Source organism: Ranitomeya variabilis, chromosome 6 (assembly GCF_051348905.1).
Source record: "Ranitomeya variabilis isolate aRanVar5 chromosome 6, aRanVar5.hap1, whole genome shotgun sequence".
Taxonomy (NCBI): domain Eukaryota; kingdom Metazoa; phylum Chordata; class Amphibia; order Anura; family Dendrobatidae; genus Ranitomeya; species Ranitomeya variabilis.
Genome location: NC_135237.1, coordinates 170,140,691 through 171,294,123, shown reverse-complemented (window position 1 = coordinate 171,294,123; position 1,153,433 = coordinate 170,140,691). Strand labels below are relative to the sequence as shown.

General features: G+C 44.1%; 3 protein-coding genes across 6 annotated transcripts; all 3 read left to right on the top strand.

Moving 5' to 3' along the window:
- Positions 1-262,058: 262,058 nt before the first annotated feature.
- Positions 262,059-370,055, top strand: LOC143783241 (uncharacterized). The gene is made up of 4 exons (XM_077271658.1): positions 262,059-264,031; positions 269,763-271,167; positions 369,500-369,613; positions 369,976-370,055. Exons 1-4 carry the CDS (start codon positions 262,364-262,366, stop codon positions 370,053-370,055), a joined length of 3,267 nt encoding a protein of 1,088 aa, XP_077127773.1. The 5' UTR covers positions 262,059-262,363.
- ELMO1 (engulfment and cell motility 1) lies at positions 325,399-848,132 on the top strand. Of its 4 annotated transcripts, XM_077269246.1 has the most exons (23): positions 325,399-325,518; positions 444,167-444,304; positions 453,376-453,416; positions 467,934-468,009; positions 484,917-484,967; positions 488,300-488,469; positions 519,321-519,356; positions 539,323-539,422; positions 540,959-541,110; positions 542,111-542,189; positions 553,945-553,989; positions 556,244-556,294; positions 560,211-560,333; positions 569,143-569,274; positions 595,528-595,632; positions 600,297-600,405; positions 652,588-652,724; positions 773,919-774,082; positions 782,958-783,070; positions 808,495-808,602; positions 841,000-841,082; positions 842,982-843,059; positions 844,957-848,132. In XM_077269246.1, the coding sequence occupies exons 2-23, from the start codon at positions 444,227-444,229 to the stop codon at positions 845,155-845,157; spliced, it is 2,232 nt and encodes a 743-aa protein (XP_077125361.1). In that variant the 5' UTR covers positions 325,399-325,518; positions 444,167-444,226; the 3' UTR covers positions 845,158-848,132. The 4 variants fall into 4 exon arrangements, with proteins under 4 accessions (XP_077125361.1, XP_077125362.1, XP_077125363.1 ...); XM_077269247.1 differs by lacking the exon at positions 553,945-553,989; XM_077269248.1 differs by lacking the exons at positions 325,399-325,518; positions 444,167-444,304; positions 453,376-453,416; ... (4 more) ...; positions 539,323-539,422; positions 553,945-553,989 and having other exon boundaries at positions 541,059-541,110; positions 542,116-542,189.
- Positions 848,133-888,124: 39,992 nt separating this feature from the next.
- Positions 888,125-890,062, top strand: LOC143783240 (protein FAM200C-like). The gene has a single exon (XM_077271657.1). The coding sequence runs from the start codon at positions 888,125-888,127 to the stop codon at positions 890,060-890,062; it is 1,938 nt and encodes a 645-aa protein (XP_077127772.1).
- The last annotated feature ends 263,371 nt before the right edge of the window (positions 890,063-1,153,433 follow it).

Sequence of the window (1,153,433 nt, the reverse complement as noted above, 5' to 3'; positions counted from 1 at the left end):
TTTATTTCAGATCTTCCGGTTTCCCAGAGGATGTCGGTTATCTGGGTGGTTTGTGACCGATTTTCTAAGATGGTTCATTTGGTACCTTTGCCTAAATTGCCTTCCTCTTCTGAGTTGCTTCCGTTGTTTTTTCAGCATGTGGTTCGTTTGCATGGCATTCCGGAGAATATTGTGTCCGATAGAGGTTCCCAGTTTGTCTCCAGGTTTTGGCGAGCCTTTTGTGCTAGGCTGGGCATTGATTTGTCTTTTTCTTCCGCATTTCATCCTCAGACAAATGGCCAGACCGAGCGAACTAACCAGACTTTGGAAACTTATTTGAGATGCTTTGTGTCTGCTGATCAGGATGATTGGGTGGCTTTCTTGCCATTGGCCGAGTTTGCCCTTAATAATCGGGCTAGTTCTGCTACCTTGGTTTCACCTTTTTTTTGTAATTCTGGGATTCATCCTCGTTTTTCTTCGGGGCAGGTTGAGCCTTCTGATTGTCCTGGGGTGGACTCTGTGGTTGACAGGTTGCAGCAAATTTGGGCTCACCGTCGGCGGCGTGTGGGTTCCCGGCTTCGGGTTGGGGATTTGGTCTGGTTGTCTTCCCGTCATGTTCCTATGAAGGTTTCTTCCCCTAAGTTCAAGCCTTGGTTTATTGGTCCTTATAGGATTTCTGAGATTATCAATCCAGTGTCTTTTCGTTTGGCCCTTCCAGCCTCTTTTTCAATCCACAATGTTTTTCATAGATCTTTGTTGCAGAAATATGTGGTACCCGTCGTTCCCGGTGTTGATTGATGGGGAGTTGGAGTATGTTGTTGAGAAGATCTTGGATTCTCGTTTTTCAAGGCGGAGGCTTCAGTATCTTGTTAAGTGGAAGGGTTATGGCCAGGAGGATAATTCTTGGGTTGTTGCCTCTGATGTTCATGCTGACAATTTGGTTCGTGCCTTCCATTTGGCTCGTCCTGATCGGCCTGGGGGCTCTGGTGAGGGTTCGGTGACCCCTCCTCAAGGGGGGGGGTACTGTTATGAATTCTGTTCTTGGGCTCCCTCCGGTGGTTATAAGTGGTAGTGCTGCTGTCTGTCCTTCACAGCAGTTATCAGGTGTGTCCACTCTGGACTGGGCTATTTAGTCTGGCCTCACCCTTTGGTCAGTGCCAGTTGTCCATTGTATTCTGGAGGATTCACATCCCTTCATGGTTTCTCCTGCTTCCTGGTCTTTTCACCAAGATAAGTTCTGCTGGTTTGCAGCCCACATGTTGTGGGCCTCATTGTTCAGTGCATTTCATGTTTTTTCTTGTCCAGCTTAATCTGTGTAAGGATTTATGCAGTCAAGCTGGAATCTCTGGAGAGGCAGATATGCCCTCCATATCTTTAGTTAGATGTGGAGATTTTTGTATTTTCTGTGGTGGATATTTCCTAGTATTTTAATACTGACCGCATAGTTCTCTGTCCTATCTTTCCTATTTAGCTAGATTGGCCTCCTTTGCTAAATCCTGCTTTCAGCCTGTGTATGTTTTTTCCTCTCCTCTCACAGTCAATATTTGTGGGGGGCTGCCTATCCTTTGGGAATTTTCTCTGAGGCGAGATAGTTTTCCCTTTTCTATCTATAGGGTTAATTAGTCCTCCGGCTGTGTCGAGGTGTCTAGGATCAGTAGGTACATCCCACGGCTATTTCTAGTTGCGGTGTTAAGTTCAGGGTCCGCGGTCAGTATAGATACCACCTTCTCCAGAGTACGTCCAATGCTGCTCCTGGGCCACCAGATCATAACAGTGGAGGAGACCAATCTGAGCTTATGCATATCCTCCATGGTGGTTTCTCAATGCATGCTCCCTGCCAAAGTTATTGTCGCTGGCAGAGAGCTGCCAATCACTGTTTTTGTGGATAGTGGTTCTGCCACAAATCTCATTGATGAGGAGTTTGCGCGCACAGCCGGTTTTTGAATTGAAAAACTGCCTCATCCTATCCACGTGGTCACCATCAATGCTGCTCCTCTCTCACAGGGGGAGATTACTGAGTTTGTGGCTGAGGTGAAACTCCACATTGGGGTTCTACATTTCGAGCAGGTTACATGTAAGGTGCTCAGGAATCTTCCTGCACAGGTGGTTTTGGGTTTTCCATGGTTGTCTATGCACAACCCGGTTATTGACTGGAAAACTCAGGACATAATTCAGTGGAGCGAATTCTGCCAGGAGAATTGCCTGGCCACATGTGAGTCTGCTGTGACTTCAAGCATTCCTGAGTCACTTCTGGATTTTGCGGATGTGTTCTCTGAGAATGGTTGTTCAGAGTTGCCACCACATCGCCCCTATGACTGTACTATCAGGTTTAAAACAGGGGCCAAATTGCCTAAAGCAAGGATGTTTAATATCTCCGGTCCGGAGAGACAAGCGTTAAAGGATTACATTGCTGAAAGTTTGAGCAAAGGGCACATCAGGCCTTCATCCTCGCCTGTGGCAGCGGGGTTCTTCTTCGTAAAGAAGAAACATGGCGGACTACGCCCGTGTCTGGATTTCAGGGAGTTAAACCAGATTACGGTTCATGATCCATACCCTATGCCACTGATACCAGATTTGTTCAACCAGGTGGCAGGTGCTAAGTGGTTTACCATGCTTGACCTCAGGGGGGCGTACAACCTCATAAGAGTCCGTCAAGGTGATGACTGGAAGACGGCTTTTAATACCCCTGAGGGTCATTTTGAAAATTTGGCGATGCCATTTGGGTTGACAAACGCACCTGCAGTGTTCCAACATTTCATAAATGATGTGTTCTCGCATGTTTTGGGGAAATTCGTTATTGTATACCTAGATGACATTCTCATATATTCTTGCGACAGTGATACTCATTTAGATCATGTCAGGCAGGTGTTACAGCTTCTCAGAGAGAATAAGCTCTATGCTAAACTTGAGAAATGTGTATTTTTGGTTCAGGAGTTGCCTTTCTTGGGTTATATTGTGTCTGCTTCTGGGTTTAAAATGGACGCCGCTAAGGTGCAAGCGGTGTTGCGTTGGGAACGGCCTGATAACCTAAAAGCACTTCAGCGGTTCCTTGGGTTTTCTAATTACTATAGGAAGTTTATCAAAGATTTTTCTATCATTGCTAAACTGCTAACTGACATGACTAAAAAGGGTACCAATTTCTCCGTTTGGCCTGAGGCTGCTGTGCGCGCATTTGAATTTCTTAAGAACTGTTTTGTTTCGGCCCCCATTCTTGTGCAGCCAGGCGTATCGAAACCTTTTGTCGTGGAAGTCGATGCATCCGAGGTTGGTGTGGGGGCGGTGTTGTCACAAGGCTCATCCTTGAGCGATTTGCGTCCTTGCACCTATTTCTCCAAGAAACTGTCGTCTACCGAACGTAACTACGATATCGGCAACAGGGAATTGTTGGCAATCAAGTTGGCCTTTGAGGAATGGCGACACTTCTTGGAGGGGTCGGTTCATCAGGTTACTGTTATGACCGACCATAAGAATTTGCTTTATTTGGAGTCTGCCAAGCGTCTATCTCCCAGGCAGGCTCGCTGGGCATTGTTTTTCACGCGGTTCAACTTTGTTGTTACTTACAGACCTGGGTCTAAAAACACTAAGGCGGACGCTCTGTCCAGGTGTTTTCCGGGGGGAGAACCTCGGGAAGATCCGGTACCCATCCTCCAAAAGGGTGTTGTGGTTTCGGCTCTCACAACCGAGGTTGAGGCTGAGATTGCCGAGGCCCAGGAGGAGGTGCCATCTGAGCTTCCCATCAACAAATCGTTTGTACCGCTTCACCTCCGCTTAAAGGTTTTGGCGGAGCATCATGATGCTGTCCTGGCTGGCCACCCAGGGGTCAGGGGTACTTTGGAGTTGGTTTCACGTCAGTTTTGGTGGCCCAAAATCCGACAAGACTTGGTCTCATACGTGTCAGCTTGCACCACGTGCGGTAGGGCTAAGATGCCCCGTTCCCGTCCTGTTGGCACACTACTTCCTCTCGAGGTACCTAGTAAGCCATGGACGGAGATCTCCATGGATTTTATCACTGACTTGCCCTCCTCAGCCGGGAACACGGTCATTTTGGTGATTGTTGATCGGTTCTCAAAAATGTCGCACTTTGTGTCTTTGCCTTCGTTGCCTAACGCTAAGACTCTGGCTCAGGTATTTGTGCAGGAGGTGGCCAGACTTCATGGGGTTCCGTCTGACATCGTTTCTGATAGAGGTACTCAGTTTGTGGTAAAATTTTGGAAAGCGTTTTGCTCACGGCTGGGGATCAAGTTGTCTTATTCTTCGGCGTTTCATCCTCAGTCAAATGGTCAGACCGAGCGTATGAACCAAAATTTGGAGCAGTACTTACGCTGCTTTGTTTCTGATAAAGGCAAAGCAATATCTGTGTTTAGAATGTGAATTGCACAGATAGTACCACTAACAATTACACTGTGTTCCAAATTATTATGCACAAAGAGTTTAGGAGTGATACTGATAAGGTTAGAATTTTTTGTTTGTCATGTAAACTCATCGATGGTGATGTGTGTCAGGGCTCTTTATATCACTGAAAGCAATTGCAGATACCTGTGCAAATTAGTTTGGCAGGTGTGTCCAAATAAAGGCAAGATTACTTAAGAAGGCTGTTCCACATTATTAAGCAGCCTACATTTTTTGCCAGAATGGGAAAGAAAAAGGATGTGTCGGCTGCTGAGAAGCAACAAATTGTGGAGTATTTAGGTCAAGGCATGACTACAATCAACATTGTCAAGACACTTCATCGTGATCATCGCACAATCAAGAAGTATGTAGCTGATTCCCAGCACACACGTGTGAGTGCTGATAAGGAAAAATTGAGGACTCTTTCCAACAGGCAATTGCGTAAGGTTAAAAGAGCAGCTGCAAAAATGCCTTGTCATAGCAGCAGACAAGTTTTTGAAGCTGCTGGTGCCTCCAACGTCCCCAGAACAACAAGATGCAGGGTCCTTCAGAGGTTTGCAGCTGTGCGTAAGCCATCCTGTCGACCACCTCTATCCACTGCACACAAGCAGAAATGGCTCCAGTGGGCCAAACAATACATGAAGACTGACTTACAAACTGTTTTGTTCACCGATGAGTGCCATGCAACGCTCGATGGTCCAGATGGATGGAGTGGAGGATGGCTGGTTGATGGACACCCCATGAAAACACGGCTAAGGCGCCAACAAGGAGGAGGTGGAGTAATGTTTTGGGCTGGAATCATGGGGAGAGAGATTGTAGACCCCTTTATGATCCCTGAAAGGGGTAAAGATGAACTCCATAATCTATGTGGAGTTTCTAAAACCACACTTCCTACCATGGTTCAAGAGGAAGAACCATGCTTTCCGCAGCAAGATCATTCTCATGCTGCAAAAAACACATCTGAATCTCTGGCTGCTATGGGCATAAAAGAGGACAAACTTATGGTGTGGCCACCATCTTCCCCTGACCTCAACCCCATTGAGAACCTCTGGAGCATCATCAAAAGGAGTGTCTATGATGGCGGGAAGCAGTTCACATCTAAGCAACAGCTCTGGGAGGGTATTCTGTCCACATGGAAAACAATTGAAGCAGAAACCATCCAAAAACTGACAAATTCAATGGACAAGAGAGTTCAGAAGCTTCCTTCGAACAAGGGGTCCTATGTGCAAATGTAACATCACCTAGAATAAAGTTTCACTTGAAAACTGTTTGATTTCATTTTGTAATAAGCTGATAATGCTTATAACTTCACAGTTGACCATTTTTTTGTTCAAAATAAAAAAAAAAGGTTGAAAACTCTGCTGTGCATAATAATTTGGAACATGCATTTTGAGTGTTTATTTTTTTTAAAAAGATACTGATTTCATAGGCAGTTTGTTCCAAAACATTGCAATTATACTAGAATAGTAGATGACTGGAAAATAACAATGACTGCAATTCAGATAGGTAATTTAGAGAAAATATGAGGAAATATTATTTGCATAATAATTTGGAACACAGTGTAGTCATTATAAAGCAAAAAGTGGATATAATAAAACGTAACTTTTAATAAATCAAAGAAACATAAAAAAACATAAAAAAACAGTCACCCAAGTGAAAACACAAATTGAGGCAGCGTCTCAGCCATATAGTAAATGGTCACAGAGACTAGTAAACCTCTATAGGATTAAAAGATTCCGACTGCGTCAGTATTTTACGGAATCAAAGAAACTATGGTATAGTGTTCCTAAGACACTGTAAACAAACTTCACCTGTAAAGCAGCATCAATTTATATACACATAGTCGCATATGAGGACAATGATTGTCTACTTTCAATCATAGCAAAAAATGTGAACCTGTTCATAAAAGAAGAGATGACAATCCCTATGTCAATCCCTATAGGGCTACCATTAGGCTATCCTCAAAACTCCTGCCCTTACAAGGGCAGTCCACAACTACCCCTGCACACACATGCCCTGCACTCTCCCTATGGTGTCAGCCCGACGCGTTTCTTTCAAGCTATATCATCAGGGGACTTGCTTGTATTAGGAGAAAGGTGCTAATGTGCTAAGTAAAGGAGGGACTTAGAGTCCTGCCACCCTCTGTTATGATCCTAATGGTAGGATCTCAAACTGACCTGACACATATACCCTGAATATATAGGACAAGTTCTTGGGATGTGGAAGCTATACTGATCCTGATCCTATCCAAACACACTAAAGGCAGCTGTGGAGCGTTACCTGAAAACCTAGACGCCTCGTCACAGCCTGAGAAACTGACTACCCCTAGAGAGAAAGCAAAGACCTCACTTGCCTCAGAGAAATATCCCCAAAGTTTTAGATAGCCCCCCACAAATAATAACGGTGAGTTAAGGGGAAAACACAAACGTAGAGATGAAACAGGTTTAGCAAATGAGGCCCGCTAATACTAGATAGGCAGATAATAGATAGGTATCTGTGCGGTCAGTACAAAAGCTATCAAAAGTAAACCACGCAGAGAATACAAGAACCCCCACACCGACTCACGATGTGAGGGGCGCACTCTGCACCCCAGAACTAACCAGCAAGCAAAAAATCACATAAAAGCAAGCTGGGCTGAACTCATAATATAATGAGAAACGTTTTCAAGGAAATAATGAGAAACTGAACAAGCAAACTTAGCTTCTCATAGCAGGAGACTGGTCACAAGGAATATTCAGGAGAGCACAGGATCAGGACTGAACACACCGACAGCAGGCGACAAGTAAAGGTCCAGGTGAGTTAAATAGGCCCAGCCTAGCAGGAGATGAAACAGCTGAGCCCAGCCAAGACCAGCCATATCGCTAAAGGCCACCAGAGGGAGCCCAATAACAAACTCACACAGTACCACTCATGACCACAGGAGGGAGCCCGAGAACGGAATTCACAACAGTACCCCCCCCCTTGAGGAGGGGTCACCGAACCCTCACCAGAGCTCCCAGGCCGATCAGGATGAGCCAAATGAAAGGCACAAACCAAATCGGCCGCATGGACATCGGAGGCGACAACCCAGGAATTATCCTCCTGACCATAACCCTTCCATTTCACTAAGTACTGAAACCTCCGTCTCGAAATACGAGAATCCAAGATCTTCTCCACCACGTATTCCAACTCCCCCTCGACCAAGACCGGAGCAGGAGGATCAACAGAAGGGACCACAGGCACCACATATCTCCGCAACAATGACCTATGGAACACATTATGAATGGCAAACGATGTTGGGAGGTCCAAACGAAAAGACACAGGGTTGAGGATTTCCAAAATCTTATAAGGACCGATGAAACGAGGCTTGAACTTAGGAGAGGAAACCTTCATCGGGACATAACGAGAAGACAACCATACCAAATCCCCCACACGAAGTCGGGGACCCACACAGCGACGGCGGTTAGCAAAGCGCTGAGCCTTCTCTTGGGACAAAGTCAAATTGTCCACCACATGGTTCCAAATCTGCTGCAACCTATCCACCACAGAATCCACCCCAGGACAGTCAGGAGACTCAACCTGACCCGAGGAGAAACGAGGATGAAAACCAGAATTGCAAAAGAAAGGTGAAACCAAAGTAGCAGAACTAGCCCGATTATTGAGGGCGAACTCAGCCAATGGCAAAAAGGTCACCCAATCATCCTGGTCAGCAGAAACAAAACATCTCAAATAAGTTTCCAAGGTCTGATTAGTTCGTTTGGTTTGACCATTTGTCTGAGGATGGAAGGCTGACGAAAAAGACAATTCAATGCCCATCTTAGCACAAAAGGATCGCCAAAATCTGGACACAAACTGGGATCCTCTGTCGGACACAATGTTCTCCGGAATACCATGTAAACGAACCACATTCTGAAAAAACAGTGGCACCAAATCGGAGGAGGAAGGCAACTTAGGCAAGGGTACCAAATGGACCATTTTGGAAAAACGATCACAAACCACCCAGATGACAGACATCTTCTGAGAGACAGGAAGATCCGAAATAAAATCCATGGAAATATGCGTCCAAGGCCTCTTCGGGACAGGCAAAGGCAAAAGCAATCCACTGGCACGAGAACACGAAGGCTTGGCCCGAGCACAAATCCCACAGGGCTGCACAAAGGAACGCACATCCCGTGACCAGGAAGGCCACCAAAAGGATCTCGCCACCAAATCCCTGGTACCAAAAATCCCAGGATGACCCGCCAACACCGAAGAATGAACCTCGGAAATAACTCTACTGGTCCATCTGTCTGGGACAAACAGTCTCTCCGGTGGACAACGGTCAGGTCTATTGGCCTGAAACTCCTGCAACACCCGTCGCAGATCAGGAGAGATGGCAGACAAAATCACCCCCTCTTTGAGAACACCAGTCGGTTCAGAAACTTCCGGGGAGTCAGGTACAAAACTCCTAGAAAGGGCATCAGTCTTCACGTTTTTCGAACCCGGAAGATATGAAACCACGAAATTGAAACGAGAGAAAAACAGCGACCATCGAGCCTGTCTCGGATTCAACCGTTTGGCAGACTCGAGATAAGTCAAATTCTTGTGATCCGTCAAGACCACCACACGATGCTTGGCTCCCTCAAGCCAATGTCGCCACTCCTCAAATGCCCACTTCATTGCCAACAACTCTCGATTACCAACATCATAATTCCGCTCGGCAGGCGAAAACTTTCTTGAAAAGAAAGCACATGGTCTCATCACAGAGCCATCAGAGCTTCTCTGTGACAAAACAGCCCCTGCTCCAATCTCAGAAGCATCAACCTCGACCTGAAAGGGAAGAGAGACATCGGGCTGGCGCAAGACAGGAGCCGAAGAAAACCGACGTTTCAACTCCTGAAAGGCCTCCACGGCCGCAGGAGACCAATTCGTCACATCAGAACCCTTCTTGGTCAAATCCGTCAAAGGCTTCACCACACTAGAAAAATTAGTGATGAAGCGACGGTAAAAATTAGCAAAACCCAAGAACTTCTGAAGACTCTTCACAGATGTAGGTTGAGTCCAGTCATGAATAGCCTGGACCTTGACTGGATCCATCTCGATAGTAGAAGGAGAAAAAATAAAGCCCAAAAAGGAAACCTTCTGGACTCTGAAGAGACATTTAGAGCCCTTCACAAACAAGGCATTGGCATGCAGGACCTGAAATACCATCCTGACCTGCTTCACATGAGACTCCCAATCATCAGAAAAGACCAAAATATCATCCAGGTACACAATCATAAATCTATCCAGGTACTCTCGGAAGATGTCGTGCATGAAGGACTGAAACACAGAGGGGGCATTAGAAAGCCCAAAAGGCATCACCAAGTACTCAAAATGGCCTTCGGGCGTATTAAATGCTGTTTTCCATTCATCGCCCTGCTTTATGCGTACAAGATTATACGCTCCACGAAGATCTATCTTGGTGAACCAACTGGCCCCCCTAATCCGGGCAAACAGATCGGACAACAGTGGCAAGGGATACTGAAATTTGACCGTGATGTTATTTAGAAGGCGATAATCTATACAGGGTCTCAGAGAACCATCCTTCTTAGCCACAAAAAAGAACCCCGCACCCAAAGGGGACGAGGACGGGCGAATATGTCCCTTCTCCAAGGACTCCTTTATATAACTCCGCATAGCGGTATGTTCTGGTACAGACAAATTAAAAAGTCATCCCTTAGGGAACTTACTACCAGGAATCAGATTTATGGCACAATCACAATCCCTATGAGGAGGTAGGGCACTGGATTTGGGCTCATCAAATACATCCTGGTAGTCCGACAAAAATTCAGGGACTTCAGAAGGAGTAGAAGAAGCAATTGACACCAAAGGAGCATCACCATGAATCCCCTGGCAACCCTAACTTGACACAGACATTGCTTTCCAATCCAGGACTGGATTATGAGCCTGCAGCCATGGCAGACCCAACACGACAACATCATGCAAATTATGTAGCACCAGAAAGCGAATTACCTCCTGATGTACAGGAGCCATGCACATGGTCAATTGAGTCCAGTACTGACTTTATTCTTGGCCAATGGTGTAGCATCAATTCCCTTTAGCGGGATAGGGAATTGTAAAGGCTCCAAGATAAAACCACAGTGCCTGGCAAATGACAAATCCATCAAATTCAGGGCAGCACCTGAATCCACAAAAGCCATAACTGGGTAGGATGACAGAGAGCAAATCAAAGTAACAGACAAAATGAATTTAGGTTGTACAGTACCAATGGTGACAAACTTGGCAACCCTTTTTGTGTGCTTAGAGCATGCTGAGATAACATGAGCAGAATCACCACAGTAAAAGCACAGCCCATTCTGACGTCTGTGGTTTTGCAGTTCAACTCTGGTCAGAATCCTGTCACATTGCATAGGCTCAGGTTTCTGCTCAGAAAATACAGCCAGAGGGTGCACAGGTTTGCGCTCCCGCAAACGCCGATCAATCTGAATGGCCAAAGACATTGACTCATTCAGACCCGCCGGCATGGGGAACCCCACCATAACATCTTTAAGGGCTTCAGAAAGACCCTTTCTGAAAATCGCCGCCAGGGCGCACTCATTCCACTGAGTGAGCACTGACCACTTCCTAAACTTCTGACAATAAACCTCTGCTTCATCCCGACCCTGAGAGAGAGCCAGCAAAACCTTCTCTGCTTGGTCTACCAGATTTGGTTCCTCATAAAGCACTCCAAGCGCCAGAAAAAACGCATCAACATTTAGCAGTGCCGGATCTCCTGGCGCCAGAGAGAATGCCCAATCTTGAGGGTCACCCCGCAACAAAGAAATAACAATTTTAACTTGCTGAACAGAGTCGCCAGATGAGCGAGGTCTCAGAGAAAGGAATAACTTACAATTATTCTTAAAGTTCAAAAACCTAGATCTATCTCCGGAGAACAGCTCAGGAATAGGTATTTTAGGCTCTGACATAGGACTGCGGACTACATAATCCTGAATGCCCTGTACCCTTGCAGTGAGATGATCCACACTAGAAGACAGACTCTGAATGTCCATATTAGTAGCTGCATACAGAACCACCCAGAGATTAAGGGGAGGAGAGAGGCCAAACATAGTGCAGAGGAAAAAAAAAAATGACCTTAAGATTTATCTTCTCCCTCTTCTGCTGCATTAACACTTTCGGGCATGCTGTACTGTTATGATCCTGGTGGTAGGATCTCAAACTGACCTGACACATATACCCTGAATATATAGGACAAGTTCTTGGGATGTGGAAGCTATACTGACCGCAAACCTGATCCTATCCAAAAACACTAAAGGCAGCTGTGGAGCGTTACCTGAAAACCTAGACACCTCGTCACAGCCTGAGAAACTGACTACCCCTAGAGAGAAAGCAAAGACCTCACTTGCCTCAGAGAAATATCCCCAAAGTTTTAGATAGCCCCCCACAAATAATAACGGTGAGTTAAGGGGAAAACACAAACGTAGAGATGAAACAGGTTTAGCAAATGAGGCCCGCTAATACTAGATAGGCAGATAATAGATAGGTATCTGTGCGGTCAGTACAAAAGCTATCAAAAGTAAACCACGCAGAGAATACAAGAACCCCCACACCGACTCACGATGTGAGGGGCGCACTCTGCACCCCAGAACTAACCAGCAAGCAAAAAATCACATAAAAGCAAGCTGGGCTGGACTCATAATATAATGAGAAACGTTTTCAAGGAAATAATGAGAAACTGAACAAGCAAACTTAGCTTCTCATAGCAGGAGACTGGTCACAAGGAATATTCAGGAGAGCACAGGATCAGGACTGAACACACCGACAGCAGGCGACAAGTAAAGGTCCAGGTGAGTTAAATAGGCCCAGCCTAGCATGAGATGAAACAGCTGATGTAAGGAACACTCACATGTCAAGAAGCGCAGACCGGAAGTAAGCGTAACTAGGTAACCTAGACGCTAATAGAGGTGCACATATCATGCGCGCTCAGACCGGAAGTGCCCGCTACCTAGCAACATAATCTAGAGTGTAAGTCCATAACATAGCATATAAACGCAGATGTAAAACAAAAATTGATACTGACGGACGGTATGATGAGTATCAGAAAAAAATAAATGAAAAATTCTTACAACAGCAAAAATGCTTACATGTAAAGGAACGGAAGTCAGCGTCACCAGGCAACCTAGACGCTAATAGAAGCAACCACAGACAGTAGAGACAATTACCATACTGAAAACTGATGCTAACAACGTTAGACTACGAACAAAACAAAGGCATGCTCAGGTTAAAGCAACATAAGATAACGGGCACCGTATAGTGCTGAGACCAATTAAAGGAGAGAAAAGATGCCAGCCAGAAGTAACTTTTACCAAAAAATCTAAAAATGACTAATAAGGGCAATGAAGGTGAAAATCTCTCACAAGGGGCCGCAAATATCTACAGTATATGTAAAATATACGTGAATTGTGAACACATTAGTAGAGCGGCACATGTATTTACTAGCACACAATGATATACCTATAAGGCCATGTAAAGACAACAGAATTTGCTGAACTAGCATATATCATATGCTGATTATTATTGTGAATCCCATAAATAATGGGTGACAAAAAAAGGGGGGATTTAGGCATGAACGAATAATAACTGTATACTATCAAAGGGCGGCTACAAGAAAGGGGCTTCAGGGGAATCATTCAGATGAAGCAGCTATAGTTAATTTGATCATTAAGTCCATGTGGACTCACAATGTTTAAATAAAAGGTCCACTTGGCCTCCCGCTGGAGAAGCAATTGATCCCAATTGCCCCCCGTATGGGTTTTTTCACCTTCTCAATGGCCATAAATTTAAGATGTTTAGATTGGCCATTGTGTATATTATTAACATGCCGAGAGATGGGAGTATCTCTGCCATGTTCCGCATCGCCGATATGTTCTCCAACCCTACGCTTGAATTCTCGGATAGTCTTTCCGACATATTCAATGCCGCAGGAACAGGATGCTTTATAAATGACTCCTTTAGTACTACAATTCATAAATTGTTTGATGTTATAGTTTTTTCCTGTAACATTGCTCACAAAATTACTCCCTGTCTTGATGTATTGGCAGGCAGTGCAATGTCCACATTTAAAGCAGCCCGTAATATTACTCTTAAGCCAAGTTTCCTTGGCAGGGCTCGTGAAATGACTGTGTACCAGTCTGTCATTCAGTGAGCGAGCCTTTCTGTAGGTAATTGCAGGGGTATCACCAAGATAGCTTGAGACGTCTGTGTCCATCTGTAAGACTGACCAGTGTTTCTCAATGATCTGTCTTACGTAAGTGGCACCATTATCAAAGGTGGTTATGAAATGTACCACATCATTATCCTGTGTCTTAGTGGAAGAATTCAGCAATGTTGTTCTGTCTCTACTTTTAGCCTCTTTATAGGCTTTTGTCAGAATCCTAGGTGGGTACCCTCTGGCTTGAAAATTGCTTCTCAATTCCTTCGCATGGGATTCAAAGGTCATGTCGTCAGAACAATTCCTCCGAATTCTAAGGTACTGGCCCTTAGGGATCCCCCTTTTTAAATGTTCTGGGTGATGACTACTCCAATGAAGGAGGGCATTGGTGGCTGTAGGCTTTTTGTAATTAGACGTGACCAAATTACCAGCCTCCAAACCCTTTTCATGGGGAATCAGATGCGTATCTCACAAGTATCGAAGTGGAGGCCCTCTATTCCTCCATCCCCCATGACAAGGGTTTCGAGGCTGTCAGTTTTTTTCTCCAAATGAGAGGTTGCCAATTTCAGGAGCACATTCCTTTATCCTGAAGCTTCTCCCATTTTGTCTCACGCACAATGTTTTTACCTTCAACTGCAGGCTCTACCACCAGCTGAGGGGGATGGCTATGGGGAGTCCGTGTGCCCCAGCCTACGCCAACCTCTTCCTTGGCTGGTGGGAGGAGACTGTGGTTTGGAGGGATGAATCTGAAGGTGGTGATTTTTCTATGTATCGTGTCTCAGAATTCTGGACACGTTACATAGATGATGTTTTTTTGATTTGGAACGGTGCCATCAGTGAGTTTGCGAACTTTGTGGACAGGCTCAATCGCAATAACATTGGATTTTTCTTTACGTTTGTGATTGAGTTTTCCTCACTACCCTTTCTGGATATATTAATTACTAAGGGAACCAATGTGTTATGGCCCCGTGACCCTGGAGCCGCATGAGACTATCTCTGGAGTAGGTGGTACCTGTACTGACCGCAATCCTAATACTGACACCGCAACTAGATGTAGCCGTGGGATGTACATAACCAGGCCTAGACACCTCGACACAGTCGGAGGACTAAATACCCCTAAAGATGGAAATGGGAAATCCTATCTTGCCTCAGAGCAGAGCCCCAAAGGATAGGCAGCCCCCCACAAATATTGACTGTGAGTTAAAGAGGAAATACGTACACAGGCAGAAAAAACAGAGTTTAGCAAAAGAGGCCCTTCTAGCTAGATAGAAAGGATAGGACAGAGTTCTAAGCGGTCAGTATTAAAACACTAGAAAATTCCACAGCAGAAAATACTATATACTACATCTAACTAAAGACATAGGATGTATATCTGCATCTCCAGAGAAACCAGCATGACAGAAAAATCCAAACAAGTCAAGCTGGACAAAAACACAATAGATTGCACTGCACATAAAAGCACACTGCATGCGTGCTACAGAGAACCAAAACAAGGCACTTATCTTAGCTGAAATGACAGCAGGGCAGTGGAGCCAGACAGAGATGCAATCCCTCCAAGATACAATGGACAACTGGCAGGGATTGATGGATCCTACAAACCTAAATACCTAATAGAGCTGCAATAAGCAGAAACACCTGCCCTGGCCTATAATCCAGAGACCACTGCACTACCACTAACAACCATCGGAGGGAACCTAAGAGCAGAATTCACAACACCAATGGTAATTTGGTCACGTCTAATTACAAAAAGCCTACAGCCACCAATGCCCTCCTTCATTGGAGTAGTCATCACCCAGAACATTTAAAAAGGGGGATCCCTAAGGGCCAGTACCTTAGAATTCGGAGGAATTGTTCTGACGACGTGACCTTTGAATCCCATGCGAAGGAATTGAGAAGCAATTTTCAAGCCAGAGGGTACCCACCTAGGATTCTGACAAAAGCCTATAAAGAGGCTAAAAGTAGAGACAGAACAACATTGCTGAATTCTTCCACTAAGACACAGGATAATGATGTGGTACGTTTCATAACCACCTTTGATAATGGTGCCACTTACGTAAGACAGATCATTGAGAAACACTGGTCAGTCTTACAGATGGACACAGACGTCTCAAGCTATCTTGGTGATACCCCTGCAATTACCTACAGAAAGGCTCGCTCACTGAATGACAGACTGGTACACAGTCATTTCACGAGCCCTGCCAAGGAAACTTGGCTTAAGAGTAATATTACGGGCTGCTTTAAATGTGGACATTGCACTGCCTGCCAATACATCGAGACAGGGAGTAATTTTGTGAGCAATGTTACAGGAAAAAACTATAACATCAAACAATTTATGAATTGTAGTACTAAAGGAGTCATTTATAAAGCATCCTGTTCCTGCGGCATTGAATATGTCGGAAAGACTATCCGAGAATTCAAGCGTAGGTTTGGAGAACATATCGGCGATGTGGAACATGGCAGAGATACTCCCATCTCTCGGCATGTTAATAATATACACAATGGCCAATCTAAACATCTTAAATTTATGGCCATTGAGAAGGTGAAAAAACCCATACGGGGGGGCAATTGGGATCAATTGCTTCTCCAGCGGGAGGCCAAGTGGACCTTTTATTTAAACACTGTGAGTCCACATGGACTTAATGATCAAATTAACTATAGCTGCTTCATCTGAATGATTCCCCTGAAGCCCCTTTCTTGTAGCCGCCCTTTGATAGTATACAGTTATTATTCGTTCATGCCTAAATCCCCCCTTTTTTTGACACCCATTATTTATGGGATTCACAATAATAATCAGCATATGATATATGCTAGTTCAGCAAATTCTGTTGTCTTTACATGGCCTTATAGGTATATCATTGTGTGCTAGTAAATACATGTGCCGCTCTACTAATGTGTTCACAATTCACGTATATTTTACATATACTGTAGATATTTGCGGCCCCTTGTGAGAGATTTTCACCTTCATTGCCCTTATTAGTCATTTTTTGATTTTTTGGTAAAAGTTACTTCTGGCTGGCATCTTTTCTTTCCTTTAATTGGTCTCAGCACTATACGGTGCCCGTTATCTTATGTTGCTTTAACCTGAGCATGCCTTTGTTTTGTTCGTAGTCTAACGTTGTTAGCATCCGTTTTCAGTATGGTAATTGTCTCTACTGTCTGTGGTTGCTTCTATTAGCGTCTAGGTTGTCTGGTGACGCTGACTTCCGTTCCTTTACATGTAAGCATTTTTGCTGTTGTAAGAATTTTTCATTTATTTTTTTCTGATACTTATCATACCGTCCGTCAGTATCAATTTGTGTTTTACATCTGCGTTTATATGCTATGTTATGGACTTACACTCTAGATTATGTTGCTAGGTAGCGGGCACTTCCGGTCTGAGCGCACATGATATGTGAGCCTCTATTAGCGTCTAGGTTACCTAGTTACGCTTACTTCCGGTCTGCGCTTCTTGACATGTGAGTGTTCCTTACATGTCAAGCCCATTTTCGCTCGGGGAAGAACTCTCTATTCTCCCCTGATACTTACCGCACCTCCCGTTGGTACCGATCTGCGTTGTACTGCTACATCACCGGCCTACAGCCTGAGTTGCTAGGCAGCGGTCACTTCCGGTTTTAGTGAGCACGTTCAGAAGCGCCTCCATTGCCTGCATGGCACTTGGCGTTCAAATCGGAGACACGTGAGTTCCACCCTTGTTTCTGCATTTTATCATGCTCATATGGTTACATATTCCCCTATTATGCAATATACAGAGCGCACACAGAGCGCTGTTATGAGCCTTTAATTAATCTCTTTACTACCCACATTGGTCATGTGATTTCTAATTGACAACGACAGGTGTGTGTGTGTGTGTTTTTTCCACACTCCGGCTCTTATTTAACACAGGCCCTATGCCTCCATCACTCTCTGCAGGACAGCATAGAGGGTGGCAGGACTCTATGTCCCTCCTTTACTTAGCACATTAGCACCTTTCTCCTAATACAGGCAAGTCCCCTGATGATATAGCTTAAAAGAAACGCGTCGGGACGACACCATAGGGAGAGTGCAGGGCATGTGTGTGCAGGGGTAGTTGTGGACTGCCCTTGTAAGGGCAGGAGTTTTGGGGATAGCCTAATGGTAGCCCTATAGGGATTGACATAGGGATTGTCATCTCTTCTTTTTCCGGATTATCGCCTGACCAGCAAATATCCGGTGCTCCGATGCCCATGGAATTGGTGAGACTGTTCCGTTTTTTTATCTTTTTTCAATTATGAACAGGTTCACATTTTTTGCTATGATTGAAAGTAGACAATCATTGTCCTCATATGCGACTATGTGTATATAAATTGATGCTGCTTTACAGGTGAAGTTTGTTTACAGTGTCTTAGTAACACTATACCATAGTTTCTTTGAGTCCGTAAAATACTGACGCAGTCGGAATCTTTTAATCCTATAGAGGTTTACTAGTCTCTGTGACCATTTACTATATGGCTGAGACGCTGCCTCAATTTGTGTTTTCACTTGGGTGTTATGTTTCTTTGATTTATTAAAAGTTACGTTTTATTATATCCACTTTTTGTTTCTGATAACCAGGAGGAGTGGTCGACGTTCCTTCCTTTGGCTGAGTTTGCCATCAATGATCACTGCCAGGAGTCTTCTGGGGAGTCTCCGATTTTTTGTGTTTACGGGCTACATCCTCAATTTTGTACTTTGAGTCAGGGGGGCTCTTCCAGCATCCCGGAGGAAGACCAGTTAGGAGCGCAAATGTCATCAGTCTGGAGGAGAGTTAAACAGCGCTTGCTGAGTGTGGGTGCTAAGTACAAACGTGTGGCTGACAGTAGGCGTGTGCTAGGTCCGGACCTGAGTGTGGATGACTGGGTGTGGTTATCCACAAAAAACATAAGACTCAAAATACCATCCCTTAAATTGGGTCCTAGGTTTATTGGTCCATTTAGGGTCACCGCCGTCATTAACCCAGTAGCGTACCGATTGGAGCTTCCTACGGTGTATAAGATACACAACGTGTTCCACAGATCTCTTTTGAAGAAGGTGGTGGGTTCCGTGGACGCGGCGCCGATGCCACCCCCAGTCTTGGTGGATGGTAATTTGGAATTTGAAGTCTCCAAGGTGGTTGACTCTCGTGTAGTGCGCGATTCTTGAATTTTTCCTTTTTTGGTGTTTTTCATGTTAGAGTAGGACTGGCAAAACGTAAGGACCCTTGATGCCGGTTGCCGGCTTGCATATTATGGCCAGAATATCAACCAATACCTTACATATATTTATATGTTTTGTTTTGCACGTTGTATTTTTTGCAGGGTGCAGTTGGGCCCAAATGGTTCTGTACACTGTGGCCTCTGTGCACACAGGATGCATTATAGTAGCACTGGGCAGCCCGCCATAGGGCGTCATTAATAGTCTGAGAACCAGATGCTCTGCATTCCTTGTGTGAATACGCCACATACAGAGTATGTATCTTAGTGCATTGGTGTACCACACGGCCAATCCCTGATTGAAAGCTGGCTGTTTCATTAGGTATTGCACCTGTGCATTTGCTATTTTATTTTATTAACAAAGACCTATGGAACACGTTGTGAATGGCAAACGACACCGGAAGATCCAAGCGAAAGGACACAGGATTAAGGATTTCCAATATCTTGTAAGGACCGATGAAGCGAGGCTTAAATTTAGGAGAGGAGACCTTCATAGGAACAAATCGAGAAGACAGCCATACCAAATCCCCAACACGAAGTCGGGGACCCACACCGCGGCGGCGGTTGGCAAAACGCTGAGCCTTCTCCTGTGACAACTTCAAGTTGTCCACCACATGATTCCAGATCCGCTGCAACCTATCCACCACGGAATCTACCCCAGGACAGTCAGAAGGCTCCACATGTCCCGAGGAAAAACGAGGATGGAAACCAGAGTTGCAAAAAAATGGCGAAACCAAAGTAGCGGAACTAGCCCGATTATTAAGGGCAAACTCAGCCAACGGCAAGAAGGTCACCCAATCATCCTGATCTGCAGAAACAAAACACCTCAAATAAGCCTCCAGAGTCTGATTAGTTCGCTCCATTTGTCCATTAGTCTGAGGATGAAAGGCAGACGAAAATGACAAATCAATGCCCATCTTAGCACAAAAGGATCGCCAGAACCTGGAAACAAACTGGGATCCTCTGTCAGACACAATATTCTCAGGAATGCCGTGTAAACGAACCACATTCTGAAAGAACAAAGGAACCAGATCGGAAGAGGAAGGCAGCTTAGGCAAAGATACCAAATGGACCATCTTGGAAAAGCGATCACATACCACCCAGATGACAGACATGCCCTGAGACACCGGAAGATCTGAAATGAAATCCATGGAAATGTGTGTCCAAGGTCTCTTCGGGACAGGCAAGGGCAAGAGCAACCCGCTGGAACGAGAACAGCAAGGCTTAGCTCAAGCACAAGTCCCACAGGACTGCACAAATGACCGCACATCCCGTGACAAGGAAGGCCACCAAAAGGACCTAGCCACCAGATCTCTGGTGCCAAAAATTCCCGGATGCCCTGCCAACACCGAGGAATGAACCTCGGAAATTACTCTGCTGGTCCACTTATCAGGAACAAACAGTCTGTCAGGTGGACAAGAGTCAGGTCTACCAGCCTGAAATCTCTGCAACACACGTCGCAAATCCGGAGAAATGGCTGACAGGATAACTCCCTCTTTGAGAATACCAACTGGTTCTGCGACTCCAGGAGAGTCAGGCACAAAGCTCCTTGAAAGAGCATCAGCCTTCACATTCTTTGAACCTGGTAAATACGAGACCACAAAGTCAAAACGGGAGAAAAACAATGACCAGCGGGCCTGTCTAGGATTCAGGCGTTTAGCAGACTCGAGATACATCAGATTTTTGTGATCAGTCAAGACCACCACACGATGCTTAGCACCCTCGAGCCAATGACGCCACTCCTCAAATGCCCACTTCATGGCTAACAACTCCCGATTGCCAACATCATAATTCCGCTCAGCAGGCGAAAACTTCCTAGAGAAAAAAGCACATGGTCTCATTACAGAGCAACCAGGGCCTCTCTGCGACAAAACGGCCCCTGCCCCAATCTCAGAAGCATCCACTTCAACCTGAAAGGGAAGTGAGACATCAGGCTGGCACAAAACAGGCGCCGAAGTAAACCGGCGCTTCAACTCTTGAAAGGCTTCCACGGCTGCAGGAGCCCAGTTAGCAACATCAGAACCTTTCTTGGTCATATCCGTCAAAGGTTTAACAACGCTAGAAAAATTAGCGATAAAACGACGGTAGAAGTTAGCAAAACCCAAGAACTTCTGAAGACTCTTAACTGACGTGGGTTGAGTCCAATCATGAATAGCTCGGACCTTGACTGGGTCCATCTCCACCGCAGAAGGGGAAAAAATAAAACCCAAAAAGGGAACCTTCTGTACTCCAAAGAGACACTTTGAGCCCTTAACAAACAAAGCATTCTCACGCAAAACCTGAAACACCATCCTGACCTGCTCTACATGCGAGTCCCAATCATCAGAAAAAAACAGAATATCATCCAGATAAACAATCATAAATTTATCCAGATACTTCCGGAAAATATCATGCATAAAGGACTGAAACACTGAAGGAGCATTAGAGAGCCCGAAAGGCATCACCAAGTACTCAAAATGACCTTCGGGCGTATTAAATGCAGTTTTCCATTCATCTCCTTGCTTAATGCGCACAAGGTTGTACGCACCACGAAGATCTATCTTGGTGAACCACTTGGCACCTTTAATCCGGGCAAACAAGTCCGACAACAGAGGCAAAGGATACTGAAATTTAACAGTGATTTTATTCAGAAGCCGATAGTCAATACAAGGTCTCAAAGATCCGTCCTTCTTGGCCACAAAAAAGAATCCCGCACCAAGAGGGGAAGAGGATGGACGGATATGCCCCTTCTCCAGAGATTCCTTAATATACGAACGCATTGCGGTATGCTCAGGTACAGACAGATTAAATAATCTTCCCTTAGGAAATTTACTACCTGGAATCAAATCTATAGCGCAGTCACAGTCCCTATGAGGAGGAAGAGCACTGGACCTGGACTCGCTGAATACATCCTGGTAATCAGACAAATACTCAGGAACTTCCGAAGGAGTAGAGGAAGCAATAGACACCGGCGGGGAATCACCATGAATTCCCTGACAGCCCCAACTTGACACAGACATTGCCTTCCAATCCAAGACTGGATTATGGGTCTGTAACCATGGCAGACCCAAAACGACCAAATCATGCATTTTATGCAGAACAAGAAAACGAATCACCTCCCGATGTTCAGGAGTCATGCACATGGTTACCTGTGTCCAAAACTGCGGTTTATTTTCCGCCAATGGCGTAGCATCAATACCTCTAAGAGGGATAGGATTTACCAACGGCTCAAGAACAAAACCACAGCGCTTGGCAAACGACAGATCCATAAGACTCAGGGCAGCACCTGAATCCACAAACGCCATAACAGGGTAGGAGGACAATGAGCAAATTAAAGTCACAGACAAAATAAATTTAGGTTGCAAATTACCAATGGCGACAGGACTAACAACCCTAGTTAGGCGTTTAGAGCATGCTGATATAACATGTGTAGAATCACCACAGTAAAAACACAACCCATTCTGACGTCTATGATTTTTCCGCTCATTTCTAGTCTGAATTTTACCACATTGCATTAAATCAGGTGTTTGTTCAGACAACACCACTAGAGGATTCGCGGCTTTGCGCTCCCGCAAACGCCGGTCAATTTGAATAGCCAGCGCCATGGAATCATTCAGACCTGTAGGAATGGAGAAACCCACCATCACATTCTTAATGGCTTCAGAAAGGCCATTTCTGAAATTTGCGGCCAGAGCACACTCATTCCACTGAGTAAGCACGGACCATTTCCGAAATTTTTGGCAATACACTTCAGCTTCATCCTGACCCTGAGAAATAGCCAGCAAGGCTTTTTCTGCCTGAATTTCAAGATTGGGTTCCTCGTAAAGCAATCCGAGCGCCAGAAAAAACGCATCAATATTTGCCAATGCCGGATCTCCTGGCGCTAGCGAGAAGGCCCAATCCTGAGGGTCGCCCCGTAAGAAAGAGATAACAATTTTTACTTGCTGAGCTGAGTCTCCAGATGAACGGGGTCTCAGAGATAGAAACAATTTACAATTATTCCTGAAATTCCTAAACTTAAATCGGTCTCCAGAGAACAGTTCAGGAATAGGTATTTTAGGTTCAGACATTGGACTACTGGTAACAAAATCTTGTATGCCCTGCACACGAGCAGCAAGCTGATCCACACTTGTAATCAAAGTCTGGACATTCATGTCTGCAGCAAGCACAAGCCACTCAGAGGTAAAGGGGAGGAAAAAAGAGAGGAAAAAAAAACCTCAGACTTTCCTTTCTTGTAATCCCACTTCTGCAATGCATTAAACATTCAACCTTGGCCTGGCATACTGTTATGACCCCAATGGCAGAGGGTCTCAAAAGTACATACCAAGTCTGCAAACACAAAAAACCAGCTCATAGGGCAGTGGTAACTGGGCTGACCATATATCTAATCCTAGCACCACAAATAGCAGCAGCCGGGGAACGTGCCTACGTTGGTTCTAGACGTCTCGCGCCAGCCGGAGAACTAACTAACCCTAGAAGGGAAAAGATAGACCTTTCTTGCCTCCAGAGAAAAGACCCCAAAAGTTGGATACAAGCCCCCAACAAATAATAACGGTGAGGTAAGGAGAAAAGACAAACGTAAGAATGAACTAGATATTTAGCAAAGAGAGGCCCACTGACTAATAGCAGAATATAGTAAGATGACTTATATGGTCAGCAAAAACCCTATCAAAATTTCCACGCTGGATATTCAAGAACCCCCGAACCGTCTAACGGCCCGGGGGGAGAACACCAGCCCCCTAGAGCTTCCAGCAAAATCAGGAATCACATTTAGTACAAGCTGGACAAAAAAATAAGAGCAAAGCAAATAACCAAAAAACAAGGAAGCAGGACTTAGCTTAATTTTGCAAGATCCAAGACCAGCAGACAGGAGCAAACAGAAAGGAACTGATTACAACGATGCCAGGCACTGGACTGAGAAACCAGGAAGTTTATATAGCAACACCCCTGGACTAACGACCCAGGTGGATGCCAAACGGAGGAAAGACAATCCCAGAGCCATATCACTAGTGACCACAAGAGGGAGCCAAAAAAGTCTAATTCACAACATTTATCTACCCCCCATTTCCTCAAGATGGTTGTATCATCATTGTAAATAAGCACCTGTAATTGGTATCACCCCCACCTCATTGTAGATTGTAAGCTCTGAAGAGCAGGGTCGCCATTATTTTTGCTTTAATTGTTTGATTATCTTAAACTTGGTAACTTTTGACTGTTTTATATAAACTGCTGACTCGTAAAGCTATGCGTAATGTGTTTGTGATATATAAATAAAGTTTATTATTAGTAGTAGATTGAAGATGGTGAAATTCAAACTGTTAACTGTGCCATGTGTAGGAGTGAAGAATCTTTTATGTGAGCACAACTGCACAAATGAGGGTTTGCTGCTGTGCTAACACAGGGTGGAGTAGGGTGAGCACAACACGCTGCTGGACTGTGAGAGAGGTGCAGGCGGGGATGTTATGGTGGATTGAGCAAGATCGGGTATGCTTTGAATGCAAGAGCAGTCAAAAACAGCAGGCATGTCCAATTCCATATCAGCTGACAGGCTCTCAACCACCCCAACTGTAAAGGGTAAACAAGTAGAGGTTCTTCGGCCGGAGACCTGTGCGACAACACAGTGAGGGAGGAGGAAGAATCAGAAGATGAAGTTGATGGGGTGATGGCTAGACTTGCTAGTCTGCATTTTAGCACAATGACATTCCCAGATTAACGCATGTTGATTGCGCATGTCCCAGGTCATGCATGTAGTACTGAAATGATTTCATTTTTTTACTCTACTAGGCTGTTTTTTAAAAAGTTGACAGCATGATTTTTTTTAGATTTTTGCCATTCTGAAAAAAGACCCAAGCTAGGCAACTGCAGAAACACGAACACTACTGTCCACTGTCAGAGTTGGGCCTCAGAATGCATTGGTTGTCGTGGTTGCATAACTCTGTGTCTATGTAACCTCCTCATCTTCCTCCTCCTCCTCTGTTGAGCTACTCAGATGCATGCCTCTGGGTTTACACGAAGTGTGATCTACTACCTCATCATTATCCTCTCTGTTCTCCCACTCCTCACGTTGAGAGTCACCCTCCTCCTCTTCCTGCCTTGACAGCACAGTACAGTCTGCGTGGGCCTCAAATATCTGAGTCTCGTCACAAATGGATCACCTTCACCCAATGGGGTTAATGTCTGTTGATGAGGGTTTGGTTTATGTTCGGACAAAACTTCATCCGGCCATAGATCTAAGTCAGAAAAAATTTGGCCATCGGTGCAGATGATTTCCTACTCTTTTACACCTCTTATGCCCATGGCACACAATGTGTGAAGAGATCTCAAGACTCAGTCATCTGTAGTTCCCTACGGTCAGTAGGGCGCTTGGAGAGTTGTGATGTGGGAGGAAAAAGGGCTTGCCATCTACTGGAGCACATGTTCTTTCTGGCCTTCATGTACAAAGCGTACGGCTGTCAAAGAAAGGGAGCAGAGTTTCCAGTTCAGTAATAGAAGTTGTAAAGATGCTGCGCAAATTATGACTGCAGCAAAACAAACCGACTTCTCATCCCTCATATCATACCTGTCTCACAACCCTAAATAGCTATTCAGTACTTTCAATTCTTTCATGCATCCACCAGGTCCCCTCCCTCTTATCTCAGCTGAATACTTTGCCTTACCACCTGTGAACTTGACACAATAACTTCCCACCTCATTCCAAACTTTACCACAGTCTTCAACACAAGCATAACCCACCTCTTCAACCTGCTACTAACAACTGGTGTCTTCCATCCTGATTGAAACATACCTCAATCACACCCATCCTCAGAAAGCCCACCCTCGACAAATCCTCTGTGTCTACCTATCGCCCCATACCATTTCTCCCCTATGCCTCCAAACTATTGGAACAACATATCCATTTTGAACTGTCCTCCCACCTCTCCTCTTACTCCCTCTTTGACCTCTTACAATGTGACTTCAGACCGCACCATTCCACTGAAACTGCCCTGGCTAAAGTCACCAACGACCTACTAACCGCCCAATGAAAGCGACATGAGTTTGTCCTCCTCCTTCTCCTGGGCCTGGCATTTGTCTTTGACATAGTGGACCATTCCCTTTTACTACAGTCTTCCTGATCTGTTGACATGGCAGACTTGGCCCTTTGTTGGACCTCCTCGTACCTAACAGACAGGACATTCAGTGTCTCCCACTCACACACCACCTCCTCATCTTGACCCCTCTGTGTTGTTGTCCACCAAGGTTCAGTTGTAGGACTGGGAACTATACTTAGAGGATGCACGTGCACTCTCCCTCTCTCTTAAAGGGACCACCCACATCAACCTAAGGCATTGCCAACCTATAGCTAGGCGACTCCTTCTATTTAAGGCTTCTCCTCCAATATGGAGGTGCCTGAGCAACGTTGTTAGTTTGCCTTGCATGCTTGCTAGTTGTCAGGTTCCCCAGGTCCACCTGTCTGTTTGTCTACCCTGTACCTATCTGCTCTTACCTGTCTGTGCCCATCTGCTCGTATCTGTCTGCTTTCTTCTGTCAATCAGCCAGTCAAGATTGCACCTGCCAGTGCCCATCTGTCTAACACCCGGTCAGCTCGCACCTACCAGTACTTTTCTGTTCCTCAGCTGGTCCCATCTGCACCCGTGGTTCCAGAGTCCATACAGTGCCTGCCTACATTTTTCATCCCTACTGGGATGTAGCAGCTTACCCACTGTATGGGGTCAGCTGCCACATTCTGTAGGTCAGCCATGGAGTAGCACCTAGTGCCACCTCTTTGTACCTCCAGTTTTCACCTGTTGCCACTTGTCTGAGTAGGGCTTTGCTAGGCTATCTAGTTACACCACTTCCTGGCTTTCAGAGGAATACGGAACAGTGATTCCATCACCTTGCCCTTTACAGTCTCCATCCGCTGGGTTGGCTGTAGTGGAAGAGGTGTAAGTCTACGCTATACTAATTCTACTTTATTGCAATTGATGCCACTTTGTTGGTGTCTGCCACTAATTTTTGTAAATATGTAGACCTCCTGGTTGGGTGTCCATCTGCTGGATTGGGTGTAGTGAAAGACCTGGCTGTCCCTATTATTCTATTTCTACTGTAGTGAAATTGATGCCACTTTGCTGGTGTCTGCCAATAATTTTTGGATATGTGAACATTCCTGGTTGGGTGTCCATCTGCTGGATTGGGTATAGTGAAAGACCCGTCGTTTCCTATTACACTATTTCTACTGTGGTGAAATTGATGCCACTTTGGTGGTGTCTGCCAATAATTTTTGGAAATGTGAACACTCCTGGTTGGGTTTCCTTAATGCGTGTTGCCTGTAGCAGTAGACCTCCGACACCATCAAGCATCCACTTCCTTGGACTCAACTACCCGTGTTACTATCCTTAAAGTTTTCTGACAATGGTAGTCAACAAAACTGATATTTGTGCCACCTGAGTGTGGCTCAGCATGAAAGCAGGTAGAGGTGTTGCATGTAGCATCAGGGCTCCCAGCAAAGGGGCCCTATACCGATCCCTCACCCACCTCTTCTTACTGTGACGTTCAATTGAAAGCTGTAAATACTGTCCCAGACCCCAATACCTCATTCCTGACTGATTGCTGCAGTGCCATGCTAAAATCTGTACTGTGGGTGAATTGAGCCCACTTTCCTGGTGTCTGTCCCTCATTTGATGCGTTTTGGGAGCATTTGGGGCCATTATAAGGTTTTGTGCATGCGTTTGTTTTTGCCTCCCATTAACGTGAATGGCGTTGAGTTATGTTTGGCGAATATTCAACAAATTAATCAGTGAATATTACAAATTTGGCTAACATAATCCGAACCAAACATTGAAATATTCAGTCATCTCTACTCATGAATAAGATATGATGTACCGGTGCTTTTCGCAAAATTAGAATATCATCAAAAAGTTAATTTATTTCAGTTCTTCAATACAAAATGTGAAACTCATATATTATATAGAGTCATTATAAACAGAGATATCTATTTCAAGTGTTTATTTCTGTTAATGTTGATGAATATAGCTTACAGCCAATGAAAATTCAAAAGTCATTATCTCAGGAAATTAGAGTACTTTATAACACCACCTTGAAAAAATTATTTTAAAATCCAAAATGTTGGCATACTGAAATGTATGTTCAGTAAAAGCACTTAATACTTGGTCGGGGCTCCTTTTGCATCAATTACTGCATCAATACAGCATGGCATGGAGGTGATCAGCCTGTGGCACTGCTGAGGTATTATGGAAGCCCAGGTTGCTTTGATAACAATGCAGACGAGCTGAAGGCTGCTGAGTCTGGTGTTTCTCACCTTCTTCTTGACAATACTCAATAGATTCTCTATGGAGTTAAGGTCAGGCGAGCTTGATGACCAATCAAGCACCGTGATACTGTTGTTTTTAAACCAGGTACTGGTACTTTTGACAGTGTAGGCAGGTGCAAAGTCCTGCTGAAGAATGAAATTTCCATCTCCAAAAAGCTTGTCGGTAGAAGGAAGCATGAAGTGCTCTAAAAGTTCCTGGTTGATAAAACACAGTGGACCTACACCAGCAGATGACATGGCTCCCCTAACCATCACTGATTGTGGACACTTCACACTAGACCTCAAGCAGCTTGGAGTGTGTGCCTCTCCACTCTTCCTCCAGCCTGTGGGACCTTGATTTTAAAATGAAATGCAAAATTTACTTTCATCTGAAAACAACACCTTGGACCAGTGTGCTACAATCCAGCTCTTTTTCTCCTTGGCCCAGGTAAGACGCTTCTGGCGTTGTCTATTGGTCATGAGTGACTTGACACAAGGAATGCGACACTTGTAGCCCATGTCCTGGACACGTCAGTGTATGGTGGCTCTTGAAGCAATGACTCCAGCAGCAGTCCACTCCTTGTGAATCTCCCTCAAATTTTTGAATGGCCTTTTCTTAATAATCCTTTCAAGGCTGTGGTTATTCCAGTTGCTTGTGCACCCTTTCCTACCACACTTTTTCCTTCCACTCAACTTTCCATTAATATGCTTGGATATAGCACTCTGTGAACAGTGAGCTTCTTTAGCAATGACCTTTTGTGACGTACCCTCCTTATGGAGTGTGTCAATGTCTGCCTTCTGGACATCTGTCAAGTCAGCAGTCTTCCCCGTGATTGTGGAGCCTACTGAAACAGACTAAGGGCCATTTTTAAATGCTTAGGAAACCTTTGCAGGTGTTTTTTGCTAATTATTCTAATTTACTGAGATAATGACTTTTGTAATGACTCTATATAATATGAGTTTCACTTTTTGAATTGAAGAACTGAAATAAGTTAACGTTTACATGATATTCTAATTGTGTGAGAAGCACCTGTATTTCCAATTTAGCTCTCTTCTTTATCACACAGCATTATCACCACAGGTATTCACATAGCCAGTATCAAGAGACTGGTGCCTTAGAGGTTGACCATCAAGTAGGCTACATCCCAAGAGAAATACAGTGCATCTATAGAACATTTGTCTGAACTCACAAAGTAGCAGAGCTCTGGAGACAGTGGTAAGCAGCAGGAACCAAAATTAGCAGTCAATAACAACAAACCTCAAGTGACTTACAGCAATCCAGGTCAGTAATTTTAGAAAATTTTAGGGTCTAAAATAAACAGGAAACAAAGGATCTAATTCAGCCAGTGTCCATGTACTCGGGTATCTTGTCAGAGCATCACACACAGAAGACTGGAGAAATACTGGACATTCGCAAAAAATTATCAGAACCAAGATAGTAATAAAGGTCCACAATAGTACACATAAACTACTATTAAATTCAACCTAGAGATGACTGAGTTAACATTTAAATATCAATTTTATAGCAGAAATAGGCTAGAAATTGTATAATTGCATGTACTGCCAACAGCCTACACTTATTCAGAAAAATGTAATGAAAGATAACGGACGGTATTTTCTGAGTTACATTACGATCATTGCCTAGAATTATTTAGGATTGTGGATTAATTGGAATTCTGAAAGCATAATCAACATGTTCCTTCCAAAGCAAAGCAATAACTCCCACTCTACATATGTTTTACTGTGCCAACCGATAGGCAAATCTTTCTCCTTCATATGCTTAGATGCAGCAAATTACATTTTATTCCAGTTATCTAAAAGACTTCTTTCAGTGACAATCCTTGGGAAGGGATTGAAATTTGAAGGGTAGTGCAACCTTTTAGATATCTGTCAATACAGTCCTTTAATTGAAAGAAACCCACAAAGTCCTTTATTTGAAAGAAAAGCTCCCCGACCCTCTTTTACCCATTTATTAATATCCAAAGAAAAATAAAAACAAAAAAGTAATCCTCACATGTTCGCATATAATCCCTATTTTGTTGCTGTCCCATGAAGAACTCCAGCTTTGCTACATCCGGATGGTATGTTGAGTGTTGGAATGATGCGAACTCTCTACAAGCCAGCCGGAACACACTAAGACAGCAGCATGAGAATGCTCCTGCAGTGTCTAGCGCTGACGTGAGTAAGGTCACTAGAGTTCATAGCCCACGTACTCTGGTCACCATACTGATGTCACTGCTTGCATTGTGAGAAAATTCTGTACTTGAGATTGGTGTGGAAAAATCGGATGGCACACACATGGTCCATGTGCTGTGCGATTTTTGTTTTTGTCTCACACCCATTAACTTGCATTGGTGAGTATCGTTCAATATATGTGGCCACTCACAGCATGCTGCAATTTTTTTCTGAGTCCAATCCTAGCTGGAAAAAAAATCGCAGATGAACACATAAACATTGACTAACAATAGTCACAGTGAAATCCAATTTTTAACGGACTGAGCCCATCGGTTTAAAACTCAGATGAGTATCAGCCTTTATTCTGAGTCTAAAACCTTGGTGAAAGATAGTTCTTTTAATATAAGGCTCTGGATAAATAAGTGGGAACCTAAGCAAAGTTAACAGTCACTAGAACAAGTATTTTACTGTAGAAACAGGAAAATCTTGTTGTGTAGTGTGGTCACCTAAGCAGTTAGTGCAAAATCTAAACAGAAGACATAAGCACAACCAGACGAATTTAGTGTACTAATATAAGGTACTAGATGGCAGCCCGATTCTAAAGAATCGGGAGTCTAGAATCCATATATACTTTATTTATTCAAATGTAAGAATAATACAATTAATAAATAATAGTAAGAAAGAACAAAAAATGGCTGCACTCACCAGCTCTTGACAATTCTTGTTATTTAAGGTACAGTTACACAGGATCCATGAACATGCTTATGAGGGGAGTGATGAAAGACATCAGACAACAACTTTGCGTGTTGTGGCAAATGCCACAACAACGGTTCTTTGCTTAAGAACAATAATGTAAATAATAAATAATATGTATCAATAACTATGTATATTGGTATGTTCTATGACATTTTAAAATATTTCATTATTATGTGGAAAAGCTCTTAGTACCCATACTGGCGCATACTTGTGTGCCCATCAGGTATTTTCACAGTAATTTTACATCTGATGGGTTGGTATGAAACGTTTTTAATCATCTCTTGGGCTTAGCTAAGCCTTCATTTTAAATAATTCTAATAAGTACAACAGAAATAAAAGCCTTTTTGTGTATCCAAATTTTTTGTGTTTATTTTTACAGAAGTGTAAAATTTAAGAAATCAACGTTCATAGTACACCGATGGGCTAATATAAGCATGCCCATCAACCACGTCACGGTAGCCTTTGAACTGATGGGTCCTAACTAACTGATTCCTATTTCTTAATACTCAAACCTCTTTCACATCTGCATGTTTCTGATATTTGCAGAAGTAATGTTAAAAACAATACAACTTCCACACTTGGCACCAAAGAACTGATCTACAACACACTTTCAGCAAGTGCCATGCAATGTAGATGAAGCTTGGAGTTAACTTGCAGTAAATGCGGCAAACGCGGCTTCGACAATTGCATTAAATGCAGCCACAACAAAAACACTGGTAAGTGGAGATTTTGTGGCGAAAACTGCAGAAACCACATGTGCCGCACCTGCCGCAAGTGAAGTACAAATTCCGTATACATTGCATGCAACTTACAGCAAGAGTGGCGTGGGTCAGCCCTTAGGCAGGAAGTGCAGAAATAGCCTTTTTTCCACCATAAATTCTCCAAATAGCAGAAAAATGTTGATGTGAAAGCAAAATCTCTATTCTTTCCCTATCTATCTAAATATGTACCTATCTATATATCTATTTCTATGTACAGAACACACCTGGAGATAGAGATGTGTGTGAACAGCCATCCCACCCATCTCTTACCTGTTCAGAAAAACCTCACCCTTTTTAAAAACAAAATGAAATCTCTCAGCAGCTATACTGCTGGAGCTTCAAATACAGGTTCCTATCACCAAATACAGGCATTTGGATGATACACATCTTACATCTTGTACTTAATGTGTGTTCTACTTACCTATAAAAATATGTATTGATATATCATATTTCTAAATTTATGTAGATATGATATAGAGTTATTAACCCTATATGCTAATGAGTACGTATGTTATATACGTATTTCCTACATAAGTACTTAAAATCTATATGTCTATGGCTACACTAATTTTTTTTTGTTTTTGTTTTTTTTCCTTATCTCTATACATAGAATTTGCCTATTGCTGTCTATGTTATTAGAAAAACTGAATAATGAAAAAAAAGAAAAGTAACTTTAAACTAAAATATTTTTGTAGATAATATTACGTGTGAAGACTTTAGTACTATCAGCCAATAATTGTCCTTGAAGTGGTGTATTAACCACTTTAACCCTCACATTGCAACATTGCTTCACCCTGGAAAAAGCAACATACAATTGACCATGGGCAAAAGCAGGTTCTGGTAGATAAATGCCAACTCGATGGAGGGTCTGGCCTTGAGATTTATTTATGGTCATTGCAAATGCGGGCTTGATGGGAAATTGTCTCCGTCTTAATTTAAAAGGTAATCCAGTCTCTGATGGACACAAATCAATTCGTGGAATGAATACCACATTTCCTGCTGCTGACCCACTAATTACTTTAGCCAGTATGATATTGGCATGTAAGGCAGTGACAATGAGCCGCGTACCATTGCAGAGACCTTTGTTCGTGTTCAGATTACATAATAACATGACAATGGTGCCAATTTTAAGTTTCAGCCGATGTGAAGGCATTCCAGTTGGTGTTAGTGAATTCAAAAACTCAAGTGGGTATTGATCGAGGTCATCAGCTTCATCAGGATCGATGGAATCATCACTGATATATTCAGTATAGTCACCTATCAATAAATCCATGACTTGGGAATTGACTTTCTCAACGTCCTTATTTTTTGGACATAAAATTGCATGAGATGCAGCTATATTTATGCTTTCGGTGTCATTCACATCAATACAAAGATTATCTCCAAAAATTTCAATTATTAAAGAGCCAGTGCATACCATGTCTGGAGGAATTTCAATTACATCATCTCCAAGGTTATGTTCATTAGATAGTTCACCATTTCCCAGTTGAAGCAACCAACTGCTGTAGTGAGGATCAATGGAGCGCATGTTGTTAATAAGTGGCAGGCGAGTAAAATGTTGCCAGTGTTGTGAATATTTTATACAGCTCTCTACAACATCAGTTCTTGTCCAATGAGGGATGACAGGAAGACATTGTCTAAAGTCGCCTCCAAAAACAATCACTTTACCTCCAAACGGTGTTTTTTCTTTGTGAGCTACATTTGTTGTCATGACATCACGTAAAACTCTATCAATGACATGCAATGCATATTTGGATAGCATTGTGCACTAATAAAAAGTTTAGTGCTGTGCAAATCTTTTGCTGCATCGGTATCATTCTTAATCCTGGAAACAGATGTTTCATTCACAGGAATTGGAATCCCATAAAGAGAATGAATGGTTCGTCCACCTTGTAGCAAGTTGGCGGCAATTCCAGTAGTGGCAGCAGGTGACACAATGTCTCCTTGTCCTCTTAGCTGATGTAGGAGTAGATGATATAGGTACGTTTTTCCGCTGCCACCAGGACCATCAAGGAAAAAACACTTTGCTGTAGAATTAGTGTCTTCTAAAGCTTGAGTGATAGCATCAAAAGCAAAAAGTTGGTCCTCATTTAGAGTAGCTTTCATTTCAGCAGCTGCTGATAACTCATAATCTTTATCATACTGTGGGAGGAGGTGTTGTTTCTTGACTGGACGTGGCAAATTAAAATCAGTATAAGTTTTGCCATGAGCTTTAAGAACATGTTGGACATCTGTCATAGCATAGCCTTCACAATTGACACACTCCAGTGTCGGAGTGGTATGCATAGCAGTAGTCTTCTACAAAGTGTTCCTTAAATTCATCCCATAAGTCCCGAGGTTTAGCTGGAGGACCAAAAATACAAATGTAGGCAAACATGTCACGTAGCTGTGCTGGCATGTTGAGAATACTGGCATCAAGTAATGTATTTCTCCACAGACTATCATCAAATAGTAAGCCAAGAGCTAATGCCGCATCTTTGAAGGTTTCATGTGTGACTCCGTGTACAGTTTTTATGCTGTCAAAACTGGTTGCACCTTTGACATGTAACAATAACAATCTTAAATAGTAGCGTTCTTGGTCTTTCACACTGACAGTATACATTCGTCCAATCACAGAACCACCTGCTCGCTTTCTAACTTCCCAAGAACCTTCTTTCCAAACATAGTTTTCGGGAATTTCACGGTATAAATAAATATGAGCATGATGGTCGTTCTGATTAAGCTTGAAGTAGGCCATAAGTGTAGAATTTTGATGGAGCTTTTGTTTGATGTTTCCAATAGAGTCATCCTCATGAAAATAGAGTGGCTGAGAATGCGGTAGATGTACAGCAAGGCGAATGATGCTATGAGATTGTTTATGCATTGGATATGAGAATATTCGCCAAGCTGCCTCTGGTGCACTGACATATCTTGAATCCATGAATTGGTGTGTTTCATCATGTTGGATGTTAGTCTGGCAGATTTCAAGATTGGCTTTATCATGTCCTTTGTAGACGTATTTAAATAAATATTTCACAGCCTGAATGGAACCACAAACTTCGACATTTATATAGCACTTGTATTTTAATAGCAGGAACGGATTATATGGAACCACCCACAAATTGTCAATCATGTTAGAATGGTGTTGAAAAGATGGGCCAAAGTGTCTGCGATAAGTAGGATAGGCGTCCTTAGCTATGATGGTTCTTGGTTGCAAATCTTTAGGGAAACCTTTTGTACACTTCCCCAGATCCATACAGGGAGAATTTGGGTTGTGTTCTCCACACGGACCATGAATCATATGTTGGAGAACAATTTTATGGAGCTGAGGGTAGTGGGTAGGATTGGGAATTTCAGCCCACACTGTATTGTCTATGTCCTCCTCAGTCCTTAATTTGGAGTTGCTGTCCAGAATAATCAAAATGTGAGCGTGTGGAAGGCCACGTTTTTGAAATTCAATTACATAAACCATAGCGCAAACTTTCCCAAATAATCCGTTGTTAATGTCTTTTAAAAGTGCTTCCAGTTTTATTTTGAAAACACGTGCCACCAAATCAGGTCTATGTTCCACACGCTGCCAAGGTTCCAAATTCTCAGTAATCTCATTCCATTTCGGATTACAGGTCATGGTGATGAATAGATCAGGACGACCATATTTAGTCACAATAGCCATGGCATCCTGGTACCGCTGCTGCATATTCCTGGGACTGCCTTCAAACGAAGATGGTAAAATGACCGTTTTTCCAATGGGGATGCCCTTCTCAATGGATTTTTTCTGGAGATGTTCCTGGAGTACACAATAATCCTCTACTTTCAAATCCTTTTGGTGTTGATGGATATAATTTAGGCGATTTGCCTCGATTTTCACATAAGCATCCACTAAGTACTGCTGAGTGAGTTTGCCACCATTCAGGAGTGGATTAAACTGATTACGGACAGACAGCACATAGCAGTAATATTGCAGTTGTGTAACTCTGCGTGGACTTTGCCCTTGTTGCTTGAGGCCATCATGCCAGCCCTGGTCTCCGTAAGGGAAAAATAAAGGATAGAGTAAAGCATCTAAATTACTGTGTAGAATGCTGACCTGTTGTGTTCTTGGCGCCAAAGGATTTTTGGGGTCCGGTTGTAAATGTATTAAAATATCACGATTAAATGGTGGCTCTCCATTGTCATTTTCAAATACGACAGCAACTTCATTGACAGTTGGATTATTATATCGGCGAGGGTCTTGATTCCGATCTTGTTTAAGGGCCATGATGATATTTGGCATGAGAGTGCCATTAGCTTCAGCTTTAAGATGTTCTTCATGTTCCACATCTCGTAACATTTTGTAGGCAGCAACAAAGGGATTCACATTGTCTAACTGAAGAGCAATTATACTCATCAAAGTGGGATGACATTTTTGATTTTGTTCACAGTTTAAACGTTGTTCATTCGCGGTAGCGGTATCCAAAATATACAGTTGGGCATAAGCTGCAACTTGATCATCACTGGGATGTAGGGTTGCAGTACGATGATATATTTGTCCATGTATACGGAAACAGTAAGGGCCATGTCCAGGTGGAGGGGATATATTGGCACCCATGGAGGCGAAAGCAAATGAGCTGTTAATACTACGAATATTTTCCATGAGATTCTTACTGAACTCACTCTCCCCTGTCAGCAATCGTTTAAAGACCTCGGGATATTGGGGTATAGGTATATGCACTTTACTCTTGTGACAACACAGAGTAAAATTTTTATCTGCTGGTATCTCAGCATTAAAATGTAATGCTTGACAATGTTCACATAAATAGTTCATAGGACCACAGGAGTGTTCTACTATGGTACTGTCATCATTAGTAAAACCTGTAGGATGTTGAGGTACAGGTTGTGGTAACGGAGCATTGGAATGTTTCTTTAAGCCAACATATATAAAGCGTGGACCTGGTAGAGGATCTTCACTGTCCACAGATTCAATCACTGAGGAGTTGGAAGGTGTATCGTGGTCAGGGTTTATTAATATGGAGGTGCAAGCGGTTTTTTTGCGCCGTTCACGGCGTGCACCAGCTGCATTTGGTAATGGTTTGTTTGTTGCCTTAGAAGAGTCAGGTGTGAAGCATGTCTTATAAGCAGACTTAATGGTGTACAGGCGACGGCGTTTATCATTTGGAGTGTAAGTAGGACAGTGTTTGCGCTTACGTGCAGATTTACCAACGGTTAAAAGAGCTTCAGGCTGCACACATTCTATGAATGGAGACAAAGAAGCTGTATTGTGGGCAGAATCTATGACTGAGGACGTGGAAATATTATGTTTGCAACGTTGAGAGCGTGCAGCAGCAGCTTTATTACTTAATCGATTAGTTTTGTCCTCAAAAGACTCATTAGTAATGCGTTTATTGCAAGCAGCATTAACAGTGTCCAGGCGCTTCTGTCTGTCCTCTGTAGTCTCGTTAGCACGCTGTTTGCGCTTACGTGCGGCATTGGCGGCTTTTCGCTCTGCGTCATTGGTATACTTATTATCAGACCTGATGTTACGTGCGCCATCAGCAGCTTTGGGCTCTGTGTCATTAGTATACTTAACAGTGTCCAGGCGCTTGCATCTATCCTCTGTACTCTTGTTAGCACGCTGTTTGCGCTTACGTGCAGCATCGGTGTCTTTTCGCTGTGCGTCATTGGTATACTTATTATCAGACCTGATGTTACGTGCGCCATCAGCAGCTTTGGGCTCTGTGTCATTAGTATACTTAACAGTGTCCAGGCGCTTGCATCTATCCTCTGTACTCTTGTTAGCACGCTGTTTACACTTACGTGCAGCATCGGCGGCTTTTCGCTCTGCGTCATTGGTATACTTATTATCAGACCTGATGTTACGTGCGCCATCAGCAGCTTTGGGCTCTGTGTCATTAGTATACTTAACAGTGTCCAGGCGCTTGCATCTCTCCTCTGTACTCTTGTTAGCACGCTGTTTGCGCTTACACGCAGCATCGGCGGCTTTTCGCTCTGCATCATTACCATACTTTATATCAGACCTGATCTTACGTGCGCCATCAGCAGCTTTGGACTCTGTGTCATTAGTATACTTAACAGTATCCAGGCGCTTGCATCTATCCTCTGTACTCTTGTTAACACGCTGTTTGCGCTTACGTGTGGCATCGGCGGCTTTTCGCTCTGCATCATTACCATACTTTATGTCAGACCTGATCTTACGTGCGCCATCAGCAGCTTTACACTCTGTGTCATTAGTATACTTAACAGTATCCAGGCGCTTGCATCTATCCTCTTGTTAACACGCTGTTTGCGCTTACGTGCGGCATCGGCGGCTTTTCGCTCTGCATCATTACCATACTTTATATCAGACCTGATCTTACGTGCGCCATCAGCAGCTTTGAACTCTGTGTCATTAGTATACTTAACAGTATCCAGGCACTTGCATCTATCCTCTGTACTCTTGTTAGCACGCTGTTTACGCTTACGTGCGGCATCGGCGTCTTTTTGCTCTGCATCATTACCATACTTTATATCAGACCTGATCTTACGTGCTCCATCAGCAGCTTTGGGCTCTGTGTCATTAGTATCCTTACTATTAGAGCTCATGTTGGCTAAGCTAAACAGCTTTAAGCGTGGTGGTGGCAAACAACAGGTTAATAAGAGGCAGTGTCAGGTAGTAGGAAAATAGCCAGTTAATAATAGGCAATAGTTCTTTGCAGGAATACAGATATTAATAAATAGGCAGTTTATATTGCAGAGAAATTGCTGGGCAATAATGGACAATGTCCTTATGTGGCAAATAATAGAGCAATATACCCAGTGTGGCAAAGAAGAGGTTAATAAACGGCAGTATCTCAGTATAACAGTCAGTGAATAATAGGCAGTATATGGAGAAAACACCAAACAAAAGTTCAAAATTGGTGTGAAAATGTCACTGAACCACTTCACAACTAAATATATATAGTTTTGGTAAATGGTATTATCATTTTTTTGACGAAATTCGGCAGGAGCTTGAAGAGCGACGTCACTGGGACCGCCTCCACGCAGTAGAAACTTGCTGTGAGGTAAAAATTCAAAAATCACACCAAAATGGCGGGCGGAGTGTGTCACAGTACGGCACATTTCTGATTGGTCGCTCGCGGCAGGCGGCAACCAATCAGAAAAGTGCCGCGCACCACGAAGGCATATATCTTTGTCCACCCTGAGCGGGTGTAGGACGCTGGTGACGTCACTTATCTCCGGACATTATCTCCGGACAAAGCCACGGAAGTTGGCACAAATTGCCGGAAGTAGTATTCTAGGCAATTATATATTAGATTGTCCTGTCACCAGCCATGTGTACGATTATCAGCCAAAAGCCTCTCTGGAACCAATAATCACCCCATGTAAAGGTATCTTTATAAGTTAAAGATTCAGAATACTATGACTTTTATCATATCCTGAACAGTCAAGTTTTTTATGAACCGTTAAGGTTTTCTGGTTGAAGTAAAAAAAAACTCTGAGTGTTTACAGTTTGAAACCATAAAATGTTGAAAAATTATGTCATTCTTGAGTATATCACTCAATGGTGCTCATAAACGTGTCAAATTTGATCTATAATATACTTTAATATACGTTACTTTAATCTTTAATATACTTAAGAACAGGGCCCCAAACATCACACAGGGGGTCTGAAACACCGCACAGTGGTCCAAAATATCGCTGTGCTCTGCCTGGGGCCCCATATGCTGCCTGGGGCCCCTGTGCTCTGCCTGGGGCCCCATATGCTGCCTGGGGCCCCTGTGCTCTGCCTGGGGCCCCATGTTCTGCCTGGGGCCCCTGTGCTCTGCCTGGGGCCACTGTGCTCTGCCTTGGGGCCCCATATGCTGCCTGGGGCCCCTGTGCTCTGCCTGGGGCCCCATATGCTGCCTGGGGCCCCTGTGCTCTGCCTGGGGCCCCTGTGCTCTGCCTGGGGCCCCATGTTCTGCCTGGGGCCCCTGTGCTCTGCCTGGGGCCACTGTGCTCTGCCTGGGGCCCCATATGCTGCCTGGGGCCCCTGTGCTCTGCCTGGGGCCCCATATGCTGCCTGGGGCCCCTGTGCTCTGCCTGGGGCCCCTGTACTCTGCCTGGGGCCCCATGTTCTGCCTGGGGCCACTGTGCTCTGCCTGGGGCCCCATAAGCTGCCTGGGGCCCCTGTGCTCTGCCTGGGACCACTGTGCACTGCCTGGGGCCCCATATGCTGCCTGGGGCCCCTGTGCTCTGCCTGGGGCCACTGTGCTCTGCCTGGGGCCCCATATGCTGCCTGGGGCCCCTGTGCTCTGCCTGGGGCCCCATATGCTGCCTGGGGCCCCTGTGCTCTGCCTGGGGACCCTGTGCTCTGCCTGGATACCCTGTGCTCTGCCTGGGGCCCCATGTTCTGCCTGGGGCCCCTGTGCTCTGCCTGGGGCCACTGTGCTCTGCCTGGGGCCCCATATGCTGCCTGGGGCCCCTGTGCTCTGCCTGGCGCCCCATATGCTGCCTGGGGCCCCTGTGCTCTGCCTGGGGCCCCTGTGCTCTGCCTGGAGCCCCATGTTCTGCCTGGGGCCACTGTGCTCTGCCTGGGGCCCCATAGGCTGCCTGGGGCCCCTGTGGTCTGCCTGGGACCACTGTGCTCTGCCTGGGGCCCCATATGCTGCCTGGGGCCCCATATGCTGCCTGGGGCCCCTGTGCTCTGCCTGGGGCCACTGTACTCTGCCTGGGGCCCCATATGCTGCCTGGGGCCCCTGTGCTCTGCCTGGGGCCCCATATGCTGCCTGGGGCCCCTGTGCTCTACCTGGGACCACTGTGCTCTGCCTGGGGCCCCATATGCTGCCTGGGGCCCCATATGCTGCCTGGGGCCCCTGTGCTCTGCCTGGGGCCCCATATGCTGCCTGGGGCCCCTGTGCTCTGCCTGGGTGTAGGACACTGGTGACGTCACTTATCTCTGGACATTAGCTCCGGACATTAGCTCCGGACATTAGCTCCGGACAAAGCCACGGAAGTTGGCACAAATTGCAGGAAGTAGTATTCTAGGCAATTAATCTCCGGACATTAGCTCCGGACATTAGCTCCGGACATTAGCTCCAAACATTATCTCCGGACATTAGCTCCGGACAAAGCCACGGAAGTTGGCACAAATTGCAGGAAGTAGTATTCTAGGCAATTATATATTAGAAGTCAGTGCAACATTAAAAGACTGGATCAAAACAAGTTGCTGGACAATGGATCAGGAACAAATGGGAAAATATAGTAACAGAAATCAAAGGTCAAGACTCAAAATTAGTAAGTAACCTTTATGGACAATAGTATTGGACTACCACAGCACTACACCTACAGGAGCTTTTATGATATCCCATTCTAAATCCATAGAGATAATATGGTGGGCACTCAACGGTAAAAACCTAGTTCTGTGCTCAGTGTTAGAAGACCTCTTACATGCTTGTCTCTGGGAAAAGGTCTCTGACCGAAACATTGGTCCCAATCACATAAAGACACTTCCTGTTTCATAAATAAATCACATTTGATCCACTTAAAATTCCCATGTGCCGTGGTATTTACATATCATATGCTAAATCCATAGGTATTAATATGTAGTTAGTCTTCCCTTTACAGTTAAAACAGCTTCCACTCTTCCGGCAAAGTTTTCTACAAATTGTTGGGATTTGTTGGGAGAATTTTGTTTGATTCCTTCAGAAGAGCATTTGTGATGTCAGATAATGATGATGGAAGAAAAGACCTGGCTTGTAAACTTCTACTAGTTCATCCTAAAGTTGTTTGATGGGGATGAAGTGAATTCTCAGTGTGGTCTAATTAAGTTCTTCCACATCATACTCGTCCAACCATGCATTTACGAGGGTCTTTCATTAAAGATTTCCCCTGACCCACTTCCTTTGGACTGAGAGCCATGAAACTTGGTACAGTTGTAAGTCATTCTCTACATAGGTGCCACCTGGGGACACACACTTCTTCCATCACTTTAAACAACTGTAAACACCTCGCTTGTAGAAGTCAACATGATGCTCCAAAAGCCACGTTGTGACTTTGGAAATCAGAGTCTCATCATCTGGAAGATGGTTGCCCTTCAAAAATAACTTCACTGTTGGAAAGAGGTGGAAGTCCAATGGTGCAACATTGGGTAAATAAGGGGGATGAGGTAGAATTTTAAAGCCACGGGAGCATGCTTCCATGTGAGCAACATGTGAGTTGTGAACTGGTGCAATGTCTTGCAGAAGGCAGACATCTTTGGTGAGCATGCCACGTCTCTTGGTTTTGATTGCCTCCCACAATTTTCGCAGCAGTGAAGCATAGTATGCCCTAGTAATCATGGTACCCTTTGATAGGAAGTCCATCATTTCTACTGTGTGCTGGTCCTAAAATACTGTGAGCATGACCTTGCATTCTGAGGGTTGGGCATGTGCCTTCTTTGGAGACGGTGAGTCATGATGCTTCCATTGTATCGACTGGACTTTAGCCTGAGGTTCATAGTGATGGACCAGCTTTCATCCTGTGTGATTAGTCTGGTGAAAAAGTCCTCCTGGTTTCCATGGCACATCATCAATAGGGCCTGAGAGCATTTGACTCATTCCTGCTTCTGGAAAGGTGTGAGCAGCCAGGGCAACCAGCGAGCAGATACCTTATGCATGTGAAGATGGTCTTGGATGATTTTTTCCATGGACACAAACACTAATCTTGACATTTTGGGCTAGGTGGGGAACAGTTACAAAGCGATTTTCCAAAATGACGACCTCCACTTGGAGAATGGTATGTTCATCAATTGCAGAGTAGAGTCGCCCTGGAATTGGAGCTTTTTGCACCAAACTCTGACCACATTTGAACTGACGATGCCAGTTCTTGACTACATCCTATGATAGGGAATCATCACAACAAACCTCTTTCATCTCATCGACCGTCTTCTTTGGTGTGCAGCCTTTCAAGTGAAGGAACTTGATGACTTCTCTGTAATTCCACTGGGTCCATTATCAATCCTCACACCACTTCAGCACCTGTAAAATCAAGACCGTTATCAGCTCTGAGTTGCAAATTGCCATGTAAAGTTTAGAGACTTATATCATTACACATGTACAGTTTCAGTATCTTGTGAGAAATAGAAGTGAGTCAGGGGAAATCTTTAACAAACGCCCCTCGTATGGGCCTTGCTTTGTGCACAGTCATGCTAAATAGAGAACGTCTTTCACCAAGTACTCTCCAAAGAATTGGAAGCATGCAAATATTCAAAAACTCTTAGTATACTGGCACATTAAGATTTACCTTCAGTGGAATTCAGGGGCCATACCTTGAAAAACAGTACCAAACCATTATTCCTCCTCCAACAAAGGTTACAATTTGCATAATGCAGTTAGATAGGTATATTTCCCTGGCATTTGCGAAATCCAGTTCATCAGACTGCCAGGTAGAGGAATCCAGAAAACATATTTCCTCTGCTCCAATAGGGTCGGCATCAGCACCAGGCACACCCGGGCAAATGCCGTGGCCGGGTGCCTCAACACGCCTTTGGGGACATCGGCATGCTATGGGGCCCGGGGTCTGTGCCACTGCTTTGTGGCTTGTCAACATGTAGTTTGGCAGATTCCATTCTGGCTTTTTTAGCATTTTTTTTAATAATGGTCCTCCTTGATCGTCTCCCATGAAGTCCACTTTGGCTCATACAACGACGGATGGTGCGATTTGACACTGATGTTCTTTGAGCTTGAAGTTCACCTTTAATCTGTTTAGAAGTTTTTCTGGGCTCTTTTGTTACCATTCGTATTTTCCATCTCTTTGATATATCATCAATTTTCCACATTCTGCCAAGTCCAGGGAGGTTGGCTACAGTCCCATGGCTCTTAAATTTCTGAATAATATGTGCAACTGTAGTCACAGGAACATCAAGCTGCTTGGGGATGGTCTTATAACTTTTACATTTAACATGTTTGCCTATAACTTTCTTTCTAGTCTCCTGAGACAACTCTTTCCTTCGCTTCCTCTGGTCCATGTTGAGTGTCATACACACCATGTCACCAAACAGGACAGTGAGTATTTGTAGCCCTATATACAGGCCCACTCATTGATTCCAAGATTGTAGACACCTGTGATGCTAGTTAGTGGGCACACCTTGATTTACCATGTCCCTTTTGTCACATTATTTTCAGGGGCACCATCATTTCTGTCCATGCCTATTTCATGAGTTTTATTTTTTTTACAAATTCTGTGGTAGCATGGTTGAAAAGCAATGTCTGACTTTCCTGTGTTCATTTACATAGATCTTTTGTTTATTATTACTTTTGTCAGATTCAAGTTATTTCTGTGACCATTTGTGGGTTTTTCTGTCATTAAACGAGGGGTACCAACAATTTTGACCACGTGTGTATGTGTGGCTCATTATACTGTATGGAGCATTATATGGGGTCCTGTTGTGAATTCCGTTCTCAGGCTCCCTCCTGTGGTCATGAGTGGTACTGTGTGAGTTCTGTTCTTGGGCTCCCTCTTGTGGCCTTTAGCGATACGGCTGGTCTGTAGGTGGCTCAGCTGTCTCGTTTCCTGCTATTTTGGTTCCTATTTAATTCACCTGGACCTTTACTGGTTGCCTGCTGTCGTTGTATTCAGTACTGGTTCTGATCTCTCCTGGACTTCACTTGTGACCTGTCTCCTCCTTGAGAAGCTAAGTCTTGCTAGTTCATTTGCTCATTGTTTCATTGGAAATGTTTCTCACTATCTGATGAGTTCAGTCCAGCTTGCTTATATGTGATTTTCTCGCTTGCTGGTAGCTCTGGGGTGCGGAGTGCGCCCCTCACATCGTGAGTCGGTGTGGGGGTTCTTGTATTCTCTGTGTGGATAGTTTTTGATAGTGTTTTTTACTGACCGCACAGATCCCTTGCTATCTTCTGTCTATTTAGTATTAGCGGGCCTCATTTTGCTAAAACCTGTTTTAATTTCTATGTTTGTGCTTTCCCCTTAACTCACCGTTATTATTTGTGGGGGGCTGTCTAAACTTTTGGGGTTATTTCTCTGAGGCAAGTGAGGCTTGCTTTCTCTCTAGGGGTAGCTAGTTTCTCAGGCTGTGAAGAGGCATCTAGGATTTTAGGTAACGCTCCACGGCTGCCTTTAGTGTGTTTGGATAGGATCAGTGTTGCGGTCAGTATAGTTCCCACATCCCCAGAGCTTGTCCTATATTCCGTTTACCTATCAGGTCAGTTTTGTGATCCTTGCCACCAGGATCCATAACAGGGTCCATTGTTCTGTACGTAGCAATATATGGGACTCATTATTCTGTATGGAGCACTATGTGATGCCCATAATACTGTATGGAGCAATATATGGGGCTTATTATTCTGTATGGAGCACTATATGGTGCCCATAATTCTGTATGGAGCAATATATGAGGCTCATTATTCTGTATGGAGCACTATGTGGTGCCCATAATACTGTATGAAGGACTATACTGTCCGTTTTTTTACCATGTTCACCAAATGCTTACATTTTTATTGATACAATTGTCGTGTAGATATGATGTTTTGATCACCCGTTTTATTACAATGTTGTGGCAAACAAAAAAATGTAATTCTGCTGTTTTTACTTTTTTTCTCGTTACGCCGTTTACTGATCGGATTAATTCTTTTTATACATTGATAGATCAGACGATTGTGAATGTGGCGACACCAAATATGTGTATTTTTTTATTGTTTTATTTTGAATGGGACAAGGGGGTGATTTAAACTTTCATATATATATATATATTTTTTAACTTTTTTTAGTTTACACTTGCTTCAATAGTCTCCATTCTGTGTAGCAGAAATGATCACTTTCTATGAGCGCCGACTGCTATAACAACCACAAGGGTCTGCTGCAGACCCCTGGTTGTCATGCCAACACATTGCCGACCCGCGGTCATGTGACACGGGTGCTGATGGGTGGGATTAGTGATGCACTTCCTGCACAATCGTGTTAAATGCCGCTGTCAGAAATTGACAGCGGCATTTAACAGGTTAACAGCAACGGGTGGATCGCAATTCCACCTGTGGCTGTTATGGGCACATGTCAGCTGAAGAAACCAGCTAACACACAGCAAAAAAAGGTGAATGGAAGCCTGAAAAGCACACTTTGTAGACCAAAGATACATGAGGCGTGTCACAGAGAAACCACACTGTAAAATATGTGGCCTGTGCTTTTATTTTGGCCCCAAAAATAGTGTATAGAAATCAAATCAAAGACAGCAAATACAGTGGAATGTAGCCCTGAAATGCCACAATTTGCAGGCTACAGATACATCTGGCATTTAACTGAGATACCAGACTCTTCAATATGTGGCCTGTATATTTATTTTGCACTGCTAAACAGTGTTTAGAGCTGGGGTAACAAACCGCAAAAAAAGGAGAATTTATAGCCCACAGATAGATGAGGCGTGTCACGGAACTACCACACTGTAATATATGTTTTATGGTTTTTTTTTTACCAAAATAGTGTATAGACCTAGGGTATTAGACAGACCAAAAATTGGAATGTATACATGAGAAACAACTATTTTTAGACCACACATAGAACGGGCGTCGGACAGGGATAACAGATTTTTAAAACCACAAAATACTGTATACACCAAGTGTAGCAGACCAAAAACTGGAATGTATGCCTGAAAAGCAAGGAGTTGGAGACCACAGATAGACCAGGCATCTGACTGAGATAACACACTTTCAATATGTGGCCTGTATTTTCTAACATTTTAAAAACAACCAAATGCTCTATACACCAAGGGTAGCAGACCAAAAACTGGAATGTATGCCTGAAAAGCCAAGCTTTGGAGACAACAGAAAGACCAGATGTGTGACTGAGATAACAGACTGTTTCAATTTGGGGCCTGTATTTTTTACAATTTTAAAAACAACAAAATACTGTATATACCTAGGGTAGCAGACCAAAAACTGGAATGTATGCCTGAAAAGCAAGGAGTTGGAGACCACAGATAGACCAGGCATCTGACTGAGATAACAGACTTTCAATATGTGGCCTGTATTTTCTAAAATGTTAAAAACAACAAAATACTGTATACACCAAGGGTAGCAGACCAAAAACTGGAATGTATGCCTGAAAAGCAAAGATTTGGAGACCACAGATAGGCGAGACGTGTGACTGAGATAACAGACTGTTTCAATATGTGGCCTGTATTATTTAATATTTTTAAAACCACAAAATACTGTATGCACCAAGGGAAGCAGGCCAAAAACTGGAATGTATGCCTGAAAGCAAGGATTTGGAGACCAAATATAGACCAGGCGTCTGACTGAGATAACAGTGTTTCAATATGTGGCCTGTATTTTGTAAAAAAAATTTGAACCATAAAATACTGTATACACCAAGGGTAGCAGACCAAAAACTGGACTGTATGCCTGAAAAACAAAGATTTGGAGTCTACAGATAGACCAGATGTGTGACTGAGATTCCAGACTGTTTCAATATGTGGCCTGTATTATTCAAAATTTTTTGAACCACAAAATACTGTATACATCAAGGGTAGTAGAGTAAAGACTTAACTGTATGCCTGAAAAGCCAAGATTTGCAGACCACAGATAGACCAGACAGATTGTTTCAATATGTGGCCTGTATTATTTTAAATTTTTAAAACCACAAAATACTATATACACCAAGATTAGCAGACTAAAACTGGAATGTATGCCTGAAAAGTCAAGATTTGCAGACCACAGATAGACCAGATGTGTTGCCAAGATAACAGACTGTTTCAATATGTGGCCTGTATTTTTTTAAATTTTAAAAACAACAAAATACTGTATACACAAAGGGTAGCAGACCAAAAACTGGAATGTATGCCTGAAAAGTAAGGATTTGGAGACCACAGATAGACCAGGCATCTGACTGAGATAACTGACTTTCAAAATGTGGCCTGCATTTTCTACAGTTTTAAAAACCATAAAATACTGTAAACACCAAGGGTAGCAGACCAAAAACTGGAATGTATGCCTGAAAAGCAAGGATTTGAAGTGTCATAGTTAGGACAAGGTTATGTCCTGTACTCTAAGGGTTAATGTTCTCAGCCTCTTTTTCAAGATGGGAGGGCTATGTATACTCACTCCTAACCTGGTATCCTTGTCAGCTATAGGTTTTTCTGCAGTCTGTATGCTTGACCTCTGAAGTGTGTGCTGGCTTGCTTTGTGTCTTGCTGTCACCTGCTTTAGTCATTTTCCTGGATTACTGACTTCTGGCTTGGCTTCTGACTATTCCCTGACTCTCCCTGTTGGTATCTTGTGATCCCCTGGCTAAGACCTCTGTTTGTTTCACTATTCTTTTATGCTTGTCCCTTCTCTGTTTCCCCGGTGTCTGGCTCCGCCCCGACCGTCTCCCACTCTGTCACACATCTATCACCAAAAACTGGAATGTATGCCTGAAAAGCCAAGCTTTGGAGACAACAGAAAGACCAGATGTGTGACTGAGATAACAGACTGTTTCAATTTGGGGCCTGTATTTTTTACAATTTTAAAAACAACAAAATACTGTATATACCTAGGGTAGCAGACCAAAAACTGGAATGTATGCCTGAAAAGCAAGGAGTTGGAGACCACAGATAGACCAGGCATCTGACTGAGATAACAGACTTTCAATATGTGGCCTGTATTTTCTAGCATTTTAAAAACAACCAAATACTCTATACACCAAGGGTAGCAGACCAAAAACTGGAATGTATGCCTGAAAAACCAAGCTTTGCAGACCACAGATAGACCAGATGTGTGACTGAGATAACAGACTGTTTCAATTTGTGGCCTGTATTTTTTTCAGTTTTAAAAACAACAAAATACTATATACACCAAGGGTAGCAGACCAAAAACTGGAATGTATGCCTGAAAAGCAAGGAGTTGGAGACCACAGAGAGACCAGGCATCTGGCTGAGATAACAAACTTTCAATATGTGGCATGTATTTTCTAAAATGTTAAAAACAACAAAATACTGTATACACCAAGGGTAGGAGACCAAAAACTGGAATGTATGACTGAAAAGCAAAGATTTGGAGACCACAGATAGACGAGACATGTGACTGAGATAACAGACTGTTTCAATATGTGGCCTGTATTACTTAATATTTTTAAAACTGCAAAATACTGTATACACCAAGGGAAGCAGACTAAAACTGGAATGCATGCCTGAAAAGCCAAGATTTGCAGACCACAGATAGACCAGAAGTGTTGCTGAGATAACAGACTGTTTCAATATGTGGCCTGTATTTTTTTAAAATTTTAAAAACAACAAAATACTGTATACACCAAGGGTAGCAGACTAAAACTGGAATGTATGCCTGAAAACCAAGGATTTGGAGACCACAGATAGACCAGGCATCTGACTGAAATAACAGACTTTCAAAATGTGGCCTGCATTTTCTAAAATGTTAAAAACAACAAAATACTGTATACACCAAGAGATATAGGGCAGTTCTATGATATTGGTATACACCAAGGGTAGCAGACCAAAAACTGGAATGTATGCCTGAAAAGCAAGGATTTGAAGACCACAGATACACCAGGCGTCTGACGGAGATAACAGACTTTCAATATGTGGCCTGTATTTTCTAAAATTTTAAAAACAACAAAATACTGTATACATCAAGGGTAGCAGACCAAAAACTGGAATGTATGCTTGAAAAGCAAAGATTTGGAGACCACAGATTGAGCAGGCGTCTAACTGATATAACAGACTGTTTCAATATGTGGCCTGTATTTTGTAAAAAATTTTAAACCACAAAATTCTGTATACAGCAAGGGTAGCAGACCAAAAAATGCAATGTATGCCTGCAAAGCGAGGATTTGGACACCACAGATACACCGTATGTCTGACGGAGATAACAGACTGATCAAAATGTGGCCTTGATTTTTTTGGGACCACCGAAATTTTGTCAATAAGTAGGCTATATGACACTAAAATAAAAAATTTGGAGAACTAAAATTGTACAATATGTAGCGCAATGATATGTGATACGTGTGGCGTACAAATCACAGTGCTAAATATAAGAACTGTGGCTAAATATTTTTTTTGCCAGCAAAAGATTTTTTGGTCACCAAAATGTTGTCCAAAAATGATGTAAGACACTCCAAAGAAAAACTATAGTACCAAAACAAAAGGCCAGAATTTTATGTGCACTCACATCTAATGCCTGGGACAAAAACAACCGTTTTAAATTGTTAGATTTTAACGCTCTTGTATTAAAATTACCTGGCTGTAGTCTGAAGTGTGACCGAGCAAATAAATGTTGAAAAAAATTGGGCTCTGGATTGCTTTGTACAAAAATTAGCAGGTATAAGGTGCCCCCCAAAAAAGTCCTGGCCACGGATACCTGCAGCTAGATATATATAAAATATGCAGCAGCAGACAGTAATGGAGCCTTTTGATGTATGCAGGGAGATCTATAGACTCACATACAGTGCCTGCATGCCTTGCGGATATGTGCACATAGACTCCCCTGCCTACCTAGCACAATGATCTATATACCCCCGAAATAGCCCTAAAAAGTACTGTTGGTTTATCAGGATTTGTGGATTGAACACTAGTAGACCCACACTAACTAATAAAAGAACAAATCTGACCCTATCTCAGCAGAAGCTCTCCCTACACTAGCTGAGTCCAGAGCAAAATGTGCCGAGCAGGGCAGCGTCAGGTCTCCTATAGACCTGATGCCGCTGTACGGTCAGCCAATCACTGTAATACCACAACAAAGATGGCTGCGGTATTACAGTGCATGGCAAACAATCCCTGCATGTTCATTGACGCTGTAAAGAGCGCCAAAATTGCAGGGTGCAGACACAAGCTCCTGCCTAATAATTCTGTAAATGCTCGGTGCTCGCCGAGTACACCGAGCACAGAGATACTCGGGCAAGTAACGAGTAGTGGCGGGCATGTTCGCTCATCAGTGATCACTAGCGGTTAATGATGAGACGTGGAGAAAGGCCTTATTAAAAACTAGGCCCAATGTAAAGGATAGTGTCTCCTAGACTTGTAATGCCCATACACTAAGTGCATGGGCTGACAAACATTTCCCCATGGGGGGTATATTTTTAAAAAATTATTTATGGGGATCATAGACACTATCTAACCAACAACCGTTACACACTGCTCTGGATTCAATAGTGGTGTGTTGCGGTCCCCTAGAAACTGGGACAGGAAGGAGGTGGACCAAGAAGATGTGGGTCTTTGCTGTGGCCCACTTTCAGCTTGGCCACAGCCTCATACTCTGCATGCACCATCAGCATCATGTCCACTTCCCCGTCCCTTGCCCCTTGCCCATTTTAAATGGACTACTGAAATGTTTTATAAGTTCAATAGAAATGGATTAATTTAGAGAAAACTTATATGTGAAAAAATTTAAGCTCTAAATAAGGAGTAGACCAAGGCTAGCAGACGAAACAATGATACGTATGCCTGCTAAGCGAGGATTTTTACACCACAGATACACCAGCCATCTGACAGAGATAACAGACCATTTAAATGTGTGGGTTTATTTTTTTTATTTTAACCACTAAATAAGGAGTAGACCAAGTCTAGCAGACCAAAAAATCCAACATATGCCTGCAAAGCGAGGATTTTGACATCACAGATACACCAGGCGTCTGACGGAGATAACAGACTGATCAAAATGTGGCAAAACAGCCATGACCAATCAGCAACGGGCACAATCCGGTGGCAAAATGGCCGCTCCTTACTCCCTGCAGTCAGTGCCCGCTCCAAACTCCCCTCCAGTCAGTGCTCACACAGGGTTAATGGCAGCGTTAACGGACCGCGTTATGCCACAGTGTAACGCACTCCGTTAACGCTGCTATTAACCCTGTGGACCAACTTTTTACTATTGATGCTGTCTATGCAGCATCAATAGTAAAAAGATCTAATGTTAAAAATAATAAAAAAAATAAAAAATAGTTATATACTCACCGTCCGTCGGCCCCTCGGATCCAGAACAGACCTTTCCCGCTCCTCGTAACGCTCCGGTGACCGCTCCATGCATTGCGATCTTGCGAGATGATAACGTAGCGGTCTCGCGAGACCGCTACGTCATCATCTCACGAGACCGCAATGCACTTTTGGGACCATAGCGCACGAGGAGCATCGGTAAATGCTTCGCCTGGTTCCGGGGGCCAACGGAAGGTGAGTATATAACTATTTTTTATTTTAATTCTTTTTTTTAACAGGGATATGATGCACACATTGCTATATACTACGTGGGCTGTGCAATATACTACGTGGGCTGTGCAATATACTACGTGGCTGTGCAATATACTAGGTGGCTGTGCTATATACTACGTGGGCTGTGCTATATACTACGTGGCTGTGTTATACACTATGTGGGCTGTTATATACTACGTGGCTCTGCTATATACTATGTGGGCTGTGCTATATACTACGTGGCTGTGTTATACACTACGTGGGTTGTTATATACTATCTGGCTGTGCTATATACAACATGGGCTGTGCTATATACTATGTGGGCTGTGTTATACACTACGTGGGCTGTTATATACTACGTGGGCTGTGCAATATACTACGTGGGCTGTGCAATATACTACGTGGCTGTGCAATATACTATGTCGCTGTGCTATATACTACGTGGGCTGTGCTATATACTACGTGGCTGTGTTATACACTATGTGGGCTGTTATATACTATGTGGGCTGTGTTATACACTACATGGACTGTGTTATATATTGTCATGGGCTGTGTGCGTGGGCTGTTATATACTACGAGAGCTGTGTTATATGCTACGTGGGCTGTTATAAACTACGTGGCTGTGTTATATGCTATGTGGGCTGTGCTATATACTATGGGGCTGTGCTATATACTCCATGGGCTGTGTTATAGACTACGTGGCTGTGATATATACTCCATGGGCTGTGCTATATACTCCATTGGCTGTGCTATATACTACGTGGCTGTGCTATATACTACATGGCTGTGCAGTATACTACGTGTCTGTGCTATGTACTACGTGGCTGTGGTATTTACTATGTGGGCTGTTATATACTACGCGGCTGTGCTATGTACTATGTGGCCGGCCGTGAACAATCAGCAACAGGCGCAGTCCGGCAGCGAATTGGCGCACGATTTGAACCACGCTTCGCTAAATGGTCACAGCCGGCCGAATCCTGTGTATTCAGTGTATTATTCTAAAATCTTCATAAATAAACTACATACATATTCTAGAATACCCGGTGCGTTTGAATCGGGCTACCATCTAGTACCAGATAACCACATTATCTAAATGTCATGCACAAAATTGTGCGAAACTAAGCCTCAAGAAGAGAGGACAACAAGGAAAAAAAACAACTCCATGTGATAATGAAAAAACTTTGAGGAAAAGGAGTAATTACCGTATATACTCGAGTATAAGCCGACCCGAGTATAAGCCGACCCCCCTAATTTTGCCACAAAAAACTGGGAAAACTTATTGACTCGAGTATAAGCCTAGGGTGGAAAATGCAGCAGCTACCGGTGAATTTCAAAAATAAAAATAGATGCTCCATACCGTTCATTAGTGCCCCATAGCTGTGCCATATAGTGCTCTGCACCATTATTGCCCCATAGCTGTGCCATATAGTGCTCTGCACCGTTCATAATTGCCCCATAGCTGTGCCATATAGTGCTCTGCACCATTATTGTCCCATAGCTGTGCCATATAGTGCTCTGCACCATTATTGCCCCATAGCTGTGCCATATAGTGCTCTGCACCATTATTGCCCCATAGCTGTGCCATATAGTGCTCTGCACCATTATTGCCCCATAGCTGTGCCATATAGTGCTCTGCACCGTTCATAATTGCCCCATAGCTGTGCCATATAGTGCTCTGCACCATTATTGTCCCATAGCTGTGCCATATAGTGCTCTGCACCATTATTGCCCCATAGCTGTGCCATATAGTGCTCTGCACCATTATTGCCCCATAGCTGTGCCATATAGTGCTCTGCACCGTCCATTATTGCCCCATAGCTGTGCCATATAGTGCTCTGCACCATTATTGCCCCATAGCTGTGCCATATAGTGCTCTGCACCATTATTGTCCCATAGCTGTGCCATATAGTGCTCTGCACCATTATTGCCCCATAGCTGTGCCATATAGTGCTCTGCACCATTATTGCCCCATAGCTGTGCCATATAGTGCTCTGCACCATTATTGCCCCATAGCTGTGCCATATAGTGCTCTGCACCATTGCCCCATAGCTGTGCCATATAGTGCTCTGCACCGTCCATTATTGCCCCATAGCTGTGCCATATAGTGCTCTGCACCATTATTGCCCCATAGCTGTGCCATATAGTGCTCTGCACCATTATTGCCCCATAGCTGTGCCATATAGTGCTCTGCACCGTCCATTATTGCCCCATAGCTGTGCCATACAGTGCTCTGCACCATTATTGCCCCATAGCTGTGCCATATAGTGCTCTGCACCATTATTGCCCCATAGCTGTGCCATATAGTGCTCTGCACCATTATTGCCCCATAGCTGTGCCATATAGTGCTCTGCACCGTCCATTATTGCCCCATAGCTGTGCCATATAGTGCTCTGCACCGTTGCCCCATAGCTGTGCCATATAGTGCTCTGCACCGTACATTATTGCCCCATAGCTGTTGCTGCTGCTGCAATAAAAATAATAAAACACATACTCACCTGTCTTGCCTGCAGCTCCTCGGCGCCATCTTCCCGGCGTCTCTCCGCACTGACTGATCAGGCAGAGGGCAGCGCGCACACTATATGCGTCATCGCGCCCTCTGCCTGCACAGTCAGTGCAGAGAGACGCCGGGAAGATGGAGACAGCGCCCGGCGTGTGAATACGTCATACTTACCTGCTCCCGGCGTCCCGCTCCTTCCCCTGCCTGTCTTCGGTGCCGCAGCCTCTTTCTCTATCAGCGGTCACCGGCATCGCTTCATTAGAGAAATGAATAGGCGGCTCCGCCCCTATGGGAGGTGGAGCAGCCTATTCATTTCTCTAATGAGCGGTCCCACGTGACCGCTCAGGGGAAGAGCTGCGGCACCCGGAGACCGTGGGACGGGCAGGGGGAGCGACAGGATCGCCGGGACTAGGTAAGTATGCCTCAGCGCCCTCTCCCCCTCACCCGCCGACCCTGCCACAGACCGTGACTCGAGTATAAGCCGAGGGGGCACTTTCAGCCCAAAAATTTGGGCTGAAAATCTCGGCTTATACTCGAGTATATACGGTAGGTTTAAAAAAGTATTTTATTGTAAACAATAAATACACCATTGAACTCGGATTCAAACCCATGACATGAAATGGAAGATTCCAGTAGTTGTAACTACCTTTGTATTGTATATTGTTATTATAGAATGTTTTGGGAATCAAATAGTGTTTTGGTATTATAGTATGACAATCTGATGGTTTGTTATATGTGTACATATGGTTGGCTGATTGCGGTACCGTTTAAATGAGTCACATGGTAGTGCGCGTGCGCCCTGTTGATCCAGCGGCTCCTCTCCCATTGCGCCGTCTTCACAGCCTCTCATGCATGCCTTCACACATGCGTGATTGCGCCTGATGCCGGCTGTTGAAGGACCTGCGGATCGCAGGACGTATGCTCCAAGATACCAATGCTATTGGCCGATTCACATCATGTGACCAGCAATGATATGAACTACCAATGGGATGTAAAGGTCCTTGCAAGCAGTAAGAGTTATCACCTTGAGAAAGCAATTTAACAAAGAAGCGAAACGTACGTTGGAGGCTCTGCTGGATCATTTCTGTGCCACCTACCCTACTTGGTGTCAGCTGCTGGTAAGCGCTATCTTATAGGTATTTATTTGAAAGACCACATGGTCGCACTATGTCAGCACTTTAGTTATGGAACGCTTTCCAGTTTCATGCACTCCTGGCATTAATGGGGTGTGTGGCACTTATGATCTCTCACGTCATCCTTTTGCAACTTTATTATTATGTGTTTTGTACTTCACTTTATTATATGTTTACAATACAATACCTTTTTAAACATAATTATTCCTTTTCCTCCAAGTTTTTGTTTATATAAAATACGCAGCAGCAGACAGGAATGGAGCTTTTTGAGGTATGCAGTGAGATCTACAGTATATACTCACATACAGTGCCTGCAGGCCTTGCACTGATGTAGATATATGCACATACACTCCCCTGCCTGCTTAGCGCTGCAATCTATGTACCCCCGAATTAGCCCTAAAAAGGACTGTTAGTTTATCAGGATTTGTGGATTCTGTGATGGTAGACTCACACTAAATAATAAATGTCAGAATCTGACCCCTATCTCAGCAGCAGCTCTCCCTACACTAGCTGAGTCCAAAGCAGAATGCGGCGAGCAGGGCAGCGTCAGGTCTCTTATAGACCTGATGACGCTGTGCGGCCAGCCAATCACTGTAATACCACAACAAAGACGGCTGCGGTATTACAGTGCATGGCTGAAAATCCCTGCATGCTGATTGGCACTCTAAAAAGCGCCAAAACTAAAAAGAGGAGACCCGAGCTCCCACCGAATAATCCCGGAAATACTCGGTGCTCGCAGAGTACACCAAGCACAGTGATACTCGGGCAAGTACCGAGTGGTGGCGAGCACATTCGCTCATCACTAATGGTAGCCCAATGTAGTCAGGACAACATCCGGGTCACCAGGCTTCAGCAAGCCCCTCAGACCATGCGCAGAGCACCGTATAAGGGGCTTGTGTCAATTCAAGCACTGTCTGTTATAATCCAGTGCTCATGCATTGCAATGGATTGTAACAATGGTCAGGCTGCTGAAAGTGAAAGTCCCATAGTGGGACATTGCAAGAAAGTAAAAAAATATATACACATTTTTATATATATATATATATATATATATATATATATATATATATATATATACACTCACCGGCCACTTTATTAGGTACACCATGCTAGTAACGGGTTGGACCCCCTTTTGCCTTCAGAACTGCCTCAATTCTTCGTGGCATAGATTCAACAAGGTGCTGGAAGCATTCCTCAGAGATTTTGGTCCATATTGACATGATGGCATCACACAGTTGCCGCAGATTTGTCGGCTGCACATCCCAAAGATGCTCCATACAAGGCAGGATGGATCCATGCTTTCATGTTGTTTACGCCAAATTCTGACCCTACCATCCGAATGTCGCAGCAGAAATCGAGACTCATCAGACCAAGCAACGTTTTTCCAATCTTCTACTGTCCAATTTCGATGAGCTTGTACAAATTGTAGCCTCAGTTTCCTGTTCTTAGCTGAAAGGAGTGGTACCCGGTGTGGTCTTCTGCTGCTGTAGCCCATCTGCCTCAAAGTTCGACGCACTGTGCGTTCAGAGATGCTCTTAGGCCTACCTTGGTTGTAACGGGTGGCGATTTGAGTCACTGTTGCCTTTCTATCAGCTCGAACCAGTCTGCCCATTCTCCTCTGACCTCTGGCATCAACAAGGCATTTCCGCCCACAGAACTGCCGCTCACTGGATTTTTTTTCTTTTTCGGACCATTCTCAGTAAAGCCTAGAGATGGTTGTGCGTGAAAATCCCAGTAGATCAGCAGTTTCTGAAATACTCAGACCAGCCCTTCTGGCACCAACAACCTTGCCACGTTCAAAGGCACTCAAATCACCTTTCTTCCCCATACTGATGCTCGGTTTGAACTGCAGGAGATTGTCTTGACCATGTCTACATGCCTAAATGCACTGAGTTGCCGCCATGTGATTGGCTGATTAGAAATTAAGTGTTAACAAGAAGTTGGACAGGTGTACCTAATAAAGTGGCCAGTGAGTGTATATATTGTACTGATAAATTTCTATTTTTATATAATAAAAAAAGGAAACGTTTGGTATCGCCGAGTACGGTACGACCTTCCCCACAAAACTATCTCACTGTGTTAACCCCTTCAGTGAACACCGTGAAAAAAAAATCGGGGCAAAGAATGAGTCTTTTCATCATATCGCCAAACAAAAAGTGGAATATAACGTGATAAAAGGACGAATGTAACTAAAAATTGTATCACTGAAAACCTCATCTTGTCCTGCAAAAAACAATACAGCTCCATCAGCAAAAAAATAGAAAAGTTATAGCTCTCAGAATGAAATAATTATTTTTTTCTATAAAATAGTTTTTATTGTGTAAAAGCGCCAAAACATAAAAAAAACTATAAATGTGGTATTGCAGTGATCACACTAACCTGAATAATAAAGCCACTTTATCAAGTTTACAATACGCAGAGCGGCATAAAATAAAAAACAATTCCTGAATTGATACTTTTTGTTCATTCTGCCTCCCAAAAATCAGTATAGAAATTGATCAAAAAACGTTATGTGACCGAAAATGGTACCAATAAAAACGTCAACTCGTCCTGCAAAAACAAGCCATCAAATGAATATATCGGCAGCAATATGTAAGAATTATAGCTCTCAAAATATGGTGATGCAAAAACTAGTTTTTGCAATATAAAGCGTTTTTAGTGTGTCACCCATAAAGGCTCACTGGTGGGACGTTATCCTCAAATTGTACAGGTTTATAGATATATATTGATTTACACATTATGATGACACTCAATTTGAGGATAACGTCCCACCAGTGAGCCTTTATGGGTGATACGGTGATACGCAACTATATATGTGTAGTTTTTATACACTTATTTTATTGTTATGTCCCTGAGATATGGGACTTCACAGAAGCTATTGATTTTTATCTGTGCACCATTTAGCATTGCAATACCATCATATTATATCTCACACTTATCAATGAGCACTTTTATCAAGCACATTATATTATTACATTTCTATATTCGTATTCAAAGTATCAAGTTATTACGTCTAAATCTGCATTCCTTCCGTTATGATGTGTGCTCGGCTGCTACGCCCATCGGCACAGTGGAGAGCGGGCATCGGAGGCAGGACGCCTGCGCCATCTCTATGACGGCCCGGGTTGAGCTTGCATTCCACGGCCGCAAACCACGAAGTCACATTGATGGATGATATCAGCGGCGCATGCGCGGTAAATACCGGAAGTGAACTCCATGATAATCAGTATGTCTATGTAAAATGAAACCAAGCTATTCATTGGCCGCCCTTCCTATTTAAGACACTCACCCCTCCCCTCCAGCGTTCGCCTCCTGATGAAGGAACGAAACGCGCGTTGGGGCGCTTGGGGATAACCACACATAACGGACCACCCTAATGTAAGTGTTATTGGCTAACAGATGTTTTTTTGGTCTCATGAGCATGTAGTACACAGCTGATATAGTATAGCCTATGGGACCATGTGATACAAATATACCGAGCACTACATGTATAGGGTTTCCTGGTCATGTTGGTGTTGGAGTATTTCCCCATTATTAGTTTACGTAGTGACCTGAATTCTCATATTGACTTTTTGATTCGATTTGTATCATATTTGTCTAAACTCTGTTTAGTTCACTTTAATAATGATTGTATCTTTTACTTGGCACAGTATACTGGATTCCTTCTTGAGGTTATCTAACGTTTATCAGTTATTTTGTGCCCTAGTTACAGGGAGGGACTTTGTTGCTATGATAGACTTATATGTTGTAGCAATGCCAGGCTGGCTGGGGTTAAATCCTAGTTCTTCAGCTTAAATGTTCACATAAGGCAGTAAGCTCAGGAAGCTGACCAGACTGGATATGTCTTGAAGTTGAAGAGAAAATCATGCCAGAATCTCTTTAAAAAGAGTGTTTACATGCCGTGTGCACAAAACTGCAAGTATCAGTGGATGCTATTGACATTACCAGTTTTGTTTGACCTAACTGGGGCTAGCTCAGTGTCTGAAATAGTCAGGGTCTATATTGTTTAGTTAGCACCTGGATAAGGCTAGGCATTTATGATTATTATGATTTTGTTTTTGTGTTGTGCATCCTTTGGAAAATAATAAAAACTCTACGTGGTTGTACCAAAGCGGCATTTCCTTTGTAAATGCAATCTAAGGCCTAATACCAGAGAGAGTGAAGCCCTACAATGGGTGGAGCATGAAGTCCCAGACAGCATAGTCGACTACAGTGTGAAGATTGAATGTTCTGTGTAATGGCAGCTACAGCATTGCGAGCACAGCATGGAGGAGCTTGTTACACAATTAGTCCAGGTGCAGCAACAGCAACACCAGCAGCACCACACCCAACATAATACCAGCAAACTCCTAAACCAGCAGTATCAACAGCAGCAGCAGTTACAGCAGGTTCAGCACCAAGAACATCAGTTACAGCAGGTTCAGCAGCAGATGGCTCTCCTGCAAGAAACTGTCTGAGCAAGGGAGATGGCATAAACCACCAGCCAAAGTAAAGGTAGCCGTGTGAGGCAAATAGTATGGGAGGCCTTGCAGAAAATGATTCTGGAGGATTTCCTGAGTATATTTAAGAGGGTTGCAGATAGAGAAAACTGGTGTAACATATGATTGAGGCCTCAGGTTCAAAAGGCTGCCTTGGACAAATTTGGCACAAGCCACTCCATCTGGCAGAATCCAGAGAAATCCCAATACCCTTTAACCCATGTGTAATGCAGGTATCTGGATGCAATTCACAGAGGCATGAGGCGGAAACAGTCAGAGATGATTATAGTTCTGTTTATATACAGTGATTTAAAGTAACTCTAAGCAATTAGTGTTAGTAACTAGGCAGATTAACATTCAAACAAAGATAACAATAAACTTTGAAAAGCAAAATAAGTTTTTCTCTGTTTAACGTCATTGTTCTGTTCACAATAGTGGTGTGCCTAGTCGTGAGAGCCACTAGGTAGAGTTCCTCTCTGCAACTCTAGCCCTAGCAGTTGTCACTGGGTTTTCCCTTTAGACCGGAAGACTCTCTCTGACGTAGTCTATCAAAGTCTCTTGAGCCTTCCACGCACCAACTGTACCCCTCCCAACCTGAGACCCTAACCAAAGCCTCCTCCTGTGAGGAATCCGGGCCTTGTCAGGCGATGGATGGCACCTTGATGGTGTAGACTTTCTGCTGATGTCTGTTACGCTGGCTTCAGAAACATCCCTGAAGCGTGTCTGCTCCACTCTCTTCTCTAGCACCAAATCTGCCTGCTGTTTGGTTTGCAGGGCTTTTATATCAAGGAAATCTTTCCTGTGGGTCACCCGATCATGTCCAGAACATATAGTCGCTCCCCCTGCAAATCTTCTAACAAAATTTTGTTCCACTTGATTTTGCCTGGCCAGCAGATGGCAGTGTAAGGAGGCGAAGCACAAGAAGAGTCCGGGGGCGGTTACCTTCTCGGCTCTGTGCCTGGAACCATTGAGCTGCAGGTTCCCCAGGGGGCAGACTTAGAGACCGGGACAGAAAGGAAGCAGGCTGAGAACGGGAAAAGCGCACCCGCAAGGGTCAGGGCAGCGTGAGCAGCGGTCAGAGCAGGACGCAGCTGCACTCCGGGAGAGAGAGAGAGAGAGCTCCCGGTCAGAGGACAAATACAGGGAGATCGCCCAAAAAGACTGCATCTTGTGAGTACATGAAAGCAGACTCTGCTGTGACTGGAGAGGGGCGCCCTGACATCCGTGCGGAGACAGTGGCCCGTGAAGAGACTGTGACCCCTGGTACTCACGGTACCAGTGCAGAGCCCTTAATTCCTGTTGAGAGACTTATTAATAGACTGACCATCGTTTTCCCGGGATAGGCTGTGCTGTAAAAGTTAAAGATTCAGAGTCGGTGTATATCATATTAACTCTCAAAACCCCAGGCAGCGGGTTCCTACAGACTACTCAGCCCACGGACAACAGAGGGACGACAAGTGACACTGTATCTCGGCACCTACGTTGGAGAAGACGACCCTTCAAGCAAGTCCTCATCAGACTGATAAGTGTTCTTTTTCCCAAGAAATTCCATTTTCTACTGTTACACTGTTTGACTCCCATATTTTTGCACTGTTATATTGTTAGTTATATTCCACTTCTTCCTCCCTGCGAGGAGAACCTGATTCCTGTTAATAAACCCCTCAACTGTTGGTCTGTCTGTTCCGTGGTGACACACTCAGTACCTGCATCCTATTACAGCAGTCTTCCCTCATTAATTGCACTGTCAGGACTCTGAACATTTTTTATTACCTTTTGTGCATTACTGCCCTTTTCCAAGATGGCGTCTTTGGTCTCATGTGCACTGTGTCTTCCTGCTATAAAACTCCACCCCAGCCTTCAGTCTGTGCTAGAGTATTCTGCCTTGCATCCAGCTCCTGACCTCTGGTTACTCCCTGGCTATATACCTGCTCCTGTGAACCTGTGGGGTTATCCTGCTACTCTGCTCTGAGTTCCTGCTGCATACACCAGTTCCAGTAATCCTCCTTCATCTGCTGCTCGTGTTTACTTCCATCTGCATTTGCTGGACATGTAAGCTGTTGCTGCTCTGCTAGAATCTGAGACTATTATCCAGGCCTCCCTGGTTGAGCTAAGATATTATTTAAACTGCCTTATATGCATATCTATCTGTGTTTTGGACTAAGCAAGGACTTATTCGTGTCAAGTATCCTCAAGAATAATTGTGTTTCATAGACTTTCTGCGTGATTGCATTTTCCTCTGAAGTTTCCTATAGACTGCTAAGCTGCATTTAATATTTACTCCAAGTGTTGTGGACTTGAGTTTCTCTCTGCACCTGTTTGAATCACCGTGAGATAATATAGACTTTACCACTTATAAAACTGTGTCCTGTAGTTGTCTTGTTCCACGCAAAGAGTCTCCTGAGTTATCCCCTATAATTATTACAGGATACTCTAGCCAAAAAAAAAGAAGACTGCTGGAACAATGACTGCAGAAAGCAGACTAGAGCAGGTGTTTTCCATAATTAGATCACTGCAGAAAGATGTGGAAGGTCTGCAAAAGAAGTTTGGAAGCTTTGAACGCAATCAACAAGTGTTTGGACAGACTTTGCAGGACTTAAGCACCCGCATGGCAGCCCAGGAAAACAAACTTGCTGGCATAGAGTCCCAGTATGGATGGGCTTTTCAGGACATAAGCACGCAAATAGCTGCACAAGTGACTTTTCCCTCTGGACAACCGCCACCAGCTAGCCCACCTAAGTTGCCCCCATTCAGATTTAATGGTGATCGCGATAAATTTTGTGGCTTTGTGAATCAATGTATGCTATATTTTGATGTGCATGCTGACTGTTTTCCTAATGATAGATCCAAAGTATTCTGTGTAATAATGCTGCTGACCGCACGAGCGCTCGCCTGGGCGAATCCGATGATTGAGTCTCGTGACCCACGGTTAAATAACTTGGAAGATTTCTTGGCCGCTATGGCATTAATGTTTGATGTTCCTAATCGCCGTGCAACCACTGAATCTGCTTTATTGTCTTTACTCCAGGCAAAACGTTCTGTTATTGAGTATGCTACTGAATTCAGGAGATTAGCGGTAGATACCAATTGGGACAGTTATGCACAATTGCCTGTTTTAAAAGGGGTCTGTCTAGTATTGTAAAAGATGAACTAGCTCACTCTGAGTCACCACAAGAGCTAGAGACATTTATACAGCATTGTGTGCGCATTGACATTCTCCTTACTGAGTGTAGGCAGGAGAAGTTTGCTGCATGTAACCATATTTCAAACTTTTCCCTTCCTTCCAAAGAGCCTGCAGGTAAAACATCTCGGGAGGTGGAGGAGGTGCCCATGCAAATTGATTCAGTTCAGAGGCGCGAGATCAATGAGCGCCGGGAGCATCGCCTTTGTGAAAGTCTATGTTTCTACTGCAGCCAGTCTGACCACTTCTTGATCAATTGTCCTAAGTGTCCTAGATGGCCTAACAAGGTGCTAGCAGCAGTAGGGGAGTATGACAACTGTGATGATGAATCTGACATCTCTGAATGTAGCCTGCCTTTAAACGCTGTATTCCATTCACTTTCTATGACTTCACCCCCCCAAGGAGCTTAAGGAAAAGAACGCTCACTGTTCTCTCCCTATTAAGATCCTGTGTTCAGGACAGTGGATTTCCAGTGCAGCTATGATTGACTCTGGTGCAGGTGGCAATTTCATGGATATCGCATTTGCCAACGAACATGGTATTGAAATTCAGCAAAGAGCCTCTCCAATTACCATGGAAACAGTGGATGGGTCACCTTTAATCTCTGGGCCTGTGGATCAGGAGACCGTACCCCTTGAAATTTTGTTGGAGCCTAATCATCAGGAGCAACCTTCTTACTTGCTAATTTCTTCTCCTCATTTTCCTGTGATTTTAGGCATTCCTTGGTTGCGTTCTCAGAACCCAATTATCAACTGGGAGACCAAGGAGATTATCTTTCCAACAAGGAGCAACTCAGCGTTAACAGAAGCTGTCCCTGAGTCCACGGCTACGGAACCACATTTACAGGTATTTTCTTTACCTCCAGCATATAAAGAGTTCTCTGACATCTGTGACAAGAAGAATGCAGATCAGCTTCCTCCACACAGGCATTATGACTGTCCCATTGAGTTGCTTCCTGGGGCAGCTATTCCTTTTGGTAATGTATACCCTTTGGCGGCACCTGAGCTTCAAGCCTTAAAGGAGTATATTGATGAAAATCTGGCCAAAGGCTTCATACATCCTTCTTACTCACCAGCAGGGGCACCTATCTTTTTTGTAAAGAAGAAGGATGGGACCCTGAGACCCTGTGTTGACTATCGGGAACTCAATAAGGTAACCGTACGAAACCATTACCCTTTGCCTCTGATTCCCGAATTACTGGAAAGAGTCCGCCATGCTAAGGTGTTCTCTAAACTGGATCTTCGTGGGGCTTATAATTTGGTGCCTATTCGTCCAGGGGATGAGTGGAAGACAGCATTCAGATGCCAGTATGGACACTTTGAATCTCTTGTGATGCCCTTTGGGCTTTGTAACGCCCCTGCAACGTTTCAACACCTTGCTAATGACATTTTCAGAGATTTGTTGGACCAGTTTGTAGTGATCTATTTGGACGATATACTAATCTTTTCTGACTCTCTACAGGAACATGAAGAACATGTCAAAACTGTTTTAAGATGTCTGAAAGAGAACCATCTGTATATTAAGCCGGAGAAATGCGAGTTCCATCGTTCTGAGATACAGTTCTTAGGTTATATCATCTCTCCCCAGGGGCTGAACATGGAATCTGGTAAGATTCAGGCTATCCTTGACTGGCCGGTACCCAAGAACGTTAAGGAGGTCCAACGTTTTATTGGTTTTGCAAATTTCTAGAGACGCTTCATTCGAAATGTTTCTGATATTGTCCGTCCCATTACTTCCTTGACAAAGAAGGAAAAGCCCTTTAAGTTGTCATCACAGGCTCAAGAAGCTTTTGATCGGCTTAAGATCTGTTTCACATCAGCACCGATGTTGATACACCCAGATCCAACACTTTCTTTCATTGTGGAGGTGGACGCTTCTGATAATGCTTTGGGGGCTATTCTCTGGCAAAGAACTGGAGAGAAGGGTCTGCTACATCCTTGTGCTTTCTTTTCCCATAGACTAACCTCAGCAGAGAAGAATTACGATGTGGGAGACAAGAAATTGCTGGCTATTATTGCGGCTTTCAAAGAATGGAGGCATCATCTGCAAGGAGCTGCACAACAGATCATAGTGCTAACTGACCATCGCAATTTAGAGTTCCTTAGATCTGCTAGATGTCTTTCACCTCGTCAGGCTCGTTGGAACTTATTTTTAAATCATTTTAACTTTATCTCGTACCGTCCAGGTTCTCGTAATGGGAAGGCTGATGCTTTGTCCCGAATCCATGCTGTGGATTCCATTCCTGGAGCCCCATCCAAGACCATTTTATCTGATGCCAATTTCATTGGAGTTATCCACGATCAGGACTTGTGGAAGGAGTGCAGGGAGGCCTATGACGGTGATGTATTTCTGGCCAACCCACCTGTGGATATTAATCTTGTCTTTAAGGGTGGCATGTGGTTCAGAGATCGTCATATCTACATCCCTGAGGTCGTCCGTCTGCAGATCCTCAAGTTGGTACATGACTCCAAGTTGGCTGGTCACAGGGGGGTACAGAAGACACAAGAGTTCCTGAGCCGATTCTTCTGGTGGCCAACTTGCCTGAAGGATACCAAGGACTATGTTCTCTCTTGCGAGGTATGTGCTCATTAGAAGACTCCTCATGTGGCACCTACGGGTCTTCTACAACCATTACCGGTTCCGTACCGCCCTTGGGGGTCTATATCAATGGACTTTATTGTGGAGCTGCCTACATCGGGGGGCATGAATACAATCATGGTGGTAGTTGATCGCCTGACTAAAGCTGCTCATTTTGTTCCGTGCACCAGCCTCCCCTCAGCTAAAGATACAGTGAACTTGGTTATACAGAATGTCTTTCGGTTGCATGGGGTTCCGGATGAGATCATCTCTGACCATGGAGTGCAGTTCACTTCAAGATTCTGGAAGGGGTTTTGCTCTCCACTTACCATCCCCAGACAAATGGTCAGACTGAGCGTACCAACCAGACGCTGAAACAATATCTAAGATGCTATGTCAGCCATCTCCAGGATGATTGGTTGGAGTTGCTGCCATTAGCCGAATTTTCATATAACAATTCTCAGAGCGCCTCCACTAAATTTACACCTTTCTTTGCCAATTTGGGTTATCATCCGTGTATCTTACCTAGGTCTCCAATTAATTCTCCGGTTCCGGCAGTGGAGGAAAGGCTGACTGCGATGAGGCAAAATCTGGAGGTTCTGAAGGAATCCCTGACCACAGCGCAAGAACGTTATAAGAGATCGGCTGATAGATTCCGAAAACCTGTACCCGTGTTCAAGGTAAGAGACTCCGTGTGGTTAGCAACTAAGAATCTGAAGTTAAACGTTTCTTCACAAAAACTTGGACAGAAATTCATTGACCCTTTCAAGATCAACGGTATTGTGAGCTCTGTGGCCTGCCGGCTGAAGCTGCCTAGGACTATGAAGGTACACCCAGTTTTTCATGTATCTTTACTAAAGCCTGTATCTCCTAATACCTTCCAGGGACGTGTTGTGCCACCTTCGCAGCCTGTGGTGATTCATGGGCAAGAACAATTTGTGGTGGAGGAAATTGATGATTCCAGGATTCGCAGGAATCGGCTCCAATATCTGATAAGATGGCAGGGATATCCCCCTGAGGAAGACTCTTGGGAACCTGTGGAAAACATCAATGCCCAACAGAAGATTTCTCGTTTTTTTTCAGAGATTCCCTGAAAAACCAGGTCCAGGATCATCCTGAGGCCGATTCTAAGGAGGGAGTAATATCAGGACTCTGAACATTTTGTATTACCTTTTGTGCATTACTGCCCTTTTTCAAGATGGCGTCTTTGGTCTCATGTGCACTGTGTCTTCCTGCTATAAAACTCCACCCCAGCCTTCAGTCTGTGCTAGAGTATTCTGCCTTGCATCCAGCTCCTGACCTCTGGTTACTCCCTGGCTATATACCTGCTCCTGTGAACCTGTGGGGTTATCCTGCTACTCTGCTCTGAGTTCCTGCTGCATACATCAGTTCCTCCTTCATTTGCTGCTTGTGTTTACTTCCATCTGCAGTTGCTGGACATGTAAGTTGTTGCTGCTGTGCAAGAACCTGGGACTATTACCCAGGCCTCACTGGTGGAGCTAAGATATTATTTGAACTGCCTTATATGCATATCTATTCTGTGTTTTGGACTAAGCAAGGACTTATTCGTGTCAAGTATCCTCAAGAATAATTGTGTTTCATAGACTTTCTGCGTGATTGCATTTTCCTCTGAAGTTTCCTATAGACTGCTAAGCTGCATTTAATATTTATTCCAAGTGTTGTGGACTTGAGTTTCTCTCTGCACCTGTTTGAATCACCGTGTGATAATATAGACTTTACACTTATAAAACTATGTCCTGTAGTTGTCTTGTTCCATGCAAAGAGTCTCCTGAGTTACCCCCTATAATTATTACAGGCACATCCTGCAAGGACTCTTCAGGGATTTCATCCCTACCGTCCAGGGGTAGTAATGGTCACCAGGCAGGGTCAGAGCCAAGAGGTCATATCAAGGACAAAATCAGGATCCATAAGAATAATCAGAAACAAGCCGTGGTCAAAACATGAATACACTAAACAAAACAGGAGCTAAAGATGCACACCTAGCCAGGGGAACACTACACTATATCTGACAGCAACCTCGAAGCTTTAGTAGGGTGTGGTGCTCTCCAATTGGCTGGAGCAGGGGGTTGATAATGCACCTGTTAAGTACACACATCCATACTGAAAGGCACTTCAGGTCCCAGCCACTCTATCCATGCCTTCCATAGCTTTTGGTTTTGACAACTCTATCACCAGCCCCACAGAGTGAATAGGGTGGCACCTGGTAACAGAAGCAATGGGCAGGGGTCTTAGCTCCTTACCTTACGGGGGAATCGCATAAAGTGTACTATGATGTACTATGACCTTGCCCTGCAGGATGTCAAGGAGGACAACAAGCTGAAGTCAGAGATTATGGCACATTTGAAAGTCACCCAGTTCGAGCACAATGGATGCACTTCTGGAGCTACCAAGGGGACAAGCCTCCCCAGTTACAGATGTTCGATTGGTTACACCTGGTGCAAAAATGGCTGCAGCCAAAGACCTGTTCCCCAGCACAGATTGTGGAGAGGGTGGTGATGGACCAGTTTCTCCATTCATTCCCGAAGTCGGTGAAAAGTTAGGTTGCCCAGGGAGATCCCCAGAATGCAGATGACCAGGTTGGTCTAGTAGAAAAATGCTTGGCTTTGGCGAACACCCTGAGTCATCAATGGAGTCTGAGTGCACCCTAGTTCTCAGGAGAAAACAAATCTGGGTTCAGGTGATACATCTCATAAGATTATCTATTGCAGCTGTCATGCTTCGGGACATTTATTAGGCTGCTGCTGCTCCTACTTTGCCTACCCTGCCTGTGGGGGGTATTCCTCATCCTGGTGAAGGCCCCAAGTGTGCCAGGTAATGGTGAAAGGGGTGCAAGTGACTGGTCTCCTGGTTCTGGAAGTATGGTGACCCTGGTAAGGGCCACACTGCCACATGTAACAGAAAGTGGTTAACGTTATGTGTATCCATGGAGACATCCAAAACTATTCTTTCCTGTGGCGCAGGTTGATATACGCATAGACTGTGGTTCCGTGTAGGAAGTAAGAGTGGTAAAGGACTTGTTGCATGCTATTGTTATTGATCAAGATTTTCCTTTGTTCTTGGACTTATGGGTTCAAGCTGTAGCACCCAGTAGTCCTGTATGTGGCCTGGAATCGTCTATAGTAACAAAGGCCCATGATGTAAACAGCTAAAAAGTAGGATGAGGAAGCATCCCCTGAAGCCAATATCTCTGACGTGCAGAAGTCCCAGAACAACATTGGGACTGCCCAGCTCAGAGACAGTAAAAGGTACCAAGGAAAATGTAAATGGGCTTGCCCAGGAGATGGGAGCCAATAGTCGGTATTCCACAAGGGGCCAGGCATAATAATTTATTGTGTCATAGGACAAATTGAAGGGACAAGTAAAAGAGCACCTTCTCAAGGCCCAATAAGAAAAATCCAGGGGGTATAATTGGTCAGCTTGTGTTAGACAATTTAAGCCTGGGGATCAGGTAATTGTGTTAGTATCCACAGGAGAGAGCAAGTTCCTTAACCAGTGTAAGAGGCCATATAGGGTGGTGGAAAAAGTGGGAGAGGTCAACTATAAAGTGCACCAACCAGGGAAAAGGAAGGCCTTTCCCATATATTATGGCAAGCTGCTAAAACCCTGGAAAGGTAGTGACCTGCTCAAAACCTCTTGCTGGTTAGCCTGGTCAAAATCCAGTCTTGCGGAACTTTGTCGCTGTCCAAAAATCAGTACAGCCAAAAATTGGTGCCCAAAAATAGGGACAGGTTCTTGGAGTTTCAAGGTCACTCTCATGTCATCAAGCATGCGCATCACATTAGGGTCAATTTAAAGCTGTGTATGCTTTGTGTGTTGGCAGATGGTGCCCAGCCTTCACCTTTGGGCAGAGGGGTGGGGTATGTAGGAATGCCAGGTAAGCTAGGGTTAAATCCTAGCTCTGCAGGCTTTGATTAGTGCACATGGCTAGTTCTGTATATAAATAGGCTAGATGTTCATCTTAGGCAGTCAGCGAAGCAAAACTGACCAGACCGAATGTGTCTTGAAGTTGAAGAGAGAAACAAACCACAATCTCTTTGAGAAGAGTCTGCACAGGCTGTGTGTACCAAACTGCAAGTATCAATGGTTGCTATGGATGATAGCAGTTTTATTTGACATAACTGGGGCTAGCTCAGTGGTGTCTGCAGTTGTAAGGGTCTATGCTGTTTAGTTAGTGCCTGAACAATGCTAGAAATTTATATTTATGCTTTTGTTTTGATGCTGTGCAACATGTGAAAAGTAACAAAAACTTCATGTGGTTGGATGAAAACGGCATTGCCTGTGTGAATGTTACCTAAGGCCTAATGTCTACCAGAGAGAATGAATCCCTACACTGTGCAAGCAAATGTTACTACAATGTGAAATATCTCAAGTTCTATGAGATAGTAGTAGTTTGCAGGCTACAATATTTGTCTTCTGGCATCTCTGTTCGCTCAAGACCAGAGTGGTGGGGGAAGTTAAAGATGTGCTAAGTATTAATATTGTGAAAACTATTGTTTATAGATTGAGAGAAAAAAAACAGATTTGAATGGCATAAAAGGCTGTCTTCAGTTTTTCATCCTTTTAAAGCTTCAGCAAACTCTGGAATGTACAAATTCCAATAGGCAATTGCCTTAATGCTGTTATTATGGAATATTGGCAATAATAACAAAGCATGCTATTCATTTGCTCTACGATATAATGTGTACAACTTAATGGTGTGGTCTTTTTGCCTTTCTATGTTGTACATTGTGACTTAAGCGAAAAAGATATTTTTAAAGCTGGTCATCTTGTGACAATCTTCTTGTGATACCTCAAGGTGTGTTTCATATGTTCCTTCAAACGTCCGTATCTCCAATAATATTAAATTTTGTAACATTTACAATACCATATGCCTATACATGTCGGGAATCGAGTCTTTTATTTTTGCTGATGCAACATGTATGAATTATTCCTGATTTGAAATTATAACAAAACCAAGATTTAACTTGGCCCATAAGGCCTATAAGGGAACCATAAGGGTTGCTGTTCAAGCCTGCTACTGAAATACTGAAGTTTTTTTCTTTTTAATTTTTAGGCTTTTTAGTTGTTAAGAATTACCACATATACTCAAGTATAAGCCGAGATTTTTAGCCCTTTTTTAGGCTGAAAGTGCCCCTCTCGGCTTATACTCGAGTCATTGTCCCATGGGGGTCGGTGGGGAAGGGGGAGCAGCGGCTGTGACATATTCACCTGCTCTTGGCGTGGTCCCTGCATCTCCGATGGTCTCCGGGCGCTGACAGCTTCTTCCAGCATTGAGCGGTCACATGGTAGAGCTCATTACAGTAATGCAGACAATAGAGAAACTTGGCACTCAAAAATACTTTAGCGTGGATAGTTATTTATTCAATGTGCATCCATAGAGACAAAAGTTGAATGTTTTTGGTCTACATACGGACCTTCATCAGAACAATTATACTGGTATACTGGGAAATACGTATATCCTGTCAAAACTGGTTCCAACAGAGTTTTCAAAGGAGCCTGGATGCAAAGAGGAATCCTGAGTGTGTCTGCGCACATGAAGGGCGACAGAAGTCGCGGGGTGAGTTGACACCCATAGGGGTGGAGCTGCATATTCATTACTATCCAAAAAGAAAAAAATCAGATTGCCGCACCAACTGCTAGTGAATACTTCCATACACATGTGTGTCAGATAGCCAGCGTATATGCCATTTGCAGAGATCAGGTGCCACCACATGAAATTGCAAAATCGTAGAAAAAGAGAGTGGGCACTCACCATCTGCTAATATTCAGTCTTGACCACATGTCAATTGCAGGAACAGCAGGGAGAAACGTGATATCACAAGACGACGGCCGTTTCGCGCTGCCGCGCTTCCACGGGTCTTGATGCAGATAGTGAGTGGGTGGACTCCATATAGCGGAAATCCCTGCTAGGTTACCACCCCTTCACCTGCATCATCACAATACCTACTGATCCAATTAAAACATAAAATTGTTAAAAACAAATTGAGAATGAGTACCTCATATCAAAACAGGATTTTTAAACATGAAATCGTGGAACTAACAATACCTTATGTTGCGAAAATCCCCTTTTTTTTATAAATATACAGACATATCTAGTTTCTTGTTTAACCCCATGGCTCCCGTGGCATTAACCTTCATAATCCACCTCCCCTCTCTCCTTAAAAGTAGCTTGTTATGGTCCCCTCCTCGTTCAGGTAAAGCCACCCGTTCTAGTCCGGCAAATCTCAATACTGACGCATCCCCTCCGTGGTGTGAACATATGTGCGATATTAATCGGGGAACCCCCTTACCAGTGCTGATCGAATTGAAATGTTCTCTGAACCTAACGAACAGCGGTCTAATAGTTTTCCCGATGTAGTAAAACCCACACGGGCAGAACAAAGCATATACCGTATGCGTAGTCCTGCATGAAATGAATTGTCTCACTTTATGGGTGACTGGACCTATCTTTATTAATTTATCGATCATGTGATACCTACAAAAACACCCTCTGATACCGTCTCCCCTGCTGCGCTGTGTTACGGAGGCCTCCACTTCACCCACACTCCTCGACCCGGCAACAAACATGGTGGAGGAGTGGGTCTTCTCCTTTCTTCAAACTGCACCTTTAACCCAATCCCTCCCTTATCCTCCCCTCTTTTGAAGTCCATTCTGTCCGCATCTACTCTCCCTCCAACCTCCAAGTGGCCGTCATATACCGACCTCCAGGCCCAGCCACTGCCTTTATTGACCAATTCTCCACCTGGCTTCTTCACTTTCTCTCTGCTGACATTCCCACCATCATCATGGGTGACTTCAACATCCCCATTGATACCCTTCAGTCAACAGCCTCCAAACTTCTGTCCCTTACCTCATCCTTTGGACTTACTCAACGGTCCTCCGCAGCCACCCACACAGGCAGGCATACACTAGACCTGGTATTCACCCGTCTCTGCTCTCTATCTAACGTCACTACCTCCCCTCTCCCTCTATCTGACCACCATCTGCTCACCTTCTCATCCCTGTCCTCCTCACCGGTCATCCATGTCCAGCAACATGCACACCCCCACAGAAACCTTGCACACCTAGACACCCACACACTCTCTGACTCCATCCTACCACTGGCATCCATATCCTCACTTCACGACAGAGACACTGCCACTGCTTTCTATAATGCCACTCTCACATCAGCTATTGACATGGTTGCCCCTCTCGTCCATGGCAGAGTGCAACGTATCAATAGACAACCTTGGCACAATAACACCACTAAAAAGCTCCGGCAAGTGTCCAGGGTTGCGGAGCGGCATTGGAAGAAAACACACTCGCAAGATGACTTCACTGTATTCAAACAAGCAACACTCAGGCCTACTTCACAACCATCGTATCTTCCCTATCCTACAACCCCAAACAGTTATTCAAAACCTTTAACTCCCTCCTCCGCCCCCCACTGCCCCCTCCAACCTCCCTCATCTCTGCTGAGGACTTTGCCACACACTTTAAAAATAAGATCGACCAGACAAGGCAAGTCTTTATTGTTCAACCACCACAACCCCTTTGTATACCAGACCAATGCCCAAACCCCATAACCTCCCTATCCAACATCACTGAAGGGGGGCTTAATTGTCTCCTCTCCAAATCGCACCTCACCACCTGTGCGCTCGACCCCATCCCATTCCACCTCCTCCCCAACCTCACCACCACACTTATCCCATCCCTAACCCACCTGTTCAGCCTATCACTAACTTCTGGCACCTTCCCTTCTGCGTTCAAACATGCCACAATCACGCCTATCCTTAAAAAGCCAACCCTCGATCCAACTGCTATGTCCAGCTATTGCCCAATATCGCTGCTCCCATTCGCTTCCAAACTCCTGGAGCAGCACGTCCACTCTGAACTTTCCTCCCACCTCTTATCTAACTTGTTGTTCGACAATCTACAATCAGGTTTCCGCCCCCATCACTCAACTGAGACTGCCCTGACCAAAATCACTAATGATCTACTTACCGCCAAAGCTACTGGACAATACTCTGTACTCCTCCTTCTAGACCTGTCCTCTGCTTTCGACACAGTTGACCACTGCCTCCTACTACAGATCCTCTCCTCCTTTGGCATCAAAGACCTCGCCCTATCCTGGATCGCCTCGTACCTTTCCAACCGCACATTCAGCGTCTCCCACTCCCACACTACCTCCTCATCCCACCCTCTCTCTGTTGGAGTCCCCCAAGGCTCTGTTCTAGGACCCCTACTCTTCTCAATCTATACACTTGGCTTGGGACAACTCATAAAGTCCCATGGATTCCAGTACCACCTCTATGCTGATGACACTCAGATCTACCTCTCTGGCCCAGACGTCACCGCTCTGCTGTCCAGAATCCCAGAGTGCCTATCAGCCATATCCTCCTTCTTCTCCTCTCGCTTCCTCAAACTCAATGTGGACAAATCTGAACTCATCATCTTTCCTCCATCCCACAGATCTTCCTTACCTGACCTATCTATCGCAATCAATGACATAATGCATTCCCCCGTACCAGAAGTCCGCTGCCTCGGAGTAACCTTCGACTCTGCCCTGTCCTTCAAACCGCACATCCAAGCTCTTTCCACCTCCTGTCGCCTCCAGCTCAAAAATATCTCCAGAATCCGTCCTTTCCTCAACCTTCAATCTACTAAAATAATAATAATAATAATCTTTATTTTTATATAGCGCTAACATATTTTGCAGCGCTTTACAGGTTGAACACATTATCATCGCTGTCCCCGTTGGGGCTCACAATCTAAATTCCCTATCAGTATGTCTTTGGAATGTGGGAGGAAACCAGAGTACCCGGAGGAAACCCACGCAATCACGGAGAGAACATATAAACTCTTTGCAGATGTTGTCCTTGGTGGGGTTTGAACCCAGGACTGCAGCGCTGCAAGGCTGCTGTGCTAACCACTGCACCACCGTGCTGCCCGAAAATGCTTGTGCATGCCCTCATCATCTCCCGCCTTGACTACTGCAACATCCTTTTCTGTGGCCTCCCTGCTAACACCCTTGCACCTCTCCAGTCCATCCTTAACTCTCCTGCCCGACTAATCCATCTCTCTCCTCGCTACTCCTCCGCTTCCCCCCTCTGCAAATCTCTTCACTGGCTCCCATTCCCTCAGCGTATCCAGTTCAAATTACTAATACTGACCTACAAAGCCATCCATAACCTGTCTCCTCCATATATCTCTAAACTAATCTCCCGATATCTTCCCTCACGTAATCTCCGGTCCTCCCAAGACCTCCTTCTCTCCTCCACACTTATTCGCTCCTCATCCAATCGCCTCCAAGACTTCTCCCGAATATCCCCCATCCTCTGGAACTCTCTGCCCCAACACGTCCGACTATCAACCACATTCGGATCCTTCAGACGGAACCTGAAAACTCATCTCTTTAGGAAAGCCTACAGCCTGCACTGACCCCGCTGCCTCCTCATCACTACCGAAGCTACCGCCTCACCAACACCGGAGCTCCTGCAACCCCCAACCTACTGTCTCCTTCCACATAATCCTGCAGAATGTAAGCCCACAAGGGCAGGGTCCTCGCCCCTCTGTATCAGTCTGTCATTGTTAGTTTGTTTACTGTAAGTGATATCTGTAACTTGTATATAACCCCTTCTCATGTACAGCACCATGGAATCAATGGTGCTATATAAATAAATAATAATAATAATAATACTCGAGTCATTACGTTTTCCCAGTTTTTCGTGGCAAAGTTAGGGTATACACGGTATATGTTCCATTATATTGAGATTGGACACTCACTGATCTGATATTTATGATCTATACTTAGAAGATGGTGTGGGAATGTAAAGCTCACACTGTGCTGACTCAGACGGTGATGTTGTAGTGTAGTGTAGTGTTACACTACACCAGCAGTTTGCTATCCACATTTCTACCTGCAGACACAGCTAGCTGCACTTCTATTCCTGCAATGTGAGCTTCACCTTCTCATACCATTTTTGTCTGCTATGCCACTCCATGAAAGCACAGCCTTTATCTGATGAAGGTCCATGTTGGACCGAAACGTTATAGCTGTGCTCTGGACTGGTTTGAATTGCATTAAAACCACGCATTTTGCCTCGCATCCTTTTGAATGCTGGATTTTACTCATATCAGCTATCCTTAGAACAGACTATCTATCTATATTGTAGTCCTGAAAAAAACATTTAAGCATTTAAGAAGAGTATATGCATTTTTTGACAGTAGACTATTAGAATTTTTCCTCTAGTGGGCCCAAGGTTCCTCAGTTTATCATCAGTAAAAGCGTCCTAGGACAGAAAAAAATAATGCATTTGTTGAATTAAACAGATGTTATGTTTTTAGCTTTAACCCTAAATGAACTTTGACGTGTCCCACATCATGATCTTATGAAACATACTCAACTCTCCAAAGTGAAGAATTGTTTCTGGCTGGAGGACCTGTTGAGGTCATTAAAATGACAGATCTGAGATTACAATACATGTGTGTAAGTGCTTCACTGTGGTTGTTGTATGATTTATGTACTTTGCTTCATATATCATGTAAAAGTGTAATTCCTATGGGGATTTTTTTATTTATTTTAAGCACTATGTGAAAGAATCAGGATCATTTCTGGTTATGAGCGCTGAATTTTTCCAAATGTTATTAAGAATGTCAAAAGAAGTTATAATATATTATAATTGACTTTTTAAAATAGCCAGTTTTTAAGTCCATTAAATCTACATTTTCTTACAATAAATAGAATAAAATAGGAGCATTTCTATATGCAGTACACTTAAAGGGGCTTTGCAGTATTAGAATACCCTTGTCCCCCAACTGCAGCTTGTTAAAAAACAAACTGGCTTACTGGGTCCAGCGCTGAGTCTCTGCATCAGCTCTCAGTGTCTCTTATTGTCATCAGTGCTGACATCACATCAACAGCATTGTAGCCAATAACTAAGCTCAGCATCTCTGCCTATGTTGACGGCACAAGTCAACGAGAACTGAGGAGCTCACAAAAACAGACAAAAAGAGCAACAGAGACTCAGTACTGGACCTGGGGAGTCAAGGCGCTGCTGATGGTTCTGGGAGCACGGGGTACCTGACAGATTCCCTTTAAAATTGGAAATATTTATGAAATTCTCCATCAACCAAAGGAAAGTTTTAACCCATCATCCTGTTTATAATTAAAAAATTGCAAACACACAGTTGTTCAGACAAGTTTTATAAATAAATTCTGGTTCCAGTCACAATTATATGGGGCTTGTATAGCTTCAATATTTTGATATCACATTATATGCTTGACATAGTCTATGAATACATATTGTGATTTGTTCAGAAGGACCAGGGGCTCCTTAACTGTCCCTAAAGCTAGGGGCGCTCTAGCTAGCCCTGTTCCCCAGATTACTTCTGATGGTGAAGACACCGGGGCCATGTACCTTGCCTTAGCTCCTGAATTCACCCTTAGTCTGTACCCTTCTCCTACCCAGGGAAGAGTAGCAGTATACCGTAATAGACCAACCAAACTAACAAGGTAATACAAACAGGGGTAGCAAAAAATACCAAGCATACAAATATACTGATACATACAACAGAGGAGTGCAAAGGGGGGTGGACGATGGGGTTAAACCAAAAAAGGAGAAGAAAGGAAATTAACACACAATCAAAACCTAGCAACAGTCACAGATAAGTCCACCAAATACCTCCAATAATAACCAACAACAACCTCCAAATATACAAAAAAGGTTGCACTCTATCGTGCCAAAGCATGTCTAATATGGAATACTTGAAATTTGAATAGCAAAATGGCTTTTGAACATTAGAAAATTATTTAAGAGACGCTTAGCACAGAATTTGATATAATCAAATAGTGTGTGCCCATCAACCAACGTCAAGGTGGTCTCATAAACTGATGGGTCCCTGACCTCCCTGTCCAAATGTGAACACTTACCAAAGGCCATGTGGTTTTTAATTGCATCTCATTACACTTGGTCCTGGCCAACTCATATGTAGGCTGTGGTGAACAGAGGTTTTCACATTCACCCAGGCATACAGACATTGGCCTTTGGTAAGTGTTCACATTTGGACAGGGAGGTCAGGGACCCATCAGTTTATGAGACCACCTTGACGTTGGTTGATGGGCACACACTATTTGATTATATCAAATTCTGTGCTAAGCGTCTCTTAAATAATTTTCTAATGTTCAAAAGCCATTTTGCTATTCAAATTTCAAGTATTCCATATTAGACATGCTTTGGCACGATAGAGTGCAACCTTTTTTGTATATGCATGGAGGTAGCTGCTCCTGGTATGCACCTATTCACACTAGTTAGGATGTGCGAGTCTTTCTGTCACAACAACAACCTCCAGCCATGCAGCAAAAGCTAGCTTTGACAATAAGTGCTAGCCAGGTCCCAGGTTATATAGGAGATGGGAGAGGCTAACAGTACACAGCTGAGAGCCTTAATGCCCCATGAGCTCTCAACTGAACAGATTAATCCCTGCACTTTAAAAGAAACTTGCATCATTTAATATGAAGGTGAAGTGCTTCTAATCAGTGCAGGAGTAGGAGAAATCAGACGTTGCGGTCTTCTGGCTCCTCTCTGTAGCTGTAAATGCTGTGACAACCACAGTTTGATTTATTGTTATATTTGGCTCTGTTTAAAGGGGTTGTTCAACATGAAATTTTCTTTTGAAACCAGGGATTGGCCTATAATAATAAAGGAATCAGCATTTACTGCCTCTGGACTCCATCGCTGTGACACAGGCAACTCCGGTGTTGTCCACCAGGAAGGGAAGTGATGACATCCCTTTTTTCAATTGCCCAACTGTTGAGGTCTGTGATTGGCCCCTAGCGTTAGGGACAGGGAAGGAGCCCCTGGTCCCAGAACACACGTGGGCCATGCCACTTAAGCATCCTATTATTTCAGGAAACATCACATGTACATAGCCATAGTGATCAGACCCTGACACTATCTTTTGTATTGAGGCATCTAATGAATCTGCACAAAGCTCATTGTAAAGTGATCAGCTGTGACATCACCTATTATAATTGGTAGATCGATCATGTGATCTCCACTCCGTGTATAGAGATGTTATCAGCTATTGTAATCCTGCCTTTGCAGATAAGGCTACTTTCACATTTCTGTCGGTACGGGGCCATCACAAACCGTCAGCCCGACGTACCGACGGACGTTGTGCTCAATGTAGCACAACGTGGGCAGCGGATGCAGTTTTACAACGCATCCGCTGCCCATTGTGATGAGAGGGGAGGAGGGGGCGGAGTTCCGGCCGCGCATGCGCGGTCAGAAATGGCGGACACGTCGCACAAAAAAGTTACATTGAACATTTTTTTGTGACGACGGACCGCAAAAACACGACGCATCCGTCACACGACAGATGCGGCGTGTGTCCATCCGTCTCAATTCCGCCGTTAAAGTCAATGGCAAAAAAAACGGATCCTGCGGGCACATTTGCAGGATCCGTTTTGTTGCCATAACGATGGATTGCGACAGAGGGAAGAAGATGGAAGTGTGAAAGTAGCCTAGGGGAACTACTGTAAACTCTTGAAAAACAGGAAGCATGTGTCTAAAGATTCCTCAGTGGCAACTGTGAAAATTGCAAGATTACTGATCTTGTTTTTTTAATAAATGAAAAAAAAAAACATTGACAAAAATTTTGAAAAGTCCTATTCACAGCTATTAAATATATTAACCACCAATACTTTTTCTGGTAGAAAGTTTTATAACCTTTACAACTGGGTGCCTTCCGGTTGCTGATGATGCGTGTCTAGCTGGATTGGCTTTTATGACAAGTTACATGATTGTAATTGAAACAATATCTGACTTTAGTAGTACAAATTATTTCTTTTGTGCTTATTCTAAATTGTACTGAACACTGGGAAAGAATAATTCAAGTAGTAATTTGAATTTTGGCTTGAGAATCACCTTATTCTAGCGAGTGGGCACCAGTAGAAAAAGCTCCTCATCTAGCCATAAGTGAATGCTTCGTGTTATAGTTACAAACCTGGGTATGAAAAGACTAATAAATTCTAATGCGGACTACATCTGCATTATTTGAAATTATCTGCAATGCACTAATTTACCAATTTCAATGACATTTTTAGTAATTGACTCAAATGCTACTTCCTTTCCCAGATGGTTCAAGCGGTTTATTTGGAGATTCACTACTTGGAAACTGGGTCACTGAAAAATGATGCTGTTGGTCCTGTGATTTATCTACGTGTGCCTAAATATTATATCCTCAATGCAGTATAATTTTAGTTGTGAAATATAGCATTGGAGAGGAACTCCATTAATCCTCATTTACATGAATATGGATACATATATTTATATCAAGTGCTACATCTTATAACATGTTTACACCATATTTGAAAATGTAGAGGAACACCTGATTTCCTGAGATATTAAATTTCAAAACGAAAAATGCTATACCCCTAGTGCGAATTTTGAAAGGTGCTTTCCAAGCGTCATAACATAAGCTAATTTTCAGTTTTCGGTCTCTTATAGGTCAATGTACAACTTCAATGCCCATGTAAATAGATAAAAAAAACAGCTGCCACAAAGTGTATTAGTGTCTACAATGCCTTATTGCAGCTTACCCCCATATGGAAGAAGCCCGGTAGGCGAAACGGTGCTGTGGCAGCATGGGCGTATTACACAACGCTTTTGGCACTAATGTAAGTTACTTTCATTATTATGCACACATTCACTGGTGGTGCATTTTGCACCATATAGATCTTGTATTCAGATTTAGTCTGTTAGGTTCATTACATTAGGTCAGTACACATGTGCCGTAAAATACATTAGTAAAAACACAGCATTTTCAGTATAAATATATCCCTATTTAATCAAGCACACAATCTTTGCTTTTTGGTGACCACTGGTTCTTCATATGACTGTATGTCTTTAGCACTTTTGCACCTTATTGCAATTTTTGTACATTTTTATGTGGATTTTTAGTTCAAATTTGGGGAATATACAGTAGGTTCACATCTACTTATGTTCATAAAATCCATATGCTGTTTATATGCATCATGTCTTGCTTGCCCTGTTGCTGCTATGTTTTTAATTGACATTTTCTCTGTATTTCATGGATTTTTTGGCTAACAAAGTTTTTAACCCCTTCATGACCCAACCTATTTTGACCTTTATGACCTGGCCGTTTTTTGCAATTCTGACCAGTGTCCTTTTATGAGGTAATAACTCAGGAACGCTTCAACGGATCCTAGCGGTTCTGAGATTTTTTTTTGTGACATATTGGGCTTCATGTTAGCGGTAAATTTAGGTCGATAATTTTTGCATTTATTCGTAAAAAAAATGGAAATTTGTCAAAAATTTTGAAAATTTTGCAATTTTCAAATTTTGAATTTTTATTCTGATAAACGACAGAGTTATGAGACACAAAATAGTTAATAAATAACATTACCCACATGTCTACTTTACATCAGCACAATTTTGGAAACAACATTTTTTTTTGCTAGGAAGTTATAAGGGTTAAAATTTGACCAGCGATTTCTCATTTTTACAGCAAAATTTAGAAAACCATTTTTGTTAGGGACAACCTCACATTTGAAGTCAGTTTGAGGGATCTATGTGGCTGAAAATACCCAAAAGTGACACCATTCTAAAAACTGCACTCCTCAAGGTACTCAAAACCACATTCAAGAAGTTTATTAACCCTTCAGGTGCTTCACAGCAGCAGAAGCAACATGGAAGGAAAAAATGAACATTTAACTTTTTAGTCACAAAAATGATCTTTTAGCAACAATTTTTTTATTTTCCCAAAGGTAAAAAGAGAAACTGGACCCCAAAAGTTATTGTACAATTTGTCCTGAGTACGCCGATACCCCATATGTGGGGGGGGACCACTGTTTGGGCACACGTCAGGGCTCGGAAAGGAAGGAGCGCCATTTGACTTTTTCAATGAAAAATTGGTTCCAATCTTTAGCAGACAACATGTCGCGTTTGGAAAGCCACTTTGTGCCTAAACATTGGAGCTCCCCCACAAGTGACCCCATTTTGGAAACTAGACCCCCCAAGGAACTTATCTAGATGCATAGTGAGCACTTTGAGCCCCCAGGTGCTTCACAAATTGATCTGTAAAAATGAAAAAGTACTTTTTTTTCACAAAAAATTCTTTTAGCCTCAATTTTTTCATTTTCACATGGACAACAGGATAAAATGGATCCTAAAATGTGTTGGACAATTTCTTCTGAGTACAGCAATACCTCATATGTGGGGGTAAACCACTGTTTGGGCACACGGCAGGGCTCAGAAGGGAAGGAGCGCCATTTGACTTTTTGAATGAAAAATTAGCTCCAATTGTTAGCAGACACCATGTCGCATGTGTGCCTAAACATTGGAGTTCCCCCACATGTGACCCCATTTTGGAAACTAGACCTCCCATGAAACTAATCTAGATGTGCGGTGACCACTTTAAACCCCTAAGTGCTTCACAGAAGTTTATAACGCAGAGCCGTGAAAATAAAAAATCATTTTTCTTTCCTCAAAAATTATTTTTTAGCCCGCAATTTTTTATTTTCACAAGAGTAACAGGAGAAATTGGACCCCAAAAGTTGTTGTCCAGTTTGTCCTGAGTACGCTGATAGCCCATATGTGGGGGGAACCACTGTTTGGGCACACATCGGGGCTCGTAAGGAAAGTAGTAACGTTTTGGAATGCAGACTTTGATGGAATGGTCTGCAGGAGTCACGTTGCGTTTGCGGAGCCCCTGATGTGCCTAAACAGTAGAAACCCCCCATAAGTGACCCCATTTTGGAAAGTAGACCCCCCACGGAACTTATCTAGATATGTGGTGAGCACTTTGAACCCCCAAGTGCTTCACAGAAGTTTATAACACAGAGCCGTGAAAATAAAAAATAATTTTTCTTTCCTCAAAAATGATGTTTTAGCAAGCAATTTTTTATTTTCACAAGGGTAACAGGAGAAATTGGACCCCAATAGTTGTTGCCCAGTTTGTCCTCAGTACGCTGATATCCCATATGTGGGGGGGAACCACTGTTTGGGCACACGTCAGGGCTCGGAAGGGAAGTAGTAACGTTTTGGAATGCAGACTTTGATGGAATGGTCTGCAGGAGTCACGTTGCGTTTGCGGAGCCCCTGATGTGCCTAAACAGTAGAAACCCCCCATAAGTGACCCCATTTTGGAAACTAGACCCCCCACAGAACTTATCTAGATATGTGGTGAGCACTTTGAACCCCCAAGTGCTTCACAGAAGTTTACAACGCAGAGCCGTGAAAATAAAAAATCATTTTTCTTTCCTCAAAAATGATGTTTTAGCAAGCAATTTTTTATTTTCACAAGGGCAACAGGAGAAATTGGACCCCAATAGTTGTTGCCCAGTTTGTCCTGAGTACACTGATACCCTACATGTGGGGGTAAATCACTGTTTGGGCACACGTCAGAGCTCGGAAGGGAAGTAGTGACTTTTGAAATGCAGACTTTGATGGAATGGTCTGCCGGCGTCACATTGCGTTTGCGGAGCCCCTGATGTGCCTAAACAGTAGAAACCCCCCATAAGTGACCCTATTTTGGAAACTAGACCCCCCAAGGAACTTATCTAGATATGTGGTGAGCACTTTGAACCCCCAAGTGCTTCACAGAAGTTTACAACGCAGAGCTGTGAAAATAAAAAATAATTTTTCTTTCCTCAAAAATTATGTTTTAGCAAGCAATTTTTTATTTTCACAAGGGTAACAGGAGATATTGGACCCCAATAGTTGTTGCCCAGTTTGTCCTGAGTATGTTGATACCCCATATGTGGGGGGGAACCACTGTTTGGGTGCACGTCAAGGCTCGAAAGGGAGGGAGCACCATTTGACTTTTTGAACGCAAGATTGGCTGGAATCAATGGTGGCGCCATGTTGCGTTTGGAGACCCCTGATGTGCCTAAACAGTGGAAACCCCTCAATTCTAACCCCAACACACCCTTAACCCTAATCCCAACTCTAGCCATAACCCTAATCACAACCCTAACCCCAACACACCCCTAACCACAACACTAACCCCAACACACCCCTAACCCTAATCCCAACCCTATCCCTAATCCTAACCCTAATCCCAACCCTAACCACAACTTTAACCCCAACACACCCCTAACCCTAACCATAACCCTAACCACAAGCCTAATCTTAACCCTATTTCCAACCCTAGCCCTAATTCCAACCCTAACAAATTCCAACCCTAACCCTAAGGCTAGGTGCCCACGTTGCGGATTTGTGTGAGATTTTTCCACACCATTTTTGAAAAATCTGCAGGTAAAAGGCACTGCGTTTTACCTGTGGGTTTACCGCGGATTTCCAGTGTTTTTTTGTGCGGATTTCACCTGCAGATTCTTATTTTGGAACAGGTGTAAAACGCTGCGGAATCCGCACAAAGAATTGACATGCTGCGGAAAATACAACGCAGCGTTTCTGCGCGGTATTTTCTGCACCATGGGCACAGCGGATTTGGTTTTTCATAGGTGTACATGGTACTGTAAACCTGATGGAACACTGCTACGAATCCTCAGCGGTCAATCCGCTGCGGATCCGCAGCCAAATCCGCACCATGTGCACATAGCCTAATTCTAACCCTAGCTCTAACCCTAACCCTAACCCTAGCCCTAGCCCTAGCCCTAACCCTAACCCTAACCCTAGTTCTAACCCTAACCCTGGTGGAAAAATAAAAGAAAATATATTTTCTTTATTTTATTATTGTCCCTACCTATGGGGGTGATAAAGGGGGGGTTCATTTACTATTTTTTTTATTTTGATCACTGTGATAGGTTTTATCACAGTGATCAAAATGTACCTGGAAGGAATCTGCCGGCCGGCTGATTCGGCAGGCACACTGCGCATGCGCCCGCCATTTTGGAAGATGGCGGCGCCCATGGAGAAGACGGACGGACACCGGGAGGCTTGGTAAGTATGAGGGGGGGGGATCGGAGCACCGGTGGTGGGATCGGAGCACGGGGGGAGTGGACAGGAGGACAGGGGAGCGGACAGGAGGATGGGGGAGCGGACAGGATGACAGAGGGGAGCGCAGCACCGGAAGGAGGACTGGGGAGGAGATCGGTGGCGTGGGGGGGGGGCAGATCAGAGTTTCCAGCCATGGCCGATGATATTCCCCTTAGGGGACTCGAAGCTGCAATCGTCAGATAGCCTGTGCTATACATAGCAATGCTGTTATGTATAGTGAAAATCATAGAATGGTAGAGTGGGAAGGGACCTCCTGGGTCATCTGGTCTAACCCCCTGATCTCCTATGAATGTTAGTCATAGGCTGGCTTTCACAGGAGTATTGTAATGACATGCAAGCGGGTGGTCTTCATCAGACCCCCAGCCATCACAGCAACCCATTGGCGCTCCACGATCACTTCACGGATGCGCCAATGGGCGCGTGAGATGACACGCCCCACAACCAGCATGTGTTAAATGCTGCTGTCATAAATTGACAACATGATTTAACAGGTTAACAGCTGAGGGTGTAACTCATCTCCACCTGCGGCTATTAGAGGCACATGATGGTTGATCAAATCAGCCATCATGTATAGGAAAAGATGTGGGTTCACCGTGTGAGATAGCATCAAAGGCCAGGACATGACATATGACATACAAGTTTACGTTATGTGTTGTGAAGTGGTTAAAACCCAATCTGTGGAATTTTTCTGCCAAACAGCTGTTCTGTCAGATGAGTGCAGCTTTAAGTCCCCTAAAAGGACTAACAAATATAGTAAAAAGTAAAAAAAAGTTTGCAAAAACATAAAAGTTTTCCCTTTTTAAAAATAAATATAATATAAATTAATCAAATACAAATACATGGCATTGCTTTGTCCATAAGGCTACTTTCACACTTCCGTCTTTTCAGTTCCGTCACAATGCGTCGATTTTTGAGAATGCAGGATCCTGATTTGCATCTGCATTTTCCCATAGACTTGTATGCAATATGCCAGTGTGATGCCGGCCATAGACTTGTATTAGCGACGTATTGTGACGGATGGCCATCCGTTTTATCCATCGTGCACTGGATCCGTTGTAAAATAGTGGTCCGTCATGCAGAGAAAACGTTCATTGTAACTTTTTTGTGCACGTTGGAAAAATGGTCAGCGACGCATCCTGCGCTGCCCGTCGTCGGCTACAATGGATGCCTATGGACGTAGGATCCGTCGCAGACCGTCACACACAGGAATCCAGCGACGGATCCAGTTTTTCCCTTCTGAACATGCCCGAAAGGATTTTTCATTCTGGGAAAAATCTCTCTCTCTCTCTCTCTCTCTCTCTCTCTCGTGTTCCCGGAGTTTTTCACTAATTTCATGACGTCCGTCAATAAGTCATTTCACTGCACGTCGTCGGAAAACAAAAAAACGGAAGTGTGAAAGTAGCCTAAAAGCCCGATCTATCAAAATATAAAAATAATTAACCTGATCGGTAAACAGGAAAAAGAAAAACAAAATTAACCAAAAAATGCTATAAGAAGAGATTGAAATTTCATATCTAACACAAAATGGTAACAATAAAAATATTGTCTCCTCCTGCAAATTTCCAACAGGAAATTAAGAACCTTCCTCAGAAACTGAATGGGGCTATGGAGAACAACATTAGAAGTCAACTCAAGACAACTAGCACAAGTGACAATCAAATGCGGCGTTAATCAAGATGATGTACCATCCGCATTGCTGTTCTGCATAGATGGCGGTCCTCATAATGGGCATCACATTGGTCCCATATTTCCATCCTCTCCTGCACCAGAACTATTAGCATTTCCACATTAATGTGTCTGGCCATGTTGCTGGTATCCGTGGAGGCTTGTTCCGGGCTTTTTTCAGAGGAAATTTGCATGCTAAAGCTTCCTGATAATGGATGAGGCCATTTCCTGTCACCTGGCAAAGGGTTGCATATTTCTCGCAAGTCACACTGATGGACTGTGTGGTGTCAAATTTTTTCTCGCAGCCATAGACTTGCATTGGTGAGACTCAGTTGATGTACGCGTACAATCGTAGCATGCTGCGATTTCACTTGCACATCGAATACGCCAGAGAAAAAAAATGGTGATATGAGCTGCCCCATAGATTAACACTCGTCCAAGTGCTATGCAATGTTTTCTGTATTCTACACTAGTGTGACCCCGGCCTTACGTGCTTCCCTCATAGAGTGTGCTATTACATAGGCTACAAACAAGAATGTCATATAGAATTATATTACATGGTACATAAACATTAGTTCTATTAATTGGGTAAAAACACTTTTCTAAAAAGTTATTAAAGTAATCATTCAATATGCCATAAGTAGAAACCAGCTTGTATTGCATAAAACATGACAAAGATTCTTGCGCCTCTGTAATCCCACACAATCTACCCATCTACATCTATCGAATGATTCATAGATGCACTTGTTAATCAGATTTTCTAACTGTAAGCATGAATAAATGTAACTAGTAATACTAAGACGGTAGTAAATAATTCATTGTGATAAAATAGGATAGAATTACACTGCCTAAAGTCTTATTTAACCAACGAAAAATAATATTAATTTGATCACCGTAAATGAATTACTGATGATCTCCATAAAACATATGGAAACACATTGGCGGCTTAGCTGGAAGAGAAAGGTTTTAAACTAATTATGTTGGAATAGATTTAAGCTTGGATTACTCCTTATCCTCTTCAATGACCCAAGAACCACTAACTCTAGTTAAAAAGAGCAGTTTGCGAATGGGATTCCTATTATGGAGCTTTTATGCCAATAGTAATATTAATATATTATACCATTTTAATGTGTTTTATATTTTATCTCAAATACTCAGCAAAATAGAAGCAATGCATTTACTCCAAAAATATGATCCTTTCTTCTGCCGTCGTGTCCTTTGATCTCTGCAACAGATTTAAACATTTTATAATAAAATGAAACAAGGCATAGCTAGATTAGTCTACTCCCTGGAAGACAGGGTCAGGGGCTAGAACAAAAAGTCTCTTTATCTTTACAGTGAAATATCTTCAATGTAAATCTAATAACGGCACTTAAATGACCATTAATACCTCCAGCTAGTTAATAGAAAACCTTCAAAGAAGTGGTAAAAAAAGAGAATGTAATAAAATGCGTTATTCTTAAAAATATATCCATGGAAAACCACATGAGGTTAGGAGCTCTAAAGTGAAAAAATAAAAAGACCTAAAATTTGCAAAAATGCTTTAGAAGTATGTAATGCTAATTCTTCCTCTATAGAGCTTTTTTGAATAACAAAACAGAAGAAACCACATTCCATATGTATAAAATATAAGACCCAATAGCAATTTCACATATATTAAAGCCAAATGTAACATATTGAAGAAAGTCTGTAAATAATATGTAACAGGGTCCTGGTTGTTACAGTGGCATTGCTTTCCTCACGGGGAGAGTGATGTCACGCTTGGAAGAGAAGGAAGATCTCTTTCACCAGGTAAACACAAGCATACAACATGTTCACACTCCAGGCCAGAAGAGGGAGCTCTGGTCCAGCTTGTGGGTGGCTCCCCTAGATATATATATTCTGGTTTGGAGGGAAAGTCAGTTGGGGAGAGGACAGTGAAGCAGGCAGATGTGCTAAGTGGGAGCTCCCTTTCAGAGGGGGCTAGAGAGAGATTGCCAGAAGGGAGCTTGTCGAGGAACATCACCTATGCGGAGCTGGTAAGAGAGGACTATAGCTGAGCAGACATGGTAGTCTGCAGCTCCTGGCAGAAAGATAAAGGATTGTGGGGCCGTGCAGCCACGAGAAAGAGCTGCAGCTCCTGGACAGAGATAACACAGAAAGACGAACAGATTTGTAGTGAGCATGCAGGACAGCGAAGCACAGTCGAGTGACAACTGGGGAGGACAGCTGCAATTGGGCTACCTCCCTGCGAAGCGCAGATGCTGGTTGCCGGAAGACCGAGGTTGTGAGGGACTCCAAGACCTACAGCAGAAACTGTCAGGACAACTGAACTACACATAACCTGTATGCCCTAACATCCAGGAGACACAGTGGCGCATAGGGCCCTGGTCGTGATAGAGACCCTATACAAAGGCTCGAGCTACCTGTCATACGGGTTTGTATCCCACCTTTAAGGAGGACAGAGAGAACTGTGAGGACCTTGCCAGAAGCCATAGGCAGTAAGGGACTACAACACCACCATGCTAGTGGGAAGGCTTCTAACTCCACCTGGCAAAGGGGACCCTGAACTCACTTCCAAGCTGCCCGAACCCTGCCTGTACCTGTGATCTGTGCCCTTGACTGTTGCTGCCTGAAGTCTTCAGTAAACCAGGTAAAAAGACTGCAAACCTGTGTCCTCCATTCTTTACTGCACCACTCACCATCCTCATCCATACACCGGGAGCTCTGGGGACATACTTCACCTGTGGGAAGATATACCATCTAGCTGCCATAACATCACCCCAGCCGACCCCTTTAAGCAGTGTTGGTCCCCTCTGACCGATTACCACAGGTGGCATCACGAACACAAACTTTATTCAAAACCCCTTTAAGAACATTCCCTTTTACTTGGGCGCCCAGGGCCACGGACCGGGTTGCCGCCACTGTGACATCCTCCTTTAAGTACCGGACCCGGTACCGAGTAACCCACGGCCATGGCGGGCGACTCAAATACAACCAATGTGCCATGTACACCACAAATATAGGCTCAAAGATGCTCCATCTGTTTTATCGTTGTTTTACCGTTGTCTACTTTGCCCCAGTATCAGGCTCAACAACTACATTTTTGAATAAAAAGCTACAATAATAAAAGAGCAAGTAAAAAATTCAAAATGCAGTGTATTTTCAGTTTAATATGTCTCTGGTATTCTTAAAAAACATCAGAAAAAAAAACAATTAAAAATGTGGCTTTTCTTAAAGCTTAATCTGTATATGCACTTTCAAGGCTTATTGTGTTGTGTTTCTATTTGTGTTTTTTTTGTGCATCTTTCTGTGCAGAAAAAAATCTCTGCTCTTCACAGTAATCACAAATGAATAAGATTTCTAAAATCTCATTTATATGATGTATATTTCTCACTTGGCTATTTTGAGCTCTGGTGCATTTTTTTTTTATTCCTTTCGCGCCACAGCCTGATTTTGCCTTCGTAAACAGGCCAATATTTACAATTCACTATAACTATAAGTTATAACTCTGAAACGCTTCAACGTATCCCACCGATTCTGAGATTTTGTTTTTGCGACATATTGTACTTCATGATAGTGGAAAAATTTGTTCAATATGACTTGCATTTATTTCACAATTTTCAAATTTTTAATCTTTATGCCCTTAAATCACAGAGATATGTCACACAAAATAGTTAATAAATAACTTTTCCCACATGTCTACTTTACACCAGCACAATTTTTGAAACATAATGTTTTTTGTTACGAAGTTATAAGGGTTAAAAGTTGATTAGCAATTTCTTATTTTTCCATAAAATTTACAAAACCATTATTTTAGGGACCACATCACATTTGAAGTGACTTTGAGGGGCCCATATGACAGAAAATACCCAAAAGTGACACCATTCTAAAAATGGCACCACTCAACGTGCTCAAAACCACATTCAAGAAGTTTATTAACCCTTCAGGTGCTTCACAAGAATTAATGGTATGTGGAAGGAAAAAATGAACATTTAACTTTTTCCCACAAAAATGTTACTTTAGCGCCATATTTTCCATTTTCACAAGGGTAACAGAGGAAAATGCACGATAAAATTTGTTGTGCGATTTCTCTTGAGTACGCCGATACCACATATGTGGAGGAAAACTATTGTTTGAACTTGGAAGGGAAGGAGCGCCATTTGACTTTTGGAATACAAAATTGGCTTGAATCAATAGCCGATGCCATGTTGAGTTTGGAGAGCCACAGTAGAAACCCCCCACAAATGACCTCATTTTGGAAACTAGACCCCTCAAGGACTTTATCTAGATGTGTGGTGAGCACTTTGAATCCTCAGGGGCTCCACAGAGTTTTATAATGTTGAGACGTAAAAATTAAAAAACACATTTTCCCAACAAAAATTTTGTTTCAGCCCCATTTTTTTAATTTCCTGGTAAGAGGAAAAAAGGATGCCTAAATTTGTTGTGCAATTTTTCCATAGTACATCAATATATGCATTTACTGGTTTAATATTTATTCTTTTTTTTATTTTGCGCTTTTTTTAAAATAGTTTTAAAACAATTTTATACTTTTTTTTAAACTTTTTTACTTAGTGCCTGTATGGGACTTCAATTTTTATTTGTCTGATCACTGGTCTCATACAACGCAATACACATGTGTTGCGTTGTATGAGACTTGACAGTTTTATACTGTCAGATTGCTTGTAAGGCCGGGGTCACACTTGCGAGTGTAATGCAAGAAACTTGCGTGAGTCTCTCGCATGCTGCACATCTCAAATCGCCACATGCGGACACATCCGCATACAACGCATGTCCCTGCGTGCCCAATGTTAAAGATAGGTACGCAGGGAAATGCTGGACGCAGCCGGCAGTAGGCGGAGCCTAGGCGGAGCTTCACAGAGAAAGCAAGGAGGAAGTACGCTGCCATCCGCAGCGCACAGGAACGCAAGTCTGAAACCAGCCTAGCTGTCAATGAGACTTCTGCAAATTCTAGCCCACTCCTCAAGAGCAAACTGCTCCAGTTGTCTCGTGTTTGAAGGTTGCCTTTTCTAGACGGCATGTTTCAGCTCTTTCCAAAGATGCTCATTAGGATTTAGGTCAGGGCTCATAGAAGGAAAATTCTTAGCCATTCTTGGGTATTTTTAGCTGTGTGACCTGCGACTGAGACCAAGCTTTCTGACACTGAGCAGCACATTTCTCTCTAGAATCCCTTAAGTCTAGAGATTTCATTGTACCCTGCACAGATTCTAGACACCCTGTGCCAGATGCAGCAAAGCAGCCCCAGAAAATAACAGAGCCTCCTCCATGTTTCACAGTAGGGACAGTGTTCTTTTCTTGATATGCTTCATTTTTCCATCTGTGAACATAGAACTGATGTGCCTTGCCAAAAGTTTCATTTTTGTCTCATCTGTCCATGGGACATTCTCCCAGAAGCTTTGTGGCTTGTCAATATGTAGTTTGACAAATTCCAGTTGGGCTTTTTTATGATTTTTTTCAACAATGGTGTCCTCCTTGGTCATCTTCCATGAAGTCCACTTTGGCTCAAACAACGATGGATGGTGCAATCTGACACTGATTTTCCTTGAGCTTGAAGTTCACCTTTTAATCTGTTTAGAAGTTTTTCTGGGCTCTTTTGTTACCATTCGTATTATCCATCTCTTTGATTTGTTATCAATTTTCCTCCTGCGGCCACGTCCAGGGAGGTTGGCTACAGTCCCATGGACCTTAAATTTCTAAATAATATGTGCAACTGTAGTCACAGGAACATCAAGCTGCTTGGAGATGGTCTTATAACTTTTACCTTTATCATGTGTCTATAATTTTCTTTCTAATCGTCTGAGACAACTCTTTCCTTCGCTTCCTCTGGTCCATGTTGAGTGTCACACACACCAAGTCACCAAACAGCACAGTGAGTGTCTGTAGCCCTATATACAGGCCCACTCACTGATTCCAAGATTGTAGACACCTGTGATGCTAGTTAGTGGAAACACCTTAATTTAACATGTCCCTTTCGTCACATTATTTTAAGAGGTACCATCATTTCTGTCCAGGCCTATTTCATGAGTTTTATTTTTTTGTTAAACTTCTGCGGAAGCATGGTTGAAAAGCAATGTCTGACTTTCATTTGATCATCTTCATAGATCTTTTATTTATTATTACTTTTGTCAGATTCAAGTTATTTCTGTGACCATTGTGAGTTTTTCTGTTATTAAACGAGGGGTACCAACAATTTTGTCCACATATGTATATTGCTCCATGCAGTATAATTGCCTCATATAATGCTGCATACAGTATAATGGCTCCATATATTGCTCCATACAAAATAATGGCCTAATATAGTGCTTCATACACTATAATGGGCCCCATATAATGTTCCATACATAAAAAAGTAAATAATAAAATACCCACCTCTCCTCATTCCCCACAGGTCCGGTCTCCTCAGCATCTTCTGCCACTCTGCACTTCTCATCAGAGGGTGAGCTGTAGTGATGTCATCATGCCTTCTGCCCTGAGACGTCACAGAGAGTCAGAAGACACTGAAGATATCGGAGCTGTGGGGAATGGGGAGAGGTGAGTATTTAAGGTGGGCAAGTGCCATCACTGTCACCGGGCTCCTCTGAATAATGGGCACCATAGCATGCCGGTGTCCCCAACGGCAAATGGGCCATCCAGGGTCACGGCACTTGCCCGAGTGTGCCGGGGGGTGACGCGGCCCTAACTGCAGTACACGTGTACAGCAATGCCTAAGACCATCGAACACTGGAAGGCACAGTAGCAGATAGAGCCCTGAGTCATCCTGAGAGACCCTGTAAAAAGGCTCGCGTTACCTACCAAGCAGGTAGTTTCCTACCAGCAAGGGGGATAGAGAGAATGTGAGGACCTTGTATGAGGCCTAAGTCAGCAAGGGACTACAACACAGTGCAGAAGGGAAGGCTTCCAACAACACTTGGTTAGGGGGATTCCTGAGTCGCTTCCAAGCCAGACAGACACTACCAGTACCTGTGATCCGGTGCCCTGGACTGTGGCTGTCTTGCATCAGTAAAGAGGTAAAGAGACTGCAACCTTGTGTCCTCTGTTTCTTACTGCACCATCTTTATTTACTACATCTGGAACCCTGGGGATTCAGCTTCACCTGTGGGAAGCCATACCATCCCAGTTGACCCTTTAAGCAGCGTCGGTCCCCTCTGACAGAATACCACAGGTGACGTTATGAACATTCTTATTCCTAAAAACCCCTTTAAAGACCTTCCCTTTAATTTGGACACCCAGGGCCACAGACTGGGTCGCTGCCACCGTGACCACCCCTTTAATGACCACCGGACCCAGTACCGAGTGGCCCTAGCGGGGCGCTCCACAAGCAAATACCTTATTAAGTCACATTCTTAGTGAAGGGAAGTCCACCTGTTTGAAATCTAAGTGTCATATGGTGTGTGAGTGTATACACACCTTTTCTGAATGGCCACAGAGGCTGCAACACCATTAAGCACAAGGCACCACTAACCAATTAACATCATGAAGACCAAAGAGCTCTTCAAACAAGTCATGGACAAAGTTGTTGAGAAGTACAAGTAAGGGTTGGGTTATATAAAAATATGTCAATCTCTGATAATCCCCTGGAGCACCATCAAATCCATTATCATCAAATGAAAGGAACATAGTACCACACAACACCTGCTCACCAAAACTCTCAGCTCAGGCAAGGGGGGCAATAATCAGAGGTAACACAGAGACCACAGGTAACCCAAGCAGACACTGAAGTATCTGTTCATACGACCACAATGGCCTTTATGGAAGAGCGGGCAGAAAAAATCCTTTACATACAAAAATTTTAAGTCTTGTTTTCAGTTTGTCATAAGACATGTGGAAGACTTCTCAAACATATGTAGAAGGTGATATGATCAGATGAAACCAAAATTGCACTTTTTGGCCATTCAGGTAAACGCTATGTCTGGCACCAAATTAACACAGCTCATCATCCAAAGAACACCATCTCAACAGTAAAACATGGTGGTGATAGCATCATGCTGTGGTGATATTATTCAGCAGCAGGTACAGGGAAACTAGTCAGAGTTGAGGGGTATATGGATGGTGTGAAATACAGGAATATTTTTGAGCTAAACCAGTTGCAGTCTGTGATTTGAGAAGGGGACGGAGGTTCACCTTCCAACAAGACAATGACTCAAAACATACTGCTAAACCAACATTCGAGTGGTTTAAGGGGCCTAGTCCAACCCCAGACCTTAGTCCAATTGAGAATCTGTAGTCAGGCTTGAAGATTGCTGTTCACCAGAGGAAAGCCTCTAACTTGAAGGAGCTGGAGCAGCTTTGCCTTCAGGAATGGGCAAAAATAACACTGACAAGATGTGTAAATCTCATAGGGATTATCCAAAGCAACTTGCAGCTGTAATTGCTGCAAAAGGAGCCTTTGAAAAGTATTGACTTTAGGGGGGTGAATAGTTATGCACACTGAAGTTTTCAGTTATTTTGTCCTTTTTTGTTTGCTTCACAATAAAAAAGAAAGCCAAATGTTCACAATTTTACCAAATGTTATTTACAGGAACTGATGCAAACCCTCAAAAAAATACAGTGAAATTGGAAAAACACAAAAAATGCCAGGGCGTAGGGGTGAATACATTTGCAAGCCACTGTATGTTGAAATGTTCCAGAGTTGTTACCACATGAAGTGACACTGGTCAGTATTTAAAAATTTGTCCTGATCATTATGGTAAAAAATTAGCTCTGTCACTAAGGGGTTAAAAAGGGGTAAGAAATAGGCATAAAGCAAAGCATAATATGGGGTATATATCTGTGGAAAACATGGGGGAAAGAATTTGAGAGGAATAAAAAAACAATTCTGCAAGTGGGAACATGATGTTATGATGCAGTCTAAATAACATTTATTTTCCGTAATGTGGGAAAGAATAATAAGCCAGAAAAGTTAATGCTAAAAGCCAGTATTTACATTTTAATGATGCAAAAGGCACTAAAACAGCATTAAAACATCTACAGCAAATTCTGATTAAATATCCCCAACAGGGGTCCCCAGCCTCTCAGATCAGAGCTGTGTGTGGTTGGTCCATTGTAGGCGGCTATTCCAGGGCTGCGAGTGTCGCTGAGCAGGACTGCAGCTGCTATGTGCCATACTCAAGCCTCATTATTGCCTTTTACTATGTATAATAAGTATTCACTCACCCAAATAAGCTTTATTATGCCAAGTTGCGGGGGCAGGAGGACTGAATATCACACAAAGCCTCTGCAGGCCCCGTAATATTACTAACAACACTGATTTAGCCTTATCGACTGGACCAACCGGCTTCGTCAACTCTTAAACTATGTGAAACACTGATTTAATCTACATAATAAATGTTACTGAGCCATAATATCTTGGTAAAAGTGGACATTCATGTCAGTAAATAATGTGATTTTTTTTTATGCAACAGCATTAGAAATTCTGGTTGGTAGTCCTTTAATAAATAAATGGTTGTCCTCTTGATTGATAATGATGATCCTTTGCCTTTGTCATCAACAAAATGACTTGTCACAAGGTCAGATAGTATTCTTAGTTATTACTAGGAGCTTCCCAATAGCTCAGGTTGGTAATACTTCTGTGTCAGTTATGTACCTATAGGTAATAATCTGTGTGTGTACTTGTGAATGTTTTTGTGTTTATTTGTGCATTTTACATACTAAATTCAATTCTTAAGCTCTGGCCTGATTGACCTCTCCCATCTATTTTTTGCTCACTGTTAAGCTTCTTTACACCACTTTCACGCTGCATTACATCTTCTTTTCATTGCATGTGTGTCATTTAACCTTACTGACCTTTTTATTCTTCCAACTCTGCCACCTACATTGTATTTCTGATCTAGGATGCATGACATCCAATGATAACAAGATTAATGGATAAAAAATCCTACATCTGACATTTAGGGATGTAAAGAAATTATGCTGAAATTCTAGGCAGGACGATCTGTTGATAAAAGCATTGAGCTGTTAACAAACGTTAGAATTAATACTCAGCCTTGCCTTTATTATAAATCTCAGAGTGCCATTATGTGCATAACATTTATTCAATGAAATTAGTGTCTTTATTGTGTCGCCATCTGCCACATTTGCTGATTGAATTGGAGCCTGGTTGGTGAATAGTATTGGCAGTGGACATGACTACATAATGACCTGATGAACGAGTTCTCCCAAGGTTCCCCATGTCACCCTTCTTTCCCAGTCCTGTTCATCTGTAATGCTGTACTATGACTTTCTGAAAATAATAAAATAATAATTAAAAAAGAATGAGTACTATTGTGTTTATATTATGCCAAGCTCAAAGAGCGTAGAATTATTACCTAATCCTGTCCTAAATGAAGGTTTACCGTACCAATATTTGTACTTGTTTTTAAACATTTGTAAGGGTATGTGCACACGTCAGGATTTCTTGCAGAAATTTCCTGAAGAAAACCGGAAATTTTCTGCAAGAAATCCGCATTTTTTTTGTGTGTTTTTTTTCCCGTTTTTTTCGCGGTTTTTTTTAGCATTTTGCAAGCGAAATTAGCTTGCAGAATGCTAAAGTTTTCCAAGCGATCTGTAGCATCGCTTGGAAAACTGACTGACAGGTTGGTCACACTTGTCAAACATAGTGTTTGACAAGTGTGACCAACTTTTTACAATAGATGCTGCCTATGCAGCATCAATAGTAAAAGATAGAATGTTTAAATATAATAAAAAAAAATAAAAAAAATGGTTATACTCACCTGCAGACAGCCGATCTCCTCAGTGGCGTCCGTTCCTATAGATGGTGTGTGTGTGCAGGACCTTCGATGACATCGCTGTCACGTGAGCGGTCACGCGACCAATCACAAGACCGCGACGTCATCGCAGGTCCTTCACACACATCATCTATAGGAACGGAAGCGGCAGCGTGCACCGATGAGAGGCAGGAAGACTCCGGGGCCATCGAAGGTGAGTATATCACTATTTTTTATTTTAATTCTTTTTTTTTAACCAATTATATGGTGCTCAGTCCGTGGAGGAGAGTCTCCTCTCCTCCACCCTGGGTACCAACCGCACATGATCTGCTTACTTCATGCATGGTGGGCACAGCCACATGCGGAATGTAAGCAGATCAATGCATTCCTAGGTGTGTGGAATCCCCGCAATTCCGCAAATTTAATGAACATGTTGCTTTTTTTTCAGCAATGCGATTTTTTCGCGGAAAAAAATGCAACATTTGCACAAGAAATGTGGAATACACTGTAAATAATAGGAGGCATATGTAAGCGTTTTTTTCGCGTTTTTATCACGTTTTTATAGCGAAAAAACGCGAAAAAAACGCGAAAAATACTGAACGTGTGCACATGGCCTAAGGGTTTCCCATCTGATAATGTAATGGCATAATGCATATCATTGGGAAGTCAAACTTAAAAAATAAAAAAAGACAAATGTTTTTCAATTAAGTGTTTATTTTTTATGTTAAAAAAAATAATAAATTGCTACATCTATAACCCAACCTATATAAATCTCACTATTTAACTTGTCCGATGAAATAAAAAGTTATGAATTAACCCCAAAATGGTAACAAGAAAAACATTATTTTATAGGCAAAAAAAAGCCTCCTTGCACATCTATTTATGGAATCTTTGAAAATAGATTTAATTGCACTAAAGAAGCAAAACATATAAAAACTCTAAGGCCATGTGCACACGTTGAGTATTTGGTGAGTATTTCACATATGTCACATATATTAGCAGGAGCCCTGCTAATGCAGCTGTGCTCGTGCTTGTAAGCCCCAGCGAATGAAGGAAATGTAGGTCAATGACCTATAGTTACCTTCAGTCGTGGTGATGCGCCCTCTGCTGGATGTCCTCATGAACTGCAGCCTGGGAAATTTTTCCCACGCTCGAGCTCATATGAGAACAACCTGCAGGGGGCGCATCACCACGACTGAAGGTAACTATAGGTCATTGACCTACATTTCCTTCATTCGCCGGGGCTTACAAGCACGAGCACAGCTGCATTAGCAGGGCTCCTGCTTGTAAAATTTTTTAACCCCTTCAGATGGATTACCTCGTGGGACGTGACGGTTCATCAGAGGGTATGTATATTGTGGTTTTATTATTTTGCCAAGCGAGGGTCTTGAGATGGATTGAGAGAGCAATAAAATACTAAAACAACCTGTGTGTTTATTTCATTAAAATACTTTTTAATAATGTGTGTGTGTGTGTTTTAACCCTTTCAGACAATTGGATTAATAATGGATAGGTTACATAATTGAGGCCTCTCCATTATTAATCTGGCTTAATGTCACCTTACAGTAGCAAGGTGGCATTAACCCTTAATTACCCCATATCCCACCGCTACACGGGAGTGGGAAGAGAGTGGCCAAGTGCCAGAATAGGCGCATCTTCCAGATGTGCCTTTTCTGGGGTGGCTGGGGGCAGATGTTTGTAGCCAGGTGGGGCCAATAACCATGGACCCTCTCCTGGCTATTAATATCTGCCCTCAGTCACTGGCTTTACCACTCTGGCGGAGAAAATTGCACGGGAGCCCACGCCAATTTTTTCCGCGATTTAACCCTTTATTTTAGCAGCGCCCAAATTTTGCACATACACACTACTAACATTAGTAGTGTGGAATATGCAAAAAAAGGGGATATGAGATGGTTTACTGTATGTAATCATGTCTCATATCCTGTCGGGTTTGTGAAGGAGAAATGAAAAGCCGGCAATTGAATTACCGGCTTTTCACTAACACCGCTGTGTATTTCTCGCAAGTCACACTGCTGGTCCGTGTGGAATCCGTATTTTTCTCGCCCCCATAGACTTTCATTGGCGTTTTTTTGCGCAATACGCTGACAAACGCAGCATGCAGCGATTTTGTACGGCCGTAGAAAGCCGTATAATACTGAACCGTAATATACGGCTGATAGGAGCAGCCCCATTGAGAATAATTGTGCCGTTTGTTTGGCAAGTTTTACGGACGTATTTTCTGCGCTCTTACGTCCGTAAAACTCGCTAGTGTGACGCCGGCCTTATACTTTTCCTCAGATTGTTCCACTCCTGATTTTGGCTTACACATACTGATGTAAAAAAATCACCAAATAATCAACTTGTGCACGTGGCCTAAATGTGGTGTCACCATAATTGTACTGACCCTTGCTAGAAATTTAAAGAGAATCTGTCAGGTCATTTTTGGTGATTAAACTAATCTCAGCCTTTCTTAGTGATTGAAAATTTGTTTCTGTTCATGTATTTTATATTACTTTTCTCACTGATACATGCTATAAGCTTCACATGCTGCTTGTGTAAGCAGTCTGCTCGTTATTGGTCACATGCGGGGCTGGACTTGCCATCTGGCAATTCTTGCAAATGTCAGAAGGGCCTGTCTGGTCATGGGCCGCCTTATCTACTACGTTGTTAACAGAATTGGTGTTCTCAAGACACCCATACTGTTAAGAGTTGTGACGGAGCACAAAGTCACTGACTTCGTCACTTACCCCAGCAGGCAATGGGAATCATTAGAAATATTGGTCTTGTAGTAAATCTTTCTTTCCTCCATCCAGGAAAATATTAGAAATATATTCCATCTGGTGCTTGGGGACGGGGACAGCGTTGGCCTGTGTGATTTTAAAGGGAATCTGTCACCCCATTTTTGGCCTATAAAGTGCGGCCACCACCATCAGGGGCTTATCTACAACATTCTGTAATACTGTAGATAAGCCCCCGATGTATCCTGAAAGATAAGAAAAACAAGTTAGATTATACTCACCCAGGGGCGGTCCCGTTGCGGTCCGGTACGATGGGAGTCCGGGTCCAGCGCCTCCCATCTTCATGTGATGATGTCCTCTTCTTTGCTTCCTGTGGTGGCTCCTGCGCAGGCGTACTTTGTCTGCCCTGTTGAGGGCAGAGCAAAGTACTGCAGTGCGCAGGTGCCGGGCCTCTCTGACCTTTCCCGGCGCCTGCGCACTGCAGTACTTTTCTCTTTATTGAAGACCCTAATTCAAAGTTATGCTCTTCATATAACTCTCCAAAGACTTTACTCTTGAAAACTCTGAAAAATTTTATAATGTCACTGATGAAAATATTATTCTCAATCAGTGCTCTGAAAATTGCACTTCTAAAGCAACAGAATCCACTGAGGATGAAGGCAAAGTCTCTGACTACAGACCGTATAACCAAAGTTTTGGCAATTCTAGTTGCCTTAACTTGACTAATATAAGAAGGTAACGATCCACCGCCACCCATGGAAGAAAAATTAATAGAAATTAAGCAAATTTAAGACTAAAAAATTATTGTCTTTGAATCCTTCTTTGATGTTTTATTTAAAACCATTCAGTTTAATGGTTGCTATTACAGAGTTAAGAATATTTGCAAAAGATTTGATGGTTCATCCTGTATTGTGATGTTAATAGGGTCATCCAAAAGTTGGGTGATATTCTACCAGAAAAAGTATTCCTGGTTTCAATAATTTTGTTTAGTGGTTTGAACTTTCATAAAAGTTGATTAACCCCTTCATGACCTTGGGATTTTCCGTTTTTCCGTGTTCGTTTTTTGCTCCCCTTCTTCCCAGAGCCATAACTTTTTTAATTTTCTGTCAATATGGCCATGTGAGGGCTTATTTTTTGCGAAACAAGTTGTGCTTTTGAACGACATCATTAGTTTTAGCATGTCGTGTACTAGAAAACGGGAAACAAATCCAAGTGCGGTGAAATTGCAAAAAAAGTGCAATCCCTCACTTGCTTTTTGTTTGGCTTTTTTGCTAGGTTCACTAAATACTAAAACTAATCTGACATTATGATTCTCCAGGTCAGTACGAGTTCACAGACACCAAACATGTCTAGGTTCTCTTTTACCTAAGTGGTGAAAAAAAATTCCAAACTTTACTAAAAAAAAAAAAATTTGCGCCATTTTCCGATACCCGTAGCGTCTCCATTTTTCATGATCTGGGGTCGGGTGATAGCTTATTTTTTGCGTGCTGAGCTGGCATTTTTAATGATAGCATTTTAGTGCAGATATGTTCTTTTGATCGCCCGTTATTGCATTTTAACGCAATGCCGCGGCAACCCAAAAAATGTAATTCTGGCGTTTCAAATTTTTTCTCGCTATGCCGTTTAGCAATCAGGTTAATCCTTTTTTTTTATTGATAGATCGGGCGATTTTGAACGCGGCAATACCAAATATGTGTAGGTTTGATTTTTTTTTAAATTGATTTATTTTGAATGGGGCGAAAGGGGGGTGATTTAAACTTTTATATTTTTTTTTCACATTTTTTTTACTTTTTTTTACTTTTGCCATGCTTCAATAGCCTCCATAGGAGGCTAGAAGCTGGCACAACGCAATCGGCCCTGATACATAGCAGCGATCATTAGATCGCTGCTATGCAGCAGAAATGCAGGTGTGCTATGAGCACCAACCACAGGGGGGCACTCACAGCAGGCCGGCATCAGTAACCATAGAGGTCTGAAGGACCTCTATGGTTACAATGCAGAAGCATGGCTGACCCCCAATCATGTGATGGGGGTCAGCGATGCGCTCATTTCCGGCCGGCCGGAAGCGCCGGTTAAATGCCGCTGTCAGCGTTTGACAGCAGCATTTAGCTAGTTAATAGCGGCGGGTGAATCGCGATTTCACCCGCCACTATTGCGGGCACATGTCAGCTGTTCAAAACAGCCGACATGTCCCGGCTTTGATGCGGGCTCACCGCCGGAGCCCTGCATCAAAGCGGGGTATCTGACCTCGGACATACTATCCCGTCCGAGGTCAGACAGAGGTTAAATGATTGAAATATTAGGTTTGCTAAGTATTTCAGAATATAAATTTCACTTGTGTGTCCTAAAAGAAAGAGAAAGTCTCCACCTGTAAGCAAACACAGATTACAACATTGTTACTGACTGGCGACAACCAATGTGACACTTCAGGTCACAATGCTAAATATTGCCTGCACTCAGTAATAGACTGCCTTTCAAAAACAAATAATCAGTTTCAAAGTGCTCATCTTTTGTGGCGGTGGAAAAGAATGCCTTCATCATTTGAGTGAACCATTTAATGAAAGACTGTCTAAAAAAAAAATCACTTCAGACAGACATTCTGGGATACACAGTGAGATGAGAGAACATTATTCTCAGAATGCATATCAATTCTATATTTGGAAGTTTTAAAAGCCAATAAAAAAAATAGTTCAGGAACACATCTACAGTGGGGGGGGGGAGTATTTAGTTAGCCACCAATTGTGCAAGTTCTCCCACTTCAAAAGATGAGAGGCCTGTAATTGACTTCATAGATACCACAACTATGGGAGCCAAAATTGAAAAAAGAAATCCAGAAAATAACCTTGTCTGATTTGGCAAGATTTATTTTTCAAATTATGGTGGAAAATAAATATTTTGGCCACCAAAAACATGCAAGATTTCTGTCTCTCACAGACCTGTAACTTCTTCTTTAAGAGGTTCCCCTGTCCTTCCCCTCATTACCTGTAGTAATGGTACCTGTTTGAACCTGTTATCAGTATAAAGGACACCTGTCCACAACCTCAAACAGTCAAACTCCAAACTCTACTATTGATATAGAAGAAAAACTGGCGCACTACCTATATAAAATATTCCAGGGGAGCAAAACAGTGGTAATGAAATCTAGTAGAAATGAATAAGAGCAAGAAAACCACCAAGGGAAATGCACACCACTGCTCAATAATTTATATAAATGGTAAACTTTTATTGACAAAACCCATAAAAACCAATTAAAAACAATAATAACCAATTCCCCCCCATGATCCTGCAGTTGCACAGATATCTGGATATGTATTACATATAAACATGTAGACAATAAGATAAATAATACAAATAAGAAAAATAACCAAACACCTTAATGATAATAACCACCTAAACAACCCTAATTATAGAGAAGTCCTAAATGCAAGATAGTACAAATCGGACAAAAAGCGGCATGCAAAGATCAAGAGAAAGAATAGCACGCCAGGACCAAATGGTCTGCTGTGTTGGAATATTTAAGGACAATTGCCCATGTCAGGAGCTCTGATTGCCATAGAACAGCCACTGTAAATGCAAAAATAAATGATCTGTATGCAATCTAAAATGTAAATGCGCCCAGGATAAGCGCAGCAATATAACAATAAGCTGCACACCGTGAATGGACCAGATAATTAGCAGCTCACATGTCCAAGGCAAAACAAGGCGTCCAAATCCCGAAATAGAGGACCAGGGAGAAAGGGGAATAAGAAGAAGAGTGGGAGGGGAAGAGAGCTCTTCCCCTCCCAGTTTACCTTTTATATAAATTACTAGATGGTGGCCTGATTCTAATGCATCGGGTATTCTAGAATATGTATGCGTAGTGTATAGCACAGCCCACGTAGTATATTGCAAAGCCACTCAGTACATTGCGCAGCCCATGCAGTACATTCCACAGCCCACGCAGTACATTGCGCAGCCCACACAGTACATTGCGCAGCCCACATAGTACATTGCGCAGCCCACATAGTATATTGCGCAGCCCACGTTGTATATTGCGCAGCCCACGTATCCCTGTCAAAAATAATAAAAAAAATAAAAAATAGTTATATACTCACCGTCCGTCGGCCCCTCGGATCCAGAACAGGCCTTTCCCGCTTCTCGTGACGCTCCGGTGACCGCTCCACGCATTGCGATCTCGCGAGATGATGACGTAGTGGTCTCGCGAGACCGCTATGTCATCATCTCGCGAGACCGCAATGTACTCTTGGGATCGGAGCGTCGCGAGGAGCATCGGTAAGTGCCTCGGCTGGATCTGGGGGCCAACGGAAGGTGAGTATATAACTATTTTTTATTTTAATTCTTTTTTTAACAGGGATATGATGCCCACATTGATATATACTACGTGGGCTGTGCAATATACTACGTGGGCTGTGCAATATACTATGTGGGCTGTGCAATATACTACGTGGCTGTGCAATATACTACGTGGGCTGTGCTATATACTACGTGGCTGTGTTATACACTATGTGGGCTGTGTTATACACTACGTGGCTGTGCAATATATTACGTGGGCTGTGCAATATACTACGTGGGCTGTGCAATATACTACGTGGGCTGTGCAATATACTATGTGGCTGTACAATATAATATTTGGCTGTGCTATATACTACTAGGGCTGTGCTATATATTACATGACTGTGTTAAACACTATGTGGGCTGTTATATACTAAGTGGCTGTGCTATATACTACATGGGCTGTGCTATATACTACATGGGCTGTGTTATACACCACGTGGGCTGTTATACACTACGTGGGCTGTGTTATACACTACGTGGGCTGTTATATACTACATGGGCTGGGTATTCTAGAATATGTATGTAGTTTAATTATGAAGATTTTAGAATAATACATTGAATACACAGGATTTGGCTGGCCGCGACCAATTAGCGAAGTGTGGTTCAAATCCCGCGCCAATTCGTAGATTGCAAACACATCGGGTATTCTAGAATATGCATGTCCACGTAGTATATTGCACAGCCCACGTAGTATATTGCCCAGCCACATAGCATATTGCCTAGCCACGTAGTATATTGCCCAGCCACGTAGTATATTGCCCAGCCACGTAGTATATTTCCCAGTGACGTAGTATATTGCCCAGCCACGTAGTATATTGCCCAGCCACATAGTATATTGCCCAGTTACGTAGTTTATTGCCCAGAATGAGGGCCATGTGCGCATTACGTCACCAATCACACTCCAGTTCATATGGCAGCTTAGTGAAAGCAGCGATTTGATTGTATGTAGTGAATATATGGCGCTGTCAATCAACTTTATTTTCAAAAACAGGCATCGTTCACATATTGCGCTAAATACATCTGGGCATGCTGGGAGCTGTAGTTTTACTACTCCATAATTCAGCGCTCTCTCCGCCCGTGCATACAGTATGACAGACCTGACTGCCGGCTCTGGGGCTTCCTTGCCCAGCCACGTAGTATATTGCCCAGTGACGTAGTATATTGCCCAGCCACGTAGTATATTGCCCAGCCACGTAGTATATTGCCCAGCCACGTAGTATATTGCCCAGTTACGTAGTTTATTGCCCAGAATGAGGGCCATGTGCGCATTACGTCACCAATCACACTCCAGTTCATATGGCAGCTTAGTGAAAGCAACGATTTGATTGTATGTAGTGAATATATGGCGCTGTCAATCAACTTTATTTTCAAAAACAGGCATCGTTCACATATTGCGCTACATACATCTGGGCATGCTGGGAGCTGTAGTTTTACTACTCCGTAATTCAGCGTTCTCTCCGCCCGTGCATACAGTATGACAGACCTGACTGCTGGCTCCGGGGCTTCCTTGCCCAGCCACGTAGTATATTGCCCAGAGACGTAGTATATTGCCCAGCCACGTAGTATATTGCCCAGCCACGTAGTATATTGCCAGCCACGTAGTATATTGCCCAGTTACGTAGTTTATTGCCCAGAATGAGGGCCATGTGCGCATTACATCACCAATCACACTCCAGTTCATATGGCAGCTTAGTGAAAGCAGCGATTTGATTGTATGTAGTGAATATATGGCGCTGTCAATCAACTTTATTTTCAAAAACAGGCATCGTTCACATATTGCGCTACATACATCTGGGCATGCTGGGAGCTGTAGTTTTACTACTCCATAATTCAGCGCTCTCTCCGCCTGTGCATACAGTATGACAGTCCTGACTGCCGGCTCCGGGGCTTCCTTGCCCAGCCACGTAGTATATTGCCCAGTGACGTAGTATATTGCCCAGCCACGTAGTATATTGCCCAGTGACGTAGTATATTGCCCAGCCACTTGGTATATTGCCCAGCCAAGTAGCATATTGCCCAGTTACGTAGTTTATTGCCCAGAATGAGGGCCATGTGCGCATTACGTCATCAATCACACTCCAGTTCATATGGCAGCTTAGTGAAAGCAGCGATTTGATTGTATGTAGTGAATATATGGCGCTGTCAATCAACTTTATTTTCAAAAACAGGCATCGTTCACATATTGCGCTACATACATCTGGGCATGCTGGGAGCTGTAGTTTTACTACTCCGTAATTCAGCGCTCTCTCCGCCCGTGCATACAGTATGACAGACCTGACTGCCGGCTCCGGGGCTTCCTTGCCCAGCCACGTAGTATATTGCCCAGTGACATAGTATATTGCCCAGCCACGTAGTATGTTGCCCAGCCACGTAGTATATTGCCCAGCCACGTAGTATATTGCCCAGTTACGTAGTTTATTGCCCAGAATGAGGGCCATGTGCGCATTACGTCACCAATCACACTCCAGTTCATATGGCAGCTTAGTGAAAGCAGCGATTTGATTGTATGTAGTGAATATATGGCGCTGTCAATCAACTTTATTTTCAAAAACAGGCATCGTTCACATATTGCGCTACATACATCTGGGCATGCTGGGAGCTGTAGTTTTACTACTCCATAATTCAGCGCTCTCTCTGCCCGTGCATACAGTATGACAGACCTGACTGCCGGCTCCGGGGCTTCCTTGCCCAGCCACGTAGTATAATGCCCAGTGACGTAGTATATTGCCCAGCCACGTAGTATATTGCCCAGCCACGTAGTATATTGCCCAGTTACGTAGTTTATTGCCCAGAATGAGGGCCATGTGCGCATTACGTCACCAATCACACTCCAGTTCATATGGCAGCTTAGTGAAAGCAGTGATTTGATTGTATGTAGTGAATATATGGCGCTGTCAATCAACTTTATTTTCAAAAACAGGCATCGTTCACATATTGCGCTACATACATCTGGGCATGCTGGGAGCTGTAGTTTTACTACTCCGTAATTCAGCGCTCTCTCCACCCGTGCATACAGTATGACAGACCTGACTGCCGGCTCCGGGGCTCTCCGTGTCCGGGAACTGATGATGTGTAAGAAAGAAATCACATTCACTCTCCGCCCGGCCACTCACTGCCGTCCACATGTCCGTAGCCGCACTGCACTCTGGGAGATGTAGTTCCTGATCGTCACATAGTACGAATCACAGACCGGAAGTAAGAGAGCGAGAGAACTACATTACCCGACATGCAACGCTGCTCCGGGCACTGACTGCAGGGGAGTAGGGGAGGGACTAATCGGAGTGTGCCCGTCGCTGATTGGTCGCGGCAGCCATGACAGGCAGCTGCCGCGACCAATCAGCGACGCGGGATTTCCGGGACAGACAGCGTTTTCGTCACGTTGGTTCAGCAAAAACCATTCCATTAATGTTGATGTTGTGCTTAAAGTTTTTGAGACATCTTTGACTTCAGCATCTTCAAAGAAATAAAGCTGCTGTTGATTTGGTAAATGAATAGCTAAACGTATAATGGCATGGGACTGTGAATGCATTGGAAACGCAAATATCCTCCAAGCAGCTTCTGGAGCACTGACATATCTTGAGTTAACAAAAGTTGATGATTCATCGTGATTGACTGTTTTCTGTTGTATTTCGATGTTAGCTTTGTCATGCCCCTTGTAGATGTACTTGAAGAGATATTTTACACTTTTTATTGAAGCACAGATTTCTACGTTGATGTGACAGTTGTAGCATTTTGATAAGTACGGGTTGTATGGGACTATCCATGAGTTATTTATAATTTTTTTGTTGCAAGCAATGTTATAAATGTGTTGTCGCCGGTAGGATGGGTAGCCATCCAAGTCTTTAACAGTGTGCTGTTTCAACTCCTTTGGAAACCCTTTTGTACACTTTCCGTTTTCCATGCATGGACTTTTTGGATTTGCTACACCGCATGGGCCATGATTCTATGAACCATATGAGAGACTACAATATTATACAGTTCAGGATACTTTTCTTGGTTAGAAATTTCAGCCCACACTATATTGTCGATTTCTTCCTCCGTACGAATCTTGGAATCTGTGTCTAAGATAATTAGTATATGCGCATGTGGGAGACCTCGTTTCTGAAACTCTATGACGTGTACCATTGCTACGACTGTTCCAAAAAGCCCATTTTTGATGTCTTTCAAAAGGCTGATGAGTTTCAGTCGAAATACGTGTGCGACTAAGTCCGGACTGTGTTCAACTTTTTGCCAGGGTTCTAGATTTTCGGTAATTTCCGTCCATTTAGGATTACAGGTCATTGTCACAAAAATGTCAGGTCTTCCAAACTTTGTTACTATTGCCATTGCATCTTGATAACGCTGTTGCATGTTGCGGGGGCTACCTTCAAACGACGACGGGAGGATTACTGTTTTTTCAATTGGAATTCCCTTTTCAATTGATTTTTGCAAATGTTCTTGAAGAAAGCAGTAGTCTTCAACTTTAAGTTGTTTTTGGTTCATTCTTATGAAATTTAGACGATTAGTTTCAATTTTAACATATGCGTCAACTAAGTACTGTGGTGTCAGTTTCCCACCGTTTAAAATAGGATTGAAGTAATTTCGGACAGACAGACGAAAACTGTAGTATTGCAGCTGTGTAATTCTTCTTGAAGTTCCTTGTTGGTTTAGGTTTTCATGCCACCATTGTTCACCTCTTGGAAATAATAGCGGATACAGAAGAGCATCAAGGTTGCTGTGCAAAATGCTAATTCGTTGTGTCTTAGGAACCAAAGGGTTGTTCTGGTCTGGCTTAAGATGGACTAATATATCCCTTTGAAAAGGAGGTTCTCCATCATCGTTTTGAAAAACAACTGCGACCTCACTTACACGTGGTTTGTTGTAAAGTCGAGGATTCTGTTTACGTTCTTGTTTAATGGCCATGACAATAGAAGGCATTTCAGTACCATTTTGTATAGCCCTTTGTTCCTCCTGATTGAACGTCTTTTAGCATGCGATATGCGGCAGCAAATGGGCGTATTTTTTGTAAATGTACAGCAATTTGGTTCACCAGTTCAGCATCACACTTTTCGTTTTCTTTTAGGTTCATCCTTTGTTCTGTAGCCTCATTTGTATCAATGATGTATAATTGTGCAAATTTTGGTGGTTGTCCTATTTCTGGGTGAAGTGTTCCAGTGCGGTGGTAGATCTGGCCGTGAACTTTAAAACAATACGGTCCGAATCCAGGGGGCGGTGCAATGTTGGCACCGATTGAAGCAAACGCATGAGAACTGTTGATGCTTCTGATATTTTCCATGAAATTTCTACTCTGTTGATGCATTCCTTTCATTAACTGCTCAAACAGTTCTGAGTAGTGAGGTCTCGGTAGCATAACTTTTCCTTTTTGGCAGCATTGAGTAAACTGATTGTCAGATGGTTTTTTATCAATGAAATTCAGAGAGTCGCATTTAGAGCAAACTGCATTCATATTCCCACAGTAGTGTTCATGAATTGTACTTTCATTGTCCGTTACGTAATGTGAAAGTTGTTGAATATTGTCCTGGTCGTGCCTTAGTTGGTAGAGCATTCGTTTTTTATGAATTTGGCACTTGACAGCAGTGGAGGACAATGCCCGTTGCTGATTGGTCGAGGCCGGCTGGCCTCGACCAATCAGAGACTGTGCCCGTTGCTGATTGGTCGAGGCCTGGCGGCCTCGACCAATCAGCAACGCGGGATTTCCAGGAGAGACAGACAATTAAACCCTTAGACAATTATATATATAGATTGAGCAGTGGTGTGCATTTTCCTTGGTGGTTTTCTTGCTCTTATTCGTTTCTCCAAACTCTACTATGATGAAGACCAAAGAGCTGTCGAAGGACACCAGAAACAAAATTGCAGCCCTGCACCAGGCTGGGAAGACTGAATCTGCAATAGGCAAGCAGCTTGGTGTCGAGTTCCTGCCGCTGCACAGGGGAGTCTTGAACCACCTCTGCTGTGGTCTCTCATTCTCCTCCAGCCGCAGTGGAGCCTGCTTAGCAGAAACGTCAGTCCCAGTGCCTGGCTCAGACAGATACTGTGCATTTGGTTACTGCTGGCCTTCCAGGTTCAGCCATTATAACCAGTACCGTTCAGCGGCGAGCAGGCGCTCCTGGGACTAAGTCCTGCTTTTCTCCTTCTGAGCATGCCCAAGGGAAGACCTCTCATTGGAGGTCGGGGGTCACATGCTCAGGTCCTGTAGCAGCTCCTATTGGTCCACTAGGAAGGTCCTGGAGAGCTACAGCTATAAAAGGTTCGCATGGCCACACGGCCATGTGCTACTATAAACTTGATAATGTGTGTGTGTCGATGAATATCTGTCGATGGATGAAAGCTCCTTAATCATTCCCATTCCTAGTGATGATGACTGCTCGCGAATGGTGGAAGCTACCTAGCGCCTGACAGTGCTACCTGCACACCTAGCACACATTTCTGCGTCTATTCGTAGTGCCCGACTGTATGGCACCGTGTGCAATCAGTGCGCTTTCCTGACAGCCGGTCAGTGTAAGGTGGGATCTCCCGCTTGGACTCAGTATCTGACTCAGGCCGTCCTCTTGCGGTGCTCAAAAGCCACCGAGGGTCAGAGCGAGTCCAATCACCAGTTTAGTGGGGGTGATTCATAGGGATCCCACTAGTGTCTTTCAGCTGCACCCTGTGACTTCTAACAGGGCGCAGCATATTTACGGCGACTCTGTGAAGCAACAGAGTTCACTTCCATTCACACTGGGTGAGGTTTAACCCAAGTGTGTGTAAGCGTCCATCCGCCATTGCTCAGCTACTGGTGTCATCTCTGCACGGTAGACCCCGGACTGCGAACGCACCTCATATTCTCTAATATTATTATTTATTATTATTATTATTATTTATTTATATACAGGGTTATATACAGGGTTATAGATATCATTAACAGTAAACAAATTCACAATGACAAACTGATACAGAGGGGAGAGGACCCTGTCCTTGCGGACTTTCATTCTTCGGGATAATGGGGTTAGAGACAGGAGGTCAGTGTGCTGCAGCACTGGTGGTGAGGCGGCAGCTCTGGTGGTGGTGAGGCGGCAGCTCGAGTGGTTGGTGAGGCGGCAGCTCGGGTGGTTGGTGAGGCGGCAGCTCTGGCGGTGGCGACGCGGCTGCTCGGGTGGTTGGTGAGGTGGCAGCTCGGGTGGTTGGTGAAGCGGCAGAATGGTTATTGCAGGCTGTAGACTTTCCTGAAGAGATGGGTTTTCAGGTTCCGTCTAAAGGATCCGAGGGTTGCGGATAATCAGACGTGTTGAGGCGTGGAATTCCAGAGGATAGGGGATAAGCAGGAGAAATCTTGGAGGTGGTTGTGTGAGGAACGAATAAGTGTGGAGGAGAGTAGGAGGTCTTGGGAGGATCGAAGATTACGTGAGGGAAGATATTTGGTGTGTTCTGCCAGTCCTAAAATTATACTAGTGCCAGGGTCCGGCTAGTAATGGCGGACGAACAGCGACTGCAGCAGTACATCCAGCAGCTGGAGGGCAGGTTGGTGTAATAATTATAGGGGATAACTCAGGAGACTCTTTGCGTGGAACAAGACAACTACAGGACACAGTTTTGTAAGTGGTAAAGTCTATATTATCACACGGTGATTCAAACAGGTGCAGAGAGAAACTCAAGTCACAACACTTGGAGTAAATATTAAATGCAGCTTAGCAGTCTATAGGAAACTTCAGAGGAAAATGCAATCACGCAGAAAGTTTATGAAGCACAATTATTCTTGAGGATACTTGACACGAATAAGTCCTTGCTTAGTCCAAAACACAGATAGATATGCTTAGAAGGCAGTTCAAATAATATCTTAGCTCAACCAGGGAGGCCTGGGTAATATTCTCAGGTTCTTGCAGAGCAGCAACAGCTTACATGTCCAGCAAATGCAGATGGAAGTAAACACGAGCAGCAGATGAAGGAGGATTACTGGAACTGGTGTATGCAGCAGGAACTCAGAGCAGAGTAGCAGGATAACCCCTCAGGTTCACAGGAGCAGGTATATAGCCAGGGAGTCACCAGAGGTCAGGAGCAGGATGCAAGACAGAATACTCTAGCACAGACTGAAGACTGGGGTGGAGTTTTATAGCAGGAAGACACAGTGCACATGAGACCAAAGACGCCATCTTGGAAAAGGGCAGTAATGCACAAAAAGTAATAAAAAATGTTCAGAGTCCTGACAGTTGGCGGCTCTCGAGCGTACATCCTCAGCTGTGGATGTTACCGCAGTAGCTGTTCAGGCTGCTAGCATGGCTGCAGCAAGTTTGTCCACTGCCACCCCTGTTCTGACCTTATCCCACCTCCCGCTGCCAGATAAATACTCTGGTGATAGCAAGCTATGTAGGGGATTCGTGAGCCAGTGCGCTATACACCTTGAGCTTTTGGCTGCATGCTTTCCCACAGAGCGGGCAAAGGTGGGATTCATTATATCCCTTCTGTCAGACAGGGCGATGGAGTGGGCTACGCCGCTATGAGAGCGCAACGATCATGTGGTGCAGAGTGCTCCGCTGTTTCTGAGCACTATGAAAAAGGTCTTTTTAGGACCTCGGGACACCTATGACCCATGCTCCAACTGCTGGCATTGACCCAGGGCTCATTCTTGGTCAGCCATTTTGCCGTCCACTTCCGGACTTTAGCATCTGAGCTGGAGTGGCCGGATAAAGCCCTCATCCCTGTATTTTGGAGGGGGCTGGCTGACCATGTGAGGGACACTTTGGCCACCAGGGAGATTTGTTGTGAATTCTGTTATGGGTTCTGCTCTTGTGCTCCCTCTGGTGGTTATAAGTGGTAGTGCTGCTGTTTGTCCTTCACAGCAGTCATCAGGTGCTTCCACTTTGGACGGGGCTATTTAGTCTGGCTTCACCCTTTAGTGAGTGCCAGTTGTCAATTGTTTTCTGAGGATTCACATCTCTGCTTGGTTTCTCCTGCTGGATTGTCCAAATCATCAAAGATAAGTCCTGGCTTTGTTTTTGCAGTCCACATGCGGTGGACTTTATAGTTCAGTGAATTGCTATGTTTTTTCTTGTCCAGCTTTGTCTGTGTAAGGATTTATTCAGCCAAGCTGGAAGCTCTGGAGTCGCAGAGTTACCCTCCATGCCTTTAGTTAGGTGTGGAGATTTTTGTATTCTCTGTGGTGGATTTTTGTAGTATTTTAATACTGACCGCACAGTACTCTGTCCTGTCTTTTCTTTCTAGGTAGCGTGGCCTCCTTTGCTAAATTCCGTTTTCAGTCTGCGTTTGTAATTTCCCTCTCCTCTCACAGTCAATATTTGTGGGGGGCTGTCTTTCCTTTGGGGATTTTCTCTGAGGCAAGATAGTTTTCCTGTTTCTTTCTTTAGGGGTAATTAGTCCTCCGGCTGTGACGAGGTGTCGAGGGAGTGACAGGAACATCCCACGGCTACTTATAGTTGCGGTGTTAAGTTCAGGGTCTGCGGTCAGTATAGAGGCCACCTACTCCAGAGCTCGTCCATGCTTCTCCTAGGCCACCAGATCATAACAGTACAACTGGCCTACAATGAGTTAACCGCATCTCAAAAGAAGGGAAAGAAAGTGCTGAGCCATTTTTTTTTCTGTACTCTGTTGTGTTTTTTTTTCCCTCTTCACCTCTGGGTGGCTCAAGAGTTAGGCGCTGACATGGATGTTCAGGGACTTGCTTTTCGGGTGGATCAACTTGCTGCTAGAGTACAGGGTATTTCTGATTATATCGTGCAGACTCCTGTTTTAGAGCCTAGAATTCCTACCCCCGATCTGTTTTTTGGGGACAGGTCCAAATTTTTGAGCTTTAAAAATAACTGTAAACTGTTTTTTGCTCTGAAGCCCCGTTCCTCTGGTGATCCCATCCAGCAGGTAAAAATTGTAATTTCTCTGTTGCGTGGCGACCCGCAGGATTGGGCATTTTCCCTGAAATCTGGGAATCCGGCCTTGCTTAATGTAGACACCTTTTTTCAGGCGCTTGGGTTATTGTATGATGAACCTAATTCTGTGGATCATGCTGAGAAAACCTTGTTGGCCCTGTGTCAGGGTCAAGAAGCGGCAGAATCATATTGCCAGTAATTTAGAAAATGGTCTGTGCTTACTAAGTGGAATGAGGATGCTTTGGCGGCAATTTTCAGAAAGGGTCTTCCTGAATCTGTTAAAGATGTTATGGTGGGCTTCCCCACGCCTGCAGGTCTGAGTGATTCTATGTCTCTGGCCAATCAAATTGATCGGCGCTTGCGTGAGCGCAGAGTTGTGCACACTATGGCATTGTCTTCCGAGCGGAGTCCTGAGCCAATGCAGTGTGATAGGATTGTGTCTAGAGCTGAACGCCAAGGATTCAGACGTCAGAATAGGTTGTGCTTTTACTGCGGCGATTCTGCTCATGTTATTTCTGATTGCCCTAAGCGTGCCAAGAGAATCGCTAATTCCGTTACCATCAGTACTGTACAACCTAAATTTCTGTTATCTGTGACCCTGATCTGCTCATTATCGTCATTCTCTGTGATGGCATTTGTGGATTCAGGCGCCGTTTTAAATTTGATGGACTTAGAATTTGCCAGACGTTGTGGTTTTCCCTTACAGCCTTTGCGGAGTCCTATCCCTTTGAGGGGTATTGATGCTACACCATTGGCTAAAAATAAACCTCAGTTTTGGACACAGTTAACCATGTGCATGGCGCCAGCCCATCAAGAAGATTGTCGTTTCCTGGTGTTGCATAATTTGCATGATGCTATTGTGCTGGGGTTTCCATGGTTACAGGTACATAATCCGGTGTTGGATTGGAAATCTATGTCTGTGACTAGTTGGGGTTGTCAGGGGGTTCATGATGACGTTCCTCTGATGTCAATTTCCTCCTCCCCCTCTTCTGAAATTCCTGAGTTTCTGTCAGATTTCCAGGATGTTTTCGATGAGCCCAAGTCCAGTTCCCTTCCACCGCATAGGGACTGTGATTGTGCTATTGACTTGATTCCAGGCTGTAAGTTTCCTAAGGGCCGACTTTTCAACCTGTCTGTGCCTGAACATGCCGCCATGCGGAGCTATGTAAAGGAGTCTTTGGAGAAGGGGCATATTCGGCCATCTTCTCCATTTGGAGCAGGTTTTTTTTTTGTTGCCAAGAAGGATGGCTCCTTGAGACCCTGTATTGATTATCGCCTCTTGAATAAGATCACGGTCAAATTCCAATACCCTTTGCCTTTGCTTTCTGATTTGTTTGCCAGGATTAAGGGGGCTAGTTGGTTTACTAAGATTGACCTTCGAGGGGCATATAATCTTGTTCGTATTAAGCAGGGTGACGAATGGAAAACTGCGTTTAATACGCCCGAGGGCCATTTTGAATATCTTGTGATGCCATTCAGACTCTCTAATGCCCCATCTGTGTTTCAGTCCTTCATGCATGATATTTTTTGGAATTATCTTGATAAATTCATGAATGTATATTTGGATGATATTTTGATTTTTTCAGATGATTGGGAGTCTCATGTGAAACAAGTCAGGATGGTATTTCAGGTCCTTCGTGATAATGCCTTGTTTGTGAAGGGGTCTAAGTGCCTCTTTGGAGTACAGAAGGTTTCTTTTTTGGGCTTCATTTTTTCTCCATCATCTATAGAAATGGATCCGGTTAAGGTTCAGGCCATTCATGATTGGATCCAGCCCACATCCGTGAAGAGCCTTCAGAAATTTTTGGGCTTTGCTAATTTTTATCGCCGTTTCATTGCCAACTTCTCCAGTGTGGTTAAACCCCTGACCGATTTGACGAGGAAGGGCGCTGATGTAGCTAATTGGTCCTCTGAGGCTGTTTCTGCCTTTCAGGAGCTTAAGCGCCGATTTACTTCTGCCCCTGTGTTGCGTTAGCCGGATGTTTCTCTTCCTTTTCAGGTTGAGGTTGACGCTTCTGAGATTGGGGCAGGGGCCGTTTTGTCTCAGAGGAATTCTGATGGTTCCTTGATGAAACCGTGTGCCTTCTTTTCTCGAAAGTTTTCGCCTGCGGAACGCAATTATGATGTCGGCAATCGCGAGTTGTTGGCTATGAAGTGGGCATTTGAGGAGTGGCGACATTGGCTTGAGGGGGCCAAGCACCGTATTGTGGTCTTGACCGATCATAAGAATCTGATTTACCTCGAGTCTGCCAAACGGCTGAATCCTAGACAGGCCCGATGGTCCCTGTTTTTCTCCCATTTTGATTTTGTTGTCTCGTATCTTCCGGGTTCTAAGACTGTTAAGGCTGATGCCCTCTCTAGGAGTTTTTTGCCTGATTCCCCTGGGATTCTTGAGCCGGTTGGTATTCTGAAGGACGGGGTGATTCTTTCTGCCATCTCCCCTGATTTCCGACGGGTTCTTCAGGAGTTTCAGGCTGATAAACCTGATCGCTGTCCAGCGGGGAAACTGTTTGTTCCTGACAGATGGACTAGTAAAGTGATTTCTGAGGTTCACTGTTCTGTGTTGGCTGGCCATCCTGGGATTTTTGGTACCAGAGAATTGGTTAGTAGGTCCTTTTGGTGGCCTTCTTTGTCACGGGATGTGCGTTCTTTTGTGCAGTCCTGTGGGACTTTTGCACGGGCCAAACCTTGCTGCTCCCGCGCCAGTGGGTTGCTTTTGCCTTTGCCGGTCCCTGAGAGGCCTTGGACGCATATTTCTATGGATTTTATTTTGGATCTTCCTGTTTCCCAGAGGATGTCTGTTATCTGGGTGGTCTGTGACCGGTTTTCTAAGATGGTTCATTTGGTACCTTTGCCTAAATTGCCTTCCTCTTCTGAGTTGGTTCCGTTGTTTTTTCAGCATGTGTTTCGTTTGCATGGCATTCCGGAGAATATTGTGTCCGATAGAGGTTCCCAGTTTGTTTCTAGGTTTTGGCGGTCCTTTTGTGCTAAGCTGGGCATTGATTTGTCTTTTTCTTCCGCATTTCATCCTCAGACAAACGGCCAAACCGAGCGAACTAACCAGACTTTGGAAACTTATTTGAGATGCTTTGTGTCTGCCGATCAGCATGATTGGGTGGCTTTCTTGCCATTGGCCGAGTTTGCCCTTAATAATCGGGCTAGTTCTGCTACCTTGGTTTCACCATTCTTTTGTAATTCTGGGTTTCATCCTCGTTTTTCTTCAGGGCAGGTTGAGTCTTCTGATTGTCCTGGGGTGGACTCTGTGGTTGACAGGTTGCAGCAGATTTGGGCTCATGTTGTGGACAATTTGGTGTTGTCTCAGGAGGAGGCTCAGCGTTTTGCCAACCGTCGTCGGCGTGTGGGTTCCCGGCTTCGGGTTGGGGATTTGGTCTGGTTGTCTTCTCGTCATGTTCCTATGAAGGTTTCTTCCCCGAAGTTCAAGCCTCGGTTTATTGGTCCTTATAGGATTTCTGAAATTATCAATCCAGTGTCTTTTCGTTTGGCCCTTCCAGCCTCTTTTTCCATCCATAATGTTTTTCATAGATCTTTGTTGCGGAAATATGTGGTGCCCGTGGTTCCCTCTGTTGATCCTCCTGCCCCGGTGTTGATTGATGGGGAGTTGGAGTATGTTGTGGAGAAGAGCTTGGATTCTCGTTTTTCAAGACGGAGGCTTCAGTATCTTGTCAAGTGGAAGGGTTATGGCCAGGAGGATAATTCTTGGGTTGTTGCCTCCGATGTTCATGCTGACGATTTGGTTCGTGCCTTCCATTTGGCTCGTCCGGATCGGCCTGGGGGCTCTGGTGAGGGTTCGGTGACCCCTCCTCAAGGGGGGGTACTGTTGTGAATTCTGTTGTGGGTTCTGCTCTTGGGCTCCCTCCGGTGGTTATAAGTGGTAGTGCTGCTGTTTGTCCTTCACAGCAGTCATCAGGTGCTTCCACTTTGGACGGGGCTATTTAGTCTGGCTTCACCCTTTAGTGAGTGCCATTTGTCAATTGTTTTCTGAGGATTCACATCTCTGCTTGGTTTCTCCTGCTGGATTGTCCAAATCATCAAAGATAAGTCCTGGCTTTGTTTTTGCAGTCCACATGCAGTGGACTTTATAGTTCAGTGAATTGCTATGCTTTTTCTTGTCCAGCTTTGTCTGTGTAAGGATTTATTCAGCCAAGCTGGAAGCTCTGGAGTCGCAGAGTTACCCTCCATGCCTTTAGTTAGGTGTGGAGATTTTTGTTTTCTCTGTGGTGGATTTTTGTAGTATTTTAATACTGACCGCACAGTACTCTGTCCTGTCTTTTCTTTCTAGGTAGCGTGGCCTCCTTTGCTAAATTCTGTTTTCAGTCTGCGTTTGTAATTTCCCTCTCCTCTCACAGTCAATATTTGTGGGGGGCTCTTTCCTTTGGGGATTTTCTCTGAGGCAAGATAGTTTTCCTGTTTCTTTCTTTAGGGGTAATTAGTCCTCCGGCTGTGACGAGGTGTCGAGGGAGTGACAGGAACATCCCACGGCTACTTATAGTTGCGGTGTTAAGTTCAGGGTCTGCGGTCAGTATAGAGGCCACCTACTCCAGAGCTCGTCCATGCTGCTCCTAGGCCACCAGATCATAACAGAGATTCCCGCCACACTGGAGAAGCTAATAGCTGTATCAACTCGCATCGACCTTCATTTTAACGAGCAGAGATTGGAGCGAGCCCAGTGTAGGCAGAGGTTTCGACTGGCTCCCACCTTCGCCAAACCTCTGGAATCTCCGGTTCAGGCATTCGAGTCACATGAGGCCATGGAGGTGTCAAGAGCGGGATCTAAGTCCTGGACCGCTCGTGCACTCAAGGCCTGTCATGTTTGCCGGCAGTCAGGACATCTTGCCTTCAGATGTTCTCAGCGGTCAGGAAAACGTCAGCGTCTAGTGGATGTAGGAGGAGGTACACTAGACATGGCGACGTTTTCCTCCAAACTGTCTTTCAAGGGGACAATTAATATAGACCCATTCACTCTTATGGTAGAGCTTTGCGTGGATTCCAGAGTGGAGGGCAATTTTATGTCATCAGCCTTCGCCCAACGCCACGCAATACCCCTGGTGATGCACGCAAAGCCGGTGATTGTATGAGTGGTAAATGGGTCGACACTGTCCTCACAAATTACACACCAGACCATCCCATTTACGTTATCTATGTCTCCATCCCATCAGGAGATTATTTCCCTTCTTGTCATTCCCGAGGGAATAGACGAGATCCTGCTAGGGATACCCTGGTTACGTTACCACTCCTCTCATATAGCGTGGTCCTCAGGGAGAATTTTGGGATGGAGTGAATCTTGTGAGGGCAGATATCTGAGAGAGTGCATTCAGGTTGCCACTACAGAGGTACCCGCAGATCTTTCTTCTCACCCCAAGCGCTATTGGTCCTATGCGGACGTGTTCTCCAAAGGGCTGCGGAGACCCTTCCTCCTCACCGCCCCTATGACTGTCCTATTGACCTCTTGCCTGGGGCAGTGCCTCCCCTGGGTTGGGTTTACCCCCTGTCTCTCCCAGAGACGGAGGCAATGTGTTATGACCCCAATGGCAGAGGGTCTCAAAAGTACATACCAAGTCTGCAAACACAAAAAACCTGCTCATAGGGCAGTGGTAACTGGGCTGACCATATATCTAATCCTAGCACCACAAATAGCAGCAGCCGGGGAACGTGCCTACGTTGGTTCTAGACGTCTCGCGCCAGCCGGAGAACTAACTAACCCTAGAAGGGAAAAGATAGACCTTTCTTGCCTCCAGAGAAAAGACCCCAAAAGTTGGATACAAGCCCCCAACAAATAATAACGGTGAGGTAAGGAGAAAAGACAAACGTAAGAATGAACTAGATATTTAGCAAAGAGAGGCCCACTGACTAATAGCAGAATATAGTAAGATGTCTTATATGGTCAGCAAAAACCCTATCAAAATTTCCACGCTGGATATTCAAGAACCCCCGAACCGTCTAACGGCCCGGGGGGAGAACACCAGCCCCCTAGAGCTTCCAGCAAAATCAGGAATCACATTTAGTACAAGCTGGACAAAAATAAAGAGGAAAGCAAATAACCAAAAAACAAGGAAGCAGGACTTAGCTTAATTTTGCAAGATCCAAGACCAGCAGACAGGAGCAAACAGAAAGGAACTGATTACAACGATGCCAGGCACTGGACTGAGAAACCAGGAAGTTTATATAGCAACACCCCTGAACTAACTACCCAGGTGGGTGCCAAACTGAGGAAAGACAATCCCAGAGTCATATCACTAGTGACCACAAGAGGGAGCCAAAAAAGTCTAATTCACAACAGCAATGACTCAATACATCCAGGAGAATTCAGCAAGAGGGTTCATTAGGAAGTCAGTGTCACCTGCAGAGGCGGGGTTCTTCTTCGTGCAGAAGAAGAATGGAGAACTACGTCCATGCATAGACTACAGGGGTCTTAACGCCATCACCGTTAAGAATTAGTACCCTTTTTCCCTGATATCTGAGCTCTTCGATAGGCTACGGGGAGCAAGGGTATTTACTAAACTAGATCTGCAGGGTGCTTACAACCTGATTCGCATCCGTGAGGGGGACGAATGGAAGATGGCTTTTAACACAAGCGATGGGCACTATGAATACCTGGTGATGCCCTTCAGGCTCTGTAATGCCCCAGCTGTTTTTCAAGACTTTGTGAACAATATCTTCCGGGATATGCTCTCCTCCTCGGTGGTAGTTTATCTGGATGATATTCTCATCTACTCTCCAGATTTGGATTCCCACCTGAGAGATGTTTGCAAAGTCTTCGACCTCCTACGGGCAAATTCCCTCTACGCCAAGTTGGAGAAGTGTGTGTTTGAGCAGGAGTCCTTGCCTATCCTTGGCTATATCATTTCCGCCCAGGGATTGGGTATGGATCCTGCCAAGCTACAGGCTGTTATGGACTGTCAGGAAACCCATTCTGTCAAAGCGGTGCAGCACTTTATGTGGTTCATTAACCATTATTGCCAGTTCATTCCTCACTTCTCAACTCTGGTAGCTCCCTTGGTAGCCCTCACCAAGAAGGGAGCAAATCCCAAATTGTGGTCGGAGGAGGTCTCCAAGGCCTTCCTCTCTGATAAGTCTCATTTTGCTAGTGTTCCCATCCTACATCGCCGCGATGTAGATAAACCATTTATAATGGAGGTGGATGCCTCATCCATCGGTGCTGGAGCAGTCCTCTTCCAAAAGGATGCTCAAGGTCGGAATCATCCTTGCTTCTTTTTCTCCAAGACCTTCACACCAGCGGAGAGGAATTATTCCATTGGGGACAGGGAGTTGCTAGCTATGAAGTTGAGACTAAAAGCCAAAACAATTCAGTAAAGATTAAAAGGACCAGACAGAATACCAAGGTATAGACATATCAAAATATATTTATTAGTGAGCGTGACAAGGGTTACAAAATATTAAAATTACATAAATCCATACATAAAAATATGATAAGAACTTTAATTTTACAAGCTACAAAAAATAGCGCGGCACCAGGAAGATTAGGATGAAAAGGTAATAGTACCGCTCCTAAAACAGCCCCACTGCAATAACAGGATATCTTTAAGTACGCTGACAACCCATGATAAGGTGTTACTATGCCAAATCCAGCTCAGTAGAAAACCATATAAAAGTGCGCAAGTGCCAAGGGAGAGGCGCAGGCCCAGGACTCAGCCCCCACAGGTATATACTACTATATAATCGCTGTAGCCCCTCTTTGTTTATAGAAGGCTATTTCCAGCGTATACTGGCACTTTGTCTATGCACTTTTTTTAGGATAAACTCCTGTGCTGTTTATGGTTATAATTATCTTTTGCACTTTATCACTTTATAAATTGATTGAAATCAACTTATATTTATAATGGGGCATTTTGATTTGGATATGGCACTTGCGCACTTTTATATGGTTTTCTACTGAGCTGGATTTGGCATAGTAACACCTTATCATGGGTTGTCAGCGTACTTAAAGATATCCTGTTATTGCAGTGGGGCTGTTTTAGGAGCGGTACTATTACCTTTTCATCCTAATCTTCCTGGTGCCGCGCTATTTTTTGTAGCTTGTAAAATTAAAGTTCTTATCATATTTTTATGTATGGATTTATGTAATTTTAATATTTTGTAACCCTTGTCACGCTCACTAATAAATATATTTTGATATGTCTATACCTTGGTATTCTGTCTGGTCCTTTTAATCTTTACTGAATTGTTTTGGCTTTTAGTCTGGTCTTTGCTGTGGTTTCCACAGAGATTGCCACACAGTGCACCGGGGTGAATTATTTAAAAATCTCTGTATTTTTTCACAGATATTATATGTGAATGGGAATGTGATTTATTTGCAAATTACTTAAGGTGTATTGTGTGACATATACTTAGCTATGAAGTTGGCCTTCTCGGAGAGGAGACACCTCCTGGAGGGGGCTCGTTTTCTTTTCCAAGTGTATACCGACCACAAAAATTTGGTTTATTTGCAGACTGCCCAGCGGCTAAACTCTCGCCAGGCTAGATGGTCATTGTTCTTCTCCCGTTTCCACTTCATCTTCCATTATCTTTCCGGGGAGAAGAACATCCGTGTAGATGCTCTCTCTCCCGCTCCGTAGTGTCTTCAGTGGAGGAGGAGCCTCAGCTAATTGTCCCTTCAGAGAGCCTGAGGACCGTGGCCCCGGTTTCGCTAGAGTCTGTGCCCCCGGGGAAGACTGTTGTGCCATCTAATTTGCGACCGGAGGTTCTCTCTTGGGCTCACTCGTCCAGGGACAAGTTTTGGGACCAAGAGGACATCTGAGCTGCTGGCAAGGATGTACTGGTGGCCGCATATGGCCCATGACCTCAGAGACTATATTCGGGCATGTGTCTACTGCGCCAAGAATAAGTCTCCCTGACAATGGCCAGCTGGGTTACTTTACCCCCTGCTGGTGGCAGACAGGCCCTGGGAGTTGGTCAGGATGGACTTTGTGGTGGGCTTAACCAAGTCTCGTAACTGCACCATTATTTGGGTAATCACCGACCATTTATCCAAAATGGTGCACTTGGTGCCTCTTCCACGGCTACCTTCTGCACGGGCCTTGGCAGCGTTGTTTATTAAACACATATTCCGCCTACACGGTATGCCAGACAAAATTGTCAGTGACCGGTGTCCCCAGTTTGCATCTCGGTTCTTGAGAGAGCTTTGTCGTCTACTCAGCATCCAGCTGAATCTTTCTTCTGCATACTATCCCGAGACGAATGGGTTGGTGGAGAGGGCCAACCAGACCCTGGTCACATTTCTGCGACATTTTGTTTCAGCCAGGCAGGATGACTGGGCATCCTTGCTACCAAGGGCGGAGTATGCGCTGAACAACGCCGTAGCCGACTCCACCGGGCAGACCCCATTCCTCCTTAACTACGACCAGCATCCTCAGGTTCCTGTGCCCATGCCTGTGTCTTCTGCCAACTCCAGGGTGGCAAACTGGGCTGTGGAGGCACGTGATATTTGAGACCGCATTTAGGATGCCATCCGGGCCTCTAAGGAGAGAATGAGGGTGTCCGCCGAAGCACATCGGTGCCCCGCTCCAACTTTTGCTCCTGGCGACTTAATGTGGCTCTCTGCCTGTAATATCAGGCTGCGAGTTGAGTCCACTAAGTTTGCACCTTGCTACTTGGGTCCCTTCAAGGTCCTGGACCATGTTAGCCCTGTGGTCTACCATCTGGCTCTTCCTCCACGCCTAGGTATCACCGACACCTTTCATGTGTCCCTTCTAAAGCCCGTTCATATGTCCCGGTTTTCTGAGTCATCTGCTGGGACATCGGGTTCGTCTATGGATGATTATGAGGTGAACGCTATTTTGGGGTGCAAGGTGGTACGTGGCAAAAAATTCTATTTGGTGGATTGGAAGGGTTATGGCCCAGAGGATAGATCCTGGAAGCCTGCTGAGCACATTCAGGCTCCGCAGCTTATTGCTGCCTTCGAGCGTAGCGAGGTCCAAGAAGGGGGGCAATGTTAGGTGTCGAGTTCCCGCCGCTGCACAGGGGGAGTTTCGAACCACCTCCTCTCATTCTCCTCCAGCCGCAGTGGAGCCTGCTCAGCAGAGATGTCGGTCCCAGTGCCTGGCTCAGACAGATACTGTGTGTTTGGTTACTGCTGGCCTTCCAGGTTCAGCCATTATAACTAGTACTGTTCAGCAGCGAGCAGGCGCTCCTGGGACTAAGTCCTGCTTTTCTCCTTCTGAGCATGCCCAAGGGAAGACCTCTTATTGGAGGTCAGGGGTCACACGCTCAGGTCCTGTAGCAGCTACTATTGGCCCACTAGGAAGGTACTGGAGAGCTACAGCTATAAAAGGTCCGCATGGCCACACGGCCATGCGCTAGTATAAACTTGATAACGTGTGTGTGTAGATGAATGTCTGTCGATCGATGAAAGCTCCTTAATCATTCCCATTCCTAGTGATGATGACTGCTCGTGAATGGTGGAAGCTACCTAGCGCCCGACAGTGCTACCTGCACACCTAGCACACATTTCTGCGTCTATTCATAGTGCCCGACTGTACGGCACCGTGTGCACGGCACCGTGTGCAATCAGTGCGCTTTTCTGACAGCTGGTCAGTGTAGGGTGGGAACTCCCGCTTGGACTCAGCATCTGACTCAGGGTGTCCTCAGGCACGAGCTCAAAAGCCACCGAGGGTCAGAGCAAGTCCAATCACCAGTTTAGTGGGGGTGATTCATAGCGATCCCACTAGTGTCTTTCAGCTGCACCCTGTGACTGCTAACAGGGCGCAGCATATTTACGACGACTCCGTGAAGCAACAGAGTTCGCTTCCATTCACACTGGGTAAGGTTTAACCCACGTGTGTGTAAGCGTCCATCCGCCATTACCCAGCTGCAGGTGTCATCTCTGCACGGTGGACCCCGGACTGCGAACGCACCTCATATTCTCTATTATTATTATTTGGTGCGTTTCGCCAGTCCTAACACTTGGTGTGATGAAATCAACTGTGGGAGCAATAATAAAAAAATGGAAGACATACAAGGCCACTGGTAATCTCCCTCGATCTGGGGCTCCACGCAAGATCTCACCCTTTGCGGTCAAAATGATGACAAGGACGGTGAGCAAAAATCCCAGAACAACATGGGGGGATCTAGTGAATGACCTGCATAGAGCTGTGTCCACCATAACAAAAGTTACCATCAGTAGCACACTACGTCACCAGGGACTCAGATCCTGCAGTGCCAGACTGTGTCCCCCCTGCTTAAGCCGGTACATGTTCGGGCCCGTCTGAAGTTTGCTAGAGAGCATTTGGATTATCCAGGAGAATATTGGGAGAATGTCATATGGTCTGATGAAACAAAAGTAAAACTGTTTGGTAGAAACAAAACTCGTTGTGTTTGGAGGAGATAGAATGCTGATTTGCATCCAAAGAACACCATACTAACTGTGAAGCATGGGGGTGGCAACATCATGCTTTGGTGCTGTTTCTCTGCAAAGGGATTTATCTGTGTACATGAAAGAATGAATGGGGCCAAAATCATGGATTTTGAGTGCAAACCTCCTTCCATCAGCAAGGGCATTGAAGATGAAACATGGATGGGTCTTTCAGCATGATAGTGATCGCAAGCACACCACCAGGGCAACGAAGGAGTGGATTCGTAAGAAGCATATGAAGGTCCTGGAGTGGTCTAGCCAGTCTCCAGATTTCAACATCATAAAAAACCTTTGGAGGGAGTTGAAAGTCCGTGTTGTCCAGCGACAGGCCCAAAACATCACTGCTCTAGAGGAGATCTGCATGGAGGAATGAGCCAACATACCACAAACATTGTGTGCCAACCTTGTGAAGACTTACAGGAATCATTTGACCTTTGTCATTGCCAACAAGAGATATATAACATAATATTGAGATGAACTTTTTTTAATGACCAAATACTTATTTTCCACTATAATTTGCAAAAAATTAAGCACCTTCAATGCCCTTGCTGATGGAAAGAGGTTTGCACTCAAAATCTCACATTTTAAGACAGGTTTCAGTCAAGGCTGTGCTCATGACTGTATAAATAGGATGAGTGCTATCCTTGGTTTTGATGGTTAGCTCTCATACCCATGTTATTCTATGGGGCTGTGTACATGTCCGATTTGTTTCCTTGGAGGGAATGGTTTGAGGAAAATAAATAGCAGCAGGCACGATTTACCTCTGAGAATCGGATGGTAATCACCCATTTAAGTCTATAGGTCCTTGAAAAAAAATCAGACTCCACTCAAATGACATCCAAGTGTGATCTGATTTTCATCAGCTGACTGCATAGAAAAGGTGGAAATTGTCTCTTCAGAGAGGAAGAGGACTAGAACTCTAGTGCCAGCTATTGGAAGTAGCAATTCTAACAGTCAATGTCGATCCTTTAACAAGCCTTGTCACATGACTTAGGATAAAAACCAAACCAGAATCTCAATTTCGGGGTACTGCCCCTTGTCAGAGCAAAGTGGAGATCTGGTTTGCTGTGTGAAAAGGTGGAGAAACTTTTTGCTTCTTTCCACCTTTGAGGAAATTAGATCCCAATTCTATAGTAATTACCTACTGAATGAATATTCAGTGACCCGCTCCACTGCGCAGGCACCAGATTCCCAACCCCGCAGTGTGAATACATCATATAACACTGCGGGGCGGGATCTGGGGCCTCCGCTACAGGCAGGCAAAGGCACCTGATGTAAGTTCACGGGCAGCGTGCGCGGCGCATACCCGAGAATTGATTGCAGAGTGCAGGCGCCGGTGACATCAGGAGAAAGAGAAGAGGTGGCGCACACAGTGGCGTATCCAGGGGGGCAGCCGGGGTATGTGCCCTGGACGCAGCCGACAGGGGGCGCCAGCGGGCCGCCTGATGATGCGGTGGTCCAAGGAGGCTCCTAGTCCTGTACTGAGCGGTCACATGGTACCGCTCATTACAGTAATGAATATGCGGCTCCACGTCCCAGAGGGGTGGAGCCACATATTCATTACTGTAATGAGCGGTAACGGTGACCGCTCAGTACAGGAAGAAGCTGCCGGCGCCGGGGAAGCAGGGACTGCACCGCGCCAGGAGCAGGTGAGTATAACGGGGAGGGGAGCGCAGCGCGATATTCACCTGCTCCTCGTTCCGGCGCCGCTCCGTCTTCAGCAGTGACGCTGAGGTCAGAGGGCGCGGTGACATAGTTAGTGCACTCTCTCTGCCTGAACGTCAGTGCTGAAGATGGAGCGGCTGCTGGAACGAGGAGCAGGTGAATATTGAAAGTGCCAGGGGCCTGAGCGAATGAGAGTTGAGTATGTCATTTTTTTTTTTTTTATCGCAGCAACAGCAAATGGGGCAAGTGTCTGTATAGAGCATCTTATGGGGCCATAACGTTTGTGCAGCACTATAACGCAGCAAGTGTCTGTATGGAGCATCTTATGAGGCCATAATCAATGTTTCTGCAGCACTATATTGGGCAAATGTGTCTATGGAGAATCTTATGGGGCCATTATTAACCTTTATGCAGGATTATATGGGGCTCCTGATTCAATATGGATATTCAAAAACACTTAACCTACTGATGGATAAGGTGTTATCCAAGCATGCTCGTGTGCTAGCTGACTGTCTTCAGCAGGCTCAAAAAGTATGTTCAAGTCCCCACGGTTGCATGTCACTCTGCTGTTCGACAGCCGCAACACATGCAGGGATTGCCTGCAAAATCCCAGCATTTTTGGCTTTGTAAACTAGGGTGTCTGTTCTCATGGGATGCACTTATGTAGTGCTGGACAGCCAGCCTAATCTAATAGTATGGGCGTTACTAATAGGCTGTAAACCAGACACTGTGAATTACCTGTGTATGACCAGAGCCCTATACAAGCCATTTTGTGCAATTTAATACTAAGTAATCACACCCTCCATGAATTGGTAGGTTGTGAGTGGTTGTCTCATCAGTATTTTGGCTTGTGTTGCCGCCATCTTTACTAAACGGGTTTGCTGCAACATGAAAGTGCAGTCGTTCTGAGACCTGGGCAGATAAACACAGCTGCCCATATTTTGCTGTATTAATTCTTGAATTTTTGGAGGATTTTTAGTCCTCTTTTTATGGTTTTGTGACTGTCAAACTGAACATGAATATGAACTTTTGACAGCAAAGATTAGAGTCAAGTTGCACAAACAGAATAGACGAGAAGCCGCTTCCAACTTTGCTTTTGACCAACATATCTGAACTTGTTTGAAACGTTCCGCACAACTGATTTACATCACTGGACATGGATGAAAGAAAGCCTGAGGATCAATGATCACTCAAGATGCAGCGACGACAACGGAAGTCAATAGGAGAATAGCCATGGGCAAATCAACAATGAAGTCACTGGACAAGGTCTTCAAATCAAGGAGCATTTTTCTGGCAACGAAGACATGACTGGTACATAGTCTGTTTTTTCTGCACTAATATATGGATGCGAAACCTTGATGTTAATGAAACAAGACAGAAGAAGAATCGATGCCTTCGAAATGTGGTGCTGGAGAAAAATGTTATCAATACCATGGATAGTGAGAAGAATCAAATCAATGCCAAAGGATGCAAGGATATAACCAAGATACGACTTGTCTACTTTTGACACATCATATGAAGAAAGTAATCACCGGTGAAGGACATCATGGTCGGAAGATTAGATGGAACATGGTGAAGGGGAAGGCCAGCAACTCAATGACTTGATACAATCAGATAACTGCAGAGAAGACCATGGTGGACATATCTCGGCTTGCACAAGACCGATCTTCCTATTGATTGTTCATCCATCAAGTCACCATAGCTCGAGAGTGAGCTGAAGGCCATTAAATAACAATAATAACAAGATGAGACCAAATAGGCAGCACATCAAAAATGCAAAAAAAAGTAGATGGAGGGAGGAAGGGGTAATGACTTATAGCATATCTTGTGGGCTCCCAAAATACAATGTTCTGCCAATAGTTATTTTATGTGTGTGACTGGTGTTAGCCTATTTTAAGAGTTCAGTAACCAGTGTGGGACTGAAATATTTCATGAGTTCAGAAAAAAAAGATGGTGACGTGAAAAAAATACATTTCTCACATAAAACCTATAGTTTCTCTTTGACTACTTTCCCTGTAATTTACTGTAAGTAGTATGCAAAATCACATGTGTCCCAAAGATAGCAAACCAATTTACAGTTTTTCCTTGGAAAATGTGTAACCCTGGGGCTAGTCATGTGACCCTCACTTCATTATTTTCCCAAATACTGCTTGGTGAGATTTTGCTAGTATCTGAAAAAGTCACAAGATGTTTTTGCTCCACTGAGTAATATGAAAGACTCTTGAAAATCACATGGACATATGACCTTCAAGTACTATGTGTAAAAAAAAATATTGAATATTTAACGCTATGTTCACATTGGGTTTTACCCTCACGTCGGTGGCTCCATCGGGGCTTATGTTTGAAGCCCTATAAAACAGGATTCAGTCGTATGTGCTGACGGGACCATTGACTCTAGTGATGAAGAGACACTGAATGCTCTGTCGAACATCATTTCCAGCTGTATCCTTCTTTCTGAGGTGAGCTCCAACACATGGTTGACTATACTGCTTCATAATGATTGCTGCAAGGGAAATGTATATGCAGCGCCCCAGAGTCCTGGTCGTTGCAGTACTGTGGCTCCGCCACTATGGGGAGCTATGGTGCGTCTGATGGCACTGAAAGAGTTCATCTGATCAGGTATCACAGACACCAATACATTTCACAGTCGGGCCTCCGGGGGGAGCTAAGGGTTCTATTCATTAGGCCACTCCCCACCATAGTGGGTAAACTGGGGGTCAGGCAGGAAGTTAGATCAGAAAGCTGACTGGGTTGGAACCAGGCAACACCTTGTGGCAGAGGGTGTTGTGGGGGAAGATACAGTAGGGTCTCTGTCAGGGGTGGGATCCTGACAGAGGCTTGGCAACTTGAACGAACGTAACGGGACCGTGCCTGCTCCGGGTAGCGGCGGTGCCCAAGGAAGGATTAGAGGAGAGATAGATTGTGCTGAGTGAGAAACGAGATCACGCAAAAGGAGAAATACCAGTAGGAGTCGTGCTGTAAGACCGAAGCAACATCCTACTGAGGCGCACTACCGGTGGCCGGAACGCCGAGGGAGTATCATAACATTCAGCTTCAAGCAATACTCCAAACAGTGTCAGGACAGTCAGTCTAAGGCGGGCTGTCTAACTTTAATCACCTATGCAGTCTTGGGGGGCAACTTGTGGAGAGGGGCTACTCTAGGGTCCCGGAAGAGCTCCGAGCCTACCCGTCAAACGGGTGCCGTCCCAACCAGAACAACAGGGAGGGACGGAGGATTAGCAGAACATCATCTAATCGAGTTGTGAGGGAACTTAAGAAACAGACACAACAGTTGTGGAAAGTTGTGACTTTCCATAAGCACAGCAGGGAAGGACCGCAACACATAGCGCTAGAAGGAAGGCACAGATTTCCACCTGCTAGGAGAACTCTGGAGGTGCCATTGGACCGGCCGGACTTGCGCAGCCTGGTGAACCATGTTCTGGACTGAGGACCCAGAGATCTTCAGTAAAGAGGCAAAGAGACTGCAACCTGGTGTCCTCGTTATTTACTGCACTGCACCACTACAGCCTCATCACCACCATCTACATCATACCTATCACTGTACGCCCCTCGGCAGGGTCACGGACCGGGCCTAGCCACCGTGACAACCCCAGAGCAGAGACTCAGAGGCCCGGTACCGGGTAGTCCCTACGGCCCTGCGGCGGTGGGGGCGCTACATATACCATCAGTAAAGTAACATTAGATTAAGTCTGCCATTCACTGGACTGTCACTACACAAATGCCATAACCTCTAGGTATTTTGAATACAGGATCTCATAATGATGGAACTGCAGTGCGCGCCATGTTTTTTGACTTCTCAAGTGCTTTCAATACCTTACAGCCGCCCTTACTATGTAATAAGCTGACTGATATGGCGGTAGATGAGGGGATGGTGAACTGGATAAACGACTACCTGACGGACAGGCGGCAGTTTGTAAGGATGGGGGACGTGGTATCTGGCAGTATACGGAGCAGTGTTGGAGCCCCTCAGGGTACAGTGCTGTCGCCCTCCCTCTTCACATTGCATACAGCTGACTTTCAGTATAAATCAGATTTTTGTCACCTCCAAAAATTCTCAGATGACTCCGTGATTGTAGGGGGCATTGTGGGGGGCCGGTGGGGAGGAGGAATATAGAAGAGTAGTTTCTGACTTTGTAGATTGGTGCCAGACTAACTGTCTAGAACTAAATGTAAAGAAAACCAAGGAGTTGGTGGTGAGTTATAGAAGGAAAAAGGAGGATTACTTACCGATCACTATTGCTGGCCAGGAGGTGGAGAAGGTTGAGAGCTACAAATATTTGGGGGTTCACCTTGACAGTAAACTCGATTGGAGGTGTCAAACAGAAAAGGTTTACAAAAAGGAATGAGCAGACTGTACTTTCTTCGGAAACTCAGGTCGTTCAATGTGTGCAGTAAAATGCTGGAAATGTTCTACCAGTCCGTTGTGGCAAGCGCCATCTTTTTTGCTATCATATGCTGGGGCAGTAGTGTGCGAGTAGCTGACGCTAATAAGCTCAACAAATTTATCAAGAAGGCAAGCGCGGCTGTTGGCCTCCATCTGGACTCTTTTGAGGAGGTATTGGAGGATAGAATTCAGAAGAAGTGTAGGGCTATAATGAACAATAATACACACCCATTATACGAGCTGTTCTTGAAGCAGAAGAGCACATTCAGCAGCCATCTAATGCTACTAAGGTGCAAGAAGAAGAAATTCAGGAAATCGTTTGTACCTACTGCTATGGGGATGTATAATAATTTCCTAAGGGTGGTAGACAACAATGACTGATTGCAGGTGTACTAATGTCATTTAACAATGACTTATATACCTGAACTACCCACATTTATTTGTTATGTAATGGTGGTATACCTGTGCAAGATTTGTGTCCAAATATTTTTTGTACTGCTCTTTGTATTGCTGCTGTAATACTGTAATTTCCCCCCGGGATCAATAAAGTGTATCATATCGTGTAACTAAATGAGTACCGCGATATCAATCATGACACCTTGGCCTGGTGAGTCTGAGCTTCAAATCACTGATATATGTTCATTGTAGCCATACTAGATATTTACTATAGGGAGGGGAGTGGTTGGAAGAAACAAGCTATTTAACATGCAAGGTGCTCGACCCTAAATTAACCCACGGTCCAGTTGGAGACCAGCGATTTCAATATTGAGATCTAGGTCGCCCTGGAAACCTAAGCCCACCATGTAAAAGATGGTCAAACAATAGGAAAGTATTTCCATGTGTGGGTTGGCCTGAGTTAAATGTGATCCATAATTAATTTCTCCTTCCCTCAAGGAAACAGAAGAATAATTTTAGACAGAAACGTTTAGTATTTCTGCGGTTTCTCCATTTTTATTTTATAACTATTTAGCATATTTGTGGGTTGCTTTATTTTTATGTTTTTACACCTTTTTTGTAAGCACTATACTTTTTTACATTAAAGCTTAAAACTTTAATAAGTTTGGTCCTTGTATGCTCTAAATACTCCACAGACCTTCAGAGAGTGTGTGTGTCCTTTTTGATTGTCAAACAGTAGCATAAATTTTGAGGACTCATCACCTTCAGTATTTGATGAGTAGTGGCAGCATGTTGTGTATCCAGGGTATGTGGAATGTGTTGGGCTGTGATTTATGCTCACTTTGCAACCTATAATAGAGGTTAAGTACAAGCTTGAGAAATGGAATATACATTTGTAATGCCCCAAAGTTAGGGATTACATTAATGTTATATAATGTGAAGCACATTTATGTGGTATACAGCACACATACACACAAGGGGTTAATCTGATAGCTAGGAGAACAGTTTGGTGAATGGAGTTTGGGGTACCAAAATTGCTGGAATCATAGAATAGATGCAAAGGTTAATAATAAGAACTAAGTCCGAGAACAGCCAGAAACATGTAGGGGAATTATTCTCCCTGTTCCAGTAGGCCTTATGGTATAGGGCTAATCTGAGGAATACGTAGGACAGTGCAAAGACTAACACGCAGGGATTGAAGGAATTTCCTGGTCCTCTAGAGCACGCACAACTAAATACATGGTATGCCATGGATGCAGGAGGAGTACTTGTCCAGAAGGTAGTTACCCACAACGAGGATGGGAATAAATGCATCTTACGTGATAATTAAGGTTCCACTGGGGAATGCCACGCTAGTGAGAAGGAGGAACTTTATTCTTTCAATTTGGGCATTAGGATAAGCTCTGGGTCATGAGGATACAGCGACAGAGATGGGCCAGAAGATAGTGGCGTTTGGTTACCTGAACTCCTGCACTGGTTAGAACTGCAGGCTGCCCTCCTGCTCAGGCCCAGTCACAGTCGCACCTTCTGCAACCGTGATTGCTACCCCCCTGCTGGAGTGCATGCTGGGGTGATGGCGTGTGTGCCCACAGACATGGTTCTGAGTGCCTCCTCTGGCACCTACCTGTGAAATCACAATGCCACATATTGTATATCCTAAGCATAAATATACTCACTTGTGCTGCCATTCAACGCTACAGAGTTTGCCTTTCATGGCTAGGCTTGGCTTTTGCCAATGACAGAGAAGGAGTCAAATGATAGATGCCTGCAGCTTCTCTTTTTCAGTGTCCCCATGACAACACTTTCTGTCAATGTTATTATACAGAGATTATGTAACTATAAAACATATTAATTATACTATCAGTCTTCAGAAAATGCAGTGTTATACCACTGTATTTGTTAAAAATATTCAATGTACTGTACATATACAGTACTACAGACTCTGCTTATGGTCCTCTTGCCTTAATCATTATTGGTTATAATAAAATTAGGTTAACAACAGTACTTCTATAGTATTCTGTTGTACATAGGATGGTTTTTCATGTCTTCAAGGATTTTTTGGGCAATCTTTGTGGCTGTTTTTAGAAGTTATTCATTCTACAAAAGAAGCAAGGAAAGTGGCAAGATTTTAGAACAGCTAACTCTTTGTACTCTGCTGCTTCACTGAGTCATTACATCTTTTTATCCTCTACTACACTAACAAAATTGAATGGGCTTCCCACAACAACAAGAAAAAGCAAACTTGCATTGTGTATCCAAAATACACACCAAAACCAGTGATCATTGGGCTACTGATCACAAAAAAATCCTTAGTCCCATTTTAGGATGTAAGTAGAGCCGTAGCTATGTGTTCATAAACGGAAAAGGATGGCGGGGGTGTTGTGGGTGGTACGTAAAACATGTCTGAGTGCGCCCCTCACCTATGTAACCATATTTACAACCATGGAGGTGCTCCCTAGTCATATTGTGTACCTCAGGAGATGACCATACAAGGACAAGACCAATATATCCACTATAAAAGCCCCACATAGTGGTAGATATCAGTCCTGCAGACAATACAAGTGATTACAGTACAGTCATATATAGTGAGTAACAGGTGACGTCCTTTCTGATGGAGTTGTTCATTTTTTTATCATGCCTAGCCATGACTCGTCTGCAGCTGTGAGAGACTGTAATCCATCAGGTAAATTGGCATAAGGTATTCCCAGATCTTCAATCGGAAAACAAAGACGTGCACACAAGTTTGTCTTAGGCCATGGTCACACTATCAGTATTTGGTCAGTAATTTACATCAGTATTTGGCAGCTAAAATCAGGAGAGGAACAATCAGATGGAAAGTATAATAGAAACACGTCACCACTTCAGCATTCATCACCCACTCCTGCTTTTGGCTTACAAATACTGATGTGACCGTAGTCTTAGAGAGAGTCTCATTTGTTATAACTTTCACAAGAATCAGATTAACAGAAAATCTTCTTAATGGCAATTAGAAAAATCTCTGAATATGAATCACATATTCTATACAAGATAGTTCTTGCTTGAGCAGTGACTATTACTTGGTGCCTTAAAATGCAATTTATTTGCACAACAACCAAATTTGAGGGACCCACATATGTAGCTGTGATCCTAGTCACACGTTCATCAATCACAAGCAAAACCTTCAGCTATCTCCACGTTCCTTTCAGCTCATCCGAGTAAATGTGAGCGCTATTCCTACATCTGGCACAAAGCATTTGTATTGAATTACATTAATATGTACATTGTACATTAACAAGTTAGTTATACAGATATAGATCCTGAAATCATACCATCTGTAAGTTTTGTGGTGGTGTTATGTAATGTTAATTTGATGCTCGATGTTTGGGAATAAAGCATACCGTCTATAAACTACTTCCAAATAAACTGCTAGAAACTGGCTGCAAAAAGCTTTCTCTAAATTATTGAATAGCAATTATTTTTTACTACTTTAGCAAAATTATTTAAACATCTTGACAAGTAAGTTACCAATGCTGTTTCCAACATTGCCCTGCATTCCCTGCTCTTCTTATATACAGTAATAATCAATGTAAAAAAACAAATGGTGTTTCGTTCTTTCTGAACCAAAACAGTATTATACATCCATATGACAGTAATTGCAGCAGTTGGGAGTAGTTGCAAAACAAATTGGACTCAGGGGAAATTGCAGAACAATTTTTTGGGTCCATTTTCTTGTTACCCTTGTAAAAATAAAAAAATGGGGCTAAAAGAACATTTTTGTGGTAAAATAGATCTTATTTTCAATGCCTCAATGTTATAAATTTCTGTGAAGCACCTGGGGGTTCAAAATGCTCACCACACATCTAGAGAAGTTCCTTGAGGGGTATAGTTTCCAAAATAGGGTCACCAGTGGGTGGTTCCACTGATTAGGCTCATCAGGGCTCTCCAAATGCAACATAGCATCTGTTCTCGAATCCAGCCAAAAGCCAAACAGTGCTCCTTCCCTTCCGAGCCCTGCCATGCACCCACACAGTAGTTTACCTTTACATATGGGGTATCGGAGTGCTCGGGAGGAATTGCACAACAAATTGTGGGGTTTATTTTCTCCTGTTACTCTTGTAAAAATTAAAAACTTGTGGTCTAAAGCTTTTTGGTTTTTTTAAGTTAAATGTCACAATCTATTTTTGGATTTTTGGCAGATCTGGTTTCATGGAGTTAAACCATTTTTTTTCCTTTTGGACTATCAGAGGTTAATGTCAGTTTTTCCCCGCTGGCAAACTGGTGTAATTTCATTGCTGCTGGGTCAGCTGATGTGGGCAGTGACCACTCCCACCATCCTTTAAAAGGTCACCTGATGCATCAGCTGACTGTCGGTGTTAAGGCAATCTGAAGAGACCAAGCTGGAGTAAGGAGCTTTCTGGGTGCAGTGGTGCTTCTGCTGAGTTCACTGAACTGGTGCCTTTCTTCTACTGTGCCCTGCTTTGCAGCAGAGAAAGCTAAGTGTGAAATTTTTGTTACCTTGTCCCTTTGGTGTCTGTTACTTCCCCGTGTGTTTATTATCTGAGTAGTGCGGCTAGTGCCTGTCATCAGCCAGTGCATTAGCCAGGGCAGAGTTAGGTGACAGTTAGGGACGAGGTATCCTGATGGCGGCAGGGGAAGGGCCCACATAGGGCATTAGGGCAGTGCAAGGTCAGGCTCAGGTTTGAGCTCAGGTGGTGACCTTTCCCCATTCCCTACAGATAGGGCCTTCCTCTCACCTATACCATCCCCATTGTATGTGTATTGTGCCGTTAGCTGACCGACCATCCGTTGAGTTGAGTCACCCCATGATAGTCACCGTGTGACATTAAATGTTCATTTTTTTCCTTCCACATTGCATTAATTCCTGTGAAGCACCTGAAGGGTTAATAAACTTCTTGAATGTGGTTTTAAGGACTTTAAGGGGTGCAGTTTTTAGAATGGTGTCACTTTTGGATATTTTCTGTCATATAGGCCCCTCAAAGTCACTTCAAATGTGATGTGGTCCCTTAAAAAAATTGGTTTTGTAAATTTTGCTCTAAAAATTAGAAATTGCTGATTAACTTTTAACCTTTTATCTGGTTTCTAGGCATAAAAGTTTGAAAAATTGCAAAATATTATAATTATTTGTAAAATCTTCGATATTTTCATAAATAAATGCAAATCATATCGGTCAAAATTTGCAACTGTTATGAAGTACAACATGTCACGAAAAAAAGTCTCAGAATCACTGAAATATGCTGGAAGTGTTCCAGAGTTATTACCTGAAACTATGTAGATTTTGTAACATGTCAACAAGTTTATCAAAAATATCAATATTGTTAACATCCAAGTCCTGCAATCTCGATTTTTCTGAGAGCACAATGACCACCAATCCAAAAACAATGTATCAAAGCAGGGTGTGATTATCGCTTAAAAATTAGCGTTTAGTATCTTAATTTTTAAAATAGTGTTAATGTCCAAACAAAGAAAAAAAAAACACAAATACAAAAAAGGACTCACAAAAAAATCACATTCATAGGAATGTTTCAAAATAGCCACCATATCCCCGAGACCCTTAGAACCGAATTATATACAGGTCTCTAGGGGAATGATTCTCCCAACACGAGAATCATGAAACAAGTCACATTAACAATCACAGACCGCATATCCCATATCACAAATGTCGGTCATTGGGTGCATCGCAGTAACAGTGATTGATATAAATCGGAACAATCTCACCTCTGGACTTCCTTCCTCTAATGAGGTTGTGACCACTCAGTATTGGCGCTGTATCCGGGAAGGAGGCGCATTCCGGCCATACACCAACCCACGCTGCCAGTGATTTTAATTAACCCCAGAAACAAAAATACATTTCCCTACACGTTTTGTCTTACTCACTCATCAGGGGAAACTTGTATTGTCCCTCCTACTATGTGGAGCTCTGCTATACGCGGGGGTAATCAGATAATATCGATTTTTCTCCAAATGGCTTCAAGTGGTTGATAATGCTAAAGGTGGAAAATGCCAGGCACCAGTTACATTTTACTAGAGTGGTCTGGCCTTCTCTGACTGGTGTTTTATCTCCAGCAGTGTGTCCGTGTGCTCATCTTTCTCCATGAGGCATAGGCAAACTCCTGCTTGGTGGAGAGAATTTAGAACGAGGAGTCAGAGGCAAGGAAATAAGCATGACATACCAACTTGGCTTCGGTCAAGGTTGATGGGAAAGTAAAAGTCCAACAGTTTTTTTTCTTGGAGCAGGATTCTTAGGATATGTGCACATGTTGTGGAATTGCCACAGAAATTTCCGCTGCAATTCCGCAACTCCCTGCCGCGGGAAATACGTATGCGGAATTGGCATGCGTATTCCTGCTAAAAACTAGCGTTTTGCAAGCATAATTAGCTTGCAGAATGCTAGCGTTTTCCAAGTGATTTGTAGCATCGCTTGGAAAAATGATTGACAGGTTGGTCACACTTGTCAAACATAGTGTTTGACAAGTGTGACCAACTTTTTACTATTGATGCCTATGCAGCATCAATAGCAAAAAGATATAATGTTAAAAATAATAAAAAATCGTGATATTCTCACCTTCCGGCGGCCTCCGCAGACTTCCCGATCCTCGCGATGCTCCCTGCAACTCCTGTTCCCAGCGATGCCTCGCGACAATGACCCCCGGATGATGTAGTATCACGCGAGACCGCTGCGTCATCACAGGTCATTGTCGCAAGGTATCACTGGGAACGGGAGCTGGCGAGAGCATCGCTAAGGGCTCATTTCCACATGCGAGGCACACGTCCGTATCTCGCATGTGGAAACCAAGCTGTGGAGCCGGCACTCCAGAGCGGAGCGTGCGGCCGCATAGGAACACATGGAGCTGCACAGCTCTGCTCCAAAGTGCCGGCGCCAGAGCTTGGTTTCCACATGCGAGATACGGACATGTGCCTCGCATGTGGAAATGAGCCCTACGGCCTGGGCTGGATCCGGGGGCTGACAGAAGATGAGTATATAACTATTTTTTATTTTAATTATTTTTTTAGGGCCTGGAGGAGAGTCTCCTCTCCTCCACACTGGGTACCATCCGCACATGATCCGCTTACTTTGCACATGGTGGACATAGCCCCACGCGGGAAGTAAGCGGATCAATGCGTTCTTATGTGTGCGGAAGCGCCGCGATTCCACACAAAGAATTAGCATGCTGTGGATTTTTCCACGATGCTATTCCGCCGTGGAAAAATACGCAGCATTAGCACAGCATTGCGAAATCCCATGGAATTCAATGTGTTGTATTGTGTATGCTTTCTTGCAGCTTTTTCACAGCGAAAAAAAGCGGCAAAAACGCATACAATCCGCAACATGTGCACATAGCCTTATAAGGCAAACTGCTTTGTCATGTGGCTGAAGTGCTGTTCTGATGTAGGAGCAAAGAAGTCAAGCAGCCATTCAATCTGGCAGCTAAGCCACAGCCTAAGAAAAGTCATTATGCTGCTGCTTTTTTCTTTTATTTTCCCTTAGCGTACTCATACTCACTGACTAAGTTTTGGGATGCAAAAGCAAAAAAGGAGCAAATATGGTATACATAATGTTATCTTTAATATATAGAACCCCTGGCAAAAATTATGGAATCATCGGCCTTGGAGGATGTTCATTCAGTTGTTTAATTTTGTAAAAAAAAAAGCAGATCACAGACATGGCACACAACTAAAGTCTTTTCAAATGGCAACTTTCTGGCTTTAAGAAACACTAAAAAAAATCAAGAACAAAAAATGTGGTAGCCAGTAATGGTTACTTTTTTAACCAAGTATAGGGGAAAAATTATGGAATCACTCAATTCAGAGGAAAAAATTATAGAATCAAGAAAAACAAACAAACAAAAAGAAAACTCCAAAACATCACTATTATCATATTGCACTACCTCTGGCTGTTATAACAGCTTGCAGTCTCTGAGGCATGGACTTAATGAGTGCCAAACAGTACTCTTCGTCAATCTGGCTCCAACTTTCTCTGATTGCTGTTGCCAGATCAGCTATGCAGGTTGGAGCCTTGTCATGGGCCACTTTCTTCAACTTCCACCAAAGATTTTCAATTGGATTGAGATCCGGACTATTTGCAGGCCATGATATTGAGATTACCGTATATACTCGAGTATAAGCCGACCCGAGTATAAGCCGACTCCCCTAATTTTGCCACAAAAAACTGGGAAAACTTATTGACTTGAGTATAAGCCTAGGGTGGAAAATGCAGCAGCTACCGGTGAATTTAAAAAATAAAAATAGATGCTCCATACCGTTCATTATGGCCCCATAGATGCTCCATATAAAGCTGTGCCACATATAATGCTCTGCACCGTTCATTATGGTCCCATAGATGCTCCACATAAAGCTGTGCCATATTGTCATGTCGGACGCTGTTCAGACCAGGTCGTTTGACAGACAGCGGTAATTCCGCTTTTGACCACTATGTGCTCATTGGCATCGGCTAGATTTTATCTAGCTGTTCCGGGGTTAATTTACCTGATCCTCGGATTGGAAGCTGGGCCTTGCCCATTGCCTTTAAATAGTTCTCCTGATCATTGGGCGTCGCCGATTATAGCTTCTGCCTTGTGCGTTGTTATCTCGGTCTGGAGTGGAGAGATGGTTGTTTGAGATTCCTTGCTGGTTGTGTATTTTCCTTTGTCTTATTTACTCCTTCCTATATTTGTATTTATTTTGCCCTGCACATTTATAGCGTATTCCTGAGTGACTGAGGCGTGGTGTATATTTTTCCTTTATCCTTGTCTGTGCTAACTGTGGGTATTGGTGTATTACCTCTTCACTGGGTGGTGGGCGGAGGTTTCAGCCTAGGGTTGAAACAGGAGTGAAACAGGAGACAGGGTGAGGTTCGACGCCTGGACATGCACACCATCAGTGTAAACTCCAGGTAGAGGGTCAGTCAGGATTTCCCTAGTCTGAGGGAAATTGCAGGGGCCCGGGTTATTAGCTCTCGCTCACCTAGTCTCCCCGAGACATTATAATCGGCCCAACAACAAAAAAAAAAAAGGGGGGGGGTTTTGTGTGTGTGTTTTGTCATGGATCCCATGACTTCCATAACCCGCCAGTTGGAGGCGCTGTCCCTACAGGTCACTGAGTTGAGGGGGGCAGTACAGCAACAGGGACTAGCAGTATCTAATGTGCAAGCTGGAGCGACAGGAAGAGTTGCTGAGCCTAAATTTCCTTTGCCTGAAAAATTTGCTGGGGAACGCAGTAAATTTGTTTCTTTTCGTGAAGCTTGCAAACTATATTTCCGTATGCGCCCGATCTCCTCGGGTAATGAGGCTCAGCGTGTGGGCCTGGTGTTGTCATTGTTAAGCGGGGATCCCCAAGCATGGGCGTTTTCTTTGCCATCTGATTCAGCTGCATTTGACTCTGTGGAGAGTTTTTTTTCCTCTCTTGGAAAAATCTACGATGAACCTGACAGAATGGCTCTAGCAGAATCTAAGATACGCACTATTCGCCAGGGGGAGCGAGTTGCAGAGGATTACTGTTCTGAATTTCGTCGCTGGGCGATCGATACACAATGGAATGATCCAGCATTGCGGAGTAAGTTTATTCATGGGGTTTCTGGAAGGGTTAAAAAAGCCCTTCTGATGTACGAGACTCCTGCTTCTCTAGATTCCGCAATGAGTCTGGTTGTCCGCATTGATCGCCGTTTGCGTCAGGGGGAGCATGAGACACCGCCTATGGGAGAGGGTTTAGGTTCACGTGAGGTTGCTGCAGGTGAGCCCACGGAGCCTATGCAAATCGCAGGGGTGTCACATGTGAAGCGTCGAGCCCCTGAGCTCAGGAAGCATGGAGCCTGCTTTTACTGTGGTAAAACTGGTCATTTTATTAACATCTGTCCTCTGCTATCTAAGAAAAACGCAACGGCGGAAAACTTCTAAGCTCAGAGGGTGTGGAGGAGACCAATCTGAGCTTATGTATATCCTCCATGGTGGTTTCTCAATGCATGCTCCCTGCTAAGGTTTTTATCGCTGGCAGTGAGCTGCCAGTTACTGTTTTTGTGGATAGTGGTTCAGCCACAAATCTCATTGATGAGGAGTTTGCGCGCACAGCAGGTTTTAGGATTGAAAAACTGCCTCATCCTATCCGCGTGGTCACCATCAATGCTGCTCCTCTCTCTCAGGGGGAGATTACTGAATTTGTGGCTGAGGTAAAACTCCGCATTGGGGTTCTACATTCCGAGCGGGTTACATGTAAGGTGCTCAGGAATCTTCCTGCTCAGGTGGTTTTGGGTTTTCCTTGGTTGTCTATGCACAACCCGGTAATTGACTAAAAAACTCAGGACATAATTCAGTGGAGCGAGTTCTGCCAGGAGATTTGCCTGGCCACATGTGTGGCTGCGGTGACTTCAAGTGTTCCGAAGTCACTTCTGGATTTTGTGGATGTGTTCTCTGAGAAGGGTTGTTCAGAGTTGCCGCCACATCGTCCCTATGACTGTTCTACCAGGTTTAAACCAGGGGCCAAATTGCCTAAAGCAAGGATGTTTAACATCTCCGGTCCGGAGAGAAAAGCGTTAAAAGATTATATTGCTGAAAGCTTGAGCAAAGGGCACATCAGGCCGTCATCCTCGCCGGTGGCAGCAGGGTTCTTTTTCGTGAAGAAGAAAGATGGCGGATTACGCCCATGTTTGGATTTCAGGGAGTTGAACCAGATTACGGTTCGTGATCCATACCCTATGCCACTGATACCAGATTTGTTCAACCAGGTGGCGGGTGCTAAGTGGTTTACCAAACTTGACCTCAGGGGGGCGTACAACCTCATAAGAGTCCGTCAAGGTGATGAGTGGAAGACGGCTTTTAATACCCCTGAGGGTCATTTTGAAAATTTGGTGATGCCATTTGGGTTGACTAACGCACCTGCAGTGTTCCAACATTTCATCAATGATGTGTTCTCGCATGTTTTGGGGAAATTCGTTATCGTGTACCTAGATGACATTCTCATATATTCTTGCGACCGTGATGCTCAAATAGCCTTTAGCTCAGGAAAAGAAAATACAAGTGTCCAGTCCTTCAGGCTCAGTCCTGGAGCCTTAACACACTGTGGAGGCTTTTTCCTCCACACACACGCACACTGTGTTAAGTATTAGCCTGTCTTTTATGAATCTAACCACACCCAGGAACCCATCACATGATTAGACATGTGGTTATGACATCACGACAGGTCCTGAAACACACATAGATAGGCATGGTTATGCCCCTTACCCAGGGGTGAGTTATATGGGTAGCCAGACTCTCCCATCTCTCATAGCTACCCGTAACCTGGACCCAAGTATACTAAACAATTCCTTATTGCTTTATGTGCATTATAGAAAACACTCCGGGTTACATCACAGCGACAAGCCATCTCTGTGACACATACCTCCCGTCGACTATACAACCTTTGGTCACGCTACAACATACATACATACATATTGTAGAATACCCGATGTGTTAATACAGCCCAAACAGTATATAACACAGCCCACGCAGTATATAGAAGCCATGCAGTATATAACACAGGCAACATAGTATATAACATAGGCCACGCAGTATATAACACAGGGCACGTAGTATATAACACAGCCCACGCAGTATATAACACAGCCCAAACAGTATATAACACATCCCACGCAGTATATAACTCAGCCCAAACAGTACATAACACAGCCCACACAGTATATAACATTGCCCACATAGTATGTAGCACAGCCCACGCAGTATACAGCAGCCATGTAGTATCTAACATTGCCCACATAGTATATAGCACAGCCCACGCAGTATCTAGCAGCCACGCAGTATCTAACACAGCCCACGCAGTATTTAGCAGTGTGGGCACCATATCCCTGTTAAATAAAATAATTAAAATAAAAAATAGTTATATACTCACCCGCAGGGATCCAGCGAAGTCCTGGCAATGCGCGCGCGGCTGCCGCCATCTTCCATTCCCAGGATGCATTGCGAAATTACCCAGAAGACATAGTGGTCTCGTGAGCCGCTAAGTCTTCTGGTAATTTCGCAATGCATCTCTGGGAACGGAAGATGGCGGCGGGTGCGAGCGCATCGTCCGACGACGGAAGGTGAGAATAGCCTTTTTTTGTTTTTTTATTATTTTTAACATTATATCTCTTTACTATTGATGCCGCATAGGGAGCATCAATAGTAAAAAGTTGGGGACACACAGGGTTAATAGCAGCGGTAACGGAGTGCATTACCCGTGCCATAACGCGGTCCGTTACCACTGGTATTAACCCCATGTTTGCGGTGACCAGAGGGGAGTATGCAGGCGCCGGGCACTGACTGCAGGGGAGTAGGGAGGGACTAATCGGACTGTGCCCATCGCTGATTGGTCACGGCAGCCATGACAGGCAGCTGGCGAGACCAATCAGCGACGCGGGATTTCTGTGATGGAAGTTGCAGACAGAAAGATGGAAGTACCCCTTAGACAATTATATATATAGATAGTTGCCAACTCTCCTAACTTTTCAAGGTCTCAAGCCTAATTCTGCAAATCTTGCACAATCAGAACTGTAAGGGCACGTGCATACATGGCGTATTTGAGGTATTTTCCACACAGATTGCTGTGTACAACATCTGATGCATTGTATAGCACTAAGTATTATTGTTAGAGTTGTCCAAAGAGATTCATAGGACCCTGGTCCAGCGGCTATGTCTACACTACATGGCCCCACCAGAACCCTGCAAAATTGTCAGCATTCCAAGTGCTTCTTTAGATTATAAAGTCTGGAGCAACATACTCATTGAGTTGCACCAGATCTAGTAATCAAAAGATGCACTAGGGATACAGGAAGGCCGGAAGATGTTTATAGAGCTCTGGTCTGGAGTCTGGGTCCTCTGAATATTTTTGCTCAATTCTAAAAAATATTTAGAAATGAGAGTCCACAGTGGTTGATTTCTTTTAATGGCTAACTGAAAAGATGGTAACAAGTTGCAAGCTTTCGAGACTACTCAGGTCTCTTCATCAGGCATAGACTAATATAAATTCTGAAGAATCACATATTTATGCACAACACAGCACAGATAAGTGCCGTAGATAAGACAGATGACGTGAAGCAGAATTACCAATATGTGAGTGATAAACAGTCATGTCCACAAATATTGGGACAGTTCATAGATAAGGAGTGTGAACGTTTTATTGTCCTGTGATTGGGGTCTGGTTCTGTTATGATGACCCCACAGGGTCTGAGGAGCAAATTCCTTTGTTAATGTAAAAAGACATAAATCCATGCGATACATTCCTTCCTGCACTGAGAGTGTCAAAGGTCCTCATCAGCTTATACTCCCAAACTCTTCTGTCTCTCTGAGATTTCAAGTTACCTTTTAATACAAGTAATTTCATCTCCATAATGCTATGATCGGGGAGACAGAAATGTATTGCCACAGGTATATCCATTCTTTTTTCTCTTATTGTATGGCGATGAGAGTTCATCCTTGTTCTCAGTTTCTGCCCTGTCTCCCCCACATACAGACCCCCAGTTGGACATTTAGTACAAATAATTAAGTACACCACATTAGAAGTGATGCAGCTGAAAGTACCTGGTATCATGTAGTCCTGATGTGAATTGGGGATCTTTATCTTGTCTGTGGTCATTATAAATGGACAGGTTTTGCATTTTTTCTGGTTGCAAGGAAAGGTTCCTGCAGCTGTTGGAGAGGACAGCGAGCTCCAGACAATGATGCTTCTTACATTTGGGAGGTGCCTAAAGCACAGTAGTGGGGGCGTGTGGAAAAATGGATTGTAAGCGGGCATCTTTTTGTAATAAAGGTTGTAATTTCCGTGCAGCTCCCCTTAGCATCTCCAGATTTGGATTGTAGGTGACTACTAGAGGCACCTGATTATTTTCTTCTTTAGCTTTGTAATGTAGCAGGTGATTCCTTGATATTCTAGTTGCACTTGTAATTTGGTTTTGAATTGTTCTTTGATGGTAGCCCTGATTCAAAAAGGTCTTTCTGAGGCGACCAAGGTGTTCATCTCTATCCATGGGGTTGGAACATATACGATTGAATCTGATGGATTGGCTGTAGAAAATAGAGTTTTTTTATGTGTTTTCGATGGAAACTGTCCCATTTAAGGTATGCTGGATGGTCGATTGGCTTCTGATACAGGGATATTTCTATTTCATTGTTCTGCAGCTTAATGATGGTGTCCAAAAAGTTAATTTCAGAGCAGAAGTAGTTGAGTGTTAAGTTGATGGTAGGATGAAACTGATTAAACTGTTCATGGAACATCTTTAGCTGTGGCTCTGACTCCACCCAGATGATTAAAATATCATCAATGTAGCGGTAGTAAGCCAGAGGCCTGATGGGACATGAGGACAGAAAGTCTCTTTCAAGCTTGGTCATGAAAAGATTTGCATACTGTGGAGCAATTTTACTTGCCATTGCTGTGCCAGTCTTCTGTAGATATATCTTGTTGTCAAATTCAAAGTAATTGCAGGTGAGGATGAATTTTATTTGTTTCACCACAGAATCAGCATCAGTCCCTGTGTTTTCCAGGAAAAATTTGCGGGAATTTAATCCATCCTGGTGCGGGATATTAGAGTACAAAGATACCACATCCATGGTGACCAGGATGGTTCCTTCTGGTAGAGGACCTATTGCTGCTAGTTTATTCAATAGGTCAGTTGTGTCCTGAATGAAGCTGGATGTATCTTTTACCAGTGGTTTAAGAATACCCTCTACCCATCCAGATACCTGCTCAGTAAGGGTGCCCACACATGAAATAATTGGTCTTCCAGGATTTCCAGATTTGTGGATTTTGGGAAGCATGTAGAATGTCCCTGTTCTTGGACTTTCTGGTATCAGGTCATCGGCTCTTATGGATTCGTTGGGCAGATAAGATACCAACTTGTTTAGTTCCTTGTAATAGTCCTTTGTAGGATCCGACTCCAAGTTATTGTAGTAGCGTGTGTCCATAAGTTGTCTGTTTGCTTCCTTCATATAGTCTAATGTGTTCATCATGAATATTGCAACACCCTTGTCAGCAGGTTTAATGATGTTTTCTTTGTTGGTTTTCAAAGACTGTATGGTCTTTCTCTCCTGGGCACTGATGTTGAATGCTTGTCTCCTGTTAGTATCTATGATGGTGGATTTTATCAAATGTCTGAAGGAGTCTATATATTTATCCAAATGCAGGTTGCGTCCAGGTTGAGGTATCCAGTGTGACCTCTTCTTGGTTGTTAGGATCCCTTTTCCTTCAGTCCAAGTGTTTTCTGAATCCTAATGTATCATTGAAATATTCCTTCAGGCGCAGTCTCCTGAAAAAATGTTCCATATCACTGCTGAGTTCAGTTTTATCCAGGGCCTTAGTAGGACAAAATGAGAGTCCTCTGGAGAGCACAGCCAGCTCCACTTTGTTGGGTTTATAATCTGAGAGATTAGTGACACAGTTAGATGCTTTTGTGTCTGGAATGGAGTGGTTGTCCAAGTTGTCAGGTTTTGGCTTTGTTTTGTATCTGCATAGAGTCCTGAATTGAGGCACAATCTGTGTAGTTTCTTTTCCTTGTTATGAATCCGAAGGGTCCGTAGTTTGTTGTAGTATTGTTGTAATTTTTGCTCTGTGTCTTCTGTAAGTGTTTTCCTCAGAGTTTCACATTGACCTTGGACTTTACTCTTTATGCTGTAGCAGACATGCAAAAGGTGATTCCTTAACCCCTTTACCCCCAAGGATTGTTTGCATGTTAATGACCGGGCCAATTTTTACAATTGTGACCACTGTTCCTTTATGAGGTTATAACTCTGGAACGCTTCAACGGATCCCGGTGATTCTGACACTGTTTTCTCGTGACATATTGTACTTCATTATAGTGGTAACATTTCTTTGATATTACCTGCGTTTATTTGTGAAAAAAATGAAAATTTTGAAAATTTCGCAATTTTCCAACTTTGAATTTTTATACAATTAAATCACAGAGATATGTCACAGAAAATACTTAATAAGTACCATTTCACCCATATCTACTTTACATCAGCACAATTTTGGAACCAACATTTTTTCTTGTTAGGGAGTTATAAGGGTTAAAAGTTGACCAGCAATTTCTCATTTTTACAACACCATTTTTTGTTAGGGATCACATCTCATTTTAAGTCATTTTGAGGGGTCTATATGATGGAAAATACCCAAGTGTGACACCATTCTAAAAACTGCACCCCTCAAGGTGCTCAAAACCACATTCAAGAAGTTTATTAACCCTTCAGGTGTTTCACAGGAATTTTTGGAATGTTTAAATAAAAATGAACATTTAACTTTTTTACACAAAAAATTTACTTCAGCTCCAATTTGTTCTATTTTACAAAGGGTAACAGGAGAAAATGGACACCAAACGTTGTTGTACAATTTGTCCTGAGTACGCCGATACCCCATATGTGGGGGTAAACCACTTTTTGGGCGCATGGCAGAGCTCGGAAGGGAAGGAGCGCCATTTGACTTTTCAATGCAAAATTGACTGGAATTGAGATGGGACGCCATGTTGTGTTTGGAGAGCCCCTGATGTGCCTAAACATTGAAACCCCCCACAAGTGACACCATTTTGGAAAGTAGACCCCCTAAGAAACTCATCTAGATGTATGGTGAGCACTTTGACCCACCAAGTGCTTCATAGAAGTTTATAATGCAGAGCCGTAAAAATAAAAAATCATATTTTTTCACAAAAATGAATTTTCGCCCCCAATTTTTTATTTTCCCAAGGGTAAGAGAAGAAGTTGGACCCAAAAAGTTGTTTTCCAATTTGTCCTGAGTATGCTGATATCTCATATGTGGGGGTAAACCACTGTTTGGGCGCATGGCAGAGCTCGGAAGCGAAGGAGCACCATTTGACTTTTCAATGCAAAATTGACTGGAATTGAGATGGGACGCCATGTTGCGTTTGGAGAGCCACTGATGTGCCTAAACATTGAAACCCCCCACAAGTGACACCATTTGGGAAAGTAGACCCCCTAAGGAACGCATCTAGATGTGTTGTGAGAGCTTTGAACCCCAAGTATTTCACTACAGTTTATAATGCAGAGCCGTGAAAATAAAAATTCTTATTTTTCCCCACAAAAATTATTTTTTAGCCCCAAGTTTTGTATTTTCCCAAGGGTAACAGGAGAAATTGGACCCCAAAAGTTGTTGTCCAATTTGTCCTGAGTACGCTGATACCCAACATGTGGGGGGGAACCACCGTTTGGGCACATGGCAGAGCTCGGAAGGGAAGGAGCGTCATTTGGAATGCAGACTTAGATAAAATGGTCTGTAGGCGTCATGTTGCATTTGCAGAGCCCCTAATGTACCTAAACCATAGAAACCCCCCACAAGTGACCCTATATTGGAAACTAGACCCCCCAAGGAACTTATCTAGATGTGTTGTGAGATCTTTGAACCCCCAAGTGTTTCACTACAGTTTGTAACGCAGAGCCGTGAAAATAAAAAATCCTTTTTTTCCCACAAAAATTATTTTTAGCCTCCAGTTTTGTATTTTTCCAAGGGAAACAGTGGAAATTGAACCCCAAAAGTTGTATGTCCAATTTGTCCTGAGTACGCTGATACCCAATATGGCAGAGCTCGGAAGGGAAGGAGTGCCATTTGGAAGGCAGACTTAGATGGAATGGTCTGCAGGCGTCACGTTGCATTTGCCGAACCCCTAATGTACCTAAACCGTAGAAACCCCCCCACAAGTGACCCCATATTGGAAACTAGACCCCCCAAGGAACTTTTCTAGATGTTTTGTGAGAACTTTGAACCCCAAGTGTTTCACTACAGTTTATAACGCAGAGCCGTGAAAATAAAAAATCCTTTTTTTTCCCACAAAAATTATTTTTTAGCCCCCAGTTTTGTCTTTTTCCAAGGGAAACAGTGTAAATTGAACCCCAAAAGTTGTTTTCCAATTTGTCCTGAGTACGCTGATACCCAATATGTGGAGGGAACCACCGTTTAGGCGCATGGCAGAGCTCGGAAGGGAAGGAGCGTCATTTGGAATGCAGACTTAGATGGATTGGTCTGCAGGCGTCACGTTGCATTTGCAGAGCCCCTGATGTAACTAAACAGTAGAAACCCCCCACAAGTGACCCCATATTGGAAACTAGACCCCCCAAGGAACTTACTTAGATGTGTTGTGAGAACTTTGAACCCCCAAGTGTTTCACTACAGTTTATAACGCAGAGCCGTGAAAATAAAAAATATTTTTTTTTACACAAAAAATATTTTTTAGCCCCCAGTTTTGTATTTTCCCAAGAGTAACAGGAGAAACTGGACCCCAAAAGTTGTTGTCCAATGTGTCCTGAGTAAGCTGATACCCCATATGTTGGGGTAAACCCCTGTTTGTGCGCACGGGAGAGCTCGGAAGGGAAGGAGCGCTGTTTTACTTTTTCAACGCAGAATTGGCTGGAATTGAGATAGGACGCAATGTCGCATTTGGAGAGCCCCTGATGTGCCTAAATAGTGGAAACCCCCCAATTATAACTGAAACCCTAATCCAAACACACCCCTAACCTTAATCTCAACTGTATCCCTAACCACACCCCTAACTGTCATGAGCTCAATGGCAAGAGAACATAGCATAAGCATATATAGGAACTAGCTCTTGGAAGATGGGAACTGAGCTGACCATGAACTAAACCTAACGCACAACTAGCAGTGGCCGGGTAGCATGCCTACGTTGATTCTAGATGCCCAGCACCAGCCGGAGGACTAAATAAAACTAGCAGAGGAAAATATTAGTCCTAGCTCACCTCTAGAGAAATACCCCGAAAGGAGACAGAGGCCCCCCACATGTATTGGCGGTGAGTTGAGATGAAATAACAAACGTAGTATGAAAATAGGTTTAGCAAATTTGAGGTCCACTTACTACATAGCAGAAGACAGAAAGGACACTTTCATGGTCAGCTGAAAACCCTATCAAAAACACCATCCAGAAATTACTTTAAAACTCTGGCATTAACTCATAACACCAGAGTGGCAATTCCTGTTCACAAGAGCTTTCCAGACACAGTAACGAAACTACAGCTGTGAACTGGAACAAAAATGCAAAAACAAACATGGACAAGAGTCCAACTTATCTAGTAGTTGTCTAGGAGCAGGAACAAGCACAGAGAGGCTTCTGATAACATTGTTGACCGGCAAGCAACTAACAGAGCAGCAAGGTTATATAGCGACTCCCACATCTTGATGGGAACAGGTGAACAAAGAAGATGAAGACACCAGTTCAATTCCACCAGTAGCCACCGGGGGAGCCCAGAATCCAAATTCACAACACCTAACCCTGACACACCCTTAACCCTAATCCCAACCCTATTCCCAACTGTAAATGTAATCCAAACCCTAACCCTAACTTTAGCCCCAACCCTAACTTTAGCCCCAACCCTAACCCTAACTGTAGCCCTAACCCTAGCCCCAACCCTAACCCTAGCCCTAACCCTAGCCCTAACCCTAGCCCTAACCCTAGCCCTAACCCTAGCCCTAACCCTAGCCCTAACCCTAGCCCTAACCCTAACCCTAATGGGAAAATGGAAATAAATACATTTTTTTAATTTTTTAATTTTAAATAACTAAGGGGGTGATGAAAAAGGGGGTTTGATTTACTATTTATAGCAGGTTCTTTAGCGGATTTTTATGATTGGCAGCCGTCACACACTAAAAGACGCTTTTTATTGCAAAAAATGTTTTTTCTGTTACCACATTTTGAGTGCTATAATTTTTCCATATTTTGGTTTACAGAGTCATGTGAGGTCTTGTTTTTTGCGGGACGAGTTGCACGTGACATTTTTTGAACGCTTTTTATTCCGATTTTTGTGAGGCAGAATGACCAAAAACCAGCTATTCATGAATTTCTTTTGGGGGGGCGCTTATACCGTTCCGCATTTGGTAAAATGGATGAAGCAGTTTTATTCTTCGGGTCAGTATGATTACAGCGATACCTCATTTATATCATTTTTTTATGTTTTGGCGCTTTTATACGATAAAAACTATTTTATAGAAAAAATAATTATTTTTGCATCGCTTTATTCTGAGGACTATAACTTTTTAATTTCTTCGCTGATGATGCTGTATGGTGGCTCGATTTTTAACGGACAAGATGACGTTTTCAGCTGTACCATGTTTATTTATATCCGTCTTTTTGATCGGATGTTATTCCACTTTTTGTTCGGCGGTGTGATAATAAAGCATTGTTTTTTGCCTCTTTTTTTTAACGGTGTTCACTGAAGGGGTTAACTAGTGGGACAGTTTTATAGGTCGGGTCGTTACGGATGCGGCGATACTAAATATGTGTACTTTTATTGTTTTTTATTTTTATTTAGCTAAAGGAATGTATTGGAACAATAAATTTTTATTATTATTATTATTTATTTAGGAATTTTTTCTTTTCTTTTTTTTACACATGTAATTTTTTTTTTTTTAACATTTTTACTTTGCCCCAGGAGGGCACATCACTTTGCTGTGCACTGTGTCAGATGGGCGATTGTTATGACCCCAATGGCAGAGGGTCTCAGAAATAAATTCTAAGTCTGCAAACACAAAAAACCAGCTCATAGGGCAGTGGTAACTGGGCTGACCGTATATCTAATCCTAGCACCACAAATAGCAGCAGCCGGGGAATGTGCCTACGTTGGTTCTAGACGTCTCGCGCCAGCCGGAGAACTAACTAACCCTAGAAGGGAAAAGATAGACCTTTCTTGCCTCCAGAGAAAAGACCCCAAAAGTTGGATACAAGCCCCCAACAAATAATAACGGTGAGGTAAGAAGAAAAGACGAACGCAAGAATGAACTAGGTATTTAGCAAAGAGAGGCCCACTGACTAATAGCAGAATATAGTAAGATGACTTATACGGTCAGCAAAAACCCTATCAAAATTTCCACGCTGGATATTCAAGAACCCCCGAACCGTCTAACGGCCCGGGGGGAGAATACCAGCCCCTTAGAGCTTCCAGCAAAATCAGGAATCACATATAGTACAAGCTGGACAAAAAATAATAGCAATACAAATAACCAAAAAACAAGGAAGCAGGACTTAGCTTAATTATGCACGAACCAGGACCAGCAGACAGGAGCAAACAGAAAGAACTGATTACAACGATGCCAGGCACCAGACTGAGAATTCAGGAAGTTCATATAGCAACACCCCTGGACTAACGACCCAGGTGGGTGCCAAACTGAGGAAAGACAATCCCAGAGTCATATCACTAGTGACCACAAGAGGGAGCCAAAAAAGTCTAATTCACAACAGTACCCCCCCTTTAAGGAGGGGTCACCGAACCCTCACCACCAGGGCGATCAGGATGAGCAGCGTGAAAGGCACGAACTAAATCGGCCGCATGCACATCAGAGGCAACCACCCAGGAATTATCCTCCTGACCATAGCCCTTCCACTTGACCAGATACTGAAGCCTCCGCCTGGAGAGACGAGAATCCAAGATCTTCTCCACCACGTACTCCAACTCGCCCTCAACCAACACCGGAGCAGGAGGCTCAACAGAAGGGACCACAGGTACAACGTACCGCCGCAACAAAGACCTATGGAACACGTTGTGAATGGCAAACGACACCGGAAGATCCAAGCGAAAGGACACAGGATTAAGGATTTCCAATATCTTGTAAGGACCGATGAAGCGAGGCTTACATTTAGGAGAGGAGACCTTCATAGGAACAAATCGAGAAGACAGCCATACCAAATCCCCAACACGAAGTCGGGGACCCACACCGCGGCGGCGGTTGGCAAAACGCTGAGCCTTCTCCTGTGACAACTTTAAGTTGTCCACCACATGATTCTAAATCTGCTGCAACCTATCCACCACAGAATCTACCCCAGGACAGTCAGAAGGCTCCACGTGTCCTGAGGAAAAACGAGGATGGAAACCAGAGTTGCAGAAAAATGGCGAAACCAAAGTAGCGGAACTAGCCCGATTATTAAGGGCAAACTCAGCCAACGGCAAGAAGGTCACCCAATCATCCTGATCTGCAGAAACAAAACACCTCAAATAAGCCTCCAGAGTCTGATTAGTTCGCTCCGTTTGTCCATTAGTCTGAGGATGAAAGGCAGACGAAAACGACAAGTCAATGCCCATCTTAGCACAAAAGGATCGCCAGAACCTGGAAACAAACTGGGATCCTCTGTCAGACACGATATTCTCAGGAATGCCGTGTAAACGAACCACATTCTGAAAGAACAGAGGAACCAGATCGGAAGAAGAAGGCAGCTTAGGCAAAGATACCAAATGGACCATCTTGGAAAAGCGATCACATACCACCCAGATGACAGACATGCCCTGAGACACCGGAAGATCTGAAATGAAATCCATGGAAATGTGTGTCCAAGGCCTCTTCGGGACAGGCAAGGGCAAGAGCAACCTGCTGGCACGAGATCAGCAAGGCTTAGCTCGAGCACAAGTCCCACAGGACTGCACAAATGACCGCACATCCCGTGACAAGGAAGGCCACCAAAAGGACCTAGCCACCAAATCTCTGGTGCCAAAAATTCCCGGATGCCCTGCCAACACCGAGGAATGAACCTCGGAAATGACTCTGCTGGTCCACTTATCAGGAACAAACAGTCTGTCAGGTGGACAAGAGTCAGGTCTACCAGCCTGAAATCTCTGCAACACACGTCGCAAATCCGGAGAAATGGCTGACAAGATTACTCCCTCTTTAAGAATACCAACTGGTTCAGCGACTCCAGGAGAGTCAGGCACAAAGCTCCTTGAAAGAGCATCAGCCTTCACATTCTTTGAACCTGGTAAATACGAGACCACAAAGTCAAAACGGGAGAAAAACAATGACTAACGGGCCTGTCTAGGATTCAGGCGTTTAGCAGACTCGAGATACATCAGATTTTTGTGATCAGTCAAGACCACCACACGATGCTTAGCACCCTCGAGCCAATGACGCCACTCCTCAAATGCCCACTTCATGGCCAGCAACTCCCGATTGCCAACATCATAATTCCGCTCAGCAGGCGAAAACTTCCTAGAGAAAAAAGCACATGGTCTCATTACAGAGCAACCAGGGCCTCTCTGCGACAAAACGGCCCCTGCCCCAATCTCAGAAGCATACACTTCAACCTGAAAGGGAAGTGAGACATCAGGCTGGCACAAAACAGGCGCTGAAGTAAACCGGCGCTTCAACTCTTGGAAAGCTTCCACGGCTGCAGGAGCCCAGTTAGCAACATCAGAACCTTTCTTGGTCATATCCGTCAAAGGTTTAACAACGCTAGAAAAATTAGCGATAAAACGACGGTAGAAGTTAGCAAAACCCAAGAACTTCTGAAGACTCTTAACTGACGTGGGTTGAGTCCAATCATGAATAGCTCGGACCTTGACTGGGTCCATCTCCACTGCAGAGGGGGAAAAAATAAAACCCAAAAAGGGAACCTTCTGTACTCCAAAGAGACACTTTGAGCCCTTAACAAACAAAGCATTCTCACGCAAAACCTGAAACACCATCCTGACCTGCTCTACATGCGAGTCCCAATCATCAGAAAAAAACAGAATATCATCCAGATAAACAATCATAAATTTATCCAGATACTTCCGGAAAATATCATGCATAAAGGACTGAAACACTGAAGGAGCATTAGAGAGCCCAAAAGGCATCACCAAGTACTCAAACTGACCTTCGGGCGTATTAAATGCAGTTTTCCATTCATCTCCTTGCTTAATGCGCACAAGGTTGTACGCACCACGAAGATCTATTTTGGTGAACCACTTGGCACCTTTAATCCGGGCAAACAAGTCCGACAACAGAGGCAAAGGATACTGAAATTTAACAGTGATTTTACTCAGAAACCGATAGTCAATACAAGGTCTCAAAGATCCGTCTTTCTTGGCCACAAAAAAGAATCCAGCACCAAGAGGGGAAGAGGATGGACGGATATGCCCCTTCTCCAGAGATTCCTTGATATACGAACGCATTGCGGTATGCTCAGGTACAGACAGATTAAATAGTCTTCCCTTAGGAAATTTACTGCCTGGAATCAAATCTATAGCGCAGTCACAGTCCCTATGAGGAGGCAGAGCACTGGACCTGGACTCGATGAATACATCCTGAAAATCAGACAAATACTCAGGAACTTCCGAAGGAGTAGAGGAAGCAATAGACACCGGCGGGGAATCACCATGAATTCCCTGACAGCCCCAACTTGACACAGACATTGCCTTCCAATCCAAGACTGGATTATGGGTCTGTAACCATGGCAGCCCCAAAACGACCAAATCATGCATTTTATGCAGAACAAGAAAACGAATCACCTCCCGATGTTCAGGAGTCATGCACATGGTTACCTGTGTCCAAAACTGCAGTTTATTTTCCGCCAATGGCGTAGCATCAATACCTCTAAGAGGGATAGGATTTACCAACGGCTCAAGAACAAAACCACAGCGCTTTGCAAATGACAGATCCATAAGACTCAGGGCAGCACCTGAATCCACAAACGCCATAACAGGGTAGGAAGACAATGAGCAAATTAAAGTCACGGACAAAATAAATTTAGGTTGCAAATTACCAATGGCGACAGGACTAACAACCCTTGTTAGGCATTTAGAGCATGCTGATATAACATGTGTAGAATCACCACAGTAAAAACACAACCCATTCTGACGTCTATGATTTTTCCGTTCATTTCTAGTCTGAATTCTACCACATTGCATTAAATCAGGTGTTTGTTCAGACAACACCACAAGAGGATTAGCGGCTTTGCGCTCCCGCAAACGCCGGTCAATTTGAATAGCCAGCGCCATGGAATCATTCAGACTTGTAGGAATGGAGAAACCCACCATCACATTCTTAATGGCTTCAGAAAGGCCATTTCTGAAATTTGCGGCCAGAGCACACTCATTCCACTGAGTAAGCACGGACCATTTCCGAAATTTTTGGCAATACACTTCAGCTTCATCCTGGCCCAGAGAAATAGCCAGCAAGGCTTTTTCTGCCTGAATTTCAAGATTGGGTTCCTCGTAAAGCAATCCGAGCGCCAGAAAAAACGCATCAATATTTGCCAATGCCGGATCTCCTGGCGCTAGCGAGAAGGCCCAATCCTGAGGGTCGCCCCGTAAGAAAGAGATAACAATTTTTACTTGCTGAGCTGAGTCTCCAGATGAACGGGGTCTCAGAGATAGAAACAATTTGCAATTATTCCTGAAATTCCTAAACTTAAATCGGTCTCCAGAGAACAGTTCAGGAATAGGTATTTTAGGTTCAGACATAGGACTACTGGTAACAAAATCTTGTATGCCCTGCACACGAGCAGCAAGCTGGTCCACACTTGTAATCAATGTTTGGACATTCATGTCTGCAGCAAGCTCAAGCCACTCAAAGGTAAAGGGGAGGAAGAAAGGAAAAAAAAAAAAAAACCTCAGAATTTCCTTTCTTATAATCCCACTTCTGCAATGCATTAAACATTCAACTTAGGCCTGGCATACTGTTATGACCCCAATGGCAGAGGGTCTCAGAAATAAATTCTAAGTCTGCAAACACAAAAAACCAGCTCATAGGGCAGTGGTAACTGGGCTGACCGTATATCTAATCCTAGCACCACAAATAGCAGCAGCCGGGGAACGTGCCTACGTTGGTTCTAGACGTCTCGCGCCAGCCGGAGAACTAACTAACCCTAGAAGGGAAAAGATAGACCTTTCTTGCCTCCAGAGAAAAGACCCCAAAAGTTGGATACAAGCCCCCAACAAATAATAACGGTGAGGTAAGAAGAAAAGACAAACGTAAGAATGAACTAGGTATTTAGCAAAGAGAGGCCCACTGACTAATAGCAGAATATAGTAAGATGACTTATACGGTCAGCAAAAACCCTATCAAAATTTCCACGCTGGATATTCAAGAACCCCCGAACCGTCTAACGGCCCAGGGGGAGAATACCAGCCCCCTAGAGCTTCCAGCAAAATCAGGAATCACATATAGTACAAGCTGGACAAAAAATAATAGCAATACAAATAACCAAAAAACAAGGAAGCAGGACTTAGCTTAATTATGCACGAACCAGGACCAGCAGACAGGAGCAAACAGAAAGAACTGATTACAACGATGCCAGGCACCAGACTGAGAATTCAGGAAGTTCATATAGCAACACCCCTGGACTAACGACCCAGGTGGGTGCCAAACTGAGGAAAGACAATCCCAGAGTCATATCACTAGTGACCACAAGAGGGAGCCAAAAAAGTCTAATTCACAACAGGCGATCACACAGCACAGCAGGGAGGCTTCCCGGCGCCTGCTCTGAGCAGGCGCTGTGAAGCCACCTCCCTGCAGGACCCGGATACAGCCCCATGGCCATTTTGGATCCGGGGCTTGCAGGGAGGAGATGCTCGGTACAAGGTGAGTACATCGCCTTGTACCGATCGTCTCAGGGAAGCACGCAGGGAGCCCCCTCCCTGCACAATGCTTCCCTGTACTGCCGGAACACTGCGATCATGTTTGATCGCAGTGTGCCGGGGGTTAATGTGCCGGTCCGTGACTGCTCCTGGCACATAGTGCCGGATGTCAGCTGCGATAGTCAGCGCGGCCGATCGCGCTGGACCTACTATTCCGTCCTTGGGAAGTCCAATGACAGAAAGGGGTTTCTCAGAAGTCCTGTGACAAAGGTTTTGTGCATAATGGGTATTGTAGGTATGAAGAATTGGGTTTGAAATCCAGAGTCCTTTGGGAATTAGATTCTCCTTTTTGCATATAGATAGGAAAAAAATGTCGCTGTCCATTTGTGCACGTTTCTTCAGAAGTGGCTTTAGTTCCATAAAGATGCGGTACATTCTGGTATCCTCCATTTTGATACAGGAAAGATATATATCTTGGTACCGTGTTAGCCAGTGGATAGAAAAATATTTAGAATTGAAAGTCCTCAGGGTTGATACCTTTTAATGGCTAACTGAAAAGATGGTAACAAATTGCAAGCTTTCGAGACTGCTCAGGTATGGCATTATTTATTTATTTATGGACATAACTGTTTATCACTCACATAATGGTAATTCTCCTTCACGTCACCTGTCTTATCTATGGCATTTATCTGTGCTGTGTTGTGTATAAATATGTGATTCTTCAGAATTTTTATTAGTCTATGCCTGATGAAGAGACCTGAGTAGTCTTGAAAGCTTGCAATTTGTTACCAGCTTTTCAGTTAGCCATTAAAAGGTATCAACCACTGAGGACTCTCAATATTTTTCTGTCCACTGGCTAACACGGTACAAAGATATATATCTTTCCTGCTCAATTCAAGTCATTTATACAGTATGTTACTGATCATTTCCGTGTGGAAACTGAAATGCAGTGTAGTTCATCTGCATGGGGATTCAGGAAATAGAAATTACTTGCTATCAAAACAACCTTATAAAACATGGCTAGGAACAGCTCTGATGGGGCATTCATGCCACATTTGTGACCACTCCATTCACTCCCTAATAGAAACATCTGAGCTCTATATTCTTCTTTCTCTGAAATCCCCATAGTGAATGAATGGACTTCCGTGGCCATTGTTTCGTTCTGCCAAGGCATTTTAGAGTCCCATTATAAGATTGGGTGGGGGTAAGACCCCACCAGTCATCAATTTATCACCTTTTCAAATATAAATTTTAATAATGAGTATAACCCTTTAAATACCAAAATAGATCATTGTAGTGTCATAAACCAGCAAGATGAGGGAAAGGCTCATTTGACTATTGCTATGGGAGTCTTCCATGTTAACAACGTTAATGCGGATCCTAGCCTTCTCATATATTTAACATAAAGGCCACGTGTGCTAAAAAACTAACAGATTGGTTGAAACGATCATGAGTGAAAAACAGCAAAAGAATAGTAGAGGAAACCCGCAGGGGACCAGGCCAATGCACAGAGAAGTGGCAGGGGATTGATAGATGAGTATGTATGTATGTATGAGTATAGTATATTTGGACCATTCGTAAAATACAAGAAAGTTGTAGAACACCACTTTCATTCAACATCTCCTTTGCTTCCTTCAAGTGAACACAGATATTTAAAAAATGACGTTTTGTTTGGTATTTTGAACATTAATTTACTTAAGGAACAGTGTGTATCATGCATAAGTAAATGATGTATGCAAAAAAGCAAAAAAATATACTGTAGTGACATTATCAAACACCTCCTCATCACAAGAGCAGTAAGAAAACAAGTATTTGTACTGTAAAGGAGCACATTAAACACTTGTCAAGTGTGTCTCTAGCTCCGGGAAAATGATCTTGAACAAATACATACTCAATCCTAATTATATAGAAACAAAAAGATTATTTGACAGCATACAAGAGCTGTGGGTGTTCTTTCATGCACTGGCAAACTGACGACAACATAAAATTAAATATTTTATACAATAAGATCATTCATTGTCAGTATCCTACACATTTAAATCACACATTGTCGTAATAACACAGATTCTCATAAATTAAACTGGGTTTAAGTGAACTTTGGGACATAAATGTAGCACAAAAAAGCTAATTTTGAAATCCAAAAAAAAGACTTATGCAAGTCAGCAATGGCCTCTACCCCTAAATGACAAGCTTATTGGTAGTTATCTTGTACTTTTCTTGTGCAGCATCCATAAGCTTTGTGATGTTACTACTTTGCTTAAGTTGACCTGGAAATAAAACCAGATTTTTACACTATTATAATAAGACGCTGCTGCAAGAATGGTGTACTGTGTCACCCTCCACACAATTTGCAGTTTATGATCTGTCAATGCATCAAAGCTGGTTAGGAACTGGGTGACATGATACTGATATGCTGCATCTGGGCACTATCAGGTGGGTGCAGAGGAGCGCCTATAAAAGATGGAGGTTTGGAATTAGAGAGCAAACTTCTCAAATACAGTCATGGATGTTGAAGGCCTGTGCTTTTGAAAGGCAGGAAAGACAAAAGATTGTGACTGTGAGGGCCTGTGTACAGTGGAGAATAAGAGTCACCAGCCATAGAGTGAGTGAGCCTTTTAGCGTCTCATGAGGAGGATGGTGGCAATTAATGGTTGTTGACCTGATAGAGTCTAGCCGAGGAAGGGTTATCCTATAGGTGTACAGTGTGGTATACTGATAAAATGGGATAAACTAAATTAACTGTATACCGCCAGCCAGAGTGGATAGCTGTGAAGAGTGCTGAGATTGATAGAATGTGGGGAAGGCTAGCCAATTGAAGAAAGCAATAATGGTTGGAGTGGTGTACTGATGGAAGTTGAGGAAGATTGCCATGAACTGAAGGATAGCTACAGGTCTTGTCCACAGTCCTGAAATAAACATGGTTGGAAGACAGTGTGAGAGCTTGCACAGTAAGAGCCATTGAAATTCAATGTGAGCTAGGCTACCTTACAGTCTGTGTGAGTGAATGTGGATTGGGCTTGAACTTTTGCCCGATTGTCCTCAGCTGAAACTGCTTACTGGTCAGTAACTTGTGAGAGAGCATGTGGAAGACAACTCTTAAATTAAGGACGTAGATTAAAAAACTGGAGCTTTAGAAATATTTTTTTTTACAAAGTTGTGATATTGTGTCAGTAAATCAATGTTGGTATAGTGCTGTGAGAGAAATAGATACCTGGGTAAGAAGATTACATTACTGTTCTGTCATCTATTCGATTTATTCTGCAAAATTCAATAACTAGTTACATTACATTATTGTGAATGAGGGAATGCTTATTTCTTGATAATCTAAACAGGCTGGTGATAACCTTACAAATGAGTAGTGTTGAGCATTCCGATACTGCAAATATCGGGTATTCGCTGTATCAGGATTCCGATACCGAGTTCCGATATTTTTGTGATATTGGAAATCGGAATCGGAAGTTCCCAGTGTATGGTTCCCAGGGTCTGGAGGAGAGGATACTCTCCTTCAGGCCCTGGGATCCATATTCATGTAAAAAATAAAGAATAAAAATAAAAAATATGGATATACTCACCCCTCCGGCGGACCCTGGACATTAGCGGTGTAACCGGCAGCCTCCGTTCCTAAGAATGCAGTGAGTGTACAGGACATGCGATGACGTCGCGGTCTTGTGATTGGTCGCGTGACCACTCATGTGACCGCTCACGTGACCGCGACGTCATCGAAGGTCCTTCACTCACTGCATTCTTAGGAATGGAGGCTGCCGGTTACACTGCTAAGGTCCAGGGTCCGCCGGAGGGGTGAGTATATGCATATTTTTTATTTTTATTCTTTATTTTTTACATGAATATGGATCCCAGGGCCTGAAGGAGAGTATCCAGAACAGACCAGTTATGGTGCTGCACAGCATAGCTCTGTCTACTGTATAGTACTGTATAGTGTACATCTCCCCCCTTCAAATCAATAAGGAGCAGATGTGCAGTACTTGGCCGCAGCAGAGATGTGCTGTGCAGTACCCCCACTGATCAGACATTGATGATCTATGCTAATGATAGGCCATCAATGTTAAAGTAGTGGACAACCTATGTATGCATATTGTGCCTCTTATAGTGAAGAAAAAACAAACACTTTTGCCTCAATTCATTCATTTTTATGCCATTCTTGTTAAAGAGTTACCAGGACTAAAATGTGCCAAATTCATAAAAAGGCATAGTAGAAACTTTAGAAACAGAATTGAAAAATACTTTTTTTTACAGAATTGTGTCTCCCACCTGTGTATCTCAGCAATGCTAAATTTACACGAGCATATAAAAAATTGTCTTGGCTTAATCCAGAAAATACAGGCGATTTTCATCTCAATTGTCATCCATATGTAGATTGCACGACATCCGTTTAATATATCAGCAGTTATTAAAATTTACAAGAAAAAGTAAAGTTTTTTGTTAAATAATTGCAATCTATCTGTAAAAATCAGATGCTATACTTTTGATCTGTATGGGTTAAATTTTTTGTGTGTACCCATTGACTTGAATAGGTGAATCTCATTGAACATATGGAAGAAACTAGTGCATGCTGATTTTTTTTCATGTACAAAAACGCTCAATTGAAAAACTGAATTGAATAATATTGGTTATAATATTGTTCATATGACGTAATTTTTTTTACAGACAGCATTGGGTCTAAAAATATGGTCATGTGAATTTAGCCTTGAAGAGCAGCTAGATAATAGTGGTGACCATGTGAGGGATAGTGAAAACTGGGATATTCCTAGGAAATAAAGAGTGACTTGACAGTCCTACATCTACCGCTTGTGTGTGTTACAATTTCAAGTGCTTCCAGCTATGCATATATAATGGTGAGGGAAGAATGATGTGTTGTGACTGTGGTACCATTTTCCCTTACATAACTGCTGTGTATTCCAGCGTTAACAGTCATTTACTCTAGGTTTATTCTAGACTGTAACTGACAATTAGAACTAGGAAATATTTCTACATGAAAGAAACAGAAAAGCATCTTGCATGCAGATGGAGGTGTAATGTTATGGAAGGATAAACATTACAAGCTGAGATTGATCAAGAGGAGAGACTGGATTACTGTCATTTTCCTCCTACCGCTGACAAATCTATAAACAATGTGTCTATTAACTAACTATTCTACAATAATTAGATGTTAAAAATTAAAACTATTAGTACACAGAGTTTTTATAATTTTAATTAAGCAAAACATTTCTAAAGTATGAATACTATGTACACAACATTAACTTCGAAACCAGCAATATCTTTAGTGACTACCCCCTATTGACAATTATACTACAGTTTATTAACCCCTTCACAACCTTGGACGTATAGATACGTCGAAGGTCATGTCCCTGTCTTTGATGCAGGCTCCGGCTCTGAGCCCACATCTTTCCCTGCGCATGATGGCTGATCTGAATAGCTGTCTTGTGCCTCTAACAGTCGTGGGTGGATCCGAGAACTACGAGCGGATGTTAACCAGTGTGGTAGATTGACTCACTCGGCTGCTTAAAGGGAAGGTGCCACCAGTTTTCTTGTAGTTTGTTTTTTTGTGAAATTAAGCTTAAAATAGTAAATAAAATGTATTAATGCAATGTTTGCACTGTTTGCAAACATTTCTATATGAAAAATATTATATATTTTCTTACAAATATATATATTGACCACTAGGGGGAGCATTTTCCGTTTTAGACCTCAAGCAGCTATAGTAAGACTTACCAGCTTTACTGTTAGCTGGAAAATTGGGGCAGTAACTGCTGACATCAGCATTTCCCTCCCCTTTTGGGTGGTCTAATATCCCTGGGGCAGAATGAAGAGCAGCATCACAGGGCAGAGCCATTTTGTGTGTGACTGCCCTGTGATCTGCTATCACCAGCCGTTACTGCATCAGAAGCACAGTTACATAATTTATGTGGTGTGTATGGAGCAGCATTGTCTGTGCAGAGCTGTCTGTGACTCATCCCTCAGTAAGATAAGAAGGAGCTCCAGGTCTGCAGTGAATGGCCAGGCATTGTGGAGGGAGGGGAGAGATACATTGTATGGCAGAGAGAGGTGTCAGGTGTCTCCTCTCTCTGCAGGCTGGGAATGGAGCTCCTGTGATAGAGAGTGAGTGGAGCTGGGCAGAGAGCACTGGGCTATAATAAAATGGCTGCCAGTCACACCTACAGCAGTGAGTTGTGCAGCCCACAGAGGCGTGCCCAGCTCACTGCTAACGCCTCTCCAATGTTATAGATAGGGTCCTCGACGGTCTATTATCTCCTATGTCCATGGGGTGCTGTAAAATGACACTGTTAGTGCCCTGCTACTGCTGCAAAACCAAGATGTCAGCCCCCAGTTCCTTCTTTAAACACATATAACACACGAAATCTGTTTCACATGCATTTAAAACTTGGTTATAGCAGCATGTTATGCTACATTACAGTGATTTATTAATGATCTACAAACGCGGTACCTTACCTTTAAAGAGGTAACCACAAAAACACTTTCCGTTTAAATTTTCAACTGGTTTATTAAAAATATACTGCATAATCTAGTCCAAAACTAGCTAAACAAACACGGCCCTTCTGGCATAAAGGCAAAAAAACAATAGAGCATACAGTACAGTCAGTATGACTGAAGGGATCCGCCCACTCAAGGGAACAAAACAAGATTCAGTTCTCTTTAACTCTAGTACAGCTCTGGAGATCTCATCTCCAGACATACCAAACATTTAATGAGTCTAACGGCTTCATATATGTGGTGGAAATATAATGAACAGCCTCCCACCCGCTCTTCAGATTTTCACAAAAACCCAATCCTTAATATGGCCGATTAACCTCTCTCAGCACTTAGTATGCTGGAGAATATTTTCCAGGTTCATATCACTGAGGCTGAAATCTTGAGTGACACATATCTCCCATCCTGTATTTTACCAGTGACCTTCTCACATATTCCCCCTCTGCTTTAAGGCTGGTTTCACATTTGCGGTTGTGTCCGCAGCGTTTCTACCCCATATATCCGCATGCGTTTTGTATTCCTATCTTTAACATTAAAAACGCATGCGTTTTTGTTTGTTTGTGTTTTGCCGCGTTTGACGACGCATGCGTCGTTTCGTCGTTTGCGGCTTGGTGCGGAAATGCAACATGAAGTAATTTTTAGAGGCGTCAATTTGCCGCCTGGAAACGCATGTGGTCGATTGCGCAAGGTTTGCGGCAAAACGCATTGCTGTCTATATAATAATAATAATCTTTATTTTTATATAGCGCTAACATATTCCGCAGCGCTTTACAGTTTGCACACATTATCAGCACTGTCCCCGATGGGGCTCACAATCTAAATTCCCTATCAGTATGTCTTTGGAATGTGGGAGGAAACCGGAGTGCCTGGAGGAAACCCACGCAAACACGGAGAGAACATACAAACTCTTTGTAGATGTTGTCCTTTGTGGGGTTTGAACCCAGGATCCCAGTGCTGCAAGGCTGCTGTGATAACCACTGCGCCACCGTGCCGCCCGCACGCATGCGTTCATAAGCACATGCGTTCATGAACGCATGCGTTCCACAAGAAAAAAAATGTGTAGACACTGCGTCGTCAAACGCGGCAAAACGCGAACAAACAAAAACGCATGCGTCCCTAATGATAAATATAGGAATACAAAACGCATGCGGATATTAACCCCTCTGTGACCTTAGACGTACTATCCCATCGAGGTGACCTGAGCCTATCTGACCCTCGACGGGATAGTACGTCATAGCCGATCGGCCGCGCTCACGGGGGGAGCGCGGCCGATCGCGGCCAGGTGTCAGCTGACTATCGCAGCTGACATCCGGCACTATGTGCCAGGAGCAGTCACGGACCGCCCCCGGCACATTGACCCCCGGCACACCGCGATCAAACATGATCGCGGTGTACCGGCGGTATAGGGAAGCATCGCGCAGGGAGGGGGCTCCCTGCGGGCTTCCCTGAGACCCCCGGAGCAACGCGATGTGATCGCGTTGCTCCGAGGGTCTCCTACCTCCCTCTTCGCCGCAGGTCCCAGATCCAAGATGGCCGCGGCATCCGGGTCCTGCAGGGAGGGAGGTGGCTTACCGAGTGCCTGCTCAGGGCAGGCGCTGGTAAGCCTGCAGCCCTGCACAGCAGATCGCAGATCTGGCAGAGTGCTGTGCACACTGCCAGATCAATGATCTGTAATGTCCCCCCCTGGGACAAAGTAAAAAAGTAAAAAAAAAATTCCCCACGTGTGTAAAAAAAAAATAAAAAAAATATCCTAAATAAATAAAAAAAATATATATATTATTCCCATAAATACATTTCTTTAGCTAAATGAAATAAAAAAAACAATAAAAGTACACATATTTAGTATCGCCGCGTCCGTAACGTCCCACCCTATAAAACTGCCCCACTAGTTAACCCCTTCAGTAAACACCGTAAGAAAAAAAAAACGAGGCAAAAAACAACGCTTTATTATCATACTGCCGAACAAAAAGTGGAATAACACGCGATCAAAAAGACTGATATAAATAACCATGGTACCGCTGAAAACGTCATCTTGTCCCGCAAAAAACGAGCCGCCATACAGCATCATCAGCAAAAAAATAAAAAAGTTATAGTCCTGAGAATAAAGCGATACCAAAATAATTATTTTTTCTATAAAATAGTTTTTATCGTATAAAAGCGCCAAAACATAAAAAAAATGATATAAATGAGGTATCGCTGTAATCGTACTGACCCAACGAATAAAACTGCTTTATCAATTTTACCAAACGCGGAACGGTATAAACGCCTCCCCCAAAAGAAATTCATGAATAGCTGGTTTTTGATCACTCTACCTCACAAAAATCGGAATAAAAAGCGATCAAAAAATGTCACGTGTCCGAAAATGTAACCAATAAAAACGTCAACTCGTCCCGCAAAAAACAAGATCTCACATGACTCTGTGGACTCAAATATGGAAAAATTACAGCTCTCAAAATGTGGTAACGCAAAAAATATTTTTTGCAATGAAAAGCGTCTTTCAGTGTGTGACGGCTGCCAATCATAAAAATCCGCTAAAAAACCCGCTATAAAAGTAAATCAAACCCCCCTTCATCACCCCCTTAGTTAGGGAAAAATAAAAAAATAAAAAAATGTATTTATTTCCATTTTCCCATTAGGGTTAGGGTTAGGGCTAGAGTTAGGACTAGAGTTAGGGCTAGGGTTAGGGTTAGGGCAAGGGTTAGGGCTAGGGTTAGGGTTAGGGCTAGGGTTAGGGCTAGGGTTGGGGCTAGGGTTAGGGCTAGGGTTAGGGCTAGGGTTGGGGCTAGGGTTGGGGCTAGGGTTAGGGTTAGGGCTAGTGTTACGGCTAGTGTTAGGGCTAGTGATAGGGCTAGGGTTATTGCTAGGGTTAGGGCTAGGGTTGGGGCTAGGGTTGGGGCTACAGTTAGGGTTGGGGCTAAAGATAGGGTTAGGGTTTGGATTACATTTATGGTTGGGAATAGGGTTTGTGTGTCTGGGTTAGAGGAGTGGTTAGGGTTACTGTTGGGATTAGGGTAAGGGGTGTGTTTGGATTAGGGTTTCAGTTATAATTGGGGGGTTTCCACTGTTTAGGCACATCAGGGGCTCTCCAAACGGGACATGGCATCCGATCTGAATTCCAGCCAATTCTGCGTTGAAAAAGGAAAACAGTGCTTCTTCCCTTCAGAGCTCTCCCGTGTGCCCAAACAGGGGTTTACCCCAACATATGGGGTATCAGCGTACTCAGGGACAAATTGGACATCATCTTTTGGGGTCCAATTTCTCCTGCTACCCTTGGGAAAATACAAAACTGGGGGCCAAAAAATAAGTTTTGTGGAAAAAAAAACATTTTTTATTTTCACGGCTCTGCGTTGTAAACTGTAGTGAAACACTTGGGGGTTCAAAGTTCTCACAACACATCTAGATAAGTTCCTTGGGGGGGTCTAGTTTCCAATATGGGGTCACTTGTGGGTAGTTTGTACTGTTTGGGTACATCAGGGGCTCTGCAAATGCAACGTGACGCCTGCAGACCAATCCATTTAAGTCTGCATTCCAAATGGCGCTCCTTCCCTTCCGAGCTCTGTCATGCGCCCAAACAGTGGTTCCCCCCCACATATGGGGTATCAGCGTACTCAGGACAAATTGGACAACAACTTTTGGGGTCCAATTTATCCTGATACCCTTGTGAAAATACAAAACTGGGGGCTAAAAAATCATTTTTGTGAAAAAAAAAAGAATTTTTATTTTCACGGCTCTGCGTTATAAACTGTAGTGAAACACTTGGGGGTTCTAAACACTTGGGGGTTATAAACTGTAGTGAAACACTTGGGGGTTCAAAGTTCTCACAACACATCTAGATAAGTTCCTTGGGGGGTCTAGTTTCCAATATGGGGTCACTTGTGGGGGGTTTCTACTGTTTGGGTACATCAGGGGCTCTGCAAATGCAACGTGACGCCTGCAGACCAATCCATTTAAGTCTGCATTCCAAATGGCGCTCCTTCCCTTCCGAGCTCTGTCATGCGCCCAAACAGTGGTTCCCCCCCACATATGGGGTATCAGCGTACTCAGGACAAATTGGACAACAACTTTTGGGGTCCAATTTATCCTGATACGCTTGTGAAAATGCAAAAATGGGGGCTAAAAAATCATTTTTGTGAAAAAAAAAAGAATTTTTATTTTCACGCCTCTGCGTTATAAACTGTAGTGAAACACTTGGGGGTTCAAAGTTCTCACAACACATCTAGATAAGTTCCTTGGGGGGTCTAGTTTCCAATATGGGGTCACTTGTGGGGGGTTTGTACTGTTTGGGTACATCAGGGGCTCTGCAAATGCAACATGACGCCTGCAGACCTATCCATTTAAGTCTGCATTCCAAATGGCGCTCCTTCCCTTCCGAGCTCTGTCATGCGCCCAAACAGTGGTTCCCCCCCACATATGGGGTATCAGCGTACTCAGGACAAATTGGACAACAACTTTTGGGGTCCAATTTATCCTGATACCCTTGTGAAAATACAAAACTGGGGGCTAAAAAATCATTTTTGTGAACAAAAAAAGAATTTTTATTTTCACGGCTCTGCGTTATAAACTGTAGTGAAACACTTGGGGGTTCAAAGCTCTCAAAACACATCTAGATAAGTTCCTTAGGGGGTCTACTTTCCAAAATGGTGTCACTTGTGGGGGTTTTTAATGTTTAGGCACATCAGGGGCTCTCCAAACGCAACATGGCATCCCATCTTAATTCCAGTCAATTTTGCATTGAAAAGTAAAATAGCGCTCCTTCCCTTCCGAGCTCTGCTATGCGCCCAAACAGTGGTTTACCCCCACATATGGGGTATCGTCGTACTCAGGACAAATTGCACAACAACTTTTGTGGTCTAATTTCTTCTCTTACCCTTGGGGAAATAAAAAATGGGGGCGAAAAGATCATTTTTGTGAAAAAATATGATTTTTTATTTTTACGGCTCTGCATTATAAACTTCTGTGAAGCACTTGTTGGGTCAAAGTGCTCACCACACATCTAGATAAGTTCCTTAAGGGGTCTACTTTCCAAAATGGTGTCACTTGTGGGGAGTTTCAATGTTTAGGCACATCAGGGGCTCTCCAAATGCAACATGGCGTCCCATCTCAATTCCAGTCAATTTTGCATTGAAAAGTCAAATGGCGCTCCTTCCCTTCCGAGCTCTGCCCTGCGCCCAAACAATGGTTTACACCCACATATGGGGTATCAGCGTACTCAGGAAAAATTGCACAACAATTTTTGGGGTCCAATTTCTTCTCTTACCCTTGGGAAAATAAAAAATTGGGGGCGAAAAGATCATTTTTGTGAAAAAATATGATTTTTTATTTTTACGACTCTGCATTATAAACTTCTGTGAAGCACTTGTTGGGTCAAAGTGCTCACCACACATCTAGATAAGATCCTTCGGGGGTCTACTTTCCAATATGGTGTCACTTGTGGGGGGTTTCAATGTTTAGGCACATCAGGGGCTCTCCAAATGCAACATGGCGTCCCATCTCAATTCCAGTCAATTTTGCATTGAAAAGTCAAATGGCACTCCTTTCCTTCCGAGCTCTGCCATGCGCCCAAACAGTGGTTTACCCCGACATATGGGGTATCAGCGTACTCAGGACAAATTGTACAACAAATTTTGGGGTCTATTTTCTCCTGTTACCCTTGGTAAAATAAAACAAATTGGAGCTGAAATAATTTTTTTGTGAAAAAAAGTTAAATGTTCATTTTTATTTAAACATTCCAAAAATTTCTGTGAAACACCTGAAGGGTTAATAAACTTCTTGAAAGTGGTTTTTAGTACCTTGAGGGGTGCAGTTTTTAGAATGGTGTCACACTTGGGTATTTTCTATCATATAGACCCCTCAAAATGACTTCAAATGAGATGTGGTCCCTAAAAAAAAATGGTGTTGTAAAAATGAGAAATTGCTGGTCAACTTTTAACCCTTATAACTCCGTCACAAAAAAAAATTTTGGTTCCAAAATTGTGCTGATGTAAAGTAGACATGTGGGAAATGTTACTTATGAAGTATTTTGTGTGACATATGTCTGTGATTTAAGGGCATAAAAATTCAAAGTTGGAAAATTGCAAAATTTTCAAAATTTTCGCCAAATATTCATTTTTTTCACAAATAAACGCAAATTATATCGAATAAATTTTATCACTATCATGAAGTACAATATTTCACGAGAAAACAATGTCAGAATCGCCAAGATCCGTTGAAGCGTTCCAGAGTTATAACCTCATAAAGGGACAGTGGTCAGAATTGTAAAAATTGGCCTGGTCATTAACGTGCAAACCACCCTTGGGGGTGAAGGGGTTAAAACGCAAACGCAGGAAAAAAACGCATGTAAACGCGTACAAACGTGGCATTTTTTTAACCGCATGCGCTACCGCATGCGTCTAAAAAACGCCGCGTTTGTGCACTTTTACATGCGTTTTTTCAACCACTTGTGGATGCGTTTTAAACGCTGCGGATTTAAACGCAAATGTGAAAGTAGCCTTAGCCAGGGGTTTTGGCCTCTTCAGCCACTAAACATCTGCACTACCATTAAATCACAAGGAGAACAATAGGAGCAATTAGGTCTAGAAAAACTACCAAATTTTATTAGTACATCAAAAAATCCAGTAAAAATATATAACAAAAGTCGTACATATATACAAAAGACAATTACAGGAGACAGAGACCCAGAAAGGATGGAACCCACACAATTGCACCTAATTGCTCCTATTGTTCTCCTTGTGATTTAATGTCTGTTGTGGAGTGGGCTTTTTTTGCTTGCTGATGGGCTTTTTGTAAGTCCGTTTTGTGATGCACACAATATGAGGTTTCTGTTTTCGCTAATTATTTCTGTGTTTTTCACAGTTGGCCTAAACCCTATTATGAATTTTCGCGAACGAGACCATGCGTGGCGAACAATAAATTATGACTCTATGCAGGATGACTCAGATGGGTGTTGTGGGGTAGCTGACAAGAGTTTGCAGGATGTAATAAATAAATTTAAAGATTTACTCAGAAAAAGGACTCGGATCTGGTGGAATCATGCGTTCTTCGACAAATATTTACAGAGAGATTTAATACCACGAGGTTTACGTATACAAGTATTCCCATCATTTCCCATTCAGGATGAGAATTTTAAGACAAAATGGGGAAGTCTTACTAATACTTGCTCTAGAGGATTTCTGGAACTTCTGAGAGATATGAATTCTGCTTCCCTGACCTCTCTCGAACTAGAGATTGAGGATTTACAGGTTATTCTCCGTAAAGATATGACTAGTGATTATCTTAAAAAGCTCAATGAGGAGATGGATACTCTCTCCCAGAAATGGGCACAAGAGATCTAGTCTACTAAAAGCAAGAAGTTTCAAAGAGATGTGGAGGATAAAAAATTACAACGTGTGTATAGATGGCAGAATGCCTACAGCCATTCGAGACCACGGTCTAGAAATTCATCCTACTCAAGATCTCGATCAACCTCTAGGAGATCTAACATGTCTGGCGAGGATGAACCTGTTGTGGAGTGGGCTTTTTTTGCTTGCTGATGGGCTTTTTGTAAGTCTGCTTTGTGATGCACACAATATGAGGTTTCTGTTTTCATCTGCACTACCATGTAGTTTGAAGGGTCAAACTCCTTATTGAAGTCAGGTGCGACCAAGACCGACTGTTTACACAGGGCGAGGTTCAACACTTGGAGCTCCATCTCCACTTCAGAAGACCACTTGGCAATCAACGTCTTTGTGCCCTTAAGAAGGTCGGTCATGGTGAAATTTTTGGATAAACCCCCAATGGTATCCCACACTTCCCAAAAATGCCCTAACTTGTTTCTTCAAGATCGGTTGGGCCCAATTATGGATTGCCTCTACTTTGTTCATTTCCGACTATATTTTGCCCCTCCTGACAATATAGCCAAGTATTTGGCCTTCTCCTTTCTCATGGCGCACATCCAGTACCACCTGGACCTCCTGAAGATGACTTTCTTAAATTCGGGCTGAGGATCACAATATCCTCCAGGTAAGCTTTGGCGTACTTCTTGTGAGGGGCTAGGATCCGGTCTATGGTCCTGTGGATGGTGGCTGAGTCTCCCTGCAGCCCGAAAGGCATTCTGGAAGCAACTGTCAGGTGTAGAGAAGGCTATCTTCTCCTTGGCACTTTGGGACAGGAGAATTTGCCAGTACCCTTTCGTTAGCTCAAAAGTGGTAATGTATCTCGCTGACCCTAGCCTCTCAATGAGTTCATCGACCTGGGGCATCGGATAATATGCATTGAACACAGGCAACTCATTTAGCTTTTTATAAATTATTACAAAAGCGCCGTTCTCCATCGGGCTTCGGCACAAGGATAATGGAGCTGGACCAGCCGTTCTTTGACTCCTCAATGATGCCCAGGCTCAACATTCTCCTCACCTCCTTTGATATCACCTTGCGGTGGGCTTCGGGAATTCAATATGGCGTTAGGCTTACCCGCACATGTGGTTCCATCAGGATTTCATGCTCGATGACCTGTGTACATCCTGGCAACTCTGAAAACAGGTTTTGGTTCCACGGAAGCAGTTCTCGGCACTTGTCAGTATTCCAGGTTTTCCAAGTCACCTTGTGAATGATCTTGCCCTTTGTTAAAATGGAGTTTTCTGTTTTTGTCTGCTCTACTTCCTGTTCATTTGCTTAAAACCCAGCTCAGGTGTCAGCCTCCTTTACTGGAGTATTCTGCTTCCGTTCCCCTTCAGCTCAGCGGCTTGTTCTACTGTGCTTTTACCCATGGCTCTGGACATTCTCTGCTTATGTAAGCTACACTCTCAGTTATCTTTAGTCTGTTGACTTTGGAACTTAACCCTTGGTTCACTCCTCCTGGTAAGAACTCTGTTTCTGAACTGTGTTTTGGAACTATGTTGCTGGACTGTGTTTTTGCTACTTAATCCTTCATTTACTCCCCCTGGTGGGAGCTACTGGATTATACACCAGTATAATACTTTAATGTGAACTTGTTCTGGACTTACCCGTGTTTATGCCACACCTGGGATTAACCTGAGGACTTGTTCTGGACTTCCCTGTGTTTACTACATACCTGGATTTGACTCTTTCTGCACCGACAGTGTTTTGGATCTGCACCACGTCACCTGTCACACTCACCTTGCCAAGGACTCTGCTCTAAGAACTCTGCCGATTTGCTGTATATGGTTAAGGGACTTGTTTTATTGCAGGTTATCAGTATATTGTTTTGGGTGTTATTGCTATGGCACAAATACACTATGTGCACTAAAGAAACCCGTCTCTCTCTGTTCATTGCCCCATGCTACCAGAATCCTCGAGTTCCTAAAACAGTATTACAGCACTGTTGTTTCTGGGCCGGTGACAGTGTCTCTGCCACTGTGACATCCTCAACCTTGGCTTCGGGATTGGCCCCCAGACATGTAGCTTTCACCAGTTCCCTGTCTTGCCATGGCTTAAGCAGGTTGACGTGGTACACCTGGTAAGGATTTCTTCTGTTCTGATGCAATTTGTAGTTGTCGTCGCTCAGCTGTCATGTCGGACACTGTTCAGACCAGGTCGTCTGACAGACAGCGGTAATTCCGCGTTTGACCCCTGTTTGCTCATTGGCGTCGGCTAGTTTTCGTCTGGCTGCTCCGGGGTTAATTTATCTGATCCTCGGACTGGAAGCTGGGCCATGCCCATTTCCTTTAAATGGTTCTCCTGATCTTTGGGCGTCACCGATTATAGCTTCTGTCTTATCCGTAGTTATCTCGGTCTTGTGCAGCCAGACGTATCTAAACCCTTTGTCGTGGAAGTCGATGCGTCTGAGGTTTGTGTGGGGGCGGTACTATCTCAAGGCTCATCCTTGAGTGGTTTGCGTCCGTGCGCCTATTTCTTCAAAAAACTGTCGTCCGCTGAACGTAACTACGATATCGGCAACAGGGAGTTGTTGGCTATTAAGTTGGCCTTTGAGGAATGGCGACACTTCTTGGAGGGGTCGGTACATCAGGTCACTGTTATTACCGACCATAAGAATCTGCTGTATTTGGAGTCTGCCAAGCGTCTGTCTCCCAGGCAGGCTCGCTGGGCATTGTTTTTCACGCGGTTCAACTTTGTTGTCACTTACAGACCAGATTCTAAAAACACTAAGGCGGATGCTCTGTCCAGGTGTTTTCCGGGGGGAGAACCTCGGGAAGACCCAGTACCCATTCTCCAAAAGGGTGTTGTGGTTTCAGCCCTCACTACCGAGGTTGAGGCTGAGATTGCCGAGGCTCAGGAGGAGGTACCATCTTAGCTTCCCATCAACAAATCTTTTGTACCGCTTCATCTCCGCCTAAAGGTGTTGGCAGAGCATCATGATACTGTCCTGGCTGGCCACCCAGGGGTTAGAGGTACTTTGGAGTTGGTGTCATGTCGGTTTTGGTGGCCCAAAATCTGACAGGATGTGGTCTCATATGTGTCAGCTTGCACCACGTGCGCTAGGGCGAAGACGCCCCGCTCCCGTCCTGTTGGCACACTACTTCCTCTGGAGGTACCTAGTAAGCCATGGACGGAAATCTCCATGGATTTCATCACGGATTTGCCTCCCTCAGCTGGGAACACGGTCATTTTGGTGATTGTGGATCGGTTTTCAAAAATGTTGCACTTTGTGTCTTTGCCTTCTTTATCTAACTCTAAGACTCTTGCTCAGGTGTTTGTGCAGGAGGTGGTCAGGCTTCATGGAGTTCCGTCTGACATCGTGTCAGATAGGGGTACTCAGTTTGTAGCAAAATTTTGGAAAGCATTTTGCTCACGGCTGGGGATCAAGTTGTCTCATTCGTCTGCGTTTCATGCCCAGTCAAATGGTTAGACCGAGCGTATGAACCAAAATTTGGAGCAGTACTTGCGCTGCTTTGTCTCTGATAACCAGGAGGATTGATCTACCTTTCTTCCTTTGGCTGAGTTTGCCATCAATAATCACCGCCAGGAGTCGTCTGGGGAGTCTCCGTTTTTTTGTGTTTACGGGCTACATCCTCAGTTTTGTACGTTGAGTCAGAGAAGCTCGTCCGGCGTTCCGGAGGAAGACCAGTTAGGAACACAATTGTCATCAGTCTGGAGGAGAGTGAAACAGCGCCTGTTGAGTGTGGGTGCTAGGTACAAACATGTGGCTGACAGTAGGCGTGTGCCAGGTCCGGACCTGAGTGTGGATGACTGGGTGTGGTTATCCACAAAAAACATAAGACTCAAGATACCATCCCTTAAATTGGGTCCACGGTTTATTGGTCCATTTAGGGTCACCGCCGTCATTAACCCAGTAGCGTACCGACTGGAGCTCCCTACGGTGTATAAAATACACAACGTGTTCCACAGGTCTCTTCTTAAGAAGGTGGTGGGTTCTGTGGACGCGGCGCCTATGCCACCTCCAGTCTTGGTGGATGGTAACCTAGAATTTGAAGTCTCCAGGGTGGTTGACTCTCGTGTGGTGCACCGCACTTTACAATAATAATAATAATAATAATCTTTATTTATATAGCGCCAACATATTCCGCAGCGCTTTACAGTTTAACAGTTTCAAACACAACAGTCATAGGTAACAATGTTAACAGTACAGCAATAAAGCAAAATAAGACGACCCTGCTCGTGAGAGCTTACAATCTACAATGAGGTGGGGAGATACAAAGTACAGGTGTGTATTTACAATGATGTATTTACAATGATGGTCCAGCCATCTTCAGGGGGTGGGGGATAGATGGAGATAGTGAATGGGCTACACACACACACACAAACATAAAATGACTGATTAGGGAACGTGATAGGCCGCTCTGAACAAATGAGTTTTGAGTGAGCGCCTAAAGCTATGCAAGTTGTGGATGGTCCTAATATCTTGGGGTAGAGCATTCCAGAGGATTGGCGCAGCACGGGAGAAGTCTTGGAGTCGGGAGTGGGAGGTACGGATTAGTGCAGAGGTTAGTCGAAAGTCATTTGCAGAGCGCAGCGGTCGGCTAGGCCGATAGACAGAAATGAGGGAGGAGATGTAAGGGGGTGCCGCACTATGGAGAGCTTTGTGGGTGAGAACAAGTACTTTGAATTGTATCCTGTAATGAATGGGCAGCCAGTGTAATGAGTGGCGAAGAGCGGACACGTCCGAGTAACGATTAGCCAGATGGACGACCCTGGCTGCTGCATTAAGGATAGACTGGAGAGGGGAAAGTCACGTGAGGGGGAGGCCAATTAAAAGAGAGTTACAGTAGTCCAGGCGGGAGTGGATTAGGGCGACAGTAAGAGTTTTTGTTGTCTCCATGGTGAGACAATATTTGGTACACTGGCGTGGTTATGGGCCTGAGGAGAGGTCCTGGGTACCAGCCTCGGACATTCATGCGGATCGGCTGGTCAGGTGTTTTCATCGTCGCCATCCGGACAAGCCGGGTCAGATAAGCCGTGAGGGCCCGGGGTCCCTCGTAGAAGGCGGGGTACTGTCATGTCGGACACTGTTCAGACCAGGTCGTCTGACAGACAGCGGTAATTCCGCGTTTGACCACTGTTTGCTCATTGGCGTCGGCTAGTTTTCATCTGGCTGCTCCGGGGTTAATTTATCTGATCCTCGGATTGGAAGCTGGGCCATGCCCATTTCCTTTAAATGGTTCTCCTGATCTTTGGGCGTCGCCGATTATAGCTTCTGTTTTTTTCGTAGTTATCTCGGTCCGGAGTGGAGAGCTGGTTGTTGGAGAATCGTTGCTGGTGGTGTATTTTCCTTTGTCTTATTTACTCCTTCCTATATTTGTATTTATTTTGCCCTGCAGCTTTATAGAGTATTCATGATTGACTGCGGCGTGGTGTATATTTTCCTTTATCCTTGTTTGTTATTACTGTGGGTATTGGTCTATTGCATTCATGGGTGGTGGGCGGTGGTGTTCAGTCTAGGGTTGAATCAGGAGTCAGGGTGAGGGTGGAGGCCTGAACATGCACACCTTCAGTGTAAACTTCAGGTAGAGGGTCAGACAGGGTTTCCCTAGTCTGAGGGAAATTGCAGGGGCCCGGGTTATTAGCTCTCGTCCTCCTTGTATCCCCGTGACATCAGCTTTTTGACCACTTCATATGGCCCCTGCCACTTGGCCAGAAATTTACTTTAGACAGAGGGAATCAGCACTAATCACAGTGGGAATAAGGGCTAAGCTGTCTTAGACTCTTGTCTGAGCCTCTTGTGCCTGAAAGAGGCTCTCTCTCACAATCGGCTTAACTTTCACAACGCATTCCTGCATCTGGGCCACATGCTCGTTGATGCTTCGGTAGGGTGTAACCTCTTCTTCCTAGGTCTCCTTTGTAATATCCTCAAGTCCACAAGGCTGTCGGCCATACAACAACTCGAATGGAGAAAACCCCGTAGAGGCTTGTGAGATTTCTCTAATTGAAAACAGCAGATATGGAAGTAAGCAATCCCAGTCTCGGCCATCCTTCTCCACAACCTTCTTGAACATTGACTTGAAGGTTTTGTTGAACCTCTTCACCAAACCGTCTAACTGCGGATGGTACACCTATGTCCTGAGTTGCGTAATCTGGGGGGCCTTACACAACTCCCTCATCACTTTAGACATGAACAGCTTTCTTTGGTCTGTCAATATCTCCTTTGGCAGGCCATCAGGGAAAAAATATGGACTAGCTATACTATTTCTCAGTGGTACTGTCTCCAGGTACCGTGTTACGAAGTCCATGAGGATATATTGGTGACCTCTGACAGACTTAACTAGGGGTCTGACAAGATCCATAGAAGTGCGCACAAATGGGACCTCAAAACTGTATAATGGTAGTAAGGTACTATGAAAGTGAGAGACTGGAGCAGTTAGTTGACAGGTGAGAGAGGACCGGCAATAGTTAACAATCTCTTGGTATCATCCAGGCCAGTAGTACCTCTGAAGGACCTGCTCTTGGGTTTTGTCTACGACCAGATGCCTACCCAAGACATGAGAATTGGCCTGGTCCAACAACCTATGCCTATAGGGTCCCGATACTAACAGTTGCTCTGTTGCTCTATTACCCCCTCCCTCAGTTTAGTAACTTAGTAGAGCAAGCCCTTATTTACTGCAAAATATGGAAACCTAGTGTCAGCCACAGCTCTTGAGCGACCCTATTTAGAAAAATCATATGAAAAAACCTCAATACTAAAAACACTTTTATTGATTAAAAACAAGGCAACCAACACCACTTAAAGGGCACCTGTCACCCCGTTTTTTGAAGATGAGCTAAAAATACCGTTAAATAGGGGCAGAGCTGGGCGTTACATTAGTGTCTTTGTGTGCCTTTATAACCTACCTAAGCTGCCGAAATACCTTTGTAAAGTCGCCGTTTTCTGCTGTCACTCACGCTGGTCTGGTCCTATGGGCGTGGTGACAGCGCTGTTTCTCCCCCAGAAACCTGCTCATCATTACGTTGGTGGCGTAGTGGTGTGCGCATGTCCAAAGCGAAGATCCACTGCCCAGGAGATTCAAAACAGCGCGGTCTTCGCTATTCGCCGTTTACCGGTGGGCGTGGCCATCTTTCCTGTGGCCGCGCGTGCGCAGATGGAGCGCTCTGCTGCCCGGGGCTTCAGGAAAATGGCCGGGGGATTCCGCGCGTGCGCAGATGGAGATCGCGGCGGCCATTTTCCTGAAGCCTCGGGCAGCAGAGCGCTCCATCTGCGCACGCGCGGCTACAGGAAAGATGGCCGCGCCCACCGGTAAATGGCGAATAGCAAAGACCGCGCTGTTTTGAATCTCCTGGGCAGTGGATCTTCGCTTTGGACATGCGCACACCACTACGCCACCAACGTAATGATGAGCAGGTTTCTGGGGCAGAAACAGCGCTGTCACCATGCCCATAGGACCAGACCAGCATGAGTGACAGCAGAAAACGGCGACTTTACAAAGGTATTTCGGCAGCTTAGATAGGTTATAAAGGCACACAAAGACACTAATGTAACGCCCAGCTCTGCCCCTATTTAACGGTATTTTTAGCTCATCTTCAAAAAACGGGGTGACAGGTGCCCTTTAACGTGATCAAAAAGAAACAAAAAAACAAAAACAACATGTGCTCAACCAAAATCATATAAAGGAAACTAATGGGGAAATCTATAGGACCCTAGTAAAGGCACCTGTACTGCCCCTACCTGGCTGCGGAGGTAGACACCCTAGGGGGGAACGTGTTGTCGCCCCCGCTCCACGACGGCTAACCCTGTAGGTCCTGATAAGCCCTGCAGCCACTAGTGAGAACCTCTACCCACGTACTAAAGGATCCACTTCACTATACAATAAGTCACTACACTAGGCATGACCTAGTTCCCCAAAAGAAACATGCTGATATGCATATATATATATGAACACAAATGGCAGCAGGCGTAAGCTGGATAATGATCACTTTACAGTGGAAAGCATATTTCACTCCTTATACAATGTGGGTATAGTCCATCAATAGTGATGCTGGTCGGGTGGACTATATAAATAACATGGGCACACATCCAATCATGTGTCCCTTTCTATCACACTCCGGTTTCTATGAACACCCCCAGCTGTAAGGACAATTTACCACATAGAGCAGTGCGTTAAAGCCATAGATACTCATCTGTGCCACCACGCTTCACCAAACGCCATCTACAATGCACGCCTCAATGCGTTTCGCCTGTGTAGGCTCATCAGGAGGCCAGATATCATGATGTTCTGTGTCACATAAGATAATGGATAGCTGAATGCCCAATGTCATATATCTTACTTTTATACTTGCCGCCAGTGCGCTCCAACCCAGGTACAGTTTGGCATCTCATTAATAATTAATACAGCGACCCTATTTAGAACAGCAACATTATCAAACACCCTTTTTAATGTAAGGTCCTTCATTTGAGCTGTCTCCAAATTTTCAATGGTCACCCCAACTCAGGAATATTGGCCTCAGGGAACACTACCTCCTCATTGCACCCCCATGCACTCTCACATATGACCCTACATCTAATGTGCTCCCACATAAAGTCTGCACCCCCATATGTACCCTGCACCCCATATATACTCCCACATGTAACCTGTACCTCCACATATAGCCTGCACCCCCATATGTATCGCCACACATAACCTGGACCCCTATATGTACCCCTACATATACCCTGCACCCCAATATAGCTTGAACCCCCACATATAGCTTGCACCCTTCATGTAGCCTGCATGCCCATATGTACTCTGCACTCCCATATGTATCTCGACATGTAGACTGCACCCACCACATATAGCCTTCACCCCATTTCCCCCCCACATATAGCTTGTACCCCCATATACAGCTTGCACCCCTATATAGCTTGTACTCCCACATATAGCTTGCACTCCCCATGTACCCCCACAGGCAGGCTGCACCCTCATATGTACTCTGCACCCCCTACACACAGACAGCAATCCCATGTATCAGTTCCCTAATTACCTCTCACCTCTTCTGCTGCATCCTGCCTGGGAAAACACTAATAATCTGAAGCATGACTCTGCCCATAAGTCCCATGGGTATGACATCCTCACAGGTTATTCTCCTTTGTCAATTATCGTCTTTCGTTGAGGCAGGCGGCTGAAGTGTTGACATTTCTTTAGGGGTGACCAGTCTCTTATCCCAGTAAACAAGGTCTGTCTCCTTCCCCCACAAGTCCCAAAACAAACAAAAAGTCCCAGCCTATGATAATCGGGTGCCATAAGTCCGGGACCACGCCGACCTCATGGGACTCAGTAGCATGGGCCATTTCAATGTCCACTCTGGCCACTAGATTGTCTTTAGCATCCCTGTGGATTTGGCGGACACCAAACTTCTTTCCAGGAATCAGCTGGAGGAGGAGTGTGGACCTCATGATGATCACCAAACTCCATGAGTCTAGCAGTCCAGTCACTTTCAGATCATTCAACTTTATGAGACAAGCTTGTGATCTCTCGCTGAGTGAACTGTTCACATTGCAGACCGGATACGCATAGTATGAACAGAACGTGCCAGGCTACAGTCCATCTGATTGATCTGCTTGGAGGTCAGGGGACGAGTGGCCTGCATCGTGATATTTCCAGAATATTGCCAGCTAGGACCTTTGGCATTACATCCCCCACCCCTTTGGGCCACCTTGGTCATCCCACCTCCTTTTGGGCCTCCAACCTATGTTGGGACCCCAAAATGGAGCATTTTGCCCCACTAAAGAGCCCCCGAACTCCTGATACCTTTTGACCAATCCGTCAAGGTCAATGGTGTTTTGGGCATCACCTTGGGCAACACAAGTCTGTATTGACTTCGGAAGGGAGTGCACAAACCGGTTCAACACCACATGCTCTACAATCTGCGCAGTGGTAGAGGATTCTGGATGCAACTATTTTTGAACCAGGTGCAGCAGATTAAACATTTCCGAGCGGGTTTGTCACGGTGATACGCCCAGCAGTGGACCCGTTGTGCCCTGACAGACATTGTCACACCCAAGCAAAAACAAATTTCCTTTTTCAATTTTGCATATTCTTTGGCATCCTGTAAGCCTAAATTATAGTATGCCTATTGTGGCTCCCCCTTTACCTATTGCGCCAGGGCTTCCGTGGGAATTTTTCCCTACAGGCGACCCTTTGAAAAACGGTTAAAATGCCTCTATATCATCACCCAGGATCATTTTGCTGCAAGGCTCTCCTCACCGCCTTCTGGATAGAAAAACCATCAGCTGACCTTGGAGTCGAAGCTGCCACCAAGCCATGAACTACCTCTGTGAGTAATTCAATCTGCTGCTGTTGTCGTTTCTGTTACTGTTGCTTCTATGTCTCTTGTCGTGCCAGGAGCTGGTGTTGCTGCTGCTGCAGGTGAAGCTGTTGCTGCTGCTGGGCTTGAACCAAGTGTTTAATCAGGTCCTCCATTCTGTCTGACATTGCTCTCTTGCTTATAGCAGTCTTCTCCCAAGACATACAGTACTTATGTAGCAGTCACAGGTGTTCCCTGAGACCGCTGCCTGCACTTCTAACACCACATACAGTAGATTGACTCACTTGGCTGCTTAAAAAGTTAGTCACAGGAACAACTGCTTAAAGAGGTAGTTACAGGAACACTTTCCGTTTAAATTTTCAACTGGTTTATTAAAAATGTACTGCATAAACCAGTCCAAAATTAGCTAAACAAACATGGCCTTTCTGGTATAAAAGGAAAAACAAAATAGGATACAGTATAGTCTGTGTGGCTGTGGGGTACTCAGTAGTCTACAGCTACATATGGGATATTTTCCAGCAGAAATTGGTATAAATGGCATACATTTCTGTGACACAACCTGATATAACTAGTTTAACACATAAAGAAGTGCATCTACGTCTGAGCAATTTAAACATTGACAAATCCCAGATGGCATTCATCCACGGATACTGAGGGAATTGAACTCAATCATTTACAGACCACTGTATCTCATATTCTTAGACTCTCTTGTAACAGGGGTGGTGCCACAGGATTGGAGGATGAATCATGTGTAACCAATATTTAAGAAAGGTAAGAAGGTGGATCTAGTCAACTATCGTCTGGTAAGCCTGACATCAGTAGTGTGCAAAATTTTTGAGGGCATTATAAGAGATGACCTGCAGAAATATATTGTAGATAATAATATAATAACTGACAACCAGCATGGATTCATGAAGAATAAGTCGTGTCTAACTAACATGTAGGGTTTCTATGAGGAGGTACTGTAAGGCTACTTTCACATTAGCGTTTTAATCTGCAGCGTTTAATCCGCAAACGTAAGGACACGAAAAACGCATGAAAACGCGTGTAAACGCAGCGTTTTTAAAACGCTTATGGTTACCGCATGCGTCATTAAAACGCTGCGTTTACATGCTTTTGCTTGCGTTTTCCATGCGTTTGCGTTTTTTGTGCGCATGTCGCAAAAATTTACCAGAGAAAAAATCTAGATGCAAGAACCAGCCAATGGGACTACAGAGGGCGTGTATTATGTGAAATCTATATATAGACCCTAGGACAGCTGAAATCTTCAGATTTTGCTCCTGTGTCCTGCGACAAGATGGATCTTCACATGGATAGCTATTACTTCAAACTGGATCTGAGCATCAAGATTTTTCTGGCATGTGCGTTTGCTTGGGAGCAACACCGAAACCGGGAAAGACAGAGAAGGACACGGCGTAGGCGGTTTTGGCAACACCCCATTGTAGAACTGCGTGAGAGCCGTGGTGCATATCACACCCTGTATGGTGAGCTCAATGAGAACCCAGAAAAATTCCCGGAATATACCAGGATGTCACAAGACTCTTTCCGGGATTTGCTTGATCGTGTCCAAGGAGCCATCCGGAGACAGGACACACAGCTCCGTAGAGCCATTCCACCAGAGGAACGTCTCCTGGTTACCTTAAGGTACGTAATAATTCTAATCAAAAGCTACCCATAATTCTTTGCAGGTCTGATGTTTTTTTGCCTATTTTGTAAATTATTTATTCTTACTACAGATTTCTTGCAACTGGAGAGAGCTTGTCATCCCTTCATTTCCAGTACCGCCTTGGGATTTCCACGCTGTCCGGAATTGTTTTTGAAACCTGCCGGGCTTTATGGACCATTCTCCGTGAGGAATTTATACCCATACCCACGGAGGACATGTGGAAAGAAATTGCTGACAAATTTTGGACTGTTTGTGATTTTCCCAACTGTTTGGGTGCGGTGGATGGGAAGCACATCCGGATTACCAAACCAGCCAGAACGGGATCACAGTTCTTCAACTACAAAAAATATTTTTCAGTAGTTCTTATGGCAATAGCCGATGCGGACTGTCGCTTCATTGCTGTGGACATTGGTGCATTTGGCCGTGGCAACGATTCACAGACTTTTAAAACCTCTGATATGGGCCGACGTGTTTATGGCAAAAATTTTAATTTCCCACAGCCACGACCACTCCCCTACACTCAAGGCCCACCGCTGCCATTTGTAATGGTTGGGGATGAGGCCTTTCAGATGAGTGAAAATCTCCTGAAGCCCTATTCAAGTCGGGACTTGAACCGCACAAAACGGATCTATAACTACAGAGTAACCAGGGCACGCAGAACAGTAGAGTGTGCCTTTGGGATTATGGTGTCCAAATGGCGCATTCTAGCAACTGCAATAAATCTAAAAATGGAGACAGTGGATGAGGTGGTTAAAGCCTGTGTGGTTCTCCACAATTTCATTCTGGCTAAGGAGCGACCCACCATAGAACTTGATGAACCTGTTGCAAACCCTTTGCCTGATTACCGTCATCACCCGCTGCGGTCAACAGTTGAAGTAGGCCACATGCGGGACCAATTTGCAGCCTTTTTTGATTCTGACATTGGACGTGTGCCATGGCAGGACAATATGGTGTAAAATGTACTGCTGGTTTCGGGTCTGCAAATTTATGTTTGGAATGTTAATGTTTTTTCTAATAAAATAATTGTGATTTACTTTCTTCACCATGTCTCCTATCTATTTCCTTAACAAACCACTTTGGGTTTTTGGGCTTAGGTTCTTGACGTCATTGAGTGCTGTCTTGTTTCACCATTAGCTATTTGCCGCAGACTGTATAGACGATGTCTGTTATTGTCGCAGTAGTTGTCCAGTACTTAACAGCATTATTTGTAAGCCAAAACCAGGAGTGGTAGTTAAATGCTTTTAGTGGTGCATATGTGTTTATTGAACTTTTCCTCACATAGCTCCACTCCAGGTTTAGGCTTACAAATAGTGCTGTAAAATACAGAGCGAATACTGAGAGTGTGACGGCAGCCTATACCACAAATCTATAGTAATCAAGTCAGGTGTCTGAAATAATGAATTTATGATGCTAATTGCTCTTGAATTCATTTTTCATGACACTTGTCCGGGTGAGTATAGATATGTCATGTATGACGTACATTGACCCTTCACTTTGTGTGAAATATATGTATATGTACCCATAAGATAAAATGGAGGTAATATAATGCATTTCTAAAATCAGCAGGTCAGGGGTCATAAATAATGTTTCTGATAAGACACAACCTGTTGAGTACACTTGTGCTGTGTATTACCACCATTTTGTCTTCTGTGTGCTACCAAAAGTCACGGAGTAAACAGAAAGAACTGTTTTTGGAGAAAATACAAGTGTTTTTTGGGGGGGCAACCTCATATCTCTTAAGCAAACACACACCAAGCTTCAGTGTTCTGTTAATTAAGTACTGTAGGTTGGAGGTGGCCCCCAAAAAAGTGTTTGACGCATTATTTGTTATTGGCGCACGGTGTGTGGTGACGGCGGCGAAATACACAATTAACCAAACCTCATTGGGGCAAAACACAGGTTTATTAAACACAAAAACAAAAAAATTAACTGCGCCTGCTTGGGGTTGAGTGCCGATATTGTGGGGTGTTGAGTTGTGAGGTCTGGCTTATTGTAGCCGACATAGGGGTGGCAGGAGAAGGCGCAATGAAACTGCTGGGGTCAGGATATTCAGGGATAGGGCTAGACACATGAGAGGGCTGAGACACACTGGAAGGGTGAGACAAACCAGACATTACAGACACATTGGGAGGTGAGGGGGGAGGGATAGCTATGGTTTTTTGTTTTTTTTTGCCTTTCCCCTTCCTTGTTTTGCGCGGGCTCGTTGTCGTGGTGGCAGGGAACGCCAGGGCAGGGTCCGGCAACGGCAGTCTGGTGGTGGTGCCAGGAAACGCCAGGGCAGGGTCCGGCAACGGCAGTCTGGTGGTGGTGCCAGGAAACGCCAGGGCAGGGTCCGGCAACGGCAGTCTGGTGGTGGTGCCAGGAAACGCCAGGGCAGGGTCCGGCAACGGCAGTCTGGTGGTGGTGCCAGGAAATGCCAGGGCAGGGTCCGGCAACGGCAGTCTGGTGGTGGTGCCAGGAAACGCCAGGGCAGGGTCCGGCAACGGCAGTCTGGTGGTGGTGCCAGGAAAAGCCAGGGCAGGGTCCGGCAATGGCAGTCTTGTAGTGGTGGCGGGGAACGCCAGGCCAGGGTCCTGCGGCGAAACTCTAGTGGTAGCGGGGAACGCCAGGCCAGGGTCCTGCGGCGGCAGCATGCTGGTGGCAGTGGAGGAGGCCCAAGCAGGAGCAGTAGTTGTCATGGTGGTGGCGGTGGGCTGACCCACTGCACTGGGCATGGTGGTGGTGCTATAATACGGTCCGGCAGTGTTTGGAATGGAGGTGGCCGTGCAGTGGTATGCAGCAGATGTCGGCATTGATGTAAAGCGTGACAGTGTGGGCACTGTTGGAAATGCCCCCACTGTCTGCTGAAAATACCGACTCTGCTGCATAGCCTGCACGTAAGCAGCATTGCAGGCCTGCATAACAGTAATCTGGAGCTCAGGACTAAGGTGTTCCGACATGCCCTGTTCTACCTGATTAAAAAAATGATGTGCTGGCCTCTGGAGGTCGGCTTTCACTTGGGCAAGGGCTGTGGTAACCTCCTGGATACGTGTGCTCATATGACTAATGGCAGTATCCAGTTGGTCACCCATCGCCTTGAGTCCCTCATGGAAGACCGAGCTCAAGTGTAAAAACTCGGGCATGAGTGACCTCTGCCGCTGCCGGGAGGAGCCCCTAAAAAATTGGCTAGAGGCAGAGGACTGGGGAAGGGGAACACCTGATGGACCAGCTTCCTGGTCTCCAGGTTGTGTGGCAGGCCCACTTGCTGCAGCGCTGGAGGATGGCTGGGACGGGTCCGTGGCTGACTGATGAAGGACCGCTCCAGAACCTGGGCCAACAGTTGAGCTCCAAGTGCTGCGGAAAAAAAATAAATAAATTATTACAAAACATTTACAAAAAGATAACTCAACAGTTAGATAAACATTCAGATAGGGAAAGGTCACACTAACACTATTTGTAGTGAATTTTACATCAGAATTTGCAAGCCAGGAGTTCAACAGTAGGAATAAAAGTTTCATAAAACAACATGCTATACTTCTGCATGCATCGACCAGTCCTTGGGGATTAAAAAAACTGATGTCAAATATGAAGAGACGATGGAGGCAATACAAGCCATATCTCTATACAAGGTATTGGTAAGCCAAAACCTGGAGAGGAACTATGTGAGGGAAAGTATTCAAAGAACACGTACCCCACTTCTGCATCTATCAACCACTCATGGTTTTGGATTACAAATACTGATGGGAAATACGAATTGACGACAGAGGACATACAAGCCACCTGTATACTCACCAGGATAAGTGTCAGGAAAAATGAATTGAGGAGCCATTGGCATCCTGAATTCATTATTTCTGACACCTAACTTGCTGAGTATAGATCTGTTGTGCAGGCTGCCGTCACACTCTCAGTATTTGCTCAGTATTTCAAATCAGTATTGGTAAGCCAAAACCTGGAGAGGAACTATGTGAGGGAAAGTATTCAAAGACCACGTACCCCACTTCTGCATCTATCAATCACTCAAGGTTTTGGATTAAAAATACTGATTTGAAATAATGACCCCCAAAAAATTGCATTATACACCACTTTTTTTTTTCTTTTTTAACCAATATACTTACGTTCTTCGTGCAAGGACCGGTCTCAAAAATGCAAGGATGCGGTGATACTTGTATTTGCGTATCCTTGCTGCAGAACCACTTGGAAGCTGGCTCTCTTGGCGCAGGTCCTTGTTGAAGCGGTCCTTCATCGATCTCCAACGTGTTTTCACTTTTGACACTGTTGGCAAAACAAAACATAATAGATAGGACAATGGTCTTTTGACCATGGTCACACAACTGTATGTGCTGTGAAAAAGTAATGACTTTCTCACATCATACACAGTTGTGTGAGCATGGCCAAGGTATTGACTACATCACACTGCATTGCGATACTTACCAAATGCAGAATGGACCCGAGCCGGGGCATTGGCCCAGCCATCCCACAACGCTGCGGCCACCTCATTCCAAAGCCTCCGGATCGTCACATTGTTGGCGTGCAGTGGATCCCGGGTGTCCCACAATGCGACTCGCTCGTGAACCAGGGAGATGAGGTGTTCATTCTCAATTAGGTCCTCATCCTCCTCTGGAACCTAACAACAAAAAGTACATTAATATAGGAGGCGTTCACATACGGAAGACAGAAAACAGAATCAGAGGAATGGCATGAATATTGAAGTAAAAAAAAACACTGGTGCTGAAGCAAAAGGGAAAGAAAGGGAGAAGTAGAAAGAAATGAAGATTCAAGAATTATAAAGTGAGGATACAATACACATTCAGCCAGCTATACTTACACGATGCCGCCGTGTTGCCCGGCCGTGACTACGCTGCTCCTGCCCAGTCTCCTGCCCAGTCTCTTCCGCTGTAGAAGAAGTGGTCTGAAAAAGGGAAAATATACATTGTCATATGTGTAGATGTGACAGTGAATACTTACCAATCTGAGGAGGTGAATACTCACTTCGCTGACATGTTCCCCTTGCGCAGGCCCAGGCGTTTCCTCATCAGAAGAAGAAGACATTCTGATGTGTGCAGAAAGAAAGGAATGACAGAAATTAGGGCATATAGACACAGATTAAAAGAAATGCATTGGATAGGATACACTCACATAGTTCTGAGGCTTGTTTGCTGCTCCAAGGGGCTGTGGGGCGTCTCGTCTGCAAGGCAGTCTGATGAGTAGTGCGTGGGGGGTGGCTTATCAGTGTCTAGACATGTTTTTCTCAATTGAGACGCATGCGTCGGCAAACGCAAGCAAACGCATGTACTGAAAAACGCATGCGTTTACATAGACTACAATGCGTTTTTTTGGCGCAAACCTTGCGCAATCAGCCGCATACGTTTCCAGGCGGCAAAATGACGCCTCTAAAAATTACTACATGTTGCATTTCCGCGCCAAGACGCAGACGGCTAGACGACGCATGCGTCGTCAAACGCGGCAAAACGCGAACATAGAAAAACGCATGCGTCGATAATGTTAAAGATAGGAATACACAACGCATGCAGATATTTGCGGAAGAAACGCTGCGGACACAACCGCAAATGTGAAAGCGGCCTAAGTGCAAATCTGGATGTTGATAATGTGGCTGAAGTAATTTATCTGGACTTTGCAAAGGCATTTGATACAGTTCCACATAATATCCTTATACTGAAACTAAAGAAGCAAGGACTCGAGGAAGCTATATGCAGATGGGTAAGGAATTAGCTAAATGACAGGAAACAAAGAGTTGTCATTAATGGTACATTCTGTATATGGGATATAGTGAACAGTGGGGTACCGCAAGGATCTGTGCTAGAACCGATTCTCTTTAACTTTATTAATAACCTTGTGGATGGGATTGAGAGTAAAGTGTCAGTCTTTGCTGCCGACAACAAACTATGAAGGATATTAAAATCTGACCTTGACATTACAATATCGCAAAATGATCTGAATAAGATGACTGAATGGGCAAACACTTGGCAAATGAGACTTAATGTAGATAAATGTAAAGTAATGCACCTAGGACAGAGTAATCCTATAGCTGCATATACATTAAATGGGAGAATACTCGGGACTATAGAACAAAAGAAGGACTTGGGTATTCTGGTTAAAAGTAAGCTGAGCAGCAGTACACAATGTCAAGCAGCAGCTGCAAAGCAAAGAAAATTTTAAGATGTATAAAAACAGAGATAAAATCCTGTGATCCCAACATATTATTACCCCTTTATAAATCACTGGTGAATCTAGAATATGGGATCCAGTTTTGGGCTCCACATTTTAGAAAGGATATTTAGAAGTTAGAATCAGTTTAAAGACGGGCAACTAGATTATTACAAGGCATGGAAGACCTCTCATATGAGGAGAGGTTGGCAAAATTGGGCTTGTTTAGCTTAGAAAAAATACGTCTCAGAGGGGATCTCATCTACATGTATAAATATATGTGTGGCCAGTACAAAACACTGGCACATGACATATTCCATCCAAAGACTGTACTGAGGCACTCATTACGGGTGGAAAAAAGGCGATTCCATGAGCTAAAAAGGAAAGGGTTCTTTACAGTTAGAGCAGTCAGACTGTGGAATGCCCTAACACAAGAGGTAGAGATGGGCTGGATGATTTTCTTGATACACATAGCATTGTGGGTTATAGTTAAATTAGTGGCAAAATGTAAATTTGGTGGAGAAAGATTGAACTTGATGGACCTAGGTTTTTTCAACCTACATAACTATGTAACTATGTAACCTGTGATGTCAATAAGATCACTGCATCCTTACATGAATTCATTGAGAGATGTAGTTTGTAAAATTAAGTCACTTATGGGGAGCTTCTGCTGTTCTGACATGGCACCCTCAAACCATTTCAGCAAAATCTGCACTACAATATTGTGCTCCTTCCCTTCTGAGTTTTGCACTGTGAATCAAAAGTAGTTTTCACGCACAAATAGGGTATTGCCACACTCAGAGGAATTAGCTAAACTAATTTCTACTGCATCCGTAGAAGCATTGTTCTAACTTGAAACGGCCATCATCCTTCACTCACCCTGCACCCTGAGCACACGACATCTATATCCTGCATGATGGAATAAAAGACTATTTTAAGGAAACGGTGATTGACGCTCTTCTCTTACACAGCACAGATTACGAAATGCCCTAGTTGCTGAGCACCACAAAAATTCCTAGTCATACCGAGTATACTCACAGAAGCAGGTGATCTACACTTCTGTTCAAAAGTTTAGGGTCACTTAGAAATGTCCTTATTTTTGAAAGAAAAGCACAGTTTTTTTCCAATGAAGCTAACATTAAATGATTCAGAAATACACTCTATACATGTCAATGTGGTAAATGACTATTCTAGCTGCAAACGTCTGGTTTGCAATGCCATATCTTCATAGGTGTATAGAGGCCCATTTCCAACAACCTGTTATGACCCCAGTGGACAGGGTCTCAGAGGAACGTGTAAGTCTGCAAGATACAAAAATCCAGCTCATAGGGCTGTGGTAACTGGGTTGACCAAATAGCTACTCCTAACGCCAACACTAGAAGTAGCCGGGGATCATGCCTACGGTGATCGCTAGATGACTCGCGCCAGCCGGAGAATCTAACTACCCCTAGGAGAAGAAAACAAAGACCTCTCTTGCCTCCAGAGAAAGGGACCCCAAAGCAAGATACAAGCCCCCCACAAATAATAACGGTGAGGTAAGAGGAAATGACAAACACAGAAATGAACCAGGTTCAGCAAAGAGAGGCCAGCTTACTAATAGCAGAATAAAGCAAGATAACTTATCTGGTCAACAAAAACCCTATAAAAATCCACGCTGGAGATTCAAGAACCCCCGAACCGTCTAACGGTCCGGGGGGAGAACACCAGCCCCCTAGAGCTTCCAGCAAAGGTCAGGATACAGATAGGAACAAGCTGGACAAAAATACCAAACAAAACAAAAGCAAAAAGCAAAGAAGCAGACTTAGCTTGAAAAACAGGAACCAGGATCAGAGGACAAGAGCACAACAGATTAGCTCTGATTTCAACGATGCCAGGCATTGAACTGAAGGTCCAGGGAGCTTATATAGCAACGCCCCTGAACTAACGGCCCAGGTGAGGATATAGGAAAAGACAGACGCTCCAGAGTCAAATCACTAATGACCACTAGAGGGAGCAAAAAGCAAAATCACAACAGTACCCCCCCCCTTAGTGAGGGGTCACCGAACCCTCACCACGACCACCAGGGCGATCAGGATGAGCGGCGTGAAAGGCACGAACTAAATCGGCCGCATGAACATCAGAGGCGACCACCCAGGAATTATCTTCCTGACCATAGCCCTTCCACTTGACCAGGTACTGAAGCCTCCGCCTGGAGAGACGAGAATCCAAGATCTTCTCCACCACGTACTCCAACTCGCCCTCAACCAACACCGGAGGAGGAGGCTCAGCAGAAGGAACCACAGGCACAACGTACCGCCGCAACAAGGACCTATGAAACACGTTGTGGATAGCAAACGACACAGGAAGATCCAGGCGAAAGGACACAGGATTAAGAATTTCCAATATCTTGTAAGGACCAATAAAACGAGGTTTAAATTTGGGAGAGGAAACCTTCATAGGAACAAAGCGGGAAGAAAGCCACACCAAATCCCCAACACGTAGTCGGGGACCCACACCGCGGCGGCGGTTGGCAAAGCGCTGAGCCCTCTCCTGTGACAACTTCAGGTTGTCCACCACAAGATTCCAGATCCGCTGCAACCTATCCACCACAGAATCCACCCCAGGGCAGTCAGAAGGTTCCACATGACCCGAAGAAAAACGAGGGTGGAAACCAGAGTTGCAGAAAAACGGCGAAACCAAGGTGGCGGAACTAGCCCGATTATTAAGGGCAAACTCAGCTAACGGCAAGAAGGTCACCCAATCGTCCTGATCAGCAGAGACAAAACACCTCAAATAAGCCTCCAAAGTCTGATTAGTTCGCTCCGTCTGTCCATTAGTCTGAGGATGGAAAGCAGACGAAAACGACAAGTCAATGCCCATCCTACTACAAAAGGATCGCCAGAATCTGGAAACGAACTGGGATCCTCTGTCTGACACAATATTCTCAGGGATGCCGTGCAAACGAACCACGTTCTGGAAAAACACAGGAACCAGATCGGAAGAGGAAGGCAGTTTAGGCAAAGGAACCAAATGGACCATCTTGGAGAAGCGATCACATATCACCCAGATAACAGACATGCCCTGAGACACCGGAAGATCAGAAATGAAATCCATGGAGATATGTGTCCAAGGTCTCTTAGGGACAGGCAAGGGCAAGAGCAACCCGCTGGCACGAGAACAGCAAGGCTTAGCTCGAGCACAAGTCCCACAGGACTGTACAAATGACCGCACATCCCTAGACAAGGAAGGCCACCAAAAGGATCTGGCCACCAGATCTCTGGTGCCAAAAATTCCTGGGTGACCTGCCAACACCGAGGAATGAACCTCGGAAATGACTCTGCTGGTCCACTTATCAGGCACAAACAGTCTGTCAGGTGGACAAGAATCAGGCCTATCAGCCTGAAATCTCTGCAACACACGTCGCAGATCTGGAGAAATAGCTGACAAGATAATACCATCCTTAAGAATACCAACAGGTTCAGCGACTCCAGGAGCATCAGGCACAAAGCTCCTGGAAAGAGCATCGGCCTTCACATTCTTTGAACCTGGCAAATACGAGACAACAAAGTCAAAACGGGAGAAAAACAATGACCAGCGGGCCTGTCTAGGATTCAGGCGTTTAGCAGACTCGAGATACATCAGATTTTTGTGATCAGTCAAGACCACCACACGATGCTTAGCACCCTCGAGCCAATGACGCCACTCCTCAAATGCCCATTTCATGGCCAACAACTCCCGATTGCCCACATCATAATTTCGCTCCGCAGGCGAAAACTTCCTAGAGAAAAAGGCGCAAGGTCTCATAACAGAGCAACCAGGGCCTCTCTGCGACAAAACGGCCCCTGCTCCAATCTCTGAAGCATCCACCTCAACTTGAAAGGGAAGCGAGACATCAGGCTGGCACAAAACAGGCGCCGAAGTAAACCGACGTTTCAACTCCTGGAAAGCCTCCACGGCAGCAGGAGCCCAATTAACCACATCGGAGCCCTTCTTGGTCATATCCGTCAACGGTTTCACAATGCTAGAAAATTTAGCGATAAAACGACGGTAGAAGTTAGCGAAACCCAAGAACTTCTGAAGACTCTTAACTGACGAGGGCTGAGTCCAATCAAGAATAGCTCGGACCTTGACTGGGTCCATCTCCACAGCAGAAGGGGAAAAAATGAACCCCAAAAAGGGAACCTTCTGTACACCAAAAAGACACTTTGAGCCCTTGACAAACAAAGAATTTTCATGCAAAATTTTAAAGACCATCCTGACCTGCTCCACATGCGAGTCCCAATTATCAGAAAAAAACAGAATATCATCCAGATAAACGATCAGAAATTTATCCAGATAGTTCCAGAAAATGTCATGCATAAAGGACTGAAAAACTGAAGGGGCATTAGAGAGCCCAAAAGGCATCACCAAGTACTCAAAATGACCTTCGGGCGTATTGAATGCGGTTTTCCATTCATCCCCTTGCTTAATGCGCACAAGGTTGTACGCACCACGAAGGTCTATCTTGGTAAACCACTTGGCACCTTTAATCCGGGCAAACAAGTCAGACAACAGCGGCAAAGGATACTGAAATTTGACAGTGATCTTATTTAAAAGCCGATAGTCAATACAAGGCCTCAAAGATCTGTCCTTTTTAGCCACAAAAAAGAATCCCGCACCAAGAGGGGAAGAAGACGGACGGATGTGTCCTTTCTCCAGAGACTCCTTGATATATGAACGCATAGCGGTATGTTCAGGTATCGACAGATTAAACAGTCTTCCCTTAGGAAACTTACTGCCTGGAATCAAATCTATAGCACAGTCACATTCCCTATGAGGAGGCAATGCACTGGACCTGGACTCGCTAAAGACATCCTGATAATCAGACAAGTACTCCGGAACTTCCGAAGGCGTAGAAGAAGCAATAGACACAGGCAGGGAATCCTCATGAATACCACGACAGCCCCAACTAGACACTGACATAGCCTTCCAGTCAAGGACTGGATTATGGGTCTGTAACCATGGCAGCCCCAAAACAACCAAATCATGCATTTTATGTAGAACGAGAAAACGTATCACCTCGCGGTGTTCAGGAGTCATGCACATGGTAACCTGTGTCCAATACTGCGGCTTATTTTCTGCCAATGGCGTAGCATCAATACCCCTAAGAGGGATAGGATTTTCTAATGGTTCGAGAATAAAACCACAGCGCTTAGCAAATGAGAGATCCATAAGACTCAGGGCAGCACCTGAATCTACAAACGCCATGACAGGATAAGATGACAGTGAGCAAATCAAAGTTACAGACAGAATAAACCTAGGATGCAAATTACCAACGGTGACAGGACTAACAACCTTAGATATACGTTTAGAGCATGCTGAGATAACATGTGTAGAATCACCACAGTAGTAGCACAAGCCATTCCGGCGTCTATGAATTTTCCTCTCATTTCTAGTCAGGATTCTATCACATTGCATCAAATCAGGTGTCCGTTCAGACAACACCATGAGGGAATTTGCGGTTTTTCTATCACATTGCATCACATCAGGTGTCTGTTCAGACAACAACATGAGGGAATTTGCGGTTTTGCGCTCCCGCAACCGCCGGTCAATTTGAATAGCCAGGGACATGGTATCATTCAGACCTGTGGGAATGGGAAAACCCACCATAACATTCTTAATGGCCTCAGAAAGGCCATTTCTAAAATTAGCGGCCAGTGCACACTCGTTCCAATGTGTCAGCACGGACCATTTCCGAAATTTTTGGCAATACACCTCAGCCTCGTCCTGGCCCTGAGACATAGCCAGCAAGGCTTTCTCTGCCTGAATCTCAAGATTGGGTTCCTCATAAAGTAAACCAAGCGCCAGAAAAAACGCATCAATATCAGCCAATGCCGGATCTCCTGGCGCCAACGAAAAAGCCCAATCCTGAGGGTCACCCCGTAAGAATGAAATAACAATTTTTACTTGTTGAGCAGAGTCTCCAGACGAACAAGGTTTCAGGGACAAAAATAATTTACAATTATTCCTGAAATTCCTAAACTTAAATCGGTCTCCTGAAAACAGTTCAGGAATCGGAATCTTGGGTTCAGACCTAGGATTTCTGGTAACATAATCTTGTATACCCTGCACACGAGCAGCAAGCTGGTCCACACTTGTAATCAAGGTCTGGACATTCATGTCTGCAGCAAGCTTAAGCCACTCTGAGGTAAAGGGGAAAAGAAAAAAAAAAATGAGAGGGAAAAAAAAAACTCAAAATTTTCTTTCTTATAATCCCACTTCTGCAATGCATTAAACATTTAATACTGGCCTGGCATACTGTTATGACCCCAGTGGACAGGGTCTCAGAGGAACGTGTAAGTCTGCAAGATACAAAAATCCAGCTCATAGGGCTGTGGTAACTGGGTTGACCAAATAGCTACTCCTAACGCCAACACTAGAAGTAGCCGGGGATCATGCCTACGGTGATCGCTAGATGACTCGCGCCAGCCGGAGAATCTAACTACCCCTAGGAGAAGAAAACAAAGACCTCTCTTGCCTCCAGAGAAAGGGACCCCAAAGCAAGATACAAGCCCCCCACAAATAATAACGGTGAGGTAAGAGGAAATGACAAACACAGAAATGAACCAGGTTCAGCAAAGAGAGGCCAGCTTACTAATAGCAGAATAAAGCAAGATAACTTATCTGGTCAACAAAAACCCTATAAAAATCCACGCTGGAGATTCAAGAACCCCCGAACCGTCTAACGGTCCGGGGGGAGAACACCAGCCCCCTAGAGCTTCCAGCAAAGGTCAGGATACAGATAGGAACAAGCTGGACAAAAATACCAAACAAAACAAAAGCAAAAAGCAAAGAAGCAGACTTAGCTTGAAAAACAGGAACCAGGATCAGAGGACAAGAGCACAACAGATTAGCTCTGATTTCAACGATGCCAGGCATTGAACTGAAGGTCCAGGGAGCTTATATAGCAATGCCCCTGAACTAACGGCCCAGGTGAGGATATAGGAAAAGACAGACGCTCCAGAGTCAAATCACTAATGACCACTAGAGGGAGCAAAAAGCAAAATCACAACACAACCATCACTCCAAAGTTCTTATGGTACTTTGTGTTTTTTGCTGTGTAAGAAGGCCAATGGATGGTTAGAATACCCTTGAAAACCCTTGTGCAAGTATGTTAGCACAGCTGAAAACAGAACAGTTTGGCTAATTAGAGAACCTATAAACCTGACCTTCTTTTGAGCTAGTTGAGAATCTGGAGCATTACATTTATTGGTTCCATTAAACTCTCAAAATGGCCAGAAAAAAATAGCTTTTATGTGAAACTAGACAGTCTATTCTTGTTCTTAGAAATGAAGGCTATTCCATGTGAGAAATTGCCAAGAAACTGAAGATTTCCTACAATGGTGTGTACTACTCCCTTCAGAGGAGAGCACAAACAGGCTCTAACTAAAATAGAAAGTGAAGTGAGAGGCCCCGCTGTACAACTGAGCAACAAGTACATTAGAGTCTGTTGTTTGAGAAATCAACGCCTCACAGGTTCTCAACTGGCAGCGTCATTAAGTAGTACACGCAAAACGCCAGTGTCAACGTTTACAGTGAAGAGGCGACTCTGGGATGCTGGCCTCCAGGCAAGAGTGGCAAAGAATTTACCATATCTGAGACTGACTAAAATAAAAGGAAAAGATTAATATGGACACAAGAATACACAGACATTGGACAGAGGAAGATTGGAAAAAAGTGTTATGGACAGACGAATCCAAGTTTGAGGTGTTTGGATCACACAGAAGAACATTTGTGAGATGCAGAACAACTGAAGAGATGCTGGAAGAGTGTCTGACGCCATCTGTCAAGCATGGTGGAGGTAATGTGCTTTGGTGCTGGTAAAGTGGGAGATTTGTACAAGGTAAAAGGGATATTGAATAAGGAATGCTATCACTCCATTTTGCAACGCCATGCCTGTGTTGTATGTTATATATTTTAAATTATTTCAACACTCCATTTAATTAATACTAATTATAGAGTTATTAATATGATTCAATCAGATATATATATATATATACAGTATATATATATATATATATATATATATATATATATATATATATATATATATTTATATTTCCCCCACATGTGTTCAGGGGCCCATCCCCCAGTTGTTGCATTTCTGCCATGTGTCCTACATGAAGCCCCCTCCAGTTGCAAAAACTGGTAACTCAGGTTTCATTGGGGATTGAGGGGATGTACCTTTGCGAGTGGACAATAGACTGGTGACATCATTCCCCACATGTGGGGGCTGGACACCTCTGGTAGCTAGAGAGATATAATAGAAGGGCACATGTGGTTGGGCTCTCTCTTGCTTCCTGGATGATGAGTGATGGACTTCTACCTTGAGAGTGTAATGTATGACTATTGATTATGTGCTATTTTGAGTGACTGTTTATATTTATTATCTTTTCTTAAGTAAAAACATTTTTGTCTTATTCAATTTTCATGTAAGTATTTATTTATTCATCACAATTCTTTGAACCGAAACAAAACAATGCCATACCCTGTGGACAGCGCTTGATTGGAGCCAATTTCATCCTACAACAGGACAATGACCCAAAGCACACCTCCAAATTATGCAAGAACTATTTAGAGAAGAAGCAGGCAGCTGGTATTCTATCTGTAATGGAGTGGCCAGTGCAGTCACCAGATCTCAACCCCATTGAGCTGTTGTGGGAGCAGCTTGACCGTATGGTACGCAAAAAGTGCCCATCAAGCCAAACCAACTTGTGGGAGGGACTTCTGGAATCATTGGGTGAAATTTCTCCAGATTACCTCAGCAAATTAACTGCTAAAATGCCAAAAGTCTGCAATGCTGTAATTGCTGCAAAGGGAGCATTCTTTGACGAAAGCAAAGTTTCAAGGAGAAAATTATTAATTAAAATAAAAATCTTTTTTTCGAACCTTGTCGATGTCTAGATTTTAAATTAATTTGGCAACTCATTTGATTAATAAAAGTATGAGTTTTCATGGAAAACACAAAATTGTCTGGGTGACCCTAAACTTTTGAACGGTAGTGTACATAACACATGGTTATTTAGTGCTGAACTATTTTTTTGTATTTGTATTTGTACCATTCATTTTCTCTTATTACCCTTTTAGAAAATTGAATGCTTGGATCTAAAGTAACATTTTAGTGGAAAAAAATGGTAATATTCCATTGACTCAGCCTAATCTTATACAATTCTGTGAATCACCTGAGGGTTAAAAATGCTCACTACTACCACAGATAGATTCCTCAAGAGGTGTAGTTTCAAAAAAAGTGCCATTTGTGGGGGTTTCTGCTGTTTTAGCATGTCAAGGCCTTTTCAGATGTGAAATGGTATTCGCAATCTATTCCAGTCAAAATTATGCTCCAGAATTAACTTGGCGCTCATTCCTGTCTGAGCCTTGCCGTGTGCCCAAAGAGGAGTTTTCCACGACATATGTGGTATCGGTGTACTCAGTACAAATTGCACAACAAATTGTATGGTCCATTTTTTCCTGTTACCCTTGCGAAAATAAAAAGTTGGGGCTGAACAAACATTTTTGTGGGAAAAATGTATTTTTTCATGGCTCAACTTTAGAAAATTCTGTGAAGCATCTGTGGGTTCAAGGTGCTCACTACACCTGTAGATACGTTCCGTCAGGAGTGATACCAAAATGGCATCACTTGTGGGGGGTTTCCACTGTTTAGGCACATCAGGGGCTCTGCAAACACGACATGGCATCCGCTATCTATTGCAACCAATTTTGCGCTCCAAAAGCTCCAATTTTGAGCTCCTTCTCTTCCGGGCCCTTCCGTGCGCCTATACAGTAGTATTCCTCCATATATGGGATATCGACGTACTCAGGAGAAATTGCTCAACAAATTATATCATTTATTTTCTCCTGTTAACTTTGTAAAAAATGCAAAATCTGTGGTTAAATTAACATTTTTTGTGGGAAAAGTTAAATTACGGTATATACTTGAGTATAAGCCGACCCGAGTATAAGCCGAGGCACCTAATTTTGCCACAGAAAACTGGGTAAGCTTATTGACTCGAGTATAAGCCGGGTATGCATTGTCTCCTCATACCTGTCCTGCTATGCATGGCTCCCATCCATCACTGTCCTGCTATGCGTGGCTCCTCCGTCCTGTCCTGGTATTCATGGCTCACCCTCGTCCTGTCCTGGTATGCATGGCTCACCCCCGTCCTGCCCTGGTATGCAGGGCTCACCCCGTCCTGTCATGGTATGCATGCCTCACCCCCATCCTGTCCTTGTATGCGTGGCTCCCCCCATCCCATCGTTGTATACATGGCTCCCCCAGTTCCGTCGCATGCATGGCTCGGCTCCCCCCCATCCCATTGTTGTATGCATGCTTCCTATTCCAAAAAAACCCCATCATACTCACCCTCCCCTTCCGCGCCGTCGCAGCATCTCGTTGGTCCCGGCGCCTGCAGCTCTTCCTGTGCTGAGCGATCATGTGGCACCACTCATTAAGGTAATGAATATGCGCTCCATGCCTATGGGAGCGGAGACGCTTGCATATTCATTACCTTAATTTCAACAAATTCTTAATGCAAACATAACACCATCTGTAAAAAAAAGCTGAAGTTGAAAAAGGGATGGCTTCTGCAAATGGATAATGATCTTAAACACACATCAAAATTCACAATAGACTACCTCAAAAGGCACAAGCTGAAGGCTTTACAATGGCCTTCACAGTCCCCTGATCTGAACATCATTGAAAATCTGTGGCTAGACCTCAAAATTGCAGTGTATGCAAGACAACCCAGGAATCTCTCAAAATTGGAAACATTTTCTAAGGAAGAATGGATAAAAATCCCTCAAACAAAAATTGAAAGACTTTTGACTGGCTACGAAAAACGTTTACAAGCTCTGATACTTCCAAAAGGTACCAACCATTCAGGGTTCCAAAACTTTTGCATTGGCCCATTTTCCTTTTTGTAATTTTTAAAATGTAAAAAATGACAACACATTCCATATATACTTGTGTATAAGCCGAGTTTTTCAGCACTTTTTTTGTGCTGAAAACGCCCCCCTCGGCTTATACACGAGTCATTGTCTTACAAAGACGGTGGGGGAGGGGGAGCAGAGAAGCGCTGGCAGTGAATATTCATTTCTCTTAGGGTGGTTTCACACTTGCGTTTTTGTCTGCAGCGTTTTTTGCACAAAAAACGCATGCGTTTTTTTTTCCTATATTTAACATTGAAAACGCATGCGTTTTTTTGCACATGCGTTTGTTCGCGTTTTCAAACGCATGCGTTTTTTGTCTGCATGCGTTCATTTTCAAAAATGCTACCTGTAGTATTTTCTTGCGCGTTTTTTTGCCGCGAAAAAACGCATGCGTTTTTTCGCGGCAAAAAAATGCATTGCTGTCTATGTAAACGCATGCGTTTTTAAGCACATGCGTTTGTTTGCGCTAAAAACGCATGCGTTTTTATAGAAAAACACAGAAAACACACTAAAAAGCCACCCACCACCATCAAGGTGATAACGGGATCCAAACCCTAACCCTAACTCTACCCCTAACCTCACCCCTAGCCATTTAATAAACATTTTCTGACAGTCATATTGCCATGTATTTAAGTGCCACGTATCACGTATTTCAGTGCCACTTATGCCACGTGCCACGTATTTAAGTGCCACTTATGCCACGTGCCACGTATTTAAGTGCCACTTATGCCACGTGCCACGTATTTAAGTGCCACGTGCCACGTATTTAAGTGCCACGTGCCACGTATTTAAGTGCCACGTGCCACGTATTTAAGTGCCACGTGCCACGTATTTAAGTGCCACGTGCCACGTATTTCAGTTCCACGTGCCACGTATTTAAGTGCCACGTGCCACGTATTTCAGTGCCACTTATGCCACGTGCCACGTATTTAAGTGCCACGTGCCACGTATTTAAGTGCCACGTGCCACGTATTTAAGTGCCACGTGCCACGTATTTCAGTGCCACGTGCCACGTATTTCAGTGCCACTTATGCCACGTGCCACGTATTTAAGTGCCACGTGCCACGTATTTCAGTGTCACTTATGCCACGTGCCACGTATTTAAGTGCCACGTATTTCATTGCCACGTATTAAAATTACTATAACTACGTGGTTATACATGGCACTGAAATATCGTGGCACGTAAATACGTGGCACTTAAATGCGTGGCCACAGATTAGGGTTAGGGTTAGGGGTAGGGTTAGGGGTAGGGTTAGGGGTAGGGTTAGGGTTAGGGTTTTTTGTTTTTTTCTTGTTTTCTTATGTTTTTCTATAAAAATGCATGCGTCTAAAAAACGCATGCGTTTTACCGCGTTTACATGCGTTTTTTCACACATGCGTTTTTTTAAAAAACGCATGCAGATAAAAACGCAAGTGTGAAAGTAGCCTTATAGCATGCAGTTACAACCGCAGCCGCCGGCTTCCAGCACACATCCTACTTAAGGTACCTTCCCTGCGTGCCCTCGCTGCATCTCGTTCCGGCCGGCGCCAGCAGTTCTTCCGGCTGAGCGATCACATCTCCTCTGCTCATTAAGGTAATGAATATTCATGTATCTGCACTCCCATAGGCATAGAGTGAATATTCATTACCTTAATGAGCGAGGACACGCGAGCTGCTGGTGCCAGAACGAGAGGCAGCGAGGGTGCGCAGGGAAGGTAAGTAGGATGGTGTTTTTTTATTGGAATCATGCATACAGGGATAGAGGATAAGGATCAGGGTTCGACTGGCCCACCGGGACACCGGTGATATTCCCGGTGGGCCCCGCCCTAGAGAGGAGGAGGAAGAAGAAAAAAAAGGGACTCGGGCCCTTTAAATCTTCAGGCGGCACCAACCGCCGCCACGACCAGGGGCCCCCCGGTGGCAGCGCTGGCATCGGGCCCCCTTCTAATACTCACCTCTCCTCGTTCCGGGCGGCAGCTGCAATGTCTTTCGCACCCTCTGACTCTGCGACGTCTCAGGGCAGAGGGTGTGATTACATCATCACTGCGCGCTCAGCCTCTCTGTCCTGAGAGTTGCAGAGCCGGAGAAACACTGAGTGTATGGGACCTGTGGTGGGAATGGAAGAGGTGAGGATTTAACTTTTTTTTAATGTATGGAGCCCGTAATAATGTATGGAAGAGTGGGGGGGGCCATAATACTTTATGGAGGAGCTGGGGGGTATAATACTGTGTGGAGGAGCAGGGGGGGCATAATATTGTGTGGAGGAGTGGTGGGTCCCATAATACTGTATGGAGGAGCTGGGGGGCATAATACTGTGTGGAAGGGCGGGGGGCATAATACTGTGTGGAGGAGCGGGGGCATAATACTGGGTGGAGGAGAAGGGGGTCATAATACTGTGTGGAGGAGCAGGGGGGCATAATACTGTGTGGAGGAGCGGGGGGCCCATAATACTGTATGGAGGAGCTGGGGGGCATAATTCTGTGTGGAGGAGCTGGGGGGCATAATACTGCGTGGAGGAGCTGGGGGGCACAATACTGTGTGGAGGAGCTGGGGGGGGCATAATACTGTGTGGAGGAGCTGGGGGGCATAATACTGGGTGGAGGAGCACGGGGCCCACAATACTGTATGTAGGAGCAGGGGGCCCATGATGTGCTGTATGGAGGAGCATTATATGGGGCCCATAATACTTTATGGAGGACTATGTGGTTGGCAATAATACTCTATGGAGGACTATGAGGTGCCCATAATACTGTATGGAGGAGCATTATGTGGGGCCAATAATACTGTATGGAGGAGCATTATATAGGGCCAATAATACTGCATGGCAGACTATGTGGTTCCCTATAATGCTGTATGGAGGACTATGAGGAGCCCATAATACTGTATGGAGGAGCATTATATGGGGCCAATAATACTGTATGGAGGAGCATTATATGGGGCCAATAATACTGTATGGAGGACTATGTGGTTGCCCATAATACTGTATGGTGGACTATGTGGTTGCCCATAACACTGTATGGCAGACTATGTGGTTGCCCATAATACTGTATGGAGCACTATGTGGTTGCCCATAATACCGTATGGAGCACTAAGTGGTTGCCCATAATACTGTATGGAGCACTATGTGGTTGCCCATAATACTATATGGAGGACTATGAGGTGCCCATAATACTGTATGGAGGAGCATTATATGGGGCCAATAATACTGTATGGAGCACTATGCGGTTGCCCGTAATACTGTATGGAGCACTGTGTTGACCATAATACTGTATGGCGCACTGTGTGGTGCCTATATATTGTACTATATCTGTTTTTTTATCTGTGCATCAGGAATCGTGGCATGTGTTAAAGGGGCCCATTGATACTTTCGCCCGAGGCCCATGAAAACCTGGAGCCGACCCTGGTGACAACGCACATCAAGATGAATTCCGGCTGCAACAGGGCGCTCTGCTCTGTGACAGGCCATGTGTTGAAGTCACATAGCAGTTTTGTTAAATGACTCCTGCAGCCTTTGATAGGCCGGTGGCCATCCGTTTCATCCGTCATGCACTGGATCCGTCGGAAAATAGCGGTCCGTTGTGGAGAGAAAACGTTCAGAGGAACGTTTTTTCTGCACGTCGGAAAATCGCTCAGCGACGGGTCCTGCGCTGTCTGTCGTCGGCTATAATGGAAGCCTATGGACGCAGGATCCGTCGCTGACGGTCCAACACAGAAATCCAGCGACGTATTCCGTTTTTCCACTCTGAGCATGCCCGGACAGATTTTGAAGTCCGGGAATAAGTCTCTCTCTCTCTCTCTCTACACTATGAAGCGCTTCTCATCTTTCACAAAGCTCTTTTATTCCAGGGTAAGGTGCCACTGTCTTCTTTACAGAAAGACACCTATAGATGGGTACACTATTATAATAGCTGTCAATGTACAATTTGCCCCCTTATCTAAATGAGGATGCACCAGGTCATACACAATTTTACCTGCTACATTTAGCAAGGGAGGAGCATTTGGGAGGGTCAATTTAGGGATCTTTCCCACAGCCTCACTGAATTTGTGTGTTTAACTCCTTAACCTCTGGGCCATTTTCCGTTTTCGTTTTTTGCTCCCCTTCTTCCCAGAGCCATAACTTTTTTATTTTTTGGTCAAAATGGCCACTTGAGAGCTTGTTTTTTGCTGGAAAAGTTGTACTTTTGAACAAAACAATTTGTTTAAATATATTGTGTACTGGAAAGCGGGAAAAATTTTAAAAAATAGTGCAATTCCACAGTTGTTTTTTTTTACCATGCTCACTAAATGATAACACTGACCTGCCATTATGATTCTCCAGGTCATTACGAGTTCATAAACACCAAACACGTCTAGGTTCTGTTTTATTTAAGTGGTGAAAAAAAATCCAAACTTTGGTAACAAAAAAAAAAAATGGCGCCATTTTCTGAGACCTGTAGCGTCTCCATTTTTCGTGATTTGGTGCTTATTTTTTGTGTGCCAAGCTGACATTTTTATGGATACCATTTTGGTGTAGATATGATCTTTTGATTGCCCGTATTTTCATAAGGACCTTTGGTCATGCGCCTCAGCGCTTCCTGGGATGCGATTTTGTGCTGTTATATATCCGAGCAGTAACCATGGTGACCGCGCTTGCGCAATAGGGTTGGCATTACTGCGTCTCTATGGGGACTCTTTGACATGCGCACTACTCATTTCCGGGACGCTGAGGAGACAATATGCTTGTGCCTGTACCCCAGTGTTACTCGTGTCACAGCTGCAATGAATTCCTGAATTTGTAAGTGCTATTTATATGTCTGTCTGTAAATTACCACACTACTTTACCCCTGATGAAGTCACATAGGTGACGATACGCGTTGGGTGGGCTACATGGGAGCCAGTTTCTTTCTTCCATCCTAATCTCCTCGCCATATACAGAGTGTGAGCATGTCTATTAGGAATTTATTCCATGCATTTTTGCCTGTTTAATCTGTTTTGCTCAACAATGTTGACTCTTTATTAAGATGTTTATATGGGTGTGGTACTAAGCTGTCATCTGTGCTGCTAGGTTAGATATATTTATTGTAATTTTCCTGACCATCAGGTTATAATTGATATTCCACTGTGCACTTTTTTGCCTATATTGGGTACCAATCCAAAAAATAGGGCTGTTTATGGTCTGAATTAGAAACAACCAAGGTTTATTTTCTGTGAGGAGATTTGTTAAGGAATTGTTCCCCCATGTATATCGTATTTCTCTTCCCTTTTTGTTTTTGTTGGCATATTTTTCTGTACTGTTTGTGGTTTTAAATGTTTTTAAATCCAAGTTGTGTGGTCTGAAGACATTGAATAAAATTTGTTATAATTTTTGTTGATCCTTGCGCTTGTGCATGTTTCTTTTTTCCTTCTTTGTGAGACTTGATCAGACACATTGAAAGGCCATCAGAGCTTTCTATTGTTAGTAATGGGTATCCTAGACTGGTTATGCCCATGCCTAGACTGGTTATGCCCATGCACTAAGTACATGGGCTGAATAATATTTACCCCTGCGGGCATCATAAACACCCTTAAAAAATTTATAGCTAGGATAGCGTGATCACCCTGTTGATATTGTGGTGAAGGAGAAGGAGGAGGACGAGACAAAAAATATTTTTTAGATAGACTATAAAAGAAGCAAAAAACACTGGATTTGAGTTTATGTTCCGCTGCTGTCCTCCGGTGGTGTTGAGAAGTTTGGCCCAATCCAGCTCTTGTTCATTTTGATAAGAGTTAGCCTGTCAGCATTTTCTGGTACTGTAACATTTTATTAGACCTCTCACAAGGCAGGAAGGAGAGATGTAAAGTTCTCCTTGTAGTGTGGATCCAGAAGGGTGACCAACCAGTAATTAGTGTTGGCCAAAATGCGTACAACACGAGGATCATGAGAAAGGCAGCAGAACATAAACTCTGCCATGTGTGCTAGACTGCCAACAGACACACATTCCCTGTCCCCATCAAGAGAGCGACTGTCCATGATGTCCTCCTGTCTTCAGGCCATCTACGCTGAACAGACGGGATGAAAGTTTTGTGGGTACTACCATCTGCAGAGCAGGCAACCAGCTTCTGTTCCTCCTCCCCCTTATCACCCAATACGCGTTGAGAAGACGAGATGAGGCTGGACTATGTAGCATCACCCAGTATAGCTTCTAGCTCCATCTCAACTTGCTCCACCTGCAAAACCTCCTCTTTAATTGTGAGCAGTGAGCATTTCAGTAGACAGAGAAGCGGGATGGTGATGCTGATTATGGCGTCATCGCTGTTCACCATCTTGGTTGAATCCTCAAAGGTTTGGGAACTGCACAGATGTCAGACATCCATGCCCACTTATCAGCTCTAATGTGAGGAGGCTGACCGTAATACCGACAGGCATGGTGTAACTGATATTCAACTACTGCACTCTGCTGCTCACAAAGCCTTGCCAACATATGTAACGTTGAGTTCCAACGTGTTGTGACATTGCACACCAGTTGGTGAGCTGGAAGCTGCAAATGCTACTGCAGCACTGCCAGGGCGGCGGCAGCTGTAGCCGACTTGCGTAAATGGGCACATATGTGGTGTACTTTCACAAGTAGGCAGATCTGGGTATGTTGGTTTTGAGAAACCACTGAACCACTAAGTTGAGCTCTTAGGCCAGCCATGTTACGTGTGCGAGGTTACCAAGCATCAGAGCTGCCCCCAGGTTATGGTCATTGTCACACACGACCATGCCTGGTTGTAGGTTCAGGGTCGATAGCCACAGATCAGTCTGGTCTGTTACACCTTTCAACAACTCTGCGGCGGTGTGCGGTTTGTCACCTAAGCAGAATAGCTTCAGCACAGCTTGTTGCCACTTGGCCAAGACAGTGCTGCAGTGCTTCCAGTTTGTGACTGATGTTGACGTTTGTGAGATGGAGAGTGAGGAGGAGGAGGTGCAGGAACTGCAACCGCGACTGAACAGGGCCCGCAATCCTCGTTGTCGGTAGCATGTGTTCTGTTCAAGGGTCCGACTGGGTCCCGGCTTCCACAATGTTCACCCAGTGTGCCTCCAGGGAAATGTGGCTTCCCTGGCCACAAGCACTTGTCCAGGTGTCTGCGGTTAAGTGGTCCTTTCCAGTCACAGCTTTGGTCAGGGCATGGCTGATGTAATGTGATCACCAGTGACATTATACACAGGAGCTCTGTATATAGTATACAGTGAATAGTGTCAGTGTACAGGTAACCAACTGACTAACCAGTGACGTCGCTAGCTGAAGTCATTCATCTTTGCTTTTCTTTTTCATCCAGCAGACTGCTGTCACTTCTTCCAGCTAGGACTCGTCTCTACTGTGATGTAGCAATGTCCTTGCTGTGCAGTGAATAGGCAGTGACCCAAATAAAGTTCAAATAAAGTCTTGTTTATTTCACAGCATACTCACAAACCGGAAAAAAGTAAGCAAACAAGTCCTTCGGTATGCAGCGGGAAAAAGTAACAACAGCCCACAATCCGTTGCCGTGAACGTATTACACCCCCCGTGTAAGCTGGGGTGTCAGGCTTTTCAGGCTCTGCCTGGCCCGTGTTGCACCACACGGACAGAGCTCCTCATAAAGCTCCTGCTAGGTCTGACTCCCAGACCAACACTGACACACCCAAACTCTCTTGCAGGGTTTTTTTTTTCTTTCCTCCAGATTCTATGGCCATGGGCCACTATAAGATCTGGGCTGGAGGAAACGGACCGGCCCCACTACCTTCCTGCAGTCCGTTTCAAAAATAAAAGCCCATACTGGGTTTTCCTGAATAATTTCTGGGTCAAATAACTTGATCCAGTTCACACTCACTTTTATTCTTCCCTGTGTCTCACAGGCAAACCTGCTGCACTCCAGCGGACTAAATATGCTTCTAAGCACATCCTGGGGGATACATAGCGACTAGTGTTGAGCATTCCGATACTGCAAGTATCGGGTATCGGCCGATACTTGCTGTATCGGAATTTCCGATACCGAGATCCGATACTTTTGTGGTATCGGGTATCAGGTATCGCAACAACATTAATGTAATAATGTGTAAAAAAGAGAATTAAAATAAAAAATATCGCTATACTCACCTGTCCGACGCAGCCGGGACCTCAGCAAGGGAACCGGCAGCGTTGTTTGTTTAAATTTCGCGCTTTTACTTGGTTACGTGAAGTCCCGGCTTGTGATTGGTCAGCGCGGCCATGTTGCCGGGACGCGGACCAATCACAGCAAGCCGTGACGAAATTACGTCACGGCTTGCTGTGATTGGTCCACGTCCCGGCAACATGGCCGCCATTAACCAATCACAAGCCGGGACGTCACTGGAGGCTGGACACGCGCGCTTTTCAAAATACGCGCATGTCCAGCCTCCCGTGACGTCACGGCTTGTGATTGGTTAATGGCGGCCATGTTGCCGGGACGCGGACCAATCACAGCAAGCCGTGACGTAATTTCGTCACGGCTTGCTGTGATTGGTCCGCGTCCCGGCAACATGGCCGCCCTGACCAATCACAAGCCGGGACCTCACGTAACCAAGTAAAAGCGCGAATTTTATACAAACAACGCTGCCGGTTCCCTCGCTGAGGTTTAGGCTGCGTCGGACAGGTGAGTATAGCAATATTTTTTATTTTAATTCTTTCTTTTACACATTAATATGGTTCCCAGGGCCTGAAGGAGAGTTTCCTCTCCTTCAGACCCTGGGAACCATCAGGAATACCGTCCGATACCTGAGTCCCATTGACTTGTATTGGTATCGGGTATCGGTATCGGATTGGATCCGATACTTTGCCGGTATCGGCCGATACTTTCCGATACCGATACTTTCAAGTATCGGACGGTATCGCTCAACACTAATAGCGACCCTCGCATATGACACCGGTCACTGCCTTACACTACATAAAATAACACAGTTACCTAGAGCACTGCTTCCAGAGCACATTCCCCCTTTCTTCTACACTACACATCTGAATACAGATATGCACCCACCATTAATTTATAATTTGTTATTATGGAACCCACCATTCCAAATATAAATTATAATCCGCTCCCACCTTCAATTTATCATTTGCTGAGTAATGAGCATCCCGAGCACACTGATACGTTCAGTGAGTAGCGAGTAATGACGAGCATGCTCGTTCATCACTAGTAGGGATCCAAAACAAGAAGACAGCAATCTTGACTGTATTGTCGGATGCAATCGAAAGGAAATTCCAACTGCGACTACAGACTAAGGACAAAGACCCACAGATAGACATATATAGACAAGCAACACATGAGTAATAATAGTATTTCTGACAGAAAGCCACCTATATTTTGCAGTTTTTAATAGTTTCCCTCTCTTCAGGCTTCATAACTAATTCTAAGTTTTTCATGAGCTCAGGTCCAGAATGGCTTCAAATGAACCAGCAGAAGACCCTGATATGTTCTATGCTATTGTAAACTCTTTGATCAACTGACATTGTTTCTGCATACGGCTTCCCTCTGTTCTACATAGAAACAGTGTTAATTCCTGATTTTGCACTGAAATGACTGCTCTCAATCCGATGGTGTTAGATTTAGGAGTTGATTGTTAAGCATGCTAATTAGCTTGTGTGACCATTAGATTCACATACTTTTAAACTGGACCTACCATGAAGGAACATTTTGACAGACATGGCAAACAGCTGACTGTGATAGAAGTTAGGCCAGCCTCACACTGGGCGTAAGACAATACGCCACGTATTATACGTCTGTACTACGGCCGTAATACGGAGAAATGTTCCCAAAATATTGATCCGTAGTCAGGGTGTGTCAGCGTATTTTGCGCATGGCATCCTCCGTATGTAATCCGTATGGCATCCGTACTGCGAGATTTTCGCGCAGGCTTGCAAAACCGACATCTAATGGATTTATGTGCTCAAATGTTCGGGAAAACATATATACAGTATATATATATATATATATATATATATATATATATATATATATATATATATATGTCATTGAGACACATATATATATTCTGTATTTAGATTTCATTCAGCGCGATATGTGTTAAAAGCCGGTAATTCAATTGCCGGCTTCTCATTTCTCCTGCACAAACCCGACATGATATGAGACATGGTTTACATACAGTAAACCATCTCATATCCCCATTTTTTTTGCATATTCCACACTACTAATGTTAGTAGTGTGTATGTGCAAAATTTCAGCGCTGTAGCTGCTGAAATTAAGGGTTAAATTGCAGAAAAAATTGGCGTGGGCTCCCGAGCAATTTTCTCCGCCAGAGTGGTAAAGCCAGTGACTGAGGGCAGATATTAATAGCCAGGAGAGGGTCCATGGTTATTGGCCCCCCGTGGCTAAAAACATCTGCCCCCAGCCACCCCAGAAAAGGCACATCTGGAAGATGCGCCTATTCTGGCACTTGGCCACTCTCTGTAGCGGTGGGATATGGGGTAATGAAGGGTTAATGCCACCTTGCTATTGGAAGGTGACATTAAGCCAGATTAATAATGGAGAGGCGTCAATTATGACACCTATCCATTATTAATCCAATTGTTGGAAAGGGTTAAAAAACACACACACATGATTTAAAAGTAGTTTAATGAAATAAACACAGCGGTTGTTGTAATAATTTATTGTTCTCTCAATCCATCAGGAACACCCTCGCTTGGAAAAATAATAAACGCACAAGATACATACCTTCTGGTGAACCGTCTCGTCCCACGAGGTAATCCATCTGAAGGGGTTAACTAATATTACAGGCAGGAGCCCTGCTAAATGCAGCTGTGCTCCGTGCCTGTAATCCCCGGCGAATGAATGAAATGTAGGTCAATGACCTACATTTCCTTCAGTCGCGGTGATGCGCCCCCTGGTGGATGTCCTCATATGACCTGGAGCGTGGGAAAAAGTTCCCAGGCTGCAGTTCATGAGAATATCCACCAGAGGGCGCCTCACCGCGACTCAATGTAAGTACAGATCCTGCTTTCCTTTCAGCACCCGGGGATTACAGGCACGAGCGAGTGGTTTATCGCAGCTCGTGCCTGTAATATTAGTTAACCCCTTCAGATGGATTACCTCGTTGGACGTGATCTGACATCAGAAGGTATGTATCTTGTACGTTTATTATTTTGCCAAGCGAGGGTGTTCCTGATGGATTGCGAGAACAATAAATTATTACAACAACCGCTGTGTTTATTTCATTAAAATCCTTTTTAATCATGTGTGTGTGTGTTTTTTAACCCTTTCCTACAATTGGATTAATAATGGATAGGTGTCATAATTGACGCCTCTCCATTATTAATCTGGCTTAATGTCACCTTCCAATAGCAAGGTGGCATTAACCCTTCATTACCCCATATCCCACCGCTACAGGGAGTGGGAAGAGAGTGGCCAAGTGCCAGAATAGGCGCATCTTCCAGATGTGCCTTTTCTGGGGTGGCTGGGGGCAGATGTTTTTAGCCACGGGGGGGCCAATAACCATGGACCCTCTCTAGGCTATTAATATCTGCCCTCAGTCACTGGCTTTACCATTCTGGCGGAGAAAATTGCGCGGGAGCCCACGCCAATTTTTTCCGCCATTTAACCCTTTATTTTAGCAGCTACAGCGCACAAATTTTGCACATACACACTACTAACATTAGTAGTGTGGAATATATAAAAAAAATGGGGATATGAGATGGTTTACTGTATGTAAACCATGTCTCATATCATGTCGGGTTTGTGAAGGAGAAGGAAAAAGCCGGCAATTGAATTACCGACTTTTCACTAACACCGCTGCGTATTTCTTGCAGGTCACACTGCTGGTCCGTGTGGAATCCGTATTTTTCTCGCCCCCATAGACTTTCATTGGCGTATTATTTGCGCAATACGCTGACAAACGCAGCATGCTGCAATTTTGTACGGCCGTAGAAAGCCGTATAATACTGAACCGTAATATACGGCTGATAGGAGCAGCCCCATTGAGAATAATTGTGCCGTATGTAATGCGAGTTTTACGGACGTAGTTTCTGCGCTCTTACGTCCGTAAAACTCGCCAGTGTGACGCCGGCCTTACAGTGTGAAACTACTATAGGGTTGTATTTTGCTCAGATGAATGGCCATCTATGTAATACATTGTGGACTTAAGCCTGTCCGGCCACTTATGTATATGATCTAATGGTGAATATGCACATGCGCTGTCTTTGTGACCTCTTTATAAGGCTGGAGTCACACACAACGTATAAAAAAATCAGTCCTTTTTACACGGACGAGAATCGCAGAAATGTTCCCTGGACAGTGATCCGTATGTCATCCGTGTGCAGTGCGACGATTTTGCTCCTGGTTGTAAACTATTTAACCCCTTGAGATGGATTGCAGCGTGTGACTTGAATGTACGGCGGACAGGTATGGAATATTGTTTTCTTTCTTCTTTTTGATTTTTTACAGAAGAACAAGGGCTTCGCTTGGACTGAGAGTGCAATAAAGATGGAAAACCTGTGTTTTTAATTATTTCATTAAAAGACTTTATTCTGCATGTGTGTGTATTTTTTAACCCTTTCATACTAGTGGATTAATAATGGATAGGTGTCTTAATGACACCTCTCCATTATTAATTGGGCTTAATGTCACCTTGCAATAGCAAGGTGACATTAACCCCTTATTACCCCATATGCCACCGCTACAGGGCAGTGCGAAGAGAGAGGCTAAGTGCCTTTTCTGGGGTGCCTGGGGGGCAGATGTTTTTAGCCAGGGGGGGGCAATAATCATGGTCCCTCTCTAGGTTATTAATATCTGTCCTCAGTCACTGGCTTTCCCTCTCTGGAGGTGAAAATTGCACGGAAGCACACTCCAGTTTTTTCCGTGAATTAATCCTTTAATTTAACACCTACAGCTCCAAAATTTTACACACACACACACGCACACACACACTACTAACATTATTAGTGAGGGACATGTAAAAAACAAACGGATATCCAATGGTTTACTGTATTTAAACCATGTCTCATATCCTGTCGGGTTCTGTAATGATTTTACAGATGCCGACAATTATCGGCTTTTCTGCTACCTAACTCTCTATGAAATATAAATAAATATATATGTGTGTCAATGACATATATATATATATATATATATATATATATATATATATATATATATATATATATATATATATATATATATATATATATATATATATACCTATATATATATATACCTATACTATGTGTATTCATTTATTTTATCTATTCTATTCTAACCTGTCAGTGTGATTTTACTGTGCACAGCACTGAATTACCGGCTTTTAGAAAGGGCACCGGTGTGTATTTCTCGCAACTCACACTAATGGTCCGTTTGGTGTGCAAGTTTTATTCGCACTGTAAGGTTTCTCTTACTGAGTGTGTTGGGGGACACTCACTTGGCCGCGATATTCAAACACACGGGCACGGGTTTATAAAACAAAGCAGTCCATGCGGTTTATTAAGCCTCATAAACCGAGTTACGCACAGTTCATAGTATAACTCATGAAACACAACAGGCACCAACTGGTGATATTTACTTGCATCTTCAAACACTTCAGTGTACGGCTTTGCCTCACGGACACTAACGTGCTGGGCCTCTCACTTCGCCCAGTTACCAGGGTGTCCGTACACCGTACACTTCACCAATGTCCCAAGTCGCAAACAGCACATACGACTCTGGGTCACAGTCTCTTAATCACGCTGGTCCTCCCTTAACCAGTTCCCAAGGGAGACCACACAGTTCATAGAACTTCACAAGCACTACCGGCCTGTACGGTACCTGACGGGAGCTCCTGCTCCACCTGCTGGCTCCTTGTCAGTGCACTTCTCCGGGTAAACTGCCTAACAGGGATCACCGACTTGCCTGGCCGGCACACATTAGTCAGTCCAGACCCACCGAAGGACTGTAGCTTCCCCAGTTCCACTGTGCACTGCTCCGGGATCCGGTCCTCCTCCTAGGACCTCCCACACCAGCAGGTGCTGTCCAGGAAGCCTCATCCCAGGCTTCCAACACAGGAACACACCGAGCCCTCAGGAACTCCCTCAGGGATTTTGCACTTGGACCCTTCAGGTCCAAACACTGGAACCACACAGGAACATGTGACCCACACCCTGGTCACGTTATGTACCTGTAACCACACCCACAGTAATGGATCACATGGGCTGGTCACGTGATCCTGACATCACTGCAGGTCAATTCTCACGGCCTCAATACAACTCCGTGCACATCCCGGGGAGACCATGCAGCGCCCCCTACCTGTTACAGGGGTTACTGCATCACATATATCACAGCACACATAGACTTTCATTGGTGAGTTTTGGACGGTAAACGGTGCAAATCGCAGCATGCTGTGATTTCACTCGCACGTATAATACTGCTGAGAAAAATAATAATGATGGGAGCGGCCCCATAGATTAACATTGGGCCGAGTGCTATGCGATTTTTTTCTCGCATAGCACTCATCCGTATTCCTCTCTAGCGTGACTCCGGCCTAACTCTGCAGTCAGAATAGAGGCAACTAATTTTCCTCACTAACCTGCACTGCCCTTCATCTAACTATTTAACCCAGTCAGAATAATGGAAAGTCAATTTTACATTTTTCAAGTCAGAAAGGCACTAGAAGGTGTCAGTAGCACAATGTTGGACAAGAAGAATATGGAGAAAAAATTGTCAAAGCGCCTGCTCTAGTTCAGGTATATATATATACTTGTCCATTGTTTTTTTTCTTAAAGTGTTAGTTATTTGTTCCCCCAGTTTTTTGCTAATCCCCTGTACTATTAGATGCAAATTATAGACCTTTAGAAGCAATTGTAATTCTTTAGACTGACCTAACTGATTTTATACTCAATTAGGCTGCTTTCACACATCAGGTTTTTTGTTGCAGGCTAAATCCGGCTCTCGGGAGGAAAACCGGAACCGGAAAAAATGAAAACCAGATCCGGCTTTCCCTCCATTGAATTGTATTGGCGCCGGATTGCGCCGGATGGCCCAGCATTCCTTCCGGTTAGATGCCGGATCCGGCGTCGACTTGATTCCGGCGTCTGGAAAAAACGTCTACTGTAACATTTTTTGTCTGCAGCGAAAAAGCCTGAAGGGCCGGAACCGGCCTTTCCGGCTTTTCGCAACAATACATGTCTATGGACGCCGGATTGCGCCGGATCCGGAAAAAGGCGGATCCGGCGGCCTGATCCGGCTTTACACACTGAGCATGCTCAGAACCTACTGGGCTGCCCTAGGACTATATATAAAGCAATGCCATTGAGGCCCTCACTCACTTCTAGCCATACTGCCAGCCAGAGAGCCCACACCCTTCCAAGACTGAAGAGCCTGAGAGAGGAGCCTGCCACAGCTATCAAGCCTGAGAGCGGAGCCTGCCACAGCTATCAAGCCTGAGAGCGGAGCCTGCCACAGCTACCACGCCTGAGAGCAGAGCCTGCCACAGCTATCAAGCCTGAGAGCGGAGCCTGCCACAGCTACCACGCATGAGAGCGGAGCCTGCCACAGCTACCACGCCTGAGAGTGGAGCCTGCCACAGCTATCAAGCATGAGAGCGAAGCCTGCCACAGCTACTACGCCTGAGAGCGGAGCCTGCCACAGCTATCAAGCCTGAGAGCGGAGCCTGCCACAGCTATCAAGCCTGAGAGCGGAGCCTGCCACAGCTACCACACCTGAGAGCGGAGCCTGCCACAGCTATCAAGCCTGAGAGTGGAGCCTGCCACAGATATCAAGCCTGAGAGCGGAGCCTGCCACAGCCACCAAGCCTGAGAGCGGAGCCTGCCACAGCCACCAAACCTGAGAGCGGAGCCTGCCACAGCCAGCCAAGCCGTACCAGAGCAGCCATATCTTCTTCTGAGAGCCTTCCCTCCCGTCGGCAGCGCACTGAGGTAAATATATATGTATTTAACATAATTTTGCTCTCTCTCGCTCTCTCCCTCTCTCTTTTGTGTGTGTGTTTGTGTGTGTGTGTTTGTGTGTGTGTGTTTGTGTGTGTGTGTGTGTGTGTGTTTGTGTATGTATGTATGTGTATATATTAATGTATTTTGTCATTTTTATTTGTAGGAAGCTGCTGAAGCTGCTGCCGCAGTCCATGATGTGCTCACAGATGAAGAGGGAAGGGGTGGAGAAAGACCTGGAGCGGGATCACAATTGGTATGTTTCTTTCATGTATTGCGGAACCACAACAACACTACACACAACACATAACACAAGATACTTACAGATAGAACACAACACATACAAACTGATACATTCAGATATCACACTACACATAAAAAAGTTATCATTATAGATATCACATGGCACACAACACATAGAAAGGCTACATACAAGCACATAATTATGTTTTTTTCTCTTCTAGAGTTCGGATTCTGGTGCTCAATCCAGAAGTCCTCCCAGTGGCTCCCAGGGTTGTCGGCGTGGGAGTCATGGCGGCTGTCAGCGTGTAAGCATATATATCTTTTTTTTTTTTTAAGGTTTATTCTTTATGTTGTTTACAATTTAGTTTTAATTTGTTTTTTCCTTTCTTTTAACAGGCTTCACAGCGTGCTCCTGATTCGAATGGTGAGGAGGCTGGACTCAATATTGACCTCCTCATCGAGCTGATCTGAGAAAGGGAGCCGCTGTGGAACATGAGTGACCGCCGCCATGCTGATATCATGGTGACCCGGCGACTCTGGGAGCAAGTCTGCCAAGAGCTGATTGCGAAGTGGGAGGACCTTGATGTTCGAGCCCAGAATCAAGAACGTAAGTATACTCTGTTCAGTGTTCTTGATGCATTCTAAGTTTTTTTTCTAACCAAGTTGTGTTTCTCCTTTTTTTAACAGGTGAGAGGATTTTAAAACGGTGGCGGTCAATTAGGGATCGTTTCAAGAAGGAATTCAATAAAGAGATGCGGGCCCCGAGTTGATCTGGAGGACACAGGAGCACATACAAGTGTGCCGAAGCCCTGTCGTTCCTCAGGTCAACGATGGTGACACGAGAGTAAACATTACCCACGACATATGATGATAACCAATGTTTTACATGTCTAACCCTTATTTGCTCTTTCAGCCAGGGCCATGCAATTATAGTATATTGTTTGTTTTTTCTCTTTTGTTCCACAGTACCGTCGGCAGCACTCGGGAGCCTGCAGCACCGTTGAATTCTTCTGGGGCGATCCCTCAGGAGGCTGCCACCGAGGGACACTTTGATAGTGAGGGCCCCTCTGCACCTTCCCACTCTGCACCTTCCCACTCTGCACCTTCCCACACATCGGATCCCTCTGTCCCATCCACGAGCGCTGGAGCATCCTGGCCGGTTCCATTGCATGTATCTGCTGGTGAGGATATAGCGTTTCCTGTACCCCACCCCTCTGCTGCTGCCACCTCTAGTACACCTGTAGCATCGGGGCGACAGCGGCAGAGGGGTCAGGTACAGAGTTATGCTCCTGAGTTCTTACACCTGAACGCATCCTTCCAGAACTGTCTGAAAGTTTTGTCCGAGCAAATGGCTGCAGGTTTTAATTTAATAAATAAAAGTATACTCGAGATGCATACACTTCTGTTAACGATGCGTTCAGAGGCAAGACAGTCACCGAACAATACTTTTTTCCAGTCGGTTCTTGAGAAAATGGAGACGCTATCTGCTTCCCAGCAGATGCAAGTAATAGAATCCTGTCAGTCTACTCTAGCGCTCATGCCTCAAGAGCAGAGACTCTTGCCACCCATGCTGCAACTGCCCCCCCTTCCCCCACTGTCCATCACTACAGCCACTACCATTCTCCTGACCCATACCACCAACCTGACCGTGCCCCATCCCAACAACCTCACCATCACCCACATCGTGCCCGTGCCCCGTCCCAACAGCCACACTACCAGCCTTCCGCCCGTGCCCCTTCCCACCAGCCACACTACCAGCCTCCTGCCAGTGCTCCTTCCCACCAATATGATGATCCCGACCCATACCACTTCCCATCCACTTCATCCGCGCCTCCTCTCCCTGGCCACTACCACCAGCCTGTTTCACCTCCTTCCCAACCCTCTTCTCCACCCATCACTGCTTCTGCCTCCCAATCTTCCCAAAACATCACCTACACCCCTCCATCCTACCAAATTCCTAACCCCAATCCCACTTTCTTGTCCACCCGGTCAATTGCCTTCTCCACTCCTTCACCACTACCTATTGATCCTTCCCCACCACCAACACATTCCTCTCTCTACACTCCCACTGTCGAAGTGTCCCTATCTGACAGCCCCTCCAGCACTATCTCCACCCCGACTTATTCAAATCTATAGGTTTTTGTCACGCCAAATAAAGTTAATTTTTTGTGTTGCAAAATAACATTATTTTTTGGTTGTACATAAAAATTAGCAATAAAACTGTTGTTTACAGCAATTTTGTATTTTTTTTATAAGGTATAAGGTATTTGCTTAAACAAGGTTTATTGGTCAGAGGTAACATACTGTGGGTAAAACCAAACAGGTACACAACTTGGATAAAAGGTAAAACCAATCAGGTACACAACTTGGGTAAAAGGTAAAACCAAACAGGTACACAACTTGGGTAAAATGTAAAACCAAACAGGTACACAACTTGGGTAAAAAGGTAAAACCAAACAGGTACACAACTTGGGTAAAAGGTAAAACCAAACAGGTACACAACTTGGGTAAAAGTTAAAATGCTTGTTTTACCAGGAAAAAGACAAATAGTTCAAACTCGCTCATCCTGCCAGTCTATTCTTCCTTCGGGTGAAATAAAATATTCTGCAAATTGATCCCGAGTTCGGGAAACAGTCACAGAACTTCTATATGTTTGGTTACTATAATCAGCCAAGGTGGTTTGTTCAGACTGGTCCTCAATGGAAATCTGTTCCTTGGATATCACATAATTGTGGAGGACAACACACGCTTTCACTACCTCAACCACAGTGTCTGTCTTCTAGTTAATAGCTGTCAGTAGAACTCTCCATTTGGCGGTTAAGATCCCAAACGCACACTCCACCATTCTCCGTGTACGTGTGAGTCGGTAGTTGAAAATTCTTTTCGTATTGTTTAAACCACGGCTGGAGTAGGGTTTCAAAAGATGTTCTGAAAGCTGAAAAGCTTCATCCCCAACACAAACAAAAGGCATTGGTGGCTCAGAGGTTTGAGGCAGTGGTCTTGGGGGGGGGAATTGAAAGGTTTTTCCATACAAATGCCGCCCCATAGAAGACAGTTTGAAAACTTGCGAATCATTGGAGCGGTCATACGCCCCAATATCCACCACTATAAATTTGTAATCCGCATCGGCGTTGGCCATCAGCACGATGGAAAAGTACTTTTTATAGTTGAAATACTCAGATCCAGAACCAGACGGTTTCACGATACGTATGTGTTTCCCGTCCACCGCGCCCAAGCAATTGGGAAACTGACACACTTCCTGGAATCTGTCTACTACTTCCAACCAAGTCTGCATTGTGGGATGTGGAATAAAATCATCGTGTAGAGAGTCCCACAGTGCACGGCAAGTGTGCCTCACTATTCCTGATATGGTTGAAATTCCTAGTCTGAACTGGGAATGTAGTGAAGACAGGGATTCTCCAGTTGCTAGGAATCTGAACAAAAGAAAGGCAGAAATTACTACAAATTAAAAATATCAGTGAAAGTGCGCTACAAAAGTACAACAAAAAAGAATGCTTACCGAAGAGTGACCATCAGACGCTCAGCCGGTGTAATGGAGAATCTGCAATAGGTATCACTCCTTCTTATTAAATGTTCAACCCGCTACACCAATACATCAAAGTTCTCAGCTTTCATCCGCACATGGCTGAAGAACTTCTCTGGGTCTCCTCGTAGCTCCATGTATAAAGTGGAAAAGAGTCCCCGAGTCATTCTCTGTGCCGTGATGGGGTGGTGTTATGAACTGGTGGTTTAGGAGCAACATGGGACGTGCTCTGGAGGAGGTGATACCTGTACTGACCGCAATTCCTGAGCTTAACACAACACTAGAAGTAGCCGTGGGATGTTCCTGTCACTCCCTAGACATCTCGTTACAGCCGGAGGACTAACTGCCCCTAAAGATAGAAACAGGAAAGCTATCTTGCCTCAGAGAAAATCCCCAAAGGATAGGACAGCCCCCACAAATATTGACTGTGAGTGGAGAGGGAAATGACATACGCAGAATGAAAACAGGGTGTAGCAAAGGAGGCCAGTCAAGCTAGATAGATAGAACAGGACAGAATACTGTGCGGTCAGTATTAAAAACTAGAAAAATCCACCACAGAGTTTACAAAAATCTCCACACCTGACTAAAGGTGTGGAGGGTAAATCTGCTTCCCAGAGCTTCCAGCTTAACTGAATAAATCCATAGTGACAAGCTGGACTAGAAAAAACATAGAAAGTGCAGAAAGATTAAGTCCACAACAAGTGGACTGCAAAAGAACAAAGCAAGGACTTATCTTTACTGAACTGGTCAGAATATCAGGGAAATCCAAGCAGAGATGTGAATCCAACCAGGAACCATTGACAACTGGCACAGGCTGAAGGATAGAGCCAGGATAAATAGCCGAGCCAGAATAAACGATCAGTGGAAGCAGCTGCTGACTGCTAAATCCAAGGAGCAGCAGTTCCACTTAAATCCACCGGAGGGAGCCCAAGAGCAGAACTCACAAAAGTGCCACTTACAACCACCAGAGGGAGCCCAAGAGCGGAATTCACAACAGTACCCCCCCCTTGAGGAGGGGTCACCGAACCCTCACCAGAGCCCCCAGGCCGATCAGGACGAGCCAAGTGAAAGGCACGAACCAAATCGGCGGCATGGACATCGGAGGCAACAACCCAAGAATTATCCTCCTGGCCATAACCCTTCCACTTGACGAGATACTGAAGCCTCCGCCTCGAAAAACGAGAATCCAACATTTTCTCCACCACATATTCCAACTCCCCATCAACCAACACCGGGGCAGGAGGATCAACAGAGGGAACAACGGGCACCACATATCTCCGCAACAAAGATCTATGGAAAACATTATGGATGGCAAGAGGCTGGAAGGGCCAAACGAAAAGACACTGGATTGATAATCTCAGAAATCTTATAAGGACCAATAAACCGAGGTTTGAAATAAGGGGAAGAAACCTTCATAGGAACATGACGAGAAGATAACCAGACAAAATCCCCCACCCTAAGCCGGGGACCAACACACCGACGGCGGTTAGCAAAACGTTGAGCCTTTTCCTGAGACAACGTCAAATTGTCTACCACATGAGTCCAAATCTGCTGTAACCTGTCCACCACAGAATCCACACCAGGACAATCAGAAGGCTCAACCTGCCCCGAAGAAAAACGAGGATGAAAACCAAAATTACAAAAGAAAGGCGAAACCAAAGTAGCCGAACTAGCCCGATTATTAAGGGCAAACTCGGACAATGGCAAGAAAGCCACCCAATCATCCTGATCAGCAGACACAAAGCATCTCAAATAGGTTTCCAAGGTCTGATTAGTTCACTCAGTTTGGCCATTTGTCTGAGGATGGAACGCCGAAGAAAAAGACAAATCAATGCCCATCCTAGCACAAAAGGCCCGCCAAAACCTAGAAACAAACTGGGAACCTCTGTCAGACACAATATTCTCCGGAATGCCATGCAAACGAACCACATGCTGAAAAAACAATGGAACCAAATCAGAGGAGGAAGGCAATTTAGGCAAAGGTACCAAATGGACCATTTTAGAGAACCGGTCACAAACCACCCAGATAACAGACATCTTCTGGGAAACAGGAACATCCGAAATAAAATCCATGGAAATATGCGTACAGGGCCTCTCAGGGACCGGCAAAGGCAAAAGCAACCCACTAGCGCGGGAACAGCAAGGCTTGGCCCGGGCACAAGTCCCACAGGACTGCACAAAAGAATGCACATCCCGCGACAAGGAAGGCCACCAAAAGGACCTCGCAACCAAATTTCTGGTACCAAAAATCCCAGGATGACCAGCCAACACTGAACAATGAACCTCAGAAATTACCTTACTAGTCCATCTATCAGGAACAAACAGCTTCCCCACAGGACAGTGGTCAGGTTTATCAGCCTGAAATTCCTGAAGCACCCGCCGCAAATCAGGGGAGATGGCAGAAAAAATTACCCCTTCTTTAAGAATGCCAACCGGCTCAAGGACTCCAGGAGAATCAGGCAAAAAACTCCTAGAGAGGGCATCAGCCTTAACATTCTTAGATCCCGTAAGATACGAGACCACAAAATCAAAACGGGAGAAAAACAGGGACCATCGAGCCTGTCTAGGGTTCAGCCGCTTGGCCGACTGTTGTGAATTAGACTTTTTGGCTCCCTCTTGTGGTCACTAGTGGTATGACTCTGGGATTGTCTTTTTTCTGTTTGGCACTCACCTGGGTCGTTAGTCCAGGGGTGTCGCTATATTAACTTCCTGGATCCTTAGTCCAGTGCCTGGCATCGTTGTAATCAGATCCTTCTGTTGCTCCTGTCTGCTGGTCCTGGCTCTTGCAAAATTAAGCTAAGTCTTGCTTCTTTGTTTTTTGAGTTACTTGCTTTGCTACTATTTTTGTCCAGCTTGTACTAAATGTGATTTCTGACCTTGCTGGAAGCTCTAGGGGGCTGGTGTTCTCCCCCCGGCCGTTAGACGGTTCGGGGGTTCTTGAATATCCAGCGTGGATATTTTAATAGGGTTTTTGCTGACCATATAAGTCATCTTACTATATTCTGCTATTAGCTAGTGGGCCTCTCTTTGCTAAATACCTAGCTCATTCTTATGTTTGTCTTTTTCTCTTACCTCACCGTTATTATTTGTTGGGGGCTTGTATCCAACTTTTGGGGTCTTTTCTCTGGAGGCAAGAAAGGTCTTTCTTTTCCCTTCTAGGGTTAGTTAGTTCTCCGGCTGGCGCGAGACGTCTAGAACCAACGTAGGCACGCTCCCCGGCTACTTCTATTTGTGGTGCTAGGATTAGATATATGGTCAGCCCAGTTACCACTGCCCTATGAGCTGGATTTTTGTGTTTGCAGACTTGGTATTTATTCCTGAGACCCTCTGCCATTGGGGTCATAACAGTATGCCAGGCCAACATTGAATGTTTAATGCATTGCAGAAGTGGGATATAAGAAAGGAAATTCTGAATTTTTTTTTTTTCCTCTCTTCCTCCCCTTTACCTCTGAGTGGCTTGAGCTTGTTGCAGACATGAATGTCCAGACCTTGATTACAAGTGTGGACCAGCTTGCTGCTCGTGTGCAAAGCATACAAGATTTTGTTACCAGTAGTCCTATGTCTGAACCTAAAATACCTATTCCTGAACTGTTTTCTGGAGACCGATTTAAGTTTAGGAATTTCAGGGATAATTGCAAATTGTTTCTATCCCTGAGACCCCGTTCATCTGGAGACTCAGTTCAGCAAGTTAAAATTGTTATCTCTTTTTTACGGGGCGACCCTCAGGATTGGGCCTTCTCGCTAGCGCCAGGAGATCCGGCATTGGCAAATATTGATGCGTTTTTTCTGGCACTCGGATTGCTTTACGAGGAACCCAATCTTGAAATTCAGGCAGAAAAAGCCTTGCTGGCTATTTCTCAGGGCCAGGATGAAGCTGAAGTGTATTGCCAAAAATTTCGGAAATGGTCCGTGCTTACTCAGTGGAATGAGTGTGCTCTGGCCGCAAATTTCAGAAATGGCCTTTCTGAAGCCATTAAGAATGTGATGGTGGGTTTCTCCATTCCTACAAGTCTGAATGATTCCATGGCGCTGGCTATTCAAATTGACCGGCGTTTGCGGGAGCGCAAAACCGCTAATCCTCTGGTGGTGTTGTCTAAACAAACACCTGATTTGATGCAATGTGATAGAATTCAGACCAGAAATGAGCGGAAAAATCATAGACGTCAGAATGGGTTGTGTTTTTACTGTGGTGATTCTACACATGTTATATCAGCATGCTCTAAACGCCTAACAAAGGTTGTTAGTCCTGTCGCCATTGGTAATTTGCAACCTAAATTTATTTTGTCTGTGACTTTAATTTGCTCATTGTCCTCCTACCCTGTTATGGCGTTTGTGGATTCAGGTGCTGCCCTGAGTCTTATGGATCTGTCATTTGCCAAGCACTGTGGTTTTGTTCTTGAGCCGTTGGTTAATCCTATCCCTCTGAGGGGTATTGATGCTACGCCATTGGCAGAAAATAAACCGCAGTTTTGGACACAGGTAACCATGTGCATGACTCCTGAACATCGGGAGGTGATTCGTTTTCTTGTTCTGCATAAAATGCATGATTTGGTCGTTTTGGGGTTGCCATGGTTACAGACTCATAATCCAGTCTTGGATTGGAAGGCAATGTCTGTGTCAAGTTGGGGCTGTCAGGGTATTCATGGTGATTCCCCGCCGGTGTCTATTGCTTCCTCTACTCCTTCGGAAGTTCCTGAGTATTTGTCTGATTATCAGGATGTGTTCAGCGAGTCCAGGTCCAGTGTTCTGCCTCCTCATAGGGACTGTGACTGTGCCATAGATTTGATTCCAGGTAGCAAATTTCCTAAGGGAAGACTATTTAATCTGTCTGTACCTGAGCATACCGCAATGCGTTCGTATATCAAGGAATCTCTGGAGAAGGGGCATATCCGTCCTTCCTCTTCCCCTCTTGGTGCGGGATTCTTTTTTGTGGCCAAGAAGGACGGATCTTTGAGACCTTGTATTGACTACCGGCTTTTGAATAAAATCACTGTTAAATTTCAGTATCCTTTGCCTCTGTTGTCAGACTTGTTTACCCGAATTAAAGGTGCCAAGTGGTTCACCAAGATAGATCTTCGTGGTGCGTACAACCTTGTGCGCATTAAGCGAGGAGATGAATGGAAAACCGCGTTTAATATGCCCGAAGGTCATTTTGAGTACTTGGTGATGCCTTTTGGGCTCTCTAATGCTCCTTCAGTGTTTCAGTCCTTTATGCATGATATTTTCCGGAAGTATCTGGATAAATTTATGATCGTTTATCTGGATGATATTCTGTTTTTTTCTGATGACTGGGACTCGCATGTAGAGCAGGTCAGGATGGTGTTTCAGGTTTTGCGTGAGAATGCTTTATTTGTTAAGGGCTCAAAGTGTCTCTTTGGAGTACAGAAGGTTCCCTTTTTGGGGTTTATTTTTTCCCCTTCTGCGGTGGAGATGGACCCAGTCAAGGTCCGTGCTATTCATGATTGGACTCAACCCACGTCAGTTAAGAGTCTTCAGAAGTTCTTGGGTTTTGCTAACTTCTACCGTCGTTTTATTGCTAATTTTTCTAGCATTGCTAAACCTTTGACGGATATGACCAAGAAAGGTTCTGATGTTGCTAACTGGGCTCCTGCAGCCGTGGAGGCTTTCCAGGAGTTGAAGCGCCGGTTTATTTCGGCGCCTGTTTTGTGCCAGCCTGATGTCTCACTTCCCTTTCAGGTTGAAGTGGATGCTTCTGAGATTGGGGCAGGGGCCGTTTTGTCACAGAGAGGCCCTGGTTGCTCTGTGATGAGACCTTGTGCCTTTTTCTCTAGGAAGTTTTCACCTGCTGAGCGGAATTATGATGTTGGCAATCGGGAGTTGTTGGCCATGAAGTGGGCATTTGAGGAGTGGCGTCATTGGCTCGAGGGTGCTAAGCATCGTGTGGTGGTCTTGACTGATCACAAAAATTTGATGTATCTCGAGTCTGCTAAACGCCTGAATCCTAGACAGGCCCGCTGGTCATTGTTTTTCTCCCGTTTTGACTTTGTGGTCTCATATTTACCAGGTTCAAAGAATGTGAAGGCTGACGCTCTTTCAAGGAGCTTTGTGCCTGACTCTCCGGGAGTCGCAGAACCAGTTGGTATTCTTAAAGAGGGAGTTATCTTGTCAGCCATTTCTCCGGATTTGCGACGTGTGTTGCAGAGATTTTAGGCTGGTAGACCTGACTCTTGTCCACCTGACAGACTGTTTGTTCCTGATAAGTGGACCAGTAGAGTCATTTCCGAGGTTCATTCCTCGGTGTTGGCAGGGCATCCGGGAATTTTTGGCACCAGAGATCTGGTGGCTAGGTCCTTTTGGTGGCCTTCCTTGTCACGGGATGTGCGGTCGTTTGTGCAGTCCTGTGGGACTTGTGCTCGAGCTAAGCCTTGCTGTTCGCGTGCCAGCGGGTTGCTCTTGCCCTTGCCTGTCCCAAAGAGGCCTTGGACACACATTTCCATGGATTTCATTTCAGATCTCCCGGTGTCTCAGGGCATGTCTGTCATCTGGGTGGTATGTGATCGCTTTTCTAAGATGGTACATTTGGTACCTTTGCCTAAGCTGCCTTCCTCTTCCGATCTGGTTCCTGTGTTCTTTCAGAATGTGGTTCGTTTACACGGCATTCCTGAGAATATTGTGTCTGACAGAGGATCCCAGTTTGTTTCCAGGTTCTGGCGATCCTTTTGTGCTAGGATGGGCATTGAGTTGTCGTTTTCGTCTGCCTTTCATCCTCAGACTAATGGACAAACGGAGCGAACTAATCAGACTCTGGAGGCTTATTTGAGGTGTTTTGTTTCTGCGGATCAGGATGATTGGGTGACCTTCTTGCCGTTGGCTGAGTTTGCCCTTAATAATTGGGCTAGTTCCGCTACATTGGTTTCGCCATTTTTCTGCAACTCTGGTTTCCATCCTCGTTTTTCCTCGGGACATGTGGAGCCTTCTGACTGTCCTGGGGTAGATTCTGTGGTGGATAGGTTGCAGCAGATCTGGAATCATGTGGTGGACAACTTAAAGTTGTCACAAGAGAAGGCTCAGCGTTTTGCCAACCGCCGCCGCGGTGTGGGTCCCCGACTTCGTGTTGGGGATTTGGTATGGCTGTCTTCTCGATTTGTTCCTATGAAGGTCTCCTCTCCTAAATTTAAGCCTCGCTTCATCGGTCCTTACAAGATATTGGAAATCCTTAATCCTGTGTCCTTTCGCTTGGATCTTCCGGTGTCGTTTGCCATTCACAACGTGTTCCATAGGTCTTTGTTGCGGCGGTACGTTGTACCTGTGGTTCCTTCTGTTGAGCCTCCTGCTCCGGTGTTGGTTGAGGGCGAGTTGGAGTACGTGGTGGAGAAGATCTTGGATTCTCGTCTCTCCAGGCGGAGGCTTCAGTATCTGGTCAAGTGGAAGGGCTATGGTCAGGAGGATAATTCCTGGGTGGTTGCCTCTGATGTGCATGCGGCCGATTTAGTTCGTGCCTTTCACGCTGCTCATCCTGATCGCCCTGGTGGTCTTGGTGAGGGTTCGGTGACCCCTCCTTAAGGGGGGGGTACTGTTGTGAATTAGACTTTTTGGCTCCCTCTTGTGGTCACTAGTGGTATGACTCTGGGATTGTCTTTTTTCTGTTTGGCACTCACCTGGGTCGTTAGTCCAGGGGTGTCGCTATATTAACTTCCTGGATCCTTAGTCCAGTGCCTGGCATCGTTGTAATCAGATCCTTCTGTTGCTCCTGTCTGCTGGTCCTGGCTCTTGCAAAATTAAGCTAAGTCTTGCTTCTTTGTTTTTTGAGTTACTTGCTTTGCTACTATTTTTGTCCAGCTTGTACTAAATGTGATTTCTGACCTTGCTGGAAGCTCTAGGGGGCTGGTGTTCTCCCCCCGGCCGTTAGACGGTTCGGGGGTTCTTGAATATCCAGCGTGGATATTTTAATAAGGTTTTTGCTGACCATATAAGTCATCTTACTATATTCTGCTATTAGCTAGTGGGCCTCTCTTTGCTAAATACCTAGCTCATTCTTATGTTTGTCTTTTTCTCTTACCTCACCGTTATTATTTGTTGGGGACTTGTATCCAACTTTTGGGGTCTTTTCTCTGGAGGCAAGAAAGGTCTTTCTTTTCCCTTCTAGGGTTAGTTAGTTCTCCGGCTGGCGCGAGACGTCTAGAACCAACGTAGGCACGTTCCCCGGCTACTTCTATTTGTGGTGCTAGGATTAGATATATGGTCAGCCCAGTTACCACTGCCCTATGAGCTGGTTTTTTGTGTTTGCAGACTTGGTATTTATTCCTGAGACCCTCTGCCATTGGGGTCATAACAGCCGACTCGAGGTAAATCAGATTCTTATGATCGGTCAAGACCACAACGCGGTGCTTGGCTCCCTCAAGCCAATGTCGCCACTCCTCAAATGCCCACTTCATAGCCAACAACTCCCGATTACCAACATCATAATTGCGCTCCGCAGGCGAAAACTTTCTGGAAAAAAAAGCACACGGTTTCATCAAAGAACCATCAGAATTCCTCTGAGACAAAACGGCCCCTGCCCCAATCTCAGAAGCGTCAACCTCAACCTGAAAAGGAAGAGAAACATCCGGCTGACGCAACACAGGGGCAGAAGTAAATCGGCGTTTAAGCTCCTGAAAGGCCTCAACAGCCGCAGAGGACCAATTCGTCACATCAGCACCTTTCTTCGTCAAATCGGTCAGGGGCTTAACCACACTGGAAAAGTTGGCAATGAAACGGCGATAAAAATAAGCAAAGCCCAAAAATTTCTGAAGGCCCTTCACCGATGTGGGTTGAATTTAGTCATGAATGGCTTGGACCTTAACAGGATCCATTTCTATAGACGAGGGAGAAAAAATAAAACCCAAAAAAGAGTCTTTCTAAACTCCAAAGAGGCACTTAGACCCCTTCACAAATAAAGCATTATCACGAAGGATCTGGAATACCATCCTGACCTGCTTCACATGAGACTCCCAATCATCGGAAAAAAAATCAAAATATCATCCAAATACACAATCATGAATTTATCAAGATAATTGCGGAAAATATCATGCATGAAGGACTGAAATACAGAAGGAGCATTAAAAAGCCCGAAAGGCATCACAAGGTATTCAAAATGGCCTTCGGGCGTATTAAATGCAGTTTTCCATTCGTCACCCTGTTTAATACGAACAAGATTATATGCCCCTCGAAGGTCAATCTTAGTAAACCAACCAGCCCCCTTAATCCGATCAAACAAATCAGAAAGCAAAGGTAAAGGGTATTGGAATTTGACCGTGATCTTATTAAGAAGGCGATAATCAATACAGGGTCTCAAGGAGCCATCCTTCTTGGCAACAAAAAAGAATCCCGCTCCCAATGGTGACGAAGATGGCCGAATATGCCCCTTCTCCAAAGACTCCTTCACATAACTCCGCATGGCGGCATGCTCTGGCACAGACAGATTGAAAAGTCGGCCCTTAGGGAACTGTAAGAGTCATGTCGGTCTGGTAGTCGGGGGCAGGTATATCTCGCCCAGGTATTTGTCCTATGTGAATTAGGCCGCTCAGTATCTTCAGGATACCGAGGGGTTAATAAGTGCAGGAATAAAGGCTGACCAGCTGGAGGTTTCAGGTGTCAGCCTGGGGCACACAGAATGCCTGTCTGTGTGAGACAAACGTGAGTGAGAGCTGTGCTCATAATCTATGTAATGTTAGCTGGGAGGGAGAAGCCCCCCCAGTTGTTAGATAGCAACGTATTTGTTTAGTTAGCGCCGGACAGGCTAGGATTTATTTTTATGTTTTGTTTTCTGTATTTGCTTTCACTTTAATAAACCTGACCTGAGGTCAGTCAACTTGGAAACCTGCTGTCGCCTCAGAGTTCAATGCACAAACCACGTGACCTTTGACCCCAGCAAAGGCGATCCCGGAGTGTTTTGTCACAGAACTTACAGCCAGGAATCAAGTTAATAGCACAATCACAGTCCCTATGTGGAGGAAGGGAACTGGACTCGGGCTCATCAAATACATCCTGGAAATCCGACAAAAACTCAGGGACTTCAGAAGAGGGGGAAGAGGAAATTGACATCAAAGGAACGTCACAATGTACCCCTTGAGAACCCCAACTAGTCACAGACATAGATTTCCAATCCAGCACCGGATTATGTTCCTGTAACCATGGAAAACCCAGTACAACAACATCATGCAAGTTATGCAACACCAGAAAACGGCAATCTTCCTGATGTGCTGGAGCCATGCACATGGTCAGCTGAGTCCAATACTGAGGTTTATTCTTGGCCAACAGTGTAGCATCAATCCCCCTCAAAGGAATAGGGCTCTGCAAAGGCTGCAAGGAAAAACCACAGCGCCTGGCAAATTCCAAGTCCATTAAGTTCAGGGCAGCACCTGAATCCACAAATCCCATGACAGAAAAGGACGATAATGAGCAAATCAGGGTCACAGATAAGAGAAATTTAGGCTGTACGGTACTGATGGTAACAGACCTAGCGACCCTCTTAGTACGCTTAGGGCAATCAGAAATAACATGAGCAGAATCACCACAGTAAAAACACAGCCCATTCTGACGTCTGAATCCCTGCCGTTCTGCTCTAGTCAAAATCCTATCACATTGCATAGGCTCAGGACTCCGCTCAGAGGACACTGCCATATGGTGCACAACTTTGCGCTCGCGCAGGCGCCGATCAATCTGAATGGCTAGAGACATAGATTCGCTCAAACCAGCAGGCGTGGGGAACCCCACCATAACATCTTTCAGGGCTTCAGAAAGACCCTTTCTGAAAATTGCGGCCAGAGCATCCTCATTCCATTTAGTGAGCACAGACCATTTTCTAAATTTCTGGCAGTATAATTCTGCCGCTTCCTGACCCTGACATAGGGCCAACAAGGTTTTTTCTGCATGATCCACAGAATTAGGTTCGTCATAAAATAATCCGAGCGCTTGAAAAAATGCGTCTACATTAAGCAATGCCAGATCCCCTGATTCAAGGGAGAATGCCCAGTCCTGAGGGTCACCACGCAGCAGAGAGATGACGATTTTAACCTGCTGAATGGGATCACCAGAGGAACGGGGTTTCAAAGCAAAAAACAATTTTCAGTTATTTTTAAAGTTCAGAAACTTTGATCTGTCCCCAAAAAACAAATCAGGAGTATGAATTTTAGGCTCTAAAGCCGGAGTCTGGACAACATAATTTTGGATACTCTGTACTCTTGCAGCAAGTTGATCCACACGAGAAAACAAACCCTGAACATCCATGCCAGCGCCAAAATCCTGAAACCCCCAAAGATTAAGAGGAAAAAAAAGACAAAACAGACTGCAGAAAAAAAAATGACTCAAAATTTTCCTTTTTTCCTTCTTTTGAGATGCATTTAATTCATTTTTGGCCAGTTGTACTGTTATGAACTGGTGGTTTAGGAGCAACATGGGACGTGCTCTGGAGGAGGTGGTACCTGTACTGACCGCAGTTCCTGAGCTTAACACAACACTAGAAGTAGCCGTGGGATGTTCCTGTCACTCCCTAGACATCTCGTCACAGCCGGAGGACTAACTGCCCCTAAAGATAGAAACAGGAAAGCTATCTTGCCTCAGAGAAAATCCCCAAAGGATAGGACAGCCCCCCACAAATATTGACTGTGAGTGGAGAGGGAAATGACATACGCAGAATGAAAACAAGGTGTAGCAAAGGAGGCCAGTCAAGCTAGATAGATAGAACAGGACAGAATACTGTGCGGTCAGTATTAAAAACTAGAAAAATCCACCACAGAGTTTACAAAAATCTCCACACCTGACTAAAGGTGTGGAGGGTAAATCTGCTTCCCAGAGCTTCCAGCTTAACTGAATAAATCCATAGTGACAAGCTGGACTAGAAAAAACATAGAAAGTGCAGAAAGATTAAGTCCACAACAAGTGGACTGCAAAAGAACAAAGCAAGGACTTATCTTTGCTGAACTGGTCAGAATATCAGGGAAATCCAAGCAGAGATGTGAATCCAACCAGGAACCATTGACAACTGGCACAGGCTGAAGGATAGAGCCAGGATAAATAGCCAAGCCAGAATAAACGATCAGTGGAAGCAGCTGCTGACTGCTAAATCCAAGGAGCAGCAGTTCCACTTAAATCCACCGGAGGGAGCCCAAGAGCAGAACTCACAAAAGTGCCACTTACAACCACCGGAGGGAGCTCAAGAGCGGAATTCACAACAGGGTGGATCCACAAATGGCGTCGGCGCAGACGCATGATGCGCTGTCTCTCTCGCTCCTTCTCAAGAACAATTGTTTTCAATCGATTCGCCTCCACGATGAAATCCACGTTGTTCTGCAGAATCTTCGCAATAATGCCGTCCATCCCGTCCATCTTGCTCTGTATCTTGCTCCTCTCAAACCTGTCACAGATGGGCTGTAGGAACACTGTATACTGTATATAATTTTCAGGGGGCCAATCACCTGTCAGGGGGCATTTTTAAAAACCGGATCCATCAAAAAAATGGATGGAAAAACAGACGAAACGGATGCCAACCGGATGAGACGGATCCGGTTTTATGCCGGATCCGATATCTGGATCCATCATAAAACTGGATCCGTCTCATCCGGTTTTCACAAAATAAGCCGGATCCGGTGCCGCGGCGCGACGCTGGAACCGGCATGCGGCGAAAAACCTGATGTGTGAAAGGAGCCTTAACTGTTAAGCAGGCTAATTGATTTTACAATCACATGGAGAGCAATTCCTTTAATATTATATTGGGGAATTCTTGTCACAGCAATTGCTCTTTTCGATGTCGAGCACAAACTGGCCAAGCAGCTGGGTTTGAGCAGAGGTGGGGAACCTTTTTCCAGTCGGGGGCCATTTGGAAATTTCTACCATCATTCAGGGACCACAAAAAAATGACCACCTTGAAAATGACCCCGCTATATTTATTCAAACAATTAATTATGGTACCTCACCCTTAATGTGACGGCTGCAGCTGCTTCTCTTTGGTGCATCTGTGATGTTAAGTGATACTGATCATGTTGCTTTTCCAAGTTTGTGTCGGCCAGGAGAGCAGTCAACTTTTTGTCATAAGTTTTGTAAATCATATACATCACATAGGAGACACTGGGACTACTGTGTATACATCATATTGGAGACACTGAGACAGCTGTATATACACCACATAGGAGACACTGGGACTTCTGTCTATACATCACACAGAGAATGCTGAGACAGCTGTTTATGCATCAAATAGAAGACACAGGGACTGCTGTATATATATCACATAGGAGATGCTGGGACTGCTGTACATACATAACAAAGGAAACACTGAGACTGCTGTATATGCATCATAGGAGACTCTGGGGTCATATAAATTACAGAAGGGGCTTGTGGGGCATAGACATTACAGGAGGTGCTGGGACATGTTTATCACCGCGGGGAATAGACAACACTGAGGGGCTATATACATTACTAGGAGCACAGACAGCACTGGGGGGATATATGTCCCTGGGGGGAATAAACATCACTGGTGGGGTCACATGCATCACTGGGGGCTATATACATCACAGGTGGGGGGGATATACAGTACTTGGGGATATACAGCACTTTTGGGGTAAATGCAGCACTGGGGAATATACATATCACTTGGGGCACTTACAGCCCTGGGGGGATATACAACACTGGTGGAGCACTGGGGAGGGGGATATACAGCACTGGGGAGGGGGGATATACAGCACTGGGGGGGACAGGCATTGCCGGGCAGGCAAATATATCACCAGGTGGGACTCATAGATCACCAGAGGGACACAGAGATCACCAGGGGTGGCATGAAGATCACAGGGGGGCACAGAGATTACGGAGGGGCACATAGCTGGGGGGGCACATAGCTGGAGGGGAGAGAGATCACAGGGGGCACAGAGAACACATGGGAGCTCAAATATCACAGGGGGTACATAGCAGAGGCACAGGGATCACATGGGGCACATAGGTCACAAGGGGGCACAAAACTGGGAGCCACAGAGATCATGGGGGTGCACATAGCTGGGGGTTACAGAGATCACAGGGGGGCATATAGCTGGAACCAGGGCACAGAAATCACAGGGGGGGCATATAGCTGGGGGAGCAGAGAGATCACAGGGGGGACAGATCACCGGGGGGGGGGGTGGCACAAAGATCACAAGAAGGGGGGCACAGAGATCACAGGGGGAACAGAGATCACAGGAGGGCACATATTTGGGAGTCACAGAAATCACAGGGGGCACATAGCTGGGGGGCACAGGGATCACAGGGGGATTTATAGCTATGTGGCACAGAGATCACAGGGGGCACATGACTGTGGCCACCGAGATCACAGGGGGGCACAGAGATCACTTGGGGCACATAGTTGGGAGCCACAGATCACAGGGGGCCATATAGTTGGGGGGTACAGAGATCATATTGGGGCACATAACTGGGGGGGCACAGAGATCACAGGGGGCACATAGCTAAGGGGCAGAGATCACCAGCACAAAGGTACAGAGCTGCGGACACAGAAATCACCACTCACCAGCAGACAGGCACAGAGCTGCCGACACAGAGATTGCTCTGGACTCTCTGGCAGCAGCTCCTCTTCCGGGACAGAAGGACAGAAGTGCATTGGCCACTAACCCCACTCACCCTGATGCCATCATTATTCATGTGCAGGCAGGCAGTGTTCTGTGGTGAACGCTGTGTACTATGCACATGGGGGTTAAAGGGCCGGCAGCAGGCAGGATACGGCTGCCGACCGAGCATTGTGGACTCTGAAGACCTGCCCGTGGGCCGCATGAAAAGTCACTGCATGCAGCCCATGGCCACGGGCCAGAGGTTCCCCATCTCTGGGACTGAGGCTCATACCTGGAGATCGGAGTACCTAAAGATCTAAACATTTTTTTTTATCTGAACGCCTTTAATTCTGTAAAGTACCCTAAGGGTTTAAGGAAACCTTTAAAATATGGTGATGTGTAGTTTCTATTTTATGTGAAGGTTTATGAATTTGATATTAAAGATTCTAATAACTGCATTTACTGCACTGAAAGTAATTAAATAGATTCTCACTTAAAAGGAACCTGACAGCAGGCGTTAACCCTAATAGCCAATCAAAGTACTGCATTTGTTATTTAACAATTATTTCTACCCAACCTAATGTTTAGGAAAAGTTCCCAGTTAATCATAAAAGCAGCCTTTTAATAATGTTGAAAATATTGTAATTAGTTAGACTAGTCCAAAAGGTGTGTGCTTAGTATGGACCAGTCCAGCCCAAGAGCTGATATCTTGCTCACAGAGGCATGATTAATGTCTATGTAGTGATCATCCGCCTCTTCCCTTCTTACTAAATCACACAAATGAACAATGGTAGGCATGACGTTGGATATACACAGTGATCTTCTGTCTATTGGCTACTACATTGGTGTCATAATGTGAAATCTCGCATTGAGAGAGATAGCGGCACTCCTAGGTGAGGTGCACGAGTAGGGTCCCAAACCTTATAGTATTATACATTAACTTGGCACGCAGGAAGTTGATGAAAATAAGGTAGCTTATTACAGTGTAGCAGTACAAGTGTTGACGTTGTGGTCCACAAGGACCTTCATTAGAGTATACACTGTTGTAGGTATATGTTGAAAGAACACAGTGTCCAGTGATGCATGAACAAGGGGTGGATACCACGTTCACGCTCCCACGACTTCACTGTGTTTCTCTGGAACCACTGAGACCGCATCACTGGAGACTGTGTCCATTCCACATAAACCTACAACAGTGTGTACTCTGATGAAGGTCCATGTGGACCGAAACATCAACACTTGTACTGTTACACTGTAATTAAAGCTACCCTATTTTCATCATATTCCTGTGTGCCAAGTTCATCTATAATACTGTGAAATCTGACACACCAATCGCTTTCCTGTGCAAGCTCACAACAGATGCAAACAGTGGCACATAGGCAGAAGTTCACTGTACATGCCTGAAGTACGCATCACTATTTTACTGAGAGCACTACACAGCATATCTGCTGTGAGCTAGGACAGTGCAAGACACTGGCACATAGGCAGAAGGTCACTGTGCATTCCTCAAGTCATGGCTGTAACTGTCACGATCCATTTTTGGATTTGTGGCAGCTCTGGTTCCACTTTGTTTAATTGTAGTTTTTTTTCCTTTCAGTCCATCGGGGTTAATGTCAGTTCCCCCCTGGCAATCTAGTGTAACTGCAGTGTTGCTGGGTCAGCTGATGTGGTGGTGACCACTCCCACCATCCTTTAAATGGTCACCTGATGCATCAGCTGACTGTTGATGCTAGAGCTTATCTTTGGAGACAAGCCTAGCAGGAGCAGCTCTCTGGTGTCAGCCACTTCTGGTGTTTGGAGTCCTGTTGCTGTGCTATCTGCGGTGTGGAGCTTGGCAGCGGTGTCTGGAAGCTAAGTGCTGTATTTTTACCTTGGTCCCTTTGGTGTTTGTCACTATCCCCTGTGTGGTATTATTCTGCAGTGGTGAAGCTAGTGCCCCTTGCCAGCCAGTGTACTAGCCAGGGCAGTATTAGGTGACAGCGAGGGACTTATGTTCATGACGGCGGCAGGGGGAAGGATCTGCTTAGGGTGTTAGGGGAGTGCAGGGACAGGCTCAGGTTTGAGCTCAGGTGTGACCATCCGCCATTTCCCTATCTGTAGGGCTTTCCTCTTCCCAATACCATCCCGTTGGGTGTGTGTTGCGCCGTCCACTGACCCATCACCCGTTGGGTCGCAATTATATATTGTGACAGTAACTAAGCGATTGTATGATTTAGGAAGCAGAAAGGAGATGGAAGAGCATTACAGAGACATTAATTACAGCTTTGTGGGCATGATATTGGCTTGTGGAGCTGGACTGTTCAGCACTAATCACACAACTTTTGGACTAGACTAGCTAATTATAAAATGTGGAGCCACAATATTAAAAAGCTGATCTTTACGATTATGCTGGAAACTTTTCCTAAACATTGGGGTTGCCAGAATTCAGTGTTAAATAACAACAAAAAAAAACAGTGGAATTAGTTAATATGGGTATATGCTACTGTCAGGTTCCCTTTAAGTAGCAAAAAATATACTCAAAAGCCAAGAAAAAGAAACACAATGCAAAACATTTAGGTGTCAAACAAAAATATGCAGAATTTTCTTCTGATCTACCAGTCTCAAAGTCAGATCAATACAGTTGATTACCCCTGCCCATTTATGCTATTTACCTTTTTTTTTTTATCTAATTCTATGTTTCTTTATGTTGAAAACATAACTAAGTAATGTAGAGAGAGACTAAACATAAGTTTATCTAGTGTCACATCAAGATTCAGGCAGCTCTCTGCCTCCATAGGTATGACTTATGCCATTTTACAGTGGATTAAATACTATTTGGAGCAAGCATCCCTCTTACAAAATACAGACAGCGCTAGAATGTAGTATTTTAACAGATTCTCAGAAAAAGACCAGGGAGTCTACATTCCTTTTGCTTTATGATGTATCACATCTTCACCTGGGGTATTTAGTCTTACTTACTTAATGTTATCTAGGAGTAGGGGACAGATAAACTGCAAGATTAGACTACACTAGCTTTGCCTGTAGTCTAAGGCTGGTTTCACACTTGCGTTTTTGTAAGCTGCGTTTTAGCGCTTAACGCAAAAAACGCATGCGTTTTTTTCCTATACTTAACATTAAAAACGCATGCGTTTTTTGCATGCGTTTTGACGCGTTTTCGACAACGCATGCGTTTTTTGACGCGTGCGTTCATTTGCAGAAATGCAACCTGTAGTAATTTCTAGCAGCGTTTTTTTGCCGCGAAAAAACGCATGCGTTTTTTCGTGGCAAAAAAATGCATTGCTGTCTATGTAAACACATGCGTTTTTAAGCACATGCGTTTGTTTGCGTTAAAAACGCATGCGTTTTTATAGAAAAACACAAGAAAACACAAAAAAAACAAGAAAACCCTAACCCTAACCCTAACCATAGGGATCCAAACCCTAACCCTAAGGTTAGGATCCCTAATAACCCTAGGGATCCTAACCCTAACCCTAACCCTAGGGATCCTAACCCTAACCCTTAGGGTTAGGGTTAGGATCCTAACCCTTAGGGTTAGGGTTAGGATCCCTAGGGTAACGGTTAGGGTTAGGGTTAGGATCCCTAGTAACCCTAGGAATGCTAACCCTAACCCTAGCCCTAGGGATCCTAACCCTAACCCTTAGGGTTAGGATCCCTAGTAACCCTAGGAATGCTAACCCTAACCCTAGCCCTAGGGATCCTAACCCTAACCCTTAGGGTTAGGGTTAGGGTTAGGATCCCTAGGGTTATGGTTAGGGTTAGGGGTAGGGTTAGGGTTTGGATCCCTATGGTTAGGGTTAGGGTTAGGGGTAGGGTTAGGGTTAGGATCCCAAGGGTTATGGTTAGGGTTAGGGGTAGGGTTAGGGTTAGGGTTAGGGTTTGGATCCCTATGGTTAGGGTTAGGGGTAGGGTTAGGGTTTGGATCCCTTTATCACCTTGATGGTGGGGGGTGGCTTATCAGTGACCTGGTGACCAGGACATTCTAATAAAAAGCTACCCCTAGCCCTAACCCTAGGGATCCTAACCCTAACCCTAGCTAATTCTATTAATAGTGTGTTTTCTAGTTGATTTTGATGATTGGCAGCTGTCACACACTTCTCAGCATGCGTTTCAAAAACGCAAACGCGGGAAAAAATGCATGTAAACGCGGGAAAATGCCGCGTTTTGCGCGGTTTTTTTTTTTGCCGCAAAAACGCATGCATCTAAAAAACGCACCGTTTGCATGCGTTTTCATGCGTTTTTTCACCACATGCGGGTTTTTTTAAAAACGCTGCAGATCAAAACGCAAGTGTGAAACCAGCCTAACTGTGACCATGTAGACTTACAGCTATTTGTAGTTGCCATACATATAAAAAAGTTAAAGGGAACCTGTCACCCCCAAAATGGAAGATGAGCTAAGGCCTCTTTCACACTTCCATCTTTCAGCATCCATCACAATCCTTCGTTTTAAGAGAATGCAGGATCCTGCAAAAAAATTTGCAGGATCCTGCATTTTCCCATAGACTTGTATTAGCGACGGATTGTGACGGATGGCCATCCGTTTCATCCGTCTTTCACTGGATCCTGCATAAAAAAACGGTCCATCGGGCAGAGAAAACATTCAGTGTAACGTTTTTTCTGCATGCCGGAAAATCGGTCAGCGACGCATCCTGCGCTGCCCATCACTGGCTACAATAGTAGCCTATGGGCGCAGTGTATGTGAAAAGCAGGAATCCAGCGACGGGTCCCGTCTTTTCAAAGAGAGCATGTGTGGAAGAATTTCCCGTCAGGGAGAGCTCACTTTCTCTTTTTACTATTGATGCTGCCTATGCAGACGCAGGTAAAGGTCAGAGAGGCCTGGCACCTGTGCACTACAGTACTTTGCTCTGCCCTCAACAGGGCAGACAAAGTACACCTGTGCCAGAGCCGCAGCGTGAAGACAAGAAGAGGACGTCATCCTATGAAGATGGGAGGCCCCGGACCGGACCGCGACGCCCATCGGATCGGACCGCCCGCCCAGGTGAGTGTAATCTAACCTCTTTTTTCTCATCTTTCAGGATACATCGGGGGCTTATCTACAGCATTACAGAATGCTGTAGATAAGCCCCTGATGCCGGTGGGCTTAGCTCAACTTCCATTTTGGGAGTGACAGGTTCCCTTTAAGTCCTGGCTGCTCTAAGCTCTGCTCAAGTTCCTCGTTCCCTTTAAATATTTTTGATGCAGGCTATTTGCCTATTTTAAAAATCCAAGGATAAAAACAAAATGAGCAAATACCCTGTAGTAAGTAAATAAATACTATTAGTACATATAAAACACATAAGGTAATTACCGTACTGTATACACTCAATGCTAAAGAAGAGGAGAACCAGGAGCCAGAAGTAAATATGCATATATAAAAAATCTTTATTATTACAAAACGTATAAAATCAGGACATAAGTAATCATAACAGGTGTTCCACAACACTACATAAAAGGGGGAAGAAGAACAACCCTTGACCCCAATACCCCAATGCTATAGGAGGTAATGGTATAAACAATTGTGGGCAATATCAACCATATAGCGAATGCTACAGGGAACAGTCCTAAATACATATATAAACAATGACCACCATATAACAAAGAATAGTAATAGCATGGGAAGCCAAGAGATTAGTGGCTGCTGTGTCCATACACACCAAAAGGTCTGAAGCAAGTGCAGAAGACTAATTATAATAAACGGATCAGGACACAGCAGTAGGCCGGTTTCACACGTCAGTGGCTCTGGTACGTGAGGTGACAGTTTCCTCACGTACCGGAGACACTGACACACGTAGACCCATAAAAATCAATGCATCTGTGCAGATGTCATTGATTTTTTGCGGACCGTGTCTCCGTGTGCCAAACACGGAGACATGTCAGTGTTCGTGGGAGCGCACGGATTACACGGACCCAATAGAGTCAATGGGTCCGTGTAAAACACGGACCTCACACGGACATTCTCCGTCTGGCGTCTGTGTGGCGTGCCGGAGACAGCGCTACAGTAAGCGCTGTCCCCCCCACTGGTGCTGAAGCCGCCATTCATATGTTCCCTGTAGCAGCGTTTGCTGCAGAGAAAATATGAATAATAGTGTTTAAAATAAAGATCTATCTGTCCGCCGCCCCCCCACCCCCTGTGCGCCCCCCCGCTGTCCTGAAAATACTCACCCGCTCCCTCGTTGGCTGTTGCTCCTTCCTGGTCTGGCCGCGGCTTCCACTGTATGCGATCACGTGGGGCCGATCATTTACAATCATGAATAGTCGGCTCCGCCCCTATGGGAGGTGGAGCCACATATTCATGACTGTAAATGATCGGCCCCACGTGACCGCATACACTAGAAGCCGCGGCCAGACCAGGAAGGAGCGACAGCCAACGAGGGAGCGGGTGAGTATTTTCAGAACAGCGGGGGGGCGCACAGGGGGTGGGGGGGCGGCGGACAGATAGATCTTTATTTTAAACACTATTCTTCATATTTTCTCTGCAGCAAACGCTGCTGCAGGGAACATATGAATCGCGGCTTCAGCACCAGATGCAGGGGACCAGACGCGTGGGTACCACACGCTCCGTGTGGTACCCACTCGCCATACGGGCGGCACGCGTGTGCCGCACGTATGGCCTACGTGAGTTCCCAGGCACACGGACACGGATAACTCCGGTACCGATTTATTCCGGTACCGGAATTATCTGGACGTGTGGGACAGCCCGTACAAAGTACAAAAAATGCTTACCCATGCATAGGGGAGAGGAGGAAATGTCGTTTTCAGGCGGATTCCACCTGAAAAAGAGCTAAACAGATGTTAAACAAATGAACATATGCACAGCAAAGTAAAAGCAACATTGCATATGTTCTGTTGTTTGTCACTTTTTAACCGCATCAGGCTTTGAAAAAAATGACCTGACATTTCTTCTGATAGCTTGCAAGACACCAATATTTTATATATACCATATTAAAAAAAAATATGCTGAAGACATCCATAAAGATTCCTAAAGCGTCTTCTTATAGCAAAAACTATATGGATACACTGTAGTCTAAAGGATGCTGTGTGCACATACTCTTAAAGAGTATTCCAGTTTCAGGAAACTCCTGTCACCAGGTGCAGTTTGTTTTAGTCACCGCTCTTGGTTCCAGCGTTTAGTCGCTGCCACTGCTGTCGGTGTCTGTTAGAGTACATGGCACATACAGTTCTTTTGACCAATATAGAAAAATCAGACGCACTCTTATGGTATATCTTTGCAAAAATGTGATGTATTTATTCACATGTGTTGAGACAAAAATGTATATATATATACACACACACAGCAGGGAGTATAAACGGAGTAGTAACATTTCGACACTGTAATCAAACACAAATAACAATTAGTGTTATATACATATGAGGTGCTTTACATATGCTTTACATAAAAACAAAAAAACAAAACCAGATGAACATTTTGTTTTTATGTAAAGCACCTCATATAGGGTTGAGCAAAACGGATCGTTCATTTTCATAAGTCGCCGACTTTTGGCAAAGTCGGCGTCTCATGAAACCGACCCGATCCCTGTGTGGGGTCGGCCATGCGGTACGCGACTTTCGCGCCAAAGTCGCGTTTCAATGACGCTAAAAGCGCCATTTCTCAGCCAATGAAGGTGGACGCAGAGTGTGGGCAGCGTGATGACATAGATCTCAGTCCCCACCATCTTAGAGAAGGGCATTGCAGTGATTGGCTTGCTTTCTGCCGCGTCACAGGGGCTATAAAGGGGCGTTCCCGCCGACCGCCATCTTACTGCTGCTGATCTGAGCGTAGGGAGAGGTTGCTGCCGCTTCTTCAGAAGCAGGGATAGTGATAGGCAGGGTACATAAAGCTACAAACCGCTTGTGCTGTAGCGATTTCCACTGTCCAACACCACCTTTTGTTTGCAGGGACAGTGGAAGCTACATTTTTTTTTCCTCAGCGCTGTAGCTCATTGGGCTGCCCTAGAAGGCTCCCTGATAGCTGCGTTGCTGTGTGTGTATGCCGCTGTGCAAACCAACTGCTTTTTTCAAAGCACAAATCCTGTTGTTCCTTCCTTTCTGCACAGCTATCTTGTGTGTTTGTCCCCACTTTTGTGTGCATCAGTCCTTTTTATAGCTGCCTGCCATACTTTCCTGAGATTACTGCAGGGAGATAAAGATTGGCAAGTCTGCCTCTGTGCCAGTCCTGTGTGTGGCATCTGTCTCTCATTGTGTGCCACCGAAAACCACTGTGTAATACTTGGCCATTTATTTTTTTTGGGTAAATTCTCCCTGTAAAAAAAAAAATAATTAGTGGGAGATAAAGATTGGCAAGTCTGCCTCTGTGCCAGTCCTGTGTGTGGCATCTGTCTCTCATTGTGTGCCACTGAAAACCACTGTGTAATACTTGGCCATTTTTTGGGGGGGGGTAAATTCTCCCTGTAAAAAAAAAAATAATTAGTGGGAGATAAAGATTGGCAAGTCTGCCTCTGTGCCAGTCCTGTGTGTGGCATCTGTCTCTCATTGTGTGCCACTGAAAACCACTGTGTAATACTGGGCCTTTTTTTTTTTTCTAAATTCTCCCTTTTAAAAAAAAAAAATTAGTGGGAGATAAAGATTGGCAAGTCTGCCTCTGTGCCAGTCCTGTGTGTGGCATCTGTCTCTCATTGTGTGCCACTGAAAACCACTGTGTAATACTTGGCCATTTTTTTGGGGAGGGTAAATTCTCCCTGTAAAAAAAAAAATAAATAGTGGGAGATAAAGATTGGCAAGTCTGCCTCTGTGCCAGTCCTGTGTGTGGCATCTGTCTCTCATTGTGTGCCACCGAAAACCACTGTGTAATACTGGGCCTTTTTTTTTTTTTTTTTCTAAATTCTCCCTTTAAAAAAAAAATAAATTAGTGGGAGATAAAGATTGGCAAGTCTGCCTCTGTGCCAGTCCTGTGTGTGGCATCTGTCTCTCATTGTGTGCCACCGAAAACCACTGTGTAATACTGGGCCTTTTTTTTTTTTTCTAAATTCTCCCTTTTAAAAAAAAAAATAATTAGTGGGAGATAAAGATTGGCAAGTCTGCCTCTGTGCCAGTCCTGTGTGTGGCATCTGTCTCTCATTGTGTGCCACCGAAAACCACTGTGTAATACTTGGCCATTTAATTTTTGGGGGTAAATTCTCCCTGTAAAAAAAATAATAATTAGTGGGAGATAAAGATTGGCAAGTCTGCCTCTGTGCCAGTCCTGTGTGTGGCATCTGTCTCTCATTGTGTGCCACCGAAAACCACTGTGTAATACTTGGCCATTTATTTTTTTTGGGTAAATTCTCCCTGTAAAAAAAAAAAATAATTAGTGGGAGATAAAGATTGGCAAGTCTGCCTCTGTGCCAGTCCTGTGTGTGGCATCTGTCTCTCATTGTGTGCCACCGAAAACCACTGTGTAATACTGGACCTTTTTTTTTTTTTTCTAAATTCTCCCTTTAAAAAAAAAAAAAAAAATTAGTGGGAGATAAAGATTGGCAAGTCTGCCTCTGTGCCAGTCCTGTGTGTGGCATCTGTCTCTCATTGTGTGCCACCGAAAACCACTGTGTAATACTTGGCCATTTATTTTTTTGGGGTAAATTCTCCCTGTAAAAAAAAAAATAATTAGTGGGAGATAAAGATTGGCAAGTCTGCCTCTGTGCCAGTCCTGTGTGTGGCATCTGTCTCTCATTGTGTGCCACTGAAAACCACTGTGTAATACTTGGCCATTTTTTTGGGGGGGGTAAATTCTCCCTGTAAAAAAAAAAATAATTAGTGGGAGATAAAGATTGGCAAGTCTGCCTCTGTGCCAGTCCTGTGTGTGGCATCTGTCTCTCATTGTGTGCCACCGAAAACCACTGTGTAATACTGGGCCTTTTTTTTTTTTTTTTTTTCTAAATTCTCCCTTTTAAAAAAAAAATATTAGTGGGAGATAAAGATTGGCAAGTCTGCCTCTGTGCCAGTCCTGTGTGTGGCATCTGTCTCTCATTGTGTGCCACTGAAAACCACTGTGTAATACTTGGCCATTTTTTTGGGGGGGGTAAATTCTCCCTGTAAAAAAAAAATAATTAGTGGGAGATAAAGATTGGCAAGTCTGCCTCTGTGCCAGTCCTGTGTGTGGCATCTGTCTCTCATTGTGTGCCACCGAAAACCACTGTGTAATACTGGGCCTTTTTTTTTTTTTTTTTTCTAAATTCTCCCTTTTAAAAAAAAAAAAAATTAGTGGGAGATAAAGATTGCCAAGTCTGCCTCTGTGCCAGTCCTGTGTGTGGCATCTGTTGTGAAATTGGATTCTGGGCTCCCCCGGTGGCCACTTGTGGAATTGTACTTGTGTGCATCATCCCCTCTGTTCACCTGCTCCTATCAGGATGTGGGAGTCGCTATATAACCTTGCTCCTCTGTCAGTTTCATGCCGGTCAACAATGTAATCAGAAGCCTTCTGTGCATGTTCCTGCTACTAGACAACTCCTAGCTAAGTTGGACTTTTGTCCTTGTGTGTTTTTGCATTTTGTTCCTGTTCACAGCTGCTGTTTCGTTACTGTGTCTGGAAAGCTCTTGTGAGCGGAAATTGCCACTCTGGTGTTATGAGTTAATGCTAGAGTCTTAAAGTAATTTCTGGATGGTGTTTTGATAGGGTTTTCTGCTGACCATGAAAGTGCCCTTTCTGTCTTCATGCTATCTAGTAAGCGGACCTCGATTTTGCTAAACCTATTTTCATACTACGTTTGTCATTTCATCTAAAATCACCGCCAATATATGTGGGGGCCTCTGTCTGCCTTTTGGGAAAATTTCTCTAGAGGTGAGCCAGGACTGTCTTTTCCTCTGCTAGGATTAGGTAGTTCTCCGGCTGGCGCTGGGCATCTAGGGATAAAAAACGTAGGCATGCTACCGGCCACTTCTAGTTGTGCGGCAGGTTTAGTTCATGGTCAGTATAGTTTCCATCTTCCAAGAGCTAGTTCTCATATATGCTGGGCTATGTTCTCTCGCCATTGAGAATCATGACAGCTTGACCGGCCCAAAAAAGGGTTAAATTACTGGCTGAGAAAGGAGAGAAAAAAGAAGTCTGCTACAATTTTTTTTTTTTTTTTCCCTCTAGTTCTGAGTGTGCTCTTAATTGAATCACTTGCTAGTCTGCCTATACTGCAGCCTTCCTCTCTTTCTCTCCTTCTAATCCTTGAATGGCTCTGTGTTCACCTGTTTCAAATGGATCTTCAGAGTGTAGCTACAGGTTTGAATAATCTCGCCACAAAGGTACAAAATTTGCAAGATTTTGTTGTTCATGCACCTATGTCTGAGCCTAGAATTCCTTTGCCTGAATTCTTCTCGGGGAATAGATCTCACTTTCAAAATTTTAAAAATAATTGCAAATTGTTTTTGTCCCTGAAGTCTCGCTCTGCCGGAGACCCTGCACAGCAGGTCAGGATTGTAATTTCCTTGCTCCGGGGCGACCCTCAGGACTGGGCTTTTGCATTGGCACCAGGGGATCCTGCGTTGCTCAATGTGGATGCGTTTTTTCTGGCCTTGGGGTTGCTTTATGAGGAACCTCATTTAGAGCTTCAGGTGGAAAAGGCCTTGATGTCCTTGTCTCAGGGGCAAGATGAAGCTGAAATATAATGCCAAAAATTCCGCAAATGGTCTGTGCTTACTCAGTGGAATGAGTGCGCCCTGGCGGCGATTTTCAGAGAAGGTCTCTCTGATGCCATTAAGGATGTTATGGTGGGGTTCCCTGTGCCTGCGAGTCTGAATGAGTCCATGACGATGGCTATTCAGATCGATAGGCGTCTGCGGGAGCGCAAACCTGTGCACCATTTGGCGGTGTCTACTGAGAAAACGCCAGAAAATATGCAATGTGATAGAATTCTGTCCAGAAGCGAACGGCAGAATTTTAGACGAAAAAATGGGTTGTGCTTCTATTGTGGTGATTCAACTCATGTTATATCAGCATGCTTTAAGCGTACTAGGAAGCCTGACAAGTCTGTTTCAATTAGCACTTTACAGTCTAAGTTTATTCTATCTGTGACCCTGATTTGTTCTTTGTCATCTATTACCGCGGACGCCTATGTCGACTCTGGCGCTGCTTTGAGTCTTATGGATTGGTCCTTTGCCAAACGCTGTGGGTATGATTTGGAGCCATTGGAGGCTCCGATACCTCTGAAAGGGATTGACTCCACCCCATTGGCTAGTAATAAACCACAATACTGGACACAAGTGACTATGCGTGTTAATCCGGATCACCAGGAGGTTATTCGCTTTCTGGTGCTGTATAATCTACATGATGTTTTGGTGCTGGGATTGCCATGGCTGCAATCTCATAACCCAGTCCTCGACTGGAGAGCTATGTCTGTGTTAAGCTGGGGATGTAAAGGAACTCATGGGGACGTACCTTTGGTTTCCATTTCATCATCTATTCCCTCTGAGATTCCTGAATTCTTGTCTGACTTTCGTGACGTTTTTGAAGAACCCAAGGTTGGTTCACTACCTCCGCACCGGGAGTGCGATTGTGCCATAGACTTGATTCCGGGTAGTAAATACCCTAAGGGTCGTTTATTTAATCTGTCTGTGCCTGAACACGCGGCTATGCGAGAATATATAAAGGAGTCCTTGGAAAAGGGACATATTCGTCCTTCGTCATCTCCCTTAGGAGCCGGTTTTTTCTTTGTGTCTAAGAAAGACGGCTCTTTGAGGCCGTGTATTGATTATCGACTTTTGAATAAAATCACGGTTAAATATCAATATCCGTTACCACTGCTTACTGATTTGTTTGCTCGTATAAAGGGGGCCAAGTGGTTCTCTAAGATTGATCTCCGTGGGGCGTATAATTTGGTGCGAATCAAGCAGGGGGATGAGTGGAAAACCGCATTTAATACGCCCGAGGGCCATTTTGAGTATTTGGTGATGCCTTTTGGTCTTTCAAATGCCCCTTCAGTCTTCCAGTCCTTCATGCATGACATTTTCCGCGATTATTTGGATAAATTTATGATTGTGTATCTGGATGATATTCTGATTTTTTCGGATGACTGGGACTCTCATGTCCAGCAGGTCAGGAGGGTTTTTCAGGTTTTGCGGTCTAATTCCTTGTGTGTGAAGGGTTCTAAGTGTGTTTTTGGGGTTCAGAAGATTTCCTTCTTGGGATACATTTTTTCCCCCTCTTCCATCGAGATGGATCCTGTCAAGGTTCAGGCTATTGGTGATTGGACGCAACCCTCTTCTCTTAAGAGTCTTCAGAAATTTTTGGGCTTTGCTAACTTTTATCGTCGATTTATTGCTGGTTTTTCTGATGTTGTAAAACCATTGACTGATTTGACTAAGAAGGGTGCTGATGTTGCTGATTGGTCCCCTGATGCTGTGGAGGCCTTTCGGGAGCTCAAGCGCCGCTTTTCTTCCGCCCCAGTGTTGCGTCAGCCTGATGTTGCTCTTCCTTTTCAGGTTGAGGTCGACGCTTCTGAAATCGGAGCTGGGGCGGTGTTGTCGCAGAGAAGTTCCGACTGCTCCTTGATGAGACCTTGTGCCTTTTTTTCCCGTAAATTTTCGCCCGCCGAGCGGAATTATGATATTGGGAATCGGGAGCTTTTGGCCATGAAGTGGGCTTTTGAGGAGTGGCGTCACTGGCTTGAGGGGGCCAGACATCAGGTGGTGGTATTGACTGACCACAAAAATTTAATTTACCTTGAGTCTGCCAGGCGCCTGAATCCTAGACAGGCGCGCTGGTCGTTGTTTTTCTCTCGGTTTAATTTTGTGGTGTCTTACCTACCGGGTTCTAAGAATGTTAAGGCGGATGCCCTTTCTAGGAGTTTTGAGCCTGACTCCCCTGGTAATTCTGAGCCCACAGGTATCCTTAAAGATGGAGTGATATTGTCTGCCGTTTCTCCAGACCTGCGGCGGGCCTTGCAGGAGTTTCAGGCGGATAGACCTGATCGTTGCCCACCTGGTAGACTGTTTGTTCCTGATGATTGGACCAGTAGAGTCATCTCTGAGGTTCATTCTTCTGCGTTGGCAGGTCATCCTGGAATCTTTGGTACCAGGGATTTGGTGGCAAGGTCCTTCTGGTGGCCTTCCCTGTCACGAGATGTGCGAGGCTTTGTGCAGTCTTGTGACGTTTGTGCTCGGGCCAAGCCTTGTTGTTCTCGGGCTAGTGGATTGTTGTTACCCTTGCCTATCCCGAAGAGGCCTTGGACGCACATCTCGATGGATTTTATTTCGGATCTGCCTGTTTCTCAGAAGATGTCTGTCATCTGGGTGGTGTGTGACCGTTTCTCTAAGATGGTCCATCTGGTTCCCTTGCCTAAGTTGCCTTCTTCTTCCGAGTTGGTTCCTCTGTTTTTTCAAAATGTTGTTCGTTTGCATGGTATTCCGGAGAATATCGTTTCTGACAGAGGGACCCAATTCGTGTCTAGATTTTGGCGGGCATTCTGTGCTAGGATGGGCATAGATTTGTCTTTTTCGTCTGCTTTCCATCCTCAGACTAATGGCCAGACCGAGCGGACTAATCAGACCTTGGAGACATATTTGAGGTGTTTTGTGTCTGCGGATCAGGATGATTGGGTTGCTTTTTTGCCTTTGGCGGAGTTCGCCCTCAATAATCGGGCCAGCTCTGCCACCTTGGTGTCCCCGTTTTTCTGTAATTCGGGGTTTCATCCTCGATTTTCCTCCGGTCAAGTGGAATCTTCGGATTGTCCTGGAGTGGATGCTGTGGTGGAGAGGTTGCATCAGATTTGGGGGCAGGTGGTGGACAATTTGAAGTTGTCCCAGGATAAGACTCAGCTTTTTGCCAACCGCCGTCGTCGTGTTGGTCCTCGGCTTTGTGTTGGGGACTTGGTGTGGTTGTCTTCTCGTTTTGTCCCTATGAGGGTTTCTTCTCCTAAGTTTAAGCCTCGGTTCATCGGCCCGTACAAGATATTGGAGATTCTTAACCCTGTGTCCTTCCGTTTGGACCTCCCTGCATCCTTTTCGATTCATAATGTTTTTCATCGGTCATTGTTGCGCAGGTATGAGGTACCGGCTGTGCCTTCCGTTGAGCCTCCTGCTCCGGTGTTGGTTGAGGGTGAGTTGGAGTACGTTGTGGAAAAGATCTTAGACTCTCGTGTTTCCAGACGGAAACTCCAGTATCTGGTCAAATGGAAGGGATACGGTCAGGAGGATAATTCTTGGGTCACTGCCTCTGATGTTCATGCCTCCGATCTTGTCCGTGCCTTTCATAGGGCTCATCCTGATCGCCCTGGTGGTTCTGGTGAGGGTTCGGTGCCCCCTCCTTGAGGGGGGGGTACTGTTGTGAAATTGGATTCTGGGCTCCCCCGGTGGCCACTTGTGGAATTGTACTTGTGTGCATCATCCCCTCTGTTCACCTGCTCCTATCAGGATGTGGGAGTCGCTATATAACCTTGCTCCTCTGTCAGTTTCATGCCGGTCAACAATGTAATCAGAAGCCTTCTGTGCATGTTCCTGCTACTAGACAACTCCTAGCTAAGTTGGACTTTTGTCCTTGTGTGTTTTTGCATTTTGTTCCTGTTCACAGCTGCTGTTTCGTTACTGTGTCTGGAAAGCTCTTGTGAGCGGAAATTGCCACTCTGGTGTTATGAGTTAATGCTAGAGTCTTAAAGTAATTTCTGGATGGTGTTTTGATAGGGTTTTCTGCTGACCATGAAAGTGCCCTTTCTGTCTTCATGCTATCTAGTAAGCGGACCTCGATTTTGCTAAACCTATTTTCATACTACGTTTGTCATTTCATCTAAAATCACCGCCAATATATGTGGGGGCCTCTGTCTGCCTTTTGGGAAAATTTCTCTAGAGGTGAGCCAGGACTGTCTTTTCCTCTGCTAGGATTAGGTAGTTCTCCGGCTGGCGCTGGGCATCTAGGGATAAAAAATGTAGGCATGCTACCGGCCACTTCTAGTTGTGCGGCAGGTTTAGTTCATGGTCAGTATAGTTTCCATCTTCCAAGAGCTAGTTCTCATATATGCTGGGCTATGTTCTCTCGCCATTGAGAATCATGACAGGCATCTGTCTCTCATTGTGTGCCACCGAAAACCATTGTGTAATACTGGGCCTTTTTTTTTTTTTCTAAATTCTCCCTTTTAAAAAAAAAAATAATTAGTGGGAGATAAAGATTGGCAAGTCTGCCTCTGTGCCAGTCCTGTGTGTGGCATCTGTCTCTCATTGTGTGCCACCGAAAACCACTGTGTAATACTTGGCCATTTATTTTTTTTGGGTAAATTCTCCCTGTAAAAAAAAAAAAAAAATTAGTGGGAGATAAAGATTGGCAAGTCTGCCTCTGTGCCAGTCCTGTGTGTGGCATCTGTCTCTCATTGTGTGCCACCGAAAACCACTGTGTAATACTGGACCTTTTTTTTTTTTTTCTAAATTCTCCCTTTAAAAAAAAAAAAAAAAAAAATTAGTGGGAGATAAAGATTGGCAAGTCTGCCTCTGTGCCAGTCCTGTGTGTGGCATCTGTCTCTCATTGTGTGCCACCGAAAACCACTGTGTAATACTGGGCCTTTTTTTTTTTTTTTTTTCTAAATTCTCCCTTTAAAAAAAAAAAAAAAAAAAATTAGTGGGAGATAAAGATTGGCAAGTCTGCCTCTGTGCCAGTCCTGTGTGTGGCATCTGTCTCTCATTGTGTGCCACCGAAAACAACTGTGTAATACTTGGCCACTTATTTTTTTGGGGTAAATTCTCCTTGTAAAAAAAAAAAAAATAGTGGTAGATAAAGGTTGGCAAGTCTGCCTCTGTGCCATTGCTGTGTGTGGCATCTGTCTCTCATTGTGTGCCACCGAAAACCAGTGTGTAATACTTGGCCATTTATTTTTTTTGGGCAAATTCTCCCTGTAAAAAAAAAAAATAATTAGTGGGAGATAAAGATTGGCAAGTCTGCCTCTGTGCCAGTCCTGTGTGTGGCATCTGTCTCTCATTGTGTGCCACCGAAAACCACTGTGTAATACTGGGCCTTTTTTTTTTTTTTCTAAATTCTCCCTTTTAAAAAAAAAATAATTAGTGGGAGATAAAGATTGGCAAGTCTGCCTCTGTGCCAGTCCTGTGTGTGGCATCTGTCTCTCATTGTGTGCCACCGAAAACAACTGTGTAATACTTGGCCATTTATTTTTTTTGGGTAAATTCTCCTTGTAAAAAAAAAAAAAATAGTGGGAGATAAAGGTTGGCAAGTCTGCCTCTGTGCCATTGCTGTGTGTGGCATCTGTCTCTCATTGTGTGCCACCGAAAACCACTGTGTAATACTGGGCCTTTTTGTTTTTTTTTTCTAAATTCTCCCTTTTAAAAAAAAAAATAATTAGTGGGAGATAAAGATTGGCAAGTCTGCCTCTGTGCCAGTCCTGTGTGTGGCATCTGTCTCTCATTGTGTGCCACCGAAAACCACTGTGTAATACTTGGCCATTTATTTTTTTTGGGTAAATTCTCCTTGTAAAAAAAAAAATAATTAGTGGGAGATAAAGGTTGGCAAGTCTGCCTCTGTGCCATTGCTGTGTGTGGCATCTGTCTCTCATTGTGTGCCACCGAAAACCACTGTGTAATACTTGGCCATTTATTTTTTTTGGGTAAATTCTCCCTGTAAAAAAAAAAATAATTAGTGGGAGATAAAGATTGGCAAGTCTGGCTCTGTGCCAGTCCTGTGTGTGGCATCTGTCTCTCATTGTGTGCCACAGAAAACCTAGTGTGTAATATTGTTGTTTTTTTTTTTTTAAATTCTCCCAGAAAAAAAAAAAAATAGTGGGAGATTAAGATTGGCATTTCTGCTTGAGTGCTGGTCCTGTGTGTGCCATCTGTCTCAAATTATTAGGGCACAGAAAACCTAGTGTGTAACATTGGGCCTGATTTTCCTTTCAGTGTCAGGCACCTATAAAGGTATCTATAAATCTTACAGAAGTTTGAGTTCACCTTATAAGTTGTTTTACAGTAACAAATACCGTTACTTTGGTTACGTTTTGCAAACAATGAGGAAGTCTAGTGGAAGAGGTCGTGGCCGTGGGCGGTCATTGTCAGCTGGTAATGATGGTAGTGGTGGTGGAGCATCAGGTGGTCGTGGTAAAAGCAGTACAGCACCTAAGTCTCGAGCTGTTGAGCCAGGTTCGTTGTCTGGCTACACAAGGCCTCGAACGCTCTCTTTTCTGGGAGTAGGAAAACCACTTTTGAAGCCGGAGCAGGAGGAACAAGTATTGGCTTTCATTGCTGACTCTGCCTCTAGCTTTTTCACCTCCTCCTCGGAAAGTGCCAAATGTCAGAGCAGTGCATCGTCAGTGGATGCTCCCGGTCAGGAACAAGTCGCTTCCTTGTGTCCTTCACCCAGAACAACAGTGAAGGATGCGTCAGTCGACAGAACAGGTTACTCCATGGAGCTCTTTACACATACCGTTCCTGGGTTAGACAGTGAAACAGTTAACAGGCCATGCCCATTCGAAGTTGAATCGGACATGGAGTGCACAGATGCACAGCCACAGCCAGATTACTATGCTGTTCCTTTGACTCAGACCAGAACATTGCCCTCGCAGTGTGCTGAGGCAGAATCAAACCCAGCGGAGACTATGGTGCCCCGTCACGAACGCAATACCACCGGCTTACACGGTGACACAGACGAAGTTGCACACGACATAGAAGAGGAGGTCATAGATGACCCAGTTGTTGACCCCGATTGGCAGCCATTGGGGGAACAGGGTGCAGGCGGCAGTAGTTCTGAAGCGGAGGAGGAGGAGCCGCAGCAGGCATCAACATCACAACAGGTTCCATCTGCCGGGCCCGTATCTGGCCAAAAACGCGTGGCAAAACCAAAACCAGTTGGAGGACAGCGTGGCCATCCGGTTAAAGAAGCTCAGTCTGCAATGCCTGAAAAGGTATCCGATAGTAGAAAGAGTGCAGTCTGGCATTTTTTTAAACAACATCCAAATGATCAGCGCAAAGTCATCTGTCAAAAATGTTCAACTACCTTAAGCAGAGGTCAGAATCTTAAAAGTCTAAATACAAGTTGCATGCATAGACATTTATCCACCATGCATTTGCAAGCCTGGACTAACTACCAAACGTCCCTAAAGGTTGCAGCACCCTCGGCCAATGAAGCTAGTCAGCAACGCTACATCCCTTCCCTCCCTGTAAGCCCACCATTTCCCGCGCCACCTGCAGTATCTGTGCAGCTTTCGTCGCCAGGCCAAAGCAGTCAGGGAATCACCAGGTTAGTAGTAGGAAACACTGCATGTAGGGCACCGGCAAGAATACCATCTCCAACCCTCTCTCAGTCACCCATGTCCACCGGCACCACCGCTAGTTCCACGATCTCCAGCTCTCCAGTCCAGCTCACCCTACATGAGACTCTTGTCAGGAAAAGGAAGTACTCATCCTCGCATCCGCGTACACAGGGTTTGAACGCCCACATTGCTAGACTAATCTCATTAGAGATGATGCCCTACCGGTTAGTTGAAAGCGAAGCTTTTAAAGCGCTGATGGACTACGCTGTACCACGCTACGAGCTACCCAGTCGGCACTTCTTTTCTAGAAAAGCCATCCCAGCCCTCCAACAGCATGTTAAAGACCGCATCGTCCATGCACTCAGGCAGTCTGTGACTACAAAGGTGCACCTGACAACAGATGCATGGACCAGTAGGCATGGCCAGGTGTTGTGAAATTGGATTTTGGGCTCCCCCGGTGGCCACTGGTGGAATTGAACTTGTGTGCATCATCCCCTCTGTTCACCTGTTCCCATCAGGATGTGGGAGTCGCTATTTAACCTTGCTCCTCTGTCACTTCCATGCCGGTCAACATTGTAATCAGAAGCCTTTCTGTGCATGTTCCTGCTACCAGACAACTTCCAGCTAAGTCGGACTTTTGTCCTTGTTTGTTTTTTGCATTTTGTTCCAGTTCACAGCTGCAGTTTCGTTTCTGTGTCTGGAAAGCTCTTGTGATCTGAAATTGCCACTCTGATGTTATGAGTTAATACTAGAGTCTTAAAGTAATTTCAGGATGGTGTATTGATAGGGTTTTCAGCTGACCATGAAAGTACCCTTTCTGTCTTCCTGCTATCTAGTAAGTGGACCTCGATTTTGCTAAACCTATTTTCATACTACGTTTGTCATTTTCATCTTAAATCACCGCCAATATATGTGGGGGCCTCTGTCTGCCTTTCGGGGAAATTTCTCTAGAGGTGAGCCAGGACTATATTTTCCTCTGCCAGGATTAGTTAGTCCTCCGGCCGGCGCTGGGCGTCTAGGGATAAAACGCAGGCTACGCTACCCGGCTACTGTTAGTTGTGCGGCAGGTTTAGTTCATGGTCAGTTTAAGTTTCCATCCTTCCAAGAGCTAGTTCCTATGTATGCTGGGCTATGTTCTCTTGCCATTGAGAACCATAACAGTTTGACCGGCCTTAAAGGGTTAAATTAATTGGCAGAGAAAGGAGAGAAAAAAGAAGTCTGCTGAAAATTTTTTTTTTTTTTTTTCCTTCAGTTCTGAGTGTGCTTTCAATTGAATCACTTGCAAGTCTGCCTATATTGCAGCCTTCCTCTCTCTCTCTCCTTCTAATCCTGGAATGGCTCTGTGTTCACCTGTTTAAAATGGATATTCAGAGTTTAGCTGCAGGTTTGAATAATCTCACCACGAAAGTTCAAAATTTACAAGATTTTGTTGTTCATGTTCCTATATCTGAACCTAGAATTCCTTTGCCTGAATTTTTCTCGGGGAATAGATCTTGCTTTCAAAATTTCAAAAATAATTGCAAGTTGTTTTTGTCCCTGAAATCTCGCTCTGCTGGAGATCCTGCTCAGCAGGTCAGGATTGTGATTTCTCTGCTCCGGGGCGACCCTCAGGATTGGGCTTTTGCATTGGCTCCAGGGGATCCTGCGTTGCTCAATGTGGATGCGTTTTTTCTGGCCTTGGGGTTGCTTTATGAGGAACCTCATTTAGAGCTTCAGGCGGAAAAAGCCTTGATGTCCCTATCTCAGGGGCAAGATGAAGTTGAAATATACTGCCAAAAATTCCGTAAATGGTCTGTGCCTACTCAGTGGAATGAGTGCGCCCTGGCGGCGAATTTCAGAGAGGGTCTCTCTGATGCCGTTAAGGATGTTATGGTGGGGTTCCCTGTGCCTGCGGGTCTGAATGAGTCCATGACAATGGCTATCCAGATCGATAGACGTCTGCGGGAGCGCAAACCTGTGCACCATTTGGCGGTGTCTACTGAGAAGACGCCAGAGAATATGCAATGTGATAGAATTCTGTCCAGAAGCGAACGGCAGAATTTTAGACGAAAAAATGGGTTGTGCTTTTATTGTGGTGATTCAACTCATGTTATATCAGCATGCTCTAAGCGTACTAAGAAGCTTGATAAGTCAGTTTCAATTGGCACTTTTCAGTCTAAGTTTATTCTATCTGTGACCCTGATTTGCTCTTTATCGTCTATTACCGCGGACGCCTATGTCGACTCTGGCGCCGCTTTGAGTCTTATGGATTGGTCCTTTGCCAAACGCTGTGGGTATGATTTAGAGCCTCTTGAAACTCCTATACCTCTGAAGGGGATTGACTCCACCCCATTGGATAGTAATAAACCACAATACTGGACACAAGTAACTATGCGAATTAATCCGGATCATCAGGAGATTATTCGCTTTCTTGTGCTGTATAATCTACATGATGTGTTGGTGCTTGGATTGCCATGGCTGCAATCTCATAACCCAGTCCTCGACTGGAACGCTATGTCTGTGTTAAGCTGGGGATGTAAGGGGATGCATGGGGACGTACCTTTGGTTTCCATTTCGTCATCTATTCCCTCTGAGATTCCTGAATTCTTGTCTGACTATCGTGACGTTTTTGAAGAACCTAAGCTTGGTTCATTACCTCCGCACCGGGAGTGCGATTGTGCCATAGATTTGATTCCGGGTAGTAAATACCCTAAGGGTCGTTTATTTAATCTGTCTGTGCCTGAACATGCTGCTATGCGAGAATATATAAAGGAGTCCTTGGAAAAGGGACATATTCGTCCTTCGTCATCTCCCTTAGGAGCCGGTTTTTTCTTTGTGTCTAAGCAAGATGGCTCTTTGAGGCCGTGTATTGATTATCGGCTTTTGAATAAAATCACGGTTAAATATCAATATCCGTTGCCACTGCTGACTGATTTGTTTGCTCGCATAAAGGGGGCCAAGTGGTTCTCTAAGATAGATCTCCGTGGGGCGTATAATTTGGTGCGAATTAAGCAGGGGGATGAGTGGAAAACCGCATTTAATACGCCCGAGGGCCACTTTGAGTATTTGGTGATGCCTTTTGGCCTTTCAAATGCCCCTTCAGTCTTTCAGTCCTTTATGCATGACATTTTCCGTGATTATTTGGATAAATTTATGATCGTGTATCTGGATGATATTCTGATTTTTTCGGATGACTGGGACTCTCATGTCCAGCAGGTCAGGAGGGTTTTTCAGGTTTTGCGGTCTAATTCCTTGTGTGTGAAGGGTTCTAAGTGTGTTTTTGGGGTTCAGAAGATTTCCTTCTTGGGATACATTTTTTCCCCCTCTTCCATCGAGATGGATCCTGTCAAGGTTCAGGCTATTGGTGATTGGACGCAACCCTCTTCTCTTAAGAGTCTTCAGAAATTTTTGGGCTTTGCTAACTTTTATCGTCGATTTATTGCTGGTTTTTCTGATGTTGTAAAACCATTGACTGATTTGACTAAGAAGGGTGCTGATGTTGCTGATTGGTCCCCTGATGCTGTGGAGGCCTTTCGGGAGCTCAAGCGCCGCTTTTCTTCCGCCCCAGTGTTGCGTCAGCCTGATGTTGCTCTTCCTTTTCAGGTTGAGGTCGACGCTTCTGAAATCGGAGCTGGGGCGGTGTTGTCGCAGAGAAGTTCCGACTGCTCCTTGATGAGACCTTGTGCCTTTTTTTCCCGTAAATTTTCGCCCGCCGAGCGGAATTATGATATTGGGAATCGGGAGCTTTTGGCCATGAAGTGGGCTTTTGAGGAGTGGCGTCACTGGCTTGAGGGGGCCAGACATCAGGTGGTGGTATTGACTGACCACAAAAATTTAATTTACCTTGAGTCTGCCAGGCGCCTGAATCCTAGACAGGCGCGCTGGTCGTTGTTTTTCTCTCGGTTTAATTTTGTGGTGTCTTACCTACCGGGTTCTAAGAATGTTAAGGCGGATGCCCTTTCTAGGAGTTTTGAGCCTGACTCCCCTGGTAATTCTGAGCCCACAGGTATCCTTAAAGATGGAGTGATATTGTCTGCCGTTTCTCCAGACCTGCGGCGGGCCTTGCAGGAGTTTCAGGCGGATAGACCTGATCGTTGCCCACCTGGTAGACTGTTTGTTCCTGATGATTGGACCAGTAGAGTCATCTCTGAGGTTCATTCTTCTGCGTTGGCAGGTCATCCTGGAATCTTTGGTACCAGGGATTTGGTGGCAAGGTCCTTCTGGTGGCCTTCCCTGTCACGAGATGTGCGAGGCTTTGTGCAGTCTTGTGACGTTTGTGCTCGGGCCAAGCCTTGTTGTTCTCGGGCTAGTGGATTGTTGTTACCCTTGCCTATCCCGAAGAGGCCTTGGACGCACATCTCGATGGATTTTATTTCGGATCTGCCTGTTTCTCAGAAGATGTCTGTCATCTGGGTGGTGTGTGACCGTTTCTCTAAGATGGTCCATCTGGTTCCCTTGCCTAAGTTGCCTTCTTCTTCCGAGTTGGTTCCTCTGTTTTTTCAAAATGTTGTTCGTTTGCATGGTATTCCGGAGAATATCGTTTCTGACAGAGGGACCCAATTCGTGTCTAGATTTTGGCGGGCATTCTGTGCTAGGATGGGCATAGATTTGTCTTTTTCGTCTGCTTTCCATCCTCAGACTAATGGCCAGACCGAGCGGACTAATCAGACCTTGGAGACATATTTGAGGTGTTTTGTGTCTGCGGATCAGGATGATTGGGTTGCTTTTTTGCCTTTGGCGGAGTTCGCCCTCAATAATCGGGCCAGCTCTGCCACCTTGGTGTCCCCGTTTTTCTGTAATTCGGGGTTTCATCCTCGATTTTCCTCCGGTCAAGTGGAATCTTCGGATTGTCCTGGAGTGGATGCTGTGGTGGAGAGGTTGCATCAGATTTGGGGGCAGGTGGTGGACAATTTGAAGTTGTCCCAGGATAAGACTCAGCTTTTTGCCAACCGCCGTCGTCGTGTTGGTCCTCGGCTTTGTGTTGGGGACTTGGTGTGGTTGTCTTCTCGTTTTGTCCCTATGAGGGTTTCTTCTCCTAAGTTTAAGCCTCGGTTCATCGGCCCGTACAAGATATTGGAGATTCTTAACCCTGTGTCCTTCCGTTTGGACCTCCCTGCATCCTTTTCGATTCATAATGTTTTTCATCGGTCATTGTTGCGCAGGTATGAGGTACCGGCTGTGCCTTCCGTTGAGCCTCCTGCTCCGGTGTTGGTTGAGGGTGAGTTGGAGTACGTTGTGGAAAAGATCTTAGACTCTCATGTTTCCAGACGGAAACTCCAGTATCTGGTCAAATGGAAGGGATACGGTCAGGAGGATAATTCTTGGGTCACTGCCTCTGATGTTCATGCCTCCGATCTTGTCCGTGCCTTTCATAGGGCTCATCCTGATCGCCCTGGTGGTTCTGGTGAGGGTTCGGTGCCCCCTCCTTGAGGGGGGGGTACTGTTGTGAAATTGGATTCTGGGCTCCCCCGGTGGCCACTTGTGGAATTGTACTTGTGTGCATCATCCCCTCTGTTCACCTGCTCCTATCAGGATGTGGGAGTCGCTATATAACCTTGCTCCTCTGTCAGTTTCATGCCGGTCAACAATGTAATCAGAAGCCTTCTGTGCATGTTCCTGCTACTAGACAACTCCTAGCTAAGTTGGACTTTTGTCCTTGTGTGTTTTTGCATTTTGTTCCTGTTCACAGCTGCTGTTTCGTTACTGTGTCTGGAAAGCTCTTGTGAGCGGAAATTGCCACTCTGGTGTTATGAGTTAATGCTAGAGTCTTAAAGTAATTTCTGGATGGTGTTTTGATAGGGTTTTCTGCTGACCATGAAAGTGCCCTTTCTGTCTTCATGCTATCTAGTAAGCGGACCTCGATTTTGCTAAACCTATTTTCATACTACGTTTGTCATTTCATCTAAAATCACCGCCAATATATGTGGGGGCCTCTGTCTGCCTTTTGGGAAAATTTCTCTAGAGGTGAGCCAGGACTGTCTTTTCCTCTGCTAGGATTAGGTAGTTCTCCGGCTGGCGCTGGGCATCTAGGGATAAAAAACGTAGGCATGCTACCGGCCACTTCTAGTTGTGCGGCAGGTTTAGTTCATGGTCAGTATAGTTTCCATCTTCCAAGAGCTAGTTCTCATATATGCTGGGCTATGTTCTCTCGCCATTGAGAATCATGACAGGCATCTGTCTCTCATTGTGTGCCACCGAAAACCACTGTGTAATACTGGGCCTTTTTTTTTTTTTCTAAATTCTCCCTTTTAAAAAAAAAAATAATTAGTGGGAGATAAAGATTGGCAAGTCTGCCTCTGTGCCAGTCCTGTGTTTGGCATCTGTCTCTCATTGTGTGCCACCGAAAACCACTGTGTAATACTTGGCCATTTATTTTTTTTGGGTAAATTCTCCCTGTAAAAAAAAAAAAATAATTAGTGGGAGATAAAGATTGGCAAGTCTGCCTCTGTGCCAGTCCTGTGTGTGGCATCTGTCTCTCATTGTGTGCCACCGAAAACCACTGTGTAATACTGGACCTTTTTTTTTTTTTTCTGAATTCTCCCTTTAAAAAAAAAAAAAAAAAAATTAGTGGGAGATAAAGATTGGCAAGTCTGCCTCTGTGCCAGTCCTGTGTGTGGCATCTGTCTCTCATTGTGTGCCACCGAAAACCACTGTGTAATACTGGGCCTTTTTTTTTTTTTTTTCTAAATTCTCCCTTTAAAAAAAAAAAAAAAAAAATTTGTGGGAGATAAAGATTGGCAAGTCTGCCTCTGTGCCAGTCCTGTGTGTGGCATCTGTCTCTCATTGTGTGCCACCGAAAACAACTGTGTAATACTTGGCCACTTATTTTTTTGGGGTAAATTCTCCTTGTAAAAAAAAAAAAAAATAGTGGTAGATAAAGGTTGGCAAGTCTGCCTCTGTGCCATTGCTGTGTGTGGCATCTGTCTCTCATTGTGTGCCACCGAAAACCAGTGTGTAATACTTGGCCATTTATTTTTTTTGGGCAAATTCTCCCTGTAAAAAAAAAAAATAATTAGTGGGAGATAAAGATTGGCAAGTCTGCCTCTGTGCCAGTCCTGTGTGTGGCATCTGTCTCTCATTGTGTGCCACCGAAAACCACTGTGTAATACTGGGCCTTTTTTTTTCTTTTCTAAATTCTCCCTTTTAAAAAAAAAATAATTAGTGGGAGATAAAGATTGGCAAGTCTGCCTCTGTGCCAGTCCTGTGTGTGGCATCTGTCTCTCATTGTGTGCCACCGAAAACAACTGTGTAATACTTGGCCATTTATTTTTTTTGGGTAAATTCTCCTTGTAAAAAAAAAAAAAATAGTGGGAGATAAAGGTTGGCAAGTCTGCCTCTGTGCCATTGCTGTGTGTGGCATCTGTCTCTCATTGTGTGCCACCGAAAACCACTGTGTAATACTGGGCCTTTTTGTTTTTTTTTTCTAAATTCTCCCTTTTAAAAAAAAAATAATTAGTGGGAGATAAAGATTGGCAAGTCTGCCTCTGTGCCAGTCCTGTGTGTGGCATCTGTCTCTCATTGTGTGCCACCGAAAACCACTGTGTAATACTTGGCCATTTATTTTTTTTGGGTAAATTCTCCTTGTAAAAAAAAAAATAATTAGTGGGAGATAAAGGTTGGCAAGTCTGCCTCTGTGCCATTGCTGTGTGTGGCATCTGTCTCTCATTGTGTGCCACCGAAAACCACTGTGTAATACTTGGCCATTTATTTTTTTTGGGTAAATTCTCCCTGTAAAAAAAAAAATAATTAGTGGGAGATAAAGATTGGCAAGTCTGGCTCTGTGCCAGTCCTGTGTGTGGCATCTGTCTCTCATTGTGTGCCACAGAAAACCTAGTGTGTAATATTGTTGTTTTTTTTTTTTTAAATTCTCCCAGAAAAAAAAAAAAATAGTGGGAGATTAAGATTGGCATTTCTGCTTGAGTGCTGGTCCTGTGTGTGCCATCTGTCTCAAATTATTAGGGCACAGAAAACCTAGTGTGTAACATTGGGCCTGATTTTCCTTTCAGTGTCAGGCACCTATAAAGGTATCTATAAATCTTACAGAAGTTTGAGTTCACCTTATAAGTTGTTTTACAGTAACAAATACCGTTACTTTGGTTACGTTTTGCAAACAATGAGGAAGTCTAGTGGAAGAGGTCGTGGCCGTGGGCGGTCATTGTCAGCTGGTAATGATGGTAGTGGTGGTGGAGCATCAGGTGGTCGTGGTAAAAGCAGTACAGCACCTAAGTCTCGAGCTGTTGAGCCAGGTTCGTTGTCTGGCTACACAAGGCCTCGAACGCTCTCTTTTCTGGGAGTAGGAAAACCACTTTTGAAGCCGGAGCAGGAGGAACAAGTATTGGCTTTCATTGCTGACTCTGCCTCTAGCTTTTTCACCTCCTCCTCGGAAAGTGCCAAATGTCAGAGCAGTGCATCGTCAGTGGATGCTCCCGGTCAGGAACAAGTCGCTTCCTTGTGTCCTTCACCCAGAACAACAGTGAAGGATGCGTCAGTCGACAGAACAGGTTACTCCATGGAGCTCTTTACACATACCGTTCCTGGGTTAGACAGTGAAACAGTTAACAGGCCATGCCCATTCGAAGTTGAATCGGACATGGAGTGCACAGATGCACAGCCACAGCCAGATTACTATGCTGTTCCTTTGACTCAGACCAGAACATTGCCCTCGCAGTGTGCTGAGGCAGAATCAAACCCAGCGGAGACTATGGTGCCCCGTCACGAACGCAATACCACCGGCTTACACGGTGACACAGACGAAGTTGCACACGACATAGAAGAGGAGGTCATAGATGACCCAGTTGTTGACCCCGATTGGCAGCCATTGGGGGAACAGGGTGCAGGCGGCAGTAGTTCTGAAGCGGAGGAGGAGGAGCCGCAGCAGGCATCAACATCACAACAGGTTCCATCTGCCGGGCCCGTATCTGGCCAAAAACGCGTGGCAAAACCAAAACCAGTTGGAGGACAGCGTGGCCATCCGGTTAAAGAAGCTCAGTCTGCAATGCCTGAAAAGGTATCCGATAGTAGAAAGAGTGCAGTCTGGCATTTTTTTAAACAACATCCAAATGATCAGCGCAAAGTCATCTGTCAAAAATGTTCAACTACCTTAAGCAGAGGTCAGAATCTTAAAAGTCTAAATACAAGTTGCATGCATAGACATTTATCCACCATGCATTTGCAAGCCTGGACTAACTACCAAACGTCCCTAAAGGTTGCAGCACCCTCGGCCAATGAAGCTAGTCAGCAACGCTACATCCCTTCCCTCCCTGTAAGCCCACCATTTCCCGCGCCACCTGCAGTATCTGTGCAGCTTTCGTCGCCAGGCCAAAGCAGTCAGGGAATCACCAGGTTAGTAGTAGGAAACACTGCATGTAGGGCACCGGCAAGAATACCATCTCCAACCCTCTCTCAGTCACCCATGTCCACCGGCACCACCGCTAGTTCCACGATCTCCAGCTCTCCAGTCCAGCTCACCCTACATGAGACTCTTGTCAGGAAAAGGAAGTACTCATCCTCGCATCCGCGTACACAGGGTTTGAACGCCCACATTGCTAGACTAATCTCATTAGAGATGATGCCCTACCGGTTAGTTGAAAGCGAAGCTTTTAAAGCGCTGATGGACTACGCTGTACCACGCTACGAGCTACCCAGTCGGCACTTCTTTTCTAGAAAAGCCATCCCAGCCCTCCAACAGCATGTTAAAGACCGCATCGTCCATGCACTCAGGCAGTCTGTGACTACAAAGGTGCACCTGACAACAGATGCATGGACCAGTAGGCATGGCCAGGTGTTGTGAAATTGGATTTTGGGCTCCCCCGGTGGCCACTGGTGGAATTGAACTTGTGTGCATCATCCCCTCTGTTCACCTGTTCCCATCAGGATGTGGGAGTCGCTATTTAACCTTGCTCCTCTGTCACTTCCATGCCGGTCAACATTGTAATCAGAAGCCTTTCTGTGCATGTTCCTGCTACCAGACAACTTCCAGCTAAGTCGGACTTTTGTCCTTGTTTGTTTTTTGCATTTTGTTCCAGTTCACAGCTGCAGTTTCGTTTCTGTGTCTGGAAAGCTCTTGTGATCTGAAATTGCCACTCTGATGTTATGAGTTAATACTAGAGTCTTAAAGTAATTTCAGGATGGTGTATTGATAGGGTTTTCAGCTGACCATGAAAGTACCCTTTCTGTCTTCCTGCTATCTAGTAAGTGGACCTCGATTTTGCTAAACCTATTTTCATACTACGTTTGTCATTTTCATCTTAAATCACCGCCAATATATGTGGGGGCCTCTGTCTGCCTTTCGGGGAAATTTCTCTAGAGGTGAGCCAGGACTATATTTTCCTCTGCCAGGATTAGTTAGTCCTCCGGCCGGCGCTGGGCGTCTAGGGATAAAACGCAGGCTACGCTACCCGGCTACTGTTAGTTGTGCGGCAGGTTTAGTTCATGGTCAGTTTAAGTTTCCATCCTTCCAAGAGCTAGTTCCTATGTATGCTGGGCTATGTTCTCTTGCCATTGAGAACCATAACAGTTTGACCGGCCTTAAAGGGTTAAATTAATTGGCAGAGAAAGGAGAGAAAAAAGAAGTCTGCTGAAAAATTTTTTTTTTTTTTTCCTTCAGTTCTGAGTGTGCTTTCAATTGAATCACTTGCAAGTCTGCCTATATTGCAGCCTTCCTCTCTCTCTCTCCTTCTAATCCTGGAATGGCTCTGTGTTCACCTGTTTAAAATGGATATTCAGAGTTTAGCTGCAGGTTTGAATAATCTCACCACGAAAGTTCAAAATTTACAAGATTTTGTTGTTCATGTTCCTATATCTGAACCTAGAATTCCTTTGCCTGAATTTTTCTCGGGGAATAGATCTTGCTTTCAAAATTTCAAAAATAATTGCAAGTTGTTTTTGTCCCTGAAATCTCGCTCTGCTGGAGATCCTGCTCAGCAGGTCAGGATTGTGATTTCTCTGCTCCGGGGCGACCCTCAGGATTGGGCTTTTGCATTGGCTCCAGGGGATCCTGCGTTGCTCAATGTGGATGCGTTTTTTCTGGCCTTGGGGTTGCTTTATGAGGAACCTCATTTAGAGCTTCAGGCGGAAAAAGCCTTGATGTCCCTATCTCAGGGGCAAGATGAAGTTGAAATATACTGCCAAAAATTCCGTAAATGGTCTGTGCCTACTCAGTGGAATGAGTGCGCCCTGGCGGCGAATTTCAGAGAGGGTCTCTCTGATGCCGTTAAGGATGTTATGGTGGGGTTCCCTGTGCCTGCGGGTCTGAATGAGTCCATGACAATGGCTATCCAGATCGATAGACGTCTGCGGGAGCGCAAACCTGTGCACCATTTGGCGGTGTCTACTGAGAAGACGCCAGAGAATATGCAATGTGATAGAATTCTGTCCAGAAGCGAACGGCAGAATTTTAGACGAAAAAATGGGTTGTGCTTTTATTGTGGTGATTCAACTCATGTTATATCAGCATGCTCTAAGCGTACTAAGAAGCTTGATAAGTCAGTTTCAATTGGCACTTTTCAGTCTAAGTTTATTCTATCTGTGACCCTGATTTGCTCTTTATCGTCTATTACCGCGGACGCCTATGTCGACTCTGGCGCCGCTTTGAGTCTTATGGATTGGTCCTTTGCCAAACGCTGTGGGTATGATTTAGAGCCTCTTGAAACTCCTATACCTCTGAAGGGGATTGACTCCACCCCATTGGCTAGTAATAAACCACAATACTGGACACAAGTAACTATGCGAATTAATCCGGATCATCAGGAGATTATTCGCTTTCTTGTGCTGTATAATCTACATGATGTGTTGGTGCTTGGATTGCCATGGCTGCAATCTCATAACCCAGTCCTCGACTGGAACGCTATGTCTGTGTTAAGCTGGGGATGTAAGGGGATGCATGGGGACGTACCTTTGGTTTCCATTTCGTCATCTATTCCCTCTGAGATTCCTGAATTCTTGTCTGACTATCGTGACGTTTTTGAAGAACCTAAGCTTGGTTCATTACCTCCGCACCGGGAGTGCGATTGTGCCATAGATTTGATTCCGGGTAGTAAATACCCTAAGGGTCGTTTATTTAATCTGTCTGTGCCTGAACATGCTGCTATGCGAGAATATATAAAGGAGTCCTTGGAAAAGGGACATATTCGTCCTTCGTCATCTCCCTTAGGAGCCGGTATTTTCTTTGTGTCTAAGCAAGATGGCTCTTTGAGGCCGTGTATTGATTATCGGCTTTTGAATAAAATCACGGTTAAATATCAATATCCGTTGCCACTGCTGACTGATTTGTTTGCTCGCATAAAGGGGGCCAAGTGGTTCTCTAAGATAGATCTCCGTGGGGCGTATAATTTGGTGCGAATTAAGCAGGGGGATGAGTGGAAAACCGCATTTAATACGCCCGAGGGCCACTTTGAGTATTTGGTGATGCCTTTTGGCCTTTCAAATGCCCCTTCAGTCTTTCAGTCCTTTATGCATGACATTTTCCGTGATTATTTGGATAAATTTATGATCGTGTATCTGGATGATATTCTGATTTTTTCGGATGACTGGGACTCTCATGTCCAGCAGGTCAGGAGGGTTTTTCAGGTTTTGCGGTCTAATTCCTTGTGTGTGAAGGGTTCTAAGTGCGTTTTTGGGGTTCAAAAGATTTCCTTCTTGGGATACATTTTTTCCCCCTCTTCCATCGAGATAGATCCTGTCAAGGTTCGGGCTATTTGTGATTGGACGCAACCCTCTTCTCTTAAGAGTCTTCAGAAATTTTTGGGCTTTGCTAACTTTTATCGTCGCTTTATTGCTGGTTTTTCTGATGTTGTTAAACCATTGACTGATTTGACTAAGAAGGGTGCTGATGTTGCTGATTGGTCCCCTGCTGCTGTGGAGGCCTTTCGGGAGCTTAAGCGCCGCTTTTCTTCCGCCCCTGTGTTGCGTCAGCCTGATGTTGCTCTTCCTTTTCAGGTTGAGGTCGACGCTTCTGAAATCGGAGCTGGGGCGGTTTTGTCGCAAAGAAGTTCCGACTGCTCCGTGATGAAACCTTGTGCTTTTTTTTCTCGTAAATTTTCGCCCGCCGAGCGGAATTATGATATTGGGAATCGGGAGCTTTTGGCCATGAAGTGGGCTTTTGAGGAGTGGCGTCATTGGCTTGAGGGGGCTAGAAATCAGGTGGTGGTATTGACCGACCACAAAAATTTAATTTATCTTGAGTCCGCCAGACGCCTGAATCCTAGACAGGCGCGCTGGTCGTTGTTTTTCTCTCGGTTTAATTTTGTGGTGTCATACCTACCGGGTTCTAAGAATGTTAAGGCGGATGCCCTTTCTAGGAGTTTTGAGCCTGACTCCCCTGGTAATTCTGAACCTACAGGTATCCTTAAAAATGGAGTGATATTGTCTGCCGTTTCTCCTGACCTGCGGCGGGCCTTGCAGGATTTTCAGGCGGATAGACCTGATCGTTGCCCACCTGGTAGACTGTTTGTTCCTGATGATTGGACCAGTAAAGTCATTTCTGAGGTTCATTCTTCTGCGTTGGCAGGTCATCCTGGAATCTTTGGTACCAGGGATTTGGTGGCAAGGTCCTTCTGGTGGCCTTCCCTGTCACGAGATGTACGAGGCTTTGTGCAGTCTTGTGACGTTTGTGCTCGGGCCAAGCCTTGTTGTTCTCGGGCTAGTGGATTGTTGTTGCCCTTGCCTATCCCGAAGAGGCCTTGGACGCACATCTCGATGGATTTTATTTCGGATCTTCCTGTTTCTCAGAAGATGTCTGTCATCTGGGTGGTGTGTGACCGTTTCTCTAAGATGGTCCATTTGGTTCCCCTGCCTAAGTTGCCTTCTTCTTCCGAGTTGGTTCCTCTGTTTTTTCAAAATGTGGTTCGTTTGCATGGTATTCCGGAGAATATCGTTTCTGACAGAGGAACCCAATTCGTGTCTAGATTTTGGCGGGCATTCTGTGCTAGGATGGGCATAGATTTGTCTTTCTCGTCTGCTTTCCATCCTCAGACTAATGGCCAGACCGAGCGGACGAATCAGACTTTGGAGACATATTTGAGGTGTTTTGTGTCTGCAGATCAGGATGATTGGGTTGCTTTTTTGCCTTTAGCGGAGTTTGCCCTCAATAATCGGGCCAGCTCTGCCACCTTGGTGTCTCCTTTTTTCTGTAATTCGGGGTTTCATCCTCGATTTTCCTCCGGTCAGGTGGAATCTTCGGATTGTCCTGGAGTGGATGCTGTGGTGGAGAGGTTGCATCAGATTTGGGGGCAGGTGGTGGACAATTTGAAGTTGTCCCAGGAGAAGACTCAGCTTTTTGCCAACCGCCGGCGTCGGGTTGGTCCTCGGCTTTGTGTCGGGGACTTGGTGTGGTTGTCTTCTCGTTTTGTCCCTATGAGGGTTTCTTCTCCTAAGTTTAAGCCTCGGTTCATCGGCCCGTACAAGATATTGGAGATTCTTAACCCTGTGTCCTTCCGTTTGGACCTCCCTGCATCTTTTTCTATTCATAATGTTTTTCATTGGTCATTGTTGCGCAGGTATGAGGTACCGGTTGTGCCTTCCGTTGAGCCTCCTGCTCCGGTGTTGGTTGAGGGCGAGTTGGAGTACGTTGTGGAAAAAATCTTGGACTCCCGTGTTTCCAGACGGAAACTCCAGTATCTGGTCAAATGGAAGGGATACGGTCAGGAGGATAATTCTTGGGTGACTGCCTCTGATGTTCATGCCTCCGATCTGGTCCGTGCCTTTCATAGGGCTCATCCTGATCGCCCTGGTGGTTCTGGTGAGGGTTCGGTGCCCCCTCCTTGAGGGGGGGGTACTGTTGTGAAATTGGATTTTGGGCTCCCCCGGTGGCCACTGGTGGAATTGAACTTGTGTGCATCATCCCCTCTGTTCACCTGTTCCCATCAGGATGTGGGAGTCGCTATTTAACCTTGCTCCTCTGTCACTTCCATGCCGGTCAACATTGTAATCAGAAGCCTTTCTGTGCATGTTCCTGCTACCAGACAACTTCCAGCTAAGTCGGACTTTTGTCCTTGTTTGTTTTTTGCATTTTGTTCCAGTTCACAGCTGCAGTTTCGTTTCTGTGTCTGGAAAGCTCTTGTGATCTGAAATTGCCACTCTGATGTTATGAGTTAATACTAGAGTCTTAAAGTAATTTCAGGATGGTGTATTGATAGGGTTTTCAGCTGACCATGAAAGTACCCTTTCTGTCTTCCTGCTATCTAGTAAGTGGACCTCGATTTTGCTAAACCTATTTTCATACTACGTTTGTCATTTTCATCTTAAATCCCCGCCAATATATGTGGGGGCCTCTGTCTGCCTTTCGGGGAAATTTCTCTAGAGGTGAGCCAGGACTATATTTTCCTCTGCCAGGATTAGTTAGTCCTCCGGCCGGCGCTGGGCGTCTAGGGATAAAACGCAGGCTACGCTACCCGGCTACTGTTAGTTGTGCGGCAGGTTTAGTTCATGGTCAGTTTAAGTTTCCATCCTTCCAAGAGCTAGTTCCTATGTATGCTGGGCTATGTTCTCTTGCCATTGAGAACCATAACAGCCAGGGACGTTACGTGTCCATCACGGCACACTGGGTGAATGTGGTGGATGCAGGGTCCACAGGGGACAGCAATATTGGGACAGTTCTGCCTAGCCCACGGTCAAGGAAAGAGTTGGCTGTAGGCGTTCGCCCCCCCTCCTCCTCTTCCTCCTCCTCCTGCAGAAGCGAGAGCTCGTCCACAGACCGCAGTCGCACATCCACTCCATCCGCAGCTGCCACTGTTGCACACCAGGTGTGCCATTATGGGACAGCTAGTGGCAAGCGTCAGCAGGCTGTATTGGCAATGAAGTGTTTGGGTGACAACAGACACACCGCGGAAGTTCTGTCCGAGTTCTTGCAGAAAGAAACTCAGTCATGGCTGGGCACTGTACATCTTGAGGCAGGCAAGGTAGTGAGTGATAATGGAAGGAATTTCATGGCTGCCATAGCCCTTTCCCAACTGAAACACATTCCTTGCCTGGCTCACACCTTAAACCTGGTGGTGCAGTGCTTCCTGAAAAGTTATCCGGGGTTACCCGACCTGCTCCTCAAAGTGCGCAGACTTTGCTCGCATATCCGCCGTTCGCCCATACACTCCAGCCGTATGCAGAACTATCAGCGTTCTTTGAACCTTCCTCAGCATCGCCTAATCATCGACGTTGCAACAAGGTGGAACTCCACACTGCACATGCTTCAGAGAGTGTGCGAACAGAGGCGTGCTGTTATGTATTTGTGGGAGGATACACGGGCAGGCAGTTGGATGGCAGACATGGAGTTGTCAGGTGTGCAGTGGTCGAAGCTACAAGACCTGTGTCAAGTCCTTCAGTGTTTTGAGGAATGCACACGGCTGGTTAGTGCAGACAACGCCATAATAAGCATGAGCATCCCCCTAATGCGTCTGCTGATGCAAAGTTTGACGCACATAAAGGAGCAGGCGTCTGCAGCCGAGGAAGAGGAAAGCCTTGATGACAGTCAGCCATTGTCTGGTCAGGGCCGTGTAGAGGACGCGGTAGCGGGCGAAGAGGAGGAGGAGGACGAGGAGGATGATGGGGATGAGTACTTTTTTAATGAGGAAGCTTCTCCTGGGCCAACAGAAATTAGTGGCGTTACAAGGCCGGGTTCTGTTTTTTTAAGGGAGACAAGTGACGTAGATTTGCCTGTAACTGCCCCTCAAACCAGCACAACCGCAGATTTGACAACTGGAACTTTGGCCCACATGGCGGATTATGCCTTACGTATCCTCAAAAGGGACCCACGCATTATTAAAATGATGACCGATGACGATTACTGGTTGGCCTGCATCCTTGACCCTCGCTATAAAGGCAAATTGCAAAATATTATGCCACATGAGAACCTCGAACAAATATTAGCAACCAAACAAGCTACTCTTGTAGACCGTTTGATTCAGGCATTCCCAGCACACAGCGCCGGTGATGGTTCTCACACAAGCTGCAGGGGGCTACAGGGCAGAGGTGTTAGAGGTGCACAGATCAGAAGTGGCGTTGGACAGAGGGGTTTTCTGACCAGGTTGTGGAGTGATTTCGCAATGACCGCAGACAGGACAGGTACTGCAGCATCTATTCAAAGTGACAGGAGACAACATTTGTCCAGTATGGTTACTAACTATTTTTCATCCCTTATCGATGTTCTCCCTCAACCGTCATTCCCATTTGATTACTGGGCATCCAAATTAGACACCTGGCCTGAATTGGCAGAATATGCATTGCAGGAGCTTGCTTGCCCAGCAGCTAGTGTGCTATCAGAAAGAGTATTCAGTGCTGCTGGTTCAATATTAACCGAAAAAAGGACTCGTCTGGCTACCCAAAATGTGGATGATCTCACCTTCATTAAAATGAACCACTCCTGGATTTCAAATTATTTTGCCCCACCTTTCCCGGCTGACACCTAGCTTTCCTATAAAAAGGTCTTGCTTGTGGACTGGTCTTACTGAGTGTTCCAATCTCTTAATTTGCAGCAGCTGTTTGTCCAGCATACGACATGTTTACACCTCCCTCAATGGGAAAATGCCCCCCACGGGGCCGTGGTCTCGCCACTTGGCGCAAGCACCTGTTATAGTGCTGTTTGTCTGAAGAGGTGGGTGTGCCCGCTTTTGGTCGACGGCACTGCCACTGGGTCCCTCATAGTACAATGAAGTGTGATGCTAGTTAAAATAGTCTGGGTCAGTGTCCTATATTGACACCAGTAAATACTTACTGCCAAATTACTTTGTCAGAAACTCAGCAGATGAGCCCACCCCTGTACCTAAGTATGCCACACTTTTTTTTTTTGTTGTTTTGCGAGACATTAACATCTATTTATTTTTTGTGAGTACTAACTGTGTCAGACACTCCTTGCAATCCTCCTCTGCTGACCACAATGCTGCCTGTGTATCCATGTAACCGATTTTAAACTGCCTTGAGCCTATTTTTATTTATTTTAGGCCTTCATTAGCCTGTCTGCGGTCCCTCCTTGCAATACTCCTCCACTGACCACAATGCTGCCTGTGTATCCATGTAACCGATTTTAAACTGCCTTGAGCCTATTTTTATTTATTTTAGGCCTTCATTAGCCTGTCTGCGGTCCCTCCTTGCAATACTCCTCCACTGACCACAATGCTGCCTGTGTATCCATGTAACCGATTTAAAACTGCCTTGAGCCTATTTTTTTTTATTTTAGGCCTTCATTAGCCTGTCTGCGGGCCTTCATTAGCCTGTCTGCAGTCCCTCTTTGCAATACTCCTCCACTGACCACAATGCTGCCTGTGTATCCATGTAACCGATTTAAAACTGCCTTGAGCCTATTTTTTGTTATTTTAGGCCTTCGTTAGCCTGTCTGCGGTCCCTCCTTGCAATACTCCTCCACTGACCACAATGCTGCCTGTGAATCCATGTAACCGATTTAAAACTGCCTTGAGCCTATTTTTATTTATTTTAGGCCTTCATTAGCCTGTCTGCGGTCCCTCCTTGCAATACTCCTCCACTGACCACAATGCTGCCTGTGTATCCATGTAACCGATTTTAAACTGCCTTGAGCCTATTTTTATTTATTTTAGGCCTTCATTAGCCTGTCTGTGGTCCCTCCTTGCAATACTCCTCCACTGACCACAATGCTGCCTGTGTATCCATGTAACCGATTTTAAACTGCCTTGAGCCTATTTTTTGTTATTTTAGGCCTTCATTAGCCTGTCTGCGGGCCCTACTTGCAATCCTCCTCCGCTGACCACACCAATGCTGCCCATGTACCCCTGGAACCTATTTAAAAGTTCATAGAGCCTATTTATATATTTTATTTAATATTAATAAAGCCATGATGGACTACGCTGTACCACGCTACAAGCTAACCAGTCGACACTTCTTTTGCGAGAAAAGCCATCCCAACCCTCCACCAGCATGTAAAAGACCGCATTGTCCATGCACTCTGGCAATCTGTGAGTACAAAGGTGCACCTGACAACAGACGCATGGACCTGTAGGCATGGCCACGGAAGGTTACGTGTCCATTACGGCGCAATCGGTTAATGTGGTGGATGCATGGTCCACAGGGGACAGACTACTAAGTCTGTCTGCAGTCCCTAATTCAAATTGTCCTCCACTGTCTAAATCTGAGCTTCAACCTTCTGGCTCTCCTTAAGTGCTTTTTTAAAAAAAATTGGTGGTTGGGGCCTAATAACTCTGTCTGCCGCTCCCTGGTGTTGACCTCAACTGAATAAATCTGAGCTTCAACCTTCTGGCTCTAATTTTTTTTTTTTTTTTTTTAAATTGGTGGTTGGGGCCTAATACCTCTGTTTGCCGCTCCCTGGTGTTCTCCTCAACTGTATAAAGCTGAGCTTCAACCTTCTGGCTCTCATTAAGTGTTTTTTTTTTAAAAAATTGGTGTTTGGGGCCTAATACCTCTGTTTGCCGCTCACTGTTGTTTGTCCTCAACTGTATAAAGCTGAGCTTCAACCTTCTGGCTTTCAGCCTATAGTATCAGATATTAAACAGCATTTGGCCTTCAACTTTGGTTGCGGCCTACTAACGGTGTCTGCCGCTCCCTGGTGTTTGTCCTCAACTGTATAAAGCTGAGCTTCAACCTTCTGGCTCTCATTAAGTGTTTTTTTTTTAAAAAATTGGTGTTTGGGTCCTAATACCTCTGTTTGCCGCTCCCTGGTGTTCTCCTCAACTGAATAAATCTGAGCTTTAACCTTCTGGCTCTCATTAAGTGCTTTTTTTAAAAAAAATTGTTGTTTGGGGCCTAATACCTCTGTTTGCCGCTCACTGGTGTTCTCCTCAACTGAATAAATCTGAGCTTCAACCTTCTGGCTCTCATTTTTTTTTTTTAAATTGGTGTTTGGGGCCTAATACCTCTGTTTGCCGCTCCCTGTTGTTTGTCCTCAACTGTATAAAGCTGAGCTTCAACCTTCTGGCTTTCGGCCTATAGTATCAGATATTAAACAGCATTTGGCCTTCAACTTTGGTTGCGGCCTACTAACGGTGTCTGCCGCTCCCTGGTGTTTGTCCTCAACTGTATAAAGTTGAGCTTCAACCTTCTGGCTCTCCTTAAGTGCTTTTTTAAAAAAAAATTGGTGGTTGGGGCCTAATAACTCTGTCTGCCGCTCCCTGGTGTTTGTCCTCAACTGTATAAAGCTGAGCTTCAACCTTCTGGCTTTTGGCCTATAGTATCAGATATTAAACTGCATTTGGCCTTCAACTTTGGTTACGGCCTACTAACGGTGTCTGCCGCTCCCTGGTGTTTGTCCTCAACTGTATAAAGCTGAGCTTCAACCTTCTGGCTTTCGGCCTATAGTATCAGATATTAAACAGCATTTGGCCTTCAACTTTGGTTGCGGCCTACTAACGGTGTCTGCCGCTCCCTGGAGTTTGTCCTCAACTGTATAAAGCTGAGCTTCAACCTTCTGGCTTTCGGCCTATAGTATCAGATATTAAACAGCATTTGGCCTTCAACTTTGGTTGCGGCCTACTAATGGTGTCTGCCGCTCCCTGGTGTTTGTCCTCAACTGTATAAAGCTGAGCTTCAACCTTCTGGCTCTCCTTAAGTGCTTTTTTTTAAAAAATTGGTGGTTGGGGCCTAATAACTCTGTCTGCCGCTCCCTGGTGTTTGTCCTCAACTGTATAAAGCTGAGCTTCAACCTTCTGGTTTTCGGCCTATAGTATCAGATATTAAACTGCATTTGGCCTTCAACTTTGGTTACGGCCTACTAACGGTGTCTGCCGCTCCCTGGTGTTTGTCCTCAACTGTATAAAGCTAAGCTTCAACCTTCTGGCTCTCATTAAGTGCTGTTTTTTAAAAAATTGGTGGTTAGGGCCTACTAACGGTGTCTGCCGCTCCCTGGTGTTGTCCTCCTCCTGAGTGTTCTCCTCCTCCTTGGTGTTCTCCTCCAGGTTGCCTTGTCTGAGCTTCAACCTTCTGGCTCTCATTAAGTGCTTTTTTAACAAAAAATTGGTGGTTACTAGGGCCTACTAACGGTGTCTGCCGCTCCATGGTGTTGTCCTCCACTGTATAAAGCTGAGCTTCAGTCTTTAGGCTTTTGGCCTATAGTAGCAGATATTAAACTGCATTTGGCCTACTAGTGTGGTTGGGCCCTTAAAACAGTGTCTGCTGCTCCTGGGTTTGCTACCCCACTGAACAAAGCAATGCCGCCTGTTTAGTCCTGTTACCAATTTTGAACTGCATTTAGCCTACTTTATTCTTTGGCCCTATATCTGTGTTTCCTCCTCATCCTGCCCATTGCCCAGCCACTGCTAGATGAGTCTGCTGGTACATTGACCTAGACCACTACATTCCCCTTGCACTCTACACAGCCAGAATCTGACCCTGCTGAAAGTAAGGTTCCCCTTCCCGCATGTTATACCACCTTACACAGGGACAAAGAGGAAGGTGCAGATGAAAGTGCAGGTTCCTTCATCAGGTGGGGGGGCATACTCGTTGGTGACGTCACTGGCACAGGGCCCCTCAGAGTACGCAAAAGTGTCGCTGCTGGTGGGAGGCGCCCCCGCCATGCAAACACACCGCTGTACTTTGAGGGGCCCTGTGCCAGTGCCAATGCCAACAAGTGGGCCCCCCCTGCTTGCTTAGGATCACAGCACTTGCAAACTTGACATACTTACCTCTCACTGCTCCACCGCCGTGACGTAGTCTACGTTTCCTGGGCCCACTACAACCTTGAACCAGCCCTACCCCCCACAACTTTTGCCAAATGACCCCCAATTTCCAATGCCCAACTATTATTATAAAGTTAATTAAGATTGACAAGCGTCAGAAACAAGAATGGATGTTTTTGGCATTAAAATGGGCACTGTAGGTGTTTTCCTGGCCTCCACTCACTGTCGACTATGCTTCCCCATTGACTTGCATTGGGTTTCGTGTTTCGGTCGATCCCCGACTTTTAGCGATAATCGGCCGACTGCACTCGACTCGACTCTGGACAAAGTCGGGTTTCGCAAAACCCGACTCGATCTTAAAAAAATGAAAGTCGCTCAACCCTAACCTCATATGTATATAACACTAATTGTTATTTGTGTTTGATTACAGTTTGAGAAAGACCCGAGGCAGGGTCGAAACGTTACTACTCCGTTTATACTCCCTGCTGTGTGTGTGTATATATATATATATATATACATTTTTGTCTCAACACATGTGAATAAATACATCACATTTTTGCAAAGATATACCATAAGAGTGCGGCTGATTTTTCTATATTGGACTTATTGTTGGGTTTTTCCCGAGTACAGCCAGCACCAACTTAAGATAGCTGAGTGCGCTCCTTTTTTCTTAATACAGTTCTTTTGAGGCAGTCATTACCAATGAGATTTCTAGTAGAAACCTCTTTAGGAAACGCTTCTTCTTTGAGGAGTTTTATGTGCCCTGAAGCGTTTTTAGAGAGTTTATATTTCCCAAAATGTGTTTTGCAGCTTTATGATTGGCCTGTGTCTAGTTTGGAGCGATTTACACCAGGAGCTGCTTCAAAGTATCTTTTCTCCCACCAGGAGGTCTTAAAATTGTCAAGCATTTAAAAGACGTTCAAAAACCTGAACATATGAACAGCAAATTGTTCTAGAATAAAAATGGATCGGAAGACTCTACCATGTGTTTTTAAGCGTTATTTCAGGCATTCTTTGTGGCGGATCTGTTCCATAAGATTTTGCAGAAAATGTCCGTAGTACTAATTAGGGATGACCGAACGTGCTTGGTGATGCTCGGATATCACTTGAGTATCTGGGTGCTGTCATGTCGGACGCTGTTCAGACCAGGTCGTCCGACAGACAGCGGTAGTTCCGCTTTTGACCACTATGTGCTCATTGGCTTCGGCTAGATTATCTAGCTGGTCCGGGGTTAATTTACCTTATGCTCGGATTGGAAGCTGGGCCATGCCCATTGCCTTTAAATAGTTTTCCTGAACATTGGGCGTCGCCGATTATAGCTTCTGTTTTGTGCGTTTGTTATCTCGGTCAGGAGTGGTGAGCAAGTAGTTGGAGTATCGTTGCTGGTGGTGTATTTCCCTTTGTCTTATTTACTCCTTCCTATATTTGTATTTATTTTGCCCTGCGCATTTATAGTGTATTCCTGAGTGACTGCGGCGTGGTGTATATTTTCCGTTATCCTTGCCTGTTCTAACTGTGGGTATTGGTGTATGATCTTTTCACTGGGTGGTGGGCGGTGTTTTCAGCCTAGGGTTGAAACAGGAGACAGGGCGAGGGTCGAGGCCTGGACATGCACACCATCAGTGTAAACTCCAGGTAGAGGGTCAGTCAGTATTTCCCTAGTCTGAGGGAAATTGCAGGGGCCCGGGTTATTAGCTCTTGCCCACCTAGTCTCCACGTGACATTATAATCGGCCTTTAAAACAAAAACAAAAAAAGAAAGGGGTTACCTTTTTTTTTTGTCATGGATCCCATGACTTCCATAACCCGCCAGTTGGAGGCGCTGTCCCTACAGGTCACTGAGTTGAGGGGGGCAGTGCAACAACAGGGACTAGCAGTATCTAATGTGCAAGCTGGAGCGACAGGTAGAGTTGCTGAGCCTAAGTTTCCTTTGCCTGAAAAATTTGCTGGGGAACGCAGTAAATTTGTTTCTTTTCGTGAAGCGCCCGATCTCCTCGGGTAATGAGGCTCAGCGTGTGGGACTGGTGTTGTCATTGTTAAGCGGGGATCCCCAAGCATGGGCGTTTTCTTTGCCATCTGATTCTGCTGCATTTGACTCTGTGGAGAGTTTTTTTTCCTTTCTCGGAAATATTTACGACGAGCCAGACAGAATGGCTCTAGCAGAATCTAAGATACGCACTATTCGCCAGGGGGAGCGAGTTGCAGAGGATTACTGTTCTGAATTTCGTCACTGGGCGATTGATACACAGTGGAATGATCCAGCGCTGCGGAGTCAGCTTATTCATGGGGTATCTGGAAGGGTTAAAAAAGCCCTTCTGATGTACGAGACTCCTACTTCTCTAGATTCCGCTATGAGTCTGGTTGTCCGCACTGATCGCCGTTTGCATCAGGGGGAGGATGAGACACCGCCTATGGGAGAGGGTTTAGGTTCTCGTGTGGTTGCTGCAGGTGAGCCCACGGAGCCTATGCAAATCGCAGGGGTGTCACATGGGAAGCGCCGAGCCCCTGAGCTCAGGAAGCAGGGAGCCTGTTTTTACTGCGGTAAGACTGGTCATTTTATTAACATCTGTCCTCTACTGTCTAAGAAAAACACAACGGCGGAAAACTTCTAAGCTCAGAGGGTGTGGAGGAGACCAATCTGAGCTTATGTATATCCTCCATGATGGTTTCTCAATGCATGCTCCCCACTAAGGTTATAATCGCTGGCAGTGAGCTGCCAATTACTGTGTTTGTGGATAGTGGTTCAGCCACAAATCTCATTGATGAGGAGTTTGCGTGCACAGCAGGTTTTAGGATTGAAAAACTGCTTCATCCTATCCGCGTGGTCACCATCAATGCTGCTCCTCTCTCACAGGGGGAGATTACTGAGTTTGTGGCTGAGGTGAAACTCCACATTGGGGTTCTACATACCGAGCAGGTTACATGTAAGGTGCTCAGGAATCTTCCTGCTCAGGTGGTTTGGGGTTTTCCATGGTTGTCTATGCACAACCCGGTAATTGACTGGAAAACTCAGGACATAGTTCAGTGGAGCGAGTTCTGCCAGGAGAATTGCCTGGCCACATGTGTGTCTGCTGTGACATCAAGCATTCCGGAGTCACTTCTGGATTTTGTGGATGTGTTCTCTGAGAAGGGTTGTTCAGAGTTGCCGCCACATCGCCCCTATGACTGTACTATCAGATTTAAACCAGGGGCCAAATTGCCTAAAGCAAGGATGGTTAATATCTCTGGTCCGGAAAAACAAGCATTAAAGGATTACATTGCTGAAAGTTTGAGTAAAGGACACATCAGGCCTTCATCCTCGCCTGTGGCAGCAGGGTTCTTCTTCGTGAAGAAGAAAGATGGCGGATTACGCCCGTGTTTGGATTTCAGGGAATTGAACCAGATTACGGTTCGTGATCCATACCCTATGCCACTGATACCAGATTTGTTCAATCAGGTGGCAGGTGCTAAATGGTTTACCAAGCTTGACCTCAGGGGGGCGTACAGCCTCATAAGAGTCCGTCAAGGTGATGAGTGGAAGATGGCTTTTAATACCCCTGAGGGTCATTTTGAAAATTTGGTGATGCCATTTGGGTTGACTAACGCACCTGCAGTGTTCCAACATTTCATTAATGATGTGTTTTCGCATGTTTTGGGGAAATTCGTTATCGTGTACCTAGATGACATTCTCATATATTCTTGTGACCGTGATTCTCATTTAGATCATGTCAGGCAGGTGTTACAGCTTCTCAGAGAGAATAAGTTGTATGCTAAACTTGAGAAATGTGTATTTTCTGTTCAAGAGTTGCCTTTCTTGGGTTATATTGTGTCTGCTTCTGGTTTTAAAATGGACGCCGCTAAGGTGCAAGCGATGCTGCATTGGGAACGGCCTGATAACCTGAAAGCACTTCAGCGGTTCCTTGGGTTTTCTAACTACTATAGGAAATTTATCAAGGATTATTCCATCATTGCTAAACCGCTAACTGACATGACTAAAAAGGGTACCAATTTCTCCGTTTGGCCTGCTGCTGTGCGCGCATTTGAATTTCTTAAGAACAGTTTTGTTTCAGCCCCCATTCTTGTGCAGCCAGACGTATCAAAACCTTTTGTTGTGGAAGTCGATGCGTCTGAGGTTGGGGTGGGGGCGGTGCTGTCACAAGGCTCATCTTTGAGTGATTTGCGTCCATGCGCCTATTTCTCCAAGAAACTGTCGTCCGCCGAACGTAACTACGATATCGGCAACAGGGAGTTGTTGGCAATCAAGTTGGCCTTTGAGGAATGGCGACACTTCTTGGAGGGGTCGGTACATCAGGTTACTGTTATTACCGATCATAAGAATCTGCTGTATTTGGAGTCAGCCAAGCGTCTGTCCCCCAGGCAGGCTCGCTGGGCATTGTTTTTCACGCAGTTCAATTTTGTTGTCACTTACAGACCGGGGTCTAAAAACACTAAGGCGGATGCTCTGTCCAGGTGTTTTCCGCGGGGAGAACCTCGGGAGGATCCAGTACCCATCCTCCAAAAGGGTGTTGTGGTTTCGGCTCTCACTACTGAGGTTGAGGCTGAGATTGCTGAGGCTCAGGAGGAGGTACCATCTGAGCTTCCCATCAACAAGTCTTTTGTACCGCTTCATCTCCGCTTAAAGGTTTTGGCGGAGCATCATGATGCTGTCCTGGCTGGCCACCCAGGGGTTAGAGGTACCTTGGAGTTGGTGTCATGTCGGTTTTGGTGGCCCAAGATCCGACAGGACGTGGTATCATACGTGTCAGCTTGTACCACGTGCGCTGGGGCTAAGACGCCCTGCTCCCATCCTGTTGGCACACTACTTCCTCTTGAGGTACCTAGTAAGCCATGGACGGAAATCTCCATGGATTTCATCACTGATTTACCCTCCTCAGCTGGGAACACAGTCATTTTGGTGATTGTTGATCGGTTTTCAAAAATGTCGCACTTTGTGTCTTTGCCTTCGTTGCCTAACGCTAAGACTCTGGCTCAGGTATTTGTGCAGGAGGTGGTCAGACTTCATGAGGTTCCGTCTGACATCTTGTCAGATAGGGGGTCTCAGTTTGTGGCAAAATTTTGGAAAGCATTTTGCTTCCGGCTGGGGATCAAGTTGTCTCATTCTTCGGCGTTTCATCCTCAGTCAAATGGTCAGACTGAGCGTATGAACCAAAATTTGGAACAGTACTTACGCTGCTTTGTCTCTGATAACCAGGAGGAGTGGTCGACGTTTCTTCCTTTGGCTGAGTTTGCCATCAATAATCACTGCCAGGAGTCGTCTGGGGAGTCTCCATTTTTTTGTGTTTACGGGCTACATCCTCAACTTTGTACTTTGAGTCAGAGGGGCTCTTCCGGCGATCCGGAGGAGGACCAGTTAGGAGCACAATTGTCTTCAGTCTGGAGGAGAGTTAAACAGCACCTGTTGAGTGTGTGTGCTAGGTACAAATGTGTGGCTGACAGTAGGCGTGTGCCAGGTCCGGACCTGTGTGTGGATGACTGGGTGTGGTTATCCACAAAAAACATACGACTCAAAATACCATCCCTTAAATTGGGTCCACGGTTTATTGGTCCATTTAGGGTCACCACCGTCATTAACCTAGTAGCGTACCGATTGGAGCTTCCTACGGTGTATAAGATACACAACGTGTTCCACAGGTCGCTTTTAAAGAAGGTGGTGGGTTCTGTGGACGTGGCGCCTATGCCACCTCCATTCTTGGTGGATGGTAATTTGGAATTTGAAGTCTCCAAGTTGGTTGACTCTCGTGTAGTGCGCCGCACTTTACAGTACTTGGTACACTGGCGTGGTTATGGGCCTGAGGAGAGGTCCTGGGTACCAGCCTCGGACATTCATGCGGATCGTCTGGTCAGGTTTTTTCACCGTCGCCATCCGGACAAGCCGGGTCCTATAGGCCGTGAGGGCCCTGGGGTCCCTCGTATAAGGTGGGGTACTGTCATGTCGGACGCTGTTCAGACCAGGTCGTCCAACAGACAGCGGTAGTTCCACTTTTGACCACTATGTGCTCATTGGCGTCGGCTAGATTAGCTAGCTGGTCCGGGGTTAATTTACCTTATGCTCGGATTGGAAGCTGGGCCATGCCCATTGCCTTTAAATAGTTCTCCTGAACATTGGGCATCGCCGATTATAGCTTTTGTCTTGTGCATTTGTTATCTCGGTCTGGAGTGGTGAGCAAGTAGTTGGAGTATCGTTGCTGGTGGTATATTTCCCTTTGTCTTATTTACTCCTTCCTATATTTGTATTTATTTTGCCCTGCACATTTATAGTATATTCCTGAGTGACTGCGGCGTGGTGTATATTTTCCGTTATCCTTGTCTGTTCTAACTGTGTATGATCTTTTCACTGGGTGGTGGGCAGTGTTTTCAGCCTAGGGTTGAAACAGGAGACAGTGCGAGGGTCGAGGCCTGGACATGCACACCATCAGTGTAAACTCCAAGTAGAGGGTCAGTCAGTATTTCCCTAGTCTGAGGGAAATTGCAGGAGCCCGGGTTATTAGCTCTTGCCCACCTAGTCTCCCCGTGACAGGTGCTCGGCATTGGACGAGCATTGGTTGGTGCTCGGATTTGAAGTGCCAATCCCAGCCCCGCATGTTTGGTGCCTGTTACACAGCCAATAAGCATGAATGGTTTGCGTGCCAGTCACTTTAATGCTATGGCCATCTTGGTAGTGGCATTACTGTGATTGACTAGCCTCATTACCTCATCAGAGGTTTTTGAAAGGACTGGCGCTGAAGTAGCAGAATACAGCACCTAGGCAGGGCTCAGGGCTTTGCAGTTCATTGCTAAATATATATGCAGCGCCCCAGAGTCCTGGTCGTTGCAGTACTGTGGCTCCGCCACTATGGGGAGCTATGGTACGTCTGATGGCACTGAAGGAGTTCATCTGATCAGGTATCACAGACACCAATACATTTCACAGTCGGGCCTCCGGGGGGAGCTAAGGGTTCTATTCACTAGGCCACTCCCCACCATAGTGGGTAAACTGGGGGTCAGGCAGGAAGTTAGATCAGAAAGCTGACTGGGTTGGAACCAGGCAACACCTTGTGGCAGAGGGTGTTGTGGGGGAAGATACAGTAGGGTCTCTGTCAGGGGTGGGATCCTGACAGAGGCTTGGCAACTTGAGCGAACGTAACGGGACCGTGCCTGCTCAGGATAGCGGCGGTGCCCAAGGAAGGACGAGAAGCGAGATAGATTGTGCTGAGTGAGAAACGAAATCAAGGCAATAATGAGAATACCAGTAGGGGTCGTGCCGTAAGACCGAGGCAACACCCTACTGAGGCGCACTACCGGTGGCCGGAACGCCAAGGGAGTATTACAACATCCAGCTTCAAGCGATACTCTAAACAGCGGCAGGACAGTCAGTCTAAGGCGGGCTGTCTCACTTAAATCACCTATGCAGTCTTGGGGGGCAACTTGTGGAGAGGGGCGACTCTAGGGTCCCGGAAGAGCTCCGAGCCTACCCGTCAAACGGGTGCCGTCCCAACCGTAACATCAGGGAGGGACGGAGGATTAGCAGAACATCATCTAATTGAGTTGTGAGGGAACTTAAGAAACAGACACAACAGTTGTGGGGACTTTCCGTAAGCACAGCAGGGAAGGACCGCAACACATAGCGCTAGAAGGAAGGCACAGATTTCCACCTGCTAAGAGAACTCTGGAGGTGCCATTGGACCGGCCGGACTTGCGCAGCCTGGTTATCCAGATTCTGGACTGAGGACCCAGAGATCTTCAGTAAAGAGGTAAAGAGACTGCAACCTGGTGTCCTCGTTATTTACTGCACCGCACCACTACAGCCTCACCACCACCACCATTCGTCATACCTTTCACCGTACGCCCCTCGGCAGGGTCACGGACCGGGCCTAGCCACCGTGACAACCCCAGAGCAGAGACTCAGAGGCCCGGTACCGGGTACCCCTCGGCCCTGTGGCAGTGGGGGCGTTGCAATTTTGGCGTCACGAACAGGATCTACTTAAGCCTGAAGAATCAGGTCATGTGTGCCTTGGAACTGTGATTTATTGTGCTTGGACTGTACTTTATTGCAAAAGCTGTGTGTTGCCATTTACCGCCAAAAGTTCCCGCCAAAAGTCGCCGCCATTGCAGCGTCACAGGGAGCGCAGAGGAAGAAGAAGGGTGTGCCATGGGAGGAGACTACCAAAGCGGCGCTAGAAGTAGCGACCGCCCCCTCCAACTCCTGCTGCGAGAGGACGACCTACCCAGCAGCAGAGGAGAACCGCCCCCTGACTTGCAACGGCGGGAACGAGGTGAAGGAGGAGCTCGACCTCGGAGAAATGGCGGAGCCAGGTGCATGCATTGCCGCCGAATGCCCGGCAGCGACGATGAGCAGCAAGTGCCCGAGCCACAGCGAGGTGATCCTGGCCTGCCCCTGCCCATCAGAGACGGACTTGCGTCCACCGCCGGTGGAGGAGCCGAGCTTACCTATCCCAGCCACGGAGCCATGGAGGGCAGAGCCATATCCAGAGACCACTCCGGAAGAGCCGCGGTCCGGGCTGCAGCCGATTCCAGTGTCCTTGTCAACGGACCGGAGCGACATCGGTGGAATCACATCAGGCGCAGGTATGGACGGCATCCCTACTCCCCCGGCCGATCCGGCTCCCCTGACCGATCCCGCTCCTGTGACCGCTCCTCACCCCAGCAATAACCGTTCCTTTTTGGTGGAGCGGGTGATCCTCACCTCTAACGCGATGGGGAAGTTAGTGCCTCCGCTACCAACCAAGATGGGAGAACCCATAGATGTGGGCCCAGACGGGGTGATCCTCCGGTGGGACACCCCCTGGACCGGGCCGGATGGAACCCGGGAGGATGGCCTCACCCTTGCCGTGCTCACTTGGGAGCAATATAAGCAATGTCTAATCCACCACTGGAAGGATCGAGACGAGGCCGAACAACATGATACACAACGTAGAAAGTCTGCGCACGGCAGGAAAGACGTGGTAAAGCGGGGAACTGTGCTGGCCTACCACCCGAAGAGGGGATGGGGCTCCATACAGGAACCGGGACTACCAACTGATGTCTTTGTTACTAGTTATAACGTGAAAACCCCCTGCTGCAGTCGAGATGGTGACCCATTACAAAAGGGGGATCAGGTGACCTACACCCGTCATCGGAATGCGCAAGGATGGTGCGCCCGGAACGTTCGACGGTGTGAACCTGAGAGAGCGCCCCCTGTTGCCCCGATCATGACTGATCCCGATTTGCCAGATCTTGTTCCTATCACCACCGTACGCCTTGTAGCGGCTACTGAACTTGCAAGCAGGATTAGCCTTCAAATCCAGACACCGGCTGATCTGATGGCGCCTGGGAGACCAACTAACAGCATGGGTGCTGCCTCAGCCAGGGGTGGGGAACCACCTTCTGTACCGAAAGATGAGTAAGATAATACTACTCTTGAACATGTAAATAGTTCTTTAACTGTTTGTTTGTTTCCTGTTTTGCTGCTAAACCCGTTCAGGGTTAACTTTTAAGGGGATTCCTTGTTGACCCGGGATCCCTATTGCTTTTTGGTTGTTTTTCCACTTTTTGTTTCCTGTTGAAAAGAACTGCCGCAATCATGAACAGTGCATGATACAAACTTTTTGTAAATAGTTTGCACCTTATTAAAGGTGCTCCCTACTGGTTTTACTTCAAAAAGGACTCTTTGTGAAGATACCACACTGGAACCTTTGCTGAGTACGGACTGGTAGCTTGAGAAGACATGCTACCTCATAGAGACTACCTCATGTGTTGCACTTAGAGAATAGTATTGCTTTAAGACTGAGAGATAGCAATAATGTTTCGATAAAGAGAACGTGATGATAATGTTTATGTGAGAAAGTTATATGTATCCAACTAGTTAATTGTAAAGAAATGCTGATGATGTTTCCTGAAAGAAAGTGAAAGCTAGAAGAAGGTTTGATGTTCTATAGAAAATGTTTGATAATGTTGATAGATAACGAGGACAGAAGGTGAACCCTGAGTCCTCCTAGGAGTCATGTAGAGATGGCTCGGTGCTCTTAAACTGAAAGTAATGTTATGTTCTATACTGTGTATAGTAATTGAAAAGACAGAAGGCTCGGGCTGAAAGCAGCGGTCCTGTAAGAAAGGAGAGGCAGTAGGTCTGGTGCCGTTAGGACAGGCGGTCCTGCAGATTTAAAGAAGGAGAATGTAAAAGTTAAATTGCCTTATAATGTGATTATAAGAAGGTCTTTAGCGGATTCAGAGTGTACGTCCTTAAAGGCAATGTTAAATTATTGTTCAACAATTTTGCACTTAGTAGAATACCCGGTTGGGTAAAAGAAAGTTATTTATAGCATGTTGCTATGATATTTAACCATGTTTGTAACGTTCAAGTGTCCTCACCTCCCATAAAGGGAAGCTCTGTTTAAATATACTTATTGTTATTGCACTCAACAAAACTGTATGTCTTTTTGCTAACTTGTATTGTTGTTTTCTTCTCAGTCCCGGAGTACTGTGTTTAACCAGGGGGGAGTGCAGCGCCCCAGATTCCTGGTCGTTGCAGTACTGTGGCTCCGCCACTATGGGGAGCTATGGTACGTCTGATGGCACTGAAGGAGTTCATCTGATCAGGTATCACAGACACCAATACATTTCACAGTCGGGCCTCCGGGGGGAGCTAAGGGTTCTATTCACTAGGCCACTCCCCACCATAGTGGGTAAACTGGGGGTCAGGCAGGAAGTTAGATCAGAAAGCTGACTGGGTTGGAACCAGGCAACACCTTGTGGCAGAGGGTGTTGTGGGGGAAGATACAGTAGGGTCTCTGTCAGGGGTGGGATCCTGACAGAGGCTTGGCAACTTGAGCGAACGTAACGGGACCGTGCCTGCTCAGGATAGCGGCGGTGCCCAAGGAAGGACGAGAAGCGAGATAGATTGTGTTGAGTGAGAAACGAGATCAAGGCAATAAGGAGAATACCAGTAGGGGTCGTGCCGTAAGACCGAGGCAACACCCTACTGAAGCGCACTACCGGTGGCCGGAACGCCGAGGGAGTATTACAACATCCAGCTTCAAGCGATACTCTAAACAGCGGCAGGACAGTCAGTCTAAGGCGGGCTGTCTCACTTAAATCACCTATGCAGTCTTGGGGGGCAACTTGTGGAGAGGGGCGACTCTAGGGTCCCGGAAGAGCTCCGAGCCTACCCGTCAAACGGGTGCCGTCCCAACCGTAACATCAGGGAGGGACGGAGGATTAGCAGAACATCATCTAATCGAGTTGTGAGGGAACTTAAGAAACAGACACAACAGTTGTGGGGACTTTCCGTAAGCACAGCAGGGAAGGACCGCAACACATAGCGCTAGAAGGAAGGCACAGATTTCCACCTGCTAAGAGAACTCTGGAGGTGCCATTGGACCGGCCGGACTTGCGCAGCCTGGTTATCCAGATTCTGGACTGAGGACCCAGAGATCTTCAGTAAAGAGGTAAAGAGACTGCAACCTGGTGTCCTCGTTATTTACTGCACCGCACCATTACAGCCTCACCACCACCACCATTCGTCATACCTTTCACCGTACGCCCCTCGGCAGGGTCACGGACCGGGCCTAGCCACCGTGACAACCCCAGAGCAGAGACTCAGAGGCCCGGTACCGGGTACCCCTCGGCCCTGCGGCAGTGGGGGCGTTGCATATAGCTGCTGCACGTGACCACATTCTTTTTTGGGAGGGGTAAAAAAATTGACTACATTGTCATCCATAGACTATTACGTCGCTTTGTATCATATTATGGTGGTATATAACACTAAAAAAAAATTCAAAAATGTTTCTGGGTTGCATTTGTCATCCATAGAGTATTACATGATTTGGTTTACATTTTGGTGGTATATAACACTCAAAAAAGTGTTGAAATTTTTTTCTGGATTCAATTAGTCATCCATAGATTATTAAGTGAATTGCTTTACATTTCGTTGGTATATAACACTCCCAAAAAGAGTTAAAGTTTTTTATGGATTCAGTAAGTCATTCATGGAGTATTACATGCCTTGTTTTACATTTTGGTGGTATATAACACTCCAAAAAAAGCATTTGAAAATGTTTCTGGATTCAATTAGTCATCCATAGAGCATTACGTATTTTGTTTTACATTTCAGTGGTATATAACACTTCAAAAAAGTGTCTACATTTTTTTCTGGATTCAGTTAGTCTTCTATAGAATATTACGTGCTTTGTTTTACATTTTGGTGGTATATAACACTCTAAAAAAGCATTCAAAAATTTTTCTGGATTCAATTAGTCATCCATAAAGCATTATGTACTTTGTTTTACATTTCGGTGGTTTACAACACTCCAAAAAAGCATTCAAAAATGTTTCTGGATTCAATTAATCATCCACAGATTATTATGTGCTTTGTTTTACATTTTGGAGGTATACAGTACAACACTCCAAAGAAGGGTTAAAAAATGTTCAGGATTCAATAAGGCTATGTGCCCACGATCCGAATATAGCAGAGTTATAGCGCTTATTCTTTGTGCTGCATCTAAAAAGCTGGATTCTAATCCTGCAGGTAAATCCGCATGTCCTCATTGAACCATGCAAATATACCACATCTAAAGAATGTCTATGGGTGAGACTAGCTAGACTAGACTGCTCTGCTGCAGATAATTGACATCCTGCAGCTCGTAAACCCATCAAATAGAAGCACAGCGGGTATGGGATTTCTAAAAACCCTATCCACTGTGCTTATAACCTAGAAAGCAGCATTTTTGAAGCAGTAGAGGTGAGCTGCATCCAAAACGCTGCTATTCCAGATTGTGAGCACATACTCTTAGTCATCCATACAGTATTATGTGCTTTGCTTTACATTTCGGTGGTATATGATACTCCAAAAAGCGTTGAAAACTTTTTCTGGATTCAATTAGTCATCCATAGAGTATTACGTGCTTTGTTTTACATTTCGGTAGTATATAACACTCCAAAAAAAGAGATCAAATTTTTTTCTGGATTAAGGCTAGTTTCACATTAGCGTTTAAAACGCATCAGCAAGTGGTGAAAAAAACGCATATAAATGCGTACAAACGTGGCGTTTTTTAGACGCATGCGTTGTCGCATGCGGTTAAAAAAATGCCGCGTTTGTACGCGTTTATATGCGTTTTTTCCTGCGTTTGCGTTTTTGGTGCGCATGATGAAAAATTTCACAAGAGAAAAATCAAGATAACCAGACACCGCCAATTGGACTACAGAGGGCGTGTATTATGGGATCTCTATATATAGACCCTAGGGCTACTGAAATTTTTACAGTTTGCTACTGTATCCTGTGTCATGATGGATCTTCGCATGGAGAGCTTTTATTTCAACCTGGATTTCAGCTTCAAAATGTTTCTTGCCTGTGCTTTTGCTTGGGAGCAAGACAGAAATCGCGAAAGATGGAGAAGGAGACAATGTAGGCATTTTTGGAGGCACCCCATTATCGAGCTACGTGAGAGCTGTGGAGCCTATCACACGCTCTATGCCGAGCTTAATGGCAACCCGGAGAAATTCCAGGAATACACAAGGATGTCGCAAGACTCGTTCCGGGATTTGCTTTCTCGTGTCCAAGGAGCCATACGGAGACAGGACACCCAGCTCCGTAGAGCGATTCCACCGGAGGAACGTCTGCTGGTTACATTAAGGTACGTTCAAAATGTAAACCAATGACTGTCCAAATTTAGTGTTTTCTGACATGTATTTTTTGGGTATTTTCCTTTCTTTCTTTAGCGTAACCACACCATAAAAAGAAAAGATTGTAATGTTTTTTGTGTTTGTTTTTCTTCCAGATTTCTGGCAACAGGAGAGAGTTTATCATCCCTCCACTTCCAATACCGGCTTGGAATATCCACCCTGTCCGGAATAGTTGTGGACACCTGCCGGGCTTGTGGAATGTACTCCGGGATGAGTTTATACCCCTACCCACCTTGGACATGTGGCTTGAAATTGCGAACAATTCTGGAGTGTGTGTGATTTCCCCAACTGTTTAGGAGCGGTGGATGGAAAGCACATTCGCATTATCAAACCAGCCAGAACAGGATCGGAGTACTTCAATTACAAAAAATATTTTTCTGTTGTGCTCATGGCAATAGCCGATGCGAAGTGTCGCTTCATCGCCGTGGACATTGGAGCTTTTGGCCGCGGCAACGATTCCCAGACTTTCAAGAACTCGGATATGGGCTGCCGTGTGTATGGCAAAAATTTCAATTTTCCCCCGCCACAACCTCTCCCCAACACTCAAGGTCCACCGATGCCATTTGTTATGGTTGGGGATGAGGCCTTTCAGATGTGTGAAAACCTACTGAAGCTCTATTCCAGTCGGGACTTGAACCACACTAGAAGGATCTTTAACTACAGACTGACCAGGGCCCGAAGAACAGTGGAGTGTACCTTTGGCATTCTGGTCGCTAAATGGCGCATTCTTGCATCAGCCATTAATCTAAAAGTGGAAACAGTCGACGAGGTGGTCAAAGCCTGTGTGGTTTTGCACAATTACATAATGGTTAAGGAGCAACCCAACATTGAACTGGATGAACCAGTTGCACACCCACTGCCCGATTTCCAGCATCACCCGCTGCGGTCAACTGCAGCCGTTGGTCACATGCGGGACCAATTTGCTGCCTTTTTTGATTCAGATATTGGACGTGTGTCATGGCAGGACAACGTTGTGTAAATGTCCTGTTGTAATTACATCCGTACCAGTAATTTTCTACAATGATAATAATATTTCTCATTAATAAACTTTAGTTTTGGTTGTGTTGACCGTGTCTCCTATCTTTTTTCCTCTCCAAATTAAGGCTGTCCTAAAACTGGCAGTATTTGATCTGTATTTAATATCAGTTTTTGTAATCCAAAACCAGGAGTGGGTGATAAAAGCAGAGGTGCTAGTTATTATGTTAATATCATAATTTACCTCTAATTGTTCCACTCCTTGTTTTGGCTTACAAATACTGATATTAAAGACTGGCCACATACTGCTAGTAATGGCAGCCATGTTGCTTTATTGGTAAGCTTGTTGACGTCATTGTGTCATGATTCTCTTCTCCTGTATCCATTGGACACAAACTGAAGAGACAATCACTGTCACACTATCTATACTCATCAAGTCAGGTGTCAGAAATAATGAATTCATGATAAACATATACAGGCTCATGAATTCACTATTTCTGACACCTGTGCAGGTGAACATAGATATGTAGTGTGTGACCACCATTGTCCCTCAATTTGTGTGTAATAGATTATGTATAAAGAAGAGAAAATGGTGGTTATACAAGGCAGTTCTCTACTCAACAGGTCAGGTGTCATAACTAAAGAGTTTTTTGACACCTGACCTGTTCAGTAGAGGTCTGCACTGTATTTCCACCATTTTCTCTTCAGACTGCCACACTAGGCACAGACAAAAAGAGATTATGGAGATACATGTAATATTTTTTGGCCCACCTCATATCTGTATACTAAAGACACACAAAGCTGCAGTCTTTTTATTTTTAACTACTGGAGATATGATGTGGTCCAAAAAGTAAGTGTGTGGCAAAGTTTCTTGGCGCACGGTGTGTGTTGCCGGCGGCGGAAGACACAATAAACCAAACATAATTGTGGCAAATCAAACTTTTTTTATTTTGTAAACAACTAAAAAATTTATTTACTGCGTCGGCTTGGGGTAGAGTGATGTAAACGGGGGGTGTGAAGAACTGAGGCCTGGCTAACCGTGGAAGACGCAGAGGTAGCAGGAGAAAGGGCAATCAAACTAGAAGGGTCTGGAAGTTCGGGGATGGGGCTTGACACATGAGAGGCTTGAGACGCACTGGAAGGGTAAGACAAACCTGACATTACAGACACATTTGGAGGTGAAGGGGGAGGAATGCTAAGAGTCCTCTGTTTTTTTTTTCTGTGGTTTTTTTTTTGGTTTGCCTGGTTGTGGGAGGTCTTGGTGGGCTCATATGGCGTGGCGTGGTGGCGGGTGACCTGTCAGGGTCCGGCTGCACTGTGTCAGAGTCCATAGTGCTCGTAGATCGTGCAGCCATGCCAGAGTCCATAGCACTCGTATAGCGTGCAGCCATGCCAGAGTCCATAGCGCTCGTAGAGCGTGCAGCCATGCCAGAGTCCATAGTGCTCATAGAGCATGCAGCCATGCCAGAGTCCATAGCGCTTGTAGAGCGGAAGGCCATGCCAGGGTCCTGCTGCATCGTGGTGGTGGCGGTACGGAAGGTCATGCCAGGGTCCTGCTGCATCGTGGTGGTGGCGGTACGGAAGGCCATGCCAGGGTCCTGCTGCATCGTGGAGGTGGCGGTACGGAAGGCCATGCCAGGGTCCTGCTGAATCGTGGTGTCAGTGGAGGAGGTCCAAGCAGGAGCAGCAGATGTCATGGTGGTGGCGGTGGGATGTCCAACTGCACTCGGCATGGTGGTGGTGCTGTAGTGGTGTCCGGCTGTGGAAGGAATTGAGGTGGCTGTGCAGTGGGATGCAGCAGAGGTCGGCATTGAGGACAATCGTGACAGTGAAGGCACAGGTGGAAATGCCCCCACTGTCTGGTGGAAATACTGACTCTGCTGCATAGCCTGCACGTAAGCAGCATTGCAGGCCTGCATGACACTCAGCTGGAGATCAGGAGAAAGGTGTTCCGACATGCCCTGCTCAATTTGATTAAAAAAATGATGTGCTGGCCTCTGGAGGTCGGCTTTCACTTGATCAAGGCTTTTGCTAACCTCCTGGATACGTGCATTCAAGAGGTTATGTGATACATCCATTCGGTCACCCAAAGCCTTGATTGCGTCATGTAAAACCGAGCTCAAGTGCAAAAACTCGGGCATGAGTGACCTGTCCGAAGCTCTCTGCCGCTGCTGGGAGGAGCCCCCAAAAAAGAGGGCAGTGGAAGAGGACTGTTGTGAACTATATTTCTTGGCTCCCTCTTGTGGTCACTTGTTATGGTTCTCAATGGCAAGAGAACATAGCCCAGCATACATAGGAACTAGCTCTTGGAAGGATGGAAACTTAAACTGACCATGAACTAAACCTGCCGCACAACTAACAGTAGCCGGGTAGCGTAGCCTGCGTTTTATCCCTAGACGCCCAGCGCCGGCCGGAGGACTAACTAATCCTGGCAGAGGAAAATATAGTCCTGGCTCACCTCTAGAGAAATTTCCCCGAAAGGCAGACAGAGGCCCCCACATATATTGGCGGGGATTTAAGATGAAAATGACAAACGTAGTATGAAAATAGGTTTAGCAAAATCGAGGTCCGCTTACTAGATAGCAGGAAGACAGAAAGGGTACTTTCATGGTCAGCTGAAAACCCTATCAATACACCATCCTGAAATTACTTTAAGACTCTAGTATTAACTCATAACATCAGAGTGGCAATTTCAGATCACAAGAGCTTTCCAGACACAGAAACGAAACTGCAGCTGTGAACTGGAACAAAATGCAAAAAACAAACAAGGACAAAAGTCCGACTTAGCTGGAAGTTGTCTGGTAGCAGGAACATGCACAGAAAGGCTTCTGATTACAATGTTGACCGGCATGGAAGTGACAGAGGAGCAAGGTTAAATAGCGACTCCCACATCCTGATGGGAACAGGTGAACAGAGGGGATGATGCACACAAGTTCAATTCCACCAGTGGCCACCGGGGGAGCCCAAAATCCAATTTCACAACAGTACCCCCCCCTCAAGGAGGGGGCACCGAACCCTCACCAGAACCACCAGGGCGATCAGGATGAGCCCTATGAAAGGCACGGACCAGATCGGAGGCATGAACATCAGAGGCAGTCACCCAAGAATTATCCTCCTGACCGTATCCCTTCCATTTGACCAGATACTGGAGTTTCCGTCTGGAAACACGGGAGTCCAAGATTTTTTCCACAACGTACTCCAACTCGCCCTCAACCAACACCGGAGCAGGAGGCTCAACGGAAGGCACAACCGGTACCTCATACCTGCGCAACAATGACCGATGAAAAACATTATGAATAGAAAAAGATGCAGGGAGGTCCAAACGGAAGGACACAGGGTTAAGAATCTCCAATATCTTGTACGGGCCGATGAACCGAGGCTTAAACTTAGGAGAAGAAACCCTCATAGGGACAAAACGAGAAGACAACCACACCAAGTCCCCGACACAAAGCCGAGGACCAACCCGACGCCGGCGGTTGGCAAAAAGCTGAGTCTTCTCCTGGGACAACATCAAATTGTCCACCACCTGCCCCCAAATCTGATGCAACCTCTCCACCACAGCATCCACTCCAGGACAATCCGAAGATTCCACCTGACCGGAGGAAAATCGAGGATGAAACCCCGAATTACAGAAAAAAGGAGACACCAAGGTGGCAGAGCTGGCCCGATTATTGAGGGCAAACTCCGCTAAAGGCAAAAAAGCAACCCAATCATCCTGATCTGCAGACACAAAACACCTCAAATATGTCTCCAAAGTCTGATTCGTCCGCTCGGTCTGGCCATTAGTCTGAGGATGGAAAGCAGACGAGAAAGACAAATCTATGCCCATCCTAGCACAGAATGCCCGCCAAAATCTAGACACGAATTGGGTTCCTCTGTCAGAAACGATATTCTCCGGAATACCATGCAAACGAACCACATTTTGAAAAAACAGAGGAACCAACTCGGAAGAAGAAGGCAACTTAGGCAGGGGAACCAAATGGACCATCTTAGAGAAACGGTCACACACCACCCAGATGACAGACATCTTCTGAGAAACAGGAAGATCCGAAATAAAATCCATCGAGATGTGCGTCCAAGGCCTCTTCGGGATAGGCAAGGGCAACAACAATCCACTAGCCCGAGAACAACAAGGCTTGGCCCGAGCACAAACGTCACAAGACTGCACAAAGCCTCGTACATCTCGTGACAGGGAAGGCCACCAGAAGGACCTTGCCACCAAATCCCTAGTACCAAAGATTCCAGGATGACCTGCCAACGCAGAAGAATGAACCTCAGAAATGACTTTACTGGTCCAATCATCAGGAACAAACAGTCTACCAGGTGGGCAACGATCAGGTCTATCCGCCTGAAAATCCTGCAAGGCCCGCCGCAGGTCTGGAGAAACGGCAGACAATATCACTCCATCCTTAAGGATACCTGTAGGTTCAGAATTACCAGGGGAGTCAGGCTCAAAACTCCTAGAAAGGGCATCCGCCTTAACATTCTTAGAACCCGGTAGGTATGACACCACAAAATTAAACCGAGAGAAAAACAACGACCAGCGCGCCTGTCTAGGATTCAGGCGTCTGGCGGACTCAAGATAAATTAAATTTTTGTGGTCGGTCAATACCACCACCTGATGTCTAGCCCCCTCAAGCCAATGACGCCACTCCTCAAAAGCCCACTTCATGGCCAAAAGCTCTCGATTCCCAATATCATAATTCCGCTCGGCGGGCGAAAATTTACGAGAAAAAAAAGCACAAGGTTTCATCATGGAGCAGTCGGAACTTCTTTGCGACAAAACCGCCCCAGCTCCGATTTCAGAAGCGTCGACCTCAACCTGAAAAGGAAGAGCAACATCAGGCTGACGCAACACAGGGGCGGAAGAAAAGCGGCGCTTAAGCTCCCGAAAGGCCTCCACAGCAGCAGGGGACCAATCAGCAACATCAGCACCCTTCTTAGTCAAATCAGTCAATGGTTTAACAACATCAGAAAAACCAGCAATAAATCGACGATAAAAGTTAGCAAAGCCCAAAAATTTCTGAAGACTCTTAAGAGAAGAGGGTTGCGTCCAATCACAAATAGCCCGAACCTTGACAGGATCCATCTCGATGGAAGAGGGGGAAAAAATGTATCCCAAGAAGGAAATCTTTTGAACCCCAAAAACGCACTTAGAACCCTTCACACACAAGGAATTAGACCGCAAAACCTGAAAAACCCTCCTGACCTGCTGGACATGAGAGTCCCAGTCATCCGAAAAAATCAGAATATCATCCAGATACACGATCATAAATTTATCCAAATAATCACGGAAAATGTCATGCATAAAGGACTGAAAGACTGAAGGGGCATTTGAAAGGCCAAAAAGCATCACCAAATACTCAAAGTGGCCCTCGGGCGTATTAAATGCGGTTTTCCACTCATCCCCCTGCTTAATTCGCACCAAATTATACGCCCCACGGAGATCTATCTTAGAGAACCACTTGGCCCCCTTTATGCGAGCAAACAAATCAGTCAGCAGTGGCAACAGATATTGATATTTAACCGTGATTTTATTCAAAAGCCGATAATCAATACACGGCCTCAAAGAGCCATCTTGCTTAGACACAAAGAAAAAACCGGCTCCTAAGGGAGATGACGAAGGACGAATATGTCCCTTTTCCAAGGACTCCTTTATATATTCTCGCATAGCAGCATGTTCAGGCACAGACAGATTAAATAAACGACCCTTAGGGTATTTACTACCCGGAATCAAATCTATGGCACAATCGCACTCCCGGTGCGGAGGTAATGAACCAAGCTTAGGTTCTTCAAAAACGTCACGATAGTCAGACAAGAATTCAGGAATCTCAGAGGGAATAGATGATGAAATGGAAACCAAAGGTACGTCCCCATGCATCCCCTTACATCCCCAGCTTAACACAGACATAGCGTTCCAGTCGAGGACTGGGTTATGAGATTGCAGCCATGGCAATCCAAGCACCAACACATCATGTAGATTATACAGCGCAAGAAAGCGAATAATCTCCTGATGATCCGGATTAATTCGCATAGTTACTTGTGTCCAGTATTGTGGTTTATTACTAGCCAATGGGGTGGAGTCAATCCCCTTCAGAGGTATAGGAGTTTCAAGAGGCTCTAAATCATACCCACAGCGTTTGGCAAAGGACCAATCCATAAGACTCAAAGCGGCGCCAGAGTCGACATCCGCGGTAATAGATGATAAAGAACAAATCAGGGTCACAGATAGAATAAACTTAGACTGAAAAGTGCCAATTGAAACTGACTTATCAAGCTTCTTAGTACGCTTAGAGCATGCTGATATAACATGAGTTGAATCACCACAATAAAAGCACAACCCATTTTTTCGTCTAAAATTCTGCCGCTCGCTTCTGGACAGAATTCTATCACATTGCATATTCTCTGGCGTCTTCTCAGTAGACACCGCCAAATGGTGCACAGGTTTGCGCTCCCGCAGACGTCTATCGATCTGGATAGCCATTGTCATGGACTCATTCAGACCCGCAGGCACAGGGAACCCCACCATAACATCCTTAACGGCATCAGAGAGACCCTCTCTGAAATTCGCCGCCAGGGCGCACTCATTCCACTGAGTAAGCACAGACCATTTACGGAATTTTTGGCAGTATATTTCAACTTCATCTTGCCCCTGAGATAGGGACATCAAGGCTTTTTCCGCCTGAAGCTCTAAATGAGGTTCCTCATAAAGCAACCCCAAGGCCAGAAAAAACGCATCCACATTGAGCAACGCAGGATCCCCTGGAGCCAATGCAAAAGCCCAATCTTGAGGGTCGCCCCGGAGCAAGGAAATCACAATCCTGACCTGCTGAGCAGGATCTCCAGCAGAGCGAGATTTCAGGGACAAAAACAACTTGCAATTATTTTTGAAATTTTGAAAGCAAGATCTATTCCCCGAGAAAAATTCAGGCAAAGGAATTCTAGGTTCAGATATAGGAACATGAACAACAAAATCTTGTAAATTTTGAACTTTCGTGGTGAGATTATTCAAACCTGCAGCTAAACTCTGAATATCCATTTTAAACAGGTGAACACAGAGCCATTCCAGGATTAGAAGGAGAGAGAGAGAGGAAGGCTGCAATATAGGCAGACTTGCAAGTGATTCAATTGAAAGCACACTCAGAACTGAAGGAAAAAAAAAAAAAAAAAAAAAATTTTCAGCAGACTTCTTTTTTCTCTCCTTTCTCTGCCAATTAATTTAACCCTTTGTGTGCCGGTCAAACTGTTATGGTTCTCAATGGCAAGAGAACATAGCCCAGCATACATAGGAACTAGCTCTTGGAAGGATGGAAACTTAAACTGACCATGAACTAAACCTGCCGCACAACTAACAGTAGCCGGGTAGCGTAGCCTGCGTTTTATCCCTAGACGCCCAGCGCCGGCCGGAGGACTAACTAATCCTGGCAGAGGAAAATATAGTCCTGGCTCACCTCTAGAGAAATTTCCCCGAAAGGCAGACAGAGGCCCCCACATATATTGGCGGGGATTTAAGATGAAAATGACAAACGTAGTATGAAAATAGGTTTAGCAAAATCGAGGTCCGCTTACTAGATAGCAGGAAGACAGAAAGGGTACTTTCATGGTCAGCTGAAAACCCTATCAATACACCATCCTGAAATTACTTTAAGACTCTAGTATTAACTCATAACATCAGAGTGGCAATTTCAGATCACAAGAGCTTTCCAGACACAGAAACGAAACTGCAGCTGTGAACTGGAACAAAATGCAAAAAACAAACAAGGACAAAAGTCCGACTTAGCTGGAAGTTGTCTGGTAGCAGGAACATGCACAGAAAGGCTTCTGATTACAATGTTGACCGGCATGGAAGTGACAGAGGAGCAAGGTTAAATAGCGACTCCCACATCCTGATGGGAACAGGTGAACAGAGGGGATGATGCACACAAGTTCAATTCCACCAGTGGCCACCGGGGGAGCCCAAAATCCAATTTCACAACAGTCACTAGCGGTATGGCACTTGGATTGTCTTTCCCCAGGTTGGTACTCACTTGGTTCGTTAGGCCTTGGGTGTTCCTATTTAGACTTCCTGGATTCTCAGTCTAGTGCCTGGAATCGATGTAATCAGTCTATGTCTGTTTTCTCCTGACTCCTGGTCCCCTGTTTTTTGCAAGATAAGCTAAGTTCTGCTTTCTTATTTTTGTTCATTTGTATTTGCTCTTATTTTGTTCCAGCTTGTTCAAAATGTGATTTCTGTTTTTGCTGGAAGCTCAAGGGGGCTGATATTCTCCCCCCACACCGTTAGTCTGTGCGGGGGTTCTTGGATATTCAGCGTGGATATTTTTGTAGGGTTTTTGCTGACCGCATAAGTCCGCTTCCTATTTTCTGCTATTAATTAGTGGGCCTCTCTTTGCTAAATCTAGTTCATTCTTACGTTTGTCTTTTCTTCTTACCTCACCGTTATTATTTGTCGGGGGCTTGTATTATAACTTTGGGGTCTTTTCTCTTGAGGCAAGTGAGGTCTTATTTTCTCTGAAAGGGTTAGTTAGTTCTCCGGCTGGTGCGAGACGTCTAGAATCAACGTAGGTACGTTCCCCGGCTGCTTCTAGTTGTTGTGCTAGGATCAGGTATGCGGTCAGCCAAGTTACCACCTCCCTATGAGCTGGTTTTTGTGTTTGCGGACTTAGCTGGTATTCTTGAGATCCTCTACCACTAGGATCATAACAGTATTCCAGGCCAAAAGTGAATATTTAATGCATTGCAGAAGCGGGATTAAAAGAAAAGAAGTTCTGAGTTTTTTTTTTTTTTTTCTTTTTCCCCTTTTTCTCTGAGTGGCTTGAAGCTCTGCTGCAGACATGAATGTTCAGACTCTGATTACTAGTGTGGATCAGCTTGCTGCACGAGTGCAGGGCATTCAGGATTTTGTTACTTGTAGTCCTATGTCAGAGCCTAAGATACCTATTCCTGAGCTGTTCTCTGGAGATCGATTTAAATTTAGGAATTTTAGGAATAATTGTAAATTGTTTCTATCTTTGAGACCTCGTTCGTCTGGAGACTCAGCTCAGCAAGTTAAAATTGTTATCTCATTCTTGCGTGGCGACCCTCAGGATTGGGCTTTCTCTTTGGCGCCAGGAGATCCGGCATTGGCAAATATTGATGCGTTTTTTCTGGCGCTCGGATTGCTTTATGAGGAGCCCAATCTTGAAATTCAGGCAGAAAAAGCGTTGCTGGCTATCTCTCAGGGCCAGGATGAAGCTGAAGTGTATTGCCAAAAATTTCGGAAATGGTCCGTGCTTACTCAATGGAATGAGTGTGCTCTGACTGCAAATTTCAGAAATGGCCTTTCTGAAGCCATTAAGAATGTGATGGTGGGTTTTCCCATTCCTACAAGTCTGAATGATTCTATGGCTCTGGCCATTCAGATAGATCGGCGTTTGTGGGAGCGCAAATCTGCTAATCCTCTGGCGGTGTTGTCTGAACGGACACCTGACTCAATGCAATGTGATAGAATTCAGACTAGAACCGAACGACAAAATCATAGACGTCAGAATGGGTTGTGTTTTTACTGTGGTGATTCTACACATGTTATCTCAGCATGCTCTAAACGCCTAACAAAGGTTGTTAGTCCTGTCGCCATTGGTAATTTGCATCCTAAGTTTATTTTGTCTGTGACTTTAATTTGCTCATTGTCTTCCTACCCTGTTATAGCATTTGTGGACTCGGGTGCTGCCCTGAGTCTTATGGACTTGTCGTTTGCCAAGCGCTGTGGTTTTGTCCTGGAGCCTTTGGAAAATCCTATTCCTCTTAGAGGAATTGATGCTATGCCATTGGCAGAGAATAAGCCGCAGTATTGGACACAAATGACCATGTGCATGACTCCTGAACATCGGGAGGTGATTCGTTTTCTTGTTCTGCATAAAATGCATGATTTGGTCGTTTTAGGTCTGCCATGGTTACAGACCCATAATCCAGTTTTGGATTGGAAGGCAATGTCTGTGTCAAGTTGGGGTTGTCAGGGAATTCATTGCGATTCCCCGTCGGTGTCTATTGCTTCTTCTACTCCTTCTGAAGTTCCTGAGTATTTGTTGGACTATCAGGATGTATTCAGTGAGTCCAGGTCCAGTGCCCTTCCTCCTCATAGGGACTGTGACTGCGCTATAGATTTGATTCCTGGTAGTAAATTTCCTAAGGGACGATTATTTAATCTATCTGTACCTGAGCATGCCGCGATGCGTTGTTATATAAAGGAGTCTTTGGAGAAGGGACATATTCGTCCATCCTCTTCCCCTCTTGGTGCGGGATTCTTTTTTGTGGCCAAGAAAGACGGGTCTTTGAGACCTTGTATAGACTATCGGCTTCTGAATAAAATCACGGTCAAATTTCAGTATCATTTGCCACTATTGTCGGACTTCTTTGCTCGGATTAAGGGTGCCAAGTGGTTCACCAAGATAGATCTTCATGGTGCGTACAACCTTGTGTGCATTAAGCAGGGAGATGAATGGAAAACTGCGTTTAATACGCCCGAAGGTCATTTTGAGTACTTGGTGATGCCTTTTGGGCTTTCTAATGCTCCTTCAGTGTTTCAGTCCTTTATGCATGACATCTTCCGGAAGTACCTAGATAAATTTATGATTGTTTATCTGGATGATATTCTGTTTTTTTCTGATGATTGGGATTCTCATGTAAAGCAGGTCAGGATGGTGTTTCAGGTTTTGCGTGATAATGCTTTGTTTGTGAAGGGCTCAAAGTGTCTCTTTGGAGTGCAGAAGGTTTCCTTTTTGGGGTTTATTTTCTCCCCTTCTACTGTGGAGATGGACCCAGTCAAGGTCCGAGCTATTCATGATTGGACTCAACCCACGTCTGTTAAGAGTCTTCAGAAGTTCTTGGGTTTTGCTAGTTTCTACCGTCGTTTTATTGCTAATTTTTCTAGCGTTGTTAAACCTTTGACGGATATGACCAAGAAAGGTTCTGATGTTGCTAATTGGGGTCCGGCAGCCGTGGAGGCCTTCCGGGAGCTTAAGCGCCGGTTTACTTCGGCGCCTGTTTTGTGCCAGCCTGATGTCTCACTTCCCTTTCAGGTTGAAGTGGACGCTTCTGAGATCGGTGCCGGAGCTGTTTTGTCGCAGAAAGGCTCTGGTTGCTCTGTGATGAGACCATGTGCTTATTTTTCTAGGAAATTTTCGCCTGCTGAGCGGAACTATGATGTTGGTAATCGGGAGTTGTTGGCCATGAAGTGGGCATTTGAGGAGTGGCGTCATTGGCTCGAGGGAGCTAAGCATCGTGTGGTGGTCTTGACTGATCACAAAAATCTGATGTATCTCGAGTCTGCTAAGCGCCTGAATCCTAGACAGGCTCGTTGGTCGTTGTTTTTCTCCCGTTTTGACTTTGTGGTCTCGTACCTGCCTGGTTCAAAGAATGTGAAGGCTGATGCTCTTTCTAGGAGCTTTGTGCCTGACTCTCCTGGAGTCTCAGAGCCAGCTGGTATTCTTAAAGAGGGAGTAATCTTGTCGGCCATTTCTCCTGATTTGCGACGTGTGTTGCAGAGATTTCAGGCTGGTAGACCTGACCCTTGCCCACCTGATAGACTGTTTGTTCCTGATAAATGGACCAGCAGAGTTATTTCCGAGGTTCATTCCTCGGTGTTGGCAGGGCATCCTGGGATTTTTGGTACCAGAGATTTGGTGGCTAGGTCCTTTTGGTGGCCTTCCCTGTCGCGGGATGTGCGTTCTTTTGTGCAGTCCTGTGGGATTTGTGCTCGGGCTGTCAAGGTGAAAATATACTTTCTTATATACCTTTTGTACTTTTATATATCTTATACTGTGAAACAATAAGTTTTCCCTTGCTAATGCAAATGTAACTGTATTAAAGATGGCTGCCAGTGTTCATTCTTCACTTCAGTTTAGAATCTGAAGGGTTAAGTTTCATCTCTCCTGAAAAGATAACTCAGGAATGTGAAGAAAGAAGTAACCACCGGGAGACGTTCTGACGAATCGGAGAGAGAGACTGGACACTAGATGTATACTGCATAAACCCCGCCTATTGCATTCCTTTTTAGTACTGTGTATTGTAAAATAAACTCAGTTGCTGTGACGGTTACACACATGTGTGTGGATGCACGAGCATGCACTGAGATTGAACCAGCTACCTGTCTGACTCATTCTTACCCGGTACCACATGCTTATAGTTTATTTTGGAATGACTGGTGAATGAGGGTATATTGTCGTTACGACCCCGACAATTTGGAGCCCAACGGGGGGCGTGGACAGCGATCCGAGACCCTCTGGACCCATGCCTGGATGTCTGCGGATGATACCCGTAGTGGCTGACCTTGAGGACTGATCACCCTCCGAACACGGTAAGTGGCGATCATATACACTGTATGTGTCACACTTGCTAGTGTCTCAGCCGTTATTGGTTTGTCTGTGGTCTCCTTGGGTCTGGGGAGTGACCGGTCGAGTGGTGAGATCGAACGCGATCCTGTGCCACGCTCTGAACCAGCAACTGAGAGACATCGCATCCGGCGCGTCCTCATGTACACCACACCTCCTCCACCGGTCATTGTACTCCGTTCAACCACCCTACCCGTGACTATTGTCTAGTAGTGAAGTGGAGTGAAAGATTGAGCTAGTTGTAGAGTGTGGGGCGGCTTAGAGAAAGGGATAGGAGACGCAGCCTCTGTGATATTGTACTAACCGGTAATTAAGACGTCCCAAGTGGGGGACCACCAGAATTTTGAGTACAAATAGGTAATTAAGACGCCCTGTACGGAACCACCAGAAATAGGTAATTAAGACGTCCCGGAACGGGACCACCAGAAACAGGTAATTAAGACGCTCCGTACGGGACCACCAGAATTTTTGTGGAGGGGTCTCATTAGGAGGCTGCCTCCCAACGGTTTAGAATATCATGGCAGGATAGTCTGTAGTCACTGTTGTTCAGGTTAGGGACAGACAGGAAACATTGAGCGTGAGGCTCTTTTCCTAGTACGTCGAATGTGAGGCTCCGTACTATATATATATAGAACACCAGTGTTGACGATTGCTGCCAGTGGTTTACTGCAGAAAACCATAGTATTCTGTGAAAAGATGTTGCGTCTCTTAAAGCAGAAAAAGTCTGTGCCCCACAAGTTAGATGAGGATGCTGTGGAAGTCAAGGCAATAGTAGAGTCACAGGAGGGAAAGAAGGCAGTTAAGAATGTTGAGAGATTGTATAAGCATGTAGGATTGCCCTCGTCAGGGAGATTGCAGCCGGCTATGTGGCCCAATCTCATAGAAAATAAAAGGGGCATGTTGAAAGATAAAGGATTGTTAGAACAAGCGCAAGCTCATCTGCGAGTTGCGCAAAGCTTGAAGAACAAAGGATGAAAATAGGTTGATGGAGAGGGAGGATCAGACAATGTAGAACCCGTGTTTGGTTATAAAATGCCTTTGAACTGTGATTTTACAGATTGTAAAATGGCCGCCGTGCCACTGATGATGAAAATGCAGTCCCAGCCACCGCCCTGTAATGGCGGGACGAGCTTTCCAGAAGCGTAGGTGTGTCCTGTTTGTGTTGTGCAGAATCCAACCTGGGTGGAGACCTGCCGCGTGTGTGTGTACGGGCTGTCCTTGGGGCTCCGCCCAGACCACGGAGGATCATAGGAAAGTTTTGTAGAAATTAAGTCTGAAAACTGCTGCAATTTGTGACTGTGTAGAAGATACGGAGCCTTGTATCAGTGCTGTGTAGTGTAGGGGAGGAGGGAGCGGACCACTGTGAGATTTCTCCTCTTTCCTCATCTGTGCTACGAACTTAGAGAAAGGGGGGCAAAGAGCTGGGCTTTTGTATTCTCCCTTGTGCGCTGTGGAATGCAGTGATTTTTCTTATCTCCGTGTTACTAGATGGGAGGGGGTGGGTGAATCCCTGCGCGACCTGCTTGAAATTTCTCCCCTCGGTGCTGTGGGCTAGAGGGAAGGGGGGCCATGTATTGCATTCTAAGTTTTCTCTGTCCTTGGTTTAGTACACGCTGAGAGATTTATGTTTAAAGTAATAAGTACTGTATGAAATTGGAAGTGAAATAGACCTGTGCCTAGTCTTAGAGAAAAACTTGTAAGTAATTGAAAGATTGGTAAAAGATTTACCTGCATATATATATAGCAAATTGAAGATCAACAGGGGGCTCCCTGTTGGATAATATGGTCCCTCCCTAGCTTCGTTATGTCAATTTTCAGATTAAGAGTTTGTTTTAATCGGTGTAAATGGCAGACCCCCCAGCCCGGAAAGGCTCCTACATCTCCTCTTCCCGTGAAACCTTCACACTTACAAGGCCAGACTTTCCAGGAATCTGAAGTTTGGTTCCCCTGTCATTCACGCTATTATATCACACCTCAGGAATCCCAGGTTCTTTTCTCAGTGGGGTATGGGGACATAATTACCCACCAGATAGGAGCTATAGTGAACCCAGCTAATTCTACCCTGTCACATAGAGGTGGTTTGGCCCAACAGATAGCAAAAAAGGGGGGCCAGTCATAGCCCAAGAGTGTCAGGCCTACCTTGCCACTTATGGCCCCTTGCATCCAGGAGACGCTAGGTCCACCCAAAGAGGGAATTTGCCCTGTGATATAGTGTTACACATTGCAGGCCCCGTATATGATTACAAGACACCCGAGCACTGCCGTACAGTATTGCAGACTGCCTTGCAGACAGAGCTCACCTATGCAGGACATGCTACAGGTGTGCTGATTCAGTTTCATGGAGACAAACAGAGACCTGTTGCTTATTACAGTGGCCGCCTGGATACGGTGGCAAGAGGAAGTTCCTCCTGTGTTTGGACTGTGTTGTCTGTCCAGCTGTTGCTACACAAATCTTCAGAGATTGTTTTGGATTACCCACTGATGGTCCACATCCCACACGATGTATATAGTATCCCTGACCAGGTACAATCTAGCCACATGTCCATGGCTGGACAGCTGCGACTTCAGTGTGCTATTCTCATGCCTACTAATGTGACTTTGAAAAGGTGCACTGTCCTGAACCCCACTACTCTTCTCCTAGTTCCTATGGATCCAAAGGGGGGAGGAGTAGGTGATAGGTGATATGAGCAAGGACACTCTTTTTCTTTCTAGAATGGATCCAGAGGAACAGGATCAGGTTTCCAAACCACATGATTGTCTAGAATTGATGTCTCAGGAAACGGCTGGTCTCTAGTGTGCCTATTCTAATGCTGATTTTGAGCTTTTTGTAGATGGATCCCGTCACCAAGATGACCAAGGACGCTTCTGTACCAGATATGCTGTGGTCTCAGAACATGAGGTAATCAAGGCAGAGTCAATGCCAGCTCATATGTCTGCACAAGAAGCAGAGCTCAAGGCGCTCATAGAAGTGTGCAAACTAGCAGAAGGTAAGACTGTAAATATCTACACTGATTCTAGGTATGCTTTTGGCATTGCACACGGTTATGGGCCTATCTGGAGAGCCAGGGCTTTCCTGACAGCAAATGGCCACCCCATTAAACATGCTGAGGCAGTCCAGCAACTTATGAATGCACTACAGTTTCCCACCCAAGCAGGCATCATAAAGGTAAAGGCACATACCAAAGGCACTGATGGACGAACAAAGGGTAACGCATTGGCAGACCAGGCTGCCAAGAAAGCAGCAAGCACTCCTGTAGCCTCTCAAGTACATCACCTAGACACCCCACCATCTCCACTTGTGTTGAAAGACATCTTAGCCCGGTTACAAGAACAGGCAAGTAAGGAGGAGAAAAATAGGTGGCAAAAGATAGGGGCTTGCTCTGATACCGTCACTGGACTATGGGGGAGGGGTGAAAAGGTCTGCCTACCACAGGTACTGTACCCAATGATGGCACAGGTTCTGCACGGGAATGTGCACCACTCGAAGACGGCCATGTGTGACACCCTACAGAAACAATGGATTGCCCCCGGGGTTTTCCACCTGCGCAGAAGGGCAGGTACAGAGCTGCATGATATGTGCCACACATAATCAGAGTAGGACAGTGAAAACCCCATCCAAGCACACTCCCCGGCCCCTTTAACCCATTCCAGAGACTGCAGAATGATTATATTCAGTTACCCAGGGTAGGGACGTATGAGTATGTGTTGGTCTGCATTGATTTATTTTCAGGTTGGCCAGAAGCCTACCCAGTTGCCAAAGCTACGGCTAAGACAACGGCGAAGAAACTGATGGCTGAGATCATATGCATGTATGGAGTTCCTGAAGTCATTGAAAGCGATCGGAGTTCCCATTTTACTGGAGAGATCATGTCAGAGGTAATGGCAGCACTGGGGGTAAGTCAAGCATTGCATACTCCATCCGCAGAACAGTGGAAAAGTGGAGAGACTAAATGGAATTCTTAAGCTTAAAATCCAGAAGGCAATGGCAGAGACTGGTAAACCATGGACAAAATGCCTTCCTCTAGCTTTGTTTTCAGTAAGATATACCCCAAACAGGAAGACAGGACTGTCACCGTATGAGATTCTGTTTGGCAGGAGCCCCAGTCTTGAATGTTTCTTTCCACAACAGTTGCAACCCAAGTACCAGGACTTGACTAGCTATGTGCAGGCCTTACATGGACACCTTGCCAAAGTGCATTTAACTGTCTTCAGTTCTCTTCCAGACCCAGACAAGGATCCTGGACACTATCCCTTTGTGCCAGGAGACCTGGTGTATGTGAAAAAGTTTGTGCGCAGAGATTGTCTCCAGCCGAGATTTGAAGGACTTCACACGGTGATCCCAGTCACCCCCACTGCAGTAAAACTTGAAGGAAAGAGCACCTGGATCCACGCCTCATATTGTAAAAGAGACCGAACCAGTGTTTAGTCACAGTAGTGACTGAAGGGAAATGTTGCTGTTGTTTTTGACCTTGGGACTGGGGGCCATCCTCACCCCTACCTCTTCGGCCCCTAATGTAAATGAAAATACTAAGGTCCCACTATACTCTGGGTAAACCTGACAGCCCTGGTGAATATCTGGCGATTTGATTTCTGTGATGTAGTCAAGTGCCTCGAGACTGAACGGGTGGTAGAGGGAATCATCCAGTTTTATATGTGTGTTACCAGAAATGACAACAATAACTGTTATTATTGGTCAGATGCTGCCTGGAATACGGGAGATGATTGGGGATATAAACCTAGCGAAGCCATGTTCCCTAAGGATGGGACGGGTAGGAGTCTTCGTGGGAGAATGCATCTAACAGCCCTTCCGCAACCACCTAGAGGCTGTAAATGGGGAAGAAACTGTCACCCCCTCCTCCTGAATCTTGAAAACCCCCAATCTGCTGATCTGCAGACGTTTGTACTAAGAAGGCATTTTAATTATGTATTTAGTAGTGGATATTATGGGAATTTAGGCCATATACAGCTCCAGGATATTAGTTTCAGACCAACCATGGCCCCTGTTACCAGTACAGCTAAAACGGGCCCAGGTGAGCGTTTGCGAAATGTAGTTAATGAAGTGATACCCATTCCAGGTCTCAGTTGGCAAGAAGGTTTCTCCATAGAAACACAAACAGCCCCAAGGAAAAACCTATGGTTAGAATGGGTGAGATACAATGTAAGAGTTCAGAATATCTCTGTAGGATGTATTGCTTGTGCTGCTGCGAATACACACCTATACACACATGCATTGCTTTTTCCTGATGACAACACCACTGCCTGTGTCATGAATCTGTTGAAAGGTTTGAAGCCCACTGATTGCCCAGACTACGTCCCACTAATTCATGAGAAACCTAAACTAAAGGTCCCAGGAGAAGTAACAGTATTAGCTGACAATTGCACCAGTAGGGATCTTCGAGACAGGTTTCTGCAAGGAGAACAGTCCTCTAGATACTGATTTGCTAATCAAACATACACAATATATGTACGACATTTATTGGTTATGTGGAGATGGTAAGCTCCGTCCTAGGTTGCCTAATGCCTGGACAGGTCAATGCACCCTTGTTAAACTAGCCATGCAGTTCAAGATTTTACCTTGGGATCCAAAGATACCTGATGAATAGTGTTGAGCGATACCGTCCGATACTTGAAAGTATCGGTATCGGAAAGTATCGGCCGATACCGGCAAAGTATCAGATCTAATCCGATACCGATACCCGATACCAATACAAGTCAATGGGACTCATGTATCGGACGGTATTCCTGATGGTTCCCAGGGTCTGAAGGAGAGGAAACTCTCCTTCAGGCCCTGGGAACCATATTGTGTAAAATAAAGAATTAAAATAAAAAATATTGCTATACTCACCTCTCCGACGCAGCCTGCACCTTACCGAGGGAACCGGCAGCGTTGTTTGCTTAAAATTCGCGCTTTATCTTCCTTACGTGAAGTCCCGGCTTTTGATTGGTCGCGCGCCGCCCATGTGGCCGCGACGCGACCAATCACAGCAAGCCGTGACGTAATTTCAGGTCCTTCAGGATTTTAAAATTACGTTCCGGCTTTGTGATTGGTCGCATCGCGGTCACATGGGCGACGCGACCAATCACAAGCCGGGACTTCACGTAAGGAAGATAAAGCGCGAATTTTAAGCAAACAACGCTGCCGGTTCCCTCGGTAAGGTGCAGGCTGCGTCGGAGAGTTGAGTATAGCAATATTTTTTATTTTAATTCTTTATTTTACACATTAATGTTGTTTCGATACCGATACCCGATACCACAAAAGTATCGGATCTCGGTATCGGAATTCCGATACCCGCAAGTATCGGCCGATACCCGATACTTGCGGTATCGGAATGCTCAACACTACTGATGAACCTACCAGAAAGAGAAGTCTCGATCAGCTCCACATGAGTTATGAAGAAGATCCACTGATATATATTGATGCCATTGGAGTGCCAAGGGGGGTGCCTGACCAGTTTAAAGCCCCGAACCAGATTTATGCCGGCATTGTTTCTATAATCCCATAGGTGCAGATTAATAAAAATGTTGAATGGATCAATAATATATATATTACAGAGAACAAAGATTTGTTAATTATAGCTGTGATGCCTTTCAGGATATAGTTGAGGACTTGGGCCCTAACACTTGTATGACCAGTGCTGCAACCCGACCTAAGAGAATTACACTGAATCCTGTCCAGACAAGATCACATGTAGTGACATAAGAAGCTGACACAGGATTGTGGTTGGCGGATAGTGGGGACATTAACTTTTAGGAGTAGGCTGACAGTAATCCTTTTGGGAAGGAGCTGTAGACCAGCATGTCATGTCACGCCCCCACCACCAGAGAACCAACCACATCAGGTAGGGTAAGACAGATACAGGAGTATTATCCCTGGAGGCCCTCTGACTAGCTAGCTATGCAAAACAATTGGCTGACCCTGAGAACTAACCTTTCTCATTCTACAGACAAATAATGACCATATGATGGACGTATTAAGTGCACCTAGGCAGGCCTAGGTAGTTAGTGAGCACAAAAACAGGTGACGTGCTAGGACGCAAATTAAGATTTTCTACAGATGTGACAAAGGAGAGAGTGTAGAGCTATACTTTGGACGGTTACTGCTGAAATAGGAAAATATAGAGTACAGTCCCATAAACCCACTTGATGTTAGAGTATTGGTAAATACATTCATTGACGGTATGACCAAAGACTTACGAGACGAAATATAGACAGCCAGACCTGAATGGCGAAATGTAGATCCGAAAGGACCTGAAGGTTTCTAAAGAAGTTGAACAAATTAGGACAATAAGACGACGTGTCATGTATGCTGGAGCAGACACATCTTTCTTCTCCAGTTGGTTAGGTGGGATCAAGGGATTCCTTCAATAAGTTTGTTTGGTACTGATTGCCCTCCTTATAGTTGGATCGATAATTCTCTGTTGTGTTATTCCCTTGTATAAAAAGGTTATTGCCAAAGCAACTCCGACTGGCGCCTTCCTCAATCAAGAAGTAAACTTACCAGAGTACGATGGTACTGATCCAGGGGAGATCCCTAAGTATATTCCCCCTCAAGAGAGTAGACAAAACCTCCCATTCTCAGATGATGCTAAGAGATTTAGTTTAGGGACAGTGGGAGAACTCCATGTGAGGTTAGTGAAGGGTTCAGCTGCCTGGAGGCCTCTCGCTAGGGGAGAGTTTCTGAGGTGTCTGGATGAAGACATCCACCTCCCCGTTCCCCATCACATGGACAGTCTCGAAGGATCTTTCTTTAAGGGAAAAACTTAGTGTTTAGGGGGGATTGTCAAGGTGAAAATATACTTTCTTATATACCTTTTGTACTTTTATATATCTTATACTGTGAAACAATAAGTTTTCCCTTGCTAATGCAAATGTAACTGTATTAAAGATGGCTGCCAGTGTTCATTCTTCACTTCAGTTTAGAATCTGAAGGGTTAAGTTTCATCTCTCCTGAAAAGATAACTCAGGAATGTGAAGAAAGAAGTAACCACCGGGAGACGTTCTGACGAATCGGAGAGAGAGACTGGACACTAGATGTATACTGCATAAACCCCGCCTATTGCATTCCTTTTTAGTACTGTGTATTGTAAAATAAACTCAGTTGCTGTGACGGTTACACACATGTGTGTGGATGCACGAGCATGCACTGAGATTGAACCAGCTACCTGTCTGACTCATTCTTACCCGGTACCACATGCTTATAGTTTAATTTGGAATGACTGGTGAATGAGGGTATATTGTCGTTACGACCCCGACAGGGCTAAGCCTTGCTGTTCTCGTGCCAGCGGGTTGCTTTTGCCCTTGCCCGTCCCGAAGAGGCCTTGGACGCACATTTCCATGGATTTCATTTCAGATCTTCCGGTGTCTCAAGGAATGTCTGTCATCTGGGTGGTGTGTGATCATTTTTCCAAGATGGTCCATTTGGTGCCCTTGCCTAAGTTGCCTTCCTCTTCCGATCTGGTTCCTTTGTTCTTTCAGAATGTGGTTCGTTTGCACGGCATTCCTGAGAATATCGTGTCTGACAGAGGATCCCAGTTTGTGTCCAGATTCTGGCGATCTTTTTGTGCTAAGATGGGCATTGATTTGTCATTTTCGTCTGCCTTTCATCCTCAGACTAATGGCCAAACGGAGCGAACTAATCAGACGCTGGAGGCTTATTTGAGATGTTTTGTTTCTGCGGATCAGGATGATTGGGTGACCTTCTTGCCATTGGCTGAGTTTGCCCTCAATAATCGGGCTAGTTCCGCTACTTTGGTTTCGCCATTTTTCTGCAACTCTGGTTTTCATCCGCGTTTTTCCTCGGGTCATGTTGAACCTTCTGACTGTCCTGGCGTGGATTCCGTGGTGGATAGGTTGCAGCGGATTTGGAATCATGTGGTGGACAACTTGAAGTTGTCACAGGAGAAGGCTCAGCGTTTTGCCAACCGCCGCCGCGGTGTGGGTCCCCGACTTCGTGTTGGGGATTTGGTTTGGTTGTCTTCTCGCTATGTCCCTCTGAAGGTTTCCTCTCCTAAGTTTAAGCCTCGCTTTATTGGTCCTTATAAAATTTTGGAAGTCCTTAACCCGGTGTCTTTTCGTTTGGATCTTCCGGTGTCATTTGCCATTCACAATGTGTTCCATAGGTCTTTGTTGCGGCGGTACGTTGTGCCTATGGTTCCTGCTGTTGAGCCTCCTGCTCCGGTGCTGATTGAGGGCGAGTTGGAGTACGTGGTGGAGAAGATCTTGGATTCTCGTCTCTCTAGACGGAGGCTTCAGTATCTGGTCAAATGGAAGGGCTATGGTCAGGAGGATAATTCCTGGGTGGTCGCCTCTGATGTTCATGCGGCCGATTTGGTTCGTGCCTTTCACGCTGCTCATCCTGATCGCCCTGGTGGTCTTGGTGAGGGTTCGGTGACCCCTCCTTAAAGGGGGGGTACTGTTGTGAACTATATTTCTTGGCTCCCTCTTGTGGTCACTAGCGGTATGGCACTTGGATTGTCTTTCCCCAGGTTGGTACTCACCTGGTTCGTTAGGCCTTGGGTGTTCCTATTTAGACTTCCTGGATTCTCAGTCTAGTGCCTGGAATCGATGTAATCAGTCTATGTCTGTTTTCTCCTGACTCCTGGTCCCCTGTTTTTTGCAAGATAAGCTAAGTTCTGCTTTCTTATTTTTGTTCATTTGTATTTGCTCTTATTTTGTTCCAGTTTGTTCAAAATGTGATTTCTGTTTTTGCTGGAAGCTCAAGGGGGCTGATATTCTCCCCCCACACCGTTAGTCGGTGCGGGGGTTCTTGGATATTCAGCGTGGATATTTTTGTAGGGTTTTTGCTGACCGCATAAGTCCGCTTCCTATTTTCTGCTATTAATTAGTGGGCCTCTCTTTGCTAAATCTAGTTCATTCTTACGTTTGTCTTTTCTTCTTACCTCACCGTTATTATTTGTTGGGGGCTTGTATTATAACTTTGGGGTCTTTTCTCTTGAGGCAAGTGAGGTCTTATTTTCTCTGAAAGGGTTAGTTAGTTCTCCGGCTGGTGCGAGACGTCTAGAATCAACGTAGGTACGTTCCCCGGCTGCTTCTAGTTGTGCTAGGATCAGGTATGCGGTCAGCCAAGTTACCACCTCCCTATGAGCTGGTTTTTGTGTTTGCGGACTTAGCTGGTATTCTTGAGATCCTCTACCACTAGGATCATAACAGAGGACTGCGAAAGGGGAAGACCTGATGGACCAGCTCCCTGGTCTCCAGTTAGTGTGGAAGGCCCACTTGCTGCTGCGCTGCTGGATGGCTGGGACGGGTCCGTGGCTGTCGGATGAAGGACCGCTCCAGAACCTGGGCCAACAGTAGTGCTGTATGTGCTGTGAAAAAAGGAAAAAGAAAATTACTATCAAAAATTTACCAGACGCAAAATCCTGTGGAATGTAAAAATACAGATTATGGCAATAGAATACAACCTAATGCACGTGATAAATACTTACGTTCTCTGGGCAAGGACCGGTCTTAAAAATGACAGTACTCGATGGTATTTGTAGCGTCTGATCCTTGCTCCTGAACCGCTGGGAACACGGCTCTCTTGATGCAGGTCCTTGTTGAAGTGGTCCTTCATCGAACGCCAACGTGTTTTGACTTTGGATACTGTTAAAAAAAAAATTGTGGTCAGGAAAAGGACTTTTGGCCGTGCTCACACAACTGTGTGTGCTGAGAGAAACTCCTGAGAGTTTGTTTCATCACACACAGTCGAGTGAGCACTGTTGTGAACTCTATTTTTGGGCTCCCTCTAGTGGTCACAAGCGGTACTGTGTAGTGTTGTCTTTCTGCAGGTTGGCAGCATCAGCTGGTTCGTTATCCTTGGTTGGTTTCCTATTTAGCTCACCTGGATACTCAGTTCCTTGCCTGCTCTCAATGTATTCAGTGCTCTTCAGATTCCTTGTGACTACCTTGCTCCCAGTCTCTCCAAGACAAGCTAAGTTTTTGTTTGTTTATTTTTTGATTATCAGCATTTATCATGTTTCTTGTCCAGCTTGCTAAAATGTGATTTCCTCGCTTGCTGGTTGCTCTAGGGGACTGAGTTTCTCCCCCCACACCGTTAGTTGGTGCGGGGGTTCTTGAAATCTCAGTGTGGATATTTTGTAAGGGTTTTTTACTGACCGCACAGACCCCTTTTCTATTTTCTGCTATCTAGTATTAGTGGGCCTCATTTGCTGAATCTGCTTTCACCCCTGTGTATGTGCCTTCCTCTTACCTCACCGTTATTATTTGTTGGGGGCTTCTATATCTTTGGGGATTATTTCTCTGGAGGCAAGTGAGGTCTTTCTTTCTCTCTAGGGGTAGATAGTTCCTCAGGCTGGCTCGAGACGTCTAGGATTTTAGTCACGTTCACCGGCTACCTCTAGTGTGTTGGATAGGTTCAGATTTGCGGTCAGTCAAGTTTACCACCTCCCTAGAGCTTGTCCTATGTTTTGTTACTTAGCTGGAGTATTTTGTGATCCTCAACCACTAAGGATCATAACAGTAGAGCAGGCCAAAAAGTGTTTAATGCATCGCAGAAGTGGGATAAAAAGAAGACCTGAGTACATTTTTTTATTTTCCTCCCGCTTTTCCTTTGCTGCAGTCTGTTTAGCTTCTTTCATCCCCTTGAACTCTGGGTGGTTTTGAGCTCAGCTGCAGACATGAATGTTCAGACTCTGGCTTCTAGTGTGGATCATCTTGCTGCACGGGTGCAAAGTATTCAGGATTTTGTTATTCATAGCCCTACGTCAGAACCAAAGATACCCATTCCTGAGTTGTTTTCTGGAGATAGATCTAGGTTTCAAAATTTTAAGAATAATTGTAAGTTATTTCTATCTCTGAGACCTCGTTCCTCTGGTGATTCCGCTCAGCAAGTTAAAATTGTTATCTCCTTGTTGCGTTGCGACCCTCAAGATTGGGCTTTCTCTCTGGCGCCAGGAGATCCTGCATTGCTTAATGTAGATGCATTTTTTCTGGCTCTTGGACTGCTTTATGAGGAGCCTAATCTTGAGAATCAGGCAGAAAAAGCGTTGCTGGCTATCTCTCAAGGTCAGGATGAAGCAGAGGTGTATTGTCAAAAATTTCGGAAATGGTCGGTGCTTACTCAATGGAGTGAGTGTGCCCTGGCTGCAAATTTCAGAGAAGGTCTTTCTGAGGCCGTTAAGAATGTTATGGTGGGGTTTCCCACCCCTACAAGTCTGAGTGATTCTATGGTTTTAGCCATTCAGGTTGATCGGCGTTTGCGGGAGCGCAAATCTGCTCATCCTTTGGCGGTATTTTCTGAACAGAGACCTGAGTCTATGCAATGTGACCGAACTCTGACCAGAATTGAGTGACAAAGTCATAGACGTCAAAATGGGTTGTGCTTTTACTGTGGTGATTCTACTCATGTTATCTCAGCATGCTCTAAACGCTTAAAAAAAATCGCTAAACCTGTCACCATTGGTACTATGCAGCCTAAATTTATTTTGTCTGTTACTTTAATTTGTTCTATGTCGTCCTACCCGGTTATGGCTTTTGTGGATTCGGGTGCTGCACTGAATCTGATGGATTTGTCGTTTGCCAGGCGCTGTGGTTTTGTCCTGGAGCCTTTGGAATTTCCTATTCCTCTGAGGGGAATTGATGCTACGCCATTGGCTGAGAATAAGCCTCAGTACTGGACGCAAATGACCATGTGCATGACTCCCGTACATCAGGAGGTGATTCGCTTTCTTGTTCTGCATAATTTGCATGATGTTGTCGTTTTGGGTCTGCCATGGCTGCAGGCTCATAATCCAGTTTTAGATTGGAAAGCTATGTCTGTGTCAAGTTGGGGTTGTCAGGGAATTCATGGCGATGCTCCGTTGGTGTCTATTGCTTCTTCCACTCCTTCTGAGGTCCCTGAGTTTTTGTCTGACTACCAGGATGTATTTGACGAGCCCAGGTCCAGTGCCCTGCCCCCTCATAGGGATTGTGACTGTGCTATAAATTTAATTTCTGGTAGTAAATTCCCTAAGGGACGACTTTTTAATCTGTCTATACCAGAGCATGTCGCGATGCGGAGTTATATAAAGGAGTCTTTGGAGAAGGGACATATTCGCCCATCCTCTTCCCCTCTTGGTGCAGGATTTTTTTTTGTGGCCAAGAAGGACGGTTCTTTGAGACCTTGTATAGATTATCGTCTTCTGAATAAAATCACAGTCAAATTTCAGTATCCTGTGCCACTATTGTCTGATTTGTTTGCTCGGATTAAGGGTGCCAGTTGGTTCACCAAGATAGATCTCCGTGGTGCGTATAACCTTGTGCGCATTAAGCAGGGAGATGAATGGAAAACAGCATTTAATACGCCTGAAGGCCATTTTGAGTACTTGGTGATGCCTTTTGGACTCTCTAATGCTCCTTCTGTGTTTCAGTCCTTCATGCTTGACATCTTCCGAGAATATCTGGATAAATTTATGATTGTTTATCTGGATGACATTTTGGTCTTTTCTGATGATTGGGAGTCCCATGTGAAGCAGGTCAGGATGGTGTTTCAGGTCCTGCGTGCTAATGCTTTATTTGTGAAGGGCTCAAAATGCCTCTTCGGAGTACAGAAGGTCTCCTTTTTGGGTTTTATTTTTTCTCCTTCTACTGTGGAGATGGACCCAGTCAAGGTCCAGGCTATTCATGACTGGACTCAGCCCACGTCTGTTAAGAGTCTTCAGAAGTTCTTGGGTTTTGCTAATTTTTACCGTCGTTTCATCGCTAATTTTTCTAGCGTGGTTAAACCTTTGACGGATTTGACCAAGAAGGGTTCTGATGTGACTAATTGGTCTCCTGCGGCCGTGGAGGCCTTTCGGGAGCTGAAGCACCGGTTTTCTTCAGCTCCAGTCTTATGTCAGCCAGATGTCTCTCTCCCCTTCCAGGTCGAGGTTGATGCTTCTGAGATTGGAGCAGGGGCTGTTTTGTCGCAGAGAAGCTCTGATGGCTCTGTGATGAAGCCATGTGCTTTCTTTTCAAGAAAGTTTTCGCCTGCCGAGCGGAATTATGATGTTGGTAATCGGGAGTTGTTGGCTATGAAGTGGGCATTTGAGGAGTGGCGACATTGGCTCGAAGGAGCTAAACATCGTGTGGTGGTCTTGACTGATCACAAAAATCTGATTTACCTTGAATCTGCCAAGCGCCTGAATCCTAGACAGGCTCGTTGGTCGTTGTTTTTCTCCCGTTTCAACTTCGTGGTCTCATACCTGCCTGGTTCGAAGAACGTGAAAGCTGATGCACTTTCTAGGAGTTTTGTGCCTGACTCTCCGGGAGTTTCTGAGCCGGCTGGTATTCTCAGAGAGGGAGTGATTTTGTCTGCCATTTCCCCAGATTTGCGACGAGTGCTGCAGAAATTTCAGGCGGATAGACCTGACCATTGTCCACCAGAGAGACTGTTTGTCCCGGATAGATGGACCAGCAGAGTTATTTCCGAGGTTCATTCTTCAGTGTTGGCGGGTCATCCTGGGATTTTTGGTACCAGAGATTTGGTGGCTAGGCCTTCCTTGTCGCGGGATGTGCGTTCCTTTGTGCAGTCTTGTGGGATTTGTGCTCGGGCTAAGCCTTGCTGTTCTCGTGCCAGCGGTTTGTGCTCGGGCTAAGCCTTGCTGTTCTCGTGCCAGCGGTTTGCTTTTGCCTTTGCCTATTCCGAAAAGGCCTTGGACGCACATTTCCATGGATTTTATTTCGGATCTTCTAGTATCTCAGAAAATGTCTGTTATCTGGGTGGTGTGTGATCGTTTTTCCAAGATGGTCCATTTGGTGCCCTTGCCTAAGTTGCCTTTTTCCTCCGATTTGGTTCCTCTATTTTTTCAGAATGTGGTTCGCTTGCACGGCATTCCTGAAAATATTGTGTCTGATAGAGGATCCCAGTTTGTGTCCAGGTTTTGGCGGACTTTTTTTGCTAAGATGGGCATTGATTTGTCTTTTTCGTCGGCCTTCCATCCTTAGACTAATGGCCAAACCGAGCGAACTAATCAGACGTTGGAAACTTATTTGAGATGTTTTGTTTCTGCTGATCAGGATGATTGGGTGACTTTTTTGCCATTGGCCGAGTTTGCCCTTAATAATCGGGCTAGTTCTGCTACTTTGGTTTCGCCTTTTTTTTGCAATTCTGGTTTCCATCCTCGTTTTTCCTCGGGTCAGGTTGAGCCTTCTGACTGTCCTGGGGTGGATTCTGTGGTGGATAGGTTGCAGCAGATTTGGAACCATGTGGTGGACAATTTGAGGTTGTCACAGGAGAAGGCTCAGCGCTTTGCCAACCGCCGCCGCGGTGTGGGTCCCCGACTTCGTGTTGGGGATTTGGTGTGGCTGTCTTCTCGGTATGTTCCTATGAAGGTCTCCTCTCCTAAATTCAAGCCTCGCTTCATCGGTCCTCATAAGATCTTGGTAATCCTTAACCCGGTGTCTTTTCGTTTGGATCTCCCAGCATCGTTTGCCATTCATAATGTGTTCCATAGGTCTTTGTTGCGGAGGTATGTGGTACCTGTGGTTCCTTCTGTTGAGCCTCCTGCTCCGGTGCTGGTCGAGGGCGAATTGGAGTACGTGGTGAAGATTTTGGATTCTTGTATCTCTAGACGGAGGCTTCAGTATTTGGTTAAGTGGAAGGGCTATGGTCAGGAGGATAATTCCTGGGTTGTCGCCTCCGATGTTCATGCGGCCGATTTGGTTCGTGCCTTCCACGCGGCTCATCCTGATCGCCTTGGGGGTCTTGATGAGGGTTCGGTGACCCCTCCTCAAGGGGGGGGGTACTGTTGTGAACTCTATTTTTGGGCTCCCTCTAGTGGTCACAAGCGGTACTGTGTAGTGTTGTCTTTCTGCAGGTTGGCTGCATCAGCTGGTTCGTTATCCTTGGTTGGTTTCCTATTTAGCTCACCTGGATACTCAGTTCCTTGCCTGCTCTCAATGTATTCAGTGCTCTTCAGATTCCTTGTGACTACCTTGCTCCCAGTCTCTCCAAGACAAGCTAAGTTTTTGTTTGTTTATTTTTTGATTATCAGCATTTATCATGTTTCTTGTCCAGCTTGCTAAAATGTGATTTCCTCGCTTGCTGGTTGCTCTAGGGGACTGAGTTTCTCCCCCCACACCGTTAGTTGGTGCGGGGGTTCTTGAAATCTCAGTGTGGATATTTTGTAAGGGTTTTTTACTGACCGCACAGACCCCTTTTCTATTTTCTGCTATCTAGTATTAGTGGGCCTCATTTGCTGAATCTGCTTTCACCCCTGTGTATGTGCCTTCCTCTTACCTCACCGTTATTATTTGTTGGGGGCTTCTATATCTTTGGGGATTATTTCTCTGGAGGCAAGTGAGGTCTTTCTTTCTCTCTAGGGGTAGTTAGTTCATCAGGCTGGCTCGAGACGTCTAGGATTTTAGTCACGTTCACCGGCTACCTCTAGTGTGTTGGATAGGTTCAGATTTGCGGTCAGTCCAGTTTACCACCTCCCTAGAGCTTGTCCTATGTTTTGTTACTTAGCTGGAGTATTTTGTGATCCTCAACCACTAAGGATCATAACAGAGCACGGCCAAGGTCTCTGCTGCTTCACACTGCAGTGCAATACTTACCAAATGCAGTTCGGACCCGTGTCGGGGCGTTGTCCCAGCCTTCCCACATCGCTTGGGCCACCTCATTCCATAACCGCCGGATCGTGATGTTGTTCGAGTGCAGTGGATCCCGGGTGTCCCACAACGGGACTCGCTCCTGGACCAGGGTGATAAGGAGGTCATTCTCGATTAGGTCATCCTCCCATTGTGAAACCTAAAAATTAAAGAAAATCATTAAAGTTTGCTCAATTAAAAAGAAAGAAAAAAGATGCTGAGAAATGGCATGAATAGGAAAGTCAACATACGAAAGGATTCCAGAAGAAAAAAGTAAAGAAATACGAGTGGAAAGAAAGGAAGATTCAAGAATATTACACTGAGGACAGTCAGCCTTGTATACGTACCCGCTGCCGTCTTGCCACTGGACCTTGACTCCGCTGCTCCTGCCCTGTCTCTGCCGCAGTAGAAGAGCTCTAAAAAAAGGAAAAAATCAAATTGTCACGTGTCGATGTGACAGTGAATACTTACCAATCTGTCGAGGCAAGCACTCACCTCACTGACATGCTCTACTTCCGACGGCCCAGGACGAAACTCCTCACCAGAAGAATCCGAAGAAGACATTCTGATGCATGTAGAAAGAAAGAAATGCAAGAAATTAGGACATGTAGAGACAGAAAATAGAAAATGAAGGTATTGGATAGGATATACTCCCATTGTTCAGTGTCTTGTTTTCCTCCAAGGATGTAGCCTGTTATGATCCGATGACCTTGGAGCCGCATGAAACTTTCTCTGGAGTAGGTGGAAACTATACTGACCGCAGATCCTGAACTAACACCGCAACTAGAAGTAGCCGTGGGGTGTGCCTAACAAACCCTAGACACCTCGACACAGCCGGAGGACTAAATACCCCTATAGATGGAAATAGGAATACTACCTTGCCTCAGAGCAGAACCCCAAAGGATAGGCAGCCCCCACAAATATTGACTGTGAGTAAGAGAAGAAAAGACACACGCAGGCAGAAAACAGGATTCAGCAAAAGAGGCCACTCTAGCTAAATAGGAAAGGATAGGACAGAATACTAGGCGGTCAGTATTAAAACCCTTCAAAAAATATCCACAGCAGATAATACAAAAAATTCCACAATCTAACTAAAGACGTGGAATGAATACCTGCAACCCCAGAGAATCCAACAAGACTGAGAAAATACTGACACAATCTAAGCTGGACAAGAAAACACAAAAGAATAGCACTGAATCATGAAGCACACAGCATGTGTGCCACAGAAAAAAAAAACAGACACTTATCTTTGCTGATTTGGCAGAAAGGCAGGAGGAACCAGGCAGAGGTCCAAAACCTCCCAACAACAATTGACAACTGGCAAGGACTAATGGATCCTGCACACCTAAATACCCCAGTCAGAACTGCAATCAGCAGAAACACCTGACCAGGACTGCAACTCAGGGACAACTGCATTACCACCTACCACCATCGCAGGGAACCCAAAAGCAGAACTCACAACAGTAGCCTGCGTCTCGTCTGCTTCAGAGTCTGGTGAGAAGTGACCTGCAACTGTCCACACCCTCCCTTTATCACCTTGATGGTGGGGGGTGGCTTATCAGTGTCTAGACATGTTTTTCTCTATTGAAACGCATGCATTCAAGAACGCAACGAAACGCATGTGCTTGTAAACGCATGCGTTTACATAGACAGCAATGCGTTTTTTTGTCGCAATTCTTGCGCAATCGACCGCATGCGTTTCCAGGCGGCAAATAGACGCCTCTAAAAATTACTACATGTTGCATTTCCGCGCCAAGCCGCAAACGACGAGACGATGCATGCGTCGTCAAACGCGGCGAAACGCGAACAAAAAAACCGCATGCGTCGCTAATGTTAAATATAGGAATACACGACGCATGCGTTTATATGCGGTACAAACGCTGCAGCCACAAACGCAAATGTGAAACCAGCCTTAATTAGTCATCTGTAGAGTATTACGTGGTTTGGGTTAAATTTCAGTTGTATATAACATTGCAAAAAAGTTTTGAAATTTTTTTATGGATTGAATTTGGCATCCATAGAGTATTACGTGCTTTGCGTTACATTTTGGTGGTATATAACAATCCAAAAAAGGGTTCAAAATGTTTTCTTGATTAAATAAATAATCCATACACTTTAACATGCTTAGTGGTCTACGAGGTAACAAAGATGGCAGAATCCCGTGAGACTTGACCCCTGCTGGGAGCGACCAGAGGAATATCGTAGCCAGGCGCTATGGTGGCAGGAGCCTGTGGTCCGGAACCGTCCACTTTCCTGGAAACACCAATGTACGAACCCAGGCCGCAGCCTTCACCGCTGGGGTTCTTGTGGACTGCAGACGAGAGAGCCAGGATCCAGCACCTATTGAGCGGACTGCGGCACCTAGGCTGGTTGTAAGAGAGATGGGGGCGAGCCAGGACCAGGGCTGGACACATGCCAGCGGGCTCACTAGCTGCAATGTACCGAGAGTTGAAAAGGGGGTTGTTATATACGACCGGCAGCGGAGATGGGGGTCTATAGAAAAGTTTGGGACCTATCATCACATCTTGTTCAACCAGTGGGCAGTAATGATGGAACCCTTGTCTCGAAAGTTGCAAGATATGAAGGTTAGAACCAGGGTCCGTTCCTCAAAATGGAGGTATATCATTGCTTGTATGCTTTGGGTGTGATCCGAGAAGGAAGGGAGCAGGATCAACCCTTCTTGCGAAATGAATGCGCCTGGGAGCAGCTCCTCGAGGTGGGGCTACCATCCCTGAGAGATCGGACTGTCTTTGGGGTTCCCCACTCGGTCCTCAGCCGCCACTATTTCTCCAGGTGTGTCGTCCCCACCTTGTACCAGCACGTGACCAGCAACATCACCCGTGCCCTCACCAACGCAGTTGGTTGGTAAAAGACCGACATGTGTCCAGAGACGCTACATTTCCCTGATGACACACTGGGTGAACATTGTGGAGGCTGGGGCCGAGTCCCATCCTGGCATATAGGGCCAGCGTCAGCACCTGGCACACCTGGCAAGTACAGGGGGCCCTGAGCAGGCGGGGGGCCCCCTGCTTGCTCAGGGCCCTGACACTTGCGATACTTGCCTCTCACCGCTCCACCGCTGCGGCGTCTTCCGCAATGACATGACTAGTGTGTGTGTCCTCTGCCTGAACAGTCACAGTGCAGAGAGCTGGAAGATGCCGACGCTGAGGAGTTCAGAGCAGAGCAGCAGCCAGTAAGGAGAGGTATTTCATTTTTTTTATATTTGAGGCAATACATGGGGACCATCATATACTGGAGCATCATATATAGAGCATCATATACAGTACAGACCAAAAGTTTGCACACCTTCTCATTTAAAGATTTTTCTGAATTTTCATGACTATGAAAATTGTACATTCACACTGAAGGCATCAAAACTATGACTTAACACATGTGGAATTATATACTTAACAAACAACTGAAAATATGTCTTATATTCTAGGTTCTTCAAAGTAGCCACCTTTTGCTTTGATGACTGCTTTGCACACTCTTCGCATTCTCTTGATGAGCTTCAAGAGGTAGTCACCAGGAATGGTCTTCCAACAATCTTGAAGGAGTTCCCAGAGATGCTTAGCACTTGGCTCTTTTGCCTTCGCTCTGCGGTCCAGCTCACCCCAAACCATCTCGATTGGGTTCAGGTCTGGTGACTGTGGAGGCCAGGTCATCTGGCGTAGCACCCCATCACTCTCCTTCTTGGTCAAATAGCCCTTACACAGCCTGGAGGTGTGTTTGGGGTCATTGTCCTGTTGAAAAATAAATGATGGTCCAACTATAACGGAGCATTATATATGGAGCATTATATGGGCCCATCATACACTGGAGCATCATATATGGAGCATTATATGGGCCCATCATACACTGGAGCATCATATGGGGCCCATTATATATATGGAACATTATATGGGACACATTATGTATAGAGCAATATATGGGGCTCATTATACTGTATGGAGAATTATATGAGGCTCATTATACTGTTTGGAGCACTATATGGGGCTCATGCTACTGCATGAAGCAATATATGGTTACTGATAGCTGCTACTGCACAGGCGCAGCCGGCGCCATTTTCAAATGGATTTTTTTAAATGAATTTCAGAATAACCTCAAATTAATTATATACACATTACATATGCAATCAGACTGCAGCGCAGGTGTCACCGCCTGCCTGAAGAAGGGGATTTTTTTCCAAGCTATAAATATATAATATTCACTATGTAAACTAGGGGGCAAGTCAGAAGCCATGCACATAAATAGCTAATCAGAGCACCACATGCAGATGCCCTACAGGCTGCCCGGGTGCACGAGCATATAATTAACTCAAAACCGAAAATAAAGATTAAACAACCACAAGACGGATTTCATCAACCAAGGTATCATTTTAATCAGGTTCCCTTTAAATTATTATTTTTTTTAAATCCTATTTAAATTTTGTCTTATATACAAGTCATTATACAGGGAAAGAATGTTTAACATTTTATTTCCTGTAAATGCCAAGTTCTCATCGATTTTTAATATTTTATACCCAGTCCATAAAGTGGAGTAAAAGTGTGACACCATTGTTCTCAGCAGCGATCTGGGAGTCAGAGATGCTTCCAGGGGTCTTCCCCATGCTGTTCTCCTTCCATTCAGCACTTTACCATCCATTTGAACATTTTCATTGACCCCCAGACCTCCTTGTAGGGTCTGCAGGAAAAAAGCTCAGATTTGCTATTGACTCCCATTATACTTGTTACGCTAAACGATCTGAGCATTAGGAATTGCTTGGCTCGAGTAACGAGCATTTTAGTGATCACTCATCCATAGTACTGATGTTATGTCTACAGCACTGCAGCCAATCAGTGAGCTCAGCGGCTCGGAGTGACCTGTGCCGTCTACTTGGGCAGAGTACCTGAGCTCACTGATTGGCTGCAGCACTATCGACATGATGTGAGCGCTGGAGACAATAACAGTGTGAGCAGCGGTGAAGGCTCGGTACTGGACCTGGGGAGGGTGAGTACAGCTGTTTGTTTTTCGGTAGGAGGGCTTGTGTTTTTGTCCACTGGGTTGTAGTTTTGATGAACTCCTTTGATTTTAACACATAAATGTACAGAGAGCCAGAAAAAAAGCTCTAAGTGAGGTAAAATGGTAAAAAAAAAACACAATTCTGTCATCGTATTTTAGGTTTGATTTTTAATTGTGCAGCAAAAATTACTACAGTGATACCAAACGTACGGTACCTACTTTCAGAGGCTTAAAAAAATGAAAATGTAAAAAAAAAATTTGGTTTGTGGCGCCATTTTTTGAGACACGTAACTTTTTTAGTTTTTCTTACGATGGTGTTTTTTTTTTCGCACGAAGTGGTACTTTCATTGCAATTTTTCTGGGTGGTGCGGTGACAAAGGAAACGTCAATTCTGTTGTTTTTTTTTCTTACAGGATAAAGACTTCCTTTCATAGATCGGACTTTCATGGACGCGGCGATACCAAATATGCTTATTTTTTGTTTCTTTATTACCTGGACAAGAAGGGGTTATTGGAGGGACAACTTCCAAGTTTTTGAGGAGTTTTGCAGTTTTGGAGAGTTTCCAATTTAAAAACTCAAAACAACTAGGTGTGAACAGTGCACATACCCTACAGAGGGATTGCCCCAAAGCAATGTGCCTGCGACCACCGGACGTCACAGCTCAGTGATTGCCTCGGACCTCAATGTCGCATGTGGCGTTTTCCGCTCGTCGTGTTTGCAGCAGAAACTGATGGAGACTGGGCCATAGGGCACAGCAGTGCGGCCATGCTGCTCAGCACCCAGCTTTCTCACGAACAGACACAACTAGCTCTGGGGTGAGTGACTACTACAATGGAGGCGCTGGGGCTTTCATCACTGCACAGGAGCAGCCTGGTAGCAGCGGCTGCAGCACAGCTTGTGGCCCGGGGACGAGCGGCGGAGGGCATCACCACACAGCGTGTGACAGGGGCTCTCAGCGGAGCTCAGCCACCTCCTCAGCATTAGGCGGCATTCTGTGGCGGCTCCGCCCTCCGCTCTGGCTCCTCCTCCACCCCAGTACGAGTCTGCAGCTGGTGAACCGCGGCAGGAGGAGGCAGAGGCTATAACTGCCCGGGAAGGAGGCTGCCCTGCGCTCAGGTAGGACTGACACCCGCTGCTGTGTGCTGAGGGGACGGCGCCCGCAGTGTGCCGGGGGTCCCGGACTGCGCTGTGTATGCGGCTCCGCTGCGGGGTGATGTGCGGCACGGGGGCACACTGGGGGCAGCTGCAGACCGGCCGAAAAGCAACTTTCCTGCCGTGTGCGGCTCACGGCGGAGGCAGAAGTTCCTGCGCCCGCACAGCTGTGCTCTGCCCTCCTCTCCTGTGCCCGTGCCTCTGCTCAGAGGTCATGCTGGAAGTTATAGTGCACCACATATGTTATCAAGCATGCTGGGAGGTGTAGTGCCTCCACTGCCATAGCATGGACTGTTCGCTTTCCCGATCTCCATCTCTGCTCTCGGACATCAGGATCCACCCAGCTTTCCCAGTCTCCATCCATCCGTGATACCTGGCTGCTTCACCACAGTCCTCGCGTCTTCATTCTGATGTTGTTAGGGCATCCTGGGAGTTGTAGTGTCGCTTTTGGTTGGCTGTTCTCTTGGCAGGGCATTTGGAGTGCAACAGGTTGCAGATCACTCAGGTGGTCCTGGCATGCTGGGAGTTGTAGTTTTCCCCAGATCCAGGGCTGGCTGAGCATCCCGGGATGATCGTTTTCTCCTGTCCCTGCAGTTTGCAGATCACTATCATCTTGTCAGGCTACAGTTGTGGTGCAGCACAGCTGGAGAGCCCGGTGCTGCTGGGAGTTGTAGTTACTCTGCCGCATTCTTACCAATATTTGGCTTTCTGTTGCTTTGGTGCACGAATTGCTCTGCACTCCACTGATGGGAGCTGTGGTGGCATATAATGGTGCAAGTGTGAACATGGCCTTATATTGTCAGTGCATGCTGGTAGTTGTAGTTCCTGTCCTCGCTGGGCGGCCAGTGGTAAAGCTCTTCGGTGTCTATACAACCTCAGGGTATGGGATGTCAGAAAGCTGCTGAATATATCAGTCATTCCCTTCCCTACACATAAAGGCTTCTCTAGAAATCCTCCCCTTGGGGTTAGTGGTCCCTTGTGCTCCTGCCCACGCTGATGAGGGTAACGTACACTGCCGTTCTGTGCAGCCCAGGACTGCAGGTGAGACCCCAATATATTGCTTTAGAGGGTGGATCTTCAGACAAGAGTTGACTTTGGCTCTGTGTGGAAGGCGAAGAGCTGCTGAGCACTCGGTACGTTACCACATAGCAAACGTCCTGCGTTTTTTCGCACCACATTCAAGTACCATCAAAATCTAACCCACAGGCCGTGGAAAAAAATCTGATTGACCTCTGATGAGGCTTTAAAATCCAAAGCATGGTGATTTATCCTGTGGATGTTTTGGTGTAAATTCATGTGATCAACTAATTCATAACTGATCCCAGACTATCTGGCTCATGTGGTAACATATAGCCACAGGCAATAATGCCACAGCAGTACTCATGACGCAGGGGGGGCTGTCACCCGAAACGTGTTGTTGTCTTTCTTTTAGCTGTACTGCTGATCTTGTCCTCTGTTATGCCCGTTGTGTGAATAAGTCTATTAACGGTTCGTTGAGCTGGACTATCTTCATTTTATGACTGCTATATTCACCTTTCCATCGTAGCTGAGACAGACACATTTTTTGGGTGTATTTTACACCCTTTTCAGCAGAACCCCCTGATTTTGCTGAACTTGCATGATTTAAAAAAAAAAAAAAAAAATAGTTTATTTAACCTTGTGTTACTGGGACCGTAGGTGCAACCTGGTGGTGCGGCTCTTAGCATTGATCCTTGATGTGTCTCTGTAGGTGCCCAATTATGGTATATAAACATTAGAAATTCCCAGTATGGACTATAATATCTTGTATGTTTGATATATATGGGTCCCATGCGTATATTTCAGTTGTAGCACGTTGTACACAGTTGGCCTTCTCTCCATTTGTTCTTTGCCTGACTGTGGCTACCTGATGAGTTGACTCAGGGGGGATACCTGTGGCTACCTGGTGAGTTGGCTTGGGGGATGCCTGTGGCTACCTGGTGAGTTGACTCGGGGGTTGCCTGTGGCTTACCTGGTGAGTTGGCTCTGGGGGACGCCTGTGGCTAACCTGGCGAGTTGGCTCGGGGGGGACGCCTGTGGCTAACCTGGCTCGGTGGCTCGGGGGGACGCCTGTGGCTAACCTGGCTCGGTGGCTCGGGGGGACGCCTGTGGCTAACCTGGCTCGGTGGCTCGGTGGGACGCCTGTGGCTAACCTGGCTCGGTGGGACGCCTGTGGCTAACCTGGCGAGGTGGCTACCCTGGCTCGGGGGGACGCCTGTGGCTAACCTGGCTCAGGGGGACGCCTGTGGCTAACCTGGCGAGGTGGCTACCCTGGCGAGGTGGCTCGGGGGACCTCTCTAGACTAGAGGGACCTGTATATTTCAGATGTATTCTGGAAGACATGCCATGAATGTCTAAGTTGTGATTGCCCTTTTATATTTGGTGTAAGCAACCAGAAAAGTGTCTAGTTGATCTGTAAGCGCATGCATCGTCAGGAGTCACTAAGGGGTAACGTTTCTCCTTACCTTGACAAGCCAGCTGGTATGTCACTCTCCATAAGGAGAAACGTTACCCCTTAGACCCCAGTCCAGAGCCTCTCACCTAGCCAAATCAGTTCTCATGCTTCGCACTGACGAGGGCCAACAGCCCGAAACACCGTGTCTGCGAATTGAGATACTGATTTGGCTTTTATCCTAAGGCTACTTTCACACTAGCGTTGGGCTCGGCCCGTTGCAGTGCGTCGGGCCGAGGTTACCGATGCTAGCGTTCTCTGCGCCGCACAACAGAGGCAGCAGATGCATTTTTCCAGCGCATCCGCTGCCCCATTGTGAGGTGCGGAGAGGTGGGGGTGGAGTTGTGGCTGCGCATGCGCGGTCGGAAAAAGCGGACCGTCGGGAGCAAAAAAACATTACATGTAACGTTTTTTGCTCCCGACGGTCCGCCACAACACGGCGCAAACGTCGCACGACGGTTGCGACGTGTCTCAATGCGTCGCAAATGCGTCGCTAATGTTAGTCAATGCAGAAAAAACGCATCCTGCAAGCACTTTTGCAGGATGCGTTTTTTCGGCAAAACGACGCATTGCGACGTATTGCAGTTAACGCTGGTGTGAAAGTAGCCTTAGTCATATTGCACGACTCGTTAAAGGGTTGATTGTGACTTGTAGGATCGGTACTACCAACAGGTGGCGCTATAGAGTTAAGTCCTCTTTTTCTCAGAAGAGGCAATTTGCATATTTAAAGTTAGATACACACCTGGAATGTAACTTGTTCAGGAGACTACTGAAGATGAATAATCGCCAGCAGGGGATGTGAATGGTGTCCATCGGGTTGATATCATAGTGCCAGGCTGAGTATTTATGGCTAGATTTGTGTTTTAAAATATTGCAGACAATATTTTCTTTAGTGTGTTTATCATTACAGTATCGGTGAGTTACACAATATTAGATGAAAGCTATGGAGATGTAACTATTCCAGCAGCTGCTCCCTTTACACCAGTACTACTGGCCGTATACCAGTACGCTCTGTGGAGTTGGACATACAAACTTTACCAGGATTGCACATTGTCACAAGTGACTTTCCTTCTGCTGCTATTAGAGATTTCCGCTTGTGTGCTGTATGAGCAGGATGTGCAGCCAGCTACACATGTGGTTTCTGTATTTAGGTTGTCAGTGATAATCATTCTAAACATCCCACATAAGATGCTGCAAGAAATGTAAATCAACTCTATAGATGACAAGTTTTCATGAAGAGAATGTGGGGCGATGGAGCATTCTTTGCTAGTCATAGCCAGGAACAGGTGCTTTTCGTAGGGTGGAGCTGCGGTAAGGATAAAGAACTGTAATTCTAGACTCCTCTTTTATAAGATGGATGAATTAAACAATTAGGAGGCATCATCTTTCACTTTATACCTTGCATAAAAAAGAAGCCCTTTGATTCCGGTATGACTGAAAAAAAAAGAATAAAAATTGTATGAACAAGGCTTTACGATCTCATTTACTTTTATTACCCCATACACCGAGCTCTCAAATCAGGTTATTTGACATATCGTTGGTCATATTGAACAGGGAACGTAGTTCTCACAGGCTCATGTTCTCACCTCCTGTATACAGCAAAGCCATAAACAAAGGACCTGTATAAATGGCATGAAGTAGCCATATGCCAATGTTAAGGAGAGGTTTGTCACCGCATGGCGACACTAGGTAGCTCTGGATTTATTATAAAGCAACGTTTCTAAGGAGGAAACGTTTGTATTCTAGTGTGCCAAGGTGCATGCCAAAATTTTGTTCACAGATTAATTATAAAGGCAAAACCCCATCTATGTACAATATGTGCCCATAGCAGTCAATGGGTGCACCAAGCGCCTGTACTTGGTTTGAACAATCATGTTGTGCTGACAAAGTCCCTTTAAAATATGAAGCAAATTTTTCATGCTGTGTTTCTGCCTTTAGGTATTGTACTGATTTTGACAACCATTAGACATGCTGTGAATATTAATTAATGCCAAAATATGTGAACAGCTGCATTGACTAATGTTAGCTCTGGGTTTATAAGGGGCATTCAGCCTTTTAAAATGAAAGCACCACTCCAGCGTGTTTTTATTTATTTAATTTCACTGCTGGAGTAGTATTACTAATCCATGTCCCCTCCTGTCCCTGATATTATACTGTACTTGCTAGCCGCCATCTTCAGTTCTTCTTGGCGCCACTCCTGTCCCATTTTACTATTTTGTGACCGTAGCTAATGACTGGAAGTCAGCGTGAACGGTCACAAGCTCTCAGTGCAAGTGTGAGGGTCTTGTTTTGGTTGTGATAGACTTGCACGGAAAAGTGATCTCTGGCTCGCCCAGTAAACACTAGAGCGATCTGGCGGGTCACAATCTGATGGAGACCGCTGGAGTGGTGCTGAGAACAGAAGACTGTGCCTGACCAGTATAGTACTAGGGTCAGGGAGCTTATATTAGTGATACCACTCCAGGGGTTAAAAACTCTCCTGGAGTGGTGCTTTAATGGTCTATCTTTGGAAAAGGCCTTGCGTATTAGGGCTCATTCAGAAATCATTCATTTTTCTCGTATGCAAAAAAGATGAATTTTCATCAGTGTTTTTGATCAGATTTTTTTTTCAGAAGTTGGTCTTTTTTTTTTTTTTTGATTCATAGATTTCCATTGAAATAAGAACAATCACAAATATGAACCAGCTTGAAAGCCGGTATAAACATTGAAGTTTTCTACTGTACTGTCCAAAACAAATTGCTCAAAAATCTTGCCTTGCGCAGGCGTGTACTATGAAGGCAGAGAATGAACTTCAGTCCAATATTGCAGCCAGCATGCAGCCAGCGGGTAAGGAAAGGGTGAATCAAACACCCGAAAACCCTGCCTCTATGGCTGAAAATTGTTCCCTCCAAATTCAGATGACAGAGTCCCTTTAAGATGGACACAGGTTGTTTCCATTAGTCGGCAAGGCGTGTTTTCAGTATGTACTCTTCGGAATGGAGCACAAATTGAAAAGAAGGTGGAGGCATACGGTTGCATATGTCTGGCCACAGGTTTAGCAGTAGTGTAGACACCCGGGCTCTGAATTATCAAGGTGATCACACCAAAATTCTGGTGTAAGTCACAAAATTTATGCAACTCAATGTTTGTGACTTGTTTTCCCAATTCTGCTGCATTGTGTGGAACAAGGGCATGACTCCTCAGCTTGTGGAGGCGTAGGCTACAAACTCGCTGAGCGAGCCACTGAGTACTGAAATGCATGACTTATAAAAATTGTCTTTTGTCTGTTGAATCAGGCACCAGAGTCCCAAACTGCTTTAGTGAGTGACATCCGTAAAAGAAATGGACTTCAGTAATTGATCGACTGCACACAAGCCTAAGATCAGAATGGTTAATGACCAGCCTCTCTTGGATTGTAAGGTGCAGCGCTACTGGGTTCTGGAGCAATGGACCTTTTGGAATAGGCACACATTTGTTCAGGTGAACTTTTGGAAAGCCTTCCCCCAAGAATGTGGGCTTTGGTATCTGCAAAATGGTACTTAACGCCATAGTGACAAGCCAATAGATTAACAAGTCCACACTTTTCGAATGGGTTATCCGACAAGCTCAAATACAATAGTTGTCATTATCTGGTCACCACATAAGTCCATTGGTGTGCCGTTATTTGTGATATTATCTGTGATATAATGGATCAATCCATTTTGGATATAAAAAGTTACAAATCATTAATGCTTGTTAGAATGAATCAGATATTTGTGCTGGGAACATTTTTACAGATAATGTGTACTGTATAGTTTTCTGAATTCCTGAAACCAATCTTCTGTAATGTAGGAGCAACATTATGCTGTTAGTAATATAACTATGGCTTATTGGTGTCATTGAGCCAAACTGCAATATTGCAAAGCTGGCTATGATCCTTGCAGATTTGTCACTGGCTGGTAAATAGAAAGGGACACATGTAAGCAAGGCTAAAACATATGGAAAAAGTAGAAATATTCTGTGTACTACTCATATACTGTCTAAATGTAGTAATGTAGAAGTCCTGCAACCCAGTGCCACGTTAGCAATTTGGTTGTTATAAGAACCATGACAAATGCCAATTGTAGGGATTTCTTGTGCCGCAATTAACAAATCATGTTTTGTAGATTTTTGCTGTTAATGATTTCTTATACCACATTTCATATTCCATTATATAAATATCTTGATTTACTAATTTTAGTAAAAAGATTTGATCTTTCGGATTTTGTACTATCCCTTTATAGGGTCAGTCTCACACACTGCTATTTGATGTAGGTGTTATCACTTTGTAGTCCATTTAAGGCCCACTTCACATGTTTCAGGTACATATGGTGTCTTGATGCGTTAGCAATCGGAGTAAGGGGTTTGGGGTTGAGGCCGTCTGTGAATTGTCAGAAATCACAGCTGGCAGCAAGCCCTGGTGTTGGTAATGGAGTGGTGTCTATCAGATTGAGGCTGGAGTCACACTAGAGTTAAAAAATTTGGTCCGATGTTGCTCCAGAAAAGTAGGGCGACTGTCATGTGATTTTTATCAAGTAGTATCCGTTTAAAATCCGCATGCAATGCATTTTTCACATCTGCTTTTACATACTGTAATTCTATCATTACAATCTAGTTTTCTAACTAATAAAACAATGTTATATATAGATATAGAAAGATGTGGTTGATATATAAAATTGGTGCTTTGTGTGTTTGTTTTCTGTACTTATATTAATTTAAAATTAAATAAAAGAAAAGGTATGGGGTCCCCCTAATTTTTATTAACCAGCTGAGGGAAGACACCCCCCCCCCCCCATTACTAACCTAATAGTCAAATATAATAAAGAACACAATAGGGTTAGTAATGGGGGGTGTCAGCTGATATTACAAAGATGATAACCCCAAAACTAAAACCCCACGTGCCACCACACCAGAGCAAGTAGGAAGAGTGGAGGCTAAGCGTGAGAATTGGCGTATCGAATAGATGTGCCATTTCTGGGGTGGTTGAGGGCTGGTGTTCTTAGTCTTGGAATGCGCCAATATCCGTGGCTCCTTCTCGGGCTATTGTTATCAACCAACAGCTGTCTGCATAGCCTTTGGTTATTCATTATAGGGGGACCCCGCTTTATTATTATTATTATTATTATTACTGTTATTGTTGTTAATTTTTATTTATATAGCTGATTTTTTATTTTGGTGGGGGGTCCCTTATTTTAAGCCCTTCATGACCCAGCCTATTTTGACCTTAATGACCTGGCCGTTTTTTCCAATTCTGACCAGTGTCCCTTTATGAGGTAATAACTCCGGAACGCTTCAACGGATCCTAGCGTTTCTGAAATTGTTTTTTCGTGACATATTGGGCTTAATGTTAGTGGTAAATTTAGGTCGATAATTTTTGTGTTTGAAAAAAATTGAAATTTGGCGAAAATGTCGCAATTTTCAAATTTTGCATTTTTATTCTCTTAAACGAGAGAGTTATGTGACACAAAATAGTTAATAAATAACATTACCCACATGTCTACTTTACATCAGGACAATTTTGGAAACACAATTTTTTTTTGCTAGAAAGTTATAAGGGTTAAAATTTGACCAGCGATTTCTCATTTTTACAACGAAATTTACAAAACCATTTTTTTTAGGACCACCTCACATTTGAAGTCAGTTTGAGGGGTCTATATGGCTGAAAATACACAAAAGTGACACCATTCTAAAAACTGCACCCCTCAAAGTGTTCAAAACCACATTCAAGAAGTTTATTAACTCTTCAGGTGCTTCACAACAGCAGAAGCAACATGGAAGGAAAAAACGAACATTTACTTTTTAGTCACAAAAATGATTTTTAGCAACAACTTTTTTATTTTCCCAAGGGTAAAAAGAGAAACTGGACGCCAAAAGTTATTGTCCAATTTGTCCTGAGTACGCAGATACCCCATATGTGGGGGGGAACCACTGTTTGGGTGCATGACAGGGCTCGGAAGGGAAGGAGCGCCATTTGACTTTTTCAATGAAAAGTTGGCTCCAATCTTTAGCAGACACCATGTCGTGTTTGGAGAGCCCCTGTGTGCCTAAACATTGGAGCTCCCCCACAAGTGACCCCATTTTGGAAACTAGACCCCCAAGGAGCTTATCTAGATGCATAGTGAGCACTTTGGACCCCCAGGTCCTTCACAAATTGATCCGTAAAATTGAAAAAGTACTTTTTTTTCAGAAAAAAATTCTTTTAGCCTCAATTTGTTCATTTCCACATGGGCAACAGGATAAAATGGATCCTAAAATGTATTGGGCAATTTCTCCTGAGTACACTGATGCTTCACATGTGGGGGTAAAGCACTGTTTGGGCACACGGCAGGGCTCGGAAGGGAAGGAGCACCATTTGACTTTTTGAATGAAAAATTAGCTCCAATCGTTAGCGGACACCATGTCGCGTTTGGAGAGCCCCTGTGTGCCTAACATTGGAGCTCCCCACATGTGACCCCATTTTGGAAACTAGACCTCCCGTGGAACTAATCTAGATGTGCGGTGACCACTTTAAACCCCCAAGTGCTTCACAGAAGTTTATAACGCAGAGCCGTGAAAATAAAAAATCATTTTTCTTTCCTCAAAAATTATGTTTTAGTAAGCAATTTTTTATTTTCACAAAGGTAACAGGAGAAGTGGACCCTAATAGTTGTTGCCCATTTTGTCCTGAGTACGCGGATACCCCATATGTGGGGGGGAACCACTGTTTAGAGGCTTGGAAGGGAAGTAGTGACGTTTTGAAATGCAGACTTTGATGGAATGGTCTGCGGGCTTCACATTGCGTTTACAGAGCCCCTGATGTGCCTAAACAGTAGAAACCCCCCATAAGTGACCCCATTTTGGAAAACTAGACCCTCCAAGGAACTAATCTAGATGTGTGGTGACCACTTTGAACCCACAAGTGCTTCACAGAAGTTTATAACGCAGAGCCGTGAAAATAAAAAATCATTTTTCTTTCCTCAAAAATTATGTTTTAGCAAGCAATTTTTTTTTTCGCAAGGGTAACAGGAGAAATTGAACCCTAATAGTTGTTGCCCGGTTTGTCCTGAGTATGGTGGTATCTCATATGTAGGGGTAAACCACTGTTTGGGCGTACGTTGGGGCTCGGAAAGAAGGGAGCACCATTTGACTTTTTGAACGCAAGATTGGCTGCAATCAATGGTGGCGCCATGTTGCGTTTGGCGACCCCTGATGTGCCTAAACAGTGGAAACCCCTCAATTCTAACTCCAACACTAACCCCAACACACCCCTAACCCTAATCCCAACTCTAGCCATAACCCTAACCCTAATCTTAACCCTAATCCTAACCACAACCCTAACCCCAACACACCCCTAACCTTACCATAACCCTAACCACAAGCCTAATCTTAACCCTGCGGATTTACCGCGGATTTCCAGTGTTTTTAGTTTTGGTTTCACCTGCGGATTCCTATTGAGGAGCAGGTGTAAAACCCTGCGAAATCCGCACAAAGAATTGACATGCTGTGGAAAATACAACACAGCGTTTCCGCGTGGTATTTTCCGCATTATGGGCACAGCGGATTTGGTTTTCCATAGGTTTAAATGGTATTGTAAACCTGATGGAAAACTGGTACGAATCCGCCGGGGCCAATCCGCTGCCGATCCGCAGCCAAATCCGCACCGTGTGCGCATAGCCTGATTCTAACCCTAACCCTAGTTCTAACCCTAATTCTAACCCTAACCCTAGTGGAAAAATAAAAGTAAATATATTTTCTGTATATTATTATTGTCCCTACCTATGGGGGTGATAAAGGGGGAGGGGTTCATTTACTATTTTTTATTTTTTTTATTTTGATCACTGTGATAGGTTTTATCACAGTGATCAAAATGTACCTGGAACGAATCTGCCGGCCGGCAGATTCGGCGAGCGCACTGTGCATGCACCCGCCATTTTGGAAGATGGCGGCGCCCATGGAGAAGACGGATGGCCACCGGGAGGATCAGTAAGAATGGGGGGGGATCGGACAGGAGGACGGAGGGGAGCGTAGCACAGGATGGAGGACTGGGGAGGAGATCGGTGGCAGATCAGGGTTTCCAGCCATGGCCAATGATATTACAGATTCGGTCATGGCTGGATTGTAATATTTCACCACTTTTCATAGGTGAAATATTACAAATCACTCTGATTGGCTGTTTCACTTTCAACAACCAATCAGTGTGATCGTAGCCACGGGGGGGGGGGGGTGAAGCCACCTCCCCCCACCTCCCCCCCCCCCCCCCCCGGGCTGAAGTACCACTCACACTGTCCCTGCAGATCGGGTGAAATTGGACTTAACCCTTTCACCCGATCTGCAGGGACGCGATCCCTCCATGACGCATACGCTGCATCACAGGTCGGATTGGCACCGACTTTCATGACGCAGCGTAAGCGTCATAGGTCGGGAAGGGGTTAATAGCCAGTAAAGGCTGGTTATTAATAAAGGGGGGGAGGTGAAAATAAGGAAAATAAGTATTTGGTACACTACCTATTTTGCCAGTTTTCCAACCTACAAAGAATGGAGACATCTGTAATTTTTATCGTAGGTACACTTCAACTGTGAGACAGAATCTAAAAATAACCAGAAAATCCCATTGTATGATTTTTACATAATTACTGTATATACGCCGAGATGTTCAGCACATTTTTTTGTGTGCTGAAAACGCCCCCCTCGGCTTATACACGAGTCATTGTCCAGAAAGCTGGCGGGGCAGGAGGAGCGGCAGAGCAGCGGCAGGAGCCGGCTAACAGAAGACATCATACTCGCCCTCCTTGCGCCGTCATTGCATCTCCGACCCGGCACCGGTGGCTTTTCTGGGCTGAGCGGTCACGTGGTACCGCTCATTAAGATAATGAATATGCACGCATACTCATTGCCTTAATGAGCGGTACTACGTGACCGCTCATCACAGGAGAGCTGCCGCACTGGGACATCGGAGATACAGCGACGGCGCGAGGAGGGTGAGTAGGACGGGGGGAGGTGAGCCATGCATACAACAGGGGGAGCCACAGACTGGCTTTTTCCCACGGTCCAGAGGTAACCTCAATTCAGCCCGGCCGTGATGATGGCTTCAATCCCACAAATATTACCCCACTTGCCACCACTACAGGGCAAGTGGGAAGAGCAGTGCAAAGTGCCAGAAAAGGTGCATGTAATAGATGTCTTTTCTGGGCAGCTGCGGGCTGCTGTTTTTAGACTAGGGGGGGCCTATATCAATGGCCCCTTACCAGTCTGAGAATAGCAGTCCCCAGCTGTGAGTTTTAGCAAAGCTGGTTGTCAAAAATGGGGGGGACCTCCATGCTTTTTTTTTTTTTAGTTATTTAAATTAAAAAAAATAGCGTGGGGACCCCTCTAATCTTGATAACCAACCTAGTCGAAGCTGACAGCTGGGGGTTGCAGCCCCAAGCTGTGAGTTTTGTCTGGTTGGTTAATAAAATAGGGGGGATCCCACATAGGGTTTTTCATTTATTTCCGAACTATCGCAGGTGGAGGCTGTGGAATACCCCCATCCTTCGCACCTACTGTCACTGTTATTAGCGACAGCAGGTGCCGGATGATGGGGGTAACAGCTCCCAAAAACCCTCACCTGCTGTCATTCAGACTTTAATTTAATGCTCATCATTGTCCTCTGCATGCCGGGGAAGAGCGCTTACTGTAGAGCTTCTTCTCCGGTGGCTGTCCGTGTGGTACTGATGTGGCACACGGTTGCCACACGTAGTACACACATGGACACGGATATCTCTGGTACGGGTTTTTCCGGTACCGGAAACATCAGGATGTGTGAAACGGGCCTAATACAAGTAATGAGTGCAGAGTAAGAGGACTTGTTGAAGAAAAATTGACAGATCTGTGAGAGCCAGAATTCTTGCTGGGGAAAAATGGGGGCTGCGCCTTATAGTCCAAATGTAGCTTATTGGGGGGTTGCGGTGGTGGTGGACCGGGATCACAGGAGGCAGGGTTCCTTCCTCTGGAGCTGGCGGTGGCAGAAGTCGTGTGACGGCCCGGTGTCGGCTGTGAGACAAAGCGGAGTGAATTTTTTCCTGGCGGCCATTTTTCTGAAGCCATGGGCCACCAGAGGCAGCGCATGCATAGAATGGCATCTCGGCCTGGCCGAGATCTAAATCCTCGTAAGTACGGCCTCTGGCAGTCATTTCCCTGAAGTGCACAGCTTCAGGAAGATGGCTGCTGGAGGCAACGCTTGCTCAGATTAACATCTCGACAGTGCTGTTGTCCCAGTCTGTGCATGCGCTGCCTCTGGCAGTCATTTTCCTGAAGCCCATGACTTTCGGAAGATGGCCATCGGAGGTGGTGTTTACGCTGATTATCATCTCAGTTGGGCTGAAATCCCAGTCTGCGCGCGCTCCGCCTCTGGCGGCCCACAGCTTCAGGAAAATGGCAGTCGCAAAATCAATGCACTCTGCTCTCTGTGCTGACACCAGGCCTACAGAATCTCACACCTAGGTCACCCACTTCTCCCACCCAGGGCCCACGGCACTGCCCCATTTCTGCCTCTGCCAGCTTCCTGAAAAAGGGGACCATGCCGCTTGTGACCCCCGCTCCACTGCCACCACCAGGTAAGACACCTGAAATTGAGATAATAAGACAGACCCCAATGATATAAAAAAAAAATCTATTTTTCTATTTTCCTTCCCAAAATTTGGGGTTCGTCTTATTGTCCGGTGCGTGTTAAAGTCTGAAAAATACGGTAATTAATTCATGCAATAAAATTCAACTTAATTTTTAAAAAAATGTACAATTGATTTTCTGGTTATTATTTTTAGATTCAGTATCTCACACGATAAAAATTACAGACCACTCCATTCTTTGTTTAAAAAAAAAAAAAAGAAAAGAAAAAAAAACCTTGAAAAATCAGCAGTGTATCAAATACTTATTTTCCCCACTGTCGGTGTTATTTACTGGCGGGTCACATAGGGATTCAGAACGGATTGTCCAAGTTGTGGACAACACTTTTAACATTAATGAAACAGACTATATATATATATATATATATATATATATATATATATATATATATATATATATATATATATATATATATATATATATATATATATATACAGGTCCTTCTCAAAAAATTAGCATATAGTGTTAAATTTCATTATTTACCATAATGTAATGATTTCAATTAAACTTTCATATATTATAGATTCATTATCCACCAACTGAAATTTGTCAGGTCTTTTATTGTTTTAATACTGATGATTTTGGCCTACAACTCCTGATAACCCAAAAAACCTGTCTCAATAAATTAGCATATCAAGAAAAGGTTCTCTAAACGACCTATTACCCTAATCTTCTGAATCAACTAATTAACTCTAAACACATGCAAAAGATACCTGAGGCTTTTAAAAACTCCCTGCCTGGTTCATTACTCAAAACCCCCATCATGGGTAAGACTAGCGACCTGACAGATGTCAAGAAGGCCATCATTGACACCCTCAAGCAAGAGGGTAAGACCCAGAAAGAAATTTCTCAACAAATAGGCTGTTCCCAGAGTGCTGTATCAAGGCACCTCAATGGTAAGTCTGTTGGAAGGAAACAATGTGGCAGAAAACGCTGTACAACGAGAAGAGGTGACCGGACCCTGAGGAAGATTGTGGAGAAGGACCGATTCCAGACCTTGGGGAACCTGAGGAAGCAGTGGACTGAGTCTGGTGTGGAAACATCCAGAGCCACCGTGCACAGGCGTGTGCAGGAAATGGGCTACATGTGCCGCATTCCCCAGGTAAAGCCACTTTTGAACCATAAACAGCGGCAGAAGCGCCTGACCTGGGCTACAGAGAAGCAGCACTGGACTGTTGCTAAGTGGTCCCAAGTACTTTTTTCTGATGAAAGCAAATTTTGCATGTCATTCGGAAATCAAGGTGCCAGAGTCTGGAGGAAGACTGGGGAGAAGGAAATGCCAAAATGCCTGAAGTCCAGTGTCAAGTACCCACAGTCAGTGATGGTGTGGGGTGCCATGTCAGCTGCTGGTGTTGGTCCACTGTGTTTCATCAAGGGCAGGGTCAATGCAGCTAGCTATCAGGAGATTTTGGAGCACTTCATGCTTCCTGGCACCTGCTCACAGTGCCAAAACCACTGGTAAATGGTTTACTGACCATGGTATTACTGTGCTCAATTGGCCTGCCAACTCTCCTGACCTGAACCCCATAGAGAATCTGTGGGATATTGTGAAGAGAAAGTTGAGAGACGCAAGACCCAACACTCTGGATGAGCTTAAGGCCGCTATTGAAGCATCCTGGGCCTCCATAACATCTCAGCAGTGTCACAGGCTGATTGCCTCCATGCCACGCCGCATTGAAGCAGTCATTTCTGCCAAAGGATTCCCGACCAAGTATTGAGTGCATAACTGAACATAATTATTTGATGGTTTTTTTGTTTGTTATTAAAAAACACTTTTATTTGATTGGACGGTTGAAATATGCTAATTTATTGAGACAGGTTTTTTGGGTTATCAGGAGTTGTAGGCCAAAATCATCAGTATTAAAACAATAAAAGACCTGACAAATTTCAGTTGGTGGATAATGAATCTATAATATATGAAAGTTTAATTGTAATCATTACATTATGGTAAATAATGAAATTTAACACTATATGCTAATTTTTTGAGAAGGACCTGTGTATATATATATATATATATATATATATATATATATATATTATTATTATTATTTTTTTGCAAGCAAGAAAAACAACTTGCTTTTGACTAGCCTGTGACAGACACAGCATTAACATCATCTCATAGAAAGTGTTCATTGAATTCAGTCAACAAATGTCCTTTGTTACGATTGTGAGATGACACCTCCACCCCAATTATTACCTCATAACGTCTTCATATAACATATTACATGGGCTTTTCTGAACTCCTCTATTTTAACTACAGTTGTGTGAAAAGATGTTTGTCCCCTTCCAGATTTCCTATTTATTTGCGTGTTGCCCTGTGTGAAAAAGTGATTGCCCCCTAAACCTAATAACTGGTTGGGCCACCCTCTGCAGCAACAACTGCAATCAAATGTTTGTGATAACTGCCAATGATTTTTTTACAATGCTCTGGATGAATTTTGGCCCACTCATCATTGCATAATTATTGTAATTCAGCCACATTGGAGGGAACCATCCGCCGCCTCATCAGGAGCATGCCCAGGCGTTGTAGGGAGGTCATACAGGCACGTGGAGGCCACACACACTACTGAGCATCATTTCCTTGTCTTGAGGTACAGTATCTCCCTCTCCCTCTCCCCCGGACCTGAACCCAATCGAGATGGTTTGGGGTTAGTCAACAAGTGCTAAGCATCCTTCATATTTGTTGGAAGACCATTCCCGATGACTACATCTTGAAGCTCATCAAGAGAATGCCAATAGTGTGCAAAGCAGTCATCAAAGCAAAAGGTGGCTATTTTGAAGAACCTAGAATATAAGACATAATTTCAGTTGTTTCACACTTTTTTGTTAAGCATATAATTCCACATGTGTTAATTCATAGTTTTGATGCCTTCAGTTTGAATGTACAATTTTTCATAGTCATGAAAATACAGAAAAATCTTTAAATGAGAAGGTGTCCAAACTTTTTGGTCTGCACTGTGTGTGTGTGTGTGTGTGTGTGTGTGTGTGTGTGTGTGTGTGTGTGTGTGTGTGTGTGTGTGTGAGAGTGTGTGTGTATGTGTGTGTGTGTGTGTATATATATATATATATATATATATATATATATTCCGGGGAAGAAGGCTGATGCAGCCGATACGTGCGTAGGGGCTCTGGCACCATCAGACCTGAGGTAATAATAACATGATTGTTTATTTATATAGTGCATGGCCATTTGGGAGTGGTTATACTCTGGGAACAGTACTAATATGCCACTGGGCGCAATAGGTGTATACTTTATTGTAGATACATTTATATGGCAGTAGGTGATAATATAAGCATATGCCTTGGGTCTATGGTGCCATTTGTATTGGTACACATCATCATTGTTGTCTTCTGTTATTTTTAGTTGTCAATAAAGCTTGGTATTTTTTGTAAAATTGTGGTCTGATTCGTACATTTTGGTTTATAGGTTATAAAGTGTATGTATATATATATATATATATATATATATATATATATATATATATATATATATATATATATATATATATATATATATTCTACCTATCGTAATCTAAAATAGGGAGCAGGTCACTAAGATATCAGTGACCTGTCAGAAGACTCCGCCCGCCCTGAAGCACAATCATATGATAAACTCAAAACTGAAAATGAAGATTAAACAACTACCACAAGACAGATTTAATCAACCAAGGAATTATTTTAATCAGTATAACATAGTTACATAGTAACATAGTTATTAAGGTTGAAGGAAGACTGTAAGTCCATCTAGTTCAACCCATAGCCTAACCTAACATGCCCTAACATGTTGATCCAGAGGAAGGCAAAAAAAACCCATGTGGCAAAGAGTAACTCCACCATGGGGAAAAAAAATTCCTTCCCGACTCCACATACGGCAATCAGACTAGTTCCCTGGATCAACGCCTTATCAAGGAATCTAGTGTATATACCCTGTAACATTATACTTTTCCAGAAAGGCATCCAGTCCCCTCTTAAATTTAAGTAACGAATCACTCATTACAACATCATACGGCAGAGAGTTCCATAGTCTCACTGCTCTTACAGTAAAGAATCCGCGTCTGTTATTATGCTTAAACCTTTTTTCCTCCAGACGTAGAGGATGCCCCCTTGTCCCTGTCTCATGTCTATGATTAAAAAGATCATCAGAAAGGTCTTTGTACTGTCCCCTCATATATTTATACATTAAAATAAGATCACCCCTTAGTCTTCGTTTTTCCAAACTAAATAGCCCCAAGTGTAATAACCTATCTTGGTATTGCAGACCCCCCAGTCCTCTAATAACCTTGGTCGCTCTTCTCTGCACCCGCTCCAGTTCAGCTATGTCTTTCTTATACACCGGAGACCAGAACTGTGCACAGTATTCTAAGTGTGGTCGAACTAGTGACTTGTATAGAGGTAAAATTATGTTCTCTTCATGAGCATCTATGCCTCTTTTAATACATCCCATTATTTTATTTGCCTTTGTAGCAGCTGCCTGACACTGGCCACTGAATATGAGTTTGTCATCCACCCATACACCCAGGTCTTTTTCATTGACGGTTTTGCCCAGAGTTTTAGAATTAAGCACATAGTTATACATCTTATTACTTCTACCCAAGTGCATGACCTTACATTTATCCCCATTAAAGCTCATTTGCCATTTATCAGCCCAAGCTTCTAGTTTACATAAATCATCCTGTAATATAAAATTGTCCTCCCCTGTATTGATTACCCTGCAGAGTTTAGTGTCATCTGCAAATATTGAAATTCTACTCTGAATGCCCCCTACAAGGTCATTAATAAATATGTTAAAAAGAAGAGGGCCCAATACTGCCCCCTATGGTACCCCACTGCTAACCGCGACCCAGTCCGAGTGTGCTCCATTAATAACCACCCTTTGTTTCCTATCCCTGAGCCAGCTCTCAACCCACTTACACATATTTTCCCCTATCCCCATTACTCTCATTTTATGTAACAACCTTTTGTGTGGCACCGTATCAAAAGCTTTGGAAAAGTCCATATACACTACGTCCACTGGGTTCCCTTGGTCCAGTCCGGAACTTACCTCTTCATAGAAGCTGATCAAATTAGTCTGACATGAACGGTCCCTAGTAAACCCGTGCTGATACTGGGTCATAAGGTTATTCCTCTTCAGATACTCCAGTATAGTATCCCTTAGAATGCCCTCCAGGATTTTACCCACAGTAGAGGTTAAGCTTACTGGCCTATAATTACCGAGTTCAGTTTTTGCCCCTTTTTTGAATATTGGCACCACATTTGCTATACGCCAGTCCTGTGGTACAGACCCTGTTATTATGGAGTCTTTAAAGATTAAAAATAATGGTCTATCAATGACTGTACTTAGTTCCTGCAGTACTCGGGGGTGTATCCCATCCGGGCCCGGAGATTTGTCAATTTTAGTGATTTTTAGACGCCGCCGTACTTCCTGCTGGGTTAAGCAGGTGACACTTAATGGGGAATTTTTATCACTAGTCATTTTGTCTGCCATGGGATTTTCTTTTGTAAATACTGATGAAAAAAAGTCAATTAGCATATTGGCTTTTTCCTCATCCTCATCCACCATTTCACCCAGACTGTTTTTAAGGGGGCCAATACTGTCATTTTTTTAGTTTCTTACTATTTATATAGTTAAAGAATATTTTGGGATTATTTTTACTCTCTCTGGCAAGGAGTCTCTCTGTCTCAATCTTTGCTGCCTTGATTTGCTTTTTACAGAATTTATTTAATTTTCTGTATTTATTTAATGCCTCCTCACTACCTACTTCCTTTAATTCTCTAAATGCTTTCTTTTTGTCCCTTATTGCACCCCTTACAGCTCTATTTAGCCATATTGGTTTCCTCCTATTTCTAGTATGTTTATTCCCATACGGTATATACTGTGCACAGGTCCTATCCAGGATGCTAATAAACGTCTCCCATTTTCTTTGTGTATTTTTGTGTCTCAGGATATCGTCCCAGCTAATTGCACCAAGATCCTCTCTCATCCGTTGGAAATTTGCCCTCCTGAAGTTTAGTGTCCTTGTCACCCCCCTACTACCCATCTTATTAAAGGTTACATGAAAACTTATTATTTTGTGATCACTATTCCCCAAGTGACCCCCAACCCTTATATTTGATATGTGGTCTGGCCTGTTGGTTAATATTAGGTCTAGCAGTGCCCCCCTCCTTGTTGGGTCCTGAACCAGTTGTGAAAGGTAATTGTCTCTCATAGTTGTCAAAAACCGATTACCTTTGCTGGAACTGCAGGTTTCTGTCCCCCAATCTATTTCAGGGTAGTTGAAGTCCCCCATAATAATGGCTTCTCCTTGAGTCGCAGCTTCATCTATTTGCTTTACGAGGATATTCTCCATTGCTTCCATTATTTTTGGAGATTTATAACAAACCCCTATCAGTAATTTATTATTTTTTCCCCCTCCCCTTATCTCCACCCACAGGGACTCTACATTTTCATTAAATTCACCTATATTATCACGCAGGATGGGTTTTAAGGAAGATTTTACATATAGACACACCCCTCCCCCTCGCTTATCTGTACGGTCATTTCTGAACAGGCTATAGCCCTGCAAGTTAACAGCCCAGTCATGGCTCTCATCCAGCCACGTCTCAGATATCCCCACCATGTCATAATTATGCTCCAACAACATTAGTTCTAATTCATCCATTTTGTTGGCGAGGCTTCTGGCATTAGTATACATGCACTTAATGTTACTCTCTGTACCTCTATTCTTTCTTAAATTACTAACTGTTCTAACCCCACCCCCCATGCCACCGCCACCCCCAACTTCCTTATTTGTGCCCAGGTCTCTATCTGCACTATCTTCCCCTCCAATAAAATGAATACCCTCCCCCCCAATCCCTAGTTTAAACACTCCTCCAACCTTCTAACCATTTTCTCCCCCAGCACAGCTGCACCTTCCCCATTGAGGTGCAGCCCGTCCCTAGCGTAGAGCCTGTAGCCAACTGAGAAGTCGGCCCAGTTCTGCAGGAACCCAAACCCCTCCTTCCTACACCAATTCTTGAGCCACTTATTAACCTCCCTAATCTCCCGTTGCCTCTCTGGCGTGGCACGTGGTACAGGCAGTATTTCGGAAAATACCACGTTGGAGGTCCTTGCTTTCAGCTTGCAGCCTAATTCCCTGAAATCATCTTTAAGGACCTTCCACCTACCTCTAACTTTGTCATTTGTGCCAATGTGCACCATGACCGCTGGGTCCTCACCAGCCCCTCCCAGTAATCTGTCCACCCGATCAGCGATGTGTCGGACTCGAGCGCCAGGTAGGCAGCACACCGTCCGACGATCCCTGTCTTTGTGACAGATTGCCCTTTCTGTTCCCCTAATAATTGAGTCCCCCACTACCAGCACCTGTCTGGCCTGCCCTGCTCTCCTATTTCCCTCCTTACTGGAGCAGTCACTCCTCTGGCTTTCAGAGGACATGCCTGGCTGCAGCAGTGCTACCCCTGTACTGGCACCCCCCTCATCTGCCAACTTAGCAAACTTATTGGGGTGTGCCAGATCAGGACTAGCCTCCCTGGCACTCTTCCCTCTACCCTGCCTTCTGTCACCCAGCTAACTGCCTTACTGTCCTGCAGCTCCATCCTACCATCCCCCTCCTCATCTATCCCATTGAGCGTCTGCTCTGTGAGCAGAAGACTCCTCTCCATATTGTCTATGGATCTCAGTGTTGCCAGCTGCACATTTAGATCCAGTTAGATCCATAACTGTGCTATTCTAACAATGTCTGTAGGTTACTCAGCCCATTCCTGCTGACAGGTTCTCTTTTCAAGGTCCTGCCACAGTATCTCAATCTGATTGAGGTCAGGACTTTGATTAGGCCACTCCAAAGTCTTAATTTTGTTTTTCTTAAGCCATTCAGGTGGACTTGTTGGTGTGTTTTGGATCATTGTCCTGTTGTATAACCAAAGTGCGCTTCAGCTTGAACAGATGGCCGGACATTCTTTTTCAGGATTTTTTGTTAGACAGCAGAATTCATGGTTCCATTTACCACATGAAGTCTTCCAGGTCTTGAAGCCGCAAAACCGCAGAGACCATTACACTACCAATTTACTGTTGGTATGATATTCCTTTTCTGAAATGCTGTGTTGCAGGGGAGGGGAATACGTGTGTTTTAATTTTAACAGGGTCAAACATTTAGAGTGAGCAGTGGACAACACCTTTTTAAAGCCCCCGTCTCACTAAGCGAGATCGCTAGCGAGATCGCTGCTGAGTCACAAGTTTTGTGACGCAACAGCGACCTCAGTAGCGATCTCGCTATGTGTGACACGTAGCAGCGACCAGGCCCCTGCTGTGAGATCGCTGGTCGTGTCGGAATGGCCTGGACCTTTTTTTGATCGTTGAGGTCCCGCTGGGTAGCACACATCGCTGTGTTTGACACCTTACCAACGACCTCATTGACGACTCAGACACTGAATCGTCATAATAGCTCCCATGTGACATCGTTGTACAGGTCGCTACAGGTCGCTGGTGAGATGTCAAACAGTGAGATCGCAGCTGCGATCGTTGGAAGATCTCACTGTTTGACATCTCACCAGCGACCACATAGCGACGCAGCAACGATCCCTGACAGGTCGTATCGTTGTCGGGATCGCTTTAGCGTTGCTAAGTGAGATGGGGCCTTAAGGCTTTCAAAAGTTGAGATTTAGGACTGATGACCACAAGAATAAAGAATCAAAATTTAAATTGCATGTATCTAAAACAAAACTGCAGAAAACAATGGTTGTGTCTGTGGCAGTCCTGGAATTGGCTGGTTTAATACTTTTTGAGAAGAAAATGTTGCCTATTTTTTTTAATGTTTTTTTATATAAAACTGTGGCCTATGTATAATATAATCCACAACACATGTAAACTGTCAAAGGCCATAAAAAAACCTTGCTGTGGAGATGTACTTTAAACATTCTGCACTTTCGTGTATCACTGGACTTCAGACTGACTCATCTGCCCCAATCTTTTATGAATGTTTGTCATCTAAATGTTTAGCTCGCGGCCTTTTTCAAAGTCCTAAAAGTAAACAACCTTACTACATCTGCAAAAACAATTTCATGGATATAATTTGTTGTAAAATTGTGCTGCCACATTCCTTACTGTCGCTCTGTTTGGGGTTGGTGGAGACAATTTTAGTTCTTGTATATGTGATGCATGAATTAAACACAAGCATTGCATTTAAAAGATAAATTGTGTGCCTCTATGTATACAGTATATTTCAGATAGATATGTAGAGCAGAGCACAATATTGTGCATTCGTTTAAAGTAGAAAAGATGCTTTGAGTGAAAACAGGAAAATGCCCGGAGTGTGTTTATTACTGAAAGGACAAACACTGTGTTAAACAATTTATATAAAGTTTGGATAAGCCAACAGTGTCCTTGATGAAAAATGCAAAATGTTGTGCAGGTGCTGCTGTAGCAGTAGTATACTCATCTAAAACACAAAAAATATCATTCCCAGGAGAAAAAAAAGGAAAGGAATAGGTAATGGGATTTAGATACATCAGCATTTTAAGGCTCTTGAGGTCCCCAGCTGATGAGTGCAATTAAAGGTGTTCTCCAAGCATATTTATGTCCTATCATTAAGGCATCAGTCAGTTCAGTGGTGGTGGGGGAATGAATACCTTTCATCTCTCCTATTTACTGTTCTTACCTTTGGTGGCAGCTGATGTAAACATTCAATGAAGCTGCTCTGTGTAACTTCATCCAATGTATAGAGGTAGCCCCTTCGTATTGTTTTCAATAAGAGCTTATCTGCAGTGCTTAGTACTGTAGGGACTGCTACAGATTGAACAAAGCAGTGTAGTACAACTCGGTTCAAAGTTAGCACTCCACTGGAGCTACTAGTAGGTGATCAGAAGGTACTTGCTGTTTGGTTCCCACTAGTCATGAGCGAATATACTCGTTACTCGTGATTTTCCAATACCATTGGTTTTACCATATCGTATACTCAAACAGGAAAAAAAATACCAAGTGCAGTGAAATTGCAAAAAAAAGTGAAATTCCACAAAGTTTTTTTTTGGATTTTTTTTTACCATATTCACTAAATAATAGTGACCTGCCTGCTGTAATTCTACAGGTCATTACAAGTTAATGGACACCAAACATACCTAGGTTCTTTTTTACTTAAGTGGTGATATAAAATACAAAGTTTGTTTTAAAAAAAAAAAAGCAAAACGTAATTTTCCGAGATTCATAGCATCGCCGTTTTTTGTGATCTCGGGTTGGGTGAGGGCTTATTTTTTGCATGCCGAGCTGACCTTTTTAATTATACCATTTTAGCGTAGATGCAATCTTTTGCTCACTGGATGATTTCACAAACTCCCCTCTCCCGCTCTCTGACCACAACCTTCTTTCATTCTCTATCAAGAACTGCCATCCCGCTCAGGTCACCCCCACTTTCCACACTTATAGAAACATACAGGCCATTAACACCCAGAAACTTATGAAGAACTTGCAGTCTTCATTGGCCCCAATCTCCTCCATCTCTTGTCCTGATTCTGCTCTGAAGCATTACAATGAAACCCTGCAAAGTGCCCTGGAAGAAGCTGCACCTCCTATACATAGAACAACTCGGCACAGACGGCAACAACCGTGGCACACGCTGCAAACACGTTTCCTGCAGCGGTGTTCCAGGTGCGCCGAACGTCTGTGGAGAAAATCTAATCTGCCCGAAGATTTCATCCATTATAAGTTCATGTTAAAAACATACAACTCTGCCCTTCACCTCTCCAAACAAACCTATTTCAACACCCTCATCACCTCGCTGTCCAATAACCCTAAACGTCTCTTTGACACTTTCCGGTCCCTACTCAACCCAAGAGAGCAGGCCCCAACCACAGATCTCCGCGCTGACGATCTGGCCAATTACTTCAAAGAAAAAATTGACCACATTCGACAGGAAATCATTTCCCAATCTCTTCATACCAAGCACTGTCCTCCCTCCCCCACTGCATCTAGTTCACTCTCTGACTTTGAACCAGTTACAGAAGAAGAAGTAAGCAGGCTCCTTGCATCTTCTCGCCCGACCACTTGCACCAGCGACCCCATTCCGTCGCATCTCCTCCAGTCCCTTTCCCCGGCTGTCACCTCTCACCTAACAAAAATATTCAACCTTTCCCTCACTTCCGGTATTTTTCCCTCCTCATTTAAGCATGCCATCATACATCCACTACTTAAAAAGCCCTCCCTCGATCAAAATTGTGCCGCTAATTATAGACCTGTCTCTAATCTTCCCTTCATCTCTAAACTCCTGGAACGCCTGGTCCACTCCCGTCTTACCTGCTATCTCTCAGATAATTCTCTTCTCGACCCTCTTCAATCTGGTTTCCGCTCTTTACACTCTACTGAAACTGCCCTCACTAAAGTCTCTAATGACCTACTAACAGCTAAATCTAATGGTCACTATTCCATGCTCATTCTCTTGGATCTCTCCGCAGCATTCGACACTGTGGATCATCAGCTCCTTCTCACTATGCTCCGCTCCATCGGCCTCAAGGACACCGTTCTCTCTTGGTTCTCCTCCTATCTCTCTGGCCGATCCTTCACTGTTTGTTTTGCTGGTTCCTCCTCCTCTCACCTTCCCCTTACTGTTGGGGTTCCTCAAGGATCAGTCCTAGGCCCCCTCCTCTTCTCTTTGTATACTGCCCCTATTGGACAAACAATCAGTAGATTTGGTTTCCAGTACCATCTCTATGCTGACGACACCCAATTATATACCTCTTCTCCTGTTATCACGCCGACCTTTTTAGAAAACACCAGTGATTGTCTTACCGCTGTCTCTAACATCATGTCCTCCCTCTATCTGAAACTGAACCTGTCAAAAACTGAACTCCTCGTGTTCTCTCCCTCTACAAACCTACCTTTGCCCGACATTGCCATCTCTGTGTGCGGTTCCACCATTACTCCAAAGCAACATGCCCGCTGCCTTGGAGTCATCCTTGATTCCGAGCTTTCATTCACCCCCCACATCCGATCACTGGCTCGCTCTTCTTATCTGCATCTCAAAAACATTTCCAGAATTCGCCCTTTTCTTACTTTCGACTCTGCAAAAACTCTTACTGTCTCACTTATTCATTCTCGTCTGGACTATTGTAACTCTCTACTAATTGGCCTACCTTTTACCAGACTCTCCCCGCTCCAATCTGTCCTGAATGCTGCTGCCAGGATCATATTCCTCGCCAACCGTTACACCGATGCCTCTACCTTGTGCCAGTCATTACACTGGCTACCCATCCAATCCAGAATCCAGTACAAAACTACTACCCTCATCCACAAAGCACTCCATGGCTCAGCACCACCCTACATCTCCTCTCTGGTCTCAGTCTACCAACCTACCCGTGCCCTCCGCTCTGCTAATGACCTCAGGTTAGCATCCTCAATAATCAGAACCTCCCACTCCCGTCTCCAAGACTTTACACGTGCGGCGCCGATTCTTTGGAATGCACTACCTAGGTTAATACAATTAATCCCCAATCCCCACAGTTTTAAGCGTGCCCTAAAAACTCATTTGTTCAGATTGGCCTACCGCCTCAACGCATTAACCTAATTATCCCTGTGTGGCCTATTAATAAAAAAACAACAACATAATCACGTTCCTCCATCATGTTCTCATACACTTTATGCAGTTAATAGCCTCTGTGTCTGTACTGTTACATACTTAGGTAGTTAACTGGTTCATGCAGCTTTACATGAACACCCGAGCCTTACACTATGGCTGGTCCAAATAACTAAAGCAATTGTTACCATCCACCTCTCGTGTCTCCCCTTTTCCTCATAGATTGTAAGCTTGCGAGCAGGGCCCTCATTCCTACTGGTATCTGTTTTGAACTGTGATTTCTGTTATGCTGTAATGTCTATTGTCTGTATAAGTCCCCTCTATAAGTTGTAAAGCGCTGCGGAATATGTTGGCGCTATATAAATAAAATTATTATTATTATTATTATCTTTTGCTCGCCCATTATTGCATTTTAATGCAATGTTGCACTGACCAAGAACATGTAATTCTGGTGTTTTTACTTTTTTTCTTGTTACGCCGTTTAACGATCAGGTTAATACTTATTTAATATTGAAAGAGCGGGAGATTCTGAACACGACAATACCAAATATGTGTATGTTTGATTTTTTGATTTTTATTTTTTTATTTTATTTTGAATGGGGGGTGATTTAAACTTTTTTTATTTGTAAACTTTTTTTTTTTTTTTTAATTTTGGCATGCTTCAATAGTCTTGGGAGACTAGAAGCTGCCATAACCCGATCGGCTCTGCTACATACAGGCTATGATCAGATCGCCTGTATGTAGGAGAATTGCTGACCTGCTATGAGCGCTGACCACTGGGCGGCACTCATAGCACTCAGGCACTGACAACCATAGAGGTCTGCTGGAGACCTCTGGTTGTCATGCCAACTCATCGGTGACTCACGATGACTTCATGGGGAAATTTCCGGCGCATATGTTAAATGCCGCTGTCAGAGTTTGACAGTGGCATTTAACGGGTTAATAGCTGCGAGTGGATCACGATTCCACCCACAGCTGTTCTGTTCAAAACAGCTGACATGTTCCGGAAAAGATGTGGGCTCACCACCGGAGACACGACATGAGCAGTCCATGCATGGCACATGTTGTGAAGGGGTTAAATATGATTTTTTCTAACTGGTTACCTTGTTACTGTTCTGATCTTAGTAACATAGTTATTAAGGTTGAAAGAAGACTTTAAGTCCATCTAGTTCAACCCATAGCCTAACCTAACATGCCCTAACATGTTGATCCAGAGGAAGGCAAAAAGAACCATGTGGCAAAGAGTAAGCTCCACATTGGGGAAAAAAATTCCTTCCCGACTCCACATATGGCAATCAGACTAGTTCCCTGGATCAACGCCCTATCATGGAATCTAGTATGTATACCCTGTAACATTATACTTTTCAAGAAAGGCATCCAGTCCCCTCTTAAATTTAAGTAATGAATCACTCATTACAACATCATACGGCAGAGCAGGGGCGTAACTACCGCGGTCGCAGGGGTCGCAATTGCGACGGGGCCCGCAGTGCTTAGGGGCCCACCCAGTCCAGCAGACTGGGCGGGCTCCTAAGAACTCTAAGCTACAAAATGGGCCGCCGGCCCTTTAAATAATTCTTCCTTACAGGCCCTGCTGCGCGTGCACTCGCGATCACGGGTGGGACTGCACTTGACCCGCAGCAGAGCCCCTCCACCGCAGAGAGCCGCACACCACTACTATAGCTGCCACTGCTCTGTGCGCACAGGACCTGTGATGAGGTCACAGGAGGGGAGGAGTTGGAGTCACATGATCAAGGGCTTCCGTGTAGTGCAGGACAGTAGTGCAGTGCTGTTTGTCATCATGCTGGAGGAGGGTAAGCTTTTGTGTGAGGTCAGGAGGGGTTTGGGTGGATGTAGCAGAGCAGTGTGTGTATGAGGTGTACGGAGCGGAGCCGGGTGTGTATGAGGTGTACGGAGCAGAGCTGGGTGTGCATGAGGTGTACGGAGCAGAGCTGGGTGTGCATGAGGTGTACGGAGCAGAGCTGGGTGTGCATGAGGTGTACGGAGCAGAGCCGGGTGTGTATGAGGTGTACGGAGCGGAGCCGGGTGTGTATGAGGTGTACGGAGCAGAGCTGGGTGTGCATGAGGTGTACGGAGCAGAGCTGGGTGTGCATGAGGTGTACGGAGCAGAGCCGGGTGTGTATGAGGTGTACGGAGCGGAGCCGGGTGTGTATGAGGTGTACGGAGCGGAGCCGGGTGTGTATGAGGTGTACGGAGCAGAGCTGGGTGTGCATGAGGTGTACGGAGCAGAGCTGGGTGTGCATGAGGTGTACGGAGCGGAGCCGGGTGTGTATGAGGTGTACGGAGCGGAGCCGGGTGTGCATGAGGTGTACGGAGCAGAGCCGGGTGTGCATGAGGTGTACGGAGCAGAGCTGGGTGTGTATGAGGTGTACGGAGCAGAGCCGGGTGTGTACGGAGCGGAGCCGGGTGTGTGCGAGGTGTACGGAGCGGAGCCGGGTGTGTATGAGGTGTACGGAGCGGAGCCGGGTGTGTATGAGGTGTACGGAGCGGAGCCGGGTGTGCATGAGGTGTACGGAGCAGAGCCGGGTGTGCATGAGGTGTACGGAGCAGAGCCGGGTGTGCATGAGGTGTACGGAGCAGAGCTGGGTGTGTATGAGGTGTACGGAGCAGAGCCGGGTGTGTACGGAGCGGAGCCGGGTGTGTACGAGGTGTACGGAGCGGAGCCGGGTGTGTACGAGGTGTACGGAGCGGACCCGGGTGTGTACGAGGTGTACGGAGCGGAGCCGGGTGTGTACGAGGTGTACGGAGCGGAGCCGTGTGTGTACGAGGTGTATGGAGCGGAGCCGTGTGTGTACGAGGTGTACGGAGCGGAGCCGTGTGTGTACGAGGTGTACGGAGCGGAGTCGGGGGTGTACGGAGCGGAGTCGGGTGTGTACGAGGTGTCGCATCTCTGCTTCAGGAAAATGGCCGCCGCGATCTCCATCTGGGCACGCGCGGCATCCTGCGGCCATTTTCCTGAAGCCGCGGCCAGCAGAGCGCCGCTTCTGCGCACGCGCGGCCAAAGGAAGATGGCCGCCCCCACCGATCACCAATGAAATGTCGCACATCACGCTATTTTCACTCCCCTGTGCAGTGGATTCGGGACCTTGGGCATGCGCACACCACTACGCCACCAACGGAAAACTAAGCAAGATCTGGGGGAAGACACCACGCCCATCTGAACAGACCAGCCTGATTGACAGGCGAAAACGACTACTTTGGTAACGTATTTCTGCAGCATAGTTGGGGAATCGGGGTCCACAAAATACACTGTTGCAATGCACAGCTCAGGCCCTATTTAACAGTATTTTTATCTCATACGGAAAAAACGGGGTGACAGGTTCCCTTTAAGAGAAAGCCAAAATAACCCCGGGACAGAAGGCGAGAGCAGGGGGGAGGTGCGGGACAGAGCCGCTTTAGGCTAGTTTCACACTAGCGTTAACTGCAATACGTCGCAAATGCGTCGTTTTGCCGAAAATACGCATCCAGCAAAAGTTCTTGCTGGATACGTTTTTTCGTCATAGACTAACATTAGCGACGCATTTGCGACGCATTGCCAAACGTCGCGTCCGTTTTGCGACGCTTGGGCGTGTGGTAGCGGACCGTCGGGAGAAAAAAACCTTACATGTAACGTTTTTTGCTCCCGACGGTCCACTTTTTCCGACCGCGCATGCGCGGCCGGAACTCCGCCCCCACCTCCCCGCACTTCCCCGCACCTCACAATGGGGCAGCGGATGCGTGGGAAAAATGCATCCGCTGCCCCCGTTGTGCGGCGGAGACCACACTAGCGTCGGGAACGTCGGCCCGACGCACAGCGACGGGTTGTTCCCGACGCTAGTGTGAAACTAGCCTTAGTCAGGAGAAGCTGAGGAGCTGCAGCCGGTTTACATCAGCCACCCCTGTACCAGAGAGGAGATTGTGAGTTGTGTATATGAGCTGGTATCTCTGGTGTGTGTGTGTGTGTGTGTGTGTGTGGTATCTGTAGTGTGTGTGTGATAACTGTAGTATGTGTGTGATATCTGTAGTATGATGTGTGTGTGTGTGATATCTGTAGTGTGTGTGTGTGTGTGTGTGATATCTGTAGTGTGTGTATGTGTGTGTGTGTGTGTGTGTGTGTGATATCTGTAGTGTGTGTGTGTGTGTTATCTGTAGTGTGTGTGTGTGTGTGTGTGTGTGATATCTGTAGTATGTCTGTGTGTGTGTGTGATATCTGTAGTGTGTGTGTGTGATAACTGTAGTGTGTGTGTGATATCTGTAGTGTGTGTAATAACTGATGTGTGTGTGTGTGTGTGTGATATCTGTAGTATGATGTGTGTGTGTGATATCTGTAGTGTGTGTGTGTGATATCTGTAGTATGTGTGTGTGTGAGGCAGCGGCGTAACTACTACGGTCGCAGCTGCAAGCGGCTCTGGCAGGTCAGGGGGCCGTGAGTCCCCTTGAGCCTGTCTCCCTTATGCTTGTGTCCCCATGTGCCAGTCTCCCTTGCCCATTAGTCCCTGTGTGTCCCCATGTGCCTGTCTCCCTTGTCCCCTTATGCTTGTGTCCCTTGTCCCCGTGTGCCAGTCTCCCTTGCCCATTAGTCCCTGTGTGTCCCCTTGAGCCTGTCTCCCTTATGCTTGTGTCCCCGTGTGCCTGTCTCCCTTGCCCATTAGTCCCTGTGTGTCCCCATGTGCCTGTCTCCTATGTCCCCTTGTGCTTGTGTCAGTCTCCTTTGTCCCCTTGTGCTTGTGTCAGTCTCCTTTGCCCACTAGTCCCTGTGTGTCAGTCTCCCTTTCCCACTTGTCCCTGTGTGTCCCCTTGTGCTTGTATCCCTTGTCCCCTTGTGTCAGTCTCTTGCTCACTAGTCCCTATGTGTCCCCTTGTGCCTGTCTCCCTTGTCCCCTTGTGCTTGTCCCTTGTCCCCGTGTGTCAGTCTCCATTGCCCACTAGTCCCCTTGTATCAGTCTCCCTTGCCCACTATTCCCCGTGTGTCAGTCTCCATTGCCCACTAGTCCGTGTCCCCGTGTGCCAGTCTCTCTTGTCCACTAGTCCCCGTGTGCCCTTTGTGTCAGTCTCCCTTGCCCACTTGTGTCAGTCTCCCTTGCCCACTAGACCCCTTGTATCCTTCTCCCCTGCCTCCTAGCCCCCATGTGTCCCCTAGTGCCTGTCTTCCTTGCCCCCTTGTTCCCTCTCCTCTGCCCCCTCGTCACCATTTGCTCGTGTCTTTGTCACTGCCCCTGTATGGAGGGGCTGCATTATACTATGAGGGGGGCTGCATTGTATTCTATGGGGCTTACATTGAATTTTATGGCGGGGGGGGCCCCATTTGGAAGTTCGCACCGGGGCCCATAACTTTGTAGTTACGCCACTGCGGCAGAGAGTTACATAGTCTCTTGTGATATTCCACATTTGTACTCCAATTTGTTGTTACAAACAAATGTAAAAAATTATCACACTTTCTACATTATTAGATGCTGAATTGATAATAGAAAAGGCATTCAGAATTAGAACAATAATCTCATTTCTATAGCCAGCTTTCTTATTAGTTTGTAGTTGAAAATGTTTTCAGATGCCCTTCTCAGTTAGCAGGAAGCTGACCTAGTAAGCCAGCTAAGAAACAATAGGATAGACAGACAGTCTGTGTATGAGGAAGCACTCATATGGTGCTTCCTCATACACTTATGCTGGAACCTAGCGGAAAATGGGCTGCTTCCTACTGGAGAATTGGAAGTAAGGTGATTTTTTTTTTCTATTAACCCCCATGACCGCTTCACAGGAGGATGTCGCCTCATTCTAAAAGGAACAAGAAACACAAAGAGGTCAAATAGCCCCTCCCACATCCTCTCTCCAGTGTTTTTCCTGTCCCTATTCGGATGAAGAGGCCATCCTGGGTGCTCTGTGTCGGCGGCAGACACCGAGGGGGAAAAGATTAGCGTTATCGGGCAGCAGGAGATCGATTGGGCTTACCTCTCCTCTCCAGATGCTGCTCCTAGATGGACTCCGGACTCCCCTTCCAGTCCACGCCTTTGGGCAAGGTCTGGGGGGGGGGGGTTATGATCCGGTGGTAGGATCACAAAACTGACCTGACCTGTATACCAGAATATTAGGACAAGTTCTGGGGATGTGGAAGCTATACTGACCGCAATCCTGATCCTATCCACACACACTAAAGGCAGCCGTGGAGCGTTACCTAAAAACCTAGACGCCTCTTCACAGCCTGAGAAACTGGCTACCCCTAGAGAGAAAGCAAAGACCTCACTTGCCTCAGAGAAATAACTCCAAAGTTTTAGACAGCCCCCCACAAATAATAACGGTGAGATAAGGGGAAAATACAAACGTAGAAATGAAACAGGTTTAGCAAATGAGGCCCGCTAACACTAGACAGACAGAGGATAGCTAGGAATCTGTGCGGTCAGTACAAAAACTATCAAAAACAAACCATGCAGAGAATACAAGAACCCCCACACCGACTCACGATGTGAGGGGCGCACTCTGCACCCCAGAACTAACCAGCAAGCGAAAAAATCACATTAAAGCAAGCTGGACTGAACACATCATATACTGAGAAACGTTTTCAAGGAAATAATGAGCAAAATGAACAAGCAAGACTTAGCTTCTCCAGTAGGAGACAGGTCACAAGGAAGATCCAGGAGTGATCAGAATCAGCACTGAATACAACGATAGCAGGCAACAAGTGAAGGTCCAGGTGAGTTAAATAGGAACAGCAAAGCAGGAAATGAAGCAGCTGAGCCCAGCCACAGACCAGCCATATCGCTAAAGGCCACCAGAGGGAGCCCAAGAACAAACTCACACAGTACCACTCATGACCACAGGAGGGAGCCCGAGAACGGAATTCACAACAGTACCCCCCCCTTGAGGAGGGGTCACCGAACCCTCACCAGGGCTCCCAGGCCGATCAGGACGAGCCGAATGAAAGGCATGAACCAAATCGGCCGCATGGACATCGGAGGCGACAACCCAGGAATTATCCTTCTGACCATAGCCCTTCCATTTAACTAAGTACTGAAGCTTCCGTCTCGAAACACGAGAATCCAAGATCTTCTCCACCACAAACTCCAACTCCCCCTCGACCAAGACCGGAGCAGGAGGATCAACAGAAGGGACCACAGGCACCACATATCTCCACAACAATGACCTATGGAACACATGAATGGCAAACGATGTTGGGAGGTCCAAACGAAATGACACAGGGTTGAGGATTTACAAAATCTTATAAGGACCGATGAAACGAGGCTTGAACTTAGGAGAGGAAACCTTCATCGGGACATAACGAGAAGACAACCATACCAAATCCCCCACACGAAGTCGGGGACCCACACAGCGACGGCGGTTAGCAAAGCGCTGAGCCTTCTCTTGTGACAACGTCAGATTGTCCGCCACGTGGTTCCAAATCTGCTGCAACCTATCCACCACAGAATCCACCCCAGGACAGTCAGAGGGCTCAACCTGACCCGAGGAAAAACGAGGATGAAAACCAGAATTGCAAAAGAAAGGTGAAACCAAAGTAGCAGAACTAGCCCGATTATTGAGGGCGAACTCAGCCAATGGCAAAAAAGTCACCCAATCATCCTGATCAGCAGAAACAAAACATCTCAAATAAGTTTCCAAGGTCTGATTAGTTCGTTCGGTTTGGCCATTCGTCTGAGGATGGAAGGCCGACGAAAAAGACAATTCAATGCCCATCTTAGCACAAAAGGACCGCCAAAATCTGGACACAAACTGGGATCCTCTGTCAGACACAATGTTCTCCGGAATACCATGCAAACGAACCACATTCTGAAAAAACAGTGGCACCAAATCGGAGGAGGAAGGCAGCTTAGGCAAGGGCACCAAATGGACCATTTTAGAAAAACGATCACAAACCACCCAGATGACAGACATCGTCTGAGAGACAGGAAGATCCGAAATAAAATCCATGGAAATATGCGTCCAAGGCCTCTTCGGGACAGGCAAAGGCAAAAGCAATCCACTGGCACGAGAACAGCAAGGCTTGGCCCGAGCACAAATCCCACAGGACTGCACAAAGGAACGCACATCCCGCGACAAGGAAGGCCACCAAAAGGACCTTGCCACCAAATCCCTGGTACCAAAAATCCCAGGATGACCCGCCAACACCGAAGAATGAACCTCGGAAATAACTCTACTGGTCCATCTGTCCGGGACAAACAGTCTCTCCGGTGGACAACGGTCAGGTCTATTGGCCTGAAACTCCTGCAACACCCGTCGCAGATCAGGAGAGATGGCAGACAAAATCACCCCCTCTTTGAGGACACCAGCCGGTTCAGAAACTTCTGGGGAGTCAGGTACAAAACTCCTAGAAAGGGCATCAGCCTTCACGTTTTTCGAACCCGGAAGATATGAAACCACGAAATCGAAACGAGAGAAAAACAGCGACCATCGAGCCTGTCTAGGATTTAACCGTTTGGCAGACTCGAGATAAGTCAAATTCTTGTGATCCGTCAAGACCACCACACGATGCTTGGCTCCCTCAAGCCAATGTCGCCACTCCTCAAATGCCCACTTCATTGCCAACAACTCTCGATTACCAACATCATAATTCCGTTCGGCAGGCGAAAACTTTCTTGAAAAGAAAGCACATGGTCTCATCACAGAGCCATCAGAGCTTCTCTGCGACAAGACAGCCCCTGCTCCAATCTCAGAAGCATCAACCTCGACCTGAAAGGGAAGAGAGACATCGGGCTGGCGCAAGACAGGAGCCGAAGAAAACCGACGTTTCAGCTCCTGAAAGGCCTCCACGGCCGCAGGAGACCAATTCGTCACATCAGAACCCTTCTTGGTCAAATCCGTCAAAGGCTTAACCACACTGGAAAAATTAGTGATGAAGCGACGGTAAAAATTAGCAAAACCCAAGAACTTCTGAAGACTCTTCACAGATGTAGGTTGAGTCCAGTCATAAATAGCCTGGACCTTGACTGGATCCATCTCAATAGTAGAAGGAGAAAAAATAAAGCCCAAAAAGGAAACCTTCTGGACTCCGAAGAGACATTTAGAGCCCTTCACAAACAAGGCATTGGCACGCAGGACCTGAAATACCAGCCTGACCTGCTTCACATGAGATTCCCAATCATCAGAAAAGACCAAAATATCGTCCAGGTACACAATCATAAATCTATCCAGATACTCTCGGAAGGTGTCGTGCATGAAGGACTGAAACACAGAGGGGGCATTAGAAAGCCCAAAAGGCATCACCAAGTACTCAAAATGGCCTTCGGGCGTATTAAATGCTGTTTTCCATTCATCGCCCTGCTTTATGCGCACAAGATTATACGCTCCTCGAAGATCTATCTTGGTGAACCAACTGGCCCCCCTAATCCGGGCAAACAGATCGGACAACAGTGGCAAGGGGTACTGAAATTTGACCGTGATTTTATTTAGAAGGCGATAATCTATACAGGGTCTCAGAGAACCATCCTTCTTGGCCACAAAAAAGAACCCCGCACCCAAAGGGGACGAGGACGGGCGAATATGCCCCTTCTCCAAAGACTCCTTTATATAACTCCGCATAGCGGCATGTTCTGGTACAGATAAATTAAAAAGTCGTCCCTTAGGGAACTTACTACCAGGAATTAAATTTATAGCACAATCACAATCCCTATGAGGAGGTAGGGCACTGGACTTGGGCTCATCAAATACATCCTGGTAGTCCGACAAAAATTCAGGGACTTCAGAAGGAGTAGAAGAAGCAATTGACACCAAAGGAGCATCGCCATGAATCCCCTGGCAACCCCAACTTGACACAGACATTGCTTTCCAATCCAGGACTGGATTATGAGCCTGCAGCCATGGCAGACCCAACACGACAACATCATGAAAATCATGTAGCACAAGAAAGCGAATCACCTCCTGATGTGCAGGAGCCATGCACATGGTCACTTGGGTCCAGTACTGAGGTTTATTCTTGGCCAATGGCGTAGCATCAATTCCCTTTGGTGGGATAGGGAATTGTAAAGGCTCCAAGACAAAACCACAGCGCCTGGCAAATGACAAATCCATCAAATTCAGGGCAGCACCTGAATCCACAAAACCCATAGCTGAGTAGGATGACAGAGAGCAAATCAAAGTAACAGACAAAATGAATTTAGGTTGTACAGTACCAATGGTGACAAACTTGGCAACCCTTTTTGTGTGCTTAGAGCATGCTGAGATAACATGAGCAGAATCACCACAGTAAAAGCACAACCCATTCTGATGTCTGTGATTTTGCCGTTCAATTCTGGTCAGAATCCTGTCACATTGCATAGGCTCAGGCTTCTGCTCAGAAAATACGGCCAGATGGTGCACAGGTTTGCGCTCCCGCAAACACCGATCAATCTGAATGGCCAAAGACATTGACTCATTCAGACCCGCAGGCGTGGGGAACCCCACCATAACATCCTTAAGGGCTTCAGAAAGACCCTTTCTGAAAATCGCTGCCAGGGCGCACTCATTCCATTGAGTGAGCACAGACCACTTCCTAAACTTCTGACAGTAAACCTCTGCTTCATCTTGACCCTGAGAAAGAGCCAGCAAAATCTTTTCTGCCTGGTCTACTAAATTAGGTTCCTCATAAAGCAATCCAAGCGCCAGAAAAAACGCATCCACATTTAGCAATGCCGGATCTCCTGGCGCCAGAGAGAATGCCCAATCTTGAGGGTCACCACGTAACAAGAAATAACAATTTTAACTTGCTGAACAGAGTCACCAGAGGAGCGAGGTCTCAGAGAAAGAAATAACTTGCAATTATTCTTAAAGTTCAAAAACCTAGATCTATCTCCGGAGAACAGCTCAGGAATTGGTATTTTAGGCTCTGACATAGGACTGCGGACTACATAATCCTGAATGCCCTGTACCCTTGCAGTGAGGTGATCCACACTAGAAGACAGACTCTGAATGTCCATATCTGCAGCTGAATTCAGAACCACCCAGAGATTAAAGGGAGGAGAGAGGCTAAACACAGTGCAGAGGAAAAAAAATAAAAAATGACCTCAGGACTTCTCTTCTCCCACTTCTGCTGCATTAACACTTTGTGGGCCTGCTGTACTGTTATGATCCGGTGGTAGGATCACAAAACTGACCTGACCTGTAAACCAGAATATTAGGACAAGTTCTGGGGATGTGGAAGCTATACTGACCGCAATCCTGATCCTATCCACACACACTAAAGGCAGCCGTGGAGCGTTACCTAAAAACCTAGATGCCTCTTCACAGCCTGAGAAACTGGCTACCCCTAGAGAGAAAGCAAAGACCTCACTTGCCTCAGAGAAATAACTCCATAGTTTAAGACAGCCCCCCACAAATAATAACGGTGAGATAAGGGGAAAATACAAACGTAGAAATGAAAAACAGGTTTAGTGTTATGACCCCAATGGCGAGGGTCTCAGAGGAACAAGTAAGTCTGCGAAGTACAAAAATCCAGCTCATAGGGCAGTGGTAACTGGGTTGACCATATATCTACTCCTAACGCCAACACTAGAAGTAGCCGGGGAACATGCCTACGTTGGTCGCTAGATGTCTCGCGCCAGCCGGAGGACTAACTACCCCTAGAAGAGGAAAACAAAGACCTCTCTTGCCTCCAGAGAATAGACCCCAAAAGTTGGATACAAGCCCCCCACAAATAATAACGGTGAGGTAAGAGGAAATGACAAACACAGAGATGAACTAGGTTTAGCAAAGAGAGGCCCACTTACTAATAGCAGAATGTAGTAAGATAACTTATATGGTCAACAAAAACCCTATCAAAAATCCACACTGGAAATTCAAGAACCCCCGAACCGTCTAACGGCCCGGGGGGAGAACTCCAGCCTCCCTAGAGCTTCCAGCAAGGTTAGGATACAGATTATGTACAAGCTGGACAAAAATGCAAACAAAAACAAATAGCAAAAAGCAAGAAAGCAGACTTAGCTTAATCTAGCAGGAACCAGGATCAGTAGACAAGAGCACAACAGATTAGCTCTGATTACAACGTTGCTAGGCATTGAACTGAAGGTCCAGGGAGCTTATATAGCAACACCCCTGACCTAACGACCCAGGTGAGCATACAAGGGATGGCAGACATTCCCAGAGTCAAATCACTAGTAACCACTAGAGGGAGCCAAAAAGGTAAATTCACAACAGTACCCCCCCCTTAGTGAGGGGTCACCGAACCCTCACCAAGACCACCCAGGAATTATCCTCCTGACCATAGCCCTTCCACTTGACCAGGTACTGAAGCCTCCGCCTGGAGAGACGAGAATCTAAGATCTTCTCCACCACGTACTCCAACTCGCCCTCAACCAACACCGGAGCAGGAGGCTCCGCAGAAGGGACCACAGGCACAACGTACCACCGCAACAAGGACCTATGAAATACGTTGTGAATGGCAAACGACACCGGAAGATCCAGGCGAAAGGATACAGGATTAAGGATTTCCAATATCTTGTAAGGACCAATGAAGCGAGGCTTAAATTTGGGAGAGGAGACCTTCATAGGAACAAATCGAGAAGACAGCCATACCAAATCCCCAACGCGAAGTCGGGGACCCACACCGCGGCGGCGGTTGGCAAAACGCTGAGCCTTCTCCTGTGACAACTTCAAGTTGTCCACCACATGACTCCAGATCCGCTGCAACCTATCCACCACAGAATCCACCCCAGGACAGTCAGAAGGCTCCACATGTCCCGAGGAAAAACGAGGATGGAAACCAGAGTTGCAGAAAAATGGCGAAACCAAGGTGGCGGAACTAGCCCGATTATTAAGGGCAAATTCAGCCAACGGCAAGAAGGTCACCCAATCATCCTGATCAGAAGAGACAAAACACCTCAAATAAGCCTCCAGAGTCTGATTAGTTCGCTCCGTTTGTCCGTTAGTCTGGGGATGAAAAGCGGACGAAAACGACAAATCAATGCCCATCCTACCACAAAAGGATCGCCAGAACCTGGAAACAAACTGGGATCCTCTGTCCGACACAATATTCTCAGGAATGCCGTGCAAACGAACCACGTTCTGGAAGAACACAGGAACCAGATCAGAAGAGGAGGGCAGCTTAGGCAAAGGAACCAAATGGACCATCTTGGAGAAACGATCACATATCACCCAGATGACAGACATGCCCTGAGACACCGGAAGATCAGAAATGAAATCCATAGAGATGTGTGTCCAAGGTCTCTTCGGGACAGGCAAGGGCAAGAGCAACCCGCTGGCACGAGAACAGCAAGGCTTAGCTCGAGCACAAGTTCCACAGGACTGCACAAATGACCGCACATCCCTTGACAAGGAAGGCCACCAAAAGGACCTGGCCACCAGATCTCTGGTGCCAAAAATTCCCGGGTGCCCTGCCAACACTGAGGAATGAACCTCGGAAATGACTCTGCTGGTCCATTTAGCAGGCACAAACAATCTGTCAGATGGACAAGAGTCAGGCCTACCAGCCTGAAATCTCTGCAACACACGCCGCAGATCAGGAGAAATAGCTGACAAGATAACTCCTTCCTTAAGAATACCCACAGGTTCAGCGACTCCAGGAGCATCAGGCACAAAGCTCCTAGACAGAGCATCGGCCTTCACATTCTTAGAACCTGGTAAATACGAGACCACAAAGTCAAAACGGGAGAAAAACAATGACCAGCGGGCCTGTCTAGGATTCAGGCGTTTAGCAGACTCGAGATACATCAGATTTTTGTGATCAGTCAAGACCACCACACGATGCTTAGCACCCTCGAGCCAATGACACCACTCCTCAAATGCCCACTTCATGGCCAACAACTCCCGATTGCCCACATCATAATTTCGCTCTGCCGGCGAAAACTTCCTGGAGAAAAAGGCACAAGGTCTCATAGTAGAGCAACCAGGGCCTCTCTGCGACAAAACGGCCCCTGCCCCAATCTCCGAAGCATCCACCTCCACCTGAAAGGGAAGTGAGGTGTCAGGTTGGCACAAAACAGGCGCCGAAGTAAACCGGCGTTTCAACTCCTGGAAAGCCTCCACGGCAGCAGGAGCCCAGTTAGCTACATCAGAGCCTTTCTTGGTCATATCCGTCAATGGTTTAACAACGCTAGAAAAATTTGCGATAAAACGACGGTAGAAGTTAGCAAAACCCAAGAACTTCTGAAGACTCTTAACTGACGAGGGTTGAGTCCAATCATGAATAGCTCGGACCTTGACTGGGTCCATCTCCACAGCAGAAGGGGAAAAAATGAACCCCAAAAAGGGAACCCTCTGTACACCAAAGAGACACTTTGAGCCTTTAACAAACAAAGAATTTTCACGCAAAATCTTAAAAACCATCCTGACCTGCTCCACATGCGAGTCCCAATCATCAGAAAAAACCAGAATATCATCCAGATAAACAATCAAAAATTTATCCAGATACTTCCGGAAAATGTCATGCATGAAGGACTGAAAAACTGAAGGTGCATTAGAGAGCACAAATGGCATCACCAAGTACTCAAAATGACCTTCGGGCGTATTGAATGCGGTTTTCCATTCATCGCCTTGCTTAATGCGCACAAGGTTGTACGCACCACGAAGGTCTATCTTGGTGAACCACTTGGCACCTTTAATCCGGGCAAACAAGTCTGACAACAGCGGCAAAGGATACTGAAATTTGACAGTGATCTTGTTTAAAAGCCGATAGTCAATACAAGGCCTCAAAGATCCGTCCTTTTTGGCCACAAAAAAGAATCCCGCACCAAGAGGGGAAGAAGAAGGACGGATATGCCCCTTCTCAAGAGACTCCTTGATATATGAACGCATCGCGGTATGTTCAGGTACCGACAAATTAAACAGTCTCCCCTTAGGAAACTTACTGCCAGGAATCAAATCTATTGCACAGTCACATTCCCTATGAGGAGGCAGTGCACTGGACTTAGACTCGCTGAAGACATCCTGATAATCAGACAAATACGCCGGAACTTCCGAAGGCGTAGAAGAAGCAATAGACAAGGGCAGGGAATCTCCATGAATTCCATGGCAGCCCCAACTTGACACTGACATTGCCTTCCAGTCCAAGACTGGATTATGGGTCTGTAACCATGGCAAACCCAAAACAACCAAATCATGCATCTTATGCAGAACAAGAAAACGTATCACCTCCCGATGTTCGGGAGTCATGCACATGGTAACCTGTGTCCAAAACTGCGGTTTATTTTTTGCCAAAGGCGTAGCATCAATACCCCTAAGAGGGATAGGATTTTCTAATGGCTCCAGAACAAAACCGCAGCGCTTGGCAAATGACAGATCCATCAGACTCAGGGCAGCACCTGAGTCTACAAACGCCATGACAGGATACGATGACAGTGAGCAAATCAAAGTTACAGATAGAATAAATTTAGGTTGCAAATTACCAATGGCGACAGGACTAACAACCCTAGTAAGACGTTTAGAGCATGCTGAGATAACATGTGTAGAATCACCACAGTAGTTACACAAGCCATTCTGGCGTCTATGAATTTTCCGCTCATTTCTAGTCAGGATTCTATCACATTGCATTAAATCAGGTGCCTGTTCAGACAACACCATGAGGGAATTTGCGGTTTTGCGCTCCCGCAACCGCCGGTCGATTTGAATTGCCAGGGCCATGGAATCATTCAGACCTGTGGGAATGGGAAAACCCACCATCACATTCTTAATGGCTTCAGAAAGGCCATTTCTGAAATTTGCAGCCAATGCACACTCGTTCCACTGGGTCAGCACGGACCATTTCCGAAATTTTTGGCAATACACTTCAGCCTCGTCCTGGCCCTGAGACATAGCCAGCAAGGCTTTTTCTGCCTGAATCTCAAGATTGGGTTCCTCATAAAGCAAACCGAGCGCCAGAAAAAACGCATCAATATCAGCCAATGCCGGATCTCCTGGCGCCAGCGAGAAGGCCCAATCCTGAGGGTCGCCCCGTAAAAAAGAAATAACAATTTTCACTTGCTGAGCGGAGTCTCCAGATGAACAGGGTCTCAGGGACAAAAACAATTTACAATTATTCCTGAAATTTCTAAATTTAAATCGGTCTCTGGAAAACAGTTCAGGAATCGGTATCTTAGGTTCTGACATAGGATTTCTGATAAAATAATCTTGTATGCCCTGCACACGAGCAGTAAGCTGGTCCACACCTGTAATCAAGGTCTGGACATTCATGTCTGCAGCAAACACAAGCCACTCAGAGGTAAAGGGGAAAAGAAAAAAAAATGAGAAAAAGAAAAAAAAAAACTCAGAATTTTCTTTCTTATAATCCCGCTTCTGCAATGCATTTAACATTTAATACTGGCCTTGCAAACTGTTATGACCCCAATGGCGAGGGTCTCAGAGGAACAAGTAAGTCTGCGAAGTACAAAAATCCAGCTCATAGGGCAGTGGTAACTGGGTTGACCATATATCTACTCCTAACGCCAACACTAGAAGTAGCCGGGGAACATGCCTACGTTGGTCGCTAGATGTCTCGCGCCAGCCGGAGGACTAACTACCCCTAGAAGAGGAAAACAAAGACCTCTCTTGCCTCCAGAGAATAGACCCCAAAAGTTGGATACAAGCCCCCCACAAATAATAACGGTGAGGTAAGAGGAAATGACAAACACAGAGATGAACTAGGTTTAGCAAAGAGAGGCCCACTTACTAATAGCAGAATGTAGTAAGATAACTTATATGGTCAACAAAAACCCTATCAAAAATCCACACTGGAAATTCAAGAACCCCCGAACCGTCTAACGGCCCGGGGGGAGAACTCCAGCCTCCCTAGAGCTTCCAGCAAGGTTAGGATACAGATTATGTACAAGCTGGACAAAAATGCAAACAAAAACAAATAGCAAAAAGCAAGAAAGCAGACTTAGCTTAATCTAGCAGGAACCAGGATCAGTAGACAAGAGCACAACAGATTAGCTCTGATTACAACGTTGCCAGGCATTGAACTGAAGGTCCAGGGAGCTTATATAGCAACACCCCTGACCTAACGACCCAGGTGAGCATACAAGGGATGGCAGACATTCCCAGAGTCAAATCACTAGTAACCACTAGAGGGAGCCAAAAAGGTAAATTCACAACAGTTTAGCAAATGAGGCCCGCTAACACTAGACAGACAGAAGATAGCTAGGAATCTGTGCGGTCAGTACAAAAACTATCAAAAACAAACCACGCAGAGAATACAAGAACCCCCACACCGACTCATGATGTGAGGGGCGCACTCTGCACCCCAGAACTAACCAGCAAGCGAAAAAATCACATTAAAGCAAGCTGGACTGAACTCATCATATACTGAGAAACGTTTTCAAGGAAATAATGAGCAAAATGAACAGGCAAGACTTAGCTTCTCCAGTAGGAGACAGGTCACAAGGAAGATCCAGGAGTGATCAGAATCAGGACTGAATACAACGACAGCAGGCAACAAGTGAAGGTCCAGGTGAGTTAAATAGGAACAGCAAAGCAGGAAATGAAGCAGCTGAGCCCAGCCACAGACCAGCCATATCGCTAAAGGCCACCAGAGGGAGCCCAAGAACAAACTCGCACAGTACCACTCATGACCACAGGAGGGAGCCCGAGAACGGAATTCACAACAGGCAACAGGGGGGGGTCTTCAAGCTGGATGCCTCCCTGAGCTCTCCAGCCCATCTCCTCCCCCTCCTTGTGATCTTCGCCGGACCTGGGAAGCGTGGGATGGCGGGCTTCTCTGATTCTTCTGGCTTGTCCTGCGCTGAAGCGCATGTGACGTGGCCCAGGCCATGTAAGTGACGTTAGTCACCGGGTGTCTTTTTATGACATATACTTTCTGATTTTTGCGTTCCATGATGTAGCGCAACGGTTCGAACCCTGGAAGACGGAAATTACCGTCTGACTGCAGGATGACCTTGCTCTCACACCTGTATGTTGAGGGGAGGAGTGCCTCTAATGAAGAGGAAGGCGCTGGGTCTGGTCGCTCACATACAGTAATAGCCCAGGACAGCAGACAACCTAAGGTAGGACCAATTCAGTGTGATTAAAATGGAGGGCTTAGCTTCTTCCTTCTCTGCATCTGAAGAGCCCAGAGCTGTCCCAGTCCCAATAAGAATTCTGGCATTTGGAGTCCCTCTCCATAGTGCCGGTATGGTGTATGATAGCTTATTTCTTCTCCCCTCTCTTTCACGGAGACAAGGAGCCTGCACAAAGGATCAAATCTAAAACAGCTAGCCGCAATTGTACAATTTCTGCAAAAAAGCTGACGTCCCAGGGGAAACCCCTATGTCAAGAGTGCACTGGGAATATCACCAAAGATGAGCAGCCTTACTTGATGGAGGAGATTAATGCTATAGTCCTCCAGGAAATCCAATTTTTCCTGGCCTCTTTCTCTCAGCCAACACCCACTCCCAGTACCCTCCAGCGGCTAAGAAAAGGAAAGTTATCCAGCAAGAAGGAGACTCGGACTCTCAAGAAGACCTGTCAATACTGGAAGAACTTCTGGAGGAAAGTGAATTAAGTGGAGGTCTCAAAGTTCTCCAACACAGAAAATATATTTCTCTTCCGAGAATGTGGAGGAACTCCTTATGGCAGTGAGAAGAAACATAGAGGTAAAAGAGGAAAAAACAACCCATACTGTACAAGAAGAGCTGTTCGGCGGTCTCTGATCAAGGAGGAATCTGGTATTTCACATATCCAAGAATATACGGGACCTGGTCTTGTATCAATGGGAAGCTCCAGAAAATCCAGAATCGGTGAGTGTGACAGCGAGCTTGTCAGTCTTATCAAATTCTGTGAGATGCGGACTTTGGTTAAATTCATGGGGTGGTTATGTGACTTCAAAGATGAAGCTTTGTTCTATTCCTTTTAAAGGAAAATTCATGTTTGGACCAGCTTTTGATGACTTATTAGCAAAGGCTTCAGACAATAAAAAGTCCCTGCCTGAGCCTTGAAGCTCAAGCAAAAGATCATTTCGGCCTGCCCAGGAACAGCCTCCTCAGTCCAGAGGAAACGGAAGATCGGGCAGGTGGAGTTATCCAAAAAGTGAGCAGGGCAGAAATACCCCCCCCCCCCCCCAGGCCAGCATCGGTAAAAACTATAATGCCAGGAGGGTAGGAAGTCGCAACTCACAATTCCTTCCTCAATGGTGCAAGATGTGTACAAACTAGTGATGAGCGAATATACTCGTTACTCGAGATTTCTCAAGCACGCTCGGTGATCCTCCGAGTATTTTTTAGTACTCGGAGATTTAGTTTTTCTTGCCGCAGCTGAATGATTTACATTTGTTAGCCAGCATAAGTTCATGTGGGGTTTCCCTAGCAACCAGGCAACCCCCACATGTGCTTATTCTGGCTAACAGATGTAAATCATTCAGCTGCAGCGCTAAAAACTAAAACTCTGAGCACTAAAAAATACTCGGAGGATCCCGAACATGCTCGAGAAATCTCTAGTAACGAGTATATTCGCTCATCACTAATACAAACCCATGGACCCTAAAATCAGTCCAAGAAGGGGTAAATATAGAATTTTACTCTTATCCTCCACAGACCGTGAAGATAACCCAACTCTCCTCTTCAGGGATCCTTAATACATGTTGAGTATTTGCAGAAATTTCTGCACCATTTCTGTATGTCTTTACAGGAAAACGCAGCCTCAAAAAAACGTTGTGTTTTTAAGTGCATTCAATGGGTGAAAAACGTAAGCAAAAATGCATAATTGACATGCAGCAGATTATTTTCTGCACCAAAACTGCAAGTCAAAAATACTCAACATGTGCATGACACTTGCGGTTTATAATTCACTTTGCTGGCATCAGGTTTTGCTTCAGGTTTTGTCACAAATCCGCGCATAAAAAAAATGTGACAAAAACGCACCAAATCTGCAACTTATGCACACAGCCTCAAGGTCAAGTCATTAGAAACTGAATTTCTGGCAAGTCTAATTGAACTTTTTTTTTCTTATTCATTTTAACTTCTGGGTTTTACAGCAAAACTTTTCTGAAAACTTTTTTGGGTGATTTTTAGTGGAATTACATTACTAGACAAAGTTTGTTCCCTGCCTATGATCACGTAAGGTATTTTATTATCTATGCTTCATCCTCCACATCACTTTATTGACGACAATTTTGAATAGTGAATTTATCAATAGTCAAAAACGTGAATTACTTATGCATTCACAAGACCTCTGAACATGTCTGATTCCTAAAAGCCCTTCCACAAACATGTTTTCTAGTACATCTCCCAAATACTTGATCGGACTGAGGTTTGGAGAATATGTAGTCCAATAATGGGCAAATATTATTAGGAAATTTTATTGTATGAAGGGATGTAAGTGATCTTTTAGAATGGTTAGGTTGGTGGTGTTCATCAAAGTAAGATCCATATGAATGCTAGGATCTAAGGTTTCCCAGAAGAGCATTGCCTAGAAAATCACCTGGCTTACCTTTTTTCCATAGTGCATTTCCATCTTTGCCAGTGGTAAGCCACTTAAACTATCCACATGTGAAATCCACATCCTATCCACATGTGAAAGAAAGCAAACCAAGTAATCTGTGTTGCACTGAATGTTTTAACTCCTTTCTATCATTGCTAGTATGAACTTTGTTTTAGCACTTTGTGCTATAGTAGCTTTAAGGTACCGTCACACTAAACGATATCGCTAGCGATCCGTGACGTTGCAGCGTCCTCGCTAGCGATATCGTTTAATTTGACACGCAGCAGCGATCAGGATCCTGCTGTGATGTCGCTGGTCGCTGAATAAAGTCCAGAACTTTATTTGGTCGTCCGATCGCCGCGTATCGTTGTGTTTGACACCAAAAGCAACGATACCAGCGATGTTTTACACTGGTAACCAGGGTAAACATCGGGTTACCAAGCGCAGGGCCTACCTCCCTCCTCGCCGCAGGTCCCGGATCCAAGATGGCCGCGGCATCCGGGTCCTGCAGGGAGGGAGGTGGCTTACCGAGTGTCTGCTCAGATCAGACACTTGGTAAGCCTGCAGCCCTGCACAGCAGATCGCAGATCTGGCAGAGTGCTGTGCACACTGCCAGATCAATGATCTGTGATGTCCCCCCCTGGGACAAAGTAAAAAAGTTAAAAAAAAATTCCCCACATGTGTAAAAAAAATAAATAAAAAAAATATCCTAAATAAATTAAAAAAAAAAAAATATATTATTCCCATAAATACATTTCTTTTGCTAAATAAAATAAAAAAAACAATAAAAGTACACATATTTAGTATCGCCGCGTCTGTAACGACCCAACCTATAAAACTGCCCCACTAGTTAACCCCTTCAGTAAACACCGTAAGAAAAAAAAAAAAAGAGGCAAAAAACAACGCTTTATTATCATACCGCCGAACATAAAGTGGAATAACACGCGATCAAAAAGACTGATATAAATAACCATGGTACCGCTGAAAACGTCATCTTGTCCCGCAAAAAAGAGCCGCCATACAGCATCATCAGCAAAAAAATAAAAAAGTTATAGTCCTGAGAATAAAGCGATACAAAAATAATTATTTTTTCTATAAAATAGTTTTTATCGTATAAAAGCGCCAAAACATAAAAAAAATGATATAAATGAGATATCGCTGTAATCGTACTGACCCGACGAATAAAACTGCTTTATCAATTTTACCAAACGCGGAACGGTTTAAACGCCTCCCCCAAAAGAAATTCATGAATAGCTGGTTTTTGATCACTCTGCCTCACAAAAATTGGAATAAAAAGCGATCAAAAAATGTCACGTGTCCGAAAATGTTACCAATAAAAACGTCAACTTGTCCCACAAAAAACAAGATCTCATATGACTCTGTGGACTCAAATATGGAAAAATTACAGCTCTCAAAATGTGGTAACGCAAAAAATATTTTTTGCAATGAAAAGCGTCTTTCAGTGTGTGACGGCTGCCAATCATAAAAATCCGCTAAAAAACCCCTCTATAAAAGTAAATCAAACCCCCCTTCATCACCCCCTTAGTTAGGGAAAAATTAAAAAATTAAAAAATGTATTTATTTCCATTTTCCCGTTAGGGTTAGGGCTAGCGTTAGGACTAGAGTTAGGACTAGAGTTAGGGCTAGGGTTAGGGCTAGGGCTAGGGTTGGGGCTAGGATTGGGGCTAGGGTTGGGGCTAGGGTTGGGGCTAGGGTTGGGGCTAGGGTTGGGGCTAGGGTTGGGGCTAGGGTTGGGGCTAGGGTTGGGGCTGGGGTTGGGGCTGGGGTTAGGGTTGGGGCTAGGGTTGGGGCTAGGGTTGGGGCTAGGGTTGGGCTAGGGTTATTGCTCGGGTTAGGGCTAGGGTTGGGGCTACAGTTAGGGTTGGGGCTAAAGATAGGGTTAGGGTTTGGATTACATTTACGGTTGGGAATAGGGTTGGGTGTGTCTGGGTTAGAGGAGTGGTTAGGGTTACTGTTGGGATTAGGGTAAGGGGTGTGTTTGGATTAGGGTTTCAGTTATAATTGGGGGGTTTCCACTGTTTCGGCACATCAGGGGCTCTCAAAACGGGACATGGCATCCGATCTGAATTCCAGCCAATTCTGCGTTGAAAAAGGAAAACAGTGCTCCTTCCCTTCAGAGCTCTCCCGTGTGCCCAAACAGGGGTTTACCCCAACATATGGGGTATCAGCATACTCAGGACAAATTGGACATCATCTTTTGGGGTCCAAGTTCTCCTGCTACCCTTGGGAAAATACAAAACTGGGGGCCAAAAAATAAGTTTTGTGGGAAAAAGGATTTTTTATTTTCACGGCTCTGCGTTGAAAACTGTAGTGAAACACTTGGGGGTTCAAAGTTCTCACAACATATCTAGATAAGTTCCTTGGGGGGACTAGTTTCCGATATGGGGTCACTTGTGGGGGGTTTGTACTGTTTGGGTACATCAGGGGCTCTGCAAATGCAACGTGACGCCTGCAGACCAATCCATTTAAGTCTGCATTCCAAATGGCGCTCCTTCCCTTCCGAGCTCTGTCATGCGCCCAAACAGTGGTTCCCCCCCACATATGGGGTATCAGCGTACTCAGGACAAACTGGACAACAACTTTTGGGGTCCAATTTATCCTGATACCCTTGTGAAAATACAAAACTGGGAGCTAAAAATCATTTTTGTGAAAAAAAAAAAAAGAATTTTTATTTTCACGGCTCTGCGTTATAAACTGTAGTGAAACACTTGAGGGTTCAAAGCTCTCAAAACACATCTAGATAAGTTCCTTAGGGGGTCTACTTTCCAAAATGGTGTCACTTGTGGGGGTTTTTAATGTTTAGGCACATCAGGGGCTCTCCAAACGCAACATGGCATCCCATCTTAATTCCAGTCAATTTTGGATTGAAAAGTAAAATAGCGCTCCTTCCCTTCCGAGCTCTGCTATGCGCCCAAACAGTGGTTTACCCCCACATATGGGGTATCGTCGTACTCAGGACAAATTGCACAACAACTTTTGTGGTCTAATTTCTTCTCTTACCCTTGGGGAAATAAAAAAATGGGGGCGAAAAGATCATTTTTGTGAAAAAATATGATTTTTTATTTTTACGGCTCTGCATTATAAACTTCTGTGAAGCATTTGTTGGGTCAAAGTGCTCACCACACATCTAGATAAGATCCTTAGGGGGTCTACTTTCCAAAATGGTGTCACTTGTGGGGGTTTCAGTGTTTAGGCACATCAGGGGCTCTCCAAATGCAACATGGCGTCCCATCTCAATTCCAGTCAATTTTGCATTGAAAAGTCAAATGGCGCTCCTTTCCTTCCGAGCTCTGCCATGTGCCCAAACAGTGGTTTACCCCCACATATGGGGTATCAGCGTACTCAGAACAAATTGTACAACAAATTTTGGGGTCTATTTTCTCTTGTTACCATTGGTAAAATAAAACAAATTGGAGCTGAAATAAATTTTGTGTGAAAAAAAGTTAAATGTTTATTTTTATTTAAACATTCCAAAAATTCCTGTGAAACACCTGAAGGGTTAATAAACTTTTTGAAAGTGGTTTTGAGTACCTTGAGGGGTGCAGTTTTTAGAATGGTGTCACACTTGGGTATTTTCTATCATATAGACCCCTCAAAATTACTTCAAATGAGATGTGGTCCCTAAAAAAAAAATGGTGTTGTAAAAATGAGAAATTGCTGGTCAACTTTTAACCCTTATAACTCCGTCACAAAAAAAAATTTTGGTTCCAAAATTGTGCTGATGTAAAGTAGACATGTGGGAAATGTTACTTATTAAGTATTTTGCGTGACATATGTCTGTGATTTAAGGGCATAATAATTCAAAGTTGGAAAATTGCGAAATTTTCAAAATTTTCGCGAAATATTCGTTTTTTTCACAAATAAACGCAAGTTATATCGAAGAAATTTTACCACTATCATGAAGTACAATATGTCAGGAGAAAACAATGTCTGAGTCGCCAAGATCCGTTGAAGCGTTCCAGAGTTATAACCTCATAAAGGGACAGTGGTCAGAATTGTAAAAATTGGCCCGGTCATTAACGTGCAAACCACCCTTGGGGGTGAAGGGGTTAACTAATATTTCCTATCTCTTTACACATGCCATTATTTCCTTTTATTTTCAGTGGTTTAACCCCTTAATGACAGCCAATACGTCTTTTAACTGACCTGAGATAGAAGAGAATAGCCTCCTCATACAGGTGACAATCCAGCAGCTGTCGGCTGTACACTATAGCTGACAAATTGCTGTATCAGCCACGATCAGTGCTTGCATCGTACATATCTGTTTAACCCCTTACATGCTGCTGTCAATAGTGACTACAGCGTATAAATGGTTAACAGAGTGGGGGCGCTTCCTATTTAACCTAATTGGTGCTCTCTGATCATGACTGTGTGGTCCTGATGATTGCCATGGCAATTCATGACCAAATAGCGGCCTTAGAGTCTGACGGCTGTTGTAACCTGTTCAGAAGTTAGAGACATTTAGGTGGTAAAAATACACATTTTCATTTCCGTCATGCCACTTTGCATTAATTTCTGAAAATCACCTGAAGGGTTAATAAACTACCTGTCTGCAGTTTTCAATATGTCAGGGGGTGCTGTTTTTAAAATGGTTTCACGTTTGGGGGTTCACCAATATATAGGAGCCCAAAGTCACTTCAAACCTGGATAGGTCCCTAAAAAAATTAATTTTGCAAATTTCCTTGAAAAAATGAAAAATTACTGCTACATTTGTAAACCTCCTAAAATGCTAACAAAATAAAATAACATTTTACAAATGATGCTGATGTAAATCAGACATGTGGGAAATGTTATTTATTAATGCTTTTCTGTGGTATGACTATCTGGAGTAAAGGGATAATCATTCAAAGTTTAAAAATTGCACATTTTTTAACATTTTTCTCAAATTTCTGATATTTTTATAAATAAACACAAAGCATATCGACCTAAGTTTACCATTATCATAAAGTATAATGTGTCACGAAAAAACAGTCTCAAAATGACTGGGATTTGTTGAAGCGTTCAAGAGTTATTACCACATAAAGTGACACTGGTCATATTTCAAAAATTTGGCTCCGTCACTAAGGGGTATTTGTTTATATTGTTCAAGAAATGGATGTTGGAATTCTTCTTGTAGAATAATTTATTTACTCTTGCCAACTTTCATAAAGAGCAGGTGACATCTTGGCTTTTAGTTATTTAATAAGATCCTTCCAATGCCAATCTCCTTCCGGGTCTGATGTTGAGCATGTAGAAACACTAGTGGGGACAACAGCCATGGCCTTTTAATTTATTTTTCTATAATGGAAACACATTTTACTTTGATCTGTGTTGCGGATCACGCTCGCCAATGCAAGTCAATGGTCCGTGAATAAAAAAAGAATATCATCTTGTGTGATCTCTGTATTTTATTGTTTTAATGGATAGGAGAAGCCAAGTTCTTACAATCCTTATTGCGTGAAGAAAAAAATTCTAAACACAGACCAAAAATGCCATGAATAAGACGGATGTCGAAATGCGTAGGCTAAACGCTATTCTTTGTGCATGAGGCTGTAATAAGCTGTAGTAGTATACCTCCAATTTTTTGTATCTATATTTTAAAAGTTTTCCCGCTGGATCTACATTCTTCTTTGCTCTACAGACCAAAAAATGGATCAACTAAAACGTATTTCACATAAAAAAAAAACTGACTTACTCTGTACTGAAGGCAAGATATTATCTCCATTCTAGGCATCCATCAACCCATACTCTTTACTTCTAATACTGTGGTATTGATCAGATGATTGGCAGAGTCCCCAGCCAAATAGAATCCCCTTCCTTTTTTCTCCAAAGCTGTGGAGTCGGAGTCTTGTAGTCGACATAAAATGGTCCGATGCCAACTCCTAAAATATATAATAAATTGGGTACAGTCTAAAATACAGAGATCATACAGATGATATTCGTTTTTTATTCACAGACCAGTGACTTGCATTGGCAAGGGTGATCCACAACATAGATCAAAGTAAAATGTATTTCCATTTTAGGTAAATAAATAAATAAAAAGGCCATGAAAAATTGGTCCGTGATGTATCCATAAAAATACATATGTACCAAAAAATAACCTATGTAGAAATAGATAACGTATGCACTACCGAAGGGGGTGCCAAGGTAGGTTCCCACACCGTATTATAGTGAGAATAAATGAAACCTGGCACTCAACTTAAGGTGAATCTCGTTTATTATGGCAAAGGAGAATTTAAACGTTTCGGCCTTTTGGCCTTCCTCAGTAACCAATTTATCAAGATGTAGCAGAAATGCTAATGAGCCGTATTGTGGAGCTGTGTAACGCCTATAGTCAAGTTAAGTTAGGAATGGACTCCAATAGATCCGGCTGTTATAGGTGTTCGTTTTGCAGACTGCAGCCTGTGTGACTTCCTGTATCCGGCGTGTGCCCCAGCGACGCGGTGTCGTGGACCTGACGTGAAAGAGTATGGAAGAGGTAGAGAAGATGTGGAAATTCTGTTATTTTAATTAAATTGGCTCTGCCTAGGTATGACTAGATAAAATACTTCCATTTGGCTAAGGTGGATTCTAAGTTTTTGAGATATGAATTAATATTGGTTTTATATAATTTAGCTGGGTGTCTTGTAACCTGTATTCCCAAGTATTTTAATGAGCCAGTAGTTAACTGACATGGGAACCTCGATACCCATAACGGTCTGGAGGTGCCACTCAGTAGCATCACCTCTGTTTTATCCCAATTAATATTATAGCCTAATAAGCCTCCCACATCTTCCAACTCTTGTATAAAGGAATACAGGACCTGTTTGGGGTTAGTTACTACTAGCAGAATATCATCTGCAAATGTTGTGACCTTTAATTCACTAGAACCCATCGTAAGCCCCCTAAAAATAGAGGTCTGAAATAGGTGGAGAAGTAAGGGGTCTGTAGAGAGGTTGAATAGGAGGGGTGACAAAGGGCATCCCTGTTTGATGTCCGAAAGAGATCTATTGCTGGTGCACTATATCCGTTAACCATCACACAGGTATTTGCATTTGTATGAAGGTTTTGGATATACTGTAGGAACCTCGGGCTGAAATATCCCTTCCCAGGACTTCTTATAAGAAAGGCCATGCCACTTTATCAAAGGCCTTTTTCGGCTTCCAGACTCATCAGCATTGCAGTTGGTCTTGATGCGTCTTGGGCCAAGACTGTGGATGCGACCGCCATGCATATGTTTGCCACTCTGCTCAGTCCCTGGGTAAAACCTGTCTGAGCCTCACAGAAGGCCAGGCAGCAACGTTTGTAGACAGTTTGCCAGGCTCCTCCCCAGGAGTTTATAGTCATGGTTGAAGAGTGAGATTGGGCGGTAAGATTGTGGAAATAATGGGTCTCTATTAGATTTAGGGATAACTATTGTGCATGAGTCTTGTAAATTGGTTGATAGAAGCTCCTTGAAGAAAAGCTTTATTTATACAGGTTAGTCAAAGTGGGCATTAAGTCAGGGGAGAGAATCTTATAATATTCAGCAGAGAGTCCATCAGGGCCTGGGGTCTTACCGCTAGGTATGTCTGTTTATAGCTTGTTTCACTTCATCTTCTGTTATCTTTGATTCAAATATCAGTTGTTGTTCAGTGGTCAGGGATGGTAGTTTAATAAGGTTCAAAAAGGAGTTAATTGTGGGGAGATTGGCAGGGGAGGCTCTGTATAGGTCATCATAGTAGTCACTGAAAACTTGTGTGATCTCTACACGGTCAGTCGTCTGCAAGCCTGTTATGGGGTTCTGCAGTTTAATAAGTGGTTTGTAGGGTAGTTTGCTCTTAGTTAGGGTAGCTAGCAATTTGCCCGGCTTATTTCCCAGTGGTAAAATTTATTTCGGGTTAATTGGATTTGCCAGTGTGATTGGGAGTGTATAAAAGAGTCCAGATGTTTGGCCATAGAATAAGCTTGTTGTGCATCTGGAGATGGGGATAGGGAAAGTGTTGTCTGAGTCTGAAGGAGGGAGGCATATAACGTGTCAAATGTCTTTCCATGTGTTTTCTTTCTGTATGACAGATAACCGATGATATGGCCTCTCATGACAGCCTTAGAAGTGGCCCAGAGGGATATTGTCAGTGTGGATGATGTTGCCATCCAGGTAGTCATTCCAGTGTAATTTTAAGAAAGGTTTTGAAATTGTCTGAGTCTGGCAGGTATGATGGAAATCTCCAATGCCGTGCCTGGGGGCTTGGATCTGTTAAAGTCAGGGATAATTAAATGAGAGCATGATCTGAGATCAGTATTGGGTGGATGCGAGAATCATGATATTGGGTAAAGAGTTGTGTGGAGATGAGGAAGTAGTCAATACGGGAGAAGGACTGGTGAGTAAGGGAGTGACATGCATATTCTTTAGCTGCAGAGTCCGTCACTCTTCACAGGTCACAGAGTGAGAGCTGTTCCATAAAGTGTAGGAGAGAAGCCGTGGCTACTGAGGTCTGTGGGGAGGGTGAGGAACGGTCTAAGTCAGGACATTGTACTAAGTTAAAATCTCTTCCTAATATTAGATGGTTAGGCCCAAGTCCTAAAAGAATCTGGAGAATTGATGTGTAGAAGTGATGTTGGTCGTGGGTTGGGAGCATAGAGATTGACCAAAAAATATATTTTACCGGCTATTTCCACTTTCAGAATCCGATATCTACCCTGGCTGTTGCTGATAGTCTTGGATATAATATGGCAGACCCTTTTTTTAATAAGGATGGCTTCTCTGCGTGATGATGAAGTATGTGAGGCAGCATAACAATCGCTTATCCTAGGTGCTGATAATTTACCCGGCTTGTCAGCCCTCCAGTGTGTCTCTTGAAGAAAGATCATACCTGGCAAGAATCGTTTCATGTGTATTAAAACTTTTTTGTATTTGAGGAGGGTGTTAAGGCCTGCCACATTCCATGACAAAAACCGCAAGTGTGGTGAGGTGTAGGTGGTGTTGGAGTCTGGTGTCTCAGGCATACTCCTCCTGGGTCCCAGGGCAAGGTCTGTGCAGTGTACAGCAACAAGGTGTGTTCATCCCTTTCGGTCCCAGCGAGCCGCAGGTATGAACAAATATTAAAGGTGTCATCAAGGGTGGGTCCCGTGTTTATTAGTACCTGATCTGAGAAGGGGGGAAGCACAGGAGGGTAAAGACAATAGAGAAAATCAAAGAAAACAAAATAGTTAACTTTACGGATCGGTGATAGAAGCCCGCCAGGAGTGTACCAGAAGAACCATGCCATCACCAAAGAGAACATTCCATAACGGAAACAACAGTCCTCCTAGAATAAAAGATAACATGTATAACGAGTTTAGTAGACCATTCCACTGCTACATCTCCAGCACGACGGAATCTCCTGTTCGCCACCACTGGATCTTCGTAAATAGTTAGTCTCCATCTTGGACTTTCAGTTTAGCTGGGTAGAGCAGTTGAAACCTAATGTTTTCTTCGCTCAGTAGACGACAGATAGGTACAAATGTCTTGTGTTACTGAGATACAGCTGCAGAGAAGCCCTGGAAGATTAGAATCTTAGAATCGTGGATGGTCAGGTCAGTTCTCATTGTTAACAACATACTCTTAAGACCCTTTCTTTTACGGCCCAATTAAGGTATTTTGCAGTAACCGGGTGATATTTCCGCCGTTTTGGGTAGGCCTTGAGGGGCCTATTCTGTGTGCTCGTTCTATCATCATTGGGTCTTAGGCTACTTTCACACTAGCGTCGTTTGCAATACGTCACAATGCGTCGTTTAGGAGAAAAAAAACGCATCCTGCAAAGTTGTCTGCAGGATGTGTTTTTTCCCCCATAAACTTACATTAGCGACGCATTGCGACATATGGCCACACGTCGCAACCGTCGTTCGATGGTTGCGTCGTGTTTTGGCGGACCGTCGGCACAAAAAAAGTTACATGTAACTTTTTTTGCGCGTCGTGTCCACCATTTTTGACCGCACATGCGCGGCCGAAACTCCGCCCCCTCCTCCCCGGACCTTACAATGGGGCAGCGGAAGCATCGTAAGACTGCTTCCGCTGCCCACGTCGGGCATTATTTTCACAACACACGTCGGGCCGACGCATAGCGATGGCCCGTGCTGACGCTAGTGTGAAAGCAGCCTTACAAAGGTCCAACTGAAGGGCAGCAGGGAAATCTTTGGTAAGGTATTCCATAAGCCGTTCACCGCCCACTGATTCCAGGATGCCCACAAAACGCAGATTGCTACGGCGGTCTCCATTTTCCAAGTCCTCTAACTTATCACACAGTTCTTGCTCTGTGGCTTGGCTTTGTTGGAGAGAGGTCCGTAGCCCTGCAAGCTCTGTTTCATTGGATTGAACTCTATTTTCTAGTTACGTAATTTTTTGAGAGTTAGTGGTAATTTGAGCCATAGCTGTATTGATGGAGGCATGAAGACCGTCAAACCGTTTGTCAAATAGTGGCATCAGTAGCTTGTAGAATTCTTGGGCCACCAAAGTTGTCTGTGCAGAGTCTTGTATAGAGGATTCAAAGCAGCTCGACAGCGTAGAGAGCTGCAATGGAGGTAAACTGTCACCCATCTGCACAGAGAATATTTGTTCATTATTTCATTGTTGTTTTACTGTCTAACGGAAAAAGGATCCAAGGACAAATCCCCTGCGTGTCCTGCATAAATCAAGATGACTATTTTGTATGTGACAGGAGAACTAATACTTCAGGCTCCTGAGGCTGACTGTAAATCTGAAGACAGTTTATAAGGTGTATGTCTTGTAAGTATTTAACCTTTAGGCTACAGTACGACGGACATAGATTCTCTCATCGGGTTGATTATGCAAATGTCTCTCTGATCAGAATTTGATCCGAGTGTCAGCATAGTGTGATCCGATTCTCATTGATGAGAAAATCAGAGCACACTGTGAGGGGAAGATGGAGAACAAAACATCTCCATCTTCATCATTCTGTGAGTCTGCCGAAATTGGACTGTAAGAGACATTTCCAAGGACTTGATCTTTTCATACATGTTTCTCTACTTTAGATTCAGCATTACCTATCACTAATAATAATAATAATAATAATAATTTTATTTATATAGCGCCAACATATTCCACAGCACTTTACAAATTATAGAGGGGACTTGTACAGACAATAGACATTACAGCATAACAGAAATCACAGTTCAAAATAGATACCAAGAGGAATGAGGGCCCTGCTCGCAAGCTTACAATCTATGAGGAAAAGGGGAGACACGAGAGGTGGATGGTAACAATTGCTTTAGTTATTCGGACCAGCCATAGTGTAAAGGTACCTTCACACGAAGCGACGCTGCAGCGATAGCGACAACGATGCCGATCGCTGCAGCGTCGCTGTTTGATCGCGGGAGAGCTGTCACACAGACCGCTCTCCAGCGACCAACGATGCCGAGGTCCCCGGGTAACCAGGGTAAACATCGGGTTGCTAAGCGCAGGGCCGCGCTTAGTAACCCGATGTTTACCCTGGTTACCAGCGTAAAAAAAAACAAACAGTACATACTCACCTGCGCGTCCCCCAGCGTCCGCTTCCTGACACTGACTGAGCTCCGGCCCTAACAGCAGAGCGGTGACGTCACCGCTGTGCTTTCACTTTCACTTCAGGGCCGGCGCTCAGTAAGTGTCAGGAAGCAGACGCTGGAGGACGAGCAGGTGAGCATGTACTGTTTGTTTTTTTTACTTTTACGCTGGTAACCAGGGTAAACATCGGGTTACTAAGCGCGGCCCTGCGCTTGGTAACCCGATGTTTACCCTGGTTACCAGTGTAAAACATCGCTGGTATCGTTGCTTTTGCTTTCAAACACAACGATACACAGCGATTGGACGACCAAATAAAGTTCTGGACTTTATTCAGCGACCAGCGACATCACAGCAGGATCCTGATCGCTGCTGCGTGTCAAACGAAACGATATCGCTAGCGAGGACGCTGCAACGTCACGGATCGCTAGCGATGTCGTTTCGTGTGAAGGTACCTTAAGGCTCGGGTGTTCATGTAAAGCTGCATGAACCAGTTAACTGCCTAAGTATGTAATAGTACAGACACAGAGGGCTATTAACTGCATAAAGTGTATGAGAACATGATGCGAGGAACCTGATTATGGTTTTGTTTATTTTATTTATTTATTTATTTTTTTGAATGGGCCACACAGGGATAGTTAGGTTAGTGCGTTGAGGCGGTAGGCCAATCTGAACAAATGAGTTTTTAGGGCACGCTTAAAACTGTGGGGATTGGGGATTAATCATCTTAACCTAGGTAGTGCATTCCAAAGAATCGGTGCAGCTCATGTAAAGTCTTGAAGACGGGAGCGGGAGGTTCTGATTATTGAGGATGCTAACCTGAGGTCATTAGCGGAGCGGAGGGCACGGGTAGGGTGGTAGACTGAGACCAGAGAGGAGATGTAGGGTGGTGCTGAGCCATGGAGTGCTTTGTGGATGAGGGTAGTAGTTTTGTACTGGATTCTAGAGTGGATGGGTAGCCAGTGTAATGACTGGCACAGGGTAGAGGCACGATTGTAACGGTTGGTGAGGAATATGATCCTGGCTGCAGCATTCAGGACAGATTGGAGCGGGGAGAGTTTGGTAAGAGGGAGGCCGATTAGTAGAGAGTTACAATGGTCCAGACGAGAATGAATAAGTGAAACAGTAAGAGTTTTTGCAGAGTCGAAAGTAAGAAAAGGGCGAATTCTAGAAATGTTTTTGAGATGCAGATAAGAAGAGCGAGCAAGTGATCAGATGTGGGGGGTGAATGAAAGCTCAGAATCAAGTATGACCTCAAGGCAGCGGGCATGTTGCTTTGGAGTAATGGTGGAACCGCACACGGAGATGGCAATGTCAGGCAAAGGTAGGTTAATAGAGGGAGAAAACACGAGGAGTTCAGTTTTTGACAGGTTCAGTTTCACTAAACATTTTCTGCATGTGCAGCCACACTCTTAACATCTTCGTAATTTGTCTTCATTGCTTTTTGCTGTTGTTCAGTTTGTTTTACTCTGTTCTGTGTAGAATAAAATCTCCTGTTTGCTATTTGATGCTGATAGTTTGTTTTTACTGCAATTATATGTACAGAGGGCAGCCAAGGTCAGAAATGCTGGAATACTTCAGGCTCATATATTCCAAGTTCACTCATTGCGTGAATTTTAGTGGAATTGTGTATCTTTAGTGAAAATTCACAATACAATAATCTCACTGCAATCTGTTATAAAATTGTAGGCAATATGTGCACATTTGTGGCCACATCGACTACAAATCCTTCCTATGCGAGCACATATTAAGGGTACGTTCACACAGGACTTTTTTGCTGCTTTTTTTTGCTGCTTTTTTTTATGCTAATTTAGGTGCGTTTTTTTGGTGCGTTTTTGGTGCGTTTTTTGGGTATGTTCACACAGGACTTTTTTGCTGCAGATTTTTGCTGCAGATTTTTGCTGCTTTTTTTATGCCAATTTTCAGCTGCTAGGACACCTCATAATGGCTCTTTACACCTTACTACCAGGAACTCCCTCACAATAGATCACAATCAGGACACCTCACAATGGCTCTTCACACCTCACAATGGCTCACAATGGCTCTTCACACCTCACTACCAGGAACTCCCTCACAATAGATCACAATCAGGACACCTCACAATGGCTCTTCACACCTGACAATGGCTCACAATGGCCAACATTGACATCTACCACATAGGTGAGAAATGTCCGATCACTGGGTGCTCCATCGATGAACACAACAAGATGGATTTTGAGTGGAGCTGCATTCAAGCAAGCATACATGGCTCCCCATTCAATGTCTATGTGGCTGATAGCCAGCCAGATGCTATAAATGGCTGTTTGTTAATCCTAAAGACTTTTGAACAGAGCGCCACCACACATGCTTAATCGCAACTCTAGTCCAACTCCTCCTCATTAGTCATTTATAGAGGAGGACCAGGATACCTATAGGGACACTGTCGGCACAGAATGACTGTTCAAGTACAGGCACGCAATGCTCCCTTGGTGTGGCCAAATGTTAAAGTGCACCTTTCCATCTACGTTTCCCTCTATCTTCTGCCAATGCCCCCTTTCTTTGATTAACAGATGGAAAACCTAGCAGGTGGGAAGGTGCTCCTAAATGTTTATCCATGTCATGATGCACGTCATTTATCCACGTTTGTGCTGATGGACTCGCAGTGAGACGCCGTATAACATGGACGACAATCTCATCACAGTGCATAGAAATACATGAAGCTGTCCTGCTCGGGTCCGGAGAGTCGCTGGTCAGTCCGAGCATTGCGATTCGATCATCCGTATTATACAACTGTCTGACTGCGTCCTAAGACCAAGAAAACAGACTTTTTTTATCTAACCTATGGATAAATGAAAAATAGATCACCTTGGAAATTTTTTTTTATTACCAGTATTCATGTGTTTTGATGTTACAGAGCTGCCTGTCATATAAACATATAAAAGCTGACACATGGACCGTACACTGATGGCACACTGATGGGAAAAGCTGACACATGGACCTTACACTGATGGCACACTGATGGGAAAAGCCGATACATGGACTGTGCACTGATCACACACTGATGGGAAAAGCCGATACATGGACTGTGCACTGATCACACACTGATGGGAAAAGCCGATACATGGACGGACTGTACACTGATCACACACTGATGGGAAAAGCTGACACATGGACCGTACACTGATGGAAAAAGCCGATACATGGACTGTACACTGATGAAATGTTATCCAAAACACTGAGGCTGATACCATTTTTCTGCGTACGTTTTTAAACACTGTTGTGATGAGGCATAATACAAAGTACGGTATTTCTTTTCTCTATATTCATGAGCTTCTGTGATCTGATAATAGAAAAGGGAAGTCTTGTTCCTTCGTAGTTTCCTTGTATGTTGTCGGCAAACACCAGCTGTTTTCCAGTATCCTGTTTCACAATAAGGACACCACTGGCTACCATTTTCTAAAGAACTGTGAAGCCATCCATCAGATTTAGACCGTTATGGGCTTGCTTCTCCGATGTGTAGCGGATGAACGTTTGTACACATTAGATGGTCGACTGGTCCCATCAAAGTTTGTGATGTCGGCTGAAATAAGTCTAATTTGTGTAACTACCTTCAGGATGGGTTTTTCTGTGTATTTTTAGCGTAATTTTGTGTACGGTTTCATACATTAAAAGAACCTTGATATGAACAAATGATTTTATACTGTGAAAGGTTAAAAAGTACCGTACTCCTAAACATCAATACACAAGTACTAACAAATATGCAACATTGTATTTACAGAAGTGAATTTGTGTTGTATTTGCTTTACTTTGCTGGTTTGTTCGGATTAAAGACACTGGCGTTCTTCTTTACTTGCATTTATATGCTTGTCTGGGTTAGGTAGTTTCACATCTATACCGTTTTCTCAGGAGCTTTTTGTGTATGGAACATCCTATTGGTATCGGTTATTGATGGCCTTGATAATTTCCTGTAGTTGCACCATGCACTTCTGCATTTTTTAAAACTGTTGTTTTTTTTATATATACTAATACTTCTGCCATTTTGATGGGTTTTTCACCTGATATTGTTTGTAGATATTTTTGTTGTGTATATATTTTAATGACCACTGTGTTTGTGTAATTTAAAAAAAAAGGTTTGTTGTTTCAATTTAGCAAATAATTGTGGCTAATTTTGAGCTATAAAGGTTTTAGCTTTGTTGTAGTGCACTTAGCTTGCAAGTTAATGCAGTTTGGGATACAGTCATATGGTTTTCATTCTGTATTGCAAGTTAACTTACCTCTAAGAGCTCCTTTACATGTGACGAATTGACAGAATGAAAGTTCATAAAAACCCATGCCCCCAATCATTGCCTATGTAAACATGCACAGTGAGCAGTCTGCAATGCTTGTTTGTTGGCTGATTGCCTGTTTAATGAAAAATAGCTGTAAGTGGCACATGCCCTCGCGTACCGTTTGTGCAGTCACATTGACTTCTTAGGCTATGGTCACACGTTGTGTTTTAGCAGCTGTTTTTTTAGGTTTCAAGAGCCAAAATCTGCTCTTAGCAGTGAAACTTCTGTATTCAAAATTTTTTGTGCCTTTTTTACAGGGTTTTTTTGCCACGTTTTTGTTGCAGATTAGTTGTGTATGATTTGTCTATAGTACGTCTCTAAGTTGGGTTTATTCACCAAAAACATTGCAAAAACACTGAAAAATTGACGTGCTGCAGATTTAAGAAATAAGTGTGGCCATGTGATTTCTGAAATGGCTTTTGCTGGTGTAGAAGGCAGCTTTTAGTTTGAATAAAAAAGGTGGAAGAAAATGCAATGTGTGAACATAGCTTTATATTGTTTGCTGATCAATTAGGCAAATTTGTACATTCTAAAGGACTTGTATTACATTTCTTGATTTTTACTTTTACACGTATTTTTCCATTTTGCTTGTACAAGAGGCTGCAGATAATTAGAGCAAAATATAGCAGGTTTCTGTCTACGCCAAATTCAATTTGTAGGTCCTGGAAAGAAGCAAGTGTATTTAGTGAACAATCATATCTGTGTGGGGTTGCATTGCTGTGAGGATTGGGCTTAAACAATTTGATTTAAAACTAATACCTTGCATTTTGAAATAAGCAGTGTACACAACGTTCACGTGCATCATAATGCTTGCAGAGTGCTGCGGCACCCTTTGTGCTTGTTTTTTGCATTACAGTCACAGCAGCGAGAAGCTGCACTTTTATTTCACTTTTCTTGTGTTGCCTAGATGAAAGGATCATCTTTTTGTTGGCAGATGGGCCCCAATAATTTGATCAGCATATACATATAGTAAATATAGCAGTAATGGCAATTGAACATTTAGTTTCATTGCAATGTACATTGGAGCGTTAAGGCTGCCTCCGTTTTAGCCGTTTACTCCTAATCTTCCCAAGAATTGTTATTTTGGACAGAACATATTTGGATTTTACCCATTTTGCGCTCATGTTAGAGTCCAGGACTAATTATGAGCGAAAGTGCTCAGATAACATGTTATCCGAGTATGCTCGAGTCCTATCAGACTATCTTGAGCGTACTCGAATAATATGTTTGTGTCCCTGCGGCTGCATATTTTGTGGCTATTAGCCACAACATGTGGGGATTGTCTAACAAATAGGCAAACCTCACATGTGTTGCTGGTGTCTAACAGCTGTGGGGACTCGAACATATTATCCGAGCACGCCCAAGACACTCGGAGAGCTGCTCAGCTCCCAGCATGTTCTCTCATCAGTAGCCAGGACCCATGAGTGGCAAGTTTGCTTATAACAGGGTCCCACCTGAAGACTTAGTTTTTTGTTACAGACTCAAACAGATTTATCAAAAAGTGCACTAATAACTTCACATTCATAAGTATAGCACATTGGCCAACAGTGCAGTTTATATAACATATATATTTTACATTATACTGGTATAGCTCAGTGAGTGCAGCTGCACCTTTTCTGTATGTTGGCTAAATGCTTTAGTTATGTCTGTTAAATATTGCACATTTACAGTGTACTAGAGCACAATGAATGCGGAAGTTTTAATTGAAGTCATGTTTCTGTAGAGCCACTGAAAAATCTGCGTTACCATACAAGAAACAGGATGTGACTTCTCACAGGGAAGTGCTAACGAAGCTTAGTTAACATGCCACCATTTGGTTCTCTGGCTTTATTGACTTGGTGCTCACTACATAAGGCCTTTTCTTTATAATAATTGGTGCTCTCAAAGTTTTACTTAGGTTCCATTTTATTTTGTAGCTATTGTTTTCTAGGACTAATTAAGTTCTGTAGCTATAATCCTATATGGAAAATATTTGTTAATGTTCAAAGTGAATTCTCACCTTCATATACATGATATTGACAGAGTATTGGGCTACACTTCTTACTTGTTGATTTCAGGTCATTAAGTCCCATTACCCCAGAGGTGTAAAATCCAGCCCTGCACCATGCCGTCTGCTTTTATACATCTGAGAAAGAATAGGTCATTCTAAAGAGCCCCCTGAATGTGAGCCTGGTCCTATAACAGGATGTGGCTGGTGTAACATGTCAGTTCATTACGTTTATTCTCTCCTAAATGTCCCATGATCAGCTGTGAGTGATATTAGTGAAAAGTAGAAGCTCTTTTGAAGCACAGCAATTCATCCATGAAATGGCAGATCATGTAGAGCTACAGAGCAGGTGTTGAGGTAAATAGTGCATAGAAGTCACCAATTCTCTGCTGTCTCAAATATCAGAACTCCAAAGTTTCATGGCATGGGTTTCTAAACGTGAGTAGCTACATGCAACCTTACATTACCAAGCATGGTGCCAAGCGCTGGATGACATGTTGTGAAGCCGCCGCTGGACACTGGAGGAGTGGAAACATGTTCTGTGGATTACTGTAAAGCTAAAGGTGTAATGTTTAGGTGTCCTAATACTTTTGTAATAATATTTGCAGGTGTAAAAGCTGTGTTTTTCAGAGCACCAAACTCCTTGTATACACATGCATTTAAAAGGAGTCTGTAAACTTAGGGTACTGTCTCACAGTGGCACTTTTGTCGCTACGACGGTACGATCCGTGACGTTCCAGCGATATCCATACGATATCGCAGTGTCTGACACGCAGCAGCGATCAGGGACCCTGCTGAGAATCGTACGTCGTAGCAGATCGTTTGGAACTTTCTTTCGTCGCTGGATCTCACGCTGACATCGCTGGATCGTTGTGTGTGACAGCGATCCAGCGATGCGTTCGCTTGTAACCAGGGTAAACATCGGGTTACTAAGCGCAGGGCCGCGCTTAGTAACCCGATGTTTACCGTGGTTACCAGCGTAAAAGTAAAAAAAAAAAAAACGTACATACTCACATTCCGGTGTCCTTCAGGTCCCTTGCCGTCTGCTTCCCGCTCTGACTGACTCCCGGCCGGAAAGTAAGAGCAGATCACAGCGGTGACGTCACCGCTGTGATCTGCTTTCACTTTACGGCGGCACTCAGAGCGGGAAGCAGACGGCAAGGGACCACTCAACGATCGTTGGAAAGTTGCAGAGTGTGACAGTACCCTTAAACTGACAGAAGACCAACAAAACTACCTGTGCCAAGTAGTATGAATACAATGCTGGAGACGCAAGATATCACGCAAAGAAATAGGTGCTATAGAAAATCTCATATTACCTTATTAGTATAAAGATAGGAATAGCAACAATACTTTCAAAGGCAGAGTGACTCTGAAGGGCTTGCAACGACAAAACCAGGTAAATTGCTATAACTCTACAATCTAGTAATATGTACTGTCATGGCCAAAAGTTTTGAGAATGACACCAAAATTATATTTTCACATGATCTGCTGCCCTCTGGTTTTTATTTGTGTTTGTCTGATGTTTATATCACATACAGAAATATAATTGCAATCATATTATGATGAGTACCAATAGGTTATATTGACAGTTAGAATGAGTTAATGCAGCAAGTCAATATTTGCAGTGTTGACCCTTCTTCTTCAAGACCTCTGCATTTCTCCCTGGCATGCTCTCAATCAACTTCTGGACCAAATCCTGACTGATAGCAGTCCATTCTTGCATAATCAATGCTTGCATTTTGCCAGAATTTGTTGGTTTTTGTTTGTCCACCCATCTCTTGATGATTGACCACAAGTTCTCAATGGGATTAAGATCTGGGGAGTTTCCAGGCCATGGACCCAAAATCTCTATGTTTTGTTCCATGAGCCATTTAGTTATCACCTTTGCTTTATGGCAAGGTGCTCCATCATGCTGGAAAAGGCATTGTTGGGCGCCAAACTGCTCTTGGACGGTTGGGAGAAGTTGCTCTTGGAGGACATTCTGGTACCATTCTTTATTCATGGCTGTGTTTTTAGGCAAGACTGTGAGTGAGCCGATTCCCTTGGCTGAGAAGCAACCCCACACATGAATGGTTTCAGGATACAGTTGGCATGAGACAAGACTGGTGGTAGCGCTCACCTCTTCTTCTCCGAATAAGCTGTTTTCCAGATGTCCCAAACAATCGAAAAGGGGATTCTTCAGAGAAAATGACTTTGCCCCAGTCCTCAGCAGTCCACTCCCTGTACCTTTTGCAGAATATCAGTCGGTCCCTGATGTTTTTTCTGGAGAGAAGTGGCTTCTTTGCTGCCCTCCTTGAAACTAGGCCTTGCTCAAAGTGTCTCCGCCTCACAGTGCGTGCAGAAGCACTCACACCAGCCTGCTGCCATTCCTGAGCAAGCTCGGCACTGCTGGTAGTCCGATCCCGCAGCTGAAACAGTTTTAAGATACGGTCCTGGCGCTTGCTGGTCTTTATTGGGCGCCCTGGAGCCTTTTTGACAACAATGGAAGCTCTCTCCTTGAAGTTCTTGATGATGCGATAGATTGTTGACTGAGGTGCAATCTTTGTAGCTGCGATACTCTTCCCTGTTAGGCCATTTTTGTGCAGTGCAATGATGGCTGCACTTGTTTCTTTAGAGATAACCATGGTTAACTGAAGAGAAACAATGATACCAAGCACCAGCCTCCTTTTAAAGTGTCTAGTGATGTCATTCTTACTTAGTCATGACTGATTGATTGCCAGCCCTGTCCTCATCAACACCCACACCTGTGTTAATGGATCAGTCACTAAAACGATGTTAGCTGCTCCTTTTAAGGCAGGACTGCAATGATGTTGAAATGTGTTTTGGGGGTTAAAGTTCATGTTCTGGGCAAATATTGACTTTGCAAGTACAGTAATTGCTGTTAAGCTGATCACTCTGACATTCAGGAGTATATGCAAATTGCTATTAGAAAAAATGAAGCAGTAGACTTCGGAAAAATTAATATTTGTCTCATTCTCAAAATTTTTGTCCATGACTGTATAGTGGCCAGTTTCAATAGATGACATAGCGTAGGACCAAAATTCATAATCCATAGCAACCTTGTAAATAAAATAAATGCATGTACAGGTATCATCCTACAGCTGTAAAGTCCAAATGTGCTTCTATTATTAATCACAGTGGAGATACGATAACTTACATAATGTAATGACTGAGGAGCCTGGTTTGCGATGTCATCCTGGCACTCCAATGCGCGTCTCTCCCTCGCTTTATCAAGGGGTGAGATGTAGGAGACTGTCTGGTTGTCCGCCTCCAGTACGCCTATACACCAGAATATGATGTAGTTCAGAATGCTTTGCTCTGCCAGCACCATAATAGTGTAAGGCCCCGTCGGCTCATACGTCCGAATCCCAATTTGCTAGGGGAATTGGATTTAGATGTGAGCAACAAACGTGCAAAAAAGTGCAATGTGAAAGCCCCCTAAGAGGTGAGCACAACTTAATGAATTTGGTGCATTGTATCGGTGGCGTGCACCTCGCCAGAAATGCTTCTCCACTCAGTTACTGGCGTAACATTTCTGTTTCAAGAAACACCAGAACATTAGCTGAATTTAATGGCCTGATGTACACACTCCATCCCCTGGCTTCTCCCAAGTACCACACATTTTGGCCGAGCTGCTTCAAACTGATATGAAGACTCTAAAAATAACTAAAGCTTTGCAAATACGTTGCACAAAAATGTTGCGACTATTTTATTGATTGAGGCCTCCAGCATCTCCTCCCAGTCCTCCTCCTGAATGTCTGGAATCCATGTTTGCTGACAGTAGATAGATGTATAGAGTGGAGATAAGACCTTGTGGTCGTTGTGATTTAAAGTATGCCGATCAGTGGGAGAGAAGATATCTGCGTGCCTGTACCTATGTGGGATTGGATCGCTGACCTAAGGGTACCGTCACACATTGAAATTTCCATCGCTACGACGTTACGATTCGTGACGTTCTAGCGATATCGTTACGATATCGCTGTGTCTGACACGCTACTGCGATCAGACACCCTGCTGAGAATCGTACGTCGTAGCAGATCGTTTGGAACTTTCTTTCGTCGCTTGATCACCCGCTGACATCGCTGGATCGTTGTGTGTGACAGCGATCCAGCGATGTCTTCGCTTGTAACCAGGGTAAACATCGGGTAACTAAGCGCAGGGCCGCGCTTAGTAACCCGATGTTTACCCTGGTTACAAGCGTAAACGTAAAAAAACAAACCGTACATACTCACCCGTCGGTGTCCTTCAGGTCCCTTGCCGTCTGCTTCCTGCTCTGAGTGCCGGCCGGAAAGTGAGAGCAGATCACAGCGGTGCTGCGCTCTGCTCTCACTGTACGGCTGCACTCAGAGCAGGAAGCAGACGGCAAGGGACCTGAAGGACACCGACGGGTGAGTATGTACTGTTTGTTTTTTTACGTTTACGCTGGTAACCAGGGTAAACATCGGGTTACTAAGCGCGGCCCTGCGCTTAGTTACCCGATGTTTACCCTGGTTACCCGGGGACTTCGGCATCGCTCCAGCGCCGTGATTGCAACGTGTGACCGCAGTCTACGACGCTGGAGCGATGCTTATACGACGCTGCAACGTCACGAATCGTGCCGTCGCAGCGATGAAAATTTCAATGTGTGACGGTACCCTAAGTTGTAGGTACCTGAAGAATTTGAGCTCTTGGGACTGCGTACTGAGTCTGTATCTGTTCAAAAGACAATAGAATATTTTGGTTATATAAGTCTTTTACTTTCAATACATTTCTGGAGCTCCAGAAAGCAGAGGAGGGATGTTCTTGTAGAGAAGGGAAGTATGTGTCGTGCCAGAGTGGCATCTCTGCCACAACCTCCGTGAAATCAACTACTTTTTTAGCTTGTCTCCAGATTGTGTGGGCAAGCTTAAGGAGTGGTAACATCCTAGGAATGTTTGGTTTATCTGTCTCCAGAAATCCCAATAAGGGTATGTATCCACTTTCAGGATTGCATCAGGATTTGGTCAGGATTTTACGCAGGTAAAATCCTGACCAAATCTGCACCTGAGGTCACTGGCAGGTCACCTGCGTTGTTCTTGCGTGTTTTGCTCATTGTAAGGACATGCTGCGTTCCGAAAAGACGCGCCGCCTGTCCGTTTCCGCGGGTCTGCCACATGCGTCTTTTAATGCATAGTGGAGACGGGATTTCATGAAATCCCCTCCACTATGCTGTAACATCTGGACGCTGCGGTTCTACGCAGCGTCAAACACGCAGCGTTTCCCTTAACAGTTCGTCCCTGCTGCTTGTGCCAAGTGATTCTCTTAGGCAGAGGAGTGCCTTAGCTTTCTTTGCAAGCAGTTCTTCCTTCAGGCAAGCCAGCACTGTCAGTCACATGTAAGAGAGGGGGGTGGATGCAAAAGCCGTGGGTAGAGGTGGTGCTCTGACCCTCTCTGCCATGCCAAGGGTGCAATATGTACTGGCCCTTTCACTTCTATAGCTATAAGACTTGATCAGAATCACATTTCTTTCTGTGGTTCTTTTAGCAGCTATATTTTGTCAGACAATATCATGGAAAATGGGTCCAGCAGCCTTAATAAATTTGGACTGTCGTATTTTGGTTTGAGGCACTGTATGGTGGGTGCATTTCTACTGTCAGTGGCATTTTCATCAAAATGCAGCATCGGTTTGATATGGGCTTATATCTGGTGTTTTTCTAAATAGGTCTGTAAAAAAAATGAAAAAAGAAACATACAAATATTTGTTTGTTAGCGTTTTTTTAATGTATTTTAAAATGCAGAACATAAATCCTGTGCGACAATGGCCTATAAGCAACTCGCATGCCCGTGTCCTACATCCAGAATGACTACTGAATCCATTCTAGGAGGAAATGGGCAAATAAAATGTAACTTAGAAATCAGGCTTCCTGGATAGGTTTTGTGACATTTCCTATACATTGTTGTAGCTCTGCAAGGACCTACCCACTAGCAAAGCATTGCTTCTCTATCCAACATGCAACAGGATTTCCTGACCATTACTCGTCTTGTTTTTTCTACGGCTCATTTTTAAAGCTCTGTGCACAATGGAATCACATTTAGCTTAGCTCAAATAGAAAATATAGGGTGCGGCTTGTATTTTTAACATCAGATTGTCACATTGTGCGCCAAACGACAGAATAATTGCTACTGTGAGCAAAAGACTGGTGAAATATAAAGAATTATGGGTTTCATATTGAAGCATAGATGAAAGTGTACAGATAACAGGGCACAGCTGCATGTTATGTCTTTTCTAGTCTACTATAAAAAGGAATGTATCTGTGTGTTGTAATATTTAGACAGTGTAATGGAATGAAGAGCACTACACCTCTCTTTGGGGTCTTGTAGGGTAACAAAACTGAGGCCGGGGTATTTCTGCATAGAAATACATGTAGCCGCACACTCCGGTCCCGAGTGCCGGCGGCTGTGTTGGGTATTGGTGCGAGAGAGTCATAATTTTTATTGCACTAATTATTGTATTATCGCTAAATTTGTTATGACTGTTGTATATGAACTTTTGAATTGTAAAGCGCTGCGGTATATGTTGGCGCCATATAAATATTATTATTATTAGTATGTAAATATGTACAAAAGCAACAAAAAAAGTAGGGTACTGGGATGACTTTTGCACTTTTTTTTTATTAGAATGTGTCAAGTACCCTATGTTTTTTTACATGTATTACTACTATTTAATTACTTACTGCAAGCTATTCAATGTATAGGTTGTGTTCGTCTCGTGGCTGCAGTGTGGGCGAGCACTTGCCCATTCCACTTGTATCGGCAGCTTTGCTCCATAATAAATAAATTGCTATAGATTTACAAAAAAATCCACAGGATCTTGGTGCATATGTATTGGCAATTTCATTAGATGGGTTGCAAAGGATAAAATTTGTAATGAGAATATAATGATTTCGGCAAAAGAATAAACATGCCATTATCTCACCACTGATTATTTCTTACTATGTGTAGAAGGGTCTGTAATTTCATCATTATCTAGAAGACGCCTGCTTTCTGCTGGTAGATATACTAATGTATAACTAGTGTCGTGCTTCATTCGTGCCTAATACTTATGACATTTAACCTAATTTATGTAATCCTTAGTGCTGGTAGGTACATTATATTCAGATTGTGTTACAAGATGGCAAACCATTATGTGCTAGTAAGAAATTTGGCTTCATATGAGTAAATTTGCGCTTCTTAGGCTAGTTTCACATTTGCGTTTAAAAACGCAGCATTTAAAACGCAAACGCAGGTGGTGAAAAAAACGCATGTAAACGCGTGCAAACGCTGCGTTTTTTAGACGCATGCGTTTTCTCATGCGGTAAAAAAACGCGACGTTTTGACGCGTTTACATGCGTTTTTTCCTGCATTTGCGTTTTTGAAACGCATGCTGAGAAGTGTGTGACAGCTGCCAATAATCAAAATCATCTAGAAAACCCACTATAAATAGAAATAGCTAGGGTTGGGGTTGGGGTTAGGGTTAGGGGTAGGGTTAGGGTTTGGATCCCTTTATCTCCTTGATGGGTTAGGGGTAGGGTTAGGGGTAGGGTTAGGGTTAGGGTTTGGATCCCTTTATCACCTTGATGGGTTAGGGGTAGGGTTAGGGTTAGGGGTAGGGTTTGGATCCCTTTATCACCTTGATGGGTTAGGGGTAGGGTTAGGGTTTGGATCCCTTTATCACCTTGATGGGTTAGGGTTAGGGGTAGGGTTAGGGTTAGGGGTAGGGTTAGAGTTTGGATCCCTTTATCACCTTGATGGGTTAGGGGTAGGGTTAGGGTTAGGGGTAGGGTTAGGGTTTGGATCCCTTTATCACCTTGATGGGTTAGGGGTAGGGGTAGGGTTAGGGTTTGGATCCCTTTATCACCTTGATGGTGGGGGGTGGCTTATCAGTGTGTATTCTTGTTTTTTTATATTGAAATGCATGCGTTTAAAACGCAACCAAACGCATGTGCTTAAAAACGCATGCGTTTACATAGACAGCAATACGTTTTTTTGCCGCAAAAAAAGCATGCGTTTTTTTGCGGCAAAAAAACGCCTCTAGAAATTACTACATGTTGCATTTCTGCAACCAAACGCAAGCATAGAAACGACGCATGCGTCGTCAAACGCGGCAAAACGCATACAAAAAAACGTATGCGTTTTTGTTAAATATAGGAAAAAAAACGCATGCGTTTTTTTGCGCTAAAACGCAGCGGCAAAAAAGCAAATGTGAAACCAGCCTTAATTTATGACATTTGGTGCATCTCAATCCAGCAGGCTTTCTGATCAAGAATGGTGTATGCAATGCCAATCTTGATTCATTCCTCCCACTGTGGAGGCATCTTCAGCAGAAAAAATTCTTACAGATAACAGCATTCAATTTTATACGATGCAACATGTGAAAGTTTTTTTGGGTGGTTCAGAAACTGCAAGGTTGTAAATTAAGGCTTCTTTCACACTTCTGTCTTCCAAATCTGCACAGGATCCGTCAAGACGTTGAATTGAATGATCCTGTGCAGATTGTGGAAAATGTGTGCACTGGGCCCGTCTTTCTGACGGACCCGTCGAGCCTATGTGCAACTGTTGTGTATGCGTCTTCGCAGCGGTTTTCCAGGTTAAAAAAATAAATAAATTACAGTATTCTCACCTACCGGCGTTCCCGTGCAGCGATGCTCCCGGCAGCTAGCGCTCCTAGTAATACATTGCAAAATATCATTATACATTACATTATACAATACATTATATCTTGTTATTATTGATGCTGCAAAAGAGAAAGAAAGCAAGCGAGAGAGAATTTCCCTGACGGGAAATTCTTCCACGCATGCTCTCTTTGAAAAGATGGGATCCGTTGCTGGATTCCTGCTTTTCACAGGCAGCGACGCTGACCGATTTTCCGACGTGCAGAAAAACCGTTACACTGAACGTTTTCTCTGCCCGACGGACCGTTTTTTTAATGCAGGATCCAGTGAAAGACGGATGAAACGGATGGCCGTCCGTCACAATCTGTCGCTAATACAAGTCTATGGGAAAATGCAGGATCCTGCATTCTCAAAAAACGACGGATTGTGACGGGAGCAGAAAGACAGAAGTGTGAAAGAGGCCTAAGGCCTAAATATACTTATTTATATTTGAATATTTGTAGACAAAAGCAGTAAGAAATTTTTGTCTTCGGAACCTTTATAAATGTTTATATTTTGAGTTTTTTTCCGTATGCTTTTTAATGTTTGCAATCTAACAGATAACTATTTTAATGCTTTGTATACTTCCTGCTTCCCTTGTATCTTTACATCTAATATGTGCAGACGGGCTCCAGAGCGCACCATTGGTGACATTCTAGAGTGTCTCTTTTCTAAATTCACTGTATCTGGGTGTGCAAGTTTATAGTTATTACATCATTAACCCCTTGTCGACATGGCGATTTTATATTTTTGTGCTTTAATTTTTTCCTCTCGTGCTTCGAGAAGCCATAACATTTTTTCATCTTCCGAGCGGTATGAGGGCTTGTTAATTACGGGATGATTTGTACTTTTGAATGACCCCATCCATTTTATCATGTGATGTACTGGAAAGAAAGAAAAAAAAAATCTTCAGTGCACTGAATCTGCAAAAAAAAAAGCGCAGTTCCATAATTCTTTTTTTTAATTATTATTTTTCACAGCATTCCTTTTGTATGGTAAAAATCACCTGGCAACTATGATTCTCCAGGTTAGAACAGCTATGATGATACAAGCATATTGTTATATTGTAATGCCACATCAGCGATTGCTGCCTCCATGGGCCCTTGTGGACAGGGAGTGTCTGTGTAAACTGGGCCTAGATGACCCTCCGTGTCCCCAGGGGAGTAGGAAACGTCACATTGGTGCAAGTGCGGAGACCATACCGCTTGATCCCTCTGACGTAATAGTGACGTCAGGCAGGGTTTAGAGGTACGAGTTTGTCACATGTGGTGGCAGCAGTGGGATTCTGCCTGATCTCTCTGGTGCCATCCTTCACAGTAGCCTTAGATGAATTCATTGAGAGGTGTAGTTTGTAAAATGGGGTCACATATAGGGGGTTTCTGCTGTTCTGTGACCTCAGGGGCTCTGCCAATGGGACATTGCACCCTCAAACCATTTCAGCAAAATTTGCACTCCAATATGGCGCTTCATCACTTCTGTGCCTCAAATTAGTTTTTGACCACGTATGGAGTATTAGCGTACTCAGGAGAAATTTCACAACAAATTATACTATTCATTGTCTCCTGTTATGAATTTTGAAAATTGATTCTTGGGGCCAAAGCAACATTCTAGTGGAAAAAAAGCAGGTTTTGCTTATTTTTTCTTGCGTTTGTTGCATGCTAGATTTGTCTCTTGTGCATGCTGATAGTTTAGTGCAAAAAAAATCTATCCTACAGAATCAGGTTTTGGCACAAAAACCGCAGCAAAACCTGATAACTGCATTTTTGCTGCAGATTTTCATCGTTTGTTCACCACCTATTCATGTCAGTGGGTGAAGAACGCTGAACAAATGCTGAAAGTGACCTGCTCTATTGTGCAAAAAGCCTTGCAAAGCACAAAATACTGATGACCTAAAAACCAAGCTGTGTACAGATATAGCTGGTACTGTAAAACTTGAATAAAAGCTGAAAATCTGCATAAAAACGCTGAAAACACGCCTAATGGGAACTTCCCCTAAGTGTACTTTTCAAAATTGGGGTCACTTGTGGGGGTTTCTGCTGGTTTGGCATGTCAGGAGCCCTTCAAATGTGACATGGCATTCGCCATCTATTCCAGCTAAAATTGCGCTAGATTTAATTTGGCGCTCCTTCCCTTCTGAGCCCTGCTGTGTGATGAAGCAGTAATTTTCCACCGCATGTGGGGTATCTGTATACTCAGGAGAAATTGCACATCAAATTGTACAGTTTATTTTCCTTTGTAACCCTTATGAAAACTGTACATTTGGCGTTAAAACAACATTTTAGTGGGAAAAAAGTGATTTTTTTTAAAATAAATTTTCACAGCTCAGCGTTATAAAATTCCGTGAAGCACCTCTCCACACATCTAGATGAATTCCTTGAGATAAATTCCACCGCACTGACAGCCCATCTACCAGGAGGAAGTGAACTTAATCCCTCCCGACAGCCTGTGGCCTTCAGTCATAACGTTCCTTCGTGTCCTCCCAGTAGCTGGGCCTTCAGAGTGGCACCCGCACAGATTAAGAATGCTAATAACCTGCAGATTAGCCACATATCTGCAGGTTAAATGCATTTTGTTTACATTACAGGTTCCCGTTAACTGTAACCTAAACCTTGAATATCACAAAAATGGAGACCAAAATGAAGATCAACATTAGTGGCTCAAGCCCACTGGCAATGTGCCATCCCACTCCTCGTATACTCATGTTCCTGGTGGATGTTGACTAGTTTATTGAATAGTTTACGAAGTTCACATGCTTAGCTTTTCAATCATGGCTGTCTAATGGTTAGTGCCTCTTGTCTCTAAGACTTTTGCCTGTAATAATTTAATCCTCCATTCCCTCTACTTGGTATTAAACACAGACGTATGGAAACTAGCTGTCAAAAGCCATGTTCAGGGTTGTATTGGAACCACTGGGGACCAATAGTTTATCTCTGTTTTTTTGTGACTTCGAATCTAATGGTTTAACACAAGTGCCTTGTTATTATTGACTGGAGTGTCTATAATAGTAAAGCAACCCTTCAGGCATTAAACAGTTCAGCATCATATTTAAACTTTCCAATGGTTTCATGCCTGAGTTCCTGCGGTCTAATAGTTTTAGTGCTGTGTCTATGGCCATCTTTAGTCTAGCATTTAGACTGGGGTTACACAAAAACTCCATATTTACATCATAATTTGTGACCTTTTTGTTGTATTTTTTCCTTTCCTAGGAAGTGGGTTGAGCTTACGGAAGTGGGATGAGTGAGGGTCAGCATATGCTCCAACAAGTTTTACTAGGATTTGGGCCAGAACACAATGTAAATTTGATTTTTTTTTAACATGTCCAAGCCAAGAGATGTACTTAATTTTTTAATGGCCGTGCATCTCTTATTAAATTAGGCTCGTCGTACTCCAGCATGCTTTTTAATTTCTCCCATTGACTTCATCGGCTGTCTTAAATGGCACCCTGTGTTGCATGCAATGGCAGTATTGTAGAGCGCAAGTGTAGACCAGTAGTGAAAATGTTAACTTGTGCTACAAGAACAAGTCTCAAGTAGTAACAGTCTTAATAGTAGATTTTTGAATGTAAACTTCAGGAATGGTGCCTTGTTTATTAGGTGTAATTGTTTCCAGTCTATTTACTTGAACATTGACATTTTAAAAGTAATGAAAGCGAAGCACAATTAATTCAGCTAGTATGCTTGGTTGCAGGGTTAAGTTTTGCAAGAAGTTCTAAGAAAAGAAATTGCTCCAAGAGACAGTAATTATGCAATTAATGAGATCGGAAATGGGAATTGTACACAACAAAGCAGTAGAGTAGTAAGAAATTTTAGGCTGCCACAAAGTTTTTCAGCACTGTCTATACTCCTACAGTGAATATACACAGCTCAAAAAAATAAAGGGAACACTAAAATCCCACATCCTAGATATCACTGAATGAAATATTCCAGTTGTAAATCTTTATTCATTACATAGTGGAATGTGTTGAGAACCAATCATTTTAGCTATCATTCTGTCCCCTTAACTGCTTGGTTAATGAGTCGCTGAACAAATTATTACATAGTCAATTGTGCTCATTAAGGTGCATTGACTAACTAAACTAGGTACATCTCAATGCACCATTTAGCTGTCAGCCTTGTCTTGTTCTTTACTGCTGCCGTCTTATCAGTTTCCTGTGTAACTAGATGCTACTTAAAGATTAACAAACGTTCTTTGCATTTTTCATATTTGGCAGGATCTCCAGCGATCTGCTTGCAACTAAAGTTTAGTTACTCTATAAAGTGTTGGTCTTCAGCAGGGCACAGTTCTCCTGTTTCCCAGCCTCCTGCTTGCAGATGGATGGTGTGCTCCTCACTGACCCGTAAGGAGCATTGGTATTGTTGCCTCCCTGGCCCAAACTGTGCTCTCTGCTGTGCTGAGAAAAGGAGGTAGCTATTTAGGAGCCCAGTGACGCTGAATCTGTCCGGATCCAGAAATTCAGCCAGATCAAGACAGTTTCAGAACTGCACCTGCATTCTCTATTGCGAAGAGCTTGTAAGCACCCACTCCTTGCCTAAGAAACCAGCCACCAGTGATACACTGCAGAGGTGGCCAGTAACTTGGGGGACAAGCATTTTAAGAGGTACTGATTAAAGAGGTGAATGGCAAAGTTGATTTAATTTTATTTATTGAGGTTATATTTAATCTGCTTTGGCTTAGGCTACTTTCACACATCAGGTTTTTTGCATCAGGCGCAATCCGGCGAATGTTGGAAAAAACGGATCCGGCGCAGATTGTGAAAAACTGATGCAACAGATCCGTTTTTCAACGGATCCGACTAGCATATCCAGATAATTGGATAAAAAAATTTGGAGCATGCTCAGTTTAAAAAAACGGAATCCGGTGCCGGAATCCGTCATTTTCCAGATCCGGCACCTTCTAGCAAACAGCCGGAAGTGCCGGAGACAAAAAATGTTGCTATGGACATTTTATCCAGAAACCGGAAACGGCAGATTTGCTGGATCCAGCAAAAACCGAACGAAACGCAATGTCATCCGGCGCAATCTGGCACTAATACAAGTCTATGGGAAAAAAAAACGGATCCGGCGGCAACATTCGCCGGATTCTTTTTTTTTTTTTAATTTAGTCGCATTGAGCCTGACAGAGAAAACTTGATGTGTGAAAGTAGTCTCCATTTAAGCTTTTGTTAGGTTTAATCCCTTCACAACCTTGGACGTATAGGTACGTTTAAAGTCATGCCCTTCCCCCTCCCCTGTTTGCTGTTTCCAGCGGGCTCTGACGATGAGCCCGCAACTTTTTCGGCACGTGTCAGCTGATATCACTGATTTGACTCTTGATCCACCCGTGACTGTTAACATGCTAAACGTCGCTGTAAATCTCTGACAGCAGCATTTATCGGAAGTGCCGCCAGTAATGTGATTTAAAGCGGAGTGCCATATTCTTCTCCTCTTGGGGACTATACAGCTCACTTTGCACACTACCCTGATCAGGGAAATAGCTCCATACAATCAGCATCTATCTCCATGACTAAGGAATTACCAACGACATATTGAAACGTCACTCAAATATAGTCGCTTTAGAATTTTCTCCTGCTCTTTACCTGTTTCTATTTTTCTGTTCCCACAAACTGTGAATACATATTATTTTTTGGCATCACCACAAAAATACAGAGTGCAGTGAATTTTCATTTATTGGACTAAGGGTCATTTGGCCCGTTACACCATTACCTTGGCATACTACAGAGTGCAGGCCACTACCTTTACTACTGCTCATGGCAAATAAGCATTGTAGCACAAGCGATCACCTACAATCTACACTCACCGGCCACTTTATTAGGTACACCATGCTAGTAACGGGTTGGACCCCCTTTTGCCTTCAGAACTGCCTCAATTCTTCGTGGCATAGATTCAACAAGGTGCTGGAAGCATTCCTCAGAGATTTTGGTCCATATTGACATGATGGCATCACACAGTTGCCGCAGATTTGTCGGCTGCACATCCCAAAGATGCTCCATACAAGGCAGGATGGATCCATGCTTTCATGTTGTTTACGCCAAATTCTGACCCTACCATCCGAATGTCGCAGCAGAAATCGAGACTCATCAGACCAAGCAACGTTTTTCCAATCTTCTACTGTCCAATTTCGATGAGCTTGTACAAATTGTAGCCTCAGTTTCCTGTTCTTAGCTGAAAGGAGTGGTACCCGGTGTGGTCTTCTGCTGCTGTAGCCCATCTGCCTCAAAGTTCGACGCACTGTGCGTTCAGAGATGCTCTTAGGCCTACCTTGGTTGTAACGGGTGGCGATTTGAGTCACTGTTGCCTTTCTATCAGCTCGAACCAGTCTGCCCATTCTCCTCTGACCTCTGGCATCAACAAGGCATTTCCGCCCACAGAACTGCCGCTCACTGGATTTTTTTTCTTTTTCGGACCATTCTCTGTAAACCCTAGAGATGGTTGTGCGTGAAAATCCCAGTAGATCAGCAGTTTCTGAAATACTCAGACCAGCCCTTCTGGCACCAACAACCATGCCACGTTCAAAGGCACTCAAATCACCTTTCTTCCCCATACTGATGCTCGGTTTGAACTGCAGGAGATTGTCTTGACCATGTCTACATGCCTAAATGCACTGAGTTGCCGCCATGTGATTGGCTGATTAGAAATTAAGTGTTAACAAGAAGTTGGACAGGTGTACCTAATAAAGTGGCCAGTGAGTGTAGTCTCCCATGGAAAAAATAAAATAATATAAAAGTTTAAATCACCCCCCATTCACCCCATTCAAAATAAATCAATAAAAAAGTGCACATATTTGGTATCACCACTTTTAGAATTGCCTGCTCTATCAACATATAAAAAGAATTAATCTGATTGGTAAACGGCGTAACGAGAAAAAAAAATCAAAACACCCAAATTATCTTTTTTTCGTCCATGCAACATTGCATTAAAATGAAATAATGGGAGATTAAGAGGATGTATCTGTACCAAAATGGTTTCAATAAAAAAGTCACCTTGGCTTGCAAAAAAATAAGACCTCACCCAGCCCCAGATCACGAAAAATGGAGACGCTACAAGTCTCGGAAAATGGCAACTTTTCTTGTTTTTTTTAATGACAAACTTTGGATTTTTTTTCATCACTTACATAAAAGGCGAACCTATACATGTTTTGCATATACAAACTCGTAATGACCCAGAGAATCATAATGACAAGTCAGTTTTAGCTGTTAGTAAACATGGTAAAAAAAAATAAATTGTGGAATTGCACTTTTTTTTGCAATTGCACCGCACTTTGAATTTTTTCCTCTGTTTTCCAGTTCAGTATATGATAAAACCAATGGTGAAGTTCAAAATGAAAACTCATACTGCAAAAAACAAGCCCTCACATGGTCATGTTGATGGGAAAACTAAAAAAGTTACGGCTCTGGGAAGAAGGGGAGCAAAAAAAACAAAATGGAAGAACCCAAGGGATTAATGATCGAGAAGACACAATGTAACACATAAACGTTGGTAGGTAGGCAGAGCTATGTTCACAATTACCACCACTTGCCATTGGCCAATCATATAGCTGAGTTATATAAATAATTGAAAACCTAACAAAGTAATACAAATAAATATATATATAAAATAACAAAAAAATTGAATTTAAAATCAATAGCTCAGAGATATAGCTTAAATGAAATCATGTGGCAATTTTATCTACATAATTCAATAAAATACCTAAGGCTATGTGCGCACATTGCGGATTTGCTTGCAGAAATTTCTGCAAGGTTTCTGCATCTCTTGGCAGAAAAGCGTAGTGGAAAATTTTTTTTTATGCGTTTTTGAAGCTTTATGTTACGTTTTTCATGCGGTTTTGTATGCGTTTTTGTAAGCTAAATAAACATATATTATTACAAAAAAAACTGTATATACTCGAGTATAAGCCAACCTGAGTATGAGCCGAGGCACCTAATTTTGGCACGGAAAACTGGGTGAGCTTATTGACTCGAGTATAAGCCGGGCATGCATTGTTCCCTCATCCCTGTCCTGGTATGCGTGGCTCCCCCTGTAGCTGTCCTAGTTTTTGTGGCTCCCCCCGTAGCTCTCTTGGCATGCGTGGCTCCCCCCGTGCTGTCCTGGTATGCATGGCTCCCCCCATAGCTGTCCTGGTATGAGTGGCTCACCCCCTCCCGTCCTTGTATGCATGCTTCCTGTTACAAAATAAAACAAAAGCAAGCAAACATCCTACTCATCCTCCAGCTTGCCCCACAGAACCTCGTTTCGGCGCCAGCAGCTCTTCTTGTGCTGAGCAATCACGTGGCACCGCTCATTAAGGTAATGAATATTCCCTCCACGCCTATGGGAGTGGAGACACGTGCATATTCATTACATTAATGAGCGGTGCTACGTGATCCCTCAGCACAGGAAGAGCTGCTGTAAGCCGGAACCAACAAGATGCTGCGAGGGCACGCTGGAGGGTGAGTAGGATGTCTTCTGGAAGCCTGCGGCTGTCACTGTGCGCACTATAAGAGAAATTAATATATTTCTCTTTAGCTGTGGGCACAGGCTTTAGCCACAGCCACCGGCTCCTGCCTCTGTGACCCGCTGCTCTGCCGCTTCCCCGCCCCCGTCAGCTTTCTGGGACAATTGACTTGTGGGGGGGCTTTTCAGCACAAAAAAAGTGCTGAAAAACTCGGCTTATACACGAGTGTATATGGTAAAAAGAATTGTGATGTAATTTCCTTGTTCAACCTCTTCAGCCACATACCCTCATTAATATTAAATAAAGACATGCACACAGTTACCAGCCTATGTAAGAGCATTAACATAATTAACCTACATATGCTGTAACAAATAGCAACTGTGGCTGCGTCCCCACGATTAGTAACCTGCAGCGCTTTGGAGGCAGCACATGTCCACTCCATCCAAAGCGCTGCCGGCTTTTGAACGCAGGTGATTCCACATGTTTTCATTGAACCGTGCGGAATCACCGTGCCCTATACATTGGACAGGTGATACTGAGCCTCTCTGCAAGATAAATAGACATGCTGTGGTGTGGAAAGACGCACCGTATATCCGTTTCCGCAGGGAAGCAGCGGGTGCCGGTGCCGGTGTCAGGTGATATCAAGCCCACAGGTTAGTAATGGGGAGGCATCTATAAGACACCTATCCATTACTAATCCTATAGTTACATGGTAAATAAAAACACAGCCAGAATAAAGTCCTTTGAAATAATCACACAGAATCCTTTATTAAATTTAAATTAACCATACTTACTGAACACCTAATCCCAGACGCCCTCGTCTCCTGCAAACAATCAAAAAATAATAAACCAGCATATATTACTATCCTGTCCGACGTAGTCCGGTACGTGTGGTGACAGTTTTCTCACGTACCGGAGACACTGACACATGTACACCCATTCAAATGAATGGGTCAATGCACGTCAACGTGTTTTCACAGACCGTGTGTCTGTGTGTAAAACACACTGGCATGTCCGTTTTTGAGTGACAGCACGGATCACACAGACCCATACAAGTCAATGGGTCCGTGTAAACACGTACTGCACACGGATGGCGTCCGTGTGCCATCTGTGTGCATTTTTAAAGTCATAGGGTTAAAATTGAAACAAATCGTTTCAATACACGGACACGTACACACAGACAGCACACGGATGCCACACGGATGGTACACATGGATAGCACACAGATGTGACACACCTACACAGATATCTCCAGTACCGTTTTTTCCGGTACCGGAAATATCAGGACATGTGAAACCGGTGAAATAGTGTGTCCTACGGTGATCTCACGTGTAGAACGGTCACATCTCCCGCTCTACTCGGCCTCCGCAATACACTGACTGGAGGGAATCGCTCCCACAGTGCATCTGTTACACCCACAGGGCGTGGGGATGTATAGTGAACTCACTAGACCACTGATGGTGCAGCGGTAGCTGTATACCCGATACACAAGAGACAGGAGAATGAACTTCCAAAAACCAAAAATATTTATTTAAAGGAAGCTAAACAAAATGGAGAGATGCCTGAGGGAAGAACCCTCTGGACCACGACACTGAACCACGTAGTGGAGCACCGGGCAAAGTATACCCCTATTCAGGGATTTGCCCGTCACAACATCAGGTGGCCTAAATGCTGTGATACCCGGACCAAAGGGGACGATCCGTGCAGACCATATAAACAAGACAGTGGAATACCGGCTCTGTCAGTGGAGAGAATCCCGGAAGCTCTGTAATCCTGGAAAGGCTGATTCAGACAGCAGCGATATCTGGATGGTTCCATGAGGAGGGGCTTGTTCAGCCTAGATTGGAAACCGGAGTGTCCAGAAGGATCCAGGATAGGGAACTGCCTGCAGAGGATTCTGAGGAGACAGAGGTATTCGTATAATGCAAGTAACAGACTTCAGTTTGCAGAGCGCAGCAGAGTGTGGCCTGAGCAGGAGGCCACGATCCTAAAGAATGAACACGTTGCCCAGGCACCTCCCTTAAGGGGAGGATGCCTTTTATGCACAGAACATCACAGCACAGACAACCCTAAAAGAGAACAGGTGCCCTGCTGCTTTAAGTATGTGTAGGAAGCGGGGCACTCCTCCTAAGGGCTTGTTTCCATTTGCGAGAAACACGTCCGTATCTTGCATGTGGAAACCAAGCTGTGGTGCCGGCACTCCAGAGCGGAGCGTGTGGCCGCATAGGAACACACCGTTCCAAAGTGCTGGCGCCACAGCTTGGTTTCCACATGCGAGATACAGACGTGTTTCTCACAAATGGAAACAAGCCCTAAGAGCATTTCCAGGAGACCTACCAAGGTGATGCAAGTTCCTAGCAGAGAAAGGAGCCGCTGATCATTTGGAGCCATGGACAGGGTGAGCAGTATCAGTTGAGCTGCGTGATAGGCGCCGGTCTCACTGCACAGCGTAGACAGGACCTGCGGCTGATGGCATGACATAATCACTGCTCCACCGTAAGAGTTCATGAGCTCCGGTGCTCTCACGACATCGCTGTGTGAGAACTTTCCCACACAACGGTGCCGTAAGTGAGAGCACTGGAGCTGATCAGCTGATGAACTTTGGTGATCCCTCACTGCGGCTCAGTGATACACTGAAAGGAGGTAATTTCTCACGCAGTGTATCGGCGGCGGCCGGGTGAGATCGCCGTGGGACACTCAATATTAAATTGACTACAGCGGAAAGGTGAATATATGTTGTTTTGATTGTTTGCAGGAGACGCGGGCATTGGGGATTAGGAATTCGGTGAGTATGTATTGTGTATGTGATTATGTATGTAATTATGTAAATGTTTTGATTGAACACAGGCACTGAATGATGAGACTATTCTTCCATCATTGGCTCATGTTGTCTCTGTCATATGTGACAAAAGATGTAGCCGGATGGGAGTAGTAGTCCCATCAGACAACGCCCAGGTACACACTTCGCATGGAGACACAGACAGACACAGACAGAAACATACACATATTCTCCGCCCACTCACAGAGACACGCACACATATTGTGCGCCCATAGACAGACACATGCACATATTCTCCGTCCACACACAGACATATGCACTTATTCTCCGCCCACATACATCCGCAAAAAGAATTGACATGCTGCGGAAAATAAAACGCTGCAAGAAAGGACAGTAATTTCCGGATTATGTGCACATTTCAGGAATGTCATTGATTAAGATTGGTTAAGGAATCCATTGTGTTTTTGGAGCATTTCCCCGAGGAAAAATAGGCTGCGGAAACGCTATGAATCCAATCGTGTGCACATAGCCTAAAAAAGAAAACATTCCCAAAAATATATTTTACAGTACAAGTGCTTCTCTCTAAATTAGAATATCATCAAAAAGTTGATTTATTTCAGTTCTTCAATACAAAAAGTGATACTCATATATTATATAGAGTCATTACAAACAGTGATCTATTTCAAGTGCCTATTTCTGTTAATGTTGATGATTATGGCTTGCAGCCAATGAAAACTCAAAAGTTATTATCTAAGTAAATTAGAATAATTAACAAAAAACACCTGCAAAGGCTTCCTAAGCTTTTAAAAAGATCTTAGTCTGTTTCAGTCGGCTCCTCAATCATGGGGAAGACTGGTGACTTGACAGATGTTCAGAAGGCAGTCATTGACACACTCCACAAGGAGGGTAAGCCACAAAAGGTCATTGCTAAAGAAGCTGGCTGTTCACTGTGCTGTATCCAAGCATATTAATGGAAAGTTGAGTGGAAAAAGTGTGGTAGAAAATGGTGCACAAGTAACTGGGATAACCGCAACCTTGCAAGAATTAAGAAAAGACCATTCAAAAATTTGGGGGAGATTCACAAGTAGTGGACTGCTGCTGGAGTCATTGCTTCAAGAGCCACCACACACAGACGTATCCAGGACATGAGCTACAGGTGGTGCATTCCTTGTGTCAAACCACTCATGACCAATAGACAACGCCAGAAGCGACTTACCTGGGTCAAGGAGAAAAAGAACTGGATTGTTGCACAGTGGTCCAAGGTGTTGTTTTCAGTTGAAAGTAAATTTTTAATTTCATTTGGAAATCAAGGTCCCAGAGTCTGGAGGAATAGTGGAGAGGCACACAATCCAAGCTGCTTGAGGTCTAGTGTGAAGTTTGCACCATCAGTGATGGTTTGGGGAGCCATGTCATCTACTGGTGTAGGTCCACTGTGTTTTATCAAGACCAAAGTCAGCGTAGCTGTCTACCAGGAAATTGTAGAGCACTTCATGCTTCCCTCTGCCGACAAGCTTTTTGGAAATGGAAATTTCATTCTCCAGCAGGACTAGGCACCTGTCCACACTGCCAAAAGTACTAATACTGTGTTTAAAAACAATAGTATCATTGTGCTTGATTGGCCAGAAAACTCGCCTGACCTTAACCCCATAGAGAATCTATGAGATATTGTCAAGAGAAAGGTGAGAGACACCAGACCCAACAATGCAGACGATCTGAAGGCTACTATCAAAGCAACCTGGGCTTCCATAACATCTCAGCAGTGCCACAGGCTGATCGCCTCCATGCCACGCAGAATTCATGCAGTAATTGATGCAAAAGGAGCCCTGACCAAGTATGGAGTGCATTTACTGAACATATGTCAGTAGGCCAACATTTCTGATTTTAAAATAATTTTTCAAGCTGGTGTTATAAAGTATTCTAATTTACTGAGATAATGACTTTTGGGCTTTCATTGGCTGTAAGCCAGAATCATCAACATTAACAGAAATAAACACTTGAAATAGATCACTCTGTTTGTAATGACTCTTTATAATATGAGTTTCACTTTTTGTATTGAAGAACTGAAATTCATTTTTTAATGATATTTTAATTTAGTGAGAAGCACTTGTATTTAGGTAGGTAATTCACATTACGTTGTCATATCAATTATATTGTCATATCAAGAGCAGGGCTGTGGAGTCGGTAAGCCAAAGCTCCCACTCAGACTCTGACTCCTCAGTTTCCCTGACTGCGACTCCACAACTCTGACTCAGACCCCACAGCACTGGTCACTACTGAGCATGTAAATAAAGTGCAGCACAAATTCATCTAAACTACGGTGAAAGCCGAGATCCTTAGATCAGGAACAGAACAAACATTTATAGGACATTTCATAACTTTCCCAAATTATTATGAAAACATTTACAGCACATCCTGCACTAAACTACTGTACCCAATTTATTTTATATTTTAACAGTCGGCAAAGCACTGATTCATTAGCATGGAAGGACTTTTTGAGAGTAGATTCCCTGATGCTAAGCGGCTGTGACGCTACTGGAACTGCTAGGAGTTAGAATAAATCCATTCTGGAAAACATTTTTTTATATTGTAATCTGCAATGCTGACAATGCAAGTAATATTATGTGGAGGAAATAAACCTGCTTTTTTATGGTAAATATTTTTGTATTTTTCAATACTTTGGATAGATACCAAAATGATGATTTACTTAAAACATCCAAAATAATTAATTTGACCTTTATGCTTAATGTTTCATCATATGCAGATCTGCACTAACTATGGCTAGAAATGCACAAATAGTTTTCCTGATCTGCGCAAGCACAAGCTGTGGGCAGGATACTTGGTGATGGTTTTCAATCTATTGTAAAAAGTTCTGTGGTAGAATGAGGATTTGTTGGCCATTTCTACTTGGACATTCCCCACCGAGTAAGAAGCATCATTGTTACCCTTTGACAGTTCTTGTGAATGCTCTACATTACTCTGCAATGAGTTGCATTTCTGAAATGCATTGCTAAGCGTAGAAAATAATGCCATGTCACCATAGATAAATGACCATTATATTGTTTTGCTGACCTTCATGAATCATAATAATAACAGGCCACGCTCCTTTATCAACCAGATATCAAGATTTATTTATCAGTTCTATGTTGCCTGCTTTATGATCGTAAATATCAGTATATGTGGTTGAAATTTTTGCCAACTTTCAGGGGTTTTCTTGTGTAGTTTGCAAATTGTCTCTTAAGAGAGGAAGAGGACAAGAACTATAGTGCCACCTATTGGAAGTAGCAATCCTAACAATCAATGTCGACCCATTAACGAGCCTTGTCACATAACTTAGGATAAGAGCCAAACCAGATCTTGTGCAAATTGAGATCTGGTTTGGCTCTTATCCTAAGTCATGTGACAAGGCTCGTTAAAGGGTCGACATTGACTGTTAGGATTGCTACTTCCAATAGGTGGCATTAGAGTTCTAGTCCTCATCCTCTCTGAAGAGACAATTTGCATATTTCCCAGAGGAGCATTGCGGCTTTAAGTCTCCTGATCTCGACTTGCTTAACATGTCACTTTCTGCCAAGAGAAACAATACTTTTTGGATCTTGTGTAGTTTATAATATTTAACTTGTACGGCACTGTGTGAAGTGCGTTCCCTCAGAGTGCCGTACATGTATGGTGTGACAATTGGGTAGGCTCAGTTCGAGCCTCGGCACGATCAAAATTGTGTGTCAGCGCTATGTGAGAGCTGACACCCTACAGCAACACCCATGATCGGTGCTAGTACCGATTGCGGACATTTTGCAAAAATGTTGATATTTTCACAATTAAATGCAATAATTTTTTTCCCTAAATTTACCACTAATATAAACTACAATGTGTTACGAAAAAATAGTCTCAGAATCACTAGGATCCATTGAAGTGTTCCAGAGATATTACCCCATAAAGTGATTCTGGTCAGAATTGTAAAATTTGCCCTGGTCAGGAAGGTGAAAATGGGCTTCAGGGAGAAGGGGTTAAGATTAAGAACATACTGTAAGAAGATTTAAAAAGTTTTATGACCAGATTTGGGGGATTCTTAAGTGGTTAACAGAGCAGGAACATGTCAAAGAAATGTTCCTTGTGGGTACTTGTGGGTTTGAACAGTCAGCAGTATGGTTTATTATGTCACACTTGGATACAATATTACTCTTTGCTTTGTTGGCAGAAATCTATTTCCAATGATAGATATTTCATTTGCTTATTACAGCTTCATTAATAGTCAGGCAAATTAACATTACCCAAGCACTTACAGCTTCAAAGGAATGTTAATGCTTTATTGTTTAGAGCCTTTCAAGTTGTAAATAACTATAACACTGTGGAGGGTGATAAACCATAACACTGGGAAATTAACTCTGTCTTTGGACCAGCAAAGTAAAATAATTTTCTATAAATGGTTTGTAAATGTTGTTAATAAATCAGCTCACACAGTCACTACCTACAGGTGTACTAACATTTACTGCATGTATATGTATGCATACATACGTGTGTGTATGTGGAATGTGTAATACATATATTTTTATATATTATATACATACACTGCTCAAAAAACTAAAGGTAACACTTAACACAATGTAACTCCAAGTCGATCGCACTTCTGTGATATCAACCTGCCCAGTTATGAAGCAACAGCGATTTGTGAATCAATTTCTCCTGTTGTGCAAATGCAAGAGAATAGGTAGAAATGATATGCAATTACCAAGACAACCCCTATAAAGGAATAATTCTGCAGGGGGTGACCATAGACCATTTCTCTGTTCTCATCCTTTTTGGCTGTTGTTTTGGTCACTTTTGCATTTTGTCTCTGCTTTCACCCTTCGAGGTACTGTACAGTAGTATAAGGCAGTGTCTGCAACCCATAGAAGTTGGTCAGGTAGTGCAGCTCATCCAGGATGGCACATCAATGCGAGCTGTGGCAAGATGGGTAGCTGCGTCTGTTGCACGGTATCCAGAGCATGGAGCAGATACCAGGAGACATTCCAGTACACCAGAAGACGTGAAGTGACCCGTAGGAGGGCAGTAACCCAACAGCAGGATCGCTACCTCCTTTGCAAGGAGGAACAGGAGGAGCAGTGTCAGATCCCTGCAAAATGACCTACAGCAGACCACTAACATTCATGTGTCTGTTTCTGACAGTTTGAGCAGACTCCATGAGGGAGGTATGAAGGCCCGATGCCCACAATTTGGTGTTATGCTTACAGCCCAACATCATACAGGGAGATTGGCATTTGCCAGAGAACACCAAGATTATCAGATTAGACATTGGCGCCCTGTGCTCTTAACGGATGAGAGCAGGTTCACACAGCACATGTGACAGATGTGAGATTCTAGAGACAGTATTGAGACTGTTCTCCTGCCTGCAATATCCTCCAGCATGACCAGTTTGGCAGTGGGTCAGTAATACTGTGGTGAGGTATTTCTTTGGAGGGTCGCACAGCCTTCCATGTGCTACCCAGAGGTACCCTGACTACCATTCAGACCTGAATCCAATCGAGCACATCTGGGACATCGTCTCGTCCCACCCACCAATGCCTCATTGCACCACAGACAGCCCATGAGTTGACAGATGCTTTAATCTATGTCTGGGAGGAGATCCCTCAGGAGAACATTTGCCGCCTCATCGAGATCATGCCCAGGCATTGTAGGTAGGTTAAACTGGTACGTGGAGGCCACACACTGCTGAGCATCATTTCCGTGTCTTGAGGCATTTCCACTGAAGTTGGATCAGCCTGTAATTTGATTTTCCACTTTGATTTTGAGTAATTCCAGATCCAGACCTCAGTGGGATATTAGTTTTTGAATTACATTGATAAATTTTATGTTTAATTGTTCTCAACGCATTCCACATTCGAGGTTGTGGTATTATAGTGTTCCCTTTACTTTTTTGAGCTGTGTGTGTAATAAAATAAAAATATGTATTTGTGTATAATGGGTTACATGACATAACATGTCGATATATTTGATGACTATGTACTCGTATATATATGAGAGGCATAGCAATAGATTCATAATTGAATCAGCATTGGTATATACACTATGTTCCAAATTATGATGCAAATGATATTTTTCTCGGATTTTCCTAAATGGTCGGTCCAAATGACAGTCAGTCTAATAAAAGTCATAACCCTTTAGAGTATACATCAAATTTTATTGAAGAAACCTCCCACTGATAACAGTATAATCTCCAAAATGAATAAAACCTCAAAATGCACTGTTCCAAATTATTAGGCACAGTAGAATTTCTAGACATTTGATATGTTTTAAAGAACTGAAAATGCTCATTTGTGGAATTTGTAGCATTAGGAGGTCACAGTCACTGAACAAAAAAAGCTATTTAACTCCAAAACATCCTAACAGGCCAAGTTACATGTTAACATAGGAACCTTTCTATGGTATCACCTTCACAATTCTTGCATCCATTGAACTTGTGAGTTTTTGGAGAGTTTCTGCTTGTATTTCTTTGCATGAAGTCAGAATAGCCTCCCAGAGCTGCTGTTTTGATGTGAACTGCCTCCCACCCTCATAGATCTTTTGCTTGATGATACTCCAAAGGTTCTCTATAGGGTTGAGGTCAGGGGAAGATGGTGGCCACACCATGAGTTTATCTCCTTTTATGCCCATAGCAGCCAATGACTCAGAGGTATTCTTTGCAGCATGAGATGGTGCATTGTCATGCATGAAGATGATTTTCTCCTCAAGGCACGTTTCTGCTTTTTATACCATGGAAGAAAGTTGTTAGTCAGAAACTCTATATACTTTGCAGAGATCATTTTCACATCTTCAGGAACTTTAAAGGGCCCTACCAGCTGTTTCCCCATGATTCCGTCCCAAAACATGACTCCTCCACCTCCTTGCTGACGTTGCAGCCTTGTTGGGACATGGTGGCCATCCACCAATCATCCACTACTGTATCCATCTGGACCATCCAGGGTTGCTCGACATTCATCAGTAAACAAGACTGTTTGAAAATTATTCTTTATGTATGTCTGGGCCCACTACAACCGTTTCTGCTTGTGAACACTGGTTAGGGGTGGCCGAATAGTAGGTTTATGAACCAAAGCAAGCCTTTGAAGGATCCTGCACCTTGAGGTTCGAGGGACTCCAGAGGCATCGGCGGCTTCAAATATCTGTTTGCTGGTTTGTAATGGCTTTTTAGCAGCTGTTTTTTTTATCCGATGAACTTGCCTGGCAGAAACCTTCCTCATTATGCCTTTATCAGCACGAACACGACTGTGCTCAGATTCAGCCACAAATCTCTTAACTGTAAGATGATCACGCTTAAATTTTCAAGAAATATCTAATGTTTTCATCCCTTGACCAAGGCATTGCACTGTTAGATGCTTTTCAGCAGCAGAGAGATCCTTTTTCTTTCCCATGTTACTTGAAAACTGTGGCCTGCTTAATAATGTGGAACATCATTTTTAAGTAGTTTTCCTTTAATTAGAATCACCTGGAAAACTAATTATCACATGTGTTTAAGATTGATTTCAGTGATCCATTGAGCCCAGATACACAATGCCATCCATGAGTTTATTTGAAAAACAAAACAATTAAATTGTTTTGACACTTAAATCCAATTTGCATAATAACTTGGAACACAGTGTATATCATCATACCCTGTAACCTTTGCTCTTCAGCACTTTTGAATACATTTTTACTGGTCAGCACTGTTGCACTTTTATAAAGATCTGTATAAATGGCATTATATTCTGTACTGCTTGTTTCTATATATTGCTGCTTTCTATTTGTTTTGTATATGTGAATCATATACCATAAATATATTATGTGAGCGCCTTTTGTGTCACCACATGCCCAATACAGTTGTAATAAAGGCGTTTTATTAAAAATTAAAATTGTCTTTACATTTGTTGACCGCACCACGGCTTTCTCCTCCTTTGCTTTTGTCTTGGGTAAACTATGTCTGACCAGTTCATCTCCCCCAGACCACCCACCCACCCCCGCTGTTAAATTTGCAATAGTATATTTTTTTCATGAACTCATATGAACTTTTTGTTCAGAATAGTCACTATTTTTTCCAGACATAAAAAAACTTTATCCTTTAAATAATTTGATCAAATTCTCCTTTTTCTTCAAAAATGTTTTATGGTTTCACATTGCATTGGTGGTCTAACACCTTGTATTGTTCATGTTTGTATGGTGGAAGCAAAGCTGAACTTCAGAATCCTGAAAATCGCAGCAAAAAAAGCAAGCAAAACATGATTGTTGTCTGCATATTCTTTCTTTTTTTACTACCCAGAGATCAGGTTTTGGCTGCAGAAAAAAAAACAAAAAAGCAGCAAAAAATCAATATGTGAACATAACCTTAGAGTGAATTAAACGGTGATGAGATCTTAAAGCTCACATCTCAGCAATAGAGAGAGGAAGAGAAAGTTACATATCTGCAGCAGTGAGGAAGAAGAATGTGGTAGCAGGGGTATACATATAAATCATGGGGCTTCATAGCAGAATTCTTAATTGCCCCCTTAAAAAAAAAAAGGTAAATAAATTTCAGGATTAGAATTACAGAACTGCGCATATCACAGCTTTGAAGCCATTGAAAAGTTATGTTCCTTCTATTGAAGTACCGAGATTGAATTTCCATTGCCCCCATAAAGTATACCAACAAAAGTGTCCTACCAAACTCAGAATGATACCCCCACAGTATCCTCCCCATGCTCAGTATGAGGACCCTACTGTCATCCTCCTCCTGCAAAGTATGGTGACCACAATGTTGACCCCCCATACAGCTCTCCATGTACAGCTCTCCATCTACACTGTATGTAATTGCTCGCATACAGTATAATGGCCCCCACATAGCCCTCCAAATATTATAAAGGCCACCACATAACCCTCCATCTACTATATAATTGTCTAAGGGTCACTTCCGTCTTTCTGTCTGTCTGTCTGTCCTTCTGTCTGTCACGGATATTCATTGGTCGCGGCCTCTGTCTGTCATGGAATCCAAGTCGCTTATTGGTCGTGGCAAAACGCCCATGACCATTGCCACGACCAATCAGCGACGCGCACAGTCCGGAAGAAAATGGCCGCTCCTTACTCCCCGCACTCACTGCCCGGCGCCCGCATACACCCCTCCGGTCACCGCTCACACAGGGTTAATGCTGGCGGTAACGGGCCGCGGGTAACGCACTCCGTTACCGCTGCTATTAACCCTGTGTGACCAAGTTTTTTTTACTATTGACGCAGCCTATGCAGCATCAATAGTAAAAACATCTAATGTTAAAAATAATAAAAAAAATAAAAAATGATTATATACTCACCTACGCCGCCTTTCCTGCTCCTCGCGATGCAAGCGGCACGTTCCGGTGGCAAGGATGGTCTGGCAGAAGGACCTGCCATGACGTCACGGTCATGTGACCGCGACGTCATCACAAGTCCTGCGCGGAAAGGACCTGCCGTGACGTCCCGGTCATGTGACCGCGACGTCATCACAGGTCCTGCACGACAAGGACCTGCCGTGACGTCATGGTCATGTGACCATGACACGGTCACGTGACCGCTACGTCATCACACCCTGGCACCGGAAGCTGCCGCCTGCACCCCACACAGGCGACAGAGCTACAACGTGCCTGCGGAAGGTGAGTATATGTTTATTTTTTATTTTTTTTAACCTGTGTCATACGTGGCTGGGCAATATACTACGTAGCTGGGCAATATACTACATGGGCTGTGCAATATACTACGTGGGTCTGTGCTGTATACTTCGTAACTGGGCAATATACTTCGTAACTGGGCAATATACTACGTAACTGGGCAATATACTACGTGGCTGGGCAATATACTACATCACTGGGCAATATACTACGTGGCTGGGCAATATACTACGTAACTGGGCAATGTACTATGTGTCTCTGTGCTGTATACTACGTCACTGGGCAATATACTACGTGGCTGGGCAATATACTACGTGGACATACATATTCTAGAAAACCCGATACGTTAGAATTGGGCCACCATCTAGTATAGTATAATGGGCCCCACGTAGCCCTTCATATAGTATAAAGTCCCCCACATAACCCTCCAAAAATTGAGCCCCACATAGCCTTCCATATAGTATAATGCACCCCCACATAGCCCTCCACACAGTATAATGGCCCCCACAATGTACTCCTTTATTAAAAAAACAAAAAAAAATCTCTCCTCATTCCCCCACTGCTCCAGTCTCTTCATTGTGGGTTCTGAAGCTCTGCACAGCGGCTGCGATGCTGAGATGTCAGAGCTGAGATGCAGAGAGAGAATGATGGTGTACGGCTCTCTGTTCCGTCCATAATTTCAACTGTATCAACATCCAGGATGTTGTTAACATTGAAAGTGCGATGCTGGGCGCGAGGTACTATGCCGGCTTACCCTGACTCACGGGCTCCATGGCGGCAATGTTAGTCTGATGCAGTTGTCAGTACTGTATTGAGAGTAGTCTGCAAATAATACATATATTCAATTGATAAGAGGAGATAAAGATAAGAGAGGCTTTATGCACAGGGCAGAGAGGGGAATGTCTGCTTTGTTGACATGATGGTCACATGACCGTGACCGTCTTAACTTCAGAATAGAAATGCGGTGGACACGTAAAGGCTGAGTCACACATAACGATATTGTTAACGATATCGTTGCAACGTCACGCTTTTGGTGACGTAAGCAACGATCCCGCTAACGATCTCGTTATGTGTGACAGCGACCAACGATCAGGCCCCTGCTGGGAGATCGTTGGTCGATGGGAATGATCAGGACCTTTTTTTGGTCGCTGATCACCCGCTGTCATCGCTGATTCAGCGTGTGTGACGCCGATCCAGCGATGTGTTCTCTTGTAACCAGGGTAAATATCGGGTTACTAAGTGCAGGGCCGCGCTTAGTAACCCGATATTTACCCTGGTTACCATTTAAAAGTAAAAAAAAAAAAAAACAGTACATACTCACATTCTGATGTCTGTCACGTCCCCCGGTGTCCACAGGGTTGACTGTGTCAGCGCCGGCCGTAAAGCAGAGCGCAGCGGTGACGTCACCGCTGTGCTCTGCTTTACGGCCGGCGCCGACACATTCCGTGCAGGGAAGCTCTCGGCAGCAGCGCGTGCATTACCAGCGCTCCTGCCGAAAGCAGTTTTAACCCTGTGGACGCCGGGGGACGTGACAGACATCAGAATGTGAGTATGTACTGTTTTTTTTTTTACTTTTACAATGGTAACCAGGGTAAATATCGGGTTACTAAGCGCAGCCCTGCACTTAGTAACCCAATGTTTACCCTGGTTACCCGGGTGCTGCAGGGGGACTTTGGCATAGTTGAAGACAGTTTCAACAATGCCGAAGTCGTTCCCCTGATCGTTGGTTGCTGGAGAGAGCAGTCTGTGTGACAGCTCCCCAGCGACCACACAACGACTTACCAACGATCACGGCCAGGTCGTATCGCAGGTCGTGATCGTTGGTCAGTCGTTTAGTGTAACGGTACCTTAAAAGAGTGGGAAGCCTGGGCAACTGACCAGTTTTCACAATCCTCCCCCCAAACGCCGGCCCCGACTGTAACTATGGTTATATTTGGAGTAGGGCTTCTAATTCAAGAATCCTGTAAAATTATGCTAGGGCTAATCTTTGGGGTAGGGCTTATTTTCGGGGAAACATGGCATGTGTATTTTTGTTATTTTTTTTGTTTATCTTTAATGGGAAAGGGGGGGTGATTTTACCTTTTTTTCCATATTTAAGTTTTTTATTCTTGTCACTGTTCTTAATAGTCAAGGGTACTATCGTCTGATTGCTTGTGCTATATGCAGCGATGCCACATCGCTGTATGTAGCAGAAATCACAGTTTTATTTGAAGCCAAGCCACAGACTGGGTTTCAAAGGAGCTCCATAATGACAACCACGGAGGTCTTCAAGAGATCCCCTGCTATCATAGCAACCTATTCATAACCCGTGATCATGTCACAGGCTCATCGATGGGCGCAAGGAATTATTCATCCCCAAGCCAGCGAGTGTTAAATTCCACTGTGAGTGATTGACAGCAGCAGTCAACAAGTTAACAATCTCTCCACTTCACCTGCAATTGTTAGAGGCAGGTCCTGGCTGTAATTGACAGGTATGACGGGCCTGGTATGGGGCTGACTCACCCCGTAAGCCCACTCCATACATCCGCTTCCGACTTGCGCCGTACAAGTACAGTGCACGTCGTGAAGAAGGTAAAAAGAATCTGTCAGCAGGTTTTTGCTCTGGAATCGAACAGCAGCATAATTTAGAGACGGAGACTCTGATTCCAGTGATGCATCACCTAATGGGCTGCTAGGTGCATGTTTAATACAATTCCTGTTTTTTCTGATGTATATGTAGCAGAACTAAGTCTTCTACTCTGTGTAAAACCCAGCCCACATACCTGACAAGCAGCTTCCTGGGTACACTGTGATTTGTTAACAAGCTCCTAATTGGTGGGGGTGGGGTTATACAGATAAGCCTGACTTGCCTGCATGACACATGTAGTCAGGCAGTGATAATAAAAGAAAAAAGGAATATAGTCAGCTTACCGGTCTTGGACGAAATCCCCAGACCTGCCAACGCCCAGCACGGTTCAGGGTGAGCGCCCACAGCAAATGAAGATCCAGCTGGAGGTGGAGGCAGTTCAAACTTTGTGAGACTTTATTAGACAACTAAAGCGATAAATAGTTCTTCAAAATGAAAAATCTTTACATAGCAAACACCTGGCACACCAGTGAGGAGGATCAACGCGTTTCAACTATGAAGTCTTACTCATGATCAGCCAGGTGTTTGCTATGTAAAGATTTTTCATTTTGAAGAACTATTTATCGCTTTAGTTGTCTAATAAAGTCTCACAAAGTTTGAACTGCCTCCACCTCCAGCTGGATCATTTTTCTTTTTGTCTTCAGGCAGTGATAATCTCCTGCTGATAAAACACCTGTAATGAGGTTCTTGTGCACTATGTTATGCTGCTATCAGATTAAATAGCAAAAAGCTGCTGACAGATTCCTTTTCAAGCCAAACATGGGTTTAAGAGGAATATATCAGTAGGAACAGCCCTCTCAAGCCATCTATATGTGCATGTAGGTCATAGGAAGCTGAATAAAATGATACATGATATCTTTTTCCAGAAATATGCACGTCTTGCTTATATGTAAATGAGCTGTTCAGCACTGATACTGATCTGTATGAGAATCTGCTTCCAAAACATCCTATGACATATAGACAGCTTTGGAAGGCTGCTCCTACTGACAGATTCCTTTTAAGATAGCTTAAAGGGGTTTCCTGTTGTGAATTTACTTTTTGCTCCCTCTAGTGGTTACTAGTTTTTTGACTCTGGTTTTTCTGTCATTCCTTTTATCCGCACCTGGGTCGTTAGTTAAGGGTGTTGCTATTTAAGCTCCCTGGACCTTCAGTTCAATGCCTGGCAACGTAGTTATCAGAGCTAGTCTGCTGTGCTCTTGTCTACTGATCCTGGTTCCAGTTATATCAGCTAAGTCCGCTTTTTGCTTTTTGCTATTTTGTTTTGGTTTTGTATTTTTGTCCAGCTTGTTCCAAATATATATCCTGACCTTTGCTGGAAGCTCTAGGGGGCTGGTGTTCTCCCCCCGGACCGTTAGACGGTTCGGGGGTTCTTGAATTTCCAGTGTGGATTTTGATAGGGTTTTTGTTGACCATATAAGTTACCTTTCTTTATTCTGCTATCAGTAAGCGGGCCTCTCTGTGCTAAACCTGGTTCATTTCTGTGTTTGTCATTTCCTCTTACCTCACCGTTATTATTTGTGGGGGGCTTCTATCCAGCTTTGGGGTCCCCTTCTCTGGAGGCAAGAAAGGTCTTTTGTTTTCCTCTACTAGGGATAGCTAGATTCTCCGGCTGGAGCGTGTCATCTAGAATCAACGTAGGAATGATCCCCGGCTACTTCTAGTGTTGGCGTTAGGAGTAGATATATGGTCAACCCAGCTACCACTGCCCTATGAGCTGGATTTTTGTATTCTGCAGACTTCCACGTTCCTCTGAGACCCTCGCCATTGGGGTCATAACAGTTTGCCAGGCCAGTATTAAATGTTTAATGCATTGCAGAAGAGGGATTATAAGAAAGAAGATTCTGAGTTTTTTTTTTTTTTCCTTCTTCCCCTTTACCTCAGAGTGGCTATGCTTGCTGCAGACATGAATGTCCAGACCTTGATTACAAGTGTGGACCAGCTGGCTACTCGTGTGCAGGGCATACAAGACTATGTTATCAGTAATCCTAGGTCAGAACCTAAAATACCGATTCCTGAACTGTTTTCCGGAGACAGGTTTAAGTTTAGGAATTTTGTGAATAATTGTAAATTGTTTTTGTCCCTGAGACCCTGTTCATCTGGAGACTCTGCTCAGCAAGTAAAAATTGTTATTTCGTTCTTACGGGGCGACCCTCAGGATTGGGCTTTTTCGCTGGCGCCAGGAGATCCGGCATTGGCTGATATTAATGCGTTTTTTCTGGCGCTCGGTTTACTTTATGAGGAACCCAATCTTGAGATTCAGGCAGAAAAGGCCTTGCTGGCTATGTCTCAGGGGCAGGACGAGGCTGAAGTGTACTGCCAAAAATTTCGGAAATGGTCCGTGCTGACACATTGGAACGAGTGTGCACTGGCTGCTAATTTTAGAAATGGCCTTTCTGAAGCCATTAAGAATGTTATGGTGGGTTTTCCCATTCCCACAGGTCTGAATGATACTATGGCACTGGCTATTCAAATTGACCGGCGGTTGCGGGAGCGCAAAACCGCAAATTCCCTCATGGTGTTGTCTGAACAGACACCTAATTCGGTGCAATGTGATAGAAAAATCGCAAATTCCCTCATGGTGTTGTCTGAACAGACACCTGATTTAATGCAATGTGATAGAATCCTGACTAGAAATGAGCGGAAAATTCATAGACGCCGGAATGGCTTGTGCTACTACTGTGGTGATTCTACATATATTATCTCAGCATGCTCTAAACGTATAGCTAAGGTTGTTAGTCCTGTCACCGTTGGTAATTTGCAACCTAAATTTATTCTGTCTGTAACTTTGATTTGCTCACTGTCGTCTTTTCCTGTCATGGCGTTTGTAGATTCAGGTGCTGCCCTGAGTCTTATGGATCTGTCATTTGCTAAGCACTGTGGTTTTACTCTTGAACCATTAGAAAATCCTATTCCTCTTAGGGGTATTGATGCTACGCCATTGGCAGCAAATAAACCGCAGTATTGGACACAGGTTACCATGTGCATGACTCCTGAACACCGCGAGGTGATACGTTTCCTGGTTTTACATAAAATGCATGATTTGGTTGTTTTAGGGCTGCCATGGTTACAGACCCATAATCCAGTCCTGGACTGGAAGGCTATGTCAGTCTCAAGTTGGGGCTGTCGTGGTATTCATGGGGATTCCCTGCCTGTGTCTATTGCTTCTTCTACGCCTTCGGAAGTTCCGGAGTATTTGTCTGATTATCAGGATGTCTTCAGTGAGTCTGAGTCCAGTGCACTGCCTCCTCATAGGGACTGTGACTGTGCTATAGATTTGATCCCAGGCAGTAAATTTCCTAAGGGAAGACTGTTTAATCTGTCGGTACCTGAACATACCGCTATGCGTTCATATATCAAGGAGTCTCTAGAGAAAGGACATATTCGTCCGTCTTCTTCCCCTCTTGGTGCGGGATTCTTTTTTGTGGCAAAAAAGGACGGATCTTTGAGACCTTGTATTGATTATCGGCTTTTAAATAAGATCACTGTCAAATTTCAGTATCCTTTACCGCTGTTGTCTGACTTGTTTGCCCGGATTAAAGGTGCCAAGTGGTTCACCAAGATAGATCTTCGTGGTGCGTACAACCTTGTGCGCATTAAGCAAGGTGATGAATGGAAAACCGCATTCAATACGCCCGAAGGTCATTTTGAGTACTTGGTGATGCCTTTTGGGCTCTCCAATGCGCCTTCAGTTTTTCAGTCCTTTATGCATGACATTTTCCGGAAGTATCTGGATAAATTTTTGATTGTTTATCTGGATGATATTTTGGTTTTTTCTGATAATTGGGATTCGCATGTGGAGCAGGTCAGGTTGGTCTTTAAAATTTTGCGTGAAAATTCTTTGTTTGTCAAGGGCTCAAAGTGTCTCTTTGGTGTACAGAAGGTTCCCTTTTTGGGGTTCATTTTTTCCCCTTCTGCTGTGGAGATGGACCCAGTCAAGGTCCGAGCTATTCTTGATTGGACTCAGCCCTCGTCAGTTAAGAGTCTACAGAAGTTCTTGGGTTTCGCTAACTTCTACCGTCGTTTTATCGCTAATTTTTCTAGCATTGTGAAACCTTTGACGGATATGACCAAGAAGGGCTCCGATGTAGCTAACTGGGCTCCTGCTGCCGTGGAGGCTTTCCAGGAGTTGAAACGCCGGTTTACTTCGGCGCCTGTTTTGTGCCAGCCCGATGTCTCACTTCCCTTTCAGGTTGAGGTGGATGCTTCAGAGATTGGAGCAGGGGCCGTTTTGTCGCAGAGAGGCCCTGGTTGCTCTGTTATGAAACCTTGTGCCTTTTTCTCTAGGAAGTTTTCGCCTGCCGAGCGAAATTATGATGTGGGCAATCGGGAGTTGTTGGCCATGAAATGGGCATTTGAGGAGTGGCGTCATTGGCTCGAGGGTGCTAAGCATTGTGTGGTGGTCTTGACTGATCACAAAAATCTGATGTATCTCGAGTCTGCTAAACGCCTTAATCCGAGACAGGCCCGCTGGTCATTGTTTTTCTCCCGCTTTGATTTTGTTGTCTCGTATTTACCAGGTTCAAAGAATGTGAAGGCCGATGCTCTTTCTAGGAGCTTTGTGCCTGATGCTCCTGGAGTCGCTGATCCTGTTGGTATTCTTAAAGATGGAGTTATCTTGTCAGCTATTTCTCCGGATCTGCGACGTGTGTTGCAGAGATTTCAGGCTGATAGGCCTGAGTCTTGTCCACCTGACAGACTGTTTGTCCCGGATAAGTGGACCAGCAGAGTCATTTCCGAGGTTCATTCCTCGGTGTTGGCAGGTCACCCGGGAATTTTTGGCACCAGAGATCTGGTGGCCAGGTCCTTTTGGTGGCCTTCCTTGTCAAGGGATGTGCGGTCATTTGTGCAGTCCTGTGGGACTTGTGCTCGAGCTAAGCCTTGCTGTTCTCGTGCCAGCGGTTTGCTCTTGCCCTTGCCTGTCCCGAAGAGACCTTGGACACATATCTCCATGGATTTCATTTCTGATCTTCCGCTATCCCAGGGCATGTCCGTTATCTGGGTGATATGTGATCGCTTCTCAAAGATGGTCCATTTGGTTCCTTTGCCTAAGCTGCCTTCCTCTTCCGATCTGGTTCCTGTGTTTTTCCAGAACGTGGTTCGTTTGCACGGCATCCCTGAGAATATTGTGTCAGACAGAGCATCCCAGTTCGTTTCCAGATTCTGGCGATCCTTTTGTAGTAGGATGGGCATTGATTTGTCGTTTTCGTCTGCTTTCCATCCTCAGACTAATGGACAGACGGAGCGAACCAATCAGACTTTGGAGGCTTATTTGAGGTGTTTTGTCTCTGCTGATCAGGACGATTGGGTGACATTCTTGCCGTTGGCTGAGTTTGCCCTTAATAATCGGGCTAGTTCCGCCACCTTGGTTTCGCCTTTTTTCTGCAACTCTGGTTTCCATCCTCGCTTTTCTTCGGGTCATGTGGAGCCTTCTGACTGTCCTGGGGTGGATTCTGTGGTGGATAGGTTGCAGCGGATCTGGAATCATGTGGTGGACAACTTGAAGTTGTCACAGGAGAGGGCTCAGCGCTTTGCCAACCGCCGCCGCGGTGTGGGTCCCCGACTACGCGTTGGGGATTTGGTATGGCTTTCTTCCCGCTTTGTTCCTATGAAGGTCTCCTCTCCCAAATTTAAACCTCGTTTTATTGGGCCTTACAAGATATTGGAAATCCTTAATCCTGTATCTTTTCGTCTGGATCTTCCTGTGTCGTTTGCTATTCACAATGTATTTCATAGGTCCTTGTTGCGGCGGTACATTGTGCCTATAGTTCCTTCTGCTGAGCCTCCTGCTCCGGTGTTGGTTGAGGGCGAGTTGGAGTACGTGGTGGAGAAGATCTTGGATTCTCGCCTCTCCAGGCGGAGGCTTCAGTACCTGGTCAAGTGGAAGGGCTATGGTCAGGAGGATAATTCCTGGGTGGTCGCCTCTGATGTTCATGCGGCCGATTTAGTTCGTGCCTTTCATGCCGCTCATCCTGATCGCCCTGGTGGTCGTGGTGAGGGTTCGGTGACCCCTCACTAAGGGGGGGGTACTGTTGTGAATTTACTTTTTGCTCCCTCTAGTGGTTACTAGTTTTTTGACTCTGGTTTTTCTGTCATTCCTTTTATCCGCACCTGGGTCGTTAGTTAAGGGTGTTGCTATTTAAGCTCCCTGGACCTTCAGTTCAATGCCTGGCAACGTAGTTATCAGAGCTAGTCTGCTGTGCTCTTGTCTACTGATCCTGGTTCCAGTTATATCAGCTAAGTCCGCTTTTTGCTTTTTGCTATTTTGTTTTGGTTTTGTATTTTTGTCCAGCTTGTTCCAAATATATATCCTGACCTTTGCTGGAAGCTCTAGGGGGCTGGTGTTCTCCCCCCGGACCGTTAGACGGTTCGGGGGTTCTTGAATTTCCAGTGTGGATTTTGATAGGGTTTTTGTTGACCATATAAGTTACCTTTCTTTATTCTGCTATCAGTAAGCGGGCCTCTCTGTGCTAAACCTGGTTCATTTCTGTGTTTGTCATTTCCTCTTACCTCACCGTTATTATTTGTGGGGGGCTTCTATCCAGCTTTGGGGTCCCCTTCTCTGGAGGCAAGAAAGGTCTTTTGTTTTCCTCTACTAGGGGTAGCTAGATTCTCCGGCTGGAGCGTGTCATCTAGAATCAACGTAGGAATGATCCCCGGCTACTTCTAGTGTTGGCGTTAGGAGTAGATATATGGTCAACCCAGCTACCACTGCCCTATGAGCTGGATTTTTGTATTCTGCAGACTTCCACGTTCCTCTGAGACCCTCGCCATTGGGGTCATAACAGTTTCCATTACTAGGACAACCCTTTCTCATACCCCACACTTTGCCCCGATAAAATAAAAAAGCCTATACTCAACTCCTGCGCTGGCGCCGTTCCCGCAGTTTCGGCACTCGCTCTCCCCAGGGCTCCCGTGTGGGGTTGTGTGACCCCAATCAGCGCTGGCATCACTGTCTCCGCCTTCGGACAAATCGAACATGTAAAGGAAGTCTGGGTTACAGCTGATCTCTGACTTCCTCTTCATGTTCAGCTCTACAGGAGGTGGGACAGTGACACCAGCGCTGATTGGGGTCACGTGTCATAACCACCGCACGGGAGCTCCGGGGATAGTGAGTGCCGACACCAACGGCATCAGCATGGGAGGTGAGTACAGGCTTTTTTATTTTATCGAGGCCATGAGAAGAAGTTGTCCAAGTAATGGACAACTTGTTTAAGCTGACAGGGGGTTGGACCAGATGACCCAGGAGGTCCCTTCCAACTCTACCATTCTATGATTCTACACACATTAGATGTAACTTTTTTGTTAGATTTATTTATTTTTCTGGCTCCATATATATTTATCTCCTCCTTTTCCCAAGTTAACAATAAAGAAATGTAAAAAATCTATGCATGTTTGGTATCACTGCATCCAGAAAAGTCTGATCTATCAAAATATAGTATATCATAATTAGCCTGATCAGTTATTGCTGTAAAAAGGGAAAAATCAAAGCACCAGAATTGTGTTGTTTTTTTTTCCGGTTGTTGAAAGGACACATAAAAAGCATTCAAAACATTGTATCTTTCCCAAAATGACATAAATAACAATGTCAACTTGCCTTGCAAAAAAACAAGCCTCACACTGCTCCATTGATGGTAGTATGAAAAAGTTAAAGGACTTGGAAAACTAACACACAAACCAGTTTATTTTTTACTAAAGTTCAGATAATTTTTAAGCCAATAAAATAGTAAAAAGCTGCACAATGAATGCCGTAGAAATGAAGCATAATAAAAGTGGCAGAATTGCGTTTTCTTTTTTTAACTCCTTATTGACTGGGCCAAATTTTTGAAATCTGACCAGTGTCTCTTTATGTGGTAATAACTCTGGAACGCTTCAACAAATCCCAGTGATTTTGAGATTGTTTATTCTTTCGTGGCACATTATAATTTATGACAATGGTAGTTAGGTCGATATGTGTTGTGTTTTATTTACAAAAAATAACAGAATTTCGACAAAAATGTAAAAAAAAAATTAATCAATTTTCACATTTTGAATGATGATCCCTTTAATCCAGATAGACATACCGTAGAAAAACATTAATAACATTTCCCACATGTCTGCTTTACATCAGCACCATTTGTAAGATGTTATTTTATTTTGTTAGCCTTTTAGGAGGTTTAAAAATGTAGCAGGAATTTTTCATTATTTCAAGGAAATTTATAAAATGTATTTTTTTAGGGACCTATTCAGGTTTGAAGTGACTTTGGGGGTCCTATATATTGTAAACCCCCCAAAAGCTATACCATTTTAAAAACAGCACCCCCAACATATTGGAAACTACTGTCAGTTTATTAACCCTTCAGGTGGTTTTCAGGAATTAATACAAAGTGACATGACAGGAATGAAAAAGTGTATTTTTACCGCCTAAATGTTGCTAACTTCTGAACAGGCTGTTATAGCCGGCAGACTCTAAGGTCGTGAATTGCCATGGCAAACATCAGGACCTCACAATCATGATCTCAGGGTGCTGATGGGGATAAAGAGGAATCCCCACACTCTGTTATCCATTTATATGATATGGTCTTTATTGACAGTGGCATCTAAGGGGTTAAACGGATATGGACGGTGCCAACGCTGATTGTGGCTAATGCAGCAAGTTGTCAGCTATAGTGGCCAGCCGACAGCTGCTGGATTGTCATCTGTATGGGGATGCTATTTTCTTATATCTCAGGTAAGCAAAAAGACGTATTGGTGGTCATTAAGGGGTTAAACATTTTACCTCTCTTGGATTTTTTGTGGGGTGTTTTCCCTTACTCTATATGGTAAAATGAATGGTGTAATTCCAAGCTATAACCTGTCTTGCAGAAAACGAGTCGTGAAATGTTTGTCAGTATAAAACTGAAAAAAAAAAAAGTTAGGGCTATTTTAAAAAGGGGGGAAAAAAAGAAAAATGAAAACTGCGTTCTTAAGGGGTTAATACAGATTTGTGTGTGGTCACCAAGTGGTTCTGATGAGGATTGCAGCGTGTCAGAGATTATGTTATGTGGTTATATCCTGATGAAGTGTGTAAACTTGGAAACACACAGATAAATAGAACCACAATTACACATCTATGTATCCTGGAACTCAATATCTACTGGTCAGCAGCTCGGACCATCCACTATTTTTCCTTTAGTCATTATGCTGGTTGGATGACCTGTGGACCTGCATCAGCTATAATCTCTTACCTTTTATGTTCTTGTGTTAACACAACTTGATCAGGTTAGCAGAACCATTTTATAGTTCTAACATTTTATATTGGATAAGACCCAATTAGCGCTTTTTTGCTCTCCAGCTCCTGGCATTATGTATAGAATTTGGAGTCAAGAAAAGGTGAGGATGGACACCGGTGTGTTTTACAATTTTATCTGCCTGACAACATGCGATGCAGAGGAACAGTGGAAGGCCTTTATTTGAAAACAGCCAACGTTGGGCTCAAATTCATAGCCAGCTTTAGACTAAAAAAGGGGTTATCTAGGACTTTTATATTCATGACTCATCCTTAGGATAGGTCATCAATATCTGATCAGTGGAGGTGTGACACTCTACACCCCTGACAACCAACTGTGCCCAGTGCCTGTGGAGGCCGGATGTGCTCAGGTACACAAAGCTACAGCACCGTCAACTGTATAGTGGCCGTGGCTGGGTACTGCACATCTGTCCTCTTGATCAGATGGGCAGCACCCAGAGGTGGCCACTATGCAGTTAATGAAAATGTGATGTTCAGCTCTGCACCTTAACACATCCAGTTGGCTCCAGCACTGGGAACCACTGATCGTTGGGGGTACTGAGTGTCGCCCCCCCACCAATCAGGTATTGATGACCTATATGAAGGATAGGTCATCAAATTATATTGACAAGAATTGTCTCATCATGGTCCTGTACATATATATTGAATGTATTTGTTCCATTAGTTTGTGTTGTGTGCAAAGGAAAATCCTGCTCGTTAGTTAATCATATATAGAGAATACGGGTAACTGTCTTTTTGGAAAGTCCTGACAGTGAATTAAAGCAATGTTTGTTCTGTACTAAGAATAGGCAGCATTTTCTGGAAGTGAAAGTAGACACATGTACAATTTTTATTTCCATGATTATGTAACCGGCTAACCAGAGATATTCACCAGCAATTACAACCCAGACTGTCAGTTCTTAACCTGTGCCACACCATGTGCATCTTTACACAAAATAGCTTTCAATTTCCAATATATATAGTGGAGAAAAATGACTAGATTACGTTTCCTGTTTTATTGTTATGTTCTGTTTAGAGCGAGATCCATGAACTAAAACGTGTACAAAGAGTCTCTAGTCACACTTCTCTATACCCTTTAGTGCTTTCTGGGAATGCCAACTTTATTGATTCAAAGCAGCCCCAAAGGATTGTGGTTACTTCGCTCTCCCAATCTTAACATGTGAGCTTATGGGATAGGCAGGTGTTGATCGCGCCGTTTCGTGCAGGTTACGGCTATCCTTACAGCTTAATACTCCACGTAGAGCAGCCTTTTTGATTTGCTGTATGGATATCTGGTCCAATTTTTCTTTGCCCTTGTTTTGCTAAATCTCTACTAGAATTTGTGCTGGTATGTTGCATGATTAGGAACTGTACAGGCTACATATGAGAACTACATAGAATACAGAATAATAAAAAGATGTCAGTGCTCCTTGCTCTTAAAGGGAATAATCTAATTTTTGGGTATGTTTTATTTTCAAATGTTGATGCGATTTAAGAGAGAAAATGCTTTGGAAAGCCGACCAGGGACTATGGGTGTGAATCGTTAAGGCTGGTGTTTCATACAGTCTTTAGAAGTGCGGCGCCACCAAATAAATTCAGTGCATCTTTGCCTATAAGAAATGCCGCACATTTGCTGAATTTGACAGATAGGCACAGTCACGCCTAGTCCTACACCAGCTCCACCACATGTTGGCAAAGCTTCTTCAAACTGGCATAAAAATACTAAAAGTCGCTAAATTTTATAATTTTCCTTTAAGCATGTTATGCCAAGAATTTCAAAGTAAAACATACATGGCTGCACAGACGTAGATTCAAGCTGTGTGTAATTTGAGCAGCATGAATCCAGTTATGAGGTCCCTTTAAATGGTTTGTCCACTTGCAAAAAAAATTACTTATAGATAGGGTCATAATAGGATTATAAAGAATTTGGAAGGGGGGGGGGGTATTGGCTTAACTATTAAAATGAACAGTCTACTAGCGCCTTCACAGACTGCAGATGACATGCCAAATCTGGAAATTCTTTCTTGTATCCAGCTCTGTGTCAGAAGTAGATCTGCCGCTTTTTAGGTCCAAGACTGAAAGCTGAAGATTGGGGCTCTTGTTCTGCTTTCCTTTTCTAGGGTATCCAGCACCGTTCTGCTCCTCTTCTGAGTGACATCACTGCACTTCTGAATATTGGGCTCATTCTATGATATATGCGTGAGCTGGAAGTCTCTTTTTCCAATTTAAATGTATGAAGGCGCGACCTGGTGCTCTCTCAGCTTACATTGTAAAAGCCACTTCCGGGTCACGCAAAGCGCGTTATGACTCGGGGAGTCAGCAGAGTGGTGACGTCACTGAGAAGAGAGGAACAGCGCTGGATACTGAAGAAGGTGGCGGTAGGTGAGTATATTACCACACTACACTACTTACACATATACACATGTTTAGGCAAAACAAAAGTTCATGGGAATGTTTCTTTAAAGTATATTAGTAAGTTCTTTATAAACCTATTATGAACACATCTAAAAGTATTTCTTAAAAACGGATAGCCCTTTGTATTTCTATAATGTCAGTGAATATGTGAGCTGGCTGTAATAAGCAGAGTGCAAAAATGTCAACTTCATTTCTGTCCGCTGAGTGACATTTAGTTGGCCGTGTGTCCGCTGCAGTGCGCTCTGCCATAACTCTGTGATTACCGCTTTGCTTATCTCGCCTTTCCACCAACAAGCAGTTGGAGAGTAGAATACAAATGTGAAGATTTGCAGCCTTGTGTTTAAAGATATGTAACTTGTAATGTTGCTAAGAAACGCCGGTGAATAGACCGCCGTCCACATCTGTACTGAGCATTTAACCTTGGCATTTAGTTTTGTTATGAACAGCTCGTTTCTAGTTTGTGAGAATACATATTTTAATGAAATGTGTTGCAGCATTTATGGAGTAATTGCTAAAGAAAAATTCTACACGGAGCAGTTTTATTGTGGAGTAATCAAACATGTGACCACTATGTGGACTAAAAGTACCATAATTCCCTGTGCTGCTCTGTTCATTCATCATCACATCACCATCCATTGGAGACGAGCTCACATGTGAAATGGCAGGTTGGGCTGGCCATTACACCACATGCGCCGATACCAGCAGCAGGCTAACGCACAATTCCAGCATCAATAATAATTTAGGAAAGTTTTTTGTACCATTTTATTTTTCTGTTCATTTACTCCGGGCATTTGTAAACTACTGGAAAGTCTTGCATCCTGAAGTTTTGGATGCTGTTTTTCGTGCAGTTTTCAATAGAATACTTTTAAGTCAAGCTTAAAAAAATAATAAAATGGAATTTGCATTCACCTTTCTTTTGTATCCAATTCTGTGTTGAATTGAAAAAAAAAATGCTTAAACTTCACATGTAAATCCAACCCGATACCTAGAAGTTTTACACTTGTCTATGGTCTTTGATGCAATTCTTGTTACAGTTCAGACGTGTGGGTTCAAAGCAACCTCAAAATGAAGCAGAGTAGTGAAAAATACAATCCAAGTCCAACATGCATTCTATGATGCGAATATACAATATTCTCCTATGGACTACTCCATTCAAGTCTTCCGACCTTGCCGAAGATAATTAAGGCTTTTTTCACACTTTCGTCTTCGAAATCTGCACAGGATGTGTTAAGACGTTGAAATGACGGATCCTGTGCAGATTGTGGAAAACGTGTGCACTGGGCCCGTCTTTCTGACGGACCTGTCGAGCCTATGTGCAACTGTTGTGTATGCGTCAAAACGCATACACAACACAAACCAGGTTAAAAAAATAAATAAAATATCGCAATATTCTTACCTTCCGGCGTCCCGCGCAGTGATGCTCCCGGCAGCTAGAGTTCCTAGTAATACATTGCGAAATCTCGTGAGAAGTCGCAATGTATTACTAGGAACGCTAGCTGCTGGGAGCATCGGTGACGCTGCGCGGCACATCGGTAGGTGAAAATATTGTATTTTTTATTATTTTTAACATATCTTGTTACTATTGATGCTGCATAGGCAGCATCAATAGTAAAAAGAGAAAGAGAGCGAGAGAGAGAGAATTTCCCTGACGGGAAATTCTTCCACGCATGCTCAGTTTGAAAAGACGGGACTCGTCGCAGGATTCCTGCTTTTTACAGGCAGCGCAGGATGCGTCGCTGACCGATTTTCCGACGTGCAGAAAAAACGTTCCTCTGAACGTTTTCTCTGCCCGATGGACCGTTTTTTTACGCAAGATCCAGTGCACGACGGATGAAACGGATGGCCATCCGTCGCTAATACAAGTCTATGAGAAAATGCAGGATCCTGCATTCTCAAAAATTCGACGAATTGTGACGGGAGCTGAAAGACGGAAGTGTGAAAGAGGCCTAAGTGTTGCTGATAAAGCACAATCTGCCACACCGTTCTGCTCCTCCTGCCCCAGTTTTGTGGCTGGGAGAGAACGGGACATGAATCTGACAATCAGTGGGGTCCTTTCTGGAGAGAAAAAATCTATTTAGCAGCTATCTTTTTTTGGTTGCCACATTTGTTCACTGTTTAGTGAAGTCTCAGCTAGGCAATTAAATGTAACACAAACCCAAAACAACCATAACACCAAGCAATTGGCTTCTTCAGTGTTCTGCCACCATCACTCGTGATAAAACCTTATATAGAGGCAGCACCATATGGCTGTGTACTTACTAAATGATGCATTGTGCCACATGGTAATTATAGGGATGTCGTAGTGTGGCTCTGTTGCAGCCTTGGTGAGAAATGATATTCCCAGTCTGGAATGAATATCGCTATAACCAAGAAGTCTTCCATTGTGCAGGTGCATGCTCTCTTCTATTCTTGAGCAGTGGGTGCGCTCAGCTAATGTTGCTGGAAAAAGCAGCATATTTTCCCCCTTTCATCACTGGACAGACGATATTTCGGCATTTTGTAGTATGAGTCACATTGTGAGAATAGCTGTAGCTGAGTAACATCAGACATACAAAGGATGCTCTATCCTGTTTGGACCAAATGTATTTTGGGAGAGTCCGTATCATAGAACATTATATTACTTTATAGAGTAATAGTTCTCAAACCAGTTTTAAATAATGTTTTGTTAAACCTTTGGGCGCAATAATTGTGACCTGAACCAACTGAATGAAGAAGTGTAGAGCAAACCTGGTTACATATTATATACAGATGTGTAAGGAGTGACTGAGCCACACGTGCAGTCTGGAGGCACCATTCCAGTGTTTTGGTATTCCTTTTAGTTAAGTGAAAGGTTGTGCACTGAAAACACATTATCTCCTATCCACATGATAACTTGCTGATCGGTGGGGGGTGACTGCTGGGTCCCTCACCAATCAGCAGAGTTTTGTACTTTGTACCCTATTAGATTGGAGTGGCAGTGCGCACGTGCAACCTGTGCTCCATTCACTCTTTTCCGGCGGCAGCGCCATAAAGAATGAATGGAGCAGCAATTGGGCGTCTGATCTGCTTTGCCATTTTTTTTGTTGGGGATTTAAATTCCTTTATCAGTACAGGTTTAAGTGCTGGGAAACCTAATCAGCCAGTTACCATCTATCCTATAGTGAGGTAGTACATTACACTGGTCAACAGCATTTTTGGTGCCAAAGATATTTCATCGAATTTAGGGTATTTTTGGGGTGCTGATTCTGAATATGTCATCAGTTTTGCCAGATTGGCTCAAGTTTTTGAGATTTTTGGTATCTTATTTATAGCACTTGTTGGTAAATGCGACGCATCATCTCATTAATTTCTTTGGATTAGTACTTGAACTGAGCAGTTCTCAATATAGTTTTGTGTTAATTAGTGTTCTAAAAGTGTGTTCATAGCTTGATTTTTGCACTAACTTTATGTTGTTGTCTGTTTTCCAGTGAAAAGCATGAACTCATCAAGAAGAAGTTGTCTTAACGATCCAGACTCATTCTGTTACATTTGTGGTGAATACACACTGCCAAAACATAGAAGAAACATAACAGACTTCGTAAAAAAAAGTGTATTTTGCCTATTTTGGGGTTATGCTTGGGGGGGGACCAAGACAAGTTTTGGGCACCACACATAGTGTGCAAAGCATGTATCGAATTATTACGAAAATGGAGCAAAGGACAAAGAAAAAGCTTCAAATTTGGTGTTCCAATGGTGTGGAGAGAGCCAAAAAATCATCATGATGACTGTTATTTATGGTAAACACAGGTACAGGCACATCTTCACAATGAGGGACAGGCCTTCTTGCAGATTCCATGTTACTCCCATTTTCGTTTCTTATGCTTATTGAATCCTTGCACTTGCACTGCACAGAAATAACAGTCATCATGATGATTTTTTGGCTCTCTCCACACCATTGGAACACCAAATTTGAAGCTTTTTCTTTGTCCTTTGCTCCATTTTCGTAATAATTCGATACATGCTTTGCACACTATGTGTGGTGCCCAAAACTTGTCTTGGTCCCCAAGCATAACCCCAAAATAGGCAAAATACACTTTTTTTACGAAGTCTGTTATGTTTCTTCTATGTTTTGGCAGTGTGTATTCACCACAAATGTAACAGAATGAGTCTGGATCGTTAAGACAACTTCTTCTTGATGAGTTCATGCTTTTCACTGGAAAACAGACAACAACATAAAGTTAGTGCAAAAATCAAGCTATGAACAAACTTTTAGAACACTAATTAACACAAAACTATATTGAGAACTGCTCAGTTCAAGTACTAATCCAAAGAAATTAATGAGATGATGCGTCGCATTTACCAACAAGTGCTATAAATAAGATACCAAAAATGTCAAAAACTTGAGCCAATCTGGCAAAACTGATAGCATATTCAGAATCAGCACCCCAAAAATTCCCCAAATTCATTAAAATATTTTGGACACCAGAAAAAATTTTTTTTTTTGTTGACCTGTGTTATTTTTACTGAACAACCCCTTTAACATGTGAGGTGGCATAAGAACAGACAGTGGAGCAAATTTGTAAAACGGCAACAGGCTCTTTTGTATTATATGTATGTAGCTTCTTATTGCCTTTACAAGTATGTGTGCACCAAATTCCATTTATTTCATTGTATAAAATATCATCTGTAAGTTTCCTGGATTATTACAATAAATTAAGGCAACATAATACTTTTTTTGTATGTAATATTTAAATAATCAAATTTAGAAGTCGTCCCCTAATAGGCAGCAGAGCTGGATTATAGTGAAGGGGAAAATCTGCCAGAGGAGTCGCAGAGGCTTGTGCTGTCCCGATCCGCATGCAGGCCTCCCACAAAACAGAAGTTCAAGCTCCAGTTTTGTTAGAAAATTGAGCCCTTTCTGGGGACATTGATATTACTTATTAGCAAACATGAATACATATAGTAAGGCAGCACTCACTGTTTCCTGTGGTGAAAAGAAGTCCTTTCAATTCATACGGACAGCCATAGCGGCATGTGAGGGGAGATATGCGGGGAGATGGGAGGACGACGGCCGTTTTGTGTGGCGCTTCTATGGGTCCAATCCGTATGACGCTTTGGATGTCCGTATGAAATAGAGGATTTCTTTTCACCACAGGAAGCAGTGAGTGCTGTCTTTCTATATTTTTCCATGTTTGCATACTACTTGTTGGCTACTGCACCACATGCATCCACAGCTTCCTGAGCAGCTGTTATTGGTTTTTACACCAGTTCATGCACTGCTGCCTGCATACTCCTCACCTGCTCTTAATCATTGCTTATTGGCAATGTTGACTATCTTATTGGTAATATCACCAGTTTGGGGCTGCCAACTCTTTTATTAAATGAAGATTGGGGATGCCACTCCTTGTGTGATAAATGAAGCATTTTACTGATTCTTGTTATTGCCCAGAGATGTGCTCACAGCAGCATTATGCCCTGGAATACAGCAGCGCCATTATACACATTGTGTATCGGGAGGAGCGTCTGAATTGGGAAACAATGAATCACATGGAATTATTTGTTATTCAGCTTTACATAAAGCTCCATTCTTTTATAAGCATACCATGATTGTGAGAAGTCACAGAGCAAAGAGTTTCTATTTCTGTGTGCTTTTTATGTCACCAGTATTATAAATAACAATGTTTAGGTACTAATTTGTATGTGGTCCTGTCTAGCAAAAATATAATCACTATCACAAAATTAATCTATTATAATGTGTTGGTTAAAACACTGCTTTTTGTGTTACTACATGGAGATTTCTGTACATAATTTACCCATTGGAAAGAACAGGTGTCTGTAGCCTGGATACTGCTGTAATTGTAGTTTTATGTATTTCAGAATGTTAAAAGTACAGCTCTACTGGATAAAGAGGTGTGGGAAGTCTCTCCGTTTGCAATGGCTTTTAGGCAAAAAACTTACATATTGTGCTGCTTAGAACACCCTTGTATGGATTCTAGTAAATTAAATCACTCCAGTTTGCCCATTGCTAACTAATGTGCATTTACAAATACATTGAAGAAATGTCGTGTCTCGGCTTCAGCTGTCACTTAGAAGGGGCCTGGTCTAGTTAATTAACTGGGGATGGTATCCAGCCCCCTTTGCTAAGTGCTAACACAGAGAGGGGGGTTGTCTGACCGTCAGAAGAGGTGCGGATGAGGAGCTTCTATGATCAGTATTAAAGTATATTAGATAGGGTAAGCTTTGCAATGTGTACATGTTAAAGTGACGCTAAACCCCCCCCCCCACACCAAGAAATCTGATTCTCTCTCATTCTGAAGTGATCCTTCAGTCACAATTCATGGGTAAAATCTCTCATCAGAGAATATGTTACCAAATTTCTCAGATAGGAGATGGCAAATAAGATTCGATGACGAGGGGAGATGGGACCATGTATCTATGCATATGTGTAAGTATGTGTGTGTGTGTGTGTATATGTGTGTATATATATTATATAATATACATATTGGCAAAGCCACATGGAACTGGGTTACATCCTAGCATTGCACATCCTTTAGATGCAGCTGCCTGGCTCTTTTCACGAACCATGGCTTGTGTTCACAAGGTGTTTGTCAGTTTGCTGGATAGAGCAGAGTCAAGTGTGCTGCTGGCAAGTGACCAGCCAAAATGTGAGCTGTAGGTGAGAGCGAGACATGCCAGGTTCTCTCTGAATGGAGACTCCATGGGTCAGCTAGGAAAGGTGAGCAGTCTGTGTATGCAGAGAATCGTGTGGAAGCTGCAGCCTGTTCAGTGTAAACTGCGCCTTGAGTTGAACACTTCTATTTGGAACTGGAGCTCAGGCTGAAGGGAATACCTATACTGGTAGGATTGTGCCTTTTCTGTGTATAACGTTTGCTTTGGGAGAATGGACTGTGATCTGTCTGAGTGAGCCGCACTGACCTACTGTGTATGTGCCCTACTAAATGAGGCTATTTTTGGTTTTAAATCCCTTGGAGTTTTATGAAGGCAACAAAATTGCACCTGTTTGGATCAAATAACCTTGCACGCACGCACGCACGCACGCACGCACGCACACACACACACACACACACACACACACACGGACACACACACACGTACACACACACATGTACACACACACATGTACACACACACACACACACATACACACACACAAGCATCCAAGAGCAAGAAAACATGCATAAGAGCAGGGACTACCATGAAAAATTATCAATTTTTATTAATGTATACAAAAACGACACATAGAATAAGAACATTTAAAAACATAAAGTACAAAAGTAAAGAAAATTCATACCCATTTAGGGCAGGAGCCTCACACAACCATCAAGCTCCTGTAGAAAATAATGCCAGATGTACTATATAGCAGAACTAATAACAGAGTCACTAATACAAGGAGCCGATAATAGACAAGATCTCAATCTTCGTCAATCTCTTATGAGAGCCCAGAGCCTGCAGCATTGCCCCACCCCTGGCGACGGCCTCCTGAAGCAGCGACCCTGCCTCCTGTGACCTCGCTACAAGGCAAGCCTCCCGGTAAGCTACCTTCGGACTATAACACGCATCATCATTTTCATCACCAATTTTGGGGAGAAAAAGTGCATATTATAATTCGAAAAATACAGTACCGTATATACTCGAGTATAAGCTGACCCGGGTATAAGCCGACCCCCCTAATTTTGCAACAAAAAACTGGGAAAACTTATTGACTCGAGTATAAGCCTAGGGTGGAAAATGCAGCAGCTACCGGTAAATGTCAAAAGTAAAAATAGATACCAATAAAAGTAAATTTAATTGAGACATCAGTAGGTTAAGTGTTTTTGAATATCCATATTGAATCTGGAGCCCCATATAATGCTCCATACAGTTCATGATGGGCCCCATAAGATGCTCCATATTAAAATATGCCCCGTATAATGCTGCACAAATGCTGATTATGGCCCCATAAGATTCTCCATACGGATATTTGGCCCATATAATGCTGCACAAATGCTGATTATGGCCCCATAAGATTCTCCATATAAAAATGTGCCCCATATAATTCTCCATACAGTTCATTATGGCCCCATAGATGCTCCATATAACAATGTGCCCCATATAATGCTCCATACAGTTCATTATGGCCCCATATGATGCTCCATATAACAATGCGCCACATGTAATGCTCCATACAGTTCATTATGGCCCCATAGATGCTCCATATAACAATGTGCCACATATAATGCTCCATGCAGTTCATTATGGCCCCATAAGATGCTCCATATAACAATGTGCCACATGTAATGCTGCTGCTGCTGCAATAAAAAAAAATGACATACTCACCTCTCGTCGCTGCCCGCTGCTCCTCAGCACTGACTGTTCAGGCAGAGGGCGGCTCGCACACTAATATGTCATCGCGCCCTCTGACCTGAACAGTCACTGCAGAGGACGCAGAAGACGGGATGGCGGTGGAACGAGGGAAGGTAAATATGAAATACTCACCTGCTCCCGGCGCCGGCAGCTTCTTCCTCTGTTCAGCGGTCACTGGTACCGCTCATTACAGTAATGAATATGCGGCTCCACCCCTATGGGAGTCGGAGACCATGGCACATGCAGGGACCGCGTCAGGAGCGCCAGGAGCAAGTATGTGACCGTCATCGCTCCCCATCACCCGCTGACCCCCTCGCCGACCATGACTCGAGTATAAGCCGAGAGGGGCACTTTCAGCTCATTTTTTTGGGCTGAAAATCTTAGCTTATACTCGAGTATATACAGTAAATCAAATCATAGATATCCATAAGTTAAGTTATGTGTAATAATGAGAAATGACACAGGGAAAAAGTGTTGAATACATGAAGAAAGAAATGTGTAAAAAGCCATGGAAAAGTAATAACACCAGCTGAAATATATTAGAAAGCATCCCTGCCACTTAGTGAAAATAATATTAGCTGGTTCAAATGCTGGCTTCTTGTTTGGCCTATATAGTGCCAAACAAGAAGCATCTCATGATGAGTAAAACCAGTGAGCTGTCTCAAGACCTTTGCAACCTTATTGTTGCAAATCATACTGAAGGCATTGGTTTTACCGAAGAATCTCTAAACTCCTGAAGGTTCCAGTGAGCACTGTTGGGGCCATAATCCAGAAGTGGAAATAACATAATTTCACCATAAACCAGCCATGACCAGATGCTCCCTGCAAGATTTCAGACAGAGGAGTGGAAAGAATTATCAGAAGAGTTGTCCAAGAGCCAAGGACCACTTGTGGAGAGCTACAGAAAAAGACACAATTGTTTCCAAGATAACAATAAGTAATGCACTCAACCTTCATGACCTGTATGCACCTCACCTCATTGCTGAACTAAAACCATATTCAAGCCCATTTAAAGTTTGCTCAGCAACATTTAGACAAGCCAGTGAAATACTAATGTAACGCTGGTGGGGGTGGAACCACTGCGCCACTGGTCGGGCTTACCTTGGAGGAGTATGACTGTGTCTACCGCAGTGTTCCCCAACTCTACCGGGTCTTCACTAGATGCCCTGATGGTAAGGAAAGGCTTATACCTGAATCTAATAGAACATTTATGGAAGAACTAAAGCTCAGAGGCCATAGAAAGAGGCCACAGAACCTTCAGGATTTGAACAGTGTTTGTATATAAAAATGGGCCAAAGTCACTCCTTAGCAATGCACTCGACTAGTTTCTAAATACAGGAGGTGTCTTGAAGCTGTCATCACCAATAAATGCTTTTGTACGAAGTATTGATTACATTTTAGTAAGTGTGTTAATGAGAAATGACACCGGGAAAAAGTATTTATTACACATAACTAAATTTATGGACATCTATTGTTTGATTTCTTTGCCTGTGTGGACTGGATTGGTTGTTACCGACATCTGATGAGAATTTCATGTAAAGAGCACCTTTAGAAATATATTTACTTAGAAAATTGGAGATGTGTTCGATATTTATTTCACCCATTGTGTATGTGTGAAAATCTATAAGAACTTGTTAAGTCCTGGTACAGCTCCTTTACAATTGAATGTGTACCCTGGTTTCAGGAAAACGTGCAGCAGAATGCTTGTGTCTACATTTAGCACCCCTCTCCATAGAATCTTATTAGCTCCAATTGTCATCTCTTCTCTCTTAATGTGATAGCCTGTGTTCCCTGATGATAGATTCTTCCTATGAATTGAGACTGAATGATCAGTCCAGGAAGAAGAAGAAGAATCGGATTTTTTGCTTTTTTTGTAGTTTCACTTTTACCATTGATTTATTAAAAAAAACAACAAAAAACAAATACTGCAAAAAACGCTACTGTGAAACATACCTTTAAACTAAGCACCACGTGTGTTTGTCAGGACTTGAATACACTTGACAGAATGGGTTGGAACATGAGGGACCAACACTGTTCATTGGCCGTAGTCTGGCGGCACGGTGGCTGAGTGCTTATCACTGCAGCCTTGCAGTGCTGGAGTCCTGAGTTCAAATCCCACCAAGGACAACATATGCAAGGAGTTTGTATGTTCTCCCCGTGTTTGCGCGGGTTTCCTCCGGGTTCTCCGGTTTCCTCCCACATTCCAAAGACATACTGATAGGGAAGATAGATTGTGAGCCCCATCAGGGACAGCGATGATAATGTGTGCAACCTGTAAAGCGCTGCGGAATATGTTAGCGCTAAATAAATAAAAATAAAAATAAAGATTATTATATACGGTATTCCCGAACCATGTTCTGGCTGCACATATTTACACCCTACCAGGCTACTGGTGTACAGTGATGGGGTGGGAGTTCTGGGTGTATTTACCATATTTTGGTTAAAACTAGCTATTGGATCCCATCAGTAACCCTTGTAGACTGCTATAACAGTCACAGATGTTATTGTGGTGGATCACAGTTCTGTTCTTCTGACATATTATAAGAGGAAATCTGGTTATATAAGAGAGCTGTAAAGCAAGTTTATCACTCTGTCATACTTATTCTCTTTTGGGACAGTTGATGTAATAGATTTTATCTTAAGTGTGACACAGAAGCACATTTAACCTTTTGCATAATTTTTCATGTTCCACCTTATTTTTTTTTACATATTTTTCCTGGTGTCTCTATTTCTAGGTGTGGATGATCCTCAGTGCGTTCTTGGAGTAGCGTTCAGCTCTTACATACTCAGTCAGAATGCCACCTCCATCAGATACAGTGAAGGTAGCCATTCAATGGCCTGGAGCATTCCCAAAGTTAATGGAAATAGATCAGGTAGGTCTTAAATTACGATGTATGATGATTATGATGTACAGTAGCTGCTGTGGTCACAGTTTATAAATACTACAGCATTAAAACATTAAATGACATAATGTCCAAATCAAGTTCTTCTTTGTCAGGATAGAAATAATATTCCTATTAGATAATGATTACTTAGAATGTATTGAACTCCTGAATATGAAGACTCCAGCACCAGGCAACCAGGAATTTTCTAAAAATTGAGTGCTGGAGTCAGTCTTTGCCACTACCTTATGCTGCCTTCAGATAAGGTTACATATACAGTGGGAAAAATAAGCATTTGATACATTGCCGATTTTGCAAGTTTTCCCACTTACAAAGAATGGAGAGGTCTGCAACTCTTATCATAGGTACTGTGACAAAGTCACTGGCAAAGTAATGGAGCTATATGTATATTTTGTAATCATAAATTTGCTCTCAAAATAATTTTGTCTTTAAAAAAAGATATATTGTAATTCCTGCAAGAATAGGGAATCGTGTATAATTTTGGATAGAAATAAAACACACTTTGCACAACTCAATAATACAGATGATGACAAAAAATTGTAATATATGTTATTAGATAGCTTTGCTCTAAACTTTCAATGTCAGGCGCTTCTCAGGGTACAGCTCAGTAAATGTTTCACATCATGATGCTTCACAGTCTATAAAGAGGGAGGGAGCAAGTTTTGCCTGAATCATACCCCAGAAAGAAACTGAAACTGCTAGCAGAGATAGTAGCATGAAGCGCATAAGATCCACTAACCTCTCCAAACATGAGCTCAGAGGAAAACTAAAACATGAAGCATGCAGAGAAAACATACACTGGACTATTGATTTATGCACAGTTTATTGAAAGTTTAGGTTTGCTATAGAAGTACTTGCCTTAATCCTGTTTTCCTGTTCACGCTAGCAGTTCTTGAGATGAATGCAGGGCTGAAGGCATTCCTGATCAGTGCATTTTTGCTCTAATCTGTAGAGGAGAAGCTTTACTACTGAGCATGTACTGTACATAGAATGCAGCACAGATTCATCTCAACTAAAAGCCGAGATCCTTAGATCTGGAACAGAACAGGCATTTATAGGACATTTTATGGTGGCATTAAGGGTTTAAACTATACGGAATTGCGTGTAAGGAAATATATATTTTATGCTTGCAATGTAGATCTATCAAGTCTAATGCAGGCGACATCTTGTTTTTCAGTACTGCTGCTTTCAAAATACAGTAACTACAAATTTGATACCTACACAAAAGAGAACAGATGGCTAACTGTACTCAAATTTATGTTTCTTTTGTGCAAAAAAATTGCTAGCCAAGTGTGTAGACTTAAACCATTTACCTCTCTGCTTTCTGCTCTTTCTTTTGTAATATAATTTACTTACACACTGGGAAAATGTTTTTCCACTTTTATATATATATTTTAAGAGATTCCATATACAATACACTTCCACCTGTGTTTTCTCCATCCTGAAATCAACCCTCTGTGTTTTTTTACCTAATTTGTTTATCTGCATCAATACATAACCCCTTAACCCCTTCATGACCGGAGCTTTTTTCGTTTTTGCGTTTTCATTTTTCGCTCCCCTTCTTCCCAGAGCCATAACTTTTTTTATTTTTCCGTCCAACATCAGAAAGGGGTTAAAGAACCATACTTTTTTTTACTTCTCTGGTCACAAAGTTGCATGATGATATGTTTTTGTGGGTCGGCACAATTGCATTGACAATTAGCTTTTTACTTACCGTATTTTTTGGACTATAAGACGCACTTTCCCCAAAAAAATGTTTTTGCGGAAATGGGGGTGCGTCTCATGGTCGGGATGTACTTACCAGGAGACATATCCTGAGCTGGTGCGCGGCACTTTTGCAGATGATCGTGGTGCGGGGGCTCCGCCGGCATTTGTGGGAATCTCCGAGCCCCTGCACATCCATCCCGGGCTGGTGCGCTGTACTTTTGCAGATGATCGGTGGTGCAGGGGCTCCGCCGGCATTTGTGGAAATCCCGGAGTCCCGCACACCTATCCTGGGCTGGTACGCGGTACTTTTGCAGATGATCGGTGGTGCGGGGGCTCCGCCAGCTTTTTGTGAAAGGCCGGAGCCCCTGCACTTCCATTGTTGTAATGATGAGTTGATCTTCATGAAAATGGCCGCCTGAGCGGCGCATGCGCAGAATGAGATCTCGGGACATGAGATCTCGGTGCCGAGATCTCATCTCCTGAGATCTTGGCCCCGAGATCTCATCTTCCGAGATCTCATTCTGCGTATGCGCCTCTCCGGCGGCCATTCTCAACTCATCATTACTGCACTAGAAGTGTGGGGGCTTCGTTCATTCACAAAAAGCCGTCGGAGCCCCCGCAGCACCGATCATCTGCAAAAGTACCGCGCACCAGTCTGGGATGGATGTGCGGGGGCTCTGGGATTTCCACAAATGCCGGCGGAGCCCCCGCACCACCGATCATCTGCAAAAGTATTGCGCACCAGCCCAGGATGTATGTGTTGGGGCTCCGGGATTTCCACAAATGCCGATGGAGCCACCGCACCACCGATCATCTGCCAACCTGCCTCGCATCAGCAAGGGATGGATGTGTGGGGGCTTTCACAAAATGGCAGAGCCCCCACACCACCAAGCCTGCTGCAACAGCCTGGGATGAGCCAGACCACCGAACACCTCCTCCAGCGCTTCCTCTCACACCCTACCCCCCAGGTAAGCTGAATAATTTGGACTGTAAGACGGACCCTCATTTGACGCATTAATTTTTTTCCCCTATTTTTCTTCTGAAAATTTGGTCCGGAGCGTCTTAGAGTCTGAAGAATATGGTATTTAATTTTTTCATGTTTTAATACTTTTGCTGAGTTTTCTGGAGAAAAAAAAAAATAAAAAAAAAAATATATATATATCTATAATATAACGCTGGGAGCGTCACTCTGTCCGAATCCTTTATAGACTGCGCAAGCGCCGGCGCAGTCTGGACCCCACAGAGTGACGCTCCCAGGAGATCGCGGTATGCGTAAGCACTGAACGCACACCGCGATCTCCAACGGACAAGCAGGGACGAGCCAGGAGGCGGAGGGTGAGTATATTTACCTGTCCCGTTCCACTGCTGCGCGCTGCTCTGTCCTCCACCTGCGACGTTCAGTTCAGAGGGCGTGATGACGCGCTTAATGCGCGCCGCCCTCTGACTGAACAGTCACAGGCAGAGGACCCCGGAAGACAGAGAGGCGCGCAGCAGTGGAACGGGGGACAGGTAAATATAGCAAGTGCCGGGGGCCTGAGCTAGCGGCGACTCTGGCACCTGACCCCCACAGCGCGCCGGTGTCCCCGCCTGCTCAGGCCCCCAGCACAGCCGCCCGCACTCTCAGCACCACCCCGCACAGCCGCCCGCACTCACCACCGCCACGCACAGCCGCCCGCACTCACCACCGCCACGCACAGCCGCCCGCACTCTCGGCACCACCACGCACAGCCGCCCGCACTCACCACCGCCACGCACAGCTGCCCGCACTCACCACCGCCACGCACAGCCGCCCGCACTCACCACCACCACGCACAGCCGCCCGCACTCAGCACAGCTGCCCGCGCTCAGCACAGCCACGCACAGCCTCCCGCACTCAGCACAGCCACGCACAGCCGCCGGCACTCAGCACAGCCGCCGGCACGCACCGCCGGCACGCAGCACAGCCACCGGCACTCACCACCGCCACGCACAGCTGCCCTCACTCTCACCACCGCCACGCACAGCTGCCCTCACTCTCACCACCGCCACGCACAGCCGCCCGCACTCAGCACCGCCACGCACAGCCGCCCGCACTCAGCACCGCCACGCACTGCTGCCCGCACTCAGCACCGCCACGCACAGCCGCCGGCACTCAGCACCGCCACGCACAGCCGCCGGCACTCAGCACAGCCGCCGGCACTCAGCACAGCCGCCGGCACTCACCACCGCCACGCACAGCCGCCCTAACTCTCACCACCGCCACGCACAGCTGCCCGCACTCAGCACCGCCACGCCCAGCCGCCCGCACTCAGCACCACCACGCACAGCCGCCCGCACTCACCACCGCCACGCACAGCCGCCCGCACTCAGCACCGCCACGCACAGCTACCCGCACTCAGCACCGCCACGCACAGCCGCCGGCACTCAGCACAGCCGCCGGCACTCAGCACAGCCGCCGGCACTCAGCACAGCCGCCCGCACTCAGCACAGCCATGCACAGCCGCCCGCACTCAGCACAGCCGCCCGCACTCAGCACAGCCGCCTGCACTCAGCACAGCCACGCACAGCCGCCCGCACTCAGCACAGCCGCCCGCACTCAGCACCGCCACGCACAGCCGCCCGCACTCAGCACAGCCGCCGGCACTCAGCACAGCCGCCGGCACTCAACACAGCCGCCCGCACTCAGCACAGCCGCCCGCACTCAGCACCGCCACGCACAGCCGCCCGCACTCAGCACAGCCGCCCGCACTCAGCACAGCCGCCCGCACTCTCGGCACCACCACGCACAGCCGCCCGCACTCACCACCGCCACGCACAGCCGCCCGCACTCACCACCGCCACGCACAGCCGCCCGCACTCACCACCACCACGCACAGCCGCCCGCACTCAGCACAGCTGCCCGCGCTCAGCACAGCCACGCACAGCCTCCCGCACTCAGCACAGCCGCCGGCACTCAGCACAGCCGCCGGCACTCAACACAGCCGCCCGCACTCAGCACAGCCGCCCGCACTCAGCACCGCCACGCACAGCCGCCCGCACTCAGCACAGCCGCCCGCACTCAGCACAGCCGCCCGCACTCTCGGCACCACCACGCACAGCCGCCCGCACTCACCACCGCCACGCACAGCCGCCCGCACTCACCACCGCCACGCACAGCCGCCCGCACTCACCACCACCACGCACAGCCGCCCGCACTCAGCACAGCTGCCCGCGCTCAGCACAGCCACGCACAGCCTCCCGCACTCAGCACAGCCACGCACAGCCGCCGGCACTCAGCACAGCCGCCGGCACACACCGCCGGCATGCAGCACAGCCACCGGCACTCACCACCGCCACGCACAGCTGCCCTCACTCTCACCACCGCCACGCACAGCTGCCCTCACTCTCACCACCGCCACGCACAGCCGCCCGCACTCAGCACCGCCACGCACAGCCGCCCGCACTCAGCACCGCCACGCACTGCTGCCCGCACTCAGCACCGCCACGCACAGCCGCCCGCACTCAGCACCGCCACGCACAGCCGCCCGCACTCAGCACCGCCACGCACAGCCGCCGGCACTCAGCACCGCCACGCACAGCCGCCGGCACTCAGCACAGCCGCCGGCACTCAGCACAGCCGCCGGCACTCACCACCGCCACGCACAGCCGCCCTAACTCTCACCACCGCCACGCACAGCTGCCCGCACTCAGCACCGCCACGCCCAGCCGCCCGCACTCAGCACCACCACGCACAGCCGCCCGCACTCACCACCGCCACGCACAGCCGCCCGCACTCAGCACCGCCACGCACAGCCACCCGCACTCAGCACCGCCACGCACAGCCGCCGGCACTCAACACAGCCGCCGGCACTCAGCACAGCTGCCGGCACTCAGCACAGCCGCCGGCACTCAGCACAGCCGCCGGCACTCAGCACAGCCGCCGGCACTCAGCACAGCCGCCGGCACTCAGCACAGCCGCCGGCACTCAGCACAGCCGCCCGCACTCAGCACAGCCACGCACAGCCGCCCGCACTCAGCACAGCCGCCCGCACTCAGCACAGCCGCCCGCACTCAGCACAGCCGCCTGCACTCAGCACCGCCACGCACAGCCGCCCGCACTCAGCACAGCCGCCCACACTCAGCACAGCCACGCACAGCCGCCCGCACTCAGCACAGCCGCCCGCACTCAGCACCGCCACGCACAGCCGCCCGCACTCAGCACAGCCGCCGGCACTCAGCACAGCCGCCGGCACTCAGCACAGCCGCCGGCACTCAACACAGCCGCCCGCACTCAGCACAGCCGCCCGCACTCAGCACAGCCGCCCGCACTCAGCACCGCCACGCACAGCCGCCCGCACTCAGCACAGCCGCCCGCACTCAGCACCGCCACGCACAGCCGCCGGCACTCAGCACAGCCGCCAGCACTCAGCACAGCCGCCGGCACTCAGCACAGCCGCCCGCACTCAGCACAGCCGCCCGCACTCAGCACAGCCGCCCGCACTCAGCACCACCACACACAGCCGCCCGCACTCAGCACAGCCACCTGCACTCAGCACCGCCACGCACAGCCGCCCGCACTCAGCACAGCCGCCCGCACTCAGCACAGCCGCCCGAACTCAGCACTGCCACACACAGCCGCCCGAACTCAGCACCGCCACGCACAGCCGCCCGCACTCAGCACAGCCTCCCGCACTCAGCACAGCCTCCCGCACTCAGCACAGCCGCCGGCACTCAGCACAGCCGCCGGCACTCAGCACAGCCACGCACAGCCGCCGGCACTCAGCACAGCCGCCGGCACTCGGCACAGCCGCCGGCACTCAGCACAGCCGCCCGCACTCAGCACAGCCGCCCGAACTCAGCACCGCCACGCACAGCCGCCCGCACTCAGCACAGCCACGCACAGCCGCCCGCACTCAGCACAGCCGCCGGCACTCAGCACAGCCGCCGGCACTCACCACCGCCACGCACAGCCGCCCTAACTCTCACCACCGCCACACACAGCTGCCCGCACTCAGCACCGCCACGCCCAGCCGCCCGCACTCAGCACCACCACGCACAGCCGCCCGCACTCAGCACCGCCACGCACAGCCGCCCGCACTCAGCACAGCCGCCGGCACTCAGCACAGCCGCCCGCACTCAGCACAGCCGCCCGCACTCAGCACAGCCACGCACAGCCGCCCGCACTCAGCACAGCCGCCTGCACTCAGCACAGCCGCCTGCACTCAGCACCGCCACGCACAGCCGCCGGCACTCAGCACAGCCGCCGGCACTCAGCACAGCCGCCGGCACTCAACACAGCCGCCCGCACTCAGCACAGCCGCCCGCACTCAGCACAGCCGCCCGCACTCAGCACCGCCACGCACAGCCGCCCGCACTCAGCACAGCCGCCCGCACTCAGCACAGCCGCCCGCACTCAGCACCGCCACGCACAGCCGCCGGCACTCAGCACAGCCGCCGGCACTCAGCACAGCCGCCGGCACTCAGCACAGCCGCCGGCACTCAGCACAGCCGCCCGCACTCAGCACAGCCGCCCGCACTCAGCACAGCCGCCCGCACTCAGCACAGCCGCCCGCACTCAGCACCGCCACGCACAGCCGCCCGCACTCAGCACAGCCACCTGCACTCAGCACCGCCACACACAGCCGCCCGCACTCAGCACAGCCGCCCGAACTCAGCACTGCCACACACAGCCGCCCGAACTCAGCACCGCCACGCACAGCCGCCCGCACTCAGCACAGCCGCCCGCACTCAGCACAGCCTCCCGCACTCAGCACAGCCGCCGGCACTCAGCACAGCCACGCACAGCCGCCGGCACTCAGCACAGCCGCCGGCACTCGGCACAGCCGCCGGCACTCGGCACAGCCGCCGGCACTCGGCACAGCCGCCGGCACTCAGCACAGCCGCCAGCACTCAGCACAGCCGCCGGCACTCGGCACAGCCGCCGGCACTCGGCACAGCCGCCGGCACTCGGCACAGCCGCCGGCACTCAGCACAGCCGCCCGCACTCAGCACAGCCGCCCGAACTCAGCACCGCCACGCACAGCCGCCCGCACTCAGCACTGCCACGCACAGCCGCCTGCACTCAGCACCGCCACGCACAGCCGCCCGCACTCAGCACAGCCTCCCGCACTCAGCACAGCCGCCGGCACTCAGCACAGCCACGCACAGCCGCCGGCACTCAGCACAGCCGCCGGCTCTCAGCACAGCCGCCGGCACTCAGCACAGCCGCCGGCACTCAGCACAGCCACGCACAGCCGCCCGCACTCAGCACAGCCGCCCGCACTCAGCACAGCCGCCCGCACTCAGCACAGCCACGCACAGCCGCCCGCACTCAGCACAGCCGCCCGCACTCAGCACAGCCGCACTCGGGCAGTAGAGCCGGAGAGAGAAAGATGAGAGCAACATATGGCAGAATGGAAACAGGAACAGGCAGAATGGGTGCAGCACATTACAACAGAATGGGGGCACAGGATGGGAGCACCACATGACAGAATGGGGGCGCAGGATGGGAGCAGCACATGACAGAATGATTGCGCACGATGGCAGCAGCACATGACAGGATGGGGGTGCAGGATGGGAGCACATGACAGAATGGGAGCAGCACTTGACAGAATGGGGGCGCAGGATGGGAGCACCACATGACAGGATGGGAGCAGCACATGACAGAATGATTGCGCACGATGGCAGCAGCACATGACAGAATGGGGGCGCACACATAACAGGATGGGGGTGCAGCATGGGAGCACATGACAGAATGGGAGCAGCACATGACAGGATGGGGGCACAGGATGGGAGCAGCACATGACAGAATGGGGGCACAGGATTGGAGCAGCACATGACAGAATGGGGGCGCACACACATGACAGGATGGGGGTGTAGGATGGAGCAGCATATCACAGGATGGGGGTGCAGGATGGGAGCACATGACAGGATGGAGACGCAGGATGGAGCAGCACATAATAGGATGGGGGCGCAGGATGGGAGCACATGACAGGATGGGGATGCAGGATGGAGCACCACATGACAGGATGGGGGCGCAGGATGAAGCAGCACATGACAGGATGGGAGAGCAAGATGGGAGCAGCATATATATATATATATTAGATTTTTTTTCTGTGTAATTTTAGGATACATATAATTAATTACTTAACATTTGGTAACTTTTTAATTGTTGAATGGAAAAAAAAAAGCATTTCAACTATTCTTGCTTGTTTTCCTTTTTTTTATATGGCACTAGTGAGTTTTCATGCTCTAGAGATGCTGAAGATACTGTAGGTGATAATGACTGCATTCCAACATTCACAGCATAAGGTGTTCTATAAAGTATTGAACTGTGAAAAAACATTTCAATTGCCTTTATTTTTTTTTCTTTCTAGAAAAAGCCCTTATCTGCAATAATAAAGGAAGTGAGTGATGGGTAAGTGTAAACGGTTACAAAATGACAGTTATTTATTGCACTGCTTCTGTTGACATCCCTGTTGCCTCAGTGTAATTTTGAATAATAAATCTGTTTTTTAATTTACTTTATATATGACAGAAAGTACCCAAAAGTAAAACCATTTTAAAAACTGCACCCCTCAAAGTCCTCAGGACCACATTCAAGAAGTTTATTAACCCTTCAGGTGCTTCACAGGAAATAAAGCAATTTGGCTGGAAAAAATGAACATTTTACTTTTTCCCATAAAAATGTTGATTTAGCCCCAAGTTGTGCATTTTCACACGGGTTGGATGCGTGGCAGAGCTAAAGCCAGTCTCACACGTCCAGATAATTCCGGTACCGGAAAAATCGGTACCGGAGTTATCTGTGTCCGTGAGCTCACGTGGCACATCAGTGTGGCACACGTGCGGCAGCCGTGTGCCGACTGAGTACCACACGGACCGTGCAGGAGACAGCGCTACAGTAAGCACTGTCCCCAGCGTGATGCTGAAGCCGCCATTCATCCTTTCTCTCCAGCAGCGTTTGCTGGAGAGAAGGAATGAAAAATCAATTTATTTTTTTTTTTTTTTGTGGTTAAATTAAACTTCCTGGCAACCTCCCCCCTCCCACCCCCTGTGCGCCCGCCCGTTGGAAATAAAATACTCACCCAGCTCCCTCGATGCTTCCTCTCAGCCCCGCAGCTTTTCCTGTATGAGCGGTCACGTGGTGCCGCTCATTACAGTGATGAATATGCGGCTCCACCTCTATTTTTTTTTAATGCCATTCATGCTAGGGTAAAAGTGATAAGATGCCTTTATTTTACGGATCAGTACAATTACAGCGATGCCACATTTATATAGTTTTTTTTTTGTTTTGCTCCTTTTAGACAATAAAAACTATTTCATAAAAAAATTAATTGATTTTGCATCGCTATATTCTGAGAGCTATAACTTTTTTTTATTTCTCAGATGATGGAGTTGCATGGTCACTTGTTTTTTGCGGGACAGGATGTCATTTTCAACTATATAATTTGTATTTGATGTCGTTTCATTCCACATTTTTTGGCAGTAGTTTTTTTTTACTCCCGTTCACTAAATGGGTTAAATAATATGACAGTATTATAGTTCGGGTCATTCCAGACGCTGCAATATCAAATATGTGTATTTTTCTTATTTATTTTTTACGTAATATACCTTTTTATTGGTTAATTTTTTTTTTCATTTTTTTTTTTTTTTTGACTTTTTAAAAATATTTGTACATTTTTTTTTTTTTGCTTAGTTCCTCTATGGGACTTTAACTTGTATTACTCTGGTCACTGGTATAATGAACAGTATTGCAGGGCACCAGCGCTGCAATGAATTTTACCTGTCAGTGTTGCAGTGACCAAATCCTCTTACACCATGTCATGATCTACTGTCATGGTCTAAACAGGCTAGCTGATAGCCCCCTCAATCTCCCAGCATTCTAAATTCAGCGATCACGATCTACTGCGTCATTTAACTTGTTAAATGACCCTATTTTGAAAACTACACCCCTCAAGTAACTTATCTAGAGGGGTAGTGAGCACCTTGAACCCACAGGTAATTCACAAAATTTTATAATGTTGCACGGGTACCGCTCCTGGCCATAACAACCGGACTCGGGCAGTAATTTACTCCGAGCTCCCAGCGGCAAAATAGCCCTGACGTAAATTTACATAATTTTGCGCAATCCCTTTCCCAACCATGACGTAAACATGCATCAAATGTCGTGAAGGGGTTACGTTGATCTTATGATTAAACATAAAACAAGTACAGTTGCAATCAGGGTGGATTGATTTAAATCACGCCGATTTAAATCATGATTTAAATCACGATTTAAATCAAAAGATTTTTTTCTATTTAAATCGGATCGATTTAAATCATGATTTTAATCATGATTTAAATCACTGATTTAAATCAAAAGGTTTTTTTTAATATAAATCACGATTAAAATGAGAAGTGAGAGCAGTGCGCATGTGCGCCCATAGTTACACGGACGAAACTAGGGGCAACGATCTAACGCCAGGGTGAGGGGGGGACCCCAAAGTAAGTAAAAATCTTTTTTGTTTTACTATATGGCAATAGGTAGGTGTTTAAAAGCAGCATGTCTTAATTGTATAAACTATTAATAGCCTCCACATTTTGTTCATACTGCCCCTTTAATTCCACACTTCTAGCTTGGTTTCACTTTTGGTTTAGTTTCTTTTTCCATTCAGTTGACATGCCCAAACTTGTTGGATAGTCAGCATCCTACAGAAACCTCTGGAAGAGCATGGCATTGTGAATGTTACACATATACAGCCTTTATTCTACTGAGTTAAACAACTCAGCTTTATCTCATGATGGAAGAACCTTTGGATGGTAAAATATTTTCCTCAAAAAGCAGTTTATTGAAAAAAATCCGATTTAAATCAAAAAAATCCGATTTAAATAAAAAAAATCCGATTTTTTTGATTTTTTTAAAAAAACATTGATTTTTATCCACCCTGGTTGCAATCAAAATTATTCAATCGCCATAGCAAATTAGCATTATTTGCAACATTTAGAAACATACAGTAGAATGTTAGAGTTGGAAGGGACCTCCAGGGTCATAATGTTTAACCCCATGCTCAATTCAGGATTCACTAAATCATCTCAGACAGATGTCTGTCCAGCCTTTGTTTGAAGACTTCCATTGAAGGAGAACTCGCCATTTCTCAGGCAGCCTGTTCCACTCCATTGATCATTCTCACTGTCAAAAAGTTTTGTATATATTTACAAATATTTTCCCATTTCCAATTAACTAATCTCACAAGAACAATTTATACAACTAATATAACAAGTGGTTTCTTCAAATTCCAAGATAATCCACTTATAATGACTACTTCAGTCTCAGAATTTTTCAACCTGTTTTTGGTTTAGTAGGACCTTCTGTTCATGGGCTATGGCCTCCCATTCGGTAATATTCTTATAAAATTAATGTCAACTGCCTTCTTCAAATCCCACCCAAATTTTTTTTTATGTGGTTCATGTCAAACGACTGTGACTACCACTCCAGAATATTCCAGGTCTTCTAAAACTAAGCTGAGCTCAGTCCAATGATGTTCAATATTCAGCTTCTTTACAGAAGGCGAGATTTTTTTTTTAGGATTTCCAGATTCTTGATTGAATCCTTCTTGCCCTCCATATACTACAGGTTTCTAGGCGAAGATGCAAAGTGGCCCATAGCATCAGAGTCACCACCATACTTCACTGTGGGCAATGTATTCTTGCGTAGTCTTCATTTGTCCTCCACCAGACAAACTGCTGATACATAGGACCAAAAAGTTCTATTTCATTCACTGCTCCACAGAACAGTGTCACAGGGCCCTTCTCCGGTATCACACAATCAACAGAGCAAGAGTATAGTGAACAATTCCAAGACCTTTATTTAGGCTAAAACACGAAAGGTCCATATAATCCACCACACAAAGGATAAAATAGTACAGAACACGAATGCACGAATGCAGTTCAGTAACAGGATAAAAGTCCAACAATCCAGCAGAGAGGATAGCATAGTCTATATACTCCTCTTTCTCTCTGATATCTTCTTAACATCATTCCACACCAGACTGATCTATGTCTCACCTCCCTGATATTTACAAGTCCCTCTCCTCATTCACAGGTTAGGGGGGTGGGTCGCAGGGGCTCATTGTTTCACCAAGCTAGGTCAACATGTCATTAGCATATTAGCAAATAACATTATTCACTGACCCTGTGGAGAGATAACAATACAGAACTGTGGGGAGAATATCAGATGGCAAATAACAACTCATCCTACAAGAGAACACCATGGAAATAAGTAAAATAGAAATATACACAAAAATGATACCCACATAGCATATCACACCATCACGAACCACCAGAATGGCAAGAACTTCTGTAGCTAATTTATCTGATCTTAACCCCTTCCTGACCTTGAACGTATCTATACGACCAGGTTGTTAGGTAGTAACCAACCTTGAACGTATGGAGACGTCATGACGATTTTGCGTGCACAGAGGCTGTGTGCATGCGATCACTGCCAGGTGTCAACTGATTCTGACAGCTGACACCCAGCACTCAGTGCAGGAGCGGTGCTCGCACTAATCCCGGCACTTTAACCACCTAAATACTGTGATTGCTAGCCCCAATGTCACGACATCTGGGTCACCAGGCACTAGGAAGTTAGTTAGATCATACGCAGTGCATGATCTAACTAACTTGTGTCTGCAGCACTGACAGTTTTAATGTATTGCAATGAATTAGAACTGCAAAAAGTGAAAGTCTCATAGAGAGAAATAGTAAAAAAAAATTGTAAAAATATATATTTTTAAAAATCGCAAAATAATAATACAAAAAAATATATTGTATCAATAAAATATTTTTATGAAAACAAAGCAAAAAGTACACATATTTGGTATCGACGATTCCGGAATGACTTGACCTATAAAGCTGTCCCACCAGTAAACCCCTTCAGTGAACACCGTAAAAAAAAAAGAGAAAAAAATGTTCATCTTACCAACGCAAAAAGTGTCTTTTAGTGTGTAGCAGCAGCCATACATAAAAAAAACTATAAATCTGGTGCTGTAATCGCACTGACCTGAAGAATAAAGTTGTCTAGTTACTTATAGCGCCTGTGCCCTGCGCTGAGTGCTTACACCAGGGTTTTTCTGGGTAAATCTATGAAATACGTGATTCAGACGGAACCTCAGGCTATATCCGTCTTTTTAGGCTTGCACAGAGGCGTGATCGGCCACAGTTTTGTGCACCTCTGAAAAGAAGGACACCACTGAACAGACGGAATCCAAAGTAACTCTGCTGCCTCATTAAAGTGAATGGATTCCTCTGGGGTTTCATCTGAATCATGTCACTCAAAGTTTTAGAAGGAAACCCTTATGGAAGCACTCAGCGTAGATAGCCGGATAAATGTGATCCCAAGCGTTATGTAAAATGTTCCCAATGAAAGCTTCAACACAGTAAAAAGCAAGTCTCTTGTCATCTGCCTTTGGATATATAAGGGGTTACCACTTTATTGGTAATACAAAAGCTCTGGAAAAGCAAATTGTCTTCTCATCCCCACCCGCCTCGAAAGAAATCTGGCGAAACTTCACTCCCTCCTGAGCCCCACAGTGTGCCACTTTTAGCGTCCACATGTTTGACATTTCTGTAGCGATGAGATGAAATTTACGGGTACGTGTCTCCAGAAGCATGAGCTTTGCACAATGTACTGGTCGGTCACCACAATGTACTGGTCGGTCACCACAATGTACTGGACACTACAACGGCATTTTGCAATTTTCACTCCACAACATCCACTACTGCTTGTTTCTGGAAAACACCTGTAGATAAATTCCCAAAGGGGTATAATTTCCAAAATGGCATCACTTGAAGGAAAATTCTGCTTAGGGGCTCTGTGTATGGAGTCCGCAAACTATTCTAGGAAAATCTGCCCTCCATGAAACAAATAATGTTTCGTCCCTCCCAAGTCTATCCGTATGGCTAAGCAATAATGTACAGCTACATATGGGGTATTTCTACATTCAGCAGAAATTTTGGGACAAATTTTGGTGGTAAAAATGTAATTATTTTTTTTCTTTGCAGCCCAATGGTATAAAATTCTGTGACCCACCTGTGGTGTCAATATGATCACTGCACCCCTAGATGAATTCATTGAGAGTTATAGTTTGTAAAATGGGGTCACTTATGGGAGGGATCTGCTGTCCTGGCACATTATGGGCTCTGTCAATGTGACATGGCACCCTCAAACCAGTCCAGCAAAATCTGACCTCCAATTTGGTGCCTCTGAGCTATGCACTGTGCCTCAAAATAAGTTTTCAACCACATATGGGGTATCTGCATATTCAGGAGAAATTGCACAACAAATTTTGAGGTCTTTTTTCTCCTGCTATCTTTGTCAAAATGAAACATTTGGGGCTAAAACAACATTTTGGGGTGAAAAATATATATTTTATTTTCACAGATCAATGTTGTAAAATTCTGTGAAGCACATGTGGGTTCAAAGTTGTTCACTACACATCTAAATTAATTCCTTGAGGGGTCTAGTTTCCAAAACGGTGTCACTTGTGGGGGTTTTCCACTGTTTAGGCACATCAGGGGCTCTTAAAGCGCTACATGACGCTGGCAGACCATTCCATCAACGTTTACGTTCCAAAACATCTCTCCTTTTCTGAGCCCTGTCATGCACCCAAAAAGTAGCTTAGCCCCACATATGCGTTATCTGCGTACTCAGGAGAAATTAAACAACAAATTCTGCAGTCCATTCTCTTTGGCAGGAACATTGTGATTTTTTTTATTTTCTTTTTTTTTCTTGGCACAATGTTATAAACACCTGTGAAGCACCTGAGTGGTCTAGTTTCCAAAATGGTGTCACTTGGGGTGATTTCCACTGTTTAGGCATATGGTGTCCGCTAATTTTTCCAGCAAATTTTGCATTCAGAAAGTCAAATGGTGCTCTTTTCATGTGCCCAAACAGTAGTTTTCCCCCACATATGGGGTATCTGCATACTCAGGAAAAATTTCACAACAAATTTTGGGGTCCATTTTTCCTGTTACCCTTGTAAAAATTAAATTTTGGATTTAGTGTAATTTTTTTGTGAAAAATAAGTAAGTGTTAATTTCTTCCTTCCACATTCCAAAAATTCCTGTGAAGTACCTGAAGGGTTAATAAAGTGCTCAACCACATTCAAGAAGTTTGAGTGGTGCATTTTTAGAAAGGTGTCACTTTTGGGTATTTTCTGTCATATAGCCCCTTTAAAGTCACTTCAAAAGTAATGTGGTCCCCCTATAAGTAATAATCAGCAAAGCCTAGGCAGACAGATGTGGGCAGATATTAACCCCTTCATGACCTTGGGATTTTCCATTTTTCCATGTTCGTTTTTCACTCCCCTCCTTCCCAGAGCCATAACTTTTTTATTTTTCCGTCAATTTGGCCATGTGAGGGCTTATTTTTTGCGGGACGAGATGTACTTTTGGACGATACCATTGGTTTTACCATGCCGTGTAACAGAAAACGGGAAAAAAATTCCAAGTGTGATGAAATTGCAAAAAAAGTGCAATCTCACACTTGTTTTTTGTTTGGCTTTTTTGCTAGGTTCACTAACTGCTAAAACTAACCTGCTATTATGATTCTCCAGATCACTACGAGTTCATAGACACCTAACATGACTAGGTTATTTTTTACCTAAGTGGTGAAAAAATTTTCCAAACTTTGCTAAAAAAATAAATAAATAAAAAAAAAATGCCATTTTCCGATACTCGTAGCGTCTCCATTTTTCAAGATCTGGGGTCGGTTGAGGGCTTATTTTTTGCGTGCCGAGCTGACGTTTTTAATGATAGCATTTTGGTGCAGATACGTTCTTTTGATCGCCCATTATTACATTTTAATGCAATGTCGTGGCGACCAAAAAAAACGTAATTCTGGCGTTTTTAATTTTTTTCTCGCTACGCCGTTTAGCGATCAGGTTAATGCTTTTTTTTTTATTGATAGATCGGGCGATTCTGAACGCGGCGATACCAAATATGTGTAGGTGTGAATTTTTTTTTTATTGATTTATTTTGATTGGGGCGAAAGGGGGGTGATTTAAACTTTTATATTTTTTTTATTTTTTTCACATTTTTAAACTTTTTTTCTTTACTTTTGCCATGCTTCAATAGCCTCCATGGGAGGCTAGAAGCAGGCACAGCACGATCGCCTCTGCTACATAGCAGCGATCTGCTGTTCGCTGCTATGTTGCAGAAAATCAGGTGTGCTGTGAGCGCCGACCACAGGGTGGCTCACAGCTGCCGGAGATCAGTAACCATAGAGGTCCCAAGGACCTCTATGGTTACTATTCTGAAGCATCGCCGACCTCCGATCATGTGACGGGGGTCGGCGATGCCATCATTTCCGGCCGCCCGGCCGGAAGCGGTAGTTAAATGCCGCTGTCTGCGTTTGACAGCGGCATTTAACTAGTTAATAGGCGCGGGCGGATCGTGATTCTGCCCGTGCCTATTACGGGCATATGTCAGCTGTTCAAAACAGCTGACATGTCCCGGCTTTGATGCGGGCTCACCGCCGGAGCCCGCATCAAAGCGGGGCTTCTGACCTCGGACGTACTATCCCGTCCGAGGTAAGAAAGGGGTTAATAGGCTAGGAAAGGGCCATTGATATTGGACCGTTCCAGACTAAAAACATCAGCTCTCAGCCACCCCGGAAATGGCGCATCCATAAGATGCACCAAATCTGGCATTTGGCCTTGTTCTTCCCACTTGACCTAATGCAGTGGGAAGATAGTATTGGGGTTGATGTTATCTTTGTATTGTGAGGTGACATCAAGCCAAGGGGTTACTTAACCACATAATCAAATTGTGAAAAAATAACACTTATAAAGTCCTTTACTTAAACAAATGACGCCTACTCCTTTATTGACTCTAAATTAACCAAAAACACATATACTCACCTTACGCCCAATCCACTGAAGCCAATGTCCCCTGTAAAAGAATAATAAACAACCATATTCCTCACCTGTCCGCTGAGAAGATAATAGTCCAATTGGTGACGCATCTAGCTGTGCTACATCTAGGTGGCAGGCTGCATTGTTGCATGATGAAATTATACAGCCTGCCATCCAGCTGAGCTGCGCATGCTTACTCAGCTCAGGGCCTCGTGGTGACATGCTAAGGTTGAGAGCGTTCATATCCAATGAACTCATTTCAGCTCACTGACATCACCACGAGTGTGAGAAAGTGCTGGCGGCGCCATCTTACTGGAGAGGAAAATAAATTTCTCCTCCAAGATGGTGCCGCCTGCGCAGTAGCAGCTCGGAGATAGTCAAGAGCTGTTAATGTACAGGCGTGGGCAGCACCATCTTGGAGGACAATTTTTTTTCTTCTCCAGTTAGATTGCACTGCTGGCGCATGCACGGTAGCAGATGTCGGATCACTTCTAAACACCGACAGCAGCTACTGCGCAGGCACGGCGGGCGCCTTTTTCAAATTGATTTTTGTTTTTTTTTCCCTAGCTCAATAACATGAATAAAATGTATTATTGGCACACAAATCATGCGATTATACTGCAGAGCAGGTGCCACAACTGGCACCTGTCTGCAGAAGTTTTTTTTTTTTTTTTTAAATATGTACAGATATTATGCAAACAGGGGGTAGGTCAGTGAGGGATCAGTGACCTGTCAGCAGTCTGCATTATGAATATCTAATCAGAGCACCACATGCATACCCCCCCTCCAGACCCGCCTTAGGGTACGAGCATGTCATTAACTACAAACTGAAAATAAAGATTAAAGAACAACCACAAGACGGATTTCATCACCAAGGTATCATTTTAATCAGTATAACAATGCCGACCTTACACTGTAGGTTACTGTTCACAATCCTTCTGACAGGTTCCCTTTAAGTTATATTTCAATATTTTATTTGTTTGTACTTTTTTTTTTTACAACACAGGCGTTGGCTGATGACTACGCCCGTCTATGGCGCCTGCTCTTGCTGTCATCAGCGACACCAGGTGTAGGCTGATGGAGTCGTAGTTTCTCAACAGTCGATGTCTTTAACGGACGGTAAGCTTTTTACCACCGGACATAGTCGCGGGCTCATGCTGACACCTGACAGCGAGACCCTGACCGGAAGTAACGATCTTGCTGTTAATCAGAGCTTCTGGTGTTCCATCTGTGTGACAGCACGGGAAACACCCGATATAGGAGCGAAAACGCAGCAAATCCAAAAAGATTTTTGTACCTGCGTTTTTGCTGCGTATTTGACTGACTCACTTGAAGACAATGGCTGAAAAACGCTGCAAAAGCGCAAAAAGAATTGACATGCTGCAGATTTAAAAAGTACAGCAAATCCTGAAAGGAAAAATCTTGATCACGTGCAAAGCACTTCAGGATTCTCATTGACTTTCTTGGCATAAGGATTCCCTAGCGTTTTGGGGCCAATTCTGTGCAGAAAACTGTCGCAAAAACGCATTTAGTGCTGTGCACACAGCCACAGCTGGCTTTTCTTGTGCTTTTTTGGTCAGTAGAGGTGTACGTTTTGGAGTTTGCAGTCACTCGAGAGTATTTGCAGTCACCAGCCTACTCAGAAATCTGGTGGCAGCCAATGATGGCTTCCTTTTTCTGCTACATCCCGGTAGTGTAGTCAACGTTCCTTTGACTTTGAACTTGTTATCTATGCTTCTTATTGTAACTCTAGGAAAATGCAATGCATTTGTTTTTTCTTTTTGTATCCTTTTTACCTTTTTGTGAAAGGCAATGATCTTACAGGGAACCGCATCAAGACTTTCCCAAAGAATTAGGAGCTCATTGCTAGCCTCCTAAGACCTATGGTTATTATGCCTATATTATCTATATATGCTAAATATATGCATTTAAACATGAAGTTTAATCTCTGCTGTCTCTTCTTGTGGTCACTAGACTAGTTGAAGACATCTGTGAATAATGTGGGAGCATGCTCACAGCAGCAGGACTGTCATCCCAGCATGTACGGTCTCAGACTAGTCTACTGCCCGTAGAAGGGGAGTGCGGGGATGGTTAAGCATTGTTTTTGAATACATACATTTAGCATTTAGAGATAATACAGGCATCATAAATATAGGTATTACGAGGCTGCTAAAGCTCTCTTAATAACATCTATTGAAAAACCATAATGTCAGGTTCCCTTTAACTTTTTGGATCAGTCTATTTATAACACAAGAATGTTAATAAATTGGAGTCCACAGCCCATGGGGAATGGTTTAAGATTACTCATGAACGCTGCCAGAAGCTGGTATCTGACTATTTGTCACATTTGCAGCAGGTCATAACAGCCAAAGGTGCTCTGGACACATGTCATAAAGAGGTTGACTAATTCTTTGACTGCAGTAGTCAGTAAGCTTGGCATTTTGTGTTGAATTTTGAGAAACACTTGTTAAATTAGTTGTGTTTAAGTATTTTATATTGTTTTTGTTTGATTGGTTTATTGCAAACAGCAGTTTATAAATTGTATCGATAAACCTAATTTTCAATGGGGGTTGAATAATTTTAATTGCAACAGTAGATGTACCAGTAGCCAACAAATTAATTGTGCCAAGTGACAATCTTAAAGCTGTAAAAAAACAAAAGGCTTCTGTACATGCGTAAATGTGTTCTGCCTTTTAGAAGAACATTTTATTTTCATAATTTGTCACATCAACAAAAAAGAACTTTAATCTGCACATTTCCTACATTCACATCTTCTACTCTAACCTCATACACACAAAGAATGTTTGTTTTTTAATTGTTGTTTTAATGATGTCAAATCCAAATTTCATTTTTAGAACAGTAATTTCTAACCTAATTTTCTAGTTTGTGAAAACGACATTTGTTTGCACGGTCAGGGTGTAAAAGTGCATGGTCTTATTTGGCAATGCTTCCACTTCAGGTCAAGCCACTGTGGGTGTTTTTATGTTACACCCATATATTTTTTACATTACAATACTGTCATAATAAATAAAATAAAATATGCTTAAAAACTGATACAGAGTACTACATTGGTGATAAGATCATAACATAAGTAACATCATGAAGTGCCCCCCATTCTGTCTCCTACTTTTAATAAAAAGAAGATAAAACATCCACATTACAGGGCTGACTTGGGGACCATCCTCTGCTTCTTGGCTAGCAGTTCATCTGTTGCAAAGCAGAGGCCCAAATATTTTCTGAGTTCAGATGAAAAGGTTACATTTAGTGATGAGTATAGATTGGTGGATTCCTGGATGTTCGGGTCTGGCAGGTTCGGCCGAACAGTTAAAAAAAAAAAAAAAGAAAAAAAAGTTGGGTGCCAAAACAGGCATTCACTTGAGTGAGGGGCCCGAACATCCAGTGTTTGCCACACTGTCAGGTGCGTGTCAGCGCAGCAAACACTGCTTTAAGATCGGCGGTAAAATCATTACTGCCAGTCAGACAGCTGCTGTTCCTACGCTGACAGCGTGAGCCCACAACTGTGATCGGAGTTAGAGAGTTTACGTCTGTTGACTGACATGGGCTGATGGGACTACTGCTCCCATCAGCCTACACCTGCTACTGCTAATAACAGTGAAAACAGGTGGCTGCTGATGGGAATATTCATCAGTCTGCGCTCTAAATAATATAATTTTAAAAAAATCTGTGTACGTTCCCCTGTATTTTTGATAACCATCTGGGGAAAACTGACAGCAAGGGGCTGCAAACCTCAGCTGTCAGCGTTGGCAAGATTGGTTATCAAGAATAGAGGGGTTCCCATGCTTTTTAAAAAAAATATTAAAATAAATAATTTAAAAAAACGACATGGGATTCCCTTACATTTTTGGCAACCAGCCTTGCTAAAGGAGACGTCTGGTGGGCTGGTATTCTCAGGCTGGTAAGGGACCATTGATATTGCCCCCTCTCCCCCACCACAAGCCTAATAGCAATCGCCCATAAAAAGGTGCATCTATTAGATGCACAATTCTGGCGCTTTGCCCAGCTCTTCCCTCTTGCCCTGTAGCGGTGACAAATGAGGTTCATATTTGTGGGGTTGTTAGTAATGGAGAGGCGTTTATAAGACGCCTGTCCATTACTAAATCTATAGTTATATTGTAAATAACAACAGCCAAATTAAAATCCTTTAATTGAAAGAATGACACAGATTCCTTTAATGATTGTTAATTAAACTATACTTGCATCATAACCCATTCCATTGAAGCCATTGTCTCCTGTAATAAAACAAAAATAAAAAAACAACCATATCGCTCACCTGTCCATTTTTCTGTCCCACAACCTAATCCATGTACGGGGATAAACAGGTTTCAACCTGGAAGGCGTCGAGATGCGACCGTCATCAGTGACTAGTGGCGACGTCATCAAGATTACCGCCAGTCACTGAGGCTACGTTTCCAGCCGGGCCCCTCAACTGCGTTAATCCCGGTGAGAAAGTCTCACGGCGCAGTGCTTAGATCAGTGAGTTCACCACAGTTCACTGTGAGAAATTTCTCACGGCAAACTGCGGTCAACTCACCACTGCACCGTGAGGCTTTTTGTCACTGTGCAAGAGGGAATCTCATAGAGGTCACCGCAGTTCAGGGGTTCGGCTAAGAATGCTGCCTCAGTGACAGACGGTAACCCTGATGATGTCACTGCTGCTCACTGATGCTGCGCTCGCAGCAGCTCATTCATTGGTGGTTCTCAGACTAGACAGTCACATCTTGGCACTGTTCAGGTTGTAAACTGTTTATCCCCAGACATGGATTGCGGCGTGTGACAGAATACATGCAGGGATTTGTTAGGCAATCCCTGCATGTGTTGTGGCTGTTGAACAGCCGTGAGACATGCTTCCACAGCGACTGGAACATAGTATTCGAGCACACTAAAGATACTTTATTAGCACTCGAGCATGCTCGGCTAACACCTTATCAGAGCACGCTCGCTCATCAATAGTTACATTGTTTCATAATCGTGTAATGCTCAGATTGTTAATGAGGCATAGAATATACTGCCCTGCACAGACATATTTACATATTATTTACAGTGAATTTTTTTATTTTTTTTTACCTTGAATTGCAGTTGGCACAGTTACACGTATTCTGGAACAGGTTTTCTTTTTCTTCTGTGGCCCTCCATTTTAAAGTTATGCCCCTCAATAATAATGGTGCTAATTCTCCCTTCCACCAAGTGAGCATATACCACAGAACTTCACTGTAGGCAAGGTCGTGTTTTTAGTGGCCTGCTCCAAAGCAGAGAAAGGTCCACAGAGAAGTTATGTGCTATAAGCCCAATTTGTTGGAGGGAAAATTTTCATCTTTATGGGGGAGAGGGGAAGGTGGGCTAACTTTGGAACAGAGGGGCAGAGAAGAAATCGTGGGCCAGCAACAATTGGAGGAGGTTCTGAATTAAAAAAACAAACAAACAAACAAAAAACAGTGGATGGTCCTCTTCAAAAAATCTAGTCTTTCTCCACTAATTACGGTACATGTTTTTATATTGTAAAAAAAAATGATCTGCTGTAAAAGCGGTGTAAATGGATACATTTTCATCTGGCCACTTGAGTGATGTAATAGTCTTGATACTCTCTGTTCTGCAGAAGTCTCCTTTCAGTATTCATCTCTGGTTGAGTAGAAATGTTATTATCGCTTTCAAGGTGCACTAATGTAATTCTACCATATTCCACAACATGTACCAATTGGTCTAATAAATTTCACTTTTCTGCATGACTCCTGAGAGTAGAGTGGAAATTCTTTACAAACCCCCATAATCATATAACCTACAGTTAGAAAATTGAAACAAATTGGAAAACGGGAATGTGTCACTATATGGGATTATTTAGTAAAAAATAGCTATAAGCTATTGATAGATTTTTGTAAAAGCCCCATTTATTTAAAGACTGTTTCTGTTACTATGGATTTAAACATATTAAATACTGTATATGCTGAAGGCTTGGATCAATTATTTATCTATTGAAGGTCAACGTTCATGTAGCATTAACAATAAATTATGTCAATCTGACATTTTAGATGGTCAATTATTCAGAATCATGAAGATCTGGCGCTTCAATATGCTGAAGGCTCTGGATTTTATATCACTGAAAAAGTAAGTAACCTTTTTCTTTTTTTACTAGCGATTTTGTGTGATAATTGAAGTAATCATTTCAGAACTTTTTTGTGCTCAGAAAAGTTTTCTTACAGTTGTGGCCAAAGTATTGACACCCCTGCAATTCTGTCAGATAATACTCAGTTCCTTCCTGAAAATGATTGCAATCGCAAATTCTTTGGTATTATTATCTTCATTTAATTTGTCTTAAATGAAAAACCACAAAAGAGAATGAAGCAAAAAGCAAAACATTGAACATTTCACACAAAACACCAAAAATGGCCCAGACAAAAGTATTGGCACCCTCAGCCTAATACTTGGTTGCACAATCTTTAGCCAAAATAACTGCGACCATCCGCTTCCGGTAACCATCAATGAGTTTCTTACAATGCTCTGCTGGAATTTTAGACCATTCTTCTTTGGCAAACTGCTCCAGGTCCCTGATATTTGAAGGGTGCCTTCTCCAAACTGCCATTTTTAGATCTCTCCACAGGTGTTCTATGGGATTCAGGTCTGGACTCATTGCTGGCCACCTTAGAAGTCTCCAGTGCTTTCTCTCAAACCATTTTCTAATGCTTTTTGAAGTGTGTTTTGGGTCATTGTCCTGCTGTAAGACCCATGACCTCTGAGGGAGACCCAGCTTTCTCACACTGGGCCCTACATTATGCTGCAAAATTTGTTGGTAGTCTTCAGACTTCATAATGCCATGCACACGGTCAAGCAGTCCAGTGCCAGAGGCAGCAAAGCAACCCCAAAACATCAGGGAGCCTCCACCATGTTTGACTGTAGGGACCGTCTTCTTTTCTTTGAATGCCACTTTTTTTCTCCTGTAAACTCTATGTTGATGCCTTTGCCCAAAAAGCTCTACTTTTGTCTCATCTCACCTGAGAGCATTCTTCCAAAACGTTTTAGGCTTTTTCAGGTAAGTTTTGGCAAACTCCAGCCTGGCTTTTTTATGTCTCGGGGTAAGAAGTTGTGTCTTCCTGGGTCTCCTACCATACAGTCCCTCTTCATTCAGACGCCGACGGATAGTACGGGTTGACACTGTCGTACCCTCGGACTGCAGGGCAGCTTGAACTTGATTGGATGTTAGTTGAGGTTCTTTATCCAACATCCGCAAAATCTTGAGTTGAAATCTCTTGTCAATTTTTCTTTTCCGTCCACATCTAGGGAGGTTAGCCACAGTGCCATGGGCTTTAAACGTCTTGATGACACTGCGCATGGTAGACACAGGAACATTCAGGTCTTTGGAGATGGACTTGTAGCCTTGAGATTGCTCATGCTTCCTCACAATTTTGGTTTCTCAAGTCCTCAGACAGTTCTTTGGTCTTCTTTCTTTTCTCCATGCTCAATGTGGTACACACAAGGACACAGGACAGAGGTTGAGTCAACTTTAATCCATGTCAACTGGCTGCAAGTGTGATTTAGTTATTGCCAACACCTGTTAGGTGCCACAGGTAAGTTACAGGTGCTGTTAATTACACAAATTAGAGAAGCGTCACATGATTTTTCGAACAGTGCCAATACTTTTGTCCACCCCCTTTTTTATGTTTGGTGTGGAATTATATCCAGCGAAACAATAGTATATCACCTGCACTATTATGTGTTCCTACAATTGCACTCGGAGTTTAGGCATGAGGGCGATGCATACTGTATAGAAAAAGTCTTTAAATAAGTACATGTGCACTTACTGGATCCTGGAATACGGCTGACTTGCGTGCGTGAATCCTCCCAATGTTGGGTGACCGGCTTCGTATTGCAGGATCGTGAGATTGGGGGATGGAGGTTGCGCTTCAGTTCCAACAAAGTAGCTCTAGTGGGTGAGCGCCGGGAGTAGGCAGGAACCGCCAACTTCTAGCATGCCCCGGCCGGAAGCAACGCCGAAGCGAAGGCGGAATGTGGAAGGGGCGTGGCGAGTACTGTGACGTCACATGGCTAGTGGGCGGGCGCGTATGAGGATAAACCAATCCAACGCGTTTCGAAGGATGCGATCCTTCTTCGTCAGGGCTGGAGTTCCCCATGGAGCCCTCCCCTTATATAGCGGTTGTCCGCCCGCCTCCTTCAGAAAAAACCTGCCTACATACCTAGTTAATGAGGCTAATGAGCTGTGAATTTGTTTGACTGGAGCGTGATTAGTGCACTAAATGGAAAAAAAGGTATAGATTGGAGCCTTCAGGAGAGACTAGCCCAAATACTTAATTAATGGGACTATTAGACCGTAAAATAATTTGAATGCAGTGTGCTTGGTGCAAGAAAGAAAAGTCTGGATTTGGGGCGCATAGAGCTGTGTGGAGATTAAGAATAAGGGGCATGCATAGACTAAGAGCTGCGTAATCTGATGGGCTATGTGGTGTTTGTAATAAAGTGTATAAAAGTTCAATACCCCTGAACTGGATCAAGTGTGTATAAAGGGGAAAATAAGAAAATATGAAATGAATGGGTTAAAACTAAACAATTTTATTAATATAGTAAATTAAAATAAGTGTGTCTAAAAGGTCAGGTTACTTGAACCTGATCCGATAATTCAACAAATGTAGTAATAAAAACCTACTGATTTTAATAAAAAGCAAATTCTGCAATAAATATAACGTGATGGGGTTAAAACTATTAGGTCCTAGACGGGATCCCAACTGGATCCATAACCCAAATGCCGCTAGTACATAGATGGCTGAGTAACAATAACTTAGATTAAAAAATTTTTTTTTTTAAATTAAAAAGCGTATAACTCAATTTCATGATTGAGTCCTTTGGGGGCCAGGCTGTCCAGCATAAAAATCCATTTGGATTCAACCCTGGACATTGCTTTTAGAAAATCACCCCTTATCCCGCCACTTTTTAGAAAAGCATAATAAATCATGTGCAGGTGTCCTTTTATGTGGAATCCAAACAGTCCAGCAAAACCCTAGGGGTGGGGATTTTTTGAAAATTACCTATGAATACAGTAGATTATGTATGAAGCCCAGCAGCAGGGAGGACAGGCTGGCCACTCCATAACCTCAATTATGTTGGTCAGGAACCAAGATTTTGCTCATTTACTGGTGTGTTTAGGGTCATTGTCTTGTTGAAATTTCAAGGGCATGTCCTCCTCACCGTAAGGCAATATGACCTCTTCAAGTATTTTAATATATGCAAACTGGTCCATGATCCCTGGCATGCGGTAAATAGGTCTGGCACCATAGTAGGAGAAACCTGCCTATATCATGACGCTTGCACCACCATGCTTCACTGTTTTCAGAGTGTACTGTGGCCTGAATGCAGAGTTTGGGGGTCGTCTGAAAAACTGTCCACGACCCTTGGACCCAAAAAGAACAATTTTACTTTCATCAGTCCACAAAATGTTTCTCCATTTCTCTTTAGGCCAGTTGATGCAGCATCAATAGTAAAAGATAGAATGTTAAAAATAATAATAAAAATGGTTATTCTCACCTTCTGTAGACAGCCGATCTCCTCAGCCGCTTCCGTTCCTATAGATGCTTTGTGTGCAGGACCTTCGATGACGTCACGGTCACGTGACCGCGATGTCATCTCAGGTCCTTCACACAAAGCATCTATAGGAACGGAAGCGGCCGCGTGCACCGCTGAGAGGCGGGAAGACTCCGGGGCCATCAGAAGGTGAGTATATCACTATTTTTTATTTTAATTCTTTTTTTTTTTAACAATTATATGGTGCCCACTCCATGGAGGAGAGTCTCCTCTCCTCCACCCTGGGTACCAACCGCACATGATCAGCTTACTTCCCGCATGGTGGGCATAGCCCCATGCGGGAAGTAAGCAGATCAATGCATTCCTAGGTGTGCGGAATCCCCGCGATTCCGCAAATTTAATGAACATGCTGCGTTTTTTTCTGGAATGCGATTCCGCTCAGGAAAACAACGCAGCATGTGCACAAAAAATGCGGATTGCCTTCTATTAAATAGGATGCTTAATGTGAGCGTTTTTTTCGCGGTTTTATAGTGTTTTTTATAGCAAAAAAACGCGAAAAATCTGCTACGTGTGCACACAGCCTTACAGTCCTCACAGGTAACTTGAGACTGTCTGTGATTATCCTGGAGCTGATCATTGGCTGAGCCTTTGCCATTCTGGGTATTCTTCCATCCATTCGAATGGTAGTCTTTCCTTTTCTTCCATGTCTCTCTGGTTTGGCTTTCCATTTTAAAGCACTTTAGATCATTTTAGTTGTACAGCAGATCATTGATAAACTAGCTTTAAATCGGCCCACCCTTGATACATTTGCAGCCTCATTTACATAAACATTCCAACTTGTTTTTCTCAGGAATAGAAAACTCTCTTGTTCAGGAAGGTAAATTAGAACTGGTCCTTTACTGCCCTACCCAGCAATGTACGGTAATTGGATTGGTGACTGAAGCTGCTAACAAGTTCCCTTTAAGTGGCAAAGTGTAATATATTCATCAAGTCCATATATTTTATTTACGTGATTAATTATACACAGTACACAGTATTTCTAACCATTCTATTACTAGTTCATGGAATAAGGGTAATTACTGCAGCAAATCCTTCTTTAATTAGTTTTGCTTTTTATCTGTTTTATCTGCAGTGTTTGCTCTGATTAAACTGTGAAATACATTTTTCCAGCCAACTGCAAAAATGTGTTGAAGGTAAACATAGGAAAATGGAACTTGTGGTCTGGTCTGGTTAGGAAATTCTGTTTTTCCACAGATAATGACAGTAGTAACGTCATCGTTTTCTGGAATTTATAATTCCCTTGGCCTGCTCTGGTGTGTTTACTTTTTCAGTTCTTTTCAGGTTGTTTTTTTTGCTTACATCTATGTTACTAATGTTTTTAGGATGACTGTGATGACACCTGTAGAAAGCTGTTAACAAAATATGAACTCCTGGTGAGTTCAAGGGTCAGATACACTGAACGGGACTGGGGTCTTAGGAACTTGGCGAGACAGGATAAGGACTCTGTTCTAACTGTACAGAATCTGGATCCTCGAGCAGAACGGTTACTGACACAGGGTCACAGACAGGGCTGAATTCAGATCCTGGAACAGGCTCCGACAGGTTCTCGTACTGACTGAATGGTTTCAGGTTCGGAATTCAGCCTTGTCTGTGACACCATGTCAGTAACTGTTCTGTTCGAGGATTCAGAGCCGGTACAGTCTGAACAGAGTCCTTATCCTCTCTGACCTTGGGGTCAGCAGCTGCAGTATCCGGGACTGCCTAGGAGTGGTGGTACCTGGTGGCTGTCTGCAGCTCAAGTCTGACTCCACCACCAGGAGCTCCAGTGAACACCAGGTAGCTGATTAGCTACGCCCCTTCCTACGTAACCCCGGCCCTGTGGCACAATGGGTCCACGAAGCATGTGTGCCACCTGCGGGAGTGACAATTTATAGGTCCTGTGCAATACTTAGTGGAAATTTATGCTAGATAGTCTGAAAATGTGCCAAATTTATCACCGTGACTCTTGATGGATGATAGATTTGGTGCATCTATAGACATAGATCCTTTTGTCTAGCTTTAAACCACCTCTTGATTGCTTTGCTTCTTTTATGCCCACGTTTTGTTGCAAATTGGTATGAACTGTTGCATTTTCGGTCATTCCCCATTTCTAGCCAAGTTAAACTTCTTGTTCAGAAAGTCAAACCTCTTTTTCAGTGACCTATAAACAGATGTAACAGAAAAGCAGGTGTGTCCAGCGAGTGGTGAAGGTAAAAAATAACTTTCAATGAAAATATATTAAAATATATACCGTATCCATGTACTGTATATGGTTTCCAGCACTCAGTACACACTGGCTGTAGAACCTAATGACGATCTATGCATTTCGACCTGGTGGTCTTAGTCATGATCATGACTAAGACCACCAGGTTGAAACGCGTAGATTGTTATTAGGTTCTATAGCCAGTGTGTACTGAGTGCTGGAAACCATATATATGGATTTATTTTTAATATATTTTCATTAAAAGTTATTTTTTACCTTCACCACTCGCTGGACACACCTGCTTTTCTGTTGGATTCATTGTGGCTACTTCTCCCTGGTCCATGTGAGGTGTTTGGTGATCAAACAGGAGGTCAAGATAAAAGACATGGTCATTTTTTTTCTCTACATAAACAGATGTAGTTTTAAATACGCAGTAATTGGGTCTAAAGCTTAATAAGCACCAAGGTTAAATGCATTTTCTACCAGCGCTGAAACACACTGAAAGTAGTGCATCTCCTTAATTGTTTGCAAAAGTGCACATACAGTGGCATGTAACAGTTGTGGCATCCCTGTTCACAATTAATGTTATTGTGAACAGTTAAGCAAGTTGAAGATGAAATGATCTCTAAAAGGGCTAAATAAACTCAGTATTTTAGGCAAAAAAAATACATTTTCATCTTTTACATTTTAAAAATTACAAAAAGAAAAATGGGCTGATGCAAAAGTTTGGGCACCCTGCATGGTTAGTACTTAGTACCACCCCTTTTTGAGAGTATCACAGCTTGTAAATTCTTTTTGTAGCGAGTCAAGAGTCTTTCAATTGTTGTTTGAGGGATTTTCATACATTTTTCCATGGAGAATTATTCCAGTTCTGTGAGATTTCTGGGTCATCTTGCATACACTGCTATTTTGAGGTCTAGCAACATAATTTCAATAATGTTCAGATCAGGGGACTGTAAGGGCCATTGCAAAACCTTCAGCTAGCACCTTTTGAGGTAATCTATTGTGGATTTTGATATGTGTTTAGGATCATTATCCATTTTTGAAGTCATCCCCTTTTCAACTTCAGCTTTTTTACAGATGGCATGATATTTGCATAAAGAATTTGCTGAAATTTCATTGAATCCATTCTTCACTCTAACCATGAAATGTTCCTCTTGCCAATGGCTGCAACACAGCCCCAAAACATGCTTATCCCCTTTCTGGCATTAGACGTACTATCCCGTCGAGGTGGGGTGGGCCCGTATGTCCACCGACGGGATAGTGCGTCATGGCGATTAGCCGCGCTCATGGCTGACTATCGCAGCTGACATCCGGCACTATGTGCCAGGAGCGGTCATGGACCGCCCCCGGCACATTAACCCCCGGCACACTGTGATCAAACATGATCACAGTGTTCCCGTGGTACAGGGAAGCATCACGCAGGGAGGGGGCTCCCTGCGGGCTTCCCTGAGACCCTCGGAGCAATGTGATGTGATCGCGTTGCTCCGAGGGTCTCCTACCTTCTTCTCCCTGCAGGCCCCGGATCCAAAATGACTGCGGGGCTGCATCCGGGTCCTGCAGGGAGGTGGCTTACCAGCACTTGCTCAGAGCAGGCGCCGGGAAGCCTCCAGGAGTGCACGTCAGATCGCTGATCTGACACAGTGCACAGCAAAGTGTCAGATCAGCGATCTTACACTATAACATGATGGTCCCCCCCTTCCCCGGGCAATGTTATAGGGTAAAAAAAAAAATAATCAGATGTGTAAAAAAAAAAAAGTAATAAAAAAAATATATATATTGTTCCCATAAATACATTTCTTTATCTAAATAAAAAAATCAATAAAAGTACATATATTTAGTATCGCGCCGCTTCTGTAATGACCAGACCTATAAAACTGTCCCACTAGTTAACCCCTTCACCGTTAAAAAACAACAACGCTTTATTATCATACCGTCGAACAAAAAGTGGAATAACACGTGAACAAAAAGACGGATATAAATAACCATGGTACTGCTGAAAACGTCATATTGTCCCGCAAAAAACGAGCCACCATACAGCATCATCAGCGAAAAAATAAAAAAGTTATAGTCCTCAGAATAAAGCGATGCAAAAATAATTATTTTTTCTATATAATAGTTTTTATCGTATAAAAGCGCCAAAACATAAAAAAATGATATAAATGAGGTATCGCTGTAATCGTACTGACCAGAAGAATAAAACTACTTTTATCCATCCATTTTACCAAACGCGGAACGGTATAAACGCCCCCCCAAAAGAAATTCATGAATAGCTGGTTTTTGGTCATTCTGCCTCACAAAAATCGGAATAAAAAGCGATCAAAAAATGTCACGTGCCCGAAAATGTTACCAATAAAAACGTCAACTCGTCCCGCAAAAAACAAGACCTCACATAACTCTGTGGGCCAAATTGTGGAAAAATTATAGCTCTCAAAATGTGGTAACGCAAAAAATATTTTTTGCAATAAAAAGCGTCTTTTGGTGTGTGACGGCTGCCAATCATCAAAATCCACTAGAAAACCCACTATAAAAGCAAATCAAACCCCCTTCATCACCCCCCTAGTTAGGGAAAAATTAAAGAAATGTATTTATTTCCATTTTCCCATTAGGGTTAGGGCTAGGGTTCGGGCTAGGGTTAGGGTTCGGGCTAGGGTTAGGGTTGGGGCTAGGGTTAGGGTTTGGATTACATTTACGGTTGGTATTAGGGTTAGGGGTGTGTCAGGGTTAGGGGTGTGGTTAGGGTTATATTGGGATTAGGGTTAGGGGTGTGGTTAGTGTTGGGATTAGGGTTAGGGGTGTGTTGGGGTTAGGGGTGTGTTTGGTATTAGGGTTAGGGGTGTGTTTGGGTTAGGGTTTCAGTTAGAATTTGGAGTTTCCACTGTTTAGGCACATCAGTGGCTCTCCAAACGCAACATGGTGTCCCATCTCAATTCCAGTCAATTTTGCATTGAAAAGTCAAACGGCGCTCCTTCCCTTCCGAGCTCTGCCGTGCGCCCAAACAGTGGTTTACCCCCACATATGGGGTATCAGCGTACTCAGGACAAATTGCACAACAACGTTTGGGGTCCAATTTCTTCTCTTACCCTTGGTAAAATAAAAAATTGGGGGCAAAAAGATCATTTTTGTGAAAAAATGTGATTTTTTATTTTTGCGGCTCTGCATTATAAACTTCTGTGAAGCACTTGGTGGGTCAAAGTGCTCACCACACATCTAGATAAGTTCCTTAGGGGGTCTAGTTTCCAAAATGGTGTCACTTGTAGGGGGTTTCAATGTTTAGGCACATCAGGGGCTTTCCAAACGCAACATGGTGTCCCATCTCAATTCCAGTCAATTTTGCATTGAAAAAGTCAAATGGCGCTCCTTCCCTTCCGAGCTCTGCCCTGCGCCCAAACAGTGGTTTACCCCCACATATGGGGTATCTGCGTACTCGGGACAAATTGTACAACAACTTTTGGGTCCAACTTCTCCTGTTACCCTTGGTAAAATAGAACAAATTGGAGCTGAAGTAAATTTTTTGTGAAAAAAATTAAATGTTCATTTTTTTTAAACATTCCAAAAATTCCAGTGAAACACCTGAAGGGTTAATAAACTTCTTGAATGTGGTTTTGAGCACCTTGAGGGGTTTCACACTTGGTTATTTTCTATCATATAGACCCCTCAAAATGACTTCAAATGTGATGTGGTCCCTAAAAAAAAATGGTGTTGTAAAAATTAGAAATTGCTGGTCAACTTTTAACCCTTATAACTCCCTAATAAAAAAAAGTGTTGGCTCCAAAATTGTGCTGATGTACACTAGACATGTGGGAAATGTTACTCATTAAGTATTTTGTGTGACATCTCTGTGATTTAAGAGCATAAAAATTCAATTTTGGAAAATTGCAAAATTTTCTACATTTTTGCCAAATTTCTGTTTTTTTTCACAAATAAACGCAGGTAATATCAAATAAATTTTACCACTATTATGAAGTACAATATGTCACGAGAAAACAATGTCACAATCACCGGGATCTGTTGAAGCGTTCCAGAGTTATAACCTCATAAAGGGACAGTGATTAGAATTGTAAAAATTGGCCCGGTCATTAACGTGCATACCACTCTTGGGGGTAAAGGGGTTAATGGTTAGCGAGATGTTTTTTTCCTGAAATTCTGGGCCCTTTTTTCTCCACACACCACTTTGATCATTGTTGCCAGAGTTCTATTTTGACCACATCGGACCACAGGACTTGTTTCCAATAGATGTTCTTTTGCATACTTCTGACACTGACATTTTATGGTGATGATGCAGGAGATGTTTTCTTCTGATAACTCTTTCATGAATGCCATATTTGTGCAGGTGTCTGTGAACAGTAGAACAATATACCACAACTTTTTCATTTTTTGTAATGTTTAAAATGTATTTTAATCTTTTACATTTTAAACATTGCAAAAAAAGAAAATGCTGTGGTACGTTGTTCTACTGTTCAGACACCTGCCCAAATATATATAATTATATATATAAGCTGAAGAACCCGGCGTTGCCTGGGCATAGTAACTAACTGTAGTTATAACAAATTATACACAGACTCATACTGCAGCAGCACCTCACTTCTCTCATTTTCCCATCAAGCCTCTCATTTTCCCCCTCACATCTGTAATTTTCCTTCTCACATCTCTCATTTTCCCCCTCACACTTCTCATTTTGACCTCACACCTGTCATTTTCCGATCACTCCACTATTTTCCCCTCACTCCTCTCATTTTCCACTCACACTTTTTCACTTTCACATCACATCTCTCATTTTCCCTCACACCTCTCATTTTCCCCTCAACTTCCTGTTATGAGCACAGCGGTGTAATCCATGAGGCTCCTCCCTTTCCCTTGACATCATGCCTCACAGGAGCAACTCCATTTTAGACACGACGGAGCTAGATGTGGCCTGTGTCTGCCGCACACTGATATTCTGAAGGCAGCGGTCCTGATTGTAGCTCGCAGCGGCTGGAACATTTCAGCCGGTGAGTTTTGCAGGGTGGCTTTCGAGGTGAATGTGTCTCCACCCTTGTGCGCTAACAACGTGGGCCGTGTGGATGGGGCATGGACGGGGCTTTGCGTGTGGAGTGAGTGTGGCTATTCGGAGGGGGTTCTGGCTATGTGAAGTGGGCGGGGTTTGATACACACACGTATACAGACAGCTTTATATACTGTATATACAATCTTTGTTCTACTGAGAATGTCCTTTGTTGCCTATATTAACCAATCAGTGCTCAGAATAATTAACTGTAGCAAAATAGAAGCTGAGCTGTGATTGGTTGCTATTGGCAGCCTGATAAACCCCAGCCAACAGGAAGCCCTCCCCCCTGGCAGTATATATTAGCTCACACATACACATAATAGACAGGTCATGTGACTGACAACTGACGTATTTCCTATATGATAAATTTGTTGCTCTTATAGTTTGTCTGCTTATTAATCAGATTTTTATTTTTGAAGGATAATACCAGACTTGTGTGTTTTAGGGCGAGTTTCATGTGTCAAGCTGTGTGTGTTGAATTGCGTGTGGCAACATGCATGTAGCGACTTTTGTGAGATGAGATTTGTGTGGCGACATGCGTGTAGAAACATTTTGTGTGTCGAGTTGCATGTGACGGGTTAGTGTAGCAAGTTGTGTGCAACAAGTTTTGCGCATGGCGAAAAGCTACTTAAAGTGGCCACTTGCAAGTTGTTCTCCTGTTTGAATCTCCTCTGAAGAGTGGCATCATGGGCTCCGCAAAACAACTGTCAAATGATCTGAAAACAAATATTGTTCAACATAGTTGTTCAGGGGAAGGATACAAAAAAGCTGTCTAAGAGATTTAACCTGTCAATTTCCACTGTGACGAACATAGTAAGGAAATGGAAGAACACAGGTACAGTTCTTGTTAAGGCCAGAAGTGGCAGGCCAAGAAAAACATCAGAAAGGCAGAGAAGAAGAATGGTGAGATCAGTCAAGGACAATCCTCAGACCACCTCCAGAAAGCTGCTGCATCAACTTGCTGCAGATGGTGTCACTGTGCATCGGTCAACTATGCAACACACTTTGAACAAGGAGAAGCTGTATGGGAGAGTGATGCGAAAGAAGCCGTTTCTGGAAGCACACCACAAACAGTCGGCTGAGGTATGCAAAAGCACATTTGGAGAAGCCAATTTCTTTTTGGAAGAATGTCCTGTGGACTGATGAAACCAAGATTGAGTTGTTTGGTCATACAAAAAGGCGTTCTGCATGGTGGCAAAAAAACACAGCATTCCAAGAAAAACACTTGCTATCAACAGTAAAATTTGGTGGAGGTTCCATCATGCTTTGGGGCTGTGTGGCCAATGCCGGCACCGGGAATCTTGTTAAAGTTGAGGGACGCATGGATTCCTCTCAGTATCAGCAGATTCTTGACAATAATGTTCACGAATCAGTGACAAAGTTGAAGTTACGCAGGGGATGGATCTTTCAGCAAGACATTGATCCAAAACACCGCTCAAAATCTACTCAGGCATTCATGCAGAGGAACAATTACACTGTTCTGCAATGGCCATCCCAGTCCCCAGACCTGAATATCATTGAACATCTGTGGGATCATTTGAAGAGGGCTGTCCATGCTCGGCGACCATCAAACTTAACTGAACTGGAATTGTTTTGTAAAGAGGAATGGTCAAAAATACCTTCATCCAGGACCCAGGAACTCATTAAAAGCTACAGGAAGCGACTAGAGGCTGTTATTTTTGCAAAAGGAGGATCTACTAAATATTAATGTCACTTTTCTGGTGAGGTGCCCATACTTATGCACCTGTCAAATTTTGTTTGAATGCAGATTGCACATTTTCTGTTAGTACAATAAACCTCATTTCAAGGCAGAAACATTACTGTGTCCAACAGATATTAGATATATGAAACTGAAATAGCTGTTGCAAAAAAAAACAATTTTTATAAAACATTAAGCTTAAGATTAATAGGGGTGCCCTAACGTTTTCATATAACTGTAGTATATAGCACAGGCCACATAGTACTCCTATATACTACGTGGCCTGTGCTATATACTATATGGATGCTATATACATACATACATATTCTAGAATACCCGATACGTTAAAATCGGGCCACCATCTAGTATTAGATATATATATCTATAATATAACGGTAGGAGCATCACTCTGTCCGAAGCCTTTATAGACTGCGCAAGCGTGACACGCCTGCGCAGTCTGGACACCACAGTGACGCAGCCCAGGAGATCGCGGTATGCCTACCCGAGCGAGAGGGAGAGAGAGAGAGATATGTGGGCGAAGGATGGGAGCAGCACATGACAGGATGGGGACCATATTCCAATATAAATGCTTGCCACCCGGGCGTAGGATGAGTTCAATAGTGTGTATGTGTATATATATATATATATATATATATATATATATATATATATATATATATATATATATATATATATATATATATATATATATATATATATATATATATAGTCTAAGGGGCATTTCCGTCTGTCTGTTTGTCTGTCTGTCACGGAAATCCCAAGTCGCTGATTGGCCGCGACCAATCAGAGGCGGGCACAGTCCGGCCGCAAAATGGCCGCTCTCAACTCCCCTGCAGTCAGTGCCCCTTCCATACTCACCTCCCAGTTAGCGCCCACCGCCCACATAGCGTTTTAGCAGTCCGTTAAACCGACTGCGTTACACCACGGCATAACGCGGTGTAACGCAGTCTGTTAACGTTGCTATTAACACTGTGTGACAAACTTTTTACTATTGATGCTGCCTAAGCAGCATCAATAGTAAAAAGATATAATGTTAAAAACAATAATAAAAAAAAAAGGTGCTATTCTCACCTTCCGCAGTCCACCGATGCGCACGAGTGGCGAGGCTGCCGCCAGCTTCCGTTCCCAGAGATGCATTGCGAAATTACCCAGATGACTTAGCGGTCTTGCGAGACCGCTAAGTCATCTGGGTAATTTCGCAATGCATCTCTGGGAACGGAAGCTGGCGGCAGCCTCGCACGCATCGGGACAACTTCGGTGGACGCCAGAGGGTGAGTATATAATTTTTTTTTATTTTAATTCTTTTTTTTAACAGAGATATAGTGCCCACACTGCTGTATACTACGTGGGCTGTGTTATATACTGCGTGACTGATATATACTGCGTGGGCAGTGTTATATACTGCGTGGGCTGTGTTATTTACAGCGAGGGCTGTGTTATATGCTACGTGGCTGCTATATACTATGTGGTTGATATATACTACGTGGCTGTTATATACCACTTGGCTGTGCTATATACTATGTGGCTGCTATATACTATGTGGCTCTGCTATATACTACGTGGCTCTGCTATATATTACTTGGCTGTCTGTGTTATATAGTACATGGGCTGTGTTATATACTATGTGGCTGTGCTATATACTATGTGGCTGTGCTATATACTACGTGGCTGTGCTATATACTACGTGGCTGTGCTATATACTACGTGGCTGCTATATACTACGTGACTGTGCTACATACTACGTGGCTGTGCTATATACTACGTGGCTGTGCTATATACTACGTGGCTGCTATATACTTCGTGGCTGTGCTATATACTACGGGCTGTGCTGTATACTACGTGGCTATGCTATATAGTACGTGGAATATATGTGGTGCCCACACTGCTGTATACTACTTGGGCTGTGTTATATACTGCGTGACTGATATATACTGTGTGAGCAGTGTTATATACTGCGTGGGCTGTTGTTTACTGCGTGGGCTGTGTTATATGCTACGTGGCTGCTATATACTATGTGGTTGCTATATACTATGTGGCTGCTATATACCACTTGGCTGTGCTATATTCTATGTGGCTGCTATATTCTATGTGGCTGCTATATACTATGTGGCTCTGCTATATACTATGTGGCTCTGCTATATACTACATGGCTCTGCTATATTCTACGTGGCTCTGCTATATACTGTGTGGCTCTCTGTGTTGTATAGTACGTGGGCTGTGTTATATACTATGTGGCTGTGCTATATACTACGTGGCTGTGCAGTATACTACGTGGGTGTGCTATATACTACGTGGCTGTGCTATATACTACGTGGCTGTGCTATATACTACGTGGCTGCTATATACTACATGGCTGTGCTATATACTATGTGGCTGTGCTGTATACTACGTGGCTGTGCTATATACTACGTGGCTGTGCTATATACTACGTGGCTGTGCTATATACTACGTGGCTGTGCTATATACTACGTGGCTGTGCTATATACTATGTGGCTGTGCTATATACTACGTGGCTGTGCTATATACTACGGGCTGTGCTGTATACTACGTGGCTGTGCTATATACTATATGGCTGTGCTATATACTATGTGGCTGTGCTATATACTATGTGGCTGTGCTATATACTACATACTACGTGGCTGTGCTATATACTACGTGGCTGTACTATATCCTGCACCCCGAACCCCCGACATCCAGAGCCCCGAACCCCCGACACCGCTTCAGTGATTGGTCGTGGCCGGCCGTGCGCGAACAATCAGCGATATTGGCGCGGTCTTTAAACACCGCTTCGGTCATTGGTCGTGCCCGGCCGGCCGCGACCAATCAGCGGCAGGCACAGTCCGGCCGTGAATTGGCGCCAGATTTGAACCACGCTTCGCTGATCGGCCAGCCGGGCGCGACCAATCAGCGATATTGGCACGGAATTTAAATCCCTCTCACAGTGCAACGTACATACATATATACATACATATTCTAGAATACCCGATGCATTAGAATCGGGCTATCTAGTGTGTGTGTATGTGTATATATATATATATATATATATATATATATATATATATATATATATATATATACAGTACAGACCAAAAGTTTGGACACGCCTTCTCATTTGAAGATTTTTCTGTATTTTCATGACTATTAGATTGCCTTGCGCAGGCGTGTACTACGGAAGACACAGCATGAACTTCAATCCAATATTGCGGCCAGCATGCAGCCAGCGGGTAAGGAAAGGGTGAATCAAACACCCGAAAAACCCCGCCCATATGACCACAAACCTGTCCCGCCAAATTCAGGTGACAGGTTCCCTTTAATAGTTGTAGAGATGTGTCTGCTGCTAGAACTCTGTGTGGCATTGACCTGGTCTCTAATCTGAGCTGCTGTTAATATGCAATTTCTGAGGCTGGTGACTCAGATAAACTTATCCTGAGAAGCAGAGGTGACTCTTGGTCTTCCTTTCCTGGGGCGGTCCTCATGTGAGCCAGTTTCTTTGTAGCTCTTGATGGTTTTTGCCACTGCACTTGGGGACACTTTCAAAGTTTGCCCAATTTTTCGGACTGACTGACCTTCATTTCTTAAAGTAATGATGGCCACTCGTTTTTCTTTACTTAGCTGCTTTTTTCTTGCCATAATACAAACAGTCTATTCAGTAGGACTATGAGCTGTGTATCCACCAGACTTCTGCACAACACAACTGATGGTCTCAACCCCATTTGTAAGGCAAGAAATCCCACTTATTAAACCTGACAGGGCACATCTGTGAACTGAAAACCATTCCCGGTGACTACCTATTGAAGCTCATCAAGAGAATGCCAAGAGTGTGCAAAGCAGTCATCAAAGCAAAAGGTGGCTACTTTGAAGAACCTAGAATATAAGACATATTTTCAGTTGTTTCACACTTTTTTGCTAAGTATATAATTCCACATAAACATAAATGAGAGGGTGTGTTCAAACTTTTGGTCTGTACTGTGTATATATGTATATATGTATGTATGTATATATATATATATATATATATATATATACATATACATACATATATATATATATATATATATATATATATATATATATATATATATATATATATATATATATATATATATATACAAAGTGAAATGTGTAATTTTTAACTTTAGACCTTTTAGAGATAGATCATTTCATCTCCAACTTGCTTAACTGTTCAATATAACAGTAATTATGACCAGGGGTGCCCACATTTTACATGCCACTATTGGTTTGAAAATTAGTCCTCTGTGTTTGTGATAGAGGAATTTAACTGACTTGACTTTGATTGACTTGTGGGGTACTGTTACCTCAAAACTATATGAAACATCTGTGGAAAAGTGATAATATGCTAAGATCGTAATAACCCTTTCTTACTTTTAGGAAGCAAATGAACAGTGTATAAATTAGTATGATGGTCTGTTTTCTACACACAGAAGTACTACATAAGTATAACTTTCTTGTTTTAGAATCGCAATGAAATAAAAAATGGAGCCATTCTACGGTTGACAACATCACCCGTAAGTACTGATTTGCCAGAAGTTCTTGTGCTTGTGGTGTATTGTGAGTGTGTTAATATACTTGCCTACCCTTGTTTTCTCCTTTATTCGGTATCCTGTTCTTCTCCTCTTCTCTGTGACGCCACCTTTCTTCAGACTCTCCAGGTCATACTGCGCTGTGACCCAGAAGTGGCTTTTACAGTGCAGGTCTATGGAGCATCAGGACAAGGCTCTATAGACTTACATAGTAAAAGAGACTTCCGACTCTAAAACATAGATGTGAGCCGGCTAGTCTGAAGTGAGATGATGTCACTGAGAAGAGAAGAAAGAATCTAAATCCCTGAGAAGGAGGCGAAAGGTGAGTATATTAATGAAGAAACCTCAATGGGTGTGTTTTTTTTTAATGATTTTTTTTCTTTTGAGTTGTGGACACTATTTTATCAAAATATGAGTTCCTGTAATATGTTCTGAAATGCACTTCTTGTCTTCCCTTCCATTGGTCTTGAATTTTTTGTTATAAAAACTGCGGTACTCGGCAGTGGCCACTAAATAATGTAAAGGTATGTGCACATGGCATCTTTAAAGGGAACCTGTCAGCAGGATTGTGCACAGTAACCTACAGTGTCAGGTCGGCGCGGTTATACTGATTAAAATGATACCTGGGTTGATGAAATCCGTCTTATGGTTGTTTTTTTATCTTTATTCTCAGTTTTGAGTTAATGATATGCTCGTGGCCTGTGTGGGGGTCCCTCAGTGATCTGCCCTATTTTACATACTGAATATTATATGTATTAAAAAAAAAAAACACGTAGGGTCCCAGCAGCGTGAGACCACCTTGTCATTAGTTGCTAGACATACATGAATTGCCCAAATTATGTGCTAAGCATCTCAACTTTCTCTTATTATCCAGAACAGTATTCATATTTCACATATTCCAGATTGACATGCTTTAGCACGACAGAGTGCAACTTCTTTTGTAAATTTATATGGAGGTGGCTGCTCCTGTTCACATTATCACTGTTCACATTAGCTTGGAAGTGCCAGTCAGTCTGTTATTTATGTGGATGAATTAGGCCACTCTGGAGGCCAGCTTAATATTTTTAGTAGCTGAACATACTATAAAACATACTAAAAAATAAGATCCTAAAAGTACCAGAAGCAAATTTCTAGGCACATTTACTATTTATTAATATTGCTGTATTTGCACCTACGAAGTTGAATAGAAGAATTAGAATTGCACCAATTTAGAAAGATGCATACAGCTGAATAGATTTATTTTGTGAAAAACACATTTGGAAGGATCTGACTGGATTTTATTACACCAGCATTTATGCGATCAATTTGATTATTTTGGTCTTGATAAGAGGTTAAAGCATGACCGCTCACTGAAAAATAAATATAGGCAATTGGCTACCTGGACGTTTGATTTGTCCCACATTCCTCTACAGTCTCCAGCAAATACATTTGTCTGGATAAACAAAATGAAACAATAAAAAGGAGTTCTTCACTTTTTCAGTCCTTCGCGACCTTTGATGAACGTTAATATCAAAGGTCATGTCTGTGCCTTTCACATGGGGTCACGCGCCAAGCCCACATCTTTCTTTGAACTTGATGACTGATTTAAACAGCCATGGGTGGAGTGGTGCTCCACCCATGGCTGTTAACCTGTTAAATCCTGCTGTCAATCACTGACAGCGGGGTTTAACACTCGCCGTCAGGAAGCACGTCATACATCCCACCCATCGGTGCCGATGTCACATGATCGAGTTGTCCTGAAAACTGGGATTTTGCTGATGACCCCTGGCTCTGTCATTACAATACTCCTGAGAACACTGGCTTGTGGTTGGCGTTCATCAGAGATTGTGATTTCTGCTATAAGTAGCAGAGCTGAAGTCCAGGCTATTGGATGATCACAGCCTCAAGTCTCCTAAGGGGAATATTCTAGTCATTACAAAGTGAGAAAAAAAGTTTTTAATAATATGAAAAAAAACCCACATGTTCAAATCCACCCCTCTTTCACCCCATTAAAAATAAAACAAAACAAACAAAAAAAATACACATATTTAGTATCACTGTGTTCAGAAAAGTCCAATCTATCATTAAACTTCACAACGAGAAAATAAATCAAAACACCAGAATTACAGGTTTTTGGCCAAATTGCAATAAAATACAATATGATGCTTTCAAAACATCACATCCATCTAACCTAAAATAGTATCCTTAAAAAACGTCTGCTCAGGGTGCAAAAATAAAGCCCTCACATAGCCCCATATCCTGAAAAATGAAAACGTCACAGGTCTTGGAAAATGGCAGAAAAAGCAACATTTTTTTTTTTCTTTCAAATTTCGTATGTTTTTTCACCACTTAATGGGAATCTGTCACCCCAAAAATCATATATGAGCTAAGGCCACCGGCATCAGGGGCTTATCTACAGCATTCTGTAATGCTGTAGATAAGCCCCCTATGTATCCTGAAAGATGAGAAAAAGAGGTTAGATTATTCTCACCTGGGCGGGCGGTCCCGTCCGATGGCTCCGGCGCAGGCGTACTTTTTCTGCCCTGTTGAGGGCAGAGCAAAGTACTGCAGTGCGCAGGCGCCGGGCCTCTCTGACCTTTCCCAGCACCTGCGCACCGCAGTACTTTGCTCTGCCCTCAACAGGGCAGACAAAGTACGCCGGAGCCGCAGCAGGAAGACAAAAAGAGGACGTCATCGTATGAAGATGGGAGGCCCTGGACCAGACCGCGACACCCATCGGACGGGACCGCCCCTGGGTGAGTATAATATAACCTGTTTTTCTTACCTTTCAGGTTATATCGGGGGCTAATCTACAGCATTATAGAATGCTGTAGATAAGCCCCTGATGCCGGTGGCCTTAGCTTATATACGATTTTTGGGGTGACAGATTCCCTTTAAATGAAAAAAAAAAGCTTACACATGTCTGGTATCTGCATACTCATACTGACCTGGAGAGTAATATTGGCAGGTCAGTTTTACCATATAGTGAACATGCTAAAGAAAAAAAAAAAAAAACAATTGTGGAGTTTCCCTTTTTTGCAATTTCTATGCACTTGTAATTTTTTTCCAACATTCCAGTGCATCACATTATAAAATGAATGGTGTCATTCAAAAGTACAACTCGCCCCCCCCCCCCTCCAATAAAAAAAACAAAACAAAAAAAAAACAAGCCTTCATGCGGCTATGGGGATGGAAAAATAAAAAAGTTATGGCTCTTGAAATAAGGGGAGGAAAAAAATGAAAGCGCAAATATGGAAAATCACAAGGTCATGAAAGGGTTAATATGCAAGGTTTTATAGTCAAACATTTGAATTAACATAATTTGTGTCCATCCTTAGACTCACACTGCTCAGCAGCTCCATGAGAGGGTCCAGTCTTCAAGTATGGACGTCAAGTTAGAAGCACTAAAGGATTTGGCCAGATTTTCGCGAGATATTACTTTTGCTCAAGAGTTCATAAACCTGGATGGCATTTACCTTCTCACACAAATGGTGGAAAGTGGTAACGAGTAAGTTTCTCCTGTTTTCGTACAGTTCTAGATCCTGTAGGCTGAATGCATTTAAACATTAGCAAAGTGATGCACTGGTCTTCTTGGGACTTCTGTTTGTTCTGTAGTATGTTTTTAATTCTACACTACATATTACATTATTGAAGCCTGTGTTGTTTATGTTTGTGAGGCTAATTTTTTTCTTATTTTAACAAGTTCGCTCCTCTCTTTAAATGTCCTACTGCTTTACTTAACACACATGCCTTATCATAAATAGGGAAACAATAATACAGTATATGCAAAATAAACTCCGGAAACAAGGAATCTCCTCTCCTGTCAGCCATAGATAAAGTTGTCCATTGCCACTGACTCTTTTAACTTTAAGGCCCTATTTCATAACTCAGAGCTTGATGACCAGTATCGGATCTTCTCGTGTTCTGTTCTTCCATTTGGACCTTGCAGTGATGCAATAATTGACTCCCCTAAATGTTCAGCATTTCAGACTCGTATTTTGCATTGTTTGCTTAAATGGTTTGTGCCACGAACAAAATTATATTTTATTCAACAGATCTTGGAATTTTAATAAACTCCACAATTGAATGTGTTTAAAAACAGCATTTCCTGTTCTGTGATCCCATTCTGTAATGTCGGTATACTCTTTTTTGCTTCCTCCCCTGCCTAAAAGATGTGGTATGATTAGACCATGTTCCTGTACGGTCAGACACAGCCATTACACAGTACACAGCAGGAGCACATTTATAAGGTTATCTCAGCACAGGAACATTTTATTTACACACATCCAATTGTGAAACTTATTTTTTTTCCAAGATTTATTGATTTAAAATATGCTTGTGTAACAACCCCTTTAAGTGTTTAGTGAGATTGCTTATTTACACACATATATTTAGAGGTATATGCATACCTCACCCATCCATATGTTTGAAACCAGGAGGCACAAGATAATAATAACAAAATAAGAATTTGTCATCTTTTATGTTAAGCTTGAAACACAAAAAAGACAAAATCAAACTAACTTGTGATTAATTACATTTGGACTTGCCGCTCCCCACCTTGTCAGTGCGCACATAACTAAAGATGAGCGACCTTGTTCTGATAACGTTTGCCAATCTAAAAAACGGCACGAACGTAGCGCATTTGGATTCGTGTTTGGTTTCCTGAGCATTTTTCCTCAAAGTCGGCAAAATTCAGTCACAGATTGGTAAATGATTTATTCTCCACTAATGCTTTTGTTTTGACTTTGGATAGAATAGTGGTTCTGTGATGAGGGGAGGGTATGTGTCTAGGTCAGAGGAGCGGTAGAGTGTGATTTTGTTTTTTTAATAACTTAATGTGTGTAGATTCTGGCAGCCAATCGGAGCACAGAAACCATCCACAACGTCCAGACACAAGGGCTTCTGTGATTGCCTTCTAAAGTCACATGTCCCTCTCCATATAAAAAGCGGACATGTTGTTTTGCTTGCGCCATTTTCTTGTTTAACATCGCAGAGAGGTCGCTCATGCTGCTGAAAGTGAACTTGTCATTTAGTTAGATAGGATCCTGTTCTGTGTAAAATCGACCTTCCAGCATCTAACTAGTTTGTGCTAATAGTGTTGTGCAGGCAGGAGTCCACATTTCCTTCAGAGAATCATTTAGGCTAAAACTGTGTTGCAGTCAAAACTCAAGAGGCGCAATTTGCTAACCAAAATCGTTATGTCTAATATTGGGGTTCAGCCAGGAGGCCCAATTTGATAATCCAAATTGCTGGGCTAATACTGTAGTGCAGTCCGTAGTACTCATTACCTACTCTAAATCATTTGGGCAAAAACTGTGTTGCAGTCAGGACTCAGGTGGCCCTATTTGCTAATCCAAATCGTTAGGGCAAATAGTATTAAGCAGACCAGAGTCCACATTTCCTGCTCGGAATCATTTGGGCTAAAACAGTGTTGCAGTCGAGACTCAGGAGGCCCCACTTGCCATTGAAAATTATCAGGGCTAATATTGTTGTTCATGCACACCATCTCAGAAAATAAATACTGATTGTTCATTTAGTGACAGGTGACTGACAGGTCTTGGCCTAAGGTTGTGAAACAGCTGGTTAAAAGATGGGAAGGGTATATACAGCATGAGTGGGGAAAAAGCAAGGTCGTGATGGAAGAGGGAATAGGCTTGGTGTTCAATGTGTACGTGGGTTAGGTGGTAAAATGTGTCAAGGCTAGGCTGTGCATTAGCGCAATCAGACGTTCCAGGGTCATTACCAGGGCCGGACTGGCCATAGGGCACTTCTGGCAAATGCCAGAAGGGCCGGTGCCAGTGGTGGGCCTCTCAATCCGCCGCCCCCGCCGTCGCATTCAACTATACCGGCGTATAGACGCCGGTACAGTTGAATGCAATGATGGAGGAGAAAGCGTCTACAGACGCTCCTCTCCCATCATTCCCCGCTCTGCCTCTGACACTGCGGGTGCGCGATGATGTCATATCATCGCGCACCTGCTGTGTCCCGGGCAGACTGCACGCTGCTGAGACAGGAGCAGGAACCAGGAAGCAACGCTGGGCACGAGGAGAGGTGAGGAGAGTTTTTTTTTTTTTCTGGACTGTGGGGCCATTCTCGGAGGAGGGGAGGGGAGGAAGAGAAGAGATGTGGGCTGTATATAGCTCTCTGTGGGCTGTGCTCTGTGCTGTATACTGCTGTGGGCTGTATATAGTTCTCTGTGGGCTGTGCTCTGTGCTGTATACTACTGTGGGCTGTATATAGTTCTCTGTGGGCTGTGCTCTGTGCTGTATACTGCTGTGGGCTGTATATAGTTCTCTGTGGGCTGTGCTCTTTGCTGTATACTGCTGTGGGCTGTATATAGTTCTCTGTGGGCTGTGCTCTGTGCTGTATACTACTGTGGGCTGTTTATAGTTCTCTGTGGGCTGTGCTCTGTGCTGTATACTGCTGTGGGCTGTATATAGTTCTCTGTGGGCTGTGCTCTGTGCTGTATACTGCTGTGGGCTGTATATAGTTCTCTGTGGGCTGTGCTCTGTGCTGTATACTACTGTGGGCTGTATATAGCTCTCTGTGGGCTGTGCTCTGTGCTGTATACTACTGTGTGCTCTGTGCTATATATAGTACTCTGTGGGCTGTGCTCTGTGCTGTATACTACCGTGGGCTGTGTGCTATATATAGTACTCTGTGGGCTGTGCTCTGTGCTGTATACTACTGTGGGCTGTATATAGTTCTCTGTGGGCTGTGCTCTGTGCTGTATACTGCTGTGGGCTGTATATAGTTATCTGTGGGCTGTGCTGTATACTACTGTGGGCTGTATATAGCTCTCTGTGGGCTGTGCTCTGTGCTGTATACTACTGTGTGCTCTGTGCTATATATAGTACTCTGTGGGCTGTGCTCTGTGCTGTATACTACTGTGGGCTGTATATAGTACTCTGTGGGCTGTGCTCTGTGCTGTATACTACTGTGGGCTGTATATAGCTCTCTGTGGGCTGTGCTCTGTGCTGTATACTACTGTGGGCTGTATATAGTTCTCTGTGGGCTGTGCTCTGTGCTGTATACTGCTGTGGGCTGTATATATTTCTCTGTGGGCTGTGCTCTGTGCTGTATACTACTGTGTGCTGTATATAGTTCTCTGTGGGCTGTGCTGTATATAGTACTCTGGGCTGTGCTGTATATAGTACTCTGTGGGCTGTGCTGTGTATAGTACTCTGTGGGCTGTGCTGTATATAGTACTCTGTGGGCTGTGCTGTATATAGTACTCTGTGGGCTGTGCTGTATATAGTACTCTCTGGGCTGTGCTGTATATAGTACTCTCTGGGCTGTGCTGTATATAGTACTCTCTGGGCTGTGCTTTATATAGTACTCTCTGGGCTGTGCTGTATATAGTACTCTGGGCTGTGCTTTATATAGTTCTCTGTGGGCTGTGCTGTATATAGTTCTCTGTGGGCTGTGCTGTATATAGTTCTCTGTGGGCTGTGCTGTATATATTACTTTGTGGGCTGTGCTGTATATATTACTTTGTGGGCTGTGCTGTATATATTACTCTGTGGGCTGTGCTGTATACTACTGTGTGGACTGTGCTGTATACTTCTACGTGGGCTGTGCTGTATACTACTGTGTGGTCTGTGCTGTATACTACTGTGTGGTCTGTGCTGAATACTGCTGTGTGGGCTGTGTTATCTACTACGCGAGCTGTGCTATAGTATGCAGGCTGTGCTGTATACTATGCGGTTTGTGCTATATAATATGCGGGCTTTGCTATATACTATGGGGAGTATATTATATTCTATGGGGGAGGCCATGTTATGTACTATGTGGCTGTGTTATATACTATTGTGGGGGTATATTATATTCTATGGGGGAGGCTGCGTTATATACTATGGGGGGCTGCATTATATTCTATGGGGGGCTACATTATATATTATGGGGAGGTGGGCTGTATTATATTCTATGGGGGTTACATACTCTGGGGTGGCTGCATTATACTCTGGGGTGGCTGCATTATACTCTGGGGTGGCTGCATTATACTCTGGGGTGGCTGCATTATACTCTGGGGTGGCTGCATTATACTGTATCGAGGACTATGGGGAATACGTTATACTATATGAAGAACTATGGGGTGCATTATACTATGGGAAGTGAATTGTACTACATGGATGACTGTGGCGGTGCATTATACTATATGGAGCACTATGAGGATTGTATTATGCTATATGGAGGACTATGAGGATTATATTATGCTATATGGAGGACTATGAGGAGTGTATTATACTATGTGGAGGACTGAGCAGTGTATTTTAATATATGGAGGACTATAGGGAGTGTATTATACTATATGGAGGACTATGGAGCACATTATAATATATGGAGGACTATGGGGTGTATTTTACTAAACAAGTAAAATGCTGCATATTCGGATTGTTTTTGCTGGAACAAAAAGCCTTGTTGTCAGCAGCACATTGCCAGTGTAAACTGTAGATGTGCTGCTGAAAACATGATACTGTATGGTGATCTGTTAGTGATCTATTAGTGATCGTTCTGTCTCATCATTATTCCTCAGCTGGTGGAAAGAGGCCGGGAAACAAGCGTTGAACAACTTCAGTATTGTCGATCAAACTCGTTTAGCGGCCTGAACTCAGCGCACGTAAATACAACAGAAAGGCTTCTGTGTGATGTGCAATATGTTAGCATTTGGGGACCCATTTTAAAATTTACCTAGGGCCCCACTTTGCCTAAAACCGGCCCTGCCTACAAGTGTACAAAGATATTATACAGTCACCATGTGACAAGTGGGCCTGTGTAACTTCAAATGCCAGGGCTGAATTTTAGTCCCAGTCCGGCCCTGGTCATTACCAAAAGATCACGTAGTAAACCAAGGGAAAATAGGACGTCGTACGTCAGTTCACATGCCAGGGTCAGAATACCAGAGAAATAGCAGATAAGCAAAGGAGCAATAACAAACGGGTAGTCTGAACACTCCAAAGGTCAGCAGCAGAATATCAGATGCAAAGGGGCAATAACTAACCAGTAGTCTGAACACGGTCCAAAGGTCAGCAGCAGCAGAAGATCAGAACAGGGTACAGGCAAACACGCCAGAGAGCACAAGCTTAGAACAAGCTTTTGACTGGCAATGATCTGAGCTAGACAGCTCACCTAAATAGCAGGGAAATTACCAAGAACATGGAGCACCTGTGGAAATCTCTGCACCTTCCAGTCAGATATTTCAACCGAGCTGTCAATCAAAGCGCCGACAGCTCAGCACACCCCAGCACAGGATAGGATGACAGAGCTGTACATCACAGAGTCCCAGACACTCTGAGAAGAGGAATCATGACATAATGTTGCTGAAAGCTCTACTGAGTGAACACCGTCTCGTCATATTGAAAGACCATTGAGAACATTTGTTACTGGACAGGCTATTCGACTCCCTTTCTTTGACAGTCACACAGTGGTACGCCTTGTAGATGAGGGTCAGAAAGAGCAATATGCTCCAGTGGATGGCAAGCACTGCATCAAATGGCCTCTCCTCCTGTACCTCCACCTTAACATCACACACAGTACAATCCTCAGAGGTGGCACCCCAATCACTCTTGTGTCCCCCCCCACGTCACAACTGTACAACCGCCCAACTGACTATGGGGAACCACAGATGGGCCATTCTGCAGAGATGTTCACACATTCTATTCCAAGGGCATCAGAGGTCTGCTCCAAAGATTCAAAGATTCCAGAGGAGGAAAGCATCTGCACCGATGCCCAAAATGTTTTCCTGTTTAATCTGGGGCCGGATGATGTAGGGTCCCAGCAGAATCCAGACCCTCGTCACCAGATGTTAACCCCCCGGGGTGGAGGCAAAACTGATGAGATTCAGATACCTGAGGCGCATGTGAACTGTCATGTGCTGTCAGGGAAAGAAGAGAAGGAGGGTGAACACAGGACGATAATGAGGTTGTAGATCCCACTTGGTGTCAACCCATAGCAATTGATCTGTCAACTACCTGTGTTAGTGTCCTTACATTTTTCTAACATTAGTGCTCTACCAAGCTGATATTTGTGCCACCTGAGTGTGGCTGGGAAGAAAATTGTTTGAGCAGTTGCATGAGGAAACACGGCTTCCAGCAAAGGCGGCTTACACCGCTCCCTCACCCACCTTGTCTTATTTGAAACTTCAATTCAAAGCACTAAATACTGGCCCAGACCCTGATACCTCATGCATGACCCATGGCTGACTGCTGCTGTGCCATTATCAAACTTTTACCGTTGATCAATTGATGCCATTTTTCCTGGCGTCTGACCATAATTTTTGTAAATGTCTGGACTCCCAAGATGGGTCTCTTTCATGTTCGCCTGAATTTGGCATGCCTCTTTGAGCACCAGGCCTACACCTGTCACTTATGCCACCTGTTACTGATCAATGTTTCAGCTAGAAATGCTGGTCCAAGCCCTGTCCCATGCATCCATGCTGGGCAATTATACTATTTGTAGTCTGGGTCAATCGATGCCACTTTCCTGGTGTCTGCCTCTAATTTGAGCTGTTTGGGAAGCTTTTCAGCCCCCTTATTTTAAGGTGTTGTGTGTGCGTTTGGTTTTGCCTCCCATTGAATTCAATGGAATTCAGCGAACCGTTCGGCGAACATAGAGACGTTCGTCGAACCGAACCTTGAAAGGTTCACTCATTATTAATTTTATTTAGCCTATGAATGGTTTCTTTCATGTTTAAAAAGGACAGTTTTATTTATTGATGTTTAATCATAATGGCAGAGATTAGTGAGTGGTTTAATCTCACCAGAAATGTTCTCACCAAGCAGAAGCATCTCTAAATACTTTGGTGTACAGGCTTCATCAGTGCAAAATGGTATCAAGAAGTTTACAGCCGATTAGCTTACAGGTTTTATGGCACAAAGGAAAATTGATAAGAGAATTTTGCTACAATTGGTTTAAAATGTGACAAAGAAATAGCGAACAACATTCAAAGAACTTCATGCTTTAACCCATACCAAAACCTGCATACTGTGCAAAATAGGGCCCTTTGGTCAAAGGAAAAGTAGGACCCTACTAATTAGACAAAAGGCTTGAAACAGGTTGTGATGGTGTGATATGCTATGTGAGTATCATTTTTGTGTATATTTCTATTTTACTTATTTTCATGGTGTTCTCTTGTAGAAGGAGTTATTTTCTAATTCATGAATGGCTGTTGCTGCCATCTGATATCAGCCCCCACAGCACTGTATTGTTTGCTGATATGCTAATGACATGTTGACCTAGCTTGTTGAAACAATGAGCCCCTGAGACCTTCCCCCTCCTGACCTGTGAATGAGGAGGGAGACTTAAAATATCAGGGAGGTGAGACATAGATCAGATCTGGTGTGGAACCATGATGTGAAGACAGCACCTCAGAAAGAGAGGGAAGGAAGCGTATATGGACAGTTATCCTCTGCTGGATTGTTGCACTCTTATCTCCCAGGTCTTTTATCTTCATACTGAATTGCATTCGAATTCTGGACTATTTTATCCTTTGTGTGGTGGATCATATATGGACCTTTCGTATTTTTTGGTCTTGGAATTGTTTACTACACTCTAGCTCTGTTGATTGTGTGATACTGGAGAAGGACCCCGTGACACAGAACAACTGCACTATGTTAGAAGTTATATAGACAAATCACAATCCTTCTGGGAAAATGTTCTATGGACATATGATGTCACACTAGAGCTCTTTGACAATACATACCAGTGCTATGTATATACACAATGAAATGCAGCCTTTAAAGAAAGTGAACCCTAAATAGTGTGCCATGGAAGAGCATCCATACGTTTGGGCAGATGCTTTACTGCCTCTGTGATTGGAGGGCTTGAATGTGTTACAACTAATGAGATCTGAGGATTATCAGAGCATTTTACAGCAAAATCTAAGAACTCCTATCTAGGCAGTACACAAGATTGGTAAAGAATAAAACATTAACTTTTCAACTAGTCAGCAGTATGTAGTGATCTCAATCCAACTGAAAATCTTTGGAGAGAGCTGAAATCAGCTGCTGGGAAAAGGAGCCTTGCAAATGTTAAAGAGCCTTAGAGAATAGCTCTGGTATAGTGGAAGAGTAAACCAACAGACATATGCACTAGACCCCCAAATGACTTAAAAAAAAGACAATTAACAAGGGCTGTCTAATTCACCAAAGCTTGTGTATCCAAATATTAGGGATACGTGCCTTTAATTCTGTCCATGTGATATAATATGTTTAGTCTTTATTTCATTTTTGAAATGATTAAGGTACAGTTGTGGCCAAAAGTATTGACACCCCTGCAATTCTGTCAGATGATACTCGGTTTCTTCCTGAAAATGATTGCAAACACAAATTTTTTGGTATTATTATCTTCATTTAATTTGTCTTAAATGAAAAAACACAAAAAAAATGAAGCAAAAAGCAAAACATTGATCATTTCACACACAACTCCAAAAATGGGCCAGACAAAAGTATTGGCACCCTCAGCCTAATACTTGGTTGCACAACCTTTAGCTAAAATAACTGTGACCATCTGCTTCCGGTAACCATCAATGAGTTTCTTACAATGTTCTGCTGGAATTTTAGACCATTCTTCTTTGGCAAACTACTCCAGGTCCCTGATATTTGAAGGGTGCCTTCTCCAAACTGCCATTTTTAGATCTCTCCACAGGTATTCTATGGGATTCAGGTCTGGACTCATTGCTGGCCACCTTAGAAGTCCAGTGCTTTCTCTCAAACCATTTTTTAATGCTTTTTGAAGTGTGTTTTGGGTCATTGTCCTGCTAGAAGACCCATGACCTTTGAGGGAGACACAGCTTTCTTACACTGGGCCCTACATTATGCTGCAAAATTTGTTGGTAGTCTTCAGACTTCATAATGCCATGCACACGGTCAAGCAGTCCAGTGCCAGAGGCAGCAAAGCAACCCCAAAACATCAGGGAACCTCCGCCATGTTTGACTGTTGGGACCGTGTTCTTTTCTTTGAATGCCTCTTTTTTTCTCCTGTAAACTCTATGTTGATGCCTTTGCCCAAAAAGCTCTACTTTTGTCTCATCTGACCAGAGAACATTCTTCCAAAACGTTTAGGCTTTTTCAGGTAAGTTTTGGCAAACTCCAGCCTGACTTTATGTCTCGGGGTAAGAAGTGGGGTCTTCCTGGGTCTCCTACCATACAGTCCCTTTTCATTCAGACGCCGACGGATATTACGGGTTGACACCGTTGTACCCTCGGACTGCAGGGCAGCTTGAACTTGTTTGGATGTTAGTCGAGGTTCTTTATCCAACATCCGCAAAATCTTGCGTTGAAATCTCTTGTCAATTTTTCTTTTCCGTCCACATCTAGGGAGGTTAGCCACAGTGCCATGGACTTAAAACTTCTTGATGACACTGCGCACGGTAGACACAGAAACATTCAGGTCTTTGGAGATGGACTTGTAGCCTTGAGATTGCTCATGCTTCCTCGCAATTTGGTTTCTCAAGTCCTCAGACAGTTCTTTGGTCTTCTTTCTTTTCTCCATGCTCAATGTGGTACACACAAGGACACAGGAGAGAGGTTGAGTCAACTTTAATCCATGTTAACTGGCTGCAAGTGTGATTTAGTTATTGCCAACACCTGTTAGGTGCCACAGGTAAGTTACAGGTGCTGTTAATTACACAAATTAGAGAAGCATCACATGATTTTTCGAACAATGGCAATACTTTTGTCCACCCCCTTTTTATGTTTGGTGTGGAATTATATCCAATTTGGCTTTAGGACAATTCTTTTTGTGTTTTTTTTCATTTAAGACAAATTAAATGAAGATAATAATACCAAAGAATTTGTGTTTGCAATCATTTTCAGGAAGAAACTGAGCATTATCTGACAGAATTGCAGGGGTGTCAATACTTTTGGCCACAACTTGTTTTGCTTAGTGTATTTGGCCATGCTATAAATATATTCTAATGTCACAATCCACTTATCTCTGATGATAATGTCTTTTATTGATAGACGACAAAGGGTGTCAGTATTGTTCATTATAGCTGTATTTATAACTAAACAAATCCCCCATATATAGTATAATAAAGAGGGAATAAGAGGAGAAACAAAAATAACACTTTGATAAAATAATTTTTTTAATGTATAAATATATTAAAAATTAAAAGAAGGGAAAGTCACTTGAACAAATGGGGGTGATACAGCAACCAGGAACAAATATTAAATGTGTCTAAACACAAGTAGCACACCTAATCCATTGTATATATCTCCACTGCAAACAGAAAAATCCATAGAAAAGGCTAAAGTATCAAAACCTTTCCTCCCTGTTGCAAACAATAGGATGATTTAAATAGAAAAGTGCATAGTGCAAAAGGTGCCTATATATAACTACTTGTCCATATGTGAATTAAACCATATTTACTCACTTAGAATATTGTCCCGGTGTCTGCACCCTCAAAAACCCCGACAGCGCCGTTTCGCCATAATGGCTTCCTTGATAGGGGGCATGTGTGCTGTTAGCCAAACCAGCCATTTATAAATACCCCGTGCACAGCTGATTCTGATATCAGGATTGCCGGTGATATGCTGCGCATGCGCCGATCCCTGGACTTCCTCTTTTGTAAAAAGAGACTTCCTGCTCTTCGCATCTGGAACGCAAGTGTAAGAACGCTGTGCGTTACCATAGTGAGCGAGGCAGGAAGTCACGGGGAAGCTCCTGATCTGCGCATGCGCCAACCGGATGCCGAGAAAGACAGCTAAGATTAAATAAACACAGGGAAGATGTGGGCAAATACGCAGTGACCGATATTAAAAAGGAGGGATTTATAATGGAAATAAACATATGCATTTGGGCACATACATACTAAATTAACATAAAAGTGAAAGTATACAATAATAAATAGCATGCGATAATAAATCACTGTGATATGTGTAAATCTCGCATAATACATATTAATAAAAATACATTTTATGTTTTAATATGTATTATGCGGGATTTACACATATCACAGTGATTTATTATGACATGCTATTTATTATTGTATACTTTCACTTTTATGTTAATTTAGTATGGAGCTTCCCCGTGACTTCCTGCCTCGCTCACTATGGTAACGCACAGCGTTCTAACACTTGCGTTCCAGATGCAAAGAGCAGGAAGTCTCGTTTTACAAAAGAGGAAGTCCAGGGATCGGCGCATGCGCAGCATATCACCGGCAATCCTGATATCAGAATCAGCTGTGCACGGGGTATTTATAAACGGCTGGTTTGGCTAACAGCACACATGCCCCCTATCGAGGAAGCCATTATGGCGAAACGGTGCTGTCGGGGTTTTTGAGGGTGCAGACACCGGTACAATTTTCTAAGTGAGTAAATATGGTTCAATTCACATATGGACAAGTAGTTATATATAGGCACCTTTTGCACTATGCACTTTTCTATTTAAATCATCCTATTGTTTGCAACAGGGAGGAAAGGTTTTGATACTTTAGCCTTTTCTATGGATTTTTCTGTTTGCAGTGGAGATATATACAATGGAGTAGGTGTGCTACTTGTGTTTAGACACGTTTAATATTTGTTCCTGGTTGCTGTATCACCCCCATTTGTTCAAGTGACTTTCCCTAGCTTTAATTTTTAACTTATTTATACATTAAATAAATTTATTTTATCAAGGTGTTATTTTTGTTTCTCCTCTTATTTCCTCTTTATTATACTATATATATGGGGGATTTGTTAAGTTACAATTGCTTGGAGGTGACTTTCATTATTTTGGACGTTTGATTTGCATAAGATATTTGTATTTATGTATTTATAGTAGAATTAATACATTTTATATTCTTTTATCTACTCATCTAAGCTTTGCTCCTCTCCAAACGCAACCATTTCTCCATGGCAGTTTTCATATTATTCTTTGTCTACTACTTTGAAGAATACATTCCCTTTCTGCCAGCTCTTGTGTTCACATAGAATGTGACTTAAGTCCTTTCATAGTTTAAAGCTTCTTTCAAATCAAATTAATCATTTTCATGATCTTAGCTAATGTCAAACCAGCATTTCCACACGCTCTGAGCACCAAGGATTTGTAGTAATAGGCAACAAAGATCAGGAAGCACGGGAGGATGGAAAGCTGATTACCTGCTAAAATGACAAGTACAATGTTTGCTGTGCAGCTTGTTGTACCATATAGCATTAAAGAGATTAAAGAAATGGCTTTCTAGTGCTGGAGAAAGAAGAGGGTTGTGTCTGACATTATCTTTTTCCTCTTCTACAAAATTATACCTTTGAGAAAATGCAATTAAAAGAAAATGTGAACCACAGCCAAATCCCATTTATTGCAGGGGTATAAAGGGAATACACAGGAGTCTGTGCCTTCAATTACTCCTTGCTCCTTTGCCCTGTAAGTTATGAGACTGTGGGGCATAGTTAAGATTAAATGTTTTGTAGTACAGAAACACACTACTTGTCTAGAGCAAACCTGCTAAACACTTTTAAGAAAGCTTTGGGTTCATTCTTTTCTTATTTGCTTTAGTTTAGATTAACACATTAGATCTAATATTACATCTTATGCTTTGAAGAAGGGAATGTTCTTTCAAATGAATAAAATTTAGGGATCGGCAGAAGAGTGGAAGTTTTGGTTCTGGTACCCGACCCGACCTTTATTTAAAAGTTTGGTTTGGGTACGTGAACAGAACCCAAATGCCATTGAAAATAAAGGTTACCCGAACTGGGAAAGGAGAAAAAACCTCTCTCTCGCTTTCTCTCCTGGGAAAAGTACGTGTTTGGCATTTAGAGCTGGATAGTAACTGTCCAGTATGACCTCTGAACTCGTAAGTTCAGGATCGCCCATCTCTAATAAAATCTTATTCACAACGCAACAGTAAAGGCCTGAAAATTAATTAAAGGAGTTGTCTACTTTTTGCTAATTTTAACAGATGTGTCGGGGATATATTTTTGTGGCACTTCCTTTTTTTTTATGAAACACCCAATTTTTTTTTTAAACAGCCTTTGGCTTGATAGTGAGCCATGATGACTTGATGGATGAAGGATCCGTAGGAAGATCAATATTGTGCAAGCCTATATAGGTCCACCAGGGTCTTCTCCACCATTATCATAATTGTATCAAACCATTGGGTTGCTGATCCCACTTATACCCGATTTGTACAATCAATTGTCGGGTGCCAGATGGTTCTCTAAGTTGGACCTCAGGGGAGCATACAATCTCATCTGTATGCGTGAGGGGGATGAGTGGAAAACTGCATTTCTCACCTCTGAGGGTTTGTTTGAAAATTTGGTTATGCCCTTTGGCCTAACTAACACGCCAGCAGTGTTCGAGAATTTCATGAATCATGTTTTCTCTGATTTTATTGGACTTTTCATGGTAGCTTATTTGGATGACATCCTCATATATTCTTCTGACAAACAGTCACATGGGCCACCTCCAGGCGGTGCTTCAGAGGCTTAGGAAGAACTCACTATTTGCTAAACCAGAGAAGTGTTCATTCTTTGCTCAAGAATTGTCCTTTCTTGGGGTGATTTTCTCTGCTGAGGGGTTTCGCATGAACAGGCTATTGTGGATTGGGTGCAACCCAGAAATCTCAAGGGTCTTCAGCGTTTTCTGAGTTTCGCTAATTATTATAGAAAATTCATTAAGGGGTTTTCTCAGGTGGTCAAACCCCTCACGGATTTAACTCGCAAGGGGGCTGATCTCAAGAACTGGTCAGCTCCAGCTGTGGCAGCGATTACTTCCTTGAAGAACTGTTTCATGACTGCCCCTGTATTGGTTCAACCTGATTTGTCTAAACCATTTATTGTAGAGGTGGACACCTCGGAGGTGGGAGTGGGGGCTGTGTTGTCTCAAGGGCCCTCCATGTTGACTAACTTAAGACCCTGTGCCTTTTTGGAAAAATTTTCCTCTGCTGAGAGGAATTATGATGTGGGTAACCGGGAAGAATGGAGGCATTTTTTGGAGGGGGCTGTCCAACGTATCACTGTCATTACGGATCACAAGAACCTGTCTTACATCGAGTCCACCAAACGTTTAACCCCTTAAGCCCCGAGGGTGGTTTGCACTTTAATGACCGGGCCAATTTTTACAATTCTGACCACTGTCCCTTTATGAGGTTATAACTCTGGAACGCTTCAACGGATCTTGGCGATTCTGACATTGTTTTCTTGTGAGATATTTTACTTCATGTTAGTGGTAAAATTTATTCGATATAACTTGCGTTTATTTGTGAAAAAAACGGAAATTTGGCGAAAATTTTTAAAATTTCACAATTTTCCAACTTTGAATTTTTATGCCCTTAAATCACAGAGATATGTCACACAAAATACTTAATAAGTAACATTTCCGACATGTCTACTTTACATCAGCACAATTTTGGAACCAACATTTTTTTTTGTTACGGAGTTATAAGGGTTAAAAGTTGACCAGAAATTTCTCATTTTTACAACACCATTTTTTTTAGGGACCACATCTCATTTGAAGTCATTTTGAGGGGTCTATATGATAGAAAATACCCAAGTGTGACACCATTCTAAAAACTGCACCCCTCAAGGTGCTCAAAACCACTTTCAAGAAGTTTATTAACCCTTCAGGTGTTTCACAGGAATTTTTGGAATGTTTAAATAAAAATGAACATTTAACTTTTTTTCACACAAAATTTATTTCAGCTCCAATTTGTTTTACTTTACCAAGGGTAACAGGAGAAAATGGACCCCAAAAGTTGTTGTGCAATTTGTCCTGAGTACGCTGATACCCCATATGTGGGGGTAAACCACTGTTAGGGCGCATGGCAGAGCTCGGAAGGAAAGGAGCGCCATTTGACTTTTCAATGCAAAATTGACTGGAATTTATATGGGACAGCATGTTGCGTTTGGAGAGCCCCTGATGTGCTTAAACATTGAAACCCCCCACAAGTGACACCATTTTGGAAAGTAGACCCCCTAAGGATCTTATCTAGATGTGTGGTGAGCACTTTGACCCACCAAGTGCTTAACAGAAGTTTATAATGCAGAGCCGTAAAAATAAAAAATCATATTTTTTCACAAAAATGATCTTTTCGCCCCCAATTTTTTATTTTCCCAAGGGTAAGAGAAGAAATTGGACCGCAAAAATTGTTGTGCAATTTGTCCTGAGTACGCTGATACCCCATATGTGGGTGTAAACCATTGTTTGGGTGCATGGCAGAGCTCGGAAGGGAAGGAGCGCCATTTGACTTTTCAATGCAAAATTGACTGGAATTGAGATGGGACGCCATGTTGCGTTTGGAGAGCCCCTGATTTGCCTAAACATTGAAACCCCCCACAAGTGACACCATTTTGGAAATTAGACTCCTTAAGGATCTTATCTAGATGTGTGGTGAGCACTTTGACCCAACAAGTGCTTCACAGAAGTTTGTAATGCAGAGCCGTAAAAATACAAAATCATATTTTTTCACAAAAATGATCTTTTCGCCCCCAATTTTTTATTTTCCCAAGGGTAAGAGAAGAAATTAGACCACAAAAGTTGTTGTGCAATTTGTCCTGAGTACAACGATACCCCATATGTGGGGGTAAACCACTGTTTGAGCGCATAGCAGAGCTCGGAAGGGAAGGAGCGCCATTTTACTTTTCAATGCAAAATTGACTGGAATTGAGATGGGACACCATGTTGCGTTTGGAGAGCCCCTGATGTGCCTAAACATTAAAACCCCCCACAAGTGACACCATTTTGGAAAGTAGACCCCCTAAGCAACTTATCTAGATGTGTTTTGAGAGCTTTGAACCCCCAAGTGTTTCACTACAGTTTATAACGCAGAGCCGTGAAAATAAGAATTCTTTTTTTTTCCACAAAAATAATTTTTTAGCCCCTTGTTTTTTATTTTCCCAACGGTAACAGGAGAAATTGGACCCCAAAAGTTGTCCAATTTGTCCAGAGTACGCTGATACCCCATATGTGGGGGGGAACCACTGTTTGGGCGCATGGCAGAGCTCGGAAGGGAAGGAGCGCCATTTGGAATGCAGACTTAGATGGATTGGTCTGCAGGTGTCACGTTGCATTTGCAGAACCCTGATGTACCCAAACAGTACAACCCCCCCACAAGTGACCCCATATTGGAAACTAGACCCCCCAAGGAACTTATCTAGATGTGTTGTGAGAACTTTGAACCCCCAAGTGTTCCACTACAGTTTATAACGCAGAGCCGTGAAAATAAAAATAATTTTTTTTCACAAAAATGATTTTTAGACCCCCAAATTTTTATTTTCCCAAGGATAACAAGAGAACTTGGACCCCAAAAGTTGTTGTCCAATTTGTCCCGAGTACGCTGATGCCCCATATGTTGGGGTAAACCCCTGTTTGGGCGCACGGGAGAGCTCGGAAGGGAAGGAGCACTGTTTTACTTTTTCAACGCAGAATTGTCTGGAATTGAGATCGGACGCCATGTCGCGTTTGGAGAGCCCCTGATGTGCCTGAACAGTGGAAACTCCCCAATTCTACCTGAAACTCTAATCCAAACACACCCCTAACCCTAATCCCAACTGTAACCCTAACCACACCCCTAACCCTGACACACCCCTAATTCTAATCCCAACCCTAATCCCAACCGCAAATGTAATCCAAACCCTAACCCTAACTTTAGCCCCAACCCTAACCCTAACTTTAGCCCCAACCCTATCCCTAACTTTAGCCCCAACCCTAACTTTAGCTCCAACCCTAGCCCCTACCCTAGCCCTAACCCTAACCCTAGCCCTAACCCTAGCCCTAACCCTAGCCCTAATGGGAAAATGGAAATAAATACATTTTTTTTAATTTTATTATTTTTCCCTAACTAAGGAAGTGATGAAGGGGCGTTTGATTTACTTTTATAGCGTTTTTTTATATTGGATTTTTATGATTGGCAGCTGTCACGCACTAAAAGACGCTTTTTATAGCAAAAACGTTTTTGCGTCTCCACATTTTTAGACCTATAATTTTTCCGTATTTTGGTCCACAGAGTCATGTGATGTCATGTTTTTTGCGGGACGAGTTGTCGTTTTTATTGGTAACATTTTCGGACATGTGACAGTTTTTGATCACTTTTTATACCGATTTTTGTGAGGCAGAATGACCAAAAACCAGCTATTCATGAATTTCTTTTGGGGAAGGTGTTTATACTGTTCCACGTTTGGTAAAATTGATAAAGCAGTTTTATTCTTCGGGTCCGTACGATTACAGCAATATCTCATTTATATCATTTTTTTATGTTTTGGCGCTTTTATACGATAAAAGCTATTTTATAGAAAAAATAATTATTTTGGCATCGCTTTATTCTGAGGACTATAACTTTTTTACTTTTTGCTTTTGATGCTATATGGCGGCTCGTTTTTTGCGGGACAAGATGATGTTTTCAGCGGTACCATGGTTATTTATATCCGTCTTTTTGATCGCGTGTTACTCCACTTTTTGTTCGGCGGTATGATAATAAAGCGTTGTTTTTTGGCTCGTTTTTTTTTTTTTCTTACGGTGTTCTCTGAAGGGGTTAACTAGTGGGACAGTTTTATAGGTTGGGTCGTTACGGACGCGGCGATACTAAATATGTGTACTTTTATTGTTTTTTTTTTTTTTTAGATAAAGAAATGTATTTATGGGAATAATATATATATTTTTTTTTCTTCTTTATTTAGGATTTTTTTTTTTTTTTTTTACACATGTGCAATTTTTTTTTTTTACTTTTTTACTTTGTCCCAGGGGGGGACATCACAGATCGCCGATCTGACAGTTTGCACAGCACTCTATCAGATCGGCGATCTCACTCACATCGCTGCAGGCTTACCAGCGCCCGCATGGCACCCGGAAGTACTCCCTGCAGGACCTGGATGCAGCCCCCCGGCCATTTTGGATCTGGGGCCCGCAGGGAGGAGACGCTCGTTACAAGGTGAGTACATCGCCTTGTACCGATTGTCTCAGGGAAGCACGCAGGGAGCCCCCTCCCTGTGCGATGCTTTCCTGTACCGCTGGTACACCGCGATCATGTTTGATCGCAGTGTGCCCGGGGGTTAATGTGCCGGGGGCGATCCGTGACCGCTCCTGGCACATAGTGCCGGATGTCAGCTGCGATAGGGAGGGAGGAGCGCGGCCGATCGCTATGACTTACTATCCCGTCGGTGGGAATTAAGGCCCACCCCACCTCGACGGGATAGTACGTCATATGGGATTAAGGGGTTAACTCCGAGACAGGCAAGGTGGTCACTTTTTTTTTTCTCCCGATTTTAGTTTTCTATTACTTTCAGACCATGGTCCAAGAATGTTAAGGCTGATGCTTTATCTCGTACCCTAGATCCTATATCACCTCCTGAACCTCCTTCCTCCATTCTTCAGCGCGGAGTGGTGGTGGCTGCGGTGTCCTCGGCATTGGAATGAGAGATTTGTCTGGCCCAATCTCTTGCTCCTTCGTCCATACCTGATAATAAGTTCTTTGTGCCGGTTCAGTATCGATTAAGGGTGCTTCGGGAATTCCATGACTCGGCTCTGGGTGGGCATCCTGGAATCTCGGCCACAGTCGTAAAGCCATCACTAGGCTGTTTTGGTGGCCCTCCGCTTCTGATGTCACTGGGTTTGTGTCCTCCTGTGAAACTTGTGCCCGGTCAAAAACCTCCCGTAACCGGACTTGCGGGGAATTGGTGCCACTGCCAATTCCAGATAAATTGTGGACTCATCTGTCCATGGATTTGATCACCGGTTCCCCCCCCCTCTAATGGCAAAACCGTGATCTGGGTAGTTATGTTCAGTAAACAGGCACATTTTGTACCGTTGTCGGGCCTCCCCAATGCTGAGACTCTATCAAAACTGTTCATTGAGCATGTGGTCCGATTGCATGGCGTGCCTGTCAGTGAGGTGTCTGATAAAGGGGTGCAATTTGTGTCAAAATTCTGGAGGGCTTTTTGTAAAAGTCTGGGTATCAGTCTGAACTTTTCATCCGCTTACCATCCCAAGACCAACGGTCAGACTGAAAGGACAAATCAGTCTTTGGTACAGATATTACAGTGTCTTGCCACATCTAAACAGGATGATTGGTGCTCTGTGGTACCCATGGCGGAATGATTCATGGTTCATCTGTTTAAGGAGAACCATGAACCCCTTGGAACAAGCATTAGTCAGCTCTTCCCATTTGCCTTTAAAGTCCTCATCCACAATGGGGAATGAGGGGAAGACCTGTATACAGAGTCCTTTTGGAATAAGATCTTTTTCAATGTATTTATCCGAAAACTCATGGTTCCACCAAATACGCGTTCTTTTACATAATGGCTCCTTAAAACGAAGAATAACCTCCTGTAATTCTTTGTTAGGCCCATCATTGCCCCCATCTGCATTATCATGGAAAACATCATTGATCTGTCACGTGCGGTCACGTGCATGAAAATCCATAGTTGGAATGGGAAAAACTGCGAAACACACAGAAACCTTTAGTAATAGCAAAAATCCCAAATACGTATTGACAGACCGGGGAATAAACATGCATGTCATGTACCCCCGGACTACCTATACCCACTCCATAGAATAGAATAGAATAGAATAGACGCCCTGTCTGCACTCAAGGGCCTGGCCATCGCAAGCGCATGCGCCAATTGCGCCACTCTGGTTGGCTGCGGGTATACATGTGACCGTGGTCAGAGGGGTATTAGGATAGGTTGCAGTTTTTCCATTCCTTCCCAGAACTCTGTCCTTAACCCCTTTCTCATGTACAGCACCATGGAATTAATGGTGCTTTATAAATTAATAATAATAATAATAATAATATAAAACAGTTACTTAAAGGGAATATGTCAGCAGGTTTTTGCTATTTAATATGAGAGTAGCATAATGTAGAAACAGGGACCCTGATTCTAGTGATGTGTCACTGGGCTGCTTATTACAGTTTCAATAAAATCACCGTTTTATCAGCAGGAAAGTATTGCTATAGGAATAGGTATCCTACTGCTTTTTATAACATTGCTCCCACCACTCATTAGCAGCTTTCTGCCTATGCAAAGCATACACACAAAGCTGCCAATCAGTAGTGTGGGCGTGGGTATAAAGAGCTCAGCATTCTGAGAACTAGTAATAGTCTCAGAGTTTTGCATGTGAAATCACAAAAACCACAGCGAAACAGGGCTTCTATGGTCTAAAGCCCCTGCATGTGAACATATCCCTAAGATACCTTCACATGCAATAGGCACTTGTGGCAAAACTGCAAGCATTTTTTACTGCCAATTACAGTGGTTTTGCAAAGAGGTTATTGACTATGACTTTTACAGGCAAAACATGGTTTTTAACTTGTCCTTCATTTTGAATCTAGATTTAGTGACTGTATGTACTCCTGTGATAATTGCTGAATTTAATCTCCGCTTGCTGTAAAATAGGTCATCTCTTTTGCTTATTGGCTCTCAAAGGGAATACATAGAAATTTCAAGCAGGTGAAAATTGTAGTGTTAATATACTGCTCAAATTAGAACTGATTAGTGCTTTATTAAAAGGGGTGGACCGTTACTTACCGTAATATGTATTTTATAAATATCTATTTTTACACCACAAGCTGTTTGTAGTGGTCTTCACTAGGGTTGAGCGAAACGGGTCGTTCATTTTCATAAGTCGCCGACTTTTGGCAAAGTCGGCGTCTCATGAAACCCGACCCGATCCCTGTGCGGGGTCGGCCATGCTGCACGCGATCTTGGCGCCAAAGTCGCGTTTCGTATGACGCGTTTAGCGCCATTTTTACAGCCAATGAATGAGCGTGGGCAGAGTGATGACATAGGTCTTAGGGGAGTGAACGCCTATCGTCATGTTATCGCTTGTGCGCAGTAGGGATTTGCAATGTGCAAAACAAAATTTTCTGTGCTGGGACGGGGGGGGGGGGGAAGAGAGAGAGAGAGAGAGAGAGAGAGAGAGAGAGTTTCGGCCGACTTTTCACGGTGGTCGCCCGATTTCACTCGACTCGACTTTTAAGACAGTCGGGTTTCACAAAACCCAACTCGACCCTAAAAAACTAAAGGTCGCTCAACCCTAGTCTTCACTATAAAATACCCTACACTTCTCTTTATACACCGCTAATTCGTAAATGTTTTTTTTTCCTTTCGCTTCCTGTAATGTTTTGGCACTCTGCTTTTGTTGCCTCCTGCAGCAGTGTCTTATCAGGGGGCAGAGACAGAAGCAGGGTGAGTAACACCGTTGCCGCCCACCTCTTCTATCACCACCTTCAAACGAATCCTCATCAGCTCAGAGGGCAGCACTGGTGTCACTCACCCTGCTTCTATCACTGCCACTGATGACTATTCGGTGTCACTCAAGCAGCTTCTATCTCCACCCTCTGACGTTTCCTTTCATAGTAAGAAGCTGCGGCGGCGGGGACAGAAGCAGAGTGCTGGTGCTGCACTCACCGCTCCTGCAGCTTCTATCAGCACCATGGTTCCAGAACATCAGTAGATAGCGTCGATGGAAGAAACTGTAGTAAGGGACTACATCGCTGCTTCCGGATGATAGGAAAGAGAGTGCAACCCCAGCCTACTGATGATCCTGTGTTTAAGACTTCTTTCAAGGAAGTCAACTAAAAAAATACACTTACAGATATTAGAAAGATAGTGAGACGTGTAGGGTAATTTAGAGTAAAGCCATTTACAAAATTGCTTAGGGTGTAAAAATGGGGATTTAGAAGAGACATTTTAGGTGTCAGACCACCCCTTTAAGGAAGGGGAGCTAGTTGTTTTCAGATTACTTTCATGATGGCTAACATTTTGTTACACCATTTATTGTGTAGGATGAAAAATTAATTTGTTATAGTATGGGTAATAGGCGACAATTACCCTTTTTTTTTTTCAAGATAAAACATTTTTTGTTAAAAATTAGAGATTTTTATGGGAGAGGTTTCACTGTTTTAAAAGAACCACAGCGAGCCCTGCAAAACTTTTTTTCTGAAAGAGTGAACTTTTGATTCACATTTGTGTAATATCTGGATACTGTAGTTTTTTTTTCTCAAATGTAAAAAAATAGCAGTTAACACGGGCCGATTCATCGAGACTGGCATTTTGGACACCGCGTCTGGTGAAAAATGCGCTGGATTAAGATGCTTCAAATTCATTTACTCTAAATGTGTGCAGATCTTTCAGCTGCCGTACACTGGAGATAGAAGTGGCCCTGATTCATTAAACTAGTGTAAAACTCTTGAAAATGTCTCAGAATTGTTGAGTGGGCTGGACATGACCTAATGCCACCTGGAAAATGCATAATATATGCCACCACAACAGCAGACAGTAAAGCCGATATGTACACAGTCCATGACTCCGGTCTATCACTGGAATACATTTCTGTCCCTGGCGCAGAGTGGCTGAATCCAAACTGATAGTGAGGAACAAGCCTATAAATAAACTTGGTGCTGAATTTTGTCCTGCTGAAAGACTGGCAAACAAAATGCCATTTTTGATGAATTGGCCCCCTAGAGCGAAATACATTTCTGCTACCTTCATGATATATATTGCAGTGAATTTGCCGGACAGCAGTAGTCAATGTCTCCTCCTGCTTATCTTCCACTTTCTAAAATGTTGGTTAGCCTAATTAAAAGTGACAAACATTGCAATATTTTTGCCCAACTTCATTTTCAACATTTTTATGCCAGTTTGATGAATTGGGCCTGCAAAGTAGCGAATCTGCCTCATGTCTGATGCCTTTTTTGATGTCTAAGTGTTGCTTTGGTAAGAAGCATCTGATGTGTTGCAGAACCTTGAATCTACTTCATTTTTGATAAAGAAAGAGAACTCATTTTTACAAATAGATCTGAGCTCTAGTCCTCATGCCATGCAGAGAGGGAAGAGTGGAAAATATTAGGATATTTGCTTACCTCTGCAGTGGCTGCTTTTTTCTGCTGTAGCCTGCTGAAAAACCCACAATCGGAGGAAAGTAGAAAATATGCAGCTCAGCATACCAAAGAATCCTGACCACTCCAGCGTATTGTATCCACAGGTTGCCAATGCCCGCCTATGAACAGAGCTTTCCTTGGTGCATTACTTAGGCCAGCACGCTTGATGTCCTTGGCAGAATCTGACATCTGGATTCACAACGTTTAGTATTTATAATTTCTCTTGTGGCTGATTTTTAACAGTTTAGAAAGGAATCTGTTATCTCATTTATGTTAATCATCAATTGATTATAGCACATTTGCAATAGATACTGATGGATGACATGCAATGCTGTTTTCCACTCTGCTGTACCTTTAGAATTTCTACCACAACCCTCATGATTCCTCCGTAAACATGGGGATATTATATTTTGTTTAGTCTACAGAAAAATCACAGCAGCGCTGGTACCAGTTGGTACTAATTAGCAGCAATTAAAGGCAAAAACCATGATTTGTCTGAGTTATAAAGTCAATAAAAATATCAATTTGCGCTTCACTAAAGCCATAAATATTTTAATAACCTCCTGGTCAATTGACCCTTAGTTTGCAATATATTAACACATTGGTTCATTCATACCATATAGATCATGCTAAATCATTTACAAAGATACATAGAAAACACTAGCGTATCCCAAATTCAAGAAAAATGTATTGTTCATTCAGGTAAAATATATTATATAATAGTCCAAGAGCAGCAACAAGTCTTTTAAAATGTGGTCGGTGGAATACCTCGTACTTTGAGTTCCAATTCGGCAGTTCTAAGAAAAGATTGTTTGCCTGGTGAGTATGCTTGAGCAGCGGCCCACGCTCGAAGAGATATTCTCAGAGAGTTCAGATGATAAGCGTTCTCAGCAGAGAGAGGTCTCATGACTTCACGCTGTCAGTACTGGTATGCATCGTTGGATGGACCGGAGTTATTTTCAATGCGTTTAAAAAAAAAAAAAAGGTTTCCTACATCAGGGATGGTCCATAGTGGTATGTTGTTCCTCAGTTGTAAGCAGTCACAGAGATAAAATCTGGTTATGAAAGTTTGTGTAACATTTGTGCCGGTTACTGCTTTGGCTGCTAGGCGGTGCTGCACCGTTGTTTTGGGTGAGGCTTGACAATATCAATTCTATATTATTCCTGGGCCTTGTGGCTCTGGCCAGTCCAGAAGTTAAGTATCAATTCTATATTATTCCTGGGACTTGTGGCACCTCCCAGTCCAGATGCTAAGCATCAATTCTATATTATTCCTGGGACTTGTGGCACCTCCCAGTCCAGAAGCTAAGCATCAATTCTATATTATTCCTGGGACTTGTGGCTCTGGCCATTCCAGAAGCTAAGCATCAATTCTATATTATTCCTAAGACTTATGGCACCTCCCAGTCCAGAAGCTAAGCATTAATTCTATATTATTCCATCGACTTGTGACTCTGACCAGTCCAGAAGCTAAGCGTCACTTCTATATTATTAATGGAACTTGTGGCACCTCCCAGTCCAGAAGCTAAGCATCAATTCTATATTATTCCTGGGACTTGTGGCTCTGGCCAGTCCAGAAGTTAAGCATCAATTCTGTATTATTCCTAAGACTTGTGGCACGTCCCAGTCCAGAAGCTAAGCATTAATTCTATATTATACCTGGAACTTGTGGCTCTGGCCAATCCAGAAGCTAAGCATTAATTCTATATTATTCCTGCGACTTGTGGCTCTGGCCAGTCTAGTAGCTAAGTGTCAATTCAATATTATTGCTGGGACTTGTGGCTCTGGCCAGTCCAGAAGCTAAGTATCAATTCTATATTATCCCTGGGACTTGTGGCTCTGGCCAGTCCAGAAGCTAAGCATCAATTCTGTATTAATCCTAAGACTTGTGGTGCCTCCCAGTCCAGAAGCTAAATATCATTTCTATATTATCCCTGAGACTTGTGGCTCTGGCCAGTCGAGAAAATAAGTATCAATTCTATATTATTCCTAGGACTTGTGGCTCTGGCCAATCCAGAAGCTAAGCATCAATTCTATATTATTGCTGGGATTTGTGGCTCTGGCCAGTCCAGAAGCTAAGCATTAGTGAAGAGCGAATAAACTCGTTACTCGAGATTTCTCGAGCACGCTCGGGGGTCCTCCGAGTATTTTTAAGTGCTCGGAGATGTAGTTTTTCTTGCCGCAGCTGAATGATTTACATCTGATAGCCAGCATAAGTACATGTGGGGGTTGCTAGGTTGCTAGGGAATCCTCACATGTACTTATGCTGGCTAACAGATGTAAATCATTCAGCTGCGGCAATGAAAACTAAATCTCCGAGCACTAAAAAATACTCGGAGGACCCCTGAGCATGCTCGAGAAATCTCGACTAACGAGTATATTCGCTCATCACTACTAAGCATTAATTCTATATTATTCCTGGGACTTGTGCCTCTGACCATTCCAGAAGCTAAGTATCAAATTCCATATTATTCGTAGGACTTGTGCCTCTGGCCATTCCAGATAGCTTCCACCGACCACCTTTTAAAAGACTTGTTGCTGCTCTTGAACTATTATATAATACTAGATGGTGGCCCGATTCTAACGCATCGGTTATTCTAGAATATGTATGCGTAGTGTATAGCACAGCCCACGTAGTATATTGCACAGCCCGCTCAGTACATTGCGCAGCCCATGCAGTACATTGTGCAGCCCATGCAGTACATTGCGCAGCCCACGTAGTATATTGCGCAGCCCACGTAGTATATTGCGCAGTCCACGTAGTATATTGCGCAGCCCACGTAGTATATTGCGCAGCCCACGTAGTATAGTCACGTAGTATATTGCCCAGCCACGTAGTATATAGCACAGGCCATGTAGTATATTGCACAGCCACGTAGTATATAGCACAGCCCATGTAGTATATTGCCCAGCCACATAGTATATTGCCCAGCCCATGTAGTATATTGCCCAGCCCACGTAGTATATAGCAAAGTGGGCATCATATCCCTGTTAAAAAAAAGAAATAAAATAAAAATAGTTATATACTCACCTTCCGGATCCCCCGGATCCAAGCGAAGCGGTTACCGACGCTGCTCGTGCGCTCCGGTCTGAAGAGTGCATTGCGGTGTTGCGAGATGATGACGTAGCGGTCTCGCGAGACCGCTACGTCATCATATCGCGAGATCGCAGCATGGACCGGTTACCGGAGCGTCGCAAGCAAGAAAGGCCTGTTGTCGATCCGGGGGCCGACGGACGGTGAGTATATAACGATTTTTATTATTATTATTTTTAACATTAGATCACACAGTAGGTCACACAGGGTTAATAGCTGTGGTAACGGAGTGCATTACACCGCGGCATAACGCGGTCCGTTACCGCTGCGATTAACCCTGTGTGAGGGCAGACTGGAGGGGATTATGGAGCGGGCACTGACTGTGAGGAGGAAGGAGCGGCCATTTTTCCACCGGACTCTGCCCGTCGCTGATTGGTCGTGGCAAAACAGCCACGACCAATCACGACTTGGATTCCATGACAGACAGAGGCCGCGACCAATGAATATCCGTGACAGAAAGAAAGACAGACAGAAGGACAGACAGACGGAAGTGACCCTTAGACAATTATATAGTAGATATTTTAAACTGAATGAACAACGTATTTTGCTTGAATTGGGGATGTTAGTTTTTTATATGTATCTTTGTAAATTATTTAGCATGACCTACATGGTATGAATAAACCAATCTGTTACTATATTGCAAACTACAGGTCAATCAACCAGGAGGTTATTAAAAATATATATGGTTTTAGTGAAACGCCAAATTGATCATAATTTTTTTATTATATTTTATAACTTCTGAAAAAGTGTTTGGAGATGTGTTTGTGGTAAGATTGTATAGGGTAATCTGTATGCAACATCATTTTTACCTTGTGGACAAACATTCATGTGACTTAGGGCTCATTCAGTCAGCAGGTTTTTTTGTATGAATTCTATGCATGTTTTTCACGAATAGCACTCATACCAATGATAGTCTATGGGTTTGTTTACATGTCCGATTTTTCATCAGACTGAGAGGTCCATTTAAAAAAAGAAAGGAGACATGTCCAATTTTGATCTGAGGGCCAAATCAAAATTGGCAATGCAAGTCTCTCGTTAGTGAAAAAAATCGAACCGCACTCGACATCGTGGTCCTGATGTTTGCCATGGCAATTCACAGCCAAATAGATTAGAGTCTGCCAGCTATAGTGGCCTGTTCAGAAGTTAGTGACATTTAGGTGGTAAAAATACACTTTTTCATTACTGTCATGCCTTTGCATTAATTCCTGAAAATCAACTGAAGGGTTAATAAACTACCTGACAGCAGTTTTCCAATATGTGGAGGGGTGCTGTTTTTAAAATGGCATCACTATTGGTGGTTTTCCTGTAGATAGGGCCACCAAAGTCACTTCAAACCTGGATAGGTCCCTAAAAAATGCATTTTGTACATTTCCTTGAAAAAAAAGGATAAATTACTGCCACATTTTCATTTTTAAACCTCCTAAAATGCTAACAAATTAAAATGGCATTTTACAAATGGTGCTGATTTAAATCAAACATGAGGGAAGCGTTTTTTATTAATGTTTTTCTGTGGTACAACTATCTGGATTGGGGCTCGTTTCCATTTGCGAGAAACACGTCCGTGTCTCACATGTGAAAACCAAGCTCTGGCGCCGGCAATTTGGAGCGGAGCGTGCAGCTCCATGTGTTCCTATGCGGCCGCACGCTCCGCTCCCAAGTGCCGGCGCCAGAGCTGGGTTTTCACATGCGAGACACGGACGTGTTTCTCGCAAATGGAAATGAGCCCTTAAAGGGATAATCATTCAAAGTTTGAAAATTGCAAAAAATAAATAAAAAAATAGTCAAATTTTTGATATGTTTTGTGTTTATATATAAAATATCGACCTAAATTTACCATTATCATACATTATAATGTGCCACGAAAAAACTTTCTCAAAATCACTGAGATTTATTGAAGCGTTCCAGAGTTATCTATATATAAGAGGCATCGTGATTACTCGCTAATCCTGCCCCCTGCACAGTAGCTCCGCCCCCCCACATCACCAAACATAATCCCGCCCTCCACGCCATTACCACACACAATCCGCACCACATCACCACACACAATCCCGCCCCCTACAAATCCCGACCCCCACATCACACATAATCTCGCCCCCCACCACATCACCACACATAATACTGCCCCCCACCCCATTACCACACACAATCCCGCCCCCACCACATTACCACGCACAATCCGCACCACATCACCACACACAATCCTGCCCCCCACCACATCACCACACACAATCCCGCCTCCCACCACATCAACACACATAATCCCGCCCCCAACACATCATCACACAATCCCGCCCCCAACACATTACTACAGATAATCCCGCCCCCGCCACATTACCACACATAATCCCGCCTCCACCACATCGCCACACATAATCCAGCCCCCCACCACATTCCCACACATAATCCCGCCCCCCCACCACATTACCACATATAATCCCGCCCCCACCACATTGCCACACATAATCCCGCCAACCCGCCACATCACCACACATAATCCCGCCCGCCCACTACATCACCACACATAATCCTACCCCCCACATTACTACACATAATCCTGCCCCCCACCACATCACCACACATAATCCCGTGCCCCACCCCATTACCACACATAATCCCGCGCCCCACCCCATTACCACACATAATCCCGCGCCCCCACCCCATTACCACACATAATCCCGCCCCCCCACCCCATTACCACACATAATCCCGCCCCCCCACCCCATTACCACACATAATCCCGCCCCCCCCACCCCATTACCACACATAATCCCGCCCCCCCACCCCATTACCACACATAATCCCGCCCCCCCCACCCCATTACCACACATAATCCCGCCCCCCCACCCCATTACCACACATAATCCCGCCCCCCCACCCCATTACCACACATAATCCCGCCCCCCCACCCCATTACCACACATAATCCCGCCCCCCCACCCCATTACCACACATAATCCCGCCCCCCACCCCATTACCACACATAATCCCGCCCCCCCACCCCATTACCACACATAATCCCGCCCCCCACCCCATTACCACACATAATCCCGCCCCCCCACCCCATTACCACACATAATCCCGCCCCCCCACCCCATTACCACACACAATCCCGCCCCCCCACCCCATTACCACACACAATCCCGCCCCCCCACCCCATTACCACACACAATCCCGCCCCCCCACCCCATTACCACACACAATCCCGCCCCCCCACCCCATTACCACACACAATCCCGCCCCCCCACCCCATTACCACACACAATCCCGCCCCCCCACCCCATTACCACACACAATCCCGCCCCCCCACCCCATTACCACACACAATCCCGCCCCCCCACCCCATTACCACACAATCCCGCCCCCCCACCCCATTACCACACACAATCCCGCCCCCCCACCCCATTACCACACACAATCCCGCCCCCCCACCCCATTACCACACACAATCCCACCCCCCACCCCATTACCACACACAATCCCGCCCCCCACCCCATTACCACACACAATCCCGCCCCCCCACCCCATTACCACACATAATCCCGCCCCCCACCCCATTACCACACATAATCCCGCCCCCCACCCCATTACCACACATAATCCCGCCCCCCACCCCATTACCACACATAATCCCGCCCCCCCACCCCATTACCACACATAATCCCGCCCCCCCACCCCATTACCACACATAATCCCGCCCCCCCACCCCATTACCACACATAATCCCGCCCCCAACACATCACCACACTATTGTTATTAACTTCATTTTAAGTTAATTTACCACCTGCGTAAGCGCTATTGAATGTTGTCATTATTTACTTTAGTTTAATCACCAGCAGCGTTAATTAGATAGCAATGAGCGTGACGAGCGTTAGCTGGCTGGAAACATCTAGTTACCACATAAAGTGACACTGGTCAGATTTAAAAAAATTGGCCCAGTCACTAAGGGGTTAAACTACCGATTGTCTTCCTTTATTTATTCTGACGTGATTCCTCTATAGGCTACCAGCATTCTGTATGCACAATGTGCTTGGACGTCTGATACACCTTCACTGCTCTCAGACATGCCTTCTAGGAGTACAGGAGTGCCTTAGACTTCCAAACTATTGCGTAGTCAAATGAGACTCCACCTTGCTGTAAAATCCCAGAGCAGGGGAGTGTCTCATCGTCCAAAGCTCGTCCTGTATAGCGGATGGTAGCAGCTGTTTTTACGTAGATGGAGAGAGGGCTTGGAGTCAGAGGAACCATACTTGAAAGAATAAAAGGTCGGATACTAGATATTTTAAACTATGCATTCATTGGTACATTTTCATTTTGGTCACAGTTCATCCACACGTGTTTGCATATCTGTAAATGTCTACTTGTGCTTGTGTGTTGGAAATCACTGTGACCGTATGGCAGACTGTATATGGACATCTTTACTGTGAACTAAATGAGTTTTTTTCACTTACATTTCTTTATATTTATGTATTTGCAGGAAATATCAAAAATTGCAGAAGATAATGAAGCCCTGGTAAGAGATTCTTCTTCTGGATCTCCATTTACGCCATTGCCAGAAGCTATTTACTCACCTGCTCTATTGTTGCATTCAATGGCCTTTGTCCCAAACATGGACCTCTTTCTATATGCCGTATACCCTATTCAGGATCCCCTACCTTGTGCCAAAATAGAAGGCCCGCTGTGGTGTCCGCTGCAGGGATATGATTTATGAAATTCTGATTTCACATTAATTACTTGATAGTTCATGGTAGGAGAAGCTGAACCAGTAGACATCAGATTGGCTTTTCTTTAAAAAAGGATCATCTTCTGGACCATGGCATTGCCAAGAACTGGATTGCATCCTGTTTGAACAAAGCTAAGACATTTTTTTCTTAACCTACCATTTGGATAAGATTTTCCTGCTTAGTTTTAAGGAATTGACTACTGCTATCTGAATGTAGTCTTAGGCTATGTGCACACGTTCAGGTTTTTTCGCATTTTTTCATGATAAAAACGCTATAAAAACTCATTAAAAACGCATACATTATGCATTCTATCATTTAGAATGCATTCTGCATGTTTTGTGCACATGGTGCGTTTTTTTTCCGTGAAAAAAAACGCATTGCAGTAAAATAAGCAGCATGTTCATTAATTTTGCGGATTTTCCGTGTTTTTCCCACGATTCTATGCATTTGGGAAAAAAACGCACAAAAACCGCGTCAAAAACGCGGTAAAATCGCGGTAAAACGCATGCGGATTTCTGGCAGAAATGTCCGGTTTTTGTTAGGATTTCTGGCAGAAATTTTCCTGACGTGTGCACATAGCCTTACAGATACTCAATGATACCGATCTGCAATATCGGGCATAGCCACTACTGTGTGCTGAACTGTAAATGCTTAATTGTAAAGGGGAAGTGGCCAGGCCTGGATTGAGCATCTGCCGAGGAGGGCAGATGCCCAATGGGCCGGCAGGTCCCCATTGCAAAGGGGGCCACCAGCCCTTTAAATCTTCTGTGTGAAGGACCTATGTGTGCCCTCTGTCTAGTTGCACTTGCTGACAATGGCTGCCGCGATGATTGCGCACAGACACGGGCTGCCGTGGCCCTTGTCAGCACGTGCAACTAGACAGCGCGCGCACATAGGTCCTTCATACAGAAGATTTAAAGGGCCGACAGCCCACTTTGTGGTGGAGACCCGCGTCAGTGCGCGAGCACAGCCGCGGCCCTCATTCATGCGTGCGTGTGGCTGCCAGGGCGGGCAAGCAGGAGACTGAAAAACTTGACTTGAAAAGGCCGCCGCAGTGCTCAGAGGGCGCCTCCATCTGTGTCTGACGCAGGCCTGCCTGTACCGCGTCAGAGAACACTCACCAAGTCCAGCAGGATCCGACCTCTCCTCTTCACCGCCGACGCTGGACAGTGGACCGCCTTAGCTCTTCATCCTCCCCCCCCATCTCAGGGACTTGGGTGAGTCCCAAGATGAAAACTTTTTTGATGTATACACAGCAGTGTGTCACCTATATACAGTATAACATGCATACATCAGTAGCAGTATCACCTATATAATGTATATAGACTGCTGTATATACAATATATGTGATACTGCTTTATATAATCACTGAATCACCTATATAATGTATGTACAGCAGTCTGTGTATATTATACAAGTGAAATTGCGACCGATGTGTAGTTATTATTTATATGTCATACTGCTATGTATATACAGCTCTGGCAAAAATTAAGAGACCACTGCAAAATGTTCCGTTTGTCTGATTTTTCTCTTTATAGGTATTTTTTTGAGTAAAATGAAAATTTGTTCTTTTAGTCTATAAACTTCTGACAAAATGTCTCCAAATTTCCAAGCAATACATTTTGTATTTTTTTCTGATAAAGAAAAATGGTTACAATTAAAAAAAAAAAACCCTAGTGCATTCAGACCTCAAATAATGCAATGAAAACAAGCTCATAATCATTTAGAAACAACAATACTAATGTTTTAACTCGGGAAGAGTTCAGAAATTAATAATTTGTGGAATAGCCATGATTTTTAATCACAGCTTTCATGCGTCTTGGCATGCTTTCCACCAGTCTTTCACACTGCTCCTGGCTCAAAAATTTAAGCAGTTCTTCTTTGTTTGATGGCTTGTGACTATCCATTATCCTCTTCATTACATTACAGAGGTTTTCTATGGGGTTCAGGTCTGGAGATTGGGCTGCCCATATGACCCAAACAGGTATGGTTGCCAAAATTGCAAAAATGGGGTGGTGTCCCAAAAGGGGGTGGTAACCTAAACAGGGATAATTGCCCAAAAGAGGTGGAGTCCCGGGGAGTGATAAGTACCCAAAAGGGCACGGAGCATCCCGAAGGGGTGCCACAGACTAACTGTTGCCAGGGGCAATTGTACTATGTGTGTCCAATCTGCTCTATGAACTACTTACCTGGCAAGAGACTATGTGGGTGTGCCTTGCAGATGAAAGAAGAGGATGAGCTCGGACTGGTCGATTCTGGAAGTTCGGTGACTTTGGTGAGGGTTGCGCCCAAGGGATGGGTAGGGCCAAATGGGAAGATCGGTGTCATCTGCATCCATGGGGGCACTAAGGACTATCCAGTGGACAGGGTGATCCTCCAGACGGCCAGGGACATTGCATTCCATGATGTCGCTATAGTCCCAAACTTAACCTGTCCGGTGATAATAGGCCAGGACTCTAGGCTATACTCAGACTTGTGGGAGAAGGGAGTACCTCTGTAGGAGGAGGATGGAGGGCTTTCGGCTGATGGGGTTGCGTACTTAAAAGCATTAATACCTTCTAAAATTGATGGGTCAGTCGTCAGGTTGACCAGTAGGAAGGGTGCGTCTGCCCAACTGCCCAACATAATATCACCTGACGTGTGCTACAATATGACTGATAGTGGTGTGGTAGATAAACAGAGTGGAGCTGACACCTAGATAGTGACTTGGGGGTTGACCATACTGTCGGGTGTGACACAGACTCCGGGGGTGACTGTGACTCTGAGAAAGTAAGGGAATACAGCAAAGAAGAGCCCCACAAGAAGGGCAAGTCCTCCCGTCACTGGAGGAGCAAGGGTCACAAAGAAGTTGTTCAAGTGACTCTGGCTGATAATAGAAGGTCGTGTACTTCTACCTCCCATGTGAGTTCTCTTTCAGGCACTGAAGAGATCAGGAAGGAAGGTGACGTGTCGTAGCCCGTAGCAATCGCTAGGGCCGAGTATAGTGAAGGCTCCAGGAAACCTGATGCTGAGGAGCTGGAGTGTGTGAAATACTCTAAAGTCCCAGAGAAACGGGACGAAGTTAAGGATGTCACCGCTGAGACCCAAGAGAGAGCTGAAGATGACAGTGCTGAGTCCAAAGGTGCAGAGGTGGAGGAAGCCACCAAAGGAGTGAGGTCTGAAGCAGAGACCCTAGAGCCAGTTGAAGGTAAAGGAGGGAAGACCCACGAGAAAGCTGAACCTGTTGAAGAAGAAATAGGTAGAACTCTGAAGCGGCAGAGTGTGGATGGACAAGCTGGCCCATCTGAAAATATATTTATAGAAGTGATGGTACGACACGTGCTAGCCAAAAGAGAACAGGATCACGAAATAGAGCTGATTAAAGAGACATTGAAAGATCATGTCGAACAAGAAAGGGTCCTGAGAGAAGTGGCTGAGCACAGGGTGGATGAGCTGGAGAAGGAAGTCTCTGAGCTCAGAGGTCACCTGTCAACGTGGCAAAGCGTGGCTAAGGCCCTAAGGGAAGATGTGGAAGTGCTCAGAGAAGCATTAAGAGTTCCTCTACAAGAGAAAGAGGTGGTGATCGCTGTCTTAACACGGCAGTGCCAGAGTGTTAATGAGGCGGAGCTCCAATGCCCATCTTGGCGAAGGCTCGTGCAGAAGATCAAGCTGAGGAAGGGTTCGCGCTAAGAGCGGAACAAGATAATCACCCGATCGTGGTAGATGTCTTGATGGAAAGGTCCATGGCGAAGCGGGAGCCATCCGTCCATGAAGAGAATGAGACTTCGTTCTTCAAGTGCGTGATAGATGTACCCAAAGAAAGATGTGCGAGAAGCATGTATCAGTGAGGATGTGCAGGAAGCCTTTAAAAAGGCAGTAGAGGCATATAGTGTGAACTGGGCACCAGAGACGAAACAAACAGAAGGTGATACTGTCGACTAGTGAAGTCACAGTGAAGCGGGTAGCTTTCCTGAGGGATATGCACCTACAGTGCCTCCGCACAAAATAGATGATCCTGTTGAGAAATAAAGAAGCCACTCGACGTCCGGAGCTAGCGAGAGAAGCTCAAAATCGACTGGGCTTTGTGGAAGACATTGTTCTGGTACCCAGACATTTGGTGAGGAAGGTCATCGGCTGATTTGGGAAAGTGGTGCAGGAGATTGTGAATAGATCCGGTGTGAAGAGTGAGGATTCCGACTGATGACGAGGCCCAGGTCGTGGATGAAGATGGGATGGTTCCATTCCTTGTTGTCTGGTCCATGGAGAGTCTTGGGAATATCCAGATGCTCTTGGGGTATCGTGGCGTACCTGAAAGAAATAGAGCAGCTAAGACTGGACCGATTGCAGGTTAATAAACAGCTGCAGAACATAAGGTGGCGGCCGCCTTCAACCCAAGGAAAAGGAAGCAAAAGGGACCCTTCAAATAATGGAATGGCTGACCGCCAAAGACGTTCAGAGAGACAAGGAGGTCGAATTTCTGAAAGTGGCAGTTCTATTCCCAGTACAAAAGTAAGGGACATGGACAGTAGCGGACGTAGTAATGAAAGGTCAGACTCAGATCAGTCACTAGGCTCGACTGGACGTTGGATGCATGACTGCAACAACCGTGGGTGGCGGCCATGGAAAGAAAGGTCACGTGAAGGGGTGCACTCAGAAAGTGTGGGACTAAAGTTCTGGTATCACAGACAGACTGTGACTTAAGGGCCAAAGCTTAAGGCCTACATGTTAACTGCTGGGGGCAGGGAAAACCTAACAAGGGTGTGATAATGTATGACGCTCAAAACCGACTGAGACTGTTCTCTCGACGGGTAGGGCAAGGTAACATGCGTGACCTGTCTCGAGACCCCGAGTGTTGACGAGTGTTCAACCCCACAAGTTTGAACAGGGGGGGTATGTGATGCAGTGACCTCTGTTACAGCTAGGGGGCGTTGTAGGTGCTCTCAGGATACGCATGGAGGCGTATCTGTGCTCATGATGGTGAAACAGTGGCCGGCAGGATTGTAAATGGCTGGTATGTGTCGCAGAGGGTGTCTGCACTGTAAGCCTGAAGTAAGGTTGTTCTGGGACCTGTAGTCCCACAAGTATTTGTGTTTGTTTACTAAAAGGGAGGCTTGCAGGGTTAGTGGGAGGGTCTGGCTAACCACACACTTCCCACCTATGGGAGTGGTTGCAGGTACATAATGTGACCATTGTCTAGTCACATGGTCTGTGACGGAGAGTGTGTAGATCCTGGATGGCTTGTGTGTTGGGAGGTCCTGTGTGTGGACCGGATCCCTGAATAGCGCATTGAGAGGCTGTGGATCTGAAGACTTGTGTATTGGGAGATCCTGGGAGTATGATTGGATCCCTGAATAGCGCACTGAGAAGCCTGTGTTGGAAGATCCTGGGAGTAGGACTTCCTGAAGAGCACATGGAAAGGCATGTAGGCAGAGTCTGTGATGGCACTGCATTGGGGGAGCTACAGCCCGTCTGAGGATCTGGACTGTAAGGTGGCCTAGTAAGCAAGGCGTTGTCCGGAAAGGTTTGGCAGCTTCCCTGGGAGAGAGAGTACTGACAGGAGTCAGCGTGTGGAGCAGGAGCTCCTGGAAGGTAACCCATAGTGGGGAACTGTGTTCACTGACAGGGTGGTTAGTTAATGAACTGTGTAGTCACCCATGGTAACTGGACAGAGTAAGGTCCAGCATGTTTAGAGACTGCGAACCTAATGTCATGTGTTGGTGCCTGTTGTGTTCCATGGACATTAATGAACTGTTTGGCTTGTGGTCACCCATGGTAACTGGACAAAGAGGTCCGGCGTGTTAAGTGACTGCGAGTTAAAGCCGTATACTATAAAATTCTATGGACTATGTGTAGGCCTGTGATGTGCAACATGGCCTACGGTGCTGTTTATGATGCCTGAATAAACCGCATGGACTGTTTTTGTGAGAAAAATGTGCCTGTGGGACTGAATCCCGTTGCTAAGTGAGTGTCTCCCAACACATGCAGTAAGCGCTATCTCACAATATACACTGCACAGTACCACTTCTCCTGTCCTGTATATATACACTGCACAGTACAACTCCTGTTGTGTTCTCGGAGAGGCAACATGGGTCTTTGGGAAGGTCAATACTGGTTTATTATTTTCAGTATTTTTATGGGAAAATAAAAGAAATATTGGAAAACCCATTTAAATGGATTATCCCAAGTAATCCCCTATCCCAAGAACCTTCCAATCGCTGGGGTCCAACCGCTGGGACCCCCATGATCCTGAGAACTGGAGCTTAAAGAAGCACCATGTAAATGGACCTGTGGTCGATCATGCATACTGCGGCGCCATTCACATGTCTCTTGAAATAACGCCTTTAAAAGGATTGTTGAGGGGCACGACAAAGTATAGCAAAATTCATTCAGCTCTGCCAATCAGATGTTTATGGCTTAAGCATTGGCCATCAATTTTTCAGTTTAAACCTCTTTAATTACTCTTACTTTATCTCCTAATCACAGATACTGAATGTGAGCTTAGTTGCTTGTAGTATTTTTTGTGGCGATAATAAACTACACAGTACTTGGTTACAGCTGGCCGGCAGATGTGAGATCTTGGAGTTGTTGCCTCCTCATATGCTGTTAAGCTTTTAATAAGGTGTTCCCTGCAAAGATGTTATTCTGTTATCAATGTGTATGTAGCGTGTGTGTTTAAATACTAACCAGTCGCAGTCTTCTTTGGTTCTCTGATGTCCCGTTCCTCTCCTGGACTACCATGTGATCACTATTCATCATTGCCAGCTCTCAACGCATCTTCTGTGTGGACCGGTAATTGCTTTCCCAATGTAAGACTTACATCATGGCTTCTCATAATCCTGCAATGAGAAAGGGACTTCCGATCCAGACAAAACCTGTATAAGCCAGGTAGTTTGAATAGTCATCAAGTGGGTTAGAGGATGGACATTGTCACTGCCACCCAGAGAAGATGGTCACTGGTAAATATTAAAATACATTAACACTACACTGCATACATATTGATAAGGGATTAGGGAATACAATTCTTGCTATAGGTTTGTCTTTAAATAAAAGTTCAGCATGAATTATATTGTTACAGCCTTGTGTATTTTAGTTGGAAACACTACAGCGTTTCAAAGAAGACCTACTTTGGAAAATTGGCTGAGGACTATGCGGCTTGGCTGATTAGTTTGAGACAGGTCCCTGGTGGCTTCTATGTGCCCTGATACCCTTGACTGACAGGTCTCCCCATACATGTTTATATAGGGAGAAACCTGTCAGTCTAAGGAAGGCATACAGGAGGACGCATAATTCCCGACCAACTTTTCACAGTATGCAGCAGCCAACCAGTTTGGGCAGCAGGAATCGCCATTCACATTCTCTTTTAATTTGAAAGAAAAAGACATTTTATGAGGTATTACTGTAATGTTGACCCACAGACTATAGGTAATATGTCAGTTATTACTGCACAATGAAAGCAACAAAAAAGAAATAAAAATATTCCAGATTGTATTTTGTAATCTCATCCCCACCAAATAAAATTAAATAAAAAGCAATTGAAGGCTTCTCATAGTTTTGTCACTGAAAAACAGGAAAATGTATGGCTCTCCGATAATGGTAATACATGCATTTATTGTGGAAAAGTAGTGAAACATAACAGAAATCAAACTTTCCTTGCTTTGAAGGACACTTCATCTCCTGCATTATAGAGGCAACCTAGCGATTAGAATGGACAATGTGCAATGCTTAATTTTCCTTATGGTGGAGCTACTTTGACAGGTTTCTCCGCAGCGCATGTGTATGGGGTAAGTCAGGAAGAATAGCTGTGGCCTCAGTGGTTGAAGAGTCTAACGGTCTGTGTCGCAGGCAACGTTGCTTACCGCTGCCTTAAAGAGGTTGTCCCCTGTTAATGACATTTCATCCTGTAGTGCAGTTTGGCATAAAAACAAAATGCGCTGTGCTCCCTTTCCCCAGGTACCCTGATGAGTCTCTGCCGCTGCTCCCAGTGTCTGGCAATGACTGTGGCACTGACATCACGTCGACAGCGTGGCGGCCAATCTCTGCATCGGCGGCTTTGAGTTGAGCATTCGTCTACACTTGTAGAGCTACCGAGCTCACTGATTGGCTGTCAGTGTGATGTCAGACATCGGGGGCAGCATAGACTTATTGATTATCGATGCACTTGAGACTTGAGGAAGGTGAGTACAGTGTGTGATTTGTTTTTTTTATATACCAAACTGCAGTCAGGGATGAAATAAAGCTATAAGTGGTCAACCTGTTTAAAGGGTTGGTCAGCCAGCGGATTTCTGGGGGGGTGCAACTGCTGTATTGACCTTTATACCCAATGCATAACTGCACTGTGCGCTCTGCATTGCTGCTGTATGGGTCAGCCTTGTCGCTGCAGTACAATAGCATTGAAGCTAGTCATGATCACGTCTAGCAGGTGCTCCTTACCAGTATAGAAGAAGGCTGGTAAGTACCTAGCATGTTCTTACACTGCTGCTAGACCACAGAAGAAAACTGATAATAGCAGAGATTTCAGGGAAATTTTAACGCAAAGTAAATCATAAAAGTGCATGTAGTTACAAGCACTATGGAACATTACACACCCATAAATATGGGAATAACCCTTTAAATGGTATACCAGTGGCACCGGTGGCTGGTTGTCCTTCCAAACCCAGTTCTTACAAAAACATAAAAGCATTTCCAGTTTTCTTTTAGACGGGCAGGAGAATCTTTCTGACCCAGAAGAAAGATGTTGTGCCTCTTACCAGTGCTTTATCTCTTCTAATGGAAACCTTGGAATAGCTGATCTCATGCTCTGAGGGAGAGCGGAATAAATATCTTGAATACTCAGTAATAAATGACATCTGCAGTGTGAGCTCATTGATTCTACAGCAATATTCTCTACACAGACAGAACAGAATATAACTTAAGTGTTTTCTGTTCCAGTGAGTTTTTAAAGGACAAACGCTTTTATAATGTGAAGGGTTTTGTGCAGAACATTCTGCGCGGGGAATGGCAGTGGAAATTGATGTGCTCCAAACAGCCCACACGCCACCTTTTAGGCTACAGATCAGATTATAGAGCACATAATACTTTTATTAAGCCATTAAAATCATTGGTAATTCGGTGCACCAAACAATGCAATACATAAGCTAAAGATAGGTAAAACCTTACAGGGTATAGTATATGCCAGCTGAGAACAATGAGCAATGAATATTGGCAGAAGTATTAGAATGCTAATATTACTGTTTGAGGGCACAATAACACTAATAAAATTCTACTCAAATTATTATGGATGCATGTGTATATTCAATTGCACTCCATTTGGTAAAGGAATATATAGAGCATTGGTAATGGTTATTGCCCTAAAAAAGATAATTGAGGATAGCACCCTCAAGAGGATTTTTGGTTACCAATTCTTTTGCAAGTTCTGTCTACCCTATATACAGTACTATTATAGATCATTGTTGGTTCCAGCACTATCTGTGAGAAGCAGAGTGTGTTCGTTATTACATGTCCTGACACAGTTGAGTAAGGTGACCCTGTGGTGGTGCTTTGGTCACTGCGTCCTGTAGGGGAACTATCAATGCTATGACCTAATTAGGACCAAAGGACCATTTAGTTCTACCCCAATCAGTGTAACACTTGGAACGACCAAAGAACTAAACTAAGTGGTTAATGTCATATAAGGGACATTTGGAGCAAACACCCTACCTCCCAATAAGGACCTTAGATTTATCCAATTCATCCCCCAAATTGTTGGGATATATGGAACCCTGGAAGGAAGTTATTGTCCTAAAGAGGATGGTTTAGGTTAATGTCCTGAAAAGGATGTTTGATCACCCTGCCCTGTGAGGACAGCGTCCACACTATGTCTGAATCGATTTGGGACTATGGATATATTTGGTAACACCCAATCTGTCCCTATAAGAAAGATTGGGAGAAGTGCCCTCCAAAGGATGTACGATAACCTTGCCCTATTTGAGTATCTAAGGGTACTGTCACACAGTGGCACTTTGATCGCTACGACGGTACGATCCGTGACGTTCCAGCGATATCCATACGATATCGCTGTGTCTGACACGCTACTGCGATCAGGGATCCTGCTGAGAATCGTTCGTCGTAGCAGATCGTTTGAAACTTTATTTAGTCGCTGGATCTCCCGCTGTCATCGCTGGATCGTTGTGTGTGACAGCGATCCAGCGATGCGTTCGCTTGTAACCAGGGTAAACATCGGGTTACTAAGCGCAGGGCCGCGCTTAGTAACCCGATGTTTACCGTGGTTACCAGCGTAAAAGTAAAAAAAACAAAAAACGTACATACTCACATTCCGGTGTCCTTCAGGTCCCTTGCCGTCTGCTTCCCGCTCTGACTGACTGCCGGCCGGAAAGTAAGAGCAGATCACAGCGGTGACGTCACCGCTATGATCTGCTTTCACTTTACGGCGGCACTCAGTCAGAGCGGGAAGCAGATGGCAAGGGACCTGAAGGACACCGGAATGTGAGTATGTACAGTTTGTTTTTTTTTACTTTTACGCTGGTAACCAGGGTAAACATCGGGTTACTAAGCGCGGCCCTGACAGCTCCCCAGCGACCACAGAACGACTTTCCAACGATCACGGCCAGGTCGTATCGCTGGTCGTGATCGTTGGAAAGTTGCAGAGTGTGACAGTACCCTTAGCCTGATGTACTAATTAAGACCATGTATCAATTGAATTCTACCTCAATCTGTGTACTAAATGGATTAGCGTCCTTAGGGGTCAATTAGGGATTGTGCCATCGAGGGGACGTTCAGTTGCCTTGCCCAATTCGATTATATTAACAATATGTCCCGTTTAGGACGATAAATTAATTGAATTCCACCATAGATATAATATGCAAATTGCCTCTTCTGAGAAAAAGAGGACTTAACTCTATAGCGCCACCTGTTGGAAGTAGCGATCTTACAAGTCACAATCAACCCTCTAACGAGTCGTGCAATATGACTTAGGATAAAAGCCAAATCAGTATCTCAATTCGCAGACACGGTGTTTCGGGCTGTTGGCCCTCATCAGTGCGAAGCATGAGAACTGATTTGACTAGGTGAGAGGCTCTGGACTGGGGTCTAAGGGGTATCGTTTCTCCTTATGGAGAGTGACATACCAGCTGGCTTGTCAAGGTAAGGAGGCTTATTCGCCGTGCAATGCTCCTCTGGGAAATATAATATGCAAATTGCCTCTTCTGAGAAAAAGAGGACTTAACTCTATAGTGCCACCTGATGCAAAGAGGCAATTTGCATATTATATTTCCCAGAGGAGCATTGCACGGTGAATAAGCCTCCTTACCTTGACTAGCCAGCTGGTATGTCACTCTCCATAAGGAGAAACATTACCCCTTAGACCATAGATATATGGATTGACTATGGATTGACTATGGATTGGATAAGTATGGTGCTTCCCCCATACTCTGGAACTCTCTACCCCAGCACATCAGACTCTCGTCTACCATAGAAACTTTCAAAAAGAACCTGAAGACTCACCTCTTCCGACAAGCCTACAGCCTGCAGTGATCCTGAACCTACTGAACCGCCGCAAAACCAGCTCTGCCCTCTCCTAGTGTATCATCACCCATCCCCTGCAGACTGTGAGCCCTCACGGGCAGGGTCCTCCCTCCTTATACATAGTAACATAGTTATTAAGGTTGAAGGAAGACTTTAAGTCCATCTAGTTCAACCCATAGCCTAACATGCCCTAACATGTTGATCCAGGGGAAGGCAAAAAAAACCCATGTGGTAAGAGGTACCACCATGGGGAAAAAAATTCCTTCCCGACCCCACATACGGCAATCAGACTAGTTCCCTGAATCAACGCCCTATCAAAGAATCTAATATATATACCCTGTAACATTATACTTTTCCAGGAAGGTATCCAGTCCCCTCTTAAATTTAAGTAATGACTCACTCATTACAACATCATACGGCAGAGAGTTCCATAGTCTCACTGCTCTTACAGTAAAGAATCCGCATCTGTTATTATGCTTAAACCTTTTTTCCTCCAGACGTAGAGAATGCCCCCTTGTCCCTGTCACCGGTCTATGATTAAAAAGATCATCAGAAAGGTCTTTGTACTGTCCCCTCATATATTTATACATTAACATAAGATCACCCCTTAGCCTTCGTTTTTCCAAACTAAACAGCCCCAAGTGTAATAACCTATCTTGGTATTGCAGACCCCCCAGTCCTCTAATAACCTTGGTCGCTCTTCTCTGCACCCGCTCCAGTTCAGCTACGTCTTTCTTATACACCGGAGACCAGAACTGTGCACAGTATTCTAAGTGTGGTCGAACTAATGACTTGTATAGAGGTAAAATTATGTTCTCCTCATGAGCATCTATTCCTCTTTTAATGCATCCCATTATTTTATTTGCCTTTGTAGCAGCTGCCTGACACTGGCCACTGAATATGAGTTTGTCATCCACCCATACACCCAGGTCTTTTTCATTGACGGTTTTGCCCAGAGTTTTAGAATTAAGCACATAGTTATACATCTTATTACTTCTACCCAAGTGCATGACCTTACATTTATCCCCATTAAAGCTCATTTGCCATTTATCAGCCCAAGCTTCTAGTTTACATAAATCATCCTGTAATATAAAATTGTCCTCCTCTGTATTGATTACCCTGCAGAGTTTAGTGTCATCTGCAAATATTGAAATTCTACTCTGAATGCCCCCTACAAGGTCATTAATAAATATGTTAAAAAGAAGAGGGCCCAATACTGACCCCTGTGGTACCCCACTGCTAACCGCGACCCAGTCCGAGCGTGCTCCATTAATAACCATGTTTCCTATCCCTGAGCCAGCTCTAATGTACCCGTGTGCCTTGTTTTTGCTCATGTTTAATGTATTTGTCTATATTTGCCTGTATTTCACATGTAAAGCGCCATGGAATAAATGGCGCTATAAAAATGAATAATAATAATAATAATAATAATAATAATAATAATAATAATAATTGACGTCCTAAAAAAGTTGATTGGAGATGGATACTTTAGAAGTACATTCAGTCTTTGTTGAACGTCCTAAAAAGGATGATTAGGAAAGGTGTCCCAAAAACAGCAGTTAGGGTAAGTGCCCTAAATAGGACAATTGTTAAACTCGCCTTATACCAGCTCCTGGAGCCTTGTGCCAAGGTCTGGATTTTAGGGCAGGACTAGAACCTTAACATTTCCTTATCCCAATGTGTTTCAGCTCACTGGAATCATCAGGATGGAAGATAGTAGATTAAAGATATTGCTTAGCATATGGCATAGCAACAAGACCCACCAAACTGGAAAACCCCTTTAAGATGTTCTTATTATGTAGTTTGCATCCAAGCCCATTCACTTTAATGATTTTTTGCTTTCTAGCGACACCTAGTGCCTGAAGTTAAAAATGATTTCACAGTGTAAAAAATACTGAGTTTAGCAAACATTTAGTTTTGCATGTGAATGGACTAGACAATATTACATAACTCCAATCTGTTAAAAGAAAAGTAATAATCTTTTTTTTCATTATTTCATGTTTTGAGCACGATAATGCCAGTAAAAGGGAAGCATTTCATAACACCATTTGGCATAGAGTCGGTTAAGTGCAGAAACACGGACCCTCCCGAGTGAGTGAGAGGCGCTTCAGTGGCCATTGCCTGTTAGGGTAGTAGAAGACTATCTTTCCTGGAGGAACCTCATTGTATTGAAAATATAAGTTTCCAAACATGCCCACCAGGTTCCCAAGAATAACTATTCACACCTTGACTATCTAAAGCTACCGTTTTCCACTGCACTGTGTATATTGAGTCTTGCATTAGCATTACATACAGTGTAACCTCAGCCCCACGCTCCAATCATTCTCTGCACTAAAAGTGGAAAGTCCCAGAAAATTTCTTAGTAAATCTTGAAAAAGAAAAAAAAAACAACTTTCAAAATGCATCACCCAACGGAGGACGTGACATATACAGCAGGCAAGAGCGTGATTATTGAGAATTGCAGAATTAACCAGTTGAACCAATAAATAGGTTGAGAAAAGAAATCTGCAAGATATCACATACACAATAGGATTATTATATGTAACTAGAAGCTGGACCCAATAACCTTGTAGAGTACGGCACAGTGATGACTGATAAAGGCAGAAGAAATGTTCTTCATGGGAGAAGGTTACACTAATAAGATAACGTACGCATAATGTAACTTTGTATAGTAAGGCCGAGGCGCTCTCTCTGCCATGCTGGTATCTGTGGGCACACCCGACAGCCTCGGGAGCTGCCGCTGAGAAATGGCGTAACACTGCTTTCCTCAGTGTCAGACAATGTTTCCTTGCTAATTGCCAGGGTGCTCAGGATGCAGGCCAGCAAGAAAGTGTCTTCCCGTTGGGACATGCCAACTTAGGTGTCAGGTTATTGCTCCCACTATTCCCCAAAAGATGCTGTAGAGGCATCTGTGCCAGCCATGTTGCATAATGGCATGCTTAGTGAGGTTCAGTCAGTAGTTTCATAAGTGAATACCGTACGTTACCCCTCCTCCCCAACACATCCTACAAGTTAAGTAATTTAACTAAAATATTCACTTAAAGGGAATATGTCAGCAGGATTTCACACCCAAAACTATTTGTATGCACATGTAGCTCTTTCAAGTCCAGCAAAACCTTTACATGGCCAGTACATTCCTCCATACCTGTGAAATTGGCGATTAAATTGATATGCTAATGAGTCTGAAGGCCTATGGTAGATCAGAAGCCTCTGTCACTCCAGCTCTATTCCATGCCCATCATTGCCGACTTCTGCTTGACGGACGGCTCCTTTGCATGAAGTCACACATTATACAGGCTGTCAATCAAGCAGGAGGTGGCATCGCCCAGCAGAGAACAAAGCCAGAGTGACAAGGGCTTCAGATCTACAAATATCAATGCATATCAATTCAATCGCTGTTTTCTCAATAATTGTGGGACAGATTGGCCATGAGAAAGTATTGCTGGATTTGCCTTTGAAAAGGCTATACACACATATAAATAGCTTGGGGTGTGAAAACCTGCTAACAGATTAGATTCCCATTAACAAAAAAACCTCTAATCTCCTTTAAAGGGACCCTGTCAGCACAGAACGACTGTTCAAACCTAGTACAGGTGCTTGGTGCTCCATGGTGGGTCCAATCAGTTATATATCCCTTCCCACCTGCTTCATTTCTATCTATCTCCACCCTTTTCTGTCCCTATAAAGTCAGAGCTGTCAAAGAAGGGAGGGTGAAGATTGAGGGAATACAAGCAGGTGGTAAGGGGTATATAAATGCTTGGCCCCGCTTTGAAGCACCGAGCAGTGGTACTTAGTTTGAACAGTCATTCTGTCCGGAGAGTCCCTTTAACCCCTTCACAACATATGACGTGTATATATACATCATATGTCATGTCTCCCCCTTTGATGTTTGCTCTGGTCTTGAGCCTGCATCTTTTCTGGCACATGACAGCTGATTTCATCCACCCACAACTGTTAAAATGTTAAATGCTGCTGTCAATCTCTGACAGCAGTATTTAATATAATTGTGCCGGTAGTACATCACTAGCTCCGCTCATTGGCATCCTTGTCACATGATCGTGGGGCGCCGATGGTTTGGCATGACAAACCGGGATCTGCACGACATCCTACAGCCTCTAATTACAGTGAGAGCAGGAGCGGCGGATGGGAGCTTTCATCTGCCGCTCCTGAGCTATAAATAAATAATTAAAAAAAACGGCGTGGGGTCCCCCCCATTTTTGACAACCAGCCTTGCTAAAGCTCACAGCTGGGGCCTGGCATTCTCAGGCTGGTCTGGGGCTATTGATATAGGCCCCCCCCAGCGTAAAAATAGCAGCCTGCAGCTGCTCAGAAATGGCGCATCTATTAGATACGCCGATTCTGGCGCTTTGCCCGGCTCTTCCCACTTGCGCTGTAGTGGTGGCAAGCTGGGTAATGAGGGGTTAATGTCACCTTGCTATTGGAAGGTGACATTAAGCCGGCTTAGTAATGGAGAGGCATCAATAAGACACCTATCCATTACTAATCCTATAGTAATTAAAGGGTTAAATAAACACACACATGCAGAAAAAAGTCTTTTAATGAAATAAAACACCACACAGTTTTGATCGTCTTTTTATTATTCTGCCATTCCAAAGGGAAGCCCTCGATCTTCTGTAATAAAAATAAAATAATAAACCAAAAGTACAGTATACTCCCTGATCTGTCGCAGTCCGATATAACGAGTGTCCCACGCAGTATCTGGGGGAGATAAAGCTTATAACCGGGAGCGCTGCTATTGCCACCGCTCCCGGCTGTAAGTACTGGGGAATGAATGAGACACAGCGGGCGCAGGCTCAGTAACTAGCGGTGACGTCACCGAGCCTGCGCTCCCTCACTGCCTGACCAAAGGTAACCTCTGCACCGTGGGAAAATGCCAGGGAAGAGGATACCGCAGGTAATGTATCTATTCTATTCTATCAATCTATCTATTAATTCTATCTATCAATCTATCTATTCTATCAGTCTATGGCTGGTTTCACATTTGCGTTTTTTGCCGCTGCGTTTTAGCGCAAAAAACGCATGCGTTTTTTTTCCTATATTTAACATTAAAAACGCATGTGTTTTTTTTTTGTATGCGTTTTGCCGCGTTTGACGACGCATGCGTCTTTTCTATGCTTGCGTTTTGTTGCAGAAATGCAACATGTAGTAATTTCCAGAGGCGTTTTTTTGGGGCAAAAAAACGTATTGCTGTCTATGTAAACGCATGCGTTTTTAAGCACATGCGTTTGGTTGCGTTTTAAACGCATGCGTTTCAATAGAAAAAAACAAGAATACACTCTGATAAGCCACCCCCCACCATCAAGGTGATAAAGGGATCCAAACCCTAAGGCCGGAGACACACTGGTGCGAGAGACGGCCGAGTCTCGCTGGTTAAAAGCAAGCTGTGGCACCTGCACTCCGGAGCGGAGCGTGCGGCTCCATAGCAATACATGGAGCTGCACGCTCAGCTCCGGAATGCAGGTGCCACAGCTTGCTTTTAACCAGCGAGACTCGGCCGTCTCTCGCACCAGTGTGTCTCCGGCCTAACCCTAACCCTAGGGATTCCTAACCCTATCCCTAGGGATCCTAACCCTACCCCTAACCCTAGGGATCCTAACCCTACCCCTAACCCTAACCCCAACCCTAGCTATTTCTATTTATAGTGGGTTTTCTAGATGATTTTGATGATTGGCAGCTGTCACACACTTCTCAGCATGCGTTTCAAAAACGCAAACGCATGAAAAAACGCATGTAAACGCGTCAAAACGCCACTTTTTTTTACCGCATGAGAAAACGCATGCGTCTAAAAAACGCAGCGTTTGCACGCGTTTACATGCGTTTTTTTCACCACCTGCGTTTGCGTTTTAAACGCAAATGTGAAACTAGCCTATCTATTCATTTATAGCACGGTGGCGCAGTGGATAGCACAGCAGCCTTGCAGCGCTGGAGTCCTGGGTTCAAACCCACCAAGGACAACATCTGCAAAGAGTTTGTTTGTTCTCTCCATGTTTGCGTGGGTTTCCTCCGTGTTCTCCGGTTTCCTCCCACACTCCAAAGACATACTGATAGGGAATTTAGATTATGAGCCCCAATGGGGACAGCGACGATAATGTGTGCAAACTGTAAAGCGCTGCGGAATATGTTAGCGCTATCTAAAAATAAAGATTATTATTATTCTATCAATCTATTCTATCTATTCATTCTATCTACAGGAAGTTTTTTCTCTGCGTGCACCAAAAAAGCCGCAAAAAAGGCACCAAAAACACACAACCTTCGTTTTTGGGCGCAGCTTCTTTCCTGCCAAAATGATCAGGTTTTGCTGCAGAAAAAAAATGTGAACTTACCCAAACAGTGTAAAAAAAAGTTTTTTAAAAAAATATATAAGCGCAAATCACCCCCCTTTTGCCCCATTCAAAATAAAACTTTAGAAATGCCCGATCAAAATATAACAATAAATGATCCGATCAGTAAACTGTATAACAAGAAAAAAATCAAGGAGCCAGAATTGTTTTGTTGGTCACTGCAACATTGCAATAAAATGCAGTAACGGTAATCAAAAGATCGCATCTACCCTTAGATTGTATTGATAAAAACATCACCTTAGTGGGCAAAAAATAAGCCATCACCTGGCCCCAGATCTCGAAAATGAAGACGGTACTTGTCTCGGAAAATGGTAACTTTTTTTAAACAAAGATTTTTTTCACCACTTAAATAAAAAAGAACCTTATACTTGTTTGATATGTGCTCGCTCATAATGACCTGGAGAATTATAATGACAGGTCAGTTTTAGCATTTAGTGAACATGGTAAAAAAAAAAAAAACAATCGTGGAATTTCACTTTTTTGCAATTTCACCGCACTTGAATTTTTTTTCCCATTTTCTAGTACACAATATGGTAAAATCAGTTGTGTCATTCAAAAGTACAAATCGTCCCACAAAAAAACAAGCCCTCACATGGCCAAGTGACAGAAAAATAGAAAAAGTTATGGCTCTGGAAAGAAGGGGAGCAAAAATTGAAAGAAAAAAAAAAAAAGGAAAATGTCCCGGGGATGAATGAAGGGGTTAAAGGTGTTTTCTGGTACTTGTACATTATTGATTGATCCCTATGATACGGTAGGTCTTCAGCATAGGACTGATGGGTGTCTGATACTCAGCACTCCCACCAATCTCAGCTGATTGTGCCCCTGCAGGGCTGTATGTAAGGCATGTACCAAGCAGAAGGCCACACAGCCCCGTACATGGATTATTGGCCACTGTCGACTTCTGAACTTTCTCCTATTCACTTGCAGTTTACAGGATGTCTTGGACGGTTATGTATTTCACAGATTCCCATTGTCCCTGAACGACATAACGTGCCAAGACATTTTGGACAAAGAGTTGATCTGAATAACTTTCTACAGTATGTCTACCTGTACATCTGTTGGGTTCAGTTTCATTAAATTTCATGAGTCCACCCACTGAGGTCCGAACGCTTCCTCGGGGAGCACTAAACGGCTGCTGATCAACGGTGATTTCTTAGCCTTTTTAGAAGGTCACCCCACCTTTTCAGATGGATCTGAGCACATTGGCAGCCTTGTTCTTGGCAGCACAGGTGACTACACTGGACAAGGTGCTGACAAGAACAATGATCATTTAAGAAAACCAAAAGATTATTTCTCCTGATGAATGAACATTTATCTGGAAACGTGTGTTCCTAGGAATCCTTATTCCCAATAATTGCACCTTAACGCTTGCATAGCGGATTATAGCCAAACCGTACAGTCACTGTATATAATGTGTGGCGTAGATGGCACCGGTCAGTGTGTACATGGGAATGTGACGCAAGAGATAGTGGTCCTCTCTTGGTAATATATCTACGTTTCTAGTAATAAGTAGAATATATAAATACAATTTTAATCAGTCTAATCTTATTGCGGATTTTGCATTTCTTTATAGTTTAGATGTCTTGGAAAAAAAGTTCCATGCCAGTCTGCTCCAGCCAGCAATCCGTTTATTACAGTGTTGTTTTTGTTGTGGGGAGTGTGATACATTTGTTGTAATAAAGGCTTTATTTTCGTTAATAATGTATCATCAGATCCATGGACACTGAGAACAATTGCATCCTTTTGGCCTTTACACTTGTCAAGGATTTCTGCTGCTTGCTCTGTGGCACATTTCCCAGTCTGCAGCGTATAAATACTCCTAGTATAATGGGAGACACCGCTGAGTGTAACGCTCAGGATTTGAAAGATGCTCCTTTTTTCCTTATTTTCACAGCTTTGGAGAAATGCTTTCCTACACATTGACAGCGTTCGTTGAGTTAATGGATCATGGTATTGTGTCCTGGGATACGTTCTCCTTGGCATTTATTAAAAAGGTAAGTATATATCTATAGTGTGATACAATCCCATTGGTCCTCGGCACATAAGTACTTTTATGGGGATGGCTTCTGTAGTACTGGGGCATTGCTTTGGATTGTAGTAGAAGTACAATACCGGAGGAGCTTCCCCACTCCTCTACCGGCACTGATGCTGATGCCACCACTATTTCCTTTGGACATTAGGAAAATGTAACACACATGTTGTTCCTTACCGATTCTGGGGTCTTTTCAGCATACAATTTGTGCTGGTTTCCATAGCTTCAGGGGAGAGAAATGCTGAAGCCGTTAGCGCTCTATTACATGCAGCAGTAAGGAGGCTTGTAGCCGCTATTAATCTCACAAACTCCATGCTATGCCAATCTTTGTATCATATGTACATTGCATGTGGATCTTATGATTACAGTAAGGTTAGGATAATATAAGTTTCTATTCTTGATATTAATCTCAATTCTTAAGTACATCATAAAGAGAAGATGCGTTACTGTTCGGTACTCTAAAATGTGCCAAGACATTCCCCTAGTCACACAGGAGCTTGGCTGACATGGATTTCTACAAATGGGAATTTAAAGGGATTGGTCACCAGGTTTTTGCCATCTAATGTACCATAATGTAGAGACAGAGACCTTGATTTCAGCGATGTGTCACTTACTGAGCTGCTTTCTGTAGTTTTGATACTATCAAATTTTATCAGGAGGAGATTATATCTAGAGAACTAGTAAACCTGCTGCCAGGTAGTCCTCCATGAGATCTATATAACCCACTCCCACCAATGATTGGCAGATTTCTGCCTATGCACAGTGTACACAGAGCGCTTCCAATCAGTAGTGGAGGTATAGAGAGCTCAGCATTCAGAGAACAGAGATTTTATTAAAACCGCAGCAGGCAGCCCAGTAAGTGATATAACACTGGAATCGGGGTCTCTGCCCCTACATCATGCTGTTCTCAGATGGGTTAACAATAACCCTGTGACTGTAAGGCTGTGTGCACACGATGCGGATTTGCTGCGGATCCGCAGCGGATTTTTCCGTGCAGAAAAGCTGCAGGTCCGCACTGTGATTTCCAGTACCATGTAAATCAATGTAAAAAAAAAAAAAGTTGTGCAGATGGTGCAGAGAAATCAGTGCGGAATTGCTGAGGATTTAAAAGAAGTGCATGTCACTTCTTTTGTGTGGATCTGCAGCGTTTCTGCACCCCTCCATGATATAAATCCGCAGTGGCAAAAACTGCATAAAATCTGCACAAAATCTGCATCAATTCCACGGCAAATCCGCACAAAATCCGCATAAAAACCACGGCAAATCCACAGCTGCGGATTCTGCCAGGAAATGCGGATTTTGTGCAAAAAATTCTGCACCACATTTCCTACGTGTGCACATAGCCTAATAATGCCTGTAATACAATTCATGTCACTGCAGTTCCCCTTAAACTAAATGTTAATATACGACATTTTACATACAAAGATATTTTCCTTTTTCCTTGATCCAAAGCCCCTGCTTATGAAACAACCTTTAAATAAATCTTTTTCATCCTCAGATTGCAAGCTTTGTGAACAAGTCGGGCATGGATATCTCTATTTTACAGCGATCTCTAGCGATTCTTGAATCCATGGTCCTCAACAGTCATGATCTGTATCAGAAAGTGGCTCAGGAAATCTCAATCGGACAGTTAATTCCACTTCTTCAAGGGTAAGCGACCTACAGTACATACTGCTTTTAAAACATAAATGTCACAACCTAGCCCATCTATTAGTATCTTTAAAGGCAGTCTGTCAGCAGTGTCTCCACCCCAAACTATAGACGCACGGAGCTCTTTCAAAGACAAGCACAGCAATATCCTTACATGGCCCGTCCATTACTCCACTATTGAGACGTCAGCGTTCAGACTGATACGAGTTTCTTTGAAAGAGCTACATGTACATATAAATAGTTCATGATGTGGAATCCTGCTGACAGATTCCCTTTAAATGTTTTTTTTCAGCAATTACTTTTTCTATTGGATATGCCTTAAAATTCCTAGGCTATGTTCACACGTTGCATTTTTGCTGCGGTTTTTTTTGCAGGCAAAACCTGTTCTCTTTGCAGGAAAGAAGCTACATAAAAAAAGCAAGTTTTGCTGCGCTTTTTCTGCATTTTTCATGCTGATACAGTGACTTGTTCCTGAGTTTTCTGCACCAAACCACCTGCTGCGTTTTTGCACTTACTCATTACTATTACTAATTACTACTTTTTTGTGGGTGAAAAAACACTTAAAAAGCGCTGCACTTTTCCAATACAGTCCGGAAAAGCCAGTGTGAGTGATTGAGATTTCTGAAATCTCATAGCTTCTGCTGGGACTGTAAAATGCTGCTTTTAATTTGCATAAAAAAACCGCAGCAAAAATGCAACATGTGAACATCGCTTTATTGGTAGGGTTCTAATCATTGGGATTGATCTGGAGAAAGGGATTACTTTATAATACTTGCTTTCCCACAGTATGTGCTTTCATTAGCTGGAAGGACCGTGTAGTCCCTGATTTTAGCTAGCTCCTTTGCTCATATTGTTGTGAGTGCCACGTGCCTTTTTTCCCTCTTTTCTGTAACTTGATCTGTGTTTTAAGCAGAAAAATCTGGCTGTTACACTGTGAACACATCTATTGTAAGCTACTGCTTTATTGTATTTTTACATTTTATGCTTCTTTTGCCTTAAGGACAGATCAAGAGATTCAGACATACGCCATTGCAGTGATCAATGCTCTGTTTCTCAAAGCCCCGGATGCAACAAGACAGGTATGTAATTACAGGGACACACGGAGAATCGCCAGCTTTTGTGGGGCAGGAGGTGAATAAGATGAAGAAGTATTTTTTTCCTCAAACAACCACGACACTTGATTAGATGCAACACAGTTTATTGAGAAGATTAATTTAAATAGTAGAAAAAAAAAAGATGAATAGTCCCAATAGTGATCCAACAAATGACAAGTATAAAGTTGCAGAATACCCTTTCAATGGCCGACTTTTTATTTTTTTTTTTTAACTAAGTAGTTACAGGTAGGGTTGAGCGAAACAGATCGGCCAATTTCAAAAGTCGCCGACTTTTGGGAAAGTCGGGTTTCATGAAACCCGACCCGATCTCACTGTGGGATCGGGTCGGCCGTCGGCGATCTTCGCTCCAAAGTCGGGTTTCGTTATATATATATATATATATATATATATATATATATATATATATATACACTCACCGGCCACTTTATTAGGTACACCATGCTAGTAACGGGTTGGACCCCCTTTTGCCTTCAGAACTGCCTCAATTCTTCGTGGCATAGATTCAACAAGGTGCTGGAAGCATTCCTCAGAGATTTTGGTCCATATTGACATGATGGCATCACACAGTTGCCGCAGATTTGTCGGCTGCACATCCCAAAGATGCTCCATACAAGGCAGGATGGATACATGCTTTCATGTTGTTTACGCCAAATTCTGACCCTACCATCCGAATGTCGCAGCAGAAATCGAGACTCATCAGACCAAGCAACGTTTTTCCAATCTTCTACTGTCCAATTTCGATGAGCTTGTACAAATTGTATCCTCAGTTTCCTGTTCTTAGCTGAAAGGAGTGGTACCCGGTGTGGTCTTCTGCTGCTGTAGCCCATCTGCCTCAAAGTTCGACGCACTGTGCGTTCAGAGATGCTCTTAGGCCTACCTTGGTTGTAACGGGTGGCGATTTGAGTCACTGTTGCCTTTCTATCAGCTCGAACCAGTCTGCCCATTCTCCTCTGACCTCTGGCATCAACAAGGCATTTCCGCCCACAGAACTGCCGCTCACTGGATTTTTTTTCTTTTTCGGACCATTCTCTGTAAACCCTAGAGATGGTTGTGCGTGAAAATCCCAGTAGATCAGCAGTTTCTGAAATACTCAGACCAGCCCTTCTGGCACCAACAACCATGCCACGTTCAAAGGCACTCAAATCACCTTTCTTCCCCATACTGATGCTCGGTTTGAACTGCAGGAGATTGTCTTGACCATGTCTACATGCCTAAATGCACTGAGTTGCCGCCATGTGATTGGCTGATTAGAAATTAAGTGTTAACAAGAAGTTGGACAGGTGTACCTAATAAAGTGGCCAGTGAGTGTATATATATAATGTCATTGAGACACACATATATATATATATATATATATATATATTTATTTATATATATATATATATATATATATATATATATATATATATATATATATATATATATATATATATATATACAGTGGGGCAAAAAAGTATTTAGTCAGTCAGCAATAGTGCAAGTTCCACCACTTAAAAAGATGAGAGGCGTCTGTAATTTACATCATAGGTAGACCTCAACTATGGGAGACAAACTGAGAAAAAAAAATCCAGAAAATCACATTGTCTGTTTTTTATCATTTTATTTGCATATTATGGTGGAAAATAAGTATTTGGTCAGAAACAAACAATCAAGATTTCTGGCTCTCACAGATCTGTAACAACTTCTTTAAGAGTCTCCTCTTTCCTCCACTCATTACCTGTAGTAATGGCACCTATTAATAGCCTAGAGAGGGTCCATGGTTATTGGCCCCCCCCTGGCTACAAACATCTGCCCCCAGCCACCCCAGAAAAGGCACATCTGGAAGATGCGCCTATTCTGGCACTTGGCCACTCTCTTCCCACTCCCGTGTAGCGGTGGGATATGGGGTAATGAAGGGTTAATGCCACCTTGCTATTGTAAGGTGACATTAAGCCAGATTAATAATGGAGAGGCGTCAATTATGACACCTATCCATTATTAATCCAATTGTATGAAATGGTTAAAAAAAAAACCACACACACAATATTGCAAAGTATTTTAATGAAATAATCACACAGGTTGTTGTAATATTTTATTGTTCCCTCAATCCACCTGAAGACCCTCCCTCTGTAACAAAGGAAACATAATAAACCAACAATATACATACCATCTGTAGATCTGTAACGTCCCACGATGTAAATCCATCTGAAAGGGTTAAAATATTTTTCAGGCAGGAGCTCTGCTAATGCAGCTGTGCTCGTACCTGTAAACCCGGGGAATTAAGGTAATGTAGGTCAATGACCTATAGTTACCTTCAGTCGCGGTGATGCGCCCTCTGCTGGATGTCCTCATATGACCTCGAGCGTGGGAAAAAGTTCCCAGGCTGCAGTTCATGAGGACATCCAGCAGAGGGCGCATCACCGCGACTGAAGGTAACTATAGGTCATTGACCTACATTTCCTTCATTCCCCGGGGTTTACAGGCACATTAGCAGAGCTCCTGCCTGTAAAATATTTTAACCCTTTCAGATGGATTTACATCGTGGGACGTTACAGATCTACAGATGGTATGTATAGTGTTGGTTTATTATGTTTCCTTTGTTACAGAGCGAGGGTCTTCAGGTGGATTGAGAGAGCAATAAAATATTACAACAACCTGTGTCTTTATTTCATTAAAATACTTTTTAATAATGTGTGTGTTTTTTTTTAACCATTTCATACAATTGGATTAATAATGGATAGGTGTCATTATTGACGCCTCTCCATTATTAATCTGGCTTAATGTCACCTTACAATAGCAAGGTGGCATTAACCCTTCATTACCCCATATCCCACCGCTACACGGGAGTGGGAAGAGAATGGCCAAGTGCCAGAATAGGCGCATCTTCCAGATGTGCCTTTTCTGGGGTGGCTGGGGGCAGATGTTTGTAGCCAGGGGGGGCCAATAACCATGGACCCTCTCTAGGCTATTAATATCTGCCCTCAGTCACTGGCTTTACCACTCTGGCGGAGAAAATTGCGCGGGAGCCCACGCCAATTTTTTCCGCGATTTAACCCTTAAATTTAATAGCTACAGCGCCGAAATGTTGCACATACACACTACTAACATTAGTAGTGTGGAATATGCAAAAAAAAAGGGGGATATGACATGGTTTACTGTATGTAAACCATGTCTCATATCATGTCGGGTTTAGGCAGGAGAAATGAAAAGCCGGCAATTGAATTACCGGCTTTTCACATATATCACGCTGAAGTAAATATAAAAATATATAGATTTTCCATTACCTTGCATTGGGTTTCGTGTTTCGGCCGATCCCCGACCCCGACTTTTCAAGAAGATCAGCCGATTTCACTTGACTCGACTTTTGAGTAAGTCGGGTTTTGTGAAACCCGACTCGACCTCAAAAAAGGAAAAGTCGCTCAACCCTAGTTACAGGGGTTGTCTACTACTGGACAATCTCTGCCTAATCATTTCAGGACCCTATATAAAACACAAACCACGCACTCTATTCTCACCTCCCACAGTGGCTGTTCCAGTGATGTTGGCACTGCTGTTTCGGCAGGTAATACAACATTGTTGTGTCGCATGGCTGTAAACCGCTGCAGCCAATTAATAGAAATAAAACTTAAATCGTAAAGGCTGCAGCCAGTCAGCAGCTGCTGATCGGTTGCAGCTGTCACGTGACATCACGTCATTGCACTTGCTGAACATGCAACGTGAACATCGCTGAAATGGCGCAGCAGCAGGAGGTGAGTAGACCTTGTTTTATTGTATATGAATTGATGAAGGTGAGGTTGTCCTTCCTCTTTAGACAAATTATTTACTTAATAGTAGCATGTCATTGAAGGTCTTTGGTTGTTTGCAAATTTACTAATCCGAATAACCTCCTAAAACTGTAACATCTTATCACATTGCCGATCATAATTGTACCTACCACAGTAATTTTTATATTTCTTTTTAAAGATTGTTCAAATTGATGGTTTCTGATTATTCCGACCCTTTTGATTTTAATGCACCATTTGACATTAATTTAACTCAATAAAATGGAACTGCATCTCAAAGGGGATGCCCTCCTTGGGACAATTTTTTTTCTTATTTAAATCCATTTAATTTAGGCTAAAAAAATCATTTTTGCAATTAGCTTGCATTAAAATTTTTGCGCAGTTTGCCTCCCACTACAATGTCTATTGCAGTCTAAAATGATAAGTCTGCAATCACTCTGTGAACACACTGTCCACTGCAGGGATTTTCCAGTCTCTGATCCGGGAATGGAGGTGATGTATGCGATATACAGTGGGTACGGAAAGTATTCAGACCTCTTTAACCCCTTCATGACCTTGCCGTTTTTTGCAATTCTGACCAGTGTCCCTTTATGAGGTAATAACTCAGGAACGCTTCAACGGATCCTAGCGATTCTGAGATTGTTTTTTCGTGACATATTGGGCTTCATGTTAGTGGTAAATTTAGGTCGATAATTTCTGAGTTTATTTGTGAAAAAAATGGAAATTTGGCAAAAATTTTGAAAATTTCGCAATTTTCACATTTTGAATTTTTATTCTGTTAAACCAGAGAGTTATGTGACACAAAATAGTTAATAAATAACATTTCCCACATGTCTACTTTACATCAGCACAATTTTGGAAACAAATTTTTTTTTTGCTAGGAAGTTATAAGGGTTAAAATTTGACCAGTGATTTCTCATTTTTACAACAAAATTTACAAAACCATTTTTTTTAGGGACCACCTCACATTTGAAGTCAGTTTGAGGGTTCTATATGGCTGAAAATACCCAAAAGTGACACCATTCTAAAAACTGCACCCCTCAAGGTGCTCAAAACCACATTCAAGAAGTTTATTAACCCTTCAGGTGTTTCACAGCAGCAGAAGCAACATGGAAGTAAAAAATGAACATTTAACTTTTTAGTCACAAAAATGATCTTTTAGCAACAATTTTTTATTTTCCCAAGGGTAAAAGGAGAAACTGGACCACGGACGTTGTTGTCCAATTTGTCCTGAGTACGCTGATACCTCATATGTGGGGGTAAACCACTGTTTGGGCGCACGGCAGGGCTCGGAAGGGAAGGAGCGCCATTTGACTTTTTGAATGAAAAATTGGCTCCAATCTTTAGCGGACACCATGTCGCGTTTGGAGAGCCCCCGTGTGCCTAAACATTGGAGCTCCCCCACAAGTGACCACATTTTGGAAACTAGACCCCCCAAGGAACTTATCTAGAAGCATAGTGAGCACTTTAAACCCCCAGGTGCTTCACAAATTGATCTGTAAAAATGAAAAAGTACTTTTTTTTCACAAAAAAATTATTTTAGCCTCAATTCTTTCATTTTCACATGGGCAACAGGATAAAATGGATCCTAAAATTTGTTGGGCAATTTCTCCTGAGTACACCAATACCTCACATGTGGGAGTAAACCACTGTTTGGGTGCACGGCAAGGCTCGGAAAGGGGAGGCGTGCCATTTGACTTTTTGAATGGAAAATTAGCTCCAATCGTTAGCGGACACCATGTCGCGTTTGGAGAGCCCCTGTGTGCCTAAACATTGGAGCTCCCCTACAAGTGACCCCATTTTGGAAACTAGACCCCCCAAGGAACTTATCTAGATGCATAGTGAGCACTTATAACCCCCAGGTGCTTCACAGAAGTTTATAACGCAGAGCCGTGAAAATAAAAAAATAATTTTTCTTTCCTCAAAAATGATTTTTAGCCCAGAATTTTTTATTTTCCCAAGGGTAATAGGAGAAATTGGACCCCAAATGTTGTTGTCCAGTTTGTCCTGAGTACGATGATACCCCATATGTGGGGGTAAACCACTGTTTGGGCGCACGGCAGGGCTCGGAAGGGAAGGCACGCCATTTGGCTTTTTGAATGGAAAATTAGCTCCAATCATTAGCGGACACCATGTCACGTTTGGAGAGCCCCTGTGTGCCTAAACATTGGAGCTCCCGCACAAGTGACCCCATTTTGGAAACTAGACCTCCCAAGGAACTAATCTAGATGTGTGGTGAGCACTTTGAACCCCCAAGTGCTTCACAGAAGTTTATAACGCAGAGCCGTGAAAATAATAAATGTGTTTCCTTTCCTCAAAAAATTTTTTTTAGCCCAGAATTTTTTATTTTTGCAAGAGTAACAGGAGAAATTGGACCCCAAAAGTTGTTGTCCAGTTTCTCCTGAGTACGCTGATACCCCATATGTGGGGGTAAACCACTGTTTGGGCACATGCCGGGGCTCGGAAGGGAAGTAGTGACGTTTTGGAATGCAGACTTTGATGGAATGGTCTGCGGGCATCATGTTACGTTTGCAGAGCCCCTGATATGCCTAAACAGTAGAAACCCCCCACAAGTGACCCCATTTTGGAAACTAGACCCCCCAAGGAACTTATCTAGATGTGTGGTGAGCACGTTCAACCCCCAAGTGCTTCACAGAAGTTTACAACGCAGAGCCGTGAAAATAAAAAATCATTTTTCTTTCCTCAAAAATTATGTTTTAGCAAGTAATTTTTTATTTTTGCAAGGGTAACAGGAGAAATTGGACCCCAACAGTTGTTGCCCAGTTTGTCCTGAGTACGCTGGTACCCCAAATGTGGGGGTAAACCACTGTTTGGGCGCACGTCGGGGCTTGGAAGGGCGGGAGCACCATTTGACTTTTTGAACGCAAGATTGGCTGGAATCAATGGTGGCGCCATGTTGCTTTTGGAGACCCCTGATGTGCCTAAACAGTGGAAACCCCTCAATTCTAACTTCAACACTAACCTCAACACACCCCTAATCCGAATCCCAACTGTAGCCATAACCCTAATCACAACCCTAACCCCAACACACCCCTAACCACAACCCTAACCGCAACACACCCGTAACCCTAATTCCAACCCTAATCCTAACCCTAATCCCAACCGTAACCCTAATCCCAACCCTAACCACAACTGTAACCCCAACACACCCCTAACCCTATCCGTAACCCTAACCACAAGCCTAATCTTAACCCTATTTCAAACCCTAGCCCTAATTCCAACCCTAACTCTAATTCCAACCCTAACCCTAAGGCTATGTGCCCACGTTGCGGATTCGTGTGAGATTTTTCCGCACAATTTTTGAAAAATCTGCAGGTAAAAGGCTCTGCGTTTTACCTGCGGATTTACAGCAGATTTCCAGTGTTTTTTTGTGCGGATTTCACCTGCGGATTCCTATTGAGGAACAGGTGTAAAACACTGCGGAATCCGCACAAAGAATTGACATGCTGCGGAAAATACAATGCAGCGTTTCTGCACGGAATTTTCCGCACCATGGGCACAGCGGATTTGGTTTTCCTTAGGTGTACATGGTACTGTAAACCTGATGGAAAACTGCTTCGAATTCGCTGCGGATCCGCGGCCAATCCGCGGCCAATCCGCTGCCGATCCGCTGCGGATCCGCTGCGGATCCGCGGCCAATCCGCTGCGGATCCGCTGCGGATCCGCGGCCGATCCGCTGCGGATCCGCGGCCGATGCGCTGCGGATCCGCGGCCGATGCGCTGCGGATCCGCGGCCGATGCGCTGCGGATCCGCGGCCGATGCGCTGCGGATCCGCGGCCGATGCGCTGCGGATCCGCGGCGGATCCGCGGCCGATCCGCTGCGGATCCGCGGCCGATCCGCTCTGTGTGCACATGCCATAACCCTACCCCTAACCCTACCCGTAACCCTAACCCTACCCCTAACCCTACCCCTAACCCTACCCCTAGTTCTAACCCTAGTTCTAACCCTAACCCTAGTGGAAAAAGAAAAAAAAATATTTTCTTTATTTTATTATTGTCCCTACCTATGGGGGTGATAAAGGGGGGGGGGTTTATTTATTATTTTTTTTATTTTGATCGCTGTGATAGAACCTACCACAGCGATCAAAATGCACTTGTAATGAATCTGCCGGCCGGCAGATTCGGCGGGCGCACTGAGCGTGCGCCCGCCATTGTGGAAGATGGCGGCGCCCAGCGAGGAGACAGACCGACACCGGGAGCCTCGGTAAGTATAAGAGGGGGGAGATCGGGGCACGGGGGGGCGTCGGAGCACCGGGGGGTGACATAGGAGCAGGGGGGGAGCGGGCAGGAGGACGGGGGAGCAGAGCACAGGACGGAGGGGACCGGACCCCATAACGGAGCACTGGGGGGGCGATCGGTGGGGTGGGGGGGGGTCACTTCAGGTTTTCCAGCCATGGCCGATGGTATTGCAGCATCGGCCATGGCTGGATTGTAATATTTCACCAGTTTTTTAGGTGAAATATTACAAATCGCTCTGATTGGCAGTTTCACTTTCAACAGCCAATCAGAGCGATCGTAGCCACGGGGGGGTGAAGCCACCCCCCCTGGGCTGAAGTACCACTCCCCCTCTCCCTGCAGATCGGGTAAAATAGGAGTTAACCCCTTCACCCGATCTGCAGGGACGCGATCATTCCATGACGCCACATAGGCGTCATGGGTCGGGAAGGGGTTAAATTTTTCACTTTGTTTCGTTGCAGCCATTTGGTTAATTCAAAAAAGTTCATTTTTTTCTCACACTGCACCCCATCCTGACTGAAAAACCCCCTCAGAAATGTTGTAATTTTTGCAAATTTATTGAAAAAGAAAAACTGAAATATCACATGGTCATAAGTACTCAGACCCTTTGCTCAGTATTGGGTAGAAGCATTCTTTTGAGCTAGTACAGCCATGAGTCTTCTTGTGAATGATGCAACAAGTTTTTTACACCTGGACACCTCTGCCATTCTTTCTTGCAGATCCTCTCCAGTTCCATCAGGTTGGATGGTGAATGTTGGCGGACAGCCATTTTCAGGTCTCTCCAGAGATGCTCAGTTGAGTTTAGGTCAGGGCTCGTCAAGAATGGTCACAGAGTTGTTCTGAAGCCACTCCTTTGTTATTTTAGCTGTGTGCTTAGGGTCATTGTCTTGTTGGAAGGTGAACCTTCGGCCAAGTCTGAGGTCCAGAGCACTCTGGAAGAGGTTTTCATCCAGGATATCTCTGTACTTGGCCGCATTCATGTTTCCTTCAATGACCACCAGTTGTCCTGTCCCTGCAGCTGAAAAACACCATCATAGCATGATGCTGCCACCACCATGTTTCACTGTTGGGATTGTATTGGGAAGGTGATGAGCAGTGCCTGCTTTTCTCCACACATACCGCTTAGAATTATCACTAAAAAGTTCTATCTTCGTCTCATCAGACCAGAGAATCTTATTTCTCATAGTTTGGGAGTCCTTCATGTGTTTTTTAGCAAACACTGTGTGGGCTCTCTTATGTCTTGCACCGAGGAGAAGCTTCCGTCAGGCCACTCAGATATAAAGGCCCAACTGGTGGAGGGCTGCAGTGATAATTGACTTTGTGGAACTTTCTCCCATCTCCCTACTGCATCTCTGGAGCTCAGCGACAGTGATCTTCGGGTCCCAAACTTTTTCCATTTAAGGATTATGGAGGCCACTGTGCTCTTAGAAACCTTGAGTACTGCAGAAATTGTTTTGTAACCTTGGCCAGATCTGTGCCTTGCCACAATTCTGTCTCTGAGCTCCTTAGCCAGTTCCTTTGACCTCATGATTCTCATTTGGTCTGACATGCACTGTGAGGTCTTATATAGACAGGTGTGTGCCTTTTAAAAATCAAATCTTATCAGTTGACTTAAACACAACTGGACTCCAATGAAGGAGTAGAACCATCTCAAGGAGGATCACAGGGAAATGGACAGCATGTGACTTAAATATAAGTGTCTGAGCAAAGGGTCTGAATACTTATAACTAGTGTTGAGCATTCCGATACCGCAAGTATCGGGTATCGGCCGATATTTGCTGTATCGGAATTCCGATACCGAGATCCGATATTTTTGTGGTATCGGGTATCGGTATCGGTATCGAAACAACATTAATGTGTAAAATAAAGAATTAAAATAAAAAATATTGCTATACTCACCTCTCCGACGCAGCCTGCACCTTACCGAGGGAACCGGCAGCGTTGTTTGCTTAAAATTCGCCCGTTTTCTTCCTTACGTGAAGTCCCGGCTTGTGATTGGTCGCGTGCCGCCCATGTGGCCGCGACGCGACCAATCACAGCAAGCCGTGACGTAATTTCAGGTCCTTCAGGATTTTAAAATTACGTTCCGGCTTTGTGATTGGTCGCGTCGCGGTCACATGGGCGACGCGACCAATCACAAGCCGTGACCTCACGGGAGGCAGGACAAGCGCGCATTTTAAAATGCGCGCGTGTCCAGCCTCCCGTGACGTCACGGCTTGTGATTGGTCGCGTTGCCCATGTGGCCGCGACGCGACCAATCACAGCAAGCCGTGACGTAATTTTAGGTCCTTCAGGATTTTAAAATTACGTTCCGGCTTTGTGATTGGTCGCGTCGCGGTCACATGGGCGACGCGACCAATCACAAGCCGTGACGTCACGGGAGGCAGGACAAGCGCGCATTTTAAAATGCGCGCGTGTCCAGCCTCCCGTGATGTCACGGCTTGTGATTGGTCGCGTCGCCCATGTGGCCGCGACGCGACCAATCACAGCAAGCCGTGACGTAATTTTAGGTCCTTCAGGATTTTAAAATTACGTTCCGGCTTTGTGATTGGTCGCGTCGCGGTCACATGGGCGACGCGACCAATCACAAGCCGTGACGTCACGGGAGGCAGGACAAGCGCGCATTTTAAAATGCGCGTGTGTCCAGCCTCCCGTGACGTCACGGCTTGTGATTGGTCGCGTCGCCCATGTGACCGCGACGCGACCAATCACAAAGCCGGAACGTAATTTTAAAATCCTGAAGGACCTGAAATTACGTCACGGCTTGCTGTGATTGGTCGCGTCGCGGCCACATGGGCAGCACGCGACCAATCACAAGCCGGGACTTCACGTAAGGAAGAAAACGCGCAAATTTTAAGCAAACAACGCTGCCGGTTCCCTCGGTAAGGTGCAGGCTGCGTCGGAGAGGTGAGTATAGCAATATTTTTTATTTTAATTCTTTCTTTTACACATTAATATGGATCCCAGGGCCTGAAGGAGAGTTTCCTCTCCTTCAGACCCTGGGAACCATCAGGAATACCGTCCGATACTTGAGTCCCATTGACTTGTATTGGTATCGGGTATCGGTATCGGATTGGATCTGATACTTTGCCGGTATCGGCCGATACTTTCCGATACCGATACTTTCAAGTATCGGACGGTATCGCTCAACACTACTTATAACCATGTGATATTTCAGTTTTTCCTTTTAATTAAATTTGCAAAACTTTCTACATTTCTGTGAAAATGTGAAAAATTTAAAGGGGTCTGAATACTTCCTGTACCCACTGTACATATTCCCTGGCAGAAGCCGTCTAGTGGGCGCAGCCTTGCTCAATACCCTTACATAGAGCGATGCCGCGCCCACTAGACGACTTGTGACCGGGAGTATGGATATCGCAGACATCACCTCTATTCCCGGCTCAGAACCTGGCAAATCCTCGCAGCGCACAATACATGTGCTGGGGGGAGTCCTACGTCTGCAGTCACACAGACTGACACACAGTGACTGCAGACTTATCATTTTAGACCGGACAACCCTATAATACAAGTATAGTAGTGAGTTGTAAATATTTAAATTTTAAACAAACCTAAAGACTTATTTTTTAAGTATACAAACCCCTTAAATGGATAATTTTTGTGTCATTCTATGGGTAAGGCTTGAAATGATTTATACCACCATGTCTCCTCTTATTGCTGCCCATGGCCGTAACCCTCTCAGTATTACATAGAAGACAGCATTGACATTCTTGATTTTCCTCTGAGTGTGAGTCTCCTAAATATTTAATAGTGAATGTTTTCTATGCATGCTTGTCCTTGCTACATGTGTTTTTGTATTTGTATAATATTTTATTTCACATTTTACCTTTGCTTGCTTGACAAGTTATTGCTTACTGATTTTAAAATAAAAATTAGAACAACATCCAGTTTTAGTATTAAAATCTGTGCTAATTATGGCCTTATGGGATTGAAGCTCCATTTTTTTTCATGACGCAGCACTCCAAATCCTCTGCTTTCTATTCACATTACTCCCCCAACAAATAATAATAATTATAATAAAAATTATTAAAATCATCACCTATCCACTGTTCCCTGGATATATAATGCAGATTAGATCAGGCACTAGTTTAATATCTGGTTATAGTAACACAGCCTCACACTAATTCTTCCTGCTGTTATGGCACAATTCATCAAGACCAGCATTGTTCGCGGCTGCCTTGATGAGTGGCGTACTGGAGTCAGACGCTTCTGATTCATGATGGGGCATACACCGGATGAGTGGCGTGCACATGTGTGTGCGCCTCCCCACAAATCCTTCTTCAGCCCCTACTGGAGTAAGATTTGTGGCAGAGCAAAACGCCACCACTCATGACGAATTTGAAAAATAGCGGTCGTCAGCGGAGCTGGGAGCAACTAGAGTGGAGATGCCAAAAGTGTGCAAAATGTAGGCAAAACTCCCAAGTTGTGCCTAAATATTGCGACTTTTGAAAGCTTTTAATACTGCACCAATCACTGGTCTCGGTGGTGTTTGCTTGTATGACATGACTGCTGAGGCAGTGATTGTCTGCAGTGGTCCTGTGAATCATGAATGTCATGTAATCACTACAGGACGTAGGTACGATGCAGGATTGAACACATCACACAGCTAAGCCAAAATACCAGACAGCCTCTTTAATGATAAACCCGTATACAGTACAGTAAGCTCCACCTAGTTGTGTATTGTATTATAAAGACAAAAGTAGCACAATGAAAAGTTCAAACAACAATTAAACCATAAAACAAATACCACATGTTCACATTTATTTCCATACTCAGACTCCAAACCCAATAAATTTATCATGTCAATTGAGCGAATTGTAAAATTCATAAAATCAATGACTGACTTGCTTTTTTTTTATGTACTTTACATATTTTAGAAATATAATTTAAATACTAAAGAGGATGTCTGGTTTAAAAAATTTGGGGAACTCTGCCTTAGTAAAACACTCGGCCCTTACCTACTGAGGTCCCTGCCTCTCCATCTCTGCCATCCAACAGTCTTTGTCTCCAAGGCTGCAGTGGTGGCGTCATGTCCTCAACACGTGACAGGTGCAGGCAATCACTGCGATCAGCAGTGACACCTCTGAGCCTAGTGATTGGCTGCAGAGGTCATATGTTGTAGAAGTAACGTCTCTGGTGCAGCCCCATAAACGAGTAGCAAATAAGAGTGGCAAAGCCGAGGAGCTGCAGCAGCCGGGGTTTCAGATAGTCAGTAATGCTCATGTTAGTATTTTAAAGCCTAACCAATGTTGTCCTGAATTGTGAATGTGACTGGACAAACCCTTTACCTTCTATATGCACAGAAATGATGGGGGTGGATGCACATCCACCCAGGAGTCCCAGGTAACCCATTACTTTATGCTGTACCATGACACATTTACAAGTGCAGCCATATTATTAATCCTGGGAACTTCTATATATCTTCTTCATTTGCTGAGTTGGCCTTTGCCATTGTGTGTAAACTCGTGTAAAGCTGCTATTGAGTTGTGTGACATTCTAAATTTACTTTTATGTGATAATACTTTTGGTATGTCCCTTTTTGTTTTCCCACATATGTGTATTTCCACCTCCCCATATCTGTTTTTTCAATACACTTTTGAATTTTGATTATTACTGGGGACACTTGATTGTTGTTTTTTCTTTTCCTTGTATTCATACGCAAGTATGTCTAAAAAGGAAAAAAAAATCTGTAATCCGTTCATCAAAAATCAAGCCCTCCAACACAAATGTAGACATAAACAGAAAACATTTGTATTTCAAAAGGATAATATTATGACTAATATTTCTCCATGGCATAATGCCATGCTGAGCGTCATTGATGGCTGATTATCAGGGCGTTTCAAGGCAGGGAACAACAGATTCACATTTGTCATTGTTTGCATGCTGGTAAATTGTTTCTGCCATTCACACATTAATGAAAACCATATTAAAGTTGACCTTCTAAGGTTAATAAAAAATAATATTTTTTTTCTTTAAAACAGGAGATGGCAAACATACTAACACAGAAGCAGTTACGTTCTATAATTCTCACCGTAAGTATTTCCAGTAGAGATCCAAAAAAAATGCTGCTGGAGAAAAGCGCGCAATAGGGTCTTATCCGAGATGCAATTGATTAGGTAGATCAGGTTCTACTCGCCAATTTCAGCCGAAGGAAAGGCTCATAGATATATCCTGCTGCAGCAGATCCACTGGTCCACGCGTGACCAACAGAGGTAAAAAAAGGGGGTAAAATGTGGATTTAAACTGCGCTGCTGAATGATTCAAGGTCCAAATATTTAGCCATTAGATCGTGGATTTATTCAACGCGTTTCAAAGTACAAGACTTCTTCATCAGGACACCACAATATACTTATACAGACGTTACAGGACTTTGGGTAAATGTTTACCCAGAAATCCAGGCATCACTTTTCGTGAAGCCCCAACTGTAAAATGTATAGTAGCACCAAGTCGATTGAAATCATTACAGAAATCTGGAATGGACACTTCTAATATAGCTAAAATGGGGATTTTCAAATGTGGTTCGAGGAACTGTCTCTGTTGTTATTCTATTAAACATGGCTCTACAAGCTTCTCTTCTCCACTAAGGAAGAATTTCCAATGAAGCAGTTTTTAAACTGTTTAACTGACTATGTGATCTACCTGATTGAATGTAAGTGTGGGAACCAATATATAGGCAGAACCACACAACCATTACATCTAAGGCTTAATTCACACCGACACAATATCCGTAAAGGGTATCTGCTTCATGGTCTCTCAAGACATTTTCAATTATGCATAATAAAAACTATAATGAGCTAACAATCAGCCCCATTGAACATATCCCAGTAAGTTCCACTGACAGAATACAAAAATTAAACCGCGTGGATCTATAATCTGAACGCTCTAAAACCGCATGGATTAAACTAAATCACTGAAGTTTTTCACTAATAATGTTTTCAGTCACGATAAATATTCTATTTTCACACACACAGACACTATTTGATTCACCATAATGGTGGAAAAACAAATAATATTTTATAATATTTTTTTCTTTTATTTCTGATTCATCACTAAAATCACAAATGAATCACAAATTTCTCACATACATGAGTGGTTATATCTGATATAATTAGTAGAAGGGATAATTAATCTCTAGTTAACAATTTAAAATCATTAATTTTGGTGATAAAAATCTAAAAGGGAGGATGAGCATTGTTTTTGAGATAGCGGGACACGTGTACAGCTGAATTCACACTGGGAAAATGTCAATTAGTAACGACTTTGTATAATGGTGTTTTAGTTGCCTTTACCTTTTGTTTCTGTCTGTCTTTTCTGATGCGAGGTAACTCTTGTATCCGAATCTTTATCCAGAATCTTTATGTTCTCCTGATGAATGTTTTTTTTTTGCTTTTCAAGTGCTTTTGCTTTGAGACACCGCAGTTCCCCCATGGGATGGATCTGGTTTTTCTTGACCTCCCCTCTTCTCTTTGATGGCTCTGGTATGGGGGTGGAGACATACGCAGCACCATGAGCTCGGCAGAATGCACTGAATCGCTCACTTCCTATGACTCTTTTACACCAGTGAAGTGTGTGCAATCCCTTCACAGCCCAAATAGTTTGGCCATATAAACAAGAACTTCATTAAAGTGATAATCTGTATCTGATAGTAGGCGGCTTTTTTGTAGAAATTTCATATAATATTCTTCTATCGCAAATTAAATCTGTGGTTAATAGAATGAATGAGGAGTAAACACTTTTTTATCATTTTATTACACATTTAATAAATAAAAAATAAAGAATCTTTTTAACATATTTTAATTGTTTAATTAGTTATATTAAATTGATTTGGAATTAATAAAATAAATAACACTTTTTTTTATATATAAATATATTCATATATTTTTAGATGAAATCTGTTCAAGCCATTTAGCTCATACACAATGTCACCAATCCTGACGAGTCAAAAATCATGGCATTCTCTTTTTGGAACAGCGGGTTCGAGTTCCATTCTACTGCACCCTGTTTTTTCCTTTTTCCTTTTCTTTTTGATTCCATCCATTATACGTTTTTTCTATGAAAAAAGAGAAATAAAAATGTTGTTAATGCCATATAAATAATTATTTTGAAAAAATTCATAAATATATACTATGAATATGTCATGTGCTCATCTCTGAACTTTGACACTGGTATGTCAGGTGATCTTATTTGGCGCCTGGCTTTGAATGTTACATCTATTTAAAGTTCTGTAGCTTCTGTATAAGTATATTGTGGTGTCCTGATGAAGGAGTCTTGTACTTTGAAACGCATTGAATAAATCCACGATCTAATGGCTACATATTTGGACCTTGAATCATTCAGCAGCGCAGTTTAAATCAACATTTTACCCCCTTTTTTATCACCGTAAGTTTTGTCAATTATTAGACTTCAATGTGGTCGTCTGCTCTATGCAGATTCAGAAGCGGTTGAATTTGTGGCAGAAATGTAGTGAAAGTTGGTTTCATCCTCCTGGATGCAGCTGTTTTGATGACGAGCGCATTGATTTCTGCACATTCCATTCAGATGAATGGGACCGGTCCAAACCTTTCTATAACAATATCTGTCGGATATGAGTGCGCCCTTAGACATCTCCTTTATATGTCATGTTAGAGCATAGGGATGTGATAGAGGGAGGTCACTTGTTTGTGGTCCAGCTTTTACCCAGTTTGGTGAGGGCCTTGTGGGAGTTGCTTTTTCTCTGGATGTATAAGTCCATCCTGCAGGGAGTGAACACTTTAAAGGGTCTTAAGCTACAAGTCTCGCTGTGTGACTGCAGACTTTAGAATCCTCTCATTGCGTGCACTGCACACTGTGAGGATTTTCCGGTGCCAGCGCCAGCAGCGGGCAGTCATGTGACTGCAAGTATGTGATATGCGTACTCCCAGCCACAGTCTGACTGGATAGGTGCGGTCTCCCTCAAAGCATCTGTATTGAGCAAGGTTGGAAACGGTCTAGTCGGAATGTAGCTGGGAACAATCACATGACATATTTGCAGTCACATAACTGCGGCAACAGAGACTCCTCACAGCACACAGTGCGCATGATGTGAGGATTCACAAGTCTGCAGTCACATATAGTAACTGCAGACTTGTAGCTTTAGGCTGGACAACCCCTTTCATGCTTCACTGCTGATGACAGGGGTATTAGCAGCAGGATTCCCTGCAATCTGTTCATTTTTGTTCTTTTACAGTGGACTTTTGACAATTCTTGTCCAAACTGTTTAATTGTTGTCTGCAAAAGGAAGGCAGAGTGACATTAACATTGTGGACTTTTGGACTATTATGGATTTGCTGAAAATCCTCCTAAAAATAAAATTTCAACACATTTTTCATCAATCTGTCCAGTCTGGAAATGCATTTAAAGTGAAATTCTCAAAGTTACAATATAAAAAAAAAAAACATTCAATGTTCTAACTAGTGATGAGCGGACGTGCTCGGATTGCATGTTATATGAGCATGTTCAGGTGTTATCCGAGTGTCGTGGGTGTGCTCGGATAATATATTCGAGTCCCTGCGCCTGCATGTTTTGCAACTGTTAGACACATGCGGGATTCCCTAACAAACATGCAATCCCCACATGTGTTGAGGCTGTCTAACAGCTGCAAAACATGCAGGCACCAGGACTCGAATATATTATCCAAGCACACCCATGATACTCGGCTAACACTCGAACATGCTCGGATAACACGTAATCCAGGCACGTTCACTCCTCGCTAGTTCTAACGCCTAATACAGCATTTTTTCTTATCTTTGTAATGAGTAGGCCAGCGAGAGAAGATGGCTTAAAGTAAATGTGGCCTTCTACTTGGCGGTTACTCTACAGTAGCAAAGCATAAGGGAGAGAGAGCAGTGAATATTTAGAAGTGTTAGTTTATCGCTATTTTTTCATAATTTTTGCAGTGTACCTTATTGTGTTTTTCTTATTTTTTTATAGCATGTAATCAGAGCACAGAGTGCTATTAATAATGAGATGGCTCACCAGTTATATGTGCTTCAAGTTTTGACCTTCAATTTATTAGAAGATAGGATGATGACAAAAATGGATCCTCAAGATCAAGTGAGTGTTTGTGAGCTGAATTGTATTGTCATATACAGCACCGTACTTAAAGGGGCTGTCCCATGGACTAAATAGATTTTAATTGATAGATCTTGGAATAATAATTTCCACAATTAAATTTATAAAAAAATGTCCCTGTGCTGAGATAATCATATAAATGTCCCCCTGCTGTGTACTGTGTAATGGCTGTGTTTCACCATGCAAAGTTGCTCCAGTTCATAGTTGATGGTCGGCACTTACCACAGCTCCTTTTAACGGATAAGGAGCATAGATCAATTATGATAAGTGAGTACACAGACAAAACAGCAGGATCTCACAGCTGTTACTTTCAGTGATAATGCAAACAACGAAACTGGGAAAGAAAGAAAGTGCAATAGGTTCTTAACCGGTAAAAAAAAAAGGTGTCAAGGAAATGAATCCACTCACCTTGTATGGTTGCTACAGGGCAACATGTAACTGGTATGAAATATATCAGCTGCTGAACGGACATCAGTCACTAGAGGGACCAAACCGTGTGAAACGATTGGGAAGCAGATGTCACTCCTGCGCTGCTGCTGATGAATTCATAATGGTTTCCAATGGATAAAAATTCATTAAACAGGTTTACAGGGTCAATGCGTTTCAAGGTCACGGAGGGCCTCTTCATCAGGACAGAAACCTGGTGCGACTGTTAGGAAAGGTTGTACTTTTATACTGTATTCTTTTGAGAAAAAAACGCAAAACCGGGCACGTGACAGTGTCCAAGTACAGCAGTGTCACGGGACGAATAATATTTACAGTTAACATTATAAAAGTACAACCTTTCCTGACAGTCACACCAGGTTCCTGTCCTGATGAAGAGGTCCTGCTCGACCTCAAACACGTTGACCCTGTAAGCCTGTTTAGTACATTTTTATCCTTTGGAAGCTATTGTGAAAACTCTCCCCTCTCCAATCTGTCCTGAATGCTGCTGCCAGAATCATATTCCTCACCAACCGTTACACCGATGCCTCTACCTTGTGTCAGTCATTACATTGGCTACCCATCCACTCCAGAATCCAGTACAAAACTACTACCCTCATCCACAAAGCACTCCATGGCTCAGCACCACCCTACATCTCCTCTCTGGTCTCAGTCTACCACCCTACCCGTGCCCTCTGCTCCGCTAATGACCTCAGGTTAGCATCCTCAATAATCAGAACCTCCCACTCCCGTCTCCAAGACTTTACACGTGCTGCGCCGATTCTTTGGAATGCACTACCCAGGTTAATACGATTAATCCCCAATCCCCACAGTTTTAAGCGTGCCCTAAAAACTAATTTGTTCAGACTGGCCTACCGCCTCAATGCATTAACCTAACCATCCCTGTGTGGCCCATTCAAAAAAAAAAAATCAGGTTCCTCTCATCATGTTCTCATACACTTTATGCAGTTAATAGCACTCTGTGTCTGTACTGCTACACACTTGGGCAGTTAACTGGTTCATGCAGCTTTACATGAACACCCGAGCCTTACACTATGGCTGGTCCAAATAACTAAAGCAATTGTTACCATCCACCTCTCGTGTCTCCCGTTTTCCTCATAGTTTGTAAGCTTGCGAGCAGGGCCCTCATTCCTCCTGGTATCTGTTTTGAACTGTGATTTCTGTTATGCTGTAATGTCTATTGTCTGTACAAGTCCCCTCTATAATTTGTAAAGCGCTGCGGAATATGTTGGCGCTATATAAATAAAAATTATTATTATTATTATATTGTGGATTCATCATCATCAGCAGCAGCAGCGCAGGAGTGACATCTCCTTCCCGATCGTTTCACACTTTCAGTGATGACACATTTCCCTGCCTGAAGCAATACACGAGTGAGTGTTCCTGCCTTGTCACCAGGACCACGGGCTTATTATAAATCGAGTCAGTGACTTAAGAGCTCTAGTGGCCGCTGAGCTTATATGTTACTGACTTGATTCACGATGAGCTCACAGGACTTGTGACGTGGCAGGAACACTCACACATGGCATGAAACAAGGAAGTATTACCTCAAGCAGGGAAATTCAACCTCAGAAAGTAGCAGCTGTCCTGTTGTTTCATCTGCACACTCACTTACCATAGGTGACTTCTGCTTCTTTCCCTGGCCAGAAGTTTTGGTATGTGCAGACCATGCACTAGAGTAGTTCTGCACTGTCAGACACAGCCATTACACAGGACACAGCAGGGGCATATTCATAAGATTATCTCAGCACAGGGACATTTTATTTAATTACATCCAATTGTGGAAATTATTATTATTCCAAGATTTATTAATTAAAATGTACTTTTATTCTTTGGAAAACCCCTTTAACAAGGAATAATTATTTTCAGTTAGTTTTATGGTACTTGATGTCTGCTGGTTATGTTCATTATCACTAAAGAAAAAATACATGCAGTGTTTCTGTAGTGATCTGACCACGAAGGCCCTGATTTATTAAGGCTACTTTCACACTAGCGTCGGGCTCGGCCCGTCGCAGTGCGTCGGGCCAAGGTTACCGACGCTAGCGTTCTCTGCGCCGCACAACGGGGGCAGCGGATGCATTTTTCCGGCGCATCCGCCGCCCCATTGTGAGGTGTGGGGAAGTGCGGGGAGGTGGGGGCGGCGTTCCGGCTGCGCATGCGCGGTCGGAAAAAGCGGACCGTCGGCAGCAAAAAACGTTACATGTAACGTTTTTTGCAGCCGACGGTCCGCCACAACACGGCGCAACCGTCGCACGACGGTTGCGGCGTGTGTCAATTCGTCGCAATGCGTCGTTAATGTTAGTCTATGGACAAAAAACGCATCCTGCAAGCACTTTTGCAGGATGCGTTTTTTGACCAAAACGACGCATTGCGACGGAGGACAAAAAACGCCAGTGTGAAAGTAGCCTAAGTTGTTTACACATAAATACTAGCATTAAAGATCTTCAAATGTTTCAACATTTTTCGCACAACATGAAGTTGCACAAAAATTTAGCAACTTATCCCATTTTCTCACCAGCTACAGCAAAATGGGCAGAGCTGGAGTTGGGCATGGCAAAGCCTGCCCGGCAGATTTGTTAAAAGTTGTGGCATACCTTAAGCCAGAAATGTTACTCCAGTCATTGACTGGAGTAACGGGACTAGTGATGCTCACATCAGTGATGAGATCCCCAAATTAATTAAAGGCCACAGGGTTGCAGCCCAGAGATGTCAGTTTTGTCTAGCTGGTTATCAAAAATACAGTGGAACCCACACAGTTTTTTTCTTTTTAATTATCCATTTAGAGCACAAGCACCGGCTGATAACTGCTCTCACTGTTATTAGTGGAAGCAGGTGTCGGCTGATGGGAGCAGTAGTCCCAGGTCATTAGCTCTTGCATACCTAGGTCTCCCGTGACATTATAATCGGCCAACATTATTTGAATTCCATAACCCGCCAGTTGGAGGCGCTGTCCCTACAGGTCACTGAGTTGAGGGGGGCAGTGCAGCAACAGGGAGTAGCAGTATCTAATGTGCAAGCCGGAGTGACAGGTAGAGTTGCTGAGCCTAAGTTTCCTTTGCCTGAAAAGTTTACTGGGGAACGCAGTAAATTTGTTACTTTTCGTGAAGCTTGCAAACTATTTTCGGATGCGTCCGATCTCCTCAGGTAATGAGGCTCAGCGTGTGGGCCTGATGTTGTCATTATTAAACGGGGACCCCCAAGCATGGGCGTTTTCTTTGCCATCTGATTCTGCTGCATTTAACTCTGTGGAGAATTTTTTTTCTGTTCTTGGACACATTTAAGATGATCCTGACAAAATGGCTCTAACAGAATCTAAGATACGCACTATTCGCCAGGGGGAGCGTGTTGCAGAGGATTACTGTTCTGAATTTCGCCGCTGGGCGGTCGACACTCAGTGGAATGATCCCGCGCTGCGGTGTCAGTTTATTCATGGGGTTTCTGGAAGGGTTAAAAAAGCCCTCCTGATGTACGAGACTCCTGCTTCACTAGATTCCGCTATAAGTCTTGTTGTCCGCATTGATCGCCGTTTGCGTCAGGGGGAGCATGAGACGCCGACTGTGGGAGAAGGTTTAGGTTCACGTGAGGTTGCTGCAGGTGAGCCCACGGAACCTATGCAAATCACAGGGGTGTCACATGTTAAGCATCGAGCCCCTGTGCAGGAAGCAGGGAGCCTGTTTTTACTGTGGTAAAACTGGTCATTTTGTTAATATTTGTCCTCTGCTGTCAAAGAAAAACGCAACGGCGGAAAACTTCTAAGCTCAGAGGGTGTGGAGGAGTCCAATCTGAGCTTATGTATATCCTCCATGGTGGTTTCTCAATGCATGCTCCCTGCCAAAGATATTGTCGCTGGCAGAGAGCTGCCTATCATGGTTTTTGTGGATAGTGGTTCTGCCACAAATCTCATTGATGAGGAGTTTGTGCGCACAGCCGGTTTTAGGGTCGAAAAACTGCCTCATCCTATCCGCGTGGTCACCATCAATGCTGCTCCTCTCCCACAGGGGGAGATTACGGAGTTTGTGGCTGAGGTGAAACTCCACATTGGGGTTCTTCATTTCAAGCAGGTTACATGTAAGGTGCGCAAGAGTCTTCCAGCACAATTGGTTCTGGGTTTTCCATGGTTGTCTATGCACAACCCGGTTATTGACTGGAAAACTCAGGACATAATTCAGTGGAGCGAATTCTGCCAGGAGAATTGCTTGGCCACATGTGTTTCTGCTGTGACTTCAAGCGTTCCTGAGTCACTTCTGGATTTTGTGGATGTGTTCTCTGAGAAGGGTTGTTAAGAGTTGCCACCACATCGCCCCTATGACTGTACTATCAGGTTTAAACCAGGGGCCAAATTGCCTAAAGCAATGATGTTTAACATCTCCGGTCCGGAGAGACAAGCGCTAAAGGAGTACATTGCTGAAAGTTTGAGCAAAGGGCACATAAGGACTTCATCCTCGCCAGTGGCAGCAGGGTTTTTCTTCGATAAGAAGAAAGATGGCGGACTACGCCCGTGTCTGGATTTCAGGGAGTTAAACCAGATTACGGTTCGTGATCCATACCCTATGCCATTGATGCCGGATTTGTTCAACCAGGTGGCAGGTGCTAAGTGGTTTACCAAACTTGACCTCAAGGGGGCGTACAACCTCATAAGAGTCCGTCAAGGTGATGAGTGGAAGACGGCTTTTAATACCCCTGAGGGTCATTTTGAAAATTTGGTGATGCCATTTGGGTTGACAAACGCACCTGCAGTGTTTCAACATTTCATTAATGATGTGTTCTCGCATGTTTTGGGGAAATTCGTTATTGTGTACCTAGATGACATTCTCATATATTCTTGCGACCGTGATACTCATTTAGATCATGTCAGGCAGGTGTTACAGCTTCTCAGAGAGAATAAGCTATATGCAAAACTTGAGAAATGTGTATTTTCGGTTCAGGAGTTGCCTTTCTTGGGTTATATTGTGTCTGCTTCTGGTTTCAAAATGGACGCTGCTAAGGTGCAAGCGGTGTTGCATTGGGAACGGCCTGATAACCTAAAAGCTCTTCAGAGGTTCCTTGGGTTTTCTAACTACTATAGGAAGTTTATCAAAGATTTTTCTATCATTGCTAAACCGCTAACTGACATGACTAAAAAGGGTACCAATTTCTCCGTTTGGCCTGAGGCTGCTGTGCGCGCATTTGAATTTCTTAAAAACAGTTTTGTTGGCAATCAAATTGGCCTTTGAGGAATGGCGACACTTCTTGGAGGGGTCGGTTCATCAGGTTACTGTTATTACCGACCATAAGAATTTGCTTTACTTGGAGTCTGCCAAGCGTCTGTCTCCCAGGCAGGCTCGATGGGCCCTGTTTTTCACGCGGTTCAACTTTGTTGTCACTTACAGACCTGGGTCTAAAAACACTAAGGCGGATGCTCTGTCCAGGTGTTTTCTGGGGGGAGAACCCCGGGAAGATCCAGTACCCATCCTCCAAAAGGGTGTTGTGGTTTCGGCTCTCACTACCGAGGTTGAGGCTGAGATTGCCGAGGCCCAGGAGGAGGTACCATCTGAGCTTCCCATCAACAAAACGTTTGTACTGCTTCATCTCCGCTTAAAGGTTTTGGCGGAGCATCATGATGCTGTCCTGGCTGGCCACCCAGGGGTTAGGGGTACCTTGGAGTTGGTGTCACGTCGGTTTTGGTGGCCCAAGATCCGACAGGACGTGGTCTCATACGTGTCAGCTTGCACCACGTGCGCTAGGGCTAAGACGCCCCGCTCCCGTCCTGTTGGCACACTACTTCCTCTCGAGGTACCTAGTAAGCCATGGACGGAAATCTCCATGGATTTTATCACTGACTTGCCCTCCTCAGCTGGGAACACGGTCATCTTGGTGATTGTTGATCGGTTCTCAAAAATGTCACACTTTGTGTCTTTGCCTTCGTTGCCTAACGCTAAGACTCTGGCTCAGGTATTTGTGCAGGAGGTGGTCAGACTTCATGGGGTTCCGTCTGACATCGTTTCTGATAGGGGGTCTCAGTTTGTGGCAAAATTTTGGAAAGCATTTTGCTCACGGCTGGGGATCAAGTTGTCTCATTCTTCGGCGTTTCATCCTCAGTCAAATGGCCAGACCGAGCGTATGAACCAAAATTTGGAACAGTACTTACGCTGCTTTGTTTCTGATAACCAGGAGGAGTGGTCGACGTTCCTTCCTTTGGCTGAGTTTGCCATCAATAATCACCGCCAGGAATCGTCTGGGGAGTCTCCGTTTTTTTGTGTTTACGGGCTACATCCTCAATTTTGTACTTTTAGTCAGGGGGGCTCTTCCGGCGTCCCGGAGGAAGACCAGTTAGGAGCACAATTGTCATCAGTCTGGAGGAGAGTAATACAGCGCCTGTTGAGTGTGGGTGCTAGGTACAAACGTGTGGCTGACAGTAGGCGTGTGCCAGGTCTGGACCTGAGTGTGGATGACTGGGTGTGGTTATCCACAATAAACATAAGACTCAAAATACCATCCCTTAAATTGGGTCCAAGGTTTTTTGGTCCATTTAGGGTCGCCGCCGTCATTAACCCAGTAGCGTACCGGTTGGAGCTTCCTACAGTGTATAAGATACACAACGTGTTCCACAGATCGTTGCTAAAAAAGGTGGTGGGTCTTGTGGATGCGACATCAATGCCTTCTCCAGTCTTGGTGGATGGTAATTTGGAATTCGAAGTCTCCAAGGTGGTTGACTCTCGTGTAGTGCGCCGCACTTTACAGTACTTGGTACACTGGCGTGGTTATGGGCCTGAGGAAAGGTCCTGGGTACCAGCCTCGGACGTTCATGCGGATCGGTTCGTCAGTATGTTTCACCGCCGTCATCCGGACAAGCCAGGTCCTATAAGCCGTGAGGGCCCTGGGGTCCCTCGTAGAAGGCGGGGTACTGTCATGTTGGACGCTGTTCATACCAGGGCATTCGACAGACAGCGGTAATTCCGCTTTTGTCCACTATGTGCTCAGTGGCGTCGGCTAGATTTTATCTAGCTGGTCCGGGGTTAATTTAGCTGGTGCTCAGATTGGAAGCTGGGCCACGCCCACTGCCTTTAAATAGTTCTTCTGAACATTGGGCGTCACCGATTATAGCTTCTGTCTTGTGCTTGGTTATCTCGGTCTGGAGTGGTGAGCTAGGAGTTGGAGTATCGTTGCTGGTGGTGTATTTCCCTTTGTCTTATTTTCTCCTTCCTATATTTGTATTTATTTTGCCCTGTGCACTTATAGTGTATTCCTGAGTGACTGCGGCGTGTTGCATATTTTTCCGTTATCCTTGTCTGTGCTAACTGTGGGTATTGGTGTATGGTCTCTTAACTGGGTGGTAGGTGGAGGTTTCAGCCTAGGGTTGAAACAGGAGACAGGGTGAGGATGGAGGCCCAGACATGCACACCATCAGTGTAAACTCTGGGAGAGGGTCAGTTAGGGTTTCCCTAGTCTGAGGGAAATCGCAGGGGCCCGGGTCATTAGCTCTTGCATACCTAGGTCTCCCGTGACAGCCAGTGACCGGAGGTATACTTTTTACCTCCCATCGCAGCTGCGGGCTCACGCTGTCATTTGACAGCAAATTAGCATAGGAACCGCGGCTGACTGGCTGGCGGTGATGATGTTACCGTCGATCAGAAACAGTGTTTGCACATCACAGGTTGACAAACACGGGATAGTCGGGTCCCCCATACAAGTGAATGGGGTCAGAGATCGGGTCCAGGTACTGTTCTGGTACCAAAACCTGAACTTTTTTTAATTGTTTGTCTAGACCCAAACATTCAGTGGTCTGCCTATCTCTACTCATGAGACCAAATGTATGTGGTCTCTGCACACCCTACCTAACTATCAGCTGCAGCTTGTACTGAGCATTGTGAGATCTCAGCAGCAACAGGAAGAAGCACTGAGGAACTATCAATCTAAATTGGTGGGCAAAGATTGAGCTAAACTTTCCTGAAGAATTATACAGCCATTCTGCCATTGATTTTTAAAGTAAATACAGCATCCTTTTCAGGTGTAAAATATCTGTTTAGTTAGTTTTGGGGAATGAAGTCCCAATTCTTAAATAAGGCATGTATGACACTGCCATTTCCTGAGGATTTTTTATACTCTCAGTTTCTAACTTTTCAGAATTTTTATGATTTGATGGATGTATGCACACAATTTGATTACTTATTTTTATGGTTTAGTAAATCTTCCTATTGACATGACCGAAGCAACTGAACTGTGTCTTGAGTTTTACAGTATAAACTGACAGTGTTATGCCTTCAGGTAGACATGCTATTGATTACAAAATATATTTTTTGACATAGTATGGCCTCTAGTGTAACGTATCTTTATGACATTGCTGTCATCTTCTGTGTTCATGATGCAGGCCCAGAGGGATATTATATTTGAACTGCGTAGGATTGCATTTGACGTAGAACCAGATCAAAACACTCTTGGTGGCAGTATTGAAAAACGGAAATCTATGTACACCAGGGACTATAAAAAGCTTGGATTCACAGTGAGTATTTCTACGTGCAAATTTCCTTTTCAATAATCCTTATTTTTCCTAATTTTATACAAATTTGTCTTTGAATTAGCATTGAAAATGTATTTAATTGATATTATTTCCTGAATTATTGAGTATGAATTATAGTTTTCAGTTATATATTTTTACATTGTTGGGGTAAATTTTCCTGAAAAAGCAGATAATGGCTCAAATTATAAAATCTATGTTAATTGCTGAGTTTTCAGACTATGGGACATTCATTACAATAACAAACGCCCCAGGTTTAGACAGGACAATAGGAAAAACATATTTTCTAGCAATCAAAACTTAATTTCCATTGTAGTTTAGGCTATATATATATATATATATATATATATATATATATATATATATATACTAGATGGTGGCCCGATTCTAACACATCGGGTATTCTAGAATATGTATGCGTAGTGTATAGCACAGCCCACGCAGTACATTGCGCAGCCCACGCAGTACATTGCGCAGCCCACACAGTACACGTTGTATATTGCGCAGCCCACGTAGTATGTTGTGCAGCCCACATAGTATATTGCCCAGTCCACATAGTGCATTGCGCAGCGCACGTTGTATATTGCGCAGCCACGTACTATATTGCGCAGCCCACATAGTATATTGCCCAGCCACGTAGTATATTGCCCAGCCACGTAGTATATTGCCCAGCCACATAGTATATTGCCCAGTGACGTAGTATATTGCCCAGTGACGTAGTATATTGCCCAGCCACGTAGTATATTGCCCAGCCGCGTAGTATATTGCCCAGCCACATAGTATATTGCCCAGTCACAATATTGCCCAGTCACGTAGTATATTGCCCAGTCACGTAGTATATTGCCCAGTCACGTAGTATATTGCCCAGCCACGTAGTATATTGCCCAGCCACATAGTATATTGTCCAGTCACCTAGTATATTGCCCAGTCACCTAGTATATTGCCCAGTCACGTAGTATATTGCCCAGCCACATAGTATACAGCACAGAGCCACGTAGTATACTGCCCAGTCACGTAGTATATTGGCCAGTGACGTAGTATGCACCATATCCCTGTTAAAAAAAAAAAAAAAGAATTAAGATAAAAAATAGTTACATACTCACCTTCTGGAGCCTCCCGATCAAAGCGTCCGGTTACCGATACTCCTCGCGCGCTCCGGTCTGAAGATTGCATTGCGGTCTCGCGAGATGATGACGTAGCGGTCTTGCGAGACTGCACGTCATCATCTTGCGAGACCGCACTGCATGCAGCGGTCACCGGGGCATCGTGAGGAGCATCGGTAACCGGCCACTTCGATCCGGGGGGCCACCGGAGGGTGAGTATGTAACTATTTTTTATTTTTTTATTATTTTTAACATTAGATATTTTTACTATTCATGCTACATAGGCAGCATGAATAGTAAAAAGTTGGTCACACAGGGTTAATAGCAGCGTTAACCGAGTGCGTTACACCGCGGTCAACGCTGCCATTAACCCTGTGTGAGCGCTGACCGGAGGGGAGTACGGAGCGGGCTCTGTGACCGGAGGGGAGTACGGAGCGGGCGCTGTGACCGGAGGGGAGTACGGAGCCGGTACTGTGACCGGAGGGGAGTACGGAGCGGGCGCTGTGACCGGAGGGGAGTACGGAGCGGGCGCTGTGACCGGAGGGGAGTACGGAGCGGGCGCTGTGACCGGAGGGGAGCACGGAGCGGGCACTGACTGCGGGGAGGAAGGAGCGGCCATTTTCTTCCAGACTGTGCCCATCACTGATTGGTCGAGGCTGTTTTGCCACGACCAATCAGCGACTTGGATTTCTATGACTGACAGAGGCCGCGACCAATGAATATCCGTGACAGACAGACAGACAGAAAGATGGAAGTGACCCTTAGACAATTATATAGTAATAATAGTGTATATATATATATATATATATATATATATATATATATATATATATATATATAGATATATATATACGCATTATGTATGTCTGTGTGTGTATGTATATGTATGTGTGTGTGTATATATATATATATATATATACATACATACATACATACATACATTCATTCATTCATTCATTCATTCATTATATATGTATGTATATATACAGCTCTGGCAAAAATTAAGAGACCACTGCAAATTTTTCAGTTTGTCTGATTTTTCTCTTTATAGGTATATTTTTAAGTAAAATGTAAATTGTTCTATTATTCTATAAACTACTGACAACATGTCTCCGAATTTCCCAGCAATAATTTTTGTATTATTTTTTCTGACAAAGAAAAATGGTCAAAATAACAAAAAATGCATTGCTTTCAGACCTCAAATAATGTAAAGAAAACAAGTTCATAATCACTTAGAAACAACAATACTAATGTTTTAACTCAGGAAGAGTTCAGAAATTAATATTTTTTGGAATAACCTTGATTTTTAATCACAGCTTTCATGCGTCTTGGCATGCTTTCCACCAGTCTTTCACCACTCCTTGTACAAAAATGTAAGCAGTTCTTCTTTGTTTGATGGCTTGTGACTATCCATCTTCCTCTTGATTACATTCCAGAGGTTTTTAATGGGGTTCGGTTTTGGAGATTGGGCTGGCCATGACAGGGATTTGATGTGGTGGTCCTTCATCCACACCTTGATTGACCTAGCTGTGTGACATGGCGCATTGTCCTGCTCGAAAAACCAGTCCTCAGGGTTGGGGAACATTGCCTGAGCAAAAGGATTCAACTGTTTTTCGGCGCCGAGATCTCGATCTGCGCATGCGCCGCCTCACGGCGGCCATTTTCCCAGAGTCCACCGCCGCCGCACAGGAAACCATGAAAGAACTTGCGGGGGGCTCTGGCCTTTCACAAAATGTCAGCAGAGCCCCCCGCAGCATTGGGGACACAGCGCAGCACCGCCACCAGGACACAGCGCAGCACCGCCACCGGGACACCCGCAGCAGCACTCCGATAAGGTATATCTGCAATATAAGACGCGCCCCCATTTTAAGTGCGTCTTATAATCCAAAAATTGCGGTATGTGTGTGTGTGTATAATATATATATATATATTTTTTTTTTTATATATATTTTATATATTTTATATATTTTAAAAATTGCAAAAAGAATAATGGGCGTGTGTACAGTTGAAAAAAGAAGTTTACATGCACTATATAAAAAGACACATATTCATCTTTTTATCAATATCTGACATGAAATCGGAATAAACCTTTCCCGTTTTAGGTCGATTAGGATTACAATAATTATTAGTATTTGCCAAATGCTAGAATAATGAGAGAGAGAATGTTTTAAGGCATTTTTATTACTTACTGCAAAGTTAAAAGTTTACATACATTTCATTAGTATTTGGTACCATTGCCCTTAAACTGAATGACTTGGGTCACACGTTTGGGACATCCTTCCGCAAGCTTCTCATAATAATTGGTCGGAATTTGGGCCCATTCTTCCTGACAAAACTGGTGTAACTGATCCAGGTTTGTAGGTCGTCTTGGTCACACCTGCTTTTTCAGCTTTGCCCATAAATGTTCAATAGGATTGAGATCAGGGCTTTGTGATGGCCACTCCAAAACATTGACTTTGTTATCCTTAAGCCACTGTGTTACCATTTTGGCAGTACGATTCAGGTCATTGTCCATTTGGAAGACCCATTTGGGCCCAAGCTTTAAATTCCAGGTGATGTCTTCAGATGTTGCTTCAGTATTGCCACATAATCTTCTTTTCTCATGAAGCCATCTATTTTGTGACCAGTCCCTCCTGCTGCAATACAACCCCACAACATGATGCTGCCTCCCTGTGTTTTCACAGTTGAGATGGAGTCCCTAGGCTTCCAAGCTTTTCCCTTTTTCCTCCAAACGTAACGATGGTCATTATGCTCAAAAAGTTCAATTTTAGTTCCATCAGACTACAGGACATTTGCAGACATTAATATTTTATGTTTCTTTTGGAGTAATGGCTTCTTGCTGGCAAAGTTGCCTTTCAGTCCATGCTGATACAGTACACGCTTCACTGTGCATATTGACATAATCTTACCAGCTTTCGCCATCCTCTTCACAAGGTGTTTTGTTTTTTTTCTTGGGTTGATATGCACATGTCAGACCAAAGCACGCTCATCTCTGGGACACAAAACCAATCTCATTCCTGAGCGGTATGATGGCTGGACATTCCCATCTTGTTTATAATTGTTTGTACAGATGATCGAGGCATCTTTAGTTTTCTTGAACTTTGTACCCAAGGATGAGCCACAATTCCCTTCCTGATACAGGTGCTTCTCACAAAATTAGAATATCATCAAAAAGTTAATTTATTTCAGTTCTTCAATACAAAAAGTTAAACTCATATTTTATAGAGTCATTACAAACCGAGTGATCTAATTCAAGTTTTTTTATTTCTGTAAATGTTGATGATTATGGCTTACATTCAATGAAAACCCCAAAGTCATTATCTCAGTATATTAGAATACTTCATAACACCAACTTGAAAAATGAGAAGTTTGATTGAAAAATCAGAAGCTTCCAAACACATGACACCATCACATGGGCAGTCCAGAATTGTTTAAAGGCATAGTAATCTTAGTGTATGTAAACTTTTGACTTTGCAGTAAGTAATACAAATGCCTTAAAACATTTGGCAAATATTAATAATTATGATAATCCTAATTGACCTGGAATGGGAAAGGATTATTCTGATTTCATCAGAGTCAATGTAAGGCGGTCATTTAGGAGCGCTGAGGAGGCAGGCCCAGGGATAAGGGAAGTGCCGGGAACCTCCTCAGCTCCAGCCGAAAACCTCCAAAGGAGGATAAACTTTATCCTGTGTCAGTGTCTCCTTTCAGCGCTCCTGTGACCGATTTCTACCTTTAACCCTATTCTGATTTCATGTCAGATATTGAGAAAAACAGGCATATGTGTCTTTTTATTATATGTATGTAAACTTCTGGTTTCAACTGTATATATGTATTCAGTTCTGCTCCATCAACACACACATCTCAGCCATATCATACAAATAAACACACACACACACAGCTCAGCTACAATAAAACACATATACTATACATTACCACATTTTTAAAGATCCATCCACAAAAGTGACTGAACAAAATATCTAACATGTCATTTATAGTACCTAGTCGGCATTTGCAGCACCATACTATTTTAGAGATGTTCAGGTCCTCGTAGTTTCTTCTCCAGTCTCCATTGATCAGATAATTTGGTGTGGGGAGCGTCCAGCCTGCAGCATACAGATGTTACAGCATAGTGGATGGGATTTCGAGAAATCCCATGGCCGCTATATGTCCAGCGAGGCCCGTAGCTCACCCGTGGAGACGGACATGCGGCGTTTCTTTCCAGACCGCGGCATGTCAATTTCATCCATAGAATGTATTGGACGCAGTGAATCCGCATGGTTCAGTGAACACATGCAGATTCACCTGTGTTCAATAGCTGGCAGCGCTTTGGATGCAGCGGACATGTCCTGCGTCCAAAGCGCTGCCACTTACTGAATGTGTACTCCTACCCTTAGGTTTCTTTAAATCCCTGTATTGTGCAACAACCTCCAGGCCTTGCAGTAGATCAGTGTTTTGGCTATGTTATTGCGACGCCCGCCAGGCCTGTGGGGTACTCGGCAACGCGTCTGTCGTTAAAGGGGAGGTCACGGTGGTGGCGACTCAGTCCGTGGCCCTAGGCACCCAAGTAAAAGGGATAGTCTTTAATGGAGTTGTGAAAATAATATAAGTTTGTGACACCACCTGTGGTACTCGGTCGGGGGTGACCGACGCTGCTTAAAGGGGTCCTCTGGGGGTGATGGTGCTGCAGCAAAGATGGTGTCGCTTCCCACAGATGAAGCGGGGTCCCCAGGCCTCCCGGTGTGTTTGGGCAAGGATGGTGTGGTGCTAGAAATAAACGGAGGACACACGTTTACAGTCTCTTTACCTGGTTTACTGATTGTAGTAAGCCACAGTTCAGGGTACCAGCAACAGGTGGTGATGTGGTCCAGCAGGCCTGGAGGCAATGGTGGATCCCTCTCTCAGGTGAGGTTTGTAAGCCTTCCTGCTCGCGCTCTTATGTGAGGTCCTTGCTGCCTGTGGCTCTCTTACAATGTCCTCGCTCTCCTGTCTTGGGACAGTACCCCGTATGGTGGGCAATGTAAACCTTTTTGCAGGGTCTCTATCACGATCCGGGCTCTCTGTGTACTGCTGCACCTTCGGGTGTGGGTGCGGACAGACGACATACAATCTTCAGTCCTTCCAGTTCTGCTGTGAGACGTGAAGTACGACACAGCCTCAGGCTCCCAGTGCCCGGTTTCTGCGCTTCAGCTCAGAGGGTGCCCGGTCACAGTTCCACTCCATGCTCCTTTCTTCTCCTTTGCTTCTCCCCTCAAGCGCTCACTATCACTGCAACCCTTCTTTGTCCTCTTCTGTCCTGGAGCTGCAGCACCACACGTGGCTGCACGGCCCTACTCTCTTCACACTCTCTCCTTCTCTCTCTGTCACCAACTGTCTAACTCCTTCTCCCGACCAGAATATATATATCAAGGGAAGCTCCCCTGAATCCGGGTTCAGAGCTCCCTCTTTTGGCTTGGATTCAGAATGTGTTGCATGTAGGTGCATTACCTGTTAAAGGGAATCCTCCTTGCCTCCAGGCATGATATCACCCTCCCCGAAGGGAAGGCAACAACACTGTAACAACCAGTTACCTGAGGTGTTACACTATCTGATAGCATGAAGATGTAGGGACAGAGAACCTGATTCCATCAATGTATCACTTAGTTTACTGGGAGCAGCAGTTGTGATAAAATTACAGTTTTCTCTGCTTCAGATGTAGTAGAGATTAGAATGCTGAATCTTTTGTCACCCTACCCACGCCACTTATTGGCAACGGTGTACCATGTATATTGACAGAAAATTTGTAGATGATTTGAGAGGTTAAACTGCTGTGATCACAGCTAGCAGACTCGGATGTAGCAACTAAGACATTTAGGTAGGTAGAGGCACCCTCAATCATTCTGTTTCCTTCCCGTCATGGCAATGGAGGGCTTAATGACTATCATGTTAGTACTGCAATGAAGCCTTCCAGGTCTTGTACGAGTCATCAAGCAATTGCACGTGCAGGTTCCCCATTGGAACTTAAATAGATGTAAAAAATAATTTGCATTTTAAAAAATAATTGAAAAAGGAAACGCAAATGAGCATAAGTCATTTGGTGCTCCCTGGCATGATGCTAATCTAAGTGTGCAGCTTCTGTACCCATGCAAACTGCAGTAGCCCTGCTGTTACGCAAAGCCATAAATTGGCCCGAGCAGCAATCTTGCCAATCCTAGTAGTTTGACATTTTATAAGCAGCTGTTAAGAATGAAAAAACATGTCAAATTGTCATTTTTGTTCATCCCTCTTCACAATAAACTACCGTATATACTCGAGTATAAGCTGAGATTTTCAGCCCAAATTTTTGGGCTGAAAGTGCCCCTCTCGGCTTATACTCAAGTCATGGTCGTCGGCGGGTGAGGGGGAGAGAGGACTGTCGCATACTCACCTGCTCCTGGCGCTCCTAACGCTGTCCCAGCCTGTCCCATGGTCTCCCGCGCTGCAGCTCTTCCTCTATTCAGCGGTCTCGTGGTACCGCTCATTAAAGTGATGAATATGGACTCCACTCCCATAGGGGTGGAGCCACATATTCATTACTGTAATGAGCGGTACCAGTGACCGCTCATTACAGGAAGAAGCTGCTGTACCATGGAACAGGCAGGGACAGCGTCAGGAGCGCCAGGAGCAGGTGAGTATTTCATATTCACCTGTCCGCGTTCCATCCGCCGGGCGCCGCTCCGTCTTCCCATCCTCTTGCTGTGACTGTGCAGAGGGCGCGATGACGTATTAGTGTGCGCGCCGCCCTCTGCCTGAACAGTCAGTGTGGAGAGACGGGACGCTGAGGAGCAGCGGGCAGCAAGAGAGGTGAGTATGTCATTTTTTTTTATTGCAGCAGCAGCATTATTACATGTGGCACAATGCTATATGGGGCATCTATGGGGCCATAATGAACTGCATGGAGCATTATATGGGGCATCTATGGGGCCATAACTGCATGGCGCATTATACGGGGCATCTATGGGGCCATAACTGCATGGAGCATTATATGGAGCATCTATAGGGCCATAAAGAACTGCATGGAGCATTATATGGAGCATCTATGGGGCCATAACTGCATGGAGCATTATATGGGGCATCTATGGGGCCATAACAGCATGGAGCATTATATGGATCATCTATGGGGCCATAAAGAACTGCATGGAGCATTATATGGGGCATCTTATGGGGCCATAAAGAACCGCATGGAGCATTATATAGGGCATATTTGTATATGGAGCATCTTATGGGGCCATAATAAACTGTATGGAGCATTATATGGTGCTCCTCATTCAATATGGATATTCAAAAACACTTAACCTACTGATGTCTCAATTAATTTTACTTTTATTGGTATCTATTTTTATTTTTGACATTTACCGATAGCTGCTGCATTTTCTGCCCTAGGCTTATACTCGAGTCAATAAGTTTTCCCAGTTATTTGTTGCAAAATTAGGGGGGGGTCTGCTTATACTCGGGTCCGCTTATACTCAAGTATATATGGTATATTAAAAGCGATCAAGTTTTATGTATTCAAAAATGGTACAATAGATAATGCGGCTTGTTATACAAAGAAAAACCCTTATACTGCTCAGTAAATTAAAAAATTAAAAAGTTATGGCTCTCAGAAAATTACGCATGTATAAAAAACATTTTTTAAGTGATTTTCTTGTGAAAAAGTAGTAAAATGTAAAAAAAAAGTTATATAAGTTGGATATCAGTGTAATCATACTGACCCGTGGTATAAAACAATATTATTATTTAGTATGTGTCAAAAATGATCTCAATGTGAATAAGTGCAGAGCAGGGCCGAGGCCCAACGCTATGGGAAGCTGTATAAACAGAATGCCCAGCTCAAAGGAAGGGAGAACACACAGTCACCTGGAGTGAGACTGAAAGAAATGAACCGAGTGTAAGCTGGCATACACACAGTGTGTAAGATCCTGTTCACATGGGCCATTAAACAAAACCTAAGATAGAACTTAAATGAACATATACCCTGCTGTAAGTAAGTAAAAATCAGTAGTGCCTACACTAAAACAACGTAGGGTACTTTGTAAACACTGTTTTTCATCAAAAAAGCATAAAACCTGATATCTCCAGGATGGAGCTGACCCACAGAGTGAAGTGAACACTGACTGATTGATAGCATGTGAAGACTTGCAAGTTTATGTGTTTCTGCATGGAGCGCTCCTTTTTGATGCTGAATAAATCAAGATGTTTTGAAAATATTATTTCCATTTCTTCACTATTTGTATCATTACCATATCTATCCATCCTGTGATTTCCAGAATTTTTGAATTTTCCTTCTTGACTTTAGAAGTTCACTGTTTAGTGTAGAATTGCATTATTGCCTACATTTTTTGTTATTATTATTATTATTATTATTATTTATTTATATAGCACCATTAATTCCATGGTGCTGTACATGAGAAGGGGTTACATACAAATACAAATATCACTTACAGTAAACAAACTAACAATGACAGACTGATACAGAGGGGAGATGACCCTGCCCTTGCGGGCTTACATTCTACAGGATGGTGGGGAAGGAGACAGTAGGTTGAGGGTTGCAGTAGCTCCGATGGTGTTGAGGTGGCCGTGTGGTCATTACAGGTTGTAAGCTTCTTTTAAGAGGTTTTATGCAGAACTTTGTAATTTAACATACTTTAAATGCTGTAAAAAATGTTATTAGGGGTAGATTAAAAAAAAAAAAAAATAGAAATAATAAAGGATGTTGTATGGAAATGCTAGGAATTGCGGTCATAGGAAAGGCAAGCAGTGTGATTTATGTGGCTGCCAGGGTCCGTAAGTCCAGCAATTTTTACATGTGGTCACTGTCTGGAAGGCTCCCATCATGTGAGGCCCTATGAAACGTCCATTACATAAAAGCACTAGCCTTGTATTGTAGGACGGAGTGGCCTTTCTGTGCTTTTGTTTGACTTTTCACCTGTCCCCAAGATTCCAGATTCCAGTAGTACATTCTTCCAGGCTCAACTCCATTTGACTTGTCACAAAAAAAAAATGCCATTATAAGAAAATCAAAGTGAAGAAACGATTAACTGCCAACTGGTAGAAAGTGGCACCAGTCATTTTGGCTGAAGGCGATGTGATTTCTTATTTTGTCTGGTTTTAGTCGATAAAGAATTTGTTCACAACATAATCGTCATTTTTCAAAATCTTCAGAATGTTTGAACCATCCCATTGTGTCATGAAAGATGACAAAAGTCAGAAATGGACACAGGATAATCTTTTTTTTAAACATCTGTTCTATTCCCAGTGCTACCACCCTGAGGCGTGCCGGATGCATCATGGATTATGGTACTTGATTTGCACACAGTGTCCTTTTTATGTCCTCAAATTGAGCTCCCCTTCTCTGTACTTCTGCTGAGAAATCTGGGTATATGGATTCAATAGAACAGTTTATGGACAAAGCTTGATGGTCCCTTGATTTTCGCAGAATACTTTCCCTGTCCCTGCACCTGGTGGTCCCAGATGAGTTGGCACTCTTTGGGCATGTTCTTTAGCAAAGAAGGGGGATAGATCATCTTTGCCAAATTTTTCCAGCAGCCAGGCTTCAAAATATACACTGGGTCCAGACCTTCCGCCTTCTCTAGTACCCCTTCTATGCATAGGTTATTTAATCTTACCCTGTGTTCCAGATCATCCGCTTTGTTATGAAGCATATTGATGTTTTGCTTTTTTATTTTAAGGTCTTTCTGCATGCATGGTACTTGGTCCTCCACTGCGCCCACTCTCCTCTTCCTCCATTCTTCCATTAGATTTTGTGCATATCATGCCTAATGCGGCTAATATCTTCCTTAAGTTCTCCAACTTGCATGCTAAGGATATCCAGGACAGAGCTGCAGCCATGATTTGCTGAGTATGCATCTCTAAGGGCTGGTTCTTTCTTCTCTGCCAGTACATTGTTTGGGCCTGTTGTTTTTTGTGCTCTCGGGCTCTGTCACGGCGTCTCTCAACTGCAGCTGGGGGAGGGACAGCATTTAAGCTGTATGATGCCCCCTCGTTACTTTCCCTAGCCACCCTTCCCTCCGGTACTTTGCAGCGTGAATGTCCCTGTGAGGGGGGCAAAGGAATTCTCAATCACCCTCACAAATTGCTCCAGCTTAGCTGTAGCTGTCTGTCACCTGTTCTCTGGCTATCTCGATCTCTCGCCTTCTGAATCTAGCTGTGGGTCTTCTGCGGTCTCGAATTTCACCTTCAACTACTCCCTCTGTTCCAGGCCACTTCTCACACAGCAGAAACCGATTAGGGGTTTAGACAGGGGTCGGATAAAGGTAATATACCAGGATACTGAGTGGGAGAGTAGCTCCATGCCTCTGTTCTACACAGCCATCAGGAAATGCCCCCTTGACTTTGAATACCTTTAACTTAATCTACACTATCGGTAGTGCAGAACATGTAGCTGCTTTGTGCTAACATTTCACTTATCCCCTTACTCCAAGAAAAAGCGGGAAATTGGGGTTGAAAGGCGATCCTCATGATTGACAATTTGGACTAGCGCCGTGCCACAGGTCTGAACTGTGTCCTGTCCGATGCCGCTCATAGAGGTAGATATGTCTCTGCAGCATTAGAGGGGTCCAGTGACGCTGAAGATGGCCAGATCCCGATGCCCGCCGTTCTCCAGAGCAGCGCTTGCAAGTTATATGGCAAATAGCTTACGAGTGTTGCGCTCCTTGCCCAGAAAACCAGCCAGCTCTGAAACACTGCAGAAGTACCTTAGGCAACCAGCTGTAAATAATATAAATAAAAATCCCTCCATTCTTGAGAACAAATAGGATTTTTGGAGTTACGTTGCAAAGTTTCTGGCTTTTACAAAAATATTTAGAATTGAGAGTCCTCAGTGGTTGATACCTTTTAATGGCTTTAACTGAAAAGATGGTAACAAAATGCAAGCTTTCGAGACTACTCAGGCCTCTTCATCTGGCATAGAAAGAAATTCTGGAGAATCACATATTTATGCACAACACATCACAGAAAAAAAAAACATGGATAAGACAGGTGACATGAAGCAGAATTACCATGAGTGATAAACAGTTATGTCCATAAATATTGGACCAGTTCTTAGAAAAGGAATGTTTTATTGTCCTCTGATTGGGGTCTGGTTCTGTTGTGATGACCCCACATAGTCTGAAGGGCAAATTCCTTAGTTCCTTGGTTGAGGTAAAAAGACATTAAATCCATGCGACACATTCATTCCTGCACTAAGACTGTCAAAGGTCGTCATCAGTTTATATTCCCATATTCTTCTGTCTCTGAGATTTGAAGTTACCTTTTAATACAATAATATTATGATTAGGGAGACAAAAATATATTGCCACAGGTAGATCCATTCTTTTTTCTCTTATTGTGTGGCGGTGAGAATTCATCCTTGTCCTCAGTTTTTGCCCTGTCTCCCCCACATACAGACCCCCAGTTGGACATTTAGTACAAATAATTAAGTACACCACATTAGAAGTGACGCAGCTGAAAGTACCTGGTATCTTGTAGTCCTGATGTGAATTGGGGATCTTTATCTTGTCTGTGATCATTATAAATGGACAGGTTTTACATTTTTTCTGATTGCAAGGAAAGGTACCTGCAGCTGTTGGAAAGGAAAGGGAGCATCATTGACAAAAGCTCCTTGTCCTCTCCAACAGCAGCAGGAACCTTTCCTTGCAATCAGAAAAAATGTAAAACCTGTACATTTAGGCTAGTTTCACACTAGCGTTTGCATGAGCTGCGGAGGGCTGCAGACTTCCTCCGTGAAGCCCCACCCTCGGCCGCACCTCCGCCTCTAGCTCCGCCTACTTCTGCATGCGGCTGGCTTGCAGCCTGTGTACCTATCTTTAACATTAGGTACGCAGGTCGTGCTGCAGTATGCGGATGCTTCAAAACGACGCATGCGGAAGCATCCGCATACTGCAGCACGACCTGCGTACCTAATGTTAAAGATAGGTACACAGGCCGCAAGCCGGCCACATGCAGAAGTAGGCGGAGCTAGAGGCGGAGGTGCGGCCGAGGGCGGGGCTTCACAGAGGAAGTCTGCAGCCCTCCGCAGGTCATGCAAACGCTAGTGTGAAACTAGCCTTATAATGACCACAGACAAGATAAAGATCCCCAATTCACATCAGGACTAAAAGATACCAGGTACTTTCAGCTGCGTCACTTCTAATGTGGTGTACTTAATTATTTGTACTAAATGTCCAACTGGGGGTCTATATGTGGGGGAGACAGGGCAGAAACTGAGGACAAGGATGAATTCTCACTGCCATGCAATAAGAGAAAATAGAATGGATCTACCTGTGGCAATATATTTTTGTCTCCCTAATCATAACATTATGGACATGAAATTACTTGTATAAAAAAGGTAACTTCAAATCTCAGGGACAGAAGAATATGGGAATATAAACTGATGACGACCTTTGACAGTCTTAGTGCAGGAATGAATGTGTCACATGGATTTATGTCTTTTTACATCAACTAAGGAATTTGCCCTTCAGACCATGTGTGGTCATCACAACAGAACGAGACCCCAATCAGATGACAATAAAACATTCCTTATCTAAGAACTGGTCCAATATTTATGGACATAACTGTTTATCACTCATGGCAATTCTGTTCCTTGTCACCTGTCTTATCCATGGTTTTTTTTTTTTCTGTGATGTGTTGTGCATAAATATGTGATTCTCCAGAATTTGTATTAGTCTTTGCCTGATGAAGAGACCTGAGTAGTCTCGAAAGCTTGCAATTTGTTACCATCTTTTCAGTTAGCCATTAAAAGGTATCAACCACTGAGGACTCTCAATTCTAAATATTTTTTTATCTACTGGCTAACACGGTATCAAGATATATATCTTTCCTGGCTACAAGTACTTCCAATTTTATTCATTGACAACAATGAAACATCCCCATTAAAATTATTTTAGATTAGAACTTCCCTTTAACGTATAACCTTAACTAAGTTATTAAATACAGGGAAAATGAATTACGGTAAATGTTTTCTCTTGATAAAGTGACTTAACAACAGTTAGGAATGTAAAACACCAGGGGGCAGCAAACACACACTTTTTTTTTTTTACCTAAATCTACATTTGCAGAAATATATTGTTAGGTACCGTAATCGTTTTTAAACAGAATGCAGTTTAAGAAAGATTTCACAGTTGTATTTAATGGTTGTTCTATATGCTCTAAAAACAGAGATTGTTTTTTTCTTATCTATATTTTTTCATAATGTAATCCATTTCTTTGGCAGTTTCTAACATGAATCATTGTATGTGCTGTAGCTATATACCTTTTGGTAAATTTATAATGTTTAGTGTTTATTTTATTCTATAAAAAATAGTTTGTATGGAAGAGGGTTTATTTTAACTGAGTTACTATTTTCCCTAACCTTTTTGCCACATTAAATGGCTTTTAGCTTGGACTGCAATACAATTCTTCTAGTCTGTTAGTGTAAAATATGGCGAATAAATATTGAAAACCATTGACACCTTGTGACTGTGACGGGTGGGCCACTGTTTGTGTGATCCTGTTTGTTAGGTGTCATTGTGGCTAGGGGGTGAATAGGCTAGGATATGAGTTACCTCTGATCCTGGCGGTTACCTGTGCATGCCTGAATAATAATAATAATATAGAAATGATTGCGTATAACATAATTAGTGCGCCTTGTTATGGCTTTGTTTTTCTCCTCTTTGATTTCACATGGTTCAGAAAATTTGTGTGATTTAAGGCTGTTTTTCTAATAATGATCAATTGAAAATCTGAAATACTCGAAAACGTAAATTTCACTTTCTCCTCTTAATTATTCACTGTGCTATTGATTCTGCCATTGGGAGCCTGCACAGGTCAGACTCTTTAATCTATGTGTCTCTGGGGTCCGGGCTATCTGCTTAACATTCTTCATGTGGTCTTAGAGGCCAATAACCTAAGTAGTTACCGTACCGGTACGTCAAGCTGTATAGATGAGCTTGTAACTGCTCTAGTGAATCTTGGCAGGACATGGGCTGGTTGGAGAAATATTGATTTCTGGGTGACATCCCAATGAATACTAATGACCCTCATATTTCATTGATGACAAAAAAAAATAACAGCTTTATCATAAACCAATATCATGTGATCTTTGTAAACTTCCCACTTTGGTAATATAGATCTGTTATTGCATGCTATACACTTTATAGAAAAAGTTATTACTCTCAGCCTTGACATTTTTTTTACTAGACCTTCTGCTCCCAAAATAATACACAGTGTAATATGTATTTCAATAAGTGGATCTCTCCATGTGTGTAGATTCAGCTGAATGGTGGTGTAAAGTTGGAATTCGGAAAGCTCATAAATCTACACAAGATGTAATGTTAAAGGGTCTCTGTCAGTACAAAATGTCTGTTCAAACCAAGTACAAGAACTCGGGGCAGGATGGTGGGACAAAACATTTAGGTGCACATTCCTATCTACTTCTTTTCCCTCTATCCTCACCGCCCCCTTCTTTGATTGACAGCTCTAGCTTCATAGAGGCAAAGATATATGGAAACCACATAAGTGGTAAAGTGCGCGTAAATGTTTGGCCACGGCACAATGCACCAAGCGCCTGTAATTGGTTTGAACGGTCATTCTGTGCTGACAGAGTCCCTTTAAGCGTTATCCAAAGCATTTTAGACAGAAGAATTATGTCCTGTGAAGAATCCTATGAAGCTTCAGCTTCTCAAGTAAATTGAAGTTGATCATAAGATTATGGTAATATGATTTCCTTTTATATTAGCGGAAAGTGATTAATTAAAACGAAAGAGGGTTTGGTATCTGGGACAAATGATATCTAACGTATTGGCAAAACCACCTGCCTTTACAGCAGATAATGGCTGCTAAACCAAAGCAATGGTAATTTTCTGAGTGACTGCATGGAGACAGTCATACTTTAAGAGTAACTGTTCTTTCACAAAACTTTTAATATGCCAGAAGTTTGGATCAATGGGGTCTGGGTGCTGAGATCCCTACTAATGGCTGAAACAAAGGTGCTGACACAAATATCCGCTGCTGTTCTTGAAGGCAGGATTAAAGGGAACCCGTTTTTCGATTTATGCTGTGCAAACTGTGGGCAGAATGAATCACAAACTGGCTGCGCAATGGCAGCTAGGTACGTTTTACTATGAACGCTACTTTGAAAACTCAGCTATGGACGATAGGGAGAAATCTGACTAGTCCCTGCAGTCCTTGGCCGGATACTCTGGCCCCAGTACCCATGACTGGGAGAACTCTCCCTAGTTGGTAAGTAGGAATGAATATTGGTCAAATAGCTTATCACAGTCACTCCATTTAAAGCTGTAAATAGTCACCTCATCCAGAGAAATAAAAATTGCCCATGTTGAGAAGGAGCGAAAACTGTGAATAAGCATGGTGCCTGCTGGGAATTGTAGTTTTAGCATATAATAATAATAGGATTTCCCTTCAGCTGGATGCACACAGAGAGGCTGAAAGAAAAGTGATTAAAAAAGACACAAATGTACAAGAATGAAACTTTGTTGGCCTAGTACAGTCTTATTAATAATCCTCTGCCGATATTGAGTTTTGTTAAAAAAAAAAAATATTGCCCTTTTGGGAATAAGGTAGAACATCAAAACGGGTAGAACAGGTCCTCGTATAAATGTATGAAACACCAAAATAAATCAGACCTAAAAAATAGCTTTTATTCGTGTATTCCTCTAGAAAGCTCCAAACTTTATAAAAACAATTTGGTGAGAGGATCAGACATAGTTTTGTAGGAGTACACAGAAGTCATAAACCAGGTAAAATATTACATTAAGTACAAAAAAGGTGTGTATCTAGGGAATAGAACTGATCCTTCATTTCCCTACCTGGCAGCAGAGGTTGGCACCCTATGGGAAAACTAATTGACACCCCCGCTCCATGGAGACTAAACCTGTCTGACCCTGAAGGGAATCCCTCACCAGCCCATCACCAACACCCATAAAGCGCTTAAGTGCTTATCGATTAAAGAACCTGACAATAACCTGGTTAATCAGTGAGTGCTGAAAAAGTACACAAGTTATAATAAAGTGCTCGCTACCTACACTGAGTAATCAAGTTTACTGAATACCAGTGAATATGATTGGTTAAACCCCTCACTGAACACATTTACAATCTCATTAAGAGATGTATTTGATGTATTTTTAACTAAAACAAGACTCTAAAAGTAAAGTATCATTTAATTGGATGCTTCCAAAAAATATATGAATAGACACAGAAATAACCTTAATTATAGTGAAAAGTTATCTGAATGTAAGTTTAAATGGAAAGTGTTATGTACCTAAACACTATTAACCTGCAGATACAGGGTTAATCTGCAGGTAAATAACATTACAAATGCTGCCCGGCTGCTTTCCTGAAAGTGCAGTACGAGGAGAAAATGAACTTTATTTTTCATGGGAGCAGCTAGCTTTCAGTCATAGAGGAGTACCCAAGGCTGCTCCATTCACCACTCAGTACACATTACTAGCGCCACAGATCTTTGACAGCTGTCTCTGCAGAGCATCTGTGCAGAGTGAGCTGCCAATAAGTGTCCGGGCATGCCTGCAGCCACCGATGTGAGTGGTGACTGAAGACGCTCTATGCATGCCTGAATAACTGAAAGCCGGTAGCTTCCTTAAGGAAGAAAGTTCATATTCTCCTGGTAGCCAAGCTTTCATTAAGATGGCCGACCAGCATTATAACGATATTTACATGTGGATTAACCCTATAAACTGCAGGTTTATAACATTTGGGGACATAACCTGTTCCCTTTCTTCTTACTAGTATCATTGCTTTTTTAGAACTATATAAAGCTTTGTTACACAAATGTATATAAGAGAGGAGGTTTAAAAGACAATTTGTTTCGATTATTTTTAAAACCATTTTTATAACTATTCACCTTCACAAAAGATGGATATTATTTATCCTTTAGTGGTGGAAACACTGATGTGTGGACCTTAGAGACCTTCTCTTTGGTTTGTCAAATAAATGATGACATTCATTTGTTTTTTAGTGCAGACTATGGACATCTGTGGCTTGTGTGGCTTAGACCAGATGATTAATCCAGACGGATGATAAATTCTCATTTGGAGTAGTCACAGATCCATGCTGATTATATGTCCAGGAGCTCTTCAGGCAGATGTAATCAGATGCATGCATGGCATAATATAGGAACAGTTACATATAATCTGTTCTTACAGAAACGAGAACATATTTCTTCATTTTATAGTATACTGTGCATTATCCTATATGAGGGCATGCTATTACTGTATTCTTTAAGGGTCTTTCATGCATCTGCTACCGTACGTGAGCTATCCATTTTTTTAAATGGACAGCATACTGACATTGGTGAGGATTTATCATGCTTAAAGTGTAACCATCTGTCACAGGGTTACCGCAACAGTGTGGTGCCAGAAGACCAAAGTGTCTGATTGCTCCTACTCCGGCGCTGACAAGAATCACTTCTCCTTCATTTTAATTATGTTTATTCCTTCTGGCCGAACAGGGTTTAACCAGCCATGTTGGAAATCTCTGTGCTCGCAGCTGAGCTCAGTTAGTCACTCCTTTCCCCTTTATAATCTGGTCTCTGTTGCAAATCTTTGACAGAGTTAGCATTTGCTGCATGGCTTCTGGAGGAAGAGATCTTCGTATGAGAAGGAGAGTTGGAGGAGTTATAGGTGACTGGTGCTTGGTTTGTATGTGTGGTAATTCCCTATCCTTCTCTATTTTGGTTTATTCCCCTATCTCCACTCCCCAGTGCATTCCTTTGTTATATGTGACTGAATATTTTGAATGCCTGGCATTTTCTGTTAACCCTTGTTTGTGTTGCCTTTTTTGTCGGGTTGGTGTACTACGGTGCACAGTAGCGTTCCTCTTCCCTGGGTGGGGGAAAAGAACAGCCGGAGGACTGACTCAGGAGATAAGGCAAGGGTGGAGGCCCCGGCATCTACACCTTCAGAAGTATCCCGCGAGTAGGGCGAGCTAGGGTGCCCCCTAGTGTTAGTGACAGGAGCCCCGGGTCACCCGACAGCTGTTGTGACACCATCCTTTCAATTTTTATTTCATAAATCAATAGTGCACATGGAAATAAAACATTTTGTAATATATCTTATAAAATAAATTGTCTTTCTTAGCCAGGGCTATCATTCATTCTCAACATTCTGAATTCCTGTGTAAAATCTGTATTCAGTGAAGATAGATTGTTACATTACTTAGATAGGAGGTGGCAGCTGCTACTGATAAGATTCTAGTAGATGGAAGGGTGGAGAAGGAGTCAGGCAGGGGTCTTGCTGCTGTACAAGGTGCCATGGTTCAAACTAATGTGAAACTGCCAAAAGTCTCAAGTATTGATATCAATTTTCTGACCTAAAAGCTTTGATGAATCAACCATACAGTGTTTTTCCTGCTACATTTCTTAGTATGCTTTCTATGGTTATAGTATGTTTCGCCCCCAGCAGTTTGCCCTCAGCAGTTCGCACCCAGCAGTTCGCCCCGGGTACATTTCACCCACGCACATTTCGTCCCCAGCATTTGTCCCCCACAATGATACTTACCTGTTGCAGCTGCAGCTCCCTGGCTCACGGAGTGCAGTCTAGCAGTTCCCCATGTCAGATGGAAACAGTTGATTTAACATGTCACAAAAGTGCAGCACTCTGTACAGTACTTTTGTGACATGTGGATTGATGACGGACGGGAATTCATGAACCACAAGGACAAAATGTCGAAACATCCAAACACAAAATTCTGGGGGCAAAACAGGGTACAAGGGCGAAATGTACCCGGGGGCGAACTGCTGGGGGCGAAACATCCAAATCCCGTTTTCTACAGGCATCCACAACATTTACAATAGCATCCTGCCTTGTTTATTGTGTTTTTGTTGAGAAAACTTTGCTATAGTCTTTTAATTCAAAAGAACCTGTCACCTGATTCATGCTGCCCAAACTGCAAGCAGCATGAATAGTAGCATGGCTACACAATTACAGCCAGGTAATATTTCTCTGAAGCAACCCAGCATGTAAAAAAAAAATACACCTTGAAGATTCTACTTCTTTCCAGGTGATTTGACAGGTCTCTCTTGTAGGGACAAACCTGTCAAATCACCTAGAGCAGCCCTGAGAGACGTCGGCTGGTTTCGGAGCTGGACAATTCTCATCTCTGGCTATAATACCCCAGAGAAAGATACAGCTCTGGCAAAAATTAAGAGACCACTGTAAAATGTTCAGTTTGTCTGATTTTTCTCTTCATAGGTATATTTTTGAGTAAAATATACATTTTTCATTTATTCTATAAACTACTGACAACATGTCTACGAATTTCCAAGCAATACATTTTGTATTTTTTTTTTCTGAAAGGAGAAGTGGTCAAAATTAAAAAAACAAAAAACAGTTCTTTCAGACCTCAAATAATGCAAATAAAACAAGTTCATAATCATTTAGAAACAACAATACTAATGTTTTAACTCAGGAAGAGTTCAGAAATCAATATTTTGTGTAATAACCATGATTTTTAATCACAGCTTTTATGCATTTCTTGGCATGCTTTCCACCAGTCTTTCACCCTGCTCCTGGCGCAAAAAAATGTAAGCAGGTCTTCTTTGTTTGATCGCTTGTGACTATTCATCATCCTCTTGATTACATTCCAGAGGTTTTCAATGGAGTTCAGGTCTGGAGATTGGGCTGCCCATGGCAGGGTTTTGATGTGGTCGTTTCTTAATTTTTGCCAGAGCTGTATACCTGACTGCAAACAAATCTGCTGTCTGAGCAGCATCATGAAACAGTTGACAGGTTGTCTTTAATATTCCTTTCCCTTTGAAAAAAAATCCGTTTTTTTACTTCCTTTTTTCTGTGTACTGCATATTGCCAATGCAGTTTTCCAGAAGTTGGATCAAACCTTTCAAATGCTCTGTGGACCTGAGTTTTCATTAGTTCATACCATCTTTGCTTGAAGTGTTAAAGGGCACCTGTCAGCAGGATTGTGCTGAGTAACCTACAGACAGTGTCAGGTTGGCGCCGTTATACTGATTAAAATGATACCTGGGTTGATGAAATCCGTCTTGTGGTTGTTGTTTAATCTTTATTTTCAGTTTTGAGCTAATGATATGCTCGTGTTTCGGGGCGGCCTCTGGGGGTCTTCATGTGGTGCTCTGAGTAGGTATTCATAATGCAGACTGCTGACAGGTCACTGTCCCAAGGATATCTGAAAACTAAAAATAAAGATTAAACAGCAACCACAAGACAGATTTCATCAACCAAGGTATCATTTTAATCAGTATAACGGCACCGACCTGACACTGTCTGTAGGTTACTGTGCCCAATCCTACTGACAGGTTCACTTTAAACAATGTGTAAAAATGAATCATTAGTGATACATTGGGACATGGCTTTCAGGAGAGGTTTAAAATGTAATATTGACACCAATATGTCAAATTAAAGGTCTTTTTAGTACATTTTTATTAAACTCACATCAACTGATGTGTTTCATTTAATAAGCATTCAAGTTTATACAGCTTGGAGTTAGAAAATCTGCAGAAAAATTATATTATATTATATTATAAAATTATATTATACTAGATGGTGGCCCGATTCTAACGCATCGGGTATTCTAGAATATGTATGCGTAGTGTATAGCACAGCCCACGTAGTATATTGCGCAGCCACGCAGTACATTGCGCAGCCCACGCAGTACATTGCGCAGCCCACGCAGTACATTGCACAGCCCACGCAGTACATTGGGCTGCCCACGCAGTACATTGCACAGCCCACGCAGTACATTGCGCAGCCCACGCAGTACATTGCGCAGCCCACGCAGTACATTGCGCAGCCCACGCAGTACATTGCGCAGCCCACGCAGTACATTGCGCAGCCCACGCAGTACATTGCGCAGCCCACGCAGTACATTGCGTAGCCCACGCAGTACATTGGGCTGCCCACGCAGTACATTGCGCAGCCCACGCTGTACATTGCGCAGCCAGCGCAGTACATTGCGCAGCCAACGCAGTACATTGCGCAGCCCATGCAGTACATTGCGCAGCCCACGCAGTACATTGCGCAGCCCACGTAGTACATTGTGCAGCCCACTTAGTACATTGCGCAGCCCAGTTAGTACATTGCGCAGCCCACGTAGTACATTGCGCAGCCCACGTAGTATATTGCGCAGCCCACGTAGTATATTGCGCAGCCCACGTAGTATATTGCGCAGCCCACGTAGTATATTACGCAGCCCACGTTGTATATTGCGCAGCCTACGTTGTATATTGCGCAGTCCACGTTGCATAGTCACGTAGTATATTGCCCAGCCACGTAGTATATAGCACAGCCCATGTAGTATATTGCCCAGCCCATGTAGTATATTGCCCAGCCACGTAGTATATTGCACAGCCCATGTATTATATTGCCCAGCCACGTAGTATATTGCCCAGCCCACGTAGTATATTGCCCAGCCACGTAGTATATAGCACAGCCCATGTAGTATATTGCACAGCCCATGTAGTATATTGCCCAGCCACGTAGTATATTGCCCAGCGCATGTAGTATATTGCCCAGCCCACGTAGTATATAGCAATGTGGGCATCATATCACTGTTAAAAAGAAATAAAATAAAAAATAGTTATATACTCACCTTCCGGAGCCCCCGCATCCAAGCGAAGACGTTACCGACGATGCTCGTGCGCTTCGGTCTCAAGAGCGCATTGCGGTCTCGCGAGATGATGACGTAGCGGTCTCGCGAGACCGCTACATCATCATCTCGCGAGATCGGAGCATGGACCGGTTACCGGAGCGTCGCGAGCGGGAAAGGCCTGTTGTCGATCCAGGGGCCGACGGACGGTGAGTATATAACGATTTTTTATTTTTTGTATTATTTTTAACATTAGATCGTTTTACTATTCATGCTGCATAGGCAGCATGGATAGTAAAAAGTTGGTCACACAGGGTTAATAGCAGCGGTAACGGAGTGCATTACACCGCGGCATAACGCGGTCCGTTATCGCAGCCATTAGCCCTGTGTGAGGGCAGACTGGAGGGGAGTACGGAGCGGGCACTGACTGCGGGGAGGAAGGAGCGGCCATTTTTCTGCCGGACTGTGCCCGTCGCTGATTGGTCGTGGCTGTTTTGCCATGACCAATCAGCGACTTGGATTCCATGACAGACAGAAGCTGCGACCAATGAATATCCGTGACAGAAAGACAGACAGAAGGACAGACAGACAGACCGAAGTGACCCTTAGACAATTATATAGTAGATGGTCAAAATGCTCACTTGCCTAATAATTGTGCACACCGTGTAAAAGCACATCGTAGAGCGTAAATTATTGTTACTTTTAATTTAATTTTTTTTTTACCCAGAGGAAAGAATATTCAGTGGTGTGAATAATGTGTAGGCAGTATGTGATCCTCCCTTTTTACTAGAGAAAGTAATGTAATTTTTCAGTGAAGCTTATTGTAATGCAGCTTCTATTATTTCTTGTGGTGATGCAATTCTTTTTATTGTTTTAGACTGCCGGTGAATTTATTTGGAGAATTTCTGTGATAGTGAAGTGTAATTTCTTTCTGATGTTATGAACAGAATGTTTTATAGAGAGAATGCCATTTCCTTATTAAATGCAAGGGCATCTGTAAAGGCCTATAGTAATCATGGCTGAGGGCAGGATTGAGGGCAAGTGCTTTGACTATAAATTGAAGTATTCTGCCTAGCACTTGCTCGATATTCTGGAAATAATCATTTATCACCCGTATGAGTTTGAACTTCAGTTGACTCTTGTACAAACAATATTGATTTCCATTTTTTTTGCATATGCTGTTGCCCAATGATGTGATTAGCAAGTTTTATGATGGTATGTAGAAGCAGTTCTTTCTGAACTATGACTAATATATTGGGATTTCTGAAGGAAAACAGTGGTGGATCAACAGCATTTTATCACTTGTCCATTTCTGCTGTCATCTGCGCACATCACTGACTATACTTCATCTTCAGAGATTACAGTTGAATTTTAAATTAAAAACGGAAGATATTATTTTTGTCATATTTTAAAAGTTATTATTATTGAAAATGGAATTTTGCATCATAACATAAAAAGGCCTTTTTATATTTTCCTCACTAATGATTTGTTACATTTTAAAGGGTTTTTCTCTTGTTACTGTCTGCAAGAGTGCATCATTCTTCTGCCTCCAACCCTGTTTGCCTGGAGTCTATGTGCTCCTGATGATTGGCCGTATGGATGAGTTGCTGTCCTAAACTATGCGCACTCCCATTCTGCAATCTAAAGCAGGTTTGCCTCTACACTGTGGGAGTAGCATAGGGACAATGAAGCTTACCGGATCCCGTGATTTGGCCAGCTTCATAGTAGCGTCTGCTTCTGGCCTAGGATACTAACCTTGGCAACTAGCGGTGCACTACAGAATTAAAATTCCCACAGTTCCTGAGAGTGTAGAGGATTTTGACTGAGAAATTGCAAAGTTGCTTGACTTAACAATCACTTTGAAATTTTACCCTATTAAAGGGAACCTGTCACCACGTTTTTGGAAGATGGGATAAAAATAGCGTTAAATAGGGGCAGAGGTGGGCGTTACATTAGTGTGTGTGTTATGCGTTTATTACCCACCTAAGTTGCCGAAATAACTTTGCAAAGTCTCCGTTTTCGCCTGTCAATCAGGCTGGTCAGGTCGCATGGGCGTTGTCTTCCCCCAGATTTGGCGTAGTTTTCCGTTGGTGGCGTAGTGGTGTGCGCATGCCCAAAGTCCGGAATCCTCTTCCAGGGGATTTAAAATAGCGCGGTGTTCGTTATTGCATTGGTGATCGGTGGGCGCGGCCATCTTCCTTTGGCCGCGCGTGCGCAGAAGCGGCGCTCTGCTGGCCGCGGCTTCAGGAAAATGGCCGCCGCGATATCCATCTGCGCACGCGCGGCATCCCGCGGCCATTTTCCTGAAGCCGCGGCCAGCAGAGCGCCGCTTCTGCGCACGCGCGGCCAAAGGAAGATGGCCGCGCCCACCGATCACCAATGCAATAACGAACACCGCGCTATTTTAAATCCCCTGGAAGAGGATTCCGGACTTTGGGCATGCGCACACCACTACGCCACCAACGGAAAACTACGCCAAATCTGGGGGAAGACACCACGCCCATGTGACCTGACCAGCCTGATTGACAGGCGAAAACGGAGACTTTGCAAAGTTATTTCGGCAACTTAGGTGGGTAATAAACGCATAACACACACACTAATGTAACGCCCACCTCTGCCCCTATTTAACGCTATTTTTATCCCATCTTCCAAAAACGTGGTGACAGGTTCCCTTTAATAAGTTGAGTCAAACCCCTTAAAGGGTTTTATAACTTGAGAAAGGCCTGGTCCAGTGCAGAAACCTGTTGGTATTAATAAAAACTATTTTGGAATCCCAAGGATCTTCATTCCTTCAGCACAACCCACCTAAAAGTGCCCGCCTCAATTTTTCCATTAAACTCTTGTGGTATTTCACTCACGTGGCGGTACAGAGAGGTAGGAAAAACTAGGTACACCGTATCTTGTAGTCTTTGTTGGTTTATTATCAGGCAGCATAAAAAAATCTGAATAAAAAGCGATCAAAAAATGTCATGTTCCCGAAAATGGTACCAATAAAAACGTCAACTCGTCCCGCAAAAATCAAGACCCACATGACTCTGTGGGCCAAAATATGGAAAAATTATAGCTCTCAAAATGTGGTGATGCAAAAACTATTTTTTGCAATAAAAAGCGTCTTTTAGTGTGTGACAGCTGTCAAACATAAAACCACGATTTAAATAGTAAATCAAACCCCCCTTTATCACCCCCTTAGTTAGGGAAAAATTATAAAATAATATATAGAATATATATAGACTGTATATCTGTTTTCACGAATATTTGAGCCCATGTATGCATTATATGTCCATTTTACAAGCCGGCGAGAAAATCTCACCATATGGATGTCATACGGATGCTTAGATGTGAGAAAATCGCATCCTCGCACTGCACACGGATGACATACGGATCACTGTTCAGGGAACATTTGTGCGATCCTCAGCCGTGAAAAACGGACCGATTTTTTTTTTTTTTTTTTTTTTTTTTATACGTTATGTGTGACTTTAGCCTAAATGTTTCTCTCAATGTTTAACATGTGTGATCTCTTTTGCAGAACAATGTAAATCCTGCTCTGGATTTTACCCACACTCCTCCGGGGATGCTGGCCCTTGACAACATGCTGTACTTTGCTAAGCATCATCAGGACGCTTATATACGGGTAAGGGTCTTAGTACCTTTTATGTATATTATACAGAGTGCCTGTACGTCTGCATTGTTTACATTACGTCTAGAGGCCCCTCTAGACGTTAGGTAACTTTTGGTAAATGAGCTCTCCAGACTTCACCTTACAGAGGAACACTCATCCTAGCGCTAATGCTTTCTATGAGAGATGTGCTGCTAGTCTCCTGCATATCTCATGGTCAGATTAAACGATTGGCCTTTGAAATTCAAAGTTTCAAATGAGATCCTTATTTTCAGTTGTTTCCACTTCCATTGTCAATGGACAGTCTGAGATTGAAGTTTTCAGATGTTTTTTTTCTGATCAGACTTTTTTTCCCATGAAAATGTGGCATGCCAAAAATTTGGGAAAAATGGTTGGATATTCCAGGATTGCTTTCTTGTATGTTAGTAAAAAAAGGATGATGCAGATCTTTTCAACACTATTAGGATGTATCTAAATGAAAACTGATAGAGGTTGTATTTGTCTTTTGAATAGAAACATATATTAAAATGAGAGGTAGATGTGGAAATTGTCAATTTCCTTTGCCTACAAATAGAAAATACTTTTATTTATTGAGTTTGACGATAGGATGTACTCACTATGTTCACATAAGAAATATGCAACTTTCAAATTGTGTTATATGGATAGTGCTTTAACCCCTAAACAACTGCCGATATGCCTTTTAATGGTGGCAGTTAAGGGTAATTATTCCTCAGCGTCGCTTTTTAATGGCGCTGAGAAATAAGTGTATGGCGCCCCTCAGCGTTGTAAATTCTCCAGGTTCTCAGCTACCGGGGGTAGCTGAGACCCCAGAGAACATGATTCGGGTCGGTGTTTACCGACCCCAGTGTTGCGATCACTGTTATTCATGGAATAACTGTGACCGCAAAAAAAAGTCAGATTTCCCATTTAATTTCTCCTCTGATGAGATCTAGCACATCAGAGGAGAGAGAAATGGGTCCACCAAGCCTCCCTGGTACTTCCAGTGTCCCTGGACCCTCTTGCCTTCCCCGATCCTGTTCCCAGGCCACCCACGTCCCGGCAACAATAGGAAATTTTTCCTATTGGTTCATTTTGATCACTGTGATAGACCCTATGACAGTAATCAAAATGAAAAAAATAGTAAATCAAACCCCCTTTATCACCCACTTAGTTAGGTAAAAATAATAAAATTAAATTAAATTTAAAAAAATTTATTTATTTCAGTTTTTCCAAAAGGGTTAGGGTTGGGCTAGGTCTAGTGTTAGGGTTGGGTTGGGTTAGGGTTGGGGTTAGGGTTGTGGTTTGGGTTATGGTTGTGGTTTGGGTTGTGGTTATGGTTTGGATTAAGGTTAGAGTTGAGATTAGGGTTAGGGGTGTGTTAGGGTTGTGGTTAGAGTTATGGTTAGGGTTGGGATTAGGGTTAGGGGTTTGTTGGGGTTAGGGTTGGAGTTAGAATTGTGGGGTTTCGACTGTTTAGGTACTTTAGGGGTCTCCAAAGGCGACATGGCACTCACCATTGATTCCAGCCAATTTTGCATTCAAAAAGTCAAACGGTGCTCCCTCCCTTCTGAGCCCTGCCATGGCTATCCCCCTCATACGGGGAATCGGCGTACTCAGGAGAAATTGCACAACAAATTTTGTGCTCCATTTTCTTCTGATACCCTTGTGAAAATAAAAAAAAAATGGTTCCAAAGTATTTTTTTTGGTGAAAAAAGTAAAATGTTCATTTTTTCCTTCCACATCGCTTTAGTTCTCGTGAAGCACTTGAAAGGTTAATAGTCTTCTTGAATGTGGTTTTGCGCACCTTGAAGGGGGCAGTTTTTAGAATGGTGCCACTTTTGGGTATTTTCTGTTATATTGACCCCCCAAATTCACTTCAAATGTGAGGTGGTCCCTAACAAAATGGTTTTGTAAATTTTGTTGGAAAAATGAGAAATCGCTTGTCAACATTTAACCCTTATAACGTCGTGACAAAAAAATTAAGTTTCCAAAATTGTGCTGATGTGAAGTAGACATGTGGGAAATGTTATTTATTAACTAGTTTGTGTGACACTTCTCTCTGATTTAAGGGCACAACAATTAAAAGTTTGAAAATTGCTAAATTTCCATATTTTTCATAAATAAACGCAAGTTATATTGAAGAAATTTTACCACTATCATGATGTACAATATGTCACGAAAAAACAATCTCAGAATCAGTGGGATCCGTTGAAGTGTTCTAGAGCTATAACCTCATAAATTGACAGTGGTCAGAATTGTAAAAATTGGTTGGTCATTAAGTACCAAATTGGCTCTGTCACTAAGTTGTTAAGTATTATTGTATTTCTTTTAGTGATTGTGTTTTGCTATATTTTGGAAAATGTAATGCAGTAGTTTTTTCAATACAAAATTATCTGATTAAAAAAAAAAAAAAACAGTGGCATGCTAGGCCTTAACTGTAACCCTGCAATTTGCTTCACATTTGCTTTTCTTAGGATACTGTATATTAGGCATGTCATTAGCATGCAATTTAATACCGGTTTAAAAAAATAGAAAATATATAAGCTTTTCTTGCAAAACTTCTGCTTACAGACCACCTCCTACCCACACATCAATGTATAGTGTTAACCAACCTATTTTCATTTCAGTAATTCCAAAAATATTTTTTACATTGTAATTCTTCATGCCAATAGCCCTCTTATAATTTTATAATCTATTTTTTATTCAACTAATTTGAATGAGAAATTTAACCAACCAGTCCTAGTTGTATTATTTAGATCCACCCTCAAGAGGTTACGTGACTTAAAGGGGTTGTCTGGCCTCAGGTTACAAGTCTGCAGTCCCTTAATGTGACTGCATGCTTGTGAAGCCTCACATAGCACATGCTGTGAGGAATCTTCAGTGTCGGGAGCAACGTGCGAGTGACCGCAAGTATGTGATTTGCATACATGCGTCACATGCCTACTAGATGGTGCAGCCTTGCTCAATGCAGTGCAAGTTGAGGATTTCCGGAGACAGTCTAGTCGGAATGTGGCCAGAAGTATTTAAATCACATACTTGCCTCTGGCAGCGGAGAATTTTCACAGTTTGCAATGTGCGCTTTGTGAGGATTCACAAAGATCAAATAGTCCCTTTAAATTGACCAATTAAAAAGTGGTATCACTGATCCTTTGTAAAGTACTAAATCATGTGTTTTCATCAAGTCCATCCTGATGTTTTCACACATGTAGCACGATATAGGAAGGCAATGGTTAACATAATAAAATAAAAGAACAGTTACTGTGACTGCAATTTATAAACATTTTTTATGCTAATATAGGGCAGCTTTTAGCCTAAATCTATGATATAATCCTTACGCAGCTACAAGTCTCTTAATCTGCAGAGAATGCTTGTCCAGCCAGGCTGCATCGGCTATGTTGCGCTGTCATTTTTGTACAGGACAGCACAGTGCTATCGTCACTCTGACGCATGTGCTGGTCTGCTCTGAGCCAACAGCCTCTATTGTTTTCCCAGTTCTGGTCTTTTCCTGGTGACATCAATCCATTGCATTTAGTTGAAACCACAAGCAGTTTTCCAATGACTGTGACACACCTTAGATGCTATTCTGGCTATAAAAATGGTTGTGTATTTACACAATAGCTCCCCAATTTAGAGGTCTTACGGCGCACCCTCTAGGTGCATATGTACTATCCAAGGGAACTCTGTGGTTTCAATTTAATCTGGTTTGCATGACATCCGTGTAGTGCCAATTTGACTAATCTACCTTGACTTGTAGGTGTGTGAAAGTCATCTTCATAACACTGAAGTTTTTCCCTGAGGTCTCAGTTGAGCATTTTATCAGTAGGATTGACATGCACAGCATTGATCCTAAAATGCCTGGTGTGAGCAGCATACAGGAATGGCAATATGCTGTAGTATTTTTTTCCCTCTGTAACTGGCATTGAACTCCCGCAGTTACCTTTCAATCTAAGTGAAGCTTTTTGAGCTACAGAAAAGCTAGAGGGTGCATTTATAGCTGAATAGCATCAATAAAAATAGGCTCCGTTCTGCTTTCTGAGTTTGACTGAAGAATGTCGCATACAAAAGGTCTTTTTATAATCTAATAATAGCAAGTCTATGAACTGCATCAGAGCGTGTGCGTTTTCATTTAAACTAGGGGGTATGTGGTGTATTCTGCATAAGTAATAAGGCTCTAGACAGGTTCATTTGCCGTTACCAGAATCGCATGTTCACTAGCCCAGCAAGTTTCATTTATTTTATTTATCTTTTGTGTTTTTCCGCTTATCTGTCTTTCCATATTGTGGAAGTTATTGCTGAAAATGAATTGTATCAGCGATGTAAAATTGTACGAGCTTAAGTCATGTAGCTGAAAGTGTTTGCCAATTATACACACAGGCCTATACTTCATATCCGATATGTAAGGTTATTACATCAAAGGGCTCTGCTTAATAAAAGGGCTGAGTAGCGTTCAGCTGCCAAAGACTGACAGTGGAGTTATAGTTAATTTAAACTGGATGTTCTACACGCGCTCCTTTACACAGAAGTGTGGCACTCTGGTAAGGGATCATCTGTAGCCGGTATTCACAGAGCTTTCAATGTGTGTGAGCTTTAGTGCTGTGATTAAATGCCATGAGAATTATTAAAGTACTTTAGAACTTCCACAAATACTATGATCCTTATGATAGTTGCTTTCGTTACAGATTGTCTTGGAAAACAGCAGTCGGGAAGACAAGCATGAATGTCCCTTTGGTCGCAGCAGCATTGAACTTACAAAGATGCTTTGTGAAATCCTCAAAGTCGGGGAGCTACGTGAGTACCCTTTCTTTTGTCCTGGTTATAAGTGAGCGTTTGATCTTTTCATGCAGTCTTTTTAACAGGTAATATGATCACCATTGGTTCCATTCACCATTAGGTCCGTTACTTTATTTCTTGTACAACCACGTAAGTAGTCTATGCAATTTTCTGCCCTTGTGGCTTTTTTTTATATTGGTAAGACTATTCGTCCTTTATTTGTGAGGTTTAGGGAGCACTATAATTCCATCCAGTCAGGAAAAGGGGTTCCCCCTCTTATCAATCACATGAAGGAGTGCCATGAGGGCACTGCGAGAACACTTCATTTTGCAGGTTTAGAGAGGGTTAACTTACCCCAGCAAGGAGGCAATCTGCACAGGCTTCTTCTTAGGAGGGAGGCCAGATGGATTCTGCGCACATGAACAACAGGACCAATAGGTCTGAATGAAAGGATCGATTTGTCGATGTTTTTGTAAGCATCTCATCTGGCTCTCATATGTTTTCATGTTCGTTTGTTTTTAAAGGTTATATGATGTTTCGCCCCCAGCAGTTTGCCCCAGCAGTTTAACCCCAGCAGTTTGCCCCCAGCAGTTTAACCCCAGCAGTTTACCCCCAGCGGTTCGCCCCCGGGTACATTTCACCCATGCACATTTCGTCCCCAGCATTTGTCCCCCAGGATGATACTTACCTGTCGCAGCTGCAGCTCCTTTGGTCATGGAGTGCAGTCTAGCGGTTCCCCTTATCAGCACTCTGTACATTACTTTTGTGATATGTGGATTGATGACGGATGGGAATTCATGAACCACAAGGACAAACTGGCGAAACATCCAACACAAAATTCTGGGGGCAAAACAGGATACGGGGGCGAACTGCTGGGGGCGAAACATCCAAATCCCGTTCTTAAATTTGTAATCTGCACAATTTTTTTTACTCTGTTAGGTAGATGTTTTTTTTACAATGTGATGACATCAGGTGGTGGGAGGTATCCTTAATCCGTACAGGTATAGGTGCCTCTCCACTCCCTTTCGCCAGTAGGACCCGTGGAAACGCGTTAGCGTGAAACGGCCATCGTCCGTTAATTGTTCACATTCCCCCCCCTGCCGAAGACTTTAATGTTGTAATAAAACTTGGATTTTAGGATGGTGAGTGCCTTTCACTTTCTTCACAAATGGACATTGTATTCTTCTTTCTGGACTGAGCACCCGTTCCTTTTGGGCGATAAAGCACTGAACCGTCTGGTGTGTGAGATTCAGCGGTCTGAATAACGCAGTGGTGCGGATTATCTCTGCTTTTTCGTGTTTGTCTTTTTGAAAAGGTTGTGCTGAGAATCCTTATAATATGATTAGTTTCATGGCATATTATGAGTTAAGTAATACAGTTTATTGCTGGATAGATTACAGAATCCCTTTTGTGTAGGTTGCTATTGCCCAAGGAAAATAGTGAATTTATGTACAAGATTGATAGTAGCAGCGATTATTAATAACACTGCACTTGTTTGTTTTTAGTGAATGTGTATTTGAATAATTATTCAGCATCTCCATCTTTGGCATCGGTGCCATTCGTATCCCTGTATAATCAAATAATTAATATTCATACATGCTTGGAAAAATAACAGCTGCTTTTGTGTATTTTCTTGTGCTCTTTTCGGTGGTAGCTGCCTGGGACTTCTGTGTTATGTTATGGAATAACATTTGCTGAGCGGTTTTTGTTTGCTATAATTGAGGTATAATATTATTAATTCATACTGATTTTCTACAGTTTTGTCTGTGTAATAATATAATAAAATTATGAAGTGGCCATGCACTATCCTTTGTGCATTTGTTGGATCAAATTGTGTCCTTTATGCTGGTATCATTTGGGAGGTCTAGGTGGCAGATTCATCCAGACTAGTGTAGCCTAAGCTCTGGCTACACCTTTCTTGAAAGCATATCTGGCGCCAAATTCATTGATAGCCTCTAGTAAGTGGCGTGTGCCTCAGAGACAGGAATAGCATTTCTGGCACAGAAAACACCTGCAGATTTAATTAAATAGACGGGAGTGAGTAGCAACAACGCCCACACTCCGATTTCGGCAGAGCTGATCCAAAATGACATGAGTGCTAAAATTCACAAATATTTGGGCAAAAAATGTGTGCCTTTTCAAAGCTCATATGCCACTTTTGTGTCGTAAAAGCCTTAATGAATTGGCCCCATGGTGTCTGAACTTCTTATTTCAGGTTGTGAGTGACACAGGAATAAATGGTCATTTATAGTGAGTCCATCACCTACTTTAAATTGACCACTCTATTGTAGCAGGCCCACTGATCCTAATTATAAGCTGCCCAAGATGTAAAGGGTAAAGCAGACCTTGCTCATATGATATGGTGCTGTGCCATGCATAACCTATTTTGGGTAAAAATACAAGAGGAAACTGGGAGGGTGGACAACCTTGCAAGTTGCAAAGAGGTAAATTTGTAGAAACTGGAAAGCAGGCAAAAAGTGACTGCAGACTTCTATATACAGCCTGGAAAATCCCTGTAAAGGTGGCCTGTGTAGATTTTGGAGAAACCATTTGTTATAGTAGTAGTGTTAAGCTATTTACATTGTTCTTGTTTGGTTTATTGCAAACAGCAGAAAGCTGGTAATTTTGCTAACAAATCTAATTTGAAATGAAGTTTGGATCATTTTGAATGCAACTGTATAAATGAAGTATACCACATCAATATTTTCAGCAGCTGTCCAGGATCCACCAATGCTGTAGAAAAAAGACATGGACCACACATCCAAAAATCATGTTGATCAAATGGGTAAAAATGTTCCAAACTAAACATGAAGTTCTTAGTTTAACATTCTGATCAGTCTGCATGAAGTCTACTGCCACACCACAGCGAATCTCTCTAACTTTTTATAGCCGTGCACCAACCACCGCCGCAGCGACCGTACCCCAGCACAGCGGGCGACCCAGTGCCTCTCAGCTAGTGCTGTTCAGGATCTGCAGACTGTTAATTTATCACTGTTAACATCACTCTTTGTTTCTGCGTATCTCCCGATTCAAGGAAGGAAACACTGACCAATTACTAATCAGAAATATAATTACCAACAATGTCCAAGAATAGTTTAAAGTATGGCACTTCAATCAATAATATAATAACCCACTTTCTTCAGGTGCATATTTCTTACCCAAAAAATAGAAGAGATCCATGAAAATTAAAATGGAAATAGTGTGTGTATAGATATATATATATATATATATATATATATATATATATATATATATATATATATATATATATATATATATATATATATATATATATATACATATATATATATAAATCTTTAAAATATAGAAAATGGGACACACTACTTGCCTAACAGCAATTATAATGAGTGTTTAGATATAGTATAGTGTTAGTACAGAGGGGATAGTCATATATTAGACCAAGTATTTGATACTTAAATGCTATATTTCCCCTTCTAAGACACCTGTTACAACCTAAGATCATGTATCCTCATCATGCCCAAAGTGTATCCAAAGTACAAGTTAGTAAATATTACTTATTGTTGCAGTATTCATACGGGCATAGAGAATGTCAGAGGTTGTGTCCCTTCACCCCGACGCGCGTTTTGCTTCGCTTCTTGGTCTACTATATGACTATTCCCTCTGTTCTGACACTATGCTGTAGCTGAGCACTCATTATTGTTGGTTAGGCAAGTAGTGTGTTCCATTCCCTATATTTTAAAGATTTTTTTATATATATATATTTGTCTAAAACTATTTACATTTTAATTTTCATGGATCTATTTCTTGGGTAAGAAATATACACCTGAGAAAAATTGGTTATTATGCTAATCAGAAATATGCAGACTCTATTTTGACATCTTCACTGCCCATTTTGCACTTTCAGTGAGGGATATCTTACATAGCGATGGATATCTGGCATAGTCACCCAAAGAAATTCAGCTGTTTTTCACTTTGACAATTTGTAACATCTCAAGTTGCTTTTTTTGTAGAAGGTATTTTGGGGCATCCTAAGTTTGCTATATGGCTATTGGCCATGGCATAACCACTGTGGCCTTATCCTTTCTTAAGCATTTGGCTTATTTCTATAGTTCAGCTAGTGTTCCACTTTTGATTTTTTTATTCTTCACTTTGGGCATATTGTTAAAGGCAGTATTCATTTCTGATATAGACTGTAACTTTATTTTTTACTTGCTAAATTATGAATATACGATAGCAATGGAAATTGTGTATGCAAGTAAAATATTTCCTGCTAGCAAGCTTTCACTTTTAATCATCTTACTCTAAAATTTGCATGTTAATCAGAAAGTTGAGAAAGTATTATGCAAATTTCATCTACTGCTGAATGCAGTATTAGCTCAAACAGCCTCCAAGCATAATTACAGGAAGCTGCTGTGTAAACTAGGAAGGTGTGATTTTCAGCTGATGATTTAAAGGATCATCATTTCCACTTACGTGACATGTTTACGCTCGGTTGCTGAGTAAGTAGGGGAATTTATAATGAAGTCTCCTGGGTCATGGCATAAGCTTGTAGTAAGTTGTAGCTGAGAGTGAAAGTGGTAAACAATTGTTCTTCCGTCCTATCCATACACTATTAATAGCAGGCGGTATAAGTGCTTCTAATTGTGTACCTGGAGAGATGCGAAGGCAGCAGTAGTCTGGATCCTGGCCGCCGGCACTCACTGATTCTCTAGATTCAAACTTCAATGTGATGAAAGTGGCACAATTTACTAAATAAAGTGTTTACTATTTCTCAATAATTTAAGGCAAAGTTCTTCAGCAGAGGTATGCGAATTCCAATCCAAGTCATATTCCCATCCACCTACTCCATACAATGCCATTTTTAAATATAACATTGGCATTGGAAAATACACTCCTTGGTCCTGTCTAACCCTGCTCCCCTTAATAACTGTTGGACTCATAAATGATTCATGATACCAAGGAAGGTGACGGGCACAAGGGGGCATTCTTTGCGTCTGGAGGAGAGAAGGTTTTTCCACCAACATAGAAGAGGATTCTTTACTGTTAGGGCAGTGAGAATCTGGAATTGCTTGCCTGAGGAGGTGGTGATGGCGAACTCAGTCGAGGGGTTCAAGAGAGGCCTGGATGTCTTCCTGGAGCAGAACAATATTGTATCATACAATTATTAGGTTCTGTAGAAGGATGTAGATCTGGGGATTTATTATGATGGAATATAGGAATATAGGCTGAACTGGATGGACAAATGTCTTTTTTCGGCCTTACTAACTATGTTACTATGTAGAAGGCTGTTTTTTAGAGAATTGTACCTTTCTAGCTCCATAGCTTAGACAAAACAGAATTCATTCAAGAAACCCAGGAAAACTTTACCTTGATCGCAAATTATTCTTGATTTACGTGTAACACTTGCTGTCAGTTTAATGCACAATCGTATGTCCTGCCGTGCTGAGAGATTTTATGCTAGCATTTTATGATTGTTGTCAAGAATCGTGTTGAGCAAATGCTATTACTGATTTACATGGAGAGATAATCACACATAAAAAATTATATGCAAAATAAAGCAAACATTTCTTTTTGTCAGACCACTAGCAATATTTTACTTTTCTTTATGGGGAACAAACAAAAAATGGCAAACATTTACAGTGCTGTGCAAATTAATTGGGACAAAGCATTTTTTAAGTAAAATCGTAAGTTGGTTACCAGTCAGTGATTCAAACCAGTTTTAATATATAATAAATAAATCTTGGTCAACTAGCCAGTGGAAAAAAAGGCAATTTTCAGAATTAGTATGTAACAATGCATTATAACATTTTATTTTATGCTTTGTCCCAATTAATTTGCACAGCACTGTAAATGGGTTGTCCAATACTGTGACATTGATGGCATATCCTTATGGCAGGTGCACATGGCAAGAGGATTGTCTCATCTGGGGGAATCGGGCAGGCTATGAAAATGAAACACTGATCAAACTATGGTCAGAGTATGAGTATAGTGTGGTTCGATTATCTCTTGTGAGGAGGCGATGGAGAAAAAAAATTCTCTTCTCCATTCTGTGAGGCCGCGGAAATCGGACTGCAATCATAGGTCATCCTTATGCAGTCCGATGATTTCTACGCACTCATTAACTTGCATGGTCGAGTGCGATTCAAATATCGGACCAAACTCGGGCATGCCGCGATTTCTTTCCTCGGACAGGCACAGCACAGCTCCATCAGTTGAATAGTTTCCGCAGCCAAGTAATGCACAACCACTCCCTATTGATGAATTTGTGGCAGATGTGCAGTACCTGACCATGACCACTACACAGTCAGTGGATCTGTGCTGTGCAGCTGACACTTGTAACAGCTAATCGGCGGGTGTGCTGGATGTTGCTCCCTCACTGATCCGACATCGGTGACCTATCCCTCATACAGTTCTGGTTGTCATACCCTGGCCATCAATCTTAAAGTCCCTGACAACTCTTTTAAAGGGGAACTCCTTGTCTACCAACAAATGATCATGTCATAAGATGACATTCCTAGCTCATAGATCCCACTTATGTTAATTTTTCTTTTATACTGTATATCAAACCAGTGAAGCAACTTTACTCATACCTGATACTAATGCATCATGACAGATGATAATGAATTATTATGGACTGTAACATATCCATCATAGATCTTGGAAAAATGGAATCTGATAAATCCACTGTGAAAACAGCTTTTGTTATAAACTAGCGTGACATAATTTTGAGTGAAGACAAATAAATGAAAATTTGTGGCAGCACCCTGTGGGTGCTAAGATGTATGTAAGCATTGAATTTTTGAGTAGTTAGAGAACCAGTCAGCACAGTTTTGTAATGTAAAGTAAGACATTGGTGTAATGGTGTTGTAATACTGATTACTTTGATACCGTTGGTGAAAATATCTGCTTTGTTGCTCTTCTTTAATCGCCAGTTGAAGTTTGAGGAATTAGCAATGGCACAAGGTAAAAAGTGCTTGTTTTTTATGTTCCAGCCATATTTTCTTATGAGGTAGTCGGTCACTAGCCAGCATCTGTGCATGCAGGAATATGTATTGCTGTTGAATGCATGGAGTATGGGGCTACTGTTGAAAGAAGGCACCAGAGTCTGGCGAAAAAATGTAGAAAATGAAGAGGCAGAGAAAAATTAGGTTAGCGAGTGTGATAGTTGTGTTTTTCTTTTAGTGATTGTTTTTATGCCTTGTTTATAAGGATGATAAACTGTTGCGAGAGGAGTCAGCAACAGCATATACATCTTTTACCCATGAATTAAATATGCATCTTTGGAAAAGCCGAGTGTGCACGTTTATGGTACACGCACATGCTGCAAACAGCGGTGCTCAGGTGTGCCGAACGTCTGTGGAGAAAATCCAATCTGCCTGAAGGTTTCATCCATCATAAGTTTATGCTTAAAACATACAACTCCGCCCTTCACCTCTCCAAACAAACCTATTTCAACACCCTCATTACCTCACTTTCCAAGAATCCGAAATGTCTCTTTGACGCTTTTCATTTCCTCCTAAATCCAAGAGTGCAGGCCCCGACCACTGATCTCAGTGCAGATTATCTGGCCAATTATTTAAAAAAAAAATTCAACCTTATCCAACAGGAAATTTTCTCCAAATCCCTTCATATCATGTACTGTCCTCTTTTCCCACGACATATAGCTCACTCTCTGTCTTTGAACCAGTCACGGAAGAAGTGATCAGTCTCCTAGCATCTTCTCGCCCTACTACTTGCACCAGTGACCCTATTCCCTCACATCTTCTCCAGTTCATTTCTCCAGCTATCACCAATCGCGTAACAAAGATAGTCAACCTCTCCCCATCTTCCGATATCTTTCCTGCTTCATTTAAACATGCCAGCATACATCCTTTACAAACCATCCCTCGACCAAAGCTGTGCTGCTAACTATGGACATGTCTCTAATCTTCCCTTCATCTCTAAACTCCTGGAGCATTCCTGTCTTATCTGCTAGCTCTTAGATAATGCTCTTCTTAACCCTCTACAATATGGTCTCCTCTTTTTTACACTCTACTGAAACTGCCCTAGCTAAAGTCTCTAATGATCTAATAACAGCTGAATCTAATGGTTACTACAACCTGCTAATTTTCCTGGATCTCACTGCCGCATTCGATACTGTGGATCATTAGCTCCTCAAGTATACGATTCTCAAGGATAATCAGCCTTAAGGCCCTCTGTCTCTAACATCATGTCCTCCCTCTATCTGAAACTGAACCTTTCAAAAACTGAACTCCTTGTGTTTCCTCCCCCACTAACCTACCTATGCCGATATTACCATTTCCGTGTGCGGTTCTACCACTACTTCCCAGTAGCATGCTCGCTATCTTGGGGTCCTTTTTGATTGAAAGCTTTCATTCACCCTCCACATCCAATCACCTCAAAAACATTTCTTGAATTTGACGTTTTCTTACTTTCCACACTGCAAAAATTCTTACTGTTGCTCTTATTAATGCTCGTCTGGACTATTGTAATTCTCTACTCATCAGTCTCCCTTTTACTAAACTCTCCCCACTCCAGTCCATCCCGAATGCAGCAGCCAGGATCATATTCCTCACCAACTGTGACACCAATGACTCTACTTTGTGTCAGTTGCACTGATTACCCATTAGCTACCAAATTCAATATAAACTTATCACACATCTCCTCCATCGTCTCAGTCTACCACCCTACCCATGCCCTTTGTTCTGCTGATGACCTAAGATTAACATCCTCAACAATCCAAGTCTTCCACTCCCGTCCACAGAACTTTTCGCATGCTGCATCAATTCTTTGGAATGCATTGCCCAGGACAATTTGATTAATCCCCAATACCCACAGTTTTAAGTGTGGCCTAAAAATTAGTGATGAGCGAGTATACTCGTTACTCTGGTTTTCCCGAGCACGCTTGGGTGGTCTCCAAGTATTTGTTAGTGCTCGGAGATTTAGTTTTCTTTGCCACAGCTGCATGATTTACGACTGCTAGACAGGCTGAATACATGTGAGGAATGCCAGTTTCTTAGGGAATTCCCACATATATTCAGGCTGTCCAACAGCCGTAAATCATGTAACAGAGGCCACGAAAACTAAATCTCCGAGCACTAGGGCTATGTGCACACGTTGCGGATTAGGCTTAGGAATTTCTGGTGCGGATTCTGCCTCTCCTGGCAGAAAACGCACCTGCGTTTTTTTGCGCGGTTCCGCAGTGTTTTTTGTGCGTTTTTGCTGCGGTTTTCTTGCGGATTTGCTGCGGTTTTTACCCCTGCGGTTTTCTATAATGGAGTGGGTACAAAAACGCTGCAGATTCACAAAAAAGAAGTGACATGCTACTTCTTTTAAACCGCAGCGTTTCCGCAGCGGATTTTCCGCAAAGTGTGCACAACATTTTTTTTTTCTCATTGATTTACATTGTACTCTAAATCAATTGCGGATGTGCAGCGTTTCTGCACCTCAAAAAACGCTGCGGATCTGCAGCAAATCCGCAACGTGTGCACATACCCTCACAAATACTCGGAGATCACTCAGCGTGCATGGGAAAACCCGAGTAACGAGTATACTCGCTCATCACTACTAAAAAAAAAAGCATTTTTTCAAACGTACTTTTCTAACTATCCCTGTTTTTCCCATACAAAATTTTCTTCAAAACCAGGACCCTTGTGTCATTTGTTGTCACACCCTTCATGCAATTAATAGCCTTCTGTGTCTGTACTTTTACACATACTGGTTGCAGCATTACATGAACATCCTAATTATTATATTGATGACTGGACCGTACAATGCAAGCAATTTTTACCATCCACCTTTTGAGTCTCCCCTATTTCCTCATAGATTGTAAGCTTGCGAGCAGGACCCTCATTCCTCTTGGTATCTGTTGATTTATGTGATTATTGTTATTCTGTAATGTCTTCTTGTCTGTACAAGTCCCCTCTAAAATGTAAAGTGCTGTGGAATATGTTGGCACTATAGAAATAGAATAATTATTATTATAATTGTTATAGAGATGAGGAAAATGGTTATGGGCTGAAGAAAGTGTATTGCTAGCACAAGGCACACATTTGTTATTTCCAAAAAGGAAACTTTTAGTAAGCTCCTACCCCCAAATTGAATACATGTGGATGTTGCAGCTGAAAATACAAGCTACTCCATACTTTTATATCCCCACAGCTTGTTTCCCCATTGAGACATAGCATTTTAAACCAATGAGACTGAAAGTTCGTTAAGGTGTGACAGTGCACTTCCATAGCTCGGACTCTAGCTCCATTCTCCACCTAATGCTGCAGCCCTCTAGCTGATTGACAGCTTACACTGCTGTGTGATGAGTGGCATAGGTTCTGATCATTGGGTTAGGCAATGTTCACATGTGCTCAAAGTAGTCCATCAGTTTGGCAGTTGGTAGGAGGAGTAGTTCTTGGTTTCATTTACAAATAGAAACTTCTAATCAAGTGTGAACAGATTGTTAGATTTATAGTTAGACCTTCTGTAAAATGTCTAATTTCATGGTTTTCATTATTATGCCTAAAATGTCTCATTATGAGAGCCTTGTGTCATATTTCTGTACAGCAATAGTTAATGCTAACAAAAGCCTACTTATTGAACATTGTGTTCACGCTGATGAGCATCAGTATTTTTGTATTTAGGATTAGAGCAGTCATTTGAGAGACCAGACTGAAGTTTTGTCTTCCAAACAAAACCTCTCATTTCTCTTTCTGTTAAGCTAATACCGGAATACTGGGTCTATATCATACGTTATTCTTGTTGCTCTCACATCTTTGAACGTTTCACGTGTCTATAGAAAACACTTGTCACATTTTTTTCTGCATAGTTTTTGACTAATTAAAAACTGTGCATTTATTTACTTTATGTACTTTTAGATTGCAACATGCAGCTCTGTGTAGCACTGGCGTTATGTTGTCGGGTTGTAAGGTGAATCGCACTCCAGCTGTGGAAAAACATGAAAAATCCTTGCAGATGTTTATATATGACCAGAGCTGCAAGGTGCTGACCACTGTCATCATACAGTCACTGTGCTATAATATTTTCTGATCAGATTCAGTGTTACGGTGCAATCAGGATCCTTAGCAGTGTGGAATCTCACAAAATGTCAGACTACTTTTATAGGCTCCTAAATCAAGGTCATGTATTGATGCTGAGATTATGTCGGTTGAAGCTGCCACAGTTTTCTACATGTATTCGCGCTGCAGCCCTTCATTCTAAGGATTTTACAGGGTCTCAAATGTTAAACCCTAACTGATATAAAAACTGGGAGATTTGTGGATTCCACCCGCGCTGTCTGAAGGTGGTCGATACAGTTAGGTGTTCTACAGTGGGCAGCTGCTCCAGGAGCCCTGTGCACTTTCTGTACTGTTCAGCGGGTGGTGGTCCAGATGTCCTACCCAGGGTCTCAGAACTAATGCACTGTCAGGATGCAGCAAACCCATGACTTTAATATATAGCCTTTGCAGCTGGCAGATTCTTCTAAATTGAAGCATGTTCAGTCCTTTAGTCAGAATTTTCATAAAGTCCAGAAAAGGTCTAATTGAAGGAGTCTTGCGGAGGTCATGCCATTCCCATGCTGGTAGCGTAGCAGAAAGCAGACAATCACAGTGCTGCTTCACAAAGCTCTATTGGCCTCTTATCTGCAAACAGTATTAAATTGCATTGCACGCCTATTTTCTTTGAAGCGCTGGGTACATCAGACCCAATCCATCCAATTAATCTTCTGGAAATATTGTTGTGAGACAAGCCTAAAGATGAGTAGCTATACTGCTGGTTAGTGGCATAGACATTATTTGTAGTGTTAGACTAATGCCTATTATTTATTACATTTTTCCACTATCAGTACACAAATGTAATAATTTTCCAGATTGTCGATACATACGGTAGTTTGATCCTGGTGTGCTGTGTCAGGTTTGGCGATTGATAGCGGTCAGACCTATAGATTATATTATGTCATGATATAAAGTTGCTGTAGAATGTATGCCCCTTGCAGCATATATCTCCCATTCTCACATTAAAGAAAATATATTTATAATGTGTTTGCTGCATTTATATTCATATTGCCTTTTGCTGCCTCCTAGCAAAGCAGTAAATCATTTCTGTGTATCATAAGTAAATGGCATTACTAATAACATGGTGAATTACTTTGTGGGGGATTTTCAGATCTTGTCTTGTCATTATTAATTATACTGCAGTTGGCTTCCATAAAACCTGTCTAAGGAATATTTTATTGATCTCTACAGAAACATTGCGTTCTGCAATAACTGTTTGTCATGATTTCTTAGTAGGCAGATTTTCGACTTTTACTGATTTTACCTTAGAGCGGCACATAAACTTTTCTTTAAATAACAATATTGCTTTGTACATTTCTTCAGACTAATCAGCTTTACAACCATTAGTGGTTGATGTAAAATCCAGATAAGAAAGCTGTTGATTAAAATATTGTTCAATAAGTTAAAAAAAATGACACAAGTCCAGCAAACCAACCTATTTTTTTACAGTACCAATCCAAAGAATGACGACAACTCCAGCTCCTGATAAATTCAGTGAATCAGGGACTCATCTCAGCATTGTTGTACTTATACTGATACTGGTCAGTCTAATCTGTGGTCACTATGTCAAAGTGCAGGAAGAGCTGAGCAGCTTCATATATAGTTTTTGGGAAAAGACTCAGTATAACTTGGAATTTTTTAATTCTGATTTTCTCATTCTAAGATTAGGAGTCCAGTGGGTGGTCCTACTCACTGATTGACAAGTATCTCCTTATACACTCATACAAGAAAGGCTACCAATCACTAGCAGGGCATTTAACTGGGGCGTTAATCCCAGAGTGAGCATAAATGTAAATAAATTTATTACAAGCTGACGAAAGTAAATCGACAACTCTTTCAGACCAGGGATTTTGGAGTTGGTTTAAAAAGTAGGGTCCCAAGATGCAAATACAAAAGCGGGACACTGCACACAAATTGCCAGTGGTAAACAGAAGTTATATTGTAAGGCAATCCACACTATGTGATATGTTTTAGTGTAAGGAATAATGAGCTGCTGGCATCTCATAGCACTAAAAGAACCGCAACCTCCGTCACATTAGAAGTGCGGCATGCATTTTAGCAGAAAATACACAAGTTACAGAGGTGACAAAAAACATATTTTTAGTCGAAGATGAGCTAAGCCCACCAGCATCAGGGGCTTATCTACAGCATTCTGTAGTGCGCAGGCGCCGGGCCTCTCTGATCTTTCCCGGCGCCTGCGCACTGCAGTACTTTGCTCTGCCCTCAACAGGGCAGACAAAGTACGCCTGTGACGGAGCCGCAGTGTGAAGACAAGAAGAGAACGTCATCGTAAGAAGATGGGAGGCCCCGGACCGTGACGCCCATCGGACCGCAGCATGACCACCACTGGGTGACTATAATATAACCTGTTTTTCTCATCTTTCAGGTTACATTGGGGGCTTATCTACAGCATTACAGAATGCTGTAGATAAGCCCCTGATGCCAGTGGCCTTAGCTCACCTTTGATTTTGGGGGTGACAGGTTCCCTTTAATTTAAACATTCATTTATTCGGACTCCCATGACAGCACTACGAGAGAGGGGATCCGCCCTTCAGGAACAGGAAACCTACAGATACAAAAGGGCGGCACCTCTCCCATGCATCAGTTGGTTTCCTGGTCCTAAAGGGACTGGATCCTACAGAAGATTTTCTACAGGAATTCCAGGCCAGCCGGCCGATTCAGGTAGCGAGGGGGTCTCCTACCTCGGTCGGTGCGGGGTACCTGATGCGGTCACGGTGGTCCTGGCAGGGCTGCACGGCTGTGGCCTAATCAGCAAGGAGCGGTCGCCAGGGGGTTTCCTGTCTCTGGAGCCAGCGTGCGGTAAGTATATCGGGTCCTCCCTCCCTCGAGTGCTGTGGGGCTCTGATGGGGCGGCAGCGTCTAGGTGGCGCCGGCCGGAGTGCAGCTGGCTGGCCTCAGCGTTCCACGATGCTTGCAGCACTGACAGGAAGCGCTGTGAACTGTGGTGACGTCAGAAGGTGGAGCCGGCGACGACTTCCTGGTCGCGGGGCTCCTGCGCATGCGCGGGAGCTCCAAGATGGCGGCGCTCACCGGAGATTGCACGCCGCTCTCCCTCAGGGCCTCGGGTGATTCCCTACAGCTACGGGGGAGGTGGAAAATCCGGACAGGCGCTGAGCAAGGTGTGCTGACCGAAGGAGGGGCTATATAAGAGAGCTCCAGCTGCGTGTTCCCTGCTTCTGGCTCCAAATTGCTGAAGATGGAGTCTGATCAAGATCAGCAGGTTTTGCTGCTGGATGAAGCATCCCAGAAGCCTAAGGAGAAGGAACACGAGAGAAGGAGCGATGGATCTGGCCGCAAAAGCTCCTCCAGACAGGGGTCTGGAGTATCAGCTAAGAAAGATCCCCCTCGTACTTCGGTATCTCTCTGGGTGTGGGCAACCACTGGTAAATGATCTTCGAGAAAGTTCACTCGTGACTAGTCTCCCCTCATATGTTTTTGCACAGGGAAGAAAAATGTCAGTAAGTCGAAGCATAGAGAATGTGCCATCTGCGGGCTCCCTTGCCTGACTCACACCCTAAAAAACTATGTGACCCCTGTATCCAGCAGACGGTGAAGTCTTGGAAAGGGGGAGGGGATATGGCATTTAGATCTTATAGACTAGTCTGCCTTACTTGCCCCCTCAGGTAGCGGAAGAATCCTCTTCTATTGCGGCCAGTCTGAAGGAAATGGTTAGAATGGAGGTCAGACAGTCCATTAAGAACCTTTCACAAGCAGGAGGCTCTAAGCAAAAAACTCAGTGGACATCCGATTCATCTGAGGATAAGGACAAGAGCGGAATCTCAGACGATTCAGCAGCATCATCCTCCTCTTCTGAAGAAGACGCTGCTCATTTTTGTTTACCCATAGAGAGGGTAGATAAATTAATAAAGGCAGTCAGAGGCACTATGGGTATAACGGAGCCCAAGCCTCAGCTGTCCAAACAACAAATGATGTTCAGTGGACTACAGCAAAGGAGGCGTAGAGTTTTCCTTCTGAATGAGAAAATACAAGGGCTTATTAACAAAGAGTGGAAAAAACCTGAGAAGAAAGGGTCTTTACCGCCAGCGCAGAAGCGTAGATATCCTTTTGATGACCCAGCAGTCAACAATTGGGAGAAAGCCCCTAAACTGGATGCGGCGATTGCCAAGGTGGCGAAGCGATCCTCTCTCCCATTTGAGGATATGGGAACTCTTAGAGACCCCCTGGATAGGAAGGTGGACACCTTCCTAAAAGGTACTTGGGAGATGGCAGCTGGCTCCTTAAGACCTGCAGTGGCGTCGACCTGTACGGCAAGGTCAATGATGGTCTGGTTGGACCAATTGGAGGAACAGTTAAAACAGGGAGCCTCTAGAGACTCTATACTCGCAGCATTACCAGTGATTCAGGAAGGGGCGTCTTTTTTGTCAGACGCTTCCATTGATTCCGTTAAATTGGCAGCCAGAGCAGCAGGACTCTCTAATGCTGCTAGAAGAGCCCTATGGTTAAAATGCTGGCCTGGGGATATGCAAGCGAAAGCAAAGCTCTGTGCTATCCCTTGTAAAGGTTAATATTTATTCGGACCCACCTTGGATGAACTTTTAGAAAAAGCGGGAGATGACAAAAAGACATTTCCAAACTTATTTGGTTCATATCGTCGTCCCTTCAACAAAAGGAAGTTCAATCGGGGAAGGAAGTGTACCTTCTCACCAGTTAGAAATAGATCCAGATGGGATGATAAACGAAAACGAGGTACAGGACTCATGTTTCGTCATTCTTCAACAGAAAGAAAAAACAGGATCAATGACTTGCAATTCCCGTGGGGGGGAGATTGTTAAATTTCTCTGCAGAATGGTCGACAATCACAAACAGTGTTTGAATAAAAAACACTATATCTCAAGGACTTAAACTCGAGTTTATTCATACTCCACGAAATAAATGTAAGTTAACCCCCTTGCGCCATCTCTCACTGAACAATCTGCATTAGAAGAGTAAGTAATGTGCTCTAAAAACGTCCTAGTAGACGCTCCGCATTCTCAGGAAGGGAAAGGGTTTTACTCTCCCCTATTCCTGATACAAAAACCTGATAAGACTTTTAGAACTATTATAAATCTTAAAGGTCTCAATAAATTTTTGGTGAAACATACTTTTAAAATGGAATCCATTAATTCAGCAGTAAAAATTCTTTTTGACAACTGTTTTCTGATAGTAGTGGATTTAAAAGATGCCTACTATCATGTACCTATTCATGCAGATTACCAGCAATACCTGAGGGTAGCAGTGTTAATGGGGGGAACAATTCGACATTTTCAGTTCACAGCACTTCCCTTTGGGATAACTTCTGCCCCTAGGGTATTTACAAAAATAATCGCTGAAGTCATGGCACATTTAAGAGAATCGAATATCCTTATAATCCCCTACTTAGATGATTTCCTCATTGTGGGAAATTCGGTAGATCATTGCCTGTCACAATGGGAAATTACTAAAACTAAATTAGAACACCTAGGTTGGGTCATAAACTTCGAAAAATCTAAATTACAGCCCCTAAATGTTCAAAAATTCCTGGGGTTACTGTTAAATTCAAAAACATAACAGTGTCTTCTCCCTATAGAGAAATTGGAACAGATTCAGAATCAAGTGTCGAGAGCAATTAATACACCCTCCATGACGCTTTGACAAGCAATGTCCGTACTAGGCTCACTCACATCATGCATTCCAGCAGTTGAATGGGCTCCGTTTCATACCAGAACTCTACAAAAAGAAGTCTTATTCTATGACAAAGCTTTATGGGGCACTTTAAATGAAAAATTAACGTTGGGGTCAATAACATTAGAATCCCTTAACTGGTGGCTAGATAAACAAAATTTATCAGTAGGGGTTCCCTGGATAATAGATGTTACCCGGGTAATAACCACAGATGCCAGCTCTTCGGGGTGGGGAGCCTACATGGGAGACATGGTGGTCCAGGGACAATGGGAACCCTTCACAACATTCTCATCCAATCAAAGAGAGTTGTTGGCGGTTGAATTAGCTGTTAAAAAAATATCTGCAGGGCCAGCACGTCAGAATCCTATCGGACAACAGAGTTGCAGTCGCTTATATAAACCGCCAAGGGGGAACACGTTCCGAAACGTTAATGCAGATCACAGATCGCTTGTTCCGGATGGCAGAGTCAAATTTTCGATCTTTGACGGCTCTTCACATCAAAGGGAAGGAAAATATGACAGCAGATTTCCTCAGCCGAAATATACTAAAGCAAGGAGAATGGTGTCTCAACGAGGACATTTTCAATCATATTGTCCACAGATGGGGTCAGCCAGTGGTGGATCTGTTTGCCACCAAAAGCAACAAAAAAGTAAAAAAAATTTGCTCTCTAAATCCCAGGGAGAATCCCCTGGCGGTGGATGCATACCTAATAAAATGGGATTTCCCACTGGCCTATGCGTTCCCACGGTTGAACCTGTTACCTCTAGTGGTGAGGAAAATCAGGGAAGATCGAGCAAAAGTCATCCTTATTACCCCCTTTTGGCCCAGAAGAACATGGTTTGCCTCGCTCAGGACAATGTCAGTATCAGCTCCCTGGGTACTACCAGAGATCCCGAACTTACTTTCTCAAGGGCCGATCTTCCATCCACAAGTGACATCGCTCCATTTAACGGCTTGGAGTTTGAACGGTCACTGTGGTAGATAGAGGTTTTTCTCCAAACTTGGTAGAAACGCTCCTAAAGAGTAGAAAGCAAATAACTACGAGAATCTACTCTAGGACCTGGAGGAAGTTCTTAATCTGTTCAAAATTTAATATCCAAGAAGGGGTACCGATACATCAGATTTTAGAGTTTCTGCAGAAGGGGTTGGAGTTAAAGCTCTCTACTAGTACCCTAAGAGTGCAGGTTTCAGCCCTGGGTGCCCTATTTTCCTGTAATATAGCTAACAACTATTGGATAGCGAGATTTATTAAAGCGGTTAATAGATCTAGACCAATACATAAAGACAGAACGGTTCCGTGGGATCTAAATTTAGTTCTGTCATCTTTAACAAAACCCCCCTTTGAACCTCTACAGGATGCCTCAATTAAAATGTTGACCCTTAAGACAGCTTTTCTAGTTGCCATAACCTCAGCTCGCAGGATGGGGGATATCCAGGCGCTTTCTAGACTTCCTCCATACACGGAATTCTTATCAGAGTGGTCCTTAAACCGGATCCAGCATACCTACCGAAGGTAGCGACACGATTTCATAGATCACAGGAGATAGTCTTGCCAGCTTTTATTCCTAATCCTTCTAATCCTAAAGAGCATGAGCTCCATACGTTAGATGTTAGGAGATCTCTTTTGCAGTATATCTCAGTCACCGATATTTGGAAGAAAGATAATGCACTGCTTCTTTCCTTCCAAGGTCTGAGGAAAGGGTGTAGAGTATCAAAGTATTCACTAGCTAAGTGGATTAGGGAGGTTATCTCTCTGGCTTACACAGCAGGTGGGGGGCCGACTCCGCAGAATCTGAAGGCACATTCCACCTGGGCCATGGCATCATCTTGGGCAGAAAGATCTGGAGTGTCAGTGGAACAGATATGTAAGGCGGCCACATGGTCATCCCCTTCCACCTTTTTTAAGCACAATCGGTTGGATTTGGGGTACTCTTCTGATCTCACCTTCGGGTTAAGGGTGCTACAAACTATAATCCCTCCCTAAGGTAGCTTACATCATTGTAAATCTCTCGTAGTGCTGTCATGGGAGTCCGAATGAAGCATTAAGCTACTTACTGGTAGCGGCATTTTTCGGAGGCCCATGACAGCACCCTTAGTTCCCTCCCTATTCACGTGGGGGTTGCACTTCCTGAAACTGTTTATATGTATTTAATGAGATATATAGATCTCATGTGTGGTGTCTAGCTACATTGTAATAAAATATTTTTTGGTTTAAACTGTGTGCCACTAACCGCGGTAGTCCTCTCAGGCTCTGAAATACAACTGATGCATGGGAGAGGTGTCTCCCTTTTGTATCTGTAGGTTTCCTGTTCCTGAAGGGCGGATCCCCTCTCTCGTAGTGCTGTCATGGGCCTCCGAAAAATGCCGCTACCAGTAAGTAGCTTAATGCTTTCTAGGTCGAATGTTACTTGAAGTCATTGAGTTCACCAGTAATAAACCACATTGTATATCAAGCTGGTTCCAACTTTCTCAATGAGTGGCTTACGGATCAGCTTTAAGGTGCAGGCCCACAGCTGTATAACAGACTTACCTCTGTGCAGTGTCATTAATTAACAGTGGTCCACGGCTAGTCCAATGACCGCAGGCAGGGAGAGCAGAGACAATTAATCTTAGTTTTTAATATTGACAAAAGGAAACCACACTCACCATTGCTTCTTAAAAAAGGTTAATGTCCTTTATTACATGTGGCGGGACAATCCTTAAACATGCAGGGGGAGCGGGGAAGTGAAGGAGAACAACAGTCGTTTTGCACCTATCCCAGCGCTTCTGCAGGTCCAAACACTGTCACTGTCGTCTAATCACCCTACTCCATGATTGCCTCTGTTTAGTACCCTGTAACCTTCTGTTTAGTCATTAGTGCTGATTTTTTTTCTATTTTCTTTAACTAAGGCTATGTGTGCACGTTGCATATTTGTTTGCAGAAATTTTTGCATCTCTTGGCAGAAAAACGCAGCTGGAAATACCTGCTTTTTATTCATTTTTTATGCATTCTTGCATGCCTTTTTTCATACGCTTTTGTAAATCCATAGAGCTAAATAAAGATATATTATTTAAAAAAAAATTGTGATGTAATCTCCTTGTTCAACCTCGTCAGCCAGATACCCTCATTAATATTAAATAAAGACACACACACACACACACACACACACACACACACCAGACCATGTAGGAGCATTAACATAATTAACCTACATATGCTGTAACAAAAAAGCAACTATCTGAAATCTGCTTGAAATGCAATATCTGTTTATTTTTCAAAAGATAAAAAAATATTGTGTGCACACGTTTCATGGGTACACACACACAGTCAGGCACACACACACAGAGACACATGCACATATTCTCTGCCCAACACAGAGACGCACGCACATATTCTCCGCCCACACACAGAGACACACGCACATATTCTCCCCACACACTCTTCCTCCTTCTGACATAATTTCCCTTTGACAAATCGCAACATTTTTGGCAGCAAATGCGCAGCAAATAAGCAAACCTTTTTACACCTGCATTTTTGCTGCAGATTTGACTGACTCAATTGAAATCAATGAGTCAAAAACGCTGTAGAAACACAAAAAGAATTGACATGCTGCGTAAAATAAAATGCTGCAAATATGAACAGAAATTTATGGCTCATGTGCATAACGCTTCAGGATGTCATTGAATTACCTTGCTTTAGTATTCCATTGCGTATTTGGCGCATTTGCGCACGTAAAAAAAATGCCACAAAACCGCATCATGTGCACATAGCCTAAATCTGATTTAATTTAGCCAATGTTTCTGTCACAAACAGTGACCCCTGTTTCCACCCATCTTGTTTTTCCCTTGTTTTATTGTATATTTTCTATTCTTTAGAATATTTGCATCTGATACATTTATGACTTATACACTGTACAGTTGCACGTAAAAGTTTGGGCACCCTGGTTTCAAAATTACTGTTATTGTGAACAGTTAAGCAGTTTGAAGAAGAAACAACCTCTAAGAAGAGATAAAGTTAAAGGGAATCTGTCACCCCATTTTTCGCCTATAAGCTGCGGCCACCACCATCAGGACCGCCCGGAAGCCGACCGGACCGCATCGGGACCGCCCCTGGGGGAGTATAATCTAACTTGTTTTCCTTATCTTTCAGGTTACATAGGGGGCTTATGTACAGCATTACAGAATGCTGTAGATAAGCCCCTGATGGCGGTGGCCGCAGCTTATAGGCGGAAAATGGGGTGACAAATTCCCTTTAAATATGACACATTTTCTTTGTATTTTAGACTATAATACACTGCTTAAAAAAATAAAGGGAACACTAAAATCCCACATCCTAGATATCACTGAATGAAATATTCCAGTTGTAAATCTTTATTCATTACATAGTGGAATCTGTTGAGAACAATAAAACCTAAAAATGATCAACGTAAATCACAACTAATATACCACGGAAGTCTGGAGTTGGAATGATACTCAAAATCAAAGTGGAAAATGAAGTTACAGGCTGATCCAACTTCAGTGGAAATGCCTCAAGACAAGGAAATGATGCTCATTAGTGTGTGTGGCCTCCACGTGCCTGTATGACCTCCCTACAATGCCTGGGCATGCTCCTGATGAGGCGGCAGATGGTCTCCTGAGGGATCTCCTCCCAGACCGGGACTAAAGCATCCGCCAACTCCTGGACAGTCTGTGGTGCAACGTGACATTGGTGGATGGTGCGAGACATGATGTCCCAGATGTATGCAATCGGATTCAGGTCTGGGGAATGGGCGGGCCAGTCCATAGCTTCAATGCCTTCATCTTGCAGGAACTGCTGACACACTCCAGCCACATGAGGTCTGGCACTGTCCTGCATTATGAGGAACCCAGGGCCAACCGCTCCAGTGTATGGTCTCACAAGGGGTGTGAGGATCTCATCTCGGTGCCTAATGGCAGTCAGGCTACCTCTGGCGAGCACATGGAGGGCTGTGCGGCCCTCCAAAGAAATGTTACCCCACACCATTACTGACCCACTGCCAAACCGGTCATGCTGAAGGATGTTGCAGGCTGCAGATTGCTCTCCACAGCGTCTCCAGACTCTGTCACGTCTGTCACATGTGCTCAGTGTGAACCTGCTTTCATCTGTGAAGTACACAGGGCGCCAGTGTTGAATTTGCCAATCCTGGTGTTCTGTGGCAAATGCCAAGTGCACGGTGTTGGGCTGTGAGCACAACTCCCATCTGTGGACGTCGGGCACTCAGACCATCCTTATGGAGTCGGTTTCTAACCATTTGTGCAGACACATGCACATTTGTGGCCTGCTGGAGGTCATTTTGCAGGGCTCTGGCAGTGCTCCTCCTGTTCCTCCTTGCACAAAGGCTGAGGTAGTGGTCCTGCTGCTGGGTTGTTGCCCGCCTACCGCCCCCTCCACGTCTCCTTGTGTACTGGCCTGTCTCCTGGTAGCGACTCCAGCCTCTGGACACTGCGCTGACAGACACAGCAAACCTTCTTGCCACAGCTCACATTGATGTGCCATCCTGGATGAGCTGCACTACCTGAGCCACTTGTGTGCGTTGTAGAGTCTGTCTTATGCTACCATGAGTGTGAAAGCACAACCAACATTCAAAAGTGACCAAAACATCAGCTAGAACGTGTCATGATCCGTTCCAGGGTTTATTAGTGTCTGCCCTTTTTGGACGGATCATGTCAAGGGTTAACTTTGCTCTGCCTCGTTCTGGGTTCAGGTTGGCTATTTAGCTCCCAGGAATCTTGCTGGCAGTGTCAGCTATAGTTCTGTCTTCGGCTTGTGAACCTGACTCTGGAAACCCTTGGTTTGTCCTGCTGTGAACCCTGACTTGTCCTGTGTCTGTTATCTCCCTCTGTCTGCCCTTTCCCTGCGTTTGTCTGTTCTGCTTGATTCCCTGATTCTGATCTCCTGGCTTGGCTATAGACTCTGTTTGGATTTGTCCCTTTTGTACCATATTTTGCTCGTCCCGGTTAACTGATCTCTTGCTGCGTCCTGACTATCCTTTCTGTTTTAATCCTTTTGGTACTGACGTGTTATCTTGTGCCCTGACTCGGCTTTTTCTGGCTACTCTCTTGCCACTTGGTGGCATCTGTTCAGCTGCTCAGTGTGTGCAGTCTCGTTTCCCGATAAAGCTCCCCCTGGTGAAGGTTGCGCTGTACTACACCGTTGCTGCATGACAGAACGCACCGGTATTGAGATGTGGTCCCCACCTGCAGAACCACTCCTTTAGGCCGGTTTCACACGTCAGTGGCTCCGGTACGTGAGGAAACTGTCACCTCACATACCGGAGCCACTGACCCGTAGACCCATAAAAATCAATGCATCTGTGCAGATGTCATTGATTTTTTGCGGATCGTGTCTCTGTGCCAAACACGGAGACATGTCAGTGTTCGTGGGAGCACACGTATTACACGGACCCATTAAAGTCAATGGGTCCGTGTAAAACACGGACCACACACGGACCTTCTCCGTGTGCAGTCCGTGTGGCGTGCAGGAGACAGCGCTACAGTAAGCACTGTCCCCCCCCACATGGTGCTGAAGCCGTGATTCATATCTTCTGTGAAGCAGCGTTTGCTGCATAGAAGATATGAATAATAGTGTTTAAAATAAAGATCTATGTGTCCGACACCCTCCCACCCCCTGTGCGCCCCCCCCGCTGTTCTGAAAATACTCACCCGCTTCCCTCGTTGGCTGTCGATGCTTCCTGGTCTGGCCGCGCCTTCTACTGTATGCGGTCACGTGGGGCCGCAGATTAGAGTCATGAATATGTGGCTCCACCTCCCATAGGGGTGGAGCCGCCTATTCATGACTGTAAATGAGCGGCCCCACGTGACCGCATACAGGAGAAGATGGGGCCAGACCAGGAAGCAGCGACAGCCAACGAGGGAGCGGGTGAGTATTTACAGAACAGCGGGGGGGGCGCACAGGGGGTGGGAGGGCGGCGGACAGATAGATCTTTCTTTTAAACACTATTATTCCTATCTTCTATGCAGCAAACGCTGCTGCACAGAAGATATGAATCGCGGCTTCAGCACGATGTCAGAAGAAGAAGTGTATAATTGGGTGTCATCAGCATAGAGGTGAAACTGGAAACTAAATCTACTGATTGTTTGTCCAATAGGGGCAGTATACAAAGAAGACGAGGGAGGCTAGGACTGATCCTTGAGGAACCTCAACAATAAGGAGAAGATGAGAGGAGGAGGAGCCAGAAAAAGATACATTGAAGGAGCAGTCAGAGAGGTAGGAGGAGAACCAGGAGAGAACGGTGTTCTTGAGGCCGATGGAGCAGAGCATAATGAGGAGGAGCTGGTGATCCACAGTGTCGAATGCTGCAGAGGGATCCAAGAGAATTGAAAAGGGTCGAGAAGAGAGTTATCTGAGAGATAGCGGATAAGACGGGAGTGGACCAGGCGTTCAAGGAGTTTAGAGATGAAGGGAAGATTAGAGACAGGTCTATAGTTAGCGGCACAGTTTTGGTCGAGGGATTTTTTTAAAGTAATGGATGTATGATGGCATGCTTAAATGAGGAGGGAAAGATACCAGAAGAGAGAGGTTGAATATTTTTGTTAGGTGAGTGGTGACAGCAGAGGAAAGCGACTGTAGGCGATGTGACGGAATAGGGTCACTGGTGCAAGTAGTAATGCGAGAAGATGCAAGGAGCCTAATTACTTCTTCCGTGACTGGTTTCAAATCAAAGAGTGAGCTAGGTGCAGTGGAGGAGGGAGGACAGTGCATGGTATGAGGGGATTGGGAGAAAATTTACTGTCGAATATGGTCAATTTTTTCTTTGAACTAATTGGCCAGATTGTCGGTGCGGAGATCCATGGTTGGGGCTTGCACTCTTGAGTTGAGTAGGGAATGAAAAGCGATGTTTAGGGTTATTGGATAGTGAGGTGATGAGGGTGTTAAAATAGGTTTGTTTGGATAGGTGAAGGGCCGTGTTGTATGTTTTAAGCATAAACTTATAATGGATGAAATCTTCGGTTAGATTGGATTATATCCAAAAACGTTTGGCGCACCTGAAATACCGCTGCAGGAAACATGTTTGCAGCGTGTGCCAGGGTTGTCACAGTCTGTGCCAAGTTCTATATATAGGAGGTGCGGTTTCATCCAGGGCACTTTGCAGTGTTTCATTGTAATGCTTCAGTGCAGAATCTGGACATGAGAGGGAGGAGATAGGAGCCAATGACGACTGCAAGTTCTTCATAAGTTTCTGGGTGTTAACGGCCTGTATATTTCTAGAAATGTGGAAAGTGGGGGTGATCTGAGCGGGATGGCAGTTCTTGATACAGAATGAAAGAAGGTTGTGAGAACGAAAGAGAGGAGTTTGTAAAATTATACACTAAGTAAAGCAGGGAGAAGACCAAGTCGAGGGAGTTACCATCTTCATGCGTAGGAGAGTTAGTAAGCTGTGAATAATCTAACCGTTTTTCTATAGCCTAAAACATTTTGGATGTATTTATTGTTGGTCCCATTTCTAATGTAATTGATTAGTTCCCTAAGCCCTCCACACCTCCGCTCATCCTTATTTAATCTATGTCTTGCCTTGCTATTGCTTTGATTCCATATTTCCCATGGGGTTTAATAACCATGCTTCCAGGCTGCTAACGGTAGGTGTTACATCTGTGTTACAAAGATTTCCCAGTATAACTTGATAAATTCTGAGAAAAGTTAAATAAAAATAATAAAACAAAGGTTATGCCTGTCACCTTGGTAATTCTTCTAGAACTCATAACCATGTCTTTATTTTATCTGGAGGCTTTTTAATAAAAACAGACTTTGCTGCAGCTACCAAAATACTTATGACTTGTAAAACTGTCTAGAAAAGGCCTAAAGGGGTCAGTAATACCGGATTTCAAAGATCAAAAAAGACATGTAGATATTTGTCTTCAGTGTGAGCACATATATTGAATAAAGGCTAACAAGATCTGGTGTGAAACGGAGATAATGATCAAATATAGGAACAGAAAAAAATAAATGATGTTGTGGGTTGGGAGCAGAGAAATAGTTTAGTCGGCAGTTTGAAATTACATTCTTTTATGACAATTCCGAACAAGTGTTTTCTTTAGTCCACTAAAATTTGCTCAAAGGAATATTTTGCTCAGAATGGTCAAATTCTCCTATTACTCATGGAGGTAAAAATATTGTAGTTCTTTGAGCTATGCATGCTGTTTCATTTTAGAACTTTCAATATTGCGTGTGTGCTTTATCGTAATGGTATTTTTTCTATATCAATATGTCTAACATAGCTAATATACTGCAGGTCCCATGTTCTTGGTGCAGATTGCCTATATGTAGATACTACACACAGGATGTGAACTGGACTGTCAGTGAATACTAAATCAACCATGTCTTTATATACCGTTACATCCCAGAGTCAAGTGCAGCTGTGATAGAACCCTGCAAGGCATAAGATGAGGCCGCCTTAGGCTCTATGGTCCAGCTGTGATGCTTACACACATACTGTATTGCACATGCTCAGTGGTGGACAGGTGTCAGCATGGGTGCTCTAGTCTGCAAGCTGCAATGACGGCTGTGACACCTTTCTGACATAGCCAGCAGTAACATTTTCAGCTCTTTTGTAATATTGGATGTTACAGTCTAGCCTTTGCCCCTCCATGTGCCGCTTTATTGGTTATCCTACCTTTGATTCTAGTAGGTGCTAACTACTGCATTCCAACACACAAGAGCTGCTGTTTTTTAGATCTCTGACACAATCAGAACCATTGTCAATATTGCTAGAAATCCTTCCACTTAACGTTTTTGCTTCTGAATTCTCAACTTCAAGAACTGATGGTTTACTTGCCGACCTATACATTACACACAAAATATATACAAAAAGGTGCACCATCCATTACATAAATGAATACAACCCCTGTATCGTAATCAATGGCCTTTATAGCCCCAGTTAAAGGGGTTGTTGGTCCAAAATAAGTACAGTCACCCTGTGTGACTGCAAACCTTATGAATCCCCCCAGCACTGTGGGGATTCGCCGACTTCTGCTCCGGGAATGGCGGTGATGCATGCGTTATGCATGCTCACGGCCAGAACCCGACTAGTGGGCCCGGCATCTCTTCATAATGGCTCTATACAAGTGTATGGAGCGAGGCTGCACCCACTAGTCGGACCCTGGCCACAAGTATGCATAACGTATACATATTCACTGGTCCCGACTCCGAAAGTTGCAAATCCCGACAGCGCACAGTGCGTGCTCTGGGGGGATTCATAAGTCTGCAGTCAAACTGAGTGACTGCAAGCTTATTGTTTTGGACCAGACATCCCCTTTAATACTAGGTGGTTTGGAATACTGCCAAATTATATAACCATTGATTGTAGCCTGTGCGATGTTCTCAAAAAATAAACACCCTGGGTATCAATCAACGTATTTACAATTGAATTCTGGATTAAATCACCTTAATAAGTCACAATATTTTTGCACAACTGTGAAGGTGCTTACAAATATTGCATCACTTGATGTTTACATATATATAGGATGGGGCTATGCTACGCCCTCCCTTCAAATTCATGAAAAGTTAGTGGCATGACTTGCTCGAGAAATGTGATCTATGACAGTCATAACATGCACCAGTTTTCAGGCGAGTACTGTAGAAAATTATTTTGTTGCAGTTTGTCATGTCCATTTTTTTAAAAAACATTATTGAACCTGAGTCAAAAGCGCAAATATGTTTTCCGCCAAATTTTGCATCTTTTTACGCCAAAAAAACTAGTCAAAATGTTTGTTTCATTAGTTTTGTGCAGGTGTCAACCCATGGAACTTTCAGGGTTTGTTGTGTTTAATAGTCATGTAGAACATCATTGTGAGGTCGATTCTCTTAGTTGGCACGTTGTATATAATAAAAATGAAGGTAAAACCCAGTTTACATGAAATGTCATTATGGCCCATAAAACCGAGCAATAGCCAATGATAAATCCACTGCTTATGGTATATATAGCTGCTTCTAAGTAAAATTGATTTTAGCCTCACCATAGGAAAGTATTTCTATAAAATGCATGGCCAAACATCAGCTGGACAGGTAATATTAGTGGCTTGCAATTATTAAAATCGTGATTCAACAGTGCTGCATTCCTTTGATTGTAATCATTGTAACCAGTTTTATCAAAATAAGAGCAGGCTATTATAATTACTTGTTATAGAATTTTAGAAAGGTAAAGGGGCAGTTGCTAAAGAATGTAACACAAATGCTGTTCTGTTGCATCCCTACTTTTTGGAAATAATTTAGCAGTATTATACACAGAAAAGCAAGTAATTAAGCATTTATTATGTATAACTCTGTGGTATTGTGTATTAGTCTAGGTAGATTTACAAAATAGTATATATGGTAAATAAATATATGTAGTATTGTGACTGGTGCAGTGCCATCTTAAACCCCTGCCCCTAAGAAATATCTTAGTCCTTCCTTGGAATGCCAAGGCTTGATAAATGTGTTGTGACAAATTGCCAACATTAATATCTCCATTTGCCTTACACACGCCACTTGCCAGAAGGCATGTTCAAGGTCATGAGAGAGTGCTCTCACTTGTCTTTCAACTTTTTTTCCCCTAGAGTGCAGCACCATGAGCCACTGTGTCATGACCTTTAAGCAAGTTATTTTCCAACTTTAATGGAAAAATAAATATTTTTCACTATCATAATAAACAACAATTATTGATATATACATTTTGCATCACTCCAATATCTATACTTGGAAATTAAATTAATAAGGTTTGTTTTAAATTAAGAAACCACGCTCCCACTGACTCACTTCTTTATAGCATACACATGATAGAAGCGAAAGATGAAGAGTAATAAATAGATAAATGCAAGATGAGACTTCCTTTTGTTACCATGACTGTTCATAGGCACAAAACAGTAATATACAGCATATTGTTTGTAAAATTGTTTTTTTTTTTTGTTACTCTAGAAACTTTGGATAAAGCAGTTAAGTATTGCAAAGGTACACATTCTCTTTAAGTGGGTATTCCCACTTGGCAGGCATTCCTTCTTGAGTGATTGTTCTTCGTCTTTCCACTCGGCTTTTCCAGCTGACGTGTAGGTGCTTGTTCTGAAGTGTGCACGGTTATCACTATACTTGTATATACAGGGGTTGGACAAAATAATGGAAACACCTGGAAACATCAACAAAAGTTAGCTTAATATGGTGTAGGTCCACCTTTTGTGGCTATTACAGCCTTAATTCTCCGAGGTATGGATTCATACAAGGTGTGAATTGTTTCCAAAGGAATTTTAGCCCATTCTGCAGTTAAAACACCCTCCAGTTCTTTGATTGACGATGGCGGCAGAAATCGACGTCTAACGTGAATCTCTAAAATCGATCATAAATGCTCAATAATGTTGAGGTCTGGGGATTGTGGGGGCCAAAAGAGATGCTCAACTTCATTGCAATGTTCCTCGTGTCATGCTTTAACGATTCTAGCTGTATGAATTGGTGCATTATCATCCTGAAAGATGGCGTCCCCCTCCGGGAACAGTGCTTGAACCATTGGATGCACTTGGTCGCCCAAAATGCCTAAATAATCTCAGCTGTTAATTCTTCCATGAAGGGATATCATTGGCCCAGCGGATCTCCACGAAATAGCACCCCAGATCATCACAGAACCTCCGCCATGTTTTATGGTTGGGAGAAGGCAGTCTGGATGTAATGCTTCTTTCGGCTGTCTCCAAACGTACACTCGGCCGGAGGTCGGAAATAGGGTAAACGATAATTCGTCTGAGAATATTACATGTTTCCACTTCTCGAGGGACCAATTCTGGAGGTTTCTACACCACTCTAAACGCTTGGAAACATTTGTCATTGAGAGCAGCGGTTTTCTAATTGCAGCTCTTCCGTGGAATCCAGATTTGTGCAGCTCTGGACTAACCATTTTCGTGGAAACTGGGTTCTGTAGGTGTTCATTGAGCTCAGCAGTGATTTTCGGAGCCGTGGTCTTGCGATCCTCTCTTACAATTCGCTTTAGAGTCCGACGGTCTCTCTCAGTCAACTTTAACTTTCGGCCAGACCTGTGCTTTGCTGCGGACGTTTTTCCTTCTCTTTCAAACGCAATCATTATTTTGGAGACTGTACCTCTTGACACGCCAAACTTTCTGTTACACTAGCGCGGTTTGATGTTTTCATTTGTACCATTTTTTTTTTACATATGACCTTTTGATTGCTGTTTTTTGTGAGTCAGTATGATGAAAAAGTTAAATTTTTGGCGTCTTTTTATTTTTTACAGAGTTCATCAAATATAATAAATAACGTGCCAATTTTGTAGAGCGGGTCATAACTGATGCGGCGATACCAATTATGTGGGGTTTTTTTTGTTTATTTTTGTTTTATCACAAACGCTGTGTTTTGAGTGGCGAAGTGGATTTTACTGATTTCTGTGCACTTTTTATGTGATTTTTTTATTCTTTTACATATTTGATTTTATTTGTTTTTATTTTTCTACTTTGTCCCACTGTCTGACATATATAATTTTCAATTTGAGTACTTGTCTCATACACTGCAGTACTAATGTACAGCAGTGTATGAGACTGTCAAGTGTCAGAAGTTTATAACGTAGAGACTTGAAAATAAAAAATCACTTTTTTCCCACAAAAATTTTTTTTAGTCCCAAATTTTTTATTCTCACATGGTAACAGGAGAAAATGGATCCCAAATTTTGTGGTGCAATTTATCCTGAGTATGAAGATACAATATGTGATGAAAAACTACTGTATGGGTGCACAGCAGGGCTCAGAAAGGAACGAGTGATGGAACTTAGATTTTGATGGAATGGTCTGCAGATGTCATTTCGTTTTTGGCGAGCCCTTGATGTGCCTAAACAGTGGAAACCCCCCAAAATGATCCCGTTTGGGAAACGAGACCCTTGACGGAATCTATCTAGGTGTGTCATGAGCTCCTTGAACCCACAGGTGCTTCACATAATTTTACAACATTGATCTGAAGAATGAAGAAAAAATATTTTTCACCCAAAAATGTTGTTTTAGCCCCCAATTTTTTCATTTTAATAAGGGTACCAGGAGCAAATGGACTCCGAAATTTGTTGTGCAATTTCTCCTGAGTACACCAATACCCCATATGTGGTTGAAAACTACTTTTGAGGTACAGAGCAAAGTCCAGAAGGGAAGAGGCGCCATATTGGAGTTCAGATTTTGCTGGACTGGTTTGAGTGTGCAGAACAGCAGAACCCCCCCATAAGAGACTCTATTTTACAAACTGCGCCTCTCAATGAATTCATCTAGGTGTGCAATGATCATATTGACACCGCAGGTGGGTCACAGAATTTTGTACCATTGGACTGTGAAGAAAAAAATACTTACATTTTTACCACCAAAATGTTGTTTTAGCCCTAGATTTTACAATTTCACACTGGGAAATGGGTAAAATGACAACACAGTTTGTCCCACAATTTCTGCTGAATGTGGAAATGTCCCATATATGGTTGTACAGTACTGCTTAGCCACATGGCGAGACTCTAGAGAGATAGAGCACTATTTGTCTCCTGAAGCGCAGATTTTCCTAGAATAGTTTGCGGACTCCATACACAGAGCCCCTAAGTGCTAGAAGAGCAGAATTCTCCTTCAAGTGATCCCGTTTTGTAAAGGATACCCCTTTGAGAATTTATCTACAGGTCTAGTGACGATTTTTACTCCATGGGCGTTTTCCAGAAACAAGCAGCTGTGGATATTGCTGAGTGAAGATTGCAAACTTGCCATTTGTAGTGACCAGTACATTTTGCATACTTTGTGCTTCTGGAGACATGCATCCGTAAATTAGGCAGGCTCTCATCACTACAAATGCCAAACATGTGGACTCTAAATGTGGTTTAGGCACACTGTGGGGCTCAGTGCGGAGAGGTGCATTTGGAATTTTGCTTTTCCAGAATCTTTGTACTACCAGTAAAGTGGAAGTCCCCTATATTTCCATTGACAGGTGATGGACCTGGGTGGGGACTTGCTTTTTTTGTGGATTGATTTTGAAACCTTTATTAGGGACATTTTACATAACATTTGGGATCACATTTATCCAGCACTCTACGCTGAGCACTTACTTTGGGGTTTCTATCTAGATCTCCAAGTGACATGATTCAGATGACACCCCTGAGGGAACCATTCACAATAATGAGGCAGCAGAGTTACTATGGACTCCATCTGGCCTCTGTTGAGCGTTGTCCTTCTTTTCAAAAGTGCACAAAACTGTGGCCGACCGCACTTTTATGCACGCCTAAAAAGACATACCGCTGGATCATAGGCCAGAGAGCATTCACGGTGACTCCATCTGCCTAATTTATAAGCAATCTTCTGCCAGGTGTTCCGTCTGAATCTCTTATTTCTGAGATTTACTTGTAAACCCCAGTGTAAGCACTCGAGCATTCTTTGGGTGGCTGAATAAGCAAATCAAATAGAGAACAAGACCAACATATCAAAGCTAGTGTGAACAGGCGCCAACCCCAAAAAAATATAAGTTGAAAAAGATAAAGCTTGCACCATTATTTACCAAGAATGATTACTCTAGAGCATTGAACATGCATTACTGCCATAGAAAATAGGAGAAAAGCGCTACATAATGTACACATAAAATATTTATCTGCAAAAATTGCTATGAAAAAATTGAATTTGGCTCACATACATTGGCCAATTTATGCGCGAAGTACCTTCCTTTTTTTCATAGCAATTTTCAATGTTCTAGAGTAATCATTCTTGGGGAAAAAGCAAATCAACAGCAGGTGAAGAATTGGTTTTATTTATTTTTTACGCTGGTCTTCAAGCGATATAAGTGATTAGACGACTTTATATTTTGGGTTAGTGCGAATACTACGATACCAGATTTATATCTGGTTTTTATGTTTGGCTGCTGTCACAAACTAAAAGACACTTTTTTATGCAAAAACTAGCATCGCCATATTTTGAGAGCTTTAAGTTTTCCATATTTCTGCCGACAGCTGTCATGTGCCCCTAACCACCGAGGGTGGAATCCGTGTTTCCCAATCCTGAAAATTCAGAGGAAAGCAAGAGGAGCTGGAAATGTTAGTAAATTGCACTTTATTTTGGTCACAGGGTTGCAGATAGAGACATCAGTAAAATGAACATCTGTTTCACATAAGTAAGCACTTCTTCTGCATGAGCTGGAAGATGGATATGCTCATGCAAAATGGCTATGGCTCATTTTACTTATGTCTCCGTTTGCAACTCTGTGACCGAAATAAAGTGTATTTTACTGAAATTGACAGTGGTGAGTGCCACTCCTCTTGCTTTCCTCTGAATTTTCAGGATTTTGATGTGTAAAATTGACTTTTGGCTTTCAACTGTATTACTAGCTGGTGTACCCCTCTTCTCACAGAGGCTGCATTGGCTATATGTCCACCCCTGCAAATCGTTACACTTGTATTTTTATGTACCGTATTTTACGCTTTGTAAGACGCACTTTATTTCCCCCAAATTTGGGGGGGAAATGTGGGTGCGTCTAACAAAGCGGATATACCGCTTACCATTACAGGCTGGGATGAGGGGGTGTCCGCTACCGCCCGCCGCCGCTGTCGCCCGCCGCCGCTGCCGGGGTTGTCCACTGCTGCCCCGGGTGATGCTGGAGGCTCCGGTGCTGCGGGGGGCTCTGGCGACATTTTGTGAAAGACCAGAGCCCCCCCGGCAGTTCGTCCATGCGTTCCAGTATGACTAACTCCGGGAAAATGGCTGCCGGAATCTCGGGAGATGAGATTTCAGCGCTGAGATCTCATCTCTCGAGATTCCGGCGGCCATTTTCCCGGAGTTAGTTCCAGTATGACTGACTCCGGGAAAATGGCCGCCGGAATCTCGGGAGATGAGATTTCAGCACTGAGATCTCATCTCTCGAGATTCCGGTGGCCATTTTCCCGGAGTTAGTCATACAGGAACGTATGTGAAAGTAACCGTAGGCACTACTATACGTTTGTGGTGCTCAAGTAGGTGCCCAAACCGTACAGAGTTATAGATAAACTTGGCACACACGTGGTCAGATGCAAGTGAATTTAATATAAAGAGAGTACATACAGTATGACGTTTCGGTCATAGATTAGACCTTCATCAATGTACCTCTCATAGAGTATTTCATGGTTTAATTGGGTCAACAGGGGAATAATCCCACTATAAGCCAGGGTCCGTTCAAGGGATATATCTTGAGTGCAGCGATTGTGGGACGCGGTATCCACCGCTCGTCCTGTGTGTATGACACACAGGACGAGCGGTGGATACCGCGTCCCACAATCGCTGCAGTCAAGATATATCCCTTGAACTGACCCTGGAGGTACATTGATGAAGGTCTAATCTATGACCGAAACGTCATACTGTATGTACTCTCTTTATATTAAATTCACTTGCATCTGACCACGTGTGTGCCAAGTTTATCTATACAGGAACGTATGGATGAACTGCTGGGGGCTCTGGTCTTTCACAAAATGTTGCCAGAGCCCCCCACAGCACCGGAGACAGCCCTGGATACAGCCCTGCAGCACTGGAGACAGCCCTGCAGCACCAGAGCCCCCTGCGGCACCAGAGCCCCCTGCAGCACCCCTCATCCCAGCCTGCAGCACAGCAGCCCCCATGCAGCACCGAAGCCCCCCTGCAGACCCCATCATCCCAGCCTGCAGCAATGCTCCACTCCTGCCTCCAGCAACGACCCTGGGTCCCTGATCCACCGCAGCCACAACCCCTGGTAAGCAATAAGACGCATGGATTATAAGAAGCCCCCCCCAATTTATTAAAAAAAGTTTTTTCCTATTTTTCTCCTCAAAATTTGGGGTGCGTCTTATAATCCGGAGCGTCTTACAAAGCGAAAAATACGGTATTTGTTTGTTGACATTTTCCAATTAGTTAGTAGACAACAAGTGAAACCAACGACCATCTTTTTTCAAAGCCATATACCGTATTTCTTACATAATGAACAATCTGGGAGCAGTAGTGCTTACAATGTCGGAATTACTGTATATCTTATGGTAGCACCAAGTCAAAACCATGCAACAGGGAAGATGCTTCAGGTAGTGTAGCATTCACAGCAACAAAAAATATCTTAATCGTATGATAATATTTAGTGCAACAGCCGTAGAAAATTAGAAAGAAAAGGCTTTCTAAAACCTAATTTTTTCATATGCTGTGCAATTTCTTAACAGATGTAAAACCACATAATTAGCTGTAAAGAAAGCATAATAATACCTGTACTCCACTTTTCAAATCACTGTTTTATGTTCTCTAGGAGTCTGATGCCATCCTAATGTCCTCAGTGCTGCAAGTAGCATTTTTTAAACCATAGCCCTCAATTATTATGTTAAGAATATGCCGCCACCGCTGATATTGTAAAATATTTCATGCAGCTTCCATTTTGTATAAGAGACAATTAAGTTACACCAAGTCTATTTTGGTCCTTAACAATAGAGTATATGAGATGCATTATTCTTTTCAATATTTCCATTTCTCTATGCTATGATTGTCACTATAAGTACTGATATTACACCTGCCAGCAATTTAAAAGAAAAGAAAATGTTAAATAGAATTCTAATTTTCATATGCTCGCCTACCAAATGCTTTGCTAAAATTGGAAAAAATTACAAAAGTTGTTAACTATCAGTGTCAGTCTTCCAGTTGCCTTGCTCTACATGAGCTATTTTTGCCTTTGCCGTTTTACATACCATTAAATTTACATTTACAATCCGAAAGAAAAGATAAGACACTGTTAAGGAATGAATCAAAGTGAAACTTAGGGTTTCTACCAAATTGTAAAGTTATCACCCCTTCATGAGTACAGCACATCTCAAAGACAAAAAGGTAGTGGTGTGCATGCTCAACCACCAATCCATGTAGATGGACATTGAAGAGCCCCATTCTCGGCAACATGGAAGGCCCTGTGTTGGCACCCCCAAGGAGCTGCAATTTATCACCTATTCTCTGGGTAGTTGATAACTGTCTAACTAGGTACAATCCCTTCAAATTTCTAAGGCTTAATTTGTTTCACTACCATTCCACCTTTTCTCTTTACTAATTTTTGCTGTTTTAGCAGGTATATAATTCTGTATACTTAACTATAATCAGCAGAAGAAACTAAGTGTTGGACATGTCACTAATTTTCTAAGTATTCGCTCTTGTCACATTTTGTTTTATTTTAAAGCAAGAGCGTATTCTCTTCCTAAATGTGTAGACTTTGATGAGAAAATGTGCCTACTTTTCTACCCAAAAAACTTGTCTATGCCATTGTAGCTGAATGCAACTCCAAACTATTCAAATGAATACAATACTGTAGGCAAAGGGAGTCTGCAGGAAAACTGGATCTTTTTTTCTAATCTCAGGAAATAAGCATCCTAGCTCTCAATCTGCACGTGTCACCTCTGACGGCTATTCTACCAAAGCCCACCACAGGGAAATCAGTGGGGAAGAAGAGCCCTGGGCCTGCAGCCTTACAGCCTCGGGAACTCCCTTCTCCCAGCCCAAGGCCCACAGCATCGCCCCACAACATCCGCCACCGACCTCCTGAAGAAACGACCCTGCCTACAGTGACTTTGCTCCACGAATTATAAGACACCCCCAACCATTTTCTTCCCAAATTTGGGGGAGAAAAGGGTGTTTTATAAGTAAAAAAATACATTACTCATCTGTAAATTCACAAGTACTGCTTGATTTTATTATATTATCATATACATTTAGTATATTTAATCAAACAGCATTTTTAAGGGTAAAGCAGTGTTACATTTTGTTGTGTTACCTTGAAATTTTTATTTAATCCCCTCTGTTACAATTTTGCAAGTTTCTTTTTATCACATTCTCTTCCAAGAGCTATACCTTTTTTATTTTTCCTTTGGCAGAACAATATATTACTGTTTGCTATTATGCTTTTTTTACTGGACAGTTTGTAGATTTGATTGACATCATTCAACTTGGCATTCAATGTACTGGAAAACAAGTTCAGTGAATGGTTAAAAAATGTTTGGGTGTTTTGGGGTTTTGTAATTATAGCATTTATTGCAAAACAAAAAATTACCTGACATAAGGATTCTCCAGGTTAGTACAATTACAAGCCTACCAAACTCTATAAGTTTTTTTTTTATTATTTAAATATAACTAAAAAAATTCTTTATAATGTGTCCACTTTTCAGTGAAACTATATGAGGGACTTGCTTTTTACACAGTGAACAGATGTTTTTATTCGTAGAATTTTGGCAGAGGCGTGAAAAATGACATTGTGATCACTACTTCTATTGTAATACATGTGGCTAGGCTTCACAGGGATTCCCAAGATGGCATCCATGAAGCCTTTGAGCTGGCCATCGGCTGCCATGGCAACCCATCTATACCCCCCTTTGCGTTACATGGGGGCCTATGGGCATCTCAAAACAGCAGGACACCTGGTTTATGCACTTTAACATTGTAAATGCTGCTGTAATTCTCTGACAGAGCTTCAAACAGCTGTGATCAGAGCTAGCTCTGGTTGCTGCTGGTAAAGGCTTCAACTGCTCTGTCAGTTAACAACAAAAAAATAATAATTGACCTTTGTTAGTAGCCTCAAAGGATACATGTTCAGCCAGGGCCGGACTGGGACCAAAAAGCAGCCCTGGCACAAATCAAAACTCACCAGCCCACATACAAGTGTTGTAGAATCAAATCGTAAAGCACTGAAAGGTTGTGCCGACTTTTTTGCTTTATTTGTTAAACCAATCAAATGTGTTATACCACTTTACATATGTAACCTGCAGTGGCCATAGGGGGAATAGACATGAATTGAACACAGATGGCCTGCAGACTATTATCGCACTGCAGAATATGCTAAAAAATACAGCACTGATCACACATGTAACACACACTACAGATACCTCACACACGTAACACATACACACTACAGATACCGCACACACAAGTAACACACACTACAGATACCTCACACACAAGTAACACACACTACAGATATCTCACACACAAGTAACACACACTACAGATACCTCACACACATGTAACACACACTAGATACCTCACACACGTAACACATACACACTACAGATACCGCACACACAAGTAACACACACTACAGATACCTCACACACATGTAACACATACTAGATACCTCACACACGTAACACATACACACTACAGATACCGCACACACAAGTAACACACACTACAGATACCTCACACACAAGTAACACACACTACAGATATCTCACACACAAGTAACACACACTACAGATACCTCACACACATGTAACACACACTAGATACCTCACACACGTAACACATACACACTACAGATACCGCACACACATGTAACACACACTACAGATACCTCACACACAAGTAACACACACTACAGATACCTCACACACAAGTAACACACACTAGATACCTCACACACATGTAACACACACTAGATACCTCACACACATGTAACACACACTAGATACCTCACACACATGTAACACATACACACTACAGATACCGCACACACATGTAACATACACTACAGATACCGCACACACAAGTAACACACACTAGATACCTCACACACATGTAACACACACTACAGATACCTCACACACATGTAACACACACTAGATACATCACACACATGTAACACACACTACAGATACCTCACACACATGTAACACATACACACTACAGATACCGCACACATGTAACACACACACTACAGATACCTCACGCACATGTAACGCACACACTACAGATGCTACACACACATGTAACACACACTACAGTTACCTCACACACATGTAACACATACACACTACAGATACCTCACACACATGTAACACACACACTACAGATACCAGACACATGTAACACACACACATGTAACATACACACACACACATTCTGTGCTGCAGCAGAGGCTGATATACATGTGCAGCTCCTTCTGCCCACAGCAAGCACTTTCCCAGCACCTCCCCCGCTCTCTCCTTCTCTGTCGAGGCTGTGGACCAGAGCAGGAGAAGATGTGATGTGGTGGGGAATTAAGCTGCTTCTCTATCTGTCCCTCGGAGCACACACAGGGAGATATTCCTGACCTTGCAGCTTGATTGCAGGCTCTCTCCCTCAGAGGCGCCCAGTGCAGGGGGACAGGAGCACTGGCCAATCAGCTCTTCTAACAATCTGATGCTCATTGGCCAGTGTTCTTCTCCAGCATGGCACGCCCCTTTTTTGAATGGCTGAACCCGGCGCAGCAAAAAAAAAAAATCCGTGCATAGAAAAATGTTTGCACCCCCTCATGCCCTGTCGCCTCACTAGACAGGAAGAAGTGGGCGGTCTGATGTCCTACTCACAAGCTGCAGTGGGAGGCATGGCCGGAGGAGCACAGCACAGCGTGGCCCCTCATCCTGTTTCTATGTTACCTCACTGCAGTGCTAGTGATCAGGACATCAGTCCGCCCACTTCCTCCTTTCTAATACGGCGCGATCAAGTGCGCAAGAAAAGCAAATGCCGCCCGGCGTGCTGGCTGCTGAAGTGAACTCTGGAGCGCCCACTGACAACGCGGAGGGGGTGATATGTCTAGCGGCCCATTACAAGGACCGGCCCTTCTGGCATTTGCCAGAAATGCCCGATGGCCAGTCCGGCCCTGTGTTCAGCCTTTAACACTGATGTCTGACAAGAGTACATTCACTCATCCATTTGTGGTTTCTCTCACGGGTCATCCGTTTTGCACGGTTTTACATCTGTCTTGCATCCCTTTCTTTCATATCCTTTTTTAAAAACTTGAGGTTGTAGGCTGTTGAAACAGTTTTTTTTCATGGACTTTTAGCAATAGATCAATTGAAAGATGGAAACTGAAGTGAACATGATGACATCTGTTTTTCATCTGATTTTAGTTTAATTTGCAAAGCAGAATCGGCATAGGAGAAGCTCTCAGCATTACAGATTAGAGACTGGGATCCATTTTTAAAGATGTGTGTGTGGATCAGTGAACTCTTATTTCAGAAACAGACAGCACGAGGACGTGTGCAGCAGATGTGTGAACGTAGCCTAAGGGCTTACGTATGTGATTGATAAACTTCACTGCTACAATCTGGAGTGTATGAGCTTTCAATCCAAGCAGTTTAATAACTATTTTTTTTTACCAGACACCTTCAATTTTACATTGGTGTTCAATGTTGTAATTTTATATATATACTAGCTGTACTACCCGGCTTCACCTGGGTTAATAACTGCTGTTAGCAAAATAGGCAGTTTCTATATCCTCTCACATAGAGGTAATGTGACTGACATCAGCCTTTCCACCAACACACCCTAACTGACATGCTGTTACCTCACACAAGCTTTGTTATACTGAGAATGTCCTTTGTTGCCTATATTAACAAATTGGAGCTCAGATTAATTAACTGTAGCAAAATAGAAGCTGAGCTGTGATTGGTTGCTATTGGCAGCCTGATAAATCCCCAGCCAACAGGAAGCCCTCCCTCCTGGCAGTGTATATTAGCTCACACATACACATAATAGACAAGTCATGTGACTGACAGCTGCCGTATTTCCTATATGGTTCATTTATTGCTCTTGTAGTTTTTCTGCTTACTAATCAGATTTTTATTTTTGAAGGATAATACCAGACTTGTGTGTGTTTTAGGGCGAGTTTCATGTGTCAAGTTGTGTGTGGTGACATGCATGTAGCGACGTCTGTGAGATGAATTTGGTGTGGTGAAATGCGTGTAGCAACTTTTGTGTGTCGAGTTGCATGTGACAGATTAGTATAGCAAGTTGTGTGCAGCAAGTTTTGCGCATGGCGAGTTTTGCGCGTGGTGAGTTTTATGAGTGGTGCGTTTTGAGTGTGCAAGTTTTGTGTGAGGCAACTTTTGCATGTGTTGCAACTTTTGTGCATGTGCCAATTTTTCCGCGTGTGCAAGTTTTGCGTGCGGCGAGTTTTCCATGAGGTGAGTTTTGCACGTGTGGCTAGTTTAGCGTGAGCCTAGTTTTGCATGTGGCGAATTTTGCATGTGGCGAATTTTGCGCGTGGCGAGTTTTGAGCGGTGACTTTTGTGTTTCGACTTTTATGTGGCGAGGTTGGTGTATGTGTGGTGAAATGTGTGCTGAGGGTGGTATATGTGTTCAAGCACGTGGTAGTGTGTGGCACATTTTGTGTGTGTGTTCATATCCCCCGTGTGTGGTGAGTATCCCATGTCGGGGCCCCACCTTAGCAACTGTACGGTATATACTCTTTGGCGCCATCGCTCTCATTCTTTAAGTCCCCCTTGTTCACATCTGGCAGCTGTCAATTTGCCTGTCACTTTTCCTTTCACTTTTTCACCATTATGTAGATAAGGGCCTATGACGCTTTCGGGGTCCAGATGTGTGACTGTGCAAAATTTTGTGGATGTAGCTGCAACGGTGCAGGTGCCAATCCCAGACATACACACATACATACACACACACACATTCAGCTTTATATACACTCACCGGCCACTTTATTAGGTACACCATGCTAGTAACGGGTTGGACCCCCTTTTGCCTTCAGAACTGCCTCAATTCTTCGTGGCATAGATTCAACAAGGTGCTGGAAGCATTCCTCAGAGATTTTGGTCCATATTGACATGATGGCATCACACAGTTGCCGCAGATTTGTCGGCTGCACATCCCAAAGATGCTCAAAACAAGGCAGGATGGATCCATGCTTTCATGTTGTTTACGCCAAATTCTGACCCTACCATCCGAATGTCGCAGCAGAAATCGAGACTCATCAGACCAAGCAACGTTTTTCCAATCTTCTACTGTCCAATTTCGATGAGCTTGTACAAATTGTAGCCTCAGTTTCCTGTTCTTAGCTGAAAGGAGTGGTACCCGGTGTGGTCTTCTGCTGCTGTAGCCCATCTGCCTCAAAGTTCGACGCACTGTGCGTTCAGAGATGCTCTTAGGCCTACCTTGGTTGTAACGGGTGGCGATTTGAGTCACTGTTGCCTTTCTATCAGCTCGAACCAGTCTGCCCATTCTCCTCTGACCTCTGGCATCAACAAGGCATTTCCGCCCACAGAACTGCCGCTCACTGGATTTTTTTTCTTTTTCGGACCATTCTCTGTAAACCCTAGAGATGGTTGTGCGTGAAAATCCCAGTAGATCAGCAGTTTCTGAAATACTCAGACCAGCCCTTCTGGCACCAACAACCATGCCACGTTCAAAGGCACTCAAATCACCTTTCTTCCCCATACTGATGCTCGGTTTGAACTGCAGGAGATTGTCTTGACCATGTCTACATGCCTAAATGCACTGAGTTGCCGCCATGTGATTGGCTGATTAGAAATTAAGTGTTAACAGGAAGTTGGACAGGTGTACCTAATAAAGTGGCCGGTGAGTGTGTATATATATATATATATATATATATATATATATATATATATATATATATATATATATATATATATATATGTAGGGACAATCTTATGTATATTGTAGCGGCGCTAGTGCATGTGCATAAAAGCAGCTGCAAGTAAAATCCCGAACCACATCGGGAAAATGGGGCTACAAGGAAATAAGTATAATGTAATACCCGCGCTAAAATATGCACCTATAGGGTACCAATATATACAATAATTATTTTAAAAAGTTTACCTTATTGGTGGTATGCAATGGACTGTCTGACGCCGTATGTTGGAAGGGGCAATCTCAAGGAAGTGTGTGCGGATTCGACTAAGATAGAAAAACAATATGTTTAATATACACACTTAATTCGCAGAAAGTACGATGATTGTATCTTAATACAGAATGACGTTTCAGGAACTTGTGGATTCACAGTAGGATGAAGCCTTAATCGAGGGTTTACCTCCTGGGTTAAAGCTATAAGAGCGGCAGGACTTGTAATTAATAGAAAACAGAAGTACCTGTGAATAGCGGTACACCGTACGGTATACAGGGGTATCACGTGACCAGGGAAGTCACGTGACCCGAACGTCATACAGGTCCTGTAAGCTGCTGCGCAGCACAGCAAAGCACCACGAGCGCCTGTCACCGGCCGGGACAGTGCACTCAGAAACGCTCCCGCAAGCTGTACACCTAGGACTAAAGAAATAAGGAGATAAGTACCGCTCTATTACTTTATAGTAGAAGGACATTTCTTTCTCGGAACAACGAGTACCGCTATTCACAGGTACTTCTGTTTTCTATTAATTACAAGTCCTGCCGCTCTTATAGCTTTAACCCAGGAGGTAAACCCTCGATTAAGGCTTCATCCTACTGTGAATCCACAAGTTCCTGAAACGTCATTCTGTATTAAGATACAATCATCGTACTTTCTGCGAATTAAGTGTGTATATTAAACATATTGTTTTTCTATCTTAGTCGAATCCGCACACACTTCCTTGAGATTGCCCCTTCCAACATACGGCGTCAGACAGTCCATTGCATACCACCAATAAGGTAAACTTTTTAAAATAATTATTGTATATATTGGTACCCTATAGGTGCATATTTTAGCGCGGGTATTACATTATACTTATTTCTATATATATATATACAGTTAGGTCCATATATATTTGGACAGAGACAACCTTTTTCTAATTTTGGTTATAGACATTACCACAATGAATTTTAAACAAAACAATTCAGATGCAGTTGAAGTTCAGACTTTCAGCTTTCATTTGAGGGTATCCATATTAAAATTGGATGAAGGGTTTAGGAGCTTCCGCTCCTTAACATGTGCCACCCTGTTTTTAAAGGGACCAAAAGTAATTGGACAATTGACTCCAAGGCTATTTCATGGACAGTTGTGGGCAATCCCTTCATTATGTCATTCTGAATTAAGCAGATAAAAGGCCTGGAGTTGATTTGAGGTGTGGTGCTTGCATTTGGAAGGTTTTGCTGTGAAGTAAACATGCGGTCAAAGGAGCTCTCCATGCAGGTGAAACAAGCCATCCTTAAGCTGCGAAAACAGAAAAAAAACCATCTGAAAAATTGCTACAATATTAGGAGTGGCAAAATCTACAGTTTGGTACATCCTGAGAAAGAAAGAAAGCACTGGTGAACTCATCAATGCAAAAAGACCTGAGTGCCCACGGAAGACAACAGCGGTGGATGATCGCAGAATAATCTCCATGGTGAAGAGAAACCCCTTCACAACAGCCAACCAAGTGAACAGCACTCTCCAGGAGTTCGGCACATCAATATCCAAATCTACCATAAAGAGAAGACTGCATGAAAGTAAATACAGAGGGTTCACTGCACGGTGCAAGCCACTCATAAGCATCAAGACTAAAAAGGCTAGACTGAACTTTGCTAAAAAACATCTAAAAAAGCCAGCACAGTTCTGGAAGAACATTCTTTGGACAGATGAAACCAAGATCAACCTCTACCAGAATGATGGAAAGAGAAAAGTATGGCGAAGGCGTGGTACAGCTCATGATCCAAAGCATACCACATCATCTGTAAAACCCGGCGGAGGCAATGTGATGGCTTGGGCATGCATGGCTGCCAGTGGCACTGGGTCACTAGTGTTTATTGATGATGTGACACAGGACAGAAGCAGCCGAATGAATTCTGAGGTATTCAGAGCCATACTGTGTGCTCAGATCCAGCCAAATGCAGCCAAACTAGTTGGTTGTCGTTTCATACTACAGAAGGACAATGACCCAAAACATAAAGCCAAAGCAACTCAGGAGTTTATTAAAGCAAAGAAGTGGAATATTCTTGAATGGCCAAGTCAGTCACCTGATCTGAACCCAATTGAGCATGCATTTCACTTGTTATAGACTAAACTTCAGACAGAAAGGACCATAAAAAAACAGCAACTGAAAACCACTGCAGTGAAGGCCTGGCAGAGCATCAAAAAGGAGGAAACACAGCGTCTGGTGATGTCCATGAGTTCAAGACTTCAGGCAGTCATTGCCAACAAAGGATTTTCAACCAAGTACTAGAAAGGAACATTTTATTTACAATTATTTAATCTGTCCAATTACTTTTGGTCCCTTTAAAAACAGGGTGGCACATGTTAAGGAGCTGAAACTCCTAAACCCTTCATCCAATTTTAATGTGGATACCCTCAAATGAAAGCTGAAAGTCTGAACTTCAACTGCATCTGAATCGTTTTGTTTAAAATTTATTGTGGTAATGTCTAGAACCAAAATTAGAATAATGTTGTCTCTGTATATACACTGTGTGTGTATATATATATATATATATATATATATATATATATATATATATATATATATATATATATATATATATATATATATATATATATATATATATATATATATATACACACACACACACACAGTATTTTTTTTAATATCCAGAAAGTTATTACCTCATAAAGTGACACTGGTCAGATTAGAAAAAGTTGGCCCGGTCACTAAGGGGTTGAGGACTTTTCTGCGTGTGTGTTTATTTGTTTTGACTGCGGAGCTAGTAATGGGGGTGTCTGACAGACACCTCTCCATTACTAACCCCAAGGCTTGATGACATCAACACCACAAGCCCATAACCCCTGATTGCCAATGCTTCAGGGCACTCGGGAAAAGTCAAGACAAAGCATCAGAATTGGCACATCTAATGGATACGTTTTTTCTGTGTTGGCTGAGGGCTGGTCTTATTAGGCTGGGAATGAGCCAATATCCATAGACCTTCCGAGCCTATTAATATAAGCCCTCCGCTGTCTGCTTAGACTTTGCTGGTTATTTGAAATTAGCTTAACCCTACATCATTTTTTTTCAGGGTCGCCCATTTTAGTAGCCAATAAAGGCTAAATAGACAGCTGTCAGCTAATATTAATAGGCTGGGAAGCTCCTTAGTTATCAGGCCCTTCCCAGTTTGGTAATATTAGCCAGCAGGTGTCTGCTTTCCCTTACCTGGTTATTAAAAATATGAGGGATCTCATGTTTGTTTGTTTTTTTAAAAGTATTTTTTTAATAGGTTAAATAAGGCCACACACCATTTAGTGCCACATGAAAGGCACTAAAGGGTCCTGGTTTATTATATGTAAGTAGCTTGTGACATTAAATTTCTACATGACATCTATTTGTATAGATATTGTATCTGTCCTATTCTAACAGTTCGGATTGTGAATTTGATGTACTTGGCTGATGAAATGTCAGTTTTCCTTTGAAGTGTGTGCATAAAAATCAGACGCCACACGCATGGTCCATGTGCCATACAATTTATTTTCTCACATGCATTGACTTGCATTGGCGACTGCGATCCGATTCTCACAATCGCAGCATGCTGTAAATTTTTTTCTCAGTCCGATCCGAGTTGACTAAAAAGTTGCAGATGAGCCAACATTGGTCAGAATACAATGTATTATACGCCTGTGTGATTGAGCCCTAAGGGCATGTTTCCACGTTCAGTATTAGGCAACGCTTTGGACGCAGCACATGTCCGCTATGCCCAAACCATTGCCGGCTTTTGAATGCAGGTGATTCCGCATGTGTTCATTGAACCGTGCGGAATCACCGCATCCTGTGCATTGGTCAGTGATATTTATCTTGTGGAGACGGAGCATCGCCGCAAGATAAATTGACATGCTGCAGTCTGGAAAGATGCGCCGCATGTCCGTTTACGCAGGGAAGCCAGAGGCGTCCCTGCACGCATAGTTTGGATGGGATTTCTTCAAATCCCATCCACTATTTTGTAACATCTGTCCGCTGCGGGTTTGAGTCTGCGGATGAACACAGCATCAAACTCGCAGCGTTTACTGAACGTGGAAACATACCCTAACAGTGTGTATGTTACAGAATGTTAGGATTCAACATGTTACACATGTTTTATACGTTGCTCACATCTTGAAGCAGATTGCCTGCATGTGAAAAAAAGGAACGACCCAAGCATCCCCCTGTGTGGTATTACCAGGCTGAACAAGATATTGTAACTAGTGATGAGCGAGTGTGCTCATTACTCGAGATTTCCGAGCACGCTTGGGTGGTCTCCGAGTATATAGGGCGTGCTCGTAGATTATGTTTGAGTCCCCGCAGCTGCATGATTTGCGGCTGCTAGACAGCCTGAATACATGTGAGGAATCCTAACAAACAGGCAATCCCTGCATGTGTTCAGGCTGTCTAACAGCCGCAAATCATGCAGCTCCGGGGACACAATCTACGAGCACGGCCAAGATACTCGGAGAACACCCGAGCATGCACGGAAAACTCGAGTAACGAGCACACTCACTCATCACTAATTGTAACATTTCTAAATGTGTTCACCCAGATGGCTATGCTTATAACAATAATGCAATCATATATATCTAATACACACAATCAATTATTTAAGGTACAATTGCAAAGTATCAATAGTATTATCATTAGGCAAAAGCTTTTGGTAATTGTTTCATTTCCCTGCAATATAAAACAGTATTGTTTCAGCATAAAAGCATGAACTTTTTCTATTATTATTATGGATGACTTGCTCTTTTTAATGGACATTAATGGATTTCTTACCATTAGTTCCAGCTAGCTCATTTGTGGTTTGCTTAGCTTATTTCTTTATGAGCTGCATGGAACACATTTCAGATACTCAGCAGCTGTGTGAACACCCTGGGTACATTCACATCATGTCACAAAAAAAAGAAGAGAAAAAAGACTTGATTCTACCTTGGGTCCCATTGACTTCTATTTTCTAATGAAGATTTTGTTCTGAGCGATCAGGTTGTGCTACCTTATTCCATGAGGAGGTGCTCAGCCGTTGATAAATTATTCCAAACATTCATGTCCAGGGTGATTAATACATATTGGGCACATAGAGGCAATAATGATTGAGAAATGACCATCGTCTTCACATGTATTCAGTTTTCTCCCCTTGTCTGTAACCTCGCTTTTATCCTGATGTAACAAAGAAGCGTTTTTCCCATATTTGGACAGTGAAACTGGAAATTCTTCATCCTTGATATTCACAAGATGTGATTACTCTGCATTTTATTGCTGTGATTTTTCTGATATTGAGATAAAAAATATGGAGTGCACTTGCTTCATTAATGTTCCATATCTACGGAACACCTGCCATCTTGGGGGATGTTCACAGTGGATGGATATGCAGCAGATTTTTCACCTGACACATTTAAACGCTTTGCAACGGCCTTTGTGATCTATCAATGTGTAGCCAGGATCACACGACTGTAGATTCTCTCATCCGAGACAATCTGTTCTGTTATTCTAATGACACTATGATCAAAGTTTTATCCCTGTGTCCGCATAATGTGATATGATTCTCTTGGTTGAGAGAATTGGAGCACACAATGAGAAGAAGATGGAGAACAACATTCCTAAATATCTTCTCCATTGTCTGCGGAAGTCAGACTGCACTCAGATGGCATCCAAGTGGAGTCCAATGTTTGCCAAGTACCTATAGACTTGAATGGATGAGTGTCTTCAGAGTGAAGTCTCAGTATAAAGCGAATTCTTTTCACAGATTCTATCAGTGAAAAAGAAAATCGGTCATCAGCACTGTCCTATTGAATAGCATTAGTCCAAGTACTATCGCATGAAAAATCGGATAGCACTTTTCTGATTTATACACTCGTTTGACCCTGACCTTAAGAATGGACTCAGAACCTGAGCCTGATCCATACAGTGCGGGTGCCTGCTGTTTTATGAATCCAACATTTGACAGTAACGGATGCAATCAGAGCTAGCAACCATTGCATCAGTTTAGCTTCTTAAATGACGATGTAATGCTTGACTGCGGCATTTAAAAAGACACTGATGGGATGCCCATCAGTTACCATGCCAGCCACTGACCTCCTCAAGTCATCGGTGTCTGCCGTCTTAGAACTCCTATAAACACCAGCCCATAGCATTGCAGTGTATTCAATATTCAATCAAGCGACTGTATGATCAGTCCCCCAATAGGGACTTCTTAAAAATGTCTTAAACATTAAAATATTTATTTTTAAATGTGAAAAAAAAAAGATATAAAATCTGAAGGGTTAATAAACTTCTTGTATGTGGTTTTGAGTACTTTGAGGATTGTAGTTTTTAGAATGGTGTCACTTTTGGGTATTTTCTTACATATAGACCCCTCAAAGTCACTTCAAATGTGACGTGGTCCCTAAAAAAAAAATGATCCTGTAAATTTTGTTTGAAAAATGAGAAATCACTGGTCATCTTTTAACCCTTCTAACTTCCTAACAGCAAAAAATTGTTTAAAAAATTGTGCTGATGTAGACATGTGGAAAATGTTATTTATTAACTAAGTTTTGTGACATAACTCTCTGATTTAAAGGGCCACTGTCACCCACCCCCAGCCGTTATAAACTAAAAGAGCCACCTTGTGCAGCAGTAATGCTGCAGTCTAACAAGGTGGCTCTTTTAGTTTTTGATTCATTTATTACCTCAAAAAAGCGTTTTAAAAATTGGCCACACATACCAGATATTGTCCCGGGAGGCGGTCCGAAGCGTCCTGTATGAATCCCCCAACTGCCGTCACTCATCTCTTCAGGGCCGATGGTCCCCGCCCCCTGAGCGCTGTTATCGTCTGAAATCCGGCGCCTGCGCTGTGCGTGCCTGCCTGGGGCCTGCGCAGTGTTCATTGTCAGTGTGGCCACACTGTTGCTGAATCCCCCGCCCCGCACTGTTATTCATTATGCACAGTGCGGGGCTGGGGTTCCTGGGAAGGCGGGGGAGCTGGGGAGCGTCAGAGCTGGGGAGTGTCTAAACAGCGCAGTGCGCATGCCCAGGAACCCCAGCCCCGCACTGTGCATAATGAATAACAGTGTGGGGCGGGGGATTCAGGTGGCCGCACTGACAATGAACACTGCGCAGGCCCCAGGCAGGCACGCACAGCGCAGGCGCCGGATTTCAGACGATAACAGCGCTCAGGGGGCGGGGACCATCGGCCCTGAAGAGATGAGTGACGGCAGTTGGGGGATTCATACAGGACGCTTCGGACCGCCTCCTGGTACAATATCTGGTATGTGTGGCCAATTTTTAAAACGCTTTTTTGAGGTAATAAATGAATCAAAAACTAAAAGAGCCACCTTGTTAGACTGCAGCATTACTGCTGCACAAGGTGGCTCTTTTAGTTTATAACGGCTGGGGGGGGGTGACAGTGGCCCTTTAAGGGTATAAAAATTAAAAGTTTGAAAATTTTAAACTTTTCACCAAATTTTCATTTTTTTCCACAAATAAGTCATGTCAAACTAATTTTCCCACTATCATGAAGTACAATATATCACGAAAAAAAACTGTCTCAGAATCAGTGGGATCCGTTGAACTGTTCCAGAGTTATTACCTCATAAAGTGACAGTGGTCAGAATTGTAGAAATTGGCCTGGTTTGGAAGGTAAAAAACAGGCTCGGGCGTGAAGGGGTTAAAGAACTGTGTGTACATACCCTAAAATGAAAAACTACAGCTCGAATGCAAAAATCAAGCCATCATAAAAAGATAAAATTTAAAAAAAGGTAACTCATCCATGACCACTGGCTAACTAATTGTAACCATGGATACCTAAAGTCCTGCCATGCCTGCACATGAGGAAAGAGACATAGCGAATCAGAAAATCTCGACTACATTTCTAACTGGAGGTATCTGCTGATATTATTAGTATTACACCTACTACATATTGGGATAGAATCTTGGGGATTGGAATACCCCTTTAAGTGCACATGCAGGGAAGTAGATTGCAGGTTTTGCATTTTCCTGTGGTTGAATGCTTAAAGCTGAGTAATATGGAGATTTACACAAATATACTTTTTCTGCCTGTGAATCCATGATGCACATACAATATTTCCCGGGCTGATAGACTGTTTGGTAGTGGTCAATGCTACTATGTAGTGGGGAGCAGGTGCTTGAGGCGCTGATTAGTGATGAGCGAGTGTACTCGTTGCTCGGTGATCTCCGAGTATGTGTTATTGCTCGGAGATATAGTTTTCATTGCCTCAGTTGCATGATTTATGGCTGCCAGATACGCTGAATGTTTGTTAGGGAATTCCCACATGTACTCAGCCTGTCCAGCAGCCGTACATCATGCTGCTGAGGCGATGAAAACTATATCTCCGAGCACTAACAAATGCTTCACCTGAGCGTGCTCGAGAACACCCGAGCAAGGCGTACACTCGCTCATCACTAGTGCTGATGTTTGGAAGCAGAACATGCATGCTCCTAATCTGATGGCCGAAGGTGGTGTGAGGTCTTCTATTTATAGCCGTGAAGATGAAGCCCCAGGTTTGTGACTGACGCGTGCACAGAATCTTTCCACTAATAAATCGCTTTGGAGTCACAGGAGGACTGACAGATTGCACCTTACTGCCCGCAGGCCTTTGCATTGCCTCCTGTTTATTCGCTTTTGACATGCTGTTGCGGGCTGGATTTCTGTTTTGCAGAGATTACTGTTTAAAGCTGAAAACCATTTCTGTAGTCAAATGGGGAAAAGTGATGACTTTAAATCCCAAATGATGTGCCAATAATGCATGACTAAGCCCCATATTCCAATTTAGATGTGCGGGCCTGTAGGATGTACATCCCTGTTAAAACTCCAAAATTTGTCTTAGTTGATTAAAATAAAAAATGCATTTCGTATTTCTAGAAATATTGTCAATACTATATTCTACATGCATGTCTTACAAACTGCTTAATGGTAGCAAACTATAGTCTGTATATATTTATATAGATATTTTTCCATGTTCGCACCATTGCTTGAATAGATTTTCATGGCCTACGTAGTTATGGAGTGTGACAGTTTAAGAGTACGGTATTTTGTCTCCAGAGACTTTTATAGCTTGCACAGCATCACCAGCCGGTACAAGAGAGAGGGTGTCCCTGTTATGGAACTAGGTATGGGTCAGCAGGTGGGAACCGCATCTCACAAACGTTTATTGCATGTTTGCACACCTGCTAAAAAATGTCTCTTTATGGGAGCAGCACCATAAAACAATGAGCACTTAGCACAGTTTATTATTAGTATATAGTTGATTGAAATCACTGATATATTGTGGATAGGATTTCAGAATTAACGGGGTTTTCTCATGAATAAAAGTTCACTTTAATCAATAGATCTTGGAATAATAACTTTTTCCACAATTGGATGTAATTAAATAAAATGTTCCTGTGCTGAGATAACCTTATAAATGTGCCCCTGCTGTGTACTGTGTAATGGCTTTGTCTGACCATGCAGGGACATGGTCTGATCATACCATCTCCTGGCGGAAGGTAGGGGGGCAAAAAAGTGTACAGACATTACAGTATGGGATCACAGCTGATTCTTTCTTTGAAGTAAAACATTGTTTAAAAACAGGCAGGAAATGCTTTAAGAATCAGCTGCGATCCCATGCCGTCCCGTCTGTATACTCAATGGCTTCCTCCCCTGCCCAGTAGATGTGATATGATCGGACCATGTTCCTGTACGGTCAGACACAGACATTACACAGCACACAGCAGGAGCACATTTATCAGATTATCTCGGCACAGTGACATTTTATTTAAACACATCCAATTGTTGAAGTCGTCATTATTATTCAAAAATCTATTGATTGAAATTAACTTTTGTTCGTGGGAAAACCACATCAGGACAGTACTGTATATGTAGAAGGGAAGACAAAAATTGTTTTGTTCTTTTGTGTTCTATATTTCAGCCAGTGAAACCTGCAATGATTTTCACCCTATGTTCTTCACACATGATCGATCTTTTGAGGAATTCTTTTGTATTTGCATCCAGCTGTTGAACAAGACGTGGAAGGAAATGAGGGCAACTTTTGAAGACTTCAACAAGGTAAGAACAAAAGAGACTTCTGTTAGGATCTAAGCACCTTTTTTATTCCATCTAAATCCCAAAAGTGGACAGAACAATTGTGATCTGGCCTTTGTAGTATGTATGATTACTTTTGTTATTTTTATGTAAAAACTACCCTGGCGTTTACATTCAGTTTTAGGGACATATGTATTTATATCGATAACATTAGGGTGATATAGCTAATATTACATTCTTCATTTACGTTTTGTATAACGTGCACTAAAAACTATAGCGTGCTATTAACACATTGGCCGCTGCCCACTTACATATCCGTAGCTGAGTTTACTCTTTCAGCGCTGCCTACTGATACATACGTATCTGTATGAAAATTATATGGTATTATGTGAACAATATTAGCATCCTAGTGACTTTCCCTTAGTGTCTCAGTAATTTCAGCAGATAGTCGCTGATTGACCGTCTGGCTGCATGCTGGCTGACCTGGATAATGATGTCAGCGGTCTATGTGTTAAGGCTTGTCTGCTAAATCTACTATTTTGATAAACACAGGTCTTCAAGGTTAAAATTGTTTGACAAGCAAGAGGTGATTTTTTGTATACTTTTGATCGCTGAACTCAATAAAAATATCTAAAAAATACCATCATGTACAGTTTTTTCACGAACCATGGCTCCATAGGCTTTTTCTTGCACCATACTTTGACCCCATTGCTTGACCTTTGGATGATTTTTGTGTCATTAGATTGCCTATAAATTAATGGAGTCTTGAAATTGGCTGCTTTAAGATGAGAAGATTTTCTTAACCCAGCTACCAAAGAGTGTGGTGGCATCCATAGCATCCAATAGCATGTCTTTATTAAAGCAGTAGAAGAAATGAAAGCTGCACTGTGATTGATTGTTATGGGCAGTAAAGACCGATTTATTTTTTTTAGTCACAATTCATATCAATGTTGTGGTGTCCGTAGCAACCAATCGGAGCATAGGTTTAATTTTAGCTTCGCAGTATAAGAACTTGAAGCTGCACTGTGATTGGTTGCTATGGGGAGCAAAGGCCTACCATATTTTCCGGCGTATAAGACGACTTTTTAACCCCTCAAAATCTTCTTAAAAGTCGGGGGTCGTCTTATACGCCGGGTACAGATAAAATGTGCATATGGTGGGTGGGGGGGAGTGGTCCCGATGACGAAGAGAGGGGGCGTCTCACAGTAAAGTGTGAGTGGAGTATATCCCCCTATTACCTCATTGCGGCAGCGTGGGGGTCTCTGTGCTGGGAGCGGCAGCTCCTCTTCGTGCTGTGGGTGCTCTATGCTGTGGGGCGGCGGTTCATCTTCGTGCCATGGGTGCTGTGGGGCGGCGGCGGGGGCGCATCTTCTTGCAGCGTCGGGGCTCCTCCGGCATCTCCTCCAGGCCCGGAGGCACCGGCGGCCGCATTGCTGTGATGTGTTGACCTCCGGGAAAATGGCCGCTGCTCAGATTCAGATATGAATCTGAGCATGCGCCGCCCCCAGCGGCCATTTTCCCGGAGGCCACCGCATCGCAGCCTACGGGAAAATGGCCGCTACTCAGATTCAGATCTCGTCTCCCGAGATCTCGGGAGACGAGATCTGAATCTGAGCAGCGGCCATTTTCCCGGAGGCCACCGCATCACAGCAATGGGGCTGCCGGTGCCTCCGGGCCTGGAGGAGATGCCGGAGGAGCCCCGACGCTGCAAGAAGATGCGCCGCCGCCGCCCCACAGCACCCACGGCACGAAGATGCGCCGCCGCCCCACAGCACAGAGCACCCACGGCACGAAGAGGAGCTGCCGCTCCCAGCACAGAGCCCCCCACGCTGCCGCAATGAGGTAATAGGGGGATATACTCCACTCACACTTTATTGTGAGACGCCCCCTCTCTTCGTCATCGGGACCACTCCCCACGCCAAAAGGCACATATTCACCGGCCCTATAAGATGACATACGGCGTATAAGAAGACCCCCGACTTTTAAGAAGATTTTATATTTTAACTGGAAAAGTTGGGGGGTCGTCTTATACGCCCAGTCGTCTTATATGCCGGAAAATACGGTATTTTGTTTTAGGAGCTCATAAGAGTGTGGTGGTGTGCTTCCCACTATTCATTTCAGTATTTAGTGATTATAGTAGATTAAGCTCCTGTTTCTAACAACATAATCGAAATGGCTTGGGATGTCGGAATTCACCCGACAACTTTTGCTACATTTTTGGTTGTTTTCTAGTGAAGAAGCAACGAGGGAACTTTACGGAGATCGTTGGAAAAGTACTGTATTTTTCGGATTATAAGACACACTTTTTTCCCAAAAATTTTTGGGAAAATGGGGGTGCGTCTTATAATGTGGATGTACCTTGCCGGCCCCACTGAGATCTTGGTGCTGAAATTCCATCTGCGCATGCGCCGCCCCCGGAAGTCATTTTCCCAGAGTCTACCACATAGGAAACCATGTAACTGCAGGAGCGCTGGGTTTTCACAAAATGTCGGCAGAGCCCCCCCCCCCCCCAGCGTCGTACATCCGAACACCCCCTCATCACAGGCTGTGGCCTGCAGCAACACTCCACTCTTGCCTCCTATAGCCGCGACCCTGGGACCCCGCTTCACCGCAGCCAACACCCCCGGTAAGCAATAAGACGCATGGATTATAAGAAGCACCACCATTTTATTAAAAAAGGATTTTTTTTCCTATTTTTCTCCTCAAAAGTGGGGTGTGTCTTATAATCCGCAAAATACGGTATATTATGTGTTCCTTGTTGAAAAACTTGGTTATCAGGACAAGTCGTAGGATCCGCATGTAGTCTGTTCTGTTTGTGTAGTAGAGCTACGACAGTGTTCTAAAGGAAAGAAACAGAGCTTTTGTTTTGGCGTGCCTATGATCTGGAGAGAACCACAAAATCATAGTGATGGATAGCAATAAAGAACATTTGGGAGCTTACATCCCTGATAGAAGTATATATATGTGGATAGAATCATAAATAAATCCTGAACCTTGTTTATAGCAGAATGCAAAAATGCAACGTACAGGCATTGTACGAATGACTTTTTACACCTTGTAAGAGTACTTATTATGCTCTGATAAATACATATACTCATAACACAGTAATCTCTGGCTGCACATCAAGTTTTGTTATGGTGTTACTAAAGTAGGATTTGTTATTTACTATTATACTTGTGACTGCCTTTGATTAACTGTATATTGCACATGGTTTAATAGGTACCTTGTTGATCCATTTACTATCTTTCCCGACATCCATTTTTGCTTAGGGACTCCCACGAATGTAAGATCCTTATCTTGTAACTTTATATACTATGGTTGTCCCATAGCCTATTTAAGGTATGCCTGCACTGATGCACCATGGTTGTGTCGTTGCCCGCCTGTTTTTAAGTGTGGAGTCATTTATATTAGTATGTTTTGTTCATGTGGCTATAAAGGATTTTTGCATGTTGTTATAAACAAGGTTCAGGATTTATTTATGATTCTATCCACATATATATACGGTACTTCTTCTATCGGGATCTAAGCTCTCAAATGTTTTTTATTGCTATGTATGTTATATTGAGAGTTTCTCATCAAGAAATATGGTTTCTATATCAATCAATTCTAGCTATGCATTCAAATTCATAGTGACGGATGCTACTTTTGTACGTGCAGCGTGGAGCGATTCAACCTTAAAAATAAGAAGGAATTTATAATAACCAGAAATCCCGTCAGCGATTCGCCCTGTGCCTCATGGTATAGGAATATCTGTCCCTTGACCTCTAGTGAAACTTGAAGATACATCTGATTCAGAACATGAAGAGCAGGATTCTGATGACTTTCACGCTAGTCCCAGTGAGCTACAGCTTTTTTCACAGCTCAAATTAAATGATTTAGTCAGGGACCTGGACCTTCTTAAATATTCAACAGAACTTTTAGGGTTTAGACTAAAGGAAAGAACCTGTCACTTGATTGTCATGGTACAGAAGCAGAGAAAAGGAATTCCTCCTTATTTTTCTAAAAATGATACACTAGCGTATTGCAGTGATGTTCTTGGGCTGTGGAAAAATTTAACATTGAGTGCAATGTGAGCGAGTGGAGACTTTGTTGATTTATCCCCCCAAAAATTTGAAAGCTGTGCTACTGCACAATGGCAGCAAGTATGCTTCAGTGTGTGTAGGGTATTCTGTGCAGTTGAAGGTAAGCTACTAGAATTTACACTGGATTTTCAAGGACTTAACTAAGAAGATCAAGGAAGGTCATTATGTGGTACCCATGGACAGCCGGGATAGGACTCATCACTGGAGACAAAAACGAGAACATCATTGCAACCTGGATTCAAGAACATAGTTGCCGAAAGTTTAGTTGATCCCTCTAAAGTTATTCTGCCACCACTCCACATTGAGCTGGACTGATGAAGCAGTTTATGAAAGCTCTACCGAAAGGAGAAACATTTAAGTACCTGTGTATCAAGTTTCAGGGACTGTCCAAAGCAAAACTAAAGGAAGGCATTTTTGTGGGTCTGGATATTCGAAAATTCTTGAAGGATGACTTGTTCAAAACAAAAATGAAAACAATTAAGAAAAGGGCTTGGGTTTCTTTTAAAGAAATTGGGAAGAAATTTGTAGTTAGCAGCAAAGAAGATCCAATATTTAAGTCTATCGTGGAGACCATACTGAAACGTTTCAAAGCCTTGGGTTGTCTGAAGAATTTGAAGTTATGTTTCTACATTGCCGTTTGGACTACTTACGTGAAAACCTTTGGTGATGTTGGCGAAGAGGAAGGAGAAAGATTTAATCAGGATATCAAGAAGATGGAATGACGATACCAAGATAGATGGAATGTGAACACTGTGACGGACTACTGCTGGATGCTTCGCAGAGAAGATTCACAGGCCTTCTATAAGAGAAAAGGTATCAAAAAAAGATTTGAAGAGTAAAGGACATTTATTATTAATAATTTCCAATAAAGTTGCAGAATTAATGTTTAATAATTTTTTATATATAATGTGTCAATTTTTGCCTGCAATGAAGATTTTTCTTGTTCATCTTGCTCAAACGTAATTTCACATGCGTTTTGTGCAAAATCTATGCGTGTAATTTGAAATCAGGGCATAAGAAAATATAAAAATCAGTAATTGGATATGAAAAAAAAATAACCCAAAATTTGCATACCTGTGTAATTGGGCTCAACAATAACTGTGTTTTTGCGAAGTCCCAATAGAGAGAGATTGTGAAACTTTGTCTTGAAACACACTAGTCCACATTTTTTAAGACCTTGACAAGAGTTTCAAGTGCAGTAACTTTCATACTTGAAAATTCTTCTGCCTGTAGTAAAATATTATTGGCTTCACTGAGATGCTTTTACAGCCAAAATATTCATTAGGACTGGAGCTATTCATTTCTTTTGATCAGATGGAAATTGAGCACAAAGCAGTGCTGCTGAATTTCTATTCACGTTCATAAATCTCTAGGTGCTATGTAGCGAGAATCTGCATCTCTGAGTAAATCATTCAAATGGCAATGAAATGTAAAATACACTTAATGTGAGATGAAAGGTACTACAAAATGATTACCAGCTCCATCCTGTTTCACTCCCATTCCCTGAAGGTACCCCTACAACATAAATGAGAGCTAAACTGTAAACCAATTATATAGACTCTGTCCATCCACAATTTGAAGGTTTGGGGGGGGGGGGGTTTATGAAATTATTTGTGGATAATAAATAGTGTTTTGCATTTATTTTCAATGCTGTAGCTTTGAAGTAGGATAGTATTCCAAGGTCACAAATTATTTTAATTATCTTAATTAATAATGGCCAGAGGTGTCAAACTGCATTCCTCGAGGGCCGCCAACAGGTCATGTTTTCAGGATTTCCTTGTATTGCACAGGTGATAATTTAATCACCTGCACAGAATGATTCCAGCACCTTGTGGAATGCTAAGGAAATCGTGAAAACATGACCTGTTGGCGGCCCTCGAGGATTGCAGTTTGACACCTCTGATAATGGGAATAAAATGTTCTCTTGTTAAAGGGAATCTGTTAGCAGGTTTTTGCTATGTAACCTTAGGACAGCATGAGGTAAGGGTTAAAACGCATATGTCAGCAATGTGTCACTCCTCAAGCAGTGTGTTGTTTAATTACAATGAAAGTTTTATCACTTATGACATTATGTAGAAAAATGGGTTAAAAAAATCAAGGGCACAAGAGTATGTCCAACAGAAGTCAAACTTTAGGGTGCTTTACATTTTTGAAAAGCACAGTTAGATATGAAGGCTTCAGTCACAGCCATTGTAGCACAAACCTGGAGATTGCACACCATTGATTTCCCTTTTAATGCTACTTAATTTACTTAAATTATTTTGGACAAAATTATCTCTACATGACTTTTTAAAACATCTGATTATAATACAGGTTTTTAAAGGGAATTCCAATTTACTCTAAATATTCTTTTTTAAGCTACCAAATCCAGTCTTACAGGATTTCAATGTCCATTCTTCACAAATTTCTATTTTGAAATATTCTTATATAAAATACATGGTGGTGCAAAATAAATGTTTTATCACTACCCTTTAGCCTACATTTTATATGAATGCGACACTGGCCTATTCTTAACACAAAGAAATGGAAATACTATAGAATATGGTCTTTTTCTGCTGTTTCCACTGGGATAATAGCACAAGGCTTTATAAGCGAAGAATATAATTATAAGCGAAGAATATAAAACAAGCAAGCCGTAAATAGGTGTTACTTCACCCAACTTTCTACTGCTATCCTTTTGGGATGTATTAAAGTATATAAATAGTTTGTAGTCTAAACATGCTTAGTGCAAAGATAATACCTTATTACATAAAGTATGTCTTATTGGACGGTATTTTGAAATTCGTTATAAAGCCCCCGTCACACTAAGCGAGGTCGCTAGCGAGATCGCTGCTGAGTCACAAGTTTTGTGACGCAACAGCGACCTCAGTAGCGATCTCGCTATGTTTGACACGTAGCAGCGACCAGGCCCCTGCTGTAAGATCGCTGGTCGTGTCGGAATGGCTTGGACCTTTTTTTGATCGTTGAGGTCCCGCTGACATCGCTGAATCGGTGTGTGTGACACGGATTCAGCGATGTCTTCACTGGTAACCAGGGTAAACATCGGGTTACTAAGCGCAGGGCCGCGCTTAGTAACCCGATGTTTACCCTGGTTACCATCGTAAATGTAAAAAAAACCAAACACTACATACTCGCATTCCGGTGTCCGTCAGGTCCCTTGCCGTCTGCTTCCCGCACTGACTGACTGCCGGCCGTAAAGTGAAAGCACAGCACAGCGGTGACATCACCGCTCTGCTGTTAGGGCCGGCAGTCAGTCAGTGCAGGAAGCGGACGCCGGGGGACGCGAAGGTGAGTATGTAGTGTTTGTTTTTTTACATTTTACACTGGTAACCAGGGTAAACATCGGGTTACTAAGCGCGGCCCTGCGCTTAGCAACCCGATGTTTACCCTGGTTACCCGGGGACCTCGGCATCGTTGGTCGCTGGAGAGCGGTCTGTGTGACAGCTCCCCAGCAACCACACAGCGACTAAACAGCGACGCTGCAGCGATCGGCATCGTTGTCTGTATCGCTGCAGCGTCGCTAAGTGTGACGGGGCCTTAAATCTAGACTTCTTCTAGCACTTGAAATATTGAGTGTGTGAATTCTAAATGTCACAATGTTTCAGAACTGATTGCCAGGTCTCTTACAATACTCAGATAGAGAAAGACCTGTCATTTAGGTCGGGTATGAAGAAGCTAGAAGCTGGCAAAAACAAAAATTAAACCTCAAAGTTATATTAATAAAAACCACAGTTCGTTAACCAAAAAAGAAAAAAACAACAAACAACTCAAACCTTTGACAGCTCCACCAATTGAAAAAAAGCAGTCATGGCTTATAATATGGAAACACAATAAAAAATATATTTAAAAAAAAAATAGGATTTTGTTGTGAAAAATTGTAATAAAATATAACAAAAACTTTACATATTTGATGTCTTTAATAGAGTTTGTGCATATTGATTTGCATATGGGAGGCTATGTGGGGCTCATGCTGTATATGGGAGGCTATGTGGAGCTCATGCTGTATATGGGAGGCTATGTGAGGGCTCATTCTGTAAATAGGAGACTATTTGGGGGCACTTACAGTATATAGGGGGATATATATATGGGCTCATACGCTATATAAGGGGCTGTGTGCGGGCTCATACAGTATATAAGGGGATGTCCGCTGACTTAATTCTGCTCAATATTAAGTGATACAATTAATATTAATATAAAATAATTATAATTGATATGTTAATATTAATTTTGAGCAGAATTAATTTCAGCCTATTGGTTTGGCCCTCAACAACCGTCAGTCTCATGTGGCTCCTTAGGAGAATACATTTCCCACCCCTGGCTTATTGTAAGCCATTGCCTGAGACCTATAGAGCAAAGTATGGATCTTATATAGCGATTTCAAAGGTCAAACTAAGATGATTTTAGTTTCATTAAAAATGAATAGTTGTCTTTGCTGTTCTTAAATATATGCCAGTATTTAATTTCCCTGCTGTCTCATATAAAAGGTGTCGCATTTAGAGGCGGGCAAAGCGCCAGAATTGGCACATGTAATAAATTTGCCATTTCTGGGCAGCTGTGGGCTGCTATTTTTAGGCTGGGGGGGCCTATATCAATGGCCCCTTACTAGTCTGAGAATACCAGCCCCCCGCTCTGAGCTTTAGCAAGGCAGGTTGTCAAAAATGGGGGGGACCCCACACCGTTTTTTTTAAAATCATTTATTTAAATAATAAAAAAAGCGTGAGGAGTGGACCCCTCTATTCTTGATAACTAGCCTTGCTGAAGCTGACAACTGGGGGTTGCAGCCCCCAGCTGTGAGTTTTCTCTGGTTGGTTATCAAAAATAAGGGGGAACCCATGCCGTGTTTTTTTTTAATCATTATTTTTTTATAGCGCAGGAGCGGCAGATGAAAACTCCCATCCGCCGCTCCTGCTCTCACTGTAATTAGCGGCTGTAGGTGTCAGATGATGGGAGCAGCAGTCCCATCAGCTGACACCAGTGATCGGAGGTAAAGTTTATACCTCCGATCACAGCTGAGCGCTTCCGCTGTCTTCTGACAGTGTGGGACCCACGGCTTACTGACTGGCGGGGAGGATTTCCCCGCCAATCAGAAGCGGTGTTTGCCACGCTGTCATGCATATGACAGCGTGTCAAACACTGTAATGTCGGACCCCCCATTCAAGTGAATGGGGTTCGGGTCCGCTCTGCTGGATGACAGGCTGCATGGACGCATCATGCAGTCTGCCATCTATATGTAGCAGAGCAGAGTGTGACGTCACATCCGGCTGTCCTTGACTTTTCTGCAGCAAATACGCTGCAAGAAAAGTCAACCTGCGTATTTGCAGCGTTTTTTTACCATCCATTCAACTCAATGGGTGGAAAACGCTGGAAAAACGCTGAAAGAAGTGACATGCCCTATGTCAAAAAAACGCTGCAAAGCACAAAATACTGATCACACAAAAATCAATGTGTGTGAATGAGATTTCTGAAATCTCATAGGCTTTGCTTGTACTGTAAAAAGCAGCTGAAAATTAGCAGTAAAAAAACGCAGCAAAACGGCCCTGTGTGATTTTGTTTTGAGGACAAGGCAAGTTTTTTATCTTAAAAGGAACCTGTCACCAGTTTTGTTACATAGCAGCTAAAGATATCGCCTTATTTAGCATCTGCTGTGCATTCCCTAAATCCTTATACTGTATAACCCCCTGACTCCCCTTCTATACTCCGAAAAACCTTTTTAATTTCTCCCACGCTGTATGATAATCTTCTCAATCCGGTCCGATGGGCGTGGTTTCGGGCCTCTGTATCCCTTCCATTGGCTGTTGCTCGCCGTCCTCCTGACATGGATGACGCCTCTTGCTCCGTGCGACATATCGCGCCTGCTCAGAAATATTGCGTTTTGCACCTGCGCAGCATGCTTTCCCCAACTATGGGCAAAGCCGAAAAAAACAGAAATGTCATGCGCCGACACACGTACTTCCGGCTCCTGTACCAGGACTATGTTTACCAGCGCATACGCACTTCTGTATTTTGGCTTTGCCCGCAGTTGGGGAAAGCATGCTGTGCAGGGGCAAAACGCAATATTTCTGAGCTGGTGTGATATGTCGCATGGCAATGTGGATCGTTAGACATGTCAGGAGGATGGCGAGCAGAAGCTGGGGGTAGGGATGCAAAGGCCCGAAACCACGCCCATCGAACTGGACTGAGACAATTACCATACAGCGCGGGAGAAATTAAAAAAGGTTTTTGGGAGTATAGAAGGTTAGTCGGGGTTATATAAGGATTTAGGGAATGCATAGCAGACATTGAATAAGGTGATATTTTTAGGAGCTATTTCACAAAACTCGTGACAGGTTCCCTTTAAGCCTTGTCCTTCAAAAAGCAATTTTTCTAGAAAGTTGGAATATGTCCTTTGCTTTATTACAAATAGTGGGAGAGAACAAAACAGGTTTTGTTTTATTTTTTAATAATTTAACAATTTGGCGCCTGTTGCTTGTAAGGCTAGGCTCACATGACTGTTTTTCTTTCATCCAAGAAAATGGATCTGATTATGCTAATCACACTTTGATCAGACTTTAAATCAGAGTGTGATCCAATTTTCTCTGACATGGAGAAAAAATACATTTTCTCCACCTTTTCTATATTGTCAGTCCATGAAAATCGAACCACACTCAAATAAAATCGTACAACTCGCATGTTATCTTTCTCTACAGACCCATAGAGATGAATTAGCAGTGGCAACTGCCATCCGATTCTCGGTGGCACATAGTGCATGCTGCAAACTTTTTTTCCTCGGACGGAATCAGACATGTGCACGACCCCATAGAATAATATGGGGACAAGTACGATCTGTCAAAAAGACTGATAGCACTTTCCAAAGCGGAAAACAAAGCAGAGACAAAATTGCTTGATAGGTGTATTAATACATGAAAGCCGGGTGCATACAGCGCTCATATCCAGTCTACATTACTGGATTATACATTCGCATGAAATTGAATCTTAGATCAGGTTTCAAACTGTATATTATATGGTATGAAAATGAATGAAGGAATATAGATCGGAAATGCAGATTGAAACGTAGTGCAAATTTATTAAATATGTGTAACCACTAATATATGTAAATATGTTTTCCACACCAAAAGGTGTAGCATTTCCAGCAGAAGCACATAAGAGAATTCTGGTGTAAAAGCTTTGATGACGGTCCTTTGTCTCACAAAAGATAGATAAAAAGTGATTAAAAAGTCACACGTACCTCAAAATGGTACCTGGAAAAGCATCAAATAACCCTGCAAAATAATAAGCCGTAATACAACTCTATCAACAGAAAAATAAAATGTTTTTATGTCTCTCACAATGTGGCAAAAATATATATATTTTTTACTAATTATTTTTATGTAAGGCTGGTTTCACACTTGCGTTTTGATCTGCAGCGTTTTAGCGCTAAAAAACGCATGCATTTTTTTTTCCTATACTTAACATTAAAAATGCATGCGTTTTTTTAGCATGCGTTTTGACGCGTTTTCGGCAACGCATGCGTTTTTTTACGCGTGCGTTTAGTTGCAGAAATGCAACCTGTAGTAATTTCTAGCGGCCTTTTTTTGCCGCAAAAAAATGCATGCGTTTATTCGCGGCAAAAAAATGCATTGCTGTCTATGTAAACGCATGCGTTTTTAAGCACATGCGTTTGCTTGCGTTAAAAACGCATGCGTTTTTATAGAAAAACACAAGAAAAAACAAGAAAACCCTAACCCTAACCACAAGAAAAAACAAGAAAACCCTAACCCTAAACACAAGAAAAAACAAGAAAACCCTAACCCTAGGATTACTAGGGATCCTAACCCTAACCCTAAGGTTAGGATCCCTAGTAACCCTAGGGATCCTAACCCTACCCTAGGGATCCTAGCCCTAACCCTTAGGGTTAGGGTTAGGATCCTAACCCTTAGGGTTAGGGTTAGGATCCCTAGGGTTAGGGTTAGGATCCCTAGGGTTAGGGTTAGGATCCCTAGGGTTAGGGTTTGGGTTAGGATCCCTAGGGTTAGGGTTAGGATCCCTAGGGTTAGGGTTAGGATCCCTAGGGTTACTAGGGATCCTAACCCTAGCTATTTCTGTTTATAGTGGGTTTTCTAGTTGATTTTGATGATTGGCAGCTGTCACACACTTCTCAGCATGCGTTTAAAAAACGCAAACGTAGGAAAAAACGTATGTAAACGCGGCAACGTTTACTCCAAGCTGGTTGGCTATTGCAGATTCAGTCTTCCCAGCCTGGTGCAGGGCTACAATTTTGTTTCTGGTGTCCTTTGACAGCTCTTTGGTCTTCACCATAGTGGAGTTTGGAGTCAGACTGTTTGAGGGTGGGCACAGGTGTCTTTTTATACTGATAACAAGTTTAAACAGGTGCCATTACTACAGGTAATGAGTGGAGGAAAGAGGAGACTCTTAAAGAAGAAGTTACAGGTCTGTGAGAGCCAGAAATCTTGATTGTTTGTTTCTGACCAAATACTTATTTTCCACCATAATATGCAAATAAAATGGTAAAAAAACAGACAATGTGATTTTCTGGATTTTTTTTTCTCAGTTTGTCTCCCATAGTTGAGGTCTACCTATGATGTAAATTACAGATGCCTCTCATCTTTTTAAGTGGTGGAACTTGCACTATTGCTGACTGACTAAATACTTTTTTGCCCCACTGTATAAGTAAAGAGAAATTCTCGTGGAGTCTCTAAAGCATTTTAGATAGAGCGATAGTCAGCCACTATGCCGCTCTGAAGCTGACCATGAGAGGCCATGACCATAAGAACCCGTCTATGTTGGCATGATGGGCAGACAGTCGTTTGTGTATATATATGGCCATTTTAACAAGCTCAGTTTTGTTCCCACAGGAGATAAGTCAGGGGTGTCTGAAATATTATCTCTCAATTTGATGAAACCCCTTCTAAATGCTTTTAAGACAAGGTGTCTTCTTGCTCTTACAGGTACTCAGCTAATTAACTAGCTAGATGCTACTTTCCAGTTTATAAACCTAACAGGATTTCCTCTGGCTACTTGACAACGACATAATTGTGCCTGAATAGTCTAATAATGTCAAAAAGGTTTTCTCCCTATTACTTAAATGTGATCTAAAAGGTGTCGACAGCAAACCCCAATCATGCAGAGAATAAGGCTTTCATCTTTTTGCTTGACGTGCTGAGATATGATGAGCTATGAGAAAAGAGGAAAGGAGAAGCGCAGAGCTGGCAGGCCTTATTATCATGTAATGCATTATCTCTTGTATGCAGCAGGCAAGATTAGAAGCTCCATGCTGGAAAGTTAGAATGCTGTGAGATAAGTGCTGTGGATATTCTGAGCACGCCTCATAAATGCTGGCTGCAGAAAATCTGCATCCAGGCAATGAGAATGTAAATGATCTGCGCTTGGACCGTATCATAAAGACATTTCATTTTAGAATGTTAATAAAATTATAGAAACGTCTTAATAAACGCACACATGAATGAAATATGCAGATCTTTAGTAAGAAATAAAGCATGAAGATCATTCTATATAGTTTTTTTCACCTGATATCTCGTAAACTGTTGTGATTTATTTGATGAATTTGTTTTTCTATTCCACATTTTATGGGGTTTTTTTTCTTATCTGTGGCACATTTTGCTGTTCTGACCATCAAATAGCAACAGCTCCTTGGCCGGAAAATTCAAATTCCCTTCCATCGTCTTTTTTTAGTTATTATTATTTCATCATTTGATAACTATCAGTAAAGGATGTACAGTGTGTGCATATAAAATAGCGCTCCTGTCCAGCACTGCTCCGGTCTTCTCCTGTGTCCTGTGACCGCCAATCTGACTGGCCGGCTCACTCCATGAACTGTTCGCTCCCTTCTTACAGTAACTGTGAGAGCCTTGTCCTGAGTCTCATAGATTTACATGGAGAAAAAGAGACTTCTGGTTCACACAGGAAGCTGGAGTTTGCTGGCTAGTTCCAACTGCGGGCAAATGATCCAGGAGGACAGGACCTGAGCTGGGCTGGAAGGGCAGGAGTTGGTGAACCTTAATGGACAAGCTGAACATATTTTACGGATTGCTATAAATTGTTGAAATTAAAACAAACGAACACTGGAATGATACTTTAAGGATACTATGTTGTAACTTTTATTGTGTGATATGTTTAGGTGCAGTGGTAGACGTGGTATTAGCATGCAGCATACAGTATTTTAGATAAGATGTTTGTTTTCCGTGCTGCCACTATAGTAAGGGTTTAACTTTTATTGGAAGAAGGTTCTCATATGTACATTAAAGCCCCCAATGGGTTTGGTGACCAGTTTAGCACGTATGGAAGTCCCAGAAAATTTATTTTTGGCTGAAATATTGGTCTGGCATGTCTGATTTTGGACTGCTGGTCATATTTACTCCTGGAAATAAGCTGTTGCAAGACATATCTGACGATGGCTCTTTCATAGTCATCACAGGTGTGCTTGGCCGTATGAGCGCTCCTTTGTACGGGAGAGTTGGATGAATGATTGTCCAAACTATCGGTCGGCTGACAGCCATCTTACGTGTATGACGGGCTTAAAGGGCTTTTCAGAGAATGAGCTAAAAGGCGTCCCTGATATATTTCCAGTTGCAGCCCATCCTATTCTCGTATCACGGCGAGCTGTAGACTGAAGACACACAGCTGGCGAAGCCTGCATCTCAGCTGACAAGAGCTGTATCACACATACATCAGTCAGCTGGGAACAGCTGTTATATGAGAAGAAATATATTTAATTCCTCCCTAAACACAAAAGGAGTTATCTCTAGCGTCATCCGCCTCAGTTTATTTGTTTTTCAGTTGGACATAGTGTCAGACTCACAGGAGAAGGAGGATGTAGCTGGAGATCACCTCAATGAGCACAACATGGGTTGAATCATATTTCTTCACATACCGCAGCCATGCTCCCGGCCAGCGGGGTATGTGTGATACAACTTGTCAGCTGATAGTCTGGTAAACTGTTTGTGTCACAAGACCTGACTCTCAACTAACACAAGTTGTATCACACATACAACCAGCTTGTCCCAGCTTAGAATCGGGTGAATCCTCACAGTGCGTGTGCTGGGGGAATTCATAAGTCTGCAGCCGCGCAGAGTGAGGCCAGACTGATCATTATAGACCAGACAACCCCTTTAAGAATGCTTGTTTCACAATAATATTTCTGGCCTCCCATCATCCGAAGAAGTGATCTTTTGTGCAGAATAAATGATCATTGTGTGTGAACAGGACTTGTGCTGCTGAGAACTATGGCAGCCAAATACATACTGAATTATCAGTATAACAGGCTATTAAATGATCGTCAGTCGGTAAATATATGCTAATTGGCAGTTGTTTCGCCTGACCCATGTAAATAGACATATAGAAGCTACTGCAGCAGAAAAAAAAGATTACTGCAGGTACACCACGGTCTTTCCTGACAGATAGCTGTGGATTAATTAGAAAGCGAGGAGAAAGTACTGATCATTTTATGCATTCCTATAGAAATCATTCTGTTTTTAACCTTTAAACCTTGCACTGCAGAGTGATGGCAAAGCAGCCAACAAGTGCACAGCTCCATTTTGGAACTACAATAAGACTGTTGGAAACTACCTTCTGAAGCTTCTTAGGAGAATATGAAGGGGGTGTAAAGCTGCTATCAGAGTAAGGCCTCAGTCACACATTCGTGTTTAAACACGTATGTGAAGGTATGGAACCAGTGTCCTCAGTATATGGTCAGTGTAACCGTTTTTACCATCATTGACTCATCAGTGTTTTTTACGAATGGATAAATAAATTACAAAGCTTCTCCTAGCGTTTGCAGATGGCTTTTGTGTTCTGTATGTTCTTTTTCACAGACCCATAGACTTGTATGTATTGACATGTCTCTATGAGGTTTGCACAGACACACGGTCTGTGAAATAGAATGGACATGTGAACAGCCCTATAAACTATAATGGGTACATTCGTATCTGTGAGAAACACTGAAAGAACACATACACTCACCGGCCACTTTATTAGGTACACCATGCTAGTAACGGGTTGGACCCCCTTTTGCCTTCAGAACTGCCTCAATTCTTCGTGGCATAGATTCAACAAGGTGCTGGAAGCATTCCTCAGAGATTTTGGTCCATATTGACATGATGGCATCACACAGTTGCCGCAGATTTGTCGGCTGCACATCCCAAAGATGCTCCATACAAGGCAGGATGGATCCATGCTTTCATGTTGTTTACGCCAAATTCTGACCCTACCATCCGAATGTCGCAGCAGAAATCGAGACTCATCAGACCAAGCAACGTTTTTCCAATCTTCTACTGTCCAATTTCGATGAGCTTGTACAAATTGTAGCCTCAGTTTCCTGTTCTTAGCTGAAAGGAGTTGTACCCGGTGTGGTCTTCTGCTGCTGTAGCCCATCTGCCTCAAAGTTCGACGCACTGTGCGTTCAGAGATGCTCTTAGGCCTACCTTGGTTGTAACGGGTGGCGATTTGAGTCACTGTTGCCTTTCTATCAGCTCGAACCAGTCTGCCCATTCTCCTCTGACCTCTGGCATCAACAAGGCATTTCCGCCCACAGAACTGCCGCTCACTGGATTTTTTTTCTTTTTCGGACCATTCTCTGTAAACCCTAGAGATGGTTGTGCGTGAAAATCCCAGTAGATCAGCAGTTTCTGAAATACTCAGACCAGCTCTTCTGGCACCAACAACCATGCCACGTTCAAAGGCACTCAAATCACCTTTCTTCCCCATACTGATGCTCGGTTTGAACTGCAGGAGATTGTCTTGACCATGTCTACATGCCTAAATGCACTGAGTTGCCGCCATGTGATTGGCTGATTAGAAATTAAGTGTTAACAAGAAGTTGGACAGGTGTACCTAATAAAGTGGCCGGTGAGTGTACATGCGACACGGCCATCTGGATGAAGTAAAAAAGGGAGTACTTTGAGGATTAGGTTCGATTCATCTCCTAGTTTGTTTTACGTGCTTTTCTTTATTCCTTGTTTCCATAACTTTTCTTTCATGGTAATTCTCCTTTCAGCCTGAAGTTACAATGTTTCCTTAAATTGCTTATAGTCTTTCTGAGTAGTTAACACTAGAGCTTTGTTTTTTTAAGTATTACTGTAGCTATATTTCACAGATGTTACAATAAACCCCTTTGAAGTCAACCTATCGGCTCAGCCGCTGATCATAGCTTTAAAATTGAGTAGAAGAAGACGGATGCACAACCACTAAAGGTGAGCCTTTGACTAACCCTTATCATTGGTGGTCTTGGTTTATGTGCACGTGTTGCGCTTTCTTTCCTTCTTTTATAATCTGCTCCAACTTTCCACTCTGACAGCTCTGCTCCCACTGACAGTGCCATAAGATGCGAGCTGCAGTGTCACAAACATTTTGATGCCTGAGATAGATGCAGAGCTATGCTCTCCTTCCTTCCTTTCTTTATTCCAACTTGTAGTCACAGTAGATACCAGCAGTGAGATCTGTGAGGCCTGGGTAATAGAATAGTACTGCTGAGTGTTATTACAGGATTTGCCAAATCACACCGAGAAGGTGGGTTCTCACAATCTCTAGGGGCGTTGTCATTTTTTTCCTGCATGATGCTGCCTGCTTTTGATTGGTCAAAGTCATACATGGGAAAAAGCAAACAACCCCAGTGAAGAATCTCTGCTAACACCCCCTTAGTTGCATGGGAACTTAGCTTTACAAGTTAATATCTTTTTTCGCCCTATAAACTTATCACCTTTAAAATCATGTAAATGGGGTTCCTACAACCCATTTACATTCTTATAGGTGCCCCTGTATACCTTTGAAAAAGTGTTTTATACATGTTCCGTACTGTATGTAAATTTTGTGGTCTGGTCCAATAGGTGAATCCAGATTGTGATCAGCGCCACCCCAGTTTCTTCAAACGTCGCCTTTTGTATCTGCATGGAAGAGGATAACGTCTCTATATCATACACATGGTGCTTAAAGTCTGACACCAATACAGTGGAATCAGAGACCGGCAGTGCGAAGTCATGTAATGTGCAGCCGCAGGCATCACTTGTATGTCACCAGCTCCCTGGCTATTCAGTAGGGCAGAGTGCACAGATCTCTAATTCCACTACACAGGCGCGAGATTTTAAGCATTGCATGGATGCTTACTCATCATCCACTTCCATCCAGATAGAAAAGTTGGCATTTGAATGGAGTGAGACTTTGCTGATAGCAATCTGGATTCGCCCATTGGACCAGACCACACATTTTACATACGGCCTGGGACATGTATAAAACATTTTTTCAGAGATATTCAGGGGCATCTATGAGGATCTAATGTGGTTGTAAGGTGATGGGCATAGTTTACATTGCATAAAACTAGTAATCGGATCCCGTTAAAAAAAATTCAGACTATTAAGTTCTTTCCAAACTTTTAAAATCCAAAGGTCCGTAATAGATTTTAAACTAGATATATACATAAAGAAAAACTGTGATTACTGTTAGTGCTCTACTACAGCTCTGTTAACTTTAACGGGTCTGCTAAAGGTACCTTCACACTAAACGATGCTGCAGCGATATCGACAACGATGCCGATCGCTGCAGCGTCGCTGTTTGGTCGCTGGAGAGCTGTCACATAGACAGCTCTCCAGCGACCAACGATGCCGAGGTCCCCGGGTAACCAGGGTAAACATCGGGTTACTCAGCGCAGGGCCGCGCTTAGTAACCCGATGTTTACCCTGGTTACCATTGTAAATGTAAAAAAAACAAACAGTACATACTCACCTTCTGCTGTCTGTCACACGTCCCTCGCCGTCTGCTTCCCGCACTGACTGTGAGTGCCGGCCGGAAAGCAGGGCACAGCGGTGACGTCACTGCTGTGCTCTGCTTTCACTTTACGGCCGGCGCTCACAGTCAGTGCGGGAAGCAGACGGCGAGGGACGTGTGACAGACAGCAGAAGGTGAGTATGTACTGTTTGGTTTTTTTACATTTACAATGGTAACCAGGGTAAACATCGGGTTACTAAGCGCGGCCCTGCGCTTAGTAACCCGATATTTACCCTGGTTACCACTGTAAAACATCGCTGGCATCGTTGCTTTGGCTGTCAAACACGACGATACACGCCGATCTGACGACCAAATAAAGTTCTGAACTTTCAGCAACGACCAGCGATATCACAGCAGGATCCAGATCGCTGCTGCGTGTCAAACACAACAATATCGCTATCCAGGACGCTGCAACGTCATGGATCGCTATCGTTATCGCTGCAAAGTCGTTTAGTGTGAAGGTACCTTAAAAAATCATTCATTTGACCCCAGTTATCTCAGTTTCCCAGGCAGGTAAACCTCCTTAAAGGAGTTGGGCAAAACCATTTCTTTCTCCAGTGCAAAATTATCTTATCTTTCAACCAGTGTTAAACATACCAAGGATGGCAAGGTAAACTACCGTGTGTTTTTTAATGTCTATTAGAACTAGATCTCCAACCTATCTGTTTTTCTGAATTTGACAATAGATATTCTTGTTGTTCTACCCTTCTATAAAAATGTTGAAATTACCTTAGTCTATCAATTGCGCTGATGTCTTTAGAGCACATTAAAAATGTAAGAGTATAATCTTACCACTTTCAAAAGCGATTTCCCTCCTGAAACCTAGATAGGAAGAACCTTACAAGCTTTAATCTTTCTATCTTTTTTAGTGGAGCAATAATTATGTTGATAAATGTTCTCTTGGTCCCTTGCAAACCTTACACTTAAGGAAAGAAGCAACGACCACAAATCTTACCATAAACATTGCAAGTAATTAGACTTAATGCATCGCAAGTAATTAGACTTTAGAATCTAAGAGCAGAACATCCAAAAGGAAAGTGCTTTTCCGTATTTATATAAGGACATTTCAGATTACTTTACTGAAATATTTGTAAACTACGAAAAGTTACAGCTTAAGTGGTCATCTATGATTTTTTAATACATTTTTTTGTGTGAATTATTATAGATTGAGACATCAGTATGATCTGTTAAATTACTATCAGTATATATTTCTTATGTTTGGAACTTATTTTGTGTCAATCGTGTGCTTATCGTTCTTGTTTTACATAAAGGGGTTGTCCACTAATCAGACATCCCCTTCTCAATCACCATGGTCCCCCATGTAAAATAATAACAGCCTGCACTCTCCTCTGGTGCTGGCACTTTTCCAGGGATGAGCCCTTTTGCCAATGAGCGGTCGCTTTCCTCTCACTTCTTTTGTAAGAAACTGACATCCAGAAGAAGTGAGAGCTGCAGCTACTCTCTGACCTACTTTCGTCATCTTTGTCTTTAGCGGATATTGATCAGCTGCAGGGCTCATGTGACATAACTATGTCATGTGAATTCCAGGAGACCTGACTCTGACGCTGCTGTAACGGCTCCTGCACTGAAGGCGAGTACAGGTTATTATTTTACGTCGGGGGAATATGGTGATTGAGAAGGGGTTTTTCAAGTAGTGGACAAACCCTTAAACCAATAATCTTTAAGTACACAGTCTTCAATAACAATTTCATCAATCATGTTGCACTTTAACCCTTTAGTGACCAGGCCAAATTTTTTAAATCTGACCAGTTTCACTTTATGTGGTAACAACTCTGTAATGCTTCAACAAATCCCACACTGTAGTTTATGATAAAGGTAAATGTACACTACCGTTCAAAAGCACAGTTTTTTCCAATTAACCTAACATTAAATGATTCAGAAATACACTCTATACATTGTTAATGTGGCAAATGACTATTTTAGCTGCAAACGTCTTGATTTGTAATTCAATATCTTCATAGGTGTATAGAGGCCCATTTCCAACAACCATCACTCCAGTGTTCTTATGGTACTTTGTGTTTGCTAAGGCCTCTTTTACATTTCCGTCGGTACGGGGCCGTCGCAAACCGTCGGCCTGACGTACCGACAGACGTTGTACAAATAGTGCACAATGTGGGCAGCGGATGCTGTTTACAGACACATCTGCTGCCCATTATGAGTTCCGGGGAGGAGGGGGCGGAGTCCCGGCCACGCATGCGCGGTCGGAAATGGTGGTTCCGACGGACGAAAAAAAGGTTACATTGAACGTTTTTTTCGTCACGACGGGCCGCAAAATCACGACGCATCCATTGCACGACGGATGCGACGTGTGGCCATACGTCGCAATGCGTCGCTAATGCAAGTCTATGGAGAAAAAACGCATCCTGCGGGCAACTTTGCAGGATGCGTTTTTTCTCAAAAATGACGCATTGCGACGTTGGCCAAACGACGGAAGTGTGAAAGAGGCCTAACTGTGTAAGAAGGCTAATGGATGGTTAGAATACCCTTGAAAACCGTTGTGCAAGTATGTTAGCACAGCTGAAAAGAGTTTGGCTGATTAGAGAACCTATAAACCTGACCTTCCTTTGAGCTAGTTGAGAATCTGGAGCATTACATTTATTGGTTCCATTAAACTCTCAAAATGGCCAGAAAAAAAAGAACTTTCATATGAAACTCAACATTCTATTCTTGTTCTTTAGAAATAAAGGCTATTTACCATGCGAGAAATTGCCAAGAAACTGAAGATTTCCTATAATGATGTGTACTACTCCCTTCAGAGGAGAGCACAAACAGGCTCTAACCAGAGAAGAAAGAGAAGTGGGAGGCCCCACTGCACAACTGAGTAACAAGACAAGTACATTAGAGTCTGTAGCTTGAGAAATCGACGCCTCACAGGTCCTCAACTGGCAGCTTCATTAATTTGTACACACAAAACCCCAGTGTTAACGTCTACAGTGAAGAGACAACTCCGGGATGCTAGCCTTCAGGGCAGAGTGGCAAAGAATTTACCATATCTGAGACTGGCTAATAAAAGGATAAGATTAATATGGGCAAAAGAACACAGACAATAGACAGAGGAAGATTGGAAAAAAGTGTTATGGACAGACAAATCCAAGTTTGAGGTGTTTGGATCACACTGAAGAACATTTGTGAGACGCAGAACAACTGAAAAGATGCTGGAAGAGTGCCTGACGCCATCTGTCAAACATGGTGGAGGTAAAGTGATGGTCTGGGGTTGCTTTGGTGCTGGTAAAGGGGACATTTGTACAAGGTAAAGGGGATTTTGAATAAGGAAGGTTATCACTCCATTTTGCAACCCCATGCCATACCCTGTGGACAGCGCTTGATTGGAGCAAATTTCATCCTACAACAGGACAATGACCCAAAGCACACCTTCAAATTATGCAAGAACTATTTAGGGAAGAAGCAGGCAGCTGGTATTCTATCTGTAAGGCTACTTTCACATTTGCGTTTTAATCTGCAGCGTTTAATCCGCAAACGGAAGGACACGAAAAACGCAAAAAAATGCGTGTAAATGCAGCGTTTTAAAACCGCATACGGTTACCGCATGCGTCATTAAATCGCTGCGTTTACATGCTTTTTCTTGCGTTTTCCATGCGTTTGTGTTTTTTGTGCGCATGTTGAAAAAATTTACAGGAGAAAAATCTAGATGACAAGAAACAGCCAATGGGACTACAGAGGGCGTGTATTATGGGATATCTATATATAGACCCTAGGACAGCTGAAATCTTCAGATTTTGCTCCTGTATCCTGTGACAAGATGGATCTTCACATGGATATCTTTTACTTCAAACTGGATCTAAGCATCAAGATTTTTCTGGCGTGTGCGTTTGCTTGGGAGCAACACCGAAACCGGGAAAGACAGAGAAGGACACGGCGTAGGCGGTTTTGGCAACACCCCATTGTAGAACTGCGGGAGAGCCGTGGTGCATATCACACCCTGTATGGCGAGCTCAATGAGAACCCAGAAAAATTCCCGGAATATACAAGGATGTCACAAGACTCTTTCCGGGATTTGCTTGATCGCGTCCAAGGAGCCATCCGGAGACAGGACACACAGCTCCGTAGAGCCATTCCACCGGAGGAACGTCTCCTGGTTACCTTAAGGTACGTAATAATTCTAAACAAAAGCTAGCCATGATTTTTGCAGGTCTGACATGTATTTTTGGCATTTTTGTAAATTATTTATTCTTTCTACAGATTTCTAGCAACTGGAGAGAGCTTGTCATCCCTTCATTTCCAGTACCGCCTTGGAATTTCCACGCTGTCCGGAATTCTTTTTGACACTTGCCAGGCTTTATGGACCATTCTCCGTGAGGAATTTATACCCATACCCACGGAGGACATGTGGAAGGAAATTGCTGAAAAATTTTGGACTGTTTGTGATTTTCCCAACTGTTTGGGTGCGGTGGATGGGAAGCACATCCGGATTATCAAACCAGCCAGAACGGGATCACAGTTCTTCAACTACAAGAAATATTTTTCAGTAGTTCTCATGGCAATAGCCGATGCGGACTGTCGCTTCATTGCTGTGGACATTGGTGCTTTTGGCCGTGGCAACGATTCACAGACTTTTAAAAACTCTGATATGGGCCGACGTGTTTATGGCAAAAAATTTAATTTCCCACAGCCACGACCACTCCCCTACACTCAAGGCCCACCGCTGCCATTTGTAATGGTTGGGGATGAGGCCTTTCAGATGAGTGAAAATCTCCTGAAGCCCTATTCAAGCCGGGACTTGAACCGCACAAAACGGATCTATAACTACAGACTAACCAGGGCCCGCAGAACAGTAGAGTGTGCCTTTGGGATTATGGTGTCCAAATGGCGCATTCTAGCAACTTCCATAAATCTAAAAATGGAGACAGTGGATGGGGTGGTTAAAGCCTCTGTGGTTCTCCACAATTTCATTCTGGCTAAGGAGCGACCCACCATAGAACTTGATGAACCTGTTGCAAACCCTTTGCCTGATTACCGTCATCACCCGCTGCGGTTAACAATTGAAGTAGGCCACATGCGGGACCAATTTGCTGCCTTTTTTGATTCTGACATTGGACATGTGCCATGGCAGGACAACATGGTGTAAAATGTACTGCTGGCTTCGGGTCTGCAAAGTTATGTTTGAAATGTTAATGTTTTTTCTAATAAAATAATTGTGTTTTACTTTCTTCACCATGTCTCCTATCTATTTCCTTAACAAACCACTTTGGGTTTTTGGGCTTAGGTTGTTGACGTCATTGCGTCCTGTCTTGGTTCACCAGTAGCTATTTGCCGCAGACTGTATAGACGATGGCTGTTATTGTCGCAGTATTTGTCCAGTACTTAACATCAGTATTTGTAAGCCAAAACCAGGAGTGGTAGTTAAATGCTTTTAGTGGTGCATATGTGTTTATTGAACTTTTCCTCACATAGTTCCACTCCTGGTTTTGGCTTACAAATAGTGCTGTGAAATACTGAGCAAATACTTAGTGTGACGGCAGCCTACACCACAGATCTATAGTCATCAAGTCAGGTGTCAGAAATAATGAATTCATGATGCAAATGGCTATTGAATTCATTTTTCCTGACACTTGTCCGGGTGAGTATAGATATGCCATGTATGACGTACATTGTCCCTTCACTTTGTGTGAAATATATGTAATGTACCAAGAAGATAAAATGGAGGAAATACAATGCATTTCTCAAATCATCAGGTCAGGAGTCATAAATAATGTTTCTGATAAGACACGACCTGTTGAGTATAGTTGTGCTGTATATTACCACCATTTTGTCTTCTGTGGGCGACAAAAAGTCATGGAGTAAACAGAAAGAAGTGTTTTTGGAGAAAATACAAGTGTTATTTTTGGGGTCAACCTCATATCTCTCAACCAAACACACACCAAGCTTCAGTGTTCTGCTAAGTAAGTACTGGAGATTGGAGGTGGCCCCCAATAAAGTGTTCGACGCATTTTTTGTTATTGGCGCACGGTGTGTGTTGACGGCGGCGAAATACACAATTAACCAAACCTTATTGGGGCAAAACACAGGTTTATTTTAGTAAACACAAACAAAAAAAAAAAATTAACTGCTCCTGCTTGGGGTTGAGTGCCGATATTGTGGGGTGTTGAGCTGTGAGGTCTGGCTTATTGTAGCCGACATAGGGGTGGCAGGAGAAGGCGCTATAAAACTGCTGGGGTCAGGAAATTCAGGGATTGGGCTAGACACATGAGAGGGCTGAGACACACTGGAAGGGTGAGACAAACCAGACATTACAGACACATTGGGAGGTGAGGGGGGAGGGATAGCTATGGTTTTTTTTTGTTTTGTTTTGCCTTTCCCTTTCTTTGGTTGGTGCGGGTTAGTTGTTGTGGTGGCGGGGAACGCCAGGGCAGGGTCCAGCAACGGCACTCTTGTGGTGGTGGCGGGGAACGCCAGGCCAGGGTCCGGCAACGGCACTCTTGTGGTGGTGGCGGGGAACGCCAGGGCAGCGTCCGGCAACGGCACTCTTGTGGCGGGGAACGCCAGGGCAGCGTCCGGCAACGGCACTCTTGTGGTGGTGGCGGGGAACGCCAGGGCAGCGTCCGGCAACGGCACTCTTGTGGTGGTGGCGGGGAACGCCAGGGCAGGGTCCGGCAACGGCACTCTTGTGGTGGTGGCGGGGAACGCCAGGGCAGGGTCCGGCAACGGCACTCTTGTGGTGGTGGGGAACGCCAGGGCAGGGTCCGGCAACGGCACTCTTGTGGTGGTGGCGGGGAACGCCAGGGCAGGGTCCGGCAACGGCACTCTTGTGGTGGTGGCGGGGAATGCCAGGGCAGGGTCCGGCAAAGGCACTCTTGTGGTGGTGGCGGGGAAAGCCAGGCCAGGGTCCTGCGGCGGCAGCATGGTGGTGGCAGTGGAGGAGACCCAAGCAGGAGCAGCAGTTGTCATGGTGGTGGCGGTGGGCTGATCCACTGCACTGGGCATGATGGTGGTGCTATAATACGGTCCGGCAGTGTTTGGAATGGAGGTGGTCGTGCAGTGGTATGCAGCAGATGTCGGCATTGACGTAAAGCGTGACAGTGTGGGCACTGGTGGAAATGCCCCCACTGTCTGCTGAAAATACCGACTCTGCTGCATAGCCTGCACGTAAGCAGCATTGCAGGCCTGCATAACAGTAATCTGGAGATCGGGACTAAGGTGTTCCGACATGCCCTGTTCTATCTGATTAAAAAAAATGATGTGCTGGCCTCTGGAGGTCGGCTTTCACTTGGGCAAGGGCTGTGGTAACCTCCTGGATATGTGTGCTCATATGACTAATGGCAGTATCCAGTCGGTCACCCATCGCCTTGCGTCCCTCGTGGAAAACCGAGCTCAAGTGCAAAAACTCGGGCATGAGTGACCTGTCCGCGGCCCTCTGCCGCTGCCGGGAGGAGCCCATAAAAAATTGGCTAGATGCAGAGGACTGGGGAAGGGGAACACCTGATGGACCAGCTTCCTGGTCTCCAGGTTGTGTGGCAGGCCCACTTGCTGCAGCGCTGGAGGATGGCTGGGACGGGTCCGTGGCTGACTGATGAAGGACCGCTCCAGAACCTGGGCCAACAGTGGAGCTCCAAAATAAAATAAAATTAATACAAAACATTTACAAAAAGATAACTCCAGAGTTATATAAACATTCAGATAGGGAGAGGTCACACTAGCACTATTTTGAGTGAATTTTACATCAGAATTTGCAAGCCAGGAGTACAACAGTAGGAAGAAAAGTTTCATAAAACCACATGCTCAACTTCTGCATGCATCAACCACTCCTTGTTTTGGATTAAAAAAACTGATGTAAAATATGAAGAGACGATGGAGGCGATACAAGCCATATCTCTATACAAGCCACATGTATACTCACCCGGACAAGTGCCAGGAAAAATGAATTCAGGAGCCATTGGCATCCTGACTTCATTATTTCTGACACCTGACTTGATGAGTATAGAGCTGTTGTGTAGGCTGCCGTCACACTGTCAGTATTTGCTCTGTATTTCAAATCAGTATTGGTAAGCCAAAACCTGGAGAGGAACTATGTGAGGAAAAGTATTCAAAGAACACGTACCCCACTTCTGCATGTATCAATCACTCATGGTTTTGGATTCCAAATACTGATGGAAAATACAAATGGACGATGGAGGTCATACGAGACACATGTATACTCACCAGGACAAGTGCCAGGAAAAATGAATTCAGGAGCCATTGGCATCCTGAATTCATTATTTCTGACACCTGACTTGATTAGTATAGATCTGTTGTGTAGGCTGCTGTCCCACTGTCAGTATTTGCTCTTTATTTCAAATCAGTATTGGTAAGCCAAAACCTGGAGAGGAACTATGTGAGGAAAAGTATTCAAAGAACACGTACCCCACTTCTGCATGTATCAATTACTCATGGTTTTGGATTGCAAATACTGATTCAAAATAGTGACCCAAAAAAGCTAGCATTATACAAAACTTTTTTTTTCTTTTTTAACCAATATACTTACGTTCTTCGTGCAAGAACCGGTCTCAAAAACGCAAGGATGCGGTGGTACTTGTATTTTCGTATCCTTGCTCCAGAACCACTTGGAAGCCAGCTCTCTTGGCGCAGGTCCTTGTTGAAGCGGTCCTTCATCGATCGCCAACGTGTTTTGACTTTTGACACTGTTGACAAAACAAAACATAATAGTTAGGACAATGGTCTTTTGACCCTGGTCACACAACTGTGTGTGCTGTGAAAAAGTAATGACTTTCTCTCATCATACACATTGTGTGAGCATGGCCAAGGTATTGACTGCATCACACTGCATTGCGATACTTACCAAATGCAGAACGGACCCGAGCCGGGGCATTGGCCCAGCCATCCCACAACGCTGTGGCCACCTCATTCCAAAGCCTCCGGATCGTCACGTTGTTGGCGTGCAGTGGATCCCAGGTGTCCCACAATGGGAATCGCTCATGGACCAGGGAGATGAGGTGTTCATTCTCTATGAGGTCCTCATCCCCTTCTGGAACCTAAAAACAAAAAGGACATTAATATTGGAGACATTCACATAAGGAAGACAGAAAACACAATCAGAGGAATGGCATGAATATTGAAATAAAAAAAAAACACTGGTGCTGAAGCAAAAGGGAAAGAAAGAGAGAAGTAGAAAGAAATGAAGATTCAAGAATTGTAAAGTGAGGATACAATAAACAGTCAGCCAGGTATACTTACACGCTGCCGCCGTGCCACCCGACCGTGACTACGCTGCTCCTGCCCAGTCTCCTGCCCAGTCTCTTCCACTGTAGAAGAAGTGGTCTGAAAAAAGGAAAATATACATTGTCATGTGACAGTGAATACTTACCAATCTGAGGAGGTGAATACTCACTTAGCTGACATGTTCCCCTTGTGCAGGCCCAGGCGTTTCCTCATCAGAAGAAGAAGACATTCTGATGTGTGCAGAAAGAAAGAAATGGCAGAAATTAGGGCATATAGACACAGATTATAGAAAAGAAAGGCATTGGATAGGATACACTCACATAGTTCTGAGGCTTGTTTGCTGCTCCAAGGGGTTGTGAGGCGTCTAGTCTGCAAGACAGTCTGATGAGTAGTGAACTGCAAATGTCCACTCCCTCCCTTTATCACCTTGTATGTGGGGGGTGGCTTATCAGTGTCTAGACATGTTTTTCTCAATTGAGACGCATGCGTCGGCAAACGCAACCAAACACATGTGCTGCAAAACGCATGCGTTTACATAGACTACAATGCGTTTTTTTTGCGCAAACCTTGCGCAATCAGCCGCTTACGTTTCCAGGCGGCAAAATGACGCCTCTAAAAATTACTACATGTTGCATTTCCGCGCCAAGACGCAGACGACTAGATGACGCATGCGTCGTCAAACGCGGCAAAACGTGAACAAACAAAAACGCATGCGTCGATAATGTTAAAGATAGGAATACACAACGCATGCGGATATTTGCGGAAGAAACGCTGCGGACACAACCGCAAATGTGAAAGCGGCCTAATGGAGTGGTCAGCGCAGTCACCAGATCTCAACCCCATTGAGCTGTTGTAGGAGCAGCTTGACCGTATGGTACGCAAAAAGTGCCCATAAAGCCAAACCAACTTGTGGGAGGGGCTTCTGGAAGCATGGGGTGAAATTTCTCCAGATTACCTTAGCAAATTAACTGCTAGAATGCCAAAGGTCTGCAATGCTGTAATTGCTGCAAAGGGAGCATTCTTTGACGAAAGCAAAGTTTCAAGGAGAAAATTATTATTTCAAATAAAAATCTTTTTTTCGAACCTTGTCAATATCTGCCCTAGATTTTCAATTCATTTGGCAACTCATTTGATTAATAAAAGTATGAGTTTTCATGGAAAAGACAAAATTGTCTGGGTTAACCTAAACTTTTGAACGGTAGTGTATGTCGGTATGTTTTGTGTTTATTTGTGGATTAATGGTAGCCAGGGCCCCTGGGCTGTTCAGACACTGTGGGCCCCCCGGTCATGTGACGGGGTCATGCGACGGGGTCATCATATACCTGAACCAGATTATTCCAGAAAAATAGTTGCTCTGTGAAACTATAACCTGTCAAACATCCATTGATCTAGTAAATTTACCCTTCAGTTCAGTATATAGTATACAGTGTATAGTGCCAGTGTATAGGTAACACTGACTCACCAGTGACGTCTCTAGGTGAAGCCTTCATCTTTCATCCAGCACAGACCGCCATCACTTCATTCAGCCAGGACTCGTCTCTGCAGGAAATAACACAGTTATCTCGAGCTCCTCTTGTAGAACACATTACTTAATTTTTCCCAACTTCTACATTACACCACATGAAGAAAAAGAGGCAACATAGTGTCACTCTACACAGTAACAGGACCACCCCCCCATTTAAAACAGTGTACTCAAAAAATAAAATAAATACATCACTGTAGTAATAATATCCCTTAATTAGCCCCTATGGTAATAATAATATCCCCCATCCTGACCCCATGTATCTCATTCCTGGCTCCAGCCGTATGTTCTCCCATCCTTCCCTCATGAGTATCCATTCTGCCCCATATGATCTCCCCATCCTGCCCCATCTGTCTCCATCGTATCCATCCTGCCCCATGATCCAATCCTGCCCCCATGTCTTTCATTCTGCCCCGTTTCTCCAATCATGCCCCGTATCTACATTCTGCCCATTGTCTCCAGTCCTGCCCCCAGTGTCCAGCATCTCTGCCCCTAGTGTCCAGCATCTCTGCCCCATTGTCCAGCATCTCTGCCCCCAATGTGTCCAGCATCTCTGCCCCCAATGTGTCCAGCATCTCTGCCCCTAGTGTGTCCAGCATCCTGCCCCAATGTCCAGCATCTCTGCCCCAATGTGTCCAGCATCCTGCCCCCAATGTGTCCAGCATCCTGCCCCAGTGTGTCCAGCATCCTGCCCCAGTGTGTCCAGCTTATTGCCCCCAGTGTGTCCAGCTTATTGCCCCCAGTGTGTCCAGCATATTGCCCCCAGTGTGTCCAGCATTCTGCCCCAGTGTGTCCAGCTTATTGCCCCCAGTTTGTCCAGCATCCTGCCCCCAGTGTGTCCAGCATATTGCCCCCAGTGTCTCCAGCATATTGCCCCAGTGTGTCCAGCATATTGCCCCCAGTTTGTCCAGCATTCTGCCCCCAGTGTGTCCAGCATTCTGCCCCCAGTGTGTCCAGCAATCTGCCCCAGTGTGTCCAGCATATTGCCCCCAGTGTGTCCAGCATATTGCCCCTAGTGTGTCCAGCATATTGCCCCCAGTGTGTCCAGCAATCTGCCCCAGTGTCTCCAGCATATTGCCCCCATTGTGTCCAGCATATTGCCCCCAGTGTGTCCAGCATTCTGCCCCCAGTGTGTCCAGCAATCTGCCCCAGTGTGTCCAGCAATCTGCCCCAGTGTGTCCAGCAATCTGCCCCAGTGTGTCCAGCATATTGGCCCCAGTGTGTCCAGCATATTGCCCCAGTTTGTCCAGCATTCTGCCCCAGTGTGTCCAGCAATCTGCCCCAGTGTGTCCAGCATATTGCCCCAGTGTGTCCAGCATATTGCCCCCAGTGTGTCCAGCAATCTGCCCCAGTGTCTCCAGCATATTGCCCCCAGTGTGTCCAGCAATCTGCCCCAGTGTGTCCAGCATATTGCCCCCAGTGTGTCCAGCATATTGCCCCCAGTGTCCAGCATACTGGCCGGGCCCCCCGGATTGCCATTCGCAATATAAAAAAAAAAGTTCTCCTCACCTGTCCGCGCTCCTTCGGCGAAGCTCTCTCCTTTCAGCTGAAGCGCGCACTGGTCGGCGACTGACAATGACATCAGACGCCGGGGACGTGCGCGCTGCGGCTGATGTCAGCTGCCAGCCTCCGATTGGCTGGCGGCTGTTAACTATTGACGTGCGGGCGTGCGCCCGCACATCAATAGCGTTTAACTACCGCAGCGCCGGTAGGGGCCCGGTGAGCAGATGAGACTGAGCCCGATGCGGGCCCCCTCTGCCCACCGGGCCCATACGCCAGTCAGGACAGTAATGCCCTGATGGCGGCGGGCAATCTGAGCGGTAGCCAAGGGCCCCCCCACACCACTGAGCCCTGGGCTATCGCCCAGATTGACCCCATTATAATCCGCCCCTGGCTTTACATCAGAACCATTTGTAAAATGTTATTTCATTTTGTTAGCATTTTAGGAGGTTTAAAAATGTAGCAGTCATTTTTCATTTTTTCAAGGAAATTTTTTAAAATGTATATTTTTGAAGGACCTGTTCAGGTTTGAAGTGACTTTGGGGGTCCTTTGATACTGCAAGTTGTCCGCTATAGGGTACAGCTGACAGCTGCTGGATTGTCACCTGTATGGGGATGCTATTGCTTTATATCTTAGGTCAGTAAAAAGACGTATTGGCGGTCACTGAGGGGTGAAGACGATTCGGGGTAATTGACTTTGCGCTGTCCAGCATGGCTGGCTGCTGACCAGAATCATTCTTTATGAACTTAGTAGGTTGTTTATTTCACTTCTTTGAAGAGTTGTAAAATAAAGGCCCATCAGTGACAATTTATGAATGACATTACATTGCAGCACAGTAATGAATAAATCACTATTTAATAAGGCAATGCTTTATTATTCATTGCTCCTCTGGTAAATGAGCAATAAATCTGTAAATTGGTTTATTTCAGAGAAGTGAGTTGTAACGGTGTCATTTATATCGGCACATTTTTAACTTTCCAGGCTTTTCCAGCAGTAAACATTGACCTGTCCTTACTTGGATGAGACAGAGTTGCAGTTGCTGCTGCACTCACGCATGTATCTAGAGAAATGTTTCTTTCTGATGCGTTATATCCCTTTTGTTTTTCCTGATTTATTCTTAAAGAAGCACTCCTGTTCTATTTTGAGTCTCTAAGCCTGTGTAATGTCAGTGTGATAGTATAGTCAGCGATCGCAGTCTTCTCCAGTGTCCAGTGCCGTTCCTCCTCTGAGTCCTCCTCTGAGTCATGTCATGGCTCTTCTGACCTGATGACTCGCACTGAGGTCTATGCGTGAGCTGGAAGTGGCTTTCCAGTGTAAGCCCAAGTAGATCTGTATGTTATGCTAACCACCTTTTTTACTATGTGTTCTATTATAGTACTAATAAGTATTATATTTTTTTTTATTATGCAAATAAATGGTCCATCATGTTTATGCTTCTTTTGTTTAGTCTTCCATGCATGGGAAATAAGCTTTCTGACAGCCAACTATAGTAACTGTTTTAGCAGCCATGAGGTTTGGCACTCGCTTTCACCGTTGCACTGATATATGACAACCTGTTTCCCGGCTCATAGACTCACCGCTCTGTGTGCATGCTCATGCAGGAGTTCAGTCATTCTGCTTTATGACAAGCATGCTAGAGAGTGTGTTTTTATTTGAGTGGGGTGTTTTTTGGACCCAGTCATCCACTGATAATGTGCATGTTAGGCTGCCGTCACACTATCAGTATTTGGTCAGTATTTTACATCAGTATTTGTAACCCAAAACCAGGAGTGGACCAATTAGAGGAAAAGTAGAATAGAAACATATGCATCACTTCTGTATTTATCACCCACTCCTGGTTTTGGCTTACAAATACTGATGTAAAATACTGCTAGTGTGACGGCAGCCTTAGGAGTGGATCTGATGCTAAATGTAAAATAAAATGCTAGGTCTTAAAGACTTAAAGTGCATTTACTCTACATGATGCCGGGGTGATTGCCGATTGGTAGTTGTTTAGTAGCCTGTTTAGACCACCTGATTGTTCTTCTGATGAGCACTGAACGGTCAGTAATAGATAATTCACTACACCTAGCCTGCCATTGTTCAACGCATCACAGGTCCTGGTTACCTAGGATGATGAGCTGCTCAGAATTATGATCATTTGTGCAAATCAAAATATAATTTCTACTAACGAGCAAGTATTTTGCTCATTTGTCGGGTAATCAACAGCCTGTTTTAGACTGCACGATTATCATGAAACAAACGTTCCTAGGAACTCTTATTCATGATAATCATACAGCTGTCACCTTGTATTAGTGACCCTGGGGCAGCACTGCTTATTCACTGCCACACTGCAGGTATGAAGGACTGCTAGGCACTCTCTGTATTGCTTACACTGCTATGAGGATAGGGCTTCCAGAAAGGACATGTTTATAAGGGAGTCATAGCCAAGAACTGTTCCCTGAAAGTTTGACCAACCAGTACAACATATTTGATACTCTCACATGCACTTTGTCAGATGTCCTGAATAAAGTATAATGAAGAACTTGGAGATATAAAAAAAAGTCTACAATAGAATATAACCTCTCCCTCCCTTTTAAAGTTGCACTTTCTGCATTGACTGTAATGCACTTGCTTTTCAGAGAGAGACAGGGGCATAACTAGAACGTGCTGTGCCCCAAACCTGACTTCCTGCCTCATAGCACTTATCCCGTCCTTGTACTAAACCGCAACCAGTGCAGATAAACCTGATGTAAGGATGATAACTGGGTAATATAAATTTGAGTTTCCTAATTGAGATCATACTCCTCAGACGCTTCTTTGTCGGCAGCCTCACTCGCCTTCATAACCAAACTCTGTACCGCTTTCTCACCAGTTCTTTCAGCCCTCTGCCACATCCATCACTTTCCAGTTGTCAGCCAGCATGTTGCACAGTCTCATTATAGTATTAGCTGCTGCAATGTCTAAGTAATGTCCCAAGCTGGCTGCTTGGGTTCTGCACAATCTCAGAGCATATACCGTAATAGCACTGCTAGAAGACTCGCACAGAATACACACCCAGTCTCCACCACATTGACATTTGACTGTACTTTGACATTACTGAGGTTTCTCCTGTGCCACCATTGAACAACAGAAGGGAAGGGAAAGCATAGCATTATCAAGTGCGGGCAATGCAGAAACACCAGATGCGATATTATGCATTTTCAGACTTCTAGACGAGGCACACCTACCTAGACATATACAGTAGAATATGTAAAAGTTTGCACATTCTTTTTCAAACTTACTGTTATTGTGAGCAGTTAAGCAAGTTGAAGATGAAATGATCTCTAAAAGGCCTAAAGTTAAAGATGACATGCACAACCGTTCAAAAGTTTAGAGTCACCCAGACAATTTTGTGTTTTTAATAACTCACACTTTTATTAATCAAATGATTTGCCAAATGATTTGAAAATCTAGTCCAGACATTGACAAGGTTCGAAAAAAATATTTTTATATGAAATAATAATTTTCTTCTTCAAACTTTGCTTTCGTCAAAGAATGGTCCCTTTACAGCAATTACAGCATTGCAGACCTTTGGCATTCTAGCATTTGCTGAGGTAATCTGGAGAAATGTCACCCCATGCTTCCAGAAGCCCCTCCCACAAGTTGGTTTGGCTTGATGGACACTTTTTGCGTAACATACGGTCAAGCTGCTCCCACAACAGCTCAATGGGGTTGAGATCTGGTGACTGCACTGACCACTCCAATACAGATAGAATACCAGCTGCCTGCTTCTTCCCTAAATAGTTCTTGCATAATTTGAAGGTGTGTTTTGGGTCATTGTCCTGTTGTAGGACGAAATTGTCTCCAATCAAGCACTGTCCGCAGGGTATGGCATGGCGTTGCAAAATGGAGTGATAGCCTTCCTTATTCAAAATCCCTTTTACCTTGTACAAATCTCCCACTTTACCAGCACCAAAGCAACCCCAGACCATCACATTACCTCCACCATGCTTGACAGATGGTGTCAAGCACTCTTCCAGCATCTTTTCACTTGTTCTGTGTCTCACAAATGTTCTTCTGCGTGATCCAAACACCTCAAACTTGGATTCGTCTGTCCATAACACTTTTTTTCTCAATCTTCCTTTGTCCAATGGCTGTATTCTTTTGCCCATATTAATCAATTCCTTTTATTAGCCAGTCTCAGATGGCTTTTTCTTTGCCACTCTGCCCTGAAGGTCAGCATCCCGGATTTGCCTCTTCACTGTAGAGGTTGACACTGGTGTTTTGCGTGTACTATTTAATGAAGCTGCCAGTTGAGGACCTGTGACCGATCTCTCAAACTACAAACTCTAATGTACTTGTCTTGTTGCTCAGTTGTGCAGCGGGGCCTCCCACTTCTCTTTCTACTCTGGTTAGAGCCTGTTTGTGCTCTCCTCTGAAGGGAGTAGTACACACCGTTGTAGGAAATCTTCAGTTTCTTGGCAATTTCTCGCATGGAATAGCCTTCATTTCTAAGAACAAGAATAGACTGTCGAATTTCACGTGAAAGTTCTTTTTTTTTCAGGCTATTTTGAGAGTTTAATGGAACCAATAAATGTAATGCTCCAGCTTCTCAACTAGCTCAAAGGAAGGTCAGGTTTATTGGTTCTCTAATCAGCCAAACTCTTTTCAGCTGTGCTAACATCCTTGCACAATGGTTTTCGAGGGTATTCTAACCATCCATCAGCCTTCTTACACAGTTAGCAAACGCAAAGTAGCATAAGAACACTGGAGTGATGGTTGTGGGAAATGGGCCTCTATACACCTATGAAGATATTGCATTACAAACCAGACTTTTGCAGCTAAAATAGTCATGTACCACATTAACAATGTATAGAGTGTATTTCTGAATCATTTAATGTTAGCTTCATTGGAAAAAACTGTTCTTTTCTTTCAAAAATAAGGACATTTCTAAGTGACCCAAAAGTTTTGAACGGTAGTGTATTTACTTTGTATTTTAGGCAAACAAAAAAAAAATATATTTTTTTATTTTAAAAATTACAAAAAGGAAAATGGGCCGATGCAAAAGTTTGGACACCCTTAGAGATTTGTGTGCTCAGATAACATAAACCAAGGTTTCAGACATTAATTAGCCTGTTAGGGTTATGGGTTGCTCACTATCCTAGTTAGAAAAAGGACAGGCGATTCAAATTTCCCAGCTTTATAAAAAAAAAAACGACATCCTCTAAGCGTGTGCAAAAAAAGCAGCAGCCATGGGGTCTTCTAAGAAGCTGCCTAGCAATCTGAAAATAAAAATGGTAGAGGCCTACAGAGCAGTAGAAGGCTATAAGAAGATAGTAAAGCATCTTTAAGTTGCCCTTTTCATCAGTTCGAAATTTGCTGTATATACTCGAGTATAGGCCGAGATTTTCATCCCATTTTTTTAGGCTAAAAGTGCCCCTCTCGGTTTATACTCTAGTCAGTGTCCCAGGGGGTTGGCGGGGGAGGGGGTGTGGCAGGAGTGGTGGCTGTCACATCATATTCACCCCCACCTGACGTGTCTCTGCACATCCCTGCTTGTCAGATGGTCTCTGGCGCCTGCAGCTATTCCTGTGTTCAGCGGTCACGTGGTACCTCTCATTAAAGTAATGAATATGCACGCGACTCCACTCCCATAGGCGTGGAGCACATTTTCATTGCTTTAATGAGCAGTATCATGTGACCGCTGAACACAGGAACAAGCTGCCAGAGACAGTCATAGAAGCAGGGACTTAAAGAGAGACCACGCCAGGAGGGGGTGAGTATAACGGGGGAGGGTGAGCCATGCGATACTCACCTGTCCCCATTCCACCGTCGGGCTCTGTCTTCTGCGTCCTCTGGCTGTGACGTTCAGGTCAGAGAGCGCGATAACGTGTTTAGTGCGCGCCCTCTGCCTGAACAATCACTGCAGAGAGCCGGAAGACAGAGCGGCGCGCGGCGGTGGAACGGGGACAGGTGAATATCGTAAGTGCCGGGGGCCTGAGCCAGTGGCGACTCCGACACCTGGCCCCCATAGCGCAATGATGTCCTGCCTGCTCAGGACACCGGCACTTGGCGGCCGGCGATGAGAGGTGAGTATGTCATTTTTTTTATCGCAGCGGCATGTGGGGCATATTATGCTATGGAGCATCTTATGGGGCCATCAACTTTTATGGAGCAGAATATGGGGAATATTATTTTATGGAGCATCTTAGGGCCATCAACCTTTATGAAGTCGCATATGGGGCATATTATTCAATGGCGCATCTTATGGAGCCATCAACTTTTATGGAGCATTATATGGGGCATATTATTTTATGTAGCATCTTATGGGGCCATTATTAACCTTTGTGCAGCATTATATGGGGCATATTTTTGTATGGAGCATCTTATGATGCCCATCATGAACTTTATGGAGCATTATATGGGGCGTATTTTGTATGGAGCATCTTATGGGGCCCATCATGAACTGTATGGAGCATTATATGGGGCTCCTGATTCAATATGGATATTCAAAAACATTTAACCTACTGATGTCTCAATCAATTTTACTTTTATTGGTATCTATTTTTATTTTTGAAATTTACCAGTAGCTGCTGCATTTCCCACCCTAGGCTTATACACGAGTCAATAAGTTTTCCCAGTTTTTTGTGGCAAAATGAGGGGGTCTCAGCTTATACTCGAATATATACGGTAAATAATAAATGGTAGTTAACGGAAACAGTGGAAATCAAGATAAGGCCTGGAAGACCAAGCTAAATTTCAGTGAGAGCTGCTCATAGGACTGCTAGTGAGGCAAATCAGAACCTCCGGTTGACTGCAAAAGACCTTTAGAAGGATTAAGCATACTGTAGAGTTGTGGTACATTATTCTACTGTTCCGAGACACCTGGACAAATATGGCATTCACGGATGAGTCACCAGAAGTATGCAAAAGAACATCTAAAAACCCTGATACATTTTGTAAACAAGTCTTGTGGAACAATGAGGTTAAAATAGAACTCCTTTCGCCATGATCAAGGGTATGTGTGGACAAAAAAGGGCACAGAATTTCAGGAAAAGAACATCTCACCAACTATTAACCATGGGTGTGGATCAGTCGTGCTCTGGAATTGTGTTGCAGCGAATGGCACAGAGAACATTTCACAAGTAGATAGAAGAAAGGATTCAATTAAATTTCAACAAATTCTGGATGCAAGCATAACACCATTTGTAAAAACGCTGAATTTGAAAAGAGGATGGTTTCTACAAATGGATAATGATCCTAAACAAATGTCAAAATCCACCATAGACTACGTCAAAAGGCACAAGCCGAAGTTTTTAAAATGGTCCTCACAGTCCCCTGATCTGAACATCATTGAAAATCTGTGTCTAGACCTCAAAATAGCAGTGCATGAAAGATGACCCCTGGAATCTCGCAGAACTGGAAGAATTTTCCAAGGAAGAATGGATAAAAATTCCTCAAACAAGAATTGAACGACTCTTGCCTGGTTACAAAAAGTGTTTACAAGCTGTTAAACTTTCAAAAGTAGTACTACTAGGTACTATCCATGTAGGGTGCCCAAACTTTTGCATCTGCCCATTTTCCGTTTTGTGATTTTTAAAATGTATAAGATGAAAATATATATTTTTTGCCTAAAATACAGAGTAAATGTGTCATCTGTAACTTTAGGCCTTTTATAGAACATTTCATCTTCAACTTGCTTAAGTGTTCCCCATAACAGTAATTTTGACCAAGGGTACCCAAAATTTTACATGACAATTTAAATTACTCATGGCAGGTAGCGGAAGACTTGTAGGTCCCTTGACGTCTAGACCCCAAACTATAGTTATGCCCAGAAGAGAGAGATAAACGTTGTAGCAGACGCTTTAGCCCAGCTTACCAAGGATCATCATAATTACATCTCATGACTAAAGAAAACTATTCATTTCTTGGTATTTTATTAAAGTTGTAATCAAGGCTGGCGGCACTGACGTTTGCTTTTCGTAGAAAGCAATAGAACAGCATGCAAGATTAAAGTCAATATATAAAAATCTGAATGTTGTGTTTTACAATGCAAGAAATGAACATTAATGAGATTTGATCATGTTTTCTCCTGCGTTTGCATCTTAAACCCACTATGACATCAGCAGTTTTCTATGATTTTACCCTTAATGTCTTTTCCACATCTGGAGCAAAGCACATAATATCTCTACGTATTGCAGGGACAATATACCATCTGGGCATCATTTGATGACACGTTTTCTTGCCTTTATCCAGCTTTTTGATGATTGACCAGATGTCTTCTCCATGATGCAAACATTGGCTTGGTGGATGTTTAGCCTGCGTCTAATTATAGTGGTATTGTTTTTCAAGCAGTAATACTTTTTTTTATCCAAACTCTATAGCAATTGCTGGCTTGTTGTTTTTAAATGTTTTGGTCATCTCATGTAAAATAATGCAGTTTAAATGTAATCCCGTGTGCTTCTAGAAATGGGCAATAGTTTTTGTTTTCTAGATTATTGTATGTAATGTCATCCCTGTAAAGGGGAAACAGGAAAGCAAAAATCAATTTACTGTCTGTAAGGTCGTAAAAATGTACAGAGGGAATTTTTGTCTTTGCTTCTAGACTTTTCAAACAGCAACAAAACCTAAACATTGTTGAATAATAAATAATCAAAATTACAAAATGCAAGTGTTGGAAAAAAAAAAAAGAATCCGTGTTCAAATTCTGACTTCTTTTGCATCCAGATCATGTTCAAACAATAAAGCTCAATGTACAGAGAGCTAACTGATTGACAAATGGTCAGTGAGAATCCTATCCACAATCTGATTGGCACCCTCACAAGTTCATTGGTTGTACTCATGCTGATACTTTGTAAAGCAAGGTGAATCTTGTTAATATTTGTATTGGAAATGTAGTGACACGTACATTCCCTGTATAGCAAAATATTAACTTTAAAATTAATAACTTTTGTTAGCAAAATGTAATTTAATCTTTGGCAGTAATAATTGTGATTCCTCAAAAAGTGGCACATAGCAATTGTTGACAAGTGTAAATGCTCCTTTAGTGACTACGCAAGGAGAGAATGAGAGGTTCTATTGCTTAGAAGGGAAGAAGTATGCACATATTAATGCATGTTAAGCATTCACTAACAAAATAATGCAACTAATGAAACCAAAGCAACTTGTACATACAGAATGTACCAAAACATTTAGCGCAGTTATTCTGATGCCAAGGTTATCACAATTTTCAAAAGTAGATAAACTTTTTATGTCCCATTCATGATAGGTATGGCAAGTGAAAGAAACCCTGATGATAGGATAGGATGATAGGATTTTAGCAGAAAAAAGTCAAGTAAGGAGTAAGGCCATGTGCACACGTTGCGGATTTCTTGCAGAAATTTCCTGAAGAAAACCGGAAATTTTCTGCAAGAAATCCGCATTTTTTTTTTTGCGTTTTTTTTGCGTTTTTTTCGCGTTTTTTTAGCATTCTGCAAGCGTAATTAGCTTGCAGAATGCTAAAGTTTTCCAAGCGATCTGTAGCATCGCTTGGAAAACTGACTGACAAGTTGGTCACACTTGTCAAACATACTGTTTGACAAGTGTGACCAACTTTTTACTATAGATGCAGCTTATGCAGCATCTATAGTAAAAGATAGAATGTTTAAAAAAAATAAAAAAAATAAAAAAATGCTTATACTCACCCAGACATCTCATAAGCGGCGTCCGTTCGTCTTCCTATAGCTGGTCTGTGCGCACAGGGCCTTCCGTGACGTCACGGTCACGTGAGCGGTCACATGACCGCTCACGACCAATCACAGGACAGTGACGTCATCGGCCGCACACCAGCTACAGGAACCGAACGGCAGCGTGCAGCGGTGAGGCGGGAACACTGCGCGGGACATCGAGGGTGAGTATAGGACTATTTTTTATTTTATTTCTTATTTTTTGACCAGTTATATGGTGCCCAGTGCGTGGAGGAGAGTCTCCTCTCCTCCACCCTGGGTACCAACCGCACATAATCTGCTTACTTCCCGCATGGTGTGCACAGCCCCGTGCGGGAAGTAAGCAGATCAATGGACTCCTAGGTGTGCGGAATCCCTGCAATTCCGCATTTTTAATGAATATGTTGCTTTTTTTTCCGCTATGCGATTTTTTCGCGGAAAAAATCGCAACATTTGCACAAAAAATGCGGAATACCTTGTAAATAATAGGAGGCATATGTTAGCGTTTTTTCACGTTTTTATCACGTTTTTATAGCGAAAAAACTCTAAAAAAACGCTAAAAATCCTGAACGTGTGCACATGGCCTAAATGTCTGATTTTACTTAGTTCTTACAGCCCAATGTTGATAAGATCCTCAGTGGACCTCTTTCCTTTTTACACATCTAGTGTGAGGAGCAGTGATGAATCTTGATGCTCCCTTGCACAGTGCACCACATTTACAAAGCACCTCGTTATGACCTTGACGACCATCTACACATCTCACCTGACCTGAATTTACAAGCTTACTGGAACCGAGTGTCTTGCTAGAACAGAGTGCTGACTAAAATCTAGCACTGGAGCCACACAGCGCTGACTAGGCTGCACTTGAAACTTTAATGCTAATATGAGTTTTCTGCTTCAAGGTGTAGGTGAGAAACTGAAGGGATAACGATTCAGGCTTCTTTAAAGAGCTTCTGTGGGAATTGTTCTGTCAATTCAGCAGTCAATACCACAGCCCACAATGAACACATTTTCATCTCTATTTAGCTTTTTGTTTGAACCTGTCCTAAACTGCCTGTTAGAAGTACAAAAATGTCTTTTCAATTCTTATGTATTTATCAAATATAAAAAAATCCAGATTCCTCCTCCGGCAGCTGCATCATTTTTCAGCTACCCGCGTAAAACTAAATGAGCCTGCAAATGTTCATTTCCATCCAACTTTGTCAAGGCTCATGTGGCACTACAGGGGTTAATCTGATGTCTGTTTGCATTTACAGACCACAAAGGTGTAAAGCAGCTAATTTAAATGTAGTTTAACAATTATAAAGCTCTTGACTCTTTGGAATGAAATTATTCAAATAAAATTCACTTGTGTCTTTGTTTTTATCGATGTCTTAATTTTGCTGTAATAAGGAGCATAGTATTTTTAGATGTCTGTACATTATCCTATCATTATTCCCATTTAACCTTGAAATTATACTTACTGTGGTCTAGAGTTATAGGCCCTGATTCATCAAAGCAGGAGTAAAAAGCCACAAAACTGCAGTAAAAAGCTTTGAAAAATTGCCAAATTTTTGAGCAACTCGAAGTTGCAAAAATATTTTGCAACTGTTCTTGGTTTTCATGCCAGTTTCACTAGCTCCACCAAGTGGGCCAAGATAGGGCAGGATGAGAGTATGATGTCGTCTAATTCTTGACGAGCTGTGATATTCATTGCTCCAGAAATCTTACTCCAGTCCCTGAATTGCTATACACACCATACTACAGACCTGTTTATTTCTCTGAACAACAATGGCATTATTTAAATTCATATAATTGCAATCACTCCCTGGAGTTAGAGTTGTAGCGAGGTACATGCCACTTCTCAGACACTCCTGATTTATTAAGAGGTGCTCAATACTTCATAATTTTATTTATATAGCGCCAACATATTCCGCAGCGCTTTACAAATTATAGAGGGGATTTGTACAGACAATAGACATTACAGCATAACAAAAATCACAGTTTAAAATAGATACCAAGAGGAATGAAGGCCCTGCTCACAAGCTTACAATCTATAGGAAAATTGGAGACACGAGAGGTGGATGGTAACAGTTGCTTTCGTTGTTCAGACCAACCATAGTGTAAGAATCGGGTGTTCATGTAAAGCTGCATAAACCAGTTAACAGCCTAAGTATGTAGCAGTACAGACACAGAGAGCTTTTAACTGCATGAAGTGTATAAGAACATGATGCGAGGAACCTGATTATGGTTTAAGTTTTTGTTTTTTTGAATGGGCCACACAGGGATAGTTAGGTTAATGCATTGAGGCGGTAGAAAGTCTGAACAAATGCGTTTTTAGGGCATGCTTAAAACTGTGGGGATTAATCGTATTAACCTGGGTAGTGCATTCCAAAGAATTGGAGAAGCACATAAAAAGTCTTGGAGACGGGAGTGGGAGGTTCTAATTATTGAGGATGCTAACCTCAGGTCATTAGCAGAACGGAGAGCACGGGTAGGGTAGTAGACTGAGACCAGGGAGGAGATGTAGGGTGGTGCTGAGCAATGAAGTGCTTTGTGGATGGGGGTAATAGTTTTGTACTGGATTCTTGAGTGGATGGGTAACCAGTGTAATGACTGTTGGTGAGGAATATAATCCTGGAGCAGCATTCAGGACAGATTGGAGCGGGGAGAGTTTGGTAAGAGGGAGTTAAATTAGTCCAGACGAGAATGAATTAGTGAAACAGTAAGAATTTTTGCAGTGTCGAACGTTAGAAAAGGGCGAATTCTAGAAATGTTTTTGAGATACAGGTAAGAAGAGCGAGCCAATGATCGGATGTGGGGTGTGAAGGAAAGCTCAGAATCGAGGATGACGCCGAGGCAGCGGGCATGTTGCTTGGGAGTAATGGTGGAACCACACACGGAGATGGCAATATCAGGCTGTTAAAGGGATGGGATTTCGTCCACAAATTACTAAATCTTATGGTGTCAAAAGGGGGAACTCTCCCTGCACCTCTAATGAGGTCCGATATTAACTATTATCGCCGAACTTGACTATTAATAATTAATATCCACTAAATATGCCTCAACGTTATCTTTTCCTTATACTATATACTAACTGAGACAAAACAGTGTAAGAATAAAGAATATTTATTACACACACACAAGTCTGCAGTCTATAACATACATTGCATTTATATCCAAGCTGGCGACTATAAATATATATATATATATATATATATATATATATATATATATATATATATACGGATATCACAACTCTGATATAGTAATACCACTACAGTATACAGTGATATCCCAACAGTATCACACAGTAATAACCAACAATATCCAGTAATATCACAACAATATCACCAGCTGTGCTTCCATATCAACACAATGATTTTTCATTTTCAGCAGTTGTGATTCAAGGCTAGCAATCTGCTTTCTCTGTCCACATTATACTGATCGTTCTCTGCCAGTTGTGTCTGTAAGGCACACACTCTCTGCACATTAGTGACACAACACTGGCAGTGGAAATTTGGGGAATCTGCATTACACAGGGATTCCTCATACACAAAGATCAGTTTAGCTAACATTTGTAGTTGTTTACTTGATTTATTCAAGACCGACAGTCTCTCTATGCACATGCTGTCATGCCAACATGCTTGCTCCAATAGGGCAGACCACAGTAATACTGCAGATTTGGGTATAGTGGAGGTTACTGGGTGAAATTTACTTTGCTTTGCTAATCTTTTAAGGGTCGATAAGTCCATACTCACTCTTCCTGAAGCCATCTTGGTCGTCCTCCTTGTCCCTTATCTGCTCCTTGAAAAGGTCATTTTACCTCTGGAAGCCTTTTCCTGACCAGCTGGACTTTACCTTGAGAACGACTATTACTCTTTGGAAGATTGGACTGGTAAAGATCACCCCAAACTCTCAAAGATTGCCAAGCAAAAGAAAAAGAAAAAACTTTAAAAATCAGAAGACTTGGTTCTCTGTTATTGATTTTGTTCCATGTATAGCTTGTATTGAAAATCTGCGTCACCCGTCTGAACTATCAGCGCTCTGAACGCACAGAATTACACAACAGTTCACCCTGTATCAATGTAATCTGTCCATGTCCCTCCGGCCTGATCAGTTCACAGATGATGACCAGAAACTCACACAGCAAAACATGTTAAACAAAATCTAAACAGTGGGCCTGTAGCTTGCCATTGTTAAAGGAACAGGGTTTTCCTTCACAATTTACTAAACCTTATGGTTATCAAAGGAGGATTTCTCCCTACACCTCTATTGAAGGTCCGATATCAACTATTAACACCAAAATTGACTACTAATAATATCCACTAAATACCACCACGTTATCTTTACCATATACTAACTGAGACAAAACAGTGTAACAATAAAGGGTATTTATTACACACACACAAGTCTACAGTCTATAACATACATATATATTTATACCCAAGCTGGCGACTATAAATATATATATATGCAAATATACGGATATCACAACTCTGATATAGTAATACCACTACAGTATACAGTGATATCCCAACAGTATCACACAGTAATAATCAACAATATCCAGTAATATCACAACAATATCTCCACAATATAAAAACCCAATTATACCCAAATATTATTATTATAATTACCAAAAACACAATTACCCGCCTGATTACCCAAATCACACATACAATATCAGCCCTCCCATCTATGTAGCTAACCCTAATGCCTAAGAGGTTACAGGGCCTAGTAAGAAAAGGTGATACAGAGTAATTATCCACCATGTGGGTCCATGATATTCCAGCATGAAGGCACAGCAAAGAGCCAGAGCACATGTGTCTTGTGCCTTTTATGTCCAGCTAGAAGAGGTGTGTCCAGCCCCAGGTGTGTGGGGATGAGGTCACAAATCTATTGTCCACTGGCCTAAATGAAACCTGATATACCAGCTTCAGGAGGGGGTTACTGAGCACATGTGGGGGAATTATATATCACTAAACACATCTCTATGTAAAGATATACATTTTGGAGAACACGAGTTCAGTTTTTGACAGGTTCAATTTCAGATAGAGGGAGGACATGATGTTAGAGACAGCAGTAAGACAATCACTGGTGTTTTCTAAAAAGGCAGGCGTGATATCAGGAGAAGAAGTGTATAATTGGGTGTCATCAGCATAGAGATGGTACTGGAAACCAAATCTACTGATTGTTTGTCCAGTGGGGCAGTATACAAAGAGAAGAGGAGGGGGCCTAGGACTGATTCTTGAGGAACCCCAACAGTAAGGGGAAGGTGAGAGGAGGAGGAACCAGCAAAAGATACATTGAAGGAGCAGTCAGAGAGATAGGAGGAGAACGGTGTCCTTGAGGCCGATGGAGCGGAGCATAGTGAGGAGGAGCTGATGATCCACAGTATTGAATGCTGCAGGAGATCCAAAAGAATTAGCATGGAGTAGTGACCATTAGATTTAGCTGTTAGTAGGTCATTAGAGACTTTAGTGAGGGCAGTTTCAGTAGAGTGTAAGGAGCAGAAACCAGATTGAAGAGGGTCGAGAAGAGAGTTATCTGAGAGGTAGCGGATAAGACGGGAGTGGACCAGGCTTTCGAGGAGTTTGGAGATGAAGGGAAGATTAGAGACAGGTCTATAATTAAATACTTCTTAGATACTCCCGACTCCACTCCCCCATGAAGACCAGTGTGAGCATTGTCTGTCTTAATGAATTGGGGTCATAATCCTTTAGTCTTTGGTATTTGTATTTGAGGTTCTGTAGAACAGATACCCATGTAATCTATGGGCCTTCTTATAGAGCATGTGAAAAGTCTCATATATTCTCTGTCCAAAAACAGTTCAGTGCAAGGCCCGCTCTACCCTCGAGTCCCATGGCAGTTGCCTGGTTTGTTTCTGTGGAAGGTATAAATGTAGTATCTGCTAACTTGCATGCAACTTGCTTCCCCGACAGTGTGACGCCTACATTTATTTGCATAGTGCCACATTTTACCGTAATTTACAGTAACTGAGAACGGTTGTGCTATGCAAATAGATCAGAATGCCAAGGCACGTTGCTTTATTAAACGGAATCTGTTAGTGAGATCATCCCCTCCAAACCGCATATTGGGTCATGCAGGTCTTCTAAATATAAATCCATCGACACCTTTATATATTTTATATGTTACTGCTTTCCCTAGCAATTAGTTTTTAATTCATAATCAAATGAGATGTTAAATGCTCTAGGCGTGACAAAACACTTCAGGATTCACTGCCTCCACTGGTTGTTTTCCCTCCCAAAACCAGCCTTTTTAGCTCGATTGTTAGCTCACGTTCTGATTTCCTTGCCTAAGATAAATATAGGGTGATATAAGTTACATTTCTGGCTTGAGGAAAACAGCTGTTCTATGATGAAGCCCAGAGCTGTGTATTTAATAAATTATTATGAAGATATTACCTGTCAGACTGTCACCTTCAGCAGTGCTTATTTTACACACTTTATTTTAATTGTTAAATTATTCATCTGAAACATGGAGATTCCTGCATCATACCTTCATCTGGGGAAAGCTGCAGCTGAATCATTCCATCTCTTGCCTTGAAGCAGAGTTGTGCCTGATATTTGCACATCCCTCCAAGGTGAGCATGCTACCATTTGCCCTTTCTATCAGCCCTCACCAACACCATTTGATCAAGGATTTTTGCAATATGGAGCATCCTGCCTTTCTCTTCTCTTTTAAGGTTTATTTCATTGCCTGGCACCTGATATCACACAGGGAGTGAGCTATTAATCAAGCTAAAGAGGCTGGCACTTAATAAGTTATTTTCATGCAAATTAAATGCTAATTACTCAGGAATGCAGCAACAGATAGATGATATAAAGGTATTGATAGATTTACATTTTAAAAACCTGCATGCCTATGTATGTGGTTTGGGGGACGTTGATTTTACTGACAGATTGACTTTCATATTAATCCATCTTCAGGTTGGTGGCGGCTACATCTCTATGCCACTGTTCCACGACAATGTAATGCTATCCAATTGTAGTGCTGAATGCATGTTGGTCTGATGTTAAGTCACATCATAATAAAATGTTTAACTGCTAGAACATTGAGTAAATGGCTCCTAATGGTTTCTACTATAGTAGAATTTACAAAACCCATTCCTTTCTAGTTTACTGCAGCTTAATATTGCAGAATATTGACTGCATTTTATGGAAGCCCTATAGTCTAAGAATGGTGCAGGTTAAATGACCCTTAAAACAAATGTCCAATTTTTTTAACTTTATTGTCTTTAGAAGCAATATTAAGCGCTGATTAATGTTTTTACTTTTAAGTACCTGATGGATTACTGGTGCAGCTGTGACCTCTGTTATTTCCACTGCAGCCAGTTATTGACTGTAGGGGACACTTCATCTGATAGAAGAACTGTCACTAGGTCAAAAGTAGGCAGTTTTTGCACTTATTTTAATCCTTCTGCTTCATTGAGGATGCACAAGTCCAAGAGGGCGATATTAACACATATCTAACTTCTCATCAACTGGCTGAAACAGAAGATTGGTGTCACTAATGCACCCCTTGGCATGCGCAGTGTGCCGATGAAGCTGTGGAGCATGCACCCGGCTTCCTTGCATATGACCATAAAGGCTGATCATCACACTCATCATGTTGGCATTGAAGACTCCTTAGGGTGATGTCGCTTGTGTCATAAATGGTTTCTCAGTTGAATGTGACTGTGAGCCTGTGATACAAGCTGTTAGATTGAATGATAAATGGTAAATGATAAATGGTATGTGCTTTTTTGCTAATAAGATTTTGGACTCATCCTTACAAGAGGCACTAATTCATACATTATCTTCTTTTGGCAAACTAAATCTAGTAACTGATAATGGTGCTAAGTGCCTGAAATGTTAGCACAGGAGAAACAAATAGATTTGCACTTTCAGATTCCTTGGAAACAGGAGTAATGTCATACACAATAGGTATTTACATTAATAAAGCTGTAAATGGGGCTTAGTTTAAAATGGAAATAAATAAAAAAGAAAATAATTTCCCAAGTTCTACAGAGTACACGTGAACTTAAATTGTGTTTATTCCATGAGGTGCTTTTTTTGTCAGTTCACTGTTATGATCATTGTTTGATCTCTGTGTAGGAAGGGAAGTGATCCAAGTTCTAAACCTAAATGTTCTCTGGTTGTAAGTCAGTTTGGAGGTGAATGTGTTTGTCTGAATTGCTATACACACCTTACAGATTTGTTTATGGCTCTGAACAAGAAGGACATCATTATAATTTGCATACATTGTTTGCAGTAAAACTGAGGGGTAAAGGGATGAAGTTATAAGGCAATGGGGTTTGTTGGGTGCCAAAATGTAAATGCCAACTATATGGTTCTTTAATTTGTTTTTTTGATTCTCAGTTGGTGGAACATCTGGTTGCATGGACCAATTGCAGTGAGAAAAAAATAGCTATATGTAAAAAGTGAATTAAACTGTAAGGTAACCTAAAATTGCAAGCATTCCCTGCAGAATAACCAATCCATCATGTTCTAAGAACCAGGGTAAAGCAGTACATTGGTCAACATAACGTAATCTCATGTCAGCAGAATTAGGTGAACAGTTGCTCCCTTTAACATAGTTTCATGTTATAATACTGATTTTTTTTTCTCAGCAGTGCAAGTAAAGGAAGTCTGTCACCAGGTTTTGATAAAAAAATTGCCGTGTGCACTACTGGAAGAGAAGGTGCTAAGGTTAGGTTCCCACACCTTCTTTAACCCTAATAAAAAAGAACCTAGCACTCAACTTGATGCTTTTGAGTGAATTTTATTGTAGTGGTACTCAAAACGTTTCGGTCCTACACCTGGACCTTCGTCAGTAACGTACAGCAGAGTATGAAAGGGGGGGACCAAAGGGTCAATAGACATACAGGAGCGGCGTCTTACACAAGAGCCAAGCAGGAGCGGTACTGTGGAGACCGTGGTAGATAGTAGCCGGAGCAGACGCGGATTCCACCGCTGGTCTCAGCGGTGGAATCCGCGTCTGCTCCGGCTACTATCTACCACGGTCTCCACAGTACCGCTCCTGCTTGGCTCTTGTGTAAGACGCCGCTCCTGTATGTCTATTGACCCTTTGGTCCCCCCCTTTCATACTCTGCTGTACGTTACTGACGAAGGTCCAGGTGTAGGACCGAAACGTTTTGAGTGTCACCAGGTTTTGGGCACCCAATCTGAGAACAGCATAATATAGAGTCAGAGACCCTGATTCCGACGATGTGTCACTTCCTGAGCTGCTTGATGTAGGTTTCCAAAAAAAATAACACTGTTTTGTCATTTGGTGATTATCACTAGAGGACAAATAAATTTGCTGCCATGTAGCCCCCAGTATGAATGAGCTCTGTGTGACCCCACCCCAATACTGATTGGCACCTTCCTGCCAATGCACAGTGTACACAGCTGCCAATCAGTGATGTGGGCGGAGTTATACAGAGCTCAGTATTCAGAGAACTGCCAGATCTGCAGCTGATAAAACAGTGATTTTATCAAAACTACAGCAAGAGGCCCAGTAAGTGACACATTGCTGGAATCAGAGTCTCAGCCCCTGAATCATTATTATTCTTATTATTTATTATTATAGCGCCATTTATTCCATGGCGCTTTACATGTGAGGAGGGGTATACATAATAAAAACAAGTACAGTAATCTTAAACAATAAAGGTCACAACTGGTACAGGAGGAGAGAGGGCTCACAATCTACATCATGCTGCTCTCAGATTATATAGCAAATACCCGGTAACCGATTCCCTTTAATCAATAGAGCATGTTACATATTGTGCCGTTAGTTCACTTACTTTCCTTCGAATACTTTTAGGTTACCTAGAGGAGATTTTATATTCATTCAATACCCAAGTGTAATCCGCAGCCCAACACGTATTGTATGCTTTTACATAGAAGATGGAGAAATGTCTCTGGATTATTCCTTTTAGGGTTGTCCTCTTTTGTCCCATATACTTACTGTAAAAGGCTAATAAATCTACATTGTTATTCAACATACTGTAACTGCAACATCAAAGATGTATACATTCGTGTAATTTTATATACTGTTTAGATATGTTCTTTTTATTTGCACCCTAAGCTATGTATAGATCTCAAATAAAAAGATTGCAGAAAAGAAATGCCTTGTTTTCATATCCACGTTTTAGTTGAAATAGACACATGCAAGGCAAATCGAGCCTCACGTTGCTTAAAAACGGAAAGTGAATGTGTCATTCAAAGTAGTTTTCTGTATGGGTCCTATTTTTTCTCAATTACAGACCTCTTTTAGTTTCCATCACAGACTGTCAGGTATGGTTTTTGCTTCTAGTGAACTAGACACTGTATAAATTGGAAGAATAATGCAGATCCTACTGGTACAACCATGATTGATGAGATGCTCGCTTTCAATTCAACAATACCTGAAAGGTTCATGGAAGCTTCCAAAAAGTTTTGTATCAATGTGTAACAAAGATAATAATTTATTAGGAAATTTTAATACAGAAAGTAAATAATATTTACATAAAATCGTATTCACAAGTCCTTAGCTAGTTTCAGAATATTTTCATCTGTGTGATGGTTCTTTTTTTTATCCATTTGCTTTCTGTCTGTTTTTACCATCTATATGCCATTCATATTTCTTGTATGGAAGAAGGAATCGAATGGCTGCTTCTAAAGTGGCTTCAAGCGGACAGTACATGAATGCCATCTGTGTGCTGCCCTTTTGTTTTGTGAACCCATTTATTGCAGTGGGTGAGTTTGATCCCCAGATTGGACCAAAGTAGGACATCTGTTTATTTTTATAATTTATAACCAGCTTATCAAAGTATGCCACTATCAAGAGCTACAATATAACATAATCCCTTTGTGGTATATTGGCGACCACTTCTCCTTACTGTAGTGTAGTGTAACTTGGGCGGTAGCCGTGAGCGAGGTACTCTTCTCTTAAAGGGAACCTGTCACCACGTTTTTGGAAGATGGGATAAAAATAGCGTTAAATAGGGGCAGAGGTGGGCGTTACATTAGTGTGTTTGTTATGCGTTTATTACCCACCTAAGTTGCCGAAATACCTTTGCAAAGTCTCCGTTTTCGCCTGTCAATCAGCCTGGTCTGGTCAAAAGGGCGTTGTCTTCCCCCAGATTTTGCGTAGTTTTCCGTTGGTGGCGTAGTGGTGTGCGCATGCCCAAAGTCCTGAATCCTCTGCCAGGGGATTTAAAAGAGCGCGCTGTTCGTTTTCATTGGTGATCGGTGGGCGCGGCCATCTTCCTTTGGCCGCGCGTGCGCAGAAGCGGCGCTCTGCTGGCCGCGGCTTCAGGAAAATGGCCGCGGGATGCCGCGCGTGCGCAGATGGATATCGCGGCGGCCATTTTCCTGAAGCCGCGGCCAGCAGAGCGCCGCTTCTGCGCACGCGCGGCCAAAGGAAGATGGCCGCGCCCACCGATCACCAATGAAAACGAACAGCGCGCTCTTTTAAATCCCCTGGCAGAGGATTCGGGACCTTGGGCATGCGCACACCACTACGCCACCAACGGAAAACTACGCAAAATCTGGGGGAAGACAACGCCCTTTTGACCAGACCAGCCTGATTGACAGGCGAAAACGGAGACTTTGCAAAGGTATTTCGGCAACTTAGGTGGGTAATAAACGCATAACAAACACACTAATGTAATGCCCACCTCTGCCCCTATTTAACGCTATTTTTATCCCATCTTCCAAAAACGTGGTGACAGGTTCCCTTTAAGTCCCTACATGTTAGTGAGTGTCCCGGCTGGGTGGGTGGATTTGTGCTGTGAGGGCATTACGCCCGTGCAGGCTGCATGTAACCAATGTTTCCGGTTTGCCAGGACCAGGTGTTGGACAGTTCAGTGAGGGAGGTCACCATTCAAAAATAAACTTTTACAACGGATAGAAGGTACACAGTCTTATAAATGTTTCTTTTGCAACTGGTAGCATTCTCCACAGTTTCCTTCCTTGTTTCTCTGTTTTTCTCTTTGTCCACTGTTTCTCACTACTTCACCATAACCCAACTTTAACACTACAGTCCTGCTTAGCAAGAGTCATTAACTTCCAATCCCTGTACTTCCTGCAGCATGTCAATCTCTCCTTGAAGATTTTTCTTGAAGAGAAGTGGCTTTTTGGTTGCCCTACTTAACACCAGTCCAACGTCCAAAAGCCTTTGTCTCTGTGCATGCAGTTGCAAAGACACGTGCCTGCTTCCACTCCTGAATAAGCTCTGCACTGGTGAAAACCGATCCCGAAGCTGAATCCCCTTTATAAACGGCTCTGTCACTTGCTGGACTTTCTTCTATTTCACGGCAATTTAAACACTTTGAAGTTCTTTATGATCTGATGCAAAGCAATGCACTTGTTTTCTTGGAGTTAGTCATGGTTAAGGGAAGACAATAATTTCAAACATCAACCCCTTTGTAAAGAGACTGCCCGCACAGATTGCCTGTTCAAACCAAGTACAGGCGTTCGATGCGGCCAATCTACTATATAATTGTCTAAGGTCCATTTCAGTCTTTCTAGCAAAAAAGGCAGCACACTGCAGCGCTAAAACATGCAAACATGAAACACGAAAATTGAACTGCATTACTGCACTAGAAATATGAAAAATGAGAGCGTTTAGCGCATAAAAAAGGCCAATTTTATGTGTACCTGGTAGCCACTTTACGGCATCTCTCTTATACCAGGTCCTACGCTTTCCTTCCTCGCTGAGAATAAACGTCTCCATATGAATGGGTACCTATGAAAACCTCTACTTAGACAACATTCTCTCTCTCTGTGGAGGGGTACTGGACCTGCTGCAATTAAGACACCTGTGACTAGGAGGCGGAGTGCTCGGTCAGAAGGCTAAATAATACATTTGAAGAAACTGACCGTCACATCCAAAAATAGATTAAGTGTGAACAGGTGCTGAACCTTAGAGTCACCATCTCCTATACAGTCAAGCAAAAAAGGCAGCACACTGCAGCGCTAAAACATGCAAACATGAAACACGAAAATTGAACTGCATTACTGCACTAGAAATATGAAAAATGAGAGCGTTTAGCGCATAAAAAAGGCCAATTTTATGTGTACCTGGTAGCCACTTTACGGCATCTCTCTTATACCAGGTCCTAGGCTATGAAAATTGAACTGCATTACTGCACTAGTCAGTAGACGGTCAGTTTTTTCAAATGTATTATTTAGCCTTCTGACCGAGCACTCCGCCTCCTAGTCACAGGTGTCTTAATTGCAGCAGGTCCAGTACCCCTCCACAGAGAGAGAGAATGTTGTCTAAGAAGAGGTTTTCATAGGTACCCATTCACATGGAGACGTTTATTCTCAGCGAGGAAGGAAAGCGTAGGACCTGGTATAAGAGAGATGCCGTAAAGTGTCTACCAGGTACACATAAAATTGGCCTTTTTTATGCGCTAAACGCTCTCATTTTTCATATTTCTAGTGCAGTAATGCAGTTCAATTTTCGTGTTTCATGTTTGCATGTTTTAGCGCTGCAGTGTGCTGCCTTTTTTGCTTGACTGTATAGGAGTTGGTGACTCTAAGGTTCAGCACTTGTTCACACTTAATCTATGTTTGGATGTGACGGTCAGTTTTTTCAAATGCATTTCTGTCTGTCTGTAATGGAAATCTCAAGTCGCTGATTGGTCTCGGCCAAACAGCCACGACCAATCAGCGACAGGCACAGTCCGGTGGCAAAATGGCAGCTCCTTACTCCCCGCAGTCAGCGCCCGCTCCATACTCCCGGCAATCAGCGCTCACACAGGGTTAATGGCAGCGTTAGCGGACCGCGTTATGCCGCGGTGTAATGCACTCCGTTAACGCTGCTATTAACCCTGTGTGAGACTGCTACGTCATCATCTCACGAGATCGCAATGCACTCTTGGGACCGGAGCTTGCGAGGAGCATCGGTAAACGCTTCGCCTGGATCCGGGGGCCAACGGAAGGTGAGTATATAACTAATAACTATATTTTATTTTAATTCTTTTTTTTTTAACAGGGATATGATGCCCACATTGCTATATACTACGTGGGCTGTGCAATATACTACTTGGGCTGCACAATGTACTACGTGGGCTGTGCAATGTACTACGTGGGCTGTGCAATGTACTACATGGGCTGTGCAATGTACTACGTGGGCTGTGCAATGTACTACGTGGGCTGTGCAATGTACTACGTGGGCTGTGCAATATACTACGTGGGCTGTGCAATATACTACGTGGCTGTGCAATATACTACGTGGCTGTGCTATATACTATGTGGGCTGTGCTATATACTACGTGGGCTGTGTTATACACTACGTGGGCTGTGTTATACACTACGTGGGCTGTGTTATACACTACATGGGCTGTGTTATACACTACGTGGGCTGTGTTATATACTGCGTGCGTAGGCTGTTATATACTACGTGAGCTGTGTTATATGCTACGTGGGCTGTTATAAACTATGTGGCTGTGTTATATGCTATGTGGGCTGTTATACACTCCGTGGGCTGTGCTATATACCATGTGGCTGTGCTATATACTCCATGGGCTGTGTTATATACTACGTGGCTGTGCTATATACTCCGTGGGCTGTGCTATATACTCTGTGGGCTGTGCTATATACTACGTGGCTGTGCTATATACTACGTGGCTGTGCAATATACTACGTGGCTGTGCTATGTACTACATGGTTGTGCTATTTACTAAATGGGCTGTTATATACTACGTGGCTGTGCTATATACTGCGTGGCCGGCCGCGAACAATCAGCGACAGGCGCAGTCCGGCCTCAAATTGGCGTGGGATTTGAACCACGCTTCACTAATTGGTCGCGGCCAGCCGAATCCTGTGTATAAATTGCATTATTCTAAAATCTTCATAAATAAACTACATACATATTCTAGAATACCCGATGCATTAGAATTGGGCCACCATCTAGTCATTTATATACACCTTTACACCTGCTTGTTTTCCCTCAATCTGCCCCGCTCACACCATCTTCTTTGATTGACATCTCTGGCAATGAAGGGTGGAGATAGATGGTAAATAAGCAGTTAGGAAGATGTATATAAATGATTGGCCCCGCCTTAGAGCATAGAGCGCCTGTGTTTGGTTGGAATAGTCATGCTGTGCTAAGAGATTCCCTTAATGACGACCGATACGCGTTAAAACGGTGGTCGCTAAGAGGCCTCACTCATCATCGTTTTAAAATAACTGCTGTTTGGAGTAAGGGTGTAGCGCACCCCATCCCCAGAGTCTGAATATCTCCAGGGATTCAGCTACCAGTGGAGGACTTGGAGAACATGATCAGGGCCAGTTTTTCCAGTCTCTGATCATGTGATCGCAGTTATTTAAGGAATAATCACGTAAAAAAAGTGTGATCCAGAGTAGAGAGAAATAATGTTCACCAAGCCCCTCAGGGTACCTTTGCAGCAGATTCGTGATCCCCCTGGCCACCCTTCTGCTGAAAGAAAATGGCAGACGCATGCTCCAACATCTGCCTCTCTGCACCCAGCAAACGCAGGGATTTTTTACATTGGCTGATGGCTTTTGATTATTGTCATGGTGATCAAAAACCCCAATATTTAGTAATTATGGCAGCACTTGGGCTGTGCCTCTCTTTTCTATACTTGCAGTTGTTCTGGGAGAGAAGAGAAATGCCCTACGTCCAAGTGCAGTCCTTCCAGTGACGAAAAAGTCACAAAAATCGAATTCAAATTTATAGCTCAATTTTTATAAATCATCCTCTTCCCCCTCCCCCCGTGTCATCCCCCTTGTCAATTTTTATTTTAATTTCTTTAATTTTTTTGCTGGTTGTGTTAGTTATTCGGGTTAGGCTTGTTAGGGTTAGGCTTACAGTTTTTTTGAAAAGTAAAGAAAAAAGTATTAGTGTTAGATTAAATTTAGGTCTAGTAGTGTTAGATTAGATGTTTGAAAATTGCAAAATTTCCTATGCAAAGTACTGCAGTGTGCAGACGCCGGGACAGGTCAGAGAGGCCTGGCGCCTGCGCACTGCAGTACTTTGCTCTGCCCTCAACAGGGCAGACAAAGTACGCCTGCGCCGCAGCCACGGCGTGAAGACCAGAAGAGGACGTCATGGAATTTAGATGGGAGGCTCCGGACCCGACCTGAGACACCCATCGGACCCGGACCGCAGTGAGACCGCCCCTGGGTGAGTATAATCGAACGTATTTTTCTCCTTTTTCAGGTAACATCGGGGGCTTATCTACAGCATTACAGAATGCTGTAGATAACCCCCTGATGACGGTGAGCTTACCTCACCATCGATTTTGGGGGTGACAGGTTCCCTTTAAAAGTTCATCTCAATGGGCCCAGGGTTGGGTAAGAAAAAAACAATCTTATACCATCCTCCCAGACTAGCACCACACGTCCACACTCGTTACTGTGTCCCCTGCCGTTTTCAGGGCATCAATATCTAGAGGGGTCATCTGACTGATGCGGGAAATCAGTGGCTGCTGATGCGCAGTGGCCTTCGCAATCTTTCGCAGTCAGTTCTGCTTGGACGGAATGTGAAAGCTGCAGTGTCCACACTTGGGGTGAGGTTAGATGATGACATTGTCTGCAATATAGGTTGCATGGCCAAAGCTCATTGTGTGCTGCTGTTCCATCGCAGCGTAATGCAGGTGGATGAGATTTCATTGTGCCCCTTAGATTACCACAAAATGCAAGTTGTAAAAAATTCAACTGGATCCAACTTCTTCTGGGAATGTGTATACTTCACGCTGTATTCCTCCGATGCTTGCATATGTCCTAGCTAATCCAAGACTGTTTCATAATTCTGTGCTGTAGGTGACATAGTGTGCACATGAAGGACATTGTAAACTTAGACTGAACAGTATTGTGCCGACCTTGTCACTGGATGATAATTTACACTTTTGTCTAACTTTTCACGCCGTCTTGTTTGCGCATAAATGTAGTCACTCTTTGGTGCCCTTTTACTGCATATGAGCCACATCTTTTTGTGTCTACGCCTCACCCTGCGATGTGAAGTCCTGCCCATTTTCATACACTGGTTTTACTTTGAATAAATCGATGTAAAACAAGATGCACCAGTTTGCGCCTTAGTTTGGCACAGTTTCCACCAAACTAGAAACCCACTCAATATTATAGTAAATGTGCCCATTGTGTGACAGAGGTCCCAGAAACTTTGTGGACCAGAAATGGTGTACAGTCCCCATCACGGTGCTGTGACGGGGGAGAGAATAAAGAGGAATCATTTCCCATCATGTCTTACTCTTCTTTGCATACATTAAAGATAGTAGACAGATGACTTTATGATATTCTCTGTCTACACTGGGACATGGCGTGGCATTTGCTATGTTTCTGTGTTCGGCTTCACTGTGGGGACACCCAGGTTGTTTCGGAAGCCCTGTGCAGGATTTAGAGGACGTAAAAGGAAAAACAGAGCCGCCACATGAAATTCAAGTAATGAGGGGAGGGGAAAGATGAGATTGTAGTTGATTATGAATCTGGCAGCAGATGTTCTATACAAATCTAGCTCCCTACATCCCGTCTGTTTCCATGGTGACAGAATAAGTAATTATTGAGCCCAGACGCTCCCTCTTTTCCCCTCTCCCCAACAAGGTGAAAACTGGAAATGAATTTGAACTCTCTCCCTGTAAGCGGCTGTATGTCACGCAGTGAGGGGGGCGTACAGAATGCCAAGGGCACAGATGTAATTTAATGTGGTGTGATCAGGGGACAGAACAGGTTTTTTTTTCCCTCTAATATTATGGAGAGGAAAAGGTCTCTTAGGATCCTAAATAAATAGGCAGGAATTTCCCTGGAATGGAAGTGGCGTGTGATTGGGCGGTGTAAGCATGCCCCTGCCTATCACATCCCAGCTGCTCCAGCAGCACCATAAACATAAGCCCGGCTGCACGCTCAGCTCTCTGTGCTAGCACTGGCCGCCAGTTGTAGGTGCACACAGAGGGGACTCCTCATCATCACATGCCCTCACCAAGGAGATTACACAGCGGATGTGTGTGCACCAGTGCTAGAAGGAGGATTACCATTGCCCTGCACTATGGACCAGCGGGATATGTGTGAGTACAGCACATGCCGGCTACTTCAGCTGCCAAAATGCCAGGAAATCATTTGATGGAGATGGAGCCAGAAATTGCAGGCTACAGTGAAAGCTTTATGTGACCTAGCGCACACAGCATTTCATATGCATTCATGCTATGATAAAGTGATTTGTGTATCCATATTATTAATATATACTGTATATAGCGCTATGTTAGGAAGCAAACTGTACACATAACCCTAAATGTGCTGATTTGTCAGAAACGATTGATGATACAATCATCAATGCCACACATAGGCCAGTCAGTCACGAGCGCAGCTAGCACAGGGTCTGTAGTGCGGAGCACATGTGGAAGCTCTGGGTACGACTAGTGAAAATTAGGACATAGACAAGTGAGGAATAAAGTGGAGAGTAATCAAATCCAAATGCTTTCATTGTTGTAATGTATATATTGTAATAAATGTATTTTGAATTGATCCCATGGCTAATGTAAGACTCTGCGATGGGTGAGTAGCTATGCCGAGCAGGCTCTTTGTCCTGTCAGTAAAGCAGGGCATTGTTACCAGATCACCTAATGCTGATGTTCCTCTTGTGCCCCCCTTCCTTGCTTCTGTCATTCTGTTAACCCTTCCCAGTACCGTCAAGAAGTCTAGTCCCATTTCATGTCTTTCGTGTCTGTTTCCGGCATACGCACAATGTGTCCTTACAAATACATTTCCTAGGAAGCCAAAACTGACAGTAGTGGAGAATATTACTGTGGGTTTACCGTGACTAATGAGGCTCTAATGATAGGTATCCAAACATAGCAGGTGGAAAGATTTGCATGATGGGAGTTCGGTTCAGTGGAGTGAGTAGATCATTACCTTGTGGTTTTGTGTGTTTCTTTTGAAGTATCCTTCACTTTGTGTCAAGAGCTCTTTCGGTTCTTCAGGGAATCGCATGTATATGTGTGTGTTCTTTCTGCTAGCTTCTTGATACATTTTCTTAAGAAGCTCTGAAGTTCTGCATCTTTATGGAGAGCTTTGTGATATTTAAGATATTGCTGAGGTCCGTCAGTAAATCATGTGTGTAATTTAATTGTTATTGAGTAGGTCATCTGGTGGCTTTACCTGTAGGAATATAGTCATCTGTGGTAAGGCATAATGTATAATGGCAGCGCTTTCAGTCCGTTCTCTTGTTGTAGGATACTCTGTTATGTAAGGGCATATATGTCTAGATGTTGCTTTTCAATTATTTATTTATAAAACTCCAATGCAATATTCTCTTGCATGGTTCATCATCTCAATATGGGAAAAAAGGTAAAAATGAATTCTTGCACATCCAGCTTTTACCACTATTTTTGAAGTTTTCCATATGTACTGCCTCCAAGTCTAGCCCCTGAGGTCACTACACTGAATCTCCATGCTCCCACACACAATTAGCAGCGGACATTGGTGCCTGTATTCAGCACTGGCATAGAAAGGATAAAAATAAATATATATCCTATAATAACTACCACAAAATAGGTCACAAAGAGGAGAGCGAGTAAGAGAGTTATTGGGGGGAAATTTTCAGTATTGGCATGCCATTCAAATGGTGTGAAGGTCTCTCCCTAATGCAATCAGTGATAAACTTCTCATTTAGCAAACTGCATGATTTCTAAACCAAATTTCTTGAGAAAGAGCATCTGTGCCAGAAGGTGGTTGAATTCACAAATATGGTGTAAACACAAATGCTACGTGTATAAATATATTGGTTTGATCATCAAACAGTAATAAATCTGTCCCATACTCTTCCTATCTGAAGTTGACTAATAGATGCCTGTTTTTCTATACAATGTTACAGATGAATAAATAGCCAAACAACTACCGTATGTGTTGCTCAGTATGGCCACCCTAGTACAAAGTAATAAGGGTCCGTGCTGTGAAAACACAGTTTAATATTACTACAGCACACCTCGCAGCTTGAACAACGGTTACATCTGTATTCTCTTCTTTCTTCATTAATAGATGAAAGAATTGCATGAACACCATGTATATTTGTGGGTTATCACAAAGTGTAACGTACATTCTGTAAGAAGGGCAAATATATACGTGCTTACCTTAGTGTGTGTCACCGTGTGTAAATTTGCAAGTAGATCATATGCGCAGATTTCATCTACTTATTCCTCTTCTTTTTTTAACCAAAACTTTAAGGTCCTTTTTTCACCAATAGCAACACTCTGCAGTATCCAGTAAAATAAAGGACTTATTGCATTGTTCTTTTTATTTAGTTTTAGCACTGCTTTCAGACATGAATAAACCTGTTATTTTTGCGGGGGGGGGGGTAATACAGTATATTTTGATGAAGCCAAACGTAAAGCTTGATGGTCTTTTATTCCACTACAGTAATATTTTAAAGAATGTTGCACATCATGTCACAATTCCGAACATGATTGCTGAACTTTGGTTATGTTCCAGGATTACATCTATGTTAAGCAAGCTTGTGTCTGATGTGGCCTTTGTCCCCATAGAAATAATAAATTGCATAATCTTATCCTCAATAGCTATTACTATGGTGGCACATCTTATAAGTAATATAGTTTGTATAGTGATCATGCACAGGGAATGGGTAGAAGCAATATATCGGTTTTTCACAACCTTATACAGCAGCTCCACTTAATATATACAGTATGTAGCATATTGAAAACCCAATCAGCCAGTCATGTTCCACCCACTTGCTCTCCGGACTCTACTGTATCTTTACAGTACTTTCTCCAGAGCTTCTCTTAGTATGCTGTGCAGTTGAACCATATCTGTCCATATCTTCAAGAGGTTGTCCAGACTTATGATATTGATGGCCAATTCAATAGAAGAAGAGCTGCAGGTCTCAGCGACAGGCACTACATCGTGATCAGGGCTGTTCCTTTCTGCTCCATTCATTGTTTACAACTGTCCGCCATCAGAGCTGAACACAGCTCAATGGTGTTGGACCCCAACCTATTTCATATGTTGAAGATAGGTCATCGATATCATAACGCTAGACAACTCATTTATCTTCTACTAGATCCCTTTTCAGCAAAAGACTCTCCTGAACCACTACACCAGTCAATATTTTGGCTTCATATAGACAACTGTATATTATGCTGGGTTACACCAAAGGCAGGATTGTGAAGTGTTCTATTTCCCTTGCCTGTTCCACATCGGTCTTGGACCAAAACTTGTAAAAGCATCTTTGTGTGCAGCACATGTATAAAAAGTGACACAAATTTTTTGCCATACAACTATAAACCATGAGGCTAATTCAGCCTGCAGTTCAGCATGTATTGCGGTAGTTTGCCATGCAGATTTTCACCACTTGTCAAATACATGTAAAGAAAATTGTTGTGAATTCTGCTTTTGAGCTCCCTCCGGTGGTTGTAGGTGGTAATGCAGTTGCCCCTGAGTTGCAGTCCTGGTCAGGTGTATCTGCTGATTGCAGTTCTGACTGGGGTATTTAGGCGTGCAGGATTCATTAGTCCTTGCCAGTTGTCCATGGTTGTTGGGAGGTTTTGGTCCTGGTTTGGTGCCTTCTGCCAAATCAGCAAAGATAAGTGTCTGGTTTTGTTTCTGTGGCACATGCTGTGTGCTTAATAATTCTGTGCTATTCAGTGTTTTTTGTCCAGCTTAGATTGTGTCAGTATTTTCTCAGTCTTGTTGGATTCTCTGGAGTGGCAGATATACATTCCATGTCTTTAGTTAGATTGTGGAACTTTTTGTATTATCTGCTGTGGATATTTTTGGAAGGGTTTTAATACTGACCGCTTCGTATTCTGTCCTATCTTTCCCTATTTAGCTAGAGTGGCCTCTTTTGCTGAATCCTGTTTTCTGCCTGCGTGTGTCTTTCCTCTCCTACTCACAGTCAATATTCGTGGGGGGCTGCCTATCCTTTGGGGTTCTGCTCTGAGGCAAGGTAGTATTCCTATTTCTATCTATAGGGGTATTTAGTCCTCCGGCTGTGTCGAGGTGTCTAGGGTTTGTTAGGCACACCCCACGGCTACTTTTAGTTACGGTGTTAGTTCAGGTTTTGTGGTCAGTACAGTTTCCACCTACTCCAGAGAAAGTTCATGCGGCTCCAAAGTCACCGGATCATAACCGAAAATGGTTTATCTGCTTCAACAGTTTTTGCTGCATGGCGGAAAATTGCATTGCAAATCCACTGGAATTTGTGGTAAAGTCATGTGGCAATTGCCATTTAGTAATTGTAGTACACGATATAGGGAACCAGACATTTCAAGCTATCTATTTCAGTTTACATATTTCACCAAAACTTATCTCTGCAATATTTCAGGTACCCAGAAAAGTAGTAAATCCCATTGTTCAGGTTCCTTGAAAGATAATCTGTCGCCTTTTTGAGTTATTATGGGCATACAGGTTGTATACAGCTGAAATTAGTCACAAGCTTATCTTCTGAGCAGCCTTTGCCCCATAACCTGGAAGATCGGAGCTATAAAAGATCATTTTTAATGAACAAGGCATCATCCAGGAGGTGTACAGGTGTGACTAATTTCAGCTGTATACCACCTGTATGACCACATTAATAACTCAAAAGGCCGACAGATTCCCTTTAAAGGAACCTGAACAGTGGAATTTGCCACTTTTCAGGGAACCTGACACAAAGATTTACACCTGTTTACTACTTATAGCTCTTCATTCGTCATGTACTGCTTGTTTCTAGTAACCCCAATGTTAAAGGAAAGTTGCCAGCATAAATTTAAAATCGGTGTTTTAATCTTGGTGTGCCACATATTCAGTATGACTAGCCAGAAAGGCGAGCACTAAGTGCAGAGTAGCCCAGCTCGCCAACATCACACCCTCAGAGGCATGGTTGTAGTTTCAGAAGACGTCCACTTTCTTGCCCTCTACCTCATACCTGCTTCCTAAATCTCACAAATACCCAGCGGCCGCTGTGGCTCTGGCCAGGCACAGTGATCTTCTGCCTATGTGACACTGCCTTGGTGTCACACTGTGCAGAACCGGAGTCTGACTGCTCACACGCTTCCCCCTGCGATCTCACAGCAGACACATTGCACTGCTGTGCATAGTATTGAGCCGACAAGCAGTGGCACCTGCGTACTGAACGCCTGCATGTGTGCCACTGCTATCCAGCTCTATACACAGCAGTGAGACAGTAGAGGGAAGTGCTCGGTCAGTCAGACTTTATGTGAGACACATAGGTAGAAGATCACTGTGCATGCCAATGGCAGTCGCTGGGCATTTGTGTGATTTAGGAAGCAGTGAGCAGTCGGGCACTACAAAGACTATCACCACATCTCAGTCGGCGTGATGCCGGTTGGCTGGGACGGATTGTAGCACTTAGAGCTCACCTTTCCGATTAGAATATATGCACCACAAGATTAAAGCACTCATTTTAAGATTAAGCTAGTAACTTTATTCTAACATTGGTGTTGCAGGCAATTCACATTACATGATGAATGTAGCGCTGTAATAAGTTAATGAGGGTAAATCCTGATATCAGGTCACCTTTAGAAATCACGGTATTTCACCTGTATATCTTAATCTTCCCTTGTATGATGAGCCTATGGGTAAGTTCACACAGGGCGTTTTTGGTGCTTTTTTTCTGTGGCAAAGCCTAATTTCGTGGCAGTAATGAAGCTGCGGCAAAAACGCAGTTTTAGGTGTGGTTTTGGTGCTTTTTTTGGGCTAACTTGTGTCTCTTTGTCCATGCTGATGTCCATCACTTTACTCCAGAAAAAAGGCTGTAAATAATGATACATGTGTTTTTGCTGCATTTTTTTTGCATTTTCTGCTTTTTTTCAACACCCATTCAAGCCAATGGGTGAAAAACGCTGCAAAAACGCTGAAAGAAGTGAAATGCTTTATGTTCAAAAAAGCAGCAAAGCACAAAATCCCGATGACAAAAAAAACCAATGTGTGTGCATGAGATTTCTGAAATCTCATAGGCTTTGCTGGTACTGTAAAAAGCAGCTGAAAATTAGCATGAAAAAATGCTGCAGAAAAGCCCAGTGTGGACATACCCTAAGATAAACAGCAGGTTGACAACAACATGATTAACCGTATCCAGCACAAACATTTTCTAATGTTCAATAGCTTTAACTTGTGAGCTTCACAGCAAAAAGGCATACTCGGACTTTCTGGTGAACCTGTGATAGACTGTGCTGGGTATACATTACAGCAAAAAGGAGCAGACAGTGCTGCAGAGAGAAGAAGTACCGCAGCCGGAACTAATAATAGTATCGAGGGTGTGTCTGTCTACCTGACTTCATGTATGCTCATCAGCTTACGCCTCTTTCACACTTCCGTTTTTTGCCATCCGTTGCAATCCGTCGTTTTGGTAAAAAAATGGATCTTGCAAATGTGCCCGCAGGATGCGTTTTTTGCCATAGACTTTTATTGACGACGGATTGTGACGGATGACCACACGTCGTGCAATGGATGCGTCGTGTTTTTGCGGACCGTCATGACAAAAAAAGCCATTTCCGACCTCGCATGCGGGGCTGGAACTCCGTCCCCTCCTTCCCCCGTCCCCTTCAGAATGGGCAGCGGATGCGTCAGAAAACTGCATCCGCTGCCCACGTTGTGCACAATTTTGCAAAACGTCCGTCGGGCCGACGGTTTGCGACGGCCCCGTACCGACGGAAATGTGAAAGAGGCTTTAGGCAGCATCAATAGTAACAAGATATAATGTTAAAAATAATAATAAGAAAAATCGCAATATTCTCACCTACCGGCGTTTCCGCGCAGCGTCACAGATGTTCCCGGCAGCTAGCGTTACTTCCTAGTAATATATTGCGAAATCTCGCGAGAAGTCGCGGTCTCGGAAAACCACTGCGAAGACGCATACACAACAGGTGCACATTGGCTCGACGGGTCCGTCAGAAAGACGGGCCCAGTGCACACGTTTTCCACAATCTGCAAAGGATCCGTCATTTCAACGTCTTGACGGATCCTGTGCAGATTTGGAAGATGAAAGTGTGAAAGAAGCCTTAGCTGTAATCTGGACTCATAGCTTTGCCCTTATGGAGATCAGCTTAAAATAGCCAAAGAACATGATCTGGGGGAAAAAAATTAGCTAAGCATCAACATATTTCTATACAAAATGACATTTAATGTTGCTTAAATGGTCACCGTCTTTTCAACAAACTTTGCATAAGTCAATGCCATTCGTAATATTTTATCTTAAAAATTTGCTTTTTTTCCACTATGAGCCACTGCCTCTCTTCCCTCTGCTTCCTAAACCACTTGCGGAGAGGGCTGAGGTTAAGAGGAGTGGGAAAACAAGTTGATTCAGATCAGACAGCAGATTGTGCTGAAGTTAGTGAGTAATTTAAACTATTCCAGAGCTGGATTCACAGTCATACAGCTCAGTATTGCTGTATAATGTCCCACTTGTTGCTGCTGCTGTTTTTTACCATGTGCAAAAATTAACTGGAATCCCTCTTTTTCTGTGCAGTTTGAATAGGAGACCTCATAGCAGCTAGTCTGCACCCATTAGTTCAGAGACCCTTGAAAATCAGAGAGAGAGCCTGCAGAGAGGGTAACTGATGAAATATGCAGGATATAAGTGATATAACAGCCAGAAATTCTGTCATTTCTCTTGTACATACAAGAGTTAGCTGAGCAGACAAGTTACCTGAACTGATAGGCACACTTTAGCATGAAAGCCGAGTGCTTATTCATCGCTATTGATAAATTCACCAGGGTTTCAATTTAGATCTGTTATAAAGGAGGGGGTTTTAGATAGAGAGATAGATAGTGGTAGATTGGCTGCACACGTAGGTAGACACAGCTACCTTGGCTCTTTAAATTTTCCCTTGATTTATTAGACATGTGGTTTAAACCAACGCACAATGAGAATAAACACAGTTCTACGGTCAAAAACAGGAAAAACAAAATAAAATGGTGTACAGTCTCTGCATTTGCAGGGATAGTAACCATTCAGTGGTTCAACTTTTCCTTCTCAGGATACAAAACACTGGAGTTCCTCTTTCCAGCCCTACTGAACACTGAATGGCTCTGGAGGCCAACTATTTAACCCCCAGACCACACCCTGGGGTGGAGGTAAAGTGGACAAACTCCCACGCGCTTAAGGCTACTTTCACACTAGCGTCGGGAACAACCCGTCGCTGTGCGTCGGGCCGACGTTCCCGACGCTAGCGTGGTCTCCGCCGCACAACGGGGGCAGCGGATGCATTTTTCCCACGCATCCGCTGCCCCATTGTGAGGTGTGGGGAGGAGGGGGCGGAGTTCCGGCCGCGCATGCGCGGTCGGAAAAAGCGGACCGTCGGGAGCAAAAAACGTTACATGTAACGTTTTTTTCTCCCGACGGTCCGCTACCACACGCCCAAGCGTCGCAAAACGGACGCAACGTTTGGCAATGCGTCGCAAATGCGTCGCTAATGTTAGTCTATGACGAAAAAACGTATCCAGCAAGAACTTTTGCTGGATGCGTATTTTCGGCAAAACGACGCATTTGCGACGTATTGCAGTTAACGCTAGTGTGAAAGTAGCCTTATGGTTGTCCAGCCCTTAAAATGGCCATTTAACCCCTTTCAACAGTATGCTGGAGGAAACTTCTGTGTTTCAAATCACTGAAGCTAATAGCCTTTGACAGTGACTCTGTCACAATATATACACACATTTTAAATGTGATCAGTCTCATTTACAGTAGATTAACGGATAAGAACACTAGAAGAAATACTAAATATGTGTTACATTTTATTAAATGACCTGAAGACAGACGATAGCAGGCAATTTAATACGATTTTAAGCATAGTTACATGCCGGGTTGGAAGGAGAGGGGAGACTGTGGTGCAGATTCAGCCATTAGCTGCACAGAATTGAATGATGTCAGAGAGAGGACTGCTGTTTTAGTTAATTCCTTACTACCCAATAGCATGCAGCTGTTTTGCTATTGCCTGTAGCTTTAAATGGGTAGTCTAAAGGTCAAAGAATTTTTTATCTAAACCCATATCTGTTTAGTGTCATAATCTAGACTAATTTCTAATTTCTTTGATCTTTCGACCACCCCTTTAAGGACCTGAAGTGTACGGAGAAACTTATAAACTTACATGAGAGAGAATCAAGTGAAAAAATTAATGACCCTAATACTATATAATTCTCTGTCAGACTTTGACTTGCATTCATGAAAAATAAACACTTTTTTTTACTTTAACACTGTTATTTTCTTTACATTTGCAATTTTTCATGCACTTGAATGTGTTCTTAGCATAAATATCAATATTAACACATAATTAGATTATTTTTCACAATAAGGTTTTTTTCACTGGTATTTTATTTACTTTACACTTTATCCCATATGTGTCTGTGTTCATAGACATATTAGCACATTGAGTCCATGCAAATGTCTTACCTCCCTGGATCTTCATGCTGGCCGGGCGTCCTGATCAATGAGCATCTGTATCTCTAGGAAAACAGCTCCATTGGTGACTTTGCATGCTTTGACCTAGAGTCCCAATGGGCAGAAGTTCCTGACAGGTGAGGTGTCCATCTGTGCATGTGCCACCAACGTGTTCTCTATGAGTGTATGACATACATATGACATCTGACGCTCTCACTGGTTAATATATTTCCTGGGTGGACACTGACATTTGTCAATATTTGTCACAACGGGTTAATAGCCGCTGGTGGATCACGATTCCACCCGCAGCTGTTCCGGGCACATGTCAGCTGTTCAAAACAGCGCGCGTGTCGAAAAAGGTGTGGGCTCACCTCCGGAGCCCACATCAAAGGGAGAGGAGCGACCTGCTCAGTACCAGTACAGCGCAGGTCGCAAAGGGGTTAAAAGACCACATGGTAGGCCCTAATCCTTTGTTACAATGGAGAAGATAAAGGAGCTGTCTGAGGATATCAGAACTGCTATTATTACAAGACTTCCAAAGAGTATAAGGCCATCTCCAAAGACCTTAGCATCCCAGTTTCAAAAGTGTGCAATGTTATTAAGATGTTTCTAAGCATGGAACTATCAAAAACCTCCCTGGACAAAGGGGGAAAGCGGAAAATTGACGAGATGTCGTCAAAGGTTGGTATGAATGGTAGAAAAAACACCACATCAAACAGCCAAAAACCAGAAGGCCAACCTGGAACAGTCTGGGTTTATGGTTTCAACAAGTACCATGCACACTAAACCAAGCAGAGCTTTATGGGCGAAGGCCGAGAAAGAAACCATTGCTGAATAAAAGACATTAAAAGGAAGGACTGATCCTTGCCAAAAAGTATCTTGACAAACCACAATCCTTCTGGGAAAATGTTATGTGGACAGATGAAACAAAGATAGAGATTTTTGGCAATGCAAAGCAACTGTTTGATTTCAGAGGACGCAATGAAGCTTATAAGGAAAAGAAAACCCTACCAACAGTTAAGCATGGAGGATCCATTATGCTGTTTTGGTTGCTTTGCTGTGTCTGGTCCTGGAGGCCTTGACTGTATTACTGGAATCATAAAATCAGAGAATTATCAAGAGATTTTAGAGCAAAATGTGCTACCCACTGTAAGAAAACTTGATTTGCATCGAAGATCAAGGGTCATCCAGCAAGACAATTACTCCAAGCACATATTTAAAAGTACACGGGAATGGTTGAAAAAGAAAAAATGGACTATTTTAAAATGGCCAGTAATGTGTCCTGACCTCAATCCCATTGAAAATCTTTGGGGTGAGCTGAAATCTCCCATTGGGAAAAGGAACCCTGCAAACATTCAAGAACTTTAGCAAACTGAAATAGAAGTGTCAGAGAAAATACCAGCTGAGAAGTGCAAGAAGCTTATTCATGGCTACAAGAAACAGTTGGAGGCTGTCATGAATGCCAAAGGGTGTGCAACCAAGTATTAATTAGGGGTGCCTTTATTGCTGTACATTCTGTTTATTCTGTTTCTTCTTTTAAAGGGAACCTGTCACCCCGTTTTTTGAAGATGAGCTAAAAATAGCGTTAAATAGGGGCAGAGCTGGGCGTTACATTAGTGTCTTTGTGTGCCTTTATTACCCACCTATGCTGCTGAAATACCTTTGTAAAGTCGCCGTTTTCTGCTGTCACTCACGCGGGGGTGGTCCTATGGGCGTGGTGACAGCGCTGTTTCTCCCCCAGATCAGGCTCATCATTCCGTTGGTGGCGTAGTGGTGTGCGCATGTCCAACAGAAAATATCCACTGCCCAGGAGATGCAAAAGAGCGCGATCTGCGCTATTCAGCCATTTACCGGTGGGAGCGGCCATCTTTCCTGTGGCCGTGCGTGCGCAGATGGAGCGCTCTGCTGCCCGGGGCTTCAGGAAAATGGCCGCGGGATTCCGCGCGTGCGCAGATGGAGATCGCGGCGGCCATTTTCCTGAAGCCCCGGGCAGCAGAGTGCTCCATCTGCGCATGCGCAGCCACAGAAAGATGGCCGCGCCCACCGGTAAACGGCTGAATAGCGCAGATCGCGCTCTTTTGCTTTTTTGGGCAGTGGATATTCTCTGTTGGACATGTGCACACCACTACGCCACCAACGGAATTATGAGCCTGATCTGGGGGAGAAACAGCGCTGTCACCACGCCCATAGGACCAGACCAGTGTGAGTGACAGCAGAAAACGGCGACTTTACAAAGGTATTTCAGCAGCATAGGTGGGTAATAAAGGCACACAAAAGACACTAATGTAACGCCCAGCTCTGCCCCTATTTAACGCTTTGTTTAGCTCATCTTCAAAAAACGGGGTGACAGGTTCCCTTTAAATTGCAACATGTAAGTTGAAAAACAATGTTTAATTGTTGTATTACTAATTAGAAAATCCTGAGGATATAACTTTGGTACATTTCCATTTATTTCTGAAGATATTGTACAGTCTATGAAAAAAATGAAGGGGTGCCAATAATGGTTAGCAGTACTGTAACATATGCGCCTGTGATTGGCTAATCTAATATAGGCATGACGTTTTATTAGTTAGCATTGGCTACTGATTTACCATACTCACCTCTTTGCTCCTTTTGTAACACGCCCCTTGACAAAGCTAGGTTGAAACACGTATTGGAGCTCCAGGGAGACAAAGCAAACTAGCTCTTCTCTTCATCACAGGATGTAAGTGCTTTTTAAGTATAACTAATATATCTCATTTTGTATTGTTCACAAGGACATATACTATAGTCACTGGGAAGTTTTACTATCTGTTGCTTATGTGGTCCTCCATTGGGTTACTCTGCTTTTTATCTATTTGATGTTAACTATTTATTAGATTTGCTTCAATAAAGTATTCAGTTTTATGAGACCTTAGTGCACTATTTTATTGTTTTTTGTTGATAATATTAGAAATTAGTTTAGATTATGGCACCAAATAAATAGTCATTTAGATTAAAATGTCTTTGACCTTCGGACAACCCCTTTAAGGACCTAAGTGTGCAGAGCATCTTATAAACTTACAAGACAGAGAATCAAGTGAAAGAATTAATAACTCTGATACAGTATGATTCTCAGTCAGACTTTGACTTTCATTCAGAAAAATTAAAAAGATAAAATATGGAATTAAACAATGTGTTTCCTATGCTCAAATTCCGGTCCTGATCTATGTGAAATCCTGGTTCTCCTGCGATTCTGTACTGTAAGATTTTCAGCGTTCCTAGACACAGATCCGGAGGACATTGTTCAGATCCATCCAAATCTTGATCCAAGTTTTGTGTTGATCATTATACATACCGATCACAATTCCCTTTGGTTAGCTGTGTAAATAGTACATTAGTTACGTATACAAGCCACAGATTCTCCAGTCACATTTTCCTTCCTACAACAACTTCTCACTGATACAACTGTCGTCTACTTTTGTCAGGCTTTTCATAAAGACTAATTAATATAATGAGTAGCTGTCAGACATCTCAATTTTATATCATTTTATGTATTGTTATTTTATTCTTTAATTCAGTAGATGCTGGGATTGTAAGTGTAAGCTGTCTAAGACTACATAATCATGTACGTAACTGTCAGAGTTGGCAGATGTTGATTTCTCCTGCTATTGTTTTCTTCTTTCTTTCAATAGTTGTTTTGTAATGTTGTCATATAGATCAGGCGACTCATTTTGGTCCTTATTTTCATTAATCGTAAAAATGAACTCTTTACCCTTGTCATAAGTTTCTTATAACTTTAATAATAAAAAAAACAGCTATTCCGTCCTGTTGTGACAACCACCCACATTCATCAAAATTAAAGAACAGCTTGTTCCTGTTTATGGCTTTAACAGTCTTGAACGTTTATCAAATATATATATATATATATATATATATATATATATATATATATATATATATATATATATATATGCAGCAATTCAATCCTATCATTTGCACGTCTATGTATTTGCAATTTGTTGTACCATGTCCTTCAAAAACAATTTTATATACCATAAAATTACTGAATATATATGTCGTCATCAGAAAATAACCTATTGACTAAATTAGGTTTTCACGCTCAGTGTATTTTTGTATTTTTTTAATTCTTACATTTTTGGTTTTATTTTTTCACATCACTGTATAAAAAAAATGTTTTTCTGAAATCTTGCAATTTTCACATTGGCCACTAAGCCCTAACACTAGACTGATCCTTTCTGTTTTTTCAGCACACACATAGTTACAGCAACAATAAATTAACTGTGCCTCATTGACTTGTATACAAGTATTTGGGGCTGTTTTTGATCTGAACAAAGGTCTTCGTTAATGGAGAGGGAGGAAGAGAGCTGAGATTATCGCCTATTGTGAGTGGTGGATGCTGTGTTATCTACTGTATAGCAGTTTGTTTCATTTCATTGTGATCCTCTGTGATAATGAGATAAATCTAAAAGTCATCTTTACATAAAATAAGGGATAAATCTAGAACTGGGTTTAGTGGCCAGTTTGAAATTTGCAATATAGATAGAAATGAAAAATTGAATAAGACAAGCATTTACCATAAAAAACCATATGGGTAATTTTCCGATTACACATTCCCTTTTAAGCAGGTGGTGTAAATAGTCTGATATTAGGCAGTTATAAGGCAGTGGTGACTGAGTATAAAACTTGTTTTGTATTACTATTTTGAGCATTCAATATAATACAATATTTCCTTTTCACAATCCAAATGCCACTTTACATGCCTCTGTGGGTATGTATTAAAGTGTTACATTCTGCATCTGTGGACACCTCTTCAGCTAAAGCAGCTGGTGTATAGCAGAGATGCAGCCCACTTGCATACATCTGATTGAGCCCGTTAGGCTATGTTCACATGTTGCGTTTTGGCAACTTTTTTTTAATGCACTTTTTCAGCTGCGTTTCACAGTACCAGCAAAGTCTATGAGATTTCAGAAATCTCATGGACACACCTTGTTTTTTTCCCTGACTGTTTTGTCAAAGAGCTGCATTTTTACAAAATGCAGCATGCCACTTTGTTTTTTCTGCGTTTTTCACCCATTGAAAGCAGTGGTTTCCACCTGATGAAGCTGAATCATATATTATTTTTTTATTCCCTAAACTTTATCAGCATGCACAAGAGACAAATGTACCCTGACAAAAACACTGCAAAAATGCTGCGAAAAATGCGACAAAAACTCCGCAAAGCCTGTTTTTTTTATGTTGCTTCTTTACTGCCAAGAGAGCAGATTTTGCCTGCAGAAAAAAAGCTGCAAAAACGCACCTTGTGAACATGAAAATCATACCAGAAAAAAGCACTATTAGAACCAAAAATACAGAAAACTTTATTGAAATCATAATAAAACATGTAATCCAAGAGTATTGAAAATTATGCAGGGAAATGACAATAGTAAGCCAAAACAGCGATGGGACCACGGTGGTATAACAGGCAAAGAGAGTAAAGGCCCCGTCTCACATAGCGAGATCGCTAGCGAGATCGCTGCTGAGTCACTAGTTTTGTGACGCAACAGCGACCTCAGTAGCAATCTCGCTATGTGTGACACGTACCAGCGACCAGGCCCCTGCTGTGAGATCGCTGGTCGTGTCGGAATGGCCTGGACCTTTTTTTGGTCGTTGAGGTCCCGCTGACATCGCTGAATCGGTGTGTGGGACACCGATCCAGCGATGTCTTCACTGGTAACCAGGGTAAACATCGGGTTACTAAGCGCAGGGCCGCGCTTAGTAACCCGATGTTTACACCCTGGTTACCAGCGTAAATGTAAAAAAAAACAAACAGTACATACTCACCATCTGATGTCCGTCAGGTCCCTTGCCGTCTGCTTCCTGCTCTGACTGAGCGCCGTAAAGTGAAAGTGAAAGTACAGCACAGCAGTGACGTCACCGCTGCGCTCTGCTCTCACTGTACGGCGGCTCAGTCAGAGCAGGAAGCAGACGGCAAGGGACACCGAAAGGCGAGTATGTACTGTTTGTTTTTTTTTGTAACCATGGTAAACATCGGGTTACTAAGCGCGGCCCTGCGCTTAGTAACCCGATGTTTACCCTGGTTACCCGGGTGCTGCAGGGGGACTTCGGCATCGTTGAAGACAGTTTCAACGATGCCGAAGTCGTTCCCCTGATCGTTGGTCGCTGGAGTGAGCTGTCTGTGTGACAGCTCCCCAGCGACCACACAACGACTTACCAACGATCACGGCCAGGTCGTATCGCTGGTCGTGATCGTTGGTAAATCGCTATGTGAGACGGGGCCTTAAGAAACCTCAGGCCTAGTAAACATGACATTCAGGTCAAAAGTGCATTGTGCAAAAGTGTATATCCTTGTACAATAACAGAATAATTCCAAAAGTGGAGAAACACTGCAAGCACACAAAATCCATAAAGGCTAGCAGCCATGCATAACAAAAGGTGCAAAACTGAGAGTCATTAGCATAAAGTGCATAAAGACCTGAGGAATTACCTGTATTACCGTGGAGCCGCCCACCCCAATGCGCGTTTTGGTGTAGTGCCTTCTTGATAAGCCTAAGCCTTATCAGTGCAAGCTGTGGAAGCCATAATTATATTGTAAGGGGCAAAGATACAGTATAGTCAACAAGAGCTATGTTGTAAGGTGCAAAGAGACAGTATAGTCAACAAGAATAAGGTGCTGGATGTAATGCACAAAACAAACTCCACTAAAATAATATGAAAAATACCATTGATCCCCTAAAAAATAGATGGTGTTTGCATGTCATCAATTCCTTCTTAAATCCCAAAATATCCTTATTTTCAGAACGTTGGTAGAGCTCTTCACATCATCCCACTGTAAAAGTATTCTGTAAATACATGGATTGAAGAATTTTTTCATAAGCTTTATTTCTAGAGAAGGAGGAGAGCATTGTAGAATTTTACTCTCTAATGCTGTCTTCATTGTATAAGAATGTGAGTGCTTTGCTTAAGATGCCATGCATGTAATATAGGACTGCCAGGCGTCCCATATGGTTGAAAACTTCTCCTGTAATCTATGTAAATACAGTTTAAAGGGAACCTGCACCACATTTGATATCTAAACTATTAATATGGGCATGCAGGCTATAGACTGTTGAAACAGTCCTGCATGTATGTCTCGTATCAGATGCCTTGTTGCTGAGAAAAAATCTTGCATCCTTTCAGGCTATGGGGAGGATGTTCCCTGGATGATAATTCTGCCCTCCAACTCAGCAGCAGTTACATACTTATGATAAATTCCCTATCTAACCAGTCCTATATAACGTTATTCAGTTTAATTAATGTTTTAAAAAAGCATTTATATTGTCCCCTTTTCCTATGCTAATTGGGGCTTTGACTAGTCAATTGGGCATTGGTTTCTCCAGACTGGTAAGACCTCTTTCCATGTTATCACACCCCTGGGTGTGATAGCTTAATTAGCATGAGCTGGCATCATCGCCAACTCAGGCAAATCTCGGGCATGCACCCCGCTTATTTCGGCAGCATCACTGCAACTCTGTAGCTGGGTGCACACTTCCTGGCTTCAGAGGTGCACTGCGCATGCGTATGAATGTGAGTGATGCTGGGTTGGAGGGCATGGGGAACATGACAGGTTCCCTTTTTAAAGTAGTTGCATGGAGTTCAATTTTCTTGTTTGGTTCACTCTTGATGTGTCAGTCCACTGTTCAGAAATAGAATAATTGTCCACAAGAAAGGACTTACTGTAATATAATCTATGCAAATTGCTGTTTTGCCTCGGACTGAACAGCATCAAGTATCATAACCAGTTTTTATATGCAGCTTTTTAATTATTAATAGTATTTTTAATTATAGTAGTATTATTAGTATTATTAATTATTTTGCACTGCAATTCCATCTTATTTGTGTTTTCATAATATATTTCTAAGTCCATTTTTGCCTATTATCAAAAAGAAATTGGAAACTGTATGACTTTTGCAGTGGAAGATAATGTATGTGAAATTGTATATTGTATAGCTCCTACGATTAGCAATATGAGGTTTCCAAATAACATGTAGCTACTAACAGAAACACCCAATGCCCCGTTACAGAAATCTAAGGAGATGGACATACTGCCCACGTTTCGTTCTCGAAGAAACAAGTTGTGACACTGAGTCAGTGCTCACTGGCAAGCCGTGAGACAGTGTAGTCAGGAGGTCCGAGGTCAGATACCAGGAGGGCTTGTAGTAAAGAGGGGTAAGACAAAGGCATGGTCAGGAGACAGTCCAGGGTCAAATACAAGAAAGGGTAAATGAAAACCAGGGAGTACACCAAACGGATAGTCAGAGGCCAAGTCTAGGGTCAGATACCTGAAGTCACAGAGCGTCAAAAGCAGGGTCCAGGGTTCAAATCGTACCAAGGACAACATCTGCAAGGAGTTTGTTCTCTCCATGTTTGTGTGGGTTTCCTCTAGGTACTTTGGTTTCCTCCCACACTCAAAAGACATACTGATAGGGAAGTAAGTAATACAAATGTCTTAACACATTCTCTCTCTCTCTCATTATTCTGGCATTTGGCAAATATTAATAATTATGGTAATCCTAATTGACCTAAAACTGGAAAGGTTTGTTCTAATTTCATTTCAGATATTGTGAAAAACCTGCATATGTGTCTTTTTATAAAGTGTATGCAAACTTCTGGTTTCAACTATCTATATATGTGTGTGTATATACACTGTGTATGTTCCTAGGGGACGGAGTTTGTTTGCAGAGAATAGGCTGTAGCAACATGTAATTTCTGCTGGAGTCAATGAATAGTGGGCAGCCATAAGAGAAACACAGCAAATCTGCATTATAGTGATGATATAAATGATCCTAGGAGTGGAAGTGAACAAGTCATCCTTTACTGTGACTCACAAGAATACACCATAAATTATCATCTATGACAGTGAGCTAGGCTGACAAAGAAATTGGAATGTGCCATTGCCAGCGCTCACAGAACAAATGAATCAGAATGGACTATGGGACAATGAATTTGCTGATTTATGTAGTTAATGGAAAGAGCCAGATGATGCTCTGGGCTCATGCAGTCACACACATTCCCTACTGGTGGAGCAGCAGACAGCGTGAGTATAGTGGAAATGAAACAGCAAGGAACCCCCTGGAATCGGCAAGACCTCTAGAATAGCAATCATCTCAGTTTGTGTCACATGGTAAAGATGAGGTCAACCTAAAATGCTGAGAACTACCACCCTGCTCAAAGTGCACAAATCCCTATTAATGTTCAGCAGAAATGGTGGAAGCAGCATAGTCTGTACATTTACTGTGCTCTTTCTGCTACACTTAAAACATGTATTTATATTTGTCAGGATTTCACTTGTGTTTTATGACTTTACCATTGGACATAAATGCTTTGGTATTTTGGGAACAATGGAGGCACATTTAAAGGAAACCTTTCACCTGAAGAAACATTACTATCCTACAGATATGGATTAATTCTGCGTTACTAACCTGACCAGCGCTCTCACTTACCCAAACGCTGCGAGAAGAAAAAAAACTTTATTCCCCCAGTAGAGTTTTGATTTCTGTCACAGAAGTGGCGCCAGCACAGGTTCAGTGACCCGCTCTCCCGGTTCTGACTGACAACTGCCCCAATGCAGAGCCTATGTCAGTCAGGGCTGTGCCAGGCAGGTTAGTAATGCTTATTATTATTTTTTTTTTTTAATCCGATAACTTATTAAGGTTTTGTTTTAACAATACAACAAAATTAGATACTGAATTCTCTTTAAGTGCCACCCTTACATTCACCCCCTCCATTACACCATCAACAGAGCCCAGAATACACACTAAAGGTTGTTTAGGAATCCTGAGTAGAGTTGAGCGAATTTGTTGGGGTTTCCTCTTATTCGGCAAGCTATAGCAACAGGCTCTCCATGTATGTGTTGTGACTGTCACACAGCCGTGGCACATGCAGCTGCGGAGCTGTACAGCTGACAGCCTCTCTGACCTTTCCCGGGCGCCTGCGCACTGCAGTACTTTGCTCTGGCTTCAACAGGACAGACAAAGTACACCTGCGCAGGAGCCGCGGCAGGAAGCAAAGAAGAGGAAGTCATCGTATGAAGATGGGAGGCGCCGGACCGCAACGCCCATCGGACCGGACCGCACCAGGACCGCCCCTGGGTGAGTATAATATAACTTATTTTTCTCATCTTTCAGGTTACATCGGGGGCTTATCTACAGCATTACAGAATGCTGTAGGTAAGCCCCTGATGGCAGTGGCCACAGCTTATAGGCCAAAAATGGGGTGACAGATTCCCTTTAAAGTTTGGTTCTAGAAGTTCCCAATTATACCACATTCCCAGAACATGTGTACATTATCCGCTGGGCCCAACCCGTATCTTCGGCATAAGTAATTCGGTTTCACGCCTATTTCATGCATGTAGTAGCACAATTTTAACCTGCAAGATTAACCCCATATCTGCAAGTTAATGAAAACGATGGTTACTTTTTATATAACTTGCAAGGTATCTCGTCTATCCAGGTGTGGTCCTGCACCTCTTATGTGAGTTGACTTTACTGTAATTGAAGTCCATGGAGAGACTTGCTAGGTTGTCTTAAGTAGTAGGCTTAAGTGCAGATTCACAGGTCAGAGTATTTGCCCTGGACGTACATGAAACTGCCCCGCAGCTGAAGGGAATAAGTTCAATACTATTCTCACTGCACTAAGGCGCTACAATGAGAAGCTGCTTGCACACCGAAGGATTCGACTGGTTCTATTACTTTATACAAACAACCTGTTGATTATAATGAGAATTGTTAGGGTCTTGATATACTTTCTGGTATTGTGTGATTCTTTTGGTTTTACTAGTATGCATTTGAATTTTATATGTTTTATCTTTAATTTAAGGGCCTGCATATTCAGTTATTTGATATGGTCAGTGGAGGCCATTTTTGTTCCCTACTATTACTCCCTATGTGATTTTTGTTGACATGTGATCTAATTTTCCAGTTGTCCGTGCATGGGAGTCATTGGTGCATATTATTATTTTTGAAATTGTAGTCAACTTCAATTTTCACAGGTTTTTGTTGTATTTTGGAGTTGTTAAGTACTTCTGTGTATTCTTATGGCAAGAGATTTTGAATGTTCGATATCAGACTCACTATTGACTGCAACATCTAAGGAACTTGACAGAGGAAGAGAACTCACCGGCAGTCAATTTCCGCAGCAATTCTGCAACGTGTGCACATAGCTTAACAGTTTCATGCTTTATTGTTATTCCACTTTTAATTCGCACAGGGATCCAAGAGGTAAGAGCGCCCACTTATACTTCAAAAAGAAGGTAGAATTGTGCATTATGATGAGCTTTTGTACTGGAAACGGCATAAATACTGTTCTTCCTCTTACAGTCAATAGGCTGGGCTCATACAAAAAACCATCTAAATCACATTTTACAAATCTGTAGCAATTAATGTAACAAAACTACAAAATCTTATATGGAAACATAGAAAAGCTACGATAAATGACTATACAAGGAAGTAAGTTAAAAGTTAATAATGAAATACAAAATCTTGGTTACTATTTTACCCTTTATAATATATGGCCCCGATTCATCATTGCGCCTCTTTTTTTTTTGTCTAGTGTTGTGACTTTTTTTCTTTGTGCCCAATTCATTATTCTATTTGTGACTTACTTTAGGTCAATTTTTGCATCACTTTGCAAATCAGGACTGTGGAGTCAGTAAGCCAAACCTCTGACTCAATTTGTCCAACTCAGACTCCACGACTCTGACTCCACCTCACTGGACACTACTGAGCTTGTACATAATATGCAGCACAGATTCATCTCAACTAAAATCCTAATTCCTTACATCAGGAACAGACATTATAGGACGTTTCATAACTTTCCCAAATTCTCATGAAAAAATTTACTGTACATCCTGCACTGAACTACTGTACGCAATTTATTATATATTTTAGGAGTCGGATGCTGTCCATTTTATTCCTACTCCACCAAAATGGACACCAACTCCAATTCTCCAATTCACGGCACTGTTGCAAATGTCAATTTTTGGCACCAAAAAGTTACAAAAATCGTTCCAACAGCAAAACAACCATTTTTAGCTTTGTGCTAAATTCATGATTCACGTGCGCAATTTTGAAGAATTTGGCACCACCAAAAACGGCAACTAATACTACAAGACAAAAAAGGAAAGTCACTTAAAAAAAAAAAGGAGTTAAGAAAAACACAAATCATGAATGGGCCCATGTGTCTTGAGTAAAAATCAATAAGCTTACCTATTTTAAGAGTTTGTGGGGATGATCGCCACAGCACACGGGATTGCCTCTTTCAGTGCCTTGTACATTAATAGCAGAGCTATAACTTATGATAATTTACCTGAAAATTAGTAAATATCTGTTTTTGGTTTAAAATAATAGGTAGTGTTGCAACCATTCATACAGTATTTGAGGAATTATATAATTTAAGTTCAAAGGGCAGCGCAACTGCGCATGCCCATAAAAAAACTTACAGCGCAGGTGCCGGGGACGCTAATGAAGGAAGAGGAGGCGGTGCCCGGTGCGCAGAGGCCCTGAGTGACGGCTGTGGTGCGTCTGTGTTAGGGGGAAAGACCTGCCCCCAGGTCTAATTCGAGGTATGAGGGGCACATTATAAAAGCGATTATTGCAGCGTTGGCAGGGACCAGAACTGAAAGAGTCATCTTGACAGAATGCAGCATTAGTGCTGCACAAGGCGGCTCTTTTAGTTAAAAACGCCTGGGGGGTGACAGGTTCCCTTTAAACTCTTCCTTGCATAGGGCAACTTTATATGTATCTTCACTTATCCAAGGCATTTGCTTGCTCTGTTTTCATCTCCCCTTCCCAATTTGTCCCAGTTAAAATTATCAAAGTACGGTATATTTTAAAAGAGCTGACATTACATTTTAGAAAGGAACCAGCTCAGCACTAGATCCAGCAAAGAGAGCCAGAAGTGATGTAATAGATGTCTGAACAAAGTCAAGACTGATTACTTCAGCACCTTGGATAGAAACCGAAAACTTTTATGGCATATTGCAGTATTATTAAAATAAGACCTGTTTTTTTGTTAAAGAGGTTTTCTAGGAACAAAAAATATTTGTCCAAAGGCATTAAATGCTTTAAAATAAAATACACTTAGGCAGTAAAATATACTGCCCCTCTGGTGCTTCCTGATTACTTCTCTGTGCAGCATTATTTTGTCTACACCAGATTCAAGTAGGTTCAAAATATCTCTGTAGTGTAACATTCTTTCTAAACAACATTAGTTTTGAGTCTTCAGACCCTCTTAAGTCATTTACCTCATTGTCATGCACAGATATTGTCCTTTCACATGATTGGTAGATTGACATTCCCTAACAGTATGACTGATATGCCATTGGGCACTGGCTGCTTGACTGATGGGGAGCCAGTACCCAATGACATAAATGATAGACACTGTGAAGAAACCAGATTGTATCTTAATTACCCAGACAGCTACGTTTTTGCAAACCAATAAGAACTGACTTTTCATCTGTATATTGGCTTGTGCATTTAAGTGTTCATGTCTGGTGGTTCAAGAAGACAGACTTGCAAACTGATACCATTTAACATACAGTGTAAGGGTACTGTCACACAGTACCATTTTGATCGCTACGACGGCACGATCCGTGACGTCGCAGCGATCGTATGATTATCGCTCCAGCGTCGTAGACTGCGGTCACACACGTTGCAATCACGGCGCTGGAGCGATGCCGAAGTCCCCGGTAACCAGGGTAAACATCGGGTAACTAAGCGCAGGGCCGCGCTTAGTAACCCGATGTTTACCGTGGTTACCAGCGTAAACGTAAAAAAAACAAACAGTACATACTCACATTCCGGTGTCTGTCCCCGGCGTTCTGCTTCTCTCCACTGTGTAAGCGCCATAGCCGGAAAGCACAGCGGTGACGTCAGACGTCACCGCTGTGCTCGCTTTCCGGCTGGCAGACGCTCACACAGTGCAGAGAAGCTGAGACGCCGGAGGACAGACACCGGAATGTAAGTATGTACTGTTTGTTTTTTTTACGTTTACGCTGGTAACCACGGTAAACATCGGGTTACTAAGCGCGGCCCTGCGCTTAGTTACCCGATGTTTACCCTGGTTACAAGCGAACACATCGCTGGATCGCTGTCACACACAACGATCCAGCGATGTCAGCGGGTGATCAAGCGACGAAAGAAAGTTCCACACGATCTGCTACGACGTACGATTCTCAGCAGGATCCCTGATCGCTGCTGCGTGTCAGACACTGCGATATCGTAACGATATCGCTAGAACGTCACGAATCGTACCGTCGTAGCGATCAAAATGGTACTGTGTGACAGTACCCTAAGTCTGTAATAGTGACTGTACATAGTGTGTGTTTATCTTTGTTTATTGATGTGTGCTGATATGCTAATTGTGCATTGAATTCCAAAACTAGCTTGGTGAATTCTAAAGCAGAGAAGGAAAGACTGTGCAAATAGATTGAATGGTCAAGTAGTACTGCGTAATCTCATCACCATTGTTTGCCATATCTTGATGTTGAACTAAAGGACACTGGGTAATTCTAAAAATAGCTTACATGCCTTAAGTATAAAAAGACTCAGAGATCACATCATTGAGTCTGAAGTAATACAGAGCTACCAGCCAGAGATTCTGAAAACCACCCAACAGACAAGAGAAAGGACTGCAGCCAATTCATCATGGCACCATCTTGAGGGACACTGATCTAGGATTCTATAGGATGCAACAGAGGGGTTTTCGGCTCCGGTTGGAAGGACACAGATCTGATCCAGTGACCATCTCTGCACTATGGATATGTTTGGAGAAAGCCAGGGTTGGGACCCGCTGGTCGCCTGGTTCCATGGAGATGGTCAGATAAGCCAGGTGGTGACTCTTGTGTCAACTGACTTTGGACCTTGTATGGACTCTATTGACAGTTCTTGGTCATCTCCCTATGCTTGTCGTTACTCCTTCTCTGTGCGTTCATCCACAGATGGAGTAGCGACCCTGGGAGCTCTGACATCATGTCAACTGGCTTTGGACCTTGTATGGACTCTATGGACAGTTCTTGGTCATCTCCCTATGCTTGTCGTTACCCCTTCTCTGTGCATTCATCCACAGATGGAGTAGCAACCCTGGGAGCTCTAACATCATGTCATACTGGAAATACATGGAGACGTAGTGATCTTTTATATGCGCCCATGCGACCCTGTTTCTCTGCCACAGACACCCATTGCCCAGCGACATGACTGGTAGACAGCCACTGCCCAACAACATAATTGGTAGGAAGCCACGACTCAGTGACATGACTAGTAGGCAGCCACTACACAACCAAATGATTGTTAGGTAGCCACAATTAAAGCAAATGCCTTGTCGTCCATTTTGTTCACCTACATAACAAGTAGTAGGCAACCACTGTTCAACCATGATGGGTAGGTTGTCACTATTTAACCACATGAATGGTAGTCTGCCACTCCCCAACCACATGAATGGTAGTCTGTCACTCCCCAACCCAGTGATGGGCAACCTTTTGAGCTCGGTGTGTCAAAATTCGCCAAAAAACCGAGCATAACTTGGGTGGTGTGTCACCTTGATAAAAAAACATAATTTTGCGACATGTATAGTTTAAATAACAAATATGTATAATTAGAATTAACTTACCTGCTTAGTGACTTCTTTGTTCATCTGTCAGTTGGTTTCTTTTGTTGGTCTTGCTATTATTTAACTTGTGTGGGGTGCCGTGAACTAAGATAAGTGAGGGGGAGGGGGAATTCTTCCAGTGATGGCGAACCTGTGGCACTCCAGCTGTTGCAAAACTACAATTCCCATCATGTCTTCACAGCCAAAGCCTTTGCTTTGAATGGCCAGCCATGATGGGAATTGTAGTTTTGCAACAGCTGGACTGCCACAGGTTCGCCATCACTGATGCCTCCCTCTCACTTATCTCAGTAATGGCCAATGACACCCCACAGTTCACTGGATGATGGTTGCTGTAGTAGTCACAGGGCCTCCAGACAGCAATCACAGGGCCTGAGTCCAGACAGCAATCACAGGGCCTGAGTCCAGACAGCAATCACAGGGCCTGAGTCCAGACAGCAATCACAGGGCCTGAGTCCAGACAGCAATCACAGGGCCTGAGTCCAGACAGCAATCACAGGGCCTGAGTCCAGACAGCAATCACAGGGCCTGAGTCCAGACAGCAATCACAGGGCCTGAGTCCAGACAGCAATCACAGGGCCTGAGTCCAGACAGCTATCACAGGGCCTGAGTCCAGACAGCAATCACAGGGCCTGAGTCCAGACAGCAATCACAGGGCCTGAGTCCAGACAGCTATCACAGGGCCTGAGTCCAGACAGCAATCACAGGGCCTGAGTCCAGACAACAATCACAGGGCCTGAGTCCAGACAGCAATCACAGGGCCTGAGTCCAGACAGCAATCACAGGGCCTGAGTCCAGACAGCAATCACAGGGCCTGAGTCCAGACAGCAATCACAGGGCCTGAGTCCAGACAGCTATCACAGGGCCTGAGTCCAGACAGCAATCACAGGGCCTGAGTCCAGACAGCAATCACAGGGCCTGAGTCCAGACAGCAATCACAGGGCCTGAGTCCAGACAGCAATCACAGGGCCTGAGTCCAGACAGCAATCACAGGGCCTGAGTCCAGACAGCAATCACAGGGCCTGAGTCCAGACAGCAATCACAGGGCCTGAGTCCAGACAGCAATCACAGGGCCTGAGTCCAGACAGCTATCACAGGGCCTGAGTCCAGACAGCTATCACAGGGCCTGAGTCCAGACAGCAATCACAGGGCCTGAGTCCAGACAGCAATCACAGGGCCTGAGTCCAGACAGCAATCACAGGGCCTGAGTCCAGACAGCTATCACAGGGCCTGAGTCCAGACAGCAATCACAGGGCCTGAGTCCAGACAGCAATCACAGGGCCTGAGTCCAGACAGCAATCACAGGGCCTGAGTCCAGACAGCAATCACAGGGCCTGAGTCCAGACAGCAATCACAGGGCCTGAGTCCAGACAGCAATCACAGGGCCTGAGTCCAGACAGCAATCACAGGGCCTGAGTCCAGACAGCAATCACAGGGCCTGAGTCCAGACAGCAATCACAGGGCCTGAGTCCAGACAGCAATCACAGGGCCTGAGTCCAGACAGCAATCACAGGGCCTGAGTCCAGACAGCAATCACAGGGCCTGAGTCCAGACAGCAATCACAGGGCCTGAGTCCAGACAGCAATCACAGGGCCTGAGTCCAGACAGCAATCACAGGGCCTGAGTCCAGACAGCTATCACAGGGCCTGAGTCCAGACAGCTATCACAGGGCCTGAGTCCAGACAGCAATCACAGGGCCTGAGTCCAGACAGCAATCACAGGGCCTGAGTCCAGACAGCAATCACAGGGCCTGAGTCCAGACAGCAATCACAGGGCCTGAGTCCAGACAGCAATCACAGGGCCTGAGTCCAGACAGCAATCACAGGGCCTGAGTCCAGACAGCAATCACAGGGCCTGAGTCCAGACAGCAATCACAGGGCCTGAGTCCAGACAGCAATCACAGGGCCTGAGTCCAGACAGCTATCACAGGGCCTGAGTCCAGACAGCAATCACAGGGCCTGAGTCCAGACAGCAATCACAGGGCCTGAGTCCAGACAGCAATCACAGGGCCTGAGTCCAGACAGCTATCACAGGGCCTGAGTCCAGACAGCTATCACAGGGCCTGAGTCCAGACAGCAATCACAGGGCCTGAGTCCAGACAGCAATCACAGGGCCTGAGTCCAGACAGCAATCACAGGGCCTGAGTCCAGACAGCAATCACAGGGCCTGAGTCCAGACAGCAATCACAGGGCCTGAGTCCAGACAGCAATCACAGGGCCTGAGTCCAGACAGCAATCACAGGGCCTGAGTCCAGACAGCAATCACAGGGCCTGAGTCCAGACAGCAATCACAGGGCCTGAGTCCAGACAGCAATCACAGGGCCTGAGTCCAGACAGCAATCACAGGGCCTGAGTCCAGACAGCAATCACAGGGCCTGAGTCCAGACAGCAATCACAGGGCCTGAGTCCAGACAGCAATCACAGGGCCTGAGTCCAGACAGCAATCACAGGGCCTGAGTCCAGACAGCAATCACAGGGCCTGAGTCCAGACAGCAATCACAGGGCCTGAGTCCAGACAGCAATCACAGGGCCTGAGTCCAGACAGCAATCACAGGGCCTGAGTCCAGACAGCAATCACAGGGCCTGAGTCCAGACAGCAATCACAGGGCCTGAGTCCAGACAGCAATCACAGGGCCTGAGTCCAGACAGCAATCACAGGGCCTGAGTCCAGACAGCAATCACAGGGCCTGAGTCCAGACAGCAATCACAGGGCCTGAGTCCAGACAGCAATCACAGGGCCTGAGTCCAGACAGCAATCACAGGGCCTGAGTCCAGACAGCAATCACAGGGCCTGAGTCCAGACAGCAATCACAGGGCCTGAGTCCAGACAGCAATCACAGGGCCTGAGTCCAGACAGCAATCACAGGGCCTGAGTCCAGACAGCAATCACAGGGCCTGAGTCCAGACAGCAATCACAGGGCCTGAGTCCAGACAGCAATCACAGGGCCTGAGTCCAGACAGCAATCACAGGGCCTGAGTCCAGACAGCAATCACAGGGCCTGAGTCCAGACAGCAATCACAGGGCCTGAGTCCAGACAGCAATCACAGGGCCTGAGTCCAGACAGCAATCACAGGGCCTGAGTCCAGACAGCAATCACAGGGCCTGAGTCCAGACAGCAATCACAGGGCCTGAGTCCAGACAGCAATCACAGGGCCTGAGTCCAGACAGCTATCACAGGGCCTGAGTCCAGACAGCTATCACAGGGCCTGAGTCCAGACAGCTATCACAGGGCCTGAGTCCAGACAGCTATCACAGGGCCTGAGTCCAGACAGCTATCACAGGGCCTGAGTCCAGACAGCTATCACAGGGCCTGAGTCCAGACAGCTATCACAGGGCCTGAGTCCAGACAGCTATCACAGGGCCTGAGTCCAGACAGCTATCACAGGGCCTGAGTCCAGACAGCTATCACAGGGCCTGAGTCCAGACAGCTATCACAGGGCCTGAGTCCAGACAGCTATCACAGGGCCTGAGTCCAGACAGCTATCACAGGGCCTGAGTCCAGACAGCTATCACAGGGCCTGAGTCCAGACAGCTATCACAGGGCCTGAGTCCAGACAGCTATCACAGGGCCTGAGTCCAGACAGCTATCACAGGGCCTGAGTCCAGACAGCTATCACAGGGCCTGAGTCCAGACAGCTATCACAGGGCCTGAGTCCAGACAGCTATCACAGGGCCTGAGTCCAGACAGCTATCACAGGGCCTGAGTCCAGACAGCTATCACAGGGCCTGAGTCCAGACAGCTATCACAGGGCCTCCAGACAGCTATCACAGGGCCTCCAGACAGCTATCACAGGGCCTCCAGACAGCTATCTCCTCAGGCCTCAGAAGTGCAGCCTGGGACTTCTGGTCGGTGCAGCCTGGGACTTCTGGTCGGCGCAGCAGGGAGCAGCGCAATGTCGCCCAAACAACACAGATCCGACGCAGAGGCCTGGGACTTCCGGGAGCTGCGCCTGGCCTACCGGAAGTCCCAGGCCTAGACGCTCTGCACCGGAGCTCTGTTGTTTGGACCCACAGACCTCCTGCATGGCATCCGATCCGATAAAAAATCGGATCGGATGCCATTGTTTAGCATTCCGATACCGCAAGTATCGGGTATCGGCCGATATTTGCTGTATCGGAATTCCGATACCGAGATCCGATACTTTTGTGGTATCGGGTATCGGTATCGAAACAACATTAATGTGTGTAAAATAAAGAATTAAAATAAAAAATATTGCTATACTCACCTCTCCGACGCAGCCTGGACGTCCGCGAGGGAACCGGCAGCGTTGTTTGCTTAAAAATCGCGGTTTTCCTTCCTTACTTGAAGTCCCGGCTTGTGATTGGTTGCGTGCCGCCCATGTGACCGAGACGCGACCAATCACAGCAAGCCGTGACGTAATTTTAGGTCCTTCAGGATTTTAAAATTACGTTCCGGCGTTGTGATTGGTTGCGTGCGGTCACATGGGCGACGCAACCAATCACAACGCCGGAACGTAATTTTAAAATCCTGAAGGACCTAAAATTACGTCACGGCTTGCTGTGATTGGTCGCGTCTCGGTCACATGGGCGGCACGCAACCAATCACAAGCCGGGACTTCAAGTAAGGAAGGAAAACCGCGATTTTTAAGCAAACAACGCTGCCGGTTCCCTCGCGGACGTCCAGGCTGCGTCGGAGAGGTGAGTATAGCAATATTTTTTATTTTAATTCTTTATTTTACATATTAATATGGTTCCCAGGGCCTGAAGGAGAGTTTCCTCTCCTTCAGACCCTGGGAAAGAAGCAATTTCTATGGGGCCGCGGCCGGCGGCCGGCGTGTCACTGAAAATGACTACGCGTGTCAGCACTGACACGCGTGTCATAGGTTCGCCATCACTGCCCCAACCAAATGAATGGTAGTCTTCTACTTCCCAACCACATGAATGGTAGTCTGCCACTCCCCAACCAAAAGAATGGTAGTCTTCAACTTCCCAACCACATAAATCGTAGCCTGCCAGTCTCCAATCACATGAATGGTAGTCTGCCACTCCCCAACCAAATTAATAGTAGTCTGCCACTCCCCAATCACATGAATGGTATTCTGCCACTCCCCAATCACATGAATGGTATTCTGCCACTCCCCATCCACATGAATGGTAGTTTTCCACTCCCCAACCACATGAATGGTAGTCTTCTACTTCCTAACCACATGAAAGGTATTCTGCCACTCCCCAACCACATGAATGGTAGTCTGCCACTCCACAACCACATGAATGGTAGTCTGCCACTCCCCAACCAACCACATGAATGGTAGTCTGCCACTCCCCAACCACATGAATGGTAGTCTGACACTCCCCAACCACATGAATGGTAGTCTGCCACTCCCCAACCACATGAATGGTAGTCTGCCACTCCCCAACCACATGAATGGTAGTCTGCCACTCCCCAACCAAATTAATGTTAGTCTGCCACTCCCCAACCACATGAATGGTAGTCTGCCACTCCCCAACCACATGAATGGTAGTCTGCCACTCCCCAACCACATGAATGGTAGTCTGCCACTCCCCAACCAAATTAATGTTAGTCTGCCACTCCCCAACCATATGAATGGTAGTCTGCCACTCCCCAACCACATGAATGGTAGTCTGCCACTCCCCAACCACATGAATGGTAGTCTGCCACTCCCCAACCAAATTAATGTTAGTCTGCCACTCCCCAACCACATGAATGTTAGTCTGCCACTCCCCAACCAAATTAATGTTAGTCTTCCACTCCCCAACCACATGAATGGTAGTCTTGTTCCTAACCACATGAAAGGTAGTCTTCCACTTCCTAACCACATAAATGGTAGTCTGCCACTTCACAGCCACATGAATGGTAGTCTGCCACTCCTACCACATAAATGGTAGTCTGCCACTCTCTAATTACATGAATGGTAATCTGACACTCTTTAACTACATGAATGGAAGTCTGTCACTATCTAATTACATAAAGGGTAGTCTGCCACTTTCCAAAAAGTTATTTATGCAGCGTCAAAACCGCAGCAGCCAGATGTTACAGCATGGTGGATGGGATTTCTAGAAATCCCTTGTCCGCTATGCGTGTATGTGCACTTGCGGATCACCCACAGAGGCTGACATGCGCTGCATCTTTCAGGACCACAGCATGTCAATTTCTCTTGTGGAGATGCTAGTGTCCGCAACAGAAATTTCATCAATAGAATGTATTGAATGCGGTAAATCTACACGGTTCAGTGAACACATGTGGATTTACCTGTTTCAATAGAAAGCAGCAAAAATGCGCTGCATCCAAAACGTTGCTACTTCTGGATCATGGGCACATAGCCTAACCCACAATATTATGTGCACTGCGGAAATCATCCAGTCCTTTTTAAAAGCTGTTAATATTGCCAATACTTTTTCCTAATAATTCTCATGGCAGTGTGTTAAGAAAAATTCTGATTTTCTTTCTTTTCAAAAGAAGAAAGAATGAACATATCCGACAGGAGAAAATTTTCAATATTTCCTGACTTTCCTCCATAATTTGTCAGTCATTTTATTCTGCCCTCATTTTACCCTCAGTCTTTTCTTTACCTCTATAATAAGCTCCATATTTAGCGCCTTCTATACTCGGCCCACATTTTATTTTTCTCTCTTACATTGGCAATCTAATTCTGACACTTGATACATATCCCAGTCTCAGACTTATTATTCATGACACAGTACTGCCACAGAATACCAGTCCTTGTTTTGAAGTACAGAAGTAGTTTCAAAATTCATGACATGTTTCCCTCGAAGGAGAATTTGTTGCTGAAAATCTGACCGCGCTTGCCACGGGTGACAGCACTCTCCCTGGCTACTTAGGATTTGGCGCTGTACTCTATTCCTCATGTGTAAATTATTAAATATATAAGTATATATATATGTGTGTGTGTGTTTTAGATTTTCATTACTAGCCATCAAACCTTACTGAATTTGGTCCATCGATACCCCATTACTTAGTGCTTTAGAAACATTTCTGAAATTATTCTTCTACTGTTAAATTACTTTATACATTTCACATAGGGCTTAGAAAATGAGGGGTTTACACAAAAGCTATGCATATAAATGAGTAAGAATATGCAAATCCACTCAGAACTAAGTAATTCATGAGAAGTAGCAAATGCTCGATACATCTTTTCAATATAGAAATTCCGTTTAGTTGTGTATTACGGTTGCTGCTTACATTTTAAATTACTGACGTAGAACTATTAAATCAGCAAAATATGTCCTTACAAATATATTGTAATGTGCTGTACTGAATTGCACTCCAACAATACTATTGAAATCAAATGCCCAGGTCAAAAACTGTAGAACATAAAGAAGTGAACAATAAGAATTCCTTAAAAAGTTATTTTTATTAAAAATACAAAATATATATAATGTTAAAAGCACAGGGGTCGCAGATAAAGGGACATTGCATAGACCTGGGCAAAGCATATACCGGTATAATAAATATCACAGCATATTACAAAGGAGGGGCTTTTAACATTATATATATTCTGTATGTTTAAGAAAAATTATTTTTAGAGATTTCTTGCGTAATAGTATGTAGTAATATTACCAGACATGAGTATCTGCAATGTGCTATACAAATTTGTCTTTTATTGTTGTTAGAGATGGTAAAAGAGAACAAGCTGAAGTGGTTTTTACTTAATCTTTGTTGCCGGCAGCAGTTTAGTATGGAGAACCAAGCCACGCTTTACTCACTGTCCCCAGGTCCACCGGCGAGTCTCCACTGTTGATTTGCACTTCACCAGCTTCGAACCGTGGCCAGTTTACTTTTCAGTTCTCAGGCCTACCTATGTCTATTTTATTAGGACGCCACAAATATTTAAAGAGTGAATACTTGTGTGCAGTTTCTTTGAGTTTAGCTGTGGCCGGTCCTATGTTGCACGTGGTCCCATGACCCTGGACAGATCGATTATCCGTGTTTCCATCCCCCCCCCCCCCCTTTTGACCTTACTCCTATAAACAAATGACAGACACATTTCTTTGGATATTAAACGGCCACAGCAGCCAATTTATTAATAATTAAAGACTCTTGGTAGGGTCCTCGAAGTCGCACAAAAATCTCTAAAGCCTGGTGGTCTATTTTTTCATGGCATTGCCCCTCCCCCCCCCCCCCCCGTTTTTACTCCTAGCCGCGTTTTAATTTTAGCTCAGGAGCACCGCGAGTCCAGGGGAAGAGGTTACCTCCATTATGTTAACGTGAACCCGACGTTCCATCGCCAGGTATCACCCCAAAACTAACAACCATGTGACCCCGACATACCATCGCCGGGTGCCACCACCATACCACCACCAGGTAACCAACCAATGAAGGGGGGTTCGTGGCCTTTTCAATAATCCCCCACTTCAAATTTTTTACCGACCTCGAGGACCCACCAACGCTTCAAGATATTCCAAATTCTTTGTTGTTGTCCAGTCGTCCGTCTGTGGTCCAAGAGAGCCCTTACGTCCCACCCAGTCCTTTTTTAACCCTTCCTTGTTACCCCACCTCCCTTTGTCCTACGTCATCTCCTCCCTGCTCTCCCTTCCCCCAAAACCACCCCCCTCCTGTTTTTTCTTTTCTAACCACTCTCTCTTCCAGTGTCATGCCCGCTTCCCCCTATCCTTGCGTGCGTGTCCAGCGGATACTGTAGATCTGTTCAGAAGTGAATATATTTTACAACTGTTAATAAATTGGGATAGACCAAGAAAATGAGTCTATTTACCTGCATGTTAACTATGGGCACAAACCGTATCTGTGGAAGGGGATTACGCTCTCAATTGACTCAATTTTTTTTAAATTATTATACGTCTCTGGAATTCTGGGAATCCGGATGTTAATGGTTATATGTAAATTACATATTTAAGGTGAAATAACTTGTGTTCATTGCATAAGTTTGCAAATACTGTATTAATTTTCCTTATAATAAGGAAATATTTTCTTATGGTCAACTTCTGTTAGCTGTCAGAATAGATTGGATACAGCAGCTGGGAGTCTCGAGCTAGTTTCACCGAAGAGGTGAATGTTCACACTTGATGTATTTGTAGTTGAAATTAATGAGATATTGAAAACTGCAACTGAGCGCAATTAAAGTGGGCAACCTTTTCTTAAAGGGTCAAAACTGATAAGTCTGCAGTCACTCTGTGACTGGAAGATTCATACGTTTAAAGTAACTTTTTAAAAAATATCGGGCAAAATAGTTGTTTTGGACTTGTCACCAAGTATTAGAGGTTTCCTTGGACCCCTCTATGGAGCAGTCATAAAGAGGCTGATAGCATCATTTACCAAAGTCCACCTGTCTGCGCTGCTAGCAAGAGAGGAGGGCCATATCAGAGACATCCAGTGCATACTAGGCCTTTATTATTTACCAGGTCCTACATACCACATGCAAAATAAAGCAATACTCAAGATCAGGGATATCTGCTTTATTAGTTTAGTATTTTCTGGCTTGCTATTTTCTGTGCTGTATGCCATTTATAAAACACTAGATGGTGGCCCGATTCTAACGCATCGGGTATTCTAGAATATGTATGCGTAGTGTATAGCATAGCCCACGTAGTACATTGCACAGCCACGCAGTACATTGCGCAGCCCACGCAGTACATTGCGCAGCCCACGCAGTACATTGCGCAGCCCACGCAGTACATTGCGCAGCCTACGCAGTACATTGCGCAGCCAACGCAGTACATTGCGCAGCCCACGCAGTACATTGCGCAGCCCACGTAGTATATTGCGCAGTTCACGTTGTACATTGCCCGGCCCACGTTGTACATTGCGCAGCCCACGTAGTATATTGCGCAGCCCACGTAGTATATTGCGCAGCCCACGTAGTATATTGCGCAGCCCACATAGTATATTGCGCAGCCCACGTAGTATATTGCGCAGCCCACGTTGTATATTGCGCAGCCCACGTTGTATATTGCACAGCCCACGTTGTATATTGCGCAGCCCACGTATATAGCAATGTGGGCATGATATCCCTGTTAAAAAAAGAAAGAATTAAAATAAAAAATAGTTGTATACTCACCTTCCGTTGGCGCCTGGATCCAGGAAGCGGTTACCGACGCTTGGGATCCAGCGAAGCTCCGCCGAGCTGCTCGCGCCGGTCGCCATCTTCCGTTCCCAGGATGCATTGCGCAATTACCCAGAAGACTTAGAGGTCTCGCGAGACCGCTAAGTCTTCTGGGTAATTTCGCAATGAATCACCGGGAACGGAAGATGATGGCCGGCGCGAGCGGCTTGGCAGACTACGGAGTGTAAGTATAGCAGGTTTTTGGGTTTTTTATTATTTTTAACATTGCATTTTTTTACTATTTATGCCGCATAGGCTGCATCAATAGTAAAAACTTGGGGACACGCAGGGTTAATAGCAGCGGTTACGGAGTGCGTTACCCGCGGCATAATGCGGTCCGCTACCTCCGGCATTAACCCTGTGTGAGCGGTGACCGGAGGGGAGTATGCGGGCGCCGGGCAGTGAGTGCGGGGAGTAAGGAGCGTCCATTTTCTTCCAGACTGTGCCCGTCGCTGATTGGTCGTGGCAATGGTCGTGGGCATTTTGCCACGACCAATCAGCGACTTGGATTCCATGACAGACAGAGGCCGCGACCAATGAATATCCGTGACAGACAGAAAGACAGACAGAAGGACAGAAAGACGGAAGTGACCCTTAGACAATTATATAGCAGATAGAGTAGAGTCTGATCCATGCGTTGTCTCCTAAGATCACTTAGTATGGGAACCTCTACTATTATAAAGAATAGGAACCACAAAACAAGCCTCTAATACTCAATAGATGAGCTTAGGTAACGTAGGAATATATTTCTAATGAAAGACTGCCCATATTTATTTTCCAACAACCTTACCAAACACTTCTGGGCAGTCAGAGTTATAAAGTCCAGTAGAAGACATCTATTTCCCACAAAGAAATAAGCTGACAGCTTAAAATGCTGACCTGCAGTTTCAGCTAAACGAAGTGGCACCTACTGCAGCCATTATTCTGCCTCGCTAGGGCGTCCATCACTCAGATTATCCCCTCCTTATAAGCGCTTTTACAGTGGATGCTAGCTGACCTTTCTTTCACTGGCAGCACATAGTTGTAGATTCTTTCTCGGCTATAATTTTTAACAGTAAAAGCATTTTTTTCTAATTTGTGTGCTTTAATTTTGCTTTCATCGGTTTACTTTATAGATGTTGCTCCAAAATAGACGGTAGTGCCAGTGTAAATTATGTATTCCTAAAGCTAAACTATTAAAGGGTCCATGCACATATCTCACCTTATCTAATATATAAAGCTAAATGTGTGTGTGTGTGTATGTGTGTGTGTATGTCCGGGATTGGCATCTGCACCGTCGCAGCTACAGCCACAAAATTTTGCACAGTCACACGTCTGGACCCCGAGAGCGTCATAGGCTATGTTGTGAGGCGAAATTTTAACCCCGCGCTTTCCAATTCACCAAACAATTTTGCCCCTATATACATAATGGGGAAAAAGTGAAAGGAAGAGTGTTGGAGGCAAATTGACAGCTGCCAGATGTGAACAAGGGGGACATAAAGAATGAGATCGATGGCGCCAAAGAGTATATACCATACAGTTGCTAAGGTGGGGCCCCGACATGGGATACTCACCACACACGGGGATATGAACACACACACAAAATGCGCCACACACTACCATGTGCTTGAACACATATACCACCCTCAGCACACATTTCACCACACATACACCAACCTCGCCACATAAAAGTCGAAACACAAAAGTCACCGCTCAAAACTCGCCACGCGCAAAATTCGCCACATGCAAAACTAGGCTCACGCAAAACTCACCTCATGGAAAACTCACCACACGTGCAAAACTCATCTCATGGAAAACTCGCCACATGCGAAACTTGCACATGCGGAAAAATTGCCACATGCACAAAAGTTGCAATACATGCAAAAGTTGCCTCACACAAAACTTGCACATACTCAAAACGCACCACACATAAAACTCGCCACACGCAAAACTCGCCATTCGCAAAACTTGCTGCACACAACTTGCTACACTAACCTATCACATGCAACTCGACACACAAAAAGTTGCTACACGCATGTCACCACACAAAACTCATCTCACAAAAGTCGCTACATGCATGTCGCCACACGCAACTCAACACACACAACTTGACACATGAAACTCACCCTAAAACACACACAAGTCTGGTATTATCCTTAAAAAATAAAAATCTGATTAATAAGCAGACAAACTACAAGAGCAACAAATGTACCATATAGGAAATACGGCTGCTGTCAGTCACATGACCTGTCTATTATGTGTATGTGTGAGCTAATATATACTGCCAGGGGGGAGGGCTTCCTGTTGGCTGGGGATTTATCAGGCTGCCAATTTAGTTTTCAAATACTGAGGTAAAAATACTGAGCAAATAACGTGTGAACGAGGTCTAATACAGGAGGATATAACACACAGATATATACTATATACAGGGGAGATGACACAGGTATATACTATAAACAGGAGGAGATGACACACAGGTATATACTATATATAAGAGGAGATGACATACAGGTATATACGGGAGGAAATGACACGTATATACTATATACAGGAGGAGATGACATACAGGTATATACTATATATAAGAGGAGATGGCATACAGGTATATACTATAAATAGGAGGAGATGACATACAGTTATATACTATAAAAAAAGGCGATGACCCATAGTTATATAGAGGAGATGACATACAGCAGGTATATACTATATACAGGGGAGATGACATACAGTTATATACTATATACAGGAGATGACATACAGGTATATACTATATATATGAGGAGATGACATACAGGTATATACTTTATACAGAACAGATGACATACAGGTATATAATATATACAGGAGGAGATGACGCATAGGTATATACAATATACAGGAGGAGATGACATACAGCAGGTATATACTATTTACAGGGGAGATGACATAAAGGTGTATACTATATACAGGGGAGATGACATACAGGTATATACTATATACAGGAGATGACATACAGGTGTATACTATATATAAAGGAAATGACAAATATGTACACTCACCGGCCACTTTATTAGGTACACCTGTCCAACTTCTTGTTAACACTTAATTTCTAATCAGCCAATCACATGGCGGCAACTCAGTGCATTTAGGCATGTAGACATGGTCAAGACAATCTCCTGCAGTTCAAACCGAGCATCAGTATGGGGAAGAAAGGTGATTTGAGTGCCTTTGAACGTGGCATGGTTGTTGGTGCCAGAAGGGCTGGTCTGAGTATTTCAGAAACTGCTGATCTACTGGGATTTTCACGCACAACCATCTCTAGGGTTTACAGAGAATGGTCCGAAAAAGAAAAAAAATCCAGTGAGGGGCAGTTCTGTGGGCGGAAATGCCTTGTTGATGCCAGAGGTCAGAGGAGAATGGGCAGACTGGTTCGAGCTGATAGAAAGGCAACAGTGACTCAAATCGCCACCCGTTACAACCAAGGTGGGCCTAAGAGCATCTCTGAACGCACAGTGCGTCGAACTTTGAGGCAGATGGGCTACAGCAGCAGAAGACCACACCGGGTACCACTCCTTTCAGCTAAGAACAGGAAACTGAGGCTACAATTTGTACAAGCTCATCGAAATTGGACAGTAGAAGATTGGAAAAACGTTGCTTGGTCTGATGAGTCTCGATTTCTGCTGCGACATTCGGATAGTAGGGTCAGAATTTGGCGTAAACAACATGAAAGCATGGATCCATCCTGCCTTGTATGGAGCATCTTTGGGATGTGCAGCCGACAAATCTGCGGCAACTGTGTGATGCCATCATGTCAATATGGACCAAAATCTCTGAGGAATGCTTCCAGCACCTTGTTGAATCTATGCCACGAAGAATTGAGGCAGTTCTGAAGGCAAAAGGGGGTCCAACCCGTTACTAGCATGGTGTACCTAATAAAGTGGCCGGTGAGTGTATATACTGAGGGGAAAATGAGAGGTGTGAGGTGAAAATGAAAAGGTGTGAGTGCAAAATGAGAGGAGTGAGGGAAAATAGTGGAGTGATCGGAAAATGACAGATGTGAGGTGGGAATGAGAGGAGTGAAGGGGGAATGAGAGGTGTGTGAGGGAGAAAATGAGAGATGTGAGGGAGAAAATGAAAGATGAGAGGCGTGATGGGAAAATAAGAGAAGTGAGGTGCTATAACTAACCACAGATATTTACTATGCCCAGGCAACGCCAGGCTCTTCAGCTAGTTCTCTATATAACAGCAAAGCCACTAGAGGAGAACAGGTCTGATATAGAGCCACAGCAGTCTGTGGTCATAGTAATATGCTTCTACAACACATATGCACATCATTTCATTTCTGTGTTTTTATCTGCCAAACTTAACAAAAACTGCAGGTTGCAGTCTACTTGTGCCTCTAGCATTAACCATGTGCTGTTAAATACATTTATAAGTTGACACTTATGACCGTAATATTTTTATTCTTATGATGGGATTTTTAACAAAAAAAAAGCATAGTTAACAGGGTAAGACAAAAGGGTGATATAGGGTTCAGGGGATATATACATATGAGATGAACATGCATTATAAGCGCATCAAAGAATATGGTGATAATGGGCTTCAAATGTTTTTTCTCATTGATGTCATGCATCTTCACGTTCTCCGAGGCTACTATGATAAACCCAATAGGACTACGCTGTAAAATGTTGACTGTCTTCAGGCTGATCAAGTTATGTCTGTTGGGAAACTATTTGGTACTCTACGTATCGTTTTACTCCAATATGTGTGACTTTTCTGCAGTACAGATTGCAAATAAGTTTATGTGATCCCAAAACTACTTAGATGACAGATGGACTGGCTTCATATTGATTTACAATTTGTTCTTGGAGGCACAGATGTGTTCCTCATATTCTGCCAGATAAGTAAGGCTATCCCATATATACAGTCATGGCCAAAAGTATTGACACCCCTGCAATTCTGTCAGATAATACTCAGTTTCTTCCTGAAAATGATTGCAAACACAAATTCTTTGGTATTATTATCTTCATTTAATTTGTCTTAAATGAAAAAACACAAAAGAGAATGAAGCAAAAAGGAAAACATTGATCATTTCACACAAAACTCCAAAAATGGGCCAGACAAAAGTATTGGCACCCTCAGCCTAATACTTGGTTGCACAACCTTTAGCCAAAATAACTGCGACCAACCGCTTCCGGTAACCATCAATGAGTTTCTTACAATGCTCTGCTGGAATTTTAGACCATTCTTCTTTGGCAAACTGCTCCAGGTTCCTGATATTTGAAGGGTGCCTTCTCCAAACTGCCATTTTTAGATCTCTCCACAGGTGTTCTATGGGACTCAGGTCTGGACTCATTGCTGGCCACCTTAGAAGTCTCCAGTGCTTTCTCTCAAACCATTTTCTAGTGCTTTTTGAAGTGTGTTTTGGGTCATTGTCCTGCTGGAAGACCCATGACCTCTGAGGGAGACCCAGCTTTCTCATACTGGGCCCTACATTATGCTGCAAAATTTGTTGGTAGTCTTCAGACTTCATAAGCCATGCACACGGTCAAGCAGTCCAGTGCCAGAGGCAGCAAAGCAACCCCAAAACATCAGGGAACCTCCGCCATGTTTGACTGTAGGGACCATGTTCTTTTCTTTGAATGCCTCTTTTTTTCTCATGTAAACTCTATGTTGATGCCTTTGCCCAAAAAGCTCTACTTTTGTCTCATCTGATTAAAGAACGTTCTTCTAAAACGTTTTAGGCTTTTTAAGGTAAGTTTTGGCAAACTCCAGCCTGGCTTTTTTATGTCTCAGGGTAAGAAGTGGGGTCTTCTTGGGTCTCCTACCATACAGTCCCTTTTCATTCAGATACTGAAGGATAGTAGGGGTTGACACTGTTATACCCTCGGACTGCAGGGCAGCTTGAACTTGTTTGGATGTTAGTCGAGGTTCTTTATCCAACATCCGCACAATCTTGCGTTGAAATCTCTTGTCAATTTTTCTTTTCCGTCCACATCTAGGGAGGTTAGCCACAGTGCCATGGGCTTTAAACTTCTTGATGACACTGCGCACGTTAGACACAGGAACAATCAGGTCTTTGGAGATGGACTTGTAGCCTTGAGATTGCTCATGCTTCCTCACAATTTAGTTTCTCAGCCCTCAGACAGTTCTTTGGTCTTCTTTCTTTTCTCTATGCTCAATCTGGTACACACAAGGATACAGGACAGAGGTTGAGTCAACTTTAATCCATGTCATGTCAACTGGCTGCAAGTGTGATTTAGTTATTGCCAACACTTGTTAGGTGCCACAGGTAAGTTACAGGTGCTGTTAATTACACAAATTAGAGAAGCATCACGTGATTTTTCGAACAGCGCCAATACTTTTGTCCACCCCCTTTTTTATGTTTGGTGTGGAATTATATTCAATTTGGCTTTAGGACAATTCTTTTTGTGTTTTTTCATTTAAGACAAATTAAATGAAGATAATACCAAAGAATTTGTGTTTGCAATCATTTTCAGGAAGAAACTGAGTATTATCTGACAGAATTGCAGGGGTGTCAATACTTTTGGCCATGACTGTAGTCTATATTTAAGAGTAGCTGGATGTCACATACAATTTTAAATTCACAATATTTTATGTATCCTGTTGTTGGCCTAGATAGTAAACAGGTAACTAAATGACTTTTGCATAGATCAGGATACCCAACCTGTGGATAGGGAACCACTTGTGGCTCGCAGGACCATGACTTGTGGCTCATGGCTGTCTTCCAGTTTTGTGCATTTGCACCGGGTCTAGTAAATTGCTATGAATAGCTGGTTTCCAGATGGTGACTTTTGTGAGCAGGCCCACATAGAATACTGGCCTATGGGTTGGCAAGATAAATTAAGTGCCAAGCTGGACATAGGGTGTGCTGGAAGCTAGATGCGATAGTATGGTGGGAGTACCTGATACAAGAATACCATGTGAGGGTAAAGTGGAATCTCATACCTGTAACTATAATTACCTGGTGTGATTTTTGTGGAGAAGGTTTGGCTTTATTCTGAGAATGTGGGGACTCTGGGTGTCACTACTGAGGGGGAGGCAGGAGTTGGATGTCTTTATGGGGCATTCTAGATGTTGTTCTTGACCCTCTCTCAGCTGAATGTTTTTGCTGGAGGTAAGAAAGGTTGGGGACCACTTGCCCACTGTGCTGGGGCCCTGAGCAGGCAGGGGGCCCACTTGCCGTCGGGGACACTGGCGCGCTATAGTGCCGGCCCCCGCGAGTGGACCCCTGTTGTGAATTCTGCTTTTGGGTTCCCTCCGGTGGTAGTAGGTGGTAATGCAGTTGTCCCTGGGTTGCAGTCCTGGTCAGGTGTGTCTGCTGATTGCAGTTCTGACTGGGGTATATAGGTGTGCAGGATTCATTAGTCCTTGCCAGTTGTCAATTGTTGTTGGGAGGTGTAGGACCTCTGCCTGGTTCCTCCTGCCTTTCTGCCAAATCAGCAAAGATAAGTGTCTGGGTTTTTTTTCCTGTGGCACACATGCTGTGTGCTTCACAATTCAGTGCTATTCTTTGTGTTTTCTTGTCCAGCTTAGATTGTGTCAGTATTTTCTCAGTCTTGTTGGATTCTCTGGAGTGGCAGATATACATTCCATGTCTTTAGTTAGATTGTGGAACTTTTTGTATTATCTGTTGTGGATATTTTTGGAAGGGTTTTAATATTGACCGCCTAGTAATCTGTCCTAGCCTTTCCTATTTAGCTAGAGTGGCCTCTTTTGCTAAATCCTGTTTTCTACCTGCGTGTGTCTATTCTTCTCCTACTCACAGTCATTATTCGTGGGGGGCTGCCTATCCTTTGGGGGTCTGCTCTGAGGCAAGATAGCATTCCTATTTCCATCTATAGGGGTATTTAGTCCTCCGGCTGTGTCGAGGTGTCTAGGGTTTGTTAGGCACACCCCACGGCTACTTCTAGTTGCGGTGTTAGTTCAGGATTTGCGGTCACTACAGGTTCCACCGACTCCAGAGAAAGTTTTCATGCGGCTCCAAGGTCACCAGATCATAACCGACCCCCGCCTGCTCCAGGCCCTGGCACTTGCGATACTTACCTCTCCCAGTGCTGCAGCGTCTTCCATCCTCTGACTGTGACGTTCAGGTCAGAGGGCGCGATTACATCACCAGTGCGCGCCCTCTGCCTGAGCAGTCGCAGCACAGAGAGCTGGAAGACGCCGACACTGAGGAGTCCAGAGCAGAGCAGTGTCAAGCAACGAGAGGTGAGTATTTCATTTTTTTTTTTTATATTTGGAGAATATATGGGGACCATCAGAAAGGGCCCATATATGGAGCATTATATGGGGCTAATTCTATATGGAGTATCTTATGAGGCCAATAATATAGGGAGCATCTTATGAAGCCAATTCCATAGGGAGCATTATATGGGGCCAATTTAATATAGAGCCAATTTAATATGGAGCATCTTATGGGGCCAATTCAATATGGAGCAGTATATCGGGACAATTACATATGGAGCACTATATGGGGCCAATAATATATGAAGCATCTTATGGGACTAATTATATATGGAGCATTATATGGGGCCCATTTTACATGGAGCATCTTATGGGCCAATTGGCCAATTATTTTTGGAGCATTATATGGGACCCATTCTGTAAGGAACATTATATGGGGCCCATTCTGTCTGGAACATTATATGGGACCCATTCTGTAAGGAGTATTATATGGGGCCCATTCTGTATGGAGCATCATATGGGGCCCATTCTGTATGGAGCAATATATGGGACTCAGTATACTGTATGGGGCCAATCATATACTGTATGGAGCATTATATGAGGACCATTGTATATGGAGCAATAGATGGGGCCCATCATATACTGTATGGAGAATTATACGTGGCTCACTATACTGTATGGAGCATTATATGGGGTCAATTCCGTATGGAGCAATATATGCAGCTCAATCTGTATGGAACACTCTGTGGTGCCCATTATACTGTATGGAGCATTATATGAGGCTCATTATTCTGTATGGAGCAATATATGGGGCTCATTATTCTGTATAGAGGACTATGTGGTGCCAATTATACTGTATTGAGCACTATATGGGGCCATTATACTGTATGGGGCAGTATATGGGACTCATTATTCTGTTTGGCGCAATATATGGGGCTCATTATTCTGTATAGAGGACTATACTGTCCGGTTTCTGAGCTAATGTAGAATGTACAATAGATATCACTCATGTAATGTAAGAAGTAAGTGAAATCTTTGGCATTGTACTATACCTATATTTCTCTGCCGTATCGGTGCATTATGAATTGTGGTATGTGTTAAATGGGCCCACCGGGACTCTTTCACCCCGGGGCTCATGAAAACCTGGAGCCGGCCCTGGATATAGCCCAAATATTACAATGATTAATACCTCGTCCATATCTATTATACATGTGGATAGCTTGTTGTGTTTTTTTGCCATTGATTAGCATTGTACTTCTTGTACTTGTTCAGATTCTAGCCCCCTATGAATTGGCTTTTCTGTTTTATTTTACATAATCCAGCTGAAGTTTGCATGTATGCCCAATTGTAACTTTGTGGGGCTAATCCATGAGTTTTACATTTGTCATTTGTGGCAAAAAAAATTGCAACATTTTCATTGTTTAGTTTAGAATTGTATCCACTGCATGTGAAAGAAGTATACCTCTGAAATTTCAGCACATTCTGTGAAGTTGTAGTTGTGACATCTATTTGAAGCAGTTTGATAAATTAGTGCAGATGAGATGACACAGGGTTTCATACAGTGCAGTATAGAAAGATCAGTGAAATACACAGAGAATAGTTGGTGATGTTGACCGAATATACATGGGTTTGTTTATTGACATTGAGCTGTCTCTCTATCATTATTATGCCATGCACTTACAGAAATAATGAATCTTTACAACATTTTGTAGTTCCACGTGACAAGCGGGAACTCAGAGGAATGAGCATATTTTGTTGATTACAAATGACTTTGTTTGCAAACAGTTACTGCACAATTGTTAAAAACTGTTTGCCAACATAGCTGTATAACTGTTACTTCTGCAAGTAATTGCCCGGAGCACGTTAAAAGCTGATTAAAATAAGTCTTTGTTTGTCTGGATGCTGTATAATGTAAATTCTCAAGGCAAAATGTTGTCCTTCGAAGGGTTTGGAGGCAAGGAAAAGATCTTTCTCCTTCCCAGTAGGAACCTGTGTAGGCAGAGCTTCCATTAAGAAGGCTCAATCAGTCTTGTCTAGAATTGATGCTGACATTATCTCATTGTTACAAGGCATATCCTCAGCTTCCCTTGTGTTCACATTACTGACAAAAATGAGATTCCACATTATGCATTCCCTATCAGCTGTCCAATTATTTCAAAGATCCTGTCTACATGACCTGAGATGTGCTCAACTATCTGCAGAATTACTTATTCCTTGGTAATGGCTTGCTCCCTCTATTTTCTTTGGATGTGAATTATTGTCGGTTATTTATGTAATCACTGACTCATATAAAAAAAAAAGTTTTTGCTTTACACTGTGTTTTATACATTTCCTTTTCTTTGATTCTACATAATTGTTTTATTTCTATCACCAGAATTACTGGTTTCTACACATCTGTTCATAATATATTACCGCATCCTTCTTGGAAATGTTGAAGCTGGTAAACATGTAGTTTTTCATTTTTCTCATCAATCAATCTGGTACATCGGCCATCAAAATAAAGTATTTATTACGGATGTTTATTGACTTCTGTTGGAAAGTTTCCAAGGCATGATCTGTGCAAAGTTCTTTGTGTGAGGAAGGGAAGCTGTGACCATCAGCCATTGATAATGATATGATCCTAGAGGTTTTAGCTTTTATTGTAATCCTGCCTGTGATTGTAACGAGGTGACTGCTGAAAAGTGATTGCTGCAGAACAGGAGGTGTCTACCTATTATACAGCTAGAGAGAAATCTGCAAGATTTACAATTTTTTTTAAATATAGATAGCGGTATGGGAATAAAAGGAGCAATGGAAAATTCCTAACAAATAGGCTTGGCAAAAAAATTGAAACAATAGGTTATTTAATGTTGACGCATTCTCATTATGGATCAGACAATCCTATGTAGTGTGCAGATATAAAAATGTCACAGGATTACACCTGCTCAGTCCCAGTGCTAACGGGTGGCAGGTGGTATACAAAAGATTTTGATAGCTTGGTGGTTCAGTGGTTAGCACTCCAACATGTCCACCAAGGACAACTTCTTCAGAGAGTTTGTATGTTCTCCCTGTATGTGCTTGGGTTTCCTTCAGAGACATAGTGGTAAGAAATTTAGATTGTGAGCTACAATGGGGTCAGTGGTGGTGTGTATAAACGGCCATGGAATTTATGTCACTTTGGTGGTCAGCGGAGAAATTAGTTGCTGCCAGAAGAGTCTGGCAGCAGCTCTCTCCTGCAAAACACAGGGGGCTTAGCTGTGCGTTCTCTTGTAAAGGAGAGTAGGGAGAGATAGCTGTCGGCTAAATGCTTATTCGGCTGAGAGTCATCTAACATGTATGGGAACCTTAACTTACAAAAGTAAGGAGGATCACCTTCTGCTCCAAGCTGATGATCTACAGCTTGTAAAGAGTTTTTTTTTTTTTGCTCTGATCTTAAATGAAAAAAACAAATATTTGGGATAGATTTACTCAGATTTCCCTGTGTGCCAACCTTTACTTTTCCAAAGCACAAACTTGATAAAAACATGAAACATAGACATGAGCCACACATAGCTTTATCATGAATACAACAATATTAGACTATCAATCCATCAATCTTTTAATATACTGTTAATAATTGGTCCATAAATATCCTCTTTCCAAAAAAAGTCTAGATGCTAAAACTGTCATAAAATATGTAACTAGGAACATCTGGGGAATATATTTTAAGTAGGTATGGAAACATAGATGCATTATTAATTATCAGATTGCGTTTCACACCATCTGTTTGTACAGAAGAGAGTTTCTATGTCACAGATTGCACAGATTGTCATCTTTAATGTATTCATTGCTTAGTCTTACTGCAGCAAGATGGACAAACTAGCATCCTTAAAAACAGGCTATAAGAATGCAGCGCATGGCACTTGGTAGCATTGTTTATAATAATTATTTATGTAATATGCCTATAGGTAGGGACTCTGCGTACGTGAGCGCCAATATTCCTGTGTCTGTTCTGCTGGACTACAGCCATCTTGGGAGCAGATGCCTTCAGCACACCCAGAAAAATGACTTGGTCACAGGCTTTTTTCTACACTGTGATATGTAGTATGAAGGACATAACAAACGTGTATCATCAGACTCCAGGTCAGTCTACCTATATCATATAAAAGAAGCTGGCAGAATATCTTTAGTATCTTAGGTAAAGAATTGAAATGTCAGGTTTAGATTACCTGATGCGTGTCTTATTCTTTGTCAACATACAGTACCTATGATGACTCCTTCCAGTGAACAGACTACCAAGCTCAAATGTAAATTTGCTTTTCTTAACACAGTCCATTGAATTTATGCGCACGCTATATTTTGCCAAAGGCTTTGTCATAAATTGGAAAAATAATTTAATGCTAGCTGACCATGGATTCAATTAACTAATAAGCAAGTTCATATAGGTTGTCATAGAAAATCACTGTACTGCAGGGAGCTTTGTCTACTATAGTCCTTGTCATCTTGGCTTAGCTTACCCCAGGGGCATGCTGTGCTGCTAAATAAAAATATGAATATATTTGGCTGTCGTTATTATACCTTGGTTTAAATGATCAAATTATAAGCCAGATTTGACAGTTGTCTACCTGAAGAATACATCCTGACCTGGATTCTTTGTCTGAGTTTCTCAGGAATTCTAAAAAATACACTATGCAAGATAAAAAATGATCAAGTTGTTTCTTTGGACATAGTAGCAATCTTTTATTTTTTTTATATAGATTTTTTATTATTACAATTTACAGCTATAACTACCGTAATATACCTAGGAACTCATTACTTGTTATTGCATGGTCAGTGAAATGGCTGACTGCTAGATTCTTTGTTTTTTTGTTTTTTAAATAACAATTATAATTTAGGATCTTATATTGCATTTTAAATATTTAATTTTCACCTAAAATTATTATTGATAGGTTTACATTTTACATAGTATTTTCAAATGTATCACTATAACAGTGCACTCATACAATTTGCAGAGAACCTGGATTGTTAAAGCCAAATGTAGTATAATGTGCACAGAATATGCGATCTTTTAATATAATACAGTATTCCTAAAATATATATTTTAAATGTATAAAATACACACAAAAATTACTAGAGTTCCTCATGAAGTATGCTACTATTTCTTTATTCTTTTCTGTCTTGTGTTGCAATCTAGAAATGTCAGAGAAGATCCGTCATTTCTCTCTTCCGCCTCCTCCTTACAATCCCAGTCTAGCAGTTGGGGGACTGAATATAGCGGGAGCCTTCTCCACTGCTCTATACGTAGTATTAGCGTCTCCTCTCAGCTGTCTGTCAGATAAAATGGAAGGCAGCAGAAGGAAGTTTAAAGTTGAATTTTGTACAAGATTTCTGTATCTGAGTATGCAGAAAATCATGGTGACTGAGAAAAACTTCTATTTTTTTTTTAATGAAAGAGTAACCATGGTTTTAATTCTTATCTCACAAATCAACAGTACACGTAAAAATAGGAAACTTTGTAATATATCTTATCAGAGAAATCTGCTTAATTTCTCATTCAGGACTGATTATTCGATCTCAAAATTATCAAAACAGGGGTAAACTCCTTGTTCAGTGTTACATTACTGAGATAGCAGATGACCATTTCTACTGTTAAGATTCTATGTAGATGTTGGCTGCAGAGGTTAAATGGAGGCACCTAAGGCTTTTTTCACACTTCCATCGTTCGGCAGCCGTCACAATGCGTTGTTGTGACGTATCGACGGATGTCAGGAAAATAAAGAAAAACGGATCCAACGCATCCAGTGTCTTGACGGATCCGTCGAATGAGGAAGTGCCCAAATTCGTAGGTATACATTTCTGGACAGAGAGAGATATTTTCCCCAGACTCGAAAAATCCTTCCAGGCATGCTCAGAATATAAAAACGCAATACGTCGCAGGATTCCTGCTTTTCACAGGCAACGACACATCCTGCGTTCATAGGCTGCCATTATAGCCGATGACGCAGGATTCGTCTTTGCACGTTTTTCCGACTCTGGCAAAAAAAACCCGTTTCATTGATCGTTTTTTGCAGACGACGTGCCGTCAAATTGCGCAGGATCCAGTGCGCGACGAATGAAACGTGTGGTCATGCGTCGCGATACGTCGGTAATACAAGTCTATGGAAAAAAACACATCCTGCAGGCAAATTTGCAGGATGCATTTTTTTCAAAAAACGACGCATTGTGAGGGGAATGCACAACAGAAGTGTGAAAGAGGCCTAATCCCATCTATCACTGATGACCAGTGGTTGAAGCACTGGAAGTGCATACAATGGTGTCTCCAGCAGTAAATAACAAATTAATTCAATTATATATAATCTACTAATCCTATTTAACCCCGAGTAGACTACATAAATTCGGTAGAAGAGTAAATGATGAATGTCATAGATGTGGGGAGGAGGGAGCGGATTTTTGGCATCTCATTTGGGATTGTACAATCATAAGAAGATATTGGAAGGATGTGATTTTTACACTAGAAAGGATACTTGGGATTCCTGTTGAATGTAGTCCAGAGCTGTGTGTTGGGTGTTGTGGATGACGAAATGTGGACTCATTATGACAGAATATTTCTCAGAGAGGCACTGTTTATGGCTAGGAAAGCGATAGCGCTGAGGTGGATGGGGGGAAAGTCTCCTTCAATCAATCAGTGGAAAAAATTAGTGAACGATATAATTCTATATGAGAACATATTATACAGGAACAGAGGTTGTCCCCAGAAATTTCATAGAATTTGGGAAAGGTGGGGTGACTCACCCTTAACACACCTAGCCCCTGATGCTGTGATTTCCTGAACCGCGAGATGTAATCCCTAAGGCTTTTTTTTTCAGTGCATGAACGTGATGCTCTATGTGGACTCAGGAATATTTGCTTATTATAACCTGAAATATTACGTTATCAGAACCTTAATACAGAACTTCTTGGTTGATGGTGCAATGCTCCTGAGAATACGTTATGTTTAATGTTTTATTTTACTTATTTTATTTGTTTGTTTTGTCATTTAAAGTATGATTTTACTATTGATATTGTGGATGATGATTTGATAGATTACTCTGATTTTACACTGCAATGTCACATGCCTGTTTTATTATTTTGTGGAATCTTTCAATAAAAAGAGTTTAAAAAAAAGATTCTATGTAGATGAGAAAGGAAAAGAGAGAGAGGGACTCTATCTAGCGCCTCCTTCCTCTGCCAAACTTCCCTTTACATATATTGGGCAGCAAGTAACAGCCATTAGGTTCCCTTAAGGGGGGGATAATTGTTATGGTTCTCAATGGCAAGAGAACATAGCCCAGCATACATAGGAACTAGCTCTTGGAAGGATGGAAACTTAAACTGACCATGAACTAAACCTGCCGCACAACTAACAGTAGCCGGGTAGCGTAGCCTGCGTTTTATCCCTAGACGCCCAGCGCCGGCCGGAGGACTAACTAATCCTGGCAGAGGAAAATATAGTCCTGGCTCACCTCTAGAGAAATTTCCCCGAAAGGCAGACAGAGGCCCCCACATATATTGGCGGTGATTTAAGATGAAAATGACAAACGTAGTATGAAAATAGGTTTAGCAAAATCGAGGTCCGCTTACTAGATAGCAGGAAGACAGAAAGGGTACTTTCATGGTCAGCTGAAAACCCTATCAATACACCATCCTGAAATTACTTTAAGACTCTAGTATTAACTCATAACATCAGAGTGGCAATTTCAGATCACAAGAGCTTTCCAGACACAGAAACGAAACTGCAGCTGTGAACTGGAACAAAATGCAAAAAACAAACAAGGACAAAAGTCCGACTTAGCTGGAAGTTGTCTGGTAGCAGGAACATGCACAGAAAGGCTTCTGATTACAATGTTGACCGGCATGGAAGTGACAGAGGAGCAAGGTTAAATAGCGACTCCCACATCCTGATGGGAACAGGTGAACAGAGGGGATGATGCACACAAGTTCAATTCCACCAGTGGCCACCGGGGGAGGCCAAAATCCAATTTCACAACAGTACCCCCCCCTCAAGGAGGGGGCACCGAACCCTCACCAGAACCACCAGGGCGATCAGGATGAGCCCTATGAAAGGCACGGACCAGATCGGAGGCATGAACATCAGAGGCAGTCACCCAAGAATTATCCTCCTGACCGTATCCCTTCCATTTGACCAGATACTGGAGTTTCCGTCTGGAAACACGGGAGTCCAAGATTTTTTCCACAACGTACTCCAACTCGCCCTCAACCAACACCGGAGCAGGAGGCTCAACGGAAGGCACAACCGGTACCTCATACCTGCGCAACAATGACCGATGAAAAACATTATGAATAGAAAAAGATGCAGGGAGGTCCAAACGGAAGGACACAGGGTTAAGAATCTCCAATATCTTGTACGGGCCGATGAACCGAGGCTTAAACTTAGGAGAAGAAACCCTCATAGGGACAAAACGAGAAGACAACCACACCAAGTCCCCGACACAAAGCCGAGGACCAACCCGACGCCGGCGGTTGGCAAAAAGCTGAGTCTTCTCCTGGGACAACTTCAAATTGTCCACCACCTGCCCCCAAATCTGATGCAACCTCTCCACCACAGCATCCACTCCAGGACAATCCGAAGATTCCACCTGACCGGAGGAAAATCGAGGATGAAACCCCGAATTACAGAAAAAAGGAGACACCAAGGTGGCAGAGCTGGCCCGATTATTGAGGGCAAACTCCGCTAAAGGCAAAAAAGCAACCCAATCATCCTGATCTGCAGACACAAAACACCTCAAATATGTCTCCAAAGTCTGATTCGTCCGCTCGGTCTGGCCATTAGTCTGAGGATGGAAAGCAGACGAGAAAGACAAATCTATGCCCATCCTAGCACAGAATGCCCGCCAAAATCTAGACACGAATTGGGTTCCTCTGTCAGAAACGATATTCTCCGGAATACCATGCAAACGAACCACATTTTGAAAAAACAGAGGAACCAACTCGGAAGAAGAAGGCAACTTAGGCAGGGGAACCAAATGGACCATCTTAGAGAAACGGTCACACACCACCCAGATGACAGACATCTTCTGAGAAACAGGAAGATCCGAAATAAAATCCATCGAGATGTGCGTCCAAGGCCTCTTCGGGATAGGCAAGGGCAACAACAATCCACTAGCCCGAGAACAACAAGGCTTGGCCCGAGCACAAACGTCACAAGACTGCACAAAGCCTCGTACATCTCGTGACAGGGAAGGCCACCAGAAGGACCTTGCCACCAAGTCCCTGGTACCAAAGATTCCAGGATGACCTGCCAACGCAGAAGAATGAACCTCAGAAATGACTTTACTGGTCCAATCATCAGGAACAAACAGTCTACCAGGTGGGCAACGATCAGGTCTATCCGCCTGAAAATCCTGCAAGGCCCGCCGCAGGTCTGGAGAAACGGCAGACAATATCACTCCATCCTTAAGGATACCTGTAGGTTCAGAATTACCAGGGGAGTCAGGCTCAAAACTCCTAGAAAGGGCATCCGCCTTAACATTCTTAGAACCCGGTAGGTATGACACCACAAAATTAAACCGAGAGAAAAACAACGACCAGCGCGCCTGTCTAGGATTCAGGCGTCTGGCGGACTCAAGATAAATTAAATTTTTGTGGTCGGTCAATACCACCACCTGATGTCTAGCCCCCTCAAGCCAATGACGCCACTCCTCAAAAGCCCACTTCATGGCCAAAAGCTCCCGATTCCCAATATCATAATTCCGCTCGGCGGGCGAAAATTTACGAGAAAAAAAAGCACAAGGTTTCATCACGGAGCAGTCGGAACTTCTTTGCGACAAAACCGCCCCAGCTCCGATTTCAGAAGCGTCGACCTCAACCTGAAAAGGAAGAGCAACATCAGGCTGACGCAACACAGGGGCGGAAGAAAAGCGGCGCTTAAGCTCCCGAAAGGCCTCCACAGCAGCAGGGGACCAATCAGCAACATCAGCACCCTTCTTAGTCAAATCAGTCAATGGTTTAACAACATCAGAAAAACCAGCAATAAATCGACGATAAAAGTTAGCAAAGCCCAAAAATTTCTGAAGACTCTTAAGAGAAGAGGGTTGCGTCCAATCACAAATAGCCCGAACCTTGACAGGATCCATCTCGATGGAAGAGGGGGAAAAAATGTATCCCAAGAAGGAAATCTTTTGAACCCCAAAAACGCACTTAGAACCCTTCACACACAAGGAATTAGACCGCAAAACCTGAAAAACCCTCCTGACCTGCTGGACATGAGAGTCCCAGTCATCCGAAAAAATCAGAATATCATCCAGATACACGATCATAAATTTATCCAAATAATCACGGAAAATGTCATGCATAAAGGACTGAAAGACTGAAGGGGCATTTGAAAGGCCAAAAGGCATCACCAAATACTCAAAGTGGCCCTCGGGCGTATTAAATGCGGTTTTCCACTCATCCCCCTGCTTAATTCGCACCAAATTATACGCCCCACGGAGATCTATCTTAGAGAACCACTTGGCCCCCTTTATGCGAGCAAACAAATCAGTCAGCAGTGGCAACGGATATTGATATTTAACCGTGATTTTATTCAAAAGCCGATAATCAATACACGGCCTCAAAGAGCCATCTTTCTTAGACACAAAGAAAAAACCGGCTCCTAAGGGAGATGACGAAGGACGAATATGTCCCTTTTCCAAGGACTCCTTTATATATTCTCGCATAGCAGCATGTTCAGGCACAGACAGATTAAATAAACGACCCTTAGGGTATTTACTACCCGGAATCAAATCTATGGCACAATCGCACTCCCGGTGCGGAGGTAATGAACCAAGCTTAGGTTCTTCAAAAACGTCACGATAGTCAGACAAGAATTCAGGAATCTCAGAGGGAATAGATGACAAAATGGAAACCAAAGGTACGTCCCCATGCATCCCCTTACATCCCCAGCTTAACACAGACATAGCGTTCCAGTCGATGACTGGGTTATGAGATTGCAGCCATGGCAATCCAAGCACCAACACATCATGTAGATTATACAGCACAAGAAAGCGAATAATCTCCTGATGATCCGGATTAATTCGCATAGTTACTTGTGTCCAGTATTGTGGTTTATTACTAGCCAATGGGGTGGAGTCAATCCCCTTCAGAGGTATAGGAGTTTCAAGAGGCTCTAAATCATACCCACAGCGTTTGGCAAAGGACCAATCCATAAGACTCAAAGCGGCGCCAGAGTCGACATAGGCATCCGCGGTAATAGATGATAAAGAACAAATCAGGGTCACAGATAGAATAAACTTAGACTGAAAAGTGCCAATTGAAACTGACTTATCAAGCTTCTTAGTACGCTTAGAGCATGCTGATATAACATGAGTTGAATCTCCACAATAAAAGCACAACCCATTTTTTCGTCTAAAATTCTGCCGTTCGCTTCTGGACAGAATTCTATCACATTGCATATTCTCTGGCGTCTTCTCGGTAGACACCGCCAAATGGTGCACAGGTTTGCGCTCCCGCAGACGTCTATCGATCTGGATAGCCATTGTCATGGACTCATTCAGACCCGCAGGCACAGGGAACCCCACCATAACATCCTTAACGGCATCAGAGAGACCCTCTCTGAAATTCGCCGCCAGGGCGCACTCATTCCACTGAGTAAGCACAGACCATTTACGGAATTTTTGGCAGTATATTTCAACTTCATCTTGCCCCTGAGATAGGGACATCAAGGCTTTTTCCGCCTGAAGCTCTAAATGAGGTTCCTCATAAAGCAACCCCAAGGCCAGAAAAAACGCATCCACATTGAGCAACGCAGGATCCCCTGGAGCCAATGCAAAAGCCCAATCTTGAGGGTCGCCCCGGAGCAAGGAAATCACAATCCTGACCTGCTGAGCAGGATCTCCAGCAGAGCGAGATTTCAGGGACAAAAACAACTTGCAATTATTTTTGAAATTTTGAAAGCAAGATCTATTCCCCGAGAAAAATTCAGGCAAAGGAATTCTAGGTTCAGATATAGGAACATGAACAACAAAATCTTGTAAATTTTGAACTTTCGTGGTGAGATTATTCAAACCTGCAGCTAAACTCTGAATATCCATTTTAAACAGGTGAACACAGAGCCATTCCAGGATTAGAAGGAGAGAGAGAGAGGAAGGCTGCAATATAGGCAGACTTGCAAGTGATTCAATTGAAAGCACACTCAGAACTGAAGGAAAAAAAAAAAAAAAAAATTTTCAGCAGACTTCTTTTTTCTCTCCTTTCTCTGCCAATTAATTTAACCCTTTGTGGGCCGGTCAAACTGTTATGGTTCTCAATGGCAAGAGAACATAGCCCAGCATACATAGGAACTAGCTCTTGGAAGGATGGAAACTTAAACTGACCATGAACTAAACCTGCCGCACAACTAACAGTAGCCGGGTAGCGTAGCCTGCGTTTTATCCCTAGACGCCCAGCGCCGGCCGGAGGACTAACTAATCCTGGCAGAGGAAAATATAGTCCTGGCTCACCTCTAGAGAAATTTCCCCGAAAGGCAGACAGAGGCCCCCACATATATTGGCGGTGATTTAAGATGAAAATGACAAACGTAGTATGAAAATAGGTTTAGCAAAATCGAGGTCCGCTTACTAGATAGCAGGAAGACAGAAAGGGTACTTTCATGGTCAGCTGAAAACCCTATCAATACACCATCCTGAAATTACTTTAAGACTCTAGTATTAACTCATAACATCAGAGTGGCAATTTCAGATCACAAGAGCTTTCCAGACACAGAAACGAAACTGCAGCTGTGAACTGGAACAAAATGCAAAAAACAAACAAGGACAAAAGTCCGACTTAGCTGGAAGTTGTCTGGTAGCAGGAACATGTGTTGTGAATTTGCTTTTTGCTCCCTCTAGTGGTTACTAGTTTTTTGACTCTGGTTTTTTCTGTCATTCCTTTTATCCGCACCTGGGTCGTTAGTTAGGGGTGTTGCTATATAAGCTCCCTGGACCTTCAGTTCAATGCCTGGCAACGTAGTTATCAGAGCTAGTCTGCTGTGCTCTTGTCTACTGATCCTGGTTCCAGTTATATCAGCTAAGTCTGCCTTTTGCTTTTTGCTATTTGTTTTGGTTTTGTATTTTTGTCCAGCTTGTTCCAAATCTGTATCCTGACCTTTGCTGGAAGCTCTAGGGGGCTGGTGTTCTCCCCCCGGACCGTTAGACGGTTCGGGGGTTCTTGAATTTCCAGTGTGGATTTTGATAGGGTTTTTGTTGACCATATAAGTTACCTTTCTTTATTCTGCTATCAGTAAGCGGGTCTCTCTGTGCTAAACCTGGTTCATTTCTGTGTTTGTCATTTCCTCTTACCTCACCGTTATTATTTGTGGGGGGCTTCTATCCAGCTTTGGGGTCCCCTTCTCTGGAGGCAAGAAAGGTCTTTTGTTTTCCTCTACTAGGGGTAGCTAGATTCTCCGGCTGGAGCGTGTCATCTAGAATCAACGTAGGAATGATCCCCGGCTACTTCTAGTGTTGGCGTTAGGAGTAGATATATGGTCAAACCAGTTACCACTGCCCTATGAGCTGGATTTTTGTATTCTGCAGACTTCCACGTACCTCTGAGACCCTCGCCATTGGGGTCATAACAGTTTGCCAGGCCCGTATTAAATGTTTAATGCATTGCAGAAGAGGGATTATAAGAAAGAAGATTCTGAGTTTTTTTTTTTTTTTTTTTTTCTTCTTCCCCTTTACCTCAGAGTGGCTATGCTTGCTGCAGACATGAATGTCCAGACCTTGATTACAAGTGTGGACCAGCTGGCTACTCGTGTGCAGGGCATACAAGACTATGTTATCAGAAATCCTAGGTCAGAACCTAAAATACCGATTCCTGAACTGTTTTCCGGAGACAGGTTTAAGTTTAGGAATTTCATGAATAATTGTAAATTGTTTTTGTCCCTGAGACCCTGTTCATCTGGAGACTCTGCTCAGCAAGTAAAAATTGTTATTTCGTTCTTACGGGGCGACCCTCAGGATTGGGCTTTTTCGCTGGCGCCAGGAGATCCGGCATTGGCTGATATTGATGCGTTTTTTCTGGCGCTCGGTTTACTTTATGAGGAACCCAATCTTGAGATTCAGGCAGAAAAGGCCTTGCTGGCTATGTCTCAGGGGCAGGACGAGGCTGAAGTGTATTGCCAAAAATTTCGGAAATGGTCCGTGCTGACACATTGGAACGAGTGTGCACTGGCCGCTAATTTTAGAAATGGCCTTTCTGAAGCCATTAAGAATGTTATGGTGGGTTTTCCCATTCCCACAGGTCTGAATGATACTATGGCACTGGCTATTCAAATTGACCGGCGGTTGCGGGAGCGCAAAACCGCAAATTCCCTCATGGTGTTGTCTGAACAGACACCTAATTCGGTGCAATGTGATAGAAAAACCGCAAATTCCCTCATGGTGTTGTCTGAACAGACACCTGATTTAATGCAATGTGATAGAATCCTGACTAGAAATGAGCGGAAAATTCATAGACGCCGGAATGGCTTGTGCTACTACTGTGGTGATTCTACACATGTTATCTCAGCATGCTCTAAACGTATAGCTAAGGTTGTTAGTCCTGTCACCGTTGGTAATTTGCAACCTAAATTTATTCTGTCTGTAACTTTGATTTGCTCACTGTCGTCTTATCCGGTCATGGCGTTTGTAGATTCAGGTGCTGCCCTGAGTCTTATGGATCTGTCATTTGCTAAGCGCTGTGGTTTTACTCTTGAACCATTAGAAAATCCTATTCCTCTTAGGGGTATTGATGCTACGCCATTGGCAGCAAATAAACCGCAGTATTGGACACAGGTTACCATGTGCATGACTCCTGAACACCGCGAGGTGATACGTTTCCTGGTTTTACATAAAATGCATGATTTGGTTGTTTTAGGGCTGCCATGGTTACAGACCCATAATCCAGTCCTGGACTGGAAGGCTATGTCAGTCTCAAGTTGGGGCTGTCGGGGTATTCATGGGGATTCCCTGCCTGTGTCTATTGCTTCTTCTACGCCTTCGGAAGTTCCGGAGTATTTGTCTGATTATCAGGATGTCTTCAGTGAGTCTGAGTCCAGTGCACTGCCTCCTCATAGGGACTGTGACTGTGCTATAGATTTGATCCCAGGCAGTAAATTTCCTAAGGGAAGACTGTTTAATCTGTCGGTACCTGAACATACCGCTATGCGTTCATATATCAAGGAGTCTCTGGAGAAAGGACATATTCGTCCGTCCTCTTCCCCTCTTGGTGCGGGATTCTTTTTTGTGGCAAAAAAGGACGGATCTTTGAGACCTTGTATTGATTATCGGCTTTTAAATAAGATCACTGTCAAATTTCAGTATCCTTTACCGCTGTTGTCTGACTTGTTTGCCCGGATTAAAGGTGCCAAGTGGTTCACCAAGATAGACCTTCGTGGTGCGTACAACCTTGTGCGCATTAAGCAAGGTGATGAATGGAAAACCGCATTCAATACGCCCGAAGGTCATTTTGAGTACTTGGTGATGCCTTTTGGGCTCTCCAATGCGCCTTCAGTTTTTCAGTCCTTTATGCATGACATTTTCCGGAAGTATCTGGATAAATTTTTGATTGTTTATCTGGATGATATTTTGGTTTTTTCTGATAATTGGGATTCGCATGTGGAGCAGGTCAGGTTGGTCTTTAAAATTTTGCGTGAAAATTCTTTGTTTGTCAAGGGCTCAAAGTGTCTCTTTGGTGTACAGAAGGTTCCCTTTTTGGGGTTCATTTTTTCCCCTTCTGCTGTGGAGATGGACCCAGTCAAGGTCCGAGCTATTCTTGATTGGACTCAGCCCTCGTCAGTTAAGAGTCTTCAGAAGTTCTTGGGTTTCGCTAACTTCTACCGTCGTTTTATCGCTAATTTTTCTAGCATTGTGAAACCTTTGACGGATATGACCAAGAAGGGCTCCGATGTAGCTAACTGGGCTCCTGCTGCCGTGGAGGCTTTCCAGGAGTTGAAACGCCGGTTTACTTCGGCGCCTGTTTTGTGCCAGCCCGATGTCTCACTTCCCTTTCAGGTTGAGGTGGATGCTTCAGAGATTGGAGCAGGGGCCGTTTTGTCGCAGAGAGGCCCTGGTTGCTCTGTTATGAAACCTTGTGCCTTTTTCTCTAGGAAGTTTTCGCCTGCCGAGCGAAATTATGATGTGGGCAATCGGGAGTTGTTGGCCATGAAATGGGCATTTGAGGAGTGGCGTCATTGGCTCGAGGGTGCTAAGCATCGTGTGGTGGTCTTGACTGATCACAAAAATCTGATGTATCTCGAGTCTGCTAAACGCCTTAATCCGAGACAGGCCCGCTGGTCATTGTTTTTCTCCCGCTTTGATTTTGTTGTCTCGTATTTACCAGGTTCAAAGAATGTGAAGGCCGATGCTCTTTCTAGGAGCTTTGTGCCTGATGCTCCTGGAGTCGCTGATCCTGTTGGTATTCTTAAAGATGGAGTTTTCTTGTCAGCTATTTCTCCGGATCTGCGACGTGTGTTGCAGAGATTTCAGGCTGATAGGCCTGAGTCTTGTCCACCTGACAGACTGTTTGTCCCGGATAAGTGGACCAGCAGAGTCATTTCCGAGGTTCATTCCTCGGTGTTGGCAGGTCACCCGGGAATTTTTGGCACCAGAGATCTGGTGGCCAGGTCCTTTTGGTGGCCTTCCTTGTCAAGGGATGTGCGGTCATTTGTGCAGTCCTGTGGGACTTGTGCTCGAGCTAAGCCTTGCTGTTCTCGTGCCAGCGGTTTGCTCTTGCCCTTGCCTGTCCCGAAGAGACCTTGGACACATATCTCCATGGATTTCATTTCTGATCTTCCGCTATCTCAGGGCATGTCCGTTATCTGGGTGATATGTGATCGCTTCTCAAAGATGGTCCATTTGGTTCCTTTGCCTAAGCTGCCTTCCTCTTCCGATCTGGTTCCTGTGTTTTTCCAGAACGTGGTTCGTTTGCACGGCATCCCTGAGAATATTGTGTCAGACAGAGGATCCCAGTTCGTTTCCAGGTTCTGGCGATCCTTTTGTAGTAGGATGGGCATTGATTTGTCGTTTTCGTCTGCTTTCCATCCTCAGACTAATGGACAGACGGAGCGAACCAATCAGACTTTGGAGGCTTATTTGAGGTGTTTTGTCTCTGCTGATCAGGACGATTGGGTGACATTCTTGCCGTTGGCTGAGTTTGCCCTTAATAATCGGGCTAGTTCCGCCACCTTGGTTTCGCCTTTTTTCTGCAACTCTGGTTTCCATCCTCGCTTTTCTTCGGGTCATGTGGAGCCTTCTGACTGTCCTGGGGTGGATTCTGTGGTGGATAGGTTGCAGCGGATCTGGAATCATGTGGTGGACAACTTGAAGTTGTCACAGGAGAGGGCTCAGCGCTTTGCCAACCGCCGCCGCGGTGTGGGTCCCCGACTACGCGTTGGGGATTTGGTATGGCTTTCTTCCCGCTTTGTTCCTATGAAGGTCTCCTCTCCCAAATTTAAACCTCGTTTTATTGGGCCTTACAAGATATTGGAAATCCTTAATCCGGTATCTTTTCGTCTGGATCTTCCTGTGTCGTTTGCTATTCACAATGTATTTCATAGGTCCTTGTTGCGGCGGTACATTGTGCCTGTAGTTCCTTCTGCTGAGCCTCCTGCTCCGGTGTTGGTTGAGGGCGAGTTGGAGTACGTGGTGGAGAAGATCTTGGATTCTCGCCTCTCCAGGCGGAGGCTTCAGTACCTGGTCAAGTGGAAGGGCTATGGTCAGGAGGATAATTCCTGGGTGGTCGCCTCTGATGTTCATGCGGCCGATTTAGTTCGTGCCTTTCATGCCGCTCATCCTGATCGCCCTGGTGGTCGTGGTGAGGGTTCGGTGACCCCTCACTAAGGGGGGGGTACTGTTGTGAATTTGCTTTTTGCTCCCTCTAGTGGTTACTAGTTTTTTGACTCTGGTTTTTTCTGTCATTCCTTTTATCCGCACCTGGGTCGTTAGTTAGGGGTGTTGCTATATAAGCTCCCTGGACCTTCAGTTCAATGCCTGGCAACGTAGTTATCAGAGCTAGTCTGCTGTGCTCTTGTCTACTGATCCTGGTTCCAGTTATATCAGCTAAGTCTGCCTTTTGCTTTTTGCTATTTGTTTTGGTTTTGTATTTTTGTCCAGCTTGTTCCAAATCTGTATCCTGACCTTTGCTGGAAGCTCTAGGGGGCTGGTGTTCTCCCCCCGGACCGTTAGACGGTTCGGGGGTTCTTGAATTTCCAGTGTGGATTTTGATAGGGTTTTTGTTGACCATATAAGTTACCTTTCTTTATTCTGCTATCAGTAAGCGGGTCTCTCTGTGCTAAACCTGGTTCATTTCTGTGTTTGTCATTTCCTCTTACCTCACCGTTATTATTTGTGGGGGGCTTCTATCCAGCTTTGGGGTCCCCTTCTCTGGAGGCAAGAAAGGTCTTTTGTTTTCCTCTACTAGGGGTAGCTAGATTCTCCGGCTGGAGCGTGTCATCTAGAATCAACGTAGGAATGATCCCCGGCTACTTCTAGTGTTGGCGTTAGGAGTAGATATATGGTCAAACCAGTTACCACTGCGCTATGAGCTGGATTTTTGTATTCTGCAGACTTCCACGTACCTCTGAGACCCTCGCCATTGGGGTCATAACAAACATGCACAGAAAGGCTTCTGATTACAATGTTGACCGGCATGGAAGTGACAGAGGAGCAAGGTTAAATAGCGACTCCCACATCCTGATGGGAACAGGTGAACAGAGGGGATGATGCACACAAGTTCAATTCCACCAGTGGCCACCGGGGGAGCCCAAAATCCAATTTCACAACAGATAATGATCTTTTGTAATCTGTTTGGCAGAGTAGTTGTGGTCCATTTTTCGTAATTGACTTGTGTTGGGCTTGTCAGGTACTTGTTTTCTTTTTCCTTATTTGAAAGTGCTGATCTATTCTAACAAAATCCCTGCACATAGGAACAATTTAAACATTTTGGTGGAAACCTTTCTCAAATAGATTGTGGTATAAGAATTCTGGAGACATATGTAAAGATTTTTCTCCAGAAATTTTACTACACAGCCACCATTTAATAGCTACAAGCACCTGGTCTTCAAAACTAAAATGTGCAATATTTCCAAATTGGTAGTTATAAAGGTCGACCCAATAGTATATCATAATGTGAAACTAGCAAAAAAAATAATTTGACCGACTTGTACTATGTAAAGTAATTTATACAATAAAACAAAATATCTTGACTGAAGACAACCACTGCCTTTTTATATTGTATTTTGCTGGTTCAGATTGTTTTTGATCTCCATGCTGGAAGGCCAGTACAGTACTTCTATCACTTATCTATTATTTGTTTCTAATAGGTTATGCAAGTTGTAAAAGAACAAATCATGAGAGCACTCACAAACAAGCCGAGTTCTCTGGACCAATTCAAGAGTAGACTACAGAACCTTAGCTACACAGAAATCCTGAAAATACGTCAGTCAGAAAGAATGAACCAGGAAGACTTCCAGTCCCGTCCTATAATGTAAGTAATCCTAATGATGCTAATGATCTGTAAAGCATGAAAATTGTAACTGTGTATGTGTGTATGTATTCTATGCATCGTCCGCATTGAAACTGCAGTACCAAGGATGGATAGACATGTTAATACACTAATACACAAATGATGAAAAGATGGAAATATTTTCAAAAATACAGATAATTTCATATTGAATATGAGCTAGTATAAATGTAAATACTTGACCATCATCAGTGAGGTCACTAATGGGTGTCTGAGGAATGTTCTGCCATCTTTAATGCTCTTGGTCACACACATCATCCAGATCCACTGTTGGCAGCTTCCTTTCCTGTTGGCATCTTAGATGTGCCTGTTGGGAGGCAAGTCACGAGATGCTACATATCTTGGAAACACATTCAGGCCACACAGGCTGCTCACAGTAGCAAGCAACAGGTGGCCGGGTCTTGTCATGCTGAAAAATGGCTCCTTGAATAACTTGGAGTATATATATATATATATATATATATATATATATATATATATATATATATAGTGAGGCAGTGACCCCTGTTACAGCTAAGGGGCGCTGTTTACGCATGCAGATGGATGAAGTCCATAGGTGTGCATGGCAGTCGCAGGTGTAGCTGTGATTGCAATATGAGGCAGTGACTCATGTCACAGGTAGGGGTCGCTGTGTCTTCTCCTCAGGTTGTAAAAAGAAAAAAGAAGAAAAAAGACAAGGCGCCCCCAATGTGTCACACTGTTTAAAAAACACACATACAGTCCTTTGTAGGGAATGTGCTCACCTATTGGTGTTGTGAACCTGGGTCACAACTCCCAAGAAGGCATAATCGTAGCAGCAGGTCTCCACAAGAATCCAAAAGGATGCTGGAGGTAATAGTCTTAGGCGAACTGAAGACCGCGCACACGAGGTAGATTTTAATATATCATATATATATATATCAGATATGCCCTGAAGAAGAGAGCAAGATAGCTCTCGAAACGCGTAGGCTTCAATAAACCACCTTAAAATCTACCTCGTGTGCGCGGTCTTCAGTTCGCCTAAAACTATCTTCTCCTCAGGTTGTGCATGCAGACGGATGGTCCATAGGTGTGCATGGCAGTCACGGATTTCCGATCCGGGTTTTCCATGTGGCTGAAGGCCACAGGTTTGTGTGTGTTTTAACATTTTCGCTGTCTGCACGCCCGCTTTTTGTTGCTGTGATGTCTCAAGGTATTAGTATTCAGTCTGTTTACCCTTGGTATTTCCCTTAATGTCAGAGCATTATAGCCGAGCACGTTGAGGCCCTAATATTTATACCTGCAGCCAATGTGGTTTTCTACTATTTCACATATGACTATTTACCACTGGCTGTTGTAATTTACGGTATTTATGGGGGTTTTTTTGCGTGGTGTGCAGCAGTGATTAGTATTATTTCTGTGTCGTCTTCAGCGCAATTCTTTTTACATCTTGTGCACTGTTCTTTTCAGCTGTTTCCATGCCTGTGCACTTTGTGTCTTTTTTTGATGTATTTATATACTTACTTATAGTCTTTTTCAATAAATTTATATTCATAAATTACCCTTGTCTGTTATGGATTTCATGTATTAATTTTTGTATTATTTACTGACATAGTTACATGAGTTATCCATTTATGCACTGAGTTGATCCTCGGTGTTGTCTTTCTCTTTCTTTGGTTTATTTGTGTGTGTGTTAACAGCCCTGCAGTAAGAGGTATGGGTGTGTCAGGTGTGAGGTGCAACCTCAGTTTCAGTCTGGTGTGTGCTGGTGTGCAAAGCAGAGGCCTGCAGAGCGCTGGCTGGGTGCCAGCACCCAGGGCAGCTGAATAGCCTGGCACCCGCAGCGTACACAGGGATGCAAGTTGTCCATGGTACTGGTCTTGGATGTGGACAGTCCTGTCCCCGGAGGTGGATGTCCTGTGCCCGAAAGAGATGGATGTGGACAGTCCTGTGCCCGGAGGTGGATGTCCTGTGCCCGAAGGAGTCAGATGTGGAGAGTCCTGTGCCCGGAGGTGGATGTCCTGTGCCCGAAAAAGACGTATGTGTACAGCTCTGTGCCCGGAGGTGGATGCCCTGTGCCCGAAAGAAGACTAGCATGTGTAACGATTGCAAACAGGTGGATATGGTGCCCGGATGCTATCCGGAAGATATCCTGGGCTGTGTACGGCTGTGTGAGTAAAGAGACTGTGATACAGTGATGCAGGACACCCACGGGAACTAGTCGGAGGTGGCTGGCGTGTGTAGTCTCTGCAACATATGAGGCTCTGTATATAGAGACTGTAATATGGCGTGCGGTCGCCCAGGGAAACGACACGGGAAGTATGGCTTGTTTAGGGACTGTAAATCTAAAGCCATATGATATGTATTGCTATGAACTGATGTGAACTGAACACTGATAATATACACTGAAGTTATATGCATTTGTGTGAATTGGACTTGGAATTCTGTGAAGACACATTACAGAGACTTTGTATTGGAACTTTGTGGATCACTGCCTCTTAACTGCGTACGATGCTACTGCAGCCTTATAATATATATATATATATATATACAGTGCCTACAAGTAGTATTCAACCCCCTGCAGATTTAGCAGGTTTAATAAGATGCAAATAAGTTAGAGCCTTCAAACTTCAAACAAGAGCAGGATTTATGAACAGATGCATAAATCTTACAAACCAAAAAGTTTTGTTGCTCAGTTAAATTTTTATAAATTTTAAACATAAAAGTGTGGGTCAATTATTATTCAACCCCTAGGTTTAATATTTTGTGGAATAACCTTTGTTTGCAATTACAGCTAATAATCGTCTTTTATAAGACCTGATCAGGCCGGCACAGGTCTCTGGAGTTATCTTGGCCCACTCCTCCATGCAGATCTTCTCCAAGTTATCTAGGTTCTTTGGGTGTCTCATGTGGACTTTAATCTTGAGCTCCTTCCACAAGTTTTCAATTGGGTTAAGGTCAGGAGACTGACTAGGCCACTGCAACACCTTGATTTTTTGCCTCTTGAACCAGGGAATGGTTTTCTTGGCTGTGTGCTTTGGGTCGTTGTCTTGTTGGAAGATGAAATGACGACCCATCTTAAGATCCTTGATGGAGGAGCGGAGGTTCTTGGCCAAAATCTCCAGGTAGGCCATGCTATCCATCTTCCCATGGATGCAGACCCGATGGCCAGGCCCCTTGGCTGAGAAACAGCCCCACAGCATGATGCTGCCACCACCATGCTTGACTGTAGGGATGGTATTCTTGGGGTCGTATGCAGTGCCATCCAGTCTCCAAACGTCACGTGTGTGGTTGGCACCAAAGATCTCGATCTTGGTCTCATCAGACCAGAGAACCTTGAACCAGTCAGTCTCAGAGTCCTCCAAGTGATCATGAGCAAACTGTAGACGAGCCTTGACATGACGCTTTGAAAGTAAAGGTACCTTACGGGCTCGTCTGGAACGGAGACCATTGCGGTGGAGTACGTTACTTATGGTATTGACTGAAACCAATGTCCCCACTGCCATGAGATCTTCCCGGAGCGCCTTCCTTGTTGTCCTTGGATTAGCCTTGACTCTTCGGACAAGCCTGGCCTCGGCACGGGAGGAAACTTTCAAAGGCTGTCCAGGCCGTGGAAGGCTAACAGTAGTTCCATAAGCCTTCCACTTCCCGATGATGCTCCCAACAGTGGAGACAGGTAGGCCCAACTCCTTGGAAAGGGTTTTGTACCCCTTGCCAGCCTTGTGACCCTCCACGATCTTGTCTCTGATGGCCTTGGAATGCTCCTTTGTCTTTCCCATGTTGACCATGTTTGAGTGCTGTTCACAAGTTTGGGGAGGGTCTTAAATAGTCAGAAAAGGCTGGAAAAAGAGATAATTAATCCAAACATGTGAAGCTCATTGTTCTTTGTGCCTGAACTACTTCTTAATACTTTAGGGGAACCAAACAGAATTCTGGTGGGTTGAGGGGTTGAATAATAAATGACCCTCTGAAAAAACTTTTCACAATTTAAAAAAAAAATAAACAAAGAAATAACATTCTTTTTTGCTGCAGTGCATTTCACACTTCCAGGCTGATCTACAGTCCAAATGTCACAATGCCAAGTTAATTCCAAATGTGTAAACCTGCTAAATCTGCAGGGGGTTGAATACTACTTGTAGGCACTGTATATATATATATATATATATATATATATATATATATATATACACTCACCGGCCACTTTATTAGGTACACCTGTCCAACTTCTTGTTAACACTTAATTTCTAATCAGCCAATCACATGGCGGCAACTCAGTGCATTTAGGCATGTAGACATAGTTACATAGTTACATAGTTATTAAGGTTGAAGGAAGACTGTAAGTCCATCTAGTTCAACCCATAGCCTAACCTAACATGCCCTAACATGTTGATCCAGGGGAAGGCAAAAAAACCCCATGTGGCAAAGAGTAACTCCACCATGGGGAAAAAAATTCCTTCCCGACTCCACATACGGCAATCAGACTAGTTCCCTGGATCAACGCCTTATCAAGGAATCTAGTGTATATACCCTGTAACATTATACTTTTCCAGAAAGGCATCCAGTCCCCTCTTAAATTTAATTAATGAATCACTCATTACAACATCATACGGCAGAGAGTTCCATGGTCTCACTGCTCTTACAGTAAAGAATCCGCGTCTGTTATTATGCTTAAACCTTCTTTCCTCCAGACGTAGAGGATGCCCCCTTGTCCCTGTCTCAGGTCTATGATTAAAAAGATCATCAGAAAGGTCTTTGTACTGTCCCCTCATATATTTATACATTAAAATAAGATCACCCCTTAGTCTTCGTTTTTCCAAACTAAATAGCCCCAAGTGTAATAACCTATCTTGGTATTGCAGACTCCCCAGTCCTCTAATAACCTTGGTCGCTCTTCTCTGCACCCGCTCCAGTTCAGCTATGTCTTTCTTATACACCGGAGACCAGAACTGTGCACAGTATTCTAAGTGTGGTCGAACTAGTGACTTGTATAGAGGTAAAATTATGTTCTCCTCATGAGCATCTATGCCTCTTTTAATACATCCCATTATTTTATTTGCCTTTGTAGCAGCTGCCTGACACTTGCCACTGAATATGAGTTTGTCATCCACCCATACACCCAGGTCTTTTTCATTGACGGTTTTGCCCAGAGTTTTAGAATTAAGCACATAGTTATACATCTTATTACTTCTACCCAAGTGCATGACCTTACATTTATCCCCATTAAAGCTCATTTGCCATTTATCAGCCCAAGCTTCTAGTTTACATAAATCATCCTGTAATATAAAATTGTCCTCCCCTGTATTGATTACCCTGCAGAGTTTAGTGTCATCTGCAAATATTGAAATTCTACTCTGAATGCCCCCTACAAGGTCATTAATAAATATGTTAAAAAGAAGAGGGCCCAATACTGACCCCTGTGGTACCCCACTGCTAACCGTGACCCAGTCCGAGTGTGCTCCATTAATAACCACCCTTTGTTTCCTATCCCTGAGCCAGCTCTCAACCCACTTACACATATTTTCCCCTATCCCCATTACTCTCATTTTATGTAACAACCTTTTATGTGGCACCGTATCAAAAGCTTTGGAAAAGTCCATATATACTACGTCCACTGGGTTCCCTTGGTCCAGTCCGGAACTTACCTCTTCATAGAAGCTGATCAAATTAGTCTGACATGAACGGTCCCTAGTAAACCCGTGCTGATACTGGGTCATGAGGTTATTTCTCTTCAGATACTCCAGCATAGCATCCCTTAGAATGCCCTCCAGGATTTTACCCACAGTAGAGGTTAAGCTTACTGGCCTATAATTACCGAGTTCAGTTTTTGCCCCTTTTTTGAATATTGGCACCACATTTGCTATACGCCAGTCCTGTGGTACAGACCCTGTTATTATGGACTCTTTAAAGATTAAAAATAATGGTCTATCAATGACTGTACTTAGTTCCTGCAGTACTCGGGGGTGTATCCCATCCAACATGGACAAGACAATCTCCTGCAGTTCAAACCGAGCATCAGTATGGGGAAGAAAGGTGATTTGAGTGATTTGAACGTGGCATGGTTGTTGGTGCCAGAAGGGCTGGTCTGAGTATTTCAGAAACTGCTGATCTACTGGGATTTTCACGCACAACCATCTCTAGGGTTTACAGAGAATGGTCCGAAAAAGAAAAAAAATCCAGTGAGCGGCAGTTCTGTGGGCGGAAATGCCTTGTTGATGCCAGAGGTCAGAGGAGAATGGGCAGACTGGTTCGAGCTGATAGAAAGGCAACAGTGACTCAAATCGCCACCCGTTACAACCAAGGTAGGCCTAAGAGCATCTCTGAACGCACAGTGCGTCGAACTTTGAGGCAGATGGGCTACAGCAGCAGAAGACCACACCGGGTACCACTCCTTTCAGCTAAGAACAGGAAACTGAGGCTACAATTTGTACAAGCTCATCGAAATTGGACAGTAGAAGATTGGAAAAACGTTGCTTGGTCTGATGAGTCTCGATTTCTGCTGCGACATTCGGATGGTAGGGTCAGAATTTGGCGTAAACAACATGAAAGCATGGATCCATCCTGCCTTGTATGGAGCATCTTTGGGATGTGCAGCCGACAAATCTGCGGCAACTGTGTGATGCCATCATGTCAATATGGACCAAAATCTCTGAGGAATGCTTCCAGCACCTTGTTGAATCTATGCCACGAAGAATTGAGGCAGTTCTGAAGGCAAAAGGGGGTCCAACCCGTTACTAGCATGGTGTACCTAATAAAGTGGCCGGTGAGTGTATATATATATATATATATATATATAGTCTTTACAAACCCTGATAATTAGAAGTATTCTTCTAGTAATTTATCCTGAAAAAATGTATATAATAATGAGTGGGCCACTACAGCATGAACACCTGCCCAGTTTTTGTAGAATTATGTATGTATGAATAGTTTTAGGGCTTATATCAACATTTGTATTCAGTCTAGATTTTGAAAATACATTTACTTTATAAAATATTCTCAGCTCTGAACATTCTGCCTTTTTGTCTGATGTGACCTTTGCAAAGATCTGTATAATCTCAAAATCTTATTTGAAATTTCATCTATTTTTCCTCAGTGGAAAGTAGAACAGATATTAAACTCGTGTATAAATCTGCTGTAGCCAGAAATGCAAATAAATGTCTGCGCATGAAAATGTAGAATTTCTTTGTACCTGATCATGATAGATTTAGACAATTGACATAACAGAAAATATTTTTTTAATTTGTTTTCGTCCTGGTCTGCCTGGAGTTTCTGTTACGGTCCTGTTAGGGTTGGCGGAACGCACCGAGTGTGTATATATATATATATATATATATATATATATAATAGATAATTTTATAAATGTGCTTCTTCTATTTGCTTTACCTCACAGAAAGCAGCAGCTGTGATCCTGTGCTGTCCTGTCTGTATACTCTCTCTTGCTTCCTCACCTGCTCAGGAAATGTGGTACACTTAGACCACCATGTTCCTGCACAGTCCCAGTCATTACAGCGGGGACACATTTCCGAGGTTATCTCAGCACAGGGACATTTGTTTTAACCCATCTTGTGGAGCTTCTTTTTTTTTTCAAGATCTATTGATTAAAATGTACCTTGTTCATGTGAAAATTCCTTTAAGCGTATATTTCACTAGATTGTTATTGATGAATCCTTCAGATAGGTCAGCAATATCAGATCATAAGGAGCCTGATCCCCAACACCCACACTAATTAGCTGATATAAACTCTGGCAACGGCCGGATGTAGGACACGATAGGTAGTGGAACACCACTGCTCCATCAAACAGTTTAGTGGCCACTGCCGGGTGCTTCAGAGTAGCTCCTACTAGTGCTTTTAGAAAAAATCACAAGCTATTATCTGTGCCCTTTACAGCCTTCAGTGAAGAGGGGGCTGCAAGAACTTTTCTTCATGTTACCACCCTGCTTACCAATCATAGATTATATGTGCTCTCTGTTATATTTGGACTGGAGGTCAGTGTTTGAGAAGATCAGCAGTCCTACATCCAATCAACCTCTACCCCAATCAGGATTTTTCTCATCTCTGTTAACTCGGATGTTTTCTGACATCCTGATCATGTAGACTTGGAACCTCAGTATTTAGTTCTGGTGAACATGTAAATTCTTCACATCTTTTACATTTATTTTCTCTTTTGCATCTTGGCTCTACCTATGACAAAGTTTAGCCATGAACATTATTTCTTAAGTATTTTTTTAACATTTTTACATTTTAATGTAAATTACGTGAAGGTACTGTATGTAAAGTGTTGGGTGGTATTTTTGCATTGTATCAGATGTCTTTTTTTAAAGGGGTTTTCCTGAATTGACTTATTTTTATTATTCAATGTAACCTACAGAGTTACTGTAAACAAATTTGTAATAGACTGATAAAGGAACATTTACTCTGGCCAATCATCGAGAAATGAGTTCTCGTTTCCTAACTATCTGCCAGTGTAAACAGACTGCAATATGCTGAATCAATGGGTAAAATTATTTTTCAGCTTTGCTACAAGTTATCACTCACAGTAGAACATCATAACATGTAAACCGGACATGTGCTTCTGAGAACGACAGTCCATGCACATAGATTAATCATATTACCGATTGTTGAACTTTCAACTGACTGCCTGTGATTAGAGGATCCAACCCCACCATTCTCTTCTTTACACAGCACTATGGTGCACTAAATTTCCGTGAATAACTGGCACAGATGGAACTTTGCCATCTCTTTGTGCAACGACATTTGGTTGCAAAATATTACTGTATAATTGTCATTGGGAAATGTCCATCAGTTTGTGTAATATTCAAATAGCCATTGCCCAGATAACCATTATGGCTCTCATCATGTCTGTCCTTTTTTATCAATGCATAGGGAACTGAAAGAGAAGATTCAGCCGGAAATCTTAGAACTTATTAAACAACAGCGACTTAACCGGCTTGTTGAAGGAACCTGCTTCAGAAAACTGAACAGTCGGAGACGACAAGGTAGGTTTTAGTCAAGTGTAGAGCTCTTTTCTCACCATGTTTTAGAGTATCTCTAGCTTTCTATGGTTAAAATCTGTGAAAAAGAAGTCTGGCACATATTTCACATTTCATTGTATTATAGGAAAATGAATTGAAGCACATGGCCTACATTTGTCCAAGTAACATCAACATAATACTCATACAAATTTTGTTGTAAAACGTATAGAGAATACCAACGCTCTTGGGCTGATTTCTTTAGATTTTGTGAATTCTACTTAAGCATTTCTCCACACAGAAATAAAAATGTGCAGCAGCTTAAAAAAAAAAAGTAACCAGAACCTGATGGATCTGAGCATAGGAATTTAATAACGGCCAAAGGGTGTGAAACTGACACAAATTTTGGTTTTCATAAAGTATGCTGCTTAAGATGTTTTTGAACCTTTAGTCTCTGCAAAATGTCCATGTAGCTAACGTGTCAGACAGATGAATGACCAATTTGTATAAAGTTCACCTCGCCCATTGATATAGTCTCTAGAGGTTATCAGCTTTTCACTAGTTTCAAACCGTAATATATTCTTAAATCGACCACTGGTCTAATGACCTGAATTGAAAGCCTTTTAGGTTCTGTGTTTGGGACTCTTATTTGTTATTTGGGCACATAGTTATGCCCTCATTGCTCTAAATTAGAATTAACCTTTGGATGTAAAAGAGAATGTCCCATCATTGATAGCAAAAAATATATTGTAAAAGGGTGCAACTTTCCATTATACAGTGATTGAACTTTAATTACCGTACATGCAACTGTTGTTCCATTGCCATTTATCTTCATTTCTACATTTGAAGTTTGTTAAATGATATAGAACAGCTTTGTTGCACTTCTCTCTATAACCCTTAATATTTAATGACATGAAATTAGTCTCCTATGGCAGAAGGGTGATTTGAAAGCTGTATTGGAAATTAATTCCTAACAGTATGACTAACCCGTCTAGATGAAATTCTAAGGTGCAGAATACATTTTTCAAATGAAATACAAATCAGGCAGCACGTTTTGATGTTTTCTTGTGCAAGCATCATCCTGTTTCCCCTGGGTCTTTTTTTATTTTTTACATGCAATGAAAAGCTTAACATTTCTAAGGCTTTCTGTGCTGTTTGCTTACTTATTAAAAACATCAGAAGCCATTCTGAAATGGTTCAGTTTATGTGACCTTATTATAAGATGATGTTAGATATGAGGTCAGTGCGATGGACACCTATACATACTAAATGTAAATCATCTAGTAAACGTTGGTGAAAGTTTATAAAACATATTCTAGGCTTAAAGAGAACCTTTCAGCATGATTTAGCAATGTAAAGACATGGATTAATGACACTGTTATACTGATTAAATTGACACCCTTAGTAAAGAAATCCGCGTTGTGGTTGTTCTTTAATCCGCATTTGAAGTTTTTTGGGTAATTAGCTTGGCGTGCATAGGCGCAGGACTGTGTATATGGTTTTTGCGCCTGCCCCAGCTCCTCTACCTGACTCTGGTGTCTGTGGACTGCATTATGTCTGACCTGCCTCTTTTGAAGTGTTGCATATACGCTGTCTTTTCCATGGGTGGCACGTGCACAGATGGATCTCCTGGTGGTCTCTAATAAAATGATGGCAGCGCATGTGCAGATTGAAATCTTGTCTCAATGACGTCCTTTAGAGATTTACCATATTTTTCAGACTATAAAACGCACCAGACCATAAGACGCACCCCACATTTTCAGAAGGAAAATCGGGAAAAAATATAATGCGTCAAATGGGGGTCCGTCTTCCAGTCCGAATTCAGCTTACCCTAGGGGGGATCGGCAGCGCTGGTAGAGCGGGGTCACAGGGGTATTTGGTGGTCTAGCGATGATATAACCCAGACTCGTGTCGTGTGGCAGGGTCAGAGGTGCTCGGTGATGCGGGGGCTCCCGACGACATTTTGTGAAAGCCCAGAGCCCCCGCACATCCATTGCTGCAATGTGGTGGTCTTCGAGAAAACCCATCCCAGGAAGGTGAAGCAGGTTTAGCGGTGCTCGGTGGTGCTGGGGCTACAGCGACATTTTGTGAAACCCCAGAGCCCCCGCACTTCTATTGCCTCGATGCTGTGGCCTCTGGGAAAATGGCCGCAAGAGGCGGCGCATGCGCAGATTGAGAACTCTGCACCGAGATCTCATCCCGAGGCAGATTGAGATCTCGGCACTGAGATCTTTTCTGAGATCTCGGCACCGAGATCTTGTCTCCCGAGAACTCAATTTGCGCATGCGCTGCCTTCGGCGGCCATTTTCCTGGAGGACACAGTATCGAGGCAATGGAAGTGCAGGGGCTCCAGGCTTTCACAAAATGTCACCGGAGCCCCCACACCACCGAGCACCGCCGAACCTGTCTCACCAGCCTGGGATGGGAGTGAGATCATCGCCCTGCAGCATCGGACCAAGAATCGCCCGACTCCTGCTGCCACCACGCTAATTGTAAATACATTCTGACTATAAGACGCACCCCAGTTTCCCAAAAAATTTGCATCTTATAGTCTGGATAACACGGTAATTGAGCCAAGATCTAAATCTGTTCATGCACCACCTCTGGCACCATCTTGTTGAAGACCACCGGCAGTTCAATCTGGGCAAATGCTGCCACCGGCACAGTTTTTTTTTTAAGACAATCGGGATATGGATTTGCACGCAGCAAATACCTAGCCAGCATGAAAGTTCAAACAGAAGACAGGTCATTCACAAGGCAACGACATGTCATACAGACACCAGAGGCAGGCAGAGGGGCCTGTGCAGGAGGCAAAGATCCTAACCACAGTCCTGCCCCTATGCACCTAAAGCTAGTTACCTAAAAACTTGAAATGTAGATAAAAGAACAATGAACAAACTGATTTCTTCACTAAAGGTACCATTTTAATCTGTATAATAGTGTCATTATGGTCATTATTTTACTTTACATTGCTGGATTATTCTCTCTTTAAAGGGATTTTAGGGTCAACAAAAATTGACTTAAATGTTCCCCTGCTATATGTAATGGCTGTGTCTGACCGTGCAGGAACGTGGTCTGGACATACCACATCTCCTGGCTGGGGAGGAAGCAAAAGAGAGTATACAGGCATTACAGAATGGGATCGCAGCTGCTGCTCTCTGAGGTAAAACATTTCCCTGCCTGCTTAAAAACATGTTTTACCTCACAGAGGGACTCAGCTGTGATCCCCCTGCTGTAATGTCTGTATACTCTTTTGCTTGTCCCCATGCCCATGAGCTGTGGTATGATCAGACCATGTCCCTGTACGATCAGACACAGCCATTACACAGTACACAGCACATTTATAAGATTATCTCAGCACAGGAACATTTTTTTTATACATCCAGTTGTGGAACTTGTTATTCAAAGAGCTATTGATTAAAATTAACTTTGTGTCACAAACCCCGGGAGTACCTTCTGCAAGGTGGGTGGCGGCGAACTCATCGGGTAGCAAGCAGGACCTGAACCACGTGACTGAGGGGAGTGGCCGAGGGCGGAGACAGGTGCCAGAGTGCTGGGGAGCCAGACGGCGCCGGAGAGAAGTCAAACGTGCCGAGGTCAAAACCAGGAAGTCAATGAGGTACCGGGGGTGAGACGGAAGGATAGTCAGGTGAAAGCTGGGGATCAGGAAGCCAAGCCAAGCAATGAAATGCCGAAAGAGACGCAAGTTGACAAAATCAGAACAGACAGGCCAGGAGGTCAGAATCAAGGAAAGCAGTCAAACAAACACAGTATGCACACACACCTCAGGGGGTCAGACACACAGACAGTATGAAAGTATAACTGATACATTTATGTCAAAGGTCATGTCCCTGCCTTTGTTGGAGGCTCGTAAACCAAGCCCATATCTTTCCCCACACATGATGGCTGATTTAATCAAACAGTGGTTGTAATCTGAGCATGCTTAGCTATTAAATGAGGCTTAAGGCAGAGCTGTGAATTGCTACTTTATATAAAGGTGACATAAAAAGTGAAAAATCAGTTCTAGACAAAAAACATGTCATAAGATGTGGCAAATTTCTGAAGCATCATGCAACCCTTTGATCAGTTTGGTGCTACTAGCAAAACTCACTTAAAAATTCCTCTCTATATGTGCAAAAACGTAATGCTTTAAATACTAATTGAATGGTATTGTAGTTTAAATCAAGTACTTCCGTGGGTGGGCCTGACTGTGATAACAAACATTCTGAAAATATTGAGTTAGTGGTTTTGTCACAGCTCCAACAATATAAATGGGTACAATGAAGGACCTTTCATTTTTAGGTAAATCTTTTTGTGTATGAACCCAGTTGTCTTATTATTTTGTGCCTGCAGGGTATGGTAAATGCCCTTATACAGCCCCAGCAGTCATGCAGCTCGGGTTCTTTACTGCTCACATTTTGGCTTAGAAAAGCTATTTTTTATGAATACAATGTGCTTGAAATAATCTCCAGAAAGTGTTTTAGAAGAGAATAGGAGACTTCAGTTTTCAAAGACTGAGGCACAGAATCAAAATGTATCTTCTTTTCTTTTCAGTGAATTCACAGAACAAAAAGAAAATGGAATTGTATAAAAGCAAAGACACGTTTTAGTCTCCAACATATGTCTTTTTTCTTGTCTTCTCTTTCTCCCGAGAACAAGCACTGTTTTTCTTTAATTAGAAACGGGTTGCTGGCACTGTGGCTGACTGGCAGGTATACAGCCAGTGAACTGATAACGAAAACCAAAAAATTGAAAATCGGATAAACTCCATATAATAAGGCTAGCATCCACCTGAAAAGAAGCATTATGTAGCTCCAAATTGATATGTCAGTCTTGTCAACTGCTTGTATTCCCTTATGTGGCAGATTTATCAAGAGTAGAGGATACAGACTCGCATGTCTGGACTGATAGTTGGGTATATTATGAAGTCATTCATGTACATTTACATTTAGAGTCCCACAAATCCTTCAAATGATTAATTATTTGGAATAACATTTATTTTATTAAATATATGAGAACATAGACCGTCATATCTGATCCAAAAGGGGCAATCAGAACAATCAACTTAAAAGACAGAGAATTGTTTTTAAGCAATCTCTTCTATTCTGTATAAGCAGATGTAGACACAAGTGTTGAATGTATAACTATGGCATCAGAGGCATTTTAAGCTTTTTAAATAAGTCTGATATGTCTTGTTTCTGTTTTGTTTAAACATTCTCTCTAACTAAAGGGGTTTTACCAAGTTTAGAAGTTATTCACGGAATGATCCTCCTGATCACTGGGGATCTGACCACAGGGATCCCCATAGATCCTGAGAATCAGGAATGGTGGTCGATCATGTTCACTTCCACTCCATTTGTTCTTAATGGGAGTGCCAAAGACCATTTGGCGATTTCAATAAGAACGGAATGGAGTGGAAGTGTTCATGATCAACTCGCACTCCATTCGGAGTTCCTGGTTCTTGAGATCGTCAGTTCCAGCAATCAGGCCACTAGCGATCAGGAAGTTATCCACTTTCCTGCGGCTAGGTGATAATTACTAATAACACTAATCTATTTATTTATTAGCAAAGGGGATATTTATGACCTCAGGATAGAATATCAATATCGGCTTGGTGGTTGTCTGACACCAAAGTACCTGCACTGATCAACTATTATTACTTCCAAATAGTAGTTGTAAAGCAGTACAAGGCAAAGACAGCTGCATATATTGTTTACAGCCGACCACCGCCGGAGCTAATAACAGCTGATCAGTGGGGATGCCAGGTGATGGTCTCCCACCGATCTGATATTGAATGTTTGCAGAACCCCTTTAATGATTTAATTTTATGTTGCCTAATTAATTCCATCTGTCCAATGACATTAAGACACAATATACCGTAACATTTACAAGATTCTCAACCAACAGAAACATTATTCAGCTTATCCATAAAGCCTTGTTTAGATTGAAACACATAATTTTATATTCACTTAAAATAGGAGCTTGTGAATATTTTTTTAGTTCTGCTTAAATATACATGTGTGGTGCTATCTGGAGCATGAAATGTATCCCAAGACGATTGATATAGACTGCAAGATGTATTTCTAGTTGATATGCTCGAGTGTTTTTCATCATTGTATTTGCTGACTTTCTCTGATATTTTGTAAGATTCCATTTTTCTAACCTACCCTTGACATGGTTGCAACAAACCGCTTTAGGGTTTCTTTTTCAATTTCTGTTTTTTTTTCTGAATAACCACAAATACTCTTGGTATATCTGAATTAAGAGTATTTTTGACAAGTAATGCGGCAGATATTGGCTGTGTTCATACCTGGGAGACTCAGTGAGGACTTTTCTGGAATTTTCCAAATGTCTACACTTTAGTCATATCTTGATGGCTTTATTTGAAATCCATTGTACTGGCAAAAGGGCAGAAGGTTCTGTCACGGTCCAAATGTGTTTGGGCTCGACTGTACTTTCCAGCATATAGACAGCATGTGCATATTTGTATTTAGCTTGTCATAATGAAATTAGTATGTGTAGCCACGACATGCTGAAAGACAAAAAGGGAGCTGCTGCGTAAATAGGGCGAGTCCAGAATCCCATAAGATACAGCAAACCTGTAAAGAAAGAATACATTATGCTACAATGTGCGTCAGAGTTTAAGATGTAAACTGACCACTGTAGACAGTTTGTAAGAGAGAATTGAAATGAAAAAGTCCAAGCACAAAATGTCTTTGTTAATTCAGTGTAATGTCTTTACAACTGACCTTGATTTTTCGTGGATGAAAAACATAGAATGTTCACAAGTCAATTGAACGGCATCTGAACAATCAAGAGAGGATTAGTGCAAAACCATCAGATGGATAAAGAAAATAGTTTATTAGTTATACTCACAAAGAAATAAAAAAACACACTTGTAGATAAAATCCAAACGATCAAACACCTTGTGGTAAACGCTGATCAGTAGCATAACCCAGGTTTGGGCTAATGAAAAGAAGAAGCCACATTGGTTAAGACCAAACCCTGAGTCGGGCTAATGATCGGTGTGTACTTTCTTTATTTGTGTGTTTAGTTTGTGTGTGGCTCACACAGTAATGGTAAGCCAGATGGCTTCTCACAATCATTCATCATGTTTCACCTTTTACAAAAAGGTAATTGAGGCTGAAATTACCGGTATTTGTATTGTGTGTGTCTAGAACTGTACTCTATAAGCTGCTCCTTGACCTATTATGTTAAAAAACCGCAATAAGTTTTGCAGTATGTGCTTTATGCCAAAATAGCAAAATAAATGGAAAGGAAAACTAAATTTCAAATAGCAGTGCCCTTTTTTTGTTAATCTTGGTCTTGTAAGTGTATGTACTTATTCTTGTCTGCTAATAGTTTGAGTTACTTCTTTTCTGTGGTTCTTTGTGACAAATAATTCATACATCTGTTCTACATACCTGGCTACATCGACAAATTTATAAAACTTCCCCACGGAGCCATTAATAATTGAAGTGCCTACACATTCAATATGATTTCCATGAACCTTACCTGTTTTGTTGCTCTGCACAATGCTGGCATTCAATTTCTTGCTATAACTTGGTAATGCATATCTGCCAGTGTCGGTGTCTGCCAGTCTTCTAGAATGTATTTTATGCATGCCATATTTCCTACTCATGAAATAAACGCAGTGCTGCCATAAGCTGATACTGTAGTGACACCTCAATGTGAATATGAAGTACTATTTACTTGTCAGGCAGAATTCATCCCTTGACATCTCGTGTCAGTAAATGTGACCCTCTGAAGAAATACTGAGCCTGGAGGCATTAGTGCAAGGAAAGGGACAGATCGAATGGCTTAGGGTACCGTCACACAGTGCAATTTTGATCGCTACAACGGCACGATTCGTGACGTTCCAGCGATGTATTTACGATATCGCTGTGTCTGACACGCTACTGCGATCCGGATCCCCGCTGAGAATCGTACGTCGTAGCAGATCGTTTGAAACTTTCTTTCGTCGTCTGGTGTCCCGCTGTGGCGGCATGATTGCATTGTGTGACACAGGTTGTATACGATGTGCGCACAGTAACCAACGGCTTCTACATCGCAAATACGTCATGAAATTATCGCTCCAGCGCCGTGTATTGCATCGTGTGACCGCAGTATACGACGCTGGAGCGATACTTATACGACGCTGCAACGTCACGAATCGTGCCGTCGTAGCGATGAAAATGGCACTGTGTGACGGTACCCTTACACTAGGATAAGGCAATTCCAGTCTGCTGGGACATAACACATCTGATTTCAGATATTTGTTTATTATGGCTCTTTTCTCTCTCTTGTCAGCATTGATTTCTGAAATATTATTCCACACAAGGAATCAGAAATATAACAAACTCAAACAAATCATTATGTAAATAATTGAGTTTTGCATATATTTACCAGAGGCTGGCGTCAAATGCAATTATCGCGAGCACAGTGTTTAACAGCTTGTTTTGGACTCTGTAATTAAAAAAGCTTAATTTATGGTTTAGATTGCCAAAATATTATTTTATTGTCACATTGTCAATCTCTCTAGCCTGACTAGGCCCCTTTAATTTATATGGTGTAATCCAACCTTTGTCACATCATTTAAATGTTGATTCTCAGAGACCAAAACATTATTTACACACAGTTAAATGTAGAACTTTTTACATCCTGAGGCTGGGCTCACACAGGCGTATATAAAATCGTGAGGATTGCACAAGGATGACAAGTGAGAAAAAAATGTATCCAACTTTACTGGAACCAGAAAAGTTGGATGAATTTTTTTCTCCCTTGTCATCCATGTGCAATCCTTTTTTTAACTTGGCAATGTATACGTAAAAATCAGATGCCATATTGATGGTCTGTATAATATCTGATTTTTTTTCTCACACCCATCCAATTTCAGAGTCGCAGCATGCTGTAATTTTTTTCCTCATGCCAAATATAGATGAGAAATAAACTCAGATCTGCTGTCACGATCCGGCGGATGGAAAAGGCTTAGCTTAAATAGCTTACGCTCCCACGCTGCAAGGCCAAGAGGATGTGGGGCGTGCATCCCAGGAGCTAAGGGAATGTGGACCCACTGGACCACAGAGGGGGCAGCGACCGGGTCTGTGGCAGCTGAGCATGTGGGCAAGGTGGTGACATGCAGGACTAGATCATCATACAGAACATCAGACATAATGCTAGGCTCCCGATTCCGCACATCAAGGAAGGGTGAACATCACAGGTTAGCAGACGGCAAGAGGTCATCACGGGTTGATGCAGTCCAGGGTCATCTGGCATGGGCATATCAGGAGAACCTCTCTCTCAGATCTCAGGCATAGCACAGGCACAGCAGGAGAACATCAGACACCGACCTCGGACAGACGTCATCAAAGGATGGACCCTAGCGCACAGGCAGGACATCTGGACACAGGCAAAGACATCGGCTGGTCAGATCCAGGACTCACGAGCAGAGCCGTCACCAGGAAGCAAGACTGGAGACTACCCAGGAACACGGAGGAGGAGCCCATCCAGGAACACGAGCGGGACCGACTCAAACATTGGCTGGACCACCAGGACCACTATCTGGATATCAAGACGCTGGCTGGACATAGGGACTCAGGCAAGACATGGACAGCACAGGACCAGGGACATCGACACGGCAGCTCAGGACATCGGCTTGTCAGATCCAGGATTCACAGGCAGAGCCGTCACCAGGAAGCGAGACTGGAGACTTCCCAGAAACACGGCGGAGGAGCCCGTCCAGGAACACGAGTGGGACCGACTCTGAAACACCAGCTGGACCACCTGGACCACGGACTGGATATCAGGACACAGGCTGGACATCTAGGACAAAGGCAGGACATCTGGACTCCAGACAACAGACATGGCTCCAGGCAGAGAACATCATGACCCAGGCAGGACATCAGAGACACCGGCAAAACACAGAAGGACTTCAGAAACATCATACAGCAGGAATTCACATTCAATGTACCAAACACATAGGCAGGACAGGTGCAGGGACAAAGACATCAGCTTTCCCAGAACTTACAACAGGCAGAACAGGAGCTGAAGACTAGGCAGACTAGAAGCAACATGGAGGACCAAACACACATGGCTAGGTTTGGAAACCTAATGAGAAGCTCTGGCCAAGCCCAACGGGGAAGAGGAATTTTAAATAGGTGCTGCCCCTCAGCAATAGGCTGGGGACAGCAATTCAAGCACACACACTGCCCCTAATAAAAGCAGGGAAGGTGTGGCCACATGCACCTTAAGCACAAAGAGAAACCAGTACAGCATAGCCAGCACAAGAACTGAGGCCTAGGGCACCTGGCAGCGGCTGCAAGCTTAGATACATGTGGAAAGTCATGCACCAGCTGTAGAGGACCTCGCAACCCACAGATGGTCGTGTAGCGGAGCAAAGACACCACAACACATGTACGGCTACGCAGCAGAGCAGGGAACTGAGCAGCATCCATACAGGTAACAGTCAACAGTATCCCATCTGATTAGGGAAAAAGGGTAAGAGCACAGACATGCAGAGTAACGCTGGCGAAACAAGGGCACAAACACACCGGCATTACATCTGCACTGCCTCATTGCATAACATTGGTTCATTTTTTTTTTTGGATTGCACTTGCCCTAGTTATACGCTCATGTGAACGAGCCCTTAAAGAACGAATCCTCCTAAAGTATCTGATATGTCAGCACATCATTTTTTTATTGGATTGGTTTGCCGGCTATGTGCAGGTGCCATGCAGGTTAATAACACCATTAACCTGCAGATTAACTCCATATCTGCAGATTAATAGCCTTTTCTGGTGACCGGTTCCCTTTAGCATGCGTAAAAGAAGCACCCAGGACCCAAATAACCAGACTTGGTAGGAATATGTCCCACCAATACAATTAGCTGCGCCACCAGTACACTTAGCTGCGTCTGTCGCCTCCAACCATCTGCTTGTACATTTTCAAATTTATAGTTATATCTCCAGTTAAAATACAAGATTTTTTTTATTTTCTACATTGGAATATATTTATTCTGCAGTTGTTTTCAATGAGACACAACATCTAGTTTTCTGTGCCATAATAATTACATTCCTGGCACAAAAGAGTAAAAGTCTAAATAATGTACAAAACTGAACATGAGGTTCTCTTTGCTAACATTCTGATCAGTCTGTATATGTAAATTCATTTATGACCAACAAACACAAAAGCATTTTAAGAGTGATATATTTATTGACTAACTGCAAAAATTATATTTGCAGGCCTTCAGAGCACAGAGGCTTCTTCGTCAGTCTATTTTACAAGTGAATTACTGGGAAGAGAGCAGAACATTTGCAAGATGTTACACCAATGTATTTGTGCATGTGGTGGATGGGATGATGCCTCCTAAACATAAGCCAAAGTTACAATTGGATAGGTGGTGGGAGTGATTTGGAGTCAGTCTAATGGAGGTGTGATGTGTGTCCATGTAGTGAATCATAAATCCAGGTGTAAGATTGAGTCCCTTTGTCATAGACTTGAACAACCTTATCAGCTTGAATTCCCAGGGTCTTCTCTGTCATTCCTAAAATGACCTTTCAGTATTAAGACTTTTAAATCTGTCATACTTTGTCCTATTCCAGAGAAGTATTTTCCACAAGGGTGTTCAGCTCTTTCCGTATAGTATAGTTTATTCCTTATTTTACTTTTTGTTAAGTTTCCACAAAATATGTACTTTCAGGGCAGCTTGTACACTGTATTATGTACTCCACATTGGAGGATGGATATCCAGGATGTTTAAGTCCTGTTTTGTGTTGTGTGCAGACAACGTGCATTTTTAACGGTTAAGTGGGAATTTGCCAGGCTCTGATGGCGATGAAATGACACTTCTCATGGGAGATTCCCTCAGTTTGGTGGTTGTCTGTAGGAGTGAAGTGGTAATTCTGGCAATATTTCTTTCAGTCTGAGGTCTTTATGGCATCAAGATACGCACCATTTTTTCTTTGGATGCTCATATGTTGTTGTCCTCTCTTTGTAAACCAGGAAAGTGCTTCTTGTGACTTTTGTGAATCTGTTCATCTAATACCAGTGGATGGTAATCTTGTTGTAAGGATGTTTTTCTCAGTCATAGCAGACGTAGTTTTCTATCTTCACTGTCTGAACAGATCCAAATTAATTTCAGAGTTTGACTGCAGATAATGGATTTTTGTGTGTCTTGGATGAAAGCTGGTCCATCTAAAATATGACAGAGGGCCTGTTGGTTTATGGTAAATTGATGTTTGTATGGTATGGTCTTTGATGTATATGGTCATGTCCAGAAAATATACTTGAGATTTTGAGAAGTTGAGGGTGAGAGTGATGGTTGGGTGGAACTTTTTATTGTGGAAAGTATGCAGATCATGTTTTGAGCCTGTATAGATTATTATAGAACATCATCAATGTAGTGGAATTATTTTAGAGGTTTAATAGCACAGCTTTATAAGAACTCTAACAACAGATCCAGCAGCAACCCGATGACAAAAATACTTGTGCTGACTCAACTATTTTGTCCGACTAAAAAAAAAATTATTACAACTGCATCCATTTTTAACATTGAAGTCTGTGGGAAATGATAAATAGCCATACATTTTCTTCCACTTGAAAAGGATCCATTTTTTGCTTATTGGATCCAATGCAAATGGAAGAAAAATGGATGACTATTTAATGGATCTTTTCTCCATAGACTTCATGTTATTAATGGATTCACTTGAAATTTCTTTTTCTCGGTCCCCCATGACAGCACTACGGAGAGAGGGGATCCGCCCTTCAGGGACAGGAAACCTACAGATAAAAGGGCGGTACCTCTCCCTCGCATCAGTTGGTTTCCTGTCCCTGACGGGGGAACCTCTTTTCGGCAGTACCTGACACGAAGACGCCGTTTCCAAAGGACCGGGACCGGACAGTCGGGTTCCGGCAGCGAGGAGGCTCCTGCCGCGGCTCGTCCGGCACCCGAAGCCGCCACCGCTGGAACCGACGGGTTCTTCAGGGTGTGCGGGGGAGAGGCCGCCGCCAGACTCCGAGGGAGGAAGGGGCGCTGGTCACCCGGAGCTCCGGTGCCGGCTGCTGCACGCTCCGGGTGAAGAAAGATGGCCGCCGCTCCGGAAATGCGGCGTTAACTTCCGGGTCATCTCCGCGCGCATGCGCGGTACTCTCTCCTCTCCCTGGGATGTGCGCAGGACCGGAAGTGAGGCAGAACGCCGGGGGTGGCGCCGGATTCAAAAAGGGAGATGGTGCACACATAGTTGTCGCACTATCTCCATTTAAACATGGAGGACAGCGATCCACAGCAGCTGCAGCCCAGACAGCAGCACCATAAGAAAGGGGACCCAAAGAGCTCCAGAAGAAGTGAATCAAGCAGTCGGTCCACACAGCGCAGCAGATCTGCTGCAGGGACTACCTCTCCTCCTCAAGAAGCTCCACTGCCAGACCCGGGCCCGCCTCCAGAATCGGTACCTGCCTCCACATCCGGATGGGGAGTGATCTCCGTGAAAGTGTACTTTTTTTTATAATAGGGCTCCCTCTTCTCCCTTACTAGGGTAAGAAGAGCCTGGAGAAAAATAGGGTCTGTCCCACCTGTAACAAAGCTTTGCCGGTAACCTGGAGAAAAAAGCTTTGTAAATCTTGCATTCAGCCATTATAATGTGAAGAGACCCCTGACTTCGCATCTGAACTAAAAACTATAATTAGATCTGAAGTTCAGAATGCCCTGTTATCTTCCAAAAAAGGGAAGGAAAAGGTGAAGGAGATGGTATATTCTCACTCTGTCCGATCCTCGTCTGAGGACGCGGACTCTGACGATTCCAAATCCTCCCTATCTTCCTCCGATGAAGATTCGGGCCGTCATTGCTTCCCACTAGAGGAAGTGGACGCTTTAGTTAAAACCGTCAGAGCCACTATGGGGGTTGAGGATCCCAGACCCGATAAAACGGCTCAAGATATTATGTTCGGAGGTCTGGGACAAAAAAAAGCGGAGAACTTTTCCGTTAAATCCCAATGTCCAGACACTGATCAAAAAAGAATGGGAAAAACCGGACAGGAGGAACTCTTCAGTACCCTCGCTTAAAAGAAAGTATCCCTTTGATGATGAGGTGTCCACTTCTTGGGACAAGGCACCCAAATTGGACGTGGCAGTGGCCAAAGCCTCGAAAAAATTTGCGCTCCCGTTTGAGGATATGGGTACCCTCAAAGACCCCTTAGACAAGAAAGCGGATACCTTTCTTAAAGGGGCTTGGGAATCGGCTGGGGGTAGCTTGAGACCTGCAGTTGCAGCGACCTGCACCTCCAGATCTTTGATGGTATGGGTTGACCAGCTGGAAAGCCAGATCAAAGACGGGTCACCCAGAAGTAAATTGCTGGACTCAATCCCTGCAATTAGGGCAGCAGCAGCATTCCTAGCGGACTCAGTACGTTTAACATCCAAGGCCGCTGCCCTCTCCAACGCAGCCAGAAGGACCCTATGGCTTAAGAGCTGGCCAGGGGATCTCCAAACAAAGTTGAAATTGTGTTCTATTCCATGTGAGGGAAACCCTGGATGACATCCTCCAGAAAGCAGGAGACAAAAAGAAGGGGTTTCCAAACCTGGGGCCAGCCCCATTTAAACAGTCCTTTCGGAACCGTAAATTTTTTCATCGGAGACCTCCCAGAGAACAGAATAAATGGGAAGAAGGGAGAAGACGAGATAGAGGTTAACTCTTTGGCAACACCTCCCGTGATAAAAAACCCTCCAAATGACATTTTCCCTACGGTAGGGGGAAGGCTCACCTCATTTCTTCCTGCTTGGGAAAAAATATCCAACAACACCTGGATTTTAAGACTAATACAATCTGGTCTAAAAATAGATTTCTTTTCTCTCCCCCTCCCCGAAATTATGTAGTGACAAAGACGAGGTCTTCGGCAGCAGAACAAGCGGCATTAGAGAAAGAAATTATTTCCCTACTGCAGAAAGCCGTAATTCAGGAGATCCCTCCTCAAGAAATGGAGGAAGGGTTCTTTTCCCCTCTCTTTCTAGTACCGAAACCCGACGGGTCTTTTCGGACGATTATAAAGTTGAAAAATCTACACAACTATGTAAGAAATCACAAGTTCGAAATGGAAACAATAAAATCTACAATAAAAATTCTCTTCCCAAATTGCTACATGGTTGTGATAGACCTAACCGACGCATATTACCATGTGCCCATCCACGAACATTCTCAAAAATTTCTCAGGATGGCGGTGTCCATAAAGGGAAAAATAAGAAACTTCCAGTACAGGGCCCTCCCATTTGGGATTTCTATTGCTCCGCGGATATTCACAAAAATAGTAGCGGAGATGATGGCCCACATAAGGGAACAAAACATTATCATAGTCCCTTACTTGGACGATTTTCTTATTGCCAGCGACTCAGCTCAAAGTTGCAGAGAACAGAGAGACCGAGTAATGACTATTCTAACGGACTTGGGTTGGCTCATAAATATAAAAAAATCAAAATTGGAACCCTCTCAAGTGCAGGAGTTCCTAGGGCTGACGTTAGACTCCCAGGTTCAAGAATGCCGACTCCCGGGCCCCCAAAAAGACAAAATATTAACCATGATAGCACAAACACTGCAAAACCCCTCCATGACTCTAAGGAGGGCAATGTCACTGCTGGGGTCTCTATCTTCATGCCTGCCGGCGATACCCTTTGCACAATTTCACTCAAGGGAGCTTCAGTGGCACATACTAGAATGGCAGGTAATATTAAAAAACAATTTAGAAAGCAGGGTCATTCTAAATTCCTCCGTTATTCATTCCCTTCTCTGGTGGGGAAAGAACCAGAATATCTCAAAAGGGATTCCTTGGGTACCAAAAATATCTCGGGTGATAACAACCGATGCAAGTCCCAAGGGGTGGGGGGCCCACATGGCAGACAAAGTGGCTCAGGGCAACTGGTCAATTCAGGAACTGTCAGCATCCTCAAATCAAAAAGAACTCTGGGCGGTACATCATGCGCTTCTATCATTCCTTACCTACATTTGGGGACATCATGTCCGAATTCTCTCGGACAATATAGTGACAGTAGCCTACATAAATCACCAGGGAGGAACAAGGTCTCGGTCACTGATGAATTCCTCCGCCAAAATTTTCAGCCTTGCTGAAACAAATCTACTATCCCTTTCTGCACTGCATATTCAGGGTTCAAAAAACGAGAAAGCAGATTACTTGAGTCGAACCCACTTGAAACAAGGCGAATGGTCCCTGAATCAGTCTGTCTACAACCAGATCACAAGGATGTGGGGAACCCCAACAATAGATTTGTTCGCCAATTACAAAAACAAAAAAGTAAGCAAATTTTGTTCTCTAAGCCCGGAAGGGAATCCTCAGGCTCTGGATGCCTTTCTGATTCCATGGACACACAAACTGACATACGCTTTTCCACCAACCATTCTGATTCCGGCAGTCATTCGGAAAGTCAGAGAGGACAAAACAAAAATGATCCTTATTGCCCCATTCTGGCCCAAAAAGACATGGTTTTCCTGGCTAAGGATGCTATCGGTCTCAGACCCATGGGTTCTACCGAATTTGCCAGACCTACTACAGCAAGGACCGATCTTCCACCCACAGGAGACGAACTTGCATTTGACAGCCTGGTTTTTGAACGGGAACTATTAAAAAAAAAGAGGCTTCTCAGACAACTTGGTCACAACATTATTAAAATGTAGAAAACCTATTACTACTAAGATATATGGGAAAACATGGAAAAAATTCTTGTCTGTATCCAAAGTTAAAATCCAGGAGGGACCCTCAATTAATAAAATACTTGAGTTCCTACAAAAAGGTCTGGAACAGGGGTTAGCGGTTAGTACTCTTAAAGTACAGATAGCAGCCCTGGGTGCACTCTATAACCAGAATATTGCAGCCAACCCATGGATAATAAGATTCATTAAAGCGGTAACAAGAGCAAAACCTGTAGTTACCCAAAAAATGGCCCCATGGGACTTAAATCTAGTACTCTCGGCATTATCTGGTCCTCCGTTTGAACCAATAGACATGATTCCCATTAAAATACTATCTCTTAAGACCATTCTTCTAGTAGCCTTAACATCTGCACGCAGGATAAGCGACATTCAAGCCCTGTCCTCTAACCCCCCCTTTACAAAAATCATGGATGATAGAGTCACTCTAAGACCTGACCCGGCCTATTTGCCAAAAGTGGCGACAAAATTCCATAGGTCACAGGAAATATCCCTGCCGTCCTTCTGCCCGAACCCTAGAAATGAGAAAGAGCAGAACTTCCATAATCTAGACGTCAGAAGATGCCTAGTCCAATACCTAGATTCCACCAGGGAGTATAGGAAGGAAGGCTCTCTGTTTGTCTGTTTTCAGGGTCCCAGAAAAGGATTCCGGGCATCTAAAGGTACCTTGGCAAGGTGGATTAAAGAGGCAATAGCGTTGGCATATTCATCCACGGGGAATGCGATCCCGGACGGTATAAGAGCGCATTCCACAAGAGCAGTAGCTACCTCATGGGCCGAGAGGTCAGAGGTATCAATAGAACAGATCTGTAAGGCGGCCACCTGGTCATCACCGTCAACCTTTTTTAGGCGCTATAGATTAAATCTAGCCTCTGTGTCTGACCTGACCTTCGGTCGAAGGGTTCTTGAGGCGGTGGTCCCTCCCTAAGCTTAGTCTCTGCAATTCTCTCCGTAGTGCTGTCATGGGGGACCGAGAAAGTCATAGTTACTCACCGATAACGTTGTTTCTCGGAGCCCATGACAGCACTCGCTTATTCCCTCCCATCACGAGTGCGGCGAGCACCTTTAATTACATATGATTTATATAGTTATATATTATAATTTAGGCACGGGGTTCCTTTTTTTAAGAAATGTTATAATATGGTATTTTCTCTGTTGTAAACTAACCTGGAGGTCCTCCGATGCTCTGTAAACCAACTGATGCGAGGGAGAGGTACCGCCCTTTTATCTGTAGGTTTCCTGTCCCTGAAGGGCGGATCCCCTCTCTCCGTAGTGCTGTCATGGGCTCCGAGAAACACCGTTATCGGTGAGTAACTATGACTTTTTTAGCCAGACAAAAAAGTTGTGAATGCACTTATCAATGGATTTTTGCCGAATCTGTTGTAACGGATGTAATACAACATAAGGTAAGCTCTGTCCCCTTGTTTTTTGAGCACCTCTGCGCTCCATTCTGAACGTGACGTCACAAGTAGGTGGAGTATATCAGTCATCTTTCTTTTTGCCCCGCGTGACACCTAGGGACACTACCGGCCGGAGCTTCCCTAGCTGCATATCGCGCCTCACCATCCGATGCACATGGTGCTGTAGCCCTTACACGCTGATTTCCAAACAGCGAGCCGGCACCTTGCAGACCTTGTAAGTTCATTGCACGTTGCAGCACCAATTTAGGCTACGTTCACATTTGCATTGTTGGGCGCAGCGTCGCCGACGGATACCGACGCATGTGTCATGCGCCCCTATCTTTAACATGGGGGGCGCATGGGCATGCGCCGGTATGCGTTGTCTAGCGTTGTCTGACGCATGCGTCATTTGGGCGCAACAGTCCGGGCGCAGCCGACGCTACATGATGCAGTTTTTCTGCGGCCAAAATTCATGTAAACGTTGAACGCATGCGTCAAAAAACGCTGCATTGTGTATGCGTTTTGCGTTGCGTCGGCGACGCTGCGCCCAACAACGCAAATGTGAACGTTACCTTACAGGTAAGCTTGCAGCTATACACAGTCCTACTGCTGGAAGCAGTAAAATAATATAACATACGGATGCGTTAGTGTTCTGGCCATCAGAGAGATTTGTTGCTATTTACACAGTTACCTACCGTACTAAAAGCGGAGGCTTTGGTGTACAGTGTAATGTGTAGCCGGACCTACATGAAGTATTTATTTTCTGGTTTACCCTTAAGTGCGGGATCAATATTGTATTACATGTTTTATGACTATTGACACAGTTGCCACTACTCTGTCTGTATCCCAGCAGCTAAGGATTGTTGTGGTTTCTTAGGGTGAGCGCCAGTGTAACCCGTTTAATGTTGTAACGGATGATTACTGAACATTTGAACATAGCATTAGTGTATACCTAACCTTAAAGGTGCAGCCACAACCGCCGAAGCAATACTGCACAAGCAGGGGGAGCTATCCAGGTGTCCTACAGTACCCATTCTGCAAAGCCCCCACAGCTCCATGTCACACCACTTCACAGGCTCGGCACCATAACAACAATGGCCACCATACAGCACCAAAACTAAGTGAATATATAAAAAAGTGCATTTCTAATACCAATAAAAACAAAAAAATAACCGGTTGTTAGTTACATGCTGTTAGTGTTGTAAAATCTTGATAGCAGATTTGCTTTAAGGTTAGTAACCAACTAATAGGTTTGCCATGATGTGGCAGTGATCTTCGCTCATTTTGATCAGAAAATTTATTAAGAGAATCATGTTCAGTTTTGTAAAATTTTGATAGTTGAAATAGATCAATATATAAGTTTTGGATGTGCAGTCCATGTCTTTGTTTTCTACATTTATGTAGAATGAGGCTTTGCATATTTTTAACGACACTATAAAGCCTGGAGACTAATCATCGAGGGCTGAATCTATATTTAAGTGGAGGCGCTGGATATCTATGTGTGTAGCCTTACCCAGAATGAATCCTTTTGATTCGGATAAAGTATCAATGGTTGACCCAGTATAAAGCACCACTCCAGCATTTTTATTTATTTTACCCCTGGAGTGGTTTCACTAATATAAAGTTCCCTGCCATTATTATACATACAAACCATTGTTTTCATCTGTTATCGGCACAGCTCTTGTCGTTCTTCTGCCGTTTGTGACCTGTGTTTGCAGAGCGATGTGGAAGTCACTACTCAATGTAAGTCTATTAGAGACAGAACGAGGCTCTCATAGACTTACATTGAGAGCGTGTGACCGTTCCCTCTGACTTCAGTAAGAAGTTACGTTCATAAGATCGGAGCGGTACCGAGAGCAAAACAAAACGCCGGCTGGTGAGTATAATACTAGAGGCAGGGAACTTACATTCATTGCACCACTCCAGCTCTGAAATAAAAAATAAGAAAAAACACAACCACTGGAGTGGTGCTTAAAACTAGTAACTTGGATCTTGGCTAAAACCTTATCTGTATTGAGTAGAGAAATAGGACAGTAGGAGTCTGGGGATGTAGAGTCCTTCACGGGCATAAGCAACACCACCATGGAATCAGATAACTTACTCTGTTGAAATATCACCTCATAGAGTTCTAGCAAGTGATGTTTAATTGCAATTGAATTTTGTACCAGTCTCCTATTAGATCGTCCATTCCAGGGGTTTTCCATTAAGGTAATAATTGAATGATATTTTCAGTGTTCTTCTCAGGGATTGGGACACCCAGTGCCTCCACTTTGTAGTGCAATATGCACCACCAAGGTTGTCTGTATAGAAAGAAGTCTCTGGGATCTCGAGTATCTCATCGGGAGCTGTACAAGTCCTTGTAAAAGAATTAGAAGACACAGTTAATATCTTGATGATCAGTACACAAGTCACTACACAAGTGTTTTTATACAAGGAATGCAAGTTAAAGTTCTTGCAAAATGATCTTGGTATTTTAATAGTTTCCCAGTTTTATCCCCTTTTTTAAATATTGCTGATATTTCTGGCAAGAAGCTTTGCCTGAGTTTATTCATTGACAAGAAGTAGCAATTCACTCTAAGCCCCTGCTCAGTGATGCTGATTACAGGTTGGGTCCACTCTATAAGTTTTTTCAGCTTAAGCTTAAATGGAACCTGTCAGCAGGATTGTGCACAGTAACCTACAGACAGTGTCAGGGTGGCGCTGTTGTACTGATTAAAATGATACTTGGGTTGGTGAAATCCATCTTTTGGTTGTTGTTTAATCTTTATTTTCAGTTAATGACAGGCTCGTGCCTGCTGAATGTGATTTTTTTTTCAATACATGTAATATTCAGTATGTAAATTAGAGGGCCGGTCACTGAGGGATCAGTGACCTGTCCTAAGCCATACAGATGAATATGTAAGTAGAGCACCACATGAAGACCCCCCCACAGGCCGCCCCGAAGCATGAGAATCTCTTTAACTGAAAATAAAGATTAAACAACAACCACAAGACGGATTTCATCAACCAATGTATCATTTTAATCAGTACAACAGCGCCACCCTGACACTGTCTGTAGGTTACTCAGCACAATCCTGCTGACATATTCCCTTTAAGAATGTCTCCCTTTCCCGGAGTTTATGTCTGTGGCCAGCCACTGCTAATGTAAAAGTTTCTCTGATCGTAGTTTTATTGCAATCTCAACTACAAGCCCAAGTGGTCAGAAATTCCTCAGGGAGTGTAATCAACATGTGTGATCCTTTATTCTCACTCATTGTCCTGTCGTACGTGGGAGTGGCCTAAATCCATGCTAGGGCTTTCGCAGCAGTAGTGAATAAGCAACAGGTTTGATCGTCCACAAATCTTGAGTTTAGCAATGGAAGTCATAACATATTTCTACCCTTTCTCACTATTTTTTTTCACTAACTTCTGTGAATTGAGTATGTTGCAGTCCAGATAGTGAGTAAGCCTACACAGGATGATATAAGTAAGAATATAGCCCTTATCTCAAGACGACGTTGATTTTCCATTACATTTTCAATTATATCTACAAGTACTTTAAGCTAATAATTTTCATGAAGGAAGAATATTGATTAAATACAGAAATAAAAACAAATTGTCTGAAGGTTGAGTTCATGTACAACAATATACAGATCTCCTTGTATCCGGACTTTTCTGTCCCTGACAGTAAGGCTACTTTCACACATCAGGTTTTTTGCATCAGGCACAATCAGGCGAATTTTTAAAAAAACGGATCCGTGTTTTTTTTTCTGCCAGATCAGTTTTTTTTTTTTACGTAGAGTTGAATTAGCGCCTGATTGCACCTGATGTCCCAACGTTTCATCCTTTTTTTTTAACGGATCTGTCAAAAATTGGTTTTCTGGTCCATAGCAACGTTTTTTTCTGTCCGGCGGAAAACTGCACAACGACTGATCTGGCCAAAAACGTATGAAACGCAGGTATAAATGGCCGAATCCGTTGACCGGATCCAATTTTTAACAGAAATCATGCATTTTGCCATTCTGGAATATCTCTCTCCTCTCTCTCCCTCTCTTTTCCACCTCGGAACAGGAAGTCACTGCATTTCCGGGTGAAAAACAAAAACTGATCCAGCAGAAAAATGGATCCGTCGCATCAGTTTTTCACTATTTGCGACGGATCCGTTTTTTTATAAAATTAGCCAGATTGTGCCTGAAACAAAAAACCTGATGTGTGAAAGTAGCCTTATTCACTTCCCATAAATCAGATGAATAGACTTGGGTGTGTTCCTGTCTAGATTCCATTATCTATTCCACTTCAGTTTCTAAATCTATCAGGGCTAACGTCAGAACAGAAGTGAGATTGGTATCAGATGTTCTCTAGGTTTTCTTGAGCAGATATTAATCTTGTGCTTTTTTTCTTACTAATCTTGACCCTCTTTAGTGATTTGTTAAGCCCCTTACCGACATTCCGCTTCCATGTACTGTGCAAGTCAATAGCAGGTATATAGTTCGGGCTCAGGGGGTAAGCCTGGCAGATAATGGCTGTGACACATAGCCAGGACCTGCTTCTAACAGTTGCTGGTGGAGTACAGCTCCATCCACAACTGTTAACCTGTTAAATTCTGACAGCAAACTCTGACCATACATTAATAGCTTGCCAGCATGGGAGCGTGTCATTCTGTGCGCCCATCGGTGCCCCTCATAACGCAATCCAGGACGCCGATGGGTTGCTATGACAGCTAGGGATCTGTTCAATTTCTGTGTGCCTGTCATCATTTTGCTCCTGTGCAACCAAGTCTGTGGCCAGGCATCAAAGAAAACCATAATTTTTACTATATGAAGCAACACTGTAGTAACTGCTGTATATAGTACAGTACAAGTGTTTTAAGTCCCCTAAAAGGTCTGATAAATACAGTAAAAAAAATAATAAAAGTTCGTATCACCTCCCTTAAAAATAAAGGTAATAAAAAAATTAACATGTGATATCGCCACTTCCAGAAAAGTACAAACTATGAAAATATAAAATAACCCAATCGGTGAACACCATAAACAGAAAAAAAAAATGGAAAGTACCAAAATTGCATACGTTTTATCGCTGTAATATAGGAAAAAAATGCACATTAAAATAAGTTTGGGATAAATTCATTATTTCCCTTTAATAGCGCCAGTTCTGTTGCCCGGTTTGGGCATATTATTAGATGCCCCGTACAGACTCTGACCACAGTCTATGTGATATTTGCATTCCGAGAGAGCCTGTTTGCAGTCCATTGAACATGGAACGCTGACAGATGACGTCAGTGTCCCACCAGAAGTGACATGTGCGTTATGAAAACACTTCTGTGCGTTCCAATGATACGGGGTGTGGACAAATGCCATCAGCGTCCAACTGGAAATGGCATGAAGACTTCCCTGCATTCCAATTCACAAGCTCAAAATCTATAGATTAATTAGTCTATAATAAGCTTTTGTATGAACTGGCTTCTGGGCTAAAAATGACTTGTATGATTATTTCTAGGCCACATAACAAAATTTTCCACACCCAGACCATACAATGAATGACATGCAGATCAGTGATTTTCTCATACGAGATATTCGGCCCGAGTTTCGAGTGTCTTTTGATGACTGTTTCATCCGTTTTCTCTTATGAGAAAAAAATGCTTTTCTACTCCTATCAGTACGTGAAAAAGTGACTCATAGACTTTCATTGCCAAGTTTGTGAACTAACAATCGGATCAACATCGGTCTCCACAATTGTGCATAGATTACTCAGTCAGAAAAATGTTGCATTGCTCCATAGACTATTACAGCTACGAGAGCTACCCGCGAAAAACATGGATAGCGCATGTATGCAAACATCTAATGTGTGAATGAGCCACAAGTGTGAGAAAACCTCTGCATGTAAGCATAGTTAGAGAGTGTTGAGAACCAAGTATGAACACCTCTTTTCTACTGCCAGTTCTTTCTTAGACTTATAGCTACTTCACATCTATTTAATAGGAAGCTCAGTATTGGGGTATGAATTTATAAATGTTCGATCAGTGAAGTTAAATAGCCGAAAATAATTCTACAAAACACCTATATCATCCACTTTAAAGTCCACGTAAAAAAACTCTTTGTGAGCATAATTTAGGGAAAGAGTCTCCATAATACATCATGAGATGGAGCTTATTTGGTCTCTATGTAGCATCACAGGAATATTGGGATATTATATAGCTAGAAATAGTGCTATTTCTACAATATTATGGATCCACGTGACATGTTAAATATTTGTATTCACCAGTTATGGGTAAAACAAAACATTTTTTATTCCCAGTATTTGTGACTGCTTCGTGCCGTTTAAAGGGATACTGTCAGTTGATTCATTCTGCCCAAGCTATGATTGCAGCCATGTATGTTTTACTCTGAAACGCTCCTGCATTTGAGAGAAGACGTGGTCTATATACCTGGCCAGAGCCAGCACCAGTGCAAGTCTGGTATCTGCCTATAGTCATCGGCCGGCTCTTAGCTCTTCAAACTGTGTATGTCCCCTGGCCGCTTCTTCAAGCTATGACCCCAATTCGTTAAGACTGGCATGCAGGAATAAGAGGAATAAGATTTGCCAAATTAATTAAAAGGCTCACGCCACTTAATGAATCTATCGCATCTTATCAGTAATCACAATGTTTCTCAGTTCAAGTACTGGAGTCACATTTCTGGTGCATGAAACGCAGCCAGTTTTGAACACTTTGATGGGTAGGCGTAACCACGCAGCGTCCTGCCCCATCTTCACCCATTTTGACAGTTTTGTTTTGAAACTTGTTGTGAAAATATCAATAGTCGCAAATTGTTTGCACAACTCTGCGTTGTCACTGTTAAAATATATATTTTTTTTCTTTTGCATAAACACTTTGATGTGTCAGCCCCTGTATTTTTTCTAAAAACATACCTGTCTGTAATTGTGTAGCCAGGCTGTGATTAATGGACAGCGATTTGGGCAGCATGAGTCGATTGTCAGGTTCCCTTTAAGCCTTTGTGACTTTAATTAATAAATGTGAATGATTTTTCACAGATTTTACTTCTGAGTTGAGGTGGTTTCTGGCTTGAAATGTTATTAGACCTATGAGTCAGATATCTGATCAGCTGCAGCACTCTGCAATGCACAGATGACCAGTAGATTATGTTCTAATTTACTAGCGGTGTGAGAAACATACCTAATTGCATTTTGCATTCCGAGTGTCCCATTACTTATAACCATTTTGATCATTATATTGAACTGAAATGGACACTAACCTTCGTAACGAATAATATTTACTGTGCATTGGGCTGTTTTGTTTTTTTCAGAATATGTTCTAGTTTTGCAGTGATGATTAGTGTATTGAATTCCATTATTGTCTGTTTTACAGATAAGTTTTGGTATTGCCGTCTGTCACCCAATCATAAGGTATTACACTATGGAGACTTGGAGGAAAGTCCTCAAGGAGAGGTCCCCCATGACAATTTGCAGGACAAATGTAAGTCACCTTAATATTCATTCTTACAAAATCAAACAATGCAGTTATTGACTAATTGTTTGTTTTTCCCTAATTTAGAATGAAGATGTCTAAGCTGGGATTGTAATTACTATTTTTATTTTTTTACTCTGATGCCTTAATCCTCTTGGTTTAACTTGATGAGTGATAATTCTCTTTTAGCCCTGCTTAATTTATAATGGACTGTATTTTAAATGGCAATATTTAGTGCACATTTATTGCCTTAATGAGCTGTGGTGCGTGAATAATACACCTGGAATAATGGTAATTGGTGGTTGAAGTGGACAAAGCAAAATGTTGGTCCTCCACAGCACATTCTCCACCGGGTTCTAGCAGTAAATCTGTGTAATATCAGGAGTTGGGCTTACTTTAACTAAACAAACACAACTACCTGTTTGTTCATTCTAAAAAAGGAAGGGAAAGAAGTGCAGTGACTATAAATGTGGACATAGTATAGCCTAACCTAATGTATTGCTGTTACTGTTTTCTGCAAAAGTGCCTTAATTTAATTGTTCCTGAGCAATCTCATTGGTGCATACCAAAATAAATGAATGTATGCAGCCAAAAAACACACCTGTGTTACCTCAGGCAGGGAAATGTATTACGTCAGAAAGTAGCAGCTGTATGGTCACTCATCATAAGTGACCTATGCCACCACCCCGGCCAGGAGGTGTGGCTTGTGACGACCATGGACTGGAGAAGCTCCTGCACTGTCAGACAGGTCCATTACACAGTACATAGCAGTGGCACATGTATAAGATTAGCTCAGCACAGGAACATTTTTTTCAACATGTGCAATTGTTGAACTTACCGTATTATTATTCCAAGATCTATTTTAAAAAAAATGTACTATGTTCGTGGGACTGCCCTGTAAGTGTTCGCAAAAATAAATTTATATGCTAAAAGATTTTTTTTACACAATTATTAGACACTTTTTTGTGTTGTTGATCCTTTTTGTGGCCATGAGACTGTATAATAAAAATTCAGTATGTTTAGATTTAGTTTAAAGAAAGTGACATTGTGTACCTCAACATTCTCATAGGTATGTAGGTTTTCTACTTTTCTTCTGGTATTGCAGCTCAGCTCTATTAACCCTGTCCTGATTGGGCAGGTTCGTTTTTTCTTTTTGAGTCCAGTATTTCCTCAACTTATTTCCAGAAGCCTTAACTTATACAAGGGCTTGTTTCTTTGCAGGATGAGTTGTAGTGTTGAATGACACCATTAATTTTCCATACAATGTACGGGAAAATTGATAAAAAATTTGAAGCAATGTGAAATGAATCATTCTTCCAATGTTTTGGGGGTTTAGTTTTAGGATGTTCATTCTCCAGATCAGCTCAATGGACAATTTTGTTAAAAAAGAAAAAAATTGTTGTGTCACCATTTTGTGAGAGAGTGGTACAGGTGCTTCTCACAAAAATAGAATATCATCAAACTGTTAATTTATTTCAGTTCTTCAATACAAAAAGTGAAACGCATGTATTATATAGAGTCACTGCAGAGTGATCTGTTTTAAGTGCTTATTTCTGTTGATGTTGATGATTATGGCTTATAGCCAATGAAAACACAAAAGTCATTATATCAGTAAATTAGAATAATTAACAAAAAAACACCTCCTAAGCGTTTAAAAATGTCTCTTAGTCTGTTTTAGTAGGCTCCACAATCATGGGGGAGACTCCTGACTTGACAGATGTCCAGAAGGCAATTATTGACACACTCTACAAGGAGGGCAAGCCACAAAAGTTCATTGCTAAAGAAGCTGGCTGTTCACAGCATATTATTGGAAGGTTGAATGGAAGGAAAACTTATGGTTGAAAAAGGCACAAAAGCAACTGGGATAACCGCAGCCCTGAAAGAATAGTTAAGAAAAGGCCATTCAAAAATGTTGGGGATATTCACAAGGAGGGGACTGCTGCTGGAATCATTGCTTCAAGAGCCACCACACACAGATGTATCCAGGACATGGGCTACAAGTGTCGCGTTCCCTGTTTCAAGCCACTCATCACCAATAGACAACCCGAGAAGTGTCTTACCTGAGCCAAGGAGAAAAATAACTTGACTGTTGCTCAGTGGTAGAAGGTGGTGTTTTCAGATGAAAATAAATTTTGTATTTCATTTGGAAATCAAGGTCCCAGAGTTTGGTAGAACAGTGGAGAGTCACACAATCCAAGCTACTTGAGGTCTAGTGTAGTTTCCACAATCAGTGATGGTTTGGGGAGCCATGTCATCTGCTCGTGTAGGTCCACTGTGTTTTATCAAGACCAAAGTCAGCGCAGCCGTCTACCTGGAAATTTTAGAGCACTTCATGCTTCCCTCTGCCGACAATCTTTTTGAAGATGGAAATTTCACCTGTTCACACTGCCAAAAGTACCAATACCTGGTTTAAAAACAACAGTGTCCCTGTGCTTGATTAGCCAGCAAACTCACCTGACCTTAACCCCATGGGGAATCTATGGGGTATTGTCAAGAGGAAGATGAGAGACACCAGACCCAACAATGCAGACGAGCTGAAGGCTGCTATCAAAGCAAACTGGGCTTCCATAACACCTCAGCAGTGCCACAGACTGATCGCCTCCATGCCACACCGCATTGATGCAGTAATTGATGCAAAAGGAGCCCTAAGTATTGAGTGCATTTATTGAACATACATTTCAGTAGGCCAACATTTCAGATTTTAAAATAATTTTTCAAGCTAGGGTTATGAAGTATTCTAATTTACTGATGCAATGACTTTTAGGTTTTGTTTGGCAGTAAGCCATAATCATTAACAGAAATAAACACTTGAAATAGATTGACTCTATATAATATATGAGTTTCGCTTTTTGTATTGAAGAACTGAAATAAATTAACTTTTAGATTAAATTCTAATTTTGTGAGAAACGCCTGTATGTGAGAGATTGTGTTTCACATGCCAAGCTGACATTTTTATTGATACCATTTTCAGGTAGGCTACCAGAAAACCGCAATTCTTTCATTTCAGTATTTTTCTTATTATAGTATTTTCCAATAGGGTTAGTTCATTTAATATTTTGATTGAGCGGACTTTTACTAAAATATCACAGTATTGCCGTTTATAGAAAAAATTACATTCTCCTTTGAAGCCCAGCCTAAAAGGGTTGGTCTGGTATCTAATATGTCCTTTTTAAATATCTGTCTAACAACTTTTGTAGTTAGCTTTACTATAAAATGCCCTTCATTTCTCCCTGTCTAACTAACCACTTAACGTGGTTTTTTTTTACTTTACTGCCTGTGATGATTCGATTGAGAGGATTTTCAAACAGGATTTCACAAGAGGCTGGGGTTGCACTCGCCCACAGGCAGTGTCTATGGCCCCTCCTGGAACATGACGTCATCAGGGGGACTCCGCCCCACAGCTTCTAGCACCGCCCTCAAATTAATCCCTTTCAACTCAGAGGACAGCACTGGTGTCACTCACTGCTTATATTACCGCCCCTGTAAACTGTTTCAAGTAACTGTGGTGCTAACCCCTGATGACATCCTTTTCTAGGAGGGGCAATGAATGGTACAGGAAAGTGAGTGCTGCTCCGTGAAGTAAAGTAAAAAACACACATTTAAGGGTTAGATAGATAGGAAGAAGTGTAGAGAGTTTTACAATTAGGTTGATTACAGAAATAGTTAAGATTTATTTTTAGGTACCAGACTAACCCTTTAAGCTTCACAGGAGGACAAATAAGGTATCTGTACTGTCATGACAACCTATCAACCATGTAGTGGGGGGCCCAACCAGTGTACATGTGCACCAGAAGTCGCTATAAGTGATTGACTGTGGTATTTAATGGGTTTAAACAGCAGTTTAACCCAACCCATCTTTTAGCATTGAGAGATAGAATATCAAAAATAAAATCCAGAAAATCACATTGTATAAATTACCGTATATACTCGAGTATAAGCTGAGATTTTCAGCCCACTTTTTTGGGCTGAAAGTAACCCTTTCGGCTTATACTCGAGTCATACCCAGCGTAATAATTATAGGGGATAACTCAGGAGACAACTACAGGACACAGTTTTATAAGTGGTAAAGTCTATATTATCAAACGGTGATTCAAACAGGTGCAGAGAGAAACTCAAGTCCACAACACTTGGTGTAAATATTAAACGCAGCTTAGCAGTCTATAGGAAACTTCAGAGGAAAATGCAATCAAGCAGAAAGTCTATGAAGCACAGTTATTCTTGAGGATACTTGACACGAATAAATCCTTGTCTTAGTCCAAACACAGATAGATAAGCTTATAAGGCAGTTCAAATCACATCTTCGCTCAACCAGGGAGGCCTGGTTAATAGTCTCAGGTTTTTGCAGAGCAGAAACAGCTTACATGTCCAGCAAATGCAGATGGAAGTAAACATGAGCAGCAGATGAAGGAGGATTACTGGAACTGGTGTATGCAGCAGGAACTCAGAGCAGAGTAGCAGGATCACCACACAGGTTCACAGGAGCAGGTATATAGCCAGGGAGTAATCAGAGGTCAGGAGCTGGATGCAAGGCAGAATACTCTAGCACAGACCGAAGGCTGGGGTGGAGTTTTATAGCAGGAAGACACAGTGCACATGAGACCAAAGACGCCATCTTGGAAAAGGGCAGTAATGCACAAAAGGTAAAAAAAGTTCAGAGTCCTGACACCCAGGGGTCGGCAGGGGAGGGGGAGCGGAGCTGTGTATTAATGCTCACCTGCTCCTGGCACGGTCCCTGCACGTCCCTGGTTCCCCGGCGCCGGCAGCTTCTTCCTGTAGTGAGCGGTCACATGGTACCACTCATTACAGTAATCAATATGGACCCCACTCCCATGACTGCTCACTACAGGAAGAAGCTGCCAGTGCCGTCGCCGGGGAACAGACGTGCAGGTGAGTATGGCAGGGCAGTGTGCGATATTCACCTGCTCCCCGTTCCACCGTCAGCGCCACTGCGTCTTCTGCGTCCTCTGCAGTGACGCGCAGGTCAGAGGGCGCGATGACGCGATTAGTGCGCGCAACCCTCTGCCTGAACGTCAGTGCAGAGGACGGGAAGACACAGTGGCGGTCGGCGGTGGAACGGGGAGCAGGTGAATATAGCAAGTGCTGGGGGCCTGAGAGGTGAGTATGTGATTTTTTTATTTTTTTAATCGCAGCAACAGCATATGGGGCAATTATCTGCATGGAGCATCTTATGGGGCCATGTGCAGCATTATATGGGGCAATTATCTGTATGGGGCATCTTATGGGGCCATGTGCAGCTATCTGTATGGGGCCATGTGCAGCATTATATGGGGCAAATATCTGTATGGAGCATCTTATGGGGCCATATGCAGCATTATATGGGGCAAATATCTGGAGCATCTTATGGGGCCATGTGCAGCATTATATGGGGCAAATATCTGTATGGAGCATCTGATGGGGCTATGTGCAGCATTATATGGGGAAAATATATACGGTATATAAATGTATTTGCATTTCGCAGTGAGAAATAAGTATTTGATCCCTCTGGCAAATAAGACTCAATACTTGATGGCAAAACCCTTGTTGGCAAGCACAGCAGTCAGATGTTTTTTGCAGTTGATGATGAGGTTTGCGCACATGTTAGGAGGAATTTTGGTCCACTTCTCATTGCAGATCATCTCTAAATCATTAAGATTTTGAGGCTGTCGCTTGGCAACTCGGAGCTACAACTCCCTCCATACGTTTCGTATGGGATTAAGGTCTGGAGACTGGCTAGGCCACTCCATGACCTAAATGTGCTTCTTTTTCAGCCACTTCTTTGTTGCCTTGGCTGTATGTTTTGGGTCATTGTCTTGCTGGAAGACCCAGCCACGACTCATTTTTAATGTCCTGGCGGAGGGAAGGAGGTTGTCACTAAGGATTTTATGGTACATGGCTCCATCCATTCTCCCATTGATGCGGTGAAGTAGTCCTGTGCCCTTAGAAGAGAAACCCCCCCAAAATATATGGTTTCCACCTCCATGCTTGACAGTGGAGACGGTATTCGTTGGGTCATAGGCAGCATTTCTCTTTCTCAAAACATATGCCGAGTTGAGTTAATGCCGTAGACCACAATTTTGTCTGACCACAGACAAAACCACAGCACTTTCTCCCAATCTGACCACAGCACTTTCTCCCAATCACTCATAGAGTAAGTTGACACAGGGCGTTTTTGCTGCGTTTTTTTGTTGCTTTTTTATGCTAATTTTCAGCTGCTTTTTACAATACCAGCAAAGCCTATGAGATTTTAGAAATCTCATGCACACACATTGTTTTTTTGTTTAATCAGTATTTTGTGCTTTGCTGCATTTTTTGGACATAGAGCATGTCACTTCTTTCAGCGTTTTTGCTGCGTTTTTTCACCCATTGACTTGAATGGGTGTTGAAACAAACACAGGTATCATTATTTGCTGCATTTTTGCTGCTGAAAATCTAAGGACATTAGCATGGACAAAGAGAAAAAAAACGCACCAAATACGCAACAAAAAACGCACCTAAACCGGCGTTTTTGACGCTGCTTTTTTACTGACAAGAAGATCAGGTTTTGCTGCAGGAAAAAAAGCAGCAAAAACGCCCTGTGTGAACTTACCCATAGAATCATCCAGGTGTTCATTGGAAAAGTTCAGACGGGCCTGCACATGTGCCTTCTTGAGCAGGGGGACCTTGCGGGCACTTCAGAATTTTAAACCTTTAGGCTAAGTTCACACAGGGCGTTTTTCCTGCTTTTTTTCTGCAAGAAGTTGCATCAAAAACGCAGGTTTAGGTTTTTTGTTGCTTATTTCGTGGCTTTTGGTGCCTTTTTTTTTCGTTGTCCATGCTAATGTCCTTGAATTTTCAGCAGCAAAAACGCAGCAAATAATGATACCTGCATTTTTGCTGCATTTTTGTGCGTTTTTTCAACACCCATTCAAGTCAATGGGTGAAAAACGCTGAAAAAAACGCTGAAAGAAGTGACATGCTCTATGTCCAAAAAACGCAGCAAAGCACAAAATACTGATCACACAAAAAAAACAATGTGTGTGCATGAGGTTTCTGAAATCTCATAGGCTTTGCTGGTACTGTAAAAAGCAGCTGAAAATTAGCATAAAAAAACGCCCTGTGTGAACTTACCCTTACAGCGTAATGTGTTACCAATGGTTTCCTTGGTGACTGTGGTCCCAACTGCCTTGAGATCATTAAAAAGTTCCCCCCGTGTAGTTTTAGGCTGATCTCTCACCTTCCTCATGATCAAGGATACCCCACGAGGTGAGATTTTGCACGGTACCCAGATCGATGTCGATCTTTGTATTTCTTTCATTTTCTTACTATTGCACTAACAGTTGTCTCCTTCTCGCCCAGCGTGTTACATATGGTTTTGTAGCCCATTCCAGCTTTGTGCAGGTCTATGATCTTGTCCCTGATCTATATATATAATTGTCTAAGGGGTACTTCCATCTTTCTGTCTGCAACTTCCGTCACGGAAATCCCGCATCGCTGACTGGTCTCGCCAGCTACCTGTCATGGCTGCCGCCACCAATCAGCGACGGGCACAGTCCGATTAGTCCCTCCCTACTCCCCTGCAGTCAGTGCCCGGCGCCCGCATACTCCCCTCCAGTCACCGCAAACACGAGGTTAATACCAGCGGTAACGGACCACGTTATGGCGCGGGTAATGCACTCCGTTACCGCTGCTATTAACCCTGTGTGTCCCCAACTTTTTACTATTGATGCTCCCTATGCGGCATCAATAGTAAAAACGTAATGTTAAAAATAATTTAAAAAAAACAAAAAACGGCTATTCTCACCTTCCGTCGTTGGACGATGCGCCCGCCGCCATCTACTGTTCCCAGAGATGCATTGCAAAATTACCCAGAAGACTTAGCGGTCTCGCTAGACCACTAAGTCTTCTGGGTAATTTTGCAATGCATCCTGGGAACGGAAGATGGTGGCAGCCACGCACGCATTGCCAGGACTTCGCTGGATCCCTGCGGGTGAGTATATAACTATTTTTTATTTTAATTATTTTTTTTAACAGGGATATGGTGCCCACACTGCTAAATACTATGAGGGCTGTGTTAGATACTACATGGCTGCTGTATACTGCGTGGGCTGCTATATACTGCGTGGGCTGCTGTATACTGCATGGGCTGCTATATACTGCGTGGGCTGCTGTATACTGCATGGGCTGCTATATACTGCGTGGGCTGCTGTATACTGCGTGGGCTGCTATATACTGCGTGGGCTACTATATACTGCGTGGGCTGCTATATACTGCGTGGGCTGCTGTATACTGCGTAGGCTGCTATATACTGCGTGGGCTGCTATATACTGCGTGGGCTGCTGTATACTGGGTGGGCTGCTATATACTGCGTGGGCTGCTATATACTGCGTGGGCTGCGTTATACTGCGTGGGCTGCTACATACTGCGTGGCCTGTGCTACATACTATGTGGGCAATGTTATATACTGCGTGGGCTGTGTTATATACTACATGCCCTGTGTTATATACTGCGTGGCCTGTGTTATATACTACGTCACCTGTGTTATATACTGCGTGGCTGCTATATACTGCGTGGGCTGTGTTATATACTGTTTGGGCTGTATTAACGTATCGGGTATTCTACAATATGTATGTATGTATATAGCAGCCACATAGTATATACCACAGGCCACGTAGTATTTGTCTGCTATATACTACATGGCTCCTATATACTACGTGGCCTGTGCTATATACTGTGTGGCTGCTATATACATACTGTACATACATACATACATACATATTCTAGAATACCCGATGCATTAGAATCGGGCCACAATCTAGTATCCTTATAAAGCTCTTTGGTCTTGCCCATGTTGTAGAGGTTAAAATCTGACTGATTAATTGAGTCTGTGGACAGGAGTCTTTTATAAAGGTGACTTATGTAAGACAGCTGTCTTTAATGCAGGTAACGAGTTGACTAGGAGCATCTAACTGGTCTGTAGGAGCTAAAACTCTTAATTTTTGGTAGGGGATCAAATACTTATTTCTCACTGCAAAATGCAAAGAAATTTATATAATTTATACAATGTGATTTTCTCGATTTTATTTTTTATATTCCAACTCGCAATGTTAAAATTAACATACCCTAAAAAATAAAGACTGTTCATGTCTTTGTCAGTGGGCAAACTTACAAATTCAGCAAACGATCAAATACTTATTTCCCCACTGTGTATAAAAGTTCAAATCACCCCCTTTCACCCCATTCAAAATAAAATAAAAAAAATCAAACATGCACATATTTCGTATCACCTCGTTTAGAATCGCCCGATCCATCAATAAAAAAAGGATTCATCTGATCACTAAACAGCGTAGTGAGAGAAAAGTAAAAACAACAGAATTACATTTTGTTTGGTTGCCGCAACATTGCATTAAAATGCAATAACGGGCAATCAAAAGATGATATGTGCACCAAGGTGGTATCATTAAAAACGTCAGCTCAGCGCGCAAATAATAAGCCCTCACTCAACCAGAGATCACGAAAAATGGAGACACAACGGGTATTGGAAAATGGAGCAATTTTTTTTATTATTTTTTTATTTTTACAAAGTTTGGAATTTTTTTTCACCACTTACATAAAAAAGAACCTATATTTGTTTGGTTTCTATGAACTCGTAATGACCTGGAAAATCATAATGACAGGTCAGTTTTAGCATTTAGTGAAGATAGTAAAAAAGCAAAACCAAAAACTGTGGGATTGCACTTTTTTTTGCAATTTCACCGCACTTGGAATTTTTTTTCCAGTTTTTCAGTAAACAATATGTTAAAACCAATGGTGTTGTTCAAAAGTACAACTCATCCCGCAAAAAGCAAGCCCTCAAATGGCCATATTGACTGAAAAATAAAAAAAGTTATGGCTCTGGGAAGAAGGGGAGCAAAAACCAAAAACGAAAATACCTCTGGTCGTGAAGGGGTTAAACTTCCGGCCTGCATGCATTTAACAACAATGGGTCAGTCAGACTAAATGCATATTAAATGTGAAAGTTTCCTATAGTTTCACAGATTTAGCCCTTCCGAATTAGTTAAAAATGGCTATTACTAAAGGTGTTATCTTCAGTCTTCTTCATTGTTTACCAGACACAGGTATGTACATCACCATTCCAAATTTTGGGGTCACCCAGACAATTTTGTGTTTTCCATGAAAACTAACACTTTTATTAATCAAATGAGTTGCCAAATGAATTTAAAATCTAGTCCAGACATTGACAAGGTTCGGAAAAAAGATTTTTATATGAAATAATAATTTTCTTTTTCAAACTTTGCTTTCGTCAAAGAATGCTCCCTTTACAGCAATTACAGCATTGCAGACCTTTGGCATTCTAGCATTTGCTGAGGTAATCTGGAGAAATTTCACCCAATGATTCCAGAAGCTCCTCCCACAAGTTGGTTTGGCTTGATGGACACTTTTTGTGTACCATACGGTCAAGCTGCTCCCACAACAGCTCAATGGGGTTGAGATCTGGTGACTGCGCTTTTCACTCCATTACAGATAGAATACCAGCTGCCAGCTTCTTCCCTAAATAGTTCTTGCATAATTTGGAGGTGTGCTTTGGGTCATTGTCTTGTTGTAGAATGATATTGGCTCCAATCAAGCACTGTCCACAGGTTATGGTATGGCATTGCAAAATGGAGTGATAGCTTTCCTTATTCAAAATCCATTTTTCCATGTACAATTCTCCCACTTTACCAGCACCAAAGCAACCCCAGACCATCACATTACCTCCACCATACTTGACAGATGACGTCAGGCACTCTTCCATCATCTTTTCAGTTGTTCTGCGTCTCACAAAGGTTCTTCTGTGTGATCCAAACACCTCAAACTTGGATTCGTCTGTCCATAACACTTTTTTCAAATCTTCCTTTGTCCAATGTCTGTCTTCTTTTGCCCATATTAATCTTTTCCTTTTATTAGCCATTCTCAGATATGGCTTTTTCTTTGCCACTCTGCCCTGAAGGTCAGCATCCCGGAGTTGCCTCTTCACTGTAGACGTTGACACTGGTGTTTTGCGTGTACGATTTAATGAAGCTGCCAGTTGAGGGACCTGTGAGGCGTCGATTTCTCAAACTACAGACTCTAATGTACTTGTCTTGTTGCTCAGTTGTGCAGCGCGGCCTCCCACTTCTCTTTCTACTCTGGTTAGAGCCTGTTTGTGCTCTCCTCTGAAGGGAGTAGTACACACCGTTGTAAGAAATCTTCAGTTTCTTGGCAATTTCTCGCATGGATTAGCCCTTATTTCTAAGAACAAGAATACACTGGCGAGTTTCACATGAGTTTTTTTTCTAGCCATTTTGAGGGTTTAATGGAACCAACAAATGTAATGCTCCAAATTATCAGCTAGCTCAAAGGAAGGTCAGGCTTATAGCTTCTCTAATCATCCAAACTGTTTTCAGCTGTGCTAACATACTTGCACAAGTGTTTTCAAGGGTATTCTAACCATCCATTAGCCTTCTTACACAGTGAGCAAACATAAAGTACCATAGGAACACTGGAGTGATGGTTGTTGGAAATGGGCCTCTATACACCTATGAAGATATTGCATAACAAACCAGACGTTTGTACCTAGAATAGTCATTTCCTACATTAACAATGTATAGAGTGTATTTCTGAATCATTTAATGTTAGCTTCATTGGAAAAAAAACCTGTGCTTTTCTTTCAAAAATAAGGAAATTTCTAAGTGACCCTAAACTGTTACACGGTAGGGTATTTGTATTAACGTTTGTGCCTTGTACTATAACTCGCTACAACTTTATTTAATTCATGTAAATGGGACAATGCTGCATTGCCAGGTGCAGCCAGTGCTAAAAGGATTGATTCATGCCTGGTCAATGATGTAGGCGAGGTGACACTCATCTGAACAATGCAGTTGATCCGAGGATTCTGAGAGGTGGGACACTGCTGGACAGAGATAGACAACCCCAAGGATAGTTTATCATTTTTTTTGTCCCGGATAACACCCTTTATTATGTTAAGCCTTGTTGGAGGTATACTATACATGAAGATTTAATATCATATTATAACTCCCATTTTAACCTTTTGTCTCATACAATAGTTGCAGTGTTCGTTTCATTATAGGTCCATCCTCTTGAATGGAGAAACTGAACTAAAACAGTCATATTTTCTCTAGCTCCCAAGTTTTAAGCTTTGTAACTGGCACATATTCTTTTTCACAATTCATTTTACACACTCATGTGAGCAAATACTTCCTTCTGTAATGTATGGAACCCTGATAAAATGAAAATGTTGATGCAACTGGAGGCTGCTGGTTTTAGCTGTTCTTTGTCTTATGCATGATGCATAATTCATTTGGGTTACAATAACATGTAAAAAGACTTGATGTACTGTAGAATCTATTTTTATTATTCAGCATGTAATCTTTCTCCAGTTAAAACATGTCGGAGCTTATGAGGATAAAAATAAAAGATTTTCAATGGATTTCCAGCCTAATGTAATTACTGCTGGGAACTTGGCATCTGCTGTAAACATAAATGCAGGTCCTTGTGCATGCAAAATTAATCTGGCTGCTTGTGCTGATTGAAACTATAGTGCAGTGGATCTTAAGTCTCTAAAATAAATAATGGAAAAATATGGAATATTAAATTATATCCCCCTACGGCCATACAAATCATTGTCATTGTTCTTTAGGATTAATGTTTGTGAAAGGGGCTTATCGGCAATTAGTTCACAATAACAAGTAATATAAGGCTTTATAGATCTCCTGCCATCTACATGGTTACATGAGTTATTCTTCATTTATGTCTAACTCCAACAAAATGTATGAAGTAACACTGCAACAGGAGTGATAATTGTCACGAGATGGTAAAAGTTAGTTGATGTGCTCTCTGGAAGTCATGAATGTCTGTCCTTTGTTAAATATTTGCCTTGTTTATGAAGTTTGTCTGAAAGTGTTGTGAGAAATGTCTTTGTTAGGTCTTTAATGGGGTATTTCAATCTTTGATATTTATGGCATATCTAAAAGAATTGCCATAAATGTTTCAAAGATTTAAGTCCCTCATCTACAGTGCTTTGAAAAATTACTCATACCTTTCCACATTTTTTAACTTCAATAAATTTTATGTGATATACCGACACAAAGTAGCAAGTATTTGTGAAGTTTAAATTAAATGATACATAGTTTTCTAATTATTTTAAAAATATAAATCTGAAAATTGAGACGTGCATTTGTATTCTGCCCCCTGTAGTCAGACACCCCTAAATAAAATACTGAGTGATTAATTGAATCCAGAAGTGACAATTAGTAAATTGAGTCCACCTGTGTGTAATTTACTCCCAGTAGAACTACAGCTGTTCTGTGAAGGCCTCCGATGTTTGTTAGAGAACATTAAGGATCAAACAGCATCATGAAACCAAGGAACACACTAGACAGGTCTGGGATAAAGTTGTGGAAGAGAATAAAGCATGGTTAGATCAAATAAAAAATAGCCCAAGCTTTGAACATTTTTCGGAGCACTATTCAATGTATCATTCATAAATGGAAGGAGAATGGCACAATTGCAAACCTATCTAGAGATGGCCGTCCACCTAAATCGACATCCCAAGGAAGGAGAGCTCTAATTAGAAGCAGCCAAGAGGCCCATGGGCACTCTGGAAGAGTTCCAGAGATCCACAGCTCAGGGGGCAGAATCTGTCCACAGGACAATTATTAGTTGTAAACTCCACAAATCTGGCTTTTATAGATGAGTGGCAAGAACAAAACCATTTTTGAAAGCAATGAAAAAGAAGTCTCATTTTCAGTTTGCAAAAAGCCATGTAGGGGACACAGCTATGATGTGGAAGAGGGTGTTGTAGAAAACTAACACTGCACATCACCCTGAAAACACTATCCCCATTGTAAGGAAAACCTGTTAGAGGCTGCAGAAGACTTGAGATTGGGGTGTCTGTTCAACTTCCAGCAGGGACAACAACCCTAAACGTACTGCCAGATCTACAATGGAAGTGTTTAGATCAAATAATATTCATGTGTGTGAATGGCCCAGTCAAAGTACAGTCCCTAAATCCCCTTGAGAAATCTGTAGGAAGACTTTAAAATTCATTTTCACAGACGCTCTCCATCCAATCTCACTGAGCTAGAGCTAGTTTGCAAAGAAGAATGTGCCTAAAATGTCAGCCACTAGATGTGCAAAGCTGATAGAGACATACTCCAAAAGACTTTCAGCAGTAATTGCAGTGAAAGGTGGTTCTACAAAGTATTGATTCAGGGGGCTGAGTACATTTGCACATCTTTTTTAAGAAAAAGATACAACGATATAGTGAATTAACAGACTGACATATATTCACTTGCATCAAAGGAGAAGAAAAAGAGGCACTCGCTGATCTGTAATGGTCTCTTGCTTTATTGAATTTCCATCAAAAATTCATGGCCGGGAGAGTGAGACAAGGAGCTCATGTGAGCAGTACTTGACGACGGCCGTTTCGCGCTCTATCCGCGCTTCCACGGGTCAGTATGTGAAAGGTCGAGGCAATATACCCCGGACACAGCATACTCCTCCCCCTCTCACAAAAAATCCTCCCACTACATCATAGGATACAAACTTAAGAACAGTGAATTAAAACACAATTAAAAACAAAACATCTATTGCACCATACATTAGAAGTTGACACCGTCACTGAAGCAGGGAAATAATTATTAACATTTGTACCTCCTAATACCATTTGCAAAACTAACGCATGAATTATGATCCACTTCCCACATCTCTAGAATGCACGATCCCTTAAACCCATATGTGAATTATAAATCCATGTTCGGTCACAAAAATACCGCAATATCCAGTTTGTCATTCAATCCCATCGGACCCATGGCATTGGTGCGCATGACCCATTTCGCCTCATGTCTAAGAAGGAAGATTGTTCCAGTCCCCACCCCGTGCAGGTGAGTTGACCCTCTCAATCCCCACGAATGACAAAATATTAGGGTTTCCCCCATGTATTTCTTTTACATGAGTGATTAACCTGGGAACTCCTTTACCCGAACTAATTGACTTGTAATGTTCCCGAAATCGCACATACATCGGACGTATTGTTTTTCCTATGTAATAGTGCCTACACGAGCACATAAACTACGTGATCTGTCTTGCAAGTGATAAAATCTGTGACCAGATGTTCTATAGCCCCTATCTGTAACACCCGACTAGTGTCATGATGTTTACAAAAGGGGCAATGCCCGCATTTATAATTACCCTTGGAAACCCCCATACTTAGCCAATTTTTATCTTGTTTTTCTCGGCGGTTTCTCACCAGTTTATCCTCCGGCACATTTTTCGTTACTTTCTAAAGGGTTAGAGTACAGTATTCCAGAAGATTTCGGGAACATTACAAGTCAATTAGTTCGGGTAAAGGAGTTCCCAGGTTAATCACTCATGTAAAAGAAATACATGGGGGAAACCCTAATATTTTGTAATTCGCGGGGATTGAGAGGGTCCACTCACCTGCACAGGATGGGGACTGGAACAATCTCCTTCTTAGACATGAGGCGAAATGGATCATGCGCACCAATGCCATGGGTCCGATGGGATTGAATGACAAACTGAATATGGCGATATTTTTGTGACCGAACATGGATTTATAATTCACATATGGGTTTAAGGGATCGTGCATTCTAGAGATGTGAGAAGTGGATCATAATTCATGCGTTAGTTTTGCAAATGGTATTAGGAGGTACAAATGTTAAATATTTCCCTGCTTCAGTGACCGTGTCAACTTCTAATGTATGGTGCAATAGATGTTTTGTTTTTAATAGTGTTTTAATTCACTGTTTTTAAGTTTGTATCCTATGACGTAGTGGGAGGATTTTTTGTGGGAGGGGGAGGAGTATGCTGTGTCCGGGGTATATTGCCTCTCCCTGCATGTCCTTTCACATATTGACCCGTGGAAGCGTGGATAGAGAGCGAAACAGCCGTCGTCAAGTACTGCTCACATGAGCTCCTTGTCTCACTCTCCCGGCCATGAATTTTTGATGGAAATTCAATAAAGCAAGAGAACATTACAGATCGGTAAGTGCCTCCTTTTCTTCTTCTTTGATGCAAGTGAATTACCTGTGGTTTTCTGGAAGAGCACCCGGAATCTTTGAAGTACAGCGTAACCGTTCTTATAGATGAGCACACCTACAGGACATACAGGCTGGGGGTCTTGCGTGGGGCAGTGCCGTCCACTTTTTCTTTTCTTTTTACTTAAGACTGACATATATACTAATATCTAAAATCAAATTTTTATTTCAACCATTTTTTTAAAAACAAAGACAAAAATACCACAATTGCCTGCAACCTGCAGATCCAGTAATTTGATTGTTTTTAGACATACAATAAACCCCTAAATGGCCCTACTGGACCCTGATGTACCCTTCCTACCAGCGGAGGTTGGCACCCTAGCTTGTTCGCAATGTGGCGCCCCCGCTCACCGATGGCTCACCCTGGATGCAACCTGGTAATCCCTAGATAAATATTGAATGCAACCAGTCAATTACAAATATCCAAACCACAAGGAAAAATAGTGCCGTGGTGATTAGGAAGAGACAAAGGGGTATAAAAACAGTGAACCCAAGGATAGCTTATGATACGAAAAATCAACCTTCTCCTCCTCAGGAGCCCAGTTTAAACAAATACAATCAAATTCAAACCAAAAAACAAAGAAAACAAATTAAACAAATAGGATACCCAAACATAAGTTGTATAATTCAAGGGCAGAGATTGAAAAAACGAAAGCCTAATCTGGCTCGCCCTCCATTGTCCCTGATATGATTGTCCCTATCTTGCTGCGGAGGTTGGCGCCCTAGATTTATACGCAAAATGGCGCCCCCGCTCCCGTCACCTCACCCTCACTTTCCCTTCACACATTCTCTCTCTCTGGCATTTGGCAAATATTAATAATTATGGTGATCCTAATTGACCTAAAACTGGAAAGGTTTATTCTGATTTCATGTTAGATATCGAGAAAAACATGCATATGTGTATTTTATATAGTGTATGTAAACTTTTAGTTTCAACTGTACTTCAATGCTTTCCTTTTCCAGTCTCTAGAATATCTGTAAATTTCCACCCCCACACAGAAATTTTAGTAGTAGGACCCCCGCCCCTTAAATCCAATTTAAAGCCCACCTTCTAAAATGCTGGAACTGACAGATGCTAATCCCCCCAGGTTTTTAGGCAGCTGTAACCTGCGGCAGCTTCAGAACAAATCCCTGAAAATATTGTGCATCTTTCTAAACCAGTATTTAGGTGAATTATGTAGTACAGAAAGAATGCGCATTTTAACAATGTTTGTGCAACCCTAAAGCCAATAATGGTAATTTCTCCCAAGTGCTTACTTTGTCTAGCTCTAGTTACCAGTGGACAAAGATTCAAAGGGATATACTCTTTTGTAAAAATTCCATGATATTTGAATTTTGAAGCTGTTGGAATATTTAAGAAACTATCTGTCCCATGACCAATTTGTAGTCAATACTGAGAAAGTTCCAAACGTCTGCATAATTTCTATTATAATTTGAAAGGTCATCTTGTTAACAAATAATAAGAGATTATCTGCGTAGAGAGTGACCCTTTCGTCTTTATTTCCATATTTAAAACAAATCAAGGCTGAGTGTTGTCTAATCATGCAAGTCTCAATTGCCAATGGCTTAATTGCCAGTGCAAAAAGTACAGGAGACAACGGGCAGCCTTGTCTCATTCCCATGTATGGCTCTTGACTCTCGGAGATATCTCGATTCACTCTTATTTTAGCAGTTGGAGCTCTGTATAGTAGCATAACCCATTTAATTAAGTTAGGGCCAAACCCCATTTGCTTTAGTGTATTGAGAAACCCTTAGCGGCATCTTTGGATAGAATAGCTTTTTCCTTAGGTCCATCTGTGCCGCTTGCTGATTAAAAAAAAAATACTATTAAATAGATGTGGACATGAAAATGTACACATCGGTACTTGCGCTGGTATAGCTGCCTATCGGTACTACTTCCCACTGCTCCAAGCCACAGGATTTTGAGGATGAAGCGGAAGCTCTAACTACTAAATTCTTGGAAAAGGGGTATAATTTGGATATGTTGAAGGAATCTAGGGATGCAGCACTTTTGAAACCACGTCAGGATCTGATAAATCCCATTACTAAATTAAAAAATGACAATCTGGATTGTATTCCAATAATTACCCAGTACAATCCAAATTCAAATATCCTACGAGGTATAGTGAGAAAACACTGGCATTTATTGAAAAAAGATAAGATACTGGGGGACAATATCACAGAAGTACCTCGTTTTATTTATAGGAAAAGCCGTAGTTTAGGTACTTATATCGCTCCGACAGTGCAAAAGAAACCAGCATCTATTCAAACTACTCTCTCACGGAATGTTTTAAAAGGTTTTTTCCCCTGTAAAAAGTGCAACATGTGTAATAACACTCAAACACAGAAACAACAGAAGATTGGGAATACCGAATTGAGGATCGAAGAATTTATAACTTGTTCTTCTACAGGGGTCATTTATACCATCGTATGCCCCTGCAATAAAATATACGTTGGACGTACTAAAAGATCCTTGCGGGTTCGAATTAACGAACATATCCGGAACATTAATAATAAATTTCTGGGACACCCACTCTCGAAGCATTTTATTGAGTACCATGCGGGAAAAGTACAAAGCATGAAGATTACGGGAATTGAAAGAATACATCCACATTGGAGAGGAGGGAGTTTCATTAAATCCATGTCTAGATCCGAAACCAAATGGATTTTTACTTTGGACACTATTATCCCCAAGGGTTTGAACAGTGGGATTGAACTTTTTGGGTTTCAATAACTTTTAGTACGGCTGGCGTCTATATAAGGACCATTATGGGGAGGTATGGACCATACCTGAGGAAGGAGACAGACGTCTCCGAAACGCGTTGTTCTGTTCTTTTGGTCCATATCGCCATCCGTACTCGCACCCCTCGTCACGTGCGCGGTCACGTCACCACGGCTCACAGGTCCTGCGCAGGCGCCGTTTACACTGCTCGCACCGGAGGGGGATTCGAGTTGTCTCCACGAGATTGCTGTGCTGCATACGGGGGTTGCACGAATTGTTACCGGCCCGAGCAATCAAGCGGAATCTGGAGAACTTTCCTCAACAGCAGACTTTCATTCAGGATGACTTTTACTTCCCTTATGGCTTCACATTAAGGGTAAGAATCGATCATTCTTTTTAACCAGGCGTGCATGCTGGTTCACTGATTTTAAGTTTATTAATTCAGCCTTGGGCTTATATCATTCCCTTTTTCCTTTGTTTTACATTCTGTGGGGAAGTAGTACCGATAGGCAGCTATACCAGCGCAAGTACCGATGTGTACATTTTCATGTCCACATCTATTTAATAGCATTTGTATTATTTACAATCCTCTGTGGTGATTGTTGTACTCGCTGCAGGCAAACTGCCTTGTGACTCATAGCGCCACTCATAACCTTCTTTTTGAGTGTCTTAAAAAAAAAATAGCCTATACATGTTTATAGCAGATGACTTTGAGGACTTAAACCTGCTTGGTCAGGATGAATTACTGATTGTATCAGTGTGGTCAGACAGGAAGCGAGGATTTTGTCCAGGAATTTAATATCTGATGTCAATAATGATATCGGCTTGTACAAATTGGGTAACTCTTTACCTCTCCCTTAATTTTACAGAACAACAATTACAACCTCATAAAGAGAGTTTGGGAGTGTCCCAGATAAAATGGTATTATTCATTTCCAAATATTGTGGCAGTACTGTAATTCTCTTTCACAATATTTCTATTAAAAGGTCATCTACCCCAGGAACCTTATCATTAGACATTTTCCCTATAGATTGTTGAACTTCTTCCAAGGAAATTGGCTGATCTAAAGAGAATCCCTGACTTTATTCTCTAAGGCAGGGGTCCCCAACCTGTAGCCATGAATTGTGGTTTGCGGCTCCCTGCCAGCTTGGTGCATTAGCTTCAGGTCTAGCAAACTGGTATGAAGAACACATATAAAAATGGTGAATTTTGTGATTATCCATCCACAGAAGAGCAGATCTGGATGCAAATATACTGGTCTTAGGAGTTTAGACATAACTTAAGTATGGTACTCTGGAGATAGGATGATACTACGTATCAGAGGAGACTGGACGCAACAATGTATTGGGAGGGCTTGATGTGAGAATACTGAATGGGGATATTGTGGGATCTTAGTATACTGCTTTGGTGTAACTTCTGTGGAAAAAGCTTTGGTTATCATATCCATAGTGGGGGCTTTGGTTGCCACTACTATGAGGGGGTGGGAGCTGGATGTGGCTCGCAACCCTCTCTCAGAGCTGAATGTGGCACTCAAGGTCAAAAAGGTTGATAGCCCTCCACTCTAAGGTGTGGAGAGATAGCCCAAATAGTCTTCCTGAGTGTAATTAACCATAGATGAGTACAAATTGGAATAAAAGCTATGCAGGACTTCTAGTATTTGCAAGTAACCAACAAGTGGTCTCTCCGTATTCATAAAATTGCTATTTTAAAAACATAGATTTATTGTTCACTTGCTCCATTTGAAAAGACTTTGGTTGCTTTTGAGACTCCTTCCGCCAGGGTAAAAGGGGTTGTGCCACCATAAAAAATACATTTAACTAAGCAAGAAATGTGGAAACAAATGGGATTGCAATTTACAGTTGTTCAAAATTATGCTCCATTAAAAAAAATAACAAGCTTTTATTTGCTGAAGTATGCCCCTTAGCTTTATTCCATTTCGTCTTTCCAGTGGTCGATCACCTGGCAGAGCGTGCGCAGTTCCTGTCATCATAAGAGTTCCCCCCAACTCCCCACCCCCTGTGTGCACAGCATATTCTCCCTCACACAGGTCTGACAGCACAGGGAGCATATTGCGGAGAAGAATGGAAGCGTGTCAGTGATTCTCCCACCCCCCAACCCGTCCTCCTAGCGCTCACACAGGTCTGGGTGAGACCAATCCGATCCACAGACCTGTTGGAGTGCGATTACAGGCAGATGCTTCCCGCACTCACACAGGACTGTAAAGCACAACGATCTCACTCACAGGTTCGGGGGGTTGGGAAGAGCCACTGATGCGCTTCCGTGCTTCTCAGCAATATACTCCCTGCGCTGTCACATCTGTGTGAGGGAGAATACGTTGTACACACTGGGGGTGGGGAGTTTTGGGGACCACTTATGATGACAGGAACTGCGCAAGATCGGCCAGCTGATCGGCCACTGGAAGGACGGAATGGAATAAGGGCAGGGGTATACTTCAGAAGATGAAAGCTTGTTATTTTTTTAATGGAGCATCATTTTTAATAACCGTAAATTACAAAAACATTTATTCCACCTTTTCTGCATGGTTAAATCTATTCTTTATGGTGGCACAACTAATTGTGTTTTCAGGACTAGTGTTCAAAATAAGTGATGCCTCAGTTTCCTGGACTTCATTTTCTCAGTCTATACTCACTGTTATTATTATCATTAACAATCTTTATCTCCCTAATCAAAGCCCCCTCACAAAGGCCTTAATGGCATCCAATACCACAATAATTGGTGCCTAACCCAAAAAAAATCTCCCTCTAACAGTATTACAATCTATAATTTTCAGCCGGAAAAGATTTAACTTCCATTCTTGTGAAAATCTATCCCTTATTGCATCCACTTGCATCTTGAACAACAGAGGAGAGTGGTCTGATAAAGATTTAGGGGAATATTCAATATCAGTGAGCACAGGGATTATTAGAGCATTACATACCAATAGGTCAGTTCTGGAGAGGGAGAGGTTGGTCGATGAGGCGCAGGAGGAAACGTTAGAGTTGGGAGACCTCTCCCTCCAGACGTCAACCAAGCACGCCTCAGCTATTAGACAGCAAAGTGGGTAAATGGAGTCCTCGCCTCCAGGAAATTTGTCCCTAGACGTGTTACATTCAAGTAAGGAGGGGGAACATACACTACAACAACAGCACATTCAAAATGGTAGATTACATAATGAGCACCTACAAACCTCCCCTCAACATCCCTGAAAGAATCTATACAGTTAAAGGGAATGCTTTTATGCACTATAAGACTAACACCTCTGGAGTAATTTGTATGCAGAAAGTGCAAGATGAACCCCATCCAGGATCTGTGCATCAAACCAATAGACTCTCTTGTCATTTGCATCTCTTGTAACCCTATAATTACCAAATTGACATTTTTTAAATATTCAAAAATTGCATACCTTTTTGAATTATCGTTCAGACCTATTATATTACAAGATAGAAAATTAACTTTTACACTCATTTTTTGCAATAAAGATAATAGAAAGCAGCCCATACACCATCATATGGTTCAGTACTGTAACTTTCCCTTCCTACCCCCAACCAAGGTAATCTTACCCTTACCTTTAAGGAATTGGACATAGAACTATTAAAAACCATTCGGTGTAAAGCTCTAACAATGAGAGAAATAAGCAAATATCTACTTTTTGATGACTCAATTCCACATCCCGCTGCATTAAAAGCCATCATGGATATCTTGCGCACAAACTGAGTTAAACAAATCACTTACTGAACAAAAAACTCCACATTAAACCTGTCACGAGAAAGAGTTATTCACATATACAGCTCTGGCAAAAATTAAGAGATCACTGCAAAATTTTCAGTTTGTCTGATTTTTCTCTTTATAGGTATATTTTTGAGTAAAATGTAAACTGTTATTTTATTCTATAAACTACTGAAAACATGTCTCTGAAGTTTCAAGCAATACATTTTGTATTTATTTTGTGAAAATGAAATGGTTAAAATAACCAAAAAATGCATTGCTTGCAGACCTCAATTAATGCAAAAAAAAACAAGTTCATAATCATTTAGAAACAACAATACTAATGTTTTCATGCAGGAAGAGTTCAGAAATCAATATTTTGTGGAATAACCATGATTTTTGATCACAGCTTTCATGCGTCTTGGCATGCTTTCCACCAGTCTTTCACACTGCTTTTGGGTGACCTTATGCCACTCCTGGTACAAAAATTTAAGCAGTACGTCTTTGTTTGATGGCTTGTGACTATTCATCTTCCTCTTGATTACATTCCAGAGGTTTTCAGTTGGGTTCAGATCTGGAGACTGGGCTGGCCATGACAGAGATTTGATACGGTGGTCCTTCATCCACTCCTTGATTGACCTAGCTGTGTGGCATGGTGTATTGTCCTGCTCGAAAAAACAATGTTCAGAGTTGGGGAACATTGCCTGAGCAGAAGGAATCAACTGTTTTTCCAGGATAACCTTGTATGCGGCTTGATTCAAAGGTCCTTCGCAAAGATTAACCTGCCCAATTCCAGCCTTGCTGAAGCATCCCCAGATCATAACCGATCCTCCACCAAATTTCACAGTGTGTGTGTAGCGCCCCCACTGCCGCAGGGCCGAGGGGTACCCGGTACCGGGCCTCTAAGTCTCTGCTCTGGGGTTGTCACGGTGGCTACACCCGGTCCGTGACCCTGCTGAGGGGCGCCCAATGAAAGGTGTGGAAGGTGGTGGTAGTGCGGTACAGTGCTGGTCACAGTAAATAACGAGGACACCAGGTTGCAGTCTCTTTACCTCTTTACTGAAGGCTTCAGGATCCTCAGTCCGGAATACGGTTAACCAGGCTGCGCAAGTCCGGCCGGTCCGATGGCACCTCCAGAGTTCCCTTTGCAGGTGGAAATCTGTGCCTACCTTCTAGCGCTTGTGTGTTGCGGTCCTCCCCTGCTGTGCTCACGGGATAGTCCCCACAACTGTTGTGTCTGTTTCTCGTGTTCCCTCGCAACTCGATTCTGATGTTCTTCTTCATCCCCCAGATGATATGGCTAGGACGCACCCGTATGACGGGTAGGCTCGGAGCTCTTCCTGGACCCTAGTGTCGCCCTTCTCCTATTGTTGCCCCCTGTGTCTTCGTAGGTGATTTGTGTGAGACAGCCCGCCTATAGCTGACTGTCCTGCCATAGGTTTGAAGTATTGCTTGGAGCCTAGTACTTCCTCGGCGTTCCGGCCACTGGCTACGCGCCTCAGTAGGATGTTGCCTCGTCTTACAGCACGACTCCTACTGGTATTTCGCCTTGTTGCGTTGATCTCGTTTCTCACTCAGCACAATATACCTCGCTTCTTGTCCTTTCTTAGGGCACCGCCGCTATTTAGTGCAGGCGCGGTCCCGTTACGTTCTCTCTGTTCGCTAGGCCTCTGTCAGGATCCCACCCCTGACAGGGACCCCCCCCCCCGAGTCTCTCCCCGCAACACCCTCTGCCACAGGGTGTTGCCTGTTCGATTCCCAGTCAGCTTCTGTCTAACTTCCTATCCAACCCCCAGTTTTACCAGATTGTGAGGAGTGGCCTAATACATAGTACCCTTAGCTCCCCCTGGAGGCCAGACTGTGAAGTGTATTGGTGTCTGTGATACCTGGTCAGGTGAACTCCTCCAGTGCCATCAGACGTACCATAGCCCCCCTTAGCGGCGGAGCATCAGTACTGCAACGACCAGGACTCTGGGGCGCTGCATGTGCAAGACACTGTGGCTTGTACGCCTCTCCAGGTCTCAGTCTAACCATCAGACGACCAGGTCTTGGGCAAAGCTGAAAATTATACTCATCAGAGAAGATTACCTTACTCCAGTCCTCTATGGTCCAATCCTTATGGTCTTTGGCAAACTTCAGTCTGGCTCTCCTTTGCTTCTCATTGTTGAAAGGCTTTGTAGCTTTACGTGACTTGAGTCCTGCCTCTAGGAGCCTGTTATGAACTGTTCTTGCCCTGCACTTGACCCCAGCTGCCATTTGCCATTCCTTTTGTAGGTCACTTGATGTCATCCTGAGGTTGCTGAGTGACATTTGAATAAGATGACGGTCATCCCGGTCAGTGGAGAGTCTTTTTCACCCTCTGCCGATCTGTAGCTTTGTTGTCTCCAATGTCTGCTGTTTGATCTTGTTGTAATGGACTGCCATCTTAGAAATGTTAAGGATGAAGACAACATGACGCTCACTGTGTCCCTCCCTCTGCTAGTAAATCCAGAATTGAGCCCTTCTTTTCCTCACTGAAGACTTTTCTTTTCAACTCCTTTGGCATGGTTAAAAGTTATTTTTTCATTCCTATTATTTTTGGGATATTACTAGCACTTGTTTTGCCATCCAGCTTGTCCTATTGCAAGGAGATTATGAACACCACAGCAGTGTTTTTTATACTTTCCTAATAAGATTTGGTTCAAGTGATCACCTAATCAGAAGCACATTAAGTAGAAGGAGGTGTTCTCTGGTTGGAATTCAACTGACACTGGAATGGAATGGCTGTCAGACATGTAGAGAAGCTGATTTTTATAAAGCTGTGCAGTGGTCTCTTCATTTTTGCCAGAGCTTGTTATTTAAAGAACTCAGTGTTGAACCACAAAGCCTGTGTTGCCCACAAAGGCTGGAGGCCTAATCGATCACACGGCCTCATGCCAAATCTGGCATTCATGAGTGTCCAGCCATCTCAAAGCATCTTTTTACAGATTCATAAAAAAAAGTAGAATAAGGGTAATCACTCGCAGTTTTGAAGATTAGATCATAGAGTGTTGCACTCCAAGCACCCTCAGCCTTCTCTTTATGTCCAAGAACAGGAATCTTTTGCGCTGGACTTCCATAAACGTCTGAAAAAAAAGGACATCTTCTGTCCTCTAAGTGAATAAGAGATATGTCGTGCTTTTCCCTGGATTTCCTCAGGATGATGTCCCGGTCGTCGCAGTGTAAAATCTTTATCAAAATGGGTTTAGAAGGTCTATCCACTCTGCCAAGTCTCTTGGGAACCCTGTGGGCCCCTTCAATAACAAACAAAGGAGTAAAGGACTTCCTTGCCACAAATATCCACTAGCCATTAAAAAAAAAAAACACAAAAAAAAAAAACATTTGAATCTCTCCCACCAGCCTGATATTATTATGCCTTTCGTGACTTTCAAGATTATCAACTCTCGCCGGTAAGGCGGCGACTGCTTGAGTGTGGCTCTGAATGTTTCTATGGACTGGAGGGAGGGTATACTCACTGACTTTCCCCTCCACTGTGGTGGTACGCTCCTCCAATTTTTGTACATCGTGCTGAATATTGATATGAACTCTTGAATATAGCCTACATGCCTGGTAGCGTAGCCAGTGTGGTATTGCTTTTATTGCATTTTTTTACAGCATTTAGAGCATCCAGTAGGAAAGAGGAGTCGCCAAGGGGATTTTTACCAGGGACAAGCACAGTGTTCTTAAAGATTAGTGATGCAATATTGTGCTCTTTAGCAGATGATGGCATAATGGACGTCCTCTCCTCCTTCCTCCAGTGCAAGTGCTGCAAACTGGGACCTTTTTGTAGACCTCTCCCTGCATCTCCGCTTGTCTATCAGTGACCTCTAGACCTGTGGGCTATAGGGTATCGCTCTATGAGCGTATTGCTCCAGTCTGTCAGTAGATTATTCTCCTACATCACGCTGTCTCTCACCACAGGACTTGTGTTCACCATCTTGGATTTCTGATGATGCTGCATCATCTCTGCAACTCCGCCTGCTTTGCATCATTTCACTGCCGCAGCTCAAAAATAGTGCCCACAGCCTCCTGATATCTTCAGGCATGGTGAAATACAGTCGTTTTCTGCCCGAAAATTGTACCCCAAGATAGTTTGCCAGATCAATGCAGCGGGAGCCCTCCGGAGTCACGTCCTCACTGCATGCCATGACTTCAGGGACTGTCTTTACTTTCTCAAATTCATTAGTAGCTTCTCTTTTTCAGAACTCTTTTAGCACTTATTCAAGAGTCAGAACATAACAGACCCCTGCTGACACCGGTGTTACTGCATAGGTCACACAGCATTGCCTTCTTCCTTTGACACTTTTAGGGCAGTAAGGACACAGCGCTAACAATCACAAATAAAAAATTGTAGCAAAAATCATTGTACTTTAGTGCATTGTGGATCATACACTTTTCTCCTTAAGGAAACAGCATATTCTCTGATATACACTGTATATGTCTAATGATGTAGGCACTTGGGTCAAAGATGTGGATAGAGAAAAAGTTATTCCAGTAGTGAAGAACCCCTTTAAGCGGAATCCTACTTTGGAACCATTTATTGTCTTAAATCTACTATATAATTGTCTAAGGGTCACTTCCGTCTTTCTGTCTGTCTGTCCTTCTGTCTGTCACGGATATTCATTGGTCGCGGCCTCTGTCATGGAAATCCAAGTTGCTGATTGGTCGCGGCAAAACAGCCACGAACAATCAGCGACGGCCACAGTCCGGAAGAAAATGGCCGCTCTTTACTCCCCGCAGTCAGTGCCCGGCGCCCGCGTACTCACCTCCAGTTACCGCTCACACAGGGCTAATGGCAGCGTTGACCGCGGTGTAACGCACTCGGTTAACGCTGCTATTAACCCTGTGTGACCAACGTTTACTATTCATGCTGCCTATGTAACTATTTTTTATTTTAATTATTTTTTTTAACAGGGATATGGTGCATACTATGTGACTGGCCAATATACTACGTGACTGGGCAATATACTACGTGTCTGTGCGGTATACTACGTGGCTCTGTGCTGTATACTACGTGACTGGGCAATATACTATGTGGCTGGGCAATATACTATGTGGCTGGGCAATATACTACGTGGCTCTGTGCTGTATACTATGTGGCTGGGCAATATACTATGGCTGGGCAATATACTACGTCGCTGGGCAATATACTACGTGGCTGGGCAATATGCATGGCTGGGCAATATACTACGTGGTTGGGCAATATACTGCGTGGCTGGGTGATATACTACGTGGCTGGGCAATATACTACGTGGCTGGGCAATATACTACATGGCTGGGCAATATACTACGTGGCTGGGCAATATACTACGTGGCTGGGCAATATACTATGTGGGCTGGGCAATATACTATGTGGGCTGTGCAATATACTACGTGGGCTGTGCAATATACTACGTGGCTGGGCAATATACTACGTGGTTGGGCAATATACTACGTGGCTGGGCAATATACTACGTGGTTGGGCAATATACTATGTGGCTGGGCAATATACTACGTGGGCTGTGCAATATACTACGTGGGCTGTGCAATATACTACGTGGCTGGGCAATATACTATGTGGGCTGTGCAATATACTACGTGGCTGGGCAATATACTATGTGGCTGGGCAATATACTACGTGGCTGGGCATTATACTAGTGGCTGGGCAATATACTACGTGGTTGGGCAGTATACTACGTGGCTGGGCAATATACTACATGGGCTGTGCAATATACTACGTGGACATGCATATTCTAGAATACCTGATGCGTTAGAATCGGGCCACCATCTAGTATGATATAATGTCTTTAAGATCAGTCCCAACCGCAGTATAAGCAAATCTAAACTGTATAATTATGCACAGAGGCAGATTTTCATTTTTAACTATATTAACCAGTGGTCCATGGTAACATTTCAATCCGTGTAAAATATTCTCTATGGTTTTCTTAAAGTAACATATCCCATAGACCACACTAGACTGAGGTTTTAAAACTAAATCTTGACACATTCATGATCAATTTTAACCCATTACCGACCTGCAAATTTTCATTTTTGCGTTTTAGTTTTTTGCTCCCCTTCTTCCCAGAGCCATGACTTTTTTTATTTTTCAGTCAATATGGCCATGTAAGGGCTTGTTTTTGCGGGACAAGTTGTACTTTTGAACAACACCATTGGTTTTAACATATCACGTACTGGAAAATGGGAACAAAAATGCCAAGTGCCGTGAAATTGCAAGAAAAAAGTGCAATTCCACAGTTGTTTCTTTTTTTTACCATATTCACTAAATGCTGAAACTGACCTGTCTATATGATTCTCCAGGTCATTACGAGTTCATAGACACCAAACATGTCTGGGTTCTTTTTCATTTAAAAATCCAAAATTTGGTAAAAAAATATATCTACTATATAATTGTCTAAGGGTCACTTCCGTCTGTCCTTCTGTCTGTCTGTCACGGATATTCATTGGTCGCGGCCTCTGTCATGGAAATCCAAGTCGCTGATTGGTCGCGGCAAAACAGCCACGACCAATCAGTGACAGGCACAGTCTGGCGCCAAAATGACCGCCCCTTACTCCCCGCAGTCAGTGCCCGGCGCCCGCTCCATACTCCCGAGTCCCCTCCAGTCAGCGCTCACACAGGGTTAATGGCAGCGGTAACAGACCACGTTATGCCGCGGGTAACGCACTCCGTTACCGCTGCTATTAACCCTGTGTGTCCCCAACTTTTTACTACTGAAGCTGCCTATGCGGCATCAATAGTAAAAAAATGTAATGTTAAAAATAATTAAAAAAACAAAAAAACCTGCTATTCTCATCCTCCGTAGTCCGCCGAGTCGCACGCAGCCGCCGCCATCTTCCGTTCCCAGAGATGCATTGCGAAATTACCCAGAAGATTTAGCGGTCTCGCTATATACTGCGGGGGCTGTGCTATATACTACATGGGCAGTGCTATATACTACGTGGGCTGTGTGATATACTGCGGGGGCTCTGCTATATACTACATGGGCAGTGTGATATACTGCGTGGGCTGTGTGATATACTGCGGGGGCTGTGCTATATACTACATGGGCAGTGTTACATACTACGTGGGCTGTGTGATATACTGCGGGGGCTCTGCTATATACTACATGGACAGTGTGATATACTGCATGGGCTGTGTGATATACTGCGAGGGCTGTGCTATATACTACATGGGTAGTGTTATATATTACATGGGCTGTGTGATATACTGCGGGGGCTGTGCTATATACTACATGGGCTGTGTGATATACTGCGGGGGCTGTGTTATATACTACGTGGGCTGTGCTATATACTGCGTGGGCTCTGTTATATACTACGTGGGCTGTGTGATATACTGCGGGGGCTCTGCTATATACTAAATGGGCAGTGTTATATACTACGTGGGCTGTGTGATATACTGCGGGGGCTCTGCTATATCCTACATGGACAGTGTGATATACTGCGTGGGCTGTGTGATATACTGCGAGGGCTGTGCTATATACTACATGGGCAGTGTTATATATTACATGGGCTGTGTGATATACTGCGGGAGCTGTGCTATATACTACATGGGCTGTGTGATATACTGTGGGGGCTGTGTTATATACTATGTGGGCTGTGCTATATACTGCATGGGCTGTGTTATATACTATGTGGGCTGTGTGATATACTGCGGGGGCTGTGCTATATACTACATGGGCAGTGTTATATACTGCGTGGGCTGTGTTATATACTGCGTGGCTTGTGTTATATACTACGTCGCCTGTGTTATATACTGCGTGGCTGCTATATACTGCGTGGGCTGTGCTATATAGTACGTGGGCTGTGTTATATACTGCGTGGCCTGTATTAACGCATCGGGTATTCTACAATATGTATGTATGTATATAGCAGCCACATAGTATATAGCACAGGCCACTTACTATTTGTCTGCTATATACTACGTGCCTCCTATATACTACATGGCCTGTGCTATATACTATGTGGCTGCTATATACATACATACATATTCTAGAATACCCGATGCGTTAGAATCGGGCCACCATCTAGTGTATATATATATATATATATATATATATATATATATCGCCATTTTCTGAGACCTGTAGTGTCTCCTTTTTTGTGATCTGGGGCTGGGTGGGGGCTTATTTTTTGCGCACCGAGCTGATGTTTTTATTGATACCATTTTGATGGAGATACTGTACGTTATTTTGATCACGCGTTATTGCATTTTATTGCAATGAAGCAGCAACCAAAAAAACATAATTTTGAAGTTTTTAATTTTTTTTTCTCGTTACGCCGTTTAGCGATCAGGTACATTTTTTTTTTTTATATATTGCTAGATCAGGCGACTGAACATGGAGATACCAAATATGTGTAAATTTGATTTTTTATTGTTTTATTTTGGATGGGGCAAAAGGGGGTGATTTGAATTTTTATATGTTTTTAATATTTTTAAAAACTTTTTCTTTTTTTTTTACTCTTTGCATGCTGCAATAGTCTCCATTGGAGTCTAGAAGCTGCAGTACTATAATCACCTCTGCTACATACAGGCGATGATCAGATCACTTATGTGTAGCAATCCGGCAATGACAACCATAAAGGTCTGCTGAAGACCTCTGGTTGTTATGCCAACCCATCGGTGACCCGCGATCATGTGACGAGATCACCGATGGGCAGGATTAGTGACGCCCTTCCGGTAAGCGGGAGTTAAATGCCGCTGTCAGAAATAGACAGCAGCATCTAACTGATTAACAGCCATGGGTGGATCGCAATTTCACCCGCGGCTGTTGCGGGCACATGTATAAATCAGCTGACATGTTCCTGGAAACGTGCAGGCTCAGCGCCGGAGTCCGCACCAAACAGGGAAACAGGGAAAGTCCAACATCGGCGTACTACGCCCGATGTCAGAAAGGGGTTAAAGGGAACCTGTCACCCTCCCCAGGCGTCCCTGGCACTGCTGCAATAATCGTTTTTGAAATTTGCCCCTCATACCTCGAAATCGCCGTGGGGGGGCAGGTCTTTCCCCCCTAATCCAGACGCCTCACAGCCATCACTCATGGCCTCTGTGCGCCAGGCGCCGCCTCCTCTACCTTCATTATCGTCCCCGGTGCCTGCGCTGTAATTCTTTTTTTCAGGCATGCGCAGTTGCGCTGCCCTTCGAATTTACAGCGCTGGGGACGATTATGAAGGAAGAGGAGAAGGCTCCTGGCGCGCAGAGGCCCGGAGTGACGGCTGTGAGGCGTCTGGATTAGGGGGTGAAAGACCTGCCCCCCTGGCGATTTCGAGGTATGAGGGACAAACTTCAAAATTGATTATTGCAGCAGTGCCAGGGACCCGAACTAAAAGAGCCACCTTGTCAGAATGCAGCATTAGTGCAGCACAAGGTGGCTCTTTTAGTTACAAACGCTTGGGGAGTGACAGGTTCCCTTTAAACTTCCTAACATCTGTCCAGCCTAAAGTATGTGCATATTAGAATATTTTGTAATATATTACTTGCTGGCACTAATAAGTTACAGCATGTATAGGTCAAAGCTGCATTCACAGTTCTGCAGTTGAGATGTCAAACCATTTCCTGCTGGTGAATTAAATTAGTTTCCCAACTGAATTATAAATGGACAAATAAATATAATTTTACATATATACAACCTTTCCTCTGGCTAGGTAGAGAAAAATGACTAGCAGAGGCTGTATTAAAAATACTGAGTGTATCATTTTTCTGACCGGTTGTGGATTCCAGACTGGTGCACAAAGTGCACAACCTTTTTTTCCAGTTTTTCTGAACGCAGGCATAAAGCTGACACAAATGATATTTGTGAACATTCCATCATAAGTGACAGTGCCCAACAAACTACCTATGAATTTGTATATGTTTTTTTGATAATGGTATGGTGTGTTTTTTTTTACTCACAGTGCCTGTAGCAGACATTAAAGCAATATTGACTGGTAAGGACTGTCCTCATATGAAGGAGAAAGGAGCCCTCAAGCAAAATAAGGTGAGATGTCTTAAAACCATATGAATCTTATATTCAAATATTCTCATGCCTGCCTATAATTATTCATTATAGCTCCCTGTGTCTTCCTGTGGCACAATTTATGTCACTGTTATGTAAGTATATAATTAAAAGATGACCTGTATAGTTGCCTTGAAGCTTTCATAGTCAGATAATTATATAGTAAGCCTCTGAAGTGTCAGGACCCATATGACTAATGGAAAAATTGCCTTTTCTTGTATAACCAATCACTTGCAATATGGTTGCAAAACTAACACATCTAGGTAAGAATGAAATTGGTTTACCGTGTTAAGAATCTATTAAACCTTGTGACTAAAGTAGTGAACAGTTACTCCTGACCCTATACATGGGTTATTTTGGGACTTCTCTGAAGGATCCATAGCTGTTAATTTCACTGGTTTGCACTTTAGCTACTGTAACTTTGCATGACTTCCACTATTGTTTTTGTACAACTAATAAAACTATTTTATATGCATTTGTAAAACTCCTCTCCCTCCAGTTTTTTCATTAATAGATCTTTGTGCCTGTGTAAAGTTAGGGGTTCAGGATCCTCATACACATCCGAGAAAAGTTGGCCAAATCTGCTGATTTCAGTGGGACTGTGCACCTATCTGATATATATGAGGGCCTCCACTTCTTCCTTGACAGTTTGAAAACACATAGACTATGGCCAGGTATTCTTATGTGTGCGTGAATTTGGAGAATTAGCTGTCTGGCCAACTGACATCTAAAGTCTAGTCACCTTCAGTCAAACACGTGTCTACAGATCCACAAAATCTTAAGGTACCGTCACACTAAACGATATCGCTAGCGATCCGTGACGTTGCAGCGTCCTGGTTAGCGATATCGTTGTGTTTGACACGCAGCAGCGATCAGGATCCTGCTGTGATATCGCTGGTCGTTGATTAAAGTTCAGAACTTTATTTGGTCGTCAGATCGCCATGTATCTTTGTGTTTGACAGCAAAAGCAACGATACCAGCGATGTTTTACAATGGTAACCAGGGTAAATATCGGGTTACTAAGCGCAGGGCCGCGCTTAGTAACCCGATGTTTACCCTGGTTACCAGTGTAAAATGTAAAAAAACAAACAGCACATACTCACCTTCTGATGTCTGTCACACGTCCCTCGCCGTCCTGCACTGACTGAGCGCTGGCCGTAAGTGAAAGCACAGCGGTGACGTCACCGCTCTGCTGTTAGGGCCGGCACTCACACTGTGCAGGGAAGCGGACGCCGGGGGACGCGAAGGTGAGTATGTACGGTTTGTTTTTTTACATTTTACACTGGTAACCAGGGTAAACATCGGGTTACTAAGCGCGGCCCTGCGCTTAGCAACCCAATGTTTACCCTGGTTACCCAGGGACCTCGGCATCGTTGGTCGCTGGAGAGCAGTCTGTGTGACAGCTCTCCAGCGACCAAACAGCGACGCTGCAGCGATCAGCATCGTTGTCTGTATCGCTGCAGCGTCGCTTAGTGTGACGGTACCTTTATTCTCCACTCAATCTGATAATCGAAACTGCTTTCTTTGCTGATCATCAGTTCTCAAAATTCTAAATTCATGAGTAAAAAATGCCTTCAGTGAATAAAGATTTTCCTATTAAGGAGATAGGAGATGACCATTGCTGCTCATAGCATTAGATGGAGAGGAGGAAGAAGCAGACCCTTCTGCTGTAAGTTCATCTGACACAACGATTACACGTTAAATCTCTTCATAAGGTTTAAAGAGACCTGAGAACATTGAAGAGTGACACTGCTGATGAATAGGATATGGGGATTTTAGGAAGTGATCTACTGTATGAATCCTAGCATCAGATATGATTTCACTGTCTACTTTTTTTTTGTTTCTTCTCACATATTCATTTTTGCATTATTCTTCTTTTAGGAGCTGCTTGAGTTGGCTTTTTCAATCATGTATGATTCCAACTGCCAATTAAATTTCATTGCTCCTGATAAACATGAGGTAAGTGGATGTCAAAATGCATAAGCCCATAATAACTTGTAAACATGCTATTTATTTAATTAGATTTCAGCCACTGAATTGGCTATGCATTACCATTTATTGATTTTGTATAAATAAACATGAAATATTGTTCATTTTGGAGGTTTCGAATTTCTGAAGTGTCAATGACTACAACATTAGAGAATTCTATTTCTGCTTCTTTGCCAGGAGGTTATATAATTTATTCACTACACTGTCAGTAAAATGTTTTATCACGGTCCCTTGTGACAACACTTCTTCAGTGCATGACCCCTCATTCATGGCTCTTCCATAATGCATCTCCCTGAGGTACACAACTCTTAAATTCTGCCTTCCTTATCTGTGGTACAAAGATAATGAGTACCATGGTTAGATACTCAAATGGAAATCATCCCATATTAAGATTGTAGGCTACATATTAGAACTGATGTGTTATGATCAGATGAAACTAAGTGCTGATTTCAGTCGTTAAAATATTGCTTTTGCAATGCTGTGAAGTATTGAGTGAAATGCTACATTACATTTATACCGGCTCAAGAGATTAGAACCCAATTTACTAGAGGTCAAAGCTGAGGCCAAATGGTGCTAACAGAATACTATGTCATGCCTGTCTTAGAGCTCTGAAGTCAAAAAATATACTATGTAGCTTTATTGTCAGAGAATTTCCACCTAGACATGAAATTATATATTCATAAATAAGAGGATTTTACATTTTTCTTTTAGTAAAATTTGACAACATAGAGTTCAGCCATATTGTTCTACATCATTTGAGCTATATTCTCATATACACTCACCGGCCACTTTATTAGGTACACCATGCTAGTAACGGGTTGGACCCCCTTTTGCCTTCAGAACTGCCTCAATTCTTCGTGGCATAGATTCAACAAGGTGCTGGAAGCATTCCTCAGAGATTTTGGTCCATATTGACATGATGGCATCACACAGTTGCCGCAGATTTGTCGGCTGCACATCCCAAAGATGCTCCATACAAGGCAGGATGGATCCATGCTTTTTATGTTGTTTACGCCAAATTCTGACCCTACCATCCGAATGTCGCAGCAGAAATCGAGACTCATCAGACCAAGCAACGTTTTTCCAATCTTCTACTGTCCAATTTCGATGAGCTTGTACAAATTGTAGCCTCAGTTTCCTGTTCTTAGCTGAAAGGAGTGGTACCCGGTGTGGTCTTCTGCTGCTGTAGCCCATCTGCCTCAAAGTTCGACGCACTGTGCGTTCAGAGATGCTCTTAGGCCTACCTTGGTTGTAACGGGTGGCGATTTGAGTCACTGTTGCCTTTCTATCAGCTCGAACCAGTCTGCCCATTCTCCTCTGACCTCTGGCATCAACAAGGCATTTCCGCCCACAGAACTGCCCCTCACTGGATTTTTTTTCTTTTTCGGACCATTCTCTGTAAACCCTAGAGATAGTTGTGCGTGAAAATCCCAGTAGATCAGCAGTTTCTGAAATACTCAGACCAGCCCTTCTGGCACCAACAACCATGCCACGTTCAAAGGCACTCAAATCACCTTTCTTCCCCATACTAATGCTCGGTTTCAACTGCAGGAGATTGTCTTGACCATGTCTACATGCCTAAATGCACTGAGTTGCCGCCATGTGATTGGCTGATTAGAAATTAAGTGTTAACAAGAAGTTGGACAGGTGTACCTAATAAAGTGGCCAGTGAGTGTAGATTAAATTTAGTTAATTAAAATCAAAACATCACATCAATTGGAGCATTGACTTCCATTGGTGGCTCCAACTCCCTCCTATAGGCAGTCATGGCAACTGGAGAGCCACTGGTTGGAAACTGTTGATGAATGGATAATTGAACATTCCTTATTGCCATTACTCATCCATGATATATTTCATTCCTTCACAGTATTGTATTTGGACAGATGGACTTAATGCATTACTTGGAAAAGACATGATCAGTGACCAAACACGGAACGATATGGACACATTGCTTAGCATGGAAATAAAGCTTCGCCTCCTAGACCTGGAAAATATACAGATTCCTGATGTACCACCTCCTATTCCAAAGGAACCTAGCAACTATGATTTTGTTTATGACTGCAACTGAGAATAATGGCATGGAACTCATATTGAAACTGGAATTACTGGACATGTGGACTGAAATGCAATATATTTCACTATTTTGTCTCCGAATTTCACTTAAGACATTCCCAATCTTCACTAAAATATGAGGCCATTTTACTACTGGGCATATTATTCAAGTTGACTTAGTTTTCACATGATAAGAGGCCATGCCATGAAAGCTCTTGGAACAACATGTCCATAATTCTAATGCTTTAAATAACACAAGGACTATAATCCACCACCAACGTGTGGTGCCCTCAGCTTTATGTTCTGGAGCTCTAGAATGAACAGACATTATTGTCGATGCTGCTTCTCATTCTGATCAGAGATACAGGAGGCACTAATGAAGGCTACTGATGTTCTGAACACCGCTTTGAAGCATTGCAATTTTTTTTCTTTGCTAACTCTCTCGCTAGTTAAGTAGATATCTAGTTGGATTACTTTAGCAGTAGTCAAATTGCCAGCTTGTCCTTAACAAGTGCAGTCACTGTGTCACATAGAATATCTTCCCTTTGGAAAGTTATGACTTCAAGTCATAGATGGCTAAAATATTCTAAGATGTCTGGTATGTATATCTTACATTTTAGGCTTGTTTTCTGAAATGGGCCATTGTGTTTAGAGCACACTGTTATAACATAACAAAAAGTGTTATAATATGAAATCCCTCTTAGACTGTCCTATAAGTTTACACAATGCAAGAGATCCTGATAATTTATATACAGCAGTGGAGTTGTCACCTACTGATCAATATGGTTGTGTAGTCCATGGGTTTCAATATCCTTTTTCTAACAATATGCAGTACCACTCACCATCAGTAAGAATTCTGTTCACATATGTTATCCTCAGCAGGCGTTATCCACAGCATTGGAACGTTTTATAGTGTTGTATAATTAGCTTTAATTTCAGGAACATATCTTGCCATTTGTTTAAATACTAATTTGATAAAATATCAACTAACCATAAAAATGTTAGTAAAAATCACTGTGACTTTTTCTAAAACTCATCACAAATCAGTCAAGAACGTTTCATTTTTAGCAAATTGATAATCCTCTGCAATGTAGAAATGATGCATTGTATTGGACCGTTGTTCCATTTACTTCAGTGAGACAGTCCTGCAATACCCTGGACCACATGTAGACATTATGATGTAGACAGTGAAGAGATTGCTGCAAACACCTGATTGCTAAGAATTCCAGGAGTCAGACTCCCACAAATCTAATATTTATGGCATATCCTAACAATCAACCATCAGTAGTATTAATCCTGAAAACCCCTTTAAGGGCATGCTGTCAATTTTTAAATCTAGAGCATGCTCTTAAGCTGGTACGCATTTGTGCTGTAGATTTCACAATGCAAATTGCGCCATGTGTTTAACAACAAATATGCAAAGAAAATGTTCTGCCATGTGTAAACTCGGCCCTGGCCCGGTTGTGCGTGAATAGAAAATGGGTTTGTTTCCCTTGAAACAACGCTACTTTTCTGTTGTATGTGATATTCTAGTCAATTCAATACTAGACACTGAGAATGGAAATACAGATATAGCCTTTGTCATATTAACACACAAGAACAGTATCATAATGCAGGAAGTTAAAGGTAAACTATCAGAAAAGCACCTTTTGATTAATACAGGTTTTTGTGTCAAATGTATTCAAACATTTTTGGCATTTTTTTACATATCAATATCTGTATTAAAAGTAAAAAAAAAAAAATAGAAATCTTGCAATTTTCACACTGACCATTGAGGCTTTTTTAGAGTTATACTTCCTTTTGTTTCAGGAAATAACACATGTACATAGCCACAATGGTGAGATCTCATCCCCATCTTTTATATGGAAGTATCTAATGAGCGTGTACAAAGGTCATTATGAATGGAGGTGGAGCAGGATCAGCTAAGACATCACCTATTGTGATCAGTGGATCCTATGTTATCAGTTGGGTATAAAAGAGTTACCTGCCATCGTACTCCTGCAGGATTACTAATTTTGTTTCCTTTTTTATAAAGATCGTGATATGAAAAATAAAAAATGCTATTTTTTTGTAAATACACATACAATAAAAACCTTCTTTAAACAATATAATTTTCTGATGAAAGTTTCCCTTTAACACTTAGCACAACAAAATCTATTGAATTTGTATAATTAGTAGTGATGAGTGAGTGTACTTGTTGCTCGGGTTTTCCCGAGTATTTGTGATTGCTCAGAGATTTAGTTTTTGTTGACACAGCTGCATGATTTACAGCTACTAGCCAGCCTGAGTACATGTGGGGGTTGTCTGGTTGCTAGGGAATCCCCACATGTAATCAAGCTGTCTAGTAGCCGCAAATCATGCAGCTGCGGCAAGGAAAACTAAATCTCTGAGCAGTTACAAATGCTCGGAGACCACCCGAGCGTGCTCAGGACAACCTGAGCAACGAGTACACTCACTCATCACTACTAATTAGGTATATAGTATAGTTTATATAGTTATCTTTGTCATTTGAAGAAAGATTACATTTGTAAGTGGTGCTGTTTATAGACTGACATTTTTATTATCTCATACAACTCATTTACCGTAGCATTAGGACGGATCGTTAGACAGTCACTTCAGTATTCGGCAAAGGTTATGACCGGTTGCTTGAAAATATCACATGATGTCTATTATCCTATGTTTCCAAGGGTCACCTGATCCAGACAAGCTCTTTTTCCATATATAAATCCCATGCATTTTTATCTTCATTTGGTTAGGAAAATTGGGGAATAGTTTACAAATGTATTTTTTCCACTGCGGGACAGGATAATGCACAGAAGATTTAATAGTTGTGTTTAGTGTGAAGAGTACAAGGTTCAAAGTTTAATACATTTCAATGTTTATCTTCATGGATTTTTTTATTTATTTAATATATACAAGAAATATCAGCCAGTGACATGGAAAGGATGTACATATTTATCTCAATTCTTAATAAACTGTATGTGGCTTTTCCTCTGTTTCTATTCTTGTCTGGTGAGTTCTTCTATTATACAGTATACAGATGTAAAGCCGTTGATCGTTTCACCTTGTAAAATGCTTCCAACCAGCCCAAAGAGTGAAAAATCAAAGTAAACCGTGTTCTAATACACAGACCAGAGCTCACGGGAGCTGTAGTCCAGGCCGTGATGATAATCTGGTGATTAAACATTCATTGGAAAGGGAATGTGTCAGTTGGATCAACTGTCCTTATCCACCTGTATGAGCATGCAGGCCTTAGGAAGCTGAATAAAATTATGCCTTGATACCTGGATCGATGTCTTATCCAACAGAAATCCATGTCTGTCTAATATGTAAAATGAGCTGTTCCAGCCTGTGGGCCGAACACTGATCTGCTTGAGAATCTGCCTTCAGAGCTTTTGTTACATGAAGGGGGATTTACCAGTGTGATGTGTAATGGCCGCTCTCTGCTCTCCTGATCTCACTGCAGAGCTGTGTGTGATTATACCTGACACATCAGCAGGTTCCTCTCAGCTTCCATCTCACAGGCAGCCAGGGTTGCAGTCATGTTTAATAGATTAATAACTATCTTTTGAAAAATTGGGCCAATACACCACCACAGTATCACATATTTTTTTGCACACAACCCCAACTAATTTTTAAAAAGATGTAATGTTTAATGATAAATTATTAAAACATTAATAAAAATTCAAACTTGGAAGACAAAATATTCCACAGTGATTGGAAGGAAACAATAAGGTTAACTTATCAAAAGTGCAAGTGCATCTAATATGAGTTGGAATTCTTTCAATGGAAAGGTACACAGTTTGACCTAGGTAATACAGTCTCAGTGGATTTTATAAAAAAAAAAAAAAAAAAATCTCACCAGATACACCCTCAATTGTTGCAAGATGCTCTGGTAGCCTAAGGAATTCCTTAGTCCATAGTTATTACTACCCAGCCCCGTCAAAACAATCACTGACGTACAGTTAAGTCCATATATATTTGGACAGAGACTCCTAAACCCTTCATCCAATTTTAATGTGGATACCCTCAAGTGAAAGCTGAAAGTCTGAACTTCAACTGCATCTGAATTGTTTTGTTTAAAATTCATTGTGGTAATGTCTATAACCAAAATTAGAAAAATGTTGTTTCTGTCCAAATATATATGGACTTAGCTATACAATGGGTTTTTCATGTGGGATGTGTAAGGCTTGCCGTAACTTAATAAAAAGCAAAACATTCACCAACTACAATGGAACCAGAAATTTTGACATACTAAAACCGCTGAATTGTTCCTCAAAGAGAGTAATTTACCATGCCCAGTGTCCATGCAGCAAGATATATGTAGGTCTCACCACACGAGAGCTAAGGTAACGAACAAGAGAACACGGGAGAGACATTGAGAAATCCATTTCTACAAAAGACATGAGTACCCAAAAAAACCCTGCCCAGACACTTTAAGTTGTATCAGCAGTAACCCCTTGGGTCTTAAAATTAAGGCAATAGACCAGGTTTTTGGGGGGTTAAGGGGGGTGACTTGGGGAAAACCCTAGCTCAGATCAAGAGCAAATTGATCTATAGGCTTGGAACGTTCGCACCACAAGGACTTAATGAAAATCTAGGTTTTAGTGCATTTCTGTACCACCATTCCATATATGATCATCCTGTTGAAGTTTATAGTGCTTTTAACTTTTATTTTATTACTACATTCTAGATTTCTACCATTCTTGGTCAGTGTTCTCCTGTTCTGTACTTTGGCTCGTCAGTCATTGCATTGCAGTCCTTCTTTACCTAACTGTAGGCACATTTTTCTTGTGAGATTTGGGGGCGCAGTATCTGTCTCCAATCGGGTGTCGCTATGTGGGGATCTGAGAGAAGAAAGAAATGATTTGAGATGACCTTACAACCTCCCAATCCGGGATCTTCTATAATCATCAGCTGCACTGCATCGCAGGAACACGATACCCATCCCAGGTAAAGCCATGTCTTAACAATACCTATGCATGGGATTTTTCTTTCCATGATCTATTTATTTGCTGCATAGAGACTTTAGAACGGCATTGCAATAGGCCCATTTAAAAAATGTTTTCATTAATTGGGTCTCTAACTAATTCATGTGGCCTCTCTAACTCTGCATAATTTTGCATATTTACTTTTTGGTGCCTATGTGGATTTTAGTTGGTCAGCCTCTATATCCTTATATGATTCTTTGATGTTTGTCAACATTGATGATCCAAATTGCATGCCATGTCTCTTTAATACCATTGTTACAGTGCAGGTGTTTGTGACTTGCTGGTTCCTCCCCACTTTTTTTTGGAGGTTTTTTCTTCCCTCTGCCTTTTTAACCCCTCTCTTTTAAATATTGTAATCAATAAAGATATAAGTTTAATTTTATTTCATTTTCTTGTCACTTCTTACTGTTTTGGCACCATATCATATCAGTGTGGAGAGCAGATTGCAGATACATAGTAGTAACCATCTTATTGTAAAAAATAAACGAGACACCACTTCAATACCAGTAATCCAGTTACAAATTACTTTTTGTCTTTTTTTAACTTAATTCAAATAAAGATTTTTATTTACATAGCTATTTGGACTCCTATTTCTCCTTTTTGAAAGCATGGAATGTGTATGTTGCAGATTCAGACTGAAAGACCACAAAACCATGAAGGAACACACATGGAAACAAGGATAAAGAAACATGTGAAGCAACAAACTAGACTGTGCCAATCGTTAGATCTAACCATATGCATTGTCAAGAGCTCAATTGTAGAGTCAACAGCTTCAGGAAGTATGTGTGACTTTCAGGGTATGTGCACACGTTGCGGATTTGCCTCTGGAATTTTTTGTGTGCAGATTTGCTGCGGGGTTTTTTTTGTGGATTTTGTGCTTTTTTCCTGCGGATTTACTGCGGATTTCATGCGTTTTTCATGCGTTTTTACCCCTGCAGATTTCTATAATGGAATGGGGGCAGAAGCGCTGCAGATCCGCACAAAAGAAGTGACATGCTCCTTCTTTTAATCCGCTGCGTTTTCCATGCGGAATTTTCTGCACCATTAGCACAGCATTTTTTTTCCCATTGATTTACATTGTACTGTAAATCACTTGCGGATCTGCAGCGTTTCTGCGCGGATAAGAATGCCTCGGATCCGCAGGAAATCCACAACTTGTGCAGATAGCCTTTGATGTGCTTTTCAGAGGCAGCATTGGGGGACACTGCATTGAGCCCTATTCTGGTCTAATCCAGAATATGGCAATTAGCACTCAACTAAGTAAAGAGAAACAGCAGTCCATCAGTAGTTTGTCATAAAGGTCAGTCAATCCAAAAATGATAGAACATTCAAAGTATCTTTAAGTGAAGTCATAAAAATCATCAATTGCTGTGATGAAAACTGCCTCTCAGGTCCACTTGAAGAAAGGAATATAAAGAATAACCTATTCTGCAAAAAATAAGTTGATCAGGCCTCAGAAACTGCAAATTGACAGCACCTCAGATAGTAGCCATCATAAATGATGTACAGATAAGTACAGTTGCTGGCACATCTCAACAGCAACTGGTTAGAAGAGACTGATGAACAGCAGCAGGCCTGTATGGTAAAATTGCTGCAAATAAGCCACTACTACGAACCTCAAACCGGAAAAAAAAACTTGTCTGGGCCAGGAAATGCAAGGGCTGAATATTAGATCAGTGGAAATCTGTAATGTGGTCTGACGAGTCAAAATTTGAGATATCTAGTACCAGCCAAAAAGTCTTTTTGAGATGCAGATGGTTTCCATATGTGTGTTACCCACTGTGAGTCATGAATAGGGAGATGAAAGGGTGCGGGGATGCTTTGCTTGTGACACTGATTAATTCTAAATTCAAGGCACAGTTATCCAGCATGGGACCAGTGTTTGTGTTGCAAATGGCCAATAACATACCTCCAGGCAGGGTCATTGCTAGGGTGCTAAAACATCAGAGGCCCATCCCAAAAGTGCATATTTCCCAATATGACCCCACCCCTCGCCATTTAAAAAAGGATTTATACAGTTAGTTTGTTTTAAGGAGGGAAGGAAATCACTTTTTTCAACAGGGTCCTGTAAGTTTGGATTTCTTTTTCCCTTAATAATAAAGAGCATTTAAAAACTGCATTTTGTGTTAACTTGTGTTATCCTTGTCTAATATTTAAATTTGTTTAGTGATCTGTAACATTTAAGTGTGATAAACATGCAAAAGAATAGGAAATCAGGAAGGGGCAAACACTTTGACACAACTGTATATAATGACGGTATATAACTGTGGCTAACCTAAAATACACTATAAAAATCAATATTATCAAAATTACTACCATAATAATAACCGCTACACAATATCAACTACCATTACCACTACACTGTACATAATATGACCATTACCTCTGCATTACAAAACACAGAGTACAAAGGCTAATAACTGCCATACAACTTCTACTACGTAATGACTGAAATACTTTCATATGTTTACTAAATAAAACTGCTCATAAAGTCCCACGGATTTCATTATCATCTCTATGCTGATGACACACAGATCTACCTCTCTGGACCAGATATGACCTCCTTACTAACAAGAATCCCACAATGTCTGTCCGCTCTTTCATCTTTCTTTTCTGCTAGATTTCTAAAACTTAACATTCATAAAACAGAATTGATCTTTCCATCGTCTCACTCAACCCCCCAAACAGACCTATTCATTAAAGTCAAGGCTACCACTCTCCCCAGTTCCTCAAGCACACTGTCTCACGGTAGCCTTTTATTACGATCTCTCCTTCAAACCACATATCCAAGCTCTTTCCACTTCCTGCCGACTCTAACTGAAAAATATCTCCTGGATCTGCACATTCCTTAACCAAGAATCTGCAAAAGCACTAGTGCATGCTCTCATCATCTCAATTGCATTAACTACTGCAACCTCCTGCTCCAATCTATCGTAAACTCTGCTGCCCAACTAATACACCTATCCCCTCACTATTCCCCGGATTCTCCTCTGTCACTCCCTTCACTGGCTCCCCATTGCCCAGAGACTCCAGTTCAAAACCCTAACCTTGGCATTCAAAGCCATCCACCACCTATCTCCTCCATAAATCTGTGACCTAGTTTTCCAGTACTTACCTGGACGCAACCTCCGATCCTCACAAGATCTCCTTCTCTACTCCCCTCTTATTTCCTCCTCCTACAATCACATACAAGATTTTTCCCGAGTATCCCCCTTACTCTGGAACTCTCTACCACAACATAGCAGTCTCTCGCCTACCATGGAAACATTCAAAAGGAACCTGAAGACCTACATCTTCCGACAAGACTGCAACCTACTTGCAGTAACCACCAAACCGCTACACGACCAGCTCTACCCTCACCTACTGTATCCTCACCCATCCATTGTAGATTGTGAGCCCTCGCGGGCAGGGTCCTCTCGTGTAGGAGTCGGTGATTAGTTTTGTTCAAGATTATTGTACTTATTTTTTATGTATACCCCTTATCACATTTAAAGCACCATGGAATAAATGGCGCTATTATAATAATAATAATTAAACAAAAAATCCTGTTAAAAAGAGCACTATTACCATCATATAGTGGTAGATACCAGTCCTGCAGAACATACAAGTGATTACAGTACACTTGTAGAAATAGGCTTTCAGTTGACGTTCTTTCTGATTAGGATCATTCACTTTTCCTGTCTTTGCCATCTGGTCCACACCTCCAACTTATTCCAACCAGGACTCATTTGCAGAATCTACGACAAAGGCACATTTGACTCCTCACATCTCCATTTATTCCAACCTTTTATCCAACCTACAAAAACTCCCTATTCTGTGGCATAGATCAGTGACCTCAATATTTTTTTAAAAAAAAGTGTCATTACTTTGTTTATCCCCTTCTTCCAAATAAATTAATTGTCCGATAGAAAGTTTTAATGCCCCTACTTTAGTCTTACGTAGAAAGTTAAAATAGCTCTCCTTGGAGATGTACATGAAGGTAGAACTGTGGTCTCTCCTTATAGAAAACCTACTGATTGTAACTCCATTCTTCAAGCTGAGATTCAACAAGTGGAGGAAAATACATGTCAAACCTGCGCTGCTGAAAGATCCAGGATGTCAGCTTGATTCTTTAAAATAGTTTATTCTGAACAGGTTTAGCAGTTAACGTGTTTCTAGGTCACACAGGACCCCTTCTTCAGGACAAAAAACTTGTGGGTCAAGTTAGATAATACTGTTTAAATTAGCTGTGTTTTTGAAAAAAAACAGCCAAACTGGGCACATGTCAGGTAACGTTCAATCATGATAACACTTAGAATCAAGTGAATAATAGTGATGAGCTAGTGTACTCGTTGCTCGGGTGGTCTCCGAGTATTTGTAACTGTTCGGAGATTTAGTTTTTGTTGACGCAGCTGCTTGATTTATGGCTGCTAGCCAGCCTGAGTACATGTGGGGGTTGCCTGGTTGCTAGGGAATCCCCACATGTATTCAAGCTGTCTATCAGCTGTAACTCATGCAGCTGAGGCAACAAAAACTAAATATCCTAGCACTTACAAGTACTTGGAGATCACCCGAGCATTCTCGGGAAAACCCGAGCAATGAGTATACTCGCTCATCACTAGTGAATAATAATAGCAAAGGTGCAAAATGAAGGATCGTGTAAATAATATGCAAATTTGATGATAAAATAGTAAATATAAAACTGAACAAAAGTTTGAAAAGTTAACCATTAAAATATTTTTAAAATTACTGTGTGACTTTAATTTATTGAACTCCATGCCTAGAACCTATGTTGGGTGAAGGTAGAGAAGAACACATTGAATTAGCGGGGAGCACCACTGAATGGACAGGTGATTGTAAGGGAAGGTAGGAATTTTCCAGGGAAGTGAGCACTGGTGCTGAAAGAAACATGAATGCAGAGTGTTCAGTGAATGAGGAGTGGGATGTGAAAGTGGGGAGAACACATGAAGCCAGGAGGAGGTAAATGTTTTTTTTACCTAAGAGTTATCCAAGAAGTATCGTTTCTCCTTGGGGAGATTGACATGCTAAGCATGCTGAGATAAGGAGGCTTAAAGCTGCAATGCTCCTCTGGGAAATATGCTAATTATGCAAATTGTCTCTTCAGAGAGGAAGAGAACTAGAACTCTCTTGCTACCTATTGGAAGGTAGCAGTCCTACATGTCAATGTCGACCCTTTAATGAGCCTTGTCACATGACTTCGGATAATAGCCAAACCACAATCTCAATTTGCAGACACTGTGTTTCAGAGTACTGCCCCTCGTCAGTGCAAAGCGGAGATCTAGTTTGGCTGTGTGAGAGGCGTCCGACCAATATCCAAGAAGTATCATTTCCCCCATACTCTGGAACTCTCTACCACAACACATCAGAATTCCGCCTACCACGGAGACTTTCAAAAGGAACCTGAAGACCCACTTCTTCTGACAAGCCTACAACCTGCAGTGATCCTCAGTCTGCTGAACCACTGCACAACCAGCTCTACCCTCTCCTAGTGTATCCTCACCCATCTCCTGAAGATTGTGTGCATTGTATTGCTCATGTTGATTGTACTTGTCTATGTATGCCCCTTTTTTCACATGTAAAGCGCCACGGAATAAATGGCGCTATAGAAATGAATAATAATAATAATAATGGGCCCCATATAATGCTCCATACAGAATAATGGGCCCCATATAATGCTACATACAGAATAATGGGTCCCATATAATACTCTATGCATAATGGACCCCATATAATACCCTATACAGAATGAGCAGCATATAATGGGCCACATATAATGCTCCATATAGAATAATGGGCACCATGTAATGCTCCAAAAAGAATGATCCCCTTATAATGCTCAATACAGAATGGGTCTCATATAATACTCCATAGAGAATGCGCCCTATATAATGCTGCATACAGAATAATGGGCCCCATATAATGATCCATATAGAATAAGTCCGATATAATGCACCATACAGAATAATGGGCCTCATATAATGTTCCAAACAAACTTATGTACCGCATATAATGCTCCATACAGAATAATGGGCCACATATAATGCTCCAAATAGAATGGGTCCGATATAATGCACCATACAGAATTATGGGCACCATGTAATGCTCCATACAGAATAATGGGCCTCATATAATGGTGCATACAGAATAATGGGCCCCATATAATACTCCATACAGAATAATGTAACCCATATAATACTCCATATACTATGGGCCGCATATAATGCTCCATACAGAATAATGGGCCACATATAATGCTCCATAGATAATGCACCCCATATAATGCTCTATAAAGAATGGCCTCCATATAATGTTCCATACATAAATAAATAATCAAATACTCACATTTCCTTGTTCCTTTCTGGCTGCAGCTCCGGTCTCCTCAGCGATTTCTTCTGACTCCCTGCACTGCTCAGTGCAGAGGGCACGCTGTAGTAATGTCATCGTGCCCGCCACCCTGGGACGTCAATTAGAAGACATGGAAGAGACAGGACCTGTGGTCAGTGGGTAACAAAATGAGGTAAGTATTTTTCAAACAGATTAAATCACGGGGTGGGCCCCCACGACTCATGGCCCCTTAGCATGCCAGTGTCCCCGACGGCAAGCGGGCCCCCCTGCTTGCTCAGGGCCCCGGCACTTGCTTGGGTGCATCGGGTAGTGACGCCGGCCCTGCAATTGCGCATTATGATGATCTAAAGGGCCCATATATTGTTCCTGCAAAGTCTGTGTCCACTTGTGGTTCCAAACATCTTGTAGAACCCCAGAGTTTCTGTGGAAGTAGGCTTGTGAAAATACTTCTCTCTTTTCATGAGGTCTAAGGGGTAAGGTTTCTCCTTATGGAGAGTGACATACCAGCTCAAGCTTGTCAAGATAAGGAGGCTAATTCACTGTGCAATGCTCCTCTGGGAAATGTAATATGCAAATTGCCTCTTCAGGGAAAAAAAGAACTTGAACTCTATAGCGCCACCTGTTGGAACAGGTGGTGCTATAGAGTTCAAGTCCTCTTTTTCTCTGAAGAGGCAATTTGCATATCTGTCTTTTCATGTCATTCCAGACAGATTTGGTGTTGTTGATCAGGGCTCTGTTGTTGCCATATGATCACTTTCAGGGCTACATGTACTTTTTTCTGAAGGTAGTTTTTAGTAACATTAATTACATTAGCTGTATGTTTGGAGTCATAAATTTGGAGCCAATCAGAAGGCTGCCTGATGATATTGCACAAAGTATCTACCTGTATTTCTGAACATTGAGGACACCAAGAAATGTGCAACATTGAGGACCTCAGATGCAGCGGTCGGGAAAGGGTATTTAGTGCAGCAGAAGAAAGACACATCATACTTACTTACCTTTGAAATCTCAAGATATCCAGCAGTGCCATCAGCTCAGAACTGGCGGCAGCTAGTGGGTCACGGCTACACCCATCTACCCTTCATAGAAATCTGGCAATAATAGCTTTTACGGAAGATTTGCTGCCAAAAAGCCTTACCATAAACATGGAAACTAGGCTAAGTTGATATACCCGAATACATAGAAATTGTCATTTTTCTGCCTATTGCGATGCTTTCCATATTAGGGGCATTGGGATAAACTGTGTTATGTGCTGGTAAAATAACAGCCTGTATTTATTAGAATAGAAAAATACAGCATTGGAGGAAAAATTTACCTGTTTTCTCAGTTTGTAGAAAAGAAACAGCCTAAATGCTCATTTTTCTGAGCTTTTTGACATAAGGTCGTCTCACAAAATAGTATTTGTGAGTAGTCCATTATCCACAATAATTTCACCCGCCAAGAAGCGTAGGACAATCTGTACAGCTTAAATTACACTCATTTGTCAAAAGTACTATAGTAGAGCACAGTAAGAGCAGAGAACTGGCCAAATAATATACACCACTCACAAAAATGAAGGAAACACTTAGGCACCGTAAAATTCCAAGTTAATATTCAGAGATAATAATCTGTCTAGTTAGATAGCTTAAGCAATTTTGAATCAATTTCAAAATCCATTTTGGTGCAAACATAAGTGGCAAGGGGTGCATTGGAGCTCAAGACGTTCCCCAAAATGGGCTTGGTTTTACAGGCCATAGACAATAGCTCTCTACCCATCCTTCCTGACTAATGACTTTGCACTGTGAGTCGTGATTTTTTTTTATATTTGTTTATTAGTGTTACCTGGTCTCTCAGTCACTGGGACTTGTTTTCTGCATGTGATTTCCTTGTGGTGGCCATCTGATTATACCATGGTCACGACCATTGCACTTGCTGCATTATTTTGATTGGTTTTAAAGGAATTCTCACCCCACCTCATAAAAAGCATATATGGGCATGTAGATCTTTGACAGCTAAATCTATTGACACATTTAAATCTTTTATCTGATGCTGCATTCTCGACAAATCCATGTTTGAACCACATGCAAATGAAACGCTAAGTGCTCTAGACATGACAGTCCACTTCCTGAGCCTGTTCCTGCCAAGGTTGTTTATCATCTAGCTCACTGGCTGATTTCTCTTCCTGATGTCACACAGACAGTGAGCTATCAATCAAGCAAAAGAGGCTGGTGTTAGTTGGCCAAACAGCCCCAGGAGGCAGAAGCTCAGGAAGTGCTCTGTCACTCTCAGAGCATTTAATGCCTCATTTACATATGAATTAATACACTGATTTCTCATGAATGCAGCAAAAAATAGAAGATATAAAGGTGTTGATGCATTTAGATTTCAAAGATCTAAATGCCCAAATATGTGGTTTGGGGGAAATATGATCTTAGGGTACCGTCACACAGTGCCATTTTCATCGCTACGACGGCACGATTCGTGACGTTCTAGCGATATCGTTACGATATCGTTGTGTCAGACACGCTACTGCGATCCGGAACCCCGCTGAGAATCGTACGTCGTAGCAGATCGTTTGAAACTTTCTTTCGTCGTCTAGTGTCCCGCTGTGGCGGCATGATTGCATCGTGTGACACAGGTTGTATACGATGTGCGCACAGTAACCAATGGCTTCTACATCGCAAATACGTCATGAAATTATCGCTCCAGCGCCGTGTATTGCAACGTGTGACCGCAGTCTATGACGCTGGAGCGATAATCATACGACGCTGCAACGTCACGAATCGTGCCGTCGTAGCGATGAAAATGGCACTGTGTGACGGTACCCTTACTGGCAGATACTCTTTAACTGTAATGTGTCTTTATAGTGATACAATAAAATGTTGTGATAATCTTTTGTTACATCCTTGTTTGCCAACTCTTTTACTCTTGTTTCTGTTTGCTGTTTACCACATTTAATTACTGTATATGCAGGTGTGTAAGCACTCCACTAGGTATGCAATGGTGCCAGCATTCTTTTTTTATTTCAGTATCCTTGAAGGGTCGCAGATATCTCCACCTTTTTAGGTTACATTCAATTCTCAGAGCCATAGTCTGACCATTGTGTTGCGAATAGTCAAATATGAGTCTGGTACCTTTAAAAAATAACTAGCGTGTAATGAGGTATGAATATGTAGATATAAATTGGCTGACTGACATTTATAACTACAACCCCTGGCAAAAATTATGGAATCACCGGCCTTGGAGGATGTTCATTCAGTTGTTTAATTTTGTAGAAAAAAGCAGATCACAGACATGGCACAAAACTAAAGTCATTTCAAATGGCAACTTTTTGGCTTTAAGAAACACTAAAAAAAATCAAGAACAAAAAATGTGGTAGTCAGTAATGGTTACTTTTTATAACCAACCATAGGGGAAAAATTATGGAATCACTCAATTCTGAGGAAATATAGAATAATCAGATATGACTTCACAGATAGGTAATGTTGTAGTAAGAAAAAATTTGCTAGAATAGCTTAAAAATATTACAATCTAAAAAGCATAAATTACAATGCACAAGCTCAATAGAAAAATCCTATACAAAGGAACAGAAAGTCCAGACAATTTCCCGTTTATATAATCAATCTAAACTGTTATCAGCATATCAGGGTACAATTAATAGCTATTATGGTAAACCCTTCAATGTTACAGCTGTGTGATGTTTGACATATCCTGAACTATACTTTTTTAGTCTGTTTATTAGGATCTGGATGGTCCTATATATATAGTGTAAGCCACATGGGCTTTCCAATAAATGAGAAGCAAAGTCTGAGAGACATTAGGGTTCATCATCGGCATTACTTTCTTAAGCAGATGCATTTGTGTTTAATGCTCAAAACCACATCTGCGCAGAGATGTATGACAATGAAATACTGCAAATGTAAGGGGGGGACAGAGACTGGTTCATGCCCCACATTCCTTACATACGTCCCTAAAGGACTGGTGTATTTCTTGTGGTAATGTTATGTTGTGTAATGTCCTGTATTTATGCATATTACCTCATATGTCTTATAATGCTGCTATAATGTCTATTGTAATGTGCATATATTCTTTGTGTTATGTGGGTGTATGGAAAATGTAGAATTTTGGCTTAGCCCACAAGGGGGAGACCAATAGAAAACAATAGAATAATATAGGAATCAGTTTACCAATAGGATTTAGTTAGGAGAGGCCAACTGGGAGTAAGTAAAAGAGAGCTTCCTGAGTTGAGTTAGTTGGGGATGGGAGCCCGGACGAGTCAGTTGAGTCCTGTAACGTTTAAGCAAGGAGTCCAGCCGTCCAGGGCCTATGGGCTGAAGTAGTGGCGCAATACAGGGCAGCATCAGGATGGTAGCGAATAACTTCAGGGGAACGATCCCAAATGTCTGGAGCGAGGAGGACAGGGGATTCCTGGAGCAGGTTGATCTGACCAGTCGTGAAGCTGCGGTACCGAAGGCAACGGTGTGAGGGACAGCACAGGGAAAGGAAAAGTTATACTCTCTGGAGAACCTTGTGCTGCCTTTGTGACAAAACTGGATGCGCTGTGTAAAGAACTGAGTAAAGTTATTTCGTTGACTTGCAGTGCTGAGCCCCCTGGTGGCATAAACTCATGCGAATTCTAGCGTGAGAAAATATTCAGAAAAATTCCCAAGCTGCATTCCATTCATTCCCCAGTTTTTACAGCTAGGGGCAGCTGCATTAGCAGGCTCCTGATTGTAAAATTATTTAACCCCTTCAGATGGATTTACATCGTGGGACATGACTGTACGGTGGACAGGTATGGGATATTGGTGCTTCTTTATTTTTCCATTTTTTTCAGATCGAGGGTCATCAGTTGGATTGAGAGTACAATAAAGATATTAAAACCCATGTGTTTATTTAATAAAAATATTTTATTTAACCCTTTATTACTATTGGATTAATAATTGATAGGTGTCTTATTGATATCTCTCCATTATGAACCTGGTTTAATGTCACCTTAGATTAGCAAGGTGACATTAACCCCTTATTACCCCATATCCCACCGCTACTCGGGAGTGGGAAGAGAGTGGCTAAGTGCCAGAATAGGCGCATCTTACAGATGTGCCTTTTCTGAGGTGGCTGGGGGCAGATGTTTTTAGCCAGGGGGGGCCAATAACCATGGACCCTCTCTAGGCTATTAATATCTGCCCTTAAGGCCCCGTCTCACATAGCGAGATCGCTAGCGAGATCGCTGCTGAGTCACTAGTTTTGTGATGCAACAGCGACCTCCATAGCGATCTCGCTATGTGTGACACGTACCAGCGATCAGGCCCCTGCTGCGAGATCGCTGGTCGTGTCGGAATGGCCTGGACCTTTTTTTGGTCGTTGAGGCCCCGCTGACATCGCTGAATCGGTGTGTGTGACACCGATCCAGCGATGTCTTCACTGGTAACCAGGGTAAACATCGGGTTACTAAGCGCAGGGCCGCGCTTAGTAACCCGATGTTTACCCTGGTTACCAGCGTAAATGTAAAAAACAACAAACAGTACATACTCGCCTTCTGATGTCCGTCAGGTCCCTTGCCGTCTGCTTCCTGCTCTCACTGACTGCCGGCCGTACAGTGAGAAGTGAGAGCACAGCAGTGACGTCACCGCTGCGCTCTGCTCTCACTGTACGGCCGGATCTCAGTCAGAGCAGGAAGCAGACGGCAAGGGACCTGGACACCGAAAGGCGAGTATGTACTGTTTGTTTTTTTTGGTAACCAGGGTAAACATCGGGTTACTAAGCGCGGCCCTGCGCTTAGTAACCCGATGTTTACCCTGGTTACCCGGGTGCTGCAGGGGGACTTCGGCATCGTTGAAGACAGTTTCAACGATGCCGAAGTCGTTCCCCTGATCGTTGGTCGCTGGAGAGAGCGGTCTGTGTGACAGCTCCCCAGCGACCACACAACGACTTACCAACGATCACGGCCAGGTAGTATCGCTGGTCGTGATCGTTGGTAAATCGCTTAGTGAGACGGGGCCTTTAGTCACTGGCTTTCCCACTCTGGCGGAGAAAATTGCGCGGGAGCCCACGCCAGATTTTTCCGTGATTTAACCCTTTATGTTAACACCTAGAGCTTCCAAATTTTGCACACAGACACTACTAACATTATTAGTGAGGAATTTGTAAAAATATAAGGGATATGAAATGGTTCACTGTATGTAAACCATGTCTCATATCCTGTCGGGTTTGATAAGGAGAAATGAAATGCCGGCAATTTAATTACCGGCTTTTCTGCTATCTAGCTCTGTATGAAATATATATATAAATATATATATATATATTTTATATATATATATATATATATATATATATATATATATATAGACTGTATATATGCTTTCACAAATATTTGAGTCCATGGATCCATTCTATGTCCATTTTGCAAGCCAGCGAGAAAATCTGGCGGACGGATGCCATACGGATAATTTTTGGAGAAAAAAATCGCATCCTCGCATTAAATAAGGATCACTGTTCAGGAAATTTTCTGCATATCTCGGCCGTAAAAAACGGACCGTATTTTGATACGTTAGGTGTGACCCCGGCCTAATATGTTGAAGGTGTTGAGGAACTGCTAAATCCATACCAGTGTCTTGGATGTCGCATGTCTTTGAAAATGCACTTTCTGCATTCACATTTAGATTTCTTCCCTCAAAATCTTGGGGATGTCAGTGATGAACAAGGCGAGCGGTTTCACCAGGACATTAAAGAAATGGAACACCGCTATCAGGGTTTTTGGAATGACTCAATGATGGCAGATTACTGTTGGATCTTATATAGGGACAACCCTGAAAAATCGTATCAATGACAGTCTAATGTCAAGCACTTTTAATTTCTGCTCCTTTTTTGGCTTCTATTTTGCATGTGAAATTATTTTGGTTTTGTAAGGTGAAGCATTTTTTTCTGACATGTAGATTACTGTTTTCTTAATGTCGCCAATATATTTCCTATACCTTATAATAATGATGCTGCTTCATGGAAACTGCACATGCTACAGAAAAACTATCAACATTTTTGAAATCAGGACAAAAAGATGATTTGGAAAAGTACAAAGTCAACTGTGATGATTACAAAAAATATTTTTTGTAGACCTGTGTTATGAAAGAACATGTTCCTTGCATTAGGATGACCTATTTGGTCACTCTTTCGAGTCCATTCTCTTGGCTTAACACCATCAGTTCAGTAGAGTTTGCTCACTGAGAATTTTAGCTTTATTTAGAATAAAATGTTACTCTCTTTTCTTGAACCTCTGTTTCATAGCTATGAGAATTACGTCTTGGTAGTGCAATTTTCGACAATCTTCCAAAGTGTCCAAGGGTTACATTTGTTAGCCATTTCTTATAAAATCCAACTAACTATTGCTATCAACTGGCTTAAAAAATGTATTAGTTTGTGTATAATTGTTTCTTGCACTTATTAATAAATCCAGATACTCTTATCATATTGCATTAAATGGTCCTTGAAAAAGGTAATTCCCATGTATTAGGATTTAAATAGTTATCAAAATCCTGGAACGCATCTTCTATTCCTGTGCTAATATTAGGGTGACAGTCAAAAATTTGTTGTGCAAATTTGTAGGTCTCACCCATGAATATAATTTGAATTCTGTTTGGTTTGATTGTAACATACACAAAATTTTGTAACATTGCAACTTTGTTTACTGGTGGGTCAGTCATCATAAAACTAACAATTATCACTTTGTAACACAATTTTTGCTCCTGGCTTTCAAGTGTAATATTTCAACTGCTTATGTTTAAACACTATGGAAAAACGACTACATTCAGCACAAACTTTGATTTTATGACCACAGGCCAGAAAAATTTTGTATTTATTGTGACAAAAAAAGGAAACTTATATTTTCGTTCATGCGGTCTGATAAAAAACAACACTTGCATGGTAAATAGAAAAAGAAAGTGAAAAATCACTCATAAAGGTTCAGAAATGAGTAGTTTTTCTAGATTTGCCAGTGTATTTAAAATTGCTTTCTCGAAGAAGCCCCCAAATGTAGTCCCCCATCATGTTTTCACTATACTGTCCTTGGTAACGACATTCAAAGTCCAATATATCTTGATGAAAGCGCTCGCCTTGCTCCTCTGAGTAAGCTCCCATGTTCTCCTTGAATTTGTCAAGATGAGCATAAAGGATATAGACTTTGAGAGACATTCTACATCTCATTATGGTGTAATTCTTTTTGAGAGTCTGAACCAACTGATATATGGAAATTGAACCAACTGCACAGTTTTCAGCCCTGTGATTACCCAGGAAGCCATGAACCACTGCAGCAAAACTGTTCCAAGCCGCTTTCTCCATCCTGTTCAGCAGCTTGGTGAACTTGCCACATTCTATGATCTTCTTGATCTGCGGTCCGACGAAGATACCAGCCTTGACCTTTACCTCGGACAGCTTTAGAAAAAAATCTTGGAGGTACTTGAAAGCTGATGACTCCTTCTCAAGAGCTGTAACAAATTGCTTGAGGCCTAACTTGATGTGCAGTGGTGGCATCAGCACCTTCAGAGGTTCTATCAGCGGCTCCCACTTGACGTTGCTCTTCCCCACAGAGAACTCGGTCCGCTGTGGCCAGTCCTTTCTGTGATAGTGTGAGTTAGTGTCACGGCTGTCCCAGAGGCAAACAAAACAATGAAATTTTGTGAAACCGCCTTGAAGACCCATCAGGAATAACACCATGTTGAAGTCTTTGATGACCTCCCATTCATAGTCGTCATACTTCAAGGCACTCAGTAACATCTTGACACTGGTGTAGTCCTCTTTGAGATACAGAGAGTGAGCCATACGGAGAGACGGATAGTTGTTTCTGTTGTGAAGCAGCACGGGATGAACTGTCTATAAATAGGCGCCATTCACTCGGGTTACAGGTGATACCTATAGCCTCAAAAAGACCGGCCACATTGTTGCAGAAGCACAACCCATCTTCCCAACTGAAGTTGGAAAATGTTTGGTGACGCTTTCTCTGATCTGTGACTTGCACGCTTTCATCCAACAAGTTCCACTGCTTGAGCCTGGATGTCAGAAGCTCAGCATTGGACTTGGTAAGATGAAGGTCTCTGATCAGATTGTTGACGTCTTATTGGTTAGGAAACTATGTCCTTTCCCCAACCGCATCTGTGAAAACATAATCTTGATCTCCAATATCTTCCTCGCTGTATGACTTGCAGCTTTTTCCTGAAGATGGCTGATCCCTCTTCGGGGGAGTTGGAACAGGCATCTCGGGGCAGTGTGGTACTGGGGCAATGGAAGAAGGAATGTCTGGATAAACGATTTGAGGTGCATTCTTGCCTGTGCAATGTTTGGCAGGATCCACCACCATGCAGAAGTAGCAGTTGCTTGAGTGGTCGGTCAGTTGCCGCCAAATTCACGGGATAGCAAACTTCATGGCTCTCTTTCCTCCCCTGTACCAACCTGTAACATAGCAGATTTAATTAGTTATATAAATTTAAAAGCAGGAAATTTTACACATTACTTAATACATATTTTACTATAGTGCATTGACATATGTGAACATTTTGTCAATTGCAACTCTTTAAACTGTACTAGATCCAAATCATTGAAATTCTACAAAATAAAGCACTGCCTTCTAAACGAGCAGCAATTGTTCACCTTACCTTCAAGAGTTTTCTTGCAATATTCGCATGTGAAATGAGGTGCCCAGGACTTGTCTTGATCTCCGACAGGCATGCCGAAATATGCCATGTAGGCCTCGCACGCACATCACCCGAAATGCTTTCACGGAATACTTTCTCTCTCTTGTCTTTATAAATTGTCCACACGCGTAGCAAAATGCATCTGCTGGGCGCAAACAACTTCTTGATGCCATCTAAAACAAATAGTTGCTCATTAACTACAATTCGCTGTTCTCTTACTCAGCAATAACATAAACCGTAATGTTGGTTCGAGTCACCTGTGCTTTATACTTGTATGACTACTATTGAACAGTCCGAGAACATTCTAGAAAGTTCTAAAAGTTTCTAGAAACTTATCGATAATTCTGGAAAATTGTAGAAACTTCTGCACAATTCTAGCAGCTCAACAATACTCTAGAAGACTCCTCAGTATTGGATACGAATCTAGAATTTTCCCGAAAACAGACAAATTTCAAAATGTCATTGTCCTGATCGCAGAAGTAATGTTTTTGTGGAACAACAACTATTTTCTATTTGTTTTAGGCATAACGGGTTAGGGAAACACACTTTGTACCCAGGAACAAAAAATAAATAATAATTTGTTACATAGTGATTTGTAATAAATGTCTTGCAGCAAATTAAATGTACAATTTAACAGTAGTTTAACTTTTTGTAACAAAACACGCTTTATTTGGTTCATGACAGTCACGGTGAGTTCTCAATGACAAATTGAATGGACTCATGAGTGCAATGGAGCGGTGGACGGCATCATTCACGATTTTCAATCTGGAGACTTTGGAGGGTGCATCAATATAACTTGCATTACTGTACCACAGGCCAGGATCTTGATGAAGAAAATCTTGGTTTATTTCCAGTGCAACAAACTGTTTTTTGAATGACGGGCTCTCACTTAGCCTTGCTGTAGAGGATAACAAGTGGAAGTTCTGTGGATGGAGACCTGTGTGAGAACACTTGCCATGGTGACAGAGGAGGAAGAAGTAGCAGATGGGAAAGGCCAGTGGTTGGCAAGGCCCTCTAGTCCGTATTTCAGCTTCGTGAGATTACCAGACTAATGCACGTTGATCATGCAGGTGCTGGTTCATGAAAGTAGTATTTATTTTATGTATTTATTTTCTCATTTATATAGCACCACTAATTCCACAGAACTTTACAAGCATTATTGGCACTGTCCCCATTGGTGCTTACAATTTAGAATCCCTATCAGTATGTCTTTGGAATGTGGGAGGAAACCCGAGAACCCGGAGGAAACCAATGCAAACACGGGAAGAACATACAAACTTCTTGCAGATGTTGTCCTTGGTGGGATTTGAACCCAGGACCCCAGCGCTGCAAGGCTGTAGTCAAATTATTGCAGTTTTTGCATCTATTGAGTTGTTTTTGCAAAGTTGGTGGATAAAGTGTGTTGGATCATCGTTTGCAGTCTCAATAAAGGCCCAGGCTAGGCAACCCTTGCTGCCCCCTTGCGAGCTGCAGATCCGTGACCGCTGCTGGCCACAGCCAGATTTGTGGCTGACGATGCAGTGCTTGTCATGGCTGCCTCACTCCATGTCTGTGTGACAAGCTGCAACATAACCTCCTCGTCTTCCTCCTTTGCTGAGCCACTCAGCTGAATGCCTCCAGGTTCACACCAAGCGGGATCTACAACCTCATCATCATCCTCTCTGATCTCCCTCTCCTCGCCATGAAAGTCACTCTCCTCTTCCTGCCCTGACTGCACACAGTACAGTCTGCATGCGCCTTAGGTATCTGAGTCTCATCAGAATCACCTCCACCCCCAAGGGTCTGGATTCTGCTTGGACACTACTTAGTCCGGCCCCAGATCCAACTGAAAAAATGTTTGGGCATCGGTGCAGATGCTTTCTTCCTCTTGATTCTGTGAATCTTTGGAGCAGACCTCTGATGCCCATGGAATAGAATGTGTGAACAGCTCTACAGACTTTCCCATCTGTGGTTCCCAACAGTCAGTTGGGCGGTTAGAGAGTTGTGATTCGGGGGGGATACAAGGGTAATTGGGCTGTCACCCCTGAGGATTGTACTGTGTATGATGTTAAGGTGGAGGAAGAGGAGGTGGTGAGGCCATTTGAAGCAGTCCTTGCCATCCACTGGAGCACATGCTCTTTCTGGCCCTCATCTACAATGCGTACCACTGTGTAGCTGCCAAAAAAAGGGAGTCGAGTACTCATCCAGTAACAGATGTTGTCGGTTGTCTTTGGATAGGACAAGACAGTGTTCATTCAGTAGAGCTTTCAGTAACATTACCCACCCAACCCATGTACACCTTGAACACTAAGCCTTTTCCCCCTTCCATCATAACCTCGCTTTTTCATGTTGGATGTACCTTCCCCTCTTTTAACCAGCTGTTTCAGAACCTTAAGCCCAGACCTGTCAGTCAATTGTCTCTAAATTAATAATCAGTAGTTATTTGCAAGGATAGTGTGTATGGTCCAGATTATTAGCAGAAAGGATTCAGATTCAGAAATGTATGCTGATGTCTGGACCACATTATTAGCAGAAAAGATTTAGATTCTGAAATTTAGACTTCTGCCTACACCTCAGTATTAGCACACACAATTTAGATTCTGAAATGTGGACTCCTGCCTGCACCATAGTATTAGCACAAACGATTTAGATTTTGAAATGTGGACTCCAGCCTGCACCACACTATTAGCATAAACAATTTTGATGCTGGAAGGTCGATCTGACCCAGGATCCTATCTAGCTGAACTAGCTGACAATAAACTGCCTGACTACTTGAAGTAGCAGTAGGAGCAGCCTCTCGGCGCTGTTAGTCTTACAAAATGGCACAAAAACAACATGTCCGCTTTTTATATGGAGAGGGACATGTGACTATGGCATTCAATGACAGAAGCCCTTGTATCTGGACCTTGTAGATGGTTTCTGCACCCTGATTGGCTGCTGGAATCTCCACACATTAAGTTAATTAAAAAAAATACAGACCTCTCCCCACCCCCTTCCCTCATCAAACACAAACATGTCCTCCCCGCTCATCATACAGTACCACTAGCCAAAGTCCTAACAAAATCATTAGTGGAAATTTAAACATTTACAGAGCTTTGTCTGAAATTTGCTGATTTCTAGGAATAAATGCTCGGGAATCTGAGCACAATGTGCAACGTTCGTTTCGAATTTGAGTTTGGTGAACGTTTTCCAAACAATTTTGCTCATCTCTATTTAACAGTTGGGTTAATTAATTTTATATTTTGATAGATCTGACTTTTATGGATGTGGCAATACCAAATGTGTACTTTTTTTTATTTTTTGTTATTTTTAATGTGGGAGGAGGAGGCCTGATTTGACCTTTATTGAACCCTACATCTCCTTTTTAGCAAGCCCCATTTTGTGATTTAGTGATTATTGAATCACCACAAAATAGAATTTTAAATCTGTGCTTCCCCTATACTAATAAGTGGGTGACTAGTCATGGGTGTGTTCATTTTCAAAGTCTAATCCTCCCACTTATCATGTTATCATGCCCCCAAGGGACATGATTTGCAGGAGCATCTTCACCACTTACACTATGCATGTGTCTCGCATTTGCACAATTTTTTGCCTCCCTGGCAATGTGCAGTTTAGCTGGGTGTACTCTCCCTAGCTTCACAGGTGCATTGTGCATGTTCAGGGATGCAGCTTTGGCGCCAGATTCATCCAACTATATGAGCAAAAAGATTAGTCTGGATAAATTATTGCTCCCATGATTAATTACCATTAATTAGCATATTGTAAGTGCTGTTTTAAAATTGATTTTATTATGGGTGAGCAAACAATAAGATTGTTAGAAAGCAGATGTAGAGTTCAATAAAATTATGGTAGCAGTTTTGGGGGATAGTACAGCTGATAGGTTCCTTATTATAGATGGGGAAAAAAAGAAATATCGAGAAGGATGGGAGTAATAAGACTGTATGGTGACCCAAGACCAATAGGATTTCATTGTACTTACTATCAAAACATGTTGTGATGCTAGTCACTTCTCACGTCCAAGTCGTGAGTCAGAGTGGGCAAGGAGTCCAAGGTCAGAAGGCACAAAGGTAACGTTGTGAGGTCAGAGTACCATGAGGATAATGGATCAGAGCTGAAGGGGTTAAAAAAGGCGGATGGTCAGAACAAAGTCCCAGATCAGGCAACAGATCAAGCATACAGAACTCTAGACACAGGAAAACACAAACCTCATAAGCTGAATATACAGGTCCTTCTAAAAAAATTAGCATATAGTGTTAAATTTCATTATTTACCATAATGTAATGATTACAATTAAACTTTCATATATTATAGATTCATTATCCACCAACTGAAATTTGTCAGGTCTTTTATTGTTTTAATACTGATGATTTTGGCATACAACTCCTGATAACCCAAAAAACCTGTCTCAATAAATTAGCATATCAAGAAAAGGTTCTCTAAACGACCTATTACCCTAATCTTCTGAATCAACTAATTAACTCTAAACACATGCAAAAGATACCTGAGGCTTTTAAAAACTCCCTGCCTGGTTCATTACTCAAAACCCCCATCATGGGTAAGACTAGCGACCTGACAGATGTCAAGAAGGCCATCATTGACACCCTCAAGCAAGAGGGTAAGACCCAGAAAGAAATTTCTCAACAAATAGGCTGTTCCCAGAGTGCTGTATCAAGGCACCTCAATGGTAAGTCTGTTGGCAGGAAACAATGTGGCAGAAAACGCTGTACAACGAGAAGAGGTGACCGGACCCTGAGGAAGATTGTGGAGAAGGACCGATTCCAGACCTTGGGGAACCTGAGGAAGCAGTGGACTGAGTCTGGTGTGGAAACATCCAGAGCCACCGTGCACAGGCGTGTGCAGGAAATGGGCTACAGGTGCCGCATTCCCCAGGTAAAGCCACTTTTGAACCATAAACAGCGGCAGAAGCGCCTGACCTGGGCTACAGAGAAGCAGCACTGGACTGTTGCTAAGTGGTCCCAAGTACTTTTTTCTGATGAAAGCAAATTTTGCATGTCATTCGGAAATCAAGGTGCCAGAGTCTGGAGGAAGACTGGGGAGAAGGAAATGCCAAAATGCCTGAAGTCCAGTGTCAAGTACCCACAGTCAGTGATGGTGTGGGGTGCCATGTCAGCTGCTGGTGTTGGTCCACTGTGTTTCATCAAGGGCAGGGTCAATGCAGCTAGCTATCAGGAGATTTTGGAGCACTTCATGCTTCCATCGGCTGAAATGCTTTATGGAGATGAAGATTTCATTTTTCAGCACGACCTGGCACCTGCTCACAGTGCCAAAACCACTGGTAAATGGTTTACTGACCATGGTATTACTGTGCTCAATTGGCCTGCCAACTCTCCTGACCTGAACCCCATAGAGAATCTGTGGGATATTGTGAAGAGAAAGTTGAGAGACGCAAGACCCAACACTCTGGATGAGCTTAAGGCCGCTATTGAAGCATCCTGGGCCTCCATAACATCTCAGCAGTGTCACAGGCTGATTGCCTCCATGTCACGCCGCACTGAAGCAGTCATTTCTGCCAAAGGATTCCCGACCAAGTATTGAGTGCATAACTGAACATTATTATTTGATGGTTTTTTTGTTTGTTATTAAAAAACACTTTTATTTGATTGGACGGGTGAAATATGCTAATTTATTGAGACAGGTTTTTTGGGTTATCAGGAGTTGTATGCCAAAATCATCAGTATTAAAACAATAAAAGACCTGACAAATTTCAGTTGGTGGATAATGAATCTATAATATATGAAAGTTTAATTGTAATCATTACATTATGGTAAATAATGAAATTTAACACTATATGCTAATTTTTTGAGAAGGACCTGTACATCTGGCAGTGGTTTGGGAGAAACTGCTCAGTTAAGTAGGCATGGCAATCACCCAGGATAGTGAACACTTGGAGACAACCAATGCCTCCCAGTCATAGATTGGATAGTCGAGCTGTCAATCAACACACTGACAGCTCAGCATGCCACTGAACCAGATTGGATGGCCATGCTGTCAATCAACGTACTGACAGCTTCAGCATGCCCCTGTCCCGGACTGGACGGCTGAGCTGTCAGTAACTGCATCCCAGACACCCTGAGGGGTGGAAACGTGACACATATGTCTTGTGAAAGTGAGTGTGCGTATATATGTGTTGAGATCCACAAATAATTGGAACTTGTGAATATGATCTGTGGAACAATAGGGGAGACTGTTATTTGACAAGCTTATTGAGCATGAGTTAAAGAGAAGTTAAATATTTTGACTGTTTTTATTTTGCCTTTTTTCCTCTTTGGGTCTGGATCTTAGAGGGTCATCATTTGTAATTTTTATCCTTCCTCTGTTCCTGTTATGACCCCAATGGCGAGGGTCTCAGAGGAACGTGGAAGTCTGCAGAATACAAAAATCCAGCTCATAGGGCAGTGGTAACTGGGTTGACCATATATCTACTCCTAACGCCAACACTAGAAGTAGCCGGGGATCATTCCTACGTTGATTCTAGATGACACGCTCCAGCCGGAGAATCTAGCTACCCCTAGTAGAGGAAAACAAAAGACCTTTCTTGCCTCCAGAGAAGGGGACCCCAAAGCTGGATAGAAGCCCCCCACAAATAATAACGGTGAGGTAAGAGGAAATGACAAACACAGAAATGAACCAGGTTTAGCACAGAGAGGCCCGCTAACTGATAGCAGAATAAAGAAAGGTAACTTATATGGTCAACAAAAACCCTATCAAAATCCACACTGGAAATTCAAGAACCCCCGAACCGTCTAACGGTCCGGGGGGAGAACACCAACCCCCTAGAGCTTCCAGCAAAGGTCAGGATATAGATTTGGAACAAGCTGGACAAAAATACAAAACCAAAACAAATAGCAAAAAGCAAAAGGCAGACTTAGCTGATATAACTGGAACCAGGATCAGTAGACAAGAGCACAGCAGACTAGCTCTGATAACTACGTTGCCAGGCATTGAACTGAAGGTCCAGGAAGCTTATATAGCAACACCCCTAACTAACGACCCAGGTGCGGATAAAAGGAATGACAGAAAAACCAGAGTCAAAAAACTAGTAACCACTAGAGGGAGCAAAAAGCAAATTCACAACAGTACCCCCCCCTTAGTGAGGGGTCACCGAACCCTCACCACGACCACCAGGGCGATCAGGATGAGCGGCATGAAAGGCACGAACTAAATCGGCCGCATGAACATCAGAGGCGACCACCCAGGAATTATCCTCCTGACCATAGCCCTTCCACTTGACCAGGTACTGAAGCCTCCGCCTGGAGAGGCGAGAATCCAAGATCTTCTCCACCACGTACTCCAACTCGCCCTCAACCAACACCGGAGCAGGAGGCTCAGCAGAAGGAACTACAGGCACAATGTACCGCCGCAACAAGGACCTATGAAATACATTGTGAATAGCAAACGACACAGGAAGATCCAGACGAAAAGATACAGGATTAAGGATTTCCAATATCTTGTAAGGCCCAATAAAACGAGGTTTAAATTTGGGAGAGGAGACCTTCATAGGAACAAAGCGGGAAGAAAGCCATACCAAATCCCCAACGCGTAGTCGGGGACCCACACCGCGGCGGCGGTTGGCAAAGCGCTGAGCCCTCTCCTGTGACAACTTCAAGTTGTCCACCACATGATTCCAGATCCGCTGCAACCTATCCACCACAGAATCCACCCCAGGACAGTCAGAAGGCTCCACATGACCCGAAGAAAAGCGAGGATGGAAACCAGAGTTGCAGAAAAAAGGCGAAACCAAGGTGGCGGAACTAGCCCGATTATTAAGGGCAAACTCAGCCAACGGCAAGAATGTCACCCAATCGTCCTGATCAGCAGAGACAAAACACCTCAAATAAGCCTCCAAAGTCTGATTGGTTCGCTCCGTCTGTCCATTAGTCTGAGGATGGAAAGCAGACGAAAACGACAAATCAATGCCCATCCTACTACAAAAGGATCGCCAGAACCTGGAAACGAACTGGGATCCTCTGTCCGACACAATATTCTCAGGGATGCCGTGCAAACGAACCACGTTCTGGAAAAACACAGGAACCAGATCGGAAGAGGAAGGCAGCTTAGGCAAAGGAACCAAATGGACCATCTTTGAGAAGCGATCACATATCACCCAGATAACGGACATGCCCTGAGATAGCGGAAGATCAGAAATGAAATCCATGGAGATATGTGTCCAAGGTCTCTTCGGGACAGGCAAGGGCAAGAGCAAACTGCTGGCACGAGAACAGCAAGGCTTAGCTCGAGCGCAAGTCCCACAGGACTGCACAAATGACCGCACATCCCTTGACAAGGAAGGCCACCAAAAGGACCTGGCCACCAGATCTCTGGTGCCAAAAATTCCCGGGTGACCTGCCAACACCGAGGAATGAACCTCGGAAATGACTCTGCTGGTCCACTTATCCGGGACAAACAGTCTGTCAGGTGGACAAGACTCAGGCCTATCAGCCTGAAATCTCTGCAACACACGTCGCAGATCCGGAGAAATAGCTGACAAGATAACTCCATCTTTAAGAATACCAACAGGATCAGCGACTCCAGGAGCATCAGGCACAAAGCTCCTAGAAAGAGCATCGGCCTTCACATTCTTTGAACCTGGTAAATACGAGACAACAAAATCAAAGCGGGAGAAAAACAATGACCAGCGGGCCTGTCTCGGATTAAGGCGTTTAGCAGACTTGAGATACATCAGATTTTTGTGATCAGTCAAGACCACCACACGATGCTTAGCACCCTCGAGCCAATGACGCCACTCCTCAAATGCCCATTTCATGGCCAACAACTCCCGATTGCCCACATCATAATTTCGCTCGGCAGGCGAAAACTTCCTAGAGAAAAAGGCACAAGGTTTCATAACAGAGCAACCAGGGCCTCTCTGCGACAAAACGGCCCCTGCTCCAATCTCTGAAGCATCCACCTCAACCTGAAAGGGAAGTGAGACATCGGGCTGGCACAAAACAGGCGCCGAAGTAAACCGGCGTTTCAACTCCTGGAAAGCCTCCACGGCAGCAGGAGCCCAGTTAGCTACATCTGAGCCCTTCTTGGTCATATCCGTCAAAGGTTTCACAATGCTAGAAAAATTAGCGATAAAACGACGGTAGAAGTTAGCGAAACCCAAGAACTTCTGAAGACTCTTAACTGACGAGGGCTGAGTCCAATCAAGAATAGCTCGGACCTTGACTGGGTCCATCTCCACAGCAGAAGGGGAAAAAATGAACCCCAAAAAGGGAACCTTCTGTACACCAAAGAGACACTTTGAGCCCTTGACAAACAAAGAATTTTCACGCAAAATTTTAAAGACCAACCTGACCTGCTCCACATGCGAATCCCAATTATCAGAAAAAACCAAAATATCATCCAGATAAACAATCAAAAATTTATCCAGATACTTCCAGAAAATGTCATGCATAAAGGACTGAAAAACTGAAGGCGCATTGGAGAGCCCAAAAGGCATCACCAAGTACTCAAAATGACCTTCGGGCGTATTGAATGCGGTTTTCCATTCATCACCTTGCTTAATGCGCACAAGGTTGTACGCACCACGAAGGTCTATCTTGGTGAACCACTTGGCACCTTTAATCCGGGCAAACAAGTCAGACAACAGCGGTAAAGGATACTGAAATTTGACAGTGATCTTATTTAAAAGCCGATAATCAATACAAGGTCTCAAAGATCCGTCCTTTTTTGCCACAAAAAAGAATCCCGCACCAAGAGGGGAAGAAGACGGACGAATATGTCCTTTCTCCAGAGACTCCTTGATATATGAACGCATAGCGGTATGTTCAGGTACCGACAGATTAAACAGTCTTCCCTTAGGAAATTTACTGCCTGGGATCAAATCTATAGCACAGTCACAGTCCCTATGAGGAGGCAGTGCACTGGACTCAGACTCACTGAAGACATCCTGATAATCAGACAAATACTCCGGAACTTCCGAAGGCGTAGACGAAGCAATAGACACAGGCAGGGAATCCCCATGAATACCCCGACAGCCCCAACTTGAGACTGACATAGCCTTCCAGTCCAGGACTGGATTATGGGTCTGTAACCATGGCAGCCCTAAAACAACCAAATCATGCATTTTATGTAAAACCAGGAAACGTATCACCTCGCGGTGTTCAGGAGTCATGCACATGGTAACCTGTGTCCAATACTGCGGTTTATTTGCTGCCAATGGCGTAGCATCAATACCCCTAAGAGGAATAGGATTTTCTAATGGTTCAAGAGTAAAACCACAGTGCTTAGCAAATGACAGATCCATAAGACTCAGGGCAGCACCTGAATCTACAAACGCCATGACAGGATAAGATGACAGTGAGCAAATCAAAGTTACAGACAGAATAAATTTAGGTTGCAAATTACCAACGGTGACAGGACTAACAACCTTAGCTATACGTTTAGAGCATGCTGAGATAACATGTGTAGAATCACCACAGTAGTAGCACAAGCCATTCCGGCGTCTATGAATTTTCCGCTCATTTCTAGTCAGGATTCTATCACATTGCATTAAATCAGGTGTCTGTTCAGACAACACCATGAGGGAATTTGCGGTTTTTCTATCACATTGCACCGAATTAGGTGTCTGTTCAGACAACACCATGAGGGAATTTGCGGTTTTGCGCTCCCGCAACCGCCGGTCAATTTGAATAGCCAGTGCCATAGTATCATTCAGACCTGTGGGAATGGGAAAACCCACCATAACATTCTTAATGGCGTCAGAAAGGCCATTTCTAAAATTAGCGGCCAGTGCACACTCGTTCCAATGTGTCAGCACGGACCATTTCCGAAATTTTTGGCAATACACTTCAGCCTCGTCCTGCCCCTGAGACATAGCCAGCAAGGCCTTTTCTGCCTGAATCTCAAGATTGGGTTCCTCATAAAGTAAACCGAGCGCCAGAAAAAACGCATTAATATCAGCCAATGCCGGATCTCCTGGCGCCAGCGAAAAAGCCCAATCCTGAGGGTCGCCCCGTAAGAACGAAATAACAATTTTTACTTGCTGAGCAGAGTCTCCAGATGAACAGGGTCTCAGGGACAAAAACAACTTACAATTATTCATGAAATTCCTAAACTTAAACCTGTCTCCGGAAAACAGTTCAGGAATCGGTATTTTAGGTTCTGACCTAGGATTTCTGATAACATAGTCTTGTATGCCCTGCACACGAGTAGCCAGCTGGTCCACACTTGTAATCAAGGTCTGGACATTCATGTCTGCAGCAAGCATAGCCACTCTGAGGTAAAGGGGAAGAAGAAAAAAAAAAAAACTCAGAATCTTCTTTCTTATAATCCCTCTTCTGCAATGCATTAAACATTTAATACTGGCCTGGCAAACTGTTATGACCCCAATGGCGAGGGTCTCAGAGGAACGTGGAAGTCTGCAGAATACAAAAATCCAGCTCATAGGGCAGTGGTAACTGGGTTGACCATATATCTACTCCTAACGCCAACACTAGAAGTAGCCGGGGATCATTCCTACGTTGATTCTAGATGACACGCTCCAGCCGGAGAATCTAGCTACCCCTAGTAGAGGAAAACAAAAGACCTTTCTTGCCTCCAGAGAAGGGGACCCCAAAGCTGGATAGAAGCCCCCCACAAATAATAACGGTGAGGTAAGAGGAAATGACAAACACAGAAATGAACCAGGTTTAGCACAGAGAGGCCCGCTAACTGATAGCAGAATAAAGAAAGGTAACTTATATGGTCAACAAAAACCCTATCAAAATCCACACTGGAAATTCAAGAACCCCCGAACCGTCTAACGGTCCGGGGGGAGAACACCAGCCCCCTAGAGCTTCCAGCAAAGGTCAGGATATAGATTTGGAACAAGCTGGACAAAAATACAAAACCAAAACAAATAGCAAAAAGCAAAAGGCAGACTTAGCTGATATAACTGGAACCAGGATCAGTAGACAAGAGCACAGCAGACTAGCTCTGATAACTACGTTGCCAGGCATTGAACTGAAGGTCCAGGAAGCTTATATAGCAACACCCCTAACTAACGACCCAGGTGCGGATAAAAGGAATGACAGAAAAACCAGAGTCAAAAAACTAGTAACCACTAGAGGGAGCAAAAAGCAAATTCACAACAGTTCCATCTTCTAGTCCAGCCCTTCTTTTTGGCCTAATTAAGTAAATTACTGAGCATTCTTGGTTTAGAAGGAATTCTTTCTTATGTTATATGGTTTGGTTGTGGATATCACTGTGTGTTGCTCTAAAAAAAAGCCAGTGTTAATAGAATTGGGAAAACATATAAGATAAGATATACAGTTAGGTCCAGAAATATTTGGACAGAGACAACATTTTTCTCATTTTGGTTATAGACATTACCGCAATTTAATTTTAAACAAAACAATTCAGATGCAGTTGAAGTTCAGACTTTCAGCTTTCATTTGAGGGTATCCACATTAAAATTGGATGAAGGTTTTAGGAGTTTCAGCTCCTTAACATGTGCCACCCTGTTTTTTTAAGGGACCAAAAGTAATTGGACAGATTCAATAATTTTAAATAAAATGTTCATTTCTAGTACTTGGTTGAAAACCCTTTGTTGGCAATGACTGCCTGAAGTCTTGAACTCATGGACATCACCAGACGCTGTGTTTCCTCCTTTTTGATGCTCTGCCAGGCCTTCACTGCGGTGGTTTTCAGTTGCTGTTTGTTTGTGGGCCTTTCTGTCTGAAGTTTAGTCTTTAACAAGTGAAATGCATGCTCAATTGGGTTGAGATCAGGTGACTGACTTGGCCATTCAAGAATATTCCACTTCTTTGCTTTAATAGACTCCTGGGTTGCTTTGGCTTCATGTTTTGGTCATTGTCCATCTGTAGTATGAAACGACGACCAATCAGTTTTGCTGCATTTGGCTGGATCTGAGCACACAGTATGGCTCTGAATACCTCAGAATTCATTTGGCTGCTTCTGTCCTGTGTCACATCATCAATAAACACTAGTCACCCAGTGCCACTGGCAGCCATGCATGGCCAAGCCATCACACTGCCTCCACCGTGTTTTACAGATGATGTGGTATGCTTTGGATCATGAGCTGTACCAAGCCTTCGCCATACTTTTCTCTTTCCATCATTCTGGTAGAGGTTGATCTTGGTTTCATCTGTCCAAAGAATGTTCTTCCTGAACTGTGCTGGCTTTTTTAGATGTTTTTTAGCCAAGTCCAGTCTAGCCTTTTTATTCTTGACACTTATGAGTGGCTTGCACCGTGCAGTGAACCCTCTGTATTTACTTTCATGCCGTCTTCTCTTTATAGTAGATTTGGATATTGATGCGCCTACCTCCTGGAGAGTGTTCTTCACTTGGTTGGCTGTTGTGAAGGGGTTTCTCTTCACCATGGAGGTTATTCTGCGATCACCCACCACTGTTGTCTTCCGTGGGCGCCCAGGTCTTTTGGCATTCATGAGTTCACCAGTGCTTTCTTTCCTTCTCAGGACGTACCAAACTGTACATTTTGCCACTCCGAATATTGTAGCAATTTCTCGGATGGGTTTTTTCTCTGTTTTCACAGCTTAAGAATGGCTGGTTTCACCTTCATGGAGAGCACTTTTGACCGCATGTTTACTTCATAGGAAAACCTTCCAAATGCAAGCACCACACCTCAAATCAACTCCAGGCCTTTTATCTGCTTAGTTGAGAATGACATAATGAAGGGATTGCCCACACCTGTCCATGAAATAGCCTTGGAGTCAATTGTCCAATTACTTTTGGTCCCTTGAAAAAACAGGGTGGCACAGGTTAAGGAGCTGAAACTCCTAAACTCTTCATCCAATTTTAATATGGATACCCTCAAATGAAAGCTGAAAGTCTGAACTTCAACTGCATCTGAATTGTTTTGTTTAAAATTAAATTGTGGTAATGTCTATAACCAAAATGAGAAAAATGTTGTCTCTGTCCAAATATTTCTGGACCTAACTGTAGATATACCAGTAATAGTCATACAGTATGAGCTCATCATGCCGCTTTATCACACAATCATAACTTTTAAGGTTTGCCACAATACCTATTGAGTAAGAGGCAGACAATAGTTTAAACTATTTAGGTTATTAGAAAATGTTCTGGATTTATCATCTCTTCACCATCACCATAACAAAGGGGGTTATTTTATGCTTGTGCATTGTAGTTTTATTATGTGGGTACCTTATTTTTAGTTATTGCAGTAACTTTATTTTTAGTTATTGGAGCAACTTTTGCTATATATCACCTTATTATGTAACCGTTTAAATCCAAAAGTGTTTCCATGTACAGCCATCTTTACCAGCACAGCACCCTCTGTCACTTGCTACCTCCACACTCCTGTTCTCGTTCACGGATTACCCCTACTCTTGATCCTCCTGTGAGTATGCCTTAGATCAGGGGTCGGGAACCTATGGCTCGCGAGCCAGATATGGCTCTTTTGATGGCCGTATCTGGCTCGCAGACAGGGCTCCTACCTGTCTATGGGAAGGATGCATGCACCGCGCTCCATCAGGCCGCGGTGCACGCTGATATTGGTAGTTCTTTGATGGCCTGATAAGCATTGGCGGCAGTGGTGAGCGGCAGGGAGCATGGACTACATTTCCCATAACTCCCTGCATAGCCGCGCCGTCTGCAAGCACGCACCTGCGTCCCCTAGTGAAGCGGCATCTGCCTCCTCCCTTGTGTCTCCCTTGGACGTTCCAGAAACCCCTGGCTGTGCTGCTGCTTTGAAGGTGAACATTATAATAGTAATTATAATAGCCTAATAGTGTCACAGGCCAATCTGTTGTGGATTCTGTTTGTGGGCTCCCTCTGGTGGTTACTGCTGGTACTGGGTGACTTTGGTGGGTTGCGGCCTTTGGTTTCCACCTGTCCATCAGAGGCTGGGTGTTTCCTATTTTACCTGGCCTTTCTGTCATTCCCTTGCCGGCTATCAATGTATTCAGATGTGCTCTGTTTGGTTCCTGCCTACCTGCTCCCAGATCTTTCAGGATAAGCTAAGTGCTGATTTTCAGTTGTTTGGTTTTTTGTCCAGCTTGCTTATTATGTCTCTATGCTAGCTGGTAGCTCTAGTGGACTGAGGTTCTCCCCATGTGCCATGAGTTGGCACATGGGTTCTTGTAATCTCAGGATGGTTTTTTTGATTAGGGTTTTTTGCTGACCGCTCAGTCCCCTTTTGTATCGTTCTGCTTTCTAGTTTACAGCGGGCCTCAATTTGCTAAAACTATATATATCATCTCTATGTGTGTGCCTTCCTCTCATTTCACCGTCAATACATGTGAGGGGGCAACTATATCTTTTGGGGTTCATTCCTCTGGAGGCAAGTGAGGTCTTTATTTTCTCTGCAGTACTAGTTAGCTCTTAGGCTGGTGCGTGGCGTCTAGAACCAACGTAGGCACGCTCCCTGGCTATCTCTAGTTGCGTTTGTCAGGCGTAGGGCAGCGGTCAGCCCAGGTTCCATCACCCTAGAGCTCGTCCGTTATCTATTTGTACTTTGCTTGTCCTGTGCTATCCCTAGCCATTGGGGATTCATGACAGTATAGCCGGCCCGCTAAGTGTTAATTGTTTGGGCTGAAGCAGGAGTAAAAGAAGTGTTTAAGGGAAATTTTTTTTTTTTTTTTTTTTTTTCCCTTCAGAGTTTTGCTGCCTAGCCCTTAATTGCTGTCTAGCTGCTTCTTACCTCCTCTTAACCCTTGAATGGCTCTGATCTTAGCTGTTTAACATGGATGTCCAGAGTTTGGCTTCCAGCCTGAGTAATCTCGCGGCAAAAGTTCAAAACATACAGGATTTTGTTGTTCACACTCCCATGTCTGAACCTAGAATTCCTATTCCAGAGTTCTTTTCTGGAGATAGATCTACCTTCCTGAATTTCAGGAACAATTGTAAATTGTTTCTTTCTTTAAAATCTCGCTCCTCTGGAGACCCTGCTCAACAGGTCAAGATTGTAATATCTTTCCTGCGGGGCGACCCTCAGAATTGGGCATTTGCATTGGCACCAGGGGATCCTGCATTGCTCAGTGTGGATGCGTTTTTTCTGGCATTGGGATTGCTCTATGAGGAACCTAACCTAGAGATTCAGGCTGAAAAGGCTTTATTAGCCCTCTCTCAGGGGCATGATGAAGCGGAAATATATTGTCAAAAATTTCGGAAATGGTCGGTGCTTACTCAGTGGAATGAGTGCGCCCTGGCTGCAAACTTCAGAAATGGTCTTTCTGAGGCCATTAAGGATATTATGGTGGGGTTCCCTACGCCTACAGGTCTGAATGAGTCTATGGCTATGGCCATTCAGATTGATCGGCGTTTACGGGAGCGCAAACCCGTGCACCAGTTGGCGGTGTCTTCTGAACAGGCACCTGAGACTATGCAATGTGATAGAATTCAGTCCAGAAGTGAACGGCAAAATTATAGGCGGAAAAATGGATTGTGTTTTTATTGTGGTGATTCAGCTCATGTTATATCAGCATGCTCTAAACGCACAAAAAGGGTTGATAAATCTTTTGCCATTGGTACTCTGCAGCCTAAGTTCATTTTGTCTGTGACTCTGATTTTTTCACTGTCTTCCATTTCCGTCGATGCCTATGTGGATTCGGGCGCTGCCCTGAGTCTTATGGATTGGTCATTTGCTAAACGCTGCGGTTTTAGTCTGGAGCCTCTGGAAGTTCCTATTCCTCTGAAAGGAATTGACTCTACACCATTGGCTATGAATAAATCGCAGTATTGGACACAAGTGACCATGCGCATGACTCCCGTTCATCAGGAGGTGATTCGCTTCCTTGTACTGTATAATTTACATGATGTACTAGTGCTTGGTCTGCCATGGTTACAAACTCATAATCCTGTCCTGGACTGGAAAACTATGTCTGTGTTAAGCTGGGGATGTCAGGGGGTTCATGATGATGCACCTCCGATTTCAATCGCTTCATCTACTCCTTCTGAGATCCCTGCGTTTTTGTCTGACTATAGGGATGTTTTTGAGGAGCCTAAGCTCAATTCGCTCCCTCCTCATAGAGAGTGTGACTGTGCTATAGAATTGATTCCTGGCAGTAAGTTCCCTAAGGGTCGTTTATTTAATCTGTCACTGCCAGAGCATACTGCTATGCGGAATTATATTAAGGAGTCCTTGGAAAAGGGACATATTCGTCCATCTTCGTCCCCTCTGGGAGCAGGTTTCTTTTTCGTGGCAAAAAAAGATGGTTCCCTGAGGCCTTGTATAGATTATCGCCTTCTGAATAAGATTACAGTCAAATACCAGTATCCATTGCCATTATACTGATTTGTTTGCTCGCATTAAGGGGGCTAGGTGGTTCACTAAGATAGATCTTCGTGGTGCGTATAATCTGGTGCGGATAAAACAGGGTGATGAGTGGAAAACCGCATTTAATACGCCTGAGGGCCATTTTGAGTATTTGGTAATGCCTTTTGGACTCTCCAATGCTCCGTCAGTCTTTCAGTCCTTTATGCACAATATTTTCCGTGAATATCTGGATAAGTTTATGATTGTGTATTTGGATGATATTTTGGTGTTTTCTGATGACTGGGAGTCTCATGTTCTACAGGTCAGGAAGGTGTTTCAGGTTCTGCGGGCCAATTCTCTGTTTGTGAAGGGTTCAAAGTGTCTCTTCGGAGTCCAGAAGATTTCTTTTTTGGGGTACATTTTTTCTCCTTCTACTATTGAGATGGATCCCGTCAAGGTTCAGGCTATTTGTGACTGGACACAACCTACATCTGTTAAGAGCCTTCAGAAGTTCTTGGGGTTTGCTAATTTTTATCGTCGGTTCATTGCTAATTTTTCCAGTATTGTCAAACCTTTGACTGATTTGACTAAAAAGGGTGCTGATGTTGCTGATTGGTCTCCTGCGGCCGTGGAGGCCTTTCGGGAACTTAAGCGCCGGTTTTCTTCTGCTCCTGTGTTGTGTCAGCCAGATGTTTCGCTTCCTTTTCAGGTTGAGGTTGATGCTTCCGAGATTGGAGCGGGGGCGGTTTTGTCACAGAGAAGTTCTAATGGCTCGGTGATGAAGCCATGTGCATTCTTCTCTAGAAAATTCTCGCCCGCCGAGCGCAATTATGATGTGGGTAATCGGGAGCTTTTGGCCATGAAGTGGGCATTTGAGGAGTGGCGTCATTGGCTTGAGGGTGCTAAACATCGTGTGGTGGTCTTGACTGATCACAAGAATCTCATTTACCTTGAGTCTGCCAGGCGTTTGAATCCTAGACAGGCTCGTTGGTCGTTGTTTTTTTCTCGTTTCAATTTCGTGGTTTCATACCTGCCAGGTTCAAAGAATGTGAAGGCAGATGCTCTTTCCAGGAGTTTTGTGCCTGACTCTCCTGGAGACTCTGGGCCTACTGGTATCCTTAGGGATGGGGTAATATTGTCCGCCGTATCCCCAGACTTGCGACGTGCTTTGCAGGAGTTTCAGGTGGATAAACCGGATCGTTGTCCACCAGAAATACTGTTTGTTCCGGATGATTGGACCAGTAGAGTCATCTCCGAGGTCCATTCTTCTGTGTTGGCTGGTCATCCTGGAATATTTGGTACTAGAGACTTGGTGGCCAGGTCTTTTTGGTGGCCTTCCTTGTCTAGGGATGTGCGTACCTTTGTGCAGTCTTGTGAAGTGTGTGCTCGAGCTAAGCCTTGCTGTTCTCGGGCCAGTGGGTTGTTGTTATCCTTGCCCATCCCGAAGAGGCCTTGGACGCACATTTCCATGGATTTTATTTCTGATCTTCCGGTTTCACAGAAAATGTCCGTTATCTGGGTTGTGTGTGACCGCTTTTCTAAGATGGTTCATTTGGTGCCCTTGCCTAAGTTGCCCTCCTCCTCTGAGTTGGTCCCTTTATTTTTTCAAAACGTGGTCCGTTTGCATGGGATTCCGGAGAATATCGTTTCTGACAGGGGATCCCAGTTTGTGTCTAGATTTTGGCGGACGTTTTGTGCCAAGATGGGCATTGATTTGTCTTTCTCGTCTGCATTCCATCCTCAGACGAATGGCCAGACGGAGCGAACTAATCAGACCTTGGAAACTTATTTGAGGTGTTTTGTTTCTGCTGATCAGGATGACTGGGTTGCTTTTTTGCCACTGGCCGAATTTGCTCTTAATAATCGGGCTAGTTCTGCCACGTTGGTCTCTCCTTTTTTTTGTAATTCGGGGTTTCATCCTCGTTTTTCCTCTGGTCAGGTGGAGTCTTCGGATTGTCCTGGAGTGGACATGGTGGTGGACAGGCTACATCAGATTTGGAATCAGGTGGTGGACAATTTGAAGTTATCTCAGGAGAAGACTCAGCAGTTTGCTAATCGCCGTCGCCGCGTGGGTCCCCGACTTCTTGTTGGGGATTTGGTGTGGTTGTCTTCTCGTTTTGTCCCTATGAAGGTCTCTTCTCCTAAGTTCAAGCCTCGGTTCATCGGTCCTTATAGGATCTCGGAGATTCTTAACCCTGTATCTTTTCGTTTGGATCTCCCAGCATCGTTTGCTATTCATAATGTGTTCCATCGGTCATTGTTGCGGAGGTATGAGGTGCCCGTTGTTCCTTCGGTTGAGCCTCCTGCTCCGGTGCTGGTGGAGGGAGAATTGGAGTATGTTGTTGAGAAGATCTTGGATTCTCGTGTTTCCAGACGCAAACTCCAGTATTTGGTTAAGTGGAAGGGTTATGGTCAGGAGGATAATTCCTGGGTGGTCGCCTCCGATGTTCATGCGACTGATTTGGTCCGCGCCTTCCATAGAGCTCACCCTGATCGCCCTGGGGGTTCTCGTGAGGGTTCGGTGACCCCTCCTCAAGGGGGGGGTACTGTTGTGGATTCTGTTTGTGGGCTCCCTCTGGTGGTTACTGCTGGTACTGGGTGACTTTGGTGGGTTGCGGCCTTTGGTTTCCACCTGTCCATCAGAGGCTGGGTGTTTCCTATTTTACCTGGCCTTTCTGTCATTCCCTTGCCGGCTATCAATGTATTCAGATGTGCTCTGTTTGGTTCCTGCCTACCTGCTCCCAGATCTTTCAGGATAAGCTAAGTGCTGATTTTCAGTTGTTTGGTTTTTTGTCCAGCTTGCTTATTATGTCTCTATGCTAGCTGGTAGCTCTAGTGGACTGAGGTTCTCCCCATGTGCCATGAGTTGGCACATGGGTTCTTGTAATCTCAGGATGGTTTTTTTGATTAGGGTTTTTTGCTGACCGCTCAGTCCCCTTTTGTATCGTTCTGCTTTCTAGTTTACAGCGGGCCTCAATTTGCTAAAACTATATATATCATCTCTATGTGTGTGCCTTCCTCTCATTTCACCGTCAATACATGTGAGGGGGCAACTATATCTTTTGGGGTTCATTCCTCTGGAGGCAAGTGAGGTCTTTATTTTCTCTGCAGTACTAGTTAGCTCTTAGGCTGGTGCGTGGCGTCTAGAACCAACGTAGGCACGCTCCCTGGCTATCTCTAGTTGCGTTTGTCAGGCGTAGGGCAGCGGTCAGCCCAGGTTCCATCACCCTAGAGCTCGTCCGTTATCTATTTGTACTTTGCTTGTCCTGTGCTATCCCTAGCCATTGGGGATTCATGACACCAATCACCGCTAACTGATGCCTGTATACAGCACTTAAGGCAGTGATACCCCTGTGCTTTCCAGGATTGCGGTGGAGGTGATAGGATGTGACATCTTGCACAATCCTATCACAGCCAGCGCTGCAGCCTCCACTATTCCAGGCAGCGGTATACAGGCAGCGGATAGCAGTGATGGGACTGTGACATCAGTGGTGGTCCTCTACTGTTAGAAGCCCACCGCTTCCACCAGGTGTTTTCTAAGACACCCCACGTTTTTGGGTGACAGTAATATAAGACTGTCTTATTCTCAGAGAAACTAGATTTTTGGCACACTTAGGCTCCTATTCACACTGAGGAATGAAGCACTGAAAATTGTACTTCATTCTTCAGTGTTGGCGCGATGAACATGGGCTGTGTATACTGCCCAATTTGAGTGCAGAAATGCTTCTGCGAGTCCTGTGGGCTCCCATTGAGCTCCTCTTGAGCATAACAGGAGGTCAGCGCAGACCTGCAACATTTATTGTCAGGGTCTTTATGTCAATAGGAGCTCAGTGGCAGGAGGAATGCTGCAGCATTTCTGGACTGAAATTGGGCAGTATACACAGCCCTTGTGCTTCGAATCTAGCCTCACGCAGGCAGCACTGAGGAGTGCAATTTTCTGTGCTGTATTACTCTGTGTGAATGTGGGTTATTCTATATATGGGAAAATTTGAGAAACAATAAGCTTGTGTGACAAACTCTCAATAAAGTGATCAAGATAAGCTGTGTTAAATTAAAATGAATGTCACTTTGATACAAAAACAGAGTTATTAGTTCAGCAATGAGCTACATTCACTGCTGAAGTACTTGCTCCTTTTAGCTAATAAAGCCCCTTTATACTTACCTATTGTTCTGACCTCAGATTTATGTCCCAGAAGAGGAGTTTTGACTGTTCCTGTCACAGTGTCTCTTCTTTGCTCAGTGACTGTTTTTTCCTCGGAAAGACTGGAAGTTGTGAAGCTATCTGCGCCATATTGGTGAAGAACACTAAGTTGAGAAGAAGCGACCTTCAATCAAATTGCAGACTCCCCCCAAGGATAAAATTTGAGGTAAGAAAATATCTAAACACAAATGGGGCTTTATTAGATAAAATTATGATGTTTTGAATGTAATAGGTACGTGGGCAGGGGTGGGTGATGTTGCTTGTAGTCACTGGGTGTAATAGGTATGGGTAAGGGCACACCACCTGTAGTCACTGGATGGGGGGGGGCTACTGGGGTGTAGTAGGTATCCCTACAGCTGACATCTTACCCATATGGTGGGCCATGCTGGGGTATTGAAAGTGACAGCTGAACACGGCCGGCGTCAGCACCCGACTAACCCGTGACGAAAAGAAGACAGCTCTTCTAGAGGTCTACTAAAGTTCTATAGCACAAGGACCAAAAGAAACCTGGAGTTGGCCCTGCTTGCAGACAAATCCACAAATTAAAGAAATAATGACTCAGAGCCTTCTATTCACCCCCACAGTACTGCCCTTTATTGAAGAAGATGGCTAAAAGAAAGAAGGATGAGGAGTATCGTACTTTTCAGCAGGAGTGGACAGACGAATTTGCCTTTGTGGAGAGAGCAGGTTCACCAGTTTGTCTTATATGCAATGATAAAATTGCATCCATGAAGCGGTCAAATATAAAGCGCCACTTTGACACACGCCATGCTTCATTTGCATCGAAATATCCTGCAGGGGACAGCAGGAAGAAAGCCTGTCAAGAGCTGCTGTGCAAAGTGCAAGCTAGTCAGCAGCAACTTCGAGTTTGGACCCAACAAGGTGACTTAAATTCGGCTAGCTTTGTTGGTGCTTTGGCAATTGTCAGAAACGGAAAACCATTCACAGATGGGGAGTATGCCAAAACATTTATGCTTGATGTTGCCAATGAACTTTTTGATGATTTTCCGGATAAAGCCAAGATTATCAAACGGATAAAAGACATGCCTCTGTCAGCAAGAACAGTTCATGACCGTGCCATCATGATGGCAAATCAGATTGAGGCATCCCAAGTGAAGGACATAAATACAGCTCTGTTCTTTTCTCTTGCTTTGGATGAATCAACTGACGTAAGCCATATATCTCAGTTCAGCATCATTGCAAGGTATGCTGTCGGTGACACGTTACATGAGGAAAGTCTTGCTGTTTTGCCTCTGAAAGGGACAACAAGAGGGGATGATTTGTTCAAGTCATTCACTGAGTTCACTAAAGAAAAAAATCTACCAATGCATAAACTTATTTCAGTGTGTACTGATGGTGCTCCATGCATGGTAGGAAAAAACAAAGGATTTGTAGCGCTTCTTCGTGAACATGAAAAAAGACCTATCCTTAGTTTTCACTGCATCCTACATCAGGAGGCACTTTGTGCTCAGATGTTTGGTGAGCAGCTTGGTGAGGTGATGTCACTTGTCATTCAGGTGGTCAACTTTATTGTTGCCCGTGCTTTAAATGATCGCCAGTTTAAAACACTCCTGGATGAAGTTGGGAATAATTATCCTGGTCTGCTTCTGCACAGCAACGTGCGCTGGCTGTCAAGAGGGAAGGTGCTCAGCCGTTTCGCAGCTTGTCTGAGTGAAATACGAACTTTTCTTGAAATGAAAAACGTTGACCATCCTGAGTTGTCCAACACTGAGTGGCTCCTGAAGTTCTTCTATCTTGTAGATATGACTGAACATCTGAACCAGCTCAATGTGAAAATGCAAGGCGTTGGTAATACAGTTTTATCGCTTCAACAATCTGTGTTTGCATTTGAAAATAAGCTGGAACTGTTTATCGCAGACATTGAAACAGGTCGTTTAATACACTTTGAAAAACTGGGAGAGTTTAAAGATGCATGCACAGCAAATGACCCTGCACAACATCTTGATATTCAGCAGCTAGCAGGCTTTACATCCAATCTCCTGCAATCATTCAAAGCGCGCTTTGGAGAATTTCGTGAGCACACTCGTCTTTTTAAGTTCATCACTCATCCACATGAGTGTGCACTGGACAGCACTGACCTGAGTTATATCCCTGGTGTCTCCATCAGAGATTTTGAGCTACAAGCTGCTGACCTGAAGGCTTCAGACATGTGGGTGAATAAGTTTAAATCACTTAATGAAGATTTGGAAAAACTTGCACGACAGCAAGCAGAGTTGGCAAGCAAACACAAGTGGAGAGAAATGAAACAACTCCAACATGCAGACCAGCTGATTGTCAAAACTTGGAATGCACTTCCTGTCACATACCAAACACTGCAGCGTGTGGGTATTGCTGTACTGACAATGTTTGGCTCTACCTATGCATGCGAGCAGTCTTTCTCACATCTAAAGCACATCAAGACTAACATACGTTCACGTTTAACGGATGGAAGTCTCAACGCCTGCATGAAGCTAAACCTCACCACGTATGAACCAGATTACAAAGCCATCAGCAAATCCATGCAGCACCAGAAGTCACATTAATGGTAGGAAGTATTCTATTCATCGTTGGTTAGCAACAGCATTAAAACGTTATTATGTTATAAAAAAAAGAGTTCGGAGATTTGTTGTTCTTTAAAATTAAATACAAGTCAATGTGTGCACTTTATGTACAGTGAGACTATTTAATAAAGTTCAATTATTTATTACGCTGGGTGTGCCTGCTTGTATGTACCACTTTAAGTAGTAAATGCTTTAGTTCCCTATGGGTCTGAGCCTCTCTTTTTTGTTCATTTTCTGTAAGACCAACACTTTTAAAAGGGCCACTGACAGATACAATTGCTCCAGCGGTCACTTAGTACACAAAGGAGTGTTCCTCTCTGCTGCACTAAGCCACCGCTGGACCTAAACAATAATTCGCTGTAAAATAATAAAATAGATAATTGACATAACTGACAATGCATTGTGTGACATGTCCAACATTCCAGCTTCTTTCTTCTGCGAATGCCTCAAAGCTGGCATTCTCTCAACATCAGGTGGGAAGAATGCCAGCTTCCAGTCATGCGCAGGAAAAAGAAGAAGCCAGACTGCTGGACTGATGTCATGCATCGCAAGCTCACAATGTAAGTTATTTATTTAATTTTTTTACTGCTAATTACCATTGTTTCAGTCCAGTTGTGGCTTTATACAGTAGGGAGGAGCATTCCTTGCTGTACTAAGTGAACATTGGAGCGATTGATCTGTCAATGGCCCTTTAAACATATTGTACGGCTCTCGCGGAATTATATTTCAAAATATGTGGCGTTTACGGCTCTCTTAGCCAAAAAGGTTCCTGACCCCTGCCTTAGATTGTCAACGTTTCCCTCACACGGTTCCACACCCATCTTCCACTCTTCGGAAGGGTTGTCAATGCTCTTCATAGCCCCCGACTCGAGCCTTTGGCTCCGGACCTTGCAGGAATGTTCATACGGAGTTTTGTATGACCTCATATTGCCAGAACGTCTTTGCCACACCATGCTTCACCCCACTGCAACTTGAACTTGCCCTAGCAAGTGTCACCAACGAACTCTCCTCACTGACTGACTAAACCAGGTAGTGGTTGCCTTTTACTGGACCTAACACTTCCCACTTTGGGCTGGATGAATCACCAACTGTCTCCTTTCTTTGTCTACCCCAGCAGTAAGTTGCTGGGCAAACTATACCTTTCAACTATTTAACTTCAGTCACTACCTGATAACAGTATGCACTGAACTTCCTATATCTAATATGTCCCCAACTAAATATCCCCCCTTTCTAACTTAATCCCTATGTCCTATATTATACTTTATATTCTCTAAACTTAACCCTAGACTTTCCCTATACACTGTACATGAATAACATTATACTGTACATTAATCACAATACAATACATTAACTGCGTATATTAGTGCCAATGAAACTCTGCGTATTCACATATTAATACAGTCACAAAAATACAATAAAACCATACACTTGGTAAAAATACTATTTAAAGAGGGAGAGGCAGATAACAGTCCCTGTCAAACCCTTGCACCAGTCAGTAAGTAATGCTGTGCATTCTCCATTTCATGGGAGAGTTTCTTTGAGGATGGAGGCCCTGGGCTGGTGTCCAGTTTGCCTTCATCAGACTCCAGCCCTGGTCCACATTTAAGTCAATATATGGGCTCCATGAACACTGCTACACCTGAGGATTTCCCTTCTTCTTAACATATGTGTAAATCCTTGAGGCGGACCTGCATGTATCCTCTGAATATGCCATATGCAATCTCATAGTGTTCACATATTTGGAAGTAGGTGTAATTATATTATATTACATATTTAAAGAAATGATGTCACAATGTGTCTAAGGTTTAAAATAATTATATTCAATAAATTCTGTATATATTAATATTTGAGCATGCTGCATTTCAGATATAATTAGAAAATACACTGGTTTCTGTCAGAGAGTTGTAATCCATTAAACATTTAATCTTTGTTCACTTGATTCCATTTTCTATAGGACTGCACCTTTATCTGATACTAACCACAGGGGTTTTCTTTCAAGTCTGATTCACCGGAGATATAAGACACTGCATGAACTGAATTCTAATGCAGCATTTTCCAAGCTGAGGCTCAATAACCTTCTAATGTCAGTCATTTATATTGGTAACAGCTGAATTTTCTTCCTTCTTTCTGCTCTGAATTTAGTAGTGAAATTCTGTAAGATATTCCAATACGTGTTGTTATTTAATACATTTGCATGCTTTATTGTGCCCTATGTATTTTTATAAGGAATTATTTCATTTAGTTATATCTTTCATGTTCATTACCCAGTAATTAGTAATTTTTTTTTATGGAAAGCGGAAAAATGTGCTTACTGGTAGCCCTGCAATAAACTATTTATCTCTTCAAATCTGTCCTTTATGTATTGAGCCTCGCTGCCATAATCCCCACTGTGGGTCTGAGTGGCTCCGGTTGGACAGGTGCACATTTTCTCTTCATAGAAAACTATGATATTCCTTGTATCTGTCATTCATCACAGTGGTGCAGAATACAGCCGGTGCTTTACCCAGCAATCATAGCTTATCACACTGGGCAGAAACACTGGCGTGAGGCTCATCTGCAGACGTGGACACAATACTTCCTGAGATATAAATGTTCTAAAGACTAGAAAGCATTCACACTCATTGATGCTTTACATTGGATGGTGTTTTTTGCAGTATCTTTGGCTAGTGCACCCTATGTGGTGCACTGTCACACAATGTACAAGCAACTTTACATTACGGTTCATTTATAACAATTATATGCAGTGCTATCCCCATCATACATTGCAAAAATAATTAGCTGTACAGTGCCTAAGTAGCAGAACCATAGTCAAAGAAATCAACATAATTACTATCTTTGTACGTTTCCTGTCCTGTGCGTCTTAGAGTCTTTGTACATGACCTTCTGCTGGCCATGACTGCCTTCTTGCTAGGCGCTGTGCTGCTGACTCCTGGTCACTAAAGCACCACTCCAGTGTTTTTTTTTCAGCACTGGAGTGCGCCCTGCCCCAGTTCTTGCACTCACCTTCCGGCTGCTTCGCATTTTACCTACGCCGCTCTTGTCCAGGGACGCAATCTTTTGCCCGTAACTTCTGACCGGCTAGAAAATCAACGTTACATCACAAAACTTCAATACAAGTCTATGAAAGCCAAAACAAGGCTTTCCTAGAGGTGTATTGAAAAGTGACCTCTGGCCACTCCATGAAACACTGGAGTTGTCGGCAGGCCACTTTTTGCAGGAGACAGACATTAGCGACACTGTAAAATGATGAAGGCGGCGGCAGGTGAGTATGAGAGTATGGGCAGGGGAATTATATGTTAAGAACCACTCCAGCAGTGCAATAAAGATATGCTGGAATGGTGCTTTAAAGTGCCACTACATACCAAATTTCTCCATCCACAGTCAATATGCAGCCATGCTGTGATTTTGTTGGATAACTCTTCTCCCACCACTCTATAAGGTTATATGCCAAGGTGTTATTCCAGATTTCTTATCTTTAATAATAGCCTGGCTAGTTTCCTCATCTCAGTATGTTTTTCTGTCTGCTGCTTGACCAGACCTTCTGACTGTCACTCTGCCAGCTTGAACCTTCTACGTGTTTGACTACAGGCTTGGTATGGTGGCGACATCTGCACAATCTCATGTCATGAGACTACTCTGGCATGGGAAAGTTCACACTATGTTGTGGTGTATAAGAGTAAAGATCTGCAGTCCCTTTGATTTTCCCCATGGTTGGGCCTTCAGTCAAATCTGTAGCATCATAGCAGATCCACAAGGGAAAAAACAGTGCTAAACAGTAAAGAAGCACTCCTATATATTTTTTTCGATAACTGCACCCCTCATCTGATTGTCTATCACATTCTGCACTTATTTGTGTATAGTGTACTTACTTCCTTGTAGCCTAGCCTCATATTTTCTTCCCTTCAGATAGTATTTTGATTCCTTGCTCTTATCTTGCATTTTATTATTTTATTCCTTGGTATGAAGTAGTTACGAGTGTCTAGTGCCAGGCGATCTGAGATATCCCCTCCTGCAGATTTCAAGCTTTTAGGGTATGTGCACACGATCAGTGTTTGTTCAGGCCTTGACGCTGGTGAATTTCCACTTGAGGTCCACACCTGCGCCCACTTGCATTTTTTAATGTTTTTGAATGCGTTTTTTGTATGCTGCAATAATGCATGTGTTTTTAACGCAATGCATTTTTGTAAAGTATAGATTGATACATAGATATGAGATATACAGATAGATGGATAGATAGATAAGGCATAGATAGATATTTGTGAGATTAATTAGTGTCTTGCCTAATTTAAGTAATTTAAAAAAACACAGTGAAGTCCCCTCTATTTTTGATAACCAGTTCAGGTAAAGCAAACAGGTGCGGGCTTATTTTATCAGGCTGGGAAGGTCCATGATTATTTGGCCCTTCCCAGCCTAAAAATACCAGCCTGCAGTCGCTTCCGAATTGGCTCATTCCAGTTCAGGCACATTGCACGACTCTTCCTGATTGCAATGGTGCGGTGACAATCAGGGTAATAGTTTATGGGGTTGATGACCACCTTCCCTGGTCATACAGGCTCCATTCCATATTGAGGTGACTATGAGGAATGGAGAATCAGAGTTTGATTCCGGAGAGAAAGAGGAAGGCAGCAGTCAAACAAATTAATCACTCCTCAGTAGTTGATCTTGCAAGGCAAAATAGCCATCCATGACAATTTAGATGCTCCGTAATTGAAATGAGCAGTTTACATCCTTTAATGAGTATCTACTGGAGTGCAAATCTGGTGCCAGCAGGCATGGTAATTCCTGCTCCAGTAGGGTACACTAAAGTCTCCCACAACTACAGAGCACACATGGATGGTACAGTGAAACTGCAAATGATAATTAAATGAGTTAATTTGCCTGTTTTGATGAATTTCTGAACACAGATCTGATGGAAAAAAAGGTATAAAGTTATCAAGACTGTGGAAGAAATGTATTGTATGTGACCAGACAGAACACTCATTTCCAGACAAAAAGAAACACACAAGATGACAAAAAGCAAGAACTTGCCTTGGCCTCGAAAACTTTTGTTACAAATGTAAAAAGATTGTGAAGTGGATTGGATTTTAAAAAGTTTGGAAGAGGAGGTCCTGTACCATGATTACCGTGTACACATGGGATGGTACAGTAAAACTGCGAGTGGTAATTAAATGAGTTAATTTTGCCTGCTTTGATAAAATTTCTGACTACCGATCAACATAAAAGACATGAATCTGTGAATGAATTTATGGAAAAAAGCTATCAAGTTATGGACTGTGGAAGAGATGTATTACGGGCACACTAAAACTGTCCTGACTCCATCTGGCCAGAATGACAGCATTTCAAAGGCCAGTAATTTGGAAATGCTGTCAAATCAGGACCATGGCTCGTGAGTGGGTAGTGCGGTATTAACTCTCTCGCTAGGGTTTATCGAGTTACAGTATATACTGTAAGTGAGTAAAATAAATAAATAATTACAGCAGCAAGTCTGATTATGTGGTGTCTACTATTAATTTCTACCCAAACGTTCAGAATCTGTACTCTGCGCTCAAATTAATTCCAGAAAATATTTATGGGGAAACAAATTCAACAGAAAGTTGCCAGTATAGAAAAAGCCATCATACAAGCAGCAAGACCGAGAGCTGCCATTGCACCGCTGCAGATTGGTTTAGCAGTTCAGATGCACCACCACTATCAATAAGTTCCTTTTGGATACGCTTATTAAGATGGAGTATAGATCATTGTGTAGTGAACTGCTCCGATTTGAACAGAATGTGCTATCTGTGGCGCACTAGACTCATTTTTCAAAGGTAATGTTATATTCAACTCTTTTTGGTTGTTTGCTGGTGACAATACTATAACAATAGATGGCAAAAGAACATTTCATGGGATGGGCATGGTTGCTGCATTAACATCAGGAACAAAGCAGACATATACTGCGAATAAGAAATTATTAGTCGGAAACTCCATATAACAGAGATTACAAATATTAATCTACAGTATTAGTGTGCACATTTTGCAAAAATACATTACGAGAATTTTTTTTAAAGCTCTTGCATGTTATCAAGATTGTGACATTACAGCTGATAGAGATATTTTGTGGGAACTTTCATTCCATTTCAGGCAGCCTGTACCAAATTAGCAGGGAATGATGTGTGTAATTCACAAGTGGGATGCTCATGCTGGCTATTTCTCAATCCTCTTTTTGTCCCTTATACACTCCCTGACAGAAGTTATGTCGCTTATCCATGTTATGTAAATAAAAGCTTATAACCTAAATTCATCCAATGGTTGTATAAATTATTCTTTTGATCGCTGAAACCCTCTGAAATGTGGTTTAGGTTAAGAAAATAAATTGGCATCAATGCAGAAATATTGATCAGTTAATGGACACAGAATGGTCAGATTTTGGCAAGACAAAAGTTTTGTCGCCTGGTCATATAATGCACCCAATCCTAGTTTACATCCTCACCTATGCTCAGTAAATGATCGGTTAATTAGTGTGTGTGTATAAAAAGAAACCCAGCACCCCAGACCTTCACTTGAACTGCAACTTGAGCTCTGACAACATGCCAAAAATCCACCCTGCGACCAAAGCCTGGATTATCAAGAGGCTGTAGACCAGATCCACTGCAGAGGTGGCTGGCACCTTTAATGTGTCTGAGCATCAAGTACAAATAATAAAAAAAAGATTTGAAGAGAATGGAGATGTGTTTGGCAAGCCCAGGTCCGGCAGACCCAGCAAGACAACTGCTCAGGAGGAACGTTTGTTGGTTAGAAAATCCAAAGCAAGCACCTCTTCCACTGCAGCAGAGCTCCAACAGGCCTGGTCACAGTTTGTAGTATTCTGTCTCGAAATGGCCTCCATGGTCGAATCAGTGCCCAGATGCCAGCACTAAACAAAAGGCAAATAAAAAACCATGTGGCATTTGCAAAGTTCCACAGCCTGCTAAACAGATGGACGCTGGAAAAGTGGCAGAAGGTGCATTTCTCTGATGAATCTTCAGTAGAATTACACCACAGCCACCACAAATACTGCAGGAGACCTATTGGAGCCCATATGGATCCAAAATACACCCAGAAAACAGTTAAATTTGGTGGTGGAAAGATCATGGTCTGGGGTTACATTCAGTATGGGGGTGTGCGAAACATTTGCAAGGTGGAAGGCAATATCAATAGCCTAAAATATCAAGAAGTATTAGCTACCTCTTATATTCCAAATCATAAATGAGGTCATATTCTGCAGCAGGATGATGCTCCATCTCAAACATCCATCTCTACAACAAAGTTCCTCCAGGCAAAAAAGATCAAGGTGCTCAAGGACTGGCCAGCCCAGTCATCAGACATGAACATCATTGAGCATGTTTGGGGTAGGATGAAAGAGGAAGCTTGGAAGACAAAACCAAACAATCTAGATGAACTCTGGGAGGCATGTAAGACTGCATTCTTTGCTATTCCTGATGACTTCATTAATAGTGTTGAGCATTCCGATACCGCAAGTATCGGGTATCGGCCGATATTTGCGGTATCGGAATTCCGATACCGAGTTCCGATATTTTTGTGATATTGGAAATCGGAATCGGAAGTTCCCAGTGTATGGTTCCCAGGGTCTGGAGGAGAGGAGACTCTCCTTCAGGCCCTGGGATCCATATTCATGTAAAAAATAAAGAATAAAAATAAAAAATATGGATATACTCACCCCTCCGACGGACCATGGACCTTAGCGGTGCAACCGGCAGCCTCCGTTCCTAAGAATGCAGTGAGTGTACAGGACCTGCGATGACGTCGCGGTCTTGTGATTGGTCGCGTGACCGCTCATGTGACCGCTCACGTGACCGCGACGTCATCGAAGGTCCTTCACTCACTGCATTCTTAGGAACGGAGGCTGCCGGTTGCACCGCTAAGGTCCAGGGTCCGTCGGAGGGGTGAGTATATCCATATTTTTTATTTTTATTCTTTATTTTTTACATGAATATGGATCCCAGGGCCTGAAGGAGAGTTTCCTCTCCTTCAGACCCTGGGAACCATCCAGGATACCTTCCGATATTTGTGTCCCATTGACTTGTATTGGTATCGGGTATCGGTATCGGCGATATCCGATATTTTTTGGATATCGGCCGATCCAATCCGATACTGATACTTTTGAATATCGGAAGGTATCACTCAACATTATTCATTAATAATTGTATGAATCATTGTTGAACAGCATGGATGCAGTCCTTCAAGCTCATGGAAGTCACACAAAATATTAAATCTAACTCTAATAGCACCTCAGCTTCATTCACCAATGTTATGCAACATATATTTATATTTTAAGTTAATTATTTGTTTGAATATTACGTTACTTTCTGTGAGCGACAAAACTTTTGTCTTGCCAAAAATCTGACCATTCTGTGTCCATTAACTGATCAATATTTCTGCATTGATGCCAATTTATTTTCTTAACCTAAACAACATTTCAGAGGGTTTCAGCTTTCAAAAGAATAATTTATACAACCAATGAATGAATTTAACGTCAGGTTATAAACTTTTATTTACATAACATGGATAAGCGACATAACTGTCAGGGAGTATAGATGTGTCACTCGGTGACAAAAAGTGCATACAATGAACATTAGAATTCATCAATAACTTAGGAAGAAAACAACTTTAGATCAACCCCTGCACTGGAAACCTAGTGAAATCATCAAAGCTGCCACACAGGATTCCCATTTGAAAAAAATCATACTAATGCTTGGTAGTTTCCACACTTTTATGAATTTGCTTGAAGCCATAGGTACACAAATAGACGGGACAGGTCTAAAAAGCATTTTGGAAGCTGTGTATGGTGAAAATGCCGTAGTGCATATGCTTAGTGGTAAAGCAGTTGCAAGGTCTTTCCGAGGCCATCTTTTACTGAAAAAATGTCTTCATCAACTACATGTGCAATCTTTTCTGGACAACAGTCATGAACTCACTACACTAATAGATGGAACTGAGAATTGGTATTCATGTCTCATGAAGGGAAAAACCACTATTGAAGCTGTTGTCTCGTCTAGCGCAGTTACTAAAATCATTGAGGTACTTTAACTGAAGTTAGAGAAAAATCTAAAGCTAGTAAATTTGAACTAGCATATCAGCAAATGATAAGTACTGCTTTAGCGCTGATGAAATATCATACTAAGTCTTGGATATACAGTGGGGGAAAAAAGTATTTAGTCAGTCACCAATTGTGCAAGCTCTTCCACTTAAAAAGATGAAAGAGGCCTGTAATTAACATCATAGGTAGACCACAACTATGAAAGTGAAAATGAGAAAACAAATCCAGAAAATCACCTTTGATTTGGCAAGATTTATTTTGCAAATTATGGTGAAAAATAAGTATTTGGTCACCTAAAAACATGCAAGATTTCTGGCTCTCACAGACCTGTAACTTCTTCTTTAAGAGACTCCTCTGTCCACCACTCATTACCTGTAGTAATGGCACCTGTTTGAACTTGTTATCAGTATAAAAGACACCTTTCCACAACCTCAAACAGTCACACTCCAAACTCCACTATGGTGAAGACCAAAGAGCTGTCGAAGGACACTAGAAACAAAATTGTATTCCCTCACCAAGCTGGGAAGACTGAGTCTACAATAGGCAAGCATCTTGGTGTGATGAAATCAACTGTGGGAGTAATAATAAGAAAATGGAAGACAAACAAGACCACTGATAATCTCCCTTGATCTGGGACTCCAAGCAAGATCTCACCCCGTGGGGTCAAAATGATCACAAGAAAAGCAAAAATCCCAGAACCACATGGGGGAACCTAGTGAATGACCTGCATAGAGCTGGGACCACTGTAACAAAGGCTACCATCAGTAACACACTACGCTGCCAGGATCAGATCCTGCAGTGCCAGACATTTTCCCCTGCTTAAGCCAGTAAGTACATGTCCAAGCCCGCATGAAGTTTGCTAGAGAGCATTTTGATTATCCAGAAGAGTATTGGGAGAATGTCATATGGTCTGATGAAGCCAAAGTAGAACTGTTTGGTAGAAACAAAACTTGTTGTATTTGGAGGAGACAGAATGCTGAGTTTCATACAAAGCACACTATACCTACTGTGAAGCATGGGGGTGACAACATCATGCTTTGGGGCTGTTTCTCTGCAAAGGGACGAGGATGACTGATCCGTGTACATGAAAAAATGAATGGGGCAGTGTATCGTGAGATTTTGAGTGCAAACCTCTTTCCATTAGCAAGCGCATTGAAAATGAAACGTGGATAGGTCTTTTAGCATGATAATGATCCCAAGCACAGCACCAGGGCAGTGAAGAAGTGGCTTCGTATGAAGCATATGAAGTGTTATGATCCAGTGACCTTGGAGCCGCATAAAAACTTTCTCTGGAGTCGGTGGAACCTGTACTGACCGCAAATCCTGAACTAACACCGCAACTAGAAGTAGCCGTGGGGTGTGCCTAACAAACCCTAGACACCTCGACACAGCCGGAGGACTAAATACCCCTATAGATGAAAATAGGAATGCTATCTTGCCTCAGAGCAGACCCCCAAAGGATAGGCAGCCCCCCACGAATAATGACTGTGAGTAGGAGAAGAATAGACACACGCAGGTAGAAAACAGGATTTAGCAAAAGAGGCCACTCTAGCTAAATAGGAAAGGATAGGACAGATTACTAGGCGGTCAGTATTAAAACCCTTCCAAAAATATCCACAACAGATAATACAAAAAGTTCCACAATCTAACTAAAGACATGGAATGTATATCTGCCACTCCAGAGAATCCAACAAGACTGAGAAAATACTGACACAATCTAAGCTGGACAAGAAAACACAAAGAATAGCACTGAATTGTGAAGCACACAGCATGTGTGCCACAGGAAAAAAAAACCAGACACTTATCTTTCCTGATTTGGCAGAAAGGCAGGAGGAACCAGGCAGAGGTCCTACACCTCCCAACAACAATTGACAACTGGCAAGGACTAATGAATCCTGCACACCTAAATACCCCAGTCAGAACTGCAATCAGCAGACACACCTGACCAGGACTGCAACCCAGGGACAACTGCATTACCACCTACTACCACCGGAGGGAACCCAAAAGCAGAATTCACAACAATGAAGGTCCTGGAGTGGCCTAGCCAGTCCCCAGATCTCAACCTCAAAGAAAATCTTTGGAGGGAGTTGAAAGTCCGTGTTGCCCAGCGACAGGCACAGACCATCTCTGCTCTAGAGGAGATCTGCATGGAGGAATGGGCCAACATACCAACAGTGTGTGCTAACCTTGTGAAGACTTACAGAAAACATTTAATCTCTGTCATTGCCAACAAGGGATATATAACAAAATATTGAGATGAACTTTTGTAAATGACCAAATACTTATTTTCCACCATAATTTGCTAAATAAATCTTGCCAAATCAGACAAGGTGATTTTCTGGATTTTTCCAATGAAAGAAGAAAACTAAGAGCACTCACCGTCCTAAAATCAGTCCTTTATTGAAACGGAAGAATCTTCAGCAGGGGAGAATGTAAATTGTGACAGACAACGGCCGTTTCGTGCTACTGCGCTTCCTCGGGTCCTACAGCAGATTGGAATTTTCCTGCATACTTTTTTCAGATTGAGCATCTGATCCTTTTGGGATGTTTATGGCACATGGCCGTGGTGAGTGTGAGGCGCGGTGAACCCTTGTTGCAGTGGTGTGGATTCTTTGCTCTTTTTTTATTGTGATTTTCTGGATTTGTTTTCTCATTTAGACTCTCATAGTTGTGGTCTACCTATGATGTCAATTACAGGCCTCTCTCATCTTTTTAAGTGGGAGAACTTTTGGTGGCTGATTAAATACTTTTTTTCCCACTATATCATTTACATGCTATTTACAACGCATTGCCGATATTTGCAGCAGCAGAGCACGACAACTATCTGAAGTCATCATGTATGTACCTTCAGGAAATGATCAAATTGCAAAACAATAGCCCTGAGGGCTACAGGATGCTTCAAAATGGGTTGCATATCATCCAACGAAACAAATCAGTTTGGGCTGGTCTATGTTCTGATCTCATGATTTAACAAATACTTACACTTAACAAACACTTAAAACCTCAAGTGGATTAACCCCTTAGTGACAGAGCCAATTTTGTATTTAATGACCAAGCCAATTTTTTAAATTTTGACCACTGTCACTTCATGAGGTTATAGCTTTGGAACGCTTCAATAAATCCCACTGATTCTGAGACATATTGTACTTCATGTTAGTGGTAAAATTTATTCGATATGATTTGCATTTAATTATGAAAAAATGGAAATTTGGCAAACATTTTGAAAATACAGCAATTTTCAAACTTTAATTTTTATTTACCTTTAAATCAGAGAGTGGTGTCACACAAAATAGTTAATAAATAACATTTCCCACATGGCACCTTTACATCAGCACAATTTTGGAAACATATTTTTTTTGTTCGGACATTATAAGTGTTAAAAGTTGACCAGCAATTTCTCATTTTTCCAACAAAATTTATAAAACCCTTTTTTTAGGGACCACCTCACATTTGAAGTGAGCTTGGGGGTCAATATTACAGAAAATACCCAAAAGTGACACCATTCTAAAAACTGCACCCCTCAAGGTGCGTAAAACTAAATTCAATAAGTTTATTAACCCTTCAGGTGCTTCATGAGAACTAAAGCAATGTGAAAGGAAAAAAATGAACATTTTACTTTTTTCACAAAAAATTTAATTTGGAACCAAACTTTTTTACTTTCACAAGGGTATCAGGAGAAAATAGACCACAAAATTTGTTGCACAATTTCTCCCGAGTACGCCGATACCCTGTATGCGGGGGAGAGCCACTTTTTGGGCGCATGGCAGGGCTCAGAACGGAGGGAGCACCATTTGATTTTTTGAATGCAAAATTGGCTGGAATCAATGGCAGGCGTCATGTCGCATTTGGAGACCTCCTGATGTACCTAAACAGTGGAAACCCCCCAATTCTAACTCCAACCTAAACACAGCCCTAACCCCATCACACCTCTAACCCTAATCCCAACCCTAACCATAACCCTAACCACAACCCTAACCCCAACACCACCCTGACCTAAAACACAACTCTAACCACAACCTTAGCCCCAACCCTAACCCTAGCCCCAATCCTATCCCTAGCACCAGCCCTAACCCTAGCCCAACCATAACCCTAGCTCTAACCCTAGCCCCAACCCTAACCTTAGCTCAACCCTAACCCTAGCTCTAACCCCAACCTTAACCCTAGCCCCAGCCCTAATGGAAAAATGGAAAAAAAATTTTTTTTATTATTTTTAGCTAACTAAGGGGGTGATAAAGGGGGCTTTGATTTACTATTTTTTTTATTTTGATCACTGTGATAGGGTCTATCTCAGTGATCAAAATGAACCAATAGGAAAAGTCTCCTATTATTGCCGGGTGCCAGCCGGCAGATCTCGGTGGGCGCACTGCACATGCGCCTGCCATTTTCTTTCTGTAAGATGATGCTGTGAGCTGGGGGACAGAGTCGGAGGAACTGGGGGATGCTGGAGTACCGGAAGGCTTGGGGGACCCCATTTTTCTCTCCTCTGATATGCTAGAAAGGAATAAATGGGAAATCTGACTTTTTTTTGGTGTCTCAACCCTGGGGACGGTAAAAACCAACCCTAATCAAGTTCTCCGAGGTCTCAACTACCCCCGGTAGCCGAAACTCCAGAGTTTTTCTGATGCTGTGGTGCACTAAACCCTTATTTCTCAGCGACATTAAAAAGCGGGGCTGAGGAATAAGTACCCTTAACCATTAAAAGTTGTATTGTGGTCTTTAAGAGTTAATTCATGGAAGCCAGATGACGGAAGATGAGTGAGCGCTGTGGACTATGTGAGACACCATAATGTCTGACTTCAATCTTGCCGTGCAGGACTTTAATGGAATCACTTGTACCATAAATAAGCAACACATTGATTCCACTGTCTCAAAATTGTAAGAGATGCTCTAGACATTTCAAAAATGTATGCAAAGATGTCACTATGTTCACCTTTCTCAGCTGACCCCTCATTGAGAAATATCATAAATGGTATTGTGGTAAAGGAAGATGTCAATATGCATGAATATGAGTCAGTGGGAGGAGTTATGCATGGTATGATTGGACAAAATGTGTTTTCATTCCCTTTTAAGAGGACCAACAAAGTAAAGACCCTGAGTAGTTCATCATTTGCAGTCACAGTTGCACTGGGCAAAAGAGTTGATCCGTGCTTACTGTTCCATCGATTTCTTGTAGTCTCAAAGATAGGACAATTAGATCGAGGAGGTGATGAGATTAGTGTTAGGGTACCGTCACACAGTACCATTTTCATCGCTACAACGGCACGATCCGTGACGTCGCAGCGTCGTATGATTATTGCTCCAGCGTCGTAGACTGCGGTCACACTTTGCAATCACGGCGCTGGAGCGATGCCGAAGTCCCCGGGTAACCAGGGTAAACATCGGGTTACTAAGCGCAGGGCCGCCACAACTGTTTGAGGACTTGCACTTTCTGAGAAGGCTCATAAAGGCTGATAAACCACAATTAGCTGATGCCATTGATGAGAATTGTAACAATCAAACATCCACTGATTCAGTTATGTGTACGTGAAGATATGTTACTGACGGAGACTACTTGATGCACAAAATTAAGTGGAAAAATGGAGATACATATAAAATAGCCAGAGTATATGCAGACTTTACAATTAAACACTACATGATGGCAATTGTTGTGATCGATGGGTATGACACAGGTCTTTCAATAAAGGATAATGCACATAAGAAAAGACAATGGAAAATCAATCTTCCAATAGTTCACTTCAACAGTGATACTGAATTTGAAGGGAAGCAGGAAGAATAAACAACACCTAATCAAATTAATTATTGAGGAAATGGTGATGAGAGGCTGCATGGTTGTTCAAGCGGAAGGTGACTCTGATGAAGACATTGCAAAGGCAACAGTTAACAATGCACAGGACCCTTCCACCAACCTTATTGGAAATGGTACTGACCTGTTAATTCTTGTCCTATATTACGCTAAAGCTAATGGCAAACCACTGTATTTTCGATCAGCTAATCAGTCAAGAGGCACCCTAAAAGTGTATCACATCAATAATTTGAAGTCTGTTCTTGAGATTGAGTTATGTACAAAGTTGTTATTTTTTCATGCATTCACAAGATGTTATTCCACTTCTCTTATTTGTGATGTTGGCAAAAAATCAGTATTCAAAAAACTTTTAAAAGGTAATCATGTCTTTTATTCCTGTGCGAATGCATTCACTTTACCAGGAAAGAACCCTGCTGATATAGTAAATAGTCTTGGCAGTCAAATAATGCTTGTTATTTTTGGTTGCAACAGTACAATTTCTTTGGTTATCTTGAGTTACCAGACACTTACGAAGAAAGTGGTAACAGCCAAATTGAATGTTCATCCAGAACGTCTTCCTCCAACTGAGTCTTCCAACAAATTCAATTGTTTAATAGTGTACTACCAGACAATGACATGGATGAGTACGGCTAGCGAGATTAATCCTGTGGATTGGGGTTGGAAACTTGATGATATGAACTTGTACCAGTAATGTGTGCTATAAATATTGTTCCAGGCACTCTACTGAAAATTAGACAATGTAGTTGTAAAACTGCTTGCAGTGGTAAGCTATGTAGCTGCCAAACAAACAGACTTCCACGCAGTTTTGTAAGTTGATCATGCCAAGTTACGCATTGTGACAACCAGAAGTCAGATACAGTAGAGGACAGTGGTGAAGTTTTGACTTTTATACCCTTACCTTCTGATGATACCGCGTGTCTAAGCATTGAAACGTGCGTCGAGGTTGCTGCTTACCCCCATACTTGCATATACCATGTATATACAGGTACATAGTACAGGTACTGTACATGTCTACCACTAATACAGTTTTAATACTTACACATGGTGCAAATTTAATTTATATATCTATTTAAGGGGTTGTTCTATATCTATTGTGATCTTTATACTCTGTATGCTGTCTATGTTAACTATTTATTCAACACACAGGAGTGATACTTCTCTAGATAATCATGCATAATCCTATTAGCATGGATATTATTTATTTATCTAACCAATGAATGTTTACATATTTTAGTTAATATACACCTATATAATAGTGGGGTAAGTTGTCTTATCTGCTTCTGTTGTCTGTCTAGCATTATTCTTTCATGTGGTTGCTCTAGGTATACCACTCTATGTATTACTTTTGTAATAATAAAATTTGTTAATTTTGTACAATTTGGATCCCAGTATCTCTTTATTGAACTCAATAGGTTACTGAAAATTATACATTGTAGTTGTAATACTGGTTGCAGTGGTAAGCGCTGTAGCTGCCAAACAAACAGACTTCCACACAGTTCTGTAGGTGGATCATGCCAAGTTACGCATTGTGACAACAAGGAGGAAGATACAGCAGAGGACAGTGATGAAGACTAGATAGTCAAGTTTTGACTTTTATACCCTCACAATGCTGCATAATTTCATAACCTAATTTAAAGTGTTAAAATAGGTATTTTGGATTAAAAATAGTCCTGCTTACAATGTAACTATTTTTTTTGTGATAATATAAAAATAACACAAAATGCTGTGTACATATTTAGACCTAATAAAAGGTGTTGTACCTATATTATTCACTGTTGGTCACCATTTTAATCCCATAGGCAAAATTTGTTGGTATACATGAATTCATTGACCATAAAAACCATAAGTTTGACTAATAAATATAATTATAGTATGCTTAGAGATAAGAAAGTTATAAGACTTTGTCTGATTTTGAAAGTCTTCAACAGCCATCTTGAAAATAACCCACTTCCGGCTGGAAGTTTTTGGTAGACTTTTTTAAATGTTGATCTGTACACTTATTAGAGACAAAAATCATTCACAGACCTTTTGTTGAAATTTGGTTAGGTCTAATGTCATATTCAACCAAATAAAGAAGAACTAATTGACTGTCAGGGGAAGTCAGAAACCAAGGGGTTTAACTAGTAGACTACCCGGAAAAAAGTTCTCAGAAAGGAGTAATCAAAAGCCAACAATTAACACTACATCTCCCTGATCTAGCAGCAGCAAAAGTCCCAGGAATAAAACAGGACATACGCTGTCATGTGTCACCTGCAACAAAGGCGTGGCACGAGCTAGCGGGTGAAGCAGAAAGAGAAAGGACAGGAAGCGGCACAGATGTTACACTACTATTTAACCCTCCGTCACATACAATATCGGTTCTAACGAGTTCACATACAATGTGACTGTCAGGCGCAGGCTAGGAAAATACCTATAATATCTAATGTTTGCAATTTCAGTGCTCTAAAAGTGATCTGTGACCTTCATAGGGATGTAATAAAAGAGACTACACATAATCAGGTGCAAAAAAAAACATTTACTTAACATAAAACTAATAACTCTGAAATACAAACATTTCAAAACTCCCACCAAATAGCCCCCAGTTCGACTCTGTCAAAAAACTACAAAGAAAATGTATGGAAACAAACTTAATTTTAAGGTACCTTAAGTACTATTAAACACATATTCAATCAGAATTAGATCCTGAAGTTTCCCCAGAAAAATTACACTTGCAGAGCAAAGAGCAAGAATTACACATCATTTTTGCATGTGTCAGGCAGATTGCATTATGACATTTGTGACATTCATAATTAGAAAGCCTTCTGATTCCGCTTTCCGTGATGCAGGTGGTGCATCTCCTTCTTTTGGGAGGTGGTGCAGGTGGTGAATTTTCACTATCATCTTCTGGGCGGAATCTACTGTATACGCCTGAGCAGCACACTTTCTTATTTAATCTGCCTTATTTCTATGAAATATCCTCACACTTTGTGCTATACATTCATAAAACAAGCTAAATAAACAATTGTGATGAATAAAAACATAAAATACCAAGCTTATTGAGTGTGACGTGTTCACATACAATGAGCCTGAGAGATTAGCGCAGCTATAGCTGTCCTCCTGAAGCTCTGCAATCCAACTGTGGTATGAGGTTTCACAGAGCTGCTAGAGACAGGAGACTACCTGGAGGGAGGGGATTTCCTCACAATCTGGTGAGGAAGGAGAAATGAAAGTAAAAGAGAAGCGCCTGTCAGGCCTATTGTATGTGACGGAGGGTTAACATGTTTAAATGTGATTGAATGATTCTGAACACAACAATATCCACAATTATAAAAGGATGTTCACACTTATGGAAACATAATATTTTAGTTTTGCTATTTTTATTTTTCCCTTTTCACGTCAGTTTGTTTCTCAAAAGATTTCTACAGATAATGGGTGACATTAAACATGGAAAAAGTTCTGAAATTATTCTTCTAGGTATGAATTTTTTTTTTAAATGGCAAAGACCTGGCATTTTAACAGGGGTGTATATTTTTTACCCACTGTATGGTGTACAAAGCACTGATGTAGAACTGATGTCACCTGTTGTGAACTCTGTTTTGGGGCTCCCTCTTGTGGTCACAAGTGGTACTGTATGAGTGCTGTCTTTGGGCTCCCTCTGGTGGCTCTTTGTGTCTTTCTGCAGGTCTGAGGCGGATCAGCTGTCTAGTTATCTGTTAGCTGGTTTCCTATTTAGCTCACCTGGACTTTCAGTGTTTGCCTGCTGTCGATGTATTCAGTGCTATCTTGATCCTCCTGAATTCCTTCACTATCAGTCTCTCCAAGAGAAGCTAAGTTTTCTGTTTGGTTATTTTTTGCTCATTAGTGTTCAATATGTTTCTTGGTTATTTACTTGTCCTTGTCCAGCTTGCTAATATGTAATTTCCTCGCTTGGCTGGTAGCTCTAGGGGGCTGAGTTTCTCCCCTCACACCGTTAGTTGGTGTGGGGGTTCTTGTATTCTCAGCGTGGATATTTTGTATAGGGTTTTTTACTGACCGCACAGTTCCCTGCCTGTCTTCTGCTATCTAGTATTAGTGGGCCTCATTTGCTGAATCTGTTTTCATTTCTACGTTTTGTATTTTCCCCTTACCTCACCGTTAATATTTGTTGGGGGCTTACTATATCTTTGGGGTCATTTCTCTGAGGCAAGTGAAGTCTTACTTTCTCTATAGGGGTAGCAAGTTTCTCAGGCTGCGTCGAGACGTCCAGGAATTTAGGCACGTTCACCGGCTACCTTCAGTGTGTTTGGTTAGGATCAGGTTTTGCGGTCAGTCCAGTTACCACCTCCCTAGAGCTCGTTCTATGTTCAGTAACTTAGCTAGTTCATTCTGTGTTCCTCAGCCACTAAGGATCATAACAGTCACCATTATATGCTGACTGTGTGGTGGTGACATCAGTCTTACTATAATGGTTTTGGTTGATGATCAGTATGGTGGCATTATCGTCAGTATATATGCAGGTAATATTTAGTTACGCTCTGGTGTTATTTGTTTTTTATTTTGCAATATTATTATTGCATTATTGTTAATCTTCTACAGTGGTATTATTGGAAATGTAGGACTTGGTGTACATTTTTATTTCCTCCATGCATAATATTATTAGTAATAAAGACCCCCATTTAGGGAAGGGGAGGGACAGCATGGGCCTGTGTGATTTAAAACACCAGGGCTGAATGTCAGTACCAGTCTGCCCTGATTTTCATCCATCAGTCTGTAAGTAGTCTCAGTAACAGCATTTTTAGTTGAATTTTGGTTGCTTCCTGCCCTAAAGTCTGTGCAGATCATTATTGTGCAACCAACTGAGCAACAACATACCCAAAACATGAAATTATAATCATGAAACATTGTACTGTGTATTATGTAGTAGAATAAAGTGGCCTAAATTAACACTTCTATATTTATGCTTACAGAGAACAAGAAAAGGTAAAAGCTAACATGAAATTGGGAATGCAGTGCTGCCAAGCTGCCCCAGAGAGGCAAACGTGACTCTCTGCCATCTGGCCAAATTTCCATCTCAAATTAGTTTTAACTAAAACGTGTCCTTCTGCAGTGACAATAGCACTCTCCGGAAATCCAGCACAGGCATCTAATAGTTCGGGAAATTTTGTTTTTTAAACCTAAAGGGAGGTTATTGCAAGGAAAAAGAATGTTCATCTGTCACTATCTGTGATATCAAAGACTTACACTGTCGAATACCAGTTATGTAGACTAGGACATTGGAGTTATGAAAATAGCAATGTTTATAATGCACACCAAATCTTTATATATAAACCCCTTAGCCCTCCTCTTACAACTGCACAGACCCCTCTCTTCCCTCTGTGCACTGATCTCTGTAATCAGAACAGGGAGGACAAAGCGTTCTGCCTCTCATTACAGCCTGTAGAGGACCTCAGGTATGTGGCATTGGCTCTTCCACTGTCCTCCACCAGGGATCCAAAAATGAACAATTCTGCTGCCCAAGATCTCTAGTGATCCTTATATTAAACTATTGACTGCCTAAGGCCTCCAGAGAATTAACCTCTTCCCTGCCAAAGAACCATGAACTATGCTGACAATAAACGGTTTACAAACTTAGACCACCAGAGATTCCGTCATTAAACTTTTCACTGCCCCAAACCCCCTAGAATATTGAAATTATTGATTTTAATGGCCCAGATCACTAGGGAAGCTGACATTAATACTATTACTACCATGGACTACCAAACATACAAAACATTCACTAGACTTTGATGTTACCTAGATGCAATGTGTGGTAATTGACAATTACTAATTGTCAATTCTGTATTGCTTGATATAGAGAGAAGATTGCTTGTCATCAGGTGCATAAATAAAAAATATAGTGATCCCCCAGTGACACTCTCACATAGAAAATCTTCTGCCACTGCAGGGCAAGCTGTAGATAATAAGGGTGCCTTCACATTGTGTTTAGGGACATGCTCGGTGACATACAGTGGGGAAAATAAGTATTTGATACACTGCTTATTTTGCAAGTTTTCCCACCTACAAAGAATGGAGACAGGGCCGGCGTTAGGTGCAAGCAGACTAGGCAGCTGCCTAGGGCCCCCTCTGCCCTAGGGGCCCCCAACCAGGGGCGGACATAGCGCCAATGCCACTGCTCTGGGGCCGAGAGGTAGAGGGTGGCCCCTGCAGGCAGGCCCGGTATCATGCAGCATCAGGCCCCTGTCACTCCCTCCTGTAATCCTGCCAACACCCACAGCTGGGGAAAGAGCGGCGCACGAAGTGCAGGACTTCAAAAGGGGGGGCGTGTCATGCAGGGAGAGACGCTGGCCAATGAACGCTTTCCTCACCAGACTGAGGAGAGCGCTCACTGGCTGCTGTCTCTGTTCTCCTGCATGGCGCGTCCCTGGTGACTGGTGAGTACTCACCTACAGTCAGGGGCCCCGCAGCACAGCACACAGGAACAGCAGTGGAGGAAGAGCAGGACTTACAGTGTGTCTTCTGCTCCCTCCACTGTTCTGTTCCCAGCAGACTGCAGCATCTCCGTCCTCACTGTGAAGAGATGGGGGAGGAGCTCACTGCACGGGACAACACGGCAGCATCAGGGGGGCTGATATCAGTCCTGTCTGCTCTGTGCCCCATCCCCCACAGTGAGTTCTGCTGCCCTCTCCAACTGAACTGACCTCCTCCAAGGCTCCTCTCATCACCTGTACAAGATTAGTATGTGTGTATGTGTATGCTTGTATCTGTATGTATGTATGTGTGCATCTGTGTATGTACAGTATGTGTATATCTATGTGTATGCTTCTGTGTGTATCTGTGTATGCATGTACAGTATATGTGTATGTCTGTGTGTATACTATGTGTGTATCTGTATGTGCGATATATTTGTATGTATATACGGTATGTATGTTTATGTGCATGTATGTACAGTATATGTGTATGTCTGTGTGTACGGTATGTGTATACTTTGTGTATATAACTGTATATTATGTATGTACGGTACGAGTATGTGTACCTGTATGCATGTACGGTATATGTATGTGTATCTATGTATGTACGGTATATGCGTGTATGTATGACGGTATGTGTATCTGTGTGTATGTACAGTATATGTATGTACGGTATGTGTGTACGGTATGTGTGTGTATGTACGGTATATGCGCGTGTGTATGTATAGTACATGTATGTATGACAGTATATATATGTGTATCTGTGTGTATGTATGGTATATGTGAGTGTTTGCATATACAGTATATGTATGTGTATCTGTGTATATGTATGTACGGTATATTTATGGGTGTGTATGTATGTACAGGGTGTGTATGTATGTACGGTATATGTATGTGTATCTGTATGTATGTACACTGCAGTATGTGTGTTTGCATATAAGGTATATGTATGTGTATCTATGTGTAACATATATATTTATTACAAACACACAATATATGTATATATATATATATATATATAATATATATATATATATATATATATATATATATATATATATATGAAAAAAAACCAATCAGCACTCCCAATGTGAACACGTGCACGCTGCAAACTGCAATACATAGATAAAAAAATCACAGCAGCACATGTACATGAATCGGCCATGTGAAAACACAGACAAATATACATTTCTCAAAAATATTTTTTCATAAAAATTTTTTCAAAAATTTTTTTTTTAATAAAACTTACAGTTAAATGGAGATTCTTAGCGCATAAATTGGCCAATTCATGTATGCCCATCAACCACGGCAAGGTGATCTCCCCCTGATGGGTCCTACTCTACTGTACATGCCACTCTTGGGCCACCAGCCTACAACTCTGGACAAAACATGTCACTCTGGGCTAAGCCTACAATTTATGGGCAGGTAGAGTTGATTACCGCCACCTGCAAGGTCAATGGAAGGAGTGCAAGATAAGTCTGGATGCTGCCACATCCATACAAACAGAGGAAAAAAAAACAATCAGCACTCCCAATGTGAACACGTGCACGCTGCAAACTGCAATACATAGATAAAAAAATCACAGCAGCACATGTACATGAATCGGCCATGTGAAAACACAGACAAATATACATTTCTCAAAAATATTTTTTCATAAAAAATTTTTTTAGAAAATTTTTTTTCATAAAACTTACAGTTAAATGGAGATTCTTAGCGCATAAATTGGCCAATTCATGTATGCCCATCAACCACGGCAAGGTGATCTCCCCCTGATGGGTCCTACTCTACTGTACATGCCACTCTTGGGCTACCAGCCTACAACTCTGGACAAAACATGTCACTCTGGGCTAAGCCTACAATTTATGGGCAGGTAGAGTTGATTACCGCCACCTGCAAGGTCAATGGAAGGAGTGCAAGATAAGTCTGGATGCTGCCACATCCATACAAACAGAGTTTGCAGCGTGCACGTGTTCACATTGGGAGTGCTGATTGTTTTTTTTTCCTCTGTTTGTATGGAGGTGGCAGCATCCAGACTTATCTTGCACTCCTTCCATTGACCTTGCAGGTGGCGGTAATCAACTCTACCTGCCCATAAATTGTAGGCTTAGCCCAGAGTGACATGTTTTGTCCAGAGTTGTAGGCTGGTAGCCCAAGAGTGGCATGTACAGTAGAGTAGGACCCATCAGGGGGAGATCACCTTGCCGTGGTTGATGGGCATACATGAATTGGCCAATTTATGCGCTAAGAATCTCCATTTAACTGTAAGTTTTATGAAAAAAAAATTTCTAAAAAAATTTTTTATGAAAAAATATTTTTGAGAAATGTATATTTGTCTGTGTTTTCACATGGCCGATTCATGTACATGTGCTGCTGTGATTTTTTTATCTATATATATATATCCATCTCAGTGAAAAAATATAAATATATATATTTTTTAGAGGTGTGGGGCCCAAATAGAACTTTTGCTATGGCGGCCCTGTGATTGCTATGTACACCCCTGCTTGCAAGGCAGTGATAATGAGGGCAATCTGACTTGTTTCTCAGAGCCCGAGGCTCCAGGGTGCCATTGCCAGATTGCCATCATCATAAGCAGTGTATCAGGCAGGAAGGGGGGCCCCGACACATTTCTTGAACAGGGGCAACAAGCTATTAGAGTCCGCCCCTGCCCCCAGCCAGTGGTGTGTCGCTAATAGCAGCACACCAAGCAGCTGCTATGGGGCCCGTGAGTCAAAGGGGCTCGCCCGGTGCCAGTGAAGAAGGAGCAGTGGGTGACAGGAGGCAGGAGCCGGCTGCTGCGGCTAAAGCCTGTGCCTGCTGCTAAAGAGAAATTCATAGTCACTACTCCCCACTCCCATAGTCGCTCCCACCAGTATGCACTGAAGCCGGTGCCGAGAGATGGGAGGGACTATAGGAGTGGAGAGCAGTGAATATTCATTTCACTTTAATAGCGGTCACAGTAGCCGCAGCTGCAGGCTTCCTGCTGCTAGGTGATCACATGTGCTCGCTACTAAAGGGAATGAATATTCACTGCTCTCCACACCCATGAATACGATATATATCAGTGAGCGAGTGAGTACATGGTGGCCATAATGCTGTAGGACTGCATTATATTCTGTTGGGGACTGCATTATATTCTATGGGGGGGCTGCATTATATTCTATGGGGGGGTTGCATTATGCTATATGTCAGTATTATATTCTATATGGGGACTGCATTATACTCTGGAGGACTATGGGAGTGTATTATACTCTATGGAGGACTATGGGGAGTGCGTTATACTATATAGAGGATTAGAGGGAATATATTATACTATATGGAGGACTATGGGGAGTCTATTATACTATGGAGGACTATGGGGAGTCTATTATACTATATAGAGGACTATGGGGAGTCTATTATACTATATAGAGGACTATGGGGAGTGTATTATACTATATGGAGGACTAGGGGGAGTACCTTATACTATATGGAGGACTAGCGGGAGTACATTATACTATATGGAGGACTATGGGAGTGTATTATACTATATGGAGAACTAGGGGGAGTGTAAAATGCAAGATATTCATCAAGTGATTGGATTAGTTATGCCTGAACAAAAACATTGTTCTCATCAGCACATCGCCCAGTGAAAGCTGCAGATATGCTGCTGCTAAGATGATGCTGTATGTGGACAGATTGATCTAGTGATTATTCTGAGCCCATCATTATTCCTCAGCCGATGTAAAGAGGCCGGGAAACAAGCGGCGAATTACTTCAATATTGTTAATCAAACTCGTTTAGTGGCCTGAAATCGGCGCATGTAACTACAACCAAAATATTTCTGTGTGATGGTGCAATTTGTTAGCATTTGGGGCCCCATTTTAAACTTTTGCCTAGGGCCCCACTTTGCCTAAAACTGGCCCTGAATGGAGAAGTCTATAATTTTTATCGTAGGTACACTTCACCTGTGAGAAACAGAAACTGAAAATAAAAACTACAACATTACATTGTATGATTTTTAAATAATTAAATTGCATTTTATTGCATGAAATAAGTATTTGATCATCTACCAACCAGCAAGAATTCTGGCTCTCACAGACCTGTTAGTTTTTCTTTAAGAAGCCCTTCTACTCTGCACTCATTACCTGTGTTAATTGCACTTGTACTCGTTACCTGTATAAAATACACCTGTCCGCACACTCTGTCAATCACACTTCAACCTCTCCACCATGGCCCAAACCAAAGAGCTGTCTAAGGACACCAGGGACATAATTGTAGACCTGCACAAGGTTGAGATGGGCTACAGGACAATAGGCAAACAGCTTGGGGAGAAAGCAACAACTGTTGGCACAATTATTACAAAATGGAAGAAACACAAGATGACTGTCAGTCTTCCTCGGTCTCGGGCTCCATGCAAAATCTCACCTTGTGGTGTAAGGATAAGGCTGCCGTCACACTAGCAGAATTTGGTCAGTATTTTACATCAGTATTTGTAAGCCAAAACCAGGAGTGGAACAATTAGAGGAAAAGTATAAGAGAAACATATGCACCACTTCTGCATTTATCACCCACTCCTGGTTTTGAGAAATTCTGAGAAAGGTCAGGAATCAGCCCAGAACTATAAGGGAAGACCTGATCATTGTTCTGAAGAGAGCTGGGACCACAGTCTCAAACATTACCTTTAGTAATGCACTACGCTGTCCTAGATTAAAATCCTGTAGAGCATGCAAGGCATCTGCTGAAAGATCTGGAGAAGATCTGTATGGAGGAGGGGGCCAAAATCCCTGCTCCAGTGTGTGCAAACTTGGTCAAGAACTACAGAAAAGGTCTGACCTCTGTAATTGCAAACAAAGGTTTCTGTACCAAATATTGTTTTTCTATTGTATGAAATGCGTGTTTCATGCAATAAAATGCACATTAGTTATGTAAAAAATCATACAATGTGATTTTCTGGATTTTTTAAGGTTCTGTCCCTCACAGGTGAAGTGTACCTACGATAAAAATTACAGACCTCTCCATTCTTTGTAGGTGGGAACACTTGCAAAATCGGCTGTGCATCAAATAATGATTTTCCCTACTGTAATCTATCTATTTTTCCATCTTTCTATGAAATATCTATTTATCCATCTATGATCTATCAATCATCTGTATATTTATCTATTATCTATCTACTCAATCTATTTATCTAATCTAAAGCTGCTGAGTCATGCGCAGCGCAGTGTGACCTGGAAGAGGTTGCTGGCAAAGTCTATGGAGTGTCAGAACGAGGCTCTATATACTTTGTCAGATTTGCTCTACTAGGTCAGATTAGATGGACTACTTCTGACTTGCATGGGATTTTTTTTTTTTAAGTAGTGAACAAGGGAGTGTCAGAGTCTTTATTTCAATAAAGTATTTTTGTGTATGTTTTTCCTTTTTTATCACTGGGCTAGTTGTGTGTGTGGTGTCTAACGCCTCTCCATTAGGCCGGCGTCACACTCAGCGTAAGACAATACGGTCCGTTTTTTACGGCCGTAATATGGCCGTAATACGGAGAAATGTTCCTAAAATAGTGGTCCGTATGTCATCCGTAGGCAGGGTGTGTCAGCGTATTTTGCGCATGGCATCCTCTGTATGTAATCCATATGGCATCCGTACTGCGATATTTTCTCGCAGGCTTGCAAAACCGACATCTAATGGATTTATGTGCTCAAATGTTCGGTAAAACATATATACAGTATATATATATATATATATATATATATATATATATGTCATTGAGACACATATATATATATATATATATATATTCTGTATTTATACTTAATTCAGCACGATATATGTGAAAAGCTGGTAAATCAATTGCCGGCTTCTCATTTCTCCTTCACAAACCCGACATAATATGAGACATGGTTTACATACAGTAAACCATCTCATATCCCCTTTTTTTTTGCATATTCCACACTACTAATGTTAGTAGTGTGTATGTGCAAAATTTGGGTGCTGTAGCTGCTAAAATAAAGGGTTAAATCATGGAAAAAATTGGCGTGGGCTCCCGCGCAATTTTCTCCGCCAGAGTGGTAAAGCCAGTGACTATCATTTTGCCAAGCGAGGGTCTTCCGGATGGATTGAGAGAGCAATAAAATACTAAAACAACTTGTTTGTTTATTTCATTAAAATACTTTTTAATAACGTGTGTGTGTGTTTTTTATCCCTTTCAGACAATTGGATTAATAATGGATAGGTGACATAATTGACGCCTCTCCATTATTAATCTGGCTTAATGTCACCTTACAATAGCAAGGTGACATTAACCCTTCATTACCCCATATCCCACCGCTACACGGGAGTGGGAAGAGAGTGGCCAAGTGCCAGAATAGGCGCATCTTCCAGATGTGCCTTTTCTGGGGTGGCTGGGGGCAGATGTTTGTAGCCAGGGGGGGCCAATAACCATGGACCCTCTCCTGGCTATTAATATCTTCCCTCAGTCACTGGCTTTACCACTCTTGCGGAGAAAATTGCGCGGGAGCCCACGCCAATTTTTTCCGCGATTTAACCCTTTATTTTACAAGCTACAGCGCCCAAATTTTGCACATACACACTACTAACATTAGTAGTGTGGAATATGCAAAAAAAAAGGGGATATGAGATGGTTTACTGTATGTAAACCATGTCTCATATCCTGTTGGGTTGGGGAAGGAGAAATGAAAAGAATTGAATTACCGGCTTTTCACTAACACCGCTGCGTATTTCTCGCAAGTCACACTGCTGGTCCGTGTGGAATCCGTATTTTTCTCGCCCCCATAGACTTTCATTGGTGTATTTTTTTGCGCAATACGCTGACAAACGCAGCATGCTGCGATTTTGTACGGCCGTAGAAAGGCGTATATTACGGATGCGTTATATACGGCTGATAGGACCTGACCCATTGGGAATAATTGTGCCGTTTATTAGGCGTGTTTTACGGACGTATTTTATGCGCTCTTACGTCCGTAAAACTCGCTAGTGTGACGGCGGCCTTACTAACATCAGGGCTTGCTGCCAGCAGACATTACACATTAGGCCGGCGTCACACTGGCGTATTGCATCAGATGCAATATGCTAATGACACTCGGCTCCTGTTCACAGCAGAGCAGGAGCCGAGTGTCATGCGTCTGTGCTCCGATTCTCTCGCACAGGGAGGATCGGAGCACAGCTGCGGAGGAGGCGGAGAAATGAATTTCTACATCTCCTCCATTGCTGGAGTCCGCTTATAACGCAAAGCACTCGGATGATATCCAAGTGGTGTGCGCTGTCTCACTCGCACCCATAGGCTTATATGGGTGCGAGTGAGCCGAGAGTTTTCCTCGGTCCGAGACAATCGCAGCATGCTGCGATTGTCTCGGACCGAGGAAAACGGCCGACAAAAAGTCAGCTGGTGGGAGCTGCCCCATAGCTGAACATTGGTCCGAGTGCAATGCGATTTTTCATCGCATTGCACTCGGCCGTTTAAAACGCCAGTGTGACGCCGGCCTTACAATGGTCACGGATGGTTATTTTGTTTTGCAATATGAACTGATGAGGAGTGATTCATTTGCTTGACTGCTGCCAAGGAAAGATGTGGCACCCGTTTATGAGGCTCTCTCTGGAATCAAACTCTGATTCTCTCTTTCTCGTAGTCACCTTACCATGGAACAGAACCCGTACGACCAGAGAAGGTGGACATCAACCCCAAAACCATTACCCCAAATTGCCACCGCACCAGGGCAATCCGGAAGAGCCGAGGCTAAATGCCAGAATTGGCACATTTAAAGGGAACCTGTCAGCAGAATTGTGCTCAGTAATCTACAGACACTGTCAGGTTGGCACCGTAATACTGATTAAAATTATTCCTGGGTTGGTGAAATCTGTTTTGTGGTTGTTCTTAATCTTTATTCTCAGTTTTGAGTTAATGATATGCTCGTGCTCCGGGGCGGCCTGTGTGGGTCTTCATGTGGTGATCTGATTAGGTATTCATCAGAATGGCTTCTAACAGGTCACAGCAATAATGCATAATGAATATTATATATACATATTGAAAAAAAATCCCCTTGTGCAGGCAGGCGCCTGCACTGCAGGATAATCGCATCTATAATGTGTATTTAAAGGGAACCTGTCACCCCGTTTTTTCCGTATGAGATAAAAATACTGTTAAATAGGGCCTGAGCTGTGCATTACAATAGTGTATTTTGTGGACCCCGATTCCCCACCTATGCTGCCGAAATACGTTACCAAAGTAGCCGTTTTCGCCTGTCAATCAGGCTGGTCTGGTCAGATGGGCGTGGTGTCTTCCCCCAGATCTTGCTTAGTTTTCCATTGGTGGCGTAGTGGTTTGCGCATGCCCAAGTCCAGAATCCACTGCACAGGGGAGGGAAAAGAGCGCGATCTGCGCTATTCCCCTGGTGATCGGTGGGGTCGGCCATCTTTCTGTGGCCACGCATGCGCAGATGGAGCGCTCTGCTGCCCGGGGCTTCAGGAAAATGGCCACGGGATGCCGCGCGTGCGCAGATGGAGATCGCGGCGGCCATTTTCCTGAAGCAGAGTTCGCATCTCGGCTGAAAAATGAAATAGTGCACATCGCGCTCTTTTAACTCCCCTGTGCAGTGGATTTGGGACCTTGGGCATGCGCAAACCACTACGCCACCAACGGAAAACTAAGCAAGATCTGGGGGAAGACACCACGCCCTTTTGACCAGCCCAGCCTGATTGACAGGTGAAAACGGCTACTTTGGTAACGTATTTTGGCAGCATAGGTGGGGAATCGGGGTCCACAAAATACACTATTGTAATGCACAGCTCAGGCCCTATTTAACAGTATTTTTATCTCATATGGAAAAAACGGGGTGACAGGTTCCCTTTAATTCTTTTCTTTGATAGTATCCATGTAATTCATAAAAAAAAAAAATCAGTTTGAAAATGGCGCTGGCTGCACAGTAGCAGCTATCGGCAGAGCAATCTTGCTAAAGAAAAACATAATAATTGTCTCCACTAAGATGGCGCTAGCTGCACCTGTGCCGTAGCATCTATGGGAGATCCAATAGCTGCTACTGCGCAGGTGCCAGCGGCACCATCTTGCTAGAAAAAAAAATTGTATCCACTAAGATGACGCAGCGCCATCTTGGAGGAGGCAATTTTTTTTTCTCTAGCAAGATGACACCGCCAGCGCATGCACAGTAGCAGCTATCAGATTGCCAATAACTCCCTGAACAGGGCATCCAGCACCCATTGACCCCTTCCTCTCCAGGTATTTCCATTATGTTACTTTAATATATACACAATTACCATTTCTGTTTGTATTGTCTTTTACCCTTTGTATTCATTTGCTATTTTCTTTTCATTTTTGTTTTCCACCACAATTACAATTTTCTTCATATTTGTTCTTACCTTTTTCCTTCTTTTTTTTCTCTATTTCAATAACATTTTCTTTCATTTTTTACTTTTTATTCATTTTTATTTTTTTCACTTTTTTTTCTTCATTTTTTTAATTTTTTTTTTCATTTTCTCATTTTCATTTTTTTTATGTTTTCATTTTTTTTTTCTTTTTTTCACTTTTTCAGTTATCATTTTTCCTTTTTTCTCCTTTTCCCCCTCTTTTTTTCTATTGCCTTTCTTTCTTTTCTTTTACCATTAATCCTTTGGTTCTTCTCTTTCAAGTATTCCTTCTCCCTATACCCATTTATATCTGTCTCCTTAGTTATATACACGCGGTTCATACTCTATTATTTATCACCACATTAACTGCCCTCTTTTTTCTCCTTCCTCTAGGAACTATTTTTATACTTCTGCTATGGTCTATTCTCCTACTACGATGGCTTCCTACGTAAAGTGTCATCCTCTATATCCTTTATACTTGGTCACAAATATGTACTCATGAATATTGTACTCATATTTCGTTTTTTCTGATGTTTTTGTGTTTATTATTGTTTTCATATTGCCATTTTATTAATTTTATTTTTATTATGTTCTAATACAGATGCTTCTTGAAAAAGGCCATATTACAGGCCGAAACGTTGACTTGTGTACAATAAAAATTCTTGCAGCGTTTTCTGAGTGACGAAGTTATATATTTTGGATCGCCAATAACTGCCACTGCGCAAGTGCAGACGGCACCATTTTTAAACTGATTTTTCAAAATGAATTTACGGATACCATCAAAGAAAAGAATGAATTACATAATATACAGTAGATGCGATCATGCTGCAGCACAGGTGCCGGCGGCATCTGGCTGCAGAGGAGGATTTTTTTTTCCAAGATATATATATATATATATATATATATATATATATATATATATATATATATATATATACACTCACCGGCCACTTTATTAGGTACACCTGTCCAACTTCTTGTTAACACTTAATTTCTAATCAGCCAATCACATGGCGGCAACTCAGTGCATTTAGGCATGTAGACATGGTCAAGACAATCTCCTGCAGTTCAAACCAAGCATCAGTATGGGGAAGAAAGGTGATTTGAGTGCCTTTGAACGTGGCATGGTTGTTGGTGCCAGAAGGGCTGGTCTGAGTATTTCAGAAACTGCTGATCTACTGGGATTTTCACGCACAACCATCTCTAGGGTTTACAGAGAATGGTCCGAAAAAGAAAAAAAATCCAGTGAGCGGCAGTTCTGTGGGCGGAAATGCCTTGTTGATGCCAGAGGTCAGAGGAGAATGGGCAGACTGGTTCGAGCTGATAGAAAGGCAGCAGTGACTCAAATCGCCACCCGTTACAACCAAGGTAGGCCTAAGAGCATCTCTGAACGCACAGTGCGTCGAACTTTGAGGCAGATGGGCTACAGCAGCAGAAGACCACACCGGGTACCACTCCTTTCAGCTAAGAACAGGAAACTGAGGCTACAATTTGTACAAGCTCATCGAAATTGGACAGTAGAAGATTGGAAAAACGTTGCTTGGTCTGATGAGTCTCGATTTCTGCTGCGACATTCGGATGGTAGGGTCAGAATTTGGCGTAAACAACATGAAAGCATGGATCCATCCTGCCTTGTATGGAGCATCTTTGGGATGTGCAGCCGACAAATCTGCGGCAACTGTGTGATGCCATCATGTCAATATGGACCAAAATCTCTGAGGAATGCTTCCAGCACCCTCAAGAATTGACGCAGTTCTGAAGGCAAAAGGGGGTCCAACCCGTTACTTGCATGGTGTACCTAATAAAGTGGCCGGTGAGTGTATATAATCCAGAAAAATGAAGGCAGCACTCCAATAGAAAAAATAAAGGTGGTTTATTGGTCTATTGGAGTGCTGCCTTCATTTTTCTGGATTATAGCATGAGCAGGGGCGGATTATAAGAGGGTCAATCTGGGCGGTAGCCCAGGGCCCAGTGTTGTGGGGGGGCCCTGGGCTACCGCACAGATTGCCCGCCGGCCGCCGCCATCAGGGCACTACTGCATGTGCCCCTGTCAGACTGGCGTATCATTTATGGGTCCGGACCTGGTGGGCAGAGAGAGGGGGCCCGCATCGGGCCCCGTATCATCTGCTCACCGGGCCCCTACCGGCGCTGCGGCGGTTTCCTATTGACGTGCACCCGCACGTCAATAGTTAACAACAGCCGCCAGCCAATTGGAGGCTGGAAGCTGAAGTTGGCCACAGGCGCAGCGCACACATCGCCAGCGTCTGACGTCATTGTCAGTCACCGGCGAGTCCACGCTGCTGGAGGGAGCTTGCCGCCTGGAGCACTGGTCAGGTGAGAAGAACTCATTTTTGGGGTTTTTTTTGCGAACGGCATTCCGGGGGGCCCGGGGCAATATGCTGGAGACACTGGGGGCAATGCTGGAGACACTGGGGCAGATTGCTGGACACACTGGGGCAGATGATTGCTGGACACACTGGGGCAGATGATTGCTGGACACACATGGGCAGATGATTGCTGGACACACTGGGGGCAATGCTGGAGACACTGGGGGCAATGCTGGAGACACTGGGGGCAATGTTGGAGACATTGGGGCAATGCTGGAGGACACACTGGGGCAGATGATTGCTGGAGACACTGGGGCAGATTGCTGGACACTGGGGGCAATGCTGGAGACACTGGGGCAGATTGCTGGACACACTGGGGCAATGCTAGAGACACTGGGGCAATGCTGGAGATACTGGGGCAGATTGCTGGACACACTGGGGGCAATGCTGGAGGACACACTGGGGCAGATGATTGCTGGACACACTGGGGGCAATGCTGGAGACACTGGGGGCAATGCTGGAGACACTGGGGCAATGCTGGAGACACTGGGGCAGATTGCTGGACATACTGGGGGCAATGCTGGAGGACACACTGGGCAGATGATTGCTGGAGACACTGGGGACAATGCTGGACACACTGGTGGCAATGCTGGAGGACACACTGGGGCAGATGATTGCTGGAGACACTGGGGTCAATGCTGGGCATACTGGGGGCAATGCTGGAGGACACACTGGGGCAGATGATTGCTGGAGACACTGGGGCAATGCTGGAGACACTGGGGCAGATTGCTGGACACTGGGGCAATGCTGGAGACACTGGGGGCAATGCTGGAGACACTGGGGGAAATGCTGGAGACACTGGGGCAATGCTGGAGGACACACTGGGGCAGATGATTGCTGGAGACACTGGGGCAGATTGCTGGACACTGGGGGCAATGCTGGAGACACTGGGGCAATGCTGGAGACACTGGGGCAGATTGCTGGACACACTGGGGCAATGCTAGAGACACTGGGGCAATGCTGGAGATACTGGGGCAGATTTCTGGACACACTGGGGGCAATGCTGGAGGACACACTGGGGCAGATGATTGCTGGACACACTGGAGGCAATGCTGGAGACACTGGGGGCAATGCTGGAGACACTGGGGCAATGCTGGAGACACTGGGGCAGATTGCTGGACACACTGGGGCAGATGATTGCTGGAGACACTGGGGCAATGCTGGAGACACTGGGGCAGATTGCTGGACACACTGGGGGCAATGCTGGAGGACACACTTGGGCAGATGATTGCTGGAGACACTGGGGGCAATGCTGGAGGACACACTGGGGCAGATGATTGCTGGAGACACTGGGGGCAATGCTGGAGGTCACACTGGGGCAGATGATTGCTGGAGACACTGGGGTCAATGCTGGGCATACTGGGGGCAATGCTGGAGGACACACTGGGGCAGATGATTGCTGGAGACACTGGGGCAATGCTGGAGACACTGGGGCAGATTGCTGGACACTGGGGGCAATGCTGGAGACACTGGAGCAGATTGCTGGACACACTGGGGGCAATGCTGGAGGACACACTGGGGCAGATGATTGCTGGACACACTGGGGGCAATGCTGGAGGACACACTGGGGCAGATGATTGCTGGAGACACTGGGGCAATGCTGGAGACACTGGGGGCAATGCTGAAGACACTGGGGCAGATTGCTGGAGACACTGGGGCAGATTGCTGGAGACACTGGGGCAGATTGCTGGACACTGGGGGCAATGCTGGAGACACTGGGGCTGATTGCTGGAGACACTGGGGGTAATATGCTGGACACACTGGGGCAGATTGCTGGACACACGGGGGGCAATGCTGGACATAGGGGCTAATTAAGGGATATTTCTGCAGTGATGTATTTATTTTATTTTTTGAGTATACTGTTTTAAATGGGGGGGGCAGTCCTGTTACTGTGCAGAGTGACACTATGTCGCCTTTTTTTCTTCATGTAGTGTAATGTAGAAGTTGGGAAAAATTAAGTAATGTGTTCTGCAAGCGAAGCTCGAGATAACTGTGTTATTTCCTGCAGAAACGAGTCCTGGCTGGAAGAAATGATGGCGGTCTGTGCTGGATGAAAGATGAAGGACTTCACCTAGAGACGTCACTGGTGAGTCAGTGTTACCTATACACTGACACTATACACTGTATACTATATACAGAGATCCTGTGTACAATGTCACCAGTGATCACTGTATTACCTATACATTATATACAGAGCTCCTGTGTATAATACCACCAGTGATCTCTGTATTACCTCTACACTCTATTATCTTTGCACATATCTAAGCCTTTCATCCCAAAACCTGGTTTCACCTTCCTGACAAGGACAATTTTTAAATTTCAAATTAGTGTCACTTTATGAAGTAATAACTCTGGAACGCTTCAACAGATCCCAGTGATTCTGAGAAAGTTTTCTCATGACATATTGTACTTCATGATAGTGGTTAATCTCATGGCCCTAGTTTCATGAGCGGCAGGTCACTTCAATACTTAATTCAACATGTTTCGTAATGGATGCCATACAAAAGAAAAGTGAAAGGAAATTGGGAAGGTAAAAAAAGTTATCTTTATTGGTAACATTAACATCTAAAATAATTTAAAAAGACTGGGTAATAAGCCACCAAATAGGAGGGGGATGGTCCGAAGCAGAAGAATGTTATATATTGCAATTGTCCTTACATTATCAGTTGCCCTTGTTGGATTGTACTGGTATATATAAAGAAATATCCCACATGTATAAGGAGCAGTCAAGGATGGAGGAGGGGGAAGGGAAGGAGGGGGGGGGGTGAGGGAGAGAGAGGGGCCACTTGGTAAGGACAGCATGGTATATTGTTTCCTACTACCAAGTTGTGCAGAGGCACTAATAAATGCTGCTGAAAAGGGAAGGGGGAAAGGCATGATTATATTTCAAAATTATTCACCAGTGTGAGTAGTACCAAAATCAATACTCCTAGCAGGTTCATCCCAAAGAAGTCTCTAAGGCATACTAAAGTGAGATGCAGTAAGGTGAGGAGTTTGTACCTACTTGTAATGAATGCCCGAGATGATACAGCAATGGCTGGTATCCAAAGAGTTAAACTGCTGCAGAGCATTCCCCTCGCCCCTTCATGATAGTGGTAACATTTCTTTGATATGACTTGCCTTTATTTGTGAAAATATCAGAAATTTGGCAAAAAGTTTGAAAATTTCACAGTTTTCAAACTTTTCATTTTTATTCCCTTAAATCACAGAGAGTTATGTCACACAAAATAGTTAATGAATAACATTTCCCACATATCTACTTTACATCTGAACAACTTTTTAAACTTAGTTTTTTTGTTAGGAAGCTAGAAGGGTTAAAAGTTGACCAGCAACTTCTCATTTTTACAACAAAATTTACAAAACTAGGCTAGGGACCACCTCACATTTTAAGTGACTTTGAGGGTCTATATGACAGAAAATACCCCAAACTGACACCATTCTAAAAACTACACCTCTCAAGGTACTCAATACCACATTCAAGAAATGTATTAACCCTTCAGGTACTTCACAGGAATTAATGGAACGTGGAAAGGAAAAATTGAACATTTAACTTTTTTCACAAAATTTTTTACTTTAGACCCAATTTTTTTATTTTATTTTAACAAGGATAACAGGAGAAAATGGACCACAATTTTTTTTGTGCAATTTCTCCCGAGTACATCTATACCCCATATGTGGAGGAAAACCACTGTTTGCACCATTTGACTTTTTGAAAGCAAAATTGCCTGGAATCGAGAGCGAACACCATGTCGCGTTTGGAGAGCTCATGATATGCCTAAACAGTGGAAACATCCCACAAGTGACCCCATTTTGGAAACTAAACCCCCTCAAGAAAGTTATCTAGATGTGTGGTGAGCATCTTGAACCACCAGGTGCCTTACAGAAGTTTATAAATTTGAGCAGTAAAAATAAAAAATCTAATTTTTTCTACAAAAATGATCTTTTAGCCCCAATTTTTTTTGTTTCACAAGAATAGAAGGAGTAAATGGACCCCAACATTTGTGCAATTTTTCCTGAATAGGCTGACACTCCATATGTGATGGAAACCACTGTTTGGGTGCTTGGCAGGGCTCATAAATAAATAATAATAATAAGGAAAGGTGCACTCTTTGACATTGTGAACGCAAAATTGCCTGGAATCAAGAATGGACACCAAGTTGCGTTTGGAAAGCCTCTGATATACCTAAACAGTGGGAACCCTTTTATTAAATACTTTTAAAAACGGGACAAACAACAAATCCAGAGCCCTGCTATCCTCCAGGCCGATAAGATTTATTACACACTTGGAGCGGTCTATTTGCTCTCTTTATAAGACATCAATGTAAGTCATAATACCAGATGATAATAGGAATAAATAACAGAGGGGTAGTCATCCAAACATAGATGTATAGGATCCTCTACGTGTCTCACCTGATGGCTCCTCAGGAGGTTAGATGTCCAGATATTGCAATTTTATAGGCCTGGAGGATAGCAGGGCTTTCTAGGGCTAGCCACCGTGGAGCGGGGGCACCATTTCCGCTGACAAGTAGGGTGCCAACCTCCGCTGGTAGGTAGGGAGCAGTGGAGGTGCAATACTAGTGCGAGGGGCACTCTGAATTGAAATTTATATTATTTTATTTTATCTTCATGAAATCAAGCACTTTATTCCCTAGTCCTGGTCTGTGTTATGGACAAAGAGTTAGATTGATATACATTATGTGTCTTTTCTGATCTTTACTATTGGGTACTATTTTTCCTGGTTGTGAAAGTGCAATGGCGGGCACTTATTGCTAGGGCACAATAGGAGAACAGGGAGAGCCGCCATGGAGTGTGGGCGCCAGTCTCATGTGGGTATCTGTATAGGGTGCCAACCTCCGCAAATAGGCAGGTACATAGACCAGGTTGTATCTATTGTTATAGGGTTTTGTAGAGTGCACTTTGTGTATGGTGTTGTACTTGGATTTGTTTTTTGTCCCATTTTTAAAAGTATTTAATAAAAGTTAAATCTTAAGTAGTTAGGGGTTTTGTTTATGCTAGCATTCTATAAAGAAACCCCCTTTTTTCGGTATACTTTATGATTTGGAGTAAACAGTGGGAACCCCCCACAAGTGACCCCATTTTGGAAACTAAGCCCCTCAAGAAAGTTATCTAGATGTGCAGTGAGCACCTTGAACCACTAGGTGCTTCACATAAATTAATAACATTGATTCGTGAAAATTAAAAAGCCCCAATTTTTTTATTTTCACATGGGTAACAGGAGAAAATGGACCCCAAAAATTGTTGAACAATTTTGCTTAAGTACGCCGATGCCCCATATGTGGTGGAAAACTTCTGTTTGGGCACACGGCGGGGATCAGAAGGGTTGAAGTGACCATTTGGAGCGCAGACTTTGATGGAATGGTCTGCAAGCACCATGTCTCCCACATTAACTTAATCAGACCAGAACTCCAATTTACATTGAATCACAGCACAAGTCAGATAACACATTAGTAATCAAAGATCTCTCAGGAACCATCTCTACAGACCTCTTTACCAAACCCACAACAGCTTACAATACTTCATTATTCCAGTTGCCACTATTTTCTATATCCATTATTCTATCCATTCCAATACTATTGGCATTACAGTTACCCATACCTCACTTACGAAATAATTAACATACGGCATAATTTCGTCAATATTTATCCTTTTGTACATTCATAATTATAGCACTGTGTCATGTCTTATCCCATAGAGCAATCCCTATTTACATTCACGCACAGGGAGCGCTCTGTCTCTCTTAACAATTAACAAAACTCATGTTACCCACACAGTATATGTGCACAAACTCAGCTGATACTGCCTCGGGCCCTGGGTAGCATCTTTCCTCCCATGACAACAAAAGCACACATGCAGTCGTACAGGAACTGCTTACCATGTCTCCACGAGTGATGTTATTTCGGGTGGGTGTGTTACCATCATGACGCACTCCCGTTCTGACAATGCATGCCGGCATTTAAACAGGCCATTCTGTCACTGAGCAGCAACTGCCAAATAGCCACGTAGACATGGGAGCTCCACATGAAGCCATGACAGCACAGGTAACCACTTTGGGCCACCAATGTGTCAGCTACTACACTATTAGCTATATTTGACTGAAATACTGTCCTTCAGTACTTCAATACTGTGCAAAGTAAGCCTCTTCTCTTATGCTGACTCTCATTATAGTTAGTTGCTGAAACCCAATTGTTGATGTGTAATCCCTTTAACTTTGATTCTTGTTTGATGTTTTGCTTCAACTACCAAATTATGCTACCTTCATATACAGGATTACAGCACGGCATCATTTGCCTTCCTTTATCCAATTCACCAGGCTGGTGGCCTGACCATACTTTTGTTCTCTTTTTTTTAATTTTTGGTATTTTGCTTGTATTTATTTTATTTTGTGCATATATAATTTGTACAGCATATTTTCTCTATGTATATACCACCTGGGCCATCGATCACATATTATTATTTTAGACTTTGCTATGTTTGCTTCATGACTATTGTATCCTTTTGCTTATATATTGTCTTTTTCTTTCACACCGACATCTATCTTTGCTGCACATTTCACAGCCAAATTATGTTTATATTTGCTTTCGCAAACAAATAAAAGCCTTGCAACACTGAAAATTAAGAATGTGCGGAGAATCTCTCTTGCAATGCCTGTATGGAGCACAACGCCCCAAAATGTCATCATCTCTGCTGCATTTACAGCTTTCCATCTGGCGAATGATGATATGGGATTTTGGGTGAAAAATTGATGGGAATACAAATTGGTCTGGGCCACCACAAGATTTATTATTTCCTTTATGAAAAAGAATGTGAAAAGCATTAAGCTACTTACGGGTAGCGGCATTTCTCGGAGGCCCATGACAGCACGACGAGAGAGGGGATCCGCCCATCAGGAACAGGAAACATACAGATACAAAAGGGCGGCACCTCTCCCCTGAATCAGTTGTATTTCAGAGCCTTGAGAGGACTACCGCGGTTTGTGGCACACAAAAATATACATTATATACAGTCTATATACAAAATTTTAAGCAGTATATATATATATATATTGGAACTGGGTATCATACGTGAGATATATACATTATAGGAGGTGCAACCCCCACGTGAATAGGGAGGGAACTAAGGGTGCTGTCATGGGCCTCCGAGAAATGCTGCTACCCGTAAGTAGCTTAATGCTTTACTCGGACTCCCATGACAGCACGACGAGAGAATTACAGAGATGTAAAACTTCCTTAGGGAGGGACTATGGCTTGTAGCACCCTTAACCCGAAGGTGAGATCAGAGGAGGCCCCCAAATCCAACCAATAGTGTTTAAAGAAGGTGGACGGGGATGACCATGTGGCCGCCTTACATATCTGGTCGATTGATACTCCGGATTCCTCCGCCCAGGATGTAGCCATGGCCCTGGTGGAATGCGCCCTCAGATTCTGCGGAGTCGGACCCCCACCTGCAGTATACGCCAAAGAGATAGCCTCCCTAATCCACTTCGCTAGTGTGTACTTTGATACCCTGAGTCCCTTTCTAGGATTTTGGAAAGATAAAAATAACGCATTATCTTTCTTCCATGTATCAGTAACAGAGATGTATTCTAACAGGCATCTCCTAACGTCTAGCGTATGGAGTAGTTCTTCCTTAGGGTACTGTCACACAGTGCAATTTTGATCGCTACGACGGCACGATCCGTGACGTCGCAGCGATCGTATGATTATCGCTCCAGCGTCGTAGACTGTGGTCACACGTTGCAATCACGGCGCTGGAGCGATGCCGAAGTCCCCGGGTAACCAGGGTAAACATCGGGTTACTAAGCGCAGGGCCGCGCTTAGTAACCCGATGTTTACCCTGGTTACCAGCGTAAACGTAAAAAAAACAAACAGTACATACTTACATTCCGGTGTCTGTCCCCCGGCGTTCTGCTTCTCTCCACTGTGTAAGCGCCAGCCGGAAAGCACAGCGGTGACGTCAGACATCACCGCTGTGCTCGCTTTCCGGCCGGCAGGCGCTCTGTCGTGATTCTCAATGGCGAGAGAACATAGCCCAGCATATATGAGAACTAGCTCTTGGAAGATGGAAACTATACTGACCATGAACTAAACCTGCCGCACAACTAGAAGTGGCCGGGTAGCATGCCTACGTTTTTTTATCCCTAGATGCCCAGCGCCAGCCGGAGAACTACCTAATCCTAGCAGAGGAAAAGACAGTCCTGGCTCACCTCTAGAGAAATTTTCCCAAAAGGCAGACAGAGGCCCCCACATATATTGGCGGTGATTTTAGATGAAATGACAAACGTAGTATGAAAATAGGTTTAGCAAAAATCGAGGTCCGCTTACTAGATAGCAAGAAGACAGAAAGGGCACTTTCATGGTCAGCAGAAAACCCTATCAAAACACCATCCAGAAATTACTTTAAGACTCTAGCATTAACTCATAACACCAGAGTGGCAATTTCCGCTCACAAGAGCTTTCCAGACACAGTAACGAAACAGCAGCTGTGAACAGGAACAAAATGCAAAAACACACAAGGACAAAAGTCCAACTTAGCTGGGAGTTGTCTAGTAGCAGGAACATGCACAGAAAGGCTTCTGATTACATTGTTGACCGGCATGAAACTGACAGAGGAGCAAGGTTATATAGCGACTCCCACATCCTGATAGGAGCAGGTGAACAGAGGGGATGATGCACACAAGTACAATTCCACAAGTGGCCACCGGGGGAGCCCAGAATCCAATTTCACAACAGTACCCCCCCCTCAAGGAGGGGGCACCGAACCCTCACCAGAACCACCAGGGCGATCAGGATGAGCCCTATGAAAGGCACGGACAAGATCGGAGGCATGAACATCAGAGGCAGTGACCCAAGAATTATCCTCCTGACCGTATCCCTTCCATTTGACCAGATACTGGAGTTTCCGTCTGGAAACACGAGAGTCCAAGATCTTTTCCACAACGTACTCCAACTCACCCTCAACCAACACCGGAGCAGGAGGCTCAACGGAAGGCACAGCCGGTACCTCATACCTGCGCAACAATGACCGATGAAAAACATTATGAATCGAAAAGGATGCAGGGAGGTCCAAACGGAAGGACACAGGGTTAAGAATCTCCAATATCTTGTACGGGCCGATGAACCGAGGCTTAAACTTAGGAGAAGAAACCCTCATAGGGACAAAACGAGAAGACAACCACACCAAGTCCCCAACACAAAGCCGAGGACCAACACGACGACGGCGGTTGGCAAAAAGCTGAGTCTTCTCCTGGGACAACTTCAAATTGTCCACCACCTGCCCCCAAATCTGATGCAACCTCTCCACCACAGCATCCACTCCAGGACAATCCGAAGATTCCACTTGACCGGAGGAAAATCGAGGATGAAACCCCGAATTACAGAAAAACGGGGACACCAAGGTGGCAGAGCTGGCCCGATTATTGAGGGCGAACTCCGCCAAAGGCAAAAAAGCAACCCAATCATCCTGATCCGCAGACACAAAACACCTCAAATATGTCTCCAAGGTCTGATTAGTCCGCTCGGTCTGGCCATTAGTCTGAGGATGGAAAGCAGACGAAAAAGACAAATCTATGCCCATCCTAGCACAGAATGCCCGCCAAAATCTAGACACGAATTGGGTCCCTCTGTCAGAAACGATATTCTCCGGAATACCATGCAAACGAACAACATTTTGAAAAAACAGAGGAACCAACTCGGAAGAAGAAGGCAACTTAGGCAAGGGAACCAGATGGACCATCTTAGAGAAACGGTCACACACCACCCAGATGACAGACATCTTATGAGAAACAGGCAGATCCGAAATAAAATCCATCGAGATGTGCGTCCAAGGCCTCTTCGGGATAGGCAAGGGTAACAACAATCCACTAGCCCGAGAACAACAAGGCTTGGCCCGAGCACAAACGTCACAAGACTGCACAAAGCCTCGCACATCTCGTGACAGGGAAGGCCACCAGAAGGACCTTGCCACCAAATCCCTGGTACCAAAGATTCCAGGATGACCTGCCAACGCAGAAGAATGAACCTCAGAGATGACTCTACTGGTCCAATCATCAGGAACAAACAGTCTACCAGGTGGGCAACGATCAGGTCTATCCGCCTGAAACTCCTGCAAGGCCCGCCGCAGGTCTGGAGAAACGGCAGACAATATCACTCCATCTTTAAGGATACCTGTGGGCTCAGAATTACCAGGGGAGTCAGGCTCAAAACTCCTAGAAAGGGCATCCGCCTTAACATTCTTAGAACCCGGTAGGTAAGACACCACAAAATTAAACCGAGAGAAAAACAACGACCAGCGCGCCTGTCTAGGATTCAGGCGCCTGGCAGACTCAAGGTAAATTAAATTTTTGTGGTCAGTCAATACCACCACCTGATGTCTGGCCCCCTCAAGCCAGTGACGCCACTCCTCAAAAGCCCACTTCATGGCCAAAAGCTCCCGATTCCCAATATCATAATTCCGCTCGGCGGGCGAAAATTTACGGGAAAAAAAAGCACAAGGTCTCATCACGGAGCAATCGGAACTTCTCTGCGACAACACCGCCCCAGCTCCGATTTCAGAAGCGTCGACCTCAACCTGAAAAGGAAGAGCAACATCAGGCTGACGCAACACTGGGGCGGAAGAAAAGCAGCGCTTGAGCTCCCGAAAGGCCTCCACAGCATCAGGGGACCAATCAGCAACATCAGCACCCTTCTTAGTCAAATCAGTCAATGGTTTTACAACATCAGAAAAACCAGCAATAAATCGACGATAAAAGTTAGCAAAGCCCAAAAATTTCTGAAGACTCTTAAGAGAAGAGGGTTGCGTCCAATCACCAATAGCCTGAACCTTGACAGGATCCATCTCGATGGAAGAGGGGGAAAAAATGTATCCCAAGAAGGATATCTTTTGAACCCCAAAAACACACTTAGAACCCTTCACACACAAGGAATTAGACCGCAAAACCTGAAAAACCCTCCTGACCTGCTGGACATGAGAGTCCCAGTCATCCGAAAAAATCAGAATATCATCCAGATACACAATCATAAATTTATCCAAATAATCGCGGAAAATGTCATGCATAAAGGACTGGAAGACTGAAGGGGCATTTGAAAGACCAAAAGGCATCACCAAATACTCAAAATGGCCCTCGGGCGTATTAAATGCGGTTTTCCACTCATCCCCCTGCTTGATTCGCACCAAATTATACGCCCCACGGAGATCAATCTTAGAGAACCACTTGGCCCCCTTTATACGAGCAAACAAATCAGTAAGCAGTGGTAACGGATATTGATATTTAACCGTGATTTTATTCAAAAGTCGATAATCAATACACGGCCTCAAAGAGCCGTCTTTCTTAGACACAAAGAAAAAACCGGCTCCTAAGGGAGATGACGAAGGACGAATATGTCCCTTTTCCAAGGACTCCTTTATATATTCTCGCATAGCCGCGTGTTCAGGCACAGACAGATTAAATAAACGACCCTTAGGGTATTTACTACCCGGGATCAAGTCTATGGCACAATCGCACTCCCGGTGCGGAGGTAGTGAACCAACCTTGGGTTCTTCAAAAACGTCACGAAAGTCAGACAAGAATTCAGGAATCTCAGAGGGAATAGATGATGAAATGGAAACCAAAGGTACGTCCCCATGAGTTCCTTTACATCCCCAGCTTAACACAGACATAGCTCTCCAGTCGAGGACTGGGTTATGAGATTGCAGCCATGGCAATCCCAGCACCAAAACATCATGTAGATTATACAGCACCAGAAAGCGAATAACCTCCTGGTGATCCGGATTAACACGCATAGTCACTTGTGTCCAGTATTGTGGTTTATTACTAGCCAATGGGGTGGAGTCAATCCCTTTCAGAGGTATCGGAGCCTCCAATGGCTCCAAATCATACCCACAGCGTTTGGCAAAGGACCAATCCATAAGACTCAAAGCAGCGCCAGAGTCGACATAGGCGTCCGCGGTAATAGATGACAAAGAACAAATCAGGGTCACAGATAGAATAAACTTAGACTGTAAAGTGCTAATTGAAACAGACTTGTCAGGCTTCTTAGTACGCTTAAAGCATGCTGATATAACATGAGTTGAATCACCACAATAGAAGCACAACCCATTTTTTCGTCTAAAATTCTGCCGCTCGCTTCTGGACAGAATTCTATCACATTGCATATTTTCTGGCGTTTTCTCAGTAGACACCGCCAAATGGTGCACAGGTTTGCGCTCCCGCAGACGCCTATCGATCTGAATAGCCATCGTCATGGACTCATTCAGACTCGCAGGCACAGGGAACCCCACCATAACATCCTTAATGGCATCAGAGAGACCTTCTCTGAAAATCGCCGCCAGGGCGCACTCATTCCACTGAGTAAGCACAGACCATTTGCGGAATTTTTGGCAGTATATTTCAGCTTCATCTTGCCCCTGAGACAAGGACATCAAGGCCTTTTCCGCCTGAAGCTCTAAATGAGGTTCCTCATAAAGCAACCCCAAGGCCAGAAAAAACGCATCCACATTGAGCAACGCAGGATCCCCTGGTGCCAATGCAAAAGCCCAGTCTTGAGGGTCGCCCCGGAGCAAGGAAATTACAATCCTGACCTGCTGTGCAGGGTCTCCGGCAGAGCGAGACTTCAGGGACAAAAACAATTTGCAATTATTTTTAAAATTTTGAAAGTGAGATCTATTCCCCGAGAAGAATTCAGGCAAAGGAATTCTAGGCTCAGACATAGGTGCATGAACAACAAAATCTTGCAAATTTTGTACCTTTGTGGCGAGATTATTCAAACCTGTAGCTACACTCTGAAGATCCATTTGAAACAGGTGAACACAGAGCCATTCAAGGATTAGAAGGAGAGAAAGAGAGGAAGGCTGCAGTATAGGCAGACTAGCAAGTGATTCAATTAAGAGCACACTCAGAACTAGAGGAAAAAAAAAAAAAAAATTGTAGCAGACTTCTTTTTTCTCTCCTTTCTCAGCCAGTAATTTAACCCTTTTTTTTGGGCCGGTCAAACTGTCGTGATTCTCAATGGCGAGAGAACATAGCCCAGCATATATGAGAACTAGCTCTTGGAAGATGGAAACTATACTGACCATGAACTAAACCTGCCGCACAACTAGAAGTGGCCGGGTAGCATGCCTACGTTTTTTTATCCCTAGATGCCCAGCGCCAGCCGGAGAACTACCTAATCCTAGCAGAGGAAAAGACAGTCCTGGCTCACCTCTAGAGAAATTTTCCCAAAAGGCAGACAGAGGCCCCCACATATATTGGCGGTGATTTTAGATGAAATGACAAACGTAGTATGAAAATAGGTTTAGCAAAAATCGAGGTCCGCTTACTAGATAGCAAGAAGACAGAAAGGGCACTTTCATGGTCAGCAGAAAACCCTATCAAAACACCATCCAGAAATTACTTTAAGACTCTAGCATTAACTCATAACACCAGAGTGGCAATTTCCGCTCACAAGAGCTTTCCAGACACAGTAACGAAACAGCAGCTGTGAACAGGAACAAAATGCAAAAACACACAAGGACAAAAGTCCAACTTAGCTGGGAGTTGTCTAGTAGCAGGAACATGCACAGAAAGGCTTCTGATTACATTGTTGACCGGCATGAAACTGACAGAGGAGCAAGGTTATATAGCGACTCCCACATCCTGATAGGAGCAGGTGAACAGAGGGGATGATGCACACAAGTACAATTCCACAAGTGGCCACCGGGGGAGCCCAGAATCCAATTTCACAACAGCGCTCACAGTGCAGAGAAGCTGAGACGCCAGGGACAGACACCGGAATGTAAGTATGTACTGTTTGTTTTTTTTACGTTTACGCTGGTAACCAGGGTAAACATCGGGTTACTAAGCGCGGCCCTGCGCTTAGTTACCCGATGTTTACCCTGGTTACAAGCGAACGCATCGCTGGATCGCTGTCACACACAACGATCCAGCGATGTCAGCGGGTGATCAAGCGACGAAAGAAAGTTCCAAACGATCTGCTACGACGTACGATTCTCAGCAGGATCCCTGATCGCTGCTGCGTGTCAGACACTGCGATATCGTAACGATATCGCTAGAACGTCACGGATCGTACGGTCGTAGCGATCAAAGTGTGACTGTGTGACAGTACCCTTAGGGTACCGTCACACAGTGCCATTTTCATCGCTACGACGGCACGATTCGTGACGTTGCAGCGTCGTATGATTATCGCTCCAGCGTCGTAGACTGCGGTCACACTTTGCAATACACGGCGCTGGAGTGATAATTTCATGACGTATTTGCGATGTAGAAGCCATTGGTTACTGTGCGCACATCGTATACAACCTGTGTCACACGATGCAATCATGCCGCCACAGCGGGACACTAGACGACGAAAGAAAGTTTCAAACGATCTTCTACGACGTACGATTCTCAGCGGGGATCCGGATCGCAGTAGCGTGTCAGACACAACGATATCGTAACGATATCGCTAGAACGTCACGAATCGTGCCGTCGTAGCGATGAAAATGGCACTGTGTGACGGTACCCTTAGGGTTGGAGGGATTAGGAAGGAAAGATGGTAAAACGATCTCCTGTGACCTGTGAAACCGTGATGACACTTTTGGTAAATAGGCCGGGTCCGGTCTGAGGACTACCCTATCTGGCAGAAACTCTGTATAAGGGGAAATTCTGGAGAGAGCTTGTATGTCTCCTACCCTACGGGCAGATGTTATCACTACCAGAAATGCTGTCTTAAGGGATAAGGCCTTAATTGAAGCTGATTGTAATGGTTCAAACGGCTCTCTAGTCAATGCTGACAGGACTAGATTAAGATCCCAAGGCATAGATCTATCTTTATGTATGGGTCTAGCCCTACTAGATGCTTTAATGAACCTTGAGATCCAATAATTATTGGCGATGTTACAGGAAAACAGGGCCCCAAGGGCCGAGACCTGTACCTTTAGAGTACTAGTGGATAGATTTAGCTCTAAGCCCCTTTGCAGAAATTCTAAGATCTGTTTTATAGGTATTCCCTCTTCTAAATTAAAATCAGAAGAGGCCAGGAATTTCCGCCAGGTTCTAGCATAGATTGTTGTCGTAATCTGTTTCCTACTTTTCATAAGGGTTTCAATTAAATTTGGGGAGAACCCTTTGTTTTTCAGTAACGCCCTCTCAAACACCATGCCGTCAAATGGAGACTCTTTACTTGAGGATGGCTGATCGGACCCTGGTGGAGTAAATCTGGGATGTCCGGAAGCACCCAGGGGTCCTCCACTGACATGATCCTGAGCCAGGTGAACCAGGCCCTTCTGGGCCAGAATGGGGCAATCAATATAACTCTTGCCCGCTCTTCTCTTATCTTCCTGATTACCAGAGGTATCAGGCCTAGCGGGGGGAACGCATAAGCCAACCGAAAGTCCCAATTGATCAGAAAGGCGTCTACCGCCAGAGGTTTCTCCCTGGGATTTAGGGAACAGAATTTTATTGTCTTTCGGTTGTCCCTGGTGGCAAATAAATCCACCTCTGGATGTCCCCATTTGTGGACAATCTGGTTGAACACGTGACTGTTCAGAGACCACTCCCCTTGTCTCAGGGTGTTGCGGCTTAGAAAGTCCGCTTTCACGTTTTCTTTTCCTCTTATATGCAGTGCGGTTAAAGATAGAAAATGGTTCTCCGCAGTCTGGAATAGACGGTCTGCCACTCTCATCAGTGATTCGGAATGAGTTCCACCCTGGTGATTTATGTACGCGACCGCCACCTGGTTGTCCGAGAGGATCTTGACGTGGTGACCCTGCAGATATATGAGTAATTTTTTAACTGAAAGTTCAATGGCCATTAACTCTTTCTGGTTGGAGGAGGCTGATGTTAGGGGGTTCCATAGACCCTGAACTATCATGTCATCCATGTGTGCTCCCCAACCTGAAGGGCTAGCGTCTGTTGTTACAATACGTGTCGCCTGTGTCACCCAGGGAACTCCTGCCGATAAATTGTCATTGATTAGCCACCATCTAAGAGATGTTAGAGTTTCTGGACCCAAAGTAATCTGACTCTGCAAAGACCCTTGTAAAACTCTATCATTAACCAGTACCTCGGATTGTAAAGGTCTGGTGTGAAATTGGGCCCAACGGACAGCGGGAATGCATGAGGTTAGAGACCCTAACAGTGACATAGCCTGTCTAAGGGTCATGGATGGTTTATCAATTGCTCTAGACACCTGTTGTTGGATGTGTAACAATTTGTCGGGCGGAAGACAACACTGTTGGGTTTCTGAATTTAAAAACAGCCCTAAGAATCTCTGTATCTTCTGGGGCTGTAACCGGGATTTTTCATAATTCACAATCCACCCCAGATGCTCAAGCTTGGTTGTGGTTGTTTGTAGCTGAGAAAGGCAATGGTCTGCCGAACTCCCTACTATAAGGAAATCATCCATATAGGGGATAATTGGAGCGCCCCCACACCGCCGCAGGGCCGAGGGGTACCCGAAGCCGGGCCTCTGGGTCTCAGTCCTGGGGTTGTCACGGTGGCTAGACCCGGTCCGTGGCCCTGTCTGTCAGTGGGGGACGTCCGGTGCAATAAGTGGTGTTGTAACGGTGCAGTTGTGAGGTGCAGGTCGCGGTAAATAACAAGGACACCAGGTTGCAGTCTCTTTACCTCTTTACTGAAGGTTTTTGGAGACCTCAGTCCAGAGCGCTGTTAACTGGGTTGTCAGAGACCGGCCGGTCCAAAGGCACATCAGGAGTTCTCTTTACAGGTGGGAATCAGTGTCTACCTGCTAGCGCTGGGTGTTGTAGTTCTTCCCTGCTGAGCTCCCGGGATAGTCCTCACAACTGTTTCTGTCTGTCTCTATTGTTCGTTCTCTTCGCCCTCCAGGTGATATGGTAGGACGCACCCGTATGACGGGGTAGGCCTGGAGTTCTTCCGGGACCCTAGAGTCGCCCCTCTCCCTCAGCTGCCTCCGTTGTCTGCTTAGGTGTTAAGTGAGACAGCCAACCTGTAATTAGCTGTCCGGCCGTGGTTTGCAGTGTACTTAAAGTCTCTTACTTGCTCGGCGTTCCGGCCACCGACTGTTTGCGCCTCAGAAGGATGTTGCCTCGGTCTAACAGCACGACTCCTTCTGGTCCCAATACTTCTTTACTGTATTCCCGTTGTGCGCTAGTTAGTTCTGTTCTGAAGAGTCTGCCAGGATCCCATCCCTGACAGGTCTTCTCACTAGCTCTTCCCAGCTACTTCTCCCTGTCTTCCTGTCCAACCCCCAGTTTTACCAGAGTTGTGAGGAGTGGCCTACTAGATAGGACCACCCCCCCCTGGTGGCCGGAGTGTGAAGTGTGGTGTGAGTGTACCTGATCAGAGAAACTCCTTAGTGCAATCAGATGTACCATAGCTCCCCATAGTGGCGGAGCCACAGTACTGCAACAACCAGGACTCTGGGGTGCTGCATAATCAGGATGTCAGACTCTCGTAAGTGCGCCATGACTTCGGCCACTAACTTTGTAAATACCCTAGGAGCCGCTGATAAGCCAAAGGGAAGAGCTCTAAACTGGAAATGACGAATTTGTCCCCCCATTGACACCGCTACTCTCAGGAACCTCTGGAAGTCTTCATGTATTGGAACATGATAGTATGCGTCCTTTAAATCCACAACTACCATGAAGCAGTGTTTAAACAACATTTTTATTGCTGAGCTGATTGTTTCCATTTTGAACGATTCATTGGCCAGAAACTTATTAAGGCCCTTGAGATTTATGATCGTTCTAAACGATCCGTCTGGCTTCTTGATCAGAAAAAGAGGAGAGTAAAATCCCCTCCCTCTTTCTGAATCTGGGATTTCAATCAAAACATTCTTGGAGCATAAGTTCGTGACCTCTGCTTCCAAGGCTGTTTCTTCAAGGGGGGAGGAATGTAAAGGGGTTAACATAAATTTATCTCGAGGCCAGTGATCGAAGTCAAGTTTTAGACCCTTTGCTACAATGCCTGTTGTGAATTTGGTTTCTGGGCTCCCCCGGTGGTCACTGGTGGTACTGAACTTGTGTGCTTCATCGCCTCTGTTCACCTGTTTCCATCAGGATGTGGGAGTTGTCTATTTAGCCTTGCTCCTCAGTCATTTCTATGCCGGCCAACAATGTTACCAGAAGCCTTTCTGTTGCATGTTCCTGCTCCTAGACTACTATCAGCTAAGTTGGACTTGTAGTCCTAAGTTTGTTTTGCATTTTTGTTCCAGTTCTCTGTGATTGTTTATTTCTGAGGCTGGAAGCTCTTGTGAGCTGGAATTGCCACTCTGGTGTCATGAGTTGATATTAGAGTCTTAAAGTAATTCCAGGATGGTGTTTTGAAAGGGTTTTCAGCTGACTGTGAAGTTCCCTTTTCTGTCTTCCTACTATCTAGTAAGCGGACCTCAATTTGCTAAACCTATCTTCATACTTCGTATGTCAATTTCCTCTGAAATCACCGACAATATATGTGGGGGCTACTGTCTGCCTTTTGGGGAAAATTTCTCTAGAGGTAAGCCAGGTCTGTATTTTCCTCTGCTAGGGTCAGTCAGTTCTCCGGCTGGCGCTGGGCGTCTAGGGATAAAACGTAGGCACGCTACCCGGCCACTGTTATTTGTGCGGTAGGTTTAGCTCACAGTCAGCTCGAGTTCCCATCTTCCAAGAGCTAGTCCTTTTTGTATGCTTTACTACGTTCTCTTGCCATTGAGAACCACGACAGTTTGGCCGGCCAAGGGTTAAAATTTTTGGCAGAAGAAAGGAGAGAAAAGAAGTCTGCAGAGAATTTTTTTTTTTTTTTTTTCTGAGTTTGCTCATTAGTTTATTCACTAGCTTCTCTGCTTACTGCAGCCTTCGTCTCTCTCTCCTTCTAATCCTTGAATGGTTCTGACTTCACCTGATGAAAATGGATCCTCAGGGTTTAGCTACAGGTCTGAACAATCTCGCTATGAAGGTTCAAAGTTTACAGGATTTTGTAATTCATGCACCTATATCTGAACCTAGAGTACCTTTGCCTGAATTTTTCTCCGGGGATAGATCTCGCTTCCAGAATTTCAAACATAATTGTAAATTATTTTTGTCTCTGAGATCTCGCTCCGCTGGAGATCCTGCACAGCAGGTCAGGATTGTAATATCCTTGCTCCGGGGCGACCCTCAGGATTGGGCATTTGCTTTGGCACCAGGGGATCCTGCGTTGCTCAATGTGGATGCGTTTTTCCTGGCTTTGGGGTTGCTTTATGAGGAACCTCATTTAGAGATTCAGGCTGAAAAAGCCTTGATGGCCCTGTCTCAAGGACAAGATGAGGCTGAAATATACTGCCAAAAATTTCGTAAGTGGTCTGTGCTTACTCAGTGGAATGAGTGCGCCCTGGCGGCGAATTTCAGAGAGGGTCTCTCTGATGCCATTAAAGATGTTATGGTGGGGTTCCCTGTGCCTGCAGGTCTGAATGAGTCCATGACAATGGCTATTCAGATTGATCGGCGTTTGCGGGAGCGCAAACCTGTGCACCATTTGGCGGTGTCTACTGAGAAGGCGCCAGAGATTATGCAATGTGATAGAATTCTGTCCAGAAGCGAACGACAGAATTTTAGGCGAAAAAATGGGTTATGCTTCTATTGTGGCGATTCAACTCATGTTATATCAGCATGCTCTAAACGTACTAAGAAGGTTGATAAGTCTGTTTCAATTGGTACTTTACAGTCCAAGTTTATTCTATCTGTGACCCTGATTTGCTCTTTATCGTCTATTACCGCGGACGCCTATGTCGACTCTGGCGCCGCTTTGAGTCTTATGGATTGGTCCTTTGCCAAACGCTGTGGGTTTAATTTAGAGCCTCTGGAAGTTCCTATACCTCTGAAGGGTATTGACTCCACGCCATTGGCTAGTAATAAACCACAATACTGGACACAAGTAACTATGCGTATTAATCCGGATCACCAGGAGATTATTCGCTTCCTTGTGTTGTATAATCTACATGATGTGTTGGTGCTTGGATTGCCATGGCTGCAATCTCATAACCCAGTCCTCGACTGGAAAGCTATGTCTGTGTTAAGCTGGGGATGTCAGGGGACTCATGGGGACGTACCTTTGGTTTCCATTTCGTCATCTATTCCCTCTGAGATTCCGGAATTTTTATCTGATTATCGTGACGTTTTTGAGGAGCCTAAACTTGGTTCACTACCTCCGCACAGAGATTGCGATTGTACAATAGATCTGATTCCGGGCAGTAAGTTTCCAAAGGGTCGTTTATTTAATCTATCTGTGCCTGAACACGCTGCTATGCGGGAATATATTAAGGAGTCCTTGGAAAAGGGACATATTCGTCCTTCGTCATCTCCCTTAGGAGCCGGTTTTTTCTTTGTATCTAAAAAAGATGGCTCTTTGAGGCCGTGTATTGATTATCGGCTTTTGTATAAAATCACGGTTAAATATCAGTATCCTTTGCCACTGCTTACTGATTTGTTTGCTCGAATAAAGGGGGCCAAGTGGTTCTCTAAGATTGATCTTCGTGGGGCGTATAATTTAGTGCGAATTAAGCAGGGGGATGAGTGGAAAACCGCATTTAATACGCCTGAGGGCCATTTTGAGTATTTAGTAATGCCTTTTGGTCTTTCAAATGCCCCTTCAGTCTTTCAGTCTTTTATGCATGACATTTTCCGTGAATATTTGGATAAATTTATGATTGTGTATCTGGATGATATTTTGATTTTTTCGGACGACTGGGACTCTCATGTCCAACAGGTCAGGAGGGTGTTTCAGGTTTTGCGCTCTAATTCCTTGTGTGTAAAGGGTTCTAAGCGCGTTTTTGGGGTTCAAAAGATTTCGTTTTTGGGGTACATTTTTTCCCCCTCTTCCATTGAGATGGACCCTGTCAAGGTTCAGGCTATTTGTGATTGGACGCAACCCTCTTCTCTTAAGAGCCTTCAGAAGTTTTTGGGCTTTGCTAATTTTTATCGTCGATTTATAACTGGTTTTTCTGATGTTGCTAAACCGTTGACTGATTTGACTAAGAAGGGTGCTGATGTTGCTGATTGGTCCCCTGCTGCTGTGGAGGCCTTTCGGGAGCTTAAGCGCCGCTTTTCTTCCGCCCCTGTGTTGCGTCAGCCTGATGTTACTCTTCCTTTTCAGGTTGAGGTCGACGCTTCAGAAATCGGAGCTGGGGCGGTTTTGTCGCAGAAAAGTTCCGACTGCTCCGTGATGAGACCTTGTGCGTTCTTTTCTCGTAAATTTTCGCCCGCTGAGCGAAATTATGATATTGGTAATCGGGAGCCCTTGGCTATGAAGTGGGCTTTTGAGGAGTGGCGTCATTGGCTTGAGGGGGCTAGACATCAGGTGGTGGTATTGACTGACCACAAGAATTTGATTTATCTTGAGTCTGCCAGGCGCCTGAATCCTAGACAGGCGCGCTGGTCGTTATTTTTCTCTCGGTTTAATTTTGTGGTTTCTTACCTACCGGGTTCTAAAAATGTGAAGGCGGATGCTCTTTCTAGGAGTTTTGAGCCTGATTCCCCTGGTAATTCTGAACCTACAGGTATCCTTAAGGATGGAGTGATATTATCTGCTGTTTCCCCAGACTTGCATCGGGTCTTGCAGGAGTTTCAGGCGGATAGACCTGATCGTTGCCCGCCTGGTAGAATGTTTGTTCCTGATGATTGGACCAGTAGAGTCATATCGGAGGTCCATTCTTCTGCGTTAGCTGGTCATCCTGGAATCTTTGGTACCAGGGATTTGGTGGCTAGGTCCTTCTGGTGGCCTTCCCTGTCGCGAGATGTGCGAGGTTTTGTGCAGTCTTGTGATGTTTGTGCTCGGGCCAAGCCTTGTTGTTCTCGGGCTAGTGGATTGTTGTTATCTTTGCCTATTCCGAAGAGGCCTTGGACTCACATCTCCATGGATTTTATTTCTGATCTCCCTGTTTCTCAGAAGATGTCTGTCATCTGGGTGGTGTGTGACCGTTTCTCTAAGATGGTCCATTTGGTCCCCTTGCCTAAATTGCCTTCCTCATCCGAGTTGGTTCCTCTGTTTTTTCAAAATGTGGTTCGCTTGCATGGTATTCCGGAGAATATCGTGTCTGACAGGGGAACCCAATTCGTGTCTAGATTTTGGCGAGCGTTCTGTGCTAGGATGGGCATTGATTTGTCTTTTTCGTCTGCTTTCCATCCTCAGACTAATGGCCAGACCGAGCGAACCAATCAGACCTTGGAGACTTATTTGAGGTGTTTTGTGTCTGCGGATCAGGATGATTGGGTTGCCTTTTTGCCCTTGGCGGAGTTTGCCCTCAATAATCGGGCTAGTTCTGCCACCTTGGTTTCTCCTTTCTTCTGTAATTCGGGGTTTCATCCTCGTTTCTCTTCCGGTCAGGTGGAGTCTTCGGATTGTCCTGGAGTGGATGCTGTGGTGGAGAGGTTGCATCAGATTTGGGGGCATGTGGTGGACAATTTGAAGTTGTCCCAGGAGAAGACTCAGCATTTTGCCAACCGCCGTCGTTGTGTTGGTCCTCGTCTTTGTGTTGGGGACTTGGTGTGGTTGTCTTCTCGTTTTGTCCCTATGAAGGTTTCTTCTCCTAAGTTTAAGCCTCGGTTTATCGGCCCGTACAAGATATTGGAGATTCTTAACCCTGTGTCCTTTCGTTTGGACCTCCCTGCATCTTTTTCTATTCATAATGTCTTCCATCGGTCATTGTTGCGCAGGTATGAGGTACCGGTTGTGCCTTCCGTTGAGCCTCCTGCTCCGGTGTTGGTTGAGGGTGAGTTGGAGTACGTTGTCGAGAAGATCTTGGACTCCCGTGTTTCCAGACGGAGACTTCAGTATCTGGTCAAGTGGAAGGGCTACGGTCAGGAGGATAATTCTTGGGTGACAGCCTCTGATGTTCATGCCTCCGATTTGGTCCGTGCCTTTCATAGGGCTCATCCTGATCGCCCTGGTGGTTCTGGTGAGGGTTCGGTGCCCCCTCCTTGAGGGGGGGGTACTGTTGTGAATTTGGTTTCTGGGCTCCCCCGGTGGTCACTGGTGGTACTGAACTTGTGTGCTTCATCGCCTCTGTTCACCTGTTTCCATCAGGATGTGGGAGTTGTCTATTTAGCCTTGCTCCTCAGTCATTTCTATGCCGGCCAACAATGTTACCAGAAGCCTTTCTGTTGCATGTTCCTGCTCCTAGACTACTATCAGCTAAGTTGGACTTGTAGTCCTAAGTTTGTTTTGCATTTTTGTTCCAGTTCTCTGTGATTGTTTATTTCTGAGGCTGGAAGCTCTTGTGAGCTGGAATTGCCACTCTGGTGTCATGAGTTGATATTAGAGTCTTAAAGTAATTCCAGGATGGTGTTTTGAAAGGGTTTTCAGCTGACTGTGAAGTTCCCTTTTCTGTCTTCCTACTATCTAGTAAGCGGACCTCAATTTGCTAAACCTATCTTCATACTTCGTATGTCAATTTCCTCTGAAATCACCGACAATATATGTGGGGGCTACTGTCTGCCTTTTGGGGAAAATTTCTCTAGAGGTAAGCCAGGTCTGTATTTTCCTCTGCTAGGGTCAGTCAGTTCTCCGGCTGGCGCTGGGCGTCTAGGGATAAAACGTAGGCACGCTACCCGGCCACTGTTATTTGTGCGGTAGGTTTAGCTCACAGTCAGCTCGAGTTCCCATCTTCCAAGAGCTAGTCCTTTTTGTATGCTTTACTACGTTCTCTTGCCATTGAGAACCACGACAAATGCCTCGGACCCATTTACTGTTCGTAATGTCAAAACAGGCTGAGTAGAATGCTGACAGTCTGCCCCCCACAGGGATCGCTAGTCATTGGTCTGGTTTTTTCTGTTCTTTTGAGGAATGGCGAAACATATAGCCCGTACCTCTTCCGCGTCTGTCCTCCCATCTAAAACTCTCTCTAGAGGGTGAGGACCCACATTTCTTTCCGCAACTAAATCTCCTTCTATTGAAGGGCCGGCGGTAGGGTGCTGAAGACAGATTAGGAAATTTCTTCTTATCATCCCCCGCTTTTTCCAGCAACTCATCCAGAGTTGGTCCAAAGAGATATTCTCCTTTACACGGGATGGTGCAGAGCTTTGTTCTGGATTGAATGTCGCCTGACCAGCACTTCAACCATAAGGCTCTACGAGCCGCGTTGGAGAGTCCTGCCGCTCTAGCCGCCATTCTGACTGAGTCCACAGATGCGTCTGACAGAAAGGCCGCAGCATTCTGCATTGTTGGTAGAGCCTTCAGAATAGTATCTCTGGAAGCGCCGTCCTTGAGCTGGGTCTCTAACTGATCCAGCCAGACCATTAAAGACCTGGCTGTACATGTTGCGGCAACTGCTGGTCTGAGAGATCCAGCCGCCGTCTCCCAGGCACCTTTAAGAAAAGTATCTGCCTTTCTGTCAAGGGGGTCCTTGAGGGTCCCCATATCCTCAAATGGCAACGAGGCTTTCTTTGATGCTTTCGCCACCGCCGCGTCCAGCTTAGGGGCTTTATCCCACGTATCCATGACCGGATCATCAAAAGGGTACCTGCGTTTTAATGCTGGCGGTAAGGAACCCTTTTTCTCCGTTTTTTTCCATTCCCGGAGAATCAAGTCTTGGATCTTCTCGTTCACCGGAAAAGATCTATGTTTTTTACGATCCAATCCGCTGAACATCATATCCTGTTTTGAAGGCTGCGGCTTGGGTTCTTCTATACCCATTGTGCCTCTAACAGACTTGACCACTTTGTCAATTCTATCCAGGGGTAGACAGAATCGTCCAGACTCCTCATCTGATGAAGAGGAGGAAGGACTAGAGTGATAGGCACCCCCTTCTCTTTCTTCCTCCGAAGAATTAGAGTCCAGGGGGGTCCTATGTTTTGAACCTCCCGATTGGGATAGGGACCGTAAGCATTCCCTTACTTCCAAACGGATCATTTCCTTCAGGTTAGCCGCACTCACAGATTCTTCCGCTACCTAGGGGAGGACAATATAGGTGATAACTTGTTATGATCCTAGTGGCAAGGATCGCAAGTCGGACTAGCTAAGTAACTGAACAGACTACTAGCTCTGGGGAAGTGGTAACTAGATTGACCGCAACCTGATCCTATCCGCAAACAACTATAGGCAGCCGTGGAACGTTACCTAAAAAATCCTAGACGTCTCGTCACAGCCTGAGAAACTGACTATTCCTGGAGGGAAAGTAAGTCCTCACTTGCCTCAGTGGAAGACCCCAAAGATATAGAATAGCCCCCCACAAATATTAACGGTGAGTTAAGGGGAAAGCACAAACGCAGAGATGAAATCAGATTTAGCAAATGAGGCCCGCTAATACTAGATAGCAGAAAATAGGAAGGAAACTGTGCGGTCAATAAAAAACCCTATTCAAAATATCCACGCAGAGATTGCTCGAGCCCCCGCACCAACTAACGGTGCGGGGGAAGCAACTCCGTACCCCAGGGCTTACCAGCAAAAAGAAATCACATGTTAGCAAGCTGGACTAGACTCATCATACACAGAAATCATATTGCAGGCAGATGAGCAAAAAATATTCAAACAGAACTTAGCTTATCCTGAAGAGGCAGAAAACGAGATAATCAGGAGTAATCAGAATAGCACTGAATACATTGACAGCCGGCAACAAGTGGAAGTGAAGCAGAGCTAAATAGGAGCCTCCCTGGTGAATAACGAGGCAGCTGATCCAGCAGACCCGCAGGATAATAAACCAAACCACCAGGGGGAGCCAAAAAACCAAAGTCACACAATACCATCTGTGACCACAAGAGGGAGCCTGAAAACGGAGTTCACAACAGTACCCCCCCCTTGAGGAGGGGTCACCGAACCCTCATCAAAACCCCCAGGGCGATCAGGGTGAGCCACATGGAAGGCACGAACCAAATCGGCCTCATGAACATCAGAGGCGACAACCCAGGAATTATCCTCCTGACCATAGCCTTTCCACTTAACCAAATACTGAAGCCTCCGTCTAGAAATATGAGAATCCAAGATCTTCTCCACCACGTATTCCAATTCTCCCTCAACCAGCACAGGGGCAGGAGGCTCAACCGAAGGAACCACAGGCACCACATACCTCCGCAACAACGACCGATGGAACACATTATGAATAGCAAACGATGCCGGGAGGTCCAAACGAAATGACACAGGGTTAAGGACTTCCAAAATCTTATAAGGACCGATAAACCGAGGCTTAAACTTAGGAGAGGAGACCTTCATAGGAACAAAGCGAGAAGACAACCACACCGAATCCCCAGCGCGAAGTCGGGGACCCACACAGCGACGGCGGTTGGCAAAGCGCTGAGCCTTCTCTTGTGACAGCTTCAAATTGTCCACCACATGATTCCAAATCTGATGCAACCTATCCACCACAACATCCACTCCAGGACAGTCAGAAGACTCCACCTGACCCGAGGAAAAACGAGGATGAAACCCTGAATTACAAAAAAAAGGCGAAACCAAAGTAGCAGAACTAGCCCGATTATTAAGGGCAAACTCGGCCAATGGCAAAAAAGTCACCCAGTCGTCCTGATCAGCAGAAACAAAACATCTTAAATAGGTTTTCAAAGTCTGATTAGTGCGCTCGGTTTGGCCATTCGTCTGAGGATGGAAGGCCGACGAAAAAGACAAATTAATGCCCATCTTAGCACAAAAGGTCCGCCAAAATCTAGACACAAACTGGGATCCTCTGTCGGAAACAATATTTTCAGGGATCCCGTGCAAACGAACCACATTTTGAAAAAACAGAGGAACAAACGCGGAGGAGGAAGGCAACTTAGGCAAGGGCACCAAATGGACCATTTTAGAAAAACGATCACACACCACCCAGATGACAGACATTCTCTGAGAGACTGGAAGATCCGAAATAAAATCCATGGAAATGTGCGTCCAAGGCCTCTTTGGGACAGGCAAAGGCAACAACAAGCCACTGGCACGAGAACAGCAAGGCTTAGCCCGAGCACAAATTCCACAACACTGCACAAAGGAACGCACATCCCGCGACAAGGAAGGCCACCAGAAGGACCTAGCCACCAAATCTCTGGTACCAAAAATCCCAGGATGGCCTGCCAACACCGAAGAATGAACCTCGGAAATAACTCTGCTGGTCCATCTATCTGGGACAAACAGTCTCTCCGGTGGACAACGGTCAGGTCTATCCGCCTGAAACTCCTGCAGCACTCGTCGCAAATCTGGGGAGATGGCAGACAAAATCACCCCTTCTCTGAGGATACCAGCTGGCTCTGAATCACCAGGAGAGTCAGTCACAAAACTCCTAGAAAGAGCATCAGCCTTCACATTCTTCGAACCAGGCAGGTATGAGACCATGAAATCAAAACGAGAGAAAAACAACGACCAACGAGCCTGTCTAGGATTCAGCCGCTTGGCCGACTCGAGATAAATCAAAATCTTGTGATCAGTCAAGACCACCACACGATGCTTAGCTCCCTCGAGCCAATGTTGCCACTCCTCAAATGCCCACTTCATAGCCAACAACTCCCGATTACCAACATCATAATTCCGCTCGGCAGGCGAAAACTTTCTTGAAAAGAAAGCACATGGCTTCATCACAGAGCCATCAGAGCTTCTCTGCGACAAAACAGCCCCCGCTCCAATCTCAGAAGCATCAACCTTGACCTGGAAAGGAAGGGAGACGTCTGGCTGACATAAGACCGGAGCTGAAGAAAACCGGCGCTTCAGCTCCCGGAAGGCCTCCACAGCCGCAGGAGACCAATTAGTAACATCAGAACCCTTCTTGGTCAAATCCGTCAATGGCTTAACAACACCAGAAAAATTAGCGATAAAGCAACGGTAAAAATTAGCAAAACCCAAGAACTTCTGAAGACTCTTAACAGATGTAGGCTGAGTCCAGTCATGAATAGCCTGAACCTTGACTGGATCCATCTCAATAGCAGAAGGAGAAAAAATGAAACCCAAAAAAGAGACCTTCTGGACTCCAAAAAGACATTTTGAGCCCTTCACAAATAAAGCATTGGCACGCAGGACCTGAAACACCATCCTGACCTGCTTAACATGGGACTCCCAATCATCCGAAAAAAACAGAATATCATCTAGATACACAATCATAAATTTATCCAGATATTCGCGGAAGATGTCGTGCATAAAGGACTGAAAGACAGAAGGAGCGTTAGAAAGTCCAAAAGGCATCACCAAGTACTCAAAATGGCCTTCGGGCGTATTAAATGCAGTTTTCCATTCATCACCCTGCTTAATACGCACAAGGTTATACGCACCACGAAGATCTATCTTGGTGAACCAACTAGACCCCTTATTGCGAGCAAACAGATCAGATAACAATGGCAAAAGATACTGAAATTTGACCGTGATTTTGTTTAGAAGGCGATAATCAATACAAGGTCTCAAGGAACCATCCTTCTTAGCCACAAAAAAGAACCCCGCACCAAGAGGGGAGGAGGAGGGGCGAATAAGTCCTTTCTCCAAAGACTCCTTTATATAACTCCGCATAGCAGCATGCTCTGGCACTGACAAATTGAAAAGTCGTCCCCTAGGAAACTTACTACCAGGAATCAAATTTATAGCACAATCACAATCCCTATGAGGAGGTAGAGAACTGAGTTTGGGCTCATCAAATACATCCTGGTAATCTGACAAAAACGCAGGGAACTCAGAAGGAGTGGATGAAGCAATTGACACCACAGGAGCGTCGCCCTGAATTCCCTGACAACCCCAACTTGACACAGACATTGCTTTCCAATCCAGGACTGGATTATGAGTCTGCAACCATGGCAGGCCCAACACGACAACATCATGCAAATTATGCAATACAAGAAAGCGAATCACCTCCTGATGAACAGGAGTCATGCACATGGTCACTTGTGTCCAGTACTGAGGTTTATTCGTAGCCAATGGTGTAGCATCAATTCCCCTTAGTGGAATAGGGAATTTTAAAGGCTCCAAAACAAAACCACAGTGCCTGGCAAATGACAAATCCATCAGACTCAGGGCAGCACCTGAATCCACAAAAGCCATAACCGGGTAAGATGACAGGGAACAAATCAGGGTAACAGACAAAATAAACTTAGGCTGTAAAGTACCGATGGTGACAGATTTATCAATCTTTTTTGTGCGCTTAGAGCATGCTGAGATAACATGAGCTGAGTCACCACAGTAAAAGCACAACCCATTTTGCCGTCTATAATTTTGCCGTTCACTTCTGGTCAGAATTCTATCACATTGCATAGACTCAGGTGTCTGTTCAGAAGACACCGCCAAATGGTGCGCAGGTTTGCGCTCCCGCAAACGCCGATCAATCTGAATGGCCAGAGTCATTGACTCATTCAGACCTGCAGGCGTATGGGAACCCCACCATGACATTCTTAATGGCTTCAGAAAGACCTTTTCTGAAATTTGCAGCCAGGGCACACTCATTCCATTGAGTAAGCACCGACCATTTCCGAAATTTCTGGCAGTACACCTCTGCATCATCTTGCCCCTGAGAGAGGGCCAACAACGCTTTTTCAGCCTGGTTCTCAAGATTAGGTTCCTCATAGAGCAATCCAAGGGCCAGAAAAAACGCATCCACACTGAGCAACGCAGGATCCCCTGGAGCCAATGCGAAAGCCCAATCTTGAGGATCGCCACGCAAGAAAGAAATAATAATCTTAACTTGCTGAACAGAATCCCCAGAGGAACGAGGTTTCAAAGAAAGAAACAACTTGCAATTGTTCTTAAAATTCAGGAACCTAGATCTATCTCCAGAAAACAACTCCGGAATAGGTATTCTAGGCTCTGACATAGGACTGTGCACAACAAAATCCTGAATACTTTGTACCCTTGCAGCAAGATGATCTACACTGGAGGCTAAACTCTGGATATCCATATCAGCAGCTGAACTCAGAGCCACACCAAGATTAAGAGGAGGAGAGAAGCCAGACACACAGCAGCTAGACACAGGGCAGCAAAAAAAAAAAAAAAATCTCCAAGCTTCTTTTCTCCTGCTTCTGCCATGCAATTAACACTTTATAGGCCGGCTGTACTGTTATGATCCTAGTGGCAAGGATCGCAGGTCGGACTAGCTAAGTAACTGAACAGACTACTAGCTCTGGGGAAGTGGTAACTAGATTGACCGCAACCTGATCCTATCCGCAAACAACTATAGGCAGCCGTGGAGCGTTACCTAAAAAATCCTAGACGTCTCGTCACGGCCTGAGAAACTGACTATTCCTGGAGGGAAAGTAAGTCCTCACTTGCCTCAGTGGAAGACCCCAAAGATATAGAATAGCCCCCCACAAATATTAACGGTGAGTTAAGGGGAAAGCACAAACGCAGAGATGAAATCAGATTTAGCAAATGAGGCCCGCTAATACTAGATAGCAGAAAATAGGAAGGAAACTGTGCGGTCAATAAAAAACCCTATTCAAAATATCCACGCAGAGATTGCTCGAGCCCCCGCACCAACTAACGGTGCGGGGGAAGCAACTCCGTACCCCAGAGCTTACCAGCAAAAAGAAATCACATGTTAGCAAGCTGGACTAGACTCATCATACACAGAAATCATATTGCAGGCAGATGAGCAAAAAATATTCAAACAGAACTTAGCTTATCCTGAAGAGGCAGAAAACGAGATAATCAGGAGTAATCAGAATAGCACTGAATACATTGACAGCCGGCAACAAGTGGAAGTGAAGCAGAGCTAAATAGGAGCCTCCCTGGCGAATAACGAGGCAGCTGATCCAGCAGACCCGCAGGATAATAAACCAAACCACCAGGGGGAGCCAAAAAACCAAAGTCACACAATACCTTCTGTGACCACAAGAGGGAGCCTGAAAACGGAGTTCACAACAATAACTACTATCTGACCTAATGTCACTTCCACCCAACCACTCCTGTAGACCTCACCGTCTGTTGTATACAGGGGGCACATAATTTTTTGGGACAAGAGTCCGGTAAGGGGACCCCACAGAGGGCACATTCCTTATGTTTTGTCTTGTCCGCGCTCTTCTTCCCCTAGAATGATAAAGTATAAGGGGCCTGCGTCACAGAGTGAACTTTCACGTAGATCACTTAGCCGTGCGCCAAAGTAAAGAACCGGAATACGAGGGGGTTCTTTCCTAGCTGAAGCTCTGGATCCCTTCCCGGATGAGCTTCTACGACTGGACTGGTCGCTTCCCTTGTCTCTGGGCTTCTGACGCACCTCATCCAGCAGCTGCTGCTGTTCACCACCACTCTCCATGATGAATTGTGACCAAAAGCAGGGTTCTGCAGTCGTCACCTGCTTAAATCCCCCTTGGATCCGGTCAGCAGATAGGCCAGCGCTACCCTATTGGCTCAGGATACAGCAGGGAGGGTAGGAAGCCCTGTGGGAAGACCGGCGTTCAGGATGCGATGGGCGCCGCCATTTTGGATTGACTGCGCATGCGCAGACACCCGGCGACCCGGAAGCGGCTACTAACTCCGCCCCCTCACGTCTTCGCACCCGGAAACGCTCCAGTACACGCTGAGAGCGGTGTAGGATGCCAGGGACAGATCGCAGCGCTCCGGGTGTTCACCCACACAGTCCTGAGGTCGGCACCCGCTTCACCGCACCGCTGCACCGCCAATGGGATATACTTACCGACGCTGATGGAGGCAGGAAATCCTCCGGACTCCGCTCCCTGCTGCGAACGCCACCGCGTGCAGTCCAGCCAGGACCACCGTGGCGTCTCCAGGGTTCTCCGCACCGGCCGAGGTAGGAGACCCCCCCGCTACCAGATTCGGCCGGCCGGCCTGGGCTCCTTTAGATTCATCTGTAGGCACCCGTCCCTTTAGGAACAGGAAACCAACTGATGCAGGGGAGAGGTGCCGCCCTTTTGTATCTGTAGGTTTCCTGTTCCTGATGGGCGGATCCCCTCTCTCGTCATGCTGTCATGGGAGTCCGAGTAAAAGTAAATTTCAGTGAGGCCTGTAACATCAAATTCCTGAAATGCCGATTAAATCTGGAATACCCTTTTGATAATGTTTTGGGGGGATGCAATCCATATGAGATTGATTGCTATAGAGGTTGCCTTGGTCCTAGGGCGCCTTGCAGGGGGCCCTTCCTCACTAGATGAGGTAGCAAGGAAAATCCCAGCATGTAGCTGGCGCCCCCGTAGTTTATTTTTTAATGACCTGAAGAAGACTCCAGGGTGTAGGAGTCAAAACGCATTGTCCTATAATTTTTTTATTACCTCAATAAAGCAGATATTTATATATAACCTCTATGAGAATGTCTACACTGTATGCAGAATTATTAGGTGTTAGGGTTGGCGGAACCTATATACGAATATATTTATTAGGTGAGATAGGTGCGTTCGCAACCCGGGATCCACCGTGCAGGAAAGAACCTGCTGCTAAGTAAGGCGGTGAAGTAAATTAGAATAAACGAACTCTGTTACTTCACAGAGACCGTAGTAAAGAGAACGCTGTGCCCTGTTTAGCTCACAGGGGACACAGCTACAGAGTTGAGCCGACAGTGGTCATGCAGTCCAAACCAAACACGCAGCTCCTCTCCGGTGGAGCCGGAATTCTAATGGCTATTAGCCAGCCCTGAATTCACACATAAGAAACTTCTCGCCGGAGGTGCCAGCATTCTAGGGGCTTATTTCAGCCGGGTCCCTGACTGCATACACACAAAACTCCTCACCGGAGGTGCCAGCATTCCATGGGCTTATTTCAGCCGGGTCCCTGACCACACGCACGACCACACTGCCGCTGGGCACGTATTTATTTGATACTAGAGCATGTCCGTGCGGTCATGAGAACCTTTTATAGCTGCAGCAAGTACAGGACCTTCATAGAAGGACCAATGGAAGACTTCCACAGAACTTGATCAGGTACATGACCTTCCTGGAGGACCAATGGAAGTTGCTGCAGTACCTGAGCATGTGACCCTTGATCTCCATTGAGAGATCTTACCCTGGGCATGCTCAGTGTGTGCAAAGCAGGACTTAGTCCCAGAAAAGCCTGCTCGCTGCAGACTAGTGCAGGGTACAATAGCAGAGCCTGGAGAGGCAGCAGTAACCCTTTGCACAGTACCAGATTCAGTGAGACGCTGGGACCGACGTCTCCGCTGAGCAGGCTCCACTGTGGCTGATGTAGAATGGGAGACCGCAGCAGACATGGCTCAAGATTCCCCCCGTTCAGTGGCGGGAAGTCGACTACTAACATTAGGCAAGTTGTATTTTGGAGGATTATTTTTATTATTGTTCATACAACTATGTTCTCAATCAACCCAAAAGACTCATAAATATCAAAGCTTAATATTTTTAGAAGTTGGAGTGGTTTTTTTTAGATTTGGCTATCTTAGGAGGATATCTGTTTGTGCAGGTAACTATTACTGTGCAGAAATATTAGGAAACTTAATAAAAACCACATATATTCCCATCTCACTTGTATATTTTCACCAGGTAAACCAATATAACTGCACAAAATTTAGAAATAAACATTTCTGGCATGCAAAAACAAAACCTCAAAAAATGAGTGACCAATATACCCACCTTTCTTTATGATGACACTCAACAGCCTTCCATTCATAGATTCTGTCAGTTGTTTGATCTGTTTACAATCAACATTGCGTGCAGCAGCCACCACAGCCTCCCAGACACTGTTCCGAGAGGTGTACTGTTTTCCCTCCCTGTAGATCTCACATTTTATGAGGGACCACAGGTTCTCTATGGGGTTCAGATCAGGTGAACAAGGGGGCCATGTCATTATTTTTTCTTCTTTGAGACCTTTACTGGCCAGCCACGCTGTGGAGTAGTTGGAGGCATGTGATGGAGCATTGTCCTGCATGAAAATCATGTTTTTCTTGAACGATATCGACTTCTTCCTGTACCACTGCTTGAAGAAGTTGTCTTCCAGAAACTGGCAGTAGGTCTGGGAGTTGAGCTTCACTCCATCCTCAACCCGAAAAGGTCCCACAAGTTCATCTTTGATGATACCAGCCCATACCAGTACCCCACCTCCACCTTGCTGGCGTCTGAGTCGAAGTGGAGCTCTCTGCCCTTTACTGATCCAGCCTCTGGCCCATCCATCTCGCCCATCAAGAGTCACTCTCATTTCATCAATCCATAAAACCTTTGAAAAATCAGTCTTTAGATATTTCTTGGCCCAGTCTTGACGTTTTATCTTATGTCTGAAATATGGCAAAACTGGTGGCAAATGGCATCTTGGCAGCTTCATGCTTGATTTTCCTTAATTCATGGGCAGTTATTTTGCTCCTTTTTGCCCAACATGCTTCTTGCGGCCCTGTTGGCTATTTGTCATGAAACAGTTGATTGTTCGGTGATCACGCTTCAAAAGTTTGGCAATTTCAAGACTGCTGCATCCCTCTGCAAGATATGTCACAATTTTGGACTTTTCAGAGCCCGTCAAATCTCTCTTCTGACCCATTTTGCCAAAGGAAAGGAAGCTGCCTAATAATTAAGCACACCTTATATAGGGTTTTGATGTCAATAGACAACACCCCTCTTCATTACAGAGATGCACATCACCTGATTTACTTAATTGGTAGTTGGCTCTCAAGCCTGAACAGCTTGGAGTAGGACAACATGTATAAAAAGTATCCAGTGATCAAAATACAACTTGCTTAATAATTCTGCACACGGTGTATACAGAAGCGCTGGCTACATACTGGGATTTTCCTTCCTATCTGTTTTACCATGGATGTCTGAGGGCCTTTTCCGTGTGCCCAGTCGGCTAAGGCTACTTTCACACTTGCGTCGTGTGACGCACGTCGCAATGCGTCGTTTTGGAGAAAAAATGCAGCGCCCCAGAGTCCTGGTCATTGCAGTACTGATGCTCCGCCGCTAAGGGGGGCTATGGTACGTCTGATGGCACTGAAGGAGTTCACCTGACCAGGTATCACAGACACCAATACACTTCACAGTCTGGCCTCCAGGGGGAGCTAAGGGTGCTATGTATTAGGCCACTCCTCACAATCTGGTAAAAGTGGGGGTTGGATAGGAAGTTAGTTAGAAAGCTGACTGGGTTGGAACCAGGCAACATCCTGTGGCAGAGGGTGTTGCAGGGGAAGATTCAGGGGGGTCCCTGTCAGGGGTGGGATCCTGACAGAGGCCTAGCGAACTGAGAGAACGTTACGGGACCGCGCCTGCACCTGATCGTGGCGGTACCCTAAGAAAGGACAAGAAGCGAGGTTTATTGTGCTGAGTGAGAAACGAGATCAACGCAACAAGGAAAAACACCAGTAGGAGTCGTGCTGTAAGACGAGGCAACATCCTACTGAGGCGCGCAGCCGGTGGCCGGAGCTCCAGGCCTAACTTCAAACCTACGGCAGGACAGTCAGTTATAGGCGGGCTGTCTCACCCAAATCACCTAAGAAGACATAGGGGGCAACAACAGGAGAGGGGCGACACTAGGGTTCAGAGAAGAGCTCCGAGCCTACCCATCATACGGGTGCGTCCTAGCCATATCATCTGGGGGACGAAGAAGAACATCATAATTGAGTTGTGAGGGAACTTCAGAAACAGACACAACAGTTGTGGGGACTATCCCGTAAGCACAGCAGGGGAGGACCACAACACACAAGCGCTAGAAGGTAGGCACAGATTTCCACCTGCAAAGGGAACTCTGGAGGTGCCATCGGACCGGCCGGACTCCCACAGCCCGGTTAACCGTATTCCGGACCGAGGATCCTGAAGCCTTCAGTAAAGAGGTAAAGAGACTGCAACCTGGTGTCCTCGTTATTTACTGAGACCTGCACCGCACCACTACAGCATCACCACCCACACCTTTCATTGGGCGCCCCTCAGCAGGGTCACGGACCGGGTCTAGCCACCGTGACAACCCCAGAGCAGAGACTCAGAGGCCCGGTACCGAGTACCCCTCGGCCCTGCGGCAGTGGGGGTGCTACAACTACGCATCCTGCAAAGTTGTCCGCAGGATGCGTTTTTTCTCCATACACTTGCATTAGCGACGCATTGCGACGGATTGCCACACGTCGCATCCATCGTGCGACGGATGCGTCGTGTTTTGGCGGACCGTCGACACAAAAAAAGTTCCATGTAACTTTTTTTGTGCGTCGTGTCTGCCATTTTCGACCGCGCATGCGCGGCCGAAACTCCGCCCCCTCCTCCCCGGACTGCAGAATGGGCAGCGGATGCGTTGTAAAACTGCATCCGCTGCCCATGTTTTGCAGTTATTCAAGCGTCCGTCGGTACGTCGGCCCGACGGATAAGTGTGAAAGTAGCCTAAGCTGCAGACCATTCCCCTTGGATTCCTGTCGGATCTCCTTTGAATGCTTCATTTTCGCCTTTGACTAGGTGAGTGCAATTATATAAGCGTGCAATTTACACCTAGTTTCCACTGCACTTATATCGTGCACAGCGCTGTTCCCTTTTTTTTCACTATCCTCAGGGTTGTTTGGACTCACTAGATGAGGAGGATGAGAAGGAGTAGAGGAATGTAGGATCTTCGTCACTGCCTTAATCTGTGTCGGAGGCAAGGAAAGCGTATGCCTTCTTTGGTGGATAGTAGTGATGAGCGAATAGCATTGTTGCTCCGGTCTCCCCGAGCATACTCAGGTGATCTCCGAGTATTTGTTAGTGCTTGGAGATTTAGTTTTCGACACCTCAGCTGCATGATTTATGGCTGCTAGCCAGGCTCAATACATGTGAGGAATGCCTGTTTGTTGGGGAATTCCCATATGTACTGTATTCAGGCTGTCCAGCAGCCGTAAATCATGCAGCTGAGGCAATGAAAACTAAATCTCCGAGAACTAACAAATACTTGGAGATCACCCGAGCATGCTCGGGGAAACCCGAGCAATAATGCTATTCGCTCATCACTAGAGGATAGCGTCTAGTGAATAGCATATACAGAGCAAAAGCTGTAAACGCCCCTCCCGGCCCTGGCTAACAGCTGACCCCAAAGCAGAGCCAGTGTCAGTCAGGGCTGGGGACGCGGTGACAGCTGCTGTTCTGTATTCTCAGAGTGGTGACTGAACTGGTACTGCACCCGTGACTGAAACTGGAACACTGCGGGGAGATAAAGTTCATTTTCTGCTCGCAGCATTTGGCTACGTGCAGGCGCCGGGCAGATTTGTAACGCTATTAACCTGCAGGTCAACCCCATATCTGCAGGTTAAAAGTGTTTTTTTGTTGGTGACAGGTTCTCTTTAACACAACAAAATCAGTAATTTCTTGAATGCGTTCTATTCCAATATGTGTCACATGGATGGCACAAATGTACACATAGAGAGTAAAAATGGTCTGGGCCACACGGTCACGTGTATATATGGAGGAAGCCTATGATGTATTGTGAAGTTCTGCAGCAGCTGAGGTTTCTATTATAAGGTTTTGCAGAGCTGCAGTGTATTATGAGGTTATTATGAGGTATATATGTAGATATACACACACACATCACTATAGACTGAGGTTGTGCAGCATCTTAGGTGTATTTGTGTGTGCACACACACACACACACACACACACACACACACACACACACACACACACACACACACACACACACACACACAAATACACATCACTATAGACTTTTCACTTCACAGTACTCATATGTCAGGGGTAGTGTGTGGACATGTGAAGCTCTATCACCACTGTGGAAGTGGTGTGGAGTGCAGTGATTGTGCTGCTTTCCACAGATGATGAAAGGACACATGATCTCTGCTCTGTCACTTCCAATACTGGAGTGATGGTAGAGGTCAGCGCAGGGTCAGATTACTGACAGCCAATCAGTGTGCAGTGGGCGGGTAGAGGGCTGTGCTGGACACTGAGGCCTGTGGGTGCCAGCGTTGGCTGTGAGGTTAGATAGTAAAGCACAGGGAGCTATCCAGTTTGGAAGAGCCACAGGAAAACACAGTGGGTGCAGTGGCATAGGAAGGGGGTGCGGGGGGGGGGGGCAGGCCGCCCCGGGTGGCACAATGCGGGGGTGGATCACCGGGCCACGGCCGGCGATGCAGGCTGCAGCTGTTTAACGCTATTGACTAATTGACTGATTAAAAATTACCTAAGGCTACTTTCACACTAGCGTTAACTGCATTACGTCTCAAAACGTCTTTTTTCAGAAAAAACGCATCCAGCAAAAGTTTTTGCTGGATGCGTTTTTTCCCCATAGACTTGTATTGGCGACGTATTGCGACGGATTGGCATACGTCGTGTGCGTCGTACGACGGATGCGTCGAAATTTGGCGACACGTCGTCGGCAAAAAACGTTGCTTGTAGCGTTTTTTGTCTCCGCCTAAAAAACGTGTCGCGACGCATCCTGCGGCATGTGTCGTTGGCTACAATGGAAGCCTATGAGCGACGGATGCGTCGGGACACGTCGTACGACGCAATGCAGCGCTGCAATACGTTTTTTTACACTGAGCATGCTCAGAAGCTGGATTTTGTTGCCAATTGGCCAGACACCCCCAAATCTATATAAACCTGGCCTGGGCCTTCAACCCCACATATATGGCCACGTACTTAAGTGCCATGTATATAAGTGCCACGTATATAGGTGCCACGTATTTCAGTGCCACGTATTTAAGTGCCACGTACTATAAATACTATAACCACGTGGTTATACGTGGCACTGAAATATCGTGGCACGTAAATACGTGGCACTTAAATGCGTGGCACTGAAATATCGTGGCATTTACGTGAAATACGTGGCACCTATGTACGTGGCACCTATGTACGTGGCACCTATATACGTGGCACCTGTATACGTGGCACCTGTATACGTGGCACCTATATACGTGGCACCTGTATACGTGGCACCTGTATACGTGGCACCTATATACGTGGCACCTATATATACGTGGCACCTATATACGTGGCACCTATATACGTGGCACGTATATACGTGGCACCCATATACGTGGCACCCATATACGTGGCACCTATATACGTGGCACGTATATGCGTGCCACGTATATAGGTGCCACGTATATAGGTGCCACGTATATAGGTGCCACGTACATAGGTGCCACGTATATAAGTGCCACGTATATAAGTGCCACGTATATAAGTGCCACGTATATATAGGTGCCACGTATTTCACGTAAATGCCACAATATTTCAGTGCCATGTATTTCAGTGCCACGCATTTAAGTGCCACGTATTTACGTGCCACGATATTTCACTGAAATACGTGGCACTATGACTGTCAGAAAATGTTCATTAAACGGTTAGGTGTGAGGTTAGGGGTAGGGTTAGGGTTTGGATCCCTTTATCATCATCCGTAGTTCATTAATCTGATGTATCCAGAGTCGCCTCCGTCTCCGTTGCTGCAGAAGCATCCTACGTCTTTCCGCTGCCGCCTCCTTCTCCCGCACTATGATATCCAGGCGATTCGTCTCAAAGATAACGTCGGTAACCAAGCTAGCAATCCTCACAAGAACACCTTCCATCGCTGCCACAAAACTAAAACCCTCAAAGATGGGCTGTAAAAACAGTAACTATATAGTTTTCCATATTTTCCAGTAGCCAATCAAATTTGGGAGCCTCCCATTTTAAAAACGGATCCGTCGTAAAAACGGATGCAACGGATGGTAAAAACGGATACAACGTATGCAACGCATCCAGTATTTCGACGGAAACGTTTAGCGGATTTGCGACGGATCCGTCGAAATGCTGTATGCGTTGCATACGTTTTTCACTTTTTTTGACGCATCCGTTTTTTCGGTAAAAAACGGATTTGCGACGTAATGCAGTTAACGCTAGTGTGAAATTAGCCTTAGATCCACAATGAGCGCCATGCGTTTAGGAAATATGGCCATTCTGTCTATTGAACATCAGCTGAGTGAAGAAATAGACTTTGATGATGTTGTCAACGATTTTGCAAACAAAGGCAAGAAAAGTAAAATTCTACAACATTTGAAATCAACTTTACTCCCAAAGTGACAATTTAAAGCTTCAGTTAAACAATAAAGAGTTTTGTTTCTGTGCGTGTTGTCCTGACTATTTTTGGTAACCTTTGTGTGTATTGAGCCGGGGGGGCGCCAAACTCGGGAACAGCCCCGGGCGGCAAAAGCTCTAGCTACGCCCCTGAGTGGGTGCAGGGAATTAAGTGAAATTTACGCGGAATGAAAGAAAGAAACAAAAAACTAAATTTCTAGGGATGTTCTATACTACAATACAGCATGGGTTACCGTATATACTCGAGTATAAGACGACCTGAGTATAAGCCGACACCCCTAATTTTGCCACAAAAAAATGGGAAAACTTAATGACTTGAGTATAAGCCTAGGGTGGAAAATGCAGCAGCTACCGGTAAATGTCAAAAGTAAAAATAGATACCAATAAAAGTAAAATAAATTGAGACATCAGTAGGTTAAGTGTTTTTGAAAATTGATATTGTATCAAGAGCCCCATATAATGCTCCATAAAGTTTATGATGGGCCCCATAAGATGCTCCATATTAAAATATGCCCCATATAATACTGCATAAAGGTTAATAATGGCCCCATAAGATGCTCCATAGACACATTTGCCCCATATAGTGCTGCACAAACGTTACTTATGGCCCCATAAGATGCTCCATACAGACACTTGCCCCATACAATGCTCCACAAACGTTAATTATGGCCCCATAAGATGCTCCATACAGACAATTGCCCCATACAATGCTCCACAAACGTTAATTATGGCCCCATAAGATGCTCCATACAGACACTTGCCCCATACAATGCTCCACAAACGTTAATTATGGCCCCATAAGATGCTCCATAAAGATATTTGCCCCATATAGTGCTGCACAAATGTTAATTATGGCCCTATAAGATGCTCCATACAGACACTTGCCCCATTTGCTGTTGCTGCGATAAAAAAAAGAAAATCACATACTCACCTCTTGTCACTCAGGCCCCCGGCACTTGCAATATTCACCTTTCCTCTATCCGGTGCCGTTCCATCTTCAGCACTGACGTTCAGGCAGAGGGCGCGCACTAACCACGTCACCGCGCTCTCTGACCTGAGCTGCAGAAGACGCTGAAGACGGAGCATGAGGAGAGGTGACTATCGCGCAGTGCTCCCCCTCTCCATTATACTCACCTGCTCCTGGCGTGGTCCCTGGTTCCCCGGCACTGCAGCTTCTCCCTGTATTGAGCTGTCACCGTTACCGCTCATTACAGTAATGAATATGCGGCTCCACCCCTATGGGAGGTGGTGCCGCATATTCATTACTGTAATGAGCGGTACCATGTGACCGCTCAGTACAGGAAGAAGCTGCGGCGCCGGGGAACTAGGGACCTGCAGGGACCGCACCAGGAGCAGGTGATTATAATTAGACAGCCCCCGCTCCCCCTCCTCTGCCGACCCCTGGGTATGACTCGAGTATAAGCCAAGAGGGGGACTTTCAGCCCAAAAAAATGGGCTGAGAATCTCAGCTTATACTCAAGTATATACAGTAAATAAATTTGGATTTCAGGGTCAGACAACCTCTTTAAAGCATTTATTTTCTCTTTGAAAAATCCATTGATACATTATAGACGTTTTTGCTATGTCTAATGAAACTGCAGCTCAGATACAGATGTTAAAAATGTGAGTGACCAGTTTGGAAATTTGCCAGGATACAATAATGAGAGCGAAAATAACTTCAGCCAGAGAAATGCTCCTTCGCCACTGAATCATTAACACATTAATAGCAGTTTTCCATGGCTTTTGTCTGACCAGTGAGCACATTTTTATTCCAGTGGAAAAATCTCTTTTATTTTGTAAAAAATGTGATGCAACATGTATATAAACAACTGGAGTCTGAGTCTGGCAATCATTGCTGGCTTGTCTGCTGAGAGAAGCACACTCTTACTTTGTTGACCTACTGATTTTTGGCCCAGATACAGAATTGTTTATTGTTAGGTCTGTTACGTAAGAATTTATTCCTTATAAGCAATTTCGGACTTATACAGGTAAGCAGCCGAAAGAAGAGAACCATGTACAGTATTAATAGTAAAACATAAACTTTATTATTAAGCCATTAAAATCCAGTTAAGAAAAAGGCTCTAAAACATCAAAGTATTCAGTAGAGGGGATACTAATCTTATCCAGAGAGAGTTGATCAACCAAGAAAATATACGGTTTCTTGCCTTATAAATGGGGTTGGGACCATCAGTTGTGTTGTACAGAAGTCTGGTGGATACACAGCTGATAGTCCTACTGAATAGACTGTAAGAATTGTTATTATAGCAAGAAAAAAGCAGCTAATTAAAGCAAAATTAGTGGCCATCATTACTTTAAGAAATGAAGGTCAGTCAGTCCAAAAAATTGGGAACTTTGAAAGTGTCCCCAAGTGCAGTGGCAAAAAACATCAAGTGCTACAAAGAAACTGGCTCACATGAGGACTGCCCCAGGAAAGGAAGACCAAGAGTCACCTCTGCTTCTGAGGATAAGTTTATCCGAGTCACTAGCCTCAGAAATCGTAGGTTAACAGCAGCTCAGATTAGAGACCAGGTCAATGCCACACAGAGTTCTAGCAGCAGACACATCTCTACAACAACTGTTAAGAGGAGACTTTGTGCAGCAGGCCTTCATGGTAAAATAGCTGCAGGAAACCACTGCTAAGGACAGGAAACAAGCAGAAGAGACTTGTTTCGGCTAAAAAACACAAGGAATGGACATTAGACCAGTGGAAATCTGTGCTTTGTTCTGATGAGTCCAAATTTGAGATCTTTGGTTCCAACCACTGTGTCTTTGTGCGATGCAGAAAAGGTGAACGGATGGACTCTACATGCCTGGTTCCCACTGTGAAGCATGGAGGAGGAGGTGTGATGGTGTGGGGGTGCTTTGCTGGTGACACTGTTGGGGATTTATTCAAAATTGAAGGCATACTGAACCAGCATGGCTACCACAGCATCTTGCAGCGGCATGCTATTCCATCCAGTTTGCATTTAGTTGGACCATCATTTATTTTTCAACAGGACAATGACCCCAAACACACCTCCAGGCTGTATAAGGGCTATTTGACCAAGAAGGAGAGTGATGGGGAGCTACGCCAGATGACCTGGCCTCCACAGTCACCAGACCTGAACCCAATCGAGATGGTTTGGGGTGAGCTGGACCACAGAGTGAAGGCAAAAGGGCCAACAAGTGCTAAGCATCTCTGGGAACTCCTTCAAGATTTTTGGAAGACCATTCCCGGTGACTACCTCTTGAAGCTCATCAAGAGAATGCCAAGAGTGTGCAAAGCAGTCATCAAAGCAAAAGGTGGCTACTTTGAAGAACCTAGAATATAAGACATATTTTCTGTTGTTTCACACTTTTTTGTTACATATATAATTCCACATGTGTTAATTCATAGTTTTGATGCCTTCAGTGTGAATGTACAATTTTCATAGTCATGAAAATACAGAAAAATCTTTAAATGAGGTGTGTCCAAACTTTTGGTCTGTACTGTATATATACACTCACCGGCCACTTTATTAGGTACACCTGTCCAACTTCTTGTTAACACTTAATTTCTAATCAGCCAATCACATGGCGGCAACTCAGTGCATTTAGGCATGTAGACATGGTCAAGACAATCTCCTGCAGTTCAAACCGAGCATCAGTATGGGGAAGAAAGGTGATTTGAGTGCCTTTGAACGTGGCATGGTTGTTGGTGCCAGAAGGGCTGGTCTGAGTATTTCAGAAACTGCTGATCTACTGGGATTTTCATGCACAACCATCTCTAGGGTTTACAGAGAATGGTCCGAAAAAGAAAAAAAATCCAGTGAGCGGCAGTTCTGTGGGCGGAAATGCCTTGTTGATGCCAGAGGTCAGAGGAGAATGGGCAGACTGGTTCGAGCTGATAGAAAGGCAACAGTGACTCAAATCACCCGTTACAAAGCCACCCGTTACAACCAAGGTAGGCCTAAGAGCATCTCTGAACGCACAGTGCGTCGAACTTTGAGGCAGATGGGCTACAGCAGCAGAAGACCACACCGGGTACCACTCCTTTCAGCTAAGAACAGGAAACTGAGGCTACAATTTGTACAAGCTCATCGAAATTGGACAGTAGAAGATTGGAAAAACGTTGCTTGGTCTGATGAGTCTCGATTTCTGCTGCGACATTCGGATGGTAGGGTCAGAATTTGGCGTAAACAACATGAAAGCATGGATCCATCCTGCCTTGTATGGAGCATCTTTGGGATGTGCAGCCGACAAATCTGCGGCAACTGTGTGATGCCATCATGTCAATATGGACCAAAATCTCTGAGGAATGCTTCCAGCACCTTGTTGAATCTATGCCACGAAGAATTGAGGCAGTTCTGAAGGCAAAAGGGGGTCCAACCCGTTACTAGCATGGTGTACCTAATAAAGTGGCCGGTGAGTGTATATATATGTATATATATACATATATATATATATATATATATATATATATATATATATATTATAATCTATATATCTATATCATCATAATTATGATGCACTTTTACATGGACACAATAGACCACTGGAGAGGAATATCTGGGTGGATTAGGCGTCCCCCCTCATAGGGTCTTCGCATCTGTTTATCTGTATGTGACCCACCAGTATACTTCATTAATAAGGATATATGTAGACTATTTGGGTAGGGGAAAAGAGGTAGAGGCACACCCAGACCCTTTGACTGAAGGAGATGTGAAGGCTCCTCTGTGACATAAGAAAACACCAATATTATAAATGACACATGGTAACTGGAGATGCCATTACAGATATTGTATTTTGCCCAACCACACATCTTGTCCTCTGGCTGTTACCTCTACTCTTCCTTGTTCCTCCCTCACTGACTATGGAAGTCATTGATGGAATGGAGCTGAGCCTGCGGCTGTTAAGCTGTTAAATACCACTGTCAATCACTGACAGCGGGATTTTACAGAAGCGCCGGCAGTGGGGCACATCATTCCATGCTTCCATGTGTGAGCTTGTATGATGCTGATGGGTTGCCATGACAGCTGGAGGTCTGCTGAAGATCCCCAAGCATGTCATTATGATCCTCTTGTGAAAGCCAACCCATGGCCAGCGTTCATAGAAGATTGTGATTTTAGCTATACATTGCAGTGCTAAAGCAAATGCTATGTATAGCACTACTGTAGTAATCGGATAATCACAGTTTCAAGTCCTCGAAAGAAACTATTAAATCCAGTAAAAAGTGAAAAAAAAGTTAAAAAAAAAACATATCCCCTTCTTTGCCATTAAAAATAATTCAATTGAAAAAATTAAAAATACACATATTTTGTATCGCTGAGTTCGCAAAAGTCCGATCTATCAAAATATAAAATAAATTCACCTGATTGGTAAACGACATAAAAAAGGCAGAATTAACCGAGTTTTTTTAGCCGCTGCAACATTGCAATAATTGCAATAATAGGCGATCAAAACATTGTATCCACCCCAAAATGACATCAGTAAAAATGTCACTTCAGGGTACAAAAAATAAGCCCTCATGTAGCCAAATAACCTGAAAAATGAAAATGTTGCGGGTCTTAGAAAAAGGCAACAAAAGCCAAATTTTTTTTATTTCAAATTTCTGATTTTTTTCTCCACTTAAATAAAAGAAACTGTATCTGCATACTTGTACTGATCTGAAGAATCACATTGCCTGGTCAGTTTTATCATTTAGTGAACATGGTAAGTACAAAACACAAAAAATATTGTGGAATTCCACTTGTTTTTGTAATTTTATAACACTTAGAATTTTTTTCCTGTTTTCTAGTACATTATGTGGAAAATGAATGGTGTTATTCAAAAGTACAACTTGTACTGTAAAAAACAAGCCTTCATATGGCTATATTGACGTAAAAATAAAAAAGTTATGGCTCATGGAAGATGGGGAGGGAAAAAAAACAACAACATGGTAAATCACCATGGAGTGAAGGCATGGGCGGACATACCGCCTGTTCAACCTGTGCGGCTGCACAGGGGCCCGGAGGCTCCAGGGGGCCCCTGCAGGCAGGGCCGGCGTTAGGTGCAGGCAGCTGCCTAGGTCCCCGCTCCTCCAGGGGCCCCCAGCTAGCGGCACATCATGCAGCTGCTATGGGGCCCCTGTGAGGCAGGGGAGCCCGCCTGCCACCAGCACCGACTCCCCCACCGCATTGAACTATACCGGCGTCTGCCGGTACAGTTTAAAGCAATGATGGAGGAGAGAGCGTCACCTGACGCTCCCTCTCCCATCATTCCCCGCTCTGCCTCTGACAGACACTGCCGTGCACTCACTGCTCACTGTGTGCCAACAGGAGCAGGAAGTGGAAGCAGCGCGGGCACGAGGAGAGGTGAGGAGTGTGTTGTTTTTTTACTCTATAACAGTGAGTACTGGACTGTAGGGCCATTCTGGGGGGATCTGCGCTGTATACCATGAGGCTGCGTGCTGTATACCATGAGGCTGCGTGCTGTATACCATGAGGCTGCGTGCTGTATACCATGAGGCTGCGTGCTGTATACCATGAGGCTGCGCTGTGTACTATGAGGCTGTGTGCTGTATACCATGAGCCTGTGCGCTGTATACCATGAGCCTGTGCGCTGTATACCATGAGCCTGTGCGCTGTATACTATGAGGCTGCGCTGTATACTATGAGGCTGCGCTGTATACTATGCAGGCAGTGCTGTATACTATGAGGCTGCGCTGTAAACTATGAGGCTGCGCTGTTTACTACACGGGTAGCGCTGTATACTATGAGGCTGCGCTGTATAGTATGAGGCTGCGCTGTATACTATGAGGCTGCGCTGTATACTATGAGGCTGCGCTGTATACTATGAGGCTGCGCTGTATACTATGAGGCTGCGCTGTATACTATGCGGGCAGTGCTGTATACTATGAGGCTGCGCTGTAAACTATGAGGCTGCGCTGTTTACTACACGGGTAGCGCTGTATACTATGAGGCTGCGCTGTATACTATGAGGCTGCGCTGTATACTATGAGGCTGCGCTGTATTCTATGCGGGCAGTGCTGTATACTATGAGACTGCTCTGTATACTACGCAGGCAATGCTGTATACTATGAAGCTGCGCTGTTTACTATGAGGCTGTGCTGTATACTACACGGGCAGTGCTGTATACTATGAGGCTGCGCTGTATACTATGAGGCTGCGATGTATACTATGAGGCTGCGCTGTATACTATGCGGGCAGTACTGTATACTATGCGGGCAGTGCTGTATACTATGCGGGCTATGCTGTATACTATGCGGCCTGTGCTGTATACTATGCGGCCTGTGCTGTATACTATGCGGCCTGTGCTGTATACTATGCGGGCAGTGCTGTATACTATGCGGGCAATGCTGTATACTATGCGGGCTGTGCTGTGTATTATGCGGGCTGTGTTGTTTACTATGGGGGGTACATTATACATTATATTCTATGGGGGAGGCTGTGTTATATACTATGGGGGGTGCATTATATTCTATGGGGGCTACATTATATTCTATGGGGAGGTGGACTGTATTATATTCTATGGGGGGGCTACATTATATTCTATGGGGGCTGTATTAGATTTTATGAGGGAGGATTGCATCATACTCTTTTATGGGGCTACGTTATATTCTATGGGAAGGTGGGCTGTATTATATTCTATGGGGAATACATTATACTATATGAAGAACTATGGGCTGCATTATACTATGGAAAAGTGAATTGTACTACATGGATGACTATGGCGGTGCACTATACTATATGCAGCACTATGAGTGTATTATATTATGTGGAGGATTGAGCAGTGTATTTTAATATATGGAGGACTATGAGGAGTGTGTAATAATACTATATTGAGGACTATGGGAAGTGTATAATACTATATGGAGGACTGAGGAGTGTATTATACTATATAGAGGACTATAGGGCACATTATATTATATGTAGGACTATGCGGTGTGCATTTTTACAATATGGAGGACTGTGGTGCACATTATAATATATGGAGGACTATGGGGTGTATTATACTAAACAAGTAAAATGCTGCCTATTCATCGAGTGATTGGATTGGTTATGCCGGAACAGAAATCATTGTTCTCAGCAGCACATCGCCGGTGTAAACTGTAGATGTGCTGCTGGTAACAGGATACTGTATGGTGATCTGTTAGTGATCTATTAGTGATTGTTCTGTCCCATCATTCTTTCTCAGAAGGTGTAAAGAGGCCGGGATCAAGCGTTGAACAAGTTCAATATTGTCGATCACACTCCTTTAGTGGCCTGAACTCAGCGCTTGTAAATACAACCGAAATGCTGCTGTGTGATGTGCAATATGTTAGGATTTGAGGCCCCATTTTAAACTTTGCCTAGAGCCCCACTTTGCCTAAAACCGGCCCTGCCTGCAGGGTGGCTAATAATGAGGGCAAACTGGTCAGTTTATGCGGCTCCGGGGGGCCCCTGGCCAGATTGCCATCATGGGATTGCAGCTCCGCTGCCTGCAAGAGAAAAAGGCAGCGGAGCGGAGCTGCAGGGAATGGATCCATCCTGCTTCCTGCCCGCGCTTCCTGTCACACAGCAGCGGCTGAATGACATCATCATTCAGCGCCGCGGCTGTGTGAGACCGGAAGCTGCCGGCGATGGTGCGGCTTCAGGATACCATGCGAGCAGAGGTGAGGTGTGTGTGTGTGTGTGTGCAGAGAGGTGAATGGTGCTGTGTGTGTGTGTGTGTGTGTGTAGGTGGAGGAGAGGGCAATGATCAGGGTGATGGGGCCGAAGGCAATGATTGGGTTGATGGAGAGGGCAATGATAGGGGTGGTGGGGCAGGAGGAAATGGTGGCGGTGGAAAGGACAATGATGGGGGTGGTGGGGAGGAGGCAATGATGGAGGTGGTGGAATGGCAATGATATGGGGTGGTGGGGGAGAAAGCAATAATGGAGGTGGTGAAGAGGGCAATCATGGGAGTGGGGGAGAGGGCAATAATGGGATGCGGGGGATTTATAATGGGCTTAAGAACAGGGGGAGGTAAAGGAAGACATTATTATCGATTATTATGTCTAACACAGTCCCTTAGTATAAAGTGTACTCACTTATGTATAGCACAGTCCCTTAGCTTTGTCGCAGTAAAAGGAGGGGGGCCCAGGCACAGTTCCTGCACAGGGGCCCCAAGCTGTCTGTGTCCGCCCCTGAGTGAAGGGGTTAAGTGTGTTAGCAGCAGAGGTGTCATGTCTTTGAAGACAGGAAGCATTGACAGCAATGCCTTACATATTATTAAGGGTCATGTAGAAAGCTGTAAATGTCTGTGAGAGGGGAAAGGAATCACAGGATCTGTAGTCTATTATTGAGCAGGTCATCCTGCTTTAAGTAATCTTTTACATCACGAAAACAAAAGTGCAGCACAGATCTGCTTCTTTTAAGGCCCCCTTCACATCAGTGGGGGTGTCTTATATATGCCTCTCCATTGGTAACCCTTGGGCTTGATGTCAGCCACCATAAAACAGCTGACATCAACTGTTTGCAGTTGTGAGCTGATATTAACCCCTTCAAGTCGCGGCCCTTTTTCGTTTTTGCGTTTTCGTTTTTCACTCCCCTCCTTCCCAGAGCCATAACTTTTTTATTTTTCCGTCAATATGGCCATGTGAGGGCTTATTTTTTGCGGGACGAGTTGTACTTTTGAACGACACCATTGGTTTTACCATGTCTCTTACTAGAAAACCGGAAAAAAATTCCAAGTGCGGTGAAATTGCAAAAAAAGTGCAATCCCACACTTGTTTTTTGCTTGGCTTTTTTGCTAGGTTCACTAAATGCTAAAACTGACCTGCCATTGTGATTCTCTAGATCATTACGAGTTCATAGACACCTAATATGTCTAGGTTATTTTTTATCCAAGTGGTGAAAAAAAATTCAAAACTTTGCTTAAAAAAAAAAAAAGGGCCATTTTCCGATACCCGAAGAGTCTCCATTTTTTGTGATCTGGGGTCGGATGAGGGCTTATTTTTTGCGTGCCGAGCTGACGTTTTTAATAATATCCCTTTTGTGCAGATACGTTCTTTTGATCGCCCGTTATTGCATTTTAATTCTGGCGTTTTGAATTTTTTTCTCGCTAAGCTGTTTAGCGATCAGGTTAATGCTTTGTTTTTATTGATAGATTGGGCAATTCTGAACGCGGCGATACCAAATACGTGTCGGTTTGATTTTTTTTATTGTTTTATTTAGGATGGGGCGAAAGGGGGGTGATTTAAACTTTTATGTTTTTTACGTTTTTTTCATATTTTTAAAAACATTTTTTTTTTACCTGTGCCATGCTTCAATAGCCTCCATGGGAGGCTAGAAGCTGAGCCAATCGAGTTGTGCCAGCTTCTAGCCTCCCATGGAGGCTATTGAAGCATGGCACAGGTAAAAAAAAAAAGATCGCTGCTATGTAGCTGAAATGCAGGTGTGCTGTGAGCGCCGACCAAGGACCTCTATGGTTACTGTCCTGACACATCGCCGACCCCCGATCATGTGACAGGGGTCGGCGATGACGTCATTTCCGGCCGCCCGGCCGGAAGCTTTAGTTAGATGCCGCTGTCTGCGTTTGACAGCGGCATTTAACAGGTTAATAGCGGCGGGTGAATAGCGATTTCACCCGCCGCTATTGCGTGCACATGTCAGCTGTACAAAACAGCTGACATGTCGCGACTTTGATGTGGGCTCAGCGCCGGAGCCCACATCAAAGGGGGATTCACGGCATGCGCAGTACATGTACGGCGCATGTCGTGAAAGGGTTAATAGCCTGAGAACCTTTATGGCTATTGGCCCCTTCCCAGAAAATTAACATCAGCCCCCCTTTCCTTCAGCTGGTTATGAAAATTATGGGGGACCCCATGGCATTTGCTTTATTTATGTAAAAAAATAAAAAGTACATAAAAATAAACACACAAAGCACTGATTAGAAATCACACTGACATCTATCTATCTATCTATCTATCTATCTATCTATCTATCTATCTATCTATCTATCTATCTATCTATCTATCATGTTATTCATCACTATTATCTATCTCTTTCTTTGAAACTCTTCAATACATAAACTGTTTAATTTCTATGCAGCACTTCATTCCATACATGTCACACTGACAGCATGCTGACAGAACACGGATGTTACATGGATGGCACACAGATTTCACCTGTACTGGTTTTTCCAGTACAAGAATCACCTGTACATATGAAGGATTCCTAATGGTGAGCATTCAGACATGTATAGGTACTTTTTTGCATATATATTTTTTTCAATTCAAATACTCCTTTAAAGGAACCTGTTGTCTGAAAAACAATATCAGCAGTCATTGAGCTACTCCTCAGGTAAGTGCCATTGCAAACATATTCAGCTGTATAATGTGATGATTGTCTGTGGGGAGAAAGTTATTTCATATCCTTGCTGTAGCCAAACATCATCAGGCGAATATGTTTGGAATGTTATTCACCTCTTTATTTGCATTAAGGCTGCAGGTAAATACTGTTTTTTTCTGATGACAGATTTAGGCCGGTCTCACAAGTCCGTTTATTTCCGATACCTGAAAAAAACAGTACCGGAGATATCCGTGTCTGTGTGTGTACTACGTGTGGCACACGTGTGGCAATCGTGCGCCACCCATGTGCTGCATCAGTGCCACACGGACGGCTGCCGGGGAAGAAGTGCTACAGTAAGTGCTGTTCCCCGGCGGCAGGTGCTGAAGCCGACTCTCATCATTCTCCCCTGCTCTGCTGGCGAGCAGAGGAGAATAATGAGCATTATATTAACCCCTTTCTGACCTCGGACGGGATAGTACGTCCGAGGTCAGATCCCCTGTTTGATGCAGGGCTCCGCGGTGAGCCCGCATCAAAGCCGGGACACGTCAGCTGTTTTGAACAGCTGACATGTGCCCGCAATAGCGGCTGGTGAAATCGCGATTCACCCGCCGCTATTAACTAGTTAAATGCCGCTGTCAAACGCAGACAGCGGTATTTAACCGGCGCTTGCAGCCGGGCGGCCGGAAATGAGCGCATCGCCGACCCCCGTCACATGATCGGAGGTTGGCGATGCTTCAGAATAGTAACCATAGAGGTCCTTGAGACCTCTATGGTTACTGATCCCCGGCAGCTGTGAGCGCCACCATGTGGTCGGCGCTCACATTACACCTGCATTTCTGCTACATAGCAGTGAACATCAGATCGCTGCTATGTAGCAGAGCCGATCGTGTTGTGCCAGCTTCTAGCCTCCCATGGAGGCTATTGAAGCATGGCAAAAGTTACAAAAAAAGTAAAAAAAAAAAAGTGAAAAAAATAAAAAAAATATAAAAGTTTAAATCACCCCTCTTTCGCCCCATTCAAAATAAATCAATAAAAAAATAATCAAACCTACACATATTTGGTATCGCCGCGTTCAGAATCGCCCGATCTATCAATAAAAAAAAGCATTAACCTGATCGCTCAACGGCGTAACGAGAAAAAAATTCGAAACCGCAGAATTACTTTTTTTGGTCGCCGTGACATTGCATTAAAATGCAATAACGGGCGATCAAAAGAATGTATCTGCACCAAAATGGTATCATTAAAAACGCCGGCTCGGCACGCAAAAAATAAGCCCTCAACCGACCCCAGAGCATGAAAAATGGAGACGCTACGGGTATCGGAAAATGGCACAATTTTTTTTTTTTTTTGCAAAGTTTGGAATTTGTTTTCACCACTTAGATAAAAAATAACCTAGTCATATTAGGTGTCTATGAACTCGTAATGACCTGGAGAATCATAATGGCAGGTCAGTTTTAGCATTTAGTGAACCTAGCAAAAAAGCCAAACAAAAAACAAGTGTGGGACTGCACTTTTTTTGCAATTTCACGGCACTTGGAATTTTTTTGGAATTTACACGACATGGTAAAACCAATGATATCGTTCAAAAGAACAACTCATCCCGCAAAAAATAAGCCCTCACATGGCCAAATTGACAAAAAAAATAAAAAAGTTATGGCTCTGGGAAGGAGGGGAGCGAAAAACGAACACGGAAAAACAGAAAATCCGAAGGTCATGAAGGGGTTAAAGTCCGAACGACAGCAGGTGGGGGCTTTTGGTACTCTGGGGGTACCATCATCCGACACCTGCTGCTGCTAATAACAGTGACAGTGGGTGCAAATGATCGTGGTATTCCACAACCGCCGGCTGTGATCTAAGGAAATAAATGAATGAAAAACCCGAAATGGGTTCCCCCTATTTTCTTAAACCAACAAGACAAAACTCACAGCTGAGGGCTACAACCCTCAGCTGTCAGCTTCTGCAAAGTTGGCTATCAAGAATAGAGGAGTTCCTATGCTGTTTTTTTTATTATTTAAATAAATAATAAAAAAAAAATGGCATGGGGTCCCCCCATTTTCGACAACCAGCCTTGCTAAAGCTCACAGCTGGGAGCTGCTATTCTCAGGCTGGTAAGGGGCCATTTATATAGGCAGCCTCATTCACCAGCGGTAAAATCATCACTGGCATTTTCCCACAGTCCTGAGGTTATCGCAGTTCAGCCCGGCCTCGATGATGTCACCGCTGGTGAATGAGGCCGCGCTCTAAGCAGTTCATTCAACAGTGGATTTCAGCCAGGATGGTCACATCTCGGCACTGTCCAGGTTGAAAACTATTTAGCCCCCAGACATGGATTACAGTGTGGGACACAATGACAGACAGGTATGGTATATTGTTAGTTTATTATTTTAATTTTATTACAGGAGATCAAGGGCGTCGGGGAATTAGGTGTTGCAGTAAGTATGGTTTAATTTAGAATATTAAAGGAGTCTGTGTAATTTTTTCAAATAAAGGATTTTATTCCGGCTGTGTCTTTATTTACAAACAATATAACTATAGGATTAGTAATGGTATTAGGATTAGTATTACTAAGCTGTGGGCTTGATGTCACCTGAAAGGTGACATCAACCCCACAACTATTACCCCACTTGCCAACGCTACAGGGCAAGTGGGAAGAACCAGACAAAGTGCCAGAAAAGGCACATATAATACATGCGCCTTTTATGGGCAGCTGCGGGCTGCTGTTTTTAGGCTGGGGGGGCCTATATAAATGGCTCCTTACCAGCCTGGGAATGGCATCTCACAGCTGTGAACTTTCGCAAAGCTGGATGTCAAAAATGTGGGGGGACCCCATGCCATTTTTTTTATTATTTATTTAAATAATTAAAAAAACAGCGTGGGAACCCATCTATTCTTGATAACCAACCTTGCAGAAGCTGACAGCCGAGGGTTGCAGCCCCCAGCTGTGAGTTTTGTCTTGTTGGTCCAAGAAAATAGGGGGAACCCACATCGGGTTTTTCATTAATTTATTTCTTTAGATCGCAGTCAGCGGCTGTGGAAAACCCCTATCATCTGCACCTACTGTCACTGTTATTAGCGGCAGCAGGTGTCGGATGATGGGGTAAGAGTCCCAAAAGCCCCCACCTGTTGTCGTTTGGACTTTAGTATAAGGCCGGAGACACACTGCTGCGAGATACGGCCGAGTCTCGCTGGTTAAAAGCAAGCTGTGGCACCGGCACTCCGGAGCGGAGCGTGCAGCTGCATAGCAATACATGGAGCCGCACGCTCCGCTCCGGAGTGCAGGTGCCACAGCTTATTTTTAACCAGCGAGACTCGGCCGTATCTCGCAGCAGTGTGTCTCCGGCCTAATGCTCATCATTCTGGTTGCCAGAAAAGCAGGGGAGAATAATGAGAGACGGCTTCAGCATCTTACTGTAGCGCTTCTTCCCCGGTGCCGATGCGTGTCACACGGAGGACATCAATGTGTATTCTCCGTGTGCACGTGTGGAAACACACTGACATGTGCACAGACCCATTCATTTGATTGGGTCTACGTGTACCCACTCAGTGAATGCTTTGAGCGGCATGGGGGACAGTGGCCTGTATCCTAATTCACCTACTGTAAATTAAAGTCAAAAGACATGACCCCATGCCCAACAGGGAAAAGTGTTGATTCCACACACCTGCCTCATTCTTTTTTGCTCATGCATGGTAAAGCACTGGCCAGTGTTACTAGGAAAGTCAGATCAGATCACCCATTCTTATGTGGTAAATAATGCCCTCCTTGCTTTACAAATACAAAATGGTCTGCAAGAGTGCTGTCTGATTTGCGATGTCCCACTCTGCTGGAATTTGACAAGTGAGGCCTACTGAAACTTTTTTAAAAGGCCACAAAATTTGTCAGTAAGGACAAGCGTGCAATTAGTGCTGTCATCCCAATAATATTTATTGGAAAGAAACACTCACCGGAATGCAAAAGGGGATGAAGGAAGAACAGGGAGAGAAGCCTACAGAGTCAAAATAATTACGACAATGTCGCTGGCCATGACAACTAATCATCGCAGCAGGGTGTTAACAATGAATCAAGAGTGCCCTTGGTTGTGCTGTCGAGCATGTCAAGCTGTATGCTGGTGGAATGCAAGAGGGAATGCTTGTAGGATGACATGCATATTGTTACCATGCAAAAAACAGAAAGGATAATGCCAACTCACCGTTGAAGTTTATAGTACTCCAGCCTGTGTAGGGAAGAGAGCCAAGCTAGCGGTCTCCTACGTGTTTGGGCCGGAACATTCGGGGCTGTCATCAGTGTTTCAGGGGGAAGAGATTGCTGACTGGAGCAGTTCAGGATACCTGACTGATGGAGACCGGTCCGACATAAATAGCAGTTTTAGCGGGAAGATGACACACTTGGCAGGGAGCGAACTTGTGAGTAGTGAGACGGTTGACTCCCTCTCCACGGACACACGCCCACTAGCTGTGCCTACACCCCCAGCTAGCCAGACTGCAGACACATACTACCCTCAGCCCAGAGAGACTTCCACACTGGGTAGTGACCAGGTTAGAGTACGTACCTTGGCTCCACTCACCATCATGGAGGCACCTCTTAGTCCCATCCTTTCGGTGCCTGCTAAGGACCAGCCCATTCCTGTGGTTGTGTCCGCTGGACTGTGTGCTTCTATTGCGACCTTGCCTACTGAACTTTCTGCTTCTTCTTCTGTGCCGCTGACCATCACCTCTACTTCACTGTGTGCACAGATCAGGAGATCACGTGCCGAAGAACTTGGAGGATTCGTTGTCGCAAGGAGAAAGTGCATCGCTCATCTGCGGAACCGGATCGGAGACATCTCACGCCGCCTGCGGTGCCGCCGAGGAATCTACTAGCCACCTTCCTCCACTGCACAAAGACTGATAAGTTAACCTGTTATATTCTATTGCATTTGACTTTCCTCCATCCTCCAATCACATTCTTTACCCCCCTGCTTTTACAGTTACCATTTCTACATATAAAGAATCTGTTAACTCTTGCTCTGCCTCCTGTGTGTCACTGCATCCTACACACCTGCTAGCATCCTACACCTGCACGGAACCGCCAGCCGACCACTCATGTGTAGCAATTGCAAAAAAAAAGAAAAATGTTCCAGCTTCTGGTAAAATTTTCTGTATAATCTTTATTTCATCAAAAAAAGAAAATAAAAAATATAGTGGAGAAGAACAAGAGCAAGCGACGCGTTTCGAACACGGTTGTTCTTTATCAAGCTATCCTATTTATGTGTATTTTAGAAGCCTATCTTCTTGGTTTGGCACCAGACCGGCATAAAGTCTGTATGTGCTAAGGTAAGGTCCATATGTTGCAGCACAAAAATTTAAAAGATTGAAATAGCAGACTCTGTATGTCTCATAAACTGGGTCATGTGTAGACATCATTCTCCATTATCTCAGTATAGCTCCCGTAGAGCATAGCTATAGTTACAACTGATGTACTATTTATATTTGCTTGCTGCGGACTTAGGCTAGTTTCACATTTGTGTTAGAATCCGCAGCGTAAAATATGCAACCGCAAATGCCGGAAAAACCGCATTGAAACGCGTACAAACGCAGCGGATTTTAAACCCATACGTTAACGCCTGCGTTTAAAAAATGCGGCGTTTTCACGCTTTTCCATGCATTTTGCATGCGTTTGCGTTATCTGTACACATGGTGAAAAATTTAACAGGAACAAAATCTAGATAAACAGACACCGCCAATGGGACTACAGTGGGCGTGGATTATGGGATATCTATATATAGACCCTTGGACTGCTGAAATCTTCACAGTTTGCTACTGTATCCTGTGTCATGATGGATCTTCGCATGGAGAGCTTTTATTTCAACCTGGATTTAAGCATCAAGCTGTTTCTTGCCTGTGCGCTTGCTTGGGAGCAACAAAGAAATAGAGAATGACAGAGAAGGACACGGCATCGGCGTTTTTAGAGACACCCCATTATTGAACTCCGGGAGAGCTGTGGAGCCTATCACACGCTATATGGCGAGCTTAATGCCAACCAGGACAAATTCCCGGAATATACCAGAATGTCTCAAGACTTTTTCCGGGAATTGCTTGGTCGTGTCCAAGGAGCCATCCGGAGACAGGACACCCAGCTCCGTAGAGCGATTCCAGCAGAGAAACGTCTCCTGGTCACACTAAAGTATGTAATAATTCTAAACAAATGCCAGTGATAATTATTATTGGTCTGCCATGTATTATTTGTATTTTCCTTTATGTCTTTAGCTAAACACCACCATAAATGGAATTGATTGTAATATTATTATTTTTTTTATTTCAGATTTCTGGCAACCGGAGAGAGCTTATCATCCCTCTACTTTCAGTACCGGCTTGGAATTTCCACCCTGTCTGGAATAGTTGCGGACACCTGCCGGGCTTTGTGGAATGTTCTCTGGGATGAGTTTATACCCCTACCCAAAGAGGACATGTGGATTGAAATTGCAGAAAAATTCTGGAGTGTGTGTGATTACCCCAACTGTTTGGGAGCGGTGGATGGAAAGCACATACGCATTATCAAACCTGCCAGAACTAGATCGGAGTACTTCAACTGCAAAAAATATTTTTTAGTTGTGCTCATGGCAATAGCAGATGCGTACTGTCGCTTCATCGCCGTGGACATTGGAGCTTTTGGCCGTGGCAACGACTCACAGACTTTCAAGAACTCTGATATGGGCCGACGTGTGTATGGAAGAAATTTTAATTTTCCACTGCCACGACCTCTCCCCAACACTCAAGGCCCACCGATGCCATTTGTTATGGTTGGGGATGAGGCCTTTCAGATGTGTGAAAACCTACTGAAGCCATATTCCAGTCGGGACTTGAACCACAATAAAAGGATTTAGAACTACAGACTGAACAGGGCCCGAAGAACAGTAGAGTGTACCTTTGGGATTCTAGTCTCAAAATGGTGCATTCTTGCGACAGCCATTAATCTAAAAATGGAGACAGTCGATGAGGTGGTCAAAGCCTGTGTGGTTCTCCACAATTACATAATGGCTAAGGAGCTACCCAACATTGAACTGGATGAACCAGTTGCAAACCCATTGCCAGATTACCAGCATCACCCGCTGTGTTCAACTGTTGAAGTTGGCCACATGCGGGACCAATATTTTGATTCTGATATTGGACGTGTGGCATGGCAAGACAATATTGTGTAAAATTTCCTGTTGTGTTTGGACCTGTACCAGTTATGTTTTAAATGTTAATAATATTTTTTGTTAATAAAATTCGTGTTTTGATATCTTGACCGAGTCTCCCATGTATTTCCTCTAAAAACCACTTATGTTGTTAGTGGAAAGGTAGTTGACATCATTACGTCCTGTTTCTGTTCTGCAGTATCTATTGGACGCAGACTGAAGATACGATGGAGGTATAATGCAAAGCATCTACACTCATCAAGTCAGGTGTCATAAATAATGAATTCACGATGCACAAATAACAGCCTCATGAATTCACTATTTCTGACACCTATAGAGGTGAGTATAGATATGCCTTGTATGACCTCCATCGTTTCTTCAGTTTGTGTGAAATAGATTACGTACACTGAAGAAAAAATGGAGTTATACACGGCAGTTCTCTACTCACCAGGTCAGGTGTAATAAATATTTTTTTGAAACATGACCTGTTGAGTATAGTTCTGCTTTGTATTACCGCCATTTTCTCTTCAGTCTGCGACACAGATTAATCAGACTGAAGAGATCATGGAGAAAATACAAGAAATTTTGTTTTTTTTTGGCCACCTCATAGCTCTATACCAAACACACAAAGGTGCAGTGTTCTACTTAACTACTGGAGTTATGAATTGGCCAAAAAATAAAGTGTGCAGCGCAGTGTTTTATTCGATGGACTGTGTGTGTTGCCGGCGGCGAAATACACAATTAACCAAACATTATTTGGGCATAAAACATTATTATTTATTTCTTAACAAACAAATTAATTTAACTACGCCTGCTTGGGGTAGAGTGACGGAAATGGAATGTGTGTTGCTGTGAGGCCTGGCTTAATGTGGACGACGCAGGGGTGGCAGGAGAAGGGGCAATTAAAGTAGTGGGGTCTGGGAGTTTGGGGATTGGGCTTGATGCACGAGAGGGCAGAGACACACTAGAAGGGTGAGACAAACCTGACATTACAGACACATTGGGAGGTGAGGGTGGGGGGAATTAAGATCATCCTTTGTTTTTTATTTTGTTTCCCTTTTTGGGATCGGCACTGCAGTCTAGGGAGCCTCGGTGGAGTCATTCGTTGCGGCCTGGTCGTGGTGGCCGACCTGTCAGGGTCCGTGTGCCGCTGCATGGTTGTGGTGGTGGGGAAGGCCATGCCAGGGTCTGGGTGCTGCTGCTGCATCCTGGTGGTGGTGAAAGCCATTCCAGGGTCCGGGTGCAGCTGCTGCATGCTGGTGCTGAAAAGCATGCCAGGATCCGGCTGCTGCTGCTGCATGCTGCGGCTGAAAAGCATGCTAGGATCCGGGTGCTGCTGCTGCAGCTGGGACCTGGTGATGGTGGCTGACCTGTCCTGATCCGGGTGCTGCTGCTGCATGGTGGTGGCCCTGGAGGAGGTCCAAGCAGGAGCAGCAGTTGTCATGGTGGTGGCGGTGGGCTGTCCAACAGCACTCGGCATGGTGGTGGTGCTGTAGTGGTGTCCAGCAGTGCTTGGAATGGAGGTGGCCGTGCAGTGGTATGCAGCAGAGCTTGGCGTTGAAGTCAAGTGTGACAGTGTAGGCACAGGTGGATATGCCGCCACTGTCTGCTGAAAATACCGACTCTGCTGCATAACCTGCATGTAAGCAGCATTGCAGGTGCACATAAGCAGCATTGCAGGCCTGCATGACACTAAGCTGGAGATCAGGAGTAAGGTGTTCCGAAATGCCCTGTTCAATTTGATTGAAAAAATGATGTGCTGGCCTCTGGAGGTCGGCTTTCACTTGGTCAAGGCTTTTGGTGACCTCCTGGATACATGTATTCATATTGTTTATGGCACTATCCAGTCGGTCACCCATCGCCTTGAGTCCATCATGAAAGACAGAGCTCAAGTGCAAAAACTCGGGCATGAGTGACCTGTCCAAGGCCCTCTGCCGCTGCCAAGAGGAGCCCCAAAAAAAAGAGGCAGAGGACTGGGACACGGGAACACCTGATGGACCAGCTTCCTGGTCTCCAGTCTGTGTGGCAGGCCCACTTGCTGCAGCGCTGCTGGAAGGCTGGGACAGGTCCGTGGCTGTTGGATGAAGGACCGCTCCAGAACCAGGGTCAAGAGTGCTGCTCCATGTGCTGTGAAAAAAGAAGAAAAAAACACATTACTACCAAACATTTACAATAGTAAAGCGCCAACTCCTGTGGAATAGAAAAATACAGATTAGGCAATCCAACACAACCCATAACACCACAAACAATACTTAAGTTCTCTGGGCAAGGACCGGTCTCAAAAATGCAAGTATGCAGTGATACTTGTGTTTGCGGATCCTTGCTCCAGAACCACTAGGAAGCAGGCTCTCTTGACGAAGGTCCTTGTTGAAGCGATCCTTCATCGAACGCCAACGTGTTTTGACTTTGAGCACTGTTGAAAAATATAAATAATGGTTAGACAATGCTCTTTTGACTGTGATCACACAACTGTGTGTGATGAAAGAAACTCTCAGGAGTTTCTCTCATCACACACAGTTGTGTGATCACGGCCAAGGTCACTGCTGAAGCACACCGCATTGCAATACTTACAAAATGCATTTCGGACCCGAGTCGGGGCGCTGTCCCAGCCATCCCACATCGCTTTGGCCTCCTCATTCCATAGCCACCAGATCGTCACATTGTCCAAGTGCTGCAGAATGTAGGACACATTAACATAAGGAAAAGAAAGAAAACAGAGACAGAAAACTGGCATGACTATTGAAAGTCAAGAAAAAAAGGAGTCAAGAAGAAAAAGGTAAAGAAAGAGGAAAGTAAAGAAATGAACATTCAAGAATAGTAAAGTCAGGATACAATAGTCAGCCAGGTATACTTACATGCTGCCGCCTTGCCACCCGACCGTGACCCCGCTGCTCCTGCTCAGCCTCTGCCGCAGTGGAAGAAGTGCTCTAAAAAAAGGAAAAAAAATTGTCATATGTGTAGATGTATTATTGAAATCCACCGCACTCCCTGTGTGGAATATCTTAGAAACAAAAGGATTTTTTTAAATTTGCTAATTTATTCAAGTGAAAAACAGAAAATCAAATGTGACAGATCAAATAGTAGGCAGTATAAGCGACTGAGTGATTTGACGTTTCGACCCTCCCGGGTCTTACTCTAAAGTCGCACTGTGAATACAAAACAGTATAAACAAGATCTTTAGTTACATAATATACAGAAATTACAAGACAACACATACAAAACAATATATACAGTATAAAAAGTATGTTTACAATATTATACCCCAATAGACTATGTTATGAGGCTAAGTTATAGCATGGGGTCTGTCAAACGGGAATCAGTCATGTGACATTGTGTCTACGAGTGCTTCTGTAGTAAAAAGTATAGTTGTTACCTTAATCCAGGATTTATGAGTGGCTCTTATGGTAGTGAGGATGTTATCCCTGTAGTGTCAAGGGGCTGGGGAGAATGATAGTAATGTTAGTAGCCTGTGATGGATAGGCAGTTACATAGAGGCCCAACATACGTCCAAAAGTAATAGTGATTTACCAGGTACAGTCTTTTTGATACCAAGTATGGCCTGATAGTTGATTTCTCTCTGAGTATGACCTGTAATACCATATACATGAGTGTCAGTGAAAGGTAAAGACTAGTAGCACCCTGGTGTATCCAGAATGAATAATCACCTTGCTGAGGAATAGCAGCGGTGCATCAGCGTCTTGCTGCTGTTTGCATACGTGATTCAAATAGAAAGTTGGTATGTCACTGGAGACAACCTGGAATGTATAATTGCAATGGTAAGGGGCAATAACTATATATGTTAGTGGTGTCCAGAGGTTGCTAGAGGGGAGAAAATACCTTTCTTGCAGGTGCCAATGTATCAGCCTTAAATTGCTGGTAAGTTGTATGTGGTTTAATGGATTTGCCAGTTCTGGATAAAGCCTGTAATGTTATAGATAATTGGTACCCTCAGGGTACTAAGCCTACATGTCCACCAGCAAGACGCAGTTGCGCCGCTGTTACCCCACTACAAGGTAAAAACTCACCTTACCTCCCTGAGGACACTGCCCAATACCAACAGCATGGCTGACCAATTATCTATAACATTACAGGCTTTATCCAGAACTGGCAAATCCATTAAACCACATACAACTTACCAGCAATTTAAGGCTGATACATTGGCACCTGCAAGAAAGGTATTTTCTCCCCTCTAGCAACCTCTGGACACCACTAACATATATAGTTATCGCCCCTTACCATTGCAATTATACATTCCAGGTTGTCTCCAGTGACATACCAACTTTCTATTTGAATCACGTATGCAAACAGCAGCAAGACGCTGATGCACCGCTGCTATTCCTCAGCAAGGTGATTATTCATTCTGGATACACCAGGGTGCTACTAGTAACTACCTTTCACTGACACTCATGTATATGGTATTACAGGTCATACTCAGAGAGAAATCAACTATCAGGCCATACTTGGTATCAAAAAGACTGTACCTGGTAAATCACTATTACTTTTGGACGTATGTTGGGCCTCTATGTAACTGCCTATCCATCACAGGCTACTAACATTACTATCATTCTCCCCAGCCCCTTGACACTACAGGGATAACATCCTCACTACCATAAGAGCCACTCATAAATCCTGGATTAAGGTAACAACTATACTTTTTACTACAGAAGCACTCGTAGACACAATGTCACATGACTGATTCCCGTTTGACAGACCCCATGCTATAACTTAGCCTCATAACATAGTCTATTGGGGTATAATATTGTAAACATACTTTTTATACTGTATATATTGTTTTGTATGTGTTGTCTTGTAATTTCTGTATATTATGTAACTAAAGATCTTGTTTATACTGTTTTGTATTCACAGTGCGACTTTAGAGTAAGACCCGGGAGGGTCGAAACGTCAAATCACTCAGTCGCTTATACTGCCTACTATTTGATCTGTCACATTTGATTTTCTGTTTTTCACTTGAATAAATTAGCAAATTTAAAAAAATCCTTTTGTTTCTAAGATATTCCACACAGGGAGTGCGGTGGATTTCAATAATACTGATACTAGACCTTACGGTCTGTCTCACCAGCACCCCGATCTAAATTTAGAGTGCAGGCCAAATTATATTTACATATGTGTAGATGTGACAGTGAATACTTACCAATCTGAGGAGGTGAGTACTCACTTCACTGACATGTTCAGCTTGTGCAGGCCCAGGACATTGCTCCTCCTCAGAAGATGACATTCTGATGCATGCAGAAAGAAAAAAATGCCAGAAATTAGGACATATAGAGACAGAAAATAGAAAGTAAAAACATTGGCTAGGATATACTCACATTGTTCAGTGTCTTGTTTCCTTCAAGGTTCTTGCCTGCGTCTGCTCTGCTTCTCTGTTTGCTGGGTAGTGATCTGCAAATGCCCACTCCCTCCTTTTATCAGTTTGTATGTGGAGGGTAGCCAGGTATGGACTGGGGCTGAAATTCAGCCCTGGCATTTGAAATCACACAGGCCCGTGCTGTCCTCGTCCCCAAGCACCAGATGGGGATATATTACTAATATTACCCTGGATGGAGGAAAACAAGATTTACTACAGATCAGTAGCTCTAATGATACCTGTGGCCTGCTGGCGGTAAGTGGAATCAGCGATTTTGTGCTCATCACTATTCTTAACAGCATGGGTGTCTTGAGAACATCGATTCTGCCAACAATGTAGCAGACCAGGCAGCCCACGACCAGACAGGCCCTTCTGGCATTTGCCAGAATTGCCAGATGGCCAGTCCGGCCCCGAGGGTGGCTAATCAGTGTCTAGACATGTTTTTCTGTGGTGCAACGCATGCGTTCACAAACGCAAGCAAACACATGTGCTTGCGAACGCATGCATTCACATAGACCGTAATGCATTTTTTTGTCGCATTCCTTCCGCTAACAACCGCATTCGCTTCTAGGCGGCAAATTGACACCTCTAAAATTACTACATGTAGCGTTTACCGCGCCAAACTGCAGACGACGAAACAATGCATGCGTCGTCTAAGGCAGCAAAACGCAACCGATCGCAGACACATGCGTCCCTAATATTAAAGATAGGATTACACAACGTTTGCGGATAATTGCGGCACAAACGCTGCGGACACAACCGCAAATGTGAAACCGGCCTTAATGAGTCATTTATACCAAAACTAGTCAGTTGTATCTTGAGTCCTTGTTTAATAGGCTATAAAAAAGTTTATCACTTATTAAGCACAGAGGAAGTTAGGAACATGTTTTGTAAAATCTCTTAATTTATTGTGCATCATTAATTTAACCTTTAAGGTTATGTGCGCACGTTGCAGATTTGCTTGCGTATAATTCTGCGTGGATTCTGTCTCTCTTGGCAGAAAGCGCAGTTGAAATTCCTCGTGGATTTGATGTGTTTTTGATGCGGATTTTCATGCGGATTTGTAATCTAAATTAAGATATATTATTAAAAAAAATGTGATGTCATTTCCTTGTTCAACCTCTTCAGCCAGATACCCTCATTAATATTAAATAAAGACACACCCACACACACACACAATTAAAGGGAACCTATCACCTGAATTTGGCGGGACCAGTTTTGGGTCATATGGGCGGGGTTTTCGGGTGTTTGATTCACCCTTTCCTTACCCGCTGGCTGCATGCTGGCTGCAATATTGGATTGAAGTTCATTCTCTGTCCTCCATAGTACACGCCAGCGCAAGGCAATATTACCTTGCGCTGGCGTGTACTCCGGAGGACAGAGAATGAACTTCAATCCAATATTGCAGCCAGCATGCAGCCAGCGGGTAAGGAAAGGGTGAATCAAACACCCGAAAACCCCGCCCATATGACCCAAAACTGGTCCCGCCAAATTCAGGTGATAGGTTCCCTTTAAAGACACACACACACACACACAATTAAATAAAGACACACACGCACACAGTCACCAGCCTATGTAGAAGCATTAACATACAGTAATAAACCTGCTGTGATGCAGTGACCCGTGCAGTGGGGAAACTACAATCCGTCTGAGGATCTGGACTGTCAGGTGGCCTGGTAAGCAAGGCATTGTCCGGGGCAGTGATCCCAGTTTGGCAGCTTCCCTGGGAGAGAGATTACTGACAGGAGTCAGCGTGTGGAGCAGGAGCTCCTGGAAGGTAACCCAGAATATGGGAACTGTGTGTACTGAGAGGGGGTCAGTTAATGATCTATGCGGTCACCCATGGCAACTGGACAGAAAGAGGTCCAGCATGTTTAGAGACTGCAACCTAATGTCATGTGTTGGTGCCTGTTGTGTTCCGTGGACATTAATGAACTGTTTGGCGTGTGGACACCCACGGTAACTGGAAAAAGAGGTCCGGCGTGTTTAGTGTCTGTGTCTCAAAGCCGTGTACTATGAAGTGCTAAGGTCTATGTGAGGTCTGTGATGGGTAACATGGCCTACAGCAGTTTATGACATGTAAATAAACCAAATAGACTGTTTATGTGAAAAACCGTGCCTGCCTACATCTATCCTGTTGCCAAGCGAGTATTCCCCAACCCGTTAGTGATCGCAGCATCACACTACATATGCTGTAACAAAATAGCAACTGTTGTTAGGCTACATCCCCACGGTCAGTAATCGGCAGGGCTTTGGACGCAGCACCAGCTGTGTCCAAAGCGCTGCTGGCTTTTAAAAGCAGGTGTTCATTGAACCATGCGGAATCATCACTCCCTATACATTGAACGGGTGATATTTATCATGCAGGGACTGAGCATCTCGACAAGATAAATTGACATGCTGCGGTCTGGAAAGATGTGTCACATGTCTGTCTCTGCAGTGAAGCCGCGGGCACCATGCACACATAGAGGACATGGGATTTCTTGAAATCCCATCCCCTATTCTGTAATATCTGGCCGTTGCGGGTTGGACGCTGTGGATGTACACAGCATCCAACCCACAGTGTTTACTGACTGTGGGAACATGCAATATCTGTTTATTTTTCAAAAAAATTTTTTACAAAATGTCATGGGCTCCTGCGTAATTTTAATAACCAGCAGATGGAAAGTCGACAGCTGAGGGCTGATGTTACTATTCTGGGAAGAAGCCAATAGCCACAAAGTTTCCCAGGCTATTAATATCAGCTCACAGCTGTTTGCTTAGCCTTTACTGGCTAGTTTAGAGGGGAACCCCAGAAAAAATTGACATGGGGTCCCCCTATAAAATCGAACCAGCATAGGCTAGGCAGACAGCTGTGGGCTGATATTATTAGCCTGGGAAGGCGCCATGTATATTTGCACCTCCCCAGGCTAAAAACATCAGCTCTCAGCCACCCCAGATTCTCACACTCTTGTAAAGAAATGATCTGGCTGTAGTCTGCAGTGTGACCAAGCAAATAAATGTAGAAAAAAGGGGGCTATGGATTGCTTTGTCATATAATTAGCAGGTTTAAGGTGCAAAAAAAAATCCCATCCATGGATACCTGCAGCTACATATATATAAAATACGCAACAGCAGACAGTAATGGAGCCTTTTGATGTTTGCAGTTAGATCTATATTCTCACATACAGTGCCAGCATTCCTTGCACTGATGTGGATATGTGTCACATAGACTCCCCTGCCTACCAAGTGCTGCAATCTATGTACCCCTGAATTAGCCCTAAAAAGGACTGTTAGTTTATCAGGATTTGTGGATTGAACACTAGAAGACCCTCACTAACTAATAAAAGAAAGAATCTGACCCTATCTCAGCAGCACCTCTCCCTATACTAGCTGAGTCCGGAGCAGGGCGGCGTCAGGTCTCTTATAGACCTGATGATGCTGTGTGGCCAGCCAATCACTGTAATACCACAACAAAGATGGCTGCGGTATTACATTGCATGGCAGACAATCCCTGCATGTTGATTGGCGCTCTAAAAAGTGCCAAAATTAAAAGGAGACCCGAGCTTCTGCCGAATAATCCCAAGTACACCGAGCATAGTGATACTCGGGCGAGTACCGAGTAGTGGCGAGCACGTTCACTCAGCACTACTAAAGACCCATAAATAATTATTTTTTTCATCTGCATTCATGCATCATGCATGACCTATTCCAAATATCAGTTATGTCTAAAGGAGGTGAACGTGAAATGGCAGCTGATTGGCTGCAGGGCTCATGTGACATTTCAATGTCTCACTAGCCCCAGGAGAGCAGGCAATGACATTGCTGGAATGGCGCCTATACCTTGGAGAGTAAAGCAATGATTATTTTACACAAGGGAAATTTGGTTATTGAACAGGGGAACCCAAGCTATGGACAATCCCTTTAGCTGAAATTTTCTTTTTTTTTAGTTGAATCAACCTATTGTACAAAGCACAACAGGCTAAATACAAAACAACTTATTTCAGCCATTAACAATAGAAAATGGACTGAGGACTCAAAATGGATCACTTGTGATGTGACAGCATTACATGGCAGCATTCTTTATGATAAATGTTTGCAAGTACTACATGAATATACAGTACATTGACAGTGATAATTTTATTAGCCACTATTTATTTTTGCTTTGATCAATGTATCTTGCAAATATGGTAATGTCTAATGAGGTTGAAGTTTTTGTCCTCATGGGTCCACGTTTGCTTGGTCTGGTTTAATGAGTGTAAACTATATTTGTCTGCTAACCCTTTCCATGACTACATAAGGTATTACAGTTGATTTATACATGACATCTTCCTTTTCTGGGGCCATGATTCTTTTTGTGCTATTCAGTTGAATGGCCTCTTAATGATAGCATAGACTTGTGTTTTAGTGTTAAATGTCACTATAATGCTTCTCCCTTTCTTGATGTTTTGCTTTACAGTGACTGAACCATTCAGACTAGTTTGTACAGAAAGCCAGTAGTGGTAACTCATTGATTCATGCAGAGAGTTGCAATGCTCCAAATGTCAGCAAAAATTTTCCACTGGGCAAGTGTATTCGAGCATGTCATATATGCATGAAATATTACTCCTACATCCTGTATCCTGGAATGTGACACTGTCAAAAAACTCTTATGGCACCCATCCTCAAAAAGCCCTCCCTCCACCCATCCTCTGTGTCTAGCTATTGCCCGATATCTCTTCTCCCTTATGCCTCAAAACTACTGGAACAGCATGTCCATCTTGAACTGTCCTCCCACTGCTCCTCCTGATCCCTCTTTGACCGACTACAATCTAGCTTCCGACCCCATCACTCAACTGAAACTGCCCTAACTAAAGTCACTAATGACCTACTAACCGCTAAGAGCAACCGACACTACTCTGTCCTCCTTCTCCTGGACCTGTCTTCTGCCTTTGACACTGTGGACCACTCCCTCCTGCTACAGATTCTCTCATCTCTTGGCATCACAGACTTGGCCCTATCGTGGATCCCGTCATATCTAACAGACCTAACATTCAGTGTCTCCCCTCTCCCACACCACCTCCTCACCTTGCCCCTTGTCTGTCGGTGTTCCACAAGGCTCAGTTCTAGGACCCCTACTCTTCTCCATCTACACCTTCGGCCTGGGACAACTCATAGAATCCCATGTTTGCAGTATCATCTCTACGCCAATGACACGCAGATCTACCTATCCGGACCTGACCTCACCTCCTTACTCACCAAAATCCCACACTGTCTGTCTGCTATCTCTGCCTTCTTTTCTGCTCACTTTCTAAAACTGAACATGGACAAAACAGAATTCATCATCTTTCTCCCATCTCACTCTACCCCTCCACCAGGGCCTATCCATTAATGTCAATGGCTGCTCACTTTGTCCATTCCCGCATGCTCGGTGCCTCGGGGTGATCATCGACTCTGCCATGTTGGAGTATCTAATTAACTTTACAAGACACACGCTGCGGGCCATTCCGACCCCCCCTCTTTTCACCCGGCCTGCTGTTGTGTGTGTGTGTGTAATTCAAAACCCTCACTAGAATCATTGACGTTTTATGGCTTTAGCTGCAGATACCTGATTCTGAAAAATACTCATTCCCTCCTCCCAACCAATACCAGCCAAAACTGGTATAGGAACCATGCGCTTCTTTGTTCTATTAATGGGATATATAGGGGCACTGATCGGGGCTAGGGTTTACTCCATGTTCACGCTTAAAAGAATTCCCCAGATGTGGGGAACATCATGAGCATGGTGTCATACTTATGCGAGGTTCACACAGCAAGTTATGCATAAAAATAGTTAACATAGCTCTAAGTAAAGGGGAGGTGTCAGCCTCTAAGTGATGTCACCACAGGAGGAGTGCCTGGGTTTGGGGCTAGAAAAACTTAGTGAGACAGCATTCTTGCAGGGTCTTTGTGTCCGGGGCTAGCTGCTATATAGATTTGATATGCATCTAGATGTATGTATCATGCTCAGCCTACAGCCAGCCATGATGATATGAAATGATCTGAATGCTATGGAAGTCTTTTTTCAATTTTAACCCTTCTTTTATTTGTAATTGTAATGTACGCATGATTTGTCTTCTTTATATCTTTTTATTCTTTATGAACACTGCCTATCTGTTTTTGGAGTAAAATATATAATTTACTAGCTTTTCTCTTCATGCTCTAAACGAACTGATGCGTCCTCTGAAGTGAATTACGCTACTGATTTGGGTTGGCTATGGGCCTTTAATCCTTAGGAAATCATAGCTGGTGGCAGCATTCCTTGTCCTGTGCGATTGAGCTTCTTTGCAGCGAGCGGTGACGTTGATAATTATTGTAATTATATCACCCTTGCTGCAGGGTGCCCAATAGCCAGTACATAGCAGACAGCCTTTCTGGTGACTAATTACCCTAGGTGCAGTACCTGATCTGACTTGAGGGTAAGGGGGAGCCAGAGAGCTGAAAGTTCCAAACTGGAACTGGGAATTGTGATATAGATAAATCCCCTTTAGAAGGAACCAGGGGCAACCAAACAGCCCCGGTTTGTGACAAATTGGTGTGAGTAGTGGGGACGATAAAGGTATCCTCCCCGGGATCCCTGACATACAGTATTGTTGGGATCCGTGACATATTGGTGGCAGCACAGTGGGATCTGTGACATATTGGTGGCAGAGCGGTGGGATAATAGAGCAGTAGTGATTGGGTTTGAGCAATTATTCCTTTCACTAAAAACTTGCACAGTTCTGGAGAGTAATCTTCACAAATACGTTTTGGAGAACAAGCTCAGTGTTTTCTATTCCTGAGACAATTGTGTGTACTTGCGATTACCCCTACCCTTCTCTTTGTTTTTCTATCCTATCTTTATTTGGCACTGATGGCCGCAAAAGGAGAAGGCTGGTATAAGCAGCATAACAAGGACACTCTTATTGTGGGTTGATGCAGATTGACGCCACGGGCAAAAACAAAAGCCAACTGGTCGCGGCTCTTGTGCAATGGGAAATCGTTCAGAGCCCAGAGGATGCAGAAGCCAGCCCAAGCAAAAATGGCGCTACGGCAGAGGTCCAACCACTGAATGCCAGCCCTACCAGCAACCAGAGTGGATTGGACCACCGCCTGCAGCTGCCTCTGCAACAATGCTCCGCAGATGACACAGAGAGATGTCTGCAGCTTATCCTGCAATTCCAAGAGGCGGAGAGAGCCCAGAGGGAAGCAGAGAGAGCTGAGCGGGAGGCCCAAGCTCGGAGGGCCCATAAACTGGAGATGGGCCAACTTGGGGCAGTACCATCCACAACGCAGGGCAGTGAGTCCAGCAAAGCTCAGACCCCTAAACCCTGGCCAGAGCACTTTCCTGTGATGGAAAAGGATGGGGACTTGGACACTTTTCAGCTGGCATTTGAGAAAGCCTGGGGAGAGTACCGACTGCCTGGGGACCAATGGGCCTGATACCTGACCCCAGAGCTAAGAGGCAAAGCTCTGGAGGAGTTTGCTTCTCTCCCACCAGACCAAGATGAAGATTGTGAAGCCATCAAGCAGGCCCTGATAACCAATTACCAGCTCACACCTGAGGTTTACCGTAGAAAGTTCCGGAACCTCCAACGTGGCACACACGACAGTTATAGCAATGTGGCGCATGGACTCGGGACCCACTTCGACCAGTGGACGCAAGGACTGTCAGTGACCACCTTTGCACAGCTGTGAGACCTGATGATCAAAGACCAGTTCTTACATCTTTGCCTAGCTGAGGTACGACAGTTCGTGATGGACAGAGAGCCCAAAGACGTGACTAAAGCAGCGCAGATTGCTGATGCCTATGAGGCCAACCGTAAATCGGAAGTCCAGAAGCCAGTCACCGCCAGCTGGAGAGGGGGTAAGCCTGCAACCAACGCCAGTACCCCTGCCAACCAACTCACCAAGGCCCTGTCCCCTTTACCAACAACATCAGACCTACCACCGACCCTCGCCTGTGTTTTTCCTGCAAGCGGACTGGTGACATTAGCGCCCTGTGTCCAGAGTAGCAGAGTAACCCCCCAGCCAAGGCCCCAGGGCCTTATGCAGCAGTTATTTTGGTGGGTGGGGCAGTTGGGAGGGAAGAAAAAACCACAGTGCCTGGTAAACTCCAAGTCCATCAAATTCAGGGCAGCGCCTGAATCCACAAATGCCATAACAGAATAGGACGACAAAGAGCAAATCAGAGTAACGGACAAAAGAAATTTTGGCTGTACCGTACCAATGGTGGCAGACCTAGCGAACCGTTTAGTGCGCTTAGAACAATCAGAGATAGCATGAGTGGAGTCACCACCGTAAAAACACAGCCCATTCTGACGTCTGTATTCTTGCCGTTCAGCTCTAGTCAAGGTCCTATCACATTGCATAGGCTCAGGCTTCTGCTCAGAAAACACCGCCAAATGGTGCACATTTTTGCGCTCACGTAAGCGTTGATCGATCTGAATGGCCAAGGACATAGACTCATTCAGACCAGCAGGCGTAGGGAATCCCACCATAACATCCTTAAGGGCTTCAGAAAGACCCTTTCTGAAAATTGCCGCCAGGGCACCCTCATTCCACTGCGTAAGCACAGACCACTTTCTGAACTTCTGACAATATACCTCCGCTTCATCCTGACCCTGACACAAAGCCAGCAAAATTTTCTCTGCCTGATCCACTGAATCTGGTTCATCATAAAGCAATCCAAGCGCCAGAAAAAACGCATCTACATTACGCAGTGCAGGATCTCCTGGCGCAAGGGAAAATGCCCAGTCTTGAGGGTCGCCACGTAGCAAAGAAATAATGATCTTTACTTGCTGAATGGGGTCACCAGAGGAGCGGGGTTTCAAAGCAAAAAACAGTCTACAATTATTTTTGAAATTCAGGAACTTAGATCTATCCCCAGAAAACAAATCAGGAATTGGAATTCTGGGTTCTAACATCGGGTTCTGAACTACATAATCTTGAATGCTTTGTACCCTTGCAGTGAGTTGATCCACACAAGAGGACAGACCTTGAATGTCCATATCTACACCTGTGTCCTGAACCACCCAGGGGTTAAGGGGAAAAGAAAGACAAAACACACTGCAGAGAAAAAAAAAATGGTCTCAGAACTTCTTTTATCCCTCTATTGAGATGCATTAACACTTTGTTGGCCAGCTGTACTGTTATGTTGAGCTGGTGGTTAGGAGCACTAGAAATGACCAAATGAGCAAACTAGTAATACAGGACAAGCTCTGGGAAGTGGGAGCTCTGCTGACCGCAACCCCTAATCCTAACTCAACAACTAGAAATAGCCGTGGAGCGTTCCTGACTCTGCCTAGACGCCTCTTCACAGCCTAAGGGCTAACTACCCCTAAAGATAGAAAATACAGCCTACCTTGCCTCAGAGAAATTCCCCAAAGAAATAGGCAGCCCCCCACATATATTGACTGTGAGTTAAGATGGAAGTCACAAACACAGGAATGAAATAGGTTTCAGCAAAGGAGCCCAGACTTAACTAAACAGACTGAGGATAGAAAAGGTATCTTTGCGGTCAGCATAAAAAACTAACAAAAAACCACGCAGAGTGTGCAAAAGAAACCACCGCACCAACTCACGGCGCGGTGGTGCCACTCTGCATCCCAGAGCTTCCAGCTAACAGGACAAAATCATGATAGCAAGCTGGACAAAAAAACAGTGGTAACAAATAAGCTAGCAGGTACTTAGCTTTTGCTGAAGTAGACAGGTCATCTGAAAGATCCAAGAGAACTAAACCAGTACAAGGACATTGACAGCTGGCATCAAGTAATGATCTGAGTGGAGTTAAATAGAGCAGCCAGCCAAGGCCTAAACGAGATCAGCTGGAGAAGGAATCTCAGAACCAGCAGCTCCACTCACAGCCACCAGAGGGAGTCCATGAACAGAACTCGCCGAAGTACCATTCATAACCACAGGAGGGAGCTCGAGAACAGAATTCACAACAGGGGGGCCATGTTGCTACAGGCCTCAAGGACACCGGGGCTGAACGAACCCTCATCTGACCCGAACTGGCGGCCCCTGAAGATATAATTCTGGGGAAAACCCTGACTGTCACCGGGATTGGGGGCATCAGCTGTCCCTTGCCAATGGTCTGGGTGTATATAGATTGGGGTGCCGGGAGCAGGGTGAAGGAAGTGTGGATGTCAAATAACTTGCCCACTGATTTTTTTGGGGGTCTGATTTGGGGAGGATGATTGCATGCTATGTCCCTGACTCCCCTCCACGATCGAATGCTGATGATAGCAATGGGAAATTGCATGTGTTACCTGATGCTTTACTGATTAATGATGTACCTGATAATCATTTCTCTGAAAATGCCAAGGGTAATACCGATAATGCTAATGATGAAAATGTTGATGTGTTACCTGCTAACCATATGAGTCCTAAGAATGATGTGTTTACAGGTGCAGGAGTGCTCAACCACATCCCTCCGTGGGGTGGGATGGCTGAGGAACCCCTAACAGGAGCAAGTGATGGTGCTATGGGACATGGGGAGATGCATGGGAACTGTGAGGAAGGTGATGCCATGCAACTGTCCAATGCCACAGAGGAAGGTAACTGCCCCATAAGTAGCACTGCTCCTGGGATGTTGGGGATGGTAATACCCATAGCAGCGCCGGCTGATGGGTCTTTGGAAATCCCCAGGGAGACAGCCTATGTTGCAGCTGTCACCTGCAGTCAGAGTGCCCGGTACGCAGATAACATTCTGCCTTCTGGACCCTCCTCAGTCACAGGCGTGACTGAACCAGAGATGGACCCAGAGCAGGTCCCAGAGGGTTCCCAATGGGAAAGGACCCTGATGTCGCTTCTGGCTGCCCCTAGCCAGGAGTTCCAGGCCGCTCTGCACTCAGATGCGAGCCTGGAGAATCTGAGACACCTTGCTGAGATTCCCACCTCCGTGACGAATAAGGAGGGGGTCTTCTGGGAACGAGGGAGGTTGTACCGGGAGACAGTACCCAGAAAATCCCAAAAGGAGTGGTTGAGTGAAAGACAGCTGGTCGTCCCGCACCAATTCAGGAGTGAGTTGTTGAGGATTGCCCATGAGATCCCGCTCATTGGACACTTGGGGATCAGCAAAACTAAGTCCCGGTTGTCTCAACGCTTCTATTGGCCCAAGATGGGGACAGATGTAACAAACTACTGCAGCTCCTGTATCACCTGCCAAAGAGTGGGGAAGGCGGGGCCTGCTCTTAAGGCTCCCCTGATCCCTTTGCCAGTGATAGAAGAGCCTTTCCAGAAGAATGGTGGACATTGTGGGCCTGCCTTCCCCAGCAGCTCTGGAAAGCAATACGTCCTCACTGTGGTAGACTACGCTACCCAATACCCAGAGGCAGAGGCTCTGTCCTCAACTAGGGAAGATAAGGTGGCAGATGCACTGGTGGCTATCTGTTCACGGGTAGGATTTCCCAGGGAGATGCTTACCGATTAAGGGACTCATTTAATGTCTCGCCTAATGGAGGCTCTCTGTAAGAGAACGCAAGTGAAGCGTCTGGTATCGAGTGCGTATCACCCATAGACCAATGGCTTGTGTGAGCACTTCAATGGAACCCTCAAACAGAAACTATGAATGCTGGCTGAGACCCAAGGACGCGACAGGGAGTGGTACCTCCCACACCTGCTATTTGCTTACCAAGAGGTCCTACAGGCCTCGATGGGGTTCTCCCCCTTCGAGCTCCTGTACGGCAGGCAAGTACGGGGACCCATTGGGTTGATAAGGGAATCCTGGGAAAAGGAGCCGAACCCTTCTGAAGTGTCCATAGTGGAGTATGTCATGCTCTTTCGTGACAAAATGCAGACCTTGACGCAGTTGGTGCATGACAACATGACGCAGGCTCAGGCTGGTCAGAAGCACTGGTACGATCAGAACGCCCGGGAGTGGACCTACCACGTGGGTCAAAAGATGTGTGTGCTGGTCCCTGTACCAAAGAATAAGCTTCAGGCAGCCTGGGAAGGCCCGTACGTCGTCCACCAACAGCTCAACCAAGACACCTTCATGGTCACTCTTTACCATACTCGGGGTAGGCGAAAGGCCTTTCATGTCAACATGATGAAGGCTCATCATGAACGTGAAGCTTAAGTCCTACTAGTCTGCAGCCTGCCCGAAGACGGAGAGGAAGACCCCCTCCTGGAGATGCTGGCCCAAGCCAAGGCCAGTGGATCCATTGAGGACGTGGAGGTGAGCGCCTTGCTAATCCTTCCAGGCTGTGTTCTCCAACCGACCTGGAAGGACAATGTTAGCGTTCCACGAAGTGGACACAGGGAATCATGCCCCACTACGGCGAACACCCTATCGGATCTCCGAAGAGGTGCAGCAGGTTATGTGCCAGGACATCGATGAGATCTTACAGCTGGGGGTGATTCAATGGTCAAAGAGCACATGGGCCTCACCTGTAGTTCTCGTGCCAAAGAAGCATCAGACCACCGAGTTCTGCATGGACTACAGGGGGCTGAACGCCATCACAGCCTCTGACACGCACTCAATGCCATGCCTCGAGGAGCTATTTAACCATAATGGATCTAAGTCGAGGATACTGGCAGATTCCCCTGAGCCCCGAGGCACAAGAGAATTCTGCCTTTATCACACCCTTCAGACTGTACGAGTTCATGGTCATGCCGTTCAGCATGAAGAATGCCCCTGCCACTTTCCAGTGGATGGTCAATCACCTGCTTCAGGGACTGGAGAAGTATGCGTACTTGAATGACATTGCCATCTTCAGTTCCTCCTGGGATGAACACCTGCAGCATCTTCAGGAAGTGCTCAGGTGAATTTTCCGAACCAGTCTGACCATCAAGCCAGGACATGAGTGAGTTCCACTACCTGTGGCACCATAAAGCCAGAGCCTGGGAAAGTGGACGCGATCGCGTCCTGGCCCACCCCCAGAACCAAGAAACATGTGATGTCCTTCTTGGGCACTGCAGAGTACTATAGGAGCTTCGTACAGCACTATAGTAGCCTTGTGAAACCCTTGACAGACCTCACCAGGAAGAAGCTACCCCACATAGTCAACTGGACCGATGGCTGTGGGGGGCCTTCCAGGCGTTGAAAACAGCCCTGTGCAACGCTCCTGTATTGAAAGCAGTCAACAGCAGTCGACCATTCTTGGTGCAGACCGACACCTGTGAGTCTGGCCTCAGTGCTGTGCTCAGCCAGGTCGACTCAGCCAACCAGGAGCACCCCATGTTAATAATAATAATAATAATAATAATAATAATAATAATTTTATTTATATAGCGCCAACATATTCCGCAGCGCTTTACAACTTATAGAGGGGACTTATACAGACAACAGACATTACAGCATAACAGAAATCACAGTTCAAAACAGATACCAGGAGGAATGAGGGCCCTGCTGCTCGCAAGCTTACAAACTATGAGGAAAAGGGGAGACACAAGAGGTGGATGGTAACAATTGCTTTAGTTATTTGGACCAGCCATAGTGTAAGGCTCGGGTGTTCATGTAAAGCTGCATGAACCAGTTAACTGCCTAAGTATGTAACAGTACAGACACAGAGGCTATTAACTGCATAAAGTGTATGAGAACATGATGGAGGAACGTGATTATGTTGTTGTTTTTTATTAATAGGCCACACAGGGATAATTAGGTTAATGCGTTGAGGCGGTAGGCCAATCTGAACAAATGAGTTTTTAGTGCACGCTTAAAACTGTGGGGATTGGGGATTAATTGTATTAACCTAGGTAGTGCATTCCAAAGAATCGGCGCCGCACGTGTAAAGTCTTGGAGACGGGAGTGGGAGGTTCTGATTATTGAGGATGCTAACCTGAGGTCATTAGCAGAGCGGAGGGCACGGGTAGGTTGGTAGACTGAGACCAGAGAGGAGATGTAGGGTGGTGCTGAGCCATGGAGTGCTTTGTGGATGAGGGTAGTAGTTTTGTACTGGATTCTGGATTGGATGGGTAGCCAGTGTAATGACTGGCACAAGGTAGAGGCATCGGTGTAACGGTTGGCGAGGAATATGATCCTGGCAGCAGCATTCAGGACAGATTGGAGCGGGGAGAGTCTGGTAAAAGGTAGGCCAATTAGTAGAGAGTTACAATAGTCCAGACGAGAATGAATAAGTGAGACAGTAAGAGTTTTTGCAGAGTCGAAATGTTGTACCTGAGCCGGAAACTTCTGCTGAGGGAAGTGGCCTATTCCATCATCAAGAAGGAGTGCCTGGCCATAGTCTGGGCCCTGCAACGTTTACAGCCCTACCTGTATGGTCGCACCTTCACTGTGGTGATGGACCACCACCCCTCTGCGCTGGCTACAAGCCACGTGTGGAACAAACGGAAGGTTGCTACCCTGGAGCCTTGCCCTCCACCAGTATGACTTAACAATCAAACACAAAACAGGCAGGAAGCATGGCAATGCAAATTGGTTGTCCCACCGGGGCAAACCTGCTGATATGCGCATGGAGGAGTACCAAGAGGTCCTGCCTCTGTAGCTGATTCTGAAAATTACTCATTCCCTACTCCCAACCAATACCAGCCAAAATTGGTATAGGAACCATGCGCTTCTTTGTTCTATTAACGGGATATATAGGGGCATCAATTGGGGCTAGGGTTATAAGAATTATATATTTCAGATGTCCATCGATAGATCTATCACTCACTGAAAGCGCTAACAGCTAAACGCAACGAGTGCAAAGTGTGATTTCTCAGTAAGCAGTTCACGTAATTACTCTGTGTTCACACTTAAAAGAACGCCCCTGACATAGGAACATCATGAGCATGGTTTCATACTTATGTGAGGTTCACACAGCAAGTTATGCATAAAAATAGTTAACCTCCAAAATCGAATATGAGCCCCGTCCTCAGGGGCTTATCTACAGCATTCTGTAATGCTGTAGATAAGCCCCCGATGTATCCTGAAAGATGAGAAAAAGAGGTTAGATTATACTAACCTGGGCGGGCGGTCCCATCCAATGGGCGTCGCGGTCCGGTCCAGGACCTCCCATCTTCTTGTCTTCATGCTGCGGCTCCAGTGCAGGCGTACTTTGTCTGCCCTGTTGAGGGCAGAGCAAAGTACTGCAGTGCACAGGAGCCGGGCCTCTCTGACCTTTCCCGGAGCCTGCGCACTGCAATACTTTGCTCTGCCCTCAACAGTGAAGGCAAAGTACGCCTGTGCTGGAGCCGCAGCGTGAAGACAAGAGGACATCATCGTAAAAAGAAGGGAGGCACTGGAACGGACCTCGACGCCCAACGGACCGGACCGCAGCGGGACCGCCTCTGAGTGAGTATAATCTAAACTCTTTTTCTCATCTTTCAGGATACATCGGGGGCTTATCTACAGCATTACAGAATGCTGTAGATAAGCCCCTGATGCAGGTAGGCTTAGCTCATCTTCGATTTTGGGGGTGACAGGTTTCCTTTAACATAGCTCTAAGTAAAAGGGAGGTGTTAGCCTCTAAGTGATGCCACCACAGGGGGAGTGCCTGAGTTTTGGGCTAGAATAACTTAGTGAGACAGCATCCTTGCAGGATCTTTGTGTCCGGGGCCATTATGATATGAAATGATTTGAACGCTATGTAAGTGTTTTTTCAATTTTAACCCTTCTTTTATTTGTAATTGTAATGTACACATGATTTGTCTTCTTTATAATATCTTTTCATACTTTGTAAACACAGCCTACCTTTTTTGGAGTAAAATATATAATTTACTAGCTTGTCTCTTCATGCTGTAAATGAACTGCTGCGTCCTCTGGTTAGCTCCAGACCCGTTAATCCTTAGGAAATCATAGCTGGTGGCAGCATTCCTTGTCCTGTGCGATTGGGCTTCTTTGCAGCAACGTTGATAATTATTGTTCCCGCCTGAGTGGAAGCAGTTACATTGCCCTCGCTGCAGCGTGCCCAACAGCCAGTACATAGCAGGCAGCCTTTCTGGCGACTAATTACCCTAGGTGCATTACCTGATCTGACCTGAGGGTAAGGGGGGCACCACAGAGCTGCAAGTTCCAAACCAGAACTGGGAAGTGGGATATAGATAAATCCCCTTCAGAAGGAACCAGGGGCAACCAAACAACCCCAGTTCATGACAAATTGGTGTGAGCAGTGGGGACGATAAAGGTATCCTCCCCAGGATTCCTGACGTATTGTTGAGATACGTGACATATTGGTGGCATCACGGTGGGATCTGTGACAATATTCAAGCCCTTGCCTCCTCCTGCTGTCTCAAACTCAAAAATATTTCCCGGATCCATGCATTCCTTGACCACGAAACCACAAAAATACTAGTGCACGCCCTTATCATCTCTGGCCTTGACTACTGCAACCTCCAACCCTCTGGCCTCCCCTCTAGCACTCTGGCACTACTCCAATCCATCCTACACCGTGCTGCCCGACTAATCTACCTTTCTCCCCGCTATTCCTCAGCTTCCCCCCTATGCCAAGGCCTTCACTTGCTTCCTATCATCCAGAGAGTCCAGTTCAAAACCCTTACTATGACATACAAAGCCATCCACAACCTGTCTCCTCCATGCATCTGTGACATGGTCTCCCGGTACTTACCTACACACAACCTTCGATCCTCACAAGATCTCCTTCTCTACTCCCCTCTTATCTCTTCTTCCCACAACCGCATCCAGGACTTCTCCCTTGCTTCCCCAACACTCTGGAATGCTCTACCCCAACACATCAGACTCTCGCCTACCATGGAAACCTTCAAAAAGAACCTGAAGACTCACCTCTTCCGAAAAGCCTACTGCCTGCAATAATCCTCAACCTACTGATCCGGTGCACAACCAGATCTACCCTCTCCTAGTGTATCCTCACCCATACCCTGCAGACTGTGAGCCCTCGCGGGCAGGGTCCTCCCTCCCTCTGTACCTGTAAGTGCCTTGTTTTTTTTGCTCATGTTTATTGTATTTGTCTATATTTGCCCCCTTTTAATGTGTAAAGCGCCATGGAATAAATGGCGCTATAAAAAATGGATAATAATAATAATAATAATAATGGCAACGGAAATTTAAAAATTATGTTTTAAGCATAGCACAAGCAAATGTTTTGTCATAACCACTTCAATGATACCTTCAAAGCACAGAATGACGTAAACACATTATTGACACCACAATCATATTTTCAACATTTCTTTTGTATAGATAATATAAAGCTCATATACAGTGCCTTGTGAAAGTATTCGGCCCCCTGGAACTTTTCAACCTTTTCCCACATATCATGCTTCAAACATAAAGATACCAAATGTAAATGTTTGGTGAAGAATCAACAACAAGTGGAACACAATTGTGAAGTTGAACGAAATTTATTTGTTATTTTAAATGTTTGTGGAAATTCAAAAACTGAAAAGTGAGGAGTGCAACATTATTCGGCCCCTTTAACTTAATACTTTGTTGCCACACCTTTTGCTGCGATTACAGCTGCAAGTCGCTTGGGGTATGTCTCTATCAGTTTTGTACATCAAGAGACTGAAATTTTTGCCCATTCTTCCTTGGCAAACAACTCGAGCTCAGTGAGGTTTGATGGAGATTGTTTGTGAACAGCAGTTTTCAGCTCTTTCCACAGATTCTCGATTGGATTGAGGTCTGGACTTTGACTTGGCCATTCTAACACCTGGATATGTTTATTTGTGAACAATTTCATTGTAGATTTTGCCTTATGTTTGGAATCATTGTCTTGTTGGAAGACAAATCTCCATCCCAGTCTCAGGTCTTTTGTAGACTCTAACAGGTGTTCTTCAAGAATGGTCCTGTATTTGGCTCCATCCATCTTCCCATCAATTTTAACCATCTTCCCTGTCCCTGTTGAAGAAAAGCAGGCCAAAACCATGATGCTGCAACCACCATGTTTGACAGTGGGGATGGTGTGTTCAGGGTGATGAGCTGTGTTGCCTTTACGCCAAACATATCGTTTGGCCTTGTTGCCAAAAAGTTCGGTTTTTGTTTCATCTGACCAGAGCACCTTCTTCCACATGTTTGGTGTGTCTCCCAGGTGGCTTGTTCAAACTTTAACCAACACTTTTTATGGATATCAATTCGTGACACACAACAAAACGTAGATTCGTGCGGCACCAGGTTCATAAATCTTCACAGGCAACAGAGTCTATTGGAAATCTCAGACCTTTTAACAATTTCCAGTTAAAAGCATATCAGCGGTGGTGCATCACAAGCATTGTATCGAGGCGTTCATCTGTTTCAACATATGTAGATAGAAGAAAAATGTGGCACTCACCGGGATATTGCTGTGAAAAATCCTTTATTCGCTACTTGCGGCGGTTTAGGAATACATGAAGGCAATACCGGCGAAGGCAGAAGAGAGTGCGGGGACAGAGATGAGGACTACGGCCGTTTCGCGCAAAGCGCTTCAACGGGTCCACGTGCAAACAACACACATGTCACTTCCTTTTGAGGGGATAGACAATCACGTGATAATATTTATAAAATTAGTGAACAGAGTAAAAACATTCAGTTTGCAAAGGAAATGCGTACAAAGACTTCCTATAACCATAATACTAACATCGATCAAATTCTATAAAAAAGAGAAAAAATGTGACGAACATATGTAAACATCAGGGCACCCTATATTAAATTGTAAGATATTATAAAAATACCACCATGTCCAATTTATCATTTAGCCCCAAAGGGCCTTGGGCGTTCGTGTCAAGAATCCATCTCGCTTCATGCTGAAGCAGGATTCTATTGCGATCGCCTCCATTTGCTGGAACATTCACTACTTCTAGACCAGCGAAACGCAATACATCAGGATTCGCCTCATGTTCATTTCTTATATGCTCAATTAATCTTAAAGAGCCTTTTCCTGTTAAAATTGATCTGTGATGTTCCCTAAATCGGGTTACCATGGGGCGTATAGTTTTGCCAATATAGAAATACTGACATGGACAAAAAATTGCATAGACAACGTATTTACTTTTGCAGAGTATAAAATCATTGACCATATGTGTTACTGCACCTAAACGTAAAGGATTTAGCGTTAAATGGAGCTGACAAAAGTTACAATTGCCGCATTTGCGGTTTCCTTTGGGAAGAGATCGTTCTATCCAATTTTGGCTTTCTGGCACTAATCGATTGTGCACTATTAAATCACCTATATTTTTGGTGCGTTTGTACGCAAACTGTGGTGGTGCAGATACGATTTTCGATAGATCTCTATCATTTTGTAATACGTGCCAATTTTTTCTGATAGCCGAATATATTTCCCTGTCCATTACACTATGAGTAAAGGCAAAAGTAAATCTTTGATCTTTCACTGTTAATGCTCTATTTCTTTTACGGTTCTGCAGCAGTGCCTGTTGAGATAATTTGAAAACTTTAGTTTCGGCTTCGGTTAATAATTTTACCGGATAATTTCTTGCCAGGAAATCTGATTTTAACTCATTGAGTTGCTCTTTGAGAATACCGTCATTATTGTTAATTTTTCTATAGCGAATCATTTGACTGTACGGGATGCTTTTTCTTGTTCGTAGCGGGTGGGCACTATTAAAATGGAGAAGGTTATTAGTTGCCGTTATTTTTTTATGCACCTGGGTGATCAGTTCTTCATTAATAACCTTAATTTTTACATCCAGAAACTCCAACTGGTTTTCACCAAAGGTGGAGGTGAACGACATATTGTCTTTATTGTTACAATTGATATATGTAACGAAATTGTCAAAATCATTTTTTAAACCATCCCAAATCAAAAAAATGTCGTCAGCAAACCTTACATAAAACTTTATATGCTTCAAGAACGGATTAGCAACCGATGTAATGTATTCTTCCTCAAACGAGGCCAAAAAGAGATTTGCAAAAACACATGCAACAGGTGTGCCCATGGCAGTACCTGTGCATTGCAAATACCACTTGTCTAGGAACTTAAAGGCATTGTGTGATAATACAAAATCCAGACTTTCTGCAACAAATGCAATGAAGTCTGGATCTTTATCCGTATTTAGTAAAATTTTCTTAATAGCTTCAATGCCGTTACTCTGAGGAATACGGGTATATAAGCTTACAATGTCAATAGACGCTAGAGCAAAGGTAGGCTGCCATTCAAAAGATTGTAATGCTGAAAGGAAATCTCCCGAGTCCTTCACAAAAGATGGAATTTTTTCTAGCAATGGTTTCAGGAGCCAATCCAAGAATTGTGATAATGGCTCAGTTAGGGATTCTTTTCCTGCAATTATGGGACGCCCCGGCGGATGTGTAGCATTTTTATGTATTTTTGGGAGGCTATACCAATGGGGTGTTTTTGGGTGTTCTGGTAAAAGCTTTTCTGCACGTTTCTTGGATAGAGCCCCCCTTGTTACAAATTTATTGAGTAATACCCGTAATTTCTCTTTGAATTTAGTAGTAGGGTTATTGGCTAGGGGTGTGTAAGTAGTGCTATCATTTAATTGTGATAAAGCTTCCGCAATGTAATAACATCTATCCATTATAACTATATTTCCCCCTTTGTCCGCCTTTCTTATTACCACATCAGACCATTGCTGGATTTCCCGTATAGCTTTTTCCTCATTTTGCGTTAGGTTTTTACTCGGTTCTCTGTAAAGAATGGCCTCCACATCTTTTAGAACTAAATCATGGAACAAATCGATTACATTCCCTGGTGATACCATTGGCATATAGCTAGATTGAATTCCACCTCTAAAGGGTTCAAATGTGACATTCTCCATATCATTTCTCGAAGATACTATACTTTCAATGGAACTATTGTCAATAGTGTTGAGCATTCCGATACCGCAAGTATCGGGTATCGGCCGATACTTGCGGTATCGGAATTCCGATACCGGGATTCCGATACTTGCCGCGTATCGGATACCGGAATCGGAAGTTCTAAGATTCAAAAAGCAGAAATTCAGCCAATGAGATTGATTCCAAGTGTGGGCACATCCTGTTTAGCATGGAGGGCATGAAACTACTGGCAAGGCTGTGATTGGCTGGTGTAATGATGTCATGATGCAGTTTAAAAGTCGCTGGCGCCATTTTGCGATCACTCTGCTGTGAATTCAGTTAGTGACAGGACGCTGTTTGCTGACTGAGGGACAGTTTAGAGATAGCGATTTGCTTCTTTGTGCTTTCCAAAGGCTAATTTAGCAACCGCTGTGTTCACCTACTATTCACCTTGCTTTTGCCTTGTAGCGCTGTTTTCACAGCGATCTGCAGGGTCTGTGTGTGTGTGTGTGTGAGTGCAGCCCAGTCTCCAGTCTGAGTGCAGCCACATAGGCCATCCATAGTTGGTTGTATTCAGTTCAGGGAGGGTGGTTCATTGCCTCATACTGTTCCTTTTTTTTTTTTTTTTCCCAAGTAGTGTAGTCTGCTGCTAATTTATTCAAAAAAATCCTATTAGTGTCTTTCCACCCGTCTCCAGCTAATTTGTGGAAAAACACTACATAGGATAAAGTAGAGGAGGGTTTTTGGGCCTTGCAGCGCCGTTTACGGCTGTCTGCACGGTCTCCGTGTGACTGCAGCTCGCCCTGTAATCTGTGAGCAGCTGTAGCCTGGTTGTCTCCAGCTCAGGGTTTTTCACTGCGTCATACCGCCAAATCAATTTTCTTTTTTTTCAAAGTAGTGTAGTCTGCTGCTAATTAATTTAAAAAAATCCTATTAGTGTCTTTCCACCCGTCTCCAGCTAATTTGTGGAAAAACACTACATAGGATAAAGTAGAGGAGGGTTTTTGGGCCTTGCAGCGCCGTTTACGGCTGTCTGCACGGTCTCCGTGTGACTGCAGCTCGCCCTGTAATCTGTGAGCAGCTGTAGCCTGGTTGTCTCCAGCTCAGGGTTTTTCACTGCGTCATACCGCCAAATCAATTTTCTTTTTTTTCAAAGTAGTGTAGTCTGCTGCTAATTAATTTAAAAAAATCCTATTAGTGTCTTTCCACCCGTCTCCAGCTAATTTGTGGAAAAACACTACATAGGATAAAGTAGAGGAGGGTTTTTGGGCCTTGCAGCGCCGTTTACGGCTGTCTGCACGGTCTCCGTGTGACTGCAGCTCGCCCTGTAATCTGTGAGCAGCTATAGCCTGGTTGTCTCCAGCTCAGGGTTTTTCACTGCGTCATACCGCCAAATCAATTTTCTTTTTTTTCAAAGTAGTGTAGTCTGCTGCTAATTAATTTAAAAAAATCCTATTAGTGTCTTTCCACCCGTCTCCAGCTAATTTGTGGAAAAACACTACATAGGATAAAGTAGAGGAGGGTTTTTGGGCCTTGCAGCGCCGTTTACGGCTGTCTGCACGGTCTCCGTGTGACTGCAGCTCGCCCTGTAATCTGTGAGCAGCTATAGCCTGGTTGTCTCCAGCTCAGGGTTTTTCACTGCGTCATACCGCCAAATCAATTTTCTTTTTTTTCAAAATAGTGTAGTCTGCTGCTAATTTATTCAAAAAAATCCTATTAGTGTCTTTCCACCCGTCTCCAGCTAATTTGTGGAAAAACACTACATAGGATAAAGTAGAGGAGGGTTTTTGGGCCTTGTAGCGCCGTTTACGTCTGTCTGCACGGTCTCCGTGTGACTGCAGCTCTATCTGTTGTCAGTTCAGCCCCCAAAAAATAAATAAATAATAAAGTTCACCAAACACACCAGTTACACCACTTTACATTTCTGTAGGCCACATTAGCTCATATTTGTGTCTAGTCCACACTTTAGATAATTAGTGCTTCTTATACCTGTTAGGAGGAGTTGCTCAGGAATAAGCACACAAATCCGTTAGTACTTTTCTGCTTATCTTTATCAGTCAACCAAGATGAAGAAGGCAGTGAGTAAGGCACGGGGGCGTGGGAGCCGTCGCGGAGCAGGGAGGGGACGTGGGGATTCTGTGCCTGCTGCGGGCACCGGTGACTCATCAGCACCCACTTTCACCAGGCAACAGTCGTTCATGCGAAGCTTTGTGTCCGAGCGCCGTACACCGCTGCTGCGTGAAGAACAAATTGAAGCTGTTGTCGGATGGATGGCAGCTAATGCATCAACTTCCATTAGTGCCACATCCTCTCAGACACAGAGCACTGGAGAGCAGCCATCTGTCTCTTCACCACCTGCCAAATTGCCCAGGCAGACAGAGAGCCCAGGACAGGAGCCGTCTCTACTTCTGTTCTCTGAATCTCTTGGCTTGGAAACAGGGGGCCAGCCAAGCAGCATTGGAGAAATGGAAGAAGAGGCAGGGTGCAGTGATGCCCAACAGCTTTTTCTGTCTTCCTCTGAAGAGGCGGGTGGGCCAGTGGCTCCGGTCACCACATCGCAGGCCGCATCAGCTGATGATGACACTCAGGTGCCACTTACTGGTGCGTGCTCTGCTGCTGAGACTACCCAGGAGGAGCAGTTGGGGGCAGAGGGTAGTGTAGATGATGAGGTCCTCGACCCATCTTGGCGTGAGGGACAGGAAGGTGGTGGGAGCAGCTCTGAGGAAGAGATTCCCCGTACGGCCCAAAGAGGGAGAGGGAGGGGGAAGACTGCGGATCCTGCAGCCTCCGCTTTGGCACCCGTTAGGAGCATGTCTCTTCCAAAAGCCAAAAAGGGCGCTCCCAAGACTTGCAGTGCCTGGTCCTTTTTTGACACAGTTGCAGATGACATTTGCTATGTCAGATGCAACGTGTGTCATCAAAAAGTCAAAAGAGGTCGAAATGTCAGCAACCTCAATACCTCCAACATGTGGAAACATGTGCGCAACAGGCACCCGGCGGAGTTAGAAAAACACACTGAAGAGGTAGGCCAACCAACAGCGGCAGCTACCACCTCTTCAGCTCGTGTTGCCTCTTCCTCTACCTCACACGCAGCTGGTTCGGCGTCCTCCCAGGATCGCCGTGGAAGAACCTCTGCCCCTGTTGTCCAGAGACCCGCTGTAATTCCACCCGCAGCGCCACTTTCCCAGTCATCCACACACTCCCAGCCCAGTCTACAGCCATCGGTAGTACAGGCATGGGAGAAAAGGCGGCCTTTCTCGTCAAACCACCCACGAGCACAGGCTCTGACTGCAGGCATTGCCAAACTTCTGTCACTGGAAATGCTGTCATTCAGGCTGGTGGAGACTGACAGCTTCCGTGACTTCATGTCATTGGCAGTCCCACAGTACAAAGTGCCCAGCCGCTTTTACTTCAGCAGGCAAGCCGTCCCTGCCCTGCAGAAGCATGTGGAGGGACACATAAAACACGCGCTACTGAACGCCGTCAGTAGCAAGGTCCACCTCACCACCGATGCGTGGACCAGTCAACATGGACAGGGGCGATACCTTTCCCTCACTGCCCATTGGGTTAATGTCGTTGAGCCGGGTACAGACCGTGCGAGTGGCGCAGGACGTGTCCTGCCCACTCCAAGGATTGCAGGAATCCATTCTGTACGCATTGACTCCTCCTCTTACACCAGTTCCTCAGAATCATCGCTGCAGGAGCCGTCACAGTCCACCTCCACATGGACCCGTGATGAACGTGTACCTGTTACGACCGACATGAGCACAGCCGTGGCCAAACGTCAACAGGCCGTCTTGAAATTAATTTTCTTGGGGAATCGTAGCCACACAGCGCAGGAGCTCTGGAATGCCATCAAGCAGGAGAGCGATGTGTGGTTTGTGCCAGCGAATCTCCAGCCAGGCATGGTAGTGTGTGATAATGGCCGAAATCTGGTGGCAGCTCTGGGCCTCGGCAACCTCACTCACATCCCATGTCTGGCACATGTGCTCAATTTGGTCGTGCAGAGCTTTTTGAGGGACTATCCGGATCTTGATGCACTGCTGCACAAGGTCCGCCTAGAGTGTGCTCACTTGCGGCGTTCCAGCACGGCAAAAGCGCGCATTGCGGCTCTGCAGCGCCGACACCGCCTGCCGGAACATCGCATCATATGTGACCTACCTACCAGGTGGAATTCCACGTTACATATGTTGGAGCGGTTGTGTGAGCAGCAGCAAGCTGTAATGGAGTACCAGCTGCTTCAGGCGCAAAAAAGTCGCAGTCAGCGCCGTACAGACTTCACAACCACAGAGTGGGCCACTATGAATGACGTCTGCCAGGTTTTGCGTCCCTTTGATTATTCCACGCGGATGGCGAGTGCAGATGATGCACTAGTCAGCATGACTGTCCCCCTTATCTGCCTGCTTGAAAAATCACTGCAAGCGCTAAGGGATGATGTTGTGGAAGAGGTGGAGGATGAGGATTCACCATTTCCATCATCTTCTGGACAGTCAGCGCCACGTGGTTCCTCACAAACGCGTAGGCAGGGGACCGTTTGTGAGGAGGATGAGGAGGAGTCAATGGAGGAGGAAGACATCCGTCCAGAGGAGGGAGTTACACAATTGTCCAGTACTCAGTGTGTACAGCGAGGGTGGGGTGATGACGAGCGGGCAGAGATCACGCCTCCAGCAGGGGACAGCGTTTCTTGGGCAGTTGGCAGTCTGCAGCACATGGTGGATTACATGCTGCAGTGCCTGAGAAACGACCGCCGCATCGCCCACATTCTCAACATGTCTGATTATTGGGTGTTCACCCTCCTCGATCCTCGCTACCGGGACAACGTAGAAAGCCTCATCACACCGTTGAACCGGGAGCGAAAAATGCGGGAGTACCAAGACACACTGGTCAATTCCATCATCTTCTCCATTCCAACTGAGAGAAGTGCTGCTAGTGCATTCCAAAGCAGCTCAGTGCGTCCAGGCCGTGGTGGAGGCTCTGCACAAAGAGGGAGCAGAAGCAGTGCCTCTGCCCAAGGCAAGACCAGTATGGCCGAACTGTGGCACAGTTTTCTGTGCCCGCCACAAAAGTCTACACCATCACAGACGGCTCCAGTCAGCAGGAGGCAACGGTTCCGTCAGATGGTGACAGACTACATGTCTTGCCCTCTTGCTGTACTCCCAGACGGCTCTTCCCCTTTCAAGTTTTGGGTCTCAAAGCTGGATACATGGCCAGAGCTAAGCCAGTATGCATTGGAGGTGCTGTCTTGCCCTGCGGCCAGTGTATTATCGGAACGTGTCTTTAGTGCTGCAGGTGGTGTACTAACTGACCGTCGCATGCGACTATCCTCCGATAACGTTGACCGGCTTACTTTCCTGAAAATGAACAAGGCCTGGATCTCGCCGGAATTTGCCACTCCTCCTCCTGATTGAATAATTAGGTCACTGTATACGTTATCCAGGTCTCCTGTTGTGTTCATCTTTCTACCACCTGAACTTAAATTCCTGGGCTCCAACACCGCCAGTTGAGGCTCAGACGTGCCGTCTGCACAGTCAAAACATACGACCCAGTGTTATTGGGTTTCAGTAATGTCAGCTGATCCCCAGCTGTGTAGCCGGCAATGTGTCATGCGACCGCCACGCTGACACAACAACTGAAATGTAAGGGAATCTGTCCCCCCCCCCCCAAGGCGTTTGTTACTGAAAGAGCCACCTTGTGCAGCAGTAATGCTGCCCAAGGAAAAGGTAGCTATTTTTGTTTAGCTCCTTGCACACGCAGAACTTAACACTTATAAAATGTGTCCACTGATACCGTAAAACCGTCCCGGAGGTGGGACTTTACTTCGTAATGTGACGCAGCCCAGCCGTCATTCCTACCCCCCCGGCGCCGCGCACCGGCTCCTCAGCGTTGTTTTATTCCGTCCTGGAGCCTGCGCTGTTATGTTATCCCGTGGCCAGGCACACTTAGCGCTGCCCGTCTTCTGGCATCATTTGGTGTCTGGATGGCTGCGCCTGTGCGGCCGCGCTGGCAGAGAGCCCGCCTCGCAGTGTCTTCTGATTTAATCCCACTGGGGGCCTGGGATCCATGGACATGCGCAGTGCATATCTGAACCTCCACCTCTCACTCATTTCCCTATGGCTTCTTCAGACTGTTCGGTGTCAGCTGGTCCCTAACAGCATGCCACGGCCGTGACACCGCACAGTCTGAAGAAGCCATAGGGAGATGAGTGAGAGGTGGAGGTTCAGATATGCACTGCGCATGTCCATGGATCCCAGGCCCCCAGTGGGATTAAATCAGAAGACACTGCGAGGCGGGCTCTCTGCCAGCGCGGCCGCACAGGCGCAGCCATCCAGACACCAAATGATGCCAGAAGACGGGCAGCGCTAAGTGTGCCTGGCCACGGGATAACATAACAGCGCAGGCTCCTTGACGGAATAAAACAACGCTGAGGAGCCGGTGCGCGGCGCCGGGGGGGTAGGAATGACGGCTGGGCTGCGTCACATTACGAAGGAAAGTCCCACCTCCGGGACGGTTTTACGGTTGCAGGGGACACATTTTATAAGTGTTTAGTTCTGTGTTTGCAAGGAGCATGATGAAAAGAGCCACCTTTTCCTTTTGCATCTTTTGTGCTGCACAAGCTGGCTCTTTCAGCTACAAACGCCTTGGGGGGGGGTTAAAGGTTCCCTTTCGACTTTCTCAGGCTTCGGCCTACATTGTGTTCCTCTGCTTTTCCACCTGTCCCTGGGCTCCAACACCGCCAGTTGCCGTCCAGAAGTGCTGTACGCACAGTCAACAGTCCCTCCTCTGTTATTGGGGTTCAGTAACGTCAGCTGTTCCCCTGCTGTGTGTGTGGCAATCCCTCCTACCTCCTCCAACCTCCTCCTCCTCCACCCGTCCCTGGGCTCCAACACCGCCAGTTGCCGTCCAGAAGTGCTGTACGCACAGTCAACAGTCCCTCCTCTGTTATTGGGGTTCAGTAACGTCAGCTGTTCCCCTGCTGTGTGTGTGGCAATCCCTCCTACCTCCTCCAACCTCCTCCTCCTCCACCCGTCCCTGGGCTCCAACACCGCCAGTTGCCGTCCAGAAGTGCTGTACGCACAGTCAACAGTCCCTCCTCTGTTATTGGGGTTCAGTAACGTCAGCTGTTCCCCTGCTGTGTGTGTGGCAATCCCTCCTACCTCCTCCAACCTCCTCCTCCTCCACCCGTCCCTGGGCTCCAACACCGCCAGTTGCCGTCCAGAAGTGCTGTACGCACAGTCAACAGTCCCTCCTCTGTTATTGGGGTTCAGTAACGTCAGCTGTTCCCCTGCTGTGTGTGTGGCAATCCCTCCTACCTCCTCCTACCTCCTCCAACCTCCTCCTCCTCCACCTGCCCCTGGGCTCCAACACCGCCAGTTGCCGTCCAGAAGTGCTGTACGCACAGTCAACAGTCCCTCCTCTGTTATTGGGGTTCAGTAACGTCAGCTGTTCCCCTGCTGTGTGTGTGGCAATCCCTCCTACCTCCTCCTACCTCCTCCAACCTCCTCCTCCTCCACCTGCCCCTGGGCTCCAACACCGCCAGTTGCCGTCCAGAAGTGCTGTACGCACAGTCAACAGTCCCTCCTCTGTTATTGGGGTTCAGTAACGTCAGCTGTTCCCCTGCTGTGTGTGTGGCAATCCCTCCTACCTCCTCCTACCTCCTCCAACCTCCTCCTCCTCCACCTGCCCCTGGGCTCCAACACCGCCAGTTGCCGTCCAGAAGTGCTGTACGCACAGTCAACAGTCCCTCCTCTGTTATTGGGGTTCAGTAACGTCAGCTGGTCCCCTGCTGTGTGTGTGGCAATCCCTCCTACCTCCTCCAACCTCCTCCTCCTCCACCCGTCCCTGGGCTCCAACACCGCCAGTTGCCGTCCAGAAGTGCTGTACGCACAGTCAACAGTCCCTCCTCTGTTATTGGGGTTCAGTAACGTCAGCTGTTCCCCTGCTGTGTGTGTGGCAATCCCTCCTACCTCCTCCAACCTCCTCCTCCTCCACCCGTCCCTGGGCTCCAACACCGCCAGTTGCCGTCCAGAAGTGCTGTACGCACAGTCAACAGTCCCTCCTCTGTTATTGGGGTTCAGTAACGTCAGCTGTTCCCCTGCTGTGTGTGTGGCAATCCCTCCTACCTCCTCCAACCTCCTCCTCCTCCACCCGTCCCTGGGCTCCAACACCGCCAGTTGCCGTCCAGAAGTGCTGTACGCACAGTCAACAGTCCCTCCTCTGTTATTGGGGTTCAGTAACGTCAGCTGTTCCCCTGCTGTGTGTGTGGCAATCCCTCCTACCTCCTCCTACCTCCTCCAACCTCCTCCTCCTCCACCTGCCCCTGGGCTCCAACACCGCCAGTTGCCGTCCAGAAGTGCTGTACGCACAGTCAACAGTCCCTCCTCTGTTATTGGGGTTCAGTAACGTCAGCTGTTCCCCTGCTGTGTGTGTGGCAATCCCTCCTACCTCCTCCTACCTCCTCCAACCTCCTCCTCCTCCACCTGCCCCTGGGCTCCAACACCGCCAGTTGCCGTCCAGAAGTGCTGTACGCACAGTCAACAGTCCCTCCTCTGTTATTGGGGTTCAGTAACGTCAGCTGTTCCCCTGCTGTGTGTGTGGCAATCCCTCCTACCTCCTCCTACCTCCTCCAACCTCCTCCTCCTCCACCTGCCCCTGGGCTCCAACACCGCCAGTTGCCGTCCAGAAGTGCTGTACGCACAGTCAACAGTCCCTCCTCTGTTATTGGGGTTCAGTAACGTCAGCTGTTCCCCTGCTGTGTGTGTGGCAATCCCTCCTACCTCCTCCTACCTCCTCCAACCTCCTCCTCCTCCACCTGCCCCTGGGCTCCAACACCGCCAGTTGCCGTCCAGAAGTGCTGTACGCACAGTCAACAGTCCCTCCTCTGTTATTGGGGTTCAGTAACGTCAGCTGTTCCCCTGCTGTGTGTGTGGCAATCCCTCCTACCTCCTCCAACCTCCTCCTCCTCCACCCGTCCCTGGGCTCCAACACCGCCAGTTGCCGTCCAGAAGTGCTGTACGCACAGAGCCAAACACCTCGCCAATGTGTTAGTGGGGTTCAGCACCGCCAGCTGTTCCCCTGCTGTGTATACGGCAACGTGTACTGCGACCGCCACGCAGGCACAACAAGTTAAATGTAAGGGAACCTGACACCCCCCCCCCCCCCAGGCGTTTGTTACTGAAGGAGCCACCTTGTGCAGCAGTAATGATGCAAAGGGAAAAAGTGCCTCTTTTCGTGATGCTCCTTGCACATGCTGAACCAAACACTTATGAAATGTGTCCCCACACAGCGTTAAACCGTCCGGTAGGTGGAACTTTCCTTTGTCGTGTGACGCAGCACAGCCATCATTTTTACCCCCTTGGCGCCGTGCGCCGCCTCCTCAGCGTTGTTTTAATCTGTCCCGGAGCCTGCGCTGTTAGGTTAGCCCTTGGCCATGCACACATGTTGCGCTGCCCGTCTTCTGACCTCATTTGGTGTCAGGCTGGCTGCGCCTGTGCGGGTGTGCTGGCCGAGATCCCGCCTCGCAGTGTCGTCTAATGTAATCCCACCGCGGGCCTGTGATCCGTGCCCGTGCGCAGTGCATATCCTCTCCTCTCACTCCCCTCCCTACGGCTTCTTCAGACTGTGCGATGTCAGCTGGTCCCTAATAGCATGCCACGGCCGTGACACCGCACAGTCTGAAAAAGCCGTAGGGAGGGGAGTGAGAGGAGAGGATATGCACTGCGCACGGGCACGGATCACAGGCCCGCGGTGGGATTACATTAGACGACACTGCGAGGCGGGATCTCGGCCAGCGCACCCGCACAGGCGCAGCCAGCCTGACACCAAATGATGTCAGAAGACGGGCAGCGCAAAATGTGTGCATGGCCAAGGGCTAACCTAACAGCGCAGGCTCCGGGACAGATTAAAACAACGCTGAGGAGGCAGCGCACGGCGCCAAGGGGGTAAAAATGATGGCTGTGCTGCGTCACACGACAAAGGAAAGTTCCACCTACCGGACGGTTTAACGCTGTGAGGGGACACATTTCATAACTGTTAGGTTCCGCATGTGCAAGGACCATAATTAAAAGAGCTAAGTTTACCTTTTCCAGCATTAGTGCTGTACACAATGGCTCTTTCAGCTACAAACGCCTGGGGGGGGGGGGGTTAAAGGTTTCCTTTCAACTTGCTCGAGTGCAGGCTTCGGCCTACACTCCGCTCCCCCTGCTCCTCCTGCTGACCCTGGGCTCCAACACCGCCAGTTGGGGCCCGGTACTGCTAGCTGCACAGAGAAAAACACCTCGCCAATGTGTCAGTGGGGTCCAGCACCGCCAGCTGTTCCCCTGCTGTGTAGCCGGCAACGTGTCCTGCAAAAGTCACGCAGACACAACACACCCAAAGCTGCCGCCTGTGCAGGCTTCGGCCTACACTCCCCTCCCCCTGCTCCTCCTCCTCCTGCTCCTCCTCCTGCTGTCCCTGGGCTCTAACACACCGCCAGTTTTTGCCCAGATGTGCTAGCTGCACAGAGAAAAACACCAGCCAATGTGTCAGTGGGGTCCAGCACCGCCAGCTGTTCCCCTGCTGTGCAGCCGGCAACGTGTCCTGCAAAAGCCACGCAGACACAAGAACTGAAATTGAAGGGAACCTGTCCCCCCTCCCCCAGGCGTTTTTACGTTATCCAGCCACCTTGTACAGCGGTAATGCTGCATGTGTGCAAGGTGGCTCAGAAACGTATTCTCCTCGCACATGTGGAACTGAAAACACGTCTGCAATGTGTCCTCTGTGTGACCATTTAACCGTCCCGGTGGTGTGACTTTCCTTTGTAATGACACGCTGCAACCCCCTTGGTAGCGCTGCCCGTCTTCTGGCATCATGGTTTGGCTGCCTGCGCCTCTGCGGCCGCCCTGACCCACACAACGCCCCTCGGTGTCTTATTTATTGGGACTGCGAGGGTGTGATTGATGGGCAGGATCAGTGCATCAGTTCGCCTGTCCCTCCTCTCCTTCCGCCTTCTTCGGACTGTGCGGCTTCATGGCCGTGGCATGCGATAAGGGATCAGATGACGCCGCACAGTCTGAAGCGGGTGTAAGGACCCGAGTGTGAGAGGCGAACATATGTGCTGCGCCAGGCCCTGAATCCCAGCCCCGCAGTGTTTTAACAATGTTAAGACACTGCGGGGCTGGGATTCATGGGCATCGCGAACCGCACCGGCCGACATTACATGATGCCAGAAGATGGGCAGCGCTAACGGCGCTAGGCCAGGGGATAACACGACAGCGCAGACTCCTGTACAGCAAATAACAACGCTCGGGAGGCTGCACCCAGCACCAAGGTGGGATTCTTGACACCTGTGCTGCGTCTCATTACAAAGGGAACTCTCGCCTCCATTACACAGTTTGACTGTCTAAAGGGCTGAATGTTATACGTGTTCCATTCAGCGTGTGCAAGGAGAAAAATTACAAGAGCAACCTTTGACTTGCGCAGCACTGCTGCTGCATAAGCTGTGGCTCTTCTACTTTGTAACCCCTGAGGGGGGGTTAAAGGTGACTTTTGAAATCGGTTCAATTAGGCTTCGGCCTACACTCTGCTCCACCTGCAGAGCCCGGGCTCCAACAACGCTAGTTGCTGTCCGGAAGTGCTGGCTGCACAGAGCCAAACACCTCGCCAATGTGTCAGTGGGGTCCAGCACCGCCAGCTGTTCCCCTGCTGTGTAGCCGGCAACGTGTCCTGCAAAAGTCACGCAGACACAACACACCCAAAGCTGCCGCCTGTGCAGGCTTCGGCCTACACTCCCCTCCCCCTGCTCCTCCTCCTCCTGCTCCTCCTCCTGCTGTCCCTGGGCTCTAACACACCGCCAGTTTTTGCCCAGATGTGCTAGCTGCACAGAGAAAAACACCAGCCAATGTGTCAGTGGGGTCCAGCACCGCCAGCTGTTCCCCTGCTGTGCAGCCGGCAACGTGTCCTGCAAAAGCCACGCAGACACAAGAACTGAAATTGAAGGGAACCTGTCCCCCCTCCCCCAGGCGTTTTTACGTTATCCAGCCACCTTGTACAGCGGTAATGCTGCATGTGTGCAAGGTGGCTCAGAAACGTATTCTCCTCGCACATGTGGAACTGAAAACACGTCTGCAATGTGTCCTCTGTGTGACCATTTAACCGTCCCGGTGGTGTGACTTTCCTTTGTAATGACACGCTGCAACCCCCTTGGTAGCGCTGCCCGTCTTCTGGCATCATGGTTTGGCTGCCTGCGCCTCTGCGGCCGCCCTGACCCACACAACGCCCCTCGGTGTCTTATTTATTGGGACTGCGAGGGTGTGATTGATGGGCAGGATCAGTGCATCAGTTCGCCTGTCCCTCCTCTCCTTCCGCCTTCTTCGGACTGTGCGGCTTCATGGCCGTGGCATGCGATAAGGGATCAGATGACGCCGCACAGTCTGAAGCGGGTGTAAGGACCCGAGTGTGAGAGGCGAACATATGTGCTGCGCCAGGCCCTGAATCCCAGCCCCGCAGTGTTTTAACAATGTTAAGACACTGCGGGGCTGGGATTCATGGGCATCGCGAACCGCACCGGCCGACATTACATGATGCCAGAAGATGGGCAGCGCTAACGGCGCTAGGCCAGGGGATAACACGACAGCGCAGACTCCTGTACAGCAAATAACAACGCTCGGGAGGCTGCACCCAGCACCAAGGTGGGATTCTTGACACCTGTGCTGCGTCTCATTACAAAGGGAACTCTCGCCTCCATTACACAGTTTGACTGTCTAAAGGGCTGAATGTTATACGTGTTCCATTCAGCGTGTGCAAGGAGAAAAATTACAAGAGCAACCTTTGACTTGCGCAGCACTGCTGCTGCATAAGCTGTGGCTCTTCTACTTTGTAACCCCTGAGGGGGGGTTAAAGGTGACTTTTGAAATCGGTTCAATTAGGCTTCGGCCTACACTCTGCTCCACCTGCAGAGCCCGGGCTCCAACAACGCTAGTTGCTGTCCGGAAGTGCTGGCTGCACAGAGCCAAACACCTCGCCAATGTGTCAGTGGGGTCCAGCACCGCCAGCTGTTCCCCTGCTGTGTAGCCGGCAACGTGTCCTGCAAAAGTCACGCAGACACAACACACCCAAAGCTGCCGCCTGTGCAGGCTTCGGCCTACACTCCCCTCCCCCTGCTCCTCCTCCTCCTGCTCCTCCTCCTGCTGTCCCTGGGCTCTAACACACCGCCAGTTTTTGCCCAGATGTGCTAGCTGCACAGAGAAAAACACCAGCCAATGTGTCAGTGGGGTCCAGCACCGCCAGCTGTTCCCCTGCTGTGCAGCCGGCAACGTGTCCTGCAAAAGCCACGCAGACACAAGAACTGAAATTGAAGGGAACCTGTCCCCCCTCCCCCAGGCGTTTTTACGTTATCCAGCCACCTTGTACAGCGGTAATGCTGCATGTGTGCAAGGTGGCTCAGAAACGTATTCTCCTCGCACATGTGGAACTGAAAACACGTCTGCAATGTGTCCTCTGTGTGACCATTTAACCGTCCCGGTGGTGTGACTTTCCTTTGTAATGACACGCTGCAACCCCCTTGGTAGCGCTGCCCGTCTTCTGGCATCATGGTTTGGCTGCCTGCGCCTCTGCGGCCGCCCTGACCCACACAACGCCCCTCGGTGTCTTATTTATTGGGACTGCGAGGGTGTGATTGATGGGCAGGATCAGTGCATCAGTTCGCCTGTCCCTCCTCTCCTTCCGCCTTCTTCGGACTGTGCGGCTTCATGGCCGTGGCATGCGATAAGGGATCAGATGACGCCGCACAGTCTGAAGCGGGTGTAAGGACCCGAGTGTGAGAGGCGAACATATGTGCTGCGCCAGGCCCTGAATCCCAGCCCCGCAGTGTTTTAACAATGTTAAGACACTGCGGGGCTGGGATTCATGGGCATCGCGAACCGCACCGGCCGACATTACATGATGCCAGAAGATGGGCAGCGCTAACGGCGCTAGGCCAGGGGATAACACGACAGCGCAGACTCCTGTACAGCAAATAACAACGCTCGGGAGGCTGCACCCAGCACCAAGGTGGGATTCTTGACACCTGTGCTGCGTCTCATTACAAAGGGAACTCTCGCCTCCATTACACAGTTTGACTGTCTAAAGGGCTGAATGTTATACGTGTTCCATTCAGCGTGTGCAAGGAGAAAAATTACAAGAGCAACCTTTGACTTGCGCAGCACTGCTGCTGCATAAGCTGTGGCTCTTCTACTTTGTAACCCCTGAGGGGGGGTTAAAGGTGACTTTTGAAATCGGTTCAATTAGGCTTCGGCCTACACTCTGCTCCACCTGCAGAGCCCGGGCTCCAACAACGCTAGTTGCTGTCCGGAAGTGCTGGCTGCACAGAGCCAAACACCTCGCCAATGTGTCAGTGGGGTCCAGCACCGCCAGCTGTTCCCCTGCTGTGTAGCCGGCAACGTGTCCTGCAAAAGTCACGCAGACACAACACACCCAAAGCTGCCGCCTGTGCAGGCTTCGGCCTACACTCCCCTCCCCCTGCTCCTCCTCCTCCTGCTCCTCCTCCTGCTGTCCCTGGGCTCTAACACACCGCCAGTTTTTGCCCAGATGTGCTAGCTGCACAGAGAAAAACACCAGCCAATGTGTCAGTGGGGTCCAGCACCGCCAGCTGTTCCCCTGCTGTGCAGCCGGCAACGTGTCCTGCAAAAGCCACGCAGACACAAGAACTGAAATTGAAGGGAACCTGTCCCCCCTCCCCCAGGCGTTTTTACGTTATCCAGCCACCTTGTACAGCGGTAATGCTGCATGTGTGCAAGGTGGCTCAGAAACGTATTCTCCTCGCACATGTGGAACTGAAAACACGTCTGCAATGTGTCCTCTGTGTGACCATTTAACCGTCCCGGTGGTGTGACTTTCCTTTGTAATGACACGCTGCAACCCCCTTGGTAGCGCTGCCCGTCTTCTGGCATCATGGTTTGGCTGCCTGCGCCTCTGCGGCCGCCCTGACCCACACAACGCCCCTCGGTGTCTTATTTATTGGGACTGCGAGGGTGTGATTGATGGGCAGGATCAGTGCATCAGTTCGCCTGTCCCTCCTCTCCTTCCGCCTTCTTCGGACTGTGCGGCTTCATGGCCGTGGCATGCGATAAGGGATCAGATGACGCCGCACAGTCTGAAGCGGGTGTAAGGACCCGAGTGTGAGAGGCGAACATATGTGCTGCGCCAGGCCCTGAATCCCAGCCCCGCAGTGTTTTAACAATGTTAAGACACTGCGGGGCTGGGATTCATGGGCATCGCGAACCGCACCGGCCGACATTACATGATGCCAGAAGATGGGCAGCGCTAACGGCGCTAGGCCAGGGGATAACACGACAGCGCAGACTCCTGTACAGCAAATAACAACGCTCGGGAGGCTGCACCCAGCACCAAGGTGGGATTCTTGACACCTGTGCTGCGTCTCATTACAAAGGGAACTCTCGCCTCCATTACACAGTTTGACTGTCTAAAGGGCTGAATGTTATACGTGTTCCATTCAGCGTGTGCAAGGAGAAAAATTACAAGAGCAACCTTTGACTTGCGCAGCACTGCTGCTGCATAAGCTGTGGCTCTTCTACTTTGTAACCCCTGAGGGGGGGTTAAAGGTGACTTTTGAAATCGGTTCAATTAGGCTTCGGCCTACACTCTGCTCCACCTGCAGAGCCCGGGCTCCAACAACGCTAGTTGCTGTCCGGAAGTGCTGGCTGCACAGAGCCAAACACCTCGCCAATGTGTCAGTGGGGTCCAGCACCGCCAGCTGTTCCCCTGCTGTGTAGCCGGCAACGTGTCCTGCAAAAGTCACGCAGACACAACACACCCAAAGCTGCCGCCTGTGCAGGCTTCGGCCTACACTCCCCTCCCCCTGCTCCTCCTCCTCCTGCTCCTCCTCCTGCTGTCCCTGGGCTCTAACACACCGCCAGTTTTTGCCCAGATGTGCTAGCTGCACAGAGAAAAACACCAGCCAATGTGTCAGTGGGGTCCAGCACCGCCAGCTGTTCCCCTGCTGTGCAGCCGGCAACGTGTCCTGCAAAAGCCACGCAGACACAAGAACTGAAATTGAAGGGAACCTGTCCCCCCTCCCCCAGGCGTTTTTACGTTATCCAGCCACCTTGTACAGCGGTAATGCTGCATGTGTGCAAGGTGGCTCAGAAACGTATTCTCCTCGCACATGTGGAACTGAAAACACGTCTGCAATGTGTCCTCTGTGTGACCATTTAACCGTCCCGGTGGTGTGACTTTCCTTTGTAATGACACGCTGCAACCCCCTTGGTAGCGCTGCCCGTCTTCTGGCATCATGGTTTGGCTGCCTGCGCCTCTGCGGCCGCCCTGACCCACACAACGCCCCTCGGTGTCTTATTTATTGGGACTGCGAGGGTGTGATTGATGGGCAGGATCAGTGCATCAGTTCGCCTGTCCCTCCTCTCCTTCCGCCTTCTTCGGACTGTGCGGCTTCATGGCCGTGGCATGCGATAAGGGATCAGATGACGCCGCATAGTCTGAAGCGGGTGTAAGAACCCAAGCGAGAGGCGAACATATGTACTGCGCCAGGCCATGAATCCCAGCCCCGCAGTGTTTAAACTATGTCAATACACTGCGGGGCTGTGATTCATGGGCATCGCGAACCGCACCGGCCGACATTACATGATGCCAGAAGATGGGCAGCGCTAACGGCGCTAGGCCAGGGGATAACACGACAGCGCAGACTCCTGTACAGCAAATAACAACGCTCGGGAGGCTGCACCCAGCACCAAGGTGGGATTCTTGACACCTGTGCTGCGTCTCATTACAAAGGGAACTCTCGCCTCCATTACACAGTTTGACTGTCTAAAGGGCTGAATGTTATACGTGTTCCATTCAGCGTGTGCAAGGAGAAAAATTACAAGAGCAACCTTTGACTTGCGCAGCACTGCTGCTGCATAAGCTGTGGCTCTTCTACTTTGTAACCCCTGAGGGGGGGTTAAAGGTGACTTTTGAAATCGGTTCAATTAGGCTTCGGCCTACACTCTGCTCCACCTGCAGAGCCCGGGCTCCAACAACGCTAGTTGCTGTCCGGAAGTGCTGGCTGCACAGAGCCAAACACCTCGCCAATGTGTCAGTGGGGTCCAGCACCGCCAGCTGTTCCCCTGCTGTGTAGCCGGCAACGTGTCCTGCAAAAGTCACGCAGACACAACACACCCAAAGCTGCCGCCTGTGCAGGCTTCGGCCTACACTCCCCTCCCCCTGCTCCTCCTCCTCCTGCTCCTCCTCCTGCTGTCCCTGGGCTCTAACACACCGCCAGTTTTTGCCCAGATGTGCTAGCTGCACAGAGAAAAACACCAGCCAATGTGTCAGTGGGGTCCAGCACCGCCAGCTGTTCCCCTGCTGTGCAGCCGGCAACGTGTCCTGCAAAAGCCACGCAGACACAAGAACTGAAATTGAAGGGAACCTGTCCCCCCTCCCCCAGGCGTTTTTACGTTATCCAGCCACCTTGTACAGCGGTAATGCTGCATGTGTGCAAGGTGGCTCAGAAACGTATTCTCCTCGCACATGTGGAACTGAAAACACGTCTGCAATGTGTCCTCTGTGTGACCATTTAACCGTCCCGGTGGTGTGACTTTCCTTTGTAATGACACGCTGCAACCCCCTTGGTAGCGCTGCCCGTCTTCTGGCATCATGGTTTGGCTGCCTGCGCCTCTGCGGCCGCCCTGACCCACACAACGCCCCTCGGTGTCTTATTTATTGGGACTGCGAGGGTGTGATTGATGGGCAGGATCAGTGCATCAGTTCGCCTGTCCCTCCTCTCCTTCCGCCTTCTTCGGACTGTGCGGCTTCATGGCCGTGGCATGCGATAAGGGATCAGATGACGCCGCACAGTCTGAAGCGGGTGTAAGGACCCGAGTGTGAGAGGCGAACATATGTGCTGCGCCAGGCCCTGAATCCCAGCCCCGCAGTGTTTTAACAATGTTAAGACACTGCGGGGCTGGGATTCATGGGCATCGCGAACCGCACCGGCCGACATTACATGATGCCAGAAGATGGGCAGCGCTAACGGCGCTAGGCCAGGGGATAACACGACAGCGCAGACTCCTGTACAGCAAATAACAACGCTCGGGAGGCTGCACCCAGCACCAAGGTGGGATTCTTGACACCTGTGCTGCGTCTCATTACAAAGGGAACTCTCGCCTCCATTACACAGTTTGACTGTCTAAAGGGCTGAATGTTATACGTGTTCCATTCAGCGTGTGCAAGGAGAAAAATTACAAGAGCAACCTTTGACTTGCGCAGCACTGCTGCTGCATAAGCTGTGGCTCTTCTACTTTGTAACCCCTGAGGGGGGGTTAAAGGTGACTTTTGAAATCGGTTCAATTAGGCTTCGGCCTACACTCTGCTCCACCTGCAGAGCCCGGGCTCCAACAACGCTAGTTGCTGTCCGGAAGTGCTGGCTGCACAGAGCCAAACACCTCGCCAATGTGTCAGTGGGGTCCAGCACCGCCAGCTGTTCCCCTGCTGTGTAGCCGGCAACGTGTCCTGCAAAAGTCACGCAGACACAACACACCCAAAGCTGCCGCCTGTGCAGGCTTCGGCCTACACTCCCCTCCCCCTGCTCCTCCTCCTCCTGCTCCTCCTCCTGCTGTCCCTGGGCTCTAACACACCGCCAGTTTTTGCCCAGATGTGCTAGCTGCACAGAGAAAAACACCAGCCAATGTGTCAGTGGGGTCCAGCACCGCCAGCTGTTCCCCTGCTGTGCAGCCGGCAACGTGTCCTGCAAAAGCCACGCAGACACAAGAACTGAAATTGAAGGGAACCTGTCCCCCCTCCCCCAGGCGTTTTTACGTTATCCAGCCACCTTGTACAGCGGTAATGCTGCATGTGTGCAAGGTGGCTCAGAAACGTATTCTCCTCGCACATGTGGAACTGAAAACACGTCTGCAATGTGTCCTCTGTGTGACCATTTAACCGTCCCGGTGGTGTGACTTTCCTTTGTAATGACACGCTGCAACCCCCTTGGTAGCGCTGCCCGTCTTCTGGCATCATGGTTTGGCTGCCTGCGCCTCTGCGGCCGCCCTGACCCACACAACGCCCCTCGGTGTCTTATTTATTGGGACTGCGAGGGTGTGATTGATGGGCAGGATCAGTGCATCAGTTCGCCTGTCCCTCCTCTCCTTCCGCCTTCTTCGGACTGTGCGGCTTCATGGCCGTGGCATGCGATAAGGGATCAGATGACGCCGCATAGTCTGAAGCGGGTGTAAGAACCCAAGCGAGAGGCGAACATATGTACTGCGCCAGGCCATGAATCCCAGCCCCGCAGTGTTTAAACTATGTCAATACACTGCGGGGCTGTGATTCATGGGCATCGCGAACCGCACCGGCCAACATTAAATGAGGTCAGAAGATGGGCAGCGCTAACGGCGCTAGGCCAGGGGATAACACGACAGCGCAGACTCCTGTACAGCAAATAACAACGCTCAGGAGGCTGCACCCAGCACCAAGGTGGGATTCTTGACATCTGTGCTGCGTCTCATTACAAAGGGAACTCGCGCCTCCAACACAGTTTGACTGTATAAAGGGCTAAATGTTATACGTGTTTCATTCAGCGTGTGCAAGGAGCGAAATTAAAAGAGCAACCTTTGACTTGTGCAGCACTACTGCTGCATAAGCTGTGGCTCTTCTACTTTCTAACCCCTGAGGGGGGGTTAAAGGTTACCTTTGAAATTGGTTCAAGTAGGCTTCGGCCTACACTCTGCTCCCCCTGCAGAGCCCGGGCTACAACACCGCTCGTTGCTGTCCGGAAGTGCTGGCTGCACAGAGCCAAACACCTCGCCAATGTGTCAGTGGGGTCCAGCACCGCCAGCTGTTCCCCTGCTGTGCAGCCGGCAACGTGTCCTGCAAAAGCCACGCAGACACTTGCTCTTGTACCTTCTGCTCCACATCCTGGTTCCAGTACCGTCAGCTGGTTCCGGGCAGAGCCTTTGGCTTAGGTGCCTCCCTCTGGGTATCCGAGTTCCACCAACGTCAGGTGGTCCTTGGTAGTGCTTTCAGGCACGGGTACCTCCTGCTTAGTAACCGGGTTCCAGTAACGTCAGCTGGTCCTCGGTAGTTCCATTGGCTCTTGGACCTTCGGCTACCCATCCGGGTTCCAGCACCGTCAGCTGGTTCTCGGCAGTGTCTTTTGCTCTTGTACCTTCTGCTCCCCATCCTGGTTCCAGTACCGTCAGCTGGTTCCGGGCAGAGCCTTTGGCTTAGGTGCCTCCCTCTGGGTATCCGAGTTCCACCAACGTCAGGTGGTCCTTGGTAGTGCTTTCAGGCACGGGTACCTCCTGCTTAGTAACCGGGTTCCAGTAACGTCAGCTGGTCCTCGGTAGTTCCATTGGCTCTTGGACCTTCGGGTAGCCATCCGAGTTCCAGTTCCATCAGCTGGTTCTCGGCATTTTCTCAGCCTTCTTGTACCTTCTGCTACATTTCCAAGTTCAAGAGACTAAACACGATGACCCGGAAGAACACCCCTAAGATGACGACGACACCAGAGACGACAACCACCGTGATGACGACGACCCTGGAGACGATGACCCTGAAGACCACCCCGATGACGACGACCCCGGAGACCACCCCGATGACGACGACCCCGGAGACGACGACCCTGGAGACGACGACGACCTGGAAGACCGAGAAGCAGAAGAACAAGAGGCTGCAGAACAAAGAGCAGAAGGACATTAAGCATAACACAAAATATCAGAGCAAAAAAATATTATGTAAATTATAAGCAGAAGAAGACTAAGCAGTGTATGGGGGTGAGTCCGTTCCTCCTCGTGGTGCCCCTGGATAAAGCCTGATGCTGCAGGCCAAACTGAACGCGGACAAATGTAACTGGTTTGTGACAGGCAGAACGGAAGGTGTAATCTTCAAACTTTTATAGATAACAACTACGGGAATGCCTGTCACAAATAAGAATATGATGAAGAAGTTGAATATGATGAAGATAATAGTAAAATAAAAAGAATATGAACAATGTAACCCAAAAAATAATAGGTAGAAGATGAAGAAGAAGATGAATAAGGTGAAGAAGTTGATGTCAAAGAAGCTGATGATGAGGATAATTAAGAAGAAAGCGTGGGAGAAGTAAAAAAGAAGGTGAAGGGCGTGGAAGTAGTGAAACATCAATATCTGACATAAAAAAAAAAAAAAATAACATAGTCAAATTCTTTCTAACGCCGAACTTCATAAAAAAAAATTAAAAATCCTGCTATTCTATTACATTGGGCTAAACCTCTGTCCCTTTAATATCTCCGCCACGTCCCCCAATACATCCTACATTATTCTTAGTTGTTTTCCTTCATGTAGAATGAACCTACAAGTTTATAAAGGGTTTATTTTAATTCCGATATTTTCGTCCCATTGACTTGCATTGGGATCGGGTATCGGTATCGGATTGGATCCGATATTTTGACGGTATCGGCCGATACTTTCCGATACCGATACTTTCCGATATCGGAAAGTATCGCTCAACACTAATTGTCAAGATTACAAAGTAACTGAATGTCTTCTAGTTCTCGAACGTCCACAGGGGGGACCGCCATGAAGCCTAAATTTCCTATAACAGCCGGTTGTTCAGTTGTGGGCTTTGCTGTGGCCAGCGTTTTTTCCGTGTTATTAGCGAATTGTTTATGTAGATGCATTTTACGTACACTTTTAAACAAATCTATTTTAAAATTAGTTAAATTAAACCGTTCTGGTAAGCAAAAATTCAGTCCTAAAGACAGGACACGCTCTTGTTCTGCTGACAACACTTTATTAGAGAGGTTGATGATCCTTAAGGTTCCTTCATTGGTATTTATTTCCTCCACGAGACCTGCTTGCGTTTCTTTTGTCCTTTTGCGTTTGCGGCCTCCGCGCCGAGTTCTCTTTCTAAAGGGACAGCCGTACTTGATGTACTGGGTGTACTAGCCTTGGGTTGGTTGTCTCCTTGTTCTTCCTGACCGCTGGAATCTGAGTCCGTTATCCATCCGTCTTTACTATATTTTTTCTTATTCATATTTTGTCCTGAACGGTACTTCGAGAAGAATCTTCTTTTATTTTTATTCCATGAAAAAACTTGCCCTTTATCAAAGTCATTTTTGTCTCTCAAAAACTTCTCTTTTTTCTTTTGTTTAGTTTCCATTTGTATTAAAACCAGTTTTTTCTCTAGTTTTTTCAGAAAAAGTTTTAGTTGAGGTTCCGCCAATCTAGCAGTTAATTCTTTTTTTGCTTTATCAAGTTGTTCGCATAATGTGGTATACTCTTTTTCATTTTGCGAAATCACCAATAATAGTAACCTCTTGGAACACTCCAGATGTATCTGCTCCCAGGCATCCTTAAAAGACGCATCTTCCGTAAATTGAGAAATGTCTTTATACACTCTGAGCCCTCGTGGGACCCTCTGACAGTCCACATAGGACTTCAATGATTTAATTGTCCAATACAGTCTAATTTCTTTTTCGGCTAGGGTGTAGATTTTAAGTTCTAGCGTCTTTGTACTAATCATTTCCAGCTCCTCTTTATGGTTACAATCCATAAAGAATTCCACCGCACCCTCTCTGCCCGCCATTAGGCCTAATTCAGCTGGAGAGTTTAGATCTGCTTCCATTTGAACTTCCTCCGAAAGTTCCATGATGTCGATTGCACTTATAAATTCACCTGACTTATTTTACACCTGTGCTCAGCACTTAAAGTATGAATTCAATTCGTGACACACAACAAAACGTAGATTCGTGCGGCACCAGGTTCATAAATCTTCACAGGCAACAGAGTCTATTGGAAATCTCAGACCTTTTAACAATTTCCAGTTAAAAGCATATCAGCGGTGGTGCATCACAAGCATTTAAGTGCTGAGCACAGGTGTAAAATAAGTCAGGTGAATTTATAAGTGCAATCGACATCATGGAACTTTCGGAGGAAGTTCAAATGGAAGCAGATCTAAACTCTCCAGCTGAATTAGGCCTAATGGCGGGCAGAGAGGGTGCGGTGGAATTCTTTATGGATTGTAACCATAAAGAGGAGCTGGAAATGATTAGTACAAAGACGCTAGAACTTAAAATCTACACCCTAGCCGAAAAAGAAATTAGACTGTATTGGACAATTAAATCATTGAAGTCCTATGTGGACTGTCAGAGGGTCCCACGAGGGCTCAGAGTGTATAAAGACATTTCTCAATTTACGGAAGATGCGTCTTTTAAGGATGCCTGGGAGCAGATACATCTGGAGTGTTCCAAGAGGTTACTATTATTGGTGATTTCGCAAAATGAAAAAGAGTATACCACATTATGCGAACAACTTGATAAAGCAAAAAAAGAATTAACTGCTAGATTGGCGGAACCTCAACTAAAACTTTTTCTGAAAAAACTAGAGAAAAAACTGGTTTTAATACAAATGGAAACTAAACAAAAGAAAAAAGAGAAGTTTTTGAGAGACAAAAATGACTTTGATAAAGGGCAAGTTTTTTCATGGAATAAAAATAAAAGAAGATTCTTCTCGAAGTACCGTTCAGGACAAAATATGAATAAGAAAAAATATAGTAAAGACGGATGGATAACGGACTCAGATTCCAGCGGTCAGGAAGAACAAGGAGACAACCAACCCAAGGCTAGTACACCCAGTACATCAAGTACGGCTGTCCCTTTAGAAAGAGAACTCGGCGCGGAGGCCGCAAACGCAAAAGGACAAAAGAAACGCAAGCAGGTCTCGTGGAGGAAATAAATACCAATGAAGGAACCTTAAGGATCATCAACCTCTCTAATAAAGTGTTGTCAGCAGAACAAGAGCGTGTCCTGTCTTTAGGACTGAATTTTTGCTTACCAGAACGGTTTAATTTAACTAATTTTAAAATAGATTTGTTTAAAAGTGTACGTAAAATGCATCTACATAAACAATTCGCTAATAACACGGAAAAAACGCTGGCCACAGCAAAGCCCACAACTGAACAACCGGCTGTTATAGGAAATTTAGGCTTCATGGCGGTCCCCCCTGTGGACGTTCGAGAACTAGAAGACATTCAGTTACTTTGTAATCTTGACAATAGTTCCATTGAAAGTATAGTATCTTCGAGAAATGATATGGAGAATGTCACATTTGAACCCTTTAGAGGTGGAATTCGATCTAGCTATATGCCAATGGTATCACCAGGGAATGTAATCGATTTGTTCCATGATTTAGTTCTAAAAGATGTGGAGGCCATTCTTTACAGAGAACCGAGTAAAAACCTAACGCAAAATGAGGAAAAAGCTATACGGGAAATCCAGCAATGGTCTGATGTGGTAATAAGAAAGGCGGACAAAGGGGGAAATATAGTTATAATGGATAGATGTTATTACATTGCGGAAGCTTTATCACAATTAAATGATAGCACTACTTACACACCCCTAGCCAATAACCCTACTACTAAATTCAAAGAGAAATTACGGGTATTACTCAATAAATTTGTAACAAGGGGGGCTCTATCCAAGAAACGTGCAGAAAAGCTTTTACCAGAACACCCAAAAACACCCCATTGGTATAGCCTCCCAAAAATACATAAAAATGCTACACATCCGCCGGGGCGTCCCATAATTGCAGGAAAAGAATCCCTAACTGAGCCATTATCACAATTCTTGGATTGGCTCCTGAAACCATTGCTAGAAAAAATTCCATCTTTTGTGAAGGACTCGGGAGATTTCCTTTCAGCATTACAATCTTTTGAATGGCAGCCTACCTTTGCTCTAGCGTCTATTGACATTGTAAGCTTATATACCCGTATTCCTCAGAGTAACGGCATTGAAGCTATTAAGAAAATTTTACTAAATACGGATAAAGATCCAGACTTCATTGCATTTGTTGCAGAAAGTCTGGATTTTGTATTATCACACAATGCCTTTAAGTTCCTAGACAAGTGGTATTTGCAATGCACAGGTACTGCCATGGGCACACCTGTTGCATGTGTTTTTGCAAATCTCTTTTTGGCCTCGTTTGAGGAAGAATACATTACATCGGTTGCTAATCCGTTCTTGAAGCATATAAAGTTTTATGTAAGGTTTGCTGACGACATTTTTTTGATTTGGGATGGTTTAAAAAATGATTTTGACAATTTCGTTACATATATCAATTGTAACAATAAAGATAATATGTCGTTCACCTCCACCTTTGGTGAAAACCAGTTGGAGTTTCTGGATGTAAAAATTAAGGTTATTAATGAAGAACTGATCACCCAGGTGCATAAAAAAATAACGGCAACTAATAACCTTCTCCATTTTAATAGTGCCCACCCGCTACGAACAAGAAAAAGCATCCCGTACAGTCAAATGATTCGCTATAGAAAAATTAACAATAATGACGGTATTCTCAAAGAGCAACTCAATGAGTTAAAATCAGATTTCCTGGCAAGAAATTATCCGGTAAAATTATTAACCGAAGCCGAAACTAAAGTTTTCAAATTATCTCAACAGGCACTGCTGCAGAACCGTAAAAGAAATAGAGCATTAACAGTGAAAGATCAAAGATTTACTTTTGCCTTTACTCATAGTGTAATGGACAGGGAAATATATTCGGCTATCAGAAAAAATTGGCACGTATTACAAAATGATAGAGATCTATCGAAAATCGTATCTGCACCACCACAGTTTGCGTACAAACGCACCAAAAATATAGGTGATTTAATAGTGCACAATCGATTAGTGCCAGAAAGCCAAAATTGGATAGAACGATCTCTTCCCAAAGGAAACCGCAAATGCGGCAATTGTAACTTTTGTCAGCTCCATTTAACGCTAAATCCTTTACGTTTAGGTGCAGTAACACATATGGTCAATGATTTTATACTCTGCAAAAGTAAATACGTTGTCTATGCAATTTTTTGTCCATGACAGTATTTCTATATTGGCAAAACTATACGCCCCATGGTAACCCGATTTAGGGAACATCACAGATCAATTTTAACAGGAAAAGGCTCTTTAAGATTAATTGAGCATATAAGAAATGAACATGAGGCGAATCCTGATGTATTGCGTTTCGCTGGTCTAGAAGTAGTGAATGTTCCAGCAAATGGAGGCGATCGCAATAGAATCCTGCTTCAGCATGAAGCGAGATGGATTCTTGACACGAACGCCCAAGGCCCTTTGGGGCTAAATGATAAATTGGACATGGTGGTATTTTTATAATATCTTACAATTTAATATAGGGTGCCCTGATGTTTACATATGTTCGTCACATTTTTTCTCTTTTTTATAGAATTTGATCGATGTTAGTATTATGGTTATAGGAAGTCTTTGTACGCATTTCCTTTGCAAACTGAATGTTTTTACTCTGTTCACTAATTTTATAAATATTATCACGTGATTGTCTATCCCCTCAAAAGGAAGTGACATGTGTGTTGTTTGCACGTGGACCCGTTGAAGCGCTTTGCGCGAAACGGCCGTAGTCCTCATCTCTGTCCCCGCACTCTCTTCTGCCTTCGCCGGTATTGCCTTCATGTATTCCTAAACCGCCGCAAGTAGCGAATAAAGGATTTTTCACAGCAATATCCCGGTGAGTGCCACATTTTTCTTCTATCTACATATGTTGAAACTTTTTATGGATATCTTTGAGAAATGGCTTTCTTCTTGCCACTCTTCCATAAAGGCCAGATTTGTGCAGTGTACGACTGATTGTTGTCCTATGGACAGACTGTCCCACCTCAGCTGTAGATCTCTGCAGTTTATCCAGAGTGATAATGGGCCTCTTGGCTGCATCTCTGATCAGTCTTCTCCTTGTTTGAGATGAAAGTTTAGAGGGACGGCTGGGTCTTCGTAGATTTGCAGTGGTATGATACTCTTTCCATTTCTGTATGATCGCTTGCACAGTGCTCCTTGAGATGTTTAAAGTTTTGGAAATCATTTTGTATCCAAATACGGCTTCAAACTTCTCCACAACAGTATCACAGACCTGTCTGTTGAGTTCTTCGGTCTTCATGATGCTCTCTGTGCTTCAAACAGAACCCTGAGACTATCACAGAGCAGGTGCATTTAGGACAACATTGGATCATTCAGAGATCCACAATGAACTTCTGGAGTGAGTTTGCTTCACTGAAAATAAAGGTGCCGAATAATATTGCACGCCCCACTTTTCAATTTTTGAATTTCCACAAACACTGGCACTGTAGACATGTTACAAAAGAACAAACTTTTAATGGAAATCTTATCTATGTGTTCAAAGTTCTCAAACCAACCACCAGAACTAAGGATGCACCAGGAAGACCAAACTGAATCATATAAAATAATATCTTTATTAATTAATAGCAGCGATACAGAATAAATAAAATCAATAAACAAATTGTGTGCGAAACAGGACAATCTATATTAGATAACTAGCTGAAGAGCCCGGCGTTGCCTGGGCATAGTAAATATCTGTGGCTAGTTATAGCACCTCACTTCTCTTATTTTCCCATCACGCCTCTCATTTTCCCCCTCACATCTCTCATTTTCCCCCCTCACTCCTCTTATTTTCCCCCTCACTCCTCTCATTCCTCCCTAACACTTGTCATTTCGACCTCACATCCGTCATTTTCCGATCACTCCACTATTTTCCCTCACTCCTCTCATTTTGCACTCACACCTTTTCATTTTCACCTCACACCCCTCATTTTCACCTCACACCTCTCATTTTCCCCTTAGTATATACATGTTTGTCATCTCCCTTATATATAGTATACACCTGTGTTATGATCTGGTGACCTTGGAGCCGCATGAAAACTTTCTCTGGAGTCGGTGGAACCTGTACTGACCGCAAATCCTGAACTAACACCGCAACTAGAAGTAGCCGTGGGGTGTGCCTAACAAACCCTAGACACCTCGACAAAGCCGGAGGACTAAATACCCCTATAGATGGAAATAGGAATGCTATCTTGCCACAGATCAGATGACTGTGAGTAGGAGAAGAATAGACACACGCAGGTAGAAAACAGGATTTAGCAAAAGAGGCCACTCTAGCTAAATAGGAAAGGATAGGAGAGATTACTAGGCGGTCAGTATTAAAACCCTTCCAAAAATATCCACAACAGATAATACAAAAAGTTCCACAATCTAACTAAAGACATGGAATGTATATCTGCCACTCCAGAGAATCCAACAAGACTGAGAAAATACTGACACAATCTAAGCTGGACAAGAAAACACAAAGAATAGCACTGAATTGTGAAGCACACAGCATGTGTGCCACAGGAAAAAAAAACCAGACACTTATCTTTGCTGATTTGGCAGAAAGGCAGGAGGAACCAGGCAGAGGTCCTACACCTCTCAACAACAATTGACAACTGGCAAGAACTAATGAATCCTGCACACCTAAATACCCCAGTCAGAACTGCAATCAGCAGACACACCTGACCAGGACTGCAACCCAGGGACAACTGCATTACCACCTACTACCACCGGAGGAAACCCAAAAGCAGAATTCACAACACACCTGTATGTCATCCCCTGTATATAGTATTTACCTGTATGTCATCTCCCCTGTAAATAGTATATACCTGCTGTATGTCATCTCCTCCTGTATATTGTATATACCTATGTGTCATCTCCTCCTGTATATAGTATATACCTGTATGTCATCTCTTCTGTATCTACTATATAATTGTCTAAGGGTCACTTCCGTCTTTCTGTCTGTCTATCGCGGATATTCATTGGTCGCGGCCTCTGTCTGTCATGGAATCCAAGTCGCTGATTGGTCATGGCAAAACGCCCACCACGACCAATCAGCGACGTGCACAGTCTAGAAGAAAATAGCCGCTCCTTACTCCCCGCACTCACTGCCCGGCGCCCGCATACACCCCTCCGCTCACCGCTCACACAGGGTTAATGCCAGCGGTAACGAACCGCGTTATGCCGTGGGTAACGCACTCCGTTACCGCTGCTATTAACCCTGTGTGACCAAGTTTTTTACTATTGACGCAGCCTATGCAGCGCCAATAGTAAAAACATCTAATGTTAAAAATAATTAAAAAAATTAAAAATGATTATATACTCACCTACTCCGCCTTTCCCGCTCCTCGCGATGCAACCGGCACGTTTCATTCGCACGGATGGTCTGGCAGAAGGACCTGCCATGACGTCACAGTCATGTGACCACGACGTCATCACAAGTCCTGCGCGCCTGCGCGGAAAGGACCTGCCGTGACGTCACGGTCATGTGACCACTACACGGTCATGTGACCGCGACGTCATGACAGGTCCTGTACGACAAGGACCTGCCGTGACGTCACGGTCATGTGACCGCGACACGGTCACGTGACCGCGACGTCATCACACCCTGGGACCGGAAGATGCCGCTTGCACCCCACACAGGTGACAGTGCTACAACGCGCCTGTGGAAGGTGAGTATATGTTTATTTTTTATTTTTTTAACCTGTGTCATACGTGGCTGGGCAATATACTACATAGCTGGGCAATATACTACATGGGCTGTGCAATATACTACGTGGCTCTGTGCTGTATACTACGTCACTGGGCAATATACTATGTGGCTCTGCTGTATACTATGTCACTGGGCAATATACAATGTAACTGGGCAATATACTACGTCACTGGGCAATATACAATGTAACTGGGCAATCTACTATGTGGCTGGACAATATACTACGTGGCTGAGCATTATACTACGTGGCTGAGCAATCTACTATGTGGCTGGGCAATATACTACGTGTCTGACCAATATACTACGTGGCTGGGCAATACACTACGTGGCCATACATATTCTAGAATACCCGATGCGTTAGAATCGGGCAACCATCTAGTATACTATATACCTGTATGTCATCTCCTCCTATATATAGTATATACCTGCTGTATGTCATCTGCTGTATACAGTATATACCTGTATGTCATCTCCCTTGTATATAGTATATACCTGCTGTATGTCATCTCCTCCTCTATATACCTATGTGTCATCTCCTCTTTTATATAGTATATACCTGTATGTCATCTCCTCCTGTGTATAGTATATACCTGTAAGTCATCTCCCCTGTATATAGTATATATATGTGTGTCATCTCCTCCTGTATATAGTATATACCTGTATGTCATCTCCTCCTGTATATAGTATATACCTGTATGTCATCTCTTCTGTATATACTATATACCTGTATGTCATCTCCTCCTATATATAGTATATACCAGTTTGTCATCTCCTGTATATAGTATATACCTGTATGTCATCTCCCCTGTAAATAGTATATAACTGCTGTATGTCATCTCCTCCTGTATATTGTATATACCTATGTGTCATCTCCTCCTGTATATAGTATATACCTTTATGTCATCTCTTCTGTATATACTATATACCTGTATGTCATCTCCTCCTATATATAGTATATACCTGTATGTCATCTCCTGTATATAGTATATACCTGTATGTCATCTCCCCTGTATATAGTATATACCTGCTGTATGTCATCTCCTCCTCTATATTCCTATGTGTCATCTCCTCTTTTATATAGTATATACCTGTATGTCATCTCCTCCTGTATATAGTATATACCTGTAAGTCATCTCCCCTGTATATAGTATATATGTGTGTGTCATCTCCTCCTGTATATAGTATATACCTGTATGTCATCTCCTCCTGTATATAGTATATACCTGTGTGTCATCTCCCCTGTATATAGTATATACATGTGTGTCATCTCCCCTGTATATAGCATGTACCTGTGTGTCATTTCCCCTGTATATAGTATATATGTGTGTGTCATCTCCTCCTGTATATAATATACACCTCTGTGTCATCTCCTCCTGTATATAGTATATACCTGTGTGTCATCTCTCCTGTATATAGTATATATCTGTGTGTTATCTCCCCTGTATATAGTATATATCTGTATGTCATCTCCTCCTGTATTAGACCGCGTTCACACGTTATTTGGTCAGTATTTTTACCTCAGTATTTGTAAGCTAAATTGGCAGCCTGATAAATCCCCAGCCAACAGGAAGCCCTCCCCCCTGGCAGTATATATTAGCTCACACATACACATAATAGACAGGTTATGTGACTGACAGCTGGCATATTTTCTATATGGTACATTTGTTGCTCTTGTAGTTTGTCTGCTTATTAATCAGATTTTTATTTTTGAAGGATAATACCAGACTTATGTGTTTTAGGGCGAGTTTCATGTGTCACGTTGTGTGTGTTGAGTTGCATGTAGCTACATGCATGTAGCAACTTTTGTGAGATGAGTTTTGTGTGGCGACATGCGTGTAGCAACTTTTTGTGTGTCGAGTTGCATGTGACAGGTTAGTGTAGCAAGTTGTGTGCAGCAAGTTTTGCGCATGGCGAGTTTTGCGCATGGCGAGCTTTATGTGTGGTTTTTTTTGAGTATGTGCAAGTCTTGTGTGAGGCAACTTTTGCAAGTGTTGCAACTTTCGTGCATGTTGAAATTTTTCCGCTTGTGCAAGTTTTGCGTGTGGCGAGTTTTCCATGAGGTGAGTTTTGCACATGTGGCGAGTTTTGTGTGAGCCTAGTTTTGCATGTGGCGAGTTTTGAGCGACGACTTTTGTGTTTCGACTTTTATGTGGCAAGGTTGGTGTATGTGTGGTGAAATGTGTGCTGAGGGTGATATATGTGTTCAAGCACGTGGTAGTGTATGGCGCATTTTGTGTGTGTGTTCATATCCCCATGTGTGGTGAGTATCCCATGTCGGGGCCCCACCTTAGCAACTGTACGGTATATACTCTTTGGCGCCATCGCTCTCACTCTTTAAGTCCCCCTTGTTCACATCTGGCAGCTGTCAATTTGCCTCCAACACTTTTCCTTTCACTTTTTCCCCATTATGTAGATAGGGGCAAAATTGTTTGGTGAATTGGAACGCGCGGGGTTAAAATTTCGCCTCACAACATAGCCTATAACGCTCTTGGGGTCCAGACATGTGACTGTGCAAAATTTTGTGGCTGTAGCTGCGACGGTGCAGATGCCAATCCCGGATATACACACATACACACATTCAGCTTTATATATTAGATTAAAAGGAAAATAAACCCTTAAGCACAATTAATATAAAGATCACTCATATATATTTGGTTTCTGGTTGTGAGTGGTTGCTACTTTTCCATTTTTGCTTTAACACCAAGGGTAGTCATTATCACTGATCTATATAATTAATTGTTCATAATTACTTTATAGTTTCTACCTTAATTTTGGGTGTTTTGCATGTCCTTTGTTTAAAGTTCTGTATGTAGTACAATATTCTGATACTGATGCCTCAGCTAAAACCTGGTTTACTGAAAAATGTGAACCAACTAATTTCCATCTATGTCAGTACATGGTCAAATCCATCAATAATCTAGTGAATGCTCTGTACATAACATTAAATAATTTATTATAACAGACACACATACAATGTATACACAACCAAATGTGAATGTACCCTGTATGCACAGTTATTAGGCAATTTGTATTTATTGGATGATTTATGTTATTAAGGAACAGCTACAGTGCTGTCGGTCACTCCAAAAGGTTAATAATATGATAAACATAACGCACCAACCCATTTCCTTAAACTGAGGATGGGTAACACTCTAAACTTAGTATAAACATACTGACTGTAAAGTTATTAAACCATACTTAGTCACAAAGTGTTTGTTATTTTTTTTTAAAAAATAACTTTATTCACATAAACAATACATACAATTAAAAACAGTGCCTCAAAATCAGAACAAAATAGCAATCTAGAGGCCAGCAAAAAAGAGCGGTGGGTATCCAGACAAAACAGTTACCTTATTTTAAAGTGACAGTGCAAAGTTGTTACTACCAGACCATATCACATAAAGGTGCAAGTGCATAATATTCTTTAAACAATCATTATTGTGGTAAAGCCGCTATCCAGTAGACAATACATATTTTACTACTATAGGGGACAATTCCCCACCACTAGATGTTCGAAACAAAACCACCAGGCATCATAAAACTGTGTGCCTTATAGCTGCCCTGTAACCAGTATGCCTCGGACTGTCACCAACCTAGCAGGTACACTTGACACAGGCGAAATCACCTGAGCAAAAGAAAGCATATCAGCACCATGTTAATGCACCTCCCGTCGGCCTCATATAACATGTAACTAGATTATGCACAAATGTCACATGTAATCTGCTCGGTACATATTACCTGGATACAACCGCCGATCTCCTGCCTCGTGGCATGGCACGCTAGACCTCAGCTACCCCGATGCGCGTTTCGCATCTGTTTCCTCCTGGGGGCGTGTCTAAGGCCGGGCATCATAGCGTACTTAAGATCTAAGGTGACCAATCAGGTTCTACATACGGTGCTTCCACCGGCACGTCACACAAAAATGGTACCCACCCACCAGCCAATCAAATACTGTAAACAGGGCTACCCCAGCGCATCACCCAGAGACCACGCCTACTCATCCTGGCCCATTCCCAATAGTCAGCGCAGACTGCACGGCACCCAGGCAGGGGATCGCATACCCACATGTAGGTCAGAGAAACCCCTCCTCACCGTACCATATCAATGATCATGGCTGCATAAAACCAGTGGTCATCCTAGCACGGACAAAGAACGCAAAGTGGGAGAGTGTGAATGCCGCGTATGACACCGGCGATAAATACATGGATATGAGGGCCCCTGTTGTGAATTCTGTTTGTGGGCTCCCTCGGTGGTCTGTTATGGTAGTGTCTCTTATGTGCCTTCCTCCATCTCTTATTACCTGTCGCCACCCTCTTGGGGAGTTTCCTATTTAAGGCTGCTTGGCTGTTAGTCACATGCCGGCCATCAATGTGCTAGTAGCATTCTGTTGCATTCACCTGCCTCAAGTTCCAGTTCAGCTAAGTTGAATTTTGTTTCTTGTTTTGCTATTTTTGTCCAGCTATCTGCAATGTGACTCTTCAGTGCTGGAAGCTCTTGTGGACAGAAAATTACTACTCCAGTGGCATGAGTTGTCACTGGAGTTTAAAGTAATTTCTGGATGGTGTTTTTGAATAGTGATTTTTAGGTCGACCGTGAAGTAACTCTTTCCTGTCCTTCTGCTATCTAGTAAGCGGACCTCACTGTGCTAAATCTGCTGTTCATCCTACGTATGTCATTTCCTCTGAACTCACCGTCAATATCTGTGGGGACCTACTATCATCTTTTGGGGTTCCTCACTGGAGGTAAGGCAGGCCTGTATATTCCTCTTATAGGGGTAGTTAGATCTCCGGCTGGCGCGTGGTGTCTAGGGCATCGTAGGTACATCCCCCGGCTACTGTAAGTGTTGGGTCAGGTTCAGGTCACGGTCGACCTTAGTTTCCATCACCCGAGAGCTAGTCCGTTTTGCATTTTTTTCCCATGGTCATTGGGGTAACCATAACAGTTTGGCCGGCCATATAAAAAATCTATGTGTTAAAATATGCACTAAAGTAGGAAGGAGAAGAAAAGGTTTTTTTTCTGTGTTTGAAAGTGCACCTTAGTTGGATCATTTGTATTCCTTGCTTAAACTGCAGTCTTCAGCCTTTTTTTTTTTCTCCTCTCCTCTTAACCTCTGAATGCTTGGGTTACACCCATCTGAAACATGGATCCACAGAGTTTAGTTGCGGGTTTGAATAACCTTGCGACAAAAGTACAGAACCTACAAGATTTTGTTATACGTGCTCCAATGTCTGAACCTAAGATTCCTCTGCCTGAATACTTTACCGGAGACAGATCCCGGTTTTTGAGTTTCAGAGAAAATTGCAAATTGTTTTTGTCTCTGAGATCTCACTCTGCTGGTGATCAGACTCAACAAGTTAAAATTGTTATCTCTCTACTGCGCGGCGACCCACAAAGTTGGGCATTTGCATTATCGCCAGGGGATCCTGCGTTGTTAAATGTAGATGCGTTTTTTCAGGCTTTGGGGTTGCTTTATGAAGAACCTAATTTAGAGATTTTGGCTGAGAAAGCCTTGATAGCTCTTTCCCAAGGGCAAGATGAAGCTGAGATATACTGCCAGAAATTCCGTAAATGGTCGGTGCTTACTAAATGGAATGAGTGCGCTTTAGCAGCTAATTTCAGAGAAGGTCTCTCTGATGCCGTGAAGGATGTCATGGTGGGGTTCCCTGTGCCTACAGGTCTGAATGATGCCATGAAATTGGCTATCCAGATTGATCGGCGTTTGCGGGAGCGCAAATCTGTGCACCATATGGCGGGGTCTTCTGAGGAAGAATCTGTGCACCATATGGCGGTGTCTTCTGAGCAAAGACCTGTGCACCATTTGGCGGTGACCTCTGAAAAGGCATTGGAGCATATGCAATGCGATCGTGTTTTGTCTAGAGGCGAACGTCAAAATTACAGGCGCAAAAATGGATTGTGCTTCTACTGTGGAGATCCAGCTCATGTTATATCAGCATGCTCTAAACGTATAAATAAGGTTGATAAATCTTTTTCTACAGGTACCTTGCAGTCAAAATTTCTTTTGTCCGTGACATTGATTTGTACCTTATCATCTGTGACTGTGAATGCTTATGTGGATTCTGGCGCCGCTCTGAGTCTCATGGATTGGTCCTTTGCCAAGCGTTGTGGGTTTGATTTGGAGCCGTTGGAAGTTTCTATTCCCCTGAAGGGTATTGATTCTACACCTTTGGCTAGCAATAAACCACAATATTGGACACAAGTGACTATGCGTCTCACCCCAGACCATCAGGAGATTATTCGTTTCCTTGTATTATATAACCTACATGATGTCTTAGTGCTTGGATTACCATGGTTACAGATTCATAATCCCGTCTTGGACTGGAAATCTATGTCTGTGTTGAGCTGGGGATGTCGGGGTATTCATGGGGATGCACCTTTGGTTCCTATTTCTTCATCTACTCCCTCTGAGATCCCAGCATTTCTGTCAGATTTTTATGATGTCTTTCAAGAGCCTAAAGTTGATTCTCTCCCTCCCCACAGAGAGTGTGACTGCGCTATTGAATTGATCCCCGGTAGTAAGTTTCCTAAGGGTCGCTTGTTTAATTTGTCTGTACCTGAACATACTGCTATGCGGGAGTATATCAGAGAATCCTTGGAAAAGGGTCATATTCGCCCCTCGTTGTCTCCACTAGGGGCAGGATTTTTCTTTGTAGGTAAAAAGGATGGTTCATTGAGACCTTGTATCGACTATCGACTTTTGAATAAGATTACAGTTAAATACCAGTACCCGTTACCTTTACTGACTGATCTGTTTGCTCGTATAAAGGGGGCTAAGTGGTTCACTAAGATCGATCTACGTGGTGCGTATAATTTGGTGCGGATTAAGCAGGGGGATGAGTGGAAGACCGCATTTAATACGCCTGAAGGCCATTTTGAGTATTTGGTAATGCCTTTCGGTCTCGCAAATGCCCCTTCCGTTTTTCAGTCCTTTATGCACGATATTTTCCGTGAATATCTGGATAAGTTTATGATTGTGTATTTGGATGATATTCTTGTTTTTTCGGAGGACTGGGAATCTCACGTTCAACAGGTCAGGAGAGTTTTTCAGGTTTTGCGAGCTAATTCTCTTTTTGTAAAGGGCTCAAAGTGTAGTTTTGGAGTTCAGAGAATTTCCTTTTTGGGATATATTTTTTCCCCTTCATCTATGGAGATGGACCCTGTCAAGGTCCAGGCTATTTGTGATTGGATGCAACCTACTTCTTTGAAGAGTCTGCAAAAGTTCTTGGGTTTTGCTAATTTCTATCGCCGATTTATAGCGGGTTTTTCTGCCATTGCTAAACCTTTGACTGATTTGACCAAAAAGGGTGCTGATGTTGCTAATTGGTCCTCTGCGGCTGTGGAGGCCTTTCAAGAGCTTAAGCGCCGCTTTTCTTCCGCTCCTGTGTTGCGCCAACCTGATGTGTTACTTCCGTTCCAGGTTGAGGTGGATGCTTCGGAGATCGGAGCAGATGCAGTTTTGTCGCAGAAAGATCCTGACTGCTCAGTAATGAGACCATGTGCGTTTTTCTCCCGAAAGTTTTCGCCCGCTGAGCGAAATTATGATGTGGGAAATCGGGAACTTCTGGCCATGAAGTGGGCGTTTGAGGAGTGGCGTCATTGGCTTGAGGGTGCTAGACACCAGGTGGTGGTCCTCACTGACCACAAGAATCTAATTTATCTTGAGTCGGCCAGGCGTCTGAATCCTAGACAGGCGCGCTGGTCGTTGTTTTTCTCCCGATTTAACTTTGTGGTGTCATATCTGCCTGGGTCCAAGAATGTGAGGGCGGATGCCCTCTCTAGGAGTTTTGAGCCTGACTCGCCTGGTGATTCCGAACCTACCGGCATCCTGAAGGATGGGGTGATATTGTCAGCTGTCTCCCCAGACCTGCGGCGTTCTTTGCAGGAGTTTCAGGTGGATAGGCCTGATCGCTGTCCGCCTGGTAGACTGTTTGTCCCTGATGATTGGACCAGTAGAGTTATCTCGGAGGTTCATTCTTCCGCGTTGACAGGTCATCCTGGAATTTTTGGCACCAGGGATTTGGTGTCTAGGTCCTTCTGGTGGCCTTCTTTGTCTCGAGATGTGCGCATGTTTGTGCAGTCTTGTGATGTTTGTGCTCGGGCCAAGCCCTGCTGTTCTAGGGCCAGTGGGTTGTTGTTGCCCTTGCCTATTCCTAAGAGGCCTTGGACGCACATCTCTATGGACTTTATTTCTGACCTTCCGGTTTCTCGTAGGATGTCTGTCATCTGGGTGATTTGTGACCGTTTTTCCAAGATGGTTCATTTGGTACCTTTACCCAAATTGCCCTCCTCCTCTGAGTTGGTTCCTCTATTTTTTCAGAATGTGGTGCGTTTGCATGGTATTCCTGAGAATATAGTGTCTGACAGGGGTACTCAGTTTGTGTCTAGATTTTGGCGGACGTTCTGTGCCAGGATGGGTATCGATTTGTCTTTTTCGTCTGCATTCCATCCTCAGACTAATGGCCAGACTGAGCGTACTAATCAGACCTTGGAGACTTACTTGAGGTGTTTTGTGTCCGCTGATCAGGATGATTGGCTTGACTTTTTGCCATTGGCAGAGTTTGCCCTTAACAATCGGGCTAGTTCTGCCACTTTGGTTTCTCCATTTTTTTGTAATTCAGGGTTTCACCCTCGGTTTTCGTCCGGTCAATTGGAGTCTTCGGATTGTCCTGGAGTGGATGCTGTGGTTGATAGGATGCATCAGATTTGGGGACAGGTTGTGGACAATCTGAAGTTGTCCCAGGAGAAGACTCAACAGTTCACTAATCGTCATCGGCGTATTGGTCCTCGTCTTTGTGTTGGGGACCTGGTGTGGCTGTCTTCTCGATTTGTTCCTATGAAGCTCTCGTCTCCTAAGTTTAAGCCTCGGTTTATCGGCCCTTATAGGATTCTGGAGGTTCTTAATCCTGTGTCCTTTCGTTTGGACCTCCCAGCATCTTTTAATATCCATAATGTTTTCCATCGGTCATTATTGCGGAGGTATGAGGTACCGGTTGTTCCTTCTGCTGATCCACCTGCTCCTGTGTTGGTTGAGGGTGAATTGGAGTATGTGGTGGAAAAGATCTTGGACTCCCGTGTTTCCAGACGGAAACTTCAGTATCTGGTTAAGTGGAAAGGTTATGGCCAGGAGGATAATTCTTGGGTGACAGCATCCGATGTTCATGCTCCCGATTTGGTTCGTGCATTTCATAGTGCTCATCCAGGTCGCCCTGGTGGTTCTGGTGAGGGTTCGGTGCCCCCTCCTTAAGGGGGGGGTACTGTTGTGAATTCTGTTTGTGGGCTCCCTCGGTGGTCTGTTATGGTAGTGTCTCTTATGTGCCTTCCTCCATCTCTTATTACCTGTCGCCACCCTCTTGGGGAGTTTCCTATTTAAGGCTGCTTGGCTGTTAGTCACATGCCGGCCATCAATGTGCTAGTAGCATTCTGTTGCATTCACCTGCCTCAAGTTCCAGTTCAGCTAAGTTGAATTTTGTTTCTTGTTTTGCTATTTTTGTCCAGCTATCTGCAATGTGACTCTTCAGTGCTGGAAGCTCTTGTGGACAGAAAATTACTACTCCAGTGGCATGAGTTGTCACTGGAGTTTAAAGTAATTTCTGGATGGTGTTTTTGAATAGTGATTTTTAGGTCGACCGTGAAGTAACTCTTTCCTGTCCTTCTGCTATCTAGTAAGCGGACCTCACTGTGCTAAATCTGCTGTTCATCCTACGTATGTCATTTCCTCTGAACTCACCGTCAATATCTGTGGGGACCTACTATCATCTTTTGGGGTTCCTCACTGGAGGTAAGGCAGGCCTGTATATTCCTCTTATAGGGGTAGTTAGATCTCCGGCTGGCGCGTGGTGTCTAGGGCATCGTAGGTACATCCCCCGGCTACTGTAAGTGTTGGGTCAGGTTCAGGTCACGGTCGACCTTAGTTTCCATCACCCGAGAGCTAGTCCGTTTTGCATTTTTTTCCCATGGTCATTGGGGTAACCATAACAGGCCCCCATCGAAAAAAAGGTGTATAAGATGAACACAGGCAGACCAGGGATCGCACAATAGATAGCGAGGAGCGCCTGGGACCACCCCTGCAGGATGAGGTACCAGTCACCACCATCACCCTAAGGCGATCCCAAAAGAGGACATACACAGTGGCCGGTGTAAGGCTTGTGCAATTTGTGTTAAAACTAAAAAATTTACCAACTTTGATGGGTCAAAAACATATGAGATTAGAAAACTCATCTCATGCACCTCAAAGGGGGTGATTTATCACTCAACACTTTCCGTGTGGGAAAGTATACATTAGTCTTACCACAAGGGAACTCAGGATACGGGTTCGGGAACACGTGCTTGATATCGAGCGAGCCAAAACAGATGAAGATTTGTCTAGTCTGAAGACAATTCCGAGACATTATAAAAAACTCCACGACTGTAATCCCAGGTTTATGAAGGTGAAAGGCATAGACCTTTTAAACATGGGCCCCAGAGGAGGGGATTTGAGGAAAGCCCTGGCTCAAGTTGAGAGCCAATGGATTTATCGGCTGGGCACCCTAGCTCCGCAGGGATTGAATGAAAATTTGGGTTTCGGGTCGTTTTTGTGATTTCTTTTTGTGCACATATTCTTTGTTTCCTGGTTTTGTCGGTCAATTTTAGTTTTTTATTCTATTTTGGTGCTGTTTGGTTTGGGTCATTGTTTTAAATGTTTTAGATTGTTTTTAATCTATTTTGTTATTTTTTAGGTTATTTTTCAGGTTCTTGCACTTGTGTCCCGGGGTTGTATGGATTTAGCAACAACCATTTGGCGATAGGATCTTGGGAGCCCACATCGGGGGAAAAAGGGATTTTGGTCTCCGCCTCATAAACCTGGGCTAAAAGCAGGATGTTTGGAGCCATAAGCGTGGATTGATGTGTGTACCAACGGGCTATTAGCCATCTACTATCTCTGCTGGCTATTGACTTCTATTGTACAACTCTAAATTGGATGGATGATGGACCTCTTCGAGCCGTAACCATGGACAGATATGTGCATTAAGGAACTAGAAGTTGGCTGGCTTGGATTCCGTTGCACATTGGATACCACCATGATTATGTGAAGATCTGAAGAACCAGCGGACTCTGTCTTATTAATTAAGATGTAATGGCAATTCTCTATCTGCTTTTTGAGGGGGTTGATTGGGGCAACTAGTGGCCATTAGGCACCCAATTCCACACCCTTATATTTTGAGGTTGGCTTTAAGGACAGAAATTGCCATCAATTATGTGCTCAGTCAGCAGCATCCAATGTATTTCTCATGGTGGAGTTCAATTGGGTGTTTTGGGATGGTACTGTTGGTTTAGATAAGTGACCATGAGTCAATCTATAAAGGGTTGACGTTGTTTTGGGTGACTATGGTTTGGGGAGTATGCCTGTTCTGTGTATGCCCTCTTTTGGGATCGCCTTAGGGTGATGGTGGTGACTGGTATCTCATCCTGCAGGGGAGGTCCCAGGCGCTCCTCGCTATCTATTGTGCGATCCCTGGTCTGCCTGTGTTCGTCTTATACACCTTTTTTTCGATGGGGGCCCTCATATCCATGTATTTATCGCCGGTGTCATACGCGGCATTCACACTCTCCCACTTTGCGTTCTTTGTCCGTGCTAGGATGACCACTGGTTTTATGCAGCCATGATCGTTGATATGGTACGGTGAGGAGGGGTTTCACTGACCTACATGTGGGTATGCGATCCCCTGCCTGGGTGCCGTGCAGTCTGCGCTGACTATCGGGAATGGGCCGGGATGAGTAGGCGTGGTCTCTGGGTGATGCGCTGGGGTAGCCCTGTGTACAGTATTTGATTGGCTGGTGGGTGGGTACCATTTTTGTGTGATGTGCCGGTGGAAGCACCGTGTGTAGAACCTGATTGGTCACCTTAGAACTTAAGTACGCTATGATGCCCGGCCTTAGACACGCCCCCAGGAGGAAGCAGATGCGAAAAGCGCGTCGGGGTAGCTGAGGTCTAGCGTGCCGTGCCACGAGGCAGGAGATCGGCGGTTGTATCCAGGTAATATGTACCGAGCAGATTACATGTGACATTTGTGCATAATCTAGTTACATGTTATATGAGGCCGACGGGAGGTGCATTAACATGGTGTTGATATGCTTTCTTTTGCTCAGGTGATTTTGCCTGTGTCAAGTGTACCTGCTAGGTTGGTGACAGTCCGAGGCATACTGGTTACAGGGCAGCTATAAGGCACACAGTTTTATGATGCCTGGTGGTTTTGTTTCGAACATCTAGTGGTGGGGAATTGTCCCCTATAGTAGTAAAATATGTATTGTCTACTGGATAGCGGCTTTATCACAATAATGATTGTTTAAAGAATATTATGCACTTGCACCTTTATGTGACATGGTCTGGTAGTAACAACTTTGCACTGTTACTTTAAAATAAGGTAACTGTTTTGTCTGGATACCCACCGCTCTTTTTTGCTGGCCTCTAGATTGCTATTTTGTTCTGATTTTGAGGCACTGGTTTCAAAAGGTTAATAAACCTGAAACCTGAATGTTTAAGAAAGTAAAAGTGAGGTCTTATCTTTCTTAGGAGAATATCTATGTGTACAGAATTATTGGCAGCTATATGAAAATGGTAACGCTTCTACCCGAAGCAAGATGGTGCACAGTGAGACAGAAGGGGAAGTGTTATGATCTGGTGACCTGGGAGCCGCATGAAAACTTTCTCTGGAGTCGGTGGAACCTGTACTGACCGCAAATCCTGAACTAACACCGCAACTAGAAGTAGCCGTAGGGTGTGCCTAACAAACCCTAGACACCTCGACACAGCTGGAGGACTAAATACCCCTATAGATGGAAGTAGGAATGCTATCTTGCCTCAGAGCAGACCCCCAAAGGATAGGCAGCCCCCCACGAATAATGACTGTGAGTCGGAGGAGAATAGACACACGCAGGTAGAAAACAGGATTTAGCAAAAGAGGCCACTCTAGCTAAATAGGAAAGGATAGGACAGATTACTAGGCGGTCAGTATTAAAACCCTTCCAAAAATATCCACAACAGATAATACAAAAAGTTCCACAATCTAACTAAAGACATGGAATGTATATCTGCCACACCAGAGAATCCAACAAGACTGAGAAAATACTGACACAATCCAAGCTGGACAAGAAAACACAAAGAATAGCACTGAATTGTGAAGCACACAGCATGTGTGCCACAGGAAAAAAAAAACCAGACACTTATCTTTGCTGATTTGGCAGAAAGGCAGGAGGAACCAGGCAGAGGTCCTACACCTCCCAACAACAATTGACAACTGGCAAGGACTAATGAATCCTGCACACCTAAATACCCCAGTCAGAACTGCAATCAGCAGACACATCTGACCAGGACTGCAACCCAGGGACAACTGCATTACCACCTACTACCACCGGAGGGAACCCAAAAGCAGAATTCACAACAGTACCCTCCCCTTGAGGTGGGGTCACCGAACCCTCACCAGCGCCCCCAGGCCGATCAGGACGAGCCAGATGAAAGGCACGGACCACATCAGCAGCATGGACATCAGAAGCAAAAACCCAAGAATTATCCTCCTGGCCATAACCCTTCCATTTGACAAGGTACTGAAGCCTCCGCCTCGAAAAACGAGAATCCAAAATCTTCTCAACCACATACTCCAACTCCCCATCAACCAAAACAGGGTCCGGAGGATCAACAGAGGGAACAACGGGCACCACATATTTCCGCAATAAAGATCTATGGAAGACATTATGGATAGCAAAAGAGGCCGGAAGCGCCAATCGAAAAGACACCAGATTAATAATCTGAGAAATCCTATAAGGACCAATAAACCGAGGCTTAAACTTAGGGGAAGAGACCTTCATAGGAACATGACGGGAAGACAACCAAACCAAATCCCCAACCCGAAGCCAGGAACCAACACACCGACGACGGTTAGCAAAACGTTGAGCCTCCTCCTGAGACAACACCAAATTGTCCACCACATGAGCCCAAATCTGCTGCAACCTGTCAACCACAGAATCCACACCAGGACAGTCAGAAGGCTCAACCTGCCCAGAAGAAAAACGAGGATGAAAACCAAAATTACAAAAAAAGGCGAAACCAAAGTAGCCGAACTAGCCCAATTATTAAGGGCAAACTCGGCCAATGGCAAAAAGGCCACCCAGTCATCCTGATCGGCAGACACAAAGCATCTCAAATAAGTCTCCAAAGTCTGATTAGTTCGCTTGGTCTGGCCATTTGTCTGAGGATGAAATGCAGAAGAAAAAGACAAATCAATGCCCAGCCTAGCACAAAAGGCCCGCCAAAACCTAGACACAAACTGGGAACCTCTGTCGGACACAATATTCTCCGGAATACTATGCAAACGAACCACATGCTGAAAAAACAACGGAACCAACTCTGAAGAGGAAGGCAATTTAGGCAAAGGCACCAAATGAACCATCTTTAACGGATTCAGAAAGACCCTTTCTGAAAATTGCCGCCAAAGCATCATCATTCCATTTAGTCAACACAGACCATTTTCTAAATTTCTGACAATACAATTCTGCCGCCTCTTGACCCTGAGACAGGGCCAACAAGGTTTTCTCCGCTTTATCCACAGAATTAGGTTCATCATATAATAATCCTAAAGCCTGAAAAAAGGAATCTACATTAAGCAAGGCCGGATTTCCAGATTCCAGGGAAAATGCCCAATCCTGTGGATCGCCACGCAGCAGGGAGATGACAATTTTAACCTGCTGAATGGAATCACCCGAGGATCGCGGTCTCAGAGCAAAAAACAGTTTACAATTGTTTTTAAAACCCCCAAATTTGGACCTATCACCAAAAAACAAATCAGGAGTAGGAATCATCGGCTCTAAAGCAGGAGTCTGAACAATATAATCAGAAATACCCTGTACCCTAGCAGCAAGCTAGTCTACACAAGAAGCTAATTCCTGAACATCCATGCTGGCACAAGACTCCTCAGCCACCCATAAATAAAGAGGGAAGAAAAGACAGAACAGACTGCAGAAAAAAAAATGGCTCAACACGTTTCTTCCCTTCTTCTGAGATGCATTTAACTCATTATGGGCCAGTTGTACTGTTATGATCTGGTGACCTTGGAGCCGCATGAAAACTTTCTCTGGAGTCGGTGGAACCTGTACTGACCGCAAATCCTGAACTAACACCGCAACTAGAAGTAGCCGTGGGGTGTGCCTAACAAACCATAGACACCTCAACACAGCCGGAGGACTAAATACCCCTATAGATGGAAATAGGAATGCTATCTTGCCTCAGAGCAGACCCCCAAAGGATAGGCAGCCCCCCACGAATAATGACTGTGAGTAGGAGAAGAATAGACACACGCAGGTAGAAAACAGGATTTAGCAAAAGAGGCCACTCTAGCTAAATAGGAAAGGATAGGACAGATTACTAGGCGGTCAGTATTAAAACCCTTCCAAAAATATCCACAACAGATAATACAAAAAGTTCCACAATCTAACTAAAGACATGGAATGTATATCTGCCACTCCAGAGAATCCAACAAGACTGAGAAAATACTGACACAATCCAAGCTGAACAAGAAAACACAAAGAATAGCACTGATATGTGAAGCACACAGCATGTGTGCCACAGGAAAAAAAACAGACACTTATCTTTGCTGATTTGGCAGAAAGGCAGGAGGAACCAGGCAGAGGTCCTACACCTCCCAACAACAATTGACAACTGGCAAGGACTAATGAATCCTGCACACCTAAATACCCCAGTCAGAACTGCAATCAGCAGACACACCTGACCAGGACTGCAACCCAGGGACAACTGCATTACCACCTACTACCACCGGAGGGAACCCAAAAGCAGAATTCACAACAGGGAAGGAAGCTCTGCCACTAGGGGAGAATCCAAGGGGGACTGACCTGGACCCGTTGAAGCGCAGTCGGCCATCTTCCTGTCTGCTACTTGCACCTTCATGTATACCCGCCACCCTAGAGGTATGTCCTCACCCCGCTAAGTGGGAGAATAATAAGACTTTTAAATACATCGCTTGGTGAGAGCCACTATTTCTTTTTTCTTCGCATTTCTTAACATGAATTTTTTTACTCATATAGAGCCCAAATGGTTTGTATTTCAAACTCTGTGTGCCTCTTTTTGGCACTTCCTTTAGGCACCATTTACTCTGCTTGCTAATATAGAATGAGAACATTATATGGGAACATGGTGTTACATGTACACTGCTAGATTCAGATAGGGGCGGGACAGGTAGCATGAATTCTTTGGAACTCTGGGGGAATCGTTACTCAGGGCGACCATGTACTGTATCTTCCTCAGGCACAAGATGGATCCACTTGCTCACACAGATACAAATGATTGAATTCTCATGAACAGATGAACAGTGTAGTTTAATGTCACAGCATATTCAGTACAATTCAATTCTCTTAAGCAAAGGCTTCATAAACAGTACAGCTGCTTCTTAGAGGCACATTGACTAACAGTCTCTTTAGATAGCACAGTACGGCGTAGATCAAGCCTCTTTACAAAAGCACAGGAGCATACAGCATTCCTTCTAGCACAGTGTAATGGAAGAGGGGGGAGGGTTTCTGAGGGATATTATCCCTGTACACAACTTCTTCCAGTCCTTATCTTTCTGCTCCTGTTAAACTTCCTCAACTAGCAGAAATCCGAAGAAAAAATGGATACTAGAGTTATTTAAAATAATAGAAAGTTTATTAGAAAATTCCTAAAAGATTGTTTTGTTACATAACAGCCATAAATACATAAATAAATAAAGACACAATAAGAAAGGGAGACAGACAAAAACCTAGTACCACGTTCAACAAAGAAGTGTTGCAGGTATAATCAATATAGCCACTATATGCTACAGATTTGCTAATTAAATGAATAAATACATAATTACCAGATCACTTTCCATAAGATTGTTGTAGCAAGTCACAAAGAAATATTTCTTGCGTAGATAGACTAAGAGTTCAGAGTATCATATCAAATCCTAATTACGAACCAAATAACGGAAAAATACAAATTGCCAACAGTATAATGAATGTAACCCCAAAATGAAGCCACAATAGCTACTGCAAGAAGTGAATGTCTAACTAGGAGTATACAATAAAGAATGCAGTTGCTATGAGAACAAATCAGATCATAATAAAGTGCAGAGTGCAAAAAATAGTCTACAGTAAATAATATAACTATATAGCATCAGTGGCTAGTGCAATCAATAAGTACCATAAACTAAATTAGTACTGTATAGCATATGGCCAGAGCATATAAGAAAGAAATCCCATATGTAACATATCAATGCAAGAAATAGGTGAAGCCCAGAAAAAGGTATTGATACAGGGAAATGGTATGATATATGAACCAACCTGCTCCTGAGCATGGGATGAAGAACCCCAAGGAGCGTTTCACACACTTGCTTCCTCAACTAGCAGTGTAGGGGTAGCCCAACTCCACTCTGTACATGAATCCAGTATCCCTATGGTTCACTTGCCTGAATGTCTGTGAGAAACATCACAGAAACACACCACTCATTCCTTTGACTGCTGCCAGAATGGTAAACAAGTTTCCCCCAATCCCCCTGGGGCACTGCTAACCACTCCCTGTCTCCTGTGACTGTGTTAACCCCTCTAGTTGCTGGATGTTTTTGAAGCAACAGCAGTTAGCACTATTTCTGCATGTCACAATGAGCTCTGTAGTCGTGCTACAATCCCAGATATAGCCCATGGATAAGAGGGATGCTGTTTATAGTAATTTCTATGGGAATGATGGATGTGGTAACTGTTAGGCTTGCATGTAACTTTCAGTGACTTTACTTAATTTAGGTCACGCTATTAAGTCATATTTGGGTTTAAAAAAAAATAACAATTTTGTCATATAACATTTGGAAAAGGTTATGATGGCAAAATATATTACCGTCAACATGTATGCAGAATTATTGGCATTTGTAGGTCACAAAATCACAGTGGGATAATACTTGAGAGGTACAAAAATGAAAAGTGTCATGTATTATCTGGAAGCATTTCATCTGCATTTTATATATTGATAATTCATTTTAATATGTTCATCTAATACACATAAAACATAAATAATACCCTACTATTAAATACACATGAAAAACTTCTTATGTAACATGCCATAACAAATAATTGTCTATTTCAATAAAGTAGTTATAGCTTAAAAACAACTTTATGAATAGATTCAATGTGGGACCAGAGAAATTGATTCTTAGGGACATGGGTGCACCTAGATCTTCAATTTGAGATGGGACAAGGATCTAGGAATTGTGACAAGTGATGAATGTAATGTATCAAGCTGGTATGTTGTACAAATAAAAGCAATGGACACAAAGTAATTTTTACATTAGTTGCATAGCTTTTCTTTCAACCTATATGTAATATACAGTATGAGGTCATGCTTTCAGGGTGATCTAGCATATAACCATGCATGTAAACTTAAAAGAAGGACATTTGGGATATTTTAACCCCTTCACCCCCAAGGGTGGTTTGCACGTTAATGACCGGGCCAATTTTTACAATTCTGACCACTGTCCCTTTATGAGGCTATAACTCTGGAACGCTTTGACGGATCTTGGCGATTCTGACATTGTTTTCTCGTGACATATTGTACTTCATGGTAGTGGTAAAATTTATTCGATATAACTTGCATTTATTTGTGAAAAAAACGAATATTTGGCGAAAATTTTGAAAATTTCGCAATTTTCCAACTTTGAATTTTTATGCCCTTAAATCACAGACATATGTCATGCAAAATACTTAATAAGTAACATTTCCCACATGTCTACTTTACATCAGTACAATTTTGGAACCAAAATTTTTTTTTGTGACGGAGTTATAAGGGTTAAAAGTTGACCAGCAATTTCTCATTTTTACAACACCATTTTTTTTTAGGGACCACATCTCATTTGAAGTCATTTTGAGGGGTCTATATGATAGAAAATACTCAAGTGTGACACCATTCTAAAAACTGCACCCCTCAAGGTGCTCAAAACCACATTCAAGAAGTTTATTAACCCTTCAGGTGTTTCACAGGAATTTTTTGAATGTTTAAATAAAAATGAGCATTTAACTTTTTTTCACACACAATTTATTTCAGCTCCAATTTGTTTTATTTTACCAAGGGTAACAGGAGAAAATGGACCCCCAAAGTTGTTGTACAATTTGTCCTGAGTACGCTGATACCCCATATGTGAGGGTAAACCACTGTTTGGGCGTATGGCAGAGCTCGGAAGGAAAGGAGCGCCATTTGACTTTTCAATGCAAAATTGACTGGAATTGAGATGGGACGCCATGTTGCGTTTGGAGAGCCCCTGATGTGCCTAAACACTGAAACCCCCTACAAGTGACACCATTTTGGAAAGTAGACCCCCTAAGGAACTTATCTTGATGTGTGGTGAGCACTTTGACCCACCAAGTGCTTCACAGAAGTTTATAATGCAGAGCCGTAAAAATAAAAAATCATATTTTTTCACAAAAATGATCTTTTTGCCCCCAATTTTTTATTTTCCCAAGGGTAAGAGAAGAAATTGGACCCCAAAAAATGTTGTGCAATTTGTCCTGAGTACGATGATACCCCATATGTGGGTGTAAACCATTGTTTGGGCGCATGGCAGAGCTTGGAAGGGAAGGAGCGCCATTTGACTTTTCAATGCAAAATTGACTGGAATTGAGATGGGACGCCATGTTGCGTTTGGAGAGCCCCTGATGTGCCTAAACATTGAAACTCCCTACAAGTGACACCATTTTGGAAAGTAGACCCCCTAAGGAACTTATCTTGATGTGTGGTGAGCACTTTGACCCACCAAGTGCTTCACAGAAGTTTATAATGCAGAGCCGTAAAAATAAAAAATCATATTTTTTCACAAAAATGATCTTTTCGCCCCCAATTTTTTATTTTCCCAAGGGTAAGAGAAGAAATTGGACCCCAAAAAATGTTGTGCAATTTGTCCTGAGTACGCTGATACCCCATATGTGGGTGTAAACCATTGTTTGGGCGCATGGCAGAGCTTGGAAGGGAAGGAGCGCCATTTGACTTTTCAATGCAAAATTGACTGGAATTGAGATGGGACGCCATGTTGCGTTTGGAGAGCCCCTGATGTGCCTAAACATTGAAACTCCCTACAAGTGACACCATTTTGGAAAGTAGACCCCCTAAGGAACTTATCTAGATGTGTTTTGAGAGCTTTGAACCCCCAAGTGTTTCACTACAGATTATAACGCAGAGCCGTGAAAATAATTTTTATTTTTTTTCTCAAAAATGATTTTTTAGCACCCAGCTTTGTATTTTTACAAGGGTAACAGAATAAATTGGACCCCAAAATTTGTTTTCCAATTTGTCCTGAGTACGCTGATACCCCATATGTGGGGGGGAACCACTGTTTGGGCGCATGACAGAGCTCGGAAGGGAAGGAGCGCCATTTGGAATGCAGACTTAAATGGATTGGTCAGCAGCCGTCACGTTGCATTTGCAGAGCCCCTGATGTACCCAAACAGTACAAACCCCCCACAAGTGACCCCATATTGGAAACTAGACCTCCCAAAGAACTTATCTAGATGTGTTTTGAGAACTTTGAACCCCCAAGTGTTTCACTAAAGTTTATAGCGCAAAGCCGTGAAAATAAAAATTCTTTTTTTTTTTCACAAAAATGATTTTTTAGCCCCCAGTTTTGTATTTTCACAAGGGTAACAGGATAAATTAGACCCCAAAAGTTGTTGTCCAATTTGTCCTGAGTACGCTGATACCCCATATGTGGGGGGGAACCACTGTTTGGGTGCATGACAGAGCTCGGAAGGGAAGGAGCGCCATTTGGAATGCAGCCTTAAATGGATTGGTCTGCAGGCGTCACGTTGCATTTGCAGAGCCCCTGATGTACCCAAACAGTACAAACCCCCCACAAGTGACCCCATATTGGAAACTAGACCTCCCAAGGAACTTATCTAGATGTGTTGTGAGAACTTTGAACCCCCAAGTGTTTCACTACAGTTTATAACGCAGAGCCGTGAAAATAAAACATCTTTTTTTTCCCACAAAAATGATTTTTAGCCCCCCAAATTTTTATTTTCCTAAGGATAACAAGAGAACTTGGACCCCAGAAGTTGTTGTTCAATTTGTCCCGAGTACGCTGATAACACATATGTTGGGGTAAACCCCTTTTTGGGCGCACGGGAGAGCTCGGAAGGGAAGGAGCACTGTTTTACTTTTTCAACGCAGAATTGGCTGGAATTGAGATTGGACGCCATGTCGCGCTTGTAGAGCCCCTGATGTGCCTGGACAGTGGAAACTCCCCAATTCTACCTGAAACCCTAACCCAAACACACCCCTAACCCTAATCCCAACGGTAACCCTAACCACACCCCTAGCCCTGACACACCCATAATTCTAATCCCAACCCTAATCCAAACGTAAATGTAATCCAAACCCTAACCCTAACTTTAGCCCCAACCCTAACTTTAGCCCCAACCCTAACTTTACCTCCAACCCTAGCCCTAACCCTAACCCTAACCCTACCCCTAACCCTAACCCTAAACGTGACTGAAATACGTGGCACTGAAATACGTGGCACTGAAATACGTGGCACTGAAATACGTGGCACTGAAATACGTGGCACTGAAATACGTGATACGTGGCACTTAAATACGTGGCACTGAAACACGTGGCACTGAAATACGTGATACGTGGCACTGAAATACGTGGCACTGAAATACGTGGCACTGAAATACGTGGCACTGAAATACGTGGCACTGAAATACGTGGCACTGAAATACGTGGCACTGAAATATGTGATACGTGGCACTGAAATACGTGGCACTGAAATACGTGGCACTGAAATACGTGATACGTGGCACTTAAATACGTGGCACTGAAACACGTGGCACTGAAATACGTGATACGTGGCACTGAAATACGTGGCACTAAAATACGTGGCACTGAAATACGTGGCACTGAAATACGTGGCACTGAAATACGTGGCACTGAAATACGTGATACGTGGCACTGAAATACGTGGCACTGAAATACGTGGCACTGAAATACGTGATACGTGGCACTTAAATACGTGGCACTGAAACACGTGGCACTGAAATACGTGATACGTGGCACTGAAATACGTGGCACTAAAATACGTGGCACTGAAATACGTGGCACTGAAATACGTGGCACTGAAATACGTGATACGTGGCACTGAAATACGTGGCACTGAAATACGTGGCACTGAAATACGTGGCACTGAAATACGTGGCACTGAAATACGTGGCACTGAAATACGTGGTACTAAAATATGTGGCACTGAAATACGTGATACGTGGCACTGAAATACGTGATACGTGGCACTGAAATATGTGATACGTGGCACTGAAATACGTGGCACTGAAACACGTGGCACTGAAATACGTGGCACTGAAATACGTGGCACTGAAATACGTGGCACTATGACTGTCAGAAAATGTTCATTAAACGGTTAGGGGTGAGGTTAGGGGTAGAGTTAGGGTTAGGGTTTGGATCCCTTTATCACCTTGATGGTGGTGGGTGGCTTTTCAGTGTGTTTAAATGCATGCGTTTTTAACGCAAACAAACGCATGTGCTTAAAAACGCAAGAAAATACTGCAGGTTGTATTTCTGAAAATGAACGCATGCAGAAAAAAAACGCATGCGTTTGAAAACGCGACCAAACGCGTACAAAAAAACCGCATGCGTTTTCAATGTTAAATATAGGGAAAAAACGCATGCGTTTTTTTGTGCAAAAAACGCTGCAGACAAAAACGCAAGTGTGAAACCAGCGACGCTTTTTATAGCAAAAAAGTTTTTGCGTCTCCACATTTTGAGACCTATAATTTTTCCACATTTTGCTCCACAGAGTCATGTGAGGTCTTGATTTTTGCGGGACGAGTTGACGTTTTTATTGGTAACATTTTCGGACACGTGACCGTTTTTGATCGCTTTTTATTCCGATTTTTGTGAGGCAGAATGACCAAAAACCAGCTATTCATGAATTTCTTTTGGGGGAGGCGTTTATACCGTTCCGCGTTTGGTAAAATTGATAAAGCAGTTTTATTCTTCGGGTCAGTACGATTACAGCGATATCTCATTTATATCATTTTTTTATGTTTTGGCGCTTTTATACGATAAAAACTAAAATATAGAAAAAATAATTATTTTCGTATCGCTTTATTCTCAGGACTATAACTTTTTTATTTTTTTGCTGATAATGTTGTATGGCGGCTTGTTTTTTGCGGGACAAGATGACGTTTTCAGCGGTACCATGGATATTTATATCAGTCTTTTTGATCGCGTGTTATTCCACTTTTTGTTCGGCGGTATGGTAATAAAGCGTTGTTTTTTGCCTCGTTTTTTTTTTTTTTTTCTTACGGTGTTTACTGAAGGGGTTAACTAGTGGGGCAGTTTTATAGGTTGGGTCGTTACGGACGCGGCGATACTAAATATGTGTACTTTTATTGTTTTGTTTTTTTTATTTAGATAAAGAAATGTATTTATGGGAATAATATATATTTTTTTTTTATTATTTATTTAGGATTTTTTTTTTTTTTTTTTTTACACATGTGGAAAAATTTTTTTTTAACTTTTTTACTTTGTCCCAGGGGGGGACATCACAGATCATTGATCTGGCAGTGTGCACAGCACTCTGCCAGATCGACGATCTGCTGTGCAGGGCTGCAGGCTTACCAAGTGTCTGCTCTGAGCAGACACTCGGTAAGCCACCTCCTTCCCTGCAGGACCCGGATGCCGCGGCCATCTTGGATCCGGGACCTGCAGCCAGGAAGGAGGTAGGAGACCCTCGCAGCAACGCGATCACATCGCGTTGCTCCGGGGGTCTCAGGGAAGCCCGCAGGGAGCCCCCTCCCTGCGCGATGCTTCCCTATACCGCCGGTACACTGCGATCATGTTTGATCGCGGTGTGCCGGGGGTTAATGTGCCGGGGGCGGTCCGTGACCGCTCCTGGCACATAGTGCCGGATGTCAGCTGCGATATGCAGCTGACACCCGGCCGCGATCGGCCGCGCTCCCCCCGTGAGCGCCGCTGATCGGTGATGACGTACTATCCCGTCGGCGGTCATACGGGCCCACCCCACCTCGACGGGATAGTACGTCAAATGTCGGGAAGGGGTTAAAGAGGTCAAGAAAAAGCTCACTTACAGATTGCTAATTATGCACTGCTCAATTGATATGGGGGACTGTTAATGGAGGTCTGTCAATTTCTAAGAAATCTTCCACAGAAAGTCTTAGGTTATGTGCACATGGTAAATTTTTTATGCGTTTTTGATGAGTTTTTTCCTCACGGAAATGGGCCAAAAACACTATGGAATTCTTCTGCAAGCAAATTCAATGACAATCCTGAAGTGTTGTGCACATGATCAGTAAATTTCCTTAGAGTACACTGTGTTCCAAAAAAAATGGTCAATTGTGAAGTTATAAGCATTATCAGCTTATTACAAAATGAAATCAAACATTTTTCAAGTGAAAACTTTATTCTAGGTGATGTTACATTTGCTCCTAGGACCCCTTGTTCGAAAGAAGCTTCTGAACTCTCTCGTCCATTGAGTTTGTCAGTTTTTGGATGGTTTCTGCTTCAGTTGTTTTGCATGTGGACAGAATACCCTCCCAGAGCTGTTGCTTAGATGTGAACTGCCTCCCGCCATCATAGACACTCCTTTTGATGATGCTCCAGAGGTTCTCAATGGGGTTGAGGTCAGGGGAAGGTGGCCACACCATAAGTTTGTCCTCTTTTATGCCCATAGCAGCCAGAGATGCAGATGTGTTTTTTGCAGCATGAGACGGTGCATTATCATGCATGAAAATGATCTTGCTGCGGAAAGCACAGTTCTTCCTCTTGAACCATGGCAGGAAGTGTTGTTTTAGAAACTCCACATAGATTATGGAGTTCATCTTTACCCCTTCAGGGATCATAAAGGGGCCGACAATCTCTCTACCCATGATTCCAGCCCAAAACATTACTCCTCCTCCTCCTTGCTGGCGCCTTAGCTGTGTTTTCATGGGGTGTCCATCAACCAGCCATCCTCCATCCATCCATCTGGACCAGGGCCGGACTGGCCATAGGGCACTTCTGGCAAATGCCAGAAGGGCCGGTGCCAGTGGTGGGCCGCTCAATCCGCCGCCCCCGCCGTCGCATTCAACTATACCGTTGAATGCAATGATGGAAGAGAGAGCGTCTACAGACGCTCCTCTCCCATCATTCCCCGCTCTGCCTCTGACACTGCGGGTGCGCGATGATGTCATATCATCGCGCACCTGCTGTGTCCCGGGCAGACTGCAGCTGCTGAGACAGGAGCAGGAACCAGGAAGCAACGCTGGGCACGAGGAGAGGTGAGGAGAGTTTTTTTTTTTTCTGGACTGTGGGGCCATTCTCGGAGGAGGGGAGGGGAGGAAGAGAAGAGATGTGGGCTGTATATAGTTCTCTGTGGGCTGTGCTCTGTGCTGTATACTGCTGTGGGCTGTATATAGTTCTCTGTGGGCTGTGCTCTGTGCTGTATACTGCTGTGGGCTGTATATAGTTCTCTGTGGGCTGTGCTCTGTGCTGTATACTACTGTGTGCTCTGTGCTGTATATAGTTCTCTGTGGGCTGTGCTCTGTGCTGTATACTACTGTGGGCTGTATATAGTTCTCTGTGGGCTGTGCTCTGTGCTGTATACTGCTGTGGGCTGTATATAGTTCTCTGTGGGCTGTGCTCTGTGCTGTATACTGCTGTGGGCTGTATATAGTTCTCTGTGGGCTGTGCTCTGTGCTGTATACTACTGTGGGCTGTATATAGCTCTCTGTGGGCTGTGCTCTGTGCTGTATACTGCTGTGGGCTGTATATAGTTCTCTGTGGGCTGTGCTCTGTGCTGTATACTGCTGTGGGCTGTATATAGTTCTCTGTGGGCTGTGCTCTGTGCTGTATACTGCTGTGGGCTGTATATAGTTCTCTGTGGGCTGTGCTCTGTGCTGTATACTACTGTGTGCTCTGTGCTGTATATAGTTCTCTGTGGGCTGTGCTCTGTGCTGTATACTACTGTGGGCTGTATATAGTTCTCTGTGGGCTGTGCTCTGTGCTGTATACTGCTGTGGGCTGTATATAGTTCTCTGTGGGCTGTGCTCTGTGCTGTATACTGCTGTGGGCTGTATATAGTTCTCTGTGGGCTGTGCTCTGTGCTGTATACTGCTGTGGGCTGTATATAGCTCTCTGTGGGCTGTGCTCTGTGCTGTATACTACTGTGTGCTCTGTGCTATATATAGTTCTCTGTGGGCTGTGCTCTGTGCTGTATACTGCTGTGGGCTGTATATAGCTCTCTGTGGGCTGTGCTCTGTGCTGTATACTACTGTGTGCTCTGTGCTATATATAGTTCTCTGTGGGCTGTGCTCTGTGCTGTATACTGCTGTGGGCTGTATATAGTTCTCTGTGGGCTGTGCTCTGTGCTGTATACTGCTGTGGGCTGTATATAGCTCTCTGTGGGCTGTGCTCTGTGCTGTATACTACTGTGTGCTCTGTGCTATATATAGTTCTCTGTGGGCTGTGCTCTGTGCTGTATATTGCTGTGGGCTGTATATAGTTCTCTGTGGGCTGTGCTCTGTGCTGTATACTGCTGTGGGCTGTATATAGTTCTCTGTGGGCTGTGCTCTGTGCTGTATACTACTGTGGGCTGTATATAGCTCTCTGTGGGCTGTGCTCTGTGCTGTATACTACTGTGGGCTGTATATAGTTATCTGTGGGCTGTGCTCTGTGCTGTATGCTACTGTGGGCTGTATATAGTTCTCTGTGGGCTGTGCTCTGTGCTGTATATAGTTCTCTGTGGGCTGTGCTCTGTGCTGTATACTACTGTGGGCTGTATATAGTTATCTGTGGGCTGTGCTCTGTGCTGTATGCTACTGTGGGCTGTATATAGTTCTCTGTGGGCTGTGCTGTATATAGTTCTCTGTGGGCTGTGCTCTGTGCTGTATACTACTGTGGGCTGTATATAGTTATCTGTGGGCTGTGCTCTGTGCTGTATGCTACTGTGGGCTGTATATAGTTCTCTGTGGGCTGTGCTCTGTGCTGTATATAGTTCTCTGTGGGCTGTGCTCTGTGCTGTATACTACTGTGGGCTGTATATAGTTCTCTGGGCTGTGCTCTGTGCTGTATAATACTGTGTGCTGTATATAGTTCTCTGTGGGCTGTGCTGTATATAGTACTCTGTGGGCTGTGCTGTATATAGTACTCTGTGGGCTGTGCTGTATATAGTACTCTGTGGGCTGTGCTGTGTATAGTACTCTGTGGGCTGTGCTGTATATAGTACTCTGTGGGCTGTGCTGTATATAGTACTCTCTGGGCTGTGCTGTATATAGTACTCTCTGGGCTGTGCTGTATATAGTACTCTCTGGGCTGTGCTTTATATAGTACTCTGGGCTGTGCTGTATATAGTACTCTGGGCTGTGCTGTATATAGTACTCTGGGCTGTGCTTTATATAGTTCTCTGTGGGCTGTGCTGTATATAGTTCTCTGTGGGCTGTCCTGTATATAGTTCTCTGTGGGCTGTGCTGTATATAGTTCTCTGTGGGCTGTGCTGTATATATTACTTTGTGGGCTGTGCTGTATATATTACTTTGTGGGCTGTGCTGTATATATTACTCTGTGGGCTGTGCTGTATACTACTGTATGGACTGTGCTGTATACTTCTACGTGGGCTGTGCTGTATACTACTGTGTGGTCTGTGCTGTATACTACTGTGTGGTCTGTGCTGAATACTGCTGTGTGGGCTGTGTTATCTACTACGCGAGCTGTGCTATAGTATGCAGGCTGTGCTGTATACTATGCGGTTTGTGCTATATAATATGCGGGCTTTGCTATATACTATGGGGAGTATATTATATTCTATGGGGGAGGCCATGTTATGTACTATGTGGCTGTGCTATATACTATTGTGGGGGTATATTATATTCTATGGGGGAGGCTGCGTTATATACTATGGGGGGCTGCATTATATTCTATGGGGGGCTACATTATATATTATGGGGAGGTGGGCTGTATTATATTCTATGGGGGTTACATACTCTGGGGTGGCTGCATTATACTCTGTGGGGTGGCTGCATTATACTCTGGGGTGGCTGCATTATACTCTGGGGTGGCTGCATTATACTCTGGGGTGGCTGCATTATACTATATGTGGGCTGCATTATACTGTATCGAGGACTATGGGGAATACGTTATACTATATGAAGAACTATGGGGTGCATTATACTATGGGAAGTGAATTGTACTACATGGATGACTGGCGGTGCATTATACTATATGGAGCACTATGAGGATTGTATTATGCTATATGGAGGACTATGAGGATTGTATTATGCTATATGGAGGACTATGAGGAGTGTATTATACTATGTGGAGGACTGAGCAGTGTATTTTAATATATGGAGGACTATGGAGCACATTATAATATATGGAGGACTATGGGGTGTATTTTACTAAACAAGTAAAATGCTGCATATTCGGATTGTTTTTGCTGGAACAAAAAGCCTTGTTGTCAGCAGCACATTGCCAGTGTAAACTGTAGATGTGCTGCTGAAAACATGATACTGTATGGTGATCTGTTAGTGATCTATTAGTGATCGTTCTGTCTCATCATTATTCCTCAGCTGGTGGAAAGAGGCCGGGAAACAAGCGTTGAACAACTTCAGTATTGTCGATCAAACTCGTTTAGCGGCCTGAACTCAGCGCACGTAAATACAACAGAAAGGCTTCTGTGTGATGTGCAATATGTTAGCATTTGGGGACCCATTTTAAACTTTGCCTAGGGCCCCACTTTGCCTAAAACCGGCCCTGCCTACAAGTGTACAAAGATATTATACAGTCACCATGTGACAAGTGGGCCTGTGTAACTTCAAATGCCAGGGCTGAATTTTAGTCCCAGTCCGGCCCTGATCTGGACCATCGAGCGTTGCACGGCACTCATCGGTGAACAAAACAGTTTGGAAGTCAGTCTTCATGTATCGTTTGGCCCACTGGAGTCGTTTCTGCTTGTGTGCAGTGGATAGAGGTGGTCGACAGGATGGCTTACGCACCTCTGAAGGAACAGAATAATGTGGAACAGCCTTCTTAAGTAATCTTGCCTTTATTTGGACACACCTGCCAAACTAATTTGCACAGGTATTTGCAATTTCTTTCAGTGATATAAAGAGCCCTGACACACATCACCATCAATGAGTTTAAAAGACAAACAAAAAAATTCTAACCTTATCACTCCTAAACTCTATGTGCATAATAATTTGGAACACAGTGTATTTGCAGTGTGTTTTTTTCTGCAGCATATTAATTTTTTGTGCGGATTTTTAGCGTTTTCCACACATTTATTTCAATTGAGTCAGTCAATCTGCAGCAAAAATGCTGGTGTCAAAATGTTTGTGGATTTGCTGCGAATTTGCTGAGTTTTTGTTTGCGTTTTTACTGGATTCCTATGGTGTTTCCCGCACTGTCACACAGAACCACAGGTGTGGTGGTTCTTATCGGCGGTAATGATACTGTCAGTAAGACTGCTGGTCAGAGCACTGTGGGATAATGCTGTCAGATGTGAGCATGACTCCACAACTGTGACTGTGACCCACAGCGGAGACCCATGGTAAAATGCTTACCGCACGTCAACAGGCATAGGCAGATGAGATTACACCTCTCATCAGCCTAAGTCTGCTGTCACTGGTAACAGTGACACCAGGTGCCGCTGATGGTAGACGTAGTCTCTCATCTGCCAGCACCTGTGCTCACACGTAGAAAAAACACAAGTAAAAAATTACATACATATTCAATTAAAAATAAAAAAAATTATATTCACCTAACACCAAATCCCTGACGCTCTTGTCTCCTAGATAAAAATCAAAAATAATAAACCACCATATACTCATCTGTCTGCCGTAATCCACTTAATCCTGAGTCTCTCACAGCGATCTCACGTATAGAACAGTCACATCGAGAGAAGTGACTGTTTTACCCGGCCGCTAACTACACACTGACAGGAGGTAATTGTATTGCAGTGTATCGCTGAGCTGCCGTGAGCGATCACCGGAGTTCATCAGCTAATCAGATCCGGTTTTCTCACTTACAGCACCGCACTCACACAGCAGTTATGCCGTAAGTGAGATCACTGGAGCTGATCAGCTGATGAACTCCGGTGACCTCTCTCACGGCAGCTCAGTGATACACTGTGGGAGCCATTACCTCATGTCAATGTATCGCCGGCTGTCTTTGAGAGTAGTCACATCTGTGACTGCTCTCAAAGTCATCAGTATCGTCATGGGACATTATGGGTTGTCATCTTCTCTGCCCACTGGTGAGGAGTATTGTGGCTTATTATTTAATTTTTGTTGTAGGAGACATTGGCTTCAGTGGATCAGGCATTTGTTGAGTATGGTTTAATATAGATTCAATAAAGAAGTCGGTGTCATTATTTTAAATACAAAACTTTATTCTGTGTGTGTGTTACTTTCACAAAGTGGCTGTTGGCCAATGGACCAAGTTGGTAGATTATTCAGGAAGCTGGGTCAAAATCAAACTAACAACGTCATCAATGAAATAATGCAATGATGTAGTCAGTTGAATAGCCGGTGTCAAAGCCAAAAGGGTGAAATAAGACATTAAATTGACAGACGAGACAGTAGCTGGGAAAAAAATAAGGTGCTTATGTTCAGTAATTGGTCTACTGACTAGTCTTGCTATTTCCAGATCAACAAGACCTAATATGCATGATTAAACTATAATAATTTGAGCAATTTAGGCTGCCCAGCAGTCAGAAAAAACTATAGGGGTATGTGAGCATAATCAGTAAATGCAGTGGGTTGGATGCTACGTACTTGTGCAGTATCCAACCCACAGCGTCCAGATGTTACATCATAGTGGATGCGATTTCAAGCAATCCCATGCACTGTATGTGCTCACAGATGCCCGCGGATCACCCGTAGAGACGGGCATGTCTATTTATCTTGTGGAGATGCAAGCCTGCGCAAGATAAATTTCACCCGTACAATGTATTGGACACGGTGAATCCGCACGGTTCAATGAACACATGCAGATTCACCTGCGTTCAATAGCCAGCAGCACATGTCCACTGCGTCCAAAGCGCTCCCAATTCCTGATCTGTGCACATACCCCAATGAAGTTTTGGCTGGACCTCCCAACAGCAGAAAAGAGCACTCTGTTAAAAGAATAACATGCTGCTTAATGTGGCTCCCCCCACTGTACGTTCTGGTACTGCTCATTAAGACAGAGCAGTGGTGCCCGACAGTGGAGGCAGTCAGTGACCAGGTAAGATAGATTTTTTTAAATCAATTTATTTGCATTAATTTTACAAACTGGTACCCCAAAGCTTTTTTTCCCATACCATACATACTCACCAGTGGACGAGATGATGCAAAAAAACCCTACAAACCAAGAATCAAGATTTTTTTTTTACTTAAAACTGCAAAATGCTTTTAACCATTACAGAAGGACTAAATTGAGAGGTATATGTCTACCTAAGATTTGTGAGATACATTTGGTATAAGGAAAGTGGAAGTAAGCAGCAATAGAAAATCTACATGATTAATAACTGGTGTGATCTTCCATGGACTGAAAAAGTTAGAGCCCAACTAAATGATCCCATAGACATTAGACTAATATTGGCTGAACCAACTAATATCAACGGGTTTGACTGTCGATATCAGCTGGCCAGTCTAATGTGTACCAGGGCCCTGGAGAGATTGTTGAGGGAGTTAAGAAACTGACATGTCCAATTTGGGGCTGCCAACCTTTTTGTTCTGCCTGAAATTATCCACATCCAGAAGTGTCTGATGGTAATTCTCTCATAGAGAATACAGCAGCAGAGTGAGTATTCTTTTTTATGGGAGAGGCAAGCGAAATTGGTATCGGCTGAACAATTGGCCGCACTATTGCTTGCTTGACAAGCATCTAAGGTGTATGGGTGCCTTTAGATTAGTACAATTTAATGTTGCTAATTTTTCTAGATAATCATTGACACCTACAATATTTGGCAATTCTGTCCAACTGCTCATCTCTTGTTTGCAGAAGAACTCTGCCTATACTGAATTTCCTTAGGCTACATTCCCATGACCTGGAATGAGCAGTGTTGCATTCTAGGGAAGGTTTCCACGTTCTTGAATTGCTGTGGTTTTGATGCTGCTTATTTATGCAGCATCAAAACTGCAGTGGACAGATGTTACAACATAGTGGATGGGATTTTTAGAAATGCCATGTCCACTGTGCGACTATGTGCACCTGCGGAACACCCGAAAAAACTGTCATGTTGCGCATCTTTTAGGACCGCGGCATGTCATTTTTTCTTGCGGAGAAGTTACTCTCCACAGCAGAAATGTAATCAATAGGATGTATTGAACGCTGTAAATTTGCATGGTTCAGTAAACACATTCAGATTTACCTGCGTTCAATAGAAGTCAGAGAAAATACTCTGTGTCCAAAGCACTGGCCATTCCAGATTGTGGGAATGTAGATCTATTGAACGCAGGTAAATCTGCATGTGTTCACTGAACCATGCAAATTAACTGCTTTCAATACATTCTATTGATTACATGTCTGTTGCAGAGACTAGCATCTACGAAAGAGAAATTTACATGCTGCTGTCCTGAAAGACACAGTTTCTGCGGGTGATCCGCAGGTCCACATAGTCGCATAGTGGAGATGGGTTTTCTAGAAATCCCATCCATTATGCTGTAACATCTGGCTGCTGCAGTTTTGACGCTGCATAAATAAGCAGCATCAAAACTGCAGCAATTCCTGAAAGTGGGAAGGTACCCTCAAGGTTTTCCCTGACCTCAGTCTAAATACTTTTCATGAGATCAACAGATTTAATTGATTTAGAAGTATTAACAGCAGAACTAGAAAACTAACCAAGAGTGAGGATGATACCCTCAGGTTACAGAAAACAGCAAAGTTTTTATGAATTCATGGTAATAATAATAAAATGATAACATTTTTAAGAATTCATGATAACAACTATTTATGTCAGGCTAACTCTGGATCTGTCTATATGATCCTATAATATAGGAAAACACTTTGTATTTGGTTGTATGATCCTACAATTTAGAAACCACTGTAGATCTGACTGTATGTTCCTTATAAGATAAGAACCTGTTGTGGATTTGACTGTATGATCCTCGGGTGTTAATATCAATCATGTGTCTCTATAGCTAGTGAGTCATTAGTAAAGTGACTTATTGTGGATCTCACCATATGATCACAATTAGTGCTTTTACAATATAGGAGTCCGCTATAGACCTTTGTATTATAAATGGAGAGTAAAACTAAATGGGGATCTGACTGAGTGAACCCTTAATCTCCACCAAAATTTTTTTTTTAGAAAAGATAGAGCAATCTATTTACCATCCTATGCACTAATACCCGTCAGTAGCTTAATGATATTAAGTGGATTTTACTGTACTAACTTCTGGTAAATACTTGCCTTAAAGGGATGTGCGTGAGTGAACTCTGACAAGCACCTAAGGTGGCGGTACGTCATTAACCTTGTATATATCCCCTTTTACTATAGCTAAAGGAAATAAGGGTAGTGCAATAACTAATAGGCTGCATATGCACTTTTGTCACTAAGTTAACTCTTAGTGGCATACTCACACACTAGTCCTATAATTTTGTGTGTTTCCTTTGAAAAATGATTAAAAGTTATGTTTTACCCCATGATCTTTATTAGGGATCTTTAGTTGCCTTAGGCAAATTGTATGATTACTGTCTGGACACATGAATGGCTTTAATGCTTTTTTTAACAAAAAAAATACTAACTATGTCGCTTAAATTTTTTACATGTTTATCAGTAGTGGGTGTGTTGGTGCTCAACGTCCCATCCTTCTTTGAACTAGTACAATAGGTGTAGCCCAGGGACTTTGACCCTCCTGTATCACTCCATTTCACAGCATGTATGACAGCAACTTCATCACTTCCTGGTACACCCGAGGTGAGATTTGACGATACCTCTCTTAGATGGGAACTGGAGTTGAATGATGTGCACCTGTAAGGGGGTCAAGAGAAGAATGGACTTCAATGGGGCTGCCTCTTCCGCTCTGTGTCTGGAACCACCGGGGCAGATACCAGTGTTCCTCCCATGTGGCAGAAGGGGGCAAGTACTGGTTAAAAGGCGCTGCGTGCGGGAAGCTGACAGGAGTCCTGGTGGGAAAGTGCAAAGCTCAGGAGAGTGAGCAGCCAGTTGCGACACTGTCACTGAGTATAAGGACCCCCCCCGACTGAGGACTCTTGCAGGGAGGCGTGATGCTGTAAGTGCCCCCCCGAACTGACGCTGACTTGCAGGCGTCCATGACTGAGGAAGACTCCCTAGATAAGTTAGAGGCGGACACTGGCATGGACAGGCCCAGGGAACTGAGCAGCCGGCCTGGGCCCCAGAGAGGAGTAACTGGACTGACCGAGGAGCGCAGTATCACTCCTGCGGTGACTCATGTTGGATGGAGCTGTGTGATAAAAACCGGTGAGAGCAGGACCTCGTCTCACCCCCCATGACCTGTTGCCTGCCTTTGGAACCGTGTTTTCATTGCGGACTGGGACTTGAGAGACTTCAAGTGCCACTGTTGACTGTGTCAATGTTGAATGGCCTTGGTGCACTCAAAATCATCTTCATGTTGTGCAAATACTGCCTAAAATCACTGCAACAACTGCACTACCTGCCCCACTTAGAGGTGAATTCTCCCTGATACATTTGTTCTGAGAGGCAGCGACTGGCTCGGGGCTCACCCCTTTCGTTTTGACTATTGAGAATTGACACTGATAGGGTCCACGGGTTTCCCTCTACAGTCGTAAATTTTATGGCATCGGACCATGTGAGGTCTTCTGGCATCACATACACTTGAACTACCTCCTTCTGGGGGGTCAATTGCAGACTTGTTCTACTAAAATTTAAGCAGAGCATGGGTACGCGTCCTTGATGTATTGTGGCTAGGGTGCTGGCAACCAGCCACCCTGGGGTCATTTTGTTTCAAGGAAAAGTAGGCCTGCACCGACATAGTGAGTATGGTCTACCCTGCTAGTAAGGTCACTGTAGCTTCCGAGGGTACCACCACCTTGCAGAGACGCTGATAGGCAGCTGGTAGCTTTTGAATCTGGCTGACCATACGAGCTGTCGAAACACAATCTCACTTGCATGATGGCAAGTTACTCAAGTCTAACTGCGCTCTCATTGTCTATTGGCTGGGAATTGTGCTACTTCTTTCAAGACATTCATTCCCGGGGTCCCCATGGGTCCCTTTCCTCCGGGACATTTCAATAATATAACCCCTTTCTGCCCAGATCTTTCTCGCCCACTCTTATCAACATACACACTACCCTGGTACAGCGATAGAGTAGCTGATCGACAGCCACTATTCAGATGGTTGGATCATTTCTGGAGTGGGCAATGTCTGGGAAGTGGGCTCGGAAGTATTCCACCGGCATAGTGGTCACCTGGGACCCGGTGCCAATCAAAAAGTGGATGCTTTGCCATTAAACTCAGCCCAGGTAGTAGGTCTTTCAGAAGTAATATATTTAGAGTCTTCATCTCCTCTTTCAGGTCTCTTTAGCCTCATAGTGTGCTATAATTGCGATAGATAGGTCAGGTAAGGAAGATCTATGAGATGGAGGAAAGATGATGAGTTCAGATATGTCCAGAGTGAGTTTGAGGAAGAGAGAGGAGAAGAAGGAGGATATGGCTGACACCCCAAGTTTCTGGACAGCAGAGAGGTGTCGTCTGGGCCAGAAAGGTAGATCTGAGTGTCATCAGCATAAAGGTGGTACTGCAATCCATGGGACTTTATGAGTTGTCCCAGGCCAAGTGTATAGATTGAGAAGAGTAGGGGTCCTAGAACAGAGTCTTGGGGGACTCCAACAGAGAGAGGATGGGATGAGGAGGAAGTGTGGGAGTGGGAGACGCTGAATGTGCGATTGGAAGGGTATGAGGAGATCCAGGACAGGGCAAAGTCTTTGATGCCAAAGGAGGAGAGGATCTGTAGTAGGAGGCAGTGGTTAACTGTGTCGAAAACAGAGGACAGGCCTAGAAGGAGGACTACAGAGTATTGTCCATTAGCTTTGGCTGTAAGTAGGTCGTTACGTTAGTAATTTTGGTCAGGGCTGTCTTAGTTGAGTGATGGGGCAGAAACCAGATTGTAGATTGTCAAAGCGCAAGTTAGATGACAGGTGGGAGGAAAGTTCAGCGTAGATGTGCTGCTCCAAGAGTTTGGAAGCGAATGGGAGCAGCGATATTGGGCGATAGCTGGATATAGCTGTTGGATCGAGGGTTGACTTTTTAAGGATAGGCGTGATTGTGGCATGTTTGAAAGCAGAAGGGAAGGTGCCAGAATTAGTGATAGGTTGAACAGATGGGTTAGGGATGGGATACGAGTGGTGGTTAGGATGGGGAGGAGGTGAGATGGGATTGGGTCGAGCGCACAGGTGGTGAGGTGCAATTTGGAGAGGAGACAATTAAGCCCCCCTTCAGTGATGATGGATAGGGAGGTTATGGGGTTTGGGCATTGGTCTGGTATACAAAGGTGTTGTGGAGGTGGAACAATGAAGACTTGCCTTGTTTGGTCGATCTTATTTTTAAAGTGTGTGGCAAAGTCCTCAGCAGAGATGAGGGAGGTTGCAGAGGGAAGTGGGGGGTAGAGGAGGGAGTTAAAGGTTTTTAATAACTGTTTGGGGTTCTAGGATAGGGAAGATACGAGGGTTGTGAAGTAGGCCTGTTTAGCAGAGTTGAGAGCAGACATAAAAGCGAGTGTTGCCTGTTTGAATGCAGTGAAGTTGTCTTGCAAATGTGTTTTCTTCCAACGTTACTCTGCAACCCTGGCCACTTGCCAGAGCTTTTTAGTGGTGTTATTGTGCCAGGGTTGTCTATTGATACGTCCCACTCTGCCATGAACGAGAGGGGCACCGTAGCTGATGCGAGAGTGGCATTGTAGAAAGCAGTGGCACTGTGTCGAGGAGTGAGGATATGGATGTCAGTGGTGGGATAGAGTCAGAGAGTGTGTGGGTGTCTAGGTGTGCAAGGTTTCTGCAGGGGTGCACATGTTGCTGGACATGGGTGCCCGGTGAGGACAGGGATGAGAAAGTGAGCAGATGGTGATAGGATAGAGGGAGAGAGGAGGTGGTGAAGTTAGATAGAGAGCAGAGACGGGTGAAGACCAGGTCTAGTGTATGTCCGTCTGTGTGGGTGGCTGCAGAGGACCACTGAGTAAGTCCAAAAGATGAAGTAAGGGACAGAAATTTGGAGGCTTTTGACTGAAGGATATCAGTGGGGATGTTGAAGTCACCCATGATGATGGTGGAGGGGTGTGGGTGAAGTGGAGGCCGCAGAAACACAGCGCAGCAGGGTAGGCAGTGTCAGAGGGTGTTAGCCATGTTTCTGCGAGGCCAAGGAAGGCAAGCTTGTGAGAGAGAAAAAGGTCATGAAGCTTATTGCAGATTGAGCAGGCATTCCAGAGTGCTCCAAAGAGAGGGAGCAGGGGGGTGGGCATCAGGGGCACGGGTTTTATGTTGGAAAGATTGTGGTAGTTCATATTAGGGAGCGGTAGGAGCGGGTATTAATGGGAGGTATGAGCTGTGGGGGGTCCAGGGTTGGGAGATATGTCGCTAGCAGTGAGGATTGGCAGAGAAAGGGAGAGCAGGTGGGAGAAGGAGAGTGACCAGCTTGTTTTATGCTTTATTAGGACAGATTTGAGGTTGAGGAGCAGGTCAGCAGAGGAGGACAGGTGGGTAGGTAAGAGGGAAGGGGAGATGATTATTTGGTTAGAGGGTGCTGGGGTTTGTGGATAGCGAAGGAGAGGATTAGTGGAGCAAACACTGTAAGTGCATATGTGAACATGGTGAAGGAGTCACATGGGTTAATAGAAAAGCTAGGTCCAAGTAATAAGAAGTGCTTATTCAGCAGACATAAACAAAAGAGACAGATACATAGAGTGGGGTCCTGACTCTTGCCATGACTAGCTGCCATTGAAATAACTGCACTTCACAATACTTTAGCTTCCGTGATACTTTGATGCCGGGAGACGCGTGCCTGACCCGCACGCATGAACCCCTATAATGCTACTAAATTTATAGGACTAAGTAGAGGATCAGGTGAGAGGGATTGTGGGACCTTATTTGGGATAAATTAGCAATTGGCCAATACACCAGGGGAGGTTACATGATTAAAGGCCTGGCTACAACCATATGCTGTAACACCTTGCACCAGATAATATCTCCTGTGACCCAAGCATGGATGTACAGCAGTAAGTATTGAATATAATGCAACAAACAAATTTAGCAAACATTCAGCAGGCACAGTTATATACCATTAAAGGAACTGTTGCAGGATGATAAGCAGCAGATGACAGCAAGCAGAGATTGTACCATTAAAGGAATTGTTGCAGGATGATAAGCAGCAGATGACAGAAAGCAGAGATTGTACCATTAAAGGAATTATTGCAGGATGATAAGCATCAGATGACAGCAAGCAGAGATTGTACCTGTGTGAAGAGAGGAGATGGATGTTAATTCCCGGTCGTTGTAATAACTGCACTTCACGATACTTTAGCTGCCGTGATACTTTGCTGCCGGTAGACGCATGCCTAGTTACGTATATCCCGTTCCTTATGACAGCAATGTCCACAGTCCTAAGGGTATAAGTATAAAGTTTCCCTTTATATAGTAGGCTCTAGCGGGGAGTATCCAGTTCTTCCCACTAAGGCTTCTTTCACACTTCCGTCGGTCGGGGTGCGTCATAATGCAGCGAATTGACGTATCGACGGACGTTGTGAAAATAGAGTAACACATGTGTAACGCATCCAGTTTTATGAAGGATGTGTCAAATGGGTTCCACCAGAATTTTCAGGTATAAATTTCTAGAGAGAGAGAGAGAGAGAGAGAAATCCTTCCAGGCATGCTCAGAATAGAAAAACGCAATACATCGCTGGATTCCTGCTTTTCACAGGCAACGACGCATCCAGCGTCCATAGGCTGCCACTATAGCCAACGACGTATGCCGCAGGATGCGTCGTTGCACTTTCTTACGACGCTGACAAAAACCATTTCATTGAACATTTTTTCCAGACGACGGACGGCTTTTTTCCGACGGATCCAGTGCACGACGGATGAAATGGATGGCCATCTGTCACAATCCGTCGCTAATACAAGCTATGGGAAAAAACAGGATCCTGCAGAAAAATTTGCAGGATCCTGTTTTTTCAAAACTCGACGGATTTCGACGGGAGGAAAAAGATGGAAATGTGAAAGAGGCCTAAGCCGCAAGTCCTTTTGAAAAAGTCAATCAATGCTCTCTGTGCCTCTCGCACTCTGGACAGTCCCCACCCTGTCTATAGCAGCAGCCCCAACTGACCCCTGTTCCGTATGTCAGTATCAGAAGTAACAACCCAACTCACTCGTGCCTCAGGTCTGGTCTTCGGGCCTTGACCAGCGTCAGCTGGATTCCAGAAATTGTCTGGCGCCACCTGCGTTCTGCTTTCATATGCGCCACAGCCTGCTGGTTCATGCTCCCTGCCAAAGCTTGGCTCCCCGGTGTCAGTGTCTCCCTCGGCACACATCCTGACTGTCCCTTCTCCTGGCTCCAAATTTGCTCCTGTTTTGGCACGCTGGCAAGGAACTGCGTCATTAGGGTCACCTGACCTGGTCCTTTATCTATTTATTTATCCATTGGGAAATCTCATCCTTCATTGTACAGGCTGCAACACTTACGTAATCACAAATGTCAGTGATTGGCTACAAAGGTCATATTACCACAGAAGAATGGTGATGGCCACCAATATATTGGAGCAGGAGATAACAATTAAGTTTCCAGGTCCCATTAGTTTCAGCTGCAGATAACCATTGTGCTATTCTTTGCATCCATGTAGGAGATTTGTAGCTTTGTTGTTCAAATAATTTTTATTATAACTTTGAAATTTAATATTAGCATGTGGAAATAATCATATAGTCAGCTCACAAGGGAATAGGGGTAAGGAGAGGGAGGGAGGTAGGGGGGATGGGTTTGGGGAAAGGTAACCTGTGATCATACTTATTCAAATAATTTTATTATATCTTTGAAATTTAATATTAGCATGTGGAGTCAGCTCACAAGGGAATAGGGGAAGGAGAGGGAGGGAGGTAGGGGGGTGGGTTTGGGGAAAGGTAAGTACAACATTGTGGACACGCTGTCCGTTTTAAACAAAATTTGATAATGATTAACAATTGTTTAACAGATTAACATATAGTAACATATAATAGCATATAATAATAGCATATAGCATACAATAAATCGTAATATCCTCACAGGTATGTAGAAGCCATCATCTTTCCTTTTAATGCGATAGGTTAGAGTCTACCTCAACCCATTTCTTCCATTTCCTAGATTTGTAGCTTTGTATGAGAAAAACAAAACCTTGACCGCTACACAAATATACTGACAGATTAATCAGGGCAGAATTTTTAACCTTTTAAATAATAAAAAGGTATTGAGGTATTGATGAGTTACAATTTGTTTTGCCAGAGCACAAATCTGGAATTTATGAGGTATAATTTTATATGTTTTAGATTGTGCTATTTTTCACAGTTGGTTTCTTTCTATTCTGCATAAAGCCTTGGAGATTTCATTAAATAGACCCCAAGGGGCATTGTGCGTTCATTCATGATAATAATTAGAAAATGTTTTTGTTCATTAAACAAAAGGACATTTAAATTAAGAGCAATTACCATACAGTGACTATAAACTGTCACTGAAATTTAAGCTCCAACAGACCCAAAACCATTAGTGAAACCAAGATGCCTTTAACAGTCTTTTTCTTAGGGTTCATTCGTTTGATATGTATGGCTCACTCAGCTGGAGATACATTGATCATAGTTCAACCTAACAAATCCATTTAAAGAATATAAGATTTGCCAGGCCACATCAAACTCTATTTTTTTAGGCACTAGCAAGTTGTATTTTTATTCTAATAACTGATAGTAAAGATTAGAAACCTTTTATAAAAATAGGTTTAACTCATGGAGATGGGTTTCTCCTGAACTGGACAGATATATGAAGCCAATCTGCTAAAAAATACCCATAATCACATATTTCTTTTAAACTTGTTTCAGCATTAATCTCTCATATAATGAAATTGCAAATCAAAGATTCGTAATCTTATCCATCTAGCCTCTAGTAAAACCAGCATGAAAGCCTACTGCCCTTCACAATACACAAAGAATTGCCACCTTCTGTAAAATACTGGTTGCACCATATGCAGAGTATATACAGTATGTACAGTAAAGTTCTCTAATAACGGTAGAATTACATTCGGTATATAACACCCCAGGAAGCCAGTTGTTACAGTCAGGGCCGGACTGGGACTAAAATTCAGCCATGGCATTTGAAGTCACACAGGCCCACTTGTCACATGGTGACTGTATAATATCTTTGTACACTTGTAGGCTACAAGAAGTGAGGGGAGTGTAACACGACTATATAACATATAATTACAGCTGTATCCAGCATTACAGCTCAGCCCCCATAGACTGTAATACAGCACAGCCCCCATAGACTGTAATACAGCACAGCCCCCATAGAATGTAATACAGCACAGCCCCCATAGAATGTAATAGAGCACAGCCCCCATAGAATGTAATGCAGCACAGCCCCCATAGAATGTAATGCAGCACAGCCCCCATAGAATGTAATGCAGCCAGCCCCATAGAATGTAATACAGAACAGCCCCATAGAATTTAATGCAGCACAGTCCACATAGAATGTAATACAGCACAGCCCCCATAGAATTTAATGCAGCCAGCCCCATAGAATTTAATGCAGCACAGCCCCATAGAATGTAATACAGCACTGCCCCATAGAATATAATGCAGCACAGCCCCATAGAATGTAATACAGCACAGCCCCATAGAATATAATGCAGCACAGCCCCATAGAATATAATGCAGCACAGCCCCATACAATATAATGCAGCACAGCCACCATACAATGTAATGCAGCCAGCCCCATAGAATATAATGCAGCACAGGCCCATGGAATGGAATGCAGCCAGCCCCCATAGAATGTAATGCAGGCAGCCACCATACAATATAATGCAGCACAGCCCCCATAGAATGTAATGCAGCCAGCCCCATAGAATATAATGCAGCACAGGCCCATAGAATGGAATGCAGCCAGCCCCATAGAATATAATGCAGCACAGGCCCATGGAATGGAATGCAGCCAGCCCCATAGAATATAATGCAGCACAGGCCCATGGAATGGAATGCAGCCAGCCCCCATAGAATGTAATGCAGGCAGCCACCATACAATATAATGCAGCACAGCCCCCATAGAATGTAATGCATGCAGGCAGCCCCCATAGAATGTAATGCAGGCAGGCAGCCCCCACAGAATGTAATGCAGGCAGGCAGCCCCCACAGAATGTAATGCATGCAGGCAGCCCCCATAGAATGTAATGCAGGCAGGCAGCCCCCACAGAATGTAATGCATGCAGGCAGCCCCCATAGAATGTAATGCAGGCAGGCAGCCCCCACAGAATGTAATGCAGGCAGGCAGCCCCCACAGAATGTAATGCATGCAGGCAGCCCCCATAGAATGTAATGCAGGCAGGCAGCCCCCACAGAATGTAATGCAGGCAGGCAGCCCCCACAGAATGTAATGCAGGCAGGCAGCCCCCATAGAATGTAATGCAGGCAGGCAGCCCCCACAGAATGTAATGCATGCAGGCAGCCCCCATAGAATGTAATGCAGGCAGGCAGCCCCCACAGAATGTAATGCAGGCAGGCAGCCCCCACAGAATGTAATGCAGGCAGGCAGCCCCCATAGAATGTAATGCAGGCAGGCAGCCCCCACAGAATGTAATGCATGCAGGCAGCCCCCATAGAATGTAATGCAGGCAGGCAGCCCCCACAGAATGTAATGCAGGCAGGCAGCCCCCACAGAATGTAATGCAGGCAGGCAGCCCCCATAGAATGTAATGCAGGCAGGCAGCCCCCACAGAATGTAATGCAGGCAGGCAGCCCCCATAGAATGTAATGCAGGCAGGCAGCCCCACAGAATGTAATGCAGGCAGGCAGCCCCCACAGAATGTAATGCATGCAGGCAGCCCCCATAGAATGTAATGCAGGCAGGCAGCCCCCACAGAATGTAATGCAGGCAGGCAGCCCCCACAGAATGTAATGCAGGCAGGCAGCCCCCATAGAATGTAATGCAGGCAGGCAGCCCCCACAGAATGTAATGCATGCAGGCAGCCCCCATAGAATGTAATGCAGGCAGGCAGCCCCCACAGAATGTAATGCAGGCAGGCAGCCCCCACAGAATGTAATGCAGGCAGGCAGCCCCCATAGAATGTAATGCAGGCAGGCAGCCCCCACAGAATGTAATGCATGCAGGCAGCCCCCATAGAATGTAATGCAGGCAGGCAGCCCCCACAGAATGTAATGCAGGCAGGCAGCCCCCATAGAATGTAATGCAGGCAGGCAGCCCCCACAGAATGTAATGCATGCAGGCAGCCCCCATAGAATGTAATGCAGGCAGGCAGCCCCCACAGAATGTAATGCAGGCAGGCAGCCCCCATAGAATGTAATGCAGGCAGGCAGGCCCCATAGAATGTAATGCATGCAGGCAGCCCCCATAGAATGTAATGCAGACAGGCAGCCCCCACAGAATGTAATGCAGGCAGGCAGGCCCCATAGAATGTAATGCATGCAGGCAGCCCCCATAGAATGTAATGCAGACAGGCAGCCCCCACAGAATGTAATGCAGGCAGGCAGCCCCCATAGAATGTAATGCAGGCAGGCAGGCCCCATAGAATGTAATGCATGCAGGCAGGCAGGCAGCCCCCCCCAACTCCACAATCCAGTCATCAATCATTGATAAAAAACAAACAAACACACTACTCACCTCCCTCCTCATGCCCCGCGCTGCTTCGGTCTCAGCAGATGCAGTCTGCCCGCCCGGTCACACAGCAGGTGCGCGATGATATGACGTCATCGCGCACCCGCAGTGTCAGCGGCAGGCAGAGCGGGGAATGATGGGAGAGGGGGCGTCAGTGGACGCTCTCTCCTCCATCATTGCATTCAACTGTACCGGTGTCTATGACGCAGGTATAGTTGAATGCGGGGCCGGGAGTGTGCCGCGACAGCGTGGGGAGTGTGCCGACAGTGGCACACTCGAGCGGCCCACTACTGCCATCGGCCCTTCTGGCATTTGCCATAACTGCCCGATGGCCAGTCCGGCCCTGGTTACAGTGGTATTGCCTTCCTCACGGGGAGTGTGATGCCATGCCTGGAAGCGAGGAAGGATCCCTTTAACAGGTAACATGTACACACAACACTGTTCTGACTCCAGGCCAGAAGGGGGAGCTGGAAACCCGGTTTCAGGGTACCTTCTCTATATATTCTGGCTGGAGGAGGAGTTAGGAGTTCAGTTGAGAGGAGAGCTGGAGCCCTGCAGACACATGGTTCTGCAGCTCCTGACAGGGCAGTCTGTGAGAGACTGTGAGGGGAACAGAGGCAAAAGAGAGGAAAGATACTGGGAGTGGAGCTTTGAGAGGGCTCACTCTAGAATCAGCACTAGAAACCGAAGGCCGGAATTCAGAGGTTGTGGAGATAACTATATGCCCCACAGCAGAAACTGGCAGGCAGGAGATTTCAAGTCGCTTGTCCACCACTACACCCAAAGGCACTGCAGCATATAGAGCCCGGAGTCACCACTAGAAGGCTTGAGTGCCTTCCATGCGGGTAATGTCTGACTAAAAGGACAGAGAAAGAGAGGACCTTGTGTGAAGCCTTAGGCAGCAAGGGACTTATGCCACAGCGCAGTAAGGAAGACTTCCAACTCCACCTGGCTAAGGGGATTCTGAATTGCTTCCAGGCTGGCCGGACCTCACCATCACCTGTTACCGGTACCCTGGACTGTGGCTGCATACTACCAGTAAAAGATAAAGAGACTGCAACCTTGTGTCCTCCAATTCTTTCCGGCACTGCACCGTCTGTCATAATTACCCACTACACTGGGAGCCCTGGGGATCAAGCTTCACCTGTGGGAAGCCATACCATCCCTGCTGCAATAACATCATTCCTAGTGGACCCCTTTAAGCAGTGTCGATCGACCCTGACTGAATACCACAGGTAGCATCACAAACATTCTTTATCTTCTACAAACTATTTCCTTTAAAGACCTTCCCTTTAACTTAGATGCCCAGGGCCATGGACCGGGTCACTGCCACCGTGACTACCCCTTTAAAGACCACTGGACCCGGCCTGAGTACTCCAGGGTCCTAGCAGGCGTTCCAACTTGGCATCACAAACAGGATGGACCGACCTAGCAAACTTGTGCGCCTAGGAGACTGTGTTTAACGGAGCATTATTGGACTGGAAATTGCCACCATAATTGCAGCATGTATTGTGCAGGAGGAGAAGGTCATGTTGTGGGTGGAGCTTGGAGGAACGGCGTGAAAGCTATGGCCACCCCTCACCAATACTATTATGTGAGAGAAGTATGTCTGTCAACGAGAGAGGTCCGCCTCTTGCTCTGGGATGGCGGGAAGAAGAAGAGGAACCACCCACAAAGACAAGTGTGGTACAGTGAAACCTCGGGAAACCTCACTACAAGGAAGGGCCGGAAACCATCATGGCGGGGAGCAGAGGACAGGCACCAATGCGTGGGGTGGAGCAGGAGGACTCCCCCAACCGACCCTCGGATGATCCTTCCCAGCTATCAGCATTGGACCCGGACCTCCTTAGTGTGGAAGTGAAGGCACTTACCCGGCAGCTCGTGAGGATGCAGCTGGAGGCAGTTACCAGATGGAAAGAGGCCTTCCTGGGGAGTCTCACCGGACAACCATCAACAACCTCATCTGGCTTGGAGCAGGAGAGAAGGTCTGGCATGCTGCAAGAGAAGGTAAGGGGTGCGGCCCTGACCCCGGCGGTGAAAGACCCAGCAGCTAGGCCCATATCACCCCCACTGCTATACACTCCCCACCAGGGTTTTGGGTCCCTCGGTGAATTGACACCGTACACCGAGAGCATGCCGGCATCAAGTCCGGCTGCAACCCCTGTGACAGACGACACCCTGGTAGCCCCCTTACAGACCCCACCAAATCCGAGGCCCGGAGGAGTAAGCAATCGACTTCACTGGGATCAGGGGGATGGCAGCATTGACCAGATGTCAGCCTCGCTAGTTCCGACCAGTGGGCCCCGGGTTAACTACATCAAACCCGTGGTGTTTGCAGGGGAACCCGCAGGGGTGGACATGATAGAGCTCCATGGAGAAATCCCCATTATGACCTGACGGGAGCACTGCAGACGGCGGGGGAGCAGGAGAGGCAGCAATCCCTGGCCCGGCATGCAGCATACGAGGAGAGGAACCTGGAAGCAAAGGCCCAAACCCGAAAAATCCCTGGGGCAGAAAAGGGACCACTTTGGCAGGGAGAAGTGGTTGTCTTTAATCAAAAGAGAGGCTGGGGCTTTATTAAAGAAACTGGGATAATAAATGAGATCTTTGTCAACCAGAGAGACATAGAGTCCCACCTAATGAAAGGTCACCCTGATCATGACCTTTACCCCAGTGATAAGGTCACTTACACCAGCCACACTGGCGACAAACGCTGGTACGCTCTTGATTGCAAAAAGTGTGCTCTAGTGCAAAAGCGACCAAAGTATACAGACCAGGCTACAGCATCAATTCCTGCAGGTGCAGCAGCAGGCCCGTTCAGGCCAGTTATAAAGTGTCACAAGTCCACTTAGACACCAGTGGTGGAACCAACCAATCTGACTTGGTATAATGTACCTATTGAAAGGTACGATCCTGAATTTTCCTGACCAGGGAGTAGCAGCCACCAGGAGCTACTCTGGAAGAAGAAGTAGAGGGTTAGCCAATTGTTGCCGAGAGTTTAAAATGTCTGCTAAAGTTTGAAAGTTGACAGAACTGCAGAATCATGAACTAGGCATGATCAAAACTGTTGGTGTAAATAGTTAGCACTTCTTAAAGTGCTTCTTACTGGTTTTACACGTATCCAATGAAGATACTGTTGCTTGCACTAAAAGTTATTTGCGTAGCCAGAGAAGTGGTCCAGAGAGGAGACCAGTTATGTCTTGCAGCAAGCCCAAGGCCTATGTTGGGGATTTGGAACGGGTCGCCCATGTTGCTGTTGTTGGTGAGAGGGACCTCACAATTTGCTGAATAAAAATGTTGTTAATGTGATGTTGAAATACTTGAATGATGTTGCACTACCTCAGTTCTAGGAAATATTGACTATGTTGCACTTTACTACAAGTGTTAGTCTTTCATGTGCTAGAGAAAGTTTACCCATAAAGGGAACTGTGTTTTATACTCCTATTTTTGGTAAAGCTATTTTCTACTTTGTATCATAGTTCATGTAACGTTAAAGCAAAGTAACCTCCCATAAATGGAAGAAAAGTTATTTTGCTGTTAAAATGCATAATTTAAAAATGTTTGCAAATCTAATCCATTTTATTTTTTTTGTGTTCCCAGTGCGGGAGTACTGGATTTAATGGCGGGGGAATGTAACACCCCAGGAAGCCAGTTGTTCAGTTGTTACAGTGGTATTGCCTTCCTCATGGGGAGGGTGATGCCATGCCTGGAAGTGAGGAAGGATCCCTTTAACAGGTAACACTGTTCTGACTCCAGGCCAGAAGGGGGAGCTCGAGACCCAGTTTCAGGGTAACTTCCCTATATATTCTGGCTGGAGGAGGAGTTAGGAGTTCAGTTGAGAGGAGAGCTGGAGTCGTGCAGACACGTGGTTCTGCAGCTCCTGACAGGGCAGTTTGTGAGAGACTGTAAGGGGAGCAGAGGCAAAGGAGAGGAAAGATACTGGGAGTAGAGCTGCGAGAGGGCTCACTCCAAAATCAGCACTAGAAACCGGAGGCCGGAATTCCAAAGTTGTGGTGGTAACTGTATTCCCCACAGCAGAAACCGGCAGGCAGGAGATTTCAAGTCACCTGTCCACCACTACACCCGAAGGCACAGCAGCCTATAGAGCCCGGAGTCACCACTTGAAGGGACACCTATTAAAAGGCTCGAGTTGTCTTCCATGCGGGTAATGTCCGACTAAAAGGACAGAGAGCGAGTACCTTGTGTGAAGCCTTAGGAAGCAGGGGACATATACCACAGCGCAGTAAGGAAGGCTTCCAACCCCACCTGGCTAGGGGGATTCCGAATTTCTTCCTGGCTGGCTGGACCTCACCATCACCTGTTACCGGTACCCTGGACTGTGGCTGCATACTACCAGTAAAAGGTAAAGAGACTGCAACCTTGTGTCCTCCAATTCTTTCCGGCACTACACAGTCTGTCATCTTTACCCACTACACTTCACCTGTGGGAAGCCATACCATCCCTGCTGCAATAACATCATCCCCAGTGGACCCCTTTAAGCAGCATCGGTCGTCCCTGACCGAATACCACAGGTGGCATCACAAACATTCTGTATCTTCTCCAAATATTCCCTGTAAAGACCTTCCCTTTAAATTGGACGCCCAGGGCCATGGACCAGGTCACTGCCACTGTGACTACCCCTTTAATGACTACCAGACCCGGCCCGAGTACCTCAGAGTCCAAGTGGGCGCTCAAGGTATACAGGAGATGTGGTACTGTGCAGTGTATATCAGGGGCAGACATACCAGTTGTTCAGCCTGTGCAGCTGCACTGGGGCCCAAAGATGGAGGAGGGCCCTTGCAGGGTGGCTAATAATGAGGCCAATCTGGCCTATTTCTGTGATGCTGAGTCTCCAGGGGGCCCATAGCCAGATCACCCTTATGTGTTGTGGGCAAGGGAGCGATCCCTGAGGCAGGAGAAAATGGTAGCAAAGCAGAGCTGCAGGGATTCAGACTCTGCTTCTTGCCCGGCACTTCCTGTCTGACACAGGCACGCAGCTGGATGATGACAGCATTCAGCATGCGTCTGTGTCAGAGAGAAAGCTGCTGGCGATGATGATACTGTAGCTGCGGTGGGATGTACGGAGAGGTGAGTGGTGGTGTTTTTTTAGCAATACACTGGTGGAGAGGTGGGGAGAACAACAAGTGGGGTGGTGGAGAGGGCAATGATGGGGTGGTGGAGATGGCAATGATGGTGGTGGGTAGAAGGCAATGATGGAGGTGTTGGAGAGTGCAATAATGGGGGTGGTTTGGAGGAAAAAGATGGAGGTGTGGAAAAGGCAATGATGGGGTGGTGGAGAGGGCAATGATGGAGGTGGTGGAGAGGGCAATTAAGGGTGTGGTGGAGAGGACAATGAAGCGGGTTATATAGAGGGCAGTGATGAAGGTGGTCAAGAGGGCAATGATGAAGGTGGGGGAGAACAATGAAGGAGGTGGGAGAAAGGGCAATTAATGGGTGATGAACAGGGCAGTGATGGATGTGGTGGACAGAGCAATGATGAAGGTTGTTTAGAAGGCAATGATCGAGCTGGGGAGAAGGCAATGATGCGGTGGTGGAGAGGGCAAAGATGGAGAGAGCAATTACGGAGGTGGTAGAGAGGGCAAAGATTAGGGTGGGGAGATGGCAATGATGGAGGTGGTGAAGAGGGCATTGATGAAGGTAGTGGAGAGGGCAATGATGGGGTGGTGGAGAGGTCAAGGATGGAGGTAGTGGAGAGGGCAATGATGGAGGTAGTGTGGAGGGCCATGATGGAGGTGGTGGAGAGGACAATAATGGGATGCAGGGAGAGAAGGACAATGAGGAATGTGGGATATTGGAATGGGAGGAAGGGGGACTTATAATGGACTTATGAACAGGTGGAGGGGGAGTAGGACGTTAGCTGTGGATGTAAAATTAATTGGCTGGTGGAGGAGAGTGCTAAGCCCCTGATAGCCTCCTTCTCCATCTCACAATTCATTGTGATGCTATAGGGGATTTAAAATGTATTGGGGAGTGGGAGAGGAGGCAGTAAGGTACATAGAATACCTTATAAGGAATTGAAAGGTGTGAGAAGATGCTTGCAAGGCCTTGTAATAAGTTGGGAGATAGCGGAGGATGCTAAGTACCTGGTAATGTCTTCTCAGCAACACTGCACACGGATACAGGAATATAGCCTTAATATGTATGGCACAGTTCTCTTAGTATATAGTGTACTCACTTATTATGTATAGCACAGTCCTTTAGTATATTGTGTACTCACTTGTTATGTATAGCACAGTCTCTTAGTATATAGTGTACTCACTTATTATGTATAGCACAGTCCCTTAGTATATAGTGTTCTCACTTATTATGTATAACACCGTCCTTAGTTACATAGTTTCCTCTTTTATTATGTATAACACTGTCCCTTATTACGTGCCATCCTCTCTAGCTATATATGGTGCCATCCCTTATCATATAGCTTTCTCTGCTGTTATGTAGAATGCTGTCCCTTACATAGTGAATTCTTGCTTTTTTCTTAATCACAGCGCCCTCTTTTATTACATAATCCTCTCTTGTTAGATATAAAATGACTGCTAATGGAGGAGCTGATGGAGGAGCTGATGGAGCAGCCAGTGACCAGATGACAAGTCCATCAGCTCCTCTGTTAGAAAGTAAGCTTTCCCATGCTCCATCAGAAGGCACTGCATTATATATCTAATAACACAGGACAGCTTGTAGTAAAGACAGGGCTCTATATAATCTGATATGTAAGGGATGGTGCAGTACGTAACGAGAGGGCACTGTGTAATAAAGAATTACAATATGCATAATAAAGGAGACTGTGTAAGATATATCATTGTATGTGTGTGGCTATATATAGATAGATACATAGACAGGGCATTACTGCCCTGACTGGCGTATGGGGCCTGGTGGGCAGAGGGGGCCCGCATCGGGCTCATCTGCTCACCGAGCCCCCTACAGGTGCTGTGGCACGCTATTGATGTGCAGGCCCGTGCCCGCACGTCAATAGTTAACAGCCGCCAGCCAATCAGAGGCTGGCAGCTGACATTTGCCGCAGCGCGCACTTCGCCGGCATCTGACGTCATTGTCAGTAACCGGCGAGAGCGCGCTTCACCTGCATGGAGGGAGTGAGCTTCGCCTCCCGCAGGAGCGCGGCCAGGTAAGAACTCATGTTTTTTTTTTTTGAGAGCGGTGATCCAGGGGGCCCCGGGACAGAATGCTGGACATGCTGGGGCAGAGATGCTGGACACACTGGGGCAGAGATGCTGGACACGCTGGGGGCAAAAATGCTGGACACACTGGGGTAGAAATGCTGGACACACTGGGGCAGAAATGCTGGACACGCTGGGGCAGAAATGCTGGACACGCTGGGGCAGAAATGCTGGACACGCTGGGGGTAGAATGCTGACACACTGGGGGCAGAATGCTAGACACACAGGGGGCAGAATACTGGACATTGGGGGCAGAGATGCTGGACATTGGGGGCAGAGATGCTGGACACACTGGGGCAGAAATGCTGGACACACTGGGGCAGAAATGCTGGACACACTGGGCAGAAATGCTGGACACGCTGGGGCAGAGATGCTGGACACACTGGGGCAGAAATGTTGGACACTGGGGCAGAAATGCTAGACACACTGGCGCAGAAATGCTGGACACACTGAGGCAGAGATGCTGGACACACTGGGGGCAGAGATGTTGGACATTGGGGGAAGAAATGCTGGACACACTGGGGCAGAGATGCTGGACATTGGGGGCAGAGATGCAGGACATTGGGGGCAGAGATGCTGGACACACTGGGGTAGAGATGCTGGACATTGGGGGCAGAGATGTTGGACATTGAGGGCAGAAATTCTGGACACACTGGGGCAGAGATGCTGGACACACTGGGGGCAGAGATGCTGGACATTGGGGGCAGAGATGCTGGACACACTGGGGCAGAGATGCTGGACACACTGAGAGCAGAGATGCTGGACACACTGGGGCAGAGATGCTGGACACACTGGGGCAGAGATGCTGGACACGCTGGGGCAGAAATGCTGGACACACTGGGGCAGAAATGCTGGACACACTGGGGCAGAGATGCTGGACACACTGGGGGCAGAGATGTTGGACATTGGGGGCAGAAATGCTGGACACACTGGGGCAGAGATGCTGGATACACTGGGGGCAGAGATGTTGGACATTGGGGCAGAAATGCTGGACACACTGGGGCAGAGATGCTGGACATTAGGGGCAGAGATGCTGGACACAATGGGGCACAGATGCTGGACATTGGGGGCAGAGATGCTGGACACACTGGGGGCAGAGATGTTGGACATTGGGGGCAGAAATGCTGAACACACTGGGGCAGAGATGCTGGACACACTGGGGGCAGAGATGCTGGACATTGGGGGCAGAGATGCTGGACACACTGGGGCAGAGATGCTGGACACACTGGGGCAGAGATGCTGGACATTGGTGGCAGAGATGTTGGACATTGAGGGCAGAAATGCTGGACACACTGGGGCAGAGATGCTGGACACACTGGGGGCAGAGATGCTGGACATTGGGGGCAGAGATGCTGGACACACTGGGGCAGAGATGCTGGACACACTGAGAGCAGAGATGCTGGACACACTGGGGCAGAGATGCTGGACACACTGGGGGCAGAGATGCTGGACACGCAGGGGCAGAAATGCTGGACACACTGGGGCAGAAATGCTGGACACACTGGGGCAGAGATGCTGGACACACTGGGGGCAGAGATGTTGGACATTGGGGGCAGAAATGCTGGACACAATGGGGCACAGATGCTGGACATTGGGGGCAGAGATGTTGGACATTGGGGCAGAAATGCTGGACACACTGGGGCAGAGATGCTGGACATTAGGGGCAGAGATGCTGGACACAATGGGGCACAGATGCTGGACATTGGGGGCAGAGATGCTGGACACACTGGGGGCAGAGATGTTGGACATTGGGGGCAGAAATGCTGAACACACTGGGGCAGAGATGCTGGACACACTGGGGGCAGAGATGCTGGACATTGGGGGCAGAGATGCTGGACACACTGGGGCAGAGATGCTGGACAAACTGGGGCAGAGATGCTGGACATTGGTGGCAGAGATGTTGGACATTGAGGGCAGAAATGCTGGACACACCTGGGGCAGAGATGCTGGACACACTGGGGGCAGAGATGCTGGACATTGGGGGCAGAGATGCTGGACACACTGGGGCAGAGATGCTGGACACACTGAGAGCAGAGATGCTGGACACACTGGGGCAGAGATGCTGGACACACTGGGGGCAGAGATGCTGGACATGCTGGGGCAGAAATGCTGGACACACTGGGGCAGAAATGCGACAGACACACTGGGGCAGAGATGCTGGACACACTGGGGGCAGAGATGTTGGACATTGGGGGCAGAAATGCTGGACACAATGGGGCACAGATGCTGGACATTGGGGGCAGAGATGCTGGACACACTGGGGGCTGAAATGTTGCACATTGGGGGCAGAAATGCTGAACACACTGGGGCAGAGATGCTGGACACACTGGGGGCAGAGATGCTGGACATTGGGGGCAGAGATGCTGGATACACTGGGGCAGAGATGCTGGACACACTGGGGCAGAGATGCTGGACACACTGGGGCAGAGATGCTGGACACACTGGGGCAGAGATGCTGGACACACTGGGGGCAGGGATGCTGGACACGCTGGGGCAGAGATGCTGGACACACTGGGGCAGAAATGCTGGACACACTGGGGGCAGAAATGCTGGAGACACTGGGGGCAGAAATGCTGGAGGCACTGGGGGCAGAATGGAGATATGGGCATGATTGGAGACTCAGGGCAGAATGAAAGACATGGGGCATGATTGGAGACACTGGGGGCAGGATTGGAGACAGATCGTGCAGGATCATGGGGTAGGATGGATACGATGGAGACAGATGGGGCAGGATGGGGAGATCATATGGGGCAGGATGGGAAGATCATATGGGGCAGGATGGGGAGATCATATGGGGCAGGATGGGGAGATCATATGGGGCAGAATGGATACTCATGAGGGCAGGATGCGAGAACATATGGCTGGAGCCAGGAATGAGGCACACGGGGGCCAGGATGGGGGAAATTATTACCATAGGGGCTAATTAAGGGATATTATTACTGCAGTGATGTATTTATTTTATTTTTTGACTATATTGTTTTAAATGGGGTGGCGGTCCTGTTACTGTGTAGAGTGATACTATGTCGCCTTTTTTTCTTCATGTGGTGTAATGTAGAATTTGGGAAAAATTAAGGAATGTGTTCTGCAAGCGGAGCTCGAGATAACTGTGTTATTTCTTGCAGAGACAAGTCCTGGCTGGAAGAAGTGAAGGCAGTCTGTGCTGGATGAAAGTTGAAAGATGAAGGACTTCATCTAGAGACGTCACTGGTGAGTTAGTATGTTACTTATACACTGACACTATACACTGTATACTATATACAGAGGTCCTGTGTATAATGACACCAGTGATCACTGTATTACCTGTACACAGACACTGCATACTAAGTACAGATCTCCTGTGTATAATGGCTCTTATGGTGATGGAATTGTGTTTTTTTATTACTGATCAGTATTGTAGTATTCGGTCACTTTGTGGTGGTAATATGTGGTCTGGTCATGGTGCGGTGGTATTTGTCCCTTGTATGTGCTATTTGGTCACTATGTGGTAATATTATGGTGTCTGGTCATGGTGTTGTGGTATTTGTTCCTTGTATGTGATGTTATTCGATCACTGTGGCGGTAATATGTGGTCTTGACATGGTGTAGCAGTATTTGTTCCTTGTATGTGATAATATTGGTCATTTTAAAAATTGAAAAATAAATAAAAATATACCTAAATTGTATTGCATATTTTAACAAATATTTAATAGGTTACAGCAGAGTAGGGCCCAGCCAAAAGTGTCTACCGTGTTATGGTGGTGGCTTAAAAAATCTTTTGGCCAAAACAAAAGCTGCCGGCTACATGTGTGATCTGGTGATGGGAACTGTTAATGTGTGATAGGTGAGAAGTGGTGTTTTTCCAAGAGAGAGCGGTGGGACTCTGGACAGTTTGAGGGGTGTAGCGTGGAGGCTGGGCTGGGCTGGAGCCTGGGCAGAGTCTCAAGGGGGCCCCGAAAAATTTGCCAGTATGGGGCCCCGAAATTTCTAGTGGCAGACCTGTAGATAGATACTGTAGATAGATAGATAGATAGATAGATAGATAGATAGATAGAAAGATAGATAGATAGATATCTGTAGCTTTGTCGCCATAAAATGAGGGAGGCCCAGACACATTTCTTGCACAGGGGCCTCAAGCTGTCAGTGTCCGCCCCTGAATATATCAATACAGAAACATTTTGGAGCTTTTCTGGAATTTGGTCATTCAATTATTTTACATATTGTATATATCATTTACTATGTTGCTATTTTTCTAGTTTTGGTTGATTTAAGGTATTTGATGCTGATACTAGCTATCAATATTCATGAGATGCAGTGTTTAGCACATATTAAGAATTACTCATGCTTATGAATTGCAGTCATTAAATATACATAAACAACAATAGCTCTTGCTGCTGGAAAAAGAATACTAATGTGATAAATCAACCATAAATCTTTCAAAACAAAGAATAGCAAATGATCAACAGTAATATGAAGGGATGGTGTCACAAGTATGCCAACTATCTGCACACGCCACACAATCTTGACTCCTTTAGACTATTCTGTATTTGTTTCCAATAATTTGTAAAGCACTCATATTTCTTGTTATGAAAATTAGCAGCTAGAATTATTCTGTCGGAGCAGTTATTGGCATTTGCGTTCAAACATAGATGTTAAATGGCATAACTCAAGTTAAAATAAAATAAATAAAACTGTCCCACATTGGTTTCTTATAGTAAAAGCAACTACAATTGCAATACTGTAGTAGAAAACATAACAAAGCAGTTTGAGAAACTAAGGAGGTTGTTTGATTTACTGTAGGAAATCCCATTTTTATACTCTCTATATTAGGGAATTATAAGTAAAAGAAGGGGGTCCAGGATTTTCAGAAGGGTGTTTATTATTATTATTATCACTTGGTCAGGGTGGACATGGGGTGCAAAGATTGTGTCTGGTTCTTGAGGACCTGTCCTGCCTGGTATTACACTGATGACTAAAGATGATGAAATTGATTTGATACGACTCTAATTTGTCTATAGTTTTTAAGAATTCGCCAAACCAGGCAAATTTAAACAATTTTCAATTTGCTTTGCGCAAATTGCTTAACCCTTTACCCCAGAGCTTTTTTCGGTTTTGCGTTTTCATTTTTCGCTCCCCTCCTTCCCAGAGCCATAACCTTTTTTTAATTTTTCTGTCAATATGGCCATGTGAGGGCTTAGTTTTTGCCGGACAAGTTGCACTTTTGAACGACACCATTGGTTTTACCATGTCGTGTACTAGAAGATGGGAAAAAAATCCAGGTGCAGTAAAATTGCATAAAAAGTGCAATCCCACACTTGTTTTTTGTTTGGCTTTTTTGCTAGGTTCACTAAATGCTAAAACTAACCTGCCATTATGATTCTCTAGTTTATTACAAGTTCGTAGACACCAAACATGTCTAGGCTATTTTTTAAACACAGAAAATTGTGTGCAAGTCTCCCAGACAAAATATCCAAGACTTGCCTCAATCCAGATATTGGAAAAAATGCAGGCAGCACTCCACAGCTTAAAGGTGAAAAAAAAATGGTTTTATTTCAAACCCACATGCTGTGGCAATGTTTCGGCTCAAATGAGCCTTTTTCAAGCCATTGAAAATGAGGCTTGAAAAAGGCTCATGTGAGCCGAAACTTTGCCACAGCATGTGAGTTTGAAATAAAACCACATTTTGTTCACTTTTAAGCTATGGAGTGCTGCCTGTATTTTTTCCTAGGTTATTTTTTTATCTTTTTATCTGTGGTGAAAAAAAATTCCAAACTTTGCTAAAAAAGAAAAAAAATTGCACAATTTTTGTTATCCGTAGCATCTCCATTTTTTGTGATCTGGGGTCAGGTGAGGGCTTATTTTTTGCGTGCTGAGCTGGCGTTTTTAAGTATACCATTTTGGTGCAGATATGTTCTTTTGATCGCCCGTTATTGCATTTTAATGCAATGTCACGGTGACCAAAAAAACATTAATTCTGGCGTTTTTATTTTTTTTATAGCTATGCCTTTTAGCGATCAGGTTAATTCTTTTTTTATTGATAGATTGGGGAACTCTGAATGCGGCGATACCAAATATGTGTAGGTTTGATTTTATTTTTATCGTTTTATTTTGAATGGGGCGAAAGGGGGGTGATTAGAACTTTTATATATTTTTTATTTTTTTCATATTTTTTTTTAATTTTTTTTTACTTTTGCCATGTTTGAATAGCCTCCATGGGAGGCTAGAAGCTGGCACAACCTGATCGGCTCTGCTACATAGACATGATGCTCAGATCGCCTCTATGTAGGAGAATTACATAGCATTGCTATGAGCGCCGACTACTGGGTGGCGCTCAAAGCAATCTGACATCAACAACCATAGAGGTCTGCAGGAGACCTCTGGTTGTTATGCCGATGCACCGATAACCACCATCGGGGGTCACCTGTGCGTGCATTTCCTGCTGCATGGCCGGAAGCGCTTGTTAAATGTTGCTGTCAGGGTTTGACAGCGGCATTTAGCTAGTTAATAGGTGCGAGCGGATAGCAATTCTGCCCACACCTATTGAGGGCACATGTCAGCTGCTCAAAACAGCTGACATGTCCCGTCTTTGATGCGGGCTCACCGACAGAGCCCACATCAAAGCGGGGGTGCTGCCATCGAATGTACTATTCGGTCCGATGGCAGAAAGAGAAAGAGAAACAGGACACAGACATGGTGTGTTCATATAGCAAAGCTGTGTGTGTGTCGATGTAGCTATCTGTGTGTATGTGTATGGGGTTGTCAATGCAACCCTCTTCTTCCACTCTTGACAAACTGAAAGCAACATCACAGAAGAAATGCTAGCACAGGCTTCCAGTATCCATTGTTTCAGATGCTGTACATCTCGTTTCTTCACAGCATAGACAATTGCCTTCAGATGACCCCAAAGATAAAAGTCTAAAGGGGTCACATCGGGAGACCTTCGTGGCCACTCAACTGGCCCATGATGACCAATCCACTTTCCAGGAAACTGTTTATGTAGTAACATTCGGACCTGACCATTGGCAATCTGCAATGGGGTCACAGGGTTTTCTAATGGGTGCCATCACGTGTTCACACCAGCTATGGCGTAGTTTAAATGCTGTTGTCAGAGACCGATAGTGGCATTTGAATAGACAGATGCTGACTGTTTCATATAGCCGGCATCAGCCACATGTGGACGGAAATCGGCTTCTGACCCCTGGCACCAACTCCTTTAAGTGGGCATCTCGAGTGTGGGAATTCAACTTCACATTGACAAATCTTTTATAGTGTGCAGACTCTGCAGGATGAAAATGAACTGTGCATGTCCCAGGACAAGTCAACAAGGAACTACTACTACTGTACTTCAGCACATGAAGAAACATCATCTGCTTACAAAAGAAATAAAACTGATCAGTACTTTAAAGTTAACATTGATGGCTTATCCTTAAGATCACTGTCTGTGGGGGTGCAACACTTGGCCAAATCTACACATCGGTTTGGCACTAGAGGACCCAATTCTGTTATTTTCCCTTGTAGAATTTGTTTGGCTTGCGCCAATAAGGTACGGTCCACATCATTCTTTTCATCAGACGGTTCAAAAGAGTACCAGATTCAACACCCTATATCATGTAACACAAGTAGTGTTGAGCAATACCTTCCAATATCAGGAAATATTGGATCGGATTGGATCAAACCGATACCCCAAAAATATCGGGTATCGCCGATACTGATACTGGAAACCAATGCAAGTCAATGGGACACAAATATTGGAATGAAAATAAGTCCTTTCTTTCCTTTGCACATCCAGTTCCGGAGGGGGGAAGAGTGTAGGCGGTGTGTGGGCAGAGACTGCGTGTCTGTGTGTGCGGGCGGGGTCTGTGCGGAACCGTGGGGGTCTGTGCAGGCCTGCTGGGGGTCTGTATGGGCCTCTCGGGGGTCTGTGCGGGCTGCCGGGGGTCTGTGCGGGCCTGCCGGGGGTCTGAACGGGCCTCTCGGGGGTCTGTGCGGGCTGCTGGGAGTCTGTGCGGGCCTGCCGGAAGTCTGTGTGGGCCTGCCGGGGATCTGTGCGGGCCTGCCAGGGGTCTGTACGGGCCTCTCGGGGGTCTGTGCGGGCAGCTGGGAGTCTGTGCGGGCCTGCCGGAAGTCTGTGTGGGCCTACCGGGGGTCTGTGCGGGCCTGCCGGGGGTCTGTACGGGACTCTCGGGGGTCTCTGTGTCTGTATGCAGCATCGTCCGATGGGACTACAAGTCCCATCGGGCTATGCCTGCTACAATGACAGTGATTGAAACATTAGCCAATGATGGAACAGTAGTAGTCCCATCATCCGGCTAATGTGTTGAATGTAAAAAAAACCCACAAACATACATACTACATACAACATACATACTACATACATACATACATACAACATACATACATACAACATACTATACACTACATACATAGTACGTACATACATACAGCATACATACTACATACATACTACATACATACAACATACATACTACATACATACATACAACATACATACAACATACAACATACATACTATATACATACAACATACTATATAAATACATACAACATACATACATACTACATACATACTACATACATACTATATACTGCATACATACTACATACATAGATACAACGTACTACATACATACTACATACAACATACTACATACATACAACATACCACCTACATACTACATACCTACATACATACAACATACATACAACATACTACATACATACATACAGTGCAGACCAAAAGTTTGGACACACCTTCTCATTTAAAGATTTTTCTGTATTTTCATGACTATAAAAATTGTACATTCACACTGAAGGCATCAAAACTATGAATTAACACATGTGGAATTATATACTTAACAAAAAAGTGTGAGGGGTGCTTTGCTGGTGACACTGTTGGGGATTATTCAGAATTGAAGGCATACTGAACCAGCATGGCTACCACAGCATCTTGCAGTGGCATTCTATTCCATCCGGTTTGCGTTTACTTGGACCATCATTTACTTTTCAACAGGACAATGACCCCAAACACACCTCCAGGCTGTGTAAGGGCTGTTTGGCCAAGAAGGAGAGTGATGGGGTGCTACGCCAGATGACCTGGCCTCCACAGTCATCAGAGTTGGACCCAATCGAGATGGTTTGGAGTGAGCTGGACCGCAGAGTGAAGGCAAAAGGGCCAACAAGTGCTAAGCATCTCTGGGAACTCTTTCAAGATTGTTGAAAGACCATTCCCGGTGACTACCTCTTGAAGCTCATCAAGAAAATGCCAAGAGTGTGCAATGCAGACATCAAAGCAAAAGGTGGCTACTTTGAAGAACCTAGAATATAAGACATAATTTCAGTTGTTTCACACTTTTTTGTTAAGCATATAATTCCACATGTGTTAATTCATAGTTTTGATGGCTTCAGTGTGCATGTACAATTTTCATAGTAATCAATATACAGAAAAATCTAAAAATGATAAGAACTTTTGGTCTGTACTGTACATACATACAACATACCACATACATACAACATACATACAACATACATGCTACATACATACTACTGTACATACATAATACATACATACATACATACTACATACAAGACATTCATACATTACATACATATAGACATACAGTACATATAACATAGAGTACATACTGACCATCACTTGTCACTTTGTTCCCCGAAGCCAGTGTCATCTGTAAAACATATTAAAATAAAAAACAAACAATATACTCCCTGATCCGCAGAAATCCACTAGTGTCCCACGACGATCTCCCATGGAGAACAGCAGCATCAGCTGATGGGACCACTCTCTAGGGGCTCCAGGAATACAATGATGGGAGGAAGGTATCCTTCCGCACTGTATTCCTCCGCCGCTGTAAAAAAAATCGTCCCTAGTCTCACTTTTTGCATTGCTGTGTGAGAAATTTCCCACGCATCAAATGCCATAAAGTGAGACTCTGAACTAAGGTAACCTCTCAATGATGCACTGCAGGAGCCATTGTCTCCTGTCAGTGTGTCACTGAAGGTCCTATAGAGCAGTGAAATCACCCAATGTCACTGTTCTATAGGGAGATCGTCGTGGGACACTCGTTATTAATTGGACTACGGTGGACAGATAGTATACGGTTTATTATTTTACGTTTTTTGCAGGCGCTGAAGTATGCTAAGTATGGTTAAATGAAGAATATTAAAATACTTTTTTCTGGCTGTGGCTTTGTTTTTTTTTAACTCTTTCACTACACTAGTATTAATAATGGATAGGCGTCTTATTGACGCCTCTCCATTATTAACCCGGCTTAATGTCACCTTACAATAGCAAAGTGACATTAACCCCTTATTACCCCATATCCCACTGCTACACGGGAGTGGGAAGAGAGGGGCTAAGTGCCGGAATTGGCACATCTTACAGATGCGTCATTTCTGGGGCAGCTGCGGACTGGTATTTGTAGCCGGGGGGGGGGGGGGGGGCAATATCCATGGCCCCTCTCTAGGCTATATCAGCCCGCTGCTGTCTGCATAGCCTTTCTGGCTATAAAATATAGGGGGACCCCACATCATTTTTTTTTGGTCCCCCTATTTTAATAGCCAGTAAAGGCTATGCAGACAGCTGCGGGCTGATATTCATAGCCTGGGAGGGGCCATGGGTATTACCCCCTTCCCAGGCTACAAATATTGGCCCCCGGCCATCGGCTTTCCCCCTCTGGTGCAGAAAATTGCGCGGGAGCCCATGTCGTTTTTTTTCCCGTTTTTTTCTTTATGTTCATTTATCAACATCGGCCTATATATGGATATATCTATCTATAGATATAGCTATAGATACATAGATGTTTCTATCCATATATCTATCTGGCTAATTTCACACATCAGGTGGTTTTTGCCGACAGGCACAATCCGGCGAGTTTTGAAAAAAAAGATCCGATTTTTTTTCTGCTGTATCCATTTTTACTCATAGAGTTGTATTAGCGCTGGATTGCGCCTGATGGCCACACGTTTCATCCGTTTTTTGCTGGATCCATCAAAAAAGCGGTTTCCGTCAGACGGAAAACACATACAGAGGAACGTTTTTTTCTGTCCGGCGAAAAACGCACAGCGACGGATGAGGCGAAAAACGTATGAAACTGAGATGTCAAATGATGAATCTGGCCTCCGAATCCATTTTTTTATGCATGTTTCCATTCAAATCATGCACATTTTCTGTTTATTTATTTATTTATTTCCAAAAACTGCATCGCAACCGCTCAAAACCGCACCAAAAACTGCATCATAACTGCACCAAAAACTGCACCAAAACTGCATCAAAAACCGCACCAAAAACTGTACCAAAGCCGCACCAAAGACCGCAACAAAAATTGCATCAAAACTGCAACAGTTTTTGATGCAGGTTTTGATGCAGTTTTTGGTGCCGTTTTGATGCGTTTTTTATGCAGTTTTGGTGCAGTTTTTGGTGCGGTTTTTGTGCGGTTTTGATGCAGTTTTTGGAAATAAATAAATAAACGGAAAATGTGCATGATTTGAAAGGAAACATGCATGAAAAAACGGATTCGGAGGCCGGATTCATCATTTCACATCTCAGTTTCATACGTTTTTCACCGGATCCGTCGCTGTGCGTTTTTTCGTCGGACAGAAAAACTAATCCTTTGTGTTTTCCGTCTGGTTTTTTTGATGGATCCGTCAAAAAACGGATGAAACGTGTGGCCATCAGGTGCAATCCTGCGCTAATACAACTCTATGAGAAAAAACGGATCCAGCAGAAAAAAAAATCGGATTTTTTTTTCAAAACTCGCCAGATTGTGCCTGAGGGCAAAAGCCTGATGTGTGAAATTAGCCAGATAGATATATGGATAGAAACACTATGTATCTATAGATATACTGTATCTATAGATAGATATATCCATAGATAGGCCGATGTTGATAACTGAACATAAGAAAAAAACGGGAAAAAAATGACGCGGGCTCCAGCGCAATTTTCTGCCGATGGTCGGGGGCCAATATTTTTAGCCTGGGAAGGGGGTAACACCCATGGCCCCTCCCAGGCTATGAATAACAGCCCGCAGCTGTCTGCGTAGCCTTTACTGGCTATTAAAATAGGGGGACCCCAAAAAAATGACATGGGGTCCCCCTATATTTTATAGCCAGAAAGGCTACGCAGACAGCTGCGGGCTGATATTCATAGCCTAGAGAGGGGCCATGGATATTGGCCCCCCCGGCTACAAATACCAGTCCGCAGCTGCCCCAGAAATTGCGCATCTGTAAGATGTGCCAATTCCGGCACTTAGCCCCTCTCTTCCCACTCCTGTGTAGTGGTGGGCTATGGGGTAATAAGGGGTTAATGTCACCTTGCTATTGTAAGGTGACATTAAGCCGGGTTAATAATGGAGAAGTGTCAATAAGACGCCTATCCATTATTAATCCTAGTGTAGTGAAAGAGTTTAAAAAAAAATAAAGACACAGCCAGAAAAAAGTATTTTAATATTCTTCATTTAACCATACTTAGCATGCTTCAGTGCCTGCAAAAAACATAAAATAATAAACCGTATACTACCTGTCCGCCGTAGTCCAATTAATAACGAGTGTCCCACGATGATCTCCCCTATAGAACAGTGACATCTGCTCCTGCAGTGCATCACTGAGAGGTTACCTTAGTTCAGAGTCTCACTTTATGGCATTTGCTGCGTGGGAAATTTCTCACACAGCAATGCCAAAACTGAGACTAGGGACTTTTTTTTTACAGCGGTGGAGGAATATAGTGCAGAAGGATACCTTCCTCCCGTCATTGTATTCCTGGAGCCCCTAGAGAGCCCCTTATATGTATGTATTGTATGTAATGTATGAAAGTATTGTATATAGTATGTATGTAGTATGTATGCAGTATGTATGTATGTTTTATGTATGTGGTATGTATGTAGTAGGTATGTTGTATGTATGTAGTATGTATGTAGTATGCATGTAGTATGTTGTATGTATGTATGTAGTATGTATGTTGTATATATGTAGCATGTATGTAGTAAGTTGTCTGTATGTATGTTGTATGTATGTTGTATGTCCGTTGTATGTATGTAGTATGTATGTTGTATGTATGTAGTATGTATGTTTTATGTATGTTGTATGTAGTATGTATGTAGTATGTATGTATGTTATATGTATGTAGTGTGTTGTATGTATGTAGTATTGTATGTATGTAGTATGTTGTATGTAGCATGTATGTAGTATGTATGTTGTATGTATGTATGTAGTATGTTGTATGTATGTATGTTGTATGTATGTAGTATGTTGTATGTATGTTTGTGGTTTTTTTTTACATTCAAAACGATGCCTGCACAAATATACAACCCCCGAGAGGCCCGCACAGACCCCCAGCAGGCCCGTACAGACCCCCAGCAGCCCGCACAGACCCCCGGCAGGCCCGTACAGACCCCCGGCAGGCCCGCACAGACCCCCGCCAGGCCCGCACAGACCCCCCTCGGTCACGCACAGACCCCACCCGCACACACAGACACGCAGTCTCCACCCACGAACCGCCCCCACTCCATTTAAGTGCATCATTGCATTATGGGAACTTCCGATTCCGGTATTCGATATTGCAAAAGTATTGGAACTCAGCATCGGAACTCCAATACAGCTCAACACTGAACACAGGTGGTATATTTTGCCACATGTCCATGCACAAAAATATATGTGGGTCTCACAACGCGAGAATTTCAGACAAGCATTAGAGAATGCTAGGGACATTTCTGCTGCAAAATCAATATCCAACCTGGCATCTTGAAGCAGCATAGGTGTGCTTGTCAGGAAGAACACTTTGTGAAGACTAAAGAAGAACTCAGCGATAGCAGAGCTAGGTTAGTCAAGTGGTTTAGCTGTGTGGTCATACTCCTATCTGAATACTCAGACCTTGCACTGTTGACTAAACTGGCCATAAAAAACTCAGAGAATCACATCAGAAGTGCACATATTATTTCCATACATGGAGGTTTTTATATATTCATTATTTCTATACATGGGGGGATTCAGCAGTCACTATGCCTATACATGGAGGGACTCATCAGGGATTATTTCTATAAATAGGTGAATCAGGGGCTTACTATGTGTGGGAACTTGGGGGGCACTAATAATATTTTTGAGTCACTTGGGGTATTATAAATTGCTAAGGGGGACACTGTTTTTAGGTCTACTCAGAGGATAACATAAACAACAATTTCTTTAGGGGTGAAAGGGTGGTGGGTGGGGTTGGTGGTTTGAAATATGAATATCGATGCTGTGCTGCATGGGTCGAGGATCTCTAAACAGCTTTCTGCCAAGATGGACGGCAAAAAGTCTTATTTGTAAAGGACCTGTGATGACATCACACCTCATGGGTGACTCATGGGTGAGTAGCCATCCTAGAGACTGCAGAAGTGAAGTGTTTTCTCAGACAGGAATCAGCAGCAGCTAGAGTAGTTTGGGCACTGGTGACAGATAATGAGGGAACAGGGATATATAAGAGGTGCAGGCTGTACCTGTGTACATGGACTGTAGGCTGTACAGTATGTGTGATACCTGGGTGCAGCTGTGGATGAGATATATATGGGTGAAAGCTGTGTGTGGGGTACATGTTGGTGCTGGCTGTGCATGGGGTACATGTGGGCAGCGGTAGGATTCAGGGGAAATCTCTTTTTAAAATAGCAGGTGGTTCCCCAAACCAGGTAGAACCAGAGCCCCGATCCCCTACTAAAGCCACTGGTATCTGATCGCACTCGTTCTCTGCTCCTTCACTCTCTGCATAGTGAGGAATAGGGCCCGTGCGATGTGCACGGCCGTGCACAGAATTGTCAGCTGCAGTGGAGCAGGCTCAGTAGCAGGGCTGCCACTAGGAATTTCAGGGCCCTATACTGGCAAAATTTTGGGAGCCCCCTTGAGAGTCCACCCAGGCTCCACCCCAGCCCTGCCTCCACCCCTTGAACCATCCACAGTCCCACCACCCTCTCTTGGAAAAACTCCACTTCTGAACCACATCCTCACCAATCATACATTTACAGTTCCCATCACCACATATATAGCCAGCAGCTTTTGAGAATCAGAGTTATATTCCGGAAAGTCAGTTTGAGAAACGTGTGTCACATCCAAAGAATTCGACTTTTGAGACAAAATAACCATCCATGACTATTTAGAGACTCTGTAAATAGAATGAGTAGTTAAATCCTTTAATGAGCATAAGGCCCGGCCACAAAGGTAGAGTACAATTATTTTTTAGGCACACTACTCGGACAGACACAACTGCAGAATATACAAATGATTTTGACCACAGTACTCCTATATATGGGTTGAAGGGTTAGAGAAAGATGTTGTGGCAACAGAGGAGTAACTTGATATTGTTTGTGGTTGATTTATATGTGTGATAAAGAATGTTATATTTTATTCCTATGGCTGGTTTTGTGTTTTGGTTCTCCTTGAGGAATGAATGAAGGTCTGTTCACTAGGGGAACTGTTATGATCCTTAGTGGTTGAGGATCACAAATTACTCCAGCAAGGTGACTAAACATAGGACAAGCTCTAGGGAGGTGGAAAACTGGACTGACCGCAAAACTGAACCTATCCAACCACACTAGAGGCAGCCGGTGAACATGTCTAAAATCCTAGACGTCTCGAGCCAGCCTGAGGAACTAACTACCCCTAGAGAGAAAGAAAGACTTCTCTTGCCTCCAGAGAAATAATCCCCAAAAGATATAGAAGCCCCCAACAGATAATAACGGTGAGGTAAGAGGAAGGCACATACACAGGGGTGAAAGCAGATTCAGCAAAAGAGGCCCACTAATTCTAGATAGCAGAAAATAGAAAAGGGGTCTATGCGGTCAGTAAAAAACCCTTACAAAATATCCACACTGAGATTTCAAGAACCCCCACTGTTGTGAATTAGACTTTTTTGGCTCCCTCTTGTGGTCACTAGTGATATGACTCTGGGATTGTCTTTCCTCAGTTTGGCACCCACCTGGGTCGTTAGTCCAGGGGTGTTGCTATATGAACTCCCTGAATTCTCAGTCTGGTGCCTGGCATCGTTGTAATCAGTCCTTTCTGTTTGCTCCTGTCTGCTGGTCCTGGTTCGTGCAAAATTAAGCTAAGTCCTGCTTCCTTGTTTTTTGGTTATTTGTATTGCTCTTATTTTTTGTCCAGCTTGTACTAAATGTGATTCCTGATTTTGCTGGAAGCTCTAGGGGGCTGCTATTCTCCCCCCGGGCCGTTAGACGGTTCGGGGGTTCTTGAATATCCAGCGTGGAAATTTTGATAGGGTTTTTGCTGACCGTATAAGTCATCTTACTATATTCTGCTATTAGTCAGTGGGCCTCTCTTTGCTAAATACCTAGTTCATTCTTACATTTGTCTTTTCTTCTTACCTCACCGTTATTATTTGTTGGGGGCTTGTATCCAACTTTTGGGGTCTTTTCTCTGGAGGCAAGAAAGGTCTATCTTTTCCCTTCTAGGGTTAGTTAGTTCTCCGGCTGGCGCGAGACGTCTAGAACCAACGTAGGCACGTTCCCCGGCTGCTGCTATTTGTGGTGCTAGGATTAGATATACGGTCAGCCCAGTTACCACTGCCCTATGAGCTGGTTTTTTATGTTTGCAGACTTAGTATTTATTTATTTATTTCTGAGACCCTCTGCCATTGGGGTCATAACACCCCACACCAACTAACGGTGTGAGGGGAGAAACTCAGTCCCCTAGAGCAACCAGCAAGTAAGAAATCACATTTTAACAAGCTGGACAAAAAACATGATGAACGCTGATAATCAGAAACTGAACAAACAAAAACTTAGCTTGTCTTGGAGAGACTGGGAGCAAGGTAGTCACCAGGAATCTGAAGAGCACTGAATACACTTATAGCAGGCAAGGAACTGAGTATCCAGGTGAGCTAAATAGGAAACCAACCAAGGATAACGAACCAGGTGATGAAGCCAACCTGCAGAAAGACAACACTACACAGTACCGCTTGTGACCACTAGAGGGAGCCCAAAAATAGAGTTCACAACAGGGAACCATTACCAGCATAGGGATACAGTTTGCATTACACAAGAAAACCTGCAGCTAGTACATGAGATTAGCCCACTAGTTGTGAGGGTTTAGCTTAATTTATAGTGGAAGCACTTCCTAGTTTAGTCAGTTAAGTCAGGAGTGGAGGAGAGTGAGTGAGGAGTTTAGGAGAGTCAAGAAGTGCTAGATAATTACGGTGACAATGGGTTCTAAGAAAACGGATGTAGCAGAGGCAGAAGGGGCCCTTCAGTGTGCAGCGCCCCAGAGCCCTGGTCGTTGCAGTGATGTCGCTCTGCCACTAAGGGGAGTGATGTCACGTCTGACTGCACTAAAGGAGTTCACCTGACCAGGTATCACAGTCACACATTACACTTCACACTCTGGCCACCAGGGGGAGCAAAGGGTTCTATGTATTAGGCCACTCCTCACACTCTGGTAAAACCGAGAGTTGGATAGGAAGTTAGGGAGAAGCTGACTGGGTTTTGCCCAGGCAACATCCTGTGAGAGAGGGAGTTCCTGGGAAGATTCAGGGGGGTCTCTGTCAGGGGTGGGATACTGACAGTGGCATAGCGAAAAGGACAGATCGTTACGGAGCCGCGCCTGCACCCGTTGCGGCGGCATCCTAAGAAAGGACACGAAGCAAGGTTTATTGTGGAGAAGTGAGAAACGAGATCGCAGCACAAAGGAGAATAGAACCAGTAGGAGTCATGCCCTAAGACCGTGGCAACATCCTACTGAGGCGCGTAGCCGGTGGCCGGAACACCGAGGAAGTATTGGGCTCCAAGCATTACTTCAAACAGCAGCAGGACAGTTAACTCTAGGTTGGCTGTCTCACCTAAATCACCTAAGCAGACAACGGAGGCAATTGTGGGAGAGGGGCGTCTCTAGGGTCCCAGAATAACTACAGGCCTACCCCGTCATACGGGTGCGTCCTAGCCTTATCATCTGGGGGACGGAGAGAGAAAGAACATCAGAAACAGACACAACAGTTGTGAGGACTATCCCGTGGTGCTCATCAGGGAGGTACTGCAACACACAGGCGCTAGAAGGTAGGCACTGATTTCCACCTGCAAAGGGAACTCTGGATGTGCCTTCGGACTGGCCGGCCTCAGCCAGCCCTGTTAGCAGTGCTCTGAATTGCAGATCCCGAAGCCTTCAGTAAAGAGGTAGAGAGACTGCAACCCTGTGTCCTCGTTATTCATCGCACCTTGCACTGCACACCATCATCACACCTTTCATTGGACGCCCCTTAGCAGGGTCACGGACCGGGTCTAGCCACCGTGACAGCCCCAGGACTGAGACAGAAGAGGCCCGGTACCGAGTACCCTGTGGCCCTGCGTCTGGGGGCGCTCCAACTTGGCATCACGAACAGTATCTACTTAAGCCTGAAGAATCAGGTCATGTGTGCCTTGGAACTGTGTCTGAATTGTTCTTGAACCGTGAGTTATTGCAAAGGCTGTGTATTGCTATCTGCCGCCAAAAGTTCCCCCCAAAACCGCCGCCATATAGCGCTAAGAGGGGCACAGGAGAAGAAGAATGGCATGGACTTGTGGGCGTGAACGAGCTGAAGAGCGCGAAGAACAATGGCCGCCCAGTCTAAGTATTGCTGTATCCTCAGGACATGTCCGTCAGCAGCTGAGGTCCGCCTCCTCATTCTCTATGGAGGGTGGAGACCATGGAGACGGGGCCACCCCCGAAAAAGAGCGCGGGAAGAAGATCCAGAGGAGGGGACAAAGATGGCGACTTCCAGGACACCGCATGGGGACGACCCGGCCCGGCGCAAGGCTGTATCACCCGCAGCAGTTCCGGATTCACTGTTGCTGCAGGGACTGGCCATTGCAGAGCTGCCGATGGGGAGGCCTAGCAGACATTCACCTGATGACTGGGTAGCCGCAGCTGAAGCCCGGCGGCTGGCGCGCTGCCGAGAGGCCCACGCTCGCGTGAGTTCCCGGTTGGGCCATCCTACGGAGATCCGCCTGTCCCCCGTATCCTCCACTCTATCCAATCTGACCGCGGCAGACCCGCGAACCCTGCCGGTGGATCGTGAGCCGTGGGAGCCGGACCTGAGGATCCTGCCAGTGACGGAACACCAGCAACACCTGGTGGCGGCGTGGAGGAAGCAGCCCCGACCCGTGGCCCCGATCGACCTAACGGGTGATGTGGAAGTCCCACCATCGAAGTGGGGTGTGGTGGTAATCTTTAACTCCCAGGAGGGAAAGGGAGTCATCCAGGAGATTGGGGAGCCACTAAAGGTCCACGTCACCCGGGACAAGGTGGAGCCTTGCTATGGAGAGATCGATGCGGATCGCGATCTGGAACCTGGGGATGCCGTGACCTACACCCGGTGGCAAAGAGGGACCGGTTGGACGTCCAGGGGTGTCCAGCGGTGCGCAACTCTCCAGGCCGCTACTGAGACTCAGGGGACCGTACCCATTGCGGGAAAGATGACAGAAGCCTCTGCTACGGACCACCAGGCTGCCCAGGCCCATCGTGTGACTTTGGGTCCCACCCGTTCTCGGCTGAGAAGGGTGGTCGGCGAAGTGAAGCCGCTGCCGCCAGAACCAGAGTAAGCCTCAAAGTCATGGAACTGTTAATAGTTATTTATTTGTCTTCTACTGTTTTGCTGCTAGTACCCGACCAGGGTTGTCCTTAAAGGGATCCCTTCGTTTACCCGGGATCCCTATTGTTTTTGCTTTTTGTTTTTGCTTTTGTTCATCATTGTTCATCATCACAAAGACTGCCGAATCATGGATGGTGAATGGTTCACAAACTGTGTTGTAAATAGTTCGCACCTTCTTAAAGGTGCCCCCTACTGGTTTTACAAAAAGGAGAACTTTTTGAAGAGACTGTTCTTGAATACAGCGCAGAAGTTCTTGCCTTCAACGGACTTGCAGATAGAGAGTCTGCACTACCTCAAAGAGACTTGGCCCCCTCTTAAAGGGAATGTTCATGTGTTGCACTTAAGTATAATGTTACTTTAAGAATGTTGAATAGTAAAGGATAGTGTGTAGTTATTTAAGGAATAATAGGAAATGTTTGATGATGTTACTAGAGATTGAGGACAGGAAAGAGTTGAAAGAAAGTGAACCCGTAGGGGTTAGTGAGTCCTCCTGGAAACCATAGAGAGATGGTTGATTGATCTTATACTGTGAATAAAAAAAATTGAGCTTATAGAAGAAAAGAGGCAGTAGGCCCGGACGAGTAGCCAGGCGGACCTGCATGTTCAAAGTCAGAGAAATAAAGACAAAGTTAATTTATATTTTAGAGTTTTATAGCAAGCCTTTAGTGGGTTCAGCTTATACGCCCTTAAAGGAAAAGTTAAATTATTGTTCAAAAATTTGCACTTAGCAGATAGAATATCCGGCTGGGTAATGATGGTTATTTATAGTTGAGTTAATCATAAGTGTTATTTATGACCTTGAGTAAAAATGTAAATATGTTTCCGTTTGTAACGTTCAAGTGACCTCACCTCCCATAAAGGGAAGCACTGTTAAATTTACTTGTTTATTGCATTTCAAAATTTTGCATGTCTTTTGCTAACATGTATTGTTGTTCTTCTTCCCAGTCTGGGAGTACTGGATTTAACCGGGGGGGAGTGCAGCGCCCCAGAGTCCTGGTTGTTGCAGTGATGTCGCTCTGCCACTAAGGGGAGTGATGTCACGTCTGATTGCACTAAAGGAGTTCACCTGACCAGGTATCACAGTCACACATTACACATCACACTCTGGCCACCAGGGGGAGCAAAGGGTTCTATGTATTAGGCCACTCCTCACACTCGGGTAAAACTGGGGGTTGGATAGGAAGTTAGGGAGAAGCTGACTGGGTTTTGCCCAGGCAACATCCTGTGAGAGAGGGAGTTCCTGGGAAGATTCAGGGGGGTCTCTGTCAGGGGTGGGATACTGACAGTGGCCTAGCGAAAAGGACAGATCATTACGGAGCCGCGCCTGCACCCATTGTGGCGGCATCCTAAGAAAGGACACGAAGCGAGGTTTATTGTGGAGAAGTGAGAAACGAGATCGCAGCATAAAGGAGAATAGAACCAGTAGGAGTCGTGCCCTAAGACCGTGGCAACATCCTACTGAGGCGCGTAGCCGGTGGCCGGAACGCCGAGTAAGTATTGGGCTCCAAGCATTACTTCAAACAGTGGCAGGACAGTTAACTCTAGGTTGGCTGTCTCACCTAAATCACCTAAGCAGACATCGGAGGCAATTGTGGGAGAGGGGCGTCTCTAGGCTCCCAGAATAACTACAGGCCTACCCCGTCATACGGGTGCATCCTAGCCATATCATCTGGGGGACGGAGAGAGAAAGAACATCAGAAACAGACACAACAGTTGTGAGGACTATCCTGTGTTGCTTAGCAGGGAGGTACTACAACACACAGGAGCTAGAAGGTAGGCACTGATTTCCACCTGCAAAGGGAACTCTGGATGTGCCTTCGGACCGGCCGGTCTCAGCCAACCCTGTTAGCAGTGCTCTGGATTGCGGATCCCGAAGCCTTCAGTAAAGAGGTAAAGAGACTGCAACCCTGTGTCCTTGTTATTCATCGCACCTTGCACCGCACACCATCATCACACCTTTCATTGGACGCCCCTTAGCAGGGTCACGGACCGGGTCTAGCCACCCTGACAGCCCCAGGACTGAGACAGAAGAGGCCCAGTACCGAGTACCCTGCGGCCCTGCGTCTGGGGGCACTCCAACTGCACGTCTCCTAACCGTACGAAGACACATCCCAAGCTTCATGTGGATGCCATGGCAGTCTTGGGCATAAGGTTCAGAAGAGATATCGAGTGCCATATCTCTCTCTCCCCTGTGAGGGAGATGTCAGCCAGGTCACAGCAAAAGACAAGAACGGTGGGCTTCAGGGAGACTGATAAGAAGCTTCTCAGACCAGCAGAAAATGTTGAGGCGGGGGCAGGTCAGGCAGAATGGAGTCAAGGACTGAGTGTCACACTGGGTGACCAAACACTAGGGAATGGGGGAGCGGAGACCCCTAGGCAGATCTAACATCACCATGTCTGCCCTAAATGTCCCTATATAGGTCCCACACCTATCGCTAAGCTGGAACCTAATCCCTCCCTGACCCTAGTGCTAGGCCCTGGATAGGAGAGGGTGGACGAGCAAGGGGATATACTTAGCTTGAAAAGACCACCGAGATTTCACACCAGCAATCCTCCAAGAAGAACCTAGCCATCTGCTAGTACTTCTAACCAGACAGAGGGAATTTGAGCAAACACCAGCACTCTGTTGAAGTGACTGCAGGTATTTAAGCCTTCAGCAAGAATGTGTTAATGAGGAGCAGAAGGTGGAGGTAGCTGTTGGGTTCTAACATGACAGTACTCCCCCCTCTAAGAATGGCCTCCGGACACTCAGGACTCAGTTTCTCAGGATGAGAGGCATGGAATGAAAGAACCAGTCTATTGGCATTCACCTCTGATGCTGAAACCTGTATCCTCTCCTCTGGACCATAACCCATCCAGTGAACCAAGTACTGCAGGGAGCGATGATGCTGAAGATGAGAATCAACAAACCTCGAAATCTGGAACTCCAAATTACAATCAACATTTGGGTTGGCCGCAGGGGAGAGGACTCAACAGGTTCAACATACCTCTTGAGCAGAGACCTGTGGAACCATTGTGAATTTTAAGAGCTTGTGGTAACTCAAGACAAAAAGTTGCAGGGCTAATGACGGCAATTATTTTATAGCCAATAAACCTAGGTCCCAGTTACCAGGAACGGATCTTCAACTTGATATTCCTGGTAGACAAACACACAAAGTCATTCACACTTAGGTCTGGACCTGGCGAGCGTTTCCTGTCAGCCATACATTGGTACCTATCTCTCCCATGATCTTCAAATTACTCTGAACCCCTGCCACACTGAAGAGAGCGACGCAGCAAAACGTTCCTCTTCAGGAACTCCTGAAGCCCCCTCCCCCACTAAAAGTAAGAAACAGTGGATGGAAACCATATGCACCAAAGAACGATGACCTGCAGGTAGATTCTTGGTGATGATTATTAATAGCAAACTCGGCCAACGGTAAGTAAGATGCCCAATCCTCCTTGTTTTCAGAGACAAAACACCTGAGGTAAGTCTCCAAATTCTGATTAGTGCACCTGGTCTGTCCATTCGACTGAGGATGGAAAACAGAGGAAAAGGACAGCTGAACCCCTAGTTGAGTACAAAATGCTTTCCTGAACTTAGAAACAAATTTGGTCTCCCATTCTGACACCACATCCGAGGGAACCCCTTGAAGGATCACAATCTCATTAACAAAAACCTGAGCAAGAGTCCTGGCATTCGGAAATGCCGGTAATGCGAGAAAATGCTGCATTTTACTGAACCTATCCACAACCACCAGAACCACAGTCTTCACTGTCTATACTGGTAGGTCAGTAATAAAATCCATGGACAAGTGTGTCCATAGTCTGCTAGGAATGGGCAGTGGAAGAAGAGTACCAGGCGGACGGGTATGTGATACTTTAGAACGCACGCAAACACTGCAAGCCGACACCTGTTCAACCACATCCCCATGCAACCCTGGCCACCAAAAATGACAAGAAAGGAGGTCCGCGGTTGCCTTACCTTCTGGATCACCAGCAAGTACAGAGTTATGATGTTCCTTAATTACTTTATGGCACCAATCAGACTGTACAAATAACCTTCCCGAGGGGCAGGAGGCAAGGGCTTAGGCTATGCCTCCAATATCTCACCCTCCAGGTCAGGGTATAAGGCTGAGATGACTACCCCCTTCTGCAAAATTGGGGCAGGGTCCTCATGGTTACCACCACCAGGGAAGCTCCGGGACAAAGCATCCGCCTTGGTGTCTTTAAAGGGAACCTGTCACCCCCCCACCCCAGGCGTTTTTAACTAAAAGAGCCACCTTGTGCAGCAGTAATGCTGCATTCTGACAAGGTGGCTCTTTTAGTTCTGGGTGCTGTAACTGCTGAAATAATCAGTTTTGTAATTTGTCCTAAATACCTTTTCTTCAGTGAAGGAGGCAGGCTTCCCCCCCCTGCTGCAGACGCCACACAGCCGTCACTCAAATCTTCTTGGCACTGGGCGTCGCCTCCTCACCGCTGTTTTGAAATGAGCTGGCGCCTGCGCTCTTTTCTCATGCCTTGGGCAGGCGCAATGAGTGCTGCCCGTCTGTCCTCATATGCAGTCCAGCTGACTGCGCCTGTGCGGACGCCCTGCCTGTGAATCCCAGCCCCGCAATGTGAATAAATCAGAAGACACTGCGGGGCTGGGATTCACAGGCAGGGCGTCCGCACAGGCGCAGTCAGCTCACAGACAAGCAGCGCTCACTGCGCCTGCCCAAGGCAGGAGAAAAGAGGGCAGGCGCCGGCTCATTTCAAAACATCGGCGAGGAGGCAGCCCCCGGCGCCAAGAAGATTTGAGTGACGGCTGTGTGGCGTCTGCAGCAGGGGTGAAAGTCCTGCCTCTTTGACTGCAGAAAAGGTATTTAGCACAAATTACAAAACTGATTATTTCAGCAGTTACAGCACCCAGAACTAAAAGAGCCACCTTCTCAGCATTACTGCTGCACAAGGTGGCTCTTTTAGTTAAAAACGCCTGGGGGGGGGGGGGGGGGGGGTGACAGGTTCCCTTTAACCCCTGGAAGGAAAGTGACCACAAAATTGAATCTAGTAAAGAACAGGGACCACCTAGTTTGCTTAGGGTTGAGACATTTAGCCGATTAAAGATATAACTGGTTCTTATGGTCCGTGATAACAGTAATAGGATGGACTGTCCCCTCCAACCAATGTCGCCATTCCTCAAATGCCAAATTAATTGTCACAAGATTCCCATTACTTACGTCATAATTTCTCTTACCTGAGGATAATTTTTGGGAAATGAAGGCGCACGGATGCCTTTTACCAGGGGACGGACCCTGTGACAACGCTTTCCCAACTCCCACATCCGAAGCATCAACTTCTACGACAAAAGGTTGAGAAAAGTTGGGTTGATTGAGTATTGGTGCAGTGTCAAAACAACTCTTTAAGGAAGAAAAAGACTGCTGAGCAGCATCCGACTATTTAGAAAAATCAGTCCCCTTCCTTGTCATGTCAGTAAGGCCTTTCACCATTATCGAATAATTTTGAATAAACTTCCGGTAAAAATGAGTGAAAAACCAGGAAACGCTGTAATGCCTTCAGGTTCTCGGGATGATCCCAATCAAGTACAGCACAAACCTTCTCTGGATCCATCCGAAAACGCGAAGATGACAACAGGTACCCCAAAAACTGCATCTCCTGGATGACGAAAACACATTCCTCTAGTTTGGCATAAAGCTTGTTGTCCCTGAAGCACCTGTCTCACATGCCCCCGATGTGTCTCCAATTCAGGTGAATAAGCCAAAATGTCATCCAGATAGACCAGCACAAACCTTTTCCCCAAATGATGGAAAATATCATTTATGAAATGCTGGAGCATTGGTCAGCATTATGCCGAAAGGCATAACCAGACCCTTGAAATGTCCCTCAGGGGTGCTGAACACCGTTTTCCATGCATACCCCTTCGCTGATTCTAACCAGGTTATAGACCCCCTTAAATCCAACTTGGAGAAAACCTTAGCTCCCAGAACCTGGTTGAATAAAGATATGGATCTTAGGTAGTAATTTATTTAATGCCCAGAAATCTAAACAGGGATGGAGACCGACATCTTTCTTTAACAAGAAAAAGAACCCTGCCGCCAGTGCTCATCTCTCCATCAGCCTGTCCTGTCTGCACCTGTGCTTCTCTGATTGCCTGCATCTGTTGGACGTTTCCTCGGGCCACCCCAGCTACACGTTGATAAGGGTCAGCTGCCATCTACCCAAGGTCAGTTCTGGAGTAGCACCTGGATCACTTCCCTTGTCTCTCCTCGGATCTCGTTGTCATTAGCCACTGCATATCTGTGGTCAGATTAAGTGAGGCTCCTAGTCGCGCCCCTCCAGGTCTTCCTTGGGCCTCGACACATTGGCTCCACCACCCAGCCCATTACATGAACACACAGCATTTCTTCTTAATGATGCAAGGCACAGAGACATAGACTATTATCTTTATGTTGACTTTTCAGTCGATGTTTATTGTGACTTATTATTTGCTATCTTTGCAAGGCAGGGACGCAGGGTCAATGAACAACAAATGGTTGCTTAATATGTTGATTGACGATTGTGAGTGTCCTGTGGCTTGTTGACCTGCAAAACAAAGAACTATACAGATTTATTAAATACTGAAACAATGCAAGTTAATCTTGTCACACCTTCCTCTTGACCATTGGATGATGGCTTGAAGGACAACAGTTGTGAACTATATAAAGGAGAGTTAAGAGACTTTAAAAAATCACAGCCAGGAGCATTCTCCAGGATGTCAGGTTAGGGGACTATGGCCCCAGCTGGAAGAACACACATCTGCTCTATTGACCATAGCTGAACTCTCAGCGACATCTTGAAGAACAAAGGTTGGGACAATCAGGTCACCTGGCCACATACCTCATCACTACATATTGGGAATTGCTGATCTACCATTTAGCCCATGTGTTTGTGTTTCATATTAAATGGATTTTGTTTCCTTTGGTGCTGAATAGGTTAACGACCCTTTTTATGCTAGTTAGAAACTTACAGCTCCATTTCGCAGCTGTTCTTGACCTGGTTAATTCCTCTTTCTATAAAATCTGGCCAGATCTTCTCTTCTTCATCAGTGAAAGTTTTACTTCCTAGCCCTTGGAGTAGTTGGGCTGAGTTGGAGATCGTTTCTGCTGCTGGAGTTTGTTGAATGCTTTTTTTAGGTGAATGCTTTCCTCATTATCCTATTCCCATTTGGTTTGTACATCCCTTTCCCTTCCCTATATACCTTTTTACCTTTGATGTGTGTTTGGTATGTTAGTTGCTTTTTGTCCCCGTGTTTATACAGTAGCATTTATTTCTCAGGCCTCCTAAGGGTACCGTCTCACAGTGGCACTTTTGTCGCTACGACGGTACGATCCGTGACGTTCCAGCGATATCCATACGATATCGCTGTGTCTGTCACGCAGCAGCGATCAGGGACCCTGCTGAGAATCGTACGTCGTAGCAGATCATTTGGAACTTTATTTCATCGCTGAATCTCCCGCTGTCATCACTGGATCGGTGTGTGTGACACCGATCCAGCGATGCATTCGCTTGTAACCAGGGTAAACATCGGGTTACTAAGCGCAGGGCCGCGCTTAGTAACCCGATGTTTACCCTGGTTACCATCGTAAATGTAAAAAAAAAAAAACCGTACATACTCACATTCCGGTGTCCGTCAGGTCCCTAGCCGTCTGCTTCCCGCACTGACTGACTGCCGGAAAGTAAAAGCAGAGCACAGCGGTGACGTCAAGCTCGCTGTCTTGGGGTAATCCTTGACACTGATCTCTCCTTCAAACCGCATATCCAAGCCCTTTCCACTTCCTGTGCCTTCAACTCAAAAACATTTCACGGATCCGTACATTCCTAAACCTGAATTCCTAAAAAGAATCTGCAAAAACCCTAGTCCATGCCCTCATCATCTCCCGCCTTGACTACTGTAACCTCCTGCTCTGTGGCCTCCCGTCTAACACTCTCGCACCCCTGCAATCTATTCTAAACTCAGCTGCCCGACTAATCCACCTGTCCCCCGCTATTCCCCAGCCTTTCCCCTCTGTCAATCCCTTCACTGGCTCTCCATTACCCAGAGATTCCAGTACAAAAGCCTAACCATGACATACAAAGCCATCCACAACCTCTTTCCTCCATACTTCTGAGACCTCGTCTCCCGGTACTTCCCTGCACGCAACCGCCGATCCTCACAAGATCTCCTTCTCTACTCCCCTCTTATCTCCTCTTCCCACAATCGCATACAAGATTTCTCTCATGCATCACCCCTACTCTGGAACTCTACCACAACATATCAGACTCTCACCTACCATCGAAACCTTCAAAAAGAACCTGAAGACCTTCCGGCAAGCCTACAACCTGCAGTAACCACCAATCGACCAAACCACTGCACAACCAGCTCTACCCTTACCTACTGGTATCCTCACCCATCCCTTGTAGATTGTGAGCCCTCACGGGCAGGGTCCTCTCTTCTCCTGTACCAGTTATGACTTGTATTGTTCAAGATTATTGTACTTGTTTTTATTATGCATACCCCTCCTCACATGTAAAGCGCCATTAAATAAATGGCGCTATAGTAATAAATAATAATAATACAGTGCCTTGCGAAAGTTTTCGGCCCCCTGGAACTTGATAACCTTTTCCCAAAGATCATGATTCAAACATAAAGCTACCAAATGTAAATTTTTGGTGAAGAATAAACAACAAGTGGAACACAATTGTGAAGTTGAACGTAATTTATTGGTTATTTTAAATTTTTGTGGAAATTCAAACACTGTGCCTTACTTTCGCAAGGCACTGTATATACTAGGATGGGAAACATATTATTATTATTATTATTTATTTATATAGCACCATTAATTCCATGGTGTTGTACATGAGAAGGGGTTATGTACAGAGTTATAGATATCGTTTACAGTAAACAAATTTACGATGACAGACTGGTACAGATGGGAGTGGACTCTGTCCTTGTGGACTTACATTCAACGGATAATGGAGAAGAGACAGAAGGTCTGGGGTATGGCAGCTCTGGAGGTGGTCGGGTGGCAGCTCGGGTGGTGGTGAGATGGCAAAATGGTTATTGCAGGCAGTAGGCTTTCCTTAAGAGGTGGGTTTTCAGGTTCCGTCTGAAGAATCCGAATGTGGTGATAATCGGCTTTGTAGATCAGTGTTAGTAGCTTGAACTGGATTCATTGGGGGATTGGAAGCCAGTGGAGGGATTTTCAGAGGGGAGAAACAGGGGAGTAGCGAGGAGAGAAGTGGATTAGATGGGCAGCAGAGTTGATGACAGACTGGAGCGGTGCAAGAGTTAGCGGGGATGCCGTAGAGGAGGATGTTGCAGTAATCGCGGCGGGAGATGATGAGGGCATGCACAAGAGTTTTAATAGATTGTGGGCTGAGGAAGGTACGGATTCTGGAAATATTTTTGAGTTGGAGGTGACAGGAGTTGGCAAGAGACGTGTGGTTTGAAGGACAGGGCAGAGTCGAGAATTACCCCGAGGCAGCGGATTTCAGGTGCGGGTGAGAGCGTGATGCCATTTACCATAATAGATAGATCAGGTAGGGGGTATACGCGAGATGGGGTAAATATGATAAGTTTGGTTTTGTCTATATTGAGTTTTAGGAAGCAAGAGATGAAGAAGGAGAATATGGCTGATAGACACTCTGGGATTCTGAACAGCAGAGAGGTGCCATCTGGGCCAGAGAGGTAGATCTGAGTGTCGTCCGCATACAGGTGGTACTGGAAGCCATGGGACTTTATGAGTTGTCCTAGGCCAAGGGTATAGATGGAAAAAAGTGGGGGCCCTAGGACAGAGACTTGAGGGACTCCAACAGAGAGAGGGCAGGATGAGGAGGTAGTGTCGGAGTGGGAAACGCTAAATATAACATATATATCAAGATGGAAATCATATATACCAGGATGGGGCAGGATATATAACATCTATACAATGATGGAGGGCATATATACTAGGATGGGCCCAGGATGGGGAACAGATATAATAGGAAGGAGCAGAAGATGGGGGACATTACTACATATTAAGGAGGGGAGGCAAATTGTATGTCCTTATAGGATTTAAAACGCTACGGAGGCCTATACATTTGATCAACATGCGGGGGTGGCAGGTGGGGGGCTCAGGTTCAAATTTTGCACCAGGGCCCATCACAGTCTAGTTACACCACTGAAAAACACTATGTGAATACAGTTTTGTAATGAAACGTTGCCAACAATATATTCTTCTTCTCAGCTTTTACTCTATACCATCTTGTTGTGACATGACAGGTTTCCTACAATCTCATTTTCTAATGACATATTCTATTTGTATAATTCTCATTGTGTTTGTTTAAGATAATTTTATGCTATTGTGAAATGGAAAAAACGATTTCACTGCAGATTTGCCAACTCTCCAGAAAAAAGATTTTTTGACTCCTGAAGAGATTCAAATCATCTCCATAAAGGGGCGGACATACTGCATGTGCAGCTGGTGCTGCTGCACCAGGGCCTGGAGGTGGAGGGGGCAGTCTGGCCTGTTTATCCATCCCGAGGCTTCGGGGGGCCCCTGGCCAGATTGCCCTCATGTGCGGCAGGTGGGGAGAGATCCCTGCAGCTCCGCTGCCTACAAGAGAAAATAGCAGCGTAGCGGAGCTGCAGCCATCCATCCTCTTCTTGCCTGCGCTTCCTGTCTCACACAGCAGTCAGCAGCATGGCTGGATGACATCATCATTCAGTGGCGCTGCTGTGCCAGAGAGTGGAAGCTGCCGGCGACGGGGATGCTGCGGCATGCGGGACAGCGTGCTGAGAGGTGCGGAGGTGCTGTGTATGTGTGTGTGTATACGTACCTGTGTGTGTATAGAGTTCAGTGGTGGTGTGTGTGTGCTTGCATGCGTAGCACTGCAGGGGAACGTGCAGAGAGGTGAATGGTGCTGTGTGTGACTGTGTGTGTAGGTGGAGGAGAGGGCAATGATAGGGGAGAAGGCAATGATGGGGGTGACGGAAAGGCAATGATGGGGTGGTGGAGGAGAAAGCAATGATGGAGGTGGTGGAATGGGCAATGATGGTGGTGGTGGGGGAGAAGGCAATGACGGTGGCAGTGGAAAAGACAATGATGGGGTGGTGGGGAAGGCGGCAATGATGGAAGTGGTGGGGATAAGGCAATGATGGTGGCAGTGGAAAAGACAATGATGGGGTGGTTGGGAAGGCGGCAATGATGGAAGTGGTGGGGAGAAGGCAATGATGGAGGTGGTGGAAAGGACAATGATGAGGGTGGTGGGGAGAAGGCAATGATGGTTGTGGTGGAAAGGGCAATAATGGGGGTGGTGGGGTTGGAAGAAATGATGGAGATGGTGGAATGGGCAATGATGGGGTGGTTGGGAAAAGGCAATGATGGTGGTAGTGGAAAGGACAATGATGGTGGAAAGGGTAATGATTGGGGTGGTGGGGGAGAAGGCAATGATGGAGGTGGTGGAATGGGCAATGATGGGGTGGTGGGGGAGAAAATGATAGAGGTGGTGGAAAGGGCAGTGATGGGTGTGGCTGGGGACAAGCCAATGATGGAGATGGTAAAGAGGGCAATGATGGGGGTGGGGGAGAGGACAATAATGTTGTGCGGGGGGAGGAGGACAGTGAGGGATGTGGGGGATTGGGATGGGAGGAAGGGGGATTTATAATTGATTTAGGAACATGGGGAGGTGGAGGAAGGTGTTATTATCACTTATTATGTCTAACACAGTCCCTTAGTATATAGTGTACTCACTTATTATACATAGCACAGCTCCTTAGTATATAGTGTACTCGCTTATTATGTATAGCACCATCCCTCAGTATATAGTGTAGTCACTTTTTATGTTTAGCACAGTCCCTTAGTATATAGTGTACTCACTTATGTATAGCACGGTCCCTTAGTATATAGTGTACTCACTTATTATGTCTAACACAGTCCCTTAGTATATAGTGTACACACTTATTATGTATAGCACAGTCCCTTAGTATATAGTGTACTCACTTATCATGTAGAACACCATACTTAGTTACCTAGTTCCCTCTTTTGTTATGTATAACACCGTCCATTATTATGTTCCATCCTCTCTAGTTATATATGATACCGTCCCTTATTATATATCTTTCTCTGCTGGTATGTACAGTGCTGTCTCTTACATAGTGTATTCTTGTTATTTTTGTTATTCACAGTGCCCTCTTTTATTACATAGTCCCCTCTCTTGTTAGATATAAAATGACTGCTGATGGAGGAGCTGGTGACGAGACTACCAGTCCATCAGCTCCTTCATTAGAAAAGAAGCTTTCCCATGCTCCATCAGCCATCATTGCATTATACAGCTAACAAGACAGCACAGTATGTAATAAAAAACAGGGCTCTATATAATCCAATATGTAAGGGACGGTGCTCCACATAACTAGAGAGGGCACTGTATGATAAGAGACGACAGTATACATTATAAAGGAGACTATGTAATATTTACACTTGTAGTGTGTGTGGCTATATATATATATATACTGTATATATAATGTAGCTTTGCAGCCATAAAAGGAGGGGGGCCCAGACAGTGGCGTATCCAGGGGGGGGCAGCCGAGGCATGTGCCCCGGGCGCAGCCGACAGGGGGGCACCAGCAGGCCGCCTGTTGCGGCGGCGGTCCAAGGAGAAGGCTCCCCGTCGGCGGAATTCTGCCGCCCCCACACTGAGATGCTTCCGTTCTCTGAACCGGCTGTCAAATTGACAGCCAACTCAGAGAAAGTGCTGCGCATCGGTTCTATGCCAGGAGCCTCAAACAAGCGGCCCCCGGGCCGCATGCGGCCCCTGAGGCAAGCATCTGCGGCCAAACGTGCATGCTAGACGAGAGGAGGCAGCACGGAGCTCTGGGACTTTTGCAACTGCTGGAGAGCCGCCCACAATGTGTCGCCATGGATACGCAGAGTGACTTCCGACAGTCCAGTGCCCGAAGAATGAGCCTCCAAACAGGAAGTATGCAGCACCTGCCACCTGGAGCAAAGGATTGCGGGGGGATGCAGAGCCTGGCTGGGAGGACAAGGTATGGACTCTTATATACTGCGTGGGCTGCTATCTACTATGTGGGCTGCTATCTACTATGTGGGCTGCTATTTACTATGTGGGCTGCTATATACTATGTGGGCTGCTATCTACTATGTGGGCTGCTATCTACTATGTGGGCTGCTATTTACTATGTGGGCTGCTATATACTATGTGGGCTGCTATATACTATGTGGGCTGCTATATACTATGTGGGCTGCTATTTACTATGTGGGCTGCTATATTACAATGTGGGCTGCTATATTACTATGTGTTCTGCTATATTAATATGTGGGCTGCTATATACTATGTGGGCTGCTATATTACTATGTGGGCTGCTATATACTATGTGGGCTGCTATATTACTATGTGGGCTGCTATATTACTATGTGTTCTGCTATATTAATATGTGGGCTGCTATATACTATGTGGGATGCTATATTACTATGTGGGCTGCTATATTACTATGTGGGCTGCTATATACTATGTGGGCTGCTATTTACTATGTGGGCTGCTATATTACTATGTGTTCTGCTATATTACTATGTGGGCTGCTATATACTATGTGGGCTGCTATATTACTATGTGGGCTGCTATATTACTATGTGGGCTGCTATATACTATGTGGGCTGCTATATTACTATGTGGGCTGCTATATACTATGTGGGCTGCTATATACTATGTGGGCTGCTGTCTACTATGTGGGCTGCTATTTACTATGTGGGCTGCTATATACTATGTGGGCTGCTATTTACTATGTGGGCTGCTATATACTATGTGGGCTGCTATATACTATGTGGGCTGCTATATTACTATGTGAGCTGCTATATACTATGTGGGCTGCTATCTACTATGTGGGCTGCTATATACTATGTGTGCTGCTATTTACTATGTGGGCTGTTATATTACAATGTGGGCTGCTATATTACTATGTGTTCTGCTATATTAATATGTGGGCTGCTATATACTATGTGGGATGCTATATTACTATGTGGGCTGCTATATTACTATGTGGGCTGCTATATACTATGTGGGCTGCTATTTACTATGTGGGCTGCTATATTACTATGTGGGCTGCTATATACTATGTGGGCTGCTATATACTATGTGTGCTGCTATTTACTATGTGGGCTGTTATATTACAATGTGGGCTGCTATATTACTATGTGTTCTGCTATATTAATATGTGGGCTGCTATATACTATGTGGGATGCTATATTACTATGTGGGCTGCTATATTACTATGTGGGCTGCTATATACTATGTGGGCTGCTATTTACTATGTGGGCTGCTATATTACTATGTGGGCTGCTATATACTATGCGGGCTGCTATATACTATGTGGTCTGCTATATTACTATGTGGGCTGCTATATTACTATGTGGGCTGATATACTATGTGGGCTGATATTTACTATGTGGGCTGCTATTTACTGTTTGGGCTGCTATATACTATGTGGGCTGCTATGTACTATGTGGGCTGCTATTTACTACGTGGGCAGTGCTGTATACTACTATGTGGGCAGTGCTATATACTACTACAGGTCCTTCTCAAAAAATTAGCATATAGTGTTAAATTTCATTATTTACCATAATGTAATGATTACAATTAAACTTTCATATATTATAGATTCATTATCCACCAACTGAAATTTGTCAGGTCTTTTATTGTTTTAATACTGATGATTTTGGCCTACAACTCCTGATAACCCAAAAAACCTGTCTCAATAAATTAGCATATCAAGAAAAGGTTCTCTAAACGACCTATTACCCTAATCTTCTGAATCAACTAATTAACTCTAAACACATGCAAAAGATACCTGAGGCTTTTAAAAACTCCCTGCCTGGTTCATTACTCAAAACCCCCATCATGGGTACGACTAGCGACCTGACAGATGTCAAGAAGGCCATCATTGACACCCTCAAGCAAGAGGGTAAGACCCAGAAAGAAATTTCTCAACAAATAGGCTGTTCCCAGAGTGCTGTATCAAGGCACCTCAATGGTAAGTCTGTTGGAAGGAAACAATGTGGCAGAAAACGCTGTACAACGAGAAGAGGTGACCGGACCCTGAGGAAGATTGTGGAGAAGGACCGATTCCAGACCTTGGGGAACCTGAGGAAGCAGTGGACTGAGTCTGGTGTGGAAACATCCAGAGCCACCGTGCACAGGCGTATGCAGGAAATGGGCTACAGGTGCCGCATTCCCCAGGTAAAGCCACTTTTGAACCATAAACAGCGGCAGAAGCGCCTGTCCTGGGCTACAGAGAAGCAGCACTGGACTGTTGCTAAGTGGTCCCAAGTACTTTTTTCTGATGAAAGCAAATTTTGCATGTCATTCGGAAATCAAGGTGCCAGAGTCTGGAGGAAGACTGGGGAGAAGGAAATGCCAAAATGCCTGAAGTCCAGTGTCAAGTACCCACAGTCAGTGATGGTGTGGGGTGCCATGTCAGCTGCTGGTGTTGGTCCACTGTGTTTCATCAAGGGCAGGGTCAATGCAGCTAGCTATCAGGAGATTTTGGAGCACTTAATGCTTCCATCGGCTGAAATGCTTTATGGAGATGAAGATTTCATTTTTCAGCACGACCTGGCACCTGCTCACAGTGCCAAAACCACTGGTAAATGGTTTACTGACCATGGTATTACTGTGCTCAATTGGCCTGCCAACTCTCCTGACCTGAACCCCATAGAGAATCTGTGGGATATTGTGAAGAGAAAGTTGAGAGACGTAAGACCCAACACTCTGGATGAGCTTAAGGCCGCTATTGAAGCATCCTGGGCCTCCATAACATCTCAGCAGTGTCACAGGCTGATTGCCTCCATGCCACGCCGCATTGAAGCAGTCATTTCTGCCAAAGGATTCCCGACCAAGTATTGAGTGCATAACTGAACATTATTATTTGATGTTTTTTTTGTTTGTTATTAAAAAACACTTTTATTTGATTGGACGGGTGAAATATGCTAATTTATTGAGACAGGTTTTTTGGGTTATCAGGAGTTGTATGCCAAAATCATCAGTATTAAAACAATAAAAGACCTGACAAATTTCAGTTGGTGGATAATGAATCTATAATATATGAAAGTTTAATTGTAATCATTACCTTATGGTAAATAATGAAATTTAACACTATATGCTAATTTTTTGAGAAGGACCTGTATGTGGGCTGTGCTGTATACTACTGTGTGGGCTGTGCTGTATACTACTGTGTGGGCTGTGCTGTATACTACTGTGTGGGCTGTGCTGTATACTACTGTGTGGCCTGTGCTGTATACTACTATGTGAGGACTGAAGCAAGGCCAGGGGGTTGGATGGGTGCAATGTCCTGATTTCTGACCCCATAATGTGCTCAGATTTCTTCTGCCTCCCCTAAAGTCCTGATTTCTGCCCCCATCCCCCCATATGTTCCCCAGATTTCTCCACCACATGCAACTGCACCCGGGAAGGGAGGGGATGGGGGCAGGAATCAGGACATTATGGGGCAGAAGAAATCTGAGGACATTATAGGAGGCAGAAATCTGAGGGGGGGGGGGGGGGCGCCAAACTGATCCTTTGCCCCGGGTGCAGGAAGAGCTAGATACACCTCTGGGCCCAGACACATTTCTTGCGCAGGGGCCCCAAGCTGTCAGTGACACAGTCATCTCTACTTATTCCTGTATTTCCTTCTGTTGCCATGGTCTTCAGCACCACGACCACATTGTCTGCGGTAGCAGCTATGAGCAGGAAAATGTAACTTATGTTGTATTATTGTAAACACTCTGTGCATTTGTGAAATTTTTTTACTCCCTAGAATTTTATTTTTCATACTATGTAGCCTTTACCTTTCCATGATATATGTTTTATTTTTTCGTTTAACAGTCACATGAAGTCTCCATTGTGTGAATTTAAAGTAAAAAATGAAACAGAATGAATGAAATGGGATCAATAAAAACGTGGAAACTGCGCATAGTTGACTCAACAGACCCGAGGATCCAATCTTATCTCAATAACAAGCAATTCCATTCAGGGCAAAGATCAGACTGCGATGTTTCCTAGTGAGAACTGTGCAACTTCTCATTTCCTTCACTAGGACAAAAACAAGATATAGCAGCTAGAACACATATACCAGATAAGTAGAGGGAAGTAATTACATGATTTATTTATGTTCTGCAAAGAAAACAGTGCAATAATATATATATCCATAACATAATGCTATTGTGATTGGGAGCCTCTACAGAAAATGGGAACTATATCTTCTAAAATGAGGCAACACAAAAAGGCGAGGTGAATTAAATGGCACATCAACTGATGTGCTTATAACGATGTGTTCAAGTCACCTTATGGCTGCATCCAGTCACAGTTTGCAGCGGTCCTGTGGCAGGTGAATGTTAGAATCTAGGTGGCTACAGCAGGTGTGTATCATTGATTGACTTTAGATTCAGTGACTTTGGATTCAGAGAGTTTGGAATGACTTATACTAATTCACTAATTGCAATTACTTGTATATATTCCTCTTTTATACCTTCCCCATTTGACAATCCCATCCAGGGAATATCTTGTCGCACATATGCAATCCTTGACGAGACATGTGAGGGTGCGTGCTGCTGTGCGAGATGCAGGGCCGGCTCCAGATTTTTGAGGGCGAAAGAGCCTCAGTGGGCCCCCCATTTAACACATACCATGATTCATGATGCACATGTACAGCAGAGAAATAAAGCACATAGCATATAACACAGCCCACGTAGTATAAAACGCAGCCCACGCAGCATATAGCACAGCCACGTAGCATATAACACAGGCACGTAGTATATAGCACAGCCACATAGTATATAGCAGTCACGTAGTATATAACAGCCCACGTAGCATGTAACACAGCCCACGTAGTATATAGCATAGCCACGTAGTATATAACACTGCCCCGTGACGTAGTATATAACACAGCCCACGTAGTATAACACAGCCCCGTGATGTAGTATATAACACAGCCAACCATGTAGTATATACAGTAGTCTACAACAAGTCCCAGCATCACTTAGATGTCATACTGTAGGTTTGTACGACTACAAGTCCCAGCATTGCTAAGATACCATATTGTAGCACAAGGACTAGTCTACAAGTCCCAGACAGCACTGTATTGCACAGAGCAGAGACCATGATCCACTCCCGCCGCCTGTACGGTCGTACCTTGTCCTCAGAGTCAGCTCCCAGGCTTAGCAGGGATAGCCGAGACCCCAAAGAACATGATCGGGGTCGGTTTTTACCAACCTATGTTTTGCGATCACCGGTAATTAACCGTTTACCGGCGACCGCAAAAAAAAAAAATGCGGTGTGTCATTCTCTGTCCTCTGATGTGATCGCACATCAGAGGACAGAGAAATAGGGGGATCGGGGACCCTGTCAAACTTACCCGTGTCCCTGGGTCCTCCTGCTTCATCTCCTGGCCACCGGCTTCTTCCTCCGGTAAGAAAATGGCAGGCGCATGCGCAGTGCGCCCGCCGTGATCTGCCAGCCGGCAGAGGAAGATTCTTCCTTGTTTCATTTTGGTCACTGTGATAGATCCTATCACAGTGATCAAAATAAAAAAAAATAGTAAATAACCCCCCCTTTATCACCCCCTTATTTAGGAAAAAATAATAAAATAATAAAAATGTATGTATTTCCATTTTCCAATTAGGGTTAGGGTTGGGGCTAAGATTAGGGTTAGGGTTGGGGCTAAAGTTAGGGTTAGGGCTAGGGTTGGGGCTAAAGTTAAGGTTAGAGTTGGGATTAGGGTTAGGGTTGGGATTAGGGTTTGGATTAGGGCTAGGGTTGGCATTAGAGTTAGGGTTGGCATTAGGGTTACGTTTGGGATTAGGGTTAGGTTTGGGATTAGGGTTAAGGTTAGGGTTGGGATTAGGGTTAGGGGTGTATTGGGATTAGGGTTGGGATTAGGGTTAGTTTTGAGGTTAGGATTGAGATTAGGATTAGGGGTGTGTTGGGTTTAGGGTTTTGATTAGGGTTATGGTTAGGGTTGGGATTAGGGTTAGGGGTGTTTTGGGGTTAGGATTGTGATTAGGGTTATGGTTAAGGTTGTGATTAGAATTATGGTTCGGGTTGGGGTAGGGATGTTTTGGGGTTAGGGTTGGAGTTAGAATTGGGGGGTTTCCACTGTTTAGGTACATCAGGGGGACTCCAAGCGCGACAGCCAATTTAGCGCTCAAAAAGTCAAATGGTGCTCACTCCCTTCTGAGCTCTGCTGTGCGCCCAAACAGTGGTTTACCCCCACATATGGGGTATCAGCATACTCAGGACTAAATGGACAACAACTTTTGAGGTCCAGCTTCTCCTGTTACCCTTGCAAAAATAAAAAAGGGGGCTAAAAAATCATTTTTGTGATTTGTGTAATTTTTTATTTTCACGGCTCTGCGTCAACCTTCTGTTAAGCACTTGGGCGTTCAAAATGCTCACAACATATCTAGATAAGTTCCTTTGGGGGTCTCAAAGTCTGCATTTTAAAACATCACTACTTCCCTTCCGAGCCCCGATGTGTGCCCAAACAGGAGTCCCCCCCACACATGGGTATCAGCGTATTCAGGACAAATTGGACAACAACTTTTGGGGTCCAATTTCTCCTGTTACCCTTGGGAAAATACAAAGTTGGGGGCTAAAAAATAATTTTTGTGGAACAAAAAAATATTTTTTATTTTCACGATTCTGCATTATAAACGTCTGTGAAGCACTTGGGAGTTCAAAGTGCTCACCACACATCTAGATAAGTTCCTTGGGGGGTCTAGTTTCCAAAATGGGGTCATTTGTGGGGGTTTCTACTGTTTAGGTACATCAGGGGCTCTGCAAACGCGACATAACGCCCGCAGACCATTCTATCAAAGTCTCCATTCCAAAACGGCGCTCTTCCCTTCCGAGCTCTGCCATGCGCCCAAACAGTACCCCCACATATGGGGTATCAGCGTACGCAGCATAAATTTTAGGTCCAATTTCTCCTGTTACCCTTGTGAAAGTAAAAGTTTGGGGGTAAAAAGATCATTTTTGTGGAAAAAATATGATTTTTTATTTTCATGGCTCTACATTATAAACTTCAGTGAAGCAGTTGGGGGTTTATAGTGCTCACCACACATCTAGATAAGTTCCTTGGGGGGTCAAGTTTCCAAAATAGGGTCACTTCTTAGGGGTTTCTACTGTTTAGGTTCATCAGGAGCTCTGCAAATGCGACATGACGCCAGCAGACCATTCCATCAAAGTCTGCATTTTCAAACGTCACTACTTCCGAGCCCAAACAGTGGTCCCCCCTCCACATATGGGGTACCAGCATACTCAGGACAACCTGGCAACAAATTTTGGGGTCCAATTTCTCCTGTTACCCTTGAGAAAATAAAAAAATTGCGAGCTAAAAAATCATTTTTGAGGAAAAAAAGGATTTTTTTATTTTCACGACTCTACGTTATAAATTTCTGTGAAGTACTTGGGCATTCAAAGTGCTCACTACACATCTAGATAAGTTACTTAAGGGGTCTAGTTACCAAAATGGTGTCACTCGTTGGGGGTTTCCACCAATCTCAATTCCAGCCAATTCTGCATTGAAAAAGTCAAACGGAACTCCTTCTCTTCCAAGCTCTGCCGTGCGCACAAACAGCGGTTTACCCCACATATGGGGTATCGACGTCCTCAGGAGAAATTGCACAACAACTTTCGTGGTCTAATTTCTCCTGTTACCTTTGTTAAAATAAGAATTTGTAGGTGAAAAGATCATTTTTGGGTAAAAAAGGTGATTTTTTATTTTCACTGCTCTACATTATAAACTTCTGTGAAGCACTTGGGGGTTCAAAGTGCTCACCACACATCTAAATAAGTTCCTTAAGGGGTCTAGTTTCCAAAATGGTGTCACTTGTGGGGGGTTTCAACTGTTTAGGCACCTCAGGGGCTCTCCAAACGCGACATGGTGTCCGATCTCAATTCCAGCCCATTCTGCATTGAAAAAGTCAAACGTGCTCCTTCTCTTCCAAGCCCTGCCGTGCACCCAAACAGTGGTTTACCCCCACATATTGGGTATCGGCGTATTCAGGAGAAATTGCACAATACATTTTTTGGTTCATATTCTCTTTTTACACTTGTGAAAATAAAAAAAAATTGGTTCTGAATTAAAATGTTTGCAAAAAAAAGTTAAATGTTAATTTTTTTCCTTCCATTCAGTTCCTGTGAAGCACGTAAAGGGTTAATAAACTTCTTGAATGTGGTTTTGAGCAACTTGAAGGTCATAGTTCTTAGAATGGTATCAAATTTGGGTATTTTCTGTCATGTACACCCCTCAAAGCGACTTTAAATGTGAGATGGTCCCTAAAAAATTTTTTTTGTAAATTTTGTTGTAAAAATGAGAAGTCGCTGGTCAACTTTTAACCCTTATAACTTCCTAACAAAAAAAATGTGTTTCCAAAATTGTGCTGATGTAAAGTAAACATGTGTGAAATGTTATTTATTAACTATTTTGTGTGACATATCTCTCTGATTTAAGGGCATAAAAATTCAAAGTTTGAAAATTGCAAAATTTTACAAATTTTCGCCATATTTCCATTTTTTTTAAATAAATAATCGCAAGTAATATCGAAGAAATGTTACCTCTAACATGAAGTACAATATGTCGTGAAAAAACACATTCTCAGAATCAGTGGGATCCGTTAAAGCGTTAACCTCATAAAGTGATAGTGGTCAGAATTGTAAAAATTGGCTCGGTCATTAAGTACTAAATTGTCTCTGTCACTAAGGGGTTAATTCATCTGCTAACCTACATGCACTATGTTATCCAAATTAGTGATGTGTGAGATTTAAAATGCTTGGGTGCTCATTTTGCGTAACGAGCATAATGGAAATCAATGGGAAACTTTAGTATTTTTCTGGCTTACCCTCCAGGAGATCTGGGAGAGCCAAAAAATTGCTGAAATGGATGGAAACAACGCTGAAATAGAATGTCACACCATCACACACTGCCAGATCTCGCAGTGCTCCACTATAGCTGTCAGTGTCTGTGACTGGCGGTAACTTCAGTAAGACAAGAGGAAGAGGACTAGAACTCTAGTGCCACCTATTGGAAGTAGCAATCCTTAAAGTCAATGTCGACCCTTTAACGATCCTTGTCACATAACTTAGGAAAAAAGAGACTATTTGCATATTTCCCAGAGGAGCATTGCGGCATTAAGTCTCCTCATCTCGGCATGCTTAACATGTCACTCTCCACAAGGAGTATCGTTTCTTCTTGCGGAGATCGACATGCTAAGCATGCCAAGATGAGAAGACTTAAAGCCGCAATGCTCCTCTGGGTAATATGCCAATTATGCAAATTGTCTCTTCAGAGAGGAAGAGAGCTAGAACTCTAGTGCCACCTATTAGAAGGTAGCAATCCTACAAGTCAATGTTGACCCTTTAATGAGCCTTGTCACATGACTTAGGATAATAGCCAAATCAGAATCTCAATTTGCAGACACTGTGTTTCGGGGTAACCAGAATTAATTCCAGAAGGATGTATACAGATTGTGCCCTGCTATCTGCCACTATCACACTCTAACCAGCATGTCTATTCTCCCTACAGGTATGTCACCCAACTTTCCACACAGACTCTTACCTCTGCTCCTACTATTCACATGGTACGTCACACAACTTTCCACACAGACTCTTACCTCTGCTCCTAGTATTCACATGGTACGCCACCCAACTTTCCACACAGACTGTTACCTCTGCTCCCAGTATTGACATGATACGTCACCCAACTTTCCACACAGACTCTTACCTCTGCTCCTAGTATTCACATGGTACATCACCAAACCTCCCACATAGACTCTTACCTCTGCTCCTAGTATTCACATGGTATTTCTTTCAACTAACCCCTGCATTACCCCATTGTTATCTATGGCCTTGTTTACTTTGGCTTGATAATATGCATCTATTCCACTCTTAAGGCCCCGTCTCACATAGCGAGATCGCTAGCGAGATCGCTGCTGAGTCACAAGTTTTGTGACGCAACAGCGACCTCAGTAGCGATCTCGCTATGTGTGACACGTACCAGCGATCAGGCCCCTGCTGTGAGATCGCTGGTCGTGTCGGAATGGCCTGGACCTTTTTTCGGTCGTTGAGGCCCCGCTGACATCGCTGAATCGGTGTGTGTGACACCGATCCAGCGATGTCTTCACTGGTAACCAGGGTAAACATCGGGTTACTAAGCGCAGGGCCGCGCTTAGTAACCCGATGTTTACCCTGGTTACCAGCGTAAATGTAAAAAAAAACAAACAATACATACTCGCCTTCTGATGTCCGTCAGGTCCCTTGCCGTCTGCTTCCTGCTCTCACTGACTGCCGGCCGTACAGTGAGAAGTGAGAGCACAGCAGTGACGTCACCGCTGCGCTCTGCTCTCACTGTACGGCCGGATCTCAGTCAGAGCAGGAAGCAGACGGCAAGGGACCTGGACACCGAAAGGCGAGTATGTAGTGTTTGTTTTTTTTGGTAACCAGGGTTAACATCGGGTTACTAAGCGCGGCCCTGCGCTTAGTAACCCGATGTTTACCCTGGTTACCCGGGTGCTGCAGGGGGACTTCGGCATCGTTGAAGACAGTTTCAGCGATGCCGAAGTCGTTCCCCTGATCGTTGGTCGCTGGAGAGAGCTGTCTGTGTGACAGCTCCCCAGCGACCACACAGCGACTTGCCAACGATCACGGCCAGGTCGTATCGCTGGTCGTGATCGTTGGTAAATCGCTATGTGAGACGGGGCCTTTAATTCTCTTAACAAGATGAGTAGAGAGCACTCCTCTCTGCTTTACACCTGAATGCACTTTGTAGCACATATATTGCATAGCACAAGTCTGCCAAGACTTTAGTCTGCAGTGTGTATCCTATAATTGTGTATCATACAAGTGTGAAGATCAGAATTAATTCCAGAATTGAATCAGAAGGAAACTGAAGGTAACTGGATAAAACAGAATTCATCATCTTTCCCTCATCTCATGTGACCCCCCCCAATGGACCTGCCTCCGGGTAATCCTAGTCACAGATCTCTCCTTCAAACCGCATATCCAAGCCCTTTCCTCTTCCTGCTGACTTCAACTCAAAAATATTTCACGGATCTGTAGATTCCTAAACCAAGAATCTGCAAAAACCCTAGTCCATGCCCTCATCATCTTCCGCCTTGACTACTGCAACCTCCTGCTCTGTGGCCTCCCCTCAAACACTCTTGCACCCCTACGATCTATTCTAAACTCTTCTGCCCAGCTAATTCACCTGTCCCCCCGCTATTCCCCAGCCTCTCCCCTTTGTCAATACCTTCACTGGCGCCCCATTGCCAAGAGACTCCAGTACAAAACCCTAACCATGACATACAAAGCCATCCACAACCTGTCTCCTCCATATATCTGTGACCTCGTCTCCCGGTACTTCCCTGCACGAAACCTCCGATCCTCACAAGATTTCCTTCTCTACTCCCCTCTTATCTCCTCTTCCCACAATTGCATACAAGATTTCTCTCGTGCATCACCACTACTCTGGAACTCCCTAGCACAACATATCAGACTCTCGCCTTCCATCGAAACCTTCAAAAAGAACCTGAAGACCTACCTCTTCCGACAAGCCTACAACCTGCAGTAACCACCAATCTACCAAACCGCTGCACAACCAGCTCTACCCTTACCTACTGGTATCCTCACCCATCCCTTGTAGATTGTGAGCCCACGTGGGCAGGGTCCTCTCTCCTACTGTACCAGTCCTGACTTGTTTAAGATTATTGTACTTGTTTTTATTATGTATACCCCTCATCACATGTAAAGCGCCATGGAATAAATGGTGCTATAATAATAAATAATAAATAATAATATAGTATAGTGTATTCTCCAAAGTCCTCGATACAGTATAATGCAGCTACCCCATAGAGCATGATGCAGCCACCCACTGAGTATAATGCAGACACCCCACAGAATATAATTTAGCCCCCTCAAGAGTATAATGCAGCCCCATCATACAATATAATGTAACTGCAGTGCCCCAGAGTCCTGGTCGTTGCAGTACTGATGCTCCGCCGCTAAGGGGGGCTATGGTACGTCCGATGGCACTGAAGGGGTTCACCTGACCAGGTATCACAGACACCAATACACTTCACAGTCTGGCCTCCAGGTGGAGCTAAGGGTGCTATGTATTAGGCCACTCCTGATAAAACTGGGGGTTGGATAGGAAGTTAGTCAGAAGCTGACTGGGTTGGAACCAGGCAACATCCTGTGGCAGAGGGTGTTGCAGGGGAAGATTCAGGTGGGTCCCTGTCAGGGGTGGGATCCTGACAGAGGCCTAGCGAACAGAAAGACCGTTACGGGACCGCGCCTGCACTCCGTTGCGGCGGTACCCCAAGAAAGGACAAGAAGCGAGGTTTATTGTGCTGAGTGAGAAACGAGATCAACGCAACAAGGAGAAACACCAATAGGAGTCGTGCTGTAAGTCGAGGCAACATCCTACTGAGGTGCGCAGCCGGTGGCCAGAACGCCGAGGAAGTATTGAGCTCCAGGCTTTACTTCAAACCTACGGCAGGACAGTCAGTTATAGGCGGGCTGTCTCACTCAAATCACCTAAGAAGACATAGGGGGCAACATTTGGAGAGGGGCGACTCTAGGGTCCCGGAAGACCTCCGAGCCTACCCGTCATACGGGTGCGTCCTAGCCATATCATCTGGGGGACGAAGCAGAACATCATAATCGAGTTGTGAGGGAACTTCAGAAACAGACACAACAGTTGTGGGGACTATCCCGTAAGCACAGCAGGGGAGGACCACAACACACAAGCACTAGAAGGTAGGCACAGATTTCCACCTGCAAAGGGAACCCTGGAGGTGCCATCGGACCGGCCGGACTTACGCAGCCCAGTTAACCGTATTCCGGATTGAGGAATCCTGAAGCCTTCAGTAAAGAGGTAAAGAGACTGCAACCTGGTGTCCTTGTTATTTACTGCGACCTGCACGCACCATAACATCATCACCATCCACACCTTTCATTGGACGCCCCTCAGCAGGGTCACGGACCGGGTCTAGCCACCGTGACAACCCCAGAACAGAGACTCAGAGGCCCGGTACCGGGTACCCCTCGGCCCTGCAGCAGTGGGGGCGCTCCAATTTGGCGTCACGAACAGGATCTACTTAAGCCTGAAGAATCAGGTCATGTGTGCCTTGGAACTGTGATTTATTGTACTTGGACTGTGACTTATTGCAAAGGCTGTGTGTTGCCACTTGCCGCCAAAAGTTCCCGCCAAAACCCGCCGCCATTACAGCGCAGAGGAAGAAGAAGGGCGTGTCATGGGAGGAGATTACCAAAGCGGCGCCAAAAGTAGCGACCGCCCCCTCCGACTTCTGCTGCGAGATGACGACCTGCCCAGCAGCAGAGGAGAACCGCCCCCTGACTTGCAGCGGCGGGAACAAGGTGAAGAGGGAGCTCGACCTTGGAGAAATGGCCAGGTGCATGCGCTGCCGCCGAATGCCAGACAGCGATGATGATCAGCAAGTGCCCGAGCGACGGCGAAGTGATCCCGGCTTACCCTCACCCGCCAGAGGCGGAACCGCATCCACCGCAGCTGAAGGATCTGAACTCCTTGGAGCTGCCTGCGGAGGATCTGAGCCCGCCTATCCCGACCACGGAGCCATGGCGGGCGGAGCCACATCGGGAGGCCGCCTTGGAGGAGCCGCGGTCCGGGCTGCAGCCGACTCCAGTGTCCTTGTCAACGGAACAGATCGACATCGGTGGAATCACATCAGGCGCAGGTATGGAAGGCGCCCCTACTCCCCTGACCAATCCTGCTCCCCCGACCGGTCCCGCTCCCGCGACCGCTCCGCACCCCAACAATAACCATTTCCTCTTGGTGGAGCAGGTGATCCTCACCCCCAACACGATGGGGAGGCTGGTACCTCCACTACCGACCAAGATGGGAGAACCCATAGACGTGAGCGCAGAAGGGGTGATCCTCCAGTGGGACACCCCCTGGATCGGGCCAGATGGAGCTCGGGAGGAAGGCCTCACCCTTGCTGTGCTCACTTGGGAACAATATAAACAATGCCTGATCTCACACTGGAAAAACCGAAAAGAGACAGAACAAACTGACGCGCCAAAAGTGAAACACCCAAAGCCTGCGCACGGCAGGAAAGACGTGGTAAAGCGGGGAACTGTGCTGGCCTTTCACCCAAAGCGGGGTTGGGGCTCCATACAGGAACCGGGACTACCGACTGACGTCTTCGTTAGCAGTTGCAACGTGAAGACTCCTTTCCGCAACCGATATGGTGACCCACTATTGCAAAGGGGATCAGGTGACCTACACCCGCCACCGGAGTGCAAAAGGATGGTGCGCTCGGAACGTCCAACGATGTGGGCCTGAGGGGGTGTCACCTGTTGCCTCGACCATGATTGAACCAGACTTGACAGATCTTTCTACTATCGCCACCGTACGCCTTGTTGCAGCTACCGAGCTCGCAGCTAGGGTTAGCCTTCGAATCCAGACACCGGGTGACCTGATTGCACCTGAGAGACCAACCACCGATACTGATACCGCATCAGCCGGAGACCAGGGACCGAAGCCGCCACGGTCAGGAGATGTCCACTACCGGCTGATGTCTTGCAATATACTATGAAGCCCTAATGCTCGACAAGGATGTAAATAGTTAACTGTTTGTCCTTCTATGTGTCTGTAACGTATAAGAAGAAAAATAAAAGCGCACTCACCAGTTTTGAACTATCAGGGCGGTTTATTCACATGTAATCATGCGGTGCAGGGAGGGTTTGTGAATACAAAGAGGATGACAGCTGTTTCGTGCTAGGTATGCACTTCAACAGATCCAATGACGAGTGAGAGGGAGAAAGGCTTTTTGACTGAAAAGGTCTTAAAGCCCCTCCCATTATTCACTTCGTCATAATGGACAATTAGCCACTATCCGGAGAGAAAATATAGTGAAACAGTGAAACATTTAAAACAAAATAAAAACATTTAACGGGTGATGAATAATAACATTTAGGAAGAAATATACTATAATACAATAACAATGAAACAGAGATCTCTTACAAAAAAACCGACATATCTACTCTGTCATTGAACCCTATTGGTCCAGATGCATTTGCTCTTAAAATCCACCTTGCCTCATTGCGCAAAAGTATGCGATTTAAATTACCGCCATCCTGTGGTAGGGAAGTTTTCTCTATCCCTGCAAAGCGGAGCATTTTTGTATCCCCCCCGTGTTGTTCATTCATATGTTTTATCAAACGGGGGACTCCTTTGCCAGTGCGCAATGAATTCAGGTGTTCTCTGAATCGGACAAACATGGGGCGAATTGTTTTTCCAATATAGAAAAAATCACAAGGGCAATATAAAATATATACCACATGGGTTGTTCTACATGAGATAAAGTTACGTACTGTATGCGTTATTGGGCCGATTTTTAAAGTGGTCCCTGTTTGATGTTGATCACAGTAATTACAATGCCCACATCGGAAATTTCCTTTGGGCACAGTATTTTGGAGCCAATTTGTACAAGGTGAAGTTACTCGGTTTCGAACTATTAAGTCCCCTATATTTTTACTGCGGCGGCAGGCGAAGAGGGGACCCTTTTCTGTCATTGCCTTCAGCGCTGGGTCTTGGCAGAGAATTTGCCAATTTTTTCGAATTGCTGTTCTAATTTGTGCGTCCATTGGACCATATTTAAAGCAAAAAACGAATTTTTTATCATTTTTAGATGTTTTTTCTTTTTTATTATTATATGTTTTTGCTTGTTCCAGAGCTGAGTTCAAAACTGATTGAGGGTACCCTCTATCTCTGAACCTTCCATATAATTCTTGGGATTGTCTTTGAAAACTCTCATCATTGCTGTTTATTCTTTTCACTCGCAGGAACTGGCTATAAGGTAAGGCTTTTTTTACGTACATTGGGTGGGCACTGTTGAAGTGCAGTAAGGAATTACAAGAAGAGGGTTTGCGATGTACTTCTGTGTGTAAATTACCATCAATTACTTTTAAACACACATCTAAAAATGTCAATTCTGTACCTCCAAACTGATGGGTGAACTGCATGTTCATGGTGTTGGACAGCGCCAGGTATTCCACAAACTGTGTGAAAGAGGCCTGGTCACCGTCCCACACCACGAACATGTCGTCCACGAATCTCACGTAGAATTTTATGTGTCTGAGGTATGGATTTTTCATTGAATATATATACCTTTCTTCAAATACAGACAGGAAGAGGTTCGCCAGGGTACAGGAGACTGGTGTACCCATGGCAGTACCTTGTACCTGTCTGTACCATGTATTATCGAATTGAAAGGTATTGTTTTTTAATATAAAGGTCAAGCCTTCCCTTATAAATGAAATAGTATTTAGGTCTGTAGGAGTACTTTTCAGAATTTCTTGGATTGCCTCTACCCCCGCATCTTGTGGGATACGGGTGTAGAGGCTCTCCACATCTATTGATGCTAAGGAAAATCCCTCTTGCCAATCAAAGTCACGCAGAGTCTTTAGAAAATGTTTAGTGTCTCTTATATATGCCGGTGTATCGCACAATAAAGGACGCAAGAGCCAGTCCATGTAGGCTGATAGAGGTTCCGTTATCGAACCCACCCCGGAAACGATAGGGCGTCCTGGCGGTTCCTCTAGAGTTTTGTGGATTTTCGGTAAATGGTACCAATGCGGTTTTCTCGGAAATTCCGGAAAAAGTTTTTCCGCTTGTGTTTTTGACATGGTACCATTCTCCACAAAAACTCTCAAAAGGGAACGCAGTGAGTTCTGAATTTTAAAAGTAGGGTCCCCTTTCAATACTTCGTAGGTTTTTCTATCTGAAAGTTGTTTTAAAGCTTCTTTAATATAAAGCTCTTTTTGAAGGAGAACAGTGTTACCACCTTTATCTGCTCTACGAACTATAATGTCCGGACATTTTTGTATGTCTTTTATAGCTTCTAATTCTGTTGGTTTCAAATTTATACCAATTTTATTATATAGTATTGCTTCCACGTCCTTCACTACTTGAGCCTCAAAGGCATCAATTAGGTTTCCTGGGGATACCGGAGGGACATATGTGGATTTAACCCTTTTCTAAAAGGCCTTGTTGGGGGCATTCTTGTGTTTGGTAATAAATCATTAGTTAGACCAGTGATGGGCAACCTTTTGAGCTTGGTGTGTCAAAATTCGCCAAAAAACCGAGCATAACTTGGGTGGTGTGTCACCTTGATAAAAAACCATAATTTTGCGACATGTATAGTTTAAATAACAAATATGTATAATTAGAATTAACTTACCTGCTTAGTGACTTCTTTGTTCATCTGTCAGTTGGTTTCTTTTGTTGGTCTTGCTATTATTTAACTTGTGTGGGGTGCCGTGAACTAAGATAAGTGAGGGGGAGGGGGAATTCTTCCAGTGATGGCGAACCTGTGGCACTCCAGCTGTTGCAAAACTACAATTCCCATCATGTCTTCACAGCCAAAGCCTTTGCTTTGAATGGCCAGCCATGATGGGAATTTTAGTTTTGCAACAGCTGGACTGCCACAGGTTCGCCATCACTGACAGCCTCCCTCTCACTTATCTCAGTAATGGCCAATGACACCCCACAGTTCACTGGATGATGGTTGCTGTAGTAGTCACAGGGCCTGCAGACAGCAATCACAGGGCCTCCAGACAGCAATCACAGGGCCTCCAGACAGCAATCACAGGGCCTCCAGACAGCAATCACAGGGCCTCCAGACAGCAATCACAGGGCCTCCAGACAGCAATCACAGGGCCTCCAGACAGCAATCACAGGGCCTCCAGACAGCAATCACAGGGCCTCCAGACAGCAATCACAGGGCCTGCAGACAGCAATCACAGGGCCTGCAGACAGCAATCACAGGGCCTCCAGACAGCAATCACAGGGCCTCCAGACAGCAATCACAGGGCCTCCAGACAGCAATCACAGGGCCTCCAGACAGCAATCACAGGGCCTCCAGACAGCAATCACAGGGCCTCCAGACAGCAATCACAGGGCCTCCAGACAGCAATCACAGGGCCTCCAGACAGCAATCACAGGGCCTCCAGACAGCAATCACAGGGCCTCCAGACAGCAATCACAGGGCCTCCAGACAGCGATCTCCTCAGGCCTCAGAAGTGCAGCCTGGGACTTCTGGCCGGCGCAGCAGGGAGCAGGGAGCAGCGCAATGCCGCCCAAACAACACAGATCCGATGCAGAGGCCTGGGACTTCCGGGAGCTGCGCCTGGCCTACCGGAAGTCCCAGGCCTAGACGCTCTGCACCGGAGCTCTGTTGTTTGGACCCACAGACCTCCTGCATGGCATCCGATCCGATAAAAAATCGGATCGGATGCCATTAGTGTTGAGCATTCCGATACCGCAAGTATCGGGTATTGGCCGATAGTTGCGGGTATCGGAATTCCGATACCGAAATCCGATACTTTTGTGGTATCGGGTATCGGTATCAAAACAACATTAATGTGTAAAATAAAGAATTAAAATAAAAAATATTGCTATACTCACCTCTCCGACGCAGCCTGGACCTCACCGAGGGAACCGGCAGCGTTGTTTGCTTAAAATTCGCGCTTTTCCTTCCTTACGTGAAGTCCCGGCTTGTGATTGGTCGCGTGCCGCCCATGTGGCCGCGACGCGACCAATCACAGCAAGCCGTGATGTAATTTTAGGTCCTTCAGGATTTTAAAATTACGTTCTGGCTTGTGATTGGTCGCGTCGCGGTCACATGGGCGACGCGACCAATCACAAGCCGTGACGTCACGGGAGGCAGGACAAGCGCGCATTTTAAAAAAAGCTCTGGAACAAGCAAAAACATATAATAATAAAAAAGAAAAAACATCTAAAAATGATAAAAAATTCGTTTTTTGCTTTAAATATGGTCCAATGGACGCACAAATTAGAACAGCAATTCGAAAAAATTGGCAAATTGTCTGCCAAGACCCAGCGCTGAAGGCAATGACAGAAAAGGGTCCCCTCTTCGCCTGCCGCCGCAGTAAAAATATAGGGGACTTAATAGTTCGAAACCGAGTAACTTCACCTTGTACAAATTGGCTCCAAAATACTGTGCCCAAAGGAAATTTCCGATGTGGGCATTGTAATTACTGTGATCAACATCAAACAGGGACCACTTTAAAAATCGGCCCAATAACGCATACAGTATGTAACTTTATCTCATGTAGAACAACCCATGTGGTATATATTTTATATTGCCCCGTGTTTGTCCGATTCAGAGAACACCTGAATTCATTGCGCACTGGCAAAGGAGTCCCCCGTTTGATAAAACATATGAATGAACAACACGGGGGGGATACAAAAATGCTCCGCTTTGCAGGGATAGAGAAAACTTCCCTACCACAGGATGGCGGTAATTTAAATCGCATACTTTTGCGCAATGAGGCAAGGTGGATTTTAAGAGCAAATGCATCTGGACCAATAGGGTTCAATGACAGAGTAGATATGTCGGTTTTTTTGTAAGAGATCTCTGTTTCATTGTTATTGTATTATAGTATATTTCTTCCTAAATGTTATTATTCATCACCCATTAAATGTTTTTATTTTGTTTTAAATGTTTCACTGTTTCACTATATTTTCTCTCCGGATAGTGGCTAATTGTCCATTATGACGAAGTGAATAATGGGAGGGGCTTTAAGACCTTTTCAGTCAAAAAGCCTTTCTCCCTCTCACTCGTCATTGGATCTGTTGAAGTGCATACCTAGCACGAAACAGCTGTCATCCTCTTTGTATTCACAAACCCTCCCTGCACCGCATGATTACATGTGAATAAACCGCCCTGATAGTTCAAAACTGGTGAGTGCGCTTTTATTTTTCTTCTTATACGTTACAGTGAAATTGTTTTTTTCAAAAGCAGCACCAAGGTGGAACCTTTGCAGCGGTTTTTGGTTCATTTGACAAAAGGTATAGACGGTGCGATTTTATGCCTCTGGAGCAAAAAGGGTCTGGCGTATAGCGGCTGTGCGATAGCATTTTTTTCTTTATTGTGGACTGTGGACTTTCTATGTGTCTTTCTGCTGCTACAACCCGACCAGGGTTACTCTTAAAGGGATCCCTTTGTTTACCCGGGATCCCTTCTTCTGCTTTTGTTTTTGTTTCTCATCTTATCATTGTTGAAAAGAACTGCTGGATCATGAACACTGCATGATTACAAACTTATTGTAAATAGTTTGCACCTTCTTAAAGGTACCCTCTACTGGTTTTACACAGAAAAGGACTCTTTGCGAAGAAACTGTTCCTGGAAGCAGTATCGGAGTCCTTGCTGCATACGGACTTGCAGCTTGAGAAGTTGCACTACCTCATAGAGACTTGGTCCCCTCTTAAAGGGAACGTTCATCAATAGCACTTAAAGAATGATGATGCTTTAAAAGGAAGTACTAATAATGCTTACATATAAAAGTTATATGTAGTGAGCTAGTTAATTGTGAGAAATGTTTAATGATGTTGCTAGAAGAATGAGGACAGGAAGTGAACTCATATGGGGTTAGTCGGTGAGTCCTCCTAGGAGCCATACCGAGATGGCTCAGTGATCATGAACTGAGGGAAGGTTGATAAGTTCTATACTGTGTATAGTAGCAGAAAGGCAGTAGGCCCTAGCGGAAAGGGGCGGTCCTGCAACAGAGCGAGAGGCAGTAGGCCTGGGGCAGATAGACAGGCGGTCCTGCAGATGTAAGGATGGAAAGTGAAGAAAAAGTTGATTAGCCTTATAGTGTTTTATAAGAAGGTCTTTAGTGGATTCAGCGTGTACGTCCTTAAAGGCAACGATAAATTATTGTTCAAAAATTTGCACTTAGTAGAATACCCGGTTGGGTAAGAAAAGTTATTTATAGTATGTTATTTAAAGTATTTAACCATGTTTGTAACGTTCAAGTGTCCTCACCTCCCATAAAGGGAAGCTCTGTTCAAATTTGCTTATTGTTATTGCATTTCAAAATTGTATGTCTTTTTGCTGACATGTATTGTTGTTTTCTTCCCAGTCGAGGAGTACTGGATTTAACCGGGGGGGAGTGCAGCGCCCCAGAGTCCTGGTCGTTGCAGTACTGATGCTCCGCCGCTAAGGGGGACTATGGTACGTCCGATGACACTGAAGGGGTTCACCTGACCAGGTATCACAGACACCAATACACTTCACAGTCTGGCCTCCAGGGGGAGCTAAGGGTGCTATGTATTAGGCCACTCCTGGTAAAACTGGGGGTTGGATAGGAAGTTAGTCAGAAGCTGACTGGGTTGGAACCAGGCAACATCCTGTGGCAGAGGGTGTTGCAGGGGAAGATTCAGGTGGGTCCCTGTCAGGGGTGGGATCCTGACAGAGGCCTAGCGAACAGAAAGACCGTTACGGGACCGCGCCTGCACTCCGTTGCGGCGGTACCCCAAGAAAGGACAAGAAGCGAGGTTTATTGTGCTGAGTGAGAAACGAGATCAACGCAACAAGGAGAAACACCAGTAGGAGTCGTGCTGTAAGTCGAGGCAACATCCTACTGAGGCGCGCAGCCGTGGCCGGAACGCCGAGGAAGTATTGAGCTCCAGGCCTTACTTCAAACCTACGGCAGGACAGTCAGTTATAGGTGGGCTGTCTCACTCAAATCACCTAAGAAGACATAGGGGGCAACATTTGGAGAGGGGCGACTCTAGGGTCCCGGAAGACCTCCGAGCCTACCCGTCATACGGGTGCATCCTAGCCATATCTGTTGTGAATTCTGCTTTTGGGTTCTCTCCGGTGGTAGTAGGTGGTAATGCAGTTGTCCCTGGGTTGCAGTCCTGGTCAGGTGTGTCTGCTGATTGCAGTTCTGACTGGGGTATTTAGGTGTGCAGGATTCATTAGTCCTTGCCAGTTGTCAATTGTTGTTGGGAGGTGTTGGACCTCTGCCTGGTTCCTCCTGTCTTTCTGCCAAATCAGCAAAGATAAGTGTCTGGTTTTTTTTCCTGTGGCACACATGCTGTGTGCTTCACAATTCAGTGCTATTCTTTGTGTTTTCTTGTCCAGCTTAGATTGTGTCAGTATTTTCTTTGTCTTGCTGGATTCTCTGGAGTGGCAGATATACATTCCATGTCTTTAGTTAGATTGTGGAACTTTTTGTATTATCTGTTGTGGATATTTTTGGAAGGGTTTTAATACTGACCGCCTAGTAATCTGTCCTATCCTTTCCTATTTAGCTAGAGTGGCCTCTTTTGCTAAATCCTGTTTTCTACCTGCGTGTGTCTATTCTTCTCCTACTCACAGTCATTATTCGTGGGGGGCTGCCTATCCTTTGGGGGTCTGCTCTGAGGCAAGATAGCATTCCTATTTCCATCTATAGGGGTATTTAGTCCTCCGGCTGTGTCGAGGTGTCTAGGGTTTGTTAGGCACACCCCACGGCTACTTCTAGTTGCGGTGTTAGTTCAGGATTTGCGGTCAGTACAGGTTCCACCGACTCCAGAGAAAGTTTTCATGCGGCTCCAAGGTCACTGGATCATAACAGTACAACTGGCCAATAATGAGTTAAATGCATCTCAAAAGAAGGGAAGAAAGGTGTTGAGCCATTTTTTTTCTGCAGTCTGTTTTGTCTTCTCTTTCTTCTTTATTTATGGGTGGCTGAGGAGTCTTGTGCCAGCATGGATGTTCAGGAATTAGCTTCTCGTGTAGACCAGCTTGCTGCTAGGGTACAGGATATTTCTGATTATATTGTTCAGACTCCTGCTTTAGAGCCGAAGATTCCTACTTCTGATTTGTTTTTTGGTGATAGGTCCAAATTTTGGGGTTTTAAAAACAATTGTAAACTGTTTTTTGCTCTGAGACCGCGATCCTCCGGTGATTCCATTCAGCAGGTTAAAATTGTCATCTCCCTGCTGCGTGGCGATCCACAGGATTGGGCATTTTCCCTGGAATCTGGGAATCCGGCCTTGCTTAATGTAGATTCCTTTTTTCAGGCTTTAGGATTATTATATGATGAACCGAATTCTGTGGATCAAGCGGAGAAAACCTTGTTGGCCCTGTCTCAGGGTCAAGAGGCGGCAGAATTGTATTGTCAGAAATTTAGAAAATGGTCTGTGTTGACTAAATGGAATGATGATGCTTTGGCAGCAATTTTCAGAAAGGGTCTTTCTGAATCCGTTAAAGATGTTATGGTGGGGTTTCCCACACCTTCCGGTCTGAGTGATTCTATGTCTCTGGCCATTCAGATTGATCGGCGTTTGCGGGAGCGTCAAACTGTGCGCGCTGTGGCGTCGTCCTTAGAGCAAAGTCCTGAGCCAATGCAGTGTGATAGGATTTTGTCTAGAACGGAACGACAAGGATTCAGACGTCAGAATAGGTTGTGTTATTATTGTGGCGACGCTTCTCATGTCATTTCAGTCTGCCCTAAGCGGACAAAAAGGATCGCTAGTTCATTTACTATCAGTACTGTACAACCTAAATTTCTGTTATCGGTGTCCTTGATCTGCTCATTGTCATCATTTTCTGTCATGGCATTTGTGGATTCAGGCGCCGCCTTGAATTTAATGGATTTTGAGTTTGCCAGGCATTGTGGTTTTCCCTTGCAGCCTTTGCAGAACCCTATTCCTTTAAGGGGGAATGATGCTACACCTTTGGCTAAAAATAAGCCCCAGTTTTTGACACAGGTGACCATGCACATGGCGCCAGCCCATCAGGAAGATTGTCGATTTCTGGTGTTGCATAATTTGCATGATGTTATCGTGCTGGGTTTCCCGTGGTTGCAGGTACATAATCCTGTGTTGGATTGGAAATCTATGTCTGTGACTATTTGGGGTTGTCAGGGGGTTCATAATGATGTTCCTTTGATGTCAATCTCCTCTTCTTCCTCTTCTGAAATTCCAGAGTTTTTGTCTGATTTTCAGGATGTATTTGATGAGCCCAAGTCCAGTTCCCTTCCACCGCACAGGGACTGTGATTGTGCGATTGACTTGATTCCAGGCTGTAAGTTTCCTAAGGGCCGACTTTTCAACCTGTCTGTGCCTGAACATACTGCCATGCGGAGTTATGTTAAGGAGTCTTTGGAGAAAGGGCATATTCGGCCATCTTCTTCACCATTGGGAGCAGGTTTTTTTTTTTGTTGCTAAGAAGGATGGCTCCTTGAGACCTTGTATTGATTATCACCTCTTGAATAAGATCACGGTCAAGTTTCAATACCCTTTACCTTTGCTTTCCGATTTGTTTGCTAGGATTAAGGGGGCTAGTTGGTTTACGAAGATTGACCTTCGGGGGGCATATAATCTTGTTCGTATTAAGCAGGGTGATGAATGGAAAACTGCGTTTAATATGCCCGAAGGCCATCTTGAATACCTTGTGATGCCATTCGGGCTCACTAACGCTCCATCTGTTTTTCAATCCTTCATGCATGATATCTTCCGGACTTATATTGATAAATTCTTGATTGTATATTTGGACGATATTTTAATTTTTTCCGATGATTGGAAGTCTCATGTGGAACAGGTCAGGATGGTATTTCAGATCCTTCGTGACAATGCTTTGTTTGTGAAGGGGTCTAAGTGTCTCTTTGGGGTGCAGAAGGTTTCTTTTTTGGGCTTTATTTTTTCTCCCTCATCTATGGAGATGGATCCGGTTAAGGTTCAGGCCATTCATGATTGGATTCAACCCACATCCGTGAAGAGCCTTCAGAAATTTTTGGGTTTTGCAAATTTTTATCGCCGGTTCATTGCTATTTTCTCCAGCGTGGTTAAACCCTTGACTGATTTGACAAAAAAAGGCGCTGATGTGGCGAATTGGTCCTCTGCGGCTGTCTCTGCCTTTCAGGAGCTTAAAGGCCAATTTACTTCTGCTCCGGTGTTGCGCCAACCAGATGTTTCTCTTCCGTTTCAGGTTGAGATTGATGCTTCTGAGATTGGGGCAGGGGCCGTTTTGTCTCAGAGGGATTCTGTTGGTTCTTTGATGAAACTGTGTGCCTTCTTCTCCCGCAAGTTTTCGCCTGCTGAACGCACTTATGATGTCGGCAATCGGGAGTTGTTGGCTATGAAGTGGGCGTTTGAGGAGTGGCGACATTGGCTTGAGGGAGCTAAGCACCGTATTGTGGTCCTGACCGATCATAAGAATTTGATTTACCTCGAGTCTGCCAAACGGCTGAGTCCTAGACAGGCTCGATGGTCCTTGTTTTTTTCCTGTTTTGATTTCGTGGTTTCGTATCTTCCGGGTTCTAAGAATATTAAGGCTGATGCCCTTTCTAGGAGTTTTTTGCCTGATTCTCCTGAGGTCCTTGAACCGGTCGGCATTCTGAAAGAAGGGGTGGTCCTTTCTGCCATTTCCCCTGATTTACGTCGGGTTCTTCAGGAATTTCAGGCTAATAGACCTGACCGCTGTCCTGTGGGGAAATTGTTTGTTCCTGACAGATGGACTAGTAGAGTGATTTCTGAGGTTCACTGTTCTGTGTTGGCTGGTCATCCTGGTATTTTTGGTACCAGAGATTTGGTTGGTAGGTCCTTTTGGTGGCCTTCGTTGTCACGTGATGTGCGTTCTTTTGTGTAGTCCTGTGGGACTTGTGCGCGGGCCAAGCCTTGTTGTTCCCGTGCTAGTGGGTTACTTTTGCCATTGCCGGTCCCTGAGAGGCCCTGGACGCATATTTCTATGGATTTTATTTCTGATCTTCCGGTTTCCCAGAGGATGTCGGTTATCTGGGTTGTTTGTGACCGGTTTTCTAAGATGGTTCATTTGGTGCCTTTGCCTAAATTGCATTCCTCTTCAGAGTTGGTTCCGTTGTTTTTTCAGCATGTGGTTCGTTTGCATGGTATTCCGGAGAATATTGTGTCCGACAGAGGTTCCCAGTTTGTTTCTAGGTTTTGGCAGGCCTTTTGTGCTAGGCTGGGCATTGATTTGTCTTTTTCTTCTGCATTCCATCCTCAGACAAATGGCCAGACCGAGCGAACTAATCAGACTTTGGAGACTTATTTGAGATGCTTTGTGTCTGCCGATCAGGATGATTGGGTGGCCTTTTTGCCATTGGCCGAGTTTGCCCTTAATAATCGGGCTAGTTCGGCTACTTTGGTTTCGCCTTTTTTTTGTAATTTTGGTTTTCATCCTCGTTTTTCTTCTGGGCAGGTTGAGCCTTCTGACTGTCCTGGTGTGGATTCTGTGGTTGACAGGTTGCAGCAGATTTGGGCTCATGTGGTGGACAATTTGGTGTTGTCTCAGGAGGAGGCTCAACGTTTTGCTAACCATCGTCGGTGTGTTGGTTCCCGGCTTCGGGTTGGGGATTTGGTTTGCTTGTCTTCCCGTCATGTTCCTATGAAGGTCTCTTCCCCTAAGTTTAAGCCTCGGTTTATTGGTCCTTATAGGATTTCTGAGATTATTAATCCGGTGTCTTTCCGATTGGAGCTTCCGGCCTCTTTTGCTATCCATAATGTCTTCCATAGATCTTTATTGCGGAAATATGTGGTGCCCGTTGTTCCCTCTGTTGATCCTCCGGCCCCTGTTTTGGTTGATGGGGAGTTGGAGTATGTGGTTGAGAAGATTTTGGATTCTCGTTTTTCGAGGCAGAGGCTTCAGTACCTTGTCAAATGGAAGGGTTATGGCCAGGAGGATAATTCTTGGGTTTTTGCTTCTGATGTCCATGCTGCTGATCTGGTCCGTGCCTTTCATCTGGCTTGTCCTGATCGGCCTGGGGGGCGCTGGTGAGGGTTCGGGGACCCCTCCTCAAGGGGAGGGTACTGTTGTGAATTCTGCTTTTGGGTTCCCTCCGGTGGTAGTAGGTGGTAATGCAGTTGTCCCTGGGTTGCAGTCCTGGTCAGGTGTGTCTGCTGATTGCAGTTCTGACTGGGGTATTTAGGTGTGCAGGATTCATTAGTCCTTGCCAGTTGTCAATTGTTGTTGGGAGGTGTTGGACCTCTGCCTGGTTCCTCCTGTCTTTCTGCCAAATCAGCAAAGATAAGTGTCTGGTTTTTTTTCCTGTGGCACACATGCTGTGTGCTTCACAATTCAGTGCTATTCTTTGTGTTTTCTTGTCCAGCTTAGATTGTGTCAGTATTTTCTTTGTCTTGCTGGATTCTCTGGAGTGGCAGATATAAATTCCATGTCTTTAGTTAGATTGTGGAACTTTTTGTATTATCTGTTGTGGATATTTTTGGAAGGGTTTTAATACTGACCGCCTAGTAATCTGTCCTATCCTTTCCTATTTAGCTAGAGTGGCCTCTTTTGCTAAATCCTGTTTTCTACCTGCGTGTGTCTATTCTTCTCCTACTCACAGTCATTATTCGTGGGGGGCTGCCTATCCTTTGGGGGTCTGCTCTGAGGCAAGATAGCATTCCTATTTCCATCTATAGGGGTATTTAGTCCTCCGGCTGTGTCGAGGTGTCTAGGGTTTGTTAGGCACACCCCACGGCTACTTCTAGTTGCGGTGTTAGTTCAGGATTTGCGGTCAGTACAGGTTCCACCGACTCCAGAGAAAGTTTTCATGCGGCTCCAAGGTCACCGGATCATAACACATATCATCTGGGGGACGATGCAGAACATCATAATCGAGTTGTGAGGGAACTTCAGAAACAGATACAACAGTTGTGGGGACTATCCTGTAAGCACAGCAGGGGAGGACCACAACACACAAGCGCTAGAAGGTAGGCACAGATTTCCACCTGCAAAGGGAACCCTGGAGGTGCCATCGGACCGGCCAGACTTACGCAGCCCGGTTAACCGTATTCCGGATTGAGGATCCTGAAGCCTTCAGTAAAGAGGTAAAGAGACTGCAACCTGGTGTCCTTGTTATTTACTGCGACCTGCACAGCACCATAACATCATCACCATCCACACCTTTCATTGGATGCCCCTCAGCAGGATCAGGGACCGGGTCTAGCCACCGTGACAACCCCAGAGCAGAGACTCAGAGGCCTGGTACTGGGTACCCCTCGGCCCTGTGGCAGTGGGGGCGCTCCATTACCCCCATAGAATATAATGCAGCCACCCTTATATAGTATAATACAGCTCCTCCATAGAATAAATGGTAGCCCCCTCATAGAGTATAATGCAGCCCCCATAGAATATAATGCAGACCCTCCATAGAATATAATGCGGCCCCCTCAGAGAATATAATGTAGCCCCTCATAGAGTATAATGAAGCCCCCATACAATATAATGTAGCCCCCATAGAATATAATGCAATCCCATAGAATACAATGTAGCCCCCTCATATAGTATAATGTAGCCCCCTCATAGAGTATGTTGCAATCCTTCCTCATAGAATATAATACAGCCCCCCATAGAATATAATGTAGCCCCCAATAGAATATAATACAGCCCACCTCCCTATAGAATATAATGTAGCCCCATCAAAGAGTATGATGCAATCCTCCCTCATAGAATATAATACAGGCCCCCATAGAATATAATGTAGCCCCCATAGAATATAATACAGCCCACCTCCCCATAGAATATAATGTAGCCCCATAAAAGATTATGATGCAATCCTGCCTCATAGAATATAATACAGACCCCACATAGAATATAATGTAGCCTCCATAGAATAGTCCAGTATTCACTCACTGATATATTTAAAAAAACAAAAACACAATCCTCACCTCTCCTCGTGCCCCGCGCTCCTCCTGTCTCGGTTCCGATCTCACAGTGGGTGCACGATGAAGTGACGTCATCGCGCACCCTCAGTGTCAGAGGCAGAGGGGAATGATACGAGAGTAAGTGTCTTCTGACACTCTCTCCTCCATCATTGCTTTGAGCTGTACCGGCTTCATAGACGCCGGCATAGTTGAATGTGGCAGCAGCGAGGGCGAGTCAACGCTGGTGGCCACTGGCTGGTGGCCCCTGGGGGAGTGGGGGCCCAAAGCAACTTCCTGGTCTGCCTGCCGCTAACGTCGACACTGCTACTAGGTTCTTACCATGCAGGGTGCCCAAATTTTTGCATTGGCTCATTTTCCGTTTTGTAATTTTTAAAATGTAAAAGATGAAAATATATATACAGTGCAGTGTATATACAGTATACAGGACAGGAGGAGTGGTACTGTGCAGTGTGTACAGGGTCGGTTCCAGGTTTTCGTGGGCCCCGGACAAAAGAGTCGGGCCACATATATGATGCTCCAGGGTATAATGGGTCCAATCTATGATGCTCCACTGTAAAATGAGCCCCATATATAATGCTCCATATATGATGAATCATATATGATGCTCCACTGTATGATGGCCCCCATATATAATTCTCTAAACATAAAAAAATAGAATAAAATAGTCACCTCTCATTGTTGGCCGCTGCTCTGCTCTGGAATCCTCATCATCAGTGTCTTCCGGCTCTCTGCACTGTGACTGTTCAGGTAGAGGGCTCACAGTACTGACGTCATCGCACCCTCTGACCTGAACGTCACTGTCATAAGACACGGAAGACACCGCAGCGGTGGAGCGGGGAGAGGTATCGCCCTGAACAAGCGGGGCGGGGCACTCGCGGGTGCCGGCACTGGCACAGACATCGGGTCCCCATAGCGTGCCAGTGTCCCTGACGGCAAGTGGGCCCCCCGGTTGCTCACGGCCCCGCACTTGCCTGGGTGCGCCAGGTGCTGACACCAGCCCTGCTAGGCACTAAGCATAGTTTCAAACAATAGTGGGGTGGTAAGGGTTGTTGTGAATCCTCTTAGAATATTCAACCTATAAACATGATGCACAACAATATATATATCTTAATTTCAAATTTTATTAATCAAATCATAAAAGCATGACAAGACAAATATGATGAAAAAACTCAACAAGATAAAAGCATACAGGAGGCAGGGCTGTAGGATAGGGGGATAGCACATGGGGTAGACAGGTCAGAGAAGAGAGCACAGACAGGAGACGTCAGCACATGGGGAAAGAGATAGTGGATAGGTGGGGGAGCATATGGGGGGGAGAGATTCTCAACGCTGCAAAGCCTGCCCCCATTGTGACATTACTGCCCTCCTTAAAGTAATATGTAAACGTGAGGTCCACCGAACTGCCAGTACAGGTGAATATCAAAAGTAAATAACTCTGTGCAAATAATACAATAATAATAACTCATTCATCCTGAAATGGCTGTGAAATGGTACATAAAAATGTCAGACACTCCCATATTCACAAGGGAGCATCTTGGACCCACCAGAAAAAAAATAATTCTTGGAACCCATTATGTAGCTACATAGAAATAAATACAAGACCACCAATTGTATGATATAACACACTAATATCAAGACATAACGTAAGGTAGTAAACGTCTTAATGATATAGCAGGGGCTGGCGCCCACATTTTGGTTGAAACTCAACAATGAATGTTCCCTGGTGTTTGTTAACCACTAGGACAATGTGTTATAGCTAGTGTTGAGCATTCCGATACTTGCGGTATCGGAATTCCGATACCGAGATCCGATACTTTTGTGGTATCGGGAATCGGTATCGGATCCATATTACTGTGTAAAATAAAGAATTAAAATAAAAAATATTGATATACTCACCTCTCCGGAGGCCCCTGGACATCACCGCTGGTAACCGGCAGCCTTCTTTGCTTAAAATGAGCGCGTTTAGGGCCTTCCATGACGTCACGGCTTCTGATTGGTCGCGTGCTGCTCATGTGACCACCACGCGACCAATCACAAGCCGTGACGTCATTCTCAGGCCCTAAACTCCTCATTCTAGGAATTTAGGACCTGAGAATGCCCACTCTTCTAGTGGTGGGGGTCCTAGATCAATTATGTATGGCATTTGAGTAATATCAAAAGAGCTTTCCCTCACATTCCCCCATACACTTTTTACAGAAATCTCTCTGCCATCTATAAGGCCATAATGTTTATGAAGGGTATAATTTTGTTAGTAGCATGGAAAGAAAAGTTTTAGTCAGGGGTGATACAGGGGGAGGGGATGCAGTCAGTCAGTCAGGGGTAATACAGGGGGAGAGGGGCTCAGTCAGGGGTGATACAGAGAGAGGTGGCACTGCCAGGGGTGATACAGGGGGAGGGGACACAGTCAATCAGGGGTGATACAGGGGGAGGTGGTGCAGTTGGTGATCCAGGGGCAGGTAGCGCAGTCGGGATGATACAGGGGGAGGTGGCGCAGTCTGGGTGATACAGGGGAGGTGGTGCAGTCAGGATGATAAAGGGGGAGGTGGGGCAGTTAGGGTGATAGAGGGGGATGTGGCGTAGTCAGGGTGATACAGGGGGAGGTGGCGCAGTCAGGGTGATACAGGGGGAGGTGGTGCACTTAGAGGGAGATGGTGCCATTGGTGATACAGGGGGAGGTGATGCAGTCGGTGATACAGGGGGAGGTGGCGCAGTCAGGGTGATACAGAGGGAGGGGACACAGTCGATCAGGGGTGATACAGGGGAAGTGGCGCAGTCAGGGTGATACAGAGGGAGGGGACACAGTCGATCAGGGGTGATACAGGGGGAAGTGTGGCAGTCAGGGTGATAGAAAGAGAGGTGGTGCAGTTGGTGATACAGGGAGAAGTGGCGTAGTCAGGGTGATACAGGGGGAGGTTGGCGCAGTCAGATACATGGGAAGTGGTGTAGTCAGTGATACAGGGGGAGGTGGCGTAGTCGGTGATACAGGGGAGGTGGTGCAGTCGGTGATACAGGGGGAGGTGGCGCAGTCAGGGTAATACAGAGGGAGGGGACACAGTCGATCAGGGGTGATACAGGGCGAAGTGTCGCAGTCAGGGTGATACAGGGGAAGGTGGTGCAGTCGGTGATACAGGGAGAAGTGGCGTAGTCAGGGTGATACATGGGGAGGTGGTGCAGTCAGTGATACATGGGGAGGTGGTGCAGTCGGTGATACAGGGGGAGGTGGTGTAGTCATGGTGATACAGGGGGAGGTGGCACAGTCGGTGATACAGGGGGAGGTGGCACAGTGAGGGTGATACAGGAGGAGGGGACACAATCAGTCAGGGGTGATACCTTGGGAGGGGACACAGTCAGGGGTGATACCAAGTTGATGCAGTCGATGATACAGGGGAGGTAATGCAGTCAGTGATACAGGGGGAGGTGGCACAGTTAGGGTGATACAGAGGGAGGGGACACAGTCAATCAGGAGTGATACAGGGGAAGTGGCGTAGTCAGGGTGATACAGGGGGAGGTGGTGCAGTCGGTGATACAGGGGGAGGTGGTATAGTCGGTGATAGAGGGGAGGTGGTGCAGTCAGTGATACAGGAGGAGGTGGCGCAGTCAGGGTGACACAGGGGGAGGTGGCGCAGTCAGGGTGATACAAGGGGAGGTGGCACAGTCGATGATACAGGGGGAGGTGTCACAGTCAGAGTGATAAAGGGGGAGGTGGTGCTGTCAGTGATACAGGGAGAGGTTGCGCAGTCAGGGTGATACCGGGGGAGGTGGTGCAGTCGGTGATACATGGGGAGGTGGCACAGTCAGAGTGATACAGGAGGAGGGGACACAGTCAGTCAGGGGTGATACCTTGGTAGGGGACACAGTCAGTCAGGGGTGATACTGAGGTGATGCAGTCGGTGATACAGGGGAGGTAATGCAGTCGGTGATACAGGGGGAGGTGGCGCAGTTAGGGTGATACAGAGGGAGGGGACACAGTCAATCAGGAGTGATACAGGGGAAGTGGCGTAGTCAGGGTGATACAGGGGGAGGTGGTGCAGTTGGTGATACAGGGGGAGGTGGTGTAATCGGTGATACAGGGGAGGTGGTGCAGTCAGTGATACATGGGGATGTGGCACAGTCAGGGTGACACAGGGGGAGGTGGCGTAGTCAGGGTGATACAGGGGAGGTGGCACAGTCAGGATGATACAAGGGGAGGTGGCACAGTCAATCAGGAGTGATACAGGGGAAGTGGCATAGTCAGGGTGATATAGGGGGTGGTGGTGTAGTCGGTGATACAGGGGAGGTGGTGTAGTCAGACATACATGGGGTGGTGGTGCAGTCAGGGTGATACAGGGGGAGGTGGCACAGTCAGGGTGATACAAGGGGAGGTGGCACAGTCAATCAGGAGTGATACAGGGGAAGTGGCGTAGTCAGGGTGATACAGGGCGTGGTGGTGTAGTCGGAGATAAAGGGGAGGTGGTGCAGTCAGACATACATGGGGTGGTGGCGCAGTCAGGGTGACACAGGGGGAGGTGGCACAGTCAGGGTGATACAGGGGAAGGTGGCGCAGTCAGGGTGACACAGGGGGAGGTGGCGCAGTCAGGGTGATACA

Bases quoted from the DNA above. Each gene is read 5' to 3' on its own strand.
- LOC143783241 (XM_077271658.1), top strand. From the start codon at position 262,364: ATGAGGAAGTCTAGTGGAAGAGGTCGTGGCCGTGGGCGGTCATTGTCA. The intron at 271,168-369,499 runs GTGATGGTTCTC...TCTTTCTCTCAG, and splicing joins ATTCCCAGCACACAGCGCCG to CCAACACCCACTCCCAGTAC. The intron at 369,614-369,975 runs GTGAATTAAGTG...TTCCTTTTAAAG, and splicing joins GGAAGAACTTCTGGAGGAAA to GAAAATTCATGTTTGGACCA.
- ELMO1 (XM_077269246.1), top strand. From the start codon at position 444,227: ATGCCACCTCCATCAGATACAGTGAAGGTAGCCATTCAATGGCCTGGA. The intron at 541,111-542,110 runs GTAAGCGACCTA...TTTTGCCTTAAG, and splicing joins TTAATTCCACTTCTTCAAGG to GACAGATCAAGAGATTCAGA. The intron at 595,633-600,296 runs GTAAGGGTCTTA...CTTTCGTTACAG, and splicing joins ATCAGGACGCTTATATACGG to ATTGTCTTGGAAAACAGCAG.
- LOC143783240 (XM_077271657.1), top strand. From the start codon at position 888,125: ATGGCTAAAAGAAAGAAGGATGAGGAGTATCGTACTTTTCAGCAGGAG.